Source organism: Ranitomeya variabilis, chromosome 5, assembly GCF_051348905.1.
Source record: "Ranitomeya variabilis isolate aRanVar5 chromosome 5, aRanVar5.hap1, whole genome shotgun sequence".
NCBI classification, from domain to species: Eukaryota; Metazoa; Chordata; class Amphibia; order Anura; family Dendrobatidae; genus Ranitomeya; species Ranitomeya variabilis.
Window position 1 is genome coordinate 254863440 of NC_135236.1, and position 1153433 is coordinate 256016872.

The 1153433-nt window shown below is 43.9% G+C and overlaps 5 protein-coding genes and 1 long non-coding RNA gene across 23 annotated transcripts; 5 read left to right on the plus strand and 1 right to left on the minus strand.

Moving 5' to 3' along the window:
• The first annotated feature begins 67942 nt into the window (after window positions 1-67942).
• Window positions 67943-644864, plus strand: LINGO1 (leucine rich repeat and Ig domain containing 1). 3 transcript variants are annotated; one of them, XM_077264082.1, is made up of 4 exons: window positions 67943-68515; window positions 211384-211443; window positions 458687-458771; window positions 642492-644864. In XM_077264082.1, the coding sequence occupies exon 4, from the start codon at window positions 642510-642512 to the stop codon at window positions 644328-644330; it is 1821 nt and encodes a 606-aa protein (XP_077120197.1). In that variant the 5' UTR covers window positions 67943-68515; window positions 211384-211443; window positions 458687-458771; window positions 642492-642509; the 3' UTR covers window positions 644331-644864. The 3 variants fall into 3 exon arrangements, with proteins under 3 accessions (XP_077120197.1, XP_077120199.1, XP_077120198.1); XM_077264084.1 differs by lacking the exons at window positions 67943-68515; window positions 211384-211443 and adding an exon at window positions 456399-456540 and having other exon boundaries at window positions 642492-644858; XM_077264083.1 differs by lacking the exons at window positions 67943-68515; window positions 211384-211443; window positions 458687-458771 and adding an exon at window positions 627844-628467.
• A 119871-nt stretch (window positions 644865-764735) lies between these two features.
• LOC143775680 (uncharacterized) lies at window positions 764736-807109 on the plus strand. Its single transcript, XR_013215687.1, has 2 exons — window positions 764736-764864; window positions 806982-807109. It is a non-coding gene; the product is annotated as an uncharacterized LOC143775680 (long non-coding RNA).
• Window positions 807110-807503: 394 nt separating this feature from the next.
• On the minus strand, window positions 807504-858567 carry HMG20A (high mobility group 20A). 14 transcript variants are annotated; one of them, XM_077264087.1, is made up of 10 exons: window positions 858352-858567; window positions 845000-845030; window positions 826696-826781; window positions 814947-815097; window positions 814595-814810; window positions 811134-811266; window positions 810851-810882; window positions 808559-808634; window positions 808180-808395; window positions 807504-807891 (listed from the first exon to the last, which is right to left on the minus strand). In XM_077264087.1, the coding sequence occupies exons 3-10, from the start codon at window positions 826779-826781 to the stop codon at window positions 807755-807757; spliced, it is 1047 nt and encodes a 348-aa protein (XP_077120202.1). In that variant the 5' UTR covers window positions 845000-845030; window positions 858352-858567; the 3' UTR covers window positions 807504-807754. The 14 variants fall into 14 exon arrangements, with proteins under 14 accessions (XP_077120202.1, XP_077120208.1, XP_077120209.1 ...); XM_077264093.1 differs by having other exon boundaries at window positions 814956-815097; window positions 858352-858558; XM_077264094.1 differs by having other exon boundaries at window positions 814956-815097; window positions 858137-858372.
• PEAK1 (pseudopodium enriched atypical kinase 1) lies at window positions 858564-954627 on the plus strand. Of its 2 annotated transcripts, none has more exons than XM_077264086.1 (5): window positions 858564-858744; window positions 927611-930227; window positions 944678-944883; window positions 950695-951164; window positions 952552-954627. In XM_077264086.1, the coding sequence occupies exons 2-5, from the start codon at window positions 927715-927717 to the stop codon at window positions 953725-953727; spliced, it is 4365 nt and encodes a 1454-aa protein (XP_077120201.1). In that variant the 5' UTR covers window positions 858564-858744; window positions 927611-927714; the 3' UTR covers window positions 953728-954627. The 2 variants fall into 2 exon arrangements, with proteins under 2 accessions (XP_077120201.1, XP_077120200.1); XM_077264085.1 differs by lacking the exon at window positions 858564-858744 and adding an exon at window positions 924622-925014.
• A 71236-nt stretch (window positions 954628-1025863) lies between these two features.
• On the plus strand, window positions 1025864-1043019 carry UBL7 (ubiquitin like 7). Of its 2 annotated transcripts, none has more exons than XM_077264104.1 (11): window positions 1025864-1025992; window positions 1026401-1026586; window positions 1026914-1027033; window positions 1028020-1028102; window positions 1034973-1035057; window positions 1035246-1035303; window positions 1037387-1037517; window positions 1038015-1038064; window positions 1038845-1039012; window positions 1039127-1039249; window positions 1040407-1043019. In XM_077264104.1, the coding sequence occupies exons 2-11, from the start codon at window positions 1026409-1026411 to the stop codon at window positions 1040542-1040544; spliced, it is 1134 nt and encodes a 377-aa protein (XP_077120219.1). In that variant the 5' UTR covers window positions 1025864-1025992; window positions 1026401-1026408; the 3' UTR covers window positions 1040545-1043019. The 2 variants fall into 2 exon arrangements, with proteins under 2 accessions (XP_077120219.1, XP_077120218.1); XM_077264103.1 differs by lacking the exon at window positions 1025864-1025992 and adding an exon at window positions 1025995-1026115.
• Window positions 1043020-1069953: 26934 nt separating this feature from the next.
• On the plus strand, window positions 1069954-1126805 carry SEMA7A (semaphorin 7A (JohnMiltonHagen blood group)). The gene is made up of 14 exons (XM_077264105.1): window positions 1069954-1070155; window positions 1103379-1103509; window positions 1103603-1103635; window positions 1103756-1103851; window positions 1105082-1105172; window positions 1112875-1112997; window positions 1114982-1115118; window positions 1115882-1116054; window positions 1116889-1116997; window positions 1117535-1117727; window positions 1119509-1119624; window positions 1120094-1120245; window positions 1122764-1122810; window positions 1124587-1126805. Exons 1-14 carry the CDS (start codon window positions 1070053-1070055, stop codon window positions 1124871-1124873), a joined length of 1791 nt encoding a protein of 596 aa, XP_077120220.1. The 5' UTR covers window positions 1069954-1070052; the 3' UTR covers window positions 1124874-1126805.
• The last annotated feature ends 26628 nt before the right edge of the window (window positions 1126806-1153433 follow it).

Genomic DNA, 1153433 nt, shown 5'->3' on the forward strand with positions numbered 1-1153433 from the left:
TATCAAACGCTTTGGAAAAATCGAGATATACCACATCCAATGACTCACCGTGGTCTAGCCTATAGCTTACCTCTTCATAAAAACTGATTAGATTGGTTTGACATGAGCGATTTCTCATAAACCCATGCTGATATGGAGTTAAACAGTTATTCTCATTGAGATAATCCAGAATAACATCCTTCAGAAACCCTTCAAATATTTTACCAACAATAGAGGTTAGACTTACTGGCCTATAATTTCCAGGTTCACTTTTAGAGCCCTTTTTGAATATTGGCACCACATTTGCTATGCGCCAGTCCTGCGGAACAGACCCCGTCGCTATAGAGTCCCTAAAAATAAGAAATAATGGTTTATCTATTACATTACTTAGTTCTCTTAGTACTCGTGGGTGTATGCCATCCGGACCCGGAGATTTATCTATTTTAATCTTATTTAGCCGGTTTCGCACCTCTTCTTGGGTTAGATTGGTGACCCTTAATATAGGGTTTTCATTGTTTCTTGGGATTTCACCTAGCATTTCATTTTCCACCGTGAATACCGTGGAGAAGAAGGTGTTTAATATGTTAGCCTTTTCCTCGTCATCTACAACCATTCTTTCCTCACTATTTTTTAAGGGGCCTACATTTTCAGTTTTTATTCTTTTACTATTGATATAGTTGAAGAACAGTTTGGGATTAGTTTTACTCTCCTTAGCAATGTGCTTCTCTGTTTCCTTTTTGGCAGCTTTAATTAGTTTTTTAGATAAAGTATTTTTCTCCCTATAGTTTTTTAGAGCTTCAATGGTGCCATCCTGCTTTAGTAGTGCAAATGCTTTCTTTTTACTGTTAATTGCCTGTCTTACTTCTTTGTTTAGCCACATTGGGTTTTTCCTATTTCTAGTCCTTTTATTCCCACAAGGTATAAACCGCTTACAGTGCCTATTTAGGATGTTCTTAAACATTTTCCATTTATTATCTGTATTCTTATTTCGGAGGATATTGTCCCAGTCTACCAGATTAAGGGCATCTCTAAGCTGGTCAAACTTTGCCTTCCTAAAGTTCAGTGTTTTTGTGACTCCCTGACAAGTCCCCCTAGTGAAAGACAGGTGAAACTGTACAATATTGTGGTCGCTATTTCCTAGATGCCCGACCACCTGCAGATTTGTTATTCTGTCAGGTCTATTAGATAGTATTAGGTCTAAAAGTGCTGCTCCTCTGGTTGGATTCTGCACCAATTGTGAAAGATAATTTTTCTTGGTTATTAGCAGAAACCTGTTGCCTTTATGGGTTTCACAGGTTTCTGTTTCCCAGTTAATATCCGGGTAGTTAAAGTCCCCCATAACCAGGACCTCATTATGGGTTGCAGCTTCATCTATCTGCTTTAGAAGTAGACTTTCCATGATTTCTGTTATATTTGGGGGTTTGTAACAGACCCCAATGAGAATTTTGTTACCATTTTTCCCTCCATGAATTTCGACCCATATGGACTCGACATCCTCATTCCCTTCACTAATATCCTCCCTTAAAGTGGACTTTAGACAAGACTTTACATAGAGACAAACCCCTCCTCCTCTCCGATTTTTACGATCCTTTCTAAACAGACTGTAACCCTGTAAGTTAACTGCCCAGTCATAGCTTTCATCTAACCATGTCTCGGTTATTCCCACTATGTCAAAGTTACCTGTAGATATTTCTGCTTCTAGTTCTTCCATCTTGTTTGTCAGGCTTCTGGCGTTTGCGAGCATGCAGTTTAGAGGATTTTGTTTTGTTCCAATCTCCTCGCTGTGGATTGTTTTAGAAATGTTCTTACCTCCCTTCTGAGTATGTTTTCCTGGGTCTTCTTTGTTCAAGTCTAATGTTTTTCTTCCCGTCCCCTCTTCTTCTAGTTTAACGCCCTCCTGATGAGTGTAGCGAGTCTTCTGGCGAATGTGTGTTTCCCAGGTTTGTTGAGGTGTAGTCCGTCTCTGGTGAGGAGTCCATCGTACAAGTAATTCACACCGTGGTCCAGGAATCCGAATCCTTGTTGTCTGCACCATCGTCTTAGCCAGTTGTTCGCATCAAGGATCCTGTTCCATCTCCTGGTGCCATGCCCGTCTACTGGAAGGATAGAAGAAAAAACTACCTGTGCATCCAGTTCCTTTACTTTCTTCCCCAACTCTTCAAAGTCCTTGCAGATTGTCGGTAGGTCCTTCCTTGCGGTGTCATTGGTGCCAACATGTATCAGAAGAAATGGGTGGACGTCCTTGGAGCTGAAGAGCTTTGGTATCCTATCAGTCACATCCTTGATCATCGCACCTGGAAGGCAGCATACTTCTCTTGCGGTTATGTCCGGTCTGCAGATGGCTGCTTCTGTGCCTCTCAGTAGTGAGTCTCCCACCACCACCACTCTTCGTTGCTTCTTGGCTGTACTTTTTGCTGTCACTTGTTGCTGCGTACCCTTTTCTTTTTTGCTTGCTGGTAGTGCTTCATCCTTAGGTGTGCCATCTTCAACCTCTACAAAGATTTGATATCGGTTCTTCAGTTGTGTGGTTGGTGATTTCTCCATGGTCTTCTTGCTTCTTTTGGTCACATGCTTCCACTCATCTGCTTTTGGAGGTTCTCTGACACTTTTTTCACCTTCTGTGACCAGTAGAGATGCTTCTGTTCTGTCTAGGAAGTCTTCATTCTCTTTGATGAGTTTCAAAGTTGCTATTCTTTCTTCCAGACCCCGCACCTTTTCTTCTAAAAGGGCCACTAGTCTACACTTCTGACAGGTGAAATTGGATTCTTCTGGTCGATCTGCGAACATGTAGCACATGCTGCAGCTCACCATGTAGGTTGTCACATCTGCCATGTTGCTCCCAGATCCTGCTGACTTGCTGCGTGCTTTCCTTCTTGTGTAATCTACTCAGCCAAGCCTTCTTGCAATAATGTCCTATAGGCAAAAATTTGCGCGCCGTAAGGCGCGCGGTTTGGTGATGCTTTCCAAGCAGCTGGTCCCGGCTGTACCCAACGATCTTCTTGCTGAGGGAGACTCTTCGCTTTTCCCAGAAGGCACCTGGAATATGCAAATTATCCTCCTCAAGCTTGAATCCCTGGTTTGGTGATGCTTTCCAAGCAGCTGGTCCCGGCTGTACCCAACGATCTTCTTGCTGAGGGAGACTCTTCGCTTTTCCCAGAAGGCACCTGGAATATGCAAATTATCCTCCTCAAGCTTGAATCCCTGGTTTGGTGATGCTTTCCAAGCAGCTGGTCCCAGCTGTACCCAACGATCTTCTTGCTGAGGGAGACTCTTCGCTTTTCCCAGAAGGCACCTGGAATATGCAAATTATCCTCCTCAAGCTTGAATCCCTGGTTTGGTGATGCTTTCCAAGCAGCTGGTCCCGGCTGTACCCAACGATCTTCTTGGTGAGGGAGACTCTTCGCTTTTCCCAGAAGGCACCTGGAATATGCAAATTATCCTCCTCAAGCTTGAATCCCTGGTTTGGTGATGCTTTCCAAGCAGCTGGTCCCGGCTGTACCCAACGATCTTCTTGCTGAGGGAGACTCTTCGCTTTTCCCAGAAGGCACCTGGAATATGCAAATTATCCTCCTCAAGCTTGAATCCCTGGTTTGGTGATGCTTTCCAAGCAGCTGGTCCCAGCTGTACCCAACGATCTTCTTGCTGAGGGAGACTCTTCGCTTTTCCCAGAAGGCACCTGGAATATGCAAATTATCCTCCTCAAGCTTGAATCCCTGGTTTGGTGATGCTTTCCAAGCAGCTGGTCCCGGCTGTACCCAACGATCTTCTTGCTGAGGGAGACTCTTCGCTTTTCCCAGAAGGCACCTGGAATATGCAAATTATCCTCCTCAAGCTTGAATCCCTGGTTTGGTGATGCTTTCCAAGCAGCTGGTCCCGGCTGTACCCAACGATCTTCTTGCTGAGGGAGACTCTTCGCTTTTCCCAGAAGGCACCTGGAATATGCAAATTATCCTCCTCAAGCTTGAATCCCTGGTTTGGTGATGCTTTCCAAGCAGCTGGTCCCAGCTGTACCCAACGATCTTCTTGCTGAGGGAGACTCTTCGCTTTTCCCAGAAGGCACCTGGAATATGCAAATTATCCTCCTCAAGCTTGAATCCCTGGTTTGGTGATGCTTTCCAAGCAGCTGGTCCCGGCTGTACCCAACGATCTTCTTGCTGAGGGAGACTCTTCGCTTTTCCCAGAAGGCACCTGGAATATGCAAATTATCCTCCTCAAGCTTGAATCCCTGGTTTGGTGATGCTTTCCAAGCAGCTGGTCCCGGCTGTACCCAACGATCTTCTTGCTGAGGGAGACTCTTCGCTTTTCCCAGAAGGCACCTGGAATATGCAAATTATCCTCCTCAAGCTTGAATCCCTGGTTTGGTGATGCTTTCCAAGCAGCTGGTCCCAGCTGTACCCAACGATCTTCTTGCTGAGGGAGACTCTTCGCTTTTCCCAGAAGGCACCTGGAATATGCAAATTATCCTCCTCAAGCTTGAATCCCTGGTTTGGTGATGCTTTCCAAGCAGCTGGTCCCGGCTGTACCCAACGATCTTCTTGCTGAGGGAGACTCTTCGCTTTTCCCAGAAGGCACCTGGAATATGCAAATTATCCTCCTCAAGCTTGAATCCCTGGTTTGGTGATGCTTTCCAAGCAGCTGGTCCCGGCTGTACCCAACGATCTTCTTGCTGAGGGAGACTCTTCGCTTTTCCCAGAAGGCACCTGGAATATGCAAATTATCCTCCTCAAGCTTGAATCCCTGGTTTGGTGATGCTTTCCAAGCAGCTGGTCCCGGCTGTACCCAACGATCTTCTTGCTGAGGGAGACTCTTCGCTTTTCCCAGAAGGCACCTGGAATATGCAAATTATCCTCCTCAAGCTTGAATCCCTGGTTTGGTGATGCTTTCCAAGCAGCTGGTCCCGGCTGTACCCAACGATCTTCTTGCTGAGGGAGACTCTTCGCTTTTCCCAGAAGGCACCTGGAATATGCAAATTATCCTCCTCAAGCTTGAATCCCTGGTTTGGTGATGCTTTCCAAGCAGCTGGTCCCGGCTGTACCCAACGATCTTCTTGCTGAGGGAGACTCTTCGCTTTTCCCAGAAGGCACCTGGAATATGCAAATTATCCTCCTCAAGCTTGAATCCCTGGTTTGGTGATGCTTTCCAAGCAGCTGGTCCCGGCTGTACCCAATGATCTTCTTGCTGAGGGAGACTCTTCGCTTTTCCCAGAAGGCACCTGGAATATGCAAATTATCCTCCTCAAGCTTGAATCCCTGGTTTGTTATTTTGCTTTGTTCATATTTTTGTCCAGCTTGTACAATATGTGATTCCTGATATTGCTGGAAGCTCTAGGGGGCTGATATTCTCCCCCCTCACCGTTAGTCGGTTTGGGGGTTCTTGGATATTCAGCGTGGATATTTTGCAGGGTTTTTTGCTGACCATATAAGTCATCTTACTATTTTATGCTATTAGTCAGTGGGCCTCTCTTTGCTAAAATCTAGTTCATTCTTACGTTTGTCTTTTCTTCTTACCTCACCACTATTATTTGTTGTGGGCTTGTATTACTTTGGGGTCTTTTCTCTGGAGGCAAGAGAGGTCTTATTTTCCCTGATAGGGTTAGTTAGTTCTCCAGCTGGCGCGAGACGTCTAGGATCAACGTAGGCACGTTCCCCGGCTACTGTTAGTGTTTGTGTTAGGATCAGGTATATGGTCAGCCTAGTTACCACGTCCCTATGAGCTGGTATTTATGTTTGCAGACTTTTGCTGTAATCTCTGAGATCCTTGCCATTGGGATCATAACAGGGGAGTTGTATTATATTCTATGGGGTGCTGTATTATACCTGTATTATATTCTATTGGGAGCTGTATGATATTCTATGGGGTGCTGTATTACATTCTATGGGGGAGCTTTATTATATTCTAGAGGCTGTATTACATTCTATGGGGGCTGTATTATATCCCATGGGGTGCTGTATTACATTCTATGAGGGAGCTGTATTATATTCTATGGGGGCTGTATTACATTCTGTGAGCGACTGTATTATATTCTATGAGGGGCTGTATTATATTCTATGGGTAGGCTGTATTATATTCTATGGTGTGCTGTATTACATTCTATGGGCGAGCTGTATTATATTCTATGGGGGGCTGTATTACATTCTATGGGGGGCTGTATTATATTCTATGGGGGTGCTGTATTATATTCTATGGGGTGCTGTATTGCATTCTATGGGGGAGCTGTACTATATTCTATGGGGGAGCTGTATTATATTCTATGGGGGGATTATATTTTATGGGAGGGCTGTATTACATTCTATGGGGTGCTGTATTACATTCTATGGGGGGGCTGTATTACATTCTATGGGAGTCTGTATTATAGTATATGGGGACTGTATTACATTCTATAGGGTGCTGTATTATATTCTAGGGGGCTGTATTAAATTCTATGGGGGGCTCTGTTATATTCTAGGGGGCTGTATTACATTCTATGGGGTGCTGTATTATATTCTAGGGGGCTGTATTACATTCTATGGAAGGCTGTATTATATTCTAGGGGGGCTGTATTACATTCTATGGGGTGATGTATTATATCCTAGGAAGGCTGTATTACATTCTATGAGGGGCTGTATTTTATTCTAATGGGGGCTGTATTACATTTTATGGGGTGCTATATTCTATTGTATGGGGGCTGTATTATATTCTATGGGGCGCTGTGTATTACATTCTGTGAGGCAGCTGTATTATATTCTATGGGGGGCTGTATTACATTCTATGGGGGAGCTGTATTGTATTCTGTGGGGGTTGTATTACATTCTATGGGGTGCTGTATTATATTCTTTGGGGGGGCTGTATTATATTCTATGGGGTGCTGTATTATATTCTATGGGGGAGCTGTATTATATTCTATGGGGGCTGTATTACATTCTATGGGGGCTGTATTATATTCTTTGGGGTGCTGTATTACATTCTATGGGGGAGCTGTATTATATTCTATAGGAGGCTGTATTACATTCTATGAGCGACTGTATTATATTCTTTGGGGGCTGTATTATATTCTATGGGGGCTGTATTACATTCTATCGGGATTGTATTATATTCAGTGGGGGGTTTTATTATATTCTGTGGGGTGCTTTATTATATTCTATGGGGTGGCTGTATTATATTCTATGGGGTGCAGTATTACATTCTATGGGGGAGCTGTATTATATTCTATGGGGGGCTGTATTACATTCTATGGGGGCTGTATTCTATTCTATTGGGGTGCTGTATTACATTCTATGGGGGAGCTGTACTATATTCTATGAGGGGCTGTATTATATTCAATTGGGGTGCTATGTTACATTCTATGGGGGGCTGTATTACATTCTATGGGGGGCTGTATTATATTCTATTGGGGTGCTGTATTACATTCTATGGAGGGCTGTATTAAATTCTATGAGAGTCTGTATTATATTCTATGGGGGCTGTATTAAACTCTATAGTGGGCTGTATTACATTCTATGGGGGTTGTATTATATTCCATACGTGGTTACATTATATTGTATGGTGGTGCTGCATTTTACTCAGGGGGCTACATTATATTCTGTGGGGTGACTGCATTATACTCTGTGGGGTGGCAGCATTATACTATATGTGGGCTGCATTATACTGTATTGAGGACTATGGGGAACACATTATACTATATGAAGAACTATGGGGTGCATAATACTATGGGAAGTGAATTGTACTACATGGATGACTGACAGTACATTATATTATATGGAGCACTATGAGGAGCGTATTATACTATATGGTGGACTGAGCAGTGTATTTTAATATATGGAGGCCTATGAGGAGTGTATTATACTATATGGAGGACTGAGGAGTGTATTATACTATATGGAGGACTGAGGAATGTATTATACTATATGGAGGACTGAGGAGTGTATTTTAATATATGGAGGACTATGAGGAGAGTATTATACTATATGGAGGACTATGGATAGTGTTTAATACTATATGGAGGACTGAGGAGTGTATTTTAATAGATGGAGGACTATAGGGAGTGTATTATACTATATTGAGGACTATGGGGAGTGTATTATACTATGTGGAGGACTATGGGGCACATTATATTATATGGAGGACTATGGGATGTGCATTTTTCAATATGGAGGACTGTGTTGCATATTATACTATGTGGAGGACTATGGGGTGTATTATACTAAACAAGCAAAATGCTGCATATTCATTGAGTGATTGTTTATGTGGGAGCAAAAATCATTGTTCTCAGCAGCACATCACCGGTGTAAACTGTAGATGTGCTGCTGATAACATGATACTGTATGTGGACAGATTGATCTACTAGTGATTGTTCTGTCCCCATCATTCTTTCGCAGGTAATAATAATAATAATCTTTATTTGTATAGTTACATAGTTACATAGTTACATAGTTATTAAGGTTGAAGGAAGACTGTAAGTCCATCTAGTTCAACCCATATAGCGCCAATATATTCCGCAGTTTATGTAAAGGGGCCGGGAAACAAGCGAATGACTTCAATATTGTTGATCACTAGTGTTGAGCATTCCGATACCGCAAGTATCGGGTATCGGCCGATATTTGCTGTATCGGAATTCCGATACCGAGATCCGATACTTTTGTGATATCAGTAGTGTTGAGTAGGGTTGAGAGAAACGGGTCGTTCATTATCAAAAGTCGCCGACTTTTGGCTAAGTCGGCGTCTCATGAAACCCGATCCGACCCCTGTGCTTGTCGGTCATGCGGTACGCGACTTTCGCGCCAAAGTCGCGTTTCAATGACGCGAAAAGCGCCATTTCTCAGCCAATGAAGGTGAACGCAGAGTGTGGGCAGCGTGATGACATAGGTCCTGGTCCCCACCATCTTAGAGAAGGGCATTGCAGTGATTGGCTTGCTGTCTGCGGCGTCACAGGGGCTATAAAGGGGCGTTCCCGCCGACCGCCATCTCACTGCTGCTGATCTGAGCTTAGGGAGAACTTGCTGCCGCTCTCAGTCTGCCATGTCCACCGGCACACCCGCAAGTTCCACGATCTCCATCTCTCCAGTTCAGCTCACACTACATGAGACTCTGGTTAGAAAAAGGAAGTACTTATCCTCGCATCCGCGTACACAGGGTTTTAACGCCCACATAGCTAGACTAATCTCGTTAGAGATGATGCCCTACCGGTTAGTTGAAAGCGAAGCTTTCAAAGCCCTGATGGATTACGCTGAACCACGATACGAGCTACCCAGTCGACACTTTTTTTCAAGAAAAGCCATCCCAGCCCTGCACCAGCATGTTAAACAGCGCATCGTCCATGCACTCAGGCAATCTGTGAGTACAAAGGTGCACCTGACTACAGATGCATGGACCAGTAGGCATGGCCAGGGATGTTATGTGTCCATCACGGCACACTGGGTGAATGTGGTGGATGCAGGGTCCACAGGGGACATCAATTTCGGGACAGTTTTGCCTAGCCCACGGTCTAGGAAACAGTTGGCTGTAGGCGTTCGCACCCCCTCCTCCTCCTCCTCCTCGTCCTCCTGCAGAAGCTACAGCTCTTCCACAGACCGCAGTCGGCCAACCACTCCATCGGCAGATGACACTGTTGCACACCAGTTGTCCCATTATGGGCCAGCTACTGGCAAGCGTCAGCAGGCTGTATTGGCTATGAAGTGTTTGGGCGACAACAGACACACCGCAGAAGTTCTGTCCGAGTTCTTGCAACAAGAAACGCAGTCGTCGCCGGGCACAGTAGATCTTGAGGCAGGCAAGGTAGTGAGTGATAACGGAAGGAATTTCATGGCTGCCATCTCCCTTTCCCAACTGAAACACATTCCTTGCCTGGCTCACACCTTAAACCTGGTGGTGCAGTGCTTATTGAAAACTTATCCTGGGTTCTCCGACCTGCTCCTCAAAGTGCGTGGACTTTGCTCACATATCCGACGTTCGCCTGTACATGCCAGCCGTATGCAGACCTATCAGCGGTCTTTGAACCTTCCCCAGCATCGCCTAATCATAGACGTTGCAACAAGGTGGAACTCAACACTGCACATGCTTCAGAGACTGTGCCAACAGAGGCGGGCTGTTATGTTTTTGTGGGAGGATACACATACACGGGCAGGCAGTAGGATGGCAGACATGGAGTTGTCAGGTGTGCAGTGGTCCAAGATACAAGACATGTGTCAAGTCCTTCAGTGTTTTGAGGAATGCACACGGCTGGTTAGTGCAGACAACGCCGTAATAAGCATGAGCATCCCCCTAATGCGTCTGCTGATGCAAAGTTTGACGCACATAAAGGAGCAGGCGTCTGCACCAGAGGAAGAGGAAAGCCTTGATGACAGTCAGCCATTGTCTGGTCAGGGCAGTGTACAGGACGAGGTAGCGGGCGAAGAGGAGGTGGAGGACGAGGAGGATGATGGGGATGAGTATATTTTTAATGCGGAAGCTTTCCCGGGGGCACTGGAAATTGGTTGCGTGGAAAGGCCGGGTTCTGGTTTTTTGAGGGACACAAGTGACGTAGATTTGCCTGAAACTGCCCCTCAACCAATCACAACCGGAGATTTGACAACTGGAACTTTGGCCCACATGGCGGATTATGCCTTACGTATCCTAAAAAGGGACACACGCATTACGAAAATGATGAACGATGACGATTACTGGTTGGCCTGCCTCCTTGATCCACGCTATAAAGGCAAATTGCAAAATATTATGCCACATGAGAACTTGGAACTAATATTAGCAACCAAACAATCAACTCTTGTTGACCGTTTGCTTCAGGCATTCCCAGCACACAGCGCACGTGATCGTTCTCACACGAGCTCCAGGGGGCAGCAGACTAGGAGTGTTAGGGGTGCACACATCAGAAGTGGCGTTGGACAGAGGGGTTTTCTGACCAGGTTGTGGAGTGATTTTGCTATGACCGCAGACAGGACAGGTACTGCTGCATCAATTGAAAGTGACAGGAGACAACATTTGTCCAGTATGGTTACTAACTATTTTTCATCCCTTATCGATGTTCTCCCTCAACCGTCATTCCCATTTGATTACTGGGCATCAAAATTAGACACCTGGCCAGAATTGGCAGAATATGCATTGCAGGAGCTTGCTTGCCCGGCAGCAAGTGTCCTATCAGAAAGAGTATTCAGTGCTGCAGGTTCAATATTAACCGAAAAAAGGACTCGTCTGGCTACCCAAAATGTTGACGATCTAACATTCATTAAAATGAACCACAACTGGATTTCGAAATCTTTTGCCCCACCTTGCCCGGCCGACAACTAGCTTTCCTATGAAAAGCTCTTACCTGTGGACTACTGTGAATTACTTTTCTAATGTCTAATTTTCTGCAGCTGATTGTCCAGCCTACGACATGTTTACACCTCACTAAATGGCCAAACTCCCCACACGGGGCCTTGGTATCGTGACTTGGCGCAAGCACCCGTGAGACTGTTGTTTGTCTGAAGAGGTGGGTGTGCTCGCTTTTGGTCGACGGCATTGCTACTGGGTCCCTCATAGTACAATAAAGTGTCTCTGGCGGTGGTGGTGCGCACCCAACGTCAGACACACTGTTGTAACATGAGGGGCCCTGGGCCTGTACCGCCGGCCACAAGAGAGTTCACCCACCCCCAGGTAAAACATTGCTCTACCACTTCCACAGTTATCTCTCACACTTCCACCAATGTTTAGTCTATGCGCTGACATCCTTCCATACCTGCCACTGACAATACCATTGTGTTAACATGTATGATGGTACTTAACATAGTCAGGGGCAGTGTCCTCTATTTACCACAGTAAATACTTTGTGCTAAATTATTAGGTCTGAAACAACGCAGAGGATCCCACCCCTGAACCTAATGATTGCACCCTTTAGTGTTTTTGTTTTGTTTTAATGCGAGACATTCACATTTATTTGTTGTTTTGGACTACTAACTGGCAGACCCTCATTACAATCGGCCTCCACTAACCAGACCACTGCTGCCCGTGTACCCCTGGAACCAATTATAAAGTGCCTACAGCCAGCCCATTTTATTATGTTAGGCCTTCGAAGCCTGTCTGCGGTCCCTCCTTCCAGACCACTGCTGCCCGTGTACCCCTGGAACCAATTATAAAGTGCCTACAGCCAGCCCATTTTATTATGTTAGGCCTTCGAAGCCTGTCTGCGGTCCCTCCTTCCACTAGGCCTCCACTGACCAGACCACTGCTGCCCGTGTACCCCTGGAACCAATTATAAAGTGCCTACAGCCAGCCCATTTTATTATGTTAGGCCTTCGAAGCCTGTCTGCGGTCCCTCCTTCCACTAGGCCTCCACTGACCAGACCACTGCTGCCCAAGTACCCCTGGAACCAATTATAAAGTGCCTACAGCCAGCCCATTTTATTATGTTAGGCCTTCGAAGCCTGTCTGCGGTCCCTCCTTCCACTAGGCCTCCACTGACCAGACCACTGCTGCCCGTGTACCCCTGGAACCAATTATAAAGTGCCTACAGCCAGCCCATTTTATTATGTTAGGCCTTCGAAGCCTGTCTGCGGTCCCTCCTTCCACTAGGCCTCCACTAACCAGACCACTGCTGCCCGTGTACCCCTGGAACCAATTATAAAGTGCCTACAGCCAGCTTATTTTTTTATGTTAGGCCTTCGAAGCCTGTCTGCGGTCCCTCCTTCCACTAGGCCTCCACTGACCAGACCACTGCTGCCCGTGTACCCCTGGAACCAATTATAAAGTGCCTACAGCCAGCCCATTTTATTATGTTAGGCCTTCGAAGCCTGTCTGCGGTCCCTCCTTCCACTAGGCCTCCACTGACCAGACCACTGCTGCCCGTGTACCCCTGGAACCAATTATAAAGTGCCTACAGCCAGCCCATTTTATTATGTCAGGCCTTCGAAGCCTGTCTGCGGTCCCTCCTTCCACTAGGCCTCCACTGACCAGACCACTGCTGCCCGTGTACCCCTGGAACCAATTATAAAGTGCCTACAGCCAGCTTATTTTTTTATGTTAGGCCTTCGAAGCCTGTCTGCGGTCCCTCCTTCCACTAGGCCTCCACTGACCAGACCACTGCTGCCCGTGTACCCCTGGAACCAATTATAAAGTGCCTACAGCCAGCCCATTTTATTATGTTAGGCCTTCGAAGCCTGTCTGCGGTCCCTCCTTCCACTAGGCCTCCACTGACCAGACCACTGCTGCCCGTGTACCCCTGGAACCAATTATAAAGTGCCTACAGCCAGCTTATTTTTTTATGTTAGGCCTTCGAAGCCTGTCTGCGGTCCCTCCTTCCACTAGGCCTCCACTGACCAGACCACTGCTGCCCGTGTACCCCTGGAACCAATTATAAAGTGCCTACAGCCAGCCCATTTTATTATGTTAGGCCTTCGAAGCCTGTCTGCGGTCCCTCCTTCCAGACCACTGCTGCCCATGTACCCCTGGAACCAATTATAAAGTGCCTACAGCCAGCCCATTTTATTATGTTAGGCCTTCGAAGCCTGTCTGCGGTCCCTCCTTCCACTAGGCCTCCACTGACCAGACCACTGCTGCCCGTGTACCCCTGGAACCAATTATAAAGTGCCTACAGCCAGCCCATTTTATTATGTTAGGCCTTCGAAGCCTGTCTGCGGTCCCTCCTTCCACTAGGCCTCCACTGACCAGACCACTGCTGCCCGTGTACCCCTGGAACCAATTATAAAGTGCCTACAGCCAGCCCATTTTATTATGTTAGGCCTTCGAAGCCTGTCTGCGGTCCCTCCTTCCACTAGGCCTCCACTGACCAGACCACTGCTGCCCGTGTACCCCTGGAACCAATTATAAAGTGCCTACAGCCAGCCCATTTTATTATGTTAGGCCTTCGAAGCCTGTCTGCGGTCCCTCCTTCCACTAGGCCTCCACTAACCAGACCACTGCTGCCCGTGTACCCCTGGAACCAATTATAAAGTGCCTACAGCCAGCTTATTTTTTTATGTTAGGCCTTCGAAGCCTGTCTGCGGTCCCTCCTTCCACTAGGCCTCCACTGACCAGACCACTGCTGCCCGTGTACCCCTGGAACCAATTATAAAGTGCCTACAGCCAGCCCATTTTATTATGTTAGGCCTTCGAAGCCTGTCTGCGGTCCCTCCTTCCACTAGGCCTCCACTGACCAGACCACTGCTGCCCAAGTACCCCTGGAACCAATTATAAAGTGCCTACAGCCAGCCCATTTTATTATGTTAGGCCTTCGAAGCCTGTCTGCGGTCCCTCCTTCCACTAGGCCTCCACTGACCAGACCACTGCTGCCCGTGTACCCCTGGAACCAATTATAAAGTGCCTACAGCCAGCCCATTTTATTATGTTAGGCCTTCGAAGCCTGTCTGCGGTCCCTCCTTCCACTAGGCCTCCACTAACCAGACCACTGCTGCCCGTGTACCCCTGGAACCAATTATAAAGTGCCTACAGCCAGCTTATTTTTTTATGTTAGGCCTTCGAAGCCTGTCTGCGGTCCCTCCTTCCACTAGGCCTCCACTGACCAGACCACTGCTGCCCGTGTACCCCTGGAACCAATTATAAAGTGCCTACAGCCAGCCCATTTTATTATGTTAGGCCTTCGAAGCCTGTCTGCGGTCCCTCCTTCCACTAGGCCTCCACTGACCAGACCACTGCTGCCCGTGTACCCCTGGAACCAATTATAAAGTGCCTACAGCCAGCCCATTTTATTATGTCAGGCCTTCGAAGCCTGTCTGCGGTCCCTCCTTCCACTAGGCCTCCACTGACCAGACCACTGCTGCCCGTGTACCCCTGGAACCAATTATAAAGTGCCTACAGCCAGCTTATTTTTTTATGTTAGGCCTTCGAAGCCTGTCTGCGGTCCCTCCTTCCACTAGGCCTCCACTGACCAGACCACTGCTGCCCGTGTACCCCTGGAACCAATTATAAAGTGCCTACAGCCAGCCCATTTTATTATGTTAGGCCTTCGAAGCCTGTCTGCGGTCCCTCCTTCCACTAGGCCTCCACTGACCAGACCACTGCTGCCCGTGTACCCCTGGAACCAATTATAAAGTGCCTACAGCCAGCTTATTTTTTTATGTTAGGCCTTCGAAGCCTGTCTGCGGTCCCTCCTTCCACTAGGCCTCCACTGACCAGACCACTGCTGCCCGTGTACCCCTGGAACCAATTATAAAGTGCCTACAGCCAGCCCATTTTATTATGTTAGGCCTTCGAAGCCTGTCTGCGGTCCCTCCTTCCAGACCACTGCTGCCCATGTACCCCTGGAACCAATTATAAAGTGCCTACAGCCAGCCCATTTTATTATGTTAGGCCTTCGAAGCCTGTCTGCGGTCCCTCCTTCCACTAGGCCTCCACTGACCAGACCACTGCTGCCCGTGTACCCCTGGAACCAATTATAAAGTGCCTACAGCCAGCCCATTTTATTATGTTAGGCCTTCGAAGCCTGTCTGCGGTCCCTCCTTCCACTAGGCCTCCACTGACCAGACCACTGCTGCCCGTGTACCCCTGGAACCAATTATAAAGTGCCTACAGCCAGCCCATTTTATTATGTTAGGCCTTCGAAGCCTGTCTGCGGTCCCTCCTTCCACTAGGCCTCCACTGACCAGACCACTGCTGCCCGTGTACCCCTGGAAGCTATTTTACAGTGCATAGAGCCTATTTTTTAATTTTATTTAATATTAATGAAGCCAGGATGGACTACGATGTACCACGCTATGAGCTACCCAGTTGACAATTCTTTTGCGAGAAAAGCCATCCCACCCCTCCACCAGCATGTTAAAGACCGCATTGTCCTTGCATCCTGTCAATCTGTGAGTCCAAAGGTACACCTGACAACAGACACATGGACCTGTAGGCATGGCCACGGAAGGTTAGGTGTCCTTTGTGGCTCAATGGGTTAATGTATTGGATGCATGGTCCACACAGGGGACAGCCTGCTAAGTCTGTCTGCAGTCCCTAATTCATGTTGTCCTCAACTGAATAAAGCTGAGCTTCTACCTTCTGGTTCTGATTAACTGCTGTTTTAAAAAAAAAAATGGTGGTTCCGGCCTACTAACGGTGTCTGGCCCTGCCTGGTGTTGTCCTCAACTGAATAAAGCTGTGCTTCAACCTTCTGTTCCAAACATACAACCAAAAAATGGTACAGTACAAAAATTGGCCACCAGCTACAAAAACTTTCTCCTGCAAGTAGTTAACTGAAAGGTTTTTTTCCATTGAAAACACAGATATGGCATCCACCGAGTGTTGTCCTGTCGCGTCTTCTTTATATTATTGCCAAGAAGCTGCAACTGAATAAAGCTGTGCTTCAACCTTCTGTTCCAAATTACGATTTTTAAAAATGAAATTGGCTGTTCCGGCCTACTAAAGGTGTCTGCCCCTGCCTGGTGTTGTCCTCAACTGAATAAAGCTGTGCTTCAACCTTCTGTTCCAAATTACGATTTTTAAAAATGAAATTGGCTGTTCCGGCCTACTAAAGGTGTCTGCCCCTGCCTGGTGTTGTCCTCAACTGAATAAAGCTGTGCTTCTACCTTCTGCCTCTTATTAACTGCTGTTTTTTTTTTAAATTGGCTGTTCCGGCCTACTAAAGGTGTCTGCCCCTGCCTGGTGTTGTCCTCAACTGAATAAAGCTGTGCTTCAACCTTCTGTTCCAAACATACAACCAAAAAATGGTACAGTACAAAAATTGGCCACCAGCTACAAAAACTTTCTCCTGCAAGTAGTTAACTGAAAGGTTTTTTTCCATTGAAAACACAGATATGGCATCCACCGAGTGTTGTCCTGTCGCGTCTTCTTTATATTATTGCCAAGAAGCTGCAACTGAATAAAGCTGTGCTTCAACCTTCTGTTCCAAATTACGATTTTTAAAAATGAAATTGGCTGTTCCGGCCTACTAAAGGTGTCTGCCCCTGCCTGGTGTTGTCCTCAACTGAATAAAGCTGTGCTTCAACCTTCTGTTCCAAATTACGATTTTTAAAAATGAAATTGGCTGTTCCGGCCTACTAAAGGTGTCTGCCCCTGCCTGGTGTTGTCCTCAACTGAATAAAGCTGAGCTTCTACCTTCTGCCTCTTATTAACTGCTGTTTTTTTTAAAAATTGGCTGTTCCGGCCTACTAAAGGTGTCTGCCCCTGCCTGGTGTTGTCCTCAACTGAATAAAGCTGTGCTTCAACCTTCTGTTCCAAATTACGATTTTTAAAAATGAAATTGGCTGTTCCGGCCTACTAAAGGTGTCTGCCCCTGCCTGGTGTTGTCCTCAACTGAATAAAGCTGAGCTTCTACCTTCTGGCTCTTATTAACTGCTGTTTTTTAAAAAATTGGCTGTTCCGGCCTACTAACGGTGTCTGCCCCTCCCTGGTGTTGTCCTCAACTGAACAAAGCTGAGCTTCCACATTCTGGCTTTCGGCCTATACTATCAGATATTAAACTGCATTTGGCCTACTAGTGTGGTTAGGCCCTTGAAACAGTGTCTGCTGCTCTTGGGTTTGCTACTCCACTGAACAAAGCAATGCCGCCTGTTTAGTCCTGTTACCAATTTTGAACTGCATTTAGCCTACTTTATTCTTTGGCCCTATATCTGTTTCCTCCTCATCCTGCCCATTGCCCAGCCACTGCTAGATGAGTCTGCTGGTACATTGACCTAGACCACTACATTCCCCTTGTACTCTACACAGCCAGAATCTGACCCTGCTGAAAGTAAGGTTCCCCTTCCCGCATGTTATACCACCTTACACAGGGACAAAGAGGAAGGTGCAGATGAAAGTGCAGGTTCCTTCATCAGGTGGGGGGGCATACTCGTTGGCGACGTCACTGGCACAGGGCCCCTCAGAGTACGCAAAAGTGTCGCTGCTGGTGGGAGGCGCCCCCGCCATGCAAACACACCGCCGTACTTTGAGGGGCCCTGTGCCAGTGCCAATGCGAACGAGTGGGCCCCCCCTGCTTGCTCAGGATCACAGCACTTGCAACGTTGAAATACTTACCTCTCCCTGCAACACCGCCGTGACGTAGTCCGCATTTTCTGGGCCAACGAAAAACTTGAGCCAGCCCTACTCCCCCCACAACTTTTGCCAAATGACCCCCAATTTCCTATGCCCAACTATTATTATAAAGTTAATTAAGATTGACAAGCTTCAGAAACAAGAATGGATGTTTTTGGCATTAAAATGGGCACTGTAGGTGTTTTCCTGGCCTCCACTCACTGCCGACTATGCTTCCCCATTGACTTGCATTGGGTTTCGGGTTTCGGTCGATCCCCGACTTTTAGCGATAATCGGCCGACTGCACTCGACTCGACTCTGGACAAAGTCGGGTTTCACAAAACCCAACTCGATCTTAAAAAAATGAAAGTCGCTCAACCCTAGTGTTGAGCATTCCGATACCGCAAGTATCGGGTATCGGCCGATACTTGCGGGTATCGGAATTCCGATACCGAGATCCGATACTTTTGTGGTATCGGGTATCGGTATCGAAACAACATTAATGTGTAAAATACAACATTAATGTGTAAAATAAAGAATTAAAATAAAAAAAATTGCTATACTCACCTCTCCGACGCAGCCTGGACCTCACCGAGGGAACCGGCAGCGTTGTTTGCTTAAAATGCGCGCGTTTCCTGCCTCCCGCGACGTCACGGCTTCTGATTGGTCGCGTGCCGCCCATGTGGCCGCGATGCGACCAATCACAGCAAGCCGTGACGTAATTTTGAGGTCCTGGAAGCTTAATTCTAGGCATTCAGGATTTTAAAATTACGTTCCGGCTTGTGATTGGTCGCGTCGCGGTCACATGGGCGACGCAACCAATCACAAGCCGTGACGTCACGGGAGGCAGGAGACGCGCGCATTTTTAAAATTACGTCACGGCTTGTGATTGGTTGCGTGCCGCCCATGTGACCGCGACGCGACCAATCACAGCAATCCGTGACGTAATTTCAGGTCTTCAATGCAGAAATAGGCATCAGGACCTGAAATTACGTCACGGCTTGCTGTGATTGGTCGCGTCGCGGTCACATGGGCGGCACGCAACCAATCACAAGCCGTGACGTAATTTTAAAAATGCGCGCGTCTCCTGCCTCCCGTGACGTCACGGCTTGTGATTGGTCGCGTCGCCCATGTGACCGCGACGCGACCAATCACAAGCCGGAACGTAATTTTAAATTCCTGAATGCCTAGAATTAGGCATTGAGGACCTGAAAATTACGTCACGGCTTGCTGTGATTGGTCGCGTCGCGGCCACATGGGCGGCACGCGACCAATCACAAGCCGTGACGTCGCGGAAGGAAGTAAAAACGCGCATTTTAAGCAAAGAACGCTGCCGGTTCCCTCGGTAAGGTCCAGGCTGCGTCGGAGAGGTGAGTATAGCAATATTTTTTATTTTAATTCTTTATTTTACACATTAATATGGTTCCCAGGGCCTGAAGGAGAGTTTCCTCTTCTTCAGACCCTGGGAACCATCAGGAATACCGTCCGATACTTGAGTCCCATTGACTTGTATTGGTATCGGGCATCGGTATCGGATTAGATCCGATACTTTTCCGGTATCGGCCGATACTTTCCGATACCGATACTTTCAAGTATCGGACGGTATCGCTCAACACTAGATATCAGGAATCGGTATCGGGATCGATATTAATGTGTAAAATAAAGAATAAAAATAAAAAATATTGATTTACTCACCTCTCCGACGCAGCCTGGACCTTACCGATGTAACCGGCAGCTTCCGTTCCTAAGAATGAGTGCTTGAAAGACCTTAGATGACGTCGCGGCCTGTGATTGGTCGCGTGAGCGGTCACGTGACCGCCATGCGACCAATCACAAGCCACGACGTCATCTAAGGTCTTTCAAGCGCTTGAAAGACCTTAGATGACGTCGCGACTTGTGATTGGTCGCGTGAGCGGTCACGTGACCGCCACGCGACCAATCACAGGCCGCGACGTCATCTAAGGTCTTTCAAGCGCTCATTCTTAGGAACGGAAGCTGCCGGTTACATCGGTAAGGTCCAGGCTGCGTCGGAGAGGTGAGTATATCAATATTTTTTATTTTTATTCTTTATTTTACACATTAATATGGATCCCAGGGCCTGAAGGAGAGTTTCCTCTCCTTCAGACCCTGGGAACCATACAGGATACCTTCCGATACTTGGTGTCCCATTGACTTGTATTGGTATCGGGTATCGGTATCGGCGATATCCGATACTTTTCGGGTATCGGCCGATACTATCCGATACTTTCAAGTATCGGACGGTATCGCTCAACACTATTGATCACACTCGTTTAGCGGCCTGAACTCAGTGCATGTAAATACAACAGAAATGCTTCTGTGTGATCTGCAATATGTGAGCATTTGGGGTCCAATTTTAAACTTTTGCCTAGGGCCCCACTTTGCCTAAAATTGGCCCTGGACATACTAGTAGGGAATTTAGATTGTGAGCCCCAATGGGGACAGTGATGATGTCTGTAAAGTGCTGTTGAACTAACGGCGTTATATAAGCAAGTCTAATAAATAAATAAACCACAATCAAATCCTAGCACAACTACACTTCCATACACACTTCATCTATGATGGGTTTATACGGCACGATTGTAGCTATTAAACAAAATTAGATTGGTCACATACAAGTTGATAGACGGTCTTTTATTGGCCTGTTTAGACCAACCAACCAAATTTCTGATTGTTAATATGAACGATATGCTGCACATGACAATGATTTACAAGCCTAAAAATCATCAAACATGATGAACGAATATTTTGCTCTTTCCGTTAATGTTTGCCAGCTTGTTTAGACAGGACAATAATTGGGAACTAACATTTCTACAAATGGGCTTTTACTCTCTGTCATAGATCATCAGGAGTTCATCGATATTTCATTCGAAGCCGGCATGATAGCACACAGCTGTAACATTCAGAGACAGCAGTCTATCGGCACTGATGTGAGCCGCATTCGGCACTTCAACAATTTCCTTGCATGGCTTTCAAGTGGATGTTTTTCAGTTCAATTGCTAAAATCTGGAAGGAATTGTCTGGAAGAATCTTGTCATAATATTCACTATCAATACAGAAAATTGAAGCAAATATTGGGGGTGTCCATGACGACTAAGGTGCCCCCTCTACATGATTCAACTATAAATTGTCTCTCCTGTCTTGCAGTTTAATAATAATACAAGTCAGAGGCCAAGGGTTTTTTTTATGGATTCAGGGTGTTTTGATGGTGCTGATGCTGAATTCAAATGTCCCATTACTTTTGCTGAATTGGTTCTAGTTTTTGAGATACTTCATCCATGAAAATAATGCATTCCCCCAATGGGACTTGTCTGTGATAACAAAATGCAATAGCTTTTAGACTGATACCTAGCCCCGACCTATTCAAGCGCGCTTTGAAAACCCATCTCTTCAAACAAGCCTACCACATCAACTACTCAGTAAACTAACTTTGCCCTGTTCCCTCCTTCCAAATATTACTCTGAATCTACACCCTACTATTCATCTGTCTCCACACCCTCCATGCACACGATAACTACACTTGATACTTGACTATTGCACTTAAACACACGGGCTGATGACTGGATCATGCAGCTTTATATGAAAATCCCTATTTATTATAATTGCCAGACCTGAAATAACAAGCACTTTTCACCTATTGTGTCCCCCCATTTCCTTGTAGATTGTAAGCTTGCGAGCAGGGACCTCACCCCTAATGTCACTGTTTAAATTGTCTTAACTTGTATTGAATTTATTGTCTGTACATGTCCCCGCTTAATTGTAAAGTGCTGCTGAATATATTGGCGCTATATAAATAAAAATTATTATTATAATTATTATTAGTCTTCTGGTCTGTCTTTTGGCTCTTTAACAAGTTCGTAGATAATGAAATATCCCATATAATTAGTTTGTACTTCAATCTGTAGGCTTACAATGCAATAAAATCAACTTTTTGGAGCCAGAATTCTACTGTAATTAAATAATTTCAGAATTTAGAGCCAATCTGGCAAAACTGAAGTCCTATTCTTAATCAGCACCATATACTTGGCACCAAACTCACTGTATACCAGGAATCAATCCTTAGACTAATTGGAGGGCCAGAGCTTTATTATGGTGTGGAGCTTCTTCCTATATTTCTTGTTCTTCCTTTAATTCTTCAGATAAGTCAAAAGTTCACAAGCAAATCTATTTTGGCATATCGTCAACTTCAGGCTTGGTGTCAAAACCGGATGACAACAGCGAAGGCGACTAATCCAAGGGATAAGATAAGAGGTGGAATTCAAATACAAGGCTGGCAAGGCAGATATAGCAGCTAAAGGCAGTAACTAGGAAATAGCAACAAATACTTATTGAAAGGTCAGAAGCCTTTCCTCTAATTTAAATAGGTTGTCAAAAGTGATTTATATCCGGTTGTCATGGTCATCAGACAACGTGGTAAAAGGCATCATCATTGTGTACATTTAAATAGTGCCTTATCTATTATGGTCTCTCTCTCTGTACCTCTTTTACGTGGTAAGCTAGTATGTTTCTTGTGAAAGATCTTAACCACAATAAATTACCTAGGATTTCTCCTCCCAAGCATCTACGATTTCTCCTCTCAAGTACCTGTGATTTCTCCTAAGAACCATATCCCATTCAATCAATTATATAGCAACATTTAACTGTCATGATCCCACCAGGGGGTCAGTCAGCGGACTGCACGACACATACACAACGGGAACGTGCATTACTGAGGGTAACTCCAGCTGGAATGTCCCCGGGCTGAGAATGGCTGACACCTGATATGACCCAATCACCCTAGAACTCCAAGTCCCAGAAGCATACTTCCCCCTGATGTTTTTTTGTGGACACCCACACGTACTCATTCACACACAAGACCGAACCTGCACATTTACTTCCACGCATGCGTTTGCCAAAGGATGATGAACTCTTTGAGGAACCGACAGCAGAGGCCCCCCCCCTGTGTCACCAAATTCATACCCTCACTACATACAGAGGGAACCAGCACCCGCTGCTACTCACCTTCATGTGAACCATGTCATTGGATGTTGCATTTTATTCTCAATAAATTTGGATATCTTTTGGAAGCTGGATTTTTCACTTTTTTGTTCGCTTTATTGTTCCACATGATGACTACATGGTATCCAGGCTTCTCCACAACACATACCTAACAGGTGAGCTGGTATTTTACCATTTTTCTTGGGCAGATTCGATGTATGTCAATCCCTGAGGCGTCTATCCACCCGTATAGCAAGGGCCATGGCGGCTTCCAGTGACCCAAGAGCCACATACTGAACCAGAGTGTCCTGAAGCCTGGCTGACAGACCCTGACAGAAATACCTCCTAAGGGCAGGGTCGTTCCACTGCATGTCAGTGTCTCATCTCCTAAACTCTGAGCAGTACTCCTCAGCCAGCCGGCCCCCCTGCTTGATTTTTCGGAATCTAGACTCAGGCAGGGAGATGCCATCAGGATCCCCATATACCAGTGCCAATGCTGCAAAAACTTGTCCACCGACCAGAAAGATGGTGAATCAGTCGGCAGGGAGAAGATCCAGGATTGGGGATCACCCTTGAGAAGGGAGACAATAATCTCCACACGCTGTTCCTCACTCCATGAAGAACGAGGGCTAAGGCTGAAATATAATTTACAGGCTTCTTTAAATGCAATAAACTTATCTCTCCCTCCAGAGAACCTGTCAGGGAGAGATATTTTGGGTTCCGGTTAAACCTGGACATGAGCTGACACCAAAAACCTCGACATCTGCTGAAGCTGCTGCACCACCTAACACCACAGCTTCTTAACCTCATTTGTGAGGGTCTGGATCAGGTGAGCAAAAGCCAGTGCTTGAGACATAGGTTCCCTGGAAAAAGAACTGGTTGGTGATAATGTCACAACCCCACCAGCGGGTCGGTCAGCGGACGGCATGACACACATGCAACGGGATGGAAATGGGGAGGGGAAGGCCCTACAAATAGTGAATGATGGATGGGACACATCCTGAGCTCCAACCTGAGCCTGTCTTCATGCACATTAGACTAATGTTGGCCAAACCTGCTGATATTGGTGGACTCAACCAACAGTTTAATGTGTATGTGGTCCTCTTTTGGATTGCCAACCCTTTGGTTCTTGAAGAGATAAGCCTCCACCAGAGGTTTAAGGCTTCAGCTCTCTTGCAGGAACACAGGACCACTGTAGTTTATATTTGGGGATTTAGCCTGATATTCTTTTTAGATAGCTAGAATTGATCTACAAAAAAATAGTAGGTCCACGTCAAAAAAAAGAAAGTCTCAGCCGATCTTTTATCTTGAATAACAGCATGCTGTAGTCTTGTGTTCAAATCTATGAACAGGAAACTGTCAGTGGGTGGGCCAGAGGGGGAAGTTGGCAAATTTTATCCTAGGATATCAATGAATAAAGGTCCATCCTTAACCTATGTGTTTTCATAAGGCAGGTTGAGGTAACATATCCAGCCACCTTTAAAAATATGGCACAGAGATTTGTTTTCATATTGAAATTACACATTCATGTATAATCTTAAATACATAATTGAGTTTCCTACATAAATTCAGTTAGAAGAACATGCTTACTATTTAGATACAGGAACAGACTCACATTTATTACTTATACAGTGGGGCAAAAAAGTATTTAGTCAGCCACAAATTGTGCAAGTTCTCCCACTTAAAAAGATGAGAGAGGCCAGTAATTGACATCATAGGTAGACCACAACTATAAGAGTCAAAATGAGAAAACAAATCCAGAAAATTACCTTGTCTGATTTGGCAAGATTTATTTTGCAAATTATGGTGGAAAATAAGTATTTGATCATTAACTAAAGTTAATCTCAATATTTTGTTATATATCGTTTGTTGTCAATGACAGAGGTCAATCGTTTTCTGTAAGTCTTCACAAGGTTGCCACATACTGTTGGTGGTATGTTGGCCCATGCCTCCATGCAGATCTCCTCTAGAGCAGTGATGTTTTGGGCCTGTCGCTGGGCAACACAGACTTTCAAATCCCTCCAAAGGTTTTCTATGGGGTTGAGATCTGGAGACTGGCTAGGCCACTCCAGGACCTTTATATGCTTCTTATGAAGCCACTCCTTCGTTGCCCTGGTGGTGTGCTTATCATGCTGAAAGACCCATCCACATTTCATCTTCAATGCCCTTGCTGATGGAAGGAGGTTTGCACTCAAAATCTCATGATACATGGCTCCATTCATTCTTTCATGTACAAGGATCAGTCGTGCTGGTGCCTTTGCAGAGAAACAGCCCCAAAGCATGATATTGCCACCCCCTTGCTTCACAGTAGGTATGGTGTTCTTTGCATGCAACTCAGCATTCTGTCTCCTCCAAACATGATGAGTTTTGTTTCTACCAAACAGTTCGACTTTGGTTTCATCAGACCATATGACATTCTCCCAATACCCTTCTGGATAATCCAAATGCTCTCTAGCAAACTTCAGATGGGCCAGGACATGTACTGGCTTAAGCAGGGGGACACTGTTGTGAATTCTGTTTGTGGGCTCCCTCTGGTGGCTACTGGTGGTACTGGTTGACTTCTGTCTTTTATCTCCAGTGCACCTGTTCCCATCAGGAAATGGGAGTCTCCTATATAGTCTGGCTTCTCAGTCATTTACTTGCCGGCTATCAATGTTACCAGAGCTCTTCTGATACTTGCTACCTGCTCCAAAGTCTGCTGATTCAGATAAGTTGGATCATTTGTACCTTTCGTGAATTTCTGTCCAGCGTTCATTTGGATCATTTGTATTTTTGTCCAGCGAGCTTTTGTTTGAATCTTGCTGCTGGAAGCTCTAGTGAACTGAAATGACCACTCCGGTGTCATGAGTTGGCACCGTAGTTTAAAGTTATTTCAGGATGGTATTTTGTAGGGTTTTGAGTTGACCGCGAAGTCCACTTTGGTATTTTCTGCTATCTAGTCAGTGGGCCTCTCTTTGCTGAACCTGTATTCATACTACGTATGTGTTTTCTTCTTAACTAACCGTCATTATATGTTGGGGGCTACTATCACTTTGGGGTTTTCTCTGGAGGCAAGCCAGGTCTGTGTTTCCTCTATTAGGGGTAGCTAGATCTCCGGCTGGTGCGAGACGTCTAGGGATAAAACGCAGGCACGTTCCCCAGCTACTGGTAGTTGTGCGTGAGGTTCAGCATCGCGGTCAGCTTAGATTCCATCTTCCTAGAGCTAGTCCTGTTTTTGCCTATGTCCCTGCCATTGGGACCCATGACAGGACACGTCTGGCATGGCAGGATCTGAGTCCCTGTGTAAGGATTCTGGACTTCCTTGTTTCTGGTCGCCCTGATCCAAGATGGAGTCTTGGATCTCACCCCGTCATGGAACTTCCTGTCTGTCCTGATTATTTAAGTCCGAGTCATGTGGTGTTCTGTGCTTGAGTATTTTGTGCTGCTGGCTCCTGAGCTTCTGTCTGTGGTCTGGGGAACTCCCTGCTTCAGCTGCTCACTACTCGGCGGTCTGCCTCGCCCCTTTGAGCTGCATCTCACCTCTGGAACTGCTGTGACTGGCAGCACACCTGTGGAAGGATTTCCCTTGTTTGCTAAGCTTTTCCCAGTGTTGTGCCTCTTTGCACAACCACACCAGGTGAGCAAGATTCCAGTGTTGCTTTTCTCACCAAGAGAGTTTTGTACTCATCTACTACGCTTAGATAGCACTCTCCCTCTTTTTCCCTTCATGCTCTTTCACCAGGACTTCATGCTCAATGCACCACCTGCATATTATTGAACTTCCACAAACAAGTGCTGTGCGCACGTGGGATCAAGTTTTGCTGGACTACCTCGTTAAGTACTGTGTGCATTTCTACTTCACTTCTGCTGGATTCCCAAGTTTAAGTACTGTGTGCATTTCCACTAATAACCTACTGGACTTCCTTGTCAAGTGTCTTGTTTGCCCCCTCGTCATATCCTTGCTGGACTGGTTCATATTAGCGGTCGCGTCCCGCTATTCACTGTGCTGTGATTACCATATTGTGCTGAGTACCTCGTTACAATTGCAGGAATATCTGTGTTAGTTTTGTTTGCATTTCTGTTTTGTTTAAATACATCTTTTACTGCAGCTTTGCTCTCAGACTGGTTTTATCCCACGCTATCAGATTCCTTAGTACCTATATATTGTTACACCCTGGCGGAGTAGTGGGTTACTGATGGTAGCCTTTGTTAAGGTGGTCCCAGCTCTATGCAGGTCATTCACTAGGTCCCCCGTGTGGTTCTGGGACTATTGCTCACCCTTCTTGTGATCATTTTAACCCCAGGGGGTGAGATCTTGCGTGGAGCCCCAGATCGAGGGAGATTATCAGTGGTCCTGTATGTCTTCCATTTCCTTATTATTGCTCCCACAGTTTAGTTCATCACACCAAGCTGCTTGCCTATTGCAGATTCAGTTTTCCCAGCCTGGTGCAGGGCTACAATTTTGTTTCTGGTGTCCTTCGACAGCTCTTTAGCCTCCACCATAGTGGAGTTTGGAGTGTGACTGTTTGATGCTATGGACAGGAGTCTTTTATACTGATAAGTTCAAACAGGTGCCATTACTACAGGTAATGAGTGGAGGACAGATGAGCCTCTTAAAGAAGAAGAAGGAAGAGGATCACAAAAAAAGACACAGTAAAACCAAAAAATACTCTGTTGCAAAAAATATCAGTAAACAGCAAGTGCTAATAAAAGGATGGAAAAACACAGGGTATTTGGTTAATATGTTTTTTGCAAAAAAATGTATATTAAGCTGCTCTATCAAATGTCAAGGTATACCCATATTAGAGCAGTCCTAACTAATGTATGTAATCCCTACCTGAGGTATAAAAAAACAAACCTGGTCATATGTATAGTACCTGTATGAGCACGATTCAGAAAGGAAATGTTCAATATGGACATGCAGCATAGAACGGCTTTTATGTGCACGACTCACAAGAAGGCGTGCAAACCTCCCTAGTCTTGTAGAAACAAGAAAACAATGATTAAAGAAGAAGTTACAGGTTTGTGAGAGCCAGAAATCTTGCATGTTTTTAGGTGTCCAAATTCTTACTTTCCCCCATAATTTGCTAAGTAAATCTTGTCAAATCAGACAAGGCGATTTTCTGGATTTGTTTTCTCATTTTGACTCTCATAGTTGTGGTCTACCTATGATGTCAATTACAGGCCTCTCTCATCTTTTTAAGTGGGAGAACTTGCACAGTTGGTGGCTGACTAAATACTTTTTTCCCACTGTATATAAAAACAGAATCACACTGACTGCTTAGATATGGGAACATAACTATGGCTGCTAATTAGACAGGGGCATATGGAGCACCCCGTCAGGGCAGTGGGGTACTTGGTACCGGGTCCGGTGTTTACAGGGGGATGTCAAGGTGGCTGACCCGGTCCGTGGCCCTGGGACATCCATGTAAAAGGGAAAGATCTTTAAAGGGATAAAGTTTATGTTCCTGACCCCACCTGTGGTATTCGGTCAGGGTGACCGACGCTGCTTTAAGGGGTCCACTGGGGTGATGTTATGGCAGCTAAATGGTATACCTTCCCACAGATGAAGTATATCCCCAGGGCTTCCCGGTGTATAGATGGTGAATGGTGAGTGGTGCAGAGAAGAACGAGGACACAGGGTTGCAGTCTCTTTACCTTTACTGAAGATTTCAGCATCCACAGTCCAGAGCACCATACCACAGGGCAGGCAGGGTCCGGCCGGGTAGGAGGCAAGTCCAGAGTCCCCTTGTCCAGGTGGAGAATAAAAGCCTTTCCTCTAGCGCCGTGGTGGTGTAGTCCCTTACTGCTAAGCTTCTCATAAGTTCCTCACAAATGTTATCTCTCTCTCTGGCTTTTGAACATAAAATATTTGAGAGATGCTTTGCACAGAATTTGATTTAATCAAATAGTGTGAGCCCATCAACCATCGTCAAGGTGGTCTCATTAAACTGATGGGTCCCTGACCTCCCTGTCCAAATGTGAACACTTACCGAAGGCCAATGTCTGTATGCCTGGGTGAATGTGGACACCTCTGTCAGCAAAGCCTACTGTCATGGTTCCCAATGGCAAGGGAACATCAGAGAACTTAAACAACAGACCAGCTCTTGGGTGATGGAATCTCGAGCTGACCGTGAGCTAAACCTACCACACAACTAGCAGTGGCCGGGTGGCGTACCTACGTTTTATCCCTAGACGCCTAGCGCCAGCCGGAGGACTAACTAACCCTAATAGAGGAAAAGACAGACCTGGCTTACCTCTAGGGAAATTCCCCCAAAAAGGAGACAGAAGCCCCCCACATATATTGACGGTGAGTTCAGAGGAAAAGACATACGCAGTATGAAGGTAGTTTCAGCAAAGCGAGGTCCGCTTACTAGATAGCAAGAAGATACAATAGGGAACTTCACGGTCAGCTGAAAACCCTATTAAAATACCATCCCGAAATTACTTTAAGACTCATGTGTCAACTCATGACACCGGAGTGGCAATTTCGGCCCACAAGAGCTTCCAGCTACAGAAAAATAACATAACTGTGAACTGGAACAAAAATGCAAAACAAACTTAGGACTAAGAGTCCAACTTAGCTGATAGTAGTCTAGAAGCAGGAACATGCAACAGAAAGGCTCTGGTTACATTGATGGCTGGCACTAGAATAACTGAGCAGCAAGGCTATCCTAACACCCATATCCTGATGGAAACAGGTGAACAGAGAAAGTGAAGCACACAAGTCCAGTACCACCAGTGACCACCGGGGGAGCCCAAAAACCAAATTCACAACAGTACCCCCCCCTCAAGGAGGGGGCACCGAACCCTCACCAGAACCACCAGGGCGATCAGGATGAGCCCTATGAAAGGCACGGACCAAATCAGAGGCATGAACATCAGAGGCTGTCACCCAAGAATTATCCTCTTGACCGTAGCCCTTCCACTTAACCAGATACTGAAGTTTCCATCTGGAAACACGGGAGTCCAAGATCTTCTCCACAACGTACTCCAATTCACCCTCAACCAACACCGGAGCGGGAGGCTCAACGGAAGGCACAACCGGTACCTCATACCTGCGCAATAATGACCGATGGAAGACATTATGGATAGAAAAAGATGCTGGGAGGTCCAATCGAAAGGACACGGGGTTAAGAATCTCCAAAATCTTATACGGGCCGATGAACCGAGGCTTAAACTTAGGAGAAGAAACCCTCATAGGGACAAAACGAGAAGACAACCACACCAAGTCCCCAACACGAAGACGAGGACCAACACGACGACGGCGGTTAGCAAAATGCCGAGTCTTCTCCTGGGACAACTCCAAATTGTCCACCACCTGTCCCCAAATCCGATGCAACCTATCCACCACAGTATCCACTCCAGGACAATCCGAAGACTCCACCTGACCGGAAGAAAAACGAGGATGAAACACCGAATTGCAAAAGAAAGGAGAAACCAAAGTGGCAGAACTAGCCCGATTATGAGGGCAAACTCCGCCAACGGCAAAAAGGCAACCCAGTCATCCTGATCCGCAGACACAAAACACCTCAAATAAGTCTCCAAAGTCTGATTAGTTCGCTCAGTCTGGCCATTAGTCTGAGGATGGAACGCAGACGAAAAAGACAAATCAATGCCCATCCTAGCACAGAACGCCCGCCAAAATCTAGACACGAACTGGGTCCCCCTGTCAGAAACGATATTCTCTGGAATACCATGCAAGCGAACCACATTTTGAAAAAACAGAGGAACCAACTCGGATGAGGAAGGCAACTTAGGCAAGGGCACCAAATGGACCATCTTTGAAAAACGGTCACACACCACCCAGATGACAGACATTTTCTGAGAAACAGGGAGATCAGAAATAAAATCCATAGAGATGTGAGTCCAAGGCCTCTTCGGAATAGGCAAAGATAACAACAATCCGCTGGCCCGAGAACAACAAGGTTTGGCCCGAGCACAAACATCACAAGACTGCACAAAAACTCGTACATCTCGAGACAGGGAAGGCCACCAGAAGGACCTAGCCACCAAATCCCTGGTACCAAAGATCCCGGGATGACCTGCCAACGCAGAAGAATGAACCTCCGAGATGACTCTACTGGTCCAATCATCAGGAACAAACAGTCTACCAGGCGGGCAACGATCAGGTCTATCCGCCTGAAACTCCTGCAAAGCCCGTCGCAGGTCTGGGGAAACAGCAGATAATATCACCCCATCCTTAAGGATACCTGTAGGTTCAGAATCACCAGGGGAATCAGGCTCAAAACTCCTAGAAAGGGCATCCGCCTTCACATTTTTAGAACCTGGTAAATATGAGACCACAAAATTAAACCGAGAGAAAAACAACGACCAGCGCGCCTGTCTAGGATTCAGGCGCCTGGCAGACTCAAGATAAATCAAATTCTTGTGATCGGTCAATACCACCACCTGATGTCTGGCCCCCTCAAGCCAATGACGCCACTCCTCAAAAGCCCACTTCATAGCCAAAAGCTCCCGATTACCAATATCATAATTTCGCTCGGCGGGCGAAAATTTTCGAGAAAAGAACGCACAAGGTCTCATCACGGAGCAGTCGGAACTTTTCTGCGACAAGACCGCCCCAGCTCCGATCTCGGAAGCATCGACCTCAACCTGAAAAGGAAGAGTAACATCAGGCTGACGCAACACAGGGGCGGAAGAAAAGCGGCGCTTAAGCTCCCGAAAGGCCTCCACAGCAGCAGGGGACCAATCAGCAACATCAGCACCCTTTTTGGTCAAATCAGTCAAAGGTTTAGCAACATCAGAAAAACCAGTTATAAATCGACGATAAAAATTAGCAAAGCCCAAAAATTTCTGTAGGCTCTTAAGAGAAGAAGGTTGCGTCCAATCACAAATAGCCCGAACCTTGACAGGATCCATCTCAATGGAAGAGGGGGAAAAAATGTACCCCAAAAAAGAAATCTTTTGAACCCCAAAAATACACTTAGAACCCTTCACACACAAGGAATTAGCCCGCAAAACCTGAAAAACCCTCCTGACCTGTTGGACATGAGAATCCCAGTCATCCGAAAAAATCAAAATATCATCCAGATACACGATCATAAATTTATCCAAATATTCACGGAAAATGTCATGCATAAAGGACTGAAAGACTGAAGGGGCATTTGAAAGACCAAAAGGCATTACTAAATACTCAAAATGGCCCTCGGGCGTATTAAATGCGGTTTTCCACTCATCCCCCTGCTTAATTCGCACCAAATTATACGCCCCACGGAGATCAATCTTAGAGAACCACTTAGCCCCCTTTATTCGAGCAAACAAATCAGTCAGCAGTGGCAGAGGATACTGATATTTGACTGTAATTTTATTCAAGAGTCGATAATCAATACACGGCCTCAAAGAGCCATCTTTTTTAGATACAAAGAAAAAACCGGCTCCTAAGGGAGATGAAGAAGGACGAATATGTCCCTTTTCCAGGGACTCCTTAATATATTCTCGCATAGCAGCATGTTCAGGTACAGATAGATTAAATAAACGACCCTTTGGAAATTTACTGCCCGGAATCAGATCTATGGTACAATCGCAATCTCTGTGAGGAGGTAGTGAACCAAGCTTAGGCTCCTCAAAAACATCACGATAATCAGACAAAAATTCCGGAATCTCAGAGGGAATAGATGACGAAATGGAAACCAAAGGTACGTCCCCATGAGCCCCCTGACATCCCCAGCTTAACACAGACATAGCTTTCCAGTCAAGGACTGGGTTATGAGATTGTAACCATGGTAATCCGAGCACCAAAACGTCATGTAGATTGTACAACACAAGGAAGCGAACCATCTCCTGATGGTCTGGATTCATACGCATAGTCACTTGTGTCCAGTATTGTGGTTTATTACTAGCCAATGGTGTAGAGTCAATACCCTTCAGAGGTATAGGAACTTCCAGAGGCTCTAGATCAAACCCACAGCGCCTGGCAAAGGACCAATCCATTAGACTCAAAGCGGCGCCAGAGTCGACATAGGCATCCGCGGTAATTGACGATAATGAACAAATCAAGGTCACAGACAGAATAAACTTAGACTGTAAAGTGCCAATTGAAACAGACTTATCAACCTTTTTTGTACGTTTAGAGCATGCTGATATAACATGAGTTGAATCACCACAATAGAAGCACAACCCATTTTTTCGCCTAAAATTCTGCCGTTCGCTTCTGGACAGAATTCTATCACATTGCATATTTTCTGGAGCCTTCTCAGAAGACACCGCCAAATGGTGCACAGGTTTGCGCTCCCGCAAACGCCGATCAATCTGAATAGCCATTGTCATGGACTCATTCAGACCTGTAGGTGCAGGGAACCCCACCATAACATCTTTAATGGCATCAGAGAGACCCTCTCTGAAATTCGCCGCCAGGGCGCACTCATTCCACTGAGTAAGCACAGACCATTTACGAAATTTTTGGCAGTATATTTCAGCTTCATCTTGCCCTTGAGATAGGGCCATCAAGGCTTTTTCAGCCTGAATCTCTAAGTTAGGTTCCTCATAAAGCAACCCCAAAGCCAGAAAAAACGCCTCCACATTGAGCAACGCAGGATCCCCGGGTGCCAATGCAAATGCCCAGTTTTGAGGGTCACCCCGCAGCAAGGAAATTACTATCCTAACCTGCTGTGCGGGATCTCCAGCGGAGCGAGATCTCAGGAAAAGAAATAATTTACAATTATTTTTGAAATTCAGGAAACGAGATCTATCCCCGGAGAAAAATTCTGGTATAGGAATTCTAGGTTCAGATATAGGAGCATGAATAACAAAATCCTGTAAATTTTGAACCTTCGTAGCAAGATTATTCAAACCTGTAGCCAAACTCTGAGGAATGGATCCATATTAATCAGGTGAGATCAGAGCCATTCAAGGATTAGAAGGAGAGAGAGAGACAAAGGCTGCAATTAGAGCAGAAATGCAACTGAGTCAACTAAAAAGCAAGCTCAGAAGAAAAAAAAAAAAAAAAATCTGCAGACTTCTTTCTCTCTCCTTTCTTCTGCCAACGGTTTTAACCCTTGGCCGGCCATACTGTCATGGTTCCCAATGGCAAGGGAACGTCAGAGAACTTAAACAACAGACCAGCTCTTGGGTGATGGAATCTCGAGCTGACCGTGAGCTAAACCTACCACACAACTAGCAGTGGCCGGGTGGCGTACCTACGTTTTATCCCTAGACGCCTAGCGCCAGCCGGAGGACTAACTAACCCTAATAGAGGAAAAGACAGACCTGGCTTACCTCTAGGGAAATTCCCCCAAAAAGGAGACAGAAGCCCCCCACATATATTGACGGTGAGTTCAGAGGAAAAGACATACGCAGTATGAAGGTAGTTTCAGCAAAGCGAGGTCCGCTTACTAGATAGCAAGAAGATACAATAGGGAACTTCACGGTCAGCTGAAAACCCTATTAAAATACCATCCCGAAATTACTTTAAGACTCATGTGTCAACTCATGACACCGGAGTGGCAATTTCGGCCCACAAGAGCTTCCAGCTACAGAAAAATAACATAACTGTGAACTGGAACAAAAATGCAAAACAAACTTAGGACTAAGAGTCCAACTTAGCTGATAGTAGTCTAGAAGCAGGAACATGCAACAGAAAGGCTCTGGTTACATTGATGGCCGGCACTAGAATAACTGAGCAGCAAGGCTAAATAGGATACACCCATATCCTGATGGAAACAGGTGAACAGAGAAAGTGAAGCACACAAGTCCAGTACCACCAGTGACCACCGGGGGAGCCCAAAAACCAAATTCACAACAGCCTACATATGGGTTGTCCGGAACCAAGTGTGATAGGTGTAATTAAAAACCACATGGTGACGGGAGGAGTGCTCAGTCAGTAAGCTAACATAGAAATGACAGAAAAACGACTGGCACATCCAAACTAGTGTGAATAGGTGCATACCAGGAACAGCTACCTCCATACACAAATATACAAAAAAGGTTGCACTCTATCGTGCCAAAGCATGTCTAAAATGAAATACATGACATATGAATAGCAAAATGGCTTTTGAACATTAGAAAAATATTTGAGAGACGCTTTGCACAGAATTTGATTTAATCAAATAGTGTGAGCCCATCAACCATCGTCAAGGTGGTCTCATTAAACTGATGGGTCCCTGACCTCCCTGTCCAAATGTGAACACTTACCGAAGGCCAATGTCTGTATGCCTGGGTGAATGTGGACACCTCTGTTAGCAAAGCCTACATATGGGTTGGCCGGAACCAAGTGTGATAGGTGTAATTAAAAACCACATGGTGACGGGAGGAGTGCTCAGTCAGTAAGCTAACATAGAAATGACAGAAAAACGACTGGCACATCCAAACTAGTGTGAATAGGTGCATACCAGGAACAGCTACCTCCATACACAAATATACAAAAAAGGTTGCACTCTATCGTGCCAAAGCATGTCTAAAATGAAATACATGACATATGAATAGCAAAATGGCTTTTGAACATTAGAAAAATATTTGAGAGACGCTTTGCACAGAATTTGATTTAATCAAATAGTGTGAGCCCATCAACCATCGTCTGATGTAAGTCATAGAGGTCCTTACAACCTCGGTGTTCCGGCTACCGGTCTCTACGCCTCAGAAGGAGGCAGCCTGCTCGGGGCTGGTTCCCTTCTGGTATCCTCTCCTGTGCTTCCTCTCCTGCACGCTCGGTGCAAACAAGTGGGCTAATGTTCTACTACCACCTAGCTAAGCCCGCCCCTGGATAGCAAAGTTTTAGTTTTTAAGCCACCTCAAAAGTTGGCACAAATGTCAGTCCATTAGGAAAATAGCAAAAATAAAATCCTACTAGGACTAGGATACACTGGGGGTCTAGATTGTGCACAGGATCTTACAGTCAGGAGTCAAAAGCATTTAACCCTTTAATCCCATATGACGTACTATCCCATCAAGGTGACCTGGGACTTAATTCCCAGTGATGGGATAGTACGTCATAGTCGATCGGTCGCGCTCACGGGGGAAGCGCGGCTGATCGCGGCCGGGTGTCAGCTGATTATTAAAGTTGACATCCAGCACTATGAGCCAGGAGCAGTCACGGACCGCTCCTGGCACATTAGCCCGCAGAACACTGCGATCAAACATGATCGCAGTGTTCTGGCGGCATAAGGAAGCATCGCGCAGGGAGGGAGCTCCCTGCATGCTTCCCTGAGACCCTCAGAACAACGCGATATGATCGCGTTGTTCAGTGGGTCTCCTACCTCCCCCTCCCTGCAGGCCTCGGATCCAAGATGGCCGTGGGGGGCAGGGCACCAGCAAGCCTCCCTGCAGTGCCTGTCAGATCGCTGATCTGACACAGTGCACTGCAAAGTGTCAGATCAGCGATCTAAAAATATATAGTGATGTCCCCCCTGGGGCAATGTTATAAAGTAAAAAATATATATATTTACATGTGTAAAAAAAAAATCCTAAATAGAGAAAAATCTCTCTATATATATATATATTGTTCCAATAAATACATTTCTTTATCTAAATAAAAAAATAAAAATAAAAGTACACATATTTAGTATCGCCGAGTCCGTAATGACCCGACCAATAAAACTAGTTAACCCCTTCAGTGAACACAGTAAAAAAAATTTAAAAAACGAGGCAAGAAACGACACTTTGTTATCATACTGCCAAACAAAAAGTGGAATAACACGCGATCAACAACATTTACAGTTGGGATTAGGGTTGGGATTAGGGTTAGGGGTGTGGTTAGGGTTATGGTTTGGATTAGGGTTAGGGGTATGTTGAAGTTAGGGGTGTGGTTAGGGTTGGGATTAGGGGTGTGTTGGCTTAGGGGTGTGTTGGGGTTAGGGGTGTGGTTAGGATTAGGGTTAGGGGCATGTTCGGGTTAGAGGTGTGGTTAGGGTTATGGTTAGGGTTGGGAATAGGGTTAGGGGTGTGTTTGGGTTAGGGTTTTAGTTAGAATTGGTGGGTTTCCACTGTTTAAGCACATCAGGGGCTCTCCAAATGCGCCAATTCTGTGGTGAAAAAGTAAAACAGTGCTCTTTCCCTTCCGAGCTCTCCCGTGTGCCCAAACAGGTGTTTACCCCAACATACGGGGTATCAGGGTACTCAAGAAAAATTGGACAACAACTTTTGGGGTCCAATTTCTAATGTTACTCTTGGGAAAATACAAAACTGGGGGCTAAAAAATATTTTTTTGTGGAAAAAAAAGATTTTTTATTTTCATGGCTCTGCGTTATAAACTGTAGTGAAACACTTGGGGGTTCAAAGTTCTCACAACACATCTAGATAAGTTCCTTGGGGGGTCTAGTTTCCAATATGGAGTCACTTGTGGGGGGTTTCTTCTGTTTAGGTACATCAGGGGCTCTGCAAATGCAACGTGACACCTGCAGACCAATCCATCTAAGTCTGCATTCCAAACGGTGCTCCTTCCCTTCCGAGCTCTGCCATGCACCCAAACGGTGGTTCCCCTCCACATATGGGGAATCAGCGTACTCAGGACAAATTGCACAACTTTTTTAGTCCGATTTATTCAGTTATTCTTGGGAAAATAAAAAATTAGGGGTGAAAAATCATTTTTGTGAAAAAATATGATTTTTTATTTTTACGGCTCTACATTATAAACTTCTGTGAAGCACTCGGTGGGTCAAAGTGCTCACCATACATCTAGATAAGTTCCTTAGGGGGTCTACTTTCCAAAATGGTGTCACTTGTGGGGGATTTCAATGTTTAGGCACATCAGGGGCTCTCTAAACGAGACATGGCATCCTATCTCAATTCCAAACAATTTTTGCATTGAAAAGTCAAACGGCGCTCCTTCCCTTCTGAGCTCTGCCATATGCCCAAATAGTGGTTTACCCCCACATATGGGGTATCAGCATACTCAGGACAAATTGTACAACAACTTTTGGGGTCCAATTTCTCCTGTTACCCTTGGTAAAATAAAACAAATTGGAGCTGAAGTAAATTTTTTGTAAAAAAACAGTTAAATGTTAATTTTTTTTAAACATTTCAAAAATTCCTGTGAAACACCTGAAGGGTTAATAAACTTCTTGAATATGGTTTTGAGCACCTTGAGGGGTTCAGTTTTTAAGCCTTCCTAATACCCTGTCTGATGACAAATGCACACTTAGCAGGATGCTAAGGATATCAATGTGCATTTCTACTAGGCAGCCAACCCCTGCAATGTTTGGAGGATGGGGGTGTTTGTTTTTATCAAGTAGTTTGCACTCGTGCCGCACCTAGCCTTTATCAGTGGAGGCCTGCTGCATCCTGCTAAGTGTGCATTTGTCATCAGACAGGGTATTAGGAAGGCTGTATCATTTGGTATGTATTTTTTCTGAGTTTTTTTCTATGTTAGGGGTTCAGTTTTTAGAATTGTGTCCCAGTTGGGTATTTTCTATCATATAGATCCCTCAAAATGACTTCAAATGTGATGTGGTCCCTAAAAAAAAATGGTGTTGTAAAAATGGTGCAGGGGTGCATTCGTGCACTATTATTCGTGTACTTTTATTCAAAGTATTTTTTTCTAAGTATTCGACAGTTATAACATGGCAGTTAGACAGGGCAGGAGACAGGTAAGACAATCTAAACCTATTCCCTATTCACTTGAAAAAGAACAAATACTCACCATATGTATTTGTATAATCTATATCCTGGCTGCTGCATTCACTCACATTCACCGCCCTTGCATAAACTCTTTACACTCCATCCATATCGGCCCCTCTGTCCTTGCCTTTCCTATGTATAGCACTCATGCTCTGTTCACATTGCTTAACAGCGCAGATCCATTTAGTCCCACCATCCAACACAAGAAACACTCTCACAAATCACTGGAGACATCTCTCCCAACCCTGGCCCCCCATGTTATAGCCAGTCAAACCTCCCAACTGCTACACCCAGAAACCCCTCTAACCTTATTAATATTCCATGCTTGCTTTCTGTCTCTTTCAATTGTGCCCTTTGAAATTCTCGCTCTGTGTGTAATAAACTCTCCTTCATTCATGACTTTTTCTTTCTAACTCTCTTAATCTCCTGGCTCTTACTGAAACCTGGATCAAGCAGTCAGACACCACCGCTGCTGCTGCTCTTTCATATGGTGGACTACACTTTTCTCATACCCCAAGATCAGACAACAGAGCAGGTGGAGGCGTTGGTCTGCTTCTTTCACCCAAATGTACCTTCCAAGTTATCCCCCAAGTACCCTCACTTGTATTCCCTTCCTTTGAGGTCCATGCTGTCAGACTCTAAGTCCCCTTCTCCATGCGAGTGGTGGTGGTGTATCGTCCTCCTGGCCCCTCTCATCAGTTCCTGGATCACTTTGCCACCTGGCTTCCACACTTTCTCTCCTGTGACACCTGCAGCGCCCCAAAGTCCTGGTTGTTGCAGTACTGTGGCTCCGCCACTAAGGGGAGCTGTGGTACGCCCGATGGCACTGAAGGAGTTCATCTGATCAGGTATCACAGACACCAATACATTTCACCGCCGGGCCTCCAGGGGGAGCTAAGGGTTCTATTCATTAGGCCACTCCTCACACACTGGTAAAACTGGGGGTCAGGCAGGAAGTTAGTCAGAAAGCTGACTGGGTTGGAACCAGGCAACACCTTGTGGCAGAGGGCGTTGCAGGAGAAGATTCGGTAGGGTCTCTGTCAGGGGTGGGATCCTGACAGAGACTTGGCAACTTGAGAGAAAGCAACGGGACCGTGCCTGCTCAGTATAGCGGCGGTGCCCAAGAAGGGATTGGAAGCGAGATAGATTGTGCTGAGTGAGAAATGAGATCAACGCAAGAAGGAGAATACCAGTAGGGGTCGTGCTGTAAGACCGAGGCAACATCCTACTGAGGCGCACAACCGGCGGCCGGAACGCCGAGGGAGTATTACAATATTCAGCTTCAAGCAATACTCTAAACAGCGGCAGGACAGTCAGTCTAAGGCGGGCTGTCTCACCTAAATCACCTATGCAGTCTTGGGGGGCAACTAGTGGAGAGGGGCGACTCTAGGGTCCCGGAAGAGCTCCGAGCCTACCCGTCAAACGGGTGCCGTTCTAACCGTAACATCAGGGAGGGACGGAGAATTAGAAGAACATCATCTAATCGAGTTGTGAGGGAACTTAAGAAACAGACACAACAGTTGTGGGGACTTTCCGTAAGCACAGCAGGGAAGGACCGCAACACATAGCGCTAGAAGGAAGGCACAGATTTCCACCTGCTAAGGGAACTCTGGAGGTGCCATTGGACCGGCCGGACTTGCGCAGCCTGGCTATCTGGACTCCGGACTGAGGACCCAGAGATCTTCAGTAAAGAGGTAAAGAGACTGCAACTTGGTGTCCTCGTTATTTACTGCACCGCACCACTACGGCATCACCACCACCATCATCTACCCACATCTATCACTGTACGCCCCTCAGCAGGGTCACGGACCGGGCCTAGCCACCGTGACAACCCCAGAGCAGAGACTCAGAGGTCCGGTACCGGGTACCCCTCGGCCCTGCGGCAGTGGGGGCGCTACAGCTTGGCGTCACGAACAGGATGTACTTAAGCCTGAAGAATCGGGTCATGTGTGCCTTGGAACTGTGATTTATTGTGCTTGGACTGTACTTTATGGAAAAGACTGTGCTGCGTCATTCATCGCCGAAACTCCCGCCAAAAGTCGCCGCCATTGCAGCGCCACGGGGAGCGCAGAGGGAGAAGAAGGGCGTGCCATGGGAGGAGATTACCAAAGTGGCACCAGAAGTAGCGACCGCCCTCTCAGGCTCCTGCTGCGAGAGGACGACCTACCCAGCAGCAGAGGAGAACCGCCCCCTGATTTGCAACGGCGGGAACGAGGTGAAGAAGGAGCCCGACCCTGGAGAAATGGCGGAGCCAGGTGCATGCACTGCCACCAACTATCCGACAGCGATGACGAGCAGCAAGTGCCTGACCGAGGAAGGAGCAATCCCGGCTTGCCCTCATCCACCAGAGGCGGACCCACGTCCACTGCAGCGGAAGGATCTGAATTCCTTGGAACCGGCCGCGGAACTGAGCCTATCCATCACGTCCTCGAAGCCAGCGGAGGAGGAACCATGGAGGGCGGAGCCGCATCCAGGGACCAGAGTGGAGGAGCCGCGGTCCGGGCTGCGGCCGATTCCAGTGTCCCCGTCAACGGACCGGATCGACATCGGTGGAATCACATCGGGCGCAGGTATGGAAGACGCCCCTGCTCCCCTGCTCGATCCCGCTCCCGCGACCGGCCCTCACCCCAGTAAAAGCCATCTCCTCTCGGCAGAGTTAGTGGTGTTACCCCCCAATGCGATGAGGAAGCTGGTACCACCGCTGCCGACCAGGATGGGGGAACCCGTCGACGTGGGCCCAGATGGGGTGACCCTCCAGTGGGATACCCCCCGGGTTGGACCAGATGGAGTTCGGGAAGAAGGATTCACTCTTGCTGTACTTACTTGGGAACAATACAAACAATGCTTGATCCTACATTGGAAATGGCAAAAAGAGGCAGAGCTGACTGGCCCACCGAGGGTGCAACAACCACCTCTTGTACGTGATGACAGGGACATGGTGAGGCGAGGCACTGTGTTGGCCTTTCACCCGAAGAGGGGATGGGGCTCCGTACAGGAACCGGGGCTACCAACTGACGTCTTCGTTGCCAGCTGCAACGTGAAGACTCCCTGCTGCGGCCGAGGTGGTGATCCCTTGCAAAGGGGGGATTCGGTGACTTACACCCGTCATCGGAATGCATACGGGTGGTATGCCCGGGACGTGCGCCGCTGTGAGCTTGGGGGAGCGTCATCTGCTACTTCAACCGTGATGGAACCCGACGTGACGGATCTTACCAATATTGCCGCCATACGTCTCATTGCAGCAACTGAGCTGGCGGCTAGAATCCGCCTTCGGGTCCAGACATCGGGTGGTCTGACTGCACCAGGGAAATCCACCAGTGATACTGGTGCGGTATCAGCTGATCTAGGATCAAAATCTGCACAGTCGGAAGGTGCCCACTTTCGGCTGATGTCTTGTGATTTACTATGAAGATAAACCTCGATACCACGAAAATGTAAATAGTTACTGTTCTGTTGTTTTGCTGCTAAACCCGTTGAGGGCTAACTCTTAAAGGGATCCCTTTGTTGACCCGGGATCCCTATTGTTTTGTTTGTTTTTCTAAGTTTTGCACAAGTTTCCAGAACTGCCGCAATCATGAACAGTGCATGATACAAACTCTCTGTAAATAGTTTGCACCTTATTAAAGGTGCTCCCTACTGGTTTTACTTCAAAAAAAGGACTCTTTGTGAAGATACCACACTGGAACCTTTGCTGAGTATGGACTGGTAGCTTGAGAAGATATGCTACCTCATAGAGACTTGGTCCCCTCTTAAAGGGGATGTTCATTTGTTGCACTTAAATGGTGATATTGCTTTAAGACAGATGGCAATAATATTTTGACGAAAGAAAGTGATGATAATGTTTGCATGAGAAAGTTATGTGTATCCAACTAGTTAATTGTAAAGAAATGCTGATAATGTTCCCTGAAAGAAAGTAAAAGCTAGAAGAAGAATGCAGTGGGCCCGTAGGGGTAGATGTAGTGTCCAGCATACATGTCAGTAAGAAAATAATGAGAAGGTTAATGTTATATAGAAAATGTTTGATAATGTTGACAGACAACGAGGACAGAAGGTGAACCCTGAGTCCTCCTAGGAGCCGTATAGAGCTGGCTCAGTGCTCTTAAACTGAAAGTAATGTTATGTTCTATACTATGTATAGTAGTTGAAAAGACAGAAGGCTCGGGCTGAAAGGAGCGGTCCTGTAAGAAAGGAGAGGCAGTAGGTCTGGTGCCGTTAGGACAGGCGGTCCTGCAGATTTAAAGAAGGAGAATGTAAAAGTTAAATTGCCTTATAATGTGATTATAAGAAGGTCTTTAGCGGATTCAGAGTGTACGTCCTTAAAGGCAATGTTAAATTATTGTTCAAGAATTTGTACTAAGTAGAATACCCGGTTGGGTAAGAGAAGTTATTTATAGCATGTTGCTATGATATTTAACCATGTTTGTAACGTTCAAGTGTCCTCACCTCCCATAAAGGGAAGCTTTGTTCAAGTATACTTATTGTTATTGCACTCAACAAAATTGTATGTCTTTTTGCTAAACTGTATTGTTGTTTTCTTCCCAGTCCCGGAGTACTGGATTTAACCGGGGGGGAGTGCAGCGCCCCAGAGTCCTGGTCGTTGCAGTACTGTGGCTCCGCCACTAAGGGGAGCTGTGGTACGTCCGATGGCACTGAAGGAGTTCATCTGATCAGGTATCACAGACACCAATACATTTCACCGCCGGGCCTCCAGGGGGAGCTAAGGGTTCTATTCATTAGGCCACTCCTCACACACTGGTAAAACTGGGGGTCAGGCAGGAAGTTAGTCAGAAAGCTGACTGGGTTGGAACCAGGCAACACCTTGTGGCAGAGGGCGTTGCAGGAGAAGATTCGGTAGGGTCTCTGTCAGGGGTGGGATCCTGACAGAGACTTGGCAACTTGAGAGAAAGCAACGGGACCGTGCCTGCTCAGTATAGCGGCGGTGCCCAAGAAGGGATTGGAAGCGAGATAGATTGTGCTGAGTGAGAAACGAGATCAACGCAAGAAGGAGAATACCAGTAGGGGTCGTGCTGTAAGACCGAGGCAACATCCTACTGAGGCGCACAACCGGCGGCCGGAACGCCGAGGGAGTATTACAATATTCAGCTTCAAGCAATACTCTAAACAGCGGCAGGACAGTCAGTCTAAGGCGGGCTGTCTCACCTAAATCACCTATGCAGTCTTGGGGGGCAACTAGTGGAGAGGGGCGACTCTAGGGTCCCAGAAGAGCTCCAAGCCTACCCGTCAAACGGGTGCCGTTCTAACCGTAACATCAGGGAGGGACGGAGAATTAGAAGAACATCATCTAATCGAGTTGTGAGGGAACTTAAGAAACAGACACAACAGTTGTGGGGACTTTCCGTAAGCACAGCAGGGAAGGACCGCAACACATAGCGCTAGAAGGAAGGCACAGATTTCCACCTGCTAAGGGAACTCTGGAGGTGCCATTGGACCGGCCGGACTTGCGCAGCCTGGCTATCTGGACTCCGCACTGAGGACCCAGAGATCTTCAGTAAACAGGTAAAGAGACTGCAACTTGGTGTCCTCGTTATTTACTGCACCGCACCACTACGGCATCACCACCACCATCATCTACCCACATCTATCACTGTACGCCCCTCAGCAGGGTCACGGACTGGGCCTAGCCACCGTGACAACCCCAGAGCAGAGACTCAGAGGCCCGGTACCGGGTACCCCTCGGCCCTGCGGCAGTGGGGGCGCTACACACCCCCACCCTTATCATGGGTGATTTCAACATCCCCATTGCTTCTCCCCTCTCCCCATCACTTCTCACCTTTTATCTCTAACCTCCTCTTTCGGCCTCTCGCAGCATACTAACTCTCCAACGCATGAAGATGGAAACTCCCTTTACTTCGTCTTCTCCCGGCTTTGCCCAGTGGATGATTTCACAAACTCCCCTCTCCCGTTCTCTGACCACAACCTTCTTTCATTCTCTATCAACAACTGCCACCCTGCTCAGGTCACCCCCACTTTCCACACTTATAGAAACATACAGGCCATTAACACCCAGAAACTTATGAAGAACTTGCAGTCCTCATTGGCCCTAATCTTCTCCATCTCATGTCCTGATTCTGCTCTGAGGCATTACAATGAAACCCTGCAAAGTGCCCTGGATGAAGCTGCACCTCCTATACATAGAACAACTCGGCACAGACGGCGACAACCGTGGCACACTCTGCAAACACGTTTCCTGCAGCGGTGCTCCAGGTGCGCCGAACGTCTGTGGAGAAAATCTAATCTACCCGAAGATTTCATCCATTATAAATTCATGCTAAAAACATACAACTCTGCCCTTCACCTCTCCAAACAAACCTATTTCAACACCCTTATCACCTCACTGTCAAATAACCCTAAATGTCTCTTTGACACTTTCCAGTCCCTACTCAACCCAAGAGAGCAGGCCCCAACCACAGATCTCCACGCTGACAATCTGGCCAATTACTTCAAAGAAAAAATTGACCACATTCGACAGGAAATCATCTCCCAATCTCTTCATACCATGCACTGTCCTCCCTCCCCCACTGCATCTAGTTCACTCTCTGACTTTGAACCAGTTACAGAAGAAGAAGTAAGCAGGCTCCTTGCATGTTCTCGCCCGACCACTTGCACCAGTGACCCCATTCTGTCACATCTCCTCCAGTCCCTTTCCCCGGCTGTCACCTCTCACCTAACAAAAATATTCAACCTTTCCCTCACTTCCGGTATTTTTCCCTCCTCATTTAAGCATGCCATCATACATCCATTACTTAAAAAACCCTCCCTCGACCAAAATTGTGCCGCTAATTATAGACCTGTCTCTAATCTTCCCTTCATCTCTAAACTCCTCGAATGCCTGGTCCACTCCCGTCTTACCCACTATCTCTCAGATAACTCTCTTCTCGACCCTCTTCAATCTGGCTTCCGCTCTTTACACTCTACTGAAACTGCCCTCACTAAAGTCTCTAATGACCTACTAACAGCTAAATCTAATGGTCACTACTCCATGCTAATTCTCTTGGATCTCTCTGCAGCATTCAACACTGTGGATCATCAGCTCCTCCTCACTATGCTCCGCTCCATCGGCCTCAAAGACACTGTTCTCTCTTGGTGCTCCTCCTATCTCTCTGACCGATCCTTCACTGTATGTTTTGCTGGTTCCTCCTCCTCTCACCTTCCCCTTACTGTTGGGGTTCCTCAAGGATCAGTTTTAGGCCCCCTCCTCTTCTCTTTGTATACTGCCCCTATTGAACAAACAATCAGTTGATTTGGTTTCCAGTACCATCTCTATGCTGACGACACCCAATTATACACCTCTTCTCCAGTTATCACGCCTACCTTTTTAGAAAACACCAGTGATTGTCTTACCGCTGTATCTAACATCATGTCCTCCCTCTATCTGAAACTGAACCTGTCAAAAACTGAACTCCTCGTGTTCTCTCCCTTTACTAACCTACCTTTGCCTGACATTGCCATCTCCGTGTGTGGTTCCACCATTACTCCAAAGCAACATGCCCGCTGCCTTGGGGTCATCCTTGATTTCGAGCTTTCATTCACCCCCCACATCCGATCACTGGCTCGCTCTTCTTATCTGCATCTCAAAAACATTTCTAGAATTCGCCTTTTTCTTACTTTCGACTCTGCAAAAACTCTTACTGTCTCACTTATTCATTCTCGTCTGGACTATTGTAACTCTCTACTAATCGGCCTCCCTCTTAGCAAACTCTCCCCACTCCAATCTGTCCTGAATGCTGCTGCCAGAATCATATTCCTCACCAACCGTTACACCGATGCCTCTACCTTGTGCCAGTCATTACATTGGCTACCCATCCACTCCAGAATCCAGTACAAAACTACTACCCTCATCCACAAAGCACTCCATGGCTCAGCACCACCCTACATCTCCTCTCTGGTCTCAGTCTACCACCCTACCCGTGCCCTCCACTCCGCTAATGACCTCAGGTTAGCATCCTCAATAATCAGAACCTCCCATCTCCAAGATTTTACACGTGCTGCGCTGATTCTTTGGAATGCATTACCTAGGTTAATACGATTAATCCCCAATTCCCAAAGTTTTAAGCGTGCCCTAAAAACTAATTTGTTCAGACTGGCCTACCGCCTCAATGCATTAACCTAACCATCCCTGTGTGGCCCATTCAAAAAAAAACAAAAAAAAAAACATAATCAGGTTCCTCTCATCATGTTCTCATACACTTTATGCAGTTAATAGCACTCTGTGTCTGCACTGCTACATACCGTATTTTTCGCTTTGTAAGACGCTCCGGATTATAAGACACACCCCAGATTTTGAGGAGAAAAATAGGAAAAAACTTTTTTTAATAAATTGGTGGGGCGTCTTATAATCCATGCGTCTTATTACTTACCAGGGGTTGTGGCTGTGGTGGATTATTATTATTATTTTCTCCCTCCACAAGCTCTTGGTCTGGAAAAGAATAATTTTGATATGTGTAATAGAGTACATGAAAAATACGTATGTGAAAAAACAGTACTGGTGACCTCAGTGTTTTCTATCAGTGTGACATCCGTGTGTCCATTTTTACAATCAGTGTCATCAGTGTTTTTCCGGTATGGATAGAGAAATAAATAAATAAATAAATGACAAAGCTGCTTCTATACTTTGCAATGTTAAACACGGACAGCACACGGGTGCCATCTGTTTGCTGTTCGTGTTTTTTATGGCCCCAATAACTTATATTGGTCCTTGATATCTGTTCTGCCGAAAAAAACGGACATGCCACATGGAATAAAGTTTTGGGCCAAAAATGACAATTTGTCCCTTTATGAGTGAGAGTGGTATTAGGGATACTACTACATAGATACTACTACTACGCAAAAGTATTGAATGAAAATGCATCTGTCAGCAGATTTCACAATACAAACTGCATACATTATTACCGTGGCTCTCTGATGAGGCTGGTGTACTTACTTTGAAATTCCATGACACATTGGCTGCATAATCCTTCTTGAAAATGTTCTTGCCTGGTATTAAAATAAGGAGCTCTTGCTTAACAAATTCTCAAAAGACGGTCAGAGCATTACAAAACTCAAAGGATGTAACCAGCTATGGTTATGGTAATGTAAAATTACATCACAAGGAATGAGAAGAGACCCTCATAGAATTAGTATGTTTTGGTGAAATATTAGGTGGCAAAAACAAAATGCAAAATGGATACTTAGCTACCATGTATGTGCTATAGAGACAGTGCTAGCAGCATGCATTATCATGTGGAAGTGCAGCCAATGTTAATTTCTCGTAAGCAGGCAACGAAATTTTTTTGCTGATGGGGTAACCACTAGCTACAAGTGAAGACAGACCAGGTTGATCTTCAGGCACAAAATATCCAAGAAGTCTACTTTGGTTTGATGACAGAGCATAAACTCAATGGCAGGGAGTTTTGTATCTAAGCAGAAAGAACAGCCGTAACAAGTCCCTGGAAGAGTTCCAGCCTTCTAGTTGAAGAAAACAGCATAGAGTAAACTATAAAAATTGAGGCAGAGTAATTGGCATAGATACACCTTGAAGACATCTATAATAACAGCAGGAACCCTATCATATGTGTTATCCATTGGTGGTTAAATACATTACCAGGTTGTGCAGACAGAGCCATGGTAAAATGAGAAAAGTAACTTGCTCCCTTGTAGTAGGCTGCAACTGGAATGGTGGGGTGCAGTAGTGTAGAAGACTATCATGAATGGTAATCGGCCGTTTAAAAGTCAGAGTCCAAAAAGATCCCTTCTCCTGAATCTAGGGTTGAGCGAAACGGATCGGTCATTTTCAGAAATCGGCGACTTTTAGGCAAAGTCGGGTTTCATGAAACCCGAACCGATCCTAGTGTGGGATCGGCCATGCGGTACACGATCAGAGCGCCAAACGCTGTTACCGCCATTTTTCATCCAATGAAGGAGGACGCAGAGTGTGGGCAGTGTGATGACATAGGTCTCTGTCCCCACCATCTTAGACAAGGGCATGGCAGTGATTGGCTTGCTGTCTGCGGCGTCACAGGGGCTATAAAGGGGCATGCACGCCGACCGCCATCTTACTTCTGCCAATCTGAGCATAGGGAGAGGGTGCTGCAGCTTCGTCAGAAGCAGGGACAGAGTTAGGGAGGGAATATTAACCCCCAAACCGCTTGTGCGTAGCGATTTTCACTGTCCAACACCACCTTTTTGTCCAGGGACAGTAGAGGTCATATTTTAGTGCATCAGCTGCATAGCTGTGTGCACGGTGCTGTGCAAACCAACTGCTTTTTTCAAAGCAAAAATCCTGTTGCTCCTTTCTGCACAGTTACCTGTCTTGTTTATTTGTCCACACTTTTTTGTTCTGAAGTCCTTTTTATTGCTGCCATACTTGTCCTGAGATCATTGTAGGGACTAGGGAGCGTGTTATTGCAGTAATTTTTTTTTTATAATAATTACAGCCACTTTCTGCCACGTTCATAGTGTTGTGTTATACCACTGTGCCAGAGTTGTGGTTCAGTGTCTCCCCCCAAAAGTGAGATAGTATTTCTCACACAGTTTATATTCTGCTGTACTGCTAGTGTGTCGTATATCAGGCAGCCACTTTCTGCCACGTTCATAGTGTTGTGTTATACCACAGGGCCAGAGTTAGGGTTCAGTGTCTCCCCCCCAAAAAATGGAGATTCAAATTCTCACACAGTGTATATTCAGCTGTACTGCTAGTGCGTCGTATATCAGGCAGCCACTTTCTGCCACGTTCATAGTGTTGTGTTATACCACAGGGCCAGAGTTAGGGTTCAGTGTCTCCCCCCAAAAAATGGAGATTCAAATTCTCACACAGTGTATATTCAGCTGTACTGCTAGTGCATCGTATATCAGGCAGCCACTTTCTGCCACGTTCATAGTGTTGTGTTATACCACAGGGCCAGAGTTGGGGTTCAGTGTCTCCCCCCAAAAGCAAGTCATCTTTCAGGCAAGCTACGTGTCAGCAGGGGAAGGTGGGGCAAAAGAATGTGAAATCCATGATTGGTTAATTTAAATGAAGGTTAGCTAATCAACATTTTTGGTAGCCAGACGTGTCCTTTTTTCGGTCAGTATTGAACCAGCAGCACTGAACACTCTTTCTGAAAGCACACTGACAGCAGGGCAATCGAGGTCCTGTAATCCATATTCTGGCAATTCAGGCCAGGTGTCTAGTTTAGATGCATCAAAGGGGAATGACCTGTGAGGGAGAACATCGATAAGGGCGGAAAAGTAGTTTGTAACCATACTGGACAAATGCTGTCTCCTGTCACTTTGAATCGATGCAGCTGTCCCTGTCGTGTCAGCGGTCATTGCAAAATCATTCCACAACCTTGTCATAAAACCCCTCTGTCCAACGCCACTTCGGATTTCTGCACCTCTAGCACCTCTGCCATGTTGCCCCCTGCAGCTCGTGTGAGAACCATCACCGCCGCTGTGTGCTGGGAATGCCTGAACCAAACGGTCTACAAGAGTTGCTTGTTTGGTAGCCAATATTTGACCTAGGTTCTCATGTGGCATGATATTTTGCAGTTTTCCTTTATATCTTGTATCCATGAGGCAGGCCAACCAGTTGTCGTCATCGGTCATCATTTTAACAATGCGGGGGTCCCTTTTTAGGATATGCAAGGCATACTCAGCCATGTGGGCCAATGTTCCAGGTGTCAATTAACTGTTTCTGCTGGGTTGAGGACCACTTTCTTGCAAATCAACATCACAAGTGTCCCGCAATAAACCTGTACCAGACCTTGCAATGCCATCAGTTTCTAGTGCCACCTGAGAATCATCCTCCTCCCATACATATTCATCCCCATCATCCTCCTCCTCATCCTCTTCGTCCGCCAATTCGTCCTGGACAGTTCCCTGAGCAGACAATGGCTGACTGTCATCAAGGTTTCCCTCCTCCTCGGCTGCAGACGCCTGCTCCTTAATGTGCGTCAAACTTTGCATCAGCAGACGCATAAGTGGGATGTTAATGCTTATGATGGCGTCGACCACTGCACACCAGACAACTCCATGTCTGCCATCCAAGTGCCTGCCCGTGTATCCTCCCACAAATTAATTACAGCACGCCTCTGTTCGCACAGCCTCTGAATCATGTGCAGTGTGGAGTTCCACCTTGTTGCAACGTCGATTATTAGGCGGTGCTGGGGAAGATTCAGCGATCGCTGATGGTTCAGCATACGGCTGGAGTGTATGGGCATCCGGCAGATGTGCGAGCATAGTCTTCGCACCTTCAGGAGCAGGGCTGGTAACTTTGGATAATTTTTGAGGAAGCCCTGCACCACCAGGTTAAAGGTGTGAGCCAGGCAAGGTATGTGTTTCAGTTCTGAAAGGGCTATGGCAGCCGTAAAATTCCTTCCGTTATCACTGAATACCTTGCCTGCCTCAAGATGTACACTGCCCAGCCATGACTGAGTTTGTTGCTGCAAGTACTCCACCAGTACTTCCGCGGTGTGTCTGTTGTCGCCCAAACACCTCATTTGAAACACAGCCTGCTGACGCTTACCACTAGCTGTTCGATAATGGGACACCCCGTGTGCAACACTGGCAGCTGCGGATGGAGTGGTATGGCGACTGCGCTCTGTGCATGAGCTTTCGCTTCTGGAGGAGGAGGAAGAGGAGTGGCGAACGCCTTATGCTAACTGTTTCCTTAGACTGTGGGATAGGCTGAACTGTCCCACTATGGCTGCCCCCTGTGGACCCTGCATCCTACACATTAACCCAGTGCGCCGTGATGGACACGTAACGTCACCGGCCATGCCTACTGGTCCATGCATCTGTTGTGATGTGCACCTTTCCACTGACTGATTGCCTCAAGGCATGGTCAATGCGGTCTTTGACATGCTGGTGGAGGGCTGGGATGGCTTTTCTCGCAAAGAAGTGGCGACTGGGTAGGTCATAGCGTGGTACTGCGTGGGCCATCAGGTCTTTGAAAGCTTTGCTTTCAACCAAACGGTAGGGCATCATCTGTAATGAGATTAGTATAGCAATGTGGGCGTTCAAATCCTGTGTACGCGGATGAGAGGATGAGTACTTTCTTTTCCTAACGAGAGTCTCTTGTAGGGTGAGCTGGACTGGAGAGCTGCATATGGTGGAACTAGCGGTGGTGGTGGTGAACATGGCGGATTGAGAGAGAGTTTGTTATGGTATTCTTGTTGTTGGCCAGTCTTTCCTACCAATAACCTTGTGATTCCCTGACTGCTTTGGCCTTACGACGATACCTCCACATTTGCTGCTGGTGGTGTCCTAACCGGTGGGCTTACAGTGAGGGAAGCAATGTAGCATTGCTGACTACCTTCATTCCGAGCAGGTGCACCAACAGTACGGGACGTTTGGTAGTTAGTCCGGGCTTGCAAGTGCATGCTGGTTAAATGTCTAAGCATGCACGTTGTATTTAAATTTTGAAGATTCTTCTCTCTCCTAAAGGTCTTTGAGCATTTCTTACAGATAACGTTTGACTGATCATTCTGATCTTGGTTAAAATATTGCTACACTACACTCTTTCTATTATCGAAAACCTTTTCAGGCATTGTGCGCTGTGCTTCTTTCACCGAATGGCCACGCTCTCCTAAAACTGTTTTTGTTTTACGCAAACATTTTTGGCCTGATACGGGCCTGCCAGATGACAGCGTTGCACTGTAGATGGCTGCTGCGGATCATCCTCCTCCGCTACTGAGCTAGTGGCAGTGGCACCCTCTTCCTCCAATGGCTGCCAATCTGGGTCAACAACTGGGTCATCTATCACCTCCTCCTCAATGTCATGTGCACCTTCCTCAGTGTCACCGTGTAAGGTGCTATAGCGTTCGGGACAGGGCACCATAGTCTCATCAGGGTCACATTCTGGCTCAGTAAACTGCGAGGGCAATGTAGTGATCAGAGTCAATGGAACAGCATCACCTTCTAGCTGTGGCTGTGCATCAGTGCACTCCATGTCCGATTCTTCTTGTAATTGGCAGTGTACAATTTCCCTTTCTAACCCAGGCACGGTATGTGTAAAGAGCTCCATGGAGTAACCTGTAGTGTCGCCTGATGCATCCTTCACTTTTGGTTTGGGAGAAGGACACAATTAAACGTCTTTTTCCTTACCGGGAGCATCCACTGACGACTGGCTGCTCTTACATTTAGAACTTTGGGAAGAGGAGGCGAAAGAGCTAGAGGGTGAGTCAGCAAGGAAAGACAACACTTTTTCCTGCTTCTCCGGCTTTAAAAGCTGTTTTCCTACTCCCAGGTAAGGGAGCCTTCGAGGCCTTGTGTAGCCAGACGATGACGAAGGCTGAACACCTCCAGCCTTAGGTGCTACTGTGCTTTTGCCACTACCACGAGATGCAGCACCACCAGCACCATCAGTACCAGCTGGCAACCCCCGCCCACGGCCTCTTCCGCCAGACTTCCTCATTTTTTGGGGGGAGACACTGAACCACAACTCATATTACACCGTCGTAATATAAGGGGCCCTGTGCCAGTACCGCCGCCCACGAGAGAGTGTTCCCCCCCAGCTTGAACAGTGCTCTACCACTTGCAATACTACCTCTCCCAGCTCCACCACTGTGTAGTCTGTGCGGTTAAAACATTAAATGGCACTGCCAATACGAATTATTTGAAATGATAGATGATAGTTAAAATATACAGGGGCCCTGGCCTCCATTTAATACTTTGCGCCTACTACCACTGTCTTTATTATTTGGGCGTAATAACGGTGTCTGTCGCTGCTTCTTTTTTTTCCTTCACTGAACAAAGCTGAACTTCAACTGTTGTCCCGTTTCAAATATTAAACTGCATTTGGCCTACTTGTTGGGTTGGGGCCTACTAACGGTGTCTGCCGCTCCTTGGTGTTCTCCTGGTTTATTTTTCTTGCGCTTCAATCTTCAGGCTTTCGTTTAAATATTTTTTATATTAAACTGCATTTGGCCTACTTGTTGGGTTGGGCCTAGTAACATTGTCTGCTGCCGCCTCTTGTTTTCCTCTACTAAACAAAGCTGAGCTTGAAGCTTCAGGCTTTCGGCCTGTAACAACAATATGAAACTACATTTGGCCTAGTTCTTGGTTTGGGCCTAGTAACGTTGTCTGCTGCTGCCTCTTGTTTTCCTCTACTACACAAAGCTGAGCTTCAATCTTCAGGCTTTCGGCCTATATTTAGAATATGAAACTGCATTTGGCCTACTTGTTTGGTTGGGCCTACTAATGGTGTCTGCCGCTGATTGTTGTTCTCCTCCACTGAACAAACCAATGCCGCCTGTTTACTCCTGTTACCAATTTTTAACAGCTTTTAGCCTACTTTTTTTATTTTGGGCCTATATCTGTGTTTCCTCCTCATTCCTGCCCATTGCCCAGCCACTGCTAGATGAGTCTGCTGGTACATTGACACAGACCACTACATTCCCCTTGCACTCTACACAGCCTGAATCTGATCCTGCTGAAACTCAGGTTCCCCTTCCCGCATACTATACCACCTTACACGGGGACAAAGAGGAAGGTGCAGATGAAAGTGCAGGTTTCTTCTACAGGTGGGGGGGGCATACTCATTGGCGACGTCACTGGCACAGGGCCCCTCATAGTACGCAAAAGTGTCTCTGCCGGTGGGAGGCGCCCCCGCCGTCAATCACAACGCCGTACTTTGAGGGGCCCTGTGCCAGTGGCAATGCGAACGAGTGTGCCCCCCTGCTTGCTCAGGATCACAGCACTTGCAAAGTTGAAATACTTACCTCTCCCTGCTCCACCGCCGTGACGTAGTCCGCGTTTCCTGGGCCCACGAAAAACTTGAGCCAGCCCTACTCCCCCACAACTGTTGCCAAATGACCCCCAAATTTTCAATGGCTAACTATTATTATAAGGTAAATTAAGATTGACAAGCTTAAGTAAAAAGAATTGATGTTTTTGGCATTAAAATGGGCTCTGTTGGTGTTTTCCTGTCCTCCACTCACTGCCGACTTTGATTCTCCATTGACTTGCATTGGGTTTCGTGTTTCGGTCGGATCCCTGACTTTTCGCAATAATCGGCCGATTTCACCCGACCCGACTTTTGACAAAGTCGGGTTTCGCGAAACCCGACTCGATCCTGAAAAACTAAAAGTCGCTCAACCCTACCTGAATCTATTAAGGGCTCAGTGAAAAATGTATATCCAGGAGCACAAAGAATAACCAGGACAATAATTATATCTTTAGGGAAGGAAGAAGTAAGGCTTAAGTCTGAGAATTTTCTGGTTTGCAGAGACAGAGCAATTCAACTGCTGATATTCACTTTGCCCACAGGTAAAGGCACAGGTCCTGAGGCAATCTTCTAGACCTTCTCTCGTGTGACAGGGAAGTCAGCACAAGACAGATAGTGCAGCAAATCAGTAATGTTTAGTTTGATTAGTTGAGAAAGGCACCATACGTTGAAATAGTGGTGGTCTTCTGTCTCTTAGAGTGAAAATCTCTCTAAATGAAGCTTCAATCTTCAGGCTTTCGGCCTATATTTAGAATATGAAACTGCATTTGGCCCACTTGTTTGGTTGGGCCTACTAACGGTGTCTGCCGCTGATTGTTGTTCTCCTCCACTGAATAAACCAATGCCGCCTGTTTACTCCTGTTACCAATTTTTAACAGCTTTTAGCCTACTTTTTTTTATTTTGGGCCTATATCTGTGTTTCCTCCTCATTCCTGCCCATTGCCCAGCCACAGCTAGATGAGTCTGCTGGTACATTAACACAGACCACTACATTCCCCTTGCACTCTACACAGCCTGAATCTGATCCTGCTGAAACTCAGGTTCCCCTTCCCGCATACTATACCACCTTACACGGGGACAAAGAGGAAGGTGCAGATGAAAGTGCAAGTTCCTTCTACAGGTGGGTGGGGGGCATACTCATTGGCGACGTCACTGGCACAGGGCCCCTCATAGTACGCAAAAGTGTCTCTGCCGGTGGGAGGCGCCCCCGCCGTCAATCACAACGCCGTACTTTGAGGGGCCCTGTGCCAGTGGCAATGCGAACGAGTGTGCCCCCCCTGCTTGCTCAGGATCACAGCACTTGCAAAGGTGAAATAATTACCTCTCCCTGCTCCACCGCCGTGACGTAGTCCGCGTTTCCTGGGCCCACGAAAAACTTCAGCCAGCCCTACTCCCCCCACAACTGTTGCCAAATGACCCCCAAATTTTCAATGGCTAACTATTATTATAAGGTAAATTAAGATTGACAAGCTTAAGTAACAAGAATTGATGTTTTGGCATTAAAATGGGCTCTGTTGGTGTTTTCCTGTCCTCCACTCACTGCCGACTTTGATTCTCCATTGACTTGCATTGGATTTCGTGTTTCGGTCGGATCCCCGACTTTTCGCAATAATCGGCCGATTTCACCCGACCCGACTTTTGACAAAGTCGGGTTTCGCGAAACCCGACTCGATCCAGAAAAACTAAAAGTCGCTCAACCCTACCTGAATCTATTAAGGGCTCAGTGAAAAATGTGTATCCAGGAGCACAAAGAATAACCAGGAAAATAATTATATCTTTAGGGAAGGAAGAAGTAAGGCTTAAGTCTGAGAATTTTCTGGTTTGCAGAGACAGAGCAATTCAACTGCTGATGTTCACTTTGCCCACAGGAAAAGGCACAGGTCCTGAGGCAATCTTCTAGACCTTCTCTCGTGTGACAGGGAAGTCAGCACAAGACAGATAGTGCAGCAAATCAGTAATGTTTAGTTTGATTATTGGAGAAAGGCACCATACGTTGAAATAGTGGTGGTCTTCTGTCTCTTAGAGTGAAAATCTCTCTAAATGCATAAAGTGATGAGGTCATCCAGAGATGAAACAGTAACGTGACCAGCCAGGTAATCATTAATATTGCTTGCCGTTCCTTCCCAGAAGGCAGCTACCAAGGCCTCTTTATTTCAAAATAAGTTAGAAGCGAGGGTACAAAACTTGATAGTAAACCTGATAGCCTAACACAGAAGGATTGTTATTTCATCTTGAACATTGCAAAAGTGGCAGTGAAAGTAGCAACTGATTCCCCAAACATCCTTCAGAAGATCATCAGGAAACAATGCAGCGAGGAGAGGAAAAAGTCATTATATTTCCAAAAAGGAGAAGCCTCTGTACAGAACAGAAAGAAAATGTAGGTAATTTTAGCTCAGTCAGAATAGTGCTGCACAAAGTTCAAAGAGGATGAAATATTTTGTTTAAAAAATGCAGACAATTGTAACGCTAAGGAGCTGGTAGATGTAGAATGAGCCCTGAAGTTGGAGCTGTATTACCGGTAATCATTGGTCTTACTGCGCTGAGTGGATGCCTCAATAGTTTAAAACAACACTCCTTTATTTGTATGTAGTTACTGCCAGGATGTATTAAGCATAGGAAGGGCTCTGCTCCCTTCTCCTACTGTATGGCTGCTGCCCTTTGCTGGGATCACAGTTGGGTTTTATAAATTGCCCAGCATGACATAATCACCCTGTATGTTCTATAGCTTCTGGCATAGCCTGCCTCATCTGTTTATCTGCCGCACAACATAACTAGTTGTCTAGGTCCTACTACTGTACATGCCTTCTAGCCTGGTCTATTAATGCTCTGTGTCTGTTAATCTACCCTGATCTGTGGCTTTGTCAATTTACCTTACCAAGTAGGTCTAACAGGAATTAAGCTCAGGACTAGTGATAGGCGAACCCGAACAGTAAATTTCGGGGTCCGTACTTAACACCTAGTGTTCAGGCACGGACCTTGAACACAGACTTCTCCAGCAGGCACGGCTGAAGGGAGTATTCATCAGCCGGCACATGTGTGGCACCCCAGGAGTCCGAGTGCCACAGTAGTGCTGCCTTCCTCTCGGGGAGGGTAGTGCTATGCCTGGAGACAAGTGAGATTACACACACAACACCTTCCAAATCCAGGCCAGGAGGGGGAGCTCAAAACCCTGTTTTAGGGCAGCTTCCCTGGATAAAGATCCTGGTTTGGAGGAGGAGTTAGTTCAGTTCGTACAGACAGTCTGTGAGCAAAGACAGACAGGAGAGGAGCAGAGGAGAGATTCAGGGCTCAAGGAGGCTAAGAATAGGCCTCCAAAGAGTCAGTGCGCAGAGACCGGGTACCGGGAGCCCGAGGCTAGAGTGGAACTACAGGACATGCAGCAGAACCGGAGGGCATAAGATCATACAGACATTGCCCAAATTACGCCTGTGGCACAGCAGCATCCTGGAGCGTGGAGTCACCGTGTGTAGAGACCTAAGAATTTACGTCTCAAGCTGCCTGACATACAGGTTCCTGTCCCAGGACAGCAGAAAGAATTGAAAGAATTAGGACCTTGTTTGGAACACTTAAGGCAGCAAGGGACTTTAGCAAGCACAGAGTGGAAGGCTCCTAACCTGACTTGCCAAGGGGATTCCGCTTGTTTCCGGGCTGCCTGGACTCCTATCTACCTGTTGCCAGTGCCCTGGATTGTGGCCTGCCAACTACAGTAAACCAGGTAAAGACTTACAACTTGTCTCCTTTACTCATTTACCAGCAACCGTCATCACCACCATACACCTTAGGACCCCTGGGGACCCCGCTTCACCTGTGGGAAGTGTACCATCAGTGCTGCAATAACATCCCCCAGAGGACCCCTTTAACGTAGCATCGGTCCCACTATTGACCGAACACCACAGGTGGCATCACGACAGACTTATAAACACTTTTCCCTTAAAAGACCGTTCCCCTTTAATTGAGCACCCAGGGCACGGACCGGGTCGCAGCCACGATGACAGCCCCTTTAAGAAACAACCAGACCCAGTGCTGAGTACCCCAGGCCCTGGTAGGGCAACTCACATGCACTATCAATAAATAAATAATATTAAAAAATTACATGGGGTCTCTCTATTTTTGATAACAGCTACAGGCTGCAACCCTCAGCTGTCAGCTGTATTATGGCTGGTTATGAATAATAGAGGGGTCCCCTCCCCATTTTTGACAACCAGCCAATCTAAAGCAAACAGGGGCTGGGGGCTAGTTTTCTCAGGCTGGTAATAAAAAAAAAAAAGTCTCATGGTGCAGCGCTGATCTCTCTGAGTTCACCATGAGAAATTCCTGCAGCTGTCAGTTTTACCATGCTGATTATCAAAAACAGAAAGACCCCATGTCAATTTTTTTTTAAATATTTAATTATAGTGCAGGCGCCGGCTGATGAATACTCCCATCAGTCGTGCCTGCTCTTGCTGTTATTAGCGTAGGCTGATGGGAGTAGTACTCTCTCATCAGCCGATGCCTCTGTGACCAGAGGCAAATTTTTACCGCTGGTCACAGCTGCTGGCTCACGCTGTCATCTGACAGCATGGGAACCGCAGCTCTCTGACCGCCGGTAATAATCTTACCACCAATCAGAGGCAGTGTTTGACGCTCTATCATGCAGATGGCAAACAGTGGATGTTCGGGCCCTATATTCATCTGAATGGGGTCCGGCTTCGGGTACTGTTCTGATACTTGAACCAAACTTTTTTTTAAATGTTTGGCCGAGCCAGCTGGACCCGAACATTTGTAGTTTGGAAGGAGCCAGAAACTGTACTGCTCTACAGTAGAGAACTTTCACTATTCATAAACCTAAACAGTATTCTGCTTACAGGCAAACTGTACTGGTATCTACACATTATGTGTATGTGTATATATATATATATATATATATATATATATATATATATATATATATATATATATATATATGAAGCGCCCCCACACCGCCGCAGGGCCGAGGGGTACCCGGAGCCGGGCCTCTAGTTCTCAGTCTCGGGGTTGTCACGGTGGCTAGACCCGGTCCGTGGCCCTGTCCGTCAGTGGGGGACGTCCGGTGCAATAGGTGGTAGTAATGTAGCGGTGCAGTTGTGGGGTGTAAGTCGCGGTAAATAACGAGGACACCAGGTTGCAGTCTCTTTTTAACTCTTTACTGGAGATCTCTGAGTCCTCAGTCCAGAATACGGTTCACCAGGCTACGCAAGTCCGGCCGGTCCAATGGCACCTCCAGAGTTCTCCTCTCAGGTGGAAATCTGTGCCTTCCTACTTAGCGCTATGTGTTGTAGTCCTTCCCTGCTGTGCTCTCGGAAAGTGACCCCACAACGGTTGTGTCTGTTTCTTAAGTTCCCTCACAACTCGATTTGATGTTCCTCTGTAATCCACCCCTTCCCTGTATTCAGGTTGGAATGGCACCCGTTTGTCAGGTAGGCCTGGAGTTCTTCCGGGACCCTAGAGACGCCCCTCTCCCGCAATTGCCCCCCAAGACTTCATAGGTGATATGTGGTAGACAGCCCGCCTGAGACCGACTGTCCTGCCGCTGTTTGGAGTATGGCTTGAAGCTGTATTCTAATCCACTCCCTCGGCGTTCCGGCCACCGGTATTGCGCCTCAGCAAGGTGCTGCCTCTTTCAGCACAACCCCTGCTGGTATTCTCCTTCTGCTTGATCTCGTTTCTCACTCAGCACAATCTGTCTCGCTTCTAGTCCTTTCTTGAGTCCCGCCGCTTCCAGGAGCCTGCGCGGACCCGTTACGTTCTTTCAATGCCAAGCCTCTGCCAGGATCCCACCCCTGGCAGAGACCCTACAGTCTCTCCCTTCACAACACCCCCTGCCACAGGGTGTTGCTCCGTTCAATCCCGTCAGCGTTCTCTCTAACTTCCTGCCTGACCCCCAGTTTACCCACTATGGTGGGGAGTGGCCTAATGAATAGCACCCTTAGCTCCCCCCGGAGGCCCAGCTGTGAAACATATTGGTGTCTGTGATACCTGATTAGAGGAACTCCTTCGGTGCCATCGAACGTACCATGGCTCCCCTTAGCGGCGAAGCCACAGCACTGCAACGACCAGGACTCTGGGGCGCTGCACTCCCCCCTGGTTAAACACAGTACTCCGGGACTGGGAAGAAAAACAACAATACTGATTAGCAAAAAGACATACAATTTTGTTGAGTGTAAAACAATAAGCATACTTGAACAGGCTTCCCTTTATGGGAGGTGAGGACACTTTTAACGTTACAAACATAGTCAACATTATAAATTACAGGCTATACATAACTCCTGTTACCCAACCGGGTATTCTACTTAGTGCAAATTCTGGAACAATAAATTAACATTGCCTTTAAGAAACATACACTCTTAGTTTACCAAAGGCCTTCCTATAATCACATTACAGGGTAAGGTAACTTCACATTCTCCTACTTTGAACCTGCAGGACCGCCTGTCCCTATGGCACCAGACCTACTGCCTCTCCTTTCTTTTACAGGACCGCCCCGTTCAGCCAGGGCCTACTGCCTTTCGCTACTATACATAGTATAGACATAACATTCCTTTCTTTTTTGGAGAACTCTGAGCCAGCTCTACTCGGCTCCTTTAAGGACTCACTCTCTAACCCCTACGGGTTTGCCTTCTGTCCTTAGTAACAAAGTAACTTTCTATGGGGACGCAGGGTTGACCTTCTATCCTCACCTTCATCATTACTTCCTTACTTTCAGCTATGCAGATCTCTATCTCTACCCCTACGGGCTCTCTGCATCTTTTCTTTCTGCAAAACATTATTTAGATTTCACATTTCAACAAATTCAACACATATAACTTTTCATGTAAAACAGTTACATTTCTTTTCAAAGCATCATCATGGCATTACTGTTCTGCAACAGTATCTTTCTCAAGTTCAATTCTTCACATCCCCTTTAAGAGGGGACCAAGTCTTTCTGAGGTAGCTCGTCTCCTCAGCCTACCAGTCCATGCAAAGGTCCCGGTATGGTATCTTCGCAAAGTGTCTTTAACTAGAACCAGTAGAAAAGGTATCTTCACAAAGTGTCTTTGGCTCAAACCAATAGGGCAAATATCTTCGCAAAGTGTCTTTGGCTAAAACCAGTAGGGAGCACCTTTAAGAAGGTGCAAACTATTTACAAAGGAAGTTCGAATCATGCACAGTCCATGATTTCTGCAGTTCTTTAAACTTGTGCAAAATTTTAGGAAAACTCAGAACAAACACAGGGATCCCGGGTCAACAAAGGGATCCATTAACCCTGGGCGGGTTTAGCAACTTAAAGGAATAAAAGACAAACAGTAACTATTTACACTTTTCAGAGTATCGAGGTTTATTCTTCTTTCAGAAGTTTCCATGAAGCGCTACCTGGTGGGCGGACCCCTGCAATTCAGGTTTCAGGTCCACTCCCGCAGCCAGATACACCCCATGGGTTCGGGTCTGTTGCACGACCAGGTCGTGCGCGGCGATAAAGGTCTGTGTCCCCACTTCTCTTTGTGCTGGTACATCAGGGACATTGATCGCCCGCAGAGGAACTTCTTTAGCCACTACGGTGGTTGCGGCGATCGGGCGGCAGATCGCTAGTTCTGTGGTTGGGCAGGTGGAGGCGACCAGGGTGGTTACAGGTCGGTCACACGGTGGCACTTTGGCTACAGGGGCTGGTTTCTCTTTCTTGTAGACGTTCAGGGCGAACCACCCTTTTTCCCCAAAATGCCGGGTGTAAGTAACACTGTCTCCCGGATAGAGGTCTCGATCGGGGTGACCCTCTCTAAGGTGTGACTCGACATCCCGTCGGTTAACAAAGACCTCCGCGTATAGCCCCGGTTCTTTAATGAAGCCCCAGCCTCCTTGGAGTTTAAAGACAGTGACGATGCCCTGCCTGCGCGGGGCCTGGTGAGTGGTGGGGTCCTTACGGGCCCGGTCCTTGACCGCCAAATCTTTTTGATGGTAGGCCTCCCGTTTAGCCTGATGTGCTTTCTCTTCCTCTCGCCACCGCTGTTCCAGCTGGGTCTGATATTCTTCCCAGCTTAGGGCCTGTACCATTTCTCCCTTCTGGGTCTCCACCCCTGGGAACCCCATGAGATTGGATCCAGGGTTCACCCAGCGGCACACCGTGCGCTCCGCGCTGACCTCACACGGCAAGGGAGTAGGGGTGATAGGGGCTCGCATACGGTGTTCCATGCCCGTGGCTTCCTCCCATGGTAACAGGCGCTGAAGTCTATGGGTCCCCGGGAGAGGTGGTGCTGCTACGGGACCCACTAACACACCCTCGACTGGTGGGGCAGGATCGGCGGACTCACCCACTGGTACGAATCCACCTTCCGCAACAGGTCCCGCTGATTCCTCCGAAATCCGAGAACCCGCTGCCGGCACCGCCTGATGCGGGGCCTGGACTCTCACATTCAGTTGGAGGAGCCGGTGATATAAATCCTCCATCTCGGCTTTCAGGAATTTGGTGTTATCCACGGAGGACAGGCTGCGGGGCTCATCCGGGTAGTCAGGGGAGACTTCCACTTCAACCCCGCTGTCGGGTTCGGAGCTGCTGGCCATAGCGTCCTCCACGTGGGTCGCTTCCTGGTCTTTTTCCCGCTCTCTCCTGCGTGAGCAGTTTCGTTTTCTCTGCCTCCGCCCCCCATTAAGGATTAGGAGGCGGATTTCTGCTGCTGACGGACACGTCCTCACTGCACAGAAATATTTAGACTGGGCGGCCATTATTCTTCGCGCTCTCCAGCTCGTCTACGCCCACTCCACGCCCCTCTTCTCTTCCTGCGCTCTCCTCAGCGCTGCAATGGCGGCGGATTTTGGCGGCAACTGGCACAGCACACAGTCTTGCAATAAAGTACAGTCCAAGCACAGTAAATCACAGTCTCTAGGCACACATGACCTGATTCTTCAGGCTTAAGTAGATCCTGTTCGTGACGCCAAGTTGAAGCGCCCCCACACCGCCGCAGGGCCGAGGGGTACCCGGAGCCGGGCCTCTAGTTCTCAGTCTCGGGGTTGTCACGGTGGCTAGACCCGGTCCGTGGCCCTGTCCGTCAGTGGGGGACGTCCGGTGCAATAGGTGGTAGTAATGGTAGCGATGTAGCGGTGCAGTTGTGGGGTGTAAGTCGCGGTAAATAACGAGGACACCAGGTTGCAGTCTCTTTACCTCTTTACTGGAGATCTCTGAGTCCTCAGTCCAGAATACGGTTCACCAGGCTACGCAAGTCCGGCCGGTCCAATGGCACCTCCAGAGTTCTCCTCTCAGGTGGAAATCTGTGCCTTCCTACTTAGCGCTATGTGTTGTAGTCCTTCCCTGCTGTGCTCTCGGAAAGTGACCCCACAACGGTTGTGTCTGTTTCTTAAGTTCCCTCACAACTCGATTTGATGTTCCTCTGTAATCCACCCCTTCCCTGTATTCAGGTTGGAATGGCACCCGTTTGTCAGGTAGGCCTGGAGTTCTTCCGGGACCCTAGAGACGCCCCTCTCCTGCAATTGCCCCCCAAGACTTCATAGGTGATATGTGGTAGACAGCCCGCCTGAGACCGACTGTCCTGCCGCTGTTTGGAGTATGGCTTGAAGCTGTATTCTAATCCACTCCCTCGGCGTTCCGGCCACCGGTATTGCGCCTCAGCAAGGTGCTGCCTCTTTCAGCACAACCCCTGCTGGTATTCTCCTTCTGCTTGATCTCGTTTCTCACTCAGCACAATCTGTCTCGCTTCTAGTCCTTTCTTGAGTCCCGCCGCTTCCAGGAGCCTGCGCGGACCCGTTACGTTCTTTCAATGCCAAGCCTCTGCCAGGATCCCACCCCTGGCAGAGACCCTACAGTCTCTCCCTTCACAACACCCCCTGCCACAGGGTGTTGCTCCGTTCAATCCCGTCAGCGTTCTCTCTAACTTCCTGCCTGACCCCCAGTTTACCCACTATGGTGGGGAGTGGCCTAATGAATAGCACCCTTAGCTCTCCCCGGAGGCCCAGCTGTGAAACATATTGGTGTCTGTGATACCTGATTAGAGGAACTCCTTCGGTGCCATCGAACGTACCATGGCTCCCCTTAGCGGCGAAGCCACAGCACTGCAACGACCAGGACTCTGGGGCGCTGCATATATATATATATATATATATATATATATATATATATATATATATATATATATATATATATACATATACACACCTATATACTGTGTATATATACAGTTGAAACCAGAGGTTTACATACACTATATAAAAAACACATATGCATGTTTTTCTTAATAAGTATATGACATAAAATCAGAGTAAACCTTTCCCGTTTTAGGTCAATTAGGATTACCATAATTATTAATATTTGCCAAATGCCAGAGTAATGAAAGAGATAGAATGTTTTAAGGCATTTTTATTACATACTGCAAAGTCAAAAGTTTACATACATTTCATTAGTATTTGGTACCATTGCCCTTAAACTGAATGACTTGGGTCAAACGTTTGAGATATCCTTCCACAAGCTTCTCACAATAGTTGGCTGGAAATTTGGGCCCATTCCTGAGTCCTGACAAAACTGATTTAAATGGATTCAGGTTTGTAGGTCACCTTGCTCGCACCTGCCTTTTCAGCTTTGCCCATAAACTTGTAATAGGATTGAGATCACGGCTTTGTAATGGTCCAAAATACTGACTTTGTTATCCTTAACATCTTACCGACCGCCGATACGCCTTTTCACGGCGGCAGTTAAGGCGCTGTGGAAAAAGTGTACAGCACCCCCAGAGTCAGAATTTCTCCGGGGTCTCTGCTGCTGAGGGTAGCCGAGACTCCAGAGAACATGACTCGGGTCAGTTTTTACAGACCCCGGGGTTGCAATCGCTGTTATTAACCGTATAATGGTGACCGCAAAAAATGTGTGATTTGCCATTTAATTTCTCTGTCCTCTGATGTGATCACACAGTTATCTCCCGGTGTCTCTGGGTCCTCCTGTTTCCCCCCATGGCCGCTGGCGTCTTCTTCCAGTAAGAAAATGGTGGGCACATGCGCAAGTGCGCCCACCGATATCTGCTGCCGGCACCCGGCAACAATAGGAGGATTTTTCCTATTGGTTCATTTTGGTCACTGTGATAAACCCACAGTGATCAAAATAAAAAAAATTGTAAATAACCCCCCCCTTTATCAACTCCTTAGTTAGGGAAAAATAATAAAATAAAGAAAATATATTTATGTGTGTATTTCCCATTAGGGTTAGAGGGGCTAAAGTTAGGGTTAGGATTGGGACTAAAGTTAGCATTGGGGCTAAAGTTAGGGTTAGGGATAGGGTTGGGATTAGGGTTAGGATTGGGATTATGGATTGGGTTAGGTTTGTGGTTAGGGTTATGATTAGGGTTGGGATCAGGGCTAGGGGTGTGTTGGGATTAGGGTTGTGGTTAGGGTTAGGGTTGGGATTAGGGTTAGGGATTAGGGTTAGGTTTGTGGTTAGGGTTGTGATTAGGGTTGGGATCAGGGTTAGAGGTGTGTTGGGCTTAGGGTTGTGGTTAGGATTATGGTTGAGATTAGGGTTAGGGTTGGGATTAGGGTTAGGGGTGTGTTGAGGTTAGGTTTGTGGTTAGAGTTATGGTTAGTGTTGGGATTAGAGTTAGGGTTGTGGTTAGAGTTGGGATTAGGGGTGTGTTGGGGTTAGGGTTGTGGTTAGGGTTATGGTTAGGGTTGGGATTAGGGTTTGGGGTATGTTGGGGTTAGGGTTGTGATTACAGTTATGGTTAGGGTTGGGATTAGGGTTAGGGGTGTGTTGGGGTTAGGGTTGTGATTAGGGTTATGGTTAGGGTTGGGATTAGGGTTAGCGGTGTGTTGGGGTTAGGGTAGGAGGTAGGGGGTTTCCAATGTTTAGGTACATCAGGGGGTCTCCAAACGCAACATGGTGCCACCATTGATTTCAGCCAATTTTGCGTTCAAAAACTCAAATGATCCCTTCTGAGCTCTGCCGTGTGCCCAAACAGTGGTTTACCCCCACATGTAAGGCATCAGTGTACTCAAGACAAATTGCACAACGTTTGGGGCCCAATTTCTCCTGTTACCCTTGGGAAAATAAAAAATTGGTGGCTAAAAATAATTTTTGTTGAAAAAAAATGATTTTTTATTTTCACGGCTCTGCGTTATAAACTTCTGTGAAGCACTTGGGCATTCAAGTGCTCACCACACATCTAGATAAGCTCCTTGGGGGGTCTAGTTTCCAAAATGGGGTCAGTTGTGGGGGGTGTCTACTGTTTAGGCACATCAAGGGCTCTGCAAACGCAACATGACGCCCACAGATCATTCCATCAAAGTCTGCTTTCCAAAACATCACTACTTACCTTCCAAGCCCCGACGTGTGCCCAAACAGTTGTTTTCTCCCACAAATGGGGTACCATCATGTTCATAACAAATTAGACAACAACTTTTGGGGTCCAATTTCTCCTGTTACCCTTGGGAAAATAAAAAATTGGGGGCTAAAAATAATTATTAATAATAATAGATTTTTTATTTTCACAGCTCTACGTTATAAACTTCTGTGAAGAACTTGGGGGTTGAAAGTGCTCACCACACATCTAGATAAGTTCCTTAAGGGGTCTCGTTTCCCAAATGGTGTCACTTGTGGGAGTTTCCACTGTTTAGGCACATCAGAGGCTCTCCAAACGCGACATAGCGTCTGATCTCAATTCCAGCCAATTCTGCATTGAAAAAGTCAAACGGCACTCCTTCCCTTCCAAGCTCTGCCGTATGCCAAACAGTAGTTTACCGCCACATATGGGGTATCGGCATATACAGGAGAAATTGCACAACACATTTTGTGGTTCATTTTCTCTTTTTACACTTGTGAAAATAAAACAAATTGGTTCTGAAGTAAAATGTTTTCCTTCCACATTGCTTCAGTTCATGTGAAGCACATACAGTGTTAATAAACTTCTTGAATGTGGCTTTGGCCACCTTGAGGGGTGCAGTTTCTAAAATGTTGTCATTTTGGGTATTTTCTGTCATGTACACCCCTCAAAGTGATTTTAAATGTGAGATGGTCCCTAAAAAAATGGTTTTGTAAATTTTGTTGTAAAAATGAGAAAGCGCTGCACAACGGGGGCAGCGCATGCAGTTTTTCAACGCATCCGCTGCCCCATTGTGAGCTCCAGGGAGGAGGGGGTGGAGTTCCGGCTGCGCATGCGCGGTCGGAAATGCTGCAGACGACGCACCAAAAAACGTTACACGCAACGTTGTTTGGTGGTGACGGTCCGACGCAACACGACGCAACCGTCGCACGATGGTTGCGACGTGTGGCAATGCGTCGCTAATGTTAGTCTATGGAGAAAAAACGCATCCTGCAAGCAATTTTGCAGGATGCGTTTTTCCTCCAAAACGACGCATTGTGACGTGCGTCGTACGACTCTAGTGTGAAAGAGGCCTAAGGCCGGGGTCACACTCGCGAGTTTTACGGACGTATGAGAGGTGCTGAAAATACGGATTGCATACGGTGCAATGATTCTCTATGGCCCAGAAAGGGTTTCGGGTGTCATAGACAAAAAAAGGAGAAATGGCAGAAATAATGCTTACCATAGTTATCAATGACATGCTCTGACTTTTTTATAAACTAGATTCTTGAAGTAACCTTATAAAGAGCTGGGGAAAAACAAAGGAACAGCCTGATTTTTAGACTGTCCTATCCACCAAGTGGCAGAAATATTGCTCCCTTGTTAGGTGTGCCCTCAGAAGCTATGGCTACTTTCTTTTTTGAATGTATCAGTGCTGGTACTAAATAAAGGTTATAGTGTCGGGGGGCAAGCACACAATGGCCACAAGGCTCTGCCAGTGAGAAGCCCTCAGCTGTGCCCTGAGGAGGAGAAGACCCAGCAGACATGAGCTGAGGGCTCCAGCATGCACACAGTGATGCACACGGTGATGAAACCCTACATCTCCGCAGTCAGCAGTTGCTGGGAGGGGCAGCTGGACCAGTCTGCCAGATCCAGGATAAGATAGGAGGCAGCGGAGCAGACGAGCCTTCCTCCTCCTCACAAGGACATCGAGGCGTCCGTACCTTGTGCACAGGGACCCCGAGCCCCAGAATTAGGGGAGAAGAGGCAGCCGGCAGGAAGAGATTAACACCGGTCAGGCAGGATGCTGGGAAGATCCATGTGATTATTACAAGTCCTGCTCACTCCTCCCCGCCATCACGGTCCAGAGGGAGCCAGGATTGTGGAGCTGGGAATGACTGCTGACAGCCGAGCTGAGTGTGCCCCCCACCGGGGTCACTGAGAGCCCATGCCCTGCGCGGAGAGGAGCCTGTGTGCCCGTGTCTGCCATGGAGAGGAGTAGCTGCAGCCGCTGCGGGGACGAGGGATGCTGCTCCTGAATGACGCCCATGTGCCGGGGCTGCGCACATAAGTGACTCCCGCTGTACACAGCCAGGTATGTACAGCTCAGCACCGTATACACTGTCCTATACAGCCAGGTATATACAGCTCAGCACCGTATACACTGTCCTATACAGCCAGGTATATGCAGCTCAGCACCGTATACACTGTCCTATACAGCCAGGTATGTACAGCTCAGCACCGTATACACTGTCCTATACAGCCAGGTATATACCGCTCAGCACCGTATACACTGTCCTATGCAGCTCAGCACCGTATACACTGTCCTATACAGCCAGGTATATACAGCTCAGCACCGTATACACTGTCCTATACTGCTCCGCACCGTATACACTGTCCTATACAGCCAGGTATATACAGCTCAGCACCGTATACACTGTCCTATACTGCTCCGCACCGTATACACTGTCCTATACAGCTCAGCACCGTATACACTGTCCTATACAGCCAGGTATATACAGCTCAGCACCGTATACACTGTCCTATACAGCCAGGTATATACAGCACCGTATACACTGTCCTATACAGCTCAGCACCGTATACACTGTCCTATACAGCCAGGTATATACAGCTCAGCACCGTATACACTGTCCTATACAGCTCAGCACCGTATACACTGTCCTATACAGCCAGGTATATACAGCTCAGCACCGTATACACTGTCCTATACTGCTCAGCACCGTATACACTGTCCTATACAGCTTAGCACCGTATACACTGTCCTATACAGCTTAGCACCGTATACACTGTCCTATACAGCCAGGTATATATAGCTCAGCACCGTATACACTGTCCTATACTGCTCAGCACCGTATACACTGTCCTATACAGCCAGGTATATATAGCTCAGCACCGTATACACTGTCCTATACAGCCAGGTATATATAGCTCAGCACCGTATACACTGTCCTATACAGCCAGGTATATATAGCCAGCACCGTATACACTGTCCTATACTGCTCAGCACCGTATACACTGTCCTATACAGCCAGGTATATACAGCTCAGCACCGTATACACTGTCCTATACTGCTCAGCACCGTATACACTGTCCTATGCAGCTCAGCACCGTATACACTGTCCTATGCAGCTCAGCACCGTATACACTGTCCTATACAGTTAGGTATATACCGCTCAGCACCGTATACACTGTCCTATACTGCTCAGCACCGTATACACTGTCCTATACAGCCAGGTATATACTGCTCAGCACCGTATACACTGTCCTATACAGCTCAGCACCGTATACACTGTCCTATACTGCTCAGCACCGTATACACTGTCCTATACAGCCAGGTATATATAGCTCAGCACCGTATACACTGTCCTATACAGCTCAGCACCGTATACACTGTCCTATACAGTCAGGTATATATAGCTCAGCACCGTATACACTGTCCTATACAGCTCAGCACCGTATACACTGTCCTATACAGCTCAGCACCGTATACACTGTCCTATGCAGCTCAGCACTGTATACACTGTCCTATCAGCTCAGCACCGTATACACTGTCCTATACAGCCAGGTATATACAGCTCAGCACCGTATACACTGTCCTGTACAGTTAGGTATATATAGCTCAGCACCGTATACACTATCCTATGCAGCTCAGCACCGTATACACTGTCCTATACAGCTCAGCACCGTATACACTGTCCTATACAGCTACAGCTCAGCACCGTATACACTGTTCTATACAGTCAGGTATATACAGATCAGCACTGTATACACTGTCCTATACAGCTCAGCACTGTATACATTGTCCTATACAGCCAGGTATATACAGATCAGCACTGTATACACTGTCCTATACAGCTCAGCACTGTATATACTGTCCTATACAGCCAGGTATATACAGCTCAGCACCATATACATTGTCCTATACAGCCAGGTATATACAGCTCAGCACCGTATACATTGTCCTATACAGCGAGGTATATACAGCTCAGCACCGTATACACTGTCATATGCAGCCAGGTATATCCAGTTCAGCACCGTATACACTGTCCTGTACAGTCAGGTATATACAGCTCAGCACTGTATACACTGTTCTATACAGCCAGGTATATACAGCTCATCACCGGCTACATTGTCCTATACAGTCAGGTATATATAGCTCAGCACTGTATACACTGTCCTATACAGCTCAGCACTATATACACTGCCCTAAACAACCAGATATACAGCTCACCACTAAATACATTGTCCTGTTAGATTATATATATATATATATATATATATATATATATATATATATATATATATATACTGTATATATCTTAGCACTATATACACTGCACTATGCAGCCTGCTCCTACCTGACCAAAAGTGAGGATGGAGATGCCATGTAATACAGACATGATATAAGGTGAGTGGAGAAACGGCATATATATACATGTGTATACAGCAATAAACTATATACTGGACTACAAGTGTGACCTATTATCGACCTATCTAATGGTCTATCCTATCAAGTATATATCTATTACCTATTTAATTATTTATTCTGTCACATTATCTATCATCTATCAATCTATCTATCTATCTATCTATCTATCTACCTATCTACCTATCTGTCATGGTGTAATGGGGTGGCCTGAATGTGCTTATGTGGTACTGAGCTGACATATAGTAGTCTAGTAGCCATCTATTAGTGCTGGGACCCTGGCATGTATACCCAGCAGTGGATGCAGTGTGCAGATATATAACCTCCATCACTGTGCATTGTGTGCTCAGACTTAGCATTGGAACAGCTGACTATTAACTGTAATGTTTCATGTATCACTGTGCTGCTGTGCGCCATAGCTTTCTGTCAGACACACTAACCTCTGGATGTGTAATGTAACAGCAGGATAGGAAAGCTACAAAATAATTACATATCAATATTTATTTAGAATATTGTCTCCTTAGTGAAAAATAAGCATCTGGATTTGTGGTGTGGACATCTAATGTAGCTTTCTATCCAAGCTTCAGTTGTCTAGGCTGGAGATGGGTAATGGTCACCTTCCTTCTCATGTTTCATTCTGGGCCCTAACTCTTCATTTTGGGTTGACATCTGTGGTAGATGTATCATTCTGACTGAACCTCTCGAGATGAGGAATGGATGGCCACCAACATTATATTTAGTACTGAACCATAGGCATGATGCTGAACCTTGTGGTGTTGACTTCTGTGGTGGCTTTATCATTTAAGACCCACATCTTGTAGTTCGAAGATGTGTAAAGGCAACCCATGTTCTTCTGTCCTTATACCGGGCTTTGGACTTGTGCTGATTTATTTGTTTTCTGTGGTAGCTTTATCATGATACTCATATGCTGGTCAGAAAATAGATAACTGTGTTGTAGCCTCTCCTCTTGAGAATAACATAGTTCTTCCATTGTGATATGTGGGTCCAGAGCAGCAATGGCATCAAATATCTTTGTTGTTTTCCTACAAGACTTGGGAAATCTGTGAGTAACCTGATACCTGATAAATTAATACTTGTCTGGATTTTGTTCCTCTGTCTCTGTAGACCAGGGGTGTACAACCTGCGTCACATACAGTCAGTAGTGCCATACTGTCTGACCCCCAGCCATCACCCTTTTTGGAACTCTTCTGTATTCAGTACTCCAGTGAGGTAGAAGTTGTGCATGAACAAGGCTCTCCCCATTATCATTTTTAATAAATGTGTAACCCTTGATGGTTTCCTTAACTTTCATAAACTACAAAGGAGATAGCTGAACTTTGCATGACTTCCTCAACTCAGGTGACACCTAGTCTTTATATAAGCAAAACTTCCAAAATTCAAGATATTTATGGCACATGCTATCATCTCACATGGTTCCACCAAATTAATTTTATTACAGTCTATGGCACTATATAAAAATGTAGCCCTTGGATCAAAAAAAGTTTGTGTTCCTCTGCCCTGGGCCATTTCACTCCTCATCTTACATTGTCTTCTTCATATCATTACTGTGAGTTATGTCAACGTCTTTGACTTTACATGTACCATTTTCATCCTTGTTTCTCAGTCTTAATCTTTCAAACTTGATTTGTGTCACTTTTTTCTTGTCTCATTTGCTTCTGTTTTTTTTTTCACTCACATTTTTTTTGTATTCAATTTTTCCCCTGTCCCCTCCGGTCTTCATCCCAATTCTTTCCCCAGAGTTCTATCTGTAACACCAATGCTGCCAGAGCTGGAATAAAGAAATAAATGCTGTCAGACATTTTACATGATTGGACAGGACCCAATTTTGGCCCCAGTGTCCCCATCCCAGCCTGCGTCATAAGTTATTCATGATTACATACTACAGTCAATTATTTTAATTACCATAACTGTTGCCAAGGTGCATTATCTGCATCATTCAGGCCTTCATTTACTAGTAATGTTATGTTATTTTTGGTATCTTCCACCTTGAAGAGATGCATATCCTGGAATTTGTGTATATTTTTCCTCTAGTATATAGGCATTTTAAGTGGATCACATTGATGTTTGTGGGTTTCTGTTTCAGAATTACTGAGTATAGTTGGAATCTGCCCATGAATTCTGGAAGTCTGATTGCTTATATTTCCATACAAAAAAGAGGCTAAATTGGGTAATTCATTAATAATTAAAAACTATTTCTCTTAAAATAAAAAATAAAATCCCATATAAAAATAGGTCTTGGAGTCGTCCTCGACAAATTGTCAAAGGGCCACTGCACATAGAACACAAGCAAAGAAAAAATTACAACAATGAAAACTTCACATGATCACCTCTCTATTGTTCCTAATGTATCCTATATCTCAATTTCAAAACTTGAATCGTAAAATTGAAATGCAGGTATGGAATTTAGGTGAAGGGGGCTGGAAACAAACACAGGAAGAGAAGGCTGAATGCTAAATCTACCTAAGAAATCTCCCTCTTCGCTCACCCAATGCCCGCTGGTTCTACGTCCTATTCCTACCTTGGCACACACTGGAAATTGCCGCTTCACCAATTCCTAGTTGGCGGGTCACCTGCCATTTCTAGCGTTTCAAGAAGAGACCTGGAAGTAGAGAGCAGCGGGGAACAGGTCAGTTTGGAATGGGAGATTAGGGGCTTCAATGAGGGTGAGGATTTCTTCTTTTAGGTTGGGGTCACACTTGCGAGTGTGAGGCGAGAAACTCGCACCAATACCCGGTACTGCCACCGGCGGTTTGGAATGAGCGTTCAGCTGCATAGAAATAACGCAGCCGCACACTCCAGTCCGAGGCAGTGCCGGGTATTGATGCGAGATTCACGCGAGTTTCTCGCATCACACTCACAAGTGTGACCCCGGCCTTGCTCAGTAAACCAGTTTGAGCCATTGGAAATTAATTTTTATATGCTGGGCAGCCACTTTATCCAAAAATAGAAATGTTGGGGTAGCTGCACAATGTAAGGGGATAAACAGAGAGAAATCCAAGTCCATGCTACTTTTTATTGAAAAATGATCTAAACCCCATTATTTGTGGATCACTGTCACTGTTTTACCTTGATCATTCTGTCCACTGTTTATGTATTCTGGGCTTGTCAATGTTTTTTCAATAAAAATATATGCTTTTATTATAAAGTAGCATGGACTCACATTTCTTTCTGTTTTGGCTTCTAATTGAGTTTCTACTGCACTTCTTTTGGGGCATGATTTAGCAGTATATGTATATATACAGCAAGAAGTTCTATTGGAGAATTTTCAGAATACAGTGTAAGTGGAAAATATCTTTGGTTAACGTCTATGTTAAGGTTTCCATTTATAATGGAAACTACAAAGCAGTACCAGATCCAAATAAAAATAGCACTGCATAAAGGGAAAGCCGTATTACCGACGCTTGGGCTCCCTATGTGCCTGCAGAATTGGAGCAAAGTCTTTCTCCAGCTTAATGAAAGTCTTGCAATTTCGTCTTTAGTGGACAATTTTATGTATGTGCTTATTTTATATTCTCTTAAGGTTTGGCATATGTTCTGAAAGGGAAATTCATGAGATTATAATTACATTTTATCTGCAAGAAAAGTTTGACATTTTAAAAATACAAATATTTGAAACTGATTGTAATGACAAATTTAGCTTTTTTTGATACATAATGCCTGGCTTAGTACAGTGTTTATGATTTGTTGCAAGTAGTTATGTATCCCTCTGGTCCGCTATCGCATGGTATTAGCGTTCCTGATAGACCAGAGGCGGGAGCATTCAGTTCAGTGTGCCATCATAACTGCATAGTTGACAAGGCAAGCATACAGTATGGATGTCTGTTGCTCTGCTATGGTATCAGGAATGCTCAAAAAGAGCAGAGGACCCTGGAATTGATAGTTTAACCAAAGAACCTGGATATTTATGTGTGACAGTGTTCAGGACCATCTGGTTTGCTGGAAATTAGGTATACAGTGAGGGAAATAAGTATTTGATCTCTTGCTGATTTTGTACGTTTGCCCACCGACAAAGACATGAACAGTCTATAATTTGAAGGGTAGGAAAGGATAAACAAGATTTCATACTTGGTGGCAAAACCCTTGTTGGCAAGCACAGCAGTCAGGCATTTTTTGTAGTTGATGATGAGATTTGCGCACATGTCAGGAGGAATTTTGGTCCACTCTTCTTTGCAGATCATCTCTAAATCATTAATCATAGGCAGCATTTCTCTTCCTCCAAACACAGCAAGTTGAGTTAATGCCAAAGACCTAAATTTTTGTCTCATCTGACCACAGCACCTTCTCCCAATCACTCACAGATTCATCCAGGTTTTCATTTGCACACTTCAGACAGGGATGCACATGTGCCTTCTTGAGCAGGAGGACCTTGCGGGCACTGTAGGATTTTAAACCTTTATAGCATAATGTGTTACCAATAGTTTCCTTGGTGACTGTGGTCCCAGATGCCTTGAGATCATAAACAAGTTCCCTCCATGTAGTTTTAGGCTGATCTCTCACCTTCCTCATGATCAAGGATAATCCAAGAGATGAGATTTTGCATGGTGCCCCAGATCGATGTGAATTGACAGTAAGTTTGTATTTCTTCCATTTTCTTACTATTGCACCAACAGTTGTCCTATTCTCACCCCGCGTCTTACTTATGGTTTTGTAGCCGATTCCAGCTTTGTGCAGTTATATTATCTTGTCCCTGACATCCACCTCTCGTGTCTCCCCTTTTCCTCATAGTTTGTAAGCTTGCGAGCAGGGCCCTCATTCCTACTGGTATCTGTTTTGAACTGTGATTTCTGTTATGCTGTAATGTCTATTGTCTGTACAAGTCTGATGTGTAGGAGCCAGAATTCTTAATGGTTAGTAGGGGATCAAATACTTATTTCTCACTGCAAATTCAAATAAATGTATATAATTTATACAATGTGATTTTCTGGATTTTATTTTTGATATTCTATTGATCTTTTGATCTTCTATTTTTTTTAATCTTTTTGATATTCTATTTTGATATTCTATCTCTCATTATTCTATCTCTCATTGTTAAAATTAACCTACCCATAAAATTATAGACTGTTCATGTCTGTGTCAGTGGGCAAACTTACAAAATCAGCAAGGGATCAAATAATTATTTCCCACACTGTATACGAAGGTTTGTTTCTAAAAATTACTAAATAGTGGGAAAAGTCTTTAAAACATTTCCTAGTATCTGTTTCTAGGAAACGTGTTTGACATTTAACATGGAGGCTTCCAGAAAGTGTATCCTTTTGTGATGAATTTAAAATCTGCTTGGTTATATGTGATATCACAGGATAATTTTTTTTTTCAAAAAGCTATGCTATATTGCCAGCAAAAACAAAGAAAAAGTATTTTGATCAAAAGAGCACAAAAGCCATCCAAACATGACAAGGTGTACCCATGGGGATGGTCCTAACCTGTCTCTATTATGATAACCTTACCTTGTGTCAAACGACATCAATGTGAATAAGGGCAGAGCAGGACAAGGCTAGACCGAGACACATCAATGGGAAGCTATACAGATGAAATTCTTAGGCCATGTGCACACGTTCAGTATTTTTCGCGTTTTTTTCGCGTTTTTTCGCTATAAAAATGTGATAAAAACGCGGAAAAAACGCTAACATATGCCTCCCATTATTTTCAGTGTATTCCGCATTTTTTGTGCAAATGTAGCCTTTTTTTCTGCGAAAAAATCGCATCGCGGAAAAAAAGCAACATGTTCATTAAAATGCGGAATTGCAGGGGATTCCACACACCTAGGAGTGCATTGATCTGCTTACTTCCCGCACGGGCTGTGCACACCATGCGGGAAGTAAGCAGATTATGTGCGGTTGGTACCCAGGGTGGAGGAGAGGAGACTCTCCTCCACGGACTGGGCACCATATAATTGGTCAAAAAAAAGAATTAGAAATAAAAAATAGTCATATACTCACCTTCGATGTCTTCCCGCCTCTCAGCTGCATGCTGCCGCTTCGGTTTCTATAGCTGGTGTGCGGTGAAGGACCTGCGATGACGTCACGGTCTTGTGATTGGTCGAAACCGGTCATGTGACCGCTCACGTGACCGCGACGTCATGGAAGGTCCTGAACCACACCGGCATTTATAGGAACGGATGCCTGCAGGTGAGTATAACCATTTTTTTTATTTTTTTTATTATTTTTAAACATTCTATCTTTTACTATAGATGCTGCATAGGCTGCATCTATAGTAAAAAGATGGTCACACTTGTCAAACGCTATGTTTGACAAGTGTGACCAACCTGTCAGTCAGTTTTCCAAGCGATGCTACAGATCGCTTGGAAAAGTTTAGCATTCTGCAAGCTAATTACGCTTGCAGAATGCTAAAAAAACGGAAAAAAAACGCAAAAAAAAAAATGCGGATTTCTTGCAGAAAATTTCTGGTTTTCTTCAGGAAATTTCTGCAAGAAATCCGGACGTGTGCACATACCCTTAGCTCAGAATGGTGGCCCGCCTCTGTGCAAAGTACAAGAGATTACAGCAAAGCCAAAGAAATGAGCTAGACTTTAAACTGGCATACGTGCAAACTGTAAGAGCATGTTCACACTGTGGATATTTCCTAGGCAAAACCCAATAAAAAAGCAAAAAAAACAAAAAGGAGGGTATACCCTACAGCAAGTACATCAGGTAATAGTAATAGTACAAGTAAGACTATGTTCACACATTGCGTTTTTGCTGCATATTTTTCTGCAGGCAAAACCTGCTCTCTTGTCAGTAAAGAAGCTGCTTCAAAAAAGCAGGTTTTGCTGAGTTTTTGCTGCATTTTTATTACTGCGCTTTTGTTGTCTCTTGTGTATGTTGATGAAAATTAGTGGCCCAAAAAAGCATGATTTAACTTCCTTAGGTTATTTCACCAAAAACGCAGCAAAACCTGATACCTACATTTTTTGTTGCATTTTGGCAACTACCTTTTGTTTGCTATGTGTGAAAAAACACTGCAAATGCGCAGAAAAAAATGCTGAAAGAAGTGACATGCTGCAGTTTTCAGAACGCAGCAAGTTACCAAATCTGTCAGGAAAATAAAACCAATAAAAATCTGAAATCTCGTAGACTTTGCTGGTACTGTAAAATGCAGCTTAAAATTTTCATGAAAAAACAGCAGAAACGCAACGTGTGAACATAGCCATACATAGAGTACTTAGTTAAAGGGAACCTGTCACCTGAATATGGCGGGACCTTTTTTTGGTCCGATGGGCGGTGTTTTCGGGTGTTTTATTCACCCCTTCCTTTCCCGCTGGCTGCATGCTGGCCTCAATATTGGCTTGAAGTTGATTCGCTTTCCTCCGTAGAACACGCCTGCGCAAGGCAATCTTGCCTTGCGCACGCGCAGTATGCTTTGCCCAACTGCGGGCAAAGCCGAAAAGCATTAGTGCGCATGCGCCGGCGCATTATGTCCTGGCAGTTGTGTTCCGGGACATAGTGCGCCGGCGCATGCCTACTAATGCTTTTCGGCTTTGCCCGCAGTTGGGCAAAGCATACTGCGCGTGCGCAAGGCAAGATTGCCTTGCGCAGGCGTGTTCTACGGAGGAAAGCGAATCAACTTCAAGCCAATATTGCGGCCAGCGTGCAGCCAGCGGGAAGGGAAGGGGTGAATAAAACACCCGAAAACACCGCCCATCCGACCGGAAAAAGGTCCCGCCAAATTCAGGTGACAGAGTCCCTTTAACTCTGTTTTGATTAAAAAAAAGCATACAAGCTTTTTTTTATGTTGTCACCAAGTGGTATGCAACACCAAAAGATGCACAAGGCTGCTGCATATTATAAACCTTCTCTTAGTCACCATTGTTTAACCAGTCAAGCCCAGATGCCCCAGAAGGGTTGACGAAGGTATTTGTGACCTGTCTGTGCCCTGTTGTCTACACCCAGGTATCCTTTAGGGATTAAAATGTAGGTTTGCGTTCCCAGAATTGGGAGCCATGGTTTCATATTCTGGAAAATAAATGTGCCCAAAAATTAAACATAAAAAAAAATTTTTTCAATTGTATAATATGTCTAATATGCCATTAATGCATCTGGAAAAGCTGTGGGAGAAGTAATGATCACATCACATGGCAGCTAATGCCAGTATTAGTGAGATTCTGCAGGTAAATGAACGTTTCCTGTGCCAGCAATACTGGTGAATCTGAACAATCAATAGATTCCCCTAACATTCTTATATAGGAAAATATTATTACAATATCACAAAAGTACTTGTAACTGCATTGAGAAACCACTAGAGAAAATAGATGGCAAGCCGTAATTGCACCTTATTGATTGTAACCCAGCTTTCTTTGAAAAAGATAAAACCTGGATAAAATTGCAAATAATTTCAGGAGTTGTGAATATTTCTCTTTTAAGGCCTAGACATCTAGTTTCCACGTGTGTTTTTCATGGAACACATGTCCATTTTAGCCTATGGGGCTGTTCACGTCCATGTCGTGGATCAAAGTCATGGATCACCCAAACAAATCAATACACCCAAGAAAATCATGTACAGCACAAGCAGATGTGTGATCCGTGTGCTGTCCGTTTTCAACATTGTAAGGAGAAGCGTTGCAATTTTTTTTTTTTTTGCATAGAAAAAAATTACTGATGAAACGCTGATGGGTAAATTGGACACACTGATGAAATACTGATGCAAATCTGACTTTTTTCACATACATCTGAATGAAGATTTAGCCTCTATACTATTTCGCTCCTCATGCTCCTGCTCCTCAGGGGCTTTTGTCACCTTGTCACCAGGCATGACTATAACTGAATAAAACACACTTCTCACTATTTCTGACCTACTACCCCTTTTCTTCGTTCTGTATATCTGCCAGTTTAGTATATAATAGTTTTCCTAATAATGCTTTTAAGTCTTTCTTGGAATTAATAAGTAAGGTAGGAGCAACTAATGACTGCCCGGTGCCCCGGGGACCAGCAATCTAAATTCCTCCACTTAGTCATTAGATTCATTTTAGTAGAATAAGCTTTATAGCCAACATATAGACTTTTGTGACATAATTTGTATTATTTTACATACTTACTGAATGTTGTATAGACTCATTCAACATTTTAATTCATTTTACCAAAAAATGGATAAATGGACTTTATTGCCTTCAGTGCCTTAATTTTGTTACAAGCAAATCTCATATATCACAAAAGCAATATTCAATCCAAACATTGTTATAGTCTTAAATGTAAAAAAGTCTTTATAAACAAAAATGTATATATGTGGTGTGTACAGGATAAACTTGCACTGATATATTGTAATGTTACACATGTGGCCATATCATCCAGTCTAAAGGCGCATTAGGTGAAAGTGGACAGCTTTCTGAAGGATTGGATGCACATCAGGTTTTTATCGGGGTGTCCTTTAGATTTCAGGAGACAAGAGAAGAGGTGTCTCACTGCGGCTTTCCTCCCTCTGCCCATTGAAAACAATAAAATGCCCCACTATGTTGAGCGTTCATGTGTGAGTAGTTGGGAGGCATAGCTTTATTTTCAGCCAACATCTATCATGCATATGGCCAACTTAAAAGCGGTGGTCCAAAGTAATTTTCATCCTAAATCCCTCTCTATTGAACTCCATAATCTAAACTATTTTCTATAAAAAAAATTTAACCTTCCCTAACTACACTATCTAACTGCTTTTCTTTATTTTTCACTTCCTTCGTTTGATAATTCCTGTGCTGCTCGTTTCAGGGGCTGGGCTAGCCCTAGCTGGCTGTGCACTGTGTGATGTGCACAATGACAGTGCACACTCTGTTTCCGGCTCAGAACAGAAGTAAAGAGCCTGCACCAGAGCGCACTTTCAGTGTGTGTTCTAAGACTAACCAGTATGCAGAGACCAGCGCCGCCCCTGCAAGTGATCTCACTGGTCTCTGCATGCCTGGGTATTCTGACAATGTGCTTGTTAATGCCGATCTTAGCCGGCAATAAAAAGTATGGTGTCATTGTGCACATTGCACAGTGCATATCACGCAGAGACTTGTCCAGCTCCTAAAATGGGCATCATTTGAAGTCGCTTCATTTCAGTGGCAGTGATCGCAGCCTCTACACCCTTATGACACTTTGTTTGAGTAAAATTTATAAGACACCGCACACTCTTAGTAATAATTAATGCAAATTGTGCAAGGTTTATTACATATAACACATTGGTGACACATGGAAGCAGGGAGCAATGTACAATTATAAGATAAGCGACCACTCGTAGTAATAATTGACGTTTCGGCTCTCCTGAGCCTTACTCATAATATCGAGGTATAAGTGGTGCTATTTGTAGATATGGCGGTGTATGACCAGTCGTGGTATGCTGCCCTGTTTGCAGAACCTGGGGTAGTAGACTTGTAATGCGGCGCTCCCGCGCCTCGCAGCTGTCAGCGTACTTTGTTTGAGTATCACAGCATGAACTATAATTCTCAAATGAAACATCATAAAAAGGAAGTGAAAAAAAAGAAATGCAATTAGATAGTGTATTATTGTATTATTAATTTCATAATAACTTATAGATTGGCGGAGCTGGCTGGGTCACTACATTTTTGCACAGTTTTGAGTATAATTTCAAATTATATTGCGCCTGAATTCTGGCAGAATTTGCTTGATGAACCACCCCAGTGTCCAAGAAGCATCTTAATTGTTTCTCTTCTTTTCACATTATGTGTATTTTTCCTGATGTGAGAAGCATGTAATGTAGGTGGTTGTGAATCTAATAAATGGCCTTTCTGGATGACTCCTGTAATGATGAATTCAGCCCAGAGCTCTCAATAATAGGCAGTCAAATGCCATCACGTGTTTGAATGTTGTGCATAGGTTAAGTCTGAAGGATGAATAAAGGAGATCTATTCATACCAGTTTAATGATGTCAGGTACATTTTTCTTTTAATTTTTAATGTAACATTTGAGAATCCAATTACAGCTATTGTGCACATGGTTAACCAGAGGTAAATCCAAAATGTGACAATGAGGCTATGTGCACACGTTGAGTATTTGCTTGCAGAAATTTCTGCAAAGTGTCTGCACCTCTTGGCGGCAAAAACGTACATTTTTGGTGCGATTTTTGTATATGTTTTTTGCATGCGTTTTTCTATATCATTGAATGCGTTTTTAAGCTAAATAAAGATGTTAAAAAGAAAAACTGTTTTGCGATGTAATTTCTTCAGGTTCAACACCTTTTTCATTCTGATGCAGTGGCATCAGGGTAATGGGATTAGGGATTAGTGTTAGCAGCTGTCCCTGAAACCAAATACTAGGTTTAGGCCATGTTCAGTATTTTTCGCGTTTTTTTCGCGTTTTTTCGCTATAAAAACGTGATAAAAACGCGAAAAAAACGCTAACATATGCCTCCCATTATTTTCAGTGTATTCCACATTTTTTGTTCAAATGTAGCCTTTTTTTCCGCGAAAAAATCGCATCGCGGAAAAAAGCAACATGTTCATTAAAATGCGGAATTGCAGGGGATTCCGCACACCTGGAAGTGCATTGATCTGCTTACTTCCCGCACGGGGCTGTGCACACCATGCGGGAAGTAAGCAGATTATGTGCAGTTGGTACCCAGGGTGGAGGAGAGGAGACTCTCCTCCACGGACTGGGCACCATATAATTGGTCCAAAAATAAGAATTAAAATAAAAAATAGTCCTATACTCACCTTCGATGTCTTCCCGCCTCTCCGCTGCATGCTGCCGCTTCGGTTTCTATAGCTGGTGTGCGGTGAAGGACCTGCGATGACGTCACGGTGTGATTGGTCGAGACCGGTCATGTGACCGCTCACGTGACTGCGACGTCATGGAAGGTCCTGAACCACACCGGCATCTATAGGAACGGACGCCTGCAGGTGAGTATAACCATTTTTTTTATTTTTTTTATTATTTTTAAACATTCTATCTTTTACTATAGATGCTGCATAGGCAGCATCTATAGTAAAAAGATGGTCACACTTGTCAAACGCTATGTTTGACAAGTGTGACCAACCTGTCAGTCAGTTTTCCAAGCAATGCTACAGATCGCTTGGAAAACTTTAGCATTCTGCAAGCTAATTACGCTTGCAAAATGCTAAGAAAATGCGAAAAAAACGGAAAAAAAACGCAAAAAAAAAATGTGGATTTCTTGCAGAAAATTTCCAGTTTTCTTCAGGAAATTTCTGCAAGAAATCCGGACGTGTGCACATACCCTTAGTAATGAAGAGGTGTCGGGGAGACACCCTCATTACTAAATCAGTTAGTAAAGAGTTAAATAAACACACACTGTCACCAGCCTGTAGGAACGTTAACAGAATGAACCTACATAGGCTGTAACCAAACAGCACTGTCAGAAATCAGCATGCACCGCGATACCTGTTCATTTTTACAAAAAATGTAAAAAAAATATTTGGGCTCCCGTGTAATTTTCATAACCATCAGAGGGAAAGCCGACGGCTGAGGGGCTGATGTGAATATTCCGGGGAAGGTGCCAATAGCCTTAAATGTTGTCAGTCTATTAATATCAGCTCACAGCTGTTTGCTTAGCCTTTACTGGCTAGTTTATAGGGGGACCGCAGAAAAAATTTGATTAGGGTCACCATACAACATCTAACCAGCAAAGGCTAGGCAGACAGCTGTGGGTTGATATTAATAGCCTAGGAATGGGCCATGGATATTGTCTCCTTCCCAGACAAAAAACATCAGCCCTCAGCTGACCCAGAAATGTCGCAACAATAAGATGTGCCAAATCTGGCGTTTAGCCTCACACTTCCCCCATTCTCTGGTGCCGTGGCAAGTGGGGTAATAGTTGGGGAGGGGTTGATATCACCTTTAAATTGTCCAGTGACATCAAGCCCAGAAGTTAGTTATGGAAAGGTGTCTATAAGACGCCCCGATTACTAACCCCGTGGTGATATTATAAAAAAACATACACATAGACTAAAGTCCTTTATTTTAAATAATGACACACACTCCTTTATGGAATCTAAATTAAACCTTACTCAAGTCATCGCCCAAGATCCCCTGTAACAGAGTTAAAACAATAATCCTGACCTGTCCGCTGAGAAGTTAATAATCCATAATATCCCACAACTATCCTGATGACTTTGAGAGCAGTCGCTGATGTTACTGCTCTCAAGGACAGCCAGCTTCACACTCACACAGAAGGAAATCACTCCTGCAATATATAGCCCTGAGCTGCGGTGAGAAAGTTCACCAGAGTTCATCAGCTGATGAGTTCAGGTGATCTCACTTACAGCACCACCACTGTGTGAGAGCGAAGCGCTCTGACAGACGGTAATGATCTTACCGGCAGTAACGTTACCGTCAATCAGAACCGCCAGTGTTTGTCGCCCTGTCACACAGATGGCAGCATGAAAAACAACATAGGAAGTCTGTAAAAACAAGCAAAAACACAGCAAATCCGCAAATATTTTTATACCTGCGTTTTTGCTGCAGACTTGACAGACCGCACAAAGAATTGACATGCTGCAGAAAAAAGCGCACTACAAATACTCAAAGGAAAATTACTGATCATGTGCACAGCACTTCAGGATTCCCATTAACTTAGCTGGCATAAGCATTCCCTAGCATTTTTGGCCCATTTCCATGTAGAAAAAAACAGCAAAAACGCACTGTGTGAATGCAGCCTTATTGTTCCCAGAAAATCCATTATTTTTATTTCTGTTGCACATTTTACCTGATATTGATAATTTCAGACGCTTTGTTGGACTAATTTACGATAAGTACATTTGGATTTAGGGATTATTCCAGTTTGCTTAAACAAGAAAATCTATGTCCCTGAAGACTGCGGGTTGTGAACCACCAGTTCACAGGTCAAGTAAGTGAGATATTAGCCATCAGTGGTTAGTCTTCAATATATGACAAGGGAATTTTCCAATCCCAAATAAAACAGATTTACTACACATGTTTGATTAGGTCCTGACACTCTGCTCGGTATATATGTACTGTGTTAAGAAATAATGTTATCTATACCTGCCGGTTATAGGACATTCGAACCTTATATTACGTATGTTTTACTGCAGAATATTGTAAATGTCTGATAAAGATGTATTTTTTGTAATGTACACATTTTCAAACCTGTTTTCTTCTGCCTTTACTGACTTAAGAGAATAATCAAAACAATGCACAATTTCGATATTTGGTTTAAACATCCATGCGAATGGCCATTATTAATTTATCTAGTTGACAAGGAACTATCAACAGCAGCTCTTAATCAATATAGTGTTTGTTGTCTCTTTTTGTTCTTCAATTCATTAACTTTGCTTAAAGAAGCACTTCACCTCCCATCAAAGTTGTTATTGCAGGAAGAAGAGACTTTATGTTTCTACATAGATCTTAGAAGGATTCAAGTCAACCTGTTTTTAATCACGTGATGTCATAGACCTAATGGTAGAGAGAAGAATTAAAGGGTTTGTTCGCTACTAGGACATCCCCTTCTTAATGTGAATGTTGCCCCCTGTTAAAATCTAAACATCTATACTCACCTCCCATGTCGGCGCCATTCCAGCGGTGTTGGCACTTGCGTTCCCGGGGATCTCATGTGATTGTTGTGTCACATGAGCTCTACATCCAATCAGCGCTGGCGTCGCTGTCCCTGCCTTCGGACGTTTAAGTAATCAAGAGAAAATGAGTGACCAACCACAGCTCTCACTTCCTGCTGATTGCTTATATGTTCGAAGGCGGGGACAGTGACGCCAACGCTGATTGGGTGTAGGGCTCGTGTGACACAACAATCGCATGAGATCCCCGGAAACGCAAGTGCCCAGACCACTGGAACGGCACCGGCACGGGAGGTGACGGGAGGTGAGTATAAGTATTTTTATTTTAACTGGGGCAAACATTCATATTGAGAAGGGGCTGTCCTAGTAGTGGATGACCCCTTTAACTGGGTAGAAGGGTAAAATGAGCAATTGTAAATACACTGTACTATGTTATATGATGACTGCAATAAATTAAGAGAATAAAAACTTTGATGGGGAGCTTCTTTAAATTAATACCAAAGTTGGCCATATGGATCAGATAAATCTTGACTTATACCTCACAATGTTATTAGACAAAATTTAATGTGTTTGGGGTTAGATTTACTACTGTAATCAGATGAAAAAGATTAAGGATTCTAGATTTCATTATGACTCATCTTATGTTTCCTTAGTAGAAAAGTTTCTTATAATTTTATATTAAAATAAACATTCATGCTTTTGACAATCTCAGCTTGCATGTTTACACGAGAGTCAGCAGTGATTTGTATGAGTGTTTGTCCAACAGCCTTATTATGTATTTAGCCACCTTTATGATGTCAGACGACCAAACTCGATAATTGATATAAAAATTATCATTTTGGTTTGTTCTATTTTGTGATAGGAAAAAACAGGCAGAAGGCAGACAAGCTACTTAGCTACTATTATGTTTCTAACCTAAATCTCCAATTTAGAGAAGCTTAGTGATGAACTGCAGGTTATTCAATGTTGATTTGTTGGATTGTCGTTATGAATGACAATTAAGTACAATATTAAAATGTGAATAGATCTGTACATAGGTCTGCGAACAGGTGAAACAAGGGAATAATAATGAGATGACAACATCAGACACGAGAGATGGAATTTGCCAAGAAATGATCTTATTATGACTCCATGAATGAGCAGGAGGAGGAGGACAGGCGTTAACCAGAGAGTGGTGGTATCTTACAGTATTGGATGGAGGGATGAGTTTTAGTCTGGAGGAGGCTGAATCTTTACCTCTTTCCCCTATTTTAGCTCCAGCACCTTTTTACTCTTAGAACATTGCTTTACATTGTTTGTCTTATGTTTGTAAAATCAGCGGGTGGATCGGTAGTAAGCAGCTGGTTGATCCTTTGTCGTTAAGGAGACGCTATCTGAGGTATGGTGATATTCTTTGGTGTTGTAATGTCTACTAAAAATATCCCTAGTAAAAGTCAAAAAAGGGCCAGCACACCTGCTAGCATAAGTATAGTGTGTATGTGCAAATATACACTGTGACCATTAGCAGACAAATATAACATAGAATAAAAACAATGCACTAAGTAAATAAATAGCAACAAGTGAAAAAAACGTAGGATACTTACCGTAGATGACATTTTTTCATCGTAATCGCCATACCATACTGTGTGACAGCAGGTCTCAAAATAAATGGGAGCAGAGGAGAACCTGTGCCTGAATGTGTTGAACACCTGAGTAGAAAATGTGCACAGCCAAAAAGCGGTGGCCACAACCCTAAATATACAGGGTATCAAAAATTTAAGCAAAACCAAAAAAAAGGACAGCACATTTGTTAGTATAAGTGTAATGCATAGGTTCACATATACACTGTGACCACTGACAGACAAATATAACAATGCATAAAAACAAGTGAATAAATAGCAACATTTGAAAAAAAAAACAAAGGATACTTAGTAGTGATGAGCGAGTATACTCGTTGCTCGGGTTTTCCCGAGCACTCTCAGGTGGTCTCCGAGTATTTGTTATTGCTCGGAAATATAGTTTTCATCGCCTCAGTTGCATGATTTACAGCTGCCAGATATGCTGAATATATGTGAGGAAAGCCTGTTTGTTAGGGAATTCCCACATGTATTCAGCGTATCTGGAAGCCGTAAATCATGCAACTGAGGCGATGAAAACTAAATATCTGAGCAATAACAAATACTCGGAGGTCACCCGAGCGTGCTCAGGAAAAGACGAGCAACGAGTATACTCGCTCATCACTAATACTTAGTTGACTTTTTTTTATCAAAAAATCTTAACAGCCATACCACATGACAAGGTGTGCCCACTCAGGATGGTCCTTATCTCTAATTTCTCACCGCGCTGAGTGCCAGCAGGCCTCAGAATACACTGTTATAGTCTATGTGGAAAGCTGAGTAGAAAAGGTGCACAGCTCAAATGGGGCGGCCATACCTTCAAATGTACTGAGTACCAAATACTGAAGCAAAGCCAAAAAAAGGGTCAGTATAAGTGTAATGAGTAGGTGCACATTCACACTGTGGCCACTAATAGAAAAATATAAACTTGGGTAAAAACAAGGTGTAAAAATACTGAAGAAAATAAAAAAAAAGCAACACGTACAAAAACATGGGGTATTTAGCTGACATTTTTTTAAATCAAAAAGCGTAAAAGCCATCCCACCACGACAAGGTGTACCAAATCAGGATGGTCCCTATCTCTAGTATCTGAACTTGCTTTGTGCCAGCAGGCCTCAAAATAATCGGGGGCAGAGCAGGACATGGTCCTGACTGTGTTGAACACCTGCCCGTTGAAGTATTATCCCTAGTAAGACTAAAGGTACCGTCACACTAAACGATATCGCTAGCGATCCGTGACGTTGCAGCGTCCTGGATAGCGATATCGTTGTGTTTGACACGCAGCAGCGATCAGGATCCCGCTGTGATATCGCTGGTCGTTGATTAAAGTTCAGAACTTTATTTGGTCGTCAGATCGCCGTGTATCGTTGTGTTTGACAGCAAAAGCAACGATACCAGCGATGTTTTACACTGGTAACCAGGGTAAATATCGGGTTACTAAGCGCATGGCCGCGCTTAGTAACCCGATGTTTACCCTGGTTACCAGTGTAAAATGTAAAAAAACAAACAGTACATACTCACCTTCGCGTCCCCCGCCGTCCGCTTCCTGCACTGACTGAGCGCTGGCCGTAAAGTGAAAGCACAGCACAGCGGTGACGTCACCGCTCTGCTGTTAGGGCCGGCACTCAGTCAGGGGGACGCGAAGGTGTGTATGGTTTGTTTGTTTTTTTACATTTTACACTGGTAACCAGGGTAAACATCGGGTTACTAAGCGCGGCCCTGCGCTTAGCAACCCGATGTTTACCCTGGTTACCCAGGGACCTCGGCATCGTTGGTCGCTGGAGAGCGGTCTGTGTGACAGCTCTCCAGCGACCAAACAGCGACGCTGCAGCGATCGGCATCGTTGTCTGTATCGCTGCAGCGTCGCTTTAGTGTGACGGTACCTTAAGGTCCTACATGGTAGTGAGATTGATTCTTGTTGGTGGTGCTGAGAACTAGGCCTCTGTGTAAGGTGCATCTCTAGTTAAGTGTACGTACACATAGATAAGTACATTATTGTAATACTAGTAATAAAATGGCTGCTGTGGCGAGTAAAACCCAGTTGTATGCTGTCATTGTGTTTATTGATGGTCTTTGGGTTCAGGGTAGGATGGCAGGTAAGCATTAGTGTACATTTTCAAAGTCGCGTAGAGAAGCCTTCTTCTTCATGTCATGGTAGATTTCTAAAATATAACAATAACATACTAAATGTAGTTTACAACAGATATCTGCCGTTGGCCTAAATCTGTCAATACGGACACCCAAAATGGAAATGATGAGCGAATAGATAACTATTCTGTTAGAAAGGAAGCTAAAGCAATGGCTGTAAGCAGAGGACATTAGCACTTACCCTCACCATAACTCCTACATTATGTCAGACATTCTACCGTCAATACAAAGTAAGTGTTTCGAAAAGGAAGTACTGTTTAGTAGGTAATACGAGTCCAAAAGCAAGGATTCCTAAACAATATCTACAATGGGCTAATAAGAAGTACCATCTCTGATATTAAAGTGGACCTGTCACTTGCCATAAATATGTATTATTTTATCTGGGACAAATCCCACTGTTCTACTGAATCTGGCATTGTTTAATATTTGCTCCTTTGCTGAGATTTGTCACCTCCTCCCCTTTTCCCTGCATATAAATCTAGTCTATTTATCCAACTGGGTGGGGTCCTCAAGAAAATGCCAATAGAGAAGAGTTGAGGACATTGTCCTTTTGGATGAACTAGATTTACATACAGGGCACAGAGGGCCATATCTCAGAAACGGAGAGGCGCAGGAACAAAAGAAAAACATTAGATTCAGGAGAACAGCGGCTTTTACATCAGATAAAAAATTACATATTTATGGCAAGTGACAGGTCCTCTTTAAAGCGATACTCAACCTTGGATAACATTGTCTCTTTAGTCAGCAGCTGTAAAGCCCAGTACAGTGATAGTGATAAACTTTCATCACCTTTGTTTCAAGTATTTCTCACTTATGTAGGACATATATTATATATCTCTTTACTCTCTGTCAAGGGGATATAGAAAATGTCTATTTCTTTAGCGTTTATGTTACCATTAAAGCCATTGGCATTCCTTCTCTTTATCATAGTAGTTCCAGTGCTGCTTATTGCATATTTTTTTATTAAATTAGTTATAATATACAGTGGGTGAAATAAGTGTTGAACATGTCACCAATTCTCTAAGTAAATATATTTCTAAAGGTGTTATTGACATGAAATTCTCATCAGATATCGGTAACAACCCATCTAATATACACAGGCAAAGAAATCAAATCATAGATGTTCATAAATTAAGTTATGCGTAATAATGAGAAATGACACATGGAAAAAGTATTAAACACGCTTACTGAAATTTATTTAATACTTCGTACATAAGCACTCATCAAATTCTGAAGGTCCCATGGGGTCTTTCTATGATCTCTAAGCTTTAGTTCCTTCCATAAATAATCTATTGGATTCAGGTTAGGTGATTGGCTGGGCCATTCAAGCAGCTTTATTTACTTTTTCTGAAACCAATTGGGAGTTTCCTTGGTTGTGTGTTTGGGATCATTGTCTTGCTGAAATGTCCACCCTTGTTTCATCTTCATCATCAAGGTAGATGAGAGCAGATTTTTATCAAGAACATCTTGGTACATTTGCCCATTCATCCTTTAATTACATAAGTTTGCTAGTGCCATATGCTGAAAAACAGCCCCACACCATGATGTTCCCACCTCCAAACTTCACTGTTGGTAGGGTGTTTTAACATAGTGCGTGTTATGGCATCCAAAGAATTCAATTGTGATCTCATCTGACCAGACTATATTATCCCAGTGTTTCACAAGCTTCTCTAAATGTTGTTGAGCAAACTTTAAACGCGCTTGAACATTTTTTTTGCTTTTTTTGCTCAGGAATGGAGTCTTGAGTGGTGAAACAATTGTACCTGCTGATTCCAGGTCTTTCTGTAGGTCTCCAGGTGATCTGTGGCTCTTGGACAACTCTCCTGATAATTATTTTTTCTCCTCTGTCTGAAATCTTGCGGGGAGTACCTGGTTGTGACCAGTTTATGGTGAAATTATGTTCTTTCCACTTCCGGATTATTTCTCCAACAGTGCTGACTGGAGCCTTCAGTAGTTTAGAAATTCTTCTGTAATCAATGCCATTGTTATGTTTGGTAACAATAAGCTGGTGAAAGTCTTGAGACAGCTCACTGGTTTTACCCATCATAAGGTGTTTCTTATATGGCACCTTAGTAATCAGACACCTTTTTATAGGCCATCAGTTGAACCAGCTGATATTATTTTTCACTAAGTGGCAGGATTGCTTTCTAATTACTGATACATTTCAGCTAGTGTCATGGTGCTTTTTTTTTGGAAGTGCATTTGAACAGCAAGGTGGCTTGTTGTTGAAGGGAAATAGAGAAAAAAAATAAAAATCTTTAAATCTTCAGCATAGCGAGTGTGACCTGAGCGTAAGTGTGGATGGCGGTAAGTGTGACTTGTGATTGTCATTCAGTGAGGAGGTATTTGGAAGGCCTTTAACAAATACCTGTGTGAATTTGTGTGAGTTGCTGAATTGAGAGTAGCTATATTCACAAGGGGTTAACTTAGGGCGGGCGGTCATAATCAAGGGTTTATAAGGGGCAGCTGTTTGGGGCTCAAGTCCTTTTTGGAAGTGCATTTGAACAGCAAGGTGGCTTGTTGTTGAAGGGAAATAGAGAAAAAAAAAATCTTTAAATCTTCAGCATAGCGAGTGTGAGCGAGCTGAGTGTGACCTGAGCGTAAGTGTGGACGGCGGTAAGTGTGACTTGTGATTCAGTGACTTTGGGTTCAGGGAGTTTCCAAGGGAGGAATTGCTGTCTGTTTTTAATTAATACTTTGTATTTATTTTTTATATAACGTTTCTGTGGTGCAATCCCCATTAGGAAATGTGCTCCACTATTGTTAATGCCATCCAGTGCACATCTTGCCTCATGTATGCAGTCCTTGATCAGCCGGTCGAGGGTGCATACTGCTGTGCGAGATGTGAGCACGTTGTGCATTTGGAATCCCAGATTCTGGATCTAAATGTGCAGCTGGCAACACTGAGATCCATAGACAATATGGAGAGGAGTCTTCTGCTCACAGAGCAGACGCTCAATGGGATAGATGAGGGGGGGGGGATGGTAGGATGGAACTGCAGGACAGTGAAGCAGCAAGCTGGGTGGCAGATAGAAGGCGGGGTAGAGGGAAGAGTGCCAGGGAGGCTAGTCCTGATCTGGCACACCCCAATAAGTTCGCTAAGTTGGCAGATGAGGGGGGTGCCAGTACAGGGGTAGCACTGCTGCAGCCAGGCATGTCCTCTGAAAGCCGGAGGAGTGACTGCTCCAGTAAGGAGGGAAATAGGAGAGCAGGGCAGGCCAGACAGGTGCTGGACGTGGGGGACTCAATTATTAGGGGAACAGATAGGGCAATCTGTCACAAAGACAGGGATCGTCGAACGGTGTGCTGCCTACCTGGCGCTCGAGTCCGACACATCGCTGATCGGGTGGACAGATTACTGGGAGGGGCTGGTGAGGACCCAGCGGTCATGGTGCACATTGGCACAAATGACAAAGTTAGAGGTAAGTGGAAGGTCCTTAAAGATGATTTCAGGGAATTAGGCTGCAAGCTGAAAGCAAGGACCTCCAACGTGGTATTTTCCGAAATACTGCCTGTACCACGTGCCACGCCAGAGAGGCAACGGGAGATTAGGGAGGTTAATAAGTGGCTCAAGAATTGGTGTAGGAAGGAGGGGTTTCGGTTCCTGCAGAACTGGGCTGACTTCTCAGTTGGCTACAGGCTCTACGCTAGGGACGGGCTGCACCTCAATGGGGAAGGTGCAGCTGTGCTGGGGGAAAAAATGGTAAGAAGGTTGGAGGAGTGTTTAAACTAGGGATTGGGGGGGAGGGTATTCATTTTAAAGGAGGGGAAGATAGTGCAGATAGAGACCTGGGCACAAATAAGGAAGTTGGGGGTGGCGGTGGCATGGGGGGTGGGGTTAGAACAGTTAGTAATTTAAGAAAGAATAGAGGTACAGAGAGGAACATCAAGTGCATGTATACTAATGCCAGAAGCCTCGCCAACAAAATGGACGAATTAGAACTAATGTTGTTGGAACATAATTATGACATGGTGGGGATATCTGAAACATGGCTGGATGAGAGCCATGACTGGGCTGTTAACTTGCAGGGCTATAGTCTGTTAAGAAATGACCGTACAGATAAGCGAGGGGGAGGGGTGTGTCTGTATGTAAAATCCACCTTAAAACCCATCCTGCGTGATAATATAGGTGAATCTAATGAAAATGTAGAGTTCCTGTGGGTGGAGATAAGGGGAGGGGGAAAAAATAATAAATTATTGATAGGGGTTTGTTATAAATCTCCAAAAATAATGGAAGCAATGGAGAATATCCTCGTAAAGCAAATAGATGAAGCTGCGACTCAAGGAGAAGTCATTATTATGGGGGACTTCAACTACCCTGAAATAGATTGGGGAACAGAAACCTGCAATTCCAGTAAAGGTAATCGGTTTTTGACAACTATGAGAGACAATTACCTTTCACAACTGGTTCAGGACCCAACAAGGAGGGGGGCACTGCTAGACCTAATATTAACCAACAGGCCAGACCGCATATCAAATATAAGAGTTGGGGGTCACATGGGGAATAGTGATCACAAAATAATAAGTTTTCAGGTCTCCTTTAATAAGATGTGTAGTAGAGGGGTGACAAGGACACTAAACTTCAGGAGGGCAAATTTCCAACGGATGAGAGAGGATCTTGGTGCAATTAACTGGGACTACATCCTGAGACATAAAAGTACACAAAGAAAATGGGAGATGTTTATTAGCATCCTGGATAGGACCTGTGCACAGTATATACCGTATGGGAATAAACATACTAGAAATAGGAAACCAATATAGCTAAATAGAGCTGTAAGGGGCGCAATAAGTGACAAAAAAAAAGCATTTAGAGAATTAAAGGAAGTAGGTAGTGATGAGGCATTAAATAAATATAGAAAATTAAATAAATTCTGTAAAAAGCAAATCAAGGTAGCAAAGATTGAGACAGAGAGACTCATTGCCAGAGAGAGCAAAAATAACCCCAAAATATTCTTTAACTACATAAATAGTAAGAAACTAAAAAATGATAGTGTTGGCCCCCTTAAAAATAGTCTGGGTGAAATGGTGGATGAGGATGGGGAAAAAGCCAATATGCTAAATGACTTTTTTTCATCAGTATTTACAAAAGAAAATCCCATGGCAGCCAATATGACTAGTGATAAAAATTCCCAATTAAATGTTACCTGCTTAACCCAGCAGGAAGTACGGCGGCGTCTAAAAATCACAAAAATTGACAAATCTCCGGGCCCGGATGGGATACACCCCCGAGTACTGCAGGAACTAAGTACAGTCATTGATAGACCGTTATTTTTAATCTTTAACCCCTTAAGCCCCGAGGGTGGTTTGCACGTTAATGACCGGGCCAATTTTTACAATTCTGACCACTGTCCCTTTATGAGGTTATAACTCTGGAACGCTTCAACGGATCTTGGCGATTCTGACATTGTTTTCTCGTGACATATTGTACTTCATGGTAGTGGTAAAATTTCTTCGATATAACTTGCGTTTATTTGTGAAAAAAATGAATATTTGGCGAAAATTTTGAAAATTTCGCAATTTTCCAACTTTGAATTTTTATGCCCTTAAATCACAGACATATGTCACACAAAATACTTAATAAATAACATTTCCCACATGTCTACTTTACATCAGCACAATTTTGGAACCAAAATTTTTTTTTGTGACGGAGTTATAAGGGTTAAAAGTTGACCAGCAATTTCTCATTTTTACAACACCATTTTTTTTTAGGGACCACATCTCATTTGAAGTCATTTTGACGGGTCTATATGATAGAAAATACCCAAGTGTGACACCATTCTAAAAACTGCACCCCTCAAGGTACTCAAAACCACTTTCAAGAAGTTTATTAACCCTTCAGGTGTTTCACAGGAATTTTTGGAATGTTTAAATAAAAATGAACATTTAACTTTTTTTCACACAAAATTTATTTCAGCTCCAATTTGTTTTATTTTACCAAGGGTAACAGGAGAAAATAGACCCCAAAAGTTGTTGTACAATTTGTCCTGAGTACGCTGATACCCCATATGTGGGGGTAAACCACAGTTTGGGCGCATGGCAGAGCTTGGAAGCAAAGGAGCGCCATTTGACTTTTCAATGCAAAATTGACTGGAATTGAGATGGGACGCCATGTTGCATTTGGAGAGCCCCTGATGTGCCTAAACATTGAAACCCCCCACAAGTGACACCATTTTGGAAAGTAGACCCCCTAAGGAACTTATCTAGATGTGTGGTGAGCACTTTGACCCAACAAGTGCTTTACAGAAGTTTATAATGCAGAGCCGTAAAAATAAAAAATCATATTTTTTCACAAAAATTATCTTTTCACCCCCAATTTTTTATTTTCCCAAGGGTGAGAGAAGAAATCGGACCCCAAAAATTGTTGTGCAATTTGTCCTGAGTACGCTGATACCCCATATGTGGGTGTAAACCATTGTTTGGGTGCAGGGCAGAGCTCGGAAGGGAAGGAGCGCCATTTGACTTTTCAATGCAAAATTGACTGGAATTGAGATGGGACGCCATGTTGCATTTAGAGAGCCCTTGATGTGCCTAAACATTGAAACCCCTAACAAGTGACACCATTTTGGAAAGTAGACCCCCTAAGGAACTTATCTAGATGTGTGGTGAGCACTTTGACCCAACAAGTGCTTTACAGAAGTTTATAATGCAGAGCCGTAAAAATAAAAAATCGTATTTTTTCACAAAAATGATCTTTTCACCCCCAATTTTTTATTTTCCCAAGGGTAAGAGAAGAAATTGGACCCCAAAAATTGTTGTGCAATTTGTCCTGAGTACACTGATACCCCATATGTGGGTGTAAACCATTGTTTGGGCGCAGGGCAGAGCTCAGAAGGGAAGGAGCGCCATTTGACTTTTCAATGCAAAATTGACTGGAATTGAGATGGGACGCCATGTTGCGTTTGGAGAGCCCCTAATGTGCCTAAACATTGAAACCCCCCACGAGTGACACCATTTTGGAAAGTAGACCCCTTAAGGAACTTATCTAGATGTGTGTTGAGCACTTTGACCCAACAAGTGCTTCACATAAGTTTATAATGCAGAGCCGTAAAAATAAAAAATCATATTTTTTCACAAAAATGATCTTTTCACCCCCATTTTTTTATTTCCCCAAGGGTAAGAGAAGAAATTAGACCACAAAAGTTGTTGTGCAATTTGTCCTGAGTACGACGATACCCCATATGTGGGTGTAAACCATTGTTTGGGCGCATAGCAGAGCTCAGAAGGGAAGAAGCGCTATTTTACTTTTCAATGCAAAATTGACTGGAATTAAGATGGGATGCCATGTTGCGTTTGGAGAGCCCCTGATGTGCCTAAACATTAAACCCCCCCACAAGTGACACCATTTTGGAAAGTAGACCCCCTAAGGAACTTATCTAGATGTGTTTTGAGAGCTTTGAACCCCCAAGTGTTTCACTACAGTTTATAACGCAGAGCCGTGAAAATAAAAATTATTTTTTTTTTTCACAAAAATGATTTTTTAGCCCCCAGTTTTGTATTTTCACAAGGGTATCAGGATAAATTGGACCCCAAAAGTTGTTGTCCAATTTGTCTGGAGTACGCTGATACACCATTTGTGGGGAGGGACCACTGTTTGGGCGCATGACAGAGCTCGGAAGGGAAGGAGCGCCATTTGGAATGCAGACTTAAATGGATTGGTCTGCAGGCGTCACGTTGCATTTGCAGAGCCCCTGATGTACCCAAACAGTACAAACCCCCCACAAGTGACCCCATATTGGAAACTAGACCCCCCAAGGAACTTATCTAGATGTGTTGTGAGAACTTTGAACCCCCAAGTGTTTCACTACAGTTTATAACGCAGAGCCGTGAAAATAATTTTTTTTTTTTTTTCACAAAAATGAAATTTAGCCCCCAGTTTTGTATTTTCACAAGGGTATCAGGATAAATTGGACCCTAAAAGTTGTTGTCCAATTTGTCCTGAGTACGCTGATACCCCCTATGTGGGGGGGAACCACTGTTTGGGCGCATGACAGAGCTCGGAAGGGAAGGAGCGCCATTTGGAATTCAGACTTAAATGGATTGGTCTGCAGGCGTCACGTTGCATTTGCAGAGCCCCTGATGTACCCAAACAGTACAAACCCCCCACAAGTGACCCCATATTGGAAACTAGACCCCCCAAGGAACTTATCTAGATGTGTTGTGAGAACTTTGAACCCCCAAGTGTTTCACTACAGTTTATAACGCAGAGCCGTGAAAATAAAAATTATTTTTCTTTTTCACAAAAATGATTTTTTAGCCCCCAGTTTTGTATTTTCACAAGGGTATCAGGATAAATTGGACCCTAAAAGTTGTTGTCCAATTTGTCCTGAGTACGCTGATACCCCCTATGTGGGGGGGAACCACTGTTTGGGCGCATGACAGAGCTCGGAAGGGAAGGAGCGCCATTTGGAATGCAGACTTAAATGGATTGGTCTGCAGGCGTCATGTTGCATTTACAGAGCCCCTGATGTACCCAAATAGTACAAACCCCCCACAAGTGACCCCATATTGGAAACTAGACCTCCCAAGGAACTTATCTAGATGTGTTGTGAGAACTTTGAACCCCCAAGTGTTTCACTACAGTTTACAACGCAGAGCCGTGAAAATAAAACATATTTTTTTTCCCACAAAAATGATTTTTAGCCCCCCAAATTTTTATTTTCCCAAGGATAACAAGAGAACTTGGACCCCAGAAGTTGTTGTTCAATTTGTCCCTAGTACGCTGATACCCCATATGTTGGGGTAAACCCCTTTTTGGACGCACGGGAGAGCTCGGAAGGGAAGGAGCACTGTTTTACTTTTTCAACGCAGAATTGGCTGGAATTGAGATTGGACGCCATGTCGCGTTTGGAGAGCCCCTGATGTGCCTGAACAGTGGAAACTCCCCAATTCTACCTGAAACCCTACCCCTAACCGTTTACTGAACATTTTCTGACAGTCATAAGTGCCACGTATATAAGTGCCACGTATATAAGTGCCACGTATATAAGTGCCACGTATATAAGTGCCACGTATATAAGTGCCACGTATTTAAGTGCCACGTATTTAAGTGCCACGTATTTAAGTGCCACGATATTTCAGTGCCACAATATTTCAGTGCCACGTATTTCAGTGCCACATATTTCAGTGCCACGTATTTCAGGCACTGAAAAATACGTGGCACGTAAATACTTCAGTGCCACGATATTTCAGTGCCACGATATTTCAGTGCCACGTATTTCAGTGCCACGTATTTCAGGCACTGAAAAATATGTGGCACTTAAATACGTGGCACTTAAATACGTGGCACTTAAATACGTGGCACTTAAATACGTGGCACTTAAATACGTGGCCACTGAAATATCGTGGCACTTATATACGTATATACGTATATAAACGTATATTTCAGTGCCACGTATTTCAGGTTAGGGGTAGGGTTAGGGGTAGGGTTTTTTGTTTTTTTCTTGTTTTCTTGTGTTTTTCTATAAAAACGCATGCGTTTTACCGCGTTTACATGCATTTTTTCACACATGCGTTTTTTTTAAAAAACGCATGCAGATAAAAACGCAAGTGTGAAACCAGACTAAAAGACGCTTTTTATAGCAAAAAAGTTTTTGCGTCTCCACATTTTGAGACCTATAATTTTTCCACATTTTGGTCCACAGAGTCATGTGAGGTCTTGTTTTTTGCGGGACGAGTTGACGTTTTTATTGGTAACATTTTCGGACACGTGACCATTTTTTATCACTTTTTATTCCGATTTTTGTGAGGCAGAATAACCAAAAACCAGCTATTCATGAATTTCTTTTGGGAGAGGCGTTTATACCGTTCTGCGCTTGGTAAAATTGATAAAGCAGTTTTATTCGTCGGGTCAGTACGATTACAGCGATACCTCATTTATATCATTTTTTTATGTTTTGACGCTTTTATACGATAAAAACTATTTTATAGAAAAAATAATTATTTTGGCATCGCTTTATTCTGAGGACTATAACTTTTTTATTTTTTTGCTGATGATGCTGTATGGTGGCTCGTTTTTTGCGGGACAAGATGACGTTTTCAGCGGTAACATGGTTATTTATATCCGTCTTTTTGATCGCGTGTTATTCCACTTTTTGTTCGGCGGTATGGTAATAAAGCGTTGTTTTTTGCCTCGTTTTTTTTTTTTTTTTCTTACGGTGTTTACTGAAGGGGTTAACTAGTGGGCCAGTTTTATAGGTTGGGTCGTTACGGACGCGGCGATACTAAATATGTGTACTTTTATTGTTTTTGTTTGTTTTTTTTAGATAAAGAAATGTATTTATGGGAATAATATTTTTTTTTTTATTATTATTTATTTAGGAATTATTATTTTTTTTTTTTACACATGTGGAAATTTTTTTTTTTTACTTTTTTACTTTGTCCCAGGGGGGGACATCACAGATCGCAGATCTGATAGTGTGCACAGCACTCTATCAGATCCCCGATCATACTTTCATCGGAGCAGGCTGCAGCTTTCATCTGCAGCCTGCTCCGACCCGGAAGTGCTCCCTGCAGGACCCGGATACAGCCCCTCGGCCATTTTGGATCCGGGGCCTGCAGGGAGAAGACGTTCGGTACGAGGTGAGTACATCACCTTGTACCGATCGTCTCAGGGAAGCCCGCAGGGAGCCCCCTCCCTGCGCGATGCTTCCCTGTACCGCCGGTACACCGCGATCATGTTTGATCGCGGTGTGCCGGGGGTTAATGTGCCGGGGGCGGTCCGTGACCGCTCCTGGCACATAGTGCCGGATGTCAGCTGCGATATGCAGCCGACACCCGGCCGCGATCGGCCGCGCTCCCCCCGTGAGCGCGGCCGATCGCGTATGACGTACTATACCGTCACCGGGAATTAAGGCCCACCCCACCTCGACGGTATAGTACGTCATATGGGATTAAGGGGTTAAAGAGTCCATAATAACAGGGTCTGTACCACATTACTGGCGTATAGCAAATGTGGTGCCAATTAGGGTTGAGCGACCTTTACTTTTATAGGATCGGGTCGGGTTTCACGAAACCCGACTTTTTCAAAAGTCGGGTCGAGTGAAATCGGCCGATCCTATAAAAAAGTCGGGGTCGGGGTCGGCCGAAACTCGAAACCCAATGCAGTGCATTGGGTTTCCAATGGTTCCCAGGGTCTGAAGGAGCGGAAACTCTCCTTCAGGCCCTGGGATCCATATTTAAGTGTAAAATAAAGAATTAAAATAAAAAATATAGCTATACTTACACTCTGACGGGCCCTGGTACTAACCGGGAACCTTCCTTCCTTAGAATCAGCCTTCCAAGACCTTGCGGTGACGTCGCGGTGACGTCGCGGCTTGTGATTGGTCGCGCGGCCCCCATGTGACCGCTCGCGCGACCAATCACAAGCCGCGACGTCACCGTGACGTCACCGTGACGTCACCGAAGGCCCTGGAAGGGCTGATTCTTAGGAAGGAAGGCTGCCGGAACGAAGCCGAGGGTGAGTATATTCCTATTAGGTATATACTCACCCTCGGACATGCCCTGCTTCTTTCCGACAGCCTTCCTTCCTAAGAATCAGCCCTTCCAGGGCCTTCGGTGACGTCACGGTGACGTCGCGGCTTGTGATTGGTCGCGCGAGCGGTCACATGGGGGCCGCGCGACCAATCACAAGCCGCGACGTCACCGCGACGTCACCGCAAGGTCCTGGAAGGCTGATTCTAAGTAAGGAAGGTTCCCGGTTAGTACCAGGGCCCGTCAGAGGGTAAGTATAGCGATATTTTTTATTTTAATTCTTTATTTTACACTTAAATCTGAATTCCGATACCAATTCCCGATATCTTAAACATATCGGGAATCGGTATCAGAATTCCGATTCCAGATTCAGAAGATCGCCGACCTCATGGCCGACCCCACACAGGGGTCGGGTCGGGTTTCATGAAACCCGACTTTGCCAAAAGTCGGCGACTTCTGAAAATTGCCGACCCGTTTCGCTCAACCCTAGTGCCAATATTTAAAAAGGGGACAAAAACTGAACTCGGAAATTATAGGCCAGTAAGCTTAACCTCTACTGTGGGTAAAATCCTGGAGGGCATTCTAAGGGATGCTATACTGGAGTATCTGAAGAAGAATAACCTCATGACCCAGTATCAGCACGGGTTTTCTAGGGACCGTTCATGTCAGACTAAATTGATCAGCTTCTATGAAGAGGTAAGTTCCGGACTGGACCAAGGGAGCCCAGTGGATGTAGTGTATATGGACTTTTCAAAAGCTTTTGATACGGTGCCACACAAAAGGTTGATACATAAAATGAGAATAATGGGGATAGGGGAAAATATGTGCAAGTGGGTTGAGAGCTGGCTCAGGGATAGGAAACAAAGGGTGGTTATTAATGGAGCACACTCGGACTGGGTCGAGGTTAGTAGTGGGGTACCACAGGGGTCAGTATTGGGCCCTCTTCTTTTTAACATATTTATTAATGACCTTGTAGGGGGCATTCAGAGTAGAATTTCAATATTTGCAGATGACACTAAACTCTGCAGGGTAATCAATACAGAGGAGGACAATTTTATATTACAGGATGATTTATGTAAATTAGAAGCTTGGGCTGATAAATGGCAAATGAGCTTTAATGGGGATAAATGTAAGGTCATGTACTTGGGTAGAAGTAATAAGATGTATAACTATGTGCTTAATTCTAAAACTCTGGGTAAAACTGTCAATGAAAAGGACCTGGGTGTATGGGTGGATGACAAACTCATATTCAGTGGCCAGTGTCAGGCAGCTGCTACAAAGGCAAATAAAATAATGGGATGTATTAAAAGAGGCATAGATGCTCATGAGGAGAACATAATTTTACCTCTATACAAGTCACTAGTGCGACCACACTTAGAATACTGTGCACAGTTCTGGTCTCCGGTGTATAAGAAAGACATAGCTGAACTGGAGCGGGTGCAGAGAAGAGCGACCAAGGTTATTAGAGGACTGGGGGGTCTGCCATACCAAGATAGGTTATTACACTTGGGGCTATTTAGTTTAGAAAAATGAAGACTAAGGGGTGATCTTATGTTAATGTATAAATATATGAGGGGACAGTACAAAGACCTTTCTGATGATCTTTTTAATCATAGACCTGAGACAGGGACAAGGGGGCATCCTCTACGTCTGGAGGAAAAAAGGTTTAAGCATAATAACAGACGCGGGTTCTTTACTGTAAGAGCAGTGAGACTATGGAACTCTCTGCCGTATGATGTTGTAATGAGTGATTCATTACTTAAATTTAAGAGGGGACTGGATGCCTTTCTGGAAAAGTATAATGTTACAGGGTATATACACTAGATTCCTTAATAGGGCGTTGATCTAGGGAACTAGTCTGATTGCCGTATGTGGGGTCGAGAAGGAATTTTTTTCCCCATGGTGGAGCTTACTCTTACCACATGGGTTTTTTTTGCCTTCCCCTGGATCAACATGTTAGGGCATGTTAGGTTAGACTATGGGTTGAACTAGATGGACTTAAAGTCTTCCTTCAACCTTAATAACTATGTAACTATGTAACTATGAATTTCCATGTCTTGTTGCAACTCTTCTTTGTGTGCTCAATACTTTTTCCCTGTGTCATTTCTCAATATTACACATAACTTAATTTATGGACATCTGTGTTTTGCTTTCTTTGCCTGTGTGGGTTGGATTTGTTGTTACCGACATCTGCTGATGATTTCATGTCAATAGCACCTATAGAAATATATATTTACTTAAGTATTGAACACGTTCAGTATTTGCTCTTTGAAAGGTATATTCAAACAAAGCAGATATATTACAGAAATGGACCTTATGGACACCTGAACACGTGCTACAGAAGCATCCATATTCAGTTGCATGGAAAGTATATTTCTATAAGGCCACATTCACACGTTCAGTATTTGGTCAATATTTTATATCAGTATTTGTAAGTAAAAAGCAGGAGTGGGACAATCAGAGGAAAAGTATAATAAAAACACGTCACCACTTCTGTATTTATCACCAACTCCTGGTTTTGGCTTCCATAGACTGGTATCAAATGCTGACCAAATACTAAGCATGTGAACATTGCCTGATTCCTATAAACTGGCTCATTCACACGACCGTATTTTCGGTCCGTGAAAAATAAAACAGACAGCACTCTGGCCAGTGTTATTCAATTGGGCAGTAGAGATGAGCTATTTTTTCACTGACCGAATCTACATGTGAAAAAAATCACAGCATGCAAGTTTCTTTCGTAAATTGTAAGGGACTCACCTATTCAAGTCTACGGGTTCATAAAAAAAATGGATGCCATGGAGCCACAGTAGAGCATTTGATTTTTACTGATACATTTGCAAATCTGTAACATAAGAAACTGTAATGGTCCTATAAATGATTAATAGCTACTCCTGTAAAAAAAATGGACTACTGTACATATGGACAGCACATGGGTGACGAGTGAGAAAAACATCATCCCACTTTCTTGGAAGAAATTCTGAATAATTTTTTATACGCTTGTGTGAACCTACCCTATATAGAATTTCCACAATATTTGTGTCCCTGAACAATAAACGTATGTTCACACAGCGCTTTTTTTTGCTGTGTTTTTTTTTTACACTTGAAAAACACAGTGTTGGTAGAAAAAACCTGCTGACATTACATTTATTTGTTATATGACTTTGTATGCTTTTCTTAAGCGTTCAATTACCATAAATGGGTAAAAACTCTGCAAAAACACTGTATTAACATACTGCAGTTTTAAAAATAAACACCATTGCTCAAAAGACGCTTCTATTTTGCTGCTAGTGTAAAACGCTGCATTTTTTCAGCACAGAAAAATGCACGAAAAGAAATGCTAAGTGTGAACACTCCCTAAAGATCAATAACGTCTGCTGTACGCTGGTTTCAGTTGCCTTACAAGTCACAGTATAAGGCCGGGGACACACACAACGTATAAAAAAACGGTACGTTTTTCACAGACGAGACTCGCACAAATGTTTCCAAAACAGTAATCCGTGTGCAGTGCGAGGATGCGATTTCCTCGCATCAAGTGATCCTTTTGACATCCGTGTGACATCCGTATGGCATCCGTATGCCGAGATTTTCTCGCAGGCTTGCAAAACCGACATCTAATGGATTTATGTGCTCAAATGTTCGTTAAAACATATATACAGTATGTATATATATATATGTCATTGAGACACACACATATATATATATACTGTATTTATATTTAATTCAGCGCGAGATATGTGAAAAGCCGGTAATTAAGTTTACATACAGTAAACCATCTCATATCCCTTTTTTTTTTGCATATTCCACACTACTAATGTTAGTAGTGTGTATGTGCAAAATGTGGGCGCTGTAGCGTGTAAAATAAAGGGTTAAATGGCGGAAAAAATTGGCGTGGGCTCCCACGCAATTTTCTCCGCCAGAGTGGTAAAGCCAGTGACTGAGGGCAGATATTAATAGCCTAGAGAGGGTCCATGGTTATTGGCCCCCCCTGGCTACAAACATCTGCCCCCAGCCACCCCAGAAAAGGCACATCTGGAAGATGCACCTATTCTGGCACTTGGCCACTCTCTTCCCACTCCCGTGTAGCGGTGGGATATGGGGTAATGAAGGGTTAATGACACCTTGCTATTGTAAGGGTACATTAACCAGATTAATAATGGAGAGGCGTCAATAATGACACCTATCCATTATTAATCCAATAGTACTAAATGGTTAATAAAACACACACACATGATTACAAAGTATTTTAATTAAATAAAGACACATGTTGTTGTAATATTTTATTAGACTCTTAATCCATCTGAAGACCATCGTCCTGAAACAAAGTTAAAAAAACAAACAACAATATTCCATACCTTCCGTTGTTATGTCCCACGAAGTAAATCCATCTGAAGGGGTTAAATCATTTTACAGCCAGGAGCTGTGCTAATGCACTCGCTCCTGCCTGTAAACCCCCGGGTACTGAAAGGAAAGCTGGGTGATCTGTAGTTACCTTGAGTTGCGGTGAGGCGCCCTCTGCTGGATGTCCTCATATGAACTCGAGCGTGGGGACTTTTCCAAGGCTCCAGTTCATGAGGACATCCAGCAGAGGGCGCCTCACCGCAACTCAAGGTAACTACAGATCACCCAGCTTTCCTTTTAGTACCCGGGGGTTTACAGGCAGGAGCAAGTGCATTAGCACAGCTCCTGGCTGTAAAATGATTTAACCCCTTCAGATGGATTTACTTCGTGGGACGTGACAGATCATCGGAAGGTATGTATATTGTTGGTTTATTATTTTTCAGAGCGAGGGTCTTCAGGTGGATTGAGAGAGCAATAAAATATTAAAAGTACCTGTGTGTTTATTTCATCAAAATACTTTTTAATAATGTGTGTGTTTTTGTAACGCTTTCATACAATTGGATTAATAATGGATAGGTGTCATAAATGACACCTCTCCATTATTAATCTGGCTTTATGTCACCTTATAATAGCAAGGTGACATTAACCCTTCATTACCCCATATCCCACCGCTACAGGGGAGTGGGAAGAGAGTGGCCAAGTGCCAGAATAGGCGTATCTTCCAGATGTGCCTTTTCTGGGGTGGCTGGGGGCAGATGTTTGTAGCCGGGGGGCCAATAACCATGGACCCTCTCTAGGCTATTAATATCTGCCCTCAGTCACTGGCTTTACCACTCTGGCGGAGAAAATTGCGCGGGAGCCCACGCCAATTTTTTCCGCCATTTAACCCTTTATTTTAAAAGCTACAGCGCCCAAATTTTGCACATACACACTACTAACATTAGTAGTGTGGAATATGCAAAAAAAAAAGGGATATGAGATGGTTTACTGTATGTAAACCATGTCTCATATCCTGTCGGGTTTCGGAAGGAAATGAAAAGCCGGCAATTGAATTACCGGCTTTTCTATAGAACACCGGTGCGTATTTCTCGCAATGCACACGCATGGTCCGTGTGTAATCCGATTTTTTCTCGCCCCCATAGACTTTCATTGGCGAGTCTCGGCCGAGATACGCTGACAATCGCAGCATGCTGCGATTTCACTCGGATCCTGAATACGGTGGAGAAAATATCGGATGATGGGAGCTGCACCATAGATTAACATTGGGCCGAGTGCTATGCGATTTTTTATCGCATAGCACTCGTCCATATTACGGTCTAGTGTGACCCCGGCCTTACCCTCTTTTCCTACATGGTCACTCTCATTGTCCAGTCTATATTGTGAATTTGCCTTGGTTATTGCATTGCCTTATATATTTAACTATTTCGGGTGCAGTAATCATGTCGCAGTTTGTAGTGCTCTCGGGAAAAGACAGCCCTGCTTTTAGTTTCCATACGGCTTATTTTTAGAGTTCCCATAAAATAATATAGGAAATCTCCTGTGAGAGACTTAACAGTTTATTGTAAATCTTTAGCATCTCCCTCTCAAAGATCGGTGTGATGTCTCGCGTACTGGCCCCATCCTACGCCTCTGGTATTCAGTTATAGATGGCATATACATAGTGTGCTCGATTATATAGGCGTGGGTATGAGAGCTCTATTTAAGGACCAGCAAAATTTTGAGGGATCGTCATCTAAATAAGGAGTAAATTGTTTTCTTATGTCATTGTGCCATTTCACATGTCTTGCTTCCTACTGTACATATGTGTTATTCAGCGCTCCGACACCATATTGGAACTAGATGTGATCACGTCTGGCTCTCTTCAGCTTCTTCTTTAGCATGTGGCCAGTCAGTAAAGGCAAGGAAGTTTTTGCGCGATAGCTAGACTTTCATTTCCAACCGTTTTAGGAACGTTGCTCAGCTATTTTGAGTCTGAGAGATCTACAGTATTCTCTAAAAAATTACAAAGGTTTTTTTCATGATATTTTTAAATACTGTAAAGCCTTTTAAACCGTCTTTAGAAAATTTACAAGGTGGTAGGTTTTATATGTATAACACTGTATATTGACTCTTTTACTGTGAAATTTTGTATTAAAAGGATGCTCCGATAACCCTTTTTAAAATTGAAGCTCGCCTGGTGATCAGCAGATCACTGAGAACCCTTCTAAAACCCACAGTGATGACAGCTGACAACACCTTTAGGCGCTGTTCACATCATGTCTGAGCCTTCCATCAAACGCATATGTCTGGAGGATTTCCCAAATTATACCTCTGACAGAAAGCTGTGGCTTATGCCACTGTCAAGGCATGCAGTGACATACGTAGACCGCAGCTCCTGTCTTAGGCCTCCTTCACACGTCCTAGAAAAAACAGTACTGGTGACATCCGTGTATCCATTTATGTCCATGTCCGTGTGTCACATCGTGTGTCCATGTGCTGTCCAAAACCATGTGACTGTTTGCTGTCAGTGACACGCGTGGAATGAAATGCAGAATAGAAATTAAAGAATGTTAGGTATTAAATATGTTCAAAGATAGAGATAGATAGCGATGAGGAACATGATAGATACATAGATGTCAGTGTGCTATATAATCTGTGCTTTCTGTTTTGTTTAATAAATAAATAATGAAGAAATGCATGGGTTCCCGCATAATTTTCAAAAGCAGCAGACGGAAAGCCAATCTCTGGAGGCTGATATTAATAATCTGGGAAAGGGGCCATTAGCCATAAATGTTCCCAGGCTACTAATAACAGCTCATAGTGCTTTGCCTCTCCTTTACTGGTCAGTTTACAGGTGGACCCCTGAAAAAAATTACGTAGGGTCCCCTTATAAATTCTAACCAGTAAAGGCTAAACAGACAGCTGTGGGCTGATATTAATAGCCAGAGAAGGGGCCATGGATATTTGCCCCCCTCCCAGGCTAATAACATAAGCCCTCAGCAGCCCCAGAAATGGCGCATCAGTAATTACAGTAAGTAATCTGGCGCTTAGCCTCACTCTTCCCACTTGCCCTGTGGCGGTGGCAAGTGGGGTAATAGGATTGATGTTGATGTCAGCTTTGTATTGTCAGCTGACATCAAGCTCAGGGGTTAGTAGTGGAGATGGGTCTGTAAGACGCTGTCATTACTAACCCCATAGACATATCGTAAAAAAGACAGGACAAGAATAAAGTCCTTTGATTGAAATAAACACACTCCATCCTCAATTTCCAATTTATTACTGTAAAAATAATAAAAAACATATTCCTCACCTGTCCATGACACTGACCTGACACTGAGCTGAGCATCAGAGCGCAGCTTTAGTGACCTGCGGTGACGTCATTGAGGTTAGCGCCAGCCATCTCATTGTGAGTGTCCCGATGAACTGCGGTGACCTCAATGAGATCACCACTAGCACCATGAGAAATTTCTCACAGAGCTAGTGGTGACGTCATGAAGGTTACCACAGTTCATTGGCTGGTTCACACTGAACTGAGTGTGGGAACAGCAGCCAGTGACCGGCGGTAATCTCTATGACATTATTGCTTGTCACTGAAGTTGCGCTCTGACGCTCAGCTCAGTGTCTTGTGGATTTCAGGCTGAACTGTCGCATCATGCCATCAGTCAGCTTGAAATCCAGATGTATTATGGCGTGGGAAAAATGAACAGGTGAGGAATATGTTTATTTATTTTTACAGCAATAAATGGGAAAATGAGGGCGGGGCGTGTTTATTTAAATTAAAGGACTTTATTTTTGCTGTCTTTTTTCCGATATGACTATGAGGTTAGTAATGGGGGCGCCTTATAGCCTTTCCATTATTAACCTCTGGGCTTGATGTCAGCTGACAATACAAAGCTGACATCAACCCCAACCCTATTACCCTACTTGCCACTTGCACAGGGCAAGTAGGAAGAGTGCAGCTAAGCTCCAGATTTGGTGCATCTTACGCCATTTCTGGGGCGACTGAGGGCTGGTGTTGGTAGCTTGGGAGGGAGGGCAAAATCCATAGCCCCTTCTCAGGCTATTTATTTGAACTAACAGCTGTCTGTTTAGCCTTTGCTGGTTAGAATTGATAGGGGACCCTACATAAACATTTTTCTGGATTCCTGTTATGATTGAACTGGTGGTTAGGAGCACTAGAAATGACCAGATGAGCAAACTAGTAATACAGGACGAGCTCTGGGAAGTGGGAGCTCTGCTGACCGCAACCCCTAATCCTATCACAACAACTAGAAATAGCCGTGGAGCGTTCCTGACTCTGCCTAGACGCCTCTTCACAGCCTAAGAGCTAACTACCCCTAAAGATAGAAAATACAGCCTACCTTGCCTCAGAGAAATACCGCAAAGAAATAGGCAGCCCCCCACATATATTGACTGTGAGTTAAGATGGAAGTCACAAACACAGGAATGAAATAGGTTTCGGCAAACGAGGCCAGACTTAACTAAATAGACTGAGGATAGAAAAGGTATCTTTGCGGTCAGCATAAAAAACTAACAAAAAACCACGCAGAGTGTGCAAAAGAGAGCACCGCACCGACTCACGGCGCGGTGGTGCCACTCTGCATCCCAGAGCTTCCAGCTAACAAGACAAAATCATAATAGCAAGCTGGACAAAAACATAATGGTAACAAATAAGCTACCAGGGACTTAGCTTTTGCTGAAGTAGACAGGTCATCTGAAAGATCCAAGAAAACTGAACCAGTACTAGGACATTGACAGCTGGCATCAGGTAACGATCTGACTGGAGTTAAATAGAGCAGCCAGCCAAGGCCTAAACGAGATCAGCTGGAGAAGGAACCTCAGAACCAGCAGCTCCACTCACAGCCACCAGAGGGAGTCCATGGACAGAACTCGCCGAAGTACCATTCATAACCACAGGAGGGAGTTCGAGAACAGAATTCACAACAGTACCCCCCCCTTGAGGAGGGGTCACCGAACCCTCACCAGAGCCTCCAGGCCGATCTGGACGAGCCAAATTAAAGGCACGAACAAGATCGGCAGCATGAACATCAGAGGCAACCACCCAGGAATTATCCTCCTGACCATAACCTTTCCACTTGACTAGGTACTGAAGTTTCCGTCTCGAAACACGAGAATCCAAAATCTTCACCACATACTCCAACTCCCCCTCAACCAACATCGGGGCAGGAGGATCAACGGAGGGAACCATAGGAGCCACATATCTCCACAATAACGACCTATGGAACACATTATGGATGGCGAAAGAAGCTGGAAGGTCCAAACGAAATGACACAGGATTAAGAATTTCAGAAATCTTATAAGGACCAATGAAACGAGGCTTAAACTTAGGAGACGAAACCTTCATAGGAACATAACGAGACGACAACCAAACCAAATCCCCAACACGAAGTAGGGGACCAACACAGCGACGGCGGTTAGCGAAACGTTGAGCCTTCTCCTGGGACAATGTCAAATTGTCCACTACGTGAGTCCAAATTTGCTGCAACCTGTCCACCACAGAATCCACACCAGGACAGTCCGAAGGCTCAACCTGCCCTGAAGAAAAACGAGGGTGAAAACCAGAATTACAGAAAAAATGCGAAACCAAAGTGGCCGAGCTGGCCCGATTATTAAGGGCGAACTCAGCCAAAGGCAAGAAGGACACCCAATCATCCTGATCAGCAGAAACAAAGCATCTCAGATATGTTTCCAAAGTCTGATTGGTTCGTTCGGTTTGGCCATTTGTCTGAGGATGGAAAGCTGAAGAAAAAGACAAATCAATGCCCATCTTAGCACAAAAGGACCACCAAAATCTTGAAACAAACTGGGAACCTCTGTCCGACACGATGTTCTCCGGAATGCCATATAAACGAACCACATGCTGGAAAAACAATGGAACCAAATCAGAGGAGGAAGGCAATTTAGGCAAAGATACCAAATGGACCATCTTAGAGAAGCGATCACAAACCACCCAGATAACTGACATCCTCTGAGAGACATGGAGATCTGAAATAAAATCCATGGAAATATGCGTCCAGGGCTCTTCGGGACTGGCAAGGGCAAAAGCAACCCACTGGCACGAGAACAGCAGGGCTTAGCCCGAGCACAAGTCCCACAGGACTGCACAAAAGAACGCACATCTCGTGACAAGGAAGGCCACCAAAAGGATCTAGCCACCAAATCTCTGGTACCAAAGATTCCAGGATGACCAGCCAACACCGAACAATGAACCTCAGAGATAACTCTACTAGTCCATCTATCAGGGACAAACAGCTTCTCCGCTGGGCAACGGTCAGGTCTATCAGCCTGAAACTCCTGCAGCACCCGCCACAAATCAGGGGAGATGGCAGACAAAATTACCCCCTCTTTGAGAATACCAGCTAGCTCAGGAACTCCCGGAGAATCAGGCACAAAACTCCTTGAAAGGGCATCAGCCTTCACATTCTTAGAACCCGGAAGGTACGAAACCACAAAACTGAAGCGGGAGAAAAACAGCGACCATCGAGCCTGTCTAGGATTCAACCGCTTGGCAGACTCGAGATAAGTCAGATTCTTGTGATCCGTCAAGACCACCACGCGATGCTTGGCTCCTTCAAGCCAATGTCGCCACTCCTCAAACGCCCACTTCATAGCCAACAACTCTCGATTGCCCACATCATAATTGTGCTCAGCAGGCGAAAACTTTCTAGAAAAAAAAGCACATGGTTTCATCACAGAGCCATCAGAACCTCTTTGAGACAAAACAGCCCCTGCTCCAATCTCAGAAGCATCCACCTCGACCTGAAACGGGAGCGAAACATCTGGCTGACACAACACAGGGGCAGAAGAAAAATGACGCTTCAGCTCCTGAAAAGCCTCAACGGCCGCAGAGGACCAATTGACCACATCCGCACCTTTCTTGGTTAAATCAGTCAATGGTTTAACAACACTAGAAAAATTAGCGATGAAGCGACGGTAAAAATTAGCAAAGCCCAGGAATTTCTGAAGGCTCTTCACAGAAGTAGGCTGAGTCCAATCATAAATGGCCTGAACTTTAACAGGGTCCATCTCGATAGTAGAAGGGGAAAAAATGAAGCCCAAAAATGAAACCTTCTGAACTCCAAAGAGACATTTAGACCCCTTCACAAACAAGGAATTAGCACGAAGGACCTGGAACACCATTCTGACCTGCTTCACATGAGACTCCCAATCGTCCGAAAAGACCAAAATATCATCCAAATATACAATCATGAATCTATCCAGGTACTTTCGGAAGATGTCATGCATAAAGGACTGAAACACAGATGGAGCATTAGAAAGCCCGAATGGCATCACCAAGTACTCAAAATGGCCCTCGGGCGTATTAAATGCTGTTTTCCATTCGTCGCCTCGTTTAATACGCACAAGATTATACGCCCCTCGAAGATCTATCTTGGTGAACCAGCTAGCCCCCTTAATCCGAGCAAACAAATCAGACAGTAGCGGCAAAGGGTACTGAAATTTGACGGTGATTTTATTGAGAAGGCGGTAATCTATACAAGGTCTCAGAGAACCATCCTTCTTGGCCACAAAAAAGAACCCTGCTCCCAACGGTGACGACGACGGGCGAATATGCCCTTTCTCCAAGGACTCCTTTATATAACTCTGCATTGCAGCGTGTTCTGGCACAGATAAATTGAACAGTCGGCCCTTCGGAAACTTACTACCAGGAATCAAATTAATAGCACAATCGCAATCTCTATGAGGAGGTAGGGCACTGGATTTGGGCTCATCAAATACATCCCGGTAATCTGACAAGAACTCAAGGACTTCAGAAGGATGGGAAGACGAAATAGACAACAATGGGACATCCCCATGTACCCCTTGACAACCCCAACTGGATACAGACATTGATTTCCAATCCAATACTGGATTATGGACCTGTAGCCATGGCAAACCCAAAACGACCACATCATGCAGATTATGCAACACCAAAAAGCTAATATCCTCATGTGCAGGAGCCATGCACATGGTCAATTGAGTCCAGTACTGAGGCTTATTCTTGGCCAAAGGTGTAGCATCAATTCCTCTCAATGGAATAGGATACTGTAAGGGCTCCAAGAAAAAACCACAGCGCCTGGCAAACTCCAAGTCCATCAAATTCAGGGCAGCGCCTGAATCCACAAATGCCATAACAGAATAGGACGACAAAGAGCAAATCAGAGTAACGGACAAAAGAAATTTTGGCTGTACCGTACCAATGGTGGCAGACCTGGCGAACCGTTTAGTGCGCTTAGGACAATCAGAGATAGCATGAGTGGAGTCACCACAGTAGAAACACAGCCCAATCTGACGTCTGTACTCTTGCCGTTCAGCTCTGGTCAAGGTCCTGTCACATTGCATAGGCTCAGGCCTCTGCTCAGAAAATACCGCCAAATGGTGCACATTTTTGCGCTCACGTAAGCGTCGATCGATCTGAATGGCCAAGGACATAGACTCATTCAGACCAGCAGGCGTGGGGAATCCCACCATAACATCCTTAAGGGCTTCAGAAAGACCCTTTCTGAAAATTGCCGCCAGGGCACATTCATTCCACTGAGTAAGCACAGACCACTTTCTAAACTTCTGACAATATACCTCTGCTTCATCCTGACCCTGACACAAAGCCAGCAAAATTTTCTCTGCCTGATCCACTGAATCTGGTTCATCATAAAGCAATCCAAGCGCCAGAAAAAACGCATCTACATTACGCAATGCAGGATCTCCTGGCGAAAGGGAAAATGCCCAGTCTTGAGGGTCGCCACGCAGCAAAGAAATAATGATTTTTACTCGCTGAATGGGGTCACCAGAGGAGCGGGGTTTTAAAGCAAAAAACAGTCTACAATTATTTTTGAAATTCAGGAACTTAGATCTATCCCCAGAAAACAAATCAGGAATTGAAATTCTGGGTTCTAACATCGGGTTCTGAACTACATAATCTTGAATGCCTTGTACCCTTACAGTGAGTTGATCCACACAAGAGGACAGACCTTGAATGTCCATATCTACACCTGTGTCCTGAACCACCCAGAGATTTAGGGGAAAAGAGAAACAAAACACGCTGCAGAGGAAAAAAAAAATGGTCTCAGAACTTCTCTTATCCCTCTATTGAGATGCATTAACACTTTACGGGCCAGCTGTACTGTTATGATTGAACTGGTGGTTAGGAGCACTAGAAATGACCAGATGAGCAAACTAGTAATACAGGACGAGCTCTGGGAAGTGGGAGCTCTGCTGACCGCAACCCCTAATCCTATCACAACAACTAGAAATAGCCGTGGAGCGTTCCTGACTCTGCCTAGACGCCTCTTCACAGCCTAAGAGCTAACTACCCCTAAAGATAGAAAATACAGCCTACCTTGCCTCAGAGAAATACCCCAAAGAAATAGGCAGCCCCCCACATATATTGACTGTGAGTTAAGATGGAAGTCACAAACACAGGAATGAAATAGGTTTCAGCAAACGAGGCCAGACTTAACTAAATAGACTGAGGATAGAAAAGGTATCTTTGCGGTCAGCATAAAAAACTAACAAAAAAACACGCAGAGTGTGCAAAAGAGAGCACCGCACCGACTCACGGCGCGGTGGTGCCACTCTGCATCCCAGAGCTTCCAGCTAACAAGACAAAATCATAATAGCAAGCTGGACAAAAACATAATGGTAACAAATAAGCTAGCAGGGACTTAGCTTTTGCTGAAGTAGACAGGTCATCTGAAAGATCCAAGAAAACTGAACCAGTACTAGGACATTGACAGCTGGCATCAGGTAACGATCTGACTGGAGTTAAATAGAGCAGCCAGCCAAGGCCTAAATGAGATCAGCTGGAGAAGGAACCTCAGAACCAGCAGCTCCACTCACAGCCACCAGAGGGAGTCCATGGACAGAACTCACCGAAGTACCATTCATAACCACAGGAGGGAGTTCGAGAACAGAATTCACAACAGATTCCCCCGTAAACTAACCAGTAAAGGCTAAGCAAACAGCTGTTATCTGTTATATATAGCCTGGGAACCTTTTGGGATATTGTCTCCTTTCCCAGATTAGCAACATAAGCACCCAGCCTTTGGCTTTCCTTCTGCTGGTTATGAAAATTACGCTGGAGCCCATGCCAATATTTTTAATTAATTCTTTATTTTACACACGAGTTACACAGCGAGTGCTGAATACAACTCCCATCGTTGCCTAGCCATGCTGATTTCAGGGAGACCAGGCAACAATGATGAGAGCTGTCTTTAGCACCTGGCGCCTGGCAACAGCGCGAACTGTACGGCTTTTTCCCAGGTGCCAGTACATGTCACGCTGATGACACACAGATGTCATCCTGGTGTCATTACTGTGCAAGTGTGCAGCATGCATTTTGTCCTTGGTGCGAGTAAAAAACTGATATGCATGTGTGTTTTTCACATGTACACACGATCCGTGGGAAAAATCTGACATGTGCGCACCACCATTGAATACAATGGGTGTTCGTGTGTCCGTATTTGCGTTCCTTAAAAAACGGACCGCATATGGAAACAAAAAACGGACGTGTGAAGCGGCCTTAAACAGTATATGTAATCTTTTTTTGGTGTTGGGGGTGATCCCTTGCATAAAAAAATGCAGTCAATGTGGCTTTTCTAAACAGATGAAACAAAGGTGTTCCAACAATAAAACAGTTCAGTGCAAACCAATAGGAACTTTTTTGTCTTCTATTGGGTGAGTTGGTGACTTATGGACAGGTTTAACATATGCAATGTATTTCCTAGCATATATGAAACATGCTGCAAACCTAATGTGAACAAAGTCTAACTGTTTTTTTCTGCAGTTTGTAAACTTGCTTTCGCCTGTCCAGAAAGATTTCTTGCCTTATATTCCATATATTGAATGCTATCATTGCAATTAAATATGTTGATCTTAGGCTATGTTCACACGTTGCGTTTTTGCACCTTTTTTTATACAAATTAAAATCTGAGCTTTACAGTTCCAGCCAAAGCTTCAGATTTCAGAAATCTCATGCACACACTTGTTTTTATTTTCCTTACCCAATTGGAAAACTGCAGTTTTTTTTCTAAATCAGCAACAAGTGAATTGTTTCTGTGTTTTTCCACCCATAGTAATGAGAAATTGCAAAAAAACCCGCAACCATACACTATTTTTGCTTCATTTTTGCAGCTTTTTGGACAATAAAACTGATGTTACTAAGCATGTACTGTAGACAAATGACACATATAATCTGCACCAAAACAATGGAGAAACAGAGAAAAAACTACTTTTTATAACCATCTTCATTACTGCCAAGAGAGCAGGTTTTGTCTGCATAGTCTTATGGAAACAACTATATCCAGAATGTAAAATAACAGGCTAGCTTCAGAGATTTCTATATCTCCTACCACTAATGAGCCTCTATAAGCTCTATAGAAATATTCTATATATACTCTATTGATTGAAAACTGGTCTTGTGATGTTTGGAGTTGTTGTCCCAAGGATATGTCTAGCGCCTAGGTCAATTTTTTTTTGCAATAATTGTAAATGTAGGTTTACTATTTATAAACACCTTGTAACTATATTAATATATATATTAACCTCTCATTTAAAATAACATAGATACATTAACGTTTTTCTTCTTTACCAAAATGGCCTCTCCTCTCACAGGATACCTTATTGGTATTGCAAACACATAGCTGGGGAGCTTATCTGTAAGTCTAAGCGCATTAATGAGGGATCAGTGATAATTTCTGTCCCAAGGGTTTTTTTCTGGTCATATAGATGATGGTGGAATAAGACTCTCTTCTGTCAATCTTTCCACTCGCTCAGTATTCCCTTTGCCTGTCTGTCATCCTTGTGTCTCTGTCTGTCTTTCATTGTCTTCCAGCTTCTCATGGTGCCCTCTTTCAGCCAGTTCCTCTTTCATCTTTCTTTGTAGACACTTTTTCCCCCCCAATAAAGGACATTTTACTGTATTATTGATACTCCATTTGTCTGCTGCACCTAGTTCCGCTATGTATTTTTATCAGCCTTTGCCTTCTTCTGAGCCATGTTTTCCGGTAGATGACTAGTGACGGGCTTGTCTCCTGTCTTGTGCTCTGTGTTTCACCTATCTGTTTCTATATGCTTTTCTTTTCTCCCGTTCTATATTTTCTTTCTAGATGCGGATGACCTTGTTTAGTGCATTAAATTATTTCCACTCTTCTCCCTCCCCGTCTCATGTAGTCAGTCTTTCCATATCCCTCACAGCCTGCTTTGACATCTCTGCCTCCCCTCCCTCTATTTATTTCCTTTTCTTCCTGCCTACCTTCCCTTATGCATCCTTCCTTCACTCTCTTTTGCCATCTACGTCTCTTGTTCTTCATCTTTCACTGGCGTTCGTCATCTATCCCTATGTTTTCCTTTCCATGACAAGGAAGAAATCTTATGTTCTTTTCTTAATATTCCCAATTATTTCCTTTCCACTTCTCTTCCATCCTGCCTACTGTTGCCTTGCAGTCATCACTTCTTTCCCTCTGTCACTCTCTCGCTCTCTTTTTTTTTAACCAGTGTTTTTTATGTAACCCTGTCCATTGTGTTTAGTCGTTCTTGAATAAAATAGGTTAAGGTCTTAACTTTCCAATTCCCACTATGATGCAGGTTGCGTTGGGGTGGAAAAGGTTAAGATGTAGCTCGCTCTCCTCCATTCCACCTCCCTTCTTTGTGTGTCCAGCAGAGAGAATTAGCAGTCTCATCTGTATGTGCTATAGAAAAATGGGAAGACACAGGGAAGTGCTAGACGGCAGCTGGGAGGGTGCACTGGTTAAAATGGGGATTAGTGAAGGATGAGGGCTGGAGAGAATGTGTGCAGCTAGGTGATGCAGGGCAGGTATGACTGGAGGAGTAAAAATAGCTTTGCTCCCGGTGGGAATCTTGCTTCTTGCAGCAAGATTTAATTTTAACTACTCGTCTGCTGGGTTACAAGAAGGCTTACCCAAGACTAATTACAAGTGATTCGGTTTAGTTTAACTCTTTGTGTACCCTCTTATCGTCACCCATGTCTGTGCTTGTTTTCCTCTCATTAGCTAAATGATCATCATGATAAGTTTCTCCTTCTCCCTCCTCATGCCCTTCTTCACTAATGAACCTCTTGTACTATTTTCATTCCCTGTTATCCTGTTATTCCCTTCCCCTATCATTTTTCCCCTTACCGATTTTTCACCTTCCCTCTCTTCCTTTATTAAAGTTATGACTTCTCGGCTCCTCATTGTCTTTCCAGGCCTTTTCCCTTCTCTCTAACATTCTAACATGTCCTACTTTCTGCCATCCATGCCTGTTTCCCTCTGTCACCCCTTTTTTTTCTTTACACCCTCTGCCTCTCCCTTATCTTTCTTTTCATGTTCCAGCACGTTTTATGTTAATTGTGCGTTTGTCCAATTTTTTAATGCTCCACTTCCTTCCTCCTCTTGTCACTTCTCCTGTGTCGTATTTTCTTCGTATTTGCTAATTGGACTGTAAGTTCTGCAGGGCAGGAATATGTTTTCTATTGTTTTTGTATGTGTGAACTTGATGCTGCATGCCAGGTAACAAATGGTTACTGAGGACTGCTGGCATATAACTTTTAGGGGTCATTCCTATTGAGGTCAGTGGATGCCGAGTTCTCTTTCCTCCTTAAAGGCATTGTTCTACCATGAAATATGCTACTCGTTGCATAGATCACAAAAAATAAACAATTGCTACTTACATTCTATTAAAAAAACAGACAAGTCATAATCCGATGTTGTAATGGCATTTTTTTTAACATAATTATGTTGCCACAGCCAGGTCCATGCAGAATGAAACCGGCACATGACCACTAAGTCTTAACTGTTTTATTTCATTACATTTTCATTGGTTTCTAAGAGAGAATAAAGTATACGGTACTAAGGGCGGATACAGAGTAGCCAGGGCCCCGGGCAGTTTAGAAGGCATGGGACCCCCAGGTACCCGATCTATCACATGACATGCCACATGATCCCCATTCATAGATCATGTGATAGGTCATGCGAGTGACATCCAGGTGCCCTGGTGCACATCTGTATAGACAGAGTTAGCGGCGCACCACACAAATTTTTCCCATATGTACGACATTATACATAACATAGTGCTATACAAAATAGACCAGGGGTATGAGGCTAACTTTCCCAAGGGGCCAGATGACAGACTGTGACTATGGTGGAGGCCGGACCAATAGGCTGAAATGAATTCTGCTCAATAATAATAAAATATAAAGTAATTATTAATAATTGTATGACTTAATATTGAGTAGAAATAACATTGCTCACATCCCCCTACTAACAGTATGACCCACCACTCGTGAGGTCACATCTAGAATATAGGATCCAGTTTTGGGCTCCACATTTAAAAAAGGATATTCAGAAGTTAGAGTCATTTCAAAGGCGGGCAACTAGATTATTACAAGGGATGGAAGGCCTCTCATATGAGGAGAGGTTGGAAAAAACGGGCTTGTTTAGCTTAGAACAAAGACGCCTCAGAGGAGATCTCATTTACATGTATGTATGTATGTGCGGTCAGTACAAAGGACTTGCGCATGACTTATTACTTCCAAACACCATACTAACGACTATGGGGCACTCGTTATGGGTGGAAGAAAGGCGATTCTGACAGCTAAACAGGAAAGAGATCTTTACAGTTAGTGCAGTCTGACTGTTAAATGCCTACAAGAGGTAGTAATGGCAGACACTATAAGGCTGCCGTTACACTAGCAGTATTTGGTCAGGACTTTTTTCAACCTATGTATGTATGTATAACTATGTATAGCCCCCTACATAGCTCCCTCAATCAACAACCAAAGCAATTAACCTATGGGGCTCTTAAACATGTAAACATAAAAAAAAAAAATTATATAGGTGTTATATAGGTAAAAAATTATATAGGTGATCATATAATATTTAATGAATATATGTAAATATATAGTCTATACAGTCTAGATACTAGTGGGCTGGGGGGTATACATACCGTATGTACTCGAGTATAAGCTGACCCAAGTATAAGCCGACCCCCCTATTTTGCCACAAAAAACTGGGAAAACTGAAGAACACGAGTATAAGCCTAGGGTGGAAAATGCAGCAGTTTCTGGTAAATGTCAAAAATAAAAACAGATACCAATTAAAGTAAATTTAATTTATGTCAGTAGGTTGTGTTTTTGAATATCCATATTGAATCAGGAGCCCCATATAATGCTCCATACAGTTCATGATGGGCCCCATAAGATGCTCAATACAAAATACGCCCCTTATAATGCTCCATACAGTGTATGATGGGCTCCATAAGATGCTCCATATTAAAATATACCCCATACAATGCTGCACTAATGTTGATTATGACCCCATAAGATGCTCCATACAGACATTTGCCCCATATAATGCTGCACAAATGCTGATTATAGCCCCATAAGATGCTCCATAGACACATTTGCCCCGTATAATGCTCTACAAATGCGGATTATGGCCCCATAAGATGCTCCATAGAGATATTTGCCCCATATAATGCTGCACATGGCCCCATACAGATGTTTGCCCCATATAATGCTGCACATGGCCCCATACAGATATTTGCCCCATATAATGCTGCACATGGCCCTATAAGATGCTCCATACAGATATTTGCCCCATATGCTGTTGCTGCGATTAAAAAAATAAAAAATCACTCACCTCTCAGGCCTGCGGCACTTGCTATACTCACCTTTCCCGTTCCACCGACGGCCGCCGCTGTGTCTTTCCCGTCCTCTGCACTGTCTAGGCAGAGGGCGGCGCGCACTAATTGCGTCATCGCGCATTCTGACCTGAGCGTCAGTGCAGAGGACGCAGAAGACACAGCGGCGCCGACGGTGGAACGGGGAGCAGGTGAATATCGCGCACTGCGTTATACTCAGTTCCTGCACGTCTGTTCCCTGGCGCCGGCAGCTTCTTCCTGTAGTGAGCTGTCACATGGTACCGCTCATTACAGTAATAAATATGCGGCTCCACCCCTATGGGAGTGGAGTCGGGTCCATATTCATTACTGTAATGAGCAGTACCATGTGACCGCTCACTACAGGAAGAAGCTGTCAGTGCCCGGAGAACCAGGGACGTGCAAGGACCGCGCCAGGAGCAGGTATTATTAGGCAGCTGCCGCTCCCCCTTCCCTGCCGACCCCTGGGTATGACTCGAGTATAAGCCGAGAGGGGCAATTTCAGCCTAAAAAAATGGGCTGAAATTCTCGGCTTATACTCGAGTATATATATATATATATATATATAATACATATAATCAATATTTTTTAACAATCTGACCATAAAAAAACTGGCTATGCTCACATGTTGTTTTTTTGCTGCGCTTCTTTAGCAAAGTTTAAGTTTAACAAAAGGAGGTTTTGCTTAGGTTTTCCTGCATTTTTTGCTGCTTTTTTTTTTTACTGCGTTCTTGTCAGAGTACAATTGTCTCTTGTGCATGATAATAAAGTTTAGTGCATAAAAAAATAATCTGATTCAACTTCATCAGGTTTTGGCACCAAAACACAGCAAAAACTTATACCTGCGTTTTTGCAGTGTTTTTTGCACTACCCATTGCTTTTAATGGGTGAAAAATGCTGCAAAATGCTGAAAAAAATACTGAAACAAGTGACATGCTGCATTTTGCAAAAACGCAATACTTTCACAAAACAGTCAGAAAAAAAACAAGGTGTGTGCATGAGATTTCTGAAATTTCAGAGACTTTTACTGGTACTGTGATACAAAGCTGAAAATGTGCGTAAAAAAGTAGCCAAAAAAGTTGCAAAAATGCAACCTGTGAACATAGCGTAACAAGGTCCAAGAAGAAACCTATATAATGTCCTTGTCAAACAATGACCCTCCATTAACATAAATGGCCAGTCAAGTGGCAGTGCAGTTAAAACCTCAAACATGGAATATCCTATATACGGAACGGGTACGGAAAATATTCAGACCCCTTTACATTTTTTACTCTTTGTTTCATTGTAGCCATTTGTTAAATTCCAAAAAGTTCATTTTTTTCTCATTAATGTACACTCTGCACCCCATCATGACTGAAAAAAACAGAAATGTAGTAATTTTTGCAAATTTAAAGAAAAAGAAAAGCTGAAATATACGGTCATAAGTATTCAGACCCTTTACTCAGTATTGAGTAGAAGCACTCTTTTGAGCTAGTACAGCCATGAGTCGTCTTAGGAATGATGTAACAAGTTTTTCACACCTGGATTTGGCGATCCTCTGCCATTCTTCCTTGCAGATCCTCTCCAGTTCCATCAGGTTGGATGGTGAACGTTGGTGGACAGCCATTTTCAGGTCTCTCCAGAGATGCTCAATTGGGTTTAGGTCAGGGCTCTGGCTGGGCCGGTCAAGAATGGTCACAGAGTTGTTCTGAAGCCACTCCTTTGTTATTTTAGCTGTGTGCTTAGGGTCATTGTCTTGTTGGAAGGTGAATCTTCGTCCAAGTCTGAGGTCCAGTGCACTCTGGAAGAGGTTTTCATCCAGGATATCTCTGTACTTGGCCGAGGAGAGGCTTCCGTCAGACCACTCTGCCATGAAGGCCTGACTGGTGGAGGGCTGCAGTGATAGTTGAATTTGTGGAACTTTCTCCCATTTTCTTAATGCATCTCTGGAGCTCAGCTACAGTGATCTTGGGGTTCTCCTTCATCTCTCCCACCAAGGCTCTTCTCCCACGATTGCTCATTTTTCCTAAGTGTGCTCTTAGGAACCTTGAGTACTGCAGAAATTCTTTGTAACCTTAGCCAGATCTGTGCCTTGCCACAAGTCTGTCTCTGAGCTCCTTGGTCAGTTCCTTTGACCTCATGATTCTCATTTGGTCTGACATGCACTGTGAGCTGTGAAGTCTTATATTGACAGGTGTGCCTTTCCATGTCAATTCCTATGAGAGTTAAACAGCTGTCCTCCAATGAAGGAGTAGAACCATCTCAAGGAGGATTACAAGGAAAGGGACAGCATGTGACTTAAATATGAGTGTCTGAGCAAAGGGTCTGAATACTTATGACCATGTGATGCTTCAGTTTTTCTTTTTTAAATAAAAAAAATGAATTTTTTTGAATTTACCAAATGGCTGCAATGAAATAAAGAGTGAAAAATGTAAAGGGGTCTGAATACTTTCCGTACTCACTGTATATTGTTAGCTGCCAGAAGGAGAAGAAGACTACCATTGGTCAGATTCGTCCACAGCAGCAAAGATTAACAGTAGAACAAATAACGCAAGCAAAAAAGGATTTGAGGCACTTTATATGCAAGAAACACTAAATTCTAAAATTATCTTTTTTTTCTTTTACATTTGGTTGTTATGAAATTACAATGAGAATATTGCAGTCTCCAAAAGAAAAAAAAAAGCTGAACCCTGACTGAAATGTAAATGTTCTCAATATAAGTCAATGAAATCTGTCAGGATTTATAGGGATGTTGAAAACATATTAGTCATCACTTTGCTAAGAACAGAAAAGAGCCCTAGAGTGGTCATGTTACTGGATGTATTCTTTTTTCAACTTACCCCCTGTAAATTGTGACCACCTTATTCACCTATGGAACTGTTAACCCCTTCCCGACCCATGACGCCACATAGGCGTCATGAAAACCCGTGCCAATCCGACCCATGACGCCTATGTGGCGTCATGGAATGATCGCGTCCCTGCAGATCGGGTGAAGGGGTTAACTCCTATTTTACCCGATCTGCAGGGAGAGGGGGAGTGGTACTTCAGCCCAGGGGGGGTGGCTTCACCCCCCCGTGGCTACGATCGCTCTGATTGGCTGTTGAAAGTGAAACTGCCAATCAGAGCGATTTGTAATATTTCACCTAAAAAACTGGTGAAATATTACAATCCAGCCATGGCCGATGCTGCAATATCATCGGCCATGGCTGGAAACACTAATGTGACCCCCCCCACCCCACCGATCGCCCCCCCCCAGTGCTCCGTTATAGGGTCCGGTCCCCTCCGTCCGCCTGCCGGCTCCCCCGTCCTGCTGTCCGCTCCCCCGTCCTCCTGCCCGCTCCCCCCCTGCTCCTATGTCACCCCCCCGTGCTCCGACGCCCCCCCCGTGCCCCGATCTCCCCCCCCTTATACTTACCGAGGCTCCCGGTCCCCGTCCGCCTCCATCATGGGCGCCGCCATCTTCCAAAATGGCGGGCTCATGCTCAGTGCGCCCGCCGGCCGGCAGATTCATTAGAGGTACATTTTGATCGCTGTGGTAGGTTCTATCACAGCGATCAAAATAAAAAAATAATAAATAAACCCCCCCCTTTATCACCCCCATAGGTAGGGACAATAATAAAATAAAGAAAATATTTTTTTTTCTTTTTCCACTAGGGTTAGGGTTAGAACTAGGGTTAGAACTAGGGGTAGGGTTAGGGGTAGGGTTAGGGTTACGGGTAGGGTTAGGGTTAGGGGTAGGGTTATGGCATGTGCACACAGAGCGGATCGGCCGCGGATCCGCAGCGGATCGGCCGCGGATCCGCAGCGGATCGGCAGCGGATCCGCAGCGGATCCACAGCGGATCGGCCGCGGATCCGCCGCGGATCGGCCGCGGATCCGCAGCGGATCGGCCGCGGATCGGCCGCGGATCCGCAGCGGATCCGCAGCGGATCGGCAGCGGATCGGCAGCGGATCGGCAGCGGATCGGCAGCGGATCCGCAGCGGATCGGCAGCGGATCGGCAGCGGATCGGCAGCGGATCCGCAGCGGATCGGCAGCGGATCCGCAGCGGATCGGCAGCGGATCCGCAGCGGATCCGCAGCGGATTGGCCGCGGATCCGCAGCGGATTGGCCGCGGATCCGCAGCGGATTGGCCGCTGCGAATTCGAAGCAGTTTTCCATCAGGTTTACAGTACCATGTACACCTAAGGAAAACCAAATCCGCTGTGCCCATGGTGCGGAAAATTCCGTGCAGAAACGCTGCATTGTATTTTCCGCAGCATGTCAATTCTTTGTGCGGATTCCGCAGCGTTTTACACCTGTTCCTCAATAGGAATCCGCAGGTGAAATCTGCACAAAAAAACACTGGAAATCTGCTGTAAATCCGCAGGTAAAACGCAGTGCCTTTTACCTGCAGATTTTTCAAAAATCGTGAGGAAAAATCTCACACGAATCCGCAACGTGGGCACATAGCCTTAGGGTTAGGGTTGGAATTAGAGTTAGGGTTGGAATTAGGGCTAGGGTTTGAAATAGGGTTAAGATTAGGCTTGTGGTTAGGGTTACGGATAGGGTTAGGGGTGTGTTGGGGTTACAGTTGTGGTTAGGGTTGGGATTAGGGTTACGGTTGGGATTAGGGTTAGGATTAGGGTTGGAATTAGGGTTACGGGTGTGTTGCGGTTAGGGTTGTGGTTAGGGGTGTGTTGGGGTTAAGGTTGTGATTAGGGTTATGGCTACAGTTGGGATTAGGATTAGGGGTGTGTTGGGGTTAGTGTTGAAGTTAGAATTGAGGGGTTTCCACTGTTTAGGCACATCAGGGGTCTCCAAACGCAACATGGCGCCACCATTGATTCCAGCCAATCTTGCGTTCAAAAAGTCAAATGGTGCTCCCGCCCTTCCAAGCCCCGACGTGCGCCCAAACAGTGGTTTACCCCCACATTTGGGGTACCAGCGTACTCAGGACAAACTGGGCAACAACTGCTGGGGTCTAATTTCTCCTGTTACCCTTGCAAAAATAAAAAATTACTTGCTAAAACATAATTTTTGAGGAAAGAACAATTATTTTTTATTTTCACGGCTCTGCGTTATAAACTTCTGTGAAGCACTTGGGGGTTGAAAGTGCTCACCACACATCTAGATAAGTTCCTTCGGGGGTCTAGTTTCCAAAATGGGGTCACTTGTGGGGTGTTTCTACTGTTTAGGTACATCAGGGGCTCTGCAAATGCAATGTGACGCCCGCAGACCATTCCATCAAAGTCTGCATTTCAAATGTCACTACTTCCCTTCCGAGCCCTGACGTGTGCCCAAACAGTGGTTTACCCCCACATATGGGGTATCAGCGTACTCACAACAAACTGGGCAACAAATATTGGGGTCCAAATTCTCCTGTTACCCTTGTGAAAATAAAAAATTGCTTGCTAAAACATCTTTTTTGAGGAAAGAAAAATGATTTTTTATTTTCACGGCTCTGCGTTATAAACTTCTGTGAAGCACTTGGGGGTTGAACGTGCTCACCACACATCTAGATAAGTTCCTTGGGGGGTCTAGTTTCCAAAATGGGGTCACTTGTGGGGGGTTTCTACTGTTTAGGCATATCAGGGGCTCTGCAAACGCAACCTGACGCCCGCAGAGCATTCCATCAAAGTCTGCATTTCAAAACGTCACTACTTCCCTTCCGAACCCCGACGTGTGCCAAAACAGTGGTTTACCCCCACATATGGGGTATCAGCGTACTCAGGAGAAACTGGACAACAACTTTTGGGGTCCAATTTCTCCTGTTACTCTTGCAAAAATAAAAAAATTCTGGGCTAAAAAAATATTTTTGAGGAAAGGAAACACATTTTTTATTTTCACGGCTCTGCGTTATAAACTTCTGTGAAGCACTTGGGGGTTCAAAGTGCTCACTACACATCTAGATAAGTTCCCTTGGGGGTCTAGTTTCCAAAATGGAGTCAATTGTGGGGAGTTCCTACTGTTTAGGCACATCAGGGGCTCTGCAAACGCAACCTGACGCCCGCAGAGCATTCCATCAAAGTCTGCATTTCAAAACGTCACTACTTCCCTTCCGAACCCTGACGTGTGCCAAAACAGTGGTTTACCCCCACATATGGGGTATCAGCGTACTCAGGAGAAACTGGACAACAACTTTTGGGGTCCAATTTCTCCTGTTACCCTTGGGAAAATAAAAAATTGTGGGCTAAAAAATCATTTTTGAGAAAAGAAAAATTATTTTTTATTTTCATGGCTCTGCGTTATAAACTTCTGTGAAGCACTTGGGGGTTCAAAGTGCTCACCACACATCTAGATTAGTTCCTTGGGAGGTCTAGTTTCCAAAATGGGGTCACTTGTGCGGGAGCTCCAATGTTTAGGCACACAGGGGCTCTCCAAACGCGACATGGTGTCCGCTAATGATTGGAGCTAATTTTCCATTCAAAAAGCCAAATGGCGTGCCTTCCCTTCCGAGCCCTGCCGTGCGCCCAAACAGTGGTTTACCCCCACATATGGGGTATCATCGTACTCAGAACAAACTGGACAAAAACATTTGGGGTCCAATTTCTCCTATTACCCTTGGGAAAATAAAAAATTCTGGGCTAAAAATCATTTTTGAGGAAAGAAACATTATTTTTTTATTTTCACGGCTCTGCGTTATAAACTTCTGTGAAGCACCTGGGGGTTATAAGTGCTCACTATGCATCTAGATAAGTTTCTTGGGGGGTCTAGTTTCCAAAATGGGGTCACTTGTAGGGGAGCTCCAATGTTTAGGCACACAGGGGCTCTCCAAACGCGACATGGTGTCCGCTAACGATTGGAGCTAATTTTCCATTCAAAAAGTCAAATGGCACGCCTCCCCTTCCGAGCCTTGCCGTGCACCCAAACAGTGGTTTACCCCCACATATGAGGTATCGGCATACTCAGGAGAAATTGCCCAACAAATTTTAGGATCCATTTTATCCTGTTGCCCATGTGAAAATGAAAGAATTGAGGCTAAAAGAAATTTTGTGTGAAAAAAAAGTACTTTTTCATTTTTGCGGATCAATTTGTGAAGCACCTGGGGGTTTAAAGTGCTCACTATGCCTCTGGATGAGTTCCTTGGGGGGTCTAGTTTCCAAAATGGGGTCACTTGTGGAGGAGCTCCAATGTTTAGGCACACAGGAGCTTTCCAAACGCGACATGGTGTCCGCTAACGATGGAGATAATTTTCCATTCAAAAAGTCAAATGGCGCTCCTTCCCTTCCGAGCCTTACCATGTGCCCAAACAGTGGTTTACCCCCACATGTGAGGTATTGGTGTACTCAGGAGAAATTGCCCAACAAAATTTAGGATCCATTTTATCCTGTTGCCCATGTGAAAATGAAAAAATTGAGGCTAAAATAATTTTTTTGTGAAAAAAAAGTACTTTTTCATTTTTACGGATCAATTTGTGAAGCACCTGGGGGTTTAAAGTGCTCACTATGCTTCTAGATAAGTTCCTTGGGGGGTCTAGTTTCCAAAATGTGGTCACTTGTGGGGGAGCTCCAATGTTTAGGCACACGGGGGCTCTCCAAACGCGACATGGTGTCCGCTAAAGATTGGAGCCAATTTTTCATTCAAAAAGTCAAATGGCGCTCCTTCCCTTCCAAGCCCTGCCGTGCGCCCAAACAGTGGTTTACCCCCACATATGAGGTATCAGCGTACTCAGGACAAATTGGACAACAACGTCCGTGGTCCAGTTTCTCCTTTTACCCTTGGGAAAATAAAAAAATTGTTGCTACAAGATCATTTTTGTGACTAAAAAGTTAAATGTTCATTTTTTACTTCCATGTTGCTTCTGCTGCTGTGAAACACCTGAAGGGTTAATAAACTTCTTGAATGTGGTTTTGAGCACCTTGAGGGGTGCAGTTTTTAGAATGGTGTCACTTTTGGGTATTTTCAGCCATATAGAACCCTCAAAATGACTTCAAATGTGAGGTGGTCCCTAAAAAAAATGGTTTTGTAAATTTTGTTGTAAAAATGAGAAATCACTGGTCAAATTTTAACCCTTATAACTTCCTAGCAAAAAAAAAAAATTGTTTCCAAAATTGTGCTGATGTAAAGTAGACATGTGGGGAACTTTATTTATTAACTATTTTGTGTCACATAACTCTCTGGTTTAACAGAATAAAAATTCAAAATGTGAAAATTGCGAAATTTTCAAAATTTTCGCCAAATTTCCGTTTTTTTCACAAATAAACTCAGAAATTATCGACCTAAATTTACCACTAACATGAAGCCCAATATGTCACGAAAAAACATTCTCAGAATCGCTAGGATCCGTTGAAGCGTTCCTGAGTTATTACCTCATAAAGGGACACTGGTCAGAATTGCAAAAAACGGCAAGGTCATTAAGGCCAAAATAGGCTGGGTCATGAAGGGGTTAAGAACTCCTCGCTTGTGTAGTTTAAATTCTATATTTTAATATTTCCTGATATGTTATGTATTCTGGAACATTTGGTGCAATTATATACGTTGTCAGGATTTGTTGGCTGCTCGCCACTCCTTGGCTGCTTTTCCCTTTAGTCCTTCCTCTGTTTCCCACTCCAAGCCACATCTTCTGCAGCTTAGATGCTTTCAAGGTCCTTATAAATTAAAGGTGCAGTGCAATGAAAGTTGTGGTGTGATTACTGGCACTTTACCATGCAGTATATTCTCCTACTGACCAGGGAGGAGCTTTAGCTACTATAACTGTGGAAAAACACATAGATCCACATCTAAAAATTACATTTTGTTGAAAAAATGTAAAAAGTTTTTTGCTATGTAATCTGAGAGCACCATGATGTAGGAGCAGAGACCCTGATTCTAGTGTTGTGTCACTTACTAGGGTGTGTTTTGCTATTTCAACACAATGTTTTAACAGCAGGAGATTATCACTACAGGACTAGGTGTCTAGTGCCTGGTAATCCAAGCACACCCTCAGCATTGATTAGCAGCTCTCTGTCAATATACACTGCTCAAAAAAATAAAGGGAACACTAAAATCCCACATCCTAGCTATCACTGAATGAAATATTCCAGTTGTAAATCTTTATTCATTACATAGTAGAATGTGTTGAGAACAATAAAACCTAAAAATGATCAACGTAAATCACAACTAATATCCCACGGAGGTCTGGAGTTGGAATGATGCTCAAAATCAAAGTGGAAAATGAAGTTACAGGCTGATCCAACTTCAGTGGAAATGCCTCAAGACAACGAAAGGATGCTTAGTAGTGTGTGTGGCCTCCACGTGCCTGTATGATCTGCCTACAATGCCTGGGCATGCTTCTGCTGAGGTGGCGGATGGTCTCTTGAGGGACCTCCTCTCAGACCTGTACTAAAGCATCCGCAAATTCTTGGACAGTCTGTGGTGCAATGTGACGTTGGTGGATGGTGCGAGGCATGATGTCCCAGATGTGTTCAATCGGATTCAGGTCTGGGGAATGCCTTCATCTTGCAGGAACTGCTGACACACTCCAGCCACATGAGGTCTGGCATTGTCCTGCATTAGGAGGAACCCAGGGCCAACCGCACCAGTATATGGTCTCACAAGGGTCTGAGGATCTCATCTCGGTACCTAATGACAGTCAGGCTACCTCTGGCGAGCGCATGGATGGCTGTGCGGCCCTCCAAAGAAATGCCACCCCACACCTTTACTGACCCACTGCCAAACTGGTCATGCTAAAGGATGTTGCAGGCAGCAGATCGCTCTCCACGGCGTCTCCAGACTCTGTCACGTCTGTCACATGTGCTCAGTGTGAACCTGCTTTCGTATGTGAAGAGCACAGGGCACCAGTGGCGAATTTGCCAATCCTGGTGTTCTGCGGCAAATGCCAAGCATCCTGCACAGTGTTGGGCTGTGAGCACAACCCCCATCTGTGGACGTCGGGCACTCAGACATCCTCATGGAGTTGGCTTCTAACCGTTTGTGCAGACACATGCACATTTGTGGCCTGCTGGAGCTCATTTTGCAGGGCTCTGGCACTGCTCCTCCTGTTCCTCCTTGCACAAAGGCTGAGGTTGTTGCCCTCCTATCGCCCTCTCCACGTCTCCTGGTGTACTGGCCTGTCTCCTGATAGCACCTCCAGCCTCTGGACACTACACTGATAGACACAGCAAACCTTCTTGCCACAGCTTGTCTTGATGTGCCATCCTGGATGAGCTGCACTACCTGAGCCACTTGTGTGGGTTGTAGAGTCCGTCTCATGCTACCACAACATTCAAAAGTGACCAAAACATCAGCTAGAAAGCATTGGTGCTGAGATGTGGTCTGTGGTCCCCACCTGTAGAACCACTCCTTTATTGAGTGTGTCTTGATAATTGCCAATAATTTCCATCTGTTGTCTATTCCATTTGCACAACAGCATGTGAAATTGATTGTCAAACAGTGTTGCTTCCTAAGTGGACAGTTTGATTTCACAAAAGTTTGATTTACTTGGAGTTATATTCTGTTGTTTAAGTGTTCCCTTTATTTTTTTGATCAGTTTATAATATACACAGAAAGCTGACAATCAGTTGTTATACATTCTGAGCTCTGCTAGATCTGCAGCAGAGAAAACTGTGATTTTATCACAACCGCTGCACCCAGTAAACTAAGTAAAACATTGCTGGAATCAGGGTCTCTGTTCCTACATCATGCTGCTCTCAGATTACATAGCAACAACCTACTGACAAATCCCCTTATACATGATGATCAGAATGCATGATGCCCACTGACATGTCACAGCGAGCCTCTTATTGGGTTATTAACCTTAAAGTTGCAACGTAGGGCAGCAGCTACCTCCAACGTGATACTGCACCTACATGGTGAGTGACCCAGATGTCCCACAGCACCCATGCTGCAAGGCAAAGCCCCCAAGTCACGCCACTCCACAAACACAGCTCCTTCGCAACAATAGCCATCACACAACTCCAAGTAAATGGATCGAAAATAAACTAACATTCCACGTGGTCTGAGTGAAATAGCTGAGCGCTAATTAGGCAGTGCTTCTCTTGCATTCTCCTGCACATTTAAAGACACCCGGGCCAAGTGGGACGAGTGCTGGTACTAAGAGAAGACAAAGAGGGGTCAGTATGTGATATGCTATTAATAAAGAAAAAAAGACATGGACTGCTTATCCAAACATGTTTTCTTAGCCACAATAAGTCAATGTATACATTTTGGATGTGTGGTCCATGTTGCGCCCAGTTTGTGCTGAGCTTTTTGTTTGAGACCATGTGGAAGGTGATTTTTTTATCCTATCACTTGGTGTTGGTGCTGTATGATGGCCTTTGTTGCTGTAGTGTTGTGCCTGTGGAGTGGTGTGACCTGGAGTCATGGGGGATTTGCCTTGCAGCATGGGTGTTGCCAAACCCCGCCCATATGACTGAAAATTGTTCCCTCCAAATTCAGGTGACAGAGTCCCTTTAACGCTTACATTTCTTCTTTCCATTTGGTTACACATACAACTAAAGCTGCCATATACATAAAATAAATGTCACCCAATCCTACAGCTTTTCACAGGGGGCAGTCTGACTGTGACCCTTAACTGCTCCCTTACTTCTGCCATTGGAGCAAACGTGAATTGGATATGATTGATTTCATTTTTTTGTTCCCTATAGTGTGAACGCTGGCATATGTTTCCATTAGTCATTTATTCAATTCTCCATGTTGAAATAAACATATAAATAGGATCTGTCACCAGGTAGTGTGGCGAGGTTTTGCTCATCTTATTCCTGCTGTTCTAACCATTTACTTTTTGTTTGCTTGTTTTTTTAATTCCGCTATATGGCTCCTGATGTATGGGTCTTTTTATTAAGTGCAAATTGTTATGGTCTTCTTTACCAAGGGGGTGTGGTTCACCGGATACTCGGTGTGCGTTCTATAAATAATTAGCTGTTAGCCACACCCATTTGTATTTACCATAAAGTGTGCACTAAATAAATAGGTCCATATCTCTATAACCGTATAGCGGATTCAAATAAAGACGGAATACTCTGGAATAGCTGTAAAAAAAATAACAGCACAAACTGGCCACGTTTGCCCTGGTGACAGGCCCTCTTTAAGTTTGGATAATTCCAGTATTCATGCATCTATAGTGAATCAGGGGAGTCTGCTTTCTCCAATACAAGGCCACGTTCACACATTCAGTATTTGGTGAGTATTTTACCTCAGTATGTGTAAGCCAAAGCCAGGAGTGGAACAATCAGAGCAAAAGTATAATAGAAACTCGTCACCACTTCTGTATTTATTATCCTGGTTTTGGCTTACACATACTGAGGTAAAATACTGACCAAATCCTGCTAGTGTGACGGTGACGATGGCCTAAGGAATGTTTGCATTTGACTCTTTGCTAAATAAAGATTATTTCAGTTTTCACATCCACGTTTCTATACATCATGGATAGGCTAAGGCTTGCTGTATGGTTACAGCACCATTTCGCTCCTTTTTTTATTCTTGCTATTGAATGTACTTTCCTATTTTTAGGGCAGCCAGCTTTTCTTCTGTTGCCAGATATGTGAGACTCAGGGATTTCTTCCGTTTTCTCTAGTTACCAGAAGTTCTATGATCTGTGTCATTGCTTTAAATTGTACGAGTCTCTCAGTCCTGGAGGTAATTGAGTGAATATTCTTGTTACCTTGAGGTTTGTATCCATTCCTCTGTCTAGAAGGAGGTAAAATTTGTGTTCCTGTCTTTATGTATACGATTATTTTATGATTATTTGTAAAGTGCTGTCATATTTGGCACAAAGGAAACATAAATAACCGGCGCTATAACACTACATAAAGTGGTTACAAAAGAATTTCACTGATGTCTTGGCAAATCCATCTGTAATATTTTCCTGAACTTTATTCACTGTTTACTTGAGAGATCTCAATCAATAAGCATTTATGCAAATATTTACTTGTTTGTTTTATAGTTCTTCCCCAATAAGCACTAGTTGATCTATATAATGCTCTGCTTAGAGCCAGTATAATACATGAGCCCTTCTCAAATACAACATGATGAGCGTGTGCTTCCAGACAATAGCATTAGTCATTCGACTCTTGCTTTCTGATCACTTGACTCCTGTTTTCTTAAAGAGAACCTGTCACCCCCAAAATCGATGGTGAGGTAAGCCCACTGGCATCAGGGGCTTATCTACAGCATTCTGTAATGCTGTAGATAAGCCCCCGATGTTACCTGAAAGAGGAGAAAAAGACATTAGATTATACTCACCCAGGGGTGGTCCCGGTACGATGGGCGTCACGGTCCGGTCTGGGGCCTCCTATCTTCATTCCATGACGTCCTCTTCTGGTCTTCACGCAGCGGCTCCGGCGCAGGCGTACTTTGTCTGCCCTGTTGAGGGCAGAGCTAAGTACTGCAGTGCGCAGGCACCAGAAAGGTCAGAGAGGCCCAGTGCCTGCGCACTGCAGTACTTTGCTCTGCAATCAACAGGGCAGACAAAGTACGCCTGCGCCGGAGCCGCGGCGTGAAGACCAGAAGAGGACGTCATGGAATGAAGATGGGAGGCGCCGGAGCGGACCTGAGACACGGAGCGGACCTGAGACGCCCATCGAACCGGACCAGCAGCGGGACCGCCCCTGGGTGAGTATAATCTAACCTCTTTTTCTCCTCTTTCAGGTAACATCGGGGGCTTATCTACAGCAATACAGAATGCTGTAGATAAGCCCCTGATGCTGGTGGGCTTAGCTCATCATCGATTTTGGGGGTGACAGGTTCCCTTTAAGATGCCCTTTTTTGTTATAGTGGTGATCTTATCTTCTTAAGTGGTTAAAATTGCAAAGTGCTTGTAAAAACAAGAAGCAGCAATTAAACTTATCAAAAATCATTTTTATTCTTAAGAACTGAGGGATTTTTAATTTCATTGCATTGTGCCCATTGCCTGGGTTACAGGCCACTGCTGCAGTCTATCAGAGGTGGCCAGTGTGCAAGGCAAGGAGCGCAGCACTTGCAGGCCCTTTGATATATAGTTTGTAAGTGCTGCACTGAAATTGGTTATGGTCCTCTGATGCTGCAGAGGCAAAGTTCAGAGAGCACCCAGTTCAGGACATCGGGGCAAACATGTAAATGTCTGAACTGTCAATCATCAGGAAAATGCAGACCCCCCCAGCAAGCAGGAGGCCAATGAGACGTTCCTTACTAAAGAACGAAGATAATACAACCCTTAATTGGATTATTATAAAGACTAAAAGGAAGGCATCTACAGTTTTTCAAATGTGTGCAGTGTCTAATGAAATATCCTGGTTGAATGACATTTAGAGGGAATCTGTCAGCAGGTTTTTGCAACCCCATCTGAGAACAGCATAATGTAGTAAAAGAGACCCTGATTCCAGCAATCTATCACTAAGGGTATGTGTCCACGTTCATCCTGCATCAGGATTTGGTCAGGATTTTCCATCAGTATTTGTAAGCCAAAACCAGGAGTGGGTGATAAATGCTTAAGTGGTGCATATGTTTCTGTTATACTTTTCCTCTAATTGTTCCACTCCTGGTTTTGGCTTACAAATACTGATGGAAAATCCTGACCAAATCCTGATGCAATCCTGAACGTGGACACATACCCTTAGTTTCCTGTGTGCAGCAGTTATGACACAATCAGAGTTTATAGATGTTGCACAAAGCATAGCTGCTTATCACAGGAGGGAGCGTGGTCAGACTAGCAAGCCTAAGGGCTGTCCCACACGTCCAGATAATTCCGGTACCGGAATAAATCGGTACCGGAGTTATCCGTGTCCGTGTGCCTGGGAACTCACGGAGGCCATACGTGCGGCACACGTGTGCCGCCCGTATGGCGAGTGGGTACCACACGGAGCGTGTGGTACCCACTCTGCATGGTGCTGAAGCTGCGATTCATATCTTCCCTGCAGCAGCGTTTGCTGCAGAGAAAATATGAAGAATAGTGTTTAAAATAAAGATCCATGTGTCCGCCGCCCCCCCACCCCCTGTGCGCCCCCCCGCTGGTCAGAAAATACTTACCCGCCTCCCTCGCTGCTTCCTGGTCTGGCCGCGGCTTCTCCTGCATGCGGTCACGTGGGGCCGATCATTTACAGTCATGAATATGTGGCTCCACCTCCCATAGGGGCGGAGCCGACTATTCATGATTGTAAATGATCGGCCCCACGTGACCGCATACAGTAGGAGGCGCGGCCAGACCAGGAAGGAGCGAGGGAGCGGGTAAGTATTTTCTGACCAGCGGGGGGCGCACAGGGGGTGGGGGGGCGGCGGACACCTAAATCTTTATTTTTAACACTATTCTTCATATTTTCTCTACAGCAAACGCTGCTGCAGGGAAGATATGAATACCGGCTTCAGCACCATGTGGGGGGGACAGCGCTTACTGTAGCGCTGTCTCCTGCACGCACACGGACCCCAGACGGAGAATGTCCGTGTGAGGTCCGTGTTTTACGTGGACCCATTGACTCTATTGGGTCCGTGTAAAACGTGCGCTCCCACGAACACTGACATGTCTCCGTGTTTGGCACACGGAGACACGGTCCGCAAAAGATCAATGACATCTGAACAGATGCATTGATTTTTATGGGTCTACGTGTGTCAGTGTCTCCGGTACGTGAGGAAACTGTCACCTCACGTACCGGAATCACTGACGTGTGAAACCGGCCTAACACAGGCTCTCCATGCATGTGCTGTGACAGTGACCCAGCCGCAGACATGCAGCTGTGACGCTTGACAGCTAATCACCTGGCGCGCCGCATGTATCCAGGTTTCCTCTGCAGCTTATTCGGCAAGCGCTATAGCAGAGACCCGAACAAATTTGCTCAACTCTAGAGATATCATCTGGTCAATGATAATCACCAGGTGATAAAACCTTCACTATAAACTAAACAACCTCGCAAAGCCTGATAAGTGACACATTGTTGAAATCTGTGTTTTAACCTCTACCTTATGCTGTCCTCAGATTACATAGCAAAACCACCTTGTGACATTCCCTTTAAGGCCGGGATCACACATACGAGAAATATGGCCGAGTCTCGCATGTTAATACCCGGCATTGCCACCGTCACTCGCGAGCAGAGCGTGCAGCTCCATGTATTCCTACGCGGCTGCACGCTCTGCTCCTGAGTGACGGTGGCAATGCCAGGTATTAACATGCGAGACTCATCCGTATTTCTCGCATGTGTGATCCCGGCCTAATACATTTATACACTTCGTTCTGTTATATCAAACACGCAGGCATTCCCTATTTATATTCTATTTTTTTGGATTTTTGTAGGAAGGTAGTTCTACAGGGAAATTCAGCATTTGACTTCTCTCTGCTTTGCATAAGCTCTTCCAACATGTGTATTTTAGGAAATGTTTTTATGCTCCATGAAATTACTATTTTGGATCATCATTTCTTAAAACTGTCCTCTATAAATCCTTCTCTAACTGCAAGCAGATATTTCAGAAACGGAGGAGAACTGATATGAAAAGTGTTTTTAAAGATTATACTGTTTTTCCATTGTATAATGAATATTCTTTGTTTCTATTTAAAAATATTATAATATCCCCACCTACAACCCTAAGGCAACCTTAACCACCGATAAGTGATTATTTTTGCAGAGCAAAAACTCCATTTAACTGGATTTAACAGCTTTCCATTTCTCTGTTGGGTAGAAGAAGGTAGAATACTATGCTATTCTGCCAAAAACTATAGAAACCTGACATAATGGAGGCTTTTTGAAGTCAATTTATGGGATTGGATAACAGACAAATCCCATGAAAATCAATAGGGACATTAAGAGAATTAGACTTTACTGTAAAAATGATTGAACACAATAATGTAGAGACAAATTTCATTGTTCCATAGTCTTATGGCGTGGATTGTCACCAATTATACAGTGAGTATGCAGTATATTTCATCTTTTCCACCAGTGTCATCTTCCAGGTATTCAGTTAGTATTTCCTCCAGCTCCTCATTCATTTGTGTGTTGTCATAATTATAGTTTTTCTTTTAGCGTATGCCTTTAATTGTCTGCTCTGAAAGTGCCTGGTTCATGTATGCTATAATGTCTGTAGTCATTTCAATAAAAGTAACTAAAGATTTGCATTTCTGGCTGGTGTGTCACAGCTGGCATCGCATAGGTATCTCCTAGGGCAGCATTTTCTTTGCAATCTAACAGTTTATATCAGCGTGTGCAGTTCTTTTACAGATACATAAGAAAGCTGCGTACATGTCACATAAAAAAAGGTAGACTTTATCCCTTTGGTACAAGAAGCGATTTCTCCACATGTAGTATTGTTTCATACAATGTATCTCTTTCTTCCGGCCCTGGGAGTAATAGGATGTTTATTGCTGACTGTCTCCAGAGACCTCTTTTGCTACAAAGCCAGCTTTTAATTGTAAAATCTTGACTCCAACAATAATATTTTATTGAATGTATTTTTTTAATAAACTTAAGAGATACAATTGTGCTCATGTAAACAAACAGAATGCCAATAATAGTGAACTGCTGTAGTCAATGGGGCTATGCAAGTGAATACAATTCTCTTTTATGCCTGCCGTATTTATCATGTCTATTTTATATTGCCCTTAAACTGTCCAGAGAGAATTAGATACGTGCAGGTGAAGACAGAGGGATGGATTGTGAAGGAGCATGTGATGGGGAGAGCAGAATTAATTGCTTGTAGCAGAATAAGTTTTCATTCCATACAGGTATGTACAGCTGGTGAAATAAGTATTGAATACGACACCAATTTTATTAAAAGATGTAATTCTAAAGGTGCTATTGGCATGAATCCATCCAATCCACACAGGCAAAGAAATCAAACCATAGATGTCCATAAATTAAGTTATGTGTAAAAATTAGAAATGACACAGGGAAAAAGTATTGAACACTGTTACTGAAATGTATTTAATACTTAGTACAAAAGCCTTTGTTGGTGATGACAGCTTCGAGATCCCTCCTGTATTGAGAAACTAGTCACATGCATTGCTCAGGTATGATTTTGTCTCATTACACACAAACACTCTTCAAATCCTGAAGGATTTGTGGGCTTCTTCTATGGACTCTGAGCTTTAGTTCCTTCCATAAGGATTTAGGTCAGGTGATTGGCTGCTTCATTCTACCAGCTTTATTTTCTTTCTCTGAAAACAATTGACAATTTTATTGGCTGTACATTTGGAATCATTGTCTTGCTGAAATATCCACCCTTATTTCATCCTGGTAAATGGCAAATGTTTTTCAAGCATGTCTTGGTACATTTGTCCATTCATTCTTCCTTCAATCACATGAAGGTTGCCAGTGCCATATGCTGGAAAATAGCCCCACACCATGATGCGCCCACCTCCAAACTTCACTGTTGGTATGGTGTTTTGGGGATGCAATGCCTTTTGGTCACTGAACATGGTGTGTATTATGGCATCCAAAGAGTTCAATTTTAGTCTCATCTGACCACACTATATTCTCCCAGTATTTCACAGGTTTGTTGAAATGCTGTTGAGCAAACTTTAAACTCACTTGAACATGCTTTTTGTTCAGCAATGGAGTCTTGCGTGTTGAGCGTACATACAGGCCATGGAAGTTGAGTGCATTAGTTATAGTTTTCTTTGAAACAATTGTATCTTCTGATTCCAGGTCTTTCTGCAGCTCTCCACAGGTGGACCTTGGCTCTTGAACAACTCTTCTGATAATTATTTTTACTCCTATGTCTGAAATCTTGTGGAGCTCACCTAGTCGTGGCCAGTTTATGATGAAATGATATTCTGTCCACTTCCAAATTATGGCCCCAACAGTGCTCACTGGAACATACAGTAGTTTAGAAATGTTTCTGTAATCATTGTCATCAGTATGTTTGGTAATAAAAAGGTTGTGAAGGTCTTGAGACAGCTCTCTGGTTTTACCTATCATGAAATGTTTTTTGTGTGGCAACTTGGTAATGAGACACCTTTTTATAGGCCATCATTTGAATCAGCTGATATTATTTTTCACTAAGTGCAGAATAGTGCAGAATCAGCTCTTACTGATAGATTTCAGCTGGTTTCATGACTTTTCGTGGCTTTTTGCACCTCTTTTTCTTCCTTTGTTCCATACTTTGTCTCATTTTCTCGTTATTACACATAACTTAATTTATGGACATCTATGGTTTGATTTCTTTGCTTGTGTGCAATGGACAGGTTGTTACCGACATCTGCTGATAATTTCATGTCAATAGCACCTTTAGAAATATATTTACTTATAAAATTGTTAATTTGTTCAATACTTTCACACAGTGTATCTACTTTTCACATCCAATAATCATAACCTTTGGTCTTGTGTTCTTGAGGGGGACTGTAATCAAATACCCCATTCTGTTTTAATTTCTTTACTTTTTGTTTTATATACAGGAAAGCATTAAAACACCACTCCCTGTACTTAGTCTCATACTTACCAGTCAACATCTTCATCTTTTCTGGACACCGATCTGGTTGGTCTCCAGCAGGTTGTGACCTGCAGGATCGCTCCAGTGTCTGCTGGGTGATCTGGAAGTCACAAATCAACGTAAGTCTATAAGAAGCAGAACGAGGCCCTCATAGACTTACATTGAGAGCTTGTGACCGGTTACCTCTAACTTCCGGTCAGTCAGAAGTTGCTGTCACAAAATGATGGGACTGGAGCTGCACTGGGATGACCTGAAGACGGCAGCTACTGAGTATACTAGAGTCATGAACCTTACATCAGTGGCACCACTCCACCAGTGGAATAAATACAACAAAGTGCTAGAGTGGTGCTTTAACCCCTTAACGACCGCCGATACGCCTTTTAACGGCGGCAGTTATGGGTACTTAAACCACAGCGCCATTAATTAACGGCGCTTCTGGGTGCATGCGCAGTGCGCCTGTCGGACGGCACCCGGAAGATCTTTGGGGTCTCGGCTGCCGGGGGTAGCCGAGACCCCAAAGAACATGATCGGGGTTGGTTTTTACCGACCCCTGTTTTGCGATCGCTGGTAATTAACTATTTACCGGCAGCCACAAAAAAAAGCGATGTGTCATTCTGTCCTCTGATGTGATCGCACTTCAGAGGACAGAGAAATAGGGGGATTCGGGGACCCTGTTATACTTACCAGTGTCCCTGGGTTCTCCTGCGTCCCCTCCTGCCCGCCGGCTTCTTCATCCGGTAAGAAAATGGCAGGCGCATGCGCAGTGCACCCGCCATGATCTGCCGGCCAGCAGCTAGAGGAGTTGGGGCTAAATTTAGGGTTAGGGTTGGGGCTAAATTTAGGGTTAGGATTAGGTTTGGGGCTAAATTTAGGGTTAGGGTTAGGGCTAGGGTTAGGGCTAGGGTAAGGCTTCTTTCACACTTGCGTCGGTACGGGGCCGTCGCAATGCGTCGGCCCGCCTTACAGACACATGTGAAAATTGTGCACAACGTGGGCAGCGGATGCAGTTTTTCAACGCATCCGCTGCCCAGTCTATGTCCTGGGGAGGAGGGGGCGGAGTTACGGCCGCGCGGTCAGAAATGGCGGACGCGACGTACTAAAAAACGTTACATTAAAATTTTTTGTGACGACGGTCCGCCAAAACACAACGGATCCAGTGCACGACGGACGCGACATGTGGCCATCCGTCGCGATCCGTTGGTAATGCAAGTCTATGGGCAAAAAACGCATCTTGCGGGCACATTTGCAGGATCCGTTTTTTTGTCCAAAATGACAGATTGCGACGGATGCCACATGACGCAAGTGTGAAAGTAGCCATAGGGCTAGGGTTAGGGTTGGGGCTAGGGTTAGGGTTGGGGCTAAAGTTAGGGCTAGGGTAAGGGTTGGGCTAGGGTTAGGGCTAGGGTTAGGGTTGGGGCTAAAGTTAGGGCTAGGGTTAGGGTTAGGGTTGGGGCTAAATTTAGGGTTAAGGCTAGGGTTAGGTTTGGGGCTAAATTTAGGGTTAGGGTTAGGGTTGGGGCTACAGTTAGGGTTAGGGTTGGGGCTAAAGTTAGGGCTAGGGTTGGGGCTAAAGTTAGGGCTAGGGTTGCGGCTAAAGTTACGGTTAGAGTTGGGATTAGGGTTAGGGTTTGGATTAGGGTTGGTATTAGGGTTAGGGTTGGCATTAGGGTTACGTTTGGGATTAGGGTTAGGTTTGGGATTAGGGTTAAGGTTAGGGTTGGGATTAGGGTTAGGGGTGTATTGGGATTAGGGTTTTGATTAGGGTTATGGTTAGGGTTGAGATTAGGGTTGTTTTGGGGTTAGGGTTGTGATTATCATTAGGGTTGTGATTAGGATTATGGACCGGGTTGGGATTAGGGTTAGGGGTGTGTTGGGGTTAGGGTTGGAGTTAGAATTGGGGGGTTTCCACTGTTTAGGTACATCAGGGGGTCTCCAAACACGACAGCCAATTTTGCGCTCAAAAAGTCAAATGGTGCTCCCTCCCTTCTGAGCTCTGCCGTGCGCCCAAACAGTGGTTTACCCCCACATATGGGGCATCAGCGTACTCGGGATAAATTGGACAACAACTTTTGGGGTCCAATTTCTCCTGTTACCCTTGTGAAAGTAAAAACTTGGGGGCTAAAAAATCTTTTTTGTGGAAAAAAAAATATTTTTTATTTGTCACGACATTATAAACTTCTGTGAAGCACTTGGGCATTCAAAGTTCTCACCACACATCTAGATAAGTTCCATAGGGGGTCTAGTTTCCAAAATGGGGTCACTTGTGGGGGGTTTCTACTGTTTAGGTACATTCCGGGCCTCTGCAAATGCAACATAACGCCTGCAGACCATTCTATCAAAGTCTGCATTCCAAAACGGCGCTCTTTCCCTTCTGTGCTCTGCTGTGCGCTCAAACAGTGGTCCCCCCACACATGGGGTACCAGCATACTCAGGACAAATTGGACAACAACTTTTGGGGTCCAATTTCTCTTGTTACCCTTGTGAAAATAAAAACTTGGGGGCTAAAAAATCTTTTTTGTGGAAATTTTTTTATTTTTTTATTTTCACGACTCTGCATTATAAACTTCTGTGAAGCACTTGGGCATTCAAAGTTCTCACCACACATCTAGATAAGTTCCTTGGGGGGTCTAGTTTCCAAAATGGGGTCACTTGTTGGGGGTTTCTACTGTTTAGGTACATCAGGGGCTCTGCAAACGCAACATAACGCCCGCAGACCATTCTATCAAAGTCTGCATTCCAAAACGGCGCTACTTCTCTTCTGAGCTCTGCCATGTGCCCAAACAGTGGTCCCCCCAACATATGGGGTATCAGCCTACTCAGCATAAATTGCACAATAAATTTTGGGGTCCAATTTCTCCTGTTACCCTTGTGAAAGTAAAAATTTGGGGGTGAAAAGATCATTTTTGTGGAAAAAATATGATTTTTTTATTTTCATGGCTCTACATTATAAACTTCTGCGAAGCAGTTGGGGGTTCATAGTGCTCACCACACATCTAGATAAGCTCTTTCGGGGGTCTAGTTTCCAAAATAGGGTCACTTGTGGGGTGTTTCTACTGTTTAGGTACATCAGGAGCTCTGCAAATGCAACATGACGCCCGCAGACCATCCCATCAAAGTCTGCATTCCAAGCGGCGCTCCTTCCCTTCCGAGCCCCATTGGGGCCCAAACAGTGCCCCCCCCACATATGGGGTATCAGCATACTCAGGACAAACTGGTCAAAAGATTTTGGGGTCCAATGTCTCCTGTTACCCTTGAAAAAATAAAAAATTGCAGGCTAAAAAAATCATTTTTGAGGGAAAAAAAAGGATTTTTTATTTTCACAGCTCTACTTTATAAATTTCTGTGAAGCACTTGGGGGGTTTAAAGTGCTCACCACACATCTAGATAAGTTCCTTAAGGGGTCTAGTTTCCAAAATGGGGTCACTTGTGGGGGGTTTCCACTGTTTAGGCACATCAGGGGCTCTCCAAACGCGACATGGCGTCCGATCTCAATTCCAGCCAATTCTACATTGAAAAAGTAAAACGGCACTCCTTCTCTTCCAAGCTCTGCGGTGCGCCCAAACAGTGGTTTACCCCCACATAAGGGGTATCGGCATATTCAGGAGAAATTGCACAACAAAATTTATGGTTAACTTTCTGTTTTTACACTTGTTAAAATAGAAAAAATGGTTCTGAAGTAAAATGTTTGCAAAAAAAGTTAAATGTTCATTTTTTTCCTTCCAAATTGTTTCAGTTCCTGTGAAGCATGTAAAGGGTTAGGCTAGGTTCACATTGCGTTCTGTGCGTCCGATAAACGGACTACGTTACACCGCAGCATAACGTGGTGTAATGTAGTCCGTTAACGCCGCCATTGAATGCAATGTCGGACGCATCGCTAGCGCACGCCCACAATGGGCGTTCGCTAGCGATGTTCCGTCATTGAGTGACGGACCCTGAGACGCGGGCTGCAGCGTTTCCGGGTCCGTCACCGCTAGCGCAGATGGAGCTAGCAGATGCTCTATCTGCGCTAGCGGACAGCCATACCGGCACTTGCGTTAACAGCAGCCCATTAACGTATGTGTTGAACGGGCTGCTGTTAACGCAATGTGAACCCAGCCTTAATAAACTTCTTGAATGTGGTTTTGAGCACCTTGAGGGGTGCAGTTTTTAGAATGGTGTCACACTTGGTTATTTTCTATCATATAGACCCCTCAAAATGACTTCAAATGTGATGTGGTCCCTAAAAAAAAATGTTGTAAAAATGAGAAATTGCTGGTCAACTTTTAACTCTTATAACTCCCTAACCAAAAAAAATGTTGTTTCCAAAATTGTGCTGACGTAAAGTAGACATGTGGGAAATGTTATTTATTAACTATTTTTTGTGACATATCTCTCTGATTTAAGGGCATAAAAATACAAAGTTTGAAAATTGCAAAATTTTAAAAATGTTCGCCATATTTCCATTTTTTTCATAAATAATCGCAAGTAATATCGAAGAAATGTTACCACTAACATGAAGTACAATATGTCATGAAAAACAGTCTCTGAATCAGCGGGATCTGTTAAAGCGTTCCAGAGTTATAACCTCATAAAATGACAATGGTCAGAATTGTAAAAATTGGCTCGGTCATTAAGTACCAAATTGGCTCTGTCACTAAGGGGTTAAGTAAAATAGAGTGGAGGAATGGCTGATATGTCCCGTTAAAAGGAACACTGTATATAGAAAGTGCAATTCCTTATAGGGTTTTTTTTTACAACTTTTTTTATTTTAAAAATGGGCCTATGGTGGTCTGAAAAGTAAAATAAAACATATGCTCACCTATAGGACCCTCTCTGATTCTCGACACTGTTACTTGTGTACCCCACCAGTCTCCTAGCTTTCTTATCCAGCTGGAGACATCACTTGACTGCTCCATCCAAATAGTGGGCTGCAGGCTGCAGCTGATTGGCTGGAGCAGTTATGATATTGAAGAGGAAGTGAGACCGGCGGGTGACACAGGCAACGCTAACGAGAAACATCTGGAGTCCAGTATGTGAGTATATGGGTTGTTTTTTTTCATTTAGTAGTAGTAAACTACATTTTTTATCTTGGCATCTATATAGGTCATATCATGTCCCAAGCTGGATTAAAAATTGATATAAGCTATAAACCATAATAATTTCTGCGGCCCCTTGTGAAAGTTGACTTCCTTCAGTCATCTGAGAGGTGAAAATAGAATGGTTCCAGAGGAAATGAACCCTTGTGTTCTGATCAAGATTTCTGTTTGTTTTCTCAAACATTTGTTTTAGAAATATGCAAACTGCAGACTGCCAAACATTGTGGGCAAGTGTTTCTTATGTTTACTCTTAATTTGTCTGTGAAGCATTCATTTAAGATGGACTTGGCCATTATATTTCTGAATTTAGCAGTATCCTCTGACAGCCTGAAGTCTGTTATCGGTAATAAATATTATAAACAATCAAACTCCTTCACTAAAGCTTCTCTTTTCCTGTCTGTAAAGAAGCACTCCTCCCATCAAAGATGCATCCTCACAATATACTGAAGTCATCATATTATAAATATAGCATGGTGTACTTGCAGTTGCTCATTTTGCCTTTCTACCCAGCTACCGTATTTATTCTCCATTCTCTGCTCTATGTAGAAACAGGAAGTCTCTTGTGCTTGCAGAAAGCATTCCTACTCCTGACCAGGCTGCTCCCCCTCTCCCCTGTCATTGACTTTTGCATGAGTCATTCGGGGAAAATGGACCTCCTGTTTCTAGACTACAGCTAGGCAGTATTTAATCAAGTGATGTCATAGACCTAATGGAAAACAGGAGAATTAGCTGGGTAGAAAGGCAAAATGAGCAATGGTAAGTACACAGTGCTGTATAATATGGTTGATGGGAGAAGGCGTACTTCTTTAATATTATTACAAAGTGTTGCTAAAAGATAAAAATGGGGTTGTACAAAACACCAATATGAATAATTTTGACAAGTCAATGAAAAGGGTCAGCTCCTTCATTTCTGGTGGTCTTAAAGGTCTGACCCCCTCCATTCTATCCTGCTTGATTGACAAATCATTAAAGTAAAAAGAAGGGCAACCAAGTAATAACCCCTGTATGGGCACTGACATCTTAATGAAGTATTCCCATCTCAGACATGACACATTGATCCTACCTTAACCTAATGTTGAGAATGGGAGTCATCTGACCCCGTTCTTCCCCGATGAAGCAGCAATTGGCTATTACATCCTGACGGAAAATGTAAAGGAGGCCACATATGTGTGTAACTTTCTACAGTCATTTCTATGGAAATCCGTACCTGTCCAAAAAAATAATGGAGAGGACGGGCACAAGTGCACCCACTTCTGTCCTGCCAAGGTATACCAGATAAGAATACTCCCTTAATGATCTCACTGAAATCCTATTGAAATATGAATATCCATTTAATAATTACAACTATTCTTATAGGAAAAAATATAACACAAGCTCCAGAAATGGCTTCAGCTTAATGCCTTGATATATGCAACTAGCAGTTTGCCCCTCTATTTTCTTGCACCATGTGGTGTCCTCTCGGTCCCATATCTCTCCCCCAGTCCTTGACGCTGTGCCTGGGCAGTGCTCCGCTACCTTCCATCCAGACTCTTCTCCTCCCTGCACTTGTCTTTGAGGTTCCCAGCTGCATTGTTGAGTAAACACTAGGGTCTGTATTGTTGTATTGTTGTAAACACAGCTAATTAAAGCTAATGACGGAGCATTAACACTGTATACTCCAGTCTGCCCAAGCACTCCTGGGAAACCACTTTTCCACTCTGCAGGCAAAGGATAGCCCCTAGGGTTTTTTTTCCTCTATACCATATGGACCATTCAGCACTTGCATAGCAAAGAGTTCAGTACAACTGTAATCTGATGCTACCTTATTATATAGAACCTTACAATAGGTGTGTCTGCAGTGTGGGCAGTGCGGCAGTGGTTACTAAGGTGTCATCATCAGTCTAGAATAAAATATAACCAGAGCTGCGCTGCCTATAAGAAGTAAGGTGCTGCTGCGCTTTCCTGTAAGGGTTAACAGTTTGTCAGCTGCAGGGATCCCTGAGTAGGTGCATACATGTTTTACCAGCATTGGTTCGGGGGAAAGGGAGAGAAGTGGCGTTTGGACTCCTGAGACACTAATCATCTAGTGAAAGCAGAAGGTGTGCGAGGAAAGACACATGAACAGTAAGCATGGTACATGCATGAAGAGATGCGGGCTCAGACCGTGCCTGGGAAAGAAGAGTCAGTTGGATTAGGTGTTGGAGCCAGTAGTGCTTTCTTTTTAAAGGGAGTCTGTCAACAGGTTTTTGCTACCCATCTGAGAGCTGCGTGATGTAGCGGCAGAGATCATGATTCCAGCTATGTATCGCTTAGCAGGCTGTAGTTTTGGATAAAATCACTGTTTTATGTTCTGCATAACTACCAGTTCCTAGAATATTGTTATCCCCATCTCCAAGATCCTATTCCAATATGTAGTAGGTGTAATACTAATAATAATATTAGAAAATACCTCCAATTAGAAATATATAGTTTTTCTGATTCGCTATGTCTCATTCCTCATGTGTAGGCTTTGCAGGACCTTAGGTATCCATGGTTACGACCACTGATATAGTGACAGCTAGATAGTTACTATCTAGTGTTCGTAACCATAGATACCTAAGGTCCTGCAATGCCTGCACATGAGGAAAGTGACATAGCGAATCAGGAGAACTATGTACATTGTACAGGTATTGGCTAATATTATTATTGCACTTAATACATATTGGGATAGGATCTTGTAGATGGGAATGCTCCTTTAACTCTTTAACCCCTTCTGACGTACTATCCGGACGAGGTGACCCGGGCCCGTATGACCATCGACGGGATAGTACGTCATCACCGATCAGCCATGCTCACATGGGGAGCGCGGCCGATCGTGGCCGGGTGTCAAGCTGATTATCACAGCTGACATCCGGCACTATGTGCCAGGAGCGGTCACGTACCGCTCCCGACACATTAACCCCCAGAACATAGGCATAGGGAAGCATCGTGCAGGAAGGGGGCTCCCTGCGTTCTTCCCTGAGACCCTCAGAACAATGCGATGTGATCGCGTTGTTCCCAGAGAATCCTCTGTTCTCCTCCTTACAGGCCCCCGGATCCACGATGGCTGCGGGGGTCCGTCCAGGTCCTGCAGGGAGGTGGCTTGCGAGCGCCTGCTGAGAGCAGGCAACGGCAAGCCTCCTGCAGTGCCTGTCAGATCGCTGATCTGACACAGTGCTGTGCACTAAAGCCCCAAAAAATAAAGTTACACTGTGTAAAAATATTTTTTTTAAACTTCCTAAATAAAGAAAAAAAAAATTGTTCCAATAAATATTTAGTATCGCCGCGTCCGTAAAGACCCGACCTATAAAACTGTCCCACTAGTTAACCCCTTCAGTGAACACCGTGAAAAAAATAAAAAAAGACTGAGGCAAAAAACAATGCTTTATCATCATACCGCTGAACAAAAACTGGAATAACACGCGATCAAAAAGTCGGATATAAATAGACATGGTACCGCTGAAAATGACATCTTGTCCCGCAAAAAACGAGCCACCGTACATCGTCATCAGCGAAAAAAAAAGTTATAGCCCTCAGAATAAAGCAATGCAAAAATAATTATTTTTTATAGAATATAGTTTTTATTGTATAAAAGCGCCAAAACATAAAAAAATATAAATGAGGTATCTGTCATGATTCCCAATGGCAGGGAAACATCAAAACACAAAAATAACGGACGAGCTCTGGGTGATGGAATCTCGAGCTGACCGTGAGCTAAATCTACCACACAACTAATAGTAGCCAGGGAGCATACCTACGACTTCCTAGATGCCACGCGCCAGCCGGAGGACTAACTACGCCTGGTAGAGGAAGGAACAGACCTGGCTTACCTCTAGGGAAATACCCCAAAAGATGATAGCAGCCCCCCACATGTAATAACGGTGAGTTCATGAGGAAAAGACATACACAGTATGAAAGTAGATTTAGCAAAGAGAGGTCCACTTACTAGATAGCAGAAGGATACAAAAGAGGACTTCACGGTCAACTGAAAACCCTTTCAAAAAACCATCCTGAAATTACTTTAAGACTCCTGTGTCAACTCATGACACAGGAGTGGCAATTTCAGCCCGCAAGAGCTTCCAGCTACAGAGAATAACAAAAACTGCAAACTGGACAAAATATACAAAACAAAAGGACAAAGTCCAGTTAGCTGATCAGCAGACTAGTAGCAGGAACATGCAACCGAAGGCTCTGGTTACAATGATGACCGTCAAGGAAATGACTGGAGAGCAAGGCTAAATAGGAAACTCCCAAACACTGATGGGAGCAGGTGAACTGAGACAGCAAAGCACACACAAGTCACCAGTACCACCAGCAACCACCAGGGGAGCCCAAAAAGCGGATTCACAACAGTACCCCCCCTTAAGGAGGGGGCACCGAACCCTCACGAGAACCGCCAGGGCGATCTGGATGAGCCCTATGAAAGGCACGAACCAAATCCGAGGCATGAACATCAGAGGCAGTTACCCAAGAATTATCTTCCTGACCATAGCCCTTCCATTTAACCAGATATTGAAGTCTCCGTCTGGAAATACGGGAATCCAAGATCTTCTCTACAACGTACTCCAATTCACCCTCCACCAGCACAGGAGCAGGAGGTTCAGTAGAAGGAACCACCGGTACCTCATATCTCCGCAACAACGACCGATGGAATACATTATGGATAGCGAAAGATGCCGGGAGGTCCAAACGAAAGGACACAGGGTTAAGTATCTCCAAAATCCTATAAGGACCGATGAACCGAGGCTTAAACTTAGGAGAAGAAACCCTCATAGGGACAAAACGGGAAGACAACCACACCAAGTCCCCAACACGAAGGCGAGGACCAACACGACGACGGCGGTTAGCAAACTGCTGAGTCCTCTCCTGGGACAACTTCAAATTGTCCACCACTTGTCCCCAAATCTGATGCAACCGATCCACCACCGCATCCACTCCAGGACAATCCGAAGATTCCACCTGACCAGATGAAAAACGAGGATGAAACCCTGAATTGCAAAAGAAAGGAGAAACCAAAGTGGCAGAACTAGCCCGATTATTAAGAGCAAATTCTGCCAACGGCAAAAAGGCAACCCAGTCATCCTGATCCGCAGACACAAAACACCTCAAATAAGTCTCCAAAGTTTGATTAGTTCGCTCCGTCTGGCCATTAGTCTGAGGATGGAATGCAGACGAAAAAGACAAATCAATGCCCAACCTGGCACAGAATGCCCGCCAAAATCTAGACACGAACTGGGTTCCCCTGTCAGAAACGATGTTTTCCGGAATACCATGCAAGCGAACCACATTTTGAAAAAATAGAGGAACCAACTCAGATGAGGAAGGCAACTTAGGCAATGGTACCAAATGAACCATTTTAGAAAAACAGTCACACACCACCCAGATGACAGACATCTTCTGAGAAACAGGGAGATCAGAAATAAAGTCCATAGAGATGTGCGTCCAAGGCCTCTTCGGAACAGGCAAGGGCAACAATAACCCACTAGCCCTAGAACAACAAGGCTTGGCCCGAGCACACACATCACAAGACTGCACAAAAACACGCACATCCCGAGACAGGGAAGGCCACCAGAAGGATCTAGCCACCAACTCTCTGGTACCAAAAATTCCAGGATGACCTGCCAGCGAGGAAGAATGAACTTCCGAGATGACTCTACTGGTCCAATCATCAGGAACAAACAGTCTACCAGGCGGACAACGATCAGGTCTATCCGCCTGAAATTCTTGCAAAGCACGTCGCAGATCTGGGGAGACAGCAGACAAAACAACCCCATCCTTAAGAACACCAGCAGGTTCAGAATCCCCAGGAGAGTCAGGCTCAAAACTCCTAGAAAGAGCATCTGCCTTAACATTTTTAGAACCTGGTAAGTATGAAACCACAAAATTAAACCGAGAAAAAAACAACGACCATCGTGCCTGTCTAGGATTCAGGCGCCTGGCAGACTCTAGATAAATCAGATTCTTGTGATCAGTCAAAACTACCACCTGATGTCTGGCACCCTCAAGCCAATGACGCCACTCCTCAAATGCCCACTTCATGGCCAAAAGCTCCCGATTACCAACATCATAGTTTCGCTCGGCGGCCGAAAATTTTCGAGAAAAGAACGCACAAGGTCTCATCACTGAGCAGTCGGAACTTTTCTGCGACAAAACCGCCCCCGCTCCGATCTCGGAAGCATCGACCTCAACCTGAAAGGGCAGAGAAACATCAGGCTGGCGCAACACAGGGGCAGACAAAAAGCGGCGCTTAAGCTCCCGAAAGGCCTCCACAGCAGCAGGGGGCCAATTGGCAACATCAGCACCCTTTTTGGTCAAATCCGTCAGAGGTTTTGCAACGCCAGAAAAACCAGTTATAAATCGACGATAAAAATTAGCAAAGCCCAAGAATTTCTGAAGACTCTTAAGAGAAGTTGGCTGCGTCCAGTCACAAATAGCCCGAACCTTGACAGGGTCCATCTCAATAGAAGAAGGGGAAAAAATGTACCCCAAAAAGGAAATCTTTTGAACCCCAAAAACACACTTTGAACCCTTTACACACAAAGAATTCTCCCGCAAAACCTGAAAAACCCTCCTGACCTGTTGAACATGAGACTCCCAGTCATCAGAAAAAATCAAAATATCATCCAAATACACAATCATAAATTTATCCAAATATTCACGGAAAATATCATGCATTAAGGACTGAAAGACTGAAGGTGCATTAGAAAGGCCAAAAGGCATTACTAAATACTCAAAATGGCCCTCAGGCGTATTAAATGCAGTTTTCCACTCATCCCCCTGCTTAATTCGCACCAAATTATACGCCCCACGAAGATCAATCTTAGAGAACCACTTAGCCCCCCTTATGCGAGCAAACAAATCAGTCAGCAAAGGCAACGGATACTGATATTTGACTGTAATTTTATTCAGGAGTCGATAATTAATACAAGGCCTCAGAGAGCCATCCTTTTTAGATACAAAGAAAAAACCAGCTCCTAAAGGAGATGAAGAAGGACGAATATGTCCCTTTTCCAGGGACTCCTTAATATACTCTCGCATAGCAGCATGTTCAGGTACAGATAAGTTAAACAAACGACCCTTTGGAAATTTACTGCCAGGAATCAGATCTATGGCGCAATCACAATCTCTGTGGGGAGGGAGTGAACCAATTTTTGGCTCCTCAAAAATATCACGATAATCAGACAAAAATGCCGGAATCTCAGAGGGAATAGATGACGAAATGGAAACCAAAGGTATGTCCCCATGAGCCCCCCGACATCCCCAGCTTAACACAGACATTGTTTTCCAGTCAAGGACTGGGTTATGAGATTGTAACCATGGTAATCCAAGCACCAAAACATCATGCAAATTGTACAACACAAGGAAGCGAATCACCTCCTGATGGTCTGGAGTCATACGCATAGTCACTTGCGTCCAGAATTGTGGTTTATTACAAGCCAAAGGCGTTGAATCAATACCCTTCAGAGGTATAGGGACTTCCAGAGGCTCTAAATCAAACCCACAGCGCCTGGCAAAGGACCAATCCATAAGACTCAGAGCGGCGCCAGAGTCCACATAGGCATCCACGGTAATAACTGATAATGAACAAATCAAGGTTACAGACAGAATAAATTTAGACTGTAAAGTGCCAATTGAAATAGACTTGTCAACCTTCCTTGTACGTTTAGAGCATGCTGATATAACATGAGCAGAATCACCACAATAGAAGCATAACCCATTTTTACGCCTATAATTCTGCCGCTCACTTCTGGACAGAATTCTGTCACATTGCATTTTCTCTGGCGTCTCTTCAGAAGATACCGCCAAATGGTGCACGGGTTTGCGCTCCCGCAAACGCCGATCAATCTGAATAGCCATTGTCATGGACTCATTCAGACCTGTGGGCGCAGGGAACTCGACCATAACATCTTTAATGGCATCAGAAAGGCCCTCTCTGAAATTTGCCGCTAGGGCGCACTCATTCCACTGAGTAAGCACAGACCATCTACGAAATTTTTGGCAGTATATCTCAGCTTCATCTTGCCCTTGAGATAGGGCTATCAAAGCTTTTTCAGCTTGAATCTCCAAAATAGGTTCCTCATAAAGCAACCCTAAAGCCAGAAAAAACGCATCCACATTGAGCAACGCAGGATCCCCTGGTGTCAATGAAAATGCCCAATTTTGAGGGTCACCTCGCAGCAAAGAGATTACAATCTTAACCTGCTGGACAGGATCTCCAGAGGAGTGAGGTCTGAGAGAAAGGAACAATTTACAATTATATTTGAAATTCAGGAACCGAGATCTATCTCCGGAAAACACCTCTGGTGTAGGAATTTTAGGTTCAGACATCGGAGTATGTATAACAAAATCTTGTAAATTTTGAACCTTGGTAGCAAGATTATTTAAACCTACAGCCAAACTCTGAGGGTCCATCTTTAAACAGGTGAGATCAGAGCCATTCAAGGATTAGAAGGAGAGAAAGGCAAAGGCTGTAATTAGAGCTGAAATGCAACTGATCCAACTATGGAGCAAGCATAGGGGGAAAAAAAAAAAAAAATTCTACAGACTTCTTTTTTCTCTCCTTTCTTCTGCCAATAACTTTAACACTGGCCGGTCATACTGTCATGATTCCCAATGGCAGGGAAACATCAAAACACAAAAATAACGGACGAGCTCTGGGTGATGGAATCTCGAGCTGACCGTGAGCTAAATCTACCACACAACTAATAGTAGCCAGGGAGCATACCTACGACTTCCTAGATGCCACGCGCCAGCCGGAGGACTAACTACGCCTGGTAGAGGAAGGAACAGACCTGGCTTACCTCTAGGGAAATACCCCAAAAGATGATAGCAGCCCCCCACATGTAATAACGGTGAGTTCAAGAGGAAAAGACATACACAGTATGAAAGTAGATTTAGCAAAGAGAGGTCCACTTACTAGATAGCAGAAGGATACAAAAGAGGACTTCACGGTCAACTGAAAACCCTTTCAAAAAACCATCCTGAAATTACTTTAAGACTCCTGTGTCAACTCATGACACAGGATTGGCAATTTCAGCCCGCAAGAGCTTCCAGCTACAGAGAATAACAAAAACTGCAAACTGGACAAAAGATACAAAACAAAAGGACAAAGTCCACTTAGCTGATCAGCAGACTAGTAGCAGGAACATGCAACCGAAGGCTCTGGTTACAATGATGACCGGCAAGGAAATGACTGGAGAGCAAGGCTAAATAGGAAACTCCCAAACACTGATGGGAGCAGGTGAACTGAGACAGCAAAGCACACACAAGTCACCAGTACCACCAGCAACCACCAGGGGAGCCCAAAAAGTGGATTCACAACAGGTTTCGCTGTAATCGTACTAACACGAAGAATAAAACTGCTTTATCAATTTTACCAAACGCCCCCCAAAAGAAATTCATGAATTGCTGGTTTTTGTTCATTCTGCCTAACAAAAATCGGAATAAAAAGCGAACAAAAAATGTCATGTGCCTGAAAATGGTACCAATAAAAACGTCAACTCGCCCCGCAAAAAACAAGACCTCACATGACTCTGTGGACCAAAATATGGAAAAATTATAGCTCCCAAAATGTGGTGACGCAAAAACTATTTTTTGCAATAAAAAGCGTCTTTTAGTGTGTGACAGCTGCCAAACATAAAAACCCACTATAAATAGTAGATCAAACCACCCATTATCACCGCCTTAGTTGGTAAAAATAATAACACTAAAAAATGTATTTATTTCCATTTTCCCATTAGGGTTAGGGTTAGGGTTGGGGCTAAAGTTAGGGTTGGGGCTAAAGTTAGGGTTGGGGCTAAAGTTAGGGTTAGGGTTGGGGCTAAAGTTAGGGTTGGGGTTAGGGTTTGGATTATGTTTACGGTTGGATTAGAGGTGTGTCAGGGTTAGGGTTATGGTTAGGGTTGGGATTAGGTTATGATTAGTGGTGTGTTGGGGTTAGGGGTGTGCTGGGGTTGGGATTAGGCTTAGGGTTGTGTTCGGGTTAGGTTTATGGTTAAGGTTAGGGTTGGGATTAGGGTTAAGGGTGTGTTGGGGTTAGGGGTGTGTTGGGGTTAGGGTTGGGATTAGGGTTAGGGATGTGTTGGGGTTAGGATTGAAATTAGAATTGGGGGTTTTCACTGTTTAGGCACATCAGAGGCTCTGCAAACGCAACGTGATGCCCGCAAGCCATTCCATCAAAGTCTGCATTCTAAAATGCCACTTCTTCCCTTCTGAGCCCCTACGTGCACCCAAACAGTGGTTTATCCCCACATATGGGGTATCAGCGTACTCAGGACAAATTGGACATCAACTTTTGGGATCCAATTTCTCCTGTTATCCTTGGGAAAATACAAAACTGGGGGCTAAAAAAATCATTTTTGTGTAAAAATTTTTTTATTTTCACGACTCTGCGTTATAAACTTTAGTGAAACACTTGGGGGTTCAAAGTTCTCACAACTAGTGATGAGCGAGTGTACTCGTTGCTCGGGTTTTCCCCTGGAACGCTCGGGTGACTTCCGAGTATTAATGACTGCTCGGAGATTTAGTTTTCATCATGGCAGCTGAATGATTTACAGCTAGTAGCCAGCCTAAGTACATGTGGTGGTTGCCTGGTTGCTAGGGAATCCCCACATGTAATCAAGCAGGCTAGTAGCTGTAAATCATTCAGCTGCCGGTATGAAAACTAAATCTCCGAGCAGTCATAAATACTCGGAGGTCACCCGAGCATGCTCGGGAAAACCCGAGCAACGAGTACACTAGCTTATCACTACTCACAACACATCTAGATAAGTTCCTTTGGGGGTCTAGTTTACAATATGGGGTCATTTGTGGGGGGTTTCTACTGTTTAGGTAAATCAGGGGCTCTGCAAACGCAACGTGACGCCCGCAGACCATTCCATCTGCATTCCAAAATGCCACTTCTTCCCTTCGGAGCCCCGGTGTGTGCCCAAACAGTAGTTTTCTCCCACATATGGGGTATCAGTGTACTCAGGACAAATTGGACAACAACTTTTGGGGTCCAATTTCTCCTGTTACCCTTGTGAAAATAAAAATTTGGGGGCTAAAAAATAATTTTTGTGGGAAAAAAATGATTTTTTATTTTCACGGCTCTGCGTTATAATAAACCTTAGTGAAACACTTGGGGGCTCAAAGTTCTCACAACACATCTAGATAAGTTCCTTGGGGGGCCTAGTTTCCAATCTGGGGTCACTTGTGGAGGGTTTCCTCTGTTTAGGTACATCAGGGGCTCTGCAAACTCAACGTGATGCCCGCAGACCATTCCATCAAAGTCTGCATTCCAAAATGGCGCTCCTTCCCTTTCGAGTTCTGCCATGTGCCCAAACTGTGGTCCCTCCCCACATATGGGGTATCAACATACTCAGGACAAATTTCACAACAACTTTTGGGGTCCAATTTCTCCAGATACCCTTGGGAAAATAAAAAATTGGGGGCAAAAAGATTATTTTTGTGGAAAAAAAAGGATTTTTAAATTTCACGGCTCTATATTATAAACTTTAGTGAAACAATTGGGGGTTCAAAGTGCACACCACACATCTAGATAAGTTCCTTAGGTGGTCTAGTTTACAAAATGGGGTCACTTGTGGGAAGTTTCCACTGTTTAGGCACATCAGGGGCTCTCCAAACGCGACATGGCGTCTGATCTCAATTCCAGCCAATTCTGCGTTGAAAAAGTCAAACTTTGCTCCTTCACTTCCGAGCTCTGCCATGCACCCAAAAAGTGGTTTACCTCTACATACGGGGTATCGGCGTACTCAGGACAAATTGTACAACAACTTTTGGGTTCCAATTTCTACTATTATTAGCCTTGGTAAAATAAAACAAATTGGATCTGAAGTAATTTTTTTGTGAAAAATAATTAAATGTTCATTTTTTTTAAACATTCCAAAAATTCCTGTGAAGCACCTGCTGGGTTTATAAACTTCTTAAATGTGGTTTTGAGCACTTTGAGGGGTGCAGTTTTTAGAATGGTGTCACCTTTTGGTATTTTCTATCATATAGACCCCTCAAAGTGACTTCAAATGTGATGTGGTCCCTAAAAAAAAATGGTGTTGTAAATTTTGTTGTAAAAATGAAAAATCGCTGGTCAACTTTTAACCTTTATAACTCCCTAACAAAAAAAATATTGGTTCCAAAATTGTGCTGATGTAAAGTAGACATGTGGGAAATGTTACTTATTAAGTATTTTATGTAATATATCTCTGTGATTTAAGGGCATGAAAATTCAAAGTTGGAAAATTGCTAAATTTTCGCCAAATTTCCTTTTTTTCACAAATAAACGCAAGTAATATTAAAGAAATGTTACCACTATCATGATGTACAATATGTCACGAGAAAACATTGTCAGAATCACCAGGATCTGTTGAAGAGTTATAACCTCATAAAGGGACAGTGGTCAGAATTGTAAAAATTGGCCCGGTCATTAACGTGCAAACCACCCTTGGGGGTAAAGGGGTTAAATGATCCATAAAAACAGTAATGAGGGGGCATGTTACTGATACACGATGAGGAGGAAGCATCTCCCCCTATTTTGCAGCTGAAAAATAATTGGAAAAACCAACATTATCATAAATTACATTATAATATTTAATACTTAAATACTGAGCTGAAATCTGTACTTGGAGTTATTATATGACACTGGGTTTCTTCCCCGTGGTGATGTGCTGCTAGTTTTTAAACCACCCATGTAATTATTTTTTGGGTTCGAATATGTCTAACATATACATGAATCAACTTTACAGTAGATCTTTTTGACATTTTTCTAGCTTGTCTACCTATACAGACCTATGTGTTACCATGGTAACAGACAACAAACACCTTGTGTACAGACTCATCCTTCATGCATACTCTTTATTTTCTCTGTTCCTTCGTTTTTGCTGACTGATCCAGTGTACAGTAGCATAATTTAGGAGATGGACGGAAGAAAATATGGCTGTGGAACAAAACAGGTTTCTCTGTTTTCTGTTGCCACAGAGATGTATTGCCTATATAGGAGCTGTAGAAACAAAACAATTGGAAATTTGTAATTACGGCAGGTTGCAAATGTACTTAGGTTTTCAGTGTAAAGACACTGAGATAATAAATAATGGTTGCTATGCGTTACTATGATCTTTGCACAGTTTTATGCTTAGTTTGCTGTTGTTCTTTGAGTATTTTAAAGGGAACATGTCACCCCCAAAATCGAGGGTGAGGTAACTCCACCGTCATCCGGGGCTTATCTGCAGCATTCTGTAATGCTGTAGATAAGCCCCCGATGTATCCTAAAAGATGAGAAAAAGAGGTTAGATTATATACTCACCTAGGGGCGGTCCCGCTGCTGGTCCGGCAAAGTACTGCAGTGCACAGGTGCTGGACCTCTCTGACCTGTCCCGGTGCCTGCGCACTGCAGTACTTTGCTCTGCCCTCAACAGGGCAGACAAAGTACGCCTGCGCCGGAGCCGCAGTGTGAAGACCAGAAGAGGACGACTTCTGATGAAGATAGGAGGCGCCGGACCGGACCGCGACACCCATCGGATCGGACCACCCGCCCAGGTGAGTATAATCTAACCTCTTTTTCTCATCTTTTAGGATACATCGGGGGCTTATCTACAGCATTACAGAATGCTGTAGATAAGCCCCTGATGCTGGTGGGTTTAGCTCATCTTGGATTTTGGGGGTGACAGGTTCCCTTTAACTTTATTGTTGTCTTCAACAAATGGATTACAGAATTGCAGTGAGAGATGGTAACTTGGCTTTCTGCATTTAAAAAAGTTACAGACTGCACATCATGGTCAGTGTCCACGTGTTTATGGTTCTAACTATAGATCCATTTCTTTATCCGAGTTGCTTCAGAAAAACTTGTTAACCAAAATGTTGTATTTTGGGGGGGAGAGATTAAAACCCAAGCTTTCCACATGTCTGATTTGATTACTTTGTGCCACTTTTCTCAGTGCTCTCCGCTTGCATCTCGGTGTGGCAGGACTGACAAAGCCTGCCAGGCAGCATGGACAAGCATGGATGGATGATAAATATGGTGCTGCTCTAGCTCCACATCTTTACATGTTGGGATATCATAGGTCAGTAGAGATATTTGTGGATGGATAATATTTATTAATGGATACACTGGTATACAGTAATTTTGGTGCCAACAATGCCTGAACAGTTGTATATTAAAGAGAACCTGTCAGGTCCCCCATCCCCTCCAACCCAGCAGCATTCACCTATGTAGGTGTAAATTCCCTTCCTAACCAGCCCTGTATAACCTTATTCAGTGAAAACAAGGTTGAAAAAACCATTTACAATATCCCGGTTTGCTATGCTAATTAGAGCTTTGGCTAGTCGATGGGGTGTTGGTTCCCTAGACTAGTCAGCCCTCTTTCCATGTTATCACGCAGGATCTGACTAAGGAATGCCAAAGTCTGGAGTCATCACAATATCAGTTGCAGGGAGAGATAATTAATTTTATGATATAGCCCTCCGCTGGCTGTGACATCAATAACCTCTGATGTACAGTTGGTCTCTCTGGAACCCGTAATGGCTCTCCCTGATAATTTGAGGGGGTTTTCACACTCCAAGTGGGAGCGCTTCACTCTGAATCCATCTCCTGAATTGTATTTACCTGCTGGGTTTACCTGGCTGGGGTTTCCAGGGCTGCATATTCATCATAATAATCCTGTTATTGATTGGTGTCAGAAGGAGATTGTTAAATGGAGCCCCAATTGTTACAAGAAATGTCTAAAGTCTGTACAAATATGCTCGGCTAGTCTGAAGGGACTGCTGGGGTGCCTGAAAGACTTCGGTGATGTGCTCTTAGAAAAAGAGGTGGAGAAACTACCCACCCCTCCCCCGTCGTCCTTATAATTGCACTATTAATCTTGTCCCTAATGCCAAATTACCTAAAGCTCGTCTAAACAAAAAATACTGGGTCGCTCAGATTCACCAAAAACGGAAGGCCGATAGATATCATTCGGTGGGTTGTCATTTAGCGATATTAAACTTAAAGTGCCATCTGCAAACTTGGGTTTAAAGTTCATTGGTCCATATCAAATCCTAGAGATGGTCAATCCAATGGCATACAGATACACCATCCTTCATCCCTAACCTGTTCCATAAATCCCTATTAAAGGAGATTGTCCCTTCATCAGTGTCTCCCTCATCACCGCCTCCTGGAGTATGAGGGCCAGAGAGTTGTGTATTCTTGTAGAGTCAGAAATTCTCTCCAGTACCTCATCCACTGGAGGGGATACAGACCAGAGGAGAGATCCTGGGTCCCAGCTCGAGATGTGAAGGCCGAGCAGTTAGTTAGAGCCTTTCATCTAAAATTTCCTTGGAATCCTGGGGTTCCAATGGCCCTCCTAAAAGAGGGAGTACTGTCACGATTCCACTCCTCAGTGTGTCTGGTATGCAGTTACTGATGGTTCAGCCGTTCAATCTGGTACAGGGGCATACTGAAGCTTTCAGTACTTTGATTGACAGCTCAGTGTCCAGTCTGGTGCAGGGGCATTCTGAGCTGTCGGTGTTTTGATTGGCAACTCGGCCGTCCAATCTGATACTGGGAGGTGCTGGCTGTCTCCAGGTGTTCATTGTCCCAGGTGACTGTCCGGCTACTTAACTTAACTGGGCTGTTAGTCTCAGACCTCTGCAAGATGTAGATTCTAGCCAACTAAGTTGGTTTTTGCTGTGCCTAGTGTTTTGTTTTAAGGCATTGAAACTCATTCTGGCTATCTGTCTGTTTAACCTCTTTGTTCTGATCCATTATTTTCCTAGTATTTTGATCTTGGACCGATACCTGACTAATCCTTTGTCTCTTCCCTCAGTTTATGACATACCCTCCTGGCTTTTGACCTTGGACTCCTTAACTATCCTGATTCACTACTTGTCCGTGAGAAGTGACTCATCATCACACTGTGGATGTGTAAAATCTGATTATTTTGTTAGTTCTGTTGCAATTAGAAATCCACATATTCCAATATATAAAGACTTAAATTGCAATCAGTGTGGGAATATTGTGGATAGATTGAACACTTCTGTTTTGGGTACATGGGCAATTCTGCATTTCTGGTACTGTATCTGTTGTGTAATTGTATTATAATGGATGAAACAGGTTTGCCATACAATAAAGTGCTACTAATAGTATAAACATGTGCAAGAACCATCACGTATCTGTGGGACATTGTTGATATTGGCAGAACATGATGCCCCATTTGTCTTTAATGAGACTGTATGCCCCTTGCTTTAAACAAATGATGTCCTTTGTAGAAAAGTTAATTAATTGTATTGATTCTTTTATATGTCACTTTCTTTATAATGTCACTGCTGGTTTTATAAGAGGGAGCATTGAATTTGACCTGTATTTATGAGACATCTCATTGTTTCCTCTCAGCCAGCAGCACTAATCTTCCTTTTTGGTGGTAACTACATGGGCTCCCATCGGGAAGTATTGTGCGTCTTTGTTTACTAAAGACATTTGTTTTCTACCGTCCTTCTATCCCACTATATCTGACACAGTTTCAGTGTTACTGGTTTCGCAAATGCCCTATTAGGGAATTCAGGGTTACAAGATTGGAGTACTTCTTTTAGGACCCTTCTTTATTAGCTACTAGCTGAAGAGCCCGGCGTTGCCTGGGCATGGTAACTAACTGTGGTTGTAACAAATTATACACAGCCTCATACTGTAGCAGCACCTCACTTCTCTCATTTTCCCATCACGCCTCTCATTTTCCCCCTCACATCTGTAATTTTCCCTCTCACATCTCTCATTTTCCCCTCAAACTTCTCATTTAGACCTAACACCTGTCATTTTCCGATCACTCCACTATTTTCCTCTCACTCCTCTCATTTTCCACTCACACTTCTTCACTTTCACCTCACATCTCTCATTTTGACCTCATACCTCTCATTTTCCCCTCACTCCTCTCATTTTCCCCTCCCCTCATTTTCCCCTCACGCCTCTCTTCCCCTCACACCTGCACAGAAACTTCCTGTTATGAGCACAGCGGTGTAATCCATGAGGCTCCTCCCTTTCCCTTGACATCATGCCTCACGTGTGGCGAGTTTTCCATGAGGCAGTTTTGCACGTGTGGCAAGTTTTGCATAAGGCCTAGTTTTGCATGTGGCAAGTTTTGCATGTGGCGAATTTTGCGCGTGGCGAGTTTTGAGTGGCGACTTTTGTGTTTCGACTTTTATGTGGTGAGGTTGGTGTATGTGTGGTGAAATGTGTGCTGAGGGTGGTATATGTGTTCAAGCACGTGGTAGTGTGTGGCGCATTTTGTGTGTGTGTTCATATCCCCGTGTGTGGTGAGTATCCCATGTCGGGGCCCCACCTTAGCGACTGTACGGTATATACTCTTGTGCGCCATCGCTCTCATTCTTTAAGTCCCCCTTGTTCACATCTGGCAGCTGTCAATTTGCCTCCAACACTTTTCCTTTCACTTTTTCCCCATTATGTAGATAGGGGCAAAATTGTTTAGTGAATTGGAACGTGCGGGGTTAAAATTTCGCCTCACAACATAGCCTATGACGCTCTCGGGGTCCAGACGTGTGACTGTGCAAAATTTTGTGGCTGTAGCTGCGACGGTGCAGATGCCAATCCCGGACATACACACATACATACACACACACACATTCAGCTTTTTTATATTAGACTAGCTGTACTACCCGGCTTCGCCCGGGTTAATGACTGCTGTTAGCAAAATAGAATGTGTTAACAAAAATTTATTCTGCACACAAAAACCACAAAACAAATAGATAGAAATGTAATTATTAAAAGGCAAAAACTAAGCAAATAGAAGCATTTCACAACATATATTAGCTTTGTTATACTGAGAATGTCTTTGTTGCCTATATTAACCAATCAGAGCTCAGGTTAATTAACTGTAGCAAAATAGAAGCTGAGCTGTGATTGGTTGCTATTGGCAGCCTGATAAATCCCCAGCCAACAGGAAGCCCTCCCCCCTGGCAGTATATATTAGCTCACACATACACATAATAGACAGGTCATGTGACTGACAGCTGCCGTATTTCCTATATGGTACATTTGTTGCTCTTGTAGTTTGCTTATTAATCAGATTTTTATTTTTGAAGGACAATACCAGACTTGTGTGTGTTTTAGGGCGAGTTTTATGTGTCAAGTTGTGTGTGTTGAGTTGCGTGTGGCGACATGCATGTAGCGACTTTTGTGAGATGAGTTTTGTGTGGCGACATGCGTGTAGCAACATTTTGTGTGTTGAGTTGCATGTGACAGGTTAGTGTAGCAAGTTGTGTGCAGCAAGATTTGTGCATGGCGAGTTTTGCGCGTGGCGAGTTTTATGTGTGGTGCATTTTGAGTATGTGCAAGTTTTGTGTGAGGCAACTTTTGCATGTGGTGCAACTTTTGTACATGTGGCAATTTTTCTGTGTGTGCAAGTTTTGCATGAGGTGAGTTTTCCATGAGGTGAGTTTTGCACGTGTGGCGAGTTTTGCGTGAGCCTAGTTTTGCATATGGCGAGTTTTGCATGTAGCGAGTTTTGAGTGGTGACTTTTGTGTTTCGACTTTTATGTGGCGAGGTTGGTGTGTGTGTGTGGTGAAATGTGTGCTGAGGGTGGTATATGTGTTAAAGCACGTGGTAGTGTGTGGCGCATTTTGTGTTTGTGTTCATATCCCCGTGTGTGGTGAGTATCCCATGTCGGGGCCCCACCTTAGCAACTGTACGGTATATACTCTTTGTCGCCATCGCTCTCATTCTTTAAGTCCTCATTGTTCACATCTGGCAGCTGTCAATTTTCCTCCAACACTTTTCCCTTCACTTTTTCCCCATTATGTAGATAGGAGCAAAATTGTTTGGTGAATTGGAACGCGCGGGGTTAAAATTTCACCTCACAACATAGCCTATGACGCTCTCGGGGTCCAGACGTGTGACTGTGCAAAATTTTGTGGCTGTAGCTGCGACGGTACAGATGCCAATCCCGGACATACACACATACATACATACACACATTCAGCTTTATATATTAGATATACCTGTATGTAATCTCCTGTATATAGTATATACCTGTGTGTCATCTCACCTATATATAGTATATATCTGTGTGTCATCTCCTGTATATAGTATATACCTGTATGTCATCTCCTCCTATACATAGCATATACCTGTGTCATCTCCTCCTGTATATACTATATACCTGTAGGTAATCTGCTCCTGTATATAGTATATACCTGTGTGTCATCTCCTCCTGTATATAGTATATACCTGTATGTCATCTCCTCCTGTATGTAGTATGTACCTGTATGTCATCTCCTCCTCTATATAGTATATACCTGTGTGTCATCTCTCCTGTATATAGTATATATCTGTGTGTCATCTCCTCCTGTATATAGTATATACCTGTGTGTCATCTCCCCTGTAAATAGTATATACCTGTGTGTCATCTCCTGTATATAGTATATAGCTGTATGTCATCTCCTCCTGTATTAGCCCTCGTTCACACGTTATTTGGTCAGTATTTTTACCTCAGTATTTGTAAGCTAAAATGGCAGCCTGATAAATCCCCAGCCAACAGTAAGCCCACCCCCTGGCAGTATATATTAGCTCACACATACACATAATAGACTGGTCATGTGACTGACAGCTGCTGGATTCCTATATGGTACATTTGTTGCTCTTGTAGTTTGTCTGCTTATTAATCAGATTTTTATTTTTGAAGGATACCAGACTTGTGTGTGTTTTAGGGCGAGTTTCGTGTGTCAAGTTGTGTGTGTTGAGTTGCGTGTGGCGACATGCATGTAGGGACTTTTGTGAGATGAGTTTTGTGTGGCGACATGCGTGTAGCAACTTTTTGTGTGTCGAGTTGCATGTGACAGGTTAGTGTAGCAAGTTGTGTGCAGCAAGTTTTGCGCATGGCGAGTTTTGCGCGTGGCGAGTTTTATGTGTGGTGCCTTTTGAGTATGTGCAAGTTTTGTGTGAGGCAACTTTTGCATGTGTTGCAACTTTTGTGCATGTGGCAATTTTTCTGCGTGTGGCAATTTTTCTGCGTGTGCAAGTTTTGCGTGTGGCGAGTTTTGCACGTGTGGCGAGTTTTGCATGTGGAGAGTTTTGCGCGTGGCGAGTTTTGAGCGGCGACTTTTGTGTTTCTACTTTTATGTGGCGAGGTTGGTGTATGTGTGGTGAAATGTGCACTGAGGGTGGTATATGTGTTCGAGCACGTGGTAGTGTGTGGCGCATTTTGTGTGTGTGTTCATATCCCCGTGGTGGTGTGATTATCCCATGTTGGGGCCCCACCTTAGCAACTGTACAGTATATACTCTTTGGTGCCATCGCTGTCATTCTTTAAGTCCCCCTTGTTCACATCTGGCAGCTGTTAATTTGCCTCCAACACTTTTCCTTTCATTTTTTCCCCATTATGTAGATAGGGGCAAAATTGTTTGGTGAATTGGAAAGCGCGGGGTTAAAATTTCACCTCACAATATAGCTTTGACGCTCTCAGGGTCCAGACGTGTGACTGTGCAAAATTTTGTGCCTGTAGCTGCGACGCCTCCAACACTTTTCCTTTCACTTTTTCCCCATTATGTAGATAGGGGCAAAATTGTTTGGTGAATTGGAAAGCGCGGGGTTAAAATTTCACCTCACAACATAGCCTATGACGCTCTCGGGGTCCAGACGTGTGACTGTGCAAAATTTTGTGGCTGTAGCTGCTACGGTTCAGATGCCAATCCCGGACATACATACATACATACATACATACACACACACACACATTCAGCTTTATATATTAGATATACCTGTATGTAATCTCCTGTATATAGTATATACCTGTGTGTCATCTCACCTATATATAGTATATATCTGTGTGTCATCTCCTGTATATAGTATATACCTGTATGTCATCTCCTCCTATACATAGCATATACCTGTGTCATCTCCTCCTGTATATACTATATACCTGTAGGTAATCTGCTCCTGTATATAGTATATACCTGTGTGTCATCTCCTCCTGTATATAGTATATACCTGTATGTCATCTCCTCCTGTATGTAGTATGTACCTGTATGTCATCTCCTCCTCTATATAGTATATACCTGTGTGTCATCTCTCCTGTATATAGTATATATCTGTGTGTCATCTCCTCCTGTATATAGTATATACCTGTGTGTCATCTCCCCTGTAAATAGTATATACCTGTGTGTCATCTCCTGTATATAGTATATAGCTGTATGTCATCTCCTCCTGTATTAGCCCTCGTTCACACGTTATTTGGTCAGTATTTTTACCTCAGTATTTGTAAGCTAAAATGGCAGCCTGATAAATCCCCAGCCAACAGTAAGCCCACCCCCTGGCAGTATATATTAGCTCACACATACACATAATAGACTGGTCATGTGACTGACAGCTGCCGGATTCCTATATGGTACATTTGTTGCTCTTGTAGTTTGTCTGCTTATTAATCAGATTTTTATTTTTGAAGGATACCAGACTTGTGTGTGTTTTAGGGCGAGTTTCGTGTGTCAAGTTGTGTGTGTTGAGTTGCGTGTGGCGACATGCATGTAGGGACTTTTGTGAGATGAGTTTTGTGTGGCGACATGCGTGTAGCAACTTTTTGTGTGTCGAGTTGCATGTGACAGGTTAGTGTAGCAAGTTGTGTGCAGCAAGTTTTGCGCATGGCGAGTTTTGCGCGTGGCGAGTTTTATGTGTGGTGCCTTTTGAGTATGTGCAAGTTTTGTGTGAGGCAACTTTTGCATGTGTTGCAACTTTTGTGCATGTGGCAATTTTTCTGCGTGTGGCAATTTTTCTGCGTGTGCAAGTTTTGCGTGTGGCGAGTTTTGCACGTGTGGCGAGTTTTGCATGTGGAGAGTTTTGCGCGTGGCGAGTTTTGAGCGGCGACTTTTGTGTTTCTACTTTTATGTGGCGAGGTTGGTGTATGTGTGGTGAAATGTGCACTGAGGGTGGTATATGTGTTCGAGCACGTGGTAGTGTGTGGCGCATTTTGTGTGTGTGTTCATATCCCCGTGGTGGTGTGATTATCCCATGTTGGGGCCCCACCTTAGCAACTGTACAGTATATACTCTTTGGTGCCATCGCTGTCATTCTTTAAGTCCCCCTTGTTCACATCTGGCAGCTGTTAATTTGCCTCCAACACTTTTCCTTTCATTTTTTCCCCATTATGTAGATAGGGGCAAAATTGTTTGGTGAATTGGAAAGCGCGGGGTTAAAATTTCACCTCACAATATAGCTTTGACGCTCTCAGGGTCCAGACGTGTGACTGTGCAAAATTTTGTGCCTGTAGCTGCGACGCCTCCAACACTTTTCCTTTCACTTTTTCCCCATTATGTAGATAGGGGCAAAATTGTTTGGTGAATTGGAAAGCGCGGGGTTAAAATTTCACCTCACAACATAGCCTATGACGCTCTCGGGGTCCAGACGTGTGACTGTGCAAAATTTTGTGGCTGTAGCTGCTACGGTTCAGATGCCAATCCCGGACATACATACATACATACATACATACACACACACACACATTCAGCTTTATATATTAGATAACTGAGGAGGGAAACAAAGAATGTTCCTCTCTTTGGAAGACCGGGCACATGCGTTACTTAGCGAGCATGATGATTTCAATAGGCACCATGGGCACGATAAATGATGTGCGTACACAATAACGTTGAGTAGATGGGCACAGGCATCAACCCTATCCAGGTCTGTGGCAATTAACCTCATTATACTGCCAGTAAGTGTGAGCATTTCAGCTCTAGTTGTAGAATACTGTTAAAACTTGGAGAGAAAGAGAGAACAATTGGTTCGAGTTGAGACGCAACGATATGATGTGCGTACACACTGTCGTTGAGTAGATGGGCACAGGCATCAACCAGGTCTGTGGCAATTAACCTCATTATACTGCCAGTAAGAGTGTCCATTTCAGCGCTAGTTGTAGAATACTGTTAAAACTGGGAAGGCAGCCATTTTGAGAGCCAAAGAAAGGCTTAAAAGACATACTCTGAATTCACCAGAGATTAGAGATATTAAAAATGCATGTGACAGTTTATGTCTGAATTCGTATGGTGTCGTCCTTAAACCTTGGTTGGGTTCACAAGCTGACTGTTCCATTTCTGATTAAATGGCCAGTTAACACAGCTTAGCTTTTCTCACTGATGCCAAACATTTAATTTTGACTAAAATGTTGTCTTTTTATGATGCAGAATCTAGTATCTGAAGCTTTTACTTTCAGTCTCTGCTGCTATGGTGCCATTTTTTACTATCCTTCACTAATTTAATATCAGTGATTATGATACTACATATACCGTTATTGCAAAAAAAAGCCTATGGCGTCTTATTATTAAAGAGTAACTAAACTCATTTTTTTAAAATGATTTGGTCCAAAATGGAAAGTTATAAAACTTTTGCAAATCAATTTATTATGGTATTTATCTTCATTCCTGTAAAGAAAGAAAAGGTAAGTGGCTTCCAAACTTCTGCTTTCCTCCAGTTTAATTGCTTGACCTCAAGGCAGGTGCACACGAGTTTATTTTCGGTCCGAGTTCCATCCGACAAAACATTGGATTGTATTCATGGATTGTATTCAGACCAATTATAAGCTATAGGGTCGTGCACATGTCCAATTTTTTTTTTTTTGCCTGAACCGGTTCAAGGAAATAAATTGCTGCATGCCTGAGTGTGATCTGATATTTGGATCACTCTCTGACACGCAAGTCAAGGAGTCCGTGGAAAACATCGGACTGCATGCCATCTGAATGCAGTCCGATTCTCGTGGACTGATAGAATGGAGAAGATGGAAACTTTTTTTTCTCCCATTTTCTCCTCGTTGGAGAGATTCAGATAACACTATGATCAGAGTTTGAACATTGATTTGCATAATAGACCCAATTCTCTTGGTGCATTGATATCAGAACACATTCATTTGGAGTACAGATGATGGCAGTGATGGGTCATCCCATCACCTGTCCTGAGTTTTGCGCTTATCCCCAGAGTTAGTGAGACACAGATGCTGAGCTGACCCTTTCACTGCCATCGTCTGTATTCAAAGGCTCCAGTTCATCAAGACCACCAATTTTCTCGCTAGTCTTCATGAGGGGGCATTTTGAAGGCAGACACTCTTGATTCAGTGGCATGCAACTCGGCACATATTTACTCCAGTCAGTGCATAAGGAATACCACAGTTCGTAATGAAAATGGTAAAAGTCATACCTTTTTTGCGAAACTCAGAGTTGCACAAATATGTTGAGATTATTCAAGGGGTCTAAGGGGTAACGTTTCTCGTTATGTAGAGTGACATACCAGCTCCGGCATGCCAAGGTAATTAGACTTATTTGCCGTGCAATGCTCCTCTGGGTAATTTAATATGCAAATTGCCTCTTCTGAGAAAAAGAGGACTTGAACTCTATAGCGCCCCCTGTTGGAAGCAGCGATCCTACAAGTCACAATCTACCCTTTAACGAGTGTTCAAGGAAATTTATGCCACAATTCAACTAAAATTGCTTTGATGAACCGGGGACAAAATGAGTCCATCTGATATCAGTGCAGTTAAAAGCATGCAAAAAGACTGGGGAGAACAGTGGGTTGGAAGAATCCTGTATGCATCTTTTATGGGAATGCACACAAATCCCCTAATAAAGTGATTTGCAAAGTTTTATAACTTCCAAATTTTGAACAAAATAATTAAAAAATAAAAGTTTTGATTCGGTATTCTTTAATGACTAAAAACATCTTCTAAGAAAAGGGTTTTGATTTGTTGGTTACAGTATTTTTTTCCTTTACTTGATAGGTCTCCCAAGGTGTTTTTTTTTCTTTTTTACCATAGGAGTGGTATCAGTAATGTTTGGTCCCTGCCTGTTAGAAGGAATATCAAAGTGTCCCAATTGGGCACTTTTACGGTGTACAGTGGGCACAATGGAGGTAATCCACCAACCTAAATCTGCCAGCTCCCCACAGTCACCTGCTTTTGATATTACTTCTAAAGCTGCAGTGATGGTCAGTGAAGATAAGTTAACGCCTGGTTTCTGGAACAACAAAACGTTCTTTATAATTGCTTAGACTTGCAGATTTGTTTCTGATGAGCAGATATTTCACCATTTTGAATTTTTCTTTGACCCAGTGATTACCAGAATGGGGCTTCCCTTCTGCGCCAGTGCGGCTGAGTTCAGTACCTTGCAGCCAGAATAAATGGTCAGCATAAGGAGTTTCCGCCCATACATTGATGCGGATTGAATCTGTGTATAAATCATATCTGGATTGACATTTTCTGTTAATTGAATTGGCATGTATAGTGTATAGAGAGGGATAGAGTCGCCAATATATCTGTGTTAGTTCCCATCTCTGAAGTGACTGACTGAGCTGTTTGCCGAATTACTAACCAAAAACAGCTGTGGGTTATTGGAAATCTTTGGAGGAAGTGCAGTATATTAAGCAGAAGAGGGTGCAGCATACAAAACAGGAAAGATGAGAACAAACTACATTCACATTGCCGCTGCCTAATACATTATGCAATTCTAATGAAAGCATTTAATCGCTGAGTAAGGAACGACTAATTTTTTTAAATTAGTATTTATCTTTGTTCACTCCACATACATTATTATATCATGCAGTTTTTATAGTAAAGCAATCAGTTTTCTGTATAAGAATTACAGTGATATTGGATAGTGATAAGTAATATTTAGATGTTAGATAAATGTATCAAGGCTTTAGAAAACAGATTAAAGGTAATGTGTCAACTATTATTTTTTTTTATTCTAATGAAAACTATACGAAGACATGTTTTTTTTCTATTTACTTTTTACTATTTCTATATCTATTCTGTTTTATTTATACAAGTATATAGACACAATGACGAGGCTGCTGCTCTGTGATCAGCAGTTAATGGTGTTTTTAGGCTCAGGCCGAGGTCACAAGATCATTTACTCTCTTGTGCTCAATTATGCTAATGACATTCAGATCAAAGTCTGATCAAAATTCGAGAGAATGAATACATGAGAGAATCGTGTCCCAGGTGCGAAGAAGGTGGAGAACGTAATTAACCATTGTTTCTGTCCGTGTAAATCTGACTGCACTCGGATGACATGTGAGTGCAGTCTTATATTTTACACACACCCATAGACCTGATCCTGCCATCTTGTGACCGCAGCTCTTGACTAGTAGGAAGTCACAGTTAACAGTCACAAGCTCTCAATGAAAGTCTATGGGAGCTTTATTCTGGCCTCGTTCTTGCTCTCATAGACTTACATTGAGAAGTAACTTTGGGTCCACCCAGCAATCATTCGAGCGACCTGGCAAGTCACAACCAGCAGATGAGGACCTGAGTGGTGCCGAGAGCAGCAGAAGACGATGACTGCTAAGAATTTTACTACAGATAGTGAACATACATTAGTGATATCACTCAAAAGTGTGTAAAATAAAAACAGAGTGGTGTTTTAGTATATTGATGAAGTATTCCTGGGATTTGTCATTAAGTGAGGGTCCGACACCTAGAATCTCCACCAATCAGCGCTCAGGTAATGCCCTTCAGCTCCTATTTGAAGTGAAGTAAAGTGGATCTAAGCTGCAGATTGGGGGTGATGTCGGGTGTTGGACACCCAAAGATCTGATATTAATGACAACCCAAGGATAGGTTATCAATATTTTAAGCTTGGTTTTTTATAAGCATGTGGCTCCCATAAAGCAAGTATTTAAAAGATTTGTTTTACAGGAACCAAATGGATATAAGAAACCTCAATCTGAAAACCGTTTTACATATATGGAAGAGTGCTGTGGGAATGCTCTGTGAGATGTGCGGAGGTCACGATGTTAACAGGAGAAAGAGTCAGTGGTCTCCATCACCATTTGTCAATGTTTTGTTGTTTTCTCCATCTTTATAACACAGGTATTGCCTATCTTGGTAATCTAGACATTGGAAATTAAAAAGAATGTTGCCAAAAATGTAAAAATAAATAATAGTACATATTTTGATTCTATATTCCCTTTAACCTCTTAGGACTAAGCTACTTTGCCTCATTTTTTTAAATCTGACCACTGTCACTGTATGAGGTAATAACTCTGGAATGCTTTAGTGGATCCCACTGATTCTGAGATTGTTTTTTTCAAGACACATTGTTCTTTATGATGGTGGTAAAATTTGCTTGATATGATTTGTGTTTATTTGTGAAAATATTGGAAATTTGGGAAAAATTTAGAAAATTTCATAATTTTCAACCCAAAGAGTTATATCACACAAAATAGTTAATAAATAACATTTACCACTTTCTATCAGCACGATATTTAAAACATTTTTTTTCTTTTGTTAGGAAGTTAGAAGGGTTAAAAGTTGACCAGCAATTTCTAATTTTTACGACAAAATTTACGAAACCATTTACCGGTATTTTAGGGACCAGATCACATTTGAAGTGACTTTGAGGGGCCTATGTGACAGAAAATACCCCAAAATTACACCATTCTAAAAACTGTATTCCTCAAACTTCCCAAAACCACATTCAAAAAGTGTATTGACCTTCAGATGCTTCAAAGGAATTAATAGTAATTGGAGGGAAAAAATTAACATTTTAACTTTTTGTTCCTAAAAGTTTACTTTAGCCCCTATTTTTTTATTTCCTTTATAAATGCCCTAGAAAGTAATAGTGTTCATTGTTTGCCCCCTAGAAATTAATAATGCCTCATATGTGCCCTCTTAACAGTTCTAATACCCTGACTGCTCCAGTAATATAATAATGTCCTCGTGTGCTCCTACAGGCTTCCCCACACAGTCTGATGGCCCTGACATTCCCTCAAAATAGTATGATAGCTCCCCACAACCACCAAACAGTATGATGGCCTTCACATCCACCTTCCACATTATGATGGTTCCTACAGCCCCCTATCACGTAGTATGATTAGTATGATTAATGGCCCCCCACATAGTATGATGGCCCCAGTGTAGTCTCAAGCACACAGTAAAATGCACCCACACGGAATGTTTGCCTCACAGCTTCCAGCACAGTATCATCCCACAGACTTCCCCTATGTATATTGTGAGATTGGTTCACACAGTAGTCCCGCTACGCAGTGTAATGCCCTCTCACTCACCTACAAGTAGTAGTCAGTCATAAAATAAAAAGAATGAACACTATATACTCACCTAACCCCAGATCCTGGTGAGTTTGTCGCCACAGTCAGCGTGCCAGCACAGGTGGAGTGATGCGGTGACGTCATTACACTACTTGCACAAGGGCTCAGATGTCTTTGTCTCATTCTGCCATACCGTAGGCTACAGATCTTCAGCTTTCTGAATGTAATGCGGTAGGGCAGGGAGACCATGGCTCAGTGCACTGCCTCAGAGTTAGGCCGGGGTCACACTCAGCGTAGGGAAATACGGTCCGTTTTTTACAAGCGTAATATACAGAAATGATCCCAAAACTGTGATCCGTATGTCATCCGTAGGCAGGGTGTGGCTGCATATTTTGCGCATGTCATCATCCGTATGTAATCCGTATGGCATCCGTACAGCGAGATTTTCTCGCCGGCTTGCAAAATGAACATAGAATGGATCTATGGGCTCAAATATTCGTGAAAACATATATACAGTCTATATATATATATATATATATATATATATATATATATATATATATATATATATATCAGTGAGACACATATATATATCTATATATATATATTTCATACAGCGCTATATAGCTTAATAGCCGGTAATTCAATTGCCGGCTTTTGCTATCTCCTTACCAAGCCCGACAGGATATGAGACATGGTTTACATACAGTAAACCATTTCATATCCCTTATTTTTTACATATTCCTCACTAATGATGTTAGTAGAGTGTGTGTGCAAATATTGGGGGTTCTAGCTGATAAAATAAAGGGTTAAATCACGGAAAAAACTGGCGTGGGAGCCACGCAATTTTCTCCGCCAGAGTGGGAAAGCCAGTGACTGAGGGCAGATATTAATAGCCTAGAGAGGGACCATGGTTATTGCCCCCCCCCCCGGCTAAAAACATCTGCCCCCAGCCACTGTAAGATGCGCCTATTCTGGCACTTAGCCTCTCTCTTTCCACTCCCCTGTAGCAGTGGGATATGGGGAAATAAAGGGTTATTGTCACCTTGCTAATGTAAGGTGACATTAAGCCTGGTTAATAATGGAGAGATGTCAATAAGACACCTATCCATTATTAATCCAATAGTAGTAAAGGGTTAATAATACACACACACAAAGTATTTTAATGAAATAAAAACACACATGGGGTTGTAAAATATTTATATTTATCTGGCGGAGAAAACTGCGCGGGAGCCCACGTCAGTTTTTTCCGTGATTTAACCCTTTATTTTAACCCCTTCCCGACCTTTGATGCCACGTAGGCGTCATGAAAGTCGATGCCAATCCGACCTGTGACGCCTATGTGGCGTCATGGAGGGATCGCGTCCCTGCAGATCGGGTGAAAGGGTTAACTCCAATTTCACCCGACCTGCAGGGACAGGGGGAGTGGTACTTCAGCCCAGGGGGGTGGCTTCACCCCCCCCGTGGCTACGATCGCTCTGATTGGCTGTTGAAAGTGAAACAGCCAATCAGAGCAATCTGTAATATTTCACCTATGAAAATTGGTGAAATATTACAATCCAGCCATGGCCGATGCTGCAATAGCATCTGCCATGGCTGGAGACCCCGATCTGCCCCCCCACCGCCACTGATCTCCTCCTCTCCGTCCTGTCATGTCCCCTGCTCCCCTCCGTCCTCCTGTCTGCTCCCCCATCCTCCTGTCTGCTCCCCCCGTGCTCCGATCCCACCCCCCCATACTTACCGAGCTCCGATGTCCCTCCCGGTGTCCGTCCGTCTTCTCCATGGGTGCCGCCATCTTCCAAAATGTGGGCGCATGCGCCCGCCGAATCTGCTGGCTGGCAGATTCTTTCCAAGTACATTTTGATCGCTGTGATAGGTTCTATCACAGTGATCAAAATAAAAAAAATGTGTAAATAAACCCCCCCTTTATCACCCCCATAGGTAGGGAACATAAAAAAATAAAGAAAATATATTTATTTTTATTTTTCCACTAGGGTTAGAGTTAGGGTTAGGGCTAGGGTTGCACTTAGGGTTAGGGTTGCACTTAGGATTAGGGTTGCACTTAGGGTTAGGGTTGCACTTAGGGTTGCACTTAGGGCTAGGGTTGCACTTAGGGTTAGGGTTGCACTTAGGGGTAGGGTTGCACTTAGGGTTGCACTGAGGGTTAGGGTTGAACTTAGGGTTAGGGTTAGAATTAGGGTTAGGGTTGCAATTAGGGTTAGGGTTGCAATTAGGGTTGGGGTTGCAATTAGGGTTAGAATTAGGGTTAGGGTTGCACTTAGGGTTAGAATTAGGGTTAGGGTTGCAATTAGGGTTAGGGTTACAATTAGGGTTAGAATTAGGCTATGTGCACATGGTGCGGATTTGGCTGGGGATCCGCAGCGGATTGGTTGCTGCGGATTCGTAGCAGTTTTCCATCACGTTTACAGTACCAAGTAAACCTATGGAAAACCAAAACCGCAGTGCCCATGGTGCGGAAAATACAGTGCAGAAACGCTGCGTTGTATTTTCCGCAGCATGTCAATTCTTTGTGCGGATTCAGCAGCATTTTACACCTGCTCCATAATAGGAATCCGCAGGTGAAATCCGCACAAAAAACAAGGGAAATCTGTGGTAAATCCGCAGGTTAAGCGCAGTGCGTTTTACCTGCGGATTTTTCAAAACCAGTGCGGAAAAATCCGCACACAAATCCGCAACGTGGGCACATAGCCTTAGGGTTAGGGTTGAAATTAGAGTTTGGGTTGGAATTAGGGTTAAGATTAGGGTTAGGGGTGTGTTGGGGTTAGGGTTAGGCTTGTGGTTAGGGTTATGGTTAGGGTTGGGATTAGGGTTAAGGGTGTGTTGTGGTTAGGGTTGGGATTAGGGTTAGGGGTGTGTTGGGGTTACGGTTGGAATTAGGGTTAAGATTAGGGTTAGGCTTGTGGTTAGGGTTATGGTTAGGGTTGGGATTAGGGTTAGAGGTGTGTTGGGTTAGGGTTGTGATTAGGGTCATGGTTAGAGTTTGGATTAGGGTTAGGGGTGTGTTGGGGTTAGGGTTGGAGTTAGAATTGAGGGGTTTCCACTGTTTATGCACATCAGGGGGTCTCCAAACGCGACATGGTGCCACCATTGATTACAGCCAATCTTGCGTTGAAAAAGTCAAATGATGCTCTCTCTCTTCCGAGCCCCGACGTGTGCCTAAACAGTGGTTTTCCCCCAACATATGGGGTACCAGCATACTCAGGACAAACTGGACAACAACTTTTGGGGTCCAATTTCTCCTGTAACCCTTGGGAAAATAAAAAATTGCGGGCTAAAAAATTATTTTTGAGGAAAGAAAATTTTTTTTTAATTTTCACGGCTCTGCGTTATAAACTTCTGTGAAGCACTTGGGGGTTCAAAGTGCTCGCCACACATCTAGATAAGTTTCTTTGGGGTCTAGTTTCCAAAATGGGGTCACTTGTGGGGGGTTTCTACTGTTTAGGCATATCAGGGGCTGTGCAAACGCAACATGACGCCCGCAGAGCATTCCATCAAAGTCTGGATTTCAAAACGTCACTACTTCCTTCCGAGCCCAGACGTGTGCCCAAACAGTAGTTTACCCCCACATATGGGGTATCAGCGTATCAGGAGAAACTGGACAAGAACGATTAGGGTCAAATTTCTCCTTTTACCCTTAGGAAAATAAAAAATTCTGGGCTAAAATATTATTTTTGAGGAAAGAAAAAATATTTTTTATTTTCACGGCTCTGCGTTATAAACTTCTGTGAAGCACTTGGGGGTTCAAAGTGCTCACCACACAACTAGATAAGTTCCTTTGGGGTCTAGTTTCCAAAATGGGGTCATTTGTTGGGGGTTTCTACTGTTTAGGCACATCAGGGGCTCTGCAAACGTAACGTGACGCCCGCAGAGCATTCCATCAAAGTCTGCATTTCAAAACGTCACTACTTCCCTTCCGAGCCCCGACGTGTGTCCAAACAGTGGTTTACCCCCACATATGGGGTATCAGCGTACTCAGGAGAAACTGGACAACAACTTTGGGGTCAAATTTCTCCTGTTACCCTTGGGAAAATACAAAATTCTGGGCTAAAAAATTATTTTTGAGGGAAGAAAAATGTTTTTTTATTTTCATGGCTCTGCGTTATAAACTTCTGTGAAGCACTTGGGGGTTCAAAGTGCACCTCACACATCTAGATTAGTTTGTTGGGAGGTCTAGTTTCCAAAATGGGGTCACTTGGGGATCTCCAATGTTTAGGCACACAGGGGCTCTCCAAACGCGACATGGTGTCCGCTAACGATTGGAGCTAATTTTCCATTCAAAAAGCCAAATGGCGTGCCTTCCCTTCCGAGCCCTGCCGTGTGCCCAAACAGTGGTTTACTCCCACATATGTGGTATCAGCGTACTCAGGACAAACTGATCAACATTTGGGGTCCAATTTCTCCTGTTACCCTTGAGAAAATAAAAAAATTCTGGGCTAAAAAATCATTTTTGAGGAAAGAAAAATTATTTTTTATTTTCACGGCTCTGCGTTATAAACTTCTGTGAAGCACTTGGGGGTTCAAAGTGCTCACCACACATCTAGATTAGTTCCTTGAGGGGTCTAGTTTCCAAAATGGGATCACTTTTGGGGGAGCTCCAATGTTTAGGCACACAGGGGCTCTCCAAACACGACATGGTGTCCCCTAATGATTGGAGCTAATTTTTCATTCAAAAAGTCAAATGGCACTCCTTCCCTTCCAAGCCTTACCGTGTGCCCAAACAGTGGTTTACCCCCACATGTGAGGTATCGGTGTACTCAGGAGAAATTGCTCAACAAATTTTAGGATCCATTTTATCCTGTTGCCCATGTGAAAATGAAAAAATTGAGGCTGAAAGAAATTTTTTGTGAAAAAAAAGTACTTTTTCATTTTTACAGATGAATTTGTGAAGCACCTGAGGGTTTAAAGTGCTCACTATGCATCTAGATAAGTTCCTTGGGAGGTCTAGTTTCCAAAATGGGGTCACTTGTGGGGGAGCTCCAATGTTTAGGCACACAGTGGCTCTCCAAACGCGACATGATGTCCGCTAACGATTGGAGCTAATTTTTCATTCAAAAAGTCAAATGGCGCTCCTTCCCTTCCGAGCCTTACCGTGTGCCCAAACAATGGTTGACCCACACATGTGAGGTATCAGTGTACTTAGGAGAAATTGCCCAACAAATTTTAGGATCCATTTTATCCTGTTGCCCATGTGAAAATGAAAAAATTGAGGCTGAAATAAATTTTTTGTGAAAAAAAAGTACTTTTTCATTTTTACGGATCAATTTGTGAAGCACCTGAGGGTTTAAAGTGCTCACTATGCATCTAGATAAGTTCCTTAGGGGGTCTAGTTTCCAAAATGGGGTTACTTGTGGGGGAGCTCCAATGTTTAGGCACACAGGGACTCTCCAAACGCGACATGGTGTTTGCTAAAGATTGGAGCCAATTTTTTATTCAAAAAGTCAAATGGCGCTCCTTCCCTTCCGAGCCCTGTCGTGCGCCCAGACAGTGGTTCCCCCCACATATGGGGTATCAACGTACTCAGGACAAATTGGACAACTACATTCGGGGTCCAGTTTCTCCTTTTACCCTTGGGAAAATAAAAAAATTGTTGCTAAAAGATCATTTTTGTGACTAAAAATTTAAATGTTCATTTTTTCCTTCCATGTTGCTTCTGCTGCTGTGAAACACCTGAAGGGTTAATAAACTTCTTGAATGTGGTTTTGAGCACCTTGAGGGGTGCAGTTTTTAGAATGGTGTCACTTTTGGGTATTTTCAGCCATATAGACCCCTCAAACTGACTTCAAATGTGAGGTGGTCAATGAGAAATCACTGGTCAAATTTTAACCCTTATAACTTCCTAGCAAAAAAAAAATGTGTTTCCAAAATTGTGCTGATGTAAAGTAGACATGTGGGAAATGTTATTTATTAACTATTTTGTGTCACATAACCCTCTGGTTTAACAGAATAAAAATTCAAAATTTGAAAATTGCGAAATTTTCAAAATTTTCGTCAAATTTCCATTTTTTTCACAAATAAACGCACAAATTATCGACCTAAATTTACCACTATCATGAAGACCAATATGTCACGAAAAAATGATCTCAGAATCGCTAGGATCCGTTTAAGCGTTCCTGAGTTATTACCTCATAAAGGGACACTGGTCAGAATTGCAAAAAATGGCCAGGTCATTAAGGTCAAAATAGGCTGGGTCATGAAAGGGTTAACAGCTAGAGCCCCCAAATTTTGCACACACACTCTACTAACATTATTAGTGAGGAATATGTCAAAAAAATAAGGGATATGATATGGTTTACTGTATGTAAACCATGTCTCATATCCTGTCGGGTTTGATAAGGAGATAGCAAAAGCCGGCAATTGAATTACCGGCTTTTATGCTATCTAGCGCTGTATTCAATATAAATATATATATATGTGTCTCAATGAGATATATATATATATATATATATATATATATATACCTATACTATGTGTAGACATTTATTCTATCTATTCTATTCTAACCTGTCAGTGTGATTTTACTGTACACCGCGCTTAATTGCCGACTTTTCTATTGAACACCCCTGCGTTTTTCTCGCAAGTCACACTGATGGTACGTGTGTAATCAGTATTTTTCTCGCCCCCATAGACTTTCATTGGCGGATTTTTTGCGCAATACGCTGTCAAACGCAGCATGCTGCTATTTTCCACGCCCTTAAAATACAGCTGCGAAATATACGGCAGATAGGAGCTACCCCATAGAGAATCATTGGTCCGTGTGCAATGCGTAGTTTTTGCGCCTCTCATACGTCCGTAAAACTCTCTAGTGTGACGCCGGCCTTATAAGTAGTGGTCACTCCTTGTGGGGGCCCCTCCATGAGAATGAGCCTGAGGTGCCAGCCACTGTGATCCTCCATAGCTATGCCACTGCCCAAAAAACTAGAGAAATTCAGAGACACCTCTAGTAAAACTGGATCCATTGCAAACAGAGCAAAAACAAATGCAAAATGGAAATTTTTTAAAAAAAATTCTGGATCTGTTGTAAACTGTTGCAACTGTACTGGTGAAGAGAACCTTTTAACTACTAATTTCTTGAAAACTGGTGGATCTAGAGATATGAAAAAGAATGTTGCAGATGTTTTAAAGATATTGCACACGGTGCAAGCATCATATTCCAATATACTGTATTGTCTAGTCATCTTCAATTTGAACTTTGCTATTTCAATGCCTCCCACCTGGTCTTCCTTCCTCCACTTCCATGTTTGTTCTGCAAAGAAGGAGGATGTTATGTGGCTCAGTGGATTAGGTAAGCCAACACTTGTCGATACGCCTTGTGCCCTAACAATTGTGAAAGTGGAGGAAGTGGGACCAGTGGAGAGGCGTTGAAATAGGGCGATCCTGACAGATAATAATAAGTATTATAATAATTTTCCAAACCACGCAACATATTTTTTCCGCTGCACAAACTCTTTGATTAGCTAATATAGTGGACATACTGTATGTGGAATATAGTAGGATGAAGTTAAACCTGCTATTGTCTAGTGTTATTCTTTTGTTCATAAGATGATAGAAATCTAGGAATAAAATTCTTCAAGTGAGATATTATGTCTCGCTGAAGAAAAAGGAATATAACATAGATTTATTCATTATGATCCACAGTGAATAAGTCGTTTTATAAATGAGAATGACCGCCAGGGCCTTGTTATTTGGGCTTTTATATTGAAGCATCTTTTATCGGATTTCTCGCTTTAAATGTTTGCTTGTCATGTAACGTAGACTCAGAAGTTCAGAGGCTCCAGCAGAATGTCACATCTCTGACACAGAAGCTGGTAGCACATCCCGCAGCCCTGTCCAGCCTGTCCCGCTCAGTGCACAATAGCAAGAAATGCGGATCGCATTCTTCATGCCCCATTACATTACTTTTAAGTGCATCACTGATACCCATGAGTGCAAGAACTTGATATTTCTGCACATCCTTTGTGTCATTTAGTGATAGCACGCCAGCGGCAGTCAGGTAGTGTAATTCCTCCTGTTTGTCACAATATTCATACTGGTGTTATGGTAAGGATAAGCACTTCAGTAATTCCTATATGCTAGTTGAAGCCCATTTTCATTATTAATATTAGCCGGGGATAGAGCCCATTCTGCACTCTGCATTTTCATTGTAACAGACAGGTTTGGTTTTTTAAAGTGACACAATTAGACCAGCAGCCACATTAGGCCTCAGATTGTAATATTGAATCTGTATTTAACTATCCATATTCCAGATCAAAGATGCAGATCCTCTCTGATGTGCAGAATATAATTGACAGAATGTAGAGCATGTCATTTCCTGTAAACTTTTCAGTCAATCATCCAATCCATTCTAGAATAAATTCTGCTGCCGGTCATTCCGCAGTCTAGTGTAAATGCTGGGGTCGGTCATTCCACAGTCTAGTGTAAATGCTAAGATCGGTCATTCCACAGTCTAGTGTAAATGCTAAGATCGGTCATTCCACAGTCTAGTGTAAATGCTAAGATCGGTCATTCCACAGTCTAGTGTAAATGCTGGGGTCGGTCAATCCACAGTCTAGTGTAAATGCTGGGGTTGGTCAGTCCACAGTGTAGTGTAAAGTAGTGTAAATGCTGGGGTTGGTCTTTTCACAGTTTCATGTAAATGCTGGGATCGGTCAGTCCACAGTGTAGAGTAAATGCTGGGATCGGATAGTCCACAGTCTAGTAGTGTAAATGTTGGGATCGGGTCATTCCACAGTCTCGTGTAAATGCTGGGATCAGTCAGTCCACAGTGTAGTGTAAATGCTGGAATCGGTCATTCCACAGTCTAGTGTAAATGCTGGGGTTGGTCTTTTCACAGTCTCTTGTAAATGCTGAGATCGGTCAGTCCACAGTGTAGAGTAAATGCTGGGATCGGTCAGTCCACAGTGTAGTGTAAATGCTGGAATCGGTCCTTCCACAGTGTAGTGTAAATGCTGGGGTCGGTCAGTCCACAGTCTAGTGTAAATTCTGGGGTCGGTGTTGTGGATTCTGTTTGTGGGCTCCCTCTGGTGGTTACTGCTGGTACTGGGTGACTTTGGTGGGTTGCGGCCTTTGGTTTCCACCTGTCCATCAGAGGCTGGGTGTTTCCTATTTTACCTGGCCTTTCTGTCATTTCCTTGCCGGCTATCAATGTATTCAGATGTGCTCTGTTTGGTTCCTGCCTACCTGCTCCCAGATCTTTCAGGATAAGCTAAGTGCTGATTTTCAGTTGTTTGGTTTTTTTGTCCAGCTTGCTTATTATGTCTCTATGCTAGCTGGTAGCTCTAGTGGACTGAGGTTCTCCCCATGTGCCATGAGTTGGCACATGGGTTCTTGTAATCTCAGGATGGTTTTTTTATTAGGGTTTTTTGCTGACCGCTCAGTCCCCTTTTGTATCGTTCTGCTTTCTAGTTTACAGCGGGCCTCAATTTGCTGAATCTATATATATCATCTCTATGTGTGTGCCTTCCTCTCATTTCACCGTCAATACATGTGAGGGGGCAACTATATCTTTTGGGGTTCATTCCTCTGGAGGCAAGTGAGGTCTTTATTTTCTCTGCAGTACTAGTTAGCTCTTAGGCTGGTGCGTGGCGTCTAGAACCAACGTAGGCACGCTCCCTGGCTATCTCTAGTTGCGTTTGTCAGGCGTAGGGCAGCGGTCAGCCCAGGTTCCATCACCCTAGAGCTCGTCCGTTATTTATTTGTACTTTGCTTGTCCTGTGCTATCCCTAGCCATTGGGGATTCATGATAGTATAGCCGGCCCACAAAGTGTTAATTGTTTGGGCTGAAGCAGGAGAAAAAGAAGTGTTTAAGGGAAATTTTTTTTTTTTTTTTCCCTTCAGAGTTTTGCTGCCTAGCCCTTAATTGCTGTCTAGCTGCTTCTTATCTCCTCTTAACCCTTGAATGGCTCTGATCTTAGCTGTTTAACATGGATGTCCAGAGTTTGGCTTCCAGCCTGAGTAATCTCGCGGCAAAAGTTCAAAACATACAGGGTTTTGTTGTTCACACTCCCATGTCTGAACCTAGAATTCCTATTCCAGAGTTCTTCTCTGGAGATAGATCTACCTTCCTGAATTTCAGGAACAATTGTAAATTGTTTCTTTCTTTAAAATCTTGCTCCTCTGGAGACCCTGCTCAACAGGTCAGGATTGTAATATCTTTCCTGCGGGGCGACCCTCAGAATTGGGCATTTGCATTGGCACCAGGGGATCCTGCATTGCTCAGTGTGGATGCGTTTTTTCTGGCATTGGGATTGCTCTATGAGGAACCCAACCTGGAGATTCAGGCTGAAAAGGCTTTATTAGCCCTCTCTCAGGGGCATGATGAAGCGGAAATATATTGTCAAAAATTTCGGAAATGGTCGGTGCTTACTCAGTGGAATGAGTGCGCCCTGGCTGCAAACTTCAGAAATGGTCTTTCTGAGGCCATTAAGGATATTATGGTGGGGTTCCCTACGCCTACAGGTCTGAATGAGTCTATGGCTATGGCCATTCAGATTGATCGGCGTTTGCGGGAGCGCAAACCCGTGCACCAGTTGGCGGTGTCTTCTGAACAGGCACCTGAGACTATGCAATGTGATAGAATTCAGTCCAGAAGTGAACGGCAAAATTATAGGCGGAAAAATGGATTGTGTTTTTATTGTGGTGATTCAGCTCATGTTATATCAGCATGCTCTAAACGCACAAAAAAGCTTGATAAATCTTTTGCCATTGGTACTCTGCAGCCTAAGTTCATTTTGTCTGTGACTCTGATTTTTTCACTGTCTTCCATTTCCGTTGATGCCTATGTGGATTCGGGCGCTGCCCTGAGTCTTATGGATTGGTCATTTGCTAAACGCTGCGGTTTTAGTCTGGAGCCTCTGGAAGTCCCTATTCCTCTGAAGGGAATTGACTCTACACCATTGGCTATGAATAAACCGCAGTATTGGACACAAGTGACCATGCGCATGACTCCCGTTCATCAGGAGGTGATTCGCTTCCTTGTACTGTATAATTTACATGATGTACTAGTGCTGGGTCTGCCATGGTTACAAACTCATAATCCTGTCCTGGACTGGAAAACAATGTCTGTGTTAAGCTGGGGATGTCAGGGGGTTCATGATGATGCACCTCCGATTTCTATCGCTTCATCTACTCCTTCTGAGATCCCTGAGTTTTTGTCTGACTATAGGGATGTTTTTGAGGAGCCTAAGCTCAATTCGCTCCCTCCTCATAGAGATTGTGACTGTACTATAGAATTGATTCCTGGCAGTAAGTTCCCTAAGGGTCGTTTATTTAATCTGTCACTGCCAGAGCATACTGCTATGCGGAATTATATTAAGGAGTCCTTGGAAAAGGGACATATTCGTCCATCTTCGTCCCCTCTGGGAGCAGGTTTTTTTTTCGTGGCAAAAAAAGATGGTTCCCTGAGGCCTTGTATAGATTATCGCCTTCTGAATAAGATTACAGTCAAATATCAGTATCCATTGCCATTATTGACTGACTTGTTTGCTCGCATTAAGGGGGCTAGGTGGTTCACTAAGATAGATCTTCGCGGTGCGTATAATCTGGTGAGGATAAAACAAGGTGATGAGTGGAAAACCGCATTTAATACGCCTGAGGGCCATTTTGAGTATTTGGTAATGCCTTTTGGACTCTCCAATGCTCCGTCAGTCTTTCAGTCCTTTATGCACAATATTTTCCGTGAAAATCTGGATAAGTTTATGATTGTGTATTTGGATGATATTTTGGTGTTTTCTGATGACTGGGAGTCTCATGTTCTACAGGTCAGGAAGGTGTTTCAGGTTCTGCGGGCCAATTCTCTGTTTGTGAAGGGCTCAAAGTGTCTCTTCGGAGTCCAGAAGATTTATTTTTGGGGGTACATTTTTTCTCCTTCTACTATTGAGATGGATCCCGTTAAGGTTCAGGCAATTTGTGACTGGACACAACCTACATCTGTTAAGAGCCTACAGAAGTTCTTGGGGTTTGCTAATTTTTATCGTCGGTTCATTGCAAATTTTTCCAGTATTGTTAAACCTTTGACTGATTTAACTAAAAAGGGTGCTGATGTTGCTGATTGGTCTCCTGCGGCTGTGGGGGCCTTTCAGGAACTTAAGCGCCGGTTTTCTTCTGCTCCTGTGTTGTGTCAACCAGATGTTTCACTTCCTTTTCAGGTTGAGGTTGATGCTTCCGAGATTGGAGCGGGGGCGGTTTTGTCACAGAGAAGTTCTGATGGCTCGGTGATGAAGCCATGTGCATTCTTCTCTAGAAAATTCTCGCCCGCCGAGCGCAATTATGATATGGGTAACCGGGAGCTTTTGGCCATGAAGTGGGCATTTGAGGAGTGGCGTCATTGGCTTGAGGGTGCTAAACATCGTGTGGTGGTCTTGACTGATCACAAGAATCTCATTTACCTTGAGTCTGCCAGGCGTTTGAATCCTAGACAGGCTCGTTGGTCGTTGTTTTTTTCTCGTTTCAATTTCGTGGTTTCATACCTGCCAGGTTCAAAGAATGTGAAGGCAGATGCTCTTTCCAGGAGTTTTGTGCCTGACTCTCCTGGAGACTCTGGGCCTACTGGTATCCTTAGGGATGGGGTAATATTGTCCGCTGTATCCCCAGACTTGCGACGTGCATTGCAGGAGTTTCAGGTGGATAAACCGGATCATTGTCCACCAGAAAGACTGTTTGTTCCGGATGATTGGACCAGTAGAGTCATCTCCGAGGTCCATTCTTCTGTGTTGGCTGGTCATCCTGGAATATTTGGTACTAGAGACTTGGTGGCCAGGTCTTTTTGGTGGCCTTCCTTGTCTAGGGATGTGCGTACCTTTGTGCAGTCTTGTGAAGTGTGTGCTCGAGCTAAGCCTTGCTGTTCTCGGGCCAGTGGGTTGTTGTTATCCTTGCCCATCCCGAGGAGGCCTTGGACGCACATTTCCATGGATTTTATTTCTGATCTCCCGGTTTCACAGAAAATGTCCGTTATCTGGGTTGTGTGTGACCGCTTTTCTAAGATGGTTCATTTGGTGCCCTTGCCTAAGTTGCCTTCCTCCTCTGAGTTGGTCCCTTTATTTTTTCAGAACGTGGTTCATTTGCATGGGATTCCGGAGAATATCGTTTCTGACAGGGGATCCCAGTTTGTGTCTAGATTTTGGCGGACGTTTTGTGCCAAGATGGGCATTGATTTGTCTTTCTCGTCTGCATTCCATCCTCAGACGAATGGCCAGACGGAGCGAACTAATCAGACCTTGGAAACTTATTTGAGGTGTTTTGTTTCTGCTGACCAGGATGACTGGGTTGCTTTTTTGCCACTGGCCGAATTTGCTCTTAATAATCGGGCTAGTTCTGCCACGTTGGTCTCTCCTTTTTTTTGTAATTCGGGGTTTCATCCTCGTTTTTCCTCTGGTCAGGTGGAGTCTTCGGATTGTCCTGGAGTGGACATGGTGGTGGACAGGCTACATCAGATTTGGAATCAGGTCGTGGACAATTTGAAGTTATCTCAGGAGAAGACTCAGCAGTTTGCTAATCGCCGTCGCCGCGTGGGTCCCCGACTTCTTGTTGGGGATTTGGTGTGGTTGTCTTCTCGTTTTGTCCCTATGAAGGTCTCTTCTCCTAAGTTCAAGCCTCGGTTCATCGGTCCTTATAGGATCTCGGAGATTCTTAACCCTGTATCTTTTCGTTTGGATCTCCCAGCATCGTTTGCTATTCATAATGTGTTCCATCGGTCGTTGTTGCGGAGGTATGAGGTGCCCGTTGTTCCTTCGGTTGAGCCTCCTGCTCCGGTGCTGGTGGAGGGAGAATTGGAGTATGTTGTTGAGAAGATCTTGGATTCTCGTGTTTCCAGACGCAAACTCCAGTATTTGGTTAAGTGGAAGGGTTATGGTCAGGAGGATAATTCCTGGGTGATCACCTCCGATGTTCATGCGACTGATTTGGTTCGCGCCTTCCATAGAGCTCACCCTGATCGCCCTGGGGGTTCTCGTGAGGGTTCGGTGACCCCTCCTCAAGGGGGGGGTACTGTTGTGGATTCTGTTTGTGGGCTCCCTCTGGTGGTTACTGCTGGTACTGGGTGACTTTGGTGGGTTGCGGCCTTTGGTTTCCACCTGTCCATCAGAGGCTGGGTGTTTCCTATTTTACCTGGCCTTTCTGTCATTTCCTTGCCAGCTATCAATGTATTCAGATGTGCTCTGTTTGGTTCCTGCCTACCTGCTCCCAGATCTTTCAGGATAAGCTAAGTGCTGATTTTCAGTTGTTTGGTTTTTTGTCCAGCTTGCTTATTATGTCTCTATGCTAGCTGGTAGCTCTAGTGGACTGAGGTTCTCCCCATGTGCCATGAGTTGGCACATGGGTTCTTGTAATCTCAGGATGGTTTTTTGATTAGGGTTTTTTGCTGACCGCTCAGTCCCCTTTTGTATCGTTCTGCTTTCTAGTTTACAGCGGGCCTCAATTTGCTGAATCTATATATATCATCTCTATGTGTGTGCCTTCCTCTCATTTCACCGTCAATACATGTGAGGGGGCAACTATATCTTTTGGGGTTCATTCCTCTGGAGGCAAGTGAGGTCTTTATTTTCTCTGCAGTACTAGTTAGCTCTTAGGCTGGTGCGTGGCGTCTAGAACCAACGTAGGCACGCTCCCTGGCTATCTCTAGTTGCGTTTGTCAGGCGTAGGGCAGCGGTCAGCCCAGGTTCCATCACCCTAGAGCTCGTCCATTATTTATTTGTACTTTGCTTGTCCTGTGCTATCCCTAGCCATTGGGGATTCATGACAGGTCGGTCTTTCCACAGTGTAGTGTAAATGCTGGGATCGGACAGTCCACAGTCTAGTGTAAATGCTGGGATCAGTCATTCTACAGTCTAGTGTAAATGCTGGAATTGGTCATTCCACAGTCTAGTGTAAATGCTGGGTTTGGTCTTTTCACAGTCTCTTGTAAATGCTGAGATCGGTCAGTCCACAGTGTAGAGTAAATGGTGGGATCGGTCAGTCCACAGTGTAGTGTAAATGCTGGGATCGGTCAGTCCACAGTCTAGTGTAAATTCTGGGATCGGTCATTTCACAGTCTAGTAGTGTAAATGCTGGGATCGGTTAGTCCACAGTCTAGTAGTGTAAATGCTGGGATCGGTCATACCACAGTCTAGTGTAAATACTGTGATCGGTCAGTCCACAGTCTAGTGTAAATGATGGGATCGGTCATTCCACAGTCTAATGTAAATTATGGGATTGTCAGAAACTGAGCACTGAAAAACAAGGCACAGACGCACCACTGAGCTAAGGCTATAACTGGCAATAATCAGTTCATGACATCCAGCTAAATAGCCTGGTAATCACCTGTAAAAAATACAGCAGGCGTCTGTCCTGATTGGACTGTCACTCACAATATTGACAGCTCGTTTCAGAAAAACTTATATCTAAATGCGCCTTTTGTATAAGTACATGTTTCTAGTTATACTTTATGTAATAATGTTGATTTTGAATTTGACTTCTAGATTTTTAGACTGAGGAGCCATGGCTGGACCCAGATGTTAGAATATTTGATACCAGCTAATTAGATTACCATGATAGCTAATTAACATGTCATAAAAGTGTTTCTGCTCCTTATTTTAGTTAAAAAGGGCTCATGCCATCCTGAAAACAGATGGTGCACCCCTTAACACCATTTTAATTTGTAAAAAAAAGGATCATTCCTTTCTAATGTTTCACCAAGGAGTTCTACCTGAAGTAGTAGTGTTATGTATGTAAGCATCTCAACAGGACATTTACATATCCGTAAATGAGCCCTCCTGCCAGGTCACACTTTGCAAACAAGTCTGGAGAATTATTTCAATCAAGGCAGGACATATAAAACAATGTGGGCATGAGGTGTGATGGGTAGAGAACAAGTGTTATGACAAACACACCTCCTTATTTATGCGATTGTATCAGAGCGATCTGTTAGTACGCCATGAACTGTCAGGTAATTTGACATGTTGAATTGCGATAGTTGAAGATTATGCTAAAAGGCTGAATGTTCTTGGATGCTGTAAGGATGTTTTTTCTCTCTTTTTATACTGAATTTCCATCATTGACAAAAGCTGTCTTAATTCTCCCTGCAAACATCAGGATACATTTGTCCATGTGTGATGCTCGCATCACATAACTGGTAAGAAGAAGCGTAATACTGCTGTAAATAGACTGAAATATATAGAGTCTGTAAGTTATTTCTCAAAAATGGTGTTTGATGAAGATATAAGACAAGTGTGTTTCCCGATAGCTGACATTTCTGTAATTAAACGAAAAAAAAACTGATGGAAGTAATGCTCTGCGGGGAGGACAGTCTAAAAGTACTCCTGACAGAGGTGTTAAAAAAACCTGCCAATCAACAATTTCATTACCATTAACCAAACAGCAGACTGCAATGCCAGTGCTGCAGCACAGAATATTCCCCTAATGAGGTGGTGGCGGCCTCATTAAGTTGTATCTGATATTCATAAAGGTTTATGATGTCATTTAATGAGCTGAAATGCAAATTAAGCCACCATTTGATACTTATAGAAACCATACTATATATAGTCCTTAAGACCTAAGACTAGCAGGATTTTACTGATGATTGGCTATAATGTCCAAACAAATTGCTTTCCCCAATCTACGTGCATGGACCGGTCTATGAGGGTCACCAAAAGATCTATGAAAAAAAGGCAAAGTGTTTTGAGAATTTTTTAATTATTATGTATATATTATAGTGGGGAATACACTTTCATAATTTAGATTCCAGGAATATAACAATAGCAAGACACGTAAGATATTCATGATGATTCCCTAGGTTATTCTATATACTACCATCTATATTTAATGTTACATTGCACGATATTGCAGGTATATGGATAACTTATTTTCCTTCTAATGAAGGCATTAGCCTCACAGAAATATTCTGGATTCTTAATTTTTTAATTCTTTTAAAAAATAAACTCACAAATTTTGTAAATGTTGTTTTTTTGCTTCTAATGATTGATGGCTGAACACAATCTGGAGCCTTGGTGATCACATGCATTGCTATTGACATCACCTCCAAGTAATATCAGTAGGTATGACACATGACCACTGCATCCAGTCTGGGACCTTAGCAGCCGAGACGGTGTTAGGGGCAGGCAGACCTGACAGCTGCCTAGGGCCCCCACTTCTCCAGCTGCCCCCAGCCAGTGGCATGCTGCTAATAGCGGCACACCACAATGCCGCTATGGGGCCCGTGAGTAAGAGGGGCACGGCACCGCACCCCTGCATTGTGCATTCAACTTATCGGCAGATGCCAATACAGTTGAAAGCAGTGATGGAGGGGAGAGCATCAGATTTTGGAAGTGCATTTGAACAGCAAGGTGGCTTGTTGTTGAAGGGAAATAGAGGAAAAAAAAATATATAAATCTTCAGCATAGCGAGTGTGAGCGAGCTGAGTGTGACCTGAGCGTAAGTGTGGACGGCGGTAAGTGTGACTTGTGATTCAGTGAGTTTGGAATCAGGGAGTTTCCAAGGGAGGAATTTCTGTCTGTTTTTAATTAATACTTGTATTTAATTTTTATTTAACGTTTCTTTGTGGTGCAATCCCCATTAGGAAATGTGCTCCACTATTGTTAATGCCATCCAGTGCACATCTTGCCACATGTATGCAGTCCTTGATCAGCCGGTCGAGGGTGCATACTGCTGTGTGAAATGTGAGCACGTTGTGCATTTGGAATCCCAGATTCTGGATCTAAATGTGCAGCTGGCAACACTGAGATCCATAGACAATATGGAGAGGAGTCTTCTGCTCACAGAGCAGACGCTCAATGGGATAGATGAGGAGGGGGATGGTAGGATGGAGCTGCAGGACAGTGAAGTAGGTAGCTGGGTGACATTCAGAAAGCGGGGTAGAGGAAAGAGTGCCAGGGAGGCTAGTACTGATCTGGTTCACCCCAATAAGTTTTCTAAGTTGGCAGATGAGGGGGGTACCAGTACAGGGGTAGCAATGCTGCAGCCAGGCATGTCCTCTGAAAGCCGGAGGAGTGACTGCTCCAGTAAGGAGGGAAATAGGAGAGCAGGGCAGGCCAGACAGATGTTGGTAGTGGGGGACTCAATTATTAGGGGAACAGATAGGGCAATCTGTCACAAAGACAGGGATCGTCGAACGGTGTGCTGCCTACCTGGCGCTCGAGTCCGACACATCGCTGATCGGGTGGACAGATTACTGGGAGGGGCTGGTGAGGACCCAGTGGTCATTGTGCACATTGGCACAAATGACAAAGTTAGAGGTAGGTGGAAGGTCCTTAAAGATGATTTCAGGGAATTAGGCTGCAAGCTGAAAGCAAGGACCTCCAACGTGGTATTTTCCGAAATACTGCCTGTACCACGTGCCACGCCAGAGAGGCAACGGGAGATTAGGGAGGTTAATAAGTGGCTCAAGAATTGGTGTAGGAAGGAGGGGTTTGGGTTCCTGCAGAACTGGGCCGACTAGCTAGGGACGGGCTGCACCTCAATGGGGAAGGTGCAGCTGTGCTGGGGGAGAAAATGGCTAGAAGGTTGGAGGAGTGTTTAAACTAGGGATTGGGGGGGAGGGTATTCATTTTATAGGAGGGGAAGATAGTGCAGATAGAGACCTGGGCACAAATAAGGAAGTTGGGGGTGGCGGTGGCATGGGGGGTGGGGTTAGAACAGTTAGTAATTTAAGAAAGAATAGAGGTACAGAGAGGAACATCAAGTGCATGTATACTAATGCCAGAAGCCTCGCCAACAAAATGGACGAATTAGAACTAATGTTGTTGGAACATAATTATGACATGGTGGGGATATCGGAAACATGGCTGGATGAGAGCCATGACTGGGCTGTTAACTTGCAGGGCTATAGCCTTTTCAGAAATGACCGTACAGATAAGCGAGGGGGTGGGGTGTGTCTGTATGTAAAATCGACCTTAAAACCCATCCTGCGTGATAATATAGGTGAATCTAATGAAAATGTAGAGTCCCTGTGGGTGGAGATAAGGGGAGGGGGAAAAATAGTAAATTACTGATAGGGGTTTGTTATAAATCTCCAAAAATAATGGAAGCAATGGAGAATATCCTCGTAAAGCAAATAGATGAAGCTGCGACTCAAGGAGAAGTCATTATTATGGAGGACTTCAACTACCCTGAAATAGATTGGGGAACAGAAACCTGCAATTCCAGTAAAGGTAATCGGTTTTTGATAACTATGAGAGACAATTACCTTTCACAACTGGTTCAGGACCCAACAAGAAGGGGGGCACTGCTAGACCTAATATTAACCAACAGGCCAGACCGCATATCAAATATAAGGGTTGGGGGTCACTTGGGGAATAGTGATCACAAAATAATAAGTTTTCATGTCTCCTTTAATAAGATGTGTAGTAGAGGGGTGACAAGGACACTAAACTTCAGGAGGGCAAATTTCCAACGGATGAGAGAGGATCTTGGTGCAATTAACTGGGACGATATCCTGAGACACAAAAATACACAAAGAAAATGGGAGACGTTTATTAGCATCCTGGATAGGACCTGTGCACAGTATATACCGTATGGGAATAAACATACTAGAAATAGGAGGAAACCAATATGGCTAAATAGAGCTGTAAGGGGCGCAATAAGTGACAAAAAGAAAGCATTTAGAGAATTAAAGGAAGTAGGTAGTGAGGAGGCATTAAATAAATACAAAAAATTAAATAAATTCTGTAAAAAGCAAATCAAGGCAGCAAAGATTGAGACAGAGAGACTCATTGCCAGAGAGAGCAAAAATAACCCCAAAATATTCTTTAACTACATAAATAGTAAGAAACTAAAAAATGATAGTGTTGGCCCCCTTAAAAATAGTCTGGGTGAAATGGTGGATGAGGATGAGGAAAAAGCCAATATGCTAAATGACTTTTTTTCATCAGTATTTACAAAAGAAAATCCCATGGCAGCCAATATGACTAGTGACAAAAATTCCCAATTAACCCCTTCACCCCCAAGGGTGGTTTGCACGTTAATGACCGGGCCAATTTTTACAATTCTGACCACTGTCCCTTTATGAGGCTATAACTCTGGAACGCTGTGACGGATCTTGGCGATTCTGACATTGTTTTCTCGTGACATATTGTACTTCATGTTAAAGGTAAAATTTATTCGATATAACTTGCGTTTATTTGTGAAAAAAATGGAAATTTGGCGAAAATTTTGAAAATTTTGCAATTTTCCAACTTTGAATTTTTGTGCCCTTAAATCACAGACATATGTCACGCAAAATACTTAATAAGTAACATTTCCCACATGTCTACTTTACATCAGTACAATTTTGGAACCAAAATTTTTTTTTGTGACGGAGTTATAAGGGTTAAAAGTTGACCAGCAATTTCTCATTTTTACAACACCATTTTTTTTTAGGGACCACATCTCATTTGAAGTCATTTTGAGGGGTCTATATGATAGAAAATACTCAAGTGTGACACCATTCTAAAAACTGCACCCCTCAAGGTGCTCAAAACCACATTCAAGAAGTTTATTAACCCTTCAGGTGTTTCACAGGAATTTTTGGAATGTTTAAATAAAAATGAACATTTAACTTTTTTTCACACAAAATTTATTTCAGCTCCAATTTGTTTTATTTTACCAAGGGTAACAGGAGAAAATGGACCCCCAAAATTGTTGTACAATTTGTCCTGAGTACGATGATACCCCATATGTGGGTGTAAACCATTGTTTAGGCGCATGGCAGAGCTTGGAAGGGAAGGAGCGCCATTTGACTTTTCAATGCAAAATTGACTGGAATTGAGATGGGACGCCATGTTGCGTTTGGAGAGCCCCTGATGTGCCTAAACATTGAAACTCCCTACAAGTGACACCATTTTGGAAAGTAGACCCCCTAAGGAACTTATCTAGATGTGTGGTGAGCACTTTGACCCACCAAGTGCTTCACAGAAGTTTATAATGCAGAGCCGTAAAAATAAAAAATCATATTTTTTCACAAAAATGATCTTTTCGCCCCCAATTGTTTATTTTCCCAAGGGTAAGAGAAGAAATTGGACCCCAAAAAATGTTGTGCAATTTGTCCTGAGTACGCTGATACCCCATATGTGGGTGTAAACCATTGTTTGGGCGCATGGCAGAGCTTGGAAGGGAAGGAGCGCCATTTGACTTTTCAATGCAAAATTGACTGGAATTGAGATGGGACGCCATGTTGCGTTTGGAGAGCCCCTGATGTGCCTAAACATTGAAACTCCCTACAAGTGACACCATTTTGGAAAGTAGACCCCCTAAGGAACTTATCTAGATGTGTGGTGAGCACTTTGACCCACCAAGTGCTTCACAGAAGTTTATAATGCAGAGCCGTAAAAATAAAAAATCATATTTTTTCACAAAAATGATCTTTTCGCCCCCAATTTTTTATTTTCCCAAGGGTAAGAGAAGAAATTGGACCCCAAAAAATGTTGTGCAATTTGTCCTGAGTACGCTGATACCCCATATGTGGGTGTAAACCATTGTTTGGGCGCATGGCAGAGCTTGGAAGGGAAGGAGCGCCATTTGACTTTTCAATGCAAAATTGACTGGAATTGAGATGGGACGCCATGTTGCGTTTGGAGAGCCCCTGATGTTCCTAAACATTGAAACTCCCTACAAGTGACACCATTTTGGAAAGTAGACCCCCTAAGGAACTTATCTAGATGTGTGGTGAGCACTTTGACCCACCAAGTGCTTCACAGAAGTTTATAATGCAGAGCCGTAAAAATAAAAAATCATATTTTTTCACAAAAATGATCTTTTTGCCCCCAATTTTTTATTTTCCCAAGGGTAAGAGAAGAAATTGGACCCCAAAAAATGTTGTGCAATTTGTCCTGAGTACGCTGATACCCCATATGTGGGTGTAAACCATTGTTTGGGCGCATGGCAGAGCTTGGAAGGGAAGGAGCGCCATTTGACTTTTCAATGCAAAATTGACTGGAATTGAGATGGGACGCCATGTTGCGTTTGGAGAGCCCCTGATGTGCCTAAACATTGAAACTCCCTACAAGTGACACCATTTTGGAAAGTAGACCCCCTAAGGAACTTATCTAGATGTGTGGTGAGCACTTTGACGCACCAAGTGCTTCACAGAAGTTTATAATGCAGAGCCGTAAAAATAAAAAATCATATTTTTTCACAAAAATGATCTTTTTGCCCCCAATTTTTTATTTTCCCAAGGGTAAGAGAAGAAATTGGACCCCAAAAAATGTTGTGCAATTTGTCCTGAGTACGCTGATACCCCATATGTGGGTGTAAACCATTGTTTGGGCGCATGGCAGAGCTTGGAAGGGAAGGAGCGCCATTTGACTTTTCAATGCAAAATTGACTGGAATTGAGATGGGACGCCATGTTGCGTTTGGAGAGCCCCTGATGTGCCTAAACATTGAAACTCCCTACAAGTGACACCATTTTGGAAAGTAGACCCCCTAAGGAACTTATCTAGATGTGTTTTGAGAGCTTTGAACCCCCAAGTGTTTCACTACAGATTATAACGCAGAGCCGTGAAAATAATTTTTTTTTTTTTCTCAAAAATGATTTTTTAGCCCCCAGCTTTGTATTTTTACAAGGGTAACAGAATAAATTGGACCCCAAAATTTGTTTTCCAATTTGTCCTGAGTACGCTGATACCCCATATGTGGGGGGGAACCACTGTTTGGGCGCATGACAGAGCTCGGAAGGGAAGGAGCGCCATTTGGAATGCAGACTTAAATGGATTGGTCAGCAGCCGTCACGTTGCATTTGCAGAGCCCCTGATGTACCCAAACAGTACAAACCCCCCACAAGTGACCCCATATTGGAAACTAGACCTCCCAAGGAACTTATCTAGATGTGTTTTGAGAACTTTGAACCCCCAAGTGTTTCACTAAAGTTTATAGCGCAAAGCCGTGAAAATAAAAATTCTTTTTTTTTTTTCACAAAAATGATTTTTTAGCCCCCAGTTTTGTATTTTCACAAGGGTAACAGGATAAATTAGACCCCAAAAGTTGTTGTCCAATTTGTCCTGAGTACGCTGATACCCCATATGTCGGGGGGAACCACTGTTTGGGCGCATGACAGAGCTCGGAAGGGAAGGAGCGCCATTTGGAATGCAGCCTTAAATGGATTGGTCTGCAGGCGTCACGTTGCATTTGCAGAGCCCCTGATGTACCCAAACAGTACAAACCCCCCACAAGTGACCCCATATTGGAAACTAGACCTCCCAAGGAACTTATCTAGATGTGTTGTGAGAACTTTGAACCCCCAAGTGTTTCACTACAGTTTATAATGCAGAGCCGTGAAAATAAAACATCTTTTTTTTCCCACAAAAATGATTTTTAGCCCCCCAAATTTTTATTTTCCTAAGGATAACAAGAGAACTTGGACCCCAGAAGTTGTTGTTCAATTTGTCCCGAGTACGCTGATAACACATATGTTGGGGTAAACCCCTTTTTGGGCGCACGGGAGAGCTCGGAAGGGAAGGAGCACTGTTTTACTTTTTCAACGCAGAATTGGCTGGAATTGAGATTGGACGCCATGTCGCGCTTGGAGAGCCCCTGATGTGCCTGGACAGTGGAAACCCCCCAATTCTACCTGAAACCCTAACCCAAACACACCCCTAACCCTAATCCCAACGGTAACCCTAACCACACCCCTAGCCCTGACACACCCATAATTCTAATCCCAACCCTAATCCAAACGTAAATGTAATCCAAACCCTAACCCTAACTTTAGCCCCAACCCTAACTTTAGCCCCAACCCTAACTTTACCTCCAACCCTAGCCCTAACCCTACCCCTAACCCTAACCCTAAACGTGACTGAAATACGTGGCACTGAAATACGTGGCACTGAAATACGTGGCACTGAAATACGTGGCACTGAAATACGTGGCACTGAAATACGTGGCACTGAAATACGTGATACGTGGCACTTAAATACGTGGCACTGAAACACGTGGCACTGAAATACGTGGCACTGAAATACGTGGCACTGAAATACGTGGCACTGAAATACGTGGCACTTAAATAAGTGGCACTGAAATATGTGATATGTGGCACTTAAATACGTGGCACTGAAATACGTGGCACTGAAATACGTGGCACTGAAATACGTGGCACTGAAATACGTGGCACTGAAATATGTGATACGTGGCACTTAAATACGTGGCACTGAAACACGTGGCACTGAAATACGTGATACGTGGCACTGAAATACGTGGCACTGAAATACGTGCAACTGAAATACGTGGTACTAAAATATGTGGCACTGAAATACGTGATACGTGGCACTGAAATACGTGGCACTGAAACACGTGGCACTGAAATACGTGATACGTGGCACTGAAATACATGGCACTGAAATACGTGGCACTGAAATACGTGGCACTGAAATACGTGGCACTGAAATACGTGGCACTATGACTGTCAGAAAATGTTCATTAAACGGTTAGGGGTGAGGTTAGGGGTAGAGTTAGGGTTAGGGTTTGGATCCCTTTATCACCTTGATGGTGGTGGGTGGCTTTTCAGTGTGTTTTCTGTTTTTTTCGATAAAAATGCATGCGTTTTTAACGCAAACAAACGCATGTGCTTAAAAACGCAAGAAAATACTGCAGGTTGTATTTCTGAAAATGAACGCATGCAGAAAAAAACCGCATGCGTTTGAAAACGCGACCAAACGCGTACAAAAAAACCGCATGCGTTTTCAATGTTAAATATAGGGAAAAAACGCATGCGTTTTTTGTGCAAAAAACGCTGCAGACAAAAACGGAAGTGTGAAACCAGCGACGCTTTTTATAGCAAAAAAGTTTTTGCGTCTCCACATTTTGAGACCTATAATTTTTCCACATTTGCTCCACAGAGTCATGTGAGGTCTTGTTTTTTGCGGGACGAGTTGACGTTTTTATTGGTAACATTTTCGGACACGTGACCATTTTTGATCGCTTTTTATTCCGATTTTTGTGAGGCAGAATGACCAAAAACCTGCTATTCATGAATTTCTTTTGGGAGAGGCGTTTATACCGTTCCGGGTTTGGTAAAATTGATAAAGCAGTTTTATTCGTCGGGTCAGTATGATTACAGCGATATCTCATTTATATCATTTTTTTATGTTTTGGCGCTTTTATACGATAAAAACTATTTTATAGAAAAAATAATTATTTTGGTATCGCTTTATTCTCAGGACTATAACTTTTTTATTTTTTTGCTGATGATGCTGTATGGCGGCTTGTTTTTTGCGGGACAAGATGACGTTTTCAGCGGTACCATGGATATTTATATCAGTCTTTTTGATCGCGTGTTATTCCACTTTTTGTTCGGCGGTATGGTAATAAAGCGTTGTTTTTTGCCTCGTTTTTTTTTTTTTTTTCTTACGGTGTTTACTGAAGGGGTTAACTAGTGTGGCAGTTTTATAGGTTGGGTCGTTACGGACGTGGCGATACTAAATATGTGTACTTTTATTGTTTGTTTTTTTTAATTTAGATAAAGAAATGTATTTATGGGAATAATATTTTTTTTTTTTTCATTATTTTGGAATATTTTTTTTTATTTTTTTTTACACATTTGGAAATTTTTTTTTTTACTTTTTTACTTTGCCCCAGGGGGGGACAATACAGATCGGTGATCTGCCAGTTTGCATAGCACTCTGACAGATCACCGATCTGCGAGAAGTACAGGCTGCTTCACAGTGCCTGCTCTGAGCAGGCGTCTGTGAAGCCACCTCCCTCCCTGCAGGACCCGGATCCGCGGCCATCTTGGATCCGGGTCTGGAGCAGGCAGGGAGGGAGGTAAGACCCTCGCAGCAACGCGATCACATCGCGTTGCTGCGGGGGGGCTCAGGGAAGCCCGCAGGGAGCCCTCTCCCTGCGCGATGCTTCCCTGCATCGCCGGCACATCGCGATCATGTTTGATCGCGGTGTGCCGGGGGTTAATGTGCCGGGGGCGGTCCGTGACCGCTCCTGGCACATAGTGCCGGATGTCAGCTGCGATATGCAGCCGACACCCGGCCGCGATCGGCCGCGCTCCCCCCGTGAGCGCGGCCGATCGGCTATGACGTACTATCCCGTCGGCGGTCATACGGGCCCACCCCACCTCGACGGGATAGTACGTCAAATGTCGGGAAGGGGTTAAATGTTACCTGCTTAACCCAGCAGGAAGTACGGCGTCGTCGAAAAATCACAAAAATTGACAAATCTCCGGGCCCGGATGGGATACACCCCCGAGTACTGCAGGAATTAAGTACAGTCATTGATAGACCATTATTTTTAATCTTTAAACAGTCCATAATAACAGGGTCTGTACCACAGGACTGGCGTATAGCAAATGTGGTGCCAATATTCAAAAAGGGGACAAAAACTGAACTCGGAAATTATAGGCAAGTAAGCTTAACCACTACTGTGATTAAAATCCTGGAGGGCATTCTAAGGGATGCTATGCTGGAGTATCTGAAGAGGAATAACCTCATGACCCAGTATCAGCACGGGTTTACTAGGGACCGTACATGTCAGACTAATTTGATCAGCTTCTATGAAGAGGTAAGTTCCGGACTGGACCAAGGGAACCCAGTAGATGTAGTGTATATGGACTTTTCAAAAGCTTTTGATACGGTGCCACATAAAAGGTTGATACATAAAATGAAAATAATGGGGATAGGGGAAAATATGTGCAAGTGGGTTGAGAGCTGGCTCAGGGATAGGAAACAAAGGGTGGTTATTAATGGCGTACACTCGGACTGGGTCGCGGTTAGCAGTGGGGTACCACAGGGGTCAGTATTGGGCCCTCTTCTTTTTAACATAGTTATTAATGACCTTGTAGGGGGCATTCAGAGTAGAATTTCAATATTTGCAGATGACACTAAACTCTGCAGGGTAATCAATACAGAGGAGGACAATTTTATATTACAGGATGATTTATGTAAACTAGAAGCTTGGGCTGATAAATGGCAAATGAGCTTTAATGGGGATAAATGTAAGGTCATGCACTTGGGTAGAAGTAATAAGATGTATAACTATGTGCTTAATTCTAATACTCTGGGCAAAACCGTCAATGAAAAAGACCTGGGTGTATGGGTGGATGACAAACTCATATTCAGTGGCCAGTGTCAGGCAGCTGCTACAAAGGCAAATAAAATAATGGGCTGCATTAAAAGAGGCATAGAAGCTCATGAGGAGAACATAATTTTACCTCTATACAAGTCACTAGTGCGACCACACTTAGAATACTGTGCACAGTTCTGGTCTCCGGTGTATAACAAAGACATAGCTGAACTGGAGCGGGTGCAGAGAAGAGCGACCAAGGTTATTAGAGGACTGGGGGGTCTGCAATACCAAGATAGGTTATTACACTTGGGGCTATTTAGTTTGGAAAAACGAAGGCTAAGGGGTGATCTTATGTTAATGTATAAATATATGAGGGGACAGTACAAAGACCTTTCTGATGATCTTTTTAATCATAGACTGGTGACAGGGACAAGGGGGCATCCTCTACGTCTGGAGGAAAAAAGGTTAAGGCATAATAACAGACGCGGATTCTTTACTGTAAGAGCAGTGAGACTATGTAACTCTCTGCCGTATGATGTTGTAATGAGTGATTCATTACTTAAATTTAAGAGGGGACTGGATACCTTTCTGGAAAAGTATAATGTTACAGGGTATATATATTAGATTTCTTGATAAGGCGTTGATCCAGGGAACTAGTCTGATTGCCGTATGTGGGGTCGGGAAGGAATTTTTGTCCCCATGGTGGAGCTTACTCTTACCACATGGGGTTTTTTTGCCTTCCCCTGGATCAACATGTTAGGGCATGTTAGGCTATGGGTTGAACTAGATGGACTTAAAGTCTTCCTTCAACCTTAATAACTATGTAACTATCAGATGACACTCCCTCGCCCATCACTCTTCCTCGGCCTCTAACTCTGTGTGTACCAGTAGTGGAGCTGATGAGATGCTGAGACGTTCTACAGAAGCCAGAGCAGCGCGGGAATGAGGATGAGAGGTAAGTATTGTGTGTGTGCATACATTATAGTGTGTGTCTTTGTGTGTGCATGTGTGTGTGCGTGTGTGTGGCTGCTGCACTATACTGTGTGTGGGAGGACTGCACTACACTGTGTGGGGGGGACTGCATTATACTGTGAGTGGGGGGGCTGCATTATACTGTGTGTGTGGGGGGCTGCATTATACTGTGTGTGGGGGGCTGCACTATACTGTGTATGAGGGGGCTGCATTATACTGTGAGTGGGGGCTGCATTATACTGTGTGGGGGGCTGCACTATACTGTGTGGGGGGCTTCACTATACTGTGTGTGGGGGGACTGCCCTATACTGTGTATGTGGGTCGACTGCACTATAATGTGTGTGGGGGGCTGCATTATACTGTGAGTGGGGGTGGCTGCATAATGCTGTGTGTGGGGTGTGGGGCTGCACTATACTGTGTGTGGGGGCTGCACTATATTGTGTGTAGGCGGACTGCACTATATTGTGTGTGTGTAGGCTGCATTACACTGTGAGTCAGTGGGCTGCATTGAACTGTGTGGGGGGCTGAATTTTAATGTTTGTATGGGGGTTGCATTATACTGTGTGTGGGGGGCTGCACTATATTGTGTGTGGGGGGGGCTGAATTCTGCAATATATTGTGTGTGGGGCTGCATTATACTCTGAGGGGTCTGCATTATACTCTGAAGGGGCTGCATTATACTGTGTGTGTGAGAGGCTGCATTATACTGTTTGTGCGTGAGGGGCTGCTTTATGCTGTGTGTGTGTTTGTGGGGGATGAATTATATTGTGTGTTTGGGGACTTCATTATACTGTGTGTGGGGGCTGCATCATACTGTGTGGAGGGGCTGCACTATACTGTGTGTGGGGGGCTGCATTATACTGTGAGTGGGGGGCTGCATTATACTGTGTGTGGGGGGACTGTACTATACTGTGTATGTGGGGGGCTGCACTATACTGTGTGTGTGGGGGGCTGCATTATACTGTGAGTGGGGGTCTTCATTATACTGTTTGTGGGCTGCATTATACTGCATGTGTGTGGGGAGGAGGCAATATACTGTGTATGTATGTGGGGGAGCTGCACTATACTGTGTGTTTGTGGGGGTCTGATTATGCTGTGTGGGGGGAAGCTGCACTATACTGTGTGTGAGGCTGCATTATACTCTGAGGGGGCTGCATTATACTCTGTGGGGGCTACCTTATACTCTGGGGGCTACATTATACTGTGTGTGGAGGGATGCATTATACAATGAGGGGTCTGCATTATATTCTGAAGGTGCTGCATTATACTATGTGTGGGGGAAAGCATTATACTGTGTGTGGGTGCTGCATTATACTATGTGTGGGGGGCTGCATTATACTGTGGGTGTGGGGCTGCATTATACTATGTGTATGGGGGGCTGCATTATACTCTGAGGGGGCTGCATTATACTGTGTGTGGGGGGCTGCATTATACTCTGATGGGCTACATTATACTCTGAAAGGGTTGCATTATATTCTCATGGGGATGCATTGTGTGTGTGTGGGGGGTGAATTATACTATGATGGGGCTGCATTATACTCTGAGGGAGGCTGCATTATGCTCTATGAGGGGACTACATTATATTCTATATAGGGACTACATTATAGTCTATGAGGGGGGCTGCATTATACTCTGAGGGGGGCTGCATTATACTTTATCAAGGACCATGGGGAGTGCATTTACTATATGTACTATATGGGACATGCCAACAAAGAAACAAAGAGAGTCACTATAAGGTATGCACACCAGCCGAAGATATATATATATATATATATATATATATATATATATATATATATATATATATAAAAAACAGGAAACTAAACCTAAAATGAAATATAGGCATATAATATAATATAATCTTTGCTCCTGTTTAACAGTGTCTGTATTACTTGACAGATTGGACCCTGTGTTCATGTCTCAGCACTTTTTTTTTTTCCCTCATGGATCTAGACTATATTTTTAGGTCTATGTGATATATATATATATATATATATATATATATATATATATGATATATATGTCATTTATACCTTTATTGACTTGGTGCTGTGTACTATTTATACCTTTATTGACTTGGTGCTGTGTACTATTTACCTGCTGGTGGGTGATCTAGTATTATATGCCTATATTTCATTTTAGGTTTATACCTTATAGTGACTCCCTTTGTTTCTTTGTTGGCATGCTCCGTTACATGTTCACTTGGTATGCACCCCCACTGACCTTATAGAGTCATTTGAATTTGCTGTGCGCCAGATTGTTTTACTATTCATGTACTATATGGGACCTGCATTATAATGTATTGAGGACTATCTGTCCCCATCATTCTTCCTCAGCCAAAGTAAAGAGGCGGGGAAACAAGCATTGACTGAGTATCATGCCCGTTTAGCGGCCTGAACTCAGCGCATGTAAATACAACAGAAATGTTTCTGTGTGATGCTGCAATATGTGAGCATTTGGGGCCCCACTCTAAACTTTTGCCTAGGGCGCCATTTTGTCTAAAACCTGCCCTGCATGTCTACAGCATATAGACAAAGAATGATGAAGATTGGGAATAATTTCTTATGATTCCACATAGGAGATGATTGATGACTGTTTTCTACTCTTCATCTTTTGGTTCCCACTTTTCTACCCAGTTTTCGTCCACATGGCAGTGATTTTGCCATACACCTTGAGAGATTTATGTAGAGGCTGAGTCATCAAGACTGGTGCCAGTACGCCAGTTTTGTTGAAGATTGTGCTGACGTAAAATGCACCAAAGTCAGTGAGAGACATGTGCCTCTTAATGAGTTTGGCACATGTTTCAGTTTAAAAAAAATGTACTACTGTCACAGATTGGAGCATATTTCTGTTATTTATGGCACTTCTGTTAATTCCCATTAAGTTCAACCCATTTTTCAAAAAGTTGAAGACAATAGAGTAAAAACACCAAAAGTTTTGAATTTTTTTTGCAGCATTTAAAACAGTTTTATGCCATATTTCTGAATCACACTGTTTAATAAATCAGGGCCTTAGTAACTAGGTGCTATACTATATGTTTTCCCTTCTGTCTCATTGCTAAACGTGTATACCTCTAACCATACAGTCTGCTTTTACTAACATTTGTGAAAAATGTCTCCTTCTAAAGAGATCACTGAATTGGATCCTAGTACTGTTATAGCACGTCACTGTTGTAGTAAGTCAGTTTTTGAAATTTCTTCTCTCCTAAATATCCCATGATCATCTGTGAGTGGTGTTATTGAAAAGTGGGAGCGTGTGGGATCCACAGCAACTTACCCTTAAGCAGCAGACTACATACAGTCTGAGAGTGGGGCTGTCAAGTGACTCAATAACTGCAGAGTTTAAAATTTTCTCTGGTATTAACATCAGCACAAAAACTCTGCACCCAAAATTTTATGCCATTTATTTCAGTCGCTGAGCAACTGAATGCAAACCTTACATCACCAAGCACAATAAACAAGCGTTGGTTGAAGAGGTATAAAGCACACAACCACTGGACTCTGGAGGCATGCAAATGTGTTCTGGGAGTGATGATTCACACATTCCTGGCAGTCTGATGTGCCAGTGGGATATTGTTATGTGGTGTTTTTCAGGGGTTGGCCAAGGACCCTTAGATCCAACAAAGTTAAATTTTAAGGCTTTAGCATGCAAAGGCATTTTGGACAGTTGTATGCTTCCAACTTTTTAGTTCCAGCAAAACTGTGCACAAAGCAAGTGTAAGGTGCCTAAGCAAAGTAGTCGTGGGTAAGCTGCTGCCTTTGCCTGCTGTGGCACACTACAGGAAAATTGTGTACCAGTGTTCTGCTGTGTGTGGGGTGCATCACACCTACTTGTGGCCCATAAGTCTCCACTTGCTACAGGCTTCCATCTTCCAGAACCGCAGCACACAATCCAGGGGACACCTAATTTGTTAAAACAGTCAAACTTTTACTGAGCAGCTTACGGTCATTGCAATGGAGTATGTAGGGCAAGGCACAACAGGTTACAGTCTTTCCCACAGGTACCGGACATAACGTCAGCCCTAGTTCTCAGAATGGGTAGACCATCCCTCTTGCTAACTCCTCTAGTACTAGGAATTCTCCGCCACAAGCAGTGCCCCTGGATTCCATTATCTCCCACCTCTAGGAGTCTGAGTACATCTTTCCCTGCAGCTCCGCAGGCTTAGTATGCCCAAATCCTCAATGTCACTCTTGAGGTCAACAGGCCAACATACGGATTCACATGGAAGAGTTCAGTGGCAATCCACTGCCCAGAGTAACAGGCTCATGTTAGCCCTAGCAGCCCACTGCCTATGACCCCTGCTATCACCATAATTTCTCTAACAGAGCTTGGCACTTCCTGAACTCTTTTATCAGGATATGTGCCCACGATCAGGAATTTCTATAAATCCCATCCACGGTGCTTCTAATGTAGAACGCAGTGTTTTATATGCAGCACAAATGCACTGCATCCAAAACGCTGCTGCACCTGATCGTGGGCACGCAGCCTAACTGTCAGTTGCCCCCTCCCCTATCTGGGCCATCACACTTAACCCTGTCTAGGCTACACTGCAGCCCCAGGGGATTTTGCTTTCAGCTAACATAAATTACTATAATACATTTAACCACTTGGGGTGTCAGGGAGTGGAACACCATCTCCACCACTTCTACACAAGGTACATAAAGGATGGTTGGGTGAGTTTGGTGTGTAAGAATATTACTGGCACGCACAGAGCCCTGATTTCAACCCCATCTAGCACCTTTGCAATTAATTAGAACGGAGATTGTGAGCATGGCCGTCTCATCCAATGGATCACATGGTCCATGCTGTACCTATTTTGGAAGGCACATAGAGGTTTTTTCTTATGGATACAGAAACAGTCTGCAAGAAAAAAGGCCTGTACAGTCTTCATCGACAGAATCACTGTGCTCAGTAATTGACTATAGCGCTTTCAACATAACATCACTGCTGCAGCCTATCAAGAAATGCAGGAGAGGCATCGCTGGACCTGGGTAGGTGAGAATAACCTCAGTATGTTATTTTATAGGTCTCTGAGCTAATAAGCTAACAATAATATTAAAATGATACAATCTTTTTAAAGGGGGACCGTTTAAATTATTAATTACTAGCCTAAGATCTAACAGACAGGTTGTTCCCAACTACCTGGCTGTTGTGCCGGGGGCCCATCTGTGCCGGTACAGTGACTTCTCCTGTTGGCGATTCAAAAGCTTCTGCGATCGTCACGTGAACATGACATGTTGATTGGCAGCCGACTCCACACAGCCTAACTTCGGTAAGTTGGCTGTCAATCAGCATAATGTTGGCAGTCACACCCTATGCTGTCCCTGGCTCTAAGCATACAGCTCTTATGTTGAGTTCTAATTATGACCATGAGCCCTTAAAAGTATAGAAGAATAGCTCGACAATATGACATTTGATAGTACGTCATTATTCTTATACAATCCAATAGAAAAAAATGGTTTGCATCAATATGAAAACATAGACAGGTACAGTAGAGCCCCACATTGGGTGCCACATTAGAGCCATAATATTTTTGTGAACATTTTGTAAAGAATAGTTGTCACAAATTTCTCCAAAACAAGGGGAGACTTGTCCAACAAAAAGCCATTACTTTATTGGTTCTATATGTGGTTCTACTTGTTTCTGAATTATAGGATGTGTTTCTTTTTTCTACCGGGCTTCTCAGTGTTGGTTTAATGTTTAATTGACAGCTTTTCTCATGAGCTGACAGTCTTGGCAGAATTTAAACATCTTTTTACATGAAAATACTGAATCAAATCAGCGAAAACTGTGTGTTGCCGAGCTCAATGTCTCCTGATCTGTGTTATGCTGTCGCCAGATACGGTAGCAATGGAAACCTGACAGATCTGCCTTAAGGGTGCTTGGATGTGCTGCTGAGTCGCACTATTACTAAAGAGTGGGAACTTGTAATTATAGAAAAATCACGCAGAAAAATCTATGGATATGTTTTTACATGCAGTTTTCACAATATGGCAAAACTGCAGCATAATTGCAACCAATAGGGATTTCTGTGGCTTTAAACTGCGGCATACACTGAATACCAGGTATTTTCAACAGCACAAAGTAAATGGGATTTCATAAATTTCCATTTACTACAGTGAATCAACCCTGCAATAAATTACCACAGCAGCAGAAACACTGCAAAAGCAGAGAGTCTGCAAGTGTAATATACATTTACAGTATATACCTTATTGTTTGAGTCCCACAACAACTGGGCATATACATAAGGGTAAGTAAAGGTACGTGGCATGCCCTTTAGTGCTGTTATTATCTAAAATTGGCCAGGAGTACATACATATCTTATCAAATATAAGCGTGGTCCTGGAGAAAAATTACGTGGGGCCCCAAATACTATGATATTGCACCATCACATAGAAACATCTAGGGCAGGCCTACCACACAGCAACCTTGGACTCAAAACAGGTCTTGTGGCCAAAACTCAATCTGTGCCAGTGTAATGCAGCTGATTGACCAACAATGTACTCCAGCCACCAGTAGCAAGTCGCAAAAAATCCACTAGATTCCACATTTTGCAGCTTGCTTGGCACAGTCACAGCATAGTGTGTAGCAGCACCATGGACTAATTGCGACTGGTGTTCTGGACAAAATAGATGTGTAGCCCTAGCCTTCACGTGTTCAGTATTTGGTGAGTTTTTTACCTCAGTATTTGTAAGCCAAAACCAGGAGTGGGTGATAAATCCTGAAGTGGTGACGTGTTTCTATTATACTTTCCCTCTGATTGTTCCACTCCTGATTTTGGCTTACAGATACTGAGGTAAAATACTACCAAATACCGAACATGTGAATGTGGCCTTAAATTAAACTACAAGTCCTTCTGCACTGTTTTTCCTGCTTGCACACAGACTGACAAACAATAATGGGGACATAAGGATGGCGAATACAATTGTTCTATCCACATATCAGCTCACTTTATGGACAGTACATGTCCTGTTTCATGTGCTGCCAATAACTGATTTATACCAACATAAATAATCCAATCACTCTCTGTTTGTATGGCAGGCGATTATTGACATGTATATACAGGCAATAGAGTACAAGCATTTGTACTTGTGTTTGTTCACAGATTATCGGCTCATCTAAATAACTGTTACTATTAGGCAGAATGTGTGGACTGTGGTGATGATGACCTTGAGGCCTCCTCAGCACCACTTTCCATTACTGGATGCACATAGGAACAAAGCTTGGAGCCCTTCACGATGTTGCTAAAGCATCCTGGACCATAAATGGGGCATTCAATGATTGAGCACACTTTTTGCCCAATGATTAAAAAAGTGATCAATGGGATCTGGTATATGTATATATAATACACACAATATAAATTCAAATTCACAGTTACTGTATATACAAATATTACAAATAATGCACTTAGGGCCCAATTCATCAAAGCTTTTACACCAGTATTCTAGCATAAAAAGCTTCGAAAAGTCACATTATTTTGGCAAAAATCAAGGCTGCGCTAAAATGTTGCGACTTTTGGCGCTTTCATGCCATTTTTGCTCAGTTCTGACAAAGTGGGTGAGATGGGGCATGCAGCCGCCACTCGTCAGATTCATGACAAGCAACAGCGTTCACTAAAACACAAATCTTACTCCACCACAGACTGTAGTAGGATTTGTGGCCAGGCGCATAGTGACATGTACGTTACTCGTCCAATGCTCCTGATTCTTGGAGGTGTATCTGACTCCAGCATATCTCCACTTCAAGAACGGTGTGAGCAATGCTGGCATTGATCAATTGTATTATTAATGTATATGAAGAATAATTTGGAGCAGAAAAAGAGGTTTTCCACAAAAGAGAAACCCACAGCTTTAGGCTGGGGTCGCACTTAACGTATGAAAAACCGGTCCGAGTCTCCCTGCTGAGAGTCGCACGAGTGTAATGCGAGTGTCATGCAAATACAATCCGATTTTTCACATCTATCATCCAATTTACATCTGAGTACAGTGCAATTGCTATCTGGTTGCAATGCGATTTTTACCTTGAGCTTTTACATACGGGCTGATATTAATAGCCTAGGAAAGGGCGATGGATACTGGCCCCCCCAGGCTAAAAATATCAGCTCTCAGCCACCCCAGAAAAGGCGCATCTCTAAGCTGCGCCAAGTCTGGCACTTAGCCTCGCTCTTCCCACTTACCCTGTAGCGGTGGCAAGTGGGGTGATAGTTGTGGGGTTGATGTCACTTTTGTATTGTCAGGTGACACCAAGCCCAGAGGTTAGTAATGGAGAGGCGTCAATAAGACACCCCCATTACTAACCCCATAGTCACATTGTAAGAAAACACATACGCCCGGAAAAAAGTCCTTCAATGAAAGAATGACCCAGACTCCTTTAATATTCTTAATTAAACCATACTTACAACCTCGCCTAATTCCACTGAAGCCCTCGTTCTCCTGTAATAAAACTAAAATTGAAAAACAACAATAGACCATACCTGTCTGTCGTTCTGTCCCACTCCGTAGTCCATGTCTGTGGGAGAAATAGTTTTCAACCTGGACGGTGCCAAGATGCGACCTTCCAGGCTGAGAACTACTGGGGAATGAACTGCTGCTAGCGCAGCCTCAGTGACTAGCGTTGACGTCACTGAGGCTGCGTTCCCAGCCAGGCTGAACTGCGGTGACCTCCCTGAGATCCCCGTTAGCACTGTGAGAAAGTCGCACGTGCAAAGGAGAGTTCCGGTCCCTCAAGGCTCTGTCCTAGGACCCCTTCTCTTCTCAATCTATACCCTTGGCCTGGGACAACTCATAAAGGCCTATGGCTTCCAGTACCCTCTATATGCTCATGACACTCAGATCTGGCCCATATGTCACCTTTCTGCTGTCCAAAATCCCAGAATGTCTATCAGCCATATCCTCCTTCTTCTCCTCTCACTTCCTCAAGCTCAGTGTGGACAAATCTGAACTAATTATCTTTCCTACGTCTCGCATGTCTTCCCTACCTGATCTATCAATATAAATGAAATCACACTTTCCCCTGTCCCGGAAATCCGCTGCCTTGGAGTAACCCTTGACTCTGCCCTGTCCTTCAAACCGCACATCCAAGCTCTCGCCACCTCCTGTCGCCTCCAGTTCAAAAATATTTCCAGGATCCGTCCTTTCCTCAACCCTCACTCTTCCAAAATGCTTGTGCATGCCCTAATCATCTCCCGCCTCAACTACTGCAACATCCTCCTCTGTGGCCTACCTTCTATCACTCTCGCACCCCTCCAGTCCTTCCTTATCTCTGCTGCCCAAGTAATTTCTCTCCTCGCTGCACTCCTGCTTCTCCTCTTTGCAAATCCCTTCACTGGCTCCCAATTTCCCAGTGTATCCAGTTTAAACTACTAACAATGACCAACAAAGCCATCCATAACCTTTCTCCTCCATATATCTCCGAACTAATCTCCCAATATCTTCCCTCAAGTAATCTCTGGTCCTTCCAAGACCTCTTTCACGCCTCACTTAATCGCCTCCAAGACTTCTCCCTAATATCCCCCATCCTCTGTAATTCTGTGCCCCAACACGTCCGGTTATCCACCACATTTGGATCCTTTAGACGGAACCTGAAAGCCCATATCTTCAAAAAAGCATACAACCTGCAATGACTGCTTGGCCAACTCAACATCATTGAGCTACTGCAATCCCTGACCTACTGTCTCCTTCCCCATAATCTTGAAGAATGTAAGCCTGCAAGGGAAGGGTCCTCTTCCCTCTGTACCAGTCTGTCATTGTTTAATTTTGTTTACTGTAAGTGATATTTGCATTTTGATGTAACCCCTTCTCATGTACAGCACAATGGAATCAATGGTGCTATATAAATAAATAATAATATCTATTCTATTGTAATCTGTCATTGTGATTTTACTGTACGTGCACATGAATTGCCGCCTTTTCAAAAAACACGTAGAATACGTCGGAGAAAAAATACGGTGATGTGAGCTACCCCATAGATTAACACTGGGCCAAGTTCTATGCGATGTTTTCTCGCATAGCACTCATCTGTATTCTACGGTAATGTGACGCCGGCCTTATGCTGAGACACTCATGGTGGCTGCAGACATCCCCTGTAACTCAATCATCCCAAGGGGTATAAGCCATAGGTCCGTGTGTGAGGAGAAGCTGGGGAGGGTTATTAAGACACAAAGCATTGTATTAAGGTAGCACTACCAGTCTTAACAGTAACTACTAATGCCACTTTAACAGTGAGGGGAAGTCAGTTGTGGTCACTGGTGCCTTGTGCCAGTTGCCGATGGTGCACCCCTGTTCCTATCCCATTCTCTCAGTCACAGACTGTAGCAGCTGCTTACGGTCTGGCTGTTGGACCCCTTTGTTGATGGTGGCCATGAGCTATTGCCCAGTTTACCCCACTCTAATGCCAGGTCTGCATCTACTCAAATGTTATAAATAATGTATTTCATAACATTTGCATATCTGCTTAATAACTTCCAGTAAATCGTTTAACGATGAATTAACCATAAATAATTTGATGTTGCAGATTGGAGAACTGTTGTGACTTCTGCGTGAGCAACACAGATCTAAGCCCTCAACTTGACAGGTAAGTCTTTAATATATGCATAAACCAGGAGTCATGATTTGGTATTATTTAACCCTTAAAGATCAGCGAAGAGTGAAGAAGCCTTCCCCAAAATGCATTGTATATACCCTAAAATGGTGTCACTAAAAATATCCACTCGCTATACAAAAGAACATGCCCTCATACAACTATGCTGACAGAAAAAGTTAAAAAGGTATGTGTCTTAGCAGAAGGAAGAAAAAAACAAAAGTGCGAAAACAAGAAATTGCCTTGACCTCTAGGTGTTAAGGGTGCGTTCAGACATGTTGGACGTGCTGCAGATTTTCTATCCAGATTTTTCGGTCAATCCACAGCATATTAAACTATCAGCAAATGCTTTGCAGAAATTGATACATGGCATGAATTTTAAATCTGCAGCAAATCTTTTGATTTTTTTATGTATTTGCAATGCAAGGAAAAACATGTGTATTTTGCGGTTCTGCAAATTTGAGGCTAAACCAATGGCCAGTTCTATGGTGGAAAAAATCACATATGATAATTATATTTCCCAGAATGAGTTTCAAGTATTTGCAGGAATTTGTTTGTAATTCACTCTCTAGATAAGTTGTTATTCCAGTGTGTATGGTCCGTATACAGCTCAGTGCCATACAGTTAGGCTTCATGAAATGTTTCCTGTTCGCTGCCTCCCAATATAAACATGAATTAATCAGTTACTAATATTAATCATCTGAAAATATAATTACAGCCAGTGAGTGAGCGAAGAACACAAACTGTTTATTATGTTATTATACTGTGCCTGTGCCTCATATCTAGGTACAAATGTGGAAGATACAAAGCAACATCATGTATGATAGCTTTACCATCTGTGCTGCTTTCTTCACATTCAAATGTTGCCTTATGTCAAGGTAACAGGTAATATAGGCAATGTAGATTCTCAAGGTAGAAATGTTTACTAAGTGGCGGAACATAGTGTCACATACTGTACATTGTAATGAACTCTCTGAATCTGTAAAATCTACATGTAGTCCTATGTCCTAAGGGTTGATAGTGATTATAAATACCAAAAAAAGAAGAAAAAGAGCACAAAACATCCCAAAGATAAAAGTTATTCAGATTTTATTTAAAAAAAACACCTGCATCATAAAAACAACATACATAGTAATACAATAATATACAAAGCAATTTAATGAATAACAGGTGTAAGAGCATAAGGATCCCAAATAGTGGAGGGTGGGGCAGAATATGACAACTATTTAAATAGAAAAGTGCAAGTGCGACCTATGTAGGGTTATTCCCTTAAAAATCACAATCAGAAATAATTGATGAAAATGTAGCACTAAGTGGAAACAGAAGTGAAAATCACTTATTATTCCTTAAAAAACGTTAAATCTCGTTCAGCTCTTATAGAGCAATAAAACATATATCAAGTACTACAATTAATCAACAACGGGTCACGTAAAGCCAGAAACATAAACTGGGTATATACCCCTTTAAGGGAATGCGAGAACGCACTACAAGTCAAAGACTGTCCTTACCCATATTTCTTGCCACCTGGGGATCATATCCGGAGCCCAAGAAATATGGGTAAGGACTGTCTTTGACTTGTAGTGCGTTCTCACCCAGTTTATGTTGCGGGCTTTACGTGACCCGTTGTTGATTAATTGTAGTACTTGATATATGTTTTATTGCTCTACAGGTCCTTCTCAAAAAATTAGCATATAGTGTTAAATTTCATTATTTACCATAATGTAATGATTACAATTAAACTTTCATATATTATAGATTCATTATCCACCAACTGAAGTTTATCAGGTCTTTTATTGTTTTAATACTGATGATTTTGGCATACAACTCCTGATAACCCAAAAAACCTGTCTCAATAAATTAGCATATTTCACCCGTCCAATCAAATAAAAGTGTTTTTTAATAACAAACAAAAAAAACATCAAATAATAATGTTCAGTTATGCACTCAATACTTGGTCGGGAATCCTTTGGCAGAAATGACTGCTTCAATGCGGCGTGGCATGGAGGCAATCAGCCTGTGACACTGCTGAGATGTTATGGAGGCCCAGGATGCTTCAATAGCGGCCTTAAGCTCATCCAGAGTGTTGGGTCTTGCGTCTCTCAACTTTTTCTTCACAATATCCCACAGATTCTCTATGGGGTTCAGGTCAGGAGAGTTGGCAGGCCAATTGAGCACAGTAATACCATGGTCAGTAAACCATTTACCAGTGGTTTTGGCACTGTGAGCAGGTGCCAGGTCGTGCTGAAAAATGAAATCTTCATCTCCATAAAGCATTTCAGCCGATGGAAGCATGAAGTGCTCCAAAATCTCCTGATAGCTAGCTGCATTGACCCTGCCCTTGATGAAACACAGTGGACCAACACCAGCAGCTGACATGGCACCCCACACCATCACTGACTGTGGGTACTTGACACTGGACTTCAGGCATTTTGGCATTTCCTTCTCCCCAGTCTTCCTCCAGACTCTGGCACCTTGATTTCCGAATGACATGCAAAATTTGCTTCTGTTGCCCAGGTCAGGCGCTTCTGCCGCTGTTCATGGTTCAAAAGTGGCTTTACCTGGGGAATGCAGCACCTGTAGCCCATTTCCTGCACACGCCTGTGCACGGTGGCTCTGGATGTTTCCACACCAGACTCAGTCCACTGCTTCCTCAGGTTCCCCAAGGTCTGGAATCGGTCCTTCTCCACAATCTTCCTCAGGGTCCGGTCACCTCTTCTCGTTGTACAGCGTTTTCTGCCACATTGTTTCCTTCCAACAGACTTACCATTGAGGTGCCTTGATACAGCACTCTGGGAACAGCCTATTTGTTGAGAAATTTCTTTCTGGGTCTTACCCTCTTGCTTGAGGGTGTCAATGATGGCCTTCTTGACATCTGTCAGGTCGCTAGTCTTACCCATGATGGGGGTTTTGAGTAATGAACCAGGCAGGGAGTTTTTAAAAGCCTCAGGTATCTTTTGCATGTGTTTAGAGTTAATTAGTTGATTCAGAAGATTAGGGTAATAGGTCATTTAGAGAACCTTTTCTTGATATGCTAATTTATTGAGACAGGTTTTTTGGGTTATCAGGAGTTGTATGCCAAAATCATCAGTATTAAAACAATAAAAGACCTGACAAATTTCAGTTGGTGGATAATGAATCTATAATATATGAAAGTTTAATTGTAATCATTACATTATGGTAAATAATGAAATTTAACACTATATGCTAATTTTTTGAGAAGGACCTGTATATGAGCTGAACGAGATTTAAAGTTTCTTAAGGAATAATAAGTGATTTTCACTTCTGTTTCAACTTAGTGCTACATTTTCATCAATTTTTTCTGATTGTTATTTTTAAGGGAATAACCCTATATAGGTCGCACTTGCACTTTTCTCTTTAAATAGTTGTCATGTTCTGCCCCACCCTCCACTAGTATTTGGGATCCTTATGCTCTTACACCTGTTATTCATTAAATTAATTTGTCTATTATTGTATTACCATGTATGTTGTTTTTATGATACATGTGTTTTTTTTTTTAAATAAAATCTGAATAACTTTTATCTTTGGGACGTTTTGTGCTCTTTTTCTTCTTTTTTTGGTATTTATTGTGTCGTTGAGAGTGCCCCTGGCTGTTTTAGCCTCCCTCTTCACTACTTTGAAGGTGTAACTATATAAAAAATATGCTTTCTGACTTGAGGGTTGTGTATATAGGGTTGATAGTGATTGTAGGATCGATGCTTCCAACAGATGACGCTATAGAGTTCTACTCCTCTTCCTCTCTGAAGAGGCAATTTGCATATTCAATTTCCCAGAGAAGCATTGCATGGCAAATAAACCTCTTTACATTGCCATGTCAGGGCCAGTGTGTCACTCTCCACAAGGAGAAATGTTACCCCCTAGACCTCAGTCCAGAGCCTCTCTCCTAGCCAAATCAGATCTCATTCTTTGCACTAACGAGGGGCAATACCATGAAACATGTCTGCAAATTGAGATTCTGATTTGGCTTTTATTCTAAGTTAGAGGTGTCAAACTGCATTCCTCGAGGGCCGCCAACAGGTCATGTTTTCAGGATTTCCTTGTATTGCACAGGTGATAATTTAATCACCTGCACAGAATGATTCCAGCACCTTGTGGAATGCTAAGGAAATCCTGAAAACATGACCTGTTGGCGGCCCTCGAGGAATGCAGTTTGACACCTCTGTTCTGTCATATGGCAAGGCTTGCTAAAGGGTTGATAGTGACTTGTAGGATCGCTACTTCCAACTGGTGGCGCTATAGAGTTCCAATCCTCTTCCTCTCTGAAGAGGCAATATGCATTTTTATTTAGTCTTATGTGTCTTTTATTTGATTTTTACTGTGAGATGTGTTATACAGTATATAACAGATCTGAATTGTACATTGTTTTCCAGGAAAGAGCAGATGTCTCTGTGATAGATTAATTGGGAATAGGTAGTAGTTCTGGCCATGCTGATGTTGTAAAGAAGCAGATTTCATTTTGAAGACTTGCTGTTTAATAACTATTATTTTACTTTTTTATGTTACATATATACTATTCTTTGATTTATTCTAAACCTTAACTCACAAAATGAGAACATAAAAACCTTTTCAGTACAGTCACCGTAGGGATTCTTCTGCGTTTACGCTCAGCCACTGATTGCCGATCCTTGCTGCTAGCTGTTTACTCTTGCACGAAATTACATGTTGTCCATACTGATGACATTGACAACATGTCATCTCGAGTGTCATCCATAGTCACATTACACTGCAGACCCCATAGTCAAGTGACATGTCAGGAGTGCGGACAACACACTATCATGTACACTTGACAGCGTTGGCGATGTAAGAACAAAGTAGAATTCCTATGGCAACAATATTGAAAAATTCTTTATTAGTTTACGTAGGAGTCATAAACCTTTAATTTATATATTCCTGGAAAATCACCTTGAGGAATTGGTGATGGGGATATACCAAACATGAATTTTCTATTTCTATTTACTGTTCTTTGTGTATTTATTATATGTATAAATTAAAAATATAACTGTAGTGATAAAAGACGATTAATAAATAACGAAAAGATTATATATATATATTTTGTTTTTTATCACTACAACTTTTTTTAGAAACATTAATGTGACTTTGACCTATTGCTCACAATTTATGATTGGATTAAGACATTCATATTTACATGAAAATTGTCTCTTCAGGGAGGAAGAGGACTAGAACTCTAGTGCCGCCTATTGGAAGGAGCAATCCTAACAGTCAATGTCGACCCTTTAACTTGATTGTTAGGATTGCTACTTCCAATAGGTGGCACTAGAGTTCCAGTCCTCTTCATCTCCGAAGAGACAATTTGCATATTTCCCAGACTAGCATTGTGGCTTTAAGTCTCCTCATCTCGACATGCTTAACATGTCACTCTCTGCAAGGAGAAACTATACTTCTTGGATCCCTATTTACATGAAGAAACGAAAAATCTCTACTGATCTGTCATTGGGTTTTGCCTTCTTGTAAAAAAGATGCTAACTTTTTTATATAGGATCAACCTGGACTTTACCTTTGCTCACCAAGGCCCCTTGTAAACCACATAATCTGCCTCTCTGATTTGTGAGCATTTGAGCCATAATACTCAGAGTAGCCACAGTAAATTTAAAACCCATTTAGCAAGGTTGATGATCAGGAATTAGTGTTGCTACAAATATTTATTTCCTGACTATAATTCTGTCTAAACAGGCCAGCAATCACCCAGCGAAAAAACGTTGTTCACCTAATGAGATGATTTTCAATTAAAAATCATTGTTCTCTGCTGCTCGCCATCCTGTGTAAACAGGTAATGTGCTGCTGATAACATGATGTTCTCTGGGCACATAACAATCATATTAATGATTGTTCTGTGCACATAAAAGTGTGACTGGTCTGTCTAAACAGGGTGTTAGATGACCAACTATTGTCTTGCTTGTAGCCGACTGGCGGTGGTATAATGTCCATGGCCAGCATGGTTGCCATTTATGGTAAACTAATTGTAGCATTTAATTTCATAAATGTTTTTAGCACTTGGGAATGCATAAGAAACACACATCTCCTACTGTTTTTTTTTTTTCATTTTTTTTGTTATGGTATTCATTGTCAAAATTAAGAGATACTAGAACTTCATTGTATTGATCAAAATGGCAATGGGGATATATAAAGTGCATGTTTTTTTTATTTGTATCGTTAATTAAAAATAATTTATTTAAAAAGGAATAAAATGATTACGGTCTAAACATTTGATTCTATAGCGCTTGTGAAAATGTAAGCTGTTACTGACGACATTTTGATAAAGAATGTAAATAAATGGCCATTAATGTAAAATCTCAGGTCCCAATGAAAGCCGATGTCAAAGGTTATACACATTACTCACCCTGGCTCTGTATTCTTGTACACATCTGGTATTCTCGGTTTTCTCGCTCCTTTTCGTGATAGGTTCACATTAAATACAGTACTTTCCTTGCAGTGTGTGTAGTAGCGGATAGTGTTTTAATGCTAGATTACATTATTGGGAGAAATTCACTAAGTGCCTGAGTGTTTAATGGTAATTGACTGCAGTGAAGTGTTACTGTGGTAAGTAGAGATTACTGAGCTTACTTGATTTTACACAAAGTGTCTTAACACTTAGGCCCCGATTCATCATTTACGGGGTATTTAAGCCACTTTTCATTTTTGTCTTGGGTATTTGTTACTGTTTTTGCTGCTGCAAATTTTTCAAAATAGTGCACAAGATTCATCAATTTTGTGCAAAGTCATAAACCATCTTTATTTTTGTCTTTAACTTGTTTTGCGACATTTTAGCGCAATATTTGCACCAGAAGCACTCCAAGGGGGAACTGGAGTCCATTTGAGACAAACTCTTTGAAAAATTCTAAATGATGAATCAGCCAAAAACATCTGGAAACCCTAAACTCTGATCACAATGTTGAACATAAAAAAACTAGGCACACACGTAAAATAAACTTTAAAAGATGCGCAAATTAAAAGATGAATTTTGTGCAAATGAAAAACAGGCGAAAAACACCAAAAATTAGAAAAAAATAGAGCAAATGCTATGATGAATAGTATTTTGTATATTCTTTGGGCAAATTTGGTATTGGTATTTCTGTATCTGGATATGGTAGTCATGATTAGGAAGGATTAGTGGTTTGTAACTAGATGTTTTCGCAGCGTTTTTGTTGCTTTTGTTCTACATGTGTTTTTGGTGTAGATTTTTCACTCTCATTAGTTTGGGTGATATCTGCAGCAAAAACGCTGAAAGAATTGACATTCTGCATATTAAATCTGCTGCAGATCTACAAAGAAAAAATAAGCAACGTGTGCATGAGACTTCAGGAATCTCATTCACTTTGCTGGCACTAGGAAATCCTTCAGGATTTGTAACAAAATTGCACAGAACACAATGTGGCACCATGTGCACAGATTAATGTTATATTTTGTCCTGCACTGAAGAGAATGTAGCAATGTGGATATGTGCTCTAAATTGAGGCAAAATATAGGAAATATATATATACTCAAGAATATTCCTGACATTTCTTCCACAGCACCAGGACATGCTCTTCTCCTTACGTGATTGCTAATAATCCTTTCTGCTTATCCTTACAAGGGCACCTAGTAAAGCATCATTCACATAGTGTGGGATCAGAAAGTCACGGTTAGGACACTTGAGCCACCGAGCTCATCTCCGATGGTCTTGCCAGCACTCAGGCATTAACCTGCTCCATCTCTGCTGGCCACATTCCTTGGAATTAAAAAGAAATGGAAAACTTACCGGAAAACATTAATGATTCCCAGGATATGATAATGTTTGTTGCAGAAGTGTAGAATATTCAGTAAGAGAGACGTAGAATTGAGTATTGTCAAGCTGCAGATAGCAAACCTTATCAGGAATACGTTGAATCTAGTTTGGGTTATTTTCCATAGTAGGGTGAAAGTTAGATTAATGTGGTACAATCTTTTACCCCCTTTTCCCACCAGATCTTACATTTCTTGAAAATCTATTCAATTATCCTTTAAACTGGTGGTCACCACTGCCATTTTTATGCACGTAAATCATTAAGCAACAATATTGTTGAAGTCCGAGTTCTAGGTGATCATTGCAATCAGCAGTAGACAACATAGTCCTCAATTTGTGAGCTCATGAACATCATAGTTCTATAGATAACTCCTTAATTCCAGAACCATGGACATTGTCAACTTGGATGATCTTCTGCAGCTAAAAGCAAATCCCTATCCTCCAATATTAGATTTTAGGACATGGCTATAAAAAATCATGCCCACTTATCAACAACAGCATTAGTGAAGTTGAGCACCGATGAAAAAGAAAGCGTGACATCTTCTGGTTCATTGTAAAGATATGTTCACACGTGTCAGATTCCTTGTAAATATTTTGGCAATTTATACATCTCTCAATACTACTGAATGAAGGTGTTTCCGCAGAATGTGTATGGAATTTGTTTTTTTATTATTCCATTTAGATGTATTTATGTTTTTTTTTTTTTGTTTTTTTTAATTCTTTTTCCAAAGATTTTATTTGGATTTTAAAATAACAGGCAAGAAAAGGGAATAAGGCGGGATAGGACGGTGGGGGGATGTTTTTTCTTTTTAACTGCAGACATTTCTTGCAACAAAACGGCTACCCCAGAAAATATTTTAGGGAGTTGGTCCAGCACCTAAAATGTATTTTCTAATTATCGATCTTTACATCGTAGCCACTTTTGTAATTAGCTTTACTATACAATACCTTAAGGTACCGTCACATTTAGCGACGCTGCAGCGATCTAGACAACGATCCCGATCGCTGCAGCGTCGCTGCGTGGTCGCTGGAGAGCTGTCACACAGACAGCTCTCCAGCGACCAACTATGTGAAGTCCCCTGGTAACCAGGGTAAACGTCGGGTTACTAAGCGCAGGGCCGTGCTTAGTAACCCGATGTTTACCCTGGTTACCAGCGTAAATGTAAAAAAAAAAAAACACTACATACTTACATTCCGGTGTCTGTCCCCCGGCGCTGTGCTTCTCTGCACTGTGTAAGCGCCAGCCGGAAAGCACAGCGGTGACGTCACCGCTGTGCTCTGCTTTCCGTCCGGCCGGCGCTGACAGTGCGGCCCTGCACTTAGTAACCCGATGTTTACCCTGGTTACCAGTGAAGACATTGCTGAATCGGCATCACACACGCCGATTCAGCGATGTCTACGGGAGATCCAGCAACGAAATAAAGTTCTGGCCTTTCTGCTCCGACCAGCGATATCACAGCAGGATCCTGATCGCTGCTGCCTGTCAAACTCAACGATATCGCTATCCAGGACGCTGCAACGTCACGGATCGCTAGCGATGTCGTTCAGTGTGAAGGTACCTTTACACTTCTTCCTATCTACCTAATCTCTAAACATGTTTTTTTTACTGCACTTCCAGTGAAGTTTTGTTTCAGAGGAGGCTCAAATAGGACGTTGCAGGAGGCTGGGACTGCACTCACTCCCTACTGCATCCATCGCCCCTCCAGGAACAGGACATCACAGGGGTCAGAGCTGCAGTTGCTGACTAGTTTGTTGCATCGCTGCCCCCTCTGAAGAGGTCTTCCAATTCTTGGTGATGGAACCTGTGGCAGATGAGAGTGCAGCTCCAGCCCTCTGCTTCTGTCTCTGCCACTGCACAGGGGGTAGCGCTGTAAGAAACTAGTAAATAGAAAAAATCCAGGGGATATGGTGAAATTAGATGAAAAACGTATTATGTGGTCCAAGCTGTGTGTACAATACATGACGTTTCAGTCTAACACATACCTTTATCAAATATACACACTGATTATCCTGGGACATCCTGTTCAGGGTAAATTGCAAGACATCCTTCAATTGAACGTGTTGGAGAGGATTCAACGTGGGCCGACCTCCGAGGGGTAGGTGAGAGAGCAATACAGCACAGTTAGATAATGTGACCCCCATTGAGTGCAGTCTCAGCCTCCTGTGATTTCATGTTTGAGACTCATCACATGAAGTACAGTAACAAAAAACACATTTACAGATTACGTAGATGCAGAGAAGTGTGAAGTGTTTTGTAATAAAGCCAAGTACAAAAGTGGATACGGTGTACAGATAGTTAGAAGATATATTTTAGGGGCTGGACCATCCCTTTAAATTTGTTAAGTGAGGTCACTGGTATCATATTCCTGGGATATCAGTAACTTTTTGTCTGCCAGGCAGGGAGAAATGTGATGCCTTTATTGTTTTTTACACTTCTGCTAGAAACTAATATTGCTGAAATGCCCAAACTCTTTTATTTCTTATTTTACTGTTATCATATAAGTTTGTTTAAAGAAGTGTGCAGTTACTTGTAGTGTATGTGCAGTATTGTACAATTCATGCTTAGGCCGGCTGTAGACGAGCGCATGAAATATCATCGGAGTATCATCTGATTTTCATCCTGTTTTATCCATGTTTTATCCATCTGTGTGTCCATTTTTAGTTCCATGTGCCATCAGTTTTCATACATCTACAGTAAAAATGGAAATGATTAAAGGGAACCTATCACCAGAAATAATGATGTTAACCTGCTGATATGGGGTTAATCTGCAGGTTAACAGCGTTATTATACTGTCCGGCACCTGCACGCAGCCGAATGCAGCAGGGGAGAAACTTTATTCTCCCTGGCGGCATTCGGTTTTCAGTCATGGAGGCCCTGACTGACGGCCGACCCCAATACATAGGGGGTGTCAGTCAGAGACCGGGCACGGTTATATCTGCTGCTTTGTATTCTCACAGCGGTGACTGAACCAGCGGCACCCCGCCTCCATGGCTGAAACTGAAGGCTGGCGGGGAGAATAAAGTTAATTGTCTCCCCGCTGCATTCGGCTGCGTGCAGGCACCGGACAGTATTATAATGCTATTAACCTGCAGATCAACCCCATATCTACAGGTTAACAGCGTCATTTCTGGTTACAGGTTCCCTTTAAATAGGTTCATAATAGCAATACATCTGTAAAATTCAGGTGCCACACAGATGTTCTGTGTGGGATCTGATTTCTCTTTCATAGACTTGAATAGGTGAGTCTTATCCAAGACTTGGAAGAAAGTAGTGCATGCTGTGATTTTTTTTTTATAACAGAAAGCCAGGCCGAGAGAAAAATCGTTGATCTGAACAGGCCTATGGAATAACATGGATCAGTGTGCTCTCTGTATGCTGTCCGATTATATGCTCATCTGCACGAGGCCTTAGGCTTATAGGCTATTATCCAGGTGTTCTTGGCCTATAGAGATACTACAGCGCAGCAACTAAAACTATACCGAAATGCACCTCACATGAAGGCAGTTTGTGCCTCTTCCAACAATTGTCCAATTTAGGGCACAGGTAGGTGAAAGTAAATTCTCGCCATTTGTGTCCTCTTTAAACGGTGTGTGTTTTTTTTCATATATAACATTTTGCACGAGAATCAATTATATAGTTTTTATTGGTTGAATACTTTGCTTTTAGGAGACATTTGTGGTAAGTCTACAGTGTTAGTTTTTTTTTATGCTGTTATTGACAGTGAATGCAATTTTACCCCTGCATTAGCCGAGAACACAATGCCTTATTTTATTACTGTGTTACAAGAAGATGCATTAACTCATTCTCCAGTATTTATTTTTATAAGTGCTTTTCACCATTTTAGCTCTGGACTAGTGTTGTTGATGGAGTACTGTTTGAGTCCTGTGTGTATTGAGATATGTATTGTCTGTGATAGATTATTATTACGGGCCTCTCTGTGTCTTGTGTCTTCTGCGTTTTCTACTACTTTAGCTAAATATAGAGGGACTGATGTCTAATTGTCCCAAATACTTTGTAATTGAGTCTGTCACGTGAAATACATAGTGCCTTGAAATATCATTAAGTAGCTAAGAGCTTGTAGCTTGACTTGTCCTGTTTGCAGTTTCATCCTCTTAAACTCTGGGCACCACAAACTTGAAGAGGACTTTTTACAATATGTTTAATTTAAACTTTATATATCTGCGAAAAGGGAACATACTAACCTCTAAAATATATAAACATCAAAACCTTATAAATCCCGGTAGGGGTAATATGCCCTGTAATGCACTTATGGCGAATAGCTATACCAACAAAGAAATGTGCCAGGACTAAAATTGTAAAAAATATACATATTTTATTGAATACAGAAATACACATAAAAAGATAAAAGATTCCAAGAAATATAGACACACAAGGAACAGCCCTAAGAAATCCTAAACGAATTGTAGATACCGTGATGATTCAAAGATGCAGTGTTACCAGGAGACAAAGGAATATAGTAATTTAAGTGTTAAGAGAGAATCTCCAAAATCAATAATCCAATAGGCACCATAGGAATATATTTTAAAATGCATCAAATAATAAAGAATATTTCCCACAATTGTACAGATAATATAGTACATCACATTACTGAATGCACAATATATATATATATATATATATATATATATATATATATATATATATATATATACAGTGGGGCAAAAAAGTATTTAGTCAGTCAGCAATAGTGCAAGTTCCACCACTTAAAAAGATGAGAGGCGTCTGTAATTTACATCATAGGTAGACCTCAACTATGGGAGACAAACTGAGAAAAAAAAAATCCAGAAAATCACATTGTCTGTTTTTTTTATCATTTTATTTGCACATTATGGTGGAAAATAAGTATTTGGTCAGAAACAAACAATCAAGATTTCTGGCTCTCACAGACCTGTAACTTCTTCTTTAAGAGTCTCCTCTTTCCTCCACTCATTACCTGTAGTAATGGCACCTGTTTAAACTTGTTATCAGTATAAAAAGACACCTGTGCACACCCTCAAACAGTCTGACTCCAAACTCCACTATGGTGAAGACCAAAGAGCTGTCAAAGGACACCAGAAACAAAATTGTAGCCCTGCACCAGGCTGGGAAGACTGAATCTGCAATAGCCAACCAGCTTGGAGTGAAGAAATCAACAGTGGGAGCAATAATTAGAAAATGGAAGACATTCAAGACCACTGATAATCTCCCTCGATCTGGGGCTCCACGCAAAATCCCACCCCGTGGGGTCAGAATGATCACAAGAACGGTGAGCAAAAATCCCAGAACCACGCGGGGGGACCTAGTGAATGAACTGCAGAGAGCTGGGACCAATGTAACAAGGCCTACCATAAGTAACACACTACGCCACCATGGACTCAGATCCTGCAGTGCCAGACGTGTCCCACTGCTTATGCCAGTACATGTCTGGGCCCGTCTGAAGTTTGCTAGAGAGCATTTGGATGATACAGAGGAGTTTTGGGAGAATGTCCTATGGTCTGATGAAACCAAACTGGAACTGTTTGGTAGAAACACAACTTGTCGTGTTTGGAGGAAAAAGAATACTGAGTTGCATCCATCAAACACCATACCTACTGTAAAGCATGGTGGTGGAAACATCATGCTTTGGGGCTGTTTCTCTGCAAAGGGGCCAGGACGACTGATCCGGGTACATGAAAGAATGAATGGGGCCATGTATCGTGAGATTTTGAGTGCAAACCTCCTTCCATCAGCAAGGGCATTGAAGATGAAACGTGGCTGGGTCTTTCGACATGAGAATGATCCAAAGCACACCGCCAGGGCAATGAAGGAGTGGCTTCGTAAGAAGCTTTTCAAGGTCCTGGAGTGGCCTAGCCAGTCTCCAGATCTCAACCCTATAGAAAACCTTTGGAGGGAGTTGAAAGTCCGTGTTGCCAAGCGAAAAGCCAAAAACATCACTGCTCTAGAGGAGATCTGCATGGAGGAATGGGCCAACATACCAACAACAGTGTGTGGCAACCTTGTGAAGACTTACAGAAAACGTTTGACCTCTGTCATTGCCAACAAAGGATATATTACAAAGTATTGAGATGAAATTTTGTTTCTGACCAAATACTTATTTTCCACCATAATATGCAAATAAAATGATAAAAAAACAGACAATGTGATTTTCTGGATTTTTTTTTCTCAGTTTGTCTCCCATAGTTGAGGTCTACCTATCATGTAAATTACAGACGCCTCTCATCTTTTTAAGTGGTGGAACTTGCACTATTGCTGAATGACTAAATACTTTTTTGCCCCACTGTATATCATTAATTAAAACGGTATAAGAATCCCCATATGATTAATCTCAAAGTACATCAGATATATGGTGTGAACATAAATAGTGGTACTCACCCACTAGCCACCCGATGTGCATTTCACAGTGGCTTCGTCAGGGAGCAAAGCAACGCATGCAACAAAGCAACTGTGTAACGCGGGTCAAGTGCCTGGTGGGTGAGTACCCAGGCACCAAGGGTGCTGTTTATAGAGCTAGAGAAACTAAGCTATTGGATTTTTATATATAATTCAAAAAGTAGGCAGTGTTTATAAGAATATACAAAGATGTTACAAAATGGACAAAACGATACAGTATTAACAATTATATAAAAAAAAGGCTAAACAGAAGAAAGGCACTAAACTTGATGTTGCAGTTTTATTTATGTCTCTTATGTTTTTTGGGGGTAATGGTACATAATGACAATGCATTGTGTCTCCCAGGACTGACAATGATCATAGTTCAGCATTTACTTTTATTAACACAAGTCACGCCCATATACCTAATATCCCGTGATTCAAAACAAAGCTGGTCATGGATGTGTCTAGTTCTTTTAGAAAATTATGCAATCCACAACTTCCATAATATCTTCGCCACTCGAGGTCCCAGGCGGGAGAGGATACTGTCATGTTTCCTATCACGATTTCACCTTTCTATAGATAGGAAACATAGAATGGATAGCATCATCCATCTGCTTAATATTAGTTCTGAGATGTTACCGCAATCTTCCAGTGATGTTTGACAATGCGTTACGTTAGCCACAACTCCCAAAATATGACTATCATATCTGTCATGTCTATGCTCTTAAGAAGATCCCCCAATATTCATAGCTGGAATAAATCAAAGGAGCCCAAAGTAATCTGCTTGCCTTTCTGTTCATGCTGAGGCTAGAGGTGATAGGTTTTCTCCTCCGGCTATAAGTCTGTCCTATCCCAAAGTTCCTCTGTCAGGCCTTCCTGGTCTGTGATCCATCAGATAATCCTCTTTAATTACCTGTTCACATCAGGGGATCCTCTTGCACTGGGGTCATCTGAAGGGCATAGCCTTGCTTAAATATTCACTGTCATCTATGAAATAGCTTATAGATTTTTTAATTACATTTATGAAAACACCCTCTCGATTGAAGGAGAAATTTACATATAACCTTCAAAAGCTAATACAGTATTTCCGCAATGCTGAGGACAAAAAAAAACATTTCAATGAGTCGCAATACCCCTTTTATGGACAGATTTTTTAAAATCTCTTTAAACATACCTCACTCTTTAAAATGTTCAGATCATACCTGCTTGAGGTACCCTATCTGTATGACCCTATATGCTACCTGAAAAAAGACAGACATGCTTCTACTTTGCACCTGCACTCAAAGCTGTATATATATACACACAACATATAGCTGTCAGGTCAACAGCAATCCCAACAACCCCCTTCCCGTATACACATTTGGTTTTCATGTTCTGTATGGAGATAGGGAAGTAAACCGTGACCTACACCTCTCGCGGAAGCTTATCTCAACTGGTACAACCGGATTAGTTGTTAAAATTGAAAATGCCAAATCCTTCTCTCCCTAGACATCATCTATCAAGGGAGAGAAGGAAAACCCCATGAACATAGATGGCCAGTTGGTACTGTGATAATTGGCTGGTTTGGACAACATTAAAAGGAACCTGTCATGCAGCATGGATCAGACTCCTTCATATCAAGCACGTGTGTTTTACTCTGAAACACTTCTTAAGAACGAATGGGGCCATGTGATTTGGCTGATTCGTCTAAGGAGCTGGGTCCCAGCTGCTTCTCCTGGCCCCGCTCCATCAAACATGCATCGTGGGAGACCTGTCAGTCAAGGGGAGCATGGCAATAAACGTGTACTAATACCTCTATGCACTATAATTTTACAACTTTATACATGAATACACCAGCCATTTGTTAATTATAAGCTTAGAATTTGTTAAGAAATGCACACAGATTCCAGGTGGGAAGCATTCCCCATGATATACCGTTGTGGCTTTGCCCAATCTCACCTGGGGCGCGTAAATATTGAACGGAGTAGACAAGTGTTCACTGGGGAAGCACCTGCATAAAGTCTAGTTAATTTCCTTTACTTTCTAAACTTGCATAAAATAAGAGACAATGCTAGAAAAAATATTGTACTTTGTACTTTTTTTTCACATTTTCATTTATTATTCAATTATTAATTGTAAATGTTAGGCGACTCAGATTAAAAGGGTGACAGTCTGAAAATCCATTAAACACAGTGGATGTTGCTGTTCCATTAAATTAAGTACGCCCTAGCTGTTGGTTTTGGCAGTGTCACCAAGGCTATTGATGAAACATGCACTTTCATGCCTGAGTGAAGTCACTAGTGATTTTATAGGCATTTCTCTCATAAATATTTGTTCTGCTCACACAATAGCTGCCCCCGCTGTGTATAGGTGATGGGTGAAGTCAGACAGTTACTTTGCACATTAAGTATATTTTGTTCTGTAGCATTTTTTTTTTTATAAAATTACTACGAAACAACAAGGTGCATTTGTTACAGTACAGAAATACTAAATATTCAAGAATGGGCTCGATTAAACTGGGCACAGGTTATAGAACGTGACATATAGTACGTTTTTGATTTTTGTAATCCCTTATAGGGATATAAATATTATAAAGGGGGTCTCCAGCTCAAGACCCCTTTAAGCCATAACAGAACGTCACTTTGTAACAGTGACCCCTTTTCTGGCATTCTCAAATCTTTCTTGCATTAGGCGACCGTTTATTTCAGTGGCTGCCACTTAACACTACGTTTTCCTATCAGTGGCTGTTGGAGGGGATATGTCTGGCTGGACGCAGCTACCCCTTGTAAAATCAGCCATTTGCTGGGAGCAGCCAGTCTGTTTGGAAGATGCATTGTAAAAGGGGTCTCTGATGATGATTTGTCAGCGAAACATGGTAGCAAGAGTTCAGTGTTTAATGCCTCAATGTTACATTGCAATCAAATGGCAAAACTGTGCGATCTAGTCTCAAAAAGTGACAGGTAACTTGGGGAAGATAAATAGGGACATGTGTCGAAGCTAAAACAGGAACAATGGATTATAGGTTAGGACAATGTCATTTTATGATCTGGGGTTCAAGAACATTTTGTTTCTAAGCTATAAAGATGTATAAATGCAAAAGGGATGCAATGCTTATCAATTTTTGATCTGTATTATGATATGTATAATATTAGGATTCCATATGCTAAGAGAAAAGTGTTAACTATTCATTATTCCCTGGCCAAGTCTGCCATTCCAGTGCTTAACCCAAGGTTCTCAGCCATCCAATTAATAAAATGTAGAACTATCATGCTTTAAGGTACCGTCACACTAAACGACATCGCTAGCGATCCATGACGTTGCAGCGTCCTGGCTAGCGATATCGTTTAGTTTGACACGCAGCAGCGATCAGGATCCTGCTGTGATGTCGCTGGTCGCTGAATAAAGTCCAGAACTTTATTTGGTCGTCCGATCGCCGTGTATCGTTGTGTTTGACACCAAAAGCAACGATACCAGCGATGTTTTACACTGGTAACCAGGGTAAACATCGGGTTACCAAGCGCAGGGCCGCGCTTAGTAACCCGATGTTTACCCTGGTTACCAGCGTAAAAGTAAAAAAAACAAACAGTACATACTCACCCAGCGTCATACCTCCCCCAGCGTCTGCTTCCTGACACTGACTGAGCGCCGGCCCTAAAGTGAAAGTGAAAGCCGCTGTGCTGTTAGGGCCGGAGCTCAGTCAGTGTCAGGAAGCAGAAGCTGGGGGAGGTATGACGCTGGGTGAGTATGTACTGTTTGTTTTTTTTACTTTTACGCTGGCAACCAGGGTAAACATCGGGTTACTAAGCGCGGCCCTGCGCTTAGCAACCCGATGTTTACCCTGGTTACCCGGGGACCTCGGCATCGTTGGTCGCTGGAGAGCGGTCTGTATGACAGCTCTCCAGCGATCAAACAGCGACGCTGCAGCGATCGGCATCGTTGTCGCTATCGCTGCAGCGTCGCTTAATGTGACGGTACCTTTAGGGTAGGACTCAGTTAGGGCAGTGGTGAACCAACATCTTTCAGCATGCCCAGACAGCCGATGCAAAATTAAATCCATATTGGAATTGTAGCATATCTTGATCTGCTATAGATGATGAAATCTAATACTTTTTTGTGCATGGCATTTTTTTTTACACATACAAAATGCCTAGTGCTGTGAGCACTATAGGCATGTTTTACCATTGAAATGAATAAGAGCTTACGGTATTTAAAGGGAACCTGTCACCCCCAAAATCGAAGGTGAGCTAAGCCCACCAGCATCAGGGGCTTATCTACAGCATTCTGGAATGCTGTAGATAAGCCCCCGATGTATCCTGAAAGATGAGAAAAAGATGTTAGATTATACTCACCCAGGGGCGGTCCGATCCGATGGGCGTCGCGGTCCGGGGCCTCCCATCTTCTTACGATGACGTCCTCTTCTTGTATTCACGCTGCGGCTTCGGCGCAGGCGTACTCTGCCCTGTTGAGGGCAGAGCAAAGTACTGCAGTGTGCAGGTGCTGGGCCTCTCTGACCTTTCTCGGCGCCTGCGCACTGTAGTACTTTGCTCTGCCCTCAACAGGGCAGACAAAGTACACCTGCGCCGGAGCCACAGCGTGACTACAAGAAGAGGACAAATCCAAATATAGAAGAGGGACAGCACCACAGCAATTGTGAAAGAAGAACCAAAAGTTTATTCCACCATCTGCTGATGGTGGAATAAACTTTTGGTTCTTCTTTCACAATTGCTGTGGTGCTGTCCCTCTTCTATATTTGGATTTGGACTTTGACACCGGGATGGATCCCCTGGTAAGGACATGCACCTTGTTGTCCATGGAGATGCTATACATTTAGGGTGCGGCTGGACTGCTATTTTGTTAGTTTTACAAGAAGAGGACGTCATCGTAAGAAGATGGGAGGCCCCGGACCAGACTGCGATGCCTATTGGACCGGACCGCAGCGAGACCGCCCCTGGGCGAGTATAATCTAACCTCTTTTTCTCGTCTTTCAGGATACAGCGGGGCTTATCTACAGCATTCCAGAATGCTGTAGATAAGCCCCTGATGCTGGTGGGCTTAGCTCATCTTCGATTTTGGGGGTGACAGGTTCCCTTTAAGTGTTTTCCAGTTTCAGAAAACCCCTCTGCCCAGGCACAGTTTGCTTTACTCACAGTCCCCCAGGTCCAGCGCTGAGTCTCTGACACTGCTCCTTGTTTCTGTTATTGTCTGCAGCGTTCATATTATGTCAACAGCTCTGCAGCCATCAGTGAGTTCAGTGACTCTAGGTAGCACATACCTTCTACTCTGCAGAGCTGCTAAGCTCACTGATTGGCTGCAGTGCAGTCGACATCACATCACTCCTGTGGACAAAAACAGAAACAAGGAGCAGCGGCAGAACCTCAACAACACTGGACCTGGGGAAGGTGAGTAAACAGTTTTTTGTTTTTTTTTAAACAAACTGCACCTCAGGACAGGGGTTTTCTGAAAATGTCTCTAAACAGTATTTGAAGCATTGTTCATCTTCATATGGTGGGAAAAAAAAGTATTTAGTCAGCCACCAATTGTGCAAGTTCTCCCACTTAAAAAGATGAGAGACCACAACTATGAGAGTCAAAATGAGAAAACAAATCCAGAAAATCACCTTGTCTGATTTGGCAAGATTTATTTTGCAAATTATGGTGGAAAATAAGTTTTTGGTCATTAACAAAAGTTAATCTCAATATTTTGTTATATATCCTTTGTTGGCAATGACAGTGGTCAAATGTTTTCTGTAAGTCTTCGCAAAGTTGGCACACACTGTTGGTGGTATGTTGGCCCATTCCTCCATGCAGATCTCCTCTAGAGCAGTGATGTTTTGGGCCTCTCACTGGGCAACACGGACTTTCAACTCCCTCCTAAGGTTTTCTATGGGGTTGAGATCTGGAGACTGGCTAGGCCACTCCAGGATCTTCATCGAAGTCACTCCTTCGTTGCCCTGGTGGTGTGCTTGGGATCATTATCATGCAGAAAGACCCATCCACATTTCATCTTCAATGCACTTGCTGATGGAAGAGGTTTGCACTCAAAATCTCACGATACATGGCCTCATTCATTCTTTCATTTACGCAGATCAGTCGTCCTTGTCCCTTTCCAGAGAAACAGCCCCAAAGCATGATGTTGCCACCCCCATGCTTTACAGCGGGTATGATGTTCTTTCGATGCAACTCAGCATTGTCTCTTCCAAATATGACGAGTTTTGTTTCTACCAAACAGTTCTACTTTGGTTTCATCAGACCTTATGACATTCTCCCAATACTCTTCTGGATAATCCAAATGCTCTCTAGCAAGCTTCAGACAGGCCCGGATATGTACTGGCTTAAGCAGGGGGACACGCCTGGTACTGCAGGATCTGAGTCCCTGGCAGCGTAATGTGTTACTGATGGTAGCCTTTGATACGGTTGTCCCAGTTTTATGCAGGTTATTCACTAGATCCCCCCGTGTGGTTCTGGGATTTTTGCTCATCGTTCTTGTGATCATTTTGACCCCACGGGGTGAGATCTTGCATGTAGCCCCAGATCGAGGGAGATTATCAGTGGTCTTGTATGTCTTCCATTTTCTTATTATTGCTCCCACAGTTGATTTAATGACATCAAACTGCTTGCCTTTTGCAGATTCAATCTTCCTGGTGCAGCGCTACAATTTTGTTTCTGGTTTCCTTCGACAGCTCTTTGGTCTTCACGGTAGTGGAGTTTGGAGTGTGACTGTTTGAGGTTGTGGACAGGTGTCTTTTACACTGATAACAAGTTCAAACAGGTACCATTACTACAGGTAATGAGTGGAGGACAGAGGAGCCTTTTCCAAGAAGAAGTTACAGGTCTTGCATGTTTTTAGGTGACCAAATACTTATTTTCCACCATAGTTTGCAAAATAAATCTTGTCAAATCAGACAAGGTGATGTTCTGGATTTGTTTTCTTATTTTGACTCTTGTAGTTGTGGTCTACCTATGAAGGAAATTACAGGCCACTCTCATCATTTTAAGCGGGAGAACAATTGGTGAGTGGCTAAATACATTTTTTCCCCACTGTATTTCGGAAACAAAGTCTGCACCAACATACCTTTAGACAAAAATTTGATTTGAGAACTGTATCTGTAAAGGGGTTGTCTGGTCTTAACCTGCAAGTCTGCTGTCTCTCTGTGTGACTGCAGACTTAAGAATCCAGTGTCGGGAGCAAGCAGTTATGTGACTGCAGTGTTGCGATATGCATATTCCCAGCCACATTCCTACTAGATAGCAGCATAGCGTGACTGCAGACTTGTAGTTTAAGACCGGACAACCCCTTTAAATGGCACATCAAGTACTATAAAGATTTACTATTGTGAATACACCAGGAAATGTGGCAAATTTTGGCATGAATTGTCCAATCTACTTTTAGACCTGTTCATCATGTGTTCAAAACACATTTAGAGAAGAAAGGAAATAGAAAGTTGGACAGGAAAGTGGCCTAATATTTGCAAACAACTTTTTTGTTGCAAAAAATTGATCTAAAAGTAAGGCCTTATTCAGATGTCTGTTTTTCACGTGCATGTTCTATCCTTGTTTTTCACAGCTCAAACATGTTCCCATTAATTTCTATTGTGCTAATCACATGGCTAAGTTTATTGTGGTATGAAAAAGATACTTGGCACTCATTAATTATGTTCAACTGGTGTATTTTACTGAATATGGAATATCCAGAAAAGAATAAGACTTTTCAGTCATCAAAACCTTCATCAGTGCTTCATGAAGCGCTTCATATCTTAGAGGTGGATGCCGCAGACTCTTTTTCAGTGCTGCCGTTTGGAGGCTCTTAGTATCCAGAGGACTGGTGAAGGTCTTGTTGACCGAAACGTCTTATTCTTTTGTGGATATTGCACATTCCATAAAGTACTTCTGTTTAATGTATTTAAGGAGTGCCAAGTACCATAACAGTTTCATACCACTAACGAACCAGGATCCTACTTGTGCACCTTCACATCCAGAAGTGCCGTGCGTTTTTTTCACGTATGTTTCTTGGTGAGCCATGTGTAGCAAAAAATCACGGAGGCATGTCCATTTTTTATTGGTGTCATGGATCAAATTTACCCATACAAGTCTTTGAGTCTGTGAAAATCTTTGACAGCACATGATGTTATCGGTGTGCTATCTGTGGGGAAGAGAAGTTTAGCAGTTTATTTTATTTTTTCCTATGTGAAAATCCCTTATGAAACACTGATGGAAAAACCTGACACTGGTCAAACACTTAAAAAACCCAAATGAAAAGTAGTGATGGCACTCGGATTGTTTTTTGTGAAAAAAAAAAAATCTGATGTCTGAATGAGGCCTAAGACATCTAAAAGATGGTGTAAAGTTAGATAAAGGTGTCTAAATATGCATTAAATTTACCGTTAACATGATCCACTTTTATGAATGTGCTGCATTTTAAGACTTTAAGCCTAATTATTAAACAGGATTAGTACATCATTATGTTTAACACCATATTAATTTATTTTACTGAAAACAAAATAAAAACCTGATAAATTTCCCTTTTTTCAATGCAAAATAATACACAATTCAAGGGTATCACTACCCAATACGGATGTATGAATAAAAATATAGACTGTTATTGCATTCAAGCTAAAAAAAAACCTGGCAGACAAGCCATGTGAGATCTGTAATGGCAGCAGTATAACATATGCCATGATTTACCGTGTGATAGAGCTCCAATTGATTAGAAAGAAAAGGTTCCAAAACTTTGGGTATGGAGCCAAATTATAGTACCTGCACATATACCAGGTCAAGAGTGAGTGTGAACAATCCGAAGGGGCCACTATGCTTTACTAATGCTGCTGCCTCTTCTTTCTGGTGATCTGTCGCGGATTTCTATGTCTTTTATTCTCTGAATACTCACTGGGTACAGCAGTGACTCAAGCAGCATACATGTTAGGAGAATATTCTGTAGTGACAGCATCTGAAATGAATACAAAGATTGTCATTTTCAAAGAAAGTATCACCTTTTGATAATAATGAGATGTTTATATTTTACATGCCAGGATGTAATTGTTCTAGAATTTTCCTTGATACATTTAAAAGCCTACCTGTTAGTGTCTGCATGGGAAAGTTTTGCTACTGTATATGGAAATTCTTTTAAAGTAGTATGTGGTATAAAGGAGTTTAGTAGAGCAGATACAGTGGTTTTCATAGAGGCTGCTCTGCCGTGTAATAAGTCTCTTTCTCTCCTGAGAATCCCTGGATAAATATTTCCTTCTCACTCTGAAGATTTTCCATCCATTGTGTTAACCCCAACTTCTGTTCATGGAATAATATTCCATCTCATCTCTTGTCAAGCTCTGTTAAGTTTATCTTAATAAGTCTCCTAAGCCTACATGGGTGAAAATCATGCTTACGAAATCAACATAAAATGTATTGATATGCTCATAGAGCGCTGTAGTTATGCAACTAGGATAGTATTGCTTGTGCGATGTCTGTGTATATGTGTGTGTATACATATGTGTATATATGTACACACACAGATACAGTATATAGGAACAATAGCTTGCATTTATTTCTTTTATTTAGCTATTTATTCATTATGTCTTTTTGGATGACTTGATAAAAAAAATCACAGAATGCACAGTCATTATTTTAATATCTGTCACTTTATGTTAGTCATACAAAAGCCTCTCTTTCACAAGTAACATAAAGATCACTCTGATGTGGCGCTTGAGTAGAAAGACTAAATTACAAATCAGTTTCTGGTGGTATTCAAGCATTTTACTGCCTTTAGTGCATCTGTAAATTCAGACTGACACATATAGTGGTCATCCTTCAGATCATTTTCCAGTTTATTGATTTGGCTGACCACTAGGAAACAATTTTTTTTTTTTTACACACGGAAGTCAGGAATCGTAATGCCTGGACTACCTGTTGCGAACCAGGAAAGCATCAGATTCTTTTCTGCCTCTGGAAGAATATTATCTGATTGTGAATATGTGTAACACATGGGTTTCTCAGCGTCCTTAAGTTTTCTGATATTTTCACTTATAATCATTTTTAATTCTATAGCGCTAAAATATTCCGCAGCACTTCACAATTTACCCCTTAAGGACCAGGGGTATGTCTGTTTTTGCGTTTTAGTTTTTTGCTCCCCTGCTTCCCAGAGCCATAACTTTGTTATTTTTCCATCAATATGTCTTGTTTTTTGCAGGACGAGTTGTACTTTTGAACGGTATCATTAATTTTACCATGTCTTGTACTAGAAAATGGAAAAAGATTCAAAGTGCGGTGAAATTGCAAAAAAAAAGTGCAATTCCACAATTGTGTTTTGGATTTTTTCACCATGTTCACTAAATGCTAAAACTGACCTGCCATTATGATTCTCCAGGTTATTATGAGTTCATAGATACCAAACATTTATAGTGAAAAAAAATCCAAAGCTTGTAAAAAAAAATACATTATTTTCCGAGACCCGTAGTGTCTCCATTTTTTGGAATATGGGACCGAGAGAGGGCTTATTTTTTTGTGCGCCGATCTGACATTTTTATTTGTACCATTTTGGTGTAGATGCAATCTTTTGATTGCCTGTTATTGCAGTTTATTGCAATGTTACATCGACTAAAAAAACGTAATTCTATTGTTTTGATTTTTTTTCTCGATACGCTGTTTACCAATCGGATTACCATATATACTCGAGTATAAGCCGACCCGAGTATAAGCCGACCCCCCTAATTTTGCCACAAAAAACTGGAAAAACGTAATGACTCGCGTATAAGCCTAGGGTGGGAAATGCAGCAGCTACTGGTAAATTTCAAAAATAAAAATAAATACCAATAAAAGTAAAATTAATTGAGACATCAATAGGTTAAGTGTTTTTGAATATCCATATTGAATCAGGAGCCCCATATAATGCTCCATACTGTTCATGATGGGCCCCATAAGATGCTCCATATTAAAATATGCCCCATATAATCCTGCATAAAGGTTAATAATGGCTCCAAAAGATGCTCCATAGACACATTTGCCCCATATAATGCTGCACAAATGTTGATTATGGCCCCATAAGATGCTCCATACAGACATTTGCCCAATATAATGCTGCACAAATGTTGATTATGGCCCCATAAGATGCTCCATAGAGACATTTGCCCAATATAATGCTGCAAAAATGTTAATTATGGCCCCATAGGATGCTCCGTAGAGACATTTGCCCAATATAATGCTGCACAAATGTTGATTATGGCCCCATAAGATGCTCCATAGAGATATTTACCCCATACAGTGCTGCACAACGTTGATTATGGCCCCATAAGATGCTCCATACAGACAATTGCCCCATATAGTGCTGCACAAATGTTAATTAGGGCCCCATAAGATGCTCCATAAAGATAGTTGCACCATATAATGCTGCACAAACGTTGATTATGGCCCCATAAGATGCTCCATACAGACATTTGCCCCATATAGTGCTGCACAAATGTTGATACTGGCCCCATAAGATGCTCCATAAAGATATTTGCCCCATATGCTGTTGCTGCGATAAAAAAAAATAATCACATACTCACCTCTCGTCGCTCAGGCCCCCGGCACTTTTAATATTCACCTCTCCTCGTTCCGGGCGCCGCTCCGTCTTCAGCGTCTTCTGCACCGACGTGCAGGCAGAGGGCGCGCACTAACCACGTCACTGCGCCCTCTGACCTGAGCGTCACAGGCAGATGATGCTGAAGATGGAGTGGCTCCGGAACCAGGAGGTGAATAGCGCGCAGTGCTACCTCTCCCCATTATACTCACCTGCTCCTGGCGCGGTCCCTGGTTCTCCCGACGCCGCAGCTTCTTCCTGTACTGAGCAGTCACCGTCACCGCTCATTACAGTAATGAATATGCGGCTCCACCCCTGTACCATGTGTCCGCTCACTACAGGAAAAAGGTGCGGCGCCAGGAGAACCAGGGACCTGCAGGGACTGCGTCGGGAGCAGGTGACTATTATTAGACTCCCCTCCCCCTCCGACCCTTGGGTATGACTCAAGTATAAGCCGAGAGGGGGACTTTCAGCCCAAAAAAATGGACTGAAAATCTCGGCTTATACTCAAGTATATACGGTAATTCTTTGTATATATTGATAGATCGAGTAATTTGGGGTCACATGGTCCGTGGAAACACACTGATATGTGCACAGACTCATTCACTTGAATGAGTCTATGTGTATAAGTGTCTCCGGTACGTGTGAAAACTGTCACCACACATACTGGAGACATGGACATGTCTTGTTTATTAGCACTTGCTACAATCACAGGATACAAGCCTTTAATAATGGTATTGTCATGCCGGCTTCGGACTCTGTTCACATTGGGGAGTCTGATGTGCAGTCTTAGATCTTACTGTTGCTCAGCCTGAGTTTGGGTGTGGGCAGTGGTATGTTCTCAGAGCTTCAGCTTTGCAGGAGTTAACTGTTTGGATGAGGCTGCTGGGAATGTCTTCTCCCTTTAAGTATGGCTCAGAACATGACTGGATGTCGACTACAGCATTTGCCTTCCTCTTGCATACCGGTCCTTTGTTGGAGTAGCTGTTTATACTCTAATCTTAATTTGGAGTCTGGTGAAGTATACCTTGTTGTTTTTCTTTACCCTGTTTATATTGTGTTCCTCTCAGTCACTTATTGTGTCGTCCTGTTAGTTTGCTTTGTGGTGAAGCTTACTTTATCCTCAATCTGTTTCCATTACGGTTCACCTCCGGTGGTGGGGGTTGGGGATTTTAGCTCAGGGCTGTACAGGAGATAGGGACAGGTCAGTGACTCAGGCCTCCCTTTAAGGGTACCCCTGAGTTAAGGAAAGACAGGGCTTCCCTAGCCTGAGGAGCAGTTCAGGAGTCCAGGTTCCTCATCTCCTGTTTTACCACTGCTCCCCGTGACATTATAGTCAGCCAAAAAAACTTTACCTTCCATGGATCCCATATTTTCCCTGACTAGACAGTTGGAGGCTCTGTCTATCCAGGTTACAGAGCTTAAAGTGGCAGTTCAGCAACAGGCCTTGTCAGCTTCTGCGGTGCAGTCAGAGGCATCGACCAGGTCTTCTGAGCCAAAATTGACCCTTCCAGAGCAGTTTGCAGGAGATTGCAGTAAATTAATTTCTTTTCGTGAATCTTGTACTTTCATCTGCATCCTCTCTCCTCAGGGGGTGAGTCTCAGTGTGTGGATATTGTGGTCTCTTTGTTAAGTGGGAATCCACAAGCGTGGGCTTTTTCTCTACCCTCCGATTCCCCCGTTTTTGAATCAGTGGATGTTTTTTTTCTGCACTCGGCCTTATCTATGACGATCCAGATAAACTGGCTTTGGCCGAGTCCAAGATTCGTTCTCTTGTTCAGGGGAATCGGTTGGCTTAGGAATATTGTGCTGAATTTCACCGCTGGTCAGTGGATACTCAGTGGAACAACCCTGCCCTTAGGAGTCAGTTTTTGCAGGGGGTTCCTGAGGTGATCAAGCAGGCTATGGTGATGTATGAGACTCCCGCCTCCCTGGAGGTAGCTATGGCACTTGTAGCCCTATTGACTGCCGTTTTCGTCAAAGGTCTCAGGAGACAAAATCGGTATGGGAGGAGGCGGCAACAGCAATAGCAACCACTCAGACCTCTGTAGAGCCTATTCAGATCGCTGGGATGTCGCATGAGAACAAAAGGCCCTTTATCCCTAAAAGAGGAGGGGTTTGTTTTTTCTACTTTTCTGTGGCAAAAAGGAAAATTATATTAATGCTTGTGTAAGGAGGAAGACCAGGCTGCGGGTACATGTACCGAGCCGGGTCCGGAACTGTTGAGGCTGCCTCCCATGTTGCCTGGGGAAAAGAATGAGGGACCGGACCAAGTTCATGACTGGGAAGGAGGGGCGTTATAAAAAAAAAAGCACGTGCAGCAACAGGCAGTTTGGCACGGACAGACAGCATGCAACTGGGTGAGCAGTGTGCTCCATCTGCTGAGCACCGGCGCTTGCGATAGGCTGCGGCTGACGGCTCCCATTGCTACCAGCAGGGCCGAGAAGGAAAGAGGTGTCACGCACTCAGAGACTGTGAGTTCTGCACACCTGCGGAGGAGAGACGGACGAGTATTGGACATTCGTTTGCGGCCTACCCTGCCATTTGCTGGATGACAACCCACGTTCCACCCTGAGTGCTGTGGAGTGGTTTGCTCTGGCACAAGTTGATGGACTAGGGCGCAGCTTAAGGTACCGGATACCGACTACTGCCACCAGAAGACGGATCATTGTTCAAAGGACCCCCTCTGTGGACCTCTTCATGGCCGTTGCCGGTGCTACAACCCCTTAAGGAGTATATTGCTGAGAGCTTGATCAAGGGTCATATTAGACCATCATCATTTCCAGTGTCAGCTAGTTTCTTCTTTGTCAAGAAGAAAGATGGCAGATTACGTCTGAACTTTAGGGAGCTTAACTAGATTACGATTAGTGACCCATATCCTATGCCACTGATTCCGTATCTGTTTAATCTGGTGTCGGGTGCCAAATGGTTTACTAAACTTGACCTCAGGGGGTCGTACAACCTCTTAAGAGTCCGTCAGGGGGATGGGTGGAGAATAGCTTTTAATACTCCTGAGGGTCACTTCGAAAATTTATCCAAGAAGTATCATTGCTACCTTCCAATAGGTGGCACTAGAGTTCTAGCTCTCTTCCTCTCTGAAGAGACAATTTGCTTAATTTGAAAATTTAGTAATGCATTTTGGTTTAAATGACGAGCCGGGAGTTTTTCAGCATTTTATAAATTATGTATTCGCTCACCTTTTGGGTAATTTTGTGATTATTTATTTGGATGACATTCTCATTTATTTGCTTGATCGCAATTCACACATGGAGCATGTTAAACAGGTGTTGCAATTACTCTGGGAGAACAAGCTATATGCTAAGCTTGAAAAGTGTGTTTTCGCCATACAAGAATTACAGTTTCTGGGATACATCATTTCTGCCTCGAGTTTAGGATGGATCCCACTAAGTTGCAGGCTGTATTAAATTGAGACCATCCCGATAACCTGAAAGCATTACAGCGGTTTGTGGGTTTTTCGAATTATTACAGGAAGTTCATTAAAAACTTTTCTGTGGTTGCTAAACCTTTAACCGACATGACAAAAAGGGTACATACTTTACTAACTTGTCTGAAAGTGCTGTGCGCGCTTTTGATTGTTTGAAGAAAAGCTTTGCTTCGCCACCCATCCTTGTTCAGCCAGATGTGTCCCTTCCCTTCACTGTGGAGGTGGATGCTTCTGCGGTAGGGGTGGAGGCGGTGTTGTCTCAATGCCCATCTCTTGGTAAATTGCGCCCTTGTGCCTTTTTCTCAAAGAAGTTGTCGCCAACTGAGGGCAATTATGACATAGGGAATTGCTAGCCATTAGGTTTGTTCTTGAAGAATGGTGACATTTCTGGGAGGGGGCTGCTCATCTTGTAACAGTGATCACCTACCATAAAAATGTCTTATATCTGGAGTCAGCCAAGCGTCTTTCATCTAGACAGGCTCGCTGGTCACTGTTCTTTAACAGGTTCAATTTCGTCGTTACTTACCGACCGGGTTCTAAAAACACTAAGGCTGATGCATTATCCAGAAGTTTTCCTGGTGGAGAACCATGTGAAGAGCCCTCCAGAAGGGTGTGGTAGTGTCAGCTCTCAGCACTAAGGTGGAAGCTGAGATAGCTGAGGCTCAGGAGGAGGTACCGCTAGATCTTCCGGTTAACAGCTCTTTTGTTCCTCTTCACCTTCGTCATAAGGTGTTGAGGGGCATCGTGATTCGGTCCTGGCTGGTCATCCAGGCTTTATGGGCACATTGGAGCTTTGTCGCGTCCATTTTGGTGGCCCAAAATTCGGAGGGATGTTGCCTCATATGTATCAGTCTTTTCCACTTGTGCGCTATCCAAGTCTTCGCATTCTGGTCCTTCTGGTACTTTGTTTCTGTCTAGTGTGCCTAGCAAACCATGGACAGATATTTCCATGGATTTTAGTACGGATCTACCTTCCTCTGCAGGTTACACTGTTATTTTAGCTGTGTGTCACGAATCCACACCGCTGCCCCAATTTGTCACGATTCACACCGTGACCGTCACCCCTACGTCACGGATCGGGGTGACTTTAGGCCAACAGACGGCTATCACATGTGCAGGGGGGCTTATCTTAGTTATCCCTCCACTGCTACAATGTGATGAAAAAAAAACACACACAAGGCTATTGACCTCTTAGTTTACAGCAGGGGCTTATTTTAGGTATCCCACTGCTCTTCAATATCCCACAAACTGCAGGGATTTATGTATATCCCGCTTACAGTTCCACTTGAAACTTGCAGCTCTCTGGCGCCCCCCTTACTTTCAGGTCAGATTAGGTACTGCACCTAGGGTAATTAGTTGCCAGAAAGGCTGCCTGCTATGTACTGGCTATTGGGCATGCTGCAACGAGGCGATATAAATACTCCCACTCAGGCAGGAACAATAATTATCAACGCCGCAGTCGCTACAGCGACTCCCAAAGGCCCAGCACAAAGCCAAACTGCCACCAGCTTCGATTAAACGGGTCCGAAGCTAACCCAAAACAGTAGCGTAATTCCCTTCAGAAGGCTTAGGGTACATTTTAGAACAGCAGAATGGAAACTAGTAATTTATATATTTTACTCCGAAAAAGGCAGTGTTTATATAAAAATATTACAAGGATGTTACAAAATGAGACAATTGAAAATGTACAAGGTAATTATAAAATAAAAGGATTAAATGAGAAAAGGTAAAACTCACATGTTCTCCGTTCATTTCAGGCAACCAGGCTAGTGGGTGGAGTTCCCATATGTCCCAATGCATCAGAACTGGCAGTCAGGCTTCTCAGGTCAAAACTCACTCCTGGGGGCCTGGCAGTGGCAGAAACTTATAAACCGCAGCCCATGACATCACCAACAGGGCTGGCTTACCCAGACCCTCCTCTCTCTTCACTCTTAGTAAATTTCACACAAGTTTGTCTAATGCCTGTATCTCCGCTCCAGAACATGTCAGAATCATAACACATCCAGCATTCTTGTATTAAGATTTGCTCTCTATAGATACTAAATTCAGGCTAGTAGGGACACTCAGTTCCAGAGAAATCCGTACTCTGTCCCTGTTGGACTTGGAAGCTCCTGCTTACAGTGATAGAGAGATGCGCCGATGGACTTTAGCAATATGTACTCATTATTTTCCTAGCCTAAATCGTTTGCCCAATATCTTGCAATATTAGGACAAAGGACCTCATGTTTTACAAGGGAGATCTGGTACAACTGTCTATGCATCTATCCCGATCGTAAAAATTCCTTTAGGAGGGGCATGAGGGATTTGGGAGCTGAAAGTCAGGAATGCAGCAAGAAGCCATAAAAGCTGTTCTACACACACATTCAGAAACACACGGAAGGGGTTTTTTTTAGCCTGCAGCTTTTGGGACCATGGTCAGAAGTGCAAAAATCCCTCAGCTATGGTTTTACATTATCGGACATACATTTTCCTCACACTGTGGTTGACTGTTTTTCTAAAATGACATATTTCATTGCGCTACCATCCTTACCCAATGCTAAGACACTGCCTCAGATATTCATATGTGAAGTGGGCAGCCTCCATGGGGTTCCGTCTGACATTGTATCTGATAGGGGTACCCAGTTTGTTGCTAATTTCTGGAAAGCCTTCTGTTCTCGCTTGGGGCTTAAGCTGTCTTACTCATTGGCTTTTCATCCTCCGTTGAATGGACAAACGGAGAGCATGAATCAAAATCTAGAAAAGTATTTGCGCTGCTTTGTCTCAGACAATCAGAAGGAATGGTCGGCTTTCCTTCCTCTCGCGGAGTTCGCCTTAATAACCATCAACATGAGTCCTCTGAGGAGTCTCCATTTTTCTGTGTCTATGGTCAGCATCCTCAGTTCTATAATCTTCGTCAAGGGTATTCTTCCGGATTCCCTGAGGAGGATCGGGTGGGTGAGTCGTTATCGTCTACATGGAGGAGTTAAGCAGCGTTAACTTAGGATGGGTTCTAGATACAAGCATGGGGCTGACTGTAGATGTGTGCCTGGTCCGGACCTGGATATGGGTGATTTGGTGTGGTTATCCACTAGGCACATCAAACTCAAGTCACCATCACTTAAGTTGGATCCCCGCTTTATCGGTCTTTTCAGAATTTTGTCCATAATCAACCTACTGACCTTCCAGGTTGGACTAACCTGCCGTGTACAGGATTCATAATGTTTTCCATAAGTCTCTTTTGAAGAAGTTTGTGAGTTTGGGGGACACTTCACCCTCTCCTCCGCCGCCAGTCTTAGTGGATGTGTAGCGCCCCCACTACCGCAGGGCCAAGGGGTACCCGGTACCGGGCCTCTGAGTCTCTGCTCTGGGGTTGTCACGGTGGCTAGACCCGGTCCGTGACCCTGCTGAGGGGCGTACAATGAAGGTGGAGGTATGGGATGACGTTATGGTGCGGTGAAGTGCCGGTCGCGGTCAATAACGAGGACACCAGGTTGCAGTCTCTTTACCTCTTTACTGAAGGCTTCAGGATCCTCAATCTGGAATACGGTTAACCGGGCTGCGCAAGCCTGGCCGGTCCGATGGCACCTCCAGAGCTCCCTTTGCAGGTGGAAATCTGTGCCTACCCTCTAGCGCTTGTGTGTTGTGGTCCTCCCCTGCTATGCTTACGGGATAGTCCCCACAACTGTTGTGTCTGTTTCTCGTGTTCCCTCACAACTCGATTCTGATGTTCTTCCACGTCCCCCAGATCTTATGGTTAGGACGCACCCGTATGACGGGGAGGCTCGGAGCTCTTCCGGGACTCTAGCGTCGCCCCACTCCTGTTGTTACCCCCCTGTGTCTTCCTAGGTCAATTGGGTGAGACAGCCCGCCTATAACTGACTGTCCTGTCGTAGGTTTGAAGTTTGGCCTGGAGCTCTATACTTCCTCAGCGTTCCGGCCACCGGTTACGCGCCTCAGTAGGATGTTGCCTCGTCTTACAGCACGACTCCTACTGGTATTCTCCTTGTTGCGTTGATCTCGTTTCTCACTCAGCACAATAAACCTCGCTTCTTGTCCTTTCTTGGGGTACCGCCACTATATCGTGCAGGCGCGGTCCCGTAACATTCTCTCTAGTTGCTAGGCCTCTGTCAGGATCCCACCCCTGACAGGGACCCCTCTGAATCTTCCCCTACAACACCCTCTGCCACAAGGTGTTGCCTGGTTCCAACCCAGTCAGCTTTCTAATCTCACTTCCTATCCAACCCCCAGTTTTACCAGACTGTGAGGAGTGGCCTAATGCATAGTGCCCTTAGCTCCCCCTGGAGGCCAGACTGTGAAATGTATTGGTGTCTGTGATACCTGGTCAGATGAACTCCTTCAGTGCCATCAGACGTACCATAGCCCCCCCTTAGTGGCGGAGCAACAGTACTGCAACAACCAGGACTCTGGGGCACTGCACTCCCCCCCGGTTAAATCCAGTACTCCTGGACTGGGAAGAAAACAACAATACATGTCAGCAAAAAGACATACAATTTTTAAATGCAATAACAATAAGCAAATTTGAACAGAGCTTCCCTTTATGGGAGGTGAGGACACTTGAACGTTACAAACGTGGTTAAATACTTTAAATAACTTACTATAAATAACTTTTCTTACCCAACCGGGTATCCTACTAAGTGCAAAATTTTGAACAATAATTTAACGTTGCCTTTAAGGACGTACACGCTGAATCCACTAAAGACCTTCTTATAAAACACTATAAGGCTAATCAACTTTTCCTTCATTTTCCATCTTTACATCTGCAGGACCGCCTGTCCTATCTGCTCCAGGCCTACTGCCTCTCCTTTCTGTTACAGGACCGCCCCTTTCCGCCCGGGCCTACTGCCTTTCTACTACTATACACGGTATAGAACTTATCATCCATCTTTCAGTTCAGGATTACTGAGCCATCTCTGTATGGCTCTTAGGAGGACTCACTGACTAACCCCGTACGGGTTCACTTTCTGTCCTCATACTTCTATCAACATCATTAAACATTTCTCACAATCAACTAGTTAGCTACATTTAACTTCTTCTTTCAAGACATTATTGCCATTTAACCATCTTAAGGCAACACTGTTCATAAGTGCAATATGTGAACATTCCCTTTAAGAGGGGACCAAGTCTCTATGAGGTAGTGCAACTTCTCAAGCTGCAAGTCTGTTCACAGTAAGGACTCCGGTGCTGGTTCCAAGACCAGTGTCTTCGCAAAGAGTCCTTTCCTTGTGTAAAACCAGTAGAGAGCACCTTTAAGAAGGTGCAAACTATGTACAAAAAGTTTGTAATCATGCATTGTTCATGATTCAGCAGTTCTTTCAATGATGAATAAACAGGAAACAAAAACAAAAAGCAGAAGAAGGGATCCCGGGTAAACAAAGGGATCCCTTTAGAGTTAACCCTGATCGGGTTGTAGCCGCAAACGGGAAACAAACAGTGAACTATTTACACTTTATAAAGCATTCTTGCTTACTCAGTTTCTGGCAGCTTCGATCCTTGGTCCCCGGCCGCTGCAATGTCAGTACCGGTGGTTGGGATAGGTAGGCTCGGCTCCTCCGCCGGCGGCTCCGAGGAGTTCAGATCCTTCAGCGGCGGTGGACGCGAGTCCGCCTCTGGTGGGTGAGGGCAAGCCAGGAATACTTCGCCGTCGCTCGGGCACTTGCTGATCATCATCGCTGTCCGGCATTCGGTGGCAACGCATGCACCTGGCTCTGCCATTTCTCCGGGGTCGAGCTCTCTCTTCACCTCGTTCCCGCCGTTGCAAATCAGGGGGCGGTTCTCCTCCGCTGCTGGGCAGGTCATCATCTCGCAGTAGGAGTCGGAGAGGGCGGTCGCTACTTTTGGCGCCGCGTTGGTAGTCTCCTCCCATGGCACGCCCTCCTTCTCCCTCTGCGCTTCCTGTGGCGCTGCAATGGCGACGGATTTTGGCGGGAACTCCTTTGGCGGCAAGTGGCAATACACAGCCCTTGCAATAAGTCACAGTCCAAGCACAATAAATCACAGTTCCAAGGCACACATGACCTGATTCTTCATGCTTAAGTAGATCCTGTTCGTGACGCCAATTTGTAGCGCCCCCACTACCGCAGGGCCAAGGGGTACCCGGTACCGGGCCTCTGAGTCTCTGCTCTGGGGTTGTCACGGTGGCTAGACCCGGTCCGTGACCCTGCTGAGGGGCATACAATGAAGGTGGAGGTATGGGATGACGTTATGGTGCGGTGAAGTGTCGGTCGCGGTAAATAACGAGGACACCAGGTTGCAGTCTCTTTACCTCTTTACTGAAGGCTTCAGGATCCTCAATCCGGAATATGGTTAACCGGGCTGCGCAAGCCTGGCCGGTCCGATGGCACCTCCAGAGCTCTCTTTGCAGGTGGAAATCTGTGCCTACCTTCCTGCGCTTGTGTGTTGTGGTCCTCCCCTGCTGTGCTTACGGGATAGTCCCCACAACTGTTGTGTCTGTTTCTCGTGTTCCCTCACAACTCAATTCTGATGTTCTTCCACGTCCCCCAGATCTTATGGTTAGGACGCACCCGTATGACGGGGAGGCTCGGAGCTCTTCCGGGACTCTAGCGTCGCCCCACTCCTGTTGTTACCCCCCTGTGTCTTCCTAGGTCAATTGGGTGAGACAGCCCGCCTATAACTGACTGTCCTGCCGTAGGTTTGAAGTTTGGCCTGGAGCTCTATACTTCCTCGGCGTTCCGGCCACTGGTTACGCGCCTCAGTAGGATGTTGCCTCGTCTTACAGCACGACTCCTACTGGTATTCTCCTTGTTGCGTTGATCTCGTTTCTCACTCAGCACAATAAACCTCGCTTCTTGTCCTTTCTTGGGGTACCGCCGCTATATCGTGCAGGCGCGATCCCGTAACGTTCTCTCTAGTTGCTAGGCCTCTGTCAGGATCCCACCCCTGACAGGGACCCCTCTGAATCTTCCCCTACAACACCCTCTGCCACAAGGTGTTGCCTGGTTCCAACCCAGTCAGCTTTCTAATCTCACTTCCTATCCAACCCCCAGTTTTACCAGACTGTGAGGAGTGGCCTAATGCATAGTGCCCTTAGCTCCCCCTGGAGGCCAGACTGTGAAATGTATTGGTGTCTGTGATACCTGGTCAGATGAACTCCTTCAGTGCCATCAGACGTACCATAGCCCCCCTTAGTGGCGGAGCAACAGTACTGCAACGACCAGGACTCTGGGGCGCTGCAGATGTCTCTTTGAGGTATCCAGGATTGTTGACTCTCATATAGTCTGTTGCTCTCTACAATATCTGGTGCATTGGCTAGGCTATGGTCTGGAGGAGAGGACTTGGGTACATGCGACAGATATCCATGCTGATCGACTAGTTGCTGTTTTTCATCATCGTCACCCTGATAAACCAGGTCCATGGCATCCTGAGGGCCCTGGGGTCCGTCATAGAGGGTGGGGTACTGTCATGCTGCCTTTGCACTCTGTTCACACTGGGGAGTCTGATGTGCAGTCTTAGATCTTCCTGTTGCTCAGCCTGAGTTTGGATGTCGGCAGTGATGTGTTCTCAGAGCTTCAGCTTTGCAAAAGTTAACTGTTTGATTGAAGGCTCAGGCCGCTGAGAACATCTTCTCCCTTTAAGTATGGCTCAGAACATAACTGGATGCCAACTATAGCATTTGCATGCCTCTTGCATACCGGTCCTTTGTTGTAGTAGCTGTTTATACTCTAATCGTAATTCGGAGTCTGGTGAAGTATACCTTGTTGTTTGTTCTTTTCCCTATTTGTATTGTGTTCCTCTCACTCACTGATTGTGTCATCCTGTTAGGGTACTGTCACACTATACGATTTACCAACGATCACGACCTGCGATACGACCTGGCCGTGATCGTTGGTAAGTGGTTGTGTGGTCGCTGGGGAGCTGTCACACAGTCAGCTCTCCAGTGACCAACGATGCCGAGGTCCCCGGGTAACCACGGTAAACATCGGGTTACTAAGCGCAGGGCCGCGCTTAGTAACCCGATGTTTACCGTGGTTAACAGCGTAAAAGTAAAAAAAAAAAAAAACACTACATACTTACATTCCGGTGTCTGTCCCCCGGCGTTCTTCTTCTCTCCACTGTGTCTGCGCCAGCCGGAAAGCACAGCGGTGACGTCACCGCGTTACCGCTGTGCTCGCTTTCCGGCTGGCCGGCGCTCACAATGCAGAGAAGCAGAACGCCGGGGGACAGACACCGGAATGTAAGTATGTACTGTTTGTTTTTTTTTACTTTTACGCTTGTAACCACGGTAAACATCGGGTTACTAAGCGCGGCCCTGCGCTTAGTAACCCGATGTTTACCCTGGTTACAAGCGAACGCATCGCTGGATCGGTGTCACACACAACGATCCAGCGATGACAGCGGGAGATCCAGCGACGAAAGAAAGTTCCAAACGATCTGCTACGACGTACGATTCTCAGCAGGATCCCTGATCGCTGCTGCGTGTCAGACACAGCGATATCGTATGGATATCGCTGGAACGTCACGAATCGTGCCGTCGTAGCGATCAAAATTGCACTGTGTGACAGTACCCTTAGTTTGCTTTGTGGTGCAGTTTGCTTTATCCCTGTCGGTCTTAGGCTTCTTTCACACTAGCGTCGGCCCGACGTGCCGACGCGCGTTGTGAAAGTGATGCCCGACGTGGGCAGCGGAAGCAGTCTTACGACGCTTCCGCTGCCCCATTGTAATGTCCGGGGAGGAGGGGGCGGAGTTTCGGCCGTGCATGCGCGGTCGAAAATGGCGGACACGACGCGCAAAAAAGTTATATGTAACTTTTTTTGTGCCGACGGTCCGCCAAAACACGACGCAACCGTTGCACGATGGTTGCGACGTGTGGCCATGCATCGCAATGCGTCGCTAATGTAAATCTATGGGGAAAAAACGCATCCTGCAGACAACTTTGCATGATGAGGTTTTTCTCCTAAACGACGCATTGCGACGTATGCAAAACGACACTAGTGTAAAAGTAGCCTTAATTTGTTGTCTCCATTATGATTCACCTCTAGGGGTGGGGGTTGGGGAGTTTAGCTCAGGGCTGTACGGTGACTCAGGCCTTTCTACCTTCGAGGGTAACCCTGAGTTAACGAAAGACAGGGCTTCCCTAGCTTGAGGAGCAGTTCAGGGGTCCAGGTTCCTCATTTCCTGTTTTCTCATTGGTCCCCATGACCGGTATGGACTGAAACGTCATCCATTAATTTAATGGCCACATGCTGATCTCCCAATAAAGCACATTTGTGTTGCATGTCTTATTGAGGGCAGTAGTTTTCTACTTTGAGAACTTTGGGTTTATCAGGATGGTACCATTGAGCACCTCCCAAAAAGGACCACGTGTGCATACCATAACACTCTCCAAGAAACACTAATTGGATGACTGAGAGGAAGAGGACTGTTTCTATTTTGATGCTGAGCAAATTAGGTCTAAATCAACAAGCAACATTGGAAAATCACCATTATGTCACTCACAAAACATATACCTATGGTAATTCATTCACTGTGGTCATGTGGCTATTAGAAAACTACAAGACTAACGAACTGGATTAATTACAGTCCAAGGAACAAGATGCTCAGTTGCCTATATCATTTAAAAGAGAACAAAAACTAAAGACCGTCAATGCATGTGATGTTGTCTACTGCCCAGAGTGTTAACCAAGTAAATTTATGGAATGACCTAGCTAAAGAGGTGTACACGCACTTCTCCAAACTATTAAACAAGCCACAGTTGGTAGAGAAAAAAATTGATAAACAGATTTCTTCAAGGTTGGCAAGGAGTTAGACAAGGCTGCATATTATCAACATATTATTCAGGCTGTACTATGAATATATAAACGTAGAAGCCAGAGGAAAAAGATACAAAAATTCAAGATTGACGGAAGAAAATAAACAACTTCAGAATATACATAGCAATACTTTTAGATATTAAAATGAAGAAAATTAAAGGGAGCCTCTTGGCAAAGGTAAGCAACAGACATAAGCATAAGGAAGGTCACAATGACAAAGGAAATTCAGTTAACATTTTAGTGCTCCTCTGGTGTTATTAGAGTATAACATTTATTGCAACTTCTGTAAGTGTCGAATTCAGGCAACCCTATTTAGATAAATGAAACTGCTTGTGACACAAATCTTATACTATATGTGTAATAATATCCTTAATCCTTTTGGAAGGCAGACTTTTTTTTATCGTCTCTCAAAAGGCAACCATTTTTTTGGGCATTGAGATGCAAATATTTTATTGTAGTACAGTCTGCAGTTTTTGGATATTACTATGGAAAGAGTAAAAACAAGCAGCATTAGTGTCACGATTCCTCCTCTCAGTGTGTTTTGGACGCAGTGAGTGACAGCTCAGTCGTCCAGTTTAGGGGAGGTGCGTGCTGAGATGGCTGGCGTTTAATATTTTCTGTTATCACACAGTACAGACCAAAAGTTTGGACACACCTTCTCATTTAAAGATTTTTCTGTATTTTCATGAGTATGAAAATTGTACATTCACACTGAAGGCATCAAAACTATGAAATAACACATGTGGAATTATATACTTCACAAAAAAGTGTGAAACAACTGAAATTATGTCTTATATTCTAGGTTCTTCAAAGTAGCCACCTTTTGCTTTGACAACTGCTTTGCACACTCTTGGCATTCTCTTGATGAGCTTCAAGAGGAAGTCGCCGGGAATGGTTTTCACTTCACAGGTGTGCCCTGTCAAGTTTAATAAGTGGAATTTCTTGCCTTATAAATGGGGTTGGGACCATCAGTTGTGTTGTGCAGAAGTCTGGTGGATACACAGCTGATAGTCTCACTGAATAGACTGTTAGAATTTGTATTATGGCAAGAAAAAAGCAGCTAAGTAAAGAAAAACGAGTGGCCATCATTACTTTAAGAAATGAAGGTCAGTCAGTCCGAAAAATTGGGAAAACTTTGAAAGTGTCCCCAAGTGCAGTGGCAAAAATCATCAAGCGCTGCAAAGAAACTGGCTCACATGAGGACCGCCCCAGGAAAGGAAGACCAAGAGTCACCTCTGCTTCTGAGGATAAGTTTATCTGAGTCACCAGTCTCAGAAATCGCAGGTTAACAGCAGCTCAGATTAGAGACCAGGTCAATGCCACACAGAGTTCTAGCAGCAGACACAGCTCTACAACAACTGTTAAGAGGAGACTTTGTGCAGTAGGCCTTCATGGCAAAGTAGCTGCTAGGAAACCACTGCTAAGGACAGGCAACAAGCAGAAGAGACTTGTTTGGGCTAAAGAACACAAGGAATGGACATTAGACCAGTGGAAATCTGTGCTTTGGTCTGATGAGTCCATATTTGAGATCTTTGGTTCCAACCAACGTGTCTTTGTGCGATGCAGGAAAGGTGAAGGAATGGACTATACATGCCTGGTTCCCAACGTGAAGCAAAAGGTGGCTACTTACAAGAACCTAGAATATAAGACATAATTTCAGTTGTTTCACACTTTTTTGTGAAGTATATAAAGCCACATGTGTTAATTCATAATTTTGATGCCTTCAGTGTGAATGTACAATTTTCATAGTCATGAAAATACAGAAAAATCTTTAAATGAGAAGGTGTGTCCAAACTTTTGGTCTGTACTGTATGTGTTCGGATGAGTTCACATGTTGCGTACAAATCTAATTTTTTTTTACCTTAAGAAATGAAATGGTTTTTTTTCTGCAATTTTGCTCAGACATAGCAAAAAAAATAATTAACATAATTAATCTGTATAAGTTTGGTTAACATCAAGATTATCATCAAATATATACTGAATGAAGTCTACATACACCTTAGCCACTTTAATTCACAATTCCTTACATTTAATCCCAGTACACCTTACCTCTCTTAGGTCAGTTAGGATTACTACTATAGTTCATGAATGTACAGTGGCGTGCAAAAGTATTCACCCTCACCCCCATGGCATTTTTCATGTTTTGCTACCTCACAACCAACAACTGTTTTTTGAGGGTTTCTATCAGTTCATGTAAATAACATGCCTAAAACAGTGAATACTTGGTTTTCTTCATTTTGTGAATCAAACAACAAGTATGCACATTCGAGTTTTCAGTTATTTTGTCCTAACTATTCACCCCTCTAAAGTCATTACTTTGTAAAGCCTCATTTATCTGTCTCTGCTGCTGAATAACATTCCCACATGCTGCCACCATCATGTTTCATTGTGGGGATGGTGTTCTTGGGATAATGAGCTGTGTTGATTTGCTGCTAGATAGTGTTTACCTTGGTGGTCTAAAAGTTCGATTTTGGTCTCATCTGACCACAGCACCTTCCTCCATACAATTGGGGAGTCCCCCACATGTCTTTTGGCAAACTCAAAGCAAGCCTTACAACTTTTGTGCGTAAATAAGGGCTTTTTTCCTGCCCACTATTCCATACAGTCCACCTCTATGGAGTGTACGGCTTATTGTGGTCGTATTGATAGAGACTTCAGTTTCTGCTTGGGAACTCTGCAGTTCATTCAGGGTTACCTTTGGTCTGTGCTCTGTCTCTCTGATTAATGCCCTCCTTGCCTGAGAGTTTTGGTGGCAGTCCTTTCTAGGCAGGTTTGTTGTTGTACCATGTTCTTTCAATTTTATGATAATGGATTTGATGGTGCTCCAGCAGATCACCAGAGATTGGGATTTTTTTTATACCAAAAAAGAAAAGAATGTCCAGCTTTACCGAGTCCGTAAAAAAAGAGTTTTCTTTATTCACAAACTTAAAACATGGAGGATACAGACTTCAGTATTTTTTTTTAAACCCCAACTCTGACTTGTACTTCTCAACAACTTTGTCCCTGACTTCTTTGGAGATCTCCTTGGTCTTTACTCTTTACGTTTTTTATTGGTTAGTGATGCCTCTTGCTTAATGGTGTTGCAGCTACTGTGGCCTTTCACAAAAGGTGTATATAGACATCCTTTTACTAAACATGCAACTTATGAAGGTAATTGCTTGCACCAGAATTTTTTAGGGTTTCATAGCAAAAGGGGTGAACACATATGCACATGCCAGTTTTAACCCCTTCACGACATGTGCCGTACTAGTACGGCGCATGTCGTGTCTCCCCCTTTGATGTGGGCTCCGGCGCTGAGCCCACATCAAAGTCGCGACATGTCAGCTGTTTTGTACAGCTGACATGTGCGCGCAATAGCGGTATGTGGAATCGCGATCCATCTGCTGCTATTAACTAGTTAAATGCCGCTGTCAAACGCTGACAGCGGCATTTAACTACCGCTTCCGGCCATCGGGCCGGAAATGCGCGCACCGCCGACCCTCATCACATGATCGGGGGTCAGCGATGCATTGGCATGACAACCTGAGGTCTCCTTGAGACCTCTTTGGTTGTTTATGCTGGCTTGCTGTGAGCGCCAACCTGTGGTCGGCGCTCATAGTAAGCCTGTAATTCAGCTACATAGGAGCGATCTGATGATCACTGCTATGTAGCAGAGCCGATCAGGCTATGCCAGCTTCTAGGCTATTGAAGCATGGCAAAAGTGAAAAAAAAATGTTTTAAAAATATGAAAAAAAAAATATACAAGTTTAAATCTCCCCCCTTTCGCCCCATTCAAAATAAAACAATAAAAAAAATAAAACTTGATTAACCTGATCGCTAAACGGCGCAGTGGGAAAAAAATTCAAAACGCCAGAATTACGGGGTTTTTTTGGTCACCGTGACATTGCATTAAAATGCAATAATGGGCGATCAGAAGAACGTATCTGCACAAAATTGGTATCATTAAAAACGTCAGCTCTGCACGCAAAAAATAAGCCCTAACCTGACTGAGATCCCGAAAAATGGAAACGCTACATGCATCGGAAAATGGCACAATTTTTTTTTTACTACAAAGTTTGGAATTTTTTTTCACCACTTAGATAAAAAATAACCTAGACATGTTTGGTGTCTATGAACGCATAATGACCTGGAGAATCATATCGGTAGGTCAGTTTTAGCATTTAGTGAACCTAGCAAAAAAATCCAAGGAAAAAACAAGTGTGGACTTGCACTTTTCACAACTCTTGGAATTTTTTTCCCGTTTTCTGGTACAAGACATGGTAACACCAATAGTGTGTTCAAAAGTACAACTGCATCCGCAAAAAATAAGCCCTCACATGGCCATATTGATGGAAAAATAAAAAAGATATGCCTCTGGGAAGGAGGGGAGCGAAAAACGAAAACGAAAAATGAAAAAGGGCTGCGTCTTGAAGGGGTTAAGTTATTTGATCCAATAAATGTAATGTATGCCTATATTTTTCTCACTTCACTTCATCAACTTAGGGTACCGTCACACAGTACCATTTACATCGCTACGACGGCACGATCCGTGACGTCGTAGCATCGTATAAGTATCGCTCCAGCGTCGTAGACTGCGGTCACACGTTGCAATCACGGCGCTGGAGCGATGCCGAAGTCCCCGGGTAACCAGGGTAAACATCGTGTTACTAAGCGCAGGGCCGCGCTTAGTAACCCGATGTTTACCCTGGTTACCAGCGTAAACGTAAAAAAACCCAAACAGTACATACTTACATTCCGGTGTCTGTCCTCCGGCGTCTCAGCTTCTCTGCACTGTGTAAGCACAGCGGCCGGAAAGCAGAGCGGTGACGTCAGACGTCACCGCTGTGCTCGCTTTCCGGCTGGCAGGCGCTCACAGTGCAGAGAAGCTGAGACGCCGGAGGACAGACACCGGAATGTGAGTATGTACTGTTTGTTTTTTTTACGTTTACGCTGGTAACCAGGGTAAACATCGGGTTACTAAGCGCGGCCCTGCGCTTAGTTACCCGATGTTTACCCTGGTTACAAGCGAACACATCGCTGGATCGCTGTCACACACAACGATCCAGCGATGTCAGCGGGTGATCAAGCGACGAAAGAAAGTTCCATACGATCTGCTACGACGTACGATTCTCAGCAGGGTCCCTGATCGCTGCTGCGTGTCAGACACTGCGATATCGTATGGATATCGCTAGAACGTCACGAATCGTACCGTCGTAGCGATCAAAATGGCACTGTGTGACAGTACCCTTAGTCTACTTAGTGCTGATGCATCACACACAAATTGGATTACAAAAATACTTAAACACAGTTTGTAATGTAATAAAATAGGTAAAAGGCCAATAGGGTGAATAGTTTTGCAAGTCACTGTAAAATGTCATAATACTACTAGAGACAATGATTTATATCAGCTTTTATTTCCTTCATCGCATTCTTGGTAATCTCGAATTTTACATGCGTGGCTATTGTTTGGTATTATTGGTTTTAAAGGGAACCTGTCACCTGAATTTGGCGGGCCCTTTTTTCGGTCCGATGAGCGGTGTTTTCAGGGCTTTTATTCACCCCTTCCTTTCCCGCTGGCCGCACGCTGGCCGCAATATTGTCTTGAAGTTGATTCGCTTTCCTCCGTAGAACACGCGTGCACATGGCAATCTTGCCTTGCGCACGCGCAGTGTGCTTTGCCCAACTGCGGGCAAAGCCAAAAAGCATTAGTGTGCATGCGCCGGCGCACTATGTCCCGGAAGTATTTCGCTGTGTTTAAGCTGTGCCATAGTGTTTAAAGTTGCAGATTATGGTTGAGCAGATGAACATAGTAGCCTCAGGCATTTGGACATTGCTACCAAGGATGTGCCAGACTGGTAGAGATCCATAATTCTTTTTGTCATGTCTTGGCTCCTTTGTTTTGATGTTCCCTTGATGTCAAACAAAGAGGCAAGTAGGCCTTGAAGGTAAGTGTTAAAGATGTTTACTAGTGAGCACTTTTAAAAACAAGTAATTACCTCTTATTAAGAATCCTCTCCGTTCTAAAAAAGCAGAGAGATTTTTAATTGTATAGTTTACTGCCTATTGACTAGGTTGTCTGATAGACTGCAGAGGTGGCTGGATTTTTAGGCAAGGCGAAAATGATTGTAAGATCTTTGCTATAGAGCTTGCAAACACTTCTCTTCTGTAGTGCACACACCCCAATAAGCCCAGAGGCAAATGAGCGGTGTGACCCTGGTGATAGAAGATGAGACTAACCTTTTATGATATTTCCATATGTACACCTACATTTAACTCAAATTATTTCAATGAGCCTGTCAGGAGCTTCTAAAGCTATGGAATAATGTTCTATACATTTCCAGGCTATTTAAAGGCACTGTTATCTTGTTGTATATAAACTTTTGAGCACTGGAATTTTGATACAGTGAATTATAACTGGATTGATCTGTTTCTAAGCGTTTTTTGGAAATTATGTTTGTTTTAGGTGCAAAGTAAATATCTGAAATAACTTTCTGTAAGGCCTGTCCCACACGTCCAGATAATTCCGGTACGGAAAAATCGGTACCGGAGTTATCCGTGTCTGTGTGTCCGTGAGCTCACGTGGCACATCAGTGTGGCACACGTGCGGCAGCCGTGTGCCTCCCGTGTGCTGACTGGGTACCACACGGACCGTGCAGGAGACAGCGCTACAGTAAGCGCTGTCCCCTGCTTTGGGTGCTGAAGCCGCCATTCATTTCTTCTCTCCAGCAGCGTTCGCTGGAGAGAAGGAATGAAAAATCATTGTTTTTTTTTGTGGTTGAAATAAAGATCTTTGTCACCACCCCCCTCCCACCCCCTGTGCGCCCGCTGGAAATAAAATATTCACCCAGCTCCCTCGATGCGTCCTCTCAGCGCCGCAGCTTCTCCTGTATGAGCGGTCACGTGGTGCCGCTCATTACAGTGATGAATATGCGGCTCCACCCCTATGTCCTCGCCATGAATTCTGTTACTCTGTTCCAATACTGAAAGAGAAAATCAGAATTGTATCAAACAGATTTTAAAGGGAATCTGTCAAAAGGCCTAATGAAAAAAGTCATTAAAAATGATATTGGTTCAAAAGTTGTTCTTCAGTAGTTGAAAAAAACCTTTCTAATCTCTTGACCGTTCCAATGCTCCTTTGTCACAATCCTCCAGTTTTTAATTTATAGGGTGTTCAGTAGTCAATTGGAATATGCCACAAATTATTTAAATGTTTGACCATTGTGGTCATTGTATCCCCTCACATGTCAAGTAACTCAACAGCCATGTCCACATCTACATCATAACTGACTTGTGTGCAGATTGATGTAAAAGGTGATTTGGATCCACTTAGTGTTCCTACTGAAAGTCAAGGTTGAGGTAGCCCGATGACTCAGTAGTTAGCACTTTTGCTCTGGGGTCCAGGTTCAATCCCCACCAAGTACAACATCTACAAGGAGTTTGTTTGTTCTCCCTGTGTTTGTGTGGGTTTCCTCTGACTCTGTGAAGACATACTGGTTGAGAATTTTACATTGTGAGCCCCGATGTGGCATTATGTAAGCCCCGATGTGGCATTATGTAAGCAAGTGAAATACATAAATCTACCTTTAAACAATTATATCAATTTAGAGGCATACAACTGCCTTTTATGGTCCACTCAATGTGAACCTCAAGTGAAAACCTTTACGGTACATTGCAGCCAACATACCTGATACCGTCCACAGTAACAATCCTGCCGCTATGTAGTCACAAATGACCATCACAGATTTCACAATGCCAGGTTTTCATAGCAAATCTAAGTCAACCCATCCCTTTCCACTTCTCTTTCATGGACTAGCGCCAATTTTGATGCTGACGTCCATTTAGTCTATGTGTGAGACTTTGGATGAACACTCTGCATAGCAAACTCTGGTACTGTGGCAGCCATTTGTGTAGATAAAAATGGGATTTAAACACATGGATGGCAGCGGAGTTTTTGATGAGGACACCAGGTATCTTGATTATACATTTGCCATTTGTAATAACATTTTCATTTTTGTCACTTTTCACACTTTAGAATACTGTTGGCCAAACACATTAGACTAATGTCTGCTGAGTCCTTGCGCAGGGTAGTATGCAGGATAATCAGCAGCATAGCAGTAGCGGAGGTGTATATACTGTAAATCATTACTTAGCTGTAATGCCGTACTATAACAGGACTGCTGGTTGCCATTTATGTACAAATAGTCTTCCATTTTCTTTTTGTTTTACAACATTAAAGAATGTGGTCAAGTGTCGCTGTTTTTTTCCTTTACTTAATGATTTTGTACACTAAGAGCTAAATCTATCTATCCATTATATTAAATTCTCATCTTAATCCTGTAACTATACAGCTCAGAGAAATGTGTCCCCAATCCAAAATATCCGCAATAACAGAGAGGATTATAGTTGATTATAATAATCATGTAATCAGTAACTGCTGAAATGTAAGCTAGGTGCATTTTACACATCTCCAGTGAAATTAAAGGATAGGTAGAGCAATCACATCTGTAGAAAGGCAGCAAAGCAAATGCATCCCTCCATACAGGTGAGCTGTAGCGTTATATATCGGAGACATTAATGTAAATAAGACATTGCATGAAAACACACATAAACTGGAAGAGTACGTCGCACGCCTCAGCACACCCCAATGTGAAGGCAGTGAACATCGCAGACAATAATTTCGCAGGAGTTCTCCCCAGTAAAGGGACATACTGGAGGTCATTTATAAAACGAAAACTGCAGGCAAGATTTCGGAGAATTTTCAGATTTTGGCTTTGCATTTGACATTCACCTTTGTTTCAATGCTGTTTTCGGACAATGTGTTAATAATCAAGCTAATATGTGGTGTTAAATTTTAGAATGTCAGTGCAGAGTAAAGTGTGAACTGCCTGGCTGTTAAAGTCTATCGGTGGTCCGGAATTCAGGGTGGGCCATATATGGGGATAAACCTGGGTGGGCCATGTTCATGCTTACACCTAAATAAAATGGGAATGGTTGGTGATATTAACTTCCTGCTTGTGGCACATTAGTATATGGGAGGGGGAAAACTTTTCAAGATGGGTGGTGACCATGGCGGCCATTTTGTAGTCAGCCATTTTGGATGTAACTTTATAAATGGCCCACCCAGGTGTATCCATATAAATGGCCCACCTTGTAGTTAACATACCAGTTGTAAATTTTAGTGCAGTTCATAGTTGCACAATTTTTTTGGCTTAGAGGAGTGGCTCAAGTAATTGAACCATAAGCGTGCTGGAGTAAGATGTGCCTAATTTATTTTGTGGTGCACAAAGCTTAAAGGGAATCTGTCACCCCCTTGATGATTTTGATCTATTACTATGGGTATACAGGTATTAGAATGGTTAAACCAGTCTTACCTGTATGCCTCATAGCTGCGGTGTAGATCTTGAGAAATGCATTTATAATGCTACATGCTAATAATTTCTTCCAGGCTCCGGAGTGAGTGGTGCCTGGAAGAAATCACTCCCTCCTGACTTCATTATAATGGTACCCCCTCCCATAAGCGTCACACTGACCTGATGGGCGCTGTAATCCTGTGCATGCGCTATGCACACGCGAGGTTACACAAACCATTGCATTGATCGTCTGCAGGGAGTTACCGCGCAATAGTGTGTGTTGGCCACACCCTGTTTTTATAAGCCTCTACCACTATTTTTTTTTTTTATTAAAGGCCCAAGAATAAAATGTTCTAACATTTTTGCACAGCTTTCCATTATACCAAGTTTGTTTAACTTTTTGCCTTAGAGGAAATGATAATTTAATTCCACCAGGTTTACATCAGCTGATACTATCAATTTTAATAGGATGCTCTGTCAGTCTGATGTGAATGGGAGCAGCACAGCAAATCCAGATGTCTCGTTTCTTTGGAGATAGAGGACAGATGGGTTGGATTTTAGCATAGTTGATCCATTGATTTCCAAAGAGATCAGCAAAAGATGTGCGGATCCAGAAAAAAAAGAAAAAGTTAGAAGAAAAACTATCCTTATCTTTTCTGTTTTCTCTGAAGGCATGCAGAGGACCGATCCATTACATGATGGATGTAACTGCACCCGAAGGAGAACAGTGACTATAATGTTCTGTAAATGACAGAAAGTATAATGGAAATCAAACTGACCATATTGTTTTCAATTAAGATTTTCGGGTGTTATCTACATTCCTCATGTAATGCATCTGTCCTTGCCATGAATTCTGTTACTCTGTTCCAATACTGAAAGAGAAAATCAGAATTGTATCAAACAGATTTTAAAGGGAATCTGTCACCAGGTTTTTACTATGTAATGTGAGAGTAGCATTATATGGGGGCTGATACCCTGATTCCAGTGACAAGTCACTTGCTGTTATGCATGCTGTCATTTTGATACATTCACAGTTTTCTCTGCTGCAGATCAATGCTGAACCGTATATAGACCCACACCACTGATTGGCATTGTTCTGAGTACACCGTACATATACAGAAAGCTGCTAATCAATGGTCGGGGTGTGGTTGGACAGAGCAAGAGGACTATGTGGCAGAAACACCTAGTTCTGCAGTGATAATCTCCTGCTAATAAAACACAGATTTTATTGAAATAGCAACACGCAGCCTAATAAGTGATACATCACTGGAATCAGGCTCTCATCCTCTACATCATGCTACTCTATGATTCCATAGCAAAAACCTGCTGACAGATCTCCGTTATCAGAGTCTAAGAAGCTATATGACATGAATTGGTTTCATTTGGTGCCATTTCATGTTGTAGGTTAGTCGACCATGTAACAAGATAAACATGTAAATGCTGCTATACAATGGATTGAGATGCATTTTTAAAAATTTTATTTTTTCAATTAAACTAAGATTTCACAATGTATATTAGTTAAGCCAAGGTCATCCCCAAATCCCTGATATGTGCACTGAATGGAGCCAGTAAGCAATGGGCACATTCTCTTCTATATACCATCCATTTGCTGAATAAATTATCCCTTTACATAAAATGCTTTGTACAACGTTTATGTTCATGGTGCAGCCACCGGTAATAGTATATAGCAGCTTAATAAACTTATTTTATTTAATTTGAGCCATATTACAGCCTGATGGACTTCACATTTAGCGTGGTGCTCGCTGCTAAAAAGTTATAAATAGACCAGATTACAAAAACTGCCTTTTAATCCAAAACTCAGGGCAGCTTAAAGAATTATGTAATAATTCTGGGGCTCTAACTTGAGCATTATTTTTTTTTTCTGAATTAAGTCATCATCTGCTTTTCCACTTGCCATGTGGTTAAAGCTTTTTTAGTATGTCTGTTTAAAAATATTCACCATATTCTTTCAGTTTACAAGTTGAGTTACCCTCAAATTACTCAAGTCTTTGTCAAGCACGAATTCAATGACTGATCCAAGGTCTTTCACAAGGTAGAATTCACACATTTATCATTTCTCGGTTCATGATTTTCTGTTGACAGTTCTTAAATATTTGCATATAAAAGCTCTTTGTTGCCATCGCTCTTAGTATAAGATCTTGGTGCTCACAACATAATATATCCTTATTTTTCAGTGACCTTTTCCTTCTTTATTTTTTCATACTTTCTCTTGTTAGTTTGTTTCCATCTTTTATTTTTTCATATGATATACAATACCTTAAAAGTTCCAGTGTCTAGAGGTGTCTAGGCGCTCATATTCTTGCAGACCTATGCCCACACCTTGAATCATACAGATAAATCTGTCCTGTACAGATGGACTAGTGAAGACCGCTGTTTTCCTTTTCTTGGTTTGGAAGAATTTGAATTGTAAAATGAAGTTCTGTGTTCTGACTTTCTTATTATTTTCCTATCTAACTTCTATCTGTCAATTCTACCGACCAATTTTTTCTCACTTCAGGAAGCTCCAAATATTTACACTGATCTCTGTAAAATTCATTGTCTAAGACCCTGCTATTTTATGAACACCGAAATCTCAAAAGAAAGACAGTGTTCTGCATGTTAAAAAGTTTTCTCAATTGAGACATTTATGGCATATTGATAGGTAGAAGTTCACAGAGTGAAAGAGTCAACTTTATGGGAGATATGGAAAAGGCTATGGACACTTTGACATGGAAATAATAATTTTTACATATGTTAGTTGATACTTTTAGGTAATATAACTGCATTATATTTTAGTCTGCAGTGTTTTTATCTTTTCATTCAGTTTTAGCCTTGATTTACAATCTGAAGCCTGATTCAAGTTTCAGATTTATATGTTGTGTGTCTCTCCCATGACAGATTTCCTTTGTATTTTAGGCAAAAAAAAATATTTTCATCTTTTACATTTTAAAAACAAACAAAAAGAAAGCTAGTTGATGCAAAAGTTTGGCCACCCTGCATGGATAGTACATAGTAGCATCCCCTTTTGAAAGTATCACGCCTTGTAAATGCTTTTTCTAGCCAATTCTTGTTTGAGGGATTTTCATCCATTCTTCCTTGTAAAATTCTTCCAGTTCTGTGAGAGTCTGGGGTCATCTTGCATGCACTGCTATTTTGAGGTCTAGCCACAGATTTTCAATGATGTTCGGATCATGTGACTGTGAGGGCCATTGTAAAACCTTCAGCTTGCACCTTTTGAGGTAGCCTATTGTGGATTTTGACGTGTGTTTAGGATCATTATCCATTTGTAGATGCCGTCCTCTTTTCGACTTCAGCTTTTTTACAGATGGTGTTATGTTTGCATCAAGAATTTGTTGAAATTTAATTGAATCCATTCTTCCCTCTACCCGTGAAATGTTACCCCTGCCATTGGCTGCAACATAAACACCACTCTCTCCGGTGTCCAGCAACATTTTGCTTAGTTTCTCAGTGACATCACCACAATATTGAGTAGCATTCTCACTCTATGCTCTGTGTGAGCCAGAAGTATCTTTTGCAATGTAAGTGTATCGAGCCTTGTTCTGACGCTCCATAGACTTACATTGTAAAAGCCCTATCCGGATCACGCAGAGCACAGTGTGATCCAGAGAGTCTCTGCAAAGTGGTGACATCACTGAGAAGCAGAGCAGAACGGCCTTGGACACTGGGGATAGCGTGTATATTAGAGTGCATATTAATACCCTCACTCTACATTACATGCACATATATACACCTTTTAATAAAAAAAAATGGATGTGAGGGCTTCTTTAACCTTGTATTTAGGAAGAAAATGAGCAATAGGAAAAAATTGTGTGCAAAGGTGTATAGAACTTTAAAGGCAAGCTAACAAATCTAAAGCATGAGATTGAAGTTTTAATGTTGTGTGGTATCTTTAGTTTTACAGGAAGAATATATTATCAAAACTCATTTAATTCACAGCTATGACTGTACATGGAGTAATTGTTATGATTTTGAGAGCATTTCCATGTTAAATCCTTAAAAGTACCTGGAAATTTTAGTTCTCGGGTTGTCCTATTGTGCGAAGTCTTTTGTTATTCTATTCTGCAGATTCTAAGTTATCTTTGTGCTGGGCTTTCAGTGACGACAACCACTGATTATCACCATTCCATATTATTGTAATAGGATGTTACCTCTTACTAGAGCCATAGTGGCCGCATAATGCTTGTCACCCTGCATCATTTGCCTATATGCAGGTAACTAACAGCTGGATAGAATATTAACAGACTTCACACCAGTCCAGGACAACTATTTATAAAGGGTTTTCATATCTCAAAGAGTGATAGCATGTTCTGTCCCTTGGAACTCTATTAATCCTGAAAATGTAGAAGCCATGGCTCTGATTCAGAGCTGGGGCACTTCCCATTTTTCCATTTCACAGTAGTGCTCCAGGTACTTGGCAGTGCAGATAACTGCAGCTGGCCCAATTTACTAGAAAATAGCTGTGCTGCAGTTGCCCTGCCCAGCTGTACTGCAGTTGCCCTGCCCAGCTGTGCTGCAGTTGCTGCAGTTGCCCTGCCCAGCTGTTCCGCAGTTGTCCTGCCCAGCTCTGCTGCAGTTGTCCTGCCCAGCTCTGCTGCAGTTGCCCTGCCCAGCTGTGCTGCAGTTGTCCTGCCCAGCTGTTCCGTAGTTGCCCTGCCCAGCTGTGCTGCAGTTGCCCTGCCCAGCTGTTCCGCAGTTGCCCTGCCCAGCTGTTCCGCAGTTGCCCTGCCCAGCTGTGCTGCAATTGTCCTGCCCAGCTGTTCCGCAGTTGCCCTGCCCAGCTGTTCCACAGTTGCCCTGCCCAGCTGTGCTGCAGTTGCCCTGCCCAGCTGTTCCGCAGTTGCCCTGCCCAACTGTTCCGCAGTTGCCCTGCCCAGCTGTGCTGCAATTGTCCTGCCCAGCTGTGCCGCAGTTGTCCTGCCCAGCTGTTCCGCAGTTGCCCTGCACAGCTGTTCCGCAGTTGCCCTGCCCAGCTGTTCCGCAGTTGCCCTGCCCAGCTGTTCCGCAGTTGCCCTGCCCAGCTGTTCCGCAGATGCCCTGCCCAGCTGTTCCGCAGTTGCCCTGCCCAGCTGTGCTGCAGTTGTCCTGCCCAGCTGTTCCGCAGTTGCCCTGCCCAGCTGTTCCCCAGTTGCCCTGCCCAGCTGTGCTGCATTTACCCTGCCCAGCTGTGCTGCATTTACCCTGCCCAGCTGTTCCGCAGTTGCCCTGCCCAGCTGTGCTGCAGCTGCCCTGCCCAGCTGTTCTGCAGTTTCTCTGCACAGCTCTTCTGCAGTTGCCCTGCACAGCTGTGCTGCTTTTGTCATGTACACCAGTACAGGGAATGACTGTAAAGGAAAACCAGCCCTGAAGACCCTTCATTCTCAGGCTTGGTCAGGGTCTGGCATAAACTGATGGCATATTGTAGTTATATGCCATCACTTCTCAAGATATACCCCTTTAAGGAGGGACTCACCTGCAAGGAAATACTCTAAAAGTGATGCTACCTGGTTTTCTTTTACCATTTTGTCTTATAGCCCCCGAAACACTTAATATTTTTCATTGTTCATTCTTTGGCTCATGAGAAATATACCTAGCCTAAATTGCTGACTGCAGCAAAGTCATTTCCAGCTTTGCTCTGGAGATTTCTTCGTGCTGTCTCTCTTTCGGAATGGCAGGACAGGCTAAAACAGACAGTGCTAATGGAGCAACTTTTCTCCTGTAACAGGGCAGACACTTGAAATGACAGGATATCTGATTGCTGTGGATGTCATTACTTGATTCAGCAGTTGCTCCAACATGACCCATACAACCCAGTACACGATGTTCTGCTCCATTATTCCCACTGAAACCACTAAAGCAGGTGTCCGACCTGAATTAATTCATTAGAAAACTGTTTTTGAAGCATTGTTTAATTTAACACAGGTAATGGCAAATTAAGTGAGGGCGGCTGGAACAGAAGTATTTTGTACTTAATGGTGGGGTCATGATAGGGTCTAAATCCTGCCAAATGCTTATTGTACCTTTGTCCTTCAGTCGAGCATTCTACCGCACTATTCTGATTTTCTATGTGGAAATCCACAAACAGAGCCTTGGTCAGTGATAAAAGTTATCAGGTTACAGATATCACGCATTTCTAAGCTACGTTGGACCTCGTATATGAAGTAATATGGAAACATAGAAGAATTGCTTATTATATCCACTAGCTATGCTTCTTTCTAAGCTGAAATCTATTTATTTAATGTGTCCTATACTATGCTGATTGGAAAAAAATAACAATACATATCCAATATTATGTCCATTTTACCTTTCACTTGCCACATATATGCATTTTTTACCTAGTGAAAAAAAAAACTCTGTTCTCCTGAATCTGGAGTTGTTTTTCTTTTGTTCCTGCAAATCTCCATTCCTGAGATATGGCCCTTGGTTCCCTGTATGTAAATCTTGTCTGGAAGTCAAGGGGGCGGGGTCATCAACACTTTTCCATGCTAGTCTTCATGGGATCACACCCCTTTGGCTCACAAGACGAGATTTGCATGCAGAAAAGGGCTGTATCTGGGAGATTGCGATGCACTGGGATAAAGGAAAAATAACTCCAGATTCAGGAGAACACTGGTCTTTGAACCAGGTAAAAATTACAGATTTATGGCAAGTAAGTGGTCCGGTTTAACACAAATAAAGAAACTGTTGGAACAGTTGATATTTATTGGGGAATAGTTAACATTGTGAGCACCACATTTACTGATGTACTCCTAATAACTGTCTATAATACGTGAGGTCAACCCTATCTGTACATGATGTTAGGATCTGGGATTATTCTGTAGAGCAGTAACTAAGAGTGTAACTTCTAGTTAGATGCCACATTTTGCTGTAGGGTTCGTGCATACAATCGATTATATGGGACGAGGGCTACGCGTGATATCACAGATAGCACTCATGCCCGTGATATTCTATGGGGCTTTGCAAATTTCTGATTTTTTTTTCCTGGGACCGAGGGTTCCGAAGAAAAAATTGGAGACATGTCCCATTTTGATCTAATTGTCAGATCAAAATCGGCTATGCCAGTCTATGGGTCCATGTAAAACACCGGGCCGAGGTCAGATGGTGGTCCAATTTTCATGCACTGACAGATTGGACAGGGTGGAGAAACAATTTTTTTTCTCTCCACCACCAAGAAAAACTGATGCTACTCTGATCAAACTCTGATCAGAATAATTACCGAAAACTATTATTCTCAGATGGAGGGAAAATGGTTGTGCGAACCTCCCCTTAAGTAAAATATCTAAAAGTGTATGTCTAAAGCAGAGAATGGAAAAATGACTCACTTATGTATATTAATGTTGAATTTTTCCATTTTCAAGTGGCCACTTTAAACCCTGGTCATGCACCGATGACTATTCAGCACAGTTCTGACTGAGCCACGATATATCCCTGGTTTACTCCGTGACTGAGGTTCTGGCATGTTGTGCTGACTTGCATAGAAGTCTACATTTAACGTGATATACAACTGGTTTTATTAACTAATTACGTATCAGCTGCCTTTCACCTGCTCTCAGCAGTGCGGCATGTAATGGACTCTGCGGCATCCATAGTGCTAAGAAGAGTCAGGGAATGGAGGCCTAGATTAAAGGGATGCGGAATATCATGCATAACAGCTTGAGCGCAAATGTAAAGGAGTATTTAGAAGAATTTCTGTCTAAACCGACTGATGTTCCTACATGTACTACAATACAAGAGAAAAGTGCGTGCAATGTCAAAGACATTGGGCAGAGATAAAAGTAAAATTACCTGCAACCCCAACAATTATTATACTGCAAGGTACCAGCATGAGGTAATGGATAAAAGCACTTCTCACAATAGCAGAGGAAATAGCGTGGCATCACAGTACCCGCTGAATATACATGGGCTGGATTTGAACATTTATTTGCTTCCTGTTCAGTTTAAGAGAATTATGCACAGACGATGAACTATATGTCATAGCGTTATGGCGCACAATGGGGTATGTTAGGCCATTTACTCTGAAGCATGGATTCAAAATGCATTTTTAAGATTACACAATCATGATTGCCTAGATGTTCCAAGAGCCGAGAGTATGCAGTTATATATGGATTTATGTAACCACTAATCACATGGCAGGAAGCTCAGCAGATCCACTATAGTTAGGGTCAGCCGTATTCCTGATAAAATGCCGGTGACAATCTCATCACTTATTCCATACAATGGACATCTATTATTTACGATCTCCAATGTAAAACTCCTGTAATGTCCTCCAAAGCATTTACTGCAAAACTGAGAACACAGAATGGAAGTCATCATATATAGCATGTATTCTGATCAAATCCCTGAACACAGACAGATTGCGATTTGCTGAGCTTCAAGACAACACTACAATGATGTCACTAATCCGGGCAACGGTCAGTGCACATATACGCTACAATGACATCACTAGTCCAGGCATGGTCAGTGGTGCCTTCAGTCCTGCTCACATATACAATACAATGACGTCACTAGTCCGGGCAATGGTCAGTGGCTTCTTTAGTTCTGTTCACATATACACTACAATGGTATCACTAGTCCAGGTAATGGTCAGTGGCAGCTTAAGTCCTGCTCACGTATGCACTACAATGGCGTCACTAGTCCGAGTCCGGGCAACGGTCAGTGGTGGCTTCAGTCCTGCTCATATATACCCTACAATGACATCACTAGTCCGGGCAACAGTTAGTGGTGGCTTTAGTCCTGCTCACATATACACTACAATGATGTCACTAGTCCGGGCAACGGTCAATGGTGATTTTAGTCCTGCTCACATATACACTACAATGACATCACTAGTCCGGGCAATGGTCAGTGGTGGCTTCAGTCCTGCTCATATATACCCTACAATGGCGTCACTAGTCCGGGCAACAGTTAGTGGTGGCTTTAGTCCTGCTCACATATACACTACAATGATGTCACTAGTCCAGGCAACGGTCAATGGTGATTTTAGTCCTGCTCACATATACACTACAATGACGTCACTAGTCCGAGCAATGGTCAGTGGTGGCTTTAATCCTGCTAACATATCCACTGCAATGACGTCGCTAGTCTGGGCAATGGTCAGTGGTGGCTTTAGTCCTGCTAACATATACACTGCAATGACGTCGCTAGTCTGGGCAACGGTCAGTGGTGGCTTTAGTCCTGCTCACATATACACTGCAATGATGTCGCTAGTCTGGGCAACGGTCAGTGGTGGCTTTAGTCCTGCTAACATATACACTGCTATGACGTCGCTAGTCTGGGCAATGGTCAGTGGTGGCTTTAGTCCTGCTAACATACAGTACAGACCAAAGGTTTGGACACACCTTCTCATTAAAAGATTTTTCTGTATTTTCATGACTATGAAAATTGTACATTCACACTGAAGGCATCAAAATTATGAATTAACACATGTGGAATTATATACTTAACAAAAAAGTGTGAAACAACTGAAATTATGTCTTATATTCTAGGTGATGACTGCTTTGCACATTCTTGGCATATAATTCCACGTGTTAATTCATAGTTTTGATGCCTTCAGTGTGAATGTACAATTTTCATAGTCATGAAAATACAGAAAAATCTTTAAATGAGAAGGTTTGTCCAAACTTTTGGTCTGTACTGTATACACTGCAATGACGTCGCTAGTCCGGGCAATGGTCAGTGGTCAGTGGTGGCTTTAGTCCTGCTCACATACTGTGTTTGCAGGGCCGGCATCAGCACCCAGCGCACCAGGGCAAGTGCCGGGGCCCTGAGCAGGCAGGGGGCCCACTCGCCATTGGGGACACTGGCGTGCTATAGTGCTGGCCCCCGCGAGTGGACCCCGCGCCTGCTCCGGGCCCCGGCACTTGCGATACTTACCTCTCCCGGTTCCAGCGCTGCAGTGTCTTCCATCCTCTGACTGTGACGTTCAGGTCAGAGGGCGTGATGACATCACCAGTGCGTGCCCTCTGCCTGAGCAGTTGCAGCACAGAGAGCAGGAAGACGCCGACGCTGAGGAGTCCAGAGCAGAGCAGCGTCAAGCAACGAGAGGTGAGTATTTCATTTTTTTTAATATTTGGAGCAATATATGGGGCTAATTCTATATGGAGTATCTTATGGGGCCAATAATATAGGGAGCATCTTATGAAGCCAATTCTATAGGGAGCATTATGTGGAGCCAATTTAATATGGAGCATCTTATGGGGCCAATTCAATATGGAGCAGTATATGGGGCCAATTACAAATGGAGCAGTATATGGGGCCAATTACATATGGAGCAGTATATGGGGCCAATAATATATGAAGCATCTTATGGGACTAATTATACGAGGGGCGATCCAAAAGTAATGATAATCGGTTATTTCTATTGCACACAGAAATTAAAACAAAATGTTTTCTTCTCTCTTAGGTACCCATTAGTCCTGGAAAAAAAAAAATCACTTAAATAGACCACGATTCCCGGGAGCTACATTCATTTGAATATGAACTGCCAAGGAGTGAACATCAAAATGGAAAAAAACGAGCTCAGAGCTGTCATCAAATACCTCTGCTTGAAAAAAATGACTACCAAAGACATACACAGCGACTTGGTGGAAACATTGGGGGACTCTTCTCCTCCATATTCCACAGTTGCACGCTGGGCCAAGGAATTTAAGCTGGGAAGAATATCGACGGAAGATGAACATCATGAAGGACACCCATCCACGTCCCTCAATGAAGAAAACGTGAAAAAAGTTGAAGAAGTTGTATTGGCAGATCGAAGAGTGACTATCAGGCATGTAGCTGAGGTCACAGGGATCTCATATGGCAGTATTCAAAGAATCCTTGCAAAAGAATTGCATATGAGAAAGGTCTCTGCTCGTTGGGTGCCAAAAATGTTAACCGACGAGCAAAAGAAGAAACGAGTTGACATTTCAATAGCAAATCTCGAAAAGTTCCAAGCAGACAAGGAAAATTTTTTGTCACGTTTTTTGACCATGGACGAGACCTGGATCCACCACTTTGATTCCGAAACTAAACAACAATCGATGACATGGAAATGAGCCGACGAACCGACGCCGAAGACATTCAAAGTGTCAAGCTCAGCAGGGAAGGTTATGGCGTCCGTTTTTTGGGACGCTGAAGGAATTATTATGGTGGACTACTTGGAGAAGGGAGCCACTATTACGGGCTCCTACTACGCAGAGCAAATAAGAAGATTGCGGGAGGCTATCATGGAGAAAAGGCGCGGCAAACTGCGGGCTGGAGTGCTGTTTCACCAAGATAACGCGCCGGCTCACAAAGCTGCAGTTGCCATGGCTACCATTCAAGAAGCGGGCTTTGAACTGGTGGAACACCCCCCCCTATTCGCCAGATCTAGCCCCCAGTGACTTCTTTCTCTTTCCTCGGCTCAAGGAACACCTCCGGGGCAAGAAATTTGACGACAATAGCGACGTGATAACCGCTGTTGGGGATTTTTTTGAGGGTCAAGATCAAGAATTTTTTTCGAAGGTAATTCTAAGTTTAGAAAAGAGATGAACTAAATGTATAGACTTGTTAGGAGACTATGTAGAAAAATAAAAAATTTTTTTGACTATATTCATTGTGTTTAGTATTGATTATCATTACTTTTGGATCGCCCCTCGTATATGGAGCATTTTATATGGCCAAATATATATGGAGCATTATATGGGGCCCATTATACATGGAGCATCTTATGGGGCCAATTATTTTTGGAGCATTATATGGGACCCATTTTGTAAGGAGCATCATATGGGGCCCATTCTGTATGGAGCAATATATGGGACTCAGTATACTGTATGGGGCCGATCATATACTGTATGGAGCATTATATGAGGCCCATTGTATATGGAGCAATAGATGGGGCCCATATGGGGCCGATCATATACTGTATGGAGCATTATATGAGGCCCATTGTATATGGAGCAATAGATGGGGCCCATCATTTACTGTATGGAGAATTATATGTGGCTCACTATACTGTATGGAGCATTATATGGGGTCAATTTCTTATGGAGCAATATATGCGGCTCATTCTGTATGGAGCTCTCTGTGGTGCCCATTATACTGTATGGAGCATTATATGAGGCTCATTATTCTGTATGGAACATAATATTGGGCTCATTATTCTGTTTGTAGCAAATGGGGCTCATTATTCTGTATAGAGGACTATGTGGGGACAATTATACTGTATGGGGCAATATATGGGGCTCATTATTCTGTATAGAGGACTATACTGTCCAGTTTCTGAGCTAATGTAGAATGCACAATAGATATCACTCATGTAATGTAAGAAGTAAGTGAAATCTTTGGCATTGTACTATACCTATATTTCTCTGCCGTATCCGTGCATTATGAATTGTGGTATGTGTTAAAGGGGCCCACCGGGACTCTTTCGCCCAGGGCCCATAAAAACCTGGAGCCGGCCCTGTGTATTTGTATAAAGATGGCCCATGCAGAACATGGGTGAAGTCTCGTTTGATTTCCATTCCCGCAGTCTACATTCATTCCCGATAGACATGATCTTTAGTTTGAGTACATAAAACACAGACATTTTTATATTTATATCTACAGTGAATAGTTTTAAGATGATCTTGTATGCCTTTACACCTTCCTGACCCCTGATATGGATGAACTGAGCACAATCCATACAGGGTGGGTGCTGACTGTGTTATACAGCCATCACCTAACTCTTACACCAGCAACAAGATGCCGTCATTACTCACCGACCGCAGCTCTTAATTGTTTCTTTACTACCGAACGGGCACTGATTCCACCGTCGACATGATCATATGGTACCAATGCATAAACATGGCAGCCATGGGTCTTTTGAAGGTCCCTATTACTAGTGTTGCACCTACCTGGGTTTTATTGGACATTATAATTTTTACTATGTACTGCAGTTTTGCAGTGTAATAAAAACGTGGAAGGTTCAAAGTCCCCTAAGGAAACTAAAAAAATAAGTGAAATGCAATGAAAAGGTTTTTAAAAATATATAAAAATAAATATTCAAGTCACCTAAATATATCAAATAAATTAAAATATAATTGATATCACCAGCAGGGATGATAGAACCCGTGGAAGTTCAGATTCTGTTCCCGACTCCAGAATTGCACACAAACTTGAACCAGGATCCGAACCCCATTGAAAACCGTAGCAACCGGACTTTTGAGCTGGAAGAAAAATCTCTCAATCTCTTTCTCTCCAACAAATTTTCCCCTTCCGGGAGAAGCCCGTGTTCGGTATTTTGCATCTGAAACAAACTGTCCCGTACAAACCCTGAACTTTTAAGTTCGACTTCGCTCATCTCTAATCACATCAATAAAAGTACTAGTGCTGAAAATATAACATTTATTAACTCATATGCTCAAGAATAAAAAATCCAAATGTTAGAAATGCCATTTTTGGTCACAGCACATCCATCACAAAATGTAATACAAAGCGAACAAAATGTCATGTTCTCCAAAATGGTACCAGTGAAAATAAGAAGCCTCGCTATGCAAAAACCAAGCATATCACACAGCTCTATCGGAAAAATTAAATTTAGGTCTCCCAATCACAAAAAAAAAATCTTTTTTTTACAAACCACTCAAATTTATAAAAAGTAGAAGCTGTAGAAAAATCTGAAAACATAGGGAAAAATGCATTACATATGATGAGTACCTCAATTGATATTACAATAAGATAATGGAAAACATGGAGCTTTTCTAGAATAAAGGATTGATATGGAAAATGCATCAGTACCCAACCTACATGGGTTATGTGGATTCAGTTCCTGAAGGGGTTAAAGTATCCACAGTATACGTAGTATACAGCAATACATGCATTCTTGTCTATTGTATTTTGTAGTCAGGAGATTTTTGCACCTTTAGGCCAGACACCATTACATAATTTATATTACAATGTAATGACAATTCCATGGCTTCATGTAAAGGAAAGTGTGGTGTTAAACTGATTTGTTTCACTTGGTATTAGTTTCTTTTAGTGCTTTGCATAATAATAGCCTGGAGTACGGCACAATATGCTTGATGTGACCTGAATTACTCATCACATAGATCACCTACAATAATGTTCCAGCAATGAGGTAATTAGCGGAGGGATTTCAAAGGCAAAACCTATAGACGTATCAGACACCTCCATAACCATGTACAGTATTTGAAGCGCTGACATCTTTAGTTCAAGCGGCTAGACATGCACTATAACTCCTTTTATTAAGTTGTTTTCTCATCTCTTCGTCTTAAAGGGTACATATTATTTTATCTTTGTTTTATATACCTTTTGTGTATATAGCACCATGATATGAAGCAGTTCTGTACCAAGAATTAAAGGGGCTTTCCGGTTTCGGAATAATAATCTACCCCAACTGCAATTTGGTTTAATGAAGCAAACTGTATTTTAATGAAACAAATTTAGCTATACTCACCTTCAACAGGTCCAGCACGGAGTCTCTGCCGATGCTCCCGGAGTCTATTATAATAATTATTGTTTGCAGTTGTGACATCGCCTCGAAAGCACTGCAACCAGTCAGTGAGTTTAGACACTTGTTGTACCATCTATGTGCCATCTAATTTGGGCAGAAGGATCTATGTGCCATCGACTCGGGCAGAGCCAATTTTGTGCAATCTACTTGGGCAGAGCCATCTATGTGCCATCTACTCGGGCAAGAACCATCTATGTGCCATCTACTCGAGCAGAGCCATCTATGATCCATCTCTGTGCCATCGACTCGGGCAGGGCCATCTTTGTGCCATCGACTCGGGCAGAGCCATCTATGTGCCATCTACTTGGGCATAGCCATCTATGAGCCATCTTTGTGCCATCAACTCGGGCTGAGCCATCTCTGTGCCATCTACTCCGGCAGAACCATCTATGTGCCATCAACTCGGGCAGAGCCACCTATGTGCCATTGACCCGGGCAGAGCCATCTATGTGCCATCTTTGTGCCATCGACTCGGGCAGAGCCATCTATGTGCCATTGACTCGGGCAGAGCCATCTATGAGCCATCGACTCGGGCAGAGCCATCTTTGTGCCACCTACTCGGGCAGAGCCATCTTTGTTCCACCTACTCGGGCAGAGCCATCTATGTGCCATCTACTTGGGCAGAGCCATCTATGAGCCATCTATGTGCCATGTACTCGGGAAAAGCCATCTATGTGCCATCTACTCGGGCAGAGCCGATGAGCCCAGTTTTTGGCTGCAGTGGTGTCAACGTGACAAAAATGTTATAATTAGAAACAGTGGGGATATTCAGCTCTGGACCTGGAGATGGTGAGTAAAGCCCTTTTTTTTTTCTTAAAGCAAACTACAGCCAGGGAGATGGATTTTCCAAAATCAGGAAACCCCTTAACCAGTCAAGCACACAATCTTATACATTTACCATAGACATACACATAGCAAACCCCTCTCCTGAACACGAATAACTATATTTTTAGACTGGACACAATTTTGAGATAAACACCAAGGCTACAATTCTGGTGGGTATCAATGTGAACCGCAATGTCGTTGTGGCACCCATTTACAGTCTGGTATGAGGCTTTAAGTAAAATATTCTGTTCGCTGAGAGAGGATTGAGGTAAGAAAATCAAAGCAACAATCCGACTTTGTACTTTCTGTGTATGTTGTGTTTTTACATAAGATCTATTGTATATACCAATGAGGCTGATACAGTAAAGTTTGGCTCTGTGGGGCTGTGCTGTGACAGCTTGTACGACTTGTGAAAGGATTGTAAGTATTGTAGCTCAGCTAAAAAGCAAAAACGGTTATGAATATAAATAGCAGTTTTTGGATTCTTTTTGATTCCATTTTTCTTTTGCATCTTTTGCCATGTACTAGTCTTGCATCAGATCTTCTAATCACGCCTGCCTGGGTCTGATGGACAACCTGCATGCAGTACTCATTATTGCAGAGCCGTTATGCAGAATGCTAATCCTGCGCATGGGGTCCTGCCTCATTAGCATATATGACACTGCAGGAAAAGGCTGGCACCAGCACAGGTCAGGTGTTCAGAGATAACACTGTTATATTGCAGCATCCAGAAGGTGAATGGGGTCGCATAATGGCCACTAGGGTACCATGACCTCGACAAGTAAGTCACAAAAGTTCAGACCCAATTAGAATGTTTGTGACTAGCTTGTATTAGTCCTGGTGCCCTAAAATATCACAATGTGACCCAATTCACCTGTAATGTAGCAGTGATACATCACAATCTTTGTCCACGCGACCTGTGCTGCAGCCAGGGTCACTATGTAGCCCCACCTTAAATCTTCATTCTTCAAATAATACAGCATTAATAAGTTTAGGAAAGGAGAAAATACGGAGCATCGATGAAAAATATCAAAATTTTATTTCATAAATAGTCCATAATAAAACGTGAAGTTCAATAACATTATACAGTAACATGCACGAAAAATGCCAAGAAATGCTGAAGGACATGCTCAAGAAAAAACAGACTAGGTCCTATAAATGGGGATCAGCACAAAACAGATATGGCATAAATATGAACACAGCTTTATTGAGTAACACAAAAAAGTGACAAACACAATTAAAAACATTTAAAAAACATGATTATACAAAATACAGTAGCTCCTAATACGGCAGAAACCCACCAAGGACTCAACAATATGACCTTATATGTACTATATTCTCACACCAGCCAAACTGGCCCTGCTGTGATGTAAATAAACCCTAATACAAAGGCACTCCCCTGGACATTATACAATAATACAAAGTATTAGTGACAGATGAAAACATGAAAGAAATATAACAATGGCAAAAATGTTTCATGTTTTCATCTGTCACTAATACTTTGTATTATTGTATAATGTCCAGGGGAGTGCCTTTGTATTAGGGTTTATTTACATCACAGCAGGGCCAGTTTGGCTGGTGTGAGAATATAGTACATATAAGGTCATATTGTTGAGTCCTTGGTGGGTTTCTGCCGTATTAGGGGCTACTGTATTTTGTATAATCATGTTTTTTAAATGTTTTTAATTGTGTTTGTCACTTTTTTGTGTTACTCAATAAAGCTGTGTTCATATTTATGCCATATCTGTTTTGTGGTGATCCCCAATTATAGGACCTAGTCTGTTTTTTCTTGAGCATGTTCATCATTGTGTAGGTCCTGGTGGTATCCCACCAACCGTGGTGCCCCCGTATAACTAATTTGTAAAAAATGCTGAAGGTTCCACCCCCCACACTCGGATGATGCCCCCACAAAGGAGAGCATAAAAAAAAACACCCCATAATCTCATATGGTCAAATGCTGTACAGTAATGGTCTCCGAAGACCTGGCCCTGGTCCCAAATACCAATACCCTGCACAGACATCCCAAAATGTAACTCTATCCCATCACAAATAAATAGGGGATAGGTATAAGTCCAGGGCTTACCGAATAACGGGGGCGAGGTGGGGGAACAGCCGGAGAATGGACCCCGACGCGCGTTTCCCGGCAGCGCCGTGCCTTGAGGAAGCCTTGAGGTATAATGTTATTGAACTTCACATATTTAGTGAGTCTGAGGGTGGGTGCTATTATTTGCCACACTCCCTATCTCACAATATGCATTTGGGGTTTCTGTTACCAGCATTAATAAGTTGTATAAAAGACATTCAAGTAATCTGCACCCACACCTTTATAGTAGTGCTTGGGGACAGACAGGAGATCTGACAGGTTCCCTTTACCAAAATACTGTTAATATCAAAGCACTATGATGATTAGTGCTAAATGCTATTAGTTTCAATCATCTAGATATACCAAGCAACCCACTTAACCATACAGATATGAACCGTACTTTCTCACCCTTCCTCTTGGTTCTGCATAATCTGAGATCTGTGTCTGAAATCGCCAACTTTAAAAAAAGAAACCTGATTTGTGATATTCTGTCACGAGACAGCTATGCTATGTGTATGTATACCAGGCCAAAGTGGTTGTGATGTGAATTGTACCCTGTCATGGGTCTTGTTAGTATGTCACGACGACTAGACCTTTCATGTCACTACGCACTATGCAGTTATGGCGCATGTCGTGATGTCACAACATGATCCTTGTCGCCTGAGTAACATTTGAACGCTAGTTTTGAGTATGTTTCATGAGAAACTCAAATACTTAACCATATTCCCTGAATATACTACCCTTGTTACCCTCTGACCTTAAATTAGCTTTTTTTGTAGTAATTGTTGCTGCTAGAGATTAGCGAATTTATTCAAGTGGAATTTAATCCTCTTTGAAATATATATATATAAAAAAAAATTCTACAGAATACGGATTTTTGGCAGTTCGTGCCTAGCAAATTGAGAAAAATGGATCCCAGTTTTGCTAAACCACAGTAGGCCAGTCAAATGGATAAAAAAAAAAAATACTTGCCTCATTACTCACCTGCTATACAACTCCACACAGCCCGACAGTCCTCTGCACCTCTTCTTTTTCCCGTCACCATTGACACTCATCTTCTCCGGAATTTTCACTCCAGGTTGTGGCTTCTGGCTTGACTAGACTTCTGATGTCACTACATGCTATGCAGTTGCAGCGACTGTTATGATGTCACAACGTTATGATGCTTATGATTTGTATGCAACCCCTTTTCATTTACAGCACCATGGAATCAATGGTGCTATATAAATAAATAATAATAATAATAATAATGCTTGTTGCCTGAGGCCTAGTCAAGCCAGAAGTCACGGCATAGAGTGAAAAGAAAGGGAAAAGAAAATGCACTGTGGACCAGACTGTGAGCTTGGCATGGAATGTGAGCAGTGAGGCGAATATTAATAATTTTTTTTTGCTTTATACATCCTATGGTTATTATACCCTGCTCAAAAAAATAAAGGGAACACTAAAATACCACATCCTAGATATGACTGAATGAAATATTTCAGTGGCAAATCTTTATTCATTACATTAGTGGAATGTGCTGAGAACAATAAAACATAAAAATGATCAATGTAAATCTAAATGATTATCCCATGGAAGTCTGGATTTGGAATGATACTCAAAATCAAAGTGGAAAATCAAATTACAGGCTGACCCAACTTCAGTGGAAATGCCTTACGACAAGGAAATGATATTCAATTGTGTGTGTGTTGCCTCAACGTGCCTGTATGACCTCCCTACAACACCTGGGCATGCTCCTGATGAGGTGGCGGATGGTCTCCTGAGGGATCTCCTCCCAGGAGACCGCCTGGTTGCCTGGTTGATAGGGAATCCCCACATGTACTTATGCTGGCTGACAGATAAATCATTCAGCTGCGGCAAGAAAAACGAAATCTCCAAGCACTAAAAAATACTTGGAGGACACCCGAGCGTGCTCGGGAAATCTCGAGTAACTAGTATAAACTGTAAACAGCATTTCCATATGCCTTCTTGAATCTGGAAAAGTCAATCTTCCGTGACCTACCCCTTAATCCCACTCCCACCTCACCACCGAGGTTCCTTCCCCCCTTTTCCCCATAAAACAAAGGACAAACAACCATTTTCTTTGGATAATAGCGGCCACAGCAGCCAATTTATTATTAATTAAAAGACACTTGGTGAGGTCCTTGAAGCTGCATAAATCTGGTGATTTTTTTCCATAGCATTGCCCCTACCCTCCCAGCCTTACTCCTAGCCATGTTTTTTCAGCTCAGAAGCACCATGAAACTGAGGGAAGAGGTTGCCTCCACACCATTAACGTGAACCTGATGTTCCATCGCATGACCATGTGATCCTGACATACCATCGCCGGGCATCACCTAAATCTCATGTTAATGTGACCCCGACATTCCATTGCTGGGTATCACCCAAATGTCACCAGACCACCACCAGCTGGCAATGTTATGGCCCTCTTTATCCCTTTTTGTAACTCCGCAATCCACAAATTCGTCCCAGCTGCATTAAAGTGTACTCTATCTGTGAACCAAAAATCCTCTGCCACAAAATCCATGCCGTACTGCCACTCCTCCATTCCACACTACGAATTTGGATACTGCTTTTGATTGATATTTTTCACTATGTGCCTCTCTAGATTGACCAAATATTAGCTGAATGGGGGTCTCATAACACCTATGTAGCACTCCAGAAAGGAGCTGATGACGTGGAGAGGTGGCTATACATCAATGAGGCTTTCTGTAATGCAGCTTTATGCGAGTAGTGAAATACATTTTAGCAACTCACATTAAGTACCATAGACGACGAAAATAATACTGGGTTAGGTTTTATTGCTGCTCTTGAAATATATTAAACTATTATTCTTGACAATGTGCCCTTGAACCAGAAAAGATTGTGCACCCCTGTTAAGCCTCATTCACACGTGTTTAAAAAAATAGTATCGGTGTAATTAGTTTTGGATCAATGTGTCATCAGTGTACGGTTCATGTGTCCGTATTTACCATTATTGTGTCACCAGTGTATGGGTCCGGGTGTCCGTGTTAGTATGTCATCAGTGTTTTTCACGAATGTCTAGATAAATAAATTACAAAGCTTCTCCTATCCTTTGCAAAGTTAAATTGTCATTCGTATGCTTTACGTATTTTTCACGGACCCTTAGACTTGTATTGGCCCATTTCATACATGATACTGGGAAAAACACAGAAATGTGAATAGCACTATAGATTGTAATGGGTATGTGCTATATCCATGAAAAACACAGGTACACATGCATTTTTGGGGGATTTAGACAGAAACCCCCAATATAAGTGCTCAATGTAGCGCACAGGATAAATGTGTATCTAGCTTTATACTACTTTTTAGGAGGCTGAATAAACAAATAAATGGCACATCAAAACTTGTTTTTATTCACCATGCAGTGTAATTGATAAGACAGCTTTATTCTTAGTGTCAGTACAATAACAGCGATACCAGATTTATCATTTTTTTATGTTTTTTTACTTTTGCACACTAAAAAAAAAGATTTTTTTAAAATAAAATAATAGTTTTTTTTATCTCCTGATTCTGAGAGCAATAACGTTTTAATTTTTCTCCTGTCAAACCTCTATGATGTCTTCTTTTTTTGCAGAATGGGTTGAAGTTTTTATTGGTAGCATTTTGGTGAACATTACTTACTTTAATTTCCAATTTTTTTAGATACAGATTGATCCCAGAAATTCAGGAATTGTTTTATTTATTTATTTTACACTGTTCACTGTGGGGTAAAAGTGATAAGAAGATTTTATTTTACGAGTCAGTATGATTACACTGATATTAAAATTCCACGTTTTTTTTATGATTTGCTAATTTTTCACACTAGCAACAATATTTTCCAAAATAATGTATAATGTATAAGCTGTACTTGGCATGTTTTTATTTATTTATGGTGTTTACAGTATGGTATACACAATGGGACAGTAATAGTTTAGGTCATTCTGGATATGACCATACGAATTATATCTACAATTTTGGTTTATTGTTACATAAAAGCTGCATTCTTCGTCACTGAGCAGTTCTCCATAATTTTTTCTTACTTTTAGTTTGTGGGTTTTTTGTACTTTTTTCTTTCATTTTTACTTCACAATATTTTTCACTTTGGTTGGTGGTCTCATACTGCACGAGAGCTTCCAGTGTTATACTGACAAAGCCTTTTATACACTATTTATGACAGGGTCTAACAGGCCACCCTGTTTCCCAAGGTTATTACTTAACTTTGGGTTGCTTTGGCAATGATCGGAGTTATTCATTTGTCTGTACATGAATGGGCACTTTCTACTCATATTGGTTATTTGGAAACTAAGCAGACTATTTCCAGCATTAACTTTACTATCTGCTAATTGTTGAGATACAATCCGCCATCCTTCAGGTCTCTCTGTCAGTGAGAAAACACTCCACCTCCCATCTTCTCTCTGTGTAGAAACATGGGTGACCGATTATACAGTGCCTTGCGTAAGTATTTGGCTGTCTGGAACTTTTCAACCTGTTCCCAGTTATCATGCTTCAAACATAAAGATATCAAATGTAAATTTTTGGTGAAGAATCAACAAGTGGAACACAATTATGAAGTTGAACCAAATTTATTGGTTATTTTAAATTTTTTGGGAAATTCAAAAACTGAAAAGTGGGGTGTGCAATATTATTCGGCCCCTTTACTTTCAGTGCAGCAAACTCACTCCAGAAGTTCATTGTGGATCTCTGAATGATCCAATGTTGTCCTAAATGCCTAATGATGATAAATATAATCCACCTGTGTAATCAAGTCTCCATATAAATGCACCTGCTCTGTGATAGTCTCAGGGTTCTGTTTGAAGCACAGAGAGCATCATGAAGACCAAGGAACACAACAGGCAGGTCCATGATACTGTTGTGGAGAAGTTTAAAGCTGAATTTGGATACAAAATGATTTCCAAAACTTTAAACATCTCAAGGAGCACTGTGCAAGCGATCATATTGAAATGGAAGGAGTATCATACCACTTCAAATCTACCAAGACCCGGCCGTCCCTCTAAACTTTCATGTCAAACAAGGAGAAGACTGATCAGAGATGCAGCCAAGAGGCCCATGATCACTCTGGATGAACTGCAGAGATCTACAGCTGAGGTGGGACAGTCTATCCATAGGGCAACAATCAGTCGTACGCTGCACAAATCTGGCCTTTATGGAAGAGTTGCAAGAAGAAATCCATTTCTCAAAGTTATCCAAAAAGTGTTGTTTAAAGTTTGCAACAAGCCACCTGGGAGACACACCAAACATATGGAAGAAGGTGCTCTGGTCAGATGAAACCAAAATCGAACTTTTTGGCAACAATGCCAAACTATTTGTTTGGCGTAAAGGCAACACAGCTCATCACCCTGAACACACCATTCTCATTGTCAAACATGGTGGTGGCAGCATCATGGTTTGGGCCTGCTTTTCTTCAGCAGAGACAGGTAAGCTGGTTAAAATTGATGGGAAGATGGATGGAGCCAAATACAGGACCATTCTTGAAGAAAACCTGTTGGAGTCTGCAAAAGACCTGAGACTGGAACGGAGATTTGTCTTCCAACAAGACAATGATCGCAAACATAAAGCAAAACCTACAATGGAATGGTTCACAAATATACGTATCCAGGTGTTAGAATGGCCAAGTCAAAGTCCAGACCTCAAAACAATTGAGAATCTGTGGAAAGAGCTGAAAACTGCTGTTCACAAACGATCTCCATCAAACCTCACTGAGCTTGAGCTGTTTGCCAAGGAAGAATGGGCAAGAATTTCAGTCTCTCGATGTACAACACTGATAGACATACCCCAAGCGACTTGCAGCTGTAATCGCAGCAAAACGTGGCACAACAAAGTATTAAGTTAAAGGGGACGAATAATATTGCACGCCCCACTTTTCAATTTTTTAATTTCCACAAAAATTTAAAATAACCAATAAATTTCGTTCAACTTCACAATTGTGTTCCACTTGTTGATTCTTCACCAAAAATTTACATGTGGTATCTTTGTTTGAAGCATGATATGTGGGAAAAGGTTGAAAAGTTCCAGGGAGCCGAATACTTTCGCAAGGCACTGTATATCTAGTGTGATATATGATCTTCTATTAGAAGACTAAGCATTTGGTCACTATCAGGGGTCCGTGATTTTATGTGATTATTTTGAACCAAAAAACGTCCACAGATTATTTTGACTGTAATTATCATTTTACTGATTACAGTGAATGTAATGTCTGATTTTTTGATAAGCTGTCCAGAAAAGATAAAAAATGAAGTTGGCAACCCTGTACCAGATCCTACCGCTTTATTAATAGTCATAAACAAGAATTACTTTTGCTGTATCATATATGTGGGACAGGGAGTAGCTCTCCTCCTCCTTCTAGAAGTTTCATTGCCCATCCGACACAGTTTTCTTTCTAGACTCTGTTTTTTCTCTTGCCCAGTTTTTAGCCATGTCCCAGCCAGCCTCATGAAAGTCGTGTGGTGTAACATTTCATATCCCCAAGCCTGTTTTCTGCTGATAGTTACTCACATTGTGTGAATGGTGCAGTAGAAAGAGCTACCTAAAACACAAACCACTCTTCTAATCCAACAGAAATGTTCATTAGATTTTATTTAACTCTGGACTTTTTTTCTGAGACTGCCAAGATCCTGTTTTAAAAAGTGCTCATCATCCTGATTATCTAGACCGGTGCTCCTGCCCTTCACTCTGCTGTATATCCATGGTGGACTATTGATTCATTTACAAGAGGCTGAAATTAGACCTTTTAAAATCTGTATATAGTAATTGAAACAATTACCTTAACCATAGCGGTTGTGTAGGAGGTTACGTACAGCATAACATGTGCAAATACGTTTATGACGAGCCGATAATGCTTGTCTTTATCTTCTATAAAATCCCGTTTTGATCTCTCCTGTTTCTAAGAAGCCATATTTCCTCCGACAACATGCAGAACTGGCTTTGAGTCATACATATTTTCCAGAGCTTGTTTGGATCAGATATGCCTTGTTGTCAACTGTATTGATGTGTGTTATGTGTCAAGCCTAATTGCTGCTTTTCTTTGCTTGCAGAAGAAGCAATGTACGGCTTATTACACTGCCCCTCACAATAAAATCTCTGTTTAATATATTTACTACAAGATATACCTAGTAAAAATGTTTAATGGCCTCCAGTCTACTTACTGTAACAGAACAAACTTGCAAAAAAAGATATGAAGAATTATGAGCAGGTAATTAGCTACAAAATGTAGTCATTACAGGAACAAGCCCCAGCCATTATACTTTGGTAATCGTTTGCAAAATATTAAATGAATCGCAACAATTTTTTTTAACACCCTTGGAAATTCCACAATATTACAGCAATTTTGAGATATGTAACAGTTATAGATGTACTTTAAACCTATTTTAATTCAGTTGTGTGCGTCAGAACAACACTGAGTTTTGTTTTTCTCTCCTCTTATAATTACGTTTATGAGTCAACTGTAGTACTTCAAGATTGCAATCAACCGAGCTAAGCAAAATATCATGACTGAGTTTATTAGATTTGTCCAAGGCTGTGTTTTTTGCAAATTCTTTTAGATATTTTTTGTTTTATTGTACAGATTTGGAGAATCTTTCAAACAGATTAAAATAATAAGAAAAATCCCTGCAAGGCCGTTTTTGGACAAAAGTAGATGCGGCACTCTGTCTCCAAGACTTCTCTCGTGCTGCGCCAGCTCTCTGGAATGCACGTCCCCAGACGATCAGACTGATACCTAGCCCCGACCTATTGAAGCGCGCTTTAAAAACCCATCTCTTCAAACAAGCCTACCACATCAACTACTCAGTAAACTAACTTTGCCCTGTTCCCTCCTTCCAAATATTATTCTGAATCTGCACCCTACTATTCATCTGTCTCCACACCCTCCATGCACATAACTGCACTTGATACTTGACTCTTGCACTTAAACACACGGGCTGATGACCGGATCATGCAGCGTTATATGAAAATCCCTAATTATTATAATTGCCAGACCTGAGATAACAAGCACTTTTCACCTATTGTGTCCCCCCCATGTCCTTGTAGAATGTAAGCTTGCGAACAGGGACCTCACCCCTAATGTCACTGTTTAAATTGTTTTAACTTGTACTGAGTTTATTGTGTGTACATGTCCCCACTTAATTGTAAAATGCTGCGGAATATGTTGGCGCTATATAAATAAAAATTATTATTATTATTATTATTGTTAATGTGCAAGTTTCTACATTCATTAGCATGAAGGTCAAATTCAACTTTCAAAGAATGGAACCATAATCCACACCATATTACAAAAGAAGTTTGTTTATAATGATAGAAATTAGGCACATGTCTATGTAAGCAAAGATTGTGAGTAATATTGAAATATTACCTGGTACCTGGCACTGAAATAACACCTGACAACTTTTACTTGGTTGTCACCTAGATCAGTGTTGCAGTTATTTGAAATTGGTAAGATATTATACCGATTTATTGTGTCACAATCCATTTGGTAAATTAAGGGAGAATTGTTTCTACATACTGTATGCACAATTTTTGGACAAGTGAGTATTTTGGCCATGTCACCATTTTTATGCAGATTTCCTAACTCCAAGCTGTATAAAATTGATGCTTATTGGATAAAGCAGATCAGGTGATGTGTATTTGGTAATTAGGGTGGATGTGGCCTAACGATATTAACACCCTTTATCAAGGTGTCCAGATTTTTTAGGCATCTTGTTTTCGTCAGGCAAAATTGGCCTAAAAAAGAGATTTAAATGACTCCAAAAAGTCAAAAATTATTAAAAGTCTTACAGATGGATTTAGCTTTCTCGAAATTGCTAAGATATCGGGACTAGTGTTGAGCATTCCGATACCGCAAGTATCGGGTATCGGCCGATACTTGCGGGTATCGGAATTCCGATACCGAGATGCGATACTTTTGTGGTATCGGGTATCGGTATCGAAACAACATTAATGTAAAAATGTGTAAAAGAGAGAATTAAAATTAAAAATATTGCTATACTCACCTCTCCGACGCAGCCTGGACCTCACCGAGGGAACCGGCAGCGTTGTTTGCTTAAAATTCGCGCGTTTACTTCCTTACGTGAAGTCCCGGCTTGTGATTGGTCGCGTGCCGCCCATGTGGCCGCGACGAGACCAATCACAGCAAGCCGTGACGTAATTTCAGGTCCTTCAGGATTTTAAAATTACGTTCTGGCTTGTGATTGGTCGCGTCGCGGTCACATGGGCGACGCGACCAATCACAAGCCGTGACGTCACGGGAGGCTGGACACGCGCGCATTTTAAAATGCGCGCGTGTCCTGCCTCCCGTGACGTCCCGGCTTGTGATTGGTCGCGTCGCCCATGTGGCTGCGACGCGACCAATCACGGCAAGCCGTGACGTAATTTCAGGTCCTTCAGGATTTTAAAATTACGTTCTGGCTTATGATTGGTCGCGTCGCGGTCACATGGGCGACGCGACCAATCACAAGCCATGACGTCACGGGAGGCTGGACACGTGTGCATTTTAAAATGCGCGCGTGTCCTGCCTCCCGTGACGTCCTGGCTTGTGATTGGTCGCGTCGCCCATGTGGCCGCGACGCGACCAATCACAGCAAGCCGTGACGTAATTTCAGGTCCTTCAGGATTTTAAAATTACGTTCTGGCTTATGATTGGTCGCGACACGACGCGACCAATCACAAGCCGTGATGTCACGGGAGGCTGGACACGCGCGCATTTTAAAATGCGCGCGTGTCCAGCCTCCTGTGACGTCATGGCTTGTGATTGGTCGCGTCGCCCATGTGACCGCGACGCGACCAATCACAAGCCAGAACGTAATTTTAAAATCCTGAAGGACCTGAAATTACGTCACGGCTTGCCGTGATTGGTCGCGTCGCGGCCACATGGGCGGCACGCGACCAATCACAAGCCGGGACTTCACGTAAGGAAGTAAACGCTCGAATTTTAAGCAAACAACGCTGCCGGTTCCCTCGGTGAGGTCCAGGCTGCATCGGAGAGGTGAGTATAGCAATATTTTTTATTTTTATTCTTTCTTTTACACATTAATATGGTTCCCAGGGCCTGAAGGAGAGTCTCCTCTCCTTCAGACCCTGGGAACCATCAGGGATACCGTCCGATACTTGAGTCCCATTGACTTGTATTGGTATCGGGTATCGGTATCGGATTGGATCCGATACTTTGCCGGTATCGGCCGATACTTTCCGATACCGATACTTTCAAGTATCGGACGGTATCGCTCAACACTAATCGGGACGTGATCATAGAACCATCGAAAGTTTTTATTACAAATAGTCAACAGGGTTTGCAAAAAATGTGTTGAGAAAAAAAGATGCCAAAGATTTGAGAAGAATCAAACTTGAAGCAACCAGGAACCCTTTATCTTCCAGTGTTGTCATATTCTAATAATGCAACCTCCATGGAAAGCCCAGAAGTACAAAGTGTTCAGTTCAAGAAAAATTTAGCAGGTAAACGTGTGCACAGCTTAGACAGGAGGTGCCAAGGTAGGTTCCAAAACCTTAATAGTATATAAGAAAAACCTGGCACTCAACTCAATGCAAGCGGTTTATTGTTCAAGTAACAAAAAACGTTTCGGTCACCAGTGTGACCTTCATCAGTTACGTATTGTAGATGGTGATGGAGGGAATATGTCAGAATAGGCAAGTCGTGATATACTTCCTTGGTTTGTAGGAAGAGGTATACCGTGGAATAATGTTATAGCAGCCAAATGTGTGGCGCTGCAGACGCGGTGAGACAAGCGGTCTGGAGTATATAGTTTTTGGGCCCTGAGATTTATGGTGAAGGAAAACAGTGTCTGGGAAGCTGTGGTTAGTGCTGTCCAAGAAGTAGATCATCAGCAGCAGATTTAGAAGCTGACAGACACCATTGATGGCAGGCTTATGGCTGTTATTGAATACATCATTGATGTATTTTATGAAATGTCAGACATGTATTTGTTTACATTTTGAAGTGCTTGGCTATTATTACCACTTTAACAAATGACAATAAACAATTGAGATAGGAAAATTAAAGTTTTTCTTTTTAAGACAAAGCCTTACATATACTTTCGTAAGTATTCGTGTTTCAGGATTATTTACTGTTTGGATTGACCGACAGCATTATAAAGGTTCAATAATACAATGATAGATAATGAATAATCAAAAATAATAATTGCCTAATAATTGTTTCCACAGTGTATGTGTGCCTCTCTCAGTGCACTTCTATGTGTACTAAGGAAACATACGGCATTCTTTCTATGGATATGCCATAAATGTCAGTGATGGCAACACCATTTAAATCTTGGCCAATGTGTGTTACGGTCACCACTAGTGTTGAGCGATACCGTCCGATACTTGAAAGTATCGGTATCGGAAAGTATCGGCCGATACCGGCAAAGTATCGGATCCAATCCGATACCGATACCCGATACCAATACAAGTCAATGGGACTCAAGTATCGGACGGTATTCCTGATGGTTCCCAGGGTCTGAAGGAGAGGAAACTCTCCTTCAGGCCCTGGGAACCATATAAATGTGTAAAAGAAAGAATTAAAATAAAAAATATCGCTATACTCACCTGTCCGACGCAGCCGGGACCTCAGCGAGGGAACCGGCAGCGTTGTTTGTTTAAAATTCGCGCTTTTACTTGGTTACGTGAATTCCCGGCTTGTGATTGGTCAGGGCGGCCATGTTGCCGGGACGCGGACCAATCACAGCAAGCCGTGACGAAATTACGTCACGGCTTGCTGTGATTGGTCCGCGTCCCGGCAACATGGCCGCCATTAACCAATCACAAGCCGTGACGTCACGGGAGGCTGGACTTGCGCACTTTTTAAAAAACGCGCGTGTCCAGCCTCCCGTGACGTCACGGCTTGTGATTGGTTAATGGCGTCCATGTTGCCGGGACGCAGACCAATCACAGCAAGCCGTGACGTAATTTCGTCACGGCTTACTGTGATTGGTCCGCGTCCCGGCAACATGGCGCCGTGACCAATCATAAGCCGGGACGTCACTGGAGGCTGGACACGCGCGTTTTTTAAAAAGTGCGCAAGTCCAGCCTCCCGTGACGTCACGGCTTGTGATTGGTTAATGGCGGCCATGTTGCCGGGACGCGGACCAATCACAGCAAGCCGTGACGTAATTTCGTCACGGCTTGCTGTGATTGGTCCGCGTCCCGGCAACATGGCCGCCCTGACCAATCACAAGCCGGGAATTCACGTAACCAAGTAAAAGCGTGAATTTTAAACAAACAACGCTGCCGGTTCCTTCGCTGAGGTCCAGGCTGCGTCGGACAGGTGAGTATAGCGATATTTTTTATTTTAATTCTTTCTTTTACACATTTTTACATTAATGTTGTTTCGATACCGATACCCGATATCACAAAAATATCGGATCTCGGTATCGGAAATTCCGATACAGCAAGTATCGGCCGATACCCGATACTTGCAGCATCGGAATGCTCAACACTAGTCACCACCTTTCAGGGCTGATATACAGCATTCTATAATGCTGTGTATCTGACCCCAAACAGACCTGTCAGAGGAGAAAAATAACTTTTATTTTACTCACCTGTGGGGCATTTCAGTCTTAGGGGTGTCACACTTCTTGCTTCGGTGCCTCCCATCTTCTTGCAATGCCGTCCCCCTTCTTGGTTCATGTGGATAATGCGTCCCTGTGTCATCCACAGAAATCTCCTTGGCATCGCATTTCTGCTCATGCGTACTTTTCTACCCAGGTGAGTATAATAAAAGCTATTTTTCTTCTCTTGCAGATAATGCTGTATATCAGCCCTGAAAGGTGGGGGCCCTAACTCATATTGGCCAAACCTGGTGACAGGTTCCCTTTAAATAGCAAATCCGCAGTATAGTGGCAGTAGCTTAATCCCTTTCTGACATTGGAAGTAATATTCCATCCATGTGACCTGGCCTATTTGACCATGGACGGAATATTATGTCATCGCAATCACCCGAGATCACGGTGGGTGCGCCGGTGATCACCGCTGGGTGTCAGCTAATTCCGACAGCTGACACCCGGCACTAGGTGACAGGAGCTATCACAGACCGCTCCCGGCACTTTAACCTCAGAAATACTGCGATCGAACACAAATGTGTGCCTGGAATGTGGTTTTGAGCACCTTGAGGGGTGCAGTTTTTAGAATGGTGTCACTTTTGGGTATCTTCTATCATATAGACCTCTCAAAGTGACTTCAAATGTGATGTGATCCCTAAAATAAATGGTGTTGTAAAAATGAGAAATTGCTGTTCAACTTTTAACCCTTATAACTTCCTAACCAAAAAAAATTTTGGTTCCAAAATTGTGCTGATGTAAAGTAGTTATGTTTTTTTCACAAATAAACGCAAGTCATATTAAAGAAATGTTACCACTATCATGAAGTACAATATGTCTCGAGAAACCATTCTCAGAATCACCAGGATCCATTGAAGCGTTCCAGAGTTATTACCTCATAAAGGGACAGTGGTCAGAATTGTAAAAAATTGGCTTGGTCCTTAACGTGCAAACCATCCTCGGAGGTAAAGGATTACAAGTAATAATTGCCATAAAAATCATCAAAGCGATGTCCATTGGCAAAATGTAGGCTGTGAATGAGTACAAATAAGGGATGTGCAGTATAGTTGGACTCTGTGTCACCATATTATGTATTTTGTGCTTCAACAGCTAAAAAGGCAGTGCTGATAATAATGGTATATTACAAAATTGCCAAAATTCCCAGCGCTGAACTTATAGGGGTTTCTAATCTTGTTCAATACGATCACACCGCTCCTGTCATGATTCAGGACGGGGCAGTTCTGGCTCCGTCCAGGTCAGGGTTAAGTTTGTTCACTTCTCTTTGGTTCTGGGGCAGCTATTTAATGCTAGTAGTTCCTGGGTCTAGTGTCGGTGATACTTTACTCGGCTAGAGATTGCTGACCCAGGTTACTTGTCTGTAATCGCTGTTCCTCTGCATGTGTGAGTTTTGCTGTGTATGACCCGGTTTGTCCCTTTACTACTGTCTCTGTCTTCCTGCTTGGTACTGCTTTGTCCCTCATGGTATTCTGACCCCTTGGCTCATCCCTGTTTACTCATCTGTCTTGCCCCTGGTTACCTCGTACTTGTCTGGCTTCTGACCCTTGGCTTTGCTTTGACTACGTTATTCGGTTTGCACACCTTTCTCCACACCACGGTCGGCTCTCCGTCCGTTCACGGAGTAGCTCCGCCCCCTGTGGTCACGTGACCGGTCGAGCTCAGGTCCTGTGCACTCTGCACACCGTGGTCTTCTCACTTTGTGTGTTTCGGCTTGCAATCCCGGCTAGTGCCCCTGGCTTTAACCCTGGTGACACTATCCCTGTGTCACTACAGCTCCCCAGCATGCTGACTTCCTGTTTGGCAAGGGGCAGTGTTTCACTGCTTCATTGACAGTTTTGGACTATCAGCATCAAGCTTTGCCTCTACAACATCGAAGAAGCACAGTGGAATTGATGGATCCAGCATTCAAACCAGCTTCAGAGCATCACTTAGAAGCTATATAGCTAAGAGCTTATAAGCCTAGGAGACTGGCCACAGCTTATTAGACAATGAGCATTTTTCATAAAGACGATTTATAATAAGTAAATTGAAAAGTTGTTTTTACAAGCACTTTGCAACTTAGTAATTTAAGATAAGACAACATCTATAAGATGCAGATACAGCTATGTCTCCTAAGGATGCTTTCACACTCTGCTTTGTCCTATGTTTACAGAAAAAATCAAATCAGAAGATACTGTACCTAATATCCACACCATGCTCGACCCCAAATGGGAGAGCCACTAAGGGAGATATATGCACTCAATCAGAATGGACACTCCTCACATAGCAATAAACCAAGGACAAATGGAGTTAAAGTCCATAAATGTGTTTTTATTAATTATAAAATGGCATCCATAGCCAAAATGACATACAAAAAATTCATAAACCAAGTATATATAAGACATAAATCGAAAAAAAGGAGGGTAAATAGTAGCAAAAGATGGAAAAAGACACTGTATGGGCACCCCTGAAAACACATTTACTATCAATAAAGTGCACAGTGCAAAAATAAACAGTGACCTGGGAAAGGAATCAAAAATCTAAGGATCCATAATAAATCTGTACAATAGGCATTTAATAAAACAACACCAAGCCCTGCGCACAGGCTAAATGTCAGAAGTCCAAAGTAAATCCTATAAAGTTCAAGCCCAATTAGGGCAAAGATACTATAAATAGACCCTATTGATCCTTACCCAGGTACTGGTGATCAGGAGAAACCCGCACAGTGGCCCCAACGCGCGTTTCGCGTCAGCTTCGTCAGGGGGCATTGTTGCTACGGGTAAAGGATGTGCCTTATAAACGTGCTTAATCCTAAAATAATATGATCCACCTGATGCGGCGCATGTCGCCGTACGTCCGGCCGGGAATTGCATCCCGGGCGGCCTCCAAGATGGCGCCGCGGCCAGTTCCGTCGCGCTGACGTCACCGAACCGCACGCGTCATCAAAAGACGCCGCCCACAATGCCCCAGAAACCAGACGACAGCCGACATGCGCACAGTGGAGCGAAATTTAACTATATGATCGGTACTACAGCTGGATGTGGGCGGAAACCAAACACCCAGATAGAACATGAAGACCAAGGGTACCCAAGTTTACATATAGGAGGCAAATAAAATGATAATAAGGGGAGTTTAACCCCACAACTATTCAAACCTCTCCTGTGTGCCAAGTAGTGATAAATATAATACAGTTGATATATACATATATATATAATACAAATACAACCATAAAAAATATCCCATAAGAGGCATTAAATAAAAATGCCAAAAGTTAATAAATACTCAGTGACATATATAAAAAGTGAATATATAAATATAACGTAATTTAATATACAACAACTGCTATAACAATTGTAAAAAATACCACATAAAAAAGTAGTGCAATTAATGTGAACTAAAGAAGAGAAAGAATAAAATGAGAACAAAAAATAAATATGTAAAAAATAAATAATCCATTTCTTTCATTGATGCAGTGGATACAAGGACATCCAGGGAGAAGGAACCACGTCTCCAATATGAACCTTATTAAGGCAACCCGAGCTCCATTCAGTGGCACATCAAACTCTATGGTATGTATAACTCAACTAAATAATAAAAAAATTCAAAAGAAGAAAAAAAATTAGAAAAATACATACAAATACCAAAATAAACAAAAACCAACACACAACACCAAAGGAAAACAAACAATTTAAAAAACCGGAGACAAATCCTATAAGAAAGAACTAAAACTGAGTTGTTCATTAAGGCCCGCTGGAGCAAGTGTGTGTAAAACAGCAATCCAGCGGCATTCTCTTTGTGCCAGTTTTTGCTTAGCGTCACCACCTCTTATACCTATGTGAATTTTCTCAATACCCCGTACTCTGAGATCCCTTGAATTACAGTTATGGTATTTCCGAAAATGTTTCGGAATTGGTTTCAAATCCTCCACAACCTCCACCTCCTTGGCTGCCTCAATATCACGCACGTGTTCACGTACACGGACACGCAGCTCTCTTGATGTCAAGCCAATATAAATAAGTTTACACGTGCAAGTCGCATAGTACACTACAAATGTTGTACTGCAAGTGATATGTTCTTTGATTTTGAACTCGCGTGTACCATCCGAAGAGGTGAAGGTGGAGGATCTGACCATATTCCTGCAAGCAAGGCAATCCCCACACGGGAAAAAACCACCCTTTTGTTTTCCTGCCTTAAATGGGTCTTGTATTTTTGCCACATAGTGACTATGTACTAATAAGTCCTTGATGTTATTACTTCTACGTGCTGTCATAAGAGGTCGTGTAGATAGACAGTCCCTTAACATAGGATCCGTAGTGAGGACCGACCAATGTTTTTCAAAAATCCACCTCATCTCTTCCCACCTGTGGTTAAAAGTGGATATAAACCTGGGTTGATTTTCCATTGCCTTAGTTTTCTCCCCCTTAACCAAAAGATCATTTCTCCGTGTATGTTTCGCTCTTAAATACCCTTTCTTTATTGTTCGTCTGCTGTATCCACGTTGGCAAAAACGCTCCCCAAGGTCCACAGCCTGCCTCTCAAATGATGAGTCAGAGGCACAGATCCTTCGAGCCCGAAGGAACTGTCCAATAGGGATGGCTCTTATCGTGGAAGGAGGATGTGATGAGGAAGAATGTAAAAGGGCATTGACGGAGGTCTTTTTACGGTACATATCGGTGTGAATCTCTCCATTCTCCTGCACCTTGAGTGTAATATCTAGAAAGGAGATTTCCTTTTGATGATATGTATAAGTGAGCTTGATGTTGGAGCCATTGTCGTTCAATCCCAACATAAATTCCTGCAATTCCAGGACAGGGCCGTGCCAAATAAACAGCACATCATCGATGTATCTGTACCAACCAAGAATTTGGTGTACCGAGGGGGCGGAATGTGCGCCGCCCTGGAAAATTTCACGTTCCCAAAATCCCAAAAATAGATTTGCATAAGACGGCGCACAGGCCGCCCCCATGGCAGTGCCCTGTCGCTGGAGAAAAAAACGATCTTTGAAAACAAAAAAATTATGAGTTAGGATGAACTCCAACAGCTCCAACACCAGCTCACGTAAATCCGTGTCAATATTACTGGATTCCAAATAGAATCTTGAAGCTCTCAGCCCATCCTCATGACGAATACTCATATATAGCTGTTCAACGTCAGCAGTGACTAAGAGCATATCCTCCTCCATGATAAGGCCATCTACCCGACGCAGGACGCCCGTAGTGTCTCTGACATGCGAGGGCAGCGTCTCAACCTGTGGTTTGAGATAAAAATCAATAAATTTGCATGCTGCATCGCATAGCCCTCCCATACCAGAGACAATCGGACGCCCTGGTGGAGAGAGGAGGTCTTTGTGGACCTTGGGGAGAAGGTAAAAGGTGGGTACCACTGGGTGCAAACTCAGGAGACCACCTAAGGTTTTTTTATTTATGATACCACGTTCAAAGGCTAATTGTAAAATAGTTTGAAGTTGTTTTTGAAAAGTAGAAAGTGGATAAGACCAAAAAATACCAGCGGGATACAACTGACCGTCAACAAGGCCAGGTATATAAATGGCATAGTAGACGTGTTTTCAATAAATCTACACCCAGAAGTCGCTCCACCTCTATCTCCTCGATATCCTCGGCTGAGGATAGAACACAGCGTACTGATGGGATGAGACCACCTTGGGTGAAAAGAGATCAAGAGAGAAATGAGTGGAGAAATGGAAGACTAAGAAATAAACGTAAAATGAATGCCTCTCCTGTAATGGATAAGAAATCAAAAACGAATACGTTAGAGGTAATCAATTTGTCCACTCATGTTCTCTCTGAACCACAAAAGGAGGTTTTGGGACTGGGGTTGTCTTTTTCCCCTTGTAATAACTTTGACTTTTTTGTAGCATTGAAAGACTTGCATTTATTTGCCCGAAAAATCGTTCTGAAAAAACTGCATACACGCTCTTCAGGATGTTTGGACATCACTGATCCTATTGAATTGGCAACTTTAAGGGATCTTGAGGATTTGGAACAGGAATCTCTCTTGGGGGTAAGTGCCTCTCCATCTCACATTACTGCCAGGTGTACCACTTTTCCCCCCTTGTCTATTTGTCCACAGGTTGAAATTTTCACTAAATTGGTTACTGAGGACCTCCGAAAAATTAATAACTATAAAAAAAGAGATAACCTTACGGGTAAACAAAGAGAGGCCTTGCAGGAAATTAGGAAGTGGGATGATGTGGTCATAAAACCAGCAGACAAGGGGGGAAATGTGGTCATATGGCCGGTGGAGAGGTATGAAAAAGAGGCCTTTAGGCAATTGAGAAATAGGGATACATATTCCCCTCTTGAGAGGAATCCACTTTCTACTTTTCAAAAACAACTTCAAACTATTTTACAATTAGCCTTTGAACGTGGTATCATAAATAAAAAAACCTTAGGTGGTCTCCTGAGTTTGCACCCAGTGGTACCCACCTTTTACCTTCTCCCCAAGGTCCACAAAGACCTCCTCTCTCCACCAGGGCGTCCGATTGTCTCTGGTATGGGAGGGCTATGCGATGCAGCATGCAAATTTATTGATTTTTATCTCAAACCACAGGTTGAGACGCTGCCCTCGCATGTCAGAGACACTACGGACGTCCTGCGTCGGGTAGATGGCCTTATCGTGGAGGAGGATATGCTCTTAGTCACTGCTGACGTTGAACAGCTATATACGAGTATTCGTCATGAGGATGGGCTGAGAGCTTCAAGATTCTATTTGGAATCCAGTAATATTGACCCGGATTTACGTGAGCTGGTGTTGGAGCTGTTGGAGTTCATCCTAACTCATAATTTTTTTGTTTTCAAAGATCGTTTTTTTCTCCAGCGACAGGGCACTGCCATGGGGGCGGCCTGTGCGCCGTCTTATGCAAATCTATTTTTGGGATTTTGGGAACGTGAAATTTTCCAGGGCGGCGCACATTCCGCCCCCTCGGTACACCAAATTCTTGGTTGGTACAGATACATCGATGATGTGCTGTTTATTTGGCACGGCCCTGTCCTGGAATTGCAGGAATTTATGTTGGGATTGAACGACAATGGCTCCAACATCAAGCTCACTTATACATATCATCAAAAGGAAATCTCCTTTCTAGATATTACACTCAAGGTGCAGGAGAATGGAGAGATTCACACCGATATGTACCGTAAAAAGACCTCCGTCAATGCCCTTTTACATTCTTCCTCATCACATCCTCCTTCCACGATAAGAGCCATCCCTATTGGACAGTTCCTTCGGGCTCGAAGGATCTGTGCCTCTGACTCATCATTTGAGAGGCAGGCTGTGGACCTTGGGGAGCGTTTTTGCCAACGTGGATACAGCAGACGAACAATAAAGAAAGGGTATTTAAGAGCGAAACATACACGGAGAAATGATCTTTTGGTTAAGGGGGAGAAAACTAAGGCAATGGAAAATCAACCCAGGTTTATATCCACTTTTAACCACAGGTGGGAAGAGATGAGGTGGATTTTTGAAAAACATTGGTCGGTCCTCACTACGGATCCTATGTTAAGGGACTGTCTATCTACACGACCTCTTATGACAGCACGTAGAAGTAATAACATCAAGGACTTATTAGTACATAGTCACTATGTGGCAAAAATACAAGACCCATTTAAGGCAGGAAAACAAAAGGGTGGTTTTTTCCCGTGTGGGGATTGCCTTGCTTGCAGGAATATGGTCAGATCCTCCACCTTCACCTCTTCGGATGGTACACGCGAGTTCAAAATCAAAGAACATATCACTTGCAGTACAACATTTGTAGTGTACTATGCGACTTGCACGTGTAAACTTATTTATATTGGCTTGACATCAAGAGAGCTGCGTGTCCGTGTACGTGAACACGTGCGTGATATTGAGGCAGCCAAGGAGGTGGAGGTTGTGGAGGATTTGAAACCAATTCCGAAACATTTTCGGAAATACCATAACTGTAATTCAAGGGATCTCAGAGTACGGGGTATTGAGAAGATTCACATAGGTATAAGAGGTGGTGACGCTAAGCAAAAACTGGCACAAAGAGAATGCCGCTGGATTGCTGTTTTACACACACTTGCTCCAGCGGGCCTTAATGAACAACTCAGTTTTAGTTCTTTCTTATAGGATTTGTCTCCGGTTTTTTAAATTGTTTGTTTTCCTTTGGTGTTGTGTGTTGGTTTTTGTTTATTTTGGTATTTGTATGTATTTTTCTAATTTTTTTTCTTCTTTTGAATTTTTTTATTATTTAGTTGAGTTATACATACCATAGAGTTTGATGTGCCACTGAATGGAGCTCGGGTTGCCTTAATAAGGTTCATATTGGAGACGTGGTTCCTTCTCCCTGGATGTCCTTGTATCCACTGCATCAATGAAAGAAATGGATTATTTATTTTTTACATATTTATTTTTTGTTCTCATTTTATTCTTTCTCTTCTTTAGTTCACATTAATTGCACTACTTTTTTATGTGGTATTTTTTACAATTGTTATAGCAGTTGTTGTATATTAAATTACGTTATATTTATATATTCACTTTTTATATATGTCACTGAGTATTTATTAACTTTTGGCATTTTTATTTAATGCCTCTTATGGGATATTTTTTATGGTTGTATTTGTATTATATATATATGTATATATCAACTGTATTATATTTATCACTACTTGGCACACAGGAGAGGTTTGAATAGTTGTGGGGTTAAACTCCCCTTATTATCATTTTATTTGCCTCCTATATGTAAACTTGGGTACCCTTGGTCTTCATGTTCTATCTGGGTGTTTGGTTTCCGCCCACATCCAGCTGTAGTACCGATCATATAGTTAAATTTCGCTCCACTGTGCGCATGTCGGCTGTCGTCTGGTTTCTGGGGCATTGTGGGCGGCGTCTTTTGATGACACGTGCGGTTCGGTGACGTCAGCGCGACGGAACTGGCCGCGGCGCCATCTTGGAGGCCGCCCGGGATGCAATTCCCGGCCGGACGTACGGCGACATGCGCCGCATCAGGTGGATCATATTATTTTAGGATTAAGCACGTTTATAAGGCACATCCTTTACCCGTAGCAACACTGCCCCCTGACGAAGCTGACGCGAAACGCGCGTTGGGGCCACTGTGCGGGTTTCTCCTGATCACCAGTACCTGGGTAAGGATCAATAGGGTCTATTTATAGTATCTTTGCCCTAATTGGGCTTGAACTTTATAGGATTTACTTTGGACTTCTGACATTTAGCCTGTGCGCAGGGCTTGGTGTTGTTTTATTAAATGCCTATTGTACAGATTTATTATGGATCCTTAGATTTTTGATTCCTTTCCCAGGTCACTGTTTATTTTTGCACTGTGCACTTTATTGATAGTAAATGTGTTTTCAGGGGTGCCCATACAGTGTCTTTTTCCATCTTTTGCTACTATTTACCCTCCTTTTTTTCGATGTATGTCTTATATATACTTGGTTTATGAATTTTTTGTATGTCATTTTGGCTATGGATGCCATTTTATAATTAATAAAAACACATTTATGGACTTTAACTCCATTTGTCCTTGGTTTATTTGTCCTATGTTTGTTGGTCTCGGCGAGGTTTGCGTCCGAACCTCCCTGCAAAATGTGATTTAGGCATTTGCGCCGAAGGGGCTATAGACTATAATGGTGCTGACAGAGTCAACGTGCTCTTTTGTGCATCTTATTCGGGTACGTCTACTGGAGGCGGACACTCAGACGCAGTATACTACATCTGGGTGTCTGCCTCCAGTAGGAAAATACACATATATACCCAGAAATCTTGCACATGTTGACTCTGCCGGCAGCATTATGGCTTATGGCCCGTCGACGCATATGCCCAAACCTAATTTTGCAGGGGGGTAAGGACACAAGCCCTGATAGGACTATCAAATATGGGCAAGAACACAGTGTGAAAGGAGCCTAACTCCCCCTATACACCTCAAAAATTGTCTGCAGTTTATCTGCTTGGAGAACATAAAGATTGGGTGTTTTAATTTCATCCTCCTTAAATTAGACTGTGGACAGTCGGTATTCATCCACCTAAATCAGCGGGTTTGGCTGACTATACTCTGTGTACTGGGTCCTTTTCTGTATATTTGTAAGAGACAATTAAGATATCTTGCCTTGGTTGAAAATAAGTTAAGTAGTTCAATAAAATGGTCCTTTTCATTAGGATTTCCTATTGTTTTGTGATGAAAAGAGTTATTATGCATGGAGTAAAGCAGGACTCAGAGGTAGCTGTCACCTTTACCATGAATGGGATTACAACTTGCCAGCAGAGTCCAACTGTCCCAAAAATTGTGAAGCTGTAACCCATGAGATCTACACAGGACCAGAATTACAGAAATAAAGACAATGCCATATGGAACAAATTGTGAAAGAATTTTATAATACGGTACATTTATTTGATACTGAAACATTTTGCTCCAGTGAGAAATAAACACTGCGGCATCCAGGCCTTTGATTGAGGCTAAGGGCAGTAGTTTGGCAGAAAAATGTAGCATTGGGCAATGGTACTAGTGAAATGTTTACTATTTTAATTGAGACTTTCCCTATAGTTCTTTTCTATATAGAGGGAAATGGTATTTTTTTATGGTGCTTAAAAAACAAATTTCTATGTTGTGGTAGCTGCAGTATGTACGGAGAGTAGATCTAGCAGCAGAACACATCTTCTTTAGTAAAATCAAGCTTTTTTTTAAACAGAGCTTGACAAGGTTATGTCTAAAGGTTTTTATTTAGTGAAGTATCCTGCATTCAGTCCCCGAAATGATCTGGGCTTTTTTTCAAGAATAGAAAAGTTTTCAACACTAAATATTTGTCTCAATGGCGCTCATGGTGTTCAATGGCTACCTTTATAGAATTCACTACTGAATAACCTAAAATCAACAGATGCAATTCTGTTGACAACTAATTTCCCTGTCTGCCATTACTATTACTGAATAGGGCAATGGTACTGTTAATAGTCAGATTATTGTAGAGTGCCTGGTTTTAAAATTACATCGTCCGGCGTGAAAATAACTAGTCTGCACTTTTAGCAGTCTACAGAAATGGAAATGCAGCTCAGAGATATAATCTAGGCTGTAACTCCAGACAAGTACAAGATGAAATGCATTTGTAAAAGCTTTAGAGAACCTAAAATGGCCCCATACACTTTAGATAGCTCTTGGCTGGATGATGGTTCAGCCTGTCATATGACCGACAGCTTTACCCCTTGACTCTCCCATATATAGGAACACTCGCTCTGTTGAGATCTGCTGTTTTCTATAAGAGAGCTGGCGCCAGACATCTTTGGCTGCTGCTTATCTCTTAGAAAACAAAAGGATCACCAGTCCAAAATCAGACATGGTGGATCCTTCTGTCCCGCCACATCAACTATCGGAGGATACTTTAAATAAGCCAAAAGATGTTTCGGCCAATCTGCCGTCCGGCTGCTACCTCTCCTACCTCCGCCATACACAGGACCTCTCGCTCTACCTTTCTCATCATATTTTCAGGGTAATATCAATATTTTTCTTGACCCAAACTGATAAACCAACTATTGATTGGAAGATTGGAAGATGAATAACATGGCAGTAAAGTTGAGTAAAGGCCTCCTGAAAAAAGCTACATTTCTGCACACTAGTTTTAACAGTAGACCAAGCATGTAGCCGTGTGTACTAGTCATTGGGATGCTAAAATATTAATGAAGGTATAGTCATAGCCTTTATAAACAGTCACAGAAAAGCTCAAGGCTATTGGGATATATTATATATTCTGTTAAACAAAGATATCAAGGGAGTGGGAGAAATATACAGCAGAACAGTGGTATTAGATAAAAAATAATGAGAAACAGATTTGTGCTTGCTGCTGTTTGTATAAATTACCCATTGTTAGACACTATATATGTGTGTATGCATTTACTGGCAGGATACTTGACAGATGTTCTAGTCCTTGACATTATAAATTATAAATTATATAAATCTGATATGGATCACAAGGAAACATCACATTTCCCACTGTCAATGACCCTTCTTATTAGGTCTGAGGCCTTACTGTTTTAGAGAAGCTTTCGGCCACAGTTCACATCAATACACCAACAGGATATTACAAAGTCAGCAAAGATGACCTGCACACAATGCAGTGGAGAGATGTTATGGGAAAAGAACAAGTTATTAAATTGTGGGAAATTGTAGCTATTTGCACCAGCTAATAGCTTCTTCCTATTTTACATACCTGGTATCAAACCCATGGTCTCATACATATTGAAAACAAGTAGGACTTTTTAAAAATACTGTTCTCGAGGTGTCTAAAAATGTATGGAAGGTGTAAAACCTCAAGCACCTGAGATGGTCATGCAATATGGTGCTCAATCCTTTATTTGCTATGGAATTCCTTATAAAAAAGACCTTTACAGCACTAAAAGAGATCATACAGACTCAAAACCTGGCACAGAACTATTTTATAACGCCTGCAACAAGTGGCACCTGATGGTTGCATGGTTGATGGTTTTGGCCTTTGTAAAACTCATTCCTTTAATGGACCCTCCAGAAAGGAGAAAAGATTGGAATTGTACATTTATCTATAGTGCTTTAGATTGGCATGTATTGGGCGTCCCTTAAATCACATTGGTAGTGTCATGGCACAGCTGTCAGGTAACCTAGGACCAGGGGCTCCTTCCCTGTCCCTAGCACTAGGGGGCACCCTAGCTCGCCCTGCTCCTCGGGCTACTTCACATGGCAGAGATGCCTGGGCCTCCGCCCTTGCCTTATCTCCTGAGTTAGCCACCCAGGGAAGAGGGGCGCTACTGTGCACCGTAGTACACCAACCCGACAAGGCAACACAAACAAGGGTTAACAAAGCTCTAGGCATGCAAAATATTCACTCACATGTAACAGAGGAATGCACGGAGGTGTGAAGGAAAGGGAATAAACCAAAACAGAGAAGGATAAGGAATTACCACACTTACAAATAAAGCAACAGTCACTAAAAACTCCTCCAACTCTCCTTCTCATACTAACTCCTTTCCCTCCATTAGCCATGCAGCAATGAAGCTAGCTCTGACAAGGATTTGTAACTGAGCCCAGATTATAAAGGGGAAAGGAGTGGCTAACCGAGCTCAACTGTGAGCACAGGGATTTCCAGCATGGCTGATTAACCCCTGTTCTTCCAGAAGAATTAAACACATTTAAAATGAAGGCGAAGTGCTTCTTTTCTGCGCCAGAGTAGGAGCAATCAGACTCTGCGGTCTTCTGGCTCCGCACTGCCGTGGTAACCCTGTGACAGGTAGATAACATGTTTACTTTAGATTCCAGACATTAATAGTAAAGAAGGCCATCAAGTAGGCACTTATGTGATGTTCATGGGAAAATACCAATGCGCTCAAATTGGCTGGTCTTGAAATTGTTTCTTAGAAGTGATAATTGGGACAAAAGGAAGCAGAATGGTTATGAAGAATGAAATCTATCACTCCACAGGGTCTCAATGAGCAGATGACATTCAGTAGTTTTATATAGACTGTTTACATTTCCTCCTCCCCAGCTGTTTTAACTGTTCTATATGAGGAATGGTATACTCACAAGGATACAATCCTTCAGTACATTATGCTTAGGATATTTGTTTTTGATACGTTTTTTCCGAGAGCCAAATGCTCAACTCTCAATCGAATCTATGGTATTTACACTATGCCGTGATATTTCCTTCCTTGTCTTTAAGTGTTTTTACCACATTTATCATTAATGGCATATCCCTGTAATAATTCCATCAGTGGGGGTCTGACCGCAGGGAACCCCACCAATCTCAAATTGATGATCATCGAGATATGTTATTATTGTCACATGTTGGAAAACCATATTAGTACCTATTTATATGTTGTCTGCACCTTTATTAATGTGGAGTGGGTGCACGGCACTTTCTGCTGCTTTTGGCTTACTGCCCTGGTAAGATATTTTTCTATTGAAGTCATAGTTATTAATTATTTACATTATGTTATTTTAAAACCTTGCCGGCATCTGTAAACTCTATTATCCTGGCTTCCGTTCATTGGTTGGTTATTACCTAAGCTTATATACATAAGGACCTCTTTATTTAATGGCAACACACAGTACCACTCTGTTACATACCCTGCAGCATATTGAAAAATGAAGTTGGACACCATTCAAAGAATATAACTGTGTAGAATGGTGGGGATGATTACTCAATAGGACACACTGCATGGGTATGAGATGTATTCTGTTGTATTCTGTCTATATGTCATGGCATAACACCAGATACTTGTGGGTTGAGCTGCTGCTCTGCTTTAATACCCAATAGCCTGGCTCGTACTAGCCCTTAGGGGAATAGGTGGATCCCAGGGTGGGCCCCTGTGTAGGAGTAAGACACTTACTCCCTAACATAAGCAGTAGTTCGCCTAATACATGTGATTCACAATGTATAGGCAAATGCATCATCTCATCATTCATTCATTCAACAAACTACCCAGTTTATTATTATGTAGAAGCAGAGAGGAACTTGTGAATGAGGATAATGTAATATTTGAATGTAGCTGAACAGTGGTCCTATGGAGTAAATATTCCTCGTGGAACCTTAGCACCCCAGCTCTACACTGCCCATAACACTTTAACACATTTAATCCCATCACTCAGCGATTTCTCGACAACCAACAGGTCATGTAGTGCACGTGTAATGCGCACAGTCGTCTAGCTAATCTGTGTGCCTGGCAGGTCAGACAATCAAGAGGCCATTGCCAATTATATAGCAAGGTGCTTTATTCAAATCTGTGCAATGTACATCTCTGTTCCATGTCTTAATTTATTCTACTTGGTTCTTAATTGTGCTACCAGTGAGTTGTTTCTTGGTTATGACCCGGCTTGTTCCTAACTAGGCTCTTTGATTAGCTCATCTTGCTTTCCATAACTGCTGTTGCTGACTCATGCACTTCGCTTTTTGCCTGCTGTTCTAGGACACGTAGGATTTAGATTCATGTTTTGTGGATTTTGATCCATGACCTAATTTATTCCTCATGCTTCCTCATGTGCCTATTCAACCTAGGTCCATCTCTAGCCATGACTTGCCTGTCAGCTGCCAATCGGTGGTGACTTCTCCATCTGGTAGCCAGGAATTTGCTGAATTAAAGTTAAGATTCATGTACAGGAGTTAAAGGGGTTCAAAGCTGGGGTTCTCCTCCCATTGCTGGTAATCATAATTAGAACAACTACTATATTTATTTAGTTATTTTACTCATTTATATAGTGCCATTAATTCCACAGCACTTTACAGACATGATTGGCACTGTCCCCGATTGGGCTCATAATCTAAATTCCCTATCAGTATGTCTTTGGAATGTGTGGGAGGAAACCGGAGAACCCAGGGGAAACCCACGAAAAGACAGGGAGAACATACAAACCTCTTGCAGATGTTGTCCTTGGTGGGATTTGAACTCAGGACCCCAGCGCTGCAAGACTGCAGTGCTAACCACTGAGCCACTATGCCACCTTATATGCAATTGTTTGAATGAGCTTTACCTTATTTGTGGCAATCCAGTTATGTTTGCAATGAACATGCGTCAAGCATGCATGCATATCTTTATTTGCTGTATATGTGTCTCACTCTTGTTACAATTGGAAACAATTGTACATTATGTAATCATTTTTCAGGCTTGCAGGTCATTAGCATGTTACTTATATTGACAAAACTGCTTTTGTTTTCAATGATATGGTTGGATAGCTTTTGTGCCTGATTTTACGAATAAACGTAATTACAGATACTTTGCACGTTACGTGTAGTTAATGTTCAAACAGGAATGTGAACCATTTTAAAAGGAAATACCATCACAAGGTGAATTGCAGTCCATGGTTACTGCAGCAATTAGATGCTCAATGAATGCTTAATTCCATTAAAATATATTGAATAGCCTCTGATGTTCTGGAAACCTTCTGCTGTTCCATATGCAGAGTATAGAATGGAAAGTTTCCTGATCAGCTCCCTTTGCTGACTACAGCTTTCCCCATAAACAAAAAAATTCTAGAGCAGCAATGAAAATATGACACAGCCCCAGCACAGATACCTGATTTCTGCAATCCTTGTGAAAAAAGCAGAAATAATGGAAATGAAGAATAGCAGTTCTTTGGGTGTTTTATTTAGATTAAGCAGTTGGAAGTGGAAACAACCAATGTTGGCATTGAGGGGGTTATCCAATACTAGGATAACCCCTTATTAAACTAAAGGTTTGGCCCCATTAAAATAAACAAACCTATACTTATCTCCACAACCGGTTCCGTTGCAGTCCCAGGTCTGTGATGCTGTGTAATGATACATGATGCCCGTTGCCCAATCAGCCCTAGCATCACTGTCTACGCCTCCTGTCGAAATGAGCATGAAGAGGAAGTTTGGACTTCCATGTTCAGTTCATATCAAGGTGGGGACAGTGATGCCAGCACAGATTGGGCGCCAGGCACCATGTGTCATTCCACCGCATCACAGCCCCGAGTCCGCGAACGGAGCCAACATGAGAGGTGAGTATAGGTTTGTTTATGTTATCAGGGCTGAACATTTAGTATCCTTTAAGGATACACCAATTGGTATATATGTCTATGTATGATATTAAAGATGTAAGGTCTGTCAGAAGCCAAAGGCTCAAAAAGGCTGCCTTGAACTGACTTGGTGGAAGCCGATACCAGAGGAACCCCAGGCTGACCTTAACCCTTGTACAGGGATTTGTTCTTACAACAGGGTACACTGGATTGCTTCCATGGAAGGACTGATGTCTGGCGGAGCAAACCAGGGCAAGAGAATGGTCTAGTAGCCAGGTCAAAAACAATAGGACAGAAAAGGTACAAAATCATAAGGCAGGAGAAACGTAAATAATCAGGCCGAGGTCAAAACAGAAAAACATGCACTAGATAGGAGCTAAGAACATAGAACTTTATCTGAAGAACAAGGTTATATCTGGCAGCTTCCACAGTAAGCTGGGAGCTTTAGTAGAGCGTTGTTCTTTCCAGTTGGCTGAAGATGATAACTCCAAGCTGGACAGCCAGGGGTGAACCTAGCCTCTCTGCTGCCTGAGGCGAACTGCAAAATGGCACCCCCCCATACACCCCGTACACACACGGCTCTGCTCCGCTCCGTACATATACACGGGTCAGCTTCATACACTTTGTACACACAGGGCTCCATTTTGTACACACAGGGCTCCGCTCCTTACACCCCGTACACATGCGGCTCAGCTCCACACACCTCGTACACATGCAGCTCCGCTCCGTACACCTCGCACACACGCGGCTCAGCTCCGCACACCTCACACACACGGGGCTCAGCTCCGAACACCTCGTACACACGCGGCTCAGCTCCGCACACCTTGCACACACGCGGCGCAGCTCCGCACACCTCGCACACACAGCTCAGCTCCGCACACCTCGTACACACGCGGCTCAGCTCCGCACACCTCGTACACATACGGCTCCGCTCCGTACACACATGGCTTCACCACATCCACACTGTTAACCCCTCCTGACCCCACACATAAGCTTACCCTCTTCCAGCACCATGACAACCAGCACAGCAGAGTCCTGCATACACTGAGGCCACTGATCATGTGACCCCTGACTCCTCCCATCCGGTGACGTCGTCACAGGTCCTGTGGCACAGAACAGCCTTCTATGAGCAGCCCCAGCAGATGCAGGAGAGGAGTAACTTCAGGTTGAGGACCTGTGATGATGTCACGATCACGTGACCGGTCACATGAGCCGGTGAGGGCTGTTTGAGGGGATTCGGCCATTCAGGACGGTTGGGAGCCTTGAATACAGTAGTAACTGAACCTGTGTCTACGACGCAAATTCAGTTACTACACCGGCAGAATCTGCTACCCCCTCTCTTCAATGAAGGCAGTGCTGCCTGAAGCAAAGTCCTCAACTTGCCACATGGTAGCGGCGCCACTGTGGACAGCACACATACTATACTGTCAGACTGGACTGAACTGCAGGTCCCAACCACCCTAACCTTAGTGTCTGCACAGAGCCTGTGCTATCCAGAGCTTTTGATTCCGTGGTTTCTTCTATCACCACACTGCCCGCAAAATGAATACACCGGCACCTGGCGCAGATGTCACAGGTCCTGGTGGAGATGTGACAGAAGACACAAAAAGGGCTAAAATGGACCCATTCATTTACATGGTCTTCATATTACTGATTTGTATTCGGCGAGTGTGTAATGCCTGATTTCAATCTACAGATTATTGTTCACATAAAGAAAGCGCTAGTCATATCACCTATAGTTTATTAGTTAAATAACTGTTATTTCACAATTACATATTACATGTGTCATAATAATTTATACATCGGAATAATTTAATAAAACTCCCGTGTCTAGATATTGCTGTTAGATTACATAAGAAACAGTAGGCGTAACTAGATACAGTTTATATTATTACATTTTTATTTTCACACTTTTGTTTCCATTTTTATAACTGCAAAAAAAGACTGTTTTACTTCTGTGTGTCATCCATTTTACATCCGGTTTAAATAATTGAAGGTAACTTTTTTTTCATTGACAAATGGCACATGATAAGTTAAAAACAGATGGGAAACTGATGTAAAATGTATGTCTCCTGTTTTTCATTCCTTTTTGGGGATGCTTCAGCAAGGCTGGAATTGAGCAGGTTGTTCTTTGTGAAGGATGTGTGAATCAAGCCGCATACAAGGTTATCATGGAAAAACAGTTGATTCCTTCTGCTCAGGCAATGTTCCCCAACTCTGAGGACTGGTTTTAGGGCTGGACTGGGACTAAAATTCAGCCCTGGCATTTGAAGTCACACAGGCCCACTTGTCACATGGTGACTGTATAATATCTTTGTACACTTGTAGGCTACAAGAAGTGAGGGGAGTGTAACACGACTATATAACATATAATTACAGCTGTATCCAGCATTACAGCACAGCCCCCATAGAATGTAATACAGCCAGCCCCCATAGACTATAATACAGCACAGCCCCCCTTGAATGTAATGCTGCACAGCCCCCATAGAATGTAATACAGCACAGCCCCCATAGAATGTAATGCTGCACAGCCCCCATAGAATGTAATGCAGCACAGCCCCCATAGAATGTAATGCAGCACAGCCCCCATAGAATGTAATGCAGCACAGCCCCATAGAATGTAATACAGCCAGCCCCCATAGAATGTAATGCAGCACAGCCCCCATAGAATGTAATGCAGCACAGCCCCCATAGAATGTAATGCAGCACAGCCCCATAGAATGTAATACAGCCAGCCCCCATAGAATGTAATACAGCCAGCCCCCATAGAATGTAATACAGCCAGCCCCCATAGAATGTAATACAGCACAGCCCCATAGAATGTAATGCTGCACAGCCCCCATAGAATGTAATGCAGCACAGCCCCCATAGAATGTAATGCAGCACAGCCCCATAGAATGTAATACAGCCAGCCCCCATAGAATGTAATACAGCCAGCCCCCATAGAATGTAATGCAGCGCAGGCCCATAGAATATAATGCAGCACAGGCCCATAGAATGGAATGCAGCACAGGCCCATAGAATGGAATGCAGCACAGGCCCATAGAATGTAATACAGCACAGCCCCCATAGAATGTAATACAGCCAGCCCCCATAGAATGTAATACAGCCAGCCCCCATAGAATGTAATACAGCACAGCCCCATAGAATGTAATGCTGCACAGCCCCCATAGAATGTAATGCAGCACAGCCCCCATAGAATGTAATGCAGCACAGCCCCATAGAATGTAATACAGCCAGCCCCCATAGAATGTAATACAGCCAGCCCCCATAGAATGTAATGCAGCGCAGGCCCATAGAATATAATGCAGCACAGGCCCATAGAATGGAATGCAGCACAGGCCCATAGAATGGAATGCAGCACAGGCCCATAGAATACAATGCAGCACAGGCCCATAGAATACAATGCAGCACAGGCCCATAGAATATAATGCAGCACAGGCCCATAGAATGGAATGCAGCACAGCCCCATAGAATGGAATGCAGCAGAGGCCCATAGAATGGAATGCAGCACAGCCCCATAGAATACAATGCAGCACAGGCCCATAGAATACAATGCAGCACAGGCCCATAGAATACAATGCAGCACAGGCCCATAGAATACAATGCAGCACAGGCCCATAGAATACAATGCAGCACAGGCCCATAGAATATAATGCAGCACAGGCCCATAGAATATAATGCAGCAGAGGCCCATAGAATGGAATGCAGCCAGCCCCATAGAATATAATGCAGCAGAGGCCCATAGAATGGAATGCAGCACAGCCCCCCCCCCCAATAGCTCCACAATCCAGTCATCACTCATTGATTAAAAAAAAACAAAAAACACTCTACTCACCTTTCCTCCTGCCCCGCGCTGCTCTGGCTCTGGTCTCAGCAGTCGCAGTCTGCCCGCCCGGTCACACAGCAGGTGCGCGATGATATGACGTCATCGCGCACCCGCAGTGTCAGCGGCAGGCAGAGCGGGGAATGATGGGAGAGGAAGCGTCAGCAGACGCTCTCTCCTCCATCATTGCATTCAACTGTACCGGCGTCTATGACGCCGGTATAGTTGAATGCGGGGCCGGGAGTGCGCCGACAGTGGGGAGAGTGTGCCGACAGCGGCACACTCGAGCGGCCCACTACTGCCACCGGCCCTTCTGGCATTTGCCAGAACTGCCTGATGGCCAGTCCGGCCCTGACTGTTTTTTCCAGCAGGACAATGCGCCATGCCACACAGCTAGGTCAATCAAGGTGTGAATGAAGGACCACCACATAATATCCCTGTCATGGCCAGCCCAATCTCCAGACCTGAACCCCATTGAAAACCTCTGGAATGTAATCAAGAGGAAGATGGATAGTCACAAGCCATCAAACAAAGAAGAACTGCTTACATTTTTGTACCAGGAGTGACATAAGGTCACCCAAAAGCAGTGTGAAAGACTGGTGGAAAGCATGCCAAGACGCATGAAAGCTGTGATTTAAAAATCATGGTTATTCCACAAAATATTGATTTCTGAACTATTCCTGAGTTAAAATATTAGTATTGTTGTTTGTAAATGATTATGAACTTGTTTTCTTTGCATTATTTGAGGACTGTAAGCACTGTTTTTTTTATTTTGATCATTTCTCATTTTCAGAAAATAAATAGAAAATGTATTGCTTGGAACTTCGGAGACATGTTGTCAGTAGTTTATAGAATAAAAGAGCAATTTACATTTTACTCAAAAATATACCTATAAAGAGAAAAATCAGGCAAACTGAACATTTTTGCCAGAGCTGTATTTCTATGATGCTGTCATACTCTGATCAGGAGGGACACAGCCATTGAGGTCCGAGATCGGACCGAGATCCTCAGATGCCTACCTGAGCCCTATAAATTAATAGAGAGCGAAATACATGTGCAGGCTCTACTCTGTTCTTAATAGATAGGATCTAATTTTTGAGAAAGGTGCAGAGGTCCCAGAGGTGGGAAACGCATTTATCAGACATTTATTGAATATCGTTTTGCTATGCTATACATTACTGAAATGTGAATTGCTTTTTAATACTGAGCTCTCCATTCATGTTTGGAGGATGCGAACATCAGTTCCTTTAATGGAAAGTGGGATTATTTCAGCCAGTGCTAAAGCTTTACTTCCTAGGACTAAAAACAAATGTAAACTGAATCAAATTCATGGACCATGGACAGTGGCTTCTGGCTCAGACATGATGCAAAATGCAGCCCGATTCTGTCCCTCTAGTTCTTTTTTTTATTTTTTAATCTACGCATAAAATGAAATGACACAAACCGTGTCATTATGTGATTCATGAGTTTTCTTTCCATTGCATTAGAAAATAATCTAATAAGATAGATGGACAGACGTCGACGCACGTGGCGTGTTGCCTTCTGAAGCGGCATGGTGTCTTTTTTTTGTTACATTTATCAGTTTGTTCACCTGTGTTTAGCCACTTGCTCTCCTGTCTCCAGGGACAGTGCCAGATTTAAAGGTTTGCTCGCTGGACATTTTCGGAGGGATGTTTTTTTTATTGACCATCTGAAAAAATCAATTTTTACTCTGTGTATTAGGTTCAGTTCTTGTAACCAATTATCACTCGCTGACCTTTTCAGTTAATATTTCATGAGTTTGGTTATTTGGATGTACAAAAATTGAAGAAAAAAAGAGAAAATATAAAATTACTGCTCCGTGTGGGTGTGAGGAATTACTAATATGTTGATACACACCAGCTCAGCAGCAGTTTATTATATAATGTGTCATCTACAAATGTAATAATTTGAAGTTAGAAGATTGATTTGCAAATAGAGGATTAATGGTGGTATTCATACTGAACATGAGCTGCAAAGCTGCCACAGTGCCCTTGGTTTAACGAGATCCTGTCACCAGGTTTTCGCTACCTGAAAGCAGCATGAAGTAGGGGCAGAGATCCTGATTCCAGCGATGCATCACTGACTGAGCTGCTTGCTGCAGTTTTGATATAATCACAGTTTTATCTTCTACAGATATGACAGTTGTCTGAATGCTGAGCTTTGTATAACCCCGCCCACTCCATTGATTGACAGCTTGCTGTATACACTGTGCATAGGCAGAAAATTACTAATTTGTGGTGGGGTAGAGTTGTATAGAGATGATAACTATGGAGGGCTGGCTGTATGGTAGCATGTTTAATAATCCTTTGCTGATAAAAAAAAGAAATGATTTTATCAAAACTTCAGAAAGCAGCTTAGTAAGTGACACATCACTGGAATCAGGATATCTGTCTCTACATTATGCTGCTATCAGATAAGGTTGCAAAAATCTGGTGACAGATTCCCTTTATTAGCAGATCAAAAGTGACCAGTGTATTTTTTTTTTAAATCCACCATATGGCTATAGAGATGTTTTTTTTTCTATCTGGTGTTTATTTTTATGGTCTTTATTAAAAAGGCCCATATTTGTAGAACCATTTGGTGGATTTAAAAACAAATAAACACATAAAAACACAGCATACTAAGGGCAATGGTGGGAATAATATAAGATCAAAAACTGTCTTCTTTAAAAGGACCTACAAGAACTGCAACTATCAGAAGCTACAAGAAAAGATTGTGTAAGGCAGTTCACACCCTAGTACTGAAAGAATAAAATATACTGTATGTTATTAGAACAGTAATTGAGCATTTAAAACTCTTTATTGGGGATTCCTGACATTACATTAAGTAGTCGCTCCGTGTCGTCGCTCATCACATGGTATTTACAGATGACGACATTTAAGGGGTTCTTACAATTAACATTCCCAGGACATTTTCACTTGTGGGCACCTTTAGCTCCTTGTTGAATTTGACAAATACCAGAAGTGCAATAATTATTCTACTAGTGTGAATGTGAAACCGTACAAGTAATAAAGATCTACATGCAGTATAGCACATTAGCGGGAAATAACAAAAAGTCATAGGTGGTGTATCAGTGGGATAGGTGCGGCATCAGTGTGTAGGGTGGATGCAGCGCTCGTCTTCTATGACCGCACCGCACTCTACGAGGTGAGGACGCCATGGAGCATGTTATTCAGTACAGAACTATTTAGATATTGGGGCGTCGGGGCATTGTTATCCTCTTTGACTGGTACAGTACAATTTGGAATATTTTTATCAGCTGGCAGGAATACGTTTTTACTCCATGTATGTGGCACAGTTTGCTTTTCTGAGGTCCGGGCACAGGCAGAATCCACCAGGATCCAGCAGCAGATAGGTTGAATCCTAGTCTACCCCTTCTGGCTGTTTCTTGTGTGACTGGTGTGCAGGTTGCCATGGCAGCAGTCAGAGGGGGAGCGGGCAAAGACACAATATTTTTAAGTGAAATGTTCATTTGGAGGGAAATAAAATGCTGTATCATACACGGCATATAAAGCTGGCATTTGTATCCAGCCTGTTATATGTTTTCCAGACTGGGAAAAAAAAGAAAACAGTATCTTGTGTGAAGATAAAGATTTATTAAAGTATTGCATATTATTATTACTTGACAGGGGATTTATTTTTCTTTCATGTTTTAGTGGTTATTTTTCTATTCAATATAATATCTATTAGGCTAGAGACAAAACCAGCCAATCGTGCACGCTTCCTGGTCCTGATCACCCCCCGATGTGCAAGAAATTATTTTTATACAATCGATTAGGCCAGACTCACACGTCCAGATAATTCCGGTACCGGAAAAATCGGTACTGGAGTTATCCGTGTCCTCACGTGGCACATCAGTGTGGCACACGTGTGGCAGCCGTGTGCCGCCCGTGTGCCGACTGGGAACTTTTCTGATTTTTTTCCCACGCTCGAGGTCATATGAGTTCATCCAGCAGAGGGCGCATCACCTTCCCCTGCATTCCATTCATTCCCCAACGTTTACAGCCAGGAGCATAGCTGCATTAGCAGAGCTCCTGGGTGTAAAATGATTTAACCCCTTCAGATGGATTTACAGCGTGGGACAAGACTGTAACGACGGAAGGCATGGAATATTGTTGTTTGGTTTTTTTAACTTTATTTCAGGTGACAAGGGTCTTCAGGTGGATTAAGAGTATAATAAACTGTTAAAACACCATGTGGCTTTATTTCATTAAAATTCTTTTAATAATGTGTGTGTGATTTATTAACCATTTCGTACTATTGGATTAATAATGGATAGGTGTCATAATTGACACCTCTCCATTATTAACCTGGCTTAATGTCACCTTACAATAGCAAGGTGACATTAACCCTTCATTACACCATATCCCATGGCTACACGGGAGTAGGAAGAGAGAGGCTAAGTGCCAGAATAGGCGCATGTTACAGATGTGCCTTTTCTGGGGTGGCTGGGGGCAGATGTTTTTAGCCAGGGGGGGGCAATAACCATGGTCCCTCTCTAGGCTATTAATATCTGCCCTCAGTCACTGGCTTTCTCACTCTGGCGGAGAAAATTGCGTGGGAGCCCACGCCAATTTTTTCCGGGATTTAACCCTTTAATTTAATAGCTAGAGACCCCAAATTTGACACAAAGGCACTTCTTACATTAGTAAAGAGGAATATGTAATAAAAGAAGGGATATGAGATGGTTTACTGTATGTAAACCATGTCTCATATCCTGTCGGGTTTGTGAAGGAGATAGGAAAAGCCGGCAATTGAATTACCGGCTTTTCTGCTTTCTAGCGCTGAATTAAAAATATATATATACATATATATATATATATATATATATATATATATATATATATATATATATATATATATATATATATATATACCTATTCTATGTGTACACATTTATTCTACCTATTCTATTTTTTTCTATTCTGTCAGTGTGATTTTACTGTACACCGCACCACTGAATTGCCGGCTTTTCTATAGAACACCGGTCCATAATTCTCGCAAGTCACACACATGGTCCGTGTGTAATCCGTAATTTTCTCACCCCCATAGACTTTCATTGGCGTATTTTGTGCGCAATACGCTGACAAACGCAGCATGCTGCGATTTTCTACGCCCGTAACATACTGTATATTACGGATGCGTAATATACGGCAGATAGGAGCTGCCCCATAGAGAATCATTGGGCCGTGTGCAATGCGTATTTTCTGGACGTATTTTCTGCGCTCATACATCCGTAAAACTCGCTAATGTGATGCCGGCCTTAGATGTAGAATGCAGCAGAGCTGAAAAAGCTAACTCCGCCCACACCACAGCTTTCTGTGTACATTGCACATTGACAGTGAGCTTATCAGAGGAGGGGGCGGAGTCAGACTAGCAGTCATGTGCACATCAAACCTGGATGTGATAGTGTCCTAGTGATAAAACCTTGACTGTAAGTATGCAACAGCACATAGCCTGAAAAGAGGCACATCGTTGAATTCTGTGTTTTAACTCCTACCTCATGCTGTCCTCATTACATAGCAAAAACCTGCTGACAGATTCCCTTTAAATGGCAATTTCAGTTGTGTTATGTTGGTAGAGATGTGCTACTTTGGGTTGTGAAAAGTGCTGTGTAATTTTAATATGAATAAGAGGTTTTCTTGGCCTGACTGTCGCATATTTCCATATTACGTTCAGGGTAGATTTGTTCCTACTGTGCTATTCAAATTTTAGGTAGAAAATATCTTCTTTTTATCATTTTAGCCTTCAGTAACATTTCAGCTCAGCTTCTATCAGTCCCAGGTAACTGAAGCATACAACGCACATAAATGGTGTACAATATATTGAGTGGGGTTTTATTTTGAGATGTTGAATGAAAACATTGAAAAAGAGGAAAGATGGTATTTGAAAAAATATAAAACCAGCAATTACATTCTGAATTTAACATACAGTGTTATGTAGGTAGATGTCAGCTATAGTACCTTCATGTGACAGAGTTGCCAATTTGACTTAATACGGAAAAGATATATATCTTGGTACCGTGTTAGCCAGTAGATAGAAAAATATTTAGAATTGAGAGTCCTCAGTGGTTGATACCTTTTTATGGCTAACTGGTTACCATCTTTTTAGTTAGCCATTAAAAGGTTCAACCACTGAGGACTTTCAATTGGACTTACTAGTTTTTCTGGACAGCTTATCAAGAAATCACGGACAGACAATATATTTTGGAAAACCATAATAAATCATTATGATTATAAGTGATCCATATCTACAGCCCATAATTCTGACATGAAAACATCAGATTTATTTACAGGAAATTGAAAAATTATGATAATTACGCTCAAAATAATCTGTATAAATTTCTTCAGCTTCAATAAAATCACAGGCGTCTTTTTTTTTTTACAAATAGGACAAAAAAGTTCCCCATTTTTATGGACTTCCTAGAATTTCTGGATTGTTGCCAATCTAGCTATAAGAGCATGTTCACACATAGTGGAGTTTGCCCATGCCTAATATGCATCAGAATTTGCTAGCATTCCTACAGCATGTTGATGGAGTATTTTATGCCCTAGTCACGTGCTACAGGAAAATTTGTACATGATAATGAACATGCCACAGATTTTGAAGTCCACAGCATGTTCATTATTGGTGCTGAAAAAAAAAAAAATTAGCTCCATTAAAGGGAATCTGTCACCTGAATTTGGCGGGTTATGTAAATGCCCTGTTTTCGGCCAGCTGGCGCACTATGTCCCAGAACACAGAGAAATACTTCTGGGACATAGTGCGCTGGCGCATGCGCAGTAATGCTTTTCAGCTTTGCCCGCAGATGGGCAGAGCATACGGGGCGTGCGTGAGACAAGACTGCATTGCGCACGCGTGAACTATGGAGTACACCTACTCCAATTCCGAAAAAATATTGCGGACAGCGAGGAAGGATGGGGTGGAGGAAAAAAGGAGAAACACCACCCATCGGACAGAAAACAGGGCATTACATAGCTCGCCAAATTCAGGTGACAGATTCCCTTTAAATTCTATTCAAGAATATCTGCCATGGATTACTTTTCTAATCCACACCCAATTTATCAAGAACAAACTCACTCTATGTGAACATACCCTGTTAAGCTGCAGTGTCCTTAGTAGGCCACGTGCACACGTACAGTATTTGGCGAGTTTTTACCTCAGTAATTATAAGCCAAAAGCAGGAGTGGAACAATCAGAGGAAAAGTATAATAGAAACATGTCACCACTTCTGTTTTTATCACCCACTCAAGGTTTTGGCTTACACATACTGAGGTAAAAAAACTGACCAAATACTGAGATAAAAAACTGACCAAATACTGAGGTAAAAAAACCACCACATACTCAGTGTGTGCACCTGGCTTTAGTGGCAGACATGGTCCTTGCATAATCAAAACTTCACACTCTCTGAAGAGTGTAAACCAAAACACACTGCTTTCATACATGTGTCATCTGCAGCACGCCATGATGCCAATCAGACTGTCTCCACATGAGTGCAATATTTGACTGTCATACACAGTTCCCTTTTTATTGCCAATCCAATTTACCACATATGAGTGCCTGGCCGAATGCCCCATATAAGTGTGAACTCATAGTGCCCCCATAACTTCCATGCTGCTTTCCACTGCTGACAAGCAGAGGAGCAGCCATGGACACAGACACTTGATATATAGTGCCTTTCTACATCCCAAGTATATTTTTCCTGCTCCTAGTAAAGCCCCTGCTTCTCCAGTCCCCATGGTCTGAGTTTGCAGGGCTTCAGCAGCTACAATTGAAACCAGAAGTTTACACATACAATATAAAAAGACACATATGCATGTTTTTCTCAATATCTGACATGAAATCAGAATAAACCTTTCCGTTTTAGGTCAGTTAGGATATCATAATTATTAATATTTGCCAAATGCCAGAATAATGAGAGAGAAAATGTTTTAAGGCATTTTTATTACTTACTGCACAGTCAAAAGTTTACATACACTAAGATTACTATGCCTTTAAACAGTTCTGGACTTCCCATATGATGATGTTATGTATTTGGAAGCTTCTGAATTTTTGGCAACATCTGAGGTAATTAAAAATACACCTGTGGATGTATTTTAATGCACACCTGAATGAAACATTGCTTCTTTGTGTAGCATCATGGGAAAGTCTCAAGAAATCAGCCAACATATCAGGAAGAGTTTTGTGGACTTGCATAAGTCTGGCTCATCCTTGGATACAGTTTAAAGATACTTGGAAGGTGCCTCATTCATCTTTACAAACAATTATAGGCAAGTACAAACAAGATGGGAATGTCCAGCCATCATATCGCTCAGGAAGGAGATGGGTTCTGTGTCCCAGAGATGAACGTGCTTTGGTCTAACGAGTACTGTATCAACATGGGCTGAAAGGCCACTCTGGCAAGAAGAAGCCATTACTCCAAAATAAACATAATAAATAGTGATGAGCGAATATACTCGTTACTCGAGATTTCTCGAGCATGCTCGGGGGTCCTCCGAGTATTTTTTAGTGCTCAGATATTTTGTTTTTCTTGCCGCAGCTGAATGATTTACATCTGTTAGCCAGCATAAGTACATGTGGGGATTCCCTAGCAACCAGGCAACCCCAACATGTACTTATGCTGGCTAACAGATGTAAATCATTCAGCTGCGGCAAGAAAAACTAAATCTCCGATCACTAAAAAATACTCGGAGTACCCCCGAGCATGCTCGAGAAATCTCGAGTAACGAGTATATTCACTCATCACTAATAATAAAGCCAGATTAATATTTGCAAATGCACAAAGGAAAAAATACCTTATTTTTTTGAGACATGTCCTGTGTTCTGATGAAACTAGAATTGAACTTTTGGGGCATAATGAACATCATTGCATTTGGAGGAAAAAGGGAGAATCTTGGAAGCCTAAGAACACCATTCCAACTGTGAAACATGGGGGTGGCAGCATCATGTTGTGGGGTTGTTTTGCTGCAGGAGTGACTGGTACACTTTACAAAATAGATGGCATCATGAGAAAAGAAGATTATGTGGCAATACTGAAGCAGCATCTCAAGACATCAGACAGGAAGTTAAAGCTTGGGAGGAAATGTGTCTTCAAAAGTGCAATGACCCAAAGCATACTGCCAAAATGGTGTACAAAGTGGCTTAATGATAACAAAGTCAATGTTTTGGAGTGGCCATCACAAAGCCCTGATCTCAATCCTATTGAAAATTTATGGGCAAAGCTGTAAAGGCAGGTGCGAGCAAGGCGACTTGCAAACCTGAATCAGTAACACCAGTTTTCTCAGGAGGAATGGGCCCAAATTCCAACCATTGTGAGAAACTTGTGGAAGGATGTACCAAATACTAAGGAAATGTTTGTAAACTTTTGACTTTGCAGTAAGTAATTAAAATGTCTTAAAACATTCTCTCTCTCTCTTTCATTATTCTGGCATTTGGCAAATATTAATAATTATGGTAATCCTAATTGACCTAAAACGGGAAAGGTTTATTCTGATTTCATGTCAGATATTGAGAAAAACATGCATATGTGTCTTTTTATATAGTGCATGTAAACTTCTGGTTTCAACTGTACGTGTGACTGCTGCAGCCAATCATTGGAATTTAGTGGCAATAGAAAGGTAGAAGGCACTCATCGATGGTGCTATAATTCCCCCTTGGAGTCAGCAGTGGTTTCCCCTCCTGGTGTTTCTATTAATTTCAATCGAGTCCACTTCTTAGAGATTAGCTATAAAAAGCATGCAGTTTTTTTAATGAAAAAATAAAGCGTATTAATAGGTTACCCTGAGGCACATCTGACATACACATTAATTGCGGTGACATTGCAGAGGCAGGGAACAAACTGTAGAGCTCACAAAGTCCTTCAGCGGAGCTCTGTATGTCAGCACCGTGGGTGGAATGATTGGTCCGGCACATCACAAAAAAATCTTCAATAAGCCACAATGATCAGTTTTTACATTTCAGTAATAATTAATGCATAGCTCTGAACATGAGCGAATCAGAAGCCGATAAGTGAAGAGTGAAAATTGCAATATATCCCATTGATTAAAAGTTGCCTGTCTGGCCATTCATTCTGTAGACATGACAGTTATAGAATGCCATTTTTTGCATTCACAGCACTTTTGCTATCACAACTCACACGGGATTAAATACTTTTTTTTTTTGTTCCTTTAGTTCTCTCCGTAGTCCCATACACCCTCTGTAGATACATGTGGACAGAGTGTTTCGGCATGACTTAATAGGACACACTACATACTGGTTATGCTCGCGAAATTCCTTTTTTTAGAACATTTCTATACATATGACAAGACCATCTCCTCTCACTCATCATGTAAATCCTAAATTTCCAGTATTGGCAGTGTGTCTACAGAGCGGGGTGTCAGTGTAAAGCTGGCAGGGTTGTATACTCAGATAACATTGTGTGTATGATGGTACTCCATCTCGTTCCTTGTGTGACACTCAAGTGGTTGGGTTTCCCTGCTCTCATCCTCTGAGTGCCTCTCACACTAGACACTGGTTGGCTCAAGAGGCATATAATCCCCAAGAGGCATCTGGAAAATTGCTGCCTAATTGCTGCTCTTCACCCCTACTGATCAGGTGCTTAACCAGTTCTGTGCAGGCCATATGTGCAGTAAATCTGTCTAAAGTTTGAAGTATTTCCAAATGTTAAGCTTTACTACACTGGATAGTATTCTGTTTTCCTTATACATGGGTTTTCATTTCATAAGACTATATCTAAGACAGGGGTGCACAACTCCAGTCCTCATTGGCCACCAGCAGTGCATGGTTTCAGGATTTCCTGAGCATTGCACAAGGTGTTGGAATCATCACCTGCGCTGGTGACTAAATTATCACTTGTGCAGTACTAAGGAAATCCTGAACACATGCACTGTTGGTGGCCCTTGAGGACTGGAGTTGTGCACCCCTGATCTAAGACACATACCAGTATGTGAACAAAAGTTATAAGGCGTGCGGACGGCACTAGGCTATATTAATACAGACTTTTTCTTTAAATTAGCACCGGAGTTCGTGTGGTCTCATGTAGTAAGTAAAATCGCAGGCATAAACGGGGGTGCTCAACATGAAATAGTGGTAAATGTCCATAAATACTAAAAAGAAATGTGGCACTCACCCCAATGCGCTGCTGAGTTAATGTCCTTTATTCATTTTTAAGATAAAACAAACGTCATGCGGAGAGGCGGCTGGGGTCGGGAGACGGTGTGAGGGGGAAAGAAAAGGACGACGGCCGTTTTGTGGACCCGTGGAAGCGCATCGGCGCGAAACGGCCGTCGTCCTTTCCTTTCCTCCTCACACCGTCTCCCGACCCCAGCCGCCTCTCCGCATGACGTTTGTTTTATCTTAAAAATGAATAAAGGACATTAACTCAGCAGCGCATTGGGGTGAGTGCCACATTTCTTTTTAGTATTTATGGACATACCAGTATGTATTTGTCTATATTAGTTTTCATGGAGTGACAGAACAGTATAAAGAGAACAGCTATTGCCAATATTTCTAACATTCGAACAGTTAAAAACAATTGTTATTCAAGCCTGGCTATGTACCTGTTAGTGATGAGCGAACGTGCTGGGATAAGGTATTATAGGATAAGGTGTTATCGGTGCATGCTCGGGTGCTAGTGTCTTAGGCATGCTTGAATATGTTCTAGTCCCCGCACCTTCATGACTAGCGGCTGTTCGACAGCCGCAACACATGCAGGGATTGCCTGTTTCTTAGGCAATCCTTGCATTTGTTGCGCCTGTTAAATAATCGCGAGACATGCAGCCACGGTGAATCAAACATATTTTTCCAGCACGCAAAAGACACTCGGTTAGCACCCGAGCATGCACTGATAACACCTTATCCTATAACACCTTATCCCAGCACATTCGCTCATCACTAGTGCTGACCCAAATGCCTTTGGTAAACCTATACTGAATTACCTATATTACACAATAAAATATCAGGGTAGTAGCCAACTCAAGTTCCATGCATTTTTTCTGCATGTCTGGCAGCACAATACAGGCTATTTTTTAAGTTGTTTTGTATTCTGCCACATGCTGATGTGAAAGTAAATCTGTCAGCAGTTTTTTTTCTCTATGTATTGTACAGCTGCATGAGGTAGAGACAGAGACCCTGATTCCAGCGATGTGTCACTGAGTTTACTGGGTGCAAAAGTTGTGAAAGACTCACATTTTTTCTGCTGTAGTTCTTGCAGAGCTCAGAATGCTGATCTGTGTATAACCCTGCCTACACCACTGATTAGCAGTTTTCTGTGTACAATATATATTGACAGAAAGCTGCTAATTATTGATGAGCAAATATATTGTGCACTACTCGTTACTTGCACGAATAGTACAGTATTCGGGCTATTCGTTACTCGGCGAGTAATTTGGTGTTCGCCTCGGTATATTTGATTGATTCGCTCAGCATTTTTGGCGCCTTATTTGCTTGTCAATCACAGTAATGCCGGCACCATCTTAGGTGTGGCATTACTGTGATTGGCTTCCCGAACACCGGATGTTTGTTGCGCTGTCATGTGCATGGTGAAATCATCCCCGCTGGTCAGAGAGCCGCAGTTCCCACGCTGTAAAAAGACAGCGTGAGCGCTCAGCTGTGATCATAGGTATAAAGTTTACCTCTGGTCGCTGGTGTCAGCTGATAGGGCTACAGCTCCCATCAACTGACACCTGCTGCCGCTAATAACAGCGAGAGCAGGAGCGACTGATTGGAGGATTGGTTTGATAACCAGCCAGGCAAAACTCACACCTGGGGGCTGCATCCCTCAGTTGTCAGCTTCAGCAAGGCTGGTTATCAAGAATAATGGGGTCCCCAATACGTATTTTTTAAAATTATTTAAATAAATAATAAATAATTAAAAAAAACGGTGTGGGGTCCCCCCATTTTTGACAACCAGTCTTGCTAAAGCAGACAGCTGCAGGCTGGTATTAACAGGTTGGTAAGGGGCCATGGATATTGACCCCCCAGCCTAAAAATAGCCTGCAGCCACCCATCTATTAGATGCACCAATTCTGGTGCTTTGCCAGGCTTTTCCCACTTGCCCTTTAGTGGGGGTTCATATTTGTAGGGTTGATGTCACCTTTGTATTGTCAGGTGACTTCAAGACAACAGATTAGTAATGGAAAGGCTTCTATAAGGCACCTATCCATTACTAATCTGATAGTTACATGGTAAATAAAGACACAATCAGAATAAAGTATGTTATTACAAATAAAACAAAACACAGTTTTCCATTTGTATTTAACCCCTTAACGACCGCCGATACGCCTTTTAACGGCGATAGTTAAGGGTACTTAAACCACAGCGCCGTTAATTAACGGCACTGTGGAAAAAGTGAATAGCGCCCCCCAGAGTTGGATTTTCTCTGGGGTCTCAGTTGCTGAGGGTGGCCGAGACCCCAGAGAACATGATTCGGGGGGATTTTACCGACCCCCGGGTTGCGATCACCGGTAATTAACCGTTTACCGGTGGTTGTAAAAACAAACAAACCGCGACTTGCCATTTAATTTCTCTGTCCTCCGATGTGATCGCACATCAGAGTACAGAGAAATGGGGGCCCCGATCGCTCCCAGATACTCATCCGTCTACCCCAGCGCTCCTCGTGGCTCCCGATGGGCGCCGCCATCTTGTTCCGGCAAAACATGCGCCCGCCGGCCAGCACCTGGAAGATCTTTTGGGTCTCGGCTGAGATCCCAAAGAACATGATAGGGTTTCGGCTGCTGGAGGCAGCTGAGACCCCAAAGAACATGATAGGGTTTTGCGATCACCGGTTATCATCTGTTTACCGGCAGCCGCAAAAAAAAAAAAAGCGATGTGTCATTCTCTGTCCTCTAATGTGATCGCACATCAGAGGACAGAGAAATATGGGGATCGGGGACCCTGTTATACTTACCGGTGTCCCTGGGTCCTCCTGCGTTCCCTCCTGGCCGCCGGCTTCTTCCTCCGGTAAGAAAATGGCGGGCGCATATGCAGTGCGCCCCCCATGATCTGCCGGCCGGCAACTAGAGGAGTTGGGCTAAACTTAGGGTTAGGGTTAGGGCTAGGGTTAGGGTTAGGGCTAAAGTTAGGGCTAGGGTTAGGGTTGGGGCTAAAGTTAGGGTTAGGGCTAGGGTTAGGGCTAGGGCTAGGGTTGGGGCTAAAGTTAGGGCTAGGGATAGGGCTAGGGTTGGGGCTAAAGTTAGGGGTGGGGCTAAAGCTAGGGTTAAGGTTGGGGCTAAAGCTAGGGTTAGGGTTGGAGATAAAGTTAGGGTTAGGGTTGGGGCTAAAGTTAGGGCTAGGGTTGGGGCTAAAGTTAGGATTAGAGTTGGGATTAGGGTTAGGGTTGGGATTAGGGTTTGAATTAGGGTTAGGGATGGTATTAGGGTTAGAGTTGGCATTAGGGTTACGTTTGGGATTATGGTTAAGGTTAGGGTTGGGATTAGGGTTAGGGGTGTATTGGGATTAGGGTTAGGTTTGAGGTTAGGGTTGAGATTAGGATTAGGAGTCTGTTGGTCTTAGGGTTTTGATTAGGTTTATGGTTAGGGTTGGGATTAAGGTTAGGGGTGTTTTGGGGTTAGGGTTGTGATTAGGGTTATGGTTAGGGTTTTGATTAGGATTATGGATCTGGTTGGGATTAGGGTTAGGAGTGTGTTAGGGTTAGGGTTGGAGTTAGAATTGGGGGGTTTCCACTGTTTAGGTACATCAGGGGGTCTCCAAACGTGACAGCCAATTTTGCGCTCAAAAAGTCAAATGGTGCTCCCTCCCTTCTGAGCTCTGCCGTGCGTCCAAACAGTGGTTTACCCCCACATATGGGGCATCAGCGTACTCAAATTGGACAACAACTTTTGAGGTCCAATTTCTCCTGTTATCCTTGTGAAAATAAAAACTTGGGGGCTAAAAAATCTTTTCTGTGGAAAATTTTTATTTTTTTTATTTTCACGACTCTATATTATAAACTTCTGTGAAGCACTTGGGCATTCAAAGTTCTCACCACACATCTAGATAAGTTCCTTGGAGGGTCTAGTTTCCAAAATGGGGTCACTTATGGGGGTTTCTACTGTTTAGGTACATCAGGGGCTCTGCAAATGCAACATAATGCCCGCAGACGATTCCATCAAAGTCTGCATTCCAAAACGGCGCTCCTTCCCATTCCGAGCTCTGCCATGCACCCAAAAAGTGGTCCCCCCCACATATGGGGTAACAGCGTACTCAGGACAAATTGCACAACAACTTTTGGGGTCCAATTTCTCCTGTTACCCTTGTGAAAATAAAAACTTGGGGGCTAAAAAATCCTTTTTGTGGAAAAAAAATATTTTTTATTTTCACGACTTTGCATTATAAATGTCTGTAAAGCACTTGGGTATTCAAAGTTCTCACCACACATCTAGATAAGTTCCATGGGGGGTCTAGTTTCCAAAATGGTGTCACTTGTGGGGGGTTTCTACTGTTTAGGTACGTCAGGGGCTCTGCAAACGCAGCATAATACCCGCAGACCATTCCATCAAAGTCTGCATTCCCAAACGGCGCTCCTTCCCTTCTGAGCTCTGCCATGTGCCCAAACAGTGGTCCCCCCCACATATGGGGTATCAGCGTACTCAGGATAAATTTCACAATACATTTTGGGGTCCAATTTCTCCTGTTACCCTTGTGAAAGTAAAAATTTTGGGGTGAAAAGATAATTTTTGTGGAAAAAATATGATTTTTTTTATTTTCACGGCTCTACATTATAAACTTCTGTGAAGCAGTTGGGGGTTCATAGTGCTCACCACACATCTAGATAAGCTCTTTGGGGGGCCTAGTTTCCAAAATGGGGTCACTTGTGGGGGTTTCTACTGTTTAGGTACATCAGGAGCTCTGCAAATGCAACATGATGCCCGCAGACTATCCCATCAAAGTCTGCATTCCAAATGGCGCTCCTTCCCTTCCGAGCCCCGATGTGTGCTCAAACAGTGGTTCCACCCCACATGTGGGGTATCAGCATACTCAGGACAAACTTGTCAACAAATTTTAGGGTCCAATTTCTCCTGTTATCCTTGAGAAAATAAAAAATTGTTGGCTAAAAAATCATTTTTGAGGAAAAAAAAGGATTTTTTATTTTCACGGCTCTATTTTATAAATTTCTGTGAAGCACTTGGGGGTTCAAAGTGCTCACCACACAACTAGATAAGTTCCATGGGGGTTCTAGTTTCCAATACGGTGTCACTTGTGGGAAGTTTCCACTGTTTAGGCACATCAGGGTCTCTCCAAACGTGACATGGCGTCCGATCTCAATTCCAGCCAATTCTGCATTGAAAAAGTCAAACGGAACTCCTTCTCTTCCAAGCTCTGCCATGCTCCCAAACTGTGGTTTACCCCCACATGTGGGGTATCTGCGTACTCAGGACAAATTTCACAACAACTTTTGTGGTCTAATTTCTCCTGTTACCCATGTGAAAATAAGAATTTGTAGGCAAAAATATCATTTTTGTGTAAAAAAAATGTGTTTTTTTATTTTCACGGCTCTACGTTATAAACTTCTGTGAAGCACCTGGGGGTTTAAAGTGCTCACCACACATCTAGATAAGTTCCTTACGGGGTCTAGTTTCCAAAATGGTGTCACTTGTGGGGGGTTTCTACTGTTTAGGTACATCAGGGGCTCTCCAAACGCGACATGGTGTCCAATCTCAATTCCAGCCAATTCTGCATTGAAAAAGTAAAATGGAACTCCTTCTCTTCCAAGCTCTGCTGTGTGCCCAAACAGTGGTTTACCCCCACATACGGGTTTTCGACGTACTCAGAAGAAATTACACAACAACATTCATGGTCTAATTTCTCCTGTTACCCTTGTGAAAATAAGAATTTGTAGGCAAAAAGATCATTTTTGTGTAAAAAAATGCGATTTTTTATTTTCACGGCTCTACGTTATAAACTTCTGTGAAGCACCTGGGGGTTCAAAGTGCTCACCACACATCTAGATAAGTTCCTTAAGGGGTCTAGTTTCCAAAATGGTGTCACTTGTGGGGGGTTTCCACTGTTTAGGCACATCAGGGGCTCTCCTAAAGCGACATGGCGTCCGATCTCAATTCCAGCCAATTCTGCATTGAAAAAGTCAAACGGTGCTCCTTTTCTTCCAAGCCCTGCCGTGCGCCCAAACAGTGGTTTACCCCCACATATTTAGTATTGGCGTATTCAGGAGAAATTGCACAACAAAATTTGTGGTTCATTTTCTCTTTTTACACTTGTGAAAATAAAAAAAAATTGGTTCTGAAGTAAAATGTTTGCAAAAAAAAGTTAAACGTTCATTTTTTCCTTCCACATTGTTTCAGTTCCTGTGAAGCATGTAAAGGGTTAATAAACTTCTTGAATGTGGTTTTGAGCACCTTGAGGGGTGTAGTTTTTAGAATAGTGTCAAGTTTGGTTATTTTCTGTCATGTACACCCCTCAAAGTGACTTTAAATGTGAGATGGTCCCTAAAAAAAATAGTTTTGTAAATTTTGTTGGAAAAATGAGAAATTGCTGGTCAATTTTTAACCCTTATAACTTCCTACCAAAAAATAAATGTGGTTCCAAAATTGTGCTGATGTAAAGTAGACATGTAGGAAATGTTATTTATTAACTATTTTGGTTACATATCTCTCTGATTTAAGGGCATAAAAATACAAATTTTGAAAATTGCAAAATTGTAAAATTTATCACCATATTTCTGTTTTTTTCATAAATAATCGCAAGTAATATCGAAGAAATGTTAGCACTAACATGAAGTAAAATATGTCGTGAAAAAACATTCTCAGAATCCGCTGGATCTGTTAAAGCGTTCGAGAGTTATAACCTCATAAAGTGACAGTGGTCAGAATTGTAAAAATTGTCTCTGTCATTAAGTACCAAATTGGCTCTGTCATTAAGGGGTTAAAAATAACAAACACAGTTATACTCACCTAACACCTATTCCACTGAATTCCTCATCTTCTGTAAGAAAACAAAAATAAAAAACAACCGTAAACCTCACCTCTCCTTCATTCTGTTCAAGTCGTAATCCATGTCTGGGGATAGCTCGTTTTCAACCTGGATGGTGCCAAGATGCGACTGTCCAGGCTGAGAACCACTGGTGAATGAGCTGCTGCGAGCGTAGCTTCTGTGACTAGCAGTGACGTGATTGAGGTTACCTCCGGTCACTGAGCCTGCGTTCCCATCTGGGCTGAACTGCGGTGACCTCAGCACCGTTAAAAAAGTCAGTGATGAGTTTACCACAGTTTAAGCTTAGTGACTTTACCGCAGATCACCGTGGGACTTTCTCACCTTAGCAAGGCTTATAGATGCAGCTTTTCTGGGGCGACTGAGAGCTGATGTTTTTAGCCTCGAGGGGCCAGTATCCATGGCCGCTTCCTAGGCTATTAATATCAGCCCGCAGCTGTCTGCAAATGCTTTGCTCATCCTTAATTATAAGGGAGTCCTACATCATTTTTTTTAGGGTCCTCTATTTTAATAGCGAATACAGGCTAAGTATACAGCTGTGAGCTGATAGTAATAGCCTTGGAAGCTCCATGGGTATTACCCCCTTCCCAGCGCTATAAACATCTGCCCCCAGCCATCGGCTTTCCCTCTGCTGTTTAAGAAAATTATGCGGCAGCCCACACAATTTTTTTTCAGAAAAATAATATTTTAATAATTAAATACGTGTACAGTAAGCTGCACACACTGTACTGATTGTATATGTCATTGCCAGCTATATATCTATCTATTTTATGTGTATTTACTGTATGTAATCTATCTATTCTATCCTGTCGGCTCCTGCTGTGATTTTACAGTATGCAGTTGCTGAATTGCCAGCTTTTCTTCTAACTATCTATCTATGTAATATATATATATTTATATATGTGTGTGTCACTGACATCTATATATGTTCCTATTCTATGTGTAATTACTGTTTGTATTCTGTCTATTCTATCCTATCGGCTCCTGTGCGCGGCAGATGATTGCCGGTTTTTCATCTATCAGGCGGTGCGAGTCAGAAAGGCATGCAGGCATTTTTTCCATGCTGTTCACATTTAGTTTTAGCACTTTCCTATCCATTTCAGCTTTTTTCACATCCCCCCAGACCTCTTTGTTGAGTCCAGCAAAAAAATATTCGGCTTTTCCTTTGACTTGCATTGGATCCGTTATTCAGTTCGAATACATGGATATTAGAAAGTATTTGTGCCGATTTTTCCAAATATTTCACTATTCGCTCATCACTACTGCTAATCAGAGGTTGGACCAGGAGGCATGAAGCACCTAGTCATCTATTAATAATTTCCTGCTGATTAAACCCTGATGTTATTCATACAGCCTAATAAGTAACACATCACTTAAATCAGGGAATCTGGCCCCACGTTGTTCTGCTCTCAGATTACATAGAAAAGATTGCTGACATATTCCCTTTAATTAGTCTTTACATGGTGAGACCTGGCCTATTATCTCATTGTTGTAACTTCAGCATTGTATGTACATGTAACAGGTGTAAGGCAGTGACCGGTGTCATATGCGAGGGTCGCTATGTATCCCCCAGGATGTGCTTAGAAGCATATTAGGTCCGCTGGAGTGCCCTGTGCTCACAGCAGGTTTGTCTGTGACACACAGGGAAGAATAAAAGTGAGTGTGAACTGGATCAAGTTATTTGACCCAGAAATTATTCAGGAAAACCCGGTATGGGCTTTTATTTTTTAAACGGACTGCAGGAAGGTAGTGGGGCCGGTCCGTTTCCTCCAGCCCAGATCTTATAGTGGCCCATGGCCATAGAATCTGGAGGAAAGGAAAAAAAACCCTGCAAGAGAGTTTGGGTGTGTCAGTATTGGTCTGGGAGTCAGACCCAGCAGGAGCTTTATGAGGAGCTCTTTCCGTGTGGAGCAACACGGGCCTGGCAGAGCCTAAAAAGCCTGACACCCCAGCGTACACGGTGGTGTAATACGTTCACTGCAACGGATTGTGGACTGTCGTTACTTTTCCCGACTGCATACCGAATGACTTGTTTGCTTATTTTTCGGTTTGTGAGTATGCTATGAAATAAACAAGACTTTATTTGAACTTTATATGGGTCACTGCCTACTCACTGCACAGCAGGGACATCGCTGCATCACACAGGGTGGCATGGGGTGGTAGTCGTGGGGGTGTTTACTAAGTCACAGTCAGTGAACACCCCGACACCCTGCACATGAAAATACAGGTGATGTCCCAGTCCTGCGGTACAGTCAATTACCTTCAGCACACAGCCACTCAGGTTGCAGGGGATGAGGTCTCAGGAAACACCACAAGCCACAGTTCTGTTCCAACTGCAAAACTGTACTAAACATGGTGCAAACAAGACAGTGCTTCCTGCGCTTTCCCTGCAACTTCAATAAACTACCCAACAGCAGCTCCTGTCCTGGTCACGAACCCCGTATTTCTCCTGGGGTTGATCCCGCTGAGCCAGTGTTGATGATCTTTTCCCTCAGCCACGGGAGCTGGTAACCACAGTCGCGACGACCCCTCTCAGGACAGCCTCCAAGGTCTTCTGGGCTTTTTCCGGTTTCGGTTCTGATTCCACCAGTCCCGTGACCTCCTCGTCAACAGCCTGCTGTTCCGGCTGTCGGAAAGGGCACCACTCCTCCCACTCGTTTATCCACCAGGTTTCGAAGTGCAGGGAGCCCATCTGCCCGGGCCACAGAGCGCTTCCGGTGCTGGCATCCGATGCCACCGCAGAAGGACATGTTCTGCCTCTGCATGTTGTCAGGCAATGGCGTCTCCTCTCTTGGCACACTGGCTTGTTCTTTTAGGCTCCTCTCTTTCATGGGCGGAGTCTTTTGTGACTGCTGCACCAGTTTCCTCACATCCTGCTGGAAAGGCCGAAGCTTCTTCTTCACCCGTACCCATTTTGGGCGGGCATTAGTCACAGGGGGATGCGACCTCCTCCACTTTGGCACCCATTTCTCTTCAGGCCGCACACGAAAGGCGGCCGCCCCAATTTTTGTGCCATTGGCCACCATCTTCCTGGCAGCGTTCGGTGCCGTCTTTAAGTCACTAGCAGCTGCCATCTTTAACTCTTTCATGGCTGTCATCTTCAAAAGTTCATTCACTTTCTGCACACACGGTAATGGAATCCTGCCGACAACGCCAAATATAACAGGGTGGCACGAGGTGGTAGTCGTGGGCGAGTTTACTAAGTCACAGTCAGTGAATACCCCGGCACTCTGCACATGAAAAGACAGGTGAATTCCCAGTGCTGCGATACAGTCAGTTACCTTCAACACACAGCCACTCGAGTTGCAGGGGACGAGGTCTCAGGAAACACCACAAGCCACAGTTCCTTTCCAACTGCAAAACTTTACTGAACACGGTGCATACAAGACAATGCTTCCTGCGCTTTCCCTGCAACTTGAATAATGTACCCAACAGAAGCTCCTGTCCTGGTTCCGAACCCCATATTTCTCCTGGGGTCGATCCCGCTGAGCTATTGTCCATCCATGCTGCCCGTCAGGCTAGGGCAGCCTTCATCCCCATGACCGGGGAATCCTCTGTCCTCACTACAGTACATATCCTGCCCTGGGCAAGCCTGCCCTGGCTCTGCTCTCGGAGCAGGAAGTCCTTTCTCTACATTCTGAGATGTTGCACCATCCCCGTTTTAACTCCTCCCAAACAGTTTAACTCATTCTATCTCTAAACTAAATATATACAAGTACATGCACATTTAGGATGCAACATATGACAATGACACTACTACATGACATAATAGTATAAAACATTAATGAACCATCTGGGTGCCGCATGTGACACATGTGTTTGGTATATAGGAGAGAGAAGGCGATTGACGGTCCCCGCCACCTGCTTACATATAAGTGAAAGGAACTGATTATCCATAACAAGATTGGCCCAATTACAGCATTACATCCTTAAATCTGGAGACAATAACATCTTGTTAGAGGGGAAATAGGTAGCTCGGCTGATGGTTTTGTCCCCACATATCAGCCTGTATAGGCTGCCCTTGAGAAACATACTGTACATAATTGAAGGAACTGCTATATGTAAAGGCTTAAGCTATAAATACTTAGCATATGTCTAGAATGTCTGTTTGTTTTAACCTTACGCCAAACTTATTCATTCTTATTGGTTTGTATGGAGACAGATTTTAATACTGCTCTTGATCCCTAAGTGGTGCAGACTTCACCTTTCTAAAAACATCATTGTTGTTCAGTAACTTTGCCCTAGGCCTGGGTTGATATGTTACAGCAGGGAATACGTTCTGATAGCGGATAGCACAGATTGCGTTTTGTGAACATTCATCCCTGCAGTATGTATGGAAGCTAGAAGAGCCGCACTGGATTAGAGAAAGCGGAGATATGTAAGTTCGTAATTTCTGCTCAGAGAATAAAATGCCTTGTCAGCTAATTAGTGATAACACAGCAGCCCACTGTTTTCCAGCACATTGAAAAGTGACAGCCCATTGAAAGTGAAGGAGGAGAGCTACAGAGATAAGAATTGCAGTTCACCATAGAGATATTCATTCCTAAGAATAGAACATTAGATATACTGACTTTCATATTTTTTATTTATACGAAATAGCAAATTATATGCAATTTTGATACCAGCTTCGCTTCCGCACGTGACGGTAGCTGGTCTCATTCCGCACCAAGATGTCCTAAGATTGAAACCTCGTTTTCATAATGGAAAAAATCACCTAGTGCATCATCAGACAACAGCTTACATGGCAGCAGAAGCGTATTTAAAATAAATGGTCTGACATGACATAAAGCCTGGGATTTACGTTCCTGTAGTTAAGGCTTCAAAACAATTTGCCAATTTTTTTCAGTTGTGCTATAATCCTATATCTACTTTAAATATAAACGTTTCCATTGATTTACGTTGAGAGATTCCACAAAACCTTATGGTAAGCTCATTTTTTACATTACTTTTTTTTTTATTTCTTTGCTTTCAGCATGTAGGTAATCTTTTGCTGAAAAGACAGGTCCTCTGGCAAACCCCCAAATTTACCATAATTTACATCGGAAATCAGTGTAAGTTGTTGTGAAAATCTAAATTTGCACATTGCTGGCATAGATTCCCTTTTTTGGAACTCTGATAGCCAAAGGATACACTTTCGTCTCTTAATAAATTTGGCAAATTGCACACCAGTGTACTGGTGGAATCAGTCTGCTGGAATCAGATGTGCCTAAATCATCTCTTAAAAAGTGCTTCTTTGTGCTCCAGATACTGGACTATACTTCTGCTGTAAGCAGGCGTAGATGTCAGCAGGTGTAGGTGTAAGCAGGTGTAGATGGGAGCAGATGTAGTTGTGAGCAGGTGTAGGTGTGAGCAGGCATAGTTGTGAGCAGATGTAGGTGTGAGCAGGTGTAGATGTGAGCAGATGCAGATGTGAGCAGGTGTAGATGTGAGCAGATGTAGGTGTGAGCAGGCGTAGATGTGAGCAGGTGTAGATGTGAGCAGGTGTAGATGTGAGCAGATGTAGATGTGAGCAGATGTAGATGTGAGCAGATGTAGATGTGAGTAGGTGTAGATGTGAACAGGTGTAGATGTGAACAGGTGTAGATGTGAGCAGATGTAGGTGTGAGCAGGTGTAGGTGTGACAGGTGTAGATGTGAGCCGGTGTAGGTGTGCGCAGGCATAGATGTGAGCAAGTGTAGATGTGAACAGATGTAGGTGTGAACAGGTGCAGATGTGAACAGGCGTAGATGTAAGCAGGCGTAGATGTGAGCAGATGTAGGTCTGAACAGGCGTAGATGTGAGCAGGCGTAGATGTGAGCAGATGTAGATGTGAGCAGATGTAGGTGTGAGCAGGTGTAGATGTGAGCAGATGTAGATGTGAGCAGATGTAGATGTGAGCAGGTGTAGATGTGAGCAGGTGTAGATGTGAGAAGATGTAGGTGTGAGCAGGCGTAGATGTGAGCAGGTGTTGATGTGAGCAGGTGTAGATGTGAGCAGATGTAGGTGTGACCAGGTGTAGGTGTGAGCAGGTGTAGATGTGAGCAGATGTAGGTGTGATCAGGCATAGATGTGAACAGATGTAGGTGTGAGCAGACTGAGATGTGAGCAGATGTAGATGTGAGCAGGTGTAGGTGTGAGCAGATGTAGGTGTGAGCAGGTGTAGGTGTGAGCAGGTGTAGGTGTGAACAGGTGTAGATGTGAGCAGATGTAGGTGTGAGCAGATGTAGGTGTGAGCAGGTATAGTTGTGAGCAGGTGTAGGTGTAAGCAGGTGTAGATGTGAGCAGGTGTAGGTGTGAGCAGGCATAGATGTGAGCAGATGTAGGTGTGAGCAGGTGTAGATGTGAGCAGATGTAGGTGTGAGCAGGTGTAGGTGTGAGCAGGTGTAGGTGTAAGCAGGTGTAGGTGTAAGCAGGTGTAGGTGTGAGCAGGCGTAGATGTGAGCAGGTGTAGATGTGAGCAGGTGTAGATGTGAGCAGATGTAGGTGTGAGCAGGTGTAGATGTGAGCAGATGTAAGTGTCAGCAGATGTAGATGTGAGCAGGTGTAGGTGTGAGCAGGTGTAGGTGTGAGCAGATGTAGGTGTGAGCAGATGTAGGTGTGAGCAGGTGTAGGTGTGAGCAGGCATAGATGTGAGCAGATGTAGGTGTGAGCAGGTGTAGATGTGAGCAGATGTAGATGTGAGCAGATGTAGGTGTGAGCAGGTGTAGATGTGAGCAGATGTAGATGTGAGCAGGTGTAGGTGTGAGCAGATGTAGGTGTGAGCAGGTGTAGGTGTGAGCAGATGTAGGTGTCAGCAGGTGAAGGTGTGAGCAGGTGTAGGTGTAAGCAGGTGTAGGTGTGAGCAGGTGTAGGTGTGTGCAGGCATAGATGTGAGCAGATGTAGGTGTGAGCAGGTGTAGGTGTGAGCAGATGTAGGTGTGAGCAGGTGTAGATGTGAGCAGGTGTAGATGTGAACAGATGTAGGTGTGAGCAGGTGTAGATGTGAGCAGGTGTAGGTGTGAGCAGATGTAGGTGTGAGCAGGTGTAGATGTGAGCAGATGTAGGTGTGAGCAGGTGTAGGTGTGAGCAGGTGTAGATGTGAGCAAATGTAGGTGTGATCAGGCGTAGATGTGACCAGATGTAGGTGTGAGCAGATGTAGATGTGAGCAGGTGTAGGTGTGAGCAGATGTAGGTGTGAACAGGTGTAGATGTGAGCAGGTGTAGATGTGAGCAGGTGTAGATGTGAGCAGGTGTAGGTGTGAGCTGGTGTAGGTGTGAGCAGGTGTAGGTGTGAGCAGGTGTAGGTGTGAGCAGGCATAGATCTGAGCAGATGAAGGTGTGAGCAAGCATAGATCTGAGCAGATGGAGGTGTGAGCAGGTGTAGATGTGAGCAGATGTAGGTGTGAGCAGGTGTAGATGTGAGGAGATGTAGGTGTGAGCAGGTGTAGATGTGAGCAGGTGTAGATGTGAGCAGATGTAGGTGTGAGCAGGTGTAGATGTGAGCAGGTGTAGGTGTGAGCAGATGAAGGTGTGAGCAGGTGTAGGTGTAAGCAGGTGTAGGTGTGAGCAGGTGTAGATGTGAGCAGATGTAGGTGTGAGCAGGTGTAGATGTGAGCAGGTGTAGATGTGAGCAGATGTAGGTGTGAGCAGGTGTAGGTGTGAGCAGGTGTAAGTGTAAGCAGGTGTGGGTGTGAGCAGGTGTAGATGTGAGCAGATGTAGGTGTGAGCAGGTTTAGATGTGAGCAGGTGTAGATGTGACCAGATGTAGGTGTGAGCAGATATAGGTGTGAGCAGGTGTAGATGTGAGCAGGTGTAGGTGTGAGCAGGTGTAGGTGTAAGCAGATGTAGGTGTGAGTAGGTGTAGGTGTGAGCAGGTGTAAGTGTAAGCAGGTGTAGGTGTGAGCAGGTGTAAGTGTAAGCAGGTGTGGGTGTGAGCAGGTGTAGATGTGAGCAGATGTAGGTGTGAGCAGGTTTAGATGTGAGCAGGTGTAGATGTGACCAGATGTAGGTGTGAGCAGATATAGGTGTGAGCAGGTGTAGATGTGAGCAGGTGTAGGTGTGAGCAGGTGTAGGTGTAAGCAGATGTAGGTGTGAGCAGATGTAGGTGTGAGCAGGTGTAGATATGAACAGATGTAGGTGGGAGCAGGTATAGGTGTGAGCAGGTGTAGATGTGAGCAGGTGTAGATGTGAGCAGATGTAGGTGTGAGCAGGTGTAGGTGTGAGCAGGTGTAAGTGTAAGCAGGTGTGGGTGTGAGCAGGTGTAGATGTGAGCAGATGTAGGTGTGAGCAGGTTTAGATGTGAGCAGGTGTAGATGTGAGCAGATGCAGGTGTGAGCAGGTGTAGATGTGAGCAGGTGTAGATGTGAGCAGGTGTAGGTGTGAGCAGGTGTAGGTGTGAGCAGGTGTAGGTGTAAGCAGGTGTAGGTGTGAGCAGGTGTAGGTGTGAGCAGGTATAGGTGTGAGCAGGTGTAGATGTGAGCAGGTGTAGATGTGAGCAGATGTAGATGTGAGCAGGTGTATATATGAGCAGGTGTAGATGTGAGCAGATGTAGGTGTAAGCAGGTGTAGATGTGAGCAGATGTACAGTAGGTGTGAGCAGGTGTAGGTGTGAGCAGGTGTAGGTGTGAGCAGGTGTAGGTGTAAGCAGATGTAGGTGTGAGCAGGTGTAGGTGTGAGCAGGTGTAAGTGTAAGCAGGTGTGGGTGTGAGCAGGTGTAGATGTGAGCAGATGTAGGTGTGAGCAGGTTTAGATGTGAGCAGGTGTAGATGTGAGCAGATGTAGGTGTGAGCAGGTGTAGATGTGAGCAGGTGTAGGTGTGAGCAGGTGTAGGTGTGAGCAGGTGTAGGTGTGAGCAAGTGTAAGTGTAAGCAGGTGTAGGTGTGAGCAGGTGTAGATGTGAGCAGATGTAGGTGTGAGCAGGTTTAGATGTGAGCAGGTGTAGATGTGAGCAGATGTAGGTGTGAGCAGGTGTAGATGTGAGCAGGTGTAGATGTGAGCAGGTGTAGGTGTGAGCAGGTGTAGGTGTGAGCAGGTGTAGGTGTAAGCAGGTGTAGGTGTGAGCAGGTGTAGGTGTGAGCAGGTATAGGTGTGAGCAGGTGTAGATGTGATCAGATGTAGATGTGAGCAGGTGTAGATGTGAGCAGGTGTAGATGTGAGCAGATGTAGGTGTAAGCAGGTGTAGATGTGAGCAGATGTACAGTAGGTGTGAGCAGGTGTAGGTGTGAGCAGGTGTAGGTGTGAGCAGGCATAGATGTGAGCAGATGTAGGTGTGAGCAGGTGTAGATGTGAGCAGGTGTAGATGTGAGCAGGTGTAGGTGTGAGCAGGTGTAGGTGTGAGCAGGTGTAGGTGTAAGCAGGTGTAGGTGTGAGCAGGTGTAGGTGTGAGCAGGTATAGGTGTGAGCAGGTGTAGATGTGATCAGATGTAGATGTGAGCAGGTGTAGATGTGAGCAGGTGTAGATGTGAGCAGATGTAGGTGTAAGCAGGTGTAGATGTGAGCAGATGTACAGTAGGTGTGAGCAGGTGTAGGTGTGAGCAGGTGTAGGTGTGAGCAGGCATAGATGTGAGCAGATGTAGGTGTGAGCAGGTGTAGGTGTGAGCAGGTGTAGGTGTGAGCAGATGTAGGTGTGAGCAGGTGTAGATATGAACAGATGTAGGTGTGAGTAGGTGTAGGTGTGAGCAGGCATAGATGTGAGCAGATGTAGGTGTGAGCAGGTGTAGGTGTGAGCAGGTGTAGGTGTGAGCAGATGTAGGTGTGAGCAGGTGTAGATATGAACATATGTAGGTGTGAGCAGGTATAGGTGTGAGCAGGTGTAGATGTGAGCTGGTGTAGGTGTGAACAAGCATAGATGTGGGTATTTGTACTTGTGAGCAGGCATAGATGCAAGCAGATGTAGGTGTGAGCAGGTGTAGGCAGATGTAGGTGTGAGCAGGCGTAGAAGGGAGCATAGCAAAAAGGAGGAGAAGGAGTGTTTGTTTTTAAAATGCATACAAAATGTTATTGACACATTTGGACAAACAATAACATAACATATAGAAAGTGCAAATAAGGACACGCAGTTGTGATACCCAGCAGTGTATAAACTTGTAGTCATCAACTGTTAAAGTACATGATTAAGTAAGAAGCCAAGATGTGCCATATGGATATAAACCATTATGAAAAAGTGCCTCTAGTTAAATGTTAACCACATGCCCCTGTCAGGACTCTGAACATTTTTTACCTTTTGTGCATTACTGCCCTTTTTCAAGATGGCGTCTTTGGTCTCATGTGCACTGTGTCTCCTGCTATAAAACTCCACCCCAGCCTTCAGTCTGTGCTAGTGTATTCTGCCTTGCATCCAGCTCCTGACCTCTGATTACTCCCTGGCTATACACCTGCTCCTGTGAACATGTGTGGTGATCCTGCTACTCTGCTCTGAGTTCCTGCTGCATACACAAGTTTCCAGTAATCCTCCTTCATCTGCTGTTCGTGTTTACTTCCATCTGCATTTGCTGGTCATAAGCTGTTGCTGCTTTGCAATAACCTGAGACTGTTAACCAGGCCTCACTGGTTGAGCTAAGAAATTATTTGAACTGCCTAATAAGCATATCTATCTGTGCCTGGACTAAGACAAGGATTTATTCTTGTCAAGTATCCTCAAGAATAACTGTGCTTCTTAGACTTTCTGCTTGATTGCATTTTCCTCTGAAGTTTCCTATAGACTGCTAAGCTGCGTTTATTATTTGCACCAAGTGTTGTGGACTTGAGTTTCTCTCTGCACCTGTGTGATAATATAGACTTTACCACTTATAAAACTGTGTCCTGTAGTTGTCTTGTTCCACGCAAAGAGTCTCCTGAGTTATCCCCTATAATTATTACAGCACCACACTAGTAAGGGGTCTTAGTATATGTGAATCAATGGTATGTAAAGTCATATTCACACAGTCATTCGTTGAAAATGTTAAACATGTATTGTAACCTAAGTTACTACATAATATAAGGCAATATAAAATGGATCATCTTACCTAAATGAGTAGACGTTTGGGCAAATCACACAGACACTTTAAGAACCCCTACGTGGGGTTTTCCTTCTTCAAGACAACCACATGTAAACCAATTTTACATGTTTTGCATGTAGTTGTCCTGAAGAAGGAGTCGGTTTGACTTTGAAAAGCATTGATCATAAACCACTTTTATCTTTTCTTGGTCCTCGGTTCTTGTCTTTGACATTCCAGCCAATCAAATCCAGTTCCTCCTGGTGTATTTGCAGGAGTAGATGTGAGCATGCATAAATGTAAGCAGGCATATGTGTGAGCTGGCATAGATGTGAGCAGACAAAGGTGTAAGCAGGCATAGGTGTGAACAGGCATAGATGTGAGCAGACATAGGTGTAAGCTGGCGTAGAGGTGAGCAGGCTCAGATGTGATCAGACATACGTGTGAGCTGGCATTGATGTGAGCAGGTGAAGATGTGAGCTGGCATAGATGTGAGCTGGCATTGATGTGGGCAGGTATATGTGTGAGCAGGCATAGGTGTGAGGTGGCATAAATATGAGCAGGCATAGATGTGAGCTGGCATAGATATGAGCACATATAGGTGTGAGCTGGCATGTATGTAAGCAGATATACAGTTATGTGAAAAAGTGTTTGCCACCTTCCTGATTTCCTATTCTTTTTCATGTTTGTCACATTTCAATGTTTCAAATCACCAAACAAATTTAAATATTAGACACAGATAACACAAGTGAAAACAGAATACAGTTTTTAAATGAAGGTCTTTATTATTAATGGAAAAAAAAAATCCAAACCTACAGGGCCCTGTGTGAAAAAGTGACTGCCCCCCCACACACACACATACACACTTAAAACAGTGGCTTGTTACATCTTTGGGGAGCTGAGTTCAAATTCCCTAGCCACACCCAGGCCTGATTACTACCACACCTGTTCTCCATCAAATCACTTAAATAAAATGGCTCAAAAGCTAGACATCATGCTGTGATCCAAAAAAATTCTGGAATAAATGAGAAATAAAGAAACAGATCTATCAGTCTGGAGAAGGTTATAAAGACATTTCTAAAGCTTTGGGACTCCAGCGAACCACAGTGAGAGCTATTATCCACCAATGGCAAAAACATGGAATAGTATTGAACCTTTCCAAACCTTCCCAAAATTACCCTCATCTAAGAGATCACAAAAGACCCCATAATAATATCCAAAGAACTATAGGGCTCACTTGCCTCTGTTAAGCTCAGTGTTCATGACTTCCCCGTAAGAAAGAGACTGGACAAAAATGGCCTGCATGGCAGAGTTCCAAGATGAAAGCCACTGCTGAGCAATAAGAACATAAAGGCTCATTTCAGTCTTGCCAGAAGACATCTTGATGATCCCCAAGAATTTTGAGAGAATGCACTGTGGACTGGCAAGACATCTTGGAAGATTTATGTCCCATTAAATCTGGCGTAGAAATAACACAGCAAAGGAACATCATACCAACAGTAAAACATGGTGGTGGTGTGATGGTCTGGGGCTGTTTTGCTGCTTGAGAACCTTTCTGTGGTAAATGAAACCATGAATTCTGCTGTTTACTGAAAAATCCTGAAGGAAAATGTCCAACCATCTGATCGTGACCTCAAGCTGAAGATCACTTGGGTTATGCAGTAGTATAATGATCTAAAGCACGCCAGCAAGACCACCTCTGAATGGATAAAGAGAAACAACTTAAAGACTTTGGAGTAGCCTAGTCAAAGTCCTGACCTTTATCTGATTGAGATGCTGTGGCATGACTTTAAAAAGGCAGTTCATGCTGGGAAACCCTCCAGTGTGGCTGAATTACAACCATTCTGCAAAGACAGAATTCCTCCAGAGCATTGTCAAAGACTCATTGCCAGTTTTCGCAAACACTTGGTTACAGTTGCTGCTAAGGGTGGTCCAACCAGTTATTAGGTTTTGGGGGGCAATCACTTTTCACACAGGACCCTATAGGTTTGGATTTCTTTTTCCCTTAAAAATAAAGACCTTCATTTAAAAACTGCATTTTGTGATTACTTGTGTTATCTTTGTCTAAAATTTATATTTGTTTGGAGATCTGAAACATTTAAGTGTGACAAACATGCAAATGAATAGGAAATCAGGAAGGGGGATAATACTTTTTGACACAACTGTAAGTGTGAGCAGGCAAAGATGTGAGCAGGAGTAAATGAGCTCAGTTATAGGTGTGAGTGGCATAGATGCCAGCAGACATAGGTGTGAGCTGGTGTGGATCTGAGCAGGCATAGGTGTGAGCAGGCATAGATGTGAGCAGACATAGGTGTGAGCTGGTGCAGACGTGAGCAGGCATAGAAGTGTGAGCTGGCATAGATGTGAGCAGACATAAGTGTGAATGGGGCATATATGTGAGCTACTTTAGGTATGAGCAGGTGTAGATATATGCTATAACTTACTCCAAATGATGACACACATCATAGGAAATCTTAGGTTTTCTCCCTTCCTAACTAATCTTTCCACTTTTTAGGTGACTTTTGAAAAGTGTTGAAAATAAAATTGCAAAAATGGCATGCAACAAAGTTTTCACCTATTTATGTACGAGTTCTGTACGGACCTTAATTTCCAACAGCAATTACATACATTTTAGTTAAATTTGTCCCAGATAAATTTTAGAAAATTCTCCCCATAATCTAAGACCTTGCAGACCCTTGGTGAAAAGGAGATTTTGTGCTAATTTCTCTCTTCAAATACTGTATATTGTGTTCAATGTGCTTGTCAATATTGTATCCTTAAAGGGAACCTGTCACCACGTTTTTGGAAGATGGGATAAAAATAGCGTTAAATAGGGGCAGAGGTGGGCGTTACATTAGAGTGTTTGTTATGCGTTTATTACCCACCTAAGTTGCCGAAATACCTTTGCAAAGTCTCCGTTTTCGCCTGTCAATCAGGCTAGTCTGGTCAGATGGGCGTTGTCTTCCCCCAGATTTTGCGTAGTTTTCCGTTGGTGGCGTAGTGGTGTGCGCATGCCCAAGGTCCCGAATCCTCTGCCAGGGGATTTCAAAGAGCGCGGTGTCCGTTATTGCATTGGTGATCGGTGGGCGCGGCCATCTTCCTTTGGCCGCGCGTGCGCAGAAGCGGCGCTCTGCTTGCCGCGGCGCTCTGCTGGCCGCGGCTTCAGGAAAATGGCCGCCGCGATATCCATCTGCGCACGCGCGGCATCCCGCGGCCATTTTCCTGATGCCGCGGCCAGCAGAGCGCCGCTTCTGCGCACGCGCGGCCAAAGGAAGATGGCCGCGCCCACCGATCACCAATGCAATAACGGACACCGCGCTCTTTGAAATCCCCTGGCAGAGGATTCGGGACCTTGGGCATGCGCACACCACTACGCCACCAACGGAAAACTACGCAAAATCTGGGGGAAGACAACGCCCATCTGACCAGACTAGCCTGATTGACAGGCGAAAACGGAGACTTTGCAAAGGTATTTCGGCAACTTAGGTGGGTAATAAACGCATAACAAACACACTAATGTAATGCCCACCTCTGCCCCTATTTAACGCTATTTTTATCCCATCTTCCAAAAACATGGTGACAGGTTCCCTTTAAATCATCTATGAATCAATATAACCCCAAAAAATGCAGGTCCAGCATCACGTCTTCTAATAACTGCTTATTACACACAAACTGTGAACAGACAGTTGTACAAGCAGAAACCGCATCTGTCAGTCACTGTGAGAAGATGAGCAGAGTGATCCCTGATTCAGAGTGCCAGGTAGACACAGCAAGAATAATCATTGAGCGCATATACAGTTGCAAAATATTGCTTATGTTGTATGCTGGTCTCTGCCACAGCATACCATATCTCTCAAACTAAATTCAAGAAAAGGAGGGTCAATATCACCTGATAGATAATGCAGCATATAAATACTAAGACTCTGTAAACATATACACTCACCGGCCACTTTATTAGGTACACCTGTCCAACTTCTTGTTAACACTTAATTTCTAATCAGCCAATCACATGGCGGCAACTCAGTGCATTTAGGCATGTAGACATGGTCAAGACAATCTCCTGCAGTTCAAACCGAGCATCAGTATGGGGAAGAAAGGTGATTTGAGTGCCTTTGAACGTGGCATGGTTGTTGGTGCCAGAAGGGCTGGTCTGAGTATTTCAGAAACTGCTGATCTACTGGGATTTTCACGCACAACCATCTCTAGGGTTTACAGAGAATGGTCCGAAAAAGAAAAAAAATCCAGTGAGCGGCAGTTCTGTGGGCGGAAATGCCTTGTTGATGCCAGAGGTCAGAGGAGAATGGGCAGACTGGTTCGAGCTGATAGAAAGGCAACAGTGACTCAAATCGCCACCCGTTACAACCAAGGTAGGCCTAAGAGCATCTCTGAACGCACAGTGCGTCGAACTTTGAGGCAGATGGGCTACAGCAGCAGAAGACCACACCGGGTACCACTCCTTTCAGCTAAGAACAGGAAACTGAGGCTACAATTTGTACAAGCTCATCGAAATTGGACAGTAGAAGATTGGAAAAACGTTGCTTGGTCTGATGAGTCTCGATTTCTGCTGCGACATTCGGATGGTAGGGTCAGAATTTGGCGTAAACAACATGAAAGCATGGATCCATCCTGCCTTGTATGGAGCATCTTTGGGATGTGCAGCCGACAAATCTGCGGCAACTGTGTGATGCCATCATGTCAATATGGACCAAAATCTCTGAGGAATGCTTCCAGCACCTTGTTGAATCTATGCCACGAAGAATTGAGGCAGTTCTGAAGGCAAAAGGGGGTCCAACCCGTTACTAGCATGGTGTACCTAATAAAGTGGCCGGTGAGTGTATAGGCCATAGACAGTGACAGTAATGTTCAAACATCTCCCGCAATGTGTATCCATTCTAACACCAAATCATATGGACATCATAACCAAAATATGACCATCCCACAAGTTCTAAAGAGGATTGATCTCACCTAATTAGCCATAGATTTTTATAGGGACCATATGTAGGTAATCTGTCTGTGGTGGAGAAGGCATAACATCCTCAAGGAATCTTAGGCCAAAGTGGATATGCAGCTCTACTGGTAAATATTCAATATATAGAGATGAGCAAACTCAACTTAAAAGTCAATTGCCGAACAAAGACCTCTGTTACAATGTTTGGAGTTCCTTGGGAAGAGGAGAGAGAGAAAATATTTTCTAGATAAAAGTTTGGATCACCATTGTTTTCAAAGATGTTCTGGTACCCGAACCGAACTTTGGATTAAAGTTTCCAGATACCTGGACTTCCACGGGTCGGCTCATCCCTATCAATGTAGATATCCATGGAATTCAGGGTATTGTAGCAGAAGTGTGGGTTATTCTCAATGCGTTCCAAAGTACAAATGACTTCTTCACAAGGAGAACCACAGAACTACATCTCCTTTGACCTAATCTCTACTTTGGATCCTCCAACCTGCAGTGCAGTAGCAGCTGGGACTATACATTGAGCTTTCATAAAGGCCCCGTCACACACAGCGACGCTGCAGCGATACAGACAACGATGCCGATCGCTGCAGCGTCGCTGTTTTGTCGCTGTGTGGTCGCTGGGGAGCTGTCACACAGACAACTCTCTCCAGCGAACAACGATCAGGGGAACGACTTCGGCATCGTTGAAACTGTCTTCAACGATGCCGAAGTCCCCCTGCAGCACCCGGGTAACCAGGGTAAACATCGGGTTACTAAGCGCAGGGCCGCGCTTAGTAACCCGATGTTTACCCTGGTTACCAAAAAAAACAAACAGTACATACCATCTGATGTCCGTCAGGTCCCTTGCCGTCTGCTTCCTGCTCTGACTGAGTGCCGCCGTACAGTGAGAGCAGAGCGCAGCGGTGACGTCACGGCTGTGCTGTACTTTCACTTTCACTTTGCGGCGCTCAGTCAGAGCAGGAAGCAGACGGCAAGGGACCTGACGGACATCAGATGGTGAGTATGTAGTGTTTGTTTTTTTTTACATTTACGCTGGTAACCAGGGTAAACATCGGGTTACTAAGCGCAGCCCTGCGCTTAGTAACCCGATGTTTACCCTGGTTACCAGTGAAGACATCGCTGGATCGGTGTCACACACACCGATTCAGCGATGTCAGCGGGACCTCAACGATCAAAAAACGGCCCAGGCCATTCCGACACGACCAGCGATCTCACAGCAGGGGCCGGGTCGCTGGTACGTGTCACACATAGCGAGATCGCTACTGAGGTCGCTGTTGCGTCACAAAACTTGCTGTGTGACAGCTCCCCAGCGACAAAACAGCGACGCTGCAGCGATCAGCATCGTTGTCTGTATCGCTGCAGCGTCGCTGTGTGTGACGGGGCCTTTACCACGGAGTAAAAAGAGTTCTTAATGTTTCTCCTATGCTGATAAGGTTTAGAATCATTGCACTATTCAGAGGTTTGTCCAGCTTTAAAAATATCTTTAGTTGTGTTTAAAATAAAAATAGGATTACTAACACTTACTAATGAATAATACTAATATATTTAAATTAACAAAAGCGCCCCAATCTCCAGACACTAGCTTCACTTCTTTTTTCGACACCGTAGAAAGTTTCCTGTATCGGCATATCATCAGTACTGTATGTGAGGGAGGATGGTTGATTATTCACTTTAGTAGCTAAGTCATCCCTCTAACTGTCTAATAAAATGAGCCAGTCTGCGCGCCTCCTTCACACATCGCAGTGGTCTTGTGCCAACACAACCTCTAAATGATTAATAACATATGTCGTTTCATTTCAGAAAAGCAACAATGTTGCCCAGTGTCAGACTGGGGTACCAAGGGCCCACCAGTAACCAACTCCAGGGCCCCACTTTTCAACCTCATACAAATGTGACTTTATCCTCGATCACAAATTTTTTCAAACTTTTCACACCAAGATTGGCGTGAACGTGTAGCAATATAGGAGACATTATCTGAAATAGGCATGGTATTAAATAGCTTATGACATGTGTTGGTTTATCACAGTCAGTAGCCTATATGTCATGATTTAATTATGTGGGATATTAGCAGAATAGCCGGAGCCCATCTTTTTATAATAATCAAAATATGATATGACAATTGGACAGTGTGTGTGTGTGTGTGTGTGTGTGTGAAAATCTAATTCATTATCATCTGCATAGCATTTTCCTGGATGCTACAGGTATAGTCGTAATATTAGCCATTGCATTTCTTTGACGTTAAGGTAGTGGTGGGTTTTGTTTGAACGAGTACCAATATACTGTATTACTGTTTTATTCACCATTATAAGGCCAATATTATTAAAATTAGATAGCTTTTTGTGGAGCAAATCCAGTGCAGAACATGGTGCAAGAACAGTCTAAGAAATATATAACAACATTATAGCACTACATTGTGTCATTATGTTTTCTCCAATCTTCACGACTCCAGGATGCTAGTCAATGTTTACTGAAAGTCAAAAGTATAGGTTCATGGCTGTGATACCTGACCTTTAATATTACAGAAGCTCTCCCCTATCAGCATTTTTATCATCTTAATGTATTGCAGTCATCATATTATACAGAACTGTGTACTTACAATTGCTCATTTTGCCTTTCTACCAGTTAATTCATCTCTTTTCTATTAGGTCTATGACATCACGTAATTAAAAACTGACTAGCTAAATTCTTTTAAGCTCTATGTAGAAACAGGAAGTATCTTTTCCCTGGATGAGTCATCATTGCAAAAGTCCCTGGAAGGTGGTACCGAGGGGGATGACTCATGCAGGGAAAATAGACTTCCTTTTTCTACATAGAGCAGAGAAAAGAGAAGAATTAAGTGGGTAGAAAGGCAAAATGAGCAATTGTAAGCACACAGTGCCATATAATATGATGACTTATATATTAAGAGGATAAAAACTTTCATGGGAGGAGGAGTGCATCTTAAATTTACTATTGTAGATATATTATTGTAGATATATACTTCTGATTAAACCCATGGACAGGGAAGGAATATCCCAAATTCGGATTAAGCTCACATTTTGTGGTTGAAGATTACATTTGGCCTTAAATGACAATAGGTGCAATTATATTAGATTAATATTTTTCTAAGGAATTATAAAGCTGTGCGTTGTGGGAAGCTTGACTTGTTCAGAATAAATCAAGGCCCAGATTCATTGTGTAGTAAAATTAACTCCATGTGTTATGCATAATAAGTAGGTATTGTCAAAGCTCCACTAATATTAAATGAAAAAAGAGAGCAAGATAACAACTATCATCTCTGCCCTTTTCCTTGCTGCACTCTCCTTAATTTGAAGCTATATCATGTAGAAAGGTTCATGCACGTTAGACATTGCATTTTCTTTAGGGCACAAGCGTACCCGCTCCAACATAACTGGACAATTGCCATGTATTGGGCAGTTAAGGTAGTGCAAAAAGTGGATTTCCTTGAATTATTGCCCATCATTTACTACTATTCAATCAAATGAATGTTTGCCTGCTCAAACATAGCTGTCATCTTATTTCTTGCATTGGGGGTGCATATTAGTGCCAAAACAGAAGTGAAACAGAAATGAACCTATTGGCCACAAATAACCATGCTTTCAAAATGGAGATCAAATATGTCTGCAGTTGGTCAGTTAGATCAGAAGACCAAGATCAATGGTGGTAACTAAAAAAAAGTTGTGACAAATATCTCATATTAGTGGCACAAGTTTAACAAAATACTCCAAAATCTAGTTTGAATTATTACCTCTTGATGAATTAGTCATGTATCCATTTGTCCATTCAGGTGCTCTCTTGTGTACTAATTTCTCCCCCGTGCCAGGAGGTGGCAATTCTATCATCTCATGTTGGAGATTCCTCATGGTTGTCCTTGACATTTGTCTGTATATGTATTAATGAGAGAATAAGAAGTGGAGAGGAAAAAGTCGGGGAGGTAGGGGAAATGAGTGGAGAAGGTGTAGACCCGTGCCTCTACGTCATCTTGCTTAGATGTATCCTCGCTTAAAGGGTTATTGTAAAAAAAATCAAGTAATTCCTTCTGACTAGAATATCAGATAACTTCCTAATCGCAGGGGTTCTGACCACTGAGACCCCCAGCGATCCCAAGGTCAGAGCTTTGAACCACGGCTCTGCAGCCCCGGCCTGTATGGAACGGAGGTGGACATGTTTCATTCATTGTCTCTGGGGTTGTCTAATGTTGTGTTTAGCTATTTCTACCATTTCAATAGACAATGAATAGTCCAGAGGCCTATGTATAGGCAATAACTTTTTGGGACTAACCCTTTAACCTTTCTTGAATTGTATTAATGTATACAATTTATACAATTTTCCCATGAGACCAATTCAACACAATCTTTCATCTTTTAGTGAAAAGCATATTCATTAAACGTATACACTTAATAAAAAAAATGTGAGCCCATAAATGATGGATGGAGACTAGGGTTGAGCAAAACGGATCGGACAAATTGAAAAATCCCCGACTTTCGGCAAAGTCGGGTTTCGTGAAACCCGACCCGATCCCACTGTGGGATCGGCCATGCTGTCGGCGATCTTTGGGCCAAAGTCGCGTTTCGTATGACGCTTTCAGCGCCATTTCTCAGCCAATGAAGGCGGACGCAGAGTGTGGGCAGCGTGTTGACATAGGTCTTGGTCCCCACCATCTTAGAGAAGGGCATGACAGTGATTGGCTTGCTTTCTGCAGCGTCACAGGGGCTATAAAGGGGCGTGCACGCCGACCGCCATCTTACTTCTGCCGATCTGAGCATAGGGAGAGGTTGCTGCAGCTTCGTCAGAAGCAGGGATATTGTTAGGGAGGAAAGATTAACCCCCAAACCGCTTGTGCTGTAGCGATTTTCACTGTCCAACACCACCTTTTCTTTGCAGGGACAGTGGAGGCTAGTTTTTTGTGCATCAGCTCTGTAGCTTATAAGGCTCCCTGATAGCTGCATTGCTGTTTGTATGTCGCTGTGCAAACCAACTGCTTTTTTAAAAGCAAAAATCCTGTTGCTCCTTTCTGCACAGTTCTATTGTTTATTTGTCCACACTTTTGTGTGCAGCAGTCCTTTTTATTGCTGGCTGCCATACTTGTCCTGAGATCATTGTAGGGAGATTGTTATTGTAGTACGGTCCATTTTTTTTTATATATCTTCCAGCCACGTTCTGCCACTTACATTGTGTAGTGTAATACAGCGGGCCTGATTTTTGCAGCAGTCTCCCACATAATAAAGGGAGATTTAAATTGCCCCTGAGTGGATCTGCGTCAGTTCTGTTTGTCGTATATCTGCCAGCCACTTTCTGCCACTTACATTGTGTAGTGTAATACAGCGGACCTGTTTTTTTGCAGCGTTCTCCCACACAAAAAAGGGAGATGTAAATTGCCCCTAAGTGTATCTGTGTCAGTTCTGTTTGTCGTATATCTGCCTGCCACTTACATTGTGTAGTGTAATACAGCGGGCCTGGTTTCTTGCAGCAGTCTCCCACATAATAAAGGGAGATTAAAATTGCCCCTAAGTGGATCTGCGTCAGTTCTGTTTGTCGTATATCTGCCTGCCACTTTCTGCCACTTACATTGTGTAGTGTAATACAGCGGGCCTGGTTTTTTGCAGCAGTCTCCCACACAAAAAAGGGAGACTTAAATTGCCCCTAAGTGGATCTGCGTCAGTTCTGTTTGTCGTATATCTGCCAGCCACTTTCTGCCACTTACATTGTGTAGTGTAATACAGCGGACCTGGTTTTTTGCAGCAGTCTCCCACACATAAAAGGGAGATGTAAATTGCCCCTAAGTGTATCTGCGTCAGTTCTGTTTGTCGTATATCTGCCTGCCACTTACATTGTGTAGTGTAATACAGCGGGCCTGGTTTTTTGCAGCAGTCTCCCACATAATAAAGGGAGATTAAAATTGCCCCTAAGTGTATCTGCGTCAGTTCTGTTTGTCGTATATCTGCCTGCCACTTACATTGTGTAGTGTAATACAGCGGACCTGGTTTTTTGCAGCAGTCTCCCACACAAAAAAGGGAGATGTAAATTGCCCCTAAGTGGATCTGCGTCAGTTCTGTTTGTCGTATATCTGCCTGCCACTTACATTGTGTAGTGTAATACAGCGGGCCTGGTTTTTTGCAGCAGTCTCCCACATAATAAAGGGAGATTAAAATTGCCCCTAAGTGTATCTGCGTCAGTTCTGTTTGTCGTATATCTGCCTGCCACTTACATTGTGTAGTGTAATACAGCGGGCCTGGTTTTTTGCAGCAGTCTCCCACATAATAATTGGAGATTAAAATTGCCCCTAAGTGGATCTGCGTCAGTTCTGTTTGTCGTATATCTGCCAGCCACGTTCTGCCACTTACATTGTGTAGTGTAATACAGTGGGCCTGGTTTTTTGCAGCAGTCTCCCACATAATAAAGGGAGATTTAAGTTGCCCCTAAGTGGATCTGCGTCAGTTCTGTTTGTCGTATATCTGCCTGCCACTTTCTGCCACTTACATTGTGTAGTGTAATACAGCGGGCCTGGTTTTTTGCAGCAGTCTCCCACACAAAAAAGGGAGACTTAAATTGCCCCTAAGTGGATCTGCGCCGGTTCTGTTTGTCGTATATCTGCCAGCCACTTGCTGCCACTTACATTGTGTAGTGTAATACAGCGGGCCTGGTTTTTTGCAGCAGTCTCCCACATAATAAAGGGAGATTTAAATTCTCAACAAGTTTATATACACCTTCTACCTTGTTTTATAGTACCATATAACGGTTGTTAGTTTGGTTACATTTTCCCAAATATGAAGAAGTCTGGTGGAAGAGGCGGTCATTGCCAGCTGGTAATTATGGTGGTGGTGGTGGTGGTAGAGCATCTGGTGGTAGTGGGAAAAGCAAAATAGCACCTAAGGCTCGAGTTGTTCAGACAGCGTCATCGTCTGGCTACACAAGGCCTCGATGGCTCCCTTATCTGGGAGTAGGAAAGCCGCTTTTAAAGCTGAAGCAGCAGGAACAAGTTTTGGCTTTCATTGCTGACTCAGCCTCTAGCTCTTTCACCTCCTCTTCAGAAAGTTCAAAATATAAAAGCAGCGAGTCGTCAGTCGATGCTCCCGGTCAGGAACAAGTCGCTTTCTTGTGTCCTTCACCCAAAGCAAAAGTGAAGGATGCGGCAGGCGACACTACAGTTTACTCCATGGAGCTCTTTACACATACCGTGCCAGGGTTAGAAAGGGAAATAGTTAACAGCCCATTACAAGATGAATCGGACATGGAGTGCACAGATGCACAGCCACAGCTAGATTATTATGCTGTTCCATTGACTCAGATCACTACATTGCCCTCGCAGTGTACTGAGCCAGAATGTGACCCTGATGAGACTATGGTGCCCCGTCCCGAACGCTATAGCACCTTACACGGTGACACAGAGAACGGTGCACAGGACATTGAAGAGGAGGTGATAGATGACCCAGTTGTTGACCCAGATTGGCAGCCATTGGGGGAACAGGGTGCCGCTGGCAGTAGCTCTGAAGCGGAGGAGGATGATCCGCAGCAGGCATCAACATCGCAACAGCTTTCATCTGGCAGGCCCGTATCAGGCCCAAAACGTGTGTCTAAAACAAAAACAGTTTTAGGACAGTGTGGCCATCCGGTGAAAGTAGCTCAGCGTGCAATGCCTGAAAAGGTATTCGATAGTAGGAAGAGTGCAGTGTGGCAATTTTTTAACCAAGATCCGAATGATCAGTGCAAAGTTATCTGTAAGAAATGCTCAAAGACCTTTAGCAGAAGGAGGAATCCCCTAAATTTAAATACAACATACATGCGTAGACATTTAACCAGCAAGCACTTGCAAGCCTGGACTAACTACCAAACGTCCCGTAACGTTGGTGCACCCGCTCAGAATGAAGGTAGTCAGCAACGCTACATTGCTTCCCTCACTGTAAGCCCACCATTTAGGATAACACCTGCAGCAAATGTGGAGGTATCTTCGCAAGGCCAAGGCAGTCAGGGAATCACCAGGTTCTTGGGAGGAAACACTGCATGTAGGCCAACATCAAGAATACCATCACCAACCCTCTCTCAATCTGCCATGTCCACCACCACCCCCGCTAGTTCCACCATATGCAGCTCTCCAGTCCAGCTCACCCTACAAGAGACTCTCGTTAGGAAAAGGAAGTACTCATCCTCTCATCCGCGTACACAGGGTTTGAACGCCCACATTGCTAGACTAATCTCATTAGAGATGATGCCCTACCGGTTGGTTGAAAGCAAAGCTTTCAAAGCCCTGATGGCCTACGCAGTACCACACTATGACCTACCCAGTCAATACTTCTTTGCGAGAAAAGCCATCCCAGCCCTCCAACAGCATGTCAAAGACCGCATTGTCCATGCACTCAGGCAATCAGTCAGTAGAAAGGTGCACCTCACAACAGATACATGGACCAGTAGGCATGGCCAGGGACGTTACGTGTCCATCACGGCACACTGGGTTAATGTGGTGGGTGCAGGGTCCACAGGGGACGGCCATAGTGGGACAGTTCTGCCTAGCCCACGGTCTAGGAAACAGTTGGCAGTAGGTGTTCGACACCGCTCCTCCTCCTCCTCCTCCAGAAGCGAAAGGTCGTCCACAGAGTGCAGTCGCCCTACCACTCCATCCGCAGCTGCCAGTGTTGCACACGAGGTGTCCCATTATGGAACAGCTAGTGGAAAGCGTCAGCAGGCTGTGTTGGAAATGAAGTGTTTGGGCGACAACAGACACACCGCGGAAGTACTGGCAGAGTACTTGCAGCAAGAAACTCAGTTATGGCTGGGCAGTGTACATCTTGAGGCAGGCAAGGTAGTCAGTGAGGAGTTTTATGGCTGCCATAGCCCTTTCAGAACTGAAACACATACCTTGCCTGGCTCACATCTTGAACCTGGTGGTGCAGTGCTTCCTGAAAAGTTATCCGGGCTTACCAGCCCTGCTCCTGAAGGTGGGAAGACTTTGCTCGCACATCCGCCGGTTACCCGTACACTCCAGCCGTATGCAGAACCATCAGCGATCGCTGAAGCTTCCCCAGCACCACCTAATAATCGACATTGCAACAAGGTGGAACTCCACACTGCACATGCTTCAGAGGCTGTGCGAACAGAGGCGTGCTGTAATGTATTTGTGGGAGGATACACATACACGGGCAGGCATTTGGATGGCAGACATGGAGTTGTCAGATGTGCAGTGGTCGAAGCTACAAGACCTCTGTCAAGTCCTTCAGTGTTTTGAGGAATGCACACGGCTGGTAAGTGCAGACGACGCCATCATAAGCATGAGCATCCCACTAATGCGTCTGCTGATGCAAAGTTTGACGCACATTAAGGAGCAGGCGTCTGCAGCCGAGGAGGAGGGAAGCCTTGATGACAGTCAGCCATTGTCTGCACAGGGAACTCTCCTGGACGATGTGGCGGATGAAGAGGAGGAGGAGGATGGGGATGAATATTTATGGGAGGAGGATGCTTCTCAGGGGGCAATAGAAACTGGTGGCATTGCAAGGTCAGGTACAGGGTTTTTGCGGGAGACAAGTGATGTTGATTTGCAAGAAAGTGCTCCTCAGCCCAGCACAAGCAGTGAATTGACACCTGGGACACTGGCCCACATGGCTGATTATGCCTTGCGTATCCTAAAAAGGGACCCCCGCATTATAAAAATGATGACCGATTACTGGTTGGCCTGCCTCCTGGATCCACGCTACAAAGGGAAATTACAAAATATCATGCCACATGAGAACCTTGAACAAATATTGGCTACCAAACAAGCAACTCTTGTAGACCGTTTGGTTCAGATATTCCCAGCACACAGCGGCGGTCATGGTTCTCACACGAGCTGCAGGGGGCAACATGGCAGGGGTGTTAGAGGTGCACAAATCAGAAGTGGCGTTGGACAGAGGGGTTTTATGACCAGGTTGTGGAGTGATTTCGCAATGACCGCAGACACGACTTGTACTGCTGCATCAATTCAAAGTGACAGGAGACAACATTTGTCCACTATGGTTATGAACTATTTTTCCTCCCTTATCGATGTTCTCCCTCACACGTCATTCCCCTTTGATTACTGGGCATCTAAAATAGACACCTGGCCTGAATTGGCAGAATATGCATTACAGGAGCTCGCTTGCCCAGCTGCTAGTGTGCTATCAGAAAGAGTCTTCAGTGCTGCTAGTTCAATACTGACCGAAAAAAGGACTCGTCTGGCTACCCAAAATGTTGATGATCTAACCTTCATTAAAATGAACCAATCATGGATTTCTACTTATTTTGCCCCACCTTCCCCTGCTGACATGTAGCTTGCCTGAAAAATGTCTTGCTTTTGGCCTCCTCTTACTGACTGCTCCAATTCCTCCATTGGCAGCTGCTGAATGTCCACCATAGGCCATTTTTTTACCTCCCTAAATGGGCTAACTCCCCCCACAGGGCCGTGGTCACCACCTGGCGCAAGCACCCGTGCGAGTGCCATTTGCCTGGACAGGTGGGTGTGCCCACTCTTGGGCGACGGCACTGGCACAGGGTCCCTCATAGTTTAATGAAGTGTCTCTGACGGTGGTGGTGCACAACCAATGTCAGACACACCGTCGTAATATGAGGGGCCCTGTGCCAGTACCGCCGCCCACGAGAGAGTGTTCCCCCCAGGTCGAACAGTGCTCTACCACTTGCAATACTTACCTCTCCCTGCTCCACCACAGTGTAGTCTGTGCTGATAAATCCTTCAATGGCACTGCCAATACAAATTTGTTGAAATGATAGATGATAGTAAAAATATACAGTTGCCCTGGCCTCCATTTAGACCATTTAATACTTTGCGCCAACTACCACTGTCTGCTACTCAGCAGAGGAGCCCACCCCTGTACGTAGCTATGCCACCTGTTTATTTTTGAAAATTGTTTTGGCAGACATTTACCGCACTTTATTATTTGGGCCTACTAACTGTGTCAGCCACTCCTTACAGTTGTCCTCCACTGAACAAAGCTATGCAGCCAGTTTACTGCTGTTACAAATTTTGAACTGCATTTAGCCTATTACTTTTTTGGGTCTACTAACTGTGTCTGCCACTCCTTACAATCGTCCTCCGCTGAACAACGCTATGCCGCCTGTGTACCCCTGTAACCAATTTTAAACTGCATTGAGCCTACATTTTTATTTTAGGCCTACTAAGTCTGTCTGCACCACTCCTTACAGTTGACCTCCACTGAACAAACCAATGCCGCCTGTGTACCCCTGTAGCCAATTTTAAACTGCATTGAGCCTACTTTTTTATTTTAGGCCTACTAAGTCTGTCTGCGCCACTCCTTACAATGGTCCTCCGCTGAACAACGCTATGCCACCTGTGTACCCCTGTAACCAATTTGAAACTGCATTGAGCCTACTTTTTTATTTTAGGCCTACTAAGTCTGTCTGCACCACTCCTTACAATGGTCCTCCGCTGAACAACTCTATGCCGCCTGTGTACCCCTGTAACCAATTTTAAACTGCATTGAGCCTACTTTTTTATTTTAGGCCTACTAAGTCTGTCTGCGCCACTCCTCACAATCGTCCTCCGCTGAACAACGCTATGCCGCCTGTGTACCCCTGTAACCAATTTTAAACTGCATTTGCCCTACTTGTTTGGTTGGGCCTACTAACGATGTCTGCCGCTGCTTGCTTTTCTCCTCCACTGAACAAAGCTGAGCTTCAGTTTTCAGGCTTTCAGCCTATATCAGATATTAAACTGCATTTGGCCTACTTGTTTGGTTGGGCCTACTGTGGTGTCTGCCGCTCCTTGCTTTTCTCCTCCACTGAACAAAGCTGAGCTTCAATTTTCAGGCTTTCAGCCTATATCAGATATTAACCCCTTAATCCCATATGACGTACTATCCCATCAAGGTGACCTGGGACTTAATTCCCAGTGACGGGATAGTACGTCATATGCGATCGGCCGCGCTCACGGGGGGAGCGCGGCCGATCGCGGCCAGATGTCAGCTCACTATCGGATCGCCCCCAGAACATTAACCCCCGGCACACTGCGATCAAACATGATCGCAGTGTTCCGGCGGTATAGGGAAGCATCGCGCAGGGAGGGGGCTCCCTGCGTGCTTCCCTGAGACCCCCGGAGCAACGCGATGTAATCGCATTGCTCCGAGGGTCTCTTACCTCCTCCTCCCTGCAGCAGGCCCGGATCCAAGATGGCCGCGGCATCCGGGTCCTGCAGGGAGGTGGCTTCACTGCACCTGCTCAGAGCAGGCGCCGGGAAGCCTCCAGGACCTGTGCACGTCAGATCGCCGATCTGACACAGTGCACAGCAAAGTGTCAGATTGGCGATCTTACACTATAACATCATGCCCCCCCGGGGCAATGTTATAGTGTAAAAAATAAAAAATTCACATGTGTAAAAAAGAAATAAAAGAAATTCCCCAAAAAATGCAAAAAAAAAAATATACTGTATATATTGTTCCTATAAATACATTTCTTTATCTAAATAAAAAAAAACAATAAAAGTACACATATTTAGTATCGCCGCATCCGTAGCGACCTGACCTATAAAACTGTACCACTAGTTAACCCCTTCAGTGAACACCGTAAAAAAAAAAAAACACGAGGCAAAGAACAACGCTTTATTATCATACCGCCAAATAAAAAGTGGAATAACACGCGATCAAAAAGACGGATATAAATAACCATGGTACCGATCTTGTCCTGCAAAAAACAAGCCACCATACAGCGTCATCATCAAAGAAAAAATAAAAAAGTTATAGTGCTCAGAATAAAGCGATGCAAAAATAATTATTTTTTCTATAAAATAGTTTTTCTCGTATAAAAGCACCAAAACATAAAAAAATGATATAAATGAGGTATCGCTGTAATTGTACTGACCCGAAGAATAAAACTGCTTTATCCATTTTACCAAACGCGGAACGGTATAAACGCCTCCCCCAAAAGAAATTCATGAATAGCTGGTTTTTGGTCTGATTTGATTCTGCCTCACAAAAATCGGAATAAAAAGCGATCAAAAAATGTCACATGCCCGAAAATGTTACAAATAAAAACGTCAACTCGTCCCGCAAAAAACAAGACCTCACATGACTCTCTGGACCAAAATATGGAAAAATTATAGCTCTCAAAATGTGGTAACGCAAAAAATATTTTTTGCAATAAAAAGCGTCTTTCAGTGTGTGACGGCTGGCAATCATAAAAATCCGCTAAAAAACCCGCTATAAAAGTAAATCAAACCCCCCTTCATCACCCCCTTAGTTAGCGAAAAATTAAAAAATTAAAAAAATGTATTTATTTCCATTTTCCCATTAGGTCTAGGGTTAGGGCTAGGGTTAGGGTTAGGGCTAGGGTTAGGGTTGGGGCTAGGGTTGGAGCTAAAGTTAGGGTTAGGGTTGGGGCTAAAGTTAGGGTTAGGGTTGGGGCTAAAGTTAGGGTTAGGGCTAAAGTTAGGGTTAGGGTTGGGGCTAAAGTTAGGGTTAGGGTTTGGATTACATTTACGGTTGGGATTAGGGTTGGGATTAGGGTTAGGGGTGTGTCAGGGTTAGGGGTGTGGTTAGGGTTACAGTTGAGATTAGGGTTAGGGGTGTGTTTGGATTAGGGTTTCAATTATAATTGGGGGGTTTCCACTGTTTAGGCACATCAGGGGCTCTCCAAATGCGACATTGTGTCCGATCTCAATTCCAGCCAATTCTGCGTTGAAAAAGTAAAACAGTGCTCCTTCCCTTCTGAGCTCTCCCATGCGCACAAACAGGGGTTTACCCCAATACATGGGGTATCAGCATACTCAGGACACATTGGACAACAACATTTGGGGTCCAATTTCTCCTGTTACCCTTGGGAAAATACAAAACTGGGGGCTAAAAAATAATTTTTGTGGAAAAGAAAAGATTTTTTATTTTCATGGCTCTGCGTTATAAACTGTAGTGAAACACTTGGGGGTTCAAAGCTCTCAAAACACATCTAGATAAGTTCCTTAGGGGGTCTACTTTCCAAAATGGTGTCACTTGTGTGGGGTTTCAATGTTTACGCACATCAGGGGCTCTCCAAACGCAACATGGCGTCCCATCTCAATTCCAGTCAATTTTGCATTGAAAAGTAAAATGGCGCTCCTTTCCTTCCGAGTTCTGCCATGCGCCCAAACAGTGGTTTACCCCCACATATGGGGTATCAGCGTACTCAGGACAAATTGTACAACAACTTTTGGGGTCCATTTTCTCCTGTTACCCTTGGTAAAATAAGACAAATTGGAGCTGAAATAAATTTTATGTGAAAAAAAGTTAAATGTTCATTTTTATTTAAACATTCCAAAAATTCCTGTGAAACACCTGAAGGGTTAATAAACTTCTTGAATGTGGTTTTGAACACCTTGAGGGGTGCAGTTTTTAGAATGGTGTCACACTTGGGTATTTTCTATCATATAGACCCCTCAAAATGACTTCAAATGAGATGTGGTCCCTAAAAAAAAAATGGTGTTGTAAAAATGAGAAATTGCTGGTCAAATTTTAACCCTTATAACTCCCTAAAAAAAAAATGTTGGTTCCAAAATTGTGCTGATGTAAAGTAGACATGTGGGAAATGTTACGTATTAAGTATTTTGCATGACATATCTCTGTGATTTAAGGGCATAATAATTCAAAGTTGGAAAATTGCGAAATTTTCAAAATTTTCACCAAATTTCCATTTTTTCACAAATAAACGCAAGTTATATCGAATAAATTTTACCACTGTCATGAAGTACAATATGTCTCGAGAAAACAGTGTCAGAATCGCCAAGATCCGTTGAAGCGTTCCAGAGTTATAACCTCATAAAGGGACAGCGGTCAGAATTGTAAAAATTGGCCCGGTCATTAATGTGCAAACCACCCTCGTGGCTTAAGGGGTTAAACTGCATTTGGCCTACTTGTTTGGTTGGGCCTACTAACGGTGTCTGCCGCTGCTTGCTTTTCTTCTCCACTGAACAAAGCTGAGCTTCAATTTTCAGGCTTTCAGCCTATATCAGATATTAAACTGCATTTGGCCTACTTGTTTGTTTGGGCCTACTAACGGTGTCTGCCGCTGCTTGTTGTTCTCCTCCACTGAACAAAGCTGAGCTTCAGTTTTCAGGCTTTCAGCCTATATCAGATATTAAACTGCATTTGGCGTACTTGTTTGGTTGGGCCTACTAACGGTGTCTGCCGCTCCTTGCTTTTCTCCTCCACTGAACAAAGCTGAGCTTCAATTTTCAGGCTTTCAGCCTATATCAGATATTAAACTGCATTTGGCCTACTTGTTTGTTTGGGCCTACTAACGGTGTCTGCCGCTGCTTGTTCTCCGCTGAACAAAGCTGAGCTTCAATTTTCAGGCTTTCAGCCTATATCAGATATTAAACTGCATTTGGCCTACTTGTTTGGTTGGGCATACTAACTGTGTCTACCGCTCCTTGCTTTTCTCCTCCACTGAACAAAGCTGAGCTTCAGTTTTCAGGCTTTCATCCTATATCAGATATTAAACTGCATTTGGCCTACTTGTTTGGTTGGGCCTAATAACGGTGTCTGACGCTCCTTGCTTTTCTCCTCCACTGAACAAAGCTGAGCTTCAATTTTCAGGCTTTCAGCCTATATCAGATATTAAACTGCATTTGGCCTACTTGTTTGTTTGGGCCTACTAATGGTGTCTGCCGCTGCTTGTTGTTCTCCTCCACTGAACAAAGCTGAGCTTCAATTTTCAGGCTTTCAGCCTATATCAGATATTAAACTGCATTTGGCCTACTTGTTTGGTTGGGCCTACTAACGGTGTCTGCCACTCCTTGCTTTTCTCCTCCACTGAACAAAGCTGAGCTTCAATTTTCATTCTTTCAGCCTGTATCAGATATTAAACTGCACTTGGCCTACTTGTTTGGTTGGGCGTACTAACGGTGTCTGCCGCTGCTTGCTTTTCTCCTCCACTGAACAAAGCTGAGCTTCAATTTTCAGGCTTTCAGCCTATATCAGATATTAAACTGCATTTGGCCTACTTGTTTGTTTGGGCCTACTAACGGTGTCTGCCTCTGCTTGTTGTTCTCCTCCATTGAACAAAGCTGAGCTTCAATTTTCAGGCTTTCAGCCTATATCAGATATTAAACTGCATTTGGCCTACTTGTTTGGTTGGGCCTACTAACGGTGTCTGCCGCTGCTTGTTGTTCTCCTCCACTGAACAAAGCTGAGCTTCAATTTTCAGGCTTTCAGCCTATATCAGATATTAAACTGCATTTGGCCTACTTGTTTGGTTGGGCCTACTAACGGTGTCTGCCGCTCCTTGCTTTTCTCCTCCACTGAACAAAGCTGAGCTTCAATTTTCATTCTTTCAGCCTGTATCAGATATTAAACTGCATTTGGCCTACTTGTTTGGTTGGGCGTACTAACAGTGTCTGCCGCTGCTTGCTTTTCTCCTCCACTGAACAAAGCTGAGCTTCAATTTTCAGGTTTTCAGCCTATATCAGATATTAAACTGCATTTGGCCTACTTGTTTGTTTGGGCCTACTAACGGTGTCTGCCTCTGCTTGTTGTTCTCCTCCATTGAACAAAGCTGAGCTTCAATTTTCAGGCTTTCAGCCTATATCAGATATTAAACTGCATTTGGCCTACTTGTTTGGTTGGGCCTACTAACGGTGTCTGCCGCTGCTTGTTGTTCTCCTCCACTGAACAAAGCTGAGCTTCAATTTTCAGGCTTTCAGCCTATATCAGATATTAAACTGCATTTGGCCTACTTGTTTGGTTGGGCCTACTAACGGTGTCTGCCGCTGCTTGCTTTTCTCCTCCACTGAACAAAGCTGAGCTTCAATTTTCAGGCTTTCAGCCTATATCAGATATTAAAACTGCATTTGGCCTACTTGTTTGGTTGGGCCTACTAACGGTGTCTGCCTCTGCTTGTTGTTATCCACTGAACAAAGCAGTGCCGCCTGTTTACTCCTGTTACCAATTTTGAACTGCATTTAGCCTACGTACTTTTTTGGGCCTACTAACTGTGTCTGCCACGCCTTACAATTGTCCTCTGCTGAACAAAGCTATGCCGCCAGTTTACTCCTGTTACCAATTTTGAACTGCATTTAGCCCACTTTATTATTTGGGCCTATATCTGTGTTTCCTCCTCATCCTGCCCATTTCCCAGCCACTGCTAGATGAGTCTGCTGGTACATTGACCCAGACCACTACATTCCCCTTGCACTCTACACAGCCAGAATCTGATCCTGCTGAGAGTCAGGTTCCCCTTCCCGCATACTATACCACCTTACACTTGGACAAAGAGGAAGGTGCAGATGAAAGTGCAGGTTCCTTCATCAGGTGGGGGGCATACTCATTGGCAACATCACTGCACAGGGCCCCTCAGAGTATGCAAAAGTGTCTCTGCCGGTGGGAGGCACCCCCGCCGTCGAACACACCACCGTACTTTGAGGGGCCCTGTGCCAGTGCCAATACGAACGAGTGTGCCCCCCCTGCTTGCTCAGGATCACAGCAGTAAACTAAGCAGGGTGTGATTAATATAGGACTATAAAATTTAACTTTTAATAAATATAATTAAAATAACAAAAATACAAAAAGCAAAAACTGACAAGGACTCACATGAAAATCACATTCACAGGAATGTCTAATACCACAAACAATCTCCGAGACCTAGGGAAACCAAATAAACATATGTCTCCAGGGGAGGTAGATGCTAACCAAAACTATGTATGTCAGCACAATATACCAGTCGCAAGTTCTATCTAATCAATATCCATGATCGGATGTGCTGCATGAACCACGACTGGAATATAAAAAATCAGAACGATCTCACCTCTTTTACTTTCATCTAATGTGGTTGAGATCCTTGGTTAATGGCGCTGTAATCGGAGAGGGGGCACATTCCAGCCACACACAAGTCCTCGCTACCAATAGCAGGTTTTACCCCAAGATAAACGAAGCATTTCCCTACGCATTTCGTTTTTTCAACTCATCAGGGGAAACTCCATATTGTTTCTCCAACTCCGTGGAGGAAACCAGATGCAGGGGTGTAAAAATAGCTCTCATAAATCAGTGGCAAATCACCGCTGTTAAATAACCCGCCGAGCTCATACCTGTGCTCCCGGGCTTACGCACCACATGACCGCACCACATTTATTAATTTCCCTCATTGTAAGTGCTGCTTTGGAGAATATATTTGTCCACTGCAGCGCTGTCTTCGGGACTCTGGTAGTCACTTAGCAACGGAGACGCCCAGACCAGCGATGTGCGGTCATGTGGTGCGTTGCTATGGAAGCAAACAGCGCGTCACTGGAAGTGACGTATGCAGCCCAGCGTCACGTACCATGCTGGGCACTTAGGAAATGACGTAAGCCCGGGAGCACAGGTATGAGCTCGGCGGGTTATTTAACAGCGGTGATTTGCCGCTGATTTATGAGAGCTATTTTGAGCCAGCCCTACCCCCCCACAACTTTAGCCAAATGACCCCCAATTTTCAATGCCTAACTATTATTATAAGGCAAATTAAGATTGACAAGCTTAAGTAACATGAATTGATGTTTTTGGCATAAAAAAATGGACACTGTAGGTGTTTTCCTGTCCTCCACTCACTGCCGACTTTGCTTCCCCATTGACTTGCATTGGGTTTCGTGTTTCAGTCGGATCACCGACTTTTCGCAATAATCGGCCGATTTCACCCGACCCGACTATTGACAAAGTCGGGTTTCGCGAAACCCGACTTGATCCTAAAAAAGTTAAAGTTGCTCAACTCTAATGGAGACTTCTGTTGGATTTATTTTTTTAATCTACACGCGTGGTCAAAATTGTTGGTACCCCTCGTTTAATGACTGAAAAACCCAGTGGTCACATAAATAACTTGAATCTGACAAAAGTAATAATACAAAATCTATGAAAATGAACAAATGAATGTCAGACATTGCTTTTCAACCATGCTTCCACAGAATTTTTAGAAAGATAAAACTCATGAAATAGGCCTGGACAGAAATGATGTTACCCCTTAAAATAATGTGACAAAAGGGACATGTTAAATCAACGTGTGTCCACTAATTAGCATCACAGGTGTCTACAATCTTGGAATCAGTGAGAGGCCTGTATATATAGTTACATAGTTATTAAGGTTGAAGGAAGACTGTAAGTCCATCTAGTTCAACCCATAGCCTAACCTAACATGCCCTAACATGTTGATCCAGAGGAAGGCAAAAAAAACCCATGTGGCAAAGAGTAACTCCACCATGGGGAAAAAAATTCCTTCCCGACTCCACATACGGCAATCAGACTAGTTCCCTGGATCAACGCCTTATCAAGGAATCTAGTGTATATACCCTGTAACATTATACTTTTCCAGAAAGGTATCCAGTCCCCTCTTAAATTTAATTAATGAATCACTCATTACAACATCATACGGCAGAGAGTTCCATAGTCTCACTGCTCTTACAGTAAAGAATCTGCGTCTGTTATTATGCTTAAACCTTCTTTCCTCCAGACGTAGAGGATGCCCCCTTGTCCCTGTCTCAGGTCTATGATTAAAAAGATCATCAGAAAGATCTTTGTACTGTCCCCTCATATATTTATACATTAAAATAAGATCACCCCTTAGTCTTCATTTTTCCAAACTAAATAGCCCCAAGTGTAATAACCTATCTTGGTATTGCAGACGCCCCAGTCCTCTAATAACCTTGGTCGCTCTTCTCTGCACCCGCTCCAGTTCAGCTGTGTCTTTCTTATACACCGGAGACCAGAACTGTGCACAGTATTCTAAGTGTGGTCGAACTAGTGACTTGTATAGAGGTAAAATTATGTTCTCTTCATGAGCATCTATGCCTCTTTTAATACATCCCATTATTTTATTTGCCTTTGTAGCAGCTGCCTGACACTGGCCACTGAATATGAGTTTGTCATCCACCCATATACCCAGGTCTTTTTCATTGACGGTTTTGCCCAGAGTTTTAGAATTAAGCACATAGTTATACATCTTATTACTTCTACCCAAGTGCATGACCTTACATTTATCCCCATTAAAGCTCATTTGCCATTTATCAGCCCAAGCTTCTAGTTTACATAAATCATCCTGTAATATAAAATTGTCCTCCCCTGTATTGATTACCCTGCAGAGTTTAGTGTCATCTGCAAATATTGAAATTCTACTCTGAATGCCCCCTACAAGGTCATTAATAAATATGTTAAAAAGAAGAGGGCCCAATACTGACCCCTGTGGTACCCCACTGCTAACCGCAACCCAGTCCGAGTGTGCTCCATTAATAACCACCCTTTGTTTCCTATCCCTGAGCCAGCTCTCAACCCACTTACACATATTTTCCCCTATCCCCATTACTCTCATTTTATGTAACAACCTTTTGTGTGGCACCGTATCAAAAGCTTTGGAAAAGTCCATATACACTACGTCCACTGGGTTCCCTTGGTCCAGTCCGGAACTTACCTCTTCATAGAAGCTGATGAAATTAGTCTGACATGAACGGTCCCTAGTAAACCCTGTTATGACCCCAATGGCGAGGGTCTCAGAGGTACGTGGAAGTCTGCAGAATACAAAAATCCAGCTCATAGGGCAGTGGTAACTGGGTTGACCATATATCTACTCCTAACGCCAACACTAGAAGTAGCCGGGGATCATTCCTACGTTGATTCTAGATGACACGCTCCAGCCGGAGAATCTAGCTACCCCTAGTAGAGGAAAACAAAAGACCTTTCTTGCCTCCAGAGAAGGGAACCCCAAAGCTGGATAGAAGCCCCCCACAAATAATAACGGTGAGGTAAGAGGAAATGACAAACACAGAAATGAACCAGGTTTAGCACAGAGAGGCCCGCTTACTGATAGCAGAATAAAGAAAGGTAACTTATATGGTCAACAAAAACCCTATCAAAATCCACACTGGAAATTCAAGAACCCCCGAACCGTCTAACGGTCCGGGGGGAGAACACCAGCCCCCTAGAGCTTCCAGCAAAGGTCAGGATATAGATTTGGAACAAGCTGGACAAAAATACAAAACCAAAACAAATAGCAAAAAGCAAAAGGCAGACTTAGCTGATATAACTGGAACCAGGATCAGTAGACAAGAGCACAGCAGACTAGCTCTGATAACTACGTTGCCAGGCATTGAACTGAAGGTCTAGGGAGCTTATATAGCAACACCCCTAACTAACGACCCAGGTGCGGATAAAAGGAATGACAGAAAAACCAGAGTCAAAAAACTAGTAACCACTAGAGGGAGCAAAAAGCAAATTCACAACAGTACCCCCCCCTTAGTGAGGGGTCACCGAACTCTCACCACGACCACCAGGGCGATCAGGATGAGCGGCATGAAAGGCACAAACTAAATCAGCCGCATGAACATCAGAGGCGACCACCCAGGAATTATCCTCCTGACCATAGCCCTTCCACTTGACCAGGTACTGAAGCCTCCGCCTGGAGAGGCGAGAATCCAAGATCTTCTCCACCACGTACTCCAACTCGCCCTCAACCAACACCGGAGCAGGAGGCTCAGCAGAAGGAACTACAGGCACAATGTACCGCCGCAACAAGGACCTATGAAATACATTGTGAATAGCAAACGACACAGGAAGATCCAGACGAAAAGATACAGGATTAAGGATTTCCAATATCTTGTAAGGCCCAATAAAACGAGGTTTAAATTTGGGAGAGGAGACCTTCATAGGAACAAAGCGGGAAGAAAGCCATACCAAATCCCCAACGCGTAGTCGGGGACCCACACCGCGGCGGCGGTTGGCAAAGCGCTGAGCCCTCTCCTGTGACAACTTCAAGTTGTCCACCACATGATTCCAGATCCGCTGCAACCTATCTACCACAGAATCCACCCCAGGACAGTCAGAAGGCTCCACATGACCCGAAGAAAAGCGAGGATGGAAACCAGAGTTGCAGAAAAAAGGCGAAACCAAGGTGGCGGAACTAGCCCGATTATTAAGGGCAAACTCAGCCAACGGCAAGAATGTCACCCAATCGTCCTGATCAGCAGAGACAAAACACCTCAAATAAGCCTCCAAAGTCTGATTGGTTCGCTCCGTCTGTCCATTAGTCTGAGGATGGAAAGCAGACGAAAACGACAAATCAATGCCCATCCTACTACAAAAGGATCGCCAGAACCTAGAAACGAACTGGGATCCTCTGTCTGACACAATATTCTCAGGGATGCCGTGCAAACGAACCACGTTCTGGAAAAACACAGGAACCAGATCGGAAGAGGAAGGCAGCTTAGGCAAAGGAACCAAATGGACCATCTTGGAGAAGCGATCACATATCACCCAGATAACGGACATGCCCTGAGATAGCGGAAGATCAGAAATGAAATCCATGGAGATATGTGTCCAAGGTCTCTTCGGGACAGGCAAGGGCAAGAGCAAACCGGTGGCACGAGAACAGCAAGGCTTAGCTCGAGCACAAGTCCCACAGGACTGCACAAATGACCGCACATCCCTTGACAAGGAAGGCCACCAAAAGGACCTGGCCACCAGATCTCTGGTGCCAAAAATTCCCGGGTGACCTGCCAACACCGAGGAATGAACCTCGGAAATGACTCTGCTGGTCCATTTATCCGGGACAAACAGTCTGTCAGGTGGACAAGACTCAGGCCTATCAGCCTGAAATCTCTGCAACACACGTCGCAGATCCGGAGAAATAGCTGACAAGATAACTCCATCTTTAAGAATACCAACAGGATCAGCGACTCCAGGAGCATCAGGCACAAAGCTCCTAGAAAGAGCATCGGCCTTCACATTCTTTGAACCTGGTAAATACGAGACAACAAAATCAAAGCGGGAGAAAAACAATGACCAGCGGGCCTGTCTCGGATTAAGGCGTTTAGCAGACTCGAGATACATCAGATTTTTGTGATCAGTCAAGACCACCACACGATGCTTAGCACCCTCGAGCCAATGACGCCACTCCTCAAATGCCCATTTCATGGCCAACAACTCCCGATTGCCCACATCATAATTTCGCTCGGCAGGCGAAAACTTCCTGGAGAAAAAGGCACAAGGTTTCATAACAGAGCAACCAGGGCCTCTCTGCGACAAAACGGCCCCTGCTCCAATCTCTGAAGCATCCACCTCAACCTGAAAGGGAAGTGAGACATCGGGCTGGCACAAAACAGGCGCCGAAGTAAACCGGCGCTTCAACTCCTGGAAAGCCTCCACGGCAGCAGGAGCCCAGTTAGCTACATCGGAGCCCTTCTTGGTCATATCCGTCAACGGTTTCACAATGCTAGAAAAATTAGCGATAAAACGACGGTAGAAGTTAGCGAAACCCAAGAACTTCTGAAGACTCTTAACCGACGAGGGCTGAGTCCAATCAAGAATAGCTCGGACCTTGACTGGGTCCATCTCCACAGCAGAAGGGGAAAAAATGAACCCCAAAAAGGGAACCTTCTGTACACCAAAGAGACACTTTGAGCCCTTGACAAACAAAGAATTTTCACGCAAAATTTTAAAGACCAACCTGACCTGCTCCACATGCGAATCCCAATCATCAGAAAAAACCAAAATATCATCCAGATAAACAATCAAAAATTTATCCAGATACTTCCGGAAAATGTCATGCATAAAGGACTGAAAAACTGAAGGCGCATTGGAGAGCCCAAAAGGCATCACCAAGTACTCAAAATGACCTTCGGGCGTATTGAATGCGGTTTTCCATTCATCACCTTGCTTAATGCGCACAAGGTTGTACGCACCACGAAGGTCTATCTTGGTGAACCACTTGGCACCTTTAATCCGGGCAAACAAGTCAGACAACAGCGGTAAAGGATACTGAAATTTGACAGTGATCTTATTTAAAAGCCGATAATCAATACAAGGTCTCAAAGATCCGTCCTTTTTTGCCACAAAAAAGAATCCCGCACCAAGGGGGGAAGAAGACGGACGAATATGTCCTTTCTCCAGAGACTCCTTGATAAATGAACGCATAGCGGTATGTTCAGGTACCGACAGATTAAACAGTCTTCCCTTAGGAAACTTACTGCCTGGGATCAAATCTATAGCACAGTCACAGTCCCTATGAGGAGGCAGTGCACTGGACTCAGACTCACTGAAGACATCCTGATAATCAGACAAATACTCCGGAACTTCCGAAGGCGTAGAAGAAGCAATAGACACAGGCAGGGAATCCCCATGAATACCACGACAGCCCCAACTTGAGACTGACATAGCCTTCCAGTCCAGGACTGGATTATGGGTCTGTAACCATGGCAGCCCTAAAACAACCAAATCATGCATTTTATGTAAAACCAGGAAACGTATCACCTCGCGGTGTTCAGGAGTCATGCACATGATAACCTGTGTCCAATACTGCGGTTTATTTGCTGCCAATGGCGTAGCATCAATACCCCTAAGAGGAATAGGATTTTCTAATGGTTCAAGAGTAAAACCACAGTGCTTAGCAAATGACAGATCCATAAGACTCAGGGCAGCACCTGAATCTACAAACGCCATGACAGGATAAGACGACAGTGAGCAAATCAAAGTTACAGACAGAATAAATTTAGGTTGCAAATTACCAACAGTGACAGGACTAACAACCTTAGCTATACGTTTAGAGCATGCTGAGATAACATGTGTAGAATCACCACAGTAGTAGCACAAGCCATTCCGGCGTCTATGAATTTTCCGCTCATTTCTAGTCAGGATTCTATCACATTGCATTAAATCAGGTGTCTGTTCAGACAACACCATGAGGGAATTTGCGGTTTTTCTATCACATTGCACCGAATTAGGTGTCTGTTCAGACAACACCATGAGGGAATTTGCGGTTTTGCGCTCCCGCAACCGCCGGTCAATTTGAATAGCCAGTGCCATAGTATCATTGAGACCTGTGGGAATGGGAAAACCCACCATAACATTCTTAATGGCTTCAGATAGGCCATTTCTAAAATTAGCGGCCAGTGCACACTCGTTCCAATGTGTCAGCACGGACCATTTCCGAAATTTTTGGCAATACACTTCAGCCTCGTCCTGCCCCTGAGACATAGCCAGCAAGGCCTTTTCTGCCTGAATCTCAAGATTGGGTTCCTCATAAAGTAAACCGAGCGCCAGAAAAAACGCATCAATATCAGCCAATGCCGGATCTCCTGGCGCCAGCGAAAAAGCCCAATCCTGAGGGTCGCCCCGTAAGAACGAAATAACTATTTTTACTTGCTGAGCAGAGTCTCCAGATGAACAGGGTCTCAGGGACAAAAACAATTTACAATTATTCACAAAATTCCTAAACTTAAACCTGTCTCCGGAAAACAGTTCAGGAATCGGTATTTTAGGTTCTGACCTAGGATTTCTGATAACATAGTCTTGTATGCCCTGCACACGAGTAGCCAGCTGGTCCACACTTGTAATCAAGGTCTGGACATTCATGTCTGCAGCAAGCATAGCCACTCTGAGGTAAAGGGGAAGAAGAAAGAAAAAAAAAAAAACTCAGAATCTTCTTTCTTATAATCCCTCTTCTGCAACGCATTAAACATTTAATACTGGCCTGGCAAACTGTTATGACCCCAATGGCGAGGGTCTCAGAGGTACGTGGAAGTCTGCAGAATACAAAAATCCAGCTCATAGGGCAGTGGTAACTGGGTTGACCATATATCTACTCCTAACGCCAACACTAGAAGTAGCCGGGGATCATTCCTACGTTGATTCTAGATGACACGCTCCAGCCGGAGAATCTAGCTACCCCTAGTAGAGGAAAACAAAAGACCTTTCTTGCCTCCAGAGAAGGGAACCCCAAAGCTGGATAGAAGCCCCCCACAAATAATAACGGTGAGGTAAGAGGAAATGACAAACACAGAAATGAACCAGGTTTAGCACAGAGAGGCCCGCTTACTGATAGCAGAATAAAGAAAGGTAACTTATATGGTCAACAAAAACCCTATCAAAATCCACACTGGAAATTCAAGAACCCCCGAACCGTCTAACGGTCCGGGGGGAGAACACCAGCCCCCTAGAGCTTCCAGCAAAGGTCAGGATATAGATTTGGAACAAGCTGGACAAAAATACAAAACCAAAACAAATAGCAAAAAGCAAAAGGCAGACTTAGCTGATATAACTGGAACCAGGATCAGTAGACAAGAGCACAGCAGACTAGCTCTGATAACTACGTTGCCAGGCATTGAACTGAAGGTCTAGGGAGCTTATATAGCAACACCCCTAACTAACGACCCAGGTGCGGATAAAAGGAATGACAGAAAAACCAGAGTCAAAAAACTAGTAACCACTAGAGGGAGCAAAAAGCAAATTCACAACAAAACCCGTGCTGATACTGGGTCATAAGGTTATTCCTCTTCAGATACTCCAGTATAGTATCCATTAGAATGCCCTCCAGGATTTTACCCACAGTAGAGGTTAAGCTTACTGGCCTATAATTACCGAGTTCAGTTTTTGCCCCTTTTTTGAATATTGGCACCACATTTGCTATACGCCAGTCCTGTGGTACAGACCCTGTTATTATGGAGTCTTTAAAGATTAAAAATAATGGTCTATCAATGACTGTACTTAGTTCCTGCAGTACTCGGGGGTGTATCCCATCCGGGCCCGGAGATTTGTCAATTTTAGTTATTTTTAGACGCCGCTGTACTTCCTGCTGGGTTAAGCAGGTGACATTTAATGGGGAATTTTTATCACTAGTCATTTTGTCTGCCATGGGATTTTCTTTTGTAAATACTGATGAAAAAAAGTCATTTAGCATATTGGCTTTTTCCTCATCCTCATCCACCATTTCCCCCAGATTATTTTTAAGGGGGCCAACACTGTCATTTTTTAGTTTCTTACTATTTATATAGTTAAAGAATATTTTGGGATTATTTTTACTCTCTCTGGCAATGAGTCTCTCTGTCTCAATCTTTGCTGCCTTGATTTGCTTTTTACAGAATTTATTTAATTTTCTGTATTTATTTAATGCCTCCTCACTACCTACTTCCTTTAATTCTCTAAATGCTTTCTTTTTGTCCCTTATTGCGCCCCTTACAGCTCTATTTAGCCATATTGGTTTCCTCCTATTTCTAGTATGTTTATTCCCATACGGTATATACTGTGCACAGGTCCTATCCAGGATGCTTATAAACGTCTCCCATTTTCTTTGTGTATTTTTGTGTCTCAGGATATCGTCCCAGTTAATTGCACCAAGATCCTCTCTCATCCGTTGGAAATTTGCCCTCCTGAAGTTTAGTGTCCTTGTCACCCCCCTACTACCCATCTTATTAAAGGTTACATGAAAACTTATTATTTTGTGATCACTATTCCCCAAGTGACCCCCAACCCTTATATTTGATATGCGGTCTGGCCTGTTGGTTAATATTAGGTCTAGCAGTGCCCCCCTCCTTGTTGGGTCCTGAACCAGTTGTGAAAGGTAATTGTCTCTCATAGTTGTCAAAAACCGATTACCTTTGCTGGAACTGCAGGTTTCTGTTCCCCAATCTATTTCAGGGTAGTTGAAGTCCCCCATAATAATGACTTCTCCTTGAGTCGCAGCTTCATCTATTTGCTTTACGAGGATATTCTCCATTGCTTCCATTATTTTTGGAGATTTATAACAAATCCCTATCAGTAATTTATTATTTTTTCCCCCTCCCCTTATCTCCACCCACAGGGACTCTACATTTTCATTAAATTCACCTATATTATCATGCAGGATGGGTTTTAAGGAAGATTTTACATATAGACACACCCCTCCCCCTCGCTTATCTGTACGGTCATTTCTGAACAGGCTATAGCCCTGCAAGTTAACAGCCCAGTCATGGCTCTCATCCAGCCACGTCTCAGATAGCCCCACCATGTCATAATTATGCTCCAACAACATTAGTTCTAATTCATCCATTTTGTTGGCGAGGCTTCTGGCATTAGTATACATGCACTTGATGTTACTCTCTGTACCTCTATTCTTTCTTAAATTACTAACTGTTCTAACCCCACCCCCCATGACACCGCCACCCCCAACTTCCTTATTTGTGCCCAGGTCTCTATCTGCACTATCTTCCCCTCCTATAAAATGAATACCCTCCCCCCCAATCCCTATTTTAAACACTCCTCCAACCTTCTAACCATTTTCTCCCCCAGCACAGCTGCCCCTTCCCCATTGAGGAGCAGCCCGTCCCTAGCGTAGAGCCTGTAGCCAACTGAGAAGTCGGCCCAGTTCTGCAGGAACCCAAACCCCTCCTTCCTACACCAATTCTTGAGCCACTTATTAACCTCCCTAATCTCCCGTTGCCTCTCTGGCGTGGCACGTGGTACAGGCAGTATTTCGGAAAATACCACGTTGGAGGTCCTTGCTTTCAGCTTGCAGCCTAATTCCCTGAAATCATCTTTAAGGACCTTCCACCTACCTCTAACTTTGTCATTTGTGCCAATGTGCACCATGACCGCTGGGTCCTCACCAGCCCCTCCCAGTAATCTGTCCACCCGATCAGCGATGTGTCGGACTCGAGCGCCAGGTAGGCAACACACCGTCCGACGATCCCTGTCTTTGTGACAGATTGCCCTATCTGTTCCCCTAATAATTGAGTCCCCCACTACCAGCACCTGTCTGGCCTGCCCTGCTCTCCTATTTCCCTCCTTACTGGAGCAGTCACTCCTCCGGCTTTCAGAGGACATGCCTGGCTGCAGCAGTGCTACCCCTGTACTGGCACCCCCCTCATCTGCCAACTTAGCAAACTTATTGGGGTGTGCCAGATCAGGACTAGCCTCCCTGGCACTCTTCCCTCTACACTGCCTTCTATCTGTCACCCAGCTAACTGCCACACTGTCCTGCAGCTCCATCCTACCATCCCCCTCCTCATCTATCCCATTGAGCGTCTGCTCTGTGAGCAGAAGACTCCTCTCCATATTGTCTATGGATCTCAGTGTTGCCAGCTGCACATTTAGATCCAGTATCTGGGTTTCCAAATGCACAATGTGCTCACATCTCGCACAGCAGTATGTACCCTCGACCAGCTGGTCAAGGACTGCATACATGTGGCAAGATAGGGCTACAGATACTCACTGTGCTGTTTGGTGACATGGTGTGTATCACACTCAACATGGACCAGAGGAAGCGAAGAAAAGAGTTGTCTCAGGAGATTAGAAAGTTATAAACAAACATGTTAAAGGTAAAAGTTATAAGACCATTTCCAAGCAGCTTAAAGTTCCTATGACTACAGTTGCACATATTATTCAGAAATGTAAGATTCATGGGACAGTAGCCAACCTCCCTGGACGTGGCCACAGGAGGAAAATTGATGACAAATCAAAGAGATGGATAATACAAATGGTAACAATAGAGCCCAGAAAAACTTCTAAACAGATTAAAGGTGAACTTCAAGCTCAAGGAACATCAGTGTAAGATCGCACCATCCGTCGTTGTATGAGCCAAAGTGGACTTCATGGGAGACGACCAAGGAGGACGCCATTGTTGAAAAAAAATCATAGAAAAGCCAGTCTGGAATTTGCCAAACTACATGTTGACAAGCCATAAAGGTTCTGGGAGAATGTCCTATGGACAGATGAGGCAAAAGTGGAACTTTTTGGCAAGGCACATCAGCTCTGTGTTCACAGACGGAAAAATGAAGCATATCAAGAAAATAACACTGTCCCTACTGTGAAACATGGAGGATACTCTGTTATGTTCTGTGGCTGCTCTGCTGCATCTGGTGCAGGGTGTCTAGAATCTGTGCAGGGTACAATGAAATCTCAAGACTATCAAGGGATTCTAGAGAGAAATGTGCTGCCCAGTGTCAGAAAGCTTGGTCTCAGTCACAGGTCATGGGTCTTGAAACAGGATAATGACCCAAAACTCACAGCTAAAAACTCCCAAGAATGTCTAAGAGTAAAACATTGGACTATTCAGAAGTGGCCTTCTATGAGCCCTGACCTAAATCCTATTGAGCATCTTTGGAAAGAGCTGAAACATGCCATCTGGAAAAGGCAACCTTCAAACACGAGACAACTGGAGCAGTTTGCTCTTGAGGAATGGGACTAAATACCTTTCGAGAGGTGCAGAAGTCTCATTGACAGTTACAGGAATCATTTGATTGCAGTGATTGCCTCAAAAGTTTGTGCAACAAAATATTAAGTTAAGGGTACCATCATTTCTGTCCATTCATATTTCATGAGTTTTATTTTTTTTTTTAATTCTGCGAAAGCATGGTTGAAAAGCAATGTCTGACTTTCATTTGATCATTTTCATTGATTTTTTGTTTATTTATTATTTTTGTCAGATTCAAGTTATTTCTGTGACCATTGTGGGTTTTTCTGTCATTAAAGGAGGGGTACTAACAATTTTGACTACGTGTGAATGTCTCAGGACATGTAAATGCTCCAATCAATCCAGCAGAAAGTGACCGCCGAGCACAGTGTGAATTTAGGCATTATGTGATCTTGTGACATAAAAGCAATGGTACATCAAAGTGAAACAAAAACCCTACAATGATTTTTTTTCTGTCTTTTAATATTTCTAGGGTATGGATAAAATTAACCATTGTGCTTTTTAATTGCCTATTCTGTAGGAATAGAAGCTATCCTGTAACGTGTGTAGCTTTACTTTGCACTGAGGTCTATGGAATGAACCTATTGATAGCATGTAGTAAGTTAATATCTGACCCGCTTGTGTTATATATACGCTGCACGGTAACAAGCACAATCATACATTAATATTGCATGAATATTTATCCTTCTGCAGAAATCTACCAGGAGATATTTACACAGGGGCACTTAAATGTCCATTCCTGTACAGATAGCCAGAGGCCATTTCATAGCTGGAAACCAAGAGATTTCAGCAGTGTTATTGCATTTGTAGGATGAAGACAAGGGCTAACATTAAAGTAATTAATATTACCCAGATCAATGAAATAGTCCTTGTATCAGTCCCAAATAGTGAATTCTCATGATAAGCCCTCTGTGCATGAGTAGGACAAATTATTTTGTATTCATCTTTATTAATTTAAGTATAATACGTTCCAAACCAACTGGCTACATTTTTTAAGCTTTGAGGTTGCTGGAGGGACTAAAAAGGATTCTTGATCCCTGTTGAGTTATGGAGAGATGCACAAAAAAAAGAAAAAGCAGTTTTCTTATACAAGTAGACTTGTATAGTACAGAGGCGGGAACCTGTTGTCATTCCATTTTTCTTCACAGTATGCATTTTAAATATGAATGTCCAACCATTTACTGATATTAATAACTAGACTTTAGACTTGCTCTACGTGGACATATAAAATCGCATGTAAATTGTGGTAAAATTGTAGTCACAGTGCAATATCGAATGCATATGGCAACAAAAGTCACAAGAAGCCATTACAAAATTTTAAAATGGCCAGAATTGTTGTAATAGTCTCCAGAATTAAACTTTCGATCCTGAATCTGCACCATCTTCATGCTGTTGTGTAGTGTGACATTTCCTCCCTGGAAGAAACACATGAACGAAACCTACAGAGAGTCTTTTCTGTTAGGATTTTATATTTATTGATATATGCATTTGTTACTTTGCTGTTTAGTACTTTTCTATTTCTATATTTTATGATTTATGCATTTTTTCAATGTTTGGTCCATTATATGTGAAAAGTGTACAACTTTGATCTTTCTGTATCACATGTACTGTGTTCCATACAATCCAATGTCTGACTGGCTCTCTTATTATGATTTAGTAGATGCTATCTTTTTTTTTTTTTTTGGGTGCAACCTGTTGTATATTGTGAGTCTAATACTATGAAGGGTTAAACATAAAGGCACATACTTTACTATCCTGAAATATTAGACAGTTTACAGGCATGAAACACTTGGGATAATGTCCTAGAGCTTTGGAGTTGAAGTATCATAAAATGTATACACTTTAGCTATTTTAAATATAAGGATTCTTTAAATGTGTTCATCCACAGCTGTAAAAATGAGAGCTCTGGTTATGTGTAGTTTTATTACAATATGAGTTAGGGTACTGAATGGGTCTGCCGGGAATAATGTAGAGGCCAGGGCTTATAGATTTACACATTACCTGCAAATGTATGCTTTTATTTAAAAGAAAAAAACACCTTTGTATTAGAATGCACTGGGTTCTGTGTATTAACTAACATCTATCATAACTAACATCTATCGTAACTAACATCTATCATAATTAACATCTATCAAATTCCCATTGGTAAATTTAGCATTGCAAGTGTGTTTGGATTTAAAAATTATTTTCAAACACCTCCACGACTAGAACTGCAAAAGATGTCTACAGAAGCAAAATATATGTGAACATGGTAAAGCAAGAGCCTTACTGAAGACGTCGAAAAGCTAATAACAGCTAGCCTTGGCCTAAGGTTAAGCCCCAGGGTTAGAGCAGCTGGCCAGCGCACATCAACAGCTTAGGCAGCAGGGCCTGTATGGTGCAGCACGATGGAAAAACTATCTGCTGCCAACTACAGGAAGGGAAGTCAGAGAGGCCGAAATGAAGAAACCTGCATGGCTAAACTTCACAGGTGGAAACAAAAAGGTAACGACTAAGAGAATGACAAAGTAAGGCTGTATTATCCAACTTAAAATACAGCAAAAACCCATCAGGTGATTTTTCCTTATCGCTATGTATTTTGGAACAGCAATTTCATAGAGTCAAAGCAATATGAGGCTTTGACATACCCACTTGAGGTTTGTTTTTTCGCTATTTTTATGTGGGGGGTTATATTTTCAATATTTTATAAATCTTTTTTACTTTTTTTAAAGTCCCACTGTGAGACCACTTGATTCTATAAGCCTTATCACTCATATAGTATACACTGCAATACTTCTGTCCTGTGGATTAATAACCATGAGGCTGAGCACTAGGTTGACATTGATCAGTGTGCTGTCTTGGTCCAGTCCTTTGCGCACATGAATAGGACAGCACCCTGATCAAGCATAAGCCCATCTGAGAAAGGCCTAGGACTAATGTATGAGACACCAATCTTAAAGAGGTTGTCCACTACTGTAACAATGATGATTGATGATCTATCGATGATAGGTCATCAATGTATGATCGGTGGAGTGCGAAACTCGGCACCTCCGCCGATCAGCTGTTCTATGTGCCAGCAGCTGGAAGTGCTCAGTTACGGAGATGCTCTGTCTACTGATAGTGGCCATATACTGCATATTCTCCCTATTGATTTGAATAGGAGGCTGATGGGCAGTACCCGGCTGTGCCGACAATCAGTAAACAAAGCAGCTCCTTAACTGAGCCCTTCAGGCAGCCACTAACAGCTGATTTTAGGGGTTCCGTGTGTTTCACCCCCATCGATTAGACAATGATGACCTCTTCTAGGGATAGGTCATCAATGTTAAAATAGTGGACAACCTCTGTAAGTTAAGTTCACTCATTGAGTGTGTGCAGAAATGAACTAAAACGCATATACCGGTAATCCAAACATGACTGTATCATTAAAGCCCAAATACCAAGAAGCATAAAAAATGAAGCATCTTTATTTATAACATGACATACCACAGAGAGACAAAAACCACAGCGGCAAGAATGCGATAGAAACGCCTTTGTTAATTTACTTAACTGTGTTATTCTTAGGACAGGGTCCAAGAGCGTAGAGCATATCCCTGTGTCATGCATCATCCCCACCGGCGTTACTCTAGCCATGACAAAAGTCTATCCGTTTTACTCAGAATGCTTTTTTTGTATTATACGGTGTTAATGGTCAGAAAACCTAATTATGTAAAATAGCTGGAATTTATTGTACAGTGGTGGAAACATTATTCTGGCACAATATGCCAATATGTAAATGGTTTGCTCAGATAATGATCTATGCATAGACCATGCCCAGGATTCTGAAGCCAAGAAAAACAATCAGGAGGCACAAGGTAGATATTCCGCATTAATACAGAACACTGCTCCTGCTAATTTCACCTCCTGGACATGAGCTTGTGGCTGGGAAAGCCAGCTCTTTTATGATTGAATGATTATTCCATTTTGAAAGCATTTTTTTTACTCTTCATCCTGTTACTTGTCGAGCATATTTTTGGTTTGTTACTGTCATCATGATCCATGAAGTGTATAGTTGCCTACATTATTTTGTGGCCTAAATCAAGGGTCACCATCAGTTTTCCCAGGAACCTTGAGGCCTGATAAAGATAGTGAATATTGCCTTATTGATATCCTTGATTCCCGGTGAATTAATAGAATGTACGGCTGCTATTCTCTCCGGTGATTTAGCCTCGCCTGTGGGTACAATGGAGTGTAGTTATTGAGACTGTGTGTCGTTATAGGAATATCATATGAACCTATCACTGTATTGATTTTTTACTGGTAAACCCAACGATCTCTATAGTCCAGCAGCTCATTGAGTATGCAGAGTGGTATGGCCGGTGGTGAGAGCTGACGCCTTGAACTTAACGGAGGAAGCATCCATGTTAATAACAGAAAGCTCCTGCCCTTAGGTTGAGCAGCTGCACAGCTTACAGGAACAGCTAGCTTATCTGGAGCTAAAGCGAAGGCGGGCCTAGGTCAACAAGCAGGCGTCAAGTATTCCTAAGCTATTAGCTCTCCAGCTATGTCTGGAATAAAGAAACAATCGCACTATCCGAAGAAGGAGAAATACTTATAATAGAATTCTTCATAGTGGGAAATAATGGCGTGTGCCAGTGTGTAAGTGCCCACAAGATGCATGGCAATGTGCTATTCCCAAAGCTCTACTACATACATGACCATCATTTTGTGATTTTTTTTTTTTTAATTTAACCAATTAACCTTCCGAAACATGGGTAGCCGACATTCTTATGGCTATTAAGTATTTACAGCAAGTATTTGCTGATTTAACACTCACAAGCCAATGTTAGTATTATAACACAAGTATAATGTAAAGAAACATTTCATTTATGTTCCTTAATTTAGCGGAGCTCAAAGATCAATATTAATTTAAAGAAAGCTTTTATCCTGACCGGTACAGTTACCAGAGTTCTGCATTTGACGTAATGTAGAATTCACAAGCTGTAAAGAATCATCACATCTAATGTCCTTAAACGTCTACCGCCATAAAGACAATTATTGCTGTGAGCTGTTCTCAGTGCCCCAAGCATTTCTCTTTGTATTGAGAAGGATGGACGCTGCAGCGTCTCTTCATGTAAATATGTATCCTGTACAGGTGGCTGATTAGACCCATCCCGCCATGATGGAGAGGTCGGCGTAATAACCTTCATCTCTGCTGGGATAATCCCATTGTTTGGAACGGCTGGAAATCAGTCCAATTTGTCAGACCTGCCTAAGGGTCCTTTTACACATGGAGATGAATTAGCAAACATGATTCCGATTGTTCAAAAGACGTGTATTCATGTGTAACAATCATGGATGCTTTTTGGTGATTCCAATCACTTTTCAGATTGCTTATATTTTTTCTTGTCTTGTCTGCTTCCACAAAGGCATAGCAGGCGCTGGCCAAGATTATATTTTTAATTTTTAACATAATTTTTCAGGGCTTTTATCTCCCACCAAGCTTTTATAACATTACGTTAAATCCTTGAAAACAGAGTATAGGGATGGGGTAGAATCACTCCCTGCATAATCTGCCTCAACAGAAAATACCCGATTTGCCTCATTAACCCAAGATTCCGAGTTGATAGGTCCTCCTGACAAAAAACTGGCCATACTATTTTTAAACACAAAAAATTATAATGTAATTGATACAAATAGGATTAGTTATAATTTCGGCTCATTAACAGAAAAAGACTAATACCTCTAAAAATATCTTTTATTTATCAAATTTTAAAAAGGGGAATAAAGTAGACCCCCACAATACACCATGTGAAAAAAACAAACATAGAAAAAATTGCTGATCCGTGTGACAACACAGGCTTATCTACAACCTATAAAGCCCTAGTAAACCCTCGCTGAACCCTTCCTGGCAGCGGAGGTTGGCACCCTCTTGAACGCAAATGGTGCCCCCACTCAACAGCGGCTCACCCTATTATCCCTAGAATCCCCTAGAATAATGCACACCAATAAATCTACAGGTGGTATACTATAATATGCCAAATAGGTCCAATGATAATTCAAACTTGGGGAAACTACAAACAAAATTATTTGGGACCAGAACCACTGTTGTAAAATCAATTAAAGCATGCCAAGAAGGTCCATAGATAAACAGCTAGAGAATACTACCAAAGTATCTAGAGCAAAACCCACGTACAATTTATAATAAGCATTTTAGTGGGAAAAAAAGGGGGGGGGGGTAAAAAACCTACAGGAAGGGTTCAGCGAGGGTTTACTAGGACTTTATAGGTTGTAGATAAGCCTGTGTTGTCGGATCAGCAATTTTTTTATGTTTGGTTTTTTCACATGGTGTATTGTGGGGGTCTACTTTATTCCCCTTTTTAAAATTTGATAAATAAAAGATATTTTTAGAGGTATTAGTCTTTTTCTGTTTATGAGCCGCAATTATAACTAATCCTATTTGTATCAATTACATTATAATTTTTTCAAGATTATATTTTTTACTGGTATGACACAAAAATGATGACAGGTTCCCTTTAAGTGGGCCTTTTCCTACCCTTGGGTTAAGTTCCATATGGTTTAGGTGGTCTCCCTGGCCTGGGTTACATTCTGTAAAATCTCTTAGTCAAATATTCACGTTTTGGTGGTCCTTAGGACGTATTATCTGATGTCCTCCCTCTTCAACACAACACACTATAGCATGTCAGTCTGCCAGCTGTCACACCTAAGGTCTATCTCTACTGGACACTGGGCTTTAACTGACTCACTCTCAGGAAGTCCTCACCTGTCTTCCCACTCAGCTCCTCCTATTCTGGACTAGTCCCAACTATTAACTCTATCTCTACCCAACTAAGTGCATGCAAATTACTAAACAATCAGTACAATTAATTATATCACAGCACATATCTCTTCAAGGGGGTGTGAGCAGCACCTCCACTTCCTTATATTAACACTGACCAATAACTGTTGAGGTTCCTATTCAAACTGAAGTTGGCCAAACCCACCAATATTGGCAGGAACGGTCATTAGTCTAATGTGTTCAGGGGCCTCCCAACTGTCCTCTGTTAGATCACGTCTGGGACAGGATCTTCTGGCTTTTGTACGTGCAACAGCCCATTGTTTTCTTCTCCCTGAAGATAAGACTTTTTCCTAGAAAATATAAATTTCTGTTATGGAGGCTACAGGGAGCTGATAATTCCTCTGTATGGGGGAGTAGGGAGAGATAGTTATCAGCTCCCATTCCTGTGTTTGGGGGAAGTAGGGAGAGATAGTTGTCCATCCCCATTCCTGTGTATGGGGGAAGTAGGGAGACATAGTTGTACGTCCCCATTCCTGTATATGGGGGAAATAGGGAGACATAGTTGTCTGTCCCTATTTCTGTGTATGGGGAAATAGGGAGAGATAGTTGTCCGTCCCCATTTCTGTGTATGGGGGGAGTAGAGAGAGATAGTTGTCAGCCCCTATTCCTGTGTATGGGGGAGTAGGGACAGATAGTTATTAGCCTCCATTTCTGTGCATTGGGGAGTAGGGGGAGATAGTTGTCAGTCCCATTCTTCGTTATGGGGAAGTAGAGATAGTTGTCAGACCCCATTCCTGTGTATGGGGGAGTAGGGAGAGATAGTTGTCAGCCCCCATTCCTGTGTATAGGGGAGTAAGGAGAGATAGTTGTCAGTGTAACAGCTATGTAATGTGATTGGTTGCATTTACTAGTGAATCAATTGCCCACAACATTAGGGCCACATGGTGCCCACATTATGTGTTTGTATAAATTTCTCATGGAACCGTTGCAAAAATAGCACAGGAACTAAATTTAGGCATTCTTGTGGACGTAAAAACTGGATATCAAAAACAGACAAAAATTCAGCACATATGGATCTGTGTGTCCGATTCAGGAGAAACTCAATGCACGTCTTATTCTGGTTTGTTTTAGTGAGTTTGACTTGACCATTCAAATCTATGGGACTGAGAAAAAATGGACTACACACAAAAGTTTCTTACAGATCCATTTTTTGTACGAAGAAGATCAAACAGTCATGCAAATGTAGACTTAGCGTAGTTTCTCACACTGTATATTTCAGAAAATCACCAGTTTTTGTGCTTTTTTGATGCAATTTTCTTTATTTGTTTTTTATCCAGAGCCACATGTGGATTCTCCTTGCTGGATTCACTTCTGTCTTTGGATCTGCATTACAAACGGTTTAAAAAAATTCTGTGTGTGAAACCACTGTAAGGGACATCTTTTTTCATGGGGATTCTGCCTGAAACCTGCTTGAAAAAGCGCTAAATAAATGAACATATGCACGGTAATGTAAAAATGTCTTTTTGTGCATATGCTCCATCTTTTGTAACTTCTTTTAACCGCTTCAGGCTTTGAAAGACATGAAGTGGCTAAAAGAAGTGACCTTTCTTCAGGCAGCTTCCGCTTGGAAGATGCCACTATTTTATATATAGAATATTAAAAAATAGATGCCGGCAGCATAGGTGCCGCTAAAGATGTCCAAAAAGACATTAAAAAAGACACTTAAGTTAAAACAAAGCCAGTGTTTTCCTGATGAGTCTTCCTACAACAAACACTATGTGGGTAAGTCAGCATCGAAAAGACGTCTTGTGCATGTAACCTAGAAAATATTTTCCAATCCACAGAAGCATCTGGGGCGCCTCACTAGTACCTTAGAGTACTCGATACCAGGCCGGTTCTTAAAGGGATGTGCTGCTGTGCCTTCAGGTGTTGTGGTGGGCAGGCGATCTGCAATCTCCTGTCCGCCGGTTTCTGCTGTGGGGCATAGAGTTACCTCCACAAACTCGGTCTTCCAGCTATCGGTATTCTGCGCTTCAGCGTGAAAGGAGCTCAGTCACAGCTTCCCTCCAGCTTTTTACTTGTCCTGTGCTTCTCCTCACCTATCAGTCTCCTACAGACTTCTCTTTCCTCCTTCCAGGAGCTGCAGCACCACTTGTCTGCACGGCCCCAGCTTTCCTGTCTCAGACTCTCTCTGTCTCCTCTGTCCCTTTGAAAGATTGACCTCTCACAGACTCCTCTCACAGAGTGAACTAACTCCTCCTCCAGCCAGAATATATAGGAAAGTTCCCCTGAATCCGGGTTTTGAACTCCCCCTTCTGGCCTGGAGGCAGAACAGTGTTGCATGTGCTGGTTACCTGTTAAAAGGATCCTTCATGGAAAGCAATGCCACTGTAACAAGCGGTTACCTGGTGTGTTACACTTCACATAAAGTAGTCACATGAGAGCGTTACCCGCCTCGTCACTGCTGGATATGATAGCACCTTAGGTAGGGACCCAGTGCATAATTTCGTAGAGAATATAAGGTCAGGTGCAGATGACTGTATTTCAGGTCCAAGTATAATTCAGTAAAAGATCGGACCGATGTTATTTTACAGGGCTGTGCACATGTCTGTTTTTTCCTTGAACAGAGCTGGTCCAAGGTAAGAATCACAACATTCCCAAGTTTGATCCAATATTGGGATCGCACTCGGCCATGAAAGTCAATGACTCCGTGGAAACATCAGACTGCACTTGGATGACATCTGAGTGCAGTCCGATTTCCGTGGACTGATAGAATGGAGGAGATTTTTCTCCATCTTCTACTCATTCGAGAGAATCGGATCGCACGATGATCAAACTGTGGTCACAGTTTGATCAGAGTGTTATTTACATTGTTGGCCCTACTCTCTCAGATGAGAGCATGTACACTTGTGTGATGAAATATTGAATGAAAATTGACCATTTTTAGATGTATTGGGTTGTTAAATGAGAATGACAACTGAATAAACATTGTTGATTCGCATGATTGGAATATAACTAAAGGTGTATGGCCACTTTAATTCATCCAAGCCGAGATGGCTCTGTAGGTGCCCAGGTATGTGTGTAAAGTGGTTAATTTTGAATCCTTTTATGAAAGAGGAGTCAGTATGAGTCGGTATTAGAATTCAATTGTTTGATGTAATTATGTTACATACTGTATACTTCTTGGAAGGAAGGCAGTCATGCGACTTTATGACGGTATTTAAGGAGTGGTAAAAGTGACTATTGGATTAGCATAGAAACTGTGAGCAGGAAATGAAATGGGGCCGCCGCAAATGTATGTGTCAGTGCTTCTGTCATGCTGTCAGTGTGTGGGTGCAGTGGAACTTTGAGATCGCCAGCTCGAATCATTTATCATTGAAGATGGATCATTTCTCCGTTTGCTCCCTATAAACATTTGCTAAAGTTACCAGGCCCACACTTAGCATCACATATATTGCCATTCTGGAAGCAGAACTTGAATGATGAATGAGCCGTGCTTTATTGTAATTGCCACTGCCCCTTTCTTCTTTCTCCTACACTGTCTGTTAACACAATCAACTATTAGTTATGCAGTCTGTTGGGGAATTATTGCACACGATCAACCTCTTTTGTAGGCATCAAACATGTAAATTACAATTTTACATTGCTTTAAAATGCCTCATACAGTAAGCCATTGCACATTTTATGTTCTTACCTGCTGGGACTATGGTTGAAGCAAACATTTCTAAATGGATTTATTTATTTTTTTGCCGTTTCTGCACTATGTGCAAATGGGGCATATTTAATTCAAAAATGGTGCATGATGGCAATGAGAAATTTACTTGTCATACCCTATGTGAGCAATATTAATGCGTGTCCTTTATGTGTTAGAGAGTATCTAATGGACCATTCAGCCAGTAATATTTTAGAAAAGACATTTTTTTTGGTAAATAAATAATTATGTTCTTTAAAAAATAACAATTCCAGAGCATATTTTCTTAGAGAAATTTATAAACAAATTGACAACTGGGTGTTGCCATTAGAGATGTGTCCGTACAGGTATTGACAACATCCAATCGATGGTGATAATCATCTGTACTGGGACACAAGGGGAATGTAATCAGCCAGTCGTCAATATATTAATAAAAAGAGAATACAAGGATGTACTAAACTGGACATTTCACAGAACTGACAGGTCAGTAAATAGCAACTGACAGTAAACAGCAATTCTTTAATTGCTTCCTTGCATTTTTTTCTTCAGGCGTCTGCATAAAAATTAGCAATTTCGGTAGCAATCTGCTATGATCATCACATTTTGCTGGATTTTTTTTTAGTTTTCCCCTTTTTTGATTCATCTTTGTTGCAGATTTGAAGTAATTTTTTTCTTTAAGCACTTTTTTGTTCAGAAACTCTGGAAGCGGATGTATTTTTTTTGTTTTCAGGTTCTCCATAAAAGCCTACAAGAAAAAATGCATGAAAAAAGTGCACAGTTAAACAGTATCTTTATCCCCTTGTTATTAAATTATATACACAAACATAAGCCTGCAGTGAGCAGCGGCTATTAACTGTTTAAATGCAGCTATCACTCTCTGACTGCGGCATATAAATCGAGTGGTTGTTGCTGCCATCAGAGGAGCTTTGTAGGAAACCAAGATCTACGCTTTATACTGCAATAATATAGTATAGTATAAACGATCAGGAAATCACAGGTAAAAAAAAATATATATAAAAATTTGAATCAACCCTCCTTTTTCCATTTTGAAAATAAATTACTAAAAACAATGAAAAAAATAAACACATATTTCATATCATCACTGTGATGCTGACTATCATTACTTCTCACTGACAAGCCGTGATGCAGGAGAGTCACGAAATCCAGGCTCAAATATCAAGATTGTATGTCAAAGGCAGAGACAAAAGAGTAAACAAGTCACAGTTCGAAGTTAGTAGTCCAAAACGGTGAGGATTGAGACAAAGGGATAAAGCAAACGAATAGTCAAAGGCAAGGTCCGAGGTCAGGCAGCAAAAGATCAGAACAACAGAACACAAAAGCACAAGGCACACCCACCACCGAGCAAAGCTATAACTGGCAATGATCTGCTATTGCCTACCAGCTAAATAACCAGGCAATAACCCTGAAAGGGTGACACCTGGAGGAAGCCAAGCAGGCCCAACCTGTGTGGGGGCAGCTGGACAATCCTAAATTTGCATGGGGACAGCACAGCATGTCCCAGCCCCTGATTGGGTGACTGGACTATCCCTAATTAATGTAAGGATAGTCAGCAAGCTGTAGTCTCTGATTGGGCGGCTGGGCTATCCCATTCACAATACTAACAGTCCAGTACATCCATGCCATCTATTGGCGACTGAGCTGTCACTCACTGCATTCCTAGAACACAGTGTGCGGCGGATTCATGACCCACATCTGTAAAAGTTTGGTCTATCAAAATACAAAATTGATTAATCCATAAGTCGCAACACCTCCCTAGAAAAAAAAACTGTAGTTAAAAAAAACATAAAAACATATGTACCCTAAATTAGTATCAATATAACCGTCAGCTCATGATGCAAAAAACAAGCCCTCACACAGCCCTATTGATGGAAAAAATAAAAAATATTACACTACTGTTCAAAAGTTTAGGGTCACTTAGAACTTTCCTTATTTTTGAAAGAAAAGCACAGTTTTTTCCAATGAAGCTAACATTAAATGATTCAGAAATACACTCTATACATTGTTAGTGTGGTAAATGATTATTCTAGCTGCAAATGTCTGGTTTGTAATGCGATATCTTCATAGGTGTATTGAGGCCCATTTCAAACAACCATCACTCCAGTGTTCTTATGGTACTTTGTGTTTGCTAACTGTGTAGGAAGGCTAATGGATGGTTAGAATACCCATGAAAACCCTTGTGTAAGTATGTTAGCGCAACTGAAAACAGTTTGGCAGATTAGAGAACCTATAAACCTGACCTTCCTTTGAGCTAGTTGAGAATCTGGATCATTACATTTGTTGGTTCCATTAAACTCTCAAAATGGCCAGAAAAAAAGAAATTTCATGTGAAACTCGACAGTCTATTCTTGTTCTTAGAAATGAAGGCTATTCCATTCGAGAAATTGCCAAGAAACTGAAGATTTCCTACAACTGTGTGTGTACTACTCTCTTCAGAGGAGAGCACAAACAGGCTCTAACCAGAGAAGAAAGAGAAGTGGGAGGCCCCGCTGCACATCTGAGCTACAAGACAAGTACATTAGAGTCTGTAGTTTGAGAAATTGACGCCTCACATGTCCTCAACTGGCAGCTTCATTAAATAGTACACGCAAAACGCCAGTGTCAACAGTGAAGAGGCGACTCCGGGATGCTGGCCCTCAGGGCAGAGTGGCAAAGAAAAAGCCATATCTGAGACTGCCTAATAAAAGGAAAAGATTAATATGGGCAAAAGAACACAGACGTTGGACAGAGGAAGATTAGAAAAAAGTGTTATGGACACATGAATCTAAGTTTGAGGTGTTTGGATCACACAGAAGAACATTTGTGAGATGCAGAACAAGTGAAAAGATGCTGGAAGAGTGCCTGACGCCATCTGTCAAGCATGGTGGAGGTAATGTGATAGTCTGGGGTTCCTTTGGTGCTGATAAAGTGGGAGATTTGTACAAGGTAAAAGGGATATTGAATAAGGAAGGCTATCACTCCATTTTGCAACGCCATGCTATACCCTGTGGACAGCGCTTGATTGAAGCCAATTTCATCCTACAACAGGACAATGACCCAAAGCACACCTCCAAATTATGCAAGAAATATAGGGAAGAAGCAGGCAGCTGGTATTCTATCTGTAATGGAGTGGCCAGCGCAGTCACCAGATCTCAACCTCATTGAGCTGTTGTGGGAGCAGCTTGACCGTATGGTACGTAAAAAGTGCCCATCAAGCCAAACCAACTTGTGGGAGGGGCTTCAGGAAGCATGGGGTGAAATTTCTCCAGATTACCTCAGCAAATTAACTGCTAGAATGCCAAAGGTCTGCAATGCTGTAATTGCTGCAAAGGGAGCATTCTCTGACGAAAACAAAGTTTGAAGGAGAAAATTATTATTTCAAATAAAAATCTTTTTCTCGAACCTTGTCAATGTCTGGACTAGATTTTCAATTCATTTGGCAACTCATTTGATTAATAAAAGTATGAGTTTTCATGGAAAACACTAAATTGTCTGGGTGACCCTAAACTTTTGAACGGTAGTGTAAGTCTCAGAAAATTTCAATGCAAACAATATTTTTTTTGTTTTACAAACTTCTGTATTTTTTTCCGACACTGAAAATAAATAAAAAAATCTATGCGTTTTTGGTATTGCCATATTCATATTGACCTGGAGAGTAATGTTTCCTGGTCATTTTTACCATACAATGAACGTCATAATAACAAAACCCAACAAAACAATGGAGGAATTTCATTGTTTTCAACATTTTATCACACTTGGATTTTTTTCCAGTTTTTCAGTGCATTGTATGGTAAAATAGATGGTGTTATACAAGACTACAATTTGTTCCGTAAAATAACAAGCCCTCATGCGTCTATGTCGATGGAAAAATAAAATAGTTATGGCTGTTGGAAGAAAAGGAGGGAAAATGCTATTGTAAAAATGAAAATTGGCTGCAAAGGCAAGCGGATAAACGCACAATGAGCATGAATTTTCATGAAATCATATTTATTTTGCTTGAACTGTTGAACACAGTGGATTTTCTGAACCAAAAAAATAGAACATAGCGTTTTCGCCACGTGAGAACTTGTCCAGAGTGTTCTGATGCAGGCCAATCACGTGTCCAAATCATTTTGAAGTAGCCTGTAGTCTTTTAGTAAAATACAGACTACAAACTGCCATAAACAGCCTGTGCTTACAATTTTTTATTAGCGGCTCTGTAGTGCCCAGTGGCTGAGGACTGGGTGACTGAGCATGTATGACCAGCAGCACTCAGCTCAATAGATAAACCTGCACTTTTCTACCTATGTTACCTGCAGGTATTGTTATATATCTAAATGTCATAACTCTTTACTGGATTTTTTTTAAACTGTATATAAATTGCAAATTGTAATATTTTTTATGAACTATGCAATGAATCTGGTAATTACTGCACATCAATAGCATACAAACACATACAGCCTAAATATTATGAACAATTAATGAGGGTTGTATTTATTTGGGAGGTTGCCAAATGCATTTTATGCTACTAAATGTGGAGAAATGTACCTACCCTTAGAACAGATTAGTATATCGTAAGCAACTGGCAGGTAGATTGCTGGATAGAATTCAATTTTACTCCATTTTTGGACGCTAGCATTGTTTCTCTTCCCATTGTCACTCTTATAGAGCATAAATCACGGAAGGATTTGTGTACTGAGTAACATTTAGGTTGCCAATATTATATTGTAATTTAGATGGATACTAGGGTCCAGGATTTAGGAATGACTATAGAGCCTTGGTGGGATGGTTACCTCTGTACTACACTACAGGTTTTGGACCTGCTGAGCCAAGGCTCATGTGGGGCTCTGAAAGTGATTAAAAGGATGAAGCTGACTTTGTGAGGAATAGAGAGAAAAAGCGCTGTGTAGAATGAGTTCTGATGAAAGTTCTGTCTGATTACATAGATTAGTGCAGAGCGGGAGGAGTAGGGCAGCTCTCTGTGATCGGGAAGAATGCTGTGTCAGCGTTCTCCTTCATCACAGGAAGCTGCCTCTGGACAAATATGATATATATTTGAATAGTACTGTGTGAAAGTTTTAGGTATGGAAAAAATGCAGAAATGTTAATAGTTAATTTAAATCGATTAATAAATTGCAGAGTGAATGAACAAAAGAGAAGTCTATTTCAAATCAATATTTGGTGTAAACAACTTTGCTTTAAAAAAAAAAATCAACACATAAATTCTTCTAGGTACATTCAATGATGTTGAGATCAGGGCTTTGTGCATGCTGTATCATGATGACTTCCATGGCTCCTTGTTCTTCTTTATGCTGAAGATAGTTCTTAAAACTAATCTGTCACTAGATTGTTGCTACCTAATCTAAGAGTAGCATAATGTAGGGACAGAGACCTTATATCACTAATTGGTCTTCTTAGTGTAATTTTTATAGAATTTTTATAAAAATTTTAGCAGCTGTTGACTACTTGGCCTGCTTCCTGGTAATCCAACCCAGCCCCCACCACTGATTGGCAGTTTTCTACTTATGCACAGTATATACAGAAATCTGCCAATCATTGGCTCAATATGTAAGGCGATAGGTTGAACTCAATGGTTTTCCAACAAACAAAAGTTAATTTTTATCAATAGATGTTGGAATAATAATAATTTCCACAATTGGGTGTGTTTGAATAAAATGTCCCTGTGCAGAGATAATCTTATACATGTTCCCCTGCTGTGTACTGTGTAATGTCTGTGTCTGACCGTACAGGTACATGGTCTGATCATACCACAGCTCCTGGGCAGGGGAGGAAGCAAAAGAGAGAATACAGACATCACAGCAGAAGATCGTAGATGATTCTTTTTGTGAGGTTAAACATTTCACTGCCTGTTTTTAAACAATGTTTTACTTCAAAGAAAGAATCATTTGGGATCCCATGCTGTAATGACTGCATACTCTTTATCTTCCTGCCCTGCCCAGGAGCTTTGGTATGATCAGACCATGTTACTGCACGGTCAGACACAGCCATTACACAATACACAGCAGGGGCACATTTATAAGATTATCTCAGCACTGGAACATTTTATTTAAACACATCCAATTGTGGAAGTTATTATTGTTGCAACATCTATTGATTAAAATGTACTTTTGTTCATCAAAAAAACCCTTTAAGTCTACCTTCAACATTAAAACTATGAAACTATGAATTGGTGTGGGCAGGGTTATAGAGAGCTCAGCATTCACAGAACTGGTAGACCTGCAGCAGATAGAACAATTATTTTCTAAAAAACTACAGCAAGCAGCCTAGTAAGTGTTACATTGCTGGAATCATTGTTTCTGCCCCTACATTATGCTGCTCTTAGAAGAGGTAGTTAAAACCTGGTGACTAATTCCGTTTAATTACATTGGCTGTATGTTATCCTGCTGCAGAATAAAGTTGGAGCCAATCAGACACCTTGCATATGCTGTTGCATGATCGATAAGTATCTGACTTCACAAACTTGATTTATTTAGATGAGCTCAGCTCACAGGACCAGTGTAACAGCAAATACACTCTAGCTCCTTTGATAAGACAGAGAAATTAGTTACCTCCCACAAAGACACTGCTGAAAGAGTCCCTGCTCATGACACCAGTATATTCACTTAGGGTATGTGCACACGTTGCAGATTTCCTGCAGATCTGCAGCTTTTTTTTCCGTGCAGAAACGCTGTAGATCCACAATTGATTTACAGTACAATGTAAATCAATGGCAAAAAAAAAATGCTGTGGTGATGGTGCTGAAAAATCTGCATGGAAAACGCAGCAGATTCAAAAAACGACGGTGTCAATTCTTTTTGCAGATCTGCGTTTCTGCACCCATTCCATAATAGAAATCTGCAGGGGTTAAAAAAGGAAAAATTCCGCACAAAAATCTGCAACGTGTGCACATACCCAAAAAAAGGCGCAGATTCTGACCTGCGTCTTCTGCCAAGAAATGCAGAATCTGCACAGAAAATTCCACAGTCAAATCTGCAACGTGTGCATATAGCCTTATGCTTTCTCTGCTTGCCAGAAGTTGGGTATGCAGGACCGTCAGCTGCAGCATCTTTACATGGTCGGGCACAGCTGGTTAAATAGGGTATGCCAAGGGTGCATTTGGAAGCTTATCTCAGCACAGCAACATTTTTCAAACAAATCCAATCGTGGAACTTCTTAATATTCCAAGATCTATTGATTAAAATGTACTTTTCTTCTTGAGATAACCCTTTAGAGTTTTGAAATGGTCAAGTCAAAGTCCTGACCTTCATTGATGTGCAGGACTAACCCACAATTACTGAAAACATATAGATGCCATTATTGCTGCACAAGTGGGTCAGACAAGATCCTGAAAGCAAAGGGTCACATACTTTTGACACTCAATGATGTGCTATTGGATCATTTTCATTATTTAAAAATGACATAGTCCAATATTTTTTGGCTTCTTTCTTGCATTTGGTTCTCTTTTTCCACTTTTAGGACTTGTGTGACTATCTGGTGTAGCTTAAGGTAAATTCTATGCAGAAATATGGAAAATTCTGAAAGGTTCACAAACTTTCAAGCACTACTACTGTACATATAATATATATTTATATTCAGCGGGAAGAATCTGTAGTAATCACATGCTATTACTAATGTGAACATAATACATTTTATAGTGTAAAATGTGCTGTAACTATTCTAGAATAAGATGAATAATGAAAACTAATTTCAGGCTCAGAGGACAATGCGTAAAGCCATGTAATAACACTTTGCTAAAAAGCTTTCCTTTTAAAGATGGATTCAGTGTTGGTAGTTGGAGGTGGTAATGGGGATGAATTTATTGTGGTATTGCATCCCAGTGGTGTATAGTGCGAAATCTTGAAGAATCCAAAGACAGGATAAACAGAAAATTCACAAGGGCCAACTGGCTTATAACAGAAGACAGAAGTAGAGCTGGGTGCCAGGAAAAGGCTTTCATAGAGAAATAGCTAGAAAGCTGTGAGGGATTGAGGTTAGAAATCCGGAGAGGTACAACATTCACATTGGATTTGGAACGTACCTGCTATTCAGTCCTAAACATTCACACATCAATAGATAAAAACACATAAGACCTATGTGCAATAACAAATCAGTTACGACAAGTACAAGCTTAAAGTACTGTCTGTTCTCCAACCTTCACTGACTGGTTCCTTCACCTGCTCACCTTATGTGGTGCATGGAAATGAAATGCAATATTCCAGCTTCTCTCAGTTGACAGAACATTCAACTTTCTTCATTTACCATGTGGAGCTGTCCCTTGTGGCATCCAAAAAGACGCGTTAACAAGTGATGTTATAAACAGTAAAGATTCTAGCATGTACAACTGGCCATGTGGAGGTATTTGTGTCATCCATGTAAAGCGCGAGTGGTGGGGGACTACAGGACTGCCAGCACTGGAGAAGTAGGAAATTCATATTTTAATGTGCAGACAATATACACTATTTATAAAAAGTATTGTGGCAACTCTTAACCATTGAATTTAGAGTTGTGATTCAGTTCCATTTCCACAGGTATATCAAATACAGCCCCTACCCTGCAATCTGCCTTCACAGACATCTGTGAAAGAATGGGTCATTCTAAAGAGATCATTTGAGTCTGGCACTGTATTGGCATGCCACCTTTGCAACAGGTCTGTTTCTACAGTAAAGTGTCCCTCTTAAATATTTCTTCTCTGACTGTGAGGGTTAATATTGATAAGATGAAGCATTTAGGGTTCCATGATAGCTTTGAAAGCGGTGGTGTGAGGTATATGGAACACCTAGCTCATCTCCCAGTGTTGGGCAAATGCCTTCTCGTGGTTTGTATAGATGTAGGGAGATGAGCACGTTGCCCGCACCGCTTGAGAAGTCTTCATGCAATGTTGTACAGTGTAATGTGTAGCGTTTACTGTGTTATATGTAATGTTATGTGGTGTTAAGTATAATGGCCACAAGATGGCAATGACATTATTATATCATTGTTATAGTCTGCCCAGCAACAGTGAGTAGGGTAGGAGAGCATTAAGTCCAGAGTTTAGCCCAGAGAGGGAGGGGGTATGCAGCAGGATCTAAAAGGACTTCCTGGTTGTTAGTGAGAAAGAGCCCAGAGTGTGCAGAATAAAGACCTCAGGTCTAGTGTGAGCAGTGCTGCATGCAGTAGGTGTCCCTGTGGCAAGAGTGGAACTACTGGAACAGATAGTAATAGGCTTTAAGAGAAGATATGGCAAAGAAGAGAAGCGAGTAGCAGTCCAGAATCTGGACAGAGAGAGTGAGAGAAAGAGTATTGGGGCCTGGCGCAGGAAGTCTAGCAGGATGGTACAGAGTCTTTGTCAGGGAGATAACTGTTGTGAATTAGACTTTTTGGCTCCCTCTTGTGGTCACTAGTGGTATGACTCTGGGATTGTCTTTTTTCTGTTTGGCACTCACCTGGGTCGTTAGTCCAGGGGTGTCGTTATATTAACTTCCTGGATCCTTAGTCCTGTGCCTGGCATCGTTGTAATCAGATCCTTCTGTTGCTCCTGTCTGCTGGTCCTGGCTCTTGCAAAATTAAGCTAAGTCTTGCTTCTTTGTTTTTTGAGTTACTTGCTTTGCTACTATTTTTGTCCAGCTTGTACTAAATGTGATTTCTGACCTTGCTGGAAGCTCTAGGGGCTGGTGTTCTCCCCCCGGCCGTTAGACGGTTCGGGGGTTCTTGAATATCCAGCGTGGATATTTTAATAGGGTTTTTGCTGACCATATAAGTCATCTTACTTATTCTGCTATTAGCTAGTGGGCCTCTCTTTGCTAAATACTTAGCTCATTCTTATGTTTGTCTTTTCCTCTTACCTCACCGTTATTATTTGTTGGGGGCTTGTATCCAACTTTTGGGGTCTTTTCTCTGGAGGCAAGAAAGGTCTTTCTTTTCCCTTCTAGGGTTAGTTAGTTCTCCGGCTGGCGCGAGACGTCTAGAACCAACGTAGGCACGTTCCCCGGCTACTTCTATTTGTGGTGCTAAGATTAGATATATGGTCAGCCCAGTTACCACTGCCCTATGAGCTGGTTTTTTGTGTTTGCAGACTTGGTATTGATTCCTGAGACCCTCTGCCATTGGGGTCATAACAGTATGCCAGGCCCACATTGAATGTTTAATGCATTGCAGAAGTGGGATATAAGAAAGGAAATTCAGAATTTTTTTTTTTTCCCTCTCTTCCCCCCCCTTTACCTCTGAGTGGCTTGAGCTTGCTGCAGACATGAATGTCCAGACCTTGATTACAAGTGTGGACCAGCTTGCTGCTCGTGTGCAAAGCATACAAGATTTTGTTACCAGTAGTCCTATGTCTGAACCTAAAATACCTATTCCTGAACTGTTTTCTGGAGACAAATTTAAGTTTAGGAATTTCAGGGATAATTGTAAATTGTTTCTATCTCTGAGACCCCGTTCATCTGGAGACTCAGTTCAGCAAGTTAAAATTGTTATCTCTTTTTTACGGGGCGACCCTCAGGATTGGGCTTTCTCGCTAGCGCCAGGAGATCCGGCATTGGCAAATATTGATGCGTTTTTTCTGGCGCTCGGATTGCTTTACGAGGAACCCAATCTTGAGGTTCAGGCAGAAAAAGCCTTGCTGGCTATTTCTCAGGGCCAGGATGAAGCTGAAGTGTATTGCCAAAAATTTCGGAAATGGTCCGTTCTTACTCAGTGGAATGAGTGTGCTCTGGCCGCAAACTTCAGAAATGGCCTTTCTGAAGCCATTAAGAATGTGATGGTGGGTTTCTCCATTCCTACAAGTCTGAATGATTCCATGGCGCTGGCTATTCAAATTGACCGGCGTTTGCGGGAGCGCAAAACCGCTAATCCTCTGGTGTTGTTGTCTAAACAAACACCTGATTTGATGCAATGTGATAGAATTCAGACCAGAAATGAGCGGAAAAATCATAGACGTCAGAATGGGTTGTGTTTTTACTGTGGTGATTCTACACATGTTATATCAGCATGCTCTAAACGCCTAACAAGGGTTGTTAGTCCTGTCGCCATTGGTAATTTGCAACCTAAATTTATTTTGTCTGTGACTTTAATTTGCTCATTGTCCTCTTACCCTGTTATGGCGTTTGTGGATTCAGGTGCTGCCCTGAGTCTTATGGATCTGTCATTTGCCAAGCGCTGTGGTTTTGTTCTTGAGCCGTTGGTTAATCCTATCCCTCTGAGGGGTATTGATGCTACGCCATTGGCGGAAAATAAACCGCAGTTTTGGACACAGGTAACCATGTGCATGACTCCTGAACATCGGGAGGTGATTCGTTTTCTTGTTCTGCATAAAATGCATGATTTGGTTGTTTTGGGTTTGCCATGGTTACAGACTCATAATCCAGTCTTGGATTGGAAGGCAATGTCTGTGTCAAGTTGGGGCTGTCAGGGTATTCATGGTGATTCCCCGCCGGTGTCTATTGCTTCCTCTACTCCTTCGGAAGTTCCTGAGTATTTGTCTGATTATCAGGATGTGTTCAGCGAGTCCAGGTCCAGTGTTCTGCCTCCTCATAGGGACTGTGACTGTGCCATAGATTTGATTCCAGGTAGTAAATTTCCTAAGGGAAGACTATTTAATCTGTCTGTACCTGAGCATACCGCAATGCGTTCGTATATCAAGGAATCTCTGGAGAAGGGGCATATCCGTCCTTCCTCTTCCCCTCTTGGTGCAGGATTCTTTTTTGTGGCCAAGAAGGACGGATCTTTGAGACCTTGTATTGACTATCGGCTTTTGAATAAAATCACTGTTAAATTTCAGTATCCTTTGCCTTTGTTGTCAGACTTGTTTGCCCGAATTAAAGGTGCCAAGTGGTTCACCAAGATAGATCTTCGTGGTGCGTACAACCTTGTGCGCATTAAGCGAGGAGATGAATGGAAAACCGCGTTTAATACGCCCGAAGGTCATTTTGAGTACTTGGTGATGCCTTTTGGGCTCTCTAATGCTCCTTCAGTGTTTCAGTCCTTTATGCATGATATTTTCCGGAAGTATCTGGATAAATTTATGATCGTTTATCTAGATGATATTCTGTTTTTTTCTGATGACTGGGACTCGCATGTAGAGCAGGTCAGGATGGTGTTTCAGGTTTTGCGTGAGAATGCTTTATTTGTTAACGGCTCAAAGTGTCTCTTTGGAGTACAGAAGGTTCCCTTTTTGGGGTTTATTTTTTCCCCTTCTGCGGTGGAGATGGACCCAGTCAAGGTCCGTGCTATTCATGATTGGACTCAACCCACGTCAGTTAAGAGTCTTCAGAAGTTCTTGGGTTTTGCTAACTTCTACCGTCGTTTTATTGCTAATTTTTCTAGCATTGCTAAACCTTTGACGGATATGAACAAGAAAGGTTCTGATGTTGCTAACTGGGCTCCTGCAGCCGTGGAGGCTTTCCAGGAGTTGAAGCGCCGGTTTACTTCGGTGCCTGTTTTGTGCCAGCCTGATGTCTCACTTCCCTTTCAGGTTGAAGTGGATGCTTCTGAGATTGGGGCAGGGGCCGTTTTGTCGCAGAGAGGCCCTGGTTGCTTTGTGATGAGACCTTGTGCCTTTTTCTCGAGGAAGTTTTCGCCTGCTGAGCGGAATTATGATGTTGGCAATCGGGAGTTGTTGGCCATGAAGTGGGCATTTGAGTAGTGGCGTCATTGGCTCGAGGGTGCTAAGCATCGTGTGGTGGTCTTGACTGATCACAAAAAGTTGATGTATCTCGAGTCTGCTAAACGCCTGAATCCTAGACAGGCCCGCTGGTCATTGTTTTTCTCCCGTTTTGACTTTGTGGTCTCGTATTTACCAGGTTCAAAGAATGTGAAGGCTGATGCTCTTTCAAGAAGCTTTGTGCCTGACTCTCCGGGAGTCGCAGAACCAGTTGGTATTCTTAAAGAGGGAGTTATCTTGTCAGCCATTTCTCCGGATTTGCGACGTGTGTTGCAGAGATTTCAGGCTGGTAGACCTGACTCTTGTCCACCTGACAGACTGTTTGTTCCTGATAAGTGGACCAGCAGAGTCATTTCCGAGGTTCATTCCTCGGTGTTGGCAGGGCATCCGGGAATTTTTGGCACCAGAGATCTGGTGGCTAGGTCCTTTTGGTGGCCTTCCTTGTCACGGGATGTGCGGTCGTTTGTGCAGTCCTGTGGGACTTGTGCTCGAGCTAAGCCTTGCTGTTCGCGTGCCAGCGGGTTGCTCTTGCCCTTGCCTGTCCCGAAGAGGCCTTGGACACACATTTCCATGGATTTCATTTCAGATCTCCCGGTGTCTCAGGGCATGACTGTCATCTGGGTGGTATGTGATCACTTTTCTAAGATGGTCCATTTGGTACCTTTGCCTAAGCTGCCTTCCTCTTCCGATCTGGTTCCTGTGTTCTTTCAGAATGTGGTTCGTTTACACGGCATTCCTGAGAATATTGTGTCTGATAGAGGATCCCAGTTTGTTTCCAGGTTCTGGCGATCCTTTTGTGCTAGGATGGGCATTGAGTTGTCGTTTTCGTCTGCCTTTCATCCTCAGACTAATGGACAAATGGAGTGAACTAATCAGACTCTGGAGGCTTATTTGAGGTGTTTTATTTCTGCGGATCAGGATGATTGGGTGACCTTCTTGCCGTTGGCTGAGTTTGCCCTTAATAATCGGGCTAGTTCCGCTACATTGGTTTTGCCATTTTTCTGCAACTCTGTTTCCATCCTCGTTTTTCCTCGGGACATGTGGAGCCTTCTGACTGTCCTGGGGTAGATTCTGTGGTGGATAGGTTGCAGCAGATCTGGAATCATGTGGTGGACAACTTAAAGTTGTCACAAGAGAAGGCTCAGCGTTTTGCCAACCGCCGCCGCGGTGTGGGTCCCCGACTTCGTGTTGGAGATTTGGTATGGCTGTCTTCTCGATTTGTTCCTATGAAGGTCTCCTCTCCTAAATTTAAGCCTCGCTTCATCGGTCCTTACAAGATATTGGAAATCCTTAATCCTGTGTCCTTTCGTTTGGATCTTCCTGTGTCGTTTGCCATTCACAACGTGTTCCATAGGTCTTTGTTGCGGCGGTACGTTGTACCTGTGGTTCCTTCTGTTGAGCCTCCTGCTCCAGTGTTGGTTGAGGGCGAGTTGGAGTACATGGTGGAGAAGATCTTGGATTCTCGTCTCTCCAGGCGGAGGCTTCAGTATCTTGTCAAGTGGAAGGGCTATGGTCAGGAGGATAATTCCTGGGTGGTTGCCTCTGATGTGCATGCGGCCGATTTAGTTCGTGCCTTTCACGCTGCTCATCCTGATCGCCCTGGTGGTCTTGGTGAGGGTTCGGTGACCCCTCCTTAAGGGGGGGGTACTGTTGTGAATTAGACTTTTTGGCTCCCTCTTGTGGTCACTAGTGGTATGACTCTGGGATTGTCTTTTTTCTGTTTGGCACTCACCTGGGTCGTTAGTCCAGGGGTGTCGTTATATTAACTTCCTGGATCCTTAGTCCAGTGCCTGGCATCGTTGTAATCAGATCCTTCTGTTGCTCCTGTCTGCTGGTCCTGGCTCTTGCAAAATTAAGCTAAGTCTTGCTTCTTTGTTTTTTGAGTTACTTGCTTTGCTACTATTTTTGTCCAGCTTGTACTAAATGTGATTTCTGACCTTGCTGGAAGCTGTAGGGGGCTGGTGTTCTCCCCCCGGCCGTTAGACGGTTCGGGGGTTCTTGAGTATCCAGCGTGGATATTTTAATAGGGTTTTTGCTGACCATATAAGTCATCTTACTTATTCTGCTATTAGCTAGTGGGCCTCTCTTTGCTAAATACTTAGCTCATTCTTATGTTTGTCTTTTCCTCTTACCTCACCGTTATTATTTGTTGGGGGCTTGTATCCAACTTTTGGGGTCTTTTCTCTGGAGGCAAGAAAGGTCTTTCTTTTCCCTTCTAGGGTTAGTTAGTTCTCCGGCTGGCGCGAGACGTCTAGAACCAACGTAGGCACGTTCCCCGGCTACTTCTATTTGTGGTGCTAGGATTAGATATATGGTCAGCCCAGTTACCACTGCCCTATGAGCTGGTTTTTTGTGTTTGCAGACTTGGTATTGATTCCTGAGACCCTCTGCCATTGGGGTCATAACAGATAACAGAATGCAAAAGTGAAGGGAAGCAAAAGGAAGGTGTGACGACACAGCATTCCATCTTAATTATGCCAGATATCTCTTTTCAGTAGGCCAGAAGACAAAGGCTATTGTCTGAACCTTGACCATTTAATTTGTGTTTTTCTCCAGGTCAAGAAACATAGACTGTTATCATATGAGTCTGAATGTTGACTCTTGAAATTGACGTTTATGAATTGTTGAATGGCTGCTGTTTAACTCTTATAACTACTTCTACAGGATATTGTATGCTATCTTTGGAGGACAGGCACACAGAGTCATTAAACAATCAATGTTTGCTAATATGTTGATTACCCATTGCACCAGGCCATGCAGTTTTTTGACCTGCAAACAGTGAAGGTCAAACTATGCAGAATGATTAAATATATTAAATATTCAAACAATGAGAGTTGACCTCCTGAAACCTTCCCCGATCCTATGGAAAAATGCTGTAAAATATAAAAGCGGGATCTGCTGCTGTTTCCAGTGAGACTCTACAAAACAACAGCCAGGACACCATGGCTCAATCAGGAGAGATGCTACAGAACAACAACCAGAGCATCATGGCCCCATAAAGAGGATTACAGATTCTACATTCTTCAGGATGTCAGCTTAAGTACTGTGGCCCTAGCTGGAAGAATACAGATCTGCTACATTGATACATTGACCATTACTGAAACCATGGAGACACTTAGGGAAGCCAGGTTGGGACCATCCGGTCATTTGGCCCCATGAATACGTTTGGGGAAGCCAGGTTATGGAATGTCGGCTTCCTAAGCTTGTCGTTACCTCTTCTCTGTGGATGCCCACCAAAAGCAGGGTGCCACTGGTGGGGGTAGTTGGCCCTGGAAGGCCCAAAGTCACAGTTGTTCTAATCCTGGTGAGTCAGTGGAAGGGTGAGACTGTAATTTGCACCATTCTGGGTATTTTGCTGGGACTGTTCTATACATTATTGTCTGTTGGTGGTTTAATAAAGTGTTACCACACTGTTTTATCCTCACCCTGTGTGTAGTATTATCTGTGTAGTATTATGCCCACGGGGAAGAAGTGCAGTCTTTCAGTGGGATGATCTCTGGTTCATGCGGTGGTTCATGCGGTCTTTCTAAAGACAGCCGGGCCAGCGAACAAGAGCACCCACAGACCCTCGTGTCGTCACAGAAAGGAATATGTATATAAATCTAACTACTAAGTGTCTACAGTAAAGAAAGTCAAGTGTCACCATATTGGGACACATCCTCTATTACAGAGAAATCACAGGTCGGGTTGCTACTGGATGGAATCTATGACTCTATGGACTGCAAGCAGAGAATAACTGTGATGGACCGTAGCATAACACCTCGACCTGTGTGGTACCCACAGAGGAAAACTGAAGCTCCCAAGATAGTGTGCTGGGTTGTGCAGAAGAAGGAGATGTGTGTGTTTATGATGCTTGTAGTTACAAAAAACATCCTTAAAGATAAATGCCTACTATCTGCTGTATATGCTTCATATCAAGTTATTCTTCAGTAAAAAAAAAGTTTAATGGTTGTCTCCTTTCATGAACTGGTTAACATCTTGCCTGGCAAACCAGCATAATCGGTTACATGCGGCCTGCACTGGCGTACCGCCCCTATGACACAAGTCCACACACACAGCCAGGGCCCCACTTTCATGTAATGTGCTGGGGCACAGGAGACGAGTACGTCACCCACGACTAACATCCTGCACCACGCTATGTAGACACTGCTTGACGTGTGAAGCTTAGTATGTGACGTCCAGTTTCATTTGCAGTACAAAATTGATCAGTCATGCAACCAGTGGTATGGCCCTGTCCCTAAAGTGTCCCAAGACCCAATTTTCTACACGACAACCAGGACGCATGTTGTTTGTACTACTGTGAGCTGCCTGAATGCCCTAAATGTGCAACCATGGCCTGCAGAGTTTCCAGACTTGTCTCCTATCATGCACATCTGGCACGTCATTGGTCGGCAATTACGAAGGGAGCTGCCACCAGCAGATTTGATGATTTGCAAGCCCTAGTGCATTCAGTGTAGCCCAACATTCCTTAAACAAACATTAATAACCTCATTGACAGCGTGCAAAGTTGTGTAAGTGTGTGCATTTATGTGTTTGGTGCTAATGCTCAATACTGAATAAATTGAGATGTTTTGAAAATTTTGTTTCCATTTTTTGATCATTTGGATATCATTTACATGTTACAATTTCATTGTTGAGGAGTATAAAAGCATTCATTATGAAATGCAGGTTAGCTGTGATGGTTTATTGTTATACTGAATTTCTTGGGAATTAGATTGTTTTGCAGGTCATGATATTAACCTCTTAGCGATCATCGATACGCCTTTTAATGGCTGCAGTTAAGGGTACTTACTCCTCAGCACCGCTTTTTAACGGCGCAGAGAAATAAGGTTATAGCACCCCCCAGCTTCAGAAATTCTCCAGGGTCTTGGCTTCCGGGGAGGCTGAGACCGCAGAGAACATGATTCGGGTCGGTTTTTACCGACGCCAGTGTTACGATCACCGTTATTCACTGAATAACGGCGACCGCAAAAAAAAGTCCTATTTCCCATTTAATTTCTCTCTCCTCTGATGTAATCTAGCACATCAGAGGAGAGAGAAATGGGGTCCTCCAAGCCACCCCGGTACCTTTGGTGTCCCTGGACCCTCCTGCATCCCACGATCCTGTCCCCCGGCTGTACGCGTCTTCTTCCGAGAAGAAAATGGCGGGCGATCTGCCAGCCGGCACCCGGCAGTAATAGGAAATTTTTCCTATTGGTTCATTTTGATCAATGTGATCGACCCTATCACAGTGATCAAAATAAATAAAAAACATGTATTTATTTCCATTTTTCCATTAGGGTTAGGGTTGGGCTAGGGTTATGGTTGGGTCTAGGGTTAGAGTTGGGCTAGAGCTAGGGTTAGGGTTTGGGCTAGGGTTAGGGTTTGGGCTAGGGTTAGGGTTGGGGCTAGGGTTAGTGTTGATCAAGGATTAGTGTTGGGTTAGGGTTGGGGCTAGGGTTAGAGCTAGGGTTAGGGTTAGGTTTGTGCTGGGGTTAGGGTTATTGTTGTGATTATGGTTAGGGTTGTGATTAGGTTTAGGGGTGTGTTATGGTTAGGGTTGTGGTTATGGTTGGGATTAGGGTTAGGGGTGTGATGGGGTTAGGGTTGGAGTTAGAATTGGGGGGTTCCACTGTTTAGGTATATCAGGGGGTCTCCAAACGCGACATGGCGCCCACCATTGATTCCAGCCAATTTTGCATTCAAAAAGTCAAACGGTGCTCCTTCCCTTCTGAGCCGTGTCATGCACCCAAACCATGGCTTTCCCCCACATATGGGGTATCAGTGTACTCAGGAGAAATTGCCCAACAAATTTTGTGGTCTGTTTTCTTCCGATACCCTTGTGAAAATAAAAAAATTTGGTTCCAAAGTAAAAATTTTTGTGAAAAAAGTTAAATGTTTATTTTATTTCCTTCCACATTGCTTTAGTTTTCGTGAAGCACCTGAAAGGTCAATAAACTTCTTGAAAGTGGTTTTGCGTACCTTGAGGGGTACAGTTTTTAGAATGGTATCACTTTTTGGAATTTTCTTTTATATTGACCCCCCAAACTCACTTCAAATGTGAGACGGTCCCTAAAAAAATGGTTAAGTAAATTTTGTTGGAAAAATGAGAAATCGCTGGTCAAATTTTAACCCTTATAACGTCATAACTAAAACAAATTATGTTTCCAAAATTGTGCTGATGTAAAGTTAACATGTGGGAAATGTTATTTATTATCTATTTTGTGTGACACCACTCTTTGATTTAATTAAATGTAAAAAAAATTAAATTTTGGAAATTGCTAAATTTTAAAAATTGTTGCCAAATTTCAATGTTTTTCATAAATAAACACAAGTTATATTGAATAATTTTTACCACTAACACAAAGTACAATATGTCATGAAAAAAGCAATCTCAGAATCATTGGAATCCGTTGAAGTGTTCCAGAGCTATAACCTCATAAAGTGGCAGTTGTCAGAATTGTAAAAATTGGCTTGGTCATTAAGTACCACATTGGCTCTGTCACTAAGGGGTTAGAAGTAGGGGAAGCTGCAGATTTCTAGTCATTTAGTTAAAATGGAAAGAACAAGATTAGAATGTGCAGTCTATAACATAGAAGATAACATAGTTTTCTATCCAAAACAGTTAGCAGTGTGCTTTCAGTTCTGTGCATATGGAATAACCATGTGTATGAGCTCCAAGTCTGTGAATTCTAAAAATCCAATGTAATATTAAACTTAAGTCATATATTATAAATTGAACATGATTCTAAAATAAAAGTGGTAGCTCTGCTGCTCCGTTCTTTTTCTGAATAGCCTAGCAAGGAATTAAATGATCAGTTTGCTCTATAAAGACGGAAATGATGACAGTAAAACAGGAGACTAATGGAAGATTGTACTGTAACAGGACATTTTGTACTTCTGCTGAACCTCGACTTTTGGCCACAATGCAAATTTGCAATTACTGCATAAAGAGTGATGTTGTACACAATGGTATTTATTCCTGGTAACTTCTGTTCACGTGGCATAAATGAATGATGTAATGCAGTGTAAAAAGTTATCGGGACTCATTCAGAAGTGAAAAGGCAAAGAAGTCTTGATCCATGAAGGGATTTCTCCTTACTAAAATGTGTGTGATGACATCTACAGTGTGTCCGTAAAGTCATGGTGTACTTTTGACCTGTCACTGGAAAGCAACAAAAAACTATAGAAATGTGAAATCTGCTCCAAATGAAAGAAAAACTCTCCCAGTTTCAGTGCAGTTCGATGTGGGCTCCATTTGTTGCCCTACACACATCCAAGCGATAGTGAAGTTCTTGCCACATACGGGTAAGGACGTCTGGTGTAACAGAGTGAATAACGTCTGGGATTCTCTATTTTAAGTGATTAATGTCGTTGATACGCTCAATGTACACATGTTGCTTCACATAACCCCAAAAGTAAAAGTCTAAGGGCGTCAGACCCGGGGATCGTGGTGGCCATGGCTTGACAGAACCCCTGTCTATCCACTGCCGGGGAATGTTCTATCCAGAAACTCACAAACAATGGGGACGTAGTGTGGAGGAGCGCCGTCCTGTTGAAAGAAGACACCTTCTGGAAATTGTGGCACTGCATACAGTTCTAACATGTCAAGATACGTGTTTGCCATCACAGACTGCTCCGTGAAAAAAAATGGGCCTATCACCTTATCAGGCCACACCACACATTCACTTTAGAGGTGTTACGTTTGCACTCAACGTAGGCATGAGGATGTTCAGCAGCCCATATTCGGACGTTATTGCAATGAACATGTCCACAGATATGATAGGTCGCTTCATCGCTAAACACAATCTTCTGCAAAAATCTTGCATCATTGTCGATCTCATAAAGTATATCTGTAGCAAACCCGCATCGTTTGGGCCTATCCGCCGGTTTGATAGCGTTCACCAGCCGCAATTTGTACCCCGTAAAACAGAGACATTTCTTTAACACCTTATGAACTGTATTCTTCTTTAGGTGCAATTGTCGAGCACACGCACAGATTTTTAGGGCTCCTTAGGTAGCTATCCCGTATAGCCTCTACAGACTTGTCACTGACTGATGGCCTACCAGAGCGGGGTTTCTCCACCAAACTGCCTGTTTCCTTCAACAGCTTATCCCACTGAGTAATGTTATTCCTATGTGGTGACGCTTCGTTATAAACGCGCCGATATTCATGTAGCACTTTGGTTACAGATTCAAATTTAGCAAGCCACAGAACACACTGAACTTTCCTCTGTACCGTCCACATCTCGACTGGCATGGAAAACCACACTGCTGGCATACGCTTGTGGTTGCATTATGTCAGAGACCTGGCAGCGTATTAATCAGAGTTCAGTTTATCAGGGGTTAATCTGACAGTGGGCTCAGCAACAGCTTAAATGAGTTGGTGTTGTTTGATTGGTTCTTGTTATCTCTCCTCATGAACAGGTTTGATATGATTGGGCCAGAGAAAGGGCGCCAAAATGTAAACTATAAATAGATCCTGTGACTGGTCAAAAGTGCACCATGACTTTACGGACACACTGTAGACAGGACTGAGCTGGTGGAGAGCAGCATGACCAGGGTAGGAATTTCAGAAAGTAACAGCAATCAGCATCGGTGGGTTATAACATGGAAGGTCATCATGGGAACATTGATAAGAATACACCTTTAATAGCCTCGTATCAATGGTGTTTTAGGAGACAGCTTCTCCATTTGATGGTGAGAACTGTTCCATTTTGTTAATATCCTGACATATACAAGTAGGTCAATGTACAGCCCATTTTGACCTGGCAACATTGTCTTTAGTAGGGTTGAGCGAATTTTTAAAAATTCTGCTTCGATTATGATCGGCGGCAAATATTGCTTTTGGAGTCAGTCAATGGGAATAGAAATGAATGAAATATGTTCGGAACTGATCATCAAACATAAATTCGGCACAAATAGGGTACAAATATGACACGAATATGAGAAATTCAGATTTAGTGACCGATTCCGAACATATTCGCTCGACTCTAGTCGTTAGTCCATGCTAAAATGGATAATCAGCTGCCAGTCCAGAGTGAGGAAGCCGCATAGTGTCCATTCTCTGCTGATCCATAGCCGCACATTGTACCCAGTTTCTTCCCCAGTTGGAGTGTAAGATGCTTCTTGATATCTCCAGTTTCTATTTTTTAGGCAAAGTCTCCACTCCTTGAATAGTCAGCATCATGTGAATTTGTACATAATTTTGAGTTAAGTCCACATCACAGTTTTGCTCTGTGTTTAGCTTATATACCAGGGAACTTTCATATGTGCAGTCTAAATATGTCCATAGGACTCTGTTGTGAGACGGAGGCCAGAAGATTGTACTATTGGCCTCCATCTAGTCCGTATACATCAGGTAAATGGACGTCATTATAGCCCAAGGGTGATGGATGTGTTAAACAAAGCCTAACCGTGGTCTCCGTTCCCACAGGAATAGCGATAGCTCACAATGTACCTGTTATACAGATCCCAGATTAGTCTGTGGGTGACAGATGCCACTGTTAGGCATTTGTCACGTCCAACATTTATGTGTCCGTGGGGGAATAATTAGGGTGCCGTGTGACTTTTCCATTTTACTTTTTTAAAGGGATGATGGATTACAATATTTAAAGTAAATAGCTGTACTTTATCCATCACTATCATCCCCGACATGGGTGTGAGTGTCAATGGTGCAACGTATACTGTCTACTGAGAAAAATGTGTCACTTAATATTATGGCGCAGCCAGGGATTTATGATCCATTTATTGTAAGATGAGAGTTGGAAGCCATGCTTTAATTAAAGAGATGAGATATATAACACGAGCAGCCAATGCTTAGAATGCACTTTGCAGATAGTGACCAGCCATAAATATTGGATAAACTCATATACTTTGCTCTTTTTTAGCACATGCAAATGATGGCGTGTGCATAGTTCCCTTACTCCCCACGGCGTACGTCTGAGCTTCTTTATCACTATATATACAGAATGGTCTGGGACAATTACACCTAAATGCAACCAGACAAGCAGCCGGTGTGTGCGCTGACGTAGTGGAAGGAAGGGGATGCTTATAATTATTAGGCAGCCTTTTAATCATGTATTATTTTTCTGCTTCAGGGTGGAAAATCTGAGGGGATTTACATTTCCAGAGTGTCCTGCTAACAAAATGTCTGCAAAATGATGCAATTAGTTTTTATTAAACATCATTAAATATGAATGTACATCAAATATTAAGCAGAGTCAAAGATGCATTTTTCCTTCATATTCAAGAAATCTTTTATCAGCTTGACATGAATCAGATGTTGTCAAAGTGAAGCAATATATATGTATGTATGTGCAGTATGTATGCCACGTGATGCCAGGAGTGTATCACCAGTAGGAGGCAGAATTAAAAGAAAAAACTACAAGCAGAAAAGATACTAATCTTACCTTGCACACAAAAACTCGAATAGCCCTAAAAGGTCATCAGAGAGCAGCATGATGTAGGGGCAGAGACCCTAATTCCAATAATATATCACTTACCAATGCTGAGCTCTGTATAACCCACAGCACTGATTGGCATCTTTCTGTGTATGCTGTGCATAGACAGAAATCTAGCAATCTGTGGTGGGGTTATACAGAGGTCATGAATATGGAGGGCTACCTGGCAGCAGGTTTACTAGTCCTCTAGTGATGATCTAATGCTGATAAAACACTGATTTTATGAAAACATAGCAAGGAGCCCAGTAAGTGACACATCACTGGAATCTCTATGTTATGCTGCTCTCGGATTACGTGGCACAAACCAGCTGGCAGATTTCCTTTAATAATATAATGTGCCATAATGAATCATACCTGTCAGCTATTCTGTAAATCTGTCATACCCTGGTGGGTTCTCAGTTCTTATTGGACTGTGTGCCAGTAAAGATCTGTATGTACCATCGGGGAACACTAGGACACCAGTGTAGAAACCAGTTAGCACATGGCAGACAAGCTTTTGCAATGTGCAGTTGGGCAGGATATAGGATTAATCCTTCACGTCTTGTTTTTTTTCTGGTTTCCATTTGCTACTTTTAATGGCCACCCATTCAGTATCTCCTGGCATCCTTTCTCTATGGTGAGTGACAGATGTGAGATGTTTTTTTTCACCTCCATGTTGTGCATCACTTCCAGTCACTCACCTGCTTCATCTTTTTTCCCCGAGGGACCTTGATGGGTCTTATTTTCTCCCGGGTTGTATTACAGCACAGTGGGTGTTTATGACATTTGTAATCTCTGTGACCATATCTAACATCTGTGTCAGCTTCTCAATGATTGAGGTCACTGTTTTGGAGCAAGAAACCTTTGCCTTCTGTATTGATTGAGATTTGCTTTGGTCGCCATGTCTTATTGCGGTGTCAGCGGCGGTCCCTTTGTTAGGCAGCTTCACCAGGACCGGTGAGTGGAGCAGGATGCGTTCACGGATGAGTTGAGTGAGTAACCGATCACGGTAATTGAGCAGAGTGAGGGCATCTCTATCAGCTTATGGTATGGCGATGGAAGCCCTAAGCATCTGTCGCGCCGGGCATTTTTATATGCACTGTGAATAACGTACATCTTCACACACATCTAGAAAACATGATAATAATGTACGTACCTTTTTTGAATATTGCACTCCATCAATGATAGGGTGTATAATGTATGCTAGCAAGAAATATGACTGCAGGATCTGACTACACTGCTCTAGTAATGGCCGGAGCAAGGCCGCCCACCCCCTCACCCAAGGCCTGAGCGGAGGCCAACATGACAGTGGGTTGGAGGTGGGTATTAAGGGTAATTTGGGGGAGGGTATTAGGGACGGGGTTTTATGGGGCTAGTTGGGGGTGGGGCCTGTCAGTTCCCGCTCTCTGAGCCCCGAAGCCTCCCGCCCTCCCGCCCTTTCTTTATATTATACGGGGACAGTTTTGTATGTCATGATGTTTATTTGCTTTGACGGGTCATTGCGGCTGAGGCGGCTGGGGGGAGTCCTTGGAGTTGGTGGAAATTGGTTCGGGGGATCCATTGGCATATGGGTCCCGTTTTGTCGGAGTTTAACAGGTTTTGGATCTGGTGAATTGTGGTGGGGACTTTCGGCTGGGGTGGCCGAATCCCCGAGAAGTTATCGTGAACAGTTAAACCTTTGAGTTTATTGGTGCTCCCGAGCCAGGGTGGTAACGGCTGGGAGTAATTCGGTGTTTACTGTTATGTTCACAGTTATGTTTTGGGGTATTCGCCAGATTCTTTGTAGCTTCAAGGACTCCTCCTAGTATAATAGTAATATTTACATTGTGTGTAATTATTATTTATTTGATGTGTTAAAATAAAAAGGCTGCTGTGGCCAAGTTATTCCAAAAGTAATTATTGTCAAGTGTTCTTTGTGTGAGTGGGACTTTGGATGGTGCAATGGTGGAAAAAGGGGGAGGTGGCCAAGGGTGGGTTTTGGGTAAAAGGGGTTCACCCGGTATACCCAAGGTAAAATGTAAATTATTCTTTTATTCTATAAACTTCTGACAACATGTCTCTGAATTTCCAAGCAATAAATTTTGTTTGTTTTATTCTGAAAAGGAGAAATCGTCAAAATAAAAAAAACAGTACTTTCAGACCTCAAATAATGCAAAGAAAACAAGTTCATAATCATTTAGAAAAAAAAATACTAATGTTTTAACTCAGGAAGAGTTCAGAAATCAATATTTTGTGGAATAAACATGATTTTTAATCACAGCTTTCATGCGTCTTGGCATACTTTCCACCAGTTTTACATACTGCTTCTGGTGCAAAAATGTAAGCAGTTCTTCTTTGTTCGATGGCTTGTGACTATCCATCATCCTCTTGATTACATTCCAGAGGTTTTCACTGGGGTTCAGGTCTGGAGATTGGGCTGCCCATGACACGATTTTGATGTGATGGTCTCTTAATTTTTGCCAGAGCTGTATGTGTGTGTATGTATATGTGTGTATATATATATATATATATATATATATATATATATATATATATATATATATATATACTGTGTTCCAAATTATTATGCAAATTGGATTTAAGTGTCTTAAAGATTTAATTGTTTTTCAAATAAACTCGTGGATGGTATTGTGTCTCAGGGCTCAATGAATCACTGAAATCAATCTTAAACACATGTGATAATTAGTTTTCCAGGTGATTCTAATTAAAGGAAAACTACTCAAAAATGATGTTCCACATTATTATGCAGGTCACAGGTTTCAAGCAATATGGTAAATAAAAAGGATCTCTCTGCTGCGGAAAAGCGTTAAATAGTGCAATGGCTTGGACTAGGTATGAAAAAATTAGATATTTCACGAAAACTTAAGAGTGATCATCATACTCTGATGAGATTTGTGACTGAAACAGAGCACAGACAGAGTTCATGCAAATAAAGGCATAATGAGGAAGTTTTCTGGCAGACAAATTCATTGGATTAAGAGAGCAGCTGCCAGAATACCATTACAAAGCAGCAAACAGTTATTTGAAGCTGCTGGTGCGTCAAGAGTCCCTCGAACCTCAAGGTGTAGGATCCTTCAAAGGCTTGCTGTGGTGCATAAACCTACTATTCGGCCACTCCTAAACAGTGTTCACAAGCAGAAATGGTTGCAGTGGGCCCAGACATAATACAAGACTAATATTCAAACAGTCTTGTTTACTGATGAGTAGTGTTGAGCATTCCGATACCGCAAGTATCGGGTATCGGCCGATACTTGCCGGTATCGGAATTCCGATACCGAGATCCGATACTTTTGTTGTATCGGGAATCGGTATCGGGATTAATATCAATGTGTAAAAGAAAGAATTAAAATAAAAAATAGGGATATACTCACCTCTCCGGCGCAGCCTGGACTTTACCGCCGTAACCAATCACGGCTTTGTGATTGGTCGCGTAGCGGTCACGCGACCGCTACGCGACCAATCAGAAGCTGCGGACGTCTTCTAAGGTATTTCAAGCGCTTGAAAGACCTTAGGTGACGTCACGGCTTTGTGATTGGTCGCATAGCGGTCACGCGACTGCTACGGACCAATCAGAGCGCAGTGACCTCATCTAAGGCCCTTCAAGCGCGCATTCTTAGGTACAACGGCTCCCGGTTACGGCGGTAAAGTCCAGGCTGCGCCGGAGAGGTGAGTATATCCCTATTTTTTATTTTAATTCTTTCTTTTACACATTGATATGGATCCCAGGGCCTGAAGGAGAGTTTCCTCTCCTTCAGACCCTGGGAACCATACAGGATACCGTCCGATACTTGGTGTCCCATTGACTTGTATTGGTATCGGGTATCGGTATCGGATTAGATCCGATACTTTGCCGGTATCGGCCGATACTTTCCGATACCGATACTTTCAAGTATCGGACGGTATCGCTCAACACTACTGATGAGTGTCGAGCAACTCTGGACGGTCCAGATGGATGGAGTAGTGGATGGTTGGTGGATGGCCACCATGTCCCAACAAGGCTGCGACGTCAGCAAGGAGGTGGAGGAGTCATGTTTTGGGCTGGAATCATGGGGAACCAGCTGGTAGGGCCCTTTAAGGTTCCTGAAGGTGTGAAAATGACCTCAGCAAAGTAAATAGAGTTTCTGATTGACAACTTTCTTCCATGGTCTAAAAAGCAGAAACGTGCCTTCAGGAACAAAATCATCTTCATGCATGACAATGAATACCTCTGAGTAATTGGCTGCTATGGGCATAAAAGGAGATAAACTCATGGTGTGGCCACCATCTTCCCCTGACCTCAACCCTATAGAGAACCTTTGGAGTATCATCAAGCAAAAGATCTATGAGGGTGGGAGGCCGTTCACATCAAAACAGCAGCTCTGGCTATTCTGACTTCATGCAAAGAAATACAAGCAGAAACTCTCCATAAACTCACAAGTTCAATGGATGCAAGAATTGTGAAGGTGATATCAAAGAAGGGGTCCTATGTTACATGTAACTTGGCCTGTTAGGATGTTTTGGAGTTAAATAGCTTTTTTTTTCAGTGAATGTGACCTCCTAATGCTGCAAATTCCACAAATGAGCATTTTCAGTTCTTTAAAACATATCAAATGTTTAGAAATACTACGGTGCCTAATAATTTGGAACAGTGCATTTTGAGTTTTTATTCATTTTGGAGATTATACTGTTATCATTGGGAGGTTTCTTCAATAAAATTCAATGTATAATCTAACGGGTGATGACTTTTATTAGACTGACTGTCATTTGCACTGACCATTTAGGAAAATCCGAGAAAAATGTCATTTGCATAATAATTTGGAACATAGTGTATATATAAGAGGCATCGTGATTACTCGCTAATCCCGCCCCCTGCACAGTAGCTCCACCCCACCCACATCACAACACATAATCCTGCCCCCACCACATTACCGCACATAATCCCGCCCCCCACCACATTACCACACATAATCCCGCCCCCACCACATTAACACACATAATCCCACCACCCCACCACATTACCACACATAATCCCGCCCCCCACCACATTACCACACATAATCCCGCCCCCCCACCACATTACCACATAATCCCGCCCACCACCACATCACCGCACATAATCTCGCCACCCCACCACATTACCACACATAATCCCGCCCCCCACCACATCACCACACATAATCCCACCCCCCACCACATTACCACACATAATCCCACCCCCCACCACATTACCACACATAATCCCGCCCCCCCAACACAACACCACACATAATCCCACCCCCCCAACCCATTACCACAGATAATCCCGCCCCCACCACATTACCACACATAATCCCGCCCCCCACCACATTAACACATAATCCCGCCCCCCACCACATTACCACACATAATCCCGCTCCCCCACCACATTACTACAGATAATCCCGCCCCCACACCACATTACCACACATAATCCAGCCCCCCACCACATATATATACAGAACAGACCAAAAGTTTGTACTATCCCGTCGAGGTGGAGTGGGCCTTAATTCCCACCGACAGGATAGTACGTCATAGTGATCAGCCGCACTCACGGGGGGAACGCAGCCAATCGCGGCCGGGTGTCAGCTGACTATCGCAGCTGACATCCGGCACTATGTGCCAGGAGCGGTCACGGACCGCCCCTGGCACATTAACCCCCGGCACACTGCGATCAAACATGATCGCAGTGTTCCAGCGGTACAGGGAAGCATCGCGCAGGGAGGGGGCTCCCTGTGTGCTTCCCTGAGATGATCGGTACAAGGCAATGTGCTCACCTTGTACCGAGCGTCTCCTCCCTGCAAGCCCCGGATCCAAAATGGCCGCGGGGCTGCATCCGGGTCCTGCAGGGAGGTGACGTCACAGCGCCTGCTCAGAGCAGGCGCCGGGAAGTCTCCCTTCTGTGCACTTTAGATCGCCGATCTGACACAGTGCACAGCAAAGTGTCAGATCGGCGATCTGTCACTTTACTGTGATGCCCCCCATGGGGCAAAGTAAAAATGTAAAATAAAAAAAAATTACATGTGTATAAAAAAAAATAAAATTCCTAAATAAATAATAATAAAAAAATATATATTGTTCCAATAAATATTTTCCTTTTGCTAAATAAAAAAAACAAAACAATAAAAGTACACATATTTAGTATCGCCACGTCCGTAACGACCCGACCTATAAAACTGTCACACTAGTTAACCCCTTCAGTGAAGACCGTTAAAAAAAAAAAAAACAAGGCAAAAAACAACGCTTTATTATCATACCGCCGTACAAAAAGTGGAATAGCACGCGATCAAACAGACGGAAATAAATAACCATGGTACCGCTGAAAACGTCATCTTGTCCCGCAAAAAACGAGCTGCCATACAGCATCATCAGCGAAAAAATAAAAAAGTTATAGTCCTCAGAATAAAGCGATGCAAAAATAATAATTTTTTCTGTAAAAGAGTTTTTATCGTACAAAAGCACCAAAACATAAAAAAATTATATAAATGAGAAATCGCTGTAATCGTACTGAACCGAAGAATAAAACGGCTTTATCCATTTTACCAAACACGGAACGGTATAAACGCCCCCTCCAAAAGAAATTAATGAATAGCTAGTTTTTGGCCATTCTGCCTCACAAAAATCAGAATAAAAAGCGATCAAAAAATGTCGCGTGCCTGAAAATGCTACCAATAAAAACGTCAACTCGTCCCGCAAAAAACAAGACCTCACATGACTCTGTGGACCAAAATATGTAAAAATTATAGCTCTCAAAATGTGGTAACGCAAAAAATATTTGTTGCAATAAAAAGCGTCTTTTAGTGTGTGACGGCTGCCAATCAAAAATCCGCTAGAAAACGCGCTATAAATAGTAAATCAAATCCCCCCTTCATCACCCCCTTAGTTACGAAAAACTAAAAAATTAACAAAATGTATTTATTTCCATTTTCCCATTAGGGTTAGGGCTAGGGTTAGGGCTAGGGTTAGGGCTAGGGTTAGGGTTAGGGCTAGGGTTAGGGCTAGGGTTAGGACTAGGGTTAGGGCTAGGGTTAGGGCTAGGGTTAGGGTTAGGGTTGGGGCTAGGGTTAGGGCTACAGTTAGGGTTAGGGTTGGGGCTAAAGGTAGGGTTAGGGTTTGGATTACATTTACGGATGGGAATAGGGTTGGGATTAGGGTTAGGGGTGTGGTTACGGTTACAGTTGAGATTAGAGTTAGGGTTGTGTTTGGATTAGGGTTTCAGTTATAATTGGGGGGTTTCCACTGTTTAGGCACATCAGGGGCTCTCCAAATACGACATTGCGTCCGATCTCAATTCCAGCCAATTCTGCGTTGAAAAAGTAAAACAGTGCTCCTTCCCTTCCGAGCTCTCCCATGCGCACAAACAGGGGTTTACCCCAATACATGGGGTATCAGCGTACTCAGGACACATTGGACAACAACTTTTGGGGTCCAATTTCTCCTGTTACCCTTGGGAAAATACAAAACTGGGGGCTAAAAAATAATTTTTGTGGGGAAAAAAAGAATTTTTTTTTTAAGGCTCTGCGTTATAAACTGTAGTGAAACTCTTGGGGGTTCAAAGTTCTCACAACACATCTAGATAAGTTTTTTCAAGTATATATTGGTCGGCGCAAAAAGCGGCAATATTAGGGGAGAAAAGATTCTTTGCAGCTGCAAAAGAGGACAAAAACCACCAATATTGTCAACTGCAGAAAATATAAAACCTTAGGTTTGTTTTGCGCTCTGCCAATAATCTTTCATCAGAAGGTGGAGATTATTTGCATAGCGCAAAACAAACCTAAGGTTTTACATCTAGATAAGTTCCTTGGGGGGTCTAGTATCCAATATGGGATCACTTATGGGGGGTTTCTACTGTTTAGTTACATCAGGGGCTCTGCAAATGACGCCTGCAGACCAATCCATCTAAGTCTGAATTCCAAATGGCGCTCCTTCACTTCTGAGCTCTGTCATGCACCCAAACGGTGGTTCCCCCCCACATATTGGGTATCAGCGTACTCAGGACAAATTGAACAACTTTTGGGGTTCAATTTACACTGTTTCCCTTGAAAAAATACAAAACTGGGGGCTAAAAAATATTTTTTGTGGAAAAAAAAGGATTTTTTATTTTCACGGCTCAGCGTTATAAACTGTAGTGAAACACTTGGGGGTTCAAAGTTCTCACAACACATCTAGATAAGTTCCTTGGGGGTCTAGTTTCCAATATGGGGTCACTTGTGGGGGTTTTCTATGGTTTAGGTACATTAGGGGCTCTGCAAATGCAATGTGATGCCTGCAGAGCATTCCATCTAAGTCTGCATTCCAAATGGCGCTCCTTCCCTTCCGAGCTCTCCCATGCGCCCAAACGGTGGTTCCCCCCCACATATTCGGTATCAGCGTACTCAGGACAAATTGGACAACAACATTTGCGGTTCAATTTACACTGTTTCCCTTGGAAAAATACAAAACTGGGGGCTAAAAAATAATTTTTGTGGAAAAAAAAGGATTTTTATTTTCACGGCTCTGCGTTATAAACTGTAGTGAAACACTCGGGGGTTCAAAGCTCTCACAACACATCTAGATGAGTTCCTTAGGGGGACTACTTTCCAAAATGGTGTCACTTTTGGGGGGTTTCAATGTTTAGGCACATCAGTGGCTCTCCAAACGCAACATGGCGTCCTATCTCAATTCCAGTCTATTTTGCAGTGAAAAGTCAAATGGCGCTCCTTCCCTTCCGAGCTCTGCCAAGCACTCAAACAGTGGTTTACCCCCACATATGAGGTATCAGCGTACTCAGGACAAATTGGACAACAACTTTTGGTGTCCAATTTCTTCTCTTACCCTTGGAAAAATAAAAAATTGGGGGTGAAAAAATCATTTTTGTGAAAAAATATGATTTTTTATTTTTACCGCTCTGCATTATAAACTTCTGTGAAGCACTTGGTGGGTCAAAGTGTTCACCACACATCTAGATAAGTTCCTTAGGGGGTCTACTTTCCAAAATGGTGTCACTTGTGGGGGGTTTCAATGTTTAGGCACATCAGGGGCTCTCCAAACACAACATGGCATCCCATCTGAATTCCAGTCAATTTTGCATTGAAAAGTCAAATGGCGCTCCTTCGCTTCCGAGCTCTGCCATGCACCCAAACAGTGGTTTACCCCCACATATGGGGTATCGGCATACTCAGGACAAATTGTACAACAACTTTTGTGGTCCATTTTCTCCTGTTACCCTTGGTAAAATAAAACAAATTGGAGCTGAAGTAAATTTTTTGTGTAAAAAAGTTAAATGTTCATTTTTATTTAAACATTCCAAAAATTCCTGTGAAACACCTTAAGGGTTAATAAACTTCTTGAATGTGGTTTTGAGCACCTTGAAGGGTGCAGTTTTTAGAATGCTGTCACACTTGGGTATTTTCCATCATATAGACCCCTCAAAATGACTTCAAATGAGATGTGGTCCCTGAAAAAAAATTGTGTTGTAAAAATGAGAAATTGCTGGTCAAATTTTAACCCTTATAACTCCCTAACAATAAAAAATTTGGTTCCAAAATTGTGCTGATGTAAAGTAGATACAGTGCCTAAAAGTAGTATTCAACCCCCTGCAGATTTAGCAGGTTTAATAAGATGCAAATAAGTTAGAGCCTTCAAACTTCAAACAAGAGCAGGATTTATTAACAGATGCATAAATCTTACAAACCAAAAAGTTTTGTTGCTCAGTTAAATGTTTATAAATTTTAAACATAAAAGTGTGGGTCAATTATTATTCAACCCCTAGGTTTAATATTTTGTGGAATAACCTTTGTTTGCAATTACAGCTAATAATCGTCTTTTATAAGACCTGATCAGGCCGGCACAGGTCTCTGGAGTTATCTTGGCCCACTCCTCCATGCAGATCTTCTCCAAGTTATCTAGGTTCTTTGGGTGTCTCATGTGTACTTTAATCTTGAGCTCCTTCCACAAGTTTTCAATTGTGTTAAGGTCAGGAGACTGACTAGGCCACTGCAACACCTTGATTTTTTGCCTCTTGAACCAGGCCTTGGTTTTCTTTGCTGTGTGCTTTGGGTCGTTGTCTTGTTGGAAGATGAAATGACGACCCATCTTAAGATCCTTGATGGAGGAGCGGAGGTTCTTGGCCAAAATCTCCAGGTAGGCTGTGCTATCCATCTTCCCATGGATGCGGACCAGATGGCCAGGCCCCTTGGCTGAGAAACAGCCCCACAGCATGATGCTGCCACCACCATGCTTGACTGTAGGGATGGTATTCTTGGGGTCGTATGCAGTGCCATCCAATCTCCAAACGTCACGTGTGTGGTTGGCACCAAAGATCTCGATCTTGGTCTCATCAGACCAGAGAACCTTGAACCAGTCAGTCTCAGAGTCCTCCAAGTGATCATGAGCAAACTGTAGACGAGCCTTGACATGACGCTTTGAAAGTAAAGGTACCTTACGGGCTCGTCTGGAACGGAGACCATTGCGGTGGAGTACGTTACTTATGGTATTGACTGAAACCAATGTCCCCACTGCCATGAGATCTTCCCGGAGCTCCTTCCTTGTTGTCATTGGGTTAGCCTTGACTCTTCGGACAAGCCTGGCCTCGGCACGGGAGGAAACTTTCAAAGGCTGTCCAGGCCGTGGAAGGCTAACAGTAGTTCCATAAGCCTTCCACTTCCGGATGAAGCTCCCAACAGTGGAGACAGGTAGGCCCAACTCCTTGGAAAGGGTTTTGTACCCCTTGCCAGCCTTGTGACCCTCCACGATCTTGTCTCTGATGGCCTTGGAATGCTCCTTTGTCTTTCCCATGTTGACCATGTTTGAGTGCTGTTCACAAGTTTGGGGAGGTGTTATGATCCCTAGTGGCTGAGGATCACAAATAGATAAGCAAGTGACCAAACTAAGGACGAGCTCTAGGGAGATGGTAACTGGACTGATCGCAAATCTGAACCTATCCAAAACAACTAGAGGTAGCCGGTGAACATGCCTAAAAAATTCCTAGACGTCTCGAGCCAGCCTGAGGAACTAGCTACCCCTAAAGAGAAAGAAAGACCTCGCTTGCCTCCAGAGAAATAATCCCCAAAGATATAGAAGCCCCCAACAAATATTAATGGTGAGGTAAGAAGAAGGCACATACATAGGGATGAAATCAGATTCAGCAAAAGAGGCCCACTAGTACTAGAAAGCAGAAAATAGAGCAGGGGTCTATGCGATCAATAAAAAACCCTTACAAAATATCCATCCTGAGATTTCAAGAACCCACACACCAACTAACGGTGTGTGGGGAGAAACTCAGCCAACTAGAGCAACCAGCAAGCGAGGGAATTACATTTTAGCAAGCTGGAACAGAAAACATGATAAACACTGCTGATCAAAAAATGAGCAAACAAAACTTAGCTTATCCTGGATGGACTGGGAGCAAGGTAGTCAGAAGGAATCTGAGTAGCACTGATTACATCGACAGCCGGCAACAAGTGGAAGTAAAACAGAGCTATATAGGAACCTCCCAGAGGATAACGAACCAGCTGATAGCCAGAGACCAGCAGGATAACAGACAAAGCCACCAGGGGGAGCCCAAAGCAAAAGTCACACCATACCACCAGTGACCACAAGAGGGAGCCTGAACACAGAGTTCACAACAAGGAGGGTCTTAAATAGTCAGAAAAGGCTGGAAAAAGATAATTAATCCAAACATGTGAAGCTCATTGTTCTTTGTGCCTGAACTACTTCTTAATACTTTAGGGGAACCAAACAGAATTCTGGTGGGTTGAGGGGTTGAATAATAAATGACCCTCTGTAAAGACTTTTCACAATTAAAAAAAAAAATAAACAAAGAAATAACATTCTTTTTTGCTGCAGTGCATTTCACACTTCCAGGCTGATCTACAGTCCAAATGTCACAATTAGTGTTGAGCGATACCGTCCGATACTTGAAAGTATCGGTATCGGAAAGTATCGGCCGATACCGGCAAAGTATCGGATCCAATCCGATACCGATACCCGATACCAATACAAGTCAATGGGACTCAAGTATCGGACGGTATTCCTGATGGTTCCCAGGGTCTGAAGGAGAGGAAACTCTCCTTCAGACCCTGGGATCCATATAAATGTGTAAAATAAAGAATTAAAATAAAAAATATTGCTATACTCACCTGTCCGACGCAGCCTGGACCTCAGCGAGGGAACCGGCAGCGTTGTTTGTTTAAAATTCGCGCTTTTACTTGGTTACGTGAAGTCCCGGCTTGTGATTGGTCAGGGCGGCCATGTTGCCGGGACGCGGACCAATCACAGCAAGCCGTGACGAAATTACGTCACGGCTTGCTGTGATTGGTCCGCGTCCCGGCAACATGGCCGCCATTAACCAATCACAAGCCGTGACGTCATGGGAGGCTGGACACGCGCGCATTTTAAAATGGGCGCGTGTCCAGCCTCCCGTGACGTCCCGGCTTGTGATTGGTTGCGGCGTGGTCAACCAATCACAAGCCGGGAGGCTGGACACGCGCGCATTTTAAAATGCGTTTTAAAATGCGCGCGTGTCCAAATTGTACACTTATTTATATGTATACAGAAGTATGATGTTTTCAACCCTGTAGTTTGGCTTAGCTTGGCACTTTTTGATGTATTGCGAGGCTCAGGTCTTGATTGTGAGCTTGGTACACACTTGTGATTGGTTGACCGCGCTGCAACCAATCACAAGCCGGGACGTCACGGGAGGCTGGACACGCGCCCATTTTAAAATGCGCGCGTGTCCAGCCTCCCGGCTTGTGATTGGTTGACCGCGCCGCAACCAATCACAAGCCGGGACGTCACGGGAGGCTGGACACGCGCCCATTTTAAAATGCGCGCGTGTCCAGCCTCCCGGCTTGTGATTGGTTGACCGCGCCGCAACCAATCACAAGCCGGGACGTCACGGGAGGCTGGACACGCGCCCATTTTAAAATGCACGCGTGTCCAGCCTCCCGGCTTGTGATTGGTTGACCGCGCCGCAACCAATCACAAGCCGGGACGTCACGGGAGGCTGGACACGCGCCCATTTTAAAATGCGCGCGTGTCCAGCCTCCCGTGACGTCCCGGCTTGTGATTGGTTGCATCGCGGTCAACCAATCACAAGCCGGGAGGCTGGACGCGCGCATTTTAAAATGTGCGCGTGTCCAGCCTCCCGTGACGTCACGGCTTGTGATTGGTCGCGGCGGCCATGTTGCCGGGACGCGGACCAATCACAGCAAGCCGTGACGTAATTTCAGGTCCTGCAGGATTTTAAAATTACGTTCTGGCGTTGTGATTGGTCCGCGTCCCGGCAACATGGCCGCCGTGACCAATCACAAGCCGGGACGTCACGGGAGGCTGGACACGCGCGCATTTTAAAATGTGCGCGTGTCCAGCCTCCCGTGACGTCCCGGCTTGTGATTGGTTACGTCGACTATGTGACCACGACGCGCCCAATCACAACGCCGGAACGTAATTTTAAAATCCTGCAAGGACCTGAAATTACGTCACGGCTTGCTGTGATTGGTCCGCGTCCCGGCAACATGGCCGCCGCGACCAATCACAAGCCGGGACTTCACGTAACCAAGTAAACGCGCGAATTTTAAACAAACAACGCTGCCGGTTCCCTCGCTGAGGTCCGGGCTGCGTCGGAGAGGTGAGTATAGCAATATTTTTTATTTTAATTCTCTCTTTTACACATTATTACATTAATGTTGTTTCGATACCCGATACCCGATACAACAAAAGTATCGGATCTCGGTATCGGAATTCCGATACAGCAAGTATCGGCCGATACCCGATACTTGCAGTATCGGAATGCTCAACACTAGTCACAATGCCAAGTTAATTCCAAATGTGTAAACCTGCTAAATCTGCAGGGGGTTCAATACTACTTGTAGGCACTGTACGTGGGAAATGTTATTTATTAAGTATTTTTTGTGACATATCTCTGTGATTTAATTGTATAAAAATTCAAAGTTGGAAAATTGCGAAATTTTCAAAATTTTCGCCAAATTTCAATTTTTTTCACAAATAAACGCAGGTAATATCAAAGAAATTTTACCACTATCATAAAGTACAATATGTCACGAGAAAAAAATGTCAGAATCACCGAGATCCGTTGAAGCGTTCAAGAGTTATAACCTCATAAAGGGACAGTGGTCAGAATTGTAAAAATTGGCCCAGTCATTAACGTGCAAACCACCCTCGGGGCTTAAGGTGTTAAAGATTTTTCTGTATTTTGATGCCTATGAAAATCGTACATTCACACTGAAGGCATCAAAACTATGAATTAACACATGTGGGATTATATACTTCACAAAAAAGTGTGAAAAACTGAAATTATGTCTTATATTCTAGGTTCTTCAAAGTAGCCACCTTCAGAAGCTTTGATGACTGTCTTGCACACTCTTGGCATTCTCTTGATGAGCTTCAAGAGGTAGTCACCGGGAATGGTCTTCCATCAATCTTGAAGGAGTTCCCAGTGATGCTTAGCACTTGTTGGCCCTTTTGCCTTCACTCTGCTGTCCAGCTCACCCCAAACCATCTCGATTGGGTTCATGTCTAGTGACTGTGGAGACCAGGTCATCTAGCGCAGTGCCCCATCACTCTCCTTCTTGGTCAAATAGCCCTTACACAGCCTGGAGCTGGAGATGTGTTTGGGGTCATTGTCCTGTTGAAAAATAAATGATGATCCAACTAAACGCAAACCAGATGGAAAAGCATGCTGTTGCAAGATGCTGTGGTAGCCATGCTGGTTCAGTATGCCTTCACTTTTGAATAAATCCCCAACAGTGTCACCAGCAAAGCACCCCCACACCATCACACCTCCTCCATGCTTCACGGTGGGAACCAGGCATATAGAGTCCATCCGTTCACCTTTTCTGCGTTGCTCAAAGACACGGTGGTTGGAACCAAAGATCTCAAATTTGGACTCATCAGACCAAAGCACAGATTTCCACTGGTCTAATGTCCATTACTTGTGTTCTTTAGCCCAAACAAGTCTCTTCTGCTTGTTGCCTGTCCTTAGCAGTGTTTTCCTAGCAGCTATTTTACCATGAAGGCCTGCTGCACAAAGTCTCCTCTTAACAGTTGTTGTAGAGATGTGTCTGCTGCTAGAACTCTGTGTGTCATTGACTTGGTCTCTAATCTGAGCTGCTGTTAACCTGCGATTTCTGAGGCTGGTGACTCGGATAAACTTATTCTCAGAAGCAGAGGTGACTCCTGATCGTCCTTTCCTGGGGCGGTCCTCATGTGAGCCAGTTTCTTTGTAGCGCTTGATGATTTTTGCCACTGCACTTGGGGACACTTTCAAAGTTTTCCCAATTTTTCGAACTGACTGACCGTCATTTCTTAAAGTAATTATGGCCACTCGTTTTTTTTTTACTTAGCTGCTTTTTTCTTGCCATAATACAAATTCTAACAGCCTATTCAGTTGGACTATCAGCTGTGTATCCACCAGACTTCTGCACAACACAACTGATGGTCCCAACCCCATTTATAAGGCAAGAAATCCCACTTATTAAACCTGACAGGGCACACCTGTGAAGTGAAAACCATTTCCGGTGACTACCTCTTGAAGCTCATCAAGAGAATGGCAAGAGTGTGCTGAGCAGTCATCAAAGCAAAAGGTGTCTACTTTGAAGAACATAGAATATAATTCATTATTTCAGTTATTTCACACTTTTTTGTTAAGTATATAATTATATAATTCCACATGTGTTAATTCATAGTTAATTCATAGTTTTGATGCCTTCAGTGTGAATGTACAATTTTCATACTCATGAAAGTAAAGAAAAATCTTTAAATGAGAAGATGTGTCCAAACTTTTGGTCTGTACTATATACAGTTATATGAAAAAGTTTGGGCACCCCTATTAATCTTAAGCTTAATGTTTTATAAAAATTGTTTTTTTTGCAACATCTATTTCAGTTTCATATATCTAATAACTGTTGGACACAGTAATGTTTCTGCCTTGAAATGAGGTTTATTGTACTAACAGAAAATGTGCATGTATACAGTATATACTATTATTAATACTTTTGTCAGATTTTAGTTATTGTTGTGACCATTATGGGTTTTTCTGTCATTAAACGAGGGGTACCAACAATTTTGACCACTTGTGTAAATATATACTGTTCTTTCTATTGGACATGTCTTTTTTTGATCTGCATATGACCTTCCACCATTGTTATCATTAGTCCATATAATTGTTTTCGGTGAACTCTTGTATCGTGTAACAGGGCAACCATAAAACAGATGAGTCTGACTACGAAATAGACGTTATATTAATATTGCAAAGCTTGAAGAAAAAAAAAAAGTAAAGCAATACAAGAAAGTCTATATGAATCAATAAATGGATGTTACGTCAAGACTCAAGATAGAAAACAGACTCTGATGAATGTTTCCTATTTTATAAAACATGTTTTCACAAACAACAACAGCTATCACTAGTAAAAATCACAAAAATGTCATCCTGGCCACACACATAATACAGTGACTGTATGGCAGGTGTAATGTGACCGCAGGGAAACCCCAGAATGAACCTCTGATTTCTTCACATTTGAAAAATAAACAACCTTTAGTTTATTTAGGAGTGTAAAACCCATTTAAAGGTTAATAGTCTGTGGAGCTATAATGGAGGTGCCCTGCTGTCAGTGACAGGCTCAGAGGAAAAGACGGAAGCTCTTTATGTGCAACTATATACTGTCTGCTGTCCCTGCCCCTGAAAAGGTTCAACATTTGCAACATTGAATTAAGCTCTGTTCACACCAGTATTGTGGTCATCATTCATAACCGAGCCAAAGCCCGACTGACCAAACTGATTTTAATTGATGCCATCAGGATATCCTTTAAGGTTTCTACTATTTTTCATGGAAAGGCGGTTCAGACTGTAGTCATTAGTAGAACGCCCAACTTATAATGTATCTGTCATTAGACTCATGCTGCCTGAACAAAAGGCAGCAAGAAACTGAGCCTGGCTGTACAAATGCAGACATGTAAGTTTTACTCTGAAACGCAGCTGTGTTTCAAAGAAAATATTGTATGAAAAGCTTTAGTGATACAGCTGACGAGCCCAGTGAGGTCCTCGTTTCTCTCCAGTTGACTGACATTATTATTATTATTATTATTTATTGTTATAGCGCCATTTATTCCATGGCGCTTTACATATGAGGAGGGGTATAAATAATAATAACAAGTACAATAATCTTAAACAACACAAGTCATAACTGGTACTGGAGGAGAGAGGACCCTGCCCGCAAAGGCTCACAATCTACAAGGGATGGGTGAAAATACAGTAGGTGAGGATAGAGCTGGTCATGCAGCGGTTTGGTCGATCGATGGTTACTGCAGGTTGTAGGCTTGTCGGAAAAGGTGGGTCTTCAGGCTCTTTTTGAAGGTTTCTATGGTAGGCGAGAGTCTGATGTGTTGTGGTAGAGGGTTCCAGAGTAGAGGTGATACACGAGAGAAATCTTGTATACAATTGTTGGAAGAGGAGATAAGAGGGGAGTAGAGAAGGAGGTCTTGTGAGGATCGGAGGTTGCGTGTAGGTAAGTACCGGGAGACGATGTCACAGATGTATGGAGGAGACAGGTTTTGGATGGCTTTGTACGTCATGGTTAGGGTTTTGTAGTGGAGTCTCTGGGCAATGGGGAGCCAGTGAAGGGATTGACAGAGGGGAGAGGCCGGGGAATAGCGGGGGGACAGGTGGATTAGTCGGGCAGCAGAGTTTAGAATAGATTGGAGGGGAGCGAGAGTGTTAGAGGGGAGGCCACAGAGCAGGTGGTTGCAGTAGTCAAGGCGAGAGATGATGAGGGCATGGACTAGGGTTTTTGCAGATTCTTGGTTGAGGAATGTACGGATTCGTGAAATATTTTTGAGTTGAAGTCGGCAGGAAGTGGAAAGGGTTTGGATATGTGGTTTGAAGGAGAGATCAGCGTCAAGGATTACCCCAAGGCAGCGAGCTGGTGGGACTGGGGAGTGTGGGCAGCCATGTACTGTAATGGATAGGTTCGTTGGGGGGGTCGCGTGAGATGGGGGAAAGATGATGAATTCTGTTTTGTCCATGTTAAGTTTCAGAAATCTATTGGAGAAGAAGGATGAAATAGTGGACAGACATTAAGGGATTCTGGTTAGTAGGGAGGTGATATCTGGTCCAGAGATGTAGATTTGTGTGTCATCAGCATAGAGGTGATACTGAAAGCCATGAGATTCTATGACCTGTCCCAGGCCAAAGGTGTAAATGGAGAAGAGAAGGGGCCCAAGGACTGAACCTTGTGGGACTCCGACTGATAGGGGGCGAGGTAAGGAGGTGGTGTGTGAGTGGTAGACGCTGAAGGTCGGGTCTGTTAGGTATGATGAGATCCAGGATAGGGCCAAGTCTGTGATGCCAAGGGATGAGAGGGTCTGTAATAATAGGGAATGGTCCACTGTGTCAAAGGCAGCCGACAGGTCGAGGAGGAGGAGGACAGAGTAGTGTCGCTTGCTCTTGGCGGTTAAGAGGTCATTGGTGACCTTAGTTAGGGCAGTTTCAGTGGAATGGTGTGACTGAAAGCCAGATTGTAAGCGGTCAAAGAGGGAGCAAGAAGAGAGATGGGAGGACAGTTCAAGGTAGACGTGTTGTTCCAGTAGTTTGGAGGCATAAGGGAGAAGTGATATAGGGTGATAGCTAGATACAGAGGATGGTGTTATGATCCTGGTGGTAGGATCTCAAACTGACCTGACAAATATACCCTGAGTATATAGGACAAGTTCTGGGGATGTGGAAGCTATACTGACCGCAATCCTGATCCTATCTAAACACACTAAAGGCAGCTGTGGAACGTTACCTGAAAACCTAGACGTCTCGTCACAGCCTGAGAAACTGACTGCCCCTAGAGAGAAAGCAAAGACCTCACTTGCCTCAGAGAAATATACCCCAAAGTTTTAGATAGCCCCCCACAAATAATAACGGTGAGTCAAGGGGAAAACACAAACGTAGAGATGAAACAGATTTAGCAAATGAGGCCCGCTAATACTAGATAGGCAGAAAATAGATAGGTGTCTGTGCGGTCAGTACAAAAACTATCAAAAGTAAACCACGCAGAGAATACAAGAACCCCCACACCGACTCACGATGTGAGGGGCGCACTCTGCACCCCAGAACTAACCAGCAAGCAAAAAATCACATAAAAGCAAGCTGGGCTGAACTCATAATATAATGAGAAACGTTTTGAAGGAAATAATGAGAAACTGAACAAGCAAACTTAGCTTCTCATAGCAGGAGACTGGTCACAAGGAATATTCAGGAGAGCACAGGATCAGGACTGAATACACCGACAGCAGGCGACAAGTAAAGGTCCAGGTGAGTTAAATAGGCCCAGCCTAGCAGGAGATGAAACAGCTGAGCCCAGCCAAGACCAGCCTTATCGCTAAAGGCCACCAGAGGGAGCCCAAGACCAAACTCACACAGTACCACTCATGACCACAGGAGGGAGCCCGAGAACGGAATTCACAACAGTACCCACCCCTTGAGGAGGGGTCACCGAACCCTCAACAGAGCTCCCAGGCCGATCAGGACAAGCCAAATGAAAGGCACGAACCAAATCGGCCGCATGGACATCGGAGGCGACAACCCAGGAATTATCCTCCTGACCATAACCCTTCCATTTCACTAAGTACTGAAGCCTCCGTCTCGAAATACGAGAATCCAAGATCTTCTCCACCACATACTCCAACTCCCCCTCGACCAAGACCGGAGCAGGAGGATCAACAGAAGGGACCACAGGCACCACATATCTCCACAACAATGACCTATGGAACACATTATGAATGGCAAACGATGTTGGGAGGTCCAAACGAAAAGACACAGGGTTGAGGATTTCCAAAATCTTATAAGGACCGATGAAACGAGGCTTGAACTTAGGAGAGGAAACCTTCATCGGGACATAACGAGAAGACAACCATACCAAATCCCCCACACGAAGTTGGGGACCCACACAGCGACGGCGGTTAGCAGAGTGCTGAGCCTTCTCTTGGGACAAAGTCAAATTGTCCACCACATGGTTCCAAATCTGCTGCAACCTATCCACCACAGAATCCACCCCAGGACAGTCAGAAGACTCAACCTGACCCGAGGAGAAACGAGGATGAAAACCAGAATTGCAAAAGAAAGGTGAAACCAAAGTAGCAGAACTAGCCCGATTATTGAGGGCGAACTCAGCCAATGGCAAAAAGGTCACCCAATCATCCTGGTCAGCAGAAACAAAACATCTCAAATAAGTTTCCAGGGTCTGATTAGTTCGTTCGGTTTGACCATTCATCTGAGGATGGAAGGCTGACGAAAAAGACAATTCAATGCCCTTCTTAGCACAAAAGGATCGCCAAAATCTGGACACAAACTGGGATCCTCTGTCGGACACAATGTTCTCCGGAATACCATGTAAACGAACCACATTCTGAAAAAACAATGGCACCAAATCGGAGGAGGAAGGCAGCTTAGGCAAGGGTACCAAATGGACCATTTTGGAAAAACGATCACAAACCACCCAGATGACAGACATCTTCTGAGAGACAGGAAGATCCGAAATAAAATCCATGGAAATATGCATCCAAGGCCTCTTCGGGACAGGCAAAGGCAAAAGCAATCCACTGGCACGACAACACGAAGGCTTGGCCAAATCCCACAGGACTGCACAAAGGAACGCACATCCCGCGACAAGGAAGGCCACCAAAAGGATCTCGCCACCAAATCCCTGGTACCAAAAATCCCAGGATGACCCGCCAACACCGAAGAATGAACCTCGGAAATAACTCTACTGGTCCATCTGTCTGGGACAAACAGTCTCTCTGGTGGACAACGGTCAGGTCTATTGGCCTGAAACTCCTGCAACACCCGTCGCAGATCAGGAGAGATAGCAGACAAAATCACCCCCTCTTTGAGAACACCAGTCGGTTCAGAAACTTCCTGGGAGTCAGGTACAAAACTCCTAGAAAGGGCATCAGCCGTCACATTTTTCGAACCCGGAAGATATGAAACCACAAAAATTGAAACGAGAGAAAAACAGCGACCATCGAGCCTGTCTCGGATTCAACCGTTTGGCAGACTCGAGATAAGTCAAATTCTTGTGATCCGTCAAGAACACCACACGATGCTTGGCTCCCTCAAGCCAATGTCGCCACTCCTCAAATGCCCACTTCATTGCCAACAACTCTCGATTACCAACATCATAATTCCGCTCGGCAGGCGAAAACTTTCTTGAAAAGAAAGCACATGGTCTCATCACAGAGCCATCAGAGCTTCTCTGCGACAAAACAGCCCCTGCTCCAATCTCTGAAGCATCAACCTCGACCTGAAAGGGAAGAGAGACATCGGGCTGGCGCAAGACAGGAGCCGAAGAAAACCGACGTTTCAACTCCTGAAAGGCCTCCACGGCCGCAGGAGACCAATTCGTCACATCAGAACCCTTCTTGGTCAAATCCGTCAAAGGCTTCACCACACTAGAAAAATTAGTGATGAAGCGACGGTAAAAATTAGCAAAACCCAAGAACTTCTGAAGACTCTTCACAGATGTAGGTTGAGTCCAGTCATGAATAGCCTGGACCTTGACTGGATCCATCTCGATAGTAGAAGGAGAAAAAATAAAGCCCAGAAAGGAAACCTTCTGGACTCCGAAGAGACATTTAGAGCCCTTCACAAACAAGGCATTGGCACGCAGGACCTGAAATACCATCCTGACCTGCTTCACATGAGACTCCCAATCATCAGAAAAGACCAAAATATCATCCAGGTACACAATCATAAATCTATCCAGGTACTCTCGGAAGATATCGTGCATGAAGGACTGAAACACAGAGGGGGCATTAGAAAGCCCAAAAGGCATCACCAAGTACTCAAAATGGCCTTCGGGCGTATTAAATGCTGTTTTCCATTCATCGCCCTGCTTTATGCGCACAAGATTATACGCTCCACGAAGATCTATCTTGGTGAACCAACTGGCCCCCTTAATCCGGGCAAACAGATCGGACAACAGTGGCAAGGGATACTGAAATTTGACTGTGATGTTATTTAGAAGGCGATAATCTATACAGGGTCTCAGAGAACCATCCTTCTTGGCCACAAAAAAAGAACCCCGCACCCAAAGGGGACGAGGACGGGCGAATATGTCCCTTCTCCAAGGACTCCTTTATATAACTCCGCATAGCGGTATGTTCTGGTACAGACAAATTAAAAAGTCGTTCCTTAGGGAACTTACTACCAGGAATCAGATTTATGGCACAATCACAATCCCTATGAGGAGGTAGGGCACTGGATTTGGGCTCATCAAATACATCCTGGTAGTCCGACAAAAATTCAGGGACTTCAGAAGGAGTAGAAGAAGCAATTGACACCAAAGGAGCATCGCCATGAATCCCCTGGCACCCCCAACTTGACACAGACATTGCTTTCCAATGCAGGACTGGATTATGAGCCTGCAGCCATGGCAGACCCAACACGACAACATCATGCAAATTATGTAGCACCAGAAAGCGAATTACCTCCTGATGTACAGGAGCCATGCACATGGTCAATTGAGTCCAGTACTGAGGTTTATTCTTGGCCAATGGTGCAGCATCAATTCCCTTCAGCGGAATAGGGAATTGTAAAGGCTCTAAGATAAAACCACAGCGCCTGGCAAATGACAAATCCATCAAATACAGGGAGGGCAGCACCTGAATCCACAAAAGCCATAACTGGGTAGGATGACAGAGAGCAAATCAAAGTAACAGACAAAATGAATTTAGGTTGTACAGTACCAATGGTGACAAACTTGGCAACCCTTTTTGTGCGCTTAGAGCATGCTGAGATAACATGAGCAGAATCACCACAGTAAAAGCACAACCCATTCTGACGTCTGTGGTTTTGCCGTTCAACTCTGGTCAGAATCCTGTCACATTGCATAGGCTCAGGTTTCTGCTCAGAAAATACCGCCAGAGGGTGCACAGGTTTGCGCTCCCGCAAACGCCGATCAATCTGAATGGCCAAAGACATTGACTCATTCAGACCCGCCGGCGTGGGGAACCCCACCATAACATCTTTAAGGGCTTCAGAAAGACCCTTTCTGAAAATTGCCGCCAGGGCGCACTCATTCCACTGAGTGAGCACTGACCACTTCCTAAACTTCTGACAATAAACCTCTGCTTCATCCCGACCCTGAGAGAGAGCCAGCAAAACCTTCTCTGCTTGGTCTACCAGATTTGGTTCCTCATAAAGCACTCCAAGCGCCAGAAAAAACGCATCAACATTTAGCAGTGCCGGATCTCCTGGCGCCAAAGAGAATGCCCAATCTTGAGGGTCACCCCGCAACAAAGAAATACCAATTTTGACTTACTGAACAGAGTCGCCAGATGAGCGAGGTCTCAGAGAAAGAAATAACTTACAATTATTCTTAAAGTTCAAAAACCTAGATCTATCTCCGCAGAACAGCTCAGGAATAGGTATTTTAGGCTCTGACATAGGACTGCGGACTACATAATCCTGAATGCCCTGTACCCTTGCAGTGAGATGATCCACACTAGAAGACAGACTCTGAATGTCCATATTAGTAGCTGCATACAGAACCACCCAGAGATTAAGGGGAGGAGAGAGGCAAAACACAGTGCAGAGGAAAAAAAAAAAAAATGACCTTAAGATTTCTCTTCTCCCTCTTTAGCTACATTAACACTTTTGGTCCTGCTGTACTGTTATGATCCTGGTGGTAGGATCTCAAACTGACCTGACAAATATACTCTGAGTATATAGGACAAGTTCTGGGGATGTGGAAGCTATACTGACCGCAATCCTGATCCTATCCAAACACACTAAAGGCAGCTGTGGAACGTTACCTGAAAACCTAGACGTCTCGTCACAGCCTGAGAAACTGACTGCCCCTAGAGAGAAAGCAAAGACCTCACTTGCCTCAGAGAAATATACCCCAAAGTTTTAGATAGCCCCCCACAAATAATAACGGTGAGTCAAGGGGAAAACACAAACGTAGAGATGAAACAGATTTAGCAAATGAGGCCCGCTAATACTAGATAGGCAGAAAATAGATAGGTGTCTGTGCGGTCAGTACAAAAACTATCAAAAGTAAACCACGCAGAGAATACAAGAACCCCCACACCGACTCACGATGTGAGGGGCGCACTCTGCACCCCAGAACTAACCAGCAAGCAAAAAATCACATAAAAGCAAGCTGGGCTGAACTCATAATATAATGAGAAACGTTTTCAAGGAAATAATGAGAAACTGAACAAGCAAACTTAGCTTCTCATAGCAGGAGACTGGTCACAAGGAATATTCAGGAGAGCACAGGATCAGGACTGAATACACCGACAGCAGGCGACAAGTAAAGGTCCAGGTGAGTTAAATAGGCCCAGCCTAGCAGGAGATGAAACAGCTGAGCCCAGCCAAGACCAGCCAAATCGCTAAAGGCCACCAGAGGGAGCCCAAGACCAAACTCACACAGTACCACTCATGACCACAGGAGGGAGCCCGAGAACGGAATTCACAACAGGATGGGTCAAGAGAGGGCTTTTTGAGGATAGGTGTGATGGAGGCATGTTTAAAGCTTGAGGGGAAAACACCAGTTAGTGATAGGTTGAAGAGATGGGTTAGGGTTGGGATGAAGACTGTGGTGAGGTTTGGGATGAAGTGGGATGGGAGCGGGTCAAGTGCACAGGTGGTGAGATGCGATCTTGAGAGTAGAGTGGAGAGTTGATCTTCTGTAATGGTGGAGAAGTTGGTTTTGGAGGTGGAGGGCTGGGAAGTCGGGAGGAAGGGCTCTGGGGGTTGTTGACCAAAACTGTCTCTGAGGTTCTCAATCTTCTGCTTGAAAAATGAGGCAAAGTCTTCAGCTGAGATAAGTGGGGAGGGAGGAGGTGCTGGGGGACCGAGGAGAGAATTGAAGGTGTTGAATAACTGTTTAGGGTTGTGAGACAGGGAGGATATGAGAGATGAAAAGTAGGTTTGTTTAGCTGTGGCGAGTGTGGTCTTGAAAGTAGTGAGGGACTGTTTGAATGCGATGAAGCGCTCGTTGGAGTTTCATCTTTTCCATCTGCGCTCAGCAGCCCTGGAAGCTCGCCTCAGTTCTTTGGTCAGGCTGGTGTGCCAGGGCTGTCTGTTGATTTTGCGAGCTTTGGTATGTGTAAGTGACATGTGACACTGACATGTCTCTATGTCCCTATATACACATGGGCAAGAGCTGTCAGTGAACTGGAGCAGGGTGAGCGATGCTGGCCAGGGGCCATGGCATACTTGTCCTCTCTTTCCCTGTAGTCCACAGGCCATTTTTTCTCAGAAACACAGGAACACTTTAGAGCAGTGTTCCCCAAGTTCGGTCCTCAAGAGCCACCAGCTGGTCATGTTTTCAGGATTTCCTTAGTATTGCCCAGGTGAGAATTCCATCATCTAGATAGCCAATAATTCCATCACCTGGGCCATACTAAGGAAATCCTGAAAACATGACCCATTGGTGGCTCTTGAGGACCGAACTTGGGGAACACTGCTTTAGAGTATAACATACAGTACCTGTCTGCAGTCATCCCACCAGGCTCTGCTTCATGATGACCATGATTCGGCAACATGAGTCTAATGACAAGTTCTTTTTAAGCCCAATCAAATCCAAATATCTCACATTAAACAGATCCCCAGGATTTGGTAAGGATTTGGTAAGCTTTCTATATGCTTCATGTAAAGTGAAAATTAGGTAGCCCAATTTTGGATACTTACAGTTACAGCCCTATATATAACAGTGTCAGTCAAGGATACCTTCCTGCTAGAGCAATTTTCATATATCTAAAGTAAGTGATTTGACCTTTTCTAGTAAGGTAAGACTATCTGAAGCTTTTTCTGGCAAAGCCTGATGATGACCTTTATGTCACTGAAGTTCCCTGAGGGAATTTCTATTCTTTCCTGAGACCCGAGCAGTAAATATTCTGTAGTTATACATGTATTGATTTGTTACTCCAGATCTGGGGTAGCTCAGTAGCTCTATGACCATTCCTTTAGGAACTATGATGGCTGCCTTATTGATTCATTCATTCATTCATTTTCCGAGAAACTGACAGAATGGGTCAAAGCAATGCTGAAGATGACAACTCAAGGACTTATATTTACTGTTGGTTTGCTTTCTATTTTAGGTAAAAGTACTCTTTAATTGATTTTGTAGCCGTTTTCCCACCTAAAATAATTCCAAGGTTAAATAAGCCAGAGAAGTAAGGTGACATTGTGAGAGTAATTCGTCTTTGTAAGGTCTCTTCAGTGGATTAGGTAGATTGATCGGTGTGCACATGGTGCTTTCTACGCCCCAGTTCACAGCCCAACACTGTTATATATTCCCAGAACGGATCTGTCTTGGAATCCAGGTGTTCACTGCACTCCAGAAGTGATCAGATTAGCTAATCCCATTGCTACATGTGTAGCTTAACTCTTAAGTATACTTCTAGACAGACTTCCCAATTATCTGAGAGACAGAGTATCTCAGCTTGTGTGACTCCAGACTTCTTCAGCCTTTCTATAATCAACGAACAGTTGGGAACTGCATGAAGGAAAAGTAGAAACAAAGGAAGCCAGCGTTAGCTGCAAAAAAATCAATGTCAACCTACAGTCTGCAGGCGAACAGTGTGCCGGACAGACTAAGAACAAGCGTAACATCACATAAGCTGATGCAGTCAGAGAAAATATATGTAAACAGAAGTATAAGGATAAGATAGAGGGCTTCATGGCAAAGATAAAAGTGGACCTCTTATTTTGTCACATACAGTACTCAAGGGCCTGTTGTTTGTTTCCCCTTTAATAACCTGATTATGACACTTGTACAAATTACATACTCACTCGCTAAGCAAGTCAAAAGCATGAAGGCAACATTAAAGAATTGTTTCATATGTTTGTGATGCATTGCACTTACTGTACATGCAAAGTCATGGAGCCCATACCATACATCCTAGATAACTTTCCTCCAAAAACTTATTCAGCTATTTCTTCTGACTCTGTCATACAAATACTTAGCTCATCACAAAGTTCTTGTGATTCTTATGGGAAGAGAGGGTGGTCTGCCAGAGGGGTTGGCTTATCCACCAATAGACAAAAGAATTGAACATTGGAATTCACATGGCATGATCCTTATCTCCCCCAGGACCTGGGTCTGCTGTACCAGAGGAGTGGCTGGGGATCAGTAAGTGACTGTGTTATTTATTTGTTACTTTTAGACAATGTTCCACTTTGTTTGCTTTTGTTTTTTTTTGGTTTCAAAAAATATTTTATTGACTACCTACATAAAACTTAATTTGTGAAAATTACCCACGCAGGGAGCATGTGTACAATATTTTTAGAACTACATACAATGAGCAACAAAATATAGGAACAGAATTGAAAGCGAGGAGGAGAATGAAGGAAGAGGGGTTAAAAAAAGAGGGTGAAAGGTGGGGAGTGTTAGTGAGATAGAAATCATTAATGTCTTTCATAGGTAAAGGTAATATATTACACAGGCGATGGAATTTTAATCAGAAATATCATAATATCAGTAGGCAGTCATGTTGTAGATCACAGGTTGACTCTTACAGTATGTTGATAGATATAAAGCTTGATATAGATCTGGATCGGATCTGGAAAAAGATCTAACCATCGAGTCCAGATACCATAAAAATATGTCAAGGTATCTGTTCTCGTTGCCTCAATTTGTTCTTATAACATAATTACGGTTATCTTCTCTTTAACCATTGATACATACAGGTTTGAGATTTGTCATTTTGAGGCTATATGAATTCTGGTAGCCATTGTTTTCTTTCTTAAACAGAGAAAGTAGTGGACAACATTCTTAAAGAAGCGATATCTTTTCCTCCTAAACGTGTGTATGTATGTACTGTTACATCTGGGTGTTAATACACTCATCTATTGCCATCTTCTTCGGTATCCAGTGCCGTTCCGCTCCTTTTCACCACTTTTGAGACTCTCTGGATCACACTGTGTTCTGTATGACCTGTAAGTGGCTTTTACATTGTACGTCTATGGAGCGTCAAAATTAGGCTCCATAGGCCTACATTGCAAAAGAGACTTGCAGCTCATGCATAGAGTCAGACAATACAGGGTGATTATGAAAGATTAATTGGGTTTCAAAAAGTTATATTTCAAAATGTATTACATGCACAGTAGTGAATGGCACATGATACCGAATATAAACTTTCCAAATAATCTAGTTCGACCCAAACACGCTGCAGCATGTCCCTGTCGATGGTCATTAGAGTGGTGGTAATGCAGTCCCGGAGCTCATCCAGTGTTACTGGCAAAGGTGGCACTTAAATAATGTCTCAAAAGGAAGAATTCACACACTGTCAGATTGGAAGACCTGGGGGCCATCTGAAGAGTGCCAAGTCAACACCAGTACAGCTCCCAATCATCCTGTTGGCAAGTTCCTCATTGAGATAGTGATGCACCTCTGAATGCCAGTGGAGTGGAGCTTTGTCTTGTTGGAAAATGAAGGAATCAATTGTCAGTTGCGGAAACAACTATAACTGTAACATATCAAGGTATGATGTACCCGCCACAGTCTTTTCAGCATAAAAAAGGTCCCGTACACCTTTGTTTTCAAGATAAAACATAAACTTTAGACGATTCTCTTTCGAATTTCACAGTGGAACTGGGATTTTCCATTCCCCTTATTCAGACATTATGACTGGTCACCTTTGCTCTTAAGTGGAAGGTTGCCTCATCACTAAACACTAGCCGGGAGGTGAATTCGTCATCTTCCAATTCTGCCTGAAAAAGGACACAGAATTCGTATGGCCATGGTTAGCTGTCTGTAAATGTATGCAATATGTTTTCTGGCTTAATCGCCATCGCAGAATAATCAGTTAAGGAATGCCATGTTCACAACTTGCGCAACTTGTTGATTTCTGTGGGCTACGTGCAAAGCTCTCTCAAACCCTCTCCATTGCTTCGCCTGTAACACTCTGTCCCCCGGGGCTTTTATGTTTACGCCAGCATCCTGTATCCTTAAATTGTCAATACCACCACAGAATGCTCTGGTGACCAGGTGGGTTACTTTCATCCTGTCTTCGGAACACTCGCTGCATGGTAACAATTTACACTTCTCATACCTTAAAACTCAAAATGCTTTCTCTTGCATAGTCGCCATTTTGGGATCTGTTGCAGCCTTGCCACCAGGTGAGTCACAAGCGAGTCTGCACGCCCGAGTTACCAACTCTGAGATGTGACCTTTCAATACATTATTATTACAAATGGGTGACATTTATATCTTTGGAGTAATATGAATGCAAAACTCCAATCTTTTATAATCACCCTGTAGTTTGAAGAGCGGTGACATCACTGAGTAGAGAAGCAGAATGGCTCTGGATACCGCAGAAGACAGTGGTAGATGAGTATAATAACACTTTGACACTATACTACATACACATATGCACAGATTTAAAGAAAAAAAAGTTAATGGAGAGGCTTCTTTAAGGAATTTCTAGTGGAGCCTCAACAGCCAGAAGATGGTGATGCCTGGACCTCACCTGGTCGACATCCATGACATAAAAATATTGCTCTGACAATTCATATGCACATGGAGTGCCTCTTTTAATTCCATTAAATGGCCCCAGTGGACTCCCCATATGGCTTATATACTAGATTTGACATGACTGGCACATCACATCGCTATCATAAAGCTATCATTTTATGTGCCTTTACAGCCATGCCAGTACTCTGTAAGTAAAAACATGCTGACAGGTTCTCTTTAAGAACTGCGGGATGCCCTATCAATGAGACCCACATCACAGTATAATGCACAGTGCTCTCATCTATAACGTTTATATGAGAGAAATTCTCTACAAGTGATGACAATGAATAAAGGGGTTGTCTAACATGTGAGTAATTTTTATTTTCTAGACTTGAATTGTTTTAAATAATAAACAGAGGCATACTAACCGTTCATCACTCCCCACAGATCTTGTGCAGACCAGTTGGCTGTTTCAGTCAGATGACTCAGATGTTTCTCTGATGACACACTCTCTTAAACAGACCGCTGCAGCCAATCACAGGCTGTAGCTGTTCTTATGACATCCAAACAAAACTTCCTGAAATTCTTCAGACCTCCAAAATGACCTGTGCTAAATCTGAAGGGGATAATAAAGTGTGAATATGCCACTGATTATAATTTTAAAGCCGTTCATGCAGAGGAAAAATATTATTTCAGTGTCATACAATCCCATTAAATCTCAAGTGATTCAATGCGAATCTGGTTACAAATGTCATGTGTTCCATCTTCAACCAAATCTGTTGCCCAGTCATTTAATTTAGACATGATAGGTGATAAGCTGTGATCTTACTTCTGATGTGGCAGTAAAAATTGCACATCATGCAACAATATTCTTGCGTCAAAGCAAAGCAAACTCCACAGACTGAATTATAAGTCAATGGTCTTATAATGTTTGACTTTAAGATGGTCTATGGGAGGCATCCAACATGCAGTAGCCTTATGGCTTAAGATGCAAGGCCACAGTGATGCATCCAGCTATTTAGTGTTCACTAAATTTAAGAAATAAGGATCATTTTGATCATTTCAAAGAAGCTTGTTTTTCAGCCTAATTAAACCCAGTGTGATTAATTTTTATTGCACAATAAAAATGAGTAAATCTGAACTGGATCAAAGGAAGATTATACTTAATATGGGAAATACACAGTATATCTTCTGCGTCACTCTTTTCTCAAACCCTACTACTTATTTACTCTTAATGGAGACGAGACACAAGTATTGAGTAAAGTTTCAGTAATTATTCCTTTTTGTTCTTTAGATAATGTCTAAGTTTCCTGAAAACATTTTAATCATTATTATTACTACAATCTGTAGACTATTAATTTTATTATTTTTCTAAGTTTTGCAAGCAAAGTATTAAAAAAATCAGGGAAATGTAATTGATGGTATACACAATCTTCATATACAGTGGAATGGGATAGGTCAGTCATGAACTATCTTGGCCTCTGAACAGAAAGAACAGGGATATGGAGAATCTTCCTAGGTAAATGTGATGATTATTTGTCCTCTCTAATTGTCCCTGTTTGTAGAGTTCATGTTTTTGACATTGCTATTTTTCCCGTTGATGCTCTAGACATCTCATAGAAACTTCTCAAGGGACCTCATTATAAATCAGTTTGGGGCCGTCAAGCACTAGAGAGAAGCCCTAGAGTGGCCACTAACAATCGGTGTCTGTTATTAAATGTCTCCTACAGGTAGGTGCTCCTCTCAGAACATAAATAACAGATATCCTACAGTCTTACACGTTCTGCTCATTTCTCACTTCTGTTGCTTGTGCCTTATCTTGAAGTTATATCGTTTTTTGTTCCAACATATCATGGTTCCTGCTGCCTGAGTGGCATGGACTTTAAACAGTGAGTACTCTAGTAAATGTAGCTCGGGGTTATGGTTAAGGTTACTAATAGACCTTAGTAAATGTAGCTCGGGTTAGGGTTAAGGTTACTAATAGACCTTAGTAAATGTAGCTCTGGGTTAGGGTTAAGGTTACTAATAGACCTTAGTAAATGTAGCTCGGGGTTAGGGTTAAGGTTACTAATAGATGTTAGTAGATCCCTAAAATATAACTTTAATTAAATCACCACTAAAACACACAGTGGCAAAAAACACTCTCAAATTACATAAAAATATAGAAGTGTCTATACAATGAGATTGTCAGAACCCCAAAACATAGTGAAACAAAAATAACATATACAGTATTATAAAACTTTTTGGAACATTATGCTTTTTCCAACAATAATGTTGTGAAGAAGGCCGGGTGTGTTATTACGGTTTTTGCTTATTACTCACAAAGCAGTAATAATGCAGATATGCAGCTAATTACTGTTATGCTTGTTTCATTCCTAGTTGTAATAATTAGGGTTGAGCGACTTTTGCTTTTTTAGGATCGAGTCGGGAAACACGAAACCCAATGCAAGTCAATGGGGATATTTTTTTTTTTCTCTCTCTCTCTCTCTCTCTCTCTCTCTCCCCTCCGTCCCTGCAAGGTTTGTGTTTCACTGTAGAAATCGCTATATCCCAAATGTTAACATGGCGGTTTTACCCCCTGTGACGCCGCACAAAGCGAGCCGGAACCCATGTCATCACGCTGCACGCACTCCTTCATTGGCTTAAAAAATGGCGGGGAAAGCGTCATGCAAAACGCGACTTTGGCGCGAAGATCGCCGACCGTGTGGCCGATCCCACGCTGGGGTCGGGTCGGGCGACTTTTGAAAATGACCGATCCGTTTCGCTCAACCCTAGTAATAATGCTGCCATGTCTAATTGTGCGGTATTATTTCAGCAAGGAACACACTAAAAAATTGTTGACCCATAAATCATTCGATAGATAATAGATAGATAGATAGATAGATAGATAGATAGATAGATAGATAGATAGATAGAAAAAGAAAAAACTAGTGCAGCACAGAAGAAAAGAAAATCCGGGTGCAAAGCCCCCCAGGCAAATACCAAACCTCAAATTGTAGAACTTCAAAACTCTTGGCGATGTTTCGGTCCAAAAAGATGTAAACCTTCCTCAAGCCTTGAGAAAGGTCCACATCTTTATGGACCGATACGTCGTTAAGATGGGCTAATTAAATAGCTATTTTTTCACTATAAATGGTGTGCTGCCTCTGATTTTGGAGCTCTAGATAGATAGATAGATAGATAGATAGATAGATAGATAGATAGATAGATAGATAGATAGACAGAAAGAAGACCTGGCTAATAAAGTATACAAAACATGTCCACATACAGAGAAATACAGATTTGTATATATTTTTTCATTTCCCATAGTTTTATTGGTTCCAGAAATTTTGCTACCAAGATGTAAGCATAGCAGATAGCATATCCAGCACAGTCACCTGCTGGTTAGCACACAGGGCGCTTGCAGAAATGATTGATTATGGAATCTGAATGATTCTCTAATGAATAATTACAATGGGAAATTCACTTTTTACTGGAGTTTTCCGCTATAATCTTTCAGCCTATCCGCCTATTTCATGCATGCATACTCGAAGCAACATGATTTTTTGATATAGGTTCCCAATCAAATAGTTCTATAACTCCAATCAAATAATAAGAAACATAATTACCGTGGTATATAAAATTGTACATTTTGTGAAAAAACAGTAGACATCATACTTTCTTTTACATTGCATGTATACTGCTATTAATTAGAACTGTTGTAGAGAGCGGCTTTTATGCTTCCCTACCAAGATCCCCCTTATAGTTACTGGCATTACTTTCCATAGTGCTTTTTTTCGTCAGTTGCTCAGACATTTTTGACCATACCACTATGATTCTTTGACCATCCATGCAGATAAATCATATTTCCTGTGTTTTCCATACTTGCCCTGGTTCTGATTGCCAGGGTGCCTCCAGCACTGGCCTACACTGGAACCTGAATTGTTGATTAAATCTGATCTACCTTTTAACTAGGCCTTCACTTTTTATGTTGGAAATTATGGATAATAGGAAATAATTCATTGACAGGTTAACTGGAAGCCAGCAATTGTTTTCATGCAGAATAATAACTCCGTTCCAGACATTATTCTGACTGTGTCAACTGACCCCATAACCTCTTTTAATTGAGGCACGTTAAATAGTATGAATGCACAGAAGTCATGACAGTTATTATCCTCTATGTGATCAACCAGTATTTTCAATATGTGAGAACTGCTCTCTCAGTGACCTCCTACTCTAATTACTTTTGCTACAAAACTGTGTCTCCTTTTCTTTGGACTCATCCTCATTCAATACGAGACCCTCTTATCTGCTCTTGCAATACCTACTCCACCTGGATACAACTGATTATTTATCTCCCTCCTCTCATATTTCAGAGAATTATGCCAGTGTTCAAGTTGTTACAAAATCTACGGGTTTCGGAAAATGACACCATTATATATATATATATATATATATATATATATATATATATATATATATTTATTTATTTATTTATTTTTTTTACAAACTTTGGATTTTTTTCCACCACTTAAATAAAAAAGAACCTAAACATGTTTGGTATCTGCAAACTCGTAATGACCTAGAAAATAATAATGGCAGGTCAGTTTTAGCATTTAGTGAACGTGGTAAAAGAAACAATCGTGGAAATGCACGTATTTTGCAATTCCACCACACTTGGATTTTTTCCCGTTTTCCAGTACACTGTATGGTAATATCAACAGTATCGTTCAAAATTACAACTTGTCCCACAAAACACAAGCCCTCACAAGGCCATGTTGACTTACAAAATAAAAACAAAAAAAGTTATGACTCTGTGAAGAAGGGAAACGAAAACGCAACAATGGAAAATCCCAAGGTTGTGAAAGGGTTACTTGTTAGTTTAGTTGACATACATTTTTGTATAGGGATATATGAAAAACAAACATTCTGGCATTGTTTGTTAGGTGTTTTCACTATTTTCCATGCAGTACAAATACCGTAATTATGTCAACTTTATTTTTCTTGTTGGGATGAATATGGCAGTACTAAATGTGTACTTTTTTTTACACTGTAGTAATTTTTGTGTTCTGCATGCATGCGTAGCCATATACACATATGGTATAGTTTTATTCTTTTTCAATGAAAACACCTTTTTGTAGGATAACTAGACAATTTTACTGTATTTGGGCTACTTATATCAGAATTAAACAGCAAATTAGCCATCATTTTTTAACACTATTTTTTTTTTATGGTGAAGTATTAAAAAAATAAAACAATTTAAAATTGAAAACATTTTTTGGGGGGAGGGTGTTAAAATATATTTAATTATGTAAATTAAATTTTATAAAACTTTCTTTTTGCCTTGCTAGGGGACTAAAGTACAGTCATTACTTACCACTGTACCTAAGGCATTAAATGACTACGATCAAAAGTTCCTGCTATTGTTAGTGCAGACACAACCGCATGATAAATATGACGTTCATCGTGTCACTTGGCGCCAAGGTGTTAAGGAGGAATAGTATTTGACTATGTGAAGCCCCTGTAGAAGATGCTGATACACAAAGAGGTATTGATGATACCTTGATTGATGAATATATTTTTATTCATCATGAGGAAAAACACAGAAAGAGCACTTCTATTATTGGGATAATCCAGTCGATCCACTCAATGGAATAATTCCCCCAGTACAATGCCCGAGTCTGCCAACCTTGATCAAGACAATTGGAAAGGAACCGCAGCGCTTCAATGCAAAAACGGTTTCAAAGAAAATTTTCTCTATTATTTCAAACATAAAATAGCAGCAACGTTTCAACTCGCAGCGGAGTCTTTATCAAGGATTTACCAAGCTAAATAAGGACTCTGATGTGATTCGAAACATTGCTTTTTCTATGTTTGACTTAATAATGCAGATGTTCCTTTGAAACCATTTTTTGCTTTGGAGCGCTGCTGTTCCTTTCTACTTATTTATATTTTCATCCTATAAGCAATATAGTCATTGTCTAGTTAGCATCTTTGTGAGTGGGAGAGTCACTCCACTCAAGTAGTAACATAGAGAATAGATAGAAGATCTTTCTTTTCCCTGGGTTGCATTTTCTCTCTAGAGACACTAGAATAAAAAAAGGAATTGTAAAACGGAATAAAGAATTAGGATATGTTCAGATTTTACAGATGTGTTGTAGAATACTTCGTGACAGAAACTCAGACCGATACATAGAAATGCAGTTGTTTCTGCAGAATGTGCATGGATTTCTGCAAACCTCAGATTGCACAACAGTTCAAGAAATGACAGCAATACAGAAGCCCCATGTAAATGTAACACATAGATATACAAAAGCCCCCACAAAGTAAACCGCAGTTTGATTACTTGTGGATTTTATGTCAAGAATTATATCTTCATACCTCTCTGTAATAGCCGTGCCCCTCTGCCCACAGCTTGTTCTCTATTAAGCTTGCTAACTAAATGATAACGTTTAGTGTTTAGAACTCTTAAGAGTTTTAGAGTACGGTAAGTAAAAAATATAACTAAATCATGAATTTTCACCAAATCCACATCTGACAATGTGAATTTCCATGTTCCTCCTTGTGTACCATTGCCTACAACTTTATGGCTACAACTTAAGTTCACATAAACCTATGAAAAATACTCCGACAATTTTTTTTGCAGTTGTCATCCGTGTCATACAATCTTTTTTTTTACAACAGCAGCTATTAGTCATTTACAAGACCTAGTAATCTGTCTTTTGGCAACAGATATTTTTCATGCAACTATTAGTACAGTACCAGTCGCAGTAGATTTCTCAGCAAACGCATGTACGGTATATGCATGATCTGTGTTCTCAAATCGACAGCTTTTTATTAGAAACGGTATTTTACTATCCATGCATTTGTGTCCATGTTGTTCTCTCCTCTTGTTTTGGGACATCACCGTGAACCTCATATAATATTGATTGTTACTTTTTTGGTCATTTTTGTATCAAGATATGTATTTCTCTCTTTGATATTTAATATTTTAATATTTGATACTGTTAAAAAATTAATTATTTTAGATATGTATGGCGTTTTTGTGACTTTGCTCTTTTTTTGTATGTACTGGTATATATTAGTAGCATAGCTGACATTGTGTAGGGCAAGACAATTGTAATGTGCAGGCATTCTACCAATCAAACGATACTAGCTGCATGTCATTCTATTGCATTGTCCCACCTAGTGTTCGTTCTTGGTGTCAGACTAGACTGAAGAAAGGCACGTGGCAACACCATTAGATGCATGAAGACAACTTAAACAACAAATACATGGATTTTATTTGTCTGCAACATCTTGGGCCTGATTCATCATTTGCATTTTTAAGTCACTTTTCTTTTTTTTTGTATGGCATTTGTTGAAATTTTTGTGTCAAATTCTTCAAAATGGCACACGTGATTCATAAATTTTGCGCAAAATAAAAAATCTTTTTATTTTAGTCTTTTGACCTTATGCATTAAAAGATCAGGGCTTATCACGTTTGTGATTCTGTTCCCTTCTGATAGTGATAGAAACTGGTTTCAGGATAATGGAGTGCAGTTTAAAGTTGAAGACCATCAACTGGATTTATGAAACGGTTAGAAAAACATTCACGCCCCAATTACTTGTATAAAAGCAACCACATTTTATTCCATCTTGAATAAAACAACAGCATATTGTAGCATTGCATATAATTCACAGAAAACATCTGATGCATTTCTAGTATGTATCCACCCTTATTCATAGTGAATGAGTTAGACTTTTTGCAACATTTGGCACAAAAAAGTGTCATGTTCCAGTAAAAGGTCACAGGATGGGCATATAAAATCAGGGTGAGGGACAGGAGTAGATTTGTGTGGCATTTTTGTACCTTTTTTAAAGTCACAATTGATAAATCAGCCCAAAACATCTGGAAACCCGTCCACAATTTTGTGCATTAAAAAAAAATGCAAACACATAGAATACTTTAAAATTAGCGCAAATTAAAAGAAGATTAAGGCAAAAAACAGACAAAAAAGCAAAGTGCAATTGCAAATTTTGAATTGGGTCCCCTGTCTTCTGTTTAGGTCTAAAAATTAGCCCTGTTCTCTATGCACATATATGCAATTTCCAAGCAGCAGGGTCTTCTCATATTTCTTATGTCCAAATCGTACCTAAATCAATTATTTTTGTCAAGAAACCTATTCCTTGATTTACTTGAAATCCATGTTATTGTGAAAGTTAACATGAAAGTCTACGTTAGAGTTCAAAGACTTCATGAGATTTTCTTTCACGGTTCCTTCTTGTCCAGCTTCCGTAGAGCCCGTGAAAATATCACTGATCTTTACATATCATTACTTATGAAGTCCCTGTTCTGGTTTGATTTCATGCCAATATTAATAGCAGCCTGTGTTTTTTCCAACAGTATTTAGCCATAGTATACAGTCTTCTGGGTGAGATTATAAACAAGGATGAATGACCTCGGGGAGATCAAAACATCCAACACCGCGGAGACACCATCACGTGTTTCTCAACGCAGTGATCCAGAACACTGCCCCCATCCCTAAAGGGAAATATGCAAATGCATGTAGAAAAGCCGCGGAGACACCATCACGTGTTTCTCAACGCAAGCAATGAATAGCCAGGGTGAGATTGGCGTTTCGCGATACTGAATATTAAGGGCTGGTCTCCTCTACCTGTAGGTGAAGCACCACACATGTCGGCAATATAGTACTATGATGTATGCCATGGCATGTTGTCTGCTTTCTGCCCGTTGTGCCTCCCTTAACGTCTTCTTGATCCTGCAAACTATACACCTCTCCAGCTCTCTCCCCTTCTTGTGACTGCTGACTAATTAGAGGTGAGAAGTTGTAGCTTCTCAGTTTTCAATGTCTTTGTCACATTAGTATTACCTCAGGTAACACTTTGCGGGTCAGGCATAGCGTCTTCCATGGCTGCTTCTTGTCACTGACATTATTTTCTTCCTCTGTTGGTTCATTTCTTCCTGTTACTGTTCTTCCTTTATTATTTTTTACGCTAATCATATTTTCTCATTAGACTTGCCTGCAGCTTTCATCTCCTGTTTTCCATTTTTTCACCTTGCTTCCTGTTTATGCTGGAGCTTGCTTCTTGTGTTTTCTGTCCTCCTGAATGGATGTGCTGTATCACCAAATCTTTATTATGTTGCTGTACTCCTTGCCTGTCCCTTATGTCCTTTCTCTATTCTGTTCTGTTCTCACACACTGTACTTTGTCCTTGTCATCTCTGTGTAAGTGGCATATGGCAGCTCAGATTAGGGGCACCGTGCCATTGCCCTGGACTGTGTTACCAAGCCAGACAGTAGTGGTGACATGTGTCCTAAATCGTCTGCTGGGTCACCCTGCAGGGAAAACACCCTTCCATTATCCCTAGAGATTATTCTGTCTCCCATGTTATTCCATTCACTACCTGCTTATTATAATGTGTTACAGATAATGCAGTGTATTCACATTTCAGCAGGCCAGGAACACCAATGGATGCTATCCCAAATTGTTATCCAGTTTACCTAAAGGCTAAATTGGCAAGGCCCTCTTACTGTCCGGCTGTGTAGGTATGAGGGATTTTAATTGCATAGTACTGTCGATGTGTCATTGGACTAAAATTGTCTCCCAGTTTTATAGATGCAAATTTTACTAAGGTATTTCTTGGCCATTTCTGTTTTTGGTAAAACCATCTAAAACAAATATGCCTGCTATACGTGTACCATGATGGTTGCAAACAAGCATTGCCGACAAGGTCATAAATGGTACATGTATCCAGTTTCGCGGGGGTGTAGTCATAAACCTGTCACCCCTGTGTCAGATCAAGGAAAATTTGACATTCGGGTCTGGGAAAGCTTGGCAGCAGCCATTTCTTGTGTTTCGTCTGTTTTGATCCATTTTTCATGTCATTTTACGCTCTCATATCTTGCATATCTCTTCACAGATCTGGCACCATTCCCTCATCTGCTTCGTTCTGTTTTCGCAATCCTCTCCCCCCTCCTTCCTACCTTCTCCCTGGCTTCTCCCTCATCTCCCTCCTCCTCTCATCATGCTGTAATTACACAGATCAGTCAGTAATCTGTGATACGCTGTGATTACACATTAGACTGTGTGACTATCAAGTCATTCCTTCGCATTGCCAGTCCAAGAGGTCTCTGCACTCCTCCTCTGTCTGGAACTTGAGTTTATCTTCTGCCTTCCCTGCGAATCGGAAGATTAGTTCTGTTAACTTTCTGAATTATGTATCATGCTGAATCACCAGTGTTAAAACTACTTCAGGTCTTTGTTCTAAATGGAAACTCATCCATAACAGAAATGACTGTATACCATAACAGTGGGCAGGACATGTGTATGTGAGGCTGGATGATGCAGTGCACACTGGTCGCAGCGACTAAGACACTAGTATTTTGAAGTATAAAATATGTGTTCTTATTTTGTGAGTTCTGAATTTGTGTGGCTTCTACATTTGTCACCGATCATTACCGATAATTACATCATTTTGATGACACTATTCACAATGAAGAACTCTGTCATTCATCTTGGGGCATCTTTGCGCATTCTGTCATTCACTGATTGGAACACTTTTTTTCAGTATCTTTTTAGTTTCCTCTTTTATTTTTACATCTTGACCTTTTGTCCCTGTATCTTTACCCCTTTACGTGAGATGTGCATGCTTTGCGCTATTGCTTGTGTTCAGCAGATCTCTGTATGCAGTAGTAGTGCTGAACCCTGCAGTATCATTGCTTCCTGGGATCAAGGACGGCCTTGGATCTGAAATAGGGGTAGCGTAACAGTACTCACCACTGGACAGGGGTGTTGCTGCAGAGGGAACACATAAGGGGCAGAAGACGCAAGGAAGGTATGGTATAGACTGCTAGTAGTGCCAGGAGGAATTAGTGCCCGAACCACAGAGAAGCAGGCATGTACAGCTATAGTGAGACAAGCTGGATTCAGACAAATGACTGTAAAGACACTGACAATTATAGGCTGATCAGTGTTTACCTGGCAAGAGAAAGTTTGGACATAGGACAGCTGGGTTCCTGGCCTAGAAAGTACTACAACAAAATATCTTACTAACGTTACAGAGAGAATTGACTACCGGGAGAAGATCAACAATTCCAAAAGTAATATCCGCCCTCATTCCGAGGAAAGAATAAAGGTTAACATTGTCATCTGCAATGAAGGAGATGATATCCAATAATTAAGGACTTTTAGCTAGCGCACCACCATTTGGTTTAGGGGCCATTTGGTATGGGTTACACAGAGTATGCAATGTGCACCTTGTACAATTGCAGCCAAGCATGGTCTGCTCTGAAAGGTTGAGACACATTTTAATAATGTACTTGATCAATGATAGATTGGGGAACAGAAACCTGCAGTTCCAGCAAAGGTAATCGGTTTTTGACAACTATGAGAGACAATTACCTTTCACAACTGGTTCAGGACCCAACAAGGAGGGGGGCACTGCTAGACCTAATATTAACCAACAGGCCAGACCGCATATCAAATATAAGTGTTGGGGGTCACTTGGGGAATAGTGATCACAAAATAATAAGTTTTCATGTAACCTTTAATAAGATGGGTAGTAGGGGGGTGACAAGGACACTAAACTTCAGGAGGGCAAATTTCCAACGGATGAGAGAGGATCTTGGTGCAATTAACTGGGACGATATCCTGAGACACAAAAATACACAAAGAAAATGGGAGACATTTATTAGCATCCTGGATAGGACCTGTGCACAGTATATACCGTATGGGAATAAACATACTAGAAATAGGAGGAAACCAATATGGCTAAATAGAGCTGTAAGGGGCGCAATAAGGGACAAAAAGAAAGCATTTAGAGAATTAAAGGAAGTAGGTAGTGAGGAGGCATTAAATAAATACAGAAAATTAAATACATTCTGTAAAAAGCAAATCAAGGCAGCAAAGATTGAGACAGAGAGACTCATTGCCAGAGAGAGTAAAAATAATCCCAAAATATTCTTTAACTATATAAATAGTAAGAAACTAAAAAATGACAGTGTTGGCCCCCTTAAAAATAGTCTGGGTAAAATGGTGGATGAGGATGAGGAAAAAGCCAATATGCTAAATGACTTTTTTTCATCAGTATTTACAAAAGAAAATCCCATGGCAGACAAAATGACTAGTGATAAAAATTCCCCATTAAATGTCACCTGCTTAACCCAGCAGGAAGTACAGCGGCGTCTAAAAATAACTAAAATTGACAAATCTCCGGGCCCGGATGGGATACACCCCCGAGTACTGCAGGAACTAAGTACAGTCATTGATAGACCATTATTTTTAATCTTTAAAGACTCCATAATAACAGGGTCTGTACCACAGGACTGGCGTATAGCAAATGTGGTGCCAATATTCAAAAAAGGGGCAAAAACTGAACTCGGTAATTATAGGCCAGTAAGTTTAACCTCTACTGTGGGTAAAATCCTGGAGGGCATTCTAAGGGATGCTATGCTGGAGTATCTGAAGAGGAATAACCTCATGACCCAGTATCAGCACGGGTTTACTAGGGACCGTTCATGTCAGACTAATTTGATCAGCTTCTATGAAGAGGTAAGTTCAGGACTGGACCAAGGGAACCCAGTGGACGTAGTATATATGGACTTTTCCAAAGCTTTTGATACGGTGCCACACAAAAGGTTGTTACATAAAATGAGAGTAATGGGGATAGGGGAAAATATGTGTAAGTGGGTTGAGAGCTGGCTCAGGGATAGGAAACAAAGGGTGGTTATTAATGGAGCACACTCGGACTGGGTCGCGGTTAGCAGTGGGGTACCACAGGGGTCAGTATTGGGCCCTCTTCTTTTTAACATATTTATTAATGACCTTGTAGGGGGCATTCAGAGTAGAATTTCAATATTTGCAGATGACACTAAACTCTGCAGGGTAATCAATACAGGGGAGGACAATTTTATATTACAGGATGATTTATGTAAACTAGAAGCTTGGGCTGATAAATGGCAAATGAGCTTTAATGGGGATAAATGTAAGGTCATGCACTTGGGTAGAAGTAATAAGATGTATAACTATGTGCTTAATTCTAAAACTCTGGGCAAAACCGTCAATGAAAAAGACCTGGGTGTATGGGTGGATGACAAACTCATATTCAGTGGCCAGTGTCAGGCAGCTGCTACAAAGGCAAATAAAATAATGGGATGTATTAAAAGAGGCATAGATGCTCATGAGGAGAACATAATTTTACCTCTATACAAGTCACTAGTTCGACCACACTTAGAATACTGTGCACAGTTCTGGTCTCCGGTGTATAAAAAAGACATAGCTGAACTAGAGCGGGTGCAGAGAAGAGCGACCAAGGTTATTAGAGGACTGAGGGGTCTGCAATACCAAGATAGGTTATTACACTTGGGGCTATTTAGTTTGGAAAAACGAAGACTAAGGGGTGATCTTATGTTAATGTATAAATATATGAGGGGACAGTACAAAGACCTTTCTGATGATCTTTTTAATCATAGACCTGAGACAGGGACAAGGGGGCATCCTCTACGTCTGGAGGAAAGAAGGTTTAAGCATAATAACAGACGTGGATTCTTTACTGTAAGAGCAGTGAGACTATGGAACTCTCTGCCGTATGATGTTGTAATGAGTGATTCATTAATTAAATTTAAGAGGGGACTGGATACCTTTCTGGAAAAGTATAATGTTACAGGGTATATACACTAGATTCCTTGATAAGGCGTTGATCCAGGGAACTAGTCTGATTGCCGTATGTGGAGTCGGGAAGGAATTTTTTTCCCCATGGTGGAGTTACTCTTTGCCACATGGGTTTTTTTTGCCTTCCCCTGGATCAACATGTTAGGGCATGTTAGGTTAGGCTATGGGTTGAACTAGATGGACTTACAGTCTTCTTTCAACCTTAATAACTATGTAACTATGTAACTATGTAATGACGACGTGCATTTCATTCTGGGGAGCCCCTCTTACACACTAGTAATTGGATGATTACATTAACAATACAGTAAATGCTTCATAATGCAACATAAGTCGAAATTAGGGCTATTAAACCTTTCTTAACTGGGTCCACACCAGCCTGAACATGTTATCACTGCGTCTTAACATTTAAGAATTGGTAATATTAAACCGTATCTTGATTTCTGTCACCCATCTCATGAATTAAATTAAAATAAGCAAGAACGAGTCTCTCATGTTACTATCCAAGAGATTGCTGCATCCATAGAGAAGTTTTATCTGCACATAATCACTTCTGTCAAAACTGTCTCATAATCGATTGATGGATGCCTCACCGGTACGGCCTGGTTTACAATCCGACAAGCATTACTCTTGAATTATTTATATATTTTTTTAACGTTCATTGTATATTTTTAATTTATTCAAAGCTCTAGAGACCCAATTTCATAAGTCCAAAGACAGAATTATCTGTCACTTAGACATACAGACATGCAGAGTCTACTGGGGCTCGATAAACGATGGCTTGGCATCTTTTTGATTCTTCCTAAGCAGTGGCGCTCGGGATGCTAATCAATGGCTCAAACCAATGTGGTGGGAATTACATTGGTTTTAGCACTGGGCACTTTATACATCTCACCCACTGCTCAACTTTTATCCCATACAGTAGTTGAAAGATTCTAGACATCTCCATGAGAAATGGCTGCAGCTTTAAAATTAAAACTCGGGTGGAAAAAAAATCTGAATTTTCGGTCTGTTAGATGCTGATAGAGTTCTGCGCATAATGCCCAGTATTCCTGAAGTTGACCGACTGACCCAATTCTATGTCTGGACTTAATTGGATAGATAAGAGAGATGACTGTAAGATTGATCATGGGTATTCAGAAGTTGTAAGTGTTTTAATAATGTTGTAATTCACTTGTCAGCCACAGAAAGTGATTGTAAGGTTAATCTATTTGCCTCATTCAGCAAGTAAAACTATTTTTACACTGCCTTTTTTCTGAGATGGATGCCATACAGTCTTTATAAAAAGTACGCTTTATTTTTTTACTGGAAGCCACTGTATGAAATGGTGTAGCCAGCCACAATATTCCATATAGTAAATATATGCAACCTCACCTTTCACTATTGGAATCAGTTCTTTACAAAGAAACATACTTATTTCTGGTCAAATTTATAGTCTGATCTTATAACCCCAAGGGCGTAACTACAAGAGGTTGCAATTGCACCCGGGCCCTGGAGGCTAGGGGAGGCCCAAATATCCCTTTGCCCTATATGAAAAGACTATTTCTATTAAAGACCTGTGTCAGTTAGTGGTCCATTGGAGATTCTGCATTGGGGATCACAATCTTCAAGTTACGCCACTTTATAATCCCTACACCTTTTATAATGTTTTTCAGTACAGACAAGTTAAGCCAAGCGTTAGCCAGGTGTATTTGAAGTTCCCTGCGTCATTTAAAATTTGGGGAAGAAATGGCCGTATATGATAAGAATTCGGCTATCATCAACCTTATTTATATTCATTTCTATTACTACGTGTTTTTTAAATTATTCCCATGGGAACGAGAAAGTAGACAGCTAAAAATGTTGTAAAACATTACTATAATTTTTATTCTTATAATAAACGTTGCAATGTATAAATTTATCCTAAAGCTATGTCAAACAAAATCAGCCTCATCCATAATGACTACTTTATGCAGCCTTACATTAGTAAAAAAAAATTAGGAAAATAACATGAGCATAATTAAGTCTCTGCCTTCTTATTTGCATTTAACTATTTTCTGCCCCACAATCTTAACAAATCCCAAATAGAAGCTGTCGTAAACTGGACGTGAGCATGGATGCTGCCGAGCACCTTGGTGCATACTGCCTCAGTAATATATAAATAGAATCCATAAAAATGAAAGACGCGCTGGTTTGTGCAGCACAGATGGCCGTGCATCAATTTTTCTGCAAGAGTACTGTGCAAAAAAAGGTGTTTCCGCTTCACAGGAAAGGCTTTTGACATGATAATCTACATACTGACAATCTCTACACACTTTACTTGTCCGTAGGGTGCATGAATTAGCAAGGTGCTGTCCCGATCTTCATTGTCAGTTGATTAAGCAGAAAATGCCCAACCCCCATGCCGATTGCTGTATAGGGGCAAAGTGCTTCTTCTTCTCGATATACAAGACAGTTTAAGGTATATAGATAAGCAATACGTTATTACCAGACCATTTCCCTATGACATAAACCTATTGCGCTCAACAATGGATGGCGCTTTGTGCTGATTTCCATAATGGGGTGCTATTATTTACGCATGTAAAGGTTTTCACCATATACACTGTAACCCCCACTAAGTTTTCTTAGATATTGGAAGGATTTGTTATTAGTCTTTTCGTAAATTTGACAGCTGACTGTCTAGTCCTTGAGGTTCTGTTCCATTTTGCCTTTTCTTGTAACAGTTAATTATGGCTCCATTGTGTATAATGAGATAAGTAAAAAGGTCAGTAATAAAAGAGTGATTGTGAGGGAAAGGGAAGGGAGGGGGATGGGAGAGGAAATGGGATGGGGGTTATTAATAGACAGAACATGAGCGAAAAAATTTCAGCGCAAGAAGGTTTATAGTGGGAAGATAAAAGAGGAGAATGCGGATGGAGGATTCCTAGGTGGGGTAAAGGGAGCCGAGCCCGTAAGCATCTATATAATACAGACAAATGGAGACGCATAGGAATTTCCATAAAAAGCAATTTCTGTGTTTTTGTGATGTCTTATAATCTGTGTGCCCCTTGGAAAGGACATGTAATTAAATGGATGGGAAGTATATGGAGGGTCTTAGTATAGCAGGTTGTGTGTGGGTTGGAAACGGGTTGCTGGATTTTGGCAAACATATTAAAGTGTTATTTATTCATTGTTTTTGTAATGGATAAATGGTTAATTAAGTCATTATAGTCAGATGGACCAAGACATTCATTTCTATTTTGAAAGATGATAGGGTATTGCATTGTGTTGTAGGAAGAATGCTAAGTAATAAGTATACTGAACATCCAATTATATGTTTTATACAACCATTTACCATTGGGACATTACTCATAGCATTTATCAATATTCCCCCTGTAGTCGTCAGGTTTGACCATAGGCACTACTACCAATAGAGGCAATGCCTTACATGAAAATGCAATAAATACTATAAATGTGTAGAATAAATATTACTTTTACACATATTTATATGTTAGAAGCACATTGCCATGTATATTATTCATATTTCACATCAATGGATTTTATTGGTATTTTGAGCCATCTAGTTATGGCTCATAAGGCTCTACTGTAAAACCTGAACTAGAGTCCAACTCCATCACTGCCATTTTCATCAGCAAATGTGACCCTCTCTGCCTTGCATTACATTTTCTACTGCCCCTTTCAATTTCCCTTTGGGGGGAAAAATGTAAAATTACAGTCTCACATATCATTATAATCTCTCCTTAAAGGGGTTGTCCACTACTCAGACAGCCTCATCTCAATCCCTATGTTTCCCTCTTAGCTGGCTTCACTCTCCCCATCTTCTGACAAATCACATACAACCAGAGGACATGAAAGAGGTGCAGTTCTGACTTCCTTGTTATGTCACGTGATTCCCAGGAGAGCCAGTGCTGGAGCTGCATCGGCACCAGAGGTGAGTATAAGAGTTATCATTTTAGGAGAGGGAGACATAAGAATTCAAAGGGGTTGTCCGAATAGTGGAGAGATTAAAAAGATATATGAGATTGTAATTTACATCCCCCCCCTTCACCTCAAATCTCAGTGCACGGACCTCATTGACTCCTTAGAAACATTTGGAAAATCTACTAGGAAGCATGTCATGAGACCCTTTCTACTGTAGGATGAAAACTCTCTCTCCTTGTTTTTAGAAATTGGAGCAAGGCTGTAGTCCCTGATAACTCTTTCGTAGATACAAACATTCTCCACAACTGTGATTGCATCAGTTAGTTGGGTATTGGTTATTATAATTAAGAGAATTCTTTTATAAGTGCCCTTTTAGTGCATATAACCATCATAGAAGGGGCTATGCTTGACATTCTCCTCTGTGAGCCTGAGCGGACAGTGGCTAACATAGCCTGTTGGCCAGAGCTTCTTCAGTGATTGAGCTGATCGTCGGGGTTTCTGCAGTCGTGTACGGCATAATAACCTGATCACTGGGCTAGTTTCAATATGAAAAGGCAGTTGTAAGTTGTATGTATATAATATATGATCACTTAGGATCTTGTCCTAATGTGCATATTTTTAATTGCCCTCTAACCTGTCAATAAAGCACTGCGCCATCTTGTAGCAATAGCTTCTGACTGGCCGGAAGTCAGAATCAACTTCACAAGTTCTCAATGCAAGTACATGAAAGCCAGAACAAGGCACTCATAGATTTGTGTTGAAAACTGACCCCTGCGCTTCTCCAGCAGACACTGGAGCATGCCGGCAGGTCACTTTTCACTGGAGACCTACAGTAGCGATGCGGGAAAATAATGAAGGGGATGGCAAGTGAGTATGACACAGGGGGCAGGGGACTGATATTTAAAGCACCACTCCAGCGGTGCAATAAAAAAACACTTTAGTGGTGCTTTACTATTATGGCTCATTACAAAATTATTTGTTAAAGAGAACCTGCCCAAACCACAGGCAGTATGAATCCGTCCATGGCTTCACAATTGCAGCTAGAAATATTTTCCTCTGATGTGCGAGAAAATATAGTTTGAACCTTCAACCGGGATCATAGGTGGGCTCTTCTACACATCACTTTAATTGATTGAGAGCACTCTCCCATATATGAACTTAGCAAGTAACTTGTCAGTTACCTGGAGTAATGCTGGGAAAAAGCCAATCTTCAAACTATATTTTCTCTGAAATGCCGGAGTGTTTCTGAGTAGCACATACCCATCTGTAATTTGTGCCGCCAGGTGCTAATCCATGCTTCCCGTCATTTGACCAGCATGAACCAAGTGACAGCTTCCGTTACAGTTCTGTATAGCCCTGACTCTTGCTCTGAGTTTGTCAGGTCCATTATCCTTTTTCTAGTAAGATATAGTACCGTTTATCCAATAACCTAGATAATTTCGACAATTACCTTTCCGCACACATTGGGCTAGCACTTTAACCAATTAAACATATCACTGTCATTTAGTCTCCCTTACTGCCCCTCTGGCAGAGACGTTATTACTCTTTCCCTCAGGTGACAGAAAGAAATATATAGGGCAGAATAAAATTTTCCACAGCGAGAAGGGGATTGTAGGCTTCTGGGAGCTTGGATGGATTCAGAAAGTCGGGCACGTTTGAAGGAGCGAGCACCTGCCTTTCTAGATTCTTTGTTTTATCCTACAGCGCTTCACTGCATATAAACTATGATTTTAATATATGTATGACCAAAATGGTACACAATTATTCACACATCAAAATGTTTCACATCTTCATAGTCGTCCGATTGTTAAAACACTGCCCCACTTACTTCATTCATCCTGCCCCATCTGTAATATTAACCCTGTGGAGAAATGAATAAGAATTGCTAGGTGCCAATATCATATACTTTCTAGGCCTCCTTCTTATGTGACTAGCACATTTTCTACATATCTGTGTTCGGGCCTTGTCAGTCTTGCATGCATTCATGCCTAGGTCTATTTTGATAATTTTCCTGATCTCTTTTCTCTTTGCTGGCCTTTATTCCCTCCTCCCCTCTTGATATATATGTCATCACATTTTTATCCCTGACTTTCTCATTAATTAATTTTTTAATTAGAAGTATCACATATGGCAGTGGGGGTTTGATCGGATCCCAGCCAAGTTCTCCAGTACCACTCCTGCATTGCATCGTCTATGAGTTCTCATGTCGATTTCAGTGCTCGATGCTGTATGCAGCCTCAGACTAAGTGGCATATAACAAGAGATGCAGTGCTACGGGCAGGAGAGGCTGGCAAGTGGAAAATACAGCAGAGAGGAGAATTCACAGGCACAGAAACCAGGGAAATATGAATAGAGGAGAGAAGAAGTGGAGGCGGAGGGAGGTGAGAGAAGGAGCGACGGATCGATTAAAACAGCAGCTTGAATCCCTGGCAGTTCCTGCCTCTTACATAGCTTCATGACCTGGATTATAGGAATATACGCTGCCGCTGTACGTGGAGCACTATGGAAGGGTCAAACTTTACTGCAAATCGACTTGATTTACCTTCCTGAGAGGAGAATTTCACTCATCTGTAAACACATCATGGCAGCACTATTAATAATATATTTCTGTATTATTTATAATGCCACATACCGACTCTATTTCTGCGAAAGTTGATGCTTTAAAAATGGTGTAAAATGTGCCTTTGATGCCTGTCAGATCAGGACTGCAGACAGCAGAATCTGTCATGTCTTTCATAGCTCCCTTGATACCAACTTTCCTAAATGTGTAATGCTTCGTTTTCTTTGTCTTCCTCTCTAGGTCTGATCTGTTTTAATACAGTAGCTCATCATGCCCGCCACCTTATGATCTCTTCTTATCACTTTTTAGTCTTCATTCTCTCATTACTTTGCCGTTGGTCTGTTCCAGAAACATGCATCAGTGTTACCAGTATCTCTTCCTCGTACATCACCTCTCTTCCCTATCTCTTCGTCTGCTCCCTCTCTCTGTCTTCCCCCTCCTTCCGTCTCCCCAGTGCTCTGTATTTAACAGGACAGCCCAAGCGGATGGCTGGATGCTCTCAGCGCTTCGTTGAATCCTATTATCTGTGCAAAAACAAAACCCACAAACCCTCCTCCCATCGAGAATCCTCCTCCTGTCCTTCCTCCCATTCTCCTCTCTCCATCCGATTCTTCTCCATTTCTTTGCTTCTCTTTCAAGACGGTACTTCACTCCTTGGGTGGATTCGGCTCCATAGCCTTGGCATCTTTGGCAGCGTTAACGCATTCAGTGCCAGATAAAATGCCAATATGACCCAGCACTATAAAACAGAGATGCTATCTAAATAAGGGCTGCCATCTAAATTTTTACTTTCTAGACAGCTTTCAAAAAAATCTCCAACAATTTTTTTTACGGACACATTGGAAAACCATAATAAATCATTAAGATTATAAGTGATCCATGTCTACAGCCCATCATTCTAATATGATGATGTCAGATGTATTTACTTTAAATTTCAAAATGATGATACAGTAATCACAGTCAAAATAGTGTATATATTGCGAAAGCTTTAAAAAGATCTCAGACGCCTTTGTTATTTGTTTTTATATCAGATCAAAAAACTGTCTTTTTTCTACAGACTATCCTGGAATTTCTGGATGGTTGGCAACCCAGATCTTGACATTGTACTTTTTTTTGTAAATTCTCAATAATCAAGTCATCAGTAGTTGGTGGCCATTCGTCAGATTGTAAAATATGTAAAAAGCAATGTTTGCCCCCCCAAAAAAACAGTATGGGATTAAAAAGGAGCCAAATAAAACATACATTGCCATCAGTGATGATTGTGGTTAATAAAATTGGCAGTTTTTGGTGAAGGGCATTACCAATTTTCGAGCTTTAGCTAGTTGGAAATATAGTGTTAATTCCCTGTTTTGTGACTGCAGCTGTTTTGTACATAGCAGCTTAATCATCGGTGTCTCAGCCACCTTAAAGGTCAAGGACAATTTCTCCATAATTCTGTTGAGGTGCATGTTGTAGTTCAAGAAGACACTGCTGCACAAGATCTCACCCAATTTACTGTCATATCGAACATGAAGTTAATACAAAAGCTGTTTTTGCTAGAACTGATAGTATGTGTGTCTTTCTGGAAATGACGGGGTGATTCTGAAGCAGAGCCATGAGGAGATATGTTTAATTACCTGGAAACTGCATCATAACCCAATAAGTCTTACACTGACATTTTGTTTTGACATATAAAATATATACATAATATCCTTCTCTTGCCAATCATTACGGTATGATCCGTGTTTCTTCTCTGAGACTATAAAGCAACTACAGGTGCCACAAAGAGACTTTTACGACCCTAAGGAGGTGTCTTGTAACAGTTGTCCCTTCATAGACCACCCAGATTTTTTTCATTTTAAGCATTGACATTAATTTTGAGCCTGGACAATGAACTGCGAAAAGCTGAAAATGTATATTGCCAAATCTGTAGTTACTAGCTACCTATATTGAAGGTGTTAATTGTCATGCCTCTTCCTTTCTTTCAGAGTACATGATCGGGCATTGGAAGGCTAAAACCCTCCGAATCTGTTTGCAGCGGCCAGTCAGTGTCCTTCTTTACGGCTCATCAAGGTGAGCAATGTAATATATGTATTGCTGTATGCCATGTTTACAGAAATATATTGCATTATTTTTAATATCTAATTCACCTCCAAGGATTTGGAAAGTGTACATGCATCAAAGGAGTGGAGAGGATGGTTATTTTAACATAGTGCCATAGTGCCGTCTGCTTTATCCAGAGTTGCCAAAGAATGTGATTGTAGACTATGGTCACTTTTTCTTTGATCTTTATGATGCCACACATATTTTTTTTATTCTGATAGAAGTCAGATAGAAAAAGAATTGTCATCTAAGTGGATGCATGTACATGACAGATTTCTCTCCAGGTTCGCCCTAACAATGGCTCATTTGCTTCGCTGTGTTTGTCTATGGTTCTCTGGTGGTTTAGTAGCCTGTACTTTCTAAGTATTCGACCTATGTGCTGTAACAGGAGTCAGATCTTCATGCAGTGATTTCCACTTGACACTGTGATGGACTTGTGTTCTTACAAAGCCGCCAATCTACAATTGCAGAGCTGTAACTTTCACGAAAGGTCCTTGTCCTAGAGTTAAAGGGAATCGTTCGCCAGGTTTTTGTCACCTAAGATGACAGCAGCATAAATTAGGGGCAGAAACCCTGATTCCAGTGATGTTTCACTTACTGGGCTGCTTGCTGTAGTTTTGATAAAATCATTGTTTTATCAACTGGATATTATCGCTAATGCACTAGTAAATCTGCTGTCATGTTGTCATGCATATTCATGAGCTTCGTGTAATCCTGCCCTACCCCACTGACAGTCATCTTCTGTCTAGGCACAGCGTACACAGGAATCTGCCAATCAGTGCTATGGGCGGGGTTATAGTGCTCAGCATTCAGCTAACTGCTAGATCTGCAGCAGATAAAACAGTGATTTTATGAAAACTGCACCAAAGAGAACAGGAATTGACACAACGCTGGAATTAGGGTCTTTGCCTCTACAGCAAGCTGCACTCACGTAGGAAAGCATACATTTTTTGACAGATTCCCTTTAAAGGCAGCAGACTGGAAAATTTACAGCAGGTAAGCATCACTGATGGTACACATTATTTTTAGTTCAACTTCTGATTTAAAAATACGGTATATTATTTTTTAATCAACCCATGGCATAATTTTATTTGTCGAGTTTTCAAGAGTATGTTCTTAATACCAATCAATCAGTTAGCAATAGAAAAAGTCGATTTGTCCACATGTAGACTATGATTATCAAATAGATTGATAGAGAACAATTTTCTTTTTCATTGGGAGGTCAGAGGATTTCTTTATCACATACAGGCCCGCATTTATCGGAAATGGCATAATTTTCTCCCAATCTTTAATGTATTAACTTCACCTCTGCCACTCAATATTTATCATATGTCACATTTTTAGGCCAAATTTGACACAAATTATGGTAGTACACAACCCAATGTTGGATAAGAGCAGAAGATCAATGTGGTAAATTTAACACGTCAGTGCTGAATTTTTGTGTAAATTGCTAATTTTTAAAAATGTCAATTAGTAGATTTCCCAACATTGGAAAAGAGCAAGAGACCAATGGGTAAAATGTTGCATATTAATGTTGAATTTTTCACAAATTGTGACTTTATGTACATGTTGATCTACAACTTTTTTAAGACAGCTATAACTTGTGCAGAATTTGCAACTTTTCTGTCACTTTTATATAGAAATGCATGCATAAAAATGTCACACTAAAAGCCAAAAGGTTATCGAATAACCCTCATTTTATTTTTTATTTCATAAATCAATAGTACACATGAAAATAAGCAACTTTGTAATATATCTTATCTGAGAAGTTTGCTTCTATCTCCTCCTGGACTGATCTTTCACTTTTAATTGATGGGTAAATCCTGTAATATCTGTATTCAGGGAAAAAGTTTGGAGATGACAGTTAGTGCTTCTAGAATTCTAAGAGAGAGGAGGAGCTGATGGCAGACACAGACATTCTGCTATAGGTTCTCCTGGAACGACAGTTACAGTTCTCCATAGAACTCCATGAGCACCAACTTTAGTAATGGGAAAATGTGTATTCACTGAATGTTACCCATGAATTGAGAATATTGAGAATGAATGATCAGTTTAGGAGGTGAAAAAAGAGGATTTATTTTATAAGGTATAGTAGAAAGGTGCTCACGGTGGCTCAGTGGTTAGCACTGCAGCCTTGCAGCGCTGGAGTCCTGGGTTCTAATCCCACCTTGGACAACATCTGCAAGGAGTTTGTATGTTCTCCTCGTGTTTGTGTGAGTTTCCTCCAGGTACTCCAGTTTCCTCCCACATTCCAAAGACGTACTGATAGGGAATTTAGATTGTGAGCCCGATCGGGGACAGTGATGATAATGTGTGTAAACTGTAAAGCGCTGTGAAATATGTTAGCGCTGTATAAAAATAAAGATTATTATTATTATTTTTTTTTTTCACATGTATTATTGATTTATGAAAAAAAAATAAAACAACAGTTATTCTTTAACTTTTATGACCTTGGATGTATTAATTTGTTCAGGTTGGCTGGCACTTACTGACCATGGACGTATGGATACGTCATGCAGATTTTGCACACACTGAGGCTGTGCACACGTGATCGCTGCCAGGTGTCAGCTGATTCTGACAGCTGACACCTGGCAGTCAGTATAGGAGCGGTGCCCTCAGCGTTCTCGGCACTTTAACCGCCTAAATACTGCGATCGCAGCTTATAGCAGGCATGCAGAGGGAAGGAGCCCCCTCGGCAATCTGACCTGCGCCCCCACGACATCATCGCGTGGGCCCGACCGTTGCCATGGTGACCTGATGTTGTCATAATTTAACTAATGTCTGCAGGGCTGACAGCGCTAATGCATTAGAACTTCTATCAGACTGCAGAAAGTGAAAATCCCATAGAGGCACGTAGTAAAAAGGTAAAAAGAAATTAAAACAAAATGTAAATATCATGCTCTCTCCGCTGAGCGCTTACATCAGGGCTTCCGTGTAATTCTCTGCAATAGAAGATTCAGATGGATTCCCTGGCGGAAGATTCCCTATAAAGTGGCAGATGGAGGCACTGTAGATTCCGTCTGACCTATGATCTGGTGTCCGTCTTTTGAGGCGTGCATTAAAGTGCCGTCACAGTTTTGTGCAACTCTGAAAACGCTGAACAGAAGCCAGGCAGAGTACAGAGTTATTCTGCTGCCTCATAATAGTGAATGGATCCCTCTGGGGTTTCATCTGAATCACGTCACTCAGGGATTTAGATGGAAACACCAATGTACGTGTTGAGCGTAGAACAATAGATAAATGTGATCACAAATGTTATGTAAAATGTTCCTAACAAAAGCTTCAAATCAATCCACAAAAAAAAGTTAGTCCCCACTTAGGTCCATCATCTGTCAATGAAAATATAGGGGGTTTTCATGTTACTGGTCGCACAAAGGCTCTGGAAAAGCAAAACGGCTCTTCGCTCTTATAGCACTTAGGGGCTAGAAGTCCGCAAAGTATTCTAGGAAAATCTGCTGCTCTCCAGTAGGCAAATAGCACTCCCTCCCTCCTGAGAATCGCCATATAGCTAAGCAACACTGTACAGTTACATATGGGATAGTTCAACATTCAGCAGAAATTGTGGGATAAATTTGGGTGCCATTTTTGCCCATTTCCCTTTATGAAAATGTAAAATCTGGGGCTAAAACTAAATTTTTCTTTACTACCCAATGATATAGAATTCTGTGACACACCTGTAGTGTTAATATGATCACTGCACCCCTAGATGAATTCATTGAGAACTGTAATTTGTAAACTGGGGTCACTTATGGGGGATTTTGCTGTTCTGGCACCTCAGGGGCTCTGCCAATGTGACATGGCACCCTCAAACCAGTCCAGAAATATCTGAACTCCAATATGACGCTTCTTCTCTTCTGACCTTTGCACTGTACCTCAATAGTACATGTGGGGTATGTAACAAGGAGAAATGTATAATGCAAATTTTCCTGTTACCCTTGTAAAAGTGCAAAATTTGGGGCTAAAAAACATTTTTATGTGAAAAATGTGATGATTTTTTTTTTAATTTTCACTGCTCTACTTTATAAACTTCTGTGACATACCTGGGGGTACAAGGTGCTCACCACACATCTAGGTACATTCCTTTTAGGGGTCTAGTTTTCAAAATGGGGTCACTTGTGGGGGGTTCCACTGTGTAGGCACATTAGAGGCTCTCCAAACGCGACATGACACCCGCAGACCATTCCATCGAAGTCTGTGTTTCAAAACATCATTCCTTCTAATCTGAGGCCTGCCGTGCACCCAAGCAGTAGTTTTCCCCCACATATGTGGTATCAATGTACTCAGGTAAATTAAACAACAAACTTCGGGGTCCATTTTCTCCTGTTACCCTTGTGAAAATGCAAAATTGGGTGATAAAAGAACATTCTTGTGGGAAAAATGGAAATTTTTTTATTTTCACCGCTCAACGTTATAAACTTTTGTGAAGCACCTAGTAGTTCACGGTGCTCACCACACATCTAGTTAAGTTCCTTGAAGGGTCTAGTTTTCAAAATGGTGTCATTTGTGGGTGGTATCCACTGTTTACACACATCAGGGGCTCTCTAAACGCGACATGACATCTGCTAATTATTCCTTCAAATTTTACATTCAAACATCAAAGGCGCTCCTTCCCTTCCAAGCCCTGCTGTGAGCCCAAACAGTGGTTTTCCTCCACATATGGGTATCACCATCATCAGGAGAAATTGCACAACAAATTTTGGGGTCCGTTTATTCCTGTTACACTTGCAAATATAAAAAAATTGGAGTCTAAAGTAAAATGTTTGTGAAAAAAGTTAACTGTTCATTTTTTCCTTCCACATTCCATAAATTCCTGTGAAGCACCTGAACGGTTAATACATTTCTTGAATGTGGTTTTGAGCACCTTGAGGGGTGCAGTTTTTAGAATGGTGTCACTTTTGGGTATATTCTGTCATATAGGTCACTCAAAATCACTTCAAATTTATGCGGTCCCTTAAAAAATGGTTTTGTAAATTTTGCTGGAAAAATGAGAAATCGGGGCTCAATTTTAACCCTTCTAACCTCCGACCCCAAAAATTTAAGTTTCAAACATTTTGTTGATGGAAAGTAAACATGTGGGAAATATTATTTAATAATTATTTTATGTGACTTAAAAAGTCAAACTTTAAAAGTTGCAAAATTTTTGCCAAATTTCTATTTTTTTCATGAATAAACACAAGTCATATCGAAGAAATTTTACAACTATCATGAAGTACAATATGTCACGAAAAAACCTCAGAGTCAATGGGATCCGTTGAAATATTCCAGAGATATTACCACATAAAGTGACACTGGTCAGAATTGTAAAATTGCAAACAGGCTTGAGTGTTAAAGGGGTAATGTTTTAGTATACTACAAAATGTGTATTAAATGGGGCAAAACATTAATACATTTTGACATCAGCTTTTACAACAAGGAAATATTGCAAAATAAGCAAAATTTTGCTTGCAAAAGCAATTCTAAATGACGCTCAGAACGTTTAGAGACAAAGTGACAAGAATTAGCACTCCTTTCTCTTCATTTCTTCCCTTTTCTACTAGAATTCAATGGACAATGAGATGTGCAAAATATACATTTTATATAGTTCAATAAAAAAAATCCATATTTTATATAGTCCGATAAAAAAAAGTCATTCTGTGCAGTTGATGCCTTTAGACATGTCTTACCCTTTAAGGCATCCTTCACATGTTCGTTTTTTAAGGACCGTAAATACGGACATACGCACATCCATTGCATTGAATGGTGGTGCGCACATGTTAGGTTTTTCACACGGACCATGTGTCTGAGTGAAAAACCCACACGCATATTTTTTTTTGCGCAGCATGGACTGATGACAGTGGGATGACATCAGCATGAACATCAGTAGATTTTGAGCTGGCCCGATGAACTGCATTGACCTCAATGAGCTGCCAGTGGGAACCATGAGAAAATTCTCTTCTTGATAGTGGTGATCTTATTGAGGTCACCGCAGTTCATCTGGCCACTCACCTTACAATGAGCTGCTTGTGGGAACCGCAGCTTTAGTGACTGGCAGTAACCTTTCTAACATCACCGCATGTCACTGAAGCTGCACTCTCAGCAGCTCAGTGTCTACTGGACTTCAACCAGAACGGCGACAACATGTTGAATACAACTCTCAACATTGTCCCCTGCTAGCGCTGATCACAGCGTGAGCAGGGGACAGTGATGTGAGCTGTCTTCACTTCAGCACCCGATGCCGGGGAACAGCGCCAACAGTACCATTGATTCCCATGCGCCGGTACGTGTCACCCTGATGACACATGGATATAATCTGTCTTTCATCAGTGTGCACATGTGCGGGACATGCTGCTACCGGAAACTTTGTAGTCTGAAAGAGACCTTAGTGAACGCGATCATATACCAAACTTTGGCTGACTTTTACCGATTTTCTGAGAAAAAGATAGAGAATCCAAGCACGAATCTGAATGTGCAACGTTCGTGACGAATTTGATACTGGCGAACGTTTTCTGAACATGTTTGCTCATATCTAAGTTGGAACAGATTTCTATTGCTTATTTTGGTGTGGATACCAGCAAAAAAAACACAGTGAAAAGAAATTAAGTGTTTACACTATGTGGGAACACGGCCTAAATGTTTTACAGACTAGCGAAGATCATTTGAGTGGAGTTGTCTAATTGATTGCCATACGAGCACCACTTCCCACAGAAAATGGGCTTTATCTCATGTAAGCATTAACAGACATATCAGTAATTGTGGTATAATATGTGCATATGATGCATAGTAAGGAAAGCATGCTGTGCCACAGACTAACATTTTCCCATTCATCCATTTGTTGCTTAATATGACTGCAACCTGACTCGGAGCAGTGGCCGTGGGTGAAGCACTCGTCTTCAGCACCTGTGCTCGTTCCATGAAAGTGGGGATCCGTGTTGAGTGTTGGGACTTGTGCTGTGAGGGTGCTATGCCTGTGCTGGTTGTATCTAGCCAGTCTTGTGGCTTACCAGGACCAGATGTCTCACAGTTCAATGATGAAGATCATCATTCCAAAATAAACTCTTTACTGAATGGTAACGTAGTAAGGGTTATATACAAAGGACAGTGGGTACAACATATTATGGATATTTCCTTTACAGTACGAAGCCTTATTTCACACAGCATCCTTCCTCTGTAGTGTACTCCAGTGCTTTCAAGGTACACTGTTCCTCCCTACTTTGCCACAACCTAGCTTTAACACTACATTCCTGATTCACAAATTTCCATTACTAGCTCAGCAATTCCGTGTCCTATTTCTTCGGCTACTGGTGCTATGGATCTACCATGTGGGACCTTTCAATAATAACCATCTCTCAGTCCTGCTAAGACCCGTTACCTTCTGTGTTAGAAGCTCAAAGTCTCATGGCTAAGTGTCCTCTGTCTCATCGGTCACTTTTCCTCAGGATCACGCTATCCCTCCTTTTTCTTTCTCCCCTCACATAGGATCACCCTCTTATTGCAGCACTGCTCACTTCACACTCCAAACACTATCTGACTTCCTGGTAGGAAGCAGTCACTCTCCCTAAGACTAGCCCCTCCTACTTTGGGCTAGTCCCAAACAGTAACTATATCTTACCCTGTAGTCACTATCTACATATCTATACCTTACACTTTCACATTACCAACATTACCTATGACAGTGCTACATGCTATGCATTTTTCATTATACTATCAATACTTAGCACACTCTATACATTATAACTAGTGATGAGTGAATATACTCGTTACTCGAGATTTCTCGAGCATGCTCGGGGGTCCTCCGAGTATTTTTTAGTGCTCGGAGATTTAGTTTTTCTTGCCGCAGCTGGATGATTTACATCTGATAGCCAGCATAAGTACATGTGGGGGTTGCCTGGTTGCTACCACTAATTATAACACGATTCATATGACACAGCATTTACAGAAGATGCAGGACACATTTCACACTGACGTGATTGGTGTCTTCAGGGGTAGAAATGCGACCACACAGTCCAACTACCTTATATACTGTAATGCCGTGTTGTTCGCATTACAACAGTAACCCTAGTGGTACCACTACGACTAATGCTAAATTGTGTTTATTATTTTATTTTGTGTTATTGCAATTCATCAGTGCTGAGATAATAGGTTTATTTAATGAAGAATATTTATCAAGTGTGGACTATTTTACATATCTTCTGTGTATACATTTCCAAGATGGGGGCTGGAATTAGCGCAGCTAGATGTAAGCTCCCCATGACTGCGTTGCCAAGGGAGGGTTTTTCTTTGAATATTAAAATGCTGGGATTGGTAGGAGGGTTTTTAGGGGAGGAGTTGGGGGTTGGGTGCAGGATTGAGTGGAGGGAAAGTGTGGGAAAATCGCCACTTGCCTGAGGGAATCCAGCGTGAAAAGCCCACCCACCCTCCCCTTAGGCAGACTCACTATGGATTCTGTGGATGGCTTAGTGGAGCGATTGCGGGACGTGGCTCATTCTAGGAGGGGCGGCTGGCTGGAGGAGCAGCTATCATCTTTACTGGGCGATGGAGGACGGCAAGTCAGCAGGACCAGGGGACGATGCCCCCGGAACGGCTGTCTCCAGACATGGCGACGCGTGGCAGACAGAGGCCACGGAGCCCCTCCGGGGACCCTGCAGAGGACGGGTTCAGCGGTGCGACTGATCCGCCCTGTGCCCCCTCTGGCAGGAATCCCGGCACCCGCTCTGCCAGCGTGGGCCCGCGGCGCTTTCCAGCGGCGAGGGCCGCGACGCCCAGCCAGGCTCTACCGGTAGTGCAGGCCACGCCAGAAGTGCTGCCTGCTCGAGCACACCGTGGGACGGCGCAGGCCGAGAGAGATCCCTGCGGCCGTGGTGGAGCAGCGGTGCGTGAGGCCACGTCACGGCGGTGAGAGGACGGCAGGTGGGAGCGTCAGCTGCCGATGGACATCGGGCGGTGGCGACAGCGGCATGTACCCCGGGAGCGGCCGATGCGGGGGCACCTGGCAGGGAGAGCGGTTGGCAGAGCAGGATGGCAGGCAGACAGCCTCAAGTGGCTCAGCCGTGCCCGCAACGCGGGGGCCGTACGCTGGGAGCTGAGGACAACAGGGCGGCGAATGCAGGAAGGCCACGGGAGACTGCAGCCACAGACAGATCGAGGTCCAACAGGAGGTCAAGGGAGCAACATGGATCCCCAGCTTCGGTCCCCCCTGGTGACATGGTGGCCAGGGGCGCGGGCCTATAGCAGCAAAGGGACAATGACATGTGCGATTCTGGGAGCGAGCAGCCAGAGAATAGAGAACAGCAGGAGTCCAGATGTCCAGCTGGCGGGGACACAGCACCCGCGCAGCTTCGTGAATATATGTCCATGTCTCGTTTGTCACCATTGGAGGTTGGGTTAAGGGAGGTTAGGGGAAGTCAGAGTGTAGCGGCAGATGGTAGTGGCTTAACTGGAGTGGGTAGCTCGGGTGTGTCGGACATTAGCGATATTCTGGCAGGGGTGTCGCATTTTTTGAGGAGTTTAGAGGGGGGAGTTGCCGAAGGTGCTGGGGTGTCACCTGTGGGGGCCTGGTTACAGGGGTTGGGTTGTTGATCGCGAGTGGTAAGCGACACAGGGAGGTCAGGGGTGTCGGCGCAGGCATCGTCGGCAGGGGTATCAGTGTCGGTGAAGACCAAAAAAGACAAGGGTGATGCAGTGAAGTTGGATGATAGAGCAAAAGGAAAGGTGTATATATGCTTCGAGGGTCCGCTCGGTGCCCATTTAAAGAAAGAAGTGAGGGAAAAAATTTGGAAGGATGAGTATGTAGAGATTTTCTCCCTCCTTCCTTTGGAAAAATTTAACTTGGACAAGGGTAAAAAGGACGACAGAAAGAAGGAGGAGAAGAGGAGGTGGCGGTTGATTCCGCAAACATTTGTTAATTGGCTGCAGGCTTTTGCGATCCTGGCTAGTGTGATAGATGAGAAATTTCCAGACAACTGTTCGGGTCTCTTTTGCTATTTGGACGTGATAGGGGAGGCACACCATACTTATAGGGGTCAGGTATGATGAGCAGTTTCGTCAGAGGAAGGTGGTTCGACCCGAAATATGGCCCAGGCGAGGTACGGACAGTCCTTTCATGGGGGCGTGGTGCCGACAATCAGCAGTATGGACATGGAAGTGGGGGTCAGGGGATGCAGGGTGCAAAAGAAAAATCGGGAACATGTTGGCAATTTAACGATGGCCAATGTAAATTTGGAAACACCTGTAAATTCAAACATGTTTGTTCCCGCTGTAACGGGGCTTCCCATGGAGCGTCAAAGTGTTTTAAGAAAGCAAGGGGTAAGCCAGCAGTGGGTGGCAGTCAAGGGGGAGATGCCTGTGAGGCTGCTAAAGATGGCCCCTTATCTAAGTAGGTACCCAGATCAAGAAAAAGCAGGGATTCTTTTACGTGGTTTTTCAGACGGTTTTAGGATTCCTCCTCCTAGCCACACGGTCCCCTTTACTATTAAGAATTTGAGGTCAGCGGATTTGCATGCGGCGGTTGTTAGTAGTAAGTTAGCAAAGGAGGCGGAACTAGGTAGGATGGCAGGGCTATTTAGTTGTTTACTTGTTTAAGGTGTGCTTGTTTCCCCATTGGGGGTGGTGCCCAAGAAGGAACCGAACAAATTTCGGTTGATCCATCATTTGTCTTATCCAAAGGGTAGGTTAACAATGGCATCTATGAGGAGTTATGCTCAGTGGTGTACACTTCGTTTGATGCAGCGGTGCAATGAGTGCGGCGGTATGGTGAAGGTGCTTTGCTGGCTAAGACGGATATTGAATCGGCCTTCAGATTGCTTCCGGTGCACCCTGATAGTATTCCTTTGCTAGGTTGTTTTTGGGACGGAGGTTTTAATTTGGACAGATGTTTGCCTATGGGCTGTTCGATTTCTTGTTCGTTATTTGAGACATTTAGCACTTTTCTGGAGTGGGTGGTTAGGGACGTTACCGGAGTCTCTTCCATCATTCATTATTTGGATGATTTCTTGTTTATTGGTCCACTGGACTCTGCTCTATGCAGGAATTTATTGGCTACCATGGAGTGGATGGCTGAGCTGTTCGGTGTTCCATTGGCGAGAGAAAAAACGAAGGGCCCTGGCATGGTTTTGAGTTTTTTGGGCATTCTTATTGACTCAGAAAGAATGGAGTGTAGGTTACCGGAGGACAAGCTCTTGTTGCTTAAACAGGAAGTTCAGAGGATCGGGAGACTGCGCAAGGTGACTTTGAAGGAGTTGCAGTCCTTGTTAGTACGTTTGAATTTTGCGTGCTGGATCATGCCCATGAGCAGGATTTTTTGCCGCAGGTTGTCAAAGGCGATGGCAGGACTCAGGGCAGTGCATCATTTTGTTCATTTGAATAAGGAGCACAAGGAAGATTTGGTTGTGTGGCAGCGTTTTTTGGAGAATTACAATGGAAGATCGTTGATCCAGCTGGAAACTTTGAATGATTTCGATTGCGAGATTTACACTGATGCAGCCGGTGGGGTTGGTTATGGCGCTTATTGCGGTTGTAGGTGGAGTGCCAGGTTGTGGCCGGAATGGTGGCGCAAACAAGGCTTGACCAAAAATCTGACACTGCTAGAGTTATTCCCAATTGTGGTGTCGGTTGGGGTTTGGGGTGACATTTTCCAAAATCGGAGGGTTAGGTTTCATTGTGATAATTTGAGTGTGGTCTCGGTTATTAATAGTCTAACTTCTCCCTCCCCCCGGTGATCAGGTTGGTTAGGGAATTGATGCTGCGGTGTTTGGAGTTGAATGCCTACATTTCTGCAGTATACGTACCGGGTGTGCAAAATTCGATATCAGATGCTTTATCTTGTTTACAGTTGGATCATTTCCGGGAGTTGGCGCCAGACGCGGAGGCCTCAGGAGTAGGATGCCCTTCACATTTGTGGCAAATTGTTGCGGACAAGGAGGTCGGTTGATTCAAGCCTCAGTTTCGAAGTAGACGTGGTTAGCTTATGAATCAGTGTGGAGAATATGGGAACGCTGGTCGGGTCAGTGGGGATCTGTCGAATCTGATAGGGATAGGACGCTGGAGGTGTTGTTTTTGGTTGGCAAAGCTGCGGAATGGGGTTGGTCCGTTTCAAAGGTGAACAAATGTATCGCAGGCATGGTTTTTGGATTTAAGCTGCAGGGATCGGTTGATATTGCAAAAGAATTTTTGATAAGGCAGGCGTTGAAGGGTCTTCAGAGTGGTAAGAGTAGTTTCGATAGGCGCAGACCTATTTCGTTTAGCATGTTGGGAAAATTGAGTGGTGTGGTTGGAAAAATTTGTTGTTCTCTTTTTGAATCGGTGCTTTTCAGGTTGGCTTATTCTTGGGTGTTCTTTGCTTTGCGAATGGGAGAGCTGGTGTCCTCCAATAAAAACAGGGCTGGGGGTTTGTTGGCGGAGGATGTAGATTTTTGGGCTGGAGGCATTACGTTCTGGATCAGGCGTTACAAAACCGACCAATTGGGAATGGGTAAGCGGGTCGTATTGGGGAGGGTCGATGGATGTTTAATGTGCCCGCAGCGTTGTTTGGAGGAGTACTGGAGTTTGTGGTCTGGTAGATCAGGCCCATTGTTACGTCACCAAGGTGGGGCTTTTTTGTCGCGTTTTCAATTTTCGGCTGTGTTAAAGAAGGCGTTGGCGGAATTAGGCTTCGATGCTGGTAGTTATGGGTCTCACTCTTTTAGGATCGGGGCTGCGACGGAGGCAGATGGTTTGGGTTTAGGAGCTGATGCGATTAAAAGGATTGGCAGATGGAGTTTGAATGTTGGGGCCTATTGCTTTATGCTGGTCCGTAACTGTTGTTCTGTTTTTCAGGTCGGGCCCCTTTATTGACCTGGATTTTCGGACACTCGTTCGTGTATTGGGGTGCGTTTCATGCTGACGATAGGCCAGATGGTAGGCAATTAGGTTTTAGCCGTGATTCAGTGGTGATTCGATGGTTGGGGTTTAGGGGTATGTTGTGGAATAGGGTTTTGTCAGAGTTTTCACGGGCCACGCGTTTGGACAGAGCACCGGATATTTTACTGGTGCACATGGAGGGGAATGATTTAGGTACAAAACCAGTTAGGGAATTGATTAGGGATATCCGTTTTGATTTTTGAGATTGTGGGTCTCTTATCCTGGAATTCGGACAGTGTGGTCTGACATATTGCCTAGAAAACAATGGAGGGCGGCTCAATCCTTAAAAGGAATTAATAGGGCCAGGATAAAACTTAATAGGGGAGTGGCGAATTTTGTATCTAGGAATGGGGGGATTGCGGTGAGGCATTTTGATTTGGAGTCTGGGGTCAGTAACTTTTGGAGAGAGGATGGTATGCACTTAAATGACAAATTGATTTGTGGGCGCTTGGAATACAGGAGGGAGTTGAGAGGGCGCTGGTGGTGGTGGGGCACTCACGAGCCTGAGGTGATCAGGGCTGTTCGTGGTTGGTGGGGGCGGGGTTCTTGGAGTTGGCGATGTTTTATTGGAGGAAGGAATTGTATGTTAAATTACGATGATTCAATTGGCTGGGGATTGATCTGGCTTGTGGTTACGGGCTCTGGACGGGGATTGTCCTCGGGAGCTTTGGGGTTTTTGGTCTGCCCGAAAAAGGGTTACATGGTGCCCTTGAGCTTGTGGTCTCGGCTGAGGGTAAAAAGTGTTGGTTAAAATTTGGTGGTGGTTTTGCCTATATATTATGTCAGATCTTTTAGCTCCAAGAACCCTCCCCTCAAGTTTTTTCATATGTTTGTTATATGGTTATTATGTTTTGTGTTGTGAATTCTGTTGTGGGTTCTGCTCTTGGGCTCCCTCCGGTGGTTATAAGTGGTAGTGCTGCTGTTTGTCCTTCACAGCAGTCATCAGGTGCTTCCACTTTGGATGGGGCTATTTAGTCTGGCTTCACCCTTTAGTGAGTGCCAGTTGTCCATTGTTTTTCTGGAGGATTCACATCTCTGCTTGGTTTCTCCTGCTGGATTGTCTAAATCATCAAAGATAAGTCCTGGCTTTGTTTTTGCAGTCCACATGCGGTGGACTTTATAGTTCAGTGAATTGCTATGTTTTTTCTTGTCCAGCTTTGTCTGTGTAAGGATTTATTCAGCCAAGCTGGAAGCTCTGGAGTCGCAGAGTTACCCTCCATGCCTTTAGTTAGGTGTGGGGATTTTTGTATTCTCTGTGGTGGATTTTTGTAGTATTTTAATACTGACCGCACAGTACTCTGTCCTGTCTTTTCTTTCTAGGTAGCGTGGCCTCCTTTGCTAAATTCTGTTTTCAGTCTGCGTTTGTAATTTCCCTCTCCTCTCACAGTCAATATTTGTGGGGGGCTGTCTTTCCTTTGGGGATTTTCTCTGAGGCAAGATAGTTTTCCTGCTTCTTTCTTTGCAGTGTAATTAGTCCTCCGGCTGTGACGAGGTGTCGAGGGAGTGACAGGAACATCCCACGGCTACTTATAGTTGCGGTGTTAAGTTCAGGGTCTGCGGTCAGTATAGAGGCCACCTACTCCAGAGCTCGTCCATGCTGCTCCTAGGCCACCAGATCATAACAGTTTTGTTTGTCAATAAACTGGCCGCTGTGGCCAAAGAATTTAACGTGTTATATTTTTATTGTGTAATAAGTGTTTAAGTGGTGGTGGAGGGATTTGGGTTGGTCACAGTGGGAGGGGTTGGAGGAGTGGATATATGGGAAAGAGCCCAATTTGGCCATACGCGGTCATGTGATTTCAAGCAATCATTGACTTTTTTTCTAAATATACCATACATTCCTTTATTTTTTTAATCATTTTGTCACATAGCTTGTCGATTGTTTGCTACATATGTTATGCTCATTGCTATTGTCCTGTAGATCCATGGACATCTCTTAGATGACTGCACACTGGTGACTGCTTCATCAACTGTAAGATGAAAATAAATGTAAATATATGAAAAATTCTACTCATCTGGTGGTGTTGAAGCTTCTGATCATAATACAAAGTGTGTAGCAAAGACCCCCTACTACCATGTCCATTTATAATATTAGCACCATCTCTGGGCCCCCTCAGGCAATAGGGCGATGATGTATCTGCGACCTCTTCGTGCTGTATAGCTACATTCATGCCTCTAATACAAATGTATACGGGGTGTCACACTCTCTTCATTCGAGATGTGTAGCGAAAGAGTTTACAACATGTCTGCTTTTGTTCTATGGTCATGTATGGCAGATGTGCACGCTAACTGGATGGAGTGGACTCATAACTCGAGTGCCTGCAGTATTTTAAGGGTACGTTCACACTACATCTTTTTCTGGCAGCCAAAAATATCTTTGTAAAGCGGAGGATGCTCCAAGGAACTCTCCTTGTCTTTGGAGTTTTGTAAATCGAAAGAGTCTTTTGCTAATGTTTTCTTGAGCTTTTTTTTTTGTGTTTTCCAGTGGATTTTTTTTCTCTGACATTTTCTAGACCTTTTTTATATGTATAAAGAAATTCAGAAAACGCTTGTGTTTTTCTCAGCACAAACGTTTAAAAAATGCTTAACAAATACCATCTTATTAGCCTTCTCATTGACTTGAATTGTAAAGTATGAAGCAACTTCCTTGTAAAAAATGCCTGAAGAATGTACATTACTTATTTTAAACACTTGGCGGCTTTTGAAAGCCTAAGGGTATGTGCACACGTTGCAGATTTCCTGCAGATCTTCATCTTTTTTTTACGCGCAGAAACGCTGCAGATCTGCAAGTGTTTAAAGTACAATGTAAATCAATGGTGTAACGGGGTCTACCCAGCTGGGGTACCTCTTTCAGTACCACCCCGTGTTTCAGGAGGTCCACTTTGCTTTGGCTGGAGTCTGGATGAAGGACGCTGGCTGGAATTCCTTGATTACATGAGAGCATATAAAAGCTGACTGCTTCTCCACATATTTCCAGTCTCACAACACTTTATTCACAGGACCCAAAATATATTACACAGATACAGAGGGCAGGCCAATAGAAAAGCAGCAGGCCAGACATACATTACAATAGCCGCAGGGGGCTGGAGCCTGCCGATATTTACTGTGGGAATTACAAAGGTGGGGGGAGGACAGAAGGGGGATATCTTGTCCCCTCTGCCCAGGGGCGCAGCCTGTGGGCTGATGCATCTCACATGGAACCTATTATTCATACATATAACTGCACAACATATTCTGGGTGCTGAGTGGTTCCGTAACACGTAACAAATGGCAAAAAAAAATGCTGTGCTAATGATGTGGAAAAATCTGCACCGAAAACGCAGCAGATTCAAAAAAGGACCATGTCAATTCTTTTTGCAGATCTGCTGCGTTTCTGCACCCATTCCATAATAGAAATCTGCAGGGGGGAAAAAAGGAAGAAATCCGCACAAAAGTCTGCAACGTGTGCACATACAAAAAAAGGCGCAGATTCTGACCTGCGTTTTCTGCCAAGAAATGCAGAATCTGCACAGAAAATTCCACAGTCAAATCTGCAACGTGAAGCTTTTAAAATAAGCTCAGAAGTCAGAACATATGAACAGCAAGTCATTTTTGTATAGAAATGAATATGTTCATATTTTGAAGCATTTTTTAGGGATTTGTGCTGTTTTCTGCACATAAAATGGCAGAAAAAGATGCAGTTTGGACATATGTTAAATCTGCATAAAAGAGTAACTGCTGTGATTGGATCTAAGGTAGCTCTGATAGCAACAGTTTAACCTCATAGGTGCTGTCAATCGTGACAGTGGCACTTAGGAGATTAGGGGGAAAATCACTTCCGAAACCTAAATCCCCCTCTTCCTCCTATGACAAGATCACAGTGTGCCAACGGGTTGTCAATTTTTACAGTATTGCGGTGTAATGTATGACATTATTACATTGTATCAAGCGATCACTGGTTCATGTCCCTTTAGGAGACTAATAAAAAATGTAGAAGAAAAAAAAATTAAAGAAAACAAATACAAGGTTTAATCATGATAATAATGTAAATAGAGAAATCTAAAAAAAAATTAACATATTGGCATCGCTGTGTGCAATCTAATAAAATATAGAAATATTTATCCCATCTGGTGAACGCCAAACTAAAAATAATTCAAAACGGCGGAATCTATGTTTTTTGGTCACATCAACTCCCCAAAGAAATGGCAGTTAAAGACATCAATAAGTCATATATACCACCAAATCATAGCAATAAAATCTATAGCTCACCTCACAAAACAATACTCTTGTAACTCTGTCAATTTAAAAATATAAGCTACGGCCTTCAGAATATGGCAAATTGAAGTAATTTTTTTTCAGTGTTTTCTTTTTTACATTATAAACAAAATAAAATCTCTACAAATTTGGTATCGCCTTAATGTACCGACTCCTAGAACAAAGTTACTAGGTCATTTTTACAGCCAAGTAAATGTTGTAAAAACAAAAGTCCAAAAAATAAAAGCAGAATTGCTGTTTTTTGTGGGGTTTTTTTCAATTCTGCCTATTTCGGATTTTTTTCTTAGTTTTTAGTGCCTTATATTGTAAAATGAATGATGTATTTGAAAAGTACCACTCATTCCACTAAAAGCAAGCCCTTATATGGCTATTTAAACCGAAAAATACAAAGTTTTGACTCTTGCAATAAAGGGAGGGAATAACAACAACTCAAAAACAAAAATAAATCATGTGGTTCAGGAAAGTAAGCTGGCAACAATTAATTCACCTCCCATCATTATGAACATGTGCATGTGTATGAGGTTGTCAGGGGGAATAGCTGTCGTCCAGATGAGTATTCCGATGACAGTTTTTCTGATCCGTATGGCCAGCTCTATGCATATTTTTATTTCTCATCTTAATTGAGCGTGTTGCTTTTGTTTTTCTCTTCTACATGCACAACCCGTAACTCTCTCTCTCTCTCAGCATTTCTCCCTGTGCAAACACTTAGCGCATGCAAAGATAAAAGGTGATGGTAAGTATTTTACTATTACAATGTATTTAATCTACAATTCCCTTCTGTTGGACCTGGGCCAAGCAATTAAGAGGAGGAATACGGTCATAGAGAATATGTTTCGGCCAGGAAGATCCTATAAAGGTTTTTTACTTGGGATGACTGGCTTCTTCAGGACACAGATGCTACTCATGGAGAAAGAAAAATATGAACGAAAATGCCAATATTATTCTATTAAAGAAAAATAAGATGACTTGGGTCAATGGAGAAAACACGTTATATTCTGGGACTAATGTCTGAAGTGACATGATTGATGAGGTGTCTTTGATTTCAAGGGACATCACAGTTATCAAGCTGCTTTCTTTACTTTATTGGATTTTTCTCGGTAGCTCTGTCTTTGCTGAGAGCCCTGTGTTCCTACTTTCTCATGCAGTGCCTCGTTCCTGATGCACCCTCTCCAGCTCTCTTCGTCTTCTTGCCCTCTGGCTGAGTGTTACATACTGTGACAGCTCTGGCTGGACGCAGTCATATAATTTACATCACTCTGCTGATCTCCCTCTCCCCTTTCTTTCATTCTTTATAGGCCAGATGGGATGGTCAGTCTGCTTCCTTCTACCCCCTCATTTGTACCCTTGTCTCTATCCTGTCCGTCACAATATGTAAACCTATCTCATCTGCATCGGCTCAGTCTCAACCATAACTCTTTCTTTCTCATTAAAACACTTAATATACATCAGCACAACTCAATTATCAAACATTTAGCAAGCAGGTTCTCATTAATTCTATCATTGTCACATTAACAGATATCATAGCTCACAAGAAAGAGCTAAAATAGCTCTACTCTAGGCAACAGCTAAAACATAGCAATATGAGGCCAGGCAACCATGTACAGATATGGGAACAGTGTAGAGTTAGTGGTGGGGAGGTAAAATACTTAGTACTGGCCTATAGGAAATCTGTCACACTGTTTAATGTAATTAAATCAAAAACAGGGCCATGTAGCTTATAGAATTTCATGTACACCTGTATGGGTCCCAAAGTGATGTGCCGTAAAAGAGAAAACCTGGTTAAAAAGCATATGCAAATGAGCCTGAAAGTGCATTTAGGGCGGATCCATGACCAGTGAATGCGTTGGCCCACCACAATATTTCCAGCCTAGCGCCATCCTCCTCTGTTTCTGTCTGAAGTCCGTTTTTAAGGGATTCAGATAAAACCTCTTGCCACATTGCATAAATCCAATGTGAACAGGTCCTAACTTCTGTGCTATTATATAAGAGGTAGAAATTAGAAGTTATGTCACAAAAATCAGAGTTGATCTATAAGGAGACATATTAATATACTAATGTGCCCTGAGTTTCAACCCATTCACAAAAAATAAAATTGAAGGGGATCATTGGTTGATTGTAAACCTTTTTTAGAGGAACCCAATAGCAAGCATTTAAAAAGAAAGTGATCTAACGATGTAGAATGCTAAAGGACCAATACATGTGACCAACATGCCGGTGTGAGCCCATCAGACTTTGGTTTCGCCACTGCCCTGAGGTCTCCAAAATCAGCATATTACATGTATGTGCCCGTAATATAGGAATAGGGTGGCGTTCAATAGGTTGTATTACACTACGTGAAAAAGTCAAAGTTTTGAAAGTCAAATAACTAAAGACACAGGTGTAAATGTATGCTTGGACACAAGTGTAACTTCTAGTTTTCATTTTTGAGAGGTACATATGAACAAACAGACGTAATAGATGTTCGCATCACCAATGTCGTCACTTTACTGCCATACTACATCCACATTCTTTTCTCCTGTCAGCATATTATATAATTGTACACAATCGCTGAGATGTAGTCCTTCCCCCCTTATAATCCATCGTACTTTCTTTCATTCATTCATGCTGAAGCAATTATTGTTTTGTAATGTGTACATGTGTGTTTGAACCATGGGAAGAAACTGGAAGATCTTGACAAAATCCACATCAGAATCGGAGAGTGCACAGATCCCTTCACGCTGCATTCTAGGTTGGAATTAAACTTAAAACCCCAGGCAACAATGCTAACCACTCTGCCAGCATGATGACCATTATTGCATTGCCTGCTAGCTGTTAAATCCACAAATGTACACATCAGCCTTAAGAGTGAGAACGTTTGGAACAAATCAGCATTATTTTGTCTTCTCACAAATATTGCTGTGTTTTGGTTGGCGGCAAATCTACAAAGCTTAAGTGATACTTAATGATTATTGGTTTACCGTGTAAGGGAACTGATCTGATTGTATTCTAACTATTCCTGCAGTACACAAATAGGCGTTATGAATGTAATATAACACAACTTGAAAATGAATTTAGCTTTATGGCTAATAATATTCCCAGTATTGCATTGTGTGCTTGGACATATATGTAGCCACAGACAAAACTTTACCTTCTCTTCTATCTACCATGTTCTATCTAATATATAAAGCTGAATGTGTGTATGTGTGTGTGTATGTATGTATGTCCGGGATTGGCATCTGAACCGTCGCAGCTACAGCCACAAAATTTTGCACAGTCACACGTCTGGACCCTGAGAGCGTCATAGGCTATGTTGTGAGGTGAAATTTTAACCCCGCGCTTTCCAATTCACCAAACAATTTTGCCCCTATCTACATAATGGGGAAAAAGTGAAAGGAAAAGTGTTGGAGGCGTCGCAGCTACAGGCACAAAATTTTGCACAGTCACACGTCTGGACCCCGAGAGCGTCAAAGCTATGTTGTGAGGTGAAATTTTAACCCCGCGCTTTCCAATTCACCAAACAATTTTGCCCCTATCTACATAATGGGGAAAAAATGAAAGGAAAAGTGTTGGAGGCAAATTAACAGCTGCCAGATGTGAACAAGGGGGACTTAAAGAATGACAGCGATGGCGCCAAAGAGTATATACTGTACAGTTGCTAAGGTGGGGCCCCGACATGGGATAATCACCACACCACCACGGGGATATGAACACACACACAAAATACGCAATTCACTACCACGTGCTTGAACACATATACCACCCTCAGTGCACATTTCACCACACATACACCAACCTCGCCACATAAAAGTCGAAACACAAAAGTCGCCGCTCAAAACTCGCCACGCGCAAAACTCTCCACATGCAAAACTCGCCACACGTGCAAAACTCACCTCATGGAAAACTCGCCACACGCAAAACTTGCACACGCAGAAAAATTGCCACATGCACAAAAGTTGCAACACATGCAAAAGTTGCCTCACACAAAACTTGCACATACTCAAAAGGCACCACACATAAAACTCGCCACGCGCAAAACTCACCATGCGCAAAACTTGCTGCACACAACTTGCTACACTAACCTGTCACATGCAACTCGACACACAAAAAGTTGCTACATGCATGTCGCCACACAAAACTCATCTCACAAAAGTCGCTACATGCATGTCGCCACACGCAACTCAACACACACAACTTGACACACGAAACTCGCCCTAAAACACACACAAGTCTGGTATTATCCTTCAAAAATAAAAATCTGATTAATAAGCAGACAAACTACAAGAGCAACAAATGTACCATATAGGAATCCGTCAGCTGTCAGTCACATGACCAGTCTATTATGTGTATGTGTGAGCTAATATATACTGCCAGGGGGTGGGCTTACTGTTGGCTGGGGATTTATCAGGCTGCCAATTTAGCTTACAAATACTGAGGTAAAAATACTGACCAAATAACGTGTGAACGAGGTCTAATACAGGAGGAGATGACATACAGATATATACTATATACAGGAGGAGATGACACACAGGTATATACTATTTACAGGGGAGATGACACACAGGTATATACTATATACAGGAGGAGATGACACACAGGTATATACTATATACAGGAGAGATGACACACAGGTATATACTATATAGAGGAGGAGATGACATACAGGTACATACTACATACAGGAGGAGATGACATACAGGTATATACTATATACAGGAGGAGATGACACACAGGTACATACTATATACAGGAGCAGATTACCTACAGGTATATAGTATATACAGGAGGAGATGACATACAGGTATATGCTATGTATAGGAGGAGATGACATACAGGTATATACTATATACAGGAGGAGATGACACACAGATATATACTATATATAGGTGAGATGACACACAGGTATATACTATATACAAGAGATTACATACAGGTATATCTAATATATCAAGCTGAATGTGTGTATGTATGTATGTGTGTATGTCCGGGATTGGCATCTGCACCGTCGCAGCTACAGCCACAAAATTTTGCACAGTCACACGTCTGGACCCCGAGAGCGTTATAGGCTATGTTGTGAGGTGAAATTTTAACCCCGCGCGTTCCAATTCACCAAACAATTTTGCCCCTATCTACATAATGGGGAAAAAGTGAAGGGAAAAGTGTTGGAGGAAAATTGACAGCTGCCAGATGTGAACAATGGGGACTTAAAGAATGAGAGCGATGGCGCCAAAGAGTATATACCGTACAGTTGCTAAGGTGGGGCCCCGACATGGGATACTCACCACACACGGGGATATGAACACAAACACAAAATGCGCCACACACTACCACGTGCTTGAACACATATACGACCCTCAGCACACATTTCACCACACACACATCAACCTCGCCACATAAAAGTCGAAACACAAAAGTCACCACTCAAAACTCGCTACATGCAAAACTCGCCACACGTGCAAAACTCACCTCATGGAAAACTCACCTCATGCAAAACTTGCACACACAGAAAAATTGCCACATGTACAAAAGTTGCACCACATGCAAAACTTGCTGCACACAACTTGCTACACTAACCTGTCACATGCAACTCGACACACAAAAAGTTGCTACACGCATGTCGCCACACAAAACTCATCTCACAAAAGTCCCTACATGTATGTCGCCACACGCAACTCAACACACACAACTTGACACACGAAACTCGCCCTAAAACACACACAAGTCTGGTATTGTCCTTCAAAAATAAAAATCTGATTAATAAGCAGACAAACTACAAGAGCAACAAATTTACCATATAGGAATCCGGCAGCTGTCAGTCACATGACCTGTCTATTATGTGTATGTGTGAGCTAATATATACTGCCAGGGGGGAGGGCTTCCTGTTGGCTGGGGATTTATCAGGCTGCCAATAGCAACCAATCACAGCTCAGCTTCTATTTTGCTACAGTTAATTAATCTGAGCTCTGATTGGTTAATATAGGCAACAAAGACATTCTCAGTATAACAAAGCTAATATATGTTGTGAAATTCTTCTATTAGCTTAGTTTTTGCCTTTTAATAATTACATTTCTATTTGTTTTGTGGTTTTTGTGTGCAGAATAAATTTTTGTTAACACATTCTATTTTGCTAACAGCAGTCATTAACCCGGGCGAAGCCGGGTAGTACAGCTAGTTTATAATAAATCTGGTTTGTTTAGTAGAAATCCTCATCTGCTATGAACCCCGGCCACGCAGCGATGCTCTTAGCAGATCTGGAATGACAAGCACAGGGGTCTCCCCTGGTTGTCATACCAACCCTTCGGTACCCCACGATCATGTGACAGGTGCGCTGATGGGCGGGGTTAGTGACGCGCTTCTTTCGTGGGCATGTTAAATGCCGCTGTCAGACATGGTCCTATGTGGTAGAGGGCCTTGGGCATCAGGACCTGGGAGCTAACACTGCACCCCTTATTGCAGCATTTCTGAGTATTGCGCCACCTCTTTACCATTATTTAAAGAAGCACTCCCATATTAAAGTTTTAATACTCTCAACATATTGCAATCATCATATTATATTGTAGTGTGTACTTACAATTGCTCATTTTGCCTTTCTACCCAGCTAATTCTTCTCTTTTCTCTGCTCTATATAGAAAAAGGAAGTCTCTAGTCCCTGCATTTATCATTCCCCTCTTCCACTCTTGACCCAGCTGCTCCCTTCTCCCCCTTTCCAGGGAGTTTTGCAGTGACTGCTGACAATCGACAGGGACAATTGACCTCCTGTTTGCTCCTGTAGAGCTTAGAAGGATTCAGCTGGTTAGTTTTTAATCATGTGATTTTATAGACCTAATATAAAACAGAAGAAATGGCAAAATGAGCACTTGTAAGTACACAGTGCTATATAAGTGTTATGATCTGGTGGCCCAGGAGTAACATTGGACGTACTCTGGAGAAGGTGGTATCTATACTGACCGCGGACCCTGAACTCAACACCGCAACTAGAAGTAGCCGTGGGATGTACCTACTGATCCTAGACACCTCGACACAGCCGGAGGACTAATTAACCCTATAGATAGAAAAGGGAAAACTATCTCACCTCAGAGAAAATCCCCAAAGGATAGGCAGCCCCCCACAAATATTGACTGTGAGAGGAGAGGAAAAAACATACACAGGCTGAAAACAGGATTTAGCAAAGGAGGCCAATCTAGCTAAATAGGAAAGATAGGACAGAGAACTATGCGGTCAGTATTAAAATACTAGGAAAATATCCACCACAGAAAATACAAAACTCCACATCTAACTAAAGATATGGAGGGTATATCTGCCTCTCCAGAGATTCCAGCTTGACTGCATAAATCCTTACACAGATTAAGCTAGACAAGAAAAAACATGAAAAGCACTGAACAATGAGGCCCACAAAATGTGGGCTGCAAAAACAAGCAGAACTTATCTTGGTGAAAAGACCAGGAAGCAGGCGAAACCATGAAGGGATGTGAATCCTCCAGAATACAATGGCCTACTGGCACTGACTAAAGGGTGAGGCCAGACTAAATAGCCCAGTCCAGAGTGTACACACCTGATAACTGCTGTGAAGGACAGACAGCAGCGCTACCACTTATAACCACCGGAGGGAGCCCAAGAACAGAATTCACAACAGTACCCCCCCCCTTGAGGAGGGGTCACCGAACCCTCACCAGAGCCCCCAGGCCGATCAGGACGAGCCAAATGAAAGGCACGAACCAAATCGTCAGCATGAACATCAGAGGCAACAACCCAAGAATTATCCTCCTGGCCATAACCCTTCAACTTGACAAGATACTGAAGCCTCCGCCTTGAAAAACGAGAATCCAAGATCTTCTCAACAACATACTCCAACTCCCCATCAATCAACACCGGGGCAGGAGGATCAACAGAGGGAACGACGGGTACCACATATTTCCGCAACAAAGATCTATGAAAAACATTGTGGATGGAAAAAGAGGCTGGAAGGGCCAAACGAAAAGACACTGGATTGATAATCTCAGAAATCCTATAAGGACCAATAAACCGAGGCTTGAATTTAGGGGAAGAAACCTTCATAGGAACATGACGGGAAGACAACCAGACCAAATCCCCAACCCGAAGCCGGGAACCCACACGCCGCCGACGGTTAGCAAAACGCTGAGCCTCCTCCTGAGACAAGACCAAATTGTCCACAACATGAGCCCAAATTTGCTGCAACCTGTCAACCACAGAGTCCACCCCAAGACAATCAGAAGGCTCAACCTGCCCCGAAGAAAAACGAGGATGAAACAGAATTACAAAAAAAAGGTGAAACCAAGGTAGCAGAACTAGCCCGATTATTAAGGGCAAACTCGCCCAATGGCAAGAAAGCCACCCAATCATCCTGATCGGCAGACACAAAGCATCTCAAATAAGTTTCCAAAGTCTGGTTAGTTCGCTCGGTTTGGCCATTTGTCTGAGGATGAAATGCGGAAGAAAAAGACAAATCAATGCCCAGCCTAGCACAAAAGGCCCGCCAAAACCTGGAAACTAACTGGGAACCTCTATCGGACACAATATTCTCCGGAATGCCATGCAAACGAACCACATGCTGAAAAAACAACGAAACCAACTCAGAAGAGGAAGGCAATTTAGGCAAAGGTACCAAATGAACCATCTTAGAAAACCGGTCACAAACCACCCAGATAACCGACATCCTCTGGGAAACCGGAAGATCCGAAATAAAATCCATAGAAATATGCGTCCAAGGCCTCTCAGGGACCGGCAAAGGCAAAAGCAACCCACTGGCGCGTGAGCAGCAAGGTTTGGCCCACGCACAAGTCCCACAGGACTGCACAAAGGAGCGCACATCCCGTGACAAAGAAGGCCACCAAAATGACCTACTAACCAAATCTCTGGTACCAAAAATCCCAGGATGGCCAGCCAACACAGAACAGTGAACCTCAGAAATCACTTTGCTAGTCCATCTATCAGGAACAAACAGTGTCCCCACTGGACAGCGGTCAGGTTTATCAGCCTGAAATTCCTGAAGAACCCATCGTAGATCAGGGGAGATGGCAGAAAGAATCACCCCCTCCTTCAGAATGCCGACCGGCTCACGGACCCCAGGGGAATCAGGCAAAAAACTCCTAGAGAGGGCATCAGCCTTAACATTCTTAGAACCCGGAAGATACGAAACAACAAAATCAAAACGGGAGAAAAACAGGGACCATCGGGCCAGTCTAGGATTCAGCCGTTTGGCAGACTCGAGGTAAATCAGATTCTTATGATCGGTTAAGACCACAATACGGTGTTTAGCCCCCTCAAGCCAATGTCGCCACTCCTCAAATGCCCACTTCATAGCCAACAACTCAGGATTACCGACATCATAATTGCGTTCCGCAGGCGAAAATGTTCGAGAGAAGAAGGCACACGGTTTCATCAAGGAACCATCAGAATTCCTCTGAGACAAAACGGCTCCTGCCCCAATCTCAGAAGCATCAACCTCAACCTGAAAAGGAAGAGAAACATCCGGCTGACGCAACACAGGGGCAGAAGTAAATCGGCGTTTAAGCTCCTGAAAGGCAGAAACGGCCGCAGAGGACCAATTCGTCACATCAGCGCCTTTCTTCGTCAAATCGGTCAGGGGTTTAACCACACTGGAGAAGTTGGCAATGAAACGGCGATAAAAATTAGCAAAGCCCAAAAATTTCTGAAGGCTCTTCACAGATGTGGGCTGGATCCAATCATGAATGGCCTGAACCTTAACCGGATTCATTTCTATAGATGAGGGAGAAAAAATGAAGCCCAAAAAAGAAACCTTCTGTACTCCAAAGAGGCACTTAGACCCCTTCACAAACAAGGCATTATCACGAAGGATCTGAAATACCATCCTGACTTGTTTCACATGAGACTCCCAATCATCCGAAAAAATCAAAATATCATCCAAATATACAATCATGAATTTATCCAGATAATTCCGAAATATATCATGCATGAAGGACTGAAACACAGATGGAGCATTAGAGAGTCCGAATGGCATCACAAGATATTCAAAATGGCCCTCGGGCATATTGAACGCAGTTTTCCATTCGTCACCCTGCTTAATACGAACAAGATTATATGCCCCTCGAAGGTCAATCTTAGTAAACTAACTAGCACCCTTAATCCTGGCCAACAAATCAGAGAGCAAAGGCAAAGGGTATTGGAATTTGACCGTGATCTTTTTCAAGAGGCGATAATCAATACAGGGTCTCAAGGAGCCATCCTTCTTGGCAACAAAAAAGAAACCTGCTTCCAATGGAGAAGAAGATGGCCGAATATGCCCCTTCTCCAAAGACTCCTTAACATAACTCCGCATGGCGGCATGTTCTGGCACAGACAGGTTGAAAAGTCGGCCCTTAGGGAACGTACAGCCTGGAATCAAGTCAATAGCACAATCACAGTCCCTATGCGGTGGAAGGGAACTGGACTTGGGCTCATCAAATACATCCTGGAAATCTGACAAGAACTCAGGAACTTCAGAAGAGGGGGAGGAGGAAATTGACATCAAAGGAACGTCACCATGAACCCCCTGACAACCCCAACTAGTCACAGACATAGATTTCCAATCTAATACCGGATTATGCACCTGTAACCATGGGAAACCCAGCACAATAACATCATGCAGATTATGCAACACCAGAAAACGACAATCTTCCTGATGGGCTGGCGCCATGCACATGGTTAACTGTGTCCAAAACTGAGGTTTATTTTTAGCCAATGGTGTAGCATCAATACCCCTCAAAGGGATAGGACTCTGCAAAGGCTGTAAGGGAAACCCACAATGTCTGGCAAATTCTAAGTCCATTAAATTTAAAGCGGCGCCTGAATCCACAAATGCCATGACAGAAAATGACGATAATGAGCAGATCAGGGTCACAGATAACAGAAATTTAGGTTGTACAGTACTGATAGTAACAGAACTAGCGATTCTCTTGACATGCTTAGGGCAATCAGAAATAACATGAGCAGAATCGCCGCAGTAAAAACACAACCTATTCTGACGCCTGAATCCTTGTCGTTCAGCTCTAGACACAATCCTATCACACTGCATAGGCTCAGGACTCCGCTCGGAAGACAACGCCATAGTGTGCACAACTCTGCGCTCACGCAAGCGCCGATCAATTTGAATGGCCAGAGACATAGAATCACTCAAACCAGCAGGCGTGGGGAACCCCACCATAACATCTTTAACGGATTCAGAAAGACCCTTTCTGAAAATTGCCGCCAAAGCATCCTCATTCAATTTAGTCAACACAGACCATTTTCTGTTCTGAACTCTATTTTTGGGCTCCCTCTAGTGGTCACAAGCGGTACTGTGTAGTGTTGTCTTTCTGCAGGTTGACAGCATCAGCTGGTTCGTTATCCTTGGTTGGTTTCCTATTTAGCTCACCTGGATACTCAGTTCCTTGCCTGCTCTCAATGTATTCAGTGCTCTTCAGATTCCTTGTGTCTACCTTGCTCCCAGTCTCTCCAAGACAAGCTTTTTTGTTTGATCATTTTTTGATTATCAATGTTCATTATGTTTTTAGTCCAGCTCGCTAAAATGTGATTTCCTCGCTTGCTGGTTGCTCTAGGGGACTGAGTTTCTCCCCCCACACCATTAGTTGGTGTGGGGGTTCTTGAAATCTCAGAGTGGATATTTTGTAAGGGTTTTTTACTGACCGCATAGATTCCCTTTTCTATTTTCTGCTATCTAGTATTAGTGGGCCTCATTTGCTGAATCTGCTTTCACCCCTGTGTATGTGCCTTCCTCTTACCTCACCGTTATTATTTGTTGGGGGCTTCTATATCTTTGGGGATTATTTCTCTGGAGGCAAGAGAGGTCTTTTTTTTCTCTCTAGGGGTAGTTAGTTCCTCAGGCTGGCTCGAGACGTCTAGGATTTTTAGGCACGTTCACCGGCTACTTCTAGTGTGTTTGGATAGGTTCAGATTTGCGGTCAGTCCAGTTTGCCACCCTCCTAGAGCTTGTCCTATGTTTGTTACTTAGCTGGAGTAATTTGTGATCCTCAACCACTAAGGATCATAACAATTTTCTAAATTTCTGGCAATATGATTCTGCCACTTTTTGACCCTGGCCAACAAGGTTTTCTCAGCATGCTCTACCGAGTTAGGTTCATCATACAATAACCCAAGCGCCTGAAAAAAGGTGTCTACATTAAGCAATGCCGGATTCCCAGGTTCCAGGGCAAATGCCCAATCCTGGGGGTTGCCACGCAACAGAGATATGACAATTTTAACCTGCTGGATGGGATCACCTGAGGAACGGGGCTTAAGAGCAAAAAACAGTTTACAGTTATTTTTAAAGCTCAGAAATTTAGACCTGTCCCCAAAAAACAGATCAGGAGTTGGAATTCTAGGCTCTAAAGCTGGAGTCTGAACGATATAATCAGAAATACCCTGTACTCTAGCAGCAAGTTGATCCACACGAGAAGCAAGTCCCTGAATATCCATGTCAGCGCCAAACTCCTGAACCACCCAGAGGTAAAGAGGGAAAAAAACCAAGAGTACAGAAAAAAAAATGGCTCAGCACTTTCTTTCCCTTCTTCTGAGATGCAGTTAACTCATTGTTGGCCAGTTGTACTGTTATGATCTGGTGGCCCAGGAGTAACATTGGACGTACTCTGGAGAAGGTGGTATCTATACTGACCGCGGACCCTGAACTCAACACCGCAACTAGAAGTAGCCGTGGGATGTACCTACTGATCCTAGACACCTCGACACAGCCGGAGGACTAATTAACCCTATAGATAGAAAAGGGAAAACTATCTCGCCTCAGAGAAAATCCCCAAAGGATAGGCAGCCCCCCACAAATATTGACTGTGAGAGGAGAGGAAAAAACATACACAGGCGGAAAACAGGATTTAGCAAAGGAGGCCAATCTAGCTAAATAGGAAAGATAGGACAGAGAACTATGCGGTCAGTATTAAAATACTAGGAAAATATCCACCACAGAAAATACAAAACTCCACATCTAACTAAAGATATGGAGGGTATATCTGCCTCTCTAGAGATTCCAGCTTGACTGCATAAATCCTTACACAGATTAAGCTAGACAAGAAAAAACATGAAAAGCACTGAACAATGAGGCCCACAAAATGTGGGCTGCAAAAACAAGCAGAACTTATCTTGGTGAAAAGACCAGGAAGCAGGCGAAACCATGAAGGGATGTGAATCCTCCAGAATACAATGGCCTACTGGCACTGACTAAAGGGTGAGGCCAGACTAAATAGCCCAGTCCAGAGTGTACACACCTGATAACTGCTGTGAAGGACAGACAGCAGCGCTACCACTTATAACCACCGGAGGGAGCCCAAGAACAGAATTCACAACAATAATATGATGACTGCAATATATTAAGAGGATAAAATCTTTGATGGGAGAAGGAGCGCTTCTTTAACCCCTATACAATCTATGATGATGATGTATCTATATGTCATAGGTCGTCTCCCACTCTTTGATGTAGGCTTCGAACCTTAGCATGCCTCTTTTCCGGCACATGACAGCTGATTTGATCAGCTGTCATGTGCCCCTAACAGCCGCTGGTGGAATCGTGATCCACCCATGGCTGTTAACATGTTAAATGCCACTGTCAATCTCTGACAGCGGCATTTAGCATGCCCGCGCCAGAAGCGCATCACTAACCCTTTCCATCAGCACACCTGTCACATGATCGCGAAGCGCCAATGAGTTGGTATGACAACTGGGGGTCTGCAGGAGACCCCTGTGCTTGTCATTCCAGATCTGCTATGAGTGCCGCTCCATGGCCAGGGTTCATCACAGATGAGGATTTCTGCTACGCATAGCAGTGCTGTAGCCCTGCTATGTGTAGCACAAGTGATCAGAAGATCGCAGCTTCAAGTCTCATAAAAAGACTATTAAAGCAAGTAAAAAGTGTAAAAAAAAGTTTTAAAAAATCTTTAAAATATTCAGAAATGCGCGATATATCAAAATATAAAAATAATTAATTTGATCCATAAACGACGTAACAAGAAAAAAAATAAAAACTCCAGAATTACGTTTTTTTTGTTAATGCAACATTGCAATAAAATGCAATAACAGACGATCAAAAGATTGCATCTACCCCATAATGGTATTGAAAAAACATTAGCCCGGCACACAAAAAATAAGCCCTCACCCAGCCCCAGATCCTGAAAAATAGAAGTGGAAATGCTGCGGGTCTTGGGAAAATGACAACTTTTTTTGTTTACAAAAACTTGGATTTTTTTTCACCACTTACAGTGGGGAAAAAAAGTATTTAGTCAGCCACCAATTGTGCAAATTCTCCCGCTTAAAAAGATGAGAGAGGCCTGTAATTGACATCATAGGTAGACCACAACTATGAGAGTCAAAATGAGAGAACAAATCCAGAAAATCACCTTGTTTGATTTGGCAAGATTTATTTTGCAAATTATGGTGGAAAATAAGTATTTGGTCACATAAAAGCATGCAAAATTTCTGGCTCTCACAGACCTGTAACTTTTTTCTCTAAGAGGCTCCTCTATCCTCCACTCATTTCCTGTTGTAATGGCACCGGTTTGTACTTGTTATCAGTATAAAAGACACCTGTCCACAACCTCAAACAGTCACACTCCAAACTCCACTATGGTGAAGACCAAAGAGCTGTAGAAGGACACCAGAAACAAAATTGTAGCCCTGCACCAGGCTGGGAAGACTGAATCTGCAATAGGCAAGCAGCTTGGTGTGATGAAATCAACTGTGGGAGCAATAATAAGAAAATGGAAGACATACAAGACAACTGATAATCTCCCTCGATCTGGTGCTCCATGCAAGATCTCACCTCATGGGGTCAAAATGATCACAATAACAGTGAGTAAAAATCCCCAAACTACACATGGGGACCTAGTGAATGACCTGCATAGAGCTGGGACCACTGTAACAAAGTCTACCATCATTAAAACACTACGCCGCCAGGGACTCAGATTCTGCAGTGCCAGACATGTCCCCCTGCTTAAGCCAGTATATGTCCGGGCCCATCTGCAGTTTGCTACAGAGCATTTGGATTATCCAGAAGAGTACTGGGAGAATGTCATATGGTCTGATGAAACCAAAGTAGAACTGTTTGGTAGAAACAAAACTCGTCATGTTTGGAGGAGACAGAATGCTGAGTTGCATCCAAAGAACACCATACCTACTGTGAAGCATTTGGGTGGCAACATCATACTTTGGGGCTGTTTCACTGCAAAGGGACCAGGACGACTGATCCATGTACATGAAAGAATAAATAGGGCCATGTATCAGGAGATTTTGAGTGCAAACCTCCTTCCATCAGCAAGGGCATTGAAGATGAAACGCAGATGGGTCTTTCAGCCTGATAATGATCTCAAGCACAAGCACACCACTAGGGCAAAGAAGGAGTGGCTTCGTAAGAAGTATATGAAGGTCCTGGAGTGGCCTAGCCAGTCTCAAGATCTCAACCCCATAGAAAACCTTTGGAGGGAGTTGAAAGTCTGTGTTGCCCAGCGATGGGCCCAAAACATTACTGCTCTAGAGGAGATCTGCAAGGAGGAATGGGCCAACATACCACCATCAGTGTGTGCCAACCTTATGAAGACTTACAGAAAACGTTTGGCCTCTGTCATTGCCAACAAACGATATATAACAAAATATTGAGATGAACTTTTGTTAATGACCAAATACTTATTTTCCACCATAATTTGCAAAATAAATCTTGCCAAATCAGACAAGGTGATTTTCTGGATTTGTTTTCTCATTTTGACTCATAGTTGTGGTCTACCTGTGATGTCAATTACAAGCCTCTCTTATCCTTTTAAGTGGCAGAACTTGCACAATTGTTGGCTGACTAAATACTTTTTTTTCCCCACTGTAAATAAAAAGAACCGCACTTGCACCACAATCTGATTTTTTTCATGTGCTCCAGTACACTATATGGTAAAACCAATGGTGTCATTGAAAATTGCAATTCATCCCACAAAAACAAGCCTTCAGACGGCCATAGTAATGGAAAAAGTTATGGCTGTGGGAAGAAAAGGAGCAAAAAATGAAAACGCAAAAATAGAAAATCCCAAGGTGATGAAGGGGTTAAGTAAATGGATGCACAGCCTGCTTTCTATAATGCCAAAGAAGCAGAAGAATGCCCCATTCTCATGATAGATGGAAGTCACAAAAGTGAAACTCGCAGCTATTAGATGTTTCTGGCATATTCTTTTAACACATCAATAGAGTTTTAGAGGTTTTTACATCTTTCAAAGGGCTTATATATGGGCAGAGATTTGACTTTAAAGGTGGTTAATTCACCAAAAAATAAAAATACAAATTAATAGAATAGCAAAAAAAATTGTGTATATGGCACATTTGTATGCAAATTATTCAACTCACCAAAGAATTTGGTTCTAAACGCTTAGACATGGAAATTCTGTCATGCCCATGGCACCTTCACGTAATCCTGGTGGCATACAGTGTCAGAGCTGTAAGATCTTATTCGCTATCTTGCGATCTTACAGCTCTAACTGTAAACTTTGCTGTAATGTAATGAAATAAATGTATACCTCAGTTATCAATACACACAGTACTGTGCAAAAAGTTCTAGGAAAGTACGAAAAAAATGCTGCAAAGTAAGAATTCTTTCAAAAGTAGAAGTGTTACTAGTTTATTTTTATGAACTAATGAAATGCAAAGTGAATGAACAACAGAGAAATGTAAATCAAACCAATATTTGGTGTGACCACTCTTTGCCTTCGCAACAGCATTTAGTTACGAATGCACAAAATTAAAGAGAATCGGTCAGGTCCCTATGCCACCAAACCACCATCATTTCTCTATTCCTTTATAAACACCCTGACTACCAAGCCATTTATAGTGTTTATAGTGACATAATAACAGATCTTTAGAAAAAGTATTTCTTAAGTCTGTTTTTTAATATGTAAATTAATCTTTTGACTAGTCATGGGTCATTTGTTTCCTCAGAGTAGTCATCCAACTTAACATGTTATCACACTTCCGTTGGAGTGATATTATGATTTGCAAGAGCCAACGTCATTGCCAGCTCTCTGCAAATCTTGCGCATGCAAATGACTTTCTTTCCCACAGGTCATTGCGCCGATGAAACCAGGTGTACGCTACCCAGCTTCAGAGGCACAATGCACGTGTTTGGAAGCAAAGAAGAAGCTTCATTTTCAGCTCCTCTGTTGACATACGATTATTGTCACTAACAACTATGTTCCCAGTAAGAGGAGGACAAGTAGTCTTGGAAGTGATGATATAGCCCCTACAGAACCCTGATCCTTAACATCATTGATTCTATATGAAATTAAATGAAGAGACAAAAGGATTTACACAACCAACATCCACAGATCTGTGGTTCGTTTTCCAAGATGTTTGGAACAACCTCCTTGGTGAGGTCCTTCAAAAACTGTGTGAAAGTGTCCTGACAAAAATTGATGCTGTTTTGAAGGTAAAGCAAAGTAGCACAAAATATTGATTTGATTTACATTTCTCTTTTGTTCGTTCACTTCACATTTTATTACATGATAAAAATAAACTATTAACACTTCTATTTTTTTTAAAGCATTCTTACTTTGCAGCATTTTTTCCAAACCTGCCTAAAACTTGTGCACAGTACTATTCGACATCATATTATTCTACTTCTGTCCCTAGAAAGCGTCATTTTTTTGCCATCTTTTCTTTCCACTTAACTCCACTTTCCTGTTTCTCCAGTGTCACTACCAGTAGACATGAAATCTTCTCAGACTGATCCATCCTCTATTAATCCCCTGATCAATAGTAGCATCAATCACATTCTATATCCCACTGCTCCCTTTCTTCGTGGGATAATTAACTTGTTCCTCACTGGACCTTCAGACTTGGCTGCAGGTAATCTGGGCTGCATGTTAATCATTGTTTGCAGTGAGCTTCACATAGATACGAGAATATTGTTATACGTCAAATTCAAGACCAACCTGTCACACCGGTGGCTATCAGGTCGTATACAGGCATTGGATAGTATAGCGTTTTATGCCCGTGCTGAATTTCATAAATATTAGGATAGATAAACTCTGATTACAGGGTTATAATTTAGGTTACATCGGTATTAATTAGACACCTTTATGCAATAATCATTATATCTACAACTCTCATAGAGGAATACAATGTTGTGAATCATTAGCAATGTTCAATATGAGATGACTTGTTTTATAGCTTAAATATAAAACAGAATTAGGTATAAGGGAAATATAAAATTAAATCATGACAAAAGAACAAAGGGAGGGGGACAGTGGGAACGGAGAATGCATTTATTAGATGTAGCAGTAAGGCAGAAGGTCACTGGTAGTGATCACGTAAGAATGACCGGTGGTAATTTCTTGGGTCATGTAGTAGGGTGGTTGTGTAGGGGAGGAATCCATCTCTCTGCCCTATATGAACTCTTGCAGAATCCCTATAGGAAGTCTACTTGAGCACCTGAATATAGAAATCAGAATATGCAGCTTATGCTGCAGCAATATTCTTCATCTTCCATACACATTATATTATGTAACTCCTCTGCTTGGAGGGGGTACATTTTTAAAGTCTAGGAATAACGATTTTCATTGCTAATAAAAAAGCACCTAAATACATTTCATTTAATTAAATTTATGGGACCTGGAAGGATGACAGAAATGCCATTTCAAGAGTCAACATGACACTGGTAAAGTGTATTAAAACCCGGTTGTAATTTATATCCGACCTTGTAGCTGTATTTTATACTCGAAGACAAGGGGTGTGCGTCTTTATAGACCAGCATTACCAGGCAGAGCTGCTGTACAAGAGCTTGTGGATTTGGGTGACATCCTATGTGGGAGTCAGAGTGGTTATTATATTGATTGTTTTTCCCAGAAACACATATAACTAAGAAGTGACTGAATGGAATATCTAGCAGCTCAACCAAAGACATACTGTACATAGAAATGTTCAATTTTTTGAAAAATATTAAAATGTGAGAGTTCTCAGTAGTTAATACCTTTTAATAGCTAACTGAAAAGATGGTAACAAAGAGCAAACTACTGAGTTGTCTCGAAAGCTGCTATTTGTTAGCATCTTTTCATCGTTTGAGTACTCTCTAATTTTATTATTTCTTTATTTACTGGCTAACACAATACAAAGATATTTTTTCTGTTGATTTTTGGAACAATACTGTTGGCATTGCGTATCGAAAACCCCATTCTAAGGCTTGATAACCAAGCAAAAAAGGTAAAGTCTGTTAGTTCTTGTAAGATAGTAGATCCACAGCGACTTCAGAACAAGACAAGGAATGTACTATTTAATAAGATTGTCTGGTTCACCTGTTTGGAGTCCTCATTCATTAACTAAAATGGAGAATGGTCCTTCTGGAGCATCTAGCACTTTCATTTCACTAACGTCATCCAATTGATTAGAATGGCTGCCGTGTAATGCTTCATATGCCCTGCGGAGGCACTGCAGGAAGCTCATCATTCGCTGCCCACTTTCCTTACATATTGCATCTGCTAGTGGGAGATTCTGTGATCAGCCTTTTGACAAAAAAGCCCCTCTTATAAGAAAGGGTTGTCCTAAGTGGAACATCACTATTGTAATTTTCTTTATTTGCAATCGTTGATACAATTCAGAGCAGAGGTACATACTGGTGGAATTGTTAAGCCATTATTTGGTAAAATATGGCATATAGTTTGTGTCAAAGGGGCATTGGTACGCTTTGTTTTGATTAAACTTGCATCTGGGGGTTGTGAAAACCTTTCATTGCTTTCCCCGGGTAACTGCAGGCGTCAGTGAAAAAATAATGGATTTTTGACTGTAAACCAAGCACAAAAGTATGCATAAAAAGCTTAATGGAATTGAGCATGTCACACTACATCAGTGTATAGTAAATCATTTTTTTTTTTTTTTTTTACGAAGTGTTTCTTTAGAAATGATAATATTGCATTCAAAACAAACAAATAATGGACCAAAAGATAGGTCCCCCAAAAGGGCTGTTCTGGCCAAGGCAGCAGCAGATTGGGTTTCAATAGATTTTTTGCAAGAAGGGAACAAAATATAGCGAGTAGGAATGCAGAAGTAAATGTCTAGGCATCGGCGGGTTAGGGGTTAATCTTGGTAAATTGTTTTACTGAAGCTGCTCAGTGAAGCACAATATTACAGAGGAAATCAATATCTCAGTGTGTGAGTGGTATATAGATATGTCTGTGTGGTCTATAGATATATCTATGGATGCAGAATATGGAACTAGACCTTTGTGACAAGCTGCCGCGTATTGTTAGGATTCATACAAAAGGCAAAACTTGCGACTTCACCTGCAGCAATAAAGAGAAATGCAGCTTATAAACAATGTGTGATAATGTCACGCATTATTTCATGTCACATATAAAATCTATATTGTGTAATAGACATGTTCGCCACAACATGGGACGTGGCGAAAGCAATATATTGAGTGCCGGCGCTCTTTGACACCATTACTCCTGCCTACTCACATTTCTCCTTGAAGATGCCCTTAAAGTTAGGTTACAAAGGGTCGACTCCAAGGATTTCATGGAATAACCAGGTAAGTTCACAAGTCATATGTCATTCTCTGTCTTGTACCTTTCATCTTAAAAAGGGTAAAGGGGAAATTGTGTACAGACCTTTGTGTTATTGCGGCCTGTCCCCAGCTGGTTCCATATATCTGTACTACCATAATCACACATCAGGGCAGACAGCACCTAACGCAAGATCAGAGCGCATCCCCTGCCATGGATACTGATTTTCTGATTGGCTAATAAAGCGGATCCAAATTGACTAACAGACAGGGAATGAAGGTTCAAGAATAGTCACAAATATTAAATGAAAAAGTCACAGATATATTTTTTTAAGTATTAGTAAAACCTTTTTTTTTGTTTTTTTAAATACTACAATGTATAAAAGGTAATTGATGGTCTGTGTATACACGTTCTCATTAATAAAATTACTACTGGAGTCATGAAAGATTCGCTCTAATTATTTTGCATACACACACAGCATATGTTTCCCATTAGTGATAAAATACTCTGATTCCTTTTGCTATATTGTAATTAGTGATCATATAAGATAGGTCTAAAAAATGACCCGTTGTTTAAATCAGGTTTTTGTGTTAATTATTATTTTTTTTTTTACTTTTATAAACGTTTTTTTTCAATGTCTTGATCTATATTAAAAAATAAAAAGATTTAAAAAAAAAATGAAATCATGCAAACATGCAATCTATTTTCACACTGGCCAGTTGGTTTAATTTAGGCTCCTCCTGTTGTGTAAGGAAAAGTACATTAGCCAAAATGAACAGATTCGGACCCTATCTTTAGTATCGAAGCATCTAATAAGAGTGTGCTTATTGTGAAGGGAGGGGAGCAGGGTCTGCTGTGACATCACCTATTGTGATTGGTGGATCCTGTGTTATCAGCTGTGTATAAAGGCGTCATCTGTCATTGTAATCCTGTCTCTGATGATGAGGAGCCTTGCTGAAAATGCTAACCTGCCAAAATAAAAATGTAGCACAAAAACTTGATTGATGCAAATATAGGTTTCTGGTGATAGATTCCCTTTAAATAGCAACATATAATAATAATAATATGCACTTACAATGGCTGAGATCATTCCATAGCTACAGCCCATGTAATAAACACCATCTCTCTTCTTAGGATTTAGTGTACTGTAGTGGTCAACATTTGCCTACAGTATAAAATTTAAGTATGAATAGTACTGGTTCACCAAGTATTGAGAGTCATTGTAAATGTCTATCATTCAAGGGTATATATTATACTATTCATGATAATTTGAGTACCAAGGAGGATCGGTTGTTAGCAAAGTTGGTTTGCATAACTGGGTTCTCTGGTTGAAGGAGAGAACCTGTTATGTTGTTCATGCAGTCCGATCTGTTGACAGCATGGTACAGAGAAGGAGAAGCTGATCAGAATGATATATAGATTTCTTGGAAAATATTCAGTATAACTTGTATTTTATTTATTGAAATCTGTGCTGTTTGGGTATACCTATGAGTCCAGTGGGTGGTCCTACCAGAACTGTGTTTGCCTGATTGACAGCTATTTCTGCATGCACAGTTAAATAGGGAAGACTGACAATCACTGAATAAGGAGTGCCCACTTGACTTGACTGTATATGCATAAAAACACCAGAGATTTCAATTTTACTGAAACTATTACCACAACAATATACAGTATATTAATCTGATCAGCGCCCCTTGCTGTATAACATCCTGGCTGCAGATTGGAAAGCATTTTCAATATGAAGGGTTCCCTTTAAAGCCCCATTTACAGATCATGTAATATTCAGCTGGACCAAGTGACTATTAAATATGTATGTCATCTCCTGACCCCAATAGATAAAGTTGAAGTAGATAAGGAGCAGACTCTTGAAATGTAGACACCCTGTCCTATTGTTCTCAATACAGAAAAGCCACTGCCAGTGTCTGAAGGCCAGTGACCCAATGAAAACACGTAAATGCTCAACTAAGCCAAGCATTCATGTGCATGGGGGAGTCAGGAGAAATAGCTGTCATTCAACCAACAGCTATTACCAGTGTTTGACCAATTTAGCCATGACTGATGAAAGTGATTATGTTCTCTGTAGAGGGCTGCAGAACATGTTGGTGCTATATAAGCAATGGTAGAGTAATTTTATTGAGTAAAGTTGACCAAAAATATTTGCAGGACCCTAGTCTAGTGGCCACGTTCTTAGTCTGTGGCCACTGGACCAGATTCTTGTGAGCCTCTCCCTGCTTGCCTGCACCCCCATTGTTTCTTCTGATTAGAAGACTTGGCTTGACATCATGCATACGCCATGCTGTAACGATGTGGTTGCACTGGGCTACTAATTAGAAGTGCCTAGGATTCCCGCAAGTAGAAGGAGGTTTGTAGGGCTCTGGTGCCGCAGCCACAGACTACCAACGTGACCTTTGGACCAGAATCCTATAACTCTTTTCACTCAACTCTAATAATGAGATAAGTGTAGTCTTAGAAACGTCTCACAAGGTTTCATGAAACAACAGTATAAATGATTACAGGGTCATTTCCTGGCTGAAATTAAATACGTAGGAATTCCTTCCAAAGTGAAGATATTTTTAGACATATTGTGTAGGTGTCCTATATAGCAAGCAATTCATGGCCATTTACAATCATTTCTGGCAGGTGAAGTTGCTGTTCTGTTCTTACTGTACCTGCAGCTGGAACATGTAGATTGGAAGCCAAAAATAGCAACCATCAGTCGAAATCCCTACTAGAAATTGTTTAGCATCGGAGCCCACAATGTGAGATTGTATGCTGTGTGCTGCTACTAGGGGCGCTCATTCACAGTTTGGCTTATCGGCTCTATTATTCATATGATTTTTATAATGAGCATAGAATGCACACTGCAATGTGAGGAGCCTTTGTGTTGGTCAGGCTGCAAGTCTAGCTATCAGATGAGATTTACTTACATTTCCTTGCTCACATTAGGACATGATCATCTGTCCATTGATATGCAAACAGCCTCGATTTTGACGTGACTTTCCCATAATTCGAGGCGCGAAAGGGGTGGTGACACCCAGGAGACGGCACGCTTTGGGGACATTTATTGAGAAGTGCTTAAATGTCCCAAATATGATGTCATAGATATTTGTAATTATCAGTTTTGTCTTTATTGAGCAGTGCTTAAATGTCCCAAATATGATGTCATAGATATTTGTAATTATCAGTTTTGTCTTTATACATATTGACTACAGTAGTCCAAACTATAACACATGATCCTTCAAGGCCAGTCACCATCGTTGATAGTGGGGAATCTAGATGAGGCAAATGCACCGCAGATTTTAACTCTAGCTTTTCGAAGGTAAAACCCACAGAGGATCATAGTAGACAAGTGGAGAGATTTCACAATGCAATCATTCATGAATCACTAAATCTTTCTAAATACACTTGTAATACAGGTGCAATAACATACAGTACATACAGATCGCAGTCTTTCCCGATTTGCAGTGCAGCTCCCGTCCTCTTCTCACATGACTGAAATTTAAACTCTCCAGAAGTGACTCTAGGAATTTGTAGATCTATAATAACACAAAAACAGAAGTCTGACCCCTATACAGATATATCATGAAATTTATCAGCACTTGCACTAGGACCTCCCTAGATTAGGAAAACCGAATGTCAGGTATGGCTTCATGTATGAAGAAATCTTTGTGTCATGATATTTCCTATCAGGGTTCAACTTTTTGAGTCATATCAAAGTTCTTGATGCATGAAGCAGTCTTACTGGCTCCCGAGGACTATCATAACAGTATATCTATGTCACTGATCATATGTTTTTACATACTAGATGCCCACATAAAAGCTCCACTGTGATGGACCCCATATCACTTGACAATCAACATTAAAAATAAAGCGTGGTATTCTCTTGAGTTCTCCCAATACTAAAAAGCCGTTCTGTGTCTTGCTGCAAATATCTGTCAAAAATAATTTTCCACATCCTCTAAAAGTCACAGAGGAGGTGGCAGAAAATGAAACTTATGTTTTAATATTGAAACAGTGTCCTATCTTTGAGATGTTTAATGGGTATCTTAAGGGAGGCTAATGAGTCTTACTGCGCCAGAACACAACACACAAGCTTATAGTATTCTTCCTCCTCATGGCCTCTTGGGTCCAGACTGCAATTGCAGGAATATGAACTACAGTAACTGGAGTAATGTTCTGGCTAAGAAGTAAATGATATATTGTAGATTAGTAATATGTTGTACTGCAGGAAAGATTTATGGGAATATTTTTTGTGATGGTGGGGGTTTAATGAAGGTGCTCTGTAATTCTGTTAATACTTCCATACCAGGTTTATAGTAGTGACAGGAGGAGGCAAAATTCTACAATTAAAAACTAAGACAATCCAGCTTCAACCCCATGATTGTAATCCTCTTGATTACATATACAAATTTAGTATAAGTGTTTTTATTTTCACGGGGGCTAACACTCAGATCAAGAAGGGGTTGTCATTGTAGTGGACAACCCTTTTAAGAACCAAAAAGCCCTTTGTTAAGTGTTAAGGGGTTTTCCAGTCGATTAGATGGAGGCCCAATGCTATCGCCACGGGAGGGTGGTAATGTCACGATGGGGGCAGGCTTTGCAGCGTTGAGAATCTCTCCACCCCATGTGCTCACCCACCTATCCACTCTCTTTCCCCATGTGCTGATTTCTCCCATCTGTGCTCTCTTCTTTGACCTGTCTACCCCATGCACTATCCCCCTTGTCTGCTGTATCTCCTTCCTGTGGTGTGTTCTCCCCTCATGTGCTGTCCTGTTTGAGCTGTCTCCCCCCTGTGCTCTGTCTCTCTCACCCCTGTGATCTTTCTCTCTCCCCATCAGCTGTCTTGTCCTCTCATGTCAACTCTTCCTTGACCTGTGTACCCTATGTGGTCTCCCCCTTGTCTGCTCTCTCTCTTTCCCCCACTGTGCTGTACCACAGCTCCTGGGCAGAGAAGGAAGCAAAAGACAATACTGACATTACAGCAGGAGATCGCAGAGGATACATTTTGTGAGGTAAAATATTGTTTAAAAACAGTCAGTGAAATATTTTACCTGATAAAAGAAATCCTCTGTGATCCCCTGCTGTAATGTCAGTATTGTCTTTTGCTTCCTCCCCTGCCCAGGAGATGTGATATGCTCTGTACACGGTCAGACACAGACAATTGTTAAAGTGAACTTTTGTTTGCGAGAAAACCCCTTTAATGTGATCGGCTTCCTCTGCCTGTAGACACGTTGCGCATCTGCCGCCAGGATCAGCCAAATGATTCACTGCACCTGCGTGGAATTCGCACAGGCACAGTAAATCAGACCGCCCCCATCTTTGTGCAGACACATAGCGTCGGTAACATTAAAACTGCGCATGCGCTCCTCCTGTACAAAGATGGCGGCGGTTAATGAATCATTCGGCTGATCTTGGTGGCAGCGTGTTCGCGACAGTGTTCCGCTGGTGGTACCGTGCAAAAGGATGCATATGGCGTATAGTGTGTGGTGTGTACAGCGTATACAGTGTGTGGTGCATACGGCGTATACAGTGTGTGTGTGTGTGGTACGTATGGCGTATACAGTGTGTGTGTTGTGCGATGATGTTCTGCTGGTGGTACCGCGCAAGAGGCTGGTACCACCAGCAGTTTCCATATTGAGACACCCATCACTTTGGTGTCCCAATATGGAGGTCGGGGAACTTCCGCCGCATGGAATTCTGGGATCCGGACACATCTGGACGGAACAGAATGTGAACACACTACAAGGTAAGTATATATTAACAAGCACTCAGTGAAACTCACCTTCCGCAAGTTTCAGCAGGGACTGGTTCAGCATCGGGATCGGTGGGAGTATTAATGCTGGTGATTATTATAGCTTATATGATTTTAAATCCTTCTGAGTCCTTATAGGAATAATGTTCATCTCCTGGAAAATCCCTTTAAATCCCAATTCCATACCCAAAAGTACAGATGTAACCGTAGTTAGTACTAATATCAGACTCCTTCTCAAATATTACACCCTCAAAGGTCTGAAAATGTGGATTTGCATGTCAGCATTCTCAAACCCAGTAGCGAGATACATACCAACGATGGAAAAGAGTTTAAAGAGGTTTTTCACTCCTTGGACATCCCCTTTTCAAATAAAATAGTCCCCCTTAAAACATAAAAACAACATATACTCCTCTGCTGGCGTTGTTCCAGTGATGTCAGCACCGCGTCTCTCGCCACTCACGTGACATTGTTCTGCAATGTGAGCCCTGCAGCCAATCAGCGGATGCTATTGAGCTGCTGCACTCTCACTTCCTTTTGTCCATACCTCGGACAAATGGAAGTAGTGACAGTGCAGCAGTCTAATAGCACCTGCTGAGGTCATATAGCATACACAAGTCCCAAGAGACCCGATGATAACATCACTGAAATGGCACCAGTAAGGAAGATGAGCGTATGTTATTTGTATGTTATAAGGGGGCTACTTTATTTTAAAAGTGGTTGTTCAGGTAGTGGACAACCTCGTTAAATATTTGGAACCACAGGGATTGGTACATATTAGTACATTCATTATGTCTCCATTGTTGATTCTTTTACTTCACACTTATTTAATGTGTTACAGGAGAATAACCCAAGTAATATACAAAGGGCACGAAGTGCAAATAGATGAGAACAGTACTTCAATAGCATACTTTGCTGATTTTTTTTTTCAGTGCTTGAAGTCATGGGCATACTAGAAATTCTGTTTGCTTCGTTCTGCTTTGGTTTCTTTAAACCTTGTAATAAGGACATTTAAAGCAGATTTATTAATGAAATTGCTCATTAAAAAAAATACATAAAAAATATAGCACCCAGGCCAGGTGCCAAAAAACAGGAACTGAATACAGATTTATCAATAATGTAGAAACGCCACATTTTATAAGACGAAAGAATGTAGCAATTTTCACCTATCTTTTGGAAATGGGGAAAATGTAATGATAAATATGACTCGCGAGACGTTGTCAGGGTCTTGCATTGGAGGCATGGCTGACAATGAGGAATATCGCACACGGTTCAGGTGTAAAAGTCCAAACTTGCCTTTAGAAAGTCTAAAAAATTACCACAACAGTAAAGTGCAGGTTTGTCCAGTAAGTCACATAAACACAATAAATAGTTGCAGGTTTCGCAGATATAACAGGTTTGCTCGCCTAGACAGAACTCTTATCACAAGGCTAGTGTTAGTATGTCAGGCATCAGGCTCGGTAATGAGCTCATATAGTAGAGTTGCAGGGGCGTAACTGCAATAGATACAGGGGTTGCATTTGCACCTGGGCCCTGGAGTCTAAGGGGCCCAAAAAGTCCATTTGGCCTATATGAAAAGTCCAATTGTGCTGTTTCATGTATGTTCTTCATGCTATGTATGTTGTTATGTTTTCTCTGCTGCCACCCAGTGGTCCTTTTCTGTATGGCAGCTTGTTATTAATTTATTCTTGTGGGCATGTCTTTCCCTTCCGGTTCAGGGGTCAAGTCTTCTCTTCCTCTGGCAGCCATTTCATTTTCAGTTTCATGCTGTTGTGAGAGGACACGTTTTAACCAGGCTTAGGAAGGCATCAGTCTTTCGACCACACTCTCTTTTGTTGCTCACACTTGCAGTCATACTTGGTGCTACATCTTACTGTACCTTGTCTACACCTGCATTTCTGGAGAATTACTGTATTACCAGTTATCGGCTGTATGTCCAGATTTCCAAATAAACAAGTCTGGACTGCACAATCCCTGGTGTGCATCATCTCTTCGGACGCTGAGCAGCATCGGTCCTGTCTGCCCTATAGTGAGGAAATACGAAAGGTATGATTATTAATCATCCACACCTCCATTTGCCTCATGTCGAAAGACTGCCTTGAAGCCCGGCCAGAATCATCCTTATATCCCTATCCATGTGCCTGCGCTCTGCCTTCTCACATACTGCAGCCCTGCTCTGCTAAGAAATCTCCTGCAGCATCACTTCAGACCACATTCAGACTGCAGAATCCCACAATTCTCCAAAAACACCTTGGGAATCTTATCAGGGGGTCGCAACTAAGCTGCACCGCGGTTTCCAGCCCCCAATTCAAAAGTTCGGTTTCTTAAAAGGACAGCGCACCTTAAATCAAAATGGCCGAAAAGGACCTTACGCAGTTCCCCAATGCTGAAACAGCAAATACAACCCGATACTGTCCATTATGAAGACCGGGAAGCAGAGCCCGCTTCTTCAGCAGACCCAGATGCACGACCAGTATGCTCCATCAAGCCAACATTAAAGGCCCTCGAGAATTACTATTCCACAAGGGATGAGTTCAATGACAACCTGGACGACCTATGGGAATGAGTTGCCTCCCTCATGTCAAGCGTCCAACACCAAAAAGATAATGCAGCGAGTTTACAAGACACTATAAGACAGCTAGACATGGCCCACGGCAGATACAAGAGACTGTCCGCAAAGTATGCTGCCTTCTTAAAAGACTCTAAAATCGACGAAGCCCTATCAGAGTTAAGCAAGGCAGATTCCACAGACAGAGAAAGGGATGCCGCCGTGCAAGACGCCAAAGATAGAGCGGAGCTTCGCATCGCCCATCTGCAAGAAACTAGATCGCACAGGTCAGCCTCGTCTAAACACCCTGTTCGGTCATACAAATCATCCTGCTCAAGAACTTCAGCCTTCAACGACAGAATTCTAGAGGCCCGTTTAAACGCAGAGCGGTCCAAACTAAGACGTTCCTACACAGAAAAGAAAGCCGAAGCAGAAGTCAAGAAAATAGAGGCAGAAGCCAGGAAGGCAGAGGCAGAAGTCAAGAAAGTAGAGGCAGAAGCCAGGAAGGCAGAGGCAGAAGTCAAGACAGTAGAGGCAGAAGCAGAAGCGAAGAAAGCAGAAGCAAAGAAGGCAGAAGTGGAGGCCCGAGCAAAGATTCTTCAAAAAGAAATGGAGGAAGAAATTGCATTAGCCGAAGTAAAAATACTCGAGCAAGCATTGAAGCAAAACCTCGACCCAATTTGCCTGCCACCACAGGAAGAAGATGACCCAGCTGCTCATACCAGAGACTACGTGCAGAAACAGATACCTGCAGCGCACACCTTCTCCAGCGACGTTCAACCCAACATTGCGGAAACGTCCAAGTCAGCCCAACCTATGGTGCCAGTATCGCCCACAGCCCCTACAGAGACCCAAGACCAACACCGTGATGCACACCCTTAGGAGCAGTCATCACCGCAAGATGACCGCAAAGCACACTCCAGCCTGCCTTCACAGTTCAAGCAGCAGTCATCAGAATCTCCAGAGGTTAAACCACAGCTCAACCCTGCAGCGACATCATTTTACCCGGGAACAATTCACCCTTCTACACCACACGGCTTATACGCCCGAGGGGCACCACAAGCTAATATGGTAACAAGGAGTGAAGGATCAGACATGTCCGAGTTTGCCAGGTTCATGGTGAGCAGGGAGCTAATCAGCACTAGCCTCTCAAAATTCGACAACCGTGCAGAGAACTACAGAGCCTGGAAAGCAACCTTCAAGGCCGCCATTGCTGATCTCAACCTATCCGCGGAGCAGGAGCTCGACCTCATGGTAAAATGGTTGGGTCCTGAATCCACAAACTGTATCAAGAGTCTTAGGACTGTCTATGTGGGGCAAGCTGAAGCAGGTCTCTCTGCAGCCTGGCAGAGACTGGAAATAACCTATGGTAGCGCTGAAGTCATAGAAAAGTCCCTATTCAAGAGACTGCAGAACGTTCCAAAAATCAACCTTAAGGAAGCCCACAAGCTTCTGGACTTAAGTGACCTGCTTATGGAGCTGGAACTTGCTAAAAGAGACCCTCGTCTGTCTGGACTGTGTTACCTTGACACTGCCCATGGGGAGAACCCAATCGTCTCAAAGCTGCCGCATTGTCTGCAAGAGAAGTGGGCAATGTGTGTCTCCAGGTATAAAAGGTCACATGACGTCACCTTTCCTACGTTCATTCAGTTCTGCAAGTTCATTGACGAACAAGCCCAAATGAGGAACGACCCTAGCCTCGACTTCCTGGAGTCTCACACTGCAGCTCCAGCAACACCTTCATCAAGGTATGAAAGCGTTGCATATAGATGCAAGGACTCAAGGAACAGCGTAAGCGTCAGAAAGACTAACCTGCCATCACCTGCAGTACCTGCCGATAAGCAGTACACTATTCCGTCGGGGGATACGTCTTTCAATCGTGAGTGTCCCATTCACAAAAGACCACACTCACTGAACAAATGTAGAGGCTTCAGGTCCAAAACCATGCAGGAGCGCAAGAAAATCCTCAGCGAACTTGGGGTATGTTTCAAGTGCTGTGCTTCATCAGAACACATGGCCAAGGACTGTAAATTTGCCATTAAGTGTGAAGAGCGTCACAGTGACAGACACCCATCAGCCTTGCACCCAGCCACCAACGATCCAGCAGTCGCAGTTACCTCTAGTCCCGCTACAAGCCATGGCGGGGAGCCACAGAATCACGCCAAGTCCACCACAGCTGTTTCCTGCTCATGCTCAGAGGTATGTGGAGAGAATCAAAGTGCTAAATGCTGTGCCAGGATATGCCTAATCAGAGTTTATCCAGAAGGGCAACCAGAGAAGGCAGTAAAAATGTATGCCATCATTGATGATCAGAGCAATCGATCCCTAGCTGGACCTAAGTTCTTTGAAGCCTTTAGAATCAAGGGATCAGCAACGCCCTACACTCTGAATACTTGCTCGGGGCACATAGAGACTAGTGGCAGAAGAGCACAAGGTTTCATTGCTTCTCCTGTCAATGAAGACGTAGAAATACCCCTACCTATGCTAATTGAATGCGATCAAATACCAGACCAAAGGGATGAGATCCCTACCCTGGAAGCTGCTTTCCACCAACCACACTTAAGGCACCTAGCCAGCGTTATCCCACCTTTAGACACAGATGCTGAAATCCTACTTCTACTCGGCAGAAATAATTTAAGGATACATAAGGTCCGCCAACAGTGTAATGGTCCTGACTACGCCCCCTACGCCCAGAGACTTGACTTGGGGTGGGTAGTCATAGGAAACGTATGCTTGGACCGTACAGGAGTCCATTCCTTTAAGACCTACGTATGCCGAGACGGGCGCACTACTTTCTGCAAACCATGTCCTCATCACTATGAGGTGAAGGAAAAGCTTCCAGATCCTGTACAGCTGCCTGATATTATCCCTTCTCCCTATGCAGATGACTTGGGAAGATCGGTGTTTCGTACCACTAAGGATGACAACAAAGTAGCCCCGTCTATGGAAGACAAGGAATTCATCAGGATAATGGACAATGAGTTCCTTAAGCATGAGACCAATCACTGGGTTTTTCCCTTACCCTTCCGAGCTACCAGGGTAAGGCTCCCGAACAAGCCTTGTCCAGATTTAACTCCAGCGCACACGAAGCAATAAAACGGAGATGAAAGAACTCATCGTCACCTTTATGGGCAAAATATTCCATAACAACCATGCTGAGCCAGCGCCTCCCTTAAAGGAAAATGAGGAGTGCTGGTACCTACCCTCATTTGGAGTATATCACCCGAAGAAATCTAAGCAAATTAGAGTTGTCTTTGATTCAAGCGCCAAACATCAAGGCATATCTCTCAATGATGTCCTCCTCACAGGTCCTAATCTGACAAACAACCTAGCAGGAGTGTTGGTGAGGTTCAGGAAAGAGCCCATTGCCATCACCGCCGACATTGAACAGATGTTCCACTGTTTCATAGTCAGAGAGGACCACAGGAATTTCCTCAGGTTCCTGTGGTACAAGGACAATGACCCCAGCAAAGAGATGGTGGAGTATCGCATGCGGGTGCACGTATTCGGGAACAGCCTTCACCCGCAGTGGCAACATATGGCCTGCGGAGAACCGCACTAGAAGGATAGTCCGAGTATGGAACAGACGCCAGAGACTTTGTAGAGAAAGACTTCTATGTAGATGATGGACTAAAATCTCTACCCACAGAAGAAGCGGCAATTGACCTACTTAAAAGGACCCAACATATGCTGTACCGAGCTAAGCTTAGACTGCACAAAATTGCTTCAAACAGCCTGGCTGTCATGAGAGCCTTTGAGTCAAGTGACCACGCACCTGGATTCAAGGACATAGACCTCGGACCAGACCGTCTGCCTGTGCAGAGAAGCTTAGGCCTGAGGTGAAACCTGTCAGCCGACGCCTTCGGTTTCCAAATCAACTGTGCAGACAAACCATTCACTAAACGTGGTGTCTTGTCAGTGGTAAATAGCCTATATGACCCACTGGGATTCGTGGCACCAATTACCATACAAGGTAAATCCCTTCTGAGACAGCTATCCGAAACCGTCAAGGACTGGGATGCCCCACTACCTCCTGATAAGGAATCGAAATGGGAAACATGGAAGCAGTCTTTGTGTGCTTTGGATGAAATCCACATACCGAGATGCTACGCCGGAATCTCACTTGCTGCTAGCACTAGGACGGAACTCCATGTGTCCTCGGATGCATCCACGGAGGCCATTGCAGCCATTGCCTACCTGAAGGTGACGGGATCCGACAATCAAGATCACGTTGGTTTTGTTTTCGGCAAGGCTAAGTTGGCTCCCAAGCCTGACCACACTATTCCCAGGCTGGAACTCTGTGGGGCTGTGCTTGCAGTAGAACTTGCAGACTTTATTCAGCATGAGCTGGACACTCACATAGATGACGTACAATACTACAGTGACAGTGAAGTTGTCTTAGGTTACATCTACAACCAAACAAGGCGCTTCTACGTGTATGTCAGTAACCGCATTGAGAGAATAAAAAGGTCTTCCAAACCGGAACAGTGGCACTATATCCCATCTGAACTTAATCCAGCCGACCATGCCACTAGACCTATGTCTATAACTTCCTTTGCTAACTCTTCTTGGCTTTCAGGTTCAAAGTTTCTGCTGGAACAGAAGGGAAGTGAATGTGTCCAGGAAGTCTTCAGCATCCAGGATCCGGATGATGATCCAGAAGTCCACTCCGAGGTCAGTGCTCTGGCCACGAACGCTAAACCAACCTCCACCCTCGGTTGCCAGCGCTTCGAACGCTTCTCCAATTGGATGAAACTCGTTAAGACTATTGCAAGGTTAGTCCACATTGCAAGATCTTATCACAATTCACATGGAGACAAAGACTGTCATGGTTGGCACGTCTGCCAAAAACCACTCTCTACTTCATTCCTCAACCAAGAATCTGCAAAGACCCTAGTCCATGCCCTCATCATCTCTCGCCTTGACTACAGCAACCTCCTGCTCTGTGGCCTCCCCTCGAACACTCTCGCACCCCTCCAATCTATTCTAAACTCTGCTGCCTGACTAATCCACCTGTCCCTCCACTATTCCCCGGCCTCTCCCCTCTGTCAATCCCTTCACTGGCTCCCCATTGCCCAGAGACTCCAGTACAAAACCCTAACCGTGACGTACAAAGCCATCCACAACCTGTCTCATCCATACATCTGTGACCTCGTCTCCCGGTACTTACCTACACGTAACCTCCGATCCTCACAAGATCTCCTTCTCTACTCCCCTCTTATCTCCTCTTCCCACAATCGTATACAAGATTTCTCTCGCGTATCACCCCTACTCTGGAACCCTCTACCACAACATATCAGACTCTCGCCTACCATCGAAATCTTCAAAAAGAACCTGAAGACCCACCTCTTCCGACAAGCCTACAACCTGCAGTAACCACCGATCGACCAAACCGCTGCATGACCAGCTCTATCCTCACCTACTGTATTCTCACCTATCCCTTGTAGATTGTGAGCCTTCGCAGGCAGGGTCCTCTCTCCTCCTGTACCAGTTATGACTTGTATTGTTTAAGATTATTGTACTTGTTTTTATTATGTATACCCCTCCTCACATGTAAAGCGCCATGGAATAAATGGCGCTATAACAATAAATAATAATAATAATAATAATTCCGGTAGGATAAACCATGAACAGAACTCTGCTATAGTATTTGTCCATTGGATTACAGTTGGGTCAGAGATAGTTTGGCCTAGTGCAGCTTCTCTGATCCGAAGATGGGTTTTCCTTTGGATTAACTCAGGAACTGACTTAATGTCTTATATCGTTTAAAGTTGTTATTGCATAGCATACATGTTTGGTTTCATTTTCTAGGTTGTTGGACTTTATTTCAAGGACACTAATGTTGTGAAATCCCTTTCGGAATTTCAGACGGGGAGTGTGCTGTTTCATGTATGTTCTTCATGTTATGTATGTTGTTATGTTTTCTCTGCTGCCACCCAGTGGTCCTATTCTGTATGGCAGCTTGTTATTAATTTATTCTTGTGGGCATGTCTTTCCCTTCCGGTTCAGGGGTCAAGTCTTCTCTTCCTCTGGTAGCCATTTCATTTTCAGTTTCATGCTGTTGTGAGAGGACACATTTTAACCAGGCTTAAGAAGGCATCAGTCTTTCGACCACACTCTCTTTTGTTGCTCACACTTGCAGTCATACTTGGTGCTACATCTTACTGTACCTTGTCTACACCTGCATTTCTGGAGAATTACTGTATTACCAGTTATCGGTTGTATGTCCAGATTTCCAAATAAACAAGTCTGGATTGCACAATCCCTGGTGTGCATCATCTCTTCGGCTTCGGACGCTGAGCAGCATCGGTCCTGTCTGCCCTATAGCGAGGAAATACGGAAGGTACGATTCTCTCTCTCACAACATTTATTAATCATCCACACCTCCATTCACCTCATGTGGGGACAGAACACCAATACTATTAAAGACTTGCAATTATTGGGGGCCCAATTGCAGTTTTTTCATTGGGGCCCATGAGCTTCAAGTTACACCACTGCAGAGGATGAAGGGTAAACCACTCCATAAATAATAGACCCCAAAACCTGTTTAACCTGTTCAGACAAATAGACATATAATAGCGAGTCAGATAGCAGATAATAGGCTGCACTGCTGTAATGAACAATCCTTAGGTCCAAGATGAGTTGAACGGTTTTTATTTCCACAACGCGTTTCAATGCTGGACTAGAAAACAATTCTTAATGACAGTTGTTATTGTTGTGGTTGGGGTGTGACCTAGAGATGTGGGGTTCTTGCCTGGTAGAATGGGGGCTGTAAACCACCTGGATGGGGTGGCTGTGATTGTCAAACAGTACTATGCCTACCAACTAATAAGTTTGCCATGACAAGGCAGCGACTTATACATTTTTATCAAAATATTAACTAAGATCCTCATGTTCAGCTTTGAAAATGTTTGCTTAGCCGCAGTAGATGTATAATGTTTGGATGTGCAGTTCATGTCTTTTTATTCTGCAGTTATGAATAACATCTTAATATCTCCTCGCATAAAACATCATTTCTTTTTTAACCATTTGCCTGGTCCTCTATGGTTCAGCAAAATGGTGTCTGCATCCGGCGAATTACATAAAAATCCATATTCTGGAGAATACAAATTTTTGTAAAATTCAACGAAAATTCAGTTCCACTTGAAGAAATTTGCTCATCTGTAGTTGGTTTGATTGGCATAATGTGGACCTTTTGGTGATCAGTGAATCGCAGCAGGTCCAGCAAGTGAACACCTCAGAGTCAGCAGTGAATGCTGGACCGATGTAAGATTCCATTGTAGCCATTTAAAGAACTGTAGCATGGCTCAGCATCCTCCCCCTTCTATGCATGGCTTAGCGTCCTCCCCCTTCTATGCATGGCTCGGCGTCCTCCCACTTCTATGCATGGCTCAGCATCCTCCCCCTTCTATTCATGGCTCGGCGTCCTCCCCCTTCTATGCATGGCTCAGCGTCCTCCTCCTTCTATGAATGGCTCAGTGTCCTCCCCATCCTCCCCCTTCTATTGTATGCATGGATCCGCATCATCCCCCATCCTGCCCCATCATACTCACCCTCCTCGCACGGTCCTGCATGTCCCTGCATCTCCGTTGTCCGGCGCAGGCAGCTCTCCTCTCCTCTGCTCAGCGGTCACGTGGTACTGCTCATTAAGGTAATGAATATGCGCTCCATGCCTATGGGAATGGAGACGCGTACATATTCATTACCTTAAAGAGCTGCTCCCCCTCCCCCGCCGGCTTTCTGGGACCATGACTCGTGTATAAGCCAAGGGGGGGTCATTTTCAGCACAAAAAAATGTGCTGAAAATCTCGGCTTATAAGGTAATCAGATTAAACTCACCTTTTGAACATGTTGTGAAAGCATGTCATATGAAAAATCAGCTGCATCAGATCCATGGGTCAGCAATGACTTCTTCATCAGGAAAGACCACAAGTATACTTTCAAATTACAAATGACTTCTTCATCAGGAAAAGACCACACGTGGTCCTTCCTGATTAAATCATTTGTTCTTTGAAACGTGTTGAATAAACCACCATTTCGTTTTATATCCTGGGAAATACTCGTATGTCTCATTGACCGTCAGCAAATTTGGAAACCATCCACAAACCTCTCTTTCCACCCTTTTGATAGCAGTCACTCAAATATATGAGCGATAAGATAATGCACAATTTTGCTTAGTCCTAAAGAGCGGAAACTGCTTCTCTGGCCAGTGGCTTGGTCATCAGAATGCTCTAATGGCTAGCCACTTGTGAGAGAACCCATATAAGTATATTGCTTTGTATTGTGGCCTTACTGTATTACATCATACATCACACTTGTGTGTAAGTAGTCATAATGACACCTTGAAAGTGTAGTAAACCCAGAGCATTTTCCATTGAATAGTGCTGCGCACTTATCTGACGTTGACATCTCTATTATAGATTACATTTTAGCTGTTAACATTCAAGCCAATGTATGACCGAGCCGGGCTCTAATTGCCGAGGAGCCGGTGAGATGAGCCTCATGTAGTAACAGTGGCACACCGCTATGTCATTTTATGTACATTACTTATGTCCTTCTAAACAGATGTGCTTGACATTTCAGCTCATGAGGACATTATGGAGAAAATGACATGGATTGCGAAAAAAACACAAGCTTCTGTGTAGCAGTAGTTTTCCTGCTTGTAAAGATTGTAGAAATTATGAAAGTGCAATGTTCTCTCCAGTAAAGGTCATCGTTAATTAGAAGATCCACTGGAAACTGTACGGTTGGTTAATTTAATGGAACAAATATTGATAATGTAGTTACACCAAATCATCTGTAGTTCACCTCAGTGATAAGACTGTAATAAACAGGTAGCGTTGTGTGGCAGCTTTGGGGTAGGGGTCATTGCCACTATTTACCTATTTGAATAGAAACGGGTAAAGTAATTTGGGTTTTGGCTACGCAGAAGCTTAAGGTAGCGTGTGAGGTAGTATTATAATATGGCTGAAGAATTACGGATTTCCAGATAAACGTCATTACAGGTTATTGGATTGCTCGCAGAATTTATAGCAGTCAGTTTACTCTTCACAGTTCAAGCTTTGAGTTAAGAAGTCTACTACTGTTTTCTAATTGAAGATCAATTAATCTTGGTTATGAACTGAGTGGTCACATCATCAGTATGGCAGGGCACCTACAGCATCAATCAGCGATGGTAGTATGGGTGATTTATCTACACTTTTCATGCAATTTTATTTAAAACCATTTATTTACTGATAGGACCATATTGATGCGAAATGCTGGTACAAAGTTAGGTAAATTTATTATGTAACTAGTAAGAGTACTCTCCTTAGGAGACAAGCTGAGTATGGAGTCATATGGGAAGTCTCTATGGCAAAAATATGCAATTTACCGTATCTCCCTCCTGGAAGGAAAAAAAGCTAAGTAAAGCCAGCTAGTGGAGGTAGCCTCTCTATAAGGGTATAACTGCCAAAAAGTCTAAATATATGCACTGCAATGTCAAAACGACTTACTGTGCATTTATGATTTTGAGCTTCCTTTAACCAATTCAGATTTTGAAAGCCAAGAAAAGGCTAAGAAAGTAACCTGACCATTCTTCGGGTGGCTTCCGTTTGGATGCCACTCGTGCATAATTTAAAAAAAAAGCTGTGCCAAAACAACCAAAATAATGTAAAAGAAAACGCTTCAAGAAAAACACTGCCAACTTTTTCCTGAAACACCTTCTGTATAAAAAAAACTCTGCAGATATGCTGGTGTCTAAGAGACATCATATGCACATACAGTGCACATAGTCAGTATTTCACCCTTTAAAGTATCAAGAGTCCATGGTCAGCCATATCCAATGGTTATTAATGCTTATTTTTGTCAATCATCTAAGCTTTAATTGCACATAATAAAGCACTGTTTCTTGTCATTGACTTTCCATTCAAGGATCCTACTGACTAGAATCCTGCTGATATTTGCAATACTCTAAAGGCCCTCATACATCTAGACTAACGTTGGCCATACCTGCCAATATACCGGGGCCTTCTAGTTTTCTCCTGACAGATGATGTAATGAGAGATAAAGATCTGACATGCCCAAATTTGGAGATATAAGCCACCACCAGAGAAGCCTGGCAGTGACTATTGGAGAACATGGAAATACTCGGCAGAATGAGTGCTCCTGTGTATGGAGAAGTCAGGAGAGATACCTGCTGGCCAAACCATCATTAAGCTGACATCTATCTATTTATTGTGTCTGGGGACCCTATGGATTTGTTCACATGTCCAATTATCATCTGTTTCTAACAGATTCAGTATTAAGGCCGGCGTCACACTGGCATTTTAAACGGCCGAGTGCAATGCGATAAAAAATCGCATTGCACTCGGACCAATGTTCAGCTATGGGGCAGCTCCCACCAGCCGACTTTTTGTCGGCCGTTTTCCTCGGTCCGAGACAATCGCAGCATGCTGCGATTGTCTCGGACCGAGGAAAACTCTCGGCTCACTCGCACCCATATAAGCCTATGGGTGCGAGTGAGACAGCGCACACCACTCGGATATCATCCGAGTGCTGTGTGTTATAAGCGGACCCCAGCAATGGAGGAGATGGAGAAATTCATTTTTCCGCCTCCTCCGCAAGCTGTGCTCCGATCCTCCCTGTGCGAGAGTATCGGAGCACAGACGCATGACACTCGGCTCCTGCTCTGCTGCGACCAGGAGCCGAGTGTCATTAGCATATCACATCCGATGATCTCGCATCGGATGCAATACGCCAGTGTGATGCCGGCCTAAAAAAAACAAACTGGATCCATAGCAAATGGAGCAAAAAACAGATGCCCTTTTTAGTTTCCATTTTGCATCCGTGTTTGTTCCATTTATGACTGATCTGTTTTTACTAAAGGTGTCCCTGAACACCACTAGTGTTATGGGCATGCACATTTCATAAAAATTGAATCCCCATTAACATATGACATAATTGAGGACAACACATTATGATCTGTTTCCCATAAACTTCAATGTTAAAAAAAAATCCAGTTACTATACCTTTTTATGGCCAGACTGCACTTTTTGATCCTGCTAAAAAAAAAAGATTGTAGCTGGTTTGCAGGCACACTGAATAGATTTTAGAACATTTCCTTTTTTTTGTACAACTACCATCCAGGCGTACATCAGTACTGTTGTATGGGGCCTCGTACTTTCTGATAAAAAATGGGGCCAGGCAAGTTACCTACTAGATTAAAATACTTCCTTACCGAAACTTTCCAGGCTTGTTTCAGCTGTGAAGGAGGATTGTCAGCAGTATACTCTTCCTACAGGCTTCGGAATATGAAGGCAGCAGTATTAGGCTATGTGCACACGCTGCGGACTGGTGTGCGGATTTTCCCGCACTGATTTTGATAAATCCGCAGGGCAAAAACACTGCGTTTTTCCTGCGGATTTATCGCGGATTTACTGCGGATTTTCTGTGGTTTTTGTGCGGATTCTACTGCGGTTTTACACCTGCGGTTTTTTAATATGGAGCAGGTGTAAAATCGCTGCGGATTCCGCACAAAGAATTGACATGCTGTGGAAAATAAACCGCTGCGTTTCCACGCGTTTTTTTCCGCAGCATGTGCACAGCGGTTTTTATTTTCCATAGGTTAACATGGTACTTGTTGTGATTCGATTCGTGGGCTCCCCCGGTGGTCTCTTGTGGTACTGGTGTCCTGCAAGCTTTGTCTTCTCAGTTCACCTGTTCCTATCAGGATGTGGGAGTATCCTATTTAATCTTGCTCCTCAGTCATTCTAATGCTGGCCATCAATGTATCCAGAGTGATTCTGTTGCATGTTCCTGCTCCCAGTTTTCTGCTCAGCTAAGTTGGACACTTTAGTTCTTAAGTCTATTTTTGTATGTTTTGTCCAGTTTGCACTTATGTGAATCTCTGCAGCTGGAAGCTCTTGTTGGGCTGAAATTACCACTCCAGTGGCATGAGTTGTCACATGAGTTAAGGTAATTTCAGGATGGTGTTTTGAAGGGTTTTGCAGCTGACCGCGAAGTCCTCTGTTGTATCTTTCTGCTATTTAGTTAGCGGGCCTCTCTGTGCTAAATCTGCTTTCATACTACGTGTGTCTTTTCATCTGCTCTCACCGTTATTATATGTGGGGGGCTGCTATCTCCTGTGGGGACATTCTCTGGAGGCAAGCCAGGACTGTGTTTTCTTCTACCAGGGGTAGTTAGTTCTCCGGCTGGCGCGCGGCATCTAGAGACAACGCAGGAATGCCCCCTGGCTACGTCTAGTGTGGTGTGTAGGTTTAGCATCGCGGTCAGCTCTAGTTTCCATCACCCGAGAGCTTGTCCGTTTATTCTATGCTTCTGATGTTTCCTTGCCATTGGAAACCATAACAGTATGGCCAGCCCAAATGTTTAATCTATAGGCTGAAGCAGGAGAGAAAAGGAACTGTGTGAAACCTTTTTTTTTTTTTTTTTTCCTTCCTCTGAAGTTGCACTCCAGCTCTAATTGCAGTCTCCTGTTTTCCTCTCCTCTTAACCCCTGAATGGCTCAGACTTTATCTGTTGAAATATGGATCCCCAGAGTCTGGCTACCAATTTGAATAATCTTGCCTCTAAAGTTCAGAATATACAAGATTTTTTGTTACATGCTCCTCGGTCTGAACCTAAAATTCCTATACCGGAGTTTTTTTCTGGAGATCGATCTTGTTTTCTAAATTTTAAATACAATTGTAAATTGTTTCTTTCGCTGAGATCTCATTCTGCTGGAGATCCTGCCCAGCAAGTAAAAATTGTTATTTCTTTACTGCGGGGTGACCCCCAAAATTGGGCATTTTCATTGGCACCAGGGGATCCTGCGTTGCTCAATTTGGATGCGTTTTTTCTGGCTTTGGGGTTGCTTTATGAGGAACCAAATTTGGAGATTCAGGCTGAGAAAGCCCTAATAGCCCTCTCTCAGGGGCAAGATGAAGTCGAAATATATTGCCAAAAATTTCGAAAATGGTCTGTGCTTACTCAGTGGAATGAGTGCGCTCTGGCGGCAATTTTCAGAGAAGGTCTCTCTGATGCTGTAAAAGACGTCATGGTGGGGTTTCCTGCGCCTACTGGTCTGAATGAGTCCATGACAATGGCAATTCAGATTGATCGGCGTTTACGGGAACGCAAACCTGTGCACCAGTTGGCGGTGTCTTCTGAGGAGGCACCACAGAGTATGCAATGTGATAGCTTTCTGTCCAGAAGCGAACGACAGATTTATAGGCGCAAAAATCATTTGTGCTTCTATTGTGGAAATTCTACTCATGTTATATCAGCATGCTCTAAACGAACAAAGAAAGTTGATAAATCCTCTGCTATTGGCACTTTGCAGTCCAAGTTTATTTTGTCTGTAACTCTAATTTGTTCGTTATCTTCTATTGTTGCGGATGCGTATGTGGATTCTGGCGCCGCTTTGAGTCTTATGGATTGGTCCTTTGCCAGGCGCTGTGGGTTTGATCTAGAGCCTCTGGAAGTTCCTATACCTTTAAAGGGTATTGATTCTACACCATTGGCTAGTAATAAACCACAATACTGGACACAAGTGACTATGCGTATGACTCCAGACCATCAAGAGGTGATTCGCTTCCTTGTACTGTATAATCTACATGATGTGTTGGTGCTGGGATTGCCATGGTTGCAAACTCATAACCCAGTCCTTGACTGGAAAACAATGTCTGTACTAAGCTGGGGATGTCAGGGAAATCATGGGGACACATCTTTGGTCTCCATTGCTTCATCTATTCCCTCTGAAATTCCTGAGTTTTTGTCTGATTATCGTGAGGTTTTTGAGGAATCTACTCTTAATTCTCTTCCTCCTCACAGAGATTGCGATTGCGCCATAGATTTGATCCCTGGCAGTAAATTTCCTAAGGGTCGTCTATTCAATCTGTCTGTACCTGAACATGCTGCCATGCGAGAGTATATTAGGGAGTCCTTGGAAAAGGGACATATTCGTCCTTCTTCGTCTCCTCTTGGAGCGGGGTTCTTTTTCGTAGCTAAAAGCGATGGTTCTTTGAGACCTTGTATTGATTATAGACTCTTGAATAAGATCACAGTCAAGTATCAGTATCCTTTGCCATTGCTGACAGATTTATTTGCTCGCATTGAGGGGGCGAAGTGGTTCTCTAAGATTGATCTTCGCGGTGCGTATAATTTGGTGCGAATTAAGCAGGGGGATGAGTGGAAAACCGCATTTAATACGCCCGAGGGCCATTTTGAGTATTTGGTGATGCCTTTTGGTCTGTCAAATGCCCCTTCGGTCTTTCAGTCTTTTATGCACAATATTTTCCGTGAATATCTGGATAAATTTATGATTGTGTATTTGGACGATATCTTGATTTTTTCGGATGACTGGGAATCTCATGTTCAACAAGTTAGGAGGGTTTTTCAGGTTTTGCGGACCAATTCTCTGTTTGTTAAAGGTTCAAAGTGTGTTTTTGGGGTTCAGAAGATTTCTTTTTTGGGGTACATTTTTTCCCCCTCTTCTATTGAGATGGATCCTGTGAAGGTTCGGGCTATTTGTGACTGGACGCAACCGACTTCTCTTAAGGGCCTTCAGAAATTTTTGGGCTTTGCTAACTTTTATCGTCGATTCATAACTGGTTTTTCTAGCGTTGTCAGGCCTTTGACTGATTTGACTAAAAAGGGTGCTGATGTTGCAGATTGGTCTCCTGCTGCTGTGGAGGCCTTTCGGGAGCTTAAGCGCCGTTTTTCTTCTGCTCCGGTGTTGTGCCAGCCTGATGTTTCTCTTCCTTTTCAGGTGGAAGTTGATGCTTCCGAGATCGGAGCGGGGGCGGTTTTGTCGCAGAAAAGTTCAGATTGTTCAGTGATGAGACCTTGTGCGTTCTTTTCTCGAAAATTTTCGCCCGCCGAGCGAAATTATGACGTCGGTAATCGGGAGCTTTTGGCGATGAAGTGGGCATTCGAGGAGTGGCGTCATTGGCTTGAGGGTGCTAAACATCAGGTGGTGGTCTTGAGTGATCACAAAAATTTGATTTATCTTGAGTCGGCCAGACGTCTGAATCCTAGACAGGCGCGCTGGTCGTTGTTTTTCTCCCGGTTTAATTTTGTGGTTTCGTATCTGCCAGGTACTAAGAATGTGAAGGCGGATGCCCTTTCTAGGAGTTTTGAACCTGATTCCCCTGGTGATTCTAAACCTACGGGTATACTTAAGGATGGGGTGATATTGTCTGCTGTCTTCCCAGACCTGCGACGTGCTTTACAAGAGTTTCAGGCGGATCGGCCTGATCGTTGTCCGCCTGGTAGATTGTTTGTGCCGGATGAGTGGACCAATAGAGTCATCTCGGAGGTTCATTCTTCTGCGTTGGCAGGTCATCCGGGAATTTTTGGTACCAGAGATTTGGTGGCTAGGTCTTTCTGGTGGCCTTCCCTGTCTCGGGACGTGCGTACTTTTGTGCAGTCTTGCGATGTTTGTGCTCGGGCCAAGCCTTGTTGTTCTCGGGCTAGTGGGTTGTTGTTGCCCTTGCCTGTTCCTAAGAGGCCTTGGACACACATCTCTATGGATTTTATTTCTGATCTCCCTGTTTCTCAGAAGATGTCCGTCATTTGGGTGGTGTGTGACCGCTAAGATGGTTCATTTGGTGCCCTTGCCCAAGCTGCCTTCCTCATCTGAGTTGGTGCCCCTGTTTTTTCAGAATGTGGTTCGGCTGCATGGTATTCCGGAGAATATCGTTTCCGACAGGGGATCCCAGTTTGTGTCCAGATTTTGGCGGGCGTTTTGTGCCAGGATGGGCATTGATTTGTCTTTTTCGTCTGCATTTCATCCGCAGACAAATGGCCAGACGGAACGTACTAATCAGACCTTGGAGACTTATTTGAGGTGTTTCGTGTCTGCTGATCAGGATGACTGGGTCTCCTTTTTGCCGTTGGCTGAGTTTGCCCTTAATAATCGGTCCAGTTCTGCCACTTTGGTCTCCCCTTTCTTTTGCAATTCAGGTTTCCATCCTCGTTTTTCATCTGGTCAGGTGGAGTCTTCGGATTGTCCTGGAGTGGATACCATGGTGGATAGGTTGCATCGTATTTGGGGGCAGGTGGTGGACAATTTGGAGTTGTCCCAGGAGAAGACTCAACGTTTTGCTAATCGCCATCGTCGTGTTGGTCCTCGTCTTCGTGTTGGGGACTTGGTGTGGTTGTCCTCCCGTTTTGTCCCTATGAGGGTCTCTTCTCCTAAGTTTAAGCCTCGGTTCATCGGTCCTTATAAGATTTTGGAAATTCTTAACCCTGTGTCTTTTCGTTTGGACCTCCCAGCATCCTTTGCTATCCATAATGTCTTCCATCGGTCATTATTGCGGAGGTATGAGGTACCACTTGTGCCTTCTGTTGAGCCTCCTGCTCCTGTGCTGGTTGAGGGTGAATTGGAGTACGTGGTGGAGAAAATCTTGGACTCCCGTGTTTCCAGACGGAGACTTCAATATCTGGTGAAATGGAAGGGCTACGGTCAAGAGGATAATTCTTGGGTCACAGCTTCTGATGTTCATGCTTCTGATTTGGTCCGTGCCTTTCATAGGGCTCATCCAGATCGCCCTGGTGGTTCTTGTGAGGGTTCGGTGCCCCCTCCTTAAGGAGGGGGTACTGTTGTGATTCGGTTCGTGGGCTCCCCCGGTGGTCTCTTGTGGTACTGGTGTCCTGCAAGCTTTGTCTTCTCAGTTCACCTGTTCCTATCAGGATGTGGGAGTATCCTATTTAACCTTGCTCCTCAGTCATTCTAATGCTGGCCATCAATGTATCCAGAGTGATTCTGTTGCATGTTCCTGCTCCCAGTTTTCTGCTCAGCTAAGTTGGACACTTTAGTCCTTAAGTCTATTTTTGTATGTTTTGTCCAGTTTGCACTTATGTGAATCTCTGCAGCTGGAAGCTCTTGTTGGGCTGAAATTACCACTCCAGTGGCATGAGTTGTCACATGAGTTAAGGTAATTTCAGGATGGTGTTTTGAAGGGTTTTGCAGCTGACTGCGAAGTCCTCTGTTGTATCTTTCTGCTATTTAGTTAGCGGGCCTCTCTGTGCTAAATCTGCTTTCATACTACGTGTGTCTTTTCATCTGCTCTCACCGTTATTATATGTGGGGGGCTGCTATCTCCTGTGGGGACATTCTCTGGAGGCAAGCCAGGACTGTGTTTTCTTCTACCAGGGGTAGTTAGTTCTCCGGCTGGCGCGCGGCATCTAGAGACAACGCAGGAATGCCCCCTGGCTACTTCTAGTGTGGTGTGTAGGTTTAGCATCGCGGTCAGCTCTAGTTTCCATCACCCGAGAGCTTGTCCGTTTATTCTATGCTTCTGATGTTTCCTTGCCATTGGAAACCATAACAGGTACTGTACACCGCATGGAAAACTGCTGCGGATCCGCAGCGTCAAAAACGCTGCGGATCCGCAGTAAAAACCGCAACGTGTGCACATACCCTTAGATGTGACTAGCTCAGCCAGCCATTCTACCACTTTGCTGGTAATGTCTAATGCTGCAGAAAGCCCTGGAATCTTGCACATTAGAGAAGGCTAGCTATACAACAGCACAAGCTTCTTCGCTCTTGTAAGGGATCTCACAGGGAAAGGGGGCATCAACTACGCTCACCTCGGGGGAAGGGAGAGAAGGACTCGATAGGGATCTGCTTTCTGGCACCACCACTTGCCTCAGGTCAGTCAGGGAATTGCACCGAGGGCAAATAGTCGCCAGAAAGGCTTCCCTTATAGGTACGAGTTAGTGAGGCGCTCCCAGTGAGGGGGATATATATCACCAGTCCAGCCTGGGGATATATATCTAAACCTCCCGGCCATCACTGCCAGAGTTCCTCACTAAAACAGTACGGTATTCTGCCACCAGTTCCTCATTTAAAATAAGCTCCATCCGACAGCAGGCTTATATCAGGTCAGGAACCAACCCTGTGGCAGTGTATAATATAACCAATGGAGTGTGTGGACGTGGGGATTCGTGGATCGAGATAAAAGAGCAGCCCAAGATTAATTTTATATTTAATCGCCGAGGAGGCGCACTAGAAAATCAGAATTGTAGTACAAGAATAGTGTATAGATAGGTTGCAATTACCGTGTTATGTAGCATGTGACCACAGGGAGGCGCTGATGGATCACAGGTCCAAATCTTAGTTACAGGCTTTCCGGACTGCTTCAGCAAATGTATCCTCCGGCCATCAGAAAACCCAATCCAAAATGAGGGGCTGCCTTATATCTCCTAGGCTGCTACCTCATACATCTGCTCCCACCCCTGGGTGGTGCAGCCTCTCTCCTCCCATGTCTGAGAATATGATTTTCTGCCTAGAACTGTGGCTGGCCCATAACTTGCGCCCGAATGGATTGGTTGTACTGCCACTGGATTCCGCTGGATTTTATCTGCGCATAGAGATTATATATGACTACAGTATGTAATTACTGCTGGCAATGCTTTATAACTCCATAATCCAGAGTGCTACAGGGGGCTAAATAATATGGGCACGTGGGGAAAGGAACGCCAATTCGGAATATGTGCTCGGCTCATCTTAGAGATATTGCATTCTGTTATTATAGGTCATTTTCCAGATTCCATACCTCATAGCCTTGCTGTGCCATGTGCTTGGTCCCACAAAGAGGTTCAGGTTGCTATAGCTGCAGAAGAGTTTGCCTCCTTGTGTTAACAGCTTCAAAAGAGCTTGTTCTAGCTCTTTTAATTAAAAGAAAACAATGAGCCTGTGGAATTCCAAGGGTGGGGCACATTTCAGGAGTGGAAGGAGATGTCCTGAACTTAAAATCCAAAATGGATTCTCCCTTGTCCTTCACAGCCCTACTGGTGAATGCACACCGCAGTGTAAATATAGGTCGGGACACAGGGGGGAGGGAGTGCAGAAAGTGTGGGACTGAGAGAAGGAATAGTGGTAGAGGTGGAGTCCTGTGCATACCTTCTATGGCTTTGATTCTTCTACAAGCTCAAAACCCCTCTATCTGCCAATGCATGGTGCAGACCCAGCTATTTTACATAAAATTGATTGAATCTATAATGTATACAGACATACAGTATACTGTATATATGAGTATGTGTATATGTATACATGTTTGTATATATATTGTAAAATAGCGCTTACTGCATATGTTGGGGGACATGCGCTTAGCTCGGGATTCAGTCACACAGACACGGGTTTCCACTTAAACAGACTCTCCGATTTATTTTATGCAGCATAAACTGGGTCATGCACAGTTTATTATATACATTTTATATGGCTTCAACTCACAGTCACTAAACACGCTGGACTTCTTACTTCGTCCAGTTACCATGGGTGACCGTACGCCGAACAGTTCATCAACGTCCATGGAACACCACAAGCACCAACAGTCTGTTCCACTGGCAGATACTTCTCTGCTGGTATGATAGCCCCCCCTCCCAGGTGTTACCTTTCTGGAGCTCCTGCTCCACACGATGACTCCTGGTTAGTTCTCTCTCTCCCAGGGATGCTGCCAAACTTGGATCACCGTCCCGGACAATGCCTTGCTCACCAGGCCACCTGACAGTCCAGATTCTCAGACGGGCTGTAGCTCCCCCAATGCAGTGCCGTTGCAGACTCTGCCTACATTCGGCCTTTCCGTGCGCTCTTCAGGACGTCCATCCCCACCTGGGACCGTCTAACACACAGACCTCTCAGTGCGCTATTCAGGGATCCGATCATACTCCCAGAATCTCCCAACACACAAGTCTCCAGATCCACAGCCTCTCAGTGTGCTACTCAGGGATCCGGTCCACACACAGGACCTCCCAACACACAAGCCGTCCAGGATCTACACACTCTCCATCACAGACAATGTAACCACCTGTAATTGCCCTGGGCTCAATGATATTGAGATCAGGACACTGAGATGGCCACTCCAGAACCTTCACTTTGTTCTGCTATAGCCAATAGTAGGTCAACTTAGCCTTTTCTTTTGGATCATTATATAACGTAAATATATATATACACGTGTATATATATATATATATATATATATATATATATATATATATATATACTGTACAGTCCAAAAGTTTGGGCACACCTTCTCAATTAAAGATTTTTTTCTATTTTCATGACTACGAAAATTGTACATTCACACTGAAGGCATCAAAACTATGAATTAACACATGTGGAATTATATACTTAACAAAAAGTGTGAAAGAACTGAAATTATGTCTTATATTCTAGGTTCTTCAAAGTAGCCACCTTTTGCTTTGATGATTGCTCTGCACACTCTTGGCATTCTCTTGATGAGCTTCAAGAGATAGTCACCGGGAATGGTCTTCCACCAACTTGAAGGAGTTCCCAGAGATGCTTAGCACTTGTAGGCCCTTTTGCCTTCACTCAGTCCAGCTCACCCCAAACCAGTGGTGTCAAACTTCATTCCTCAAGGGCTGCAAAGAGGTCATGTTTTCAGGATTTCCTTGTATTGCACAGGTGATCATTTAATCACCTGCACAGAATGATTCCAGCACCTTGTGCAATGAGAAGGAAATCTTGAAAACACGCATGGTTTGAGGCCCTCGAGGAATGAAGTTTGACACCCCTGCCCCAAACAATCTCGATTGGGTTCAGGTCTGGTGACTGTGGAGGCCAGGTCATCTGGTGTAGCACCCCATCACTCTCCTTCTTGGTCATATAGCCCTTACACAGCCTGGAGGTGTGTTTGGGGTCATTGTCCTGTTGAAAAATAAATGATGGTCCAACTAAACGCAAACCGGATGGAATAGCATGCCTCTTCAAGATGCTGTGGTAGCCATGCTGGTTTAGTATGCCTTCAATTTTGAATAAATCCCCAACAGGGTCACCAGCAAAGCACCCCCACACCATCACACATCCTCCTCCATGCTTCACGTTGGGAACCAGGCATGTAGAGTCCATCCGTTCACCTTTTCTTTGTCGCACAAAGACGCGGTGGTTGGATCCAAAGATCTCAAATTTGTACTCATCAGACCAAAGCACAGATTTCCACTGGTCTAATGTCTATTCCTTGTGTTCTGTAGCCCAAACAAGTCTCTTCTGCTTGTTGCCTATCCATAGCATTGGTTTCCTAGCAGCTATTTTACCATGAAGGCCTGCAGCACAAAGTCTCCTCTTAACAGTTGTTGTAGAGATGTGTCTGCTGCTAGAACTCTGTGTGGCATTGACCTGGTCTCTAATCTGAGCTGCTGTTAACCTGCGATTTCTGAGGCTGGTGACACAAGTAAACTTATCCTCAGAAGCAGAGGTGACTCTTGGTCTTCCTTTCCTGGGGCGGTCCTCATGTGAGCCAGTTTCTTTGTAGCGCTTGATGGTTTTTGCCACTGCAGTTGGGGACACTTTCGAAGTTTTCCCAAGTTTTCGGACTGACTGACCTTCATTTCTTAAAGTAATGATGGCCACTCATTTTTCTTTACTTAGCTGCTTTTTTCTTGCCATAATACAAATTCTAACGGTCTATTCAGTAGGACTATCAGCTTTATATCCACCAGACTTTTGCACAACACAACTGATGGTCCCAACCCCATTTATAAGGCAAGAAGTCCCACTTATTAAACCTGACAGGGCACACCTGTGAATTGAAAACCATTCCCGGTGATTACCTCTTGAAGCTCATCAAGAGAATGCCAAGAGTTTGTAAAGCATGTCTACCACAGCATTTTGCAGAGGCATGCTTTTCCATCCGGTTTGTGTTTAGTTGGACCATCATTTATTTTTCAACAGGACAGTGACCCCAAACACACCTCCAGGCTTTGTAAGGGCTATTTGACCAAGAAGGAGAGTGATGGGGTGCTATGCCAGATGACCTGGCCTTTACAGTCACCAGACCTGAACCCAATCGAGATGGTTTGAGGTGAGCTGGACCGCAGAGTGAAGGCAAAAGGGCCAACAAGTGCTAAGCATCTCTGGGAACTCCTTCAAGATTGTTGGAAGACCATTCCCGGTGACTACCTCTTGAAGCTCATCAAGAGAATGCCAAGAGTGTGCAAAGCAGCCATCAAAGTAAAAGGTGGCTACTTTGAAGAACCTAGAATATAAGACATAATTTCAGTTCTTTCACACTTTTTTGTTAAGTATATAATTCCACATGTGTTAGTTCATAGTTTTGATACCCTCAGTGTGAATGTACAATTTTCACAGTCATGAAAATACAGAAAAATCTTTAAATGAGAAGGTGTGTCCAAACTTTTGGTCTGTACTATATATATATATATATATATATATATATATATATATATATTGAAAAAATTAGAACAGCATCATATTACCACACTTGCAGTGCAAAGCTTTCCAGACCAGTATTCAGGTGGTTCCAATAATATGAGAAAAAAAGGAAAACAGCACAAAGAAAGTAACAAAAAAGTGGGTCTTTAATGCCTGGACGGCGTGGCAACGTTTCGGATTTTCCAATCCTTTTTCCAATCCTTGAAAAAGGATTGGAAAATCCGAAACGTTGCCACGCCGTCCAGGCATTAAAGACCCACTTTTTTGTTACTTTCTTTGTGCTGTTTTCCTTTTTTTCTCATATATATATATATATATATATATATATATATATATATAGCATATTGCACATATATTTTGGCAAGTCTGAGTTTCATGAAACATTTTTTAACCCATAACATGAAAGTAAAGTTGACAATATAACATTCATTATAAGATCTTCAGTTTTACTCAGATTAGTTGGTACAAAAATGAAGAGACCACATATCAAAAACTACTACATCTAGTCAGTGTCAGACTGGAACACCTTAAGCCCACCAGAGAAAATCATTCTTGGGGCCCACTATATAGCTACATAGAAATAAATAGAAGACCACCAATTGTGCGGTAAAACATGCTAATATCAGGGCATAATATAAGGCAGTACACGTCTTTATTATACCCCCTCATAAGGTATAATGCAGCCCCCCATAGAATATAATGTAGCCATCTCATAGTATAATGCATCCCCTTCATAAAGTATAATGCAACTCCCCATAAAATATAATGTAGCCCCCCTCAGAGTATAATGCAACCACCTCATAAAGTATAATGCAGCCCCCATAGAATATAATGTAGCCCCTCATAGTATAATGCAGCCCCCTCATAAGGTATAATGCAACCCCCCATAGAACATAATGTAGCCCCCTCATAGTATAATGCAGCCCCATCATAGAATGTAATGTAGCCCCCTCAGAGTATAATGCATTCCCCTCATAGGGTATAATGCAACCCCCCTCATATAGTAAAATGCAGCCCCCTCAGAGTTTAATGCAACCACCTCATAGGGTATAATGCAACCCCCCTCATATAGTATAATGTAGTCCCCCACCCAATATAATGCAGCCCCCTCAGAGTATAATGTAGCCCCCCAGAATATAATGTAGCCCCCTCAGATTATAATGCAGCCCCCTCATAGGCTATATTGCAGCCCACTCAAAGGTATAATGCAGCCCCCCTCATAGGGTATAATGCAGCCTCCAAGAATATAATGCAGCCCCCCTCATAGGGTATAATGTGGCCCCCCTCATATGGTATAATGTGGCCTCCCCCCACAGAATATAATGTAGACCCTCATAGAGTATAATGCAGCCCCACATGGAATACAATGTAGCCCCCCCTCCCCCATAGTCCTACAGTTTTATGGCCACCAGGACTTACTCACTGATATATATATAAAAAAACAAACACAATACTCACTTCTCCTCCTCGTTCCCATGCTGATTCCGGCTCTGCTCCGGTATCAGCAGTTGCACTGCTGTCTGCCTGACACACAGCGGGTACTCATTGAAGTGATGTCATCACGCACCCGCAGTGTCAGAGGCAGAGGGGAATGATGGGAAAGGGAACGTCAGATGACACTCTCTCCTCCATTATTGCTTTCAACTTTATCGGCATACAGTTGAATGCAGCGTGCACTGAGGGGCAGCATCGGCGTCGGGCCCCCCTGACTTTCAGCCCCCATAGCGGCCGTGTGGGTGGGGGGCTTCAGGAGGAGCGGGGCCCTGGTCTGCCGGCCCTGATAGCAAGCAGTGTTAGCCGCAGCCTGCGGCTAACACTGCCCACTATTAAAATGAAATAAATATTCAATCCTCTCCATGCCCATGGGAGTGTGGGGAAGAGTGAATATTCATCTCTCTTTAGCAGCGGGGACAGGCTTTAGCCGCAGCAGCAGGCTTCTGCCTCCTGTCACCCACTGCTGGTCCACTGGCACTGGCAGGTCCCCGTGACTCACTGGTCCCATAGCAGCTGCGTGTTGTGCCGCTATTAGTGACATGCCACTGGCTGGGGCCACCTGGAGCATCGGGGCCCTAGGCCGCTGCGGGCCCTGTATGCCAGCAGGTGTCAGTGCCTGGGCCCACCGGAGAATCCTCCAGTTATCCGGTGGGCCAGTCCAACCCTGCGTCTAGTATTTTGTACGACCTCCATGATTTTTAAGTGCAGCACCAAGTCTTCTAGGCATGAAATTAACAAGTTGGCGACATATTGCAACATCTGTCTGTTTCTGTGTAGAATTTGTATTCACCATCTTACGACCATAATGTCCATGTGTTTCCTGAATTAAGCAAACAGCTTAATATATGCTATGCTGCTATTAGTCCAAATCAAAAGACTCATGATTGGGCCATAATATGGTATAAAACAGAGTCGTGATTACCCCCTTATAGATGATTGCAGTGATGTTGGAATAGGTCAGAGTGCACTGGTCATTGAGCTGTACTGGGCTCAAGATATTCTAATGGCTGCTCTGCCTCTATTGAATCATTTAATTTCCATTTTTATCCACTCAAATGGAAATAACTACTGGACGTGTGAACATAGCCTATAGCCTACTTGCTATTTTTTTTTTTCATTGTTAATCCATTTGGATCTTCTTCCAGGGATATGTTCTCTGTGTTCCATCTCCCTTGTACTGCTTGTACAAGGTGGGCTCAGAACCTGAGCCTGCTCAATTTAGCCATCACACAAGAGAAACTGCTGTGATTACAACAGTATAAACCTTTAGATTCCGCTGTCAATCATGATTATAGCATGTAAGTGGTTAGAAATGCCTCTACCCCAGCACTTGAATTTTTTGTAACTCTTTTTCAGTACATTATATAGTAAAAATGAATGGTGTTATTCAAAACTACAACATGTCCTACAAAAAGTCCTCATACGGCTGCTTCAATGGCATAATAAAAAAAAGTTACAGCTCTTGGAAGGCGAAGAGGTAACATTGAAGACAAAAAATGATTGCATCTCCAAGGGGTTAAACTGTATGGCTATCAAGACTGAAGTAATCAAGAACCCTCTTATGTTTATGCCCACGTAAACTGTAATATGTCAGAAGTATTTCTGTTTGACATTTAGACATCTTGTTTCTTTGAAACAGCATTTTCTATCTTTCCTATAAATTACATTTTAGAATCAGACCTGGAAAACTCTGTGGGTCCAATCAACTATAATAACATTTTCCTTCCTTGGACCAGGATCCTTGGCTTTCAAGACATTGTTTAAGATTTTTATATTAGAGTTTGTAGTCCGAATTATCAACACACGTTGGATTATTTGATGCGTATTTCTGAAATTAAACCTGTCACCAGCGTTTTTGCTGGTCTATCTGAGGGCAGTTTATGTAGACACAGATATCCTGATTCTAGTGTTGGGTAAATACTGAGCTTCTTGTGGTTTTGATAAAACACTGTTTTATCTGCTGCAGATCTGTTAGGGTACCGTCACACAGTGAAATTTCCATCGCTGCGACGGCACGATCCGTGACGTCGCAGCGTCGTATGAATATCGCTCCAGCGTCGTAGACTGCGGTCACACGTTGCAATCACGGCGCTGGAGCGATGCTGAAGTCCCCGGGTAACCAGGGTAAACATCGGGTTACTAAGCGCAGGGCCGCGCTTAGTAACCCGATGTTTACCCTGGTTACCAGCGTTAACGTAAAAAAAACAAACAGTACATACTTACATTCCGGTGTCTGTCCCCCGGCGTTCTGCTTCTCTCCACTGTGTAAGTGCCATAGCCGGAAAGCAGAGCGGTGACGTCACCGCGTCACCGCTGTGCTCGCTTTCCGGCCGGCAGGCGCTCACAGTGCAGAGAAGCTGAGACGCCGGAGGACAGACACCGGAATGTGAGTATGTACTGTTTGGTTTTTTTACGTTTACGCTTGTAACCAGGGTAAACATCGGGTTACTAAGCGCGGCCCTGCGCTTAGTTACCCGATGTTTACCCTGGTTACAAGCGAACACATCGCTGGATCGGTGTCACACACAACGATCCAGCGATGTCAGCGGGTGATCAAGCGATGAAAGAAAGTTCCAAACGATCTGCTACGACGTACGATTCTCAGCAGGGTCCCTGATCGCAGTAGCGTGTCAGACACAGCGATATCGTATGGATATCGCTAGAACGTCACGAATCGTACCGTCGTAGCGATGGAAATTTCACTGTGTGACGGTACCCTAAGTCCTCTCATTGATAAGCTCCTGTTCAACTGCTATGTAGTTCTTGATAATCATGAGCTCTGGCTCTCCCCGTACCCACCAATAATTGCATATGACCAATGTAAGCAGAAAACTGTCTGTCCATCATATGGACAGAGTTAGAAGACTAGCAGAGCTGCATCAGATAACAGTGATTTTATGAAAATTACAGCAAGAAGCCCAGGAATGGTAGTGTTACATCGCTGGAATAAGAGTCTCTGCTGATATTTTATAATATATGTTCTCATATCGGGAACCATAAATCTTGTGACAGATTCCCTTTGATTTTCCCCAATGACAACACACAGTTTTTACCAGATTAATGATTATTTGACTATGTTTCATTGATGCAATTAGAATTTCTATCTGATAATAGACAGTATATCAGCAATGTCCAGAAAAGAACTCATCATGTCAGACTTATTACTTGGCTAGAGCTTTACTATCTGCAGTTTGTAGTCTACTCTATTCTCATTCAAAATTGCATCTTATCATTCTTCAACTCCCAGAGTGTAAGGAGAGGATAAAGCCTTTCTATCCCTAGCAGAAGTCAGAGATTTCTGAAATTCAAGAATGTGTTTTGGATAACTGGATTTACAAGAAACACTTTTGTGATTTTTTTTGTGGACTAGCAAGACAAAAATCACAAGGTAATTGTGATATGAGGGAAAAAATGGATTTATTGTCCGGCCTTCTCAGTTCGCAGTGTCAGGGTCAGGAGAAAGCTGATAATTGTCGGTGGTGATTTCCCTGGCTTAGCTGGACTTGCCTGCTATTTTAGTGCATCAGGAGAAGATAAGAAGACACCAGACCCATTTAGTGATGCCCATCTCTGGTTGAAGTATAAAAGAAATACCATCCTATGGGATCCGTATTTATGTCTGACAAGTTACGCCTTTGATTGTCCGTGAATTACCAGAATCTGTTGCCTAAAATACAAGGTGAATTTACGTTTTAGTTTCTAGGAAAACCTGCACCCGTAGCACTGACAAACCAAAAACCTAAACCTCACTAAAACAATATTTTGTTTTTATTAATTATGCATATCTAATAAAGAAGGAAGTTTTTGGTTTATCGTATATTGGTCCTCTAGTAGTATATTTATTTTTTTGTTTTTTTCACTCAGCGCATATCTGCAGCACAACTTACATACTTAACATTGAGATTTTGTCATGGATTTCTCACCCTATTTATTGCAAAGAGTGAATCCACAGGAAGAATGGACATGCTGTTGATTTAAATATCAATTTCTACATCAATTTCTGCAAATAAAATATCTGCAATGTGTAGATGAGATTTTTTAAATCTCATTTACTTAGTTGTTATTGTTTTGCGTATGAAAATCCATACTGTGTGCACCTACCCTTAGACAAAACAAGCTCTGTCTTTGGATCTATTATACAGCTGGTGAGATAAGTATTGAACATATCACCAATTTTCTAAGTATACAGGTCCTTCTCAAAAAATTAGCATATAGTGTTAAAATTTCATTATTTACCATAATGTAATGATTACAATTAAACTTTCATATATTATAGATTCATTATCCACCAACTGAAATTTGTCAGGTCTTTTATTGTTTTAATACTGATGATTTTGGCATACAACTCCTGATAACCCAAAAAACCTGTCTCAATAAATTAGCATATTTCACCCGGCCAATCAAATAAAAGTGTTTTTTAATAACAAACAAAAAAACCATCAAATAATAATGTTCAGTTATGCACTCAATACTTGGTCGGGAATCCTTTGGCAGAAATGACTGCTTCAATGCGGCGTGGCATGGAGGCAATCAGCCTGTGACACTGCTGAGATGTTATGGAGGCCCAGGATGCTTCAATAGCGGCCTTAAGCTCATCCAGAGTGTTGGGTCTTGCGTCTCTCAACTTTCTCTTCACAATATCCCACAGATTCTCTATGGGGTTCAGGTCAGGAGAGTTGGCAGGCCAATTGAGCACAGTAATACCATGGTCAGTAAACCATTTACCAGTGGTTTTGGCACTGTGAGCAGGTGCCAGGTCGTGCTGAAAAATGAAATCTTCATCTCCATAAAGCATTTCAGCCGATGGAAGCATGAAGTGCTCCAAAATCTCCTGATAGCTAGCTGCATTGACCCTGCCCTTGATGAAACACAGTGGACCAACACCAGCAGCTGACATGGCACCCCACACCATCACTGACTGTGGGTACTTGGCACTGGACTTCAGGCATTTTGGCATTTCCTTCTCCCCAGTCTTCCTCCAGACTCTGGCACCTTGATTTCCGAATGACATGCAAAATTTGCTTTCATCAGAAAAAAGTACTTGGGACCACTTAGCAACAGTCCAGTGCTGCTTCTCTGTAGCCCAGGTCAGGCGCTTCTGCCGCTGTTTATGGTTCAAAAGTGGCTTTACCTGGGGAATGCGGCACCTGTAGCCCATTTCCTGCACACGCCTGTGCACGGTGGCTCTGGATGTTTCCACACCAGACTCAGTCCACTGCTTCCTCAGGTTCCCCAAGGTCTGGAATCGGTCCTTCTCCACAATCTTCCTCAGGGTCCGGTCACCTCTTCTCGTTGTACAGCGTTTTCTGCCACATTGTTTCCTTCCAACAGACTTACCATTGAGGTGCCTTGATACAGCACTCTGGGAACAGCCTATTTGTTGAGAAATTTCTTTCTGGGTCTTACCCTCTTGCTTGAGGGTGTCAATGATGGCCTTCTTGACATCTGTCAGGTCGCTAGTCTTACCCATGATGGGGGTTTTGAGTAATGAACCAGGCAGGGAGTTTATAAAAGCCTCAGGTATCTTTTGCATGTGTTTAGAGTTAATTAGTTGATTCAGAAGATTAGGGTAATAGGTCGTTTAGAGAACCTTTTCTTGATATGCTAATTTATTGAGACAGGTTTTTTGGGTTATCAGGAGTTGTATGCCAAAATCATCAGTATTAAAACAATAAAAGACCTGACAAATTTCAGTTGGTGGATAATGAATCTATAATATATGAAAGTTTAATTGTAATCATTACATTATGGTAAATAATGAAATTTAACACTATATGCTAATTTTTTGAGAAGGACCTGTATGTGTTTTTAAAGGTTCTATTGACATTAAATTCTCATCAGATGTCAGTAGCAATCCATCCTATCCACACAGGCAAATAAATTAAACCATAAATGTCTATAAATTATGTATAACAATGACAAATGATACAGGGAAAAAGTATTGGACACGATTACTGAAATATATATAATACTTCGTACATAGGCCTTTGTCGGTTATCACAGCTTCAAAAATCCTCCTGTATGGAGAAACTAGTCACATGCATTGCTCAGGAGTGAATTGGGCCCATTTTTCCACACAAACACTCATCAAATCCTGAATGTTCCATGGGCGTCTTGTATGAACTCTGAGGTTTAGTTTTTTCCGTACATTTTCTATTGGATTCAGGTCCGGTGATTGGCTGGACCATTCTAGCAGCTTTCATTACTTTCTCTGAAAAAAATTGAGAGTTTCCTTGGTTGTGTGTTTAGGATCATTGTCTTGCTAAAATGTCCACCCTTGTTTCATCTTTATCATACTGGTAGATGGCAGCAGATTTTTTTTCAGGAATCTCTTGGTACATTTAGCCATTTATCTTTCCTTCTATTACATGAAGTTTGCCATATGAGTGCATTACTAATTGTTTTCTTTGAAACAATTATACTTCCTGATTCCAGATCTTTCTGTAGCTCTCCACAGGTAGTCCTTGGCTCTCGGACAACTCTTCTGATAATTCTTTTCACCCCTTTGTCTGTAATCATGCAGGGAGCACCTGGTCGTGGTTGGTTTATGGTGACATGATGTTCTTTCCGCTTACGGATTATGGCCCCAACAGTACTCAGTGAAACCTTCAGTATTGTAGAAATTCTTCTGTAATCAATGCCATCAGTGTGTTTGGTAACAATAAGGTTGCAAAGGTCTTGAGACAGCTCACTGGTTTTACCCATCATGAGATGTTTCTTGTATGACACCTTGGTAATGACACATCTTTTTATAGTAAAGCAATTGAACCAGCTGATAATGTTTCTCACTTAGCAGCTGGATTGCTTTCTAACTACTGATAGATTTCTGCTGGTGTCAAGACTTTCCATAGCTTTTTGCATCTCTCTTTCTCCATGTATTCAGTACTTTTTTCCCTGGGTCATTTCTAATTATTTCACATTACTACACATTTACTAAAATTGTTGACGTGTTCAATACCTATTTTGCTCTTTGTATATATTACTGTGAAAGCGAACAGATTTGACAGAACAAAGTTCTAAAACTGTGTATTATTTTGGTCATATTTTAGTCTGATGTTTTATATGCAGATTTTTGTCACATTCTAACTGAAAATGATCAATAATAACAAGAATTTCCATGTGTCAATGACCTAGCTAAGTGGTTCGGAATTCATAGCCACGATCCCTATCATCATAGCATCATCAAATTGTTACAAATGACCCCATTATAAGGAATTACTAAGGCTTTATCTTGCTATTATCATATAGTATAGGAACAATTTGCCCTGTGAAATATGTTGGTGTATAAATGGCTAGCTCAGTCTGTCTGATGATGAATTAATGTAGTACTTTATTACACTGAGGCCTAATTCACATGTCATGTTTTTCTTCTCATATGCATATAAGCAGACCCATTTACATTAGTGTTCCAGATCCACTATCCGTTATTGTCCGTTTTTATTATCCATATGCCATTTCTCATTGTATTTAAGAAGAAAAATGATGGGGATTTATCAAAGGTTTTCCTATCATTAGTTATAGACAGCACACAGATGACATCAGTCGTCAGTCTGCTTTTTTTCTGACCTATTCACTTTAATTGGCAAGTTTTATCCACAAATCAGACTAAAGAAGGATGTTGCCATTTTTTTATGTGGACCATCGATCGGAAAAATAAAACTGATATGCTAGGCAATGTGCCTATGTTGAGTAATTGGTGAGTTTTTTATTTGTAAGCCAAATCAGGAGTGGGTGATAAATACAGAAGTGGTGACGTGTTTCTATTACACTTTTCCTATGATTGTTCCACTCCAGGTCTTGGCTTACAAACAGGCATGAGTGGACCCATGGAAGTTTGAGTTCTGGTACCCGAACTTGAAACAGAACCCAAACCCCATTGAAAGCAATGAGGATCTGAGCTTTTGAGCTGGAAAATTCTCTCTCCTCCCAGACTTCCCCTGGAACTCTGAACAATGCAAGGGACTTCCAGGAGAAGTGATGGACACTATCTGTCCGGTACGAGCTCTGAACTTTTAAGTTTGGGTTTGCTCTCTACTTAAAAATATAGATGTAAAATGCTGACCAAATACTGATTGTGTGAAAGTGGCCTTAATGAGCACTAAAGACCACCCACACGCAATTTCACAAAAAGTAAATAATTGCGTGGAGTCAATTCCATGATAGAATCTGACACGTTTTGCTTCCCTCGTACTCTGTTCTCCTTGGAATTCACATGCAGCCCTCAGCAACACTCATGGACTTGCCGTTTTATTGGCTCCTTGTTTAACCAGCCTCCTGGCAACAATACAGGCACCGCACGAGCATCACAGCACAAGAAGCTAGTGAGCCGCCATGGATGGAAATAGGCCCCTGTGCAGTTTTCTGTGTTTTGGAAATGGAGCAAAGGAACAACTTTCGTCGTTTGGAGTCTGATCATAGGATGTTCCTATTCTCCTAGGATGTTTCTCTTCTCCTTATGATCCACATTTTGAAACTAATGTTTTGGTTGAAATGATGTGAAATATACTGTTACTTTACTACTGATGCAACTGTAGTATTATGTCTTATACTCCAGTCAGATCCAGAGCTGCAGTCACCATTCTGCTGTAGTGTTATGTCTTATACTCCAGTCAGATCCAGAGCTGCAGTCACCATTCTGCTGTAGTATTATGTCTTATACTCCAGTCAGATCCAGAGCTGCAGTCACCATTCTGCTGTAGTATTATGTCTTATACTCCAGTCAGATCCAGAGCTGCAGTCACCATTCTGCTGTAGTGTTAGGTCTTATACTCCCATCAGATCCAGAGCTGCAGTCACCATTCTGCTGTAGTATTATGTCTTATACTCCAGTCAGATCCAGAGCTGCAGTCACCATTCTGCTGTAGTATTATGTCTTATACTCCAGTCAGATCCAGAGCTGCAGTCACCATTCTGCTGTAGTATTAGGTCTTATACTCCAGTCAGATCCAGAGCTGCAGTCACCATTCTGCTGTAGTATTATGTCTTATACTCCAGTCAGATCCAGAGCTGCAGTCACCATTCTGCTGTAGTGTTAGGTCTTATACTCCCATCAGATCCAGAGCTGCAGTCACCATTCTGCTGTAGTATTATGTCTTATACTCCAGTCAGATCCAGAGCTGCAGTCACCATTCTGCTGTAGTATTATGTCTTATACTCCAGTCAGATCCAGAGCTGCAGTCACCATTCTGCTGTAGTGTTAGGTCTTATACTCCCATCAGATCCAGAGCTGCAGTCACCATTCTGCTGTAGTATTATGTCTTATACTCCAGTCAGATCCAGAGCTGCAGTCACCATTCTGCTGTAGTATTATGTCTTATACTCCAGTCAGATCCAGAGCTGCAGTCACCATTCTGCTGTAGTATTAGGTCTTATACTCCAGTCAGATCCAGAGCTGCAGTCCCTACTGCTGTAGTATTATGTCTTATACTCCAGTCAGATCCAGAGCTGCAGTCACCATTCTGCTGTAGTATTAGGTCTTATACTCCAGTCAGATCCAGAGCTGCAGTCCCTACTGCTGTAGTATTATGTCTTATACTCCAGTCAGATCCAGAGCTGCAGTCACCATTCTGCTGTAGTATTAGGTCTTATACTCCAGTCAGATCCAGAGCTGCAGTCCCTACTGCTGTAGTATTATGTCTTATACTCCAGTCAGATCCAGAGCTGCAGTCACCATTCTGCTGTAGTATTATGTCTTATACTCCAGTCAGATCCAGAGCTGCAGTCACCATTCTGCTGTAGTATTATGTCTTATACTCCAGTCCGATCCAGAGCTGCAGTCACCATTCTGCTGTAGTATTATGTCTTATACTCCAGTCAGATCCAGAGCTGCAGTCACCATTCTACTGTAGTATTATGTCTTATACTCCAGTCAGATCCAGAGCTGCAGTCCCTACTGCTGTAGTATTATGTCTTATACTCCAGTCAGATCCAGAGCTGCAGTCACCATTCTGCTGTAGTATTATGTCTTATACTCCAGTCAGATCCAGAGCTGCAGTCCCTACTGCTGTAGTATTATGTCTTATACTGCAGTCAGATCCAGAGCTGCAGTCACCATTCTGCTGTAGTATTATGTCTTATACTCCAGTCAGATCCAGAGCTGCAGTCACCATTCTGCTGTAGTATTATGTCTTATACTCCAGTCAGATCCAGAGCTGCAGTCACCATTCTGCTGTAGTATTGTCTTATACTCCAGTCAGATCCAGAGCTGCAGTCACCTTTCTGCTGTAGTATTATGTCTTATACTCCAGTCAGATCCAGAGCTGCAGTCACCATTCTGCTGTAGTATTATGTCTTATACTCCAGTCAGATCCAGAGCTGCAGTCATCTTTCTGCTGTAGTGTTATGTCTTATACTCCAGTCAGATCCAGAGCTGCAGTCACCATTCTGCTGTAGTATTATGTCTTATACTCCAGTCAGATCCAGAGCTGCAGTCACCATTCTGCTGTAGTATTGTCTTATACTGCAGTCAGATCCAGAGCTGCAGTCACCATTCTGCTGTAGTATTATGTCTTATACTCCAGTCAGATCCAGAGCTGCAGTCACCATTCTGCTGTAGTATTATGTCTTATACTCCAGTCAGATCCAGAGCTGCAGTCACCTTTCTGCTGTAGTATTATGTCTTATACTCCAGTCAGATCCAGAGCGGCAGTCACCATTCTGCTGTAGTATTGTCTTATACTCCAGTCAGATCCAGAGCTGCAGTCACCTTTCTGCTGTAGTATTATGTCTTATACTCCAGTCAGATCCAGAGCGGCAGTCACCATTCTGCTGTAGTATTATGTCTTATACTGCAGTCAGATCCAGAGCTGCAGTCACCATTCTGCTGTAGTATTATGTCTTATACTGCAGTCAGATCCAGAGCTGCAGTCACCATTCTGCTGTAGTATTATGTCTTATACTGCAGTCAGATCCAGAGCTGCAGTCACCATTCTGCTGTAGTATTATGTCTTATACTCCAGTCAGATCCAGAGCTGCAGTCACCATTCTGCTGTAGTATTATGTCTTATACTCCAGTCAGATCCAGAGCTGCAGTCACCTTTCTGCTGTAGTATTATGTCTTATACTCCAGTCAGATCCAGAGCTGCAGTCACCATTCTGCTGTAGTATTATGTCTTATACTCCAGTCAGATCCAGAGCTGCAGTCACCATTCTGCTGTAGTATTATGTCTTATACTCCAGTCAGATCCAGAGCTGCAGTCACTACCGCTGTAGTATTATGTCTTATACTGCAGTCAGATCCAGAGCTGCAGTCACCATTCAGCTGTAGTATTATGTCTTATACTCCAGTCAGATCCAGAGCTGCAGTCACTACCGCTGTAGTATTATGTCTTATACTACAGTCAGATCCAGAGCTGCAGTCACCATTCTGCTGTAGTATTATGTCTTATACTCCAGTCAGATCCAGAGCTGCAGTCACCATTCTGCTGTAGTATTATGTCTAAGGCTACTTTCACACTAGCGTCGGGCTCGGCCCGTCGCAGTGCATCGGGCCGAGGTCCCCGACGCTAGCGTTGTCTCAGCCGCACAACGGGGGCAGCGGATGCATTTTTCCCAGCGCATCCGCTGCCCCATTGTGAGGTGCGGGGAAGTGCGGGGAGGTGGGGGCGGAGTTCCGGCCGTGCATGCGCGGTCGGAAAAAGCGGACCGTCGGGAGCAAAAAACGTTACATGTAACGTTTCTTGCTCCCGACGGTCCGCCACAGCACAGCGCAACCGTCGCACGACGGTTGTGACGTGTGTCATTGCGTCGCAAATGCGTCGCTAATGTTAGTCAATGCAGAAAAAACGCATCCTGCAAGCACTTTTGCAGGATGTGTTTTTTCGGCAAAACGACGCATTGCGACGTAATGCAGTTAACGCCAGTGTGAAAGTAGCCTTATACTGCAGTCAGATCCAGAGCGGCAGTCACCATTCTGCTGTAGTATTATGTCTTATACTCCAGTCAGATCCAGAGCTGCAGTCACCATTCTGCTGTAGTGTTATGTCTTATACTGCAGTCAGATCCAGAGCTGCAGTCACTATTCTGCTGTAGTATTATGTCTTATACTCCAGTCAGATCCAGAGCTGCAGTCACCTTTCTGCTGTAGTATTATGTCTTATACTCCAGTCAGATCCAGAGCTGCAGTCACCTTTCTTCTGTAGTATTATGTCTTATACTCCAGTCAGATCCAGAGCTGCAGTCACCATTCTGCTGTAGTATTATGTCTTATACTGCAGTCAGATCCAGAGCTGTAGTCACTACTGCTGTAGTATTATGTCTTATACTCCAGTCAGATCCAGAGCTGCAGTCACCATTCTGCTGTAGTATTATGTCTTATAATCCAGTCAGATCCAGAGCTGCAGTCACCTTTCTGCTGTAGTATTGAAGTGTCAGAGGGCAAAGCCGCCCATGCATATCCATGATCTGGCCCAGCAAAACTTCCACACTCAGATTCCATTTTAACAAACGTATCTTTACTGTTATACATTTTCATCAACACAGCGGAACACAATAATAGACAGTACAAAGTATGCTTATTCACAGAAATAACGTGTAATAACAAACTTTCCCTCACTGTCCCTATCCACACGTTACCAGTTCCTTTGCTCCAGGAGTTTATCTTCCCACGTCGCAGGCCTGTCTGTCACTGCAGGGAGACGTTCCAGCCGAGGAGAAAACAACAGGGAGTGAACAAAACTCTGTCTCTCAGGTCCAGACTGTAATCCTTGGGGTTCAGCATGTAAGGGTGAGGTGTTCGGCCTCTCAACAGAGGACCCGCTTACAGTTCATGGGCTCCAGGATCTGTGAAGATGTCACCGCTGAATGCTCCGCAGTGTGGGAGCTGGGAACAATCTGGATCTCAGCTTCCAAGAAAGAGAGATCATCCAGGCAATCCTCTATATCGCATCAACAGGAGGACGCTAGCACACACAGACCTCTCTCTGCACCGACTGGTTTCCAGGGCTCTTCTTCTTCTCCCTCTCCTTCCTGGTCACATGACATAACAGGGGGGAGTTAAGCCAATACAGTTTGTTTCTCTGTAATCACATTCGGCATAGGTATAACTTCTGGCCACACGGGGGCAGTGTCTGTCACAGATTCTATGTCAATGATAACAGGACATAGAATTATAGAAAAAGGGTGCAGTCACCTTTCTGCTGTAGTATTGTCTTACTAGATGGTGGCCCGATTCTAATGCAACGGGTATTCTAGAATATGTATGTATATATGCATATATATATATATATATATATATATATATATATATATATATATATATAGCAACCACATAGCATATAGCAGAGGCCACGTAACACAGACAGCCGTAGTATATAGCACAGCCATGTAGTATATAGGAGCCACGAAGTATATAACACAGCAATGTAGTATATAACACAGCCCATGTAGTATATAACACAGCCCACGCAATATATAGCACTGCGCACATAGTATATAACACTGCCCACGTAGTATATAACACTGCTCATGTAGTATATAACACCGCCCACGTAGTATATAACACTGTCTACATAGTATATAACACTGCCACATAGTATATAACACAGCCCACATAGTATATAACACAGCCCACATAGTATATAACACTGCCCACGTAATATATAACACTGGCCACGTAGTATATAACACTGCGCACGTAGTATATAACACTACCCACGTAGTATATAACACTGCCCACGTAGTATATAACACAGCCCACGTAGTATATAACACTGCGCACATAGTATATAACACTGTCACGTAGTATATAACACAGCCCAAGTAGTATATAACACAGCCCACATAGTATATAACACTGCCCACGTAGTATATAACACTGCGTACGTAGTATACAACACTGCCCAAGTAGTGTATAACACTGGCCACATAGTATATAACACTGCGCACGTAGTATATAACACTTTCACGTAGTATATAACACAGCCCAAGTAGTATATAACACAGCCCACGTAGTATATAACACTGCCGTGAAGTATATAACAGCCCACGTAGTATATAACACTGCCCACGTAGTATATAACACTACCCACATAATATATAGCACTGCACACGTAGTATATAGCACTGTGCATGTAGTATATAACACTGCCCACGTAGTATATAACACTACCCACATAATATATAGCACTGCACACGTAGTATATAACACTGTGCATGTAGTATATAACACAGCCCATGTAGTATATAACACTGATCACATAGTATATAACACTGTCACGTAGTATATGTTACACAGCCCAAGTAGTATATAACACTGCCCACGTGGTATATAACACTGCGTACATAGTATATAACACTGCCCACGTAGTATATAACACTGGCCACGTAGTATATAACACTGCACATGTAGTATATAACACTGCCCACGTAGTATATAACACTGCATACGTAGTATATAACACTGCCCATGTAGTATATAACACTGCGCACATAGTGTATAACACTGTCACGTAGTATATAACACAGCCCAAGTAGTGTATAACACTGCCACGTAGTATATAACAGCCCACATAGTATATAACACTGCGCACGTAGTATATAACACTGCCCACGTAGTATATAACACAGCCCACGTAGTATATAACACTACCACGTAGTATATAACACAGCCCACATAGTATATAACACTGCCACGTAGTATATAACACAGGCCACGTAGTATATAACACTGCGCACGTAGTATATAACAGCCCACATAGTATATAACACAGCCCACGTAGTATATAACTGCGCATGTAGTATATAACACTGTCCACGTAATATATAACACTGCCTACATAGTATATAACACTGTCACGTAGTATATAACACAGCCCAAGTAGTATATAACACAGCCCACATAGTATATAACACTGCCCACGTAGTATATAACACTGTGTACGTAGTATACAACACTGCCCAAGTAGTATATAACACTGGCCACATAGTATATAACACTGCGCACGTAGTATATAACACTGCCCACGTAGTATATAACACTGCCCACGTAGTATATAACACAGCCCACATAGTATATAACACTGCGCATGTAGTATATAACACTTTCACGTAGTATATAACACAACCCAAGTAGTATATAACACAGCCCACATAGTATATAACACTGCCACGTAGTATATAACAGCCCACGTAGTATATAACACTGCGCACGTAGTATATAACACTGCCCACGTAGTATATAACACTACCCACATAATATATAGCACTGCACACGTAGTATATAACACTGTGCATGTAGTATATAACACTGCCCACATAGTATATAACACTGCCACGTAGTATATAACACAGCCCATGTGGTATATAACACTGATCACATAGTATATAACACTGTCACGTAGTATGTTACACAGCCCAAGTAGTATATAACACTGCCCACGTAGTATATAACACTGCGTACGTAGTATATAACACTGCCCACGTAGTATATAACAGCCCACGTAGATATAACACAGCCCACGTAGTATATAACACTACCACGTAGTATATAACACAGCCCACATAGTATATAACACTACGCACGTAGTATATAACACTGCCACATAGTATATAACACAGCCCACGTAGTATATAACTGCCACGTAGTATATAACACTGCCACGTAGTATAAAAAACAGCCCACATAGTATATAACACTGCACACATAGTATATAACACATCCCACATAATATATAGCATCCAGGCAGTATATAACACTGCCCATGTAGTATTTAACATTGCCCACGAAGTATATAAAATTGCCCACGTAGTATATAACACAGGCCAAACAGTATATAACACTGCCCACGTAGTATATAGCAGCCTCGCAGTATATAACACAGCCCAAGTACTATATAGCACTGTGGGCACCATATCCCTGTTAAAAAAAGAATGAAAATAAAAAATAGTTATATATTCACCCTCCGGCGTCCAGCGAAGCTGTCCCTATGCGCGGGATGTGGCCGCCAGCTTCCGTTCCCAGTGATGCATTGTGAAATTACCCATATGACTTAGCCGTCTCACGAGACCGCTACATCATCATCTCGCGAGACCGCAATGCAAGGCCCGGAGCGTCGCGATAAGCGGGAAATGTGCCGGAAGGTGAGCATATAATGATTTTTTTTTTCCTTATTTTTAACATTAGATCTTTTTACTATTGATGCTGCATAGGCAGCATCAATAGTAAAAAGTTGGTCACACAGGGTTAATAGCAGCATTAACGGACTGCGTTACACCGCAGCATAACACTGTCCGTTAATGATGCCATTAACCCTGTGTGAGCGCTGACTGGAGGGGGCACTGACGGAGAGTAGGAAGGGGCGAATTCACAGCCGGACTGTGCCCATCACTGATTCAGGCCGCGACCAAACAGCGACGTGGGATTTCCTTGACAGACAGACAAACAGACAGACAGACAGACAAACAGACGGAAGCGCCCCTTAGACGATTATATAGTAGATACTGCAGTTAAATCCAGAGCTGCAGTCACCATTCTGCTGTAGTATTATGTCTTATACTGCAGTCAGATACAAAGCTGCAGTCAGGCGTGGATTAAGGTAGCCAGGGCCCCTGGCTGTTCAGACTCTGTGGGCCCCCGGTCATGTGACGGGTTCATGCGACAGGGTCATCATTAGTGTAGAGCGATACCGTCCGATACTTGAAAGTATCGGTATCGGATAGTATCGGCCGATACCCGAAAAGTATCGGATATCGCCGATACCGATACCTGATACCAATACAAGTCAATGGGACACCAAGTATCGGAAGGTATCCTGATGGTTCCCAGGGTCTGAAGGAGAGGAAACTCCCCTTCAGGCCCTGGGATCCATATTAATGTGTAAAATAAAGAATAAAAATAAAAAATATTGATATACTCACCCTCTGACGCGCCCTGGTTGTAACCGCCAGCCTACGTTCATAAGAATGAGCGATTGAAAGTCCTTAGATGATGTCGCGGCCTGTGATTGGTCGCGGAGCGGTCACGTGACCGCAACGTGACCAATCACAGGCCGCGACGTCATCTAAGGTCTTTCAAGCGCTCATTCTTATGAGCGGAAGCTGCCGCTTACTTCGGTAAGGTACAGGCTGCGCCGGAGAGGTGAGTATATCAATATTTTTTATTTTTATTCTTTATTTTACACATTAATATCTATCCCGATACCGATTCCCGATATCACAAAAGTATCGGATCTCGGTATCGGAATTCCGATACCGCAAATATCGGCCGATGCCCGATACTTGCGGTATCGGAATGCTCAACACTAGTCATCATATACCTGAACCAGATTATTCCAGAAAAATAGTTGCTGAGTGAGACTCCACTTCTCACCTATCACACATTAATAACAGTTCCCATCACCAGATCACACATATAACCGGCAGCTTTTGTTTTGGCCAAAAGATTTTTCAAGCCGCCACCATAACACGGTAGACACTTTTGGCCGGGCCCTACTCTATTGTAACCTATTAAATATTTGTTAAAATATGCAATACAATTTAGGTATATTTTTATTTATTTTTAAATTTTTAAAATGACCAATAATATCACATACAAGGAACAAATACAACACCATGACCAGACCACATATTACCACCACAAAGTGACCAAATAGCACATACAAGGAACAAATACCACAACACCATGTCCAGACCACATATTACCACCACATAATGACTTAATACTGCAATACTGATCAGTAATAAAAAAAAATACAATACTATCACCATAAGTGCCATTATACACAGGGGATCTGTACTTAGTAGGCAGTGTCTGTGTAGCGGTTATACAGTGATCACTGGTGTCATTGTACACAGGAGCTCTGTATATAGTATACAGTGTATAGTGTTAGTGTATAGGTAACACACTGACTCACCAGTGACGTCCCTAGGTGAAGTCCTTCATCTTTCATCCAGCACAGACCGCCATCACTTCTTCCAGTCAGGGCTCATCTCTGCAGGAAATAACACAGCTATCTCGAGCTCCGCTTGCAGAACACATTACTTAATTTTTCCCAACTTCTACATTACACCACATGAAGAAAAAGAGGCAACATAGTGTCACTCTACATAGTAACAGGCCTGCCCCCTCATTTAAAATAGTATACTCAAAAAATAAAATAAATACATCACTGCAGTAATAATATCCCTAAATTAGTCCCTATGGTAATAATATTCCCCATCCTGGCCCCTGTGTGTCTCATTCCTGGCTTCAGCCATATGTTCTCCCATCCAGCCCTCATGAGTATCCATTCTGCCCCATATGATCTCCCCATGCTGCCCCATCTGTCTCCATCGTATCCATCCTGCCCCATGATCCAATCCTGCCCTATGATCCTGCACGATCTGTCTCCAATCCTGCCCCCAGTGTCTCCAATCCTGCCCCGTATCTCCATTCTGCCCCATATCTCCATTCTGCCCCCTATGTCTCCAGCATTCTGCCCCATGTCTCCAGCATTTCTGCCCCCAGTGTCTCCAGCATTTCTGCCCCCAGTGTCTCCAGCATTTCTGACACCAGAGTGTCCAGCATTTCTGCCCTCAGTGTGTCCAGCATTCAGCCCCCAGTGTCTCCAGCATTTCTGCCCTCAGTGTCTCCAGCATTCAGCCCCCAGTGTGTCCAGCATTCAGCCCCCAGTGTGTACGGCATTCTGCCCCCAGTCTGTCCAGCATTCTGCCCACAGTGTGTCCAGCATTCTGCCCTCAGTGTGTCCAGCATTCTGCCCTCAGTGTGTCCAGCATTCAGCCCCCAGTGTGTCCAGCATTCAGCCCCCAGTGTGTTCAGCATTCTGCCCCCAGTGTGTCCAGCATTTTGCCCCCAGTGTGTCCAGCATTCTAACCCCAGTTTGTCCAGCATTCTGCCCCAATGTGTCCAGCATTCTGCCCCAGTGTGTCCAGCATCTCTGCCCCAATCTGTGTCCGGCATCTCTGCCCCGTCTGTGTCCAGCATCTCTGCCCCCAAGGTGTCCAGCATCTCTGCCCCAATCTGTGTCCAGCATCTCTGCCCCCATCTGTGTCCAGCATTTCTGCCCCCAATGTGTCCAGCATCTCTGTCCCCAGTGTTTCCAGCATTCTGCCCTGGGCCCCCCGGATCGCTGCTCTCAATTAAAGAAAAAAAAAAAAAGTTCTTCGCACCTGGTCACGGTCCTGCGGCGAAGCTCCCTCCACGCAGCTGTGGCTGACGTCAGCTGCCAGCATCCGATTGGCTGGTGGTAACTATTGACTTGCGGGCACGGGCCCACACGTCAATAGCGTTAAACTGCCGCAGCGCCGGTAGGGGCCTGGTGAGCAGATGAGACGGGGCCCGATGCGGGCCCCCTCTGCCCACCGTGCCCCATACCAAAGTCAGGGCAGTAATGCCCTGATGGCGGCTGAGGTCAATCTCAGCGGTAGCCCAGGGCCCCCTACACCAGTGGGCCCTGGGCTACCGCCCAGACTGACCTCATTATAATCCACCACTGGCTGCAGTCACCATTCTGCTGTAGTATTATGTCTTATACTTCAGTCAGATCCAGAGCTGCAGTTACCATTCTGCTGTAGTATTATGTCTTATACTCCAGTCAGATCCAGAGCTGCACCTGCTATTCTACTATCAGTCACTATTCTGTGGTTAAATACACTGTGCAGAATTATTAGGCAAGTTGTAATTTAGAGGATTATTTTTATTATTGATCAACAACTGTGTTCTCAATCAACCCAAAAGACTCATAAATATCAAAGCTTAATATTTTTGGAAGTTGGAGAGGGTTTTTTTTTAGATTTGGCTATCTTAGGAGGATATCTGTTTGTGCAGGTAACTATTACTGTGCAGAATTATTAGGCAACTTAAGAAAACCCAAATATTTTCCCATCTCACTTTTTTATTTTCACCAGGTAAACCAATATAACTGCACAAAATTTAGAAATGAACATTTCTGACATGCAAAAACAAAACCCCCAAAAATTAGTGACCATGACCAATATAGCCACCTTTCTTTATGATGACACTCAACAGCCTTCCATCCATAGATTCTGTCAGTTGCTTGATCCGTTTATGATCAACATTGTGGGCAGCAGCCACCACAGCGTCCCAGACACTGTTCCGAGAGGTGTACTGTTTTCCCTCCCTGTAGATCTCACATTTTATGAGGGACCACAGGTTCTCTATGGGGTTCAGATCATGTGAACAAGGGGGGGTCATGTCATTATTTTTTCTTCTTTGAGACCTTTACAGGCCAGTCACACTGTCTAGTAGTTGAAGGCATGTGATGGAGCATTGTCCTGCATGAAAATCATGTTTTTCTTGAACGATACCGACTTCCTCCTGTGCCACTGCTTGAAGAAGTTGTCTTCCAGAAACTGGCAGTAGGTCTGGCAGTTGAGCTTCACTCCATCCTCAACCCGAAAAGGTCCCACAAGTTCATCTTTGACGATACCAGCCCATACCAGTACCTCATCTCCACCTTGCTGGCGTCTGAGTCGGAGTGGAGCTCTCTCTGCCCTTTACTGATCCAACCTATGGCCCATCAAGAGTCACTCTCATTTCATCAGTCCATAAAACCTTTGAAAAGTCAGTCTTATAATATTTCTTGGCCCAGTCTTGGCATTTTATCTTATGTTTTTTGTTCAAAGGTGGTCGTTTTTCAGCCTTCCTTACCTTGGCCATGTCCCTGAGCATCGCACACCTTGTGCTTTTTGTTACTCCAGTAACGTTGCAGCTCTGAAATATGGCAAAACTGGCCATATTTATATTCAAGCATTCTTGAAAAAGACCTTTGATGGTTGAAACGTCACATTTGGCACAATAAAAGGAACGTTTTTCACCTGGATTGGATGCTGTCCTTCATTATTCTTGGGTATGTACATCTCCACTTTGGTCCGTGGAACTAGGACGGGCATCCCATTGCCGGTTGTGCTGTCAGCTACTCTCTTTATCTCCCCTATAGAGCAGTCATATCAGGAGATGTGACTTCTCTATAGGCCTCCAATGACACACTGACAGGAGATAATGGCTCCTGCAGTGTTATCACTGAGGGTTCAATAATTTTCCCACGCAGCGGTGCCGCAAGTGACAGTATGAACTCTGCTGAACTCGCGGAGAGATACAGCGCAGAGGATTACCTCCTGTCATTGTATCGCCGGAGCCCCTGGAGAGCGGTCACATCTGCCGATGTGACAGCTCTCCACGGGAGATTGTTATGGGACTCTCGTTATTAAATGGATTACGGCGGAACAGGGAGTATACTGTTGGTTTATTATTTTATTTTTTTTACAGGTGATCGAGGGAATCGGGGGTTAGCTGTATGGTGAGTATGTTGTATGTACTGTATGTACTGTATGTGTATATGTGTGTATGTGGTTTTTTTTTTACACAGTAGCCAGATGATGGGACTACTGCTATCTCATCATCCGGCTAGCTGTCACTGTAGCAGGCATGGCCAAATGGGACAATGCTTGCCTACACACAGCCCCGCACACACATGTAGCCCTGCACACAGATACACACAAACACCCGAACACACACACGCACATCTTCTCCGCACACACACAGTCTCTGCCCACACACTCTTCCTCCTCCCGATATGCAGCGTTTCTCACACCCAACTCTGCAGCAAAACTGCAGATCTTTTTAAACCTGCAGTTTTGCTGCAGATTTGAATGAATCAATGGAAGTCAATGGGTGCAGAAATGCTGCAGATCCGCAAAAAGAATTGACATGCTGCGGAAAATAAAACGCTGCGAATTTTCCCATTGACTAATATTGCTTGTGCTGCGGAAACGCATCAAAATCCGCAAAGTGTGCACGTAGCATAAGAACTCACAGCTCACAGTGCATGTCAGACCAAATGAGAATCATGAGGTCAAGGGAACTGGCCAAGGAGCTCAGAGACAGAAATGTGGCAATGCACAGATCTGGCCAAGGTTACAACAGAATTTCTGCAGTACTCAATGTTCCTAAGAGCACAATGGCCTCCATAATCCTTGAAGGGAAGAAGTTTGGGACCACCAGAAGTCTTTTTAGACCTGGCCGTTCTGCCAAACTGTGCAATTGGTAATAGGGTGCAGGGTTGAGTATGTCACCACGGAACAGACAGACCAACTGTTGAGGGGGATTTATTAATAGGAGTAAGATTCTCCTTGCAGGGAGAAAACAGGGGGTTAGTAGAGTTAAAGCAAACAGTATAGCAATACAGAGCAAGCTAACTGAAGCTATGAAACAGTTAAGCGGAATAGAAATGGTTAACAAGTGTTCTTGTAACTTATCAGTCCAGCGAGGTCCTGACTGGAGGGTCCTTATTCCAACGTGGGTACAGTTACCAGCAGCACTTGAAGATTCTGAAGTCTCTCCTCTGTCTCCTGGGAACTGGAGACTCCGGGGTTAAATCTTTGCAGTCTTTTTCTCAGAGTGAAACTGGAAGCAGGAAGTAGCACAGTCACACTGCTGCACGAGTCTCTGCATGTTGGGCTGGCAGTCACACTCAGGGGTCTTGGCTTGTCACTGTGGTCACCGGGGCTGCGCGCTCGGGTCACTGTCTCTGCACTGTCAGGGGAAAAGTCTCCTCTAATTACGGAGGCTTCCGAGTCCACACTCTCACATACAGCCTTCAGTATGGTGGGTATCTTAGCCTCAGTGCCCTCATGGGGAGCCCTCTCTCGTGGGGAGTGCAGCACTGCAGCCAGCTTTCTCTCTCGCACGCTGTCCCCTCTGTCCCGCGCGCTCTGCTTTCCCACTCTTTTCTGACCACACTCCTCTCTCTTCCTCTGTGCCCCCAGCAGTCACATGGTCCCCTCTGTCCAGGGCAGAAAGTCCTCTCCCCAACAACCCAGCTGTCCGACTAAGTGTTTCCAGGTAAGGAGCAGGGAAAGCAACCTCCTTTGGGCTCGTCTTCCTCTTCACCCCCTTACACAATCATGGGAGAAGAGCCTTGGTGAGAGAGGTAAAGAAGGACCCCAAGATCACTGTGGCTGAGCTGCAGAGATGCAGTAGGGAGATGGGAGAAAGTTCCACAAAGTCAAATATCACTGCAGCCCTCCACCAGCCTGACAGAAGCCTCTCCTCAGTTTAAAACTTATGAAAGCCCGCATATGGTTTGTTAAAAAACACATGAAGGACTCCCAGATTATGAGAAATAAGATTCTCTGGTCTGATGAGACGAAGATAGACCTTTTTGGTGATAATTCTAAGCGGCATATGTGGAAAAAACCAGGCACTGCTCATCACCTGCCCAATGGAATCCCAACAGTGAAACATGGTGGTGGCAGCATCGTGCTATGGGGGTGTTTTTCAGCTGCAGGGACAGGACGACTGGCTGTCATTGAAGGAAATATGAATGCGGCAAAGTACAGAGATATCCTGGATGAAAACCTCTTCCAGAGTGCTCTGGACCTCAGACTTGGCCGAAGGTTCACCTTCCAACAAGACAATGACCCTAAGCACACAGATAAAATACCAAAGGATTGGCTTCAGAACAACTCTGTGACCATTCTTGACTGGCCCAGCCAGAGCCCTGACCTAAACTCAGTTGAGCATCTCTGGAGAGACCTGAAAATGGCTGTCCACCAACGTTCACCATCCAACCTGATGGAACTGGAGAGGATCTGCAAGGAAAAATGGCAGAGGATCCCCAAATCCAGGTGCGAAAAACGTGTTGCATCATTCCCAAGAAGACTCATGGCTGTACTAGCTCAAAAGATGCTTCTACTCAATATTGAGCAAAGGGTCTGAATACTTATTAACCATGTGATATTTCAGTTTTTCTTTTTTAATACATTTGCAAAAATTTCTACATTTCATTTTTTTTCAGTCAAGATGGGGTGCAGAGTGAACATTAATGAGAAAAAAAATATGCAAATTGCCTCTTCTGAGAAAAAGAGGACTTAACTCTATAGCGCCACCTGTTGGAAGTAGCGATCCTACAAGTCACAATCAACCCTTTAACGAGTCATGCAATATGACTTAGGATAAAAGCCAAATCAGTATCTCAATTCGCAGACACGGTGTTTCGGGCTGTTGGCCCTCGTCAGTGCGAAGCATGAGAACTGATTTGGCTAGGTGAGAGGCTCTGGACTGGGGTCTAAGGGGTCACGTTTCTCCTTATGGAGAGTGAGAAAAAAAATTACTTTTTTAAATATACCAAATGGCTGCAATGAAACAAAGAGTGAAAAATTTAAAGGGGACTGAATACTTTCCGTACCCACTGTATGGTGGAACTGTGACCACCTTTGCATCATTTCCACCATTGATTGATGAATTCAGCACAGGCCTATAATCAATCTTATAAATAGCTGAGAAATGCCTGACAAGGAAACTAATGTTCAATTATTGAAATATGGCTTCTAGTACTGTTGTATGATTGCAGGATTATGTGAGTGAATTGTGAATGCTCATCTATTTCTTTATTGCAGGGCTTCTTAAGATGCTTTCTGTCCCTGAGTATATTTTTTCCATCTTTCCTCTCCTCTTCCCCCTTCTTCTGCTGTTTCCTCGTCTCCCCCTCCACCTTCTTCTCTCTGTGTCTCCCTCCTCCTCCTCCTTCCTTCATTCTTCGCACAACTCCTTTCACATTATCGATTGATTGTTTTATCGGGTCTCCCTGACTATGTCCTAAGGGTGCAAAAGAGAGAAGGGATTTTGCTTATGATAGAGATCTGCAGAATTCTCTCACAGTGTCGCCACACACACATCACATGTACGTGCTGTTTGTGTCACCCAGGGCTAGGAGCTTTTTATTTTTTAATGGAATACTAGGATGCTCTTTTTGTCATAAAATTCTTTTATTCTATGAATGCCAGGCCATATGTCTTTTTTATGTGGAATAAATGTGGTATGTGAATCTCTTCCCAGCAAATGTGTAAATCTTGTGCTTTTTCTAAATTGGATTTCTGAGAAAACAGATATTTAATTGAAAGAAAGATGTTACAACCTATCAATGAGAGATGCTGGACTTTTATGGATCATTTTACAGATTTATCTTCTACGTTTCTGAATGCCGTCCACATAGCAATTTTGACAACCTTAACACCGTCACCATTTCACGATGCTTGGCTATGTCACAACTAAGTCATTATTGCTCCTTGTATGGTTTATTGCCTAGCCATGCATTGTAGGTGAGAAGCCAAAACACGTATTCCTATAGCCCAGCACCCTTTGACAAATTACTGTCATTTGACTGCTCATTTGACTCTCACATTGTGACAAACCAGCTCATGGCAGTGACGAACATAGGGGTTATTTGTTATTCATGCAGCTTGTCTTACAGTTTCTAGCATTTAATTATGGGTTTCTTTCTTGTGACATTTAATTATGACTTTCCTGTCTTATTTTGAGCCTCCAATTAGGCTTTCTACCAATAAAAATTTATCTTAAATTCAGTAGCTTCGGGACAGTTTCACCAGTAGATTTCACTAGGGGTGAACACTCCCTTTGAGGCCGGTCTCTCACATCCAAGTTGATCTGTCCGTGTACGGATTGTGATTTCCAGATCGGCAATGTTTCTCTTCATTCAAACTCAACAGCCTCATATACTTTTACAAGGCTCTTTATTTTGGGTCAGAAGATCCATTGATGGTCTGTACATGGACCACTTTTCAGTCTTAAAGGAGTTGTCCACCCCCGGTGAAATCTCCAACAGTGTGTAATTATGTAAGGTTCTAGCAGGTATGCGGGATGCAGTGACGAGCAGGAGGCAGAGCAAGAGTTAACGGATTTTTTATATAAAGTTATCAAAGCAATAGACTCTCCACACATGGAGTAAGGGGGAGAAGGTTAAAAGGAATGCAACATGTGAACGGTAATAGAGTAATAACAGAGGGTCAAATAACGAGTTAAAGGGAACCTCTCACCCCCAAAATCAAAGGTGAGCTAAGCCCACCGGCATCAGTGGCTTATCTACAGCATTCTGGAATGCTGTAAATAAGTCCCCGATGTATCCTGAAAGATGAGAAAAAGAGGTTAGATTATACTCCCCCAGGGGCGTTCCTGCTGCATGTCGATGGGTGTCGCGGTCCGGTCCAGTGCCTCCCATCTTCTTACGATGACGTCCTCTTCTTGTCTTTACACTGCGGCTCCGTACTGCAGTGCACAGGCACCGGGAAAGGTCAGAGAGGCGCGGCGCTTGCGCACTGCAGTACTTTGCTCTGCCCTCAACAGGGCAGACAAAGTACACCTGCGACGGAGCCGCAGCGTGAAGACAAGAAGAGGACGTCATCATAAGAAGATGGGAGGCCCCGGACCGCGACGCCCATCGGATCGGACCACCCGCCCAGGTAAGTATAATCTAACCTATTTTTCTCATCTTTCAGGATACTTCAGGCGCTTATTTACAGCATTCCAGAAAGCTGTAGATAAGCCCCTGATGCCGGTGGGCTTAGCTCACCTTCGATTTGGGGGGTGACAGGTTCCCTTTAACTTTTCAGTCTCTGGTTCCTGGATGGTGGAGGCTGGAAAATCCCACGATGGTGCTGCAGGTGGTGCGAGAAGTCTCTTAGTCGGTCTTGGAGTAAAGTGAAGCACTGTCTCTGAACGGCAACGAAGTATCCTTGTCTTCCTACACGTGGTCCTGGAACGAGGTGCTGACTGAGGGGAGGTCTGAAGCACCGCAAATGGTGTACTAAGTCCAAGAGTGGAAGCCGCAGTCTCACTATCACAAACTGTGTGCACCATAGGATCAGTCCTGCAAAGTGTGTCGGTAGTTGCCAGCGGTAAAGACCAGTTAGTACTGTTGGGGTCAGAGGGTAACGGAGAGATGGTCTTTGGAGTTACACAGTCTGTATGCGCGGGGGATGGAAGGGTGCAACGCTTTCCTGTAGGTTGGCGTCGGTCAGCGGAGAGGGAGTCAACCTTCTGTCGCACACGCTGGGTACCCGCCAAAAGCCCTGTTCTCCGGCGCTTAGTCTCTTTTATATCAGACCTGCGCTCAACAGTCAGGTGCCAAGGCCTGCTCCAGTCAGAAAGTGCTTCCCCCAGCAACAATGTTGACAGCCCCGACAGTTCCGGCCCGGACACGCGAGAGAGACCTCTAGCCTGATCCATCCTCCTATATGTACAGTACATACCATTAGGCCACGTGCACACGTTCAGTATTTGGTCAGCATTTTACCTCAGTATTTGTAGCCAAAACCAGAAGTGGAACAATCAGGGGAAAAGTATAATAGAAACATATGCACCACTTCTGTATTTATCACCCACTCCTGGTTTTGGCTTACACATACTGAGGTGAAATGCTGACCAAATACTGACCATGTGAATGTGGCCTTAGGAGTTGTTACCTGACTGGAAGTATGTGATTTGCACACTTTTGTTCTGATTGTGCTGACTAGAGCGTCTGAGAGATGCAACACAGACTAGTCAGCACATGACTGCAAAAATGGAAACCACTTACTGCGGTCATGATTGCTGGAAATGGCTAGCGGAGCTGAATTCTAATGGTGTGAGCCTTGCGCATTGCTGAATTCAGACAACTGCAAAGCTTTTTGAAGATTTTGCCATGGGTGAACATCCCGTCAGTAAGCGCTGCAGGTTGGACGCTGTGTACCTGCGCATAGTGCAACCCGCAGTGGCCAGATGTTACAGAATAGTGGATGTTATTTCAAGAAATCCTATGTCCACCTGTGGATCACCCGCGGAGATGGACATGTGGCACGTCTTTTCAGACAACAGTATGCCAATTTATCTTGCGGAGATGCGAGTCTCCACCAGATAAATGTTACCTCTGCAATGTATAGGACTCGGTGAATCCACATAGTTCAATGAACACATGCGGAATCATCTGCGTTCAAAAGCCAGCAGCACTTTGGACGCAGCGGACATGTTCTGTGTCCAAAGGGCTGCCGATTCTTGACCGTGGGCACATACCCTAAAATATTGCTCTAATGAGGATCTCCACAGTGGATTCATAAGACTAACAATACTATGTATACTAGGGCAGATTTATGAAAACTGACTAAAAAACCTGTCTTTGTTGCCTATAATAACCAATCAAAGCACTGCTTGTATTTTACCAGACCAGTATAAGAAATCAAAGTTGACCTCTGATTGGTTGCTATGGGCACCAAAGGCAGTTTTATTCTCTGACAATGATGTCTGACTTAGTTCCTTCACTTTTGACTGTTCAAACAAAGTCCAGGCACTCGTTGCACCCTTGTTGTGGCCAAACATTTAAGTGCATCTTCCCACCTGCTTGTTTTCCATCTATCTCTGCTGTTCTTGGGTTTTATAAAGCCAGAGATTTCAATCAAAGAAAAGGGTGTGGAGATAGAGGGGTAACAAGAAGGTGGGAAGGTGCACTTAAATGTTTGGCCACACTAAGGGTGCATCTAGTGCCTGGACTTTGAACAGTCATTTTGTGCTGACAGAGTCCCTTTAACATTATCTAATATTACAAATCCCATATTTCTTTATACCCTCTAATTTGATGAATATACTATTTGTTATATCTTTTTCTCTGTCTTTTGCATCATTCCTTTTCTAATCGCTCCCATCTTCTCCTGTCTTTTACTGACAGCCGTTAGAACGGAGGAAATCTATTTAATCCTATAATAGTATTACAGGCCTGAGGGGGCAGCGAGGACCATGTTCTGTAGTACAGTTTAACCCCAGCAACACTAGGAATTACCAGGACACAGCGTAGTAACACAAGGATATACTGTTTTTTTCTTCATCATTGTCGGTTCCCCTGTGTTTCAAAGTAATATAGCAACAAATATGTTGTGAGCCTTGGTATTGTATAATAATGCACATTACTCTCTGAATTCCCCAGGCATTGCTCTTCCTGCGCTCTACCATGTTGTGTTGCACAGAAATACTGAGAATCATGAAATGCAGTTTAACTGTTGTTTTTTTTTTTTACTATCAATCATTCTGGATTGAAAAACGCAAATGATTTTATTGAGTAGTTTACGTTAATTTTTTGGCGTAGATTGAGACAAAATTTGTTGCAAATCAAGACATGCCTCAAAATTGCTCACAATTTGCTCATAAATTTGACCAAAATTTGAAAATTGGTGTTAAAACTGTCATGGTCTCTAAGGTTGAGTTCCCATGATGAGCTTTTGGTGAGTTTTTGATGTTGCTGATTTTCTGCACCATTTCTGCACCAATGAAATTAGGTTACTTGCATTTTTTATTACGTTTTTGAGTGCAATATTTCCATGCATTTAACTCTCCATTTTTTTGGTGTGTCATGTTTTAAATAAAGCTACTTTGCTATTGATACTTCCTGGTATTTGGCAAAACTAAATTGATAATCATTTGTGGATTACATGCGTTTCCGCAGTGGAAATGCCCTAAAAATGCATGTGTGGTTTTTACCTGCAAATTTTCCGAATCTAATGCAAGTCTGTGGGGAAAATCCACATGGAAAACTCAGTGTACCCACAAGAGAAATTGAAATGTTGCGGATTTAAAACTCGTACCGCAAGTCAGTTTGCGCTGAGTAAAATAGAAGCACAGTGTGCAGGAGATTTCTATAAATCCCATCCACTTTGCTAAAACTGTAAGACTCTGTGTTTTTGACACAGCGAAAATACACAGTGTCAGAAACACACCAAAATCGCATTGTGGGCTCACAGCCTAAGAAGAAAATTCATTCTGTTTACAGCCATAAAATGGTATAATATCCGAGACAGGGTGTCCCAATAATATTTATATAGTTGAATAAATATAACTTATTTCAACAGATAATATGGGTAAACCTAAAAACTGACACAATAAAAGAAGTTTATTGGCATTTTATTACTTTGTTTATTACAGCTACATTTGCTTAAGGGCTCTTTCACACGTCTTAAGATTTCCAGTACCAGAAAATCCAGTACTGGAGATATCGGTGTCCATTTGTACGTTTGTGTAATACTTGTGGCATACGTGTTGCAACTGTGTGCCGCCCATGTGCCACATCAGTACCACACATACCGGCGCCAGGGAAGCAGCGGGACAGTTAGCGCTGTTCCCCGTCACCAGGTGCTGAAGACGGATCTCATCATTGTCACCTGCTCGCACTGCGATAATTGCTAGCAGGGGAGAATGTTGAGTTATATTCTGATAACATTGAGAGCAGGCGGCGGCTGATGGGACTATTATTTCCATCAACCTGCACCTGCTGCCGACAATAACAGAGCAAGTGGCAGCTGGTGGGAGCATTCATCAGCCACTGCCTGCGCTATAAATAAATCTCCCCTACGTGAGCAGGGAAGAATGATAAGAGTGGTTTTCAGCACCCGGCGCCTGGGAACAGCGCAAACTGTACCGCTGCTTCTCAGGTGCCAGTACATGTCACAGTGATCACAGAAGGATGTCATCCGTGTATCATCAATGTGAACATATGCAGGACGTTTTGCAGCCTGTGCCGCTGTTAAAACTGAAATGCCAGCGTGTTTTGCCCACGGATACACGGTCTGTGGAAACACACTGACATGTGCACAGACCCATTCACTTGTGTAAGTGTCTCCGGTACGTGTGAAAACTGTCACCACACGTACCTGACACGCACTGACGTCTGAAAGAGCCCTTACAATGTTAAATCCCGTAAGTGCCCATCATTTCTTTCATCAATGTTGCCACATTCCTGCACCTACAGTATAGCTCTGCTCATATTAGACAGAGATGTCATTTTCTGACATCCTGATTGTTGGAAATTATTTGTTCTTTAAAAAAGAAAAATTGGTATAAACCACTCTAACTATATTTTTTCTTATACTTATGTAAAAAATGCCAGCCCTAATAAATGTATGCCTGTGGGTTTCCAAACACACACTTCTCCAGTCACTCACTCATACTCATGTATGTTAAAATCATGTAACAGATACAGAGTTGCATTTTTTATTGGAAAATCGTGTTAATGTGCAATCTAATCCACACAAACACACACATTTCCCATTTCAAATCATATATTAATCCAAGATATCTGGCAATAAAGCCCAGTGTGTGTCACGCCACCCGTAGTGATCTATGTCCCTCTCTGATGTTTACTTGTTTATCCATTAACTATTAATGAGCCACTGCTGTAGTTACCTGCCCCAGCAGCGACACTACTTTCCCTGAGCAGGTGCTGCCCTCCAGAAGCTTGAGGCAGCACATCCATAACTCAGAATATAGGACAGCACAGTTGTGTCTAAGGCTACTTTCACATTAGCGTCGGTACAGGCCCGTCGCAGTGCGTCAGGCCGACGTACTGACGCATGCTGCGAAAGAAAAGCACAACGGGGGCAGCGGAAGCAGTCTTACGACGCTTCCGCTGCCCCATTGTAAGGTCCGGGGAGGAGGGGGTGGAGTTTCGGCCGCGCATGCGCGGTCGAAAATGGACGACTAGATGCACAAAAAAACGTTACATGTAACGTTTTTTGTGCCAGCAGTCCGCCAAAACACGACGCAACCGTCGCACGACGGTTGCGAAGTGTGGCACTGCGTCGCAATGCGTCGCTAATGTTAGTCTATGGGGAAAAAACGCATCCTGCAGACAACTTTGCAGGATGCGTTTTTTCTCCTAAACGACGCATTGCAACGTCCGCCTAAAAACGCTAATGTGAAAGTAGCCTTAGGCCGGATCGCACTTGTGAGTGCAATGCGAGAAACTCACGCGTATTTCCCGCATTGCACTTGCAAGTGTGACCCGGCCTTATTTAGACTGTACCTCGGGCCAGCACAGTTGTCTCTTATTATATAGTGCATGGTGCCACAGTTATCTCTACTTATATTGAACCTTGCAGCTTAGTAATCTCCATTGTGCAGCTTATTTTCAACACAGTTATCTCTCTTCAAGAATTCCTCGATAGAATAATTGCTTTTCTTTTGTATCAGTGGACACTACAGCTCAGCTGCCTCAGATGTAATGCTGGACACTATAGTTTTTCTTCTGTCTTACAAGACACTATAGTTACTTCTGGACCACTGGGTAGTATAATTACTTTTCCTCCTGGACTACAGAACATTATAGACACTTCTTCTATACAAGACAACACGGTTACTTTTTTTTGTGCCACAGGAAAACATGGCTACTTCTATTTTAATACTTCTGGATACATGGTTACTTTTTATTTTGGATTGCTAATTAGCATAATTACTTCTTTCCTACTGGATAGCATAGATATTAGCGATGAGTGAACGTGCTCGGATAAGGTGTTATCGGTGCATGCTTGGGTGCTAACCAAGTGATTTTGGCATACTTGGATAATATGTTTGAGTCCCCGCAGCTGCATGTTCCCGCGGCTGCATGTTCCACAGCTGTTAGGTAATCCCTCATGAGATAACACCACCATCTTTCAGCCCTCATATACAGCATTCTATAATGCTGTATATAAGCCCCCAACCTGACCTGTAAGAAAATAAAAATAACTTTTATTATATTATTATACTCACCTATGAGGCGGTCGGGTCCAATGGTCATCGCTCGTCCTGGTCCAACGCCTCGCTTCTTGCAATACTGTCCTTCTGTGCATCATGTGGATGACGTGTACCTACGTCATCCACACAGTGTCCTCCTGCGTAAGCGTACCTCTCTGCTAGGACAGAATAAGGTACTGCAGTGAGCAGGCGCCGAGGCTCCTTGACCAATCTTAGCTCATGTGCACTGCAGTACTTTGCTCTGCCTTCAACAAGGCAGAGAAGTACAACTGCGCAGGAGTGCAATGCCGGGGACAATGTGCGGATGATGTAGGGATGCTTCATCAACATGAAGCAAAGAGGAGGAAGGCATTGCAAGAAGAAGGGAGGCACAAGACCAAGACAGCAACACCCATTGGGCCGGACTGCCCCACAGGAGAGTATGATAAAAGGTCTTTTTCTTCTCTTGCAGGTCGGGTTGGGGGCTTATATACACCATTAGAGAATGGTGTATATGTGGGCTAAAAGATGGTGGTCGTATCTCATATGGGACAAACTGATGACAGGTTCCCTTTAAGGCCCTATTCACATTATGTTTAGCGTCTATGCTGAGAAATGTCCCAATGAACACTGCATTGTCAGGCCTCAATCACATGTGTACATGTTCCCATTAGAGTCTATGGGGCTATTCACATGCCCATGTCTTTTTGTGAGAGTGAGAGCCACTAAATTCCCTGAATGGCTCTTACTGGGTGTAAAATTTTGGTGTTTGGCAGATATACTGTAACTCTACCCACCCAAACCAAACTCCACCCACTCGTCACTTTAATTGGCTAACAGTAAGTAGGTGGAGTTTCAGTCATGGGTGGGTGTGGTTTCGGACACATTAACGTCATCTTAAATGTGTGTTCCCCATATTTAATAAGGATCCATTTAGGAACCAAAAGAGCCAGCTCTTTTTGGTGAGTGGAGCCATGAGAGCCAGATCACCAAGAAGAGCCAGACTGTCCATCACTAGCATGGAGGTGTCTTGTTCCCTAGAGGCAGCAGACAGCTCTGCAGGAGGCAGCGGGCAGAGTCTACATCATCTGGAGAAGGCAGCAGCCCCCCGAGTGGAGCAGTGAGTGCAGCGGTGCTGACTCTGTCCCGGCTCCTCTCCTGTGCAGAGTACACACACATGCAGTACAAATATATGCAACGGTCAGCGATATGGTTGTACTCGCAGGTGCAGGAGAGCAGTTAGGAAAGGTAGCACTGCTCTCAGACTGCTCTAGAAGAAGCTGCAAGGTTCAATATAAGTAGATATAACTGTGGCACCCTGCACTATATACACTGTGTGCAGAATTATTAGGCAAGTTGTATTTTGATCACATGATATATTTTGATAACATTATACATGTTGTCCTACTCCAAGCTGTTCAGGCTTGAGAGCCAACTACCAATTAAGTAGATCAGGTGATGTGCATCTCTGTAAGAGGAGGGGTGTTGTCTAATGACATCAAAACCCTATATAAGGTGTGCTTAATTATTACGCAACTTCCTTTCCTTTGGCAAAATGGGTCAGAAGAGAGATTTGATGGGCTCTGAAAAGTCCAAAGTTGTGAGATGTTTTGTAGAGGGATGCAGCAGTCTTGAAATTGACAAACTTTTGAAACGTGATCACCAAACAATCAAGCATTTCATGGCAAATAGCTAACAGGGTCGCAAGAAGCGTGTGGGCAAAAAAGGCGCAAAATAATTGCCCATGAATTGAGGAAAATCAAGCGTGAAGCTGCCAAGATGCCATTTGCCACCACTTTTGCCATATTTCAGAGCTGCAACGTTACTGGAGTAACAAAAAGCACAAGGTGTGCGATACTCAGGGACATGGCCAAGGTAAAGAAGACTGAAAAACGACCACCTTTGAACAAGAAACATAAGATAAAGCATCAAGACTGGGCCAAGAAATATCTTAAGACTGACTTTTCAGGTGAGGTGAGGTACTGGTATGGGCTCGTATCATCAAAGATGAACTTGTGGGACCTTTTCGGGTTGAGGATGGAGTGAAGCTCAACTCCCAGACCTACTGCCAGTTTCTGGAAGATAACTTCTTCAAGCAGTGGTACAGGAAGAAGTCGGTATCGTTCAAGAAAAACATGATTTTCATGCAGGACAATGCTCCATCACATGCCTCCAACTACTCAACAGCGTGGCTGGCCAGTAAAGGTCTCACAGAAGAAAAAATAATGACATGGCCCCCTTGTTCACCTGATCTGAACCCCATAGAGAACCTGTGGTCCCTCATAAAATGTGAGATCTACAGGAAGGGAAAATAGTACACCTCTCGGAACAGTGTCTGGGAGGCTGTGGTGGCTGCTGCACGCAATGTAGATCGTAAACAGATCAAGCAGCTGACAGAATCTATGGATGGAAGGCTGTTGAGTGTCATCATAAAGAAAGGTGGCTATATTGGTCACTAATTTTTTGGGGCTTTGTTTTTGCATGTCAGAAATGTTTATTTCTAAATTTTGTGCAGTGATATTGATTTACCTGGTGAAAATAAACAAGTGAGATGGGAAAATATTTGGTTTTTATTAAGTTGCCTAATAGTTCTGCACAGTAATATTTACCTGCACAAACAGATATCCTCCTAAGATAGCCAAATCTAAAAAAAAAACACTCCAACTTCCAAAACTATTTAGCTTTGATATTTATCAGTCTTTTGGGTTGACTGAGAACATAGTTGTTGATTAAGGGTACCGTCACACATTGAAATTTCCATCGCTACGACGTTACGATTCGTGACGTTCTAGCGATATCGTTACGATATCGCTGTGTCTGACACGCTACTGCGATCAGACACCCTGCTGAGAATCGTACGTCGTAGCAGATCGTTTGGAACTTTCTTTCGTCGCTTGATCACCCGCTGACATCGCTGGATCGTTGTGTGTGACAGCGATCCAGCGATGTCTTCGCTTGTAACCAGGGTAAACATCGGGTAACTAAGCGCAGGGCCGCGCTTAGTAACCCGATGTTTACCCTGGTTACAAGCGTAAACGTAAAAAAACAAACCGTGCATACTCACCCGTCGGTGTCCTTCAGGTCCCTTGCCGTCTGCTTCCTGCTCTGACTAGTGCCGGCCGGAAAGTGAGAGCAGAGCGCAGCGGTGCTGCGATCTGCTCTCACTGTACGGCTGCACTCAGAGCAGGAAGCAGACGGCAAGGGACCTGAAGGACACCGACGGGTGAGTATGTACTGTTTGTTTTTTTACGTTTACGCTGGTAACCAGGGTAAACATCGGGTTACTAAGCGCGGCCCTGCGCTTAGTTACCCGATGTTTACCCTGGTTACCCGGGGACTTCGGCATCGCTCCAGCGCCGTGATTGCAACGTGTGACCGCAGTCTACGACGCTGGAGCGATATTCATACGACGCTGCGACGTCACGAATCGTGCCGTCGCAGCGATGGAAATTTCAATGTGTGACGGTACCCTAACCCTTTCATGACCTTGGGATTTTCCGTTTTTCTGTGTTCGTTTTTTGCTCCCCTTCTTCCCAGAGCCATAACTTTTTTATTTTTCCGTCAATATGGCCATGTGAGGGCTTATTTTTTGCAAAACAAGTTGTACTTTTGAACAACATTATTGGTTTTAGCATGTCGTGTACTAGAAAACAGGAAAAAAATTCCAAGTGCGGTGAAATTGCAAAATAAGTGCAATCCCACACTTGTTTTTTGATTGGCTTTTTTAATAGGTTCACTAAATGCTAAAACTGACCTGCCATTATGATTCTCCCGGTCATTACGAGTTCATAGACATCAAACATGTCTAGGTTCTCTTTTATCTAAGTGGTGAAATAAAAATTCGAAACTTTGCAAAAAAAAAAAAAGCGCCATTTTCCGTTACCCGTAGTGTCTCCATTTTTCATGATCTGGGGTCGGGTGAGGGCTTATTTTTTGCGTGCTGAACTGGCGTTTTTAATAATAACATTGTGGTGCAGATACGTTATTTGATCGCCTGTTATTGCAATTTAATGCAATGTCGCGGCGACCAAAAAACATAATTCTGGCGTTTCAAATTTTTTTCTCGCTACGCCGTTTAACGATCAGGTTAATCCTTTTTTTTATTGATAGATCTGGCGATTCTGAATGCGGCGATACTAAATATGTGTAGGTTTGATTTTTTTTATTGATTTATTTTGAATGGGGCGAAAGGGGGGTGATTTAAACTTTTAGATTTTTTTTTATTTTTTTCACTTTTTTTCACTTTTTTTTTTAACTTTTGCCATGCTTCAATAGCCTCCATGTTAGGCTAGAAGCTGGCACCACTCATTCGGCTCTGCTACATATCAGCGATCATCAGATCACTGCTATGCAGCAGAAATGCAGGTGTGCTATGAGCACTGACCACAGGGGGCCGCTCACAGCAGGCCGGCATCAGTAACCATAGAGGTCTCAAGGACCTCTATGGTTACAATGCAGAAGCATCGCTGACCCCCGATCATGTGACGGGGTCGGCGATGTGCTCATTTCCGGCCGCCCGGCCAGAAGCGTCGGTTAAATGCTGTTGTCAGCGTTTGACAGCGGCATTTAACTAGTTAATAGCGGCGGGTGAATCGCGATTTCACCTGCCGCTATTGCAGGCACATGTCAGCTGTTCAAAACAACTGACATGTCCCGGCTTTGATGTGGGCTCACCCCCGGAGCCCGCATCAAAGCGGGGGATCTGACCTCGGACGTACTATCCCGTCCGAGGTCAGAAAAAGGTTAATAATAAAATAATCCTCTAAAATACAACTTGCCTAATAATTCTGCACACAGTGTAATAAGAGACAACTGTGCTGGCCCGAGGTACAGCCTGAGACACAACTGTGCTGTCCTATATTCTGAGTTATGGCTGTGCTACCTCACAGGGAAAGTAGTGTCGCTGCTGGGGCAGGTAATTACAGCAGTGGCTCATTAATAGTTAATGGATCAACAAGTAAACATCAGAGAGGGACATAGATCACTAAGGGTGGCGTGGCACACACTGGGCTTTATTGCCAGATACTGTATCTTGGATTAACATATGATTTGAAATGAGAAATGTGTGGATTACATTGCACTTTAACACGATTTTCCCAATCAAGAATGCAACTATTACATGTAGCTGTTACATGATTTTAACATTCATGAGTATGAGTGAGTGACTGGAGAAATGTGTGTTTTGGAAACCCACGGGTATACATCTTTTAGGACTGGCATTTTTTTACATAAGAAAAAATATATAGTTAGAGTGGTTTATACCAATTTTTTTAAAGGACTAACCAATTCCAATGTTTTGGATGTTAGAAAATGACATCTCCATCTGGTATGAGCAGGTGTATACAGTAGGGACAGGAATGTGGCAACGTTGATGTGTCAATCACCGGTAGGTTTTAACCTGTTATTTTCCCATGGGTGTGTCCTTTAATTGCAGTTGGTTGATATTCACACATGGGTTACTTGTTCTAATGATATATAAGGGCATGTTTGTAATTTAGAAACTTACCATGACTAAGGCGTCGGTCTGGACTAACCTCTGTGATATGTCTGTCACAATTTTTTAAATCACTGCAGAGTGAAGTTTTCCATCCCTGGAGCATTTCTATTTTATGACACTCGAGTAGTGATGAGATGACCTTACTGAAGGCTAGCAGCAGCAGTATGCCTAACACACTTGGCACATGCCGTCATGCTTATTCACACCCTTGAGGGCCGGGGTACTCTTCACATGCTCTCACTAAAGGCAGGCGGACATTTTCAGAGGCCTTGCCACATGCCAGTAGTGGGGTGGTTGGGCACACTGGCCACAGTTGGGTCAAACACACCAATAAACTCTAATCATAAGGTAGAAATTAACCTAACAAACAAAACAGGGAGCTAAAATAGAGACATAGGAACCAGAGGTCACCATACACTAGAATCAGAGACAAACCAAACAGCTACCAACCGTACCACTGAAGCGCAACTGACTAATCAGCGGTGAACAAGAAGCTATGACAGGTTTAAATATTCCTCTCATGGATCACCTGACACCACTGATGTAATGACCAATCTCCACCCTCTGCCCATAGAGATAGAGGGAGAAGCGAGGATGGTGGAGAGTTAGGAACCTCCCACCACATACCTGAACCTGGAGACATAGCATCGATGAAAGTGGTGAACTGACTTTTATCTTTTGGCTACAACATAGCATAGTTACTTCCTCTTCTCTATAGCTGGATCGTGTAGTTATCTTGTTTTACTGGATAGTATAGTTACTTCTTCTGTAATGATAGCATAGTTGCATCTCATTCTGTACTATCAGATAGAATAGGTGCTTCCCCTTCTATGTACTACAGGACAGAATAGTTACTTCTTTTTCTGTTCTAAGGGATAGCATAGTTACTTCTCCTTCTGTACAATTGAATAGTATAGTTGCTTCTTCTGTCTCACAGAATAGCATAGTTCCTTCTGTACTTTTGAGTAGTATAGTTATTTAATTTGTACTTCTATACAGGATAGTTACTTCTTCTGTACTACTGCCCTAACTAATGTCTCTAATGATCTTCTAACAGCTAAATCTAATGGTCACTACTCTCAGCTGATTATAAAAAAGACATTATAATTTACCCCACCAAGGTGGCGCTAGTTATGACCGAAATGTACTGCACTCACTGGCTGTAGTACATTTCTTGCAGTTGCACATGGTAGCTGAAAGATGCACCGATCCATTAAGAGGTGCATGCCTTTTCATGAATTTAATACATCTGATTCTGCAATGCTCTTTATCAAGACAGATGTGCAAGATGACAGTCTTAATGAATTAGGGCCATAGTTTTTATTGCATCTTGATTATTTTTAAAAACTCTTAAAATACAGTGAAAGTAAAAAGCAACAAATGGAATGAACAGCAGTATATGAACATTGATTAGAGATCTTCCCATACATAATATAAATACCATCCTTAGTTCTACTAGATAGCATAGTTACTTCATTTGTACTATGGTACTACTAGATAGCATAGTTACTTCTCTGTTTATGCTACTGTATAGCACAATTACTTTATCTGTACTACTGTAGAGCATAGCTACTTCTGTACTACTAGATATCATAGTTAATGTCTTTTGTGCTTTACGGCAATATTGTTAATTCTTCTGTGCCACTAGCCAGCATAGTTACTATTTCTGTTGTACAAGAAAACATACTGTAGTTAATTCTCCTTCTGTGCAACAGGACAGCATAGTTACTTCTGTACTAATGGACACATAATTACTTATTCTGTACTGCAGGACATCATACACGAGTTACTTCTCTATACTACAGAACAACATTGTTATTTTTCATTCTATACTACTGGGTAGCATAGCTACTTACCCTTCTATGTAATACAAAACCCTTCTATGTAATACAAAACAGAATAACTCTTATTCTGTACTAAAGGACAGCATACTGTTGTTATTTTGCTATATACAATGGGGAAAAAGGTATTTAGTCAGCCACCAATGGTGCAAGTTCTCCCACTTAAAAAAGATGAGAAAGGCCTGTAATTGACATCATAGGTAGACCACAACTATAAGAGTCAAAATGAGAAAACAAATCCAGAAAATCACCTTGTCTGGTTTGGCAAGATTTATTTAGCAAATTATGGTGAAAAATAAGTATTTGGTAACTGTAAGATAGCGCTTACTGAGTGTGTTAGGGGACATTCGCTTGGCAACGGGATAAACACAGACAGGCATGGTTTTTCACATCAAAACAGTCCATTTGGTTTATTTATGCAGTGCCTCAGGGTCCTGGTCATTGCAGTAATGTCATTTTCCTCTAGGGGAGAGTGATATTACGTTTGGAGGCAAAGAAGCACAACTGAATCCAGGTATCACAAACATGCAACAAATTTCAGACTCCAGGCCACCAGGGGGAGCTCTGCTCCTATTTATTAGGGCACTCCTCACACTTAGGTAAAACTGGTTGCCTGGGGAGGAAGTTAGTTAGTTGCTGGCTGAGCTTCGCTCAGTTAGTTGGTCCCTGACAGGGGTGGGATCCTGTCAGAGATCGAGACAGAAGGACACGGAGCTGTGCATGCTCTGAGAGCTGCAGCTTCTAGGAAGAGACATTGAAGGAGAACTGTATTGAAGAGAGGGTGAAGAAGTCGTAGCAAAGGAGTGGATATCAGAGGAGTTCTGCCCTACACAGGCTGCCTTCTTCTGAGGCACAGGATCCCGGTAGCTGGAACACCGAGGGAGCAACGATCCTTTATGCCTTGCTCCAGAGACCGGCAGGACAGCTAATTTCACGTTACTTGTCCGCCCCTATACCCAGGAGTAGTGTTGAGCGATACCGTCCGATACTTGAAAGTATCGGTATCGGAAAGTATCGGCCGATACCGGCAAAGTATCGGATCCAATCCGATACCGATACCCGATACCAATACAAGTCAATGGGACTCAAGTATCGGACGGTATTCCTGATGGTTCCCAGGGTCTGAAGGAGAGGAAACTCTCCTTCAGGCCCTGGGATCCATATTAATGTGTAAAAGAAAGAATTAAAATAAAAAATATTGCTATACTCACCTCTCCAACGCAGCCTGGACCTCACCGAGGGAACCGGCAGCGTTCTTTGCTTAAAATTCGCGCGTTTACTTCCTTCCGTGAAGTCCCGGCTTGTGATTGGTCGCGTGCCGCCCATGTGGCCGCGACGCGACCAATCACAGCAAGCCGTGACGTAATTTCAGGTCCTTCAGGATTTTAAAATTACGTTCCGGCTTGTGATTGGTCGCGTCGCGGTCACATGGGCGACGCGACCAATCACAAGCCGTGACGTCACGGGAGGCAGGACACGCGCGCATTTTAAAATGCGCGCGTTTCCTGCCTCCCGTGACGTCACGTCTTGTGATTGGTCGCGTCGCCCATGTGACCGCGACGCGACCAATCACAAGCCGGAACGTAATTTTAAAATTCTGAAGGACCTGAAATTACGTCACGGCTTGCTGTGATTGGTCGCGTTGCGGCCACATGGGCCGCGACGCAACCAATCACAAGCCGGGACGTAATTTTAAAATGCGCGCGTTTCCTGCCTCCCATGACGTCACGGCTTGTGATTGGTCGCGTCGCGGCCACATGGGCGGCACGCGACCAATCACAAGCCGGGACTTCACGGAAGGAAGTAAACGCGCGAATTTTAAGCAAGGAACGCTGCCGGTTCCCTCGGTGAGGTCCAGGCTGCGTCGGAGAGGTGAGTATAGCAATATTTTTTATTTTAATTCTTTCTTTTACACATTATTACATTAATGTTGTTTCGATACCGATACCCGATACCACAAAAGTATCGGATCTCGGTATCGGAATTCCGATACCCGCAAGTATCGGCCGATACCCGATACTTGCGGTATCGGAATGCTCAACACTACCCAGGAGGTAAGGTGGCACCCCTTAGAGGCTGGGGCATGATAGAGTCCCTGTAAAATGCCTCAAGCCACCGGTCATAAGGGTTTGTCCTATCCATCTGGGGAACAGAGAGAGAGACATAACATCTACAACATCTGAGAGGACCTTATGAGACGCTTAGCAGTAAGGTACTACAACACCATGGTGCTAGAGGAAGGCTACTGATTTCTACCTGGACAAGGGGACTCTGGATTTGCCTCCAAACCAGCCGGACTCTGCCTGCCCTGTGGTCTGGTGCCCTGGACTGTGGATGCTGAAACCTTCAGTAAAAGGTAAAGAGACTGCAACCTTGTGTCCTCGTTCGTCACTGTGCCTCTCACCATCCACCATCTACACACCGGGAAGCCCTGGGGACATACTTCACCTGTGGGAAGGTATAACATCTAGCTGCCATAACATCACCCCAGCGGACCCCTTTGCAGCGTCGGTCACCCTGACCGAATACCACAGGTGGCGTCATGAACATAAACTTTATCCCTTTAAAGACTTTTCGCTTTTACACAAACGTCCCAGGGCCACTGACCGGGTCAGCCACCGTGACATCCCCCTGTTAACCGAAGGACCCGGTACCGAGTACCCCACGGCCCCATGGGGGCGATCCAACTTCACGTCATAAACCACTTGAGGCTATGTTATATATCACAGGCTTAACACATATTCCACAGCACTTCATAGTGAACGGCTTTAACTCGCAGACACTAAACATGCTTGAACCTTACTTCGTCCAGTTGCCATAGGTGACCGCATGCCGCACAGTTAATTAGTTCATGTAACACAATAAGCACCAACAGTCTGTGGAGGTACCTTATGGGAGCTCCTGCTCCATTCGCTGACTCCTTGTCAGTTTTATCTCTCCCAGGAAAGCTGCCGAACTGGGACCACCATCCCGGACAATCCTTTGCTCACCAGGCCACCTGACAGTCCAGATTCTCAGACGGGCTGTAGCTCCCCCAGTGCAGTGCTGTTGCAGACTTTGCATACATGGCCACTCCTTGCGCTATTCAGGAAGTCCTACTCCCAGGATCTTCCAACACAGGATGTGCTATTCAGGAAGTCCTTCTCCCAGGAACTTCCAACACAGGACTTCAGATCCAAGGCCTCACCATGTGCATTTCAGGGATCCGATCCTAGTCCCAGGTTCTCCCAACACATAGACCTTCCAGGATCTTACACACAGACCATTCAGGTCCATACACTCTCTACTACAGAGACCATGTGACCACACCATGGTCACATTATAAACCTGTAACCCCACCCCCTGGGTGAGAGCTGTGTGTGGTTAGCCAGACCTGTCCAGCTCTCTGACTAACCCTGCAAGCCTCCCTTTACAACTATACAAATACTTGTGGACTTGTGGGACTACAGGTCCCAGGACAACAACATTACTGGCTTACAGCGCAGACTCCCTCTGCGACACATACCGGCCATTTACAATAATGCCAGTCACTATGTCATTATCACCATTACAGATACACCTCCATGCATATCCTGAGGAGCACATACAGAGCCCCCTAGCTGCAGCATGGGTCACTGCATAACATCACATAAAAGATGCAAGATTTCTGGCTCTCACAGACTTGTAAGTTCTTCTGTAAGAGGCTCCTCTGTCCTCCACTAATTTCATGTAGTAATGGCACCTGTTTGAACTTGTTATCAGTATAAAAACACCTGTCCACAACCTCAAACAGTCACACTCCAAACTTCACTATGGTGAAGACCAAAGAGCTGTCGAAGGACACCAGAAACAAAATTGTAGCCCTGCACCAGGCTGGGAAGACTGAAAGCAATATGCAAGCAGCTTGGTGTGATGAAATCAACTGTGGGAGCAATAATAAGAAAATGGAAGACATACAAGACCACTGATAATCTTCCTCAATCTGGGGCTCCACGCAGGATCTCACCCCATGGGATCAAAATTATCACAAGAACGGTGAGCAAATATCCCAGAACCACACGGGGGGACCTAGTGAATGACTTGCATAGAGCTGGGAGCACCGTAACAAAGGCTACCATCAGTAACACACTACGCCGCCAGGGACTTAGATCCTGCAGTGCCAGACATGTCCCCCTGCTTAAGCCAATACATGTCCAGGCCCATCTGAAGTTTGCTAGAAAGCATTTGGATTATCCAGGAGACTATTGGGAGAATGTGATATGGTCTCATGAAACCAAAGTAGAACTGTTTGGTTGAAACAAAACTCACCGTGTTTGTAGGAGACAGAATGCTGAGTTGCATCTTAAGACCCCCATACCTACTGTGAAGCATGGGGGTGTCAATATCATGCTTTGGGGCTATTTCTCTGCAAAGGGAACAGGACGAATGATCCGTGCACATGAAAGAATGAATGAGGCCATGTATAGTGAGAATTTGAGTGCAAACCTCCTTCCATCAGCAAGGGAATTGAAGATGAAACATGGATGGGTCTTTCAGCATGATAATGATCCCAAGCACACAGCCAGGGCAACGAATGAGTGGCTTCGTAAGAAGCATATGAAGGTCCTGAAGTAGTCTAGCTAGTCTCCAGATCTCAACCCCATAGCAAACCTTTGGAGGGAGTTGAAAGTACATGTTGCCCAGCAACAGGCCCAAAACACCACTGCTCTAGAGGAGATCTGCACGGAGGAATGGACCAACAGTGTGTGCCAACCTTGTGAAGACTTACAGAAAACGTTTGACCTCTGTCATTGCCAACGAAGGATATATAACAAAATATTGAGATGAACTTTTGCTAATGACCAAATACTTATTTTCCACCATAATTTGCAAAATAACTCTTGTCAAATCAAACAAGGTGATTTTCTGGATTTGTTTTCTCATTTTGACTCTCATAGTTGTGGTCTACTTATGATGTCAATTACAGGCCTCTCTCATCTTTTTAAGTGGGAGAACTTGCCCAATTAGTGGCTGACTAAATACTTTTTTCCCCGCTGTAACAGGACAGCTCAATAAGGCAAAGTTCACATTAGTGTTTGGGGGCTTTGCGGAGGGCTGCATACGTCCTCCGTTAAGCCCCGCCTACTTCCGCATACTTCTGCATGCGTCCTGCATACCTATCTTTAACATTGGGTATGCAGGACATGCGGATGTTTGTGGATGCGTTGCTTTGATGCACCCGCCGACCGCACGGGAAAGCAACAATTTGCATCCGCATACATCTGCATGTCCTGCGTACTCAATGTTAAAGATCGGTACGGAGGACACATGCAGAAGTATGCGGAAGTAGGTGGGGCTTAACGGAGGACATATGCAGCCTTCCGCAAAGCCCCCGAACGCAAATGTGAACCCAGCCTTATTTCTCGTTCAGTACCACTGGATAGGATGGTTACTTCTTTTGTCATTTTTTTATAGTGTAAAAACTTCTTCCTTACTACTAGACAGCATAATTCCTTTCCTTATGTACTACAAGAAAGCATAGATACTTCCCTTCTGTACTAATTAACAGCATAGTTACTTCTGGATGTCGGTGAAATCATCTTCTCATCTATCATACCACTGGCTGATCATGTAACAAGGAGATTGAACAGGATTCTACAGGTGAACAGCTGTCTACAGCAAAACACATTGGTAGATGCCTTGCTACACTCATCAGAACTTAAAACTAAAGCAATAATGGATGGGAAATATAAGGCCAGGGAAAAGTATGCAGCTAATGAATTATGTTCAGAGCCCTGCTATTAGAAGTGGAAATAAAGAACAAAAACAACAAATTCTGAACGAAAATAGAAACGCAAGAGAAACCGACTACATACTAAAATGTGTCTATACAAATGCACAGAGCATGGGAAACAAACACAGAGAATTGGAGCTGCTAACACAAGAAAAGTCATAGACATCACTGAAACTTGTTGGGATGTTTTACATGAAAATTCCTGGAGAACAGAAGTCCTAGAAGATTGGAGAAGGGCATATGTTGTTCCTATTTTCAAAAACGAAAATAAGATGAAGCCAGGAAATTACAGGCCAGTGGGTTGTGAATTCTGCTCTTGGGCTCCCTCCGGTGGTTATTAGTGGTAGCGCTGCTGTCTTTGGATCGTAGCATTCATCAGGTGTGTCCACTTATTGCAATTCTGACTGGGCTATTTAGTCTTGCTTGACCCTTTAGTCAGTGCCAGTTGTCCATTGTTCCTGGAGGATTCACATCCCTGCCTGGTCTCTCCTGCTTTGCTGTTCATTTCAACTAAGATAAGTTCTGGCTTGTTTTTTGCAGTCCACATGCTGTGGGCCTTATTGTTCAGTTCTTTTCCATGTTTTGTCTTGTCCAGCTTGGTCTGTTTAAGGATTTGTTCAGCCAAGCTGGTATCTCTGGAGATGCCGATATACCCTCCATATCTTTAGTTAGATGTGGAGATTTTGTATTTTCTGTGGTGGATATTTGCTAGTGTTTTAATACTGACCACATAGTACTCTGTCCTATCCTTTCTATTTAGCTAGAAGTGGCCTCCTTTGCTAAATCCTGATTTCAGTTTGCATATGTTATTTCCCTCTCCTCTCACAGTCAATATTTGTGGGGGGCTGTCTATTCTTTGGGGATTTTCTCTGAGGCAAGATAGTTTTCCCTTTTCTATCTCTAGGGGTATTTAGTCCTCCGGCTGTGTCGAGATGTCTAGGGAGTGTTAGGTACATTCCACGGCTACTTCTAGTTGCGGTGTTAAGTTCAGGGTCTGCGGTCCGTACAGGTACCACCTTCTCCAGAGTATGTCTCATGCTGCTCCTAGGCCACCAGATCATAACAGTACAACTGGCCAACAATGAGTTAATCGCATCTCAGAAGAAGGGAAGTAAAGTGCTGAGCCTTTTTTTTTCTGTAGTCTGTTGTGTCTTTTTTTTTTTCCTCTTTACCTCTGGGTGGCTCAGGAGTTTGGTGCTGGCATGGATGTTCAGGGATTGGCTTCTCGTGTGGATCAACTTGCTGCTAGAGTACAGGGTATTTCCGATTATATCGTTCAGACTCCGGTTTTAGAGCCTAGAATTCCAACTCCTGATTTGTTTTTTGGGGACAGGTCAAAATTTTTGAGCTTTAAAAATAACTGTAAACTGTTTTTTGCTCTGAAACCCCGTTCCTCTGGTGATCCCATCCAGCAGGTTAAAATTGTCATATCTCTGCTGTGTGGTGACCCACAGGATTGGGCATTCTCCCTGGAATCTGGGAATCCGACTTTGCTTAATGTTGACACCTTTTTCCAGGCGCTTGGGTTATTGTATGATGAACCTAATTCAGTGGATCATGCTGAGAAGACCTTGGCCCTGTGTCAGGGTCAAGAAGCGGCAGAATTGTATTGCCAGAAATTTAGAAAATGGTCTGTGCTGACTAAATGGAATGAGGATGCCTTGGCGGCAATTTTCAGAAAGGGTCTTTCTGAATCCGTTAAAGATGTTATGGTGGGGTTCCCCACGCCTGCTGGTCTGAGTGATTCTATGTCTCTGGCCATTCAGATTGATCGGCGCTTGTGCGAGCGCAGAGTTGTGCATACTATGGCGTTGTCTTCCGAGCGGAGTCCTGAGCCTATGCAGTGTGATAGGATTGTGTCTAGAGCTGAACGACAAGGATTCAGACATCAGAATGGGTTGTGTTTTTACTGCGGCGATTCTGCTCATGTTATTTCTGATTGCCCTAAGCGTACCAAGAGAGTCGCTAGTTCTGTTACCATCAGTACTGTACAACCTAAATTTCTGTTATCTGTGACCCTGATCTGCTCATTATCGTCATTTTCTGTCATGGCATTTGTGGATTCAGGTGCCGCTTTAAACTTAATGGACTTAGAATTTGCCAGACATTGTGGTTTCCCCTTGCAGCCTTTGCAGAGTCCTATTCCTTTGAGGGGCATTGATACTACACCGTTGGCTAAAAATAAACCTCAGTTTTGGACACAGCTGACCATGTGCATGGCGCCAGCCCATCAGGAAGATTGTCGTTTTCTGGTGTTGCATAATTTGCATGATGCTATTGTGCTGGGTTTCCCATGGTTACAGGTGCATAATCCGGTGTTGGATTGGAAATCTATGTCTGTGACTAGTTGGGGTTGTCAGGGGGTTCATGGTGACGTTTCTTTGATGTAAATTTCCTCCTCCCCCTCTTCTGAAATTCCTGAGTTTTTGTCAGATTTCCAGGATGTATTCGATGAGCCCAAATCCAGTTCCCTTCCACCGCATAGGGACTGTGATTGTGCTATTGACTTGATTCCAGGCTGTAAGTTCCCTAAGGGCCGACTTTTCAACCTGTCTGTGCCAGAACATGCCGCCATGCGGAGTTATGTTAAGGAGTCTTTGGAGAAGGGGCATATTCGGCCATCTTCTTCACCATTGGGAGCAGGGGTTTTTTTTGTTGCCAAGAAGGATGGCTCCTTGAGACCCTGTATTGATTATCACCTCTTGAATAAGATCACGGTCAAATTCCAATACCCCTTGCCTTTGCTTTCTGATTTGTTTGACAGGATTAAGGGGGCTAGTTGGTTTACTAAGATTGACCTTCGAGGGGCATATAATCTTGTTCGTATTAAGCAGGGTGACGAATGGAAAACTGCGTTTAATATGCCCGAAGGCCATTTTGAATACCTTGTGATGCCATTCGGACTCTCTAATGCTCCATCTGTGTTTCAGTCCTTCATGCATGATATATTTCGGAATTATCTTGATAAATTCATGATTGTATATTTGGATGATATTTTGATTTTTTCAGATGATTGGGAGTCTCATGTGAAACAGGTCAGGATGGTATTTCAGATCCTTCGTGATAATGCCTTGTTTGTGAAGGGGTCTAAGTGCCTCTTTGGAGTACAGAAGGTTTCTTTTTTGGGCTTCATTTTTTCGCCTTCATCTATAGAAATGGATTTGTTAAGGTTCAGGCCATTCATGATTGGATCCAGCCCACATCCGTGAAGAGCCTTCAGAAATTTTTGGGCTTTGCTAATTTTTATTGCCGTTTCATTGCCAACTTCTCCAGTGTGGTTAAACCCCTGACCGATTTGACGAAGAAAGGTGCTGATGTGATGAATTGGTCCTCAGCGGCTGTTTCTGCCTTTCAGGAGCTTAAACGCCGATTTACTTCTGCCCCTGTGTTGCGTCAGCCGGATGTTTCTCTTCCTTTTCAGGTTGAGGTTGACGCTTCTGAGATTGGGGCAGGGGCCGTTTTGTCTCAGAGGAATTCTGATGGTTCCTTGATGAATCTGTGTGCCTTCTTTTCTCGAAAGTTTTCGCCTGCGTAACGCAATTATGATGTCGGCAATCGTGAATTGTTGGCTATGAAGTGGGCTTTTGAGGAGTGGCGACATTGGCTTGAGGGGGCCAAGCACCGTATTGTGGTCTTGACCGATCATAAGAATCTGATTTACCTCGAGTCTGCCAAACGGCTGAATCCTAGACAGGCCCGATGGTCCCTGTTTTTCTCCCGTTTTGATTTTGTGGTCTCGTATCTTCCGGGTTCTAAGAATGTTAAGGCTGATGCCCTCTCTAGGAGCTTTTTGCCTGATTCCCCTGGGGTCCTTGAGCCGTTCGGCATTCTGAAGGAAGGGGTGATTCTTTCTGCCATCTTCCCTGATTTACGACGGGTTCTTCAGGAATTTCAGGCTGATAAACCTGACCGCTGTCCAGTGGGGAAACTGTTTGTTCCTGACAGATGGACTAGTAAAGTGATTTCTGAGGTTCATTGTTCTGTGTTGGCTGGCCATCCTGGGATTTTTGGTACCAGAGAATTGGTTGGTAGGTCCTTTTGGTGGCCTTCTTTGTCACGGGATGTGCGTTCTTTTGTGCAGTCCTGTGGGACTTGTGCGCGGGCCAAGCCTTGCTGTTCCCGCGCTAGTGGGTTGCTTTTGCCCTTGCCGGTCCCTGAGAGGCCTTGGACGCATATTTCTATGGATTTCATTTCAGATCTTCTGGTTTCCCAGAGGATGTCGGTTATCTGGGTGGTTTGTGACCGGTTTTCTAAGATGGTTCATTTGGTACCTTTGCCTAAATTGCCTTCCTCTTCTGATTTGGTTCCGTTGTTTTTTCAGCATGTGGTTCGTTTGCATGGCATTCCGGAGAATATTGTGTCCGATAGAGGTTCCCAGTTTGTTTCTAGGTTTTGGCGGGCCTTTTGTGCTAGGCTGGGCATTGATTTGTCTTTTTCTTCCGCATTTCATCCTCAGACAAATGGCCAAACCGAGCGAACTAACCAGACTTTGGAAACTTATTTGAGATGTTTTGTGTCTGCTGATCAGGATGATTGGGTGGCTTTCTTGCCATTGGCTGAGTTTGCCCTTAATAATCGGGCTAGTTCTGCTACCTTGGTTTCACCCTTCTTTTGTAATTCTGGTTTTCATCCTCGTTTTTCTTCAGGGCAGGTTGAGCCTTCTGATTGTCCTGGGGTGGACTCTGTGGTTGACAGGTTGCAGCAAATTTGGGCTCATGTTGTGGACAATTTGGTGTTGTCTCAGGAGGAGGCTCAGCGTTTTGCTAACCGTCATCGGTGTGTGGGTTCCCGGCTTCGGGTTGGGGATTTGGTCTGGTTGTCTTCCCGTCATGTTCCTATGAAGGTTTCTTCCCCTAAGTTCAAGCCTCGGTTTATTGGTCCTTATAGGATTTCTGAGATTATCAATCCAGTGTCTTTTCGTTTGGCCCTTCCAGCCTCTTTTTCCATCCATAATGTTTTTCATAGATCTTTGTTGCGGAAATATGTGGTGCCCGTTGTTCCCTCTGTTGATCCTCCTGCCCCGGTGTTGATTGATGGGGAGTTGGAGTATGTGGTTGAGAAGATTTTGGATTCTCGTTTTTTGAGGCGGAAGCTTCAGTATCTTGTCAAATGGAAGGGTTATGGCCAGGAGGATAATTCTTGGGCTGTTGCCTCCGATGTTCATGCTGACGATTTGGTTCGTGCCTTTCATTTGGCTCGTTCTGATCGGCCTGGGGGCTCTGGTGAGGGTTCGGTGACCCCTCCTCAAGGGGGGGTACTGTTGTGAATTCTGCTCTTGGGCTCCCTCCGGTGGTTATAAGTGGTAGCGCTGCTGTCTTTGGATCGCAGCATTCATCAGGTGTGTCCACTTATTGCAATTCTGACTGGGCTATTTAGTCTTGCTTGACCCTTTAGTCAGTGCCAGTTGTCCATTGTTCCTGGAGGATTCACATCCCTGCCTGGTCTCTCCTGCTTTGCTGTTCATTTCAACTAAGATAAGTTCTGGCTTGTTTTTTGCAGTCCACATGCTGTGGGCCTTATTGTTCAGTTCTTTTCCATTTTTTGTCTTGTCCAGCTTGGTCTGTTTAAGGATTTGTTCAGCCAAGCTGGTATCTCTGGAGATGCAGATATACCCTCCATATCTTTAGTTAGATGTGGAGATTTTGTATTTTCTGTGGTGGATATTTTCTAGTGTTTTAATACTGACCGCATAGTACTCTGTCCTATCCTTTCTATTTAGCTAGAAGTGGCCTCCTTTGCTAAATCCTGATTTCAGTCTGCGTATGTTATTTCCCTCTCCTCTCACAGTCAATATTTGTGGGGGGCTGTCTATTCTTTGGGGATTTTCTCTGAGGCAAGATAGTTTTCCCTTTTCTATCTCTAGGGGTATTTAGTCCACCAGCTGTGTCGAGATGTCTAGGGAGTGTTAGGTACATTCCACGGCTACTTCTAGTTGCGGTGTTAAGTTCAGGGTCTGCGGTCCGTACAGGTACCACCTTCTCCAGAGTACTTCTCATGCTGCTCCTAGGCCACCAGATCATAACACCAGTGAGCCTTACTTTTATACCATGAAAGATCTTTGAACAAATTATTAAACAGCATGTATGTAAATACTTGTTTAAGAATATAGTTATTAATCAGAGACAGCATAGGCTTGCCACAAACAGGTCATGCCAGTCTAATCTAATTTCCTTCTATGATGGAATCACTGACTGGGTGATTCAGGGAAATGTGGTAGATGCAGTATATATCTCGATTTCAGCAAAGCTTTTGATAAAGAATCTCTTACTATCTCTATTGAAAAATAACCTAGTATGGGATTGACATGGCTATGGTTAGGTGGATTCATTACTGCCTCAGTGAAGACACTCCAAGAATGGTAATAAATGGTTGGACATTCAATTTGAAGAGTGCTTCAAGTGCGGTATTCCAACACTCTGTCCTTGCCCCAGTGTTGTTCAACATTTTTATAAATGATCTATATATGGGAACTGAAGGTACAATAAAGAATCTTGCAGGAAATGCAAAGCTAGGAAGGATATCTAACACTAGAGAAGACAGAGAAAGGATTCAGAAGGATCTAGATAAACTTGAATAATGGGCAGTGTGTTGTGATCCGCTTTTTGGCTCCCCTGGTGGTGGCTGGTGGTACTGGAGACTTGTGTGTGCTTTTCTGCCTCAGCTCACCTGCTTCCATCAGTTTTGGGAGTTCCCTATTCAGCCTTGCTCTCCAGTCACTTCCTTGCCGGTCATCATTGTACCTGAGTCATTCAGTTGCATGTTCCTGCTACTAGTCTGCTGATCAGCTAAGTGGACTCTTGTCCTTATTGTTTTGTTTTTCTTGTCCAGTTTACAGTTTTGTCATTTCCTGTTACTGGAAGCTCTTGTGGACTGAAATTGCCACTCCTGTGTCATGAGTTGACACAGGAGTCTTAAAGTAATTTCAGGATGGGTTTTTGAAAGGGTTTTTCAGCTGACCGTGAAGTCCTCTTTTGTATCCTTCCTCTATCTAGTAAGTGGACCTCGCTTTGCTAAATCTACCTTCATACTGTGTATGTCTTTTCCTCTGAACTCACCGTTAATATACGTGGGGGCTACTATCATCTTTGGGGAATTTCTCTAGAGGTAAGCCAGGTCTGTTCCTTCCTCTTCCAGGCGTAGTTAGTTCTCCGGCTGGAGCATGGCATCTAGGCAGCCGTAGGAATGCTTCCTGGCTACTGTTAGTTGTGTGGTAGATTTAGGTCACGGTCAGCTTGAGTTTCCATCACCCGAGAGCTAGTCTGTTATTTTTGTGTTTCTGATGTTCCCATGCCATTGGGGAATCATGACAGTATGACCGGCCACTGTTAAAGTAATTGGCAGAAGAAAGGAGAGTAAAAGAAGTCTGTAGATTTTTTTTTTTTCCTCTCATGTTTGCTACTTAGTTGGCTGTTGTGAATTTGGTTTCTGGGCTCCCCCGGTGGTCACTGGTGGTACTGAACTTGTGTGCTTCATCGCCTCTGTTCACCTGTTTCCATCAGGATGTGGGAGTTGTCTATTTAGCCTTGCTCCTCAGTCATTTCTATGCCGGCCAACAATGTTACCAGAAGCCTTTCTGTTGCATGTTCCTGCTCCTAGACTACTATCAGCTAAGTTGGACTTGTAGTCCTAAGTTTGTTTTGCATTTTTGTTCCAGTTCTCTGTGTTTGAATATTTCTGAGGCTGGAAGCTCTTGTGAGCTGAAATTGCCACTCTGGTGTCATGAGTTGATATTAGAGTCTTAAAGTAATTTCAGGATGGTGTTTTGAAAGGGTTTTCAGCTGACTGTGTAGTTCCCTTTTCTGTCTTCCTACTATCTAGTAAGCGGACCTCAATTTGCTAAACCTATCTTCATACTTCGTATGTCAATTTCCTCTAAAATCACCGACATTATATGTGGGGGCTACTGTCTGCCTTTTGGGGAAAATTTCTCTAGAGGTAAGCCAGGTCTGTATTTTCCTCTGCTAGGGTCAGTCAGTTCTCCAGCTGGCGCTGGGCGTCTAGGGATAAAACGTAGGCACGCTACCCGGCCACTGTTAGTTGTGCGGTAGGTTTAGCTCACAGTCAGCTCGAGTTCCCATCTTCCAAGAGCTAGTCCTTTTGTATGCTTTACTACGGTCTCTTGCCATTGAGAACCATGACAGTTTGGCCGGCCCAGGGTTAAAATAATTGGCAGAAGAAAGGAGAGAAAAGAAGTCTGCAGAGAATTTTTTTTTTTTTTCCTGAGTTTGCTCATTAGTTGATTCACTAGCATCTCTGCTTACTGCAGCCTTCGTCTCTCTCTCCTTCTAATCCTTGAATGGTTCTGATTTCACCTGATGAAAATGGATCCTCAGAGTTTAGCTACAGGTTTGAATAATCTCGCTATGAAGGTTCAAAGTTTACAGGATTTTGTAATTCATGCTCCTATATCTGAACCTAGAGTACCTTTGCCTGAATTTTTCTCCGGGGATAGATCTCGCTTCCAGAATTTCAAACATAATTGTAAATTATTTTTGTCTCTGAGATCTCGTTCCGCTGGAGATCCTGCACAGCAGGTCAGGATTGTAATTTCCTTGCTCCGGGGCGACCCTCAGGATTGGGCATTTGCTTTGGCACCAGGGGATCCTGCGTTGCTCAATGTGGATGCGTTTTTCCTGGCTTTGGGGTTGCTTTATGAGGAACCTCATTTAGAGATTCAGGCTGAAAAAGCCTTGATGGCCCTGTCTCAAGGGCAAGATGAGGCTGAAATATACTGCCAAAAATTTCGTAAGTGGTCTGTGCTTACTCAGTGGAATGAGTGCGCCCTGGCGGCGAATTTCAGAGAGGGTCTCTCTGATGCCATTAAAGATGTTATGGTGGGGTTCCCTGTGCCTGCAGGTCTGAATGAGTCCATGACAATGGCTATTCAGATTGATCGGCGTTTGCGGGAGCGCAAACCTGTGCACCATTTGGCGGTGTCTACTGAGAAGGCGCCAGAGATTATGCAATGTGATAGAATTCTGTCCAGAAGCGAACGACAGAATTTTAGGCGAAAAAATGGGTTATGCTTCTATTGTGGCGATTCAACTCATGTTATATCAGCATGCTCTAAACGTACTAAGAAGGTTGATAAGTCTGTTTCAATTGGTACTTTACAGTCCAAGTTTATTCTGTCTGTGACCCTGATTTGCTCTTTATCGTCTATTACCGCGGACGCCTATGTCGACTCTGGCGCCGCTTTGAGTCTTATGGATTGGTCCTTTGCCAAACGCTTTGGGTTTAATTTAGAGCCTCTGGAAGTTCCTATACCTCTGAAGGGTATTGACTCCACGCCATTGGCTAGTAATAAACCACAATACTGGACACAAGTAACTATGCGTATTAATCCGGATCACCAGGAGATTATTCGCTTCCTTGTGTTGTATAATCTACATGATGTGTTGGTGCTTGGATTGCCATGGCTGCAATCTCATAACCCAGTCCTCGACTGGAAAGCAATGTCTGTGTTAAGCTGGGGATGTCAGGGGACTCATGGGGACGTACCTTTGGTTTCCATTTCGTCATCTATTCCCTCTGAGATTCCGGAATTTTTATCTGATTATCGTGACGTTTTTGAGGAGCCTAAACTTGGTTCACTACCTCCGCACAGAGATTGCGATTGTACAATAGATCTGATTCCGGGCAGTAAGTTTCCAAAGGGTCGTTTATTTAATCTATCTGTGCCTGAACATGCTGCTATGCGGGAATATATTAAGGAGTCCTTGGAAAAGGGACATATTCGTCCTTCGTCATCTCCCTTAGGAGCCGGTTTTTTCTTTGTATCTAAAAAAGATGGCTCTTTGAGGCCGTGTATTGATTATCGGCTTTTGAATAAAATCACGGTTAAATATCAGTATCCTTTGCCACTGCTTACTGATTTGTTTGCTCGAATAAAGGGGGCCAAGTGGTTCTCTAAGATTGATCTTCGTGGGGCGTATAATTTAGTGCGAATTAAGCAGGGGGATGAGTGGAAAACCGCATTTAATACGCCTGAGGGCCATTTTGAGTATTTAGTAATGCCTTTTGGTCTTTCAAATGCCCCTTCAGTCTTTCAGTCTTTTATGCATGACATTTTCCGTGAGTATTTGGATAAATTTATGATTGTGTATCTGGATGATATTTTGATTTTTTCGGACGACTGGGACTCTCATGTCCAACAGGTCAGGAGGGTTTTTCAGGTTTTGCGCTCTAATTCCTTGTGTGTAAAGGGTTCTAAGTGCGTTTTTGGGGTTCAAAAGATTTCGTTTTTGGGGTACATTTTTTCCCCCTCTTCCATTGAGATGGACCCTGTCAAGGTTCAGGCTATTTGTGATTGGACGCAACCCTCTTCTCTTAAGAGCCTTCAGAAGTTTTTGGGCTTTGCTAATTTTTATCGTCGATTTATTACTGGTTTTTCTGATGTTGCTAAACCGTTGACTGATTTGACTAAGAAGGGTGCTGATGTTGCTGATTGGTCCCCTGCTGCTGTGGAGGCCTTTCGGGAGCTTAAGCGCCGCTTTTCTTCCGCCCCTGTATTGCGTCAGCCTGATGTTACTCTTCCTTTTCAGGTTGAGGTCGACGCTTCAGAAATCGGAGCTGGGGCGGTTTTGTCGCAGAAAAGTTCCGACTGCTCCGTGATGAGGCCTTGCGCGTTCTTTTCTCGTAAATTTTCGCCCGCTGAGCGAAATTATGATATTGGTAATCGGGAGCTCTTGGCTATGAAGTGGGCTTTTGAGGAGTGGCGTCATTGGCTTGAGGGGGCTAGACATCAGGTGGTGGTATTGACCGACCACAAGAATTTGATTTATCTTAAGTCTGCCAGGCGCCTGAATCCTAGACAGGCGCGCTGGTCGTTATTTTTCTCTCGGTTTAATTTTGTGGTTTCTTACCTACCGGGTTCTAAAAATGTGAAGGCGGATGCCCTTTCTAGGAGTTTTGAGCCTGATTCCCCTGGTAATTCTGAACCTACAGGTATCCTTAAGGATGGAGTGATATTATCTGCTGTTTCCCCAGACTTGCGACGGGTCTTGCAGGAGTTTCAGGCGGATAGACCTGATCGTTGCCCGCCTGGTAGAATGTTTGTTCCTGATGATTGGACCAGTAGAGTCATCTCGGAGGTCCATTCTTCTGCGTTAGCTGATCATCCTGGAATCTTTGGTACCAGGGATTTGGTGGCTAGGTCCTTCTGGTGGCCTTCCCTGTCGCGAGATGTGCGAGGTTTTGTGCAGTCTTGTGATGTTTGTGCTCGGGCCAAGCCTTGTTGTTCTCGGGCTAGTGGATTGTTGTTATCTTTGCCTATTCCGAAGAGGCCTTGGACTCACATCTCCATGGATTTTATTTCTGATCTCCCTGTTTCCCAGAAGATGTCTGTCATCTGGGTGGTGTGTGACCGTTTCTCTAAGATGGTCCATTTGGTTCCCTTGCCTAGATTGCCTTCCTCATCCGAGCTGGTTCCTCTGTTTTTTCAAAATGTGGTTCGCTTGCATGGTATTCCGGAGAATATCGTGTCTGACAGGGGAACCCAATTCATGTCTAGATTTTGGCGAGCGTTCTGTGCTAGGATGGGCATTGATTTGTCTTTTTCGTCTGCTTTCCATCCTCAGACTAATGGCCAGACTGAGCGAACTAATCAGACCTTGGAGACTTATTTGAGGTGTTTTGTGTCTGCGGATCAGGATGATTGGGTTGCCTTTTTGTCCTTGGCGGAGTTTGCCCTTAATAATCGGGCTAGTTCTGCCACCTTGGTTTCTCCTTTCTTCTGTAATTCGGGGTTTCATCCTCGTTTCTCTTCCGGTCAGGTGGAGTCTTCGGATTGTCCTGGAGTGGATGCTGTGGTGGAGAGGTTGCATCAGATTTGGGGGCATGTGGTGGACAATTTGAAGTTGTCCCAGGAGAAGACTCAGCATTTTGCCAACCGCCGTCGTCGTGTTGGTCCTCGTCTTTGTGTTGGGGACTTGGTGTGGTTGTCTTCTCGTTTTGTCCCTATGAAGGTTTCTTCTCCTAAGTTTAAGCCTCGGTTCATCGGCCCGTACAAGATATTGGAGATTCTTAACCCTGTGTCCTTTCGTTTGGACCTCCCTGCATCTTTTTCTATTCATAATGTCTTCCATCGGTCATTGTTGCGCAGGTATGAGGTACCGGTTGTGCCTTCCGTTGAGCCTCCTGCTCCGGTGTTGGTTGAGGGTGAGTTGGAGTACGTTGTCGAGAAGATCTTGGACTCCCGTGTTTCCAGACGGAGACTTCAGTATCTGGTCAAGTGGAAGGGCTACGGTCAGGAGGATAATTCTTGGGTGACAGCCTCTGATGTTCATGCCTCCGATTTGGTCCGTGCCTTTCATAGGGCTCATCCTGGTCGCCCTGGTGGTTCTGGTGAGGGTTCGGTGCCCCCTCCTTGAGGGGGGGGTACTGTTGTGAATTTGGTTTCTGGGCTCCCCCGGTGGTCACTGGTGGTACTGAACTTGTGTGCTTCATCGCCTCTGTTCACCTGTTTCCATCAGGATGTGGGAGTTGTCTATTTAGCCTTGCTCCTCAGTCATTTCTATGCCGGCCAACAATGTTACCAGAAGCCTTTCTGTTGCATGTTCCTGCTCCTAGACTACTATCAGCTAAGTTGGACTTGTAGTCCTAAGTTTGTTTTGCATTTTTGTTCCAGTTCTCTGTGTTTGAATATTTCTGAGGCTGGAAGCTCTTGTGAGCTGAAATTGCCACTCTGGTGTCATGAGTTGATATTAGAGTCTTAAAGTAATTTCAGGATGGTGTTTTGAAAGGGTTTTCAGCTGACTGTGTAGTTCCCTTTTCTGTCTTCCTACTATCTAGTAAGCGGACCTCAATTTGCTAAACCTATCTTCATACTTCGTATGTCAATTTCCTCTAAAATCACCGACATTATATGTGGGGGCTACTGTCTGCCTTTTGGGGAAAATTTCTCTAGAGGTAAGCCAGGTCTGTATTTTCCTCTGCTAGGGTCAGTCAGTTCTCCGGCTGGCGCTGGGCGTCTAGGGATAAAACGTAGGCACGCTACCCGGCCACTGTTAGTTGTGCGGTAGGTTTAGCTCACAGTCAGCTCGAGTTCCCATCTTCCAAGAGCTAGTCCTTTTGTATGCTTTACTACGGTCTCTTGCCATTGAGAACCATGACAGTTGGCTCAGTTGTATTTCTGCTCTATTTACAGCCTTGCCTTTCTCTCCTTCTAATCCTTGAATGGCTCTGATCTCTCTGGTTTAAGGATGGACCCTCAGAGTTTGGCTGCAGGTTTAAATAATCTTGCTACGAAGGTTCAGAATTTACAAGATTATGTTTTACGTACTCCTATTTCTGAACCTAAGATTCCTACACCAGAGGTATTTTCCGGAGATAGATCTCGGTTTCTGAATTTCAAATGTAATTGTAAATTATTCCTTTCTCTCAGACCTCACTCCTCTGGAGATCCTGTTCAGCAGGTTAAGATTGTGATTTCTTTGCTGCGAGGTGACCCTCAAAATTGGGCATTTTCATTGACACCAGGGGATCCTGCGTTGCTCAATGTGGATGCGTTTTTTCTGGCTTTAGGGTTGCTGTATGAGGAACCTAATTTGGAGATTCAAGCTGAAAAAGCTTTAATAGCCCTGTCTCAAGGGCAAGATGAAGCTGAGATATACTGCCAAAAATTTCGTAAATGGTCTGTGCTTACTCAGTGGAATGAGTGTGCCCTAGCGGCAAATTTCAGAGAGGGCCTTTCTGATGCCGTTAAGGATGTCATGGTGGGGTTTCCTACGCCCACAGGTCTGAATGAGTCCATGACAATGGCGATTCAGATTGATCGGCGTTTGCGGGAGCGCAAACCCGTGCACCATTTGGCGGTATCTTCTGAAGGGACGCCAGAGAAAATGCAATGTGACAGAATTCTGTCAAGAAGCGAGCGGCAGAATTATAGGCGCAAAAATGGCTTGTGCTTCTACTGTGGTGATTCCGCGCATGTTATATCAGCATGCTCTAAACGTACTAGGAAGGTTGACAAGTCTGTTTCTATTGGCACTTTACAGTCTAAATTTCTTCTGTCTGTAACTCTGATTTGTTCATTATCAGTTATTACCGTGGATGCCTATGTGGACTCTGGCGCCGCTCTGAGTCTCATGGATTGGTCCTTCGCCAGGCGCTGTGGGTTTGATTTGGAGCCTCTGGAAGTTCCTATACCTCTGAAGGGTATTGATTCTACACCTCTGGCTTGTAATAGACCACAGTTCTGGACGCAAGTGACTATGCGTATGACTCCAGACCATCAGGAGATGATTCGCTTCCTCGTGTTGTATAATTTACATGATGTTTTAGTGCTTGGATTACCATGGATACAATCTCATAACCCAGTACTGGACTGGAAAACTATGTCTGTGTTAAGCTGGGGATGTCGGGGGGCTCATGGGGACATACCTTTGGTTCCTATCTCGTCATCTATTCCCTCTGAGATTCCTGCATTTTTGTCGGATTTTGGGGATATTTTTGAAGAGCCTAAAATTGGTTCTCTCCCTCCCCACAGAGAGTGTGATTGCGCCATAGATCTGATTCCAGGCAGTAAATTTCCAAAGGGTCGTTTGTTTAACCTATCTGTACCTGAGCATGCTGCCATGCGAGAATATGTTAAGGAGTCCCTGGAAAAGGGACATATTCGTCCTTCTTCATCACCTTTAGGAGCTGGGTTTTTCTTTGTCTCTAAAAAGGATGGCTCGCTGAGGCCTTGTATTGATTATCGACTCCTGAATAAAATTACTGTCAAATATCAGTATCCGTTGCCGCTGCTTACTGATTTGTTTGCTCGCATAAGGGGGGCTAAGTGGTTCTCCAAGATTGATCTCCGTGGGGCGTATAATTTGGTGCGAATTAAGCAAGGGGATGAGTGGAAAACCGCATTTAATACGCCTGAGGGCCACTTTGAGTATTTAGTAATGCCTTTCGGCCTTTCTAATGCGCCTTCAGTTTTTCAGTCCTTTATGCATGATATTTTCCGTGAATATCTGGATAAATTTATGATTGTGTATTTGGACGATATTTTGATTTTTTCTGAGGACTGGGAGTCTCATGTTCAGCAGGTCAGGAGGGTTTTTCAGGTCTTGCGGGAGAATTCTCTGTGTGTAAAGGGTTCTAAGTGTGTTTTTGGGGTTCAAAAGATTTCCTTTTTGGGGTACATTTTTTCCCCTTCTTCTGTTGAGATGGACCCTGTCAAGGTTCAGGCTATTTGTGACTGGACGCAGCCTACTTCTCTAAAGGGTCTTCAGAAGTTCTTGGGCTTTGCTAATTTTTATCGTCGATTTATAACTGGTTTTTCCGGTGTTGCTAAGCCTCTTACGGATTTGACTAAGAAGGGTGCTGATGTTGCCAATTGGTCCTCTGCCGCTGTGGAGGCCTTTCGGGAACTTAAGCGCCGCTTTTCGTCTGCCCCTGTGTTGCGCCAGCCCGATGTCTCTCTCCCCTTTCAGGTTGAGGTCGATGCTTCCGAGATCGGAGCGGGGGTGGTTTTGTCGCAGAAAAGTTCCGATTGCTCAGTGATGAGACCTTGTGCGTTCTTTTCTCGAAAATTTTCTGCCGCCGAAAGAAATTATGATGTCGGTAATCGGGAGCTTTTGGCCATGAAGTGGGCATTTGAGGAGTGGCTTCATTGGCTTGAGGGTGCTAGACATCAGGTGGTGGTTTTGACTGATCACAAGAATCTGATTTATCTTGAGTCTGCCAGGCGCCTGAATCCTAGACAGGCGCGCTGGTCGTTGTTTTTCTCTCGGTTTAATTTTGTGGTCTCATATCTACCAGGTTCTAAGAATGTGAAGGCGGATGCCCTTTCTAGGAGTTTTGAGCCTGATTCCCCTGGTGATTCGGAACCTACAGGTATCCTTAAGGATGGGGTGATATTATCCGCTATTTCCCCAGATCTGCGACGTGCTTTGCAAGAGTTTCAGGCGGATAGACCTGATCGCTGTCCACCTGGTAGACTGTTTGTTCCTGATGATTGGACCAGTAGAGTCATCTCGGAGGTTCATTCTTCTACGCTGGCGGGTCATCCTGGAATTTTTGGTACCAGGGATTTGGTGGCTAGATCCTTCTGGTGGCCATCTCTGTCTCGTGATGTGCGTGTTTTTGTGCAGTCTTGTGATGTGTGTGCTCGGGCCAAGCCTTGTTGTTCTAGGGCTAGCGGGTTGTTGTTGCCCTTGCCTATTCCGAAGAGGCCTTGGACGCACATCTCGATGGACTTTATTTCTGATCTTCCTGTCTCTCAGAGGATGTCTGTTATCTGGGTGGTGTGTGACCGTTTTTCTAAGATGGTTCATTTGGTGCCATTGCCGAAGTTGCCTTCCTTGTCTGAGTTGGTTCCTTTGTTTTTTCAAAATGTGGTTCGCTTGCATGGTATTCCTGAAAATATCGTTTCTGATAGGGGTACCCAGTTCATTTCTAGATTTTGGCGGGCATTCTGTGCCAGGTTGGGCATTGATTTGTCTTTTTCGTCTGCCTTCCATCCTCAGACTAATGGCCAGACGGAGCGAACTAATCAAACTTTGGAGACGTATTTGAGGTGTTTTGTGTCTGCGGATCAGGATGATTGGGTTGCCTTTTTGCCGTTGGCGGAGTTTGCTCTTAATAATCGGGCCAGTTCTGCCACTTTGGTTTCCCCTTTCTTTTGCAATTCGGGGTTTCATCCCCGTTTTTCTTCTGGTCAGGTGGAGTCTTCGGATTGTCCTGGAGTAGATGCTGTGGTGGATCGGTTGTATCGGATTTGGGAACAAGTGGTGGACAATTTGAATTTGTCCCGGGAGAGGACTCAGCGGTTTGCTAACCGCCAGCGTCGGGTTGGTCCTCGCCTTCGTGTTGGGGACTTGGTGTGGTTGTCTTCCCGTTTTGTCCCAATGAGGGTTTCTTCTCCTAAATTTAAGCCTCGGTTCATCGGTCCCTATAGGATTTTGGAGATTATTAACCCTGTTTCCTTTCGTTTGGACCTTCCGGCATCTTTCGCTATCCATAATGTGTTCCATCGGTCGTTGTTGCAGAGATACGAGGTGCCGGTGGTTCCTTCTGCTGGGCATCCTGCTCCTGTGCTGGTTGAGGGTGAATTGGAGTACGTTATAGAGAAGATCTTGGACTCCCGTATTTCCAGGCGGAGACTCCAGTACCTGGTTAAATGGAAGGGCTATGGTCAAGAAGATAATTCTTGGGTAACTGCCTCTGATGTTCATGCCTCGGATTTGGTTCGTGCCTTTCATAGGGCTCATCCGGGTCGCCCTGGCGGTTCTTGTGAGGGTTCGGTGCCCCCTCCTTGAGGGGGGGGTACTGTTGTGATCCGCTTTTTGGCTCCCCTGGTGGTGGCTGGTGGTACTGGAGACTTGTGTGTGCTTTTCTGCCTCAGCTCACCTGCTTCCATCAGTTTTGGGAGTTCCCTATTCAGCCTTGCTCTCCAGTCACTTCCTTGCCGGTCATCATTGTACCTGAGTCATTCAGTTGCATGTTCCTGCTACTAGTCTGCTGATCAGCTAAGTGGACTCTTGTCCTTATTGTTTTGTTTTTCTTGTCCAGTTTACAGTTTTGTCATTTCCTGTTACTGGAAGCTCTTGTGGACTGAAATTGCCACTCCTGTGTCATGAGTTGACACAGGAGTCTTAAAGTAATTTCAGGATGGGTTTTTGAAAGGGTTTTTCAGCTGACCGTGAAGTCCTCTTTTGTATCCTTCCTCTATCTAGTAAGTGGACCTCGCTTTGCTAAATCTACCTTCATACTGTGTATGTCTTTTCCTCTGAACTCACCGTTAATATACGTGGGGGCTACTATCATCTTTGGGGAATTTCTCTAGAGGTAAGCCAGGTCTGTTCCTTCCTCTTCCAGGCGTAGTTAGTTCTCCGGCTGGAGCATGGCATCTAGGCAGCCGTAGGAATGCTTCCTGGCTACTGTTAGTTGTGTGGTAGATTTAGGTCACGGTCAGCTTGAGTTTCCATCACCCGAGAGCTAGTCTGTTATTTTTGTGTTTCTGATGTTCCCATGCCATTGGGGAATCATGACAGCAGTGACTAACAGAATGATATTTAACAGAGAGAAATGCAAGTTTTTACATCTGGGTAAGAAAATAAGGAAGGAATAGAACTAAGCAACAGCATGTGTTAAAAATGCTAGGGTATACTAATAGATCACAGACTGCACATGAGTGCACAGTGTGATGCAGCAGCAGCAAAAAAGGCAAACACATTTCTGGGATCTATTATGAAAAGCAAGAACTTTAGATCACGTGAAGTAATTATCTCTCTCTACTCCTTCTTGGTCAGACCTCATCTGGAATACTGTGTCCAGTTCTGGGCACCACATTTAAAAAAACATTGAAAAACTGGAGCAAGTTCAGAGAAGAGCTACCAGGATGGTGAGCGGACTGCAAAGTATGCCCTACGAGGAATGGTTAAAGGATCAGGGAATGTATAGATTGCAAAAAAGCAGGCTAAGAGGAGACTTAATAGCTGTCTACAAATATCTGAAGGGATATCAGTGTAGGGGGATCATCCTTATTCTCATTTGCTCATAGAAATGCAAGAAGCAATGGAATGAAACTGAAAGAGAGAAGAAACAGATTAGATATAAGAAAAAACTTTTTGAGAGGTTGATCGATGAGTGGAACAGGCTTCCACGAGAGGTGGTGAGTTCTTCTTCAATGGAAGTTTTCAAAGAGAGGCTGGACAGACATTGGTCTGAGATGGTTTAGAAAATCCTGCATTGAGCAGTGGGTTTGACCTGTTGACCCTGGAGGTCGTTCCCAACTCAAGCATTGTAGGAGTCTATTATTTGAGTGAAATTGAATTTTACTTGAATATTACAAAAATCCACATTTGCCAAAATGCAGATGGATCGCCCCCCAAGGGCAGTGGGGTACTCGGTACTGTGTCCGGTGTTCCCGAGGGGATGTCACGGTGGCTGACCCAGTCTGTGGCCCTGGGACACCCGTGTAAAAGGGGAGAGGTCTTTAAGGTGAATGTTCGTGACGCCACCTGTGGTATTCGGTCAGAGTGACCGACGCTGCTTTAAGGGGTCCGCTGGGGTGATGTTATGGCAGCTAGATGGTATACTTTCCCACAAGTGAAGTATGTCCCCAGGGCTTCCCGGTGTGTAGATGGTAAATGATGAATGGCGCAGTGAAGAATGAGAACACAAGGTTGCAGTCTCTTTACCTTTACTGAAGACTTCAGCATCCACAGTCCAGGGCACCAGATCACAGGGCAGGCAGAGTCCGTCCGGTTTGGAGTCAAGTCCAGAGTTCCCTTATCCAGGTGGAAATCAGTAGCCTTCCTTTGTGCTGCAGTGGTGTAGTCCCTTACTGCCTATGGCTTCACATAAGGGTCTCACACATGTGATGTTTCGCTCTCTCTGTTCCCCATATAGGATAGGACAATACCCGTATGACTGGTGACTTGAGCCTGTTTATAGGGTCTCTTAGATAACCCGGCCCTGTAGGTGTCACCGTGCCTCCTGGGTATAAGTGCGGACAGGTAACCTGCAATTTGCTGTCCTGCCGGTCTCTGAAATAAGGCGTAGAGGTCCTTACTCCCTCAGTGTTCTGGCTACCAGGATTTTGCGCCTCAGAAGGAGACAGCTTGAGCGGGGCTGGTCCCCTTCTGGTATCCTCTCCATTGCTTCGACTTCCTTCACGCTCACTGCAATACAGTTCTTCCTTTCAATGTCTCTTTCCGGGAGCTGCAGCTCTGAGGGCATGCACAGCTCCTTTTACCCTCCATCCTTACCCTACGGACTACCAGTTATATATGTGGGGAGTGACCTAATAAATAGGGTCAGGAGCTCCCCCTGGTGGCCTGGAGTGTGAAGTGTGTTGCATGTTTGTGATACCTGGATGCAGTTATCCTTCTTTGCCTCCAAACGTAGCATCACTCTCCCCGAGAGGAAAGCAATACTACGACCAGGACCCTGGGGCGCCACACAGATTTTTTGTAATTCTCTTTACAGATTTAGTAAAATGTGCCAGCATTTTTCTAAGCAGTTAGGGGCCATCAAAATGTTAAAAAAAAAAATTCTTTATGCTCACCTCTCAGGCCCTTCCGCGTCATCAATCTGGTTCTCTCCCCATCTTAAGATCACCTCCACTTGCATGAAATGTCATGGCGTCATGATGTCATGGCGTGCACCATGATCTTGTGCAGAACCCGGCTCAGCCAGCAGTCCTAGCCAGGTGTGATGGACCTGGAGATTTCAGTATAAGCAGCAGTGATCTGAGGATGCTGCTCTGAAGCATTGACGAGTCGAGGGTCCGGAGAGGTGAACAGTAAGGTGAGTATAACAATATTTTTTAATATTTTTTGCATATTATATTCCTTTGCTTTATTGTCTAAAGATACCCCAGAGCATAGTAAGAGACAATAACTTCACAATTCTAATGTTACCTTATCCACTCATCTCTAGTTACTTCCCTTTCTCTATAACTGGAGAGAATAGTTATTATCCTGTACTACTGGATATTGTAGTTACTTCTTTTGTGCAAATAGCATAGTTACTTCTCCTTCAGTACTACTAGATAGCATAGTTACTTCCCTTACTATGTACTACTGGAAAGAATAGTTACTTCTTCGGTATTATAGGACATCATAGTTACTTTACCTGCTGTACCTCTGAATAGCATAGTTAGTTCTTCAGTGTTACTGGATAGCATAGTAACTCCTCATTCTGTATGACAGGACAGAATAAAATTGTTTGGTACCATGTTAGGGCTTTTTCAGACTTAGTGTTTCCAGTGCGTGTGGTAACAGTTTTCACATGTACCAGTGACACTTACACACTTAGACCCTGTGATGCAGTGACCCATGCTGTAGCCTGGGGGCACTGTGTGGGCTCCTCAGAATACGCACTGAGGCATAACGGAGTTTGTGAAACAGGGTCACCAGCAGGATTGTAAATGGTCGGTATGTCTCGCAGAGGGAGGGAGTCTGCGCTGTAAGCCAGTATTGTTGTTCTGGGACTTGTAGTTCCATAAGAGTTATGTTTGTGTAGCTTTAAAGGGAGGATTACAGGGTTAGTTGGAGAGCTGGATGGGACTGGCTAACCACACACACCTCCCACCTATGGGGGTGGTTACAGGTACATAATATGACCAGGGTTTGGGTCACATGTTCAGAGTGTGTGGTCCTGGATGGCCTGTGTGTTGGAATGTCCTGGAGTGGACTGGATTCCTGGAAGCACATGGTGAGGCTATGGACTGAGGGCCTGTATGTTAGAAGTTCCTGGGACTGGTCTTCCTGAATACCACATGGAGAGGCCGTATGCGCAGAGTTTGTGACAGCATTGCGTTGGGGAAGCTACCATTCCTTCTGCAGGTCTGGACTATCTGAAGTGCCCTGGTCACAGGGACAGTGATCCCAGTTAGGCAGCTTCTCTGGGAGCCAGGACTCACAGGAGTCAGTGTGTGGAGCAGGAACTCCTGTAAGGTAACTACAGATAAAGGGGGTTACGGGCAGAGAAGTTTCTGCCATTGGAACAGACTGTCGGTGGTTATTATGTTCCGTTGATGTATATAATGAACTGTTTGTGGTGCAGTTTATGAGTCTAAATAAACCGGATAGACTGTTTATGTGAGAAAAACGTTCCTGTGTGCTTTAATCCCGTTGCCAAGCGAGTGTCCCCCAACGCACTCAGGGAGTGCTATCTCACAACCCATTCAAGTGAATGAGTCTGTGCACATGTCAGTGTGTTTCCAGGGACCACACAGACTTTCCACTTTTTAACAGCAGCACAGTCCACAAAACGTCCCCCACACTTTTACACCGATGACACATGGATGTGACACATACCGGTACCTGGAAATCAGTAGTACTGTTCGCCCTGTTCCCCAGCGCTGGATACTGAAGACAGCTCTCCTCATTTTCCGCTGCCCGACCTGCGATAAATGCTAGCAGGGGACAATGTTGAGAATTATATTCAGCTGATAACAGCGAGAGCAGGCGGCAGCTGATGAGATTATTCATCACCCACCGTGTACGAAATAAATAAATACATTACAAAAATTAGGACTTGGAATTCCCTTGTATTTTTGATAACCAGCCAGGCAAAACTGACAGCTGCGGGCTGCAACCCTAAGCTGTCAGCTTTTGTAGGGTTTGTTATAAAAAATGTAGGGATCCCCATGCCATATTTTTTAATTATTTAATAATGGATAATGATGAGAACTGTCTTCAGCACCCGGCGCCGTGGAACAGTGCGAACGATACGTGTGGTACTGATGCCATGCGTATGCTACAAGTATTACTCATGTACACACAGACGCATAGACACTGATATCTCCGGTACTGTTTTTTCCGGCACCGGAAATATCAAGACGTGTGAAAGATCTCTTAGCCAGTTGGAAAAAAAATGCTCTCAGTGGGATAAACAAGATAGTCTTGTACTTATGATACCTTTTAATGGCTAACAAGAATAAAATAAGTGAGGTTGCAAAGCAAGCTTTCAAGACGTCTTAGGTCTTCAGAAACTTTGTTATACCAAGCCTGAGGAAGAGACCTAAGATGTTTTGAAAGCTTGCTTTGTAACATCATTTATTTTATTTTTGCTAGCCTCTAAAAGGTATCATAACTACAAGATGATCATGTTTTTCCCACTGAGGACTGAATATTTACTTCTCCTTCAGTACTACAGGACATTATAATGTTACTATTTCTATAGCACAGGCTAGCATAGATGCTTTTCCTACTGTGTCTCTGGATAGCATAATTATTTCTCCTTCTATACTAAACAACAGCATTGTTAAGAATACTTCTGTCCTACTGGGTAGTGTAGTTACTTCTCCTCCATACAACTGGAGAGCATTGTTACTTCTCCTCCTATTCTACTGGATAGTTTGATTACTTTTCTTTATATACTACTGAAAAGCATAGCTATGATTTCTTAGTGTAGTTATTTATCCTATACTACTGGATAGCAAATTTACATTTCCTTCTGTTCTACTGGACAACATATGTATTTCTTCCAAAGTACTGGAAAATATATTTAGCTCTTCTTTTATACTCCTTTTTTTTACAGTTTAGCTATTTTTCCTTTTGTATTACTAGACAGTAGGTATGAGTAATCTCTTGGAAGTTTGGGTTATGGTAACAAAACCGAAATTTAATCCAAAGTTCGGTTCGGGTACTAGAACTGTACCCGATCTTGAACCAGAACGCGAACACCATTGAAAGCATATCTCTTTCTGTCCCAGATTTCTCCGGAACTCCAAACGTTAAAACAGACTTCCAGGAGAAGTCCTTGTTTGGAGTTTAGGATTGAACACTGAGTGTCTGGCACGAAACCCAAACTTTTAAGTTCAGGTTGGCTCACATCTACTAGACAGCATAGTTACTTTCTCCTCTATACCACTGGACAAAATAGTTATTTCTCCTTCTGTAGTACTGGACAGTATAGATACCTCTCCATCTGTACTATTCAAAAAGTATAATTATCTCTCCTTCGGTACTAGCGGACAGTATAGTTACATTTTCTTCTGTACTAATGGACAGTATAATTAATTCTCCTTCTGTACTAGTGGGCAATATACAGTAGTTACTTCTCCTTCCGTTCTTGAAAAGTATAGTTGTGTCTCCTTCAGTGCTAGTGGACAGTATAGGTTACGTCTCCTTCTTTATTACCGGACAGTATAGTTAAGTCTCCTTCTGTATTAGTGGACAGTATAGTTATGTCTTCTTCTGTGCTTATGAATGAATAAGAGGCACTAAGCTCGAAACGCGTCTGCTTATGAATCCCTGGGGAAGCTGGTGACACTTATGCTGTATGATGTGATACTGGATTTTAAAGTATTGCTTCAATAAATTATGGATTTTAAAGGAACAAAGAGCTGGATTGCCTCCTTTTTCGATTACTGGGACAGTATAATTACATCTCCTTCTGTACTACTGGGACAGTATAGTTATATTTCTTTCTGTATTACTGGGACAATAAAGTTGCATCTCCTTCTGTACTACTGGGACAGTATAGTTATGTCTCCTTCTGTATTACTGGGACAGTACAGTTACGTCTCCTTCTGTACTATTGGACAGTATAGTTACGTCTCCTTCTGTACGACTTGGACAGTATAGTTAAGTCTCCTTCTGTACTACTGGAACAGTATAGTTACATCTCCTTCTGTACAACAGGGACAGTATAGTTACGTCTCCTTCTGTACTACAAGGACAGTATAGTTACATCTCCTTCTGTACTACTGGGACAGTATAGTTACATCTCCTTCTGTACTACTGGGACAGTATAGTTATGTCTCCTTCTGTGTGACTGGGACAGTATACAGTAGTTATGTCTCCTTCTGTACGACAGGGACAGTATAGTTACGTCTCCTTCTGTACTACTGGACAGTATAGTTATGTCTCCTTCTGTACTACTGGACAGTATAGTTATGTCTCCTTCTGTAATACTGGGACAATATACCTTAGTTACGTCTCCTTCTGTACTACTGGGACAGTATAGTTACGTCTGCTTCTGTACTACTGGACAGTATAGTTATGTCTCCTTCTGTACTACTGGACAGTATATTTATGTCTCCTTCTGTAATACTGGGACAATATACCATAGTTACGTCTCCTTCTGTACTACTGGGACAGTATAGTTACGTCTCCTTCTGTACTACTGGGACAGAATAGTTATGTCTCCTTCTGTATGACTGGGACAGTATAGTTATGTCTCCTGTATGACTGGGACAGTATAGTTACGTCTCCTTCTGTACTACTGGGACAGTATGGTTACGTCTCCTTCTGTACTACTGGGACAGTATAGTTATGTCTCCTGTACTACTGGGACAGTATAGTTATGTCTCCTTCTGTACGACAGGGACAGTATAGTTACGTCTCCTTCTGTACTACTGGACAGTATAGTTATATCTCCTTCTGTAATACTGGGACAATATACCATAGTTACGTCTCCTTATGTACTACTGGACAGTACAGTTACGTGTCCTTCTGTACTACTGGGACAGAATAGTTATGTCTCCTTCTGTGTGACTGGGACAGTATAGTTATGTCTCTTGTATGACTGGGACAGTATAGTTCTGTCTCCTTCTGTACTACTGGGACAACTGGGACAGTATAGTTACGTCTCCTTCTGTATTACTGGGACAGTATAGTTATGTCTCCTGTATGACTGGGACAGTATAGTTACGTCTCCTTCTGTACTACTGGACAGTATAGTTACGTCTCCTTCTGTACTACTGGGACAGTATAGTTATGTCTCCTTCTGTACTACTGGGACAGTATAGTTATATCTCCTGTATGACTGGGACAGTATAGTTACGTCTCCTTCTGTACTACTGGGACAGTATAGTTACGTCTCCTTCTGTACTACTGGAACAGTATACTTATGTCTCCTTCTGTACTACTGGGACAACTGGGACAGTATAGTTACGTCTCCTTCTGTACTACTGGGACAGTATAGTTATATCTCCTGTATGACTGGGACAGTATACTTATGTCTCCTTCTGTACTACTGGAACAGTATAGTTATGCCTCCTTCTGTATGACTGGGACAGTATAGTTATGTCTCCTGTATGACTGGGACAGTATAGTTACGTCTCCTTCTGTACTACTGGGACAGTATAGTTATGTCTCCTTCTGTACTACTGGGACAGTATAGTTATGTCTCCTGTATGACTGGGACAGTATAGTTACGTCTCCTTCTGTACTACTGGGACAGTATAGTTATGTCTCCTTCTGTACTACTGGGACAGTATAGTTATGTCTCCTGTATGACTGGGACAGTATAGTTACGTCTCCTTCTGTACTACTGGGACAGTATAGTTATGTCTCCTTCTGTTCTACTGGGATAGTATAGTTATGTCTCCTGTATGACTGGGACAGTATAGTTACGTCTCCTTCTGTACTACTGGGACAGAATAGTTATGTCTCCTTATGTATGACTGGGAAAGTATAGTTAAGTCTTTTTCTGTACTACTGGACAGTATAGTTATGTCTCCTTCTGTAATACTGGGACAATATACCATAGTTACATCTCCTTATGTATGACTGGGACAGTATAGTTACGTCTCCTGTATTACTGTGACAATATTGTTAGGTCTCCTTCTGTACTACTGGACAGTACAGTCATGTCTCCTGTATTAGTGGACAGTATACGGTAGTTACATCTCCTTCTGTACTAGGGGACAGTATAGTTACTTATCCTGTATTTTTGGATAGCATAATTACCGTTCCTTCTATAGTACAAGACAGCACAGCTGATGATCAGTTGTTTCTTAAAGGGAACCTGTCACCACGTTTTTGGAAGATGGGATAAAAATAGCGTTAAATAGGGGCAGAGGTGGGCGTTACATTAGTGTGTGTGTTATGCGTTTATTACTCACCTAAGTTGCCGAAATAACTTTGCAAAGTCTCCGTTTTCGCCTGTCAATCAGGCTGGTCAGGTCGCATGGGCGTTGTCTTCCCCCAGATTTGGCGTAGTTTTCCGTTGGTGGCGTAGTGGTGTGCGCATGCCCAAAGTCCGGAATCCTCTTCCAGGGGATTTAAAATAGCGCGGTGTTCGTTATTGCATTGGTGATCGGTGGGCGCGGCCATCTTCCTTTGGCCGCGCGTGCGCAGAAGCGGCGCTCTGCTGGCCGCGGCTTCAGGAAAATGGCCGCCGCGATATCCATCTGCGCACGCGCGGCATCCCGCGGCCATTTTCCTGAAGCCGCGGCCAGCAGAGCGCCGCTTCTGCGCACGCGCGGCCAAAGGAAGATGGCCGCGCCCACCGATCACCAATGCAATAACGAACACCGCGCTATTTTAAATCCCCTGGAAGAGGATTCCGGACTTTGGGCATGCGCACACCACTACGCCACCAACGGAAAACTACGCAAAATCTGGGTGAAGACACCACGCCCATGTGACCTGACCAGCCTGATTGACAGGCGAAAACGGAGACTTTGCAAAGTTATTTCGGCAACTTAGGTGGGTAATAAACGCATAACACACACACTAATGTAATGCCCACCTCTGCCCCTATTTAACGCTATTTTTATCCCATCTTCCAAAAACGTGGTGACAGGTTCCCTTTAATACAATCCTACAAGTAGTAGAATAGTTTCAGCAGATATCTCACCCAGTTACCTTTCATTAGTGTATGTAGATATCAGGCATACAGTGATATTTCACTGTACAGTGCTGTTCTGCATGGGAATATTTCCATGTGGTGGCTCGGCATAGTTTTTCTTTGTTCATTATACAGTAGTCACCCATCACCCGATTATATCTCTGTACATAGTGTTCTCAGCAGAGTTACGCTGAGCACTGCAGGTCAGAGCAGTAAGCCCCCACTGTAAAGCAGTGGATTCCTCTAATTTTGTACAGCCTTACAGCACAATTATTTTGATTATAACTCATTGGGCAGCATAATTATCACTTGCTGTAGTTGTTGTGAGAGCTGAATTGCTTTTCGTTGTACAGTGCTGGTCAATTCAGTAATCTCTTATTATGCAGCAATGGAGAGCATAATTATTTCTTTTTACAGTGCTGGCAGCAGTGTTTTGTCTAACTGCATAGGCCTGGCGAGCGGAGCTACAGTAGTGGGTAGCACGGTTATCTGTCATTGTCTATTTCTGGCCAGCGCAGGAGTACCAGTGTAGCACAGCATCAGTATATCTCATGGTAGAGCTCGGTCACTATGCAGATCTGGAAGAAGGACTGCTTCATGTCCTCTTGAACATTGCTGATCTTTACAGTAATCTCTCAACATATAAATTTCTGTATAAAACTACTTTCTGTGCAAATTGTTGGAAGATGGCAAAAGCTCTTTCAAATGGTAGTAGTGGAAATAACTTTTATCATTCACTATGTCCTACCAGACATTTAAGGGGTTGTCTGGTCTTCTGCTAAAAGTCTGCAGTTATTCTATGTGACTGCAGATTTCTAAATCCTTACTGTCCGCGCAGCACACACTGTGAGGATTTGTCGAAATTGGAACTACAAGTATGTGAGTGGCATACATGCCGCCATGTGCTGACTAGACGTAATCATCCTCGCTCAATATAGATGTATGCAAATTGCATACTTGCAGTGACCTGACGGGCAATACAAAGAATCCTGACAATTTTGGGGTGCGCTCTGTAAGGATTTTGAAAACTACAGTCACGTAAGGTGCCAGCTGACTTTTAACAGAAAACTGGTCAACCCCTTTAATGCTGACTCTCTAAAACTAGTTCTCAATTGAGTCTACAGTACATGACAGTAAGCTAGTGAAAATGTATTAGAAAATTGCATTTCCAATGTGAAGAAATATTAGTACATCCCGACTTTTGCTTCAATTTAGTTAAGGACTAAAACAAATTAGAGGGGAAGTCCACTACTAGGAAAACCCCTTCTCTGTTCTAGCGGCTCTGTTCCAGCAGTGTCGTCACTCGCGGTCCTGGGTGTGTGATGCGATGGAATGTCACTTGGCACCCAATCAGCACCGGCATTACTGTCTCCGCCTTCAGACAAACTGAACATGAAGATGGAGTCCGGTCTGCAGCTGATCCCTGGCTTCCTCTTCATGTTCGGTTCATATGAAGGCAGGGACAGTGACGCCAGTGCTGATTGGGCGCTGGTGTCACATGTTACAACACCACATCATAGCCTCGGGGAGAGCGAGTACCGACACTGCTGGAACGGAGCCGTCACCGGAGGTGAGTATAGACTTCATTATTTTATCAGGGCATAAAATAGGAAGGAGACATTTATAATTTTACAGCTTACATTCCAAAACATACTGATGGTTCATTGACTTCCAATGGAAATAACCCTATTTTTTAGGGGGAGGGGGGATAGATCGTAAGCTCCATTTGGGACAGAAACTGATATGATTAATGACAGTCATGTGTTGCACTGCAACATATGTAAGTGCTATAAGCAACTGAAAATAACTGTTTGTCAGCATGAAAAGAAAAGCAAATGTGATATACACATACAGTGGGGAAAAAAGTATTTAATCAGCCACCAATTGTGCAACTTATCCCACTTAAAAAGATGAGAGAGGCCTGAAATTGACATAAGTTGACCCCAACTATGAGAGTAAAAATGAGAAAACAAATCCAGAAAATCACCTTGTCTAATTTGGTAAGATTTATTTTGCAAATTATGGTGTAAAATAAGTATTTGGTCACCTAAAAACATGCCAGATTTTTGGCTTTCACAAACTTCTTCTTTAAGAGGCTCCTCTGTCCTCCACTCACTACCTGTAGTAATGGCACCTGTTTGAACTTGTTACCAGTATAAAAGACACCTGTCCACAACCTCAAACAGTTACACTCCAAACTCTGCTATGGTGAAGACCAAAACTCTGTCTAAGGACACCAGAAACAAAATTGTAGCCCTGCACCAGGCTGGGAAGACTGAATCTGAAATAGGCAATTAGCTTGGTGTGATGAAGTCAACTGTGGGAGCAATAGTAAGAAAATGGAAGACATTCAAGACCACTGATAATCTCCCTCGATCTGGGGCTCCACGCAAGATCTCACCCTATGGGGTCAAAATGAACACAGGTACGATGAGCAAAAATACCACAACCACCCGGGGGGACCTAGTGAATGACCTGCATAGAGCTGGGACAACCATAGCTACCATCAGTAACACACCACGCCGCCAGGGATTCAGATCTTGCAGTGCCAGACATGTCCCCCTGCTTAAGCCAGTACATGTCCGTGCCCGTATGAAGTTTGCAAGAGAGCATTTGGATTATCCAGAAGAGTATTGGGAGAATGTCCTATTGTCTGATGAAACCGAAGTAGAACTGTTTGGTAGAAACAAAACTCGTCGTGTTTGGAGGAGACAGAATGCTGAGTTGCATCCAAAGACCACCATACCTACTGTGAAGCATGGTGATGGCAACATCATGCTTTGGGGCTGTTTCTCTGCAAAAGGCCCAGGACGACTGAGCCATTTACATGAAAGAATGAATGGGGCCATGTATCGTGAGATTTTGAGTGCAAACCTCCTTCCATCAGCAAGGGCATTGAAGATGAAACGTGGATGGGTCGTTCAGCATGATAATGATCCCTGTTGTGAATTCTGCTCTTGGGCTCCCTCCGGTGGTTGTAAGTGGCACTTTTGTGAGTTCTGCTCTTGGGCTCCCTCCGGTGGATTTAAGTGGAACTGCTGCTCCTTGGATTTAGCAGTCAGCAGCTGCTTCCACTGATCGTTTATTCTGGCTCGGCTATTTATCCTGGCTCTATCCTTCAGCCAGTGCCAGTTGTCAATGGTTCCTGGTTGGATTCACATCTCTGCTTGGATTTCCCTGATATTCTGACCGGTTCAGCAAAGATAAGTCCTTGCTTTGTTCTTTTGCAGTCCACTTGTTGTGGACTTAATCGTTCTGCACTTTCTATGTTTTTTCTAGTCCAGCTTGTCACTATGGATTTATTCAGTTAAGCTGGAAGCTCTGGGAAGCAGATTTATCCTCCACACCTTTAGTCAGGTGTGGAGACTTTTGTAAACTCTGTGGTGGATTTTTCTAGTTTTTAATACTGACCGCACAGTATTCTGTCCTGTTCTATCTATCTAGCTAGACTGGCCTCCTTTGCTACACCCTGTTTTCATTCTGCGTATGTCATTTCCCTCTCCACTCACAGTCAATATTTGTGGGGGGCTGTCCTATCCTTTGGGGATTTTCTCTGAGGCAAGATAGCTTTCCTGTTTCTATCTTTAGGGGCAGTTAGTCCTCCGGCTGTGACGAGATGTCTAGGGAGTGACAGGAACATCCCACGGCTACTTCTAGTGTTGTGTTAAGCTCAGGAACTGCGGTCAGTACAGGTACCACCTCCTCCAGAGCTCGTCCCATGTTGCTCCTAAACCACCGGTTCATAACAGATCCCAAGCACACTGCCAAGGCAACGAAGGAGTGGCTTCATAAGAAGCATATGAAGGTCCTGGAGTGGCCTAGCCAGTCTCCAGATCTCAACCCCATAGAAAACCTTTGGATGGAGTTGAAAGTCCGTGTTGCCCAGCGACAGGCCTAAAACATCACTGCTCTAGATGAGAACTGCATGGAGGAATGAGCCAACATACCACCAGAAGTGTGTGCCAACCTTGTGAAGACTTGCAGAAAACGTTAGAACTCTGTCATTGCCAACAAAGGATATATAAAAAAATATTGAGATGAACTTTTGTTAACCCCTTTCTGCCATCGGACGCAATAGTACGTCCGATGGCAGAACCCCCACTTTGATGCGGGCTCCGGCGGTGAGCCCGCATCAAAGCTGGGACATGTCAGCTGTTTTGAACAGCTGACATATGCCCGCTGTCACGGGTTCCTTCTCCGGTATCACACAATCAACAGATCAAGAGAACAGTGAACAGTTCCAGAACCTTTATTTAGGCAAAAACACGAAAGGTCCATATAATCCACCACACAAAGGATAAAAATATTCCAGAACACAAATGCAATTCAGTTACAGGATAAAAGTCCAACAATCCAGCACAGAGGATAACAGTCCATATTCCCTTCTTTCTCTCTCTGACGTGCTGTGTTCACTTCAGAGTTCCAAACAAGACTGGTCTGTGTCTCACCTCCCTGTAACATCTCCTCTCTGTGATACCCCCAGGTCGTGGTCGGAACTGTTGGGGCCCAGGATTGTGAGCTGTGATTGTCATCGGCCTGCGGCTGGGTGGAGGGGTGCAGCGCCCCAGAGTCCTGGTTGTTGCAGTAATGTTGCTCTTCCACCAGGGGGAGTGATATTACATCTGATGGTACTAAAGGAGTTCACCTGACCAGGTATCACAAGTCACGCACTACACTTCACACTCCAGTCCACCAGGGGGAGCCTTGCTTCTATCTATTAGGGCACTCCTCACACACGGGTAAAACTGGTGGGTTGGATAGGAAGTCAGTCAGAAGCTACCTGGGTTTGACCCAGAGAGGACCTGTCAGGCAGACAGGGGGAGAAGGAGGAACATCTGAGCTGCAGACAGAGGGTCCCTGTCAGGGGTGGGATCCTGACAGAGGCCAAGCACAAGATAGAACGTTACGGAGCTGCGCCTGCACCCATTGCGGCAGCATCCTAAGAAAGGACACGAAGCGAAATGTATGAGCAGTGAGACTATGGAACTCTCTGCCGTATGATGTTGTAATGAGTGATTCATTAATTAAATATAAGAGGGGACTGGATACCTTTCTGGAAAAGTATAATGTTAAAGGGTATATACACTAGATTCCTAGATAAGGCGTTGATCCAGGGAACTAGTCTGATTGCCGTATGTGGAGTCGGGAAGGAATTTTTTTCCCCATGGTGGAGTTACTCTTTGCCACATGGGTTTTTTTTGCCTTCCCCTGGATCAACATGTTAGGGCATGTTAGGTTAGGCTATGGGTTGAACTAGATGGACTTACAGTCTTCCTTCAACCTTAATAACTATGTAACTATGCATTGTGGAGAGTGAGAAACGAAGTCACAGCACAAGGAGATAATACCGGGAGGAGTTCTGCCCCAAGATCGGCAGCCTCCTTCTGAGGCGCGTAGCCGGTGGCTGGAACACTGAGGGAGTAATTGACTCTACGTTTTACTTCAGAGACCGGCAGGACAGTCAATTCCAAGTTGGCTGCCCGACCTTAATACCTAAAAAGACACGGAGGCAAATTGTGGGAGAGGGGCGTCTCTAGGGTCCCTATAAATAAGCTCCAGGCCTATCCTGTCATACGGGTTGTCCTATCCATACCATCTGGGGGACAGAGAGAGAGAACATCAGAAACATCCACGAAAGTTGTGAGGACTATCCCGTGGTGCTCAGCAGGGAGGTACTACAACACACAGGTGCTAGTAGGAAGGCTACTGATTTCCACCTGGATAAGGGAACTCTGGATGTGCCTTCGGACCCGCCGGACTTTGCCTGCCCTGTGAACGGTACTCTGGACTGTGGACCCTGAAGTCTTCAGTAAAAGGTAAAGAGACTGCAACCTTTGTGTCCTCGTTATTCATTGCACCTTACAACGTCCACCATCACCACCTACACATCCGGGAAGCCCTGGGGACATACTTCACCTGTGTGAAGGTATACCATCTAGCTGCCATTCCATCACCCCAGCGAACCCCCTGAGCAGCGTAGGTCACCCTGACCGAATACCACAGGTGGCGTCATGAACACCAGACAAACTTCACCTTTAATTGGACGCCCCTCAGAAGGGCCACGGACCGGGTCAGCCACCGTGACATTCCCTGAACCGAAGGACCCGGTACCGAGTACCCCATTGCCTTACACATGGGGGCACTCCAGGGGCAGATATAATCGGAGGGGGACGGGGCGCGGTCGAAAGCCGTGATTCATTGTCCAGAAGCCTCCTCCATTGCGGTCGGATTGTAAGGGCTTCATCGGCCAGGGCTGCAGCTCTATCCACAGTGCACAGCGTGCGCTCCCGGACCCATTCCCATACCTCTGCGGGGCACTTGGCAAGAAATTGTTCTATAAGGAACGCCTGTATAACATCTTCCACAGTAAAGGCGTTTTCTGCTTCCAGCCATCTCTGACATGCCAGGGAAATCTTATGTGCATAGATCCTAAACGATCCCCCCGTAGTGCATGGGAGGTCTCGGAACTTGGCCCTATATGAATCTGGGGTGATAGCATGGTAATCAAGGATAGTCTGCTTTACAATGTTATAATCCCGATTCCGCTGTGAGTCAATGGTTTGGTAAGCCTCTGCCAGGCTACCGTTCAGGAGTCTCACTAACAAACGCATCCAGCCAGAGTGGGGCACCTCCATCACAGCACACTGCTGCTCAAAGTCCTTGAAGAACCCCTCCACATCTCCGGAAACCTCATCAAATGGCTTAAAGTCTGTCCGGGTGATCCGTACAGGCTCCCGGATCGTTGGGTTTACATTCCACATTGTGTTACTCCCTCTTTCAAGCTCCATTGCTTCTTGTCTCCGCTGTGCCCGGTGGGCAGCCTCCTCCTTGTACTCTTGAGAGACGCCTGGGCCCAGAACCGCCATCTCTTCTTTGTACCACACAACCCACTGGCTTTTTGGGGTGGGGTGTTATGGACTGGTAATTTAGGAGCGACATGCGACTAGCTCTGAGCAGGTGGTAACTATACAGACCGCAGTTCCTGATCTTAACACAACACTAGAAGTAGCCGTGGGATGTTCCTGTCACTCCCTGGACACCTCGTCACAGCCGGAGAACTAGCTACTCCTAAAGGTAGAAACAGGAAAGCTATCTTGCCTCAGAGAAAATCCCCAAAGGATAGGATAGCCCCCCACAAATATTGACTGTGAGAGGAGAAGGAAATGACATACGTAGTATGAAACAAGATTTAGCAAAGGAGGCCACTTCTAGCTATATACATAGTAAGGAAAGAACACTGTGCGGTCAGTAATAAAAACTAGAAAAAGTCCACCGCAGAGATATGCAAAAATCTCCACACCTGACTAAAGGTGTGGAGGGCAAAATCTGCAGCCCAGAGCTTCCAGCTTAGCTAAATAGATCCATACTGATAAGCTGGACAAATGAGCAAAACATAGAAGGGGCTTAACCAAACTCGAGAGGTTGGCAATGAAACGGCGATAAAAATTAGCAAAGCCCAAAAATTTCTGAAGGCTCTTCACAGATGTGGGTTGAATCCAGTCATGAATGGCTTGGACCTTAACAGGATCCATTTCTATAGACGAAGGAGAAAAAATAACCCCCAAAAAAGAGACCTTCTGAACTCCAAATAGGCACTTAGACCCCTTCACAAATAGAGCATTATCACAAAGGATCTGGAATACCATCCTGACCTGCTTCACATTAGACTCCCAATCATTGGAAAAAATCAAAATATCATCCAAATACACAATCAAGAATTTATCAAGATAATTGCGGAAAATGTCATGCATGAAGGACTGAAATACAGAAGGAGCATTAGAAAGCCCGAAAGGCATCACCAGGTATTCAAAATGGCCTTCGGGCGTATTAAATGCAGTTTTCCATTCGTCACCCTGTTTAATACGAACAAGATTATATGCCCCTCGAAGGTCAATCTTGGTAAACCAACTAGCCCCCTTAATCCGAGCAAACAAATCAGAGAGCAAAGGTAAAGGGTATTGGAATTTGACCGTGATCTTATTAAGAAGGCGATAATCAATACAGGGTCTCAAGGAGCCATCCTTCTTGGCAACAAAAAAGAATCCCGCTCCCAATGGTGACGAAGACGGCCGAATATGCCCCTTCTCCAAGGACTCTTTAACATAGCTCCGCATAGCGGTATGTTCTGGCACAGACAGGTTGAAAAGTCGGCCCTTAGGGAACTTAGAGCCTGGAATCAAGTCAATAGCACAATCACAGTCCCTATGTGGAGGAAGGGAACTGGACTTGGGCTCATCGAATACATCCTGGAAATCTGACAAAAATTCAGGAACATCAGAAGAGGGGGAAGAGGAAATTGACATTAAAGGAATGTCACTATGTACCCCTTGACAACCCCAACTAGTCACAGACATCGATTTCCAATCCAACACTGGATTGTGTACTTGTAACCATGGAAAACCCAGTACAACAACATCATGTAAATTATGCAACACCAGAAAACGACAATCTTCCTGATGTGCTGGAGCCATGCACATAGTCAACTGAGTCCAATACTGAGGTTTATTCTTGGCCAACGGTGTAGCATCAATACCCCTCAAAGGAATAGGGCTCTGCAAAGGTTGCAAAGAAAAACCACAGCGCCTGGCAAATTCTAAGTCCATTAAGTTCAGGGCAGCGCCTGAATCCACAAATGCCATGATAGAGAAAGATGACAATGAGCAAATCAGGGTCACAGACAGGAGAAACTTAGGCTGTACAGTACTAATGGTAACAGATCTAGCGACCCTCTTAATACGCTTAGGGCAATCAGAGATAGTATGAGCTGAATCACCACAGTAAAAACACAGCCCATTCTGACGTCTGTATCCCCTCTGTTCCGCTCTAGTCAGAATCCTATCACATTGCATAGGCTCAGGACTCCGCTCAGAGGATGCTGCCATATGGTGCACCACTTTGCGCTCACGCAGGCGCCAATCGATCTGAATGGCTAGAGACATAGATTCGCTCAGACCAACAGGCGTGGGGAACCCCACCATAACATCTTTAAGGGCTTCAGAAAGACCCTTTCTGAAAATTGCTGCCAGAGCGTCCTCATGCCATTTAGTGAGCACAGACCATTTTCTAAATTTCTGGCAGTATAATTCTGCCGCTTCCTGACCCTGGCACAGAGCCAACAAGGTTTTTTCCGCATGATCCACAGAGTTAGGTTCGTCATACAATAATCCGAGCGATTGAAAAAAATGCATCTACATTAAGCAATGCCGGATCCCCTGACTCAAGGGAGAATGCCCAGTCCTGAGGGTCACCACGCAGCAGAGAAATAACTATTTTAACTTGCTGAGTGGGGTCACCAGAGGAACGGGGTTTCAGAGCAAAAAACAATTTGCAGTTATTTTTAAAGTTCAAAAACTTAGATCTATCCCCGTAAAACAAATCTGGAGTAGGAATTCTAGGCTCTAAAGCTGGAGTCTGAACAACGTAATCTTGGATACTCTGAACTCTTGCAGCAAGCTGATCCACACGAGAAAACAGACCCTGAACATCCATGTCCGTGCCCAAATCCACCCAGAGATTAAGAGGAAGGAAAAAGACAAAACAGACTAAAGAAAAAAAAATGGCTCAGAACTCTTTTTCTTTTCCTTCTTTTGAGATGCATTCAACTCATTGTGGGCCAGTTGTACTGTTATGGACTGGTAATTTAGGAGCGACATGCGACTAGCTCTTAGCAGGTGGTAACTATACAGACCGCAGTTCCTGATCTTAACACAACACTAGAAGTAGCCGTGGGATGTTCCTGTCACTCCCTGGACACCTCGTCACAGCCGGAGAACTAGCTACCCCTAAAGGTAGAAACAGGAAAGCTATTTTGCCTCAGAGAAAATCCCCAAAGGATAGGATAGCCCCCCCACAAATATTGACTGTGAGAGGAGAAGGAAATGACATACGTAGTATGAAACAAGATTTAGCAAAGGAGGCCACTTCTAGCTATATACATAGTAAGGAAAGAACACTGTGCGGTCAGTAATAAAAACTAGAAAAAGTCCACCGCAGAGATATGCAAAAATCTCCACACCTGACTAAAGGTGTGGAGGGCAAAATCTGCAGCCCAGAGCTTCCAGCTTAGCTAAATAGATCCATACTGATAAGCTGGACAAATGAGCAAAACATAGAATGTGCTGAACAATAAAGTCCACAACAAATGGACTGCAAAAGGACAAGCAAGGACTTATCTTTGCTGAACTGGACAGAGTGTCAGGGAAATCCAAAAGAGCAGTGGCTCCAAGCAGGAACAATTGACAACTGGCATTGATTGAGGGCTAAGGCCAGACTAAAACAGCCGAGCCAGAAAGACGATCAGTGGAAGCAGCTGCTAATGCTAAATCCAAGAAGCAGCTATACCACTCAAAACCACAGGAGGGAGCCCAAGAGCAGAACTCACAAAAGTGCTACTCACAACCACCGGAGGGAGCCCAAGAGCGGAATTCACAACAGTGGGGGTCCTCGTCTCCAGTGCTCGTCCTTCAGACATATGGGAGGAGGTGGCCGGGCTGGCACCCACCAGTAGATCAATTAAGGCCTCTTTAGTCAGTCCCTGGTAGTTCAGGCCCAAGTCTCTGGCTCTCTCCTGTAAACTGGATACAGTCCAATTTCTGTACTCACTCTGTGTGTGGTTCTCCATTAGGTTACGCTCTGTTGATCCCGCTGCTTGCCACCAGTTGTCACGGGTTCCTTCTCCGGTATCACACAATCAACAGAGCAAGAGAATAGTGAACAATTCCAGAACCTTTATTTAGGCAAAAACACGAAAGGTCCATATAATCCACCACACAAAGGATAAAAATATTCCAGAACACAAATACAATTCAGTTACAGGATAAAAGTCCAACAATCCAGCACAGAGGATAACAGTCCATATTCCCTTCTTTCTCTCTCTGACGTGCTGTGTTCACTTCATAGTTCCAAACAAGACTGGTCAGTGTCTCACCTCCCCATTCACAGTTTAGGGGGGTGGGTCGAAGGGGCTCATTGTTTCAACAAGCTAGGTCAACATGTCATTAGCAAACAACATTATTCACTGACCCTGTGGAGAGATAACAGTACAGAACTGTGGAGAGAATATCAGATGGCAATAACAACTCAACACCATGAAAATAAGTAAAATAGAAATATACACAAAATGATACCCACATAGCATATCACACCATCACACCCGCAATAGGCGTGGGCAGAATTGTGATATGCCCACGCCAATTACCTAGTTAAATGCTGCTGTCAAACTCTGCCAGCGGCATTTAACAAGCACTTCTGGCCATCGGGTCGGACATGCGTGCATCGCTGACCCCCGTCACGTGATCAGGGGTCAGCGATGCATCAGCATGACAACAAGAGGTCTCCTGAAGACCTCTATGGTTGTTGATGCCAGATTGCTGTGAGCGCCACCCTGTGGTCGGCGCTCATAGCAATGCTGTAATTCAGCTACATAGGATTGATCTGAGCATCGCTCCTATGTAGCAGAGCCAATCAGGCTATGCCAGCTTCTAGCCTCCCATGGAGGCTATGGAAGCATGGCAAAAGTAAACAAAAAATGTTTAAAAAAAATATGAAAAAAATATAAAAGTTCAAATCACCCCCCTTTCGCCCTATTTAAAATAAAACAATAAAAAAAATCAAACATACACATATTTGGTATCTCCGCTTTCAGAATCACCCGATCTATCAATAAAATAAAAGGATTAACCTGATTACTGAATGACATAGCGAGAAAAAAAATCAAAATGCCAGAATTACATTTTTTTTGTTGCCGCGACATTGCACTAAAATGCAATAACGGGGCGATCAAAAGAACGTATCTGCATCGAAATTGTGTCATTAAAAATGTCACCTCGGCACGCAAAAATAAGCCCTCTCCCAATGCGAAATCACGAAACGTAGCGTGTCTTGGAAAATTGAGCAATTCTTTTTTTTTTTTTTTTTACCAAAATTTGAAATTTTTTTTACCACTTAGATAAAAAATAACCTAGACATGTTTGGCATCTATGAGCTGCTAATGACATGGAGAATCATAATGGCAGGTCTGTTTTATCATTTAGCGAACCTAGCAAAGAAAACATACAAAAAAGTGTGGGATTGCACTTTTTTTTGCAATTTCACCGCACTTGGAATTTTTTCCCGTTTTCTAGTACACGATGTGGTAAAACCAATGGTGTTGCTCAAAAGTACAACTCGTCCCGCAAAAAATAAGCCCTCACATGGCCATATTGACGGAAAAGTAAAAAAGTTACGGCTCTGGGAAGGAGGGCAGCGAAAAACGAAAACGCAAAACCGAAAAAAGCTCATTATGACCAAATACTTATTTTCCACCATAATTTGAAAAATAAATCTTGCCAAATCAGACAAGGTGATTTTCTGGATTTGTTTTCTCAATTTTGACTCTCATAGTTGTGGTCTACCTATGATGTCAATTACAAGCCTCTCTCATCTTATAGAATCATAGAGTTGGAAGGGACCTCCTGGGTCATCTGGTCCAACCACCTGCTCAACGCAGGATTCACTAAATCATCCCAGACAGACGTCTGTATGCTTCTGTTAATACATCCCAGAATTGCATTTGCCTTTTTTGCTGCTGCATCACACTGTTGACTCATGTTCAGTTTATTATCTATTAGTATTAGTATAAAGACTTTTCCACATGTGCTGTTGCTTAGCCCTATGCCTCCCATTCTGTAAATGCTTTTTTCATTTTTATTGCCCAGATGTAGTACTTTGCATTTTTCCTTGTTAAAAACCATTCTGTTAGTTGCTGCCCACTGCTCCAGTTTATTTATATCTTTTTGAATCCTCTCTCTCTCTTCGCTAACATTAGCTATCCCTCCTAGTTTTGTGTCATCAGCAAATTTAATTAGTGTGCCCTCAATTTCTTCATCTAAATCATTGATAAAGATGTTAAACAATACAGGGCTCAGGACAGAACCCTGTGGTACCCCACTTGAGACATTCTTCCAACTGGATGTGCAGCTATTTATGACCACTCTTTGGGTCGATCACTAAGCCAGTTATGAATCCACCTAACAATTGCCTTGTCCATTCCATACTTAGTCATTTTTTCAATAAGGATGGTGTGAGATACTTTGTTAAATGCTTTTCTGAAGTCAAGATATACTATTTCTACAGCATTTCCCTGATCCACCCAGTCAGTGTTTCTGTCAAAGAAGGAAATTAAGTTAGTCTGACAAGACTTTTTAGGTACAAACCCATGCTGACTTCATTCTTATCCAGGTACTTACATACATGTTGTTTAATAATTTGTTCAAAGATCTTTCCTGGTATGGAAGTCAGACTCCCCGGCCTATAGTTCGCTGAGTCCACCTTCTTCCCCTTTTTGAAGATAGGAACGACATTTGCTCTTCTCCAGTCTTCTGGGATTTCTCCTGTTCTCCAAGAATTTTCAAAGATTATGGAGAGTGGTTAAAAAATTTCTTTTGCTATCTCCTTCAGTACTCTGGGGTGTAATTCATCTGGACCTGGAGACTTGAGTTAATTTATATTAGCTAAGTATTTCCTCAAAATCTTTCTGTTCATAGATATCGTGGATTCTTTTACTCCTTTAATAGGACAGTGAAGATCAGTTGATGTTACATTTCCTTTCTGAGAGAAAACAGATGCAAAATAGGAATTTAAAAGATCGGCCTTCTCAACATCCTTTCTTAACCATTTCATAATTTTCATCTTGTAAAAATCCTATAGCATCATTGACTTTTCTTTTACTTTTGACATATCCCCAAAATCCTTTTTTACTGCTTTTGATGTCTCTCGCAAGTCTTAATTCATTGTCAGCTTTAGCTAATCTGATTCATAGCCTGCAGGTTCTGCAGACAGCATTATATTCTTCCTTAGATATGCCTCCCTCTTTCCATTTGATAAACATTTCTTTCTTCCTTTTCAGCATGTGTTTAAGTTCTGTGTTCATCCATCCTGGTTTCCTTAAATGCTTTGTATTCTTCCCTCTTTTTGGAATTGTTAATGATTGTTCTTTGAGAATCTTATTTTTCAAGATTTCCCAACCTTCCTGGACATTTTTGTCCTTAAGGATATCCAGCCATTGGATCCCTCCGATTCTCTTTCTTTTTAAGTGGGAGAACTTGTACAATTGGTGGCTGACTAAATACTTTTTTTCCCCACTGTAACACTAGTATACATGTCCCTCTGTATACCTTCCTGCATTTATCAGTCAGATTCTGTGCATCACGTTGCCATTACCAGGTGTAGGCATTACAGCACTTACTGACTAGTATTGAGCCACCACATGTAAATATATGGCATTGTCAATGTACAGCCCTATTATTAAAACTATCAACTACTGTTGGGTTTACAGTGTATAGATCCCAACTTAATATTGCACAGGATACAGAAATAAAGAGGTCATGACAACCTGACTGCTGCCAGAGATGAAACAGATGTATATTTTATTATACGTACATAAAAGGATAACTGCAAACCAATTAGAAAAAAAAAATTCATTCATTATGAAGGGAAGCACTCAGTAAAGCCATTCATTACAAAAAATAAATTTAAACCTTATCATACATTGGTCACTTTCTGTTTATTGGGATTGAACTGATATAGTTAGAATGTGTATTATGCTGCAGTGCCCATTACAGGCTTTCCTTACGCTACCTTTAGCCTATATACACAGTGTATTTGCTGAAATTCTGAGTTATACAGTGGGGAAAATAAGTATTTGATACACTGCCAATTTTGCAAGTTTTCCCACCTACAAAGAATGGAGAGATCTGTAATTTTTATTGTAGGTACACTTCAACTGTGACAGACAGAATCTAAAAATAAAAACCAGAAATCACAATGTATGATTTTTAAATAATTAAATTGCATTTTATTGCACGAATTACATATTTGATCATCTACCAACTAATAAGAATTCTGGCTCTTACAGACCTGTTAGTTTTTCTTTAAGAAGCCCTTCTATTCTTCACTCATTACTTGTATTAATTGCACCTGTATAAAAGGGAACCTGTCACCTCGTTTTGCTGCTATAAGATGCGGCCACTGCCTTTCGGGGCTTATCTACAGCATTCTGTAATGCTGTATATAAGCCCCGGTCTGACCTGAAAGAGAAGAAAAACAAATTTTATTATACTCACCCGAGGGTGGTCCGGTCCGATGGGTGTCGCAGATCCTGGGTCCAGCGCCTCCCATCTTCTTCTATGTCGTCATCCTGCTTGCTTCGTGCCACGCTCCTGCGCAGGCGTACAGGTCAGAGAGGCCCAGCGCCTGCGCACTGCAGTACTTTGCTCTGCCCTCAACAGGGCAGATCAGTATGCCTGTGCAGGAGCACGGCACGAAGCAAGCAGGATGACGACATCGCATGAACATGGGAGGCGCTGGACACGGGATCTGCGACACCCATCGGACCGGACCACCCTCGGGTGAGTATAATAAAACTTGTTTTTCTTCTCTTTCAGGTCAGACCTGGGCTTATCTACAGCATTATAGAATGCTGTAGATAAGCCCTGAAAGGCAGTGGCTGCATCTTATAGCAGAAAAACGAGGTGACAGGTTCCCGTTAAACTCATTACCTATATAAAAGACACCTGTCCACACACTCAGTCAATCACACTCCAACCTCTCCACCATGGCCAAGAATAAAGAGCTGTCTAAGGACACCAGGACAAAATTGTAGACCTGCACAAGGCTGGGTTAGGCTGCAGGACAGTAGCCAAGCAACTTGGTGAGAAGGCGACAACTGTTGGCACAGTAATTAGAAAATGGAAGAAACACAAGATGACTGTCAATATCCCTCAGTATAGGGCTGCATGCAAGGTCTCACCTCGTGGGTAAGTATGATTCTGAGAAAGTTTAGGAATCAACCCAGGGCTACATGGGAGGACCTGTTCAATGACCTGAGTAGAGCTGGGACCACAATCTCAAAAATTACCGTTAGTAAAACACTATGCAGTCATGGATTAAAATCCTGCAGGGCACACAAAGTCCCCCTGCTAATGCCAGCACATGTCCAGGCCCATTTGAAGATCACCAATGACCATCTGGATGATCTAGAGGAGTCATGGGAGAAGATCATGTGGTCAGATGAGACCAAAATAGAATGTTTTTGGTATGAACTCCACTAAGCATGTTTGGAGTAAGAAGGATGAGCACAACCCCAAGAGCACTGTCTCAAATGTGAAGTAGGATGGGGGAGATATCATACTTTGGGGGTGCTTTTCTACAAAGGGGATAGGACGACTGCATCGTGTTGAAGTGAGGATGGATGGAGTCATGTATAACAAGATTTTGGCCAACTCCTTCCTTCAGTAATAGCATTGAAGATGGGTTGTGGCTGGGTCTTCCAGCATGACAATGACCCAAAACACACAGCTAGGACAACTAAGGAGTGCCTCCGTAAGAAGCATTTCAAAGTCCTGCAGTCTGCAGACTTGATCCCAATAGAAAATCTTTGGAGGGAGCTGAAACTCAATGATGCCCAGCAACAGCCCCAAAACATGAAATATCTGGAGATGATATGTATGGAGAAGTGAGAACTGTTCAAAAGGCAAGTTCGATTCCTGGGAAAAATCGTGTCTGGAGATGGATGCACAATGGATCCAGTGAAAATGGCTCTGGTAATGACCTTAACAGACAAGCATCAGTTTAATGTGGGGGACAGGATTCTTCCTAAAAGGAAGAAACACAGTTTCTGCTCAGCCAAAAATTAGCTTGACGTCAGATCACAAGGATATATTGGAAGAGAAAGATGGGTGTGAACGGCACTGAATGCTGTACTTCACATAGAGATATATAGGTATACTCAATCCTTTGTAGATCAGGACGTTCAGAGGTTAGCTACTGACATGGGTGGTGCACAACTTATAAAATAGAAAGTCCATGAAGTAAATGAGAGAAGAAAAAGTGGCACTCACCCTTCTGTGCAGTATAAGTGTTGTCCTTTATTTGCGATTAGCAGATTACAGACATTTTCTGCGGCGGCTGGTGAGGAGAGGGGTGCGGGGAGTGAACGACTGGACGACGGCCATGGACCCGTAGAAGCGCAAGAGCGTGAAATGGACAACACTTATACTGTACAGAAGGGTGAGTGCCACTTTTTCTTCTCTCATTTACTTCATATATTGGAAGAATTAGTGGATTACCATGTAAAACCACCCATGTTGAGAACTTTAACAGCCAAGGAGAAGGTTTGGAAGAGTCCTGTATCAAAAGTGGTGCATGCCTACAAAGTGCGAAGCAATGGGTTATTCACTATAATTCCTGTTGTTTGGTCTATCTTCAAAACTACCAATCGATATAATGTTCGATATTCTAGTTTCAGAGACTTACAAGACGTACCCTGACTATGTTCAGAAATGGAAAGACTGTATGGCAGAAGCATACAACATAGCATCTCTAGTGTTCACAGAAGGGCAACACAAGAGCAAAGAATACTATGATCGGAAATTTCATGGAGCAGAACTGATACCTGGAAATCGTGTGCTAGTCAAAAACATACGTGAGAAAGGTGGTCCAGGAAACTTTTGTTCATACTGGGAAGACATTGTGTATGTGGTCATCAAGAGGAAGTCCGACGACAGCCTAGTTTATCAAATGGGAGGCAACAAAACAAGAATAGTACATCGGAACTTGCTACTATCCTGTGATTACCTCACACCACAACAAGACATACCAGAAAAAGATCAATGCTGACCAAAACCAACTGAGAGACTACTGCAGACTAAAAGCTTCTAAGATGGACCTTGAGAGTACAGATGAAGACCAGACTTTTGTACTTCGTATACCAACAAGAAGAGAAACTTACCATCCTCATGAACGTGAACTTAGAACTGAAACTTCAGAGTTTGTTTCAAGAAACACAACCGAGGTTCATTTCAAATCTAAAAATCAAATACCATTTGCCAAAGATATTGATAGAAACCTAGGGTTAGAGGAATCACCAGACCATACAGAAACGGGAGATCTGACAGAAGAACAAGAACCTATGGATGTAGTTCTAAGAGCATCGGTGGAAGTACTGGAAATGAATGTGGAGGAAGAAAACCCTGTAATGGAAGAATCGGTAGCATCAGAGGAACAACCCTGAACCTGACTGACTCTAAGCTGGTGGCCCGCTATAGATTAGGGACAGTTAGGTTGGAGACTCCCTTAAAAATTGTGGCTATTGACTCTACACCTCTCACAAAGGATGGTCTCCATTTTATTTCTAAAGAATTCACCCTCAGGGTGGGGGCCCTGTACCAGGAGCGTATGACATGCTTTGTTTTGGATAACCTCCCTGCTGGCCTGGTGTTGGGGTTTCCCTGGTTGCAAAGGCATAAGCCAGTTATTGACTGGGGGTCCCGGGATATTGTTAAATGGGGACCTAGTTGTTCTGAAAATTGTCTTGCTACTGTGTCTATGTCGTCCATCAGTCTGGAGGGTATTCCAGAGTGCCTAAAGGACTTTGAGGATGTGTTCTCCGAAAAGCAGGCTGAGGTTCTACCACCATACCGCCCATTTAATTGTGCCATTGATTTTGTTCCCGGTGCCAAATTGCCCAAAGCCCATCTGTACAATCTCTCCGGCCCTCAGGGGAGCATACAATCTCTCATCCGTATGCGGGAGGGGGATGAGTGGAAAACGGTATTTCTCACTTCTGAGGGTCTGTTTGAAAATTTGGTCATGCCGTTCGGTTTGACTAACGCACCAGCGGTATTCCATAATTTCATTAACCATGATTTTTCTGACTTTATTGGGCGCTTTGTGGTAGTTTATCTTAATGATATACTCATATATTCCTCTGATAGACTAAGTCACATGAGTCATCTTCGTGCTGTTCTCCAGAGGCTGAGGCTCAGGGAGAACTCACTCTTTGCCAAACTGGAGAAATGTTCATTTTTCACACAAGAATTGTCCTTTCTAGGGGTCATTTTGTCCGCTGAGGGGTTTCGTATGGACCCTAGGAAGGTACAGGCCATTGTGGATTGGGTGCAACCCAGAGATCTCAAGGGTCTTCAGTGATTTCTGGGTTTCGCCAATTACTACAGAAAATTCATCAAGGGGTTTTCTCAAGTGGTCAAACCTCTCACTGTTCTCACTCAAAAGGGGGCTGATCTCAAAAACTGGTCGGCTCCAGCGGTGGCGGCGTTTTCTTCATTAAAAACCTGTTTCATGACTGCCCCTGTACTGATTCAACCTGATTTATCTAAACCATTTATCATAGAGGTGGATGCCTCTGAGGTGGGGGTGGGGGCTGTGTTGTCCCAAGGTCCCACCTCATTAACTAACTTAAGACCCTGTGCCTTCTTTTCAAGAAAATTTTCCTCTGCTGAAAGGAATTATGATGTGGGTAACTGGGAGTTATTGGCCATTAAATTGGCGTTTGAAGAATGGAGGCATTTTTTGGAGGGGGCGGTCCATCGTATAACTGTCATTACTGATCACAAGAACCTGTCTTACATCGAGTCCGCCAAACGTTTAACTCCGAGACAGGCACGGTGGTCACTTTTTTTTTCCCGATTTCAGTTTTCCATCACTTTCAGACCAGGGTCCAAGAATGTGAAGGCGGATGCCTTGTCTCGCAGTCTAGATCCAGTATCACCTCCTGAGCCTCCTTCCTCCATTCTTCAGCATGGGGTGGTGGTGGCTGTGGTGTCCCCGAAATTGGAACAGGAGATTCGTGAGGCCCAATCTCTTGCTCCGTCGTCCATACCTGAAAATAAGCTCTTTGTGCCTGTCCAGTATCGGTTGAGGGTGCTTCAGGAGTTCCACGACTCTGCTTTGAGTGGGCATCCTGGAATCTCGGCCACTCGTAAAGCCATCACTAGGCTGTTCTGGTGGCCCTCGTTGACTTCTGACGTCATAGGGTTTGTGTCATTTTGTGAAACTTGTGCCCGCGCAAAAACCTCCCTCAACCGACCGGCCGGGGAATTGGTACCACTGCCAATTCCAGATAGACCATGGACTCATCTGTCCATGGATTTTATCACTGATTTCCCCCCCTCTAATGGAAAAACTGTGATCTGGGTAGTTGTTGATAGGTTCAGTAAACAAGCACATTTTGTACCATTATCTGGCCTTCCTAATGCTGAGACTCTATCTAAACTATTCATTGAGCATGTTATCCAGTTGCATGGTGTGCCTGTCAGTGTGGTGTCTGATAGAGGGGTGCAATTTGTGGCAAAATTTTGGAGGGCTTTTTGTAAAAGGCTGGGCATCAGTCTGACCTTTTCATCGGCCTACCATCCCGAGACCAACATTCAGACTGAAAGGACCAATCAGTCTTTGGAGCAGATTTTACAGTGTCTTGTCACATCTATAGAGGATGATTGGTTCTCTGCAATTCCTATAGCGAATTCGCTTACAATAATCGTGTCAATCAGTCCACTGGAACTTCTCCATTCTTCTGCAATTATGGATTTCACCCTCATTTTGGTGAGTTTTCCCGGCTGGATTCGCAGTGTCCAGGGGCTGATTCGGCCTTTCTGCGCTTGGGGGAGATCTGGAGTGAGGTTCAGAGAAACATTGGGGAGGCTCAGGGCAAATATAATTTTTTTGCAGATAAATGACGTTCTGTGGGGCCGGCTTATCAGGTGGGGGATAAGGTATGGTTATCCACTAAAAATATAAGGCTGAGAATTCCCTCTGCTAAGTTGGGCCCCAAGTTTATTGGTCCGTATGAAATTTTAGAGGTGATTAATCCTGTGGCCTTTCGCCTGCGTTTGCCTCCGTCTTTGCGGATCCCCAATGTGTTCCATAAGGCACTTCTGAAGCCGTCGGTGTCCTGCTCTGGTGAGTCTCCCTCGCACCCGCCGCCTGTTGTGGTAGATGGCCAGACCGAGTGCGAGGTGGAACAGGTGGTGGATTCTCGTATGCTCCGCCGTTCACTTTAGTACTTGGTCCATTGGAAAGGTTACGGTCCTGAGGACCGATCATGGGTGCCGGCGCGTTCGGTCCATGCTGATCACTTGGTCTGGGCCTTTCATGCTCGTCATCCAGGGAAGCCTGGGGGTCCGGTGGCCCCCCATTGAGAGGGGGGTACATTCATGGTCCAGTCCGGAGTTTATTTTCATCTTTCCTCTCTTGGGACTGGTTATGCAGGGGTTAATCTCCTCAGCCTCATTCTTGAGCTAGCTGGGCTATTTCAGTCCCTCACAGCCTGCTGACCGGTGTTCGTGATAGTTCATGCTACCCAGCTTGAGCCCCTGACCTCTATTCTGATTTTGGTGATCCTTGTGTCTCTGACTGCCTGTACCCGTGTATGACTCGATCTGATCTCTGGACATCGCCTCTTGTTTTCTGCCTCTGACACCATGCTCCCCTCCTGGTTCTGACTTTGGCTTGTACCCCGACTTTGTCTTACGTCTCACGTTTTGGTTACCACGTTCCCGGTAGGCTCTGATTTCTTGCGTGTCTATTCTCCTGACTGCCCCTGTGTACAGTGCTGATTTCTCTGTGTATGACCTTGGTTTGTCTGACATCTTTTATTACCTGTGACACCTGTGCCTGAGCTCTGTGTTACTACTCTTAGTGTCTAACCTCTCTTCCCTCACCAGCTCCCCCTGGTGGAGGTTTCACTACAGCTGGAGATGGACATCACTGCATATTTATGATACAAATATCACAGAGATGGTCTTTTAGACAGTTGTAAACACCATGTAGGCCATTATCACCCCCATACACATTAAAGAGGTTGTCCAGTACTCAATCAACCCCTTCCCAATCACTATGTTTCCCCCCATTAAAATAATAACACTTATACTGTGCCATTGCAGCAGTGTCGGAACTGGCTCTCTTGGAGTTCACGTGTTATATCACGTGATCCCTGCAGTCAATCAGTGGCCACTTCACTGATCCATCCATTGGACAAATTAGAAGTCAGCTCGGAGGAAATCAGAACTGCAGCTGCTTTCAGTTCCTACAGATGTCAAATAGGTTTGTAGGAAGGGTCACTAAAGCGGCCACTGATTGGCCAAAGGGATCAAGTGACATAACAGTGTCATGTGAGCCCCGAGAATGCCAGTGCCAATGCTGCTGGAATGTCCCCGGCACTAGAGGTAAATATAGTAAGGGATAGTATTTTTGATAAAGGGATCCTGTCACCCCCCTAGGCATTTTAAGTGAAAGAGCCACCTTCAGCAGCACTAAGGCTGCAATGTGAAGGTGGCTCTTATGTTTAGCATCCCCAGGAATGCTGAAATAATCACTTTTATAAATTTGGCGCCATACCTCTATTGAGTCCGGGAGGTATAAGTTCTCCCTGACTCAAGCGCTTTGCAGCCGTCCATCATCCTACCGGGTGCCGCCTCCTCTCTGTCGTGATGTCACCGGCGCCATCATGTAGCCGAGGCCCCAGATCCCGCCCCACAGTGTGTTATGATGTATTCACACTGCGGGGCCGGGAATCTGGCACTTGCGCAGTGGAGCGGGTCACAGTGCTCCATTGAAGATAGTGCCGAAGTCTCGCTAGACTTCACAAATCAATAGCCATCTAAAGTGTATGAAGAGTAAACTGAACTCGTCATGTTTCTGTACAACTTGAGATAATGGGCCACAGTTACTATTTATGTGGTGCCAGAAATCTGGTATATGTTGCACCTTATTTGTGATGTCTCCTTCTTATTAACCCATTAACCCAGGCTGCCCTAACTGACACTTACAAGTATCCCACAAAATTACAAATCACACTTTTTCTCAATTTTGGTGCTTAACGCTAGTTAAACCATCAGACCAAGTCTTCATGATTTTATAGTATGAGTTGCCGCAACATATTTCCAATATTGTGAACCCTCATCATTGTACTGTATATATAGTCTAGATATGCACTATGCAAGGTGGCTGCCGGACACATAGTTGATGTGAGGTATGTATCGGGGAGGTGGTTGCCCTTTGTGATGTTAAACTGGGGTAATGTTCTAGTGCACATAGTACTAATAGGCTTGTCTTGTGCATCTGGGCCAGGTTTTACCAGCATCCTGAGAGATGGGTGGGTTTGGCTGCCCACATGCCCATCCCAGGGTGTGGTTCACAAAGTAAAATAGAGTCTGTTTGACACACGGAGGACCTGATTAAACACCTAGTGCAAGCATGGCTGCAACACAAGCCCAGCAGTGACAGCACCAGCAACAACTACCACAGCAACAGCTGTCACAACAGGAGACAAGTAAGCTGCTTATGCAATAGATCCAGCAGCAGCAACAAGTTCAGCACCGTCAACAGCAGCAGCAGATTAAGTTGCTCACAGGGGCGATTTGTGGCATGGTGGCATCTGACTCCAATGGTCACCTGATGATTTTTCCATCCGGAAGGCGGTAAGCCCTGCAGAAAATGACCCTGGGTGATGACATAGAGGCCTTTTTGACCATTTTTAAAAGGGTTGTTGAGAGGGAGAAACTCCTACCAGAGTAGCCAGGGACGACGTTGTTCATACTATGTGTATCCAGCCTTCAGTATGAATGGTAGAACCAGCGAGGAGCCACTAGCTTATCCTGTAAAGGTGAAAGTGACTGGACTGCTAGACTCAGGGAGTTTGCTGACCCTTGCAAACTGATTTCTGGCCTGTTAAAAAGGTTTGTGTCCACTTCATCCACTGGGATGATAAAGACTATCCAGTGGACAGAGGGGACATTGAAACAGCCCAAGCTACTGAGTCCCACGAGGTCAGCATGGTCCAGAATTTATTGCACCTTATTATAAAAGGCCGGGACTTTTGTTTGTTTTTTGGACTTGTGGGGGAAGGAGAAAGGAGACAGGACTCAGTTGCTCATATAAGAGACTGGTCACCCCTAAAAGAATTGTCACCACAACCAGTGTCTGACGTGGGGATGAGGAGGTAGTGTCCACTGAGGCCAACATATCTGAGTTAGGGGTGACCAGTGAAAATGTAGGGTCTGCTCAATATAGGGACCTAACTCTGATTGAGGTGTTCAATAATGTAACCATCCTAAATGGATGCGCAGGAGCCGGGGGCTGACACCAGGTTTCCCTATTTTATGTTAAACGGGGATCTATTGTACCGGGTTACTAAGGTGAGAGAGGAGATAATGGAACAATTGTTGGTACCTGGACCCATAGACGGAGGGTGCTGGACATGGCCCATTCACACGTCTTGGGTGGCCTTCTAGGGTCTGGGGGTGGAGAAAACTCAAGGACGGGTCATGTGGAGGTTCTATTTGCCTGGATGTCAGCTGGAAATCTTAAAGTATTGCATATTCTGTCCCACATGCTAGCTAACCACCCCCACCTTCCACTTTCGAAGTCCCCTCATGTCATCACCTATCTTAGAAGTGACGTTTGAAAGAATTCCCATGGACTTGGACAGTCTGTTGGTTCAACCTGCTCATGAGTATCAATATATATTGGTCATCTTTGAAGTGCTACCCTGAGAAACTACTCTGTGAAAAGTATAGCCTGCGAGTTGGTCCACGTTTTTCCTTGGACACGGTTGCCGAGGGACTTCTTGACCAGCGAAGGAACACTCTTCATAAGTAAGGTGAGGAGGAAACTGTGTGAGGCCCTGCAAATTAAACAATTGAAGACATCAGTTTACCATCCCATGATGGACGGTCTTGTGGAAAGGTTCAATGAATTATTGAAGAATATGCTTAAAGGGAACCTGTCACCCCCAAAATCGAAGGTGAGCTAAGCCCAGCGGCATCAGGGGCTTATCTACAGCATTCTGGAATGCTGAAGATAAGCCCCCGATGTGTCTCCTACCTTATCTGTGGTTTTCTATCCGAAAAGTTCTGCAAGCCTCTACTGAATTCTCCCCATTTGAACTTTTGTATGGCCAACATCCGCGGTGACTCCTTGATATAGCAAAGGAAACCTGGGAAGCCGAAGTTACGCACCACCGGAGCGTCATCGAGCATGTCACCCAGATGCAGGAGAGGATTGTGAAGGTGATGCCCATTGTAAAAAAGGACATCTCCAGGCACAAGAGGCTCATTCTAGGGTCTACAATTGGTCAGACAGGTTGAGGCAGTTCAGCCCCAGGGACCAGTCCTCGTACTTAGTACCACAGTGGAGATTAAGTTCTTGGCCAAATAGCAAGCCCCTATGAGGTGGTGGAGAAGCTTGGTGGAGTGAACTACAAGGTTCATCAACCAGGATGCCCGATTTTTCTGTCTCTAAAACCCGATGACGAATGGAGATTCTGTAACAACTATAGGGAGCTGAGGTTCCTCCTAAATTTTGCCATGATGGCCGCACCCCTGACTGACCTCCTTAAGGGGACAAAATAAACTATGGACTAAGGAGGCAGAGACAGTATTTCAAAAACTGAAAGTAGCTCTGTGTAAGCAGCTGGTTCTGGTTGCTCCCGACTTTAAGAAGGAATTTCTACTCCAGACAGATGGCTCAGAAGTTGGATTAGGAGCGGTCCTTTCTCAAGAGATACATGGAAAGGAGCACCCTGTTCTCAACCTAAGTAGGAAGCTGTTGGCATGTGAGAAGAATTATTCTTTTCCAGAAAATAATACTCAGCCATAAAGTGGGCGGTGGACACATTATGATTAGTGTTGAGCGATACCGTCCGATACTTGAAAGTATCGGTATCGGAAAGTATCGGCCAATACCGGCAAAGTATCGGATCTAATCCGATACCGATACCCGATACCAATACAAGTCAATGGGACTCATGTATCGGACGGTATTCCTGATGGTTCCCAGGGTCTGAAGGAGAGGAAACTCTCCTTCAGGCCCTGGGAACCATATTAATGTGTAAAATAAAGAATTAAAATAAAAAATATTGCTATACTCACCTCTCCGACGCAGCCTGCACCTTACCGAGGGAACTTTTTAAAATGCGCGCGTGTCCAGCCTCCCGTGACGTCACGGCTTGTGATTGGTCGCGTCGCCCATGTGACCGCGACGCAACCAATCACAACGCCGGAACGTAATTTTAAAATCCTGAAGGACCTGAAATTACGCCACGGCTTGCTGTGATTGGTTGCGTCCCGGCCACATGGGCGGCGCGCGACCAATCACAAGCCGGGACTTCGCGTAAGGAAGTTAAAGCGCGAATTTTAAGCAAACAACGCTGCCGGTTCCCTCGGTAAGGTCCAGGCTGCGTCGGAGAGGTGAGTATAGCAATATTTTTTATTTTAATTCTTTATTTTACACATTAATGTTGTTTCGATACCGATACCCGATACCACAAAAGTATCGGATCTCGGTATCGGAATTCCGATACAGCAAATATCGGCCGATACCCGATACTTGCGGTATCGGAATGCTCAACACTAATTATGATACTATCCGTTAGGGTGAAAATTTAAATTAGTATCAAACTATGCTCCACTCAGGTGGATGAGGGAGAAAAAGGAGAAAATGCTTTAGTTACCCATTGGTTTCTAACCCTACAGAATTTCAGTGCCCATGTAGAACATAGAGCCAGGAAGCCACATGGTAATTCCAATTCCCTCTTAAGAATCCCATGTCTAGAGGTAGAAGGTGCCAAGTCCCCAGGCTTTAGGCAAAAGGGGGAGGTATGTAAAGTGGCTGCCAGACACCATGAAGCACCAATAATACAGCCTGGACATTTAAATGGAAACGGATTCAGTGTTGCCTCACCACGCACCCAAGTGATTAGTATTCCTGCAACATACAAAATCAGTACAGGAACGCTTTATATAAGATGCACTTTTATAAACAGTCGACTTTGTATCTTTATATAGCTCAATAGTGACCTACACAATCCATCAACCTATATTAAGAATGGAAGACAGAATCACATCACTCTTTGTGCTTTATTGTACGGAGGAGTAAATTTACTTCTTATTTTATCAGGCTGGGCAGTAGAATTATCTCTTAGTATTTAATGTTGGATAACATAGCTGTTGCTCTATAGCTAAAAAAAATAGTGGTGAAATTTCCAAGCATAAATGAGTATACCATTCTTCAGCGCACAGCGCCGACCAGTACAGTTATCTTTTAGCAGACAGATGTACAGTATGTCAGCATCCAGAGGTGAGAAGAGTAATTATCTCTTTAAATGTAGTTCTGGGCAGCATAGTTATCTCACAGAGTCCAGCAGGGGCCAGCGCAGCTATCTATCCATGTTGGGTGCTGGACATTAGAATTCTATCAGCATGCCATGCTTGGCAGCAGTAGCATTGCGTTGTCTGTGTAGTGCACACTGCTGCGTACTACTTGTATATAGGAATAAGGAGCAGAGTCATTGCTCACAGCTGTTCCTTCTCTCCAGCTCATTGTCATAGTTCCTCCTCTCCTCTCCCCTCTTTCCTCTCCTCCCTGCTTCTTTCTGATTCTGTATCTGTTTGTCCCTCCTCTTTGCTTGCTTCTTCTCCCTTACCCTGTGTGTTTTCCTTGCTATCTCACCCTTCTCTCTCATTTGAGCCTCATTTTGTCTCTTTCTGCTGTGTAGCTGATCTGCGTCTATACCGTGATATGTACCGTGTGCGCTGCAGCTTCACATCAACCTCTGGATTTTTTTCTGCTGAGTGGCAGTGGATGTGTGTCCTTGTGCGTCGCTGTCTCTCTCTAAGCGTCCTTGTATGTGTATGAACCTCTGTGGCTGTGTATTGTAATATCCATAGGATAACTGTGTCACTGTCTGTATGATTGGTACTGAACCCATGTTTAATTGTGCGAGAGCCTCTGTCACTGCAGATCAGCGTGTGTGTGTGATTCTACATATTATGCTCTGAATGCCAGGAAGATTGTATTGAAGTCCTTCACTGCTACCCTTTCATTGGCGATGGAAATGGGAAAAGGCATCTCGCAGCTGCGAAAAATGAAGGCCAGGTACAGATATCATCTATCTATGCTTTTGATATGGATGTCACAGTTTATGTAGCCAATTATGCTACATTACAAAGTGCAGTCTACAAAAATACCATTATGTTCCATCTGAGATGGATGGGTATCTTTGCAGACATCTCCATTCTCCTCTTCGTATATATATTTTGTGTAGAACAGACATTTCTGAAAAATATCTGACCATTTATATGATTATGTTGATCTTGCATTGTAAGTTTACTGTATTTTTTTATTTATTTTTTGTTCATTTCTGTACAATATATTCATCCCACAACAGTAACACAGCATCGTTTCTTTAGCAGCCCTTCCCTCATCCTCCCCATTTTTCATTTTCCCCTTCTGAGTATCCATCCCGTTCCCCCTCCCAGGCATGTTAATATTCCGCTAGTATCGTGAGAACATATGTGCTTCTGGTGTATCTGGCCTCCTCTCGGTATTCCTCTCATGTACATGTACTTCAGCAGCATTATTGACCCCATATTCTACTAGATGACCCAGGAGACCTGTGTACAAAATGAAGGCAGGGAGAATGGTTTTGAGAGAATATTAACAGCTCATTGAAAAAAAATGGGCGATGGAGGACATTGGTCACAGTTTTCATATTCCTTTGGGTGGAAATACCTATATAAAAGGAGATTAAGCTTTAAGAATCGCTCTTGTTTATGTAGGCACTGAGAATATTACAGAACAAAAGGCGGAATCTGGAGGTGTCTGTAGATATGACTGAGGAAGAAGGAGGAATGTGTACCCAGTGGGGAGGAAGAACAGTAGAGGGAGACTGCTCTATATATTCCGGAGATGGAGCCATGGAGACAGATGACTGTACAGTTTATAGATAAGCAGGAATAGATGGTTATATCAATTCCAATAATATAGCCACACATTAAAAGGATTATGGGGCTTGTCACAGGAGAGTCTGCCTAGAAACCCACCAGAGCACAAGCAGCATCCGAGCAGCTCACCGATTTCACAAGATCAGAGCGGCTTCTCACATCTCTCTCACTGGAGGATTAGCCCTTTGAATGCTTTACACGCTAATAAGGCCCAGTATAGAGTAAAGACCCTTCACAGGTTCTGTACGCTGGGGCCGTGCTTTACAATGTGCTTCATCAGACAAAGCTTTAGGTGGCCTTCATCTTAGAAAAAAAAGAGCATAGCCTTTTTAATTCAGTCTTTCCATCACCTGCATTTCCTTCTTTATTCTGTACCCAACATCCCAACCAGCTTGACTTGCAGCCGATGCGTATTACATAAGCTCTATTATATCTTTTGTAATCGTCACCGTTTTTTCTATAATAGCAGGCAAATCTGTTTTCTCGTTTGCATAAAATGAAAACCGCATCCAATATTTATTCTGTTTATGAGTGGTTGTTGTTTGGTATTTGTGTTTGTTACCATTGTGACAGTTCCAGATGTATATTATATATTCAGCATATGTTCTGCCGTGCTAGTCATAACACCATTGTATACACTGGCTAAACAAGCAATCTTAAATGCAAAGACAATTTGGCAATTTCTGTCCAGCGCCTCTTATAAGTTTTACATATTAACCATAGTAGTTTTATGCGGTTTCCACTAGTGATATATTTTGCTTTTGGATGGATTTAATTATTAATGCCATTATGTTCCTATCACAAGATTCCACTATATTCCTGAAGACATTCCATGCCATAGAGAATTGTATCTATTCTACATTGCCCATTTCAATGGCATAAAAGTCCTTCAATGTCCATTGCCCCTGGCTATGTGTGTATTCATATATTAATGACCTCAGGACTTCTGCAGATTAGTGGAGGTCCCAATATTTATTGATCAGAAGTGATAAAATAGCTTAGTGATATATCATCCCATCTAATAGAATGACAACCTCCTTAATTTTGGCTCATAATAAATGAAATTTGGAAAACAACAAATCACGGTGAGATCTGTACTGTTTATATTGTTCTCTCCTGCTGAGTACTGTCAACTCATCACAAAGATCCTTACTGATTTGTAAATCCATCCCTATGTTTAAGGGGTTGACTCACCATGATAACCACCATAAAGAGGGATCGGGCCTGGCGATCAGCTGATTGTCATGGCACTACTTCCACAATTGATGGGAAAGTACTGGCCCACCATACATTTGCACTTTGGGGAATGTAGTATGATGTGGCAGCCATGATACATTATGACATCAATAAAGCAATATTGAGGTTGAATACACAAATCATATGTATTACTATGGTTTCTACAAACAAACTGTTTTTCTTATTCCTTTACCAGTATTTTGTATTGTTTGTTGCTGCTATAACTATAGGTTGATCCCCAAATGTGAATGAAGCAGCTCTCTCTCCCTGCCTCTTACCAGGAATTCCCAGCACAGTCCAGTTCAAGCTTGCCTAAAGAACAAATTATAATTGGTATATGTTTAAAATGGATACAAGCCATGAAGTGAACATCCGCCCTTGAATACTATTTAATTCTTCTTATCTAACCTATATTATATAGTTTTAAATGAACGGCATATGTAAAACAGAAAATCCTTTCAATTTCTTTTATATATTATCCTTTCCTTTGACTTTATCCGGTCTTTTATTTAGTAAAAAGTTTAAAAACCATACAAAATGAAGTTTTCTTTCTATATGTAAACCAAAGTGTAAAAGGAAAAACACTGACCTACCCAAATTCAAGGAAAACAGAATCAACCAAAATATTCGGAATCCTTGCCCAGATTTGCGCTGCTCAGTTTCAAAAAGATACAGCTTGATTCTTGGCAGAATATACAGTGGGGGAAATAAGTATTTGATCCCTTGCTGATTTTGTAAGTTTGCCCACTGACAAAGACATGAACAGTCTATAATTTTAAGGGTAGGTTAATTTTAACATTGAGAGATAGAATATCAGTAATAAAATCCAGAAAATCACATTGTATAAATTATATAAAGTTATGTGCATTTTGCAGTGAGAAATAAGTATTGGATCCATCTGGCAAACAAGACTTAACACTTGGTGGCAAAACCCTTGTTGGCAAGCACAGCAGTCAGATGTTTTTTGTAGTTGATGAGGTTTGCGCACACGTCAGGAGGAATTTCGGTCCACTACTCTTTGCAAATCATCTCTAAATCATTAAGATTTTGAGGCTGTCACTTGGCAACTCGGAGCTTCAACTCCCTCCATAAGTTTTCTATGGGATTAAGGTTTGGAGACTGGCTAGTCCACTCCATGACCTGAATGCGCTTCTTTTTGAGCCACTTCTTTGTTGCTTTGTCTGTATGTTTTGGGTCATTGTCTTGCTGGAAGATCCAGCCACGGCTCATATTTATTGTCATGGTGGTGGGAAGGAGGCTGTCACTCAGGATTTTACGGTACATGGCTCCATCCATTCTCCCATTGATGAAGTGAAGTAGTCCTGTGCCCTTAGTAGATAAACAACCCCAAAATATAATGTTTCCACCTCCATGCTTGACAGTGGGGACGATGTTCTTTGGGTCATAGGCAGCATTTCTCTTCCTCCAAACACAGCGAGTTGAGTTAATGCCACAGACCTCAATTTTTTCTAATATGACCACAGCACCTTCTCCCAATCACTCACAGAATCATCCAGGTGTTCATTGGCAAACTTCAGACGGGCCTTCACATGTGCCTTCTTGAGCAGGGGGACCTTACGGGCACTGCAGGATTTTAAACCTTTACGGCGTAATGTGTTACCAATGTTTTTCTTCGTGACTGTGGTTTCAGCTGCCTTGAGATCATTAACAAGTTCCCCTCGTGCAGTTTTAAGGTGATCTCTCACCTTCATCATGATCAAGGATACCCCACGAGGTGAGATTTTGCATGGTGGCCCAGATCGATGTCGATTGACAGTCATTTTGTATTTCTTTCATTTTCTTACTTTTGCACCAACAGTTGTCTCCTTCTCACCCAGCATCTTACTTATGGTTTTTGTAGCCCATTCCAGCTTTGTGCCGGTCTATGATTTTGTCCCTGACATCCTTATAAAGCTCTATGGTCTTGCCCATGTTGTAGAGGTTAGTCTGACTGATTAATTAAGTCTATGGACAGGAGTCTTTTATAAAGGTGACTATGTAAGACAGCTGTCTTTAATGCAGGTAATTAGTTGATTAGGGAGCATCTAACGGGTCAGTATGAGCCAGAACTCTTAATAGTTGGTACGGGATCAAATACTTATTTCTCACTGCAAAATGCAAGTAAATTTATAATAATTTATACAATGTGGTTTTCTGGATTTTATTTTTGATATTCTATCTCTCAATCTTAAAGTTAACCTAAATTTAAAATTATAGACTGTTCATGTCTTTGTCAGTGGGAAAACTTACAAAACCATCAAGGGATCAAACACTTATTTCCCCCACTGTAGAAATGCAGAAAGTGGCACTCACCACTGGCATGTCAGTAAAAGGCAGTCTTATTTGGTCATCGGATGGTGAACCAGCAACAGCTGTTTCGTGTGACTACATGCGTGGGGAACCAGCAGAAGTGTGTACTCATGGGAAACAGCTATTGCTCATTCTTTCTATGTCTGTGTTTACCATCCAATGACCAAATAAAACTGCCTTTTGCTGACATAGTAGTGGTGAGTGCCACTTTCTGCACTTCTATATTCTGCCATTTATTCCATGTGTCGCAGGAGATTGGCCATTTTCCCTTTCCTTTTCACAAACCTCATATTACAGCTTGCTGTATTACAACTGACAGCAGTAGAAGTCATCTGCCACTGGAATAGAAGAAGAGGCACAATAAGCCCAGGCCTTTTAATAAGTCACACCCCTATTATTAACACTTTTTCTATTGAATATTTCTGCACAAATGCTTGTTTTAGGAACATGCAGAAAATTCTGCCAACAGAGGAGACAAGACTATCTACTTCTTATCATTCATTCCTAGGTTTCATGTTTCTTTATTAGACACATTTATTGCACTGTAGCCCAGCTCAGCTAGTATATCTTACATTGCTCCATCTTTTATGATGCCCCCTCCCTGCACTTAACACCTGGTTTATTCTTTGCAGAAATGTGCATTAAAATCCATTAAAGCTATTAGATTTCACCTGTTTCATAATGGTCCCCTCATTGTACTGCCAGCATTTATCTATGTTTTACCATATTTGTATCAAAAGGGAGCTTTGTTTTATGATCATGTAACATTTGGTTTAAAATGTAGCACATTGCAGCAATCGAATTTCCATATTTATTTATTGAATTCTAAGAAGCATTACAATTGAAAAATAATAAGTGCAATAATCATCACAGAAAAAGAAAGCCGAAGCAGAAAGCAGCACACTTCCGTAAACTCTATTCCACTAATGTATTGTTACCTCTTCCCACACACCTCCACAGCGGCCCCCACACAGGAAATGTCCTCTGTCTCTAGGGCATACTCCATGTCAGTCCTTCTCAACCTAATCTACTGGGGTCTCATTAGCCAGAAAATGTGTCATGATGACACCTGTTTATCTTAATGCACCACCCTGTTGTTTTTTATTTCGGCACTGGAGTGGCGCCACTAACGTAAGTTCCCTAATCCTAGTATTATATTTGCCAGCCACCATTTTCAGCCCTTCCCTGTGCTGCACCAGTCTTGTCCAGCCATCTTGTTACCGCAACTTTTGACTGACCTTCGCAAGTTTTCATTGCAAGTTTATGAGAACCTCTTTCTGGCCATGTTCTGACTTACATTGATTTGGGACTTCCGAATCGCCCAACAAACACTGGAGTGACCCAACAGGTCACAACCTGCAGGCGACAGACCAGAGCCGCGCTGATAACGGATGATGGCGGCCGGTGAGCATAATATTAGGGGAAGGGAATGTAGATTAGTAGCACCACTCCAGAGGTGAAATAAAAATAACTGCTGGAGTGGTGCTTTATGTTTCCTGACCTCTGTATTATGGTTAGGGTGCAGACACATGGAATGCACAGGGGCCCGCTTCTGTCTGTGTCTGTTCCTGCTAATTGCCATTCGGTTTTGCAGTTGAAACAGCAAACCATGTGGACATTAACCATTGGTGATCAATTGATAACCAAGTTTTAATAGCCTGTTTGAAAACCATGGTGGCAATTTTCAGCTGCATCAAGGTTATTGTAGATTGTAAGCTCTTACATTATCTTACATTCGCTTTAATTATTGTATTATCTTTAACTTTGTTACATATGACTGTTGTGTATGAACTGCGGAATATGTTAGCTCTATATAAATAAAGATTATTATTAGCCGCTAGGCCTCCTCCTGATGTATCTGTGACTTAGAAGCTCCACATAATTATTTATGGTCCCAAACCAGAGATTAACCAAACATATAACCAAGTGATATTGTATTCTGCTCATAATGTTGAGCACAATGTTATGTACCAGAATATGTCAGAGCTGTGGAGTTAGAGGTTATAAGAGGTTATATCCGGAATACAATTTTTTTTTAGATATTATTAGATTCTCAAAAGGGTAATCTCACCATACACAAAGCAAGCGTAATAAATATTTGGAGGAGGTTCTATTTCTAGGGTCATTTGTCCCTCTGCTGAAATATCTAAAGTGTCTCTCAGCATTCAAAAATAGTAGAAAGTACCCTACTTTCTGCAATATAGTTACAAGGTCAGTTGCGCTGCAGTGGATGCACCATTAATGACTAAGATGGCCTTTAACCTCTTTCTGACATCGGGCTTAATAATATGCCGATGTCGGACAGCCTCCCTTTGATGTGGGCTCCAGCGCTGAGCCCACATCTTTCCTGGCACATGTCATCTGTTAACCCTTTAATTGCCACTGTCAAACCCTGACAGCGGCACATAACACGTGCTTCCGGCAAGCGCATCGGAAATCTGCCCATCGGTGACCCCCGTCACGTGATCGTGTGTCATCAATGGGTTGGCATGACAAAGTTTGGATTTTTTTTTTCCCACTTAGATAAAAAAGAACCTAGACATGTAGACATGTTTGGTGTCTATGAACTCATAATGAACTGGATGGCAGCTCAGTTTTAGCATTTAGGACCCGTTGAAGTGCTGAAGGGCGAAACAGCTGTATTCCGTACCTAGCACATGTCGCCCGTGACTGAGCCGCACAGCGTCTAATAAAGCAAGTGAAAACCGCATTGGTGAGTGCCATCCATTATTTTCTTTGGTTATTGTAGTTTTAGCATTTAGTGAACATAGTAAAAAAGCAAAACAAAAAACTACTGTGGGATTTCACTTTCTTTGCAATTTCACCGCACTGGGAATTTTTTTCCCATTTTCCAGTACCTGATATGTTAAAACCAATGGTGACATTCAAAAGTACAACTTATCCCGCAAAAAACAAGCTCTCACATGGCCATATTGACCGAAAAATAAAAAGTTATGGCTCTGGAAAGAAGGGGAGCAAAAAACAAAAACGTAAAAACGAAAATACCTCTGGTCATGAAGGGGTTAAAGGGATCTGTCATCATATTTGACCTGTCTAAATTTTTAATATGGGCATACAGGTTATAGACTGCTGAAAAAAAGTCCTACCTGTATGTCTCATATCAAATGTCTTGTTGCGGATGAATCATTTTTTATTACTTTATATACAGTAAATGACGTCTTCCAGGCTATGGAGAGGACGCTGCCTGGAAGATAACTCTGCCTCCAGAGCTTATTTTATATGGAGGGGGAGTTACCAGTGCAATATGTAATGGCCGCTCTCTGCTCTCCTGATCTCACTGCAGAGATGTGTGTGATCATTCCTGACACATCTGCAGGTTCCTCTCAGCTTCAGCTTCCAGATAACAGGCAGACAGGGTTGCAACTTGTTGCAATTCAGCAGGGCTCAGAGAACTGCAAAAAATGTGTTTGCAACAAGACAAATTTAATTTCCTCTGTTATGTGTTAGTTACTTGCCTCACACTGGTAACTCCTCTTCATGTAAAATAAGCTCTGGAGGCCGAGTTATCTTCAGGCATCGTCCTCCCCATAGGCTAGAAGATGTAGTTTACATATAAGAAAAACATGGATCTATCTGGAAAAAGACATCAGATCACAATTATCAAGGTATCATTTTATTCAGACGGCTTAGGAAGATTGACTCTACTGACAGATTCTCTGGCCTCTAAGGTGAAACTGATCATAGTGGCTTTTCTCCTGCTTACATTCTTATGATGGTACTGTAGAGATGGGAATGGCAGTCGGGAAATAAAATCTAATTCAATTGTCCAAGAAAACCAGCAGCTTTCGACGGTGATTTATTTTTGATATTTTAACTTATATAAATGTCTCTAATTTGGTGTCACCTTAGTCCTACATATAATTATCAGCTGAAGTTCTCATTTATCATTTTGCAAACAAAAAATAGATACTTGCTTCATTTCCATTTTAAATAAACATTTGTTTGGCATTTTATTAAATATGTATATTCCTTATTTGTTAGATGAAGGGAAAATGGAAGACTGTGGTGCATCACATGATTTATTCACAAAGCTAACTTTATTTTTTTGCACTTGCAATAGGCATTAAAACTGCATGAGAAGACTGTCTCAGCTTCCGTTTTATAATTGATATATTGGGTAATTTACTAAGAGCTTACTGGTTTATGAAACACTTATTTGTGAGGTGAACGTTCCTGTATTGCGGTGGTGATTCCAGAATATGGCTGACATTTAGATCCTCAAAGTACAATGCATTGTTGACGTTGGGTTTATAGGCGGCTGGAGGAAGATGTTTGGTCCAAGTAATATTCAAAGTATAATATCTAATCTAACACGGGGTTCGTGTATCTTTAGTCTTGGGTGAGATTAAATAGTGAATGCTGAGTGTGACCCATACAAATCCCCCATATTTGCTAATTGGGTTTTGCACGCTATTTGACTATACATTTAAGTTCCATAATTACATAGTGCATTGTGAGCGACGTTCTAGCCCCTGGTGAATCATTACCTTCCTCCACACATAATGGAAATATGGGGGCCCTTTATTTCATGAAGCTATTTTCAGACTTCACCCATCTCAGTTGAATGGAAGAAATCTACATTTAAATCCACATGTAAATTGCCATGCAAAAACGGAGCGAATATACAAAGAGGAAAACCTAAGGTGCCGCGTGGAATATTTTTGCACACATCAGCAATTTGTGAACATACGCTAAGGTTCATTACATGATTACCTACTGGGAGAGGTAGCTTTATGGAAGCCGTGCTCAATCTTTTCCTCATCAATTGCCACTGTTTTATTACATTTGATAGGGACATCTGCTAGTGTAAATGGGAGAAGTAGGATCACGGGAGCCCTGTTCTCCCTGTAGGTGAAGGTCCCTGCTCCTGTCAGGCATTAATGTCATATCCCGTGGATATGCCAACAAATTTATAAGATGGGAATAGACCTTTTACTATCACTTATTCTGCTGAAGCACAGGATAAATACAGAACACAGATAAATACAGTTGAATCATATTTGACATTCCGATTGCTAGACATACTCACTCGGCCTACTGCAACTATGAAACAGCCTTTTGATTGCCGTTGTCATGCAGTGTATCTCCCTAGCAACAAGTCTTCATTTAGGGCGAGTTGACATTGAGGATAGAAGGCATCCAATGACTTGGCAAGACTTACAGGTTTATAGTAGTACATTAAAGAATTATATGGACAATCTCTTTAACTAACTACAACGGGCCCAATTCATCAAAGCAATTTCACCAGACTTTGGTGTAAAATGCTTTGAAAATTCGCAAAATGTTGGCACAAAAGAGAGTTTTCAGGCTAGTTTCTCCAAGCTCCACCAAAATGGGCCAAACTGGCATGGAACAGGGCATGACAACACAGCTTGTCTAATTCATGATGAGCAGCAGCGTTCCCTGACTGGGGTAAGATTTCTGGTGAGGAGCATGGAGGCACAGGCCACTTGTCAGGTGCACATCTCTTCATGGATCAGGAGAGTCTGACTCCATTCATCAAGACCAGCAACAAAATCATTGGTCTTGATGAATCGGAGCCAGCAGGGCCAGACTGGCCATCTGGCAGTTCTGGCAAATGCCGGAAAGGCCTGTCTGATCGTGGGCCACCTTGTCTGCTGCATTGTTAGTAGAATCGGTGTTCTCAAGATACCCATACTGCTAAGAGTTGTGATGGAGCGCAGTCGCTGACTCCATCACTTACCCCAACAGGCCACAGTTATCATTAGAAATAATGGTCTTGTAGTAAATCTTGCTTTCCTCCATCCATGGTAATATCAGTAATATATCCCATCTTGTGCTTGGGGAACGGGCCTATGTGATTTCAAATGCCAGGGCTGAATTTCAGCCCCAGTCTGTATCTGGGGGCCAGTTTGTTATGGGAAAATGCACAAGGGAGCAAGCAGGTCTTTATGGAAAGAAGCCATTTTTTAGGATGTATGGTTTTTTTTTCTTAGGTGAGGAAAAAACAGACTTTCATCCATTTCTTTTCCAAGTGTCAATTTTTACCATCAGTATGTCATCTGTTTTTCATGTGAGAAAAGAAAAAAATGTACAAACTTCTTCTACCCATTAAACAGAAAGACACCGACAAAGCTTGACATACTGATGGTATACTGTGTGCTGAGTGGGGTTTTTTCACGGACCCATTCATGTGAATGGGCATGTTTGATCCGTGACTTGGAACAAAAACGGATGTCCCCTTTTTGTTTACTTTTTTGGAGTTGACTCTCAGCCCAGTACATTATAATAGATACATGTTCTATCCCTATAAGACATGGAAAGAAGACGTACACGAAAGATGGATGTCTGAATAAGGCCTTAGTTTGAGGCTAAGTCCATATGGCATAGAAAAGACACTAATTTTACCATCTGATTTCCCCAGGTGAAATTTACTGCAGAATACGGTGGTTGAGGTGAGGATGAGAATTTAACCAATCTTATTCACATAATGTAGAATCTATAGGTTACCAGTTTCTCAGCTGGATTTTCACTAAAAATGTTACCCCTGTAGTGTGAAGGCTGAAATCTGATGTGAATTTGTAACAGGATCTGCAACAATAAAGGACTTGTGCAGAATTTTGAATCCAATGTATATCTTTCCTAATGGTGATAATCTCTGAAATCTCTGTGGAATATTTTGCCATTATATTAAGTTGCACGATGGATAGCTGCGTATTTCGAGCAGGAGATTGAGAGATCACTATATGTGATATATCTGGAAATCTATCTACATGTATAATGAACATACACGATAGAAAGTAGCTGTGAGTGTTGATATTCTGTACAGAACTAAGGCTCTGCTTACCGTCACACCATGTGTTAATTCATCCTCCTTTTTCCCAGACTAAAGTTCCTTGTCTGTAATTATCGTTAATCGTCTAATTGCGCTGTCTGCAATGAAATAGCAGAGGAAGTGGGGGCCGTGTCTTTGTTTACATCTCTAATGTGCGGAAAAGGTGGAGCAAAATGTTTAGAACGGGCTCCTGGCGGCCAGGCTGGAGCGCTCCCTTACCATAGTCACTGGGTGTAGTCTACCTTATCAGTGTATGTGCGTCCTCCATATATATTCCAAGTACCGCTGGCAAAATGTTACACAACCAAACCACAGTCACAATACTACAGACTACTTTAGGATCATTGTCTAGATCTTGTCTAGCAATAAGACCAAGCAAACAAGATAAAGAAATTATTCCCTAAAGGAAGCTGATTATATCATCCTTAGTTCCCTATAAGCAAAGTATGTTAACCCCTTCAACGCGGTTAATTTACCGATTTTCGTTTTTGTTATTTCCTCCCCTTCTTCCAAGAGCCATCATTTTTTTATTTTTCCAGCCATATAGCCATATGAGTGATTGTTTTTTGTGAGAGAAGTTGTACTTTTGAATTACACTATTCATTCTCCTACATAGGGTACTGTAAAATGGGAAACAAATTCCAAGTGCGATGAAATTGCAAAAAAGTGCAATTCCACAATGTTTTTTGGGGGGTTTTTATTTATCATGTTCACTGTATGGTAAAACTGACCAGGCTATATGATTCCCCAGGTGAGTATAAGTACGTAACACTAAATACCATACATGTATAGTTTTATTTTTATTTAAGTGTTGAAAAAAAATCAGAAATTTGTAAAAAAAAAAAAAAATTTCCTTCTTTTGTTGCCATTTTGTGAGACCTGTAACGTTCTCACTTTTCAGGAATTGGGGCTGTGTGAGAGCTTATTTTTTATGCCCTGAGCTGATGCTTTTACTGATACCATTTTAGGGATGATACGATGTTTTGATCGCCTTTTATTGCATTTTATTGCAATGTTGTGGCAACCAAAAACCATAATACTGGCATGTTAATTTTTTTCTCATTACGCTGTTTACCCATCAAGTTAATTTATTTTATATTTTGATAGACTGAATATTTCTGAACGCGCTATACCAAATATGTGTATATATATTTTTTTTAATGGGGCAAAAGGGTGGCAATTTTAATTTTTGTCTTTTTTTTAACTATTTTTTTTTTACTTTTTACTGTATTTAATAGACCCCTTAGGAGACTTGAAGCTGTGATATACATAGCAGAAATCACGATTGGTGATTTCCTATGTCTTCAGCAGCCCCCCGGCTGTCAGGACAACCCATCAGCGCCACGTGATCACGTGACTAGAGCGCCGATAGATGGAATCAATGTCTGAAAATATTAAATGTCGCGGTCAGTGATTGACAGTGGCATTTAACTGGTTAACACCCGTCAAGTGCGGGGAAAGATACCGGCTTAGCTTGAAAGCCTGCGTCAAAGGCCGGGAAACAGTCGATGATTTACAGGCACCTGAAATGTTAAGTGAAATCAACTTGGCCATCACCTAACATATACCAAAGGGAAAATAAAGAAACATTGACGTTGTGGAGTTGATTGGATATTACATCTGGGTATGCCGTGCATCAGATTTGTGAGGGCCTCAATTAGGCATCAGTGATTTTTCTGGTATGTAAAAATGGTCCAGTTTCGTCAGTGTTTTTCATTCGATTTTTATCGGTGTTTGTTCAGTGTTTCATTTTTTCGTATGGGAAAGTTAATAAATTACAAAGCTTCTCCTATGCATTACAATGTTAATCACGGACAGTACACATGGATGCCATCTGGGTGCTGTCCAAGATTTTTACGGACACGTAGACTTTGATGTTGATCCATGATTTGAATAACTGTCCTCAAAATAAAAACCACAGACGTGAACAACTTCATAGATTACAGTGGGTACATATTCTATCTGTGAAAAACAAGCATAGAACTCGTATATGAACAATGAACGTCTGAATGAGTCCTTACACTACCCACACGTACTTAAATGCACCTGTCAGCCAGCAGACACCCTGCAAGTAGATTAATGTGTAAACTGCTTAGTTCCTGTCCTTCTTATATCTTACATAATGTTTGAGCCTTTTTTTATACAGCTTTCCATCTATTTGGTAGATAAATAATAGTGTTGTCATATTGTTTCCAGGATCTAATTTATCACTGTTGATTTTAATGACTATTATAATTTTTTCCATGAGTGAACAAAGTATCAATAATCCTGTATCAAATCAACAGATGACCAAATGTCATTTCAACTGCAGCCCATCTTTGATAATTTCCAGCCAGTCATCAGCTATTGAGCAACAGCCAGTCTCTTTGTCTTTCTATGCTTCTACATAAATATGTATTATAGTAAAACCTTGCAGCTCATCCTAATTTATAAATAGATAGGTGCCATCTAAAATAATGTCATATTTTCAAACAAATATTAACTTTTCAACTTTTACTTTACTTTAAATCTCTTCAAAATTAATGTCAAAAGCAATTCAGTTTACTTTCCTAAAAAGGTTTAATTTGGGAAGGTTCACACAACGGTTTTGGGCCTATGATGCTTGTAGTTCGGATTACGAGACCTGCAGTTGGGCTGGAAATTTGGCATAATATGGACAAAAAAATACGGCATTAATATGCTTGTGTAAACCTTCCCTTATTTGTAGAATCCAATGTTCTATCTTATGCAAAATGCTTACTTTTCCATTAAGAATTGTTAATGTAGATTTTTTGTTATGTATGCACTAATAGGTTTTATTTTTTTCTTTCTAGGTGAGTCAAAGGTCCAGTATGATTCTCCCGCTGCCACCCTGCCTGTGTCCCATCCTGTTGCTTATAGTGGGCTCCTACCTGTCTGGCACTGCCTCAGGTTGTCCCCAACGCTGTGAGTGCTCAGCTCAGGATCGATCAGTTCTCTGCCATCGTAAAAGACATCTTACCATTCCTGAAGGCATCCCCACAGATACACGACTGCTGGACCTAAGCAAAAATCGCATCAAGACACTCAATCAGGACGAATTTTCTGCCTTTCCATATTTGGAGGAGTTGGAACTTAATGAGAACATTTTATCCACCATTGAACCAGGCGCCTTCAATGGTCTCTTCAATCTACGATTCCTAGGGCTGCGAAATAATCGTCTAAAACTCATTCCACAAAGTGTATTTACAGGACTTAGTAACCTTACACAACTTGATATTAGTGAGAACAAAATTGTTATTCTTCTGGATGACATGTTCCAGGACCTGTATAACCTGAAATCTCTGGAAGTTGGTGATAATGATTTGGTATACATCACTCACCGTGCCTTCCGTGGACTCAACAGTCTGGAAGAGCTGTCATTGGAAAAATGTAACCTCACTTTGGTACCCACAGAAGCTTTGTCCCACCTTCCTGGTCTCATGTCCCTACGGCTAAGGTACCTGAATATTAATGTCATCCGTGACTATTCTTTCAAAAGGTTGTTTCGGTTGAAAAACTTAGAGGTATCGCATTGGCCATTCTTGGACACAATGACATCCAATAGCCTCTACGGGTTGAATTTAACTTCTCTATCTGTTACTTATTGCAATTTGAGCAGTATACCATATGTGGCAATCAGACATCTTGTTTACCTTCGATTTCTTAATCTTTCATATAACCCCATAACATCTGTGGAGGGATCTATGTTGCATGAGTTACTCAGACTTCAGGAATTTCACCTGGTAGGTGGACAACTGACTGTGGTGGAACCCTATGCTTTTCGAGGTCTTAACCATTTGCGAGTACTAAATGTATCCTTCAATTCTCTCAGTACACTTGAGGAATCTTCCTTCCATTCTGTTGGTAATCTGGAGGCACTAATTTTAGATCACAACCCACTAGCTTGTGACTGCCGCCTATTATGGATCTTCCGGCGTCGTTGGCGCCTCAACTTCAATAAACAACAGCCATCCTGTTCCAGCCCAGAATATGTACAAGGAAAGGAATTTAAAGATTTTCCTGATGTCCTGCAGCCTAATTACTTTACTTGCCGACGTGCACGAATCCAGGACCGAAGTCCACAAGTTGTACATGTAGATGAAGGTCATACTGTACACTTTTTCTGCCGGGCTGACGGTGATCCACCACCAACCATACTGTGGCAGTCCCCACGAAAGACTTTCATCACTAGCAAAAGCAATGGGCGTCTGACTGTATTTCCAGATGGAACTTTGGAGGTACGTTATGCTCAGATACAAGATAATGGGACTTACCACTGTGTGGCAAGTAATGCTGGTGGCAACGATACTTCATTAGCTCATCTCCATGTGCGCAGTTATTCTCCAGATTGGCCTCACCAACCCAATAAGACCTTTGCCTTCATCTCAAACCAGCCGAATGAAAGTGATGTCAACAGCACTCGAACAAGTGTACCGTTCCCATTCGATATTAAGACTTTAATTATTGCAACCACAATGGGCTTTATATCCTTCTTGGGGGTGGTTTTATTCTGCTTGGTCCTTCTTTTTCTTTGGAGCAGGGGCAAAGGAAACACCAAACACAACATTGAGATTGAGTATGTGCCACGAAAGTCAGATGCTGGACTCTCCTCTGCAGATGCACCCCGCAAGTTTAATATGAAGATGATCTGATATTGGTTGAGCACTGGGGAAGGTGAGGGATGGAGTTATTTGGGCAGTTTGTGGAATGCACGAAGCCTGTTCTCATCCTACCTTCTCTCTACACAGCTGTTTAAATACAAGCAACATGACTTTTTTAAGGGAAGCAATGGTAACAGGGATTCCTTATCCTGCTGTTTTCAATCCATGGACTTTGTATGTTTGGGGAATGACCTTTGCACTTTTAACCTTGTGAGTTTTATCCCCAAAACTTCCCCAGCTCTCAAAAAAATGCCCTCTGGTCCATACCAACAATACATTTGTTGATATGGCCTTTATGAGACCAGGTTGTGTTCAAAGAATATAATAAAAAAAAAAAGAATTGGAATATTTACAGAGGGAAGCACAAGGTGTTGAGTGAGGGAGGCCAAGAGACTTAAAATGAACTTTGACCTCTGTATCTTCTCCTGATTTCAATACCTGTGATTTTTATGAAAAAATAAATAACAATATTATGGAAAAAATTAAAGAAAAACTGTAAAAACTCCAAAAAAGTTATCTTATTTTAAAAATGACAATTTTGTGCTGTCTGTTTTGTGGTAATTGGAGTTTATGGATTAAATGCTGCTGACATTTAAGCTAAGCAGCAGGCATTAAGGTTTTATAGAGTATACATGTTAATCAAAGTATAAATTTATACATTTAAAAAAAAAATCATAAACAAAAGTAGATACAATTAAATAGTAATTAATCTTTTCAATAATTTTGTATGTGTCACTCAAAAAACCTTAGGACTATGCTGCTTAGTTCCTATCTAAGTGAGTGCACAGACCAGAGTATGCCTATGCAAGTCATAGGATGGTTATGGATCTCTACTGAATTCTTACTCTGCTGTCTGCATGTGCTCCGGCGTGCGCTGTGCACTACTGCCTCGTGAGTTGTGCACTTCTAAAAGGTCTTTTGCGCAATCGGTGGAATCTCAGGGCTTGGACTCGCAACAATCTGTACAGAATTAAACATTTATAAAAAATTATGAAAAATTATCCAAAAGTTTAGTTACTCTTTAAGCACTTTACACATCTGCACAAGCATGACTTGATTCACTTGACTTGATCAGTGAACCATTAGCTCTGTCGATTTGGTCTCAAATATTAAAGGGAATGAACACTTGATCTTTATTTTAATAAATATGTTGGGAGCATTAATTTATTTTTTGATATACAAGTATTACAAGAGCAGGAGAACTTGTAATAATTATATATTAGTAAATGCCACAAAATCATGTCCCCAATACATTTGCAAAAACGTAAAGATACAATGGAAAAACACATTAATTTATATTGCCAGATTGATTTTCTCCAAATTAAACAGATTGCTGCAGTCCCCAGCTATCCCAAGAACAAGGCCTGCTGGCTAAATGTAGTGGAGGCGATCATGTGCACTTCCGCTCTATTCATTCTAAGAGCAGAATCTCCGGTGCTCACATTAAGAATGAATTCTGCAGTAGTATGACAATTGACCACAAGCTCCATTTAGCCAGGGTTCTTCAGAGCCATGGTTCTTGGGATCCTTGGGGACTACAACAGTCAGACCCAAAGAGGGTTGAGAACACCACTTTATTTGCAGTCAGAGGTTATCAATGCATTTTTACAGCAAAGTATTTATGAATAACTGTGATTGGAGAGATGAACCTTGTCTCTGACACTGATAGTAGCATCTATAGTTCATCTAAAATTCTTAAAACGGTTGTCTACTACATTTACATTGATGGCCTATTTTTAGGACAGGTCATCAATGTCTGATCGGTCAAGGTCCGACATGCAGCACCACCACCAATCGGATGTTATCAGTGTCGGAGGCGGCCACCATCTCGAATTACTCACTTGCCGAGCTGCTCCGTCTGCTTGTAGTGGCCGGAGCTTGGTATTGTACATTCAAATCAATAGGTGGCGGATGTGCATTACCATGCGGCAGCCGCTACAAGCAGATGGAGCAGCTTGGCAAGTGAGTACTTCCTTTGACACCGATAACAGCTGATCGTCGGGGATGCTGGATGTCAGACCTCGACTGATCAGATATTGAAGACCTGTCATAAAAATAGGCCATCAATGTGAATGTAGTGGATAACCTTTTTAAGGACATCACCTGCATAAAGTAGTACGTGCAGATGAAAATTAACCAAATGTTATAGTAAATAATTTTTATAATGTCATCTCTCCCATTGATTTGCCACACAAAGTAAAACTGTTCCACAGTTTTATTAGTGACATTGCTAGTTATATACATTAGTGTCATCGTGCTAGTGCAGAAATATGTTAATATATAAATAGCTTTAATAACCAGAGGAGCCTTAAAGGGTTTGTACACGAAAAAATAAACTATCTGATATAAATATATCAATTTTATTAATATATTTTCATTTTTAAAGATATTTAAATCTTTTACTAAGGGTACGTACCCATATGCGAGAAAGAAAAACATTTCCGATACCTGGACCGAAAAAACGGACGAGTGCCATGTGAGTGTCATGCGAGCACAATGCGATTTTCACACCTAGCATTCGATTTACATTCGAGTGCAGTGCGATTGCTATCCGATTGCAATGCAATTTTCACATGAGCTTTGACATACAGCAGTTCTCTATGTTATTTACACATCGTTTTCAAAGGAAATATTCATCAAAACACACACACACATATATATATAGATATACAGATAAAATCACACTGACAGGTTAGAATAGAATATATATATACAGTACAGACCAAAAGTTTGGACACATCTCATTTAAAGATTTTTCTGTATTTTCATGACTATGAAAATTGTACATTCACACTGAAGGCTTCAAAACTATGAATTAACACATGTGGAATTATATACTTAACAAAAAAGTGTGAAACAACTGAAATTATGTCTTATATTCTAGGTTCTTCAAAGTAGCCACCTTTTGCTTTGATGACTGCTTTGCACACTCTTGGCATTCTCTTGATGAGCTTCAAGAGGTAGTCTCCGGGAATGGTTTTCACTTCACAGATGTGCCCTGTCAGGTATAATAAGTGGGATTTCTTGCCTTATAAATGGGGTTGGGACCATCAGTTGTGTTGTGCAGAAGTCTAGTGGATACACAGCTGATAGTCCTACTGAACAGACTTTTAGAATTTGTATTATGGCAAGAAAAAAGCAGCTAAGCAAAAGAAAAACGAGTGGCCATCATTACTTTAAGAAATGAAGATCAGTCAGTCTGAAAAATTGGGAAAACTTTGAAAGTGTCCCCAAGTGCAGTGGCAAAAACCATCAAGCGCTACAAAGAAACTGGCTCACATGAGGACCGCCCCAGGAAAGGAAGACCAAGAGTCACATCTGCTTCTGAGGATACGTTTATCTGAGTCACCAGCCTCAGAAATCGCAGGTTAACAGCAGCTCAGATTAGAGACCAGGTCAATGCCACACAGAGTTCTAGCAGCAGACACATCTCTACAACAACTGTTAAGAGGAGACTTTGTGCAGCAGGCCTTCATGGTAAAATAGCTGCTAGGAAACCACTGCTAAGGACAGGCAACAAGCAGAAGAGACATCATTGGGCTAAAGAACACAAGGAATGGACATTAGACCAGTGGAAATCTGTGCTTTGGTCTGATGAGTCCAAATTTGAGATCTTTGGTTCCAACCACCGTGTCTTTCTGCAATGCAGAAAAGGTGAATGGATGGACTCTACATGCCTGGTTCCCACCGTGAAGCATGGAGGAGAAGGTGTGATGGTGTGGGGGTGCTTTGCTGGTGACACTGTTGGGGATTTATTAAAAATTGAAGGCATACTGAACCAGCATGGCTACCACAGCATCTTGTAGCGGCATGCTATTCCATCCATTTTGCGTTTAGTTGGACCATCATTTATTTTTCAACAGGACAATGACCCCAAACACACCTCCAGGCTGTGTAAGGGCTATTTGACCAAGAAGGAGAGTGATGGGGTGCTACGCCAGATGACTAGGCCTCCACAGTCACCAGACCTGAACCCAGTCGAGATGGTTTGGGGTGAGCTGGACCGCAGAGTGAAGGCAAAAGGGCCAACAAGTGCTAAGCATCTCTGGGAACTCCTTCAAGATTGTTGGAAGACCATTCCCAGTGACTATCTCTTGAAGTTCATCAAGAGAATGCCAAGAGTGTGCAAAGCAGTCATCAAAGCAAAAGGTGGCTCCTTTGAAGAACCTAGAATATAAGACATAATTTAAGCTGTTTCACACTTTTTTGTTATGTATATAATTCCACATGTGTTCATTCATAGTTTTGATGCCTTCAGTGTGAATGTACAATTTTCATATTCATGAAAATACAGAAAGACCTTTAAATGAGAAGGTGTGTCCAAACTTTTGGTCTGTACTGTGTGTGTGTATATACCGTATTTTCCGGCGTATAAGACGACTTTTTAACCCCTGAAAATCATCTTAAAAGTCGGGGGTCGTCTTATACGCCGGGTATCGCCTTGCCGGGTGTATATGGTGGGTGGGGGGGGAGTGGGCCTGATGACGACGAGGGGGCGTCTCACAGGAAAGTGAGTATCCCCCATTACCTCATTGTATCATTGTAGCGTGGGGTCTCTGCTGGGAGCGGCGGCGGCTGCTGTGCTGTGCGTGGGGCGGCGGCTCCTCTTCTTCAGTGTGGGGCCTCAATGCTGCTGGGCGGCGGCGGCGGCTTATCTTCAGGCAGTCGGGGCTCCTCCGGTATCTCCTTAAAGCCCGGAGGCCCTGCCGGCAACTCCATCGGTGCAATGCAGTGGCCTCCGGGAACATGGCCGCTGCTCAGATTCAGAGATCTGAATCTGAGCATGCGCAGCCCCCAGCGGCCGGGCCACCGCATAGCAGCAATGGAGCTGTCTCCGGGAAAATGGCCGCTGCTCAGATTCAGATCTCGTCTCCCGAGATCTCGGGACGAGATCTGAATCTGAGCAGCGGCCATGTTCCTGAAGGCCACTGCATTGCACCGATGGAGTTGCCGGCAGGGCCTCCGGGCTTTAAGGAGATACCGGAGGAGCCCCGACTGCCTGAAGATAAGCCGCCGCCGCCGCCGCCCAGCTGCACAGAGGCCCCACACTGAAGAAGAGGAGCCGCCACAGCACAGCACCCACGCTGCACAATGAGGAGCAGCAGCCGCCGCTCCCAGCAGAGACCCCACGCTGCAGCGATACAATGAGGTAATGGGGGATACTCACTTTCCTGTGAGACGCCCCCTCGTCATCATCAGGCCCACTCCCCCCCCCCCCCAAAAGGCACATTAGTTACCGGTCCTATAAGACGACACGGTTTATAAGAAGACCCCCGACTTTTAAGGAGATTTTACATTTTAACTGGAAAAGTTGGGGGGTCGTCTTATACGCCCAGTCGTCTTATACGCCGGAAAATACGGTATATATATATATATATATATATATATATATATATATATATATATATATACAGTATATATATATATATATATATATATATATATATATATATACACTGCTCAAAAAGATAAAGGGAACACTTAACAGAATATATTTCCAAGTAAATCGAACTTCTGTGAAATCAAACTGTTCACTTAGAAAGCAACACTGTTTGACAATCAATTTCACATGATACTGTGCAAATGAAATAGACAACAGATGGAAATTATTGGCAATTATCAAGTCACACTCAATAAAGGAGTGGTTCTGCAGGTGGGGACCACAGACCATATCTCAGTACCAATGCTTCCTGGCTAATGTTTTGGTCACTTTTGAATGTTGGTTGTGCTTTCACACTCGTGGTAGCATGAGACGGACTCTACAACCCACACAAGTGGCTAAGGTAGTGCAGCTCATCCAGGATGGCACATCAATGCGAGCTGTGGCAAGAAGGTTTGCTGTGTCTGTCAGCGTAGTGCATTCCACATAGTCCTCCATAAAGTATAAAGGTTCCCAGATAGTCCTCCAAATATCATAATGACCCCTACATAGCCATCCAAATATTTTAACTGTCCCCCTGTAGCCCTCTATGTACTGTAATGGACCCCATATTCCTCCATATAGTATAATGGTATGCTAATGCACCCCATAGTCCTCAAAATAGTATAATGCACCCCCATAGTCCTCTATATAGTATAATGCACCCTCTATACAGTATAATGCACTCCCCATAGTCTTCCATATAGCATAATGCACCCCATAGTCCTCCATACAGTATAATGCACACCCCCTAGTTCTCCATATAGTGTATCACACCCCATCATCCTCCTTACAGTATAATGCACCCCATGATTCTCCTTATAGTATAATGCACCTCCATAGTCCTCCATATAGTATAATTTACCCCCATAGTCATCCATACAGTATAATGCACTCACCATAGTCCTCCATGTAGTATAAATAATGCACTCTCCATAGTTCTTCATACATTATAATGCACTCCCCATGGTCCTCCATGTAGTATCTATATAGTATAATGCACCTCATATTCATCCATATAATATAATGCACCCATAGTCCTCCATATAGTATAATGCACTCCATGGTCCTCCATACGGTATAATGCACCCCATTGTCCTCCATACAGTTTAATGCACCCCATAGTCCTCTACACAGTATAATGTATCCCATAGTCCTCCATACAGTATAATGCACTCTCCATATTTCTCCATACAGTATAATTCACTCACAATAGTTCTCCATATTGTATAATGCACCCCATAGTCATCCATACAGTATAATGCACTGTTCATATTCCTCCATACATTATAATTCACTCACCATATTTCTCCATATAGTATAATGCACCCAATAGTCCTCCATACAGTATAATGCACTCCCCATAGTCCTCTATATAGTATAATGTACTCCCTAGTCCTCCATATAGTATAATACATTCCCCATAGTCGTCCATACAGTATTATGGCCACGTTAATGTACTCAGTGATTTTTTTTTGTTTAAAGATCAATACTTTGCAGTGAGTGTTCTGAAGCGCATGCACATCACAACACAGCATGCGACATGTAGTGATATCATCGCAAACGCTGCGCTGAAGTTTCAGATGCCAATGAAGAATGACGGAGCTGACTCTCCCTCTTTCATCATTACTTTCCACTAGATTCTATTGAACATGCGATGACAGATGGGGAACCTGTTGCTGGCACTGGCACTGGGCCCATTGGCTCATGAGCCCGATTGCCGGCCCCAGGCCTGCCACCATTGGTGGTACGCCACTGAATGTAAATGAAAGGTGCTGACTGACTAACTCATTGCAATAGCGAAGCTAGCTCTCCCATAGTCAGGTACTGCTGCTGATAGCTGAAGAGCTGGGTACCTTTGGAAATACTGTAAGCTAGATATATTTATATTGGGAACAAAGTTAAAGATTAGTGATGAGCGAATATACTCGTTACTCGAGATTTCTCGAGCATGCTCGGGGGCCCTCCAAGTGTTTTTTAGTGCTCAGAGATTTAGTTTTTCTTGCCGCAGCTGAATGATTTCCATCTATTAGCCAGCTTGATTACATGTGGGGATTCCCTAGCAACCAGGCAACCCCCACATTTACTTATGCTGGCTAACAGATGTAAATCATTCAGCTGCAGCAAGAAAAACTAAATCTCCAAGCACTAAAAAATACTCGGAGGACCCCCGAGCATGCTCGAGAAATCTCGAGTAACGAGTATATTCACTCATCACTATTAAAGATGTTTCAAAGTTTAGAACCCTTTACCCTGTATGTATAGATGGCATTACCATTTTGTCTATGAATGATGACTTTAGCTCCATGGATCTAATTGGCTATTTCAATAGAAGTTGTCAACCCAAACTGACAGTATACACTAATACAAAGTCTTTTAGGAGATATAGGGCTCTGTTCATTAAAATCAGATTGGTTCACGTTGGTCTTGATGAGGGGGTGTGATGGAGTCAGATGCTCCTGATTCATGAAGAGGTGTACTGACAAGTGGTATACATTTCTGTGCCTCGCCACAAATCCTACTCCAGTCACTGCTGGGTTAAGGTTTGTGGTGTAGCCAATGCCGCAGCTCATCATAAATTTAATGAGTGGCAATAGCCTTTCCCAATGCAACTGCCCACTTTGACGGACCTGGCAAAAATGGCATGCGAATGCCAAAAATCAAAATATTAGGGCAGCCTTGAGTTGTACCAAAATTATGTGACTTCAGAGTTTTTTATGCCAGAATTTTGGTGTAAAAGCTTTGATAAATTAGGCCAGTAGCCTCTATTAAAACTGCTATTTTCATTTTTTAATAGCTGCATCTGTTCTGCAAAAGGTGAAGTTTAATCAATCATACTAACTAGGGTGATCAGTCTTCTACCCTCGGTATGGCCAAGAGGCTCAGTGCACTGTTCCACCCACCGGTTTTGTCTGCCCGCACATTCCTCGCTGGTGATTGAAAGTGCTGGCTTGCCAAAGCAAGTCTAGCCAGGGTGACAACAAGCACTCTAGTATTTATGATTAAACTTAATTTGCTGCAGATTTTGATAGCATCCTTGTTTTGTCTGCTGTAGATGTAGCAGCGCTAAGACTTCTGTGCTCTGTATAACCAGGCCCACACCTATGATGAACAGCTTCCTGTGTGCACTGTGAATTGTCAGCAAACTGCTAATCAGTGGTGGGGGCGGGGATACACCGATTAGCCTGACTGGTCTGTACGTGGGATATAGTCCTATAGTGATAATCTCCTGGTGATAAAATACTGATTGTATTGAAACTACAAAATACAGCCTAATAAGTGACAGATCCATGTTACCAGATTGTTGTGCCCTGTATTATACTGCTCTTGGATAAAATAGAAAAAGGCTGCTACAGCTTCTCTTTAATTGTCATTTTGGGTCAAAGTAGAAGTAAAAACATTTGAGCTTAAATCTAGTGTTTTCAAAGTTATTATCCAAAATGATCTTAAGGGAAATAAAAAAATGGGGCAAATTTGAAGGAGCATCACAGAAAAATTTTATTTGCTAAATCTGTCTAAATGTATTTGTAAAATGGTGTAAATGTATTAATATACTTATTGATCACTGTCTTCATCAGTTTCCAGCGCTTGACTGGTCCACTTCTCACTCTCGTGACTGAAAGTCCAACTCGCCGGATCACACTGGGATTTATGTGTGAACAGTCTATAGAACATCAGAAATAGGCTCCATAGGCTTATATTATAAAAGCGTCACACATATATAAACCCCAGTGTGATACGACGAGACAGAATTTAAGTCACGTAAGAGAAAAGATGGTCAGAGTGGCACTGGATACTGGGAAAACTGCGAGCTGGAAGTATTTTATTGCACTTATGCTAGATTACATACCAATTCAGACAGGTTTAGGGAATAAAAAAAAATCTTGGGAGTGCTTCTTTGATATCTGCAGTATGCTAGAATTCTGATGTAAATGTCATTTACATTGTAAGGCTGGGTTCACACTGCGTTGAACCCGTCCGTTAAACGGACTACGTTACACCGCGGCATAACGTGGTGTAACGTAATCCGCTAGCGCCGCCATTGAGTCCAATGTCAGACACATCGCTAGCGCAGGCCCACAATGGGCGTGCGCTAGCCATGTGCCGTCATTGAGTGATGGATCCTGAGACGCGGGCTGCAGCGTTTCCGCTAGATAGATAGATAGATGCTCTATCTGCGCTATCGTGCTGCCATACCGGCACTTACGTTTACAGCAGCCCGTTACCATATGTGTTGAACGGGCTGCTGTAAACGCAGTGTGAACCTAGCCTTAACTTTACATCATGTGTTCGTTGACTTGACTATTTTTCACATTGAAAAACTGGATTACTCTTGTAACGAATTTGGTGTGTTTTACAAATACTAATTCCTTCTCTAGACAATTTATAAAAGTGTCAAGCAAGGCAGAAAAAATGACAAAAATCTTTAATAAAGGGCATGCGTTGGGAGCCTCCCATACACATACAGTAGGTCTGTCTGATCCCACCAATATTGACAGTATTGTCTGGCTGTAGTCTACTGTATATGGGGCTGTAAGCTAACAGTTTCAAATTTAGTGAATCCCATTCATCTAAACCAATTGGGGATTCTTTTACACACTTTTTATTTTTTAAGAAAGTTCAAAATTTATGCAAAATTTCTTAGAGTTGCTTTTGTTAATATTTTTTATTTTGTAATATTTAGAACATACGTTTTTCCAGGGATTTTTGAAGTATCGTAAAGAAAGCTGAAGAAAAAATGACATCCCTAAAGATAACTAAAGCTAAAACAATTAAATGCACAACATTGAAATAAAAACACTCATAAGGCAAAACAAAACTTATCTCCAGTCCAAAGATTTAAAAAACTAATATGCGATAAAAGGTTTCTTATTATGGGGCCCTCGCAAATAACTCTACATAACCGATCTAAGTAAGGTGAATCACATCATGAACATAGCGATCAATAATAATAATAATAATAATAATAATAATAATAGTAGAGAGCATATTGGACACTGGTATGGCTAAATTGTGTTGCAGTGTAGACAATGTAAACTGCCACATGTACTTGAGACTACTCACGATCCACAGTTTCACCATTGCTTGTACTTGTGTTGTTCAGTTGTACATCATTTTCCACAACAAGGTTGTTCAATTTACACAAAAGTATAGTAGTGACTGCAGACCTGATACATGGAAACACTGAATAGGAACACTGCAAATTGTATTTCCATAACATGAATACGTTACTGTTCTTGTATGGTTGAACCGATGTAACAAACCGTTCTAGCAATATTAGCTGGGTGCAAATATAAAAACGCATTTCGGGGTATTCCTTAACTTCTTTTTCAATATATTTTTTTAAACAAACAGTTGCCTTTTTTTAATTCATAAAATTGAGTTGATGTGTGAGGCTTTAGTTATTGGGAACTTGTCACCTTCATGGTTACCAAACTGGGGACAGCTTGAATCAAAGCCGGCTGCATTATTGTTGCCAGGTATATTTTTCTCAGAGAATATATGTTTCTAAAAACATATGGCGCCTCTCTCCTGCTACCAACGGTGGATATCGGTGGTGGATATATCTTCTGGTTAAAGTGCATGTTCATGGGCAATCCGCACACTGATGAAGGTTTCCTATTGACCGAAACGTTTGTGTTTTATTTGGATTACATTCAAAATCATTCATGTTCATAATTTAGAGTGACAAGTCTCTTAAATGTCAAATTACGGGATAGGATCCTACTTCACCACTTTATGTACAGAAGTGCTTTGGTTATTTGCTAGCTATGGGAGAGACCCGTCAATCACCTTCAGCTGAGCTAGGAGGAGCCGGCCTAGGACGGTGTTGGACTAGTCTTGTCACCGGCTATGGTCCAGGACAGATCTTCACAGTATATTCTCTCTGATTCACGCAACCCATGGTTTGGGCAGCACTCAAGTAATAGGTTCCTTGTAATGGCTCAGGTTCCTTGTAATGGCTCACAACATCTAGCAGCACTATAGTGTTTTGCTTTTTCCCTCCGGAAAAGTTTTCTTCTCAGAAAGAGCTGAAGGCTTAAGACTTGAGAGTATTTCATCAGACTTCAGGATAAAGAAAGTTTTTCCAGCCTTTTGAAGTTGTAATACTATTTCCTGACTATTTGCAAAAAAGGAAAAAGGCTAATTTTTCTCAGAGGACTTCAAGATTATGCCATTCTACACCAGCTAGAAGCATGCACATAAGGCTAAGATTAAGATAACATGAAATAGAACACAATAATGGGTTTCGGAAGCCCTAAGGTAAGTGAACCCTGTCAAAAGTACAGTACATGACATTTTCATATCTTGGTAAGCTGCGGGTAAAAGCTATTATATTCCTTTGAGATACAAGGAAACGTCATCACAGATTAGCGACAGTAAATGCGATATGAGGTGGATGGGAAACAAGCAAGCACCATCACAGCGGAGTGAAATACCAGGTAATGCCAGCACAAATGGGTAGTCTTTGAGAGAAAGATAACATTGGTGGCATGGGAAGGAGAAGCAAAAAGCCTTGGAGGTGGATCAAAGGAAGAATTATCATGCGCTAAGAGAAGGTTACCATGACTGGTAGATGGCAAAATGTAGTCAAAAATAGATTAAATGGGGGGGAAGCTTATCGCAGAAGGGCAAAATCAGAGGAAATGCTATTATAACTGGATACAATGCGAACACTTGTGTGACTGGGTGACATCTGGGACATTGGGAATACTGGTTAGCGTGGGAGAGGTGTAAAGAAATGCGACCATAGCTTTTTAAGATGCAGTGCTGTCAAAGTTGGTGAGATACAAAGAAACACTAGCAGAGCTTGATGAGATAAGTGAATATTATTAAAAAATGGTTAAGACACAGGGGAAGAAGCTTACAGAGAAGGGAAAGATTCAAGGGATAGCATCGCAGGAGATAAGAGGCAATGTAATTATAGCTAGGGAACACACATGGGAAAACATCATACTTTGGTGAAATGCATAGGAAGTAAATTAATGCTAGGTTGTTTGGCTCAGCAAGAAGAAATGCAATTGTAACACAAAGACTCAAATATTCTCCAGGTAAATGTTATAAAATTGCTGTCATAAAAGTATAAGGTGTAAAAGAATTATGTTAACCACATAGGAAAAAAAAGCTTTCTTACAACTAAGTAAAATGAGAAAGAATTCTATGATAACCATGGGAAACACGTCTTGTCTGGATAAGACATAAAGCTGTACTACATAGCAGGAAACATCTTAAAAGAGAAATCTGATAAAGATGTGAAGGAACATTTTTTGTGTAACTAAATGTATGAAAAGGACGGAATTCAAGGCTAAACCTTCAAGGTACGCAATATAAGAAATGTATAAATAAACGAAGGAATTTGCTTGTGTCTGTGTGTAAGAATCAACAATTATAGCAACTTCAAATTACCTTATATCATTGTAAGAAAGAGAAAGACTTACAGTGTGAAGTATCTGTTAGCGTCCACAGCTAGAAGCACCTTAAAGTTTGTGCATATAGCTGTTTGCATGGAGCCCGGACAGACACACGGGACGTCCATAGCTCTATGGAGCTTTGGGCACTGCATTTGCCGCTGGATGGTGCTTGTGAACCAGTAGATAAAAGGGAATCATAATGACTCTGACATGTGCCTGAGGCCTATTCAAGCTACAATGCATGTGTTCTCTAAAGAAGAGCTAGCTGTTTGATCCGTACATTAGTAAAAATAATAGGCCCAATTCATAAAGGTGTTTACGCCAGTTATCTGCCATAAAACACCCTCAAATGTGCTATTTTTTGAACAATTGGTATTTGAGCAAAAAGTTTGTCACTTTTTGCATTTTCACACCATTTCCAACCAGCTCCGCCAAATTGAATGAAGCATTGGCTAAGCCCCTCATCTAACTCATGAAAAGTTACACCACTTTACTGGAGTAACTTATACCAGAAAAGTAATCTAGTCTCTGTACTTGTAAGATTTTATAAATACATCAATGCCAACAAGAAAAAAACAGATGGTATCGGCCCTTTAAAAAATGATAATAACATGATAATTATAGAAGACAAACAAAAGGCTGAGATATTAAACAGGCACTTTTCATCCATATTCACCAATGACCTGTTTGTTCCAGGGATCATTCAACAAGGCAAAAATCAAAGTTTACCGCCTGATATAATTAAACACAAAAAGAAGTACGATTGCATCTGAGCAAATTAAACAGATGACATTCATCCACATATACTGAGGGAATTGAGCTCAGTAATTGACAGACCGCTGTATCTCATATTCTTAGACTCTCTTGTAAAAGGATATTTAAAAAGGTGATAAGGTAGATCCAGGTAACTACCATCCAGTAAGCCTGACATCAGTAGTGTGCAAAGTTTTTGAGGAGATGATTTGCAGAGATATATTGCAGAGAATAATATAATAAATGACAACCAGCATGGATTCATGAAAGATAGGTTGTATCTAACTAAAATGTTGGGTTTCTATGAAGAGGTAAGTGCAAATCTGGATGTTAGTAAAGCGGCTGATGTAATTTATCTGGACTTTGCAAAAGCATTTGATACTGTATCACATAACAGCCTTATACCGAAGCTACAGAAGCAACTATATGCAGATGAGTAAGGAATTAGTTAATTGACAGGAAACAAAGAGTCGTCATAAATGGTAGATTCTCTAAATGGGATATGGACAGCAGTGGGGATCGCAGGGATCTGCTAGGACCGATTCTTTTTAACCTCTTTATTAATGACCTTGTGGATGGGATTGAGAGTAAAGTGTCAGTCTATTCTGATGACAACATACTATGTAGCATACTAAAATCTGATCTTGATAGTACAATAAAAAAAGCAATCTGAATAAGATGACTGAATGGGCAAACTCTTGGCAAATTAGATTTAATATAGATAAATGTAAAGTAATGGACCTGGGACGGAGAAATCCTATTGCTGCATATACATAAAATGTATTATTGACCCTTAAATCACTGGTGAGGCCACATCTAGAATATGGGATCCAGTTTTGTGCTCCACATTTTAAAAAGGATATTCAGAAGTTAGTCAGTTCATTACAAGGGATGGAAGGCCTCTCATATGATGAAAGGTTGGAAAAGTTTGGCTTCTTTAGCTTTGAAAAAAGACACCTCAGAGGGGTTCTCATTTACATGTACAAATACATGTGTGGTCAGTACAAAGGACTGGCACATGACTTATTCCTTCCAAAGACCATACTAAGGACCAGGGGGCAGTCATTACGGGTGGAAGAAAGGCGTAAAGGATTAAATAGGAAAGGGATCTTTACAGTTAGAGCCAGTAGCGTAGCTACCAGGAGGGGCAGAGGGCTTACATTCTGCAGCAGAGCAGGGAGAATCGATCTTCCTGCTCTGCCGCTATTGGGTCCCTGAGCAGGCGGGTGGGCATCGCAAGGTCAGCTGTTTCGGCATTTAGCTGATACAGCTGACCGCATTGATGAGGGAAGGAGCGCTGTGCTGCGCTCCTTCTCCCATCATCCCCCTGTCAGCATCTGATGTCACCAACGCTGACACTGTCAGGGGGTAGCGATGACGCCAGTACCCGGCGCCCACTGTCAGGAGATGAGCGGGAACTCAGAGCACCATGGGAACAAGGAAGAAGAGAGGTGAGAATTGTTTTTTATTGGGTGCTGCCTTATACTACAGGGTCTGCCTATGGGGGTGCTGCCTTATACTACAGGGTCTGCCTATGGGGTGCTGCCTTATACTACCGGGTCTGCCTATGGGGTGCTGTCTTATACTACAGGGTCTGCCTATGGGGGTGCTGCCTTATACTACAGGGTCTGCCTATGGGGGTGCTGCCTTATACTACAGGGTCTGCCTATGGGGGTGCTGCCTTATACTACAGGGTCTGCCTATGGGGTGCGGCCTTATACTACAGAGTCTGACTATAGGGGTGCTGCCTTATGCTACAGGGTCTGTCTATGGGGAGCTGCCTTACACTAGAGAGTCTTCCTATGGGATGCTGCCTTATACTACAGGGTCTGCCTATGGGGAGCTGCCTTATGCTACAGAGTCTGCCTATTGGAGCTGCCTTATACTACAGGGTCTGCCTATGGGGGTGCTGCCTTATACTACAGGGTCTGCCTATGAGGGTGCTGCCTTATAATACAGGGTCTACCTATGGGGTGCTGCCTTATACTACAGGGTCTGCCTATGGGGCTGCTGTCTTACACTACAGGGTCTACCTATGGGGGTGCTGCCTTATACTGCAGGGTCTGCCTATGGGGGTACTGTCTTATTCTACAGGGTCTGCCTATGGGGTGCTGCCTTATACTACAGGGTCTGCCTATGGGGGTGCTGTCTTATTCTACAGGGTCTGCCTATGGGGTGCTGTCTTATACTACAAAGTCTGCCTATGGGGTGCTGCCTTATTCTACAGGGTCTGCCTATGGGGGTGCTGCCTTATACTACAGAGTCTGCCTATGGGGTGCTGTCTTATACTACAGGGTCTGCCTATGGGGGTGCTGCCTTATACTACAGAGTCTGACTTTGGGGTGCTGCCTTATACTACAGAGTCTGCCTATGGGATGCTGCCTTATTATACAGAGTCTGCCTATGGGGGTGATGCCTTATACTACAGAGTCTGCCTATGGGGTGCTGTCTTATACTACAGGGTCTGCCTATGGGGTGCTGTCTTATACTGCAGGGTCTACTTATGGGGTGGTGCCTTATACAACAGGGTCTGCCTATGGGGGTGCTGCCTTATACTACAGGGTCTGCCTATGGGTTTTGCCTTGAGCTATAGAGTCTGCCTATGGGATGCTGCCTTATACTACAGGGTCTGCCTATGGGGGGCTGACTTATACTACAGGGTCTGCCTATGAGGTGCTTTCTTATACTACAGGGTCTGCCTATGGTGGTGCTGCCTTATACTACAGAGTCTGCCTATGGGGTGCTGTCTTATACTACAGGGTCTGCCTATGGGGGTGCTGCCTTTTACTACAGGGTCTGCCTATGGGTTCTGCCTTGTGCTATAGAGTCTGCCTATGGGTGCTGCCTTGTGCTATAGAGTCTGCCTATGGGATGCTGCCTTATGCTACAGGGTCTGCTTATGGGGATGCTGACTTATACTACAGAGTCTGCCTATGGGTGCTGCCTTGTGTTATAGAGTCTGTCTATGGGTGCTGCCTTGTGCTATAGAGTCTGCCTAGGGGGGTGCAGTATACTATATTTAGGACGATCTGGTGTATTACACTATATGGAGGCTATCTAGGGAGCCATCGTATAGTGTGGGTATTACGTTGAAGGGGCCATCTTAGAGTGTTGGAGCCATCAAACAGTTTGGGGGCTACCAAGGGGCCAGCATACTGTGTGGGTGGTACTACACAGTGAGGGGGCATTATACTGTGCATAAAAGAGCATTATACTGTGTATAGGGGAGCTGTAAGGGGGGGAGACTCAGGACATTATTAAATGTAAAGTGGGCACTTACTGTTGTAGGGGAACTCAGGTTACTGTGACTATCAATGGGCAAACAGGGCAATATTACTTTCTAGGGAGCAAAATATGGGCACTGTTTTCTAGGGCACTTGCACCCGGCATTACTATATTCTAGAGGGTTGCTTTAGAATTTAGAAATTACAGAGAACAACACAGTAAGTGCAGTAATAGGGATACATACGGCAGCAGCAGCTCAGTATTGGGGTATCAGGGGCAGTAATAGAGACACATAAGGCAGCAGAGGCTCAGCATTGACGTATCAGCAGGATGAGGAGTTTGTGCAGGTTGGGAATAGATGGTGATGGCTGGAGTATGAATTTGAAATGTGTCTTTGTTGTATTCTCTGTAGTCGAGTCCTGGGTGGAAGAAGTTGTAATGTCGGTCTGGGCCAGATGGAGAAGACGGGAAAAGTGAATGATTCCTTCAGAAAGAACGTCAGTGGTAAGTCATTATCTGCAACTGTTTCTTTGATCTTTTATATGTTCTGTAGGGCTGGTATCTACCACTGACCATATGGCGGTAATATCAATATTGGTCTTTATATAGAGATTATCTTCAATAATTGCGCTGTCATCTGCTGAAGTTCTCCACTATTAGGGTATGTGCACACGTTGCGGATTTGCTGCAGATCCACATTGTTTTTTTGCGGTGCAGAAACGCTGCAGATCCGCAATTGATTTACAGTACAATGTAAATCAAGGGAAAAAAAAATGCTGTGCAAACTTTGCGGAAAATCCGCTGCGGAAATGCTGTGGTTTGAAAGAAGTAGCATGTCACTTATTTTTTGTGAATCTGCAGTGTTTTTGTACCCATTACATTATAGAAAACCGCAGGGGTAAAAAACGCAGCAAATCCACAAGAAAACTGCAGCAAAAACGCACAAAAAACGCTGCAGAACCGCACAAAAAACGCGACAAATCCGCAGGTGCGTTTTCTGCCAGGAGAGGCAGAATCCGCATCAGAAATTCCTAAGCCTAATCCGCAACGTGTGCACATAGCCTTAGGGCACGTCACCGAGCTGTAATGAAGGTTACCTGGTTAGGGGCCCACTCAGAAGCTTCACCCCCCCAGAACCAAAACCCTAGCTACGCCTCTGGCTAGAGCAGTCAGACTGAGGATTGCCTGACCACAAGAGGTAGTAATGGCTGACACTATAACAGCTTTTAAAAAATGGCTGGATGATTTCCTTGATACACGTAACATTGCGAATTATAGTTAAATTAGTGAGAAATGTACAATTGGTGTAGAAAGGTTGAACTTGATGGACCCAGGTCTTTTTTCAACCTATATATCCATGTAACTATCTAAGATGCCTTTAATTCATTGAGCGGCATCTAACTGCAGGGGAACGCTTTTATTATGACTGAGATGCACAACACTAGTTTTAATGAATTAGGATAATAGTTTTATTTGTTTGGTCAATAATCTATCAAGATCCAATGCAAAATTTGCAACATGAACCGGCAATTATGACAGGCTAATAGCATTATTAGTCCTCTAATATGGGTCCCGTTTGGGCCCCCTCAAGCTCAATTGAACAGACACGACTGCTATCATTACACCCCCCCCCCCCCTGCAGATCCACATGTGCTAAATTATCTTTGGGAACCTTCTTATACATTTTTATAGTGAATTTAGGTGATGTGGCCAGTTATAGACCATTTCCAATGTTGAGAACACTTGTGAACACATTTCATATTTTGAAATAAGGTTTATTCACTTTAGACTTTTTGTCTTTCTTTCCTTTCATATATATAGCTGGATACAACTCGTTGCCTTTAGATAAATATCTGCTCAACTGTAACACGTAACCTAATGACCTTGCCCTAACCATTTAACTCTGATCTGCGCTCCCATACTGCACTGCTCTCAGGGAACAGGAAACTGGCAGAATACATAATTTTGCATTTGGACATGAGCAGAAAGAAAAATGCCATGCGGCTTATAATCGGTCTAAATGCTGAGTATATACTAAGGTGCTCAATGCTGTAAGCAGATTCTAATCTTGCATGTACATGTCTGTAAAGTAGCACTCCTCCTCCCATCAAAATGTTTATCCTATTAATATATTGCAATAATCATATTATATAGCACTGTGTACTTATAATTCCTCATTTTTGCCTTTCTACCTAGCTAATTGTTCTCTTTTCCATTAGATCTGACACCACATGATTAAAAAATGACTAGCTGAATCCTTTTAAGCTCTATGTAGAAACAGGAGGTCAATTTTCCCTGTATGAGTCATCAGTCACTGCAAGTCAAAGGCAAGAGGAGCGCTGAGTCAAGAGCTGAAAAGAGGAATGATAAATGCAGGTACAAGAATCTATATAGAGCAGAGAAAAGAGAAGAATTAAGTGGGTAGAAAGGCAAAATGAGCAATTGTAAGTTCACAGTGCTATATAATATGATGACTGCAATATATCATGAGGATAAAAACATTGATGGGAGGAGGCGTGCTTCTTTAAAATGTACCTGTTATCTAAGCTGTCTGGTACATACATGAGGAATAACATGATTTCTGACCATTACATGTCATGTTCCCTACCTAAGGAAGAAAATATTATTATTATTATTATATAGAATATATATATAATAGACATGTTGCAAAATGCATGGTCTGTGCCTCTATGCATTGCATCATCATGACCCTACGCTGCACTTGGAAATCTAGCATGGAATATAAGGGTAGTTTTTATTCTAAGCAAGCCCTGCAAGCCGGGCTCTTCTCATAACAGGGCAAAAATTAGCTGGACACTTTTTATTTTATTCAGTTTGTTTCCTGATGCAAAAGAAACATAAAATATTTCACTGATCTCTATCTAGTGACGCATCCAACCAGAGCAGTTAGAAGCACAAGCAGGAGGTGAGTATTACACTGAGGCTAGTACATTCAACTTTTTCAGCTACACTGCAGTTAACAGTACACATAATTAGTGATGAGCGAATGTGCTCAGATACGGCATTATCCAAGCATTTCTCTGTAGCATATGGGACAGAAGCAGCAAAAGCAAATAGGATATTATACAGCAGAGCTGAGCTGTGTGGCTGTGAGTCCAGCGCAGGAGAGAGGTAAACAGTTGCTTGAAGCTACTCCATGATTTGCCTGTGTCTGCATGGTGTTTCACTGTTCTGTATGCTCCTCACTCTTCTTCCCATCACCTAGCCATAGGAGATGTAACCTGACACCTCACTGAACTGTATTCTAGAGTGGATGGTGTGCTCTAAAGGTAAGGGAGAGAGGAAAGCTTAATTTGGTAAGGACAAAGGATCTTACATACCACAAGGTGGAGCTGGGTCAAATACTAAAAGTCAATTGATATGAAACAATTTTTCAACAGTAAACAAATGCCCATAATTATTTTTTTGACTGATTTATCATTTAACCCCTTTACCCTCGAGGGTGGTTTGCACGTTAATGACCGGGCCAATTTTTACAATTCTGACCACTGACCCTTTATGAGGTAATAACTCTGGAACGCTTCCATGGATCCCGGTGATTCTGACATTGTTTTCTCATGACATATTGTACTTCATGATAGTTGTAACAATTCTTTGCTATGACTTCTATTTGTGAAAAAAATGGAAATTTTGCGAAAATTTTCAAAATTTCGCAATTTTCCAATTTTGAAATTTCATGCCCTTAAATCACAGAGATATGTCACACAAAATACTTAATAAGTAACATTTTTCACATGTCTACTTTACATCAGCATAATTTTGGAACCAAAATTTTTTTTGTTAGGAAGTTATAAGGGTTAAAAGTTAAACAGCGATTTCTAATTTTTACACCACCATTTTTTGGGGGACCACATCACATTTGAAGTCACTTTGAGGGGTCTATATGATAGAGAATAACCAAAAATGACACCATTCTAAAAACTGCACCCCTGAAGGTGCTCAAAAACACATTCAATAAGTTTATTAACCCTTCAGGTGCTTCACAGGAATTTTTGGAATGTTTAAAAGAAAAAATGAACATTTAACTTTTTTTCACAAACAATGTACTTCAGATCCATTTTTTTTATTTTACCAAGGGTAACAGGAGAAATTGGACCCCAAAAGCTGTTGTACAATTTGTCCTGAGTACGCTGATACCCCATATGTGCAGGTAATCCTAACTTTAGCCCCAACTCTAACCCTAACTTTAGCCCCAACCCTAACCTTAACTTTAGCCCCAACCCTAGCCCGCTGATGATGCTGTATGGTGGCTCGTTTTTTGCGGGACAAGATGATGTTTTTATTGGTACCATGTTTATTTATATCTGTCTTTTTGATTGCGTGTTATTCCACTTTTTGTTCAGCGGTATGATGATAAAGCATTTTTTTGCCTTGTTTTTTTTATGGGGTTCACGAAATGGGTTAACTAGTGGGAAAGTTTTATAGGTCAGGTCGTTACGGACGCGGCAATACTAAATATGTGTACTTTTATTGCTTTTTTATTATTATTTACATAAAGAAATGTATTTATTTGAAAAATATTTCTTTTTTTTCTTTATTTAGGAATTTTTAAAAAATATATTTTTACACATACTAATATATTTTCTTAACTTTTTTACATTGTCCCAGGATGGGACATCACTATATAAAGTCAGATCGCTGATCTCACACTTTGCACTGCACTGCAGCGATCTGACAGGCAGTGAAGGAGGCTTGCCGGTGCCTGCTCTCAGCAGGCACTGAGAAGCCACCTCCCTGCAGGACCCGGAAGGACCCCACAGCCATCTTGGAGTTGGGGGTCTGAAAGGAGAACCTCAGGACAATACGATGACAACACAATCACATCGTGTTATTCTGAGGGAAGTACGCAGGGAGCCCCCTCCCTGCACGATGCTTCTCTATGCCTCTGCCGGCACCGGAACGCTGTGATCTTGTTTGATTGCCGTGTTCCATTGGTTAAAGTGCCGAGAGCAGTCCGTGACTGCTCCTGGCACTTAGTGCTGGGTGTCACCTGTGAGAATCAGCTTACACCCGGCCGTGATCGGCCGCACACCACCCGTGTGCACGGCAGATCGTCAATGACATACTATCCCGTCCATGGTCAGACGGGCCCAGGGCACATGGACGGGATAGTATGTCAGATGGCAGAAATGGGTTAATAACCTGTTTTCACAAGCAGACCGCACTTCTGATGCACATTGACTGATCTGTAGTAGATGGGCTGCCATTGTTCTGAATGAACACAAGCAGTGCAAGTCCTATTTACACAGGATGATAAGGTGCTGAATACTATGATCTTCTGTGCAACTTAAAAGATCATTTCAAAATGCTTGTTTGTCGGGCGATTGTCAGCCTACTTAGACTTCATGATTATAGTGAAAGGAGCATTGCTTTGATCATGTTTATCATGCAATGTGCATGGATCTTAACTTAGGCTACTATCACACTAGCATCGTACGATGCACGTCGCAATGCGACGTTGCGATGTACCGACGCATACTGTGCAAGCACTGTACAACAAGGGCAGCGGATGCTGTTTTTCAACGCATCCGCTGCCCCATTGTGAGGTGCGGTGAGGCGGGGGCGGAGTTCCGTCCGCGCATGCGCAGTCGGAAAAGACGGTCTCGATGCACCAAAAAACGTTACATGCAACGTTTTTTGGTGGCGACGGACCGACGCAACACGACGCAACCGTCGCATGATGGTTGCGACGTGTGTCAATGCGTCACACTGCGTCGCTAATGCAAGTGTATGGAGAAAAAACGCATCCTGCAAGCACTTTTGCAGGATGCGTTTTTTCTCCAAAACAACGCACAGCGACGTGCAGTGCACGACGCTAGTGTGAAAGTAGCCTTAAGTGGTCACACATCTTAAAGATTTCAAGTTTTGTCCATTGACTTACTAGTGCACGATATACTATTCAAAAAGGCACAACACAAGGAGAGCGCCTTGCAGCTGTATCTAGGTGGCTTATTATGTGGCACGTGCCGCCTATTCTCCCACATGGTAATGAGCCGCTCAGATTCATGTCCATTCTCACTCCTTATAGCTTACCCTGCACTGCACGTCACTGCTTTTACAAATCCCGTGCATGTGTAAGGAGGAAGGCCGGGCCGCGAGTACCTGCGTTGTGCCGCGTCCGGAGCTGTCGAGACTGTGTCCAGTGTTGCCGGGGGGAAAGCATGAGGGACCGGACAGGTCCCATGACCCGGGGAGAGGGGGCATGGCTAAGCTGGGCAGTGAGCAGGAAGTGTGGGAAAGTGCTCTCAGTTTTCCGCCAGCTGCGAGAAAGGAAGGAGGTGTGTGCATTGCTCGGCAGCGAGAGAGGTAGTGCAGAGCTGTGCCCTGGCAGAACTTCAGTTAGCGCCCCCAAGAGCCAGTGAGTGCCCAGTGTCGGGCACACAGCCAAACAGTGTGCGGTGCTTGCGCTGAGGAGCGAATGCCAGGTTCTGAGGTGCATTCCCCATCTTTGACCAGCTTGCAGTGGAGCACGCTGTGGACAGAGACTTCTGCAGCACTCTCCAATTCTGCTGCACAAATTTATGGACTAAGGAGCTCAACGGGCAAAACCATGGGACAGTGGGTGAATTGTGAAAAATGGATCACACAACCAAAAATAATGTCACACTTAATGTTATTAGTTACAGTAAGTGTTTTTTGTACCGGACAGATTCCATTTATAAGTTTTTCTACAAGGAAAGGTTCATGTAAACCAGCCCTCTCTATTGAGGTGCAGTGAGCAGAATAACTGCTGGTTTTTACACTGTCATGTGTCGATTGTCTCCTAGCTTGACTATGTTTTATTACAAAACAAGTTACAAAATAGGATTTTTGAAAGAATCGACTACTTTTGATTTCTGCAAACCTCAAAAATCAGTGAGAAAGAGGGAGAAAAAAAGGAAGGAGGGAATCATCCATAACAGCATGGCCTAAAGTTATCCAACACTAATATGTGTACAAAGTGTTCCACAGCCAGGTAATGTGAATAGAGAGCTCCAGAGCCTGACGGTTTGTGAAAAAGCTTTCCCCGTGGAGATGAGAAGTGTGAAAGACATTGTCACTGCATGCGATGATCTGGTATAAAGGAAAAATGCTGTTACTCATGAACACTTCTCTCACCTAAAGCTGTAGAAGATCCTTTGGAAGTTTTGTAAGTATTAACCCCGAGACGTTAATTATCAGATGAAGATGTTGAATGCGTCTAATTGGGTTTCTCTATACAGTAATAAAGGATCAGAAGAGATGGCTTGAAATAATTGCACTTTATTGAAAGAGTTGCTATAAGGTGTGTGGGTATTCTGTCATTTTCCCATGAGCGATGATGAACGTCTTCCTGACAGGTAAGCGTTTCACCTCATTACTTCCAGACGGTAAACAGGTCAGTCTGCTAATTGTGGGTGTGACTGAGGAAGCGCGGCCATTGAACGCTCTCTCCTTGGCAGCGTCTACGAGGGGCCGGGCCACATCAACTAATCAATAGGAAATAAGTGCTGCTAATTAAGAAAGAGGATGCTAATGAGGTGATAATGGAAAGATAATTCATATTTCAGGAGAAAACCTCCCCGATCTGAATGAAGGCACAGACTGCAAGTGTAACATATATCACTAGACGCAATCTCGGCCTTGTCACTGTATTCTGCCACTTGGAACAGTCACCCTACATATCCGTATCAGCACTTCTGCCGTCACTAGTTATTATCCATCTGTAAGGTTCCATTCTGTGTCTTAAAGGTGTTTAGCATAAGCAGCTAACATCTCATAATGTAATTGAGTTCTTATCTAATCTCTGAGCAGACAGCTGTGATCCTTGTTAGTGACAGATCACAAATGACTGTCTGGCATCTTCTAGCACAGCTTAGTGACAGCCGCACTTGAGGAGTAGGGGTGGCTGAAGTGTGTGTCATGTAATGTGTCATGTGATGGCTTAGGGGATATATGTACGGAAGTCTGGGATTGATATGGAGAATATTGTATGTGTATCGCCGCTTATAGCATCACAGCAGTTCCCCAAATGAAGGGGATTATCCTATGATTACATTTCAATGTATTTGGTTGGATCACCCAAAAAATAATATATATATATGTTTAAAAATGCTCAGTGTCTAGATAGTTAAGGTACATTCTTTTTAGAGGGCCCCCTACTGCTCTTCTGATTCCCTCTTGGAATAAATATAATTGCTGGTAAAAAAATATCCACATGGAGTGTGCTGATTCTTAAAGGCTTGTATGCACAAAATCAGTTTAACTTGAAAATATGGGGTTAATCTGCACAGTAATGGTGTTCTGAAGCTGCCCATTTCCTGCACTGAGAGCCCCGCTGCCAGGAGGAAATTAACCTTAATCCTCCCTTCAGACTCGAGCTTTCAATCCTAGGGACGGGCTGCTGCGGCTTCAGTCATCACTTAGTGAATAGCGAGTGGCCGGGCTTTCAGTCCCGGCGCTGGGAAGTTTCAGAATGCCATTAACCTGCAGATTAACCTTGTATCTGCAGGTTAACAGCAGTTTTTTACTTGACAGGTTGGGTCTGTGCTGGTGGGCATATGTGACCACCCATACTGTGCATATTAGGTGCTCGTTATTAGAGTGAGTCAAATTAACATAAGGAGGAACCATAACAAGCATGTAACAGCGATGTCTTGACACGTGAGCATTTTTTTTTAAAGATTATAATTGAAATTGTTGATTATTTCTGGCACAACCGTTTCAGGAACAGCGCCTCTACTGTCCGTGGGCTGTGTTTGCTATTGCAGCTCTTTTTTTCCTTGAAGTTTTGTCACAAGACATTTCAAATTGCTTTGCTTATTATGTTCCTGTGGTGTTTTTTTTTTCTTTTTCAAGTTAACCATTATTATTTTTCTCACAATTTATAGTTCTCAGACAGGAAGTTGCAATGCATTTTGAAATAAAATCCAAACTAATTTTTTCAAGTAAAATGTTATGTCTTTTGTAATACTGTAATTGTAACAAAGCAGGTTTCTATTCTAACAACATAAAGAACAGACTCTTTCTGCCACAATTTTTGTTATTTCATAAACTCCTTTCACCTTTTTCTGACAACATGGGTTGCAATAAGAAGGGTCATCTGAAGATTAATGGCCACTCTAAATTCAATCAGGGCATCCTTGAACTATTTCTACTCTGCTATCGATAGCAATCCAAGGAGGATCACCATGATTATACACACGTTCCCACTTCTCCGCTGTTGTCTGTCGCATGTCCAGCTGGTAAGATGGATAACTACGATACAGGGTCAGACTAGGACATAAATTCAACCCTGATATTTGGACACACGCAGGCCCCCATGCTGTGCTGCCAATGTCAAATATGATTATGCTTTTGGATAGTGCTTTATTTTGGGCACATGGCAGCCTAATATGTCAAAGATAACATTGCACAAGGATACATACACCCTTTTTCTATGGAAAGTACCTCTTCCTCAGCATTCTCCCAGCACTATTGGTGCTGAACGTCCTTATCCATTTTTCTCCGGCATGTGTTGCACTTGCAATTGTCTGCCCTAAATTATCAGCCTGACTTTTATTCCTGTATCCATTTTTATAAATAGGAGCATAGGAGTGGAGAGACACAGGAATACCCCACGTCCAGTATTGCCTCTTGGCATCTCTACTGTTACAGATTACATTTGACAACAGGCAGAGGGCAGTACAGTGGACAGACGGGAGATAAATAATGTCCAGAACTACATAGCTATATGACAAAAACACAAAAACTGTGTCAGAATTTCTATTTTTCCACCCCAAGCATAGATTAAAAAAATTAAAGAAACAATAATTTGCATGTTCTCCAGAGTTGGTCTATTAAAAAATATGTATTTTCCTCATTTGACACATCGACAGAAAAATGTAAAAGGTGTGACTATTAGAATGGAAACTATTTCTTTCAATAAAATGTGCCATCATTGTGCAAAATTATCAAAACATAAAACAGTTATATATTTGACATCACCATACTCATACTGACTCAATAAAGAGAACATATTATTTATGCCTCATGATGAACAGAGCATAATGATCATAATGCAAATACATCAATATCAGAATTGATGTTACCTCTCAGAAACAGCTTGGAAGTTATTACTCCAGGAATGCAACAATGAAAAAAAATAAAATTGTAGCACTGGGTGTGAAAAGTTGCCCACTGCCCACAATACCTCATAAGGGATTTATCAGTATTGCCAGCTAAGCAGTCAGGTTGTGCTACCATGTAAAAAAAATTGTAAAACCTACAAAACCTACATCATGCACAAAAACCAACCATACACATATCACATCCTTCCCAAGAAATAAATATAATCGCTGTGAAAGTTACACAATTTGCTGAAAGCTCCATATACAGTTAGGTCCATATATATTTGGACAGAGACAACGTTTTTCTAATTTTGGTTATAGACATTACCACAATGAATTTTAAACAAAACAATTCAGATGCAGTTGAAGTTCAGACTTTCAGTTTTCATTTGAGGGTATCCACATTAAAATTGGATGAAGGGTTTAGGAGTTTCAGATCCTTAACATGTGCCACCCTGTTTTTAAAAGAGACCAAAAGTAATTGGACAGATTAAATAATTGTAAATAAAATGTTCATTTTTAGTACTTGGTTGAAAACCCTTTGTTGGCAATGGCGGCCTGAAGTCTTGAACTCATGGACATCACCAGACGCTGTGTTTCCTCCTTTTTGATGCTCTGCCAGGCCTTCACTGCGGTGGTTTTCAGTTGATGTTTGTTTGTGGGGCTTTCTGTCTGAAGTTTAGTCTTTAACAAGTGAAATGCATGCTCAATTGGGTTGAGATCAGGTGACTGACTTGGCCATTCAAGAATATTCCACTTCTTTGCTTTAATAGACTCCTGGGTTGCTTTGGCTTCATGTTTTGGGTCATTGTCTATCTGTAGTATGAAACGACGACCAATCAGTTTGGCTGCATTTGGCTGGATCTGAGCACACAGTATGTCTCTGAATACCTCAGAATTCATTCAGCTGTTTCTGTCCTGTGTCACATCATCAATAAACACTAGTGACCCAGTGCCACTGGCAGCCATGCATGCCCAAGCCACCACACTGCCTCCGCCGTGTTTTACAGATGATGTGGTATGCTTTGGATCATGAGCTGTACCAAGCCTTCGCCATACTTTTCTCTTTCCATCATTCTGGTAGAGGTTGATCTTGGTTTCATCTGTCCAAAGAATGTTCTTCCAGAACTGTGCTGGCTTTTTTAGATGTTTTTTAGCAAAGTCCAGTCTAGCCTTTTTATTCTTGATGCTTATGAGTGGCTTGCACCGTGCAGTGAACCCTCTGTATTTACTTTCATGCAGTCTTCTCTTTATGGTAGATTTGGATATTGATACGCCGACCTCCTGGAGAGTGTTGTTCACTTGGTTGGCTGTTGTGAAGGGGTTTCTCTTCACCATGGAGATTATTCTGCGACCATCCACCACTGTTGTCTTCCTTGGGCGCCCAGGTCTTTTTGCATTAATGAGTTCACCAGTGCTTTCTTTCTCTCTCGGGATGTACCAAACTGTAGATTTTGCCTCTACTAATATTGTAGCAATTTCTCGGATGGGCTTTTTCTGTTTTCGCAGCTCAAGGATGGCTTGTTTCACCTGCATGGAGAGCTCCTTTGACCGCATGTTTACTTCACAACAAAACCTTCCAAATGCAAGCACCACACCTCAAATCAACTCCAGGCCTTTTATCTGCTTAATTGAGAATGACATAACAAAGGGATTGCCCATACCTGTCCATGAAATAGCCTTGGAGTCAATTGTCCAATTACTTTTGGTCCCTTCAAAAACAGGGTGGCACATGTTAAGGAGCTGAAACTCCTAAACCCTTCATCCAATTTTAATGTGGATACCCTCAAATGAAAGCTGAAAGTCTGAACTTCAACTGCATCTAAATTGTTTTGTTTAAAATTCATTGTGGTAATGTCTATAACCAAAATTAGAAAAATGTTGTCTCTGTCCAAATATATATGGACCTAACTGTAGATGACAAGATTACTGCATATTGCTTTTCCTCTTTTAATTTGTCAGTACGTTACTAAATTTACACCAGTGGTACAAGTTCATCAAGCAAGCCTTATATCACCAAGCACAATGCTTTCAACGATTATTGAAAGTAATAGTGTAAAGCACGCTGCAACTCAACTCTAGAGCAGAGGAAATGTGTCCTGTGGAGTGATGAATCACGCTTCTTTATCTGGCTGTCTATTGGAAGAGGCTTAGTTTGGTGAATGCCAAGAGAACATTATCTACTGTAATTTTCGGACTGTAACATGCGAGGACCATAAGATGCACATAGATTTTAGGGGAGGAAAATGGAAAAAAAAAAACTTAGGCAAAAAATGTGGTCATGACACACTGGGAGGGGGATCTGCTGCTGACAATGTTACAGGGGTAATGTCCCCCAATTATGTACTGATATCCTGTATCCTGGTATATATATATGTCCTAAATCACATGGCCCCCTCATTACCATCCTGGTATACATGGTCCCCTCATCCCCATCCTGGTATACATAGTCCCCTCATCCCCATTGTGGTATACACGATCCCTTGATCTCCATTCTGATATGCATGGTCCCCTCATCCCCATCTTTGTATTCATGGCCCCCTAGTCCCCATTCTGGTATACAGAGCCCCCCTCATCCCTATCATGGTATACATGGTCCCCTCATCCCCATTCTAGTATACATGGTCCCCCCATACCTATTCTAGTATACATAGTTCCTTCATCCTCATCTTGGTATGCATGCCTCTATCTTCATCCTGGTATACATGGCCCCCATCAGAAAAACATTAAAAAAACATACACCATTCTACTTACCTTCCCTGCGATCCATCTCAGTATCCTGTTCTAATGCCAGCAGATGATTTATGCTTGTAAGCAGCACATGGCAGTGACATCATGCGCTGCTTACAAGCTGAGGACAGCTGCCAGAAACTCACTGCTCCCCACACCCAGGACTGTGAGCAGCATGTGGAGCAGTGAATATTCATCTTCTTTAAAGGCAGGCACACTGTTAGCCACAGACTTCCTGCAGTAGCTGGGCTATCACGTGTGCCCACTACTAAAGAGAATGAATATTCAGTACTCTCCACTCCCATGGGCATGGGGAGCAGTGAATATTCATTCTCTTTAATAGCGGGCACACTTGATCACCCAGCCACTGCAGTAAGCCGGCGGCTGTGGCTAACAGTGTGCCTGCTATTAAAGAAAATGAATATTCACTGCTCCACACGCCCAGTGTCCCTCCGACCTCTCGGCGCTGGCAACAGTGCATAGATGTGGGAGGGATTATGGGCATGGGGAGCAGTGAATATTCATTTTTCTTTAACAGCTGGCATAGGAGTTAGCCGCAGCAACCAGCAATGGCTCCTGCCTCCTGTTACCCGCTCATCCACCACTGCTGCTCCCCTATCCACAGCCACAGCAGGTACACCCCTGAGATGCACCTCTCATTTTTTTCAAAATTTTTTGGGGTTGTCCAAAAAATGACTACATTGTGCAACTGTAACGTTTTGTGCAGGAAGGATAATGCTATAGGCTTGTTTCAAGAGAAGATAAGTCTTATTGTTTCAGCATGCCAGGACATTTTGGACAATTGTTTGCCTCCAACTTTGTGGGAACAGTTTTGGGAACGCCATTTTCTGTACCCCATTGCACAAATCAAGGTTCATAAAGACAGGGTTGGGTGAGTTTAGTGAGGAAGTACTAGACTAGCCCACTCAGAACACTGACTTTAACCCCATCAAACTCCTGTGGGATGAGCCAGAACGGAGATGATGAGCCAGGTCTTTTCATTCCCCGTTAGTGTCTGGCCTCACAAATGCTTTTCTGGATGAATAGGCAAAAAATCCACAGACATCTCCAAAATCTTGTGAAAAAAAAACCTTTCCAGAAGAGTTAAAGCTATTAAAATGCTTTATTCAATTTTAATGACTTCAAATTTAAAATGAGATGTCAGAAAGCATAATGTAATGTACAAGTGTCACAATACTTTTGTCCTTATAGTGTATAATAATAAATGAGACTGAATTCTTTTTTCACTGATTCACAACATCACAATTAGTAAAATGTAGCTGACTAATAGGGCAGGAGTAGATGGCCATAGACCCTTTCATCCGAAGAAATTGGGCTGATCATGCAAATAACAATCTGATCAAACTCTGATCAGAGTTTGATCCGAATGTCGACACAGTGCGATCTGATACTCTTGGATGAGTGAATTGTGAGGAGAAGACAGATAACAAAATTTCTCCTCCTTCTCCATTGTGTCAATGAGTGGAATTCGGACTGCACTCAGATGTCAAATTCAGTGCAGTCTGATGATTTCCACCACTCATTGCTTCTATAGCCTAGAGCAAATATTGGATCAAACTCAGACATGCAGTGATATTTTCGCCTCAGTCCGAAGAAAAAATCAGCCATGTACACAGCCCCATAGAATAACATTGGTCAGAGTGCTGTCTGATGTTTGGCCATAGGGAAAGACATAGTAGAAGGCTGACATGCCATTACATTTAATCCCATATTCACACAAACTCCAGGTTTGCTGAGATTTCTACAATAGAGTGAAGATCGCATTATATTTATCAAAAGTTGGCCAACAAGTGTTCATAAGAATGCTCATTTCTAACATTCCACCTATTTAAATATGCTGTTGATCAGAAGGGCTGAAACAACATATCTTGGTACCTTAGGAAGTTGAACCCAACTATGCCCCCCCCCTCACAAGTTAATCCTCAGATAGCAAGCAAAGGAATGGGTCAGAAACTATGGCAACGGGACCCCTAACGTGCCCCCCATTCATCTGATGGGTCAGGTAACAAGCTCCGATGACCACTTCCTCTAGAAATGTTACATTTTTCACCAAAAAATAACAGCAATAGTAAAAAAAAAGTGGTGAAGTTTAGGGATGTTGCTCAACTGGGAGTGCAATTTCAAAGTTAGATAAAGAATCATTAATTTGCATAACACCAGGGACAAATAGGGATATTCATCCCTGCCTTCCCATATTTTAAATTTCAGGCACAAGAATAGTCATGGAAGCTAATATAGTTTAACTATAATGGGGGCCATTTAAGTTTCAATTAAGATGCCGCGCAATTGGCGGATACCCTAGTGGAAAATAAACAGACCTCATAAAGGGATACTTTTGATGTTTTTTGCATCCATCAGGTGACAAATACAGTTTTGCATTAAAACTTATGGTGGTCCTGGTGCCATATTCTTGTACGTATAGTGTTTCTAGTAGCGTATTCATGTACTGAAGTTAGTTCTGGTGTCGTATTCCTGTACTGATAGTAGTTCTGGTGCTATATTCATGTACTACTGATTGCTCTGGTGATGTATTCATGTAGTGATGAAGGTTATGGTAATATATTCAGCATCAAAATGATCATTAGTACATGAATACAAAACCAAAATCATCATCAGAACATAAAGAGAACACCAAAGCCATCAACAGTACATAAATATGCCACCAGAACCATCATCAGCAAATAGAACCACTATCAGTACATTAATGCATCACCAGAATTGCTATCAATACATGAATTCATCACCAGAACCTTAATCAGTACATGAATACATCACAAGAACCACCATCAGTAAATAAATACACCAGTATAGGAATATGTCCCTAGAACCATCATCAGTACATGACTACATCACCAAGTTTAATACAGCAATCAATTGTAATGCCAAGTCAGCCCCATCTACATTTGCATCACATGAACCTACAACACCCAGTGTGTCATTAGCAATCGTAAGGAGATGTTGGTAATTGTTATCAGTCAATATTAGACTGCAGACCAGAGGTGTCAAACTGCATTCCTCGAGGGCTGCCAACAGGTCATGTTTTCAGGATTTCCTTAGCATTCCACAAGGTGCTGGAATCATTCTGTGCAGGTGATTAAATTATCACCTGTGCAATACAAGGAAATCCTGAAAACATGACCTGTTGGTGGCCCTCAAGGAATGCAGTTTGACGCCTCTGCTGCAGACCATAAAGGAAACATAGTACTGTTGAGACAAAGTCAGTATAAATAAATAGACAGTTACATCCAGGTACCTTATGGGTGTCCTCTTCTCTGATTGGAGTGGTTCTTTCTTTTCATCGCCATCTTGTTCAGACTCTATGATTTTTTTAACACCCATATCTCTTCTCTGCAGACTTCTCTTTTCTTTGGTCTTCGGCAGCACATCCTAACACGGTGCCCTTAAAAATAAGAGTGTTATTAAAATGCCTTTGGCATAAAAATATCTGTCCAAACTATGCCCTAAATAAGCCTTCTATGGTATATGGCCTCCACACTGTCCGCCTTAATGAGCTATAGCCACCACACTGTCGGCCATTATCAGCTATAACTGCCCCAGTGTCCGTGACCCTTATTAATAACGGTCTATACCATGGCTGTCCTCTTTCCACTGCTTTCCGTTACACTCTCTATATTTCTACACTGAGATTCCCGCCCACCCACCCACCATGCTAACCTCTTTCAATACTGTACCCCCATTTAATGCTGCCCCTTTTCCACATCAATTGTGTCACCTCTTTACACTATGCCCTCATGCTGTCCACCACAATGCCCTCTCCAGACTTTTGTCCTCCTCACAATATCCCCCTTTACAGTATAATGGTCACCTCAGCTGCCCATACAGTATGATAACCACAACTGCTACCCCCAGTATACACTATGATGGCTACCACGACCACCCAATATACATTATGATGTCAATGACAATATCCCATTCAGTATTTTGCCCAACACAGTTTTCATCACCACAACCCCCCATATATAGTATGATGGCCACCACAGCACCCCATACAGTAGAATGTCCCCACAGCACCCCACACTGTATGATATCCACCACTGCCCCAATATACAGTATGATATCCACCACAGACCCTAAATATACCGCATGATGTCCACCACAGCTCTGAAAATAATATGGTCACCACAGCCATATATACAGAATAATGTCCCCATAGCGCCCTATAGAGATTGGTCAACACAGTCCCCAATACAGTATGGTATCCCCCACAATCAGACCCAAGTGTGATAGTCCCCCACTGCCAGCCGACAGTGTGATATTCCCACACAGCAGCCCCAAGTATAATGTTCCCCACAGCCAGCAACCCCCAGTAGTATGTCCCCCACAGCCAGCAGCCCCCAGCATTTTGTCTGCTCAGCCAGCAGCCCCCAGTATTATGTCTCCCATAACCAGCCCCTTGTTTGATGACCCCTACTCAGCGACAATACAGTATATGAAAAATTAAAAAAAAGCTTAGACTTGCCTAATTCAGGCTCCTCGATGAGCGCAGCCTCCATCTCTTCTTCGATCCTGTACAGCAGTGAACACTGTATGGCATAATGATGTCACTGTATCGAGAAATCCAACATCCCTTGTGTGTGCTGTCTCCAACAGGGCGCAGGCAGGAAGTAGCCTGCATTCTGATTGAGTTCCCCAATCTGCTTGTCTTTAGTATATATATGGGCTGAAATTGGCCATTGCATTGCATCTTTAAACTGTACACCAGGCACGCTGTATTAAATGCAGGTTTGCTGTGCTAAAGGTAAATCCACTGCAAAATACAGTCTTAAATCCGAAGTATATAGCCATAGAGTGGATATTAAACAAAATCTGATATGTGTGAATGTGCACATAAATGGAATTTGTCAGTAAGACCATCTCTTCTAAGCCATCTACAAAGATATGTAGGTTATATGAAGCTAAATAAAATGACACCTTGATATCTGCAATTCAATGTGTTATTCAAGAGAAATCCATGTTTGTCTTAATATGTAAATGATCTGTTAAGATCTATGGGCCGGACACAGATCTCCATCAAAATTCCAGAGCTTATTTTAAATGAAATGGGGCATTAGCAGTGCGAGACATGTAATGACTGACAATCTGCTCTCATAATCACACGCGACTCAGCAGTGAGATCAGAACTAACGCTGTACTGAGGAGTTAACATTATAGAAGTGGACGTTGTCACATTATAAACATCTGCAGCAGCAGTTGTCCACTCACAGTGCTTTAGCTCTGCTGTAGAGCTGTGCTCACTTATAACTAAGGCAGCACATCAGAGTTGTAACTTGTCTCATTATAAAAACAACAAGCACATTTGCAGTTGTCTTCTCACAGTGCTGTCAGCTCTGCTGTACTGCCCTTCTCCCAAACTGGCAGCCTGTGAGATGGAAACTGAAGCACTATGAGAGGACAGATGCAGCTGGAAATGTTTTTGTAATAAGACAAAATTAAGTTTTTCTATACTTTGTTAGCTCTGACCTCAGCGCAGAGCTGTCTGTGATTACAAAAGAAAAGTTTCAGTCATTACATGTCTCACACTGGTAACGCCCTCTTTCATTTAAAATAAGCTCAGAGGCAGATTCTCAGGGAGATCTGTGTCTGGTCCAAAGATCTTAACAGCTCATTTGCATATAAGCAGATAAGAAAAATGTGGATTTCTCTAAAATAAAACATTAGATCACAGATATCAATGTATCATTTTATTACCTGCATGCCCATGTCGACGACTTAGGAGGGTTAATCATACTGACTGACTTCCCTTTAAAGGATTTGTAAAATTATATGCAAATAACGTTTATAAAGCTGATCAATAATTGTGTAAAATGTGGTAATCTATTAATTAACTATGTGTGTTGTTTTTGAGGCTGCAGATGAACAAGATTATCCATACATGTGCCCCATTGTTTCTGCAATGAGCCTAAGAACTGATTTCCATGAGCAAGTGCGAAAGTCAGGTCTAAGGGTACTGTCACACAGTGGCATTTTCATCGCTACGACGGCACGATCCGTGACGTTCCAGCGATATCCATACGATATCGCTGTGTCTGACACGCAGCAGCGATCAGGGACCCTGCTGAGAATCGTACGTCGTAGCAGATCGTTTGGAACTTTCTTTCGTCGCTGGATCTCCCGCTGTCATCGCTGGATCATTGTGTGTGACAGCGATCCAGCGATGCGTTCGCTTGTAACCAGGGTAAACATCGGGTTACTAAGCGCAGGGCCGTGCTTAGTAACCCGATGTTTACCGTGGTTACCAGCGTAAAAGTAAAAAAAAACAAACAGTACATACTTACATTCCGGTGTCTGTCCCCCGGCATTCTGCTTCTCTGCACTGTGAGCGCCGGCCAGCCGGAAAGCGAGCACAGCGGTGACGTCTGACGTCACCGCTGTGCTTTCCGGCTGGCGCAGACACAGTGGAGAGAAGCAGAACGCCAGGGGACAGACACCGGAATGTAAGTATGTACTGTTTTTTTTTTTTTACTTTTACGCTGGTAACCACGGTAAACATCGGGTTACTAAGCGCGGCCCTGCGCTTAGTAACCCGATGTTTACCCTGGTTACCTGGGGCCTTCGGCATCGTTGGTCGCTGGAGAGCGGTCTGTGTGACAGCTCCCCAGCGACCACACAACCACTTACCAACGATCACGGCCAGGTCGTATCGCTGGTCGTGATCGTTGGTAAATCGTATAGTGTGACAGTACCCTAAGTCCTGCTCTGTCCACATCTATTATGAGGCCTGTTGACACATAGTGAGGTAACATACTAAGAGTTATGGTCCACCCTCATCCTAATTGGGTACGCCTTTTTGCAGTGGGTTGACTTTTATGTTCTTTTGATCAAAATAGTGTCAACTGAGTACTCTATGGTACTTACATTTTCTACTGCTGTTTACTTACTGCAGGGTATCTACACATTGTTTTTATTTTAGGTTTTAATAGTTAATGGCCACAGTGTGAATGTGTACTGTGATGCAGTGACCTCTGATACAGATAGGGGGCGCTGCATGGTCTCCTCAGAATATGCACAGAGGTGTATTGAGGCCATGAGAATGCATGGCAGTCGCAAGCATAAGGCCGGGATCACACATACACGAGATACAGCCGAGTCTCGCAGGTGAAAACCAAGCTCTGGCTCCGGCACTCCGGAGCAGAGCGTGCAGCTCCGTGTATTGCTGTGCAGCTGCATGCTCTGCTCCGGAGTGCCGGTGCCAGAGCTGGGTTTTCACCTGCGAGACTCAGCCGTATCTCGCGTATGCGTGATCCCAGCCTAACTGTGATGTTGAGACAACGTCCGGCATTATTGTAAATGGCCGGTATGCAGGGCCGGACTGGCCATCTGGCAATTCTGGCAAATGCCAGAAGGGTCTGTCTGGTCATGGGCTGCCTTGTCTGCTACATTGTTAACAGAATCGGTGTTCTCAAGACACCCATGCAGTTAAGAGCACATTCGCCGACTCCATCACTTATCCCACGGGAATCATTAGAAATATTGATCATGTAGTAAATCTTGCATTCCTGCATCCAGGGTAATATTAGTAATATATTCAATTAGGTGCTTGGCGACGGGGACAACCTGGGCCTGTATTATTTCAAATGCCAGGGCTGAATTTCAGTGGTGGGGCTTTGGCACTGAGTGGCCTGTGTGTTGGATGGTCCCATCTGGTGACGGACATTCTGAAGAACACATGGAGAGGCCATGTATGAGCAGAGTCAGTGACGGCACTGCATTGGGGAGCTACCGACCTTCGGAGAGTCTAGACTGTCACGAGTGCCCTGCTCGCAATTACAGTGATCCCCGTTAGCCTGCTTCCCAGTAATTTGGACTGACAAGGAGTCAGTGTGTGGAGCAGAAGCTCCTGTAAGGTAACTCCAGATAAAGGGGCTTATGGGCAGAGAAGTATCTGTCATTGGAACAGACTGTCAGTGCTTAGGATGTTCCATTGATGTAAATAATGAACTGATCGTGGTGCGGTTTATGATGTTTAATAAATCGAATAGACTGTTTTTATGAGAAAATGTGCCTGAGTGCTTTAATCCTGTTGCTAAGCGAGTGTTCCCCAACACCGCTAGTGATTGCTGCATCACATATGGTGGAGTGTTGTGAAATTGGATTCTGGGCTCCCCCGGTGGCCACTTGTGGAATTGTACTTGTGTGCATCATCCCCTCTGTTCACCTGCTCCTATCAGGATGTGGGAGTCGCTATATAACCTTGCTCCTCTGTCAGTTTCATGCCGGTCAACAATGTAATCAGAAGCCTTTCTGTGCATGTTCCTGCTACTAGACAACTCCCAGCTAAGTTGGACTTTTGTCCTTGTGTGTTTTTGCATTTTGTTCCTGTTCACAGCTGCTGTTTCGTTACTGTGTCTGGAAAGCTCTTGTGAGCGGAAATTGCCACTCTGGTGTTATGAGTTAATGCTAGAGTCTTAAAGTAATTTCTGGATGGTGTTTTGATAGGGTTTTCTGCTGACCATGAAAGTGCCCTTTCTGTCTTCCTGCTATCTAGTAAGCGGACCTCGATTTTTGCTAAACCTATTTTCATACTACGTTTGTCATTTCATCTAAAATCACCGCCAATATATGTGGGGGCCTCTGTCTGCCTTTTGGGAAAATTTCTCTAGAGGTGAGCCAGGACTGTCTTTTCCTCTGCTAGGATTAGGTAGTTCTCCGGCTGGCGCTGGGCATCTAGGGATAAAAAAACGTAGGCATGCTACCCGGCCACTTCTAGTTGTGCGGCAGGTTTAGTTCATGGTCAGTATAGTTTCCATCTTCCAAGAGCTAGTTCTCATATATGCTGGGCTATGTTCTCTCGCCATTGAGAAGCATGACAGTTTGACCGGCCAAAAAAAAGGGTTAAATTACTGGCTGAGAAAGGAGAGAAAAAAGAAGTCTGCTACAATTTTTTTTTTTTTTTTTTTTTTCCCTCTAGTTCTGAGTGTGCTCTTAATTGAATCACTTGCTAGTCTGCCTATACTGCAGCCTTCCTCTCTTTCTCTCCTTCTAATCCTTGAATGGCTCTGTGTTCACCTGTTTCAAATGGATCTTCAGAGTGTAGCTACAGGTTTGAATAATCTCGCCACAAAGGTACAAAATTTGCAAGATTTTGTTGTTCATGCACCTATGTCTGAGCCTAGAATTCCTTTGCCTGAATTCTTCTCGGGGAATAGATCTCACTTTCAAAATTTTAAAAATAATTGCAAATTGTTTTTGTCCCTGAAGTCTCGCTCTGCCGGAGACCCTGCACAGCAGGTCAGGATTGTAATTTCCTTGCTCCGGGGCGACCCTCAAGACTGGGCTTTTGCATTGGCACCAGGGGATCCTGCGTTGCTCAATGTGGATGCGTTTTTTCTGGCCTTGGGGTTGCTTTATGAGGAACCTCATTTAGAGCTTCAGGCGGAAAAGGCCTTGATGTCCTTGTCTCAGGGGCAAGATGAAGCTGAAATATACTGCCAAAAATTCCGCAAATGGTCTGTGCTTACTCAGTGGAATGAGTGCGCCCTGGCGGCGATTTTCAGAGAAGGTCTCTCTGATGCCATTAAGGATGTTATGGTGGGGTTCCCTGTGCCTGCGAGTCTGAATGAGTCCATGACGATGGCTATTCAGATCGATAGGCGTCTGCGGGAGCGCAAACCTGTGCACCATTTGGCGGTGTCTACTGAGAAAACGCCAGAAAATATGCAATGTGATAGAATTCTGTCCAGAAGCGAGCGGCAGAATTTTAGACGAAAAAATGGGTTGTGCTTCTATTGTGGTGATTCAACTCATGTTATATCAGCATGCTTTAAGCGTACTAAGAAGCCTGACAAGTCTGTTTCAATTAGCACTTTACAGTCTAAGTTTATTCTATCTGTGACCCTGATTTGTTCTTTGTCATCTATTACCGCGGACGCCTATGTCGACTCTGGCGCTGCTTTGAGTCTTATGGATTGGTCCTTTGCCAAACGCTGTGGGTATGATTTGGAGCCATTGGAGGCTCCGATACCTCTGAAAGGGATTGACTCCACCCCATTGGCTAGTAATAAACCACAATACTGGACACAAGTGACTATGCGTGTTAATCCGGATCACCAGGAGGTTATTCGCTTTCTGGTGCTGTATAATCTACATGATGTTTTGGTGCTGGGATTGCCATGGCTGCAATCTCATAACCCAGTCCTCGACTGGAGAGCTATGTCTGTGCCTGAACACGCGGCTATGCGAGAATATATAAAGGAGTCCTTGGAAAAGGGACATATTCGTCCTTCGTCATCTCCCTTAGGAGCCGGTTTTTTCTTTGTGTCTAAGAAAGACGGCTCTTTGAGGCCGTGTATTGATTATCGACTTTTGAATAAAATCACGGTTAAATATCAATATCCGTTACCACTGCTTACTGATTTGTTTGCTCGTATAAAGGGGGCCAAGTGGTTCTCTAAGATTGATCTCCGTGGGGCGTATAATTTGGTGCGAATCAAGCAGGGGGATGAGTGGAAAACCGCATTTAATACGCCCGAGGGCCATTTTGAGTATTTGGTGATGCCTTTTGGTCTTTCAAATGCCCCTTCAGTCTTCCAGTCCTTTATGCATGACATTTTCCGCGATTATTTGGATAAATTTATGATTGTGTATCTGGATGATATTCTGATTTTTTCGGATGACTGGGACTCTCATGTCCAGCAGGTCAGGAGGGTTTTTCAGGTTTTGCGGTCTAATTCCTTGTGTGTGAAGGGTTCTAAGTGTGTTTTTGGGGTTCAAAAGATTTCCTTCTTGGGATACATTTTTTCCCCCTCTTCCATCGAGATGGATCCTGTCAAGGTTCAGGCTATTGGTGATTGGACGCAACCCTCTTCTCTTAAGAGTCTTCAGAAATTTTTGGGCTTTGCTAACTTTTATCGTCGATTTATTGCTGGTTTTTCTGATGTTGTAAAACCATTGACTGATTTGACTAAGAAGGGTGCTGATGTTGCTGATTGGTCCCCTGATGCTGTGGAGGCCTTTCGGGAGCTCAAGCGCCGCTTTTCTTCCGCCCCAGTGTTGCGTCAGCCTGATGTTGCTCTTCCTTTTCAGGTTGAGGTCGACGCTTCTGAAATCGGAGCTGGGGCGGTGTTGTCGCAGAGAAGTTCCCGACTGCTCCGTGATGAGACCTTGTGCTTTTTTTTCCCGTAAATTTTCGCCCGCCGAGCGGAATTATGATATTGGGAATCGGGAGCTTTTGGCCATGAAGTGGGCTTTTGAGGAGTGGCGTCACTGGCTTGAGGGGGCCAGACATCAGGTGGTGGTATTGACTGACCACAAAAATTTAATTTACCTTGAGTCTGCCAGGCGCCTGAATCCTAGACAGGCGCGCTGGTCGTTGTTTTTCTCTCGGTTTAATTTTGTGGTGTCTTACCTACCGGGTTCTAAGAATGTTAAGGCGGATGCCCTTTCTAGGAGTTTTGAGCCTGACTCCCCTGGTAATTCTGAGCCCACAGGTATCCTTAAAGATGGAGTGATATTGTCTGCCGTTTCTCCAGACCTGCGGCGGGCCTTGCAGGAGTTTCAGGCGGATAGACCTGATCGTTGCCCACCTGGTAGACTGTTTGTTCCTGATGATTGGACCAGTAGAGTCATCTCTGAGGTTCATTCTTCTGCGTTGGCAGGTCATCCTGGAATCTTTGGTACCAGGGATTTGGTGGCAAGGTCCTTCTGGTGGCCTTCCCTGTCACGAGATGTGCGAGGCTTTGTGCAGTCTTGTGACGTTTGTGCTCGGGCCAAGCCTTGTTGTTCTCGGGCTAGTGGATTGTTGTTACCCTTGCCTATCCCGAAGAGGCCTTGGACGCACATCTCGATGGATTTTATTTCGGATCTGCCTGTTTCTCAGAAGATGTCTGTCATCTGGGTGGTGTGTGACCGTTTCTCTAAGATGGTCCATCTGGTTCCCTTGCCTAAGTTGCCTTCTTCTTCCGAGTTGGTTCCTCTGTTTTTTCAAAATGTTGTTCGTTTGCATGGTATTCCGGAGAATATCGTTTCTGACAGAGGGACCCAATTCGTGTCTAGATTTTGGCGGGCATTCTGTGCTAGGATGGGCATAGATTTGTCTTTTTCGTCTGCTTTCCATCCTCAGACTAATGGCCAGACCGAGCGGACTAATCAGACCTTGGAGACATATTTGAGGTGTTTTGTGTCTGCGGATCAGGATGATTGGGTTGCTTTTTTGCCTTTGGCGGAGTTCGCCCTCAATAATCGGGCCAGCTCTGCCACCTTGGTGTCCCCGTTTTTCTGTAATTTGGGGTTTCATCCTCGATTTTCCTCCGGTCAAGTGGAATCTTCGGATTGTCCTGGAGTGGATGCTGTGGTGGAGAGGTTGCATCAGATTTGGGGGCAGGTGGTGGACAATTTGAAGTTGTCCCAGGAGAAGACTCAGCTTTTTGCCAACCGCCGTCGTCGTGTTGGTCCTCGGCTTTGTGTTGGGGACTTGGTGTGGTTGTCTTCTCGTTTTGTCCCTATGAGGGTTTCTTCTCCTAAGTTTAAGCCTCGGTTCATCGGCCCGTACAAGATATTGGAGATTCTTAACCCTGTGTCCTTCCGTTTGGACCTCCCTGCATCCTTTTCGATTCATAATGTGTTTCATCGGTCATTGTTGCGCAGGTATGAGGTACCGGCTGTGCCTTCCGTTGAGCCTCCTGCTCCGGTGTTGGTTGAGGGTGAGTTGGAGTACGTTGTGGAAAAGATCTTGGACTCTCGTGTTTCCAGACGGAAACTCCAGTATCTGGTCAAATGGAAGGGATACGGTCAGGAGGATAATTCTTGGGTCACTGCCTCTGATGTTCATGCCTCCGATCTTGTCCGTGCCTTTCATAGGGCTCATCCTGATCGCCCTGGTGGTTCTGGTGAGGGTTCGGTGCCCCCTCCTTGAGGGGGGGGTACTGTTGTGAAATTGGATTCTGGGCTCCCCCGGTGGCCACTTGTGGAATTGTACTTGTGTGCATCATCCCCTCTGTTCACCTGCTCCTATCAGGATGTGGGAGTCGCTATATAACCTTGCTCCTCTGTCAGTTTCATGCCGGTCAACAATGTAATCAGAAGCCTTTCTGTGCATGTTCCTGCTACTAGACAACTCCCAGCTAAGTTGGACTTTTGTCCTTGTGTGTTTTTGCATTTTGTTCCTGTTCACAGCTGCTGTTTCGTTACTGTGTCTGGAAAGCTCTTGTGAGCGGAAATTGCCACTCTGGTGTTATGAGTTAATGCTAGAGTCTTAAAGTAATTTCTGGATGGTGTTTTGATAGGGTTTTCTGCTGACCATGAAAGTGCCCTTTCTGTCTTCCTGCTATCTAGTAAGCGGACCTCGATTTTTGCTAAACCTATTTTCATACTACGTTTGTCATTTCATCTAAAATCACCGCCAATATATGTGGGGGCCTCTGTCTGCCTTTTGGGAAAATTTCTCTAGAGGTGAGCCAGGACTGTCTTTTCCTCTGCTAGGATTAGGTAGTTCTCCGGCTGGCGCTGGGCATCTAGGGATAAAAAAACGTAGGCATGCTACCCGGCCACTTCTAGTTGTGCGGCAGGTTTAGTTCATGGTCAGTATAGTTTCCATCTTCCAAGAGCTAGTTCTCATATATGCTGGGCTATGTTCTCTCGCCATTGAGAATCATGACAGTGGAGAATGCAGGCAGCGGTCCAGGAAGCACGTGTGAAGATGATTGCTGTAACTCAGCAGGGTTACGAAGTTTGCTGTGGATCGGCAGGACCACTAAGTCAGCGGTGCAGAGCCTTGTGGAGAGTAGCTGCAGTTGCATCAAGAGGTTCTGCAGCTGCGGCTTGTGATCGGCAGCCAGAGGTGCCGGTGGTTTGTGACTTCAGCAGGAGCTGTGGTAGTGCCAGCGAGGGCTGGTGAGGTATCGTGAGAGGACATTGGTCCAGATCGTGCAGACTCTTAAAGGGCCAGTGCAAGCCCAGAGACATATTGGTGTACTGTGCGAATTGGGGCCTGAGAGTACAGTGGGGAGTCCACAGGGTGTACCCCAGGGAAGGGGTGATGTCCCTAAAAGTGGTGGTGTCCCTAAATGTGGGCGGTGACCCGAACAGGGATGGTTGCCCAAAAAGGGGTGGAGTCCCAAAAGGGGCGCTAACCTGAACAGGGATAGTTGCCCAAAAAGGGGTGGAATCCCAAAAGCGCATGGTACCCAAAACAGGGATAGTTGCCCAAAAGGGGTTGAGCATCCCGAAGGGGTGCTGCAGACTGGGGCAAGTGCATTATGTGCCCTGCGGATGTACGAGAAAGAAATGTGCTCTCCCTCTCTGAGGGTGGTCCTCAAGACGGCCAGGGACAGTGCAATCCATGATGTTGCTATAGTCTCGAACGTAACCTTTCCAGTGATAATAGGCCGGGACTGTGGGTTGTTCGCAGACTTGTGGGAGAGGGGAGTTTCTCTACAGCAGGAGAATGGAGGGCTCTCTACTGGTGGGGTTGCATACTTAAAAGCAGTAATACCTCCCAAAGTTGACGGGTCAGACGTAGAGTTAACCAGTGGGAAGGGTGCGTCTGTCCAACTTACGGACATGATGTCACCTGACATGTGCCACAAGATGACTGTTAGTGACATGGTAAATAAAACGTGTGGAGCGGACACCCGGTTAGAAAGCAACTGGAGGGTTCACCATGTTGTGGGGTGTGAGACGAGTCTAGGTGTGACTGTGACATGTCATGACCAGTAGCAAGCGCTAGCGCTGAGTACGATGTTGTGCTATCAGAAGAACTGACACAGGGGAACGACAGGACTCCACAGGGTGAAGTCAGGATGACGGTGGCAGCCATACAAGAAAATGTGACCTGTTTAAGTGAGGACTGCTGGTTCCAGGATGACCAATTGGGTGGTGGTGACTCCCATTCAGATGGTGACGCCAGCGGGAAAGAGTGCAGTAAGGCTGACTCAGGTACAAACGGCAAGACTACCTCCCATCGCCGGAGACATAAAAGGAGCAAAGTGGTTGAACAAGTTGCACCTTGTGAAGATTTGAATAAAGAAAAGGCGGTGTACTTTGCTTTTGTTCAAGATAGGGATTCTCTTCTAGACTGTACAAGGGAGATGAATGCATTCATGTTGCCCCTAGCAACTGCTAGGTTGGAGTGGGATGGCTGGTCAATTGGTGGTGCTGAACGAAAGGAAAACCTGGAGAGCACTGATGGAGCGAGAATCCAGGATGGTCACAGAGAACAGTCCTGTCAGAGGCTCGCATCTGCGGTGACAGGAAAAGGTGAGGTGACGGAAAATGGTGAAGGCTCCAAAGGACCTGATGTGGAGGAGCTGGGGTACTCAGATACCCAAGAGAGGGCTGAAACTGATGGTGCTGAGTGCAAGGCTGTAGGAGTGGAGGAAGCCACCAAAGAAGTGGGGCCTGAAGTAGATACCTCCTCATGTGATGGAAGCCCAACCATTCCAGAGGATGGGAGAAGTGAGATAAGGAGGATCCAAGAGACTGTAGATGCCCGGTTGAAGCAAGAGGAGCTTCGGAGACAGGCTGCTGATTGCCGTGTGGGTGCCTTAGAGAAAGAGGTGGCAGAGCTCAGAGGTCACCTGGCAGAAAGCCAGTCGATGAATGAAGAAGATGGAATGGCAGGTGTCTATCCTGGCCAGAGAGGTGGAAGCAGATGACATGCCGAAGCAGATGGCTCCGAGAGCCGAACAAAATGGTGAACTTGTGACAGCAGAAAAGAAGACTTCCTTGTTTAAATATGATAGATGTACATGAAGAGTTCAAGAAGGCTGTGGGTGCTTGTAGGGTGTACTGGACCCCGGAAACTGAACAGCTAGAGGTACTGTCCACAACGGATGTCACAGCGAAGAAAGTAGCTGTCCTGAGTGACCTGCACTGGAGATGTGTATGGACGAAATGGATGATCCAGTTAAGGAATGAAAACGCTGCTAGGCAGGTGGAGTGTTGTGAATTTACCTTTTGGCTCCCTCTAGTGGCTACTAGTGATTTTACTCTGGGTATGTCTATCATCCCTTGTATGCTCACCTGGGTCGTTAGGTCAGGGGTGTTGCTATATAAGCTCCCTGGACCTTCAGTTCAATGCCTGGCAACGTTGATATCAGAGCTAATCTGTAGTGCTCTTGTCTACTGATCCTGGTTCCTGCGTGATTAAGCTAAGTCCGCTTTCTTGCTTTTTGCTATTTGTTTTTGTTTGCATTTTTGTCCAGCTTGTTCATTATCTGTATCCTTTCCTTGCTGGAAGCTCTAGGGAGGCTGGAGTTCTCCCCCCGGGCCGTTAGATGGTTCGGGGGTTCTTGAATCTCCAGTGTGGAATTTTGTTAGGGTTTTTGTTGACCATATAAGTTATCTTACTACATTCTGCTATTAGGAAGCGGGCCTCTCTTTGCTAAACCTAGTTCATCTCTGTGTTTGTCATTTCCTCTTACCTCACCGTTATTATTTGTGGGGGGCTTGTATCCTACTTTTGGGGTCTATTCTCTGGAGGCAAGAGAGGTCTTTGTTTTCCTCTTCTAGGGGTAGTTAGTCCTCCGGCTGGCGCGAGACATCTAGCGACCAACGTAGGCATGTTCCCCGGCTACTTCTAGTGTTGGCGTTAGGAGTAGATATATGGTCAACCCAGTTACCACTGCCCTATGAGCTGGATTTTTGTACTTCGCAGACTTGCTGATATCTCTGAGACCCTCGCCATTGGGGTCATAACAGTTTGCCAGGCCCGTATTAAATGTTAAATGCATTGCAGAAGCGGGATTATAAGAAAGAAAGTTCTGAGTTTTTTTTTCTCTTTCTCATTTTTTTTTCTTTTCCCCTTTAACTCTGAGTGGCTTGTGTTTGCTGCAGACATGAATGTCCAGACCTTGATTACAAGTGTGGACCAGCTTGCTGCTCGTGTGCAGGGCATACAAGATTATGTTATCAGAAATCCTATGTCAGAACCTAAGATACCGATTCCTGAACCATTTTCCGGAGACCGATTTAAATTTAGAAATTTCAGGAATAATTGTAAATTGTTTTTGTCCCTGAGACCCTGTTCATCTGGAGACTCCGCTCAGCAAGTAAAAATTGTTATTTCTTTTTTACGGGGCGACCCTCAGGATTGGGCCTTCTCGCTGGCGCCAGGAGATCCGGCATTGGCTGACATTGATGCGTTTTTTCTGGCGCTCGGTTTGCTTTATGAGGAACCCAATCTTGAGATTCAGGCAGAAAAAGCCTTGCTGGCGATGTCTCAGGGCCAGGACGAGGCCGAAGTGTATTGCCAAAAATTTCGGAAATGGTCCGTGCTGACCCAGTGGAACGAGTGTGCATTGGCTGCAAATTTTAGAAATGGCCTTTCTGAAGCCATTAAGAATGTGATGGTGGGTTTTCCCATTCCCACAGGTCTGAATGATTCTATGGCCCTGGCTATTCAAATCGACCGGCGGTTGCGGGAGCGCAAAACCGCAAATCCTCTCATAGTGTTGTCTGAACAGGCACCTGATTTAATGCAATGTGATAGAATCCTGACTAGAAATGAGCGGAAAATTCATAGACGCCAGAATGGCTTGTGTTACTACTGTGGTGATTCTACACATGTTATCTCAGCATGCTCTAAACGTCTTACTAAGGTTGTTAGTCCGGTCGCCATTGGTAATTTGCAACCTAAATTTATTCTATCTGTAACTTTGATTTGCTCACTGTCATCGTATCCTGTCATGGCGTTTGTGGACTCAGGTGCTGCCCTGAGCCTTATGGATCTGTCATTTGCCAAGCGCTGCGGATTTGTGCTTGAGCCATTGGAAAATCCTATCCCTCTTAGGGGCATTGACTCTACGCCATTGGCAAAAAATAAACCGCAGTTTTGGACACAGGTTACCATGTGCATGACTCCCGAACATCGGGAGGTAATACGTTTTCTTGTTCTACATAAAATGCATGATTTGGTTGTTTTGGGTTTGCCATGGTTACAGACCCATAATCCAGTCTTGGACTGGAAGGCTATGTCAGTGTCAAGCTGGGGCTGCCATGGAATTCATGGAGATTCCCTGCCCTTGTCTATTGCATCTTCTACGCCTTCGGAAGTTCCGGCGTATTTGTCTGATTATCAGGATGTCTTCAGCGAGTCTAAGTCCAGTGCACTGCCTCCTCATAGGGAATGTGACTGTGCAATAGATTTGATTCCTGGCAGTAAGTTTCCTAAGGGGAGACTGTTTAATCTGTCGGTACCTGAACATACCGCGATGCGTTCATATATCAAGGAGTCTCTTGAGAAGGGGCATATCCGTCCTTCTTCTTCCCCTCTTGGTGCGGGATTCTTTTTTGTGGCCAAAAAGGACGGATCTTTGAGGCCTTGTATTGACTATCGGCTTTTAAATAAGATCACTGTCAAATTTCAGTATCCTTTGCCGCTGTTGTCAGATTTGTTTGCCCGGATTAAAGGTGCCAAGTGGTTCACCAAGATAGACCTTCGTGGTGCGTACAACCTTGTGCGCATTAGGCAGGGCGATGAATGGAAGACCGCATTCAATACGCCCGAAGGTCATTTTGAGTACTTGGTGATGCCATTTGGGCTCTCTAATGCACCTTCAGTTTTTCAGTCCTTCATGCATGACATTTTCCGGAAGTATCTGGATAAATTTTTGATTGTTTATCTGGATGATATTCTGGTTTTTTCTGATGATTGGGACTCGCATGTGGAGCAGGTCAGGATGGTTTTTGAGATTCTGCGTGAAAATTCTTTGTTTGTAAAAGGCTCAAAGTGTCTCTTTGGTGTACAGAAGGTTCCCTTTTTGGGGTTCATTTTTTCCCCTTCTGCAGTGGAGATGGATCCAGTCAAGGTCCGAGCTATTCATGATTGGACTCAACCCTCGTCAGTTAAGAGTCTTCAGAAGTTCTTGGGTTTTGCTAACTTCTACCGTCGTTTTATCGCAAATTTCTCTAGCGTTGTTAAACCGCTGACGGATATGACCAAGAAAGGCTCTGATGTAGCTAACTGGGCTCCTGCTGCCGTGGAGGCTTTCCAGGAGTTGAAACGCCGGTTTACTTCGGCGCCTGTTTTGTGCCAGCCTGACGTCTCACTTCCCTTTCAGGTTGAGGTGGATGCTTCGGAGATTGGGGCAGGGGCCGTTTTGTCGCAGAGAGGCCCTGGTTGCTCTACTATGAGACCTTGTGCCTTTTTCTCTAGGAAATTTTCGCCGGCAGAGCGAAATTATGATGTGGGCAATCGGGAGTTGTTGGCCATGAAGTGGGCATTTGAGGAGTGGCGTCATTGGCTCGAGGGTGCTAATCATCGTGTGGTGGTCTTGACTGATCACAAAAATTTGATGTATCTCGAGTCTGCTAAACGCCTGAATCCTAGACAGGCCCGCTGGTCATTGTTTTTCTCCCGTTTTGACTTTGTGGTCTCGTATTTACCAGGTTCTAAGAATGTGAAGGCCGATGCTCTGTCTAGGAGCTTTGTGCCTGATGCTCCTGGAGTCGCTGAACCTGAGGGTATTCTTAAGGAAGGAGTTATCTTGTCAGCTATTTCTCCAGATCTGCGACGTGTGTTGCAGAGATTTCAGGCTGGTAGGCCTGACTCTTGTCCACCTGACAGATTGTTTGTGCCTGCTAAATGGACCAGCAGAGTCATTTCCGAGGTTCATTCCTCAGTGTTGGCAGGGCACCCGGGAATTTTTGGCACCAGAGATCTGGTGGCCAGGTCCTTTTGGTGGCCTTCCTTGTCAAGGGATGTGCGGTCATTTGTTCAGTCCTGTGGTACTTGTGCTCGAGCTAAGCCTTGCTGTTCTCGTGCCAGCGGGTTGCTCTTGCCCTTGCCTGTCCCGAAGAGACCTTGGACACACATCTCTATGGATTTCATTTCGGATCTTCCGGTGTCTAAGGGCATGTCTGTCATCTGGGTGATATGTGATCGTTTCTCCAAGATGGTCCATCTGGTTCCTTTGCCTAAGCTGCCTTCCTCTTCTGATCTGGTTCCTGTGTTCTTCCAGAACGTGGTTCGTTTGCACGGCATTCCTGAGAATATTGTGTCGGACAGAGGATCCCAGTTTGTTTCCAGGTTCTGGCGATCCTTTTGTGGTAGGATGGGCATTGATTTGTCGTTTTCCTCCGCTTTTCATCCACAGACTAACGGACAAACGGAACGAACTAATCAGACTCTGGAGGCGTATTTGAGGTGTTTTGTCTCTTCTGATCAGGATGATTGGGTGACCTTCTTGCCGTTGGCTGAATTTGCCCTTAATAATCGGGCTAGTTCTGCCACCTTGGTTTCGCCATTTTTCTGCAACTCCGGTTTCCATCCTCGTTTTTCCTTGGGACATGTGGAGCCTTCTGACTGTCCTGGAGTGGATTCTGTGGTGGATAGGTTGCAGCGGATCTGGAATCATGTGGTGGACAACTTGAAGTTGTCACAGGAGAAGGCTCAGCGTTTTGCCAACCGCCGCCGCGGTGTGGGTCCCCGACTACGCGTTGGGGATTTGGTATGGCTGTCTTCTCGATTTGTTCCTATGAAGGTCTCCTCTCCCAAATTTAAGCCTCGATTCATTGGTCCTTACAGGATATTGGAGATCCTTAATCCTGTGTCCTTTCGCCTGGATCTTCCGGTGTCGTTTGCCATTCACAACGTATTTCATAGGTCCTTGTTGCGGCGGTACGTTGTGCCTGTGGTTCCTTCTGCTGAGCCTCCTGCTCCGGTGTTGGTTGAGGGCGAGTTGGAGTACGTGGTGGAGAAGATCTTAGATTCTCGTCTCTCCAGGCGGAGGCTTCAGTACCTGGTCAAGTGGAAGGGCTATGGTCAGGAGGATAATTCCTGGGTGGTCGCCTCTGATGTGCATGCGGCCGATTTAGTTCGTGCCTTTCACGCCGCTCATCCTGATCGCCCTGGTGGTCTTGGTGAGGGTTCGGTGACCCCTCACTAAGGGGGGGGTACTGTTGTGAATTTACCTTTTGGCTCCCTCTAGTGGCTACTAGTGATTTTACTCTGGGTATGTCTATCATCCCTTGTATGCTCACCTGGGTCGTTAGGTCAGGGGTGTTGCTATATAAGCTCCCTGGACCTTCAGTTCAATGCCTGGCAACGTTGATATCAGAGCTAATCTGTAGTGCTCTTGTCTACTGATCCTGGTTCCTGCGTGATTAAGCTAAGTCCGCTTTCTTGCTTTTTGCTATTTGTTTTTGTTTGCATTTTTGTCCAGCTTGTTCATTATCTGTATCCTTTCCTTGCTGGAAGCTCTAGGGAGGCTGGAGTTCTCCCCCCGGGCCGTTAGATGGTTCGGGGGTTCTTGAATCTCCAGTGTGGAATTTTGTTAGGGTTTTTGTTGACCATATAAGTTATCTTACTACATTCTGCTATTAGGAAGCGGGCCTCTCTTTGCTAAACCTAGTTCATCTCTGTGTTTGTCATTTCCTCTTACCTCACCGTTATTATTTGTGGGGGGCTTGTATCCTACTTTTGGGGTCTATTCTCTGGAGGCAAGAGAGGTCTTTGTTTTCCTCTTCTAGGGGTAGTTAGTCCTCCGGCTGGCGCGAGACATCTAGCGACCAACGTAGGCATGTTCCCCGGCTACTTCTAGTGTTGGCGTTAGGAGTAGATATATGGTCAACCCAGTTACCACTGCCCTATGAGCTGGATTTTTGTACTTCGCAGACTTGCTGATATCTCTGAGACCCTCGCCATTGGGGTCATAACAGTGGAGCATGTGAGAAAAGCGCGGAATCTTCAGGAAAGTGTAATACAGGTGCCCATCTCTATGGTGAAGAAAGTCATTGGAAAAAAGGTCAGGCCATACAAGAGATGGTGAATAAGTCTGGAGTGGTGAAGTTAAGAATTCCTGGTGACTATGAATATCAGATACCTAGAGAAAAGGGTATGGTACCATTCTTCGTTCTAGGTACAGTGGAGAGTCGTGGAAATGTACAGACTCTGCTGGTGTACCGTGTGGCATATCTAAGGGAGATAGAGCAGTTAAGGCTTGAAAGACTGCGCCTTACTGGACTGCTGCACCCAACTGATGGAAGATGGTGGCTGCCTTCAACCCAAGGGAAAGGGAACAGAAGGGGCCTTCTAAATAATGGAATGGCTAACAGCCAAAGACGCTCAGCAAGACTTGGAGGCTGAGAATCTGCAGGTGGCAGTTCTATTCCCAGTACGAGGCTGAGAGACCTGGACAGTAGCCCCTATCAAGTGTTAGATTGGCCAGACCCAGACCAGACAGCAGGCTCGACTGTAAGTGGGTCTCATGACCACATCAACCTTGGGTGCGGCCATGGAGAGAAAAGTTGGGTAAAGGGGCGTACTGGAAAAATGTGGGGTCTAAAAAGGGTCTGATGACACAGACGGTGACTTGAAAACTAAAACTCAAGACTTACATACTGACCTGTTGTGAATTCTGCTCTTGGGCTCCCTCCGGTGGTTGTGAGTGGTAGCGCTGCTGTCTCTGAGTCACACCATTTGTCAGGTGTTTTCACTTTTTGCAATTTGGACTGGGCTATTTAGTCTTGCTTCACCCTTTGGTCAGTGCCAGTTGTCCATTGTTCCTGGAGGATTCACATCCCTGCCTGGTCTCTTCTGCTTTGCAGTTATTTTCAACAAAGATAAGTTCTGGCCTTGTTTTGCTGTCCACATGCTGTGGTCTTATTGTTCAGTTCTTTTCTATGTTTTGTCTTGTCCAGCTTGGTCTGTATCAGGATTTTTTTGGCCAAGCTGGTATCTCTGGAGATGCAGATATACCCTCCATATCTTTAGTTAGCTGTGGAGTTTTTGTATTTTCTGTGGTGGATATTTTCTAGTGTTTTAATACTGACCGCATAGTACTCTGTCCTGTCCTTTCTATTTAGCTAGAAGTGGCCTCCTTTGCTAAATTCTCATTTCAGTCTGTGTATGTTTTTTCCCTCTCCTCTCACAGTCAATATTTGTGGGGGGCTGCCTGTCCTTTGGGGATTTTCTCTGAGGCAAGATAGTTTTCCCTTTTCTATTTCTAGGGGTAATTAGTCCTCCGGCTGTGTCGAGATGTCTAGGGAGCGCTAGGTACATTCCACGGCTACTTCTAGTTGCGGTGTTAGGTTCAGGGTCTGCGGTCAGTACAGGTACCACCTTCTCCAGAGTACGTCTCATGCTGCTCTTAGGCCACCAGATCATAACAGTACAACTGGCCAACAATGAGTTAACCACATCTCAGAAGAAGGGAAGGAAAGTGCTGAGCCATTTTTTTTCTGTAGTCTGTTGTGTTTTTTTTTCTCTTCCCTCTTTGCCTCTGGGTGGCTCAGGAGTTCGGCGCTGGTATGGATGTTCAGGGATTGGCTTCTCGTGTGGATCAACTTGCTGCTAGAGTACAGGGTATTTCCGATTATATCGTTCAGACTCCAGTTTTAGAGCCTAGAATTCCAACTCCTGATTTGTTTTTTGGGGATAGGTCCAAATTTCTGAGCTTTAAAAATAACTGTAAACTGTTTTTTGCTCTGAAACCCCGTTCCTCTGGTGATCCCATCCAGCAGGTTAAAATTATTATATCTCTGCTGCGTGGTGACCCCCAGGATTGGGCATTTTCCCTGGAACCTGGGAATCCGGCGTTGCTTAATGTAGACACCTTTTTTCAGGCACTTGGGTTATTGTATGACGAACCTAATTCAGTGGATCATGCTGAGAAGACCTTGTTGGCCCTGTCTCAGGGTCAAGAAGCGGCAGAATCATATTGCCAGAAGTTTAGAAAATGGTCTGTACTGACTAAATGGAATGAGGATGCCTTGGCGGCAATCTTCAGAAAGGGTCTTTCTGAATCCGTTAAAGATGTTATGGTGGGGTTCCCCACGCCTGCTGGTCTGAGTGATTCTATGTCTCTGTCCATTCAGATTGATCGGCGCTTGCGCGAGCGCAGAGTTGTGCACACTATGGCATTGTCTTCCGAGCGGAGTCCTGAGCCTATGCAGTGTGATAGGATTGTGTCTAGAGCTGAACGACAAGGATTCAGACGTCAGAATAGGTTGTGTTTTTACTGTGGCGATTCTGCTCATGTTATTTCTGATTGCCCTAAGCGTACCAAGAGAATCGCTAGTTCTGTTACCATCAGTACTGCACAACCTAAATTTCTGTTATCTGTGACCCTGATCTGCTCATTATCGTCATTTTCTGTCATGGCATTTGTGGATTCAGGCGCTGCTCTAAATTTAATGGACTTAGAATTTGCCAGACGTTGTGGTTTCCCCTTGCAGCCTTTGCAGAGTCCTACTCCTTTGAGGGGCATTGATGCTACACCGTTGGCTAAAAATAAACCTCAGTTTTGGACACAGCTGACCATGTGCATGGCACCAGCCCATCAGGAAGATTGTCGTTTTCTGGTGTTGCATAATTTGCATGATGCTATTGTGCTGGGTTTCCCATGGTTACAGGTGCATAATCCGGTATTAGATTGGAAATCTATGTCTGTGACTAGTTGGGGTTGTCAGGGGGTTCATGGTGACGTTCCTGTGATGTCAATTGCCTCCTCCCCCTCTTCTGAAATTCCTGAGTTTTTGTCAGATTTCCATGATGTATTCAATGAGCCCAAGTCCAGTTCCATAGGGACTGTGATTGTGCTATTGACTTGATTCCAGGCTGTAAGTTCCCTAAGGGCCGACTTTTCAACCTGTCTGTGCCAGAACATACCGCCATGCGGAGCTATGTGAAGGAGTCCTTGGAGAAGGGGCATATTCGGCCATCTTCTTCACCTTTGGGAGTCTCATGTGAACCAAGTCAGGATGGTATTTCAGATCCTTCCTGATAATGCCTTGTTTGTGAAGGGGTCTAAGTGCCTCTTTGGAGTACAGAAGATTTCTTTTTTGGGCTTCATTTTTTCTCCCTCATCTATAGAAATGGATCCGGTTAAGGTTCAGGCCATTCATGATTGGATCCAGCCCACATCCGTGAAGAGCCTTCAGAAATTTTTGGGCTTTGCTAATTTTTATCGCCGTTTCATTGCCAACTTCTCCAGTGTGGTTAAACCCCTGACCGATTTGACGAAGAAAGGCGCTGATGTTACGAATTGGTCCTCTGCGGCTGTTTCTGCCTTTCAGGAGCTTAAACGCCGATTTACTTCTGCCCCTGTGTTGCGTCAGCCGGATGTTTCTCTTCCTTTTCAGGTTGAGGTTGACGCTTCTGAGATTGGGGCAGGGGCCGTTTTGTCTCAGAGGAATTCTGATGGTTCCTTGATGAAACCGTGTGCCTTCTTTTCTTGAAAGTTTTCGCCTGCGGAACGCAATTATGATGTCGGCAATCGTGAGTTGTTGGCTATGAAGTGGGCATTTGAGGAGTGGCGACATTGGCTTCAGGGGGCCAAGCACTGTATTGTGGTCTTGACCGATCATAAGAATCTGATTTATCTCAAGTCTGCCAAATGGCTTAATCCTAGACAGGCCCGATGGTCCCTGTTTTTCTCCCCTTTTGATTTTGTGGTCTCGTATCTTCCAGGTTCTAAGAATGTTAAGGCTGATGCCCTCTCTAGGAGCTTTTCGCCTGATTCTCCTGGGGTCCTTGAGCCAGTCGGTATTCTGAAGGAAGGGGTGATTCTTTCTGCCATCTCCCCTGATTTACGACGGGTTCTTCAGAAATTTCAGGCTGATAAACCTGACCGCTGTCCAGTGGGGAAATTGTTTGTTCCTGACAGATGGACTAGTAAAGTGATTTCGGAGGTTCATTGTTCTGTGTTGGCCGGTCATCCTGGGATTTTTGGTACCAGAGATTTGGTTGGTAGGTCCTTTTGGTGGCCTTCTTTGTCACGGGATGTGCGTTCTTTTGTGCAGTCCTGTGGGACTTGTGCGCGGGCCAAGCCTTGCTGTTCCCGCGCTAGTGGGTGGCTTTTGCCTTTGCCGGTCCCTGAGAGGCCTTGGACGCATATTTCTATGGATTTTATTTTGAATCTTCCGTTTCCCAGAGGATGTCAGTTATCTGGGTGGTTTGTGACCGGTTTTCTAAGATGGTTCATTTGGTACCTTTGCCTAAGTTGCCTTCCTCTTCTGATTTGGTTCCGTTGTTTTTTCAGCATGTGGTTCGTTTGCATGGCATTCCGGAGAACATTGTGTCCGATAGAGGTTCCCAGTTTGTTTCTAGGTTTTGGCGGGCCTTTTGTGCTAGGCTGGGCATTGATTTGTCTTTCTCTTCCGCATTTCATCCTCAGACAAATGGCCAAACCGAGCGAACTAATCAGACTTTGGAAACTTATTTGAGATGCTTTGTGTCTGCTGATCAGGATGATTGGGTGGCTTTCTTGCCATTGGCCGAGTTTGCCCTTAATAATCGGGCTAGTTCTGCTACCTTGGTTTCACCCTTCTTTTGTAACTCTGGTTTTCATCCTCGTTTTTCTTCAGGGCAGGTTGAGCCTTCTGATTGTCCTGGGGTGGACTCTGCGGTTGACAGGTTGCAGCAAATTTGGGCTCATGTTGTTGACAATTTGGTGTTGTCTCAGGAGGGGGCTCAGCGTTTTGCTAGCCGTCGTCGCTGTGTTGGTTCCCGGCTTCGGGTTGGGGATTTGGTCTGGTTGTCTTCCCGTCATGTCCCTATGAAGGTTTCTTCCCCTAAGTTTAAGCCTCGGTTTATTGGCCCTTATAGGATTTCTGAGATTATCAATCCAGTGTCTTTTCGTTTGGCCCTTCCAGCCTCTTTTTCCATCCATAATGTTTTTCATAGATCTTTGTTGCGGAAATATGTGGTGCCCGTTGTTCCCTCTGTTGATCCTCCTGCCCCGGTGTTGATTGATGGGGAGTTGGAGTATGTGGTTGAGAAGATTTTGGATTCTCATTTGTCGAGGCGGAGGCTTCAGTATCTTCTTAAATGGAAGGGTTATGGCCAGGAGGATAATTCTTGGGTTGTTGCCTCCGATGTTCATGCTGATGATTTGGTTCGTGCCTTTCATTTGGCTCGTCCGGATCGGCCTGGGGGCTCTGGTGAGGGTTCGGTGACCCCTCCTCAAGGGGGGTTACTGTTGTGAATTCTGCTCTTGGGCTCCCTCCGGTGGTTGTGAGTGGTAGCGCTGCTGTCTCTGAGTCACAGCATTTGTCAGGTGTTTTCACTTTTTGCAATTTGGACTGGGCTATTTAGTCTTGCTTCACCCTTTGGTCAGTGCCAGTTGTCCATTGTTCCTGGAGGATTCACATCCCTGCCTGGTCTCTTCTGCTTTGCAGTTCTTTTCAACAAAGATAAGTTCTGGCCTTGATTTTGCTGTCCACATGCTGTGGTCTTATTGTTCAGTTCTTTTCTATGTTTTGTCTTGTCCAGCTTGGTCTGTATCAGGATTTTTTTGGCCAAGCTGGTATCTCTGGAGATGCAGATATACCCTCCATATCTTTAGTTAGCTGTGGAGTTTTTGTATTTTCTGTGGTGGATATTTTCTAGTGTTTTGATACTGTACATAGTACTCTGTCCTGTCCTTTCTATTTAGCTAGAAGTGGCCTCCTTTGCTAAATTCTCATTTCAGTCTGTGTATGTTTTTTCCCTCTCCTCTCGCAGTCAATATTTGTGGGGGGCTGCCTGTCCTTTGGGGATTTTCTCTGAGGCAAGATAGTTTTCCCTTTTCTATCTCTAGGGGTAATTAGTCCTCCGGCTGTGTCGAGATGTCTAGGGAGCGCTAGGTACATTCCACGGCTACTTCTAGTTGCGGTGTTAGGTTCAGGGTCTGCGGTCAGTACAGGTACCACCTTCTCCAGAGTACGTCTCATGCTGCTCTTAGGCCACCAGATCATAACACTGACCACTGGGGGTGGGGGAGGCCTAAAAAAAGTATGGCGATGAAGGATGCTCAAAACTGACTGAGAGGGCCCTCTCGACTGGCAGGGCAAGGTGACTTGGGTACCCATTCTCGAGACCCCTGGTGTGTGACAAATGTTCAATCCCACAAGATTGAACAGAGGAGGGGGATATGTGATGCAATGACCCCTGTTACAGGAAGGGGGCGCTGCATGGTCTCCTCAGAATATGCACAGAGGCATATTGAGGCCATGGGAATGCATGGCAGTCGCAAGCATAACTGTGATGTTGAGACAACATCCGGCATTATTGCAAATGGCCGGTATGTGTCAAAGAGGAGATACCCTGCGCTGAGTTTTGCTTAGTCTAAAATAGGGGGGCTTATAGGGTTAGTTGGAGAGCTGGACGGGTCTGACTAACCACACACACCTCCTACCCAGGGGGTTGGGTTACAGGTTTATAATGTGACCATGGTGTGGTCACATGGTGAGAGTGTTTGGATCTGTTTGGCCCTTGTGCAAGGTCCTGGAAGCCTATGTGTTGGGAGTGATATCTTCCTGAATAGCACGTGGTGGGGCTTTGGCACTGAGTGGCCTGTGTGTTGGACGGTCCCAGCTGGAGATGGACATCTTGGAGAGCGCACGGAGAGGTCATGTGTGAGCAGTCAGTGACGGCACTGCATTGGGGAGCTACTGACCTTCGGAGAGTCTGGACTGCCACAATGTAATAATAATAGGGGATAACTCAGGAGACTCTTTGCATGGAACAAGACAACTACAGGACACAGTTTTATAAGTGGTAAAGTCTATATTATCACATGGTGATTCAAACAGGTGCAGAGAGAAACTCAAGTCCACAACACTTGGAATAAATATTAAATGCAATTAAATGCAGCTTAGCAGTCTATAGGAAACTTCAGAGGAAAATGCAATCACGCAGAAAGTCTATGAAGCACAATTATTCTTGAGGATACTTGACACGAATAAGTCCTTGTTTTAGTCCAAACACAGATAGATAGGCTTATAAGGCAGTTCAAATAATATCTTAGCTCAACCAGGGAGGCCTGGGTAATAGTCTCAGGTTTTTGCAGAGCAGCAACAGCTTACATGTCCAGCAAATGCAGATGGAAGTAAAGACGAGCAGCAAATGAAGGAGGATTACTGGAAACTGGTATATGCAGCAGGAACTCAGAGCAGAGTAGCAGGATCACCACACAGGTTCACAGGAGCAGATATATAGCCAGGGAGTCATCAGAGTCAGGAGCTGGATGCAAGGCAGAATACTCTAGCACAGACTGAAGGCTGGGGTGGAGTTTTATAGCAGGAAGACACAGTGCACATGAGACCAAAGACGCCATCTTGGAAAAGGGCAGTAATGTACAAAAGGTAATAAAAATGTTCAGAGTCCTGACACACAAGTGCCCTGGTCGCAAGGACAGTGATCCCCGTTAGGCTGCTTCCCAGGAGTGTGGACTGACAAGGAGTCAGTGTGTGGAGCAGGAGCTCCTGTAAGGTAATTCCAGATAAAGGGGGTTACGGGCAGAGAAGTATCTGCCATTGGAACTGACTGGAAGTGCTTAGGATGTTCTGTTGATGTAAATAATGAACTGATCGTGGTGCGGTTTATGATGTTTAATAAACCGGATAGACTGTTTTTATGAGAAAACATGCCAGAGTGCTTTAATCTCGTTGCCAAACAAGTGTCCCCCAACACCACTAGTGATCGCTGCATCACAGTACCTACACATTGCGCTTACACTAACAGGTGTGCAGGCCCCTTCTTTCTTAGTTTTGCTAAATAAATGAGTGTAGTGAAGTGAATGGAACTACTTGGGGTGGTGGTAAATGACTGTCATGAGTTAACTCGTGTGTTCTATTTTTTTTCCATTCTTTCCATAAAATTATCCTGTTGTATAACCTTGTAACTTATTTGAGAATATCATTTGGCCACGTTCAGGGCTTTGTTGTGAACTCTATTTTTGGGCTCCCTCTGGTGGTCACAAGCGGTACTGTGTAGTGTTGTCTTTCTGCAGGTTGGCTGCATCAGCTGGTTCGTTATCCTTGGTTGGTTTCCTATTTAACTCACCTGGATACTCAGTTCCTTGCCTGCTATCAATGTATTCAGTGCTCTTCAGATTCCTTGTGACTACCTTGCTCCCAGTCTCTCCAAGTCAAGCTAAGTTCTTGTTTGTTCATTTTTCTGTTTATCAGCGTTCATCATGTTTTTTTGTCCAGCTTGCTAAAATGTGACTTCTGTGCTTGCTGGTTGCTCTAAGGGGACTGAGTTTCTCCCCCCACACCGTTAGTTGGTGCGGGGGTTCTTGAAATCTCAGTGTGGATATTTTGTAAGGGTTTTTTACTGACCGCATAGATCCCTTTCCTATTTTCTGCTATCTAGTATTAGTGGGCCTCATTTGCTGAATCTGCTTTCACCCCTGTGTATGTGCCTTCCTCTTACCTAACCGTTATTATCTGTTGGGGGCTTCTATATCTTTGGGGATTATTTCTCTGGAGGCAAGAGAGGTCTTTCTTTCTCTCTAGGGGTAGTTAGTTCCTCAGGCTGGCTCGAGACGTCTAGGAATTTTAGGCACGTTCACCGGCTACCTCTAGTGTGTTTGGATAGGTTCAGATTTGCGGTCAGTCCAGTTTTCCACCTCCCTAGAGCTTGTCCATTTTAGTTACCTTGCTGGAGTAATTTGTGATCCTCAACCACTAAGGATCATAACAGGCTTTCTCTGCATTTTTGATAGCTTTTGATTCAAAAATGGACTTTGTGGAGAAATATATTTTCACTTTCACTAAAAGCCGCAAAATAATTGCAAAATTTAATGTAATTAACCCCTTCCTGACGTCGGACGGGATAGTACATCCGACGTCAGGTCCCCTGCTTTGATGCAGGGCTCCACAGTGAGCCCGCATCAAAGCCGGGACATGTCAGCTGTTTTGAACAGCTGACATGTGCCCGCAATAGCGGCGGGTGAAATCGCGATTCACCCGCCGCTATTAACTAGTTAAATGCCGCTGTCAAACGCAGACAGCGGCATTTAACTACCGCATCCGGCCGGGCGGCCGGAAATGACGTCATCGCCGACCCCCGTCACATGATCGGGGGTCGGCGATGCTTCAGTATTGTAACCATAGAGGTCCTTGAGACCTCTATGGTTACTGATCGCCAGCAGCTGTGAGCGCCACCCTGTGGTCGGCGCTCACAGCACACCTGATTTTCTGCTGCATAGCAGCGATCTGATGATCGCTGTTATGTAGCAGAGGCGATTGAGTTGTGCCTGCTTCTAGCCTCCCATGGAGGCTATTGAAGCATGGCAAAAGTAAAAAAAAAAAGTAAAAAAAAATGTGAAAAGAATAAAAAAAACTTAAAAGTTTAAATCACCCCCCTTTCGCCCCAATCAAAATAAATCAATAAAAAAAAAATCAAACCTACACATATTTGGTATCGCCGCGTTCAGAATCGCCCGATCTATCAATAAAAAAAAAGCATTAACCTGATCGCTAAACGGCGTAATGAGAAAAAATCCGAAACGCCAGAATTACGTTTTTTTGGTCGCCGTGACATTGCATTAAAATGCAATAACGGGCGATCAAAAGAACGTATCTGCACCAAAATGCTATCATTAAAAACGCCAGCTCGGCACGCAAAAAATAAGCCCTCAACTAGGGTTGAGCGACTTTTATTTTTATAGGATCGGGTCGGGTTTCACGAAACCCGACTTTCTCAAAAGTCGGGTCGAGTGAAATCGGCCGATCCTATAAAAAAGTCAGGGTCGGGGTCGGCCGAAACACGAAACCCAATGCAGTGCAATGGGATACTATGGTTCCCAGGGTCTGAAGGAGAGGAAACTCTCCTTCAGGCCCTGGGATCCATATTTAAGTGTAAAATAAAGAATAAAAATAAAAAATATTGATATACTCACCTCTCCGACGCAGCCCGATGTAACCGGCAGCTTCGGTACCTCAGAATGAGCGCTTGAAAGACCTTAGATGATGTCGCGGCCTGTGATTGGTCGCGTGGCGGTCACGTGACCGCCACGCGACCAATCACAGGCCGCGACGTCATCTAAGGTCTTTCAAGCGCTCATTCTGAGGTACCGAAGCTGCCGGTTACATCGGGCTGCGTCGGAGAGGTGAGTATATCAATATTTTTTATTTTTATTCTTTATTTTACACTTAAATATGGATTCCGATACCGATACCTGATATCGCAAACATATCGGAACTCGGTATCGGAATTCCGATACCAGATTCAGAAGATCGCCGACCTCATGGCCGACCCCACACAGGGGTCGGGTCGGGTTTCATGAAACCCGACTTTGCCAAAAGTCGGCGACTTCTGAAAATGGCTGACCCGTTTCGCTCAACCCTACCCTCAACCGACCCCAGATCATGAAAAATGGAGACGCTAAGAGTATCGGAAAATGGCGCAATTTTTTTTTTTTTTTTTTTTTTTAGCAAAGTTTGGAAAAAATTTCACCACTTAGATAAAAAAAAACCTAGTCATGTTAGGTGTCTATGAACTCGTAATGACCTGGAGAATCATAATTGCAGGTCAGTTTTAGCATTTAGTGAACCTAGCAAAAAAGCCAAGCAAAAAACAAGTGTGGGATTGCACTTTTTTTGCAATTTCACCGCACTTGGAATTTTTTTCCCGTTTTCTAGTACACGACATGGTAAAACCAATGATGTTGTTCAAAAGTGCAACTCGTCCCGCAAAAAATAAGCCCTCACATGGCCAAATTGACAGAAAAATAAAAAAGTTATGGCTCTGGGAAGGAGGGGAGTGAAAACGAATACGGAAAAACTGAAAATCCCACGGTCATGAAGGGGTTAACATCATGGCAATTCATCAATAGCCACTGAAAAGGTTGTGAAAATGTTGAGAAAAATAATGCGTATATCCCTGAATTAATGCTGACAATATATAGCAGACCTTGCACATATTAGAAAGGATCACTCTCGGGCTAAAACACCTACAATAATCGACAAACCTATGTCTCTCGAGTTCTAAGCCTGCAATTTGAATGAGCAAGTAAAATTGGTTAAACTCATCTGTAGGTTAATGGGAGGAGTGGGAGGTAGTCATAACCTCCAATACAGGTTTGTCCATTATTGTAGGCATTTTAGCCCGAGAGCAGCTTGTTCAGTAGGATAGAAAAGTGGTATGATAGGACCTATTAGAGAAGTGTCACCTTGCCGTGGTTGATGGGCACACATGAATTGGCGAATTTATGCTCTAATAACCTTCGCTTTTTTTGTACATCTTACTGAGTAACAATACAACTTGGAGTTAATGTTTCCAATGTTTCTGTACGTCTTGACCTTATTGAGTGCTGCTGTGTTTTCTTTTTACATAGATTGATTTTTTTTTTTAGATAGATAGATAGATTAATACTAGATATACAGATAATAAAAGCAGACAGGACTCCAATACTTATCAAAAATATGGTGCACTTCATTGGTCCTGATGGCGTGGGAACTTTCTACCGCTAGCGGTGCAGTCAGTGAGATGAAACAAGTTCATTGGATATGAACTCCGCTCAACTTTAGCTTGTCACTGCAAGGCACGGAGCTAAGCAAGCAGGTTGTATAGTCTCATCATGCAAAAATGGACATGCTGTGTATTAAAAGCAATCACAATGCATGTGGATAAGATATACGATTTCCAAATGTCTACTTATATGCCAGGTTCAGTTATCTGTTGCAGATTTCATCAGGGTAAATCATGGGATAAAATCTGCAACATTTTCAACTTGTATGGACCCTTTCTAAATGTTCCCCCCCAAATGGCTGCAAACAGAACTATGACAAACCACGAGGGGCATATAAGAAAATATATATTGTATAATTTTGTATTACAGCATGATCAAACTATATTGTCTTAAACTGGCATGTCCTCTTGAAATTCCACTCTGGGCCACCCTTTGTGATGGTTGAACGACATCATGGTGTAGCTAAGTTTCATCATATTTAAATCAAACAACTAGAGATGGTGCCAAGAACATGGCTATGTCATTAGACAAGTATTTACAGGGTAAAGTACAAGGCAAAATGAGCATCTAAAGCATTCTGCCACCTTGCCAGAGCAGCCGCCTCACCACCGCCAGAGCTGCTGCACCTCCGACCTTCTGTCTCTTCCCCCACTATCCCATAGAATGTAGGTCCGCAAGGACAGGGTCCTCTCCCCTCTGTACCAGTCTGTCACTGTAAACTTGTTAACTGTAAACGATATTTATAACCAGGGCTAGCCCGAGAGATTACGGCTCCCTAGGTGAAACTATTTTGTTGTGCCCCTACTACTTTTAACATACCTCCCAACTTTTGAAGATGGGAAAGAGGGACAAAGTTTGCGGCGCGCAACGCCCGCAGCGGCAAATTTTAGGCCACGCCTCTGACCACACCCATTCATAACTAGCCACACCCATATCCACGTCCCAACCACACCCATTTAGCACTGCTGATCACACTGTTTCATAAAGAATAATTATAAACAAAAAAATATGGCCACACAGTGCTCCATACTGTATAATGGCCACACATGATGCTCCATATTGTATAATGGCCACACATGATGCTCCATACTGTATAACGGCCACACATGATGCTCCATACTGTATAATGGCCACACATGATGCTCCATACTGTATAATGACCACACATGATGCTCCATACTGTATAATGACCACACATGATGCTCCATACTGTATATTGGCCGCACATGATACTTCGTACCGTATAATGGCCACACATAGCTACTCCTACACACGCGGCTGCGCTCCGTACACACGCGCTCCGCTCCATACACCTCGTACACACGTGGCTCCGCTCCGTACACCGCGTACACATTTAGCTCCGCTCCATACACCTCATACACACACGACTCCGCTCCATACACCTCATGCACATTCAGCTCCGCTCCATACACCTTTTGCCTTTTGAAAAGATTTTTTATAATTTTTTCTATTTTTTCTCTGGCGCCCCCTTAGGGTCGGCGCCCTAGGCGGCCGCCTAGTTCGCCTATACGTTCGGGCTGGCCCTGTTTATAACCCTGCATGTAACCCCTTTCTCATGTACAGCACCATGGAATTAATGGTGCTATATAAATAAATAATAATAAATCTAAAAGTATGGGTCAGTAGGTATCTGTGCAAGTCAGCAGTTATACATCAGGGGTTCCTTTCCATTACTGTCTTGTTTGTAATACCTGAATGCATCTGATCTTCAGATGACTATTGATGAAAATGTTAATTCACCCACTAATGTCTTTTTTCAAGATAATGCACATGCTAATTTAGTTCCAAGATTTTTCTATACAATAGAGGCTTTCAGGTATTGGAAACAATGATCCCTGATAGACATAGAGCACTCTATAATAGTAGTATTGGTATCTACATATCTACATAAATGTGATGTCTCTAGGTCCGCATCAACATGAGCAGAAAGAATAAAAGTTTAGAGACGGAAAAAACCATTCTCATACAATGTGCGTCAGCACACTACCATCAATACATACATGAATTCCATTGTTGCTATACATGTAACATTTTTTATCAAAAAGTGTAAAAGCCATAACCATCAAGTGGTGTACAATGCATTGATTTAGGACGTTGTTGGACACATGTCTGCGGTTTGGATTTTAATGGATGTTCAATAAACTTCAACTTTCTAGGATCCTTTTTGCTGGATTTGCTATTTTTCTGACTACAAGGTGTACCTCATATGGATGGTCCCTAAGTATAACCCACTTCTCCATTTTTCCCAGATAGTCTTCAAATGAAATGAGGAAGAAGTAGGGACCAGACTTAGCTCATAAAGAAACCAAGGGATGTGGCCTCTTCCCGGACTGTGCATCGTAATCCTTCCAACTTTCCTTAAAAGGTTTCCTTCTGAAAGTTGGCAAAGTCCCCGTGTCATGTGAAGCCTGTCTGTGCACACGGAAAGGTGAGTTATTAGAGCCAGGGACCACTCATATCAGCTACACCTTGTCGTGGTGGAATGGCTATATAGCAATAGTGGAATTCATCTATTCATTAAGAGCAGTGTGCTGACCATAAGGGTATATGCTTGTATATTGGTCACAGCAGTGTATTTGTGTACCTGTAAATTAACACTAAAGGCTTGTGGACCATATTTTTTGAGAGGTGGAAAGAATCTCGAACACGGGTTTTTCTTCTCTGTCTTATTCTCGTCAATAACAAAGCAATTGGCATTGGGTCTATGTTCATTTTTTAAACATTTGTATAAATTGAGTGTTGTGGGTAAGTCAGGACTCAAGCCAAGTGTCTGGATTATACCAGATGCTGATAAAGGGGTATTCCCATCTCCAAGATCCTGTCCCAATATGTAGTGGGTGCAATAATAATAATATTAGCAAATACGGTACCTCCAATTAGAAATCTAGAATAGTTCTTCTAATTCACTATGCTGCTTACCCAATGTGCAGGGCATTGCAGTAGCTTAGGTATCCATGGTTACGACCTCTCACAGAGTGAGAATTAGTTAGCTGTTAGTGGTCATAACAATGGATACCTAAGCTACAGCACATGGAGTTAACAACATAGTAAATACTACATTTGTAATTGGAGTGTAATTGGAGGTACTTTCTAATATTATTATTACACCTACTACATAGTGGGATAGGAGCTTGGAGATTGGAATACCCCTTTAATGTATTTTTTTCAGTGTTCCAGATGCTTTATACATGTACATCCTTCAATACTTGTAGAAGTTTTATCATTCCAATTCACCTTCTAGAAGACTAATGGTTAACTGGAGCATATTAAAGGAGAGAAAATAAAACCATGATGAAAATAGATAATTATGATTACAGTATTTGTTTCTGTGGTTTGCTAAATAGAGTTAATGCTTATAATCTAGCATGGTGGAATAATTTCCTGTTACTTGTTTGTTAGCATTCTGCATAACTTAAGTGTTTGATGCCCCCGGCACTTGGCATTAATTAGCATCTTCATACATAATAAATGAGGTGGTCACCATTCCTAGTCACATACAGAACAACACCCTGAAAAGACGGGTAATATAGGGTTTCCATTTTTATACCCATGTTCCTGAAACAGGATGACACCACATTGCTTGCAATGATCGCACATTGACAGTAAAGGTAATGGAAATTCATTTTTTGTTTTCATTCTTTTCAATTTCAATGAAAGCAATAAAACATAAATACTTATTCTTCAGGCCTATGGATCGCCCGCAATGGCTAGGGGTACTCAGTACCGGGTCCTTCGGTTCTCAAGGGGGATGTCACGGAGGCTCACCCGGTCCGTGGCCCTGGGACGTCCGTGTAAAAGGGAAAGGTCTTTAAAGGGGAAATGTTCGTGACGCCACCTGTGGTATTCGGTCAGGGTGACCGACGCTGCTTAGGGGTCCGCTGGGGTGATGTTATGGCAACTAGATGGTATACCTTCCCACAGGTGAAGTGTATCCCCAGGCCTTCCCAGTGTGTAGATGGTGGATTGTGAGAGGCGCAGTGAAGAACGAGGACACAAGGCTGCAGTCTCTTTACCTTTTACTGAAGGCTTCAGCATCCACAGTCCAGAGCACCAGATCACAGGGCAGGCAGAGTCCGGCCGGTTTGGAGGCAAATCCAGAGTCCCCTTATCCAGGTGGAAATCAGTAGCCTTCCTCTAGCACCTGGGTGTTGTAGTACCTTATTGATGAGCCTCTCATAAGGTCCTCATAACTATTGTAGATGTTCTAGATGTTGTGTCTCTCTCTGTCCACCAGATGGATAGGACAAATCCGTATGACCGGTGGTGTGAGGGTTTTTACAGGGACTCTATCATGCCCCAGCCTCTCGTGGGTGCCACCTTGCCTCCTGGGTATAGGGCGGGCAGGTAACGTGGAATTAGCTGTCCTGCCGGTCTCTGGAGCAAGGCGTAAAGAACTGTTGCTCCCTCGGTGTTCCAGTACCGGGATCCTGCGCCTCAGAAGGAGGCAGCCTGTGTAGGGCAGAACTCATTCTGGTTTCCTCTCCTTTTGCTATGACTTCTTCTCACTCTCTACAATGCAGTTCTCTGTTCATGTCGCTTTCTGGAAGCTGCCGCACGTGGGGCAGGCGCGGCTCCGTGTCCTTCTGTCTAGGCCTCTGACAGGATCCCACCCCTGTCAGGGACCAACTATCTGAGCGGAGCTCAGATAGCAACTGCCTGAGCTGAGCTCAGCCAGCTTGTCTCTCTTCCTATCCAGACCACCAGTTTTAGCTAATTGTGAAGAGTGCCCTAAAAAATAGGAGCATAGCTCCCCCTGGTGGACTGGAGTGTGAAATGTGTTGTGTGTTGGTGTTACCTGGTAAAGAGATCTCCTTTATTGCCTCCAAACGTAACATCACTCCCCCCTAGAGGAGAATGATATTACTGCAACGACAAGGACCCTGGGGTGCTGCACTTGCATGTCCACAGCTGAATTATTTTCTATAAATTACTTTAACTTCATACCGCCGAACAAAAAGTGCAATAAAATGCGATTAAAAAGATGGACGTAAATAAAAATTATACTGTTGAAAACGTCATTTTGTTCCACAAAAAACAAGCCACCATACAGCTCCATCACAAGAAAATTAAAAAAGTTATAGCTCTCATAATAAAGTGATGCAAAAATAATTATTTTTTGTATAAAATAGTTTTCATTGTGTAAAAACGCCAAAACATTAAAAAAAGATATAAATGAGGTATTGCTGTAATCGTACTGACGCGAAGAATAAAGCTTCCTTATCAACTTTACCACACGCGGAACGGTATTAAAAAGAAAAACAATTTGTGAATTGCTGGTTTTTGTTCATTTTGTCTTCCAAAAATCAGAATAGAAAGCGATCAAAAAATGTCATGTGCACAAAAATGTTACCAATAAAAATGTTAGCTCATCCTGCAAAAAATAAGCCATCACATGACTCTGTCAGTTGAAATATAACAATATTATAGCTCTCAAAATATGGTGATGCAAGAACTAGTTTTTCGCAATAAAAAGCATCTTTTAGTGTGTGACAGCAGCCAAACATAAAAACGCGATATAAATCTGTCATCGCTGTAATCGCACAGACCCGAAGAATAAAGTCACCTAATCACTTATACCGCACGAGGAATGGCATAAAAAATAAATAAAACCAATTCTTCACCTGCTGTTGATTTTTTCATTCTGCCTCCCAAAGATCGCAGTAATGCTCGGCGCACATTTATCTGGTTCTCCGCTTACACGGGGGTCTCTGTGTAAATCTCTGAAATACGTGATTGAGACAGAACCCCTGGTGGAAGATTCCCTATAGTGAGGCAGATGGAGGCACTGTGGAGCCCGTCTGACCTGTGATCCAGCGGTGTCCGTCTTTTTAGGATTGCATAAAAGTGTCAACGGCCAGTTTTGTGCACTTCTGAAAGGACACTGCTGAACAGAGGCCAGAAGGAGTCCAAAGTAACTGTGCTGCCTCATTATAGTGAATGGATCCATCAGGGGTTTCATCTGTCACGTCACTTGGAGACTTAGATGGAAACCCCAAAGTAAGTGGTCAGTGTAGAGCACCGGATAACTGTGATCCCAAATGTTATGTAAAATGTTCAAAATAAAAGCTTCAACTCAGTCCACAAAAAAAACAAGCCCTCACTCAGCTGTCATCTGTTAATGGACATATAGGTGGCTTCCACGTTACTGGTAGCACAAAGGCTCTGGAAAAGCAAAATAGCCAAATAGCGCTTCATCCCTCCCGAGTCACTATGTATGGCAAAGTAGTACTGTACATCCACATATGAGGTTTTTCTACATTCAGCAGAAATTGTGGGATAAATTTTGGTGCAACTTTTTACCTATTCCCCATTGTGAAAATGTAAAACTTGGGGCTCACTCACAATCTTGGCGATTAAAAATGTAAATTATTTTTTCTTCACTGCTCAATGGTATAAAAGTCTGACACACCTGTGGTGTCAATATAATCAGTGCACCCCTAGATGAATTCATTGAGAGGTTTAGTTTGTAAAATGGGGTCACATATGTGGGGTTCTGCTGTGTTGAAACCTCAGGGGCTCTGCCAATATAACATGGCACCCTCTAACAAGTGCATGAAAATCTGCACTGTAATATGGCGCTACTTCCCTTCTGAGCTTTGCACTGTGCCTCAAAAATAGTTTTCAACCATATATGGGGTATCAGTGAACTCAGGAGAAATTGCACAACAAACTTTGGGGTCCATTTTCTCTTTCTGCCCTTGTGAAAATACAAAATTTGTAGCTAAAAGATTTTTGTGGGAAAATGTGATTTATTTTTATCTTCACAGGTTAACTTCTGTGAAGCACCTGGGGGTTCTAGGTACTTAATACACATCTAAGCAAGGTCCCAAATGGATCTAGATTCTAAAATGGTGTCATTTGTGGGCGATTTCCACTGTTTAGACACATCAGGGGCTCTTCAAACACGACACGGCGTCTGCTAATTATTCCATGAAATTTTGCATTCCAAAAGTCAGATAGCGTTCCTTCCCTTCCAAGCCCTGCCGTGCACCCAAACAGTAGTATTCCCCCACATATGGGGTATCGGCATACTCAGTAATAAATACAAAACAAATTGTATGGAGCAATTTCTCTTGAGCAATTTCTCTTATGAAAATGCAAAAATTGGAGCTAAAGAAGATTTGTGAAAAATGTGATTATTTTATTTCCACGGTTCTAAGTTATAAACTTAGGTGAAGCACCTGTTGGGTTCAAGGTGCTCAATACACATCTAGATAAGTTCCCTAAAGGGTCTAGTCTCCAAAATGGTATCAGTTGTTGGGGGTTTCCACTGTTTAGGCACAACAGGGGATCTTCAAACATGAAATGTAGAATAGATATCAATTGCACACCCCTTTTGAATGCAAACAAGATTTATTTTATTAAAGGCCAAAAATAAGAGCAACCTTTGAATGTCAACGCGTTTTGGGCAACGCGGCCTTTTTCACGACAGTTGCACTCAGTAGGTATTCTCTTCTAGACGGGGATTTTTCTTCCCTGGAGGTGCAATTTGTTAAATCTGGAAGGTATAGTTTAAGAGATGTTTAAGCAAGCACCCAGTCTGGAACATGTGAAATACAGGCTTTCCACATTCATCAATCCAATTCAAGGATACCTCTTGAACTATACCTTCCAGATTTAACAAATTGCACATCCAGAGAAGAAAAATCCCTGTCTAGAAGAGAATACCTACTGAGTGCAACTGTCATGAAAAAGGCTGAGTTGGCTGAAATGCGTTGACATTCAAAGTTGCTCATATTTTTTACCTTTAATAAAATATATCTTGTTTGAAGTCAAAAGGAGTGTGCAATTGATATTTATTCTACATGGTCTACGAGGGATTTCACCAATCCCCTCAATTGGCACCTCCACTAGTGAAACTCAGAGTGCACGCCAATATCTCTTTGTCTTCAAACATGAAATGGTGGCTGCTAATTATGCCAACAAATTTTACATTCAAAAAGAGAAATGGCGCTACTTCCCTTCCGAGCCCTGCCGTGTGCCCAAACAGTAAATTTCCCCCATATTTGGGGTATCGGCATGCTCAAGAGAAATTGCACAACAAAATGTATTGTCAATTTTTTCCTGTTACCCTTGTGAAAGTAAAAAAAAATTAGGTCTAACTTTTAATGTTTGTGAAAGAAAAGTAAATGTTTATTTTTTCCTTCCACGTTCCAAAAACTCCTATAAAGCATCTGAAGGGTTAATAAACTTCTTGAATTTGGTTTTAAGTACCTTGAGGGGTGCAGTTTTTAGAATGGTGTAACTTTTGGGTATTTTCTGTCATATAGCCCCCCTGAAAGTCACTTCAAGTTTGAGATGGTCCCTAAAAAAATGGTTTTGCTAATTTTGTTGTAAAAATGAGAAATCACTGGTCAACTTTTAACTCTTATAACTTCCTAACCCAAAAAATATGTTTCCAAAATTGAGCTGATGTAAAGTAGACATGTGGGAAATGTTATTTATTAACTATTATGTTCGATATGACTCTCTGATATCAGGGCATTAAAAAATAAAAGTTTCAAAATTGCAAAGTTTTCAAAATTTTCAACAAATTTCCTTTTTTTTTTTGCAAATAAACGCAAGTCATACCAATGAAATTTTATCACTATCATAAAGTACAATATGTCATGAGAAAATATTCTCAGAATATCCCGGATCTGTTGACGCGTTCCAGAGTTATGACCTCATAAGTGACAGTGGTCAGAATTGTAAAAATTGGCCTGGTCAGGAAGGTGAAAACAGTCTTCAGGGTGAAGGGGTTAAGTTGGCTAAAAAATTTATTGTTCTCGACAACACATCTTCCCGCATAAACAGGACTTGCACTGCAGAGAACAATTGCAGGTTAAGTGCACATCTATTACTGATCATTCTGTGTGCATATTATATGTGACCTGCCTGTGTAAACAATTTAACAAAAGACCGCTAAACAGCAACCAGTGGCTGATCGATGGTCATTTATCACCACAAGTCAGGAGGTGTACACCCACCCTCAAACAGGAAAAAGGCCACAACAGCAACTTAGACAATAAGGTGATTGAGGTCTTCAAGATGACAGCTCCAAGCCTTGAGGTATAACTTTGATTGATGAGATTGTATGTCAGTTCACCACGTATGTACAACTGAAAGGTAAGTACTGTATGCAGCATAGTCTTTTCTGGATTCAGGAGAAGACTTTCTAATGCTGTGACTTAACATTTTTCCAAAACATGTCAGCAGGAATATATGGCATGTTTCTTATGAACTTGAAAAGAAGTTCCCAATAAAGTCTGCAAGTTGTATAAATATATACAGTGGGTACGGAAAGTATTATTACTATTATTATTATTTATTTATATAGCACCATTAATTCCATGGTGCTGTATATGAGAAGGGGTTACATACAAAGTTATAGATATTCAGTCCCCTTTAAATTTTTCACTCTGCTTCATTGCGCTATTTGGTAAATTCAAAAAAGTTCATTTTTGTCATATTAATGTACACTCTGCCCCATGTTGACTGAAAAAAACAGAAATGTAGAAATGTTTGCAATTTTAATAAAAAAGGAAAACTGAAATATCACATGGTCATAAGTATTCAGACCCTTTGCTCAGACACTAATATTTAAGTCACATGCTGTCCATTTCCTTGTGATTCTCCTTGAGATGGTTCAGCTGTGTTTAATTAAACTGATAAGACTTCATTTGGAAAGACACACACCTGTCTATATAAGACCTCACAGCTCACAGTGCATGTCAGGCCAAATGAGAATCATGAGGTCAAAGGAACTGTCCAAGGAGCTCAGAGACAGAATTGTGGCAAGCCACAGATCTGGCCAAGGTTACAACAGAATTTCTGCAGTACTCAAGGTTCCTAAGAGCACAGTGGCCGCCATAATCCTTAAATGGAAGAAGTTTGGGACCAACAGAAGTCTTCCTAGACCTGGCCGTCCAGCCAAACTGAGCAATTGTGGGAGAAGAGCTTTGGTGAGAGAGGTAAAGAAGAACCCCAAGATCATTGTGAATGAGCTCCAGAGATGCAGTATGGAGATAGGAGAAAGTTCCACAAAGTCAAATATCACTGCAGCCCTCCATCAGTCAGTCCTTTATGGCAGAGTGGCCCGACATAAGCTTCTACCCAGTGCAAGACATATGAAAGCCCGCAAAGAGTTTGCTAAAAAAACACAGGAAGGACTCCCAGACTATGAGAAATAAGATTCTCTGGTCTGATGAGATGAAGATAGACCTTTTTGGTGATAATTCTAAGCAGTATGTGTGGAGAAAAGAAAAAACTGCTCATCACCTGCCCAATACAATCCCAACAGTAAAACATGGTGGTGGCAGCATCATGCTATGTGGGTGTTTTTCAGCTGCAGGGACAGGATGACTGGTTGTCATTGAAGAAAACATGAATGCGGCCAAGTACAGAGATATCCTGGATGAAAACCTCTTCCAGAGTGCTCTGGACCTCAGACTTGGCTGAAGGTTCACCTTCCAAGAAGGTAATGACCCTAAGCACACAGCTAAAATAACAATGGAGTGGCTTCAGAACAACTCTGTGATGATTCTTTATTGACCCAGCCATAGAGCCATAGCCCTGACCTAAACCCAATTGAGCATCTCTGGAGAGACCTGAAAATGGTTGTCCACTAACGTTCATCATCCAACCTGATGGAACTGGAGAGGATCTGCAAGGAAGAATGGCAGAGGATCCCCAAATCCAGGTGTGAAAAACTTGTTGCATCATTCCCATGAAGACTCATGGCTGTACTAGCTCAAAAGGTGCTTCTACTCAATACTGAGCAAAGGGTCTGAATACTTATGACCATGTGATATTTAAGTTTTTCTTTTTTAATAAATTTGCAAAAATTACTACATTTCTGTTTATTTTCGGTCAAGATGGGGAGCAGAGTGTACATTAATGAGAAAACAAACTGAACTCTTTTGAATTTACCAAATGGCTGCAATGATGCAAAGAGTGAAAAATCTAAAGGGGTCTGAATACTTTCCGGACCCACTGTACAATGTATCTCTATGGACATTCTATAAAGGAGGACATAGAGTCTATCATAACCAAAATAAACAAATTTATTACATCAAAGATTTACATAGTAAAAAAATCAATATTATGGGTTGAGTACATAAACAAGTGAACAATACCCAGGTGTGTTTAAATGATCAAGAGTCTCCAAAAAGAGACTGGAAAAGATAGGCACATGTATCATATAACTCAATAACCATCAGGTACAACTTAAATGGCTAAGACTATTATATGGAACTATGTTCCATTAATTGCCTGCAATGTGCAGCCCGTTGTCCTATGGTCATTTATACTGTGACAGCTTGCCTAATCTTGTGCAGAAAGTCAAAAGGCGATAATTACCCATATGTGTTTCCAGTTTCTTAAGGGACCTTGATCGTACCCCAACTCGCGTTTCGCGTGCTCTCAGCCTCGCTTCCTCAGGGGGCGTGGCTTAATCTAAATCTTAGTCCAGTTTAAATATTATGCCGTTCCGGTCATATGACCTCCGGGCTTCCTATCCAAACTTGGTTAAAGTGCGCATACATTAGTGTCCCGTTCCGTCATCAAGACATGGAACCGCTACTATTCTAAGTGCAACTCCCACTGTGATCACGTGATCTCCCTGCTTCCTATCAGTGTTAATCTAAACAGCGCATGCGCAAGACATCGCGTCTCGTAGTCATGTCGACCAGCACCGTAGAGCCAACGTCAATCCAGGTCACGTGAGCGGGCCGGCGCCTAGCCCACACCACGCCCCCAGGAGAGACCGTGGCTCCTCCGACCGAGAGGACATCAGCACGGGACATGATGATTACATATTTGTAAGTATTAAATGTGATATTAAGGCGCTATATTGTGCCGAATAACATATAAATAATTTTTAAAGTGCAGATTAGTGCTTTTGTGCTACGTGTCACTATTATTAAGCTAATTTATCTAGCTCTTGTGACCATTAATATTGGTTAGAATATATACATTTATATGATAGTGATTACAAAATACCCTTGATAAACAATTAAAAAAGTACTCATACCTTACATAATACCAATCACCACATAAATACATCATAAAAAAGGAAAGGCATATTTTTGATTGCATACAAAGATATAGGGCCACAAAAAGTTCTCTACTGACATATACAGATGGATCTCATACAATGGTCACCATATGTGAACCTCTATTGTATTGTCCACTTAATGTTCATGGATATTTTACGTGTATATCCTTGGCATCTTAGAGGGTCCCTTCTTGGATGAGATACTCTCTTCTTTAGGATCCAGTATATTTTCTTTTCCCATCCTGAGAGTCCAATATTGTGCCATTCGGTCCCTTCTTTATTTCAATTTAAACATGTCAATCAGAGCTAAATAAACAGAAAACACACATTTAGTTAAAATCCTAGGACTAAGAAACTAGATTAAAATCTGGATGGAATGTGGCAGAGCTAAAGAGGGCAGGAAAAGGGGCAAAAGAGAGATGGAGAAGGATCGAGGACCATGATGAGAGGTGCCCATAGTATCTCTATGGACATTGTAGCGTTTCACCCGCTACGGGTCTTGGGGACACTCGCTTGGCAGCAGAATCATCATAGACAGGCACGGTTCCTCACACAAATCAGTCCATATGGTTTATTTAAACTCCGCATAAACCAGATAGGGTACAGTCCGTTTCATTACAGCCACGAAACATTACAGGACATCAGACAGTTCATGTAGCAGACAGGCTTCTCTGCTGTACATTATGATCCCCTTGTCCGGGGTTACCTCTCAGGAATTCCACTCCTCACACTGACTTCACGTCAGTCCCAGGTCCTCAACACAGACCGTCCAGGTCTACGGTCTCCAGGTGCTTCCAGGATGACTCTACTCCCAGGAGTCTCCAACACCAACCGTCCAGGTCTACGGTCTCCAGGTGCTCCAGGACGACTCCACTCCCAGGAGTCTCCAACACCGACCTTCCATGACCTTGCACAGGAACAAACGGCTCCATACACAGGAACCTCACAAGACCATGTGACCCACACCCTGGTCACATTATCTACCCTTAACCACACCCATAGGTGGGAGTGTGGTTGTGTGGCTAGTTTGTCCCTCCCATCTTAAACAACTAGCCTAGTAAGTCCCCCATGATCATTATACAACATCACACAAACTCTTGTGGGACTACAGGTCCCAGAACAACCACATTGCATCAGACTTACCACGCAGACTCCCTCTGCGACACATATCGGCCATTCACCACACTACCAGTCACTGTTTCATCATAACCCTGCCTCCAAGTGCATCTTATAGAGCACACACAGCGCCCCCTGGCTGTAACATTGGTCACTACACCACAACATGTACAGTATAACCTCCTTCTGGGTTCATTGCCAACAATAGAGGTTTAGATACCCAAGTTCTCCTATTTACATCATTATAAGCTGTGACTCATTGTTAACGCTGCAGCTTCCAAACATGGAGATGTGAGTTCAAGTCCTGGGGAGACTGAACACAGGAATGAGAAGCCATGAATATACTATTTAATTTATGCACTGAACAGAGAGATGCGGCCCTGCCCCAAGGAGGAGGTGCTGCAGAGCAATGAAAACAAAGAGAAGAGAGGTGAGTATAGAAGTCGGCAAAAAAGCTCTGATGTGTAGGGACAGGCCCTCTGAATCCAAGATGGTTGGGAGCTATGTTTGTAGGTTCGCTCTTTCTTCTTTGACATGGGGAGGAACTCTTTTTTTATGTTCACACTGTTGCCCAGATTACGTAGAAACTGCCTTTTACCCTTGTCACAGTAATCCGTATGCATTCTCAGCATCACTCTACTTACCATGGTCATCACGTGACTTGCAGAGTTTTGCCTCTTGTGGCACTGCTGCATCTTAGGGAGGTTTCGGTTTTTGCCTTTAGGGGCGTGGCATGTCTCTGTAGGAATTTAACCCTGCTGTGTCCTGCAGAGATTAGGTTCCCCAGCCAATCCCGCTTTAGCAGGCTCTAGATCTGGCAGCTACATCCACCATTCTTTGTCTGTACTAGAGTCCTGTTTGTGGATTATCTGCTCGTTTCCCCATTATTTACCTGGCTTGCCTACTCATCCTGTCTGATCTCTCTGCTCCTGACCCCGGTTGTTCGTACTGATCCTGTGCTGCCTGCCCTGACCTCGGACTGTCTGAATTTGCTTTGTCCTTGCCCTCCTGCTCCACTTCTGTGTCCCTCCAGTCAGCTGCTGCAGACCTGGGGTCTGCCCTGGAGTAGTACCTGGCAACTACCTGCAGCCAAGCCTATCCTCACCACCAGAGGCACTAGTGAACACTAAGTAGTCACTTAGTCACTCCCCTTCAGGGTAAGCCTGGCCTGTGGCGCAGTGCGTCCACATCCACCAGTGTTACATTTGTCCATCACTACAACAATCATTAACGTGAGCACAGCAGCCAATCACTGGCTCAGAGGTGAAATTGCATATGCAGCACCAGACCACTGAACACAGTTTAACTTGTGATTAAAGTTTTTAACAATTTCTTTTTCTATTATAACATTTCCATTGTTATCTCCCATTTTTTTCTAAGAACCATAAGTTTTTTGTTTTCCATTCACATAGCCATACGAGGGCTTGTTTTTTGTGAGATGAGTTGTGGTTTTGAATAACCTCATTCATTTTATCACTTAGCATACTGGAAAATGGGAAAGAAAATTTCAAGTGCAGTGAAATTAAGCAAAAAATACTACTGTGAATTTTTTTGGGGTGGGGAGGGTTTACTGTGTTCTGGTCAATACTATTTATGATTAAGAGTCAGGCAGAGTCAAAACACATCAGATATTTTTTATGCCCATGCTACTATTTTAATGAAGTCACAATAAAGTATTTTTGCTTTTAATTCACTTTTCTGGATTGAAAAACCTCTTTTCTATCACTTTGAACAAAACAATAATCTACAAAATTCAGGAGACTATATTCAATAAAAATAAATTTAATAAACTTTACTACACATAAATAAACATAAAATCAGTACAAAGTATAGAACAGGGATTAGGTGATGCAGCAATGAATGTCCAGTTGTACACTTTAGAACTTAGTGATCCAACGTTGTAGAAGTGCTGGTGGATATAAAGCCCAAGTGCGGAAACATAAATAAATGCACCAGATAAAAACAAAAACAATATATAAATAATGTAAGCCATGATACAGTCAAAAGCTTATACGTTCAAGTCAATCCAGGCAATGAAAACCAAGTTTCAGAGGCAGAGACTGAGAATAACAAAATGTACTAATCACATAATACTTGGACTCCCTTTTGAAGAAGCTAACATGAAATGTGTGTTATGGTGGTCTGGCCAGTGCACTAAACTCCTGGTATTATGTGATCTCATTTTTTTTTTACTTCTTGGAGTGATTCTCAGTCTCTGCCTCTGAAACATTGTTTTCATTGCCTAAATTGACATGAACCCATAGGCTTTTGATGGTATCATGGTTTACATTATTTACACATCTCAATATTGTTTTTATCAGGTGAATTAATTTGTTTTCATTTACATATCTGATTTAGATGTATTATTACCCACTGTAATTTACATAGTCTCCCACAAATCTAAAGCATAACTTTTTGAATACAAAAACTAACACTATGTCTAGAGGAAAGCAAATAAAGCATTCCGCTAAAAGAAGAATGATTAAAAAAAATGCATTTTAATGACTCCAATGGTCCAAAATACCAGTTGCAAGAAACAGAGGTCATATAAAAGAGTCAAAACCTAGAAATACAACTACTACTACAGTATTCATAATCAAATAATAGTTGTATGGCATTTCTGCTGAACTCACAATAAACTAATTTCATTATATCAATAATACAAAGTTGCGGAATATTGTGACTATTCCAGTTAGTTACAACGTGCATTTTTTGGGTGATGAATTAAATATTTAACTCATTTTAACTTAATCTTATAATTAAGACATGCGTTTTAAACTTTGATCTATAAAGTCCCGCCTGCTGTGAGCACATAGTGCGCCTACAGTATGTGTCTTCAAGTTTATACAGGATCACAAAAATGTTTTTGCCACACTACACCATTATTTCTAATATTCAATTATTCCATAATAACGTGGTCTGTTCCAGCAAGTGTGCCACTAAAATTCAAGCAGGAGTCAAAACTGAACCTGGAAACAATAGGACAGTAAGTTGCAACTCTACTGAAGACAAAATCTTTGAGGGTTTTCTGCAGTCCTATATATCATTCCCAAAAATATCAAGTCTAGTGCAGAATATGGTGGAACGTGGTACAGTAAGTATACTCGCTCAAACCATTGATGGAGTGAGATATGGAACCATTGATATAAAGTGAGATATGGAATGTATTTAAAAAATGTAATCATCAAGAACAGTTGTGAACAGTCAAAAGAATACTTGATCAATATGTTTTACCAAAAGATCTAAGAGTTCAGATCATTTTGATTTGTTAAATCTGCTTGGGAGTCTGGTGATAATACAGTAGGGTTGAAATAGAAATATTCTGAATTGTGGTTTATGAAAAATTGGGAAAATAGCAAATTAAAATTACGAGTTTAGGATTGTAACATGTCAATCCTGCAGAAGTTAAGAAGTGGTGTGGCTGAGAGCTATACTTCCAAACTTATTGATGCTGTTATAGGAAACAATTCCCTCCATGATGTACGTTAGGATGTACGCAAATTAATTCAGCCAGGAGAGATAAAAAAAACTGCGCTGATTCTCTTCTGGACTGCGTAAAACAAACCATGTCAGAATATTGTGCATGACTTTATAAGCAATTTTCACATCAATCAGAGACCAGAGCATGACTCCAATGTACATTTGAAGGTCTAATAATGCTCAGTAGAACCTCAAGATCCAATATTCCTACAACATAAGAATGTTTCCAACTTATTTTTATAAGGTATGGATTACTACTAGGAAAGAATAGATGGCAAGTAGCAATTTTTAAATGCCTTTTCCGAACATACATCATAAATAAAAAAAAAAAAAAGAAAAAAGCTTATTAAACAAAAAATGACATGAATTGGGCCTAATAAACATGCAGAGCTCTTTTAGGTATAAGGGACCTTTAATGTGAATACTGACATTGGACAAGCGAGAGTACAGCCAGATGCAGCGTGTTTGTTATAATTGACAATTTTGAGGGGGGAATCAGCTGTTCTGCAAAATTAGGTGATTGCGAATCAATAAAAAAAGTGCAGTGGTTGCTTGCTTGATGCACATGATTGCAGCTCCATCTAGGCATAGCCTTAAAGGGAAAAGAAAGTTTTACATGAGCAGAATAGTTTTACGACCAATATTGACATTTGACAAAATAGCTATGTTCACACTGAGATTTTTAAGTTTTTGAAGGGGATCTGCTCCAAAATTTAACTCAAAATATTATGCAAACCTGCTTTGAATTTCTTATCCATTTCTTCATTTCCACTTTGCTGTTTATAACAGGTACTTTTTGAACATTTTTTTCCCAAAGAGGTTTTGAAAAAGGCCTGGTAAAAAAGTGAATGTCACCTCTTTGAAGTAGATCTTGATGGAATCCACTCCAATGGAGTCAATATATAACAGCTGCAAAGATCACTTCAGGGGAAATAAATACTCTTCCAAAAATGTTTCAGGAAAAGAAAAGCTCTAAGACGTCCCCCAAAAAGAAATTTTTTTAAGCTGTTTCTGCTTTTCTGCTTGAAAAACTCTCCCTAACATGAGAGGTTTTTTGAAAACTCAGAAATAGACTTACATAGTTACATAGTTACATAGTTACATAGTTATTAAGGTTGAAGGAAGACTTTAAGTCCATCTAGTTCAACCCATGGCCTAACATGCCCTAACATGTTGATCCAGAGGAAGGCAAAAAAAAACCATGTGGTAAGAGTAAGCTCCACCATGGGGAAAAAAAATTCCTTCCTGACCCCACATACGGCAGTCAGACTAGTTCCCTGGATCAACGCCCTATCAAGGAATCTAATATATATACCCTGTAACATTATACTTTTCCAGAAAGGCATCCAGTCCCCTCTTAAATTTAAGTAATGACTCACTCATTACAACCTCATACGGCAGAGAGTTCCATAGTCTCAATGCTCTTACTGTAAAGAATCCGCGTCTGTTATTATGCTTAAACCTTCTTTCCTCCAGACGTAGAGGATGCCCCCTTGTCCCTGTCACCGGTCTATGATTAAAAAGATCATCAGAAAGGTCTTTGTACTGTCCCCTCATATATTTATACATTAAAATAAGATCACCCCTTAGCCTTCGTTTTTCCAAACTAAATAGCCCAAAGTGTAATAACCTATCTTGGTATTGCAGACCCCCCAGTCCTCTAATAACCTTGGTCGCTCTTCTCTGCACCCGCTCTAGTTCAGCTATGTCTTTCTTATACACCGGAGACCAGAACTGTGCACAGTATTCTAAGTGTGGTCGAACTAGTGACTTGTATAGAGGTAAAATTATGTTCTCCTCATGAGCATCTATGCCTCTTTTAATGCATCCCATTATTTTATTTGCCTTTGTAGCAGCTGCCTGACACTGGCCACTGAATATGAGTTTGTCATCCACCCATACACCCAGGTCTTTTTCATTGACGGTTTTGCCCAGAGTTTTAGAATTAGGCACATAGTTATACATCTTATTACTTCTACCCAAGTGCATGACCTTACATTTATCCCCATTAAAGCTCATTTGCCATTTATCAGCCCAAGCTTCTAGTTTACATAAATCATCCCGTAATATAAAATTGTCCTCCTCTGTATTGATTACCCTGCAGAGTTTAGTGTCATCTGCAAATATTGAAATTCTACTCTGAATGCCCCCTACAAGGTCATTAATAAATATGTTAAAAAGAAGAGGGCCCAATACTGACCCCTGTGGTACCTCACTGCTAACCGCGACCCAGTCCGAGTGTGCTCCATTAATAAACACCCTTTGTTTCCTATCCCTGATGACTTGGCCATTCCAAATCAAAATGTGATTCCAAATCGGCAATTGTTTGAAAAGGATGATGAATATGATAAACCACTAAGCGCATTACAGAAAATTAATAGTAATTTAAATTTCACATTAAACAAATCCTTACCCAAATCAGGCTCATCCTTATGGCCACAAGGAGAGGAAACTGACCCAATGACTCTTAATAATTATGCAGTTCCTATCATGGCGTCCTTCAAAGCAGAACGTATAGAACCATAGATTGAATCATTTTTCAAAGCCATAATCATTTTGCAAGGAAACACGGGCAAGAATCTTCTCTAGATTTCTCTAGTGCTGTCGTTATTCCCATAATAGTATATTAAAGCAAGCATGCAGTCACTCCTACAATGCCATGGGACACCAAGCTAAAACAGTTAGCAGACAATATATTGACAAACTGGAACTATTATTATTATTCTGTCAATGCATATCCACTAAGTGGATGAGATTCAAGAAGTGTGCTTATAAATGTTGGATAGTAATACCGTTTTGCCTAAGGCTTTTGGCAGAGCCCTAAACTAAGAATTTCAATATGTTGAACCAAGGGAGAAGCTTTGTTGGTATTTAATTGTTTACACCATTGGGGGAATACATTATGAACTCCTTCACAAACTGGTTGTTAATGGTTTTCAGGAGCTCAGTCGTATATTGATCATTTGTTCTGAGAAGCCTAATCTTGTTAACATAGGCCCGAATGCTCCTTGTGCCACACGAGACATAAGAGTAAGCCATATTTCCTTTGATCACTAGAAAATAATAATAGCCACTGATACTTGACCCTAGCATGTTAACGGTCTTCTCTGTCATGGGAATTGTCAAAACAGTTAAATGTAGAATGTGAATGGTAAATGCACAAGGCCTAGATAAATATTCATCCCCTTTTAGACTTTTTATACATTGATCAACAAAGAAAATCGATAAAAATCTGATCTCGGAAAGAAAACAAATCTCTACAAAGCTATCGACATTAATTACAATTTTTAAATGCAATATAATCATGTAAATGATAAATCTATGGACATTTACCCCTTCAAGTCTGCATTTTGGCAGCAATCACAAGCCTCACATGCACATTAGACAAACGTTGGCAGAATCTGCTCGTATTAACGAGTTCAACCAACAGTTTAATGTGCATGGGGGCCTTCAACTCTACCTCAACGTATGATGTCGAGGGACATAAAGATTTTACATACTCTATTTGGGACTGCCAATTGTTCGTTAAAAGACAAGTTGCCAATAGAGATGTCTGGCATAGAGAACACAATTTATGGGGCTTATGACCGTGAGCATGGTCAACTTGGTTGGATTGCATTCACTGTAGGACACAATTGCCTTAGCTGTAGCTCCTAGAGCTTGGCTAACAGTAAGCAGAACTCTTTAAAAAGTCTGTCTCTAAAATGTGGCTCATATACTGTAGCCATAATAAATGACTAGTGATGAGCGAATATACTCGTTACTCGAGATTTCCTGAGCATGCTCGGGTGTCCTCCGATTATTTTTTAGTGCTCGGAAATTTAGTTTTTATTGCCGCAGCTGAATGATTTACATCTGATAGCCAGCATAAGTACATGTGGGGGTTGCCTGGTTGCTAGGGAATCCCCACATGTACGTATGCTGGCTAACAGATGTAAATCATTCAGCTGCGGCGATAAAAACTAAATTTCTGAGCACTAAAAAATACTCGGAGGACACCCGAGCGTGCTCGGGAAATCTCGAGTAACGAGTACATACAGATTATATACATAATTAAAACCCCAGCCTAAATCTCTAAAGCAACAAATATTGGATCATCATTTGAGGTTTTAACCCCTTTCTGACATCGGGTGTAATAGTACGCTAATGTCGGTCTCCCTCTGTTTGGTGCGGGCTCCGGCGCTGAGCCTGCACCTTTCCGGGCACATGACATCTGATATATACAGCTGACATGTGCCCACAACAGCTGCGGGTGAAATCACGATCCACCCGAGGCTGTTAAATAGTTAAATGCATTTAACTCACGTTTGCGGCTAGCGCGCTGGAAATCCCGCCCATCGATGCCCCGTCACCTGATCGCAAGTCACCGATGGGTTGGCATGACAACCAGAGGTCTCCAACAGACCTCTATGGTTATCATAGTCAGATTGCCATGAGTGCCGCCTGGTGTGCTCATAGCAAGTGAGCATTTCTGCTACATACAGGCGATTTCATCATCGCCTGTATGTAGCAGAGCCGATTGGACAAGTGCAGCTTCTAGTCTCCCATGGACACTATTGAACCATACAAAAAGTATAAAATATATATATATATATATATATATATAACATTTCAAATCACGTCCCTTTTGCCCCATTCAAATTAAAACAATTTAAAAAAATGAAACATACACATATTTGGTATCACCGTGTTCAGAATCACCCGATCTATCAATATCAAAAAAGAATTAGCCCAACTGTTAAACAGCGTAATGAGAAAAAAGTCAAAACGCCAGAATTACGCTTTTTTGGTCGCCACAACATTGTATTAAAATGCAATAACTGGAGATCAAAAGATCATATATGCACCAAAATGGTATCAATAAAAACATCAGCTCGGCACGCAAAAAATAAGCCCTCACCCAACCCAAGATCACAAAAAATGGAGGTGCTACAGGTATCTCAAAATAGCGCAATTTTTTTAACAAACGGAATTTTTTTTCACCACTTAAAGGGAACCTATCACCCCGTTTTTTTCGGTATGAGATAAAAATACTGTTAAATAGGGCCTGAGCTGTGCATTACAATAGTGTAGTTTGTGGACCCCGATTCCCCACCTATGCTGCCGAAATACGTTACCAAAGTAGTCATTTTCGCCTGTCAATCAGGCTGGTCAGGTCGGATGGGCGTGGCTTCTTCCCCCAGATATTGCGTAGTTTTCCGTTGGTGGCGTAGTGGTGTGCTCATGTCCAAGGTCCCCAATCCTGCACGGGGGGGTGAAAATAGCAGCGATGTCCGTTATTCCATTGGTGGTCGGTGGGCGCGGCCATCTTCCTTTGGCCGCGCGTGCGCAGAAGCGGCGCTCTGCTGGCCGCGGCTTCAGGAAAATGGCCGCGGGATGCCGCGCGTGCGCAGATGGAGATCGCGGCGGCCATTTTCCTGAAGCCGCGGCCAGCAGAGCGCCGCTTCTGCGCACGCGCGGCCAAAGGAAGATGGCCGCGCCCACCGACCACCAATGGAATAACGGACATCGCTGCTATTTTCACCCCCCCGTGCAGGATTGGGGACGTTGGACATGCGCACACCACTACGCCACCAACGGAAAACTACGCAATATCTGGGGGAAGAAGCCACGCCCATCCGACCTGACCAGCCTGATTGACAGGCGAAAATGACTACTTTGGTAACGTATTTCGGCAGCATAGGTGGGGAATCGGGGTCCACAAACTACACTATTGTAATGCACAGCTCAGGCCATATTTAACAGTATTTTTATCTCATACCGAAAAAAACGGGGTGATAGGTTCCCTTTAAATGAAAAACAACCTACACATGTTTGGAGTCTATGAACTTGTAATGACCTGGAGAATCATAATGGCAGGTCAGTGTTAGCATTTAGTGAACATGGTAAAAAAACAAACTGTGGGAATGCACTTTTTTTGCAATTTCACAGCACTTGGAATTTTTTTCCTGTTTCCAGTACACGATATGTTAAAACCAATGAAGTCATTCAAAATTACAACTCATCCCGCAAAAAACAAGCCCTCACATGGCCATTTTGACCAAAAAATAAAAAAATGATGGCTCTGGGACAAAGGGGAGCAAAAAATGAAAATGCTAAAACAAAAAATAAGGGGATAAGGACTTATCTGTCATGATATTTTAATCTTGTTTGCATGAGTTTTTGTACTCATCCTCAAATAAACATTTTCATGTTTTCTTTTTCTTAGATTTACTGTGTCTAGGCATAGTAGATACATCCATTGCTCCGAACTCCTTGAGGTCATACGCAGGTGAGCTGGACATTTTCTGTTTTTCATTGGCATAATTATAAAGCCTACCAGGGTCGTAATAGTGGGGGCCTGCCAAAGCCAGCAGAAACTTCATCTGGATGTGCATCCTCGGACACACATCCATATGAAGTGTATTGCAATGCACAGACCATCGGGTCCGCGAACGGCTTCTGTACAATCCTACATGTGACATATTCATCTGGATGGTCAGGAGTCGCTGTTTAAACCTATCCTCCCTGTCATGCCCTCTGTAGGTGCTCCCGCCTTGACAAGGGCAGTACCCAAGTATGTCCTCAAATTATAAAACCCAAACAAAAATCCTCCCGTGTTCCTTTTCTCAGTCTCGAGATGTTATCAGGGGAGTATACTTGCTGGTGGGAAATTTTGCACAAACAAATCATGATGTCCATATTGCTGTCAGTGCTTCAAAGTGCTCAGTGCCAGAATAGAGAAAAAAAGCATAAAAAGTAGATCCCACAATGGTGAGTATTAGTGATGAGCGAATAGCATTGTTGCTCGGGTCTCCCAGAGCATGCTCGGGTGATCTCTGAGTATTTGTTAGTGCTCGGAGATTTAGTTTTTGTCGCCTGAGCTGCATGATTTATGGCTGCTGGACAGCCTGAATACATGTGGGAATTCCCTAACTAACAGGCATTCCTCACATGTATTCAGCCTGTCTAGCAGTCGTAAATCATGCAGCTGAGGCGACGAAAACTAAATCTCAGAGAAGTAACAAATACTAGAAGGTCACCTGAGCATGCTCGGGGAGACCCATGCAACAATGCTATTCGCTCACCACTAGTGAGTATTCCTTGAGGGAGAACAGAGTGCTGTCCTCTCCTTGCAAACGATGGAGTGATCATATGGAGGTGCATTATACTATAAGGAGGACTATGGGCAGTGAGTTATATTTATGGATGACTATGGGCTCTGCATTATACTTTATTGATGACTATGGGCTGTGCATTACACTTTTCGGATAACTATGGGCTGTGTATTAAACTTTATGGAGGACTACGGGCTGTTGATTATACTTTTTGGAGGATTATGGGCTGTGCATTATACTTTATGGAGGACTATGGGCTGTGCAGTGTACCATATGGAGCATTATGGGCTGTGCATTTTACTATATGGAGGACTATTGGCTGTGCAGTTTACTATATGCAGGACTATGGGCTGTGTTGTATATTATATGGAGGACTATGGGATGCATTATACTTTAGGGAGGAATATGAGAAGTGCATTATACTTCTGCTATGGGGTCCCATGACGTCTATGTATGCCCCCTATGCGGTTTATTTTTTGTATATAGATTAAAGAACAGTGGCAGACCAGGGGACATATATCAGGATGGTGGATATACAGTGGGGAAAAAAGTATTTAGTCAGCCACCAATTGTGCAAGTTCTCCCACTTAAAAAGATGAGAGAGGCCTGCAATTGACATCATAGGCAGACGACAACTATGAGAGTTAAAAAGAGAAAACAAATCCAGAAAATCACCTTGTCTGATTTGGCAAGATTTATTTTGCAAATTATGGTGGAAAATAAGTATTTGGTCATTAACAAAAGTTCATCTGAATATTTTGTTATATATCCTTTTTTGGCAATGACAGAGATCAAATGTTTTCTGAAAGTCTTCACAAGTTTGTGTGGGGAAACGCTACCTGAGTAGGTTGGGGAACACTCGCTTGGCACGGGATTTAAGCACTCAGGCACGATTTCTCCACTTAACCCCTTCATAACCGTGGGATTTTCCGTTTTTCCGTGTTCGTTTTTCGCTCCCCTCCTTCTCAGAGCCATAACTTTTTTATTTTTCCGTCAATTTGGCCATGTGAGGGCTTATTTTTTGCGGGACGAGATGTACTTTTGAAAGACATCATTGGTTTTACCATGTCATGTACTAGAAAACGGGAAAAAAATTCCAAGTGAGGCGAAATTTCAAAAAAAGTGCAATCTCACTTGTTTATTGTTTGGATTTTTTGCTAGGTTCACTAAATGCTAAACTGACCTGCCATTATGATGCTCCAGGTCAGTATGAATTCATAGACACCTAACACTAGGTTATTTTTTATCTAAGTGGTGAAAAAAAATTCCAAACTTTGCTAAAAAAAAAAAAAAAATTGCGCCATTTTCCGATACTCGTAGCGTCTCCATTTTTCATGATCTGGGGTCGAGAAACAAGAAGAACAAAAAAACCGAACTCATGCCCAAATAATCATATTAAATAGAATTTATTTGTGAAAAAATACACCATATGGTAGGGGGAAAAAGAAACCAAAAAGGGGGGCGCTATACCAAGGAGACAGAGCAATATTGTGAACAGAGTTCTGGAGTGGGTACATGGTAATACAATAAAAATTAGATAAATAGATAAATGTATATCACCAAACACAGAACTAAGACAAAAATAATGGAATATACACACAAAAATGGATAAATCTGGTGGTAAAATATGTGCAGAAATACACTTTTACAGATTAAGTTGCAAATGCAGCCACCAAAAAATTGTAAAGCCTAACATGTGCTCAAAAGCTAAGGTGCATATAATAATTGCTAGATACAATAAGGAATGTATGTATATACATATACCAGAGTAAGATGCAAAAGTGCAGCCAGTATACCGATATAGGGTGCAAAAAATGCAACCAGGATACACCGAAAAAATAGTAATAAGTGCAGAAACCTGCTGGATAATGTTAGGCAGTATAAGAGAAGTCACCAAGGATGAATTCTATACCATAATGCAATAAGTAATAATGCCTAGGAGCAGAGATTACCTGCAGCGCTACCGTCTCCTGGATGTGCCCGTCCCCGACGCGCGTTTCGGCGTCAGCCTTCGTCAGGGGGTCGGTTGAGGGCTTATTTTTTGCGTGCCAAGCTGGCATTTTTAATGATACCATTTCGGTGCAGATACGTTCTTTTGATCGCCCGTTATTGCATTTTAATGCAATGTCGCGGCGACCAAAAAAACGTAATTCTGGGGTTTCTAATTTTTTTCTCGCTACGCCGTTTAGCGATCAGGTTAATGCTTTTTTTATTGATAGATCGGGCGATTCTGAACGCGGCAATACCAAATACTGTATGTGTAGGTTTGATTTTTTTTTAATTGATTTATTTTGATTGGGGCGAAAGGGGGGTGATTTAAACTTTTATATTTTTTTTATTTTTTTCACATTTTTTTTTACTTTTTTTTAAACTTTTGCCATGCTTCTATAGCCTCTATGGGAGGCTAGAAGCAGGCACAGCACAATCGCCTCTGCTACATAGCAGCGATCTGCTGTTCGCTGCTATGCAGCAGAAAATCAGGTGTGCTGTGTGCGCCGACCACAGGGTGGCGCTCACAGCTGCTGGGGATCAGTAACCATAGCGGTCTCAAGGACATCTATGGTTACAATGTACAAGCATCGCCGACCTCCGATCATGTGACGGGGGTCGGTGATGCGCTCATTTCCGGCCGCCCGGCCGAAAGAGCAGGTTAAATGCCGCTGTCTGCGTTTGACAGCAGCATTTAGCTAGTTAATAGGCGCGGGCAGATCGCGATTCTGCCCACGCCTATTACGGGCACATGTCAGCTGTTCAAAACAGCTGACATGTCCCGGCTTTGATGCGGGCTCACCGCCGGAGCCCGCATCAAAGAGGGGCTTCTGACCTCGGACGTACTATCCCGTCCGAGGTCAGAAAGGGGTTAAACAGTCTAATCCAGTTTATTAAACATTATAAACCACATGACATACAGTCTATTTCATTACATTCATGAACTTATCACGACCACCAGTCTGTTCATGCAGCAGGTAAACTTCTCTGCCATATATTACAATCTCCTTGTCCGGAGTTACCTTTCAGGAGCTACGGCTCCACACACAGACTCCTGCCAGTGCTGGTTCACAGGGGAAAGCTGCCTCACTGGGATCACCGTCCTTGTGACCAGGGCACCTTGGATAGTCCAGACGCACGGTAGGAACTGTAGCTTCCCCAACACAGAAACCATCTCAGGCTTTGTAGATGTAGCCTCTCCATGCGCTTCCAGGAAGTCCACATGCACTTCCAACACACAGGCCATCAGTCCATGGTCTCACCAGGTGCTTGCAGGACTCCAGTCCATCCCAGGACAATCCAACACCCTGACCATTCCAGGACTCACACTCTCACCAGGTGCTTGCAGGCTCCAGTCCATCCCAAGACAATCCAACACCCTGAGCATTCAGGTTCACGGTCTCTCAGGTGCTTCCAGGAAGACTCCACTGACAGGAGCTTCCAACACAGACCACCAGGTCCACGGTCTCTCAGGTGCTTCCAGAAAGACTCCACTCACAGGAGCTCCAACACCGACCATCCAGGACCTTGCACATGGACCAAACAGATCCATACACTCTGACCATGTGACCAGACCTCAGTCACATTATATGGTAGTAACCACTCCCGTAGATGGGAGCGTGTGTGGTTAGCCAGTCCCACCTAGCTCACCAGCTAACCCTATAAGCCCGCCCTTATAAGTAATCACAACAAACTCTTGTGGAGCTATAAGTACCAACATAACCATATCATTTTGGGCATACAGTGCAGAGCACCTCTGCGACACATACCGACCAATTACAAACCTGCCGGACTTTGTCTCATCACCATAATTATGCCTCCAAGCGCATCCTGAAGCACACACACAGCGCCCCCTGGCTGTAACATGGGTCACCGCACCACATACCCTCTCCCTCTGTTCAAACTTACGGGTTTGAACACATGACATAAACCATGGGTCCTGATACTGGGTACCCATGTCACCTTGCCCAGCAAGTTGAGAGGAATATAGACACACAGGGGCCTGCTAATGAATTAGACAAACCACCAGAATGTATAGTTCAAAACACAGAAAACCTTTATTAATACAACATTATTAAAACCAAATATTAGTGCAACACCATTCGAAATCTAAAAATGCCTCCAGTCATAGTGAACAGGGCTCAAACAACCCCCACTTAATGCCTAAATAATGACACACATCAAGTGACTATCGTAATGGCAGTGGAATAAACAGTCAAGGAGATGAGTTTATGACTATAGAGCATGGTATTATTATAGATGTGCCACATATGTAACCCATAAGAAAAAAGGGGGGACTAAAGCATATAATTGTTACACTTGTAACTAACTGGAATGCTGAGTAAAGGTAGCCGCAGAGAAAACTAATGGTGGCTATGTGGCTACTGCAAAACAATCTCCTAACATATTTACCCAAGTGGAGGCTGCACGAGACCTGAAGGGGAACCTCTTTTGGGATACCGCCCCTTTTGGGACTCTGTGTCAGGACTCTGAACATTTCTTATTGCCTTTTTGTGCATTACTGCCCTTTTCCAAGATGGCGTCTTTGGTCTTATGTGCACTGTGTCTTCCTGCTATAAAACTCCACCCCAGCCTTCAGTCTGTGCTAGAGTATTCTGCCTTTCATCCAGCTCCTGACCTCTGGTGACTCCCTGGCTATATACCTGCTCCTGTGAACCTGTGGGGTTATCCTGCTACTCTGCTCTGAGTTCCTGCTGCATACACCAGTTCCAGTAATCCTCCTTCATCTGCTGCTCGTGTTTGCTTCCATCTGCATTTGCTGGACATGTAAGCTGTTTCTGCTCTGCAAGAACCTGAGACTATTACCCAGACCTCCCTGGTTGAGCTAATATATTATTTGAACTGCCTTATAAGCATATCTATCTGTGTTGTGGACTAAGCAAGGACTTATTCGTGTCAAGTATCCTCAAGAATAATTGTGCTTCATAGACTTTCTGCGTGATTGCATTTTCCTCTGAAGTTTCCTATAGACTACTGAGCTGCATTTGATATTTGCACCAAGTGTTGTGGACTTGACTTTCTCTCTGCACCTGTTTGAATCACCATGTGATAATATAGACTTTACCACTTATAAAACTGTGTCCTGTAGTTGTCTTGTTCCACGCAAAGAGTCTCCTGAGTTATCCTCTATAATTATTACAGGATACTCTAGCCTAAAGAAAAAAAGGAGACTGCTGGAACAATGACTGCAGAAAGCAGACTAGAGCAGGTGTTTTCCATAATTAGATCACTGCAGAAAGATGTGTAAGGTCTGCAAAAGAAGTTTGGAAGCTTTGAACTCAATCAACAAGTGTTTGGACAGACTTTGCAGGACTTGAGCAACCACATGACAGCCCAGGAAAACAAACTTGCTGGCATAGAGTCCCAGTATGGACGGGCTTTTCAGGACATAAGCACGCAAATAGCTGCACAAGCGACTTTTCCCTCTGGGCAACCGCCACCAGCTAGCCCACCTAAGTTGCCCCATTCAGATTTAATGGTGATCGCGACAAATTTCGTGGCTTTGTGAATCAATGTATGCTATACATTGATGTGCATGCTGACCGTTTTCCTAATGATAGATCCAAAGTATTGTGTGTAATAATGCTGCTGACCGCACGAGCGCTCGCCTGGGCGAATCCGATGATTGAGTCTTGTGACCCACGGTTAAATAACTTGGATGATTTCTTGGCCGCTATGGCATTAATGTTTGATGATCCTAATCGCCGTGCAACCGCTGAATCTGCTTTATTGTCTTTACGCCAGGCAAAACTATCTGTTATTGAGTATGCTACTGAATTCAGGAGATTAGCGGTAGATACCAATTGGGACAGTTATGCACAATTGCCTATTTTTTAAAAGGGGTCTGTCTAGTATTGCAAAAGATGAACTAGCTCGCTCTGAGTCACCACAAGAGCTAGAGACATTTATACAGCATTGTGTGCGCATTGACATTCGCCTTACTGAGCGTATGCAGGAGAAGTTTGCTGCATATAACCGTATTTCTAACTTTTCCCTTCCTTCCAAAGAGCCTGCAGGTAAAACATCTCGGGAGGTGGAGGAGGTACCCATGCAAATTGACTCCGTTCAGAGGCGCGAGATCAATGAACGCCGGGAGCATTGCCTTCGTGAAACTTCTTGATCAATTGTCCTAAGTGTCCTAGACGGCCTAACAAGGTGCTAGCAGCAGTAGGGGAGTATGACAACTGTGATGATGAATCTGTCATCTCTGAATGTAGCCTGCCTTTAAACGCTGTATTCCATTCACTTTCTATGACTTCACCCCCCAAGGAGCTTAAGGAAAAGAACTCTCACTGTTCTCCCCCTATTAAGATCCTGTGTTCAGGACAGTGGATTTCCAGTGCAGCTATGATTGACTCTGGTGCAGGTGACAATTTCATGGATATCGCATTTGCCAAGGAACATGGTATTGAAATTCAGCAAAGAGCCTCTCCAATTACCATGGAAACAGTGGATGGGTCACCTTTAATCTCTGGGCCTGTGGATCAGGAGACCGTACCCCTTGAAATTTTGTTGGAGCCTAATCATCAGGAGCAACTTTCTTTCTTGCTAATTTCTTCTCCCCATTTTCCTGTGATTTTAGGCATTCCTTGGTTGCGTTCTCAGAACCCAATTATCAACTGGGAGACCAAGGAGATTATCTTTCCAACAAGGAGCAACTCAGCGTAACAGAAGCTGTCCCTGAGTCCACGGCTACAGAACCACATGTACAGGTATTTTCTTTACCTCCAGCATATAAAGAGTTCTCTGACATCTGTGACAAGAAGAATGCAGATCAGCTTCCTCCACACAGGCATTATGACTGTCCCATTGAGTTTCTTCCTGGGGCAGCTATTCCTTTTGGTAATGTATACCCTTTGGCAGCACCTGAGCTTCAAGCCTTAAAGGAGTATATTGATGAAAATCTGGCCAAAGGCTTCATACGTCCTTCTTCCTCACCAGCAGGGGCACCTATCTTTTTTGTAAAGAAGAAGGATGGGACCCTGAGACCCTGTGTTGACTATCGGGAACTCAATAAGGTAACCGTACGAAACCGTTACCCTTTGCCTCTGATTCCCGAATTACTGGAAAGAGTCCGCCATGCTAAGGTGTTCTCTAAACTCGATCTTCGTGGGGCTTATAATTTGGTGTGTATTCGTCCAGGGGATGAGTGGAAGACAGCATTCAGATGCCGGTATGGACACTTTGAATCTCTTGTGATGCCCTTCGAGCTTTGTAACGCCCCTGCAACATTTCAACACCTTGCTAATGACATTTTCAGAGATTTGTTGGACCAGTTTGTAGTGATCTATTTGGACGATATACTAGTCTTTTCTGACTCTCTACAGGAACATGAAGAACATGTAAAAACTGTTTTAAGACGTCTGAAAGAGAACCATCTGTATATTAAGCCGGAGAAATGCGAGTGCCATCGTTCTGAGATACAGTTCTTAGGTTATATCATCTCTCCCCAGGGGCTGAACATGGAATCTGGTAAGATTCAGGCTATCCTTGACTGGCCGGTACCCAAGAACGTTAAGGAGGTCCAACGTTTTATTGGTTTTGCAGATTTCTACAGACGCTTCATTCGAAATTTTTCTGATATTGTCCGTCCCATTACTTCCTTGACAAAGAAGGAAAAGCCCTTTAAGTGGTTATCACAGGCTCAAGAAGCTTTTGATCGGCTTAAGATCTGTTTCACATCAGCACCGCTGTTGATACACCCAGATCCAACACTTTCTTTCATTGTGGAGGTGGACGCTTCTGATAATGCTTTGGGGGCTATTCTCTCCCAAGGAACAGGAGAGAAGGGTCTGCTACATCCTTGTGCTTTCTTTTCCCGTAGACTAACCTCAGCAGAGAAGAATCACGACGTGGGAGACAAGGAATTGCTGGCTATTATTGCGGCTTTCAAAGAATGGAGGCATCATCTGCAAGGAGCTGCACAACAGATCATAGTGCTAACTGACCATCGCAATTTATAGTTCCTTAGATCCACTAGATATCTTTCTCCTCGTCAGGCTCGTTGGAACTTATTTTTAAATCAATTTAACTTTTTTATCTCGTACCGTCCAGGTTCTCGTAATGGGAAGGCTGATGCTTTATCCCGAATCAATGCTGCGGATTCCGTACCTGGAGCCCCGTCCAAGACCATTCTATCTGATGCCAATTTCATCGGAGTTATCCACGATCAGGACTTGTGGAAGGAGTGCAGGGAGGCCTATGATGGTGATGTATTTCTGGCCAACCCACCTGTGGATATTAATCTTGTCTTTAAGGGTGGCATGTGGTTCAGAGATCGACGTATCTACGTCCCTGTGGTCGTCCGTCTGCAGATCCTCAAGTTGGTACATGACTCCAAGTTGGCTGGTCACAGGGGGGTACAGAAGACACAAGAGTTCCTGAGCCGATTCTTCTGGTGGCCAACTTGCCTGAAGGATACCAAGGACTATGTTCTCTCTTGCGAGGCATGTGCTCATTACAAGACTCCTCATGTGGCACCTACGGGTCTTCTACAACCATTACCTGTTCCGTCCCGCCCTTGGGGGTCTATATCAATGGACTTTATTGTGGAGCTGCCTACATCGGGGGGCATGAATACAATCATGGTGGTAGTTGATCGCCTGACTAAAGCTGCTCATTTTGTTCCGTGCACCGGCCTCCCCTCAGCTAAAGATACAGTGAACTTGGTTATACAGAATGTCTTTACGTTGCATGGGGTTCCGGATGAGATCATCTCTGACCGTGGAGTGCAGTTCACTTCAAGATTCTGGAAGGGGTTTTGCTCTGCACTCAATATTAATGTCTGTCTCTCTTCCGCTTACCATCCCCAAACAAATGGTCAGACTGAGCGTACCAACCAGACTCTGGAACAATATCTAAGATGCTATGTCAGCCATCTCCAGGATGATTGGTTGGAGTTGCTGCCATTAGCCGAATTTTCATATAACAATTCTCAGAGCGCCTCCACTAAATTTACACGTTTCTTTGCCAATCTGGGTTATCATCCGTGTATCTTACCTAAGTCTCCAATTAATTCTCCGGTTCCGGCAGTGGAGGAAAGGCTGACTGCGATGAGGCAAACTCTGGAGGTTCTGAAGGAATCCCTGACCACAGCTCAAGAACGTTATTAGAGATCGGCTGATAGATTCCATAAACCTGCACCCATGTTCAAGGTAGGAGATTCCATGTGGTTAGCAACTAGGAATCTGAAGTTAAACGTTCCTTCACAAAAACGTGGACAGAAATTCTTTGGCCCTTTCAAGATCAACGGTATTGTGAGCTCTGTGGCCTGCCGGCTGAAGCTGCCTAGGACTATGAAGGTACACCCAGTTTTTCGTGTATCTTTACTAAAGCCTGTATCTCCTAATACCTTCCAGGGATGTGTTGTGCCACCTCCACAGCCTGTGGTGATTGATGGGCAAGAACAATTTGTGGTGGAGGAAATTGTTGATTCCAGGATTCGCAGGAATCGGCTCAAATATCTGATAAGATGCCAGGGATATCCCCCTGAGGAAGACTCTTGGGAACCTGTGGAAAACATCAATGCCCAACAGAAGATTTCTCATTTTCATCAGAGATTCCCTGAGAAACCAGGTTCAGGATCGTCCTGAGGCCGCTTCTAAGGAGGGAGTAATGTCAGGACTCTGAACATTTTTATTACCTTTTTGTGCATTACTGCCCTTTTCCAAGATGGCGTCTTTGGTCTCATGTGCACTGTGTCTTCCTGCTATAAAACTCCACCCCAGCCTTCAGTCTGTGCTAGAGTATTCTGCCTTGCATCCAGCTCCTGACCTCTGGTGACTCCCTGGCTATATACCTGCTCCTGTGAACCTGTGGGTTTATCCTGCTACTCTGCTCTGAGTTCCTGCTGCATACACCAGCCAGTTCCAGTAATCCTCCTTCATCTGCTGCTCGTGTTTGCTTCCATCTGCATTTGCTGGACATGTAAGCTGTTTCTGCTCTGCAAGAACCTGAGACTATTACCCAGACCTCCCTGGTTGAGCTAAGATATTATTTGAACTGCCTTATAAGCATATCTATCTGTGGACTAAGCAAGGACTTATTTGTGTCAAGTATCCTTAAGAATAATTGTGCTTCATAGACTTTCTGCGTGATTGCAAGTTTCCTATAGACTGCTGAGCTGCATTTGATATTTGCACCAAGTGTTGTGGACTTGAGTTTCTCTCTGCACCTGTTTGAATCACCGTGTGATAATATAGACATTACCACTTATAAAACTGTGTCCTGTAGTTGTCTTGTTCCACGCAAAGAGTCTCCTGAGTTATCCCCTATAATTTTTACACTCTGCCCTTTTTAGCAACCATCCCTTTTTGGGTTACCGCCCCCTTTTGGGAATCCGCCCCCTTTAGGGTCACTACCCCCTTTCGGGCAACTACGCTCTTTTGGTATACCGCCCCCTTTTGGGACTCCGCCCCTTTTTAGGCAACCATCCCTGTTACCGCCCCCTTTTTTTGGGACACCACCCTATTAGGGACACCACCCCTTCCCTGGGGTACACCCCGTGGACTCCCCACAGTACTCTCAGGCACCAGTTCACACACAAAAAAAGTCTTTTTTTTAGGTCGGCACTGGCCCTTTAAGAGTTTGCATGTTTTGGACCAGTGTCCTTTCACGACACTTCTCCAGCACCTGCTGGCGCTATCGCAGCTCTTGCTGCAGTCACACACCACCAGCACCTCCGTGTGCTGATCACAAGCTTCTGCGGAACCTCTTGCTGCAACTGCAGCTATTCTCCACAAGGCTCTGCACCGCAGACTTCATGGAACCGCCGATCCACAGCAAGACGCTTGTCAGCTTCGTAACCCCGCAGAGTTACAGCCAGACGCCTGCAATCTTTGTGGCCCCGCCGAGCCACAGCAATTGTGTCCACACGTGCTTTCTGGTCCGTTGCCCGTGTTCTCACACCAAATGTGGTGAAACGCTACCTGAGTGGGTTGGGGAACACTCGCTTGGCACGGGATTTAAGCATTCAGGCAAGATTTCTCCACTTAAACAGTCTAATCCGGTTTATTTAACATTATAAACCACATGACATACAGTCTATTTCATTACATTCATGAACTTATCATGACCACCAGTCTGTTCATGCAGCAGGTAAACTTCTCTGCCATATATTACAATCCCCTTGTCCGAGGTTACGTTTCAGGAGCTACGGCTCCACACACTGACTCCTGCCAGTGCTGGTTCACAGGGGAAAGCTGCCTCACTGGGATCACTGTCCTTGTGACTAGGGCACCTCGGATAGTCCAGACCTATGGTAGGAACTGTAGCTTCTCCAACACAGAAACCATCTCAGACTCTGTAGATGTAGCCTCTCCATGCGCTACCAGGAAGTCCAATCACTGGCACTTCCAACACACAGGCCATCAGTCCATGGTTTCACCAGGTGCTTGCAGGACTCCAGTCCATCCCAGGACAATCCAACACCCTGACCATTCCAGGGCTCACACTCTCACCAGGACAAACCAACACCCTGAGCATTCAGGTTCACGGTCTCTCAGGTGCTTCCAGGAAGACTCCACTGACAGGAGCTTCCAACACAGACCACCAGGTTCATGGTCTCTCAGGTGCTTCCAGGAAGACTCCACTCACAGGAGCTTCCAACACCGACCGTCAAGGACCTTGCACATGGACCAAACAGATCCATACACTCTGACCATGTGACCAGACCTCAGTCACATTATATGGTTGCAACCACTCCCCTAGATGGGAGTGTGTGTGGTTAGCCAGTCCTGCCCAGCTCACCAGCTAACCCTATAATCCCGCCCTTATAAGTAAACACAACAAACTCTTGTTGAACTATAAGTCCCAGCATAACTATATCATTTTGGGCTTACAGCGCAGAGCACCTCTGCGACTTATACCGGCCATTTACAAACCTGCCGGACTTTGTCTCATCACCATAATTATGCCTCCAAGCGCATCCTGAAGCACACACACAGCTTCCCCTGGCTGTAACATGGGTCACTGCAACCCAGTTGGCACACACTATTGGTGGTATGTTGGCTTATTCCTCCATGCAGATCTCCTCTAGAGCAGTGATGTTTTTGGCCTGTCGCTGGGCAACACAGACTTTCAACTCCCTCCAAAGGTTTTCTATGGGGTTGAGATCTGGAGACTGGCTAGGCCACTCCAGGACCTTCATATGCTTCTTACGAAGCCACTCCTTCATTGCCCTGGCGGTGTGCTTGGGATCAGTATCATGCTGAAAGACCCATCCACATTTCATCTTCAGTTCCCTTGCTGATGGAAGGAGGTTTGCACTCAAAATCTCACGATACATGGCCCCATTCATTCTTTCATGTACACGGATCAGTCGCCCTGGTCCTTTTGCACAGAAACAGCCTGTTCTTTGGATGCAACTCAGCATTCTGTCTCCTCCAAACACAACGAGTTTTGTTTCTACCAAACAGTTTGACTTTGGTTTCATCAGACCATATGACATTTTACCAATACTCTTCTGGATAATCTAAATGCTCTCTAGCAAACTTCAGACGGGCCCGGACATGTACTGGCTTAAGCAGGGGGACACGTCTGAAACTGCAGGATCTGAGTCCCTGGCGGTGTAGTGTGTTACTAATGGTAGCCTTTGGTACGGTGGTCCCAGCTCTATACAGGTCATTCACTAGGTCCCCCCGTGTGGTTGTGGGATTTTTGCTCACCGTTCTTGTGATCATTTTGACCCCACGGGGTAAGATCTTGTGTGGAGCCCCAGATCGAGGGAGATTATTAGTGGTCTTGTATGTCTTCCATTTTCTTATTATTGCTCCCACAGTTGATTTCATCACACCAAGCTGCTTGTCTATTGCAGATTCAGTCTTCCTAGCCTGGTGCAGGGCTGCAATTTTGTTTCTGGTGTCCTTCAACAACTCTTTGGTCTTCACCATAGTGGAGTTTGGAGTGTGACTGTTTGAGGTTGTGGACAGGTGTCTTTTATACTGATATCAAGTTCAAACTGTTACCATTACTACAGGTAATGAGTGGAGGACAAAAGAGCCTCTTAAAGAAGAAGTTACAGGGCTGTGAGAGCCAGAAATCTTGCATGTTTTTAAGTGATAATGGAGTGCCCCCACTGCCGCAGGGCCGAGGGGTACCCGGTACCGGGCCTCTCTGTCTCAGTTCTGGGGTTGTCACGGTGGCTAGACCCGGCCTGTGACCCTGCTGAGGGGCGTCCAATGAAGGTGGAGAGTGCTGCTGTTGTGGTCTGGTGCCGGTCGCAGTAAATAACAAGGACACCAGGTTGCAGTCTCTTTACCTCTTTACTGAAGGCTTCCGGATCCTCAGTCCGAAATACGGTTAACCGGGCTGCGTGAGTCCAGCCGGTCTGATGGCACCTCCAGAGTCCCCTTTGCAGGTGGAAATCTGTGCCTACCTTCTAGCTCTTGTGTGTTGTAGTCCTTCCCTGCTGTGCTTACGGGATAGTCCTCACAACTGTTGTGTCTGTTTCTGAAGTTCCCTCACAACTCGATTATGATGTTCTGTTTCGTCCCCCAGATGATATGGCTAGGACACACCCGTATGATGGGTAGGCTCGGAGGTCTTCCGGGACCCTAGAGTTACCGCTCTCCAGATGTTGCCCCCTGTGTCTGCTTAGGTGATTTTGGGTGAGACAGCCCGCCTAGAACTGACTGTCCTGCCATAGGTTTGAAGTAAGGCCTGAAGCTCAATACTTCCTCGGCGTTCCGGCCACCGGCTACGTGCCTCAGTAGGATGTTGCCTCGTCTTACAGCACGACTCCTACTGGTGTTTCTCCTTGTTGCGTTGATCTCGTTTCTCACTCAGCACAATAAACCTCGCTTCTTGTCCTTTCTTGGGGTACCGCCGCGATGAAGTGCAGGCGCGGTCCGGTAACGTTCTTTCTGTTCGCTAGGCTTCTGTCAGGATCCCGCCTGGTTCCAACCCAGTCAGCTTCTGTCTAACCTTCCTATCTAATCCCCAGTTTTACCAGATTGTGAGGAGTGGCCTAATACATAGCACCCTTAGCTCCCCTGGAGGCCAGACTGTGAAGTGTATTGGTGTCTGTGATACCTGGTCAGGTGAACTCCTTTAGTGCCATCAGACGTACCATAGCCCCCTTAGCGGCGGAGCATCAGTACTGCAACGACCAGGACTCTGGGGCGCTGCACTCCCCCCCGGTTAAATCCAGTACTCCTGGACTGGGAAGAAAACAACAATAGATGTCAGCAAAAAGACATACAATTTTTGAAATGCAATAACAAGTAAATTTGAACAGAGCTTCCCTTTATAGGAGGTGAGGACACTTGAACGTTACAAACATGGTTAAATATTTTAAATAACATACTATAAATAACTTCTCTTACCCAACCGGGTATTCTACTTAGTGCAATTTCTGAACAATAATTTAACGTTGCCTTTAAGGACGTACACACTGAATCCACTAAAGACCTTCTTATAAAACACTATAAGGCTAATCAACTTTTCTTAATTTTCCACCTTTACATCTGCAGGACCGCCTGTCTATCTGCCCCAGGCCTACTGCCTCTCGCTCTGTTGCAGGACCGCCCCTTCTCGCCCGGGCCTACTGCCTTTCTGCTACTAAACACAGTATAGAACTTATCATCCTTCTCTCAGTTCAAGATCGCTGAGCCATCTCTGTATGGCTCCTAGGAGGACTCACCGACTAACCCCTAGTTGGGTTGTAGCAGCAGAACAAAAAGAGAAGCAATCAACTATATACATTTCCGTGGTATCGAGGTTTATCCCTCTAAGTCTGGGGGTGGCTTCCGTGGATACTGCCCACCACCGGCTACCACATAGAGTGCATCCACACCCTTAATGGGGGTCTGTGTACTCACGGTTCTCCTCGGGGTGATGGTCCGCAGGCATTTGGCATACAAGGAGATTGGAGCAATGACCGCCGGTCCCGGGGAATCATAGGAAGGTGGCACAGTCACTTCTGGCTTGTACTTGCGCACGTGCAAAGCATACCACCCTTTGTCTCCCCAGTGGCGGTTGTACCGAACGCGGTCCCCCGGGTAAAGATCCTGGCCTGGGTGTCCCTCGATGAGGTGCGCCTCCACATCCCGCCGGTTCACGAATACCTCCAAGGCGAGACCGGGCTCTTTGATGAAGCCCCATCCTCCCTGCATCCGGAAAGTGCTGATGACTCCATAGCGCTGCGGGCCCCAGTCCTCCTCAGCCGCCCGCCTAACCTGGATTTTGGCCTGGAGGTCCTTTTCCCGCTCGGTCCGTCAGCGGAGTTCCTTCTTACGGGCCCACTCTTCCTCCTGTCGGCGTAGCTGCTGGCGATATTCCCGTTGGTGGATAACCTCGATGTTCTCCCCCTCGGGCTGAGCCTCTCCAGGGAACCCGATCAAGTTGGTGGTAGCGCGGGTCCACTTGAAGGTCATCCACTCACCCTGGAGGTTCACGGGCTGTGCAGTGGGCCGTAAGGGGACATCGGCGGTCTTTAGCGTCTCCCACGGCCGCTCGCACTCAAGACGGCTACACACCCGTCCGGGTGGTCTGGGTGGAGGGGAGTCTATGTCCACAAGCAGGGGCTCTTCGGCCACCCAGGCCGGGTTAATGGCGCCATCCGCCTCTGCGGTATCCCCGGCGTCAGCCCTCTTCTCCTCAGCTTGCGGTGCCAGCGCCTGGGGGTGGCGCGGCTCCTCACTGGTAGCGGCTTTTCGCCGACACAGACTCCGAAGCTGACGGCATAGCTCCTCCACTTCCGCCCCGAGAATTTCCCGGTCCTCGCAGCATGGTGAAAGTTTGCTCAGCTCCCATTGGCTGGGACTGGTGCGGGCCTTCTCCCCCTCTTCTGGGCGACCTTCGCTCGTCATCTTGCCAATCTGGCTCTGCCCCTCGTCGTCCAGGGCTTCCGGCCTTCCCCCATCCGGAGGGCGGTTCCTCTTCCCGCCGCCGTCCCAGACTAGGAGGCGGACCTCCCTCGTTGAAGGGCATATCTCCCGAACATAGTAGTACTTGTGGGGGGCTGGCTCAACTTTTGCGCCATTCTTCCAAGCTACTCCCACGACGACACACCCCGTTCTTTCGGCACGCCACATGGTGCCGCAATGGTGGCGGTTTTTGGCGGGAACTTTTGGCGGCAAGTGGCAATACACAGTCTTTGCAATAAGTCACAGTCCAAGTATAATAAATCACAGTTCCAAGGCACACATGACCTGATTCTTCAGGCTTAAGTAGATCCTGTTCGTGACGCCAAGTTGGAGCGCCCCCACTGCCGCAGGGCCGAGGGTTGCCTGGTACCGGGCCTCTCTGTCTCAGTTCTGGGGTTGTCACGGTGGCTAGACCCGGCCCGTGACGCTGCTGAGGGGCGTCCAATGAAGGTGGAGAGTGATGCTGTTGTGGTGTGGTGCCGGTCGCAGTACATAACAAGGACACCAGGTTGCAGTCTCTTTACCTCTTTACTGAAGGCTTCCAGATCCTCAGTCCGAAATACGGTTAACCGGTCTGCGTGAGTCCAGCCGGTCTGATGGCACCTCCAGAGTCCCCTTTGCAGGTGGAAATCTGTGCCTACCTTCTAGCGCTTGTGTGTTGTAGTCCTTCCCTGCTGTGCTTACGGGATAGTCCTCACAACTGTTGTGTCTGTTTCTGAAGTTCCCTCACAACTCGATTATGATGTTCTGTTTCGTCCCCCAGATGATATGGCTAGGACGCACCCGTATGACGGGTAGGCTCGGAGGTCTTCCGGGACCCTAGATTTGCCCCTCTCCAGATGTTGCCCCTTGTGTCTGCTTAGGTGATTTTGGGTGAGACAGCCCGCCTAGAACTGACTGTCCTGCCGTAGGTTTGAAGTAAGGCCTGGAGCTCAATACTTCCTCAGCGTTCCGGCCACCGGCTACGCGCCTCAGTAGGATGTTGCCTCATCTTACAGCACGACTCCTACTGGTGTTTCTCCTTGTTGCGTTGATCTCGTTTCTCACTCAGCACAATAAACCTCGCTTCTTGTCCTTTCTTGGGGTACCGCCGCGATGAAGTGCAGGCGCGGTCCCGTAACGTTCTTTCTGTTCGCTAGGCCTCTGTCAGGATCCCACCCCTGACAGGGACCCCCCTGAATCTTCCCCTGTAACACCCTCTGCCACAGGATGTTGCCTGGTTCCAACCCAGTCAGCTTCTGTCTAACTTCCTATCTAACCCCCAGTTTTACCAGATTGTGAGGAGTGGCCTAATACATAGCACCCTTAGCTCCCCCTGGAGGCCAGACTGTGAAGTGTATTGGTGTCTGTGATACCTGGTCAGGTGAACTCCTTCAGTGCCATCAGACGTACCATAGCTCCCCTTAGCGGCAGAGCATCAGTACTGCAACGACCAGGACTCTGGGGCGCTGCACTAACATACTTATTTTCCAACATAATTTGCAAAATAAATCTTGCCAAATCAGACAAGGTGATTTTCTGGATTTGTTTTTTCATTTTGATTCTCATAGTTGTGGTCTACCTATGGTGTCAATTACAGGCCTCTCTCATCTTTTTAAGTGGGAGAACTTACACAATTGGTGGCTGACTAAATACTTTTTCCCCACTGTATATACCAGGATGGGGCCCAGTATAAGGAACATAAACCAGAGATTAGGGACATATACCAGGATAAGAGACATACAGGTGCTTTTCACAAAATTAGGATATCATCAAAAAGTTTATTTATTTCAGTTATTCAATACAAAACGTGAAACTCATATATCATATAGAGTCATTAGAAACAGTGATCTATTTCAAGTGTTTATGTCTGTTAATGTTGATGAATATGGATTACAGCCAATGAAATCCCAAAAGTCATTATCTCAGTAAACTAGAATAATTAACAAAAAACATCTGCTTCCTAAGCATTTTAAAAGGTCCCTTATTCTGTTTCAGTAGGCTTCACAATCATGGGGAAGACTGCTGACTTGATATATGTCCATGAGCCAGTCATTGACACACTACACAAGGAGGGTAAGTCACAAAATGTCATTGCTAAAGAAGCTGGCTGTTCAGAGAGTGTTGTATCCAAGCATGTTAATGGAGAGTTGAGTGGAAGAAAAAAGTGTGGTAGAAAAAGGTGCAGAAGCAACCAGGATAACCGCAGCATTGAAAGGATTGTTAATAAAAGGCCATTCAAAAATACGCATAGAAGAGTATTAAAACCGCTGGAGTGCATTGCAGTAACAGGCATAACTGTGGTTGCAGTGCAAAATAAAAGTAAGTTTAGACCTGTTCAAGTTATGTGATCAAGACAATGTTTAGGAAAACCCATTAAAGGCTTTTATTTTTGGAGAGAACTACAGGATGGTAGTCAGGCAGTACGCTCCCTCCAGGCCAAGTTTTACAAGTGGCCCATGGCCTCAGATTCCATTTAAAAACCCTCCAGCAAAATGATGGGTGTGTGTTTGTTTGCAAGTGGCAGAGCAGGTGGCTCTGCAACATACAGCTTGTGTGAGGTAACACAGTGAACGCTTGGCACCAAGCAGCGTGATACGGTGGTGCAGTCACCCTCGGTAACCAGTCTCAGATAATGACTGTTGTGACGCCCCAGCTGCGATATGGAGGATACGTGTGCTGTTCATTTTGTGAGTTGTTTGGACATGAAATACGTTTGCTGTGAACTTTCCTGGATCACTGCCTCTTTACTGCGCGGTGTGAACACAGCGGCTCTACAATATATATATATATATATATATATATATATATATATATATATAAATAAATATATATATATATGTATATACAACTCTGGCAAAAATTAAGAGACTACTGCAAAATTTTCAGTTTGTCTGATTTTTCTTTTTATCGGTATATTTTTGAGTAAAATGTAAATTGTTCTTTTATTCTGTAAACTACTGACAACACGTCTCCGAAGTTCCAAGCAATACATTTTGTATTTATTTTCTGAAAATGAGAAATGGTCAAAATAACAAAAAAATGCATTGCTTGCAGACCTCAAATAATGCAAAGAAAACCAAGTTCATAATCATTTAGAAACGACAATACTAATGTTTTAACTCAGGAAGAGTTTAGAAATCAATATATTGTGGAATAACCATGATTTTTACTCCCAGCTTTCATGCATCTTGGCATGCTTTCCACCAGTCTTTCACACTGCTTTTGGGTTACCTTATGCCACTCCTGGTACAAAAATTTAATCAGTACTTCTTTGATGGCTTGTGACTATCCATCTTCCTCTTGATTACATTCCAGGAGTTTTCAATGTGGTTCAGGTCTGGAGATTGGGCTGGCCATGACAGGGATTTGATGTGGTGGTCCTTCATCCACATCTTGATTGACCTAGCTGTGTGACATGGCGCATTTTCCTGCTGGAAAAAACAGTCCTCAGAGTTGAAGAACATTGCCTGAGTAGAAGGAATCAACTCTTTTCCAGGATAACCTTGTATGCGGCTTGATTCATACGTCCTTCGTAAACAACAACCTGCCCAATTCTGGCCTTGCTGAAGCATCACCAGATCATCACTGATTCTCCACCAAATTTCACAGTGGGTGCAAGCCACTGTGGCTTGTACGCTTCTCCAGGTCTCCGTCTAACCATGAAATGACCAGGTGTTGATCTGGGGATATTTCAGCAAGGCTGGAATTGGGTAGGTTAATCTTTGCGTAGGGCATATGTATCAAGCCGCATACAAGGTTATCCTGGAAAAACAGTTGATTCCTTCTGCTCACTCACTGTTCCCCAACTCTGAGGACTGTTTTTTTCCTGCAGGACAATGTGCCATGCCACACAGCTAGGTCAATCAAGATGTGGATGAAGGACCACCACATCAAATTCCTGGCATGGCCAGCCCAATCTCCAGAGCTGAACCCCATTGAAAACCTCTGGAATGTAATCAAGAGGAAGATGGATAGTCACAAGCCATCAAACAAAAAAGTACTGCTTACATTTTTGTACCAGGAGTGGCTTAAGCTCACCCAAAAGCAGTGAGCAAAGACTGGTTGAAAGCATGCCAAGGCGCATGAAAGCTGTCATGAAAAATCATGGTATCCACAAAATATTGATTTCTGAACTCTTCCTGAGTTAAAACATTAGTATTATTGTTGCTAAATGATTATGAACTTGTTTTGTTTTTTTTTTGCATTATTTGAGGTCTGCAAGCAATGCATTTTTTGGCTATTTTGACCATTTCTCATTTTCAGAAAATAAACACAAAATTTATTGCTTAGAACTTCAAAGTTGCTGTCAGTAGGTTATATAATAACAGAACAATTTACATTTTACTCAAAAATATACCTATAAAGAGAAAAATCAGACAAACTGAAAATTTTGCAGTGGTCTCTTAATTTTTGCCACAGCTGTATATATATTTAGGATGGGGGGGCCTGGTCCATACCTTGCATAGGGGTCCATCAGACTCTAGTTACATCAATGATTCTCATATATCGCCTTTTTCAGAAGGACCTCTGATGATTTCTCCCGACATATTTCCTTTGTAGATTCATAAGGGGAGTATTTATATGGCCTATTGTTTCCTTGGCTAGGTTTTCGGGAACATCAACGCCACAGCAAGAAAAATGCCTCTTAGACATACATTTAATATTGCAGTAACAAGGCTGTCTGAAAGAGGCCTTATCCATCAATGAATCCAACAACCACACATACAGCCATGCACGTAAGCTTTTTTCTGTCCTCCTCTCTCAGGTAATGTGCTGCCACACTGTGGATATAAAGTATCTAATATAGAATTAACACAAAAATAAGATTTACAGATAGCAAATATTACTATTTATGAAATGTTTTTACACTAAAGTTCTTAGACATATACACTTACTAATTCTTAGTCAGCTGCTGGAAAATTCAAGGTCACATTTTTATTCAAATTTTTCACTGATCAACATATCCATGAGGCATGAATGCAAAACGGAAACTTTATGTGTCTTACGAATCTCCATCGACTTCCCAACGTGGCCATTTTCGTTTATCCCCCCTTCTTCCAAGATCCATAACTTTTTTATTTTCTATCCATACAGACATATGAGGACAAGTTTTTCTTTTAAATTACATCATTCATTTTAACAAATAGTGCACTGGAAAACAAAAAAAAATTAAAGTGGGATGAAATTGAGAAAGAAATCGTGCAATTTTTGCTTTTGGGGAATTGTTTTTATGGCGTTCATTGTGAGGGTCAAAATGACCTAGCGATATGCACTAAAATCCATAGGAAAGAATACATGTATTTACACATCTGTTAAAATCACGGATGCGAGCGTGAGATCCGTATGACCAGTGGCATAACTAGAGTCTGATGGGACCCTGTGCATCATGGTATATAAAGTTGAAACCAGAAGTTTGCATACTCTATATAAAGACACATATGCATGTTTTTTTCAATATCTGACATGAAATCAGAATAAACCTTTCCCGTTTTAGGTCAGTTAGGATTACCATAATTAGTAATATTTGCCAAATGCCAGAATGAGAGAAAATGTTTCAAGACATTTTTATTATTTACTGCAAAGTCAAAAGTTTACATACACTAAGATTACTATGCCTTTAAATAATTCTGGACTGCCCATACTATATGATGATGTCATGTGTTTGGAAGATTCAGGAGGCCCACAAAGCAGGAGGAGGCTATAAGAAGATACCCAAGCATTTTTAATTTACCTTTTCCTCAGTTTTAAATGTAATTAAGAAGTGGCAGTAAACAGGAACAGTGTACAAAACAGCTGACATGTCTCGGCTTTGATGCGGGCTCACCGCTGGAGCCCGCATCAAAGTGGGGGTTCTGACCTCGGACGTACTATACCGTCCGAGGTCAGAAAGGGGTTAAATACATGTCAAAATCCACAATAGACCTTAAAAGGCACAAGTTGAAGATTTTACAATGGCCCTCACAGTCCCCTGATCTGAGCATCATTGAAAATCTGTGGCTAGACCTGACAATAGCATAGCATGCAAGACGACCCAAGATTCTGACAGAACTGGAAGAATTCTCCAAAGAAGAATGGTTGAAAATCCCTCAGACAAGAATTGAAAGACTCTTGCTTGGCTACAATAAGCGTTTACAAGCTGTGATACTTTCAATAGGGGATGCTACTAGGTACTAGCCATACAGGGTGCCCAAACTTTTGCAGTGGCCCATTTTCCTTTTTGTAATTTTTAAAATGTAAAACATGACAATATTTTTTGTTTTGCAGGTTTTTGTCGCTGTTCACATTCCCTTCTGTGCAGGGATGATTTTTAAGGATATGGATCAATAAAGGATTTTTAATCGGAAAGGAGCTGGAACAATCTTCACATTTCTTACGTCTTCATTTTTTGTTGTTGCCTATAATACAAAAGAAATGTGTTATCTTTAACTTTAGGTCGCTTATAGATGATTTAATCTTCAACTTGCTTAACTGTTCACATTAACAGTAATTTTGAACAGGGGTGCCCAAACATTTACATGCCACTGTATTTCTTTCACAGGGCCGCCATCACGGCATTATTGCCTTACTGCTGTATGGGGCCCAGCAGACAGAAGTAAAGATGAGGCGGCAGATGGAGACTTCTTGGAACTCACGGCCATCAAAACTGAATTTCCGTGCAGCTCCAAGGGCATCCCTCCACCTCTTCTGTGATGTGCTGGTGATGGCGCATATATGATGACATTGCGTACTCGCTGGCATGCTTGCACAGCACTCACCAGGGGGACAGCAGAAGTGGAGTTGCAGTGGATCATTGTATGTGTGGGGGCAGCATTATACTCTGTGTGGGAGGGCTGCAAGTGTGTGGGGGGCTGCATTACACTGTATGGTGTGGATGCATTATACTATATGGAGGGGGCTACATTATATTCTGTGAGGGTACTGCATTATACTCTATAAGGGGGCTATATTATACTCTGTATGTGTGAGGCTTGCCTTATACTGTGTGTTGGGGCTGTAGTACACTGTATGGAGTGGCAGCATTATACTCTATGGAGGGGCTGCATTATACTTTATGAGGGGGCTGCATTATATTCTGTGATTGGGCTGCATTATACTCTATGAGGGAGGCTGCATTTTCCTCTATGAGGGGGCTGTATTATCCCCTATGTGTGTGTAGGGGGCTGCATTTACTCTATGGGCGTGTGGGTTGGGGGCTACATTATACTGTGTGTCTGCATTATACTGTGTGTGTGTGGCTGCATTATACTCTATGATTATATTCTCTGAGGGAAACTTCATTGTACTCTGTGAGAAGTATGCATTATACTATGAGGGGGGCTGCATTATACTGTATGAGGGGGGCTACAGTTGTGCTCAAAAGTTTACATACCCCAGCAGAATTTTTGCTTTCTTGCCTTTTTTTCAGAGAGTATGGATGATAACACCAAAACGTTTTCTCCACTTATGGTTAGTAGTTGGGTAAAACCATTTATTGTCAAACTACTGTGTTTTCTCTATTTAAATCACAATGACAACCCAAAGCATCCAAATGACCCTGATCAAAAGTTCACATACCCCATTTCTTAACACTGTGTATTGCCCCCTCTAACATCAATGACAGCTTGAAGTCTTTTGTGGTAGTTGTGGATGAGGTTCTTTATTTTCTCAGATGGGAAAGCTGCCCACTCCTCTTGGCAAAAAGCCTCCAGTTCCTGCAAATTTCTGGCCTGTCTAGCATGAACTGCACGTTTAAGATCTCCCAAGAGTGGCTCAATGATATTGAGGTCAGGAGACTGAGATGGCCACTCCAAAACCTTCACTTTGTTCTGCTGTAGCCAATGACAGGTCGATTTGGCCTTGTGTTTTGGATCATTGTCGTGTTGGAACGTCCAAGTACGTCCCTCTTTTGTCATGCCTTGGGCAGGTGCAGTGAGCGCTGCCCGTCCTCTGTTCTCATATGCAGTCTAGCTGACTGCACCTGTGCAGCCGCCCTGCCTGTGAATCCCAGCCCCGCAATGTGAATAAATCAGAAGACACTGCGGGGCTGGGATTCACAGGCAGGGTGGCCGCACAGGCGTAGTCAGCTAGACTGCATATGAGGATAGAGGACGGGCAGCGCTCACTGCGCCTGCCCAAGGCATGACAAAAGAGCGCAGGCGCTGGTTGATTTCAAAACAGCGCTGAGGAGGCGGCGCCCGGCGCCAAGAAGACTTGAGTGATGGCTTTGTGGCGTCTGCAGCAGGGGGGAAAGACCTGCCTCCAGGACTGAAGAAAGGTATTTACGACAAATTATAAAACGGATTATTTCTGCAGTTACAGCAACAATAACTAAAAGAGCCGCCTTGTCAGAATGCAGCATTACTGCTGCACAAGGTGGCTCTTTTAGTTAAAAACGCCTGGGAAGGGGGGGGTGACAGGTTCCCGTTAAAGCCCTACTCTTTGCAGTTAAACTAATGTAACAACCTACATGCAGAAAGCTAATGTGATTTTACAAAGAAGCAGTCCTAGTGCAATAATATATTGCTACACTGCCTGTAGAAGAAGGACATATATTGCTCTTGTGTTTTGTATGTCAATCCCCTGATATTTGACTTCTTTTTCTGCCTGGGTCATAAACAGCCTGTGGATTCCAAAGAATGAAACATTAACAAGGCGCAACCTGGTGGCTAAAACATGAAAAGCAACTAGTGTTGCCACATGGCTTAGTGCTATGGATATATGGAGACAATGTCTTTTAGATATGTTCAAACCCAACAAGTTTTCAGAAAGAAGACACTTCAAGACACGCGGATGTCTTTTCTCCTGAAGCATCTTTTTTGGCGGTTCTTCAGTCATTTTTTGTGACATTTTTGGCCACTAGCTTTTTTTTTTGAGAAACAAACAAAAACAAGCTTCTATTGAACAAGTGAGTGGATTCCAAGTAGAACCCATGAGAAAAATGATCGGGTAGCTTATTTTCAAGGCTCTTCATCTTTGGAAACCTGGAGCAGTTAAAAGAAGCGCAAAAGACTGAACGTTTGAGTCGTTTTTATATGGCAGTGCATAGATTTATTCTTTTTAGCATTTATTTAGCGCTTTTCCAGGTGGGTTAGAATACATTCCCACTGTGAGCTTTTGTGCGTTTTTGATATTGCAGAATTTTTTCACCATTCTCCACCTATTACTGTGTATAAATTAGGTTGCTTGCGTTTTTGTGTGCATTTTTTTTACCATGCGTTATTATCGTGTTTTTGATATTTTGTTTTTTGTCTCTGGTGTATCAATTTTATATATATATATATATATATATATATATATATATATATATATATATAGTCATATGGACTTTACTGGTGCCAGGGTTGTCGTCATTTTTTAACCTTTAAATGTCTTTGTGCACTGTGTGCTTTTTTGTGGCAAATAAAGATATTTTGTATATTTTTCCTACACTGAGGTGTGCGCATTTTAGGGCTGTCCCACACGTCCAGATAATTCCGGTACCGGAATAAATCGGTACCGGAGTTATCCGTGTCCGTGTGCCTGGGAACTCACGGAGGCCATACCTGCGGCACACGTGTGCCGCCCGTATGGCGAGTGGGTACCACACGGAGCGTGTGGTACCCACTCTGCATGGTGCTGAAGCTGCGATTCATATCATCCCTGCAGCAACGTTTGCTGCAGGGAAAATATGAAGAATAGTGTTTAAAATAAAGATCCATGTGTCCGCCGCCCCCCCACCCCCTGTGCGCCCCCCCCGCTGGTCAGAAAATACTCACCCGGATCCCCCGTCGGCAGTCGCTCCTTCCTGGTCTGGCCGCGGCTTACTGTATGCGGTCACGTGGGGCCGCTCATTTACACTCATGAATAGGCGGCTCCGCCCCTATTGGAGGTGGAGCCACATATTCATGAGTGTAATCGGCCGCATACAGTAGGAGGCGCGGCCAGACCAGGAAGGAGCGACAGCCGACGGGGGACCCGGATAAGTATTTTCTGACCAGCGGGGGGGGCGCACAGGGGGTGGGGGGGCGGCGGACACATGGATCTTTAGTTTAAACACTATCATTCATATTTTCTCTGTAGCAAACGGTGCTACAGGGAACATATGAATGGCGGCTTCAGCACCATGTGGGGGGGACAGCGCTTACTGTAGCGCTGTCTCCGGCACGCCACACGGACCCCAGACGGAGAATGTCCGTGTGAGGTGCGTGTTTTACACGGACCCATTGACTCTATTGGGTCCGTGTAATCCGTGCGCTCCCACGAACACTGACATGTCTCCGTGTTTGGCACACGGAGACACGGTCCGCACACGGTCCGCACAAAATCAATGACATCTGAACAGATGCATTGATTTTTATGGGTCTACGTGTGTCAGTGTCTCCGGTACGGGAGGAAACTGTCACCTCACGTACCGGAGCCACTGACGTGTGAAACCGGCCTTATGCATAGGTTTGTTTCTTCATGCTCATGCTGCAAATAAAGCTGCTTTGTTTTTTATATTACCTGTTTTTTACTTTGAAAAATTTTTATTGACACACTCAGGTGTTGATTAAACGCGTTTTTGATGTCTTTCCTATAAGGAAAAGCACTGAAATAAGCATGTACATTTCTTACCCACAACTAATGTAAATTTATGGGGAAATTCCACACAGAAAACTCACCTCACCCGCAAGAGAAATTGGCATCCGGTGGATTTGAAAAATGCACCACAGGTCAGTTTATGTAGTGTTAAAAAGAAGCGCAGTGGGCAGATTTCTATAAATCCTATCCACTTTGCTGGAACTGTACAGCATGTTGCTGCGCTTTCGACACAGCAAAACACCGCACTACCCCGAATGCCCTTCGCACAATGTCACAATGGTGGAACAACTCCTTGTAATAATCTCTAAAACTGTCCTTAATATTTGTTACCCTTAGGCCATGTTCACACATTCACTATTTGGTCGGTATTTTACCTCAGTATGTGTAAGCCAAAACCAGGAGTAGAACAGTCAGAGGACAAGTATAATAGAAACACGTCACCACTTCTGTATTTATCACCCACTCCTGGTTTTGGCTTAAAAATACTGAGGTAAAATACTGACCAAATACTGAACATGTGAACGTGGCCTTAGTGCAGAGGCATATCTGGGGGGGCAGCTGAGGCATGTGCCCTGGGCGCAGCCAGCAGGGGGGCACAGTCATGCCGCCTAATGTGGCGTTCCGCAGTGTCTCCCCCGGTGGCTGCATTCTGCCACCCCCCGGACTGAGAGTCGGCTGTACTCTGTGCCGACTGTCAAGCTGACAGCCAGCACATAAGCTGCAGCGGGCCCGCACTTCCTCTCACCCAGACAGCAGCTCCGCTGTGTGAAGTAATCATTCAGCAGCCAGCTGTGCCACAGAGAGGAAGCTGCCGACAGTGATGCTGCAGCAGATTGGTGAGTGTGTGTGTGTGTATAGCGCTGCGGGGGAATGTGCACAGTGGTGAATGGTGCTGTGTGTGTGTAGGGGAAGAGAGGGCAATTAAGGGGCAGATGGGGAGGAGACAGTGATGGGGTGATGGAGAGAGCAATAATGGGGGTGGTGGGGTAGGAGGAAATGATGGAAGTGGTGGAATGGGCAATGATGGGGATGGTGGGGGAGGAGGAAATGATGGATGTGGTGGAAAGGGCAATGATGGGATGGGGGGAGGAGGAAATGATGGAGGTGGTGGAATGGGCAATGATGGGGGTGGTGGGGGAGAAGGCAATGACGGAGGTGGGGGAGAAGGCAATGATGGTGGTAATGGAAAAGACAATGATGGGAGTGGTGTGGAAGAAGGCAATGAATGGGGTGGTGGAGAAGTCTGTGATGGAGGTGGTGGAAAGGGCAATAATGAGGGTGATGGAGATGGCAGTGATGGGGTGGTAGGAGAGAAAGCAATGATGGAGGTGGTGAAATAGGCAAAGATGGGGTGGTGGGGGGAGAATGCTATGATGGTGGTGGTGGAAAGGGCAATAACGGGGGTAGAGGAAATGATGGAGGTGGTCAAAAGGGCAATGATGGGGTGGTGGGAGAAAAAGCAATGATGGAGGTGGTGGAAAGAACAATGATGGGAGTGGTGGGGAGAATGCAATAATGGTGGTGGTGGAAAGGACAATGGGTGGTGGGGAAGAAATGATGGAGGTGGTGGAATGGGCAATGATGGGAGTGGTGGGGGGAAACAATAATGGGGTGGTGGGGGAGGAGGAAATGATGGAGGTGGTGGAATAGGCAATGATGGGAGTGGTGAGGGGAAAAGACAGTGATGAGGGTGGTGGGGAAGGAGGAAATGATGGAGGTGGTGGAATGGGCAATGATATGGGGTAGTGGGGAGGAAGCAATGATAGTGGTGGTGGAGAAGGCAATGATGGAGGTGGTGAAGAGGGCAATGATGGGCTGCGGGGGGAGGAGGACAACGATGGGTGTGGGGGATTGGGATGGGAGGAAGGGAGACTTATAATGGACGTAGGAACAGGGGGAGGTGGAGGAAGACATTATTATCACTTATTATGTCTAACACAGTCCCTTAGTATAGAGTGTACGTATTTATGTATAGCGTCACCATTAGTTACATAGTTTCCTCTTTTATTATGTATTACACTGTCCCTTATAACATACCATCCTCTCTAGTTATATATGGTGCCATCCCTTATTATATGGCTTCCTCTGCTGTTATATACAGTACTGTCTCTTACATAGTGCATGCTTGTTATTTTTGTTATTCACAGCGCCCTCTTTCATTACATAGTCCCCTCTCTTTTTAGATACAAAATGACTGCTGATGGAGGAGCCGGTGACCAGACGACCAGTCTGTCAGCTCCTCCATTAAAAAAGAAGTTTTCCCATGCTCCATCAGCCATCATTGCATTATATAAGACAGGACGGTATGTAATAGAAAACAGGGTGCTATATGATTCAATATGTAAGGAACGGTACTGTACATAACAAGAGAGGGCACTGTATAATAAAGGATGACAATATACATAATAAAGGAGACTATGTAATATATATACATGTATGTGTATGTGGCTATATATATATATATATATATATCCGAAAAGGGAGAAGAAAGAAGTAGCGCACTCCTCTTGTCCAAACAAGTCTTGATTTTTATTGGGACATCTCACAAAGACAGGCGGGTGGGAGAAAACATCCTGGAAGGTGAAGGACTACAGCTGTTTCGCGCAGCGAGCGCTTCTACAGGTCCCGATGACGGGCGGCTGTGAGGAGGAGAGATTTGTAGTCTGTGCAGACGTAATCACGTCCCCCTCATGCCGTACATCACAGGTGGTACTAATTAGACATTTGTTACTAGCGATACACAAATATAAATACATTTAAAGTTAAAATACACTAATTCTAATTAAATTTAATGTTAAAATACACAAATTTTAATGAAATTTAAAAGAAAACCCCGAGGGGCAAACACGGAGAGGAAAATAGATGAATACCTAATATTAAACATAGCAGAGACGAGAAGGCATACGGTCTATCCTAACAAACTGGGGGAAAAAAATACCATTATTTTTATTTTTATTTTTACCCAAAAAGGGAAAAAAAGCAAAAAAGTTTTTTTATATATATACTTAAATGGATTTTTTCAAAAGGGATGTGTGTCGGATCATTACAAAAAGACGGACATGTCAATCCGTTCATTTAACCCCATTGGGCCCGTAGCGTTAGTACGCATAATCCAACGGGCTTCACATCTCAAAAGAAGCCGATTTAAATTGCCCCCTGATTTTGGTGAAAAGACGCGTGTAATGCCCGCAAAAGATAATTCATGAATATTGCCTGCATGGCATTGTTTAACATGATTTATTAAGCGTGGCACCCCTTTTCCCGTTCGGACTGATGCAAAATGTTCTTTTATACGGATATACAATGGGCGAATGGTTTTGCCTATGTAATAAAAACCGCACTGGCAAAAAATGGCATAAACCACGTAAGTGGTCTTACAGGAAATAAAATCTCTGACTATGTGCTTTATTGGTCCTATTTGAATGGTGTTACCCGTTATGTGTTGAGGGCATAAATTACAATGTCCACACTTAAAGTTTCCCTTGGGGACATCTCTATTGAGCCAATTTGTGTGGTCAGAAGTAATACGTTTCTGTACCAGTAAGTCGCCTATATTTCTACTGCGTCTACTAGCAAAAAGTGGGCCATTTTGGAGTCTCTCAGTTAGCTCCACATCTCTACCCAAAATATGCCAATTTTTTCTGATTATGGACCTGATGTATGTGTCCATAGGGCCATATTTAAAACTAAAAATGAACTGTTTGGCCTCACTGGTGTTATTGTGTTTCTCCGATTTCTTACCATTAGAAGTCTCTTTTCTTTAAGTGTGGACATTGTAATTTATGCCCTCAACACATAACGGGTAACACCATTCAAATAGGACCAATAAAGCACATAGTCAGAGATTTTATTTCCTGTAAGACCACTTACGTGGTTTATGCCATTTTTTGCCAGTGCGGTTTTTATTACATAGGCAAAACCATTCGCCCATTGTATATCCGTATAAAAGAACATTTTGCATCAGTCCGAACGGGAAAAGGGGTGCCACGCTTAATAAATCATGTTAAACAATGCCATGCAGGCAATATTCATGAATTATCTTTTGCGGGCATTACACGCGTCTTTTCACCAAAATCAGGGGGCAATTTAAATCGGCTTCTTTTGAGATGTGAAGCCCGTTGGATTATGCGTACTAACGCTACGGGCCCAATGGGGTTAAATGAACGGATTGACATGTCCGTCTTTTTGTAATGATCCGACACACATCCCTTTTGAAAAAATCCATTTAAGTATATATATAAAAAAACTTTTTTGCTTTTTTTCCCTTTTTGGGTAAAAATAAAAATAAAAATAATGGTATTTTTTTCCCCCAGTTTGTTAGGATAGACCGTATGCCTTCTCGTCTCTGCTATGTTTAATATTAGGTATTCATCTATTTTCCTCTCCGTGTTTGCCCCTCGGGGTTTTCTTTTAAATTTCATTAAAATTTGTGTATTTTAACATTAAATTTAATTAGAATTAGTGTATTTTAACTTTAAATGTATTTATATTTGTGTATCGCTAGTAACAAATGTCTAATTAGTACCACCTGTGATGTACGGCATGAGGGGGACGTGATTACGTCTGCACAGACTACAAATCTCTCCTCCTCACAGCCGCCCGTCATCGGGACCTGTAGAAGCGCTCGCTGCGCGAAACAGCTGTAGTCCTTCACCTTCCAGGATGTTTTCTCCCACCCGCCTGTCTTTGTGAGATGTCCCAATAAAAATCAAGACTTGTTTGGACAAGAGGAGTGCGCTACTTCTTTCTTCTCCCTTTTCGGGTATTTGCTCAGTTTTTTCCTCGTATGCTGCACCCTCCATGAGCCGACTATCCGGGACGGAGTTAGTCTCAGTGATCTGGATGCTCGCCACGCACGAGGGGTAAGTGCACTTCAGCGGTGCTATATTTTCTCTCTTTTTTAAGGCAATATATATATATATATATATATATATATATATATAGCTTTGTCGCCATAAAAGGAGGGGGGCCCAGACACATTTCTTGCACAGGGGCCCCAAGCTGTCAGTGTCCGCTCCTGCTGCTGGGTCAGAGCGACGCCAGCAGCGTGATCAGATCATGTGATCACGCTGCTGACGTCACTCGCCCACGCTGCAGAGGCAAACACTGGTGGTAAGTGCTACAGTGGAGCTGAAGACACCAAACATTAAGTGCAGGGGGCTTTATTATGTGTGGGGATAATTTGAGTGGGGATGGGGGCTTTATTATGTGTGGGGAGAATTGTAGTGGGGATGGGGGTGTCTAATGTGTGTGGGGAGAATTTGAGTGGGGATGGGGGGCTTTATTATGTGTGGGGAGAATTGGAGTGGGGATGAAGGTGTTTAATGTGTGTGGGGAGAATTGGAGTGGGGATGGGGGGATTTATTGTGTGTAGGGAGAATTGGAGTGTGGATGGGAGATTTATTATGTGTGGGGAGAATTTGAGTGGGGATGGGGGGATTTATTATGTGTGGGGAGAATTTGAGTGGGGATGGGGATTTATTATGTGTTGGGATAATTGGAGTGGGGATGAGGAATTTAATGTGTGGGGAGATTTGGAGTGGAGATGGGGTTATTTATTGTGTGTGGGAAGATTTGAAGTGGGGATGGGGTGCTATAATGTGTGGGGAGATTTGAGGACAAAAAAAGACCAAAAGGGGAGATGGGGGGAATGTATGAGGAAACAGTACTAGGGAATGGGGGCATGTATGAGGAAACAGTACAGGGGAATGGGGGCATGTATGAGGAAACAGTACGGGGGAATGGGGGGCATGTAAGAGGAAACAGTATGGTAGAATGAGAGCATGTATGAAGAAACAAAACTGGGGAATGAGGCGCATATATAAGGAAACAGTATGGTGGAATGGGGGGCATATATGAGGAAACAGTATGGGGGGATGGGTGCAGACAGTATGGGGAGCAAACGGGGGAATATATGAGGACACAGTATGAGAAGCGATGTGAAAAATGTATGTGGACAGAGTACGAGGAGTGAGAGTGATGGGATGTGTGCAGACAGTATGGGGAGTCAGGTGAGCAGGCAGTAAAGAAAGTGATGGCGTAAATATATGAGGAGACAGTATGGTGAACAGGTGGGATGTAAGAGGAGACAGTATGAGGAGGGAGGGGAATAGTGTGAGGATACAGTATGGGGGAGAAAAGTGAGTGGGCACTGAATAGAAACTGAGTAGTGGGGGTGTAGCATGGAGGGACAGTGTAAGGGCACAGCCAGGAGAGGACAGTATACCACGAAGGGGCAGTGTGATGAGAGTGCAGTATAAATACTGGGCCCTATAGGGGGGACACAGTATGAGAGGACAGTGTGAAGAGGTGGCCGGTATGGAAAGGAGAGGTCAGTGTAAAGAGCATGTACCATAAAAGGGACAATGTGGGGGTCATATTTAGTGCAGACAATATAGTGAGGAGCGATTTTTATTCAGGAGCATTTTAATGACACTTCTATCTTTAAGGGCATCATGTGAAGATTTTCTGCAAAAGCGCGGAGAAGTTGGAAGTAGAGACGAGCTGTGGATGAGAAAACTCATCATGGGATCTGGACAAGATAAAGAAAAGAAGGAGAATGACTCCAGAGACAACGTCATCTATAAGGTACCTGGATGCAAATGTTATTTGTGATACTAACTAATTCTCATGTTTTTATTTATGTTAGGAGCATTAAAGGGGTTGTCCAGGTTTGTAATAAGTCTGCAGTCATTCTTTGTGACTGCAGACTTCTGACTTTTCACAGTGCGCTCTGCACGCTGTCAGGATTCTCTCGTACTGGTGATTTACCTACATGCGGCACGTGCTGACTAGACATGTGTGGCCTCGCTCAATGAAAATGAACTGAGCGAGGCCGGGCACGTCTAGTCGGAATGTGGTCAGAAGTATGCAAATCACATGCTTGTGCTGACATGACCATCCACCGACAAGGGAGAATCCTAAAAGTGTCCAGTGCATTAGTTGTGAGAATTCAGAAGCTGCGATGCCAGGATTCAGCTCTGCAGGTTCCAGTAGTCATCACATGGACACTTCACTCATATGTGACTTTCATACATGTGGTCCTGTAACAACGAGCTTCTCTTCTGCTTCTCTCAGTTCTTCACTGAACATTGAGAGCATTAGGGAGAGGAGCTTGTGGTAACATGACTAAGTGTGCAAATCGCATATGTCCTTGGTGGGGGGGGGGGGGCAAACTGAATTCTTGCCCCGGGTGCCAGAAAACCTAGATACACCTCTGCCTTAGTGAAAAATACTTGGAATGAGGGGGGGATTTGTCAGTCTGTAGTTTCAGCACTTATTACTGAATGGCAAGCTGCCTCTGCTAACACAAAGAGCACACAGCACCATTGGACACTACTGCAATGGATGCAAGATCTATGGAGTGAGGATTAACGGCAGATATAAGAAATGCTTCCTGTCCAACTGCTTAGCAGCAAACTGTAACTCTAAAGTATACTACTCCTTTATTAGGACTTTATTTTTTCTTTCAGCCAAAATCAGCAGCTAATAAAAATGGAGGGAGAAAAAATGTTACGGGAACCTGACAGCGGGTACATGCTGCCCAATCTGTGGATAATATGTATCAGGCAATGACTGTATGATCTCAGCCAGGTATGTTTGACTCTGAGACGCTGTGGTTTTTCCATCTCTTCCATTCAATCGGACCTAACTCGGATATCCATTTTCCATGGACCCATAGACTTGAAAGGACAAGTGGTATTCGATTCAGAGGCAAATCATGCATTCTGCAATTTTTTTCCTTAGAACAGTCGGAGGAAAAAAAATCGGATGTGCACGGCCTCATTGAATAACATTGCTCCAAATGCAATCCGATATTTTGATGGATCGCACTTTGACTGAAATTACTGTCGTCTGCACGAACCCTTATTTAGAGCAGCAGGAAATCCTGTGTTCTACCATATAGGATGCTGCATGCAGGTCTGATTGGTACCTGAGGTCTTGTGTCTTCAGCTTAAAAATAAAAATGTCCAATAACACTACATGGACAACACACACACTTTTCTCAGTCAGTCTCTAATTAGATATGCTGTCTCATGGAGGATACACATCATATACCAATTATGGTGTCAGTGGTCTTTAAGGGTACATTCATACATGGCATTTTTAAGTGTGCTGCGAGAAAACAATTTAAAAATAACAGGTATATTTTCACGTTGTTTACACAAAACAACACCAGAAAACGCAGTGAAAACACCAGATATGAACATACCCTAAGGGAATTTTAACAAGCAGATTTGCTGTAGGAATTTCAGCTATTAGAAATCAGCTTCACACAACTCAATGGGGTCATTCTGGCAGTAAGTACAACGAGTTCTGCAGTCTCTATTCAAACGAGTGGAACATTTCATGAGTGGAAAATTTCTAAACAAAACAACTACTGAAAATGCAGTCGTAGAGAGAGAGAGAGAGAGAGAGGTAGTAATTTAAGGCTACTGCTTCATTTTTTTTTTATAACTAATTTTTATTAGGGGTTTTAACAATAGACTTTGTAAGTCATTCTTTACTTAAATGGTACAAGACTCATATAATTCAGACATAGATAAAAGCAAAAATTGCATCCCATCCTCAACTTCCCACCAGGACAGAAATATAGCCGTTTTGTTGTGCCCAATAATAGTCCCACGGAGCCCACAACACCTCAAACAGGTCTAGTTTTGCATTCAGGGTAGCTGTCGAATACTCCATTCGACATACATCACACACTCTACTGCAGTATTCTAAGCGAGAGGGTGGGGAAGCTCTCCTCCAACAACAGGCAACCATGCATCCAGCGGCAGTCGATAGGTGCAGTAATTTAGAGGATCACTTTCCCATTCTCCCCGAAGGTACATTAAAGGGAACCTGTCAGCAGGATTGTGCTGAGTAACCTACAGACAGTGTCAGGTTGACACTGCTATACTGATTAAAATGATACCTTCGTTCATGAAATACGTCTTGTGGTTCACACCTGTCAGGGTCCCATCAGACTCATGAGGCCACCTTGACGATGGTTGATGGGCAGACATTATTTGGCCAAATTTTGTGCTAAGCATCTCATGTATTTTTCATGTATTTTTCCTAATATTCAAAAGCCATTTTTGCTATTCACACGTCATAGATTTCACATTGACATGCTTTAACATGATTGAGTGCAACCATTTTCGTATATTGTACTTGTAAGTACCTGTGTTTTGGTATGCACCTGTTCAGATTATGTCAGAACTCTGAACATTTTAATTACCTTTTGTGCATTAATGCCCTTTTCCAAGATGGCGTCTTTGGTCTCATGTGCACTGTCTTCCTGCTATATAACTCCACCCTAGCCTTTAGTCTGTGCTAGAGTATTCTGCCTTGCATCCAGCTCCTGACAATTCCCTGGCTTTGCACCTGCACCTGCTCCTGTGAACCTGTGTGGAGATCCTGCTACTCAGCTCTGAGTTTCTGCTGCATACATCGGTTTCAAGTAATCCTCCATCTGGCTGTTTGTTTGTTTCCATCTGCATTTGCTGGACATGTAAGCGTTTGCTGCTCTGCTTAAACCTGAGACTTTTACCCAGGCCTCCCTGGTTGTGCTAAGATATTATTTGAACTGCCTTATAAGCGTGTCTGTGTTTGGACTACCAGGGACTTATTCGTGTCGGGTATCCTCGGGAATGATTGTGCTTCATAGACTTTCTGCGTGATTGCATTTTCCTCTGAGGTTTCCTATAGACTGTTCGGCCAGTCTCACACCTCCAGATAATTCCGGTACCGGAAAAATCGGTACCTGAATTATCCGTGTCCGTGTGCCCGTGTGTTTCTGTGGCATATCAGTGTGGCACACGTGCGGCACACATGTGCCACCCATGTGCCGACTGGGTACCACACGCACCGTGCAGGAGACAGCGCTAGAGATAAGCGCTGTCTCCCCACGTGGTGCTGAAGCTGCCATTCATATCTTCTCTGCAGCAGCGTTTGCTGTAGAGAAGATATGAATAATCCTTTTTTTTGTTTGTTTCTTGTGTTTAATATAAAGATCCATGTCCCCACCCCCCTCCCATCCCCTGTGCGCCCGCCCGTTATTAAAATACTCACCCGGCTCCCTCGCTGGCGCTGTTTCCTGTCCTGGCCGCACCTTCTACTGTATGAGCGGTCACGTGGGGCCGCCGATTACAGTCATGAATATGCGGCTCCACCTCCCATAGGGGTGTCCTGTAGCTGTCTTGTTCCATGCAAAGAGTCTCCTGAGTTATCCCTTATAATCTTTACAGATTACTTCTTGATGTGCAAGTCAGTTTTCTGTTATTTGTATACTAACTTTCTGACTGAGCACTCCGCCCTTCACCACGATGTGATTTTAATTACAGCTGGTTCCTGCCAACCCATAAATGTAGGCTTTACTGAGGTGTCCACATTCACCCATGCATTCAGACATTAGCCTAAGGGCTCATACTCACCAGCGAGAAACTCGGATGAGTCTTGCATGTTAATACCCGGCACTGCACTCGGCACTCAGATCGGAGCGTGCGGCCGCATAGGAATACATGCAGCCGCATGCTCTGCTCCTGAGTGCCGGCAGCAGCGCCGGGTATTAACATGCGAGACTCATCTGAGTTTCTCGCAGGTGAGTATGAGCCCTTAGAGGGGTGTTCACACAGGTCAGGGACCCATCAGACTCATGAGGCGACCTTGACAATGGTTGATGTGCAGACATTATTTGGCCAAAGTTTGTGCTAAGCATCTAATGTATTTTTCATGTATTTTTCCTAATATTCAAAAGCCATTTTTGCTATTCACATTTCATAGATTTCACACTGACATTCTTTAACACGATTGGGTGCAACCATTTTCGTATATTGTACATGTAACCCACAGAAAGTGTTAGGTTGACGCCGCTATACTGATTAAAATGATACCTTCGTTGATGAAATCCATCTTGTGGTTGTTGTTTAATCTTTACTTGTAGTTTTTAGTTAATGATATGCTCGTGATCCGGGGCGGCCTGTGTGTGGGGTCTTCATGTGGTGCTCTGCTTACATATTCATCTGTATGGGCTTATGACAAGTCACTGATTCTTCACTGATCTGCCTCCTATTTTACATACTGTGTATTTTATGGTTTGAAAAAAAATTAAAAAATTACATTCCTCACAGTGTAGTCATGTGAGGAAGCAAAATATCGGAAAATGTCTTATGATATATATACGTCAGACCATCAGGCCCTGGCGACTTCCCTAAGGGTTAGTCTCTCAAAATCTCAAGTAGCGCTTCATTACATATCTGACTATTGAGGGCTTCTATGGCTTAAGGAGAAAGGACTGGTAGTTTAAGATTGGAAAAAAAAGCACCCATTAAAGACAATCTATGCTCTTGGTCTCCCACCAGGAGAGCCTTCAAGTTATAAAAATTCTTATAAAATTTGAAGAAAATATTACACATTGCCACTGGATCATAACGAACTGTCCCACCTTTATCCCTTAAGGCCTGAGGAACCAAGGCCATTGAACGCTCCTGAAGTTGCCGAGCGAGCAGTGTATGTGCCTTGTTCCCTCTCTCATAATATTTTTGCTTTGAAAAGATGTACAATAACAAATTGTATTGTGGTACCGTGTTAGCCAGAAAAATCGATGTGAATACTTTTCTGCCCAATGATGACAAAAGTATTCCAGGAGTGATACCTTTATTGGCTAACCAGAACATAATATGTTTGTAAGCTTTCAGAGTACAGTGGCTCCTTCTTCAGGCAAGATTACAAATAGATTAATAAGAAAAAATCACAACATTTAGAGAATACTACAGTAGGACATTTGTTCAGGGGGTGGTAGGTTTGATGCCTCCTAAAGATAAGCCAAGGAAATTAAATTAGGCATTTTTTTTACAAATGGAGAGGCAGTGGGAATGATGTTCTTAGTTATCTGGAGTCGGTCTGTGGAGGTGTGAATTGTATCCATGTAGTGACTCATAAATCCAGGTGTTAAATTGAGTCCTAGTGTCAAAGAATTGAACATCTTCATTAGTTTGAATTCCCAAATTTTTCGTTCTCTGTCATCCATAAAATGATCTTTTAGCATTAAGACTTTTAAAACTGTCATACTGTGTCCAGGTCCAGAGAAATGTTTTCCCACAGGTGTGTCCATTTCATTCCTGATTGTGTGTATGTGTAGATTATTCCTAGCTTGTAGTTTTTGCATGGTTTCCCCAATATAGATACTTCCAGGGCACCTCGTACATTGTATCATGTATACCACCTTGGAGGGTGTACATGAGAAGGAACCCGTGACCTTATAATCCTGATTTATGTTTGGTACACGGCCTATATTTGTTGGTAATATGTGGGTACACGTTTTGCATTTTTTATTGTTACAGGGGAATGTGCCAGTCACAGATGGTGAAGAGAGGACACTTATGACAAGCAGATTCCTTAAGTTAGGGGGCTGTTTATAGGAGAGAAGTGGTAGTTCTGGGAATATGTCTTTCAATTTGTGGTCTCTGTGGAATATGGGTTGGAGATCAGCACCAATTTTCCTTAGGATGCTCATGTGGGGGTTGTATGTGACCACAAGAGGTACCCTGTTGTTATCCTCTCTCAGTTTGTAATCCAGGAGGCTGTTTCTTGGGATCCCTGTAGCCCTGTGGATCTGTATATCTATTACCAATGGATGGTAACTGAGGAACACATTCCTACAACAGGGATACCATCCACTGGTAATAGATGAACAGATCCACAGGGCTACAAGGATCCCAAGAAACAGCCTCCTGGATTACAAACTGGAAAGGTGTTTTGACTTTAACTTTAGTATCACAGGGCCATGATCCGACCAGGTTATGTAACCCACCTCTACTCTCTCCATCATTCTAAAGGTACCTTCACACTAAACAACTTTACAACGAGAACGACAACGATCCGTGATGTTGCAGCGTCCTGGATAGCGATCTCGTTGTGTTTGACACGCAGCAGCGATCTGGATCCCGCTGTGATATCGCTGGTCGGAGCTAGAAGTCCAGAACTTTATTTGGTCGTCAGATCGGCGTGTATCGTCGTGTTTGACACCAAAAGCAACGATGTCAGCAATGTTAAACATGGAGCTAACGACCTGTGAGAACGATAAGTGAGTCGCCGTTACGTCACTGGATCGCTCCTGCATCGTTGTGGAGCTGCTGTTTGACATCTCTACAGCGACCTAAACAGCGACGCTCCAGCGATCGGCTCGTTGTCTATATCGCTGCAGCGTCGCTGAGTGTGACGGTACCTTAAGAATAAAAGTGTTAGCAAGAAAATAGTCAATTCTTGCATGTGTGATCTTTCCGAGAATGGAATATTAAAGTCCCCACCAATTAATAGCGCCGCAGGTAATAGTTTTTGGAGAAGGGAGAAAACTCTATGTATGAAGGGTATTTGGCCAGAATTTGGCGCATACACATTACAAAGTATAACTGGACTACCCTGAAGTAGGCTGTCTAATATTACAAATCTGACCCCAGGATCAATCTGAGTTTTAACAATTTGAAGTGGGCACAATCATTAGATCAATATAGCTACCTATACCTCCCTAATTATTATTATTGTAAGCAGAAAAGGAAGACAGAAAATGATGAGCTGCAAAACGAAACGTTACTGTTTGGTCAAAATGCGTCTCCTGCAGGAAAGCTATATCTGCCTTCTAAGCTCTCAACTCCTGCAGAGTAAGTCTCCTTTTCCTAGGGGATTTAAGCCCCTTCACATTAAGAGATATTAACTGAATCATTGTAAATGTTAAAGGAGAAGCTACCGCTAATGTTTATACTCACTAACACATCAGACCTCACACATCCTTTGGCAAGCTCCATGTCAGGCTGCACCCTATACGTTCCACTGCAGAGAACAACAACTCCTTCAAAAGAAGAAAATAGAGAGGAAGGGATAGAAACAGTAGAGCCAGGAATAGACAAAGACACAAACATTTTGCAAAAAACACAGAAATAAACCAATCTAACAGCTTTCCCAAGAATAATTTTTGGATTGGGGTCACTAATTTGGCACCAAGTAAGCCCACTAGATATAAATTAATGTAATTGATCAATCAATGGTACCTCCTGTTATCCCGATGCCTAAGTTCCCCAACAAAAATATTTTGAGGAGAGAGTACAAGAGCCGCCAACCTAGATAAAAAGGCTGATTTTTAGGCAGGCTCAAATCACCACATAATGAGGCCAAGTCCTTCAGAGAACATAGTGTAGAAGAGACTCCATCCCTGCAAGATGTTAATACAAACAAAAATCCCCAGAGGTAGGGAATCTTCTGGTCAAGAAGGATCTTCAGTGTTTGAGATGTTTTCTTTTCTGCAAGGTGATGCGAGAGAGGTCCAGAAACAATTGGAGCTCAGTCCCCATATGCTTTATAGTTGCACGTGCCTTTAACATTATTTTCTCCTTGGTCTCATAGTCCTGCAGGCAGCATATAGCATCTCTTGGATATGACTTAGAGCCTTTGGGCTTCAGGGCCTTATGAGCTCTGCCAAATTTAATGGGAATAGGCTGACTGTCTCCAGTAATAGAGCCAAAGACCTCCTGTAGCATTATCTTTAGATCTTCTCGTCCTTCTGATTCTGGAAAGCCCCTCAGCCTGATGTTGCATCTTCTCCCTCTATTGTCAAAGTGCTGAACATGGGAGTGCAGATCCTGCAGTTTGCTTTATGATGTATCACCATTTGCTGAAGGTTAGCTAAATGTATAATTGTAGCAGGGCCGTATTTGCCACTAGGCACTTGAGGGTACGTGCCTAGGGCGGCGGGATGTGGGGGGGCGCACTTGAGCTAGGTTTTTTCTTTTTTTTTTTTAATAAAACTCTGGGGTCAAGTGCCCGCCCCCCTCCTCCCTTCCCGCCCCCTCCCTCCTTCCCGCCCCCTCCCTGAAGACGTAATACTCACCTTCCTCCAGCGGTGGCTGCAACTGCGTCTCAGCGCCGGCAGCGCGTCCTGTCTTCAGCGGTCACATGGTACCGCTCATTAAGGTGATGAATATGCGCATATTCATCACCTTAATGAGCGCTACCACGTGACCGCTCATACAGGAAGGAAGACGCTGCAGAGATGCCGGGAAGTTCCGCGCCACACGGTGAGAGGTGAGTATGACAGGGAAGGATGGGGGAGCCATGCATGCAGGGGAGAAGGATGAGGGAGCCTTCCACGCAGGGGAGAAGGATGGGGGAGCCATGCACGCAGGGGAGAAGGATGGGGGAGCCTTCCACGCAGGGGAGAAGGATGGGGGAGCCATGCACGCAGGGGAGAAGGATGGGGGAGCCATGCACGCAGGGGAGAAGGGTGGGGGAGCCATGCACGCAGGGGAGAAGGGTGGGGGAGCCTTCCACACAGGGGAGAAGGATGGGGGAGCCATGCACGCAGGGGAGAAGGATGGGGGAGCCATGCACGCAGGGGAGAAGGGTGGGGGAGCCATGCACACAGGGGAGAAGGATGGGGGAGCCATGCATGCAGGGAAGAAGGATGGGGAGCCATGCACGCAGGGGAGAAGGATGGGGGAGCCATGCACGCAGGGGGAGAAGAATAGGGAAGCCATGCACGCAGGGTGAGAGGATAGAGGAGCCGTGCACGCAGGGTGAGAGGATAGAGGAGCCGTGCACGCACGGTGAGAGGATAGAGGAGCCGTGCACGCAGGGTGAGAGGATAGAGGAGCCGTGCACGCAGGGTGAGAGGATAGAGGAGCCGTGCACGCAGGGTGAGAGGATGGGGGAGCTGTGCACGCAGGGTGGGAGGATGGGGGAGCCGTGCACGCAGGGTGGGAGGGTGGGGGAGCCGTTCATGCAGGGGAGAAGGATGGGGGAGCCATGCACGCAGGGGAGAAGGATGGGGGAGCCATACACGCAGGGGAGAAGGATGGGGGAGGCATGCACGCAGGGGAGAAGGATGGGGGAGCCATGTACGCAGGGTGAGAGGATAGAGGAGCCATGCACGCAGGGTGAGAGGATAGAGGAGCCATGCACGCAGGGTTAGAGGATAGAGGAGCCGTGCACGCAGGGTGAGAGGATAGAGGAGCCGTGCACGCAGGGTGAGAAGATGGGGGAGCCGTGCACGCAGGGTGGGAAGATGGGGAAGCCATGCACGCAGGGTGGGAATATGGGGGAGCCGTGCACGCAGGGTGGGAATATGGGGGAGCCATGCACGCAGGGTGGGAAGATGGGGAGCCATGCACACAGGGTGGGAGGATGGAGTATAAATATGGAGTATAAATACTGGGCCCTATAGGGGGACACAGTGCTAGAGGACAGTGTGAAGAGGGGGCCGGTATAGAAAGGAGAGGTCAGTGTAAAGAGCATGTACCATAAGAGGGACAGTGTGGGGGTCATATTTTGTGCAGAAAATATAGTGAGGGGCAATTTTTTATTCAGGAGCATTATAATGACACTTGTATCTTTAAGGGCGTCACGTGGAGACTTTTTGCAAAAGAGCAGAGAAGATGGAAGTCTGCAGAGATGGCTGTGGATGAGAAAACTCATCATGGGATCTGGCCAAGATGAAGAAAAGAAGAACGGCTCCAGAGGCAACGTTATCCATAAGGTACCTGGATGTAAATGTTATTTGTGATGCTAACTCTCATGTTTTTATTTATGTTAGGAGCATTAAAGGGGATGTCCAGGTTTGTGATGAGTCTGCAGTCATTCTTTGTGACTGCAGACTTCTGAATTCTCACAGTGCGCATTGCACGCTGTCAGAATTCTCTCATTCTGGGGATTTACATTAATGTGGTCACATGCTGACTAGACATGTGTGGCCTCCGTCATTGAAAATGAAACTGAACTAAGCGAGGCCGGGCACGTCTAGTCGGAATGTGGTCAGTATACAAATCACATACTTGTGCTGACATGACTGTCCACTGGCAAGGGAGAATCCTAAAAGTGTGCAGTGCATTAGCTGTGAGAATTCAGAAGCTGCGATGTCAGGATTCAGCTCTGCAGGTTCCAGTAGTCGTCACATGGACACTTCACTCACATGCGATTTTCATACTCATGGTCCTGTAACACTGAGCTTCTCTTCCCGCTTCTCTCAGTTTTTCACTGAACATTGAGAGCATTAGGGAGAGGAGCTCGTGGGCACATGTCTGAGTGTGCAAATCGCATATGTCCTTGGCGGAGGGGGGGGGGCACCAAAATGAATTCTTGCCCCTGGTGCCAGAAACCCTAGATACACCTCTGGCGGTATGCTACTGCGAGCGGTGATTACGGGGTCCGGTGGAGGGATGTCTGTGCACAGTGCAGCACAGGCAGTGAGGCAGGGACTGAGGGTGTGCACAGAAAGAATGGAGACCCGGAGACTGCCCGTCCCAGTGTGCGCCGTAGCCTGGAGCCCTCATTATATGTCAATGGAATATGTCAGTTAATAAATTGTTTTTCTAAAGCTTTATAGTGTAGTTTTAGGTCAGGGAGGGATGGATAGGGATGAGCTAGCAAGGTGCAGGGACAGGTAGTGATGGCTACTTGCGGACATGTGCGGCAATTGCAGTTTTGCACTTACGGTGATACAAAAAACACTGATAGCAGTGTTTTTTTCCATTGCTGCAAGTACCGCATTTGTCGAATCGCGGCAAAACCGCAAGTGCCGCACATGTCTGCAACTCCCATAGGGAATGAATGAGGCCGAACGCAGTGTTGCCGTAAGTGATCCGTTACGCGGCAGATGCGGAAAAACTGCCCGATCTGCTGCAAAAGGCGACTTTCACATCAGCGATTTTTGCCAAAGTCACTGCCGATAGTGTCATACTCACCAATGGGGGAGGCAGCACTAAAAGTGCCTAGGGCAGCAGAAACTCTAAATACGGCCGTGAATGGTAGCATTATGGTTTTCATTACGTCCTGCTAGCTGCTGCAGGTCCTACCTCACTCACACAAGTAATTTCAGACCTACATAAAGTCTCTTTTACCTCTGCTGACTATTACATTTTTAAAGTCATTCTTAGAAGACAGGTGCTCCATGTATTTCTTCCAAGGGGGAGCATAAGATGGGGAATCCTGTCTCCCCCCCTCTTCAGATGCAGGGGATGAGGACCAGCTCCCCTATTCTGGATGGCCCATGGTGGGGGAAATAGCATGAAGATCATCCCTCTTATCTCCTTTAGTGTTCCAACTCCCTTGGCCCTTTTTAGGGCTACTTTCGGTGGCAATTTAGAGTGTGCCTCCAGTCCTGCCTGCTATGGAATGTGACACAACAGGCTCCGAAAGAACGTCTGGGCTGCAGTGAGGGTCCCACCATCAGACAGCCTCCCTCCTATGCTGATCCTCTCCTGGCTGTCCCCAATGATGAGCCCACCTGTGAGTCCCGAGCCTCCCTCACCCTCCTTTTCATGTTAGCGGGTTTCCCACCTGCTCTTCACCACAAGGCAGAGGGAGCCTTGAGAACACCGCCTGCTGCATCCAAGATGGCGCGGATGTGATGTGTGAGGCAGGATCTTTTTGCAGGAAAGCATCCTGAGCTGCTACCGCTGATGGACCAAGGCTGCCGCAGGGGTCTTGGGTCTTCATGTGCCCATTAGGAGTATGATGACCAAACTGTTACTTATAACTTATGTTGTGCTCGGCTCGAGCTCCCGGACCGCACATTCTCTCACATCCGGGTCCTAGACAAGCCCTCTACTGCTTCATTTTTATTCAGTTTTACTGGAAAAAACTTGCAAACTTTTATGTCTATAATGTTCTGAAAGATTTCTATAGCTTTGTGAATATTACTACCATTAGGCTGGCATTACACTACCGTAGAATATGGAGGAGTGCTATGCGAGAAAACATCACATAGCACTCGGCCAAATGTTAATCTAAGGGGCAGCTCACAACACCATTTATTTTCTCGGGTGTATTCAGCGTGCGTGTAAAATCGCAGCATGCTGCGATTGTCAGGGAGACTCGTCCGAGACTCACCAACGCGAGCCTATGATTGCAAGAAAAATAAAAATCGTACAGCACTCAGACCATGCGAGCGCTGTAAGATTTTTACGCACCGGTGTCCTATGAAAAGCCAGCAATTCATGTGCTGCATACAGTAAAATCACACTGACAGGATAGATATATACACAGGATAGATATATACACATAGAATACATAGATATATAGATGTCAGTGACACACACATATATATATTACATAGAATAAAAGCCGGCAATTCATCTGCTGCTTACAGTAATATCACAGCATGACAGGTTAGAAAAGAATAATCTTTATTTTTTATATAGCGCTAACATATTCCGTAGCGCTTTACAGGTTGCAAACATTATCATCACTGTCCCCGTTGGGGCTCACAATCTAAATTCCCTATCAGTATGTCTTTGGAATGTGGGAGGAAACCGGAGTACCCGGAGGAAACCCATGCAAACACGGAGAGAACATACAAACTCTTTGCAGATGTTGTCCTTGGTGGGGTTTGAACCCAACCCATGCAAACACGGAGAGAACATACAAACTCTTTGCAGATGTTGTCCTTGGTGGGGTTTGAACCCAGGACTCCAGTGCTGCAAGGCTGCTGTGCTAACCACTGCGCCACCGTGCTGCCCATGAAAAGAATAGATAAATACACATAGGATACATAGATGTCAGTGACACACACACATATATACATATATACACACGTGATCAAATTTATTGGTACCCCTCGTTTAGGCTAGGTTCACATCGCATTAGGTGCCATCCGTTTAACGGATCCGTTACTAAGCTGCACTAATGCAAAGTAATGGATCTGCTAACGCACCTATTGCCATCCATTATCATAACGCATCCTAACACATGTCAAAATTGGCGTTAGCAATGATGCGTTACTTTGTGACGCACCCTCGAACGTGGTCTACCGCATTTTCGGGTAGGTTAGGTCTAACGCACAGCGAACGGATGCGTTCGCTGTGCATAGACCTCTATTACTAATGCATGCCTACGCAATGCTACCAGATGTTATCGCATGCATTAGGCTGGTTTCACATTTGCGTTTGTTGCCGCAGCGTTTGTACCGCATATAAACGCATGCGTCGTGTTTTCCTATATTTAACATTAAAAACGCATGCATTTTTTTTTGTTCGCGTTTTGCCGTGTTTGACGACGCATGCGTCGTCTCGTCGTTTGCGGCTTGGCGTGGAAATGCAACATGTAGTAATTTCTAGAGGCGTCTATTTGCCGCCAGGAAACGCATGCGGTCGATTGCGCAAGGATTGCGACCAAAAAACGCATTGCTGTCTATGTAAACGCATGCGTTTTTTAGCACATGCGTTTGGTTGCATTTTTGAACGCATGCGTTTCAATTGAGAAAAACATGTCTAGACACTGATAAGCCACCCCCCACCATCAAGGTGATAAAAGGGAGGGTGTGGACAGTTGCAGGTCACTTCTCAGCAGACAGCCAAGCAGAGCAGACGGACCACAGTGGACAGCCAAGCAAAGCAGACGGCCCACAGCGGACAGCCAAGCAGAGCAGACGGACCACAGCACCTTGGAGCAAACAAGCCTCAGATCAATGTGAGTATATCCTAGCCAATGCCTTTATTTTCTATTTTCTGTCTCTACATGTCCTAATTTCTTGCATTTCTTTCTTTCTACGTGCATCAGAATGTCTTCTTCGGATTTTTCTTCTGGTGAGGAGTTTCGGCCAGGACAGTCGGAAGTGGAGCATGTCAGTGAGGTGAGTACTTGCCTCGTCAGATTGGTAAGTATTCACTGTCACATCGACACATGTGACAATTTTAATTTTTCTTTTAGAGCTCTTCTACTGCGGCAGAGACAGGGCAGGAGCAGCGGAGTCAAGGTCCGGTGGCAAGACGGCAGAGGGTACGTATACAAGGCTGACTGTCCTCAGTGTAATATTCTTGAATCTTCCTTTCTTTCCATTCTTCTTTCTTTACTTTTTTCTTGTGGAATCCTTTTGTATGTTGACTTTACTATTCATGCCATTTCTCAGCATCTTTTTTCTTTCTTTTCCTTCTGTTAATTGAGCAAACTGTAATGACTTTCTTTAATTTTTAGGTTTCACAACGGGAGGTTGATCTGATCGAGAATGACCTCCTCATCCCCCTGGTCCAGGAGAGAGTCCTGTTGTGGGACACCCGGGATCCACTGCACTCAAACGTGACGATCCGGTGGTTATGGAATGAGGTGGCCCAAGCGATGTGGGATGGCTGGGACAACGCCCCGACACGGGTCCGAGCTGCATTTGGTAAGTATTGCACTGCAATGTGAAGCAGCAGAGACCTTGGCCGTGCTCACTCGACTGTGTGTGATGAAAGAAACTTTCTGGAGTTTCTCTCATCACACACAGTTGTGTGAGCACGGCCACAAGTACTTTTTCTGACCAACATTTTTTTTAAACAGTATCCAAAGTCAAAACACGTTGGCGTTCGATGAAGGACCGCTTCAACAAGGACCTGCGTCAAGAGAGCCGTGTTCCCAGTGGTTCAGGAGCAAGGATCAGACGCTACAAATACCATCGCGTTCTGTCATTTTTAAGACCGGTCCTTGCCCAGAGAACGTAAATATTTATCACGTGCATTAGGTTGTATTGTATTGCCATAATCCTTATTTTTACATTCCACAGGATTTTGCGTGTTAAATTTTTGATAGTAATTTTCTTTTTCCTTTTTTCACAGCACATACAGCACTACTGTTGGCCCAGGTTCTGGAGCGGTTCTTCATCTGACAGCCATGGACCCGTCCCAGCCATCAAGCAGCGCAACAGCGCCTTCCACACTAACTGGAGACCAGGGAGCTGGTCCATCAGGTCTTCCCCTTTCGCAGTCCTCTTCCACTGCCACCTTTTTTTTGGGCTCCTCCCGGCAGCGGCAGAGGGCTTCGGACAGGTCACTCATGCCCGAGTTTTTGCACTTGAGCTCGGTTTTACACGAAGCAATCAAGGCTTTGGGTGACCGAATGGATGTTTCACATAACCTCTTGAATGCACGTATCCAGGAGGTCAGCAAAAGCCTTGATCAAGTGAAAGCCGACCTCCAGAGGCCACCACATCATTTTTTTAATCAAATTGAGCAGGGCATGTCGGAACACCTTACTCCTGATCTCCAGCTGAGTGTCATGCAGGCCTGCAATGCTGCTTACGTGCAGGCTATGCAGCAGAGTCGGTATTTCCAGCAGACAGTGGGGGCATATCCACCTGTGCCTTCACTGTCACGATTGTCCTCAATGCCGACCTCTGCTGCATCCCACTGCACGGCCACCTCAATTCCTTCCACAGCCGGACACCACTACAGCACCACCACCATGCCGAGTGCAGTTGGACATCCCACCACCACCATGACATCCGCTGCTCCTGCTTGGACCTCCTCCACTGACACCACGATGCAGCAGGACCCTGGCATGGCCTTCCGTACCGCCACCTCCACGATGCAGCAGGACCCTGGCATGGCCTTCCGTACCGCCACCTCCAGGGTGCAGCAGGACCCTGGCATGGCCTTCCATACCGCCACCTCCAGGATGCAGGACCCTGGCATGGCCTTCCGTACCGCCACCTCCACGATGCAGCAGGACCCTGGCATGGCCTTCTGTACCGCCACCTCCACGATGCAGCAGGACCCTGGCATGGCCTTCCGCTCTACAAGCGCTATGGACTCTGGCATGGCTGCACGCTCTACGAGCGCTATGGACTCTGGCATGGCTGCACGCTCTACGAGCGCTATGGACTCTGGCATGGCTGCACGCTCTACAAGCGCTATGGACTCTGGCATGGCTGCATGCTCTACAAGCACTATGGACTCTGGCATGGCTGCACGATCTACGAGCACTATGGACTCTGACACAGTGCAGCCAGACCCTGACAGGTCACCCGCCACCACGCCACGCCATATAAGCCCACCAAGACCTCCCACAACCAGGCAAACCAAAAAAAAACAACAGAAAAAAAAACAGAGGACTCTTAGCATTCCTCCCCCTTCACCTCCCAATGTGTCTGTAATGTCAGGTTTGTCTCACCCTTCCAGTGCGTCTCAAGCCTCTCATGTGTCAAGCCCCATCCCCGAACTTCCAGACCCTTCTAGTTTCATTGCCCCTTCTCCTGCCATCTCTGCGTCGTCCACGGTTAGCCAGGCCTCAGTTCTTCACACCCCCCCCCGTTTACATCACTCTACCCCAAGCCGGCACAGTAAAAAATAATTTTTTTAGTTGTTAACAAAATAAAAAAAGTTTGATTTGCCACAATTATGTTTGGTTTATTGTGTCTTCCGCCGCCGGCAACACACACCGTGCGCCAAGAACCTTCGCCACACACTTACTTTTTGGGCCACATCATATCTCCACTAGTTAAAAATAAAAAGACTGCAGCTTTGTGTGTCTTTAGTATACAGATATGAGGTGGCCCAAAAAATATTACATGTATCTCCATAATCTCTTTTTTTCTGTGCCTAGTGTGGCAATCTGAAGAGAAAATGGTGGCAATACAGTGCAGACCTCTACTGAACAGGTCAGGTGTCAAAAAACTCATTAGTTATGACACCTGACCTGGTGAGTAGAGAACTGCCTTGTATAACCACCATTTTCTCTTCTTTATACATAATCTATTACACACAAATTGAGGGACAATGGTGGTCACACACTACATATCTATGCTCACCTGCACAGGTGTCAGAAATAGTGAATTTTTGACCCAGTATATGTTTGTCATGAATTCATTATTTCTGACAACTGACTTGATGAGTATAGATAGTGTGACAGTGATTGTCTCTTCAGTTTGTGTCCAATGGATACAGGAGAAGAGAATCATGACGCAATGACGTTAACAAGCTTACCAATAAAGCAACATGGCTGCCATTACTAGCAGTATGTGGCCAGTGTTTTATATCAGTATTTGTAAGCCAAAACAAGGAGTGGAACAATTAAAGGTAAATTATGATATTAACCTAATAACTAGCACCTCTGCTTTTATCACCCACTCCTGGTTTTGGATTACAAAAACTGATATTAAATACAGATCAAATACTACCAGTTTTAGGACAGCCTTGGTTTGTAGAGGAAAAAGATAGGAGACATGGTCAACACAACCAAAACTAAAGTTTATTAATGAGAAATATTATCATTGTAGAAAATTACTGGTACAGATGTAATTACAACAGGACATTTACACAACATTGTCCTGCCATGACACACGTCCAATATCTGAATCAAAAAAGGCAGCAAATTGGTCCCGCATGTGACCAACGGCTGCAGTTGACCGCAGCGGGTGATGCTGGAAATCGGGCAGTGGGTGTGCAACTGGTTCATCCAGTTCAATGTTGGGTTGCTCCTTAACCATTATATAATTGTGCAGAACCACAGGCTTTGACCACCTCGTCGACTATTTCCACTTTTAGATTTATGGCTGATGCAAGCATGCGCCATTTAGCGACCAGAATGCCAAAGGTACACTCTACTGTTCTTCGGGCCCTGGTCAGTCTGTAGTTAAAGATCCTTCTTGTGTGGTTCAAGTCCCGACTGGAATAGGGCTTCAGTAGGTTTTCACACATCTGAAAGGCCTCATCCCCAACCATAACAAATGGCATCGGTGGACCTTGAGTGTTGGGGAGAGGTTGTGGCGGTGGAAAATTGAAATTGTTGCCATACACACGGCGGCCCATATCCGAGTTCTTGAAAGTCTGGGAATCGTTGCCACGTCCAAAAGCTCCAATGTCCACGGCGATGAAGCGACAGTTCGCATCAGCTATTGCCATGAGCACAACAGAAAAATATTTTTTGTAATTGAAGTACTCCGATCCTCTTCTGGCTGGTTTGATAATGCGAATGTGCTTTCCATGCACCGCTCCTAAACAGTTGGGGAAATCACACACACTCCAGAATTGTTCCGCAATTTCAAGCCACATGTCCAAGGTGGGTAGGGGTATAAACTCATCCCGGAGTACATTCCACAAAGCCCGGCAGGTGTCCACAACTATTCCAGACAGGGTGGATATTCCAAGCTGGTATTGGAAGTGGAGGGATGATAAACTCTCTCCGGTGGCCAGAAATCTGGAAGAAAAACAAACACAAAAAACATTACAATCTATTCTTTTTATGGTGTGGTTACGCTAAAGAAAGAAAGGAAAATACCCAAAAAATACATGTCAGAAAACACTAAATTTGGACTGTCATTGGTGTAGATTTGGAACGTACCTTAATGTAACCAGCAGACGTTCCTCGGGTGGAATCGCTCTACGGAGCTGGGTGTCCTGTCGCCGTATGGCTCCTTGGACACGAGAAAGCAAATCCCGGAACGAGTCTTGCGACATTCGTGTGTATTCCTGGAATTTCTCAGGGTTGGCATTAAGCTCGGCATAGAGCGTGTGGTAGGCTCCACGGCTCTCACGTAGTTCGATAATGGGGTGTCTCCAAAAACGCCTACGTTGTCTCTTTCTCCATCTTTCGCGTTTTCTGTCTTGCTCCCAAGCAAAAGCACAGGCAAGAAACAGCTTTATGCTTAAATCCAAGTTGAAATAAAAGCTCTCCATGCGAAGATCCATCATGACACAGGATACAGTAGCAAACTGTTAAGATATCAGTAGCCCTAGGGTCTATATAGAGAGATTCCATAATACACGCCCTCTGTAGTCCCATTGGTGGTGTCTGGTTATCTTGATTTTTCTCTTGTGAAATTTCTCATCATGCGCACCAAAAACGCAAATGCAGAAAAAAACGCATATAAACGCGTACAAACGCGGCGTTTTTTTAACCGCATGCGATACCGCATGCGTCTAAAAAAGGCCGCGTTTGTACGCATTTTTTCCACCACTGCGGATGCGTTTTAAACGCTGCGGATTTAGACGCAAATGTGAAACTAGCCTTAGCGCAATCGTAAAAAAAGTGATTTTGGCCAACAGCGTTAGCGCATCCGTTTAGCGGATACGTTAAACGGATGGCACTAACGCGATGTGAAGTTAGCCTTAATGACATAAAAAACCCACAATGGTCTCAGAAATAACTTGAATTTAATAAAAGTAATAATAAATTAAAAAATCTATGAAAATGAACAAATGAAGGTCAAAATAAAACTCATGAAATAGGCCTGGACAGAAATAATGGTACCCTTAACTTAATATTTTGTTGCACAACCTTTTGAGGCAACCACTAAAATTAAACGATTGCTGTAACTGTCAATGAGACTTCTGCACCTCTCGACAAATATTTCTCCTCAAGAGCAAACTGCTCCAGTTGTCTTGTATTTGAAGGTTGCCTTTTCCAGAAGGCATGTTTCAGCTCTTTCCAAAGATGCTCAATAGGATTTAGGTCAGGGCCCATAGAAGGCCACTTCAGAATAGTCCAATGTTTTCCTCTTAGCCATTCTTGGGTGTTTTTAGCAGTGTGTTTTGGGTCATTATCCTGTTGCAAGACACATGACCTGCGACTGAGACCAAGCTTTCTGACACTGGGCAGCACATTTATTTCTAGAATCCCTTGATAGTCTTGAGATTTCATTGTACCCTGCACAGATTTTTGACACTGTGTGCCAGATGCAGCAAAGCATCCACATAACATAACAGCGCCTCCCCCATGTTTCACAGTAGGGACAGTGTTCTTTTCTTGATATGCTTTATTTTTCCATCTGTGAACATAGAGCTGATGTGCCTTGCCAAAAAGTTCCATTTTTGTCTCATCTGTCCATATGACATTCTCCCAGAAGCTTTGTGGCTTGCCAACATGTAGTTTGGCAAATTCCAGTCTGGCTTTTTTATGATTTTCTTTTCAACAATGGCGTCCTCCTTGGTCGTCTCCCATGAAGTCCACTTTGGCTCATACAACGACGGATGGTGCGATCTGACACTGATGTTCCTTGAGCTTGAAGTTCACCTTTAATCTGATTTGAAGTTTTTCTGGTCTCTTTTGTTACCATATGTATTATCCATCTCTTTGATTTGTCATCAATTTTCCTCCTGCAGTCAAGTCCAGGGAGGTTGGCTACAGTCCCATGGATCTTACATTTCTGAATAATATGTGCAACTGTAGTCACAGGAACATTAAGCTGCTTGGAGATGGTCTTATAACTTTTAGTGCAGATTTCTTCCTTTTTTACCCCTGCAGATTTCTATTATGGAATGGGTGCAGAAACACAGCAGATCTGCACAAAGAAGTGACATGGTCCTTTTTTGAATCTGCTGTGTTTTCTGTGCAGATTTTTCGGCACCATCAGCACAGCATTTTTTTTGCCATTGATTTACATTGTACTGTAAATCACTTGCAGATCTGCAGCATTTCTGCGTGGAAAAAAAAGCAGCAGTTCTGCAGGAAATCTGCAACGTGTGCACATACCCTTACCTTTAACATGTTTGTCTATAATTTTCTTTCTAATCTCCTGAGACAACTCTTTCCTTCGCTTCCTCTGGTCAATGTTGACTGTGAGGCCGGCGTCACACTAGAGAGTTTTGCGGACGTATGAGAGGCGCAAAAACTACGCATTGCACACTGACCAATGATTCTCTATGGGGCAGCTCCTATCTGCCATATATTTCACAGCTGTATTTTATGGGCGTAGAAAATCGCAGCATGCTGCGTTTGTCAGCGTATTGTGCAAAAAATCCGCCAATGAAAGTCTATGGGGGTGAGAAAAATACGGATTACACATGGACCAAGAGTGTGACTTGCGAGAAATACGCACCAGTGTTCTATAGAAAAGCCGGTAATTCAGTGCGGTGTACAGTACAATCACACTGACAGGTTTTATTAGAATAGGTAAAATAAATGTCTACACATACAATAGGTAGATATATATATGTCAGTGAGACACATATATATATATATATATATATATATATATATATATATATATTTCATACAGCGCTAGATAGCAGAAAAGCCGGTCATTTGGATTGAGAGTATAATAAACTATTACAACACCCTGTGTCTTTATTTCAATAAAATACTTTTTTCCTAATGTGTGTGTTTTATTAACACGCCAATTTTTTCCGTGATTTAACCCTTTATTTTAACAGCTAGAGCCCCCAAATTTTTCACACATTCACTTGGAACATTATTAGAGAGGAATATGTAAAAAAAAATAAGGGATATGAAATGGTTTACTGTATCTAAACCATGTCTCATATCCTGTCGGGTTTGAGAAGGAGATAGCAAAAGCCGGCAATTGATTTACCGGCTTTTAAGCTATCAAGCGCTGTATTAAATATAAATATATATATATATAGACTGTATATATATATATATATATATATATATATATATATATATATATATATATATATATATATATACATATATATATATATATATATATATGTGTGTGTCTCACTGATATATATATTTATATATACATACAGTATATATATATATATACATATATGACTGTATATGTTTTTATGAATATTTGAGCCCATAGATCCATTCTGTGTCCCTTTTGCAAGCCAGCGAGAAAATCTCGCAGTACGGATGCCATACGGATTACATACGGAGGTTTACATGCGCAAAATACGCTGCCACACCCTGCCTACGGAATACATACGGATCACTGTTTTGGGAACATTTCTGCGTATTACGCCTGTATAATACGGACCATATTTCCCTACGCCTAGTGTGACGCCGGCCTGATACACACCATGTCACCAAACAGCACAGTGAGTATCTGTAACCCTATATACAGGCCACTCACTGATTCCAAGATTTTAGACACCTGTGATGCTACTTAGTGGACACACCTTGATTTAACATAACTCTTTTGTTACATTATTTTCAGGGGTACCATCATTTCTGTCCAGACCTATTTCATGAATTTTTTTATTTTTTTTTTATTTTTGTGGTAGCATGGTTGAAAAGCAATGTCTAACTTTCATTTGCTCATTTTTATAGATTGTTTTTTTACTTATTATTACTTTTGTCAGATTCAAGTTATTTCTGAGACCATTGTGGGTTTTTCTATCATTAAACGAGGGGTATCAACAATTTTGACCACGTGTGTATATTACATAGATAGATAGATAGATAAAAGGCCAGAAATTAACCTGCCGTGTACTGTAAAATCACTGCAGGAGCTGACAGGATAGGATAGATTACATACAGTAAATACAAAAAGAACAGATGTATGCGACAAATACAATGAGTAAAGTGTGTGTGCAGCTTACTGTACATTTTTAGTTAAAAGATTATTATTGGTAAAAAATGGAGTGGGCTCCCGCACAATTTTCGTAACCAGCAGAGGGAAAGCAGACGGCTGGGGGCCGATGTTTATAGCCTGGGAAAGGGGTAATACCCATGGAGCTTCCCAGGCTATCAATATCAGCTCAAAACTGTATACTTAGCCTTTGCTGGCTATGAAAATGGGGGACCGTAAAAAATGACATAGGGTCTCCCTATAATTAATAACCAGCAAAGGCTATGCAGACAGCTGCAGGCTGATATTATTAGTCTAGGAAAGGGCCATGGTTACTGGCCCCCAGACTAAAAACATCAACTCTCAGCCACCCTAGAAAAGGTGTACCTCTAAGATGCTCTAATTCTGGCACTTAGCCTAGCTCTTCCCTCTTGCCCTGTAGCGGTGGCAAGTGGGGTGATAGTTGGGGGGGTTGATGTCACCTTTGTATTGTCAGGTGACATCAAGACCCGAGGTTAGTAATGGAGATGCGTCAATAAGACCCCTCCATTACTAACCCCATAGTCACATTATATGAAAACAGACATCCTGAAAAAGTCCTTTAAATAAAAGAATGACAGACTCCTTTAATAATCTTAATTAAAGCATACTTATAACTTCGCCCATTCCTCGATGCCCTCGTCATCTGCAAGAGTTAAAGAAAACAAACAACATTCCTCACCTTTCCACCGAAATGCTGCTAATCCATTTGTCCCACGATGGGTCCAGCTCTGCTACATCTAGATGGCAGGATACATGGTTGCATGATGTGACCATACAGCCTGCCATCCAGCAAAGACACTGAGCACTGTGCTCAGTGTCTCCCTGTGAACTTATATTTCCTATCTGAGGGCACCGCGAGCGTGATCAAGCTCTCCTGCTCGCGGTGCCATCAGACAGGTCCTGCGAGTTCACAGCCAATGAACTCATTTCACCTTTCTGACATCAGTGTGAGCGCCCTGGTAAATTCAAGTACAATGCAATTTTGCTCCCCTAGCATCCATATGACATGCGTATGCAATGCATTTTTAACATCAGGATTTACATACTGTAATTCTCTGTTATTTAAAGATAGTTTACCAACTAATAAAGCAATCTTATATACAAATAGAATATATCTATATATATACACAGTATATATAGATAGAATAAATAAGATAGATGTCCTGTAGATATTTAATGTCACAAGCCCCCTACATATAATAAACGTGCACCCTTTAGTACCTTTCATGTGGCACTAAAGGGTATTTAGCCTTATTTAAACTATTAAATACTGTAAATAATTAATAAATGGTGTGGAATCTCCCCTATTTTAATAACCAGCTAAGGGAAAGCAGAAAGCCATGAGCTAGTTATTGTTCTGGGAAGGGGTCAATATCCATGAAGCTTCCCAGCATATTAATAACAGCTCACAGCTGTCTGTCTAGCCTTTACATGTTATTAAAAAGAGAGGACCCCCAAAAAAATTACATGGGGACCCCCTTTTTTTTTTTTAATAACCAGAAAGGGCGAAGACAGCTGCGGACTGATATTAATAGGCTGGGAAGGGGCCATAGATATTGGCCCCTTTCCAGACTAATGACACCAGCCTTCAGCCACCCCAGAAATGGTGGATCCATTAAATGGACCAATTCTGGTGCTTAGCATTGGCTCTTTCTCGATTGCACTGGTATAGGTGAGTAATGGATTTGGGGTTGATGCTAGCTTGGTAATATTTGCTGACATCATGCCCAGTGGTTAGTAATGGAGAGGTGTCAGTCAGACACCTCCATTACTAACCCCTTAGTCAAATTAAATAAGCACAGAAAAGAACTTTAACTGTAAAAAGCACTCCCCGACAATTACTCTTTAACCTATTTATTAGCAAAAAAATCCACAGGGTCCGCCATAAATCCACGATGATCCCAACTCTGCTACATCCAGAGGCTGTGATGAGCGGTGACATCAGTAACATGACCGCTCACCACAGCTGCTGCAACACACAGTAGCGTGTGAACCCGGCTGCTGTGACGTATGTTTACAGATCACAGCCGGCAGTTCTCACGGTAACCTCTGTGTGAGCTGCCAGCTGTGAACAGCAGTGAGCTCCATAGGGTTACCGCAGTTCCCAGCTGGCCAGCTCACACAGAGGTTACCATGAGAACAGCCAGCTATGACAAGCGCTAACCTTACGGATATCACCGCTTGTTACAGCATCCTGACCCTGTGGATTATTTTTTGGTAATAAATGGTGTAATTGTTGGGAAGTGCTTTTTACAATTTAAAGGACTTTTCTGTGTGTGTGATTATTTATTTTGACTATGGGGTTAGTAATGGGGCTGTCTGACAGACACCTCCCATTACTAACCCCTGGGCTTGATGTCAGTGGACATTACACAGCTGACATGAACCCCAAAACCATTACCCTGATTGGCACTGCAGAGCAACCCGCAAGAGCCGAGGCTAAGCGCCAGAAAGGCTAGGCAGATCGATCTGAGCTGATATAAATAGGCTAGGAAGCTCGATGGATATTGATCCCTTCCCAGAATAATAACACCAGCTCACAGCTGTCTGCTTTCCCTTAGCTGATTATTAAAAATAGGGTGGACCCCACGCCATTTTTTTCATTTACAGTATTAGCTAAATACAAGTACAGTAAACTACACACACAAAGCACTAATTATATATCTCACTGACATATTTCTATCTATTCTACTCTGACAGTTCTAGCTTTCAATTTACTGGACTCGGCTGATAAAATATTGGGTTTCCTTTGAGATGTGTAAAAATCGGACGGCACACGCCATACGCATCATGCTGTGATTTTGTTCTAAGTCCGACCCAAGAAAAAAAATTGCACATGAGTACGGACTCATTTAATAACACTGGTCAAAGTGCAATGTGATTTTTTCTTGCATTGCATTCACTGATTTTATACGCAAGTGGGAGCGAGGCCTTAGGGCTTGTGCGTATGACTGATTTTCACGGATAGCACTCATACCTATAATATTTTATGGAATTGTGCACATTTCCGTTTTTTTTCTTGGAACGAGTGGTCTGCGGAAAAAATTGAAGACAGGTCATGGTCAGATCAAAATCAACAATGCAAGTCTATGGGTCCATGAAAAAAAAAATTACATCATGACATCCTACAGCAGTCAGATTTTCACGCCTGAGAAAACCTGATGCCACTCTGATCAAACGCTGATTAGAATAATCGGACCGATTTTCTCAGATTTGGAGAAATCAGTCGTGTGACCCTACCCTGAAAGTGTGTGGTTCATGGTTAGTGTTTCTACCTCCCATTCAGCAGGTCTCAAGTTACGATTGATAACAAGAAATAAACATATAGAGCTGTATTCTGAGCATATCCTGAGAAGTAACTGGAGGGCCTCTCATGGTAAAGGCAAATGCTCCGCATAGGATAAGGGGAAACTACCCAGTTTGCACTGGGCTCTGGCATTTGCTCTAGCCTTATTTCCAGTATAAGTGATGTTTTACTTTTCGATATTATACTACAACAGATTTTATCCATCTTAATTTTATAAAAGGATCAAAAGGAGATTTATAAAAAATAATGCAAACTAAACGCGACACTACATAAAAGGAATGCTACAACCAATATGTAGCCAGGGGCAACTTTACCACTCTGCATCATGTTTCCTTCTAGGTATTCAATAGGAACCCTCATTGTTTACAGTAGATAAATGTCTTTCCTGGCCATATGACGGACACACAGATGCCAGGGTAGGTACGGTTTCCATAACTGGCTGTTCATCATATGACAAGACAAAAAACAGCAGATAAAAAAAACTCAATTCCTTTGTTTTTTGGGAGCTTATTTGTTATCTTTTTTGCATGGTACATATTTTAATTAAGCAGGTCTGTATCGGTACAGGTTTTCAATACTGAAGTCAACAGACACTGAAAAATGCTGATGTATCTTACATTCATTTGAAGGATCTACATTTCTATGAACACAATGGAGTGAGTGGGGGGGGACTCGTTTCTACAGCAAAAAAATTCAGATGAAAATTGAATACACAAAACTTAAATGTGAAGGTCCAGCTACTGACATTTCATTGCTGCTGCTGCCGCCACTGGAACCTCGAAGGGTATTTAAACCGCAACATAATCATGAACGAACATAGTTAAAAATGCTCACTTCACAACTATCTTACTGTGTAGACAGGCTGCTAATCATCCGATAAATGAGCAAAAAGCTCATTCATCAGGCTACACTATGTGTTACAGCTCAGATCATCCTTCTTAGTGGTACAGCAAAAGCCACACCAATCAAATCATTTTAATGAAATCTAATTACAAAAATTATATCTAACCCAAAAAGCATGCTTTAAGTAAAAAAAGAAAAAAAAAAGAAACGGAAAAAAGCTCCCTGAATTGTGTGCATGTTTAACCCCTTAACAACCGGAGGTATGAGTTTTTGCTTTTTCGTACTTTGCTCCCCTTCTTTCCAGAGCCATAACTTTTTTATTTTCTCTTCACCACGACAGCACCCACTTGAGAGGGGATCCGCCCCTTAGGAACAGGAAACCCTAAGGAGAGAATAAAAGGGGCGGTCCCCCTCGCTCCCACAGTTGGTTTCCTGTTCCTAAGGGAACCCATGGAGAAGAGGATACCTGGCCTTGATGCCGCCTGCGCGGTTTACCTGAGAGGACGGCAGGGGCTCCAGTGCTGGAAGCAGCGTTGGGGGTTCTGGGGTCAGCTTCCCCCCTCTGCTGGCAGGCACCGTGAGGCCAGGGTCGGGGAGTCGCCTAGCTCATGGGAGAGGACGCATCAACGGGCCTGCGGCGGGTAAGAACGCTCCGGGGCGCGACGCCGCTCACGGCGGTACGCGCGAGTGTGCAGCCTGCTATTTACTCCCCCGGAGGTGAAATGAAAGCTTCCAGGATGAGAGAAGGGGAGAGATGACGCCGGGCAATGCGCAGGTAATCCAAGATGGCCGCGACCCGGAAGTGGTGATGACTTCCGGGTTCAACAGGAAGATGGCGGCCCCCAGCGTTAAAGGATGTCGGCGCTGATCCCCCGGCGTCCAAGCATGGCAACTTCACCTCAGGACTCAGCGGTGCCTTCAATAGAAGACACAGCTAATATACCTCGCAGCAGCACAAGCAGCGGACGCAGATCCTCCACAAAGAGCGCTAAGGAGATGAGATCCGACCAATCCTCATCTCAGCCTGTGCCTTCATCTCCTCCTCTTCGGCCGGTACCTTATTCATCTGCTTCACTGGGGTGAGTGTGTATCCCACCCTATTAAGCTGATTATTGCCCCCTCTTTTCTCTACACACCCTAGGCAAAGAGATCCGAAAAATCAAAGCACAATGTGCCTTATGTACCCAGCCCCTCCCGGATTATACAAAGAAAATGTGTTATGTTTGTATTGAGAACATCTTACGTGAGGAAGCCTCTGTAAGATCTGAGGACATCAGACAGATGATCAGGGACGAGTTACGAGCCTTCCGTAGTTCAGAAAGTATTCCTGAATCTAAAAGCAGGAAGTATAATTCTCCAAGGTCAGATCATTCTACTGATAAGGAAGATACGGATGTCTCCCTGGAATATATTTCCTCGGAAGGGGAGCAAGATACGTGCTTTCCAACAGAAAGCATAGATAATCTTGTCAGATCTGTATGTAACACCATGGGTATTAAAGACAGTAAAGACCCTAAAACACCACAGGATATAATGTTCGCAGGACTAGCCCCTGGAGGAAGAGCAGGGCTCTCTTTGTTTCCTTCCAGGGCCATAAGAAAGGTTCTAGTGTCACGAAGAACACGTTATCTCAATGGATTCGGGATGCAATTTGCCTGGCCTATTCAGCAAAAGGGGAGAACCCGCCTGAGACTGTAAAGGCACACTCTACCCGGGCAATGTCTTTATCCTGGGCTGAGAGAGCGTAAATTCCAATAGAACTGATATGTAAGGCCGCAACCTGGTCTTCTCCTACTACTTTCTATACTCACTATTGATTGGACTTGTCTTCCTCATCTGACTTGTCTTTTGGTAGATCAGTTCTTAACATGGTGATCCCTCCCAAATGACTATCTCTGTAAGTCTCTCAAGTGGGTGCTGTTGTGGCAAAGAAAAAACACCGGATTACTTACCGGTAATACTCTTTTATAGAGCCACAACAGCACCCCATCAATTCCCTCCCTAATAGTTATTTTTTCATAAGAGCACTGATAAGGGTGAATGGTTCTTGTAGTTAGCTATACTTATGTTAACTAAAGATAAACAATGATATTGGATTGCCTACTAATACTGGTGGGCGGTTCCTCTCATTCTCTGTAACCCAACTGTGGGAGCGAGGGGGACCGCCCCTTTTATTCTCTCCATAGGGTTTCCTGTTCCTAAGGGGCGGATCCCCTCTCTCAAGTAGGTGCTGTCATGGCTCTATAAAAGAGTATTACCGGTAAGTAATCCGTTTTTTTTTCGGTCAATATGGCCATGTGAGGGCTTATTTTTTGCGGGACAAGTTGTACTTTTGAATGACACCATTGGTTTCAACATATCGTGTACTTGAAAACGGAGAAAAATTCCAAGTGCAATGAAATTGCAAAAAAAAGTGCAATTCCAGTGTTGTGAGGGCTTATTTTTGGCGTGCTGAGATGACAATTTTAATGATACAGTTTTGGTGTAGATACGATTTTTTGACCACCCGTTATTGCATTTTATTGCAATGTAGCGGCAGCCAAAAAAATGTAATTTGCCGTTTTGAATTTTTTTCTCGTTATGCCGTTTAACAATCGGGTTATTTTTTTTTATATTAATAGATTAGGCAATCTTGAATGCGGCAATACCAAATATGTGTATGTTTGATTTTTTCTTTTTATAGTTTTATTTTGAATGGAGTCAACCCATCGATGACCCACGATCATGTTACGGGGTCACCGATGGGCGGAATTTCTTGTGCGCTTCTGGTAAGCGTGAGCTAAATGCCGCTGTCAGAGATTGACAGCGGCATTTAACAGGTTAACAGCCATGGGTGGATCGCGATTTCACCATGGCTATGAGAAGCACGTCAGCTGTTCAAAACAGCTGACATGTGCCAGGAAAGATGTGGGCTCAGTGCCGGAGCCCACATCAAAGGGAGGGATTCCGACTTGAGCGTATTATGCCCAAAGTCAGAAACGGGTTAAGCTATAAAGAAAATCTTTGACAACATTTTTCATGTTGACTTGAACACAGGGCGTTATCGTGACCACAATAGGGCATCTTTCTGCATGTGTGAGATTTAGGCTGTGTGCACACGTAGATTTTTTGCGTTTTTTTCGCGGTTTTTCGCTATAAAAACGCTATAAAACCACGAAAAAAACGCTAACATTAAGCATCCTATGTAACAGATTGCAATCCGCATTTTTTGTGCACATGCTGCATCTTTTTCCTGAGCGGAATCGCAATCCAGAAAAAAACGCAGCATGTTCATTAAAATTGCGGAATCGCGGCGATTCTGCACACATAGGAATGCATTGATCTGCTTACTTCCCGCACGGGGCTGTGCACACCATGCGGGAAGTAAGCAGATCAAGTGCGGTTGGTACCCAGGGTGGAGGAGAGGAGACTCTCCTCCACGGACTGGGCACAATATAAGTGGTAAAAAAAAAAGAATTAAAATAAAAAATAGCGATATACTCACCTTCTGGCGGCCCGACCTTCTCAGAGGCTTCCGAGGTGTGTGTGAAGGACCTGCAATGACGTCGCGGTCACATGACCGCGATGACGTCGCGGTCACGTGACCGCTACGTCAATGGAAGGTCCTGAACACACAGCATTAGGAACGGAAGCCGCTGAGGTGAGTATAACCTTTTTTTTTATTATTTTTAACATTCTATCTTTTACTATAGATGCTGCATCTATAGTAAAAAGTTGGTCACACTTGTCAGACACTATGTTTGACAAGTGTGACCAACCTGTCAAACAGTTTTCCAAGCGATGCTACAGATCGCTTGGAAAACGCTAGCACTCTGCAAACTAATTATGCTTGCAAAACGCTAGTTTTCTGCGGGTATATACAGGCAAATTCTGCATGCGATATACCCGCGGCAGGAGGCGCAGAATTTCCGCGGAAATTTCCGTGGCAATTCTGCTACGTGTGAACTCAGCCTTAATGGTACGGCTCTGACCTCCGGGTATAAGCTCCTGCATGAGTCAGTGTGGGGAGTAGAGGCAGTGCACCTGAGTTTAGCTGTATCAGGTTACAAATCTTTCTATCAGCTCTCTGCTCATAGCACTGTCAGCAGTTCTGTAAATGGTGGGCCATTTATAAGGATACACCTAAATTAAATGAGAATGCTTGGTGACCCAGATCGGCGTGCTGAATTTGCAGAATGGGCAAAACAAAAATTGGAACAGGACCCTCAGTTTACACAGAACATTATGTTCAGTGATGAAGCAAACGTTTTTGGGTGGGACATTTATATGGATACACCTAAATAAAATGGGAATGCAAACAGTTTTCTTGCGTAGGGTGTCTTGCATTGAAATCTGCTGCAATGACCCGGGTACTGCGTTCCCCAGAAATCAACACAATTTCTATCTGCTCCTCAAGTGTTAACCTCTGCGACATGTCAATGGCTGTAAACAAAGAGAAACTTGTAAATAACTCATGAAATAATAAAGTTATGTTAAAACTAAGCACACCATTGTTTTTCTTATGAAATTCTCAATAAGTGATGTGTCACATGACCCTGTTCCCATTGAAAAAAAATAAAATTGGATCCAAAATGGCCAACTTCAACATGGCCACCACCCATCTTGAAAAGTTCCCCCTCCCATATACTAATGTGCCACAAACAGGAAGTTGATATCACCAATTCCCATTTTATTTAGGTGTATCCATATACATGGCCCACCCAGGTGTATCCATATAAATGGCCCACCCTATACTTCCCTCCCCACTGCCTGTCTGGAGATGTGTCAGTATCACACTTATTTCTGTTGGGCTTGATTTGTAATTGCTCTGCAGTGAGATCAGAGCAGGGTGTTATTACCATTTCCCACAAGTCAGGAACAGGTAGTCTCACTACAAATTACAAGTTGCTTGACACACAAGACACTCTGCGTAATCAGGAGAACAGCTAAAAGGGTTTGTAATGTGACACAGCTAAACTCAGCTGCACACACCTCCCCCTTTACTTACTCATGCAAGAGGTGAGACCAGGAGATTAGGGATGTGTCATACATCCCCATACACAGGCATTTGTCCTAAGCCAGTGTTTCTCAACTCCAGTCCTCAAGACCCCACAACAGGTCATGTTTTCAGGATTTCCTTAGTATTGCATAGGCGATGGAATTAATGCTTGAGCAGGTGATGAAATTATCACCTGTGCAATACTAAGGAAATCCTGAAAACTTGACCTGCTGTGGGGTCTTGAGGACTGGAGTTGAGAAACACTGCTCTAAGCTATGGTGGGGGCGTGTTCTTCTTTCCTGTGAGTGTTGCTACTTGCTTATAAGTCGGCATTATACAGGGAGAAGTAGTACAGGCCTCCAGTGAAAACTGTCTAGTCACACCCACTTGGACTTAAACGTTAACTAATTAGGCGCCAAATACTTTGAATGCCAATATTTTCGCAATGGAGAAGTGAACTTAGAAATAAAAATTGTAGTTACTTACCGATAACGGTATTTCTCTGATCCCATGATGGCACCACGGAGAGAGGGGTCCACCCCCAGGGACAGGAAACCTACAGGTGAAAAAGGGCATACCTCTCTCCCACATCAGTTGGTTTACAGAGCCTTATACAGAACTTCAGCTGCAACTCAATATTTGCACAAATTAAACTTAACCAATTTAACTTAACAGAGGCTGTTGTGAATTTGCTTTTTGCTCCCTCTAGTGGTTACTAGTTTTTTGACTCTGGTTTTTCTGTCATTCCTTTTATCCGCACCTGGGTCGTTAGTTAGGGGTGTTGCTATATAAGCTCCCTGGACCTTCAGTTCAATGCCTGGCAACGTAGTTATCAGAGCTAGTCTGCTGTGCTCTTGTCTACTGATCCTGGTTCCAGTTATATCAGCTAAGTCTGCCTTTTGCTTTTTGCTATTTGTTTTGGTTTTGTATTTTTGTCCAGCTTGTTCCAAATCTATATCCTGACCTTTGCTGGAAGCTCTAGGGGGCTGGTGTTCTCCCCCCGGACCGTTAGACGGTTCGGGGGTTCTTGAATTTCCAGTGTGGATTTTGATAGGGTTTTTGTTGACCATATAAGTTACCTTTCTTTATTCTGCTATCAGTAAGCGGGCCTCTCTGTGCTAAACCTGGTTCATTTCTGTGTTTGTCATTTCCTCTTACCTCACCGTCATTATTTGTGGGGGGCTTCTATCCAGCTTTGGGGTCCCCTTCTCTGGAGGCAAGAAAGGTCTTTGTTTTCCTCTACTAGGGGTAGCTAGATTCTCCGGCTGGCGCGTGTCATCTAGAATCAACGTAGGAATGATCCCCGGCTACTTCTAGTGTTGGCGTTAGGAGTAGATATATGGTCAACCCAGTTACCACTGCCCTATGAGCTGGATTTTTGTATTCTGCAGACTTCCACGTTCCTCTGAGACCCTCGCCATTGGGGTCATAACAAGAGGCACCGTGACTAAAACTAATTATTAGTACATTATAATGTGCACACCTGTGTGTGAAAAGGGAGGGAATATACGGGTGCCATCATGGGATCAGAGAAATACCGTTATCGGTAAGTAACTACAATTTTCTCTATCCCCATGATGGCACCACGGAGAGATTTGCATAGATTGTAACTCTTAGGGAGGGACCACTGCCTCTAGAACCCTTCGCCCAAAGGTGAGATCAGAGGAGGTCAAGTCTAAACGGTAATGTTTGAAAAATGTAGACTGGGAAGACCAAGTGGCCGCTCTACATATCTGTTGTATCGAAGCACCAGCTCTCTCCGCCCAGGATGATACCACTGCTCTGGTTGAATGAGCTTTTATATTCTCCGGGATGGCCGTCCCACCGGATGAGTAGGATAGGGCGATGGCATCTCTTATCCACCTTGCTAACGTGGCTTTTGATGCTTTCTGTCCCTTCCGTGGACCCTGGAAGCAGACAAACAGAGCCCTATCCTTCCTGCACTCCCTAGTGCCTGATAGATATTGGACCAGACATCTTTTTACATCTAGGGTATGCAGTGCTTTTTTCCCCCTCATTTTTGGGGCTGGGACAAAAGGAGGGCAAGGAGATCTCTTGTGTTCTATGAAATTGTGACGCGATTTTAGGAAGGTAAGCCGGGTCAGTTTTAAGAATGACTCTGTCTTCAAGTATTTGAGTAAAGGGTGGACATGCAGATAATGCTTGTATATCGCTGACGCGACGGGCCGAGGTTAGGGCCACTAGGAGTGCGGGTTTTAGAGATAAGATCTTTAAAGGGACGTCCGCCAGGGGCTCAAAGGGAGGTTTGGTTAGAGCATTTAAAACAAGGTTTAGATCCCATGGAGGAGCATTATGGAGAGGGATAGGCCTGGACCTACCTGAGGCTTTAATGAATCTCATGATCCAGCGATTTCTGGCTAGATCATGATTATACAAAGCTCCCAAGGCTGCTACCTGAACCTTTAGGGTCCCTTTCCACTTGCGAGATAAAAAACGGTCCGTAATCTGGACCGAAAAAACGGATGGAACATATGCGATTGTCATGCGAGTGTCATGCGAGTGCCATGCGATTTTTTAATCGCACCATCCGTATGACATCAGTATGACATCCGTATTGCTGTCCGATTTTTACGCACCAGTGTCCTTTGAAAAGCCGGCAATTCAGCGCTGTGTACAGTAAAATCACACTGACAGGTTAGAATAGACTAGATATATGCACATAGAATGTGTATATATACATATATACATGTCAGTGAGACACCTATATATGTATATTTATATTTAATGCAGCGCTAGATAGCATAAAAGCCTCTAATTCAATTGCCGGCTTTTGCTCTCTCCTTCACAAACCCGACAGGATATGAGACATGGTTTACATACAGTAAACCTTCTCATATCCCCATTTTTTTTGCATATTCCACACTACTAATGTTAGTAGTGTGTATGTGCAAAATTTGGCCGCTGTAGCTGCTAAAATAAAGGGTTAAATGGCGGGAAAAATTGGCGTGGGCTCCCGCGCAATTTTCTCCGCCAGAGTGGTAAAGCCAGTGACTGAGGGCAGATATTAATAGCCAGGAGAGGGTCCATGGTTATTGGCCCCCCCGTGGCTAAAAACATCTGCCCCCAGCCACCCCAGAAAAGGCACATCTGGAAGATTCGCCTATTCTGGCACTTGGCCACTCTCTTCCCACTCCCTGTAGCGGTGGGATATGGGGTAATGAAGGGTTAATGCCACCTTGCTATTGGAAGGTGACATTAAGCCAGATTAATAATGGAGAGGCGTCAATTATGACACCTATCCATTATTAATCCAATTGTTTGAAAGGGTAAAAAAACACACACACACACGTGATTAAAAAGTATTTTAATGAAATAAACACAGCGGTTGTTTTAATAATTTATTGCTCTCTCATTCCATTTTCATACCCTCGCTTGGCAAAACAATAAACACACAAGATACATACCTTCTGATGTACTGTCAGGTCCAACGATGTAATCCATCTGAAGGGGTTAACTAATATTACAGGCAGAGCTGCGATAATCCACTCGCTCGTACCTGTAATCCCCCGGGTGCTGAAAGGAAAGCAGTGATCTGTACTTACATTCAGTCGCGGTGATGCGCCCCTGCTGGATGTTCTCATGAACTGCAGCCTGGGAACTTTTTCCCACGCTCCAGGTCATATGAGGACATCCACCAGGGGGCGCATCAACGCGACTGAAGGAAATGTAGGTCAATGACCTATAGTTATCTTCAATCGCGGTGATGCGCCCCCTGGTGGATGTCCTCATATGACCTGGAGCGTGGGAAAAAGTTCCCAGGCTGCAGTTCATGAGAACATCCAGCAGGGGCGCATCACCGCGACTGAATGTAAGTACAGATCACTGCTTTCCTTTCAGCACCCGGGGATTACAGGTACGAGCGAGTGGATTATCGCAGCTCTGCCTGTAATATTAGTTAACCCCTTCAGATGGATTACTTCGTGGGACGTGACAGTTCATCAGAGAGGGTATGTATCTTGTGTGTTTATTGTTTTGCCAAGCGAGGGTATGAAAATGGAATGAGAGAGCAATAAATTATTAAAACAACCGCTGTGTTTATTTCATTAAAATACTTTTTAATCATGTGTGTGTGTGTTTTTTAACCCTTTCCAACAATTGGATTAATAATGGATAGGTGTAATAATTGACGCCTCTCCATTATTAATCTGGCTTAATGTCACCTTCCAATAGCAAGGTGGCATTAACCCTTCATTACCCCATATCCCACCGCTACAGGGAGTGGGAAGAGAGTGGCCAAGTGCCAGAATAGGCGCATCTTCCAGATGTGCCTTTTCTGGGGTGGCTGGGGGCAGATGTTTTTAGCTATGGGGGGGCCAATAACCATGGACCCTCTCCTGGCTATTAATATCTGCCCTCAGTCACTGGCTTTACCACTCTGGCGGAGAAAATTGCGCGGGAGCCCACGCCAAGTTTTTCCGCAATTTAACCCTTTAATTTAATAGCTAGATCCCCCAAATTGTGCACACAGACACTTGTTACATTAGTGAAGAGGAATATGTAATAAAAAAAGGGATATGAGATGGTTTACTGTATGTAAACCATGTCTGATATCATGTCGGGTTTGTGAAGGAGAAGGAAAAAGCCGGCAATTGAATTAGAGGCTTTTAAGCTATCTAGCGCTGCATTAAATATAAATATACATATATAGGTGTCTCACTGACATATATATATGTATATATACCTATTCTATGTGTATATATCTTCTCTATTCTAACCTGTCAGTGTGATTTTACTGTACACCGCACTGAATTGCCGGCTTTTCAAAGGACACTGGTGCGTAATAATCGGACAGAACTCGCATGTTGCGAGTGCTGTGCGATTTTTTTCTCGCACCCATTGACTTGCATTGGCGAGTCTCGTCCGAGAATCGCAGCAATACGCAGCATGCTGCGATTTTTTTCTCAGCCGATCCAGATTTTTCTCAGTCCGATTTCGGCTGAGAAAAAAATCGCAAATGAAAAGCCACCTATTAAATAACATTGGTCAGAGTGCAATCCGATTTTTAATCGGATTGCACGCATCCGTTTTCCTCGCAAGTGGAAAGGGACCCTTAGAGTACTTGTAGCTAGACCTTTTTCCAATCCCTTCTGCAGGAACTCAAGAATCTTCCCTATTGGGATTTCCCCAGAAGGGTCTGCGCCCGATACCGACATAAATTTTTTCCACACTTTCCCATATATTTTGGTGGTTACGAGTTTTCTACTCTGTAATAGAGTGGACACTAGATTGGGTGAGAAACCTTTATCACTTAGTAGCTTCCTTTCAAAAGCCAAGCTGTCATGTGTAGGTTTTTTACACTGGGGTGAAACACTGGACCCTGGGATAAAAGATTCGGAGTGTCTGGTAGAACCCACGGGCTTGCTATGGACATTTTTCTTAGCCAAGAAAACCATATTCTGCGGGGCCAGAATGGAGCTATTACTATCACTGTTGCTCCCTCTTCCCGAATTTTCCTCAGTACTAAGGGGATGAGGGATATTGGAGGGAACGCGTAGGCGAGGCGACAGTTCCAGGGAATTGTAAGGGCGTCCAGAGCTACTGCCCCCCCCCCCGGGGATCGATTGAGCAGAATGTTTTTACTTTCTGGTTTTGACTGTTCGCAAATAGGTCTATTTCTGGCTGCCCCCAACGTCTTACGATCTGGTTGAATACCGATTGTTTCAGCTCCCACTCCCCCTGTTTTAAGCATGTCCTGCTCAGGAAGTCTGCAGTTTGGTTTTCTGAGCCTTTTATGTAGAGGGCTGTTAAGGACTTCAGATTGTGTTCTGCCATGTGGAAGATGGATTGGGTTACCTCCATCAGTGCTCGAGACCTGGTGCCCCCTTGGTGGTTTAGATATGCTACCACTACTTGGTTGTCTGAAAAGATTTTTACGTGATGGGAGTGAAGGAGTTTTAGAAAGTGCGTTAGGGCGAACTTTACCGCTAACAGTTCTTTCATGTTTGAAGAGACTAGCTCTTGACTTTTGCTCCAATTCCCTTGTGCCACTTGATCGTCTATGTGTGCTCCCCACCCCCAGGGGCTTGCATCCGTCGTTAGGATTTTTTCCGTCGGTAGTGCCCAGGGAACACCCTTGGTTAAATTCACTGGGTCTGCCCACCACCTTAGGGAGTGTATCGTGCTTGATGAAATACTTAATTGCCCGTCTAAATTTCCACGAAGAGATAGGCTTGAATCTAAAGTCTCCCATTGTAGGTCCCGGGTATGACACTGTGCCCACTGCACGGCTGGGATACGGGCTGTCATGGAGCCCAGCAGGGACATCGCTTTTCTGAGAGTAGTGACTGGAGATATCGTTAACTGTAACACAGCCTGTGTCATTTTCTGAATCTTCCCCTGAGGAAGGTAGCAGTTCTGCATGGTCGAGTCCAGGACTATCCCTAAGTACTCCTGTACCTGGGTGGGCACTACTCTGGATTTGGGCATGTTCAGTAGCCAACCTAGACTCGACAGAGAAGCCATGACCAAATCCAACTGTTGTTTGCAATGTTGGAATGAGGTTCCTGCCACAAGGAGGTCGTCCAGATAGGGAACTATTAGAACATTCTGTTCCCGTATGTGGGCCATCACTTCTGACATTATCTTCGTGAACACCCGAGGTGCGATAGGTAACCCGAAGGGGAGAGCCCGGAATTGGTAGTGTTTCACTTCCCCCTGGATATTCACTGCTATTCTGAGATACTTCTGATGATCCCTGTGGATAGGCACATGGTAATATGCGTCTCGTAAGTCTAGAACAGTCATGAAACACAAGGGAGAGTATTTTCACGCAAGATTTTATTGTCTCCATTTTGAAGTGTTGAATCTCGAGAAAACTGTTTAATCTTTTGAGATTTATGATCGTCCTGTACGATCCGTCCGGTTTTCTACAAAGGAAGAGGGGAGAGTAGAAGCCCATGCCTTTTTCCTGGTATGGGACTTCATGTAAGACTCCGTTCTGGATTAAGTTCAAAATTTCTTCCTGGAGAGCTGACTGTTCGTGTGATTGTCTCTGCGGTGTTACCATGAAGGAATTGCCAGGAGGAATGCGGAATTTCAGTTTGAGACCTTCTCGTATTATGCCTAATATCCAGGGACTGTTTGAAATTTTTTCCCAGGCTGGAAGAAAACCGGCTAGTCTCCCTCCGACCTGGGGAATACCTTCATTGTGTTTTCTTATTATCGGGGGGGTTTTTTGTTGAACCCTCTGTTCTTATTTCTTTTATCTTCCCATGCATCTTTATTCCCTTTTGGGGGTCTCCTCCGCATGAACTTTCTGTTCCGAAAGGGCAGCCTGTAAGACTGGTTGGGGAACCCGGGAAAAGATTTCTTCTTATCCCCAGCTTTGTCGAGGATGTCGTCTAATGTTGACCCAAACAAGAATTCGCCTTCACAAGGTATTGAGCATAATTTCGTTTTCGTTTGCAAATCCCCTGGCCAACACTTTAGCCACAGGGCACGTCTTGCGGCGTTTGAGAAGGAGGCTGACCTGGCTGCTAATCTAGCTGAATCTACCGATGCGTCAGCCAAAAAGGCTGCCGCACCTTTCATCACAGACACTGATTTTTGAATTGTCTCTCTTGAGACTTTTCCCTTTAATTGGGAATCCAAGTGCTCGAGCCACACCATTAGGGCGCGGGCCGTACAAGTGGCCGCGATGGCTGGTTTTAGTCCACCCCCTGCCGCTTCCCAGGAGCTTTTCAAAAAAGTCTCAGCTTTTTTGTCCATCGGGTCTTTTAAGGTACCCATGTCCTCGAAGGGCAAGGCGAACTTTTTAGAGGCCTTTGCTATGGCCACATCTAACTTTGGTGCCTTACTCCAGGATGAGCAGGCTGGGTCATCGAAAGGGTACTTTCTCTTGGGAGTCAAGAGAACTTTTTTGTCCGGTTTTTTCCATTTTCTCTTAATTAGAGAGTGATTTTTTTCATTTATTGGGAACGCTCTTTTCTTTTGTTCCAGAATGCTGAACATTATATCCTGTGCCTTTTTTTAGGGCGTTCATCTACCAGACCCATTGTTGTCCTGACGGCCTTTACCAAGGCATCTGTCTCTTCGATAGGGAAGCAACTGTGTCCCCCTTCTGAGGATAGCGAAGAAGTGTCAGAGGCTGATGAATCACTAGAATCAGAAATTTCGCTTTCCGACTCGTCCACACTAGATTCAGGGGATCTATGACTTGTTTTGCATTTTTTCTTTGAGGTTTTAATGCCTTTGAGGGCACTCTCCACCTGACTCCTTATTAGTGATTTTAGGTCTGAGGCAAATGCCGGGGATTCTTCCTGAATCATCTTCTCTATGCAAGAGCTGCATAGCTTTTTCTCCCAGGAGGAAGGAAGCTCTTCTGAACATATAGCACATACTTTGTGCTTTGTTTTGCCTGTACATTTTCTTCCCTAGGAGAAAGAGTAACCCCGTATTAAACTCTTTCACGTAGATCACTCACCCCCTGTGGATAAGCGATACCGTCTCAGGCCTGGGGACTATATCCACCACTGGATTCGTCACCGGTCGTGTGGTTTTTGCAGAAACCCGGCTGCGTTGTGACTCTGAACGTCCGCTGCTGCGCTGTTGAGAGGAAGACCCCTTGCGCTGATGCTGTGAGCGCTGGTGTCGCTGTACCTGCACTAGCTCAGGAGATAATTGTACGATCTCCTGCGCATCCTGCTGCTCCTTGTCGCTCATAGTGGCCTCCGCACTGCGTTTAGTGCCAAGGAGGTTTGAATTATCCACGTTCTCCCGCCTGAAAAGCGCTCCTTTAATCGCTTGCGCCGCCGGCGGAAGTGGCGATCTGCGCATGCGCCCGCCTGACTTCCGGACCACGGCGCTTCATAGGGGAAGATATAAGCGGGGACGCTCGCGCGCGTGTCTCAGCGTTCCCACATGTCACTTCGGCCCGCCGGCCTCTGCCCACCATCCGGTCTGGGACCTCATGGAAAAAATAGCCGCCGCTACCTCCATGTACCGCTGCCTTGGTACAGAGGCTATTTTTTGGTGACCGCCGCCACCTGCCTCCTTCCTCCCCTTTTTTTTTTTTTTTCCGTGGGGAAGGCAGGCTTGATCCTCTTCACTGCCTCCCCCTTCACACTCACCCATAAGGCCCGCCGACCACAGCGGTGGTGCTTCAGGGAAGGGAAAAAGGGGGGAGAGAAAACCCGTTGGATCCGGCCGTGGCAGGGCGCCCCGTCAGGAACCGACTGGACCAGCCCCTGGAATCCCACGAAGAATCCTTCAGGTACGTGCTGTAGGTTCCCCATCAGGGACAGGAAACCAACTGATGTGGGAGAGAGGTATGCCCTTTTTCACCTGTAGGTTTCCTGTCCCTGGGGGCAGACCCCTCTCTCTGTGGTGCCATCATGGGGGATAGAGAAATGTTTTATTCCGCTCTGCAGCAAAAATTACATTGTGTGCTCAGTTTAACATGAAACATTTGGTGACAAGCCCTCTGTAAAATGAAAGGGGGAGGGGAAGCCAGGGAAGTATTTAAAAAATATACTTCAAACTATAAAAGGTTACATTTTAGAATGAATTTGCTCTGTTTGTAGATTTTGTAATTTCATGTATGTACACACATATGCAGGTGTAAATGTTTCATGTGTGATTGTATAAATACATTGCTCCAAGGAACAGGTTTATATTCCTGGGTTCACTGCATTTATGGTGTTCATCCATGCCCCAATGTCAAGGTTGTGAGATGGCCACATACATAGAACATGACACAAGTAGAAGTGTCCCTGAAGGACATGAGTGTGCAATTGTATAGTGACGGAGGACAGGTAATAAATACAGCTTACCACAGTAATATCTTCCAGCTTAGGCCAAATATCTTCATACATAATGCATTAGTGAATATCTGAAATCGCAACTAGAAAACAGACTTTTGTAAGGGTTTGTAGGATTTCAGAATACAGGAGCATCCAAACATCTGCATAATATGGAGATACAAGGGCAATGATCATGAAATGTGTGTTACTCTGGAGAAAATGTAGCAGTGGGAATGGTAGATTCATAGAAAAACAACTTAATAGGCATTGGCAAGGAGGTGAATTCATTAATAAGGCTGCTGATAGGATTTGCAGCTTCAAGCAATTTTAGCATAGCAGTGTGTTTGACAGCGTTATCCGTATACAATACCTGTTTCTGCAGCTATGTATGTCAGCTGCTGACAGCCTACACTGTAATAAGGAAAATATAATTTTTCTATGTGCAACAGTCATAAAATGACAATGTCTTCTAAAAAAAAAAAAAAATAAAAAAAAATAATGTGCAAAGAATCTAAATATATGAACACATCCAGAAGAAATACCGCATAGGTCGCCTAGTATTGTGGAAAATTATGGCAGGACTGGGCTGGGGTTGATATCAGCCAGCTTTTCACACAACCATTGGTAATTAACAAAGTGATTAGCAAGTAATTGCTGGGGCGATACTGGCTCCTGTGTCTCTTTAAAATAGCTTCAAAGGAGTTCATTATATGGCAGATCTAACCTTGTTAGCAAGAAATGAAGAGTGCTATTGATCTGGCACTGACTGGTTTAACTTAAGGTACCGTCACATTAAGCGACGCTGCAGCGATATCGACAACGATGCCGATCGCTGCAGCGTCGCTGTGTGGTCGCTGGAGAGCTGTCACACAGACAGCTCTCCAGCGACCAATGATGCCGAGGTCCCTGGGTAACCAGGGTAAACATCGGGTTACTAAGCGCAGGGCCGCGCTTAGTAACCCGATGTTTACCCTGGTTACCAGTGTAAATGTAAAAAAAAAACAAAAAAACAGTACATACTCACCTTCTGATGTCCGTCAGGTCCCTGGCGGACATCAGAAGGTGAGTATGTACTGGTTTTTTTTTACATTTACAATGGTAACCAGGGTAAATATCGGGTTACTAAGAGCAGCCCTGCGCTTAGTAACCAGATATTTACCCTGGTTACCATTGTAAAACATTGCTGGCATCGTTGCTTTTGCTGTCAAACACGACGATACACGCCGATCTGACGACCAAATAAAGTTCTGGACTTTCAGCAACGACCAGCGATATCACAGCAGGATCCAGATTGCTGCTGCGTGTCAAACACAACGATATCGCTGTCCAGGACGCTGCAACGTCACGGATCGCTGTCGTTGCAAAGTCATTTAGTGTGAAGGTACCTTAACTCTCAAGCTGGTCATTAAGAAAAGAATGCCCTAAGAATGGGATTTCTCCAGAGCTCTCTAAAAGTTGAGATATCAATGTGCACTCCTTCACTAGTTTTTCTGGTGAAGGAGAGAAGAGAAAGAAGATAATAAATGACTGGGAAAAGTTCACCGACCCTGTACATGGGAGTTTAAATAGATTGATGCCTTTTTTTAATCTGGATCAGTTCTGTTACAATTTATTATATGGTCATTAAATGTTGTTTGAGATATTAGATGTACAAAGCACACTTCTAGAGATATGCAAAACCTAAAATGGTATGTTCACATGCATTTTACTTCAGCGGGAAAATACACACACACACACAAAAAAAAAAAAAAAAAAAAGAATTCTAGTAGTTTGATGTTTATTTTTTCTTTTTTAGCTTTCAGGTTTTCAAAGAAGCCAAGCATTTAGGAGGCGACGTCAATCTTCTGGCATTTTCCACTAGGAAGACACTCAATACTGTACAAAAGAAGTCACTGGGAAGGCTAAAAAGACACTTTTTTAATATTAAACAAAGCCAAAAAGACCAGTAAAAATACACCCATAAAGACTGAAAAAAAAAGCACTCAGGACATAATGTCAACCCCTCAACTTCTGCCCCCCAAAAAGTCGCTTCAGCCATAACTCCAGAAAAAAAGAATTCCTGAAGAGTCTTCTGTTTGATCACTAGACGAAAAACGACAAGTATGTGCCCTAACAGTTAGTCCCCAAGTGCTACATGATATCCTATTGATGCCTTTATTATATTAATATTTTGGTTAACGGTCATAGCGGCCGGCTCCAATTTGTAGCAGTGGGCATGAGACTCCGATCGTCTGGTGTGACTGTAGGCAGTGTGTAGTTAATCCGTGCTTCTAAAAATCTCAAAAATGAAAATGCCACACACACAATAACAGATTCATTTTACATTTAAAAAAAAAAGGTTTAATTAGAGCAGTATTAACAGGGCGCACAGCAAGCTACCGGTCAGCATTATTCACTCACATACTGCAAAGTGCAAGCTGCAATGTGAGCAGATAGAAGAATACGGCAAAGTGGGGAGAGCATGAATATTTTGTCTGCATCCTTTCTAATATCTTTGTAAAACGGTCTGTTGATCCCTTCTTTCTGTGAAAAAGGTCAAACATTGCGTTATAACTGCGAGATTCCTCCTCAGCCTTCCAGCTGACTTAACACTTCGCGGACTCCAGAGATTAACGCCTCGCTCTCCTTGGGATGCGTAAGCACAGCACTTTGCAGGCGGCTCATGTAAGAGTCAATAGTCTCCAGGGTTGGGGTCTCATTAGTACCTGGGCAAAGGAAAAAAAATTTGAGATCTGAGACATTTTGCTATTAATATACAGTACCTTAGACAAGACTCATACTTTGCCAATCACTGGGTACAAAGGTTACCAATTTGTCCATGTGCTATTGATCTCTACATAATGATACAATCTATTTCAGTCCTTCCTTTGCTCCATTTACTGCAACCTTTATTCTAAATAAAGATTATTGGTTTCTCCTTACCAAGATTACAGAATGTGCGAGGATGTAAAGGGACGTAAAGCCTATAGAGAAACCCAGCCTAATAAGGGTACCTGGAATAGGGACGGTGTGCAGGCAATGTGTAAGTGTCTGGCGGACGTTCTGTAAATGTTGCAGAAGAAGCGTGTTTCTCCCCTGTTCTTGGTTGAGCTCAGCCTCTAGTCTCTGAACGGCCGATCGCATGCTTTCCACGTGTTTCTGTAAAGCTGCATTTCGCTCCTCAAACTCCATATTTGATTTTCTGAGCTGTCTTAGCTCGGCTTCCCGTGCTATACATAGAATGATGGATGGCAATAGAGTAAGAAAACAAATTACAAAAGGTAACCTGCCTGCACAAAACAGAATTACCAAGTCCTCTGTCAGCAAAATATTTATCAATCACCCCGACTCCAACCCTCCTGGCATGACGGCCCAGGAACCCTCCCTCCCTACCTTTGCTGTGATTCAGAAACTCCTCTGTGAAGATTGGAATATCAAACAAAGGTCTTTCCTTTAGAACCGCTTCTTTCTGAAAGCACAGGAGAAGAAAACGATGGAGACAAAAGTGTATGCGGAGAAGGACTAAGGATGGAGGTGGCACACAAAGCACCAGCGAGAGAGAACGTGCTGCCACAGGTATGATAGGTGTAGAGAATAGTGGAGAGGGGAGAACTGCACATACTAATGAATGCAATAACCATTAGGTAAGAAGGATCGGAAAGTAAGGACATGGCAGAAGCAGAGAAATGAAAAAGTGTGACAGGTATGCTGAATAGAGCAATTATTGGAAAAATCTCAGAATTTAATATCTTTTCAGTGCAAGTGTATGTTGGCTTTTAAACACACAAATTATATATATATATATATCTCTATATATCTCTATCTATCTATCCTGGAAGTATTTTGCTGTGTTCCGGGACATACTGCGCCGGTGCATGAGCACTAATGCTTTTCGGCTTTGCCCGCAGTTGGGCAAAGCATACTGGGCGTGTGCAAGGCAAGATTGCCTTGCGCACGCGTGTTCTACGAAGGAAAGCGAATCAACTTCAAGACGATATTGCAGCCAGCGGGAAAGGAAGGGGTGAATAAAAGCCCGAAAACACCGCCCATCAGACTGAAAAAAGGGCCCGCCAAATTCAGGTGACAGGTTCCCTTTAATGATAGAATGAGCCGAGTGCCAGGATTAGAAATACATATACCCTTCCTAAGACATGTGGATCCCCAAGCATACTTTAAAAGGGAATCTGTCTACAGGCTTTTGCTATGTAATTTGAGAGCAGCACAATGTAAGTGAAGAGACCCTGATCCCAACAATGTGTACTTAGCAGTTGAGACTAGGAGGCACAAGACAGCTAGTCCTGTAGTGATAATCTGCTGAAAAAACACTGATTTTTATTGAAACAGCAGCACCCAACCTGCTCAGTGTAACTCCACCCCTACCATTGATTGGCAGCTTCCTGCCTACGCCGGTGTACACAGAAAGCTGCCAATCAGTGGTGTGAGTGGGGTATACAGAGCTCAACATTTAGTGAGCTGTGAGGTTATCAGCAGAGAAAATAGGGATATCAAAATGACTGCATGCACACCAGGAACTGACATCGTGGAATAAGGGTTTCAGTCCCAACATCATGTTACTCAGATTACAAAGCAAACACTTGGTGACAGATTCACTTTAATAAACCTGGGCCTCTCTAACAAGCAGCTGCTCTCAGACTTTTCTCCTGTAAGGCCGGGATCACACATACGCGAGATACGGCCGAGTTTCGCAGGTGAAATCCCTCCTCTGGCGCTGGCACTCTGGAGCGGAGCGTGCAGCCGCACAGCAAGAAATGGAGCTGCACGCTCCGCTCCCAAGTGACGGCGCCAGAGGAGGGATTTCACCTGCGAGACTTGGCCGTATCTCGCGTATGTTTGATCCCGGCCTAACTGGGACTTCAGGAAGAAGAGTTCACCAAACATCATCCCCAATCTTCCATCTGATGCAGCTTAATAAGCCTCAGCCTAATTGCATTAAAAACACTTGCCAAGCAATCCATGCCAAGCAGGGAAATTCAACCCAGTGGACTGCTTTCCTGCTGCCTGGACTTCTCCAGCCTAGCGTGTATATACTGCATTTTACAGCAAAACATAACTTTATGAAATGAGCAGAATTGTGAATGTAGCTCTTGACTGTTACACCTGTGGACATGCACAAGACAATTAATCCTATGTATTTATCTTTTTATGCAAATACATTTTGAATGCAAGCGGTAAAATGGCAATGAAAGGCAGCTATACCCAATGTCAAGTATACTGTGTGCAGACACCTGGACTGAATTTGTATGGGATAATTATTATTGTAGGAATACCAATTGCTGGCATTAACACCGCTCCTACTCTTTACCGTGACACCATTTATCTTACTTGGCAGAGAGGAGAAATGTTCACTCCGTTCTACACTGGCAGTCTTCACCCAGCTTGACTATCCATATTACTAAGGTATTACTTGATCCATTTTCTTATATTCCCCCATCTGTTCTTGTGTTTTCAGACTTAATTTTTCCTTTGATTCCACACAAGCAGCTTTGGGTTAGGACTTCATACTCTTGTGCAATGGTCAGTGACTCCTTTCAATCTATCATACTCATTCTTCACTTGAAATGTACCAGCAAAGAGGACTTTCTGCAAGGTAGCATTATCGGCAAACCAGACAATCACAGTTATATAAGACACGTATAAGGGGCTTATTATGGAGAAAAGCCTCACCTCGGGGTCACTGGAGATTGTACGGGATCCTTCTAAAAATAGAGAGAGGAATCATGAAGGAAATTCTCTCTTTTCAGCCAAACATATACTGAAATTGACTATCCATCTCATCAAATGTGCTCCATGTCAAACTAGACACACATCCCATATCACACCAATGCAAAGTGTCTATACCATCACCAGAGCCACCTGCCTATCTTCACCCACTGCCTTCCAGACATACAAGCCTCTTCCCCCATCTGCGTTTGCTCTCAACCCAAGCTTCTTTCTCACCACACCTCACCCTGCCTCTGCTGCCTCCCCTTCTGACGGCTCTGTGCCTTGCGGCTGTAAGATCGGTAGGCCTCTGTTTTCTGATACTGCTGCAGTTCCTCTGTATACCGTTCCTTGTCTCTTTCCGCTTCATCCAGGTAACGCTAGAACAACACACATCGCTCAGTGCTGGTAGAGGCGGAGAGAGTTTACGGGGGACAGGGCAGACAGAAAAAAAGTCTATAGAAGGGTCCATGAAACAGAACGAGTAGATACAGTGAAGACAGTATGCAGATGGAAAGATAAGATGGGTAGTGTATAGGGGGATGTGAATTAACCATCTTCGGAATAAGAGAAAGCACACTGAACCAAAGCAATGTTATATACTTCAATCAAACCAATATGTAAAAGATAGAACATCCTATATGAGTATATACTAGCTTGGAAAGATAAATGGCAGACCATTCGGATAAGACACTGATAAATGGGGAGGAAAACACCGAACAAACAAGGTCATCAAAATTAGTAGGACAAAAAGTTCAAAGTATAAAATGTAATATTTGAGACAAATCATAAAAAGGTAGGCAATGTTAGCACTTAAAGGTCTCTGCAAACACCAAAAGGACCACACATATGAAGGGCGAAAATAAAGTAGCAGTATAAATCCAGAATGGGTGTATACAGTAAGAAACTGTGCTGCAAAAAAGATGAAGAGTTGGATTGCCCATATATACACACACACTGTCCATGTCTGTGTGAAATGACAAATACAAGCAATGAGAAACTAAAGTACCATAATCAGATCAGGAATTACCTGTGCAGTCAGGTAGGTGGATGCAGGGACACGCCCCGACGCGCGTTTTGGAATATCCTTCGTCAGGGGGTAGCTAAACAATATCTTCATCCCAGCACTGATCCCCATACATGCTACAAACCTTTCATTTGTTTTTTTCAGTTTGTATATATCTAATGCTATTTCATGTGTCAGATAGTATGCTTTTCTTTTTTACATATCAATCTGTCCTCTTACATTGTGAGGCATTTCCAGTATGTACCCCATCATGAATGGTTGTATTTAATACGTTTTTGATATTGTTGTTCATCCGTATATGTTGGTTTTTACACCATTCACTTATCGTGGTATCTATGTTATTTTCGCCCTTCATATGTGTGGTCCTTTTGGTTTGCAGGGACCCTTTAAGTGCTGTAAGTGCTAACATTGCCTACCTTTTATGATTTGTCTCAATAAATATTACATTTTATACTTTCAACTTTTTGTCCTAATTTTGATGACCTATTTTGATGACCTTGTTTGACGGGTGTTCCCCCCCCCCCCCCATTTATCAGCACCTTAGGAATAAGAAAAAAAACAAACAAAAAAAAAAAAAAACTTGACAGATCAAATACATTTAATTACAGTAATAGATATATATATATCTATCTATCTAAGGGTAGGTTAACATTAGAGTTCGGTTGAGCTGCGGTGGGCTGCGTACTTCCTCAGTTAAGCCCCGCCTACTTCCGCACTTTTTCCGTTTAACTCCGCCTACTTATGCATGCATCCTGCGTACCCATCTTTAACATTTGGTACGCAGGACACATGGATGTCTGCAGATGTATGCGGATGCATCGTTTTGACGTGCCCGCTGACCAGATGGGGACGCATCCGCAGGTCCTGTCCAATGTTAAACATAGGTACGCAGGACGCATTCAGAAGTAGGTGGAGCTAAACGGAGGACGTACGCAGCCCTTTGAGCGTAGATGAACGCTAATGTGAGCCTAGCCTTAGAACACTTACCATATTCATGACCCAGATAAGGTGTAACTCACTCTTTGGTTGTATTATTACATACAAAGGGTATAATCTAGCTATAGATTTTTATTCCCGTCATGTCCCTTACAGACTTTCTCTGCACAGTAGCTCCGCAGTCCCCAACTCTGCAGGGAACTGCGGGCCTCACTCAAAGATATACTTGGTTGGCTGCAGTTCCTTGTACTTTAGAGGGGCAACTGTGGACCCCAATGTGGGGTGAAAACTTAAAAACAGTCTTAGCCCTTAATCAAATAACCCTCTGACAACATTGCACTGACATCAGAAGGTTACAAGTGACCAGAACCTAAAAGCTTTGAGACAAGCTGTGGACACAGGGCCACGACATGACAGATTTATCTAAATTCATGCCAGAAATTGGTGAAAAAGTTATAATGGAAGTCTATGCAAGTCCACAGCTGGTGTAGAATTTGTGATGCCCAGAAGGCCCCTGGCTGTGACAAATGTAGAAGATGGATACTTTTTTGTCACATCTTAGTACAGGAGACTTCTGTTTAAGGGTATGTGCACACAATGAGTATTGCAGGATAAAAAAATACTTTGGGACATGCCGGCTTTTTTTTTTTTTTTTTTTATTCTGAAGCGTCTTTGTTTATGATCAGTTTTTTTTTTGTTTTTTTTTTAGAGTATTTTCCATAGTTTTCAACTGCATTTTCCGTTCATTTATTTTTCTCCCTTGAACGACAATGAAGCAAAAACGCAGAGTGAATGTTCAAAAAGATGCCCAAGAGTCTTGAGCCTTCCCACTAGTGTGTGCTGTAAAGTCTAGAATGTCTTCAAACACCTAGATGGGCTTAAAGTCTTCCTTCAACCTCAAGAATGATTAAATCACTTCTTTAAGCCGCTTGGCATCTTGACTCTCAAAAGCCTGAACATATGAACAGCAAGTCTTTTACATAGACATACATATGTTCATTCTTTTGAGAGTTTTCAAAGCTCTTATTCAGGTGGAATCCACCTGAAAAATGTGCACATACCCCAAGGCTGATATATGAAAACGCTAGCTTTTGTAAGATTTTGTAAAGATGCTTTATAGGAGAGGGGTTGTGCATAAAAGCAGGCCTACTGGCAACTAAAGCCATGGGTGCAGCAGCTAAAGGGCCTAGTATAGCTGACAGGGAAGCACAGAATGTTCCAGAGTAATGGCCCCTTTAGCACGGGTGATCCAGCCATGAAACGAATATACAAGCTAATCGGTAGTTGTTCAGTGGCCTCTTTGGACAAGCCAACAAGCCTTCTACGATTGTTCTTTGTGCATAGAATAAAAATGTGATCAGCAGCGCATCAGCTGTTTACTCAGAACAATGTGCTGCTGATAATCATTTCTATGCCAGAAGAAAAATCATCGCACCCGACAAACAAGCTGTTCGACCATTTATCAGGCACTGCCGGCCTGTTAAAATTGTTTAATATGGGATTTGTATTGTTCGACGTTTATCAATCACTGGCTAGTCTAAATGGGCCATAAGGGCTAATCTATGCAAAGGCTCCATGTTTTTATTAACATATGAGAAAGCGCTTTGATGACAGGCAGACTTAACTTTTCAGTAGTGTTCTAGTACATCACATATTTTAAGGGGAGCACCGTGGTCTTGGTGCATTCATGTTCTACAACTTTCAGGGTGAGGCACGGATTATGGTAGACTGTAAAATTAGATTACCTGTTTCTCCTCAGCAGGCAACTTGCTCCATTCACTACCCACAATCCTGGTAATTTCTGGAAATGGGACGTCTGGACGCTCGGTTCTTAGCTGCTCTCTCCTCTCATTCATGAAGCGCACATATCCAGTAAGTGGAGCTTTGGGAGCATTGTTGTCGCGTGGGCTTCTTTTTCTCTTGCGTCCTTTTGTCCACCCTCCACGCCGAGGTCTTTGTTGCTGAGAACAGGAGGGGAAAAAATAAATAAATTAAAAAAAAGTGTGAGTCATGTCATGCATACAATCTTACAGGACTTCCTCCAATAAAAGAAATATATATGATTGCTTGTCCACAGGGTTTTAGATTTTTCTTTACCCCTCTAACCTCTTCCTCTTGTCCGAGTTCTCCACTGTCCATCATTTGCTGCGCTACACGTTGATGTTGGGTGGTATTAACTTGGCCTTCTTTCAGAGAGGTAGGAGCATGTGATACTCCATCATTCTTTGAGTCGTCGGCACTTTGAGTCCTGAAAGACAAGAAACAATCCTTTCACAACAGCGAGTCTCAGTGTTAATTAAACAGTAAGCGAACAGAACAGCACCATGCATTATCATGAACACACCCTGCTGACCATTGGGGTCTAGGAGAAAACAAGCCTTGGACGAGTTCTACACTGACATGGAGATTCCACGTTGAGTGTTTGAGTAACTTTGTAAATACGGTTATGGCCAAAAGTTTTCAGACTGACTGGATCTGAGCAATTTAAACATTAACAAATCCCCCGGCCAAGATGGCATTCATCCCCAGATACTGAGGAAATTGATCTCAGTAATTCACTGACCACTGTATCTTATATTCTTAGACTCTCTTGTAACAAAGTTGGGGCAGGATTGGAGGAGGGCCGACGTGGTACCGATATATAAGAAAGGTAAGAAGGTGGATCCAGGCAACTAACATCCGGTATGCCTGACATCAGTAGTGTGCAAAGTTTGAGGGCATTATAAGAGATGACCTGCAGAAATATATTGCAGAGAATAATAATAAAAAGACAACCAACATGGATTCATGAAGAATAAGTCATGTCTAACCAACATGTTGGGTTTCTATGAGGAGGTGAGTGCAAATCTGCATGTTGGTAAAGCGGCTGATGTGATTTATCTGGACCACATAACAGCCTTATACTGAAGCTACAAAAGCAAGGACCGGGGGAAACTATATGCAGATGGGTAAGGAATTGGCTAAATGACAGGAAACATAATATGGAGCTTTCCCCACATGGGATATAGTCAGCAGTGGGGACCGCAGGGATCTGTGCTAGGACCGCTTCTTTTTAACCTGTTTATTAATGACCTTGTGGATGGGATTGAGAGTAAAGTGTCAGTCTTTGCTGACGTCACCAACTATGTAGGATACTAAAATCTGATCTTGATTTTACAATATTACAAAACGATCTCAATAGGATGACTGAATGGGCAAACACCTAGGACATTAAATGGGAGTATATAAGGACTACAGAACAGGAGGACGACTTGGATATTCTGATTACAAGCAAGCTGAGCAGCAGTACTCAATGTCATGCAGCAGCTGCATAAGCAAACAAGATTTTAAGGTGTATACAAAAAAATAAATAAAAACAAATGTAGTAATTTTTGCAAATTTATTAACATAGAAAGACTGAAATATCACATGTCATAAGTATTCAGACCCTTTGCTCAGTATTGAATAGAAGCACCCTTTTGAGCTAGTGCAGCCATGAGTCTTCTGGGGAATGATGCAACAAGTTTCCAAACCTGCATTTTGAGATCCTTTGCCATTCTTCCTTGCAGATCCTCTCCAGTTCCGTCAGGTTGGATGGTGAACAGCCATTTTCAGGTCTCTCCAGGGCTCTGGCTAGGCCAGTCAAGAATGGTCAGAGTTATTCTCAAGCCACTCTTTTGCTATTTTAGCTGTGTGCTTAGGATCATTGTCTTGTTGGAAGGTGAACTGTCAGACAAGTCTGAGGGTTTCCTTCAATGACAACCAGTCGTCCTGTCCCTGCAGTTGAAAAACACAACCATAGCATGATGCTGCCACCACGTTTCACTGTTCGGATAGTATTGGGCAGGTGATAAGCAGTGCCTGGTTCTCTCCACACATACTGCTTGGAATGATCACCAAAAAGGTCTATCTTCGTCTCATCAGACCAGAGAATCTTATTTCTCATAGTCTTGGAGTCCTTAATGTGTTTTTTTAGCAAACTATGTGGGCTTTCATATGCATATCTTGCACTGAGTAGAGGCTTCCGCTGGGCCACTCTGCCATAAAGGTCCGACTGTTGGAGGGCTGCAGTAATAGTGGACTTTGTGGAACTTTCTCCCATCTCCCTAATGCGTCTCTGGAGCTTAGCCACAGTGATCTTGGGGTTCTTCCTTACCACTCACCATGGCTCTTCTGCCACGACTGCTCGGTTTGGCTGGACGGCCAAACTTCTTCCATTTAAAGGGAACCTATCACCCTGTTTTTTAAAGATTAGATAAAAATAGTGTGAAATAGGGGCAGAGCTGGGCTTTACATTAGTGCCTTTTTGTTGCCTTTATTCCCCCGTTAGGCTGCCGAAATACCTGTGTGAAGTGGCCGTTTTGTCCTGTCACTCAAGTTGGTCAGGTCGGATGGGCGTGGTTACAGCGCTTTTTTTCCCTCAGAAACCTGCTCATCATTACGTTGGTGGCGTAGTGGTGTGCGCATGTCCAAAGCGAAGATCCACTGCCCAGGAGATTCAAAACAGCGCGGGCTTCGCTATTCGCTGTTTACCGGTGGGCGCGGCCATTTTCCTGAAGCCCGGGCAGCAGAGCGCTCCATCTGCGCACGCGCAGCCACAGGAAAGATGGCCGCGCCCACCGGTAAACGGCGAATAGCGAAGCCCGCGCTGTTTTGAATCTCCTGGGCAGTGGATCTTCGCTTTGGACATGCGCACACCACTACGCCACCAACGTAATGATGAGCAGGTTTCTGAGGGAAAAAAAGCGCTGTAACCACGCCCATCCGACCTGACCAACTTGAGCGACAGGACAAAACGGCCACTTCACACAGGTATTTCGGCAGCCTAACGGGGGAATAAAGGCAACAAAAAGGCACTAATGTAAAGCCCAGCTCTGCCCCTATTTCACACTATTTTTATCTAATCTTTAAAAAACGGGGTGATAGGTTCCCTTTAAGGATTATGGAGGACACTGTGCTTTTTGGAAGCTTGAGTACCGCAGAAATTCTGTTAGAATTGTGGCACAGATCTGGCCAAGGTTACGTCTGAGCTCCTTGGCCAGCTCATGATTCTCATTTGGTCTGACATGCACTGTGAGGTCTTATATAGACAGGTGTGTGCCTTTCCAAATCAAGTCCAATCATTTTAATTAAACAGCTGGCCTCCAATGAAGGAGTAGAACCATCTCAAGGAGGATCAGAAGGAAATGGACAGCATGTGACTTAAATATGAGTGACTGAGCAAAGGGTCTGAATACTTATGATCATGTGATGTCAGTTTTTCTTTTGTTATTAAATATGCAAAAATTTCTACTTTTTTTTTTTCAGTCAAGATGGGGTACAGAGTGTACATTAACCCCTTCATGACCCAGTCTATTTTGACCTTAATGAGGTAATGAGAAACACGTGATGGTGTCTCCGCAGTGTTGGATGTTTTGGTCTCCCCGAGGTCATTCATCTGTTCCTTCATAGCCTTTCACCAGGCACTGCTCCTTATAGCCAGTTTCCTACTCCACACTGATGAGGGGCAAAAACCCCGAAACAGCTGTTTGTGGATGGATACCATGCTTGGCATAGGTGGTCTTCCTTTATTGGATATTCTCCTTTATTGGATGCTGCCCTTCCCGTGGTTGTTCCTTCCCGGAGAAAGGCCTGGCTATTCATTGCTTGCGTTGAGAAACACGTGATGGTGTCTCTGCAGCTTACTTTACATGCGTTTGCATATTTCCCATAAGGGATGGGGGCAGTGTTCTGGATCACTGCGTTGAGAAACACGTGATGGTGTCTCCGCAGTGTTGGATGTTTTGGTCTCCCCGAGGTCATTCATCTGTTCCTTCATATTTTGACCTTAATGACCTGGCCGTTTTTTGCAATTCTGACCAGTGTCCCTTTATGAGGCAATAACTCAGGAACGCTTCAACGGATCCTAGCGGTTCTGAGACTGTTTTTTCGTGACATGTTGGGCTTCATGTCAGTGGTAAATTCAGGTCAATAATTTTTGCGTTTATTTGTGAAAAAAAATGGAAATTTGGCGAAAATGTTGAAAATTTTGCAATTTTCAAAATTTTGAATTTTATTCTGTTAAAGGGAACCTGTCACCTGAATTTGGCGGGACCAGTTTTGGGTCATATGGGCGGGGTTTTCGGGTGTTTGATTCACCCTTTCCTTACCCGCTGGCTGCATGCTGGCCGCAATATTGGATTGAAGTTCATTCGCTGTCCTCCGGAGTACACGCCAGCGCAAGGCAATGTTGCCTTGCGTAGGCGTGTACTCCGGAGGACAGAGAATGGACTTCAATCCAATATTGCGGCCAGCGGGTAAGGAAAGGGTGAATCAAACACCCGAAAACTCCGCCCATATGACCCAAAACTGGTCCCGCCAAATTCAGGTGACAGGTTCTCTTTAAACGAGAAAGATATGTGACACAAAATAGTTAATAAATAACATTACCGACATGTCTACTTTTTTTTTTACAATTTTTTTTTTTTTTTTCTAGGAAGTTATAGGGGTTAAAATTTGACCAGCGATTTCTCAATTTTACAACACAATTTTTTTTTTTTTTTTTTTTTAGGGACCACCTCACATTTGAAGTCCGTTTGAGGGGTCTATATGGCTGAAAATACCCAAAAGTGACACCATTCTAAAAACTGCACCCCCCAAGGTGCTCAAAACCACATTCAAGAAGTTTATTAACCCTTCAGGTGCTTCACAGCAGCAGAAGCAACATGGAAGGAAAAAATGAACATTTAACTTTTTAGTCACAAAAAAAAAAAAAAAATTGTTGCTAAAAGATAATTTATTTTCCCAAGGGTAAAAAGAGAAACTGGTCCCCAAAAGTTATTGTACAATTTGTCCTGAGTACGCAGATACCCCATATGTGGGGGGGGGGAACCACTGTTTGGGTGCACGACAGGGCTCGGAAAGGAAGGAGCCCCATTTGACTTTTTCAATAAAAAATTGGCTCCAATCTTTAGCGGACACCATGTCGGGTTTGGAGAGCTCCTGTGTACCTAAAGGTTGGAGTTCCCCCACAAGTGACCCCATTTTGGAAACTAGACCTCCCATGGAACTAATCTAAACATGTGGTAAGGACTTTGAACCCCCAAGTGCTTCACAGAAGTTTATAACGCAGAGCCGTGAAAATAAAAATCATTTTTCTGTCCTCACGTTGCGTTTGCAGAGCCCCTGATGTGCCTAAACAGTATAAACCCCCCACAAGTGACCCCATTTTGGAAACTAGACCCCCCAAGGAACTTATCTAGATGTGTAGTGAGCACTTTGAACCCCCAAGTGCTTCACAGAAGTTTACAACGCAGAGCCGTGAAAATAAATAATAATTTCTTTCCTCAAAAATTATGTTTTAGCAAGCAATTTTTTTATTTTCGCAAGGGTAACAGGAGAAATTGGACCCCAATAGTTGTTGCCTGGTTTGTCCTGAGTATGCTGGTACCTCATATGTGGGGGTAAACCAATGTTTGGGCGCACGTTGGGGCTTGGAAAGGAGGTCATCATTTGACTTTTTGAACGCAAGATTGGCTGGAATCAATGGTGGCGCCATGTTGCGTTTGGAGACCCCTGATGTGCCTAAACAGTGGAAATTCCTCAATTCTAACTCCAATACTAACCCCAACACACCCTTAACCCTAATCCCAACTCTAGCCATAACCCTAATCACACCCCTAACAACAACACACCCCTAACCCTAACAACAACACACCCCTAACCCTAACCACAAGCCTAATCTTAACCCTATTTCCAACCCTAGCCCTAATTCCAACCGTAACTCTGTGTCCACTTTGCAGATTAGTGTGAGATTTTTACGCACCATTTTTTTCAAAATCCGCAGGTAAAAGGCACTGCCTGTTACCTGCGGATTTACCACGGATTTCCAGTGTTTTGTGCGGATTTCACCTGCGGATTCCTATTGAGGAACAGGTGTAAAACGCTGCGGAATCCGCACAAAGAATTGCCATGCTGCGGAAAATACAACGCAGCGCTTCCGCACGGTATTTTCCGCACTATGGGCACAGCGGATTTGGTTTTCCATAGGTCTACATGGTATTGTAAACCCTATGGAAAACTGCTACGAATCCGCAGCAGCCAATCTGCTGCGGATCTGCAGCCAGATCCGCACTGTGTGCACATAGCCTGATTGTAACCCTAACCCTAGTTCTAACCCTAACCCTAGTGGAAAAATAAAAGTAAATATATTTTCTGTATTTTATTATTGTCCCTACCTATGGGGGTGATAAAGTGGGGGGGTTAATTTACTATTTTTATTTTGATCACTGATACATTTTGATCACTGTGATAAAACCTACCTGGAACGAATCTGCTGGCCGGCAAATTCGGCGGGCACACTGCGCATGCGCCCGCCCTTTTGGAAGATTACGGCGCCCATGGAGAAGACGGACGGAGACCAGGAGGCACGGTAAGTATGAGGGGGAGGGGGAGAATCAGAGCATGGGGGAGCGGACAGAGGGGAGCAGACAGAGGGACGGGGGACTGGAGGGGAGATTGGTGGCAGTGGCAGGGGGCAGATCAGGGTTTCCAGCCATGGCCAATGATACTGCAGCATCGGCCATGGCTGGATTGTAATATCTCACCACTTTTCATAGGTGAAATATTACAAGTCGCTCTGAGGCTGTTTCACTTTCAACAGCCAATCAGAGCTATCGTAGCCACGGGGTGGGGGTGGGGGGGTGAAGTACCTCTGGGCTGAAGTACCACTCCCCCTGCAGATCGGGTGAAGTTGAAGTTCACTCTTTTCACCCGATTTGCAGGGACGCGATCCCTCCATGACGCATACGCTGCGTCACAGGTTGGATTGGCACAGACTTTCATGACGCAGCATATGCGTCATAGGTCGGGAAGGAGTTAAATGAGAAAAAAAAAAAAAAAAAAGAACTTTTGTGAATTTACCAAATGGCTGCAATGAAACAAAGAGTGAAAAATTTAAAGGGGTCTGAATACTTTCCGTACCCACTGTGTATATATGAATATATTAATATTTATTACACATAGAAGAATTCATCAGCCGCATACTGTAAAATCACAGTAGGAGTCAACAGGATAGAATAGATGATTACATACTGTAAAAACACATAGAATAGATATATACAGATGTCAGAGACATATACAATTAGTACAGCCGTCGATTTTCCCTCTGCTGGTTAACAAAATTATACAGGAGCCCACGCCTTTTTCAGAAAAATAATCTTTTATTAATTAAATACATGTACAGTAATTTGCACACACTGTACATACATATACACACACACACCAGACCAAAAGTTTGGACACACCTTCTCATTTAAAGATTTTTCTGTATTTTCATGACTATGAAAATTGTACATTCACACTGAAGGCATCAAAACTATGAATCAACACATGTGGAATTTTATACTTAACAAAAAAGTGTGAAACAACTGAAATTATATCTTATATTCTAGGTTCTTCAAAGTAGAGGTCGGCGATGCGCTCATTTCCGGCCGCCCGGCCGGTAACGCCGGTTAAATGCCGCTGTCTGCGTTTGACAGCGGCATTTAACTAGTTAATAGCGGCGGGTGAATCGCGATTTCACCCGCCGCTATTGCAGGCACATGTCAGCTGTTCAAAACAGCTGACATGTCCAGGCTTTGATGCGGGCTCACCGCCAGAGCCCTGCATCAAAGCGGGGTTCTGACCTCGGACGTACTATCCCGTCCGAGGTCAGAAAGGGGTTAACCTGTCAATTTTCACTGTGAGGAACAGTAAGGAAATGGAAGAACACAGGTACAGTTCTTGTTAAGGCCAGAAGTGGCAGGCCAAGAAAAACATCAGAAAGGCAGAGAAGAAGAATGGTGAGATCAGTCAAGGACAATCCTCAGACCACCTCCAGAGAGCTGCAGCATCAACTTGCTGCAGATGGTGTCACTGTGCATCGGTCAACTATACAACGCACTTTGCACAAGGAGAAGCTGTATGGGAGAGTGATGCAAAAGAAGCCGTTTCTGCAAGCACGCCACAAACAGAGTCGGCTGAGGTATGCAAAAGCACATTTGGAGAAGCCAATTTCTTTTTGGAAGAAGGTCCTGTGGACTGATGAAACCAAGATGGAGTTGTTTTGTCATACAAAAAGGCGTTATGCATGGCGGCAAAAAAACACAGCATTCCAAGAAAAAACACTTGCTACCCACAGTAAAATTTGGTGGAGGTTCCATCATGCTTTGGGGCTGTGTGGCCAATGCCGGCACCGGGACTCTTGTTAAAGTTGAGGGACGCATGGATTCCTCTGAGTATCAGCAGATTCTTAACAATAATGTTCATGAATCAGTGACAAAGTTGAAGTTACGCAGGGGATGGATCTTTCAGCAAGACAATGATCCAAAACACCGCTCCAATCTACTCAGGCATTCATGCAGAGGAACAATTACACCGTTCTGGAATGACCATCCCAGTCCCCAGACCTGAATATCATTGAACATCTGTGGGATCATTTGAAGAGGGCTGTCCATGCTCGGCGACCATCAAACTTAACTGAACTGGAATTGTTTTGTAAAGAGGAATGGTCAAAAATACCTTCATCCAGGATCCAGGAACTCATTAAAAGCTACAGGAAGTGACTAGAGGCTGTTATTTTTGCAAAAGGAGGATCTACTAATATTAATGTAACTTTCCTGGTATGGTGCCCATACTTATGCACCTGTCAAATTTTGTTTGAATGCAGATTGCACATTTTCTGTTAGTACAATAAACCTCATTTCAAGGCAGAAACATTACTGTGTCCAACAGTTATTAGATATATGAAACTGAAATAGCTGTTGCAAAAAAACCCAATTTTTATAAAACATTAAGCTTAAGATTAATAGGGGTGCCCAAACTTACTCTTCCAAAAAAAAATAAAAATATATATATATATATTTCCTTTGTACATCATGTGTAAATGACTAAGACTTTCTCTATGTAAAAGCTCATGTTAAAAAAAAAAAATCGCATTGCAGTCAGATAGCAATCGCACTGTATTCGGATGTAAATCTGATGCTAGGTGTGAAAATTTGGATCGTACTCCCAGGATACTCGCATTACACTCGTCCGAATTTGCAGGAACAGGATCAGATTGCTAGTGTGACTCCAGCCTTTGGGACAAATCTTGAATAATGGGAAGTCAATGTTTCCTAATTAGGGCATGAAGTTTATCACAATTTGTGGTTGCTTGTCCACTAACTTTTTTTTTTTTGTTTGTTTTTTTGAGGACTGACTTCAGGTTGTCTCAATGGATTGACATTTGCAAGTTTCCTTGCCAAAAACCCAAAATGTGAAATGTTTTGTTCACTTGGTTATCACTTATGATTTGTGACATGTCTCCATCATGACGGAAGAAGCATTGTTCATCCTCAAATTGCTCCAGGATCATTACGAGAAGTTGTGTAGATTCCATTCTTTATTCATAGCAGTGTTCTTAGGCAAACTTATGACAGAGCCCACTCTTGAATGAAAAGCAACCCCACATGAATAGTCTCAGGACTCTTTACTGCTCGCATGACTCAGGATTTATAGTAGAGCTCACTTTTTCTTCTTCATACAGAACATAATCCCCATCACTGAACCTTATTCAGTTATTTTCTCTGATGACACGCCCTGTCTAACAAGTCCGAAATGTAAAAAACATACAAAAAAAACCCCGAAACAGTACATTCCCATTAAGCCTCATATTATTGTGCATTACTTCCAGAAAGAATGGATGTGTACATAGAAAAATTCACTGTCATATCTAAAAGCAATATGCCAAGCTTCCTCAATAGTAGATATGCCAGTTAGGCTCTGTCACCGTGCTTTAAAGGCCCTGCCACTTCTGCCGCACATCAAGCCCTGAGGAAATGGCTGTACAACAGAGTTCATTAATCAGATAAACCTGAGAATCAAGCACAGCATCTATTCATACTTCTGCTGCTGACAAACATGCAGAAAAATAAAACACCAATGCCAAAAAATAGGTCTTCTACAACCATGCTTCACTTTAGGAAGTATGAAACTGGAATACGCAGTGATGACACGACATGTTAGGACAAATCAGCTATTCGGTTTTGCATGTCAACATCAGTATGGAGGAATATATGCTTAAAATTTTATTTCCAGCTTTATGTTAATGATATGCTCGTGCTCCGGGGCGGACTGTGTGGGTGTGTGTGTGTGTGTGTTTGTGTGTGTGTGTGTGTGTGTGGGGTGGGGTCTTGCCCCTTCCCTAGCCCAGCGTATGTAACAAAAACATGATCACTCGGGTAGTAGGACAGTGAGCAGTAGAGGGCCAAGAGGTCTTGCGGGCATCTCCAACACATGCCAATCAAGGAATGTGAGACCGCCAATGTCTCCCCTCTGCCTTTGTGTGGATGAAGTGAAGGACAGCCTTGTGAATTTGGCACGGGTAATCTGAATATTAGTACAAAGGAGCCAATTGTTCATGTGCTGGTCTTCTACTTACCAGAGCTAGGTTTATAACGCTTCATAGATAATGTAGGGTACATTGCCCACATTAACGGCAGACTTACGGTATATGGGGCGCTGAGCATTGTCTGGAGACATTTTTATAACTTATGCTGGGCTGGAGGGGGTTGCAGAAGTCAAGTAGTTAAATGTGTAAAAGCAAAGTAGCGACAGCCTTAAAGGGGGAAACTTGGTGACAGGTTGTCTTTAAAACCTAAATATACATTAAAAAAAGTTCTTCCCTGTGTGTCTCAGGAGCTCAGCTATGTGTCCTTGCCCCTCCTTAGCGCCCAATGTCTGGCTGTAAGACAACTGACTACAGCAGAAGACTCCTTGCGGCATCTGGTGTGCAGTAAGATAAAGATGGCACTTAGCTAGGAAAGGACTAAGGGAAGATATTACTTTAGCACGAAAAATAGCAGGTATACACTCACCGGCCACTTTATTAGGTACACCTGTCCAACTTCTTGTTAACACTTAATTTCTAATCAGCCAATCACATGGCGGCAACTCAGTGCATTTAGGCATGTAGACATGGTCAAGATAATCTCCTGCAGTTCAAACCGAGCATCAGTATGGGGAAGAAAGGTGATTTGAGTGCCTTTGAACGTGGCATGGTTGTTGGTGCCAGAAGGGCTGGTCTGAGTATTTCAGAAACTGCTGATCTACTGGGATTTTCACGCACAACCATCTCTAGGGTTTACAGAGAATGGTCCGAAAAAGAAAAAAAATCCAGTGAGCGGCAGTTCTGTGGGCGGAAATGCCTTGTTGATGCCAGAGGTCAGAGGAGAATGGGCAGACTGGTTCGAGCTGATAGAAAGGCAACAGTGACTCAAATCGCCACCCGTTACAACCAAGGTAGGCCTAAGAGCATCTCTGAACGCACAGTGCGTCGAACTTTGAGGCAGATGGGCTACAGCAGCAGAAGACCACACCGGGTACCACTCCTTTCAGCTAAGAACAGGAAACTGAGGCTACAATTTGTACAAGCTCATCGAAATTGGACAGTAGAAGATTGGAAAAACGTTGCTTGGTCTGATGAGTCTCGATTTCTGCTGCGACATTCGGATGGTAGGGTCAGAATTTGGCGTAAACAACATGAAAGTATGGATCCATCCTGCCTTGTATGGAGCATCTTTGGGATGTGCAGCCGACAAATCTGCGGCAACTGTGTGATGCCATCATGTCAATATGGACCAAAATCTCTGAGGAATGCTTCCAGCACCTTGTTGAATCTATGCCACGAAGAATTGAGGCAGTTCTGAAGGCAAAAGGGGGTCCAACCCGTTACTAGCATGGTGTACCTAATAAAGTGGCCGGTGAGTGTAGGTCTAATTTAAACATCCATTTCTAGCTTTAGTGTTTCTTCAATGATCTCCTACCCAAGTAAAAAACATATAATTATATTATAAAATATAGTACTTACTCTGGGAGCGGTGGGTTTACATTATCTTTGGCTTCCTCAATGTCTCCACTGGCTGGTGGAATTCGAGCAGAAGCCGGCCCTTCCATCTAGGAATAACAACAAGGTAGAACTCAAAATCGAGCATTACACCATATCCTCAATACAGAAACATCTTATATGTGAAATACAAAGCCTCACAACTTCCAGGGATAATCTAATTAAAAAAAAAAAAAAAAAAAAAAAAACCACCAACAAAACATGCCTTGTTACCAAGCATGGATGATGTAATGATAAGTGGAAATGTACTTCTCCCTCTGAAGCAGTTGCTAGGTTGTGAGAAGTTTCTAGAAATAACAGTACCATATGTTAAACTCTTCTTACACAGTCCTAGATGAAAGACAAAATGATGACTATATTCGTTATCATGGCCCCCTTCTTATTACAGCTAAATGTACAGATCAAGCAAGAGAATAGGGAGTCCACAGCTAGCATTTTGGGATTTCCTATGGGGGGGCACGTTAGCACTTCCTCTGAGCGCTGCAGCTGTGCATTGTACAAGTTACAGGAAGCACCAGCCGGAGAACAATTGCAGGCGACATTCGAAAGGCTGCACGATGACCCCAAACAAGTTACCACGAAAACAGACGGAAGAGCATCTAGTCGCCACCCACCTTAGCTATCTATAGTGAGGTTTATATGCTTTATTGTCTAATGCTCCAGAACTTTTCATAACTCGGTACCCAAGAAGGACACTAATTCCAGATGACAAATGCCAACAGATGAAAAATGGCTGAACTATAATGAAAACCTCACAGACTGCAGAAGAAAACCTTTCAAACAGGTTCTCCATTAATACATGTGCTGTATGGTGACCACAATCATACTTGTGTTTGTTCTCAGCAGTGATTATATATAGTTTATCAGCACTCATTTTGGGCTGAAATTTCATGGAGACGGAACTCAGAAGAAAGCAATGTATATGAGATTCATAACTAGAAGTACCAGAAATGGCAGGCAGTTCAATGGTATAGATTTTTTCCGTTTTTGCATAACACATTCATTACAATTTTATACCCCCCCAGCCCGAAATGTGGGGATTTAAAAAAATTAGGAGGAAATCTGTCATTAGGTTTTGCCACCTAATTGGAGAGCAGCAAAATGTACAAACAGAAACCCCTGATTCCTGCCACCCATCACTTACCAGGCTGCTTGCTGTAGTTTTGATAAAAATCACTGGTTTTATCAACAGGAGATTATTACTACATGACTAGGACTAATTCACGAAATCTATGTAACCCCATCCCCCAACATTGGCAACTTTATTTCTTCACTGTACATGGGTAGAATGCTGCCATTCAGCGGTGTGGACGGGGTTATAGAGAGCTCAAGAGAGCTGCTAGGTATGCAGCAGCTAAAACTAATTTTACTAGAATTACAGGATGCAGCTCAAAAAGTGACACATTGCTGGAATCAGAGTCTCTGCCCCTACATTATGCTGCACTCAGATGGCGTGGCATAAATCTGGTGACAGATTCCCTGTAAGAACAGCAATAGGTAATCTACATATTTTGATGCGTATTGTCAGGTTACAATGACTATATAATATAGGAGTTTCACTTTTTGTATTGAAGAACTGAAATAAATTAACGTTTTGATAAGGATTTTTGTGTACTCCCCATAAAATCCTTTTCTCCGAGCCATTCATTGGGGGACACAGACCGTGGGTGTATGCTGCCGCCACCAGGAGGCTGACACTAAGTAATACATATAAAGTAAGCTCCACCCCTGCAGTATACACCCTCCTGCTGGCACCCAGAGAACCAGTTCGGTGCAAAAGCAGTAGGAGATCAATAACATAAGAGTATAACATGTCAAATTACAGACCAAGCACAAAGACACTAAAAGGGTGGGTGCGGTGTCCCCCAATGAGTGGCTCGGAGAAAAGGATTTTACGGTGAGTGCAGAAAAATCCCTATTTCTCCTTCGCCTCATTGGGGGACACTTTGTGGACTGGTGCCGAACAAGACGAGGAGAGCACAATGTCCTCATAAGGGTGGAAGTAAGAGACCACCTTGGCAAAGAGGACAGGGATGGCCTGAGAAAAACCTTGCCTTGATGGAAATAAGGAAAGACGTCTGAAAGGATAGAGCGACTAGATCCGAAAACTCGCCTGATTGACGAGCCCGCAGCAAAAAAGGCGACCTTCCAAGACAGTAAAGTAAGCGACATCATGAAGCGGATCAAAAGGAGTCTCCTGTAAGACCCCCAGGACCAAACTAAGGTCCCAAGTATCTAGCGACATGCGATAGGGAAGTACCACATGTGAAACTCCCTGCTTGAAAGTCCTTACTTGCAGTTTTGTTGCAATCCTACGCTGGAATAAGACGGATAAGGTCAAAATCTGGACTTTCAGAGAGATGAGCGTCAGGCCTGATTCCAGATTGTTTTGAAGGAAGTCTAAAATGGGGAAGGCATCCATGATCCCTGCCCCAAGCGAAAAAGGTTCTCCAGGTACAATAGATGCGTACTGAGGCAGGCTTACAATCACTAGTCACTGACAACTTGTTGTGAGAATCCTGCCTGGGTCAGAACCCAGGATTCAACGGCCAAGTTGAGAAACACAGGATCCCTGGTTTCTGGTGGCAATCAGTCCCTGGAATGCAGATCTGGATGATCCAACGATCTCCAGAGAATGTCGGCGACAAGTTGTACTAGCTCTGCAAACAACGCCTGACGTGGTCAGTCCGGATTGACCAGGATCACTGAGAACCTTTCCGCTTCCTAAAGACTCTCGGAAGTAGCGGAAGAGGAAAAAAAAAACAAAAAAAAACAAAACACACATACGGGAAAATAACTGGCCCCACGGAAGACACATGCACTGCGATGGCTTTTGGATCTCGAGACCAAGCTATGAACTCGAGTACTTTGGCATTCAGTCTGGACACCATCAGATCCACATCCGGAGTTACCCAGCAAAGGCAGATATATTGGAAGACTTCCGGATGAAGTTTCCACTCGTCTGAGGCAAGACCCTGACGGCTGAGGAAGTCTGCCTCCCAGCTTTCTACACCTGGGATGAGCACTGCGGAGATCAGAGGTTCCACTCTGCCCATCGAAGAATGAGAGCTACCTCGCACATGGCCGCCCTGCTGTGGATACCCCCTTGATAATTGATGAATGGGGAGAAAAGATCTCCCCTGGTTGAGGGAAGAGCTTAACAACCGCCATCTGAGCACCTGCCTGATCCGCAGGGGCAAGTGATACCGACTATAGAGGGTGACAGGATTCCTGTCCCAAACAGCCAGAGAGCATGCTGCAGGGGACGGAGATGCAGTTGAGCAGAGGACTGCTTGCATAGCTGCCACCATTGTACCCAAAAACCCTCATGGCAAAGTGAATTTAATGAGGGGGATGAGTGGCATAGAGCGCAGGCTCCTATCTGCTGAGCTGGAATGTGGGAAGACTTAGGCTACGTTCACATTTGCGTTGTTGAGCGCAGTGTCGTCGACGGATACCGACGCATGCGTCATGCGCCCCTATCTTTAACATGGGTGGGGCATGGACATGCGCCTGTACGCGTTGTCAAGCGTTTTGTGACGCATGCGTCATTTGGGCGCAACAGTCAGGCCGCAGCCGACGCTACATGATGCAGTTTTTTGAGTGTCAAATTTCATGTAAATGTCAGACGCATGCGTCGCAAAACGCTGCGTTGTGCATGCGTTTTGCGTTGCCGACGCTGCGCCCAACAACGCAATTGTGAACGTAGCCTTACTTAAGACTATCAGCCAGCCCAGACAAGAAAGTGTATCACAAGAGATGTGAACGGAGAGTCCTTGACTAGAAGGTAATCTAAGTCCGCAAGGACAGGGTCCTCTCCCTTCTGTACCAGTCGGTCATCGCAAATTTGTTTACTGTAAACGATATCTATAACTTTGTATGTAACCCCTTCTCATGTAAAAGCACCATGGAATTAATGGTGCTATATTATTATTAATAAAATGTCATCTCGGAAGGGCAGAACGACCTCTGACACATCCAGAGTTCAAGCCCCCAGGAGGACAGGGCTAGTTGTCCTGCATTAGGCCTGGCTGCAGAAGAGGATACATGGAGGCGACATTCCATGTGCTTGTCTATTGATGGTGTGGGGAGATCGGTGCCCTTCAAGGGACCCGTTGCCCCTAAGATCAGCCCAGGCATGGCTCCATGTTCTCACCTGTTGGTTTGGGGAGATCAGAACCTTGAAAGGATCCGTTGCCCCTATCATCCGATGAAAAATATTAAAAATGAAAAAGTGAAAAATTAAAATAAAAAATAATTTTTGGTCTGAAGACCAGACCCGTGTGCCTCCTACGGACACTTAGCATGAACTGGTTCTCTGGGAGCCAGCAAGAGGGTGCATACTGCAGAGGAGGAGCTAAATTTCTTTGTATTACTTACCGTATGTTTCAGACTATAAGACGTACTGGACCATAAGACGCACCTAGGTTTTAGAGGAGGAAATTAGGAAAGAAGAAAAAACTGAAGTAAAAAAAAATGTGGTCAATTCTGTACTTAAGATAATCTATCCTGGTAAATATGGTCCCCTCATCCCCATCCTGGTATGCATGGCTGAAACCTTGTTCTGGTATGATTGGCCCCATCCCGTTCCTGGTATGATTGATTGGCACCATCCCCTTGCTTATGATTGAATATTCATTTCTCTTAAGTATCGGCATACCTGACCCCCGGCAGCAGCAGGAAACAGGAGGCTGACAGTGCGCGCTACTGAAGAGGAATGGATACTCACCGCGATCTCTGATGAACTCCTGCGGTGAATATTCCGTCAGCTGTGCTCTGCTTGTGAGCAGCTCATGATGTCCCTGCCATGCGCTGCTTAAAAGGCATTAAGCATCTGCTGGCACCAGAGCAGGATGCTGCGACTGCAAGGGAACGGAGGAAGGTAAGAGTAAAGGTTTGTTTATTTTTAATCTTTTCTGATGGGGCCTTGGATACCAGGACTAGGATGGGGCCAATCATTGCAGCAAGGGGATGGGGCCAATTAATCATACCAGAAAGAAATGAATATTCATTGCCCTCCATGCCCATGGGCGTGGAATGCAGTGCATATTCATTTCTCTTTAGCAGCGGGCACAGGAGTTAGCCGGAGCCGTCGGATCCTGCCTCTGTGACCCGCTGCTCCTCCAATACCACTTCCCCACCACAGCCAATATATCTGGACTATAAGACGCACCCCTCAATTTCCTCCACATTTTGGGAGGAAAAAAGTGCGTCTTAGGCTAGTTTCACACTAGCGTTTACCTGATCTGCGGCAGGCTGCGGACTTCCTCCGTGAAGCCACGCCCTCGGCCACACCTCCGCCTACTTCTGCATGCGGCCCGCATGCGACCTCCGTACCTATCTTTAACATTAGGTACGCAGGTCGTGCGGCTGTATGCGGATGCTGCCGCATGCGTCGTTTTGACGATGCGGCGACCAGCGTAGGACGCAGCCTGTAGCATTTTTTTTTTTTTTTCCGCAATCGTCAAAACGACGCATGCGGCAGCATCCGCACGACCTGCGTACCTAATGTTAACCCCTTTCTGACATAGGACGTACTATCCTGTCGAGGTGGGGTGGGCCCGTATGACCACCGACAGGATAGTACGCGATCGGCCTCGCTCACGGGGAGAGCGCGGCCGGGTGTCAGCTGCATATCGCAGCTGACATCCGGCACTATGTGCCAGGAGCGGTCACGGACCGCCCCCGGCACATTAACCCCCGGTACACCGCGATCAAACATGATTGCGGTGTGCCGGCGGTATAGGGAAACATCGCGCAGGGAGGGGGCTCCCTGCGGGCTTCCCTGAGACCCCCGGAGCAACGTGATGTGATCGCGTTGCTCCGAGGGTCTCCTACCTCCTTCCTCGCTGCAGGTCCCGGATCCAAGATGGCCTCGGCATCCGGGTCCTGCAGGGAGGGAGGTGGCTTACCGAGTGCCTGCTCAGAGCAGGCGCTTGGTAAGCCTGCAGTGCTGTGAGGCCGATCGGTGATCTGACAGAGTGCTGTGCACACTGTCAGATCACCGATCTGTAATGTCCCCCCCTGGGACAAAGTAAAAAAAAAAGAAATTCTCCACATGTGTAAAAAAAAAAAAAAATCCTAAATAAAACAAACAAAAAAAAACAATAAAAGTACACATATTTAGTATCGCCGCGTCCGTAACGACCCAACCTATAAAACTGCCTCACTAGTTAACCCCTTCAGTAAACACCGTAAGAAAAAAAAAAAAAAAAAAACACGAGACAAAAAACAACGCTTTATTACCATACCGCGGAACAAAAAGTGGAATAACACGCGATCAAAAAGACAGATATAAATAACCATGGTACCGCTGAAAACATCATCTTGTCCCGCAAAAAACAGCCATACAGCATCATCAGCAATAAAATAAAAAAGTTAGTCCTGAGAATAAAGCGATGCAAAAATAATTATTTTATAAAAGCGCCAAAACATTAAAAAATGATATAAATGAGATAATCGCTGTAATCGTACTGACCCGACGAATAAAACTGCTTAAATCAATTTTACCAAACGCGGAACGGTATAAACGCCTCCCCCAAAAGAAATTCATGAATAGCTGGTTTTTGATCATTCTGCCTCACAAAAATCGGAATAAAAAGCGATCAAAAAATGTCACGTGCCCGAAAATGTTACCAATAAAAACGTCAACTCGTCCCGCAAAAAACAAGACCTCACATGACTCAAATATGGAAAAATTACAGCTCTCAGAATGTGGTAACGCAAAAAATATTTTTTGCAATAAAAAGCGTCTTTCAGTGTGTGACCGCTGCCAATCATAAAAATCCGCTAAATAACCTGCTATAAAAGTAAATCAACCCCCCCTTCATCACCCCCTTAGTTAGGGAAAAATAAAAAAAATGTATTTATTTCCATTTTTCCATTAGGGCTAGGGTTAGGGCTAGGGTTGGGGCTAAAGTTAGGGTTTGGATTACATTTACGGTTGGGAATAGGGTTGGGTGTGTCTGGGTTAGAGGTGTGGTTAGGGTTACCGTTGGGATTAGGGTTTCAGGTAGAATTGGGGAGTTTCCACTGTTCAGGCACATCAGGGGCTCTCCAAACGGGACATGGCATCCGATCTCAATTCCAGCCAATTCTGCGTTGAAAAAGTAAAACAGTGCTCCTTCCCTTCAGAGCTCTCCCGTGTGCCCAAACAGGGGTTTACCCCAACATATGGGGTATCGGCGTACTCAGGACAAATTGGACAACATCTTTTGGGGTCCAATTTCTCCTGTTACCCTTGGGAAAATACAAAACTGGGGGCTAAAAAATAAGTTGTGGGGAAAAAAAAAAGATTTTTTATTTTCACGGCTCTGCGTTGTAAACTGTAGTAAAACACTTGGGGGTTCAAAGTTCTCACAACACATCTAGATAAGTTCCTTGGGAGGTCTAGTTTCCAATATGGGGTCAGTTGTGGGGGGTTTGTACTGTTTGGGTACGTCAGGGGCTCTGCAAATGTAACGTGACGCCTGCAGACCAATCCATTTAAGTCTGCATTCCAAATGGCGCTCCTTCCCTTCCGAGCTCTGTCATGCGCCCAAACAGTGGTTCCCCCCACATATGGGGCATCAGCGTACTCAGGACAAACTGTACAACATCTTTTGGAGTCCAATTTATCCTGATACCCTTGTGAAAATACAAAACTGGGGGCTAAAAAATCATTTTTGTGAAAAAAAAAAGGAATTTTTATTTTCACGGCTCTGCGTTATAAACTGTAGTGAAACACTTGGGGGTTCAAAGTTCTCACAACACATCTAGATAAGTTCCTTAGGGGGGCTACTTTCCAAAATGGTGTCACTTGTGGGGGTTTTTAATGTTTAGGCACATCAGGGGCTCTCCAAACGCAACATGGCATCCCATCTCAATTCCAGTCAATTTTGCATTGAAAAGTCAAATGGCGCTCCTTCCCTTCCGAGCTCTGCCATGCGCCCAAACAGTGGTTTACCCCCACATATGGGGTATCAGCGTACTCAGGACAAAATGCACAACAATTTTTGGGGTCCAATTTCTTCTCTTACCCTTGGGAAAATAAAAAATTGGGGGCAAAAATAGGTATTAAGCTTACCGTTAATGATGTTTCCAGGAGTCCATCCTGACAGCACCCTGGAGGACGTCCTCCTCCTCTTGCTGGGACAGGAACCACACGAGTTTAAAAGGTCATGTCCCACCCCAATCCTCAGTGTTGTAACAAGAACCGCTACAAGGATATGCAGAGAAAACTGTTTAATGGTAATGAACATATTACATTGTATCCAAAACATATTACATCATACGTTAGGAACCTGTTTCATACATGATATAGATATTACAGGGAGGGAACTACCCGTGCTGTCAGGATGGACTCCTGGAAACATCATTAACGGTAAGCTTAATACCCATTTTCCAGGACGTCCTCCTGACAGCACCCTGGAGTGTACTAAAGCACCCCCTCAGGGTGGGATTACCGCTTGGAGAACTTTTCTCCCAAACACAGTATGTTGACCAGATAAAACATGAAGTTTATAGTGTTTACAAAAGGTGTTGGCACTAGCCCATGTCGCGGCCTTACAGATCTGTTCTAGAGAGGCACCTGCCCTCTCTGCCCAAGAAGTAGCTATCCCTCGAGTAGAATGTGCATGGAGACCCTCTGGAGGAGAGACCCCCTCTGACTGGTAGGCCTCCGAGATCACAGACGTGATCCACTGCGCGATAGAGGCCTTCTTACCCCTATTCTTTCCCCCATACAGAATGAATAAGTTTGGGTCAATGCGCCATGAACTGGTGGCTGCCAGGTAGTCAAGGACTGCCTGCCTGACATCCAGCGAATGTAGAGCCTTTTCTTTAGCATTAGCAGGGTTATTGCAGAAGGATGGCAACACGATCTCCTGATTTCTATTTAATTGTTCCTACTTTTGGAATAAAAGAGGGGTGCAGTTTAAGAATTATACAATCCTCTCTAACCTGGAGGTATGGGTCCCTAGTGCACAGGGCCTGAATTTCCCCCACCCTTTTAGCCGTGGTAATTGCTACTAGAAATGCCGTTTTACGCGTGAGGACCGAAATGGGCATATTATCAGTAGAAGCATAGAGGTCTTTACAGAGGAAACTGAGGACCAGATTAAGGTCCCAAGAAGGCGATAAATGTCTAATAGTGGGGCGTAACCTTTGTGTGGCTCTGATAAATCTAACTATCCACGGGTGAGACGCTAGGGGATAGTCAAGAAAGGAGCCAAGTGCCGAGATTTGCACTTTCAAGGTGCCTTGAAGGACCTTTGTCAAACCCAGCCTGAAGGAAGTCTAGGATTCTGGGTAAGTCGGGAGTGCCTGCCGCAACCTCAGACCTGCCACCTTCCAGACAGAATCGCCTCCAGATCTTCAGGTAAATTGCTGATGTAACAGGCTTCCTACTGGACTTGATAGTAGTTATTACTCGGCTCGACAGACCCCTTGCCTTCAAGATGAGCCCTTCAGGATCCATGCCGAGAGATGGAGCTTCTCTGGGTCTGGGTGAAGTACCGGACCCTGGTGGATTACATCCGCTCTGAGAAGAAGCTCTACTGGATTCTCGATCGCCAGCTCTAGTAGAAGGGAGAACCAACTCCTTCTTGGCCAGTATGGAACAATCAATATGACACGAGCTCAATCCTCCTTGAGCTTTCTGAGAACAGCCGGGACTAAAGCCAGAGGAGGGAATGCATACGAGAGAGGTTCCGTCCAAACCTGGCTGAGAGAGTCTATTCCTTCCGGAAAATCCCGAGGGTTCAGTGAGAAGAATCTTGAGACCTTTGAATTTCTCCTGCTTGCGAATAGGTCTATACAGGGAGTTCCCCAGCGTAGACATAACTCCTGGAAGATATCCTGGTTGAGTTCCCATTCCGTTGCAAACACTTTTCCTGCTGAGGTAGTCTGCTATGACGTTCTGGGAGCCTTCCAGGTGAATTGCCGAAATGGATAGGACTGATGTTTCTGCCCACCGAAATATTCGCCCGGCCAATTCCTGAAGCGGATGGTGTCTTGCGCCTCCCTGATGCTTCAGGAAAGAGACTGTTGTCACATTGTCGGACATTATCCTGACATGGCGATTCTTCAGGATGTGTTGGTTCCTTCGCAAAGCTTCCCAAACAGCGTACAGCTCTTTGAAGTTGGAGGAGCTGTGGATAACGTCCTCCGGCCATCTCCCCTGAAGGAACCTGTCTTCTAAGTGAGCTCCCCAGCCGCTGGCGTCTGTAGTAACTACTACGTAGGGTTCGGCAGACCATAACACTCCTTTTAACTTTTCTGGCTCTGTCCACCAGAGGAGAGACCTTCTTACCAGAAGAGGTAGCCTTAAAGTACTGTCCAGAGAAGACAGACGCCGGTCCCATTTGGAAAGGATTAATTTCTGCAGTGGTCTTGAATGGAACTGAGCCCATCTTACACACGGAATGCAGGCCGTCATTAGGCCGAGGACTCTCATGGCCGTCCTTATTGACACCCTGTGCCTTAATAGGAGCCAGATTTGGCACTGTATTGCCTCCAGCTTGGACTCGGGTAGGAGGGATATTCTGTTTGTTGAGTCCAGACATACTCCCAGAAAGGTCTTCCTGTGTTCTGGGGTTAAGTCGGATTTTCGCCAATTTATGACCCATCCTAACTCTTCCATCAGCGAGATGGTTTGGTTCCTGTGGTGTGAAAGAATCTCTGGCGTTCTTGCCACTAGAAGGAAGTCGTCGAGATATGGGATTATTATGATCCCCTGATTTCTTAGGAAAGCGACAATCTCCGATACCAACTTTGTAAAGATACGAGGTGCTGAAGCAAGTCCGAACGGAAGGCACTGGAACTGGTAGTGACAGGTCCCGGATGGCAGAACTACCGCAAACCTCAGAAGCTTCTGAGATGAGGGGTGGACGGGAACCTGATAATAGGCACTCTTCAGGTCGAGAGTGCACATCACGGCATTCTGATCTATGAGGAGGATTGCCGATCGAATAGACTCCATGCGGAACCTCTTGTACGTTACCCAGGCATTCAGAGGTTTCAGATTTATTATAGTGCGAGATTCGCCGGATGGTTTTGCTATGAAAAAAGGGAGGAGTAATGACCCTGGCCTACTTCTAGTGGCGGTACTGGCACTATGACCTCTGAGGAGAGCATATCCATTAGGTCTATCATCATAGGGGAGTCTCGCGTTATTACCGTAGGCATGATAAATCTGTCTGGCGGAGGGGAGTAAAGCTCGATACGATAGCCCTCTGACACAGTCCGGAGGACCCACTGGTTTTGGGTGATTCGGGCCCAATTGTGCGCGAAGTGACGGAGCCTTCCCCCTATAAGTGTGACGTCATTGTGTCTTAGATTTTGAGGAGGGACTGAAGAAGAAACTTCGGTTTCTATTGCCCTGGTTACGGGAACCCCTATAGGATCCTCTATGGGATCTACCTCCTCTAGTATCAGACTGTCTCCGGAAGGGGAATCCCCTCCGAAAGGACTGAGGTTTCCAAAGTTTTTCCTCCGGAAACCCCTTCTTTTTATCGGAAGCTGACTCTAGAATAGTATCTAGGGGGGGACCGAATACCCGTGCTCCGGAGAAGGGAATTGAACATAGTTTTGATTTAGAAGCAATATCCCCCGACCAGGATCTCAGCCAGACCGCCCTCCTAGCTGCGTTGGATAGAGAACCGCTTCTAGCCGAAAATCTGACTGACAGGCCGTGGCGGACCTCATTATAGGGAGAGACTTTAGGATCTCAGACCTCGGAGTCTTATTAGACAGGTGCTCTTCTAATTGACCCATCCATAGGTACATAGACCGAGCTACCGAAGTAGCTGCTATGTTGGTCTTTATTAGAGCCGCGGAAGATTCCCAGGCTCTTTTTAAAAGTATGTCGGTTTTCCTATCCATGGGATCGCGCAGGGTTGACGAGTCCTCAAATGGTATGGCTGTTTTTTTAGCCACTTTCGCCACCGGGACGTCAACCTTGGGAATTTCTTCCCATAGTTTTACGTCCTCAGGCTCGAACGGTAGACGAGCTTTGAAGTCTTTAGATAACACCAGCCGGCATTCCGCCTCTTTCCACTCCTCCAGTATCATGGCCTTATTATGCTCGCTAACCTGGAACACTGTCTGCTGACGTGACATAAGTCCCCCGAACATCAGGTCCTGTCTGGATTGTGGCTTAGGTGTCTCTTCTATCTGCATGGTGCATCGCACCGCCTGCACAAGATCATTAGTCTCTTCTGCCTGGAAGAGATATTTCCTTTGGTGGTCCTGGCTTCCTGACGGAAGCTCGCCCTCTTCTTCAGAGACGAAGTCTTCTGAGTCAGACTTGTCTTCAGAAGTAAACTCTGGCTCTCTTAAATCTCGCTTCCGTCTGGCCCTCTTGCGGCTGGGACTAGTGCTGGATTTCTGCACCATAGTAGACAAAGAAGCCTGTACTTCTTCTCGTATAAGGGATCTCATCTCGGACAACAGTGCAGGTTGTTCGTCCCTCATGACCTTAGATGTACAATCTGCACACAAGGTTTTCCCATGGGAATCCGGGAGCTTCGTATTACAAACAGGGCATCTAGCAGATTTTCCCGAGGCCTTGCCGGATTTCTTAGCTTGACCAGAGGAGCCAGAAGGGGTTCCCTTATGCTTAAATGACATAAGATAGGCATAAGCACTGGGGTAAGCCTGCTCCTGCGAGCGGGTAGGGGAGTCCGCGCTATGCGCACTTACCCCCTCCTCGACAGGCATACTTGCTTCCATGATGAGGGTAGCAGGTCCCCGCAGCTCACAGCGCCGGATCAGGAGCACTTCAGCCGATATGCGATCCACCCTGGAACGCACGCTCTCCCCTTCACATGCAGCGTTACCGGAAGTGACGGTAACGGATGCCGACAGACCGGAAGTGACGCGTTCCTGGGAACTTCCGCCTGGAGACGCCGTGCTGGATACCACGCTGCTCCTGGAAGCCGTACACAGCGTGGATGGCGTCCGCAGCCAAGAGCCTCCCACCGGGAGGAGCGGCTGCCACCAGGAGTCTCGCCCACTCCTGGTCTTTGGAGCAGAGGGACCCCCCTCCGGAGGGTTTCTGCCCTGAGCCTCTTGACAGGGGGAAGGGTATTGGCAAGCCACAGGATCCCCCTGAGCTCCAGTAAGCCTTGCGCAGCTTTCACTCGTGCGTCCCTTCCTTGCAGGGACAGGAAAAACACTGAGGATTGGGGTGGGACATGACCTTTTAAACTCGTGTGGTTCCTGTCCCAGCAAGGGGAGGAGGACGTCCTCCAGGGTGCTGTCAGGAGGACGTCCTGGAAATGATCATTTTTGTGAAAAAATATGATTTTTTATTTTTACGGCTCTGCATTATAAACTTGTGAAGCACTTGTTGGGTCAAAGTGCTCACCACACATCTAGATAAGTTCCTTAAGGGGTCTACTTTCCAAAATGGTGTCACTTGTGGGGGGTTTCAATGTTTAGGCACATCAGGGGCTCTCCAAATGCAACATGGCGTCCCATCTCAATTCCAGTCAATTTTGCATTGAAAAGTCAAATGGCGCTCCTTTCCTTCCGAGCTCTGCCATGCGCCCAAACAGTGGTTTACCCCCACATATGGGGTATCAGCGCACTCAGGACAAATTGTACAACAACTTTTGGGGTCCATTTTCCCCTGTTACCCTTGGTAAAATAAAACAAATTGGAGCTGAAATAAATTTTTTGTGTAAAAAAGTTAAATGTTCATTTTTATTTAAACATTCCAAAAATTCCTGTGAAACACCTGAAGGGTTAATAAACTTCTTGAAAGTGGTTTTGAGTACCTTGAGGGGTGCAGTTTTTAGAATGATGTCACACTTGGGTATTTTCTATCATATAGACCCCTCAAAATGACTTCAAATGAGATGGTCCCTAAAAAAAAAAAAAAAAAAAAATGGTGTTGTAAAATTGAGAAATTTCTGGTCAACTTTTAACCCTTATAACTCCCTAACAAAAAAAAAAATAAAAATTTGGTTCCAAAATTGTGCTGATGTAAAGTAGACATGTGGAAAATGTTACTTAAGTATTTTGCGTGACATATGTCTGTGATTTAAGGGCATAAAAATTCAAAGTTGGAAAATTGCGAAATTTTCAAAATTTTTCGCCAAATATTCATTTTTTTTCCACAAATAAACGCAAGTTATAGCGAAGAAATTTTACCACTATCATGAAGTACAATATGTCATGAGAAAACAATGTCAGAATCGCCAAGATCCGTTGAAGCTTTCCAGAGTTATAACCTCATAAAGGGACAGTGGTCAGAATTGTAAAAATTGGCCTGGTCATTAACGTGCAAACCACCCTTGAGGGTGAAGGGGTTAAAGATAGGTACGGAGGTCGCATGCAGAAGTAGGCGGAGCTAGCGGCGGAGGTTCAGCCGAAGGCGGGGCTTCACGGAGGAAGTCCGCAGCCTGCCGCAGATCAGGTAAACGCTAGTGTGAAACTAGCCTTATAGTCTGAAAAATACGGTAGTGTCAGCCTCCTAGTGGCAGCAGCATAACACCCATGGTCTGTGTCCCCCAATGAGGCAATGGAGAAATTCTAATTTTGTGAGAAGCACCTGTATGTTGGAGGGGGGGGGGGGGGATGTAGACAGACTATCGGCGGATTTGACGTTGGTCTGGTTATGGGAGCCTTTAGACTTGACAGATTTATTCAACACTATCTACCACTTTAAAAATCCATTGCATTTTATAACTGTTGAGTCTGTTTACTCTAAGCACTGTACAGTTTTGTCAGATAGGACGTATTATCTTTAGACATGGAAATTATGGAAGATTCCTGCGTCTTCCTGGAGACCGTCTACAGAGATTGATAACGATCGATTTCATAACTGCAAAGCTGAGGCAGTCACTTCGGTTAGGTCAGTGAAAGGTTAAACACTTGTGTCTAGAGTGTTCACAAGCATCCATCAGCAAGGACCATTTCATGGTAATGACAGCTGTGCTAGTATTTCAGCAGTATTTCAGCTGACTCAGGAAATGGCGATATGCCGGAAACAAGGAGGATAACCACCACCAAGGAAGGTCTCAATCACTTCAGTGTCGAACAACCTCCCACCAGGTTGACCATCCCCACCCCCATGAAAGATTATGAGTTATTGACTTAGAGTAACATCAATCATATTTGTCAAACAGTGTAATAGACCTCGCAGACACTAGCCAAGGAGCTAGCTCCAAATGTTAAAATCTAGCATTGGCAAACTGGGGGTTCCCATATCCCAGTAGTTACAACAGTGACCTCATCGCCAATAGTCAGATTTCCTCATTTCTCCAGTATCAATACATGGCACTAGCCTAGTGGTCGGATCAGGACCTTTGGCATTATATGAAAGCCTCTGTCCACGAGACGAGGAGTTTAATGCTGTCAGCGATGAGAGAGAGGGAGAGACACTAGATTTTAACATTTGAAGCTAGCTCCTTGTCTTGGCTAGTGTCTGCCAGGTCTATTATATAGTTTGACAAATATGATTGATGATACTCTAAGTCAACAAATCATAATCTGTCCAATGCAGAGTTATTACAGTCATGGAGGTGGGGATGTTCAACACTAAAGTGATCGAGAAGGCCTCATTGTCTACCACAGATATAAACAAAGGTGTTCATACACATAGATGTACCTCGATGGTAGTTATCCTCCTTGTTTCCGGCATATCGCCATTTCCTGAGTCAGATGAAATAGTGGCGCAGCTGTCATTACCATGAAATGGCCCTTCCTGATGGATGCTTCTGAACACTGTAGGTTTCATGTACACCAGTAAGTGTTTAACCCCTTCATGACCCCAGCTTTTTTCGGTTTTGCGTTTTCATTTTTCGCTCCCTTCCTTCCCAGAGCCATAACTTTTTTATTTTCCCGTCAATATGGCCATGTGAGGGCTTATTTTTTACGGGACAAGTTGTACTTTTGAATTACATCATTGGTTTTAGCATGTCATGTACTAGAAAACGGGAAAAAAATTCCAAGTGCGGTGAAATTGCAAAAAGTGCAATCCCACATTTGTTTTGATTGGCTTTTTTGCTAGGTTCACTAAATGCTCAAACTGACCTGCCATTACAAGTTTATAGACACCAAACACGTCTAGGTTATTTTTTATCTAAGGGGTAAAAAAAAAAAAAAAAGATTGTCAATTTTTGAAACTTTTTTTTTTACTTTTGACATACTTCAATAGCCTGATCAGGTGCAATGCTGAGATCGCTCCTATGTAGTAGAATTACTGCATTGCTATGAAATTTGTTCGTTGTACCTGTCACACAGCCAGGACACATGCAGAAACGGTGCCGAACAGCTGATTATCAGGATCGCTCCAGGCATCCAGGTTACCGAGGCAGCTATTCAGGAAGTTCTATAGCTATTCGGATAAGCTTTTATCCAAAGCTATTCGATCAACCCTATTCCCAGTCTATGAGAAATAAGATTCTCTGGTCTAAAGAGATGAAGAAAGACCTTTCTGGTGATAATTGTAAGCGGTATGTGTGGAAAAAAAACAGGCACTGCTCATCACCTGCCCAATACAATCCCAACAGTGAAGTATGGTGGTGGCAGCATCATGCTATGGGGGTGTTTTTCAGCTGCAGGAACAGGACGACTGTGTCATTTGCACATAGAGAAGCCTATGAGAGGAAAAAAAAACAAAAAAAAAACGACACTACAAAAAGCCATACCCACGCTGTGTGCTGAAAATGATGCCACAAAACAAACCATTTTATTGGCCCGATTCATACACCAGTCATAGTGAAGAGGTAGCATTTCTGTTGTAAAAGAAAAAGCTATCACTTTTGTAAAATTGGACAAGCAAGCGTAGCCATGCCCCATACTGGCTTTTCCTCTGGTACTCCCATTTTGGCAGCACGGTCTGAAACTGGCAGAAAACATCAGAAACTATTTTGCACAACTACATTTCCCCCCACCACAGCATTTTAAACCAGTTTTTGATGCAAAAGCTTTGATGAATCACCTCCTATATGTAGTGTACTTCATGCTGTACTTTAGCCGTTAACTACTTCTGGACTGCCATAGACTTACCATCCGGCTCCGTGTTTTTAACCAAAAAACACATATAAAATGCCTTGAAGAATACAGTGTGAAAGCAGCCAGATAAATACACTCCATTACAGATAACAAAAAAAAAGTAAGAATAAAGTACCGTATATACTCGAGTATAAGCCGAGATTTTCAGCCCATTTTTTGGGGCTGAAAGTCCCCCTCTCGGCTTATACGCGAGTCATACCCGCGGGTCGGCAGGGGAGGGGGAGCGGGGGCTGTCTAGTTATACTCACCTACTCCCGGTGAGGTCCCTGCTTCTGCCAGCGCTGCATCTTCTTCCTGTACCGAGCGATCACATGGTACCGCTCATTACAGTCATGAATATGCGGCTACCTCCAATAGAGGTGGAGCCGCATATTCATGACTGCAATGAGCGGTAACGTGACTGCTCAATACAGGAAGAAGATGCAGCGGTGGAAGAAGCAGGGACCGCGCCAGGAGCAGGTAAGTATACGGGGAAGGGAGCGCTGCACGATATTTACCGCTCCTCGTTCCGATGCGGCTCAGTCATCAGCGTCCTCTGGCTGTGACGCTCAGGTCAGAGAGCGTGGTGACGTAGTCAGTGCGCGCCCTCTGCTGAGCGTCAGTGCTGGAGACGGAGCCGCACGAGGAGCAGGTAAATATTGAAAGCGCCGGCGTCCTGAGCGAAGAGAGGTGAGCATGTGATTTTTTTTTTTTTTTTGCAGCAGCATTATATATTGCAGCTTTATATGGAGTATCTATGGGGCAATAATCAACGGTGCAGAGGATTATATACGGCACAGCTATCTATGGGGCCATAATGAACGGTGCAGAGCATTATATATGGCACAGCTTTATGTGGAGCATCTATGGGACCATAATGAACGGTGCAGAGCATCTATGGGGCCATAATGAACGGTGCAGAGCATTATATGGAGCATCTATGGGGCCATAATGAACGGTGCAGAGCATTATATATGGCACAGCTTTATATGGAGCATCTATGAAGCCATAATGAACGGTGCAGAGCATTATATGTGGCACAGCTTTATATGGAGCATCTATGGGGCAATAATGAACGGTATGGAGCATCTATTTTTATTTTTGAAATTCACCGGTAGCTGCTGCATTTCCTACTCTAGGCTTATACTCGAGTCAATAAGTTTTCCCAGTTTTTTGTGACAAAATTAGGGGGGGGGGGTCGGCTTATACTCGAGTATATACGGTAAATGAATAAAGATTTGGACCAGCTGAAGTTCTACACTCTGACACTAGACATCAGCCTTACCTTGTGCAATCACCTCTTCTTTACACCCAACCTGAGGTACAGAGAAATGATCAAGGGTTAGTTAATGAATCCACCAGCGTTTATCTGACAGCTTTCTCATTTTCAAAACATTTACATTTAGGCTCCGTTCCCCCAATGAGCTTTTGATGTTGCAGATTTTATACACCATTTTTGGACCCATAATAAATTAGGTTACTTACTTTTTCACATGCGTTTGTCTCTTGTTGCTCTACCATGTTTTAACCCCTTAACGACCGCCGATACACCTTTTAACGGCAGCAGTTAAGGGTACTTAAACCACAGCACCGTTAACGGCGCTGTGGAAAAAATGAATAGCGTCCTCCAGAGTCGGATTTTCTCTGGGGTCTCGGTTGCCGGGGGTAGCCAAGACCCAAGAACATGATTCGGGGGTTTTTTACCGACCCCCCGAGTTGCGATCGCCGGTAATTAACCGTTTACCGGCGGTCACAAAAACCCCCCGCGATTTACCATTAAATTTCTCTGTCCTCCGATGTGATCGCACATCAGAGGACAGAGAAATGGGGTCCCCGAGGGGATAGCCGGGGTAGCCGAGACCCCAAAGTACATGATCGGGGTCGGTTTTTACCGAGCCCTGTTTTGAGATCGCTGGTAATTAACTGTTTACCGGCGACCGCAGCAAAAAAAAAAAAAAAAAAGCGATGTGTAATTCTCTGTCCTCTGATGTGATCGTACATCAGAGGACAGAGAAATAGGGGGATTCGGGGACCCTGTTATACTTACCGGTGTCCCTGGGTCCTCCTGCGTCCCCCCCTGCCCGCTGGCTTCTTTATCCGGAAAGAAAATGGCGGGTGCATACGCAGTGCGCCCGCCATGATCTGCCGGCAGCTAGAGGAGTTGGGGCTAAAATTAGGGTTAGGGCTAAAGTTAGGGTTAGAGTTGGGATTAGGGTTAGGATTAGGGTTGGCATTAGGGTTACGTTTGGGATTAGGGGTGTATTGGGATTAGGATTAGTTTTGAGGTTAGGGTTGAGATTAGGATTAGGGGTGTGTTTGATTTAGGGTTATGGTTGTTTTGGGGTTAGGGTTGTGATTAGGATTATGGATCGGGTTGGGTTAGGGGTGTGTTGGCGTAACGGTTGGAGAATTGGGGGGTTTCCACTGTTTAGGTACATCAGGGGGTCTCTAAACGCCACAGCCAATTTTGCGCTCAAAAAGTCAAATGGTGCTCCCTCCCTTCTGAGCTCTGCCGTGCGCCCAAACAGTGGTTTACCCCCACATATGGGGCATCAACGTACTCAGGAGAAATTGGACCCCAAAAGTTGTTCAATTTATCCCGTTACCCTTGTGAAAATAAACTTGGGGGCTAAAAAAATCTTTTTTGTGGAAAAATTTTTTTTTTTTTATTTTCACAACTCTGCATTATAAACTTCTGTGAAGCACTTGGGCATTCAAAGTTCTCACCACACATCTAGATAAGCTCCTTGGGGGGTCTAGTTTCCAAAATGGGGTCACTTGTGGGGGGTTTCTACTGTTTAGGTACATCAGGAGCTCTGCAAATGCAACATGACGCCCGCAGACCATCCCATCAAAGTCTGCATTCCAAGCGGCGCTCCTTCCCTTCTGAGCCCCGATGGGTGCCCAAACAGTGCCCCCCCACATATATGGGGTATCAGCATACTCAGGACAAACTGGTCAACAGATTTTGGGGTCCAGTGTCTCCTGTTACCCTTGTGAAAATAAGAATTTGTGGGCGAAAAGATCATTTTTGTGTAAACAAATGAGATTTTTTATTTTCACGGCTCTACTTTATAAATTTCTGTGAAGCACTTGGGGGTTTAAAGTGCTCACCACAAATCTAGATAAGTTCCTTAAGGGGTCTAGTTTTCAAAATGGGGTCACTTGTGGGGGGTTTCCACTGTTTAGGCACATCAGGGGGCTCTCCAAACACGACATGGCGTCCTATCTCAATTCCAGCCAATTCTGCAAGTCAAACGGCGCTCCTTCTCTTCCAAGCTCTGTGGTGCACCCAAACAGTGGTTTACCCCCACCACATATGGGGCATTAGCGTATTAAGGAGAAATTGCACAACAAAATTTATGGTTAAATTTCTGTTTTTACACTTGTGAAAATAAAAAAAAAAAATGGTTCTGAAGTAAAATGTTTGCAAAAAAAGTTAAATGTTCATTTTTTCCTTCCACATTGTTTCAGTTCCTGTGAAGCACGTAAAGGGTTAATAAACTTCTTGAATGTGGTTTTGAGCACCTTGAGGGGTGCAGTTTTTAGAATGGTGTCACACTTGGTTATTTTCTATCATATAGATCCCTCAAAATGACTTCAAATGTGATGTGGTCCCTAAAAAAAATGGTGTTGTAAAAATGTCAACTTTTAACCCTTATAACTCCCTAACAAAAAAAAAATTTTGTTTCCAAAATTGTGCTGATGTAAAGTAGACATGTGGGAAATGTTATTTATTAACTATTTTTGGTTTGAAAATTGCAAAATTTTAAACATTTTCGCCATATTTCCATTTTTTTCATAAATAATCACAAGTAATATCGAAGAAATGTTACCACTAACATGAAGTACAATATGTCACGAAAAAACAGTCTCAGAATCAGCAGGATCTGTTAAAGCGTTCCAGAGTTATAACCTCAAAGTGACAGTGGTCAGAATTGTAAGGCTATGTGCACACGTTGCGGTTTTTGCTGCGGACCCGCAGCGGATTTGACGCTGCGGATCCGCAGCAGTTTTCCATGCGGTGTACAGTACAATGTTAACCTATGGAAAACAAAAACCGCAGTGCACATGCTGCGGAAAATTCCGCGCGGAAACAAAGAAGTAGTCACTTCTTTCTGCAAATTCCGCAGCGGTTTTCAACCTGCACCAATAGGAAAGTGCAGTTGAAAACCCGCAGTGGAATCCGCAGAAGAAACCGAGTGAAAATCCGCAGTGAAAACCAGTGGTTTTGCACTGCGGATTTTCCAAATCCGCTGCGGAAAAATCCGCAGCAAAATCCACAACGTGTGCACATACCCTAACAATTGGCTCGGTCATTAAGTACCAAATTGGCTCGGTCACTAAGGGGTTAAACAAATCTCCCTTGTTTTTGGTATTCGGCTTTGACAACTTTATTGATACAGTCATGTGTGGATTACATGCATTTTTGATGAGTTTCTGCTGCGGAAAACCACTAAAAATGTGTATTTTTTTACCTGCGGACTTTCTGCATCTAATGCAAATCTATGGGAAAAAAAAAATAAAAATCTGCATATAAAACTCTGCGTATCTGTAAGAGAAGATGACATGCTGTGGATTGGAAACATGCACCGCAGGGCAGTTTATGATGAGTCAAAAAAGAAGAGCAGTGTGCAGGAGATTTCTATAAAGCCCATCCACTCTGCTGGAACTGTAAGGCCGGGTGCCCACGATCCAGAACTAGCAGCGCTTTGGACGCAGGGTATGTTCACTGCGTCCACAATGCTGAGTTTTACTGAACACAGGTAAATCTACATGTGATCACTGAACCGTGCAGATTTACAGCGTCCAATACATTCTATTGATGGAAACTCTCTTGCGGAGAAATAGTCGTGCTGCGGTCTGTAAAGAAGAGATGCATGTTCGTCTCTGCAGGTGAGCCGCAGCAGTCTGGACGCACAGTGGACATGAGATTTCTTGAAATCCCATCCACTATGCGGTAACATCTGGCCACTGCAGGTTTGACGCTGCAATACACAGCCTCAAACCCGCTGCAGTTCCTGATCCTGGGCACGTACCCTAATAATCTGAGTTTCTTCAATCAGTGGAAATAGACAGAGTCAAAAACACACCAAAAAAAATCATAGTGAGCACACAGCCTTAAAAAGGAGCCTGTGAGGACAATTTTACTACTGAAATTCGTTTTATAGCTCCAAAGGTCCGAGTACAACAATAAAAATTATGCCACTTTTGAAGTAATAGGTAATGATGCGTGAACGTGCTCGGATAAGGTGTTATAGGACAAGGTGTTATCAGATCATGCTTGTGTGCCAACAGACTCTTCGGCGTGCTTGAATAATACAGGTCCTTCTCAAAAAATTAGCATATAGTGTTAAATTTCATTATTTACCATAATGTAATGATTACAATTAAACTTTCATATATTATAGATTCATTATCCACCAACTGAAATTTGTCAGGTCTTTTATTGTTTTAATACTGATGATTTTGGCCTACAACTCCTGATAACCCAAAAAACCTGTCTCAATAAATTAGCATATTTCACCCGTCCAATCAAATAAAAGTTTTTTTTAATAACAAACAAAAAAACCATCAAATAATAATGTTCAGTTATGCACTCAATACTTTGTCGGGAATCCTTTGGCAGAAATGACTGCTTCAATGCGGCGTGGCATGGAGGCAATCAGCCTGTGACACTGCTGAGATGTTATGGAGGCCCAGGATGCTTCAATAGCGGCCTTAAGCTCATCCAGAGTGTTGGGTCTTGCGTCTCTCAACTTTCTCTTCACAATATCCCACAGATTCTCTATGGGGTTCAGGTCAGGAGAGTTGGCTGGCCAATTGAGCACAGTAATACCATGGTCAGTAAACCATTTACCAGTGGTTTTGGCACTGTGAGCAGGTGCCAGGTCGTGCTGAAAAATGAAATCTTCATCTCCATAAAGCATTTCAGCCGATGGAAGCATGAAGTGCTCCAAAATCTCCTGATAGCTAGCTGCATTGACCCTGCCCTTGATGAAACACAGTGGACCAACACCAGCAGCTGACATAGCACCCCACACCATCACTGACTGTGGGTACTTGACACTGGACTTCAGGCATTTTGGCATTTCCTTCTCCCCAGTCTTCCTCCAGACTCTGGCACCTTGATTTCCGAATGACATGCAAAATTTGCTTTCATCAGAAAAAAGTACTTGGGACCACTTAGCAACAGTCCAGTGCTGCTTCTCTGTAGCCCAGGTCAGGCGCTTCTGCCGCTGTTTATGGTTCAAAAGTGGCTTTACCTGGGGAATGCGGCACCTGTAGCCCATTTCCTGCACACGCCTGTGCACGGTGGCTCTGGATGTTTCCACACCAGACTCAGTCCACTGCTTCCTCAGGTTCCCCAAGGTCTGGAATCGGTCCTTCTCCACAATCTTCCTCAGGGTCCGGTCACCTCTTCTCGTTGTACAGCGTTTTCTGCCACATTGTTTCCTTCCAACAGACTTACCATTGAGGTGCCTTGATACAGCACTCTGGGAACAGCCTATTTGTTGAGAAATTTCTTTCTGGGTCTTACCCTCTTGCTTGAGGGTGTCAATGATGGCCTTCTTGACATCTGTCAGGTTGCTAGTCTTACCCATGATGGGGGTTTTGAGTAATGAACCAGGCAGGGAGTTTTTAAAAGCCTCAGGTATCTTTTGCATGTGTTTAGAGTTAATTAGTTGATTCAGAAGATTAGGGTAATAGGTCGTTTAGAGAACCTTTTCTTGATATGCTAATTTATTGAGACAGGTTTTTTGGGTTATCAGGAGTTGTAGGCCAAAATCATCAGTATTAAAACAATAAAAGACCTGACAAATTTCAGTTGGTGGATAATGAATCTATAATATATGAAAGTTTAATTGTAATCATTACATTATGGTAAATAATGAAATTTAACACTATATGCTAATTTTTTGAGAAGGACCTGTATCTTCCAGTCCCAGCGGCTGCATGTCTTGTGGCTGCTCGACAGCCGCAACACATGTAGGGATTGCATAACAAGATGTCGAGCAGCCGCAAGACTTGAATATATCATTTGAGCACGCTGAAGTCACTCTGTTAGCATGCTCAGATAACACCTTATCCGAGCACATTCGCTCATCACTAGTAATAGGTCGTACATTTGCTTGATTTCCTCAGCGCTGGTACATTGAATCGTTAGAAGGCTGGTATTATTTCCATTAGAGTACAAAGACCCACACAGTCATACCTCTAGTTTCAGTGATAAAATCGCCTTACAGACTCCCTTAAGAGGTTATTCTAATCTCATTTACAGTATATCCTGTGAATGTGCCATAATTGTCACATAGGTCCCAGCATCTTTCTTCAGAATGGAGCCCCATCTAACACCACTGTGAATGAGAAGGCACCCACCTCTCAAACCATAGAAATGTAAGACAGGTTCCTGTTCTTGGGCTGAGAGGTGGGACTTGCATCTGACATTTCTGGTGTGCCCAGTGGATGTGCTATACATGTCTAAGATGACAGTATCCAATAAGGACATTATCTATTCTAAATAAAGAGAAATAGCACAAACTGTTTAGAAACAGGTCGTTTCTAAAATTCACGCCATGGGAGTATTTGTTTTCCAGAGTCAATATCCTGAAGGCTTCCCTAAATGCCAGCGGCCTCCCCGAATGGACTGGTTTACTTTTTCGATTCCAAAGATGACCAGACTAGGAATATCGCCTTTATGCGTTAAAGTAAAATGTTTCGCAGGCCCAGAGTAGCCAGAATTCCCACTGGTTCTATTGCCTTTGTGTTCGGCCTTTGCATGTTTCACCTTAGTTATCCTATAAATAAGGATTTTTCATACACCAGAAACGCGTCAGGTCCTGAGGTTTCTATTTTAGGTTTTTTCCAATAAAGAAATAATTTTAGTGGATCCTGGATGCTTGTGCCGGTGAACTTCCATTTCTCTACAATTATATTCTATGGAGCTGTTCACATGTCCATCTTATTTTGCTGACTGTGTCCCCCTCCCCAAAAAAAAAAAAAAATCATGGAGACGAGTCTGTTTTTAATCAGTCATGGAAAATATTCCCCACACAAGTCTATGGAAAATCCCAGACAGCACATGGATGACATCAGGAACACGCAGTGTGCTGTCTGTGATTAACATTGCAATGGACAGAAGATTTGCCATTTTTTCCCCATATTTGAATACCACTGATTATAACGGACACTGATGAAAGTCAGAGCCAAAACACTAGTGACACGCATACGTTTGTGTACATGAAAAAGCACGAGTGTCAAGATGAGGCCTAGAAGGGTTTTTCAGAAATATGTTCCTTTCCCAGGGGAGTAACCATCGCGGTTGCAGAGGTCGTGACTGGGCCTGTTTGGGTGAGGGTCCCGCCGACACCAGTGCAAACCTCAACTGGATGTGCGTCCTCGGACACACATTCAGCTGAAGCATCATGCGGTGCAAATACTTGCCAGGTCTGTGTTGCAATACATGCTGCCGGCCAATCAGAGGCCAGCAGCTGACGTCAGGTCCACATTTTGCACTGGGGCTCATTTAACTCTAGTTACGCCACTGTCCTCTCCCTAACAGAGGAACTGGATGGTCTATGAAAGATGTACCACACATTTCTGGAGGTGGCAACTCATGGCTCAGGTTAGGTTCCCATGATGACTTTTTTGGAATGTTTTTGATGCAGTGTATTTCACTGTCTAATGGGATTTATAGAAATTACACTCAGCATTAGAGTTGAGTGCATTTGCTTGGGTCAGGGCTTATTCTACAAGCTATATCGCTTACCAAATAAGCTGCAGAAGGAACCCGGATACCTGGAGCGCTCTGGCTGATCAGCGCAGCAGCTGCATGTGTCACAGTACATGCATGGAGAGCCCAACACACAGGCTCTCCATGCATGTGCTGTCACACAGCCGGGACACATGCAGCTGCGGTGCCAGACAGCTGATCGGCCGGCGCGCCCCATGTATCCGGGTTCCCTCTGCAGCCTATTTGGTAAGCGCTATAGCTTGTAGAATAAGCCCTGACCCAAGCAAATGCACTCAACTCTACTCAGCATAAACTGACGTGTGGCGCCTTCCAATTCTACAACATGTCAATTCCTATGGTAGGTACACCGAGTTGTGTGCAGATTTTTCTATAGACTTGCATTAGAGGCAGAAAGTCTTCAGGATAAAAAACGCATATGTGCTTCTAGTATGTTTCTGCTGTGGAAATTCACAAGCAACGTATATAAACCCCACATGACAATCAATGACATTTTTAAAAGCCAAAGTACCAGGAAGTATCAAAAACATGAAATACTAAAAACGAGAGAATGCAAGAAAAAAGAAAAAAAAACACACAAATAATTTAGCTAATACTGTAGGTGCAGAAGATCTTCAATATCAAAGACACTGAATACTCATGGTGGGAGCGTAGCCTTAGAGAACAGGAAGGGCCTGAGGAGCAACATGCCGCATTCTCCTGTCCTCAGAGGCCCCAGACTGTCAGCCATCACCTATCAGTCTAAGGTGTACAGGGCCCACAGGTACATGAAGCCAGGAGGGCCTCACTAGCCTGCACACCCTGGGGAAAACTATGACAGAGGCCCCAGACTGTCAGCCATCACCTATCAGTCTAAGGTGTACAGGGCCCACAGGTACATGAAGCCAGGAGGGCCTCACTAGCTGCACACCCTGGGGAAAACTATGGCAGAGGCCCCAGACTGTCAGCCATCACCTATCAGTCTGAGGTGTACAGGGCCCACAGGTACATGAAGCCAGGAGAGCCTCATTAGCTGCACACCCTGGGGAACACTATGGCAGAGGCCCCAGACTGTCAGCCATCACCTAACCACCTAAGGTGTACAGGGCCCACAGGTACATGAAGCCAGGAGGGCCTCACTAGCTGCACACCCTGGGGAACCCTATGGCAGAGGCCCCAGACTGTCAGCCATCACCTAACAGTCTAATGTGTACAGGTCCCACAGGTACATGAAGCCAGGAGGGCCTCACTAGCTGCACACCCTGGGGAACCCTATGGCAGAGGCCCCAGACTGTCAGCCATCACCTAACAGTCTAAGGTGTACAGGGCCCACAGGTACATGAAGCCAGGAGGGCCTCACTAGCTGCACACCCTGGGGACACTATGGCAGAGGCCCCAGACTGTCAGCCATCACCTAACAGTCTAATGTGTACAGGTCCCACAGGTACATGAAGCCAGGAGGGCCTCACTAGCTGCACACCCTGGGGAACCCTATGGCAGAGGCCCCAGACTGTCAGCCATCACCTAACAGTCTAAGGTGTACAGGGCCCACAGGTACATGAAGCCAGGAGGGCCTCACTAGCTGCACACCCTGGGGGCACTATGGCAGAGGCCCCAGACTGTCAGCCATCACCTAACAGTCTAATGTGTACAGGTCCCACAGGTACATGAAGCCAGGAGGGCCTCACTAGCTGCACACCCTGGGGAACACTATGGCAGAGGCCCCAGACTGTCAGCCATCACCTATCAGCCTAATGTGTACAGGGCCCACAGGTACATGAAGCCAGGAGGGCCTCACTAGCTGCACACCCTGGGGACACTATGGCAGAGGCCCCAGACTGTCAGCCATCACCTAACAGTCTAATGTGTACAGGTCCCACAGGTACATGAAGCCAGGAGGGCCTCACTAGCTGCACACCCTGGGGACACTATGGCAGAGGCCCCAGACTGTCAGCCATCACCTAACAGTCTAATGTGTACAGGTCCCACAGGTACATGAAGCCAGGAGGGCCTCACTAGCTGCACACCCTGGGGAACCCTATGGCAGAGGCCCCAGACTGTCAGCCATCACCTATCAGCCTAAGGTGTACAGGGCCCACAGATACATGAAGCCAGGAGGGCCTCACTAGCTGCACACCCTGGGGACACTATGGCAGAGGCCCCAGACTGTTAGCCATCACCTATCAGCCTAAGGTGTACAGGGCCCACAGGTACATGAAGCCAGGAGGGCCTCACTAGCTGCACACCCTGGGGACACTATGGCAGAGGCCCCAGACTGTCAGCCATCACCTAACAGTCTAATGTGTACAGGTCCCACAGGTACATGAAGCCAGGAGGGCCTCACTAGCTGCACACCCTGGGGAACACTATGGCAGAGGCCCCAGACTGTCAGCCATCACCTATCAGCCTAATGTGTACAGGGCCCACAGGTACATGAAGCCAGGAGGGCCTCACTAGCTGCACACCCTGGGGAACACTATGGCAGAGGCCCCAGACTGTCAGCCATCACCTATCAGCCTAAGGTGTACAGGGCCCACAGGTACATGAAGCCAGGAGGGCCTCACTAGCTGCACACCCTGGGGAACACTATGGCAGAGGCCCCAGACTGTCAGCCATCACCTATTAGCCTAATGTGTACAGGGCCCACAGGTACATGACGCCAGGAGGGCCTCACTAGCTGCACACCCTGGGGAACACTATGGCAGAGGCCCCAGACTGTCAGCCATCACCTATCAGCCTAATGTGTACAGGGCCCACAGGTACATGACACCAGGAGGGCCTCACTAGCTGCTCACCCTGGGGACACTATGGCAGAGGCCCCAGACTGTCAGCCATCACCTATCAGCCTAATGTGTACAGGGCCCACAGGTACATGAAGCCAGGAGGGCCTCACTAGCTGCACACCCTGGGGAACACTATGGCAGAGGCCCCAGACTGTCAGCCATCACCTAACAGTCTAATGTGTACAGGTCCCACAGGTACATGAAGCCAGGAGGGCCTCACTAGCTGCACACCCTGGGGAACACTATGGCAGAGGCCCCAGACTGTCAGCCATCACCTATCAGCCTAATGTGTACAGGGCCCACAGGTACATGAAGCCGGGAGGGCCTCACTAGCTGCACACCCTGGGGAACCCTATGGCAGAGGCCCCAGACTGTCAGCCATCACCTATCAGCCTAATGTGTACAGGGCCCACAGGTACATGAAGCCGGGAGGGCCTCACTAGCTGCACACCCTGGGGACACTATGGCAGAGGCCCCAGACTGTCAGCCATCACCTATCAGCCTAATGTGTACAGGGCCCACAGGTACATGAAGCCGGGAGGGCCTCACTAGCTGCACACCCTGGGGACACTATGGCAGAGGCCCCAGACTGTCAGCCATCACCTATCAGCCTAATGTGTACAGGGCCCACAGGTACATGACGCCAGGAGGGCCTCACTAGCTGCACACCCTGGGGAACACTATGGCAGAGGCCCCAGACTGTCAGCCATCACCTATCAGCCTAATGTGTACAGGGCCCACAGGTACATGAAGCCGGGAGGGCCTCACTAGCTGCACACCCTGGGGACACTATGGCAGAGGCCCCAGACTGTCAGCCATCACCTATCAGCCTAATGTGTACAGGGCCCACAGGTACATGACGCCAGGAGGGCCTCACTAGCTGCACACCCTGGGGAACACTATGGCAGAGGCCCCAGACTGTCAGCCATCACCTATCAGCCTAAGGTGTACAGGGCCCACAGGTAGATGAAGCCAGGAGGGCCTCACTAGCTGCACACCCTGGGGAACACTATGGCAGAGGCCCCAGACTGTCAGCCATCACCTATCAGTCTAAGGTGTACAGGTCCCACAGGTACATGAAGCCAGGAGGGCCTCACTAGCTGCACACCCTGGGGAACACTATGGCAGAGGCCCCAGACTGTCAGCCATCACCTATCAGCCTAAGGTGTACAGGGCCCACAGGTACATGAAGCCAGGAGGGCCTCACTAGCTGCACACCCTGGGGAACACTATGGCAGAGGCCCCAGACTGTCAGCCATCACCTATCAGCCTAAGGTGTACAGGGCCCACAGGTACATGAAGCCAGGAGGGCCTCACTAGCTGCACACCCTGGGGACACTATGGCAGAGGCCCCAGACTGTCAGCCATCACCTATCAGCCTAAGGTGTACAGGGCCCACAGGTACATGAAGCCAGGAGGGCCTCACTAGCTGCACACCCTGGGGAACACTATGGCAGAGGCCCCAGACTGTCAGCCATCACCTAACAGTCTAATGTGTACAGGGCCCACAGATACATGAAGCCAGGAGGGCCTCACTAGCTGCACACCCTGGGGAACACTATGGCAGAGGCCCCAGACTGTCAGCTATCACCTATCAGCCTAATGTGTACAGGGCCCACAGGTACATGACGCCAGGAGGGCCTCACTAGCTGCACACCCTGGGGAACACTATGGCAGAGGCCCCAGACTGTCAGCCATCACCTATCAGCCTAATGTGTACAGGGCCCACAGGTACATGAAGCCGGGAGGGCCTCACTAGCTGCACACCCTGGGGACACTATGGCAGAGGCCCCAGACTGTCAGCCATCACCTATCAGCCTAATGTGTACAGGGCCCACAGGTACATGACGCCAGGAGGGCCTCACTAGCTGCACACCCTGGGGAACACTATGGCAGAGGCCCCAGACTGTCAGCCATCACCTATCAGCCTAAGGTGTACAGGGCCCACAGGTAGATGAAGCCAGGAGGGCCTCACTAGCTGCACACCCTGGGGAACACTATGGCAGAGGCCCCAGACTGTCAGCCATCACCTATCAGTCTAAGGTGTACAGGTCCCACAGGTACATGAAGCCAGGAGGGCCTCACTAGCTGCACACCCTGGGGAACACTATGGCAGAGGCCCCAGACTGTCAGCCATCACCTATCAGCCTAAGGTGTACAGGGCCCACAGGTACATGAAGCCAGGAGGGCCTCACTAGCTGCACACCCTGGGGAACACTATGGCAGAGGCCCCAGACTGTCAGCCATCACCTATCAGCCTAAGGTGTACAGGGCCCACAGGTACATGAAGCCAGGAGGGCCTCACTAGCTGCACACCCTGGGGACACTATGGCAGAGGCCCCAGACTGTCAGCCATCACCTATCAGCCTAAGGTGTACAGGGCCCACAGGTACATGAAGCCAGGAGGGCCTCACTAGCTGCACACCCTGGGGAACACTATGGCAGAGGCCCCAGACTGTCAGCCATCACCTAACAGTCTAATGTGTACAGGGCCCACAGATACATGAAGCCAGGAGGGCCTCACTAGCTGCACACCCTGGGGAACACTATGGCAGAGGCCCCAGACTGTCAGCTATCACCTATCAGCCTAATGTGTACAGGGCCCACAGGTACATGACGCCAGGAGGGCCTCACTAGCTGCACACCCTGGGGAACACTATGGGGACTCGTGACCTCAGGGCTGAGCAGGAACACGTCATCCACAGGCTCTGACGTCACATGTTCACATCTCCAACCCTGGGACACAGCACTGACAAGGCCTACGGACATGTCCATAAAGGGAGGACAAAGAGCGGAGTACATGGCCATGAATGGAACATCAGGCGCCTCCATTGCAATACTCCGCCCCGGTATCTGCACGCCTCACTCACACACACGACAGAAACACAACACAGTACAGGTCTTTTACCAGGTGCCCGCGCCTATAGCTCCTCTCGCTCCTTAGCGACCAGCGAACTCGTAGAGTGACACGTAGTGCGTGACAAAGACGTCTACCAGCTTTATATCCCTCCGCCAGGCAGAAAATAATGAGGCCGTAAAGTGAATAATTTAACTACAGTAAATATATAATCTGCACGTTCTGCAGTCCTGCGGGAGAATAACAATGGTGTGCAGGAACTGTACCTCGCTGTCTTCATTGCGCATGTCTTCATTCTTTGCAGCCGAGCATGTCGGGAATTGTAGTGTTTAGGAGAATGGAGTGGCAACAATTCTTGGTCGCTTATTGGCTGAAATGACTCTCAGGCCTCACTGTAGAGAAGGCTAGAGCAGGTCAGTGATTGGAGGACGAAGAGAGGGGTCGTACTGTCACGCAGAAGTGAGTGGTGACGTAAAGCGCCTGGAGGGGCGTGGCGAGGGTCTGTGCAGGAGTGACATGCCGTGACGTCAGGGATGTGGTTCGTCACCGCTATGCCTGCCGCCTCATTTGCATAGAATGTGGACATGTGATTAGTGGAGGAACGTGATGTAGTGGTGAGCAGGTGAAGGCTGCGGGTGACAGTGCTGAGCCGAGGAGCGGTGAGTGGGGACGTGACGGCTGGAGCTGTGAGCAGGTGTCCTCGGCCAGTGGTGCTTCTCCCTGGGACGGCCCTTCATGTGAGGTCTGCGCTGGTCTCCCTCCCAGGGCGGCCACATCCCCAGGGAGGAATGGGGGGGATGCAGGTGCTGTAGTGCGGGAGCTGGTCACGTGTGCATCTGGATGGGAAGATCTCCATAATAACTTGTATTTCATTCATTGACATCCCAGATGTGTGAGTCCGGTGGGCGGTGCTGTGCTGTGATTGACAGTCCGCCCTGTAGTACTGCATGCGGGTAGCTGTCAGTCACCACAGGGGAGGAGCGCCCACTGGACTCAGATACAGACACCATGGATTGTATGAATTCATAGAAGGAATACTGAATCTTTCCACAAAGCCATATATCCTTCTGCTCAGTATATATGCACATTATCTGCCATTCTGTCCAGAGATCGGTGTGTGTGCAGAATGTGGCAGGTTTGCTCCTCGGCCCAGTGGTGCGCCCATTGCTCTGATCTATCATGGACAATCTCGGAGAGTTTACAGCTAGTGAAGGTCTTTATCATCAAAGCGAAAATGAATGATTGAAAACCAGGGAAATGGTTAAATAATGTTTCCACCCAATGGGAAGGTGCCAAGAACTCCACAGTGAGGAGACATTGTCCGGCCACTACTGTTACACAGAGGAGAGGAGCTCACCTCCTAGGTCAGATATGTCAGCCCCAGCACAGCGCCCGGTCATGGACCCTAACGAGGCCGCTCTGATGGACTCTATACCTGGGGGAGGGGATGACGTTGGCAGGACATCCACAGGGATTGCCACCTGTAATGATGAGAGTAGATGAGAGGTCCTTGTAGTCTCCACCTGTCATTATGAGACCGTACAGTATACATGCCTTGGAGGGCGACGTTCACCTCTGGGACAGGAGATGGTGGAGCTTGTGTCTGACTATCTGCAGGAGCAGGATGCCTCCAAGTTCACTTATAGGAGTCGTCTAATGGAGTTATCGGATGAGCGTATACTCTATGAAGGCATATGGACATCATAGAGGGGTCCTCACATAGAACCCACCTATACTGCAGGAGAAAAGGCCACTCTATACAATTGATTTCCATTCTGATGGGTGTGAGTCGTCTGTGAACTATATCAGAATTCTTCTGAATGAATGGCTGCCATGTAATGGCATGGACCCGTCAGCTGAATTCTGTGGCCACTGCAGTGTAAGGGATTGTCTATGGGACAAGTGTCAGCCGAGCTCTTGTTCTAATGTGGGTGGCTACACTAGATTGGTGGGATGTCTGGGTATTGTACATGGCCAGCTGATCAGGTGTATGCTGAAGTCACACCTCTAATTTTCTTTTTATCTGTGCATCAGTACATTTGAAGAAATGTCTTTAAGCAAGGAAGATTTATTGTAGATATGTTCTCCTTCAAATTTTCGAATTCTGAATGTTCTGGTTGTGGGCACATGCCACCAAGCGATATGGTGAAGCTTGTGGGCCCCAATGCAAAATCTCTAATAAGTCCATCAAGTATCAGGAGTGTTTATTAGTATTGGTTCTCTCATCTGGGCCAAAGGGACCTTTTGTGTCCCCATAGGCTCCAGTCCTTGCACCCGCTATAGTTCTGGCCCTGCTACCAAGAAGATTGTTCTGCAGTGCTGGTAATTCATGGCAGTGGCCGGCAGCTTGTAACCCACAGGCTTTTCTTATCTAGACCCTTTATAGAGTCTACCTCTTTGTTGAGAACATGGGGCTTGTACGAAACAGCGAGTGTATGAATGCATCACTGATATTCTGTGCCTAAAAGGCTTTTCTGGTAATTTGAGAATATCGGTCAGGAGCAGGAAATGGTATGAAGTACCGTAATCTATGGTTACCCGTCCGATCCTCCACTGCTTCCCTCGCTGCTGACCTAGTAGTCCTTGAAGGTCCCTGCTTACTTGCTATAATGATGACATGCCGTCTATGGCCCATGACCGCTGAAGCCAATTACTGGCCTCAGCAGTGATGGACGCATAGCAGGCTTCTCACCAATGCAGGCACTAAAGGGAAACCCTCAGGGATTGCTAGAGTGGCAGTGATTGAGCCAGCAGGGTGATATAGGTTACATCTCTCTCATTAGCAATTTTCTCTAAATACCAGGAGACCCCTGGACGAAGTTCTATACTGATGGGCCATCGTCCCCATCCCCTGCCAGGCCCACACTTGTAGCAAAGTGATACTCTGAGGCCCCTTGATAAAGCACACACAAAACGCGCGTTGGGGACCCTCCCTGGGCTTTGCACTTTATTATCATGGGTAAGCTGTACATATGATTCACTTATCCACCTCTCGTGTCTCCCCTTTTCCTCATAGTTTGTAAGCTTGCGAGCAGGGCCCTCATTCCTCCTGGTATCTATTTTGAACTGTGATTTCTGTTATGCTGTAATGTCTATTGTCTGTACAAGTCCCCTCTATAAGTTTTAACCCCTTAGTGACAGAGCCAATTTGGTACTTAATGACCGAGCCAATTTTTACAATTCTGACCAGGGTCACTTTATGAGGTTATAACTCTGGAACGCTTTATCGGATCCCGCTGATTCTGAGATTGTTTTTTCGTGACATGTTGTACTTCAAGTTAGTGGTAACATTTCTTCGATATTACTTGCGATTATTTATGAAAAAAATGGAAATATGGCGAAAATTTTGCAATTTTCAAACTTTGTATTTTTATGCCCTTAAATCAGAGAGATATGTCACAAAAAAAATAGTTAATAAATAACATTTCTCACATGTCTACTTTACATCAGCACAATTTTGGAAACAATTTTTTTTTTTGTTAGGGAGTTATAAGGGTTAAAAGTTGACCAGCAATTTCTCATTTTTACAACACCATGTTTTTTTTAGGGACCACATCACCTTTGAAGTGATTTTGAGGGGTGTATATGATAGAAAATAACCAAGTGTGACACCATTCTAAAAACTGCACCCCTCAAGCTGCTCAAAACCACATTAAAGAAGTTTATTAACCCTTTACGTACTTCACAGGAACTAAAACAATGTGGAAGAAAAAAATGAACATTTAACTTTTTTTTGCAAACATTTTACTTCAGAACCATTTTTTTTAATTTTCACAAGTGTAAAAACAGAAATTTAACCACAAATTTTGTTGTGCAATTTTTCCTGAGTACGCCGATACCCCATATGTGGAGGTAAACCACTGTTTGGGCGCACCGCAGAGCTTGGAAGTGAAGGAGCACCGTTTGACTGTTTCAATGCAGAATTGGCTGGAATTGAGATCGGACGCCATGTCGCGTTTGGAGAGCCCCTAATGTGCCTAAACAGTGGAAACCCCCCACAAGTGACACCATTTTGGAAACTAGACCCCCCAAGGAACTTATCTAGATGTGTGGTGAGCACTTTGAACCCCCAAGTGCTTCACAGAAGTTTATAACGTAGAGCCATGAAAATAAAAAATCGCATTTGTTTTCACAAAAATGATTTTTTCACCCACAAATTCTTATTTTCACAAGGGTAACAGGAGAAATTAGACCACAAAAGTTGTTGTGCAATTTCTCCTGAGTACGTCGATACCCCATATGTGGAGGTAAACCACTGTTTGGGCGCACCGCAGAGCTTGGAAGAGAAGGAGTGTCGTTTTACTTTTTCAATGTAGAATTGGCTGGAATTGAGATCGGACACCATGTCACGTTTGGAGAGCCGCTGATGTGCCTAAACAGTGGAGACCCCCCACATATGACACCATTTTGGAAACTAGACCCCTTACGGAACTTATCTAGATGTGTGGTGAGCACTTTAAACCCCCAGGTGCTTCACAGAAGTTTATAACGTAGAGCCGTGAAAATAAAAAAAATCGCATTTTTTCTACAAAAATGATCTTTTTGCCTCCAAATTTTTATTTTACCAAGGGTAACAGGAGAAAATGGACCCCAGAAGTTGTTGTACAATTTGTCTTGAGTACGCCGACACCCCATATGTGGGGGTAAACCACTGTTTGGGCGCATGGCTGAGCTCGGAAGCAAAGGAGCGCCATTTGACTTTTCAATGCAAAATTGACTGGAATTGAGATCGGACGCCATGTCGCGTTTGGAGAGCCCCTGATGTGCCTAAACAGTAGAAACCCCCAAAAGTGACCCCATTTTGGAAACTAGACCCCCCAAGGAACTTATCTAGATGTGTAGTGAGAACTTTGAATGCCCAAGTGCATCACAGAAGTTTATAATGCAGAGTCGTGAAAATAAAAAATATATATTTTTTAACAATAAAGATTTTTTAGCCCCCAAGTTTTTATTTTCACAAGGGTAACAAGAGAAATTGGACCCCAAAAGTTGTTGTCCAATATGTCCTGAGTATGCTGGTACCCCATATGTGGGGGTAAACCACTGTTTGGGCGCACGGCAGAGCTCGGAAGGGAAGGAGCGCCATTTTGGAATGCAGACTTTGATAGAATTGTCTGCGGGCGTTATGTTGCGTTTGCAGACCCCTAATGTACCTAAACAGTAGAAACCCCCAACAAGTGACCCCATTTTGGAAAATAGACCCCCAAGGAACTTATCTAGATATGTGGTGAGAACTTTGAATGCCCAAGTGCTTCACAGAAGTTTATAATGCAGAGTAGTGAAAATAAAAAATATTTTTTTTCCCACAAAAAAGATTTTTTTAGCCTCCAAATTTTTATTTTCACAAAGGTAACAAGAGAAATTGGATGCCAATATTTGTTCTCCAATTTGTCCTGAGTATTCTGGTACCCCATATGTGGGGGTAAACCACTGTTTTGGCACACGGCAGAGCTCGGAAGAGAAGGAGCGCCATTTTGGAATTCAGACTTTGATAGAATTGTCTGTGGGTGTTATGTTGCGTTTGCAGAGCCCCTGATGTACCTAAACAGTAGAAACCCCCACAAGTGACCAAATTTTGGAAACTAGACCCCCTAAGGAACTTATCTAGATATGTAGTGAGAACTTTGAAAGCTCAAGTGCTTCACAGAAGTTTATAATGCAGAGTAGTGAAAATAAAAAAATATTTTTTTTTCCAACAAAAAAGATTTTTAGCCCCCAAGTTTTTATTTTTACAAGGGTAACAGGAGAAATTGGACCCCAAAAGTTGTTGTCCAATTTATCCCGAGTACGCTGATGCCCCATATGTGGGGGTAAACCACTGTTTGGGCGCACGGCAGAGCTCAGAAGGGAGGGAGTACCATTTGACTTTTTTAGCGCAAAATTGGCTGTCGTGTTTGGAGACCCCCTGATGTACCTAAACAGTGGAAACCCCCAAATTATAACTCCAACCCTAACTCCAACACACCCCTAACCCTAATCTCAACCCGATCCATAATCCTAATCACAACCCTAACGATAATCACAACCCTAACGATAATCACAACCCTAACCCCAAAACAGCCCTAATCTCAACCCTAACCATAACCCTAAATCCAAAACACCCCTAACCCTAATCCCAACCCTAACCCTAATCCCAACCCTAATCCCAAACGTAACACTAATCCCAACCCTAATCCAAACCCTAACCCTAATCCCAACTCTAACCCTAACTTTAGCCCCAACCCTAACCCTAACTTTAGCCCCAACCCTAACCATAACTTTAGCCCCCGTCGTCACAAAAAAAGTTCAATGTAACCTTTTTTTTGTACGTTGCGTCCGCCATTTCCGCGCATGCGTGGCCGTAACTCTGCCCCCTCCTCCCCAGGACATAGACTGGGCAGCGGATGCGTTGAAAAACTGCATCCGCTGCCCACGTTGTGCACAATTTTCACAACGTGCGTCGGTACGTCGGGCCGACGCATTGCGACCGCCCCGTACCGACGCAAGTGTGAAAGAAGCCTAAGGCTACTTTCACACTAGCGTCGTACTCAGCCCATCGCAGTGTGTCGGGCCGACGTACCGACGCTAGCGTTGTAAGCGCCGCACAACGGGTGCAGCGGATGCTGTTTTTTCAACGCATCCGCTGCCCCATTGTGAGGTGCGGGGAGGCGGGGGCGGAGTTCCGGCCACGCATGCGCGGTCGGAAATGGCGGACACGTCGCACAAAAAAGTTACATGTAGCTTTTTTTGTGCCGACGGTCCGCCAAAGCACGACGCATCCGTCGCACGACGGATGCGACATGTGGCAATCCGTCGCAATGCGTCGCTAATGCAAGCCAATGGAGAAAAAACGCATCCTGCAAGCACTTTTGCAGGATGCGTTTTTTCTCCAACGACGCATTGCGACGGAAGCCAAAAAACGCTAGTGTGAAAGTAGCCTAACCCTAACCCTAGCCCTAACCCTAAATTTAGCCCCAACCCTAACCCTAACTCTAACCCTAACTCTAACCCTAACTCTAACCCTAACTCTAACCCTAACCCTAACTCTAACCCTAACCCTAATTTTAGCCCCAACTCGTCTTCTCCTGCCGGCCGGCAGATGGCAGCAGATGGCGGGCGCACTGCGCATGCGCCCGCCATGATGGAAAAGCCGGCTGGCAGGAGAAGACAGAAGAGGACCCAGGGACACCGGGTGAGTATGTTAGGGTCCCCGAATCCCCTTATTTCTCTGTCCTCTGATGTGCGATCACATCAGAGGACAGAGAATTACAGATCGCTTTTTTTTTTTTTTTTTTGCGGTCGCCGGTAAACTGTTAATTACCGGCGATCGCAAAACAGGGGTCGGTGCAAACCGACCCCGATCATGTTCTTTGGGGTCTCGGCTACCCCCGGCAGCCGAGACCCCAAAGATCTAACGGGTGCCGGGCGGCGGGCGCACTGCACGTGCGCCCGCCATTTTTTCCCGGAAAAAAGATGGCGGCGCCCATCGGGAGCCACGAGGAGCACCGGGGGAGGTAGGTAAGTATCGGGGATTGGGGGCCATCGGGGACCACATTTCTCTGTCCTCCGATGTGCGATCACATCGGAGGACAGAGAAATTAAACGGCAAATCGCGTTTTTTTTTTTTTTGTTGTTGTTGCGACCGCCGGTAAACGGTTAATTACCGGCGATCGCAACTCGGGGGTCGGTAAAAACCCCCCCGAATCATGTTCTCTGGGGTCTCGGCTACCCTCGGCAACCGAGACCCCAGAGAAAATCCAACTCTGGGGGGCGCTATTCACTTTTTCCACAGCGCCGTTAATTAACGGCGCTGTGGTTTAAGTACCCTTAGCGGCCGCCGTTAAAAGGCGTATCGGCGGTCGTTAAGGGGTTAAAGCTCTGCGGAATATGTTGGCGCTATATAAATAAAAATTATTATTATTATTATTATATGCTTTTTGCCTTGTTATTACGGGACTACCCTGGGCTCTGCATATACAGTTCACACTATGGGCACGTTTTCGACATGACCTACTGTTTGCCATTTTATAATAGTTCATTAGTTACTGTGGCACAGACATGCATCGTTCTTTTCTCTCAGTCATTGTTACTTTTCATTGTACCTTACTTAGTACCGTACTCTGATCAGTCTTTATCATACCTCTCACTTCTGAGGTAAAATCTGTATTCAGTGAAGACTTTCCCATTACTGCGATAGGAGATGGCGGCTGCTACTGATGAGAGTCTATGAGGGGGGAGCTCTGTCTCTAGTTCCTCCCTCTTCCATCTACATATGATCTCATCAGTAGCAGCCGCCATCTCCTCTCTCAGTAATGGGAAAGTCTTCACTGAATACAGATTTTACCTCAGAATTCAAGTTTGATAATGACTTATCAGTCCTGGCAGAGAAAGAAGCAGATTTCTCTGATGAGATATATTACAGTTACTTATTCTCACGTGTATGTTTGATTTATGAAATAAAAAAATTAAAACAACTGTTACCCTTTAACCCCTTCACGACCTTAAGACCTATCCATACATGCAGGTTGATAATTACTTACCGACCTTGGATGTTGGATATGTCCAGGCAATTTTGCGCACACAGAAGCTGTGCGCACGCGTGATCAGCGATGCTGACACCCGTCACTCAGTGTCAGGGGCGGTGCCCGCATCACTCCTGGCAGATTAACACCCTAAATGCAATTGCGCCCTCCAATTGGCTCCCCCGCCACAATGTCCAGTCGTTGCAATAGTGACCCGATGTCTTCATGAGGACATCCGGGTCACCAGGCTCTAGCAAGTTAGTTAGATCATGCACAGTTCATGATCTAACAAACTTGTGTCTGTGAAACAACAACATGGACAATCAGTTGTATTAACTTCTGAGTCCAAAGAAGAGAACCATGAGATTATCACTAAAAAAACTATTTATTGTTATCAAAAAAATAAAACAAGGTTACAGAACTTATATTACAAAAAGATACCCAAGGGGCCGAAAAATACCCTAAAAAGGAATATGCATTGCCATAATACTCATTGCCACACTACTAAAAGCGGAAAGATAAACAATAATTTCAATAACCTGAGTAAGATATATTGTATAGCCAGTTCAACCTGATGCATGTCATTGTGCATATAAAAATCCACTGTGCCCCTATGGGGAATGCATAGTATGCTATCCAGACATGCAGGTACAGGATTTACAAAGAATAAAGTGCAAAGTACAGGTTATCTCACCGCCATAACTTGTAAGTGAATAAAGGCTGCAGATCCTTGGTATCGGGTGCTTCGGCGTTCCCCTGTCGCCCCGACGCGCGTTTCGCCCTTAGCTTCTTCCGGGGGCGTGCCCAAGGAATGGAAGGTGCGGCTATTTAAATGGGTAGCGACCAATGAATGTGCAGAGATAGAAAGAGCAGTGACTGCTCTTTCTATCTCTGCGCCGATTCTTTGGAATGCACTACCTAGGTTAATACGATTAATCCCCAATCCCCACAGTTTTAAGCGTGCCCTAAAAACGCATTTGTTCAGACTGGCCTACCGCCTCAACGCATTAACCTAACTATCCCTGTGTGGCCTATTAAAAATAGAAAAAAAAACAAAACACATAATCAGGTTCCTTGCATCGTGTTCTCATGCACTTTATGCAGTTAATAGCACTCTGTGTCTGTACTGCTACATACTTAGGCTGTTAACTGGTTCATGCAGCTTTACATGAACACCCGAGCCTTACACTATGGCTGGTCCAAATAACTAAAGCAATTGTTACCATCCACCTCTCGTGTCTCCCCTTTTCCTCATAGTTTGTAAGCTTGCGAGCAGGGCCCTCATTCCTCCTGGTATCTGTTTTGAACTGTGATTTCTGTTATGCTGTAATGTCTATTGTCTGTACAAGTCCCCTCTATAAGTTGTAAAGCGCTGCGGAATATGTTGGCGCTATATAAATAAAAATTATTATTATTATTTATTTATACAGCACCATTGATTCCATGGTGCTGTACATGAGAAGGGGTTACATACAAGTTACAGATATCACTTACAGTAAGCAAACTAACAATAACAGACTGGTACAGAGGGGGGAGGACCCTGCCCTTGCGGGCTTACATTCTACAGGATGGTGGAGAAGGAGACAGTAGGTTGGGGGTTGCAGCAGCTCCGGTGTTGGTGAGGCGGTGGCTCCGGTAGTGGTGAGGAGGCAGCGGGGTCAGTGCAGGCTGTAGGCTTTCCTGAAGAGGTGGGTTTTCAGGTTCCGTCTGAAGGATCCGAATGTGGTTGATAGTAGGACGTGTTGGGGCAAAGAATTCCAGAGTATGGGGGATATTCGGGACCACGTGCGTTATTAATGTACTCAGGAGAAATTGCGTAACATATTTTATGGTCCATTTTCTCCTATTATCCCTCTTGAACATTGAAAACCTGGGGCCAAAGTAACATTTTAGTGGAAACTGTGGTAGTTTTTCAGTAACTCGGTCCATTGTTATGTAATTCTGTGAATTGCTTGAGGGTTAAAAATGCTCACTACACCACTAGATGAATTCCTCAAGAGGTGTAGTTTCCAAAATGTGGTCACTTATGTTTTTTTCTCTTTTGGCAGAATTCAAGTTGGTGCTCCTTCCCTTCCGAGCCCTGCCATGCGCCAAAACAGTAGTCTTCCACCACATATGGGGTATTGGTGTACTCAGGAGAAATTGCACAACAAATTGCATGGTCCATTTTCTCCTTTTACCCTTGTGAAAAGAAAATATTTGGGGCTGAAGCAACATTTTTGCAGGAAAAATCTACATTTTTTTTTTTTTTTTTTTTAAATTTTAACGGCTCACCGTTCTAAAATTCTGTGAAGCACCTGTGGGTTGAAGGTGCTCACCACACACCTAGATAAGTTCCTTGAGGGATATTATTTCCAAAAAGTGGTCACTTGTAGGGGACAGGTTTTCATTGTTTAGGCACATTAGGGGCTCTGCAAACGAGATATGACGTCCTCTATCTATTCTAACCAATTTTGCGATCCTAAAGTCAATTGGTGCTATTTCTTTTCCAAGCCCTGCCATACCCAAAACAGTAGGTTGTCCCCACATATTGGGTATCTACGTGCTAAGGAGAAACTGCACAACAAATTTTGAGGTCCATTCTGTCTTGATACCCTTAAATACCCTTAAAAAAATTTGGGGGAAAACATAACATTATTGTGAGGGGGGGGGGGAGTACAAATGTGAGTTTGAGGGCTAAGACGTACACCAACGTCACTTCAGACGTGATATGGTCGCTAAGAAAAAACGTTTTGTAAATTTTATTGGAAACATTTGAAATTGCTGGTCAACTTTTAACCCTTATAACTTCCTAACAAAAAAATGGTTCCAAAATTGTGCTGATGTAAAGTAGACATGTGGGAAATGTTACATATTAACTATTTTGTGTTATTTCACTGTCTGGTTTAAGGTAATATAAATTAAATTTTAGCAAATTGCAAAATCGTCAGTTTTTTTGTGAAAATCACGATATTTTCACAAATAAATACAAGTCATATTGAACAAATTTACACTACCATGTCACAAAAAACAATCTCAGTGGGATCCGTTAAAGTGTTGTAGAGTTATTACCTCACAAAGTGACAGTGGTCAGAATTGAAAATATTTGCCTGGTCAGGAAGTGAAAACACTTGGGGGATGAAGGAGTTAAAAAGAAGTAATGCAGTGCCTGCCACCAGTGCTCCACATACCTTGTGGGCACCTATACCATTCCTTGGGTTACTCGTTCATTGACTGCCTGTATGACTGTTAGCTTTATACATTCTTTCCTCTTCACCCTTGTTCTTTTCCTGTGACCTCCGCTGTATATTCCTTGTTGCTTCAGACCCAATATTCTCAGTCTTTCCCTTTCTCTCCCGTCGGCCTCCCTCCCTGTTTCTCAAGAAGTTTCCATTTCCATATCTAGAATTTTGGCTTTGCTTTTTGCAGACTAAGCGTTGCCTTTCATTAACCATTCCCCACCCAGCTACTGAATACCTAAAATCTCCATGTATATGGTCGCGTCTTTATTCTTGCAACGTGTATGTTAACAATACTATGATGATGGTAGTTTGTGTGCATATGCCAATATATGGGATATGTCAAGGCGGTACTAATATATAGATTTTGTACAGACGCTGTGAATTCTCTGATTTTTTTCAGTGTATGAAGAATCTGATTATGGGCCAGTACATTAGAGAGCATCCATATTGGGGGTGCCTACAAGGCCAGTAATTTGGGGAGCACCCATATTGGGAGTGACTATGAGGACAGTACAATAGAGAGCACCCATATTGGGGGTGACTACGAGGCTAGTACATTAGATAGCACCCATATTGGGGGTGACTACGGGGCCAGTACAATAGAGAGCATCTATATTGGGGGTGCCTACAAGGCTAGTAATTTGGGGAGCACCTATATTGGGGGTGACTACGAGGCCAGTACATTAGAGAGCTCCCATATTGGGGGTGACTACGAGGCCAGTACATTAGAGAGCACCCATATTGGGGGTGCCTACAAGGCCAGTAATTTGGGGAGCACCTATATTGAGGGTGACTACGAGGCCAGTACATTAGAGAGCTCCCATATCGGGGGTGACTACAAGGCCAGTACATTAGAGAGCACCCATATTGGGGGTGCTTACAAGGCCAGTAATTTGGGGAGCACCCATATTGGGAGTGACTACGAGGCCAGTACAATAGAGAGCACCCATATTGGGGGTTACTACGAGGCAAGTACATTAGATAGCACCCATATTGGGGGTGACTACGAGGCCAGTACATTAGAGAGCACCCATATTGGAGGTTTTAGGAAATGGTCCATGACTAATTATTGCTATGGGGTCCACTGTTCATCTGCATGTAATATTACATTGCCCTCATTCACAACCTGCCTATGCTGCTATATACTACTAAGCTGAACAGTTTGTTAAATGAATGGTGAGATGCTGCCATTATACATAGTTAATCAGGTGCATTGTGCCATCTTCTGCTCATGTACTGGGTGGGCCAGTCTGAGCTTGTTTCCTGGTGCATCAGTGTAGCGAGCAACTGGAGAAAGGTCTGTGTTCGCTTGGCTCCTGCACTGTTCATGTGTGTGTGAGGTTCCTGTTCTAACATTGTTTTCTCTGGGAAAACCAGCTCTAATTATGAACATATACGGAGGGGTGAGGCATGCTAATCCAGGGGCAGAATGGTGCGCTTGGCTGCCGCAAGGGAACATTGAGCAACCTAATTTGCATACTGATTAAACAGATTTTAATGATCAGTAAAGGCATCAATTACTAAACTAAAAGTATGATTTTATAGGGGCTATGTCCCCTATATGACTGCGTGCTTAGTTTAATTTGTGTTTTAGGTGTGTCAGACTCCATTTAAAGCTTCCTGGACCACTGTGATTATGAGATGTGGGATAACCGGGTTATAACCCCACTTAAGAACCTTGTTAGTGGGGTCATTATTGTGAAAAATATCATAAGATTTAGTAAAAGATTGCAATCCTTGGCCAGTGTAAACATCTTTCGACTATTGCACAATGAGCGACAAGTAACTCGCTTGTTATTGATCAAATCTAATACAAGACCTAAAAATAATTAAAAAAAAAAAGGAGCACCTGTGTCTCAGCCTGTCTCACCCTTTAACTTTGGTGCTGGTTTGGGAGTGTGGAAGCCAGATCTGAAATGTCTGCATAGGACCTGATCGGCCTTTACCCGCGCTTGCCTTTCCTGGCACCAAGGGAGTGATTCTGAAATGCTCCAGGTACAGTTTGCATGTAATGTGGTCTTTCTTTTTATACTCTTAATACATTTAGGAGGCCGTAATGGCACAACGCAAATAAAATACGTAGAGTAGGACTGCCCCATTATGAGAATGCCCTGAAGTGGCTGGGTAGCTCAAAGAATTGATCAATTGTTTGCTAAATGTCTCATATTTGAAATACAGTTAGAATTTAGTTTGTGCATGTGCACTTTAATTGTTGCGTTCTGACCATAAGCAGTGCTGGCTTCTCCCCTTTTTTTTCTGCCTAAAAATAATTGATGGTTGGTGTGAAACCCAAACTGGCTAACTATCCTGGAACTTCAGGGAAGTGCTCAGGAAAAAAGAGAACCCATCGGGGAAAGGTGGCAAGTCTCGGGGCAGGGATGGGGTGTGATCTGAAAATGGGAGGGGGGGTGGCGTGTTTCTTACACTGCAAACCTGATTCTCCAAAGTTGGTGATTATGGTAAATGGCTGTTGGCTAGACAAAAACGGGGAAGGCTTTAAGTAATTGAAATCATGATTATTGTTACATGCATGTTTTTCAAAATATAATAATTTACTGTATTGTCAAGTGGCCCTTGTTTTTACTAATTTTTCTTCATGTGTAGACGGTCCCTCATGCTTGGATTTTTCACATTTTTAGTGGATTTACATACATTGACGATTCTACAGAAATGTGATTATGACAAATCCAGACGATGCTGTCCAGTGTAGTGTGGTGATGCATGACAGTGGAAATATTTCCAGACCTTTCTGTGGAAAGTAATCAGATTGTGTCACGGAGAGCTGATAGTTTAGGAGTTAATGTTCCTTGAAATAATGCCTAAAATGGATAATGTTATGATTATGGGCATGGGCATGGGAAGGGGTTAGTCTGGCAGACTGCGCTGTCACAATGGAAAGGGGTTTCCTGCTTTTGGACATAGGCCCAGCTCTGATCCCACACAGGGACTGAGTCAGGATGCGTGAGAGAGCGGACAGCTGTTGAGATATATTCCCCGGTTGTTTCTCATGGCGTGCACAGTGAAGCCTGTTCATGATCAGTACGTGGATAGTTTGCACATAGAATTGTGAGTGAATTAAGAATGAGACTGGTAATTGTAGAGTGGTCATTCCTAGTGAATGGTATATATTTATATGGGTCAAGTAGGGAGCAGTTATGGATGATGGACATCTCAGTTATAAAAGTGGTGGGTGAGGGACATTCAGATCGTGGGACAAGGTCAGGAAGAGCTACTTTGTGGTGAGTGAGCGGTAGAATATGGTGTGTATATAGGGTGAGAGCTTGTCAGAGTATACAGGATAACAAGGACTGTTTTATATTAAGGAGCTTCTTCCCTTGCCAGTTAGATGTAGACTTCCTGGGGATCTCAATTGTGGTCTTATTAAAAACTATATATTTTTATTTGCATTCAATATTAATGAACCTTTCCTTCCACAATTCTCTATACCGTTATGCTCTTGTAGCTGTGCGAGACCTATAGAAGTATTGATTAAATTTTGAGTTCTCAGCTTCTAAACACGAGGGGACGTTCACAATTTCATGAGGATTCAGATGCAGATTTTGCACATTAATCTTCACCGATTCCACTAACATTTCTAATCCAATACAAGTGGATGTGGTATCTACAAAGATTTTGTATCTGAGGCGAAAGAGAAAAATCTGCAAGGAAAATGATCATACTCATTGTGGCAAATTCTGCATGTAAAAGCCAAGGTGCGTGGTCACAAGCCAATACTAGGGTTGCTTCAGAAGACTGTAGAAGTAAGGCTATGTGCATTCACGTTCAGGTGACCATGTTTACCATAGGCCTAGTGCCATAGTGTCTTTTTGGGCTCCATGGGTGCGTTGTACATTGGCATAATTGTGTGTTCTTCTCTATATAGAATTATACCAGTGCTTTCCTGTATGCTTTTTTTGCATTGCAACCGAAGAATACCATATGCACTGAATGGAATACTCTAGATCAGGGGCTAACAACTTTTTTTTTTTTGGTCCACGGAACACATTGCTAGATTGAACCAAACACATGAGCAGCAATAAAACATCATAAACACAGAACAAAAACAATAATTTGTGCTGATTCCATTTTAGGACTTGAGTCCTATTCACAATCCAGAAAGGAAGAGACCATGGATTCAGCTTTCTCCTTTTGTAGTTCATGCAAGTTGCTGACAGTTAAAGGGAACCTGTCACCCCCAAAATCGATGATGAGGTAAGCTCACTGTCATCAGGGGCTTATCTACAGCATTCTGTAATGCTGTAGATAAGCCCCCGATGTTACCTGAAAGAGGAGAAAAAGAGGTTAAATTATACTCACCCAGGGGCGGTCCCGCTGCGGTCCGGTCCGATGGGTGTCTCAGGTCCGCTCCGGCGCCTCCTATCTTCATTCCATGACGTCCTCTTCTGGTCTTCACACCGCGGCTTCGGCGCAGGCGTACTTTGTCTGCCCTGTTGAAGGCAGAGCAAAGTACTGCAGTGCGTAGGCGCTGGGCCTCTCTGACCTTTCCGGCGCCTGCGCACTGCAGTACTTTGCTCTGCCCTTAACAGGGCAGACAAAGTACGCCTGCGCCGGAGCAGCGGCGTGAAGACCAGAAGAGGACGTCATGGAATGAAGATGGGAGGCGCTGTACCGGACCTGAGACACCCATCGGACCCGGACCGCAGTGGGACCGCCCCTGGGTGAGCATAATCTAACATCTTTTTCTCCTCTTTCAGGTAACATCGGCGGCTTATCTACAGCATTACAGAATGCTGTAGATAAGCCCCTGATGATGGTAAGTTTACCTCACCATCGATTTTGGGGGTGACAGGTTCCCTTTAAGTGTTTCTCTTCTCCCATAAACCGCAATAATTATGGCAGCACTCATACATGGCCACCACTTTACTTCATCTACTCCTTACTTAGATGATGACAGGGCCACACAGTGCACCTAATAGTTAGCCATCCTCTTGCTGCTGCTTATCACCCCTGTGTCACGCTACCCCACTGTGCTGCTACCAATTTGTCACGTACCCACTTCTCAGCACGCGACTTGGAGTTGTGCCTGCAAGGGTTAATCTATCTCCCCTCTCTCAGTCCCACATTCAACCTCTTTCCTATGCTGTAATGGGAGCATAAATCACACACCGACCCAGGCCACACACCCGCTCATACACGCTGCCACTACTCACCGAACACACGGGATATGAGTCCCGGAAATATTACTACTACTGTCTGCCAATCATAAGGCTCACACAGTTTAAGGCTGTGGATTCTTTAGAACATACAAGGTTCAACTTGTTAAAGTTTTATGCTTTAATACAAAAAGGTACAGTGCTTATAATAAAAAAGGTATGAAAATATGGTCATAAAGAGACATACAAATATGCAAAACAGTTATAAAAATAAACAGGAGAAAACTTACAGAAATGTCTAACTTTGTAGTCTGCTTTCTGCTCCCTGAGGGTGGGATGAATATGGACTGGATCACATAAGCTCGGCTGCCCCCAATATGTGAACAACTTTGTACGTATACAAGCCTAATTTATAGAGTTACTCTGGAGGTCAAATTTTTGATTGGGCCACGGCCGCTCCCCCAATGAATATATTATTCTCCTCTGAACACTCTTTGCCTAAAGGTTCTCACAGATAGATAGTGTCAGGCTGTAATTGACATCTCTCTTCAAAAGATGGGAAACATTTCACACCTTCTAGCGTCTTCCTGGTTCCCAGCCAGACCCCCTGCCAAGATTGGAGACAGTAGACTGCCTTCCCTAGATACATACGGTATGTTGTGACCTTTGTGAGACCTGCAAGTCTCAGGACAGATGTTAAACTACTGCTGGTGATTACACATATAAACCTATACATTTTTCACCACACCCTGTATTCCCTAACATGGAAAATGCAAATGAGCAGCCACCAGACCCTGTCAGGTCTGTCTACCACCAGATTGTTGAGGGCCACATGAAGCCCCCAGGCCTCTGTTGTGCACCCCTCCTCTAGATGTGTACCTTTTGACATAACCTCAAATGTGATAAGAACACAAGGGACATGCAATGAGTACAGATTTATTTTCCATTCAGGGTCTTTGGAAATGTACAAGCTCAGAGTATCTGCCATTACTGGTCGTTTTCCATTATTTGTAGAATTTGCAGAGACTGAGGTACTCACAGGAGAGCAATTTGGATATATTCCTATTCATGGCACTGAAAAGCAGGATTGTGTGGAGATTTCCTGTCTTTATATGTATAGAATAGAACGTACAACTGTTTTGTGCAAACCAACCCCAGTACACTTTGCCTTTTCCATAGATAGCTTAGCCTGGCATTAGCAACCTTCACCAGTGGCCCCTGTCATTCCCTGGTGCATCATTCTAGCGTGATCTCCATGTCTGAATTGAGTCTAGTTTGTCTTTTTACATGAAGAATCCAGTGTCCAGGCAGCTGTCTGCTGAGTATATAATGGGGATATTATGTGAAGATGTCACAAAGATGTACTGTGCTAAATTCCAGCTTTGTTCTTGCTGTGCGGAAACCTCCCTTTCTGGCATACTCTGTTATACACTGCTCAAAAAATAAAGGGAATACTTAAACAACACAATGTAACTCGAAGTCAATCACACGTCTGTGAAATTAAACTGTCCAAGTCCTGAAGCAACACTGATTGTGAATCAATTTCTCCTGCTGTTGTACAAATGGAACAGACAACAGGTAGAAATTATAGGAAATTAGCAGACAACCCCTATAAAGGAGTGGTTCTGCAGTGGGTGACCACAGACCATTTCTCTGTTCTCATCCTTTTTGGCTGTTGTTTTGGTCATTTTTTGCATTTTGTAATTTCTCTAACCCATAGAGGGCGGTAGGGTAGCATGATGCGGTATCTACAACCCACAGAAGTTGCTCGGGTAGTGCAGCTCATCCAGGATGCTACATCAATGCGAGCTGTGGCAAGAATGGTAACTGGGTCTGTCAGCACAGTGTCCAGAGCATGGAGCAGATACCAGGAAACGTGGTGGGGGCTGTAGGAGGGCAACAACCCAGCAGCAGGACCGCTACCTCCTTCTTTGTGCAAGGAGAAACAGGAGGAGCAGTGTCAGAGCCCTTCAAAATAACCTCTAGCAGGCCACTAACATCCATGTGTCTGCTCAAACTGTCTGAAACAGACTCCATGAGGGTGGTATGAGGGCCCAACGACCACAAGTGGGTGTTGAACTTACAGCCAAACAACATGCATGGCAATTGACATTTCCTAGCGAAAACCAAGATTGACAGATTCGACATTGGCGCCCTGTGCTCTTCACGGATGAGAGCAGGTTCACTCTGAGCACATGTGACAAAGTCTGGATGTGTCATGGAGAACGTTCTGCTGCCTGCAACATTCTTCAGCATGACCGGTTTGGCAGTGGGTCAGTAATGGTGTGGGGAGGCATTTCTTTCGAGGGCCGCATAGCCCTCCGTCTGCTAGTTAAAGGTATCTTGACTACCGTTAGGTACAGGGATGAGTTCCTCAGACCCATTGTGAGACCATATACAGGGGCACTGGGCCTTGGGTTCCTTCTGATACATGACAATGCTAGGCCTCATGTGGTTGAAGTGTGTCAGCAGTTCCTGCATGATGAAGGCATTGATGCTTTGGACGGGCCGGCCTGTTCACCAGACTTGTATCCAATTGTGCACATCTAAGGGTAGCTTCACACTAGCGTTTGGCAGGGCTGCAGACAAAAGCCTTCTTCCTCTGTAGAGTCCAGCTCACTGCCGCGCCTCTTCCTTCTGCTCCGCCTATGTCTGCATGCGTCCTGCGTACCCTTACGGATGTATGCGGATGCCTCCACCTGCGTCATTTGAAAGCTGCGCCGACTGCAACAAAATGCAACATGATGCGTTTTGACGCAGGTCAGCGCAGCGTCAAGATGACGCATGCGGAGGCATCCGCATACATCCGTATGGCCTGCGTACCCAATGTTAAAGATAGGGGACGCATGCAGATGTAGGCGGAGCTGAAGGAAGAGGCACGGCAGTGGGCGGGGCTTCACGGAGGAAGAAGGCTTTCGTCCGCAGCCCTGCCGAACGCTAGTGTGAAACTAGCCTAATAAATCATATCACCAATGCCACATTGCACCACAGACTGTCCAGGAGTTGACTGATGCTTTAATCCAGGTCTGGAAGGAGATCCCTCAGGAGAACATCTGCACCCTCATCTGAAGCATGCCCAAGTATTGTAGGGAAGTCATGCAGGTACGTGGAGGTCACACACACTACTGAGCATCATTCCCTTATCTTGAGGCATTTCCACTGAAGTTGGATGAGCCTGTAATTTGATTTTCTACTTTGATTTTGAGTATCGTTCCAAATCCAGACCTCCATGGGGTATTCACTTTGATTTATATTGATCATCTTTATGTTTTAATGTTCTCAACACATTCCACTATGTAATGTATAAAGATTTGCAACTGGAATATTTCACTCCGTGATATCTAGGATGTGGGATTTTAGTCATCCCTTTATTTTTTTGAGCAGTGTATGTCAGACATTCCAGCCTCAGTAAAATTGGTGGATACCGCAACCTTATGCAAGAATTTTGCCACCATTCCTGCCATGTCCATTTCACATTACCAGGTTTATGTGACTGCACTGCATAAATGGTAGGTGTGTCACTCACAATGTGGGCAATGATGTCGCCATATACCAACCCCACGTCTTGTATTGTAGGTAATGTAACTTCTAGTCCTATTCAAGTCCAGGAAACATCCTAAGCAAGGCTTGGGAAGGGCTTGTACATTTCAAGCTTATGGCAGTTTACAGATTAAAAAGATCTTCTGATATGCAATACATACATGTGAGAAAAGCGCATTGGTAAAATTTTGGAATGTGACCTGTCGCTGGTTTCTAGTAATAAAGGGCTATAGATGTACAATACAATGCTGAAACCCCTTTACCACATCTACGAGATGTCTGACACTGGAATTGTGAGCCTTAAGGGGAGTGTGTCACCATATTTGACTTTTCTGAACTATTAATATTGGCATGTAGGTTTTAAACGGCTGAAAAAAGTCCTACCTGTAAGTCTCATATCAGATTTCTTCTTGTGGATGAATCATCTTTTATTAGTTTATATAAATGACATCTTCCAGGCTACGGTAAGGACGCTGCCTGGAAGATAACTCTGCCTCCAGAGCTTATTTGACATAAAGGGGAGTTACCAGTGTGATGTGTAATGGCTGCTCTACTGATCTCACTGCAGAGCTGTGTGTGATTATACCTGACACATTTGCAGGTTCCTCTCAGCTTCCAGCTCAGGGGCCGACAGGGTTGCAATATTGTTGCAACACAGCAGCGCTCAAAAAATGTGTTTGCAAGAAGACAAATTTCAGTTTTCCTGATATGTGTTAGTTACTTGCATCACACTGGTAACTCCTCTTCATATAAAATAAGCTCTGGAGAGTTATCTTCCAGGCAGCGTCCTCCCCATAGGCTGGAAGAGGCAATTTACATATAAGAAAAATGTGGATTACTCTGGAATAAGACATCAGATCACAAATATCAAGGTATCATTTTATTTAGCTTCTTATTTCCTTTATGCCCATATAAACTTAAAGGGTTGATCCTGACAGATTCCCTTTAACAGCCTTGTTTTCAATAGCCTCTTGCTTAAAGTCTATTGTGCCAGATCATCATCAATAGAAATCTAAGCCAGGCCTTTTCCAGTACTAAAGTACACATTAGATATCTTTCCAGTCCACCACCTGACAGCACCATTGGAGGACGTCCTTCTTATCCGCAGTGGGACAGGAACCACAAGTTAAAAGGACCCTCTCCACTCCACCCACCAGTGTTTTTCCTGTCCCACTGCGGATAGGAACTGCAAGACGTCCTCCGACGGTGCTGTGCAGATGGTGGGGATCGGGGGGCCCAGCCTTTCCCTTCCCCGCCGCAAGATATCTGCGGCTGATACCTGCCATGGGGGGTCCCTCAGCCTCCCCAGTGTAGCGCTGCTCCTGGGGTCGGGTCCGCTTCCTCCTCGGGGGGCTCTCGGCCCGGGTGCCTGCATGCCGGGAGGTGTGTGCGGCGACCGCTTCCAGCAGCGGCCGGCTCCAGCGTGCGGCCGCGGTTTCCGGGTCCAGCGGCCGCGTCACTTCCGGTCGCGACGACCGCGTCACTTCCGGTGCGGCCAGCATGGAGGATGACGCCGGCAGCAGCGCCGGCCTCGGTGAGGGGCTCAGCGCGGTCACCGCAGCGGCGGTAAGGAGGGCAGGATCAACCAGGTAAAACCTATATAATCTCACCAGGGGGGTCTGTATGCCGCCGGCCATCCTGACAAAGGGAGCACTCGGCTATACGTACATATTGTCATCTGCACTAATGGAGGAGACTGCCAGACCTGAGGGGACTGACCAGCTTCAGGGGCACGTGAGTGGGCTATGCAAAGCCATACCACAAAGCTCACCCCTCCCCCTGCTCCCTACTTACGGTGCCACGTATCTCTATTTTACCCTAGGCTGAGCCTTCCATCCCCACAGCCGAAAGGAAAAAATCGGGGAAAAATAAATGCCCGATATGTTCCACTAAGTTTCCGGAAAACTGGCGGAAACCATTGTGCAAATCATGCACATCCAAAATTGTGGGTGATGAGCAGACAGCGCTGCTATCCAGTATGAGGACCATGATTCGACAGGAGGTTCAGGCTTCTATCTCAAGCTTGAATCTTCCCCAGGCTACTCAGTCAGAACCGCAGACTTCACGGAAGAGGCCGAGGGAATCTAGCCCCTCTTCCGAGGGTGAGGTTTCGGGGGATTCTGACCAGGAAGAAAGAGACGGATCTGTGGGCAGAGGGAAGAGATATCTCTTCTCCGCAACAGACACGGATGAGCTTCTTTATGCTGTGCGTAACACCATGCAGCTACAAGATACACCAGAGGAGACCTCGATCCAGGACGAGATGTTTGGCGGATTACATGCCCAGGTGACAAAAGTCTTCCCCGTCAACAACCACATTCGTTCCATGATCCTGGAAGAGTGGCAGGAAGCGGAGAAGAAGCTAGTGATTCCCAGGGACTTTAGACTTCGTCTGCCCTACAACCCTGAAGACATTAAAGTGTGGGATGAAGTTCCCAAGATCGATGTCCCACTAGCAAAGGTGGCGAAGAAGACCTCAATTCCATTTGAGGACTCTTCCGCATTAAAAGATCCTATGGATCGTAAAGCAGACGGTTTGCTAAGGAGAACTTGGGAGTCCTCTGCGGCAATAATACGGGCCAATATAGCGGCAACCTCCGTAGCCCGGTCAATGCACTTATGGATTGACGATTTAGAGGATCACCTCAAAGCCAAGACTTCCAGAGAGGTTATCCTTAAATCATTGCCATTGCTCAAACTCGCAACAGGCTTTATGGCAGACGCTTCTGCCGAATCTGTAAGGTTTGCGGCTAGAAGCGAATCCCTGTCTAATGCGGCCAGAAGAGCCATATGGCTAAAAACCTGGTCGGGGGATCTCCAGTCAAAAAATAAATTGTGTGGAATCCCATTCTCAGGAAATAAAGTATTTGGGCCAATTCTAGATGATATTCTAGAAAAGGCCTCAGATAAAAATAAGGGTTTCCCTGAGGAGAATACCAAAAAATGTCAGCCCTTTCGTAGGTCCCGACCTGGTCAGAGGACAGACTACAAGGGGAAAGGGAAGACTGGGAGGTGGTCTTATCCCAAGGGTGGAAAAGGTAGAGACTCCATCTTCCCTACTGCAGGTACACCAAAGTCAAATAAATGACATAAAGGTGGGAGGTCGATTACAGAAATTTCTAGGGGGTTGGCAGAAGGTGTCCCAGAATCCTTGGATTCTACAAGTAATTGCACAGGGATACAAATTAGAATTCTCCGGCAGTCCCCCAGAAAGATTTGTAGTAACCCGACCTTGCCCGCTCTCCGACTCCTCCATGTGGACAAACATCCAGGAGCTGTTAGAATTAGAAGCGATTGTGCCAGTTCCCATCTCAGAAAGAGGCGAAGGCCATTATTCCCATTTATTTTCAATAAAGAAACCGTCCGGGGACTCCCGGACGATTATAACCTTAAAACCATTAAACAAATGGGTCCGGTACAAAAGATTCCGGATGGAATCTATAAGATCCACGACGCCTCTAATAGACAAAGACATGGTAATGTGTACCCTAGATCTGAGCAACGCATACTATCATGTCCCGATACACCTCTCCTACCAAAAATTCCTGAGGTTTGCCATAATGAACAGGGGGATTGTACATCACTTTCAGTTCAGATGTCTCCCCTTCGGGCTTGCTTCAGCGCCCAGGATCTTTACCAAGCTGATGTCGGAAGTGGTGGCCTATCTGAGGAATCAGAATGTGACCATAGTACCATACCTGGACGACTTCCTGATAATGGCGAAATCACAGAAACTCCTCAAGATAGACTGCACTTTCACCCTTTCCATTCTACAAGAGCTGGGGTGGATTGTGAACTGGAAAAAGTCCTGCCTGGTCCCAAATTCCAGAATAAAATTTTTGGGGGTGATCTTGGATTCCAATCTAAGAACATCTTTCTTACCAGAAGACAGACAAGAGGCCTTGATCAGACACATCCATCAATTCAGAAGAAGTACCCCCTCCATAAGAGATGCAATGAGGATACTCGGCTTCATGACAGCATGCATACCCTGTGTGAAATGGAGCCAATTCCACTCACGGGAGTTGCAAAGAGAAGTCCTAGGATCCTGGAACAGGAAACAGAGTTCCCTAGACAGGAAGATGCTTGTGTCTCCGTCAGTGAAGAGATCCCTAACCTGGTGGACCAGACCGAGGAACCTGAGAGAGGGAGTACCGTGGGTACTCGATCCCTGTGTTACGGTTACCACAGACGCCAGTCAATACGGATGGGGCGGTCATATAGGAAGAACATACTACCAGGGAGAATGGACTCCTCAGATTGCGGCAAGATCATCGAATTTCAGAGAGCTGTATGCGATCTGGAAAGTGTTGAGCCAGGCCCAGTCATTGGTCCGAGACAGACACGTGAGAATACTGTCCGACAATGTCACAGCAGTGGCATTTCTGAGACACCAGGGAGGTCCGAGACATCCACCACTGCAACACTTAGCAGACCAGATTTTCAGGTGGGCAGAAAGATCTGTCAAATCCATCTCGGCAGTTCACCTGGAAGGGGCCAAGAATCAACTAGCAGATTTCTTGAGCCGAAAGTCGGTACATCCCGGAGAGTGGGAACTGAACCCGGAAGTATTCAGCGGTCTATGCCAGAAATGGGGCACACCTCAGGTGGACCTCTTTGCCACCAGGTCAAACGCAAAGGTCAGAGCATTTTTTTCTCTGAATCCTCTAGATGGAGCCACAGGAGTAGACGCCTTGTCTCAGTATTGGGGAGAAGGCCTCCTGTATGCATTTCCGCCTCTTCCTCTGATATCGAAGACACTCAGGAAGATACGAGACGAGAGAGCAACTGTAATCCTGGTGGTTCCCTTCTGGCCGAAAAGAAGCTGGTTTTCTCTACTGTCCAGGATGTCAACAGAAGAACCAGTCTTTCTACCGAACAGGCAGGACCTTCTGCTTCAGGGTCCGGTGTTCCACAAGAATCCAGACTCTCTGCACCTATCTGCTTGGATCCTGAACGGCAAACCCTAAGATCCAGAGGCCTGTCAGAAGAGGTCATTACCACACTCCAGGCAAGCAGAAAGCCGGTGACTTCGGCGATTTACAACAAGATCTGGAAGCGGTATTGTTCCTTTCTGGGAGAAGGTCATGTGGATACTTCAAAACCAGATATCCCCAAGATCCTCGATTTCCTGCAACTCGGATTTGACAAGGGCCTTCGGCCTAGTACTCTAAAAGTACAGATTGCAGCACTTAGTGTATTTTTTGATACATCACTAGCCTCCCATCCCTGGATAGCCAGATTTTTCCAGGGCCACACAGAGAATGAGGCCACTTGTGAGGAAATCAACTCCTCCTTGGGACCTAAACCTGGTCCTTAACACTTTGTGTAAAACCCCTTACTTACTGTCAGAAGATATGGACATAGCCAATCTCTCCTTTAAAACTGCCTTCCTGATTGCCATCACATCGGCTAAAAGGCTAGGGGAGATGCAGGCTCTTTCTATCCAGAACCCATATCTTCAAATCTTTGACGACAGATTAGTCTTCAAACATAACCCAGCTTTCCTCCCCAAAGTAGTATCATCTACCAATATAAATCAGGAAATAATCCTTCCTTCTTTCTGCCAACACCCTAAAAACGCAAAAGAAGGGGTCTACCATAACCTTGATGTTAGGGAGACTGTTCTAAAATACCTGGGGGCGACAGAAAGCTGGAGACGGGACACTAACTTATTTATTCAATACGGTGGTCCAAATAGGGGTTGCAAAGCAGCAAAATCAACCATTGCTAGGTGGATTAAAAACATGATTAGCCTAGCATATACAAACCAAGGGAAAGATCCCCCGGACACTCTTAGGGCCCACTCAACACGAGCCATTTCTACATCATGGGCAGAGAAAGGGGGTGCCTCAGCTGAGCAAATCTGTAGGGCGGCGACTTGGACTAGTCTTTCTACCTTTGCTAGACACTATAAATTAGATGTCGTATCAGACCAATTAGCCGTTGGTAGAAAAGTCTTACATGCAGTAGTCCCACTCTAGTTAACATCCTTTGGTATTCTCCAATGGTGCTGTCAGGTGGTGGACTGGAAAACGGTAATTAGTTCTTACCGGTAATTGTATTTCCAGGAATCCACCTGACAACACTACTAGTTCCCTCCCACTGCAAACTTTTACTACTGACTAATGTGATGTAACATTGGTGTGTAATTGTAAATAAACTCTCTTTTTTGCATCCATCCAGATGTGGTACTTAGAAAATCACTGGTGGGTGGAGTGGGGAGGGTCCTTTTAACTTGTGGTTCCTGTCCCACTGCGGATAAGAAGGACGTCCTCCAATGGTGCTGTCAGGTGGATTCCTGGAAATACAATTACCGGTAAGAACTAATTACCGTTTTCCGCAGCTTTCTCCACGGCTTCTCCCATACATGGGAGCTCTCGTTCTGCTGAGTTACTCCTGTTTTCCTTGCATGGGAGCCATTATCAAACATCTCTGGTGGCAACTTATCTCGGGAAAAACAAAAGGATCAGCAGTTCAAAATCAGACATGGTGGATTTTTAAAGAATAAAGACGCCCTCCTACCATCAAAGTGTTTATTCTCTTAATATATTGCAGTCATTATATAGCACTGTGTATTTACAATTACTCTTTTTGCCTTTCTACCCAGCTAATTCTTCTCTTTTCTCTGCTCTATGTAGAAACAGGAAGTCTCTTGTCCCTTCTTTAATCAATACCGTCTTTTAACTCCTGACCCTGCTGCTCCCTCCTATTTCCAACCAGGCACTTTTGCAGTGTCTCATGACTCTTAGGAAAAATAGACTTCCTGTTTCTACATAGAGATTGGATTGATTCAGTTAATGTGTTTTTAATCACGTGATGTCATAGACCAAATGGAAAACGGAAGAATTAACTGGATAGAAAGGAAAAATTGGCAAATGCTAGTGCACAGTGCAAAATAATTTTATGATTGCAATATATTGAGAGGATGAAAGCTTTGATGGGAGTAGTGATTCTGTAAGACCCTGGACTGGGGCACCCATTACACTGTTGGCAGGTTCGGCCAATATTGGTCTAATATGCCTGGGAGGTGGGTAGTGGGACTTAAAGGGAACCTGTCACCCCCAAAATGGAAGATGAGCTAAGCCCACCAGCATCAGGGGCTTATCTACAGCATTCTGTGATGCTGTAGATAAGCCCCCGATGTATCCTGAAAGATGAGAAAAAGAGGTTAGATTATACTCGCCCAGGGGCGGTCCCGTTGCGGTCCGGTCCGATGGGCGTCACGGTCCGGTCTGATGGGCGTCACGGTCCGGTCTGGGGCCTCCTATCTTCTTACGATGACTTCCTCTTCTTGTATTCACGCTGCGGCTCCTGCGCATGCGTACTTTGTCTGCCCTGTTGAGGGCAGAGCAAATTACTGCAGTGCGCAGGTGCCAGGAAAGGTCAGAGAGGCCCGGCGCCTGCGCACTGCAATACTTTGCTCTGCCATCAACAGGGCAGACAAAGTACGTATGCGCAGGAGCCGCAGGGTGAAGACAAGAAGAGGACGTCATCCTATGAAGGTAGGAGGCCCATCGGATCGGACCACCCCCCAGGTGAGTATAATCTAACCTCTTTTTCTCATCTTTCAGGATATATCGGGGGCTTATCTACAGCATTACAGAATGCTGTAGATAAGCCCCTGATGCTGGTGGACTTAGCTCATCTTCCATTTTGGGGTGACAGGTTCCCTTTAAGGATAGACTATGATTATCAGATTGGTGGGGGGCCAACTCTTGATACCCTAATTAATTTAAAAGGCTATATATCATCCCATTCATTGTTTACCAGGTACAGCCCCATACATATTGCAGCTCATAGTTGCTTAGTCTTATTGAAGTCATTTGTACCTAGCTCCATCACTAGGCATAGGTCCTACAAAGTGTATGGAGTTGTACTTGGTAAACAGGGAGTTGTACTTGGTACACAGTAAAGATGATGAAGGATTCAGTGAAGCACCCTGACTTCTTATTGGAAGGAGTCTCCTGGCACCTCTACAATCAGATATTGATGGCCTATCATGATAAATTTGAAAAGTTACCCCAGTTTTATTCCTACACTTCATGCATTGGGGAGTTGGCTTCCTCCCAAAATGTGATGTTTCATACTTCTAGTTTGAAGTCCTAGTGTAGCTTCTTAAGATGTGAGAGAGCATAGCTATTGAGGAAGTGAGCAGGCTATTGGAAAAACTGAAAAATTAGAGGAGGTTAGTCAAGACTACTGAGGAATTGGGGGCTACTGTAACTAAGGAAGTGGGGGTAGGGCTTCTGTAGCTACTAAAGAAGTGAGGGGGAGGGACTACTGAAACTATGAGGTAGTGGGGATGGGGCTATGATAACTACCGAGGAAGTGGGGGACTAATGTAACTTCTGAGTAAGTGGGGGAGGCTTTTGTAACTACTGAGGAAGTGAGGGGCTACGGTAACTACTGAAGAAGTTTAGCGGGCTACTCAAATTTCTGAGTAAGTGGGAGTGCTATTATAACTACTGAGGGAATGTGTTAGGGGCTATTAAAACAATTGAGGAAATGGGGAGGACTATTGTATCTACAGAGCGACTAGGAGGGGCTATGCATGGTTTACTGGTAAACGCTCCCTCCACTTCCTCAGTTTTCAGACCAGACTTCCACAGTAGACACTGCAGACACTTTCACACTAGTGACAAAGGTCTTTCACTGTCGTACTGCTAAAAAGAAGAAATTTCAGTAACTAGAAGGGGCAGCCGACTCTATTAGAGATGGGGAGCCGCATGTCATATGGGGGTGCATGCATATTCCCATTTGCTGTGTAAGTTGCCTACCTCATGGTATTGCTAGCCCCTAAACCGTGTCACATGTCTTCAGGATTGATCCAGGACACGCCAGAAAATTATTATGGCAGGATTTTCCTTTGAAATCATATTGTAGATGTCCAATGAACATCTCTGAGGTGTGTTGTTGACGGCTGTGATTGATGACAACTTAGTTTTTATTGTCCCTACACCACATACAACAGATCTGATGAGAAGTAGGTGTGAGTGAGCTCTACTGGGCTGCGGAGTACACAGAATGCTGAGGATCTGGCCTGAACAGGTTTAGTTATGGATTAGTGGTGGCCACTTAGGATATTACATGCTAAAAATACCAAGGTGTTACCTCTCCTATTCATTACTCAGTAGGATCTCCCAGCCTTAGCTGTCCTCATCTATTCTTATATACATGGTTGTACGATGCATGCTCTGCCCAAGGAAGCTTCTGTCATACAGATGATGTACAAGAAAACAGGAGAGCTTCCGATATAGTCATAGTATTTGTCATATGCACGTCTTCACCACTATATTATGGAGGATGAAGCATTTGTATAAATAGAATATTTGTCTAAGCACTCATAGACTGCTCATTGACAGATTAACCCAATAACGTGACGTCGATCAAATCACAAGCCACCCCACAGCTGTTTGCTATGTGCGGCATGTGGTTACGTAACCTTCTAACAAACACAATAACCTTGAACCTGTGCTCAGAGGGAGAAGCATGGAAAAAAGAAATAGGAACATTTTCCAGGAAACTTTAGATCACTGAATAGTCATTTATTTTACAGTCAGACGTTTTTCCTGTTGCCGTCTTCTTGTATATTATTACTATGTTACAATAAAGGGAATCGTCGAGGCAGTGCTACAGACCTTCCGAAGTGCTTCTGCTGGGAGAGAAACTGTGAATTCCATCAATACATGGATCCAGTCCTTCTGCTACAGGGTGCATAGACTGTGCAGGATCTCTACATGGTGTATAGACTGTGCAGGATCTCTACATGGTGTATAGACTGTGCAGGATCTCTACAGGTTGTATAGACTGCGCAGGATCTCTACAGGGTGTATAGACTGCGCAGGATCCCTACACGGTGTATAGACTGCGCTGGATCTCTACAGGGTGTATAGACTGTGCAGGATCTCTTCAGGGTGTATAGACTGTGCGGGATCTCTACAGGGTGTATAGACTGTGTGGGATCTCTACAGGGTGTACAGACTGCGCGGGATCTCCACAGGGTGTATAGACTGCACTGGTCTCGTGGTGGCTTATGCTGCTGCCTGGCAAGCACAGAACTTACACAAAATCAACCATAACAGAAAGTCCCTTTCATCACAATCCATTCTCTTTTGCTCAGTACTTATACAGTACAGACCAAAACTTTGGACACACCTTATCATTTAAAGATTTTTTTCTGTATTTTCATGACTATGAAAATTGTAAATTCACACTGAAGGCATCAAAACTATGAATTAACACATGTGGAATTGTATACTTAACAAAAAAGTGTGAAACAACTGAAATTATGTCTTATTTTCTAGGTTCTTCAAAGTAGCCACCTTTTGCTTTGATGACTGCTTTGCACACTCTTGGCATTCTCTTGATGAGCTTCAAGAGGTAGTCATCGGGAATGGTCTTTCAACAGTCTTGAAGGAGTTCCCAGAGATGCTTAGCACTTGTTGGCCCTTTTGCCTTCACTCTGCGGTCCAGTTCACCCCAAACCATCTCGATTGGGTTCAGGTCTGGTGACTGTGGAGGCCAGGTCATCTGGCGTAGCACCACATCACTCTCCTTATTGGTCAAATAGCCCTTACACAGCCTGGAGTTGTGTTTGGGGTCATTGTCCTGTTGAAAAATAAATGATGGTCCAACTAAACGCAAACCGGATGGAATAGCATGCCACTGCAGGATGCAGTGGTAGCCATGCTGGTTCAGTATGCCTTCAATTTTGAATAAATCCCCAACAGTGTCACCAGCAAAGCACTCCCACACCATCACACCTCCTCCTCCATGCTTCACGGTGGGAACCAGGCATGTAGAGTCCATCCGTTCATATTTTCTGCGTCGCACAAAGACACGGTGGTTGGAACCAAAGATCTCAAATTTGGACTCATCAAACGAAAGCACAGATTTCCACTGGTCTAATGTCCATTCCTTGTGTTCTTTAGCCCAAACAAGTCTCTTCTGCTTGTTGCCTGTCCTTAGCAGTGGTTTCCTAGCAGATATTTTACCATGAAGGCCTGCTGCACAAAGTCTCTTCTTAACAATTGTTGTAGAGATGTGTCTGCTGCTAGAACTCTGTGTGGCATTGACTTGGTCTCTAATCTGAGCTGCTGTTAACCTGCGATTTCTGAGACTGGTGACTCGGATAAACTTACCCTCAGAAGCAGAGGTGACTCTTGGTCTTCCTTTCCTGGGGCGGTCCTCATGTGAGCCAGTTTCTTTGTAGCGCTTGATGGTTTTTGCCACTGCACTTGGGGACACTTTCAAAGTTTGCCCAATTTTTCAGACTGATTGACCTTCATTTCTTAACCCCTTCATGACCCAGCCTATTTTGGCCTTAATGACCTTGCCGTTTTTTGCAATTCTGACCAGTGTCCCTTTATGAGGTAATAACTCAGGAACGCTTCAACGGATCCTAGCGATTCTGAGATTGTTTTTTCGTGACATATTGGGCTTCATGTTAGTGGTAAATTTAGGTCGATAATTTCTGAGTTTATTTGTGAAAAAAACGGAAATTTGGCAAAAATTTTGAAAATTTTCACATTTTGAATTTTTATTCTGTTAAACCAGAGAGTTATGTGACACAAAATAGTTAATAAATAACATTTCCCACATGTCTACTTTACATCAGCACAATTTTGGAAACAATTTTTTTTTTTTGCTAGGAAGTTATAAGGGTTAAAATTTGACCAGTGATTTCTCATTTTTACAACAAAATTTACAAAACCATTTTTTTTAGGGACCACCTCACATTTGAAGTCAGTTTGAGGGTTCTATATGGCTGAAAATACCCAAAAGTGACACCATTCTAAAAACTGCACCCCTCAAGGTGCTCAAAACCACATTCAAGAAGTTTATTAACCCTTCAGGTGTTTCACAGCAGCAGAAGCAACATGGAAGTAAAAAATGAACATTTAACTTTTTAGTCACAAAAATGATCTTTTAGCGAAAAATTTTTTATTTTCCCAAGGGTAAAAGGAGAAACTGGACCACGAACGTTGTTGTCCAATTTGTCCTGAGTACGCTGATACCTCATATGTGGGGGTAAACCACTGTTTGGGCGCACGGCAGAGCTCGGAAGGGAAGGAGCGCCATTTGACTTTTTCAATGAAAAATTGGCTCCAATCTTTAGCGGACACCATGTCGCGTTTGGAGAGCCCCCGTGTGCCTAAACATTGGAGCTCCCCCACAAGTGACCCCATTTTGGAAACTAGACCCCCCAAGGAACTTATCTAGAAGCATAGTGAGCACTTTAAACCCCCAGGTGCTTCACAAATTGATCCGTAAAAATGAAACAGTACTTTTTTTTCACAAAAAAATTATTTTAGCCTCAGTTTTTTCATTTTCACATGGGCAACAGGATAAAATGGATCCTAAAGTTTGTTGGACAATTTCTCCTGAGTACACCGATACCTCACATGTGGGGGTAAACGACTGTTTGGGCACATGGTAAGGCTCGGAAGGGAAGGAGCGCCATTTGACTTTTTGAATGAAAAATTATCTCCATCGCTAGCAGACACCATGTCACCTTTGGAGAGCCCCTGTGTGCCTAAACATTGGAGCTCCCCCACAAGTGACCCCATTTTGGAAACTAGACCCCCCAAGGAACTTATCTAGAAGCATAGTGAGCACTTTAATCTCTCAGGTGCTTCACAAATTGATCCGTAAAAATGAAAAAGTACTTTTTTTTCACACAAAATTTCTTTTAGCCTCAATTTTTTCATTTTCACATGGGCAACAGGATAAAATGGATCCTAAAATTTGTTGGGCAATTTCTCCTGAGTACGCCGATACCTCATATGTGCACGGCAAGGCTCGGAAGGGGAGGCGTGCCATTTGACTTTTTGAATGGAAAATTAGCTCCAATCGTTAGCGGACACCATGTCGCGTTTGGAGAGCCCCTGTGTGCCTAAACATTGGAGCTCCCCTACAAGTGACCCCATTTTGGAAACTAGACCCCCCAAGGAACTTATCTAGATGCATAGTGAGCACTTATAACCCCCAGGTGCTTCACAGAAGTTTATAACGCAGAGCCGTCAAAATAAAAAATAATTTTTCTTTCCTCAAAAATGATTTTTAGCCCAGAATTTTTTATTTTCCCAAGGGTAGTAGGAGAAATTGGACCCCAAATGTTGTTGTCCAGTTTGTCCTGAGTACGATGATACCCCATATGTGGTGGTAAACCACTGTTTGGGCGCACCGCAGGGCTCGGAAGGGAAGGCACGCCATTTGGCTTTTTGAATGGAAAATTAGCTCCAATCATTAGCGGACACCATGTCGCGTTTGGAGAGCCCCTGTGTGCCTAAACATTGGAGCTCCCGCACAAGTGACCCCATTTTGGAAACTAGACCTCCCAAGGAACTAATCTAGATGTGTGGTGAGCACTTTGAACCCCCAAGTGCTTCACAGAAGTTTATAACGCAGAGCCATGATAATAAAAAATAATTTTTCTTTTCTGAAAAATGATTTTTTTAGCCCACAATTTTTTATTTTCCCAAGGGTAACAGGAGAAATTTGACCCCAAAAGTTGTTGTCCAGTTTCTCCTGAGTACGCTGATACCCCATATGTGGGGGTAAACCACTGTTTGGGCACATGCCGGGGCTCGGAAGGGAAGTAGTGACGTTTTGGAATGCAGACTTTGATGGAATGGTCTGCGGGCATCATGTTACGTTTGCAGAGCCCCTGATATGCTTAAACAGTAGAAACCCCCCACAAGTGACCCCATTTTGGAAACTAGACCCCCCAAGGAACTTATCTAGATGTGTGGTGAGCACGTTCAACCCCCAAGAGCTTCACAGAAGTTTACAACGCAGAGCCGTGAAAATAAAAAATCATTTTTCTTTCCTCAAAAAAGATGTTTTAGCAAGCAATTTTTTATTTTCACAAGGGTAACAGGAGAAATTAGACCCCAATATTTGTTGCCCAGTTTGTTGTGAGTACGCTGATACCCCATATGTGGGGGTAAACCACTGTTTGGGCACACGTCAGGGCTCGGAAGGGAAGTAGTGACATTTGAAATGCAGACTTTGATGGAATGGTCTGCGGGCGTCACATTGCATTTGCAGAGCCCCTGATGTGTCTAAACAGTAGAAATACCCCACAAGTGACCCCATTTTGGAAACTAGACCCCCCAAGGAACTTATCTAGATGTGTGATGAGCACGTTCAACCCCCAAGTGCTTCACAGAAGTTTACAACGCAGAGCCGTGAAAATAAAAAATCATTTTTCTTTCCTCAAAAAAGATGTTTTAGCAAGCAATTTTTTATTTTCACAAGGGTAACAGGATAAATTGGGCCCCAATATTTGTTGCCCAGTTTGTTGTGAGTACGCTGGTACCCCATATGTGGGGGTAAACCACTGTTTGGGCGCACGTCAGGGCTCGGAAGGGAAGTAGTGACATTTGAAATGCAGACTTTGATGGAATGGTCTGCGGGCATCACGTTGCATTTGCAGAGCCCCTGATGTGCCTAAATAGTAGAAACACCCCACAAGTGACCCCATTTTGGAAACTAGATCCCCGAAGGAACTTATCTAGATGTGTGGTGAGCACTTTCAACCTCCAAGTGCTTCACAGAAGTTAATAACGCAGAGCCGTGAAAATAAAAAATAATTGTTCTTTCCTCAAATTATGTTTTAGCAAGTAATTTTTTATTTTTGCAAGGGTAACAGGAGAAATTGGACCCCAACAGTTGTTGCCCAGTTTGTCCTGAGTACGCTGGTACCCCAAATGTGGGGGTACACCACTGTGCGGATTTCACCTGCGGATTCCTATTGAGGAACAGGTGTAAAACGCTGCGGAATCCTCACAAAGAATTGACATGCTGCGGAAAATACAATGCAGCGTTTCTGCACGGAATTTTCCGCACCATGGGCACAGCGGATTTGGTTTTCCATAGGTGTACATGGTACTGTAAACCTGATGGAAAACTGCTACGAATTCGCAGCGGCCAATCCGCTGCGGATCCGCGGCCAATCCGCTGCGGATCCGCGGCCAATCCGCTGCGGATCCGCGGCCAAGTCCGCACTGTGTGCACATGCCATAACCCTACCCCTAACCCTAACCCTACCCCTAGTTCTAACCCTAACCCTAGTGGAAAAAGAAAAAAAAAATATTTTCTTTATTTTATTATTGTCGTCCTACCTATGGGGGTGATAAAGGGGGGGGGTTTATTTATTATTTTTTTATTTTGATCGCTGTGATAGAACCTACCACAGCGATCAAAATGTACTTTGTAATGAATCTGCCGGCCGGCAGATTCGGCGGGCGCACTGCGCATGCGCCCGCCATTTTGGAAGATGGCGGCGCCCAGGGAGAAGACGGACCGACTTCGGGAGGCTCGGTAAGTATGAGGGGGTGGTGGGGGGGTGGATCGGAGCACAGGGGGGGGATCGGAGGACGGGGGGAGCGGACAGGAGCACGGGGGAGCGGACAGGGGGACGGAGGGGGGTACCGGACAGAACGGAGGACTGGGGAGGAGATCGGGGGCGGTGGGGGGGGGGCAGAACATGATTTCCAGCCATGGCAGATGCTATTGCAGCATCGGCCATGGCTGGATTGCAATATTTCACCATTTTCATAGGTGAAATATTGCAAATTGCTCTGATTGGCTGTTGCACTTTCAACAGCCAATCAGAGCGATCGTAGCCACGTGGGGGCAAAGCCACCCTCCCTGGGCTGAAGTACAACTCCCCCTCTCCCTGCAGATCGGGTGAAATAGGAGTTAACCCTTTCACCCGATCTGCAGGGACGCGATCATTCCATGACGCCACATAGGCGTCATGGGTCGGATTGGCACCGACTTTCATGACGCCTACGTGGCGTCAAAGGTTGGGAAGGGGTTAAAGTAATGATGGCCACTTGTTTTTCTTTACTTAGCTGCTCTTTTCTTGCCATAATACAAATTCCAACAGTCTATTCAGTAGGTGTAATAATTATAGAGGATAACTCAGGAGACTCTTTGCATGGAACAAGACAACTACAGGACACAGTTTTATAAGTGGTAAAGTCTATATTATCACACGGTGATTCAAACAGGTGCAGAGAGAAACTCAAGTCCACAACACTTGGTGTAAATATTAAACACAGCTTAACAGTCTATAGGAAACTTCAGAGGAAAATGCAATCAAGCAGAAAGTCTATGAAGCACAGTAATTCTTGTGGATACTTGACACGAATAAGTCCTTGTCTTAGTCCAAATACAGATAGATATGCTTATAAGTCAGTTCAAATAATATCTTAGCTCAACAAGGGAGGCCTGGTTAATAGTCTCAGGTTTTTGCAGAGCAGCAACAGCTTACATGTCAAGCATATGCAGATTGAAGTAAACATGAGCAGCAGATGAAGGAGGATTACTGGAAACTGGTGTATGCAGCAGGAACTCAGAGCAGAGTAGCAGGATCACCACACAGGTTCACAGGAGCAGGTATATAGCCAGGGAGTAACCAGAGTCAGGAGCTGGATGCAAGGCAGAATACTCTAGCACAGACTGAAGGCTGGGGTGGAGTTTTAGCAGGAAGACACAGTGCACGAGACCAAAGACGCCATCTTGGAAAAGGGCAGTAATGCACAAAAGGTAATAAAAATGTTCAGAGTCCTGACAGTAGGACTATCAGCTGTGTATCCACCAGACTTCTGCACCAAACAACTGATGGTCCCACCACCATTTATAAGGCAAGAAGTCCCACTTATTAAACCTGAGAGGGCACACCTGTGAAGTGAAAACCATTCCCGGTGACTACCTCTTGAAGCTCATCAAGAGAATGCCAAGATTGTGCAAAGCAGTCATCAAAGCAAAAGGTGGCTACTTTGAAGAACCTAGAATATAAAACAAAATTTCAGTTGTTTCACACTTTTTTCTTAAGTATATAATTCCACATGTGTTAATTCATAGTTTTGATGCCTTCAGTGTGAATGTACAATTTTCATAGTCATGAAAATACAGAAAAATCTTTAAATGAGAAGGTGTGTCCAAATTTTTGATCTGTACTGTATGTATTAAGTAAGTCTGCTACGAGTAATGTACCATTATCCATATGGAAGAAAGTAAGCTCGGAGATTTTATAGATGAGCAATGAGAACTCTCGTTGGAGACATATGTCGAACCCATAAATAAGGGCATATGATACAGCAGGTGGGTGTTTGGAGAACGTTTCATTTTCTACTGGTTGACTTTGTCATGAAGAGCACTTTCTCGGTCAGTGGTTTGGTTCACATTTGTTTGGGAAAGCCTTGGGCGTCAGAAATTGACCAAACTACAACACATCTCACAATGCCCAGTGTCGTCCTGTCTTTCCTGATTATTGCCTCCACCCGTCAGGTGAGTCCAATCTGCATCTACTTTCCCTTGGGATAGCTAACAAACAGTTCACACAACTTGATGGACCACCCACTACTAGGCCAAAGTAAGTAACCCCATGGATTAAACAGAACCTAACCTAATGATGTTTACCTGCAGCCATAGTTCTTATCTGCTTGTAAATACCATTTTAAACATATGCAGATTCTAACTCGAAGTTTGGTGCCCTTATGTTCTATTCACCTACAGCCGCTTGCTTGCAGTTATATGGGCAGTGCTGGGATTGTGCACAGTCACTGCTCACTATACAGTCCGTGCTCTGTAATACAATCCGTGACTCTTGACTGACAGCCAGCTCTATGCATGCTGCAGGACGTCAGTTGAGGACTGGTGGGAGTGATTACAGCTCGCTCACTATTTGAGTGCTGATTATTCACTGCTCTGTTGCCACCCTGGTAAGTCAACAAGCAGCTACAGGAAGAATGCCTTTTCCCTGAGCCAAAATTTCAGTTAAACAACCACATCTGTTTAAGATAATTACCTGCAGATTATTACCAATAAGGTCTCCGGTAAAGAATGCTTTTTTTTTTTTTCTCCTTTTTTTTTTCTTTTAAGAACAGGTATCTGTTAACTGTCTTAAAAGGGTTGTAGACTACTAAATGCTAAATATTAGTGATGAGTGAATATACTCGTTACTCGAGATTTCTCAAGCATGCTCAGGGGTCCTCCGAGTATTTTTTAGTGCTCGGAGATTTAGTTTTTCTTGCTGCAGCTGAACGATTTACATCTGTTAGCCACATACGTACATGTGGGGATTCCCTAGCAACCAGGCAACCCCCACATCTCGAGTAAGGAGTATATTCGCTCATCACTACTAAATATTTGGCCCCAATAACATAAAAAAAGTTTATAGTCGCCTTCCATGCTGGTGCCGTTCCAACGGTGTCAACACCTGTTTTCCCGGGGCTCTCGTGCAGTTCATGACACATGACCTCAGTGCCCAGCCAGCACTGGCATCACTGTCCCCGCCTATATACGAAATGAACATGGAAAGGAAGACAGATCAGCTGCAGCCCAGACTTCCTCTTGATGTTTGATTTGACAGAAGGTGGGACAGTGACGTCAGCGCTGATTGGGCGCCGGGCACCACTTGTCATACAGATGTATGAGAGCCCCAGGACCGCGAGTGCCAACACCACTGGAACGGCGCCAGCATGGGAAGTGAGAAAATAAAAAAGCTTATAATCAGGGCCAAACATTTAGATCGAGAAGGGGTTGTTCTAGTAGTGCACAACCCCTTTAACAAATCAGAGCTAGTGATTCGAGTTTGCTGTAATGCTGAGCAAATTCATGTGTACCTCTGTACAAAAAGATATTGTTTTCACCTGCTCCGGCCCCCTTTATAAACATCAGTTGCTCAATCTTCCACTTCTAGGTATACCTATTCCATTCATATCAGACTCTCTACCCCCCCCACACACACACACACACACACACACACACACACACTTCTTATACAGGTGCTTCTCACAAAATTAGAATATCATCAAAAAGTTAATTTATTTAAGTTCTTCAATACAAAAAGTGAAACTGATACACCCTGCTCAAAAAATAAATGGAACACTAAAATCCCACATCCTAGATATCATGAGTGAAATATTCCAGTTGTAATTCTTTATTCATTACATAGTGGAAAGTGTTGGGCACAATAAAACCCAAAAATTATCAACGTAAATCACAACTAATATCCCATGGAGGTCTGGAGTTGAAATTATGCTCAAAATCAAAGTGGAAAATGAAGTTACAAGCTGATTCAACTTCAGTGGAAATGCCTCAAGACAAGGAAATGATGCTCAGTAGTGTGTGCGGCCTCCACATGCCTGTATGACCTCCCTACAACGCCTGGGCATGCTCCTGATGAGGGGGAGGATGGTCTCCTGAGGGATCTCCTCCCAGACCTGGACTAAAGCATCCGCCAACTCCTGGACAGTCTGTGGTGCAACGTGACGTTGGTGGATGATGCGAGACATGATGTCCCTGATGTGTTCAATCGGATTAAGGTCTGGGGAACGGGCAGGCCAGTCCATAGCTTCAATGCCTTCATCTTGCAGGAACTGCTGACACACTCCAGCCACATGAGGTCTGGCATTGTCCTGCATCTGGTGAGTACATGGAGGGCTGTGTGGCCCTCCAAAGAAATGCCACCCCACACCATTACTGACCCACTGCCAAACCGTTCATGCTGAAGGATGTTGCAGGCAGCAGATCGCTCTCCACGGCGTCTCCAGACTCTGTCACGTCTGTCACGTGCTCAGTGTGAACCTGCTTTCATCTGTGAAGAGCATGGCGCCAGAGGTGAATTTGCCAATCCTGGTGTTCTGTGGCAAATGCCAAGCTTCCTGCATGGTGTTGGGCTGTGAGCACAACCATCCTCATGGAGTCGGTTTCTAACCATTTGTGCAGACACATGCACATTTGTGGCCTGCTGGAGGTCATTTTGCAGAGCTCTGGCAGTGCTCCTGTTCCTCTTTGCACAAAGGCTGAGGTAGCGGTCCTGCTGCTGGGTTGTTGCCCTCCTACATTCCCCTCCATATCTGGTGTGCTGGCCTGTCTCCTGGTAGCGCCTCCAGTCTCTGGACACTACACTGGCAGACACAGCAAACCTTCTTGCCACAGCTCACATTGATGTGCCATCCTGGATGAGCTGCACTACCTGAGCCACATGTGTGGGTTGTAGAGTCCGTCTCATGCTACCACGAGTGTGAAAGCACAACCAACATTCAAAAGTGACCAAAACATCAGCCAGAAAGCATTGGTACTGAGATGTGGTCTGTGGTCCCCACCTGCAGAACCACTCCTTTATTGAGGGTGTCTTGATAATTGCCAATAATTTCCATCTGTTGTCTATTCCATTTGCACAACAGCATGTGAAATTGATTGTCAAACAGTGTTGCTTCCTAAGTGGAAAGTTTGATTTCACAGAAGTTTGATTTACTTGGCGTTATATTCTGTTTGTGTTCCCTTTATATTTTTGAGCAGTGTATTATATAGAGTCATTATAAACAGAGTTTCTATTTCAAGTATTTATTTCTGTTAATGTTGATGATAATGACTTTTGGGTTTTCACTGGCTGTAAGTCATAATCTCAGTAAATTAGAATAATTAACAAAAAACACCTGCAAAGGCTTCCTAAGCATTTAAAATGGTCCCTTAGTCTGTTTAAGTAGGCTCCACAATCATGGGGAAGACTGCTGACTGATGGCGAAGACTGATATTGCCAGTTAGAGGGGTGCGTGAAGCTGGAAGCAACAGTATGGTGGGAGTGCTTGATGTGAGACTGTTGAACCCCTGGATTCAAGTATGCAGTCTATAAGGATGGGGGGGAGGGTCACATGGTCTCAGTTTAATTTTTGTGCCAAAGCTTTGACTGTCATTATAGCAGTAATGTGGTATTCTGGATGTCTGTCACTACTTTTTGGGGGGAAGGCACTGGATGTCGCTACTTATTGAGAGGGGGAATGGGCTCTGGATGTGATGCTAGACCATATTTCAGAGCTGAAAGTGTCTCCTAAGGTGAGAAAGGTTGAATAACGCTGGCCTAGCGCTTTTTTCAATATAACCTACCTCCAGCGGTATGCAACCCACATTACTCGACTTCTATTGTCAAGATTTTAAGGCTAAAGCTCTCTCTAAATGAGGAGACCACAACTTTTTGGTGAAAAAGTTTTAATAAGTTTTAATGCCTTCATCATCTCTGCTTTTCTGTTGTATCTCCAGTTCCGAGAACATCTCAGGACTTGTACATCCATAAACACTGTGTAAAAGCTATTAGCAGCACTTTCTATAAGCTGCGGACTTTAGGTTTAGTCTGCTTTTAAAAATAGCATTAGCCAGTAGGGCTTAGAGTGGAATTTCAGCCACTGGGGATGAAAGTTACAGAATTTGCAGCATGATCTCTAATCCATCTCTTGTTCAGAGACGAGGGATTTTACACACACAGATGTACAACATTTATCAATAGACAAAGAATTTTGTCTTAGGAAACTGGAGACTTTCTTTAGAGCATCTGCCTGTTTTCATAAGAGTCTTTAGAGATGGAGACGTTTGCTCTTGCACTATAAAGTGACATGTTTTTTAAAAAGATTTTATAAGAAAACCCTTTTTTGACAGTGTTTATTTGTTATTGTGTCATATCCATGTAAGAGAAATTATGAAATATGGCATACTCCATATAGGCTGACATCTCGTGGCCAAACCGGCTACACTGCAGACTGTTTTACTCCCTACAGTAAAGTAGAATGCCATCACTTAATCACCAGCAGGCAGATGGTTACTGACTTAATTAAAGGGGTTGTCTATCTTTAATAGTAATGCTAGCCAGCCCCTTTAGTACTAAGGCTAGCCAGCCCCTATAATACTAAGGCTAGCCAGGCCCATTAATACTAAGGATAGACAGCTGCAATAATATGAAGGATAGACAGCTGCATTAATACTAAGGATAGCCAGCATCTTTAATACTTAGGATAGACAGCTGCATTAATACTTAGGATAGACAGCCGCATTAATACTTAGGATAGACAGCCGCATTAATACTTAGGATAGACAGCCGCATTAATACTTAGGATAGACAGCCGCATTAATACTTAGGATAGACAGCCGCATTAATACTTAGGATAGACAGCCGCATTAATACTTAGGATAGACAGCTGCATTAATACTTAGGATAGACAGTCGCATTAATACTTAGGATAGACAGCTGCATTAATACTTAGGATAGACAGTCGCATTAATACTAAGGATAGACAGCCCCAATAATACTAAGGATAGACAGCCCCAATAATACTAAGGATAGACAGCCGCATTAATACTTAGGATAGACAGCCTCTTTTATTCTTAGGATTGACAACCTCTTTAATACTAAGGATAGACAGCCGCAATAATACTAGGGATAGACAGCTGCAATAATACTAAGGATAGACAGCCTCTTTTATACTTAGGATAGACAGCCGCAATAATACTAAGGATAGACAGCCACAATAATACTTAGGATAGCCAGCCGCATTAATACTTAGGATAGACAGCCTCTTTTATACTTGGGATAGACAGCCGCAATAATACTTAGGATAGCCAGCCACAATAATACTAAGGATAGACAGGCGCATTAATACTAAGGATAGACAGCCTCTTTAATACTAAGGATAGACAGCCTCTTTTATACTTAGGATAGACAGCCTCTTTAATACTAAGGATAGACAGCCTCTTTTATACTTGGGATAGACAGCCGCAATAATACTTAGGATAGCCAGCCGCAATAATACTAAGGATAGACAGCCGCATTAATACTAAGGATAGACAGCCGCATTAATACTAAGGATAGACAGCCTCTTTAATACTAAGGATAGACAGCCTCTTTTATTCTTAGGATTGACAGCCTCTTTAATACTAAGGATAGACAGCCTCTTTAATACTAAGGATAGACACCCTCTTTTATGCTTAGGATAGACAGCCTCTTTAATACTAAGGATAGACAGCCGCAATAATACTAGGGATAGCCAGCCGCATTAATACTTAGGATAGACAGCCTCTTTTATACTTGGGATAGACAGCCGCATTAATACTTAGGATAGACAGCCACTTTAGTACTTAGGATAGCCAGCCGCATTAATACTAAGGATAGATAGCCACATTAATACTAAGGATAGACAGCATCTTTTATACTTAGGATAGACAGCCTCTTTAATACTAAGGATAGACAGCCTCTTTTATTCTTAGGATAGACAGCGGCAATAATACTTAGGATAGCCAGCCGCAATAATACTAAGGATAGACAGCCGCATTAATACTTAGGATAGCCAGCCGCAATAATACTAAGGATAGACAGACCATTTATCCTTAGTATAAAAGGGGCTGTCTATCTTTTGAATAACAAAAAACAGTCATGTTATAAAATTGTAGAACAAATACCTGTCCAGTCCCACACCAATCAGTGCAGAAGCTATGCTCTCCCTTGGTCTGATTTTACATGAGCCTGGCATGTGACCACTGCAGCCAGTCTATGGTCACTTGCCATATTATTGGCGCTGAGTACCATAGTAGAACATACGTTACCACCGAGGACACAGATTGGCTACAGTAATCACATGCCACTCTCTTATGATTACAGACCAGGAGGATAGGTAGTGCGTGTATGCTGGATTGGGCAGAGAAGAGGGCATGTTTGTACTCTGCCGCCGTTTTTACTTTTTTGTTTTTTTCTTTAATTCAAATGTGGATAATCCCCTTAAATATTAATTGTATTGCCGCATATTACACAAATAGTAGAGTGCAGGCACAGAAAAAGTGAGAGGCAGAGTTAGGCCATTTTCACACTAGTGTCCTCTCAAAATATGCTGGGGAGACAATGGTCTTATATTTTCTTTCCAACAAGGATTACTTACAGCTGAGGACTACCTCTGGGAAATATACAGAGCAAAAAAATACAAAAATGATTGAACTTAAAAAAAAATAAATAAAAAAAAAATCTAGCCACTGTTAATATTTTAGAGATCATTCACCTTTAATAACTATGTGAGAGACATAACATAGCATTGTGCAACGTTGCTGATAAATCTTCCCTAGCTTGTAGGTCCTGAATTCCTGCCTGGTTAATAAGGGAGTTTTCCAAGATATACGTGAAGTTTTGGAAAATCCCTTTGCTGTGCAGGATGTCAGATGGATACATTCGTTAGCATATACTTCAGTTTTGGGATACTTTCCATCGCCATCACATAACTATGACAGTCAGTCATGGCCCGGTCCATGTAATGTTAAGGGGTCTCGCCATGACTGGAACCATCATGTGACCACCCCACTTTTAATGCAGTAGATACACATGTGCCCAAATATATTTTTTTTAAATGAGAATGTCTGCCTATTATAGTAGCGTTAAAAAAAAAAAGTTACAGATTCCTCTATAAAGTTTCTTTAAATTTCACAAAATGAGTAAAACATTTCTACCATCTTCACAAAATAACTCAACACCCATAGACAGGTTGTATGTGGTAATGCAGCTCAAACCCTTTCACTTTATTACCTCAGCTGCAATACCATACACAACCTGCAGACAGGTGTGGCGCTGTTTGTGGATGAAGAAGTAAAAAAGCTCTTTTGAGTTACTTATCCTCATTTATTCCAGACGTTAATGGCTGCCATAGAAAAATGCCGTTGATCTAAATTACCATTCACATCATGTCGCACACATTATTTGATGCTGTTGAAAAATGTATTTTATACATTTTATTAAACATATTCTCAAAGTCGCTTTCTACAATTGGGCAAGTTCTCCTGGGAAATGTTTGGCTTCTTCTTTCTTGATGCAGCTGCTTTTCAGAAGGTGATGATAAATAAAGATCCTCTTTTCCTGCACAGTTCTTGCACTGATTGCAGCCTGAGAAGACTGACCATACAGCACAAGGCTTTGTCCTCATGTGCACAGTCCCCCATATTGGCCAGTGTGTTATTAGCGCCTTGTCTTGACTGCTGTCTGTGCAGGGGAACATTTATCTGTCGGGGTAGTCATAGATCAGCGTCCAGCAGATGCCTCAGCTCGGGGAATTGCCTACACTGGATGCAGCTGTAGAAAACCCTTAGTTGTATGAAGTATTAGGTCTGTTGAGAATTTCGACGTGTGCTCGTAAGCCAGAATGTTCCCATTCACTGACACTAAACACTAAAGTCCTATGGAACGGATACTGACAGGACCAGAAATATGTGGACAGTGCCTGGATCTTTGTGATTTGGGCTCTGTATGTCACCATCTTGGATTCAAAATGTGATGCAATTGAAGTATAGACTTTCAGGTTTAAAGGGAACCTGTCACCTGAATTTGACGGGTCCTTTTTTGGGTCATATGGGCGGTGTTTTCGGGTCTTTTATTAACCCCTTTTTTCCCGCTGGCCGCACGCTGGTCGCGAAATTGACTTGACGTTGATTCGCTTTCCTCCCTAGTTAACGCGTGCGCAACGCAATCTTGCCTTGCGCACGCGCAGTATGCTTTGCCCAACTGCGGGCAAAGCCGAAAACCATTAGTGCGCATGCGCCGGCGCACTATGTCCCGGAAGTATTTCGCTGTGTTTCGGGACATAGTTTTCGGCTTTGCCCGCAGTTGGGGAAAGCATACTGCGCGTGCGCAAGGCAAGATTGCTTTGCGCACGCGTTAACTAGGGAGGAAAGCGAATCAACGTCAAGTCAATTTCGCGACCAGCGTGCGGCCAGTGGGAAAAGAGGGGTTAATAAAAGACCCGAAAACACCGCCCATATGACCCAAAATTGGACCCGCCAAATTCAGGTGACAGGTTCCCTTTAATTAAAGGGGTTGAGCAAAAATATAAAACGTTTAGGAATTGCAGCCATTTTTCTACACAGCCTCCTCCTTTCAGGGGCTCAAAAGTAATTGGACAAATTAACTTTATCATAAATAAAATGTTAATTTTTAATACTTTGTAGAAAATCCTCTGCAGGCAATGACTGTCTAGCATAACATTATGAGCTCGAACCCTAAGTACAAAGGATCGAGTTGAGAAGAGATCCATAGTAACAAAATTGTTTTTAAGTAACAAATTATTAAAAACTGTAACAAGAAATATTAAGCAAGGATAAGATGGATATATTACAAAGAATCTGAATAGTGCTGTGACATCACATGTTTCAAAATATCCTTAGAATACCCCCGGTTATTATGTAGTTGAAAACTGAGTGACACAAGCAGAATATGCACAAAATAGTAGATACTATGTATCAGGGGCTGACTGGCCCAGGTGGCAAAGAGGCAAATGCCCCCCGGGCCGCTCCCCCAGCAGCTGTTCAGGGCCGGCTGCCTGATGGTGACTACAGCCACACAGCAAATTGTGCGCAGCCATGTCTGCTGTACTGTGACACGGCTGGCAGCAGACACAGCCGCATCACAGTTAGCGCACACGTCTGCGCTGGGGCCAGGAGCTATGCTTGGCTGTCACCTTGACGGCTGCGCAGCTACTGCTCCCTTCATGTTCTCTATACTTCCAGGTTAGGTGTTGGGCATGCGCGATGGCGTCCTCACGCACACACCGACACAGAGAGGCACTGCAGGGGAGCGACTGGTGAGGTAAGTATGAAGAACTTTTTTGTTTTCTTTATAAAATAAATTTTATGGTGGGTAACTGCAAGTTATGAAGTGGGGGGTGTAAGGAGGCTGCACATGATGGAATTTGGGGATTAAAGGAGACTGCACATGGAGTGAGGGGGTAAGTGGGGCTGCACATGATGAAGGTTGAGTGGGGCTGTACATGATGGAGTGGGGCTGTACATGATGGAGTGGGGCTGCACATGATGAAGGGGGAGTGGGGCTGCACATGATAGTTTAGTGGATAAAGGAGACTGCACATGATGAAGTGGGGAGAGTGGGGCTGTACATGATGGAATGGGGCAGCACATGATGATGTGGGGGTAAAGGGGATTGCGCATGATGAAGGGGGAGTGGGGCTGCACATGAAGTGGGGGGTAAGGGGGACTGCACATGATGAAGTGGGGGGGAAAGGGGGACTGCACATGATGAATTGGGGGTTAAAGGGGACTGCACATGATGAAGTGGGGGGTAAGGTGATCTGCACATGAAACGGGGGGTAATGGGGACTGCACATGATAAAGTGGAGTGTAAGATGGACTGCACATGAAGTGGGGGGTAAGGGTGACTGCACATGATGAAGTGGGGGGTAAGGGGACTGCACATGATGAAGGGGGGGTAAGGGGACTGCACACGATGAAGTGGGAGAAGGGGACTGCAGGACTGCACATGATGAAGTGTGTCTGATGTGGGACTGCTCATAATGAAATGGAAGGGGAATAGGAGGCTGCAAATGATGAAGGGGCACTGCAGATGAAGTGAGGGGGTGATAGGGGACTGCAATGAATGAAGTAAGGGGACTTCAAATTAAAGTGGGGGGACTGCAAAATGATAAATTCAGTGTGAGGGACAGGGGACAGCAATTTAATTGAAGGTGGGGGTGGGGAGAGCAAATGATCAATTGAAGAGGGGTGGAGAGAGCAAATAATGATCTAGGGGAAGAACAAATAATGAATTTTAAGGGTGGGGGAGTAAATGATGTATTGAATGTGGGGTAGAGCAGTTGATAATGAATAGAGGGTGAGAGAGAAAGACATGACAATGAATTGGGGCGGGAGGGACATGTAACTATAATGAATCGGGGTTAGGGTAAAGGTACCGTCACACTAAGCAACGTCGCAGCGTCCTAGGTAGCGATATCGCTGTATTTGACACGCAGCAGCGATCTGGATCCCGCTGTGAAATTGCTGGTCGCTGCTAGAAGGTCTGAACTTTATTTGGTCGCTAGGTCGCCGTGTATCGCCGTGTTTGACAGCAAAAGCAATGATACCAGCGATATTTTACACTGGTAACCAGGGTAAACATCGGGTTACTAAGCGCAGGGCCGCGCTTAGTAACCCGATGTTTACCCTGGTTACCAGCGTAAAATGTAAAAAAAACAAACAGTACATACTTACATGCGTCCCCCGGCGTCCGCTTCTCACACTGACTGAGCGCCGTAAAGTGAAAGTGAAAGCACACGTCACCGCTGTGCCCTGCTACTGCCGGCGCTCAGTCATTGCAGGAAGCGGACGCCGGGGGACGCATGTAAGTATGTACTGTTTGTTTTTTTTACATTTTACGCTGGTAACCAGGGTAAACATCGGGTTACTAAGCGCGGCCCTGCGCTTAGCAACCCGATGTTTACCCTGGTTACCCGGGGACCTCGGCATCGTTGGTCGCTGGAGAGCGGTCTGTGTGACAGCTCTCCAGAGATCAAACAGCGACGCTGCAGCGATCGGCATCGCTGTCGCTATCGCTGCAGCGTCGCTTAGTGTGACGGTACCTTTAGAGTGGTAGGTACATAGTGGGGGGCGTTGAGGATGAAGTGACTGGTAATGAATTGGGGGAAAGAGTACAGGTGCTAATTAATTTATATATTAAATGGGGAAAGTGGCTATTTATAGTTAGTGGGTGCACAGTGGTGGATTATAATTTATATTTGGAATGGTCTGTTAATAATAATAATTATGATAATTTTATTTCTATAGTGCCAACACTTTACATTTTAGAGGGGACTTGTACAGACAATGGACATTAAGCATAACAATAAACACATAGATCAACAGATACCAAAAGGAATGAGGGCCCTGCTCGCAAGCTTAGGGTACTGTCACACAGTACCATTTTGATCGCTACGACGGTACGATTCGTGACGTTCTAGCGATATCGTTACGATATCGCAGTGTCTGACACGCAGCAGCGATCAGGGATCCTGCTGAGAATCGTACGTCGTAGCAGATCGTGTGGAACTTTCTTTCGTCGCTTGATCACCCGCTGACATCGCTGGATCGTTGTGTGTGACAGCGATCCAGCGATGTGTTCGCTTGTAACCAGGGTAAACATCGGGTAACTAAGCGCAGGGCCGCGCTTAGTAACCCGATGTTTACCGTGGTTACCAGCGTAAACGTAAAAAAACAAACAGTACATACTTACATTCCGGTGTCTGTCCTCCAGCGTCTCAGCTTCTCTCCACTGTGTGAGCGTCTGCCAGCCGGAAAGCGGGCACAGCGGTGACGTCTGACGTCACCGCTGTGCTTGCCGGCTATGGCGCTTACACAGTGGAGAGAAGCAGAACGCCGGGGACAGACACCGGAATGTAAGTATGTACTGTTTGTTTTTTTTACGTTTACGCTGGTAACCACGGTAAACATCGGGTTACTAAGCGCGGCCCTGCGCTTAGTTACCCGATGTTTACCCTGGTTACCGGGGACTTCGGCATCGCTCCAGCGCCGTGATTGCAACGTGTGACCGCAGTCTACGACGCTGGAGCGATATTCATACGATCGCTGCGACGTCACGGATCGTGCCGTCGTAGCGATCAAAATGGTACTGTGTGACAGTACCCTTACAATCTATGAGGTTGCATAATAACCAATTTTATATTGTTTGTGGGTGCACCTCTGTATTCAGATGTCTAGTGTACACCATGTTCCAAATTATTATGCAAATTGGATTTAAGTGTCAAAGATTTAATTGTTTTGTTTTTCAAATAAACTCGTGGATGGTATTATGTCTCAGGGCTCAATGGATCACTGAAATCAATCTTAAACACATGTAATCATTAGTTTTCCAGGTGATTCTAATTAAAGAAAAACTACTTAAAAATGATGTTCCACATTATAAAGCAGACCACAGGTTTCAAGCAATATGGGAAGTAAAAAGGATCTCTCTGCTGCTGAAAAGCATTAAATAGTGCAATGCCTTGGTCAAAGTATGAAAACATTAGATATTTCAGGAAAACTTAAGAGTGATCATCATACTGTGAAGAGATTTGTGACTGAAACAGAGCACAGACAGAGTTCATGCAGATAAAGGCATAATGAGGAAGGTTTCTGCCAGACAAATTCATTGGATAATGAGAGCAGCTGCCAAAATACCATTACAAAGCAGCAAACAGTTATTTGAAGCTGCTGGTGCCTCTGGAGTCCCTCAAACCTCAAGGTGTAGGATCCTTCAAAGGCTTGCTGTGGTGCATAAACCTACTATTCGGCCACCCCTAAACAGTGTTCACAAGCAGAAACGGTTGCAGTGGGCCCAGACACACATGAAGACTGATTTCCAAACAGTCTTGTTTACTGATGAGTGTCGAGCAACCCTGGGTGGTCCAGATGGATGGAGTAGTGGATGGTTGGTGGATGGCCACCATGTCCCAACAAGGCTGCAACGTCAGCAAGGAGATGGAGGAGTAATGTTTTGGGCTGGAATCATGGGGAAACAGCTGGAAGGGCCCTTTAAGGTACCTGAAGGTGTGAAAATGACCTCGGCAAAGTATATAGAGTTTCTGACTGACAACTTTCTTCCATGGTATAAAAAGCAGAAACGTGCCTTAAGGAGCAAAATCATCTTCATGCATGACAATGCACCATGTCATGCTGCAAAGAATACCTCTGAGTCATTGGCTGCTATGGGCATAAAAGGAGATAAACTCATGGTATTGCCACCATCTTCCCCTGACCTCAACCCTATACAGAACCTTTGGAGTATCATCAAGCAAAATATCTATGAGGGTGGGAGGCAGTTCACATCAAAACAGCTGATCTGGGAGGCGATTCTGACTTCATGCAAAGAAATACAAGCAGAAACTCTCCAAATACTCACAAGTTCAATGGAGGCGAGAATTGTGAAGGTGATAACAAAGAAGGGTTCCTATGGTAACATGTGACTTGGCCTGTTAGGATGTTTTGGAGTTAAATAGCTTTTTTGTTCAGTGAATGTGAGCTCCTAATGCTGCAAATTCTACAAATGAGCATTTTCAGTTCTTTAAAACAGATCAAATGTTTAGAAATTCTACTGTGCCTAATAATTTGGAACAGTGCATTTTGAGTTTTTATTCATTTTGGAGATTATACTGTTATCATTGGGAGGTTTCTCCAATAAAATTCGATGTATACTCTGACGGGTGATGACTTTTATTAGACTGACTGTCATTTGCAACGACCATTTAGGAAAATCCGAGAAAAATATAATTTGCATAATAATTTCGAACATGGTGTAGAAGAAAGGGAAAAAGTGGGGAATGTGGTCTGGAAGCCATGCTCTAGGTAACTGTGTTATTTTATGCAGAGACGAGTCCTGGCTGGAAGAAGTGATGGCAGTCTGTGCTGGATGAAAATGAAAAGCAAAGATGAAGGACTTCAGCTAGAGACATCTCTAGTGAGTCAGTGTATTACCTGTACACTGACACTATACACTGTATACTATATACAAAGCTCCTGTGTATGTCACTGGCAGTGGTGATCACTGTATTACCTGTACACTGACATCTTATACAGATCTCCTGTGTATAATGTTACCAGTGATCACTGTAGTATCTTTACACTGACCGTAAATACAGAGTTCCTGTATACAATGGCACTTAGTGTTGTGCTTTTTTAAAATTAATGATCAGTATTGTAGTATACTAGTAGTAAAAGTTGTACACTCCCTGACAGATGTAATGTCGCTTATCCATGTTATGTAAATAAAAGCTTATAACCTGATGTTAAATTCATCCATTGGTTGTATAAATTATTCTTTTGAAAGCTGAAACCTTCCAAAATGTGGTTTAGGTTAAGAAAATAAATTGACATTAATGCAGAAATATTGATCAGTTAATGGACACAGAATGGTCAGATTTTAGCAAGACAAAAGTTTTGTCGCCTAGTCATATAATGCACCCAATCCTAGTTTACATCCTCACCTGTGCTCACTAAATGATCGGTTATTTAGTATGTGTGTATAAAAAGAAACCCAGCACCCCAGACCTTCATTTGAACTGCAACTTGAGCTCTTGACAACATGCCAAAAATCCACCATGCGACCAAAGCCTGGATTATCAAGAGGCTGAAGACCAGATCCACTGCAGAGGTGGCGGGCATGTGTCTCAGCGTCAAGTACAAAGAATTAAAAAAAAGATTTGAAGAGACTGGAGATGTGTTTGACTAGCCCAGGTCCGGCAGACCGCGCAAGACAACTGCTCAGGAGGAATGTTTGTTGGTTAGAAAATCCAAAGCAAGCCCCTCTTCCACAGCAGCAGAGCTCCAACAGGTCTGGTCACCTCAAGTCCCTGTGTCAACTAGTAAAAGTTAAATTCACCGCACATGACACGCCGATCGTTAGCAAGACACGGGAGCACCGCTTGTCATAACAGACACTGCAGGTCCACACTACTGGATATGATCTTCCATAGGCGGACATTTAGATTACAATAGAGCTTATATTGCACCGCTGGGACTTTCCGCCTTCTCTGTATATCACTATCTTAGCTGGAACAAGCGATTACGTGACAAAGGCTCTGGTTGAGCCGAAAAAATCACAGATGCTGTAATATTCTGTTACGCTCCCAGTTTATGTATAATACATTTATACCAGACTTTGCATAAGAAACCTAGAGAGAGCGCAGTGAATTTAACTTTTACTGTTATTCTGGGCCATTGGTCCGTTACACCAGCACCTCACCATATTAAGGCTGAGTGCACACCTAAACCTTTACCTGTGTCAACTAGAACAGTTTGTAGGATTCTGTCTCAAAATGGCCTCCATGGTGGAATCAGTGCCCAGAAGCCAGCACTAAACAAAAGGCAAATAAAAAACCGTGTGGCATTTGCAAACTCCCACAGCCTGCTAAATAGATGGACACTGGAAAAGTGGCAGAAGATGGATTTCTCTTCAGTAGAATTACACCACAGCTGCCACAAACACTGCATGAGACTTACTGGAGCCAGTATGGATCTAAAATACACCCAGAAGACAGTTAAATTTGGTGGTTGAAAGATCATGGTCTGGGGTTACATTCAGTATGGGGGTGTGCGAAACATTTGCAAGGTGGAAGGCAATATCAATAGCCAAAAATATCAAGAAGTATTAGCTACCGCTTATATTCCAAATCATAAAAGAGGTCAAATTCTGCAGCAGGATGGTGCTCCATCTCATACATCCATCTCTACAACAAAGTTCCTTCAGGCAAAAAAGATCAAGGTGCTCAAGGACTGGCCAGCCCAGTCACCAGACATGAACATCATTGAACATGTTTGGGGAAGGATGAAAGAGGAAGCTTGTAAGACAAAACCAAAGAATCTAGATGAGCACCACAACTTCATTCACCAATGTTATGCAACCTATATTTGTATTTTAAGTTAATTATTTGTCTGTGGGCAACAAAAATTTTGTCTTGCCAAAATCTGACCATTCTGTGTCCATTAACTGATCAATATTTCTGCTTTGATAATTTATTTTCTTAACCTAAATCACATTTTGGAGGGTTCCAGCTTTCAAAAGAATAACTTATACAACCAATGGATAAATTTAACATCAGGTTATAAGCTTTTATTTACATAGCATGGATAAGCGACATAACTTCTGTCAGGGAGTGTATGGTGGCATCATTGGTGTTTGTATAGAATGTAGTTTCATGTAGAGGTAATGGTGATATTATAATATTATGTATTCTCTGTGTAGTGGTGATAGTACTAGGCACTGTGTAGCTGTATTGTTGTGTGTATGTTTGCAAGTAAGCTCCGTTATGGCACCATATCTAAGCAGTAAGCTTGGTTCTGGTACTCTATCAATGTAGTAATCTAGATTATGGTACTGTATGTATGTCGTAATCTCAGTTCTGCTCCAGTTTCTATGTAGCAGACTTGGTTCCATGTAGTAGACTTATTAAGCTCGGTTCTGCTCCCTTATCTCTGTAATAAGCTCGGTTCTGCTCCCATATCTCTGCAGTAAGTTCGGTTCTGCTCCCATATCTCTGTAGTAAGCTCGGTTCTGCTCCCATATCTCTGTAGTAAGCTTGGTTCTGCTCCCATATCTCTGTAGTAAGCTTGGTTCTGCTCCCTTATCTCTGTCGTAAGCTCGGTACTGCTCCCATATCTCTAGTAAGCTCAGTTCTGCTCCCTTACATCTGTAGTAAGCTCGGTTCTGCTCCCATATCTCTGTAGTAAGCTCGGTTCTGCTCCCATATTTCTGTAGTAAGCTTGGTTCTGCTCCCACATCTCTGTAGTAAGCTCGGTTCTGCTCCCATAGCTCTGTAGTAAGCTCGGTTCTGCTCCCATAGCTCTGTAGTAAGCTCGGTTCTGCTCCCATATCTCTGTAGTAAGCTCGGTTCTGCTCCCTTATCTTTCTAGTAAGCTTGGTTCTGCTCCCTTATCTCTGTAGTAAGCTTGGTTCTGCTCCCATATCTCTGCACTAAGCTCAGTTCTGCTCCCATATCTCTGCACTAAGCTCAGTTCTGCTCCCATATCTCCGTAGTAAGCTTGGTTCTGCTCCCATATCTTTGCAGTAAGCTCGGTTCTGCGTCCATATCTCTGTAGTAAGCTCGGTTCTGTTCCCAAATCTCTGTAGTAAGCTCGTTTCTGCTTCCTTATCTCTGTCGTAAGCTTGTTTCTGCTCCCATATCTCTGTAGTAAGCTCGGTTCTGTTCCCCTATCTCTGTAGTAACCTTGGTTCTGCTCCCTTATCTCTGTAGTAAGCTCGTTTCTGCTGCCATATCTCTGTAGCAAGCCCCGTTGTGCTCCCATATCTCTGCAGTAAAGGTACCTTCACACGAAGCGACGCTGCAGCGATAGCGACAACGATGCCGATCGCTGCAGCGTCGCTGTTTGATCGCTGGGGAGCTGTCACACAGACCGCTCTCCAGCGACCAACGATGCCGAGGTCCCCGGGTAACCATGGTAAACATCGGGTTGCTAAGCGCAGGGCCGCGCTTAGTAACCCGATGTTTACCCTGGTTACCAGCGTAAAAGTAAAAAAAACAAACAGTACATACTCACCTGCGCATCCCCCGGCGTCTGCTTCCTGACACTGACTGAGCTCCGGCCCTAACAGCACAGCGGTGACGTCACCGCTGTGCTTTCACTTTCACTTTAGGGCCGGGGCTTAGTAAGTGTCAGGAAGCAGACGCTGGGGGACGCGCAGGTGAGCATGTACTGTTTGGTTTTTTTACTTTTACGCTGGTAACCAGGGTAAACATCGGGTTACTAAGCGCGGCCCTGCGCTTGGTAACCCGATGATTACCCTGGTTACCAGTGTAAAACATCGCTGGTATCGTTGCTTTTGCTTTCAAACACAACGATACACGGCGATCTGACGACCAAATAAAGTTCTGGACTTTATTCAGCGACCAGCGACATCACAGCAGGATCCTGATCGCTGCTGCGTGTCAAACTAAACGATATCGCTAGCGAGGACGCTGCAACGTCACGGATCGCTAGCGATATCGTTACAAAGTCGTTTCGTGTGAAGGTACCTTAAGCTTGGTTCTGCTCCCATATCCTTGCTGTTAGCTCGGTTCTGCTCTCATATCTCTGTAGTAAGCTCGGTTCTGCTCCCATATCTTTGCAGTAAGCTCGGTTCGGCTCCCATATCTCTATAATAACCTCTGTTCTGCTCCCATATCTCTGTAGCAAGCTCTGTTCTGCTCACATATCTCTGTAGTAAGCTCCGTTCTGTTCCCATATCTCTGGAGAAAGCTCGCTTCTGCTCCCATATCTATGCAGCAAGCTCCGTTCAGTTCCCATATCTGTGTACCAGCCTGTTTTTAAAGCCTGTTATCTCTGCTACTTTAATGCAGTGGCCAGATATAAGCAGGGAAAAGGAGGGCCACCGCAACTCGAGGGCCACTGCCTTGTGATTGCCCCCCAGGCTAAAAATTGCCAGCCAGCCCCTGCTATGTATAGATGTAATATACAGTTGTGCTCAAAAGTTTACTGAATAATTTTAGCCTTTTTTCAGAGAATATGAATGATAACATCAAAGCTTTTTGGTTACTGGTGGGGTGAAGTCGTTGGTTGTCAAACTACTGTGTTTTCTCTTTTTAAATCATAATGTCAACCATGAAAGCAAAAATTATCCCGGGGTATGTAAACTTTTGAGCACAACTGTACTGGCCTATGAGTAATCAAAGAAAATCCTCCAAATGTGATCCCCCCCCAAAAAAATGTGAGAAATAAAGGAACATTTTTTTGTATATGATGATAAGGTGCTATGTGCAATTTTACCTTATGACGGAGTGTCACCCAGGAAGAAGCGTTCGGCGAAACGCAATAAACAGTAATCTGATCTGTGAGGGATCCAGTTAGAAGTGCTCAGTTTCGCTGCAGTGCCACTAAAGGGCAAATGAAGCATTACACATTTTGTAGTAGGAAAAATATATACATTTGTAACGCGTTAGCCAGTAGATGGAAAAATATTAAAATTTGAGAGTCCTCAGTGGTTGATACCTTTTAGTGGTTAACTGAAAAGATGGTAGCAAATTGCAAGCTTTCGGGACTACTGCGGTCTCGTCATCAGGCATAGAATAACACAATTCTTCAGATGTTCTGTTATTCTATGCCTAATGAAGAAAGCTGCTATTTACCATCTTTTCAGATAGCCATTAAATTGTATCAACCACTGAGAACTCTCAAATTGTAATATTTTGTAGTAAAATCAATGTGTTGTAGCGCATAGTCACAGCAATGATCATTCGTTGTGACTCAGCTGGGCATTCTCCTAAATTCGATTCAAATGCGCTAATAGGGTATTTGAAAGTAAGTTTATATGTCAGAAAGTCCCTTTTTAATGTTAGTTATTTGCAAAGAAATCTAATCTCCTTAATTGCCTTTGGTTCAGTGATCATCATCAATGGAAAGCCTTAATTATTATTAATTATTAATGTAAACACAAGGTCTCGCTGGGGGTCGGCTAATGATCTGTATGATCTCTCTCTTTCTCTGTGGCTGCAGGACACGCATTACCCTATTTGTTCTGATTTGTGTTTGCCTCTGATTCTAAAATATTTGCAAATTTTGCGATATTCTGCGGCATCTTTGGGAAATCAATTGACATGAGATAGTGATATATCAATAGACTGCTCTGTTAACCGTTATGTGGCGATTGGATTCTTTGGTCTTGATGAACAAAGAGGAGTTAATGAATTTGTTGCATCATTCAGATGCCACACACCACCGCAAAAAATGTACTTTTGTGGCATACATTTTTCTGGATTTGCTTGGCTCGCTCGACCACCCCACTCCCATATAAGCGCAGCTTATTTTTCAGATATTTGGCAGAGCTAGATAGGAGTGGTGTAAAAAATGCCAAAATCCACAATGTTATCTCAACTACATATTGCATACAAATTTGAAATATTCTAAGCAGGTTTACTATAGGAAACTGGCAGCAAAGACTATATGTGGCGATTTGGGCTACTGGACTCTATATCGGGCGTTTGGGCAACTGTACTTTATATGGGGTGATTGGACTACAGGACTCTAAATGGGGCAATTGGACTACTGGACTCGATATGGGGGCGATTCCACTACAGGATTAGAATAGTACTGTGACATGTTTCAAAATATCCTTAAGGTACCTTCACACGAAACGACATCGCTAGCGATCCGTGACGTTGCAGCGTCCTGGCTAGCGATATCGTTTCGTTTGACACGCAGCAGCGATCAGGATCCTGCTGTGATGTCGCTGGTCGCTGAATAAAGTCCAGAACTTTATTTGGTCGTCCGATCGCCGTGTATCGTTGTGTTTGAAAGCAAAAGCAACGATACCAGCGATGTTTTACACTGGTAACCAGGGTAAACATCGGGTTACCAAGCGCAGGGCCGTGCTTAGTAACCCGATGTTTACCCTGGTTACCAGCGTAAAAGTAAAAAAAACAAACAGTACATGCTCACCTGCGCGTCCCCCAGCGTCTGCTTCCTGACACTTACTGAGCGCCGGCCCTAAAGTGAAAGTGAAAGCACAGCGGTGACGTCACCGCTCTGCTGTTAGGGCCGGAGCTCAGTCAGTGTCAGGAAGCAGACGCTGGGGGACGCGCAGGTGAGCATGTACTGTTTGTTTTTTTTACTTTTACGCTGGTAACCAGGGTAAACATCGGGTTACTAAGCGCGGCCCTGCGCTTAGTAACCCGATGTTTACCCTGGTTACCCGGGGACCTCGGCATCGTTGGTCGCTGGAGAGCGGTCTGTGTGACAGCTCTCCAGCGATCAAACAGCGACACTGCAGCGATCGGCATCGTTGTCGCTATCGCTGCAGCGTCGCTTCGTGTGAAGGTACCTTTAGAATACCCCCGGTTATTATGTAGTTGAAAACTGAGTGACACAAGCAGAATATGCACAAAATAGTAGATACTATGTATAGATGTAATATACAGTTGTGCTCAAAAGTTTACGGCAGAATTTTTGCAGAGAATATGAATGATAACACCAAAGCTTTTTCCCCACTCGATATGGGGCGATTGGACTACTGGACTCGATAAGGAGCGATTGGACTACTGGACTCGATAAGGAGCGATTGGACTACTGGGATCATTGCACTACTGGGCTTGATATGGGCGATTGGGCTACTGGACTCGATATGGGGAGCAATTGGACTACTGTACTCGATATGGGGAAAGATTGGACTACTGGACTCTATATGGGGCAATTGGACTACTGGTCTCGATATAGGGGTGATTGGACTACTGGACTCTATATGGGGTGATTGGACTACTGGTCTCGTTATGGGGGGCGATTGGACTACTGGACTCGATATGGGAGCAATTGGACTACTGGACTCGATATGGGGAGATTGGACTACTGGACTCGATATGGGGCGATTGGACTACTGGACTCGATATAGGGCAATTGAACTACTGGACTCGATATGGGGAGCGATTGGACTACTGAACTCTATATGGGGCGATTGGACTACTGAACTCTATATGGGGCGATTGGACTACTGGACCCGATATGGGGCATTTGGACTACTGGACTCGATATGGGGCGATTGGACTACTGGACTCAATATGGGGAGCGATTGGACTACTGGACTCTATATGGGGCAATTGGACTACTGGACTCGATATGGGGAGCGATTGGACTACTGGGCTCTATATGGGCCAATTGGACTACTGGTCTCGATATAGGGGCGATTCCACTACAGGACTCGATATGGGGTGATTGGACTACTGGACTCGATATGAGGCAATTCCACTACTGGACTCGATATGGGCAATTGGACTACTGAACTTGATATGGGGCGATTGACCTACTGGACTCTGTATAGGGTGATTTGACTGGATCCCAGTCTATCTACCAAGAATTACTGTATAGTTCATATAAGTATAAAGCCAGGCCTACATAGCAACTTTAGCCAAGACAGTCGCCTCTGCAGTGTAGATGTCGCAATACGACCCCATTCGCATGTATAGCTCCGTAATGTAACAACGGCACTTAGCAAACGTTGGTTGCGCAATGTCTGTCATGGCCGTAGGCATTGGATTCTTACTTTGGAGGTAAGCTGTCACCTGACATCTCTGGCAGCACTTATCTCTCAGAGAAACACAGGACCAGCATGTTGAGTTCCAGCAATGTTTTTTCTGACACTTGGGCTGCATTTGGTCACATGAGATCATTGGCCGATCAGTTTGTGATCACTTGTGGCTTTCTAATGAGTGTGGCTGGCTTATATGTCACCCTAGTGAGGTAATGGGTAACTGCATCCAACTGGACACTAATGTATATACATGGCTTCTTTTTTGCTCCCCCCCCCCTCCCATTTCCTATTTGTCAGTGACTTATTTTATGTTCCTCACCATTAAACCACAGATGGCAGAAGTTTAAGTGGCATTGCGGCTCATCTACGCTGGCATACACAGATGAGTAATGAGAGTCTCCAACTCTGTATTCGGCTTTAAGAAGGCTAGCGTTGGAGCTTGGTTATAGGAATATAAAGTTACGTCACACGACGGACACAAATTGTGCCAGATGGATCCTCTTAAAGGGGGTTTTCCTGTGTAAACTATATCATCTATCCACAGAATAGGTTATAACTTATTGATCGGTGGGGGTCTGCATTCTGGCACCCCAACCCGTTGGCAGAATGGGCAGTTTTTATCCCTGATTGGGCACTAAAATCTCTTTTAGAATGGAGCAGCAGTACGCATGCCAAGCTGCTGCTCAGTACATTTTCAGGTGGGGCTGCCAAGCGCTGCACTAAGCATTTTCGGCAGCTCTATACAGTAGAGAATGAATGGAGGGATATTAAAGGAGTTTCCCCACAATCAGAACAGGTCCCAATTTGTTTTCACTGGAGAACCTCGTTAACTATAATGGAGACTTTTTGGCCGACTGTCATTTTAACCGAATAAATATTCTACAGTATTCTGCACTTATTTTTCTTATAATAAATGTGAGAAGTTGCAAAGGATCTTCAAAAAGGTACCTAGATTACCTAAGTACACTCAGGTTTTACGTGACCTTTCATTTGGTGTCCTAGACTCAAGCAGCTTTTCATTTTGATTTTACAAAGCTGTAACTGTGTTCAGGAACATAAAGGCTGCCTATCCTTGGAAAAAGGTTTTTTAAATGATAGTGTTGCTGATGGGGGTCTGGGTCCGGACCCCCACGATAGCACAAAACACTCAAGTGTGGAGTGCTTGCGAGATTGTGGCGTACCCGTTCAACAGAACGTCCATGGGTCCATACTCCACTCTCGCAGAGCACTGCATGGACCCAAAAAGTTTCTGTTGAGCCCATACACTAGTGAGCGCACACTCCTTCAGGAGCTGCTCACAGAGCCGTGTTATCAACGAGTGTTGGTTCCCTCAGAACCCAGATCCTCACTGATCAACAGAACTTTGCATCCCCTAATATTGTCTCTATATCTTTTTCAAATAACAAATCCATCTTAAAAGAGTTTTCATCATGTGACCCACCACATTTTTTAATTAAGTCCGTAACAATCTCACATGGCCAGCACCTCTAACCCTTTGCGATCAGCTGTTTGCGCCAGTGGAAACTCCATACAGCCACTCATTTGCCCTGCATATTGGATGACTCTGTTATGTTTTGAAATTTTGAAAATGGCACTGATCCACCATGTAGTTAAATGTCCTTTCTCTATCACTGTAAGGCCCAGTTAACATCCCATTTTTCATCTAGATTTGGAAAACCTTAAAGGAAAAGCTCTCGGCATACATGCTAAGCATAGCCGTACTGCCAGTCTCTGTCAGGTTGGAGACATAGGTATAGAATATGCGGTGCAGTAGAATATGCTAATCAATATATCCAACCAATACCTGAAAAATGAGAACCAGAGCACATGTTGGAATAAGTGCAATACATAGGTGTTCATTCACACAGTGGCCATTTACCCTGTAGCAACTAAATGAATAGAAATAGTAGATGTAAGTAACATAGGGTACTTGGTTAACATTGTTTTGATCAGGGCTGTGGAGTCGGTAAGCCAAACCTCTGACTCCTCAATTTCCATGACTCCAACTCCGACGCCACCAAAATGGGCTCCGTCTCCACAGCACTGACAGGGGCCAAACCTCCGACTCCAACTCCTCAATTTCCATGACACTGAATCCACCAAAATGGGCTCTGACTCCGACTCTGACTCCACAGCCCTGGTTTTGATTAAAAAAAGTAAAAGCCATCCCACCATGACAAGGTGTACCCCAATTGGGATGGTAGCCAACTCTTGTAGTTCACCTCACTATGTGCCAGCAGACGTAACAATAGATAAGGGCAGAGTAGGACCTGGGTCCTGACTGTTCAGACAACTGCTTGTGCTATATAAACAAAAATGAACAGCGCGTGGCTCCCCTTTTATGAGTAATACCCTCATGTGAACTGAGCTGTATGCGCCCATAGCAGTAGGTGACAGGATAAGGCAGAACTATTCTTGACCTGTGATGCTCGGAACCAGTCCTGAATACTAGGCCTGTGCCTTTACATCTACAGACGGTAAATATACTAGGTGTCCGTGTGATTGTTGTTGTGACTGTTGCAGATGGCTGCCTATACTGCCGGGGCCATGCATACTGTGTGATTACCATTTCCTATGTATTTAGATGGGAGCTGTCACTGCACTGATCTGTGAATGGTAGTGATGACATTGCTACTCTTTCCATCTGCGCACATTGCTACAAACTAATATTTTTCCGATTCAGCGGTGCGTAGACATTTTTCATTTCTTCCAGTTTATGTGGCTTTTTTATATTCTCAAGGCTGGGAAGGTGAGCTACATTGCACTAATGTGCTGGGAACTATGCTCATTATTGATATTACATTGCCATGGTCTGACAGAAGAATAAAAGAATATTCTCTGGATTAGACATAATAAATCTGCATGTTATGAGTTGTGTTTATTTTTCTGGCAGCCGCCTCCAATGATATGTGGTGTTTCTGGATTTTCGGGTTTGATTCACACCCCTAATTTTATTTTTACTGGATACATTTTGTTGTTCTTGAGTTTGCAGAAGCCTTCAGGACTTGGGTATGATATTGTTTTTAACTGTTCTTTTTAAATGTAAGATGGCATTTGTTGCCCGTGGGCTCATGGATCATATACTCCTGTGAATAGGTTCCTTATTGTTGGATTCTTAATTAGTTTCTTACTTATGTAATATATCATTTTATCTGCGGCTGTGCCCTCTGAAATGTCAAGCACTGCGGAACATGCTGGCTCTAAATACGGAAAGATTAACATTATTACTACTACTGTTTTATTAACGCCCGAGTCATGCGTCAAACATTCATAGTCCTTAGATTACCCACTAGGTCCAGGCCAGCCGTGGGTCTCCTGACCCAAACTCAAAAGCCTCATATATGTCGGAGTCTGTTGGGAGACCTGCGGCCTGTCCACACGTCACCATCCGTATTTGGACCATGAATGATCGTTTACACAGGGTGATGCACTGCTGGGAATGACAATCTTTTATCCTTTCACCCGACGAACGAGAGTATTGCTTGCCCGTTAAATGTTTGGCAGGCTGTTTAGACTTGCGATAATCGTCCAGTATATAAATGGTCCTTGAATGGTCTATACTGGAACAATACACAGACTAGTATTTAAAAGTCTAGTAATGATGCCGTTTCTGTTGACCCGAATATGCTAGGATAATGGGGTGGGGGAAACCTGGAATGTAAGGGGTTGGAACGTGATCTATGGAGTGGTCAGGAGTGAAACCAGATTACTATTTGCCCAGCAGAGCTGCCAAATACGGGAACGGCTGCAATGACCGAATCCTCCACTTTCAGTACTAGAGACCACTACAGCAGCTCCTCAGCGTGAGTACCCCAACAAACAGCTCCCCATATCTCCGCTTCAGGAGGACTGTGAGTGATATTGGAGGGACTTAGGAGAAATGCTCATTGGTAGAATAAATACTCTCATCCCATGCGTGAGAAAGTATTTAAAAAGCTGTCTAGCTGTTATCGTTCCATCTCCCTGGGGGTCTGCACTACAGCGGGGGGATGAGAGTTGCCACATATCTATAGTCAGGCTTGATAATTGGCAGTTTAGTATAAAACGTTTATAAATTCAGCATGTCCTGCGGTATTTTATAGATTGGTCTGTGTGATAGATCGGTGGTACTCTTTACCATGTGTTCTAGCCGCCCAGCCCCACTTCTTTATTGATTGATATACGTGCTCCTTTTTCGTCCACATTGCTTCTACAGCTTAGGCTGCGTTCACATTTTTGTTTGGACTTTTCCTTTGTTCCGTTTTTAGGAAGAAGAAACGGATCAGTTTAATGACATTGATTCTGCTTGTCTAAGAGATGCAAACAGAAGTAGAGGGACCCCATTGATTTTATCGAGGCATTCTGGGTTCTTTTATGTGTCTGTTTAAAAATAAAAATAAAAAAAGAACAAAAAGCGCATCCTGCAAAATGTTTTCTTCGGTTATAAATGCTGACATATCACAAAACCCAGACGGCCCCCAAAATAATCACTAAGGCTTTCATTTGCATCAGATATGCAGCAAATCCATTTTTTACATTGAGGGTAAGTTCACACTAGGCGCTCTTCAGCTTTTTTTTTCTGCAGCAAAATTTGATCTCTTGGCAGAACAAAACATGTTTTCCTTGTATTTTCTTGTGGTTTTTTTGTGGTTTTGGCATGCTAAACTTGTCTCTTGTGAATGCTGATAAAGTCCTATTTTATAGAATCAGATTTTGGCACAAAAAACACCGTAAAACCCGATACCTGCATTTTTGGTGTATTTTTTTCACCACCCATTCATTTCAATGGGTGAAAAATGCTGAAACAAGTGACATGCTCCATTGTGTTAAAAAAAAAAATATGCAAAGAACAAAATCCTGTTGACAAAAAACAAATCCAATTTGTGTGCATGAGATTTCTGAAATCTCATAGACTTTGCTGGTACTGTAAAACGCAGCTGAAAATGTGCATTGCAAAAAGCATAAAAAAACACTGCAAAAACGCCCAGTCGCTTAGCCTAAATCGGATTGTTCTGTTTTTGAAACAGATTGACAAAGGTCCGAATGGAAATATGAGTGTAGCTGAAGAGACCGTCATAAGTGCTCACACCAGAAAATATCTGCTCCCACGCCAGCGTTACTTGCACGATATTTCTGGGGCTCACAGGATCTCCTCTTCATTAATGTCCTGCTATTTTGCATGTGACCTTGTGTAATGTATCTGTGCAGATTCTGCAATATACGCCAGATCCCGCGTGTGCGCTGCAGGTGTGTCTTCATCGGCCATTCTGCTGCCCCACTTTTGGAATGTGACTGTAGAAGAACCAGATGGTCACAGAGCGTGCATTGATTTCTGCGTAGAGGGCACTGTCTGTGCTTGTAGGCTTCTGAATGAAATGCAAGTGGGGACAGGGACGGAGGAAAGTACAGCATTGTGTATCCCCTCATCCGCGCTGGCTGCTTCTTCACCTGTGATCTCCTCTGTAGACCCATGATTAAATGAAGAATGAAAGCCTGGCCTTGTGAGATAATGAGTGCGGTGTGACATTTGTAGGTTGTCGCCCCCATTTGAATCCGTGTCAGACAATTCTTGAACATCTGTCTTAGCCCAGCTTTTATTTTCCAGAAACTTTTCAGGAATAAATAATGTCTGCTTGTGATGCTGGCCATGACCTTTGGCCATCTGTAGACTCAACTCTTAGGGTACTGTCACACAGTACCATTTTGATCGCTACGACGGTACGATCCGTGACGATCCAGTTTGGTGGAGTGGGTATAAAATGGGCCGACTCCTAAAATATGTAATACATTGGGTACAGTAGTACAATGCAGGATGTGCTGTAACCGTTTATATAAGGATTTGGGAAAGTTTTGAAATGTCCTATAATTGTCTGTTCTGCTCCTGATCTATGGATCTCGGCTTTTAGTTGAGATGAATCTGTTCTGCACTTTCTGCACATGCTCAGTAGTGAGGCATGTATGAGGGTTTTAGAGGTTTGGCTTACCGACTCTACTGCCCTGGTTGTACAAGTGCCTAGACGGTGGTCATATATAGGCAAAGAGAACTTGTCTAATGGATGGCCATGTGAAGTCTTAATGAATGATAATCGCATGATGACCACGTTCAGTTTCTGTGATTGTGTAGGACCTGATTGCTCCTCTTGGTTGACAGTGATCCTACCACTTTGGACATGACGCCTGCTATGAGCTATGGATCGTCCTATTGATATATTATCAGTGATATCTGGTCATGGTTTGCAGGCTACAGAGCGTTTTTAATGAGCTGTATTGCTGATTTATTTAAATTCTTTGTTTCCTAGACAGGAGACCTGTATAAGACACCTGTGTGGTCTTCTACCTGCTACCCTTGGCCCTGTTCCCACTATGCCCCCCATCACACAAAAACACTGGGAATCCTGCTACGTATTTCAGTACAAAGTCATTCATCACCTATAGGATCCCACGGTACTGATTCTTATTGTATACTGTTGTATGGAATTGTATCGTCTGCTTCTTTATTACTTTTATTTATTTTTTTTACTGTATTTTGCTTGTACGCAGGCCAGGAGGACCTCTGTTGGTGCCAGCCTGGGTAATGGAGCCCTGCTTAGTATATACATTGGGAGGTTTTTTGTTTTTTTTCCCTTCATTTTTTGTCATATAATCTAAATTCACCTGAAAAATACTGGACTGAAGGACGAATGTGATGAAATGAAAAAAAAAAAAAAATCCAGAATCTTGTTATTTGTCTCTCCTTCCAGCTTGGGATTTTGGTTGTGGTCTTGCAGACTTGGCGTTGGATTAGTGTGTGGCAAAAATGAAGGAATCTCTAGATATATTTCTTTTTCTCGAATATTGCCCGTGCCATTATTCCATTTATAAATCTAGTATTTCGTATAGTGCTTAGTTTTCCCATTGCCTGCCTGTTTTGCGGCCTGTACATTTCGGCCCATAATACGTGGCTACTGTGTGTGCGGTGCATGTGCGCATCAGATGAGAGCCGTGTGTATTTGTACATGCGGGGGAAGCGAATTTATGTGAGGGTGAAAAAAAAAAAAAAGCAATGTGTGCCTTCCTCCTTCAGGAAATGATTTGCTTGCTGCTCTGAACAGTCCCTGCAGGGGGAGAAGCAGATAGACAGAAGGAGAAGGAGGCAGACACACTGGCTGGGAGACACAGGCCAGCAGCAAACCTACAAAGACCAGGCAGACCTCCACAGGGACAGCCCTGACCCCCACCACAGCCTGTCACACACTGCCCTCACTCACACCATGTACCCTGGCCTGGCGCCCCAGGCTGTCACACCACTGCAGGGCCATGGCACATCCTGACAGCTCTATTGCTGTGACACAAAGGCACACATCGCTTTCTGACATACAAAGGCTGGTGTGTCACTAGACAGACCCAGATGATCCGCGCAGTGTGACCGTCTTTCTCTGCAGGGACAGATCAGCCTGTTCTGGTGAGTGCTTGGATTGCTTTGGCTTGATATGCATCTGTGGGATTGACATGCAGGGACAGCGCATGTTATGGGCACGCTGTGTGTAATCGTCTGCATTTGTACCGCATGTGATCTTTTATCCTATTTATATCTGCCCAGCGTGCTTGTGGTGTGGGACCAGTCCCTACAGAATGGGAACCTGCTCTTCTGCATCGGTGGGCCGTAGGGCTGCAGCAGGATCAGTGCCATTCACATATGTGATTTTCATCTCTTCCAAGAATTGTTTCTTCTCAGCATGACCATAACTGGCAGTCACATGGTTAAAGAAGAGATGCCCTCTTTGTCTGGTTAGGGTAGGTTTTTGTACATTGATGCTCTGAGGGGCTTTGGAGTGGGTGGTGAGCCTCCTCCCCCATATTGTCCTGTAAATAGCACATACTTTCCCTGCTCCCAGACTGACCCCCCCAGACATACCGAGCATTCCTGTAACTCTTCCCAGGCCCGCTAGGCAGGGAAGCTGGACCCAAATGCACATATGTACGTGGTCTGTGGTCTGCTGTCACATTTCTATAGCGCCCACGTACTGTCACATGCACATGCTGGCCTCTGTCAACCTTGGAGCTCCTTGCTGTAGAGACATGGAGGAACTAGAGTCCAACTTTCTGGCACATGTAGGACGTGTATATGGCCTTGTACATTACCTATGTGCCAGGTGGCTACGTGCTGGATATATGGTGACTTGTGCTTGTATTGTTAGATGATGGCGACACACGTACATATACATATGTGTATAGGTTTCTACATTCCCTGCTTGTCATAGGAGTCCTGTCAAAAGAGACGTGTTTCCTGGAAGGGTTAAAAGAGCAATGGTCTGCAGAGCTCTGACAGGAGAGTTATCCCCTCACACCCATGTGTGATTCAGAGGCCGGACATTGAGGTGGTGTTGGAGAAGGAGGGGTGGTCATTCCCAGTATCCGACTCTTAATGTCTTCCTTCCTTACCAAACGGAAACCAGTATTGGAGAACAGCTGATGCAGCACAGCCTGGAAATGCTGAAGGGTCAGTGGATTATTGGGAACTTCTGCCAGGATGGAAACACAAACTCTTGAGTATCCTAGTTGTAGGCTTCTGGAGATGTTCCTGGAATGTGAAGAGCAGAAGAGCTGGGTAGGGTCAGGACGAAAATAGTTGTATATCCAGAAGGTCAGAGAAGAAAAATGTTTGAATAACTTTTGAAAAAATTAGTTTTGAAAAGAACTTAAGAACATTGTTCCAACCTTGAGAAGGAAGGCTTGTAGGCAGACTGTGAGATGTTCATGGGTCACGTATCGTGCTTGGACAACTACAGCAGCCAGGCACTTTATGTGTCTGAGGATGTTGGGAACAAGGACTGCAGGACCATAGTCGTTAGAAGACGAGTTGGCTGAGGATAACATTTTCGTCTTATTATAAATATTGGATCTCCATTCATTTGACAGCTACTGAGGGGGAGTCTGGCAATGCGCTTATCTATATATACGTTTTCTATGAAACAGTTAGGTTGGCAGAGCTTTCTTTGAGTGGGAGTTTGGCACAACCAATGTACAGGGTACAGTCACTTAACAGCGTATGATGGAGGCAGTGTCTTTATTACATAGCTTTAGTGGATTATTGTTAATGCAGCTTTGTGTTAATAGGTTTATTTGTCATTGTGTGATGTGCTTTTCTTATAAATATGACGATGATGGGTACCGTGGAGCAATTGTTCTGGTGGTGTATGAAACCTACTGAGCTTTTCAGATACTTAGGAGAACTAAAGGTATACTAGTGCCATGCAGAAAAAATCCTTACCATTTTATTATTTTATCCAGTGGTTTTGATGTAGTAACAAGGCTAGGCAGCAGAAATAACAAAGCTAGGGTTATGCTCACATTACATTACTAGTTGCTATGTAACGTACCAGCCAGGAACAGCTATTTTATATACATTAAATGGAGGTTGCAATGGATGCTTAACATAGGCATCCATCGGCAACCGACTAATATGAGATCCGACTGACACACATTGTGAGGCTTTCATTACGTATCTGTTAACTGGAGCCATTATAGTCTATGGGTAATGGATGCTACTGTAGACATCCATCAGCCTTAGGCCATAATGACGTCCTCTTAATGGAATTGTCTTAAAAGCCATAGATGTGTCTGTTAAACAGATGCCTGTGATGGACACCATACAGTGGCATCTATCACCCATAGGCTAATAGATCCTATTTTTTGTTTACAAGATCCTGTTCTTTGTAGTTTGTTGCACTATTCCATACTTTTTTTTTCCAGAATGCTGAGTTATTTTACATACAGTATACCTGTACATGAAATTCTTTTGGCCTGTGTCTAATGAATGAACCTTTCTCATCTAAATATAGGGGGAAAATGCAGTGTGAGCCCAACCTAATTCACCTACCGGTTCCCTTGCATGTGGGAAATGAACATTAAAATACAAATATAGCTTTGATAGAGGTGTAAATAGTAATAATGTCAATTTTTTATTACATCGTAGACATATTCTTACAGAAAATAATAGCCTGCTTATGTTGCATACTTTATGCTCACTTTTGTTTGTTGTTTTTCTTCTTCTTCAGGTACATGAAGTAATTTTGCTGCCTGTTATGTTAGTGAATCCCATGAATTTCTAAGTGACGTTCCACTTTTCGCCCTGGTGCCATGCTCTACAGTACCTGCTATCATGTCGGCTTGCGGCTCATTTACAGAGCATGTTTGGAAACCAGGGGAGTGCAAGAACTGTTTTCAACCAAAAGGTCAGCATCAGTTATCAGCTCTTGGCAGAGGCATCACTGGTCAACCACCACCTCCTCCTCCACCACCACCTCCTTACCGAGCAAATCATGCCAAAGTAATTTCCAACCAGCGACCACGTGTAACCACTGGGTTCAGACCACCTGTAGCCAAAAAACCTACCATTGCTGTGAAACCTACCATGATGGCTATAGATGGCGCAGTAAGTCATCCTATTCAGAGTCATTCTAGGTCACCGCTACCCACACAAAACACTCGAACACAAGCCCATAATGTTGTATCTAATGATGATCGAGCAAATAACAACACAGGAGCAGAACAAACAGTCACTAATAACAACCATGTGAGTAGCAGTGGACTCACAGAAGTGCTGAAGGAGATAGCAGGCTTAAGTCCAGTAGAATCAGCACCTCTTTCAGAAGGTACACCACGAGAAACTTTTCTATGTAGGATCAATCAGTGTTATCGCCGCTCTTTAGAGAGAAAGCCACCGGCTAGCTGTTTATCTGGAAGTCGTCTTGATGGAGGAGGGCCAAAAAAATGTATTAGAAGAGTAGCATTAAGTGGAGAACAGGGTGCAGTTATTGGAATGGATGGTGGACGCTTCTGCTATCCTGAGTTTTCTAGTGGTGATGATAGCTGGGATGATGAAGATGATGAAGATCAAGGGGAACGGGAGAGCTGGGAAGAAAGTGATGAAGAACTGTTGGCAATGGAAATTCGTATGAGGGGACAACCAAGGTTTGCAAATCTTCAAAGTGGCAGTCTTTCTCCTGTGCCAGGAAGACTTGGGAAACGAGAGAAATGGAATACTGTGCCATTACGTCAGAAGTCCTTACAAAGGGTGTGTGCTGTGGACTATGATGATAGTTATGATGAGATCCTTAATGGCTGTGAAGTGGGTGGACCAGGTGAATGCAATATTGTTTCCCCTTCCCCTGATACATCAATGGTTGATTCTTTATCTTGTCCTCCATCCTCCTCTTCATCCTCTACTTCCTCATCATCGTCATCATCATCCTCTGGAGGACTCTTTTGTAATGGAAATTTAGTTACCGAGAGAGAATCAGCAGTTATGCCAGATAGAACAACACAAGATACACACCAAGATGCTTATATGGCACAGGCTCAACCATATCGTGTGGTCAACATGGAGCAACCAGTCTGTAAGCCATATACAGTAGTTGATGTTTCTGCTGCTATGGCTGGTGAATGTCGATCTCGTTTGAATGCAAAGGTAAAAAAATCAAGCGCTACACGTTACCAGGAAGTTTGGACATCAAGTACAAGCCCTCGGCAAAAGCTTGTAAAAGCAGAAAATGTGGAAGCTCCTAAAAGAAGCTGCTATAAGTCTGCCCCAACTTCACCTACTGCTGGTTTGAGTGCTCATACTGTTCCTGTCCGTTCTCCGAACTTGTCAGAAATTAAATTTAACAGCTATAATAATGCAGGAATGCCACCTTTTCCTATAATTATTCATGATGAACCGGACTATGCCCACAGTTGTAAAAGTGCTGATAAAGTTCCCATCCTCATAAATCCTAGTGCTTATGATAATTTAGCTATTTACAAAAGTTTTGTTGGTTCTGGTGGTGCCTTTCCTCCACCTCCAGACAAGGAAAAACGTCAGACTGGAAGTGTAGCAAGCCACACATATGAGGAAATAGAAACACCGGCTAAAGCACAAAAGAGAGAGGAGTCTGCTGGTACAGTACCCCAGGAAACTGTTGGTTGTACACGGGAAAGTGCAAACCGTGTCCTGTCTCAGATTGTGGCATCTATCCAGCCTCCTCGTTCTCCGCCAGAAGCTTTGACTCCTGAATCAGGCAGTAGTGATGATCATCGTCCACCAGAGACTCACTCTGATCCAGAGCAATTTACTGGATCGTTAGGAAGACCAAAAACCCTGTTTTCCTCCCAAAGTGAAACCTTTGGAACTGTGAATTTAAACAAGCATTCTCCTGCACTTTCCAGCGATGACAGCCCAACTGTATCTGCCACCACAGAACCTCTTCCCCCTTTCCCACCTCCACGTTCTACTTCTTCACCCTACCATGCCACTATGTTACACAAACACTTTGCAACTCGTGGAAAACCAGTTGGAACTAACCGACCCTCACCAACCGATACCGCAACACAGCCACGCCGGCCAGCAGATGGAAAGCCACGTCGTTGGATATCTTTCAAAAGTTTTTTCAGGAGGAAGAAGGATGGAAGTGGACAAGGAGGGTGTGAAGACCGAGAAGAAGGAAAGCTAGTAGGCCTCGATGGTACGGTTATTCACATGCTTCCTCCTCCACCAGTCCAAAGACACCATTGGTTTAGTGAAAGTCGGACAGAGCCTGGAGAGAAACCATCCATTGTGTTCATGTATCGGTCAGAGGAAGAGAAAGCTGCAGGAAGTCCTCAAGATAGCACAGGCACTGAGACCAGGTCTAGCAGGTAAATGTCTCTAGTAAGGCTTCTGTTACAGTGATGTATCAGTTGTGAAAATTAAAGCTGAAAAGAATATATATTGAAATAATGCTATATACACCTTTGCGCAATATTATTTTTTGTTTCTTTGCTTCGTAAGTGTAAAATTAAGCAGCTCGCTAAACAGTCTTCATTAAACATTTCTACCATTTTTGCTGCTGCAATGTCTGTTGGGTCCTTAGTGCTTTTGCAAAACTGATACAAATCCATCAGAACTCCTGCGCTCTCAGCTCTCTTCCTCCCTTCATTTGCTTTCTATGTTCAACCACCTCTCTGTTAACATCCCTAAGGGTAGGTTCACATGAGTGTATAAAAAAATCGATCAGAGTTTCATCCAGAAAAGTGGGCCTTTTTTTTTTCTCACTTGTTTCCTGTATACAATCCGTTTTTGTTTTTTTTTTCTACAGCAGCTATTAATCATTTCCAGGATCATTTACAGTTTCCTATGTTACAGAATTATGTATCCATAAAAATCAGATGCTACACTGTGGGTCCGTATGGCATCCAGTTTGTTTTTTTAATGCACCCATAGCTTGAATATGTCATTGGTTTACAGAAGAAATTAGTACATTATGCTTTTTTTTGTATTTATTTATTTTTTAATTTTATTTTTTTTATATGGTTTAGGCTAAAAAAAAAAAAAAATTAATTAAAAAAAAAACACATCTGCACTGCTCCATTGGATAACATTGGACCGAGTGCGGTCTGTATTTTTTCACGGACATCAGTGGATCGAAAATACAGTCGTGTGAATGAGTCCTAACACCGAGAAAAGGCAGCGGCACCTTGGATACACACAGCCCTCACATCCAACCTATAACATTACTGGGAGGAACACTCTATTAATAAATTAATATAAAACTTACCATACATATGGTTGCAAACTATGTATTATTTTCTGCATATGCAATTTTATTAATTAAAAAGGTATCCACTAACATATATAAAAATAATCATTTTAAATTTCAACGGTGTTCACAGATCCTAAAGACCTCATTTGTCTCTTGGTTGCACACTTTACATGTAGCTACATCTATTGACACCCTTATGCTTGAAGATCAATTATATTTTGCTAATCCCTTGCTGACATGTGATGTACCCTTACATCATATAAGGGAGCCCCGTCTTTGTTCCTGAGCTTGCATTTTTCCTGGCAGAGATTGGCTGTGTTACACAGCCATCATCTACATCTAACAGCACCGATCGGGAGCTGAGCTCGACCCAGTGCTGTTGTAGAGGTATTCCCATCTCCCAAGTATAGTAGGTATCATTCTAATAATATTAGTGATTGTTTCCAATTAGAAATGTAGTATAGTTCTCCTGATTTGCTATGTCTCTATATCCCTTGTGCAGGGCATTACAGTACTTGGGTATCCATGGTTACAATCACTCATGTAGTGACTGTTTGCTGTTAGTGGTCATAACCATGGATACCTAAGCTACTGCAATATCCTGGACATGGGGTAAGCGACATAGCGAATCAGAAGAACTATGCTACATTTCTAATTGGAGGTATTTGCTAATATTATGCCTATTACATAGTGAGATAGTATCTTGGCTATGGGAATACCTCTTTAACTCCTTCAATACTTCTGTCAGTCTCTGACAGCAGCATTTACAGTGGAAGGTTTTGGAGGTGTACCATTCCACGCACCAGTCTGCTCCCATGTGAAACGACCATATGATGCTGATGGATTGTTTACAGATGTGGGGGAAAAAATCCCAGAATTAAATGAAGAAAAAAAAAAATCATATCATTTTGGTTTCGCTATAAACAAACTGACCTGGAGAACTATACTGACAAGTCATTTTTACTATGTAATAATTGCCATATAAGAAAACCCCCAAAACAAATGAGGAATTGCAGTTTTTTTCCTTCACAATTTCACTTCCCTTGGAATTTTTTTTTCACCCGGTCTACAGTACATTGAATGGTAAAATGATTGATGCCTTTCAGAATTTCAGCTAGTCCTGCAAAAAAGAAGCCCCCCCATACATCTGTGTCGAAGGAAAAAAATGAAAAAAGTTATGGCTCTTGGAAAAAAAACTAAAGCACAGAAATAGAAGATTGCCTAGCCGGGAAGGGGTTAATCCATAAGAACCCAGAAGAGGGAATGTTGTACCAGGTGACATAGAAGGCTAGCCTAGTGTGTGATGGCATGGTAGCTTGAAGAAAATGTACCCTAGATAATGGTCTGCAAGTAAAGTTGTTTGCTCATCTAATGAGTAAGTCCCATAAACTAGTGGAGAAGGGTTGACCTTGATGGCCCTATGTCTTTTCTCAGCTATATATATATAACTGAAAATAATGAAGCAATTGAATTACTTCATTGTGAGTGTTATGTACGGTACTTTTTCTAGATACAAAATATATTCTGTATGTTGCAAAGTTATACGGTTTTCCTAGAAAGATATAGTAGGTACAGTATTCAGACCTCTTTAAATTTGTCACTCTTTGTTTCATTGCAGCCATTTGGTAAATTCAAAAAAGTTTATTTTTTTTCACATTAATGTACAGTCTGCATCACATGTTGACTGACAAAAACGCAGGAATGTAGAAATTTTTGCATATTAAAAAAGAAAAACTGAAATAACACATGGTCAGAAGTATTCAGACCCTTTGCTCACACTCATATTTACGGTAAGTCACATGCTGTCCATTGCCTTGTGATCCTCCTTGAGATGGTTCTACTCCTTCATTGGAGGACAGCTGTGTTTAATTAAACTAATAAGACTTGATTTGGAAAAGCAGACACCTGTCTATATAAAACCTCACAGCTCACAGTGCATGTCAGACCAAATGAGAATCACGAGGTCAAAGGAACTTTCCAAGGAGCTCAGAGACAGAATTGTGGCAAGGCACAGATCTGGCCAGGGTTACAAAAGAATTTCTTCGGTACTCAAGGTTCCTAAGAGCACAGTGGCCTCCAGAATCCTTAAATGGAAGAAGTTTGGGACCATCAGAAGTCTTCTTAGACCTGGCCATCCAGCCAAACTGAGCAATCGTGGGAGAAGAGCCTTGGTGAGAGAGATAAAGAAGAACCCCAAGATCACTGTGGCTGAGCTCCAGAGATGCAGTAGGGAGATGGGAGAAAGTTCCACAAAGTCAACTATCACTGCAGCCCTCCACCAGGCGGGCCTTTATGGCAGAGTGGTCTGAGTGAAGCCTCTCCTCAGTGCAAGACATATGAAAACCCACATAGAGTTTGCTAAAAAACACATGAAGGACTCCCAGACTATGAGAAATAAGATTCTCTGGTCTGATGAGACGAAGATAGACCTTTTTGGTGATAATTGTAAGCGGTATGTGTGGAGAAAACCAGGCACAGCTCATCTACTGCCCAATACAATCCCAACAGTGAAACATGGTGGAAGCATCATGCTATGGGGGTGTTTTTCAGCTGCAGGGACAGGACGACTGGTTGCCATTGAAGGAAACATGAATGCGGCCAAGTACAGAGATATCCTGGATGAAAACCTCTTCCAGAGTGCACTGGACCTCAGACTTGGCCGAAGGTTCACCTTCCAACAAGACAATGACCCTAAGCACACAGCTAAAATAACAAAGGAGTGGCTTCAGAACAACTCTGTGACCATTCTTAACTTGCCCCCAGCCAGAGCCCTGACCTAAACCCAATTGAGCATCTCTGGAGAGACCTGAAAATGGCTGTCCACCAACATTCACCATCCAACCTGACGGAACTGGAGAGGATCTGCAAGGAAGAATGGCAGAGGATCCCCAAATCCAGTTGTGAAAAACATGTTGCACCATTCCCAAGAAGACTCATGGCTGTGCTTGCTCAAAAGGGTACTTCTACTCAATACTGAGCAAAGGGTCTGAATACTTATGACCATGTGATATTTCAGGTTTTTGTGTTTTTTTTTTATAAATTTGCAAAAAATTTTACATTTCTGTTTTTTTTCAGTCAAGATAGGGTGCAGAGTGTACATTGAGAAAACAGTGAATTTTTTTTTTTTAAATTTACCAAATGGCTGCAATGAAACAAATAGTAAAAAAATTATAGAGGTCTGAATACTTTCCGTACCCACTGTATCTGTATACACGTGTCTGATCCATCATTTGCTTTCTTTAACCCCTTCCCGACCTGTGACACAGCGTATGCGTCATGAAAGTCGGTGCCAATCCGACCTGTGACGCATATGCTGTGTCACAAAATGATCGCGTCCCTGCAGGTCGGATGTAAGGGTTAACTCCAATTTCACCCGACCTACAGGAAGAATTGTACTTCAGCCCGGGGGGTGGCTTCGCCCCCCCATGGCTACGATCGCTCTGATTGGCTGTTGAAAGTGAAATAGCCAATCAGAGCAATTTGTAATATTTCCCCTATGAAAAGTGGTGAAATATTACAATCCAGCCATGGCCAATGCTGCAATATCATCGGCCATGGCTGGAAACCCTGATCTGCCACCGCCACCGATCTCCTCCCCAGTCCTCCATCCTGTCCCGTACTGTGCTCCGCTCCCCTCCGTCCTCCTGTCTGCTCCCCCCGTGCTCCGGTCCACCCCCCGTGCTCCGATCCCACCCCCTCATACTTACCAAGCCTTCCGGTGTCCGTCCGTCTTGTCCATGGGCGCCGCCATCTTCCAAAATGGCGGGCGCATGCGCAGTGTGCCCACTGAATCTGCCAGCCAGCAGATTCATTACAGGTAGGTTTTATCACAGTGATCAAAATAAAAAAAAATAGTAAATGAACCCCCCACCCCTTTATCACCCCCATAGGTAGGGACAATAATAAAATAAAGAAAATATATTTACTTCTATTTTTCCACTAGGGCTAGGGTTAGGGTTAGATCTAGGGTTAGAACTAGGGTTAGGGTTAGAATTAGGCTATGTGCTCACGGTGCGGATTTGGCTGCGGATCCGCAGCGGATTCGTAGCAGTTTTCCATCAGGTTTACAGTACCATGTAAACCTATGGAAAACCAAATCCGCTGTGCCCATGGTGCGGGAAATACCGCGCGGAAATGCTGCGTTGTATTTTCCGCAGCATGTCAATTCTTTGAGTGGATTCCGTAGCGTTTTACACCTGTTCCTCAATAGGAATCCGCAGGTGAAATCCGCACAAAAAACACTGGAAATCCGTGGTAAATCCACAGGTAAAACGCAGTGCCTTTTACCTGCGGATTTTTAAAAAATGGTGCAGAAAAATCTCCCACGAATCCGCAACGTGGGCACATAGCCTTAGGTTTAGGGTTGGAATTAGAGTTAGGGTTGGAATTAGGGCTAGGGTTGGAAGTAGGGTTAAGATTAGGCTTATGGTTAGGGTTATGGTTAGGGGTGTGTTGGGGTTAGGGTTGTGATTAGGGTTATGGCTAGAGTTGGGATTAGGGGTGTGTTGGGGTTAGTGTTGGAGTTAGAATTGAGGGGTTTCCACTGTTTAGGCACATCAGGGGTCTCCAAACGCAATATGGCGCCACCATTGATTCCAGCCAATCTTGCGTTCAAAAAGTCAAATGGTGCTCCCTCCCTTCCGAGCCCCGACGTGTGCCCAAACAGTGGTTTACCCCCACATATGGGGTACCGGCATACTCAGGACAAACTGGGCAACAACTATTGGAGTCCAATTTCTCCTGTTACCTTTGCGAAAATAAAAAATTGCTTGCTAAAACATAATTTTTGTGGAAAAAAAATTATTTTTTATTTTCACAACTCTGCATTATAAACTTCTGTGAAACACTTGGGCATTCAAAGTTCTCACCACACATCTAGATAAGTTCCTTGGGGGCGTCTAGTTTCCAAAATGGGGTCACTTGTGGGGGGTTTCTACTGTTTAGGCTCATCAGGGGCTCTGCAAACGCAACGTGACGCCCGCAGACCATTCCATCAAAGTCTGCATTTCAAAACGTCACTTCTTCCCTTCTGAGCCCCGACGTGTGCCCAAACAGTGGTTCCCCCCCACATATGGGGTATCAGCGTACTCAGGACAAACTGGACAATAACTTTTGGGGTCCAATTTCTCCTGTTACTCTTGTGACAATAAAAAAATTGCTTGCTAAAAAATAATTATTGAGGAAAGAAAAATTATTTTTTATTTTCACGGCTCTGCGTTATAAACTTCTGTGAAGCACTTGGGGGTTTAAAGTACTCACCTCACATCTAGATTAGTTACATGGGAGGTCTAGTTTCAAAAATGGGGTCACTTGTGGGGGAGCTCCAGTGTTTAGGCACACGGGCTCTCCAAACGCGACATGGTGTCCGCTAACGATTGGAGCTAATTTTTCATTCAAAAAGTCAAATGGCGCTCCTTCCCTTCCAAGCCCTGCCGTGTGCCCAAACAGTGGTTTACCCCCACATATGAGGTATCAGTGTACTCAGGAGAAATTGCCCAATAAATTTTAGGATCCATTTTATCCTGTTGTCCATGTGGAAATGAACAAATTGAGGCTAAAAGTAATTTTTTGTGAAAAAAAAAAGGACTTTTTCATTCTTACGGATCAATTTGTAAAGCAACTGGGGGTTCAAAGTGCTCACTATGCATCTAGATAAGTTCCTTGGGTGGGTCTAGTTTCTAAAATGGGGTCACTTGTGGGGGATCTCCATTGTTTAGGCACACAGGGGCTCTCCAAACGCGACATGGTGTCTGCCAACAATTGGAGCTAATTTTTCATTCAAAAATCAAATGGCGCTCCTTCCCTTCCGAGCCGTGCCATGTGCACAAACAGTGGTTTGTGACCACATATGAGGTATCGGTGTACTCAGGAGAAATTTTCCAACACATCTTAGGATCCATTTTATCCTATTGCCCCTGTGAAAATGAAAAAATTGAGGCTAAAAGAAATTTTTTTGTGAAAAAAAAAAAAAAGTACTTTTTCATTTTTACGGATCAATTTGTGAAGCACCTGGGGGTTCAAAATGCTCACTATGCATCTAGATAAGCTCCTTGGGGGGTCTAGTTTCCAAAATGGGGTCACTTGTGGTGGACACAGAGGCTCTTCAAACGCGACATGGTGTCCGCTAAAGATTGGAGCCAATTTTTCATTGAAAAAGTCAAATGGCGCTCCTTCCCTTCTGAGCCCTGTCGTGCGCCCAAACAGTGGATCCCCCCCACATATGGGGTATCGGCGTACTCAGGACAAATTGTACAATAACTTTTGGGGTCCAGTTTCTCCTTTTACCCTTGTGAATATAAAAAAATTGTTGCTAAAAGATCATTTTTGTGACTAAAAAGTTAAATGTTCATTTTTTCCTTCCATGTTGCTTCTGCTGCTGTGAATCACCTGAAGGGTTAATAAACTTTTTGAATGTGGTTTTGAGCACCTTGAGGGGTGCAGTTTTTAGAATGGTGTCACTTTTGGGTATTTTCAGCCATATAGACCCCTCAAACTGACTTCAAATGTGAGGTGGTCCCTAAAAAAATGGTTTTGTAAATTTCGTTGTAAAAATGAGAAATCGCTGGTCAAATTTTAACCCTTATAACTTCTTAGCAAAAAAAAAATTTTGTTTACAAAATTGTGCTGATGTAAAGTAGACATGTGGGAAATGTTATTTATTTACTATTTTGTGTCACATAACTCTCTCGTTTAACAAAATAAAAATTCAAAATTTGAAATTTGCGAAATTTTCAAAATTTTCACAAAATTTCCATTTTTTTCACAAATAAACGCAAAAATTATCGACCTAAATTTACCGGTAACATGAAGCCCAATATGTAACAAAAAACAGTCTCAGAACCTCTAGGATCCGTTGAAGCGTTCCTGAGTTATTACGTCATAAAGCGACACTGGTCAGAATTGCAAAAAACGGCCAGGTCATTAAGGTCAAAATAGGCTGGGTCATGAAGGGGTTAAAGAGAATTGGTCTGCAGGTTTTTGCTATTTAATCTGATGGCAACATAATGTAAGGGCAGAAAGCCTGATTCTACGGATGTCGCTTTCTCAGCAGCTTACTGTAGTCTCAATAGAATCAGTGTTTTTTAATCAGCGGGAGATTATCACTGCAAAACTAGATGTTCAGTGCCAGGCAGTCCAGCTAATGTTTGTAACCCTGCCTCCACCACGGATTTGCAATTTGCTGCCAATCAGTGGTGTGGGCAAGCGAGGTTAGGTACAGCTCAGCATTCATAGCACGCCTAGATCTACATCAGAGGAAACAGTGATTCTATCCAAACTGCGCCAGCAGACCAGTAAGTGTTAGATTGCAGGAATCGGGGTCTATGCCCCTACATCATGCAACTGTCAGATTACATGGCAAAACATGCTAACATATTCCCTCTAATTCCCTTTTCCATTTTTTGTCTTCTGGTATTTGCCATTTTTTGCTCCAAATTCTTCAAAACTGTTCACTTGGTTCATGAATTTTGTGCAAAGCTAAATATCGTCTTTATTTTTGCCTTTTACCTTTTTAAAGTAAAAAGTCGAACGTTTCACAAAATGATGCAAAAATTACAAAAACGTTTTTGGGCGGACATAAAATCACTCCAGGGAAGAACATGAAGTACATTTGAAAAGTCACAAGTAAATCAGGTGAAAACTTCTGGAAAACCGAAACTTTTCCCCCAATGGCAAAAAAAACAGCGGTGGCTACATAAAAAAGACCTTAAGTCCATGTTCACACGTTCAGTATTTGGTCAGTATTTTCCATCAGTATGTGTAAACCAAAATCAGGAGTGGGTGATAAATACAGAAGCGGTGACGTGTTTCTATTATACTAGTCCTCTGATTGTTCCACTCCTGGTTTTTAAGGTACTTAGAAATACTGAGGTAAAAAACTCACCAAATACTGAATATGTGAATGTGGCCTAAAAGCAAAATTTCAATTATGGCACAAACTTTAGCTTTGTGGAATAAATTGACCTTCAAAATCTATAGCTTTCCTGAATTGTCTAGTTTAGTAACAATTCCTCTTTTCTCATAATTCTGAAGTATGAATAAATTGTTAGAGGTGTGTTCATAAACAGGAGGACTGCCAGCAATGATGGGACAGTGACCAACACCCTCCCACTCCAAATGTTAGCACCCAATTGTAAATGTGTCCATACACATATCGGGAGGAATAAAAGGAGAATGGCACAAGTCACATAAACTTTCCTACTATTAGCCACAGACTGTGATGTTGGAGACCTCCCCCAAGCCCACTTTGAGTAGATCTGTAAAACTCTAACGGAAATCTCTGGGACTCTTCCTTGTTCCTCCTCTGTTTTTTTTTTTCCAGCCTCAAATTTGATAGATCTAGGTAGATGGTAACAATTGCTAGGTCGTGCTGCGTGATTCAGGAGCGTTGATGTGGTTGAAAAAAGACATATGTCCTTCAAGTGCATCCCATGGAATGGGCACATGCATGACTACAACATGATGGTCTCCCCTAAAACTGCTAATCTTTTCCTCCTGATCCCAATTGTTTTTCCACTGGACACATAGAGAACACTACATAATTTTTATTTTCTTCTTAAAAACAAAAAAACAAACATCCAAACCTTGCCTGAAACCACTAATGGTTCCCACTGTGACCAGCTCCTGAGCCAATAGTTCTTATGATAAAGAAACCTCATCTCGTCTGGAGATTTATCCTTTCTTTCTCCATGCGGAGGGAGTCCCCCCTTGTCTTTTTTGTTGGGGTTTTATAAGAAACGGCATTTGACCGTACTCTTTGTACATATCTGTGTACTGTGCTGTAGGTTTTATGTTAGGTAATTAACACCAAGATTATGAAGGACAGAAAAGATCCACAAATGTTTGATGTTTGAAGAAGTTGTCCACTACTTGGACAACTTCTTGTCATACCCCACGTTTGGCTCCCGTAAAATAATAAAGCTCATACTCCCCTTCCGTACTGGCGCCGTTCCCGCTGTGTCGGCACTCCATCTCCCGGGGCTCCTGTGCTGTGGGTGTGACACGTGATGCCGGCACCCAATCAGCTCTGGCGTTACTGTCCCCGCCTCCTGTCGAATTGAGCAGGAAGAGGAAGTCTGAGATCAGCTGCAGCCCGGACTTCGTCTTCATGTTCGATTTGTCCGAAGGCGGGGACAGTGACTCCAGCGCTGACTGGTGTCATGTGTCACAACAACCGCAAGTGCCGACACCACAGGAACAGCCCGGCACAGGAGGTGAGTATAGGCTGTATTATTTTATCGGTGCAAAACATTTTGATCAAGAAAGGGCTGTCCTGGTAGTGGACAACCCCTTTTAAGGCTCTACAGCCAACATGTTGACATGGAAAACTGAGTTAAACATAATTGGTGGTTCCCCTGGGTTACAAAAAAGCCCTTTTGTCATGTATTCAGAAAAATAAATGTAACGTTTTGATCTATGCGGATTTTCCTCATTATTGTAAGTCTATGGGGAAAATCCACATGCATACCCACAAGAGAAATAGAAACTGTGGATCTGAAAGACGCGCCGTATGTCCGTTTCTGCTGGTGATCCGCAGGTGTACATAGACGCACAGTGGACATGGGAATTCTAGAAATCCCATCCAGTAGGCTGTAACTTCTGGCCGCTGCGTTTTTGATGCTGCATAAATACGCGGTGTCAAAACCGCAGCAAATCCTAAATGTGAGAACATACCCCTAAAGCATATCAATGTCGTGGTTCAAAATATTGCACTTTGTCGTGCTGGGGGCAAAGAGTTTGATGTTTTCACGATACCCTGTCCTTACTGTTACATATCTTTATGGTAATCATTGCATCCCAACCAACCAGACATTGTGTTTCTTAGGCTGGGTTCACATTGCGTTAATGGCAATCCGCTGACTGCATCCGTTACATAGCGGCACTAACGCGTTAGCGCACCCATTGACTGCCATTATGTAGCGCATCGCTAACGCATGTCATAATCGGCATGCGTTAGCGATGTGCCGTCATTCTGTGACGGACCCTCAGATGCGGTCTGCAGCGTTTTCGGGTCCGTCACCACTAGCACAGATGAAGCATCTGCGCTAGCGCGATCGCATAACGCAATCTTTTTCGGCACTTGCGTTAACGCAGTCCGTTTAACGCATGCGTTGAACGGACTGCACTAACGCCATGTGAACCTAGCCTTAGGTGTGCTGCATACAGCTGTGTGTGTTTTCTCATGTGTTTATCCTCCTGCCAGTAAAACATTTTGGATGTAAGGTCTGTGGGCCAATTTTCTGCTGACTTCACTGGCTCTCGGAAAACTGCTTCATTCCTGAAAGATGTATCTTTCTACAGGCCTGAGCCATTTTTCTACCATACCAACATTCATTTACACTGCAAAATCTGCATTGGTGTTCTTTTTGTTTTTCTTCCATACTCGGACACAAACTTCTTTTTTTTCTTCCTTCTCCTTCTGCCTTGTATGAGCTTTCCTTCCTATCTACGGCGTGTCAGCCCTCCCTGCAGACTTGAATGCTTTCCTCCCTCCTTTCTGATATGACTTGTACATCCTCCTTTCTATCTTTGTGGCTGTTCCTGAGCTGGGCTAGCTGATACGGCCAGAGGCAGTCTCAGAAGTCCACATACAAACAGCTAGGTGAAGGAGGTACAGAGACGCTACAGCTGCAATACAAGCTGAAATCTGTCATGAACTCTGTTTAGAATTATCACTTTGTATTTCTAAAGCAAATGAACAATAAAACAAAATTGAATGCAAAGGTGTCCATAGCCATTCCAGTTAGGGAGCAGAGTGGTCGCTATGTCTAGAAAATAAGATTCCTTTCTTTAGGAACACATTCTGTACATGTATTACTTTTCTTCTAGCACTCAGAATTTTAAGTGAATTGCAGTACCTTTATGGGGCAACTGTGATTTCCCTGATCTCCCAGTACCTAAACTAGTGTTGTCTTTTAGTTTCCAGATTCTGCAGTTTTTTTCGTGAGGTGTGACGAGAGGGGGAGGCATTTCCAATTTACCACAGAGGAAAAAATGGCCACTTCCAATATCGGTATTTAATTCAAGTGGCAGCTATGCTCTGTGTAACCTTTAGGGTATGTGCACAATTCCTGAAGAAATCCGGACATTTTCTGCAAGAAAACCGCATGCATTTTTTTCACGTTTTTGCGCGTTTATTTCCAGAGCTTTCCCAATGCATTATATAGCGAGAAAAACGCAAAAAAAATGCAAAATTAATGAACATTTTCGCAGAAAAAAAATGCATCATGTGCACAAAAATTCCAGAATGCATTCTAAATGATAGAATGCATATGTATGCGTTTTTTAATGCTTTTTTATCGCATTTTTTTTTCACATTTTTTCACTATAAAAACACAACGTTAGGTTTAGATAACAGGCTTTTAATTCTTGGGGTTTCTACTTGTCTGTTCCTACACCTTGTATTGCTGTCCTCCTTTTCCAAAAGTATTGTTTTTTTTGTTCAAGGTAGAACTTGGATCCTCTAACACAGGGGTGGACAATTAATTTTCCTGAGGGTCCACTTGAGAGACTGCAACTTTTTTTGGAGGGCTGAAATTATCTCTGCTCAATATTATTCTAATTACCGTATTTTATGTTAATAGTAATTATATTCCTTAATATTGAGCAGAATTAAATGACAATCCTTTAAATACAGTATGAGTCCACACACAGCCCCTTATATACAGTATGAGCCCCAACACAGCTTCTCTATATACAGCATGAGTCCTCTCATAGCTCTTATATACAGCCTGAGACCATACACAGCCCCCCTATATACAGTATGGGTCCACCCAGCCCTCCTATATACAGTTAGTCCACACACACAGCCCCCTATATACAGTTGGTCCACACACAGCCCCCCTATATACAGTATGAGCCCCAAAACAGCTTCTCTATATACAGCATGAGTCCTCACACACCACACCCATGTACAGTATGTTCACACACAGCACCCCCATATACGGTATGAACCCACACACAACCCCCCTATAGACAGCAGGAGTCGTCACATAGCCCCCTATATACAGACACACATAAAACACACTTTCACCTTGGCTCCTGTCCCTCCGGCGCTCTGCTCCAGTCTTTGTTGTGTGAACGGACACTCTGCACAGCAGACGCGATTTAGTGACATCATCGCTTCTGATGTCTCAGTGGCGCATGCTGAATGGTGGAAGGAGGATCTGTTGTCTCTCTGCTCCACCATTGTACTCATTAATATCTATATCCCGAGGATGCAGATAGCGGTGACATCGGAAGGGGCCAGTGTTTTCAGCCCTTCGGTTGTCTCGGGCCGGATGTGGCCCTCACTTTGGCAACGTCTACACTAATATCTTTTTCACAGAAAGTTGGATATAGAGGAATAAAGTTATTGTGAATCGATTTGCATGTCTTATTGCCAACTGCATGGCAGCGGGAGTAGTATTGCCTCTCACCTTGGCTCTTTTGACTGACATACCAGGTTGGCTATTCAAAGAAGATGCCAGCAGGTAAGAGGCGATAGTCCCATTCCCTTGCAGTAGCCAAAGACGATTGTTGTGGCCGATGCAATGGGACTTTCCAAGCGATTTGCAAAAAAATAGAAATTATCTTTTCATAGTACTACTCTTTCCTTTAGGGTCTAGTCCTATGAATCCACTCCAAACTACATCAGACTATGCCATGTGAACGAAGTCTTACCATAACTACCGCTTTTACTTCAAATTAAAATAAAAGTTCTACATTTGCAAAATAAAAAGTGGAATGAACACAAAACCATATGAAATAAAAGAACGGTGGATACTACAAATTCCCAGCCATCGGTGGTGTATATTTCTCTGGTGCTATAATGTTCTCCGGTATGGTTTTGGTCTTTGTGTATAGGTGTATATCGTTCTGTCCCAAGCTTAGCACTACTCACCACTGTGTCTGCCGTTAGCAGTGAGTGCTGACGTCTGAGCTTTTTAGCAGCGTACTTGTCCCTATGTGCACACTTATCGCACTTCCTATTATTTTCCGTCTCCTTCCTCTCCCCTGTCATTGCTCCGTGTAGTTTCACAGTCTATGTCCTGCACTTTCACTGCTAGGATCTCGGCTCATTTATCTAATTTACTTGTTTTTATTCCTTTTAAGAAAATCTATATTTTTATTGTTTTGTCACCAGTGTTTTGTCGCTCATCTGCTTCCATGTGCAGGTATGATTGGAATGGGTGGGTTATTATTTTTTTTATTACAGTTTTTGTAACGGAGCTAGACTTTCTCAGAGTTGGGCGGGGGAGCTGTGGTGTCAGTGCTGAGCTGTCGTAGGGGAGGGTTTCTGGTGACACTCCCTTCCAGGTAAACACACAGGTTAGGTCAGATCACCGGGCAGTCTGGTCACGTCTTCCGCTCAATGAAGCACACTTCTTTCTGTTAGAGAATGGGGAACTGTGTCAGTAGCAGAAAATGGTGAGCCTCTCCCTGTTTGTCACCTGGTTCTAGGACATATCTTGCTTCTGACCATATTTGTTACTTGCACTGGCAATTTATGTATATGATTGATTGATTTCTTTTATGCCTGTACGGTGATTATACTGCTAACTATATTTCATGTATCTCTCAATGTAGCACTCCTGACAATATGCCTATACAAGACTCTACTTCGCTTGGCCCTGCGGTGTCCTCAAGTCCTGAAGAACAGAATCGGGCAGATAGCTCGCCACCACCTGCCGTTGCTGAGGTTCAGATACGTGAGGACCATGCTCCTGTCTCTGGCGCTGCTTCCGACTGCTCATCAGACTGTAGTCCGGGGGGAGCCACCTACCTCAACTTAGGTGAGATCCACAGTTCGTGTCCAGTATTGGTTCTTCTGAGAGTTTGTCCTACAGCAAAGATGTTTTTGAAAAGCCCAACTCCCACAAAAAAACCATTTCGTCCCCCACTGTTGAACTTCCTCTGCCAGAAATGCTAACTAGACTGCAGAGATTTCACATCAATACTGCTGTATACATCTGCATTGTCCCGTTACTTTAGGTGGCAGTGGCATTGCGTTGATACTTGTGTAGTGTTGCATGACAACATTTCATACGGTCACTACGCAAACATCATCATTGTGGCCTAGTTGACAGACCGAATGTCGGGACACAGAGAGCGGGGAACAGAAGAATTGACATATGCAGTCCTATAATGAACCCTGTTCACGTTTCTGTTTGGCTAACTACAATACTTGCTAGAAGGAAAAATGATCATAGAACGGAGTCCATAGTTCTGAGAAGTTTTTGAATATATAAACGTAAATATGCCAATGCTGTAGAAAGACAAAAATCATACATTGATCTAATGCCACTAGGCAACAATTTACAAAACTGAACATGAGGTTCTTAGTTTACCATTCTTATCAGACTGTATGAAGCCCACTGCCACATCACAGCAAACCTCTCAGTGGGTCCCTAAAGACCTAATGTTCAGTTTTGTAAATTATTGCCTAGCGACATTAGATTAATAATAATAATAATAATAATAATTATAATTTTATTTATATAGCGCCAACATATTCCGCAGCGCTTTACAACTTATAGAGGGGACTTGTACAGACAATAGACATTACAGCATAACAGAAATCACAGTTCAAAACAGATACCAGGAGGAATGAGGGCCCTGCTCGCAAGCTTACAAACTATGAGGAAAAGGGGGAGACACGAGAGGTGGATGGTAACAATTGCTTTAGTTATTTGGACCAGCCATAGTGCAAGGCTCGGGTGTTCATGTAAAGCTGCATGAACCAGTTAACTGCCTAAGTATGTAGCAGTACAGACACAGAGTGCTATTAACTGCATAAAGTGTATGAGAACACGATGCAAGGAACCTGATTATGTTTTTTTTTTTCTAATAGGCCACACACACAGGGATAGTTAAGTTAATGCATTGAGGCGGTAGGCCAGTCTGAACAAATGAGTTTTTAAGGCATGCTTAAAACTGTGGGGATTGGGGATTAATCGTATTAACCTAGGTAGTGCATTCCAAAGAATCGGCGCAGCACGTGTAAAGTCTTGGAGATGGGAGTGGGAGGTTCTGATTATTGAGGATGCTAACCTGAGGTCATTAGTGGAGCGGAGGGCACGGGTAGGGTGGTAGACTGAGACCAGAGAGGAGATGTAGGGTGGTGCTGAGCCATGGAGTGCTTTGTGGATGAGGGTAGTAGTTTTGTACTGGATTCTGGAGTGGATGGGTAGCCAGTGTAATGACTGGCACAGGGTAGAGGCATCGGTGTAACGGTTGGTGAGGAATATGATCCTGGCAGCAGCATTCAGGACAGATTGGAGCGGGAGAGTTTGATAAGAGGGAGGCTGATTAGTAGAGAGTTACAATAGTCCAGACGAGAATGAATAAGTGAGACAGTAAGAGTTTTTGCTGAGTCGAAAGTAAGAAAAGGGCGAATTCTAGAAATGTTTTTGAGATGCAGATAAGAACGAGCCAGTGATCGGATGTGGGGGGTGAATGAAAGCTCGGAATCAAGGATGACCCCAAGACAGCGGGCATGTTGCTTTGGAGTAATGATGGAACCGCACACGGAGATGGCAATGTCAGGCAAAGGTAGGTTAGTAGAGGGAGAGAACACGAGGAGTTCAGTTTTTGACAGGTTCAGTTTCAGATAGAGGGAGGACATGATGTTAGAGACAGCGGTAAGACAATCACTAGTGTTTTCTAAAAAGGTCGACGTGATAACAGGAGCAGAAGTGTATAATTGGGTGTCGTCAGCATAGAGATGGTACTGGAAACCAAATCTACTGATTGTTTGTCCAATAGGGGCGGTATACAAAGAGAAGAGGAGGGGGCCTAGGACTGATCCTTGAGGAACCCCAACAGTAAGGGGAAGGGGAGAGGAGGAGGAACCAGCAAAACATACAGTGAAGGATCGGTCAGAGAGATAGGAGGAGAACCAAGAGAGAACGGTGTCCTTGAGGCCGATGGAGCGGCGCATAGTGAGGAGGAGCTGATGATCCACAGTATCGAATGCTGCAGAGAGATCCAAGAGAATTAGCATGGAGTAGTGACCATTAGATTTAGCTGTTAATATGTAATGTATGCTTTTTGGATATGGGGTAGCATTGGCCTATTGCATGGTCTGTCCCCACTACTTAGACCAGCACTCCTCCCATTATAGGCACAGGCATCATTTTTTAATTAGCAGGAGACTCCAAGAGGGGTTCCGCCTAGTTTTGCTTTCAATTCACAGTCTCAGAGTTTGTGGAAGGTGAGTTTTCTAGCCCATTCATTTGGTGTTGGTGCTGTGTGGTAGCCATTGTTGCTGTGGTGTTGTGCCGGTGAGATGGTGTGGACTGGAATAATGGGGACTCAGCTGAGAAATTGAGTTTTAATCTTATATGTTAATGAGTTCTGCCAGGCTCCAGTGTGTGTGCTGCCTGGGAGAAAACTCTGCCTCCGGTGTTATTTCGCGTACTCCTCCCCCCCCCTCCCCCCATGCACATCACAGTGATCTAATAAGGCTATGAAAAGTTAGGGACCGACCGAGAGATTTGCTGTGATGTGGTAGTGGGCTTCATTCAGAATGTTAAACTAAGAACCTCATGTTCAGTTTTGTACATTTTTGCCTAGCGGCATTAGATCAACGCATGATTTTTTGAATGTGTGGTCCATGTCTTTTTCTACAGCATTGGCATATTAAATATGACGCTGGACAGATTGTGCCAGACAGTCTGGATGGTCTTTTTTTTTTTTTCTTTTTTAAATCATTTTATATATTAAAAAAAAAAAAAAAAAACCTGATCATAATGCAACTGTGTCTGTTGAGTCCACAGCGCTGATTTCATGTCAACAGCAGTGCAGCCAATCGGTGAGCTTCGTGGCCTCATGCCATCAACTGAGGGCACATCCGCTAACCTCCGTTATTGGTTGCAATGCTTCTGACGTGGCGTCAACCGAGCAGGTAATAACAGGCACTGGTGAACGCTGTTCTGAACCCGGAGATGGTGAGTAAGGGGGGTTTTTTAAAACAAACTCCAGCTGAGGGGGCAATGGTTTTCTGAATCTGGAAAATCCCTTTAAGCTATGTACTTACGATGTGTATAAACAATATAGCACTACTGAAGCTCTCTGTATTAATTAGAACAGTAATATACGCATTATTTTTATTTACCTGTTCCATAACATCATACAGAGATTGTCATCCTATTAGTACCCAGTATAGTTTTTCCCCCTTCTAAAATACACATTTACTACACTGTGTGATATTAATCAATTTTTTGTATTTTTATTTTATTATTGCACATCAGTGCTCTCAGTCAATCTAAAATGTTAAAAAACCTGAAGTCTAAATACTTAAAGGGGATCTGTCACCCCCTGGGATGTATATAACCGGTTAATATTATGGGCATACAGGTAACAGAATGGCTAAAATTGTCTTACCTGTATGCCTCATAGCCGCGGTGTAGTTGAGAAATGGAGTTGTTTTTTTTTTATGTTAATGATTTCTTTCAGGCTTCGGTGCCTGGAAGAAATCTCTGCCTCCTGTATTCATGGTTATAACACCCCAATGCCCTGGCGCGTCACACTGCCCTGTGACATGCAGTTGTGGCACCACAATCCCGCGCCTATGTCCCGCACTCACACTATTATCCTTACCTTATCCACCCTTCTATGGGCAGTGTCTTCATCCTTCTTCTGCGCTGGTGCCGGCGGATGGAGACACTGCCCATAAGGATTACAATCAACTTTTTGGCCAGCACCAACAGTCTCCCAGACATAGTTCAGAGAGGTGTACTGTTTTCCTTCACTGCAAATCTCCCATTTTTATGAAGATTCGACAAGATCTCAGCAGGGTTTAAGTCAGGTGAGGAAGGGTAGGTCAGGCCGTGTAACTATTCTTTCATGTTTAACGTCTTTACTGGATAGCCAAGCAATGAAGTACTTTGATGCATGCGATGGAGAATTGTCCTGCATAAAAATCATGTTTTTTTTAAAGATGCATACTTCTTCCTCTACCACTGCTTGAAGAAAGTGTCTTCTAAAAACTGGTCAGATTTGGGAGTCTACTTTGAGTCTATTTTCAACCTGAAAAGGTCCAACTAGCTCATAGCTTTAATAATATCAGCCAATAACAATACCCCACCTCCTTCTTGCTGGCCTCTGAGTTGAAGTGGAGGTCTGTGCCAGTTACTGGTCCAGCCATGGGCCCATCCATCTGGTCCATCAAAAGTCACTCATCTCATCAGTCCATAAAACTTTTGAAAAAATTGCTTTCAGGTATTTCTTGGCTCTGTCTTGGCGTTTCAAATTCTGTGACTTTGATTGTTCAGTGGTGGTCAGGTTGCAGCCTTCCTTACTTTGACCATGTCTGAGTACTGAACACCCTGTACTTTTGGGCTCTCCAGGGAGTCTGCAGTTCTGGAATATTAAGGCATTGGAGGATAATGGGTTCCTGATCGCTTCACATTTGATTCTTCTCCAATTATTGGAAGTTAATGTCTTTTTTTTTTTTTTCCTTTTCTTTTTTTTTTTTTCGCAACAAGTTTTTTGGATGGTTCTGTGATCACCCCCAATATATTAGCAATTGCAAGAGAGCTGCATCCCTCTTACAGATTTTTCGCAATATTTTGTTTTTAGTCAGTAAAATCTTTTTTTTATCCATTTTCCATAAGGAAAACAAACTGCCTAATAATAATTCACACCTTGATAAAGGGCGTTGAGATCCTTAGGCCACCTTCTCCTTCATTACACAAATACACATTACTTAATCTGCTTCATCCAATAAGCATTCAAGTGTATACAGCTTGGAGCTGGAAAAGCGGGGACCAAGCCACACTGGAGACCAGTTGGACGGCCAGGTGCCCTGCAGCTTTTCCCCACCCACTGCCATGGAGTGACAGGTCTTTCTCTTTACACGCACTTAGAAAGAGACATGTCTGTCCAGGGCAGCGGGTGAGGAGGAGTCACCTGTGGCCGGCCTGTCTGACTCTCCAGTGTGGCTTAGTCCCTGGCAGTTCTTAAATTGTTTTTCTCTGAAACCTCATAGCATTTCAGAGTCCAACATACCTGGCTGAGATCATACATTCAGTGCCTGGTACATGCTGCCCATGGATTGGGCTGCATGTATCACCGGTCAGGTTCTCTTTTACCTGTTTCTGGGGAAAACATTTCTGACAACTCCCTGATATGTGCATTTCGTTATTCTGAACAGATGCAGCTTGAGGGCTACTAGCAAGAAGAATTTGCTGATTATATAGAGTAATCTAAACCCCAGGCATCAGTTTTCGACTTAGCATTATTCACAATGTTAATGTATACAGTAGACTAAAATTAACACATATTTTCATGCCAATCATTACAGGGAGGAGCTTTAACACTTTATCCTTTAATTTGGAGGACAAGTGGGTCCATAATCGCCCAATGGCCTTTTCTCATTTCCCCAAAATTACTTATTTCAGCTAGTGATTATCCCTGTGCATTTTACGAGCATTACTTTTTTGCCTGGATATTGTGATACCATGTAAAGACTTTCAAAGAACTTTGCAATCTTAAAAAATATATCATCTAGCTGGCAATCTCAGGGAAGAAAACTAGTTTAGATAAATTGTCTCAACAGTTTATTCTAAGATCCAAATTTAGTAATTGGTCTGTATCCACAGGTCAGTCACGGGCAAATATGATCCCATATAAACAGCCTCGTCAGACCCATGGAGGAAGCCCACCGAATGAGCCAGAACCACATCCAACCCCTCCTCCTCTTCCAAAGAAGAATCAGGCACCCCGACAGTCCACACCAGATAAAGCACTTGGGACATCACTGAGCCTAGCTAACCCTACTTATGACACAGATCGCAGCTGGGAGACTGGTGGCAATGAGTCAGGAGACTCCATGGAACGACCCAAAGTTAGTGGAGGGAAGATTGCTGAATTACAGGTTGAAGCCCTGCGCCGCTTCTACGCTCGTTGTGAGGACCTTTTCATGGCTGGACAAAGAGAGCCAATAAGCTTTGGATTGGAAAGTTGGCCAGACTTCAGGCTAACAAGCCCTACACCATGTTGCCAAGCTGGAGATGCAGTATATTACCGAGCATCATACGCACGAGACCCTGGAAATCTCTATGCTGTGAAGGTAATTATTTAGAATTTTTACATTGTTTGCAGATGCTAACCAATTTTTTCTGATATATATTGTGACATTCAACAAGAAGAGTAGTTCATGGAATGGCCAACTTGGAGACTCCAATTGCATATGGATGAAAAATCAACATTTTTGCATATTCTTATCTGAATGGAATCTCATCTTATCTCAGTGGAAATGAGAGTGCATAGGTAAATCCTCTGCAGTCTTGTTTTTAAATCTTTTTGTTTTTTCTGCTTCCCTGTTTGCCAGGGGGTGTTGCGATCCCGGTGTGGACTGTGCATTCTGTCATGCCACTGGTCTGAACTGTGCTCTTTCCCCTTCAGAAAACAGATGGTTTGCTTCTGCCGCATTGGATCAGTGCAGAGTTAGTGATCTGGCGAGCTTCAGAGCTGCGCTTGCAATCTGTATAGCAAACAACTTGAATGTGCGTCCTCCTTATCTAGGAAACTGGCCACCTCCGATCAATTACAGAAGCCTGTTCTTCATTTTAGTACATCTCACAGGATAAGTTGCCAGATCTTAGACCTGATGAGGATGGTGTACTTACTGAGTCAGAAAGCTGTATAGTCCTTTTTCATACTTTTAAAATGTACAGATAATGAGTCCAGCTAGACCAAAGTCTGTAGGAACCAGAACTCTTAATGGTTTGTAGGGGATCTCACTGCAAAATGCAAATAAACTTATATAATTTATACAATGTGATTTTCTGGTTTTTTTTTATATATATTCTATCTCTCAATGTTAAAATGAACCTACCCTTAAAATTATAGACTTTGTCAGTGGGCAAACTTACAAAATCAGCAAGGGATCAAATACTTATTTCCCCCACTGTAATGTCAGGCAAGCCCTGGGAGCCCTCCGCACCGGCATCGCTGTACTGGAAGTGTGTACAGGCTGTTTGCAATTTACATTAGGGAATATAGTAAGTGTGAAGGAATTGTCCAAGTAGTGGACAACCCTTTTAAATATCCCAATTATACAGCTTTTCTGAAGTGTATGTTTAAAGTAAGTACACCAGTCTCCTCACATCTTGGTCATCCAGCTAATAATGTATGAAGCTTGTATTGTGAAATCTGGTGACAGATCCATTTTAAAGGAGCCTCTTCAACTCCATACAATTACAATTACACTTAAAGGAGCATCAATAGTTACATTGAAAAGTAATTTTACTCGTCAAATTTTTGACCCCCATATGGAGCTCTTGGAAACTAGAGGTGCAGGGCTTTGTTGTGTGTATTTTGTCAACAGAAATACAGAGTGCAGAAAAGATTTTTTTTCTTGCATTTTAATAGTGTACCTTGTCCAGTTGTATTATGCTTCTTCTATGAACCATTTCTCTTTTCATTTAACATAGTCCTTTTTTGTTTTTTTGCAGATTTGCCGCAGCAAATCCAAGCAAGCCCAGAGGGAATATTATCACTGCCTGGCCATACGACAGGGCCTTACTGAACAATTCAATATCCAGCAGGATTGTGGGCAATTTTTGGCTGAGGTACCTGCACGTTTACTACCCTGGGAGGATCCTACTGTATCTGAGGAAGAGGAGGAGGAAGAAGAGCAAGGTGAAAGTGTCGAGGTCTCCAAAAGAGTTAAAGCGACCTCAAACAAAAATCAAAAGCAAAGTTCTCCTAATAACCAAGGCTCATTGGGCAAACGGAGAAGTAGAGTGGTAGTAATTACACGAGAACCCCCCAGACAGACACTTGCAGATTTTGTGCGGGAGGGTGAAATTCGGCATCGGAGAGAGCCCGAGTTATATGAACGGCAAGTTTGTCTTCTACTGCTTCAACTCTGTGGAGCTCTGGAGCATTTGAAGGCGCAAGGTATTACCCACTGTGATCTTCGTCTAGACAACCTTTTGCTTGCCAGCTGCCGTCCTGGAGAGTCAGGATGTAGTTGTTGCCATATGTCTGCCGCTGAGCAGCCAAATGAGAACGCCAAGGAAACTGGTCCTTCGGAACAGAGAGTATTCCCAACTTGTGCTGGTCGATTGCTTCTCACCAACTTTAGCCAGGCTAAATTGAAGAGTCAAACTGTTTGGCGTCCGCAGGGATTAGGTGATCCTTCACGTATGGCTCCTGAGATTGTTGGAGCAACGCAATACCGAAGGAGTGATGAGTTTCAGACAGGGATCCTCATCTATGAAATGTTGCACTTACCCAATCCTTTTCTTGATGGGGGTTTGAAGGAAAGAGAATATGGTCCCTGTGACTTACCAGCTGTGCCGCGCCGCTCTCCATATTCACGTGGTTTGGGACGACTAGCAGGGCTTCTTTTGCAACATAGCCCTTCAGATCGACTACAGGTGGGACAAGCCAAGTCTGCCCTACGCTGCTTGATTTGGGGCCCGCGAGAAGAAGTTCTACAAGGATCAGGAACTCTGCATAATTGGCTGGAGGTAAAGAGGACATTGCTTTTAATAAGGCTAGCGGAGAGAGCTCTGGAAAAAGAGGGTGGAGTGACTCTGGAGGACTGGCTGTGCTGTCAGTACTTGGCATTTGGCACAGCCCAGGGACTGGCACAGACTCTACGGCTACTGGAACAAAACTGAATGACATAATCGTTCTCTAACTTTTCTCAACATGGTCTGTGTGCAATAGATGGGAATACCCCAGAAGGCTCCGTTTAAGAAGCTTAAACATCCAGTATTATACCACTCCTTCTTGCACAGTCAGGCAGATACCTAAGCAGACATTACACTCACATGTGGATTCTCACATACAGGGACTTGCATGCCTCAAAAACAGTGGGCTTCGTATAGGTATTGTAAAAAGCGTATTTACAGGCAAGTATATTTCATTTTATTAACAAGTTATACAACGCCACCCCCTTTTCATACAACCATTTTTATACTCAGCAGACATGGTTACAAGCCAAAATGACACACCATGAAAGTATTGATACGTACTCGCTTAACACAGGTGCAGACGTGTCCACATACCGGTAAGGAACAATACCCAAGATGTAGCCATGGCACACACACACACACACGGCACTGCTTACACCTAATACATATGCACACAATCTGCCAGACTGTGGGGGGAGAGATTACCAGAACTAGTATTAATATAAAATGTTTTATTCTTAATGCTTTTAATACCATAAATTCATATTTATATTTATATGCAACTACACAGTCAGTATACATTAAGAACCACACCCATAGTGTTAAATCCATATATAGACCTATATTCAGTATACACGATGTGAAGATAGAAGTGTCCTTGATGCTTCACGTTCCTGATCTTATGGGGAGTAGGCGGCAGGTTTGCCCCACTGCCTGGTAATTCCTCTGTTATAGGAGGCGAGGGGAGCAGAGGTGGTCATCTAGTACAGGTGTCCCATGCTCCGATGCCTCCTTTACTTTTTGTTGTGGTACTTTTTATTTCCATCTTTACTGCTGATGTTCCTACTGTTGCTGTGTTAATAAATCTGTTTTACGGCACTGGTATTGATGTGTGCACTCTTTTTGTGTGTTTTTTTAGTTAGCTAAATGTTAATTTGATTATTACAGAGAGTAGAAACAGGTGCTCTACTGAAATGCAGGGAAACTTGGACGTTTTAATTAACTGACCAGATTACTAGTTCCCCAAAATTCTGACCTACAACCTCAACATTACAACATTAAAGAAGCACTCCTCCCATCAAAGTTTTTATCTTCTTAATATATTGCAGTCATCATGTTATAAAGCACTGTGTACTTAATTGCTCATTTTGATTTCTACCCAGTTCATTCTTCTGTTTTCTCTGCTCTATGTAGAAACATGAAGTATTTTGTCCCTACAAAAATCATCCTCCCCCTGCCAGGGACTATTGCAGTGACTTATGATGCATACAGGACATATGTACTGTCATGATCCAGGTCGAGGTTTGCTTCTTGCTTTTCTTTCCCTGGCCTGGTTATGGCTACCCGTATCTGTGCCTGTCTTGTTCCCTATCCCTGACTTAGTGTGTGTTTGGTGGTTCCCTACAGTGTATGACTCGGCTTGAATTCTGAACCCTGCCTCCTGCTTTCCTTCTGTTACTACGTTTCCCGTCTGACTTTGACTCTTTAGCTCGTACCCCAACTATGTCTTCTGTCTAACGTTTTGGATCCCGCGCTCCCATCTGGTTCCGATTTCTGGCTTGTCTCTGACCACGTGCATTGCTGTGACCTCTGGTACTTCGTCTTCCTATTTGTTGCTGACCAGCCTGTCTAACTACTCTGCCGCCTCCTAGTGTCGCTCCACGGTGAGTGCTACCTTTTTTCCCCTTACCTGCGCCCCCTGGTGGAGGTTGCGAGCAACTACTTTGCAGTTGCAATACATTATCACTGACCCAAGCATTTAAAGGGGATTTTGTACTTTTTTTTTTCCCTTTCTCTGGTATGGATCTGCTCCGTACTCTGGTGGACCAAGTGGCTAACCTTACTCAGATGATGGAGTTATCTCTGGAGCACAGGGCTTTGGTTACTTCCCAGAAGCAGGTGCAGAGGGAAATGGCTGAGACAGTCAAGATAGCCCGGGGGACTCCCTCAGTCAGTAAGTCTGGTGAGGTGACTGACGTGTGTCTGCACTCTCCTGAACCTTCGGTGAAACTCCCTGACACCTTCTCTGGTGAGAAGGATAAGTTTTGCATGTTCAGGGAAGGTTGCAAACTACTATTTTCCATTAAACCCCGATCTTTAGGGGATGAGAGTCAGTGGGTGGGGATAATTATATCTTCATTGAGGGAGGGTCCACAGTCTTGGACTTTTTCCTTACCTCCGACCCCCCCTGAGAGAATGTCTGTGGACAGGTTCTTTGAGGCTCTGGGCCTTATCTATGATGAACCAGACCGAGTCAGATTGGTAGAGGACACTATTATGGGTCTATCTCAAGGAAAGCTCTCTGCCGAATGGTACTGTTCAGAGTTTCGGCGATGGTCCCCAGAGGTGTCCTGGAATGACTTAGCACTCAGGTGTCAGTTCCGGAGGGGACTGTCTGATCATTTAAAGGACACTCTGGCTCTTCATCCTCTTCTCAGCTCTCTGGAAGAGGCCATGACTCTGGCCACTCGCATGGATCGGAGGTTACAGGAAAGGGGAGTCGTGCATCAGGAAGCTCCTTTCCTTCCGATAAAGCCGGAACCCTCACAACCTTCTGAGCCCATGGAAGTAGGGGCCATCACCATCAAGGAGAAGGAGAGGAGACGTCGATGGGAGGGTAAACTTTGTTTTTACTGCCGTGCCCCAGGACATTGGAAGAAGGACTGTCCCTCCTGTCCTCCTACTCCCAACGTGTTGGGAAAAGCCTAAGTCTGGGTTTACACTACCGAGGAGGTTGCCCAGACTCACAGGTACTTTTTCCTCATTTCCTAAAGTACTGTTAAAAGTGGAACTTGGAGTTGAGAACTGTTTTACACCTACTTCGGCTTTTGTGGACTGTGGGTCATCCCTGAACCTGATTGACTCTAAACTGGTGGCCAGCTGTAAGTTAGGGACATTTAGGTTGGAGACTCCCATAAAGATTGTGGCTATTGATTCTACACCCCTCACCAAGGACGGTATCCATTTTATTTCTGAAGAATTCATCCTCATTTGGAGGCCCTACACCAGGAGCGTATGTCATGTTTTGTCTTGGATAATCTCCCTGCTGGTCTGGTGTTAGGGTTTCCTTGGTTATTACTGCATAACCCGATTATTGACTGGGGGTCCTGGGATATTGTTAAGTAGGGACCTAATTGTTCTGAAAATTATCTTACTACTATGTCTGTCATCCGTCAGCCTGGAGGGTATTTTGTAGTAGCTGAAGAACTTTGAGGATGTGTTCTCCGAAAAAGAGGCTGAGATTTTACCACCACACCGCCCATTTGATTGTACTGTTGACCTTATTCCCGATGCTAAATTGCCCAAGGCCTGTTTGTATAATCTATAAGAATACAGCAAAAGAAAGAGATAAACAGTCCAATATCAAACATACCTCATTTTATTAAATACATGATTAAAAGGACAATAATGTATACATACTAGTACATTAGAAAATGACAAAAATGAATAATGTGGAACAAAGGTGAAAATAGCACCAAAACCCTACAGAAAATATGTATAAAGTGGATGGGGGACCCAGTTAAAGGGAATCTGTCACCACTTTTTTGGGATATCATGTAAAAATATCATTCAATTTAGTGTCACCTATGCATTATTCCAGTACTTTGGTACCCCTCAACTCCCCACCTATGATCCATAAATACCGTTTATAATCCTCCTGCGGTGTATGTAAATCTGCTTGGTCCGATGGGTGGGGCTTATTGTCCGTCTCTTCCCCCCTCCTGGCTTGCTCTACGCATTTCTTTCAGGTAATTCCTGTGTTCGGGTAGAGTTACCGAGCGTGCGCAGTATGCTTTGCCCTACTGTGGGCAAAGAATAAAATCAGTATTGCGCATGCGCCACCTTACTCCATGGCCCTGAAGTAATGCAATGCAATTGTGTGTTCTCTCACTCCGGAAACCTGTCAAAAGCACTGCACATTACACCCGAAGAATCTCTGAGGAGTTTCCGATTCTTCCGGTGTAATGTGCAGGACTTTTGACAGGTTTCCTGTGTGAGGGAACACACAATTGCATTGCATTACTTCCGGGCCACAGAACGTAATGGAGTATGCCGGCGCATGCGCAACACTGATTTTATGCTTTGCCCACAGTAGGGCAATGCATACTGCGAACGCGCAAGAGGACATTTGAATGCGCACGCGCTGTAACTCTACGCGAACGCAGGAATTACCTGAAAGAAATGCGTTGAGCAAGCCAGGAGGGGGAAAGAGACGGACAATAAGCCCCGCCCATCGGACCGGATTGAGCAGATTTACATACACCTCGGGAGGATTATAAACGGTATTTATGGATCATAGGTGGGGAGTCGAGGGGTATCAAAAGTACTGGTATAATGCATAGGTGACACTAAATTGAATGATATTTTTACATGATCTCACAAAAAAGTGGTGACAGATTCCCTTTAATATAAATTTAAAGATAGCTATATTGAATTTACAGTGCACATATTATTGCTGACTACTCATGCTATGTTCCCACCTGGTGTCAAAATTCCGTTATAGTCATAATACACCAAAATAGATCAACAGACTCAAAAAGATTCTGCATTAGTAACCAGTAAATGAAGTGAAAACAGACAATGGTAGAGAGCATCCATGACTAGACCATATACACTCACCGGCCACTTTATTAGGTACACCTGTCCAACTTCTTGTTAACACTTAATTTCTAATCAGCCAATCACATGGCGGCAACTCAGTGCATTTAGGCATGTAGACATGGTCAAGACAATCTCCTGCAGTTCAAACCGAGCATCAGTATGGGGAAGAAAGGTGATTTGAGTGCCTTTGAACGTGGCATGGTTGTTGGTGCCAGAAGGGCTGGTCTGAGTATTTCAGAAACTGCTGATCTACTGGGATTTTCACGCACAACCATCTCTAGGGTTTACAGAGAATGGTCCGAAAAAGAAAAAAAATCCAGTGAGCGGCAGTTCTGTGGGCGGAAATGCCTTGTTGATGCCAGAGGTCAGAGGAGAATGGGCAGACTGGTTCGAGCTGATAGAAAGGCAACAGTGACTCAAATCGCCACCCGTTACAACCAAGGTAGGCCTAAGAGCATCTCTGAACGCACAGTGCGTCGAACTTTGAGGCAGATGGGCTACAGCAGCAGAAGACCACACTGGGTACCACTCCTTTCAGCTAAGAACAGGAAACTGAGGCTACAATTTGTACAAGCTCATCGAAATTGGACAGTAGAAGATTGGAAAAACGTTGCTTGGTCTGATGAGTCTCGATTTCTGCTGCGACATTCGGATGGTAGGGTCAGAATTTGGCGTAAACAACATGAAAGCATGGATCCATCCTGCCTTGTATGGAGCATCTTTGGGATGTGCAGCCGACAAATCTGCGGCAACTGTGTGATGCCATCATGTCAATATGGACCAAAATCTCTGAGGAATGCTTCCAGCACCTTGTTGAATCTATGCCACGAAGAATTGAGGCAGTTCTGAAGGCAAAAGGGGGTCCAACCCGTTACTAGCATGGTGTACCTAATAAAGTGGCCGGTGAGTGTATATAACTACATCCCTAAAAAAGAAGGGTCTTACCCATAATCTCCACCACTGGTCAGGTACTTGCAGCCCCAACGCGCGTTTTGGGTGGGCTTCCTCGGGGGTCCTACTGATAACATTGTTTTATTTTCTGTGGATTTTGTTCTGTTTGTACAATCTGTCTGGTCCTGAGCAAGCCGCAATTAAAGAATACATCTCTGAGAGTCTGCGTAAAGGGCATATTCACCCCTCGGTGTCTCCTGTGGTGGCTGGGTTATTTGTTGTAAAAAAAAAAAAAAAAAAAGATGGTAGTTTGCGTCCATGCCTCGATTTGCAAGAGTTAAATAAAATTACTGTGAGGAATACTTGCCCCCTCCCACTTATCCCTGATTTATATAACCAATTGTCTGAGGCCAAGTGGTTTTCCAAATTCAGTCTCAACAATCAATCTTATCCGTATACGAGAGGAGAATGAGTGGAAAACCGCATTCCTCACCTCTGAAGGGTTGTTTGAAAATTTGGTTATGTCTTTCAGTCTGACTAATGCGCCATCAGTTTTCCAGAATTTTATCAACCATGTCTTTTCTGACTTCCTTGGGCCTTTCATGGTAGCTTTTCTAGATGACATTCTGGTGTACTCTGCAGAGAAGCAGGCCCACATAAGTCATCTGCGTGCTGTTCTCCAGAGGCTCCAGGAGAACGGTCTTGCAAAACCAGAGAAATGTTTGTTTTTGGTTCAGAAATTGCCCTTTCTGGGGTTAATCTTTGCTGATAGGTTTCGTATGGACCCCAGAAAGGTTCAAGCCATTGTGGACTGGGTGCAACCCAGAGATCTTAAAGGCCTTCAGCAGTTCTTGGGGTTCACTAATTATAGGAAATTTATATGGGGGTTTTCTCATATTGTCAAACCCCTCACTGATTTGACCCTAAAGGGGTATGATATCAAGAGTTGGCCTGCTCCAGCCGCAGCGGCATTTTTGGCATTAAAGAAATGTTTTATGTCTGCCCCTGTATTGATTCAACCAGATCCATCTGAACCGTTTATTGTGGAGGTGGACGCCTCAGAGGTGGGGGTAGGGGCAGTATTGTCCCAGGGACCTACAACTTTGACCAATTTAAGACCTTGTGCCTTCTTCTCGAAGAAATTCACTTCTGCAGAAAAGAATTATGATGTAGGTAAGAGTTGCTAGCCATTAAACTAGCGTTTGAAGAATGGAGGCATTTTTTGGAGGGGGTGGTCCATCGAATCACTGTAATTACAGATCATAAGAATCTGGCGTACATCGAGTCTGCTAAAAGGATGACACTGAGACAGGCGAGATGGTCACTTTTCTTCTCACGGTTTCAATTCTCTATTACCTTTTGACCCGGTTCTAAAAATGTCAAGGCTGATGCCTTGTCTCGTAGTCTGGACCCAATATCACCTCCTGAACTTCCTTCCTCCATTCTTCAGCACGGTGTAGTGGTGGCTAGGGTATCTTTGGTATTGGAGCAGGAGATTTGTGAGGCCCAATCTCTTGCCCCTCCATCATTGCCGAGTAATAAGCTCTTTGTGTCCATTTAAGTTTGTCTCGGGATACTGCGGGAGTTTCGTGATTCAGCCCTGAGTGGGCATCCTGGAATCTTGGCTACCCGTAAAGCTGTCTCTAGGTTGTTTTGGTGGTCCTCGTTGGCCTTGGATGTGGTGAGGTTCGTGTCATCCTGTGATGTATGTGCTCGTGCTAAGAACTCCCATAGCCGGCCGGCCGGGAATTGGTGCCATTGCCAATTCCTGATAGACCATGGACTCATCTGTCCATGGATTTTGTCACCGATCTTCCTCCTTCTAGTGGTAAAGGGTTATTTGGGTGGTGGTGGACAGATTTAGCAAGCAGGCGCATTTTGAACCTTTAACAGGTCTGCCTAATGCAGAGACATTAGCTAAATTGTTTGTTGAACATGTGGTGCGATTGCATGGTGTGCCTGTGAGTGTGGTTTCAGACAGGGGAGTGCAGTTTGTGTCCACGTTTTGGAGAGCCTTTTGTAAAAGGTTGGGTATCTGTTTGACCTTTTCTTCTGCATATTATCCTGAGACTAATGGTCAGACATAGAGGACCAATCAGTCCCTGGAACAAATCTTGCGATGTCCGAACACAGCTTGGCAAGACGATTGGTGTTCCTCCTTTGCCTGTGGCTGAATTTGCTTTTAATAATTGCAGTAGTCCACGGGCACCTCCCCTTTCTTCTGTAATTATGGGTTTCACCCTCATTTTGGGGATTTTTCCTAACTGGATTCAGGGTTTCCTGGGGCTGATCTAGCTGTTCAACGGTTGGGGGAGGTGTGGCAGGAGGTTCAGAGGAGCATTGAGGAGGCTCAGGGGAGGTATAAATTCTTTGCTGACAAAAGACGATCTTTGGGGCCAGTATTTCGAGTTGGGGATAAGGTATGGTTGTCAACCAGGCTTAAAGCTCCTTCGGCTAACTTGGGGCCCAAGTTCATTGGCCCTTATTATATTATGGAGGTAGTCAATCCTGTGGCCTTCCGCTTGTGCCTTCCCCCATCACTACGGATCACCAACGTGTTCCATAAAGCTCTTTTGAAACCGTTGAGGTCTTCCTTAGGGAGTCTCCATCTCCGCCGCCACCTGTTTCAGTGGATGATCAGAGAGAGTATGAGGTAGAACGGATTGTGGACTCTCGCATGGTCCGTCGCTTACTCCAATATCTGGTCCATTGGAAGGGTTACAGTCCTGAGGATCGGTCCTGGGTTCCAGCGCGATCGGTCCATGCGGATCGGTTGATCCGTGCCTTTCATGCTCGGTATCCTGGGAAACCTGGGGGTCCGGTGACCCCACACCTTGAGGAGGGTACTGTCATGATCCAGGTCGGGGTTTGTTCTTGCTTTTCTTTCCCCGGCCTGGTTATAGTGGGGTTAACCTTTCCTGCCTCTCTTTTGGTTCATGAGTGGCTATTTATTGGTGCCATTCCTGGTAGCATTTATCAGTGATAGTTCCAGTCTCTGGCTTGAGCAACTGAGCCGTATACCCTAGTGATCCTTCTGCCTCTGACTACCCGTATTTGTGCCTGACCCAATCCCTATCCCTGACTTAGTGTGTGTTTGGTGGTTCCCTACAGTGTATGACTCGGCTTGAATTCTGAGCCCTGCCTCCTGCTTTCCGTCTGTTACTATGTTTCCCGTCTGGCGTTGACTCTTTGGCTCGTACCTTGACTACGTCTTCTGTCTCACGTTTTGGATCTCGCGCTCCCATCTGGCTTGTCTCTGACCACGTGCATTGCTGTGACCTTTGGTATTTCGTCTTCCTGTTTGTTGCTGACTGGCCTGTAGGACTACTCTGCTGCCTCCCAATGACGCTCCGCGCTTGAGCGCTACCTTTTTCTCCTTACCTGCGCCCCCTGGTGGAGGTTGCATGCAACTGCCTTGCAGTTGCATTACATGTACCTTCTGTTTCTCCGTAGAGCTTAGAAGGATTCAGTCATGTCATAGACCTAAGGGAAAATAGAAACATTAGCTGGGAAAAGGGGCAAAATATATAATATGATTGCAATATGTTAAGACACAGCTCCCAACTGGATTCAGCTGGACTGTCCGAATTTTAGGGCTCAGTTCTGCCACGTCAGGGCTTTGTCCTAGCTTCTATTATTCACCTCTCTCCGGTGATGGGGCCACAACTCTCTGCTCGCTGAATAAATTAAATTATATTATTCACACTTCTGCTCTTGTGATTGGGTCTCTTTTGGACTCAAACTTGCGTCTCCACATACTCAAGCAGCAACTGATAAACATTGGAGAATTTATTATTCTGTGTGTACTCTGCACATCTGCTTTTGGGAATACTGTACCAAAAAGCCTCTGTGTGTACTCTGCACCCCTGCCCCTAAACTGCCATGTCCACCTCCTTCTCCACTTGGACCTCTGCCTCCTGGTTCAAGATTATTACTTTCTTTGTTTTTTTAATTACCGTATATATTCGAGTATAAGCCGACCCGAGTATAAGCCGACCCCCCTAATTTTACAACAAAAAACTGGGAAAACTTAATGAGTCGAGTATAAGCCTAGGGTGGAAAATGCAGCTACCAGTAAAAAATAAAAATAGATACCAATAAAAGTAAAATTAATTGAGACATCAGTAGGTTAAGTGTTTTTGAATATCCATATTGAATCAGGAGCCCCATATAATGCTCCATACTGTTCATTATGGCCCCATAAGATGTTCCATACAAAATAGGCCCCATATAATGCTCCATACAGTTCGTTATGGCCCCATAAGATGCTCCATATACAAATATGCCCCATATAATGCTCCATGCAGTTCTTTATGGCCCCATAGATGCCCCATATAATGCTCCATGCAGTTCTTTATGGCCCCATAGATACCCCATCTAATGCTCCATGCAGTTATGGCCCCATAGATGCCCTATATAATGCTCCATGCAGTTATGTCCCCATAGATGCTCCATATAATGCTCCATGCAGTTCTTTATTGCCCCATAGATGCCCCATCTAATGCTCCATGCAGTTATGGCCCCATAGATGCCCTATATAATGCTCCATGCAGTTATGGCCCCATAGATGCTCCATATAATGCTCCATGCAGTTCTTTATGGCCCCATAGACGCTCCATATAGCATTGTGCCACATGTAATGCTGCTGCTGCTGCACTAAAAAAAAAAATGACATACCTCGTCGCTGCCCGCTGCTCCTCAGCGTCCCGTCTCTCCGCACTGACTATTCAGGCAGAGGGCGGCGCGCACACTAATACGTCATCGTGCCCTCTGACCTGAACAGTCACAGCAGAGGACGCGGAAGATGGGGCGGCGGTGGAACGCGGAAAGGTGAATATGACATACTCACCTGCTCCCGGCGCTCCTGGCGCGGTCCCTGCATGTCCCACGGTCTTCGGGAGCGGCAGCTTCTTCCTGTAGTGAGCGGTCACATGGTACCGCTCATTACAGTAATGAATATGCAGCTCCACCCCTATGGGAGTGGAGTCCATATTCATTACGTTAATGAGCGGTACCAGTGACCGCTGAACAGGGGAAGAAGCTGCCGCGCCCGAACACCGTGGGACATGCGGGGACTGCGCCAGGAGCGCTGGGAGCAGGTGAGTATTTGACAGGCGTCGCTCCCCCTCACCCACCGACCCCCCCGCCTTCCATGACTCAAGTATAAGCCGAGAGGGGCACTTTCAGCCCATTTTTTTGGGCTGAAAATCTCGGCTTATACTCGAGTATATACGTATATGTTATTTTAAGTAATTTCCCTATCCACCTGTGTTTGTAGAGCAATTGTCCCGTTCTTACCCCATTTTTCTTCCTTTTACAGCCCCCTTGCCCTTACTATGACCATTTTACAGTCATTTTAAATCGACCTATTTTGGCGTCATATTAGGATACCGAACCGAACGTTGAACTACAGTTCGGACGAACCTGAACAGCCACGGGTCCGCTCATCCCTAATTGGTACTATTTTGGGATACATAACACATTTGATTACTATCTATTCCGATTTTTATGAGGCAGAATGAACAAAAACAACAACTCAAGAATTGTTTTTATTATTATATTTTTTAACGCCATTCACGTTGTAGTAAAAGTAATAAGAAGGGTTTATTCTTTGGGTCAGTACGATTACAGTGAAATCAGATTTATATTGTTTTTTCATGTTTTGCGACTTTTGCAGACTATGGACAACTTGTTAGAAAAAATTATTTGATTTTGCATCACTATATTCTGAATTATAAGTTTTTTTTTATTTTTCTGCCAACGGAGCCTTGTAAAGGCTTGATTATTGCAGGACAAAATTGAGTTTTCAATTATACAAGTTTTCTTTACAAAATACTTTTTGATTGCATTTTTTTTCAACTTTTTGTACTGAGAAATGATTAAAAACTTTTAGCTGTGTCTTTTTTTACGGTTTTCACTTTAAGGGTGAAATAGTGTGACAGCTTTAGGCTATGTGCACACGTTGCGGATTCGTGTGTGGATTTTTCCACACCGTTTTTGAAAAATCCACAGGTAAAAGGTAAAACGCACTGCGGATTACCTCAAATTTCACCTGCGTTTTACCACCTGCGAATTCCTATTATGGCGCAGGTGTAAACCGCTGCGGAATCCGCACAAAGAATTGACATGCTGCAGAAAATACAACGCAGCGTTTCCGCTCGGTATTTTCCACACCATGGGCACAGCGGATTTGGTTTTCCAAAGGTTTACGTGGTACTGTAAACCTGATGGAAAACTGCTGCGGATCCACAGCGGCCAATCCGCTGCGGATCCACAGGCAAATCCGCAACGTGTGCACATACCCTTATAGTTTCAGTAATTTCAGATGCAACGATACAGAAAACGTGAATTTTTTTTTTTGTTATTTAAAAAGTGCGTTTTAGTTGAATCATGGAATTTTTTTCTTTTTTTTTTCTTTTTTTTTTTTTATAGTCTTGCAATTGTTTTTTTTTTTTTATACTTTGTCCCACTAAGGGATTTCATCTTTCATTTGTCTCATCAGCGGTTTAACATGCAGCAATATTTATGTTTTGTAGGTATTAGACCTATCAATGTTACAGTGACGGAAGGCCTTTTAGACAATGCTTATGAACCAGCACCGCACCAGGCCAATATAGAGGTCTTCCTTTTACCTTCAGTTGTAAAGACAACCATAGGCACCACATGATTGCATTGATAGGGTAAAATAGGTAGCCTCGTCCATCTTAGAACATTCAAAATTCCGCAATTGCTATCCAGGAAGCACCAGTATGTCCATATGCGGGAGTCCCTGCCCAAATAAGATGTACATAACTTACACTAGGTTTTCCCTGGCAGATCAAAACCTTCTGTCAATAAATGCACCTCACCTGAAAGTGAAAGAGTTAAAAAAGCTGATTTTTTTTTTTTTTTTCAGAAGACATATTCTTTTCTAGTCAGAATGGTGTCTAAATGTTGACATTTTCATAAAAAATATCAATCCACTGTGGCAGAAACAGACGTAAATGAAGCAGTATTGTGATACCCCTTTTGGTTCTGTAAGACCTGGTGACACTTGGATGCTTACAAAAGTCCCTGATCTTCTTAAAGCACCATTCCAGTGTTTTGTTTTTTAATTGCACCGCTGGAGTGCTGCTTTAAATGTAATTCCATTGCCCTCTGTCTCATATTGACCTGCCACTGCCTTCATCCTTTTCCACAGTTGCTCCCGTCAGTTTCCAGCGAAAGTGACCTGCCTGCAGTTCCAGTGTTTAATGGAGCGCGCTGGAGGTCACTTTTCAATACATCTCTATGACAGCCTTGTTCTCGCTCTCATATACTTGCAATGAGCTCTTATGACGTAACTGCTGACGTCCAGACAGTCAGAAGGTACAGGCACAAGATGGTGCACGGGACCGGAGCAGCATCGGTAAAAGGTGAAGCCTCCAGAAGGTATAAGAACGGATGCAGGAGGGTTATACTTAAAGTGCCACTGCAGCGTTGAACACAAAACAAAATGCTGGAGTGGTGCTTTAACTATTTCTCAGATAAAAAAACCCAAGGGTCTCTCAAACTCAGTAATTGATACAGTGTAGTAGGGCAGGAACATTTTTACATTTCACCCTGATTTATATGCCAGATAATTCTAAAATGTAAGAAAAGTCTGGAAAAGTTTAAAACTTGATGCCCATAAAGGGAATCTGTCACATCATTTTGCAGCCACCGCCATTAGGGGCTTATCTACAGCATTCTGTAATGCTGTAGATAAGCCCCCGACGTAACCTGAAAGATAAAAAAAACTAGTTAGATTATACTCACCCAGGGGCGGTCCGGGTCCGATGGGCGTCGCAGGTCCAGGTTCGGCGCCTCCCATCTTCATACGATGACTTCCTCTTCCTTGCTTCTGTCATGGCTCCTGCCCTGTTGAGGGAAGAGCAAAGTACTGCAGTGCGCAGGCGCCGGGAAAGGTCAAAGAGGCACAGGACCTGTGCACTGCAGTACTTTTTGCTGCCCTCAACAGGGCAAATCAGTACGCCTGCACAGGAGGCGCAACAGAAGCAAGGAAGAGGACATCATTGCATGAAGATGGGAGGCGCCAGACCCTTACCTGTGACTCCCATCGGACCCAAACTGGGACCGCCCCTGGGTGAGTATAATTTAACTTGTTTTCTAATCTTTCAGGTTACATCAGGGGCTTATCTACAACATCATAGAATGCTGTAGATAAGCCCCTAATGGCGGTGGCCGCAGCTTATAGCGGCAAAATGAGGTGACAGATTCACTTTAAGGTTCAGGTTGCAAACTTAAGCAGGAGCGCACATATAGCCGGTGAAGCTGCATCGGGGCACGGAGGTAGAGGGAGGCCCTTGCAAGGGTGGCTATCGGTCCCTGAGAAACAGGCCAGATTGCCCTTGCATGAGGCTAGCAGGGAGCAAACCCGGCAACTCCACTACCTACAGGAGAAAATGGTAGCGGAGCTGCAGGAATCTGTCCTCTACTTCCTGTCTGGCACTTTCTCTCTGACACAGGTGTTTGCGACTGTATGAAGTCAGAGAGGACTGTGTCAGAGAAAAAGTTGCCAGCGACAACGATGCTGTGGGGGAACAGACGGAGAGATGAGTGGTGGTGGTATTTTTTTTTTACCAACGTATGGGGGAGAACATTGATCGGAGTGGGGGACAACAATGATGGGAGTGAGGGAGAATAATGATGGAGGCAGGAGAGAGCAAAGATGGAAGTGGGAAGAACAATGAGGAGTGGTGGGAGAGAACAACGATGGAGGTGCGGGAGAGGACAACGATGGGATGTGCGGGAGAGGATAACGATGGGATGTGCGGGAGAGGATATCGATGGGATGTGGGGGAGAGGATGATGGGATGTGGGGGAGAGGACAATGATGGGGATGGGGAGAGGACAGTCATGGGGGTGTATTGTGATGGGAGTAAGGGGGACTTATAATGGACATATGAACAGGGGAGGGGGAGGAGGACGTTAGATATGGATGTAAAATTAATTGGGTGGTGTGTAGAAGATGCTAAGTACCTGATAGTGTCATAATGAAGTGTCAGATGGGGGAGAGGGTAAGGTGCATAGGACACTTTATAATGAATTGAAAAGTGGGAGAAGACGCTGTCATGGACTTGTAATGAATTGGGAGGTGGCAGAGGATGTCAGTACCCCCAAATTCATTATGATGCAATTAAGGACTTTTAATGAATGGGGGGGACACAGGACAGAGATTAAGGCTATGTGCACGCATTCAGATTTTGCAGCAGAAAATTCTGCTGCATATCCTAATGTGTTGGCAGGAAGGACGCTGTGTAAAACAATTTTTTTGCCAAGTTATTTACATGCTTTTGTTGCGTTTTTTTCCCCCACTCATTAGTATATGGGAAATACACTGCAGGAATTGAGATTATAGCCACAAAAACCTCTTTGACATAATTCTGTCAACATTGGGGGCTACAGTTAGCCCATTCAGCAAAGAAAGAATCTACCCACTCAGGAAGATATGCATTCAAGGAGAAACAAGAGTTTTTAGGTATTTAAGAATAAAAACTGGAGTTTATTGAAAGTTCACATAACATAATTGTATAAAAGAATCATCACAAAATGAGACCAAGTAAAGTGATACATGTGCAGACAAATACCAGGGTTACCAGGAACCACCAAAGACACCTGCCCATCTGTGCCTAGGAATCAATCCAATCATAAAGTGCATGTGCAATAAAGTATGACACAGGTAAGTTTGCCTCGCCCAGGGACATTACATATATGGCGACCAAAGTTAAAAAATACAGCACCATGTAGGGCAGACAGGCACTTACCAAGAGCAGAGATTGGGGGATCCTGGGCCGGGTGTAGAGAGAGCCCGACGCGCGTTTCGCGTCTTAAATAGACCGCTTTCTCAAGAGAAGTGAGATTATTGTCACGGGAGACCTAGGCAGGAAAGAGCTAATAACCCGGGCCCCTGCGATTTCCCTCAGACTAGGGAAACCCTGACTGACCCTCTCCCAGAGTTTACACTGATGGTGTGCATGTCTGGGCCTCCACCCTCGCCCTATCTCCTGTTTCAACCCTAGGCTGAAACCACAACCCTCCACCCAGTGAAGAGTCCACACTCCAATACCCACAGTTAGCACAGACAAGGATAACGGAAAAATAAGCACCACGCCGCAGTCACTCAGGAATACACTATAAATGCAAAGGGCAAAACAAATACAAATATAGGAAGGAGCAAATAAGACAAAGGGAAACACACCACCAGCAACGATACTCCAACTACTAGCTCACCACTCCAGACCGAGATAACATGCACAAGACAGAAGCTATAATCGGCGACGCTCAATGTTCAGGAGAACTATTTAAAGGCAGTGGGCATGGCCCAGCTTCCAATCCGAGCACCAGGTAATTTAACCCTGGACCAGCTAGATAAAATCTAGCCGACGCCAATGAGCGCATAGTGGTCAAAAGCGGAATTACCGCTGTCTGTCGAACGACCTGGTCTGAACAGTGTCCGACATGACAGTACCCCGCATTCTACGAGGGACCCCAGGGCCCTCACGGCTTATAGGACCCGGCTTGTCCGGATGGCGGCGGTGAAAAAACCTGACCAGTCGATCCGCATGAACGTCCGAGGCTGGTACCCAGGACCTCTCCTCAGGCCCATAACCACGCCAGTGTACCCAGTACTGTAAAGTGCAGCACGCTACACGAGAGTCAACCACCTTGGAGACTTCAAATTCCAAATTACCATCCACCAAGACTGGAGGTGGCATAGACGCCGCGTCCACGGAACCCACCACCTTCTTTAAAAGAGACCTGTGGAACATGTGTATCTTATACACCGTAGGAAGCTCCAACCGGTACGCTACTGTGTTAATGACGGCGGTGACCCTAAATGGACCAATAAACCGTGGACCCAATTTAAGGGATGGTATCTTGAGTCTTATGTTTTTTGTGGATAACCACACCCAGTCATCCACACTCAGGTCCGGACCTGGCACACGCCTACTGTCAGCCACACGTTTGTACCTAGCACCCACACTCAACAGGCGCTGTTTAACTCTCCTCCAGACTGATGACAATTGTGCTCCTAACTGGTCTTCCTCCGGAACGCCGGAAGAGCCCCTCTGACTCAAAGTACAAAATTGAGGATGTAGCCCGTAAACCCCAAAAAACGGAGACTCCCCAGAAGACTCCTGGCGGTGATTATTGATGGCAAACTCAGCCAAAGGAAGGAACGTCGACCACTCCTCCTGGTTATCTGAAACAAAGCAGCGTAAGTACTGTTCCAAATTTTGATTCATACGCTCGGTCTGACCATTTGACTGAGGATGAAACGCCGAAGAATGAGACAACTTGATCCCCAGCCGTGAACAAAATGCTTTCCAAAATTTTGCCACAAACTGAGACCCCCTATCAGAAACGATGTCAGACGAAACCCCATGAAGTCTGACCACTTCCTGCACAAATACCTGAGCCAGAGTCTTAGCGTTAGGCAGCGAAGGCAAAGACACAAAGTGCAACATTTTTGAGAACCGATCAACAATCACCAAGATGATCGTGTTCCCAGCTGAGGAGGGCAAGTCAGTGATAAAATCCATGGAGATTTCCGTCCATGGCTTACTAGGTACCTCGAGAGGAAGTAGTGTGCCAACAGGATGGGAGCGGGGCGTCTTAGTCCTAGCGCACGTGGTGCAAGCTGACACGTATGAGACCACGTCCTGTCGGATCTTGGGCCACCAAAACCGACGTGACACCAACTCCAAGGTACCCCTAACATCTGGATGGCCAGCCAGGACAGCATCATGATGCTCCGCCAAAACCTTTAAGCGGAGATGAAGCGGTACAAACGTTTTGTTGACGGGAAGCTCAGATGGTACCTCCTCCTGGGCCTCGGCAATCTCAGCCTCAACCTCGGTAGTGAGAGCCGAAACCACAACACCCTTTTGGAGGCTGGGTACTGGATCTTCCCGAGGCTCTCCCCCCGTGAAACACCTGGACAAAGCATCTGCCTTAGTGTTTTTAGAACCAGGTCTGTAAGTGACCACAAAGTTGAACCGCGTGAAAAACAATGCCCTGCGAGCCTGCCTGGGAGACAGACGCTTGGCAGACTCCAAATAAAGCAAATTGTTATGGTCGGTAATAACAGTAACCTGATGAACCGACCCCTCCAAGAAGTGTCGCCATTCCTCAAAGGCCAATTTGATTGCCAACAACTGTCTGTTGCCGATATCGTAGTTACGTTCGGCGGGCGACAGTTTCTTGGAAAAATAGGTGCACGGACGCAAACCGCTCAAGGAGGAGCCTTGTGACAACACCGCCCCCACACCAACCTCAGACGCATCAACTTCTACAACAAAAGGTTTCGATACATCTGGTTGCACCAGAATGGGAGCCAAAACAAACCTGTTTTTAAGAGATTCAAATGCGCACACAGCAGCCTCAGGCCAAACGGAGAAATCGGTACCCTTTTTAGTCATGTCAGTTAGCGGTTTAGCAATGACAGAAAAATCCTTGATAAACTTCCTATAGTAGTTAGAAAACCCAAGGAACCGCTGAAGTGCTTTTAGGTTATCAGGCCGTTCCCAATGCAACACCGCTTGCACCTTGGCGGCGTCCATTTTAAAACCAGAAGCAGACACAATATAGCCCAAGAAAGGCAACTCCTGTACCGAAAATACACATTTCTCCAATTTTGCATACAGCTTATTCTCTCTGAGGAGCTGTAACACCTGCCTGACATGATCTAAATGAGTATCACGGTCGCAAGAATATATGAGGATGTCACCTAGGTACACAATAACGAATCTCCCCAAAACATGCGAGAACACATCATTTATGAAATGTTGAAACACTGCAGGTGCGTTTGTCAACCCAAATGGCATCACCAAATTTTCAAAATGACCCTCAGGGGTATTAAAAGCCGTCTTCCACTCATCACCTTGACGGACTCTTATGAGGTTGTACGCCCCCTGAGGTCAAGCTTGGTAAACCACTTAGCACCTGCCACCTGGTTGAACAAATCCGGTATCAATGGCATGGGGTATGGATCACGAACCGTAATCTGGTTCAACTCCCCGAAATCCAGACACGGCCGTAGTCCACCATCTTTCTTCTTAACGAAGAAGAACCCTGCTGCCACTGGTGAGGACGAAGGCCTGATGTGCCCTTTGCTAAAACTTTCAGCAATGTAATCCTTTAGCGCTTGTCTCTCCGGACCGGAGATGTTAAACATCCTTGCTTTAGGCAACTTGGCCCCTGGTTTAAACCTGATAGAACAGTCATAGGAGCGATGTGGTGGCAACTCTGAACAACCCTTCTCAGAGAACACATCCACAAAATCCAAAAGTGACTCAGGAACGCTTGGAGTCATAGCAGAAACACATGTGGCCAAGCAATTCTCCTGACAGAAATCACTCCACTGAATTATGTCCTGAGTTTTCCAGTCAATAACCGGGTTGTGTGTAGACAACCATGGGAAACCCAGAACCAATTGTGCCGGAAGACTCTTGAGCACCTTACATGTAACCTGCTCGAAATGAAGAACCCCAATGTGGAGTTTAACCTCAGCCACAAACTCAGTAATCTCCCCTTGTGGGAGAGGAGCAGAATTGATGGTGACCACGCGGATAGGATGAGGCAGTTTTTCGATCCTAAAACCAGCAGTGTGCGCAAACTCCTCATCAATGAGATTTGTGGCAGAACCACTATCCACAAAAACAGTGATTGGCAGCTCTCTGCCAGCGACAACAACTTTGGCAGGGAGCATGCACTGAGAAACCATCATGGAGGATATACATAAGCTCAGATTGGACTCCTCCACACCCTCTGAGCTTAAAAGTTTTTCCGCCGTTGCGTCTTTCTTTGACAGCAGAGGACAGATATTAATAAAATGAAAAGTTTTACCGCAGAAAAAACAGGCTTCCTGCTTCCTGAGTACAGGGGCTCGATTCTTAACATGTGATACCCCTGCGATTTGCATAGGTTCCGTGGGCTCACCAGCAGCAACCTCACGTGAACCTAAACCTTCACCCATAGGAGGCGTCTTATGATCCCCCTGACGCAAACGGCGATCAATGCGGACAACAAGACTCATAGCGGAATCTAGTGAAGCAGGAATCTCATACATCAGGAGGGCTTTTTTAACCCTATCAGAAACTCCATGAATAAAGTTACTCCGCAGCGCAAACTCATTCCACTGTGTGTCGACCACCCAGCGGCGAAATTCAGAACAGTAATCCTCTGCAACACGCTCCCCCTGGCGAATAGTGCATATCTTAGATTCTGCTAGAGCCATTCTGTCAGGCTCATCGTAAATGTTTCCAAGAGAGGAAAAAAAACTCTCCACAGAGTCAAATGCAGCAGAATCAGATGGCATAGAAAACGCCCATGCTTGGGGATCCCCGCTTAATAATGACAACACCAGGCCCACACGCTGAGCCTCATTACCGGAGGAGAACGGGCGCATACGGAAATACAGTTTGCAAGCTTCACGAAAAGAAACAAATTTACTGCGTTCCCCAGCAAATTATTCAGGCAAAGGAAACTTTGGCTCAGCAACTTTACCTGTAACTCCGGCTTGCACATTAGACACTGCTAGTCCCTGTTGCTGCACTGCCCCCCTTAACTCAGTGACCTGTAGGGACAGCGCCTCCAACTGGCGGGTTGTGGAAATCATGGGATCCATGGAAATAATGTTGGCCGATTATAATGTCACGGGAGACCTAGACAGGAAAGAGCTAATAACCCGTGCCCCTGCGATTTCCCTCAGACTAGGGAAACCCTGACTGACCCTCTCCCAGAGTTTACACTGATGGTGTGCATGTCTGGGCCTCCACCCTCACCCTATCTCCTGTTTCAACCCTAGGCTGAAACCACAACCCTCCACCCAGTGAAGAGTCCACACTCCAATACCCACAGTTAGCACAGACAAGGATAACGGAAAAATAAGCACCACGCCGCAGTCACTCAGGAATACACTATAAATGCAAAGGGCAAAACAAATACAAATATAGGAAGGAGTAAATAAGACAAAGGGAAATACACCACCAGCAACGATACTCCAACTACTAGCTCACCACTCCAGACCGAGATAACATGCACAAGACAGAAGCTATAATCGGCGACGCCCAATGTTCAGGAGAACTATTTAAAGGCAGTGGGCATGGCCCAGCTTCCAATCCGAGCACCAGGTAATTTAACCCTGGACCAGCTAGATAAAATCTAGCCGACGCCAATGAGCGCATAGTGGTCAAAAGCAGAATTACCACTGTCTGTCGAACGACCTGGTCTGAGCAGCGTCCGACATGACAATTATGCAGATTTTACGTGTGCATGAGACTTCAGGAATCTCATTCACTTTGCTTGTACTGTAAAACCTTGCATATTTTCCGTGTGCACATAGCCTTACAGTTAATTGGGAAGTGTCAGAGAGACAGAAAAATTTATATTATTGGGTGTCAGAGTTTATAGGTAATGGGGAAACTGTGCTGCTCATTACTTTATATGGTGATTGGTGCGTGGCTAATAGTATATTAACTAGTGATGAGCGAGTATACTCGTTGCTCGGTTGATCTCCGAGTATTTGTTAGTGCTCAGAGATTTAGTTTTCATCATCGCAGCTGAATAATTTACAGCTACTAGCCAGCTTGAATACATGTGGGGATTCCCTAGCAACCAGGCAACCCCCACATGTACTCAGGCTGGGTAGTAGCTGTAAATCATTCAGCTGCGGTGAAGAAAACTAAATCTCCGAACACTAACAAATACTCGGAGACCACCGGGAAAACCCGAGCAACGAGTATACTCGCTCATCACTAATATTAACCCCTTTCTGACATTAGACATAAAATTCCATCCATGTGACCTGGGCCTAATTGACCATGGACGGAATATTACGTTATTTTTTAATGCAACACTGCGCCCGAAGTCGTGATCGCATTAAAATTCCGGTGCCATCTTACCTCTGGGTAGATGGTGCCGTCATCCTGAGGGGTGTCGCCGCCCTCCCGCAACCAGATTGCCCGAAACACTGATGTCCCAGCCTACGATCGGTGCTCCAAGAGCACCTAGGCTGGTGCCTGGCAATTCCAGGCATCGCTAAACCCACTCTGATTGGCGTGATTGACGATTACATCAATCGCGCCAATCACAAGGCACAGCCGCGGTGTGACCTTGCTGTGATCTTGCTGTGCCCTGGCTATAACCAGCCTAGTATCGAAGCTGTGAGAGCACCGATCCTAGGCTGTTGCCTGGCAATGCCAGTGTCACCAGGGCCAGCTCTGATTGGTGCGATCAATGACATCACAGCAGGGCACAGCAGCTGTGTGACCGCTCTGTGACTTGTCTGTGACTACGCAGGTCCTCACAGTAGCTGAGGATGTCTGTAGAGCGGTCATGCTACAGGATCTGTGCTGTGCTGGGCCTTGTGGTGCCACAGAAGCCTGTGACACCACAATCCCTGCTGAAATAAGAAGAAAGAAGACAAGACAGAAGAAAGACAAGTGTAAGTGTTTTGATTCCTGATCCCTGCCCAATTTCTCCTCATCCACCCCAATCCCCCCCTTCCCCCTCTTTTTACATCTGTCCATTCCCCTTTGTGCCACCTCCGTGCACACATCCAGCAGCCGTCAACAGCATTGATTGGTGACGCAGTTCACCGATCAGCACTCGTGCCTGCTGTTTTCCACTTTTCACCCTCCTTTGCGCCACTTCTATGCGCACATCCAGCAGCCACAGAGCTTTGATTAGTGACGCAGTTTTTTTAGCTTTTTCTTTTCAAACAAAAAAGTTTACACCAAGCACTCTCTCTCTCATACTCACACACAGACACACACACACACACAAATAAAGTACTGACACAATCGCCACGTGCATAAAAGAAAAAATGTCCCGCTTGTCCTGTTCATCCCAAAAGCGCTATTCAGTGGAGGAGTGTTATGCTTTCTTGCCTCCGACACTGATAGCGAGGGAGAGGATCCCACATTTCTTTATTTTTCAGATTCATCCTCCTCCTCCTCATCCTCTGACTCTTCCTCCTCCACATATTCCTCCTCAGGTGCTGCTGAACCCCCCCACGCAGATGTCCCAGGACAGAAGATGAACCAGCGCCCTCCATTTCTGACCCCATATGCACCTCGCCCCCTGAAAATTTATGTGCCACTGATTCCTGATTTTGTGACACAATCAGGAATCAAGTTTGACACCACCAGCCTCACCGAACTAGACTTTTTCAAAGTCTTTTTCTCTGACGATTTTGTTAAGCCCATGGTGGGCCAAACTAATTTGTATGCTCATCAATTTTTGGCACAAAACCCCGATTCATCATTTTCTAACTGGTCTCCTGTAGATGCAGGTGAATGATGGTGATGATGATGAAGATTTGTGGCCTGGCCCTTCACATGTGGATCCTGAAAAAGCCAGAACTTCGGCAATATTGAAGTGTTGATGTTTTATACAACACTCCAGTGTTCCGAATGATCATGACCCGGAAACGTTTAGAGGCCATCCACAAATTCCTGCATTATACTGATAATGCACAGTGTCCTCCCCGAGATGACCCCAATTTTGACCATCTGTCAAAAGTTTGCTTAAGTGTACGTGCCAGAAAGGGACATCTGCGTGGATGAGTCCTTAAAGGGAACCTGTCACCCCCAAATCGAAGGTGACTAAGCCCACCAGCATCTGGGGCTTATCTACAGCATTCTGGAATGCTGTAGATAAGCCCCGATGTATCCTGAAAGATGAGAAAAAGAGGTTAGATTATACTCACCCAGGGGTGGTCCTGGTACAATGGGCGTCACGGTCCGGGGCCTCCCATCTTCTTACGATGATGTCCTCTTGTCTTCACGCTGCGGCTCCGGCGCAGGCGTACTTTGTCTGTCCTGTTGAGGGCAGAGCAAAGTACTGCAGTGCGCAGGCGCCGGGAAAGGTCAGAGAGGCCCGGTGCCTGCGCACTGCAGTACTTTGCTCTGCCCTCAACAGGGCAGACAAAGTTTGCCTGCGCCGGAGCCGCAGCGTGAAGACAAGAAGAGGATGTCATCTGATGAAGATAGGAGCCGCCGGACCGGGACCTCCCCTGGGTGAGTATAATCAAACCTCTTTTTCTCATCTTTTAGGATATATCAGGGGCTTATCTACAGCATTCCAGAATGCTGTAGATAGGCCCCTGATGTTGGTGGGCTTAGCTCACCTTCGATTTTGGGGGTGACAGGTTCCCTTTAATAGTGATGAGCGAATATACTCGTTACTCGAGATTTCCAGAGCACGCTCGAGTGTCCTCCGAGTATTTTTTAGCGCTCGGAAATTTAGCTTTTATTGTCGCAGCTGAATGATTTACATCTGTTAGCCAGCATAAGTACATGTGAGGGTTGCCTGGTTGCTAGGGAATTCCAGAATTCGAGTAACGAGCATATTCGCTCATCACTAGTACTTAAAGGGAACCTGTCACCCCCAAAATCGATGGTGAGGTAAGCTCACCGGCATCAGGGGCTTATCTACAGCATTCTGTAATGCTGTAGATAAGCCCCCGATGTTACCTGAAAGAGGAGAAAAAGACGTTAGATTATACTCACCCAGGGGCGGTCCCACTCCGATGGGTGTCTCAGGTCCGGTACAGCGCCTCCCATCTTCATTCCATGACGTCAGGGGCTGGCTGGCAATTTTCAGCCTGGGGGGCAATCACAAAGCAGTGGCCCTCGAGTTGCGGTGGCCCTCCTTTTCCCTGCTTATTTCTGGCCACTGCATTAAGGTAGCAGAGATAACAGGCTTTAAAAACAGGCTGGTACACAGATATGGGAACTGAACGGAGCTTGCTGCATAGATATGGGAGCAGAATCGAGCTTACTCCAGAGATATGGGAACAGAATGGAGCTTACTACAGAGATATGTGAGCAGAACAGAGCTTACTACAGAGATATGGGAGCAGAACAGAGCTTATTATAGAGATATGGGAGCAGAACCGAACTTACTAGATTCAGAGATATGGAAGCCGAACCGAGCTTACTGCAAAGATATGGGAGCAGAACCGAGCTTACTACAGAGATATGGGAGCAGAACCGAGCTAACAGCAAGGATATGGGAGCAGAACCAAGCTTACTGCAGAGATATGGGAGCACAACGGGGCTTACTACAGAGATATGGCAGCAGAAACGAGCTTACTACAGAGATAAGGGAGCAGAACCAAGGTTACTACAGAGATAGGGGAACAGAACCGAGCTTACTACAGAGATATGGGAGCAGAAACGAGCTTACTACAGAGATAAGGAAGCAGAAACGAGCTTACTACAGAGATATGGGAACAGAACCGAGCTTACTACAGAGATATGGACACAGAACTGAGCTTACTGCAAAGATATGGGAGCAGAACCAAGCTTACTACAGAGATATGGGAGCAGAACCTAGCTTAGTGCAGAGAAATGGGAGTAGAACCGAGCTTACTGCAGAGATATGGGAACAGAATCGACCTTACTACAGAGATATGGGAGCAGAACCAAACTTGCTACAGAGATATGGGAGCAGAACCTAGCATACTACAGAGATAAGGGAGCAGAACCAAACTTACTACAGAGATATGGGAGCAGAACCTAGCATACTACAGAGATAAGGGAGCAGAACCGAGCTTACTAGAGAGATAAGGGAGCAGAACCGAGCTTACTACAGAGATATGGGAGCAGAACCGAGCTTACTGCAGAGATATGGGAGCAGAACCGAGCTTACTACAGAGATATGGGGGCAGAACCTAGCTTACTACAGAGATATGGGAGCAGAACCGAGCTTACTGCAGAGATATGGGAGCAGAACCGAGCTTACTACAGAGATATGGGAGCAGAACCGAGCTTACTACAGAGATGTGGGAGCAGAACCGAGCTTACTGCAGAGATATGGGAGCAGAACCGAGCTTACTACAGAGATAAGGGAGCAGAACCGAGCTTAATAAGTCTACTACATGGAACCAAGTCTGCTACATAGAAACTGGAGCAGAACTGAGATTACAACATACATACAGTACCATAATCTAGATTACTACATTGATAGAGTACCAGAACCAAGCTTACTGCTTAGATATGGTGCCATAACGGAGATTACTTACAAACATACACACAACAATACAGCTACACAGTGCTTAGTACTATCACCACTACACAGAGAATACATAATATTATATCACCATTACCTCTACATGAAACTACATTCTATACAAAGACCAATGATGCCACCATACACTCCCTGACAGAAGTTATGTCGCTTATCCATGTTATGTAAATAAAAGCTTATAACCTGATGTTAAATTTATCCATTGGTTGTATAAGTTATTCTTTTGAAAGCTGGAACCCTCCAAAATGTGATTTAGGTTAAGAAAATAAATTGTTATCAAAGCAGAAATTGTTGTGAATTCCGCTCTTGGGCTCCCTCCGGTGGTTGTAAGTGGCACTTTTGTGAGTTCTGCTCTTGGGCTCCCTCCGGTGGTTTTGAGTGGAACTGCTGCTCCTTGGATTTAGCAGTCAGCAGCTGTTTCCACTGATCGTCTTTCTGGCTCGGCTATTTATCCTGGCTCTATCCTTCAGCCTGGGCCAGTTGTCAATGGTTCCTGGTTGGATTCACATCTCTGCTTGGATTTTCCTGATATTCTGACCAGTTCAGCAAAGATAAGTCCTTGCTTGTTCTTTGCTGTCCACATACTGTGGACTTTATCATTCAGATCTTTCTATGTTTTTTCTTGTCCAGCTTGTCAATATGGATTTATTCAGTTAAGCTGGAAGCTCTGGGAAGCAGATTTACCCTCCACACCTTTAGTCAGGTGTGGAGATTTTTGTAAACTCTGTGGTGGATTTTTCTAGTTTTTTATACTGACCGCACAGTATTCTGCCCTGTTCTATCTATCTAGCTAGACTGGCCTCCTTTGCTACATTCTGATTTCATTCTGCGTATGTCATTTCCCTCTCCACTCACAGTCAATATTTGTGGGGGGCTGCCTTTCCTTTGGGGATTTTCTCTGAGGCAAGATAGCTTTCCTGTTTCCATCTTTAGGGGTAGTTAGACCTCTGGCTGTGACGAGGTGTCTAGGGAGTGACAGGAACATCCCACGGCTACTTCTAGTGTTGTGATAAGCTCAGTAACTGCGGTTAGTACAGGTACCACTGTTGTGAATTTGGATTCTGGGCTCCCCCGGTGGCTACTGGTGGAATTGAACTGGTGTTGTCATCTTCTCTGTTCACCTGTTCCCATCAAGATGTGGGAGTCGCTATATAACCTTGCTGCTCTGTTAGTTGCTTGCCGGTCAACAATGTTATCAGAAGCCTCTCTGTGCTTGTTCCTGCTCCTAGACAACTACTAGATAAGTTGGACTCTTGTCCATGTTTGTTTTTGCATTTTTGTTCCAGTTCACAGCTGAAGTTTCGTTACTGTGTCTGGAAAGCTCTTGTGAACAGGAATTGCCACTCTGGTGTTATGAGTTAATGCCAGAGTTTTAAAGTAATTTCTGGATGGTGTTTTGATAGGGTTTTCAGCTGACCATGAAAGTGTCCTTTCTGTCTTCTGCTATGTAGTAAGTGGACCTCAAATTTGCTAAACCTATTTTCATACTACGTTTGTTATTTCATCTTAATTCACCGCCAATACATGTGGGGGGCCTCTGTCTCCTTTCGGGGTATTTCTCTAGAGGTCAGCTCAGTTCCCATCTTCCAAGAGCTAGTTCCTATATATGCTGATGCTATGTTCTCTTGCCATTGAGAACATGACAGTTTGACCGGCCCACTAAAGGGTTAAAATCCTTGGCTGAGAAAGGAGAGAAATAAGAAGTCTGCTGAGAATTTTTTTTTTTTTTTTTTTCTCCTTCTAATCTTTGAATGGCTCTGTGTCCACCTGTTTGTAATGGATCTTCAGAGTGTAACTGCAGGTTTGAATAATCTCGCCACGAAGGTACAAAATTTGCAAGACTTTGTTTGTCATGCACCTGTATCTGAGCCGAGAATTCCTTTGCCGGAATTTTTCTCGGGGAATAGATCTGGGTTTCAGAATTTTCGAAATAATTGCAAATTATTTTTGTCCCTGAAATTTCGCTCTGCCGGAGACCCTGCACAGCAGGTCAGGATTGTGATTTCCTTGCTCCGGGGCGACCCTCAAGACTGGGCTTTTTCATTGACACCAGGGGATCCTGCGTTGCTCAATGTGGATGCGTTTTTTCTGGCCTTGGGGTTGCTTTATGACGAACCTCATTTGGAGCTTCAGGCAGAAAAAACTTTGATGTCCCTATCTCAGGGGCAAGATGAAGCGGAAATTTACTGTCAAAGATTCCGTAAATGGTCTGTGCTTACTCAGTGGAATGAGTGCGCCCTGGCGGCGACTTTCAGAGAGGGTCTCTCTGATGCCATTAAGGATGTTATGGTGGGGTTCCCTGTGCCTGCGGGTCTGAATGAGTCCATGACAATGGCTATTCAGATCGATAGGCGTTTGCGGGAGCGCAAACCAGTGCACCATCTGGCGGTGTCCACTGAGAAGTCGCCAGAGAGTATGCAGTGTGATAGAATTCTGTCCCGAAGCGAGCGGCAGAATTTTAGACGGAAAAATGGGTTGTGTTTCTATTGTGGTGATTCTACTCATGTTATATCAGCATGCTCTAAGCGCACTAAAAAGCTTGATAAATCTGTTTCCATTTGCACCTTACCGTCTAAGTTTATTCTATCTGTGACCCTGATTTGCTCTTTGTCATCTATTACCACGGACGCCTATGTCGACTCTGGCGCCGCTTTGAGTCTTATGGATTGGTCCTTTGCCAAACGCTGTGGGTATGATTTAGAGCCTTTGGAGACTCTTATTCCTCTGAAGGGGATTGACTCCACCCCATTGGCTAATAATAAACCACAATACTGGACACAAGTAACTATGCGTATTAATCCGGATCACCAGGAGATTATTCGCTTTCTGGTGCTGCATAATCTACATGATGATTTGGTGCTAGGATTGCCTTGGCTGCAATCTCACAACCCAGTCCTCGACTGGAAAGCTATGTCTGTGTTGAGCTGGGGATGTAAGGGGGCTCATGGGGATGTACCTGTGGTTTCCATTTCATCATCTATTCCCTCTGAAATTCCTGAGTTCCTGTCTGACTATCGTGACGTCTTTGAAGAATCCAAGCTTGGTTCATTACCTCCGCACCGAGAGTGCGATTGTGCCATAGATTTAATCCCGGGTAGTAAATACCCAAAGGGTCGTTTATTTAATCTGTCTGTGCCTGAACATGCTGCTATGCGAGAATATATAAAGGAGTCCTTGGAAAAGGGACATATTCGTCCATCGTCATCTCCCTTAGGAGCCGGTTTTTTCTTTGTGTCAAAAAAAGACGGCTCTTTGAGACCATGTATCGATTATCGGCTTTTGAATAAAATCACTGTAAAATATCAATACCCATTGCCGTTGCTGACTGATTTGTTTGCTCGCATAAAGGGGGCCAAGTGGTTCTCTAAGATTGACCTTCGTGGGGCGTATAATTTGGTGCGAATCAGGCAGGGGGATGAGTGGAAAACCGCATTTAATACGCCCGAGGGCCACTTTGAGTATTTAGTGATGCCTTTTGGTCTTTCAAATGCTCCGTCAGTTTTCCAGTCCTTTATGCATGATATTTTTCGCGATTATTTGGATAAATTTATGATTGTGTATCTGGATGATATTCTGATTTTTTCGGATGACTGGGACTCTCATGTCCAGCAAGTCAGGAGGGTTTTCCAGGTTTTGCGGTCTAATTCTTTGTGTGTGAAGGGTTCTAAGTGTGTTTTTGGGGTACAGAGGATTTCCTTTTTGGGATATATTTTTTCTCCCTCTTCCATTGAAATGGATCCTGTCAAGGTTCAAGCTATTTGTGATTGGACGCAGCCCTCTTCTCTTAAGAGTCTTCAGAAATTTTTGGGCTTTGCTAACTTTTATCGTCGATTTATTGCTGGTTTTTCGGATATTGCTAAGCCATTGACCGATTTGACTAAGAAGGGTGCTGATGTTGCTGATTGGTCCCCTGACGCTGTGGAGGCCTTTCGGGAGCTTAAGCGCCGTTTTTCCTCTGCCCCTGTGTTGCGTCAGCCTGATGTTGCTCTACCTTTTCAGGTTGAGGTCGACGCTTCTGAGATCGGAGCTGGGGCAGTGTTGTCGCAGAAAAGTTCTGACTGCTCCGTGATGAGGCCTTGTGCCTTCTTTTCCCGTAAATTTTCGCCCGCTGAGCGGAATTATGATGTTGGGAATCGGGAGCTTTTGGCCATGAAGTGGGCTTTTGAGGAGTGGCGCCATTGGCTTGAGGGGGCCAGACATCAGGTGGTGGTATTGACTGACCACAAAAACTTGATTTATCTTGAGACCGCCAGGCGCCTGAATCCTAGACAGGCGCGCTGGTCATTATTTTTCTCTCGGTTTAATTTTGTGGTGTCATACCTACCGGGTTCTAAGAATGTTAAGGCGGATGCCCTTTCTAGGAGTTTTGAGCCTGACTCGCCTGGTAACTCTGAGCCCACAGGTATCCTTAAGGATGGAGTGGTATTGTCAGCCGTTTCTCCAGACCTGCGGCGGGCCTTGCAGGAGTTTCAGGCGGATAGACCGGATCGTTGCCCACCTGATAAACTGTTTGTTCCTGATGATTGGACCAGTAGAGTCATCTCTGAGGTTCATTCTTCTGCGTTGGCAGGTCATCCTGGCATTTTTGGTACCAGGGATTTGGTGGCAAGGTCCTTCTGGTGGCCTTCCCTGTCACGAGATGTGCGAGGCTTTGTGCAGTCTTGTGACGTTTGTGCTCGGGCCAAGCCTTGTTGCTCTCGGGCTAGTGGATTATTGTTGCCCTTGCCTATTCCTAAGAGGCCTTGGACGCACATCTCGATGGATTTTATTTCAGATCTGCCTGTTTCTCAGAAGATGTCTGTCATCTGGGTGGTGTGTGACCGTTTCTCTAAGATGGTCCATTTGGTTCCTCTGCCCAAGTTGCCTTCTTCTTCCGAGTTGGTTCCTCTGTTTTTTCAAAATGTTGTTCGTTTGCATGGTATTCCTGAGAATATCATTTCTGACAGAGGGACCCAATTCGTGTCTAGATTTTGGCCGGCATTCTGTGCTAGGATGGGCATAGATTTATCTTTTTCGTCCGCTTTCCATCCTCAGACGAATGGCCAGACCGAGCGGACTAATCAGACCCTGGAGACATATCTGAGGTGTTTTGTGTCTGCTGACCAGGATGATTGGGTTGCTTTTTTGCCATTGGCGGAGTTCGCTCTCAATAATCGGGCCAGCTCTGCCACTTTGGTGTCCCCGTTTTTCTGTAATTCGGGGTTTCATCCTCGATTTTCCTCTGGTCAGGTGGAAACTTCGGATTGTCCTGGAGTGGATGCTGTGGTGGAGAGATTGCATCAGATCTGGGGGCAGGTGGTGGACAATTTGAGGTTGTCCCAGGAGAAGACTCAGCTTTTTGCCAACCGCCACCGTCGTGTTGGTCCTCGGCTTTGTGTTGGGGATTTGGTGTGGTTGTCTTCTCGTTTTGTCCCTATGAGGGTCTCTTCTCCTAAGTTTAAGCCTCGGTTCATCGGCCCGTATAAGATATTGGAGATTCTTAACCCTGTTTCCTTCCGTTTGGACCTCCCTGCATCCTTTTCTATTCATAACGTTTTTCATCGGTCATTATTGCGCAGGTATGAGGTACCGGTTGTGCCTTCCGTTGAGCCTCCTGCTCCGGTGTTGGTTGAGGGTGAGTTGGAGTACGTTGTGGAGAAAATCTTAGACTCTCGTGTTTCCAGACGGAGACTCCAGTATCTGGTCAAGTGGAAGGGATACGGCCAGGAGGATAATTCTTGGGTGAATGCATCTGATGTTCATGCCTCTGATCTGGTTCGTGCCTTTCATAGGGCCCATCCTGATCGCCCTGGTGGTTCTGGTGAGGGTTCGGTGCCCCCTCCTTGAGGGGGGGGTACTGTTGTGAATTTGGATTCTGGGCTCCCCCGGTGGCTACTGGTGGAATTGAACTGGTGTTGTCATCTTCTCTGTTCACCTGTTCCCATCAAGATGTGGGAGTCGCTATATAACCTTGCTGCTCTGTTAGTTGCTTGCCGGTCAACAATGTTATCAGAAGCCTCTCTGTGCTTGTTCCTGCTCCTAGACAACTACTAGATAAGTTGGACTCTTGTCCATGTTTGTTTTTGCATTTTTGTTCCAGTTCACAGCTGAAGTTTCGTTACTGTGTCTGGAAAGCTCTTGTGAACAGGAATTGCCACTCTGGTGTTATGAGTTAATGCCAGAGTTTTAAAGTAATTTCTGGATGGTGTTTTGATAGGGTTTTCAGCTGACCATGAAAGTGTCCTTTCTGTCTTCTGCTATGTAGTAAGTGGACCTCAAATTTGCTAAACCTATTTTCATACTACGTTTGTTATTTCATCTTAATTCACCGCCAATACATGTGGGGGGCCTCTGTCTCCTTTCGGGGTATTTCTCTAGAGGTCAGCTCAGTTCCCATCTTCCAAGAGCTAGTTCCTATATATGCTGATGCTATGTTCTCTTGCCATTGAGAACATGACATACCACCTCCTCCAGAGCTCGTCCCATGTTGCTCCTAAACCACCAGTTCATAACAGTACAACTGGCCAAAAATGAATTAAATGCATCTCAAAAGAAGGAAAAAAAGTTCTGAGCCATTTTTTTTTTGCAGTCTGTTTTGTCTTTTTTTTCCTCTTAATCTCTGGGTGGTTCAGGATTTTGGCGCTGGCATGGATGTTCAGGGTTTGTTTTCTCGTGTGGATCAACTTGCTGCAAGAGTACAGAGTATCCAAGATTATGTTGTCCAGACTCCGGCTTTAGAGCCTAAAATTCCTACTCCTCATTTGTTTTTTGGGGACAGATCTAAGTTTTTGAACTTTAAAAATAACTGCAAATTGTTTTTTGCTTTGAAACCCCGTTCCTCTGGTGATCCCATTCAGCAGGTTAAGATTGTCATCTCTCTGCTGCGTGGTGACCCTCAGGACTGGGTATTCTCCCTTGAATCAGTGAATCCGGCATTGCTTAATGTAGACGCATTTTTTCAAGCGCTCGGATTATTGTATGGCGAACCTAATTCTGTGGATCATGCAGAAAAAACCTTGTTGGCCCTATGTCAGGGTCAGGAAGCGGCAGAATTATACTGCCAGAAATTTAGAAAATGGTCTGTGCTCACTGAATGGAATGAGGATGCTCTGGCAGCAATTTTCAGAAAGGGTCTTTCTGAAGCCCTTAAAGATGTTATGGTGGGGTTCCCCACACCCGCTGGTTTGAGCGAATCTATGTCTCTAGACATTCAGATTGATCGGCGCCTGCGCGAGCGCAAAGTTGTGCACCATATGGCAGTGTCCTCTGAGCAGAGTCCTGAGCCTATGCAATGTGATAGGATTGTGACTAGAGCAGAACGGCAGGGATTCAGACGTCAGAATAAGCTGTGTTTTTACTGTGGTGATTCTGCTCATGTTATTTCTGATTGCCCTAAGCGTACTAAGAGGGTCGCTAGGTCTGTTACCATCAGTACTGTACAGCCTAAATTTCTCTTATCTGTGACCCTGATTTGCTCATTATCGTAATTTTCTGTCATGGCATTTGTGGATTCAGGCGCTGCCCTGAACTTAATGGACTTGGAATTCGCCAGGCGCTGTGGTTTTTCCTTGCAGCCTTTGCAGAGCCCTATTCCTTTGAGGGGCATTGATGCTACACCATTGGCCAAGAATAAACCTCAGTATTGGACTCAGCTGACCATGTGTATGGCTCCAGCACATCAGGAAGATTGCCGTTTTCTGGTGTTGCATAACTTGCATGATGTTGTTGTACTGGGTTTTCCATGGTTACAGGAACATAATCCAGTGCTGGATTGGAAATCTATGTCTGTGACTAGTTGGGGTTGTCAAGGGGTACATTGTGACGTTCCTTTGATGTCGATTTCCTCTTCCCCCTCTTCTGAAGTCCCTGAGTTTTTGTCGGATTTCCAGGATGTATTTGATGAGCCCAAGTCCAGTTCCCGTCCTCCACATAGGGACTGTGATTGTGCTATTGGCTTGATTCCTGGCTGTAAGTTCCCTAAGGGCCCACTTTTCAATCTGTCTGTGCCAGAGCATGCCGCCATGCGGAGTTATGTCAAGGAGTCTTTGGAAAAGGGGCATATTCGGCCATCTTCGTCACCATTGGGAGCGGGATTCTTTTTTGTTGCCAAGAAGGATGGCTCCTTGAGACCCTGTATTGATTATCGCCTTCTTAATAAGATCACAGTCAAATTCCAATACCCTTTACCTTTGCTTTCTGATTTGTTTGCTCAGATTAAGGGGGCTAGTTGGTTTACTAAGATTGACCTTCGAGGGGCATATAATCTTGTTCGTATTAAACAGCGTGACGAATGGAAAACTGCATTTAATACGCCCGAAGGCCATTTTGAATACCTTGTGATGCCTTTCGGGCTTTCTAATGCTCCTTCTGTATTTCAGTCCTTCATGCATGATATTTTCCGCAATTATCTTGATAAATTCATGATTGTGTATTTGGATGATATTTTGATTTTTTCCGATGATTGGGAGTCTCATGTGAAGCAGGTCAGGATGGTATTCCAGATCCTTCGTGATAATGCTTTATTTGTGAAGGGGTCTAAGTGCCTATTTGGAGTTCAGAAGGTCTCTTTTTTGGGTTTTATTTTTTCTCCCTCGTCTATAGAAATGGATCCTGTTAAGGTCCAAGCCATTCATGACTGGATTCAACCCACATCGGTGAAGAGCCTTCAGAAATTTTTGGGCTTTGCTAATTTTTATCGCCGTTTCATTGCCAACTTTTCCAGTGTGGTTAAGCCCCTGACCGATTTGACAAAGAAAGGCGCTGATGTGACGAATTGGTCCTCTGCAGCGGTTGAGGCCTTTCAGGAGCTTAAACGCCGATTTACTTCTGCCCCTGTGTTGCGTCAGCGGGATGTGTCTCTTCCTTTTCAGGTTGAGGTTGACGCTTCTGAGATTGGGGCAGGGGCCGTTTTGTCTCAGAGGAATTCTGATGGTTCTTTGATGAAACCGTGTGCCTTTTTTTCCAGAAAGTTTTCGCCTGCGGAGCGCAATTATGACGTTGGCAATCGGGAGTTGTTGGCTATGAAGTGGGCATTTGAGGAGTGGCGACATTGGCTTGAGGGAGCCAAGCACCGTGTTGTGGTCTTGACCGATCATAAGAATCTGATTTACCTCGAGTCGGCCAAGCGGCTGAACCCTAGACAGGCTCGATGGTCCCTGTTTTTCTCCCGTTTTGATTTTGTGGTCTCGTATCTTCCGGGATCTAAGAATGTTAAGGCTGATGCCCTCTCTAGGAGTTTTTTGCCTGATTCTCCTGGAGTCCTTGAGCCGGTTGGCATTCTTAAGGAAGGGGTGATTCTTTCTGCCATCTCCCCTGATTTGCGGCGGGTGCTTCAGGAATTTCAGGCTGATAAACCTGACCGCTGTCCAGTGGGGAAGCTGTTTGTTCCTGATAGATGGACTAGTAAGGTAATTTCTGAGGTTCATTCTTCAGTGTTGGCTGGTCATCCGGGGATTTTTGGTACCAGAGATTTGGTTGCTAGGTCCTTTTGGTGGCCTTCCTTGTCGCGGTATGTGCGTTCTTTTGTGCAGTCCTGTGGGACTTGTGCCCGGGCCAAGCCTTGCTGTACCCGCGCTAGCGGGTTTCTTTTGCCTTTGCCGGTCCCTGAGAGGCCCTGGACGCATATTTCCATGGATTTTATTTCGGATCTTCCTGTTTCCCAGAAGATGTCTGTTATCTGGGTGGTTTGTGACCGGTTCTCTAAAATGGTCCATTTGGTACCTTTGCCTAAATTGCCTTCCTCCTCTGATTTGGTTCCATTGTTTTTTCAGCATGTGGTTCGTTTGCATGGCATTCCGGAGAATATTGTGTCTGACAGAGGTTCCCAGTTTGTTTCTAGGTTTTGGCGGGCCTTTTGTGCTAGGATGGGCATTGATTTGTCTTTTTCTTTGGCGTTCCATCCTCAGACAAATGGCCAAACTGAGCGAACTAATCAGACCTTGGAAACCTATTTGAGATGCTTTGTGTCTGCTGATCAGGATGATTGGGTGGCTTTCTTGCCGTTGGCCGAGTTTGCCCTTAATAATCGGGCTAGTTCGGCTACTTTGGTTTCGCCTTTCTTTTGTAATTTTGGTTTTCATCCTCGTTTTTCTTCGGGGCAGGTTGAGCCTTCTGATTGTCCTGGTGTGGATTCTGTGGTGGACAGGTTACAGCAGATTTGGACTCATGTGGTAGACAATTTGACGTTGTCTCAGGAAAAGGCTCAACATTTTGCTAACCGCCGTCGGTGTGTTGGTCCCCGGCTTCGGGTGGGGGATTTAGTCTGGTTATCTTCTCGTCATGTTCCTATGAAGGTTTCTTCCCCTAAGTTCAAACCTCGGTTTATTGGTCCTTATAAGATTTCTGAGATTATCAATCCGGTGTCCTTTCGTTTGGCCCTTCCAGCCTCTTTTGCCATCCATAATGTTTTCCATAGATCTTTGTTGTGGAGATTTGTGGTGCCCGTTGTTCCCTCGGTTGATCCTCCTGCCCCGGTGTTGGTTGAGGGGGAGTTGGAATATTTGGTGGAGAAAATTTTGGATTCTCGTTTTTCGAGGCGGAGGCTTCAGTATCTTGTCAAGTGGAAGGGTTATGGCCAGGAGGATAATTCTTGGGTTGTTGCCTCCGATGTCCTTGCCGCCGATTTGGTTCGTGCCTTTCACTTGGCTCGCCCTGATCGGCCTGGGGGCTCTGGTGAGGGTTCGGTGACCCCTCCTCAAGGGGGGGGTACTGTTGTGAATTCCGCTCTTGGGCTCCCTCCGGTGGTTGTAAGTGGCACTTTTGTGAGTTCTGCTCTTTGGCTCCCTCCGGTGGTTTTGAGTGGGACTGCTGCTCCTTGGATTTAGCAGTCAGCAGCTGTTTCCACTGATCGTCTTTCTGGCTCGGCTATTTATCCTGGCTCTATCCTTCAGCCTGGGCCAGTTGTCAATGGTTCCTGGTTGGATTCACATCTCTGCTTGGATTTTCCTGATATTCTGACCAGTTCAGCAAAGATAAGTCCTTGCTTGTTCTTTGCTGTCCACATATTGTGGACTTTATCGTTCAGATCTTTCTATGTTTTTTCTTGTCCAGCTTGTCAATGTGGATTTATTCAGTTAAGCTGGAAGCTCTGGGAAGCAGATTTACCCTCCACACCTTTAGTCAGGTGTGGAGATTTTTGTAAACTCTGTGGTGGATTTTTCCAGTTTTTTATACTGACCGCACAGTATTCTGTCCTGTTCTATCTATCTAGCTAGACTGGCCTCCTTTGCTACATTCTGATTTCATTCTGCGTATGTCATTTCCCTCTCCACTCACAGTCAATATTTGTGGGGGGCTGCCTTTCCTTTGGGGATTTTCTCTGAGGCAAGATAGCTTTCCTGTTTCCATCTTTAGGGGTAGTTAGTCCTCCGGCTGTGACGAGGTGTCTAGGGAGTGACAGGAACATCCCACGGCTACTTCTAGTGTTGTGATAAGCTCAGTAACTGCGGTTAGTACAGGTACCACCTCCTCCAGAGCTCGTCCCATGTTGCTCCTAAACCACCAGTTCATAACAAGAAATATTGATCAGTTAATGGACATAGAATGGTCAGATTTTGGCAAGAGAAAATATTTGTTGCCCACAGACAAATAATTAACTTAAAATACAAATATATGTTGCATAACATTGGTGAATGAAGTTGTGGTGCTCATCTAGATTCTTTGGTTTTGTCTTACAAGCTTCCTCTTTCATCCTTCTTCAAACATGCTCAATGATGTTCATGTCTGGTGACTGGGCTGGCCAGTCCTTGAGCACCTTGATCTTTTTTGCTTTTTTGCCTGGAGGAACTTTGTTGTAGAGATGGATGTATGAGATGGAGCACCATCCTGCTGCAGAATTTGACCTCTTTTATGATTTGGAATATAAGCGGTAGCTAATACTTCTTGATATTTTAGGCTATTGATATTGCCTTCCACCTTGCAAATGTTTCGCACAGCCCCATAATGAATGTAACCCCAGACCATGATCTTTCAACCACGTGTATTTTAGATCCATACTGGCTCCAGTAAGTCTCCTGCAGTGTTTGTGGCAGCTGTGGTTTAATTCTACTGAAGAGAAATCCATCTTCTGCCACTTTTCCAGTGTCCATCTATTTAGCAGGCTGTGGGAGTTTGCAAATGCCACACGGTTTTTTATTTGCCTTTTGTTTAGTGCTGGCTTCTGAGCACTGATTCGACCATGGAGGCCATTTTGAGACAGAATCCTACAAACTGTTCTAGTTGACACAGGTAAAGGTTTAGGTGTGCACTCAGCCTTAATATGGCGAGGTGCTGGTGTAATGGACCAACGGCCCAGAATAACAGTAAAAGTTAAATTCACTGCACTCTCTCTAGGTTTCTTATGCAAAGTCTGGTATAAATTTATTATACATAAACTGGGAGCGTAACAGAATATTACAGCATCTGTGATTTTTTATATACAACGTTTCGGCTCAACCAGAGCCTTTGTCACGTAATTGCTTGTTCCAGCTAAGATAGTGATATACAGAGAAGGCGGAAAGTCCCAGCGGTGCAATATAAGCTCTATTGTAATCTAAATGTCCACCTATGGAAGATCATGTCCAGTAGTGTGGACCTGCAGTGTCTGTTATGACAACCGGCGCTCCTGCGCCTTGCTAACGATCGGCGTGTCACGTGTGGTGAATTTAACTTTTACTAGTTGACACAGGGACTTGAGGTGACCAGACCTGTTGGAGCTCTGCTGCTGTGGAAGAGGGGCTTGCTTTGGATTTTCTAACCAACAAACATTCCTCCTAAGCAGTTTTCTTGCGGGGTCTGCCGGACCTGGGCTAGTCAAACACAACTCCAGTCTCTTTTTAATTCTTTGTACTTGACGCTGAGACACATTAAAGGTGCCCGCCACCTCTGCAGTGGATCTGGTCTTCAGCCTCTTGATAATCCATGCTTTGGTCGCAGGGTGGATTTTTGGCATGTTGTCAAGAGCTCAAGTTGCAGTTCAAATGAAGGTCTGGGGTGCTGGGTTTCTTTTTATACACACACACTCAGGGCCGGCTCCAGGTTTTTGAGGGCCCCGGGCGAAAGAGTCTCAGTGGGCCCCCCCCTTTAACACATACCACGATTCATGATGCCCAGATACAGCAGAGAAATATAGGTATAGTACAATGCCAGATTTCACTTCATACATGAGTGATAGCTATTGTAAATTCTGCAGTGTATATATACAGGACAGGAGGAGTGGTACTGTACAGTGTATATATATAGGGGAGAGGTACTGTGTAGTGTTTATATAGAGGGGAGTGGTACTGTGCAGTGTATATATACAGGGGAGTGGTACTGTGCAGTGTATATATACAGGGGAGAGGTACTGTGCAGTGTATATATACAGGGGAGAGGTACTGTGCGGTGTATATATAGAGGGGAGAGGTACTGTGCGGTGTATATATACAGGGGAGAGGTACTGTGCGGTGTATATATACAGGGGAGAGGTACTGTGCGGTGTATATATACAGGGGAGAGGTACTGTGCGGTGTATATATACAGGGGAGAGGTACTGTGCGGTGTATATATACAGGGGAGAGGTACTGTGCGGTGTATATATACAGGGGAGAGGTACTGTGCGGTGTATATATACAGGGGAGTGGTACTGTGCAATGTATATACTTCAACAGCCGCCCAGCCCAGGCCCCCAGCACCTGTCCTGCATATATATTATATACACTGTATCTATACAGGCTCTGCTGGGGGCCTGGGCTGGGCGGCTGCTGTAGTATATATATATGTCAGCTGCAGCCGCCCAGCCCATGGCCGCCCCAGGTCACCCAGACTGTCAGAATATACAGCGATAGCATGGCACTCACTCAGGCGCCGGTAGGAGCTCCTCCGGAATCTGCCTGTGCCTGATAAGTTCAGCATCAGCACTACACGCAGCCAAGGGCGGGAGAGCAGAGCAGGAGAACGTGCTCTCTCCGCCCACAATGTCACGCTGGCTGTGTCCTTAACCCCTATGTGCCTGGCCCTGCACTGACTGAGATGCTTGTGCCAGCACAAATTGAAAGGGTAAGCGGCCAGATGGATCTATGACTGCGTGAGTGTGCCGCCCCCGTCTCGTCAGGGCCCCGGCACTTGCCCGGGTGCGTCGGGTGCTGACGCCGGCCCTGCACACACTAAATAACCGATCATTTACTGAGCACAGGTGAGGATGTAAACTAGGATTGGGTGCATTATATGACTAGGCGACAAAACTTTTGTCTTGCTAAAATCTGACCATTCTGTGTCCATTAACTGATCAATATTTCTGCATTAATGTCAATTTATTTTCTTAACCTAAACCACATTTTGGAAGGTTTCAGCTTTCAAAAGCATAATTTATACAACCAATGAATGAATTTAACATCAGGTTATAAGCTTTTATTTACATAACATGGATAAGCGACATTACTTCTGTCAGGGAGTGTACAACTTTTACTACTAGTATACTACAATACTGATCATTAATTTTAAAAAAGCACAACACTAAGTGCCAGTGTATACAGGAACTCTGTATCTACGGTCAGTGTAAAGATACTACAGTGATCACTGGTGACATTATACACAGGAGATCTGTATAAGGTGTCAGTGTACAGGTAATACAGTGATCACCACTGCCAGTGACATTATACACAGGAGCTCTGTATACAGTATACAGTGTATAGTGTCAGTGTACAGGTAATACACTGACTCACTAGTGATGTCTCTAGCTGAAGTCCTTCATCTTTGCTTTTCATTTTCATCCAGCACAGACTGCCATCACTTCTTCCAGCCAGGACTCGTCTCTGCATAAAATAACACAGTTACCTAGAGCACGGCTTCCAGACCACATTCCCCACTTTTTCCCTTTCTTCTACACCATGTTCCAAATTATTATGCAAATTATATTTTTCTCGGATTTTCCTAAATGGTCGTTGCAAATGACAGTCAGTCTAATAAAAGCCATCACCCGTTAGAGTATACATCGAATTTTATTGGAAAAACCTCCCAATGATAACAGTATAATCTCCAAAATGAATAAAAACTCAAAATGCACTGTTCCAAATTATTAGGCACAGTAGAATTTCTAAACATTTGATCTGTTTTAAAGAACTGAAAATGCTCATTTGTGGAATTTGCAGCATTAGGAGGTCACATTCACTGAACAAAAAAGCTATTTAACTCCAAAACATCCTAACAGGCCAAGTCACATGTTACCATAGGAACCCTTCTTTGTTATCACCTTCACAATTCTCGACTCCATTGAACTTGTGAGTATTTGGAGAGTTTCTGCTTGTATTTCTTTGCATGAAGTCAGAATCGCCTCCCAGAGCTGCTGTTTTGATGTGAACTGCCTCCCACCCTCATAGATCTTTTGCTTGATGATACTCCAAAGGTTCTGTATAGGGTTGAGGTCAGGGGAAGATGGTGGCAATACCATGAGTTTATCTCCTTTTATGCCCATAGCAGCCAATGACTCAGAGATATTCTTTGCAGCATGAGATGGTGCATTGACATGCATGAAGATGATTTTGCTCCTGAAGGCACAATTCTGATTTTTATACCATGGAAGAAAGTTGTCAGTCAGAAACTCTATATACTTTGCCGAGGTCATTTTCACACCTTCAGGTACCTTAAAGGGCCCTTCCAGCTGTTTCCCCATGATTCCAGCCCAAAACATTACTCCTCCATCTCCTTGCTGACGTTGCAGCCTTGTTGGGACATGGTGGCCATCCACCAACCATCCACTACTCCATCCATCTGGACCACCCAGGGTTGCTCGACACTCATCAGTAAACAAGACTGTTTGGAAATCAGTCTTCATGTGTGTCTGGGCCCACTGCAACCGTTTCTGCTTGTGAACACTGTTTAGGGGTGGCCGAATAGTAGGTTTATGCACCACAGCAAGCCTTTGAAGGATCCTACACCTTGAGGTTTGAGGGACTCCAAAGGCACCAGCAGCTTCAAATAACTGTTTGCTGCTTTGTAATGGTATTTTGGCAGCTGCTCTCTTTATCCAATGAATTTGTCTGGCAGAAACCTTCCTCATTATGCCTTTATCTGCATGAACTCTGTCTGTGCTCTGTTTCAGTCACAAATCTCTTCACAGTATGATGATCACTCTTAAGTTTTCGTGAAATATCTAATGTTTTCATACTTTGACCAAGGCATTGCACTATTTAATGCTTTTCAGCAGCAGAGAGATCCTTTTTATTTCCCATATTGCTTGAAACCTGTGGTCTGCTTTATAATGTGGAACATCATTTTTAAGTAGTTTTTCTTTAATTAGAATCACCTGGAAAACTAATGATCACATGTGTTTAAGATTGATTTCAGTGATCCATTGAGCCCTGAGACACAATACCATCCACGAGTTTATTTGAAAAACAAAACAATTAAATCTTTATGACACTTAAATCCAATTTGCATAATAATTTGGAACATGGTGTACACTAGACATCTGAATACAGAGGTGCACCCACAAACAATATATAATTGGTTATTATGCAACCTCATAGATTGTAAGCTTGCGAGCAGGGCCCTCATTCCTTTTGGTATCTGTTGATCTATGTGTTTATTGTTATGCTTAATGTCCATTGTCTGTACAAGTCCCCTCTAAAATGTAAAGTGTTGGCACTATAGAAATAAAATTATCATAATTATTATTATTAACCGACCATTCCAAATATAAATTATAATCCACCACTGTGCACCCGCTAACTATAAATAGCCACTTTCCCCATTTAATATATAAATTAATTAGCACCTGTACTCTTTCCCCCAATTCATTACCAGTCACTTCATCCTCAACGGCCCCCGCTATGTACCTACCACTCTAACCCTAACCCCGATTCATTATAGTTACATGCCCCTCCCGCCCCAATTCATTGTCATGTCTTTCTCTCTCACCCTCTATTCATTATCAACTGCTCTACCCCACATTCAATACATCATTTACTCCCCCACCCTTAAAATTCATTATTTGTTCTTCCCCTAGATCATCATTTGCTCTCTCCACCCCCTCTTCTTTTGATCATTTGCTCTCCCCACCCCCGCCTTCAATTAAATTGCTGTCCCCTGTCCCTCACACTGAATTTATCATTTTGCAGTCCCCCCACTTTAATTTGAAGTCCCCTTACTTCATTCATTGCAGTCCCCTATCACCCCCTCACTTCATCTGCAGTGCCCCTTCATCATTTGCAGCCCCCTATCCCCCTTCCATTTCATTATGAGCAGTCCCACATCAGACACACTTCATCATGTGCAGTCCTGCAGTCCCCTTCTCCCACTTCATCATGTGCAGTCCCCTTTCCCCCCCCACTTCATCATGTGCAGTCCCCTTACCCCCCACTTCATCATGTGCAGTTACCCTTACCCCCCACTTCATGTGCAGTCCATCTTACACTCCACTTTATCATGTGCAGTCCCCATTACCCCCCACTTCATGTGCAGATCACCTTACCCCCCACTTCATCATGTGCAGTCCCCTTTAACCCCCAATTCATCATGTGCAGTCCCCCTTACCCCCACGTCATCATGTGCAGTCCCCCTTACCCCCCACTTCATGTGCAGCCCCACTTCCCCTTCATCATGCGCAATCCCCCTTACCCCCACATCATCATGTGCTGCCCCATTCCATCATGCACAGCCCCACTCTCCCCACTTCAGCATGTGCAGTCTCCGTTATCCACTAAACTATCATGTGCAGCCCCACTCCCCCTTCATCATGTACAGCCCCACTCAACCTTCATCATGTGCAGCCCCACTTACCCCCTCACTCCATCATGTGCAGCCTCCTTACACCCCCCACTTCATAACTTGCAGTTACCCACCATAAAATTTATTTTATAAAGAAAACAAAAAAGTTCTTCATACTTACCTCACCAGTCGCTCCCCTGCAGTGCCTCTCTGCTTCTAGCATCCGGGTCATGTCGGCGTGTGCGTGAGGACGCCATCGCGCATGCCCAACACCTAACCTGGAAGTATAGAGAACATGAAGGGAGCAGTAGCTGCGCAGCCATCAAGGTGACAGCCAAGCATAGCTCCTGGCCCCAGCGCAGACGTGTGTGCTAACTGTGATGCGGCTGTGTCTGCTGCTAGCCGCGTCACAGTACAGCAGACATGGCTGCGCACAATTTGCTGTGTGGCTGTAGCCACCACCAGGCAGCCGGCCCTGAACAGCTGCTGGGGGAGCGGCCCGGGGGGCATTTGCCTCTCTGCCACCTGGGCCAGTCAGCCCCTGCATGACGTCATCTAACGTCTTTTTCTCCTCTTTCAGGTAACATCAGGGGCTTATCTACAGCATTACAGAATGCTGTAGATAAGCCCCTGATGACGGTCAGCTTACCTCACCATCGATTTGGGGGTGACATGTTCCCTTTAATTAATTTCAAGGGGAGGCTGAAATTCTGTCAGTACCTGCCCAGTAAGGTGGCTAGGTACAGAATTAAACTCTTAATAGCTGTGTGAGAGCACCTCAGGGTGTACCCACAGGTTTATAGTTTATGAAGGGAAGGACACCCGGATTGAACCCCCTGAATGCCTTCCTGTCCTGGGAGTGAGTGGGAATATTGTGTGGGATTTGGTGCACCCACTGCTGGATAAAGGTTATCACCTCTACTTGGACAATTTTTATACCAGCATCCCACTCTTCAAATCCCTCTCTGCGTGAGGTACCACAGTCTGTGGTACTGTCCGCAAAAATCAGAGAGGCCTCCCAAAAACACTACTTGGGCAGATGCTCAGAAGGGGTGACAGCAGAGCCCAATATAGCGACCACCTTCTGGTGGACAAGTACAAGGACAAGAAGGATGTCTTGACCGCCATACATGACACCCTCGGCACTGTGCATGGTACCTCTTCACAGGTCTGCAAACGGGACTGTGTACTGGGGTACAACAAAACATGGGGGGGGGGGCGTTGATCTCTCTTATCAACTCCTCCAGCCGTTCAGTGCTTTTGAGAAAGGCAAAGGTGTGGTACAATAAGCTGAACATGCAGATCGGTCTGTTCTCTTGTCTTATGAATAGTAATAAGCTGGCATCAGAAAGGTGTCACTATACCCGGTGGTGTAGGAAACTAGTGCCCAGGGAAGATAGCGCATGGACAACGCTGCGCACAGGAGAGACACCCCAGGAACAGCACAGCCCCTGAAACAAGCGTCACTGATGAGTGATGACACTTCATTTTAAAGAGGGGGCAGGGGCTGCAGCAGTGACTGCAGCCTCTTCCCCCTGATGACGTTTCATTTCAGTATCTCAGTATGCACTTGTGACACTCAAACAAATTGTCATCAGACCGGAAATAGAAAAAAATATATACATTAGCTGTTAGACAGTGTAGTTAGGGAACGATAGGGAATTTTTAAATCAAATATATTAGAAAATAGCTTAGATTATTGGACTAAATAGATAGGGAGTTTGTAGCAAAAATAATTTGCCTTCGGACCACCCCTTTAAGCACTGGTGGAGTGAGCCCTATCTACTTTTAGGGTTATAGGCAGTGAAGCTTCTCTAGAATATAGACAAAGCAAACAAAGGTGTCCAGCTAAAACAAGTCGGCTTTTGCCTTGATGCACCTGGAACCTTTTAAGCTGTACTAATAACTTGGAAAGCAAGGGTTTTTATATTTGATGCCTGGGATCTTCATGGCCAATCTATAGGAGCTGGTGAACTTTGTACTTTAACTCTCTAGAATCTACCTGCAAAGCAGCCACTTGGTCATCTCCTTATGCTTTTGTAATACCTTTGCCATTACACGCTTTATGTGATTGATGTTTCTTATCTTTCTTTCAGGTGTAAGGTCTTTCAGTCTGCACAAACACAGAAAATGACAGCTCGCCACTAGGGATGAGCGAACTCGAACTGGAAAGTTCAGGGTTCATACCGGACTTCTAGTGTATGGTACCAGACCACAAACATTGATTTCTTACTGTATGTATGGTTTCCTGTTAGTGTACAAATGTCTAATAAAGCTTGTTGAAAGGCTGCATCGCAGCCAATCAAAAAACTTTAAGGCTGTGGGCACTTCCAGTTCCATCATGTAATGTCACGGCTGTGATTGGCTGGACAATTACAATAAAAAAAAAAATTTGCAATCCATTTCTTTTTTAAAACCAGCCGAGGGAAAACAGAAAGCTGGGTGCTGGTATTTTTACATTGGGAAAAGGTCAATATCCATTGAGCTGCCCAGACTATGAATATCAGCTGGCAGCTGTCTGATTTGCCTTAGCTGGTTGTTAAAAATAGAGTGAAGCCTAAAAAAAATGACATGGTGTCCCTTGTATTTTTAATAACCAGCTAAGGCAAAGCAGACAGCTGCAGGCTGAAATTAATAGGCTGGTAAGGGGCCATTTTTTTCTACTTTTTACTTGCTTCAATAGTCCCCTTAGGAGACTTGAAGCTGCGATCTTCTGATCGCTAGTACTACACATAGCAGGGCTTCAACAATTACTCCTGTCACGTAAGATCATCTGACAGGGGCGCAGATTGACGTGTATCCGCCGGGCACGAGTTAAGCTGCATTTAACATGTTAACAGCTGTGGGTGGATCACAATTCCTCCAGCGGCTGTTAGGGGCACATGACAGTGGATAAAATCAGCTGTCATGTGCTAAGCAAGATGCGGGCTCTGGTGCTGGGAGATACGTCCTATCGCGTACCTATATGTCATAGGTCGTGAAGGGCTTAAAATCGTGTAACATCCCACAAAAAAGTTTGCCAACATGAAAGTAAACATAAATGTAATTATTTTGTGTGGTGTTACTATGTGTCGTAAAGGCACACAAGGTCAAATTCTTAATAATGCTTGTTTTTCTCATTTTCTGTAAATTTAGAATATTTAGGACTAAACACAAAAAATATTGACCAAGATTTACCATTGCTACATAGTTAGTACAGTACTGTTATGTGCAGGAATAGCTCCTCTGTAGTGACTGGCATCGGACCAGCAAAAGTGCAGTCACAGACACACTTTGCGCAAGCCACTACTAATTGGTAAGTCCTTAATGGACGTAATATTCTTCACCCAGTCCCGAAGGGGAGGGGGACTTTACTGATCCCTTCCCAGACTGCTGTTGTAGGGTAGCTGGCGTCTGGTGACATGGAAGAAGTGGAATTAGGTACAAGAGTAAACCCAAAGCTAGCAAAAAACCCCGGGACAATAGCTAGTAAAGAAGTACCAGTAACGACAATTAGTAACTGCTGAAAAGCAACCAGAGCTCAACCAGGAAGCATTCACCATACCACTACTCAAGAGAACTGAATAAATAGCACTCAACTGGATTATAAGCAGGCCTTATATAGACAGCCCAAATCCAAGGATTAAAATAAAGTGGTGCATTCCTCTCAGTCATGTCCAGTGAGCCACTCCCTGCTCACCTGAACAGCAGGGTGCACAAATTGCCACCATTGGCTAATACCAGGCAAGGCAGCGTGCTGCTTTGCCTGACAACCGTTAGGCACAGTGACCCATGTCTAGCGGGCTGTGAAACCAGTGGGAAGTACGGAGTTCTGTGTGCCCACATCGTTCACCACTTCCACACACAAGGCACCACTGTATATAGTCGCACCACTGTATATAGTCGCACCACCCAAGTGCGCACTAGCTCTGCCTCCAGAGCGGACAGACTGGCGGAGCAGTCTGGAACACGGAGGAGGACAATTGCGTCCACGGCAGATATTCTTAATAAGTACACTGAACCCCTGAGGAAGCCACATAGCAGTGGTGATATGCATGGGGTTTTTCCTCATCTCATTCAAGTTTTACTACACAGATTTCTTATCTCATGATTTGGTTCTCCTATATCCACTATTTATCTATTTGTTGGTCTTTTTCTTATTTGTTGGTATTTATAATCGCTTCATTCATTGCTTTCAGCTATTTGTGCATTGCTATTGTCTGTTATTAACTGTGCATTGTTAGATAATTCATCATTTAATAATTCACGGTTCTTTCAAGACATTTATGTCAATCTATTTACCGTAATATTATTTGGGAAGTGATATGCTTTTCTGGTGTTTTCCCTTTATTTAATTTTGGGTATATATCACCATAAATTTATATTTGGGGATGTATTTATCTATTTAAGCCTTGTTGAATATCCTGTGAACTATTTGTATTTGGCAGATGCCGGGAGGTGGTGGCCTGAATGTAGACACATCTCATTAGTGCATTTATAGCCCATTGCCTTTTTTTTACGTTTCTAAAGGTTTGTGTTTTGTGTCTCCACTTTGTTATATGTAATAAAAATGTATACATGGTGATTACAATGCATATTACATACTTCTCTGACATTTTTTGTACTGCCTTAAGTATGTGCCCGGCTGATCCAGATTTACGGTACTTGGTAATGCTTTTGCTTACTTTCTCTGTTATGGTTAGTACAGTTGAAAAAAAGGCACATAGCTATCATTTTCAACTGACGAATGAGAGATGATAAAGGAAAGGTGTATGGATACAACTACTAAAAGTATAATGGATAGAAATCTTTTTTCAACAGTTTTCTTGTTTCAAAAATTTGCAAATTTTGATGCATATTGTTTTGGAGCAAAAATATGTGACTATTTGAGATTTAATGCGTCTCTCATCATTTATGAAATGTTGGAGGCAAAATGTGCACGGTTAGCTATACTATTAGGTTTAAGCCAAATATATGATTTATCGCACCAATTCATGTGCACACAATTCTTGATGAACAGGAATTGGAGTAAGATGTGCCAGATTCATTAGGAGGCCTTTACCATGCTTCACCACAAAAAATGTACTCTAGCCAAATACTGGAGTACATTTCTGTAGAAATTTCCACAACTTTTGTGGCCGAAATGGTGATGAATTTGTTGGATGCACTAGCGCCTACCCCTCTCATCGGAGCTCTGCCAAATATTTCGTATTGAAAACGTATTGAAGCTTGCCAAAACTGTCATAAAACAACCAGAGGTCACAAGTTTCTTGCAACTACAAGTTACGCAAATGAATTCTGGTGAAAACTATTAGAATAATTGGGATATAACTTATAAAGTTACAATTCTCACTCCAGTAGGGGGGTGGAGCATAAATTGGTGAATCAGAAGCTTCTAGCTGCCAACATACCAAACAATAAAAGATCTGCACAACTAAATTGACACAATAGACTGAACAAAAGCTTCAAAATGAACCTTGTAACTTCCTTCGGCTTTCTCTCCAGTTGCTGTGTGTCCCAACAAAATGCTGTGGATCTTTTCTGGCATTGAATAAGGTTACTAAGAATCTTGGTAATGTAATAACAAAAAAAAAGAAAGAAAAATATGAAAGGGAAAAGTTACAATTAAAACATTTTGAAATTTGAAAGTTCAAATCGCGAAAGGTAAAGTGCCAAAAGAGTCAAGGTGAGCGAGGCAGGTCTCTCCAGAGATGCTCAATTGGGTTTAAAGTCAGGGCTCTGGCTGGGTCAGTCAAGAGTGGTCACAGAGTTGTTCTGAAGCCACTCCTTTGTTATTTTAGCTGTGTGTTTAGGGTCATTGTCTTGTTGGAATGTGAACCTTCGGCCAAGTCTGAGGTCCAGAGCACTCTGGAAGAGGTTTTCATCCAGGATATCTCTGTACTTGGCCACATTCATGTTTCCTTCAATGACAACCAGTCCTGTCCCTGCAGCTGAAAAACACCCCCATAACATGATGCTACCACCACCATGTTTCACTGTTGGGATTGTATTGGGCAGGTAATGAGCAGTGCCTGGTTTTCTCCACACATACCAGTTAGAATTATCACCAAAAAGGTCTTTCTTCGTCTCATCAGACCAGAGAATCTTATTTCTCATAGTCTGGGAGTCCTTCATGTGTTTCTTAGCAAAGTATATGCGGGCTTTCATATGTCTTGCACTGAGAAGAGGCTTCTGTTGGTCCACTCTGCCATAAAGGCCCGACTGGTGGAGGGCTGCAGTGATAGCTGACTTTGTGGGACTTTCTCCCATCTCCTTACTGCAACTCTGGAGCTCAGCCACAGTGATCTTGGGGTTCTTCTTTACCTCTCTCATCAAGGCTCTTCTCCCACAATTGCTCAGTTTGGCTGGACGGCCAGGTCTAGGAAGAATTCTGGTGGTCCCAAACTTCTTTCATTTAAGGATTATGGAGGCCACTGTGCTCTTAGGAACCTTGAGTACTGCAGACATTCTGTTGTAACCTTGGCCAGATCTGTGCCTTGCCACAATTCTGTTTCTGAGCTCCTTGGCCAGTTCCTTTGACCTCATGATTCTCATTTGGTCTGACATGCACTGTGAGCTGTGAAGTCTTATATAGACAGGTGTGTGCCTTCCCAAATCAAGTCCTATCAGTTTAATTAAACACAGCTGGACTCCAATGAAATACAACCATCTCAAGGAGGATCACAAGGAAATGGACAGCATGTGACTTAAATATGAGTGTCTGAGCAAAGGGTCTGTATACTAATGACCATGTGATATTTCAGTTTTTATTTTTTATAAAATTTGCAAAAATTTCTACATTTCTGTTTGTTTTTAGTCAAGATGGGGTGAAGAGTGTACATTAATGTGAAAAAAATGAACTTTTTTGAATTTACCAAATGGCTGCAATGAAACAGAGTGAAAACTTTAAAGGGGTCTAAATACTTTCCGTACCCATTGTATATTATAGCATACAAAAAAAAACGGAAGTAACAGCTTAAATGAGAACAAAATCCGTATCTGAACATTAAACCTGGATAATAGTGGCATGTACGTCATCAACATTGAATGGCAAACCATTCGGGGGTAGAGAAAGCTGAAGGAACCACTGAACATGGATTATAGAAGAAAATAGATGATGGGACACTGGTATAGATAATATAAAATTCATTTATTGAAAGGTGAATAGCAAAAGTTGGTACTGTGTGCAAGAATGCCCGCACAATTAAATAATGAGATAAAAAGAACAATTAAAAAAAGGGGCAGCTCTATACAACATATAATTGCAAACAAATAGGGGACCACAAAAAATATGTTATAAAAAAAACTGCTAATTGAAGGTGCAAAATAGCTCTGAAAATAATCATAAGAAGGAATACATGGGGCAAATATATAAAAGTTTATATAAATATGAAATGATAAAACATATTGTTAGAAATATAAATAGCAGAGTGCCCAGCACATTATACATGAATATCAAGCAGATGCAGGTGGTACTACCATTCTATAATACACCAATATTAGACCAAGTCTGCAACAATGCAAATATATAATCCATGGTGTATAATGTCAGTCAATGTACTAGTTAGAAAAGAAAGCGAGTAATCATAAGGAAAAGATGTACTGACCGCGCAATACACCTAGAGATGGAGGTATGGATGAAGGTAGTATACATAACATCAATGGATGTTACCTGGTGGAGGTCCAGTGGTGGTCCCCGTTTCGAGGTGTGGCGCACACTCCGAAGAGTGTTTTGGAACTGCGTCCTCCACAATCATGGGGATTACTTCTGACTTGACAGATGTCCAGAAGGCAGTCATGGACACACGCCGCAAGGAAAGTAAATTTTGCATTTCATTTGGAAATCAAGGTCCCAGAGTCTGGAGGATGAGTAGAGAGGCACACAGTCCAAGCTGCTTGAGGTCTAGTGTGAAGTTTCCACAATCAGTGATGGTTTGGGGAGCCATGTCATCTGCTGGTGTAGGTCCACTGTGTTTTATCAATACCAAAGTCAGCACAGTCATCAACCAGGAAATTTTAGAGCACCTTATGCTTCCCTCTGCCGAGAAGCTTTTTGGAGATGGAAATTTCATTCTCCAGCAGGACTTGGCACCTGTCTACACTGCCAAAAGTACCAATACCTGGTTTAAAAACAACAGCATCACTGTGCTTGATTGGCCAGCAACCCGCCTGACCTTAATCCCATAGATTATGGGGTATTGTAAAGAGGAAGATGAGACACCAGACCCAACATTGCAGACGAGCTGAAGGCTGCTATCAAAGAAACCTGGGCTTCCATAACACCTCAGCAGTGCACAGGCTGATCGCCTCCATGGTATGCTTTCCTCATCGAAGCACCTTCTATCTCTGGTATAGCTAGGCTCCTATTGGGCCTCTTGATGAACCGCATGGACGGGGAAATGCGTTGAGGCGAGATCTCCTACATGCAATAAGTCCCTTTATTTAACGCCCTCTGTTGGTTGTGTATACCTTTTCTGTCTGTATCCTTCACATTTGGTTACACTTAGTATTTTGGGCTTTGTGTTGATTGCACCATGATGTGCCTCTTTCCCATAGAAGGAATTTTGCTTGTTCCACAAGGGCAATATACCTGTGGTTGTTATTAGAGGGACACCGTGAATCTGTGAACTTATTTTTTCAATTTGTATTATCCTGAAGTATACCTTATGGTTTATTGATTTCCTGGTTACACAAAAAAAGATTATTTCTAAAATATTTCTGTATTACAATTATTTCCATATCTATAATTAATTTATTCTCTAAATCTGTGTTTTCCCACCTGTTTAGTACAGGGAGTATTAAGGAGAGATTGGGACAGTCATCGCTGAGTGCGGGCGCCAAACAAGCTTTCTTCTTAAGGTGCCAACCTCCACAGTTAGGCAGTGATCAGTTAGGGTTAAACCAGGGACCCTTGAGGTTGCTTTATTGATATTTTCAGTCTATGTGTTTATTAAAACCTTTTTTTTTATTTTTTTTGTAATTGTGTGCATTCTAACACATTTTTCTGGTCTCACGCACTGGGCGGTGATTTTTTTAAACTAATTATTAAAATTTATACATTAAGGGATTATATGTGACACAAATTTGTTATTTTTCTGTAGTCTTAAGACGTCTTTTTTGCAGATGTACTGTCAAGAGGAAGATGAGAGACACCAGAACCAACAATGCAGACAAGCTGAAGGCAGCTATCAAAGCAACCTGGGCTTCCATAATACCTCAGCAGTGCTACAGGCTGATTGCCTCCATGCCACGCCGCATTGATGCAGTAATTGATGCAAAGGAGCCCTGACCAAGTATTGAGTGCATTTACTGAACATACATTTCAGTAGGCCAACATTTCGTATTTTAAAATCATTTTCCAAGCTGGGATTATAAATTATTCTAATTTACTGAGAAAATGACTTTTGGGTTTTCATTGACTGTAAGCGATAATCATCAACATTAACCCCTTAAGCCCCGAGGGTGGTTTGCACGTTAATGACCGGGCCAATTTTTATAATTCTGACCACTGTCTCTTTATGAGGTTATAACTCTGGAACGCTTCAACAGATCTTGGTGATTCTGACACTGTTTTCTCGTGACATATTGTACTTCATGATAGTGGTAAAATTTATTCGATATAACTTGCGTTTATTTGTGAAAAAATGGAAATTTGGTGAAAATTGTGAAAATCTCACAATTTTCCAACTTTGAATTTTTATGCCCTTAAATCACAGAGATATGTCACGCAAAATACTTAATAAGTAACATTTCCCACATGTCTACTTTACATCAGCACAATTTTGGAACTAAATTTTTTTTTGTTAGGGAGTTATAAGGGTTAAAAGTTGACCAGCAATTTCTCATTTTTACAACACCATTTTTTTTTAGGGACCACATCTCATTTGAAGTCATTTTGAGGGGTCTATATGATAGAAAATATCCAAGTGTGACACCATTCTAAAAACTGCACCCCTCAAGGTGCTCAAAACCACATTCAAGAAGTTTATTAACCCTTCAGGTGTTTCACAGGAATTTTTGGAATGTTTAAATAAAAATGAACATTTAACTTTTTTACACAAAAAATTTATTTCAGCTCCAATTTGTTTTATTTTACCAAGGGTAACAGGAGAAAATGGACCCCAAAAGTTGTTGTACAATTTGTCCTGAGTACGCTGATACCCCATATGTGGGGGTAAACCACTGTTTGGGCGCATGGCAGAGCTCGGAAGGAAAGGAGCGCCATTTTACTTTTCCATGCAAAATTGACTGGAATTGAGATGGGACGCCATGTTGCGTTTGGAGAGCCCCTGATGTGCCTAAACATTGAAACCCCCACAAGTGACACCATTTTGGAAAGTAGACCCCCTAAGGAACTTATCTAGATGTGTGGTGAGCACTTTGACCCACCAAGTGCTTCACAGAAGTTTATAATGCAGAGCCGTAAAAATAAAAAATCATATTTTTTCACAAAAATGATCTTTTTGCCCCCAATTTTTTATTTTTCCAAGGGTAAGAGAAGAAATTGGACCCCAAAAATTGTTGTGCAATTTGTCCTGAGTACGCTGATACCCCATATTTGGGGGTAAACGACTGTTTGGGCACACGGGAGAGCTCTGAAGGGAAGGAGTGCCGTTTGACTTTTCAATGCAAAATTGACTGGAATTGAGATGGGACACCATGTCGCGTTTGGAGAGCCCCTGATGTGCCTAAACATTAAACCCCCCCACAAGTGACACCATTATGGAAAGTAGACCCCCTAAGGAACTTATCTAGATGTGTTTTGAGAGCTTTGAACCCCCAAGTGTTTCACTACAGTTTATAACGCAGAGCCGTGAAAATAAAAATTCCTTTTTTTTTTTTCACAAAAATGATTTTTTAGCCCCCAGTTTTGTATTTTCACAAGGGTAACAGGATAAATTGGACCATAAAAGTTGTTTTCCAATTTATCCTGAGTACGCTGATACCCCATATGTGGGGGGGGGACCACTGTTTGGGCGCATGGCAGAGCTCGGAATGGAAGGAGCGCCTTTTGGAATGCAGACTTAGATGGATTGGTCTGCAGGCGTCACGTTGCATTTGCAGAGCCCCTAATGTACCCAAACAGTAGAAACCCCCCACAAGTGACCCCATATTGGAAACTAGACCTCTCAAGGAACTTACCTAGATGTGTTGTGAGAACTTTGAACCCCCAAGTGTTTCACTACAGTTTACAACGTAGAGCCGTGAAAATAAAATAAAATATTTTTTTTCCCACAAAAAGATTTTTATCCCCCAAAATTTTCATTTTCCCAAGGATAATAAGAGAACTTCGACCCCAAAAGTTGTTGTCCAATTTGTCCCGAGTACGCTGATACCCCATATGTTGGGGTAAACCCCTGTTTGGGAGCACGGGAGAGCTCGGAAGGTAAGGAGCACGGTTTTACTTTTTTAACGCAGAATTGGCTGGAATTGAGATCGGACGCCATGTCGCGTTTGGAGAGCCCCTGATGTTCCAGAACAGTGGAAACTCCCCAATTCTACCTGAAACCCTAATCCAAACACACCCCTAGCCCTAATCCCAACGGTAACCCTAACCACACCCCTAACCCTGACACACCCCTAACTCTAATCCCAACCCTAATCCCAACCGTAAATGTAATCCAAACCCTAACTTTAGCCCCAACCCTAACCCTAACTTTAGCCCCAACCCTAACCCTAACTTTAGCCCCAACCCTAATCCTAACTTTAGCCCCAACCCTAACCCTAACTTTAGCTCCAACCCTAGCCCCAACCCTAGCCCTAGCCCTAACCCTAGCCCTAACCCTAGCCCTAACCCTAGCCCTAACCCTAACCCTAGCCCTAATGGGAAAATGGAAATAAATACATTTTTTTAATTTTATTATTTTTCCCTAACTAAGGGGGTGATGAAGGGGGGTTTGATTTACTTTTATAGCGGTTTTTATATCGGATTTTTATGATTGGCAGCTGTCACACACTAAAAGACGCTTTTTATAGCAAAAAAGTTTTTGCGTCTCCACATTTTGAGACCTATAATTTTTCCATATTTTGGTCCACAGAGTCATGTGAGGTCTTGTTTTTTGCGGGACGAGTTGACGTTTTTATTGGTAACATTTTCAGACACGTGACAGTTTTTGATCACTTTTTATTCCGATTTTTGTGAGGCAGAATGACCAAAAACCAGCTATTCATGAATTTCTTTTGGGGGAGGCTTTATACCGTTCCACGTTTGGTAAAATTGATAAAGCAGTTTTATTCTTCGGGTCAGTACGATTACAGTGATACCTCATTTATATCATTTTTTTATGTTTTGGCGCTTTTATACGATAAAAGCTATGTTATAGAAAAAATAATTATTTTGGCATCGCTTTATTCTGAGGACTATAACTTTTTTATTTTTTTGCTTATGATGCTGTATGGCAGCTCGTTTTTTGCGGGACAAGATGAAGTTTTCAGTGGTACCATGGTTATTTATATCTGTCTTTTTGATCACGTGTTATTCCACTTTTTGTTCGGCGGTATGATAATAAAGCGTTGTTTTTTGGCTCGTTTTGTTTTGTTTTTTTTCTTATGGTGTTCACTGAAGGGGTTAACTAGTGGGACAGTTTTATAGGTTGGGTTGTTACGGACCCAGCGATACTAAATATGTGTACTTTTATTGTTTTTTTTGTTTTTTTTTTTTAGATAAAGAAATGTATTTATGGGAATAATATTTTTTTTTCTTTATTTAAGAATTTTATTTATTTATTTATTTATTTTTTTTACACATGTGGAAATTTTTTTTAACTTTTTTACTTTGTCCCAGGGGGGGACATCACAGATCGCTGATCTGACAGTTTGCACAGCACTCTGCCAGATCAGCGATCTGACATACAGCCGTGCAGGCTTACCAGCGCCTGCTGTGGACCCGGAAGTACTCCCTGCAGGACCCGGATGCAGCCCCGCGGCCATTTTAGATCCGGAGACTGCAGGGAGGAGACGCTCGGTACAAGGTGAGTACATCGCCTTGTACCGATCGTCTCAGGGAAGCACGCAGGGAGCCCCCTCCCTGCGCGATGCTTCCCTGTACCGCCGGTACACTGCGATCATGTTTGATCGCAGTGTGCCGGGGGTTAATGTGCCGGGGGCGGTCCGTGACCGCTCCTGTCACATAGTGCCGGATGTCAGCTGCGATAGTCAGCTGACACCCGGCCGCGATCGGCCGCGCTCTCCCCGTGAGCGTGGCCGATCGCATATGATGTACTATCCCATCACTGGGAATTAAGTCCCAGGTCACCTCGATGGGATAGTACGTCATATGGGATTAAGGGGTTAACAGAAATAAAACACTTGAAATAGATCATCTTTGTAATGACTCTATATAATATATGAGATTCACTTTTTGTATTGAAGAACTTAACCCCTTAAAGACCTTGGGATTTTCCATTTTTCCGTGTTTGTTTTTCACTCCCCTCCTTCCCAGAGCCATAACTTTTTTATTTTTCCGTCAATTTGGCCATGTGAGGGCTTATTTTTTTGCGGGACGAGTTGTACTTTTGAACAACATCATTGGTTTTACCATGTCGTGTATTAGAAAACGGGAAAAAAATTCCAAGTGCGGTGAAATTGCAAAAAAAGTGCAATCCCACACTTGTTTTTTGCTTGGCTTTTTTGCTAGGTTCACTAAATGCTAAAACTGACCTGCCATTATGATTCTTCAGGTCAGTTCAAGTTCATAAACACCTAACATGACTAGGTTTTATAGACCTAAGTGGTGAAAAAAAATTCCAAACTTTGCTAAAAAAAATAAATAAAAAAAATTGCGCCGTTTTCCGATACTCGTAGCTTCTCCATTTTTCATGATCTGGGGTCAGTTGAGGGCTTATTTTTTGTGTGCCGAGCTGGCGTTTTTAATGATAGCATTTTGGTGCAGATACGTTCTTTTGATCGCCCGTTATTGCATTTTAATGCAATGTCGCTGCGACAAAAAAAAAGTAATTCTGGCGTTTCTAATTTTTTTCTCGCTACACCATTTAGCGATCAGGTTAATACTTTTTTTTATTGATAGATCGGGCGATTCTGAACTCGGCGATACCAAATATGTGTAGGTTTGATTTTTTTTTATTGATTTATTTTGATTGGGGCGAAAGGGGGGTGATTTAAACTTTTATATATTTTTTTTTTTTCACATTTTTTTAACTTTTTTTTAACTTTTGCCATGCTTCAATAGGCTAGAAGCAGGCACAACGCAATCGCCTCTGCTACATAGCAGCGATCTGATGTTCGCTGCTATGTAGCAGAAATGCAGGTGTGCTGTGAGCGCCGTCCACAGGGTGGCGCTCACAGCTGCCGGGGATCAGTAACCATAGAGGTCTCAAGGACCTCTATGGTTACCATTCAGAAGCATCGCCGACCTCCGATCATGTGACGGGGGTCAGCGATGCCATCATTTCCGGCCGCCCGGCCGGAAGCGGTAGTTAAATGCCGCTGTCTGCGTTTGACAGTGGCATTTAACTAGTTAATAGGCGCGGGCAGATCGCGATTCTGCCCGTGCCTATTACGCGCACATGTCAGCTGTTCAAAACAGCTGACATGTCCCGGCTTTGATGCGTGTTCACCGCTGGAGCCCGCATCAAAGCGGGGCTTCTGACCTCGGACATACTATCCCGTCCGAGGTCAGAAAGGGGTTAAATAAATTAACTTTTTGATGATATTCTAATTTTGTGAGAAGCACCTGTAATATCCTGACTCTGTAAGGCTGGTTTCACACTTGCGTTTTGATCTGCAGCGTTTTAGCGCTAAAAAACGCATGCGTTTTTTTTCTATACTTAACATTAAAAACGCATGCGTTTTTTTAGCATGCATTTTGACGCGTTTTCGGCAACGCATGCGTTTTTTGACGTGCGCGTTTAGTTGCAGAAATGCAACCTGTAGTAATTTCTAGCGGCGTTTTTTTGACGCAAAAAAACGCATGCGTTTATTCGCTGCAAAAAAATGTATTGCTGTCTATGTAAACACATGCATTTTTACGCACATGCATTTGCTTGCGTTAAAAACGCATGAGTTTTTATAGAAAAACACAAGAAAACACAAGAAAAAACAAGAAAACCCTAACCCTAACCCTAAACACAAGAAAAAACAAGAAAACCCTAACCCTAACTAGGGATCCTAACCCTAACCCTAACCCTAAGGTTAGGATCCCTAGTAACCCTAGGGATCCTAACCCTGGTTAGGATCCTAACCCTTAGGGTTACGGTTAGGGTTAGGATCCCTAGGGTTAGGGTTAGGGTTAGGATCCCTAGGGTTAGGGTTAGGATCCCTAGGGTTACTAGGGATCCTAACCCTAACCCTAGCTATTTCTGTTTATAGTGGGTTTTCTAGTTGATTTTGATGATTGGCAGCTGTCACACACTTCTCAGCATGCGTTTAAAAAACGCAAACGCAGGAAAAAATGCATGTAAATGCGGCAAAACGCCGCGGTTTTTTTCTGCATGCAAAAACGCATGCGTCTAAAAAACGCAGCGTTTGCGCGCGTTTACATGCGTTTTTTCACCACATGCGTTTTTTTTAAAACGCTGCAGATCAAAACGCAAGTGTGAAACCAGCCTAACATGGTACTATCCCTATTGAAAGTCTTAATTTGTATGGAAAACTAGAATTTCATCTAGGTATATCCAGCCTTAATTACCTCTGGAATGTAACATGGGAAGGTGTAAGACGCATTGTTGACACCAAACATCCTACTATTCTAATGGTAAGTTCTGCTTCTCCATCTGAATTGTTTTGGAGCTACTGATAAAGAAAGAAAAGCATCTTTGGAATCTGTTTCCCCAGATGTATTTCTTTTCGCTCACAAAAACCTTTAGTCTGTCTTGCTGTCCATGTAAAAGCTCTTGGACTTTAGGAACCCGTTTGGAGTCTTTACATTTGTAAGACAGGTCTTACCGACCATTCTGCTTTCTGAACAAGGAAAAATGTGGTTCATCCAGCTATTTTTTTCCCTTCCCTACATCTACTGGAGAAATCTTCCCATGGCCATGTAGAGACACTCCCTGACTACACATTTTAGAACCTTGTTTCATTACATTTATGACTCTGTGTCAGGGGACCAAATATATTTGAATCTTGCACATATTTGATCAGTAGTCTCATTGGAAGCTATTGTCACAGTGACTGAATAGAGACATTGGTCTATTTCTGAGGCAATAGGGGTCTGACAGTCAGGAATGCCAATAAAATTCCTGGGAATCTTCTTTTATTAATGGAGAACTGAGAGAAGGCCTGCACTTCTGAGGAGTCAGTTATTGTAGCTGGAAAAAAAATCTGAGTTCTCTTGCATGATTATGGCCATCTCAGTGCGTCTTGCAATTACCTTTTTTTATTGTATCCATGACTGCAAAGGGAAGCTGCAGCCTGGACCCATCAGCTGTTACTGGATGGCTGTTCTCTGTAAGATCATACCAAGCTTTCCTAAGCACTCATACTGCCCTAAGTCTCATCATTCTGGGGCAGATTTAAAACTACATTACAAACACTATAAAACAAAAATAGGAATGCCAATATGGCTAAAATAATCACTTTATTGTGAGTACAACCATTGGCACAACATGAATAAAAAACATGGACAACAAATATAAAAAATAATGCTAAAATTTAGGTAGTGGAGCGTATGCACAATGAGCAAAAGTGGTGACAATATACATGGCGAGTCCCAGGAGACAACTGATCCCACACTCGGAAACTCCGAGAAACTCTTCACATTTTCAGGGACATCAGGAGCTCTTGTTTAGTGATCCCCAAATATTTTTCAGCCATGGTCAGAAGAAGACAAAGGTGGGGAACGGCAATTAATGTTTCAAAAGTTAGATGATGAGACACAGTTGCCCACAAGTGATGTTGTTAAGTCAACAAGTCAGGAGGACCAAAGTGTGGAAGTGGAACATGAGGTGGTGTACGATGAAGTCACTGACCCAACCCGGGAAGTTGCCATGCAGAGCAAAGACAGCAGCACAGAGGGTTAGGGATCCACCACAACAGGCAGGAAGAGGCAGTGGGGAGAAGGCAGGCAACTGTTCCCCAGAGCACCTACATGCGACAAGATCCCAAATCAAGGTGTTCCCCAGTCTGCAATTTTTTTTAAACATAGTGCGGACAATAAACAAATGATCATTTACAACCTGTGCCGTACCAAGATCAGCAGGGACTTGACCACCACCAGCATGCTCAGGCACATGTCATCAAAACACCCCACAAGGTGGGCAAATCCCTGGGTTCACAATCAGTGTCTGTGGATGACACTACTTCCTCATCCCCTGTGCTATGTGCTTGCCAATCCTCTGTCCATGACGCAGGCGTGGATGCTTCCTGCCCTGCACCTGTCATTGCACATTCGCAAGCACCATCATCAACCATTTCTACTTCCTTGTCCAAGCGCAGTGTTTAGCTGTCCTTAACCACAGTCCTTAGAACGCAAGCAAAAATACCCAGCCACCCATGCACTCACATGCACAAACACTAAACAGGCACATTTCCAGACTGCTTGCCCTGGAAATGCTGCTGTTTAGACTTGTGGACACTGAGGCTTTCCACAACCTCATGGCAGCAGACGTCCATCAGTACTCGATCCACAGCCGTCACTATTTCTCCTGATATGCTGTCCCCGCTTTACACCAGCACGTGTCCCATAACATCACCCATGCCGAGGTCAAAACAATTATTGGGAAGGTCCACTTTAACGACCAAGGACAAGTGCTTGTGGCTAGAGACACTATATTTCCCTGATGGCATGCTGGGTGAACCTAGTGGAAGCCGGGACCGGGTCAGAACCTGTGACTGTACACGTGCTACTGATGCCGAGGATTGTGAACCCTAGTTCTATCAGGGTTTCCTCCACCTCCTACACCAGTTCTTTTACCCCCTCCTCCCCATCTTCCATCTCCGATTTGTAAACCATATCAGTCGCAAGCTGGAAACACTGCCTCTGTGAAGTGGCAATAGGCTCTGCTGAAACTAATTTGTTTAGGTGACAAACAGCACACCACCGCATAGTTGTTGAAAGGTATAACAGACCAGACAGATCTGTGGCTCTTGCCGCTAAATCTACAGATAGGCATGGTCGTGTGTGATAATGGTCGTAACCTGGTGGCGGCTCTGAAGCTTGGCAAGCTTGCACACGTACCATGCTTGGCCCACGTGCTCAAATTAGTGGTTCAGCAGTTTTCTGAAAACCAACATTTGCCTGAGCTACTTGTGAATGTACGGCATGTGTGCTCCCATTTCCACAAGTCCGCTACAGCTGCCGCCGGTTTGGCAGTGCTGTGGCAGCACTTTCAAGTGCCAGCTCACCGACTGGTGTGTGATGTGACCACGTGCCAGAACTCCACATTACATATGTTGGCAAGGCTTTGTGAGCAGCAGAGGGCAGTAGATGAATACCAGTTCCAAAATGCCTGTCGGTATTGAGGTCAGCCTCCGCACATAACAACCCACGAGTGGGCATGGATGTCTGACATCTGTGAAATTACACAAAACTTTGAAGACTCAACCAAGATGGTGAACGTCGATGGCCATAATCAGCATAAACAAACCTCTTCTGTGTCTACTCAAACGCTTGCTGCTCACAATTAAATAGTCTTTGCACGTGGACCAGGTAGAGATGGAGGAAGAAAGTACACATGGTGATACTACCCAGCCCAGCCTCATCTCATCTTCTCAGCGCGAATTGGGTGATGATGATGAAGAGGGAAAAAAAATGGTTGCCTGCTCTACAAGTGGGAACTACCCACACCAGCTTCATACCATCTGTTCAGCGTGGATGGGCTGAAGAGGAGGACATGGAGAGTAGTCCTTTTATTGGGTACAGGGAAGTCTTGCCTGTTAGGAGTCTGGCACATATAGCTGGCTTTACGTCCCATACCAAAGGGCCATGACCCTTGTGTTACATGCATTTTGGAGATCAATGATTACTGGATGTTCACCCTTTTCGACTTCTCGATGCTACAAGGAGGACTTTGTATCTCTCCTTCCTCTGCGGGCCCTCATTCAAAACGAAAAAGGCCTGGATTGTCCCAGACTTCTCAACCCCATGGGACAACAGCAGCGGAACATAAAGTCAATTTAAATGTAGGATCACCAGGCAGCCCTCACTCAAAATCCTTATAGGGTCAACAGGCGGCCCGCGCTAAAAATCTTTATAGGGTCATCAGGCGGCCCTCACTCATAATTTTTATAGGGTCATCAGATCAGGTAGCCTTCACTCAAAATCTTTAGAGGGTCATCATGCGGCACTCATTCAATCTTTTTAGAAGGTCATTATGTGAAACTTATTCACTTTTGTCTTCCACAGTGTATTGCAGTCCCTCCTAATTTTTGGCAGCACTTTCACTTAGTGCATAGGTTTTATGAGTCTAGGAGTCTCACTACCTAACAATTTCAACAGATTGTGTAGGAGGCCCTCATTTATGTCTAATACAAAGTATATCGGAGTCCCTCTTTCTTCTATTTTTTTGGCAGTTCTTACATTGTCTGCATAGGCTTTGAAAGTTTCAGAGTCCATCCTTCATAAATTAAACAGGATATGTCTGACCATGTAGCATACACCACATGCCCAGATGGGGTAACAGAATGTTAAAATTACATTTACCAGTGGATTCCCCCTCTAATATGTCATCTACTGTAGTCATAGGTGATGGCAAAATGCGGTGAGAAATGGCCCGCCTCTTAAGGATTGGAGGAGGCTTTTTTTTTCTCCTTTTAATTTTGCCTTATATACAAGTCATCATACAGGAAAAGATGTTTCTAACATTTGTTCCTGTAAAATCCATTTAATCTTCAGTTTTGTATTGTTTTATTGTTAGTCCGTAAAAGTGTTGTAATATTCTGACAACTGTAGTGCTACTGTCGGCACCTCTACATGGTGTCCCCTTTTCCCTCCATGCAGGCAAGCCGGCTTATTCACCACCCCAGCCCCGTTCTCGACGTCCTCCTGTTTCCTGGTCTGTGTACGGTCGCTCCCCTGCTTTTAAAGGGACAGTGAGCGCCCATAGTAAAATGCCCCAGCCGTCTGCTGGGAGGCATTTAGTGAATATGAACATCTGCAAGATATCTCCCAGCCAATAGCTGGGAGGCATCTTGTATAAAAGGCACCCTCCCCACTAGTGAACAGCCTGAGCAACCCCTATAGTTTACTTTTAGGTGGTTTGGTGTGTGCAACTGTATGTAGCCATGTCCCCCGTCCCTAGTCTGTTAAAACTATTCCAATATCCTGTATCCCGTTAGTCCAGTATAGGCTGTCCTTCTTTCCTGTGACCGCTTCCACGGTGTCCGTATCTTGAAATTGTGTCCTCTGTATCTTACCCCGTGGTGTACTGATACCTGAGACCTGCGTGTATGAACCTGTCCCAAGTGGCCGTCCTGTCTGCACAGTCTGAAGCTGTGCCAAGTGGCCGTCCTGTCTGCACAGTCTGAAGCTGTGCCAAGTGGCCATCCTGTCTGCACAGTCTGAACCTGTCTCAAGTGGCTGTCCTGTCTGCACAGTCTGAATATGTCTTAAGTGGCCGCCCTGTCTGAACCAGTCCCAGTGGCCGTCCTGCCCTGTCTAGAAATCTGAATTAACGGCATAGACCCTTGGGGTCAGCTGCTACTGCCAGACGACGCCATGGTGTGGTGCCTGGCAGCTACCTGCCGCACAAGCCTGAACCCACCAAGCTCCAGTGAACACCAAGGTAGCTGCTTAGTTACACCCCTCCAGGGTAAGTCCGGTCCGTAGCACAGTGGGTCCACGAACCAAGTGCGTCACCTGCGAGCATAACAACATTGTTCCCAGCGGTGACCTGGGAGTCAGAGATGCATTCACGCATCTTCCCCATGTTTTTCCCATTCCATTTGAACACGGTTTCCATCCTTTTAAAAGATTTTCCCGCCCCCCTCGCTCCTGTTAGGGTCTTCTGGAAAAATGCTTGCATTTCCCATTCAATTCCATTATACTCGTTGATTGAGTTGAGCACGTCTAAGCGCCTGACCTGCTTGATTCGAATACCGAGCACTCAAGTATTTCAGTGCTTGATCATTACTATAACAGCAAACAATACTAAGTAATGACATGATGAAAAGGCAGTTAGATTGCAAGTTTGATTTAAAAAATTAAATATTTATTATATAATATTAAAAAGTCCTAAAAATTGAAGCTATAGAAATTTTTGGAAGAAGCTCATGTGTGAAATGGCGTCGTCGGGGTAGGAGTGTGCAGCACCTTGTGAACAATGCACCAGTCACCTTGTAAGTACCTTCATTAGAGGCATGAGGAATTATTACCCTCCCCTCACCTTTAAACAAATATGTTTTCTTTACAGACATTATTTTGAATAGTCTTAAAAATACTTTATTACATGTAAACAAATTTCTGGATTCAAGAAGACTGTGTCATCACTGAGAAACATATACCTCTCACTAAAGGTATATGCTCATCCACTTGCACTTTTATATAATACCCTATTAATTGTCATGGTCTGCCTGGAGTTTCTGTTATGGTCCTTCTAGGGTTAAATCTATGTGGCCTCTCTTTGGTTTGCAGAGGGCTGTAGAAGTAACCACACTGGTGCTATGCTCGTTGTCAGTGATACGTCTGTTCCTGGCTGAGTAGCTGACCCTTGTATATCTGTGTATATTGCCTGCTTCTGTACGATTGCTCTGCATATGACCCGGTCTGTTTCCAGTTTGATATTCGTTTGCTGATTCTGTACTTTCTGTGTTACTCTTGGTTCTACCCGGCTACGTCTATGACTTCCCGCCTGCCTGTTCCCTTGGTACTGCGTTGCTTTCTCTGGCTTCTGACCCCCGGCTTTCTTCTTACCACTCTATTTGTGTTACCCGCTTATTACCGTGCTGCCCTCTGGTCTGACCTCAGCTCTATTGACTATTCTCCCGGCTCTGATGGGTCTCACTATCCCTTCTAGGAGTCTGGGACCCAGCTCTGCCCCAATCATGCCCCCGGTGCTGACGTGATTGCAGGTCCTGTTCCTCCTGCAGCACACTTTCTGCCGTGTCCACATTCCACTGCAGGAGTTCCTGGGTTCCCCAGCACGTCTTTAAACACGCGTACAGTCTCTGGTGGTGAGTCTGATATGGTGTCCTTCACATTATCACTGACCTCTAAAAGTTTTTCCCTCTTTTTGTGTGGGGCTTTCTGGGACATTAGTGTGTGTGTTATGGATCCTCTGTGGAGCGCCCCCAGACGCAGGGCCGCGGGGTACTCGGTACCGGGCCTCTCTGGCTCAGTTCTGGGTTTGTCACGGTGGCTAGACCCGGTCCGTGACCCTGCTAAGGGGCGTCCAATGAAAGATGTGATAATGGTGCGTGGTGCAGGTCGCGATGAATAACGAGGACACAGGGTTGCAGTCTCTTTACCTCTTTACTGAAGGCTTCGGGATCCGCAATCCAGAGCACTGCTAACAGGGCTGGCTGAGACCGGCCGGTCCGAAGGCACCTCCAGAGTTCCCTTTGCAGGTGGAAATCAGTGCCTACCTTCGAGCGCCTGTGTGTTGTAGTACCTCCCTGCTGAGCACCACGGGATAGTCCTCACAACTGTTGTGTCTGTTTCTGATGTTCTTCTTTCTCACAACTCGTATCTATTCTGATGTTCTTCTCTGTCCCCCAGATGATATGGATAGGACGCACCCGTATGACGGGTAGGCCTGGAGTTCTTCCGGGACCCTAGCGTCGCCCCTCTCCCACAGTTGCCCCCTATGTCTGCTTAGGTGATTTAGGTGAGACAGCCAACCTAAAATTAACTGTCCTGCCGCTGTTTGAAGTATTGCTTGGAGCCTAATACTTCCTCGGCGTTCCGGCCACCGGCTACGCGCCTCAGTAGGATGTTGCCTCGATCTTACGGCACGACTCCTACTGGCTTTATCTCCTTTTTGCTGCGATCTCGTTTCTCACTTCTCCACAGTAAACCTCGCTTCTTTTCCTTTCTTAGGATGCCACCGCATTCGAGTGCAGGCGCGGCTCCGTAACGTTCTGTTCTGTTCGCTAGGCCGCTGTCAGGATCCCACCCCTGACAGTGACCCCCCTGAATCTTTCCCCGCAACACCCTCTGCCACAGGATGTTGCCGGGTTCCAACCCAGTCAGCTTCTGACTAACTTCCTATCCAGCCCCCAGTTTTACCAGATTGTGAGGAGTGGCCTAATGCATAGAACCCTTTGCTCCCCCTGGTGGCCAGAATGTGAAGTGTAAAGTGTGACTGTGATACCTGGTCAGGTGAACTCCTTAAGTGCCATCAGACGTACCATCACTCCCCTTAGCGGCGGAGCGTCAGTACTGCAACGACCAGGACTCTGGGGCGCTGCATCTGCATGCTCTATTTGAACAAGTTAGCAATCTCACTCAGATGATGCAAAAGCAGAGAACCCTGGCTCAGTCTCAGCAGCAAGTTCAGAGGGAGGTTGCTGCTGCTATGCAGGGTGCTTTCTCCTCCGAGGTTCGGAATGACGGTGCCAGTGAGGTCTCTCTTATCACCCCTGAACCTCCGGTTAAATTACCTGACATCTTCTCTGGGTACAAATTTTTTGGGGGGCTTTCAGGGAAGGATGTAAGTTGTTTTTTTCACTGCGACCCCGTTCTTCGGGGGATGAGAGTCAGAGGATAGGAGTTATTACACTATAGCTGACAATTTGCTATTTCGTTATTAAGGGAGGCTCCGAATGCTTGGGCTTTCTCTCTTTCTCCCACAGCCCCTGAAAGAGTGTCTGTAGTTTGATTTTTTGAGGCCCTCGGGCACATTTATGATGAGCCTGATCATGTGAGTTTGGCTGAGGACATGGTTATGAGTGTGGTGCAGGGAAAGCACTCATCCGAATGGTTCTGTTCAGAGTTCAGGCATTGGGCTGCAGAAGGTTAATGGGATGACGCAGCCCTCAGGGGTTATTCTGCCGGGGCCTATCTGAATGCCTGAAGGACACATTAGCATTAGATCCTCCTCCTGACTCCCTTGAGGATGCCATGACACAGGCTGTCCGCATGGACCATAGGCTTCATGCCAGGGGGTTGATGCAGCTGGAAACCCCTATATATTCCAGCAAAGAGGATACGTCATCCGTTGCTGAACCCATGGAGGTGGGAGCCATTTCATTCAAGGAGAAGGAGAGGAGGCGCCGCAGGGAAAAGCAGATACAGTGTGTTTCTACTGTGGAGCTCCAGGTCACTGGAAAAAAGACTGTCCTTCTTGCCCTTCATCTGTTAACTGGATGAGATTCCAGTTAAAATTGTGGCCACTGACTCCTCTCCTCTCACCAAGAAGGGGATCCTCTTTGTCTCAGAGGTCTTCTCACTCAAGGTGGTCCCAGTTCATGTCAAAAATATAAGTTGCTTTGTGTTGGACAATTTACCTGCGAGGTTGGTTTTGGGAATGCCTTGGTTACAACATCATAACCCTGTTATTAATTAGGAAACCGGGTAAATTGTTCAATGGACATCAAACAGTACCAACCAATGTTGTAAATCTGTGTCCTCAGCTAAACCCTTGAGATCTGTATCTGTGGCGTCTGTCGGTCTGGAAGGTATTCCAGAGTACCTGAAGGACTTTGAAGACGTGTTCTCCAAAAGCGAGGTTGAGGTTCTACCGCCACATTGACCTTTTGATTGTGCCATCGATTTGATCCCTGGGGCTAAGTTGCCCCAAACCCGGTTGTTTAATCTGTCTGGTCCTGAGCGGCTGGCCAAGAAGGAGTATATTGCTAAGAGTCTCTGTAAGGGGCATATCCATCCTTCTGTTTCTCCTGTGGCGGCTGGCTTTTTCTTTGTAAAAAAAAAAAGATGGTGGTTTGTGTCCTTGCCTCGACTTTCCGGAACTTAACAAAATCACTGTGAGAAACATGTACCCACTACCTCTCATCACTGATCTCTGTAACCAATCATCAGGGGCGAAGTGGTTTTCAAAATTTGATTTACGGGGAGCCTATAATTTGATAAGGGTTCGAGAGGGGAACGAGTGGAAGACGGCGTTTCTCACAGCAGAAAGTCTTTTTGAGAATCTGGTTATGCCTTTCCGCCTGACAAATGCCCCGGCCATTTTCAAAAATGTCATTGATGTGGTGTTTGCGGACCTTATCGGTCGCTTTGTGGTTATTTATCTTGATGACATCTTAGTTTACTTCTCTGATAGTCAGACCCATTTGCAACATTTGCATACTGTTCTTCAGAGACTCAGGGAGAACCGACTCTGCAAAATTGGAAAAATGTTCATTTTTTGTACAAGAACTGTTATTTTTGGGTTTAATTGTTTCTAGTGAGGGGTTTCGCATGGATCCCAAGAAGGTGCAGGCTAATAGGGATTGGGTGCAGGCTAATAGGGATTGGGTTCAGCCCTGGGATTTGAAGGGTTTGCAACGCTTCTTGGAGTTTGCAAACTACTACTGGAAGTTCATCAAGGGTTTTTCTCAGGTGGTTAAGCCGCTTACTGATCTCACATTGAAGGGGGCAGATGGAAAAAATTGGTCAACGTCCGCTGTAGAATCTTTTTTGAAGTTGAAAAAGTGTTTTATGACAGCCCTGGTGTTGGTTCAGCTGAATCCGTCTGAACCTTTTATTGTGGAGGTTGACGCCTTTGAGGTGAGGGTGGGAGATGGTTTTCTACCAGGGACCGCCACTTTGACCAATCTCAAACCATTTGCTTTCTTTTCCAAGAAGTTCTCTTCAGCAGAGAGAAATTATGATGTAGGCAATAGAGAATTTCTTGCGGTCAAGTTGGCTTTTGAGGAGTGGAGGCATTTTTTGGATGGGACAGCTTATCCTATTACTGTGGTCACGGATCATAAAAATTTAGCCTGCATCGAGTCTGCCAAAGGATTGACTCCTGGTGGGCCCAGGCACTGACACCTGCTGGCCAGCAGCTGCCTAAGGCCCTCACTGCTCTAGGGGCCTCAGCCAATGGCCATGGGGCCCCTGAGTCAAGGGAGCCCGCCCTGTGTCAGTGGAGCAGCAGCGGGTGACAGGAAGCCACACCTGTCCCAGCTGCTAAAGAGAAATGAATATTCATGCTTCTCCAAGCCCCCATGGGCGTGGAGAGGAGTGAATACCATTTCAATTTAATAGCGGGCAGTGTTAGCCAGCAAGCTGCAGCTAACACTGCCGCATGTAAAACTGCACCACTCTCTCACACTCACACACAAAGCACCGCACCGCACCGCAACACATACACACACGCACGCACGCAGACAGACAGACACACAGCACCACTCACCTCTCGCAACACATTCTGGTATCCTGCTTCCTGCCCGGCACTTTCTGTCTGAGACAGCACAGCTGGATGACGTCATCATTCAGCGTGCGGCTGTTTCAAACAGAAAGCTGCCGGCGAGAAAGAAGCTGCTGGGATGTACTGCGAGAGGTAAGTGGTGCTGTGTGTCTGTCTGTCTGCGTGCGTGTTTGTATGTGGTGCGATGCAGTGCGGTGCTTTGTGAGAGAGTGGTGCGGTGCTTTGTGTGTGTGTGAGTGAGCAGAGTGGTGCGGTGCTGTGTGTGTGCGTGTATTGGAGATGTGTGTATTGGAGATTGGCAATGATGGGGTGGTGGGGAAGGAGGCACTGATGGAGGTGGTGAAATGGGCAACGATGGGGTGGTGGGGAAGAAGGCAATGATGGCTGTGGTGGAAAGGACAATGATGGTGATGGGGGAGGCAATGATGGAGGTGTTGAAATGGGCAATGATGGGGTGGTGGGGAGAAAGCAATGATGGTTGTGGTTTTAAGGACAATGATAGTAGTGGTGAAAAAGACAATGGTGGTGGTGGAATGGGGGAGAAGGCAATGATGGAGGTGGTGGAAAGGGCAATGATAGGGGTGGTGGGGGAGAAGGTAATGATGGGGGTGGAGGGGGAGAACAATGATGGAGGTGGAGAGTCGCTGCATTATACCGTATGAGGGGGGCTGCACTATGCTTTATGAGGGGGCTACATTAGATTCTGTGGGGGGACTGCATTATTCTCAGGGGACTACATTATATTCTGGGGGGCTACATCATACTATATGAGGGGGCTACAGTATACTCTATGGGGGGTCTACATTATATTCTGTGGTGGGGCTGCATTATATTCTGGGGGGGCTACATCATTCTATATGAGGGGGCAGCATTATGCCCTATGAGGGGGTTACAGTATACTCTATGGGGGCTGCATTATACCCTATGAGGGTTCTACATTATATTCTATGGTGGGGACTGCATTATACCTTATGAGGGGGTTGCATTATATTTTGTGGGGTGCTGCATTATATTCTATTAGAGGGGGCTGCATTATATTCTGAGGAGAGCTACATTATTTTATGAGGGGGGCTGCATTATATTCTATGAGGGAGGCTACACTATATTCTATGAGGGAGCTATATTATATTCTATGAGGAGGGCTATCCCAACCCCTGCTACATAACTAATATGTGTATTACCTTATACCCTGATATTAATGTGCTTTACCACACAGTCGGTGGTCTTGTATTTATTTCTATGTAGCTACATAGTGGGCCCCAAGAATGATTTTCTCTGGTGGGCCCAAGGTGCTCCAGTCCGACGCTGCTGGTCACTACTGAGCATGTACATAAAGTGCAGTACAGATTCATCTCTACTAAAAGCCAAGATCCTTAGATCAGGAACAGAACAGACATTTATAGGACATTTCATAACTTTCCCAAATTATTAGGAAAACATTTACAGCACATCCTGCGTTGTACTACTGTACCCAATTTATTACCGTATATATTTTAGGAGTCGATCTGCTTTATACCAACTCAGACTCCACCAAAATGGATGCCCACTGTGACGCCTCTTCTATAGAAGGCACACAGGAGGTTTTGCCGAGCCTCTGGAAAATTTGCCATTTCTTTCAGGAATCTCCAGGTGGTCTCCCCATTTTTCAGGGAGCGTCCTGGATATTTTAGGGGAGTTGACAATTATCGGTGGATGGATGCAGAGCGGCAGGTAAGAAGTGTGACTCCTCATCAGCAAAGCTTCTTCTATGTGCCAGGAAGGCCCAGTGGACCCCACTTTATGTCTCATCATTGTGGTCTTACCTCGGTCTAGGAAGATTATGAAATACGGTGGTCTTGTTACTCGCTGACATCCCCTTATTACTGTGCTGCGGACAATGCTGAAGTTGGTTTCTTATTCAGGAACTTTTTTTTATAGGTTTAAACAACAAAAAAACACAATAATAAAATACAATGCAGCGAGGTGCCCTCATTTAAATACGCTTAAAGATGATAAAACTGGCACAAAAATGGACAAAGTGCGTTATTTAAAGGGTTAAATGACTTTTCGAATAAGAAACCAACTTCAGTGTCGTCGAGCAGTGCGGCCCATGTTATTCTGACGCTCTGATGAGCAAGAATTCCACTTTATGAAACAAAACAACAAGGAATAATAAAAATGACCAGACATGTAAGAACGTTGTGTGACTGACAACCAAGGCAGCGGCTACTAGTGCGAACAAGGGCTGTCACCCACTTCTGCCAGGCTCCTGAATGACATAGCATTGATTGCCTCATGCTTGGACACCAGGGCAAATGTGCCATTCAGGACATCAGGAAAGCTGGATAACACCCCATGCAGGATACACACCCTACATATCTGCTTATCAGCTTATTTTTAGGAGGCTAAATCCTGTAACTTTGTTTCTAAAATGGTTTCAGTATTTCCCCTCCTGCCTGGAACATTGTGACTGCAGCCAATTTCTCCACAGACTATCAATTTTATGTTTGCTTATAAAGAAAGCGCCTCTAGTGGGTAATTCTATAAAAGAACGTGACGTCATCGCTCAGCGCCCAAAAGTGGGTTGATGGGATATGTAGTTTTAGTTTATTGCTGTGTAGCGCCTCTAGTGGGAAGTTCTACACAGGAATGTGACGCAATCGCTCAGCGCCCATAAGGCGACTGATGGGATATGTAGTTTTAATGTAACGCTGTCTAACGCCTCAAGTGGGAAGTCCTATACAGGAATGTGACGCAATCACTCAGCGCCCGCCAGGGGGCTGATGGGACATGTAGTTTTAGTGTAACGCTGAATTTTCACTTCCGTTCCGAGGACACAGTAAACAAAGGAAGTATCACCGTCTGTTTCCTGCGGGGACTCTGTACAGGAGGTTGGTCATGTCTGCTTTGCTATATAGTGGCCTTTCTTAAAATAAACCGTGTAATGTCGGCACCACGTGTCCTGCTCGCACGCTGTGGATGGGGCTCAACTAGAGCGTTTGTGTACGGAGCAGGTACAGGTCATATACTGATAATCCGGCACTGCTGCCCTGAGTCCCGGATTAGAGGAAGTTACACAACATTACTTGTTACTACTATTCCCCCACTGTGGATCTTAAGGGGCTCCCACCAGCATTCCCGAGACAATGCCTTCCTTGTACAAGGCTGTAATATGTGGGCTAAGTATGCGTATAATGCATTTACCAATCATGTGTCAATGGTCGGCAGGCGGCATGGAGTTATCGGAATTTCTGTGTGCTGAGGAATGATTAGTTGTGCTCTCTCTCTTTTCCCGCCAGGTTCCATCATGTCTGAGCTCCATATCTGCGTCCAGCTGGCAGATCAGCCTCTGTCTCCTAAATCCATTGTCCACCTCCCGGTACACTCCTCTGCTGACGGCGATACTTGTGGTCACCGAGTGTCCGTTGTCAAACAGATGATCACTGCCACGTTGCCAGAGTCTCTTCCTGACCCGGAGCTGATCGGTGAGCAGTGCACATCACATATACATGTACAGTTAGACTCTTCAGATGAAATGATGGGGTTAAAATATGGAGCAATGCGGTATATGAACATCACACTCCTTAAAGGGGTGGTCCAGGCACAATGTTAGATGCCAGCAATTCTCATGCCTGGGTCTTAGTCTACTTCCTGCGATCACTACAGAATACACACTGGGCATGAGACAGAAGCCTCAGCAACTGTACCGTCCAGCATATAGTAGCATCTATTCATGCCCGATGTCATGCCGGGCCGGCCAGTATGCCTTAACAATCCATTACAGATAATTGCTTCCTTCTGTTTCTGCACAGACCTGGTCCACTGCGGTCGACGGCTCCGAGATGATCAGACTCTGGAGTTTTATGGAGTGCAGTCAGGGAGCACCGTTCACATTCTGCGCAGAGCATGGCCAGAGCCTGCACATCGTCCTGGTGAGTGATGGGCTTATGAAGCTGCTTTGTTATGAGCCTATTATCACTGGTGAATTGTAGACCTGTTTGTGTGTTTGAGGATACCTAGAAATCTTCAGATTCTTCTTAGGGACCATCCCAGTTTTGCAATACAACTACTGGATTATTTGCAGCAGCGCATGATTGTGCTGAACATGTTGAGAGCATGGGGATGTCTGTGTGTTTTTGGTCATTATGGAAGTGGGAATGTAATAAGACAGTAGCTGAATCAAGAAACAGACCCACACTCATGGTGCTGCAGCTTTTTTGTAAGATTTTTATCTTCAGAGTTGGATTCACAGTTACACAGCTCAGTACTGCTATGTAATATATTCCATGCTACTTCTGAAGGTGTACTACAGAGAGATAGGGGAGCGGCATCTCTTCTTTTCTCTGAGTGATGTTTATGGGATGTATCAAAGCAGTTACCCCACATCCAATGGGTGATGGAAAAGTGACAATTGGAGACAGTTACAGTTGTAGCTTTTGGTTAAGTGTTTCGTTAAAACATGTTAAGCGCCAGCCTGATTGACATGACAAATTGTAGTAAAAATGCATGTGGTTGTAGTGTTTGGATGAATCTCGGCAACACATTGGTTATGCCCTTACTGTTACTGGAAACTCGCTGTAAGGCAAATCCATATTATGCTTCAGACGCCAACATTTTGTGTGCGTTGCATTTTTATTATTATCTTTTCCTATTGGAGAATGCATCCAGCTGTGGAAACATATGCAGGTTATCCTCTTACAGGTTCCCATAATAAAAATGAAACCTACACTGCTGTTTGCTGAAAGCTGTCTGTGTTGAGCAGGTTTTTCGGCAGTCGTTTTAGCTTTTTTTTTTTTTTTTTGCTAAGCTAAAGAGGAATTTCCCCCAAATTCTGCAGATTACCAATCTTCTATATATAGCGTACAGCAATCTCTGGTGTGTTATGTTTAGTTTTTTATATTCTGTTTTCTCATTCTAGAACCTGTAGATAAAATTGCTGCTAGCCGTGAGTTTCGAGCTCTTCATACTGCTCTGCACACAAGCTCTACCTACCGTGATGCAGTAAGTATATCAGTATATACATTAGCACAACACGGAGAGCTCCCACACCGTATACATAGTCCATAGAATAATATTCACAGATGATAGAAAAGCTAACCGAAAATGCCTGCGCCTTACCTCTTCTGACAATGGTGTTACACAGTGCAAAACATCTAAGAGAAATTATAATTGTAGCTCCACGGAGAACAAGCAATGCAATGATTTCTACGATTCAAGGCCATTATGTTCCATTTATTCCGGATTATGTGACAGAGGCCGGAATTTACAAAGCACCCCAAAATTACATTGGTAGTAAGTCAGGGGCTCAGGAAGAGAAGTGGAGAATATAAACCCACTTTGTATTGCAGGCCTGTGGTTAAGATAAGCCATTATTGTGCGACCACTTACACCCCCTCCTTCAGGATATACAGTAATAAGCAGCAATATGGTCCCTTCACAAAAGTCCAGGTGAAGGAGCATATCCACTCATCTCAGGTTATACTGGTCCGACTGTGAAAAGGGCTGCTGATTAGAGATGTGTGACTATTTCAATGTTCGGATCGGATTACGATCGCCGAATTTGCAATATTCGTCGAATATTCGCAGAACATAACCGAACGCCATTCATCTCAACGGGAGGAAAAAAGGAAAAAACAAACGCATGCACAACACCTTATAACAGCCCCAAATGCTGCCGAAACACATCAAATGAGGGCTCAGACACCAGGAAAGTGGTCTCTATCCACCCACAGTACATATTTTAGCATGGACCTGCAGCAATCAGCCAGGCATGAGGTATCGGGGTCTGGGACAGAATTTACAGCTTTCAATTGAACGTCACAGTAAGACGAGGTGGGTGAAGGATCGGTGTAGACCTCCTTTGCTGGGAGCCCTGCTACTACATGCAACACCTCTACCTGCTGTCATGCTGAGCCACACTCAAGTGTCACAAATTTCAGTTTTGTAGACTACCATTGTCAGAAATATTTCAGGATAGTAACACGGGTAGTTGAGTACAAGGAATTGGAGGCACGACGGTCTTGGAGGCTTACTGCGACAGGCAACACGCATGAAGGAGACCCAACCAGGAGTCTACACATTTACCAAAATTATTGCTGACAATACCAAAGTGGCATCAATTTCACCACAGTGTAGATAGTATAATAGGGACCGGCAGGTCTTCCACTACACCCAATCCAGCAGATGGACACCCAACCAGGAGTGTTCACATTTAAACAAATAAGGGCCTGACACCACAGAAGTGGGATCAATTTCACGAGAATAGAAATAGTATAATTGGGACCGACACGTCTTCCACTACAGCTAACCCAGCAGATGTAGGCCAACCATGACTGTTCACATTTTCACAAATTTGTGTTAACATTAGCGGCGGCGGGCACAGATGCCACACTAAAGATACCAGAGAGTGCAGTTACATGACATTAATACAATATCACCAAGTCTGTTCAGTCTGCGATTGGGGTGCAAAAGTCCTTGGAGATCCATCGCTTCTTCATCTTGATGAAAGTTAGGCGGTGTACACTTTCAGGGGACAGTTGGCTGCGCTTATCTGTCAGGACACCACCAGCAGCACTAGAGACACGTTCTGAGAGAACGCTGGTTACCGGGAATGATAAAACCTCCAAGGCGTGTGAGGCGAGCTCAGGCCACTCATTCAGTTTGGAAGACCAAAATGTGAAAGGGTCCAAACCCTCCCTGATGGTATTTATATTCAGTTCTAGATACTCCTGCACCATCCTCTCCATTCGTTCACCACGTGTAAGACTTGGACTCTGTTGTGCTGGTGCACGAGTTGGTCTAAAAAAAAAAAAAGTGACTCGCAGAAATTGCTTCTTCTACTTCCACTACTGCTGCTAATGTTTTGACGTTGACGAATTGATGTGCCGGAGGTTCGAAGTCTAGAGCTGCAATGCGAACTGTGTCTTGAGGAAAATCTCTGTCTTGGGGAAAAGCTCTATTAAGGCTGTGTAAAAGCGTGTTTTGATACTCCAGCATTCGCAGGTCCCTTTCCAGGGTGGGAATCATCTTGCAAAATTTGGTTTTATAACGTGGATCTAACATAGTGGCAACCCAGTAGTCAGCAGTATTCTTAATCATAACTATACTGGGTGCAGTTTCAGATAGTGCAGCAAAAAGGCACTCATATGTTGGGCTCTACCATGAGGTCCAAGCCCATGATGTGTTGGTGGCTGGGTAACAATGAGGCTCGATTCTTCCGTCCCCTCCCACCAACCACGAACAACAGAGAGAGGATGATTATCCTCTTCATCTGACAGTTACTCGCCCATCACCTCTTCCTCCTCCATTTGTTCCTCGGATCTTGCACCTTCGATAAGTTTGTCTGTTATCACCTTCCCCCTCTTGATCGCAGTAATCCACCCTCCCTTGGCACCTGTCTGTGTGACCACAGTCTTGACCTTAGAGACAAGGTTATCCCTTCCATATCCTCCTCTGCTTCCTCCTCTTCTTCTATGACCACTATCTCCTCCAGCAGGCTATTCAAAGTCTGCTCCAGCATATAGTTGACCGGAATAGTGATGCTGATGACTGCGTCGTCAGCACTAAATATCTTAGTAGCCATTTTAAAACTGCAGAAGAGTGCAGAGGTCCTTAATCTGTGCCCACTCTGTAAACGTGATATGCACAGCGTCCGTACTGCGTTGGCCCAGGCTATATGACCGGACATACTGCGTCAGGGTTCGTTGCTGCTGCCACAGTCGCTGCAACATGTGCAGAGTGGAATTCCACCGTGTCGGCACATTGCATATCAACCTGTTAACTGGCATGGATAAAGACCTCTGTATCGATGTAAGTCAATAACCTGAGGGATGCGAACAGTGGAAATGAGCACACAGCTTACGTGCTTTTTGGAGCAGCTCACCCAGGCCACGATAGTGGTGGAGAAAACGCTGTACCACCAGGTTGAGGACGTGAGCCATGCAAGGCACGTGTGTGAGCTTGCCTCGCCGTAGGGCCACCACCAGGTTTGCACCATTATCGGACACAACCTTCCCTGGATGCAGGTTCAGCGGAGACAGCCATTGATCAAACTCAGCCTGGAGAGCTGCCACAACTCTTTAGCTGTATGACTGCGATCTGCAAGGCATATCAATTTTAATACTGCCTGATTGCGGTGAGTCCTGAGTGCACAGTACGGAGGTTGTGGGGATTTGCTCTGCACTATTGGAACGCTGAGATAGATATCTAGAGGAGGAGACAGAAGCAGTGGAGGAAGTGTTAAATGTAGAGGTTTGTCCTGCAAGCCTTGGGATTCCAAGACTTGTGGAGCAGCGCCTGTCCCCACAGCCACCAGAGTCACCCAGTGCCCAGTCAGCAAGATGTAGCGCCCTTGGCTATGCTTACTCGTCCAAGTGTCTGTGGTGAAATGCACACTGGTAGACAGAGATTGTCAAGGAACGGGTGATGTCTTCGACATGCTGGTGTAGTGCAGGCACAGCTTTCTTAGAAAAGTAATGGCAACTGGGCAATTGGTACTGGGGGACTGTCGGCCTTCAGGTTTCGGAAACCGTCTGTATCTACCAGTCGGAAAGGCAGCATTTCCGTGGCCAACAGATTGGAGATGGTGGAGTTCAACCTCTTAGTGAACCGTGGGCTTGCTGCAGTGCCGAGAGAGGGCACAGTACGGTGAACTGGACAAACTGCTGGAACATGAGAGAGGTGCAGGCGGAGATGTTACAGTGGAAACTGGTGGTGTGCTCGTTCTCTGAGATCGGTCAAAAACAGCAGGCATGTCCACTTCCGTTACAGCTGACGGCGGGCTCTCGGTCAGCGTGACTGGAGCAGGTCAGGAACCCGAGGTCCTGCGGTCGAAGACCTGCTTCTCAATAGTTGGCACGGTGACAGAGGAAGAAACAGCAGATGCGATTGATGGGGTGGCTGATGGTGGTTGAGGTCCGCTGGTCTGAATTTTTTTGCAGTGGGATTCCCACAGTAAAGCATGTTGATTACGCATGTGAAGGTTCATACATGTAGTAGTCAAATTATTGCACGTTTTACCCCAACTCAGTTGGCAGATTATGTGAGATTGCTCATCCTTTGCAGTGTCAAAAAAGGCCCAAAGTATGCAACCCTTGCCACCCCTGCAAGCTGCAAACCCGCGGACGCCAGGGCTGTGGAGTCGGTATAAAATGGTCCGACTCCTAAAATATATAATAAATTGGGTGCAGTAGTTTAATGCAGTTTGTGGCAACTCAGCTGTGTGTCTCTATGTTCACGCCAACTGGGATCTAACACCTCATCATAATCATCCTCTTTGTTATCACGTTCTTTGCCCTTGGAGTCACCCTCCTCCTCTTCCTGCCCTGACAGCACAGTACAGTCCGCGTGCACCTCAGATATCTGAGTCTCATCAGGATCACCTCCCCACCCTGGGGTTAGCGTCTTGATGATGAGGGTCAGGATGCTGTTGGGACCATACTTCTTCCTGCCCCAGATCCAAGCTAAAAAAATTTGGGCATCGGTGCAGATTTCCTCCTTTTGACTCTGTGAAGCTTTTGAGTACACTTCTGATGACCATGGCATAGAATGTGTGAACAGCTCTTCAGACTCACCCATCTGTGGTTCCGTAGAGTCAGTTGTATGGTTGGAGAGTTGGGACGTGGGGGGAAGCAAGGGAAATTTAGGTGCCACCTCTGTGGACTGTACTGGGTGTGATGTTGAGGTGGAGGAAGAGGAGGAGAGGCCACTTGAAGCTGCGCTTGCCATCCACTTGAGCACATGCTCTTTCTGGGCATCATCGACAAGGCGTACCACTGTGCATCTGCCAAAGAAAGGTAGTGGAGTAGCCCGTCCAGTAACAGAAGCCATCAGTTGTCTTTGCATAGGACGTGACGTTGCTTCATTAGTGCTTTCACAAACATTACCACTTACCCCACGTACACCTTGAACATCAAGCCTAATTCCCCTTCCACCACAGCCTCACTTTTTCGCAGTCATGCTGCTCAGTGTGGTAGAAGCACAGTTGTAGCAACAAAAAATTTAGATTTTAAACTCTGCACCACCTCTGCAAACAGCTGAATTTCAGCAGCAGTAAATTCCAAGTATAAATATGGCGTGCTGTATCGTGTTAGTCACAGAAAAAAGAATTGTTTGAGTGTGGATGAGGCCTGTATGACAAAGTTATGCTACAAACTATTTAAGAGTCAAGTCCCTTACTGTATGACACTAGGAACAGAATAATTTTTTGTGGCCTCTGTATCAGATGCTGTAAACGATTTGAAAGTCAGGTCTCCTACTGTATGACACTAGGAACAGAAAGATTTTTTTTTTTGGTGGCCTCTGGATCACGCTTCTATAGCTTACTTTCAACGCAACAAAATGAGCGATACGGTGGGTTGTCTAACTTTCTGCAACTGAAAAATTACTATAATTTTTTTAATGTGCCTTAGGTCTGCAGACCGTTTCATATCACCACAGTACAAAATAACAAGGTGGAATACAGCAGGTTGTTTCACATTTAGCTGCTGAAAAAATATTATTTAGAATGCTACACTCGTGCATGGAGCACAACACACTTAAAGACAGGTGCCCTGCTGGCTTTGTCTGTGGCCCCAAAAAAAAAAATGCTGGAAGGTAAATTTTACAGCCACACTGGACACTAGCTAGCTACACTATCTGACTGATATACAACCGCCTAGCTAACTAGACAAAATCTTGCTGCAAACATTGCCAGCGCCAGGAGCAGCCTCTCTGTGCTGTTTGTGTCAAAATGGCGCTAAAACAAGATGTCCACTATTTATATGGAGCGGGACGTGATTTCAGCAGCCAATGACACAAGCCGTTGTCAGGGCATTGTGGGTGTTTCCTGCTCCCTGATTGGCTAGCCGCAATGTGCACATAAAGTTAGGGGAAAAATGACTGTTTACAAGAATGCCGCGCCTCTGAGCTCTACAAACCCCCTCCCCTCATCAAACACGTGACAAACGCTCATGATACACCACCATTATTGTTGCTAAAGTGCTGAAAATACTTTTGTGGCAACGCAAATATTTTCCCGCACTTTTACCAATGTTACCATTTTTTTTTTTTTCTCTTCTGATTTTATCAAATTTTGCTTAGGTTTCCGATCACGAATCCGAATGTGCCATATTTGTGCTTAATTTATGTTTGGCGATCGTTTTCCTAGCAAATTCGCTCATCACTACTGCTTATTCCTCACCAATTATACAATGATGACTTATCTTAAGAAAAAGTCATTAAAAAAATCCTATAGGTCCGCATGCCGCAAAAAGCTTAAGGGTCTCTTTTAAATGAACACATCTATTTGCTTCCAACAGCAGTAAACACTTTCAGGTTAAATGGCATATGCAAATTGTCTCTTCAGAGAGGAAGAGGACTTGAACGCTAATGTCACCTATTGGAAGTAGCAATCCTAAAAGTCAATATTGACCCTTTAATGAGCCTTGCAATATGACTTAGGATAAAAGCCAAATCAGAATCTCAATTTGCTGGCACGGTGTTTCGGTGTGTTGCCCCTCATCAGTGCAAAGTATGAGATCTGATTTGGCTGTGTGTGAGAGGCTTAAGACTCGGATCTAAGGGGTAACGTTTCTCCTTGTGTTAAGTGACATGCCAGGTGTGACATGCTAGTATCAGGAGACTTATTTCCCAGAGGAGCGTGCATGGCTTATAACTCCTCACTCTGATATGCCAGGCTGGGCTTTTCGCTTTCCACAATAAGAAATGTTACCCCTTAGAACTCAAGTTAAATGGCAGAATGTTTCCCACATGTGCATTATTTTTATATAAAGGGGAGGTTTCTGATAGACCTGAACATGTTAGTGGGATTGGATAACCTCTAATATTTCACATCAGCGAGTGGAAGCGCTAATCCTTGTCTTTGTCATTCAGGTGTTCAAGCTGCTTGGTAGCCGTGAGTCCTTGGAGCAGATTGTTGTGGCTACTCCTGGCCTTAGTTCTGATCCTGTAGCCATGGGTGAGTTCATTATTCAAAGTTTGCAAAATCTGAATGTTTGGTCTAGTGGACAGATCTGCTGATAGTGGATGATTTACACAGCGAGCTTGATAGATCTGTGTGTAGAGGCATGGGTCATGGATGTATGACTGCTGCACATGGGTACAGTACAGAAGGATGCTGATCAGATCTTTCAACTGTCTTCACAGGAGTTCTGCAGGATAAAGATCTATTCACCGTATTCACTGATCCAAGCATGTTGGACACGTAAGTGTTAATATCACATACAAAGTTTAGATAATTATGGATCCAGCATTGGAAGATTAAAGAAAGCTAAGGAGGTTCACCATTATTTCCAGTAGTGAATGTCTACAAAAATGTTGTGACCTGAGACCCCACCGATGCACGCTGCTCTGCAGTCTGAATTGCCATCTTCTCTCTATGTGCAGAGTGCGCACTGTCTTGTGCCATTTACTGGTTTGTAGACTTTCTATTGGCACCATACACTACTCTGTGCACTGGCTCATGCAGATGCCTGACAGCTGGCTGCACAGGGCTTTACTTGCCCTCCCCAGGTCCATCACCAATTCTTCCCTGCTCAGTCTCTCTTGTTTGGCTGCAATGGTGACATCACGTGAACTGTGCTGCAGCCAATCACTAAGCTTAGCTCTGCTCGTGTAGATAGCACAAGCTGCTAAGCTCCTTGATTGGCTTCAGCGCAGTTGACATGACATCAGCACTGCAGACAAACAGAGGGCAGGGCATCGCTGGAGACTCAGCATTGGATCTGGGGAACACAAGTTAAATACAGTTTGTTAGTTTTTTTTTCTTTATAGCAAATTGCACTTGGGGAAACAACTTTTATGAAACCAGAAAATCCTTTAAATTTCAGATCTACATAAGATACGTGAAATATGTATTGTATGTATAAAAAATTGGAAGCAATATCCATCCATGATGATTGGACAGTTCTAGGCAGTAGTGATGAGCGAGTGTACTCGTTGCTCTGGTTTTCCCGAGCACGCTCGGGTGGTCTCCGAGTATTTATGACTGCTCGGAGATTTAGTTTTCGTTGCCTCAGCTGTATGATTTGCGGCTACTAGACAGCTTGATTACATGTGGGGATTCCCTAGCAACCAGGCAACCCCCACATGTACTCAGCCTGGTTAACAGCTGTAAATCATTCAGCTGAGGCAATAAAAACTAAATCTCCGAGCAGTCATAAATACTCAGAGACCACCCGAGCGTGCTCAGGAAAACCAGAGCAACGAGTGTACCGCTCATCACTAGTAGGCAGCCTAATGTGCCCTACATGTCAATCGCAGGATTTGTGATAGGGGTAGCTTTTCATTTGGGTTATGAGAGAATGTATAATATAATAATAATAATAATAATTTTTATTTATATAGCGCCAACATATTCCGCAGCGCTTTACAACTTATAGAGGGGACTTGTACAGACAATAGACATTACAGCATAACAGAAATCACAGTTCAAAACAGATACCAGTAGGAATGAGGGCCCTGCTCGCAAGCTTACAAACTATGAGGAAAGGGGAGACATGAGAGGTGGATGGTAACAATTGCTTTAGTTATTTGGACCAGCCATAGTGTAAGGATCGGGTGTTCATGTAAAGCTGCATGAACCAGTTAACTACCTAAGTATGTAGCAGTACAGACACAGAGGCTATTAACTGCATAAAGTGTATGAGAACATGATGCGAGGAACCTGATTATGGTGTTTGTTTTTTTTAATAGGCCACACAGGGATAGTTAGGTTAATGCATTGAGGCGGTGGGCCAGTCTGAACAAATGCGTTTTTAGGGCACGCTTAAAACTGTGGGGATTAATCCTATTAACCTAGGTAGTGCATTCCAAAGAATCGGCGCAGCACGTGTAAAGTCTTGGAGACGGGAGTGGGAGATTCTGATTATTGAGGATGCTAACCTGAGGTCATTAGCGGAGCGGAGGGCACGAGTAGGGTGGTAGACTGAGACCAGAGAGGAGATGTAGGGTGGTGCTGAGCCATGGAGTGCTTTGTGGATGAGGGTAGTAGTTTTGTACTGGATTCTGGAGTGGATGGGTAGCCAGTGTAATGACTGGCACAAGGTAGAGGCATCGGTGTAACGGTTGGTGAGGAATATGATTCTGGCAGCAGCATTCAGGACAGATTGGAGCTGGGAGAGTTTGGTAAGAGCGAGGCCATTTAGTATAATATAGACAATAATATCTTATGTACAGCCTTGGTTTGGTGTGGACTTTTTTTTTCTTTATTGTTCATATAGACATACAATTTCCAATTTTTACACTCAAGTTTGTTTTACACTCCAGTTTTCTCTGATTCCTCCCAGGCTTGTGTCCTCACACCCTGCCCTAGTAAATGCTATAATACTAATCCTACATTCAGTGACTGGAAGTTCTTCACTGCCTCCAACAGATGGCGCTGCTCACTCTGTTCCTCCTGCAACCCTACATATGCCAGGTAAGAAATGAATGCAGTAGAAAGCTAAACCCTGACTATGTGGCTGCTGGTCTTTAGTTATGACAGTATCAGAAAATAAATGTTAATTTTCATAATAACATATGTAGGTTTCCAATATACTTCTTCATAGCTTTCAAAATGTCTGCATGCTGATCAGGCCATGTGATGGACACATAGCTATGGTAACTAGTGAGCGGTGCACCTTTTTGTCATCTACATGATAAGGACAGATTCCTATCCTCTGGGAGTAGTCATTGCGGCATGACGCACACATGACGTCACGCCAGCCAAGCTAAGGAGATCTGCAGAACTCTTCAGCGGGCACAGATGGCTGATGGACCGGAGTCCTGCCAATCCATTCTCCCGTATCTATCTGTGTCTCTTCCATGAGTCTGATATTTTTTTTGTGAGCCCAAACTATATATACAGGTTCTTTCTTACCAGCCTATGCATCTATAGTTCTGTGTTTTCATTTCATCCTTTGTGTCTTCTGTTAGGAGGCTTCTTATTTGATGGGCTGTCAGATGAAGAGGATGAGTATCCGCAGGTGAGATGATTAGATATTCAATATGATGTATATAATGGAGAACATTTTCAAGAAAACAGTTTAGTCTACAGTTCATAAAGCAGTTTACTCCAGTTTTCTGTTGTTAATTTGAGATATCGCTAAATCTTTGGGCAACTCAAGGTTTCACAAAAAAATGAGTTTTTCCATTTTTATACCAGTGATTGGCAGTTCCAATAACTCTGTCAGTGGACAGAGCTTCATTAGGCTACGTTCACATTTGCGTTGTGCGCCGCAGCGTCGGCGCCGCAGCGCACAACGCAAACGAAAACGCGGCAAAACGCACGCTAAAACGCTGCGTTTTGCGCCGCATGCGTCCTTTTTGGCCGAAAGTTGGACGCAAAAAAAATGCAACTTGAAGCGTTTCTTGCGTCCAACGCTTGCGGCCATGCGGCGCAAAACGCAGCACAACGCATGTCCATGCGCCCCCATGTTAAGTATAGGGGCGCATGATGCATGCGGTGCCGCTGCGGCGCCCGACGCTGCGGCGCTGACCGCAAATGTGAACGTAGCCTTAGAGGGGTTATCGCTGAGTGCTTTGAGTAAATTCTTCGTAATTTATTCTGGTGTAAATTACAATGTTACTGTACTCCAGTCCACATGACAGCTTTAAAGATGAGCCAGATTCTGTAAGCGGTGCATGCTTCTTATGAATTTGGCACCTCTTACTCTGTTAGACAAGACTGGCATATAATACATCAGCCTTGCTAAATTGGGGCTTATGATTTTAGCGTGTTTTTTTTCTTTTTCATATTTGTAAAGACCTCTCGCTCAGGATCGTCTAGTAGCACATCTGGTCCCCGGCCAGCTTCTCTTGGATATACCGGAGCCTCGGGTCCTCGTCCGATCACTCAGAGTGAACTGGCTACTGCACTGGCTCTTGCTAGCACCCCAGAGAGCAGCTCTCACACACCGACACCTGGAACACAGGTCAGGAAGCTTCCTGACACATCCTACATCCTGATGTTATGTCCTAGCATTGAAATATTTCTGCTTGTTTCCGTTATTACAGGAACTAAATTGTAAGGGTTTTATATTCCGCAGGGTCATTCCTCGGGAACATCCCCTATGTCCTCTAGTGTCCAGTCGGGAACACCCATCACCAATGACTTGTTCAGCCAAGCTTTACAACATGCACTGCAAGCTTCCAGCCAAACAACGCAACAGGTAAGCTATAGGCTATTTAGCGGACCATACTTTAACCCCTTCCTACCAACCCTACGTAAATTAACAGGCTAATGGCATGGTGTGTGTGCCAGGAGCCTGTTAGCTTACAAGCTGAGTTTTATGGTAAATGGTGTTTTACCTACCGTATTTTTCGGACTATAAGACATATTTTTTCCCAAAATTTTTTTTGGGGAAATGGGGGTGCGTCTTATAGTCGGAATATACTTACAAATGCTGCGGCAGTGGTGCTCTGTGTTGGGGCAGCAGCGGCATTCTGTGCTGGGGCGGTGGCGCTTTGTGCTGCGGGGGGGCTCTGCCGTCGTTTTGTCAAAGCCCGGAGGCCCCCGCAGTTCCATTGCTGCGATGCAGTGGCCTCCGGGAAAATGGCCGCTGGGGGCGGCGCATGCTCACTCAGATTGAGATCTCAGCACTGAGATCTCGGGAGACAAGATCTCGGGAGACGAGATCTCTGGACGAGATGTCGATGCCGAGATTTGAATCTGAGCGTGCGCCGCCCCCAGCTCCATTGCTGCAACGCTGTGGCCTCCGGGCTTTGACAAAGTGCCGCCCCAGCACAGAGCACGGCTGCCGCACCAGCCTGGGATAGGATTTCCCGGAGGCCACCGCACCAGCCTGGACCACAGAACAACCCCTGTGACTACTCCTGCACCTGTGCCTATTCCCCCCCAGTAAGCTGAATTCGGACTGTAAGATGGACCCCCATTTGACACATTTTTTTTCCCCTATTTTCTTTTTGAAAATTTGTGGTGCGTCTTATGGTCCGGTGTGTCTTATAGTCTGAAAAATACGGTATGTATTTGTGATTCTGGTCATTAGTCATCAATTAACAGAAATAATTGAATTGAAGTGTATTGAGTAAGGCCGTATGTCTACTCAGAACGTGGCTGGAAGTATGTAAATCACATATGTGCGGTCACATAACCACCCGTTCTTGCTGGTAGCACTGGAGAATCCTGACAGTGTGTGGTGCGCACGATGTAAGGTTTCAGAATTCTGCAGATGCACAGACAACCGTAAAACTCCTTTAAGTAGATGCTACTGAAGAGGTACAAGAAATGCGGCATATTTCATCTGAATATACTCTATATTCCATGTTTTTCTGTATACTATACATTGTTTTCTAATATGTCTTGTAGAGTCAGTGGCAGCCTCAACTACAACAGTTGCGGGATATGGGCATCCGAGATGAAGAACTCAGCCTGCGAGCATTGCAGGCCACTGGAGGAGATATTCAGGCTGCTCTGGAGCTTATCTTTGCTGGGGGTGCTTTGTAATGACACTTCTGTATGGGAACATTCTTTTATCTTAATTTTTCACTGATCTATAACTGTTTCAAAATGACTTGAATTTACTGTAAATGATCAGTTTGGGTTGTAGATCAAGGGGCGTATTTATTGCACTACTTGTCTGAGTACAGTATTTTGCTGTAACTTTATTCATTTGCATGTGTATATATATCTAAAACTTATACATACCGATCCCTCCAAAGATACATTCAAAATATCACTAGAAAAAATGCTGGAGAATAATATGATTCAGAAATCATACACAGATTAAAAAAAGATCCAATTAAGGGTATCACACTAACTATGCGGTAAAGTTTGACTTAGGAAAACTACCATAATAATTAAATAAATGCACTAAGTAGAAATCCATCTATTGCAGTAAACCATCCACACTATTGATAAAGCAACATCCGGTGTGAATGATATAATAGAACAATTGAAGAGGGTATGCTGCAGTCAAATGCTGAAACACATCCTCAGAAAAAGGGGCAACCACTTCATAAGAACAAACTCTCTTCTCAATTAAGTTAGAATATTATGAAATACTTATAAAATCTGAATTACAAAAGGAAAGAAAAGCAATTTACTTTTTAAGTAGCAACATAACCCCACACCCCACAGGGTGTCGCCATACAGCATCATTAAGGTTTAGTTATTGCACTTTAATCGTTAGTTAAGATTTAGAATGTATACTCTATTTAATTTAAGAAGCTAGCCTGTTCTCATTTACTATTGTTATTTTTTTTGCTCTGAAAGATAGTGTGGGCTTATTTTCAGAGGCTGTCGCATTTTTTTCCATTAACACAGTTATTCAAATATAATAATTTCAACACACACACACACTCACACTGCACATACGTATACACACACTGCACATACACGCGTATGCACACTCTGCACATACACAGGTATGCACACACACACTGCACATACACCTGTACACATACACCCACACTGCACATACTCACGTATGCGCACACACTGCACATACACACGTATGCATACACACGTATGCGCACATACACAGGTATGCACACACACTGCACATACACCTGTACACATACACCCACACTGCACATACACACGTATGCGCACATACACACGTATGCACACACACACTGCACATACACCTGTACACATATACACACACACACACACACACACACACATACAGTACACACCACCCTGTCTCCTCTCCAGTTCCTCTAGGCACCTGCATTTAAAGGACCGTTGGTGACATCATGGTCACATGACCATGATGTCGCCAAAAGGTCCTAAAGCAGTCTCAACCTCAGAAAAGAAATGCTGAGAAATTTCCCAGTTTGCTCCCTCTTCCCCCTAACACCGGCCCTGCCTACCAGCCCATCTATTTAGTTCCACTAGACTCCTGCAGTTAAAACACTTTTGAAGACCTCATAGTCACATGACCGTGATATCAGCAAAGGTCCTTAAGCAGTTTTAAGCTTGGAACAGAAATGTTGGGAACCCATAAGAGAGTGGAAGCCCTGGTCAATTGACCACTTTTCTCACCCTCCCAAAATGCCGCTCCTGACTATAGCTAGAGCTTATTTTTAGAGTAGGGCATATATTTCAAGAATACTCCAAAAATCCTGTAATATCATGCAAACATTTATTTTTGGGTAGGTATTATTTTCGAGGAAACTCAGTAGCTGTTATCTTTTTCAGATCATGTTAATTACTCATTACTGTAGTGCGCCCTCCACCTCTAATACTTTTGTATATCTATATTTAATCTATGCTTGGTTCTAGTCTTTAGAATGTTTATTGCAATATTATGAATTTTATAGTCTCAATCAGAGAATTTGTTTTACTATTATTCAAATATTTGTTGTCTTAGTTGTTGTTTTTGCTAGATTTTTTTTGGGGGGAATCCCTGCGATGTGTGGAGTGATGCTGCTACATAAAGTGTCAACTGCTTTTCTTCCCTTATAGTTCAGATATTGTAGGCATTTCATGGTATTCTTACTAAGTGGTTATCTTTTTACCTGAGAATGTGTTTCTGCATCTGTTTACAGCATTTTCCTTCTATTGGTATTTTGTATTATGTCATTCCTACATCGGGTGCTCACTATTCAAAGAAATGAACTCTTTATGGCACTAGTTATATTTGAATGGATTTTTAGTTCGTCTATTTCATTTTTTAAACTATTTTTTGCTACAGTTCAAACTTTATTGTATATTTAGTATGATACCCTGCTGCATATAATACTTAACAGGGCTTTTTTTTTTTTTTTTTAGTCTGTATGTTAATATATTTCAACTCATTTTGTTGTTAATTTCTGATCCGTATTCTCTAATATTTTTTTTTAATGATCCTTTGCATGTATGTAACAGTATTGTGTTATATGAAATGTATTAAGAATTGTGTTCTTTTAAACGAATTGATGTGCATTTCTTCTACCTTTTCACTGTGTATATTACAAATTAAAGAAAAAAAAAACCCATAAACCATCAAGTTCCATTTGAGCATCCAGATTATCTTCTGTAGGAGTACAGTACTCTAAAGAAGGTGAAAATGTTTGCCGGAGTTGTCGGCTGACTTGCTTGCAACGTAATTGCTATAGACTGTGCTGTTTTGCTGTTAAAAAATACTAAGACTTCATATTGCGTATTCTTTATAATATGCATGGGTATAGTTGTATCATACAGTGGTTGCACACTTTTGTCAATTGCTTTTTCCTAAAAGTGAAGGGGCTGAAAACAAAATCAAGCGCACATCCATGCAATATATGTAGACAAACAATTGTGGTAATTTAGGTTGTAGTGAAGACCGCAGTGGATGGGACTAGGCAGCAATACCTTGCACAGTCACCACTATACAAATTACCATTCTGGTGTACAAAGATATGGGGGGAAATTACTGTCTGGGTACACGGCAGGGCTCGGAAGGGAAGGAGCATTATTTGACTTTCTGAACGCAAAGTTAGCTGACATCGAAAGCAGACGTCATTTCCTGCTTGGACAGCCCCTGGTGTGCCTATACAGTGGAAACCTCCCACAAATGACCTCATTTTGGAAACTAGAACGCTCAAGGAATTTATCTAGATATGTGGTGAGCAACTTGAACCCCAGGTGCTTCGCAGAATTTTACAACAGCTATCTGTGAAAATGGAAAAAAATATATATTTTTTTCACACAAAACAGTTTTTTTCATTTTCACAAGGATAGCAGGAGAAAATGGACCCCAAAATTTGTTCAATTTCTCCTCAGTACACCAATACCCCATATGTGGATGAAAACTACTTTTGAGCTACAGTGCAATGCTCAGAAGGGAGGAAGCGCCATATTGGAGTTCAGAGTTTGCTGAAATTTTTTCAGGGTGCCATGTAACTTGCAGTGCCCCTGAGGTTCCACAACAGTAGAAACCCTAAATATATGACCTCATTTTACAAACAATACTCCCCAATGAATTCATATAGGGGTGCAATGATCATATTGACACCACAAGTGTCTCGCAGAATTATACCATTGGGCGGTGAAGAAAAAATAATTCAATTTTCCCAAGTTTTTAATTTTTCTAAGGGCTAATAGGAAAAAATTGACCTGTTGGTTGTAAAAATGTCTTCTGAGTTAGTCTATACCCTACATGTAAACGGGAAATATTTTCAAGCAGAGTGCAAAGCTCAGAGGCGAAGGAGCGCCATATTATAGTGCAGATATTACCGTCCTGGTTTGCGGGTGTTATGACCCACTGGGAGAGCCCATGAGGTGCCAGAACAGCAGAACTCATAAGTGACCTCATTTTACAAGCTACTCCTCTCAATGATTCATCTAGGGGTGCAGTGCTCATATTGACATCACAGATGTGTCACAGAATTTTTTACCATTTCGCACTGAAGAATAAATACTTTTTACCAGAAAAAAATGTAGCGTCAGATTTTATATTTTTACAAGGAGAAATGGGTAAAAATGGCACCAAAATTTGTCCCACAATACCTGCTGAGTGTAGAAATACCCTATAAATGGCCGTACAGTACTGCTTAGCTATACGGAGAGACTCGGGAGGGACAGAGCTCTATTTGCCTCCTGGAGCGCAGATTTTTCTAGAATAGCTTGCGGACTCCATATACAGAGCCCCTAATTGCTAGAAGAGCAGAATCACCCCTCAAGTGACCCCAATTTGGAAATGATACCCCTTTGGGAATTTATCCACATGCGACTTTTGATTCCATGGGTGTTTTCCAGAAACAAGCAGGAGTGCATATTACTGAGTAAATTGCAAACTGCTATTGTAGTGACCAGTACATTTTAGTGCCCAGTACGTTGTGCCCAGCCTGTGCTTCTGCAGTCATGCACCTGTAAGTTAGGTGTGCTCAGAGGTGTATCTAGCCTTTCCTGCACCCGGGACAAAGGATCAGTTTGGCGCTCAAAGCCCCCCCCAAAAAAAACCTCCCCCATAACCTCCCCCATTTGAACCTTAACTCTATTGAAACTGTATGACCAAGCCGAGGTGCATTCCTGAATCTCCATAATGTTAAAATAGATACCAATAAAAGTAAAATTAATTGAGACATCAGTAGGTTAAGTGTTTTTGAATATCCATATTGAATAAGGAGCCCCATATAATGCTCCATAAAGGTCAATAATGGCCCCATAAGATGCTCCATATACACATTTGCCCAATATAGAGCTGCACAAGCGTTATGGCCCCATACAGACACTTGCCCCATTATAGTGCTGCACAAACGTAATGGCCCCATAAGATGCTCTATACAGACACTTGCCCCATATAGTACTGCACAAACATTATGGCCCCATAAGATGCTATATGCAGATACTTGCCCCATATAATGCTGCACAAACGCTATGGCCCCATAAGATGCTCTATACAGATACTTGCCCCATATAGTGCTGCACAACCGTTATGGCCCCATAGATGCTCCATACAGACACTTGCCCTGTCATAGTGCTGCACAAAGGTTATGGCCCCCATATAGTGCTGCACAAACATGTCCCCATATAGTGCCGCACAAATGTTATGGCCCCCATATAGTGCTGCACAAATGTTATGGCCCCATAAGATGCCCCATACAGATATTTGCCCCATTTGCTGTTGCAAAAAAAAATAAAATCACATACTCACCTCTCTGTCGCTCAGGCCCCCAGCACTTTCAATATTGATCTCGTTCCAGCCGCCGCTCCATCTTCCGCCTCCTCTGCACTGACGTTCAGGTAGAGGGCGCGCACTAACTACGTCATCGCGCCCTCTGACCTCAGCGTCACTGCAGAAGACGGACCGGCGGCTGGAACGAGGAGCAGGTGAATATCGTGCAGCGCAGCGCTCCCCTCCCCGTTATACTCACTTGCTCCTGGCGTGGTGCAGTCCCTGGTTCCCTGGCGCTGCTGCTTCTTCCTGTACTGAGCAGTCACCGTTACCACTCATTACAGTAATGAATATGCGGCTCCACCCCTATGGGAGGTGGAACCACATATTCATTACTGTAATGAGCGGTACCATGTGACCGCTCAGTACAGGAAGAAGCCGGGGCGTCGGGCAGCCAGGGACCTGCAGGGACCGTGCCAGGAGAAGGTGAGTATAATTAGACAGCCCCCGCTCCCTGGCCCTGCCAAACCCCTCCTTGGACCGCCGCATCATCAGGCGGCCCGCTGGCGCCCCCCTGTCGGCTGCGCCCAGAGCACATGCCCCGGCTGCCCCCCCTGGGTACGCCACTGGGTGTGCTCTCATCACTACAGAAATGCCAGACATGTGGATGCTATATGTGGTTTAGGTACACTGTGGGGCTCAGAAGCAAGGGGGCATTAGGATTTGGGAACGGAGGATTTGCTGAATTTCTTTTGGGGAGCGATGAGCCATTTAGCTTCTCCAGAGCCTTTCTGCTACCAGTAACGTGGAAGCCCCCTATATTTCTGTTAACAGATGACAGACCTGAGTGGGGACTTGCTTTTTTTGTGGATTGAGTTGAAGCTTTTATTGGGAACATTTTACATAACGTTTGGGATCACATTTATCCAGCACTCTATGCTAACCACTTACTTTGGAGTTTCCATCAAAATCTCTGCTTGACATGATTCAGATGAAACCCCTGAGGGATCCATTCACTATAATGAGGCAGCAGAGTTACTCTGGACTCCGTCTGGCCTCTGTTCAGCGGTATCCTTTTCAAAAGTGCACAAATAGGGAATCTTCCACCTGGGGTTCCATCTGAATCACATATTTCAGAGATTTGCACGGAAACCCCAGTGTAAGCGCTCAGCGCAGAGCACTGGATAAGGGTCGAGCCTTACTACAATCTTTCGGAGGCGTAATCAAAAAATCAACAGCATGTGAAGAATTGGTTTTATTTATTTTTTACGCCGTTCCTCGTGTGGTATAAGTGATTAGGTGACACTATTATTCGGGTTGGTGTGATTACAGCGATACCAGATTCATATCGATTTTTGGGATTGGCTGCTGTCACACACTAAAAACTTTTTATTGCAAAAACAAGTTTGCATCGCCATATTTTGAGAGCTATAATTTTGTACATATTTCGGCCCACAGAGTCATGTGAGGGCTTGTATTTGTGAGACATGTTAACCTTTTTAGCGGTACCATTTTCAGGCACATGACATTTTTTAATCGCGACCAATCAGCGACGCGGGATTTCTGTTACAGAGAAATAGACAGACAAACAGACCGAAGTACCCCTTAGACAATTATTATAAAGTATTTTTATGTTTTCTATTCGCCACGACAGCACCCACTGAGAGAGGGGATCCGCCCCTAGGAACAGGAAACCTACAGAGAGATAAAAGGGGCGGCCCCCCCTCACTCCTCAGTTGGTTTCCTGTTCTTAGAAGGAAGCCCACAGAGAAGATCTCTGTAGACACTGTGACAGCGGTGTCTATGAAAAAAAAAAAAAAAAAAAACTCTCGCCTGGATGCCGCCTGTACGTCTCTGCTGAGCGGCAGGGGCTCCAGAGTGAGTAGAGGCGGAGTCGGGGATTCCTGTTGGTTTCCTCCTCGTCTGCACCGGCCGAAGGATGGGGCCTGAAACGTTCCAACGATCTCCCTGCTGGGACATCGTTGTGGAAAGAACGACCATGGCATACCTGGTTGATCCCGGTCTGGAACGATGTGGCGTTGGACAGCGGAGGCTCCCCCCGGTCCCTCAGGTACGACGCGTGGGGTTGCAGTGCCGGAAAAATGCGGCAGACGCCGGCGCATGCGCAGTGCGTCCGGAATCCCGGATGTAGTATGGCCGACCCCCTGGAGGTCGGCATTGCATTTCCGGGGTAGCGGCCATATTGGATTCCTCCTGGCAGTGTTCGCAGGTTTTCCTAATGCAGGTAATTAAAAAAAAAAAAAAAAAAAAGAGAGTGCAGCTGCGGGGGCTGAGATTGATAGTCCACACTATAAAAGTCCATTAGGAAGGGAAAACAGTGCGCATTATGTCGTCCCACGAGGAAGTCAGTGAGCACCCTGTAGAAGAGCCACTAATGCAAGGTGGTGATGCTGCAAAAAGGAATAGTGGACACTCCAGGAAAGGTGATTCCACCGATAAATCAGGAAGGAAATCATCCCGTTCCACATCCCAGACCGGACGATCCACCCAACGATCCACCCGACAATCGGTATAGTATGCTTCAGAATGTTTGGGTTCTCAGCTCCTTCAGAGCTTATATTGGTCTCCTCTGCTCATGTCCCTCTAGGCAAAAAGCAAGGAGAAGACCAAGCACAAGCAGTGTGCTATATGTATTGAGCCCCTGCCTGACTCTTATCCTAAGACGTTATGTCAGGCATGCATAGCTAACACCCTGCGGCAGGAGGAGTCCGTTAAAATGGACGAAATACGGCTCATGATTCGGGAGGAACTCCAATCGTTGAGTGGTGGTCCCGCGGGCAGTATTGAGAAAAGGAGTAGGAGAAGATCCTCACCTAATGCTGACACGTCGGCGGAAAGTGGGGAGATTGATTCAGACGTTTCCCACTTGTCTGGTTCCTCAGATGAGGAGGAACATGTCTGTTTCCCGACTGAGGGAGTAAATAGTCTAGTTAAATCAGTGAGGAAAACGATGGGGGTGTCGGAGGTTAAAGAACCCCAAACGGCCCAGGAGGTTATGTTCGCAGGTCTATCTCAGCGAAAGGGCCACGTATTTCCAGTGAACCAGACTATAAAAGACCTCATTAAGAAAGAGTGGAGCAAGGGACAGAAGGGGTTTACACCAGTGTCCTGTAAGAGACGTTACCCCTTTGAGGACGAAGATTTAAATACCTGGACTAAAGTTCCAAAGGTCGATGCGGCTGTCGCATCCACTTCCCGCCGTTCTTCCCTACCGGTGGAAGATGCAGGCTCCTTATCTGACCCCATGGATAGGAAATCGGATGCACTTTTGAAAAAATCATGGGAGGCCTGTGTCACTGCGTTTAGGCCGGCAATCTCCACCACATGTACCAGTAGATCTATGCTGGTTTGGTTAGACCAGCTGGACCAGAATATAAAGAGTGGTATATCTAGGGAGAAATTGCGGGCATCCATCCCCTTAATCAGAAGCGCTGCGGCATTTATATCCGATGCCTCCGTGGATTCTCTCCGCCTGGCGGCCAGGACAGCCAGCCTCGCAAACACTGCCCGCCGGGCCTTATGGTTAAAGAACTGGAAGGGGGATGCCCAGTCCAGATCCAAGTTGTGTGCCATACCCTGTCAGGGTGAGTACCTCTTTGGAACTATTCTGGATGAGATACTCACTAAGGCGGGTGAACGTAAAAAAGGTTTTCCTAATCCCTTTGTTCCTGCTTACAGAAGGGCATTTAGGAGGCCAGCATTTGGCAGAAAGGGAAGCTTTAAAGAGCAATGGAGGAACAAAGACTTCAGGCAGAAAGGCAATTTTTTTAACAAACGTCCCTTCAAACCAGCCGAAAAGTCCCGGGAACCTTATTCCACCAGTGGGCGGTAGACTACTGGGATTTATCAATCAGTGGAGAGAAATAACTGTTAACCCATGGGCCATAAAATTAATATCCTCAGGCCTCACCCTAGACTTCATCCGAAAACCTCCGGATTCCTTTCAGATCACCTCCCTAAAATCCAAACTACAACAAGAAGCATTGGAAGTAGAAGTTAAGTCCCTTCTTGCAAAACGGGTCTTAATAGAGGTTCCGTCATCTCAAACGGGGCAGGGGTTCTACTCCCCCTTGTTTCTGATTACCAAACCTGACGGATCCTATAGAACTATATTTAATTTGAGAAAACTAAATATGTTCATAAAACCCACAACATTTAAAATGGAATCCATTCGATCAGCCATTAAAAATGTATTCCCTAACTGTTACATGGTAGTACTTGATCTCAAAGATGCTTATTATCATCTTCCCATACACCAGTCACACCAGCAGTTTCTTCGGGTAGCAGTAGTTATAGACGGTCAAGTTCGTCATTTTCAATATAGAGCAATGCCCTTTGGTCTATCTATGGCCCCTAGGGTCTTTACTAAATTACTTTTGGAGGTGATGTCCTTTCTACGGTTAAAAGACCCGTTGGTCATCCCATATCTGGATGACCTACTAATTGTGGGGAAAAATTTTTTACAGTGTGAGCAAAGGTTAGAGGAGGTGGTATCCTCTTTACAAAGGCTGGGATGGATTGTTAACTGGGAAAAATCCAGACTCCAACCCGTCACTTGTCAAAGATTTTTAGGTCTCCTCCTGGATTCAGTATACCAAAAATGTTGGTTGCCTGATGATAAAAAATTTTCAATCATTAATAAAGTAGATTTGGCTATCAAAAAGCGTGATATATCACTAAGAAATGCCATGTCGTTGTTAGGTTCACTATCATCATGTATCCCTGCGGTTAAATGGGCTCAATTCCATACCAGGCAGCTGCAGAAATTGGTATTACAGGAGGACACTAAAAATAGGGTACACTTAGACCGAACAATTTTCTTAACGGCAGAGGTAGTACACTCCCTTACTTGGTGGTTAGATTGGGGAAATCTATCAGAGGGGGTACCATGGGTCATTACCCCTTCTACCATAGTGACCACAGATGCTAGTCCAGAGGGCTGGGGAGCGCATTTTGGTGATCAGGTGGTTCAGGGCCTTTGGTCCAGGTCAGAATTAGCTAATTTCTCTAATGTAAAAGAATTAAGAGCCATATATTATTCCCTACTCCACTTTCTTCCCCAGCTACGAGGCTCTCACACAAGGGTCCTCTCAGACAACACCTCGGCAGTAGCCTATTTAAATCGTCAAGGAGGTACACGGTCAGAAAATCTTATGAAAGTCTCTTCGGACATCATGACGTTAGCCGAAAGTCATCTGTTGTCCTTATCAGCGGTGCACATCAGAGGTATAGACAACATTCGTGCCGATTTCCTCAGTCGCCATACCCTTCATCAAGGGGAATGGATGCTCAGCAGAGAGATTTTCCGGCTGATAACAGACCGATGGGGCGTGCCACAAATAGACCTATTCGCAACAAGGTCCAACCGTCAGGTCAAAACATTTGCTTCCCTTTGCAGACTGGACAACCCCGACATATTCGATGCCCTTCAGGTGCCATGGACATTCGACCTGGCCTACGCATTCCCTCCATGGAATCTATTACCAATAGTAATAAGAAAAATAAGGGAGGAGGGGGCAAGAGTTCTGTTGGTAGCCCCATTCTGGCCCAAGAGGCCATGGTTCTCCTGGCTCAGGGCGATGTCGACTACAGACCCTTGGACCCTGCCTCAGACCAAGGACCTGTTGTCTCAGGGACCGTTCTTCCATCCTCGGGTAAAAGGCATGAATCTGACGGTATGGAATTTGAAAGGCACTTACTAACTCTAAGGGGTTTTTCTAGTGGGCTTATAGATACTCTTATGAAAAGTAGAAAGCCTTCCACTACCCAAATCTATGTCAGGGTTTGGAAGAAATTCCTTCAATTTCATACTGCACAACTTTCCGCTAAAGTACCTATATTTTCAATATTAGAGTTCTTGCAAAAAGGACTTGAATTAGGACTGTCTGTAAATACTCTAAGAGTCCAGGTTTCAGCTCTAGGAGCCCTCTTTAGTTATGATGTGGCGGGAGATAGATGGGTTTCTCGTTTTATATCAGCATGTGAACGATCAAAACCTATTCATATACCACAGGTGCCTCAGTGGGATCTATCTCTGGTCCTAGATGCCTTGACACAAAGCCCGTTTGAGCCTCTACATGAGGCCTCATTAAAGAACATCTCGCTAAAAACAATACTGTTAAGGTACCGTCACACTAAACGATATCGCTAGCGATCCGTGACGTTGCAGCGTCCTCGCTAGCGATATCGTTTAGTTTGACACGCAGCAGCGATCAGGATCCTGCTGTGATGTCGCTGGTCGCTGAATAAAGTCCAGAACTTTATTTGGTCGTCTGATCGCCGTGTATCGTTGTGTTTGACACCAAAAGCAACGATACCAGCGATGTTTTACACTGGTAACCAGGGTAAACATCGGGTTACCAAGCGCAGGGCTGCGCTTAGTAACCCGATGTTTACCCTGGTTACCAGCGTAAAAGTAAAAAAAACAAACAGTACATACTCACCCAGCGTCATACCTCCCCAGCGTCTGCTTCCTGACACTGACTGAGCGCCGGCCCTAAAGTGAAAGTGAAAGCCGCTGTGCTGTTAGGGCCGGAGCTCAGTCAGTGTCAGGAAGCAGAAGCTGGGGGACGCTGGGTGAGTATGTACTGTTTGTTTTTTTTACTTTTACGCTGGTAACCAGGGTAAACATCGGGTTACTAAGCGCGGCCCTGCGCTTAGCAACCCGATATTTACCCTGGTTACCCGGGGACCTCGGCATCGTTGGTCGCTGGAGAGCGGTCTGTATGACAGCTCTCCAGCGATCAAACAGCGACGCTGCAGCGATCGGCATCGTTGTCGCTATCGCTGCAGCGTCGCTTAATGTGACGGTACCTTAAGTAGCGTTAGTATCCGCTAGAAGAGTGAGTGATCTCCATGCCTTATCAATTGACCCTCCTTATCTATCCGTAACATCTGATAGAATAATTTTAAAAACGGACCCTTGTTATCTCCCTAAGGTAGCCACTAGTTTTCACAGATCCCAGGAGATCTTGTTACCTACCTTCTATAAAGACCACTCGACCCCAGAAGAAGCCAGGCTTCATACCCTAGATGTTAAGAGAACTATTCTAGCCTACTTAGAGAGGACTAGGGACTGGAGGAAGAGTAGGGCTCTCTTTGTCTCTTTCCAGGGAAAAACCAAAGGTTCCAGAGTTACAAAGAACACGCTATCACGCTGGATTAGAGATGCCATAGTCCTGGCGTATAAAGCAGGAGGAAGAGATCCTCCAATGCATGTGGGAGCACACTCCACAAGAGCCGTGTCGACCTCCTGGGCAGAGAGGGCGAATGTGCCGATAGACCTTATATGTAAGGCTGCGACTTGGTCTTCACCAAACACCTTCTATAGACACTATAGATTAGATCTATCTGCTGCTTCTGACCTAACCTTTGGGGTTTCGGTTCTTGATTCAGTTAACCCACCCAGTATATAGTCTCTGAAAATCTCTCAGTGGGTGCTGTCGTGGCGAATAGAAAATATCGGATTACTCACCGGTAATGCTCTTTTATAGAGCCCACGACAGCACCCATTCGAATCCCTCCCTTTTTCTTTATTTAGTTGCACGTGGTGTCTTAATAGGGAGATGTATATAATAGAGTAATATGATATGAAGTTGTAAATATGTATATATGCCTAAAACCTGTTAAACTAAAACACCTGGCGGCGGTTCCTCCTTTTTCTCTGTAAAACAACTGAGGAGTGAGGGGGGCCGCCCCTTTTATCTCTCTGTAGGTTTCCTGTTCCTAGGGGCGGATCCCCTCTCTCAGTGGGTGCTGTCGTGGGCTCTATAAAAGAGCATTACCGGTGAGTAATCCGATATTTTGCCGCTTTTACACAGTAAAGACTTTTATTGAAAAAATTATTTTTGCATGGCTTTATTCTGAGAGCTATAACTTTTTTTATTTTTTAACTGATGGAGACATTTTCAGTGATACAGTTTTTATTTACATTCTTTTTTATTGCGTTTTATACCTTTGTTTGTTCAGCAATATGATGATAAAGCATCGGTTTTTTTTGCCCTTTTTTTATTTTTTTATTTTTACAGTGTTCACTAGGAGTTAACTAGTTGGACAGTTTTATGGGGCAGGTTGTTCCTGTCGCTGCGATACCAAGTGTGTACTTTTTTTTTTTAACATGAAAATAGAAATTTAAACTATTTTTTTATACTTTGCTGTAAACTTTTTTTTACTTTTTCCCACTATGGGACTGACTTTCAGCAGCCTGATCGTTAAACCATTGCAATGCTTGAGCAGAGGCCTATCTTAATATATACTTACCTTGTAATGTCTTCACATCCTGTTCCGTCCAGATGTGTCCGGATCCCAGAATTCCAAGTGATGGGTGTCTCAATATGGAAACTGCTGGTGGTACTAGCCTCTTGCGCGGTATCACCAGCGGAACACCGACACACACACTTACACTGTATACGGCGTATGCACCACACACACTGTATACGCCGTACGCAGCCTCTTGCACAGTACCACCAGCGGAACACCGTCATGAACACGCCGCCGCCAGGATCAGCCGAATGATTCAATGACTGCTGCCATCTTTGAACCGGAAGAGCACATGCGCAGTTTTAATGTGACCGCTGCTATCTGTCTGCCCAAAGATGGCCTTTACCTACTTTGTTTTTATTTTAACACAGGGGGAGGGGTGAGTGCACATAGGAAAGAGGACAGCTCAAACAAGAGAACACATGAGGGAAGAAGACAGCACAGTGGGGGCGAGCACATGGGGTACACAGGTCAAAGAAGAGATGACCTGAGAGGAGAAGACAGCAATGGGGGACAGAGAAAGCACACAGGGGTGAGACACAACACAGGGGGGAGACAGCTCAATCTGGACAGCACATGAGGGGAGAACTCGGCACAGGAAGGAGAGACAACAGACAAGGGGGATAGCACATGGGGTAGAAAGGTCAAAGAAGAGAGCACAGACGGGAGAAGTCAGCACATGGGGAAAGAGAGTGGATAGGTGGGTGAGCACATGGGGGGGAGAGATTCTCAATGCTACAAAGCCTGCCCCCATCGTGACATTTCCGCCCTCCCGATGCAAGAGCATTGAGCCTCCATCGAGTTAATAATATTTCTACTATGGGGAAATCAATGCCACTTTAGTGGTGTGTGATAATTTTGGGAAATGTGGAGACTCCAAGTTGAGTCTCCCAACTGGTGGGTTGCTTGTGTAAGTAGGGCTCCCAGACAGGCAGGCCTGCACTTTCGTTTGTGCCATCTGAGTGTGGCTGGATAAAAAAAAAATTGGAGTTGTTGCATGAGGTAGCTGGGCTCCCAGCTAAAAAGTCTTAGGCTGCCGTCACACTAGCAGTATTTGGTCAGTATTTTACATCAGTATTTGTAAGCCAAAACCAGGAGTGGAACAATTAGAGGAAAAGTAATAGAAACATATGCACCACTTCTGTATTTATCACCCACTCCTGGTTTTGGCTTACAAATCCTGATGTAAAATACTGACCAAATACTGCCAGTGTGACGGCAGCCTTACACCGCTCCCTTAACCACCAGGTCCTCATTGAATTTTCAGTTCCAAGCTGTAAATGCTGGCCCAGACCCTGATACCTCATGCATAGACATGGCTGACTGCTGCTGGGCCATTTGCAAATTTCTACTGTGGCTCAATTGATGCCACTTTTTATGGTGTCTGTCCCTAATTTTAGCTGTTTGGGAAGCTTTTTGTCACCCCTTAAGGTGTTGTGTATACCTTTGGCTTGGCCTCCCATTGAGTCTAATGGGGTTCAGGTACGTTCCATTTGGTGAACGTGTTCGGTGAATATCTAAACGTCTAAACGTTCGGCGAACTGAACCTTGAAAAGTTCGATCATCTCTACTGTGGACCAGTGAGGTTAAAATAGAACTATTTGGCCACAATGATCAAAGGTTTATGTGGAGAAAAAAAGAGCACAGAATTTCAGGAAAATAACATCTCACCAACCATTAAGCATGGGGGTGGATCAATCGTGCGTTGTGTTGTGTTGCAGCAATGGCATGAGGAGCATTTCACAGGTAGAGGGAAGAATGGATTCAATTAAATTTTAACAATTTTACACCTTCTGTAAAAAAACTGAAATTGAAAAGAGGATGGCTTCTACAAATGGATAATGATCCTAAACACGCGTCAAAATCCACAATAGACTACCTCAAAAGTCGCAAGCTGAAGGTTTTACAATGGCTCTCATCGTCCCCTGATCTGAACATCATTGAAAATCTATGGCTAGACCTCAAAATAGCACTGCATGCAAGACGACCCAGGTATCTCACAGAACTGGAAGAATTTTCCAAGGAAGAATCCATCAAACAAAAAATGAAAGACTCTTGGCTGGCTATAAAATGCATTTACAAGCTGTGATACTTTCAAAAGGGAATGCTACTAGGTATTAACCATGCAGGGTGCCCAAACTTCTGTATCACCCTATTTTCCTTAACTTTTTTCATTTTAGAGATCATTTCATCTTCAACTTGCTTAACTGTACACAATAATTCTGACCAGGGTTTCCCAAAATTCTAGATGCCATTGTAGCTTCCTATTTGACCACTTTGATGCTGGTGAGATGGCTTTTATGCTTTTTTTTTTTATCAAACACTGTTTATGAAGTACCCTATGTTGTTTGTATGCACTATTCCTTTTACTTATTTACTTGCAGCAGGTTATATGTTCATTTTGTATCTGTCTTGGGTTTTGTTTTTTTAATACTTTGTAGAGAATCTTTTGCAAGCAATGACTGCCTGAAGTCGGGAAGCTATGGACATCACCAAACACTGGGTTTCCTCCTTTGTGATGCTTTGCCAGACTGTTACTACATCTGATTTTAGTTGTTTGTGGGTCTTTCTGCCTTAAAGAGCTTATGTCACTAACAAAAGTATATTTTCACAAACAGATCTTGAAATAAAAATAAACTCCACAATTGGATATTTTTTTAAACAAATGTTCCTTTACTGTCATTCATTACACTTGGGCACATTATAAGATTATGTGAAAGAACAGGTCAGATATACCACAGCTACTGGCCAGGGGAGGAAGCAAAAGACTATACAGACATTACAGCATGGGATCACAGCTGATTCTTTCTTTGAGGTACAATATTGTTTAAAGACAGGCAATGAAATGTTTTACTCACAAAAATAATCAGCTGTGATCCCATGCTATAATGTCTGTATACTCTCTTTTGCATCCTCTCGTGCTCACGAGCTGTAGTATGATCAGACCATGTTCAGACACAGCCATTACACAGTACACAGCAAGGACACATTTATAAGATTATCTCATTATTTTTAAACACACCCAATTGTGGTGCTTATTTTTATTTCAAGATCTGTTGAATAACCCCTTAGTGACTGAGCCAATGTTGACCTTCATGACAGCCAAATTTTACAATTCTGACCATCGTCACTTTATTTGGCAATAACTCTGGAATGCTTCTACAGATCCCACTGATTCTGAGAATGTTTATTCGTGACATATTGTACTTCACGATACTGGTAACATTTTTTCGATATGACTTGCATTTATTTATGAAAAAAATGAAATTTTCACAAAAATTTAGAAAATGTTGCAATTTTCAAACTTTAAGATTTTGTCCCCTTAAATCAGTGAGTTATGTCACACAAAATAGTGACTTTGGGGGACCTATATGACAGCAATTTCGCAAAAGTGACACCATTCTAAAAACTGCACCCCTCAAAGTACTTAGAACCACATTCAAGAATTTTATTAACCCTTCAGGTGCTTCACAGGAACTAAAGCAATTTGAAAGACAAAAAAATAACATTTAACTTTTTTTTTCACAAAAACTTGACTTTAGCTCCAAAATTGTTATTTTCACAAGGGTAATAGGGGAAAATGGACCCTAAAAATTGTTGTGAAATTTCTCCTAAGCATGCTGATACCACATATGTGGGGGAAATCCACTGTTTGTGTGCACAGCAGATCTCGGAAGGGAAGTAGCACAGTTTGACTTTTTGAACATGAAAATGTCTGGAATTGAGAGCGACTGCTGTGTCGCATTTGGAGAGACTCTGATGTGCCTAAACTTTGGAAACAAAAACACAAGTGACCCCATTTTGGAAACTAGACCCCTTAGACGGGGGTCACACTTGCAACTGCAATGCGAGAAACTCATGCGAGTCTTGCATCAATACTCGGCACTGCCGCCGGCACTCGGAACTGGAGTGTGCGGCTGCATGTATTTCTATGCAGCTGAACGCTCCGATCCCGAGTGCCGGCAGCAGTGCCAGTTATTGATGGGAGAGACTCGCGCATGTTTCTCGCATTACAGTTGCAAGTGTGACCCCGGCCTTAAGGAATATAGATGTCCGGTGAGCATCTTGAACCCCCAGTTGCTTCATAGAAGTTTATAATGTAGAGCTGTGAAAATATAAAATCACATTTTCCCCACAAAAATTTTGTTTTAGCCCCAATGTTTTTATATTCACAAGGGTAAAAGGAGAAAATGGACCCCAAAATTTGTTGTGCAGTTTCTCCTGAGTGCGCCGATACCCCATATGTGGGGGAATGTTACTATTTGGGCTCACGGCAGATCTCGGAAGGGAAGAACCGTTTGACATTTTGGACGCAAAAATGGCTGAAATCGAGACCAGATCCCATGCTGCGTTTGGAGAGCCCCTGATGTGCCTTAACAGTAGAACCCTTCCATAAGTTACCCCATTTTGGTAACTAGACCCCTAAAGAAATGTATCAAGATGTCTGGTGAGCAGTGCACCTTGAACCCCAAGGTGCTTGACACAAGTTTATAACATAGAGCTGTAAAAATACAAAATCACATTTTAACCACAAAAATGTACTTTTATCCCCAATTTTTTTAAACTTTCACAAGGGTAACAGGAGAAAATGGACCCCCAATTTTGTTGTACAATTTCTCCTGAGTACACCAATACCCCATATGTGGTGGAAAACTGCTTGGGTGCACGGCAGGCCTCGGAAAGGAAGGAGTTACGTTTTAGAGTTTGGAGAGCTCCTGATGTGCTTAAACAGTGAAAAAATCTCACAAGTTACACCATTTTGGAAACTACACCCCTCAAGGATTTTATCAAGGGGTATAGTGAGCATTTTGAACAAATAAGTATTGCACAGAAGTTGATAACATTAGATCGTCATATTGAAAATTTTAATTTTTTTCACAAAAATGTAAAATTTGTAATTTTCACAATGGATAATAGGAGAAAACGGACCTCATAATTTGTTGTGCAATTTGTCCCGAATGCGACTATACCCCATATGTCGTCAAAAACTTCTGCTTGGGCACATGGCAGGAAAGGTAAGAGCGCTATTTTCCTGGGATAGATTGCGAATGCCATGTCGCATTTGAAGAGCCCCCGACATGTGAAAACAACAGAGACCCCACACAAGTGACCCAATTTTGGAAACTAGACCCCTCAAGGAATTCATCTAGGGGTGTAGTGAGTATTTTGAACCCTTAGGTGCCTTACAGAATTTTATAACATTGAGATGTGGAAATATGAGATTTTAGTGGTAAAAATGTAATTTCTGTATTTGCTGTAAATTTGTCAGGTACACAAGGATAAATAGGTGAAATGAAACTGCACAATTTATTGCGCAATTTCACCTGAACGTGTTGCTGTCCCATATGTTTGTCAGAAATTACTGTTAGGCCACACGTCAGGTGTGAGAAGGAAGGAGCGTTATTTGGCTTTTGAAGCACGGATTTTGCTAGAATAGTGTGTGGGCAACATTTGTGGAGCCCCGAAGGTGCCAGAACAGCAGAAAACCCCCAAAAGTGACCCTATTGTAGAAACTGCAATGAACTCTCAATGAATTCATCTATGGCTGCAGTGACTATTTGGTAACATCCATGCCAGCTTGTTTTTCTGGAGAATTGCAAATCTGCCAGTCTAGTACCCATACATTGTGTCCCCATACAGTGGAGAGACCCCATACATTGTGCCCAGCTTGTATTTCTGGCGATGCTCACCCTTAAATTAAGTGCCTTCTCTTAATTACAATAATGCCAAATATGTGGCTGCTTACTGTGGTTTAGGCACAGTGGGGATCACAAGAAGGGGGGTATTTTGACTTGGGAGCGCAGAATTCACTGGATTTTATTTATGGGGGTGGGAGCCATGCCAATTTTTCAGAGTCTTTGTTCTATCAGTAACGTGGGAACCCCCTATAGTTCCAGTTACAGATGACGGACCTGAGTGGGGGCTGGGTTTGTGCGGGATAAATTAGGGTTTTTATTGGTAACATTTTGGGGTTCATCTCAGTATAAGGCTGGGATCACATTCTTGTGTTCTACACTGTGTATTTACGTCAGGGTTCCCGTATCAATCCCACAAAAATGCAATTCAGACAAAACCCCCAACGGAACTACCCACCATAATGAGGCAGATGGAGACACTTGTGAGTCCGTTTGGTGTCTGCTCCGGTGGTATCCATCTTTTTAGGCGTGCACAGATCTGTGGTCACCCACACTTGTGCACTAAAAAGATGCCTAAAATGATGGGACACTGCCAGAACACAGACCATTCCAAAGTGACTCCATGTGCCTCATAAGTCAGTGGTTTTGTCTTGGGTATGAATCGCAGTTTTAGGGAATTTACATGAAAACTCCGATGTGCGCGCTCAGCGGAGAGAGCAGTATAATTGTCAGACAAGTCTTATTCTGATTTTTGGGAGAATGAACAAATAGACAGCAGTACAGGAATAGTTCTTATTTTTATTTTTGCATGGTTCACCGTGCCATATAAGTGATAACGCTAATATATTCTTTGGATTAGCGCGATTACAGCAATACCAGATTTCTATAGGTTTTGCCATTATCACACAGTAAAAATGCTTTTTTATAATTTTTTTTTTTTTTGCGAACAACTGTATGAGGGCTATTTTTTTGCATGACAAGTTGTAGATTTTTTTTGGTACCATTTTGGGGTACATAATATTTTTTGATCACTTTATTAATCAGATTTTCAGACACAGAATGAACAAAACCCAGCAATTCAGTTATTGTTTTTATTTTTTGCACCGTTCACCGTACGGTAAAAGTGATAAGATCGATTTTTCATCTGGCCGGTACGATTATAGCGATACCAGATTTATATATTTTTTTATGCCTTGTACTTTTTACAGGCTAAAAACAACAATAGTTTACAAAAATGAATTTGGTTTTGTATCACCATGTTCTGAGAGATGTAACTTTTTAATTTTTTTTTGCCAAATGAGCCATATTAGGGCTTATTTTTTGCAGGACAGTTTGGTGTTTTCATTTATACCATTTTTTTTTACATATGACTCTCTGATGGATTAACAAGGGAATAGCCCACGCAGCCCATTAACAAGCTTTTGAGATAACTGTCCAATTACTTTTGGTCCCCTGAAAAAGAGGCAGCTGCATAATAAAGAGCTGTGATACCTAAACTTTTACTCCAATTAGGATGTGAATACCCTCAAATTAAAGCTGAGAGTCTGCACTTTAAGCTCATATTGATTATTTAACTGTATCTTGGATGTATTTTAGTAAACAGCTAAAATGCCAAAACTTGTGCCATTGTTCAAATATTTCTGGACCTAACCGTAATATGTTGCCTAGAAATTGATATAACTGGTTTGTGTTTGTACGTCAATAAAATATTTAGTATTTTCTAAAATATAAATGGGTTCTCTGATGCACTTTCTCTGTTTTAACTAGTGAAGTGGATCCGCTTTTTAAAATATCTCAGTAATCGTCTGGCTGCAAAAGGGTGTCTGCATGGTGACATACATGATGTTTTGGCTGCAATGATGTGTATTCAGGGATCAGAAACAATTCCAGGAAAGTCTGGCGTTTTTATGTCTAGCTCTGTTTGAATTCACATTGCATACAACAATTTTCTTAAAACAAGTGTTCTAAACACAGTCATCAGTGAGCCTAAGTTTGCGTTCTGTGGGAAAAGTCCAATATGGATCTACAGTCATGGACAAAAATTTTGAGAATGAGACAAATATTAATTTTTCCAAAGTCTACTGCTTCATTTTTTCTAATGGCAATTTGCATATACTCCTGAATGTCAGAGTGATCAGCTTAACAGCAATTACTGTACTGGCAAAGTCAATATTTGCCCAGAAAATGAACTTTAACCCCCAAAACACATTTCAACATCATTGCAGTCCTGCCTTAAAAGGAGCAGCTAACATCGTTTTAGAGATTGATCCATTAACACAGGTGTGGGTGTTGATGAGGACAGGGCTGGCGATCAATCGGTCATGATTAAGTAAGAATGACATCACTGGACACTTTAAAAGGAGGCTGGTGCTTGGTATCATTGTTTCTCTTCAGTTAACCATGGTTATCTCTAAAGAAACACGTGCAGCCATCATTGCACTGCACAAAAATGGCCTAACAGGGAAGAGTATCGCAGCTACAAAGATTGCACCTCAGTCAACAATCTATCGCATCATCAAGAACTTCAAGGAGAGAGCTTCCACTGTTGTCAAAAAGGCTCCAGGGCGCCCAAGAAAGACCAGCAAGCACCAGGACCGTATCTTAAAACTGTTTCAGCTGCGGGATCGGACTACCAGCAGTGCCGAGCTTGCTCAGGAATGGCAGCAGGCTGGTGTGAGAGCTTCTGCATGCACTGTGAGGCAGAGACACTTTGAGCAAGGCCTGGTTTCAAGGAGGGCAGCAAAGAAGCCACTTCTCTCCAGAAAAAACATCAGGGAACGACTGATATTCTGCAAAAGGTACAGGGAGTGGACTGCTGAGGACTGGGGCAAAATCATTTTCTCTGATGAATCCCCTTTTTGATTGTTTGGGACATCTGGAAAACAGCTGATTCGGAGAAGAAGAGGTGAGCGCTACCACCAGTCTTGTCTCATGCCAACTGTAAAGCATCCTGAAACCATTCATGTGTGGGGTTGCTTCTCAGCCAAGGGAATCGGCTCACTCACAGTCTTGCCTGAAAACACAGCCATGAATAAAGAATGGTACCAGAATGTCCTCCAAGAGCAACTTCTCCCAATCGTCCAAGAGCAGTTTCGCGCCCAACAATGCCTTTTCCAGCATGATGGAGCACCTTGCCATAAAGCAAAGGTGATAACTAAATGGCTCATGGAACAAAACATAGAGATTTTGGGTCCATGGCCTGGAAACTCCCCAGATCTTAATCCCATTGAGAACTTGTGGTCAATCATCAAGAGACGGATGGACAAGCAAAAACCAACAAATTCTGGCAAAAATCAAGCATTGATTATGCAAGAATGGACTGCTATCAGTCAGGATTTGGTCCAGAAGTTGATTGAGAGCATGCCAGGGAGAATTGCAGAGGTCTTGAAGAAGAAGGGTCAACACTGCAAATATTGACTTGCTGCATTAACTCATTCTAACTGTCAATATAACCTATTGGTACTCATAATATGATTGCAATTATATTTCTGTATGTGATATAAACATCAGACAAACACTAATAAAAACCAGAGGGCAGCAGATCATGTGAAAATATAATTTTGGTGTCATTCTCAAAACTTTTGGCCATGACTGTAGGTTGGAAATGCAGTAAATATGTAATAAAATTACAGCAGAACAGAGTTTGATACAGAGTTTTACTTAGAATTAATAGACCGTTCCATGACTGACCACACTAGAAAATGCACATAGTTAAAAGGGTTGTTCGGCCCTGGGGTACAAGTCTGCAGTTCCTGATTCCGAGAGTGGGTGGTCATGTATTTGCATACTTTGAGACACATTCCGACTAAGGCCGGGGTCACACTAGCGTATTGCATCCAATGCGAGAGCATCGGATGCGATATGCTAATGACACTCGGCTCCTGCTCTGCTGCGAGTGTGATCCGAGTGTCATGCGTCTGTGCTCCGAGCCTCTCGCACAGAACGGATTGGAGCACAGCTGCGGAGGAGGCGGAGAAATTAATTTCTCCATCTCCTCCATTGCCGGAGTCCGCGTTTAACGCACATCACTCTGGTGATATCCGAGTGGTGTGCACTGTCCCACTCGCACCCATAGGCTTATATGGGTGCGAGTGAGCCAACAGTCGGCCGAGTGTCTGTGATAATCGAAGCATGCTGCGATTGACTCGGACCGAGGAAAACGGCCAACAAAAAATTGGCTGCTGGGATCTGAAACATAGCTTAACAATGGTCCGAGTGCAATGCGATTTGTAATCGCATTGCACTCGTCCGTTTAAGTCGCCAGTGTGACCCCGGCCTAAATGAGTCCGCCCTCACTCAATCCACCCAAGAGGCCACATGGGTCTAGTCAACACTTAACAGTCACACACCTGCTACTCACAGAGCGCACTGCATGCGCTGTGAGGATTTACGAGTCTGCAGTCATGTAGAGATGCCATGGAGACTATTGAAGCAAGTAAAAAGTAAAAAAAAAAATGTTTTTAAAATTATTAAGAAAATTAAAAAATATAACCCATTCAAAAGAAAACAATAAAAAAAGATACACATATAGCCTGATCTATCAAAATATAAAAATAATTCATTAATCAGATAGGTAAATGGCATAATGAGAAAAAAATCAAAACACAAGAATTACGTTTTTTTGGTCTCCGCAACACTGTGATAAAATGCAATAACAGGGAATCAAAACCAGTCTTTCACACTGCTCCTGGCGCAAAAATTTAAAGGGAACCTGTCACCCTCCAAAATGGAAGTTGAGCTAAGCCCACCGGCATCAGGGGCTTATCTACAGCATTCTGGAATGCTGTATATAAGCCCCTGATTTATCCTGAAAGGTAAGAAAAAGAGGTTATATTATACTCACCCAGGGGCGTTTCCGCTGCGGTCCGGTCCGATGGGCATCTCGGTCCGGTCCTGGGCCTCCCATCTTCATTGGATGACGTCCTCTTCTTGTCTTCACACTGCGGCTCCGGCGCAGGCATATTTTGCCCTGTTGAGGGCAGAGCAAAGTACTGCAGTGCGCAGGCGCCGGGCCTCTCTGACCTTTCCCGGCGCCTGCGCACTGCAGTACTTTGCTCTAAAAAGAAAAGAATGTCCAGCTTCACCGAATCCGTAAAAAAGAGTTTTCTTTGTTCACATACTATTGAGCATAGAGGATACAGACTTCAGCACAAGCCATATGGGTAAGAATCTCAACGTGTTTCTGGAGACTAAGCTCCCTTAATCATGACCTCAGCAGGGCAGACAAAGTACGCCTGCGCCGGAGCCGCAGCATGAAGACAAGAAGACGACGTCATCGTAAGAAAATGGGAGGCCCCCGGACAGGACCCCGAAGCCCATCGGATTGGACCGCCCGCCCAGGTGAGTATAATCTAACCTCTTTTTCTCATCTTTCAGGTTACATCGGGGGCTTATCTACCGCATTCCAGAATGCTGTAGATAAGCCCCTGATGGTGGGCTTAGCTCAACTTCCATTTTGGGGGTGACAGGTTCCCTTTAAGCAATTCTTCTTTGATGGCTTGTGATATTTGGGCTGGCCATGACACGGTTTTAATGTGATGGTCTCTTTGCCAGAGATGTATATATGGTATCTGTGAATCCGTAATGACCTGGGAAATCATAATGACAGGTCAGTTTTAGCTTTTAGTGAACATGGCAAAAAAAAAAAACGGGCTGCTTCAATAATCCTGCCCGGGACGATCATGTGCTGAGGCTCCTTCAGGGAATCCGCCACATGAAACGATCGAGACAGGGCATCAGCCTTAACAGTCTTCTCTGCAAGATGGCCGTGCAAATCAAAGTTAAAACGAGCAAAGACGTGTGCCCACCTGACTTGGCGAGGACTCAACTGCAGGGTAGACTGCAGAAAAGTCAGATTTTTATGGTCCGTGTAAATTGTCATTGAAGAGCTGGCACCCTCCAATAGGTGTTTACATTCCTCAAGTGACATCTTGAGAGCCAGAAGTTTGCAATCCCAATTTCCCTCCGCTGGCGAAAACTGTTTGTAGAAGAAACCACAAGAGACAGACTTCCCCTAAGAAGTTTTTTGCAGGAGCACTGCCCCGGCACTGACAGATCAGGCATCTACCTCCAGGACAAGCTGCTTATTGGAATCGGGTTGATACAGCACCGGAGTATTCGCGAAGGCCTCTTTTAAATGCTGGAAAGCCGACGCTGCTGACTCGGGCCAGTCTCAGGTACTAGCCCCCTTCTTGGTTAAGGTGGAGATAGGTGCCATAAGTGAAGAGAAGTGCAGGATAAATTGTCTGTAGAAGTTGGCAAAACCCATGAAGCACTAGATGGCATGCAGGCACTGAGGACTGTTCTAGGAAAGAACTGAAGTAAAATCTGTGGATCCATTTCAAGACCTTGATTGAAGACAACATAGCCAAGGAAAGGCAAGTAGATTTTTTCAAAGACACATTTTGACAGTTTGGCAAACAAATTCTTCCAGAGATGCTGCAGAACCTGACAGATTGATATACTGTATATGTTGCAGGGTAGAGTAGCAGGATACCGTCCAAATACACAACCACAGAAACAAAGAGAAGATCCCGGATTATGTCATTAATGAAATCCCAAACTACGGCTGGTGCATTATACAGCCGAAAGGGCATGACAGGATGCTCATAGTGGCCAACACGGGTATTACAGGCCATTTTCTATTTGTCGCCCTTATGGATACGGATCAAGTTGTAAGCTGGCGGAGATCTAATATAGAGAAGATCTTAGCTCCACAGATTCTGTCAGAAATCAGAAGCAGGGGTTTCTTGTTCCTTGCACTGATTTTGTTGAGACCTCGATATTTTATTCAGGAGCGTAGAGAACCATCCTTCTTAGTCACAAAGAAGAAACTGCTCCAGCAGGAGAAGAGGCTCAATCCCTTGGCTAAGTTCTGCTGAATGTGGTCCGACATGGCTCAGATCTCAGGTAGAGATAGGAGATACATGTAACACCCCAGGAAACCGGTTGTTACAGTGGTATTGCCTTCCTCACGGGGAGGGTGATGCCATTCCTGGAAGCGTCAAAGATCCCTTTAACAGGTGACGCGTACACACAACACTGTTCTGACTACAGGCCAGAAGGGGGAGCTCTAGACCTGGATTGAGGGGAGCTTCCCTATATTTTCTGGCTGCAGGAGGAGTTAGTCAGTCAGCAGGAGAGCTGGAGCCGTGCAGACACGAGGTTCTGCAGCTCCTGTCAGAGCAGTCTGTGAGAGACTGTGAGGGGAGAATAGGCAAAGGAGAGGAAAGATACTAGGAGTGGAGCTGCGAGAGGGCTCACTCCAGAATCAGCACAGAATACAGGAGGCTGAAATTCTGAGGTTGTAGGGGTAACTGTATGCCCCACAGCAGAAACTGGTGGGCAGGAGATTCCAAGTCGCCTGTCCACCATTACATCCGAAGGCACAGCAGCATATAGAGCCCCGGAGTCGCCGCAAATAGGGACACCTGTAAAAAGGCTCGAGTTGCCTGCCACACGGATATTGGACAGAGAGAAAGTGAAGACCATTTGTCATCTTTGCCAACTACACCGGGAGCCCTGGAGACTAAGCTTCACCTGTCGGAAGCCACACATCCCTGCTGCAATAACATCATCCCCAGTGGATTCCTTTAAGCAGCATTGGTCATCCCTGACCGAATACCACAGGTGGCGTCACGAACATACTTTATTCATAACAACCCCTTTAAAGACCTTTTCTTTTAACTTGGATGCCCAGGGTCACGGACTGGGTCACTACCACCGTGACTACCCCTTTAATGACCACCGGATCCGGCCCAAGTACCCAAGGGTCCTAGCAGGTGCTCTAACTTGGCGTCATGAACAGGATGGACCGACCCAGCAAACTGGTCTTGTGTGCCTAAGAGACTGCTTAACTGAGAGATCATTGTACTGTTAAACTGCGGCCATTACAGCACCATATGGCGCGTAGGAGGAGAAGGGCATGTTGTCGTGGATGGAGCTTGGAGGAACGGCGCGAAACCCATGGCCACCCCTCACCAATACTACTATGTGAGAGAAGTATGTCTCAACGAGAGAGGTCTGCCTCCTGGTCTGGGATGGCGGGAAGAAGAGAGGAACTGCCCACGAAGAAGAGCGTGGTGCAGTGAAACTGCAGGAAATCAGACTGACGAGGAAGAACTGGAAAGCAACATGGCGGGGAGTGGAGGACCGGCACCGATGCGTAGGGTAGAGCAGGAGGACTCTCCCAGACGATCCTCGGATGCTCCTTCGTGGTCACCAGTGTTGGACCCGGACCTCCTCAGCATGGAAGTGGAGGCACTTACCCGGCAGCTCGTAAGGATGCAGCTGGAGGCAGTGACCGGATGGAAAGAGGCCTTCCTGGGGAATCTTACCAGGCGACCGCCAGCAACCTTGTCCGGCCTCGGGCAGGGAAGAAGATCCGGCACCCTGGATGAGAAGGTAAGGAGTGCAGCCCTGACCCCGGTGGCAGAAGACCCAGCGGCTAGGCCCGTATCACCCCCACCACTATACACTCCCGACCAGGGTTTTGGGTCCCTCGGTGAAATGTCACCATACACCGAGAGTATGCCGGCCTTAAGTCCCACTGCAACCCCTGCGCTAGACTACACCCTGGTAGGCCCCTTACCGATCCCGCCGACTCCAAGGCCCAGAGGAGTAAGCCATCGACTTAACTGGGACCAGGAGGACGGCAGCCTTGACCAGATGACAGCACTGCTAGTTCTCTGAGTGGGCCCCTAACCAGGCAACCTTGATTACAACTCAGTGGCACACCCTAATAGTGGAGCAGGACCTCAGCAGATGACCGCGCTGTTGCTGAAAATAATCTCTATACAAAGACTAACATGGATACTGCTGCCATATGGTCAGTGGAAGATACCAGTCCTACAGAACATATAAGTGATCCCAGCACTGTTAAAGATAATGACATACTGCTGATGTTCTTTCTGATGGAATCGTTTATTTTTCCCGTCTTTTCCATCTGGCTCAGACCGACATGAAAATTTTTCCAGCCACGAATCGGCTGCAGAGAATACAACAAAAACATATTTCTCTTCTCATATTCCAGCCCCATCACCATCTATTCCCAACCTGCACAAACTCCTCATCCTGCTGATATCCCAATGCTGAGCCGCTGCTGCCATATTTGTCGCTATTACTGGACCTGAGGGGTGGTTCTCTATGCCCTCTAAATTCTAAAGCAACCCTCTAGAATATAGTAATGCCGGGTGCAAGTGCCCTAGAAAACAGTGCCCATACTTTGCCCCCTAGAAAGTTATAATGCCCTCTGTGCGCCCCTTTGATAGTCACAGTAAGCTGAGTTTCCCTATAACAATAAGTTCCCCTTAGTTAGAGTTGAGTCTCCCCTCTGTACAGCTCCCCTATACACAGTATGATGCTCTCTTAAGCACAGTATAATGCCCCCTCACTGTATAGTACCACCCACACAGTATGCTGACCCCTTAGTATAAGGCAGCCCCTCATAGGCAGGCTCTGTAGTATAAGGCAGATCCCCATAGGCAGACTCTGTAGTATAAGGAAGCCCCCATAGGCAGACTCTGTAGTATAAGGCAGCCCCCATAGGCAGACTGTAGTATCAGGAAGCCCCCCCCATAGGCAGACTATGTAGTATAAGGCAGATCCCATAGGCAGACTCTGCAGTATAAGGCAGCCCCCATAGGCAGACTCTGTAGTATAAGGCAGCCCCCATAGGCAGACTCTAATAAGGCAGCCCCATAGGCAGACTCTGTAGTATAAGGTAGCCCCTCATAGGCAGACTCTGTAGTATAAGGCAGATCCCCATAGGCAGACTGTAGTATAAGGAAGCCCCCATAGGCAGACTCTGTAGTAGAATGCAGCCCCTCATAGGCAGACTTTGTAGTATAAGGCAGATCCCCATAGGCAGACTCTGTAGTATAAGGCAGCCCCCATAGGCAGACTCTGTAATAAGGCAGCCCCCACAGGCAGACTCTGTAATATGGCAGCCCCCATAGGCAGACTCTGTAATAAGGCAGCCCCCATAGGCAGACTTTGTAATAAGGCAGCCCCCCAATGGCAGACTGTAGCATAAGGCAGACCCCCCCATAGGCAGACTGTGGTACCCGAACTCCTGGGGTGCCACCCTCACGTGGCATAAAAGCATCATGTGAGCCACAAAAAAGCAGATGCAGTCAAGGGGGAATATAGCACATGAGAAGGGGTTGTCTAAGTAGTGTATAGCCCCCTTAAAACTGACATACAAAATGTACTAAATGCCAGTCTTGCTGAAAAGGGGCGTATGTGTGAATAAAACTTCAATACATTTTCTTAGTGTATAAAAGACATGTAGGTGTCCTGGGCAAACTGAGTAGAAAAAGCAATGGAGTGGGGGGGCATTGAAGGCAATTTTGCACAGGGTACCATTAAGCTTAAGACCGTCCCTGCAGATCCTCTTCATGGGATTAAACAATCTTCAGTGTACTCTGAACACTAGAGGGGGCAGCTGCATCTAAATGTACATCCATCTGGTTTATGAATGTCCTCCTTCCTCATTTAATCATTTAGAGCTCCACCATGAAGCTGTATGTACCTGTGCTCCTGGGTCTCTTCTCTTTGCCTTGTCTAAGTCTTCCTGACACATGGAGGGATCCAAGAATAACCCACACAAGTGTTCAAGGTGAGTGGCATCTGTACGTCACTCACACTGTGAGCCGATGAGCCTGGGTCACTGGAAATATACTGCAAGGCTGGATATAAATCTGTGGCTGCTGGATACCATAGAATGGCATACATGATAGGGCCGGCTTCACATTTTTAGTAAATTGTTTTTATCAGTAACTGTGCAGTGTCTAGAGAATAGATTACTATAAATGATAAGTGTAGTGTCCTATAAGGATGATGTAATTCTAATAACACTGAGGCATGGAGACCAGATGGTTGTAAAATGGTAATCTGGTAATGCTATCTGTGTTCGGAGTCGTGTTATCCCCTCACTGTAAATAGCTGTGGGGGCTACTTATCGTTCAGCTCATACTTCAGCTTTTCTCTAGAACGGAGTGCGATTCTTCTAGTTCTTCTTTACAGTTTACTAATATTTCTCTTATTGCAACTCACACTTCAACATTTTTGCAGTTTATAAGTTTCTGTTCCTATAGTACAAGGATTTTTTGATCTTTTTCAATTATGTGGTAATGATACTGTAAAACTCGTGTTTTTTATTGTAGAATTTTTCAGGGGAACTTCTGAGCTGTCACCAGTAATATCTGCGGAAAACAACATTTGCTTATTATATTTGCATTCTCTTTCATTTCCTAAAATGTGATAGCACAATATTTGCCACAGGGTTACTATTATTATTTATTATTATAGCGCCATTTATTCCATGGTGCTTTACATGGGGGTATATTTCCTGACAACTTATCAAAAAACTAATGGGCAGACCATATCTTTTACCGACACATTGGGAAGCCATAATAAGTCATTGTGATTATAAGTGATCCATGTCTACAGCCCAAAATTTTGATATGGAGACATCAGCTGCATTTACTATAAACTGTAATATGATGATAATTACAGTCAAAATAATCTGTATAAGTTCCTTCAGCATAAAAAAAATCAAAATTGTTTTACGGACTGCAAAAAAGTGATAAATTTAATGGAATTTCTGGATGGCTGGCAGTCAAGATGTGCCACCCAAGTACATTTTTATGCTTATGTTTTAGCACTTGTGAGCCTAATTTCAGAATGGACAGGTTCCTTTAAAAAAATGTGCAATTTGTATATGATGATTTGCAAAATTGCAGTGTTTGAACTAATTATCAAGAGGCTGTTTAGTAGTTGCGCCCGCTAGAGCCGTGGGGTACTCGGGCTGGGTCCAGCCGTACTTAAAGGGGTGGTCACGGAAGCAGTTACCCAATCCATGGCCCTGGGCGTCGAACAAAAATGACAAAGGGAAATGGAAAATAAAGTCTATGGGGGAATGTTCATGACGCCACCTGTGGTACTCGGACAGGGATGGCCGACGCTGCTTAAAGGGGACCACTGGGGTTGATGGTATTGCAGCAAGGTTGGTATAGCTCCCCACAGGTAGAGCTTAGTCCCCAGGGCTACCGGTACAATTAGTAAGGGATGATTGACGGTGGGTTGCAGGACTGAGGGTGCAGGAAATGATTGGAGGACATGGGGATAGCAGTCTCCTTTACCTTTTACTGGTGAATTGCAGGTGCAGTCTGAGGCACAGGTTATAGGTGATGATGGGGTCCGGGCAGCCTGGAAGTAACTTGGGATCCACCTAGCCAGTTGGGTTCAGAAGCCTTCCCTTTACGCTGTATTCTCTGTCCCATGCTGCCTGAAGCCTTAGGCTATGTGCACACGTTCAGGAAAGTGTGCAGAATTGTCCTGAACAAAACCAGACTTTTTCTGCAGGGAATCCGCATGCGTTTTTTGCATTTTTATTGCGTTTTTATAGCTTTTTTTGAGTGTTTTCTTTCAAGTTTTTTTTGCGGAGGTTCCCAATGCAATAAATAGCTGCAAAAACGCGAAAAATCCGCAAAATTAATGAACATGCTGCGTTTTTTACCGCGATGCGGTTTTTTTTCCGAAAAAAAAGCAGCATGTGCACAAAAATTGCGGAATGCATTAAAAATGATGGGATGCTTAAGTATTTTTTTTAGCGTTTATTCCACGGAAAACAGCCGAAAAAAAAGGCGAAAAAAATGCAAAAAATCCTGAACGTGTGCACATAGCCTTACACAAGTTCCTCTCAGTGTCAGCTACTTGTAACCCATATGGTTGACAGCATGAGCCTTTCATGGGCACTGTCTTCTCACTGGCAGCCCCAGGCTCCTGACATGCTGTGGTGCCTCCAGGTGTCAGATGGGCCAGGAGACCTGCAGTCCCCTGCCCTCCAGTTCTAGCTGCTGGGCCTTTAGTACCCGTGCAACCACGGACTCTGGTGTCTGGTTTCTTTTGCGCTTAATCCTAGGAAGAGCTCAGTCACAGCGCCACTCCCAGTCTCTCTCCTCACGAGCTTCCTCTCCCTTCACAGTCTCACACTACTCACTGTAACCCCGCCTCCAGACCAGAACTTATAGGGAAGTTCCCCTGAAACTGGGTTTAGAGCTCCCCCTTCTGGTCTGGAGTCAGAAAGGTGTATGTTTGTATTACCTGCTAAGGGAATCCCTCCTTACCTCCAGGCATGACATCTACCCCCCTGTGAGGAAAGCAATGCCATTGTGGCAATCAGACTCCTGAGGTGCCACATTCCCCCCTAGTACAATTCAGTACGCCCAGACTGAGGAAACAAAAAGAAAAGAGAACATTTCAACAGGTGATCTATTGTAAAAGTTTACAGGGTTTCAAAAATATAAAAATTACAAAAACCAAAACAAGACAGTAAGAATTGGCCAGCGAAGTTCCTGGGGGCAACACTGGTCCATTTGTATCAAAAGGAGAAATAGGAGCAATCAGGTATAATAAGTTAAAAAAAGTCATTTATTAGTATTTTCAAAATACACAAAAAGTACATCATAAGTAGCATCATTCAGTATATAAGAAAAACGTATGCAGGAAGAAGACACAAAAATCAGGAACCAAACAATTGCACCTGCCCAATTTGTGCAAATAATTACATTGTATAAAGTGCAAATGCAGTAGTATATCACATTGAAATGGCAAGTCCGTTCATCCTGCGGTAAATATCAAGTGACTCCGTCAAAATACGGACCAAGGGAGGAAAAATGCTTACCAAAGGCAGGGATTGAAGGGTCCTGAACCGGGTGTGGATACCCCAAATACCCCGACGCACGTTTTGCGTGTCTAATACACCGCTTTCTCAAGGGGAATAATAGCATACAACAACCAGGACCTTTTATGATCCTGTGACAAGGCATGTGGTACAAAGCTGGCCAATAGCAGCGGAGAAGTCGGCGGATGCGCACCGTCCGTCCCAGGTCCCGGCAAATGCCACGGAGCGTCAACATTGCTGCGCATGTGTGGGGAGAATGAAGTCTCCGCGTGTGCGAGCAAAGTAAAAGATGCGCCGCTGCACACCAGGAATCCAGGGCAGCGGCGCGCATGCGCACAGCCACTGTATCACCAATCTACTATATAATTGTCTAAGGGTCACTTCTGTCTTTCTGTCTGTCCTTCTGTCTGTCTGTCTTTCTGTCACGGATATTCATTGGTCGCGGCCTCTGTCTGTCATGGAATCCAAGTCGCTGATTGGTCATGGCAAAACGCCCATGACCATTGCCACGACCAATCAGCGACAGGCACAGTCCGGAAGAAAATGGCCGCTCCTTACTCCCCGCACTCAGTGCCCGGCGCCCGCATACTCCCCTCTGGTCACTGCTCACACAGGGTTAATGCCGGTGGTAACGGTCCGCGTTATGCCGCGGGTAACGCACTCCGTAACCGCTGCTATTAACCCTGTGTGTCCCAAATTTTTTACTATTGATGCAGCCTATGCGGCATCAATAGTAAAAAAATGTAATGTTAAAAATAATAAAAAAACAAAAAACCTGCTATACTCACACTCCGTAGTCCGCCGAGCCGCTCGCGCCGGCCGCCATCTTCCGTTCCCAGGATGCATTGCAAAATTACCCAGATGACTTAGCGGTCTCGCGAGACCGCTATGTCTTCTGGGTAATTTCGCAATGCATCGCCGATGGTGATCGAAGATGGCGGCTGGCGCGAGCGGCTCGGCGGAGCTTCGGTGGATCCCAAGCGTCGGTAACCGCTTCCTGGATCCAGGCGCCAACGGAAGGTGAGTATATAACTATTTTTTATTTTAATTCTTTTTTTTTAACAGGGATATCATGCCCACATTGCTATATACGTGGGCTGCGCAATATACAACGTGGGCTGCGCAATATACAACGTGGGCTGCGCAATATACAACGTGGGCTGCGCAATATACTACGTGGGCTGCGCAATATACAATGTGGGCTGCGCAATATACAACGTGGGCTGCGCAATGTACAACGTGGGCTGCACAATGTACAACGTGGGCTGCGCAATATACAGCGTGGGCTGCGCAATATACTGCATTGGCTGCGCAATATACTGCATTGGCTGCGCAATATACTGCATTGGCTGCGCAATATACTACGTGGGCTGCGCAATATACTACGTGAGCTGCGCAATATACAACGTGGGCTGCGCAATATACAATGTGGCTGGGCAATATACTACGTGGGCTGCGCAATATACTACGTGGGCTGCGCAATATACTACGTGGGCTGCGCAATGTACAACGTGGGCTGTGCAATGTACAACGTGGGCTGCGCAATGTACTACGTGGGCTGCGCAATATACAACGTGGGCTGCGCAATATACTACGTGGGTGCCGCAATGTACTACGTGGGCTGCACAGTGTACTACGTGGGCTGCCCAATGTACTGCGTGGGCTGCGCAATGTACTGCGTTGGCTGCGCAATGTACTACGTTGGCTGTGCAATGTACTGCGTTGGCTGCGCAATGTACTGCGTGGGCTGCGCAATGTACTGCGTGGGCTGCGCAATGTACTGCGTGGCTGTGCAATATACTACGTGGGCTGTGCTATACACTACGCATACATATTCTAGAATACCCAATGCGTTAGAATCGAGCCACCATCTAGTGGAATATATTTATACAGACGTAATATATCTCTTTCTTTCCATAACACAGATGACCATTGGAATAAAATGTCTAAACTGGTCACCAAAATATAAACAAATCTGGGCAGATAATACAATTTTAGATATAATTACATCATATATGATTAAGAGCATGTCAACAACAAAATATATCAGTCCAAAAAATGCATGCTTCTTCAATTCCAACGATGTTTTGATGTTATTATGTTCTGCCCACGATATGCACTTTCCAACATGCCGATAGTCTTGCCACTCAAACATCAATAACAGGTAAAAAAAGGATCACATTTGATGTCCTGCTGCAATAATAGACAAATATTGGAAGAAAATAATAGAAAAAATATGTAAATATAAGATTAAAAACGAAGCACTCCCCAAAATAAAGGTGAGGGGAGACGACAAGAGTATGATGTAGGAAATAGGAACACGTATATCTATACTGTGTTATCTGGCCACAGGATAAATATGAACGTGAGGCTTTCTGCCAATTGAGGGATCCTGACACATATTCCAGATTGTCCTGCAGCCCTCTGACTTCTTTCTCTCTCGATCTTCACAAGATTCTGGTTAGAGCCCTGAATGACGGTGTGACTTCATTCTCCCCGCACATGCACAGCAATGTTGACGCTCCGTGGCATTTGCCGGGACCTGGGACGGACGGTGCGCATCCGCCGACTTCTCCGCTGCTATTGGCCAGCTTTGTACCACATGCCTTGTCACAGGATAATAAAAGGTCCTGGTTGTTGTATGCCATTATTCCCCTTGAGAAAGCGGTGTATCAGACACACAAAACGCGCCTTGGGGGTATCCACACCCGGTTCAGGACCCTTCAATCCCTGCCTTTGGTAAACATTTTTTCTCCCCTGGTCCGTATTTTGACGGAGTCACATGATATTTACCGCAGGGTGAACGGGCTTGCCATTTCAATGTGATATACTACTGCATTTGCACTTTATACAATGTAATTATTTGCACAAATTGGGCAGGTGCAATTGTTTGGTTCCTGATTTTTGTGTCTCCTTCCTGCATACGTTTTTCTTATATACTGGATGGTGCTACTTATGATGTACTTTTTGTGTATTTTGAAAATACTAATAAATGACTTTTTTTAACTTATTATACCTGATTGCTCCTATTTCTCCTTTTGATACATGCATTTTTGGAGTAAGTTTTTCCTTGTTCTTTTCTTTTGAGTGGGCTATTTTGAGCCCTATTGTGATGTTTGCAACATGTCACTGAGGTTTTTGTTTCTACTGGTCCATTTGTGTTACCCTCCAGTCTTTTGAGTTGCCTCGGTGGGAACCACCCCAACCCTCCTTATGTATTGCCCCTGGGCGTGGCTACAGGGCACTCTGTTGGCGGGCCTGGTCTTCGGCCACGCCGGCGGTTTATTTTCTAGGCCAAATCGGGGTAACTGTACAAGAAAAGGTCCTGACCACACATAGTCCTGTGGCCCAATTGTCCTTTAACAGGTTATTATGCATGTTTAAAAGTTCTTACAGTAGTCTCTGTAGGTACTCATGCTTTACGGTTGCAAACTTATACATTTCAACTTATTTATATTATTATTAATATATTTATACTGTAGTCTCTATACCGAGCTTGGATCTGACCTCTGGTACTACGGGTGGATTTACGCAGTACTGGTACTTCTGATGACCTAGCCTGGTCTGACATGTCTGCTGCCGCTGTTGTGGACCCAATAGTGTCTGTGCTACTTGTAGGTCTGCATTGTACTGGTAAACTGGGCAAACGTCTGCGACTCCTTAGACTCACCATGAGTCTGACAGATTCACCGCTAGCAGGGGGTAGATTCTCTTGCTCCGTTGCTGGTGTGGCATCTGCTGCTTGAGCCGAGTCTAGAGTCTCTGTTGCTTCAGGTGCAGTGGGTTGGGGAAAGATCAGGACAGGTACTACGATGATTTGATTCACCTGCGTCCAAGACTGGGGAAAGTCTCCAAGGACAGTATGGATCTTCTCTTCCACCTCTTCCATGGGTTGAGGGGCATCTTGTTCTTCCTCCTTGTTTCTCAATCGGTCTATCTTCAGATTATCTCTTGACACTGCTGCTGAGGTTTCTGATCCATATTTACTGATGAGGCACACCTGAGTGTTATCAAAGTTTGAAGGCATGGTGGTATATGGTTCAGCCTCCCACTGATCATCCAGTTTGTGCATCCTCTTTCTTTTGAGAACTTGTTCTCCAGGTACTAAAGGAGTAGCTGGAGCTTGTTGGATGTAGCTCTTTTCCTGTCTCTGTCTTGCCTGGGACAAACTTTTCTCTACACATTCTTGCACTTTGTGGTATTGCCACTGCCGCTCTGTATCCCAGTCTGCATCTGGTGATGTCATCTCAGGTGTTAGGACTCCCATGTCAAAATAAATGGGTACCTTTCTAGGTCTCGCTCTCATCAGGTAAGCTGGAGTGCAGTTGGTGGAGTTCACCGGGATATGGTTGTATAGAACTGCCAGATCCGGCAACTTCTCTGGCCACAGATTTCACTCTTCCACGGGCAAGGTCTTCAACAGGCCAATTACCACCTGGTTCATTTTCTCACACATGCCATTTGTCTGCCAATGGTACGGCGTTGTCCTGATCTTCTTGCATCCATACAGGTTACAGAACTCCTGGAACACTTCTGCCTCAAAGGCTGGGCCTTGCTCGGTGTTCACCTATTCAGGGTAACTGTGTGGTCGACAAAAGTGTTGTTGACATGCCTTGGCTGCCGTCTTTGCTGTTTGGTCTTTAACAGGCACGACTACTAGGAACCATGAATAATGGTCCACTATGGTCAGAGTGTAGGTGTAGCCAGTCCTACTCGGGGTTAACTTGACGTGATCCAAAGCTACCAGTTCAAGCGGTTGCTTGGTGACTATGGGCTGTAGTGAGGCTAGCTGGCTGTTGTGGTCTTTCCTGCGCAGGTTGCATGGGCTACATTCTCGGCACCACTTCTCTATGGATTTCCTCATGGCAATCCAGTAGAATCTTTCACGTAGTAGGACCTCCAACTTCTTCCATCCGAAGTGTCGTGGTCCATCGTGGTATGCTTCCAAGACCATTGGCGCATCCCACTTCGGGGCTACCACTTGCCAGACCAGTTCATGAGTACATGAGTTGATGTTCCTCTGACACAACTTACCCTCATAGATAAACAGCTTGGCCATCTCCTTCCACAACTGTTGCGTTTCATGTGGAGCATCTGGACCAGGGTGTGAATCAGCTTGTGTCAGCAATTCCTTTACCAGGTGGACTGCTGGATCGCTATCCAGCATCTCTGCCCATCCATGATGGGGCAACGGGTTCAGCGTGGCTTCTTGCCTACCCTCGTCCTTGTTCCTCACACAATGGGAGCACTGGGCCACCTCGCAGCGGTGAAAGGCTGGTAACTCGATCTCTTCTAGTGCTTCTTCCTCTTCTGGTAAATTGGGCATCCTCGATAGCGCATCAGCATTAGCGTTCTTATGCTCTGCACGGTACTTGATGGTAAACTCGTAGTTGGATAACTGGGCAATCCATTGCTGTTCCAATGCACCCAGCAATGCTGTTTCAAGTTGAGTCAGCGGATTATTATCCGTGAAGACGGTGAATTTTGCTGAGGCCAGATAGTGTTTAAATCGCTCGGTCACAGCCCAGACTATGGTGAGAAACTCCAACTTAAAGGAACTATAGTTGTCGGGGTTCCTTTCAGTGGGACGAAGCTTTCTGCTGGCATAGGCAATCACTCTCTCTCTGCTTTTCTGCACCTGGGACAGCACTGCTCCCAATCCCATGTTGCTAGCATCAGTGTAAAGTAGAAATGGTTGGTCATAGTCAGGGAAGGCCAGGACTTCAACTCCCGTGAGAGCCAACTTCAACCTGATGAAGGATTCTTCCAAACTGTCATTCCACTGGAATGGAAGATTCTTATTCTTGGCCTTCTTGGATTGGCCCACTAGTAGGTCTTGCAGGGGTGCGGCTATCTTGGTAAAGCCCTTAATGAATCTCCAGTAGTAGCCTACCAACCCGAGGAACTGCCGTACTTCATGGATGTTGCTGGGTTTTGGCCAGTCCCTGATAACGGTGACTTTGTCAGGGTCTAGTGCCACACCTTCAGCGCTTATCACATGACCTAGGTACTGCACCTTAGGCTTCAACAGGTGGCACTTAGATGGCTTCACTTTCAGGCCAAAGTTGGACAGGGCTTCAAACACCTTGGCCAGGTGCTTCAAGTGGTCTTCGTAGGTTTTGGAGAAGATGATGACATCATCCAGGTACAACAGAACGGTTTCAAAGTTCTTGTGCCCGAGGCAACACTCCATCATCCTCTGGTACGTCCCCGATGCATTACAAAGTCCGAATGGCATGTAGTTGAACTCGCAGAGGCCCATTAGTGTCATGAAGGCGGTCTTCTCTCTATCCGCCTCTGCCACGGGAACCTGCCAACACCCACTGGTGATATCTAAGGTGGAGAATGTTAGCGGATTTTAGCGCAGCCAATGATTCCTCTATTCTGGGTGACGGGTAGGCATCCTTATGTGTAATGCGGTTAATCTGCCTGTAGGCAACACACATTCTCATTGTACCATCCTTCTTTCTAACGAGGTCTAACGGAGCGGGCCAAGGGTTACAACTGTCTCTGATAACCCAGCCTCCTTCATCTCCCATAACATACCCTTGGCACATTGCTAGTGAGCTGGAGGTACAGCCGGTACCTCTCTTTAATGGGAGGATGATCTCCAGTGAGGATATGGTGTTGGACCCCTTTTACCTGCCCAAAGTCTAGTGGGTGTTTGTTGAATACCCGCTCATATTCTTGGACCACCCGGTAAGCCCCATGCTTTTGGTGCAAAGGAGTGGAGTCAATGCCTACATGTAACTTCTGACACCAATCCTCCAACTGTCCTGCATAGCCATTGTCCTCCACCTGGTCAGACGGGACCAAGGGTTCTGTTGCTTGTATTGCATTGTTACTGACAGTGAACAGTTTAGCAAAGGTAGCATACCTGGGTAAATGGACCTCTCTTTCCCCACAATTTAGGATGCGTATTGGTACCCTCCCCTTGCGGACATCAACTACCCCTCTGGCTGTCAGGATGGTGGGCCTACTATCAGAATACACGGGTTCTACCAGGGCCTGGCCTATTGCTGCTTGACACCAGATTAACATTTCACTCCTGGGGGGGTATTGTAATGGGGATTGGATCACTCACTCCAACGCTGTCGACTTCTCCACCAGACAGTTCTACCTGTTGTCTCTGCATCATGTCTTTGATCTCTTTTTGCAGGACACGCTGCTCACTGGAACCAGCAGTTTCGGCTACCTGTTGTAACAAAACAATAATCTCGCCAAGACAGTTTTCTATGACATTAGTACCTAAGGTCATCATTGGGTTACATTCTCGACAATCAATATCTACAATTACCAGACCTTGGGCTTTCAACTATACCCGCCCCACCTTAATGGTCACCTCCTTGTACCCCACTTGTGGCAAAGGCTGACCATTGCTGGCAACTTGTTATGACCCCAATGGCGAGGGTCTCAGAGATATCAGCAAGTCTGCAAAGTACAAAAATCCAGCTCATAGGGCAGTGGTAACTGGGTTGACCATATATCTACTCCTAACGCCAACCCTAGAAGTAGCCGGGGAACAGGCCTACGTTGGTCGCTAGATGTCTCGCGCCAGCCGGAGAGCTAACTACCCCTAGAAGAGGAAAACAAAGACCTCTCTTGCCTCCAGAGAAAGGACCCCAAAAGTAGGATACAAGCCCCCCACAAATAATAACGGTGAGGTAAGAGGAAATGACAAACACAGAGATGAACTAGGTTTAGCACAGAGAGGCCCACTTACTAATAGCAGAATATAGTAAGATAACTTATATGGTCAACAAAAACCCTATCAAAAATCCACGCTGGAGATTCAAGAACCCCCGAACCGTCTAACGGCCCGGGGGGAGAACACCAGCCGCCCTAGAGCTTCCAGCAAGGTCAGGATACAGATAATATACAAGCTGGACAAAAAATGCAAACAATAACGAATTGCAAAAAGCAAAAAAGCAGACTTAGCTTAATCAAGCAGGAACCAGGATCAGTAGACAAGAGCACTACAGATTAGCTCTGATATCAACGTTGCCAGGCATTGAACTGAAGGTCCAGGGAGCTTATATAGCAACACCCCTGACCTAACGACCCAGGTGAGCATAAAAGGAATGACTGACAAACCCAGAGTCAAATCACTAGTAGCCACTAGAGGGAGCCAAAAAGTAAATTCACAACACAACTATTGTCAGATCATTATCTGGGCTACGGGTAATATCACAGTCAGCCCAGTACCGCTTGTAAAGAATATATGGCATAGTCATCACCTGAGAGCCGGTGTCCAATAAAGCGTTCATCAGGTTACCATCAATCACAACTGGGAGGAGCGGTCGTCCTCAGACATACTTGGCTCGCCAGCTTTGTCAGCCTAGTCATCTTACTCCTGGGGGTTGGCCCTCTGCCCCAGGGGTTGCTCGTTTAAATTGCAGAATCTTGCGGTGTCCTGCCTTGCTGCAGCGGCGACAAATGGGTCGTCGGTCCTGGTTGTAGTGTAGCGCCCCCACCGCTGCAGGGCCGAAGGATACCCGATACCGGGCCTCTGAGTCTCTGCTCTGGGGTTGTCACGGTGGCTAGGCCCGGTCCGTGACCCTGCCGAGGGGCGTACAGTGATAGATATGATGGATGATGGTAGTGGTGGTGGTGCGGTGCAATAAATAACGAGGACACCAGGTTGCAGTCTCTTTACCTCTTTACTGAAGATCTCTGGGTCCTCAGTCCGGAATCCGGATAACCAGGCTGCGCAAGTCCGGCCGGTCCAATGGCACCTCCAGAGTTCTCTTTACAGGTGGAAATCTGTGCCTTCCTTCTTGCGCTGTGTTGCGGTCCTTCCCTGCTGTGCTTACGGAAAGTCCCCACAACTGTTGTGTCTGTTTCTTAAGTTCCCTCACAACTCGATTAGATGATGTTCTGCTAATCCTCCATCCCTCCCTGATGTTACGGTTAGGACGGCACCCGTTTGACGGGTAGGCTTGGAGCTCTTCCGGGACCCTAGAGTCGCCCCTCTCCACAAGTTGCCCCCCAAGACTGCATAGGTGATTTAGGTGAGACAGCCCGCCTGAGACTGACTGTCCTGCCGTAGGTTCGAAGTATTGCCTGAAGCTGTATATAGAAATACTTCCTTCGGCGTTCCGGCCACCGGTTGTTTGCGCCTCAGTAGGATGTTGCCTCGATCTTACAGCACGACCCCTACTGGTATTCTCCTTGTTGCTTTGATCTCGTTTCTCACTCAGCACAATCTATCTCGCTTCTAGTCCTTCCTTGGGCACCGCCGCTATACTGAGCAGGCACGGTCCCGTTACGTTCTCTCTGTTTGCCAAGCCTCTGTCAGGATCCCACCCCTGACAGAGACCCTACCGAATCTTCTCCTGCAACACCCTCTGCCACAAGGTGTTGCCTGGCTCCAACCCAGTCAGCTTTCTGTCTAACTTCCTGCCTGACCCCCAGTTTTACCAGTGTGTGGAGAGTGGCCTAGTAAATAGAACCCTTAGCTCCCCCTGGAGGCCCGGCGGTGAAATGTATTGGTGTCCGTGATACCTGATCAGATGAACTCCTTCAGTGCCATCAGACGTACCATAGCTCCCCTTAGTGGCGGAGCCACAGTACTGCAATGACCAGGACTCTGGGGCGCTGCACTCCCCCCCGGTTAAATCCAGTACTCCGGGACTGGGAAGAAAACAACAATACAGATTAGCAAAAAGACATACAATTTGTTGAGTGCAAATAACAATACGTATACTTGAACAGAGCTTCCCTTTATGGGAGGTGAGGACACTTGAACGTTACAAACATGGTTAAATATCATAGCAACATGCTATAAGTAACTTTTCTTACCCAACCGGGTATTCTACTTAGTACAAATTCTTGAACAATAATTTAACATTGCCTTTAAGGACGTACACTCAATATCCGCTAAAGACCCTCTTATAATCACATTATAAGGCAATTTAACTTTTTCATTCTCCTTCTTTAAATCTGCAGGACCGCCTGTCCTAACGGCACCAGACCTACTGCCTCTCCTTTCTTACAGGACCGCTCCTTTCAGCCCGAGCCTTCTGTCTTTTCAACTACTATACACAGTATAGAACATAACATTACTTTCAGTTTAGGAACACTGGGCCATCTTCATATGGCTCCTAGGAGGACTCAGGGTTCACCTTCTATCCTCATTTTCTATCAACATTATCAACATTTTCTTACTAGCAACTATGCAGGACACTACGTCTACCCCTACGGGCCCACTGCATCTTTCTTCTAACTTTCACTTTCCTTCGGGAAACATTATCAGCATTCTTTTACAATTAACTAGTTCAATACATATAACTTTTACATGTAAACATTATCATTTTCTTTCAAGGCATCGTTATCACTTTACTGTTCTAAGGCAGTATTACTCATAAGTACACAGATGGACATCCCCTTTAAGAGGGGACCAGGTCTTTATGAGGTAGCATATCTTCTCAGGCTACCAGTCCATACTCATCAAAGGCTCCGGTGTGGTATCTTCGCAAAGAGTCTCTCTTTAAGTAAAACCAGTAGGGAGCGCCTTTAAGAAGGTGCAAACTATTTACAGAAAGTTTGTATCATGCACTGTTCATGATTGCGGCAGTTCTTGATAAGGAGGAGAGAACATAGAAAATAAACAAAACAATAGGGATCCCGGGTCAACAAAGGGATCCCTTTAAAAGTTAACCAAGGACGGGTTTAGCAGCAAACAGTAGACAAACAGTTCAGCAAGGAACTATTTACATATAATGCAGTATCTTACTCATTTTTCGGTATCCCCCACCGAGGCTTCACCTGGCAGGTGGCCCTCTGCGGCCCAGGCGGGTCGGACTCCAAGTTCACTCCCGCGGCCAGGTGCACCCCGTGGGTTCGGGTCTTCTACAAGACCAGGTCGTGCGCTGCAATAAGGGTCTGTGTGGGCCGATGAATGATGCTGGCGGCAGCGGCGGCGGCAGCGGCGGCTTCAGCGGCGAGCTCCTCCCCCTCAGTGCGGGATACCGCCAGAACGGCGGTGCAGCGCTGCATATCCCGGGCCCACCAGCTACTCCCTTTTAGGTGCCGGCGGTACGTGACCACATCCCCCGGCTTCAGGAAGGACTTGGCCCCGTCCCCGCACAGGCAGGGCTCCACTTCATCCCGGGTGATGCGGACTCTCAGGGTTGTCCCGATCTCCTGCACGAAGCCCTTTCCCGTCTGGGGCAGGTAAACGATCACGACACCCCACTTCGGCAGGGAGCCCTCCAGCAGTACTCTGCGCGCCTCCCGCTCCACTTCTCGCTGGAACTCTGCGATCAGGTGGTTCCGATATTCCCCCCAGGGGAAGGGCCCGAGGTCATGCCCCCCCGGTGCATTGGTGCCAGACGCCGGGGACACCGGGGCGTCACTGGTCGCAGCAGTGGCCGGGCCGTGTGCAGGGGTGAGGTGGCCTCCCCGGGGGTCGCGGCACTGGGTACCTTCACTTGCGGTAGCTCCTCCTGCGCCGCTCCCCTCTCCTGTGGAAGGCGTATGAACCGGGGACCGTCCAGGCACGGGATGCCCCATCGGCAGCTCCCAAGGATACAAATCCTCCAGCGGGGGCATATCGGAGTAATCCACTGGTGACAGGGGTCGATGCGGGGCCATTCTTTTCTGCAGGCCTTCCCTGGTCTCCAGTTCCACCTCATCTGAGTCATAGTTTCGTTTCTTCGGTCTCCGCCCGCCATAGAAGATCAAGAGGCGGATCTCTCCTGTCAACGGGCCCGCCCTTAGAATGCAACAATATTTAGACTGGGCGGTCATTGTCCTTCGCGCTCTTTAGTTGTCTACGCCTATTCCACGCCCCTCTTCTTCTCCTGCGCTCTCCTCAGTGCTGCAATGGCGGCGGATTTTGGCGGTAAATGGCGCAGCACAGTTCTTGCAATAAAGTAGTCCAAACACAATAAATCGCAGTTCCAAGGCACACATGACCTGATTCTTCAGGCTTAAGTAGATCCTGCTCGTGACGCCAAGTTGTAGCGCCCCCACCGCCGCAGGGCCGAAGGATACCCGATACCGGGCCTCTGAGTCTCTGCTCTGGGGTTGTCACGGTGGCTAGGCCCGGTCCGTGACCCTGCCGAGGGGCGTACAGTGATAGATATGATGGATGATGGTAGTGGTGGTGGTGCGGTGCAATAAATAACGAGGACACCAGGTTGCAGTCTCTTTACCTCTTTACTGAAGATCTCTGGGTCCTCAGTCCGGAATCCGGATAACCAGGCTGCGCAAGTCCGGCCGGTCCAATGGCACCTCCAGAGTTCTCTTTACAGGTGGAAATCTGTGCCTTCCTTCTTGCGCTATGTGTTGCGGTCCTTCCCTGCTGTGGTTACGGAAAGTCCCCACAACTGTTGTGTCTGTTTCTTAAGTTCCCTCACAACTCGATTAGATGATGTTCTGCTAATCCTCCGTCCCTCCCTGATGTTACGGTTAGGACGGCACCCGTTTGACGGGTAGGCTCGGAGCTCTTCCGGGACCCTAGAGTCGCCCCTCTCCACAAGTTGCCCCCCAAGACTGCATAGGTGATTTAGGTGAGACAGCCCGCCTGAGACTGACTGTCCTGCCGTAGGTTCGAAGTATTGCCTGAAGCTGTATATAGAAATACTTCCTTCGGCGTTCCGGCCACCGGTTGTTTGCGCCTCAGTAGGATGTTGCCTCGATCTTACAGCACGACCCCTACTGGTATTCTCCTTGTTGCTTTGATCTCGTTTCTCACTCAGCACAATCTATCTCGCTTCTAGTCCTTCCTTGGGCACCGCCGCTATACTGAGCAGGCACGGTCCTGTTACGTTCTCTCTGTTTGCCAAGCCTCTGTCAGGATCCCACCCCTGACAGAGACCCTACCGAATCTTCTCTTGCAACACCCTCTGCCACAAGGTGTTGCCTGGCTCCAACCCAGTCAGCTTTCTGTCTAACTTCCTGCCTGACCCCCAGTTTTACCAGTGTGTGGAGAGTGGCCTAGTAAATAGAACCCTTAGCTCCCCCTGGAGGCCCGGCGGTGAAATGTATTGGTGTCCGTGATACCTGATCAGATGAACTCCTTCAGTGCCATCAGACGTACCATAGCTCCCCTTATTGGCGGAGCCACAGTACTGCAACGACCAGGACTCTGGGGCGCTGCAGTAGCAGTCATTGTCTTTCCCTCTGATCAGTGGGATCCTCTTCTGCTGTCTCCATGGGACGTCATCTGGACTGGAGGCCAGCTGGATCTTCTCCTTTGGGGACACTTACATGGACTGCATGGTTTTGGTTAGTGCAGCCACACTTTTGGTCAGCTGTTGGGCCTGGAGGCGCAGTCCTGCAACAGGGTCATTAGCCAGGGTCTGCGTGTCGGCCTCAATGGGGTCCAGAAGATAGGATTCCTGGTGGTATGTAATTGCTGGGTGCCTAGGGGGCGCTGTTCGGCTGGAATTTGGTTCATGCAGCACCCGGATGGCCCTAGCTTTAAAATGTGCAAAGTCCAGGACAGGGTTCTGTAGGGCCAAGATGCGCAGCTGTGTCCTGTGGGTGCTGGACAGGAGTCTCTCAATAAATTGTTTCTTTAACAATCTGTCCCCATCCTGCACGCTGTCAGGATCAACCTGCTTAATGGCCCACAGTGCCTCTTGGAGATTAAGGGCATAGTCCCGTATACTGTCCTGCACCCTTTGTTTGCACCCAAAGAATCTCATCTTTATCTCTGCTGCAATGCGGGTGTCAAAGGTGTCCTTTAGCCTGGCCAAGATTTGTTTAACAGTTCTTTTATCAATGTCCATCCAGGACTTTACCTCCCTTTGAGCTGCACCAGTTAACTGGCCAGTGAGGATGCTGACTTTTTGATTCTCAGACAGGTGGTACACTTCAATCAAACTGCAGAGTCTCTCCTTAAAATCCCTCAGGGTGTGTGCCTCCCCTGAGTACTGCGGTAACCAGGCTGCTCCCAGTATGTACGGCATTGATAACGGCATTATGGAAGCTGTAGCTGCAGCTGCCGCTGGATGCGGCCGAATCATGGGGGCTGCGGCCGCCGCTGGATCTGGCTGCATCATGGGGGCTGTGGCTGTGGCCGCCGCTGAATCTCCACCTGGATCGGACATATTCCTCCCCCCTAGTTAACCTCAGCCAGGCCCTGCATTTTTGTTACCATAGTCAGCGGTCTGGACGGTGCTCCTTCCGCTTCTCAAGTCAGGGGCCTCCTTCTTTTTCATTGGCACACAGCAGAGCATGGAGTGCAGCATCCTTCGCGCTCTTTTCCCAGGCTCCGCCCATGAAGACATACCTCCTCTTTCTCCTTGCACTCCGCGTGGCACAGAAATGGCGGTTATCACACAGCTCAATAAAGTTTATGGCACACAGGACCCGGTGGTAACGGGCTGCGATATCCTGTTCATGATGCCAAAATGAAGCACCCGATAGAGCCGTGGGGTTCTCGGGCCAGGATCGGCGGTACTTAAAGGAGTGGTCACGGAAGCAGTGACCTTGTCCGTGGCCCTGGGCGTCCAGCAATAATGACAAAGGCAAATGGAAAATAAAGTCTATGGGGGAATGTTCGTGACGCCACTTGTGATACTCGGACAGGGATGGCTAACGCTGCTTAAAGGGGACCACTGGGGCTGATGGTGTTGCAGCAGAGTTGGTATAGCTCCCCACAGGTAGAGCTTAGTCCCCAGGGCTACCGGTACAGTTAGAAAGGGATGATTGACAGTGGGTGCAGGACTGAGGGTGCAGGAAATGATTGGAGGACACGAGGATTACCGTTTCCTTTACCTTTTACTGGTGAATTGCAGGTGCAGTCCGGGGCACAGGTTACAGGTGAGGATGGGGTCCGGGCAGCCTGGAAGTAACTTGGGATCTACCTAGCCAGGTGGGTTCGGAAGCCTTCCCTTTGCGCTGTATTCTCTGTCCCTTGCTGCCTGAAGCCTTACACAAGTTCCTCTCAGTGTCTGTTACTCCTAACCCACATGGTTGACAGCATGAGCCTTTCGTGGACACTGTCTTCTCACTGGCAGCCCCAGGCTCCTGACTTGCTGTGGTGCCTCCAGGTGTCAGATGAGCCAGGAGACCTGAAATCTCCAGCCCTCCGGTTCTAGCTGCTGGGCCTTTAGTACCCCAGACTCCGGTGTCCGGTTTCTTTTGTGCTTAATCCTGGGAAGAGCTCAGTCACAGCTCCATTCCCAGTCTCTCTCCTCACAAGCTTCCTCTCACTTCACAGTCTTATACTACTCCCCCTAACCCTGCCTCCAGACCAGAACTTAGAGGAAAGTTCCCCTGAAACCGAGTTTAGAGCTCCCCCTCTGGTCTGGAGTCAGGAAGGTGTTGTATGTTTGTATTACCTGCTAAGGGGATCCCTCCTTACCTCCAGGCATGACATCACGCCCCCGTGAGGAAGGCAATGCCATTGTGGCAACCGGACTCCTGGAGTGCCACACATGCACTTTATAAAGTTGGATGAAAACATGTCTTTGTATGTTCACTAATGGTTCAATTTGTGAAACCCATTTCTATTAGCTTGATCCCCTCCTCCCTCTAGAGCAGAGGTGTCAAACTGCATTCCTCGAGGGCCGCCAACAGGTCATGTTTACAGGATTTCCTTAGCATTCCACAAGGTGCTGGAATCATTCTGTGCAGGTGATTAAATTATCACCTGTGCAATACAAGGAAATCCTGAAAACATGACCTGTTGGCGGCCCTCGAGGAATGCAGTTTGACTCCTCTGCTCTAGAGCTAAGTTTCCATATTTAGTATTTGTTGCCTTTTTTCCACGTATTTTTGTGCACAAACAATGCAGAGTATTATATTTCCAGCAAAGTGGATGGAATTCATATAAATAAATACGCATCTGATAACACAGGATCCACCAATCACAATGTCACACCTGACCCTGATCCTCCTTTCACAATGACCTTTGCAATCACTCATTAGTTGCTTCAATACAAAAGATAGGGTTGGCTTCTGTTCATTGTGGTTAGGTACATGTGTTGTTTCCATAAATAAGAGGAAGTTATTGTTAAAAAAAAAGAAGCTCCAGTAGCCAGAAAATTACAAGATTTCTATTTTTATTCTTAATAGATTGTGATGTGTAAAAAAAATGCCAAAATGTATTTATAAACACATTTAACACAAAAACCTGATATAAACAATAGGTCATTTGCTGATGATAGCTTCCCCATACATAGTGTCAAACATTGTGCAAGCAAAGCCTTATCATTAATTGAAATTCTATAAATGTAATCTTGCAAGTAAAGTATTTGGGAAATCTTGTTCACATAAAGGATAATTTAGCAGTAGTGAAGCAGTTTTTGTTGTTGTGTGTGCACATGGTTTAATTTGCTTGCCCTCAGAAATGATCTGCAGCCAGTATTGGCAGCAAAGTAGAAGATAGCATTGTGACTTTGCAGCACTTGGGCTTTGGGTTAAACATCTGTATGGACCTTCCGTGGTTTCCATTGGAATGTATGTTGAGTTTGTAGAGTGTGCACAGCCACGTCCCCTCATGGACAAGCTCTACCCACTTTTCAAAATGTTGTCAGAGCTGGCCAAGACTTGCGTAAGAACACCAGTAATTGCAAAGTTTGTGCACAATAATGACTGGATGCAATTTTATGACCCCCAAAACAATGTAAACTAATTGATGGATCAGCCTTATAGTGCTTGACTTCTCATGAAATTAGCTTTAATCTGTGTGTCTTCAAGGCTATGTTAGCACGAGCAAATCGATCATTTTTCATTCAGAATAAATGGACATTTTGATCTGTATGTCTCTTTTTGACATCCATATGATATGTGATGTTATACATCATTAACGAGAGAATTGCGCAGGGCAAAAGACTGTTGCTTGCATTAATAATTGGATAAAAAAGAAAAGATGCCATGCAAATGTTAACTGTATGACATCCATTCTTTGTATGCACCCACTGAATTATATAAGAATGTCTGATTAAATAAAATGGATCAGACTAGTGCATGCTATGATTTTTTTCACAACGGTCTTTGGTCCAGCACAGTGCAACCATCACCCCTCATGTGTAGCACTTCAAATCTGCTACCCACTACTACTACTATCCTGATGGGGCATGGCTGATACAGGGAGTTTCTTCTACAGACTTTAATTCACATCACTGTTATGGTGTGTCACTAAAGTGTCACACATGTTAAATTACAACACAGACACAAACGTATAAAAGGAAATATATTATTACTAGCTGAAGAGCTCGGCGTTGCCCAGGCATAGTAACTGACTGTGGTTAGCTATAACACTTCACTTCTCTCATTTTCCCATCACGCCTCTCATTTCCCCCATCACATCTCTCATTTCCCCCTCACTCCTCTCATTTTCCCCCAAACACCTCTCATTTTGACCTCACACCTCTCATTTTCCCCTCAGTATATGCCTGTATGCCATCTCCCCTGTAAATAGTACATACCTGTATGTCATCTCCTCCTGTTTATAGCATATACCTGTATGTCATCTCCCCTGTATATAGTATAGACCTGTATGCCATCTCCCTTGTAAATAGTATATTCCTATATGCTTTCTCCTCCTGTATATAGTATATACCTGTATATCATCTCCTCTGTATATACTATATACCTGCATGTCATCTCCCCTGTATATAGTATATACCTGTGCATCATCTCCCCTGTATATATTACATACCTGTGTGTCATCTCCTCCTGTATATAGTATATACCTATGCGTCATGTCCTCCTGTATATAGTATATACCTGTATGTCATCTCCTCCTGTATATAGTATATACCTGTGTGTTATTTTCCCTTTATATAGTATATACCTGTATGTTATATCCTCCTGTATATAGTATATACCTGTATGTCATCTCCCCTGTATATAGTATATACTGCACCTGTGTGTCAACTCCCCTGTATATATTATATACCTGTATGTCATCTCCTCCTGTATATAGTATATACCTGTGTGTGTCATCTCCTCCTGTATATAGTATATACCTGTATGTCATCTGCTCCTGTATATAGTATATATCTGTATGTCATCTCCTCCTGTATATAGTATATACCTGTATGTCATCTCCCCTTTATATAGTATGTACCTGTATGTCATCTCCTCTTGTATATAGTATATACCTGTATGTCATCTCCTCCTTTATATAGTATATACCTGTATGTCATCTCCCCTTTATATAGTACAAGCTTTGTCCTGTGTTGCCTGTATTAATTATCAGAGCTCAGATTAATTAACTGTAGAAAAATAGAAGCTGAGCTGTGATTGGTTGCTATTGGCAGCCTGATAAATCCCCAGCCAACAGGAAGCCCTCCTCCCTGGCAGTATATATTAGCTCACACATACACATAATAGACAGGTCATGTGACTGACAGCTGCCGTATTTCCTATATGGTACATTTGTTGCTCTTGTAGTTTGTCTTCTTATTAATCAGATTTTTATTTTTGAAGGATAATACCAGACTTGTGTGTGTTTTAGGGCGAGTTTCATGTGTCAAGTTGTGTGTGTTGAGTTGCGTGTGGCGACATGCATGTAGCGACTTTTGCGAGATGAATTTTGTGTGGCAACATGCGTGTAGCAACTTTTTGTGTGTCGAGTTGCATGTGACAGGTTAGTGTAGCAAGTTGTGTGCAGCAAGTTTTGCGCATGGCGAGTTTTGCGCGTGGCGAGTTTTATGTGTGGTGCCTTTTGAGTATGTGCAAGTTTTGTGTGAGGCAACTTTTGCATGTGTTGCAACTTTTGTGCATGTGGCAATTTTTCCGTGTGTGCCAGTTTTGCCTTTGGCGAGTTTTCCATGAGGTGAGTTTTGCACGTGTGGCGAGTTTTGCGTGAGCCTAGTTTTGCATGTGGCAAATTTTGCGCGTGGCGAGTTTTGAGTGGCGACTTTTGTGTTTCGACTTTTATGTGGCGAGGTTGGTGTATGTGTGGTGACATGTGTGCTGAGGGTGGTATATGTGTTCAAGCATGTAGTGTATGTCATCTCCTCCTGTATATAGTATATACCTGTGTGTGTCATCTCCTCCTGTATATAGTATATACCTGTATGTCATCTGCTCCTGTATATAGTATATATCTGTATGTCATCTCCTCCTGTATATAGTATATACCTGTATGTCATCTCCCCTTTATATAGTATGTACCTGTATGTCATCTCCTCTTGTATATAGTATATACCTGTATGTCATCTCCTCCTTTATATAGTATATACCTGTATGTCATCTCCCCTTTATATAGTACAAGCTTTGTCCTGTGTTGCCTGTATTAATTATCAGAGCTCAGATTAATTAACTGTAGAAAAATAGAAGCTGAGCTGTGATTGGTTGCTATTGGCAGCCTGATAAATCCCCAGCCAACAGGAAGCCCTCCTCCCTGGCAGTATATATTAGCTCACACATACACATAATAGACAGGTCATGTGACTGACAGCTGCCGTATTTCCTATATGGTACATTTGTTGCTCTTGTAGTTTGTCTTCTTATTAATCAGATTTTTATTTTTGAAGGATAATACCAGACTTGTGTGTGTTTTAGGGCGAGTTTCATGTGTCAAGTTGTGTGTGTTGAGTTGCGTGTGGCGACATGCATGTAGCGACTTTTGCGAGATGAATTTTGTGTGGCAACATGCGTGTAGCAACTTTTTGTGTGTCGAGTTGCATGTGACAGGTTAGTGTAGCAAGTTGTGTGCAGCAAGTTTTGCGCATGGCGAGTTTTGCGCGTGGCGAGTTTTATGTGTGGTGCCTTTTGAGTATGTGCAAGTTTTGTGTGAGGCAACTTTTGCATGTGTTGCAACTTTTGTGCATGTGGCAATTTTTCCGCGTGTGCCAGTTTTGCCTTTGGCGAGTTTTCCATGAGGTGAGTTTTGCACGTGTGGCGAGTTTTGCATGAGCCTAGTTTTGCATGTGGCAAATTTTGCGCGTGGCGAGTTTTGAGTGGCGACTTTTGTGTTTCGACTTTTATGTGGCGAGGTTGGTGTATGTGTGGTGACATGTGTGCTGAGGGTGGTATATGTGTTCAAGCATGTAGTGTGTGGCGCATGTTGTGTGTGTTCATATCCCCGTGTGTGGTGAGTATCCCATGTCGGGGCCCCACCTTAGCAACTGTACGGTATATAATCTTTGGCGCCATCGCTCTCATTCTTTAAGTCCCGCTTGTTCACATCTGGCAGCTGTCAATTTCCCTCCAACACTTCTCTTTTCACTTTTTCCCCATTATGTAGATAGGGGCAAAATTGTTTGGTGAATTGGAATGTGCGGTGTTAAAATTTCGCCTCACAACATAGCCTATGACGCTCTCGGGGTCCAGACGTGACTGGAATAGACCTAAAATAAGCATACTATCGTACATGACTGGTGGTAAAGGAAACAGAAAAATAAAAGATTACATGGCATAACAATAGTATAAAGATGACTTATGTAAAGTAATAAAGCAAGTTAGGTATGGAGGTAGAATATCCACCTCAACAAGGTCAACAGTGGCAACAAACAAGGATTATGCCAGTCATGAACAGCCCATAACATGTCATGGGGGGTTTGTGGAATTATTTTTTTGCAGAGGACGGCAAACCTTCTTCCAAATATCTTGCAAGTGGCATGTATATCACCCAATAACTCTTTTTTTTCATGTAACCCTCTAGTAATTATCTAGACGTTGTTTCCCTGATTTTGTACTGGGCTTTTATAGACTGCATCTTCTGTGATCTTCGAATACCTTCAGCTTAGGAATGCTATTAGAGAAACGATAAACTTTCTTCAAGTTTCACTATCTTCTTTTTCTAAGAGCTCCTGATGTATTTTTACATAGTGAAACTGTTGAATGGTGTTTAGTTAATGCTTCACTTAGCATAACTTAATGCTTTGATGAAGCTGTTGAAGAGGATGACTGTAAGGAAGTGGTTAACAGCTTTTTACTTATAGAATTTAGCTTATAGAATTTAGCTAGTTTAGTACAGATTAATTCACTATACATTAGTAGTGTAATTTAAATATTCCAAAATGAAGAAAATTAGAAGGCCCCTTTCACTCTGTGTCTCACAGGGGCTTATGTCTGAACTCCCTGCAAAATGATTGTTAGTAGACTGTGCCTGGGTGTCCACCTTCAGTAGGCATACACACCGGAAAATGACGCATGACAGAGCAGACGGAAACTAGGTCTGCACCATTATAGTCAATGGCCCTGTCGGAGCATATGCCCAAAACCTGTTTTGCGGGGGGTTCGGACTTAAGCCCAGATGAGACCACTAAAGCACCCTAAGACACATATTTCTGATGCGATCTCTGTTGGGTTCTTTGTTTCATTTTCTGGTCCTACTGTCTGCTATTTTGAATTTGCTGATGTTCTTTTCCCTCAAATTTACCTCTTAAGAGTCACATATAAAATGGTTTAAGGGTGTGTTTGCTGATTTTGCACCCTTTCTGGGTGAAGATCAGGAGAATCCTTAACCCCTTTCCGACATTGGGCGTAATAGTACGGCCACGTCGGAATCCTTCCCTTTAATGTGAGCTCCGGTGCTGAGCCCACATATTTCCCAGCACATGTCAGCTGTTTTGAACACCTGACATGTACCTTTAACATTCACGGATGGAATCACAATCCACATGCAGCTGTTAACCTGTTAAATGACGCTGTCAATCTCTTACAGCTGCATTTAACTCGCGCTTTCGGTAAGCTCGCCGGAAATCTCTCCCATCGGTGACCCCGTCACGTGATCGCGGGTCACTGATGGGTTGGCATGACAACCAGAGGTCTCCAGCAAACCTCTATGGTTGTCATAGCCGGATTGCTTTGAGAGCCGCCCAGTGGTCGGCACCCATACATAGTGAGCATTTCTGCTACATACAGGCAATATTTAAAAATATTAAAAAAGTAAAAAAATATATAAAAGTTCAAATCACCCCTTTCGCCCCATTCAAAATAAAGGAATAATAAAAAAAATCAAACATACACATATTTGGTATCGCCATGTTCACAATCGCCCAATCTATCAATATAAAAAAATTAACCCAATCGCTAAATGGGTAACGAGAAAAAAATTAAAAATGCCAGAATTAGGTTTTTTTGGTCGCTGCTACATTGCAATCAAATTAAATTTTAATTTTAAGTAACTACATAATTGCCTTCAGATGGATATGTTTTGTATCAGCAAGAACAATGTGTGTACAGCTGTTATTTCTTTTTTATGTTCTCATTGTCTCTCAACCTTTAATTGTCTTATGCTATTACTAATGTAACAGTTCCATGGTTGCATAAAGAACTACTTTTATAAATGGCTTGTGATATGACGAAGTGTAGGAAAGTCTTTATAGAAAACACAGCTATATCTGTTAGAGGCAATCTGTCAGTAGGCATCTAGCCAAGCTGTTGGGTGAACAGAAGTTCCTGAATCCCTCATCAGCTCTTAATTATATAATGTAGAACAAAGCAATGATCCATACATCCAAAATTAAAATCCAGTATTTATTGGGCAATTTCGTAAAACATTTTGCAGAAAAACATGTACAAGGTCCATTTTACAGATATATTTTTTGAACTTCCTTAATCTTATTTTAATTTTGATCGTGCTGGACTCTAATTTATCCTCAGTTCTGGAGACATCTCCATACATACAGCTCTGGCAAAAATTAAGAGACCACTGCAAAATTTTCAGTTTGTTTGATTTTTCTCTTTATAGGTATATTTTTAAGTAAAATGTAAATTGCTTTTTTATTCTATAAACTACTGACAACATATCTTCGAATTTCCAAGCACTAAATTTTGTATTTATTTTCAGAAAATGAGAAATGGTCAAAATAACAAAAAAATGCATTGCTTGCAGACCTCAAATAATTCTAAGAAAACAAGTTCATTATCATTTAGAAACAATAATACTAATGTTTTAACTCAGGAAAAGTTCAGAAATCAATATTTTGTTGAATAACCATGATTTTTAATCACAGCTTTCATGCGTCTTGGCATGCTTTCCACCAGTCTTTCACACTGCTTTGGGGTGACATTATGCCACTCCTGGTACAAAAATGTAAGCTGTTCTTCATTGTTTGATGGCTTGTGACTATCCATCTTCCTGTTGATTACATTCCAGAGGTTTTCAATGGGGTTCAGGTCTGGAGATTGGGTGGGCCATGACAGGGATTTGATGTGGTGGCCCTTCATCCACACATTGATTGACCTAGCTGTGTGGCATGGTGCATTGTCCTGCTGGAAAAAAACAGTCCTTAGAGTTGGAGAACATTGCCTGAGCAGAAGGAATCAACTGTTTTTCCAGGATAACCTTGTATGCGGCTTGATTCATACGTCCTTCGAAAAGATTAACCTGCCCAATTCCAGCCTTGCTAAAGCATCCCCAGATCATCACCGATCCTCCACCAAGTTTCACAGTGGGTGCAAGACACTGTGGCTTTTATGACTCTACAGGTCTCTGTCTAACCATTAGACGACCAGGTGTTGGGCAAAGCTGAAAATTAGACTCATCAGAGAAGATTACCTTACTCCAGTCCTCTTTGGTCCAATCCTTATCTTTGGCAAACTTCAGCCTTGCTCTCCTTTGCTTCTCATTGATGAAAGGCTTTTTTCTACCTTTACATGACATCAGCCCTGCTTCTAGGAGCCTGTTACAAACTGTTCTTGCCATGCACTTCACCCCAGCTGCCATTTACCACTCCTTTTGTAGGTCTTTTGATGTCATCCTGTGGTTGCTGAGTGACATTCGAATAAGATGACGGTCATCCCGGGCAGTGGAGAGTCGTTTTGGCCCTCTGCCGGTCTGTAGCTTTGTTGTCCCCAATGTCTGCTGATTGACCTTGTTGTTATGGCCTGCCATCTTAGAAATTTTAAGGATGGAGGCAACATGACTCTCACTGTATCCCTCTGCTAGTAAAGCCAGAATTGAGCCCTTCTTTTCCTCACTCAAGACTTTTCTTTCCAACTCCTTTGGCATGGTTAAAAGTTATTTTTTTCATTCCTATACACTTTTGGGATATTACTAGCACTTGTTTTGCCACCCAGCTTGTCCTATTGTAAGAGGACTGTGAAAACTACAGCAGGGTTGTTTATACTTTCCTTCATTAAATAAGATTTGTTTGAGGTGATCACCTAATCAGAAGCACATTAAGTAGAATGAGGTGTACTCTGGTTGGAATTCAAGTGACACTGGAATGGAATGGCTGTCAGACATATAGAGAAGCTGATTTTTATAAAACTGTGCAGTGGTCTCTTAATTTTTGCCAGAGCCGTATATGTAACTGGTATTAGCAGCTATGGTCCTACAATTTAGGATTTAGCCCATTTTCACACATAGTATTTTGGTTGGTATTTTGCATCAGTATTTGTACGCCAAAATTAAAAAAAGTGGAATAATATCATGTTGTGATGATCTTCGGTAAGTATGGGGGGCCTTAAACCATCCCTGGAACTGGGATCCTAACTATCCCTGTCCAGGGGGTACTCTTGATGGTAGAGAGGCCCGAGTCTCCAACCTTAGTTTGCTCCTGATATTCCCTTAAGCTGTCCCCTTCCTCCCACAGGAGGCATGGGACAGATATGTTAGTGTATAAATATGTAAGACAAACAGGGATATCAAAAAGCAACTTGCATACAAAAACACTCACCAAGGGTAGAGAGCAATATATGGAACGACAGGCAAATACTAACTAAATGGTTATAGGATAATAGAGAAAGCATACACCTGAAAACAGCATGCAACAATCTCCAGCAGCAACTAAGAACTCCAACATCAGCACAACAACTCCAGCAAGCCAAGAAGTAAACTTCCACAGGTGGGGATGAAAAAGTCTGGCCAGGTTTTATAGAGAGAAAAAATGAGCAGGTCAGGATTAGCTGTGAGATGAGCTGAAGTCTCCAACCAGCATACAAAGAGTCATTAACCTCTTCCACGCAAAAACAAAGTCCATTTAATATGAGGAACAAAACACAGGCTAAATGGAAAACCTGTGATTCCCAATATGTAATGATCGCCTAAACCCAGATCTCCCAGGAGGAAGTGACACACTCGTGACAAATAAACACAAAGAAACAGTGTAATGTAAACATTTCCACCACCTACGTAAGTATGTACATCCTGAAATATGATATTCTTCTATACAACACACCACATGTCAGCTTATATTGACAGAACAAATCCCATGGTTTAAAACCTTTGTATGCCCTTTTGATCTATTTAATTCAGAATTTCCTAGTTCTCAATTAGGAGGGCAAGGGCATAGCTTTAGGTGGTACAGAGGTAGCATGGCACTGGACCTCTTTGCCCTCAAGGCCCTTTGCTTTGTTTAGGTGCTATGCCCATTTTATTGTAAGATGTTCTGGCTTGCACAGGTTATATAACAATGAATCTATATTTGGACAGTATAATAAACTATGCATATTAAACTCTGTATGAAAGTGATATGTTGACTTCTCCATGTTCTAAGGATTTTATTAGAGATTATTTTATTTTTTATAGATGTAGCACAAAAATTTTCATTGGCATTTACAGCCTGTCAAAATACATTTTTAGGTTGTTCAATAGATATCTTCTATTTTTCATCATTTGCTTTTGAATTTTTTTTAATCACTATAGAAAACATATTCCTTCTATGTGGCCATCTTCTGGAAGACCAAGCTGTTAGAAAATTAATTGAATATATGCAGACTGGACCAATTAGGATAAAAAAAAATAATCTAGCTTAAGAAAATAACATTTTTTAATAATAGAGGAAGTGAAGTAATGCTTTAGAAATTTATCAGGAAACATTTCAGACCTAATGCGACATTACGACAATGTTGTAACTTAACTGGTTGCTTACTTCACAGCTGAAGCATTGCTTTTATAAGGTTTGATGAAAACTAGTGATGAGCGAGCACTAAAATGCTATAGTATTCATTACTTGAGTCGAGCAAAGCGTAATGCTCGGGTGCTCGACCTGAGTAACGAGTAAAATTGATGTCAATGGGAAACTTAAGCATATTTTCAGCGAAGGTCGGATGGGGTCTAAAAATTGCTGAAAATGATAGAAATAGTGTAGAAATGGTATGGTAACAGCATGAGGAAGACCCGTGGAAGTGTGTCTGAATCCAACGTTGCTGCTGGGAGCAATGTTGTCATAGTATTACGACACATTTATGAACTGACAATAAAGCATACAAAACCGCAGTTAAGAAATATTCTTTCCAAGATAATGACTTGTATATAACGCAAAATAAATAATAGAAAAAAAAATGCTCCCACACCTTGGGCTGTATTTACACATAGTGTTTTGCTGCTTGTTTACACATTTGCATTGCTTTTAGTGGTGATAAAAACATTCTACAGAAAATTAAATTTGATTATTTTAATACCTTATCTGTCCATGTGATGTGGGAGACATAATCAGACACATCCTGCTTAATTTATGAAGGAGAGACCCTGAAATTCACAATTTTTTCAGGGTCATTAGGCGGCCATCACTATTGCCAGAGGGTCATCAGGAGTCCCTCACTCTAATTTTAGAGGACCAGCAGCCAGCCCTCACTAAGCATTTTTGGAGGGCCAGCAAATGACTATGCATTCCCTAGCCGTATATTGCTACTGCAATATCATTTATGCATCTGAGGTAGGCAAATTTTCTTTTTCGTATTAATGCTGGAAAGTTTGAAACTTGGATGGTCAGCAGGCAGCCCTCTCAATTTATAGAGGGACAGCAGGTATCCCCCACTATTTTTAGAGGGCCAGGCATCTTGTGGACAGATGAGACCAAGATAGAGTTTTCTTGGTAAAGCACATCATTTTACTGTTTCCTGTAAATGGAATGAGGCCCACAAATAAAAGAACACGGTAGTTACAGTGAAATATGGTGGAGGTTCAAAGATATTTTGGGGTTGTTTTGCTGCCTCTGGTCCTAGGTGCCTTGACTGTGTTCAGGGCATCATGAAATGTGAAGGTTCTCAGAGGATTTTGAGTCACAATATAGTGCCCTGGGTCTTAAAGCTGGGTTTACATCCCAGGACATGGATCTTTCAGCAGGACAATGACTCAAAACATACTTAAAGAAGCTCCCAGAAATAGATAGAAGCAAATCACTCGAGAGTTCAGAAGTGGTAATTCCAGCTCCAGTAGAGTAAAGTGTCCCATCGCTACCTCTTACATACAGACGCTAGAGAGAAACTGTGAATGGGCACATTAAGTCAGTTAATTTTCCTAGGTTTGATGATTTTCTGAGTAGAAAACAACATAAAAAGCCTGAATCAGTCAATGAGTACATGGAAAAAATCAGCAGCAAGGCTTAGAATTTACAAGGCAGTAATCCCTGACTAGATAACTGTCACATGCTATACCTACTGCCAAACCTCACTGTGCAAATAAGAGCGTTATTATTGTATAATATAGAAGGGATTTTAACTGGCCCAGAAAATATATTTTCTTGTACACGGAAGCAAAAACACTACATGAGCGCAAGTAACACTGACAGCTTTGATAAATTTCTTATTACAGACCACCATAAAAAAAACATTAATTGGTCAATGAATCCATCGGAAAAATCAACTGCAAGGCAACATTTCCAGGGCAAGCAGTCTAGAAATATGGCCGCTTAGTATCAAGGCCTGTGGGTGGATGGCTGCATATTTATGCCTTTGTTCCAAGGACTGGGGTAGGGACTACTGAACGCTGCGCTGACTTGGATGCTGACGGTGGTTGCAAGTATGCAGCGACAGTTGCAGAGTGGGAGTCATCTTCGCCTGCATCAAGAACAGGGGAAGAGGCAGTGGTGTCACCTGCAGACACTGTTTCTAGACCCTAGCGTTCAGCCCAAGTAGTCCGGTGCTTTGCTTGCATGTGCCTGAGCATGCTGGTGGTAGTAAGGTTGGTAGTTGTGCTGCCCCTGCTGATGCTGGCATGGCAGATGCTGCAAATGGCCTTTTTAGGGGTTAACTGGACTGTCTTTAAATAAGCACCAGACTCGGGAACACCTAACCCTTGGCTTGGCAACTTCGCTTGTGTTGGGTGTTCTGGGAAACACTTGCCCGTCTTGTGTCTCTGGCCACCCCACTGCCTGTTGTGGTGCTGAGGATCCCTCCCCCTGTGCGCTGCAGTTCTCACTCTGTATGTCACCTTCCCAGGTTGGCTCAGTGACTTCATCGTCCACCACCATGTTTTCCACTTCCGCACCCTGGTTCTCCTCCTGACTTGCTGACATAACAACACCACTTATTGGCAATTGTGTCTCTTCATCATCCAGCTCTTGCCCCAGTAATTGCATTGTCTCGCCATCGCCTTCTGGTGAGCGTGGCTGCTCAAATATTTGGGCATCGCTGCTTTGATCTCCTCATGTCCCGCTTGAAACGGGCAGGGCAAGAGGCCAGAATCTATTAATGGAAATGTGAACAGACCTTCGGAGTGTCCAAGTGTGGAATCACTTGTTTCCTGGCACTCAGCATGGTGGGAGGAAGGAGGATCAGTGTGAGGATTATGTGGTCCAGAATCATGGCTACTGAGACTGGACCGTGTGGAAGACAGGGTTGTTCTGACAAAGTGACTGGAAGCATTATCTGCTATCCATCCAACAACCTTTTCAAACTGTTCTGGCTTCAAGAATGGTGTTCCGCGCCCCTCTACAAAGTGGGACAGCACGCTAGATCGACATGATGTGTGTTTGTTGTGCTCCCGCGGCAGGCACAGTTTTACTTTGCCCATGGCCTAGGTCTCTGCCCTCATCATCAGCATCAGGTCCACTTCCCCATCCCTTACCATACACATTGCCCATTTTAAATTACCTATGCTGAGATCTCATCTCCTGAGATCTCCATCTGTGAATGCACCGCCCCGGCGGCCATTTTCCTGGAGTCCATCGCACAGGAAACCATGGGATTACCGGGGCTCTGGCCTTTCACAAAATGTTGGCAGAGCCCCAGCAGCATGGGAGACCCCTGCAGCAGCACTGCGCAGCACTGGCTGACACCCCCGCAGTGCCAGCCGGGCACCCGCAGCATGGGAGACACATGCAGAGCACCAGGCAGCAGTGCCGGACACCCGCCACAGCACCACCGTACACCACCACAGCGCCGCCGGGCATCGGAGACACCCGCAGAGCACCGGGCAGCAGCGCCGGACACCTGCAGCAGTGCCAGACACCCACAGCGGTGCGCCACACATCGGAACACCCCACATCCCAGCCTGCAGCATCACCCCACTCCTGCCTCCTCCAGCAGCGACCCTGGGTCCCTGCTTCACCGCAGCCACCACCCCGGTAAGCAATAAGATGCATGGATTATAACAAGCATCACCATTTTATTTAAAAAAAATCCTATTTTTCTCCTCAAAATTTGGGGTGCATCTTATAATCCGGCGCATCTTATAAAGCGAAAAATATGGTACCTCTGATAACCACCCCATTTACATGATTCTATTGGTTATCATGCCAGTTGTATGGGTTGTTTCCCAGTGCCATTTTTCCACATAGAAAACAGGTTCTGCGACAATTTTAAATGTTTTTGCCTTGTTGAGGTGTTTGTGTTTGTTACCAAATAAATATTTGCATTGTTCAAATTTGGGAAGTGCAACCGATCTTTAGTTACGTGTCATTCCTCTTTTATGAATCACAGAAATACACACTATGTGGCATTAAAAGTACCTAATTGCTCTACTTTAGTGGTTAAATATAATGACATTTTCATTTTGTTTTGAAGGGGCTGTCCATATTATTTTAACAAATGTGTTTGGGAAACGATTTTGTAGCTTTTACTAATCGATAAGTATTCTATGTTCTCCTCTGCAGTTATCAAAGGGCCATATGACCAGACCTTTCCAGCCTCCTCTAATTAAAAGCAGCTTTTCAAGTACAATGTTTTACAATTGGAGGAGGCTGATGGACAGGCAGATATTCAGGAGGCACTATGTCCCACCTATAGATCTTACCAGCCCATTTACATATAAGAAACGTGGATTTCTTTGGAATAAGACATCATATCACAGATATCAAGATATAATTTTATTCATCTTCCTGTGGCCTACATGCCCATATAGATGGCTTAGGAGGGTTGATCCTACTGTCATATTCTCTTTAATTCAGGATAAAATGTATTTCCCTCTGTTCTTAGATACAAATAAAATCCAGGTCTCCGTCGTTTGCACATCTGTGCCCTTGCTGATTATCCATATTTTCCCTCTCTGATATCTAATTAGTGCAGTCAGTTTGCTATTTCTTCTTAGTCGTCTTCTTTTTTTTAATACTCTTCATTTTCCCCACAGCGGAATGGTCTATTTCTCTACCTACAGAGGAGCCAAATGCTGTCTACTACTTATCAGAAAATAATTCTTTGTATATTGGAGGAGATGAAATTTTGTATCATTTTGATTCTGAGACAATGCAGAATTACTCGGTATATAAATGTCTTCTTACTACTAAACAATTAAAGATAAAATTTAATTTATGTTTCTATTATACTATATATTCATTTTCATTATTTTTCTAGTTTGAAGCTCAACCTAAAAACTGTATGGGAAAGGTAAGTTACTAGTCTTTCCACAATCATGTGAAATCTCGTACTCCCTTTCTGTACACACAATTACCATTTTATTTACCTCTCAAATCCCAATGTATTAAACTGATTTTCTTTTCTTTGCAGCCTTATTGTAAGAATTATGTAACATTTGTTGGTCTGCTATTAGGAAAACTCACTGTCTGTGGTACGAATGCGTACCAGCCTGGCTGCTGGGCTATGGTAGGTTTCAATATTCTAATTGTTCTTCACTAAATCAATTTTCCCAAAATTACTTTTCTATTTGTATAATGGACCCTGTATGTGATCTACACTTTCTATAAACTTGAATGGAATACAGATTAACACAAATGTGTTTACTATGGTTTAATACCAGTTAGTTTTTTTAAAATTAATTTAAGATATTTATCCACATACGTTTGGTAAATCTGCACAACAGACAGACAATGAGGCCTGATACACGAAGGTTGGCGTTGGTCATGCCGGTCTTGATGAGATGTGCTGGAGTCAGATGCTCTTCATGAATCATGAGCATCGAACGAGTGGCGTGCACCTTTGCCAAAGATCCTAGCACAGTCCCTCCTGGAGTAATATTTGTGATGTAGCGAACGCCGCTGCTCATCATGAATTTGAAAAGCGGTGGTCACCATGCCCCCATCCCACCCCACTCTAGGTTTGCACACTTTGGCAAAAATGGAGTGAGAATGTCAAAAGTCACATAATTTTAGAGCAGCCTCCAATTGCAAAAAATTATGTGACTTTACTAAGCCTTTTACGAAAATTTTGATGAATTGGACCCATTGTTTCCATCGGATGGTCACTTTATGGTACCTCTCCTTCTTGCATTTGAAAAATGCCTTGTGCCTAGCTGTGTGTTAAGCAGCACTGGTCTATAATAGCACATGCAAACAAAAATGCATTTTAGCAAACCTCCTCGATGAGGAGGCGTGCTGGAGTCAGTAATTAATCTGGCATGTCTGAAAAGTAGCATGCAAATCCATATGCACCTCACCATAAAGAACACCGCCACTTGTCATGAATTTGACGAGCAAGGGTTGCCAAACCCCTGTCCCACCCAAAATCCTCTCACTTTGCTGCAGCTGGGCAAAAATGGCGTAAGATTTTCGGATAGCCTCCCATTTTGCCAAAATGTGATTTTTCAAAGCTTTTTACACCAGAATTCTAGTGTAAAGGCTTTGATAAATCTGACCCTGTAAGTTCATATTAATAATGAGCATTATGTGGAAAGTTTTTAGGTGCCTGCGTATGTGTATGTTATGTCCCTAATGTCTCCTACTGAAGTATTATTTGTGAGGTTGTTTTGTCATTTTATATGGTTTAATATTCAGAAAAGACCTGTTCATTTTGATACTATCTCTTCATTTTGATGATTTTTTCCCAAGCAAACAGAAATCAACTGTAAAAGTATTGATACATAGGTCTGTGTTTCAGGTTGGTGAAACATTTAACAAGCTTCAAGATTCTTGGGCTTATCAATTGGCTCCTCGCAGTCCAGTGTCCAATTATACCATTTTAATTGCAGGTAACTATTGCAAATCTGTTAATTTACAATGTATACAACAGGCATGTCAAACTCAGGGTACCCCGAGGGCCACATGAGTAACAAAAGGTTGTTGCGAGGGCCGCACACAGCAGCTAATGTCACACACGTATTGCAGCGCCCCAGAGTCCTGGTCGTTGCAGTACTGATGCTCTGCCGCTAAGGGGGGCTATGGTACGTCTGATGGCACTGAAGGAGTTCACCTGACCAGGTATCACAGACACCAATGCACTTCACAGTCTGGCCTCCAGGGGGAGCTAAGGGTACTATGTATTAGGCCACTCCTCACAATCTGGTAAAACTGGGGGTTGGATAGGAAGTTAGACAGAAGCTGACTGGGAATCGAACAGGCAACATCCTGCGGCAGAGGGTGTTGCGGGGAGAGACTCAGGGGGGTCCCTGTCAGGGGTGGGATCCTGACAGAGGCCTAGCGAACAGAGAGAACGTTACGGGACCGCGCCTGCACTAGATAGCGGCGGTGCCCTAAGAAAGGACAAGAAGCGAGGTATATTGTGCTGAGTGAGAAACGAGATCAACGCAACAAGGAGAAATACCAGTAGGAGTCGTGCTGTAAGACGAGGCAACATCCTACTGAGGCGCGTAGCCGGTGGCCGGAACGCCGAGGAGGTACTAGGCTCCAAGCAGTACTTCAAACCTACGGCAGGACAGTCAGCTATAGGCGGGCTGTCTCACACCAATCACCTACGAAGACATAGGGGGCAACCAGTGGAGAGGGGCGACACTAGGGTCCCGGAAGAGCTCCGAGCCTACCCGTCATACGGGTGCGTCCTAGCCATACCATCTGGGGGACGAAGAAGAACATCAGAATCGAGTTGTGAGGGAACACGAGAAACAGACACAACAGTTGTGGGGACTATCCCGTGAGCACAGCAGGGGAGGACCGCAACACACAAGCGCTAGAAGGTAGGCACAGATTTCCACCTGCAAAGGGAACTCTGGAGGTGCCATCGGACCGGCCGGACTTGTGCAGCCTGGTTAACCGTATTCCGGACTGAGGATCCTGAAGCCTTCAGTAAAGAGGTAAAGAGACTGCAACCTGGTGTCCTCGTTATTTACTGTGACCAGCACTGCACCGCACTACCACCACCATCCACACCTTTCATTGGGCGCCCCTCAGCAGGGTCACGGACCGGGTCTAGCCACCGTGACAACCCCAGAGCGGAGACCTAGAGGCCCGGTACCGGGTACCCCTCGGCTCTGCGGCAGTGGGGGCGCTACAACTTGGCGTCACGAACAGGATCTACTTAAGCCTGAAGAATCAGGTCATGTGTGCCTTGGAACTGTGATTTATTGTGCTTGGACTGTGACTTATTGCAAAGACTGTGTATTGCCATTTGCTGCCAAAACCGCTGCCATTACAGCGCTAAGGAGAGCGCAGGAGAAGAAGAAGGGCGTGGAGTGGGCGTAGACAAGCTGAAGAGCGCGAAAGACAATGGCCGCCCAGTCTAAGTATTTCTGCCCCTTGAGGACGTGTCCGTCAGCGGCCGAGATCCGCCCCCTGGTTCTCAATGGAGGGCGGAGACAAAGAAAGCGAAACCGCCCACGAAGGAGAGAGCGGGAAAAGGACCAGGAAGAAGAAGTCAGCGACATGGAGGACGCCATGGCGAGCCACCCGGAGTCAGAGCGTGGGGTAGGAGCAGAGGACTCCCCCAGCTACCCGGAGGGGCACCGCAACCAGGCCTCCACCGCTGATGTTGACTTCCTGCAGGCCGGAGTGGATGAGCTCGGCGACCAACTACGGCAGACGCAGCTGAGTACTGAGGCCGGGTGGAAGAAGACCTTCATCGGGAGCCTCATCAGACGTCTGTTGGCAGCCTCATCTGGTCCGGAGCAAGAAAGAAGTTCCAGCGCTTCGAAGCCAGAAAGCAAGGCCCTGCCGGAAAGCGAGGTGCTGCAAACGGGGATGACAACGCCACAGCGTGAGGCCCTGCAACTAGCGTCCCAGACCCCAGCGGAGACGGAGCAGATCGGCACCGGAGGGACCGCATCTGAAGCAGGTATGAAGAACGACCCTGCCTCGCCAGCAGAGGACTTGCTGATAGGCCCCGTCGCGGTACCCCCTCTCCCTGGCACCTATAGACTCCGGCGCCTTACACCCTGGGATCGGGCCACGGGTATGGAGCACTTCTTAAAGGCCCCGATCTCGCCGATCACCTTGCCGAGCGAGGTCTATGCGGAGCTACGGCCGCCAGAGCAAAAGTAAACCTCGATGCCATGGATATGTAAATAGTTAACTGCTTGTTTCCCTGCTTTTTGCTGCTTTAAACCCGACTAGGGTTATTCTTAAAGGGATCCCTTCGTTTACCCGGGATCCCTATTGCTTTTATTTTTGCTCCCTGTTCACCCATGTTATAAAGACTACCGAATCATGGACGGTGAATGATTCATAAACTTTTGTAAATAGTTTGCACTTTCTTAAAGGTGACCTCTACTGGTTTTATAAAAGAAAGGACTCTTTGCAAAGAAGCTGTTCCTGGAAGCAGTACCGGAGTCCTTGCTGCGTACGGACTTGCAGCTTGAGAAGTTGCACTACCTCATAGAGACTTGGTTCCTTCTTAAAGGGAACGTTCACCCATAGCACTTAAAGTATAATGATGCCTTAAGAGAAATAGTGATAATGCTTATATGTAAAGTTATATGTAGTCAGACAGTTGATAGTAAGAAATGTTTAATGATGTTGCTAGAAGAATGAGGACAGGAAGTGAACCCGTACGGGGTTAGTCGGTGAGTCCTCCTAGGAGCCATACAGAGATGGCTCGGTGATTCTGAACTGAGAGATGGAAGATAAGTTCTATACTGTGTATAGTAGCAGAAAGGCAGTAGGCCCGGGCTGAAAAGGGCGGTCCTGTAATAGAACGAGAGGCAGTAGGCCTGGGGCAGATAGACAGGCGGTCCTGCAGATGCAAAGATGGAAAATGAAGAAAAAGTTGATTAGCCTTATAATGTTTTATAGGAAGGTCTTTAGTGGATTCAGCATGTACGTCCTTAAAGGCAATGTTAAATTATTGTTCAGAAATTTGCACTAAGTAGAATACCCGGTTGGGTAAGAAAAGTTATTTATAGTACGTTATTTAAAGTATTTAACCATGTTTGTAACGTTCAAGTGTCCTCACCTCCCATAAAGGGAAGCTCTGTTTAAATTTGCTTATTGTTATCGCATTTTAAAATTGTATGTCTTTTTGCTGACATGTATTGTTGTTTTCTTCCCAGTCCAGGAGTACTGGATTTAACTGGGGGGGAGTGCAGCGCCCCAGAGTCCTGGTCGTTGCAGTACTGATGCTCTGCCGCTAAGGGGGGCTATGGTATGTCTGATGGCACTGAAGGAGTTCACCTGACCAGGTATCACAGACACCAATGCACTTCACAGTCTGGCCTCCAGGGGGAGCTAAGGGTACTATGTATTAGGCCACTCCTCACAATCTGGTAAAACTGGGGGTTGGATAGGAAGTTAGACAGAAGCTGACTGGGAATAGAACAGGCAACATCCTGCGGCAGAGGGTGTTGCGGGGAGAGACTCAGGGGGGGTCCCTGTCAGGGGTGGGATCCTGACAGAGGCCTAGCAAACAGAGAGAACGTTACGGGACCGCGCCTGCACTAGATAGCAGTGGTGCCCTAAGAAAGGACAAGAAGCGAGGTATATTGTGCTGAGTGAGAAACGAGATCAACGCAACAAGGAGAAATACCAGTAGGAGTCGTGCTGTAAGACGAGGCAACATCCTACTGAGGCGCGTAGCCGGTGGCCGGAACGCCGAGGAGGTACTAGGCTCCAAGCAGTACTTCAAACCTACGGCAGGACAGTCAGCTATAGGCGGGCTGTCTCACACCAATCACCTACGAAGACATAGGGGGCAACCAGTGGAGAGGGGCGACACTAGGGTCCCCGAAGAGCTCCGAGCCTACCCGTCATACGGGTGCGTCCTAGCCATATCATCTGGGGGACGAAGAAGAACATCAGAATCGAGTTGTGAGGGAACACGAGAAACAGACACAACAGTTGTGGGGACTATCCCGTGAGCACAGCAGGGGAGGACCGCAACACACAAGCGCTAGAAGGTAGGCACAGATTTCCACCTGCAAAGGGAACTCTGGAGGTGCCATCGGACCGGCCAGACTTGCGCAGCCTGGTTAACCGTATTCCGGACTGAGGATCCTGAAGCCTTCAGTAAAGAGGTAAAGAGACTGCAACCTGGTGTCCTCGTTATTTACTGTGACCAGCACTGCACCGCACTACCACCACCATCCACACCTTTCATTGGGCGCCCCTCAGCAGGGTCACGGACCGGGTCTAGCCACCGTGACAACCCCAGAGCAGAGACCTAGAGGCCCGGTACCGGGTACCCCTCGGCCCTGCGGCAGTGGGGGCGCTACAGTATTGTAACAGCAGTCATGAAAACAAGATATGAAGTAGTAATATGTAACAGCAACATATATTTGCAGTGCGCAACAGCAACTAATATATTTAACAAAAATACAGCAATTAAAAACTAAACATTTATTTGCTATCATTTTTTTAAATCATTAGTGTTTTGTCCTGAGGCTTGACACCTCTTTGTGCTAACAATTGTTGGTATATCAGGCTGAAATGACAATGCAGTGCCTACTTTGATCAAAGATGATAAGTGGTGATCAGTCAGCCTTGTTCTCTGAGAAGATTTTGTATGGGGGTGTCTGTGTCAGACTGGAGGAGCAGATCCTCTTGTATTATGGGGGTCCCTATATTTCTGGAGGTGGAGGATCAGATCCTGGTACTTCCACCTCCAGAAATATAGGGACCCCCATAATACAAGAGGATCTGCTCCTCCAGTCTGACACAGACACCCCCATAGTACAAGGATCTGCTCCTCCAGTCCTACACACCCTCCCCCTATGCAGCAGGCAGGTTTCAGAGTCAGACTTCAGCTCCACCCGGTCCCCGTGGCCGCGGTCTGGAGCACACCACTTATCACCTGGACTCTCCAGCCACAAACTGAACACACAGCGAGTGCGAGTGAGACAGTGACGACGAGTCACCGGCGCTGCGGCGCAACGACCGTGAGTGACGACGAATGAACTGAAGCAGCCTGTCACACGCTCAATGACGTCAGCCGCTGCTGGCGCTTCCCTGATGCGGAAGTGCCAGCGGCGGTCAGCGCCTCTCAGCGGTTGTCAGGGCCCAGGGCGCACGCAGGGACAGGACTCCTCTTGTTGTCACTCTCACTAGTCACAACAAGCAAGCGAACCGGGCCGGCGCCCGGCGGGCGGGTACTAGTAGCGCAGCAGCACGGGGGGGATTATCTCACTGGTCTGTCTGTCTGTGGGGGCGGCCAAATTTGAGACTTTTGTGCGGGCCGCAGATATGCCTATAAAGGGCCGCATGCGGCCCGCGGGACGCGTGTTTGACATGCCTGGTATACAACATCTTCTATGTCAGCTTCAAGTAGCTTAAGAAGTTTGAGAGATGAAAAAAAAAATGAGATCTGCTTTAGTTCCCATAAACAGCACCACTTCTGACCTAGGGCTGCATCTTGTATTCTTGTTTTTATTCACTGAAGTAAATGGCACCGAACAGCAAAAAACAAACACAGATTATGAACAATGCTGTTATTGAAAAAAAAAGTAGGACCGTAGATTTTTTTCAGGATTTCCTGAAATCCATTTTAAACATGAAGGGAAGGAATTTATTACGAGCGGAATTTTTGAAGTAAGTTTTGCTGATTTGTTTGATAAATTTAGCATATCTTTTAAATACAACTCGTGTCTATAATTGTTTCTCCACGTTTTTCTCTGGTCCTCTTCTGGAATGAGTGAATACTGAAAAAATGTAGTGTATAGTTCAGAATAAGGTAAAAAACTTTTGTTCTTTATTAAATGTACAAAAGGCAAAAATGTATTAAATATGTATCAACAGCAAAGCTATTTACAGCAGAGATTCAGGTACAAAAAGGGTATACATACCACTGTGATGGGGTATGCGACAGAGCAGAAAAAGACACCAGGCCGATAAACAATCCAACAAGATTTATTGGAACAGGGAACTGGGACAACGCAAATAAAAGTAATTCTGCAGCGTCCACAATGAGTCCACAATGAGTCCACACAAAGGGAGCAGATCCAGGGGCGGCACCCGGCAATCCGACGCCAGGGAAATAGAAATAGTCCTTGACTGAATTCAATGGCTCCAGCAGATGAGGGACACAACACAGTCCAACGTGGCAGCTTTTAACCCTCCACACAAGGGCACCAGGATCTAGCCTCAGCATAAGATCCCAGCCCTTCGCAAGTCACCTCACAACTGAATCAGCCAACACATGAGTCTATTGTTCTGTGTCCTGGGATCCACCCCTCCATGGGGGAGGGCTCCCCCCACTGGTTGTTGACTCAAGCCTGATTACATGGCAGTCAAGGGACACAGGCTGGGGGAGGGACACACTGTTACAACCACAAGAATAGTTAGGATAAGGAGAGCATTATGGTACAGTAAATGTAACCAGAAACAAGAAAAGGCTCTTACCTATTATTCCCCACTTGTGGTACCATGCACACAGCCCCTATGTGCGTTTCGCGTTGGCCTCCTCAGGGGGCCATAATGATGATGGCCCTGAAGAAGCCAATGCGAAACATATGTTGGGCTGTGTGCATGGTACCACAAGCGGGGAATAATGGGTAAGAGCCTCTTCTGGTTATGTGCATTTATTCATTAGATTTGCTGACATTGAGACTTTGGATACAATGCACTACTAATGCCTTTGCACTTCTTCAACATTATCTTTTGTACTTATACCATCTTAGGCACTGAGGCACTGTCACTTTACATAAACATTTGCTGTACCATAATGCTCTCCCTATCCTAACTACGCTTGTGGTATGTACACCCGAATCTGTGCTTTGTTAAATAGCTTTGTTGTTGACACATATTTAATATACGTTTTTGCCTTTTGTACATTAAATAAAAAATAAAAGTTTACCTTATTTTGGGCTATACACTCCATTTTTTCATCTGTTAGCTAGGCTAAGTGCATGTGGGGGTTCCCTAGCAACCAGGCAACCCCCACATGTACTTATGCTGGCTAACAGATATAAATCATTCAGCTGCGGCAAGAAAAACTAAATCTCCAAGCACTAAAAAATACTGAGCATGCTCGAGAAATCTCAACTCACGAGTATATTCGCTCATCACTAGTCACAACATTTTTGCGCAACGCGAGGTTGCACAACGTGTTGCGACTTTTGGTGTTCTCACAACATTTTTTATGACATTTTGTCAGATCTGTGGCAGAACAGGGCGTGGTGATCCCCAACTTGTCAAATTGACAAGTTGAGTGGCGACGTTCGTTAACACCACAAATCTTACTCCAGGCCCATGTTCTTCCTAATGAATCAGGAACATCGCACTCCACCCCACACCCTCATCAAGACTGGTATGAAAGATGTCGGTCTTAATGAATCGGGAACTGTCACTTTTTTGTGATTCATAAATCTCTTGCCTATATATTTCTGATGCCAGAAAACTGGTACAAAAGCCTTAATGAATCTGCCCACCTGCCCCAAAGTGCGATTTGCTTTGTTTAATCTTCCTACATAACACATCATGTTTTCTATTCATAAACCTGTTCCTCATCTTATCATCTGTCTATCTATTATTTCTGTACAGATATATTTATATATGAAAATATATTACTTTTAGGCGATCAAGTGTTCTCTACATTGCCCCGAAAATCCAACAATGGCATGATTGGGAAGAAAACTATATTTAGCAAAATCTTTGGCGATGACCCATGGCTATACACAGGAGATGAGTTCTTGAGAGGTAAGTGATGCGTAAAATGCAGAACACTACTAATTTACAATGATGGCAATGTGGACAGAGGTTCTCCTGTATTATCCACAGTTTACATCTTGTTTTGTTACCAAATGTTGAAGCTACACAATCTGAACCAAAAGGTTGCAGTACATGCCCTCTTTTTTCTTGTACAAATGGAATAGTGACGATTGTGCTGTAATAACTATTTTTTCCATTCGACTTCTACAATACAAGCTTTGTGCATTTATTGATGAAAGGTTTATTTAGTAGATATGCTTTCTAAAGGAGAAATCCACCTACAATGAAATTAAATATACGTACAGGTACCGGCTGACGTGACTGCATTACACTAGCAAACAAACAATTGCAACCATACGTAAGGTATATAGAAGCATTGAATACATGAACTACATTACTGCTACTGTATATGGACTATACTCTTAAATGTGTGTAGACTATACTGCAGTAATGCAATTCATCATTCGTACATATTTAATGGTGGCATATACAGAACCTTAAGGCTGCGTGTCCACGCTCAGGATGGCCGGCGGTATCGCCGCAGCGGCAAAGCCGCTCGGCGCTAAGCCCCACCCCCTTTCTGGGAACGCGATCATGCCGGATGTGTACTGTACACATCCGGGATCATCGCACCCCTCGCCATAGGGCCCTGTGATATTACCTGCGGCGACGCAGTGTCGCCGCAGGTAGCACGGACATGCTGCGATCTGAAAAGACGCGCAGCATGTCCGGAGTCGCAGGGCCGCCGCGTGCGGGTTTCCACGCATAGTGGACACGGGATTTCACAAAATGCCCTCCACTATGCTGGAACATCTGGACGCTGCGTGTTTGACGCTGCAGCGTCAATCACGCAGCGTTTACTTACCGTGGACACTCACCCTAAGGCTGCGTGTCCACGCTCAGGATGGCCGGCGGTATCGCCGCTCGGCGCTAAGCCCCGCCCCCTTTCTGGGACGCGATGGTGCCGGATGTGTACAGTACACATCCGGGATCATCGCACCCCTCGCCATAGGGCCCTGTGATATGCCTTGCGGGGACGCTGCGTCCCCGCAAGGTGTACGGACATGCTGCGATCTGAAAAGACGCGCAGCATGTCCGGAGTCGCAGGGCCGCCGCGTGCGGGTTTCCACGCATAGTGGACACGGGATTTCAACAAATCCCCTCCACTATGCTGGAACATCTGGACGCTGCGTGTTTGACGCTGCAGCGTCAAACAAGCAGCGTTTCCTGACAGTGGACACTCACCCTAACACTTCCAGAGTGCAGTTGTTTGTTGTGAGAAGAGGAAATCCAGTGAAGGAAAAGCAAAGGTCACTAGATCTGTGTGAACTAAATTCCAGGACTAGGGTCTGTAACTGAAGGATGCCAATATGATCTTATGATATTTATCGATGACATGATGGAATCATTTACAGAGGTTTTCCCCTTAAACCAAATGTTGAAAATGAAATCTGATCTGCAGGAAGGATGTTATAGAACAGGAGGAGCTGATCAGATCACTATATATATATTTTATGGGGAAAGTGTCAGTAAACCTTGCATTTTATTCATTGTAATCCCTGGTGTTTGTATGCATATGAGTCCAGTGGGAGGTCCAGTTCAGTGAATGACAGTCTTCCCAGCCTGACTATGCAGGCAGAGATAGCTGTCAGTCACTGAGTTGGACCGCCCTCTGGACACATATACATACAAACACCAGGGATTTCAATGAATAAAATACAAGTTACACTGATTTTTTTTTTTACAGCAAACCCATATATCATTCCGCTCAGCTTCTTTTTCTCTATACCATGAGATCCACAGATTGGACTGCATGTACAACGGGACAGATTCCCTTTCAATGTTCTTTATTTTTTTTCTACATACTTATTTTTTATTCAGCATATTGGAGTATTTGTCTGAATCATCCCCAAAAGAGGAGCAGGGGAATATACATAATTTAGAATAAATGTTTTGGTGTGTTTTGTAACAGAGCCAGAGTTTGTGAAGTCTCTAGTTGTAGACAAAGAAGATAAAGGACAAAATAAGATTCTTCTTTTTTTCAATGAGGACAATACTGAAACCAGAACAACTGAGAATAGGCTGTCAATGGTGGCCCAACTTTGTAAGGTAAGATGGTTAGTGGTGGCCCATGCACAGTGAGTGCTGTGGATATCAGGAGGAGCCTTTGGTATAAACTGTTAAAGTGGATAATCATCTTATTGGCTTTACAAAGAAAGATGCCCAGAAGCTCTTAAATTGAACCATATTTGTTGCCACATTTCCACTTAGAAGTAGTGGTGGATGGCTACAAAATAGCTGATTTGACCTGATTGATAATCAATCTGGTGCACACTAAATTGAAGGAAAAATATAAAAAAATACCACTCACATTGTGTGTTAGTAAAAATATATTTTTCCCATTAGATCTCTCCTTCATAATTATTTAATTAACAATACTAAAATTCCCTTTTTGTGGTTTGTGGTTCCCTTTTTGGTTGTCTGGGACATTTATAAAGTTGGCAAGGAGTGTAATGAACCCTACTGCTTTTTTTCCGCTTCTCCCGATTGAGACCACGGAGAGAAGCTGAAGAGAATGTGGTTGGCACGTGATCCATCGGTGGGAATGGGAAACAAGAGGAATCCTGACAGTGAGTACCGTACAGTACACATAGTTAGGATTCCACATGTCAAACTCCATAACAAATTATATAAGTATCCCGGACAACTCTGCTAAGAATAAAAGTGTATTTTTCACTTGTGGGAAGTACGGTATTTCGACTTTTTTCTTTAAAACTTTAGTTATTTAGTTATTTTTGTTTATTATGCTCACTTTTTCTTCCACATTTGGTAAAGACACTACAACCTTTGTATCTAAATTTTGCTTCCTTAGGATGATCAAGGATCTGCCAAAAATAGTATTCGCTATATATTTAGTACGGCATTGAAATCACGTTTAATATGTGGAAACCAGTTAACTGGGCAATATTATCCACACCTACAAGACATCTACTTTTTGCAAGGAAAAACAGAGAATGTGATTTACGGACTTTTCAAAAATTCATGGTGAGAAGCTTGAATGTAGCTCATGCACCTATACACCACTTAAACACTAGAAAAATCAGCCAAAAATTAACATAAGTAATTACATCTTTGCATTGAAGGCATCTTCCATACCATTTCTAACTAGCATTGATAAAATAAAAGGTGGAACTGACTGGTAGCTATGGACAATTGCTCTTTTTACTTGTGTTAGAATTTGTATGGGACCATTTGTAGTAATATTATTTTGAGGTTTCAGAAATATTTATTTCAAGGGGTCTTTCCAACACAGAAAATGAAGCATGTTGCTGGAATATGCTATTACCACTCCTTCATAAAATTTTCCTTTCTGAGAATGAAGGGGCAATGGTACAAATGTGCATGTCCAATGACTGGTGGCCTTGACTGCCGCTGGGAATGGGGCCAGAGGGCGAAAACATAGTCTTTTACACTAGAACAGTTCCTGCTTGTTTTGAAATCAGTATGAGAACAGATAGTCCATTGGATCTAAATTAGTGAGTTATTATATAAAATTTGTATTTAAATAGAGCTGTTGTGGGTTGGGCATTTTGGTTCTCATGGTTTTTTTTTTATTGACAAGTCTTGAGGTTTCGAGAGAGAATTTTGATTTTAACTAGAGCAGCTCGGTTGCCCATTCAATGTCAGGATGGTTGGGAGTATCGGCACTTAGACCCCAATTGATCAGAAAATGATTTTGGGAGATGTAACACCCTTTTAAACTAGTGTGCCTTGGTGGATATAACAGCTGGAATGTGATTTGTCATTACAAGTAACATCCCTGTTTTCTTTGGCTTTTCAGCATATTACATTTGACTATGTTTTTTTTCATCTGTGTAGGAACCACAGTGCTGTGTGCTCCTATAAGGTTCAGGATATTGAGCTTCTTTTCAACACTTCAACTTTGTTGGGCTCTTCTAAAAATGAACTAAAGATTCGTCCTGGGACGGTAAAACATGATTACTACTTATCTCTTTTCTTCTAAATACTAAGCATACCATAAGATGTATATTTTATGTGAGAATCAGCATCTCAAGTAATCTAAGAGGGCTACAGATATGAAGAAAGCACAGATACATCAGGTTCTACCAGAACATAGCCTCCTTTCCTAGACTGAGTGCATTTCATTTCAGTTGGTTCAATTTAGCAGTAAGAAGGCAATACCTAAAAATTGGCTAGGCCTGTCATTAAAACAAATTCTTGACATTTATTGCTTATATAGGCAAAGTCCTTTTCTGATGCTTCTGGATTCTGTAGTATATGTTTCTTATACTGGCTGCACATTTAATAAACATGGATAAAACTACTCCTAGCAATTATGACGTTATTGTTAATGAATGCATATAGTAGAAATATTATCTAATGCATTACACAAATTAAGTGTATTGGAATATCATTTAAAATTGCCACCATTTTGCTATGCTCTGCTCCCTTTATTAGTCCACTCATAGTTTTTGTTTTTAACTTAACATTATTTGTCCTTCAGTGCCTTCCATCTCCTACCTTGACCCCTGAGGACACTTCAGAAGAGGTATCCAATCACCCAGAACTGACAAATTGGTTGTGGCCATCAAGAAATAGGACTGTTTTCCAAAATTTAGTCCTCTACAGGAAGATAGTGGTGGATGAAATAGTTGCCGTGAACCAGAATATGTCTAGGGTTCTCATCTTAGGCACAGGTAACTTACGGTATTCAGATCCAACTTTATATCCAATGACACATGCAGTGAGACAGATGATTATTAAATGGTTTCATCCACATCATAGCAATCAAAATGTAAAGGTATTCTGGCCCCAGCTGTCCTGTATAATTAATAGGGTTGTGCAGTGAAACATTGTTATGCCATACCACTGATCTGGTAGATTTTCTTGTGCTCCATGTTGGGCTTTAGAATAATGTGTTGTATTTTGTGGGCCTATGTAAAGCTTCCCAAAGCGCACACCTGGGTGTTGTTATTGTATTAAGACTTTCTAGCAACTCTTTTAGTTGGTCTGTGCACAGTTCTAGTCCACATTCTTCAGGACATCTTCTGGCTGTCTGTGGTTTCACATCTGTGAGATACCTGTCAAGCGGTTTTCAGTAACCTTGCTACCTCTCAGTGGAGTTCAGGACTTCGCCTGCTTGTCTACAGTTTTCAGTAAACTTGCTACCTGTTAGTGGAGGACTTCACCTATCTGCCTGCGGGTTCTATGGTTTTCATACTTTCTAGTTACTCTGGAGGTCTTTCTGCTACATGTTCCCAGTCTTCCAAGACCACTGCTGCATGTATGGCAGTTTCCAGGACATCTCCTACCCACCTGTGGCTTCCCTGGCATTTGGACTTTCTTGTTGCTCCAGAGTTTTGTCTTGTACTTGTTTGCATCTCCATGACGCCTCCTATCTGCCTTCAGCTCCATGTCTCTTGAGTCTCCAGACTGACTATGTTCTTCAGTAACTGTGCAATCTGTCTGAGGTCTTCTGTAACTTTGCAATTTGCATGTGATCGGGACATCATCCGCCTGCCAATGGTTCCCAACATCCCACCTGCTTGCCTGTGATCTCCTGGATTTCTCGCATTTGCCAGCAGTTTTCAGCATCCCGCCTGCTTGCCTGTGGTCTCTTTGATGTTTCCTACTTGTCTGCAGTTTCCAGCATCCAGCATTCTACCTGTCTAATTGCTGTTTCCAGTCCCTTTGCTGTGATAATCTGAGTGCTCGACCTTGCTGCTGCACAATCATTCGTGGCCCATTTGCCTACCTGGATCCTGGGCTTAGTGAATCCACCTCACCCAGTGAACCAACATTATGTAACAAGCATGTTATGGATAGGTGATATCTTAATGACTTGTTGGAGGTCTGAGTACTGGGATTGGCAAAAAGAGGAATTTTTATATCCCATGGGGAACTTTTAAAATGGAGCAACAGGTCGAATGCTCTGAAAAAATGGAGCTGACCATTAAACAAGTGACAGAGGTGTTCAGCTGTGCAGCTGTTTACATCTGACCTCTGCTGGCGCTGTTCGTAACTGATTGGTAAGGGTGCCGAGTGTTGGAACCCACTTACCAGAATCCAGCAGAGACTGCTCTGTGGTCAGCTTTTACAAACTTAAGGAAGTTGTCACTGTTCAGTGTGGCAGCTGATATCACCAATGACACCTGCTGAAGACACCTGACCCCAGCAGACAATCACATGTGAAAATTGGTCATGTTGCCTCTCTGAACATTCTCGTCTTAATGGAGCAGCCTGTGCTGGATCCCACAAAGTGCCAGTAGCATAGCTTCATTTGCGGTTTTATAATTTACCAAGCCAACAGTAACATTTAGATTTTGCCTGGACAACCCCTATAAAAATCACTTTATATTCTTTATACCTTAATGGCAGAAGTCATGAATTTATATAATATATTTGTGGTGATATTTATTTGCTATAGTACTTAGTGGATGAAAGCTAGTTAACATCCCCTTTAATTTTATTATCTAAGATGATGGAGCTGTACACAAGACTCTAGAGCAGGAAGATGGACCTTTTTCAATTATTGAACTGCAGCCTTTCAAACTAAAAGCAAAACTGCAGTTCATGGAACTGAAGCCGAATGAGGTGAGAAGTACAATACATTATAGATACTCCAGAGACAACATTTCAGCTAATTGCTCAAATGGAAGATGTGCAATTATTTATTTGCAGGGTATTTGTATTACCGGTAGTTTAAAGTTAATCATAATATTAACCCATATGTTTCATACATTTATAACGACCGATGACTGGAGGAATATAGATAAAACAATGTATTGATGACTGTTGTGACCTTAGTTCTGAGTAGGATATGACTGATTGTGGTTTGTGACTCAGTTCTTCTTTTTTTATAACGAAACATCAGAAATCTCTTGTTTCTGTAGTGTGATATGCTCCTATTGTCTATGGATGTGTCAGCAGACGTAGGTTGTTTTTTGTACAAAAATGGAAGTATAAATTATTTATTCTGGTGGGATGTGGTACCGAGAAGGAGGAGAGATCTGGTTAATGAAATGCTTGTTCTGTTGCTGACATCTGAGTTCTCTTTGTGTAGCACGTCCTGTATGTGGGAACTACTCGGGAATTTTCCAGACTATCACTGGATAACTGTACTGCCTACAACAATTGCACAGGCTGTATTAAGTCAATGGACCCCTTCTGTGGCTGGAATGAAGGGAAATGTGAATCAGTCCTAAAACATAACAGGTACGTAATACAGTGACCCCCACCACATATTAATCACAGCCCTATGAAAAGCACATGAATGAGATCAGCCCAGGAAATGACTATAGGAGCAAAATGCTGTTTAGTCTAATCGGATGCCTCTAACCCAATAAAGACCAGGCCTGATTGCCTTTTACATGCAACTAATTAGTGACCAAGTAATTTTTTTTCAACCTTGTAATCACTGAACAATAGCTTTTTTTAACTTCGTCTTTCAATGTTGCTGTATAAGGGCTTGTTTTAGATGCCGACTGTTGTGGCTGGAGCCCAGCAGTGTATTATAGCCATGCTCCAACCACAATATTGTGGGTATATTGGGTATATTTACAATAGCCATGCTCCAATCGCAATATTGTGGGTATATTGGCTATAAGTACAATAGCCGTGTTCCAACCGCAATATTGTGGTTATATTGGGTATATTTACAATAGCCGTGCTCCAACCGCAATGTTGTGGGTATGTTGGGTATATTTACAAGATCGATGGATACTTCCATCATATTTATTACTATTAGTTTAAATAAATTTAGGCTAAGCCCAAAGAATTTAGGCTGAAGATGTGTCAGAATAATCACTAAAACACACCTTTTCATGATTTTTGTGTATCTTTTTTTAAGTGACGGGATTGAGCTGTGAAGAACAATGTAGGAGGGGATAAAGAGGACGGAGAAGAGTTGTATTACAGAAAGTTATGACGTGTGTTTTAAGGACACACTGAAACTGAGGATATTTGGAAATATCCTGATCAACTGTGGTAGCACATGCAAAAGGCGCCTTTCACATTTAGTTTTTGTCTATGTTTACTATGTCTGGGTGTTCACCTCCAGTAGGCGTAGACGCCCAAAAATGATGAACATCAGAGCACAAGTTGACTCTGTTGGCACCATCATAGTCTATGGCCCGTCGGCACATACTCCCAAATCCCTGATGGGACCAACAAACAGGGGCAAAAATGCAGTGTGAAAGGAGCCACAGACCAGTGCTGGTTAAGAAAAGTCCTGAAGACATGAGCAAGAGCTTAGGTTAGTGGAGGATATTAGTCTTATATTAGAAAGACACTAAAGAAGTCAAAACTGCTATGTGTGAATAAGCACTGGTGTTTATAAGGCATATTGAAATGTATGACATGCAAACATTCAAATACATGCAGACACCTTAGTGCACAGGTATACACACCCATACAGGAACACGTACAACCACACAGGTATACTTACAAAGCAGCTCCCTCTCTAGGTTAAGATCCCGGAGCAGGGAGCCATCGTACTTATAGTCTCTGCTCACATTTCACAAAAGCATCAAAAAGGGTTTTCCTATACTGATTACGCAGACTGTCACCACACAACATCACAGTATTGCCATGATTTCTGACTATATCGCAGAAAAAAATAGCAGCTTTCTTAGTTTTCTGACAATCTTGGTAAAACGGCAATAAAACCATGGTGTTTGAAGACTGTCTACAACACTGAGCGCCAACCACATATCCCCGGACCTGTATAACGCAGGCTCAAAAACACTGATCTAACAGGTGCTTGTATACAAGCACAGCTATTAGACCGCTCCTATGGGTTGTAAAACTGCTTTCCAGAGTTTTTCATTGGCAATAAAGCAATGTATGGCCATACTTTTTCTCCTACAGGTGATATATTAAGGCTGGGGCTTCATTGCGAGGTGATTGCGGTTCTTGGACAAGTCATGCAACTAAAAAAATTTCTGCAACTTGTCTGTGACTTGCTGTTGTGCGACTATTTTAGAGCTGTGACGTTGCAGAAAGGTGCATGTCATGTGACTTGCATTGAAGTCTATGGAAAGTGTGCGACATCTGACCAGTGACAAAAAATCCAACATATTTTGGAAACATTTGCAACTCTGTCACGGTATATTGCAGGTCGCAAACTGACACCATAGGAAATCATTACCTCCAATGTTGCAAGGTGTCGCTGATAATTTAATGTCGCCATGATCTAATTCTGTCAGCTTTGTACTCCTGAATCAAGAATCAAATTGAATATTTCTGTATGTTCCTCCTACCCTGAAAAGAACTGTAATGTGGGTAGAAAAAGCCTTAACTGAAATGTTCAGCATTTGGACTTTGGACACCAGGGCCTACGAGTTACTGCTACCTCTATACCGCCTACAGCCATTTCCTATTTTTGAGCTTCAGATAAAGCACCAAAATTCTGCAAGTTTTACTTATCTTTTTATAGCATTACAGGAAGTTTCTATTTAACGTCTTCCCCTTAATGTGACCACAGCGATTCTTGTCTAGGCCCACTGCTGTTCCTTTGATGAGAATTCTGACTGTTTTTTTGTAAATCAGAATACATCTCCTGAAAGCAACATATTTGAACGTAACCCTATGTAATGAAAAATGGGTCAAATGGAGATGGAAATGTTGCTGCGTGTCCTAGTCATGTTGGATTCACCATGCTGCAAAAACTGTTTCATTATTGACTACTGATTAGTTCTTTACAGGCAACTAACATATTCATATCCATTAACAGCTCCTTGGAAGAGCAGAACCTGAACGCAACATGTCAATTGCAAAATGGTGAGTATGCGTTATAGGACGGACAGATAGAATATCACTGTTTAAGGGAAACTTCCATTCAAAGTCATGTGCCATTTTATACAGGTCTTTACCACATAATGCCAAGGCAGAGTGGATTACCACATTATATGGTTGGTCCGGCTGCTTATTTCCACTTGAGACATGCTACAATAGCATGAATGGAGAATATTAGTTGTACAATTACACACGTGTCTCTCTATACTTAAAAAATACAATCTGGCTTCTCTTAACCTTTTCACTACTATTTGTAGTTTTTCCTATTGACTAATGTTGGACATAGAAATTTTAAAGGGACTCTGTCATCACAGAATGACTGATCAAACCAAGTACAGGCGCTCGGTGCACTAAGACGTGGCCAATCATCTACATACACCTTGCCCACTGATTGTTGTTCCTCAACCTCCACCCCCCTCTTCTTTGATTGACAGCTCTGGCTTTAGAGCCATAGAAGAGTGGAGATAGATGGAAACAAAGCATGTGGGAAGATGTACTTAAATAATTGTCCCTGCCTAGGATGTACCAAGCGCCTGTACTTGGTTTGAACAGTCAGTTTGTGCTGACAGAGGCCCTTTAAAATGACTGATTTTGCTATTAACTACACAGCATATCAGTCTAGCCTAACTTAATTTATCTAGTTAGAGAAAATTTCTCTTTTTCCCCCTGGACAGATATCTCACTCACCTTTCACTGATATAATCTCTCTTCAGTGAAAACTGATTTTCTGCTCACTGCAGGATCGGATGTTGCTGCTCATAAAAGTCTATGGAGAAGGTAGAGGGGGGCAGGATGGCGTTCACCTACAATCAGAGTTACACTCTAAATAATTATTATGAATTGAGCAAGTACAATTTTTTTGTATAATAAAAATATATAGAATGTTCCAATTCTTTATAAAATTTTCATAACTTTTCAGACCTAAGTATCCTGCCATTTTATAGTTACCACTTTGCCCCTTTCAGAAAATTTCTACAAATTTGCAATATGGTTTTTGAAAAATTAGTTCTGAGGAACTATAAGATGTAACGTAGATGCTACTATGTATAATATGCAACTGCTTTACAACCATTAGGAAATGACTTAAAGGGAATCTTTTAGCACAAAATAACACAAATATTCAAACCAAGCACATAGAAAGGGGGGAGTTGTGGATGGTTTTTAAACAAAGCACAGGCGCTTCTTGCTCCCTTGGTGTGGTCAAACAGTTCAGTGCACCTTCTTATCCATTTGCTTTCCATCTATTTCCAACCTTTTCTTATTAGACGGACAGCTCTGGCTTTACAGGAGCAGGAGAAGGGAGGAGGAAGATGAAAAACCAATGTGAAGGTGCAGTGAAATACTCAATCACACCAAGGGTGTGCCAAGTGCATGTGCTTTGCTTTAACAGTCTTTTTATGAGACAGACTCCCTATAAGACTTTTTTGATGCCTTCCGTATTGGACTCTCACTGCAAAAAAAATTGTGAGGTAAGTTTTCTGCTCCTACAAGCTACTTCTGAGCCAGATACAGCTTAAATCCAAGTTAAGGGTATCACATGTACTGGAGCGCATCTGCAGGAAACCATCCAGAAAAATCTCCCTAGTTAATTACTCTGAAGAGCTGTATTTGCTGAAATTTATTTATGTTTTTTTATGTGTTTTGTCTGCTTTAGCTTGCAACATTGGAGATATGATAACGTAAAAAAAGAGTGCATGTCGAATATTTAGAATATTTATCTGAAATATAAATACTAAAAACAGGATCTGCAATTTCTTGCAGAGCCATCAAAAGAGTACCAAGAGGGAGATCAGGAACCTCACTTTTTTTTTACGTGTCTCAAAGTATCAAAGCTCCCCTCCTTCAATTCGAAAGATGGCAAGATGGAAATGGTCCAAAACTGCAACGATGACGCCTGCAAGCTGATCATCAAGGGTGTCAAAAACCCCAGAGAATGTACTGCAAAGGACATGGAGCCAGCACATGCAGAATTGCATGATAACACTGCTACAAAGATTCATTGCATCTGGCATTTGGTATTGACTGTTCAATTAGTGATAATGATGTGACACATCCAAGGTTTTAGTTGCTTTGCTAATTATTCTGAGCATAATGTATATAATTGCTGATGGACAATTTACTGTGTAAAGCAATGTTGCCACAACATATTGGGTAGGCTAAATTCACCCAAGTGTGTGAAAAAAAACGTCTGATTTTCATCCGGAAAAAAACAGATGACTTTTCATCTGAATTGTTATCCATATGCTATTGCTACATACGTACTTTACATCTGTCTGACATATGCTTTTATACATCAGCAGTTACCGTATATACTCGTGTATAAGCCAAGATTTTCAGCACTTTTTTTGTGCTGAAAATGCCCCCCCTTGGCTTATACATGCGTCATTGTCCAGAAAGTCGGCGGGGGAGGGGGAGCAGCGGGGCATAGGCAGGAGACGGCTAACAGAAGACACCATACTCACCCTCCTCGCGCCATCGCTGCATCTCCGTCCCTGCATCTCCGTCCCAGCGCCGGCAGCTCTTCCAGTGCTGAGCGGTCATGTGGTACCGCTCATTAAGGTAATGAATATGCACACGTCTCCACTCCCATAGGCGTGGAGCACATATTCATTACCTTAATGAGCGGTACCACGTGACCACCCAGCACATTAGAGCTGCGGCGCCGGGACAACGGAGATGTGGCACCGGCGCGAAGAGGGTGATTGGGACGGGGGGTGTGCCCTGCATACAACGTTGGGATGGGGGGTGAGCCATGGGGAACCGGGGGAGCCATGCATACAACAGGGGGAGCCACACATACCAGGACAGGATGGGGGGGAGCCACACATAGCAGGACAGGATGGAGGAGCCACACATACCAGGACAAAACAGTGGAGCCACATACCAGGACAGGATGGGGAAGCCACACATACCAGGACAGGACAGGGGGAGCCACACATACCAGGACAAAATGGGGGAGCCATATACCAGGACAGGAAGGGGGAGCCACATACCAGGACAGCGACGGGGGGGAGTCACACATAGCAGGACAGGGATGAGGGGACAATGCATACCAGGCTTATGCTCGAGTCAATAAGCTTACCCAGTTTTTCGTGGCAAAATTAGGTGTCTCGGCTTATACTCGGGTCGGCTTATACTTGAGTATACTGTATATAGTAATTAAAAATTACAAGACCCCATACAGATTCCTATGTTAAGAACTGCAATGTACCTGTAAAGATCAGATGCTATAAAGATATGGGATCCATTTTTTTTGGCATCCATAGACTTGAATAGGCGAGTCTTATCTGAAACACAGAAGAGACTACTGCATGCTGAATGTTTTTCTACACGTGTGAATTGTCATCCGAGCAGCCTTGTTCAGTAAAATTGATCCTAGTGATGTCCATGTAATGTCAGTGTTTCTTCTACGGACATCATGTGGACTAAAAATTCCGTCGTATGAATGTACCCTTACCTTACATGAATTGTTTCCGTACATAGAGATTATGTATGAAGTGTCATTAAGATAAAACTAATGTTGATTCCACTGAAAGTATAGCATCAATGCATCATTTTTATGAAAGAACTGCAGCTAGTTTTTCCTCTCTAACCAACAGCTAAATTTGGGGTGATTTTCTTTCTTAATGGACTTGCCTTAGTATGTTTTTTCAGCATGCACAAAGCGGCATATTGAAAGTAACTTTGTAGTAGCTAGTTCATCAATAGGTTATTATAGTGGCGTTGTTCACACATAGCTCCTACAGTGTCCTAGGATTTACAGCAAATTGGTGAATGAGATTTATATTTTTAGAAATGTTTGTCTCTAGCAGACAGTTGCCTACATAGAGCCAGTGTCGGACTGGGGTGCTAGGGGCCCACCAGTAACATTAACTGTGGGGGCCCACTTTTCACCTGCATACAAATATTACATTACCCTTGTTCACAAATTTACCTATATCTCTATGTAATAATAAACTGGGTAGTTTGGTTAATGAATGATGAGCTGCTTTTTTATGTACAGAGTTAATCAATTGAATTATGCCAAATAATGCCCATATAGTGGGGTTGGGGGCCCAGATCTGCACAGGGGCCCACCGGGGGATTCCCCTGTTACCCTAAGGGCCAGTCCGAGCCTGCATAGAGCCATCAAATGCTGCATTCCTGGGCAGAGTCTACTCACTCACTTCTCTGTCCCAAATTAGTGTATGGAGCAGAGAATCATTACTGCAATAGTGGATGGATTCATAAAATCTCACCATTAAAACTTAGTGAACAGTATGGGACCCTTAACAGTGAATACTGCTCTATTGGCTCCTTGCACTTTATCTTTTTGTTGTGGGTCCGTCAAAAGACAAGTCAATTAACTGTGATTTCTTATCAACACATAAAAGTGTGGTATTTTTTGAAATGTTAAATATAATGCAATATATTTAAGGTTTGTTTCCTAGGTTTCTATAGAGAAGAAATGTTTTTTCTTTAAGTATCAGTTATGTTTTTTAACAAATCCAGTAAGTAATTACACACTGCCTCTTACCCACAGAAAAAAAAAACACCATACCGAAATACAGACTTAGCCTAACCTGAGAGTTTGGTGTTGCTATCTTGTTTTATCTAGACTTTCAATAGTTGATAGAGTAGACATGAACGTGTAATTTTCTCTTATAATAATGAGATGACTCTGCTATCTGTGTTCCAATCTAAACAGCAAAATTGGCAAGTGATCAACAGAAAGTAGGATATGTTAGTTAAGTGCTCTAATAGCCAGTATTAAAACTGATTAAAATGTTTATTATAAAAACCAGAACAACTCCTCAACAATCTATGAAGTACATTTTTCTTAGTTCGCTAAGGGCAGTATAAAGCTGGCTTAGGAACTAAACCTGCTTCATATGTGGAAGATTGCAGTATATAGTATAAGCAACCAAGTGACAGCCGATTTAAAAGGGTTGTCCACTACTTGCACAGCCCCTTCTCATTCCTCATATTTTGCCCCATTTAAATAAAAATACCTACACTCACTTCCGGTGCAGGCGTCATTCTAGCGGTGTCGGCACTCGTGTTCACGAGGCTCATGTGAAGTTGTTACGTCACACGAGCCCTGTGCCCATTTAGTGCCAGCTTTACTGTCTCCGTCTTCAGACATGTTGAACATCAACAGGAAGTCATTATTGAGGCTGCTCTCTGACTTCCTCTTGATGTTCGATTTGTTTAAAGGTAGGGACAATGATGCCAATGATGCCAGCGCTGATTGGGAGCAGGGCACACATTACATAGCAACTTCACGTGAGCCCCAGGAATGTGATTGCCGACACCACTGGAATGGCGTCATCACCAGAGGTGAGTGTAGGTGTTTTTTTTTCTTAACAGGGCCAAAATCATGGGCGGTGACTGAGCGGTGACTGAAGCTACACTGGCACGCCTCTGTAACTGAAAGCCAGAGGCTGCCTGGAGGAATAAAGTTCTTTTCCTACCGATAGTCCATGATTCAACCAAAGAATATGTACAATACATCTGTGTTGTTAAGCCTTAGAAGTTGAATAACTTTGCTTCATTATTTTTACACTTTTTTTGCACTATTCCATATTCTAATGGTTTCCATTTATAGACAGCTTCTTATAAGGGTTCGCTCATACTAGAGTAAAAATTGGATTGCACTGGGGCCAATGTTATTCAATGAGGCAGTGTAGATCTGCATATTTTTCCTCACCTGTTTTTGGCATGAGAAAAAAAAATGGCAGCACACCGCGATTTCACTCCAGAATCGGTACAGTGCTAGAAAAATATTGCATGCCATACGGACAATCAGCGTGGCATCCGATTTTTGTGAATACATTACAGTTCTGTACATAGGAAACTGTAAATGTTCCTGTGAATGATTAATAGCTGCTTAGCAAAAATAACAGACTGCACACGGATGACAAGTAAGAAAAGATCGTCCTATTCTCTTGGATGAGAATGGGACTGATTTTTTTATACACTAGTCTGAGCGAACCCTAAAACCCTGCTGAATTCCTTGGAAGTAGACAGTGGTTTATCTCAATCATGTTATCTTATAGTGGAATTTGTGTATCCGCTGCTGAAATCCCAAAATACACTGCTCACAGGAAGCCACAACAGCATGCTGATTTAGCTGTAGCAGAAATACAGAAGAACGTCAGTGTCAGTAACAGAAATAAATAGTGAAAGTCTCCATGCATTTGATAATATTTATTCCAGGGTGACCTTCAGAAGAACCAGGCCTCTTAGAAGAACATTTCAGAACAGGCTTTCTAGACCAAGGCCCCCATTGTAGCGCACAAGCATTTGCATTTGATTTCATATGAAGACCTATGTACTTTTTCTGACAGATTTCATATGACTAGTACATAAAAAGACAGACGCATTGACCTCTAGAAGTTTTTCTCTTAGAAGCATATCTGTGTAGAAACAGCTGACCATGTCCTCCACGCACTTGCCTCAGTGCACACAAAGGACAGACTCGTTTGTAGTAACATTCATTGGGACTGCCCCTTGTGGGAAACGTGAGCTAATTCATACTGCCCAAACCCCGGAAATGAATGCAGACTGGTATATTTTTCTCTGAAACAAAATATAGTTTGAAGATCCACCTGCAGAACGACAAAGCTAATTTGGCACCATCCTAGGATGGCTTTTTCCTAGGTGATTGATATGTCTACCCCTTGTGTGTCCATCGGGAGAGACCTGTCAGTTATCCCATATGATGATGAGAAAAGCTGTCAGGGTGTGGCATCGGGCTAGTCTCGTCACTACGTACGGTTCCTTGCCCGAATGTCAAACTATATTTCCTCTACAATGCCGGAGGTAGCCAGACTCTTGTTTCTGTTTCCTATGATTTGGTCAGCATGAATCAAGTCATAGTTTCCCTTAAAAAAAGACTTCAGCTTGAGCAGTGGAAAGCCTACTCTATTTATCAGATATTAGTAAAAATTAAAATAAGAAATCTTTTTAAGTTTTAAAGCTGAACATTAAAGGCAATCAATCATAGTTTGGGGTTTGCATATTTCCACTTGACTATTTAAATGTAATCTGTCAGCAGGTTTTTGCTACGTCATCTGACGGCAGCATGAAGTAGGCAAAGAGACCCAATCAGAGCTTTTATATTTAGAATGAAGCAGAGCTGAGAAAGCTAATCCCGACCACACCAGTCTCTCTGTGTACAAAGCCCATGGACAGTGAGGTGCTTATCACAGGTGATAATCTCTTTGTGATAAATAATATACAGTTACTAAGCAACAATATGCTCTTTGACAAGTGACATATCCCTGAATTCTGTGTTTCAGCCTCTATCTCATGTTGTCTTGAGATTACATAGCAAAAACCTGCTGACAGATTCCCTTTAATAGAAACTGTAGGCAGTGTTTTAACAGAGCGTGTATGTACAAGAGTAAAGTGTTTTTCTATTATTGTATTTGTATAATTTATGTTGTTTTGCATACGCAACTTTGTTAACGTCTTTCAAAATGTTTCTTTTAAGTGTTCATTCACACAGCCTCTGTGTGCTAGATAAACTTTACTTCTATTTTGAACTATTTTTTTTAATCAGTTCCTATAATGCAGGAATCAATGGAAACGATGGATCTATTTTTATGTACAAAAGTTACATTTATAGACTTATTTATAACTGCATTTCTTTCTTTTATTTTTGTTACAAAATAAAAAAAAACTTATATTACCAAAACAATATAGTGTATGTGTATAGTTTTGTGTTTAGATGCGCCTTTTCTGGCAATTTTCCTGGCTCTTCCCACTTGCCCTGTAGCGGTGGCAAGTGGGGTAATATTTGTTGCCCACAGCTTAGTAATGGAGAGGCACCTATAAGACACCTATCCATTGCTAATCCTATAGTTGCAATGTTAAATAAAGACACGTCCAGAATAAAGTCCTTTATTTTGAAAAAATTACACAAACTCCTTAAATGTTCTAAATTAAACCATACTTACTGCCACAACTAATTCCGATGCACTCGATCTCCTGTAATAAAAGTAAAATGATAAACCAACAATATACCCATACCTGTCCGTCGTTGTGTCCCACGCATGAATCTGCAGCGCCCCAGAGTCCTGGTCGTTGCAGTACTGATGCTCCGCCGCTAAGGGGGGTTATGGTACGTCTGATGGCACTGAAGGGGTTCACCTGACCAGGTATCACAGACACCAATACACTTCACAGTCTGGCCTCCAGGGGGAGCTAAGGGTGCTATGTATTAGGCCACTCCTCACAGTCTGGTAAAACTGGGGGTTAGACAGGAAGTTAGAGGGAAGCTGACTGGGAATTGAACAGGCAACATCCTGTGGCAGAGGGTGTTGCGGGGAGAGACTCAGGGGGGTCCTTGTCAGGAGTGGGATCCTGGCAGAGACCTAGTGAACTAGAGAGAACGTTACGGGACCGCGCCTGCACCTGATCGCGGCGGTGCCCTAAGAAAGGACAAGAAGCGAGGTTTATTGTGCTGAGTGAGAAACGAGATCAACGCAACAAGGAGAAACACCAGTAGGAGTCGTGCTGTAAGACGAGGCAACATCCTACTGAGGCGCGCAGCCGGTGGCCGGAACGCCGAGGAAGTATAGAGCTCCAGGCCTAACTTCAAACCTACGGCAGGACAGTCAGTTATAGGCGGGCTGTCTCACTCAATTCACCTAAGAAGACATAGGGGGCAACAACTGGAGAGGGGCGACACTAGGGTCCCAGAAGAGCTCCGAGCCTACCCATCATACGGGTGCGTCCTATCCATATGATCTGGGGGACGAAGCAGAACATCATAATCGAGTTGTGAGGGAACTTCAGAAACAGACACAACAGTTGTGGGGACTATCCCGTAAGCACAGCAGGGGAGGACCACAACACACAAGCGCTAGAAGGTAGGCACAGATTTCCACCTGCAAAGGGAACTCTGGATGTGCCATCGGACCAGCCGGACTTGAGCAGCCTGGTTAACCGTACTCCGGACTGAGGATCCTGAAGCCTTCAGTAAAGAGGTAAAGAGACTGCAACCTGGTGTCCTCGTTATTTACTGCGACCTGCACCACATCATAACATCAGCACCATACCACCCTCCACCTTCATTGTACGCCCCTCAGCAGGGTCACGGACCGGGTCTAGCCACCGTGACAATCCCAGAACAGAGACAGAGAGGCCCGGTACCGGGTACCCCTCGGCCCTGCGGAAGTGGGGGCGCTACAACTTGGCGTCACGAACAGGATGTACTTAAGCCTGAAGAGTCAGGTCATGTGTGCCTTGGAACTGTGATTTTTTGTGCTTGGACTGTGACTTATTGCAAAGACTGTGTATTGCCACTTGTCGCCAAAAGTTCCCGCCAAAACCACCGCCATTACAGCGCTAAGGAAAGCGCAGGAGAAGAAGAAGGGTGTGGAGTGGGCGTAGACAAGCTGGAGAGCGTGAAAGACAATGGCTGCCCAGTCTAAATATTTCTGCCCCTTGAGGACGTGTCCGTCAGCAGCCGAGATCCGCCTACTGATCCTCAATGGGGGGCGGAGACAACGAAAGCGAAACCGCCCACGAAGGAGAGAGCGGGAAAAGGACCAGGAAGAAGGAGTCAGCGACATGGAGGACGCCATGACGAGCCACCCGGAGTCGGAGCGTGGGGTAGGAGCAGAGGACTCCCTCAGCTACCCGGAGGGGCACCGCAACCAGGCCTCCACCGCTGATGTTGACTTCCTGCAGGCCGGAGTGGATGAGCTCGGCGACCAACTCCGGCAGACGCAGCTGAGCACTGAGGCCGGGTGGAAGAAGACCTTCATCGGGAACCTCATAAGACGTCTGTTGGCAGCCTCATCTGGTCCGGAGCAGGAAAGAAGTTCCAGCGCTTCGAAGCCAGAAAGCAAGGCCCTGCCGGAAAGCGAGGTGCTGCAAACGGGGATGACAACGCCGCAGTGCGAGGTCCTGCAACTAGCGTTCCAGACCCCAGCGGAGACGGAGCGGATCGGCACCGGAGGGACCGCATCTGAAGCAGGTATGAAGAACGACCCTGCCTCGCCAGCAGAGGACTTGCTGGTAGGCCCCGTCGCGGTACCCCCTCTCCCTGGGACCTATAGACTCTGGCGCCTTACACCCTGGGATCGGGCCACGGGTATGGAGCACTTCATAAAGGCCCCGACCTCACCGATCACCTTGCCGAGCGAGGTCTATGCGGAGCTACGGCCGCTAGAGCGAGAGTAAACCTCGATGCCATGGATATGTAAATAGTTAACTGCTTGTTTCCCTGCTTTTTGCTGCTTAAACCCGACTAGGGTTATTCTCAAAAGGGATCCCTTCGTTTACCCGGGATCCCTATTGCCTTTATGTTTGCTTTTATTTTCCTTTTGCTCCCTATTCACCCATGTTATAAAGACTACCGAATCATGGACGGTGAATGATTCACAAACTGTTTTGTAAATAGTTCGCACCTTCTTAAAGGTGCCCTCTACTGGTTTTACAAAAGAAAGGACTCTTTGCGAAGAAACTGTTCCTGGAAGCAGTACCGGAGTCCTTGCTGCACATGGACTTGCAGCTTGAGAAAGTTGCACTACCTCATAGAGACTTGGTCCCCTCTTAAAGGGAACGTTCACCCATAGCACTTAGAGAATGATGATACTTTAACAGAAGAAGTAATAATGCTGATATGTAGCAGTTATATGTAGTTAGCTAGTTAATTGTAAGGAATGTTTAATAATGTTTTAGAGAATGAGGACAGGAAGTGAACCCGTATGGGGTTAGTCGGTGAGTCCTCCTAGGAGCCATACAGAGATGGCTCGGTGATCCTGAACTGAGAGATGGATGATACGTTCTATACTGTGTATAGTAGCAGAAAGGCAGTAGGCCCGGGCGGAAAGGGGCGGTCCTGCAACAGAACGAGAGGCAGTAGGCCTGGGGCAGATAGACAGGCGGTCCTGCAGATGTAAAGATGGAAAATGAAGAAAAGTTGATTAGCTTTATAGTGTTTTATAAGAAGGTCTTTAGTGGATTCAGCGTGTACTGTTATGACCCCAATGGCAGAGGGTCTCAGAAATAATTACTAAGTCTGCAAACACAAAAAACCAGCTCATAGGGCAGTGGTAACTGAGCTGACCATATATCTAATCCTAGCACCACAAATAGCAGCAGCCGGGGAACGTGCCTACGTTGGTTCTAGACGTCTCGCGCCAGCCGGAGAACTAACTAACCCTAGAAGGGAAAAGAAAGACCTTTCTTGCCTCCAGAGAAAAGACCCCAAAAGTTGGATACAAGCCCCCAACAAATAATAACGGTGAGGTAAGAGGAAAAGACAAACGTAAGAATGAGCTAGGTATTTAGCAAAGAGAGGCCCACTAGCTAATAGCAGAATATAGTAAGATGACTTATATGGTCAGCAAAAACCCTATCAAAATATCCACGCTGGATATTCAAGAACCCCCGAACCGTCTAACGGCCCGGGGGGAGAACACCAGCCCCCCTAGAGCTTCCAGCAAAGTCAGGAATCACATTTAGTACAAGCTGGACAAAAATAAGAGCAAAGCAAATAACCAAAAAACAAAGAAGCAGGACTTAGCTTAATTTTGCACGAACCAGGACAGCAGACAGGAGCAAACAGAAAGGATCTGATTACAACAATGCCAGGCACTGGACTAAGGATCCAGGAAGTTTATATAGCAACACCCCTGGACTAACGACCCAGGTGGGTGCCAAACTGAGGAAAGACAATCCCAGAGTCATATCACTAGTAACCACAAGAGGGAGCCAAAAAGTCTAATTCACAACAGTGTACGTCCTTAAAGGCAACGTTAAATTATTGTTCAAAAATTTGCACTTAGTAGAATACCCGGTTGGGTAGGAAAAGTTATTTATAGTACGTTATTTAAAGTATTTAACCATGTTTGCAACGTTCAAGTGTCCTCACCTCCCATAAAGGGAAGCTCTGTTCAAATTTGCTTATTGTTATTGCATTTCAAAATTGTATGTCTTTTTGCTGACATGTATTGTTGTTTTCTTCCCAGTCCAGGAGTACTGGATTTAACCGGGGGGGAGTGCAGCGCCCCAGAGTCCTGGTCGTTGCAGTACTGATGCTCCGCCGCTAAGGGGGGCTATGGTACGTCTGATGGCACTGAAGGGGTTCACCTGACCAGGTATCACAGACACCAATACACTTCACAGTCTGGCCTCCAGGGGGAGCTAAGGGTGCTATGTATTAGGCCACTCCTCACAGTCTGGTAAAACTGGGGGTTAGACAGGAAGTTAGAGGGAAGCTGACTGGGAATTGAACAGGCAACATCCTGTGGCAGAGGGTGTTGCGGGGAGAGACTCAGGGGGGTCCTTGTCAGGAGTGGGATCCTGGCAGAGACCTAGTGAACTAGAGAGAACGTTACGGGACCGCGCCTGCACCTGATCGCGGCGGTGCCCTAAGAAAGGACAAGAAGCGAGGTTTATTGTGCTGAGTGAGAAACGAGATCAACGCAACAAGGAGAAACACCAGTAGGAGTCGTGCTGTAAGACGAGGCAACATCCTACTGAGGCGCGCAGCCGGTGGCCGGAACGCCGAGGAAGTATAGAGCTCCAGGCCTAACTTCAAACCTACGGCAGGACAGTCAGTTATAGGCGGGCTGTCTCACTCAATTCACCTAAGAAGACATAGGGGGCAACAACTGGAGAGGGGCGACACTAGGGTCCCAGAAGAGCTCCGAGCCTACCCATCATACGGGTGCGTCCTATCCATATGATCTGGGGGACGAAGCAGAACATCATAATCGAGTTGTGAGGGAACTTCAGAAACAGACACAACAGTTGTGGGGACTATCCCGTAAGCACAGCAGGGGAGGACCACAACACACAAGCGCTAGAAGGTAGGCACAGATTTCCACCTGCAAAGGGAACTCTGGAGGTGCCATCGGACCGGCCGGACTTGCGCAGCCTGGTTAACCGTACTCCATACTGAGGATCCTGAAGCCTTCAGTAAAGAGGTAAAGAGACTGCAACCTGGTGTCCTCGTTATTTACTGCGACCTGCACCACATCATAACATCAGCACCATACCACCCTCCACCTTCATTGTACGCCCCTCAGCAGGGTCACGGACCGGGTCTAGCCACCGTGACAATCCCAGAACAGAGACTCAGAGGCCCGGTACCGGGTACCCCTCGGCCCTGCGGCAGTGGGGGCGCTACAACTCCATATCCAGATATACAGTTTTTAACCTGGATGGTGCCAAGATGCGAACGTCCCAGCTGATAACCACTGGTGAATGAGCTGCTGAGAGCGCAGCATCATTCACCAGCGGTGACATCATCAAGGCCGGGCTGAACTGCATTGACCTCAGGACCGTGGGAAAATGCAGATGAACAGCGCTTACTGTAGCGCTTCTTCCCCAGCGTCTGTCCGTGTGGTACTGATGTGGCACACAGGTGGACATGGTTGCCACACATGGACACATTTATTTCCGATACTGTAAAAAAACGGACGTGTGAAAGAGTAGCAGCTCTTGGAGATCGCTGATAGCTGCTATTGCGCCGGCGGTGCCATCTTGGAGGAGGAAATCTTTTTTTTTCTTCTCCAGCTGCTACTGCGCAGGTGCGGCAGGTGTCATTTTGAAATTGCTTTTTTTTTTTTGCCCTTGCTCTATTAAATCAGCAAAAGGGGTTACGTGCAAAGTAAACATGGGATTATGGTGCAGCACAGGTGCCAAGGCCGGCACCTGCCTGAAGCGTTTTTTTCCCCTCCACTAAGTACATATATTCATTATTTAAAATAGGGGCCAGGTCAGTGAGGAATCAGTGACCTGCCAGCAGTCTGCATTATGAATATATAATCAGAGCACCACATACACCGACCCCGTTTTAGGGCACGAGAATATCATTAACACAAAACTGAAAATAAAGATTACAAAATAACAAACAACGTATTTCATCAACCAAGGTATCATTGTAATCAGTATAACGCCGCCGACCTGACATTGTAGGTTACTCTGCACAATCCTGCTGACGGTTTCCCTTGAAATACTGTATTTGCGTGTGTCACAAAATCATGTCCCCAGACACATTTTCTAAATCAAGCATAATGTGGCCAACCCCTTTAATAGTATGTTGAAATAAATAATAGTATTAATGCTTATTTATGATAAATGAAATTATATTTATGATATGTTAAAGCTATCGCCACATAGATAATGTCAAACAGAATGCAATTAATTGCACATGTTAAATTAATAAACATGTATATAGTTTATTTAATTGTTGGCATCCAAGTTGTTTTTCCCTAAAATGTTGTAGACTATATAATGTGATGTGAGTAAAGGAAAAAGGAACTGCTGAGCAATCCATACACTAAAATGTTGATGTGTTGACTGTAGGAGAACTGGGACACATGATCTGTGCATAAAACATCCACTGTTCATCTTCTCGTCTCGTGGGTCAACGCTTTCCATGCCCTGGTGAATAGCATTCTGTTAGTGGAAGTAATTAGAGGTCAAACCTTCATAGTCTCTCAGCTAACAGTAAGAGACATCAGAGCAGGAGCTAGGGTTTTCTTTCACCCAGTTCTTAGTTTTTGTTTGCTGCTATAAATCTGTACCTTAAAAGGTATCTGTCAGTAGGATCAACCCTCCTAAGCTTTTTATATGAACATGTAGGTCATAGAGAGTTGAATAAAATGATAGCTTGATATCTGCAACCTGCAGTCTTATTCCAGAGAAGTCCACGTTTCTCTTAATATGTAAATGAGCTCTTAAAATCTATGAGCCGGACATAGATTTCCCCTTAGAATCTGCCTCCAGAGCTTAAAGGGAACCTGTCACCACTTCAGGCGTTTGAAACTAAAAGAGCCACCTTGTGCAGCAGTAATGCTGCATTCTGACAAGGTGGCTCTTTTAGTTATTGGTGCTGTAACTGCAGAAATAATCAGTTTTGTAATTTGTCCCAAATACCTTTCTTCAGTCAAGGAGGCAGGCCTTTCCCCCCTGCTGCAGACGCCACACAGCTGTCACTCAAATCCTCTTGGCGTCAGGCACCGCCTCCTCAGCGCTGTTTTGAAATGAGCCGGTGCCTGCGCCTGCGCTCTTTTCTCCTGCCTTGGGCTGGCGCAGTGAGCGCTGCCCGTCTGTTCTCATATGCAGTCCAGCTGACTGCACCTGTGCGGATGCCCTGCCTGTGAATCCCAGCCCCGCAGTGAGAATAAATCAGAAGACACTGCGGGGCTGGGATTCACATGCAAGGCAGCCGCACAGGCGCAGTCAGCTAGACTGCATATGAGGACGGGCAGCGCTCACTGCGCCTGCCCAAGGCAGGAGAAAAGAGTGCAGGTGCCGGCTCATTTCAAAACAGCGATGAGGAGGCGGCACCCAGAGCCAAGAAGATTTGAGTGATGGCTGTGTGGCGTCTGAAGCAGGGGGGGAAAGGCGTGCCTCCTTGACTGAAGAAAGGTATTTGGGACAAATTACAAAACGGATTATTTCTGCAGTTACAGCACCCAGAACTAAAAGAGCCACCTTGTCAGAATGCAGCATTACTGCTGCACAAGGTGGCTCTTTTAGTTTCAAACGCCTGGGGGGTGACAGGTTCCCTTTAATTTAATTGAAAGGCAGCATTGTGAGCAAGTTGCAGGATGCAGTGACAGGCAGGCGACAGAGAAGGGTTAACTGGGCTTTAATCAACAGTGGGATACTCCACACAGGGAGGTAAATGGTTAAACAGGGAATAAACCCGTTCAATGGTGAAATTGTGGGTAGGGTTAAAGAACAGTAAAGACAGTAGGGACAGTTCTTGTGGGGTTAACTGATTCTATCCGCTGATCCTCAGGCCGTGGGTGTTGTGAAGCAGTGATGGCGCCAAGAAAGGCTGACGCGATGCTTGTCCACATACGTCCTGGAAATAATGGTGGTCCATCTTCTGGCGGCAGCAGTTGGTCTCTGGTACCTTCTGCTGAGCCCCTAGTCCATGTATCAGTGTGGCTAGAAGGATGGAAGCCACTGCATGGTTTGAGCCCAATGTGGTCGGGCAAAAGTATATTGGGGAAGCAGAGCACTGATAGCAGTTCCACTCTTGCTCTCTCTCATGCGGCACCCACGTGGTACTCACGGGCCCAGAGCACTCAGCTTCTTGCTCAGTCACAATCAGCGGGCGCACTGCACGTCTTTTCTCACAAGTTCTGCTGGCAGCAGCGGGGTTGTTCCGGTGCAGGACTGCGTCGTGCCAGTACTCGAGGCAAGGAGCGCTCACCCGTCTGCTGCGCGCTGTCTCTTCCCGCCAAGTCTGCCTGTTCCCATGCACTGTCGCCTCAGAGACTTAGCCACACCCCCTGCTTCTAAGTGCAAAGGTTGGTCCGGTTCTCTAAGCTTTCCCCCGGACAACAGAGGAGACAGCCCGACAGTTCCGGACCCCGCAACAAAACAGGTACTCCTGGTCCAGTCCTTCTTCTTACACTCCCCCTGTCTCCTTTTGCTCGCCATTCCACGGGCGAGAATTCTTGCAGTAACTGTTGACATTCTCCCATCTCCTGGATGATTCGCTGCCAGATAAATTGGTCTTGATTGTATTGGTTGGGGAGTATTACAGCTGTTGTCCGTTTGGTGCGGCGTAAGTCAGGATGAGTAGTAGAGTCAGGTTGGGTATCATAGCAACATAGTAACATAGTTATTAAGGTTGAAGGAAGACTTTAAGTCCATCTAGTTCAACCCATAGCCTAACCTAACATGCCCTAACATGTTGATCCACAGGAAGGCAAAAAACCCCATGTGGCAAAGAATAAGCTCCACATTGGGGAAAAAAGTCCTTCCCGACTCCACATACGGCAATCAGACTTTGTACTGTCCCCTCATATATTCATACCTCCCAACCGTCCCGGATCCCGCGGGACTGTCCTGATTTTGACAGCCAGCCCCGGGATCCCGGGCGGGACACTAATGTCCCGTGCCTAGGGCAGGGACAATGCAGGGGGCGGCACCTGAGTAGCTTAGGTTTGTGGCTGTTTTTTTTTTCTTATACATGCTGGGTCTCCTCCCGACCGATCCCGCCCCCACCCCCAATCCCCCCCCCGCCCCCGCCCCCGCCCCCTGTGTGTGCGGCGCTGCCACGCTGAGGCAGAGAGCCAGCAGCAGCGATCAAGATGAGAGGTTAGCGACTCACCTCCCTCCTGTGTGTGCACGGAGCTCCGGCGTCTCCTGCTCTTAGCTGCTATCCCGGCAGAGAAGGAGAGACGGGGGAGGTGCCGAGACAGTGCAGAGCTGTGAGCAGCCGGAGAAACTGAAGAGCTGCAGTGCACATGGACAGATCAGCCGCCCCTGCACCACAGAGGAGATTGTGTGTGTGTGATGTGTGTGTGATGTGTGTGTGTGTGTGTGAGATGTGTGATGCTGCATTTGTGTGTGTGTCATGTGTGTATGAGGTATCTGGTGTGAGTGATGGCTGGGTGTGTGTGTGATGGCTGGGTGTGTGTGTGTGATGGCTGGGTGTGTGTGTGTGTGTGTGTGTGATGGCTGGGTGTGTGTGATGGCTGGGTGTGTGTGTGATGGCTGGGTGTGTGTGTGTGATGGCTGGGTGTGTGTGATGGCTGGGTGTGTGTCTGATGGCTGGGTGTGAGTGTGATGGCTGGGTGTGTGTGTGTGATGGCTGGGTGTGTGTGTGTGATGGCTGGGTGTGTGTGTGTGATGGCTGAGTGTGTGTGTGTGATGGCTGTGTGTGTGTGTGATGGCTGGGTGTGTGTGTGTGTGATGGCTGGGTGTGTGTGTGTGTGTGATGGCTGGGTGTGTGTGATGGCTGCGTGTGTGTGTGTGATGGCTGCGTGTGTGTGTGTGATGGCTGCGTGTGTGTGTGATGGCTGCATGTGTGTGATGGCTGCGTGTGTGTGTGTGTGATGGCTGCGTGTGTGTGTGTGATGGCTGCGTGTGTGTGTGTGATGGCTGCATGTGTGTGTGATGGCTGCGTGTGTGTGTGTGATGGCTGCGTGTGTGTGTGATGGCTGCGTGTGTGTGTGATGGCTGCGTGTGTGTGATGACTGCGTGTGTGTGTGATGACTGCGTGTGTGTGTGATGACTGCGTGTGTGTGTGATGGCTGTGTGTGTGTGTGTGATGGCTGCGTGTGTGTGTGTGTGTGATGACTGTGTGTGTGTGTGATGGCTGTGTGTGTGTGTGATGGCTGCATGTGTGATGCATTTGTGTCAAAGCTGCATGTGTTTGTGAGCTGCGTTTGTGATGCTGCGTGTGTATGTGTGATACTGTGTGTGTGATGCTGCATGTGTGTGAGCTGCATGCCTGTATGTCATTATACAGTATGGAGAACTGTGGCCATAATACAGTATGGAGCATCATGTGGGGTCATTATACAGTATGGAGCATCATGTGCGGTCATTATACAATATGGAGCATCATGTGCAGCCAGTATACAGTATGGAGCATCATGTGTGGTCATTATACAATATGGAGCATCATGTGCAGTCATTATACAGTATGGAGCATCATGTGCAGCCAGTATACAGTATGGAGCATCATGTGCGGTCATTATACAATATGGAGCATCATGTCCGGTCATTATACAGTATGGAGCATCATGTGCGGTCATTATACAGTATGGAGCATCATGTGTGGCCATTATACAGTATGGAGCATCATGTGCAGTCATTATACAGTATGGAGCATCATGTGCGGTCATTATACAGTATGGAGCATCATGTGCGGCCAGTATACAGTATGGAGCATCATGTGCGGTCATTATACAGTATGGAGCATCATGTGCGGTCATTATACAATATGGAGCATCATGTGTGGCCATTATACAGTATGGAGCATCATGTGTGTTCATTATACAGTATGGAGCATCATGTGCAGCCAGTATACAGTATGGAGCATCATGTGCGGTCATTATACAATATGGAGCATCATGTGCAGTCATTATACAGTATGGAGCATCATGTGCAGCCAGTATACAGTATGGAGCATCATGTGCGGTCATTATACAATATGGAGCATCATGTGCGGTCATTATACAGTATGGAGCATCATGTGCGTTCATTATACAGTATGCATGCGGTCATTATACAGTATGGAGCATCATGTGCGGTCATTATACAGTATGGAGCATCATGTGCGGCCATTATACAGTATGGAGCATCATGTGCGGTCATTATACAGTATGGAGCATCATGTGCGGTCATTATACAGTATGGAGCATCATGTGCGGCCATTATACAGTATGCATGCGGTCATTATACAGTATGGAGCATCATGTGTGTTCATTATACAGTATGGAGCGTCATGTGTGGCCATTATACAGTATTGAGCATCATGTGTGGTCATTATACAGTATGGAGCACTGTGTGGCCATATTTTTTTGTTTATAACTATTGTATATGAAACAGTGTGATCAGCAGTGCTAAATTGGTGTGCTTGGGACGTGGATATGGGTGTGACTAATTATGAATGGGTGTGGTCAGAGGCGTGGCCTAAAATTTGCCACGGCGCGCTTCGCCCTCTTTCCCATCTTCAAAAGTTGGGAGGTATGTATATTTATACATTAAAATAAGATGACCCCTTAGCCTTCATTTTTCCAAACTAAATAGCCCCAAGTGTAATAACCTATCTTGGTATTGCAGACCCCCCCAGTCCTCTAATAACTTTGGTCGCTCTTCTCTGCACCCGCTCTAGTTCAGCTATGTCTTTCTTATACACCGGAGACCAGAACTGTGCACAGTATTCTAAGTGTGGTTGAACTAGTGACTTGCATAGAGGTAGAATTATGTTCTCCTCATGAGCATCTATGCCTCTTTTAATGCATCCCATTATTTTATTTGCCTTTGTAGCAGCTTCCTGACACTGGTCACTAAATGTGAGTTTGTCATCCACCCATACACCCAGGTCTTTTTCATTGACGGTTTTGCCCAGTGTTTTACAATTAAGTACATAGATATACATCTTATTACTTCTACCCAAGTGCATGACCTTACATTTATCCCCATTAAAGTTCATTTGCAATTTATCAGCCCAAGCTTCTAGTTTACATAAATCACCCTGTAATATAAAATTGTCCTCCTCTGTATTGATTACCCTGCAGAGTTTAGTGTCATCTGCAAATATTGAAATTCTGCTCTGTATGCCCCCTACAAGGTCATTAATAAATATGTTAAAAAGAAGAGGGCCCAATACTGCCATGGGATTTTCTTGTGTAAATACTGATGAAAAAAAGTCATTTAGCATATTGGCTTTTTCCTCATCCTCATCCACCATTTCACCCAGACTATTTTTAAGGGGGCCAACACTATCATTTTTTAGTTTCTTGCTATTTATGTAGTTAAAGAATATTTTGGAATTATTTTTACTCTCTCTGGCAATGAGTCTCTCTGTCTCAATTTTTGCTGCTTTGATTTGCTTTTTACAGAATTTATTTAATTTTCTATATTTATTTAATGCTTCATCACTACCTACTTCCTTTAATTCTCTAAATGCTTTCTTTTTGTCACTTATTGCACCCCTTACAGCTCTATTTAACCATATTGGTTTCCTCCAATTTCTAGTATGTTTATTCCCATATGGTATATACTGTGCACAGGTCCTATCCAGGATGCTAATAAACGTCTCCCATTTTCCTCCCATGTATTTTTATGTCTCAGGATATCATCCCAGTTAATTGCACCAAGATCATCTCTCATCTGTTGGAAATTTGCCCTCCTGAAGTTTAGTGTCCTTCTAACCCCTTTACTACACATCTTATTAAAGGATACATGAAAACTTATTATTTTGTGATCACTATTACCCAAGTGACCCCCAACCCTTATATTTGATATGCGGTCTGGCCTGTTGGTTAATATTAGGTCTAGCAGTGCCCCCTTCTTGTAGGGTCCTGAACCAGTTGTCAAAGGTAATAGTCTCTCATAGTTGTCAAAAACCGATTACCTTTGCTGGAACTGCAGGTTTCTGTTCCCCAATCTATTTCAGGGTAGTTAAAGTCCCCCATAATAATGACTTGAGTTGCAGCTTCATCTATTTGCTTTACGAGGATATTCTCCGTTGCGTCCATTATTTTTGGAGACTTATAACTAACCCCTATCAGTAATTTATTATTTTTTCCCCCTCCCCTTATCTCCACCCACAGGGACTCTACAGTTTCATTAGATTCACCTATATTATCACGGGTAGTAGAGTCCGGTTGAGTGGGCGAGGACAGAGACGCACCTAGGCCCAGTGGAGCCACCATTTTGGGAGCTTCAGGCTCCTGTTCCTCTGCTAAGCCGAAATGTGGCAGATCGATAAATTCTTCTTCATAAACAACAGATGCAGGGGGAAGTGTTTCAGGAACAATTTGTGTCTCTTCTATTTGGTCGGGGGTCTCGTGACAAGCAGGGATGTTCCGATGAACTACTCGAGTAGGAGTGTCTCCTTCTCCTTCATGTTGGACGTCATAGACAGAACCTTCTGAGCTGATCCTGCGTTTCACCCGATACGGGGTTCTTTGCCACCGGTACTCCAACTTGCATCGGGGCATTTGTCTCAGACCAACACATGGTTTCCAGCCTTGAGAGCTATCTTACACAGGGGGGTCACTTCAGGATGTTCAAGTTCATGAACCTTGGTCTGCACAAGCCGATGTAAAGTTTGCAAATGGTGACGATGTTGACGAACCCAGGTAGACAGGCCGTTCGCGAGTAGTCCTCCTCTGGGTCCAACTCCAGCTCGGTGATCTCTCCTCCTTTTGAGCCAAACAACAGGGTATATGGCATATATCCAGTTGTGCTGTGCACCCAATTGTTGTACACCCAGACTAATTCAGCCAAAAACTCGGGCCAGCGGACTTTGCTATCTTTCTCTATTGTTCTCAGCATTTGAATCAGCGTCCGATTGCAATGCTCACAGGCCCCATGGTATGGCGTTGTTCTGGACTTCTCGATCTGGTACAGGCAATGCAGTTCTTCCATAAGCTGTCTTTGAAAACAGGCACCTTGGTCAGAGTGAATCATCTTCGGACAGCCGTACACTTAGATGAAGTCTCTGCAAATGGCCTGTGCCACCGACTCAGCAGTCTGATCCCGAGTTGGAGTCACCACAGCAAATTTGGTGAAGCGGTCGGTCATCACCAGGCAGTGTTCTTATCCAAGATGAGCTGGGCCTATAGTCAAGTAATCGATCATCAACACCTCCAGAGGGGCGGAGGTTACAATAGTCTGCGTAGGAGCCCTCTGCTCTGGAGGCTTCGCTAACTCACAGCTCCTGCATTGTTGACAAACTTCATCTACTGCTGCTTTCAGCAGAGGATGATAGAACAGTCTCTGCAGCCACCGTAACGTCATATCTGGGCCAAAGTGGGCCCCTCTCTCATGGACTTTGGTAGCCACCTCACGGAGCAATTTTTCTGGGATTACCACTTGCCAGGTGACTCCCCATTCCTGTGTCAATTGCACCTTCCAATACAGCAGGCCATCTTTCAGTTGAAGCCTCTCCCGCTGTTGAAGGATCTGTAAGGTTCCCGTGGACAAGGCATGTCTCTCTCTCTGGTTGGTAAGTTACTTCAAAGCCACCCATTGTCTCATCTGGGTGAGTTCCTTATCTTCCTGTTGAAGCCATACCCAGTCGTCACAGGGCCACCCCAGTGTGTGTTTTCTGGTAGCCCCTCGATCTGTCCCTGCATTGCAGCCAGCCTTCTGATGGAATTACAAAACTCAGGGACCTACTCCAGCTCTTCGTCCCGGTTAGGTCCAGGATAGGTCTTGGGTGTTTTCGGCTCCCCTCCTATAGGCAATTTTTTACTGACACTTGGCCATGCGGGCCACCCGTCTCTGCTTCAGGGCTCCTAGCTTCGCATTTTCCAGATGAGCTAAAGGGTGGTTGTCAGTGTGTACTAACACTTCAGACCCCGACAGGTACTCAGCGAACTTCTCAGTCATGGCCCACACCAACACCAACAGTTCTAGTTTGAAAGAGCTGTAGTTATCCGGGTTACGTTCAGAGTCATGGAGAGACCTACTCACATAGGCAATCACCCGCTCTTTTCCATCCTGTATTTGTGACAATACAGCTCCCGGGCCGTGTAGACTTCCGTCGGTGTGGAGGATGAAGAGTTGAGAGAAGTCTGCATAGGTCAGTATGGGTGCTTTGGTCAGAGCCATCTTCAGGGTTCAGAAAGCTTCTTCCTGACTATCTCCTCACTGTATGGTTCAATACTTCGCACCAGACGGCAATCCTTTCAACAACTCTCACAGCGGGTTAACAATGCAGGTGAAGTTTTTCACGAACCGTCAATAATACCCGGTGAGTCCCAGGAAAGCCCAAACATCATTCATAGTCTTCGGGGTGGACCGGTCCTGTACTGCTGCAATCTTCTCACGTGACAGTCTTACCCCTTCAGCAGAGACGACATGTCCCAGGTATTAAATCTGTGTGGGAAAGAGATGACATTTCCGAGGCTTCACTTTCAGGCCATGCTTCTGTAAACAATTCAACACTTGTTCTAGCCTTTGCAGGTGTTCCTCAAAGGTGGCTTCACAAACAATGATGTCATCCAAGTAGATGAGAGCTGCCTCAAAGTTTAAGTCTCCCAGACATCTTTCCATCAGTCGCTGGAAGGTCCCGGGTGCATTAGACAGGCCAAAAGGCATCCAGATGAACAACCCCATAGGCAGTATGAAGGCTGTCTTCGCCCGGTCATGCTCGGATATGGGCACTTGCCAATACCCATTGGCCAGGTCCAATGACGAGAAGTACTTTGCTTTTACCAGAGCAGACAGTGATTCGTCAATCCTCGGCAGCGGGTATGAATCTCGCATGGTGCAAGCATTCAGCTTCCGATTGTCTACACAAAATCAGAGGGTTCAATTTTTTTTCAGGCTTGAACAATGAGTGCAGCCCAAGGACTTTGGCTATCTCGGATGACTCTGCTCTGCAGCAAATGCGCCAACATCTTTCACCTCCTGGTACATTTGTGGTGGGATCTGTCAATATAGTTCCCTAATATGTCAAGCCTACAACCTGCAGTAACCACCGATCAACCAAACCGCTGCATGACCAGCTCTATCTTCACCTACTGTATTCTCACCCATCCCTTGTAGATTGTGAGCCTTCGCGGGCAGGGTCCTCACTCCTCCTGTACCAGTTATGACTTGTATTGTTTAAGATTATTGTACTTGTTTTTATTATGTATACCCCTCCCCACATGTAAAGCGCCATGGAATAAATGGCGCTATAACAATAAATAATAATAATAATAATAATAATAATATGTGCAGTGTTTCCCGTTGGAATCTCATATCTCATGGGTTATAGCTGTGGTACACCCAAAGTCATCATCATGTCGAGCAAAGACATCTTGATACTGCTCTAGCACCTCTTGTACTTGTTGCACCTGTTGTGGTGAGAGTTCTGTGAGTTCGGCCCGCACCTGTTCCAGGATTCGACACCCTTCCTTTAGGTGATTAGATTCTGAATCTGATGACACTGATACGGCCACTGTCCAGGGATCTCCCTGCTTTACTGCAAACTGAACGGCCTCTGCAGATATCAGCTCTTCCGGCATTCCCTTAACCTGATCTACCTCACTCTTGGGTGGAAGCATGAGAGTGTTTTCTCCGAGGTTGACACACCACACTGGTACACTGCCATCGTAAACAATGGCTAATTTTCATGCAACGAGAAGCAATGGAGGTAATTGATCAATACAAGCAGGCTCTATCTGCACTTCAACTCCTTCAAGAGGGGTACAGGCTTGAATTGGAAGGGTGGGCACAGTCTGACCTGGTGGTAAGAAGAGGTTGGCAGCAGTCGGGATGGTTTCTTTGCCCAAGCTTTTCCCTTCAATCAATGTCGCTTGGGCTACTCATATCAGCTGTTGGAACACTTTTCTCTGAGGGGTGCGAGGGCTCCATCGATTCAAGAACGCATCTGCTGACTCATTGACCTGGATGCCCTTGAGTCCTTTCAGTACGTTCATTACTAAAGTCACAGTTGGGCCATTGCCAGGGTTCCCAGTGGTCAGCACGACTCCTTTCTGGCCCACATCTTTACCGCAGACGGTGATTTGCATCCAGACCACCCCTGCGACCGGGATGGGCAACTGCCAACTTGATCACTGGACCCCATTCAGGCCGCATCGGTTCAGGGAAGTGTCATCTGAAAGAAGTCTCAAGTATAATACTTACTTGAGAGCCGGTATCGACTAAGCAGCGGACCGCCCAACCATCCATTTTGGCCCATACAAGAGGACTCAGAGAAACTAAGCTTGTGGGACTTTTCTCTCTCATACTTGTCTGCTCAGGCTCTGGGTGGTGGTAGAGGGATCTCCCCCAATATGGGCATCCTCGAGCAAAATGTCCAGGGCTCCCACAATTAAAACAGGTCGTCTGCTTTTCTGTGTGAGGTGGTGTCTTTTCCTGACAGGGCCCAGGACCAGTTTGGCTTCTGGGGAAATCTAATGATACGGAAGGCTTATTCTTCAGGTCAGCCCCTTCCTCTCGCATGTCCTGGATTTCCGTCCGAATTTCTCTCACCCAACTTGGTTCAGTTGCCAACGAAGCGGCTACCTCTCCGCTCCAGATATTCCCTGTCAGGACTGTCACCCTCTGCTCTTGCTCATGTGCACGCGCTTCAGCCCCCAACCTCTAAAAGGGACATGCGCAGATTTACTCACAAGCGCTCTCACAAGGCTTGTTTAAGCAAGGTGTCCCTAAAGCCTGCCACTAGCTGATCTCTCAGGACAGTGTCAGGGGGTCCTACGCCTATGCCATCTCGTTTAGCAATCGCAGCGTGAATCTCCTGCAGTGCGTTCTTGTATTGGGTCACCAACTCCCCCTCCCATTGGACATGGATAAACAAGTGCATGTCCAATACTCCGACGTCTGTGGGGTCTACGTTCATTTCCTCTATGATTTGCAGAACATTGGTGAAGGTATCTCACTCATGGGGGGACTGGAACGTGACGGAGCTCCTTGCCTCTTCGTCTAGAGCCATCATGGCAATCTCTGCCTTCATCACAGGGGTCATGGGGTGCATCCTCAACATACCTCTGACCCGCTCGGTCGAGCCCCATAGCAGCATGTTGCTCCCTGTAAACTTAGGGATGTTGCTCAACATGGCCCCCAGTGATATACTGGCCCTTGGGGCTCCCACAGCCACGTGATCCGCATCTCCGGTGCCTGAGGCACTCCCGACCGCTTGGTCTGTTCCTTCTGTGCCTGTGGACTGCATCCTGCTGACTACGTCAAGTGTGAGCAGGTTGCGGGATGCAGTGACAGGCAGGCGACAGAGCAAGGGTTAACTGGGTTTTAATCAACAGTGGAATACTCCACGCAGGGAGGTAAAGGGTTAAACAGGGAATAGAGATGAACATATATTCCCTTAAAAATTATCTTTTTATTAATCCAATATTAAAAAACACCTACCCAGTGAAAAAAACTCGTAAAATACCAATAAATAAACCAACCAAACAAACATCTACAATGACCCTGCAATAAGCCTAGCTGAAAGCCTGCCTTGCTGTGGAGGTTGGCACCCTAATAATGATTTTGGTGCCCCACTCAACAAGGACTATCCCTCACTCCCTTATCTCATCCTACCAATATAGGTGGGAAAACAATAATAATATAGGGAAGAGATGAAAAAATAGCAGGAGACAATATAATATACAAGGCTTGCAGGTATATCATAGAACAAGAGAGATATAAATAAAGATAAAGATAAATAAATAAAGATAATACTAGATTGTCATTCCACACATTGATTAGTGTTCCAACAATATCACCAATGGCATATCAATCATTCTTGCCCAGTCCATAGGCCAGATGTAGTTTATATATTAACAAAACACAACAATGCCCAAATGGGCATCGCTTTTTTTCATCATGGCATCCGGCATCTGATATATTTATTGTGACCTCCTGATGAACCGTTACAGCGGGGAAACGCGTTGGGGTGCATTCTACACACGATAAGTGAACCCCATTTGGGCATTGTTGTAGATGGCTTAGGAGGGTTGATCCTAATGACAGATTCCCTTTAGTATTATGGTAGTTGTTGCCAATTCATTTTGACATTCATCACCCAGGGCACACGTCCCATTACTCCACCATCTTTGCTCCTACACACATGATTGTACATACAGTAAACACAGTAAATTGTATAGTATTGGAACATTTAGATTTATTTTAATTCAGCGATTACCATGTATAGTAATGCAGCCTTAGTTAAAGGATTTGTCCACTACTAGGATAAACCTTTTTTGATCAAAATGTGTAGCTCTGGTGAAATAATGAAGCCTATACTCACCTCCCGTGACTGCGCCGCTCCCTCGGTGTCGGCACTCGATCTCCCTGGGGCTCTCATGCAGTGTTGTGACAAGTGACACGGGCACCCAATCAGCACTGGACCTGCCTTTGGACAAGTCGATCATAAAGACTAAGTCCAGGCTGCAGCAGATCCTGGAATTCCTCTTCATGTCCAATTTTTTCCAAGGCGGAGACAGTGGCGCCAGTGCTGATTGGGCACTCGCATCACTTGTGGCAACAATGCACGACAGCCCCGGGGAAAGCAAGTGCTGACACCGAGGGGGCAGCGCTGGCACAGGAGGTGAGTATAGGCTTTATTATTTTGTCGGGGCCAAGCTAGGGGTATCACAAGAAGTTGTCCAAGTAGTGGTCAACTTGTTTAAAGAGCTTGTTTTAGGAAGAAATCCCATTATAAAATAAAAGCTAAAAGAGAAATGTAGAATTTCATTACATCCAGGTGATCGGAATTTGTCAGAGTACTTTCTAGAGTGAGATTGTCCCTATGCTGTAATCAGTACAGGTATAGCATGCTCATGAGATGAGATAAACCCTTTTTAAAGCTTTTTTTACATGGGCCAGTCATCATCAAGAGTTGCTAGTTTCTCATAATAATAAATATTTTCCAGTGTTAAAGGGATTTTCTGGGACTTTATTTTTTGCTATGGGACTAAGAACTTGCAGGCTAACTACCTGCCTGTTCTGCCCGATGCTGATCTCTGCTGCCTCAGACTGCTCCTACTGGCAATTCTGCGGCTTCTGATGATGTCACTTTAAGAAAGCAGCTTCTTTTCCATTCTGGTCTGCTGACAGGTTCTTAGCAGTCACTTCTCAACCCTCTGCTAATTTGCTAAAAAAAATGTTCTTCAATTACCATTAGCTGATATTAGCCTGAAAAGTCTGACACTTTTGTCCTTGTAAATGTTATAAAAGTCATACACATTGTATTTGTAATGATCATTATTGGCTGAATTTCATGCCTATAGTTATTCATTTCCTTTTTGGACTGGCTTCACTTCCATAAAATAAGCGCTACACCAACCATTATTAATAACAGCTACATTAAATATGGAACTGTAGTCAGCTGTTTGCTACTAATGCGTAACACAATACTTTTCCAATTAATATTTGAGAAACCTACACAATCCATATATTCATCTACATTATAAAGCTCTTTAGTAGATCAGGGCCTAGCCCAGTGTCTGAAACAGAAATCACTGACGACGCTTGTTCCAGGGTGGGTTCCAAGTCATGAGATCCCCACTGATTGCTCAAAAGATCTTAGAGGTGTGCAGTTTAGGGGACAGGAGAAGGGTCTAAAAATGTATAAAAAAATCTCCCAAAAGCTAAGTTACTCTTTAAGGAGCATTCATTCAGGGAGTCAGCCTAATATTTACCTATCTAAACACACTGACAATCAACCAATGCCTGAGCAAAATGTTTGTCAGGTAAAATGATTTTTATGATTGCTTTTAATGTCATCAGTCTACTTTGGTTTGTGTAACTAGTACATGTGCTGCCCAGAACAATGCTATTCTATGCGCACAGAATGATCATGCTAATGATTTTTCTGTGCACATGTAAGTGCAGACAGACATTTTAAAGTCTTTCAAATGTCCACTGATGGGTTTCATAAACCAGGTCAGCAGACGTTTAAATTCTGCAATTGACCTATCTAAATGCACCCTTAGATAGAAAACCTTACATATGATGTTTTCTCTGATTGAAGTCATTCTCTGACGACTCTGATGGAACTCTTGCATGTAGATCGTCCAATTTAACCCAGAAGTTATCTTCCAGACGTAACCCTTCCATTTGACAAGATACTGCAAAAAGTGCCTGGCCCGCCTGAATACTAGAAATCACACAATTTCATACTCCAGATCCCCCTCAATAATGTCTGAGGGACCTGGTGCCCCTTCAATTTTCTTTAAAAGGGAACAATGGAAGGAGTTGTTGATATTCCAAGCTGCAGGAAGTGCAAGTTTAACCATCACGGAATTCAAGATTTTGGTAATCCTGTAAGGACCTACAAAATTTGAGTGTAAAGTTCCTAGAAGACGCATTAAGATGAAGACCTATATAATTGTGCTGATTGTGCCTACATAAGGGTGGCAATCATAATACATAAGGGCCGATGGTGTGGTGGTCACAATATACAAGTAGGAACAGTGTGGAGGCAATATCTTATAGGAGAGTATAGTGTGGTGCAAAAGTATCAGACGTTATATGGGGATCATTTTTTGTGGAGGGAGCACAGTATTAGATAATTATTTAGTCAGTGGCATGGGCTGATATTTTCTTCAAGGCACAACTATATTGACACTGTTATTTTGTTATTTTTTAAGGGCACTGTGCCAGATGTGCTGCAAAAGTCCAGAGAACAGAGAGGTCTTCAGAAATGAGCTGTGGATGTGAAAAGTCGCCTCGGCGTCTGGACTAGATAAAGTAAAAAAGGATGAGGTTTTCTCTATTGCTTCTCCTGTGGTTTGTTTGCCTTTTCCCATTTTGCTATATTCAGGTTCTGGAGGTTATCACCTATACCAAAGGTCTTTTTGGGTTTCTTTCATTTCCTTCCGTCTTTCATGTATGACTGTGTGAACACATCTTTAGCCCTGTGTAGCATCCTCTGTTTGTGTGCATTCTGTTCTGTGGTTATGGTTTTGGATTACACTCTGAGTATAGTTGAGGGTGCAGTTAAGGACACTTAGCGTCAGCTGATGCTGAGTGGGGCGCCATTGCATAATTTTAGGGTAACAACCTCCATGGTCAGGCGGGGACAAATCAGGGTCAGATTAGGGATTTGCCTAGTCTGTATACGAACCTGTGGTGTGCAGGTTTAACATCTCCCCTGGTTTGCTCATCCCTGTGTGAGTGATAGGGCTTAGTCACAACAGCTGAGTCCTACAGAAGCGTTGACTCGTAGAGCGTCATGTAGATAACAAAAGAGAATACAGAATCGGTGATAAACTACTTTTTTCTCCTCAGGGTCCCCGGTTTTGTCATACAGCTGGGGATCAGATCTCCTCCTGCCTTACTGCAGGAGAAGAAGGAGCTGGAACCCTGCATCATAAACTCATAATAAGACTGGGTCAATGCCCAGAACCAGGCACAGAAAAATTACAGCGTTTGGTCATTATTGGCTTAAACAAGGAGCTGGTGATGAGGAAGGAGAATATAATTTGCTGGGATCAATCAATAGTTTTGTATTGCTGTGGGGATCTATACTTCACCTGGAATCCTCCCAGATTGAGAAATGTTGTGCTGTATAGTCTTTCTGTTTTTACAGTGCAAATTATAGCCCTGGTTTGATACAGATTTAAATATCAGTTTATGTGAACAAGGAAGGATATTTGGAGAAAACACTAGTATGGAATAAATATAATTAACGCCAGCAGAATAACAGTCTTAGACAG

What these genes read in the sequence shown, in the direction of transcription:
- SEMA7A (XM_077264105.1), top strand. Translation starts at nt 1,070,053, where the DNA reads ATGAAGCTGTATGTACCTGTGCTCCTGGGTCTCTTCTCTTTGCCTTGT. An exon ending in AACCCACACAAGTGTTCAAG is followed by an intron (nt 1,070,156 to 1,103,378) that starts GTGAGTGGCATC and finishes TTTTCCCCACAG; the next exon opens with CGGAATGGTCTATTTCTCTA. An exon ending in CTAAAAACTGTATGGGAAAG is followed by an intron (nt 1,103,636 to 1,103,755) that starts GTAAGTTACTAG and finishes TTTTCTTTGCAG; the next exon opens with CCTTATTGTAAGAATTATGT.
- PEAK1 (XM_077264086.1), top strand. Translation starts at nt 927,715, where the DNA reads ATGTCGGCTTGCGGCTCATTTACAGAGCATGTTTGGAAACCAGGGGAG. An exon ending in ACTGAGACCAGGTCTAGCAG is followed by an intron (nt 930,228 to 944,677) that starts GTAAATGTCTCT and finishes CTCTCAATGTAG; the next exon opens with CACTCCTGACAATATGCCTA. An exon ending in GAAATCTCTATGCTGTGAAG is followed by an intron (nt 951,165 to 952,551) that starts GTAATTATTTAG and finishes GTTTTTTTGCAG; the next exon opens with ATTTGCCGCAGCAAATCCAA.
- LINGO1 (XM_077264082.1), top strand. Translation starts at nt 642,510, where the DNA reads ATGATTCTCCCGCTGCCACCCTGCCTGTGTCCCATCCTGTTGCTTATA.
- HMG20A (XM_077264087.1), bottom strand. Translation starts at nt 826,781, where the DNA reads ATGGAAGGGCCGGCTTCTGCTCGAATTCCACCAGCCAGTGGAGACATT. An exon ending in GTAAACCCACCGCTCCCAGA is followed by an intron (nt 815,098 to 826,695) that starts GTAAGTACTATA and finishes CTTGTCTTTCAG; the next exon opens with GACTCAAAGTGCCGACGACT. An exon ending in CAATCTCCAGTGACCCCGAG is followed by an intron (nt 808,635 to 810,850) that starts GTGAGGCTTTTC and finishes CTGTGCTTTCAG; the next exon opens with AAAGAAGCGGTTCTAAAGGA.
- UBL7 (XM_077264103.1), top strand. Translation starts at nt 1,026,046, where the DNA reads ATGTCGGCACCACGTGTCCTGCTCGCACGCTGTGGATGGGGCTCAACT. An exon ending in TTCTGATCCTGTAGCCATGG is followed by an intron (nt 1,035,058 to 1,035,245) that starts GTGAGTTCATTA and finishes CTGTCTTCACAG; the next exon opens with GAGTTCTGCAGGATAAAGAT. An exon ending in GATCCAAGCATGTTGGACAC is followed by an intron (nt 1,035,304 to 1,037,386) that starts GTAAGTGTTAAT and finishes GATTCCTCCCAG; the next exon opens with GCTTGTGTCCTCACACCCTG.